This window comes from Lepidochelys olivacea (genome assembly GCF_965140295.1).
Source record: "Lepidochelys olivacea isolate rLepOli2 genome assembly, chromosome: 1".
Lineage (NCBI taxonomy): Eukaryota > Metazoa > Chordata > Testudines > Cheloniidae > Lepidochelys > Lepidochelys olivacea.
Window position 1 is genome coordinate 242,988,236 of NC_140411.1, and position 1,010,182 is coordinate 243,998,417.

Genomic DNA, 1,010,182 nt, shown 5'->3' on the forward strand with positions numbered 1-1,010,182 from the left:
CAGCACATAGACACACCCTGAAACTATGGATAATGGTTTCTCTGCTTCAGACAGATCACATTTCCTGCTTGGTCTCAGAGCTGAGATGTTCACTCGTTTGCATGCACCCAGGAAGAAGTCAGTCACACAGGAATACATGATGTCCATGTCTGTTCGCCCTCTCACAATGAGAAACACTGCTCTGGGCTGACTAGTAAATCTGCTCAACCGTGTGTGATTGTGGCACAGCCTCGTTGTTTATAATCCCCAAAACAAACTACAGTAGAGATTCTCCCAGGAAGAAGGGTCCACATGCTCCTAGAGTTTTTCAGAAGTGCACCATGAAAATTCTGCAAACAGCCAGGACATGTTCCAGGGTGGGAACAGAGAACAACTGCCACCCTCCTCCTTCCAGTGAGATGAGGGAAGGAGCAACGCTGAGGGATACATCATGCAGAAGCTTATCAATCATGATATTTATTCATTCCCACAGCTGCATACAATGCAGGCATGGGATTTTGACAGTGGCAGTTCTTATGAGAAGTCTGCAGAAGCAGAAAGCAGTGGTTGTGGCCTTCATAAAAGGTGCTGGTGGATTCAAGCAGCATCTACTGATAGAAGCTGTCTGGGGAGATCAGAGCTATGAAGACCTAACTTCCTTCCTATAGCAGTAGCAGCACTGTGGCCTTGATTAGTAGCAACAATATAGCTCTGAAGGCATTTAATTCTATGTCCCCCTGCCACAATCTTGAGTCCTGAGTTGAAAGGGGAGTGGTGGGAGGAAGCACACATTTTGGTTAAAATTCAGAAGTGCATTTGATGGGGGTTTGCAAAATGAGAAATGCCATGCTACAGGATAAAGTTATCCTACTACCTAGAACAGTGGCTGCAGCAAATATAAAAGCCCTGCTTTATACTGTACCACTTAAACATGATGCAGAATCTTAGCTCACATTGCTCTGCCTGTGGCAGAACTCCCACCTGAATTACTAAACCCTCAAGTACAACATGGCATGGATGGCTCCTTAGCTCTAATTAAGAAATGGTTTATGGGGGAAGAAACTGAGAATTAGGAAAGTTAGCCTTGGACTTACCTCACAGCATTAGGTGGTTGCAGTAACGTGTTTGGGATATTGTCCTGAAAATGAAAGCAGAAGCCTTTCAACTGAGTTGCAGCTGTTTGACTTAAAAGCACGTAGGCTTTGTGGAGCAGGAACCAAGCCTTCTTCTGTTTGGCAAAATTCTAGTGTACCATGGACCCTCTGGGAAATAATAATGGATCAGTGTAAAGCTGGTGGGAAACCTCAGGATTCCAAGAAGGGGACCACATATACAAGAGTGCTCCTCCCCCCCCCCCACCACCAGAAGATTAACGGGGAGGCAGTTGGCTCAGTCTTTGGTTCAACTGTATGCCCATTTAGCATATGATGGGGGCTATAAAAGCTCCTCTGACCATACCCAGGTAAGGTGCTTTGCTAATAGCAGTGCCTGTTGATATTTTCAACACTTGGGAAAGTTGGTGGTCTCATGTGAAACTTATTTACTAGAAAGAGGTACCAGACAGAAATGTTATTTAACTTTTGTATTTTGTTGCATGAAGTTATTTTGGCAGCACCACTAAATGACGAATTTGTAGTGAGTTGACCAATTTTTAGTGTTAGTCAGAACATCTCTCCACCGGAGTATGGCTCCAGGAATATCAAAACAGCTTCTAACATTCACTGTCCTTCACAAGAGCTTCCAGCATCCATGCTTCCCACCAGCTTGGTGCCCAGTTCCCAACCCTCCAGCAGGTAACCTCCTCACTGATTTAGCAGATGAATTCCACTTTTTTCCCCAAAGGAAGCCTTAGACCCTATTTCCTTTCATCATTTATTTGTATGATGGTAGCCCTAGAGGCCCCACTACAGTCAGTATGCCATTGTGCTAGGCACTATAAATAGCAAAATAATCCCAGTTTAGAAAGGAAATACGCTTTGTAGCATTTAACACATATTTGTTATTAGTTTTCACTCAGTGCTACTGCAGTGTTCTTTTCTGCTACTCTATGCACAATAAGGAGCTGTAAAGTTAAGGACTACTAGAGGGTTGGCTGGGCTCCATGGCAGCACAAAGGCTCATCTAATTCCCAGTCCAGCAGATGCCTGAGAAGACGGACAGGGTAAAGAAAGGCAATCTTGCCCAGGGAGACTGAAATATACTCATCCCTCTGCCCTTTGGAACATGACATAAGAATGACCACACTAGGTCAGACCGATTGTCCATCCAGCTCAGTATCCTGTCTTCCAACAGTGGCTGCTGCTAGATTCTTCAGAGAGAATGAACAGATCAGGGCAATTACTGAGTGATCCATCCTATTGCTCAGTCCCAATTTCTGGCAGTTGAGACACCCGGAGCTTGGGTTTCCATCCCTGGCCATCTTTTTTTTAAAACCCAGTTGTACTTTTGGCCATCACAGCATTCCTCAGCAACAAGTTTCACATGTTAACTGCATTGTGTGAAGCAGTAAGTGTTAACACTAGTGACAGTCCAAACCACATTCTGACCCACCTTCATACTCCATGCACCAAGTTCTTCCGAGAGTAAAAAGCACTGACCAAGTTTTATTTTCTAATCCAAAGCAGTCAAATCCAGGTGACTCTTGGGGCAGTACTTCAAAACAGGCTTCTCTAGAAATTTAGTGCAGATATTGTCTATCCTAGAAAGGGATGCTTGGCAATAGGAAAGTGGCTCGATGGCAATGATGCCAACAGGTCCCCTTAGCCCACAATTACTCAGCCAGTGTTTAAAACTGTTCTCCTGCTAGTGCAGACAGGATACACAATAAAGGAAGCATACAGAACACTGTGGGAGCAAGTGTCTACCGGACTTTTTGATAACGGAGCCATTTAACTTTGTAAGTAGCTGCCAAACCATTTTTAATCTCTGGAAACATTCATGCTCCTGGAATCACAAACAAGCTTATGGTTTGCTAATCCTGTTTGCTAGACTGATCCAGTTTATAAAATAGTTTTAAACAGGATTTGCCCAGCTGTTCACAAGACAAAAAACTTATTCTAGAACAATTTGAGACAAGTCAGGACCTACAATGCAAAGTGTCTAAGGAGGCCTAGAAGTAAAGCAATGTTTCCATCATACAACATACATGAACAAAACTTAAATTTGGTGTATTAGGCATAGAGGCATGAGTGACAAGCTTGATCCCTATGGTGTCAAACTCAAGGTCCATCAGTACAGCAGTGGGTGAAGGCCACAATTAAAGTATGAAGACTTAATCCAGGTGAGCACACAATATCTGCTGTGTATGGGCAACCTTGCTTAAGGCAGAGTTTAAAGAAATAAAATAGCACTGATCTCAGACTCATAAGCGAGTCAGACTAGACTTTTACTTCCCTCACTTGAGCCATAGATAAAGGGATGCTATCTAGCAACACTTGTGCAACTATTTGCTAGCATCTAGGTCCTGTCCTAGTGTTCACAGTACATCCCCAACCCTGCTCCAAGCAAGTAATGAGAACTCTCCAGGTCTCAGTTTGACATCTGGACTATCAGACCCCTTAATAAGAAGCTGATTGGTCAGCCAGAAGCTTTGGGGGAGGGAGAAAATAAATTGTTTTATTCTTGTAAACATCATACAAAGCAAAGAAGAGCCAAACTTGGTCAATATCCCATTTGGTTCTTTTATTAGCAGAAGTTAAGAACACAGCAAGTCATGAGATCCCATCTTATATGGAACCAATCACCAGAGACCCCAACCATCAAAAATCCCAAAATGTGCTTTGTTGCTTCCAACAGTAAGCAATTTAAAAAAGAAAGAAAATACTGAACAAGGCCACTATTTAATGAGGAAGGAAAGGAGCTGTAGGTCCTATCTATTCTATGGCAATAATCTGCACACAGAGCAAGCAAGCCTCTGACCGCTGAGAGTAAGGCATTCAGGTGCCAACCTGGGAAGAGTTCTCAGCAAGTGCTACTGGGGGGGGGGGGGAGGGGAGAGGGGAAGGAGAGTGCACAGGTAGGCAGTTTATTGGAGCACAAAAACTTCCTAAAACAGAGATTGACTGGGTTAAGAATAGCAGGTGAAGTGTGTTTTTGTAATAGTTCTGTGCTGTGTTGGGCCAAGTTACAATGTTCCTTCGGGGAGTGAGCGTAGGGTGATTCAGGATGGAGACTGCCACTTTTGCTGGTATTAATACAGAGGTATCCAAAGTGCTTTCCAGAACAAGTCTGGTTCTGATATGTACCATTGCTTTCTCAAGTAGCAAAGCACACCTCCTGCCTATGCTTATTAAACCCTCCCATTAAAAGTGCCTGGTTAATACTGCTCTGTGTTCCAGTTAGGCACTGCACAAACCCACAAGACAATACAAGCCTTTCCTTCAATCCTATTGACATCTACTATGGTGATCCAACCAAGAAGAAAAACATCCCTCTAAGCCTCCCACAAGCTCCAATAAAGCACCTCTTTCTACAGCTAAGCTTTATTTCAAAATTTCTGAAAATAACTAACCAAAAGGCAAGAGAGAAAATACTTGCTCTTTAGAGTCAGTGAGGAACCTTGAAGATAATCAAGGTCTTCCACTTCTATTCAATCCTATTAGACAAGATAACTGCTTGAAACATTCATTAATAGCCTGGATACCCAAGAATGTTTACTTGTAAGATCTCTGCAATCCCCATTTTTCACTTGCAAATTTGAATTTTCACCCTTTAAAAATTTAGAACAATTTTACCTTCCTATTGCTTTGTGAACCAAAGCATTTTAGGAGCTGTTTAACTAATCCTATGTGAGAGATAACAACTCTTAAGTTTCCAGCAACTAGGCTCTTACTCCATTACATAACACTTCTGTGTCAAACTATATATCTGACAATCAGTTTTGCCCCATGACTCAGAAGATTCTCCAACAATTTGCTTCTCTCTCTGGCTTCTGACTAGGCTCCAGAGATGAAGCCACACCAACCCAATGAGAGAAGACTATGTGCTTCCTGCTATACAGAGGCTCCACAATAGTCCAAATGGTCTCAATTTTACTTCCAGGTTAAAAAAAATAAATAAAAATAATAAATTAAAAAAAGCCAGCTATCCCATTGGTTAAGCAGGGCTGGGAAATTACATTGGCTGGACCTGAGAAGTGAGAACTGTGCAGGGTTTAGTGCAGATTTAAAAGTCACAAGATTCTGTAGGCCATGGGGCTTTGTACACACATGAAGGTGATGCATTAGGTCAAGAGAAACCATTAAATCTGAGTGCTTTCTGCTGGCTGCTTCACAGCACAGCACTGCCCATGATACCGGGGAAGTCAGCTGCTCCCCCAGCAGGAGCAGCGGCAACAGTAGGACAGGGAGTCTATTGCAGGACAGGGAATTTAGTAAATTTAACACTGGAAAACATTAGGACTTCTGTGGATAAGGAAGAAATCCAATAAAAAAAAATCGAGTGTGTGCAAGCAGCCAAACAGTATTCTTCCTCTGAGTGCACAGCTCCTTCCTTCCAGTGCCAGCCTATCTTCCCCACCCCCATTACTCCTCACATGCTTACCCACCTGAGTAACTGTTCTATTCTTTGACAAGTGCCATTAGCATCATATAATCATATCAAAACATGGCAGATCCATGAATGGCAACCAAAAAGCTAGTGGCTTTTGTTTGCAGAAAGGCCATTGCCAACATTTATGTGCCATGTTCTGAGCCCACTCCAAATACTGACCAGAATGCCATATTGCCCAGTACATGCCAGCTTCTGGGAAGAGAGTCTGCAGGACCATCATGCCTCACTCCCAAGGATTTTATCTGATCCTCCTGCAGTCACCTTTTTGTGCAAAATTGAAACAGTGTGTGGTACTTGCATGTTGCATCTATACAAAACCCCTTTCCCCTCCCCACCCCGTTTAAAACATTTATATAAATTTATTTTAAACAGAAAGTTAGAAATCTTATTTACAATTTTTTCCCCAAAAGAGCATCTAAAATCAGCTCCTTCCCCTGCCCCTAAAGAAGATATAAATCTTAGCCTAGATTTAAAAAAGAAAACTGCTAAGCCATCCCTCCCATTTTCTACAAATAAATATGGCATTGAACAGAAGCCGATTTGGACACGGTCCTCTATAGCTCAATCTGTAGATCAAGAATAAGTTAGGGTTTAAGAATTTCCTGGTCTTCAAATTGACTCATTCCATCATTTGAGGTATAAATTTCTTGTGTCAGAAATCCCAAGTAGCTTCCATATCCCATCACATGAGGCTTGGATTCTCAGGTGTTCACGTCACTAGCCCGTTAACATCAACGCCTCTTGCAATCCTCTGTTTTGGTTATGATCCTGGGCTGAAGGCAGGTTTTACTGCATGTCTCCCTCCTCCGTGCAGCCTCCCCCAACTGTGAAACGGAACTCCTGAAGGTTTGAAACACCATGGAAGTGCACAAAAGCTCCAGCCACTACGAAGATGTGAAACAGCTGATGAGAGTGGAACTGTGGAAATAAGACATTACTGTTCAGCCAGAGACCCATGGAATCCAAGTACCAACCTCTTTCCAAAGAGACGTGTTGGGCTGAAGCATATAGCAGTGCACAGCAGCAGCAGCTTAAGATTACTTGCTGGGCTATTCAAGATCCCATATTGTACCAGTCACTGTATTATCACTGGCTACAGCATCTCCCCCTCTTCCAAGCTATATTCACTGGAAGCAGGGGGAAAAAGAAATCTGCTTCAGATTTCACAGCCACCAGGATCACTTGCACACTTAAAACCTGAAATGAAGCTGTATGCCTTTCCTTCATATCTGTCTTTGGCAGATATCACACCAGCATGCTTCCAGTTCCCAGGTTTAGCAGTACAGGGTATTTTTTTCCTTAGACTCTTAATGCCTCGCAATAGGGATACACTGTAGCTGCTGGGATTACTGATATGGCCCATCTTACACACGTGAATAGGTACTGGAGCTCTGCTCTAGTCCTGGACGCAATGTCATCAAGTGGATTTTCAAAACACAGTTGTTCTGTCTGCTCCCCCACCATAAGGGGAGCCAGGCTGAACATGAGTCAACAAGTAGTTTGAGGTTTTAGTTAATACTAAAATCTGAAGTTCAGTCACTGGCTATCCAGGATAAAAACCCAGGAAGCGAGGGATTACAGTGCAGCAGAATGGACACCATGAGGACGTGATATTGAGCATACCTCCCAGGCTAAAGGAAGAGGTAGTAGCATGAGCAGTGGGTTTGCATAAATGCTGTATATCTATTTGAAGTATCCCTAGGAGACTAGAAGCAAAGTGTCATGCATATGACAGAGCCTCAGTGACAAAGTACAGTCCCACAGCTAGCCTTTGTAAAGGCATTTCAATGATTTCTAACAGCATTGTGTCAACTTTTCAATGATCAAATCCACTAATCTGTTCCCAAATTATGAAATCTCAAAAGCAGCTTTTAAAGCAGTTAGTTGGTTGCCACAATCAAAGAAACACAAAAGCATAGCAATACCAGACCTCAACATAACAAGCTTGTGTGTCAATCTTAGTACCCAGTTACTTTGCAGACTCACCCAGATATCACACTTGCCCGGGAAGAATCTCTCTGGTATACGGGCAGCATACAGTGCAGCACCAGTGATGTACAGACAGGCCATGAGTGCCAGCCAGCCTATCTGCCCCATTGTGGCTGCCTTGAGAAGGCCCTCAGAGATGACAAAGTGCAGGGTGGGGATGACACCACTGAGGCCGAGACCCAGAAATACTCCTAGGAGGTAAGGAAAATGGTGGAGTCAGGCTTGGACAAAGAAAGCAGCAATAGGCAGAGCCTAACATTCACAAAAGACTTAAGGTGGAAGCTGTTGAAGCTGGAGGTCCCAAGTATGGCAGCAAGTTTATGCCATAACAAAGTAAGTGCTCAAGAAAGTACAGAGTCCCTTGATACACTATGGATACTGGTCAGCAGTTCTTCTAGGCATACTAAATGTTATTTCGCTTAAAGTTAGTGCCTCTTTGTATAAGCCATCTATGCACCAACTTGAGTATTAACATTCTTGGGCTATAGAGGGCGCCTAGATCCCATAAAATATTCTGCTACTGAAAGAGTATGGTAGAGAATGACATGCAAGAAAAAGGAAATGACCAGTGATGTAGACTGGGGTGGGCAAACTACAGCCCGTGGTCCAGATCTGGCCTGCCAGCCATTTTAAGCCTGTCCTCGAGCTCCTGCTGGGGTGCGGGGTCTGGGGCTTGCCCGGCTACAGCACTCTGACACTTCAGCCAGGGAGTAGGGTCGGGGGCTGCTCCATGTGGCTGGCGGAAGCAGCTGCATGGCCCCTCTATAGTGTTCAAGCTGGGGAGCAGGGTCGGTGGCCTCTCAACGCGGCTCCTGGAAACCACAGCATGGCCCCACTCTGGCTCCTGCATGCTCCAATGGCCCCCTCCAGTGCTCCAATGGGCCATCTGGCCGCACCCCTGTGCGGGAGCGAGAGAAGGGACATGCTGCTGCTTCCGGGAGCCATTTGCGATAAGCACCACCCAGAGCCTGCACCCCTGAGCCTCTCTCCATGCCCCAACCCGATCCCCCTCTCGCCCTCCAAGCCCCTCAATCCCAGCCCAGAGCACCCTCCAAACCCCAAATCCCTCATCCGCAGCCCCACCCCAGAGCCCGTACCCTCAGCTGGAGCCTGCACCCCTTCCTGCACCCCAACCCCCTCCCCCAGCCCTGATCCCCCTCCCACCCTCTGAACCCCTCAGTCCCAGCCCAGAGCACCCTCCTATACCCCAAACTTCTCATCCCTAGCCCAATCCCAAAGTCTGCACCCCCAACCAGAGCCCTCATCCCCTCCCACACCCCAACCCCAATTTTGTGAGCATTCATGGCCCGCCATACAATTTCTATTCCCAGATGTGGCCCTCGGGCCACGAAGTTTGCCCACCCCTAATGTAGACTATTTACAGTATAGCATACAGGTCGCCCCAGGAACAACATAGAAAAAATTGCACCTGAGGCTTATCTGACCCTGTAACTTGCCTGATCACAGCTTGGCTGATTTCAAAATTGTCCTAGCATAGAGTATTAAACCCTAAAGATCTGAATAAGAAGTCTTTTTGGAAAGGAGTTCCGTCCCTCATACAGTTAATATTCAGGAGACTGAACTCCTTGCTGTATCCGGACAGTCAGAACTTTCCTGAATATAAGGAATAGTACCTTGGAGTGCACACAGGTTTGTATACACACAAAACCCAACATGAAGAAACATGAGAAACTTGGTATACCATTAAATTGTGTTACCCAAAGACTCCTTATTCTTGATTGGTGAAGGCAACAGTAACTATTCTTGTCTACCATAGTCAAAGGGAGAAAAGCTAGATATCCACAAGATTATGATTATATGTTAACTGCTCAGCTGCACTCAGCAGGGAGGCTAACTACCACGTTTAGTGAACCTAATGGATTACAGCCGTAAGACGAGTCTATGGGAGTCGGACACAGACTGCTAGTATCTCACCTTTAAAAGGGGAGAGAGCTGTTTAATAATGATGGAAATACTGTTAACTGCCTCTCCCATTCCATGTGCTGCCCCCTACTCCTGCACCCAGAGGGTCTAACTTAACACCAATGCCTCTCTTATAGCAGATGTGCCAAGTTTACTGTCCAAGAATGCATTAGTTGCGTTTCCCACACACTAGGACATCCTTTGGCAATGCAGGCTTTTCCTAGAAGTATGCTTTTGTAATGAGTCAGTAGGAAGAAGCAACTGTAGTAAAAAAGCAAAAAATAAATTTTGGTTTTTACCTGCTCTTACCCCTCGGTACTCAGGGGTTGCAAACATGTCCCACTGAGAGACTATTATGGCTGCAATGCCCAGGACACAAATCACAATCAAGTAGATGAAGCAGGGCTGAGGGTTGCAATAGAAGGAGTAGTACAGCCATGGAACAAAGCTGCCCATGATGAGAAGTGCGATGCCAGAGTAATCCAGCCTAGAACAGGATAAAACAGGTTGACAAAGAAAGCCAACCCCAGAAGTTCTTGTACCACCCCACGTACTGTTTATCCTAAGAGCCAATTGATCACTGTAAAATGAGATGACTTATCTTGTTCACTGAATGATTACTTCCACAGACCCTCACCCCGCAGAGGTGACTTGCCTAGCCAGGCAGTCATTAGACCATTTTTGAGCAGTGGTCAGTAGGTGTATGCTGCTCCCCATAGCCCAACATTCCACAGGCCCGGGGTATAAATAGCCCACCCCCCCCTAAGAGTACCTCAAGGTTTTTATTCTGGGGATAAGAAGGAATTGACTAAAAACAGTCAGGAGCATTTTCTTGATGCAAGAAATAGGCAGCAGATAGAATTCTGGACACTTTGTTCTGACTTGTTTGACAAGTCCACACCAGGATGGCAAATAGACTGCCCACCCAAGGTCCCAGTGACCACCTAGGAAACAACCACTCACATCATCAACTAGGATGTTTTTATATCTACTAGGTGCAGAGCAGACAGGGTCCCCACATTCCAGATGCACAATTCCCATGAACTATTTGCTTCCTGACAGAGGACTCGTGAACTATCATGGCCTCTTGCAGAAACAGGTTCTTTAGGAGGGAGGCTTTTGGTCCCTCTGAGCTCTTTTTGTGGTAGACTTGCAGACTTCACAGCCCTTGGCTGAGTGACCTTCCAGAGCAAAGGGCCCTCATTGTCCAGCCAAAGCAGGGTGCTTAACAAGGGCAAGAGAAATACTCCTAAATCCTTTTTTATGTGACAGATCCACTATGTCTAGCAAGGCCCAAGATGATCCAAAATAGGTTAAAAAAAAGAACAAAGGCAAAAAAGTTACACTCTTAGACTTTAGAATCTTAGCTGTAATAGTTAAATATTTAGATATAGTCATCTCAATGGTGAAAAGGAAAAGTTGGTTTTGAGACTGCTTCAGCAAAGGGATAGAGAGAGTGGTATTTATACCCTTGGTCTATGGAATGTTGGGCTCGAAGAAACTGCATGCAAGCCCTACCCACCAACTACTATTCAAAAAAGTGTTTCCATGGCCACATAGCTAGGCACACTGTTACAGTGGGGCTCCCAAACCCTAGCCAGGATTCCCCGCCCCATTCTGCCCAGCCATTTCCGAACTAGCATGCATTCCACTCTGGATACTTACTTGGAGAAGAGCCGGGAGACACCTTCTGAATGGCAGTAAACCGTGTGGAAGAGCCATGAGAAGGAGAGGCAAAGGATGGCTCCCAAGAAGAACAGTCCAACAACTACCTTCTCCTGCACAGGTGCTACAAAGGACATGTTTGGCCGGAACATGTAGAAGATTCCCAGACACAGGAAGAACACACAACCTAAGTAAAGATAAGGCAGAGGTATCAGACTCATGTAACCTGAAAGGTATTGTACTAGACCAAGTTTACGGGCGTGGGGAATACTGAACAACAATCATAATGACAATGTTACACTTCCATGCGGTCTGATCTGATCAGTCATATGTTTGACCCTCAGACTGAATTTGTACACACGTGAACAGAAACCATGATTTCACTTGTTTTGGGAGGCATCCACACTCTGGTTGAGCACACAACCACCACTCACCTGTAGGCCTGAGATCAGATCAACCCCCACCCCGCATATTAAACTAGCCTTGGGTGAAACTCGGAGTTCATCACCAAAACTGGAAAGAAAAAGATAATAAAAGGAATGTTCTGCTGCTGATAAAGCACCCCCACCTCAGGAATGTCCCTAACGAGAGTTATCACCACCAAGGTTGTAAAGACTCTTGGAAATTAAGGAGGATGCAGAAAGACTCAAATGGTAAGATAAGCTCTGACCAGCATTTTATGATGACCATCTGCTCAAATAGAGAAGGTCACAATTAAGTTACAATTTGGGCACGAAAGAGGACACAGGTGCCAGTGCGTAATTGTTTAAAATTTGCTATTTAAGAGTGTGGGATAATGTGATAGATTTAGTAGATTTGAAGGAGGGAGCTAGTTTTACCTATACAATGTAAATGAAAAACAATGCTCTTTGGGAACCATTTCCAGACTGCAGTTCAACATCAAGCTGCTAGAACTCAGACCCCTCTGCATGACCACGACGTGCAGAGGCATTGTCGGGAACCCCCAGATGAGTGGATCCTGACTGGACATAGACAAATTCACCCAATCCATTGGGAATGGTGCGCATAAGATATTTGCTTGGTATTTGTATTCTGTGTGTGTTGCTAATAAATAGATGTTTAGAGCTGTGTGTGTTGCTAATAGATGCGTAAGGCTCTTTCACTGGGAAAAGGTTCCGCAGACCCGTAGAGCCTTGAGTCCCGAGGGAAAGGGTGGGTACTTAAATTGACCAAGTTTCTTCCTGAGCCTTACGCCCCGAGCCCTCAGAAGGGAAAGGGTGGGGGTGCTCTAAATTGACTGGGTCATGCCTTGAGCCCTCGGTAGGGTATAGGCGGGGTGCCCTAGATTTTCTCAGGTAATACACCAGCAGTGTACCCAATCTGTATTTTGTTCCTGATTGCTAATTTAAGTGCTAAGGAAAACCCTAAAGTTAGATGTAATACCATTCATTGCTTCCTCCATTTCCAAGGTAAAGGTTGGGAAATCATGAATCCTAGTCCTCATAGGAATTATATTCCCACATTCCCCAAATTGTGGTATTCATTGAAGAGCCCACTATCACCCAGAACCACCATCTCCCTTTCTCACTGTGATTGACAGGCTTCTTCACAGCCTAGTCTCAGATAAAGACCAGGTACCACCCCAGCCCTCCTGAATCCCTGCAAAGTAGCATTTCTTATTTGCGTGGCTTCCACCATGCAAGGAGGAACAAGGATGCTTATGATCAAGGTGAAGACACCACTGACTCAAAATCACTGGCATATCTAAGACAGACCTTTTCTGAGCTCCTGGGAACAGTGGCTCAGCCCAGCTTCACAGATCAGCAACCCAACACAGAGCCCAGTTTGCTGCTGTGATGTGTTTATTTCAAAGCTGAAGTTGTTTACCAAAGAATACTGCTGTTCACTCAACAGCTGGAAGAGTGTAAGAGTGGGTTTTTATCCTCCCAAGCTGGGCAGGAGGGTTAAGTGGGATAGAGTCACTGCAATGTGAATTTAAAACTAATTTGTGGTCAGTTAAACTTCTGCTCACACTTTGATAATGCGCCCTGGGCAATGAGAAAGGGGTATACAGCAGAAAATGCTCAGCACTGCCAGGGAGGTTTGACCCTCCGGCCAGACTCTTTCCCCTAGTTTGGCAGGGAATGGAAAGTAGCACACATCTGCAGGAGAGGAAGGAAGGGAGTATGTACCTTTCAGGCAAAATGGAGAATGGCACAAACAGGTCTGAGAACAGCTACCTCCAGTTCTGCTCGACTGAAATGCAGTGATGCAGTGTCACTACTTTAACACAGAGCTCCCACAAAGTATTTCTGCTTACCTTGTGATAAGCCCTGGGTATTGGGGAAGATTGCATACTGCAGTGGAAGAGGAGCACAGGTGAGGGACAGGGTAAGCTAACAGAGCATGTTTCCCCTTTTAGCAAAAATGCGTCTCAACTACAATGAGGGAGAGCAACAGCACTTGGCATGCAAAAATATATTAAGCATTTATAGCATACGTACTTACTCTTTGTTCCTGAAAAAGGCACACGTCAATAGCACAGCACCGCTTTCAATTTGTGTAATTGGAGAAGGGGACAGGAAAAGGGTGAAGGTCTTTCTCTGGGATCCAGGAAATGTCCTTATAGTAGATTCACCCCACCCCTCCCCGCAGTCCCCTGACACATGTTGCAACTTTTGTGCACTCTGAAGGCAATAAGTGATCTTCGGATGTATGCTTATGGGCCCCAAGGATAAGATCTCACAGTGCTGAGTTAGCAGTATCAAGAGGAGCTGAACTCCAAAGACAAGGAAACCACCTTAACCCTCCCTAACATTTGGTGGGGGAATTTTAACAAGGAACACCTGGAACTCTACCCAGCATGTCATGCTGGAAGGATAATGGCACCTATGACTCTGCCCCGGCTAAAGGATCTTCCACACCACTCAAACTTCGGTAGCAGGTGGCTAGGTCTACAGGGGTCTCAGTTCTCACCTCCCCAAACTATTTGGAGCTACCACATACTCGGCCAGCAAGCAAAGCCTCACATGTGGCTGCACACTGGATTCCTGGGAGGTGGAGCTAGATTCCTCAGTCCCAACAGTGGATGCTGGCTCCTAAATGGCATTTCCTGGGAAGGTTCACTGGGATGGGGCGACAGTCCCACAGGAAGTGAGGATCCTAAGGCCCTGTGTTTGGCAGCACCAGGGCCAAGTAGGAGGTTAGGCAGGGCATCGTGGGGGAGGGGGACTCTATTTGGATAGAGATGCACTTATGTGACACTAAACAGGCTCCTCCACTATGAGAGCAGTGAGCCAACAGGTCAGAGTGAGGGGCCACAGAACAGGACCTGCCACCAAGGAGTGAGTGCAGGGCTGGCTCAGTCCCCCTAAAAATATTTCCCCAGCTGCCTATGCTCCTCTATCATTAACAGTGCACATTCACTTTAAAGCATAATGGAAATACCTAGAAGATGTGTCCAGATGTTGCCAGTCTCTGTGTGTATTCTGAAGATGCTCTTGAAGCAAGCGCGGAAGGAGGGCATAGGTGGTCTGTGTCCATGCAACAGATAGTCATTATCCTTTAGCCAGTCAGGGAGAACATCATGGGGTATGACCCGCCATCGGCCCTCCCACACCTGGAGGTTAAGAGTGCATGGTTAGAATCTCAGCCAATAAAGTCCCATAAATGGTGGGCATGGCAAAGAGAAAAACAGGAAATCCTGAGTTAGTGTCAGTGCTTTAAAGTAACCCAAAATTAATGTACTAAGTCTAGGGAGCAGAGTGTTTCCTTTGGGACAGGCGTATCTTGTGCTCAAGTCCTAAGTCATACTGGTCCCTATTCTACACAACACACTAATGGTCTGAACTTGAGCTAGTGCTTCCACCAGTGCAGGAAGTGAAATACTTCAACACTTCAATAAACAGGAACACAACCAAGCTCATTTTAACTGCTCAACGAAGGCCAAAGGTGGATTTAATTTGCATGGTTAGTTATGTGGTAATGATTCAGTATTGGGGAGGGGGTGTCTTCCCATCCACCTCATTGAGGAAAGCTAGATGTGGCTCTTCATCTCTAACAGAGAAAGTCCTGAGCACAGTCCCATCTCCCCATCACAAGATCGTTACTGACTGTATGCTCACTAGTGTTAGATGCAGTCTAAATGTTAAATCTAATAGGACGGCGAGTACTATTTCAGTTATCCAGAATGCATAGAGGGGCATTCAAGTAAAGTGAGGAGTATTCTTTTCCCTATGGCTAAGCCTGATGCCTTTTCAGCACTGCCAGCCCAAGAAGTAGAGGACCAGCAAGAACCTGAACTCTGATGCTCTAACAGTAGATCTACACCATTCCCAATTCTTGTATTCCCTCCTACATATTTATGTGCCCACTTCTGTAGAAGGTCCCCATTGCAAAAATCTCACACACACACACACACAGCTGCTCATACACAGCAGGTCTACATCACTGGTCAGTTCCTTTTTCAGTGGCACAGAGCTAACAAGATGCAGGTCATCTTCAGTATGGCTCCTCAGCTAGCATTGCAAAGCTACATACAGGCATGGCACAGATGCAATCGTCTTTGGGATTTGCTCACTTAGCAATAAGAGGAGCAGAGATGTGTGCATTAAAGGTTAGGGAATCCTGCAACTGTTAATTTCAACTGCTGGGTTCTCATTTCTGTTTTAACAGTGAGGGCCTAAAACAATGTCAGGAATGCTGCTGATTGGTTTTCCTTTGAAGGGACACTTCCTACTGTCAGTCCTCTCTAGACCCCACCACCACCAGTCAGCTCAAAAATTAGTCAAAGGAACTAGCTCAGGTAAGACACTTAAAGATTCTGTTTTACAGAAGAATTAGCTGTGTTTTGCTTCACATGCAGCAAGAATGTGGGCGGGGGGGTGTCCCATTTTTGAGAAAGCAGAGGAAGAAAACTGTTTAAAAACAAAACATGCTCAAAGCACTGTATGAAAATGGAACCTTGATTTCCCAGGATCCCCTCTACCAATGGCAAAAAGCCATTAGTAACATCCACTGTAATAAGTGTGCCACAGACAGCACTCCACCCAAACCCAGAATCAGGGCATCAGCCAGAGACCAATACAATATATTCCCCACAACTTTAGCAGAACTGAGATTCAAGGCCAGCAATCTCTACATAGTCCACAATGGATTTGCTTGGATAGACTTTTAGGAGAACCTGTTCTTCTATTTGGGTAGCAGACAGTCTGTTTTACAATGGAAGCAAATGATGTGGAAGCAAAAAAAAATTGCATGTCTGCAGAAGTCTGGAAAGAACTGTCCTGATAAATGAAAGCATCTTGAACCAGAAACACTGGAAGCAGAGTGCTTTTATTCCGCCTGCAAACACACAGATGTTTCCCAAAGGAGACTCATTAGCTGCAATATCAGCTTTAAAATAATTTCAGAATGTAATCCCTATTGTTCCATGCTTTCTAGTGTGTGCAGTTATAGCATACCTGGGACCCCACACAGCATCAGCATTAGCAGATATACAGAGAATCGGTCAACGACCAACTCCAACGTGCACCTGCTGTTCCCCAGCTTATTGCCAACACAATTTACTTCAGGAACATGGACTGTTAGCTTCATTTAGCTAGTAGGCTCAAGTGACCATCTGGATAGATTTGTTTTCTTTAATGTCTTACCTTACACACAAACTCTTCCATTTTCTCCATGGCATGGTGGGCTTGTAAAAGAGGGGACATACCCATAAACCCTTCATCTTCCTGAGCTGGTTCATCATTACAGTCGCATTCCTCAGAACTCTGGAAGTGAAAAACCAAAAACATTTCATATAAAAACCTGACATAAGATTATGCTTTTCACCGTTTTACACCAAAACCAAACACGGGCCAACCGTTGAGTTGAAATTTCAAATTCAAGACAAGGTGTAAAATTTTCAGAAAAGTGACTCAGATGCTTTTGAAAGTGTTATCCATGGTCATACCAAGCACAAACCAGTCTGGAAAATTCAGTGACATTCTGTGAAGTTGTGTATTTCATTAAAATCATCAGCTATAAAGTCCACAAAATGATGTGGCCTATTCCCCTACCAGTGCAGGATTACTTCCTACACAAAGTTTCAATCTCTTATCTGTTTTAGGACTAAACACTTTAATAATCACGGGAAGGTGGCACAAAAAAAATTAGTTGGTTAGTCTCTAAGGTGCCACAAGTACTCCTTTTCTTTTTGCAAATACAGACTAACACGGCTGTTACTCTGAAACAAAAAAAATTGTAATTCTGGTAGCCCAGGATAAGCCAGGGTGAGGCTGCAGTCAATTTCAATGCAAGATTTGCAAGCCAAGTAAAACATGACTTCAAATCAAATTCAGGTAAATTTTATCATTTCACTCAAATCTGCTTAGCTGAAAATTATGCCTATTGCACTGTGCTATGAAGTGTTGATTTGTTCATCTCTGCTGGTCCTGCTAGATGTTCCAGTAGTAAAACCAGGAAATCAAAAGTTGGACAGAGGCATATTATTTTTATGTAGGTATGTAGAAGATGGTGGTATAAAAATTTTATTAAGATGTTTAAAAAAGTGAACGGTACATAGTTTAAGCGTAAAAGTTTTTGGTTATCAGGGAATAATGTACAGATTATCAAGGGGTGCGAAGTTCGGTTTAAGATTGGATGGCGTAAGGAATACATAATCTGCAATATCCCTGATTGGGGGTAAAAGATTAACAGGTCAAAGTACAGACATTGAGATAGGAGGGTATGTTGTTCATATAATGGCTATGTTCAGGTGTGGAGTATAAAGCAACTAAACCAAAAACCACTTTTGAATGGAAAGGTTCAAATACTAGTTACAAGAAACCACTGTGCAGAAAGAGGCCAGGATTTTGATCTGGAAATGGAAAAAAAGTAACTCCAGAATCCTGTTTTATAAGGCAGGAATATAGATGGAGGAGTTTTATCAATCACAAGAGAGAAAGTCATTAGCTACAACAATTCCATGGCCCCCATTCTCCAGCACATTAAAATGCAGAGGACAAAGCAAGTGAAGACATGCTTTAGTCATTCCAATTTCAGGAAATAAAGAAACAGGTCACTAAAATTCTGCTTTGTTTATTAGAAGCGATCCATACCACCAGGGACTCAACACTTCCGCTGCCAAAGTAAATCTTGAGGACGCAGCAGGAGAAAATAGTTATAGCAATATTGAATAGGAGAAAAAGAAGAGAAGTGAAGCCTTTTGTGCCCTTCAAGTCTCTGCTCTAGAAAGCTGCCAAGAGTTCTAGTGGCCAAGTCAAAGATTTAGAGGCCAGATGGTTCCAATATGATTATCTAGTCCAGTGGTTCTCAAACATTTGTACTGGTGACCCCTTTCACATAGCAAGCCTCTGAGTGCAACCCCCCCTAATAAATTAAAAATACTTTTTAATATATTTAACCACCATTATAAATGCTGGAGGCAAAGCGCAGTTTGGGGTGGAGGCTAACAGCTCGTGAACCTCCATGTAATAACCTCAGAACCCCTTGCGGGGTCCTGACCCTCAGTTTGAGAACCCCTGATCTAGTCTGACCTCATGTATGATAGCCGCAGAACTTCACACCTTAGTAATTCCTGCATCAAGCCCAATAACTTGTAGTTAACTACTGCATCTCTTAAGGAAGCTTCCAATGTTGATTTAGTCCCTTCAAGATACAGAGAATCTGCCATATCCCCTTTATATAATGTACCAATGGTTCATTACCCTGAATGTTAATTTGTACTTTATTTCCAGTTTGAATATGTCTAGCTTCAACTTTGAACCACTGGATCTTATGTCTTTGAGGTTAAACAGCTAGGATTAAAGAGTCTTCTCCCAGTGTAAGTACTTCTAGACCATGATGTTGCCTCTTAACCTCTTCAACAAGCTAAAAGAATTAAGCTTCAGTCTTTTATTGTAATGAGCGTTTCTTAGACCTAGATTCATTTTGTAGCTCTTTTCTAAACTTTCCATTTTTTCCAACATCCTTCTTAATTTACTGACACCAAAACTGGACACAGTTCATTTGACAAGACCTGTTTTTCATAAAATTACATTGTCACATTTATATTTGTGTCCTTTTATTCTTCAGTGATAGTCTCGTAACAGCCACTGTATTATTTTGCTCAGGATCGAAGCCAGGCTTCCAGACCTACAGTTAGCTAGTAACCTGGTTTACTTTAACTACTGGCATAGCAGTGACTCCGGTCTCCCTCTGGAACTTGCCGAAGTTTATTAAAATCTAACATCAATGATGCAAAACTCCTCAGTCAATCCTTAGAACTCCAGTGTGAAAATTATCCAGACCAGACTTAAAAAAAATATATTTTAAAGAAAGGAGAATATTAAACAGCATCTTACTACTGTTGGAATAGAAATTGAAAGTAAATACAACATCCAGCTTCATTCCAAATACAAAAACATCTCTGCTTTTCAGCATCATTGACAATTTTACAATCTCCACCCAGTAACAGGACACCTCTTTATCATTAGGATTTTTTGTTCCAGATTTATTTTAAATAATTCCTTTAAGGTTTGGATCTGCTTTGCACTACAATACTCTGCATGCTATAAGGCCTCCTTCATAGGTCAGCCTTGTTACAATGTACACTTTCCAAGATCAGACCTTACAGAAAGGTAGGACTGGAATTTGAATTCCAGCACACCTGACATGGGCTAAACAGACAGAGAGGGATTCCCTAATGTAACTAAGGCCTGTCAGACTACAGCAGAATCAAATAAAGTGTTCAAACTAACCGTTATCGTTTTTAAAACAAGAGGGGCTGGAAGCAAGGGATCTTGACTGAATGATCTTAAATTAAGGAATCCATTATTCCCCTACTTCACTGTCTAGCAGAGCCTAAATTTGTTTAGCCTCGGGATACACTTTAAGACCCAAAACATCAGGCTTTTTTATTTCTAGTATGAGGAAAAAAGTTAATTTGTGTGGATTTTAGGAACACTTAATTATGAACTACATTCCAAATTCTGCTTGCATTTTGGAGATATGCTAATAAATGAATAAAATAACACCAAGCTCTTTACAGTAGTGATAGGAGGAACTGAGACAGCAAGCACCTTGAGACATGGCAACATTAGGTACCATGCACACAAACCAAACTGCTGCCAAGCAACAGTGTTTTTCCATTTCCTTCCTGCAATCAGGCTATAAAGTTAATGTTCAAGAAAACATTAAGGCATTAATATTTAATGTGAGCCAAAGTTTTGAGGTTTTTCCAATACTCTTATTTTTCCCCCCAAAATAAAGTATCTGGTTAAGACGACGATGAAATATTTTGGTTCTTACTAAGGTATATATTGAAATGTATTTCAAATGTAGAAACAGTAACTCCCTCTCCTGTGCTCTCCTATGTCCCATTAGGCTGAAGGAATGAGGAACTGCCAGTGTTAGAGAGAGGTAGAAGTATGTCACTGGAGCATGACACTAGCCTAGCTTCCAGGCGGTGCATTATTCAACAGCCATCATTCATGACAAGGGGAAAACAGAGTACCAGAGCTCTAGGAAGGATACCGACACCTGCCTCTCATAACAGCGAGGATCCTTTGCTTCACCTTAGAAGGTATAACTTACATAAAGAACATTCCCTCAAAAGTCAACACTTCCCAGTAGCCCAGCAGAACAAATGCATATGCAACTCTAAGGGTTGGTGTAGCGACCCTTTGTTTAGGATTTCTACTGGGGACAAGAAGAGTGTGTCCAACACTGAGGGTATGTCCACACTGCAATCACAATGTGAGACTGCAGCATACCCAGGGTCCCAGGCTAGTCTTGTCTGACTGGGACCCTAGATCAGAGGTGGGCCAACTATGGGCCACGGGACAGTCCTGCACTGTGGTCAGGGGATGGGGAACAAGGAGGGTTGGGAGTGGGAGTCCTGGGGGGCCTGTCAGGGAGCGGGAGTGTGAATAGGAGTCGGGGGCAGTCGGATAGGGGTCAGGGGACAGGGAGGGGGGGGTTGGATAGGGAACAGGGGTCCCGGGAGGGGATGGTCAGGGGACAAGGAGTAGGGGAAGTTGGATGGGTTGGGGGCACTGAGGGGGGCAGTCAGGGGGGAAGAAGTGGGAGGGGCAGGGGACCAGGCTGTTTGGGGAGGCACAGCCTTCCCTACCCAGCCCTCCATACCGTTACACAACCCTGATGCGGCCCTTGGGCCAGAAGGTTTGCCCACCCCTGCCCTAGATACATACTCAAGCAGCTACCATCCATGCGGTCCTGACTTCACTACTCAAGACAGCAGCTAGATCAATAGAGCCCTGAAAATCCGCAGCCATCCGGACTACGTTTGTGGATCCTGGATGGCTGCGGATCCAAATTTTATATCGAGAGCCCTGCAAATCTGCGGATATCCACAGACCATCTTTGCAGACTGCATGCGGACATCAAAGCTAGCTCAAGTATATCCACATGCTGCAACTGCAACTCTTGATTGCAAAGAAGATTTACCCAGAGACAGTCACACTTTGAAACCCAACCCTGCCAGAGACAAGAGGCATTTTTAGAAGCTTTCAATTCTCATCAAAATTTAAATAGTAAGAAAAGCTGGTTTGTGCTTTACAGGAATTCTCTATGAATGCTATTGTCTGACTGATTTCACAAGGGAAATTATCTATTTGATTTAGATATTTATCCTTGGTAAAGCTTTCCCACTGCTGTGTAGAGTTGGAAGCAGAGATGAGAGAGGAAGGAGTTTGATTTTTTTTTTTAAATGGTGTTGTGTATATAAAACTTAAGACATATCTTTGGAGATGAGGGGAGGAAGAACAAGCATGAGTTGGTGTGAAATTAAGTACAGGACATCACAACTTATGCCTGACTACAATTCCCATTATTCCTTGAAGATTACTAGCTAGGTAATGCAATACGTAATGTCACCCTGACACAGGGCCAGGAAATGCTGTCTCAGGTCTCCAGTTTTAACTGAAGAACATAGAGGGCAACTGGTATCAAACCCAAAAGGAGCTTTTAGAGAAAGTCAGTTAGTTTTGTATTTTAAATACACAAGCTTCAGAATTTTACCCTTTCCCCCTTCTCCACTGAGTTCTGTTAAAATGTTGAAGGAAAGGACTATAAATAGATGCTTCTCATGTCATACACCTGCTATACAGAATGCATCATGTGAGGCGGTGAGGAGGGGGATGAATGGATTTCTAGTGTTATGCATTGCCCATTCCAGATATGAAACTGCTGTACAACCACATGGCAACTAGAGACTCCACTGATACGGAGTGATGACCTGCCCCTGAAATTAGGAGTGGTGGTGCAGTCACTAAGGGAGGAAGCCAGCCACTGCAATGAGCAAACATTAAATCAGGGGTTGGCAACCTGTGGCACATGAGTGGATTTTTACTGGCACACTGCTGCCAGCCGGGGTTCTAGCCGTTGCCCCCGCTCAGCCCGCTGCCAGCCTGGGTGAATGGAACCCCAGGCCCGCAGCAGGCTGAGCGGGGCTGGCGGTTGGGACCAGGCTGGCAGAAGCCGGCGGACAGAACCCCAGACCAGCGGCGGGCTAAGCGGCTCAGCCCGCCGCCGGTCTGGGGTTTTGTCTGCCACTGTAGTGCATGAAATTTCTCCCCGTAGGAATGTGCTACTTGCAGAGCACCAGGACTGGCAGCTGTAAGTAGCATACCCCTATGTGGAGCAATTTAATACACTACACCCGGCCCCGCTCAGCCTGCTGACAGTCTGGAGTTCTCAAAATATGTTCTCTCACCCTGTATCAAAAATTACACTACAATTAGCTTGAAAACTTACACATTTTGTATATTACAGTAATTGTTAAATTTATAATTACGTTAATACATAGATTTGATGAAACAAATTAGTTGTACTTATGTGCCTGTGCTTAATTTGTGTTTTTGGTGATTTACCTTCTAAACAAATCTTGCATGTCTCACACCCCCAGAAAGGGCACCTCTCACCTCCAGGGGGTGCATGCACCCCAGGTTAAGAACCACTGCACTAAACTGATAAGATTTGCATTTTAATTTAATTTTAAATGAAGCTTCTTAAACATTTTTAAAACCTTGTTTACTTTACATACAACAATAATTTAGTTACACAATATAGACTTATGGAGAGGCCTTCTAAAAACGTTAAAATGTATTACTTGCATGTGAAACCTCAGAGTGAATAAATGAAGACTCAGCCCACCCCTTCTGAAAGGTTGCCTATTTAGATTTTAGATCATTTAAACCGGTGATACTCAGATCTCAGTGGTTCAGGAGCCAAATTAGCAATCAGCATAATCCAAAAGAACCACAGTGGTGTAAATTCATTGTTTCATTTACTATTTTCATATATATTTATATTTACTTGGTTATTCTGACCAAAAGTATTATTTCATCAACTACAGTTGGTTAATAATAAAGTAAAAACATTGTGATTGGTTAATAATTAAATTACACAGTGTCTCCCACAACAGGGTCTGGGGTAATGCCATGTTGAGTTTGACACTGGACCCATTTTCAATCTTAATCTTTCTGTAGGAAACACTGAAGAAGGCTAGTGGCATGGGTGGATGTGTGGCTCAAGTCATTAATATCTGCAAGTTTTTTTGTTTTTAGTTAATATAAGGGGGAGGTTTCACAGCTGCTATCCAGAACCTATGCAACACAAGTTCCTGGGAGAGCACCCTACTAGAAAAGACCCTCCCAACAGCTGGAGATGACTGGACTTCTCACTAGCATACTGCTTCTGACCCACTGGTACCTCCTGCCTAATTTTGCATCTATATCTGGCAAATGAGTTTTGTTCTCTAGCTAGTCTGCCTAGTAAATTTTTGAAGACTTTTATTCCAGCCCATTTGAAGTTTCACTTTTGCTTTGAATCTTTCAGAAACGGGGACACCATTCAAGGTGCAGTCTTACTAGTGCAGCATAAAGGAATAGCAATACCTGGTCTCACAAAAGATTGCTTGAAGAAGGCAGATTGGCACACAAACAGCAGCAGAAAATTGCAAACTCCTGCACAGTTTGAAATCCACCATAACCTCATGTCTCTCCACAGCCCTAAGAACTGCTTTAAATTAACAGCTATGCTGATATACTCTATACTAGTTCAGCTACACTCACTGCTGACATCCACTGCCTGCAATGGGCATATTTTTGTAGCATACATCTTGTTTACAGTGGGAACTGCTTGTCATCAAGCGACTTTCTGTAATAAATACTTCATACACCTTTTTTTTTTTAAACAAGCTACAAAATAGTTTCTAGAGATGTACTCAGCATTAGTTTCCGAGAATGTGAAAGCATTTAGAATGAGCCCGGCATACCAATATCTTTGAAACCTACCCTCTTCCATTTTTATCCTGTAATATTAAAGGCTTGATTTTTAGAATTTTATTTTAAAAGTCTTATGTTTAAGATTCCCCCCTCTCCCCAAAGAAAACCACTCTTAGTTTCCCAGAGTGGATCAGAAAATTGGTCTATGAGTGGTCTGCATCTGGCAATAAATACCTCTGGTTTCAGAAAAAAAGCAAACACCCTCTCCCTATACTGAACCCAGGTTATACATGGAAAATGGGGGAAAAGGAAGATATTCATTCCTTCCTGTACTATACAGGATGGCAGGTTTGGTATTAAGCACAAGATGATTATTTAACGTGCTTGGCTACCAGTACTGTGTCAAAGTTAGCAATCCTTCATTGTTTTCTTAAGAGTTCAGCAATGAGAGTGTCTCAATTTTCCACTGCAGTTAATTCACAACACATAGTTGGCTGAGAGTTATTAGTATTTCTTTATTTCCACTCAATTTTGATGAGCTCCAACTAAGAGACCACTTGAAATAAATGGCTGTTTAAACTATTCTGAAATTAAGACTTCAGCTCACATTTTATTTGTTAGCTAGCGATACCTTCCTCCCCATCATCACTTTTAGGAAAATCTCATCTGGCCATCCATTTGTTAGTCTGATGCCACCTGGACAAGTACACTACAATCCACTTAAAACAAGCTAAAGATCCATTGACTGCCACCACCCTTTCAGATCTGTAATGCTAGCCAGCTAGAAAGGAGAAGTGGTAAGGCATGGATTAGACTCCTGAAGAGAAGGCGGACACTGACTCTTCAGGTACGTGTGCGTGCGCTCAGACCCTACAGTGGCATGTCCTCTGAGGTTATCAGACATCTATTTCTGAGCTTCTGCCAGGCCAGACTCATGATATTTTGCTGCAGCCACAGGAGTACTGGAGACCAAAGTTTTTTTTATTTACCAACATGTGCACTTCTTAAAGCTGCCAAAAAGAACTAGAACCCTGCTATTATGAGACTCCTTTCTGAGCACAGCCATTACTTGATTACCTTGGGACTTCATGTGGCTAATTGGCAGTGTACATATCTATGTAGTTCAAGACTTTAGAGCTCTGGACTTCCTAGGTCTCAAAGCTGAACTGTTTGTTATGCCAAACCCCACATGGGCCCTGAAGCTTGCATCATATGGGTCCCAAGACTAGGTTCAGTCTAGAATCATGCTACGGAAAAAACGGTGCTGAATATATTCCAAACAGAGGCACCACTCTGTATAGTAGTGTTTTGAGGGCAAGGCAGTAAGTCATGATCATATTCATGTGTATGTGTCTTGATTAACCATTATTTTACAGTCAGATAACGTAGAACATGGCATTTTCATATTGACATTTGATCCTTTCTTTAGGATATATGCTGGAAGATGGACGTTGATTAGATTGTGAGCAAATGGGACCGTTGTGATCATATTAAACTCAATGCTGATATGACAAGTCATAAAACAAGGACATGAACTTGGAGGTCTCACTATAACAGGATTTAAAAGAGAACTGGATAAATTCATGGAGATTAAGTCTGTTAATGGCTATTAGCCAGGATGGGTAAGGAATGGTGTCCCTAGCCTCTGTTTGTCAGAGGCTGGAAATGGATGGCAGGAGAGAGATCACTTGATCATTACCTGTTAGGTTCACTCCCTCTGGGGCACCTGGCATTGCCCACTGTCGGCAGACAGGATACTGGGCTGGATGAACCTTTGGGCTGACCCAGTATAGCCATTCTTATGTTTATACATCAACTTACTGGAAAAGAAACAAGCCAGAGTGTATAACAGATGGATAAAGTGTAAAGTTTGACTTTCAAGTTATTCAATACTTTTTGGAGGTGGCATGCAAAAAGTTATAGATTCCAATAACTTGAAGGCATTGTCCATTATGTGCTGTAGAGGTAGGCCAAGGAGGGCATTAAAGCAACATTAAAAATACTACCATCTTTGTGGTCCCTTGACATCCAATACAGTTAGTTTCATTCTGAGTGAAGCCACCACGTCCCAATGCTGGTGATAACACTTACCAATTGGCCGCTTTTGGCAGAAGATTATGTTAATTGGTTTCCTTTTTAAAGACTATTGTACATTTAGAGTTTCTTCAGCTTATGCCCTTTGTGGTGTAAAAAGTGGCTTTGAAAGAAGTGCAATGTTCCTAAAAAAAAAAAATCTTGCCTTTCTAGTTATTCTAGAATTGCACTTGAAATTGTGCTGTAAATACAGATTACACTTGAAAGCTAATTCATATTAAAGTAGAGACAAGGCCTGTAGACAAGTGTCGACAAGACAACTCCCTGTAAGTCAGTCCAATCCAGGCTCCAATAGGGTGGTGCTCAGAGCAGCAGTCAGCAAGAATAGCTGTCACAAGGACCAGAAAGAGTGAATTCTTCAGTAGTACTGTGCAAAGCTCTTTGCAGCTTGGCTACTGGTCAATGTGTGCTGAATGCCTCCAAGTTATTGGAATTTAGCACTTTTCCTCTGCTTGTCACATTTTAAAAAAACCACACACAATTTAACAACACTTTGAAATGGTTTTGGAGAACTGGTCATGGATAACTTCCTGCAGGCACTGATTAAAGGAATAGGCACCAACATTCAAGCATTTGTTGAGGAAAAAGAAGTTGTAGGGTCACTCATTTTGGCCTCTGCAATCTTAATATATCTTTTTTAGTTAGAAGTAATTACTCCCTTTGTCACTGGATGAAAGAGGGTTTGTTTGCTCTACGTTCATGACCAGCTACTGATCTGTGTGCCAGTGTTCAGTACTGACGAACACGGAGATCCCTCCACATATGCATCTGCTCAGGGAAAGGACCGTTTCCCAAATGGAAGAATGTAAGAGCTGTGAAGAACTGCACCTGCCACAGAAGGTTCTCACATACCCTTCTCCATGGCTTTTGTAGATATGCTAAACCCCAAAGCAGCAGTATGACAAAGGCAAGTTGCCTAACACTGAACTTGCAGAGAAAACACTTAGGCTTGTCTACACTGCCACTTACAGTGCTGAAACACTCCTCGCTCAGCGGTGTGAAAACACAACCCTGAGCGATGCAAGTTTCAGCGCTGTAACGTGCCAATGGAGATAGTGCTGGAGCACTGGAAGCTATTCCCCTCATGGGGGTGGTGTTTTACAGCACTGGGAGAGCTCTCTCCCAGTGCTGGAGCCGCGACTACACAGCAACTTTAAAGCACTGCTGTGGCAGCGCTTTAATGTCGGCCGAGTAGACATACCCTTTCTAAATTGGGAAGTGGTTTTGTCCTGCGTATTTAGGACTCAGCAATAACCTAAGGCAGGAAGTTTTATGTAGCTTGTGAAAGGGAACATACAGGTAGCCTCTCTTTCAATAACCGGGGATGCTAGAAATGTTGCCTCAAGTCCCTTCCCCCACATTTGTCCAAGTGAGGCAGATGTGATCTCCACGAGAACAAAGGCATATGGCTATGTGGAATCTAACCTTTGTGCAGAAAAACATTTGTACCAGCGAGTGCTGAATAAAACCCCTCCTCCCTCTCTTAGCTACACAAGAGCACAGCATGTGATTGTTATAAAACCAGCTGACAGGCACAGAGAACACAGAATACAGCAGGGTGCCAACGCTCCCCTGCAAAGCAGCTTCCAGACAAATAACTAGACGCCTTTGAGTTTGACCCAGCTACAGTGCAAGCAGACCTCCCTCATTACAGCTTTTCCTGCTAAGTTTCAGGCTAGCTTTTTGGGTAATAGGTGGAAAGAAGCAGGGGCAAAGAACCCTGGCTTTGCCATATGTTACTGCCCTTCTGGGTGGGGTGCTGCCTCCTCAAGGCTAAATAAGATCACGGACGCTGCTCTCCCTTTAGCACATACCCACAGGCTTAAAACCTATAAGTAAGCTCTGGATGTGCGATTGTTTTCTTTTACTGTTCAGTAGAGGGTTGCACCAACTGCAGTCCTGGCCTGTAGAGCCCAGAAATGAGGTCCTCACCCCATACTCCAGGAGTCCATAGCATACAAGGGACACAGCCCACAGGAGTTTGGGGCAGATTGTGCTCAGCAAAGAATTTTGGGACAACCTATGATATTACTTCCTAACAACCAGCAGAGCTTGTTACTTGCTTCAGCCAGTAACAATCTCAGCACAAAGTGTACATTGTGTACGTCAGGAACAGCCAATGGAGACAGTAACTCCGATGTTGCTATATTATTTCAGATGTGCAGAAGAGAGTCCCAGTAAGCATCCTTTGATAGAACCACTGCTTTTTCCTGTTCCCTAAAACAATTACCTTTACTGACAAGCATTGGTGTGTAAAACATAAAAATAGAGGAATAGGAGAATGCAAGAAACTAAGAAAATATAGGGCAACAAGGTCTGGATGTATCAGAGGTCCTTAGCTACCCTGTTATAGTCAAACATATTCCAATTTACATATACTGCAGTACCATCTACAATCCCATTGGGCGAGGCATTGTACAAACAAGAGTCCCTGGCCAAAAAGCTTACAATCCACGATAAAAGACAACATGGTGAATACAGCAAACCAGTTTGTAACAATAAGCCAAATGCCAGTCACCAGAGAAAATAGGCAGGGGTATAAAAATAATTAACTTGTTTGAACAAAGCAAGATAGATGCATGTAAATGTTTAATACACAAAAGGCACAATTAAATTATGAATACTGCCACCTAACAGCTTGCCGTTAAAGTCCTTGGTGCCAAGTTTTGCACTGGGAGGCTTAAACTGGATCCCCTCCTCAAACTGTCTACAGCAAATACAATCCCAATCTTCTGCCGAGATTTATTATCCCAAACCTTTTGCTCATCTTCAGACTCAAGTTTTAATCTTTCTTTTTTAAAAAGCAATTCTTTACCTCATCCTTACCACCTAAACCACTTTGTGCTTTAAGTCCGAGCAGAGTCTTAACAATATGCTGACATCACAACCTTTTTCGAAAAGGTCAGACTAGTTGCATTGAGAAGTAACAGCCCCAGTCTTTGAGACATGCTCCATCTGGACATCCTCCAGGACTCCTTCTACCCACTTACAGAAGTAAGTGCTAGTGCATTATTTTCCCCATCACAGGCTATCAAATCTTTCAGAGCAATGGGTCCCCATTTCACTGAGCCACTTCTATGCCACACATTACAACTACACAGTACCGCTCAGCCACAAGAAAGAAAACATCACTCAGCAGTACAAAAGACTGTGGTGGTTGGAATAAATGCAAAGAAAATGGTTCTTTTGTTCACTTTCTGTCAATGGAGAATTAAAATACAAAAGCAGAAAGAGTCAAGCACAGGTTTTTAGGGCTGTATAAAAAGCCCATTCATCAGGTTATAAAGAAGTCACATGCATTTGATTGTATTGGTTCAACAAAGCCACAGTAAGAGGCACTTCTTTAGGAGATATCTCTGCCTGAAGTACAGCAGGGGAACAAAAACAATCCAGATTATACAGAAACTAAAAAGGAAGGGGGGGGGAGGAGAGAAGACTGTCACAGAAGCCAGGCGATCCAGCATGGGATGGAGGAAGGAAGCACCTGCTGAAGAATGCTTTACCAACACATACACACAGATCTAAACCACAGAGAGAAGGTAAATTGCAAGAAGGAAGAAGAGGGAGAGACTTGAAGAAAAGCCTTGATTTGCTCAGTCCCACTCCCACCACAACTGAACTATCTTCAGTGTCACTAACCATCCACAAGATTTAGATATCAGGTCACTACTTCACATAAGCAAACAGAAAAAGTACAAAAGGTGGAGAGTGCAACTGTATATTGCCACAATGCTACAGCAGGCTAGATGGGGTTAGGGGAGATGAATGTTCTTTGAAAGGGGAAGCATTTCATGAATGCACATGTGTCCTCAACTGCTATAATTAATGAAAAAGCTATGGGGTAGATGGAGGACTAATTGCAGCTTCAGGTATAAAAAAAATCCAAATAAGGTTATAATACTGTTTAACATGAACATGTATCAATTCTTGTATTTAGTACAAAAATTGGACACATCCCTAATACATGGTGTGTTGTGGAATAAGTATTACTGGTATTATTCATAAGCATGTTAGGTAAGTTGCCATTAATCTTTTAAACCATCATGCATTAACATTGTCAATTTTGCAGAAAATGTGAAGTTTAATATTCTTATTTGTACTTTTTATAGTCACTTACTTGTAAAGCCAGGTGTCTTAGTGTTAGCTGCAGAGGCCTTGAGGGTACAAAAAACAAGTTTAATACCAAAAGATTAGAATCCTTAGGAAAAATCTACTGGGTTTCTTTTTAAAGTCAGGATGTTGTACTTCTAAGAGGTTTAGTATACTGTACTTTCAGGGCAAGAAATGGATGCTATGTCGCAAGAACGAGTGTGTGATGATTTGGGAGAAATAATCCTAGCTTTCCAACAGTATGAAGTGTGCATTTCTAGCTAGTAGTTCCCTAGCTAGACTATTTAAAAATACATTTATATCAGGACCGAGTACTACCAGTCCTGGTGTTTAGACAGAATCATTTCCATCTAGGGGTGAGGTGGCAAGTGTGTATGCATGCTCATCAGGTGCAGGGAGAGTTTAGAGAAGCAGACCAGCAGTCTGAGCAATAAGTGAGGATAACAGAGTGTGGACGAGAAGGACAAAAGTGAACAATATAGGTTCACACACAACTGCAGCAATAAATGAAGGTTACTTACCTATAAGAGATTCACACACTTGGATACACTGACAGTGCAGCTTCCTACTAGCAGTGCCTATTTGAGTGTTCATGCATCCTCTCGCAGTCCCTCTCCTCAGCTTTCACATATGTTCTGAGGACAGGGATATAAGAGTGGATGTGGCAGCAGTCTGGACTGTAACCAGGGTAGAGCAAGCAGGGCAGCTGCCCAAGGTGCAAAGCCACAGGGGTGGAAAAAATGATGAAAAAACCATTAGGTAGCACATATATGTTTCCTCACCCCGGGCATTAAAATGCTTGATTACGGCACTGGCAGCAGTTGCTAAATCAGTTCCTTCCACTGCTAATGCAAGCCCAGGAATAACTAGGGCTCTGCAAAAGAGGGGAAGGAGGACGAGGAATGTGAATATGCAGAGTCCATCTTGAAGAACCTTGGTTACAAGTAAGCTTCATTTCTTTCCGTGTCCTCTGCACAGTCACACTCTTGGGACAGTTTAATCAACAGTAATATATAGGGGGAAAAAGATGGATGGCAAGGAGTTCTAATTAAATAAAGAACTGATGTACCAAACTGGGCATCCTCTCTAGTTGTGATATCTAAACATGTAATGTTTAGTAAATACAGGTACTGAACTACACGTGGCCACTTTACAAACTTCCATTAGTGGGTCATGCCACAAACATGTTGTAGAAGCAGCCAGCCACTGCTCCAGCAAAGTGTGCTCTCAGCAGAGCAGGGAGAAGATCATGAGGCATATGAAACAAACAGTTTACGTGAAGTTCTAAAATCCTTGCTATTTAAATAGAAAGCTAACACTCCTTTAGCATCCAAGCAATGTAACTTTACCTCACTTTTTATGTGAATGTGTGTGTGGGGGGGGGGGGTTGGATCCACTGTTAAAGTAATGGATTGACTGACATGGAAATCCAAAATTACTTTTGGTATAAATTTTGAGTGAGAACTAAGAACTACTTCATCTTTATGAAACATTGTAAATGGATGGTCAGCCATTAAGTTCACTAACTCTCCGGGCTGAAGTTGTTGCTATAATAAACGTAATTTTAGTTGCCATATTAAAAATAGAGAACAAGATAAAGGTTCAAAGGATGGAACCATAAGCTGTGTTAGCACTAAGTTTAATTTCCATGAGAGGATAAGCTCTCACCCAGGGATAAAGATTTAATAAATCTTTCAGAAACTTCTTAATATCATGACAAAAATATAGAATTAGTATCTATTGGTATATGAAAAGCCACTACTGAGGTTAAATATACCTTGACTGGTGCAATAGATAAATGATTATTCTTTAAAAACATCAAATACTTTAATATGGACTAAAAAGGAACTGACATAAGATCAATACCCTTCTCAGATACTTCTCAGGGGAAACCTTTCCCATTTTAAATGGTTATATTTCCCAGTTTCCCGGTTGATTGTCTTTTAGTGTGAAGTAAAACGTGTTGTAAGTCTACAGAGAAAGGTATCTCTAACTCTGAGTCCTATTGTCCACAGAGTCAGATGCAACAAAAAAGTTGATCTGGATGGTACACTTTCACTTGCTGCTGCGAGAGAACATGTGGTGACAGATAAGTGTCTGTAATTCCCTTTGGAAAGAAGGGGCAAGTCCGTGTATCACTGCTATCTCAGCCATGCGGAGGAGATAAGTCATCTTGCCAAGTCCTGTCTGATCTTCTTCACAGCCATCAACATTAGAGAATGGTGGGAAAGCATACATCAGCTCTGTATCCCAATTAACAAAGAATGCCTCTATTAAAGAGGCAGTGTTCGTTCCTGCTCCTGAACAGTATTGATATTGGTGTTGAATCTTATGGCAAATAGGTCTCTATTAGGAGTACCCCAAAGAGCAAAAATGTGCAGGAACACACACTCCTTCAAGGACCATTTGTGCAGCTGGAAAGAGTCTTTGCTTAACTGGTCCGCTAACCCAGTGAGACACCCTGCCACATGCAAAGCTACTGAATAAATATCAACATATAAACCAATCCCAAAGCTGCACTGCCCCCTTGCAAAGCTGTGAGGACTTGTTTGTTTACATAATACGTTGCTATCATATTGTCTGCCTGCTTAAAGCAGAGATCCTTGCACCTACAGAAGAATGATCTGAATGCCAAAGGAATTTCTCTAAACTCCAGAACATTGATATGAAGAGGACACTCTTGCTTATTCCACAGACCTCTTGGAAATAAAGTTTGTGAGGTATGCACCCCAGCCTGTTTTCGAGATGCCTGCTATAGTTATTGCAGAAGGAGAGGAATGGTTGAACATCACTCCCTCTCAGTACATGTTTCCGGTCCATAAAAGTTTTCTGGATTCTCTTTAGAATGATAAGTATTAGATCCATGTTGCATTCTACAGGTCTGAAGTTTCTTGCCAACCAGTGATGTGTCTCATTTCATCCAAGACAGAGGATGAGCCCCTCATGTTGTTGATGCAATAAGACCCAGTAAGGAGAGGAAGAACCTTGCTTTCTGAGAGGACTCTGAAGTAGAGCCTGAATGGTAGATTTCAGTTTCAGGAATTTGTCCTCTGGGAGGTAAGCCCTTGCCATTCTGGTGTCAAGTAGCGCTCTTATGAAAAGGATATTTTATGATGGAATCAACATGTATTTCTTTTTGTTTAATCAAAAATCCCAGCTTTTGCAACACCGCTTTCAAAAGATGCTTTTAGGAGCCAATAATCTAAAACACAGAAAAAACAAAAAATCCCTTGTCATCTAAGAAAAGCTGCCACTACAGATAGGGATTTTGTAAAGACTCGAGGTGCAGTAAGGAAGGCACTTGTCACTCAAGCCGATTTGCCCAGTCCAGTATCACAGTGAGATGGGTACATATATATTTACAGTAGTCTGTCTCAAATGAATGCTGAGGCTCTGGCTAAATGGTTGTATCTGTCTTCCTCTGAATACGAAGCTGAACCCAGATCTGACAAGGAAATTGGGGATACCACTGATGTAGGGATTCACAACAGCCACAGAAATGATAAAGTTCTCCTGGTTGACCCAGATGGGGTCCTGGGAGATGGAGGTAACAACTGATGACTCACATGGTAAGGAATCAGCTTTGTGTCTCTTATGAGAAAGAGTAATATCAGATTTTTATCTAAATGACTTTTTTTCCCCTGGTCTTTGCGAAGGACGGAGAGGATCCTAGGGATACAGTTCCACTTGTACCTACGTGGTAACCACAAGAGTATATCAGTGCTGCTGGAATACTCAGATTCTTGAGGAACCAACTGAAGATGATCCAATTATGCTCTTTTATATCTCAACCTCTAGTGTCACGTATCCACATACTCACAATTTGAATCCAGAAAAGTGCCAGACACCAAAAGATGTTTACTCTTCGACTTTTTTTTTTTTCCCCTTCAGAACCAAAGGTCCCCAATTCTACAGAGGCCTCAGGCATAGTGGTCTATTGTTCAAACCTATTTCAGTTACAGACAGTATCCTTTTTGGAACTGGGCCCAAGAGTTTTTGCTACCAAATGCTTCGTGTTTTTGGATCTGGAGCTCAGTGCCAAGGCTGATGGTTTGGAAATAGAAGGCTCCCTTCAAGCCAAAGATCCCAGAGCCAATTCAGGCCTCTTATCTCTCTTTTCAGGAGCCTTAGAAACCTCAGATCTGGTAGTTTTAATTGACAAGACTTTTTGTAGTAGAAGAGCCTGGAGTCTGTTCTGCCTCTCCTTTCTAGCTCATGACATGGAAGTCCCACAGATAGCGCAATGAGAAAGGGGAGTAACCTTCTCCTAGGCACTTTAGGTACCAAGAACAGAAATCTGAGGCCATGAAAACTGTAGAGCACCTGACATATCTTTGGATCCACCATCATGTGATATTAACTGTCAACAACTGCTAAAGATCTTGAATCCAAAGAAGGCTCACATCCATCTGTGATCAGCAGCTGGAAGGGGCTGAGGCAGCAACCACTGCCACTCCCCCTTTTATACGGAGGGGGTGAATGAGCGCTTTAACAGACACTGCCAGTAAAAGGTTGCATCATTCAACAGCACCAGTCAGCACATATCCCAGGAGAAGAAATATGCAGAGGACACTCAAGAAAGAAGTTTATTCTGTAGCTATGCCTAATGTCTGTGGAGCCCAACAGAAGAGTGTGTAAACAGCAAGAGTATTATTAGGGCATGTCTATATGGGGACATTCAGAAAAGTTAGACAAATTAAAGGTGTGAAGTTAAAGAGCACTAAACTCACATGGATCCTCTAAGTCAGTTACAAAACGGTCTTACTGCACTTTATCTTAATCCTCCAACACATAATCAAGGAGTATGTACTGAGGCACAAGGAGCAAGCAACTGCCTTAAGAGAGTATGATGGCAGACTACCAATCCTACTCTATTAACAGGCTTATAAAATGGCTTGGTAAAAGTACTGTACTTGGCTAGTGTGCATGGGTAACTTATCTCTACTGGATGGAGTAGTCTGGCAGTATCTAAGCACCACACTTTTGATAGTTAAAAGCTGTTCTCAAGCTCAAGTGAGAAGAATGTGCTTTTAGAATGGACAAGCCAGTTATCTCTAAAGTCAAAATGAAGTTTCATAGAGCTATTGTGTACAGTAAACTGACAATTAAATCCTAGATGACAAACTTTTACTGTATTCAATGACAAAAAAAACTGTATTAACGTAGAGTTACGGTTTCTTGGTGGTATGCTGTCCCCTTGCAGAATGGGGAGTTCAGCAAGAGCATCCAGGTAATTAATTCTGTCCTCCCGTCAAGTTAAATCTGGGGACACAGATCTCCCTTAAATAGGTGAAGAAGATCAAAGAAACACTGTTGCCTTCCTGGTGCTAGGGAAACCAAAACTATTCTGGCTCCTTTTGTTTTATTCTTTATCACTTCCTGGATGAGAGGGAAGGGTGGAAAAGGAAGAGAAGACTTTCTACAGTCTAGGATAGGGATGGGCAAATTAAGGCCTGCCGGCCGCACCACACAGCTCGGCCCTGCTCTGGGGTGCCAGGTCGGTGACTGCACCATGCAGCTCTCTGAAGCCGCGGCATGGCCCCGCTCCGAGGATTGGGGGCCGCTCCTCGTGTAGGAGGCAGAGCAGGGACATGCCACTGCTTCCGGGAGCCTCTTGAGGTAAGCACCACTTGGAGCCCACAACCCTGAGCCTCTCCCCATGCCCCAACCCCCTGCCCCGATCCCCCTCCTGCTCTCCAAACCCCTTGATCCCAACACGGAGCACCCTCCTGTACCCCAGAGCCTGCACCCCCAGCTGGAACCTCCACCCCTTCCTGCACCTCTGCCGCAGCCTTGATCCCTCTCTGAATCCCTTGGTTCCAGCCCAGAGCACCCTTCTACACCCTAAACTCCTCATCCCCAGCCCCACCCCAAAGCCCACACCCCCATCCAGAGCCCTCATCCCAATTTTGTGAGCATTCATGGCCTGCCATGCAATTTCTATTCCTCGACGTGGCCCTCGGTCAAAAAATTTGCCCACCCCAGTCTAGGAAAAGGCATGTTATATGGACAGACTGTTTTGTCCTGTTCTGAGCAGAACTTGTGCAACTACATCTAGTCAGAAATAAATCTCTGTTCTGGTACCGCTCCCAGGTTGAAGATCTCATCACCTATTTCTTTAATGACTATTTGTGAAGTTCCATTATCACTGTCCTCAGTTGATCTGCCAAGCTGTTGTCCTTACATGCTAGATGTAGGGCAAGAAGGATAGATGTTAACACCCAATCCCACAGCACAACTGCCTCTTTGCAAGTCGGAAGTGCAAATCCCTCCGTTTCCTGATGTAATCCATCACTGTCATATTGTCCAACAACTTATACTACACCTTGTTCTTGCCCTGTGATATTTATATATAGTTTTTTTTCCCCCCTGAGAATTACAGTGAATTAATCTGTTGAAATACACTCCCCATCCACATTGGAGGTGCCCAAAGTGATTGTTTCTGATGGAGAGTTGAAAGGTACCCCTCAGAATGTTAACCACGTCAAGCATAGAAATATCTTTCTTGAGATGATCAGCTATGCAAACGTGCTGTCTGTATTTGGTTTGTAATTAAATGCCAGACAATGCTGCAGACTCTTCAGCCTGAGCAGAGTATAATGTGAATGAAGCCATGAGGCACGTGAGACCTAGAAAGAATTTTTAAGTGGGATTTTGACAAAGCAGTGTTATGGCAGAGCCAAGCTGCAGAAGTCTTCCTGGAAGAAAGGCTCTGCCTTCTGGAGAATAAAGAACTGCTCCTATAAAGGGAATCCTTTGCATATGTAGCAATAGAGATCTCTTGATTATCTTAAATCAGAGGTGGGCAAGCTACGGCCCATGGGACCATCTTGCCCGTCCCTTGAGCTCCTGGCCTGGGAGGCCGTCACCCCTGCCGCCACACCACCGCGCGGCGCAATGCTCTGGGCAGCAGAGCCCAGCCTGATCTGGTGCAGCCGTGCTGCGCGGCTGCCTTTCCTGGTGCAGCCGTGCTGCCAGCCACCAGTGCTCCAGGCAGCAAGCTGGGGAGGGGGTAGGGGGGGAGTGGTTGGATGGGTCAGGGGTCCCCAGGGGGCAGTCAGCAAGGGGAGGGGGGTTGGATGGGGCTGGGCCATGCCTGGCTGTTTGGGGAGGCACAGCCTCCCCTAACCGGCCCTCCATACAATTTCTGAAACCCGATGAGGCCCTCAGGCCAAAAAAAAAAAAAAAAAAAAGTTTGCCCGCCCCTGTCTTAAAGTACTAATTTCTTCAAAAGGCACATGTGTCAACTATGTCCTTGGAAAGGGTTTCTGATGAGATTTAAATAAGGATTAATAAATATATCCTGGTGTCTTAATGAGTGGCAACTGCTGACTGGTACTTTGTAAATACTCAGAAGGCAGCAGATAAACCAAGAGATAAAAATTTGTACTGAAGTGAAGTGATCTTGCCCAACCAGAAAAAAAGATATTTGTGTGCCTGGTGAAAGATATGGAAGTACACTTCTTTCAGATACAGGTTCCAGAATAGGGATGGAAGGAGCGGTTGCGGAAGGGAATCAAACTGAGTGGCATAACCATCTTTTATGGTCTCCAGAATTCACATGTCTGTCATTATGAAATGTAAGTTGGCCCTGCTAACAAGAGGGAAACATCGAAACTAAGTAAATGGATCCCTGCACTTCAGCTCTAAATTCAGAGGCAGACACAAATAGTCTCGAACCAACTGTACCTCACTCTTGGACCCTGATCCAGGGGAAGAAACTGGAACTTTTTGTACAGTGCTCTTCATCTTCTATCCCTGAAGTACTAGGCACTAACTATGGACTTTTTCCTCACATACAGACCCCTTAGATGCATCAGATATGGGAAGTTTTGTGGCCAGAGCTCCACTGCAAGAATAAGACTTGCATCCTGTTCTGGCTCCTTGCAAGCCCTTGGGGTAAGAGCGCTGCAGATAGAGCACCTTGTAATGGGCCCCGAATGTTAGGAAGACTACTGGACAAGAGGCTCATTTAGTGAAGTCAGATATTTTAACTTTTGAATCTGCCATAAATCCAGTAGTTGGAACCAAAACCTGAACTAAATATACAAAGCTAAAAATAAGATTTAGAAAAAACTAAATCGGAACCAACCAACACTAAAACATTAAGAACAATACTTGGTAAGGCAAAGATTTCTATAGAGACACGGGTCTGATTGATATGAAGAGGTTCACCTCTGTCTGCTGCTGTAGCTGAATGGAATTAACATGGTAGATGGTGCCTTTTACACACTCTCCCTCAAAACTTTCCAAGAATGCAACAGGGAGGGGTAAGAAGGGCACCTGAGTCCTCTAATAGGCTATAATATGAGAAGAGTCCATCATCTGAACTGTACCAGACAGCACATCTCATGAGTGGGAATATACAGAGGACCCTCGAAGAAAGCACTTTTATATAGGGTCGTAGGTTTGTGCAGTACCTCATTAAAAAGAGAAAATTTTATATGTGCTGCTGAGCCAAGAAAGCTCAATATAAGCTTATATAAAGCTAAATAGATGTTTTCCCCACTGTAAAGAATGGTGGGTTTTATAGGATTTTATTCTAACTTCTACCAACAATTTAAGATATTTTGGCAAGTCACTTAACCTACAGTGATTCAGTTCCCCGCCTGTAAAATAGCCATTATTTTCTTGGAACATGGGGTAGCAGCATTGCTCAGGTTTGGCCCAACTGCCTTCTGAGGAGACTGCTGCCGCTGCCCATGCCTGAGGCAAGTGGGGGTCAGGCTAGCTCTCAAACCTCAGGCCCAACCCTACAGGACAGGAATTGCCATTGCTGGGTAAGCCCCCATACTCCATCCTTTTCTCCTGGATTGGGATTAGGATTGCAGTGCCTGGATGAAGGGTGCTGCTACAGATGGTTGGTGCCTCCTCGGTGGGGAAAAGAAGCCAATGCTGGCCTGCTATGATTTTCAAGAGGTAAAGCTGAATTTTATTTGTTGGGTTGTGGTTTTTTGTTTGGTTTGTTTTTTAAATCAACGATTATGGAGCAGTCACATTAAACCTATGACATTTCTAAAATTACTGTGACTGCACCATGATTTTTGATAAAAATGCTGTGACAAATCTGAAGCCCTAATAATTAAACACTAAAAATTAGTCTACATGCCACCAGTAACCACTGCAACATTTACACTAGACATTGGCTGACGCTGTGGAGGTAAGTCTACTTCCCTCCCCCCCCACACCTTTCATCTGCGTAAAGACAAACAGATGTCTATAGGACCACCTACACAATGGCAAGCTGGCAGAATATTATTATATTATAGAACCAGAGTCCTAAAAGTTCTCATGTGATACCCAAAATACTTTCTAGGAAAGTATATAATTGCTAAAAGAATTCTGTATAGTGAACAGACTTTGCTTATTTGCAATCCTTTAGAAGGGCAATGAGCACTGGCTGTTTTTCACCCTTGTTGCAGGGATATTTTAAGCTGAATTCGGTAAGCCTCTTCAGTTAAGTCTGTACTAACAGCCAATTTGTAGCCTAGCAGCAGACTGAATGATGCTTCTGTACACACCCATCTCAAACCAGAGCATTTCTGTTTACAGGCATCATCTGCAAGGCACAGTGCCACGGACAGGCTGATTTTTTTTATACAGTACTATCCAAGTGGTCCCCATCTTCCAAGGACAACAGAGTAGCAGGAGTCCTCGCAGTCAGAGCTGTTAAAGCACAGAAAGGAGCTGCAGTTATATTTCTTCCTGGCCATTACAGAATCTTTAGCTTATGATGAAGACACTCATCCAACATGAACCAATTCAGTTGACCAAGCATATAGCTTAGTCCCACGTATTTGATGGGTTAGGAAGTTTGCATATATGTTTGTTTTTAGAGCATACTGCCTTTGTTTCCCACTCACACCTCCTTTCCCATGTATACTATATATTTCAGATAGGAGTACAGACTTTTTAAAAACAAAGATTATAGGCTCTTAGGGCCAGATTTTTAAAAGGTATTTAGGCACCTAGTGGGATTTTCAAAAGCACCTTGGTACCTAAATCTCATTTCAATCCCATTTATAAAGGACCTAAATACCTTATAAAAATCTGGCCCTTAATTCACACATTCCAAAACAATTATGCAGCATCTAAGAGTCAAGCCTCATTTATCCAGAGTCATTCGCAGAGTTTCAAGGTACCCAACTTACCTTTTGCAGGTCCAAGGATAAAGCTGGCTCCTCTAAGAGGAGCCCCTCATCAGAGTGGTCATCATCATAGCTTAACTGTCCTGCACTGTCAGGCATGTGTCCTTTCCTGAGCCGTAGGACTGGCTCTGGAATAACAGTGTTATCGAGATCCGTTGGTTCATTCATGAGACACTGGGGCCCTTCTCAGAAGGGTTCTGCTCCCTCTTGTGGGATAGGTTTTGAAGACAATGTGTTGTCCCTAAAAAGCAAACAGAGTTTACTTAGCTGAAGTCTGAAAGATTCTAGAAAGTTGGTTAGGCATATGACACACTTATATGCAAGGAGATTTATCTAGTTGGTACCAATGCTCTTACAGGCACCTCTTATTAGAGAGGACTTCCATTTCTACTCATATGACCAGTAATTCTTAACCATTTTCCTTGCTCTGGTTTCCTTTAAAGGAGGCAGAAGGAATGTTCGTATCAAAAGCACTAGCTATTATGTTCCCCGATATGACAGTCAGTCAATTCACAACTAGATGTGTTTAATAAAGATTTCTGTTTTTGAAACAAATTTTCAACATGGATACGATGGAAATTCTTTCTAGCTAAATCTGTACTTTTAGACAGACACTAGATAACCACCAAAGACACACTATAATCTTTAGAGTATTCCTTGGCACATGGCAGGCTGCATTACAAGATGGAATGCCAGCTCCTGTTTACATTAGGCTTCTTGGGAAATCTCCCTTTCTTACAGTAGCACTCCCTTTCTGAAGCCAGTAGTAGTAACTGTCTTTCCATTAGGGTTTAAGGCAGCCAGTGGTGTTTTTACCACCACGTCCTATAGACCTGTTAGACAAAAACAATGGCATGAGTGCCTGCTGCCATATTTACAGTAGCACACCCACACTTACTACCATCAATGGAACTGTACCAGTACTAGAGCAAGAGTGGGCTACATCTTCACAAAAGAATCTAGTAAGTGGCATGTCTTCTGTCATGGCCAATCTAAGACTGAGTCGTTGCTCCTTTCTGGTCCCCAAGACTCATTTTCTATCCCCTCAAGATTGTTAAGAGCCATTCCTGAAGTGAATTTACACTCCTGTGCTTTGCAAATAAATTTTGGGAAACTCGCATTCATGGTGTTAAAGTAGTGGGAAATTTCTTGATTCAAATTAACTGACTCCTAGCCTTCCCTCATTCTGGGAGTATTATCTGGTAGTAGTTGCTCATCTTCTACAACACCAACTTTGTGCTAGACACTTCAAGATCCAGTGCAACAGGAAGGAGCATAATCAGTGATTGGTCAGTTAGGAATGCTAGAAGACATCATCATTTAAATAATTCTGAGATCCATGAGTTGAGAGAGAGAGAGAGAGAGATCTTCATTTTATGCAAGACAATCTATTGAAGGTATATATCTACTACTAATCACTACAGTAGCATCTAAGCACTAAACACACAGTTACAAATCACAAGCAGATATAGGGCTGGTCTACCCTACCATGGTAAATCAATCTAACTTACGCAACTTCAGTTACATGAATAACGTAACTGAAGTCAAACGTAGTTAGATCCACTTACCGCGGTGGCTACACTGAACTGTGTCGACGGGAGAGTGTCTCCCATTGACTTCCCTTATGTTTCCCAGGGAGGTGGAATGCACAAATACACAAATCTTCACCAGACCCACTAAATCAACACTCTCTGCATTGATTGCAGCAGTGCCGATCTACTGGTAAGCGTAGACATGCCCACAGTAAGAATCAATTGGTTAGACAGAAGTTGTCCAATAAAAGACAATACCTCACCCACCTTGTGTCTCTAATATCCTGGGACCAACACTGCTACAATACTGCATTCTACATTAGTTTGTAAGTTACAAGCAAAAACAACTACATAAACAATAACCTTAAGGTTGCAAAGACACAGGTGTGTTAGGAAATGACAGAATCAAAAGACTGCCTGAACAAGCTAGGAAAATGGGGTCTAGATTAAATTACCATAAAGTGAGTGCACAACTGGTTGAAAAACTATATTTTAAGAGGTTTCAGAGTATTTTAAGAGTATTTAACAATGGTGTTTTGCTGTCAAACTACAAGGACACATCAAGTGATGTCTTTCACAGGTCTGTCGTGGGTCCAGTACTACCCAAAGTTTGCATTAAGGCAGGGGTGGGCAAACTTTTTGGCCCGGGGGCCACATCTGGGAATAGAAATTGAATGGCAGGCCATGAATGCTCACACAATTGGGGTTGGGGGTGCAGACTCCGGGATGGGGTTGGGGGATGAGGAATTTGGAGTATAGGAGGGTGCTCTGAGCTGGGAACGAAGGGTTCAGAGGGCATGAGGGGGATCAGGGCTGGGGCAGGGGTTGGGGTACAGGCTCCAGCTGGGGTACAGGCTCTGGGGTGAGGCTGGAGATGAGAGATTTGGGGGTGCAGGAGGGTGCTCTGGACTGAGATAGAGGGATTTGGAGGGTGGGAGTGGGATCAGGGCTGGGGCATGGGAAGAGACTCAGGGGTGCAGACTCCGGGTGGTGACTACCTCAAGCGGCTCTGGGAAGCAGCAGCATCTCTCTTCTCCCACTCCTGTGCATTGAAGCATCAAAGGGGGGCGATTGGAGCATGCAGGAGCCGGATGGGGGCCATGCCGCGGCTTCCAGGACCCACATGGAGCGGCCCCTGACCCTGCTCCCCAGCTGAAATGCCGGAGTGCTGGAGCAGGGCAAGCCCCAGACCCCGCTCCTCAGCAGGAGCTCAAGGGCCAGCTTAAAATGGCTGGCAGGCCAGATCCGGCCTATGGGCCGCAGTTTGCGCACCCCTGCATTAAGGAATTGAATGATGTTATAGAGTACACTTATAAAATCTGCAGTTGATAAAGTGAAAAGGTTTGCAAGCACTTTGGAGGATTGGATTAGAATTCAAAATTATCTTGACAAATTGGAAAACTGGTCTGAAATCAGCAAGATGCAAGTCAGTTAAAAACAATGCAAAGTACTACACTTAGGAAGGGGAAAAACAAAATGCACAACTACAAAAAGGGGAATTACTGGCAAGCCAGTATACTGCTGAAATGGATCTGGGCTTATGGAAGATCACAAACTGAAGGAGTCAACAGAGTGATGCTGCCACAAAAAAGTCAAGTTTCATTCTGGGATGTATTAATATGGAGTGTCACATGTAAGAAATGGGAGGAAACTGTTCCGTTCTACTCAGCACTGGTGAGGCCTCAGCTGGAGTAGTGTGTCCAGTTTTGGGCACCAGACTTTAAGAAGAATTTGAACAAACTGGAGAGTCCAGAGGACAGAAACAAAAATGGAGAGGTTTAGAAAATATGATTATGAGGAAAGGTTGAAAGAACTGGAGATGTTTAGTGTAAAGAAGTGAAGACTGAAGGAACATAAGTCTTCAAGTACGTAAAAAGTTAGAAGATAATTAATCACTGTCCTCTTTATATGTTCACCAAGGGTAGGATAAGTAGTAATCAGCTTTAGTTTGCAGTAAGGGAAATTTAGGTTAGATATTTGGAAAAAAAGTTTCTAAATATAAAGGATAGCAGCACTGGAACAGGTTTCTTAGGGAGACTGTAGAATATTTGGAGATTTAAGAGCGAGTTAGACAAACACTTGTCAGGGATGGTCTCTGTATACTCAATCCTGCCTCAGCACAGGGGAATGGACTAGATGACCCTCTTGAAGTCCCTTTCAGTCCTACATTTCTATGATTTTATGTCCACAATAAAGTTTCAAAAGATTAGGTACAAGAGGTTCCCATACTCTCATCTTTGTAGAGCTGGTTATATGGTGCTTATTACCCTTTTGTAGGTAAGAAACAGAACAGATAAAGGAAGAGCAAAAACAGACTGATTAGATTAAAAACAGACTGACTAAAATCTATTGCAATAGAGACAGCTAAAAATTCACTTTCCTAATTGGACTTCTCCATGTGAGTAATTGCTAGTTGCCACATGAATATTTGATCACAAATGGGAAAAAGTGGGCTACAGTCATGAATAGGAAGGACAAATGAGTTTTATTAAGTTATGGTCCACACTATGAGTAGTTGAGAACCCCTAGAGCAGTGGTGGGGAACCTTTTTTCTATCAGGGGCATTGACCCACAGAGAAAAAAAAAACTGCGGGCCACACACAAATATAAAGCAAGGGTCTGATCCAAAGCCCATACCATTGACTACCCCGGTCTTTGGATCCAACGCTGTGATGCGGTTCTTGCTGTAAATCACCCCTACCATACCCTGGTGCTGTCATGTGGCTCTTCTGAGTTCCCCTGTTTGTCAGTACATTTCTGGGGGGTCCAGAGCCAACTGCAGGATCCCCGGGAGGGTGGGGCCTCCTCCCCAGAATGGACCAAGAGGGGCTGTCCTCTCCTGGCTCTGGGGTGGGCGGCCCAATGGCATAGCCAAGACAGGACACTTGGTTGGGACCCGACTTCGGGTGGGTGAGCAATGATGGTGGGGGGGGGTGACAGGAAGGATTGAGGCCACCTCCCCCTCAACCCCTCCAGCCAGCCTTGTGTGGGGGGCGGGAAGGGAAGAGGGGGGAGAAATGATGGACCCAGTAGTCTCAGCCAATTGGGGGGCCCCAGGTGCATACCCAGCTCCAAGAGGAGCCGCCGCTCTCCAGCAGCAACGGCTCCCGTCCCACTGCCCCACACCAGGCCTGGCTCCCCAAGGGAAAGGCCTACATTTTTTGAGCATTCCTCTGCTGCCACTGGGCCGCCTGCTTGCTTGCCCTACTCCCAGTGGCGGATTAGCCACTGGGCAAAGGGGGCGTGCCCAGGAGCCCCAGCCAATTGGGAGGCCTCCACCTGCTCTGACCCCCTGCACAGCGCTCCAGCCGGGGAATGGGGTCAGGGTACTGGTCTTGCCCCGACCCCTCTCCCCGGCTGGAGCGCTGGGCAGGCGGAGCAGGGCGAGCCCCGACCCTGCTCTGTGGGCTGGAGGAAATTAAGCAACGGGTCGGATCTGGCCTGCAGGACATATTTCTGTAGGGCAGGGGTGGGGAACCTATTTAAGTAACTGAAAAGTAAGCATGATCAGTAGCATCTGTTCAGTAGGTCCTAGTTAAAACATTGCCCCCTCTTTTTAGAGCATTAAAATGCACATGGTCACTGCCAAGCCTGACAGACACAGAAAGTAGGGAGATTATAAGTGTCTTATTAGAACACATAGAAACATCTTCCAAAAACCCAAGTGTCTTAACATTAGCAACAGGAGAGAACATGACTGTGAACAGACTGTAGAATTTAAGTTTAGAGCCTCCACAATGTTTTGCTGCATTCCTCATTGAAATTCCATTTAAAGAAAAAGGTTTGCAGTTGCCATGATACAACCACTGAGAGATAAACCCTTCTTAGTGACTTATTCAGAAACCATGGTGATAGCCACAATATAAGAACCTAGACAGAAACTAATGAGCTCCTGCTACAGTTAACCCAGCTTCAGAAAACTGTCTACAGTCAAAGAGCAACAAAAATGTGACCTCCAAAGATTAATTGGACCTTTTAAAACCCTGTCTATGCTAATATTTAGCCATGTTTATTACACAGTTAATGACATGCCAGGCTCTACTCATGGAATATAAAGACACAACATGGTTAATACTCCAGTAGTAACTATGGTAAGCTAACATGTCATCTTTGGCAGTAGTTTTACCCAATATATGGTTGCCTTCCTGTAACCAGGACACAATTATGCAGTATATTTCATACCCCTTAAGCAGTTTAACCAGACTTAAAATTTGTGGATGTAAGTATTCTGTCAAGTGTGGATGCAAGTATTCAGACAAAGGTGTTTATAATCAATATAGTTTATTCCCATACACTGGCACAAATAAGCTGTCACTACCTGGTCTCGGGCCCCCTCTTTGGGCAGATACCAGTCGACTGCAACTGGATCCAACTGCTGAATCCTACTTACTGCTAAGCCGCACTAAGTCTGGGTAGTGATCAATCACTGTTCCTAGCTCTGGGGAGGTCTTGGGCACACTCCCAGATGCAGACACTTGCATCCTTCTGTGGCTGTGTGGTCTCACAACCTGGCCACGTTAAGCCTGGACCCAGTGCCTCCTGAGCACCAGCTGCTTAGACACATTTCCTTTCAGAGTCCACCTGGCAGTGGGAGCTCTAGATTTCTAGTTAACCAATTGAGGAACAATGAAGGAGTGGTAGTAAAACAAGTAACACAGGCTTAAGCTTGCTCTATACTTAAAACTTAGGTTGATATAGCTATGGTGTGTAAGATCATACAAAAAGTCTGTGCTGTGTCCCCCCCCCCCCCCCGGGGAGGGGGAGAGGAAGAGGAGAGAGCACTGCCTGTGCTGTGTCTATCCCAGGGAGGAGGAGGGCGGGGGGGGGGGGGGGAGAGAGCACAGAGCTGTGGCTGCTGGAACGAAGTGATTGGTCACTCACCTGCACTGCCCCTTTGCCATCTGTGGCTACCGCGCTGCCCCATCCCGCCACGGAGCCATCGCTGGCCTTGCTACTCAGGAGCCTCCTGCTGTGCTGCACAGGCAAGAGCCCAGCCGGGGGCAGATCTGGGTGGGGGCTGATGTTGGGGTGTCCCCCTGCCCATCATGTGCCCAGGTAGGCAGAGTGTACCCCTAGCCCATGCCCTGTAGAGACACCCAAAAGCGGCCCTGTGTGTTGGGCGGAGGGGAGGAGAGAGAGCTCAAAACAAGCCTTTGGAGCTGCTCAGGCAGGAGAGGAGGCAGCTGCTGTTCTGGATACCTCCCTGCTGTCAGGATGTCACCCCACACCTTGGGTGAAATTTGCAGCAGGATGGAAGATGCTGCCCCTTCCCTGCACTGGTGGCTCGGACCCCTTTGTGAGTTCACCCGGTCCGGTCTGTGCTGCAAGTGGCTCATGCGGGGACCCAGACACTCATGTGCTATCTCGAGCGCCCTCTCCCCAACCCCATATGTGGGTGTCTTCCAGACCCCAGCAAACCCCTCACTAGTGCCACCCAGCCTGGGACAGAGGCTGGCTTCTTGCCCTCCATGTTTGTGCCCCTGCCCAGGGTACTGTCCCCTCCATGCACCTTGGTGGTGCATTCCCAGCCTATAGATAGATAATTTATTGGGCTACTAGCCCAAAACTTGCCCAGATTGGGCTACTTTAAGTGACTTTGGGCTATTAATACAGTAGAAATCTGGCAGCCACTTTTGCTTATTTCAGCCTTACAACCGCTTTGCTGGAATACCAGTATACTATATCAAGTAATTTACTGGCCCCATTCTTGCAAGGTCTCACCTGTTATGTTATCCATGGCCTGGTTATAATTTTTGGTACTGGTAGAACTATTTCAGTTTGGGTGAGGGAGAGTCATTTACCAAGCAGGCCAGGTCTACCCTAGGACTCTTTCTGGCATACCTGTATTGATCAGGGATGTGATTTGTGACCAACATTCCTGTACCAGCAAAAGGCTACTGTGCGGATGCAGCTTATACTGGCAGAATTTAGCATGAGCATACAAATCCACACTAGATCCAAGAGAGTGGAAGTTGAGCAATTAAGAAAGGAAGTGATTTTCAGTCTGCTTAAGTTTGTGGTGGTGTTGACGTTTAACTTCAATTACTAACTTTTGTAGCTGAAGTCTGAGCTCTTGTACCTTACATGAAGGGGCAAGATGGTTGAATCTTTACATCTAAGCCTCCCACCTAGATGTCCTACAGCAAAACCAGACTCTATTCTTAATACTTAAAAGTAAAAGCAAGCAAGAAAAAAAGCTTTTAAAAATCTTAAGTTTTCTTTTTACATTACAAAGGAAAAATGGTACAAGACCAATTGTTAAATTCTTTGGAGGTAACTTTTAACAATCTGGAACAAATGAAAACATGTCTATCTCCCACCCACCTCTCTGCCCCCAAATAAAGAGGCACATCTACAAAATAAAGAGCTCTGCCTCCAGTAAATGGTCAGTGTGTCCAAACAGCTGCTTATAACCTGCAAACTGTCAGCGGACACTGCTGGCTGAGCAATTCACAGCAGGCTGCCCAGGCAGACAATCAAGCACATTCAGAAGCATTCAGACCCAAAGAAAGGGAAAAACCACAGATCTGTCTACACTAAAAGTGCATCTAGCTGAGGGGACCCAGCTATATCATTACCCCAACCCCCCAGCAGATGGGCAAATTGTATGGCAAATTGGATCTTCAGAGTTTTGTTGGCATCTTATGTCAAAGATTAGTCAGTTTCAGAAAGCCTAAATTAATATCCTCTTTACAGTACAAATTGGAGGATTGTTGTAACAGTTTTACTGTGCTGTACACTGGACCCAACAGACTAAAGTTTTGTCACAGAACAAGTTAAAAATGGAAAACAGATGTTCCAGTTTCCCCCACACTGTCTCACCAATGTGCCTCAACCCGGGCCTATGGAAACTTACTCTAGAGCAGGGATCTCACACTCAAACCACCGTGAGGGCCACATGAGGACTAGTACATTGGCCCGAGGGCCGCATCACTGACACTTCATATGAAGATACAAAAGCCCACACCCCCCGTGCCCCTGGCCCTGCCCCCACTTCACCCCTTCCAAGAGGCCTTGCCCTCCCCTGCCCCCATTCCAACCCCTTCCCCAAAGTCCCCATCCCAACTCTGCCCCCTCCCTGCCCCTATTCCAATCCCTTCCCCAAATCCCCACCCCTGCCCCGCCTCTTCTCTGCCTTCTCCCCTGAGCACGCAGCTCCCCACTCCTCCCCCCTGGAAAGCGCTAAGCACTGCCAAACAACTGTTTGGCAGCAGGAAGTGCCTGGAGGTAGGCAGAGGAGCAGGGACGTGGCATGCTGGGGGAGAGGAGGGGCAGCAGGTGAGGGGAGCTTGGTGGCTGCAGGAAATAACTCTGCGGGCTGGCTGCATGTTTGAGACCCCTGCTCTAGAGCAAGAGGAAAGTTCAGTCTCCACCTTTGACTCCCTTTTGATAGTAGTTGAGGTAACTAGTTGTGATGCTCTCCTCTGGTAATCTAGAACTGTAAGCCAGTGTGTTACCCCTCTGCCTGAACAAGAGTGAGCTTTGCTAGAGATTAGACTGACGGTCAGCTCCCTGCCACACCAGTCTGTCGAGTTCACCAGAAAAAACTCGAAGATTCCACCAGTCTTAAACTGGTTGCCAGCAAGCTAAGTGAACCTGAGTTCCCCAGAGACATCTCACTGGATACTCTCAGAAATTATTAAATTTGATGCCTCCAAAGAGACAGAGCACAGACCAGCCTTTTAGATTAGCAGAAGACTCACCCTTTACTTCAACATAACAGCACTAACACAGTTTACAGTAAAATGGAGAATAAGTTTATTAACAAAGGACGGAATAGGTTACAAAAAAACAAATATTACATGCTTTCTTGTGCCTAAAAGTGAATTCTAACAAGCTAGATCTTTGACTGAAAACAGTTTTTCACTAATAGCAAGCGATCAACAGCTCCTGCCCTTCAGGCCAAAAGGATCCATGATTCAGAGGGTGCTGTTAACTATTTCCTCTAAGTGATGGATAACTAAGGGGTTCTCTTCCTCTTTTTGTAGTCCAGCACCAGTTGGGGCGGGGGGTGGGGAGAAGAAATCAGGTTTATATACATATACATACACACACACACACATACACACACACACAAACATGTGTGTGTGTGTGTGTGTGTGTGTGTGTGTGTGTGTGTGTGTGTGTGTGTGTGTGTGTGTGTGTGTGTGTGTGTGTGTGTGTGTGTGTATAAGAAAAGTTTTGTAAATGAGTTACAATGGTTCATGGATTAGGGACCCAATCTTATGGGGTTCCAGGAGATTCCGTATGGATTATTTAGGTTAATCTTTCTAGACTGAGCAATGAGTCCCATTGGGTAGATAGAACAGGGGTCTCAAACATGCAGCCCGTGAGGTTATTTCCTGCAGGCTGCCAAGCTCCCTTCCACCTCGCTCTCCCTCCCCACAGCATGCCGCATCCCTGTTCTTCTGCCTGCCTCCAGGCGCTTCCCACCACCAAACAGCTGTTTGGCAGCACTTCACACTTTCCAGGAGGGAGGGGGGAGGAGCACGGAGCCACATGCTCAGGGGAGGAGGCAGAGAAGAGTCAGGGCAGGGATTCGGGGAAGGGGTCAGAATAGGGGCAGGGAGGGGGCACAGCTGGGGTGTGAAGAGGCAGGGCAGTAGCGGGGCCTGATGGAAGGGGTGGAGTGGGTGCAGGGCCGGGGGCAGCAGGGGCGGGGGTGTCAGTGATGCGGCCCTCAGGCCAATGTACTAGTCCTTATGTGGCCCTCGTGGTGATTCGAGTTTGAAATCCCTGGTCTAGAAGATACCATCAGAGATGCTTAGGTTTGCAGTTCTCAAACTGGATTTGTCTCCCCAGAGGTAACATGCTTATTAACAGCAAAAATGTTCTTAAATAAATAGAGAGGTGAGAAATAAGACCTCTCAACCCTATTGTCCCTCTGCAAATTTGTGTATACTGAGTCAATCCCTTACCTCTCTAAAAGTGCAGTTTCAAAAAGTTCAACAATAGAAGATTGTTGGGGATGGAATCGATCTGGACAAGGAGAAGAAATCTGGAGATAAATGTGAGAAGGGAGGGACACATGCTTGTTTTGTTAAAATATTATATGTTTGCTGTTGAAGAAAAAAAATAGTATTTAATGCTGTTTTAGTTAAATAAAACAATTTAAATGTCTGTCTGGTGATATTTATGAAGTCATTGGGAGGTGAACTATCTGCTTCAATTACCTTTGGTAAATCAGATAACCAAACAATCATTCATTTTCTGATATAGCTGTAAAACTAATCTGAAAAGTTTTCAAAATAAATCACTGTTTAAAAATGTAGTGTGTACCTTCTAAAAATGAAACCTACATCTATCTCCGAGTTGTGAAGAATATGTATTAAGGTTATAACAACCAACAAGAATGCACTTTTATGTAGAAAACCATGATTAAAACAGTCTTCCTGACTAGTGATTTGAATCATGATTCAAATCTATTTGATTTAAATCAAATCCACCCTGAAATGAACCTCAGAAGAATTCTCAGAAGAGGGGCCTCCCTGAACTAAAGCAGCCTGTAAATGTACAGGAGCAGAAGAAATGGCCCAAGTTGTTATCCATTATAGAGGAGAAACTCTGCCAGCAGGGTTCTCTCATGAAAGGTGGATCCCAGCTTTCTGAACTGAACATGTGGGTGAGAAATGTTAGTTACTAGACAGGAAAGTAACTTGTTAATAAGTATAGTCTAAAGATTACATTTTATTTTTTCTTTTACCTGTAACCCTATGTTTCTAAACCCTTGTATTTGAATCTCTATTTCTACCTTTAGGTCTGCTAAATAAACTACAAACTGGTTTTACCACAGACCGGTCTAAATGCTTTATGCTAAGGAGAGTGTTGAACTGAGGTGAAACCAGTGAACGAGGGTGCATTGCTTCCATGCAGGCAGAGGTTTGGTGTACATTGCATGCGTCATAAGATAAATGACTGAGGGCTATACTATACTTTTGCTAAATTTTGCAAAACGTGGATTAGAACAAAGGCAAAGTTTTCAATGAACAAACTACCTAGACAGTCAGACAACCCCGTGACCCATGTACAGACAAGCAGTTGTAGCTAAGGGAACTGGATCTGGAGCAACACTGTGACTCAAGCACTGATAATAGTTGTTTATGTATTAAAACATACTTCACAATTATTTCATAATGAAGAAACAGTTGATTTGTACTTGCTCAGTTTTGTTTTTCAGATGGGGGTTGTTTCCTGGATGATTTATGTTGTAATAATGAGGAAGATTATATGTAACTGTGGAATTACTGGTTACCACTCTAGAGTTAAGGTTGAGTCAGAAGTTTTCAGTTCAACATGAGTTTTAAACTTTTATTTTAAAAGAGTCTCAATAAAATGGCAAAAAAAGACACACAATGTCAGTTTTCAGTATTTGAATTTTTCATGCCAATGCAAACTGATTTGATACAGAAAATATAAGTGTTCAGCAAAGCTACCAAAAAAAAAAAAAAAAGAGTTCCAAAATGGGTTGCCTCAACTGTTTTCAGACATTCTTTGCCAAGAAACTAAAGCACTCTGGGATATGTTCTGTGCCAATTAATAAAATAGTAGTTCTACATTAGGTCCTATTTCTTTGTGTCATGGTTTTTCACTTTTTTGCCATAAAAAAAATGTAACAAGTCAAACTATACTGAGTGAAACAGTAATGCTGGAACAGCTGCTCAAGAAAAAAAAACTCAATCTGGGAGGTATATGTAAGTGAGAGGACTTCCCCATCAAATATATCTGTAGCCTAAGGGAAGTTCCCTGAACTTGGAAAGAGACTGATTTCAACCCTTATCTTTACTAACTAGATTATAATCCAATGTACCTCACTACTATTATTGACAAAGGCCATGAACTCCAACTCAGAAGGTGGTCTAACTTTATAAGTGAACTGGCACCTCATAGATATATTATGCCAGGTCTCTGCAGAGAAAGTAAAGTTTAGAACTCAGGACTCTGATATGGCAGGGTCAAACCTTAGCTACTCAGTCACACTACTTTTCAGACAGTACTGTAGTTGGGATAACCAAAGCACATTCAATCTAAGACACTTCTACTCTTGGCTTTGTGGGAAGCCAGGATTCCTAATCTCCACTAGGATACTGCTGTCCAGTTGTGTAATCCCACCAGGAAAGCATGGGTCAAGACATCTTATAGAGACTGACTAAACAGAGGCTAGCAATTACTTCTACTGTTTTTAAGATCTGAACTGGGAGTCTGAAAATCCAGTTCCAACCCCTGTTGACTCACTGAGAGGGTAGTATGGTTGCATGCAACATACTGTGTGAATGAATAAATCTGTTTTTAATAAGACACCATGGGAAAAAACAAGGACACAATTATCTATAAATTATAGCATGACACTCAAATACAGGTATCTCATGTGTCAGTCACTGTCATCATCTCCTCCCCCAACGTGACTTTGTACCACAGTGGATAGGTCAACATCAAACCCAACTCAAAAAAAATAGGAAATAAACCTTAGTGACAGCTAAAATTGAATCAGGATGCACCCTACCAACTCAAAACATTACACAGAGCAATGTTTCGCAATCTTTGATACCAGAGACCTGCTTGCTGCATTCCTAAACTCTGTCAGGGAGATCTCAGAGACCAGCACCAATCCACAGACTGGTCATTTTAAAAAAAAAAAAAAAAAACCACCCACACACACTGGCCTAGAGCACTCCCACACTTCATAAGGCTTTCACTGCAACCTCCAATAGATACCAAAAAGCAATATGCACACCAACTCACACTAGCACAAGAGTTTACTGATAAGCTCAATACTGGTAAGGCAAAACAACTTCCTAAATATATGCAATGTATGACAGTCAGATTTGAGGAATATGAGGCATGCATTGCTTTTTGTGATCTGTTGGAGGTCAAAGTGAAGGGTTCTAGAGCAGAGGTTCTCAACCTTTTGTCTCTGAGGCCCTGCTCAACATGCTATAAAAACTCCAGGGCCCAGCGGGGAGGAGGGGGAGAGGGGCAGGGGCCTGGGAGAGTTGGAACAGATGTGACAAGAGATCACTAAAAACACAAATAATGTAGTAGTTTGATAAGTACCAGCCACATCTCTATCTGAAGTTCATACAATAGGTTTCTCACTCCAGCAGTCTGGCAACTGAAGATGGAAAGCCTCTGTACTCTCAGTATTCCAAAAATTCAGCTGGACTTGTTATCACTATACTGAAGGGAGAACGAAACCTTTAAGCCAAGTTGTCTGTCCTTCATGCTATTCACCAAAAGAGCCTGTGACTTTGCCTATGTTCTAAGCAAAAGACTCAGCTGACTGCCCAACTGATTTTATTCTTCTCTCAAGAAAAACTAGTAGAAGGCACTTCCTGTGACTATCCTATACCACTAAAATGTAGGAAATAATCACATATGGTACAGAGGAATGGACAGCTGTTCTGTATTATTTAATTAATTCTTATATCTACTGGACATGGATCAAGCAAATGAGTCAAATTTTACATTGCTGCAGGATGAACTACTAAACAAAGAACCATCCAGAAAACGACTATGTAACAGCTATGTTCTAGCTTCAAAATGGATATTTCTGTTGAGTCATGCAAAGTTTGTAGCCAAAGAACCACTCCACAAAGGGGTCCACCAAAAGTAACTTGCAGAAGTAGGCTCCTTATCAGAGCTAAGACAGCTGTTGTTGAAAATGGCCCAACAGGTCTTTCATAAAATGCTATAGCACAAGAGGTTCTGTACAAAGATACTGGAATATTCCAGGCAAACTTCTCTGAAACCATAAAGGACAGGCCTTATTTTCTCATTAAATGATAAGGGACAACTTGTATGCTGACTGGACATTTCAAATCTTCCAAAAACTTCCCTTTCTGACTGGCCATGTCAGCTTTGCTAACAGGAGGAACCAAGCAACGCTAACAAAAAAAAAAAAGTGTACAAAATGCCCTGTGTTGTTCAACACATTGCTCCCTGAAATCAGAACATCTGGATAAGAGACAGAGCGACTGCTGCTGCCTAGCCAGCAAGAACACCTTGTTCCTGACTAGCACCTTATTCATTGTCTTTTAAGAGACTAAAAACAGCGCTATCATAATTCCCTCAGTCACCTAAAATCCTAAATGAACTCTCCCAAGAAACCAGCCATTGAGACTGTGAAGCTCATGAACTCACCTTTGTGCCAGTTCCAACTGATGCTTATAAAAGTTATTTCGCTACTTATTTACCCAAGTGATGACTTATTTTGTTAGCAGAATTTAGCTTACTGTATGTACCTGAATTAAAAGCCTTTAAATGACTACAACATGTGACGTGTACCTACGTTTTACTAACAAGTAAAGTCTTAGTTGTCTAGGAGTTATATTAAATCAGTAAGTAATTGAGAGCACTGAATCTGCAGGAACTACTTACACTAAGCATAGTACTACTTGTCAGGAGAAAATGTGCTTCCCTACAGCAAAAGTTAGTTGCAAGAAACCCTGAGTGTTTCAAAGAGTTCAGTCTAAAAAATAAATAAAATCACACAGACTGTGGTCAAGAGAATTGATGGCTTTTTAGACAGATGGGAAGAAGTTTTAAATTGGCTCATAAGCTAAAGGATTTTACCACTGTTTCACTGAAGTGGCATAAGAGTTTACTGAACTGATGGAATTGCAGAGAAATTTAAATATCAAAATAATGATTGGCATATTAAACTTTGGAATTAATGTAGGACATTTGTGTGTGTACAAGAGGCAAAACTTAGCTATGAGAAACACCTGGGCAAGGCAATTTTGACATTGATATTTAAGTAACTTGACTATATTTCTAAATGCTACTTCAGAATTGTTTCAACTGACATGAGCAATCTAATAATTCCAGTGGAGACAAGCTTGACTGGAAGTAAATAAGGATGCATATTTAAGGATCCATAGTTCCATATTAATACCAAAATCACCTGGCTCAGACTAGTCAGCATAAAACTAGGATAGAAGTTTGTCTTTGTAACAAGACAAAACCTTGAATTAATTGAATTGCAATAACCAATGTTGAGTTCAATTTGACATTCTCACATCTTTATTTTGCTCTCTGAATTTCCCATTGTCTTCAAAACTATTTTAGCTAATAACCCTCAAAATTCATAATAATTCTCTAGTCTATACTTTAGCCAAGGAACAAAGATCCAAAGAACAGCAAGAAACCGAGTAGAGATAACTGGTTAAATTTAACCTCTCTCTCACAGCTCCAGTACACTGCAACGTGTTCTACGTACAGTAACTCCTTGCTTAACGTTGTAGTTATGTTCCTGAAAAATGCGACTTTAAGCAAAACAATGTTAAGCAAATCCAATTTCCCCATAAAGAATTAATGTAAACAGGGCGGGTTAGGTTCCAGAGAAATGTTTTTCACCAGATCAAAAAAAAAAAAAAAACCACGAGGGAGAGACACAGTATAAGTTTTAAACAAACAATTTAAGACTGTACATAGCAATGATGATTGTGAAGCTTGGTTGAGGTGGTGAAGTCAGAGGGTGGGATATTTCCCAGGGAATGCCTTACTGCTAAATGATGAACTAGCATTTGGCTGAGCCCTCAAGGGTTAACACATTGTGATAGACACACATCCTGTGTGAGAGAGATGTGCATTGTCCCTTTAAGTACGCTGACCCCACTAAGTACATTGCCTTTTTAAACAGATCAGAAAGTTGAGAGAGCAGCTGCGGTCCCTTCCCTCCATCCTGAGCCCTGTCGTGTCTCCCCCCCGCTCTATGGATGGGATAAGCAGGGGGGAAGAAGCAGGGGGACACCATGACATTAGCACCCCTCTTCCCTGCCCCCTCCCCCCCCCCACATAGCAAGCAGAAGTCTCCTGGGAGCAGCTCCAAGTCAGGAGCAGCACATGGCAGTGGTGGGGGAAGGACAGCTGAACTGTTGGCAAATTGATAGCCTGCTGGGTGGCTGCTGCATAGGGAACTTAAGGGAGCGAGGAGCTGATAGGGGGCTGCCGGTCCACCCTGGTTCCAAGCCCCCCCCCCACCACCTCCCCAGCTAGCTGCAACAGGCTGCTCTTCCTGCAAGCAGTGGACAAAGCAGGTGGCTACCAAACATTATAAGGGAACATTGCGCAACTTTAAATGAGCATGTTCCCTAATTGATCAGCAACATAACAATGAAACAACATTAACCAGGATGCTAAAGTGAGGAGTTACTGTAATCCAAGCCCAAGAACTCCACCAAACCAAGAGAACAAGATGGTATTTAAAGCATTAGAAGCTTGGTATGATCCAGTACATTCATGGATTACATATGATATGCAGTTTGCACCTGAAGCAACCCACCATGAAGTGCATTGCAGTAGTAGACCTACATGTCAAAAACATGCATCAGTTACCAGTTCAAACAAGCTAAACAATTGGTTCAGAGAGTGACAAAAAAGTTAAACTCAAATTTCTTAGCCACCAGCCTTCTTGCTCCAGCAACTAGATAACTTTCCTTTTCAGACTGTAACCTGCAAATATTCTTGAGATAAAAGCCAATCTTCGCCATGCCCACATTTTTCATGTACTGGTTTTCTGAAGTAACTCCACTTTCAGATTGGAAGGCTTAGATCTAGGAAGTTTTACTAATACTCTAATCCAACAGGCACTAACAAAAGGAATCTACTGATTAGATTCAAATGTGTTAATGCATATTAATTCTACAGAACCCAAGAGCTACCTAAGGAGTGCAAGGGCTTCTTTTCCTGCTCCCTAGATTTAAAGCTTCCACGTTCATTGACTGTTCCACAGAAGGCAGCATGAATTCTAACAAAAGGCTTTGACTTAGCTGTACAGATCTTCATTACTGGAAACTGTGCCCTAAGCCCCACTGCAACACTCCAAAGAATTCATGTAGATGAATCTAAACAGCACAAACACATACTCCTTCAGCAAAATCAGCAGGATTACAAGTGACATCAAAGTTTAGCAAGCCAGGGTGCGTCCCATAATGCCCTCATATATCACATCACTTATCTGCTAGCCAATTATATGAATGTGCACATTTGAACAAACAATTAAAACATCAGGTCTCAGTTTAGACCTTGCAGTTCACATATAACAGTATTTTATTTGTGCAAGAAGCAGATATCAATACATATAATAGTTGAACAAGAGAGTCAGTGTTACCCTATTGCTGCATTATACCAGGACAAAGAAAAACCATTCCACTCAGAGCAAGACAGACGCTATCATTCCCATCCTGTTTCAGGGGTCCTTTGCCTTATGTTTCACTACCTCTGGGTATCTGGCTCCACAAATGGCCTCATCTTTAAGCAAAGGGGAGCAGAACCCACAGTCCTCTGAAGGATAGGGAAAAATGACACCACAAGCAGAGAATCAGTGAAATGTTTCCCACCTGGGGAAAGCTTGATAGCTGAGCTTTGAAGACCAATGTCAAGTTTGATAGAGCTGATAAGCTAGAGAAGAGTACAAGTTAATTTGAAATGGATACCAGGGGAAAAATTTGGTGACAAAAGAAATTGCAAAAAATTGGTTTTACGAGTGGGGAAGACAGATTAATTTGGTATAGGTGAAAAAGAAATATACCCATGTCTGCATGAACAAGTATATATGGCTATATGTAAAAAGCAGCGCTGTTAATTTGCTGTTAACTCAAATGATCAACGCAAAATTAACTAGATTAAAAATAGTTGTGATTAATTGCTGTTTTAACTGCACTGTTAAATATATTTGAAAATGTAGAAAATTGATTTCAATTACAACACAGAATATAAAGTGTACAGTGCTCACTTTATATTTATTAAAAATATTTGCACTGTAAAAAGGAATAGTATTTGTCAATTCACCGTATCCAAATACTGTAATGGAATCTATCATGAAAACACAACTTACAAATGTAGGTTTTTTGTTACATAACTATACTCAAACACAAAACAATGTAAAACTTTAGAGCCTACAAGTCCATTCAGTCTTACTTCTTATTCAGCCAATTGCTAAAACAAACAAGTTTGTTTATATTTATGGGAGATAATGCTGCCCACTTCTTATTTACAATGTCACCAGAAAGTGAGAACAGGCGTTCACATGGGACTTTTGTAGCTGGCATTGCAAGGTATTTAGTGCATCTGGCATGTAAAGATTCATGTCCTTTCCTGCTTCAACCACCATTCCAGAGGACATGCTTCCATGCTGACGACGCTCATTAAAAAAATAATGTGTTAAATTTGTGACTGAACTCCTTGGGGAAGAATTGTATGTCTCCTGTTCTGTTTTACCCGCATTCTGCCATATATTTCATTTTATAGTAGTCTCGGATGATGACTCAGCACATGCTGTTCATTTTAAGAACATCTTCACTGCAGATTTGACAAAAGGCAAAGAAGGTACCAATGTCAGATTTCTAAAGATAGCTACAGCACTAGACCCAAGATTTAAGAATCTGAAGTGCCGTCCAAAATTTGAGAGGGACGAGATGTGGAGCATGCTTTCAGAAGTCTTAAAAAAGCAACACTGATGCGGAAACTACAGACCCCAAACCATCAAAAATGCTGGTGGCATCTGACTCAAAGGATGAAAATGAACATGCATCGGTCTAAACTGCTTTGGATTGTTATCGAGCAAAACCTGTCATCAGCATGGAAGCATGTCCTCTGGAATGGTGGTTGAAGCAGGAAAGGACATATGAATCTTTAGCGCATCTGACATGTAAATATCTTGTGACACCGGCTACAACAGTGCCATGTGCATGCCTGTTCTCACTGTCAGGTGACATTGTGAACAAGCAGGCAGCATTATATCCTGCAAATGTACACAAACTTGTTTTTTCAGCAAATGGCTGAAGAAATAGGACTGAGTGGACTTGTAGGCTCTAAAGTTTTACATTGTTTTGTGTTTGAGTGCAGTTATTTTTTGTACATAATTCTACATTTGTAAGTTCAAATTTTCACGATAAAGAGATTGCACTACAGTACTTGTATTAGGTGAATTGAAAAATACTATTTCTTTTGTTTTCTTTTACAGTTCAAATATTTGTAATCAGAAATATAAAGTGAGAATTGTACACTTTGTTTTCTGTGTTGTAATTGAAATTAATATATTTGAAAAGGTAGAAAACATCCACAAATATTTAAATAAATGGTATTTTTTTAATCACACGCTTCATTTTTTTAATCACGTGACAGCCCTAGTTTAAATGGGTTACCTTCATTCCCTCCACCCCAGATCTCAGCTCACATAGAAGAGCAGGAAGACACCCAAAAGGAGCGGAGTTTCCCCAGATACCTGAACACATGGTGGGCAGGGAGCCTGCAAAGAAGCAGGGCTCCTCCAGACGCCAGCACATATAGGGAAGGGGAAAATTCAGGTCTGACAGGCCCCACCACATCTAAATCCCCAACTCCCTCTGCTACTCACTGTTCTCCAACCCCCCCACCCACCCATCTTTTCCCCTCCCATTCCTCTTAATCCCTACCCCCTCCCCCGAGCCTTCTGACCCCTCTTCCCTCTCCTACCACTCATTCCCATAATGCACCCATTCCTTGCTGCAGACCCATACACCTCATCCCCTACTGCCATTCTTGTACAGCTCATCACGTCTCCTCTCCCAGTAAGCATTTCCATGTGTAATTTATTTTCTTTCTGAAGACAGTTTCAGCATCTGACTATTTTACTGTACTCATAACATTTCTCCAAAATTAAAAAACAAAACTACACAGTGACAGGCTGCTTTTTCCCAAAAATGTTTTCAGTTCATTCTCAGTATTCTGCCCAGGGTGAATCTCAAACTTCAAGTTGCAGGCTCGGAAAGGTGTCCCATTCATCTCAATGAGATGTTCTTAGCTGATAGAGAATACCCCCCATGGTGATTAAAATAGCTTGAAACAATAGCTACAAAACAAGTGACATGAGTGAATCACTTCAATAGGTGTTCCCTTTTCCCCATGCTGGAATTTTTGATGTGTCAAGCACATCTGTTCTCAGCTCCTGACCCCAGTCTCAGCTGTGTTCTTGGTGCTTGCCTTTTCTAAGCTCCCCAGAGAGGGGCAGGGTTTACCCAGATCCTGGCTCACATGGGATGGGAGTTGGGGAGAAGGGCTCAGACACCAACAGAAAGGCAAGCCCCTCCCAGACCCTGGCTCACATGAGGGGAGCAGGGAAGAGAATCACATCCCCAAAGATGGGCAAGATCCCAACACCCACACGGGGGAGGGACCAGGGCTCAGGAACCACTCGTGGGACAGATCCCAGCTCACATAGGGGGTAGGTAGAGGGATTCAGACCCTCCAGATAGGCAAGCCCCCGTAAGACCTGGCTCACTTGAAGAGGAAAAGGGGGGGTTACACCCCTACAGATGAGCTGGGGCCACTAGATTAAGGCACACAAACAGGAGAGGAATGTGAGACCTGACAAGCACTCCCGGCCCCCCATCACTCACTCCCATGTCCCTTCCCAGTGTCCCATCTCCTTACTCCCCAACCCCTCTCTCCCTATTCCCACCTATTCTTCCACCCTTAATCACCTTTTCCTCTCAGTATTTCCTTGTCTAGTTTATTTTATTTTAAAAAAATAGTTTGTGCCCTCTGAATGTTCAGTTGTGCTCAGATTACATCTGACCAAAATAAAAATCTCCTTTTGATAGAGGCAGCATGCCTGTTTGGGGCAACATGCCTGTTTTTTTTTATTTCAGATTTCTGCCCTGGGGATTTCTGCCTCAGTAGATGAGGCTTGGATTTAATGACCACAACATGTCTTTGAAGCCACTCAGGACCTGTGATGCAGAAGTAGTTATCCAGAGAGTTAGCCTCTTTGCACATGCTCAGTAGGCACAGAAATAACCATGAGGCTTATGATCAGCTTAATTGGAAAAGCATAATCTTTTTTAATTAAGATTTATATTTGATTTCCCTCAGAAGGTACACGTAATTTGGGGGTAACCATAAAGCATGGGACACCCTGGTGTGATTAGCTGAGCCCTGGTTTGATCTCAATCTGCGAGCAAAAAGAAGCTGCCAGAATCTCTGAACTTTAAGAAAAGCTGTCTTTCCCCCCAACCCACAGGCGTATCCCCTTAGTGAAATGGCCCCAAATTTAGATCACTAACAGACCCCACACCCTGCATGAGACACACTACATTTCAAAGCAATTCAAATAAACATGCAGATTTTATAGCACTTAGAGACAAGCTTTAAACAGAAAGCTTTCGCTCTGCTATAATTGTTTGTATTACAGTAACAGTCAGGTGCCAGGTACTTTTGGCCAGTACTCCAGCCGCTCCAAAGCCCTCTTTTTCCTTCTGTTAGCAGCGCCTGGTTTTATCTTCTGTTCTCAGAGGGCTTCATTAGCTCTGCTAATAGCGAGTTACAGCAAGTGTCACATTCCCAGAGGACTCCATTAAATTTCATGGCCAAAGCTGCGTACTGTAATGATACTGAAATCCATCCTAATGCAAGTTTTCCCTACATGGACATAACTTCACGCCAGGAACCCTGCACTGACCTATAGGTGTAAGGATGCGTTTCTGCAAGTACTCCTGCACTATAAGTCACATGACCCCCATAACCAGCCAGTCAGCATCTAAGTTTCCCCATCATTCAAGTGCTTTTATTTTGCTGAACGTTGTCTCAAACAGCTCTCAAAAAACTGGGAAGAGCCCGATGGACTGGAAAGAAAGAGGCTACTATTCCTCCATGAGGAACGTTTCATTACAGCAGCACACACAGACCCGTAATTGTGGAAAAGAGAAAAGGAACTCTTACAATGAATACACGCCACCATGCATACAACATCTTGTATCTAATCTGCTCATCTTTATTCCATGGCTGTCTCACCTCTATGCCAGATGTTGACTTGCTTAGTAGTGTTTGACTAGACACCAAGTCTAGAGTCCAACATTTAGACTGTGAAAAATTGTTTTTAGCCACTCCCTTCTTCCCCCATACAGTGATTTAGACGTTTCCATGCAGTGCTGGAAATTCAAACAAAACAGCACCATGTGTGCCAAGAAGGAGTAAAACTGACTAGTAAATTAAATCATTAAAACTGAAAACTAAAAATATGAGTTAAAAACAAACTTTTCCTTGCACACGTTAAGTATCAATGTTGAAAGTGCTCGTTGAAATTCCTGAGCTCCCTAACTCTGCCAGTACTCCCCTGTTTAAGTTCAGTGGTTCATCACCTCTCAAACCAAGGCCATATCTACACTACAGGGGCTGCAGCGGTACAGTGACAGGCTGCAGCTACACCCCTGTAGTGCCACAGAACAGATGCTTCCTACAACAGAAGGGTTTTTCCATCACTGTAGGTAATCCACCTCTAAGCGCCTGTAAGAATTATTCCACTGACCTAGCCACATACACACAGTGGATTACATCAGCACAGCTGTGGTGCTCAGGGATGTGACTTTTTCACACCCTGGAACGCTGTAGTTACATTGACCTAACTTTTAAGCATAGACCAGGCCAAAGTGAAAAGCAGCCTTAGCAAATGAAACTACTTTCCAGAAGGAAAAGGAGGACTGGTGGCGCCTTAGAGACTAACCAATTTATTTGAGCATAAGCTTTCGTGAGCTACAGCTCACTTCATCGGATGCATTCAATGAAGTGAGCCGTAGCTCAAGAAAGCTCATGCTCAAATAAATTGGTTAGTCTCTAAGGCGCCACCAGTCCTCCTTTTCTTTTTGCGACTACAGACTAACACGGCTGCTACTCTGAATACTTTCCAGAAGGCAGCCAGCAATACATCTCACACTGACCACAATCTTGCAATACAATAAATAGGTTTTTGCCATTTCACCTGTCCTCAAAGTAAACCTGGAGGTTTGTCCTGTTAGCCTGAACTGGGTTAAGTTAGGGCTTTTACTTCTACATCAGACAATTCAGATAGCTTGCCCAATAAGCATATATCTTGTAACATTTATGCTCCAGCTAGTTTTTGTGATTGATCTTCTGACATTAAAAATCACAAGTCTCAGATTCCAGATCGACCACACGGTTGCTGCCACGTGGAGGGTAGACACAACCCTTCCACACATCTTATTGCAAGGCTTTGAAGAGGTTCTCCTCTTGCTTCGAATAAACTATGCTCTGAAAATAGGATGCTGTGTACTGAACCCATGTGATCGGATAGCTAACAGAGGCTTCTATTATTCAAAAGTGAATGTGGTGGGGGGGGGGGGGATTGGGATTCTAGAAACTAGCCATTTCAACGAGTAAGAATGGGTGGCCAAAAGCAAAACTAATTTTGCCACCACACCCTTATTTTTTACAAACTGATTTTTTTTCATAAATCTTATTCATCAAGACCAATTAATTGCTTTAAAAAAAAAACAGAGCCACTAACCCACCATCCGGGCACAACCCCACCGAATCAGTGCGCCTGCTGAAAGCAAGGGGAAAATGTTTATAAAATTGAATTTGTTTTACTTCCAAAGCTCTATCAAAGAATGAAAAGATTTAAAGTGATACAGTCTTTCCCCCAAACACTTTCCCCAAAGGGTTTTTCATAACTGCTTCTCTCCTGTGTAGCAGGTTCTTTTCTCAGCTACCCACCGAAGGACTAAAGTCCAGACTCTCAAATCATAAATACATTAGCCTTTGAAAAATGACTTCTTTCCAATTGAAAATGTAAATTTTACTTAGACATTTGGTTCATTAAGTACATTACTTAATGCAAACCCTGAAGACTTGACCCACAAAATTTCTTTGTCTCCACACCAGAAAAATCTTGACAAACAGGGTCTCTGGAGAGGCAGAAGCAAGTCTATTCCTTTCATATATTTCACAGCAGGATTACACAACTACATAACCTTGAAATGGATTTTCAGAAATCTAGTAGTGTTCTAATACTTAGGGACACATGAATGTTGCAGTGTCTGAAACAGCAGCACAAGTGCTGGTCTGATGAGACCATCAGAGGGGCCTCATTTTTTATTTTGTAATCTGCTGGAATGAAGCAAGATCACTGAAAACTCACCACCTCAAATATTCAATTAAAGGTTCTCTATGGTCAGTTTTCACTAAGTCTTAGAGAAGACACTAGCATTATGAGCCCACTGCCAACTGTTGCTACTGATAACCACCCCTTCACTACCTGATCAATGGCAACTCAGGCACCTGTACAAAAGGCTTTTAAGGACTTCTTGTGATGTCTTGTCCTTTACACCCAGTGTACAGGGGTCATAGTGGGGGCAAGAATCTCACCCACAATTATTAAAATGCTAACGAGCATCAGTGTCTGCCCACACTAGAACCACCACCATTACTACTCATCATGGAACAGCACTGGTGAGAGAAGTTAGAAGAAAAATGGTCAAATTGTTTAGACAGGCCTTAAGACCTGATGAGGGTTAACTAAACTGTTTCAGCAGTGAGGATAGTTAATGTTCCAAGGGTGACCATGTAGTGATCCAGTGAGCCATAAACATTATTGGTGTACTAAAGAGGTAGGTTATTTTACAGTGAGAGGTTTTCAATTAGGAAAGCACCTTTATCATTGATGAGAACACACTTGATTAACAAATCAGATCATTAACAGAAAAACATTCACCATAAGAGTTGCTGCTATATCAGGTTTCAGAGTAACAGCTGTGTTAGTCTGTATTTGCAAAAAGAAAAGGAGTACTTGTGGCACCTTAGAGACTAACCAATTTATTTGAGCATAAGCTTTCGTGAGCTACAGCTCACTTCATCTGTAGCTCACGAAAGCTTATGCTCAAATAAATGGTTAGTCTCTAAAGTGCCACAAGTACTCCTTTTCTTTTTGCTGCTATATCAGTCTGCCATAAAACAATCCCTTCCCCTCCTCACCTCACATTTTAACTGCACTTAGGAAAGTTCAGTTTGATGGCCTGGACTGAGCTGGGATTGATAGTGGGACTGAGCCTTTCACCTCTACATGACTGGTTCAGATTCAGCCCAGCTCAATAGTTACCCTTCAGAGGCCAGATCAAATATTATGACATTTTACCATGCCTGAACTCTTGTCTACAATCTGATTTACTAACCTGGTTTAACAGGTTAGATTAGAATAAATAATATTCAACATATCAGCTATCACTGACATACTGCTAAACAGGACTGTCCTGTTCCACACTGACTACTAAGGTGATCTTTAGGCTGAATGCAGTTAACAGAACCATTGGCAAGTGTACAAATATGATAAAAAGTGTAAGGATGTAGACAAGGCCTAAATGAAATGACTTATCAATAAAATCCCTACAGAACATGTCCACACGACAAAACCATCATCACAACTGGCACTAACTGGAACCCCTGCTGGCCAAGTAACAAATAAGACAGGGTGACAAAGTTTCCTTCTCCCCAAAAAGTAGTCCTTCCAGACACAGTTGAAGCATGCAGAAAGGTGGTGTGGGGAAACTTATTCTGCTTTCTGCCTGTGCACCACCTGAAATCCCAGGAGGCAATTTCCAGTTGTCAATTCAGCACTTCTCAACACGAAAGTTAATAATTTTTCTGTTCTGAAGAATTGTATAGACTGTGTTTGGTAAGGGAGGAAAGTTGCACAGTACATAATTAAGAATTTCAAAGACTGATTTCTGTGGAGACCATAATTATTTTCCTCAGATGTTAAAGTGCTCTGACACTGAAGCCCCTCTACTTCCATACCCTATTGCAGTCAAACATGCCAAGTAAAGACTTCATTTCCGAGTCTTAAAAAGAGGATTATACCATAAGGACAACTTTAACAATTAGATCCTTGAAGAGAAAATTAGGTACTTACCTAAACACCTCCACAATTACACTAATAGGTGCAATTTTAAATAAGGAATAAATATGCAGAACAGTTTCTGAAATGACAAATGTGCATGGCAGTTTACAGATGCAAGGTGGCAAAAGTACATGTGTCAAAGAGATTATAATCTAACATTGAGTAATGGCTATATGTCAACAAATATTAAGCTAATATGGAGACACGTCCAAGAAGTCACTGAATCAATTCCACCTTTTTGTCATATAAAATTTAGGAATGTTCATGACAAAATGGGATTACTACTCAATGCTTTAAATATCCTGAAACACCTATAGTATCCTCTATGGCCTACACGGAACAGTGAGCCTCTCAACTTTTACATTTTTATTGTGTTGTTATACATAATGGGTGAGCACTTGGTTGATTACATATCTTGTAAGCGTGTAGTAATACCACTTTTATATCTCTGTACAGTATTATGGCCAAAAAAATACAATTTATTTTTTAAAAGTAACTAATTTAAGTCTCAGTCATGACTGTTTGGGTTTTGTTTATTTGGCAGTACTGAGCTTCTACCAGAATGACTGTTTTTCCTCCCACACAGAAAGTTTCCAGAGATTTGTTTCAGTGTCTTCCTCAACTGCTGAGCTACCTAACATTAATGCTGGAGTGTAGACAGGTTCCCAAGGGAAAGCAAACTAAAAAACCTCCTCTTATGTTACATACTCAAAAGAGTTTTATTCCACCTATAAGGATCAGGAAGGTAGAACCCCCCCACCCCACCAGACGGACAACAAAGTTCATAGCTTAGAGGAGGCTATGAGACGAGCTCTTGACCCACTTACAATACTTCATCCATATAAAGCACTCTTCAGCCAAGGATCTCAAAGTGCTTTATGGATGTAAGCAAACACTATTACTCCAACTTGATTTCTCGCCTGCCCTCGTGCTGGCATCCGTTCAGATATTTGCCGGGGAACTGGGAGTCTCCCCAACCCTCCTCCCAGGGTCCGCATCCCCTGCCCGGCCTCACCGGAGTGGGGCGAAGGATGCCCCGGAGCCTTCCCACCCGCCGGGGGCCGCGGCCAGGGACCCAGTACCAGAGCTCACGCCCAGCCAGCCCAGGTGGAAGGACACGAGGAAGAGCCCCCCAGAGCCCCCTGCCCTTGCGGGGAAAGAGCCGCGTCCCAGAGCCCCTCCGCCGCGCAGGCCCCGGCTCCCCTCCGGCTACCTACCCCCTTCCGGCTACCGCCTCCGTCCGCGCACTCAGGAGGCCCTACGGTGACAGCGCCTCCACCGCGACCGCCGCTGCAGCAACAGGCACCGCCTCCGCCCGCTCGCTCGACTGCCTTATTGCCTAGCTATTAGCACTTGCCCCAGAGCGTCACCATCACACGGGCGGCCACAGCCAATGCCTACTCACGGCACACGCGCAGGCCGCTACGGACGCCTGTTGGCTGAGCTGCCCAAGTGTATCTTGGGGGCTGTAGTCAGAAACTAGGCCGCGCCGGGCTGGGGGCGTAGGAATGCGCATGTGCACGCAGCGCGCTGTGAGCCGCGGCGCTCGTGCGCTTTCACCCTGACCTTTAGTTCAGTTGCGTAACTTGCGTAATGATTCCCAATCCCTTGCTCAGGCTCGTCATAGCCGCGCGACCGGCATCACTCTTTGATTGGCTGAATGAAGTTCGTGACGATCGAGCGGGCTCTTACTGTCTTGCGAGCGAAGCTCGCGCCGGGAGGCTTTGGAAACCTGAGTCGGCGGGGGGGCGGGCAGGGAGCTTCCAGAGGCTGCCTCGCAGACACACATGTTGCTTTCCTCTGCGGGGGCAGCCACCCCGTCCCTGTGAGGGGTGCTGCTCTGCCACGAAGGGGGAGGTATCCCAGTGGGCAAGTCTCTCAGACACCCTGTGAGGGGCAACGTCCTCCCTGTGGGGGATAAGTTTGTCACAATGCAGTTAGGGACGGGGCGGGGGTCTCTGCATAACACTGCTCCCCCCCCCGTGGAAGTGGGGCGGGGTCACTGTCCCTTTCTCCTCCAAAAAATCTCCACAATGGTAGCAAAATGCAAAAGTGTTTGCAGCATCTTGCCCAAAGCAACAAAGATTTTACAGAAAAATAGTGCACATTATTTAAAAATATATTTAAAAATTTAAGATTCCCAATATAACAGTCTCTGTTATAATATAAAACTTATCACAACAGGACACCCAATCTTATTTTTAAAATACAAAACTCTGAGGGAGGGGGAACATATACATTAAATTTTTATCACAATTATATTTGTACATATATGTACAACATTCACCACACATCAAAATATATTTATGAGACTTCCCTTGTGATGGTAAGTTCATATGTACGCAGTACAGTACATCAAAAAGGCAAATACAGACAGTGAGACAAATACTGTTTCACAATATAATTTAAAAATTAGATCATAGAATCATATAATATCAGGGTTGGAAGGGACCTCAGGAGGTCATCTATTCTAACCCCCTGCTCAAAGCAGGACCGATCCCCAATTAAATCATCCCAGCCAGGGCTTTGTCAAGCCTGACCTTAAAAACTTCTAAGGAAGGAGATTCCACCACCTCCCTAGGTAACACATTCCAGTGTTTCACCACTCTCCTAGTGAAAAAGTTTTTCCTAATATCCAAGCTAAATCTCCCCCACTGCAACTTGAGACCATTACTCCTTGTTCTATCATCTGCTACCACTGAGAACAGTCTAGATCCATCCTCTTTGGAACCCCCTTTCAGGTAGTTTGAAAGCAGCTATCAAATCCCCCCTCATTCTTCTCTTCCATAGACTAAACATCCCCAGTTCCCTCAGCCTCTCCTCATAAGTCATGTGTTCCAGTCCCCTAATCATTTTTGTTGCCCTCCGCTGGACTCTTTCCAATTTTTCCACATCCTGCTTGTAGTGTGGGGCCCAAAACCGGACACAGTACTCCAGATGAGGCCTCACCAGTGTCGAATAGAGGGGAACGATCACGTCCCTCCATCTGCTGGCAATGCCCCTATTTATACATCCCAAATGCCACTGGCCTTCTTGGCAACAAGGGCACACTGTTGACTCAAATAAAATTTAAGAAGCAACTACCGCATGAAAATAGTTCAAAATAGATGTACAAGAATTATTCAAGGTCTCAAATAACTGCCTTACCATGAAAAATTTAAAATCAATTTATATAGTAGAACTGGTCAGAAAAAATTCCAAAAAAATATTTTCATTGGAATTTGCCAATTCATCTAAATCAAAACTTCACAGAGATAGTTTTGAAGTTCCAACAGAACTTCCAGGCATATTTCGAAACCTGGCTGTTTTCCTGCCAGCTTTCCCACCTGTCTCCTTGACATCCCACCTCTCTTTTCTCTGAATGGCCTCACTACTTCCCATTCTCACAGCTACCCATCAGCCCAGGACTTCCAGAGTCCCTAGCTCTGGGGCAGCCACCATGCCCACTGTCTCACAGTTGGGGACCTCAGGGCTTCCAGGGTCTGTAGCTGCAGGGCAAACCACCATGCAGACTGCTCCAGGTATGGGGCTTCATACACTTTCATGGAGAATTTTTAAATTTTTGTTTTCATTCCAAGTCTAAATAAACCACATTTTGAAATATCTAAATCAGTGGTGGGCAACCTGCGGCCCACATGCAACCCGTCAGGGTAAACCGCCGGCAGGCTGCCAGACAGTTTGTTTACATTTGCACGGCCACCCACAGCTCTCATTTGCTGCGGTTCACTGTTCCCGGCCAATGGGAGCTGCGGGAAGCAGGCCTGTAGAGGTGAAAGGCTCAGTCCCACTATCAATCCCCGCAGGTTGCCCACCACTGATCTAAATCCTCTGTGAAACGGCATTAAGTTTCTCTGCCCAACTCTACTATTTAGTTATCAAAGAGAAGGTTAAGAAGTGACTTGATCGCAGGCTGTAAGTACCAAACGAGAAGTTTTCTGATGGTAGTGAGGCTCTAATCTAACAAAGGCATAAGAAGATCCAGTGGCTGAAAGTTGAAATTGCAAAATGGAAATCAGGGGCACATTTTTAACAGTGTGGGTAATTAACTGATGGAACAATTTACCAAGAGATGTGTAGTGGATTCCCCATGACTTGACATCTTTAAATTAAGATTGGATGTTTTTCTATAATATATGCACTAACCCAAAAAATTATGGGCTAGATGGAGGAATTATTGGATAAAATTCAGGGGAGGAAAAATAAGGAATAGAACTCAGGGACTGATTTTTGAGGAATGATTAAAAGAACTAATTATGTCTATCTTAATCAAATAACATTTTAAGAAAAGAAATAATAACTGTCTACAAGTTTTACTAGGGAGGGAGAGGAATTATTAACACCAATGGAATTAAAATAAGCAAAGAAAAATACATGTATTAGCCAGCTAGTCCACAAAAACCAGTGCTAAAAGTATGGGGTTCTAGTGCAGGGCATTTGTTCCTTCTTGGAACCTATTCAGAATTGTTTTCTTAGAAAGGTTCTTGGAGTTCCAGGTTACTTACCTTTATATACTGAGGTGGCAACTTGCTACAATTTGTACTGAAGCAAATTCTGTATCCTAGAAGCAAATAATTATGTTTTTCTTTTTAAATACGGTATTGGAGTTAATATAATGCTGGATACCAGACTTCCAAAGATGTTAATTTGCTGGAAGAGAAAATTAATAGTTCTTATTGGCTAAGAATGATGAGATTAAATTCAGCCTTCCACGTCTCACATTCTTGGTTCTATGGGCAAGACTGCCATTTGTCCTTATGTGGCAATGCCATGGCCTGTCCCAGTCATGGTTCTGTGCTTAGTTAGGGAGAGAAAGCAGGCTCTGCAAAGAAGCTGCTGCTTCCTTCCTGCAAGGAAGAGGGAAGAAAAAGGACAGAAGGGCTGGGGATTGGGAATGCCCTGTCAAAGACTTCAGTAATTTACTTCCCCCAGGATCAATTCCTTTCTGAGTCATAATTCCTCCCCAGAGCTGCTTCTAGGGTGGCATAGTTGTGCCGCCCTTAAACAAGATGAGAAATTAGGTCATAATCTAGCCCTCATTGAATTGATGAGACTATGAAAGAGCCAGTCAATTGTTTCGTCACTGGATTAAAAACTCTCCAGTGTTTCTTTCTGGACAGTGCTGTGAGCACAGAGCCAAGATTTACGATTGTGGATGGAGAAATGGAAGTCTGGCTCTACATTAAACAGAAACACTAACAGTTCATTTAACGTACAAGCCCAGTCTAAAAAAGAAAATAATAATTTTACCTTCATGCCCCACCCTGAGTGTATTGTATTGTAACATACTAATATGTATGTATACCACTGCTCCCTACTGGTGGGATTAAGAACTATTCATCTGTGTGTCATAGGCTATATAAAGTAAATAACTAATGGAGATTCCCTTGTAGTTTAGGTACTAGGGACCTGTGTGGTCTGTGTGAAGCATAGTGACAGTTGTGATTGTCCTAGGTGGCTATGAATTCATTACTATATTATTCTAATTGTGCCTCTCATCCTGATCAGAAGCAGGGGTGCTGGAACAATTTGTATAATGGGGGTGCTGAGAGCCATTGAATCAAACTTTAAATCCTGTATATAATGGAAACCACTTCAAGCCAGGGGGTGCAGTAGCAACCCCAGCACTCCTAGTTCCAGCACCTATGGTCATAAGCAAAGGTCCAGCCCTGTGACCTTAATATCATCGGAAGATAATGTTGCTGTGCTTATAGCATAGAGAATTTGGTTCTTGTTTCTGCTGCTTCACATCAAAGGAAGTCTGCAGGTGATCACTCACCATACCCCTCAACTTCAGCGCATCCAGATGAGGGAGTACTCAGAGAAACTAGTGCTTCAATTGAACATGAGGACTATCCATTTCTAAGTATTGTCACAGATGGGTTGTATGGCAGGCTGCTGTCTGCAGAAGGCCATGCCTGTTGAATGTAAAAACAACCAAGCAATATGGCCCCATCCCTGGGGCATTTCTTTCTCTGTACAATCAAGACTCTTCCCAGAGATCTGCTGGCAAAGTCCAAACAAACAAACAGACAGAAAGTCTTGTAATAAAATTTAAAACAAACAAAATGGTCCCATACTCAAATATCTTCCTCCCAGGGACTCCTGGTAAAATTCCAAACTCTCCCCAGAGATCTGGTGGCTAAAGTAAATAATAAACAGCTAGAATTTATTTGCAAAAAGAAGAGAAAGCCACTGCAGAATCTCCCTACCTGGACTCTCCTAGACTCCTGCTATCAAGCAAGAGGCTGTCCCCTTCTCAGCATGTCTTCCTGTGGAGCCCTACAAATCCCAGAAGCCCCAGGGGGATCTGTATTTCCCAGATTCCATTTCGTTGAGAGAAGATGGGAATGTTGACCTCCCAGACTTCAAGCGTTCTTGACAGACTCAACAGGCTGGGTTTTCTCCCACAAACTACTCCCTCCCAAAACCATTTTTTCTCTCTCAGTGCTTGTGTCTTTTGACCCACACATTTGTCTTTGAACAAGCCCCTTGGAATGAGGTAATATGGCCCTGCACACTTTCCCCCTAGATCTTAAGGAGCCAGTGTACCCCATGACAGTACACAATGTACAGCCCTACCTGTCCCTCTTATGGCTGTCCAGTTTTGGGGAAGAAGGGGAGAAGTAGCTGTCCTCTGCTTCCCACAGGGAAAGAGAAACTGTTCCTGCTGTTGGTCTTCCTTCCTCTGTTCTAGCGGCTGCCAGTGTGCCTTTCACACCCTCTCATGCTCTCCTGATGAGAGTGGTAGCTCTCCTGTGTCATCTGAAAAGGGAGAGGGAGAAGCGGGAGGGCAACAGCTACACCTTTGTCCCCTGCAGGAAGAAGTCTGCAAAATGGAGATTTGACAATAAAGCTTTAGGGTGATCTTCATATTTTTATGTTGTTTTTAATTATTTTTATCCTTGGGTTTAAAGTACATGCTTGTGATCTGTTTTTCCTGGTGGGTATTCTGGTGGCTGTAAGCATTTTGTTTTGTTCATCTCTGATAAAATGATGGGGAAGGTGGTTGCGGTCCAGTGGATATGGCACGTGACCGGGAATCTGGGATCCTATTTTCACCTCTGTCACTGACTCACTGTGACCTTGGGAAAGTCAGTATTCAAACCTCTGGTTTCAGGAAATTTAAGTTTACCAAAATCTGATGCTTACCCCACTGAGCCATCTTCTCCAGCCCTGCCTGAGGTAGAATACATCATATCAGCCCATGTATATAGTATTTCCCTTTACAACTTACAGTACAATGGAACTTTATTTCATATAGAGTCTTCAATATAATCTGTATCCTAAAATGCAGTTAAATAGAAGCTTAGGGAGAAAATGTGTGTGATTCTACACAGCTGTGTGTAGATACCATTGGGATAGCCACTTCAGAGATGCAGATAGGCACCTGCCTACTAGATGGAAGATACCAGACCTCCTCCAAATGGGAGCCCTGAGGTTTCTTTGGTATGCTGTATGTACACCGGCAGAAGATGGCAATTGGCATCTTTGTCCACAGGCTACAGATTAGTCTCATGGGGTGCACATTCTACACAATGATTTAGGGGTGGAAAGGGAAGACTATCGTATGCATTTGAACTGCAAGCAGAATTTAGGCAATCAGGTATTTGGCTCAGAAACCAGACTAACATCTTTAATCTTACAGGCTACCATGAGCTATTTAATTACCATGAATGATCAAGTCATTAGTTTCACATTTCATTCAGAAAACAGCATCTCCCACTAACACCATGCTGGTATAGGGCATTTGTTCAATACAGACTCAGAAAAAAGAGTGCTTCTTGCTGAATCCCCAACACCACCTTAGTGTTTCTTTGATGTCCCTCATCTAGGTACCAATCTAGCCTGCCTCTGTGCTGTTTTGTTAGAGCTCTGAGTGTTACAGCACAATGCCGTATGGCTACAATAATTAATAATAGTAAATATTAGTTATTAGCATTCTTAATTCATACATTTCAAAGTGCTTTATGGGTAAGGCAAGTATCATTACTCTCATTTTATATATGAGGAGACTGAGGTACAAAGATGTAAAGTGACTTGTCTAAGGTCAGTGGCAGTGCTGGAAATAGAACCTAGGTCTTGACTCCCCATCCTGTGCCTCTGGATCACACTGTCTATCTAGCAATGTGCAATTTAAAATCCACTACTTTCTCCCTCATTGGCAAGGAGTAGTTCCTCTTTGGTTTTCATCTGCTGTTTGCCCTTCCTTGGCTTTGCACGCATCAAGCCAATCTAAATCTGCTCTGATTTACATTCTTATTACTATCCCAAGGAGGTTCTTTTGTGTGAGGGTGCCACATAAATTGCCCTTTAGCTAGAGATGGGCTGAACCAAACTTCTGGATCCCAACCCCCCAAACTTTGGGAAAGCTCAAAGCCAGATCATTTGAAAAAAATCCAGGAAAAATGTTCAGAAAAACTGGAGGATGTCGGTTTTTATTAGACATCCTTGTGAACGTTAGGTTATTTTTAATATAATTCTCAATGATCAAGGCCTCCAAATAACTGGGGTACAGAGAAGCTTCCAAACGTTTGGATACTTCTCTGAGCCTATAGAACAGGGGTGGGCAAACTACGGCCCGCAGGCCGGATCCGGCCTCCCAGCCTTTTAAGCTGGCCCTCAAGCTCCAGCTGGGGAGCGGGGTCTGGGGCTTGCCCTGATCGGGCGCTACAGCCAGAGCACAAGGTCGGGGGCTGCGCCACACGGCTCCTGGAAGCCGTGGCATCGCCCCTCTCCAGCGCTCCAGCCGGAGAGCAGGGTCGGAGGCTGCTCCACATGGCTCCCGGAAGCAGAGGCATGGCCCCCCTCTGGCTCCTACACACTCCAAAGGCCCCGCACCAATGGCCCTCTCTGGCACCCCAATGGGAGCTGCAGGGGCGGTGCCTGTGGACGGAGCAGCGTGCACAGCCACCTGGCTGCGCCTCAGCGTAGGAGTCAGAGGAGGGACATGCTGCTGCTTCCGGGAGCCGCTTGAGGTAAGCGCCGCCCGGAACCTGCACTCCTGAGCCTCTCCTCACGCCCCTATCCCCTACCCCAGCCCTGATCCCCCTCCCGCCCTCTGAACCCCTCAATCCTAGCCTGCAGCACCCTCCTGCACCCCAAACCCCTCATCCCCAGCCCCACCCCAGAGCTCGCACCCCCAGCTGGATCCTGAACCCCTTCCCGCACCTCAACCCCCTACCCCAGCTCTGATCCCCCTCCCAACCTCCAAGCCCCTTGGTCCCAGCCCAGAGCAGCCACCTACTCACCAAACTCCTCAGCCCCACCCCAGAGCCTGTACCACCAGCCAAAGTCCTCTCCACTGCACCCCACACCCCAGCCTGGAGCCCTCTCCTGCACCCTGAACTCCTCATTCCTGGCCCCACTCCGAAGCCCACACCCCCAACCAGACTCTTCACCCCCTCCCCACACCCCAACCCCAATTTTGTGAGCATTCATGGCCCGCCATACAATTTCTATTCCCAGATGTGGCCCTTGGGCCAAAAAGTTTGCCCACCCCTGCTATAGAAGAAGCCCTTCAATAAGCCTCAAACAACTCCCTCCATCAACAGGCTCCCCCTACTTGCTGTTGTCTTCATGAGGGAGGAAACCCAGTCATCTGCTACTCTCCTGACACTTTAGGGCAGGGGTGGCCAAGCCTGAGCTGGAGAAGGAGCCAGAATTTACCAATGTACATTGCCAAAGAGCCACAGTACTATGTCAGCAGCCCCCCATCAGCTCCCCTGCCCCCCCACTCCCAGTGCCTCCCGCCCACCGGCAGCCCTGCCAATCAGCGCCTCCCCCTCCCTCCCCACACCTCCCGATCAGCTGTTCCATGGGGTGCTGGGAGTTCTGGGGGGAAGGGGCAGGAGCGAGGGCATGGCAGGCTCAGGGAAGGGGTGGAGTGGGGGCAGGGCCTGTGGCAGAGTCAGGGGTTGAGCAGTGAGCACCCCCCGGCACATTGGAAAGTTGGCGTCTGTAGCTCCAGCCCCGGAGTTGCTGCCTATACAAGGAGCCGCATGTTAACTTCTGAGGAGCCGCATGTGGCTCCAGAGCCACAGGTTGGCCACCCCTGCCTGAAGGGGAGGATGGCAAGTCTGTATATCCTTTCTGGCATAGTCATGGAAAATTTCCCACACTCTAGTTGGAGAAGGGGATTGTGGGGCACCTCATGCATATCTCTTCAACCGAAGCCTCCAACTTCTTCCCTGTTTGCTTCTTTCTCTTAAAAGTTGGAGAGGCTTGGCATTTCCCTCTTCCCTTGTCATCACTTCCACTTGCAATTATTTACACCCACAAAATTTACTGTGGTGCAATGCTAGAATATGTGTTAAGAGTCCCTTACATGTATGGTCTTTAATGTAAAAGCCAAGTGAAAAGACTTTGAATTACTGGATATATTAGCAATGCCTGTGGGGTGTCATATACAAGTAGGTAACACCTTTCAGCACTCATGCAGTGAGGATGGGACAGAACATGGGGCTGACCTTAGGGGGAGGAAAACATCTTTTTTAGATATATCCAATGTACAATGAGTTTTATTACTGAACAGGGAATGTATAGTATCCCCTGATTGTATAGCTTACACATTTGACCTGATCTTGGGCTCAGACTAGTTTCCATTGAGGTTTAATTGGAGTTGGGTCAGGCCACTGTATTCACATTTTTCCATGCATGGAAAATTATTTCTGTTACTTTGAATTACTATACCATTGGCTTTGGCTTTTATATAATAAAATAAATTTAGGCAACCTTTTGTATTCCAAGAAATTGCTCTCTGCAATGCCAACAAATATATTGACTGTTGAATAAGAAACAAATATTAGATTACAAAAATAAAAAGTGGACACATCCATAAAAATAAGCAAACTAATCACTCAGCATAATTTTTCTTTCTTGTGGATTTCTGGACTCTTCCAATACTTTAAATATGAAATATGCATTTGCAGGATTCTCTGATGGTTGAAATAGTGGGTTCTGTAAAAGTTGCCATATTTAATCAGAAATAAATGTCGTAAAGTTTCAAAAATCTAGTTTTCTGGACTATGGATCTTGTCCATGAATTGGCATTTTTTGTTCATTTGAACAATAATTTGTCAATAAAAAACTTAAAATGTCAGTAAAAAATGGGAAGTATATTAGTAAATGTTTACATTTTGAGGTTCGCTTCTCTGATTCCTCTATGCCTGCAAATGAACTCTGCAGATGCCATGAAGGGCAGGAAATGTCCTGTGCTAGGATCAGCATATGTTCCATCCATATTTTACTAATTGAATTCTGTTATAATTGCAATAAAGTTAAGAGAGATTAGTAGATTTTGCTAATGGGCCTCTGCTCAAGCACCATTTCATTATTCTCCGTTATCACCACAAGAGGGTGCAGAATGGACCTCACTCCTTGAACACCTAGCCCACATTCTGGTGAAACAGTCATCCTTGGTACAGCTCCAATGACTGCAGTGGGTTTACACCAGAGAAGAGTTTGGCCCCCTGGATTCTGAAATAAATAACAAAACAGAATAAAACAAAACACACACATACACAAGCAAGAGAGAGAGAAAGAAACCTCAGTGAGGGGTATTTAATGGTAAAGAGAAACTGTACATCTGGGACAGAGGTGAGGAGGATTGAAAAGAGCTGGGCAAGGTAACCATTTGTGTCCACTCCAAAGGGGAGAAATGGCAACAATGGTAAGGACTAAGGTGCAGTGTTCATCCAGTCCCCTGCATGCATGTATGGCTCTCTCACACACTCCACACATGGAGTATATTTCTTTTCCAAAGAGCCCAATAAGCCTAGGAGACAGATAGCAGCTCCTAATCCGCAAAGACAAAGTGAATTACAGCGGAGGGGAAAAGGATCTCCTTGACAGACCAGCCTAGATAGGGCTTTGGCAGATTTTTCTCATTGATCCTTGAGGTTCAGAAGAGCTAGGCGCTAGTTTCTTTTAAACTCTCAGGATACAGTAGTTCTTCCCAATTGAAGATCACACCTTCCTCCCTCACTTGGAACAGGTGGTCTCCCCACCACTGTGCAGGAGTCCCTGCTTTGTCCTCATTCCAAGCACTCTATATAGTACCTTGTATTTTAATCCATATTTTTCAGCATGAGACCTGGGTGACTTTCCCTCTTGTTTGACAAAGCACCAGCACTTCCTTCATAGGGAGCAGAAAATGGGCCCAAATCCTCTCGTTTTGCTTGTCCAAAGGGTTTGGGGAGCTGGAACATGAATAACTAAGACTCTCCCATGTTTGATTGTGACTCCAGATGTCCAATATCATATAAACTTTTGAGTTTAAACCACCAGATAGCAAAGGGAACCCACTTTTCTCCTTGACCATCTGACCATGAATCAATCCCCTGCTTCTGGAGCGAAGTGGCTATGAGGGGAGTTCCTTTTGAGCAACTCTTTGGCTCCCTTCACTCTGATTATAACATCCAGGGGGAGAAGGGTCTGAGGGCAAATTCCCCCTTTGCTCCACAGCTGAATAAAGAGAGTGGCAAACCATCCAGTCCAATGGGAAAATTTCAAAACCAAAATGTCTCTTAAATAAGCTTCTTTAATTATTATCATCTATTTATTTATACAAATATAAAATATATTTATATAGATTTATATAATATAGATTTGTTGCTTTGGTGGCTCTTTCATTTACAGACGTACTGGTCGACGATCTCTGTGCACTTTTTACACTTGACAAAGCAGCACCAGTGGAACTTGCAGTGACAGCGCTCTACCTGGATGCTCTTGAATTGGTCATAGCCCCGGCCACAACACATCAGCTCACAGCCATCCATGCCCTCTGAGGTCTTGTTACACAGCCGGCCCTGAGTGCCCAGTGAGCCAGTGGTCTCATTGCGCAGGCAATAGTCAGGGCTGGGGTCAATGTAGACCAGGTCCTCCTGCGTAGGTGAGTTGAAGCGGTTGTTTACCAGCTCCAGCTTGCCTTTGCGACTGATCCTCATGGCAGCTGCACTGTCATACTTCTCCTTCAGCAGGTCACCCACCTTGCGGAAGTCTGCCAGCTGCAACCAGCAGGTCTTGAGGCTGCAGGAACCTGAAACGCCATGGCACTTGCAAGCCACATCTGCCAGCTTGTACACAGCCTGCAGAAAGAGCAGATGGAATCAGACAAGAGCCGCATTAACCTCTATAGCACTGGGAACTGACATAATTGTGCTGAGTTCCTCTTCCTTGCGTACTTATCCTGACCATCCACCCAGTTCTCTCTCTCCCCAGAACAGACACAATCCTGCTATTGGAAATGCTCCCCAGTCTTCTGGACTAACGTACTACATCCACGTCCCCTCAAAGCCCATAGCAATCAATGCAACAAAACACCTGAGAACTTGTAAATTTCCTATAGGTAAAACAGGTCAATGATGCTATAGTTCTAGCATTATATCCATATCTTCTTGAAATAAATCCATGCACCCAGGCTCTTTCCCTCTATCCCCATTCAAGAGCTTTGTTCACTCTAAATACAATTTCTGGAGGAGTCACTCTCTGTCAAAGAGGAACACCTGGGATTGTAATAATGGTGTGAAAAATTAACTGATTCACACCAAGCATGTACAAGCAAGGCATTCGCTCGCCAAGGACAATTCATGTTGCTTCAATGTGTCACCATTCTGTGTACTGAGAATAATAACTGCATAGGATTTACAAATCTAAGTGCAACTTTTGCACCACTGAGTTATTCCTCTACACCAAAATAATCCCTCAGGGCTTGACTACACAACAGGGACTACGGTGGCATAGCCAAACTCAACCATAGTATAGACGCAGCATACAGCGACAGAAGGGGTTTTTCTGTCATTAGATAATCCACTTCCCTGAGTGGTAGTAGCTAGGTCAACAGAAACATTCTTCATTGGGAGTAAGGTTGGCATAGCTACAGCATGAATTTTTCATACCGCTAAGCAATGTAGATATATCAATCTACATTTTAAGTGTTGACCAGGCTTCAGTTTCCTCATCTAGTGTCACGGTATGGCTGACCTAAAATTTAAACATTTAAAAAACAACCACTAGTTTTCAGAGCTTCATTTTCGGAGTGCACAACTTGAGCAACTTTGAGCCTGATTTTCAGATATCAATGGGCACAGTACCTCTGAAAATCCAGCTCAAAGTATTTCAAGTTGGACACCCACAATTAATTATTGCTTTTGAAAAATTTAGCCCTGTGTGTGTTAATCTCTCAAAAGCATGTGTGGAGATGATGTGAGGGAGAAGAGTCATGTTTCTTCTTATCCTAATAAGGAGAGAGACAGACATTAAAAAACCACAAGAACAGAAAAACTCAAAATCAGTGGTGAAAAAACTAAACAGGTTGAGTTTGTTCGTTACACTGAACAGAACTGTATAAGTGAAACCAATCTCTCAACTACTTTAGAGATTCCACAGGACTGCTGCTAAAACTACTAGTGACTAGGTGTATAAAAGGCACCTAAGGCCTAATACGGCTGACAGCTAGTAGAGATTCTGCTTTAGCTCAAGTGGTAAATCCCTTGGGGTCCAGTCCAACTCTCAAAGAAGACAATGCTCTGAGCCCTCAGAGATGTGGGGCTTTAGTTCCATTCCTCTGTGTGTGATTTACTGGTAATTGCCCTTCATAGTGTAACGTAACAGCTACAGATCTGAAACCTCTGGACTTGCCTTGGATTGGACTATAACTGTGCAACACCAACCACATTGCTACCTAAAAATCCCTGTACTGTACAAGACTGAACTACACTTGAATTTTCAGAGCACCAGACATTTCCTATATCCTAACTGTCTTGCCTGCCTGCTTGTTATACATTTGTGTTAGCACTTCTTGGTTATTGTTGGGTCAAATCCCAAACTACTCATGCCTCTGTTGCCCTTGCATATGTTTTTATAAAGTAGTTTGTTTCTTCCTAATCCTTGGCTTTGTTCCTTTAGGAAAACATTGCAACTTGATCCCCCTCAGTTAATGTCATGGGACCTTCAGCGTTTACTCTGACTTGGGTTTAAATGGCCGATTCTCAAAACATCTGGGTAATGATTATGCTGTGGAATGTGTATGCTACCAGTACTCACAAGCCCCTAAGGAGAAGTAAGCCTGGTCCCACTTTGCTTAGATACACAGTCCCCCATTTATTAACTGTGGGAGTCACCACTGCATTTATCGCAAAATTACTCTCCCTTTCTCTGTCCCTTAGCTGCTGGGATGGAGAGAGGGTGGGAGGAATTGTAGGTTCTTTACTGGCTAAGCTAGGATCAAGGTGAAGAATAACAGACCCCACATGAAGCTGTAAAGACTGGGTCTGATCAATGGCCCTGCCACAGAATCAGTCTGAAAGTACATTTAATGGAAAGGTATAAAGCCCCCATTCCACAAGCCCAAGTTCCTTTCTGATTCCTCTCTCATAAGAAGGGGGATGGGAAGAGAATTAATGGAGAATTCCTATGTGGTTAATTAGATGGCCCCCTCCGAGCCTCACCTGGCACTGGATGGAGTGAATGATGATTGAGGCCTGCTGTATGTTGACTGGGTAAACAGTGTGGAAGGACAGACTGCCAAAGTCTGAGAGACAGGGAGATAGATAAGAAATGAGGGGAATAAGAGAGGGAAATGGAGATCAAGTGGAGAAAAAGACTGATGGAAGGAAAGGACATGTTGAGATAACAGTCAAAGACAAACAAACGAGGGCAATAAAGCCAGGAGCCAGTACCTCAGAAACTCCAGAGTGGAGTGGAGAGGTGATGGGGTCAAGACTATGTCTGAAACAGAAAAGAACATTGTTCTCTTCATATCCCCACCCCGACCCCCCAGCTCCTCCCCATTAACCTGGCTAGGGGAAAATTCCCCCTCCACCATCAGAGCTCCACACACAAACCAGCATTAGAGAGAACTCTCTCGCACAAGAACTCTATCTCTGAACCAAGATGGGATGATATGGCAAAACTCAGCCCAGAAACCAGAGGGAAAAAATTTCTCCCCTCAATTCAAACTCTGTCTAGAAACCAGAAGACAGAAATCACACTCTCACCTGAAAATCAGAATGGGGGTAGAACTTGAAGGCCACTTGCCAGTGACCACTGGTCCCTCAGAGAAGGGTACTGCATATGGCCAGGTGAGCCATGCTGTGTTTTTTCATATGATCCCTACCCTTCTGACCCTCTCATGTTAGCTTTCCCTTCCTTTCTGTCTCTATTTACAAATATATGGAATGCCATGATCCCATATTGCTTCATATTCCCAAGCACAAAACCCTTAACGTGAAAACTTAGCACAATATAGAGATTTACCGCTGTGTGAGTAAGTCACAGGTGTAGGGAGGCATGCTGGACTCTATGGACTGGACTTCATGGACCGCCACTCTGTGCATTGGCAGTACACCAGGCTCAAGCACAGGAAGCTATTCTTCTTGCTCTCTAATTGTTCATGTTCAGCTTCATCAGCTAGAAATGGAGTTCCCAGCCTTGAAAGGAGAAACCTCTGTGTGTGTGCATGTGAGAGAGAGAGAGAGAGAGAGAGAGAGAGAGAGAGAGACACTTTCTGCCTCATTGGGTCTGATTGTGTCATTCTCCTCTAGGCTGCTTACCTGCAGCTTTCAGTCACTCACTGTAGTGAGCAGTATATTAATGGATCATTGTCCTGGAGACAGACTCCACATTCAACAGCAGTCCCTAGAGGCTACACTTTTGTTTTAATTTTTCACCTAGTTATCTCACCTCTTCCCACACCACCTCCATTTGGAAGAAACATGTCAGATGCTTGTTCCAAGGAAGAAACTCATGGGAATTAGTGGCAACCCCTCATCACTAGAATTCAGCCCAGCCAAATATATCTCTTAGCTCAAACACAGTCGCTTTTAGGCTATGTCTACACTACAGACTTCACAGTGGCAAAGTTGTACCACTGCAGCTGCACTGCTGTAAGGTCTCCTGTGTAGCCACTCTATGCTGACAGGAGAGAGCTCTCCCACTGCATAATTAAACCACCCCACGCCCTGAGCAGCCGTAGCTATGTCGGCGGGAGAGTGTCTCCCAGCAATATAGCACTATCCATACCAGCACTTTTGTATGTGAAACTTATGTCGGTCAGGAGGGTGTTTTTTTCACACCCCTGACCGACAAACCCCTGACCGTCAAAGTTTTACCAATAAAAGTGCTAGTGTGTAGTCATAGCATTAGAGTGAGATGTAAGATCATGCTCTTTTCTATATTTAAGACCAGAAGGGATGATCTAGTCTGACCTCCTGCATAACACAGGCCATAGAATTTCACCCAGTGATTCCCATATCAGGTCCAATAATAGGTAGCTGATCTTCAGTATAGCTTTTAGGAAGACACCTAGTCTTGGTTTAAAGACTCCAACTTTTGAAGAATGCAATATATCCCTGGGTAAAGCCTTTGTTCAGGCTAGCCGCTAGCTGCAGACCATGAAATCTCCTAACCCTTAAAGTACTATCTACAAATTCAGCCATAACCATAAACATGTACAAAACAGCAACCCAAACACAGTTAAAATGTGATTGTGTCTAGTACTGAAGACAAGACCTGACTGTTTTAAGCCAAGTCCCTGAACCATGATACAACCCAGCTCTGTACAAAGCTATAGCACTGTTTGAGGTTGTGACACAGTTAGATTCCTGTTCACACGACAAGACAGAACTGGATTTTAACCATGTTGTAGACAAACGTCTACTCATTTGATCCCCTCACATAGCATTATTGTAGTCTAGATGAACCCCTAGTCTACTGGCTGCTATTTGCTATGTTTGATCCTAATACTAGTGAGAATAATTAAACATTTACATGGTTGTTTAATGAAAAAACTGCAGCAGCCTCTCCAAAGAAAGGGCAGTTATAATCCAAGCTCCTCAGCTCTTCAAAGAATAAAGAAATGTTAGGTGCCAGAGCTGTCAGTCTGCTGCCTTTCACCAACTGTAATTTTACCTCGGAATTGGTTTTCCAAAAGGAGTGATCAGGAATGCAAAAGCCCATAGCAGTACGCTAACATCTGTGCTTATGACACATCATGATTCCACAATCAAGAAAGAGAACAACTCTGGCTAAAAGACTGTCCAAGTTCAGTGGCAAAGTGAAAGCAGCAATTAGAAATAAAAAAGCAATATATAACAAATGGAAAAGGGGAGAAATAGATGGCAATCAACATAAATTAGAAGTTATGAAGTGCAGAATATTGATAAGGGAAGCTTAAGACATCAAGGAAAAATCCATGTCTGGCACAGCTAAGGACAATAATGAGTTTTTTTAATATATCAGGAACAAAAGAAATCCTCATAATGATATAGACCTGTTACTAACTAGAGAGAGTAAAATTATTAATAATGATGAAAAGGCAGAAGTGTTTAATAAATATTTCTGGTATGTATTTGGAAAGAAGCAGGATGATTTACACATATCACAGGATAGGTAAGTATCTTCTAATCCATTAGTAACTGAGGAGGATACTGAACAACATCTACTAAGCATTTTTAAATCAACAAGCCTGAATAACTTGCACCCAAAAATCCTAAAGCTGGCTGAGGAAATCTCTGTTCATAGACACTAAGGTCAGAAGGGACCATTATGATCATCTAGTCCGACCTCCTGGACAATGCAGGCCACAGAATCTCACCCACCCACGCCCATGAAAAACCTCACCTATGTCTGAGCTATTGAAGTCCTCAAATTGTGGCCCACTGATGTTCATTTTCAATAACTTTGGAATACTGGGGAAATTTCAGAAAACTGGAAGAGAGCTAATGTTATGCCAATATTCAAAAAGGGCAAGTGGGATGACCTGGGTAACTATAAGGTAAATTAGCTGGACATTAGTCCCAGGCAAAATAATGGAAAAATCGATACAGAATTCCATTGATAGAGAATTAAAGAATAGGAATACAATTAGTGCCAGTCAACTCAAATTAGAAATAAAGCACAAAATTTTAACAGTGAGGGTTATTAACCATTGGAACAAATTACCAAGGGAAGTGGTGGATTCTCAATCTTCTGATGTCTCCAGATCAAGATTGGATGCCTTTCTGGAAGACGTGCATTAGCCAAACACAAGTTATGTTTCAGTCAGCCAAAGGTTATTGGGCTTAGTACAGGGATAACTGGGTGAAATGTAATGCTCTGACAGACTGGATGATCTAAATGTCCCTTCTGGCCTGAAACTCTATGAATCTATGAATGACACAGGTGAAAGAAAATTCAGTGTGTCACAGGAATGCCCCTCCCCACCCCCGCCTGCCAACAAGGTCCCACTTTGGCAACCCCAGTAAGATTGTGTGTTGGGAAGAAAAACTGACTGAGGCTCAAATCCCCAAATGTGCCAGGGCAATACAAAATTGATTTAACAGGGCTGAGTCCATGGCATCCAGCACACAAAAGGCTTTGGACACACCTTTGGAGATCCTCACTGGCCCTAATTCACTTACTGGCCAGAGAAAACTCCAGTAGAACCTCAAAGATACGAACACCAGGGTTACGGACTTACCTCTCTACTGGACACCCTGTGAAACCAGAAGTCCTCAATCAGGCAGCAGAGCAGACAGAAAAAAAGCAAATACTGTACTGTCTCAGTGCTTCAGCCGTTGGGGGGTTGGCGCAGCAGCTGCAGTGTCGTGGGGGTCAGGGCTCCAGAGCGGGGGCTTGGGGCTTCTGGGGCTCAGGGCTTTAGGCCGGGGGGAGTGCTGGGGCTCAGGGCTTCAGCCCCATGGCTCCATTCCCAGCTTCAGCCCCACAGGGAATGTTGGGGATTGGGTCTTCAGTCCTAATTGGGCTCCGCTCCTAGTTTCAGTGGCGGGGCAGGGGGGAGGGCTTGGGGCTTTAGCTATGTGGGGAGTGCCGTTTCAGCCCCAGCGCTTTCCCCATAGCTAAAGCCCTGAGCCCTGGTGGCACACCTGCCTCCCCTGGCTGAAACTGGGAGCAAAGTTGTGGGGCTGATGCCCCAAACCCCGGCACACACACACCCCCACAAGGCTGAAGCCAGGCATGAAGCCGCAAGTGCCCCCCGGCAGTAATCAGGAGCAGACTTGTGGGCTGAAGCCCTGATCCCCAGTGCCCCCCACAGGGCTGAAGCTGGAACAGAGCCTCAGGGCTGAAGCCCCAGGCCCCAGCCCTTCCCCCAGGTCTAAAGCCCTGAGCCCTGGTACTCCCAGGGAGCAGAAGCCCTGAGCCCCCTGCTGGGAGCCCTGGCAGCCCCTAGGGTCAGAAGCCCCAACCTCCCACTCCCCCCAGCCCTGAACCCTGACACCCTCACCCCTCCATCCAACCCTCCGGCTGCAGCCCCATCTCCCCCATGGCTGAAGTCCGCAACGTCTTGTTCAGAGTTACGGACAACCTCCATTCCCGAGGCAAGGCATCTATAACTCTGAAGTTCTACTGTAAGTGCCAAACTGATCTTGACTGTAGGATTCACAAAGAAATGGTGAAACTAGGACCCTGCACCATACCAAGGGAGTTACTGGTTTATCCTCTGGCCCACAGTTGACTGACTAATACTGTTCCTCATCACCACCCATGAATGACTTGACACCCAAACACACAATGAGTTCTTGATTTGCCTCTGCTCCAACCAAAAGGAAAGGGCCAGCATCCAGCTTACCCTACGACCAGCCTCGTTGTTCTGCAAATTCATGAGTGTGCGAGCCTGCTCCTCCGACCCCTTCGCGTAGTTCTTCTCCCTCTCCCTGGCATCCACAAACTCCTTGGCGAAACGGTAGCCATACTCCACATTATCCCCACAGCCACCCCATAGCCAGTCTCGGGGCAAGTCCTTGGGACGGGCTGTCCGGCTGCAGCCACAGGTGGAAAGCTCTCCTTCGCGGCATGCACGGCTGATGGCGTTCACCACCCCTGCAGCACTAACGGCATAGGTGAAGGCGGTCTCTCGACTACCTGGGAGAGCAGGAGGAGGAGAAGATTAACAGAAGACAAACCTCCTTTGATAAATACAACAACCTCATGGGGAGTCCGAATAAACTGTACAGCAATGGAAAGTGGTGTGAGCCCAATAGCACACGACATTGAAAATTAGGTTGAGAAAAGGATGGGATAATGTATTGTAAGGAACAATTCTGCACTGGCAGATAGGAGATGGACAGGAAGGGTAATTCAAATAGGAGCTGTTCATAACATAGGTTTGCATTCCTCACTTTGCTTGTATTTAAGGAGTCCATCCACAAGACTCTGACTATAATAGTTTTAGTGTAGTCAGTACCAATAGCAAACTTGGCTCTCTGACATACCTGGGCTGGGACTGGGATCTCTTTTATGGCCTGAGGTTGTTTCCTGGTAATGATATACACAGTGAAAAATAAAACATTTAATACTCTCATTTTGAAAGGAGGTGTATTTCTGGAGAAGCTGTCAGTGAAAGGTTATTATTAATTTTATTATTTATTATTTGTATTCCAATAGTGCTTGCCCAGTTAAGCACCGTGGAAGTGAAAGTCCTCTATTTACAGAAGAGACAGCAACAGCCCAAGCTTCCCCCCACATGGATCCATCACACAAGGAACTATGCCAGTCTAACTATAACCATACCAGTATTATTGTTAAAACTTTCCCATATAGACAAGGCCTATATTAACTGGTCGATAACTTTCTTGTTTAGTGTCAATGGAACGGAGGAAGTGAGGAATACCTGTCCTCTAGGAACTTCCCTGCTTTGAGGTTTCCACCTTCCTCTGCTCAAATTATATATCTTAACTGTATTGTCTGTCCAGTTTAGATTGTAATGCCTTGGGGCATGGATCACAGCTCCATTTGTGTATTGTACTGCATGGACAAGAATGTCAGCACTCAATATAAAAATAAGGAACTGAACTGAGACACTCCTAGTCTTGCATGTATGTCACCAAACAGCCTTCAGGTGATACAGAGAATGATTACCTGAGCTTCATTTGAACCAGCAACCTAAGTATGAAGAGTTACAGATCCAAAGTACTAGTACCAAATCCCAATATCAAACTGCCCACTAATTTTCTCAGCTGAATTAGGTCTGGTCTACACCTAAAACTTAGTTCACCCTATCTACATTGCTCAGGGATGTGAAAAATTCACGCCGAGAGACATAGGCTATGTCTACACTGCTCTCTCCTGCCAGCAAAATAAAACCACCTCTAAGGAAAGGCAGTAGCTTTGTCAACGGGAGAGCATCTCCCACTGACAAAGTGCTGTCCACACCGGGACTTTTTCTTATCAAAACTTTTGTTGGTATGGGGTGTGTTTTTTTCACACCCCTGACTGACAAAAGTTTTAATGACAAAAGTGCAATGTAGACGCAGCCTTAGCTAAGTCCACCTAAGAACTAGTGTAGACACCACTAGGTGGATGGAAAAATTATTTCATTGACCTAACTACAGTCTCTTAAGGAGGTGGAGTTACTACAGCGATGGGAAAACCCCTTCCATCACTATAGCAAGTGTCTACACTATAGCACTACGATTGTAGTTCTTATAGTGAGATATACCCTGAGAGTATCACCAAAAATGGATATTTTAAGAATACATTGTAAATCATGCGTCAGGCCTCCTCCGCAGGACTGAGCTGGTGCTTTGGGTGTCCTCTTTTTCCAATTTGCACATCCTGAGAAACTGTCATTATTAGCAACTTATCACCAGTTTACAGAGTAGCAACTTATCACCAGTTTAGTGGTTAACGATCCAAGACAAAGGCAGCACTGTGAGGGGTACCACCCTCGCATAGAGTGGTTTGTTGGGGAAATTTTCTAGTGAAATGCAAACAAGGAGAGGACATACCATATAAAGAGAACTCCCATGAAACTCAGTGGTACAGTCATCTGTGACATTTTCTGGGGGACTATGGGAGAGTAGGAATGATTCACAAAATCACTTTTTCTTATGGCAAAGTGAGATGTGCTATTATGTCTGGCTTTTGTTTTTCTACTTAGTTCAACATAGCATGTCAACTGCTGTTATTGCATTGATTTCCTTGTTTCAGAAGGAGAGGAGGAATAGCTACTAAATAACCTGTGAAAGAGGTCCACCCTCCATCAGATAAGTATTTGTATGAATGTATAGCAGCCGTGCTGCAGCATATTTATGCCACAATGAACGTGTGCTGTGTGCAGCATCCACGCTGTAATGTATCTGAGTTAAGCCTTATCCATACTGGTATAGTTAAAGTGGTACAACCCCTGTTAGTGTGGACGCAGTTACACTAGTATAAAAATGCTTATACAAGTGGAGTGAGAGAAAGTGGGCGAGGTAATATCTTTTATTGGACCAACTTCTGTTGGTGAAAGAGACACGCTTTTGAGCTACACAGAGCTCTTCTTCAGGTCTCTCTAATAACCTGGGACCAGCATGGCTACAACAACACTGCAATATACAGTAGCCGTGTCGGTCTCAGAATATTAGAGAGACAAGGTGGGTGAGGTAATATCTTGTATACGACCAACTTCTGTTGGTGAAAGAGACAAGTTTTCAAGCTTACACAGAATTGAAGAAGAGCTCTGTGTAAGCGCCAACACTTGTTGGTCCACTAAAACATATTACCTCACACACCTCGTCTCTCTAATATACAGGTATAGTTCATTCCTATACAGAGAGGGGAATAAGCTACGCTGATATAAGGCACTTTTATATCAGTTATAATTATATCCACACTAGGGGTTTTACCAGGTACAGTGAAAGCTGTTTCTTCCAGCATTTCACCAACCAGAAAGCTCTATAAACTGGCATTTCTGATCTTCATTGAAATTCCAGTTTATAGTCCAGCTGGTGCGAGATCAGCAGTGGATTGGGGTGCAGGAGGGAGTGTGGAGCGCGGGCTCTGGAAAGGAGTTTGGGTGCGGGAGGGGGCTCGGGGCAGCGGGGTTGGGGCACACAGTGCCGGATCCAGGGGGCACTCACCTCGGGCGGCTCCCCACAAGCAGAGACCTGTCCTGGCTGCTCCTAGGAGGAGGCACAGCAGGCGGCCCTGCATGCTGTCCCTGTCCTGCCCTGAGAACTAGCTCCACAGCTCCCATTGGCTGGGAACTGCGGCCAACCCCTAGGAGCGGCTGGGACAGGTCAGCGCTTGCGGGGAGCTGCCCGAGGTGAGTGCCCCTTGGATCTGGGATCCCGCGCCCCAACCCGCAGCCCCGAGCCCCCTCCTAGAACCCACACACCACAGCCTCTCCCGCATCCCAGCCCCACACCCCCTCCCACATGCAAATTCACTCCCTCTTAGTTAACCAGCATTTTTCACTTACCCACACCCCCTATTCCCCCAACATGCTGGATAAAACAGCTTTTACTGTATAACTATATCCGTAAAAAAAAAAAAAAATCACACCTCTAACTAACATAATTATACTGGTACAAAATCTGTAGACCAGGCTTTACAGCATGTTCAGCTGAGGAGTCCGACAGCACCAGTGCCCTGGGCACACCTACCTGATGTATATTTAAGAACCATGTCCTGAAAGTATAAAGTAGACATAAACCTAAATTGCAAAATTCAAATCTGGATTTCAAACCAATTGAAGTTTGGGGGTGCTTGGACCTACAGTTTTGGTACACCCAAAATCAGTCATGAAGTTGCGATCAGGTTTAGACCAGAGTTATCTCTAGTACAAAGCAAATATGTAGATCTTTCTATCAAGGTTTTTGTAAGGTGCGGCACAGTGGTATCTGAACACATGTAGGTGCATTGATATCATCCCTTTCAAGTGCCCTTCATTACAATGGCTATCCCTCATTTCAGACCCAAATTTACTCCTGTTCCACACAGACATGGAGTCATGTCACATGTTTAATAAGTTATTTTCATTAAAAGTGAGCAAACATGAACAGAGGTTACAGAAAATGTTATTTGGACTAATGCAATAAATCCCACAGCATTTGAAGCCTCCTGTTTTTATATCTCCCATTCTCCATCTGCATGCCAAGGCCACCTAAGAACTGTGATTGTCTATGCAGTATTTGCTCTATGTTCTGTTCCCAGGTTCTCTCTGCTTCCCCAAGTGTTTAAGGTCTGTCTTCTGAGTAACATTAGCAAATGGAGTGCTCCAGAATCTTCTCTGTGGACTCTACTGCCCTCCAGTGTCCATGGCACAATCAAAGCGGTGGGAATAAACCAGGGGGATATTGGGATGTGATAAGACAGGCTGCAGGCATCAATTGTGAAAATGCTAACTTGAGCTTTAGACTCTCCTTTCTGGACTCAAAGGTGAGCCAATCCCAGCAACTCTTTTCAAGGGGATTGCCTGGAAAGGAAGGAGAGGCAGACCTGAACTTGATGGAAGAGTGAGGCAAAAAAGATAATGAGAGCTGGTTAAAAAGTGTATTTCTAAATTTTTATGATGAAAAAGTGTCGTTTTTTTATTGCAGAAAATGTTTGTTTTTCTTACATTTTCCAATTTTGACAATTACTATAACAAATATTAAATATTAAAATTATTTTGGTTTTTCCCTTTCTCTCCCTTTCACCCCTTTTTCCTTTTCTCTCCCTTTCCTTTTTCCATGTCACCACTGAAAAGAAAGGAGGGGAGAAAGGAAGGAAAACCAACTCAAAACTCAGACATTTTTCATGGAACATATCATTTTTCAACCAGCTCTAGAAATTACAGGGCTAAACTGGATAACTTGGGACGGCCCAGTCAGGAGAGAATGACTGGATTGGGGTGGGAACAGAATATGGTTTCCTCTCAGAAGATACTCCCAGTAGAAAATTCTTTACATTACATTATACGTTTCTTTATCCTCCCCTTTAAGAAATACAGCCTGAGGAATGTATGAAATCTCTATTACAGTGCATGGACCAATTTCTGAAGGGTAATTTCTGTACCTCAGTGATCAGACATTGCTCTTTGCCAGACCAGAGACTAGACTAGACCAAAACCTGTAACAATGCTCAAAGAAACACAGTCACTTAGAAAAACAAATATAACTCAACCAGTTAAAGTGCTACACATCCCTGAACAAAATCTGCATGCTAGCAGACTGCCTTACCACTGTAAAATATACAAAACTAAGGCAGACTTACTAAACATAGACCAAAGCTAAGTCTACACTACCACTTATGTTGGCAAAACTTATGTTGCTTAGAGGTGTGAGTGACATAAATTATGTCACCCTCCTGAGTGACATAAATTATGCTGGTGTGCACAGTGTATAAGTGTGCACAGTGCTATGTCGGAGGGAGGTTCTCCCACCAACATAGCTACCGCTGCTTGTTGGGGATGGATTAATTATGTCAAGGGCAGAGTGGCTATATAAGATATCTTACAGCACCACAGCTGCATCAGTACAGCTGCGCTGATATAAGCTCTCTAGTGTAGACATAGCTCAAGTAACCGTAAACTAGGGCCTACCATTCTAAGCTGTGGCCAAACTGTGCTTGGTGTTGTCTTATGGGGGTGAGGGGAAAAGCTGTTTTCACATAACGGATGCACTTCCTGGATTTTGGTGCTTATGGGCAGCCCCCAGCATAACCTAGAGCAGTGCGTGGGGCGTCTTTAATTTATGCCCTGATTGCTGGCTGACAGACCAGAACTGTTGGAGCACTCTGGCCAGACCCTCATTCTCCCACTACTTATCCCTTCTCCTCTCCCCAGACTTTGGGCTTGCTACAATTACATTTTATAGCGCCCTAACTTGCTGGCTCAGGGTGTGAGAAAGCACCCCCCTGAGCGCAGCAAGTCAGAGAGCTTTAAAGCGCTAGTGTAAACTGGCTCCGAGCACTGGGGGCCGTGCTCCCAGCGCTCGGAGCTAATCCCCTCGTGGAGGTGGGTTACCAGAAGCGCTGGGAGAGCTCTCTCCCAGCGCTCGCGCACGACCGCACTCGCACTTCAAAGCGCTGCCACGGGAGCACTCCCACGACAGCGCTTTGAAGTTTCCAGTGTAGCCAGGCCCTCTGACATGCTCTGTGCCACCACTGCGGATATTCCCCAGTGAGGAAATTCTTCTGGTTTCCAGCTTCTTTATGCCACGGGAACAGCATAAAGGAACCAGGCTGCAAAACAGAATTGAAGCCTACAGGTTACAAATGGGATAAAAGCACAGTACAAACTCGGAGAAGAATGACTTTACACCAACATGCTACAGAAGAGATTGAAATGGCTTGATTTCTACCCCAGTATCAAAAACATATTTCCTCAAATTATTGGAAATTACAGAAGACATTTAATAAAAAAATAAATTCAGAAGAACTGTGCCTGAGCCTAGGAGAAAAGAGGCAGCAGCAATAATGTCACCCGGTGTAGCAGCTTGTCACTGACAAAGGGCAAATCCACACTCCCTCTTAAGTCGATCTAACTTACCTAGCTCCGGGGTGTGAAAAAGACACACACACCCTGAGCAATGCAAGTTACAGCACCCTAAGCGCTGACCACACCAGTGCTATGTCAGGAGGAAATGCTCTCCCACCAACATAGTTTCCACCTCTGTGAGAGGTGGAGTAATTATGCCAACAGGAGCGCGCTCTCCCCTCGGCATAGAGCGTCTTCACCAGACATGCTCCAGCCACACAGCTGCATTAGTGCAACTATGCTAATGTAAGTGTACTGTAGCGTAGACCTGACCTCAGTAATAGACAATAATGATGAATTATCATAAAACTCATGACACTGTGAAGCCCAGTCCTGTGCAAGAGAGACCTCAGATTTATAGATCTGTAAATTTGTGCAACACCTACATCACTTTTCTTGCCATTCTAGAGTTTTCAGTTTGTATCTGAGTGTGCTCCCTCGTGAGAATATACTTCCCATTGAACCAGGAACGAGGTACAGAAGGGACGGGTTCAAATATCTGTATTAGAAGTTAAGTTTTTAAATGGTGGACACATCACAAACTATGTCCTCACCAGCCACCACCCCACACACACCGCTAGACACACATGCACACCACCACACATAAACACACCCTCTCTACCACAGACACCCACCACCACCCATACCATAACTACCAGAAACATCTACACCAATATTGGCAGCAGACACCCAGCACCACACACACCATAGACATCAGAGACACCTACCATCACACCCACACAGGCCACCACTGTTTTACCACCAAAACCAAAGAGTGGGCAAAGTTACCAAGATCATTGTAATTGAAAGGGTGGAGAGAGGGCCTTTCTCTGTTTCTACCCCTTCTCCATTATCCATTTTGGCTCCTTCTCCCCAGTAACCCCCACCCTCCCTGTGTCCTCTATTCATCCCTTGACCCCCTTTTCCTTCACCTGCGGCCCTTGCTTCCCTTTCATTCACTCTGATTCCCCACCCTGGTTTGGTCTTGTCTCTTAACTCATGGACAAGACTGTGATGGATGGAGAAGTACTGAAGGGGAAGGGAATCTGTCTCTACATGGGACACTTTCCGAGCCTTTGTTCCTGTGGAATTGCTGTAACTTCTTCTGGGAGCCAAAATTTACCCCAGGCTTTGGATCTAGCTGAGCAATGCCCACCAAGGGCCCATACAAACTAAGGGGTGCGGCAGGGGGGTAGTTCCTGTTATTGTCTTACAGAGCTCCATCCTCAAATGCGTCCCTTCATGGTGGATTCACTTTTCACTCTTTGGAGGGCAGATGTTAATGTTTTAGGTTCCTGTCCCTCCACCTGTCCTCTTTCCCACCCAGTGACTCAAGAACATAAGAACGGCCATACTGGGTCAGACCAATGGTCCATCTAGCCCAGTCTTCTGACAGTGGCCAGTGCCAGGTGCTTCAGAGGTAATGACCAAAACAGGAAAATTATTGAGTGATCCATGCCCATCCCTTGTCATCCAGTCCCTGCTTCTGGGAGTTGGAGATTTAGGGACACCTGGAGCATGCAGTTGTCACCCTGACCATCTTGGCTAATAGCTATTGATGGCCCTGTCCTCCATGAATTTGTCATCTCTCTCTCTGTCTCTAGCTACACCAGATATACTTTGGACCTTGGCAACATCCCCTCACTCGGTGTGGGAGGCTGAAAGTATGAGTCAGGGAGGGGGAATCAGAAGGGCTGTGTCCGGAAGAGGCAGGGGAATGCGACAGGGATGGACGGCGAGAGAGAATCCGCCCGGGCTTGACAGGGTTGGCAATCTGCAGGCTCAGCGACAGTGACCAACCCTCCAGCGCGGTGTCCGACCTGAGTCTGTAAACGCAAAGCTCCGCCAGCAGCCCCTGCGCTCCGCAGCCGCGGGTCGGAGCCTGCTGCTCCCAGGGCCCGCTTCAGAGCAGAGACACACGGGCTGCTCTCGGCGGCAGGGAGAAGCTAAAGCTGCATTTATTGCTCCCCCTGCCGCGTCCAAGGGAGCCTAGCTAGCAATCTCCTCTCCCGTGGGTGCTGAAGGCCGAGGATTCACGCCATGCCCCATTAACTGGTGTCCCTGAGCCCATAATTCGGGGGGGGGGTTAGTGCTGCCTGGGTCATTCAATAGTAAATAATTGGCGGTGGGGGTGGGGGTGGGAAGCGTCCTGACTAAAGGGGCGGGATGGTGGGGGGTGGCCTACGACCATTCACACCTTCTCTTTATTGTCCCGGCGGTCGGACACATCAAACTGAGCCCGGATTTCTCAGTGCCTTGCCATGGGAGGATTGCATTTCAAAAGGAGCGGGGACAATGTCGCCGGTCACACCTCGATTCAAGCGCGGCAATGGCCCGTCAATGCGCCTCTTACCGCCGGCGGGGTAGGAATTGTCCCAACCTCCCTCCCAGGTAAACAAGGGCCCCCACGCCAGGGAGTCCCCCTCTCCCCGCTTTGCAGGGCTGCGCCCCCTGTAACCGGGGGGCTCTGGAGAGGTTAACCTGGATCGGCGGGTACTGCTTTTGTCTTCGTCCCTCGCCACCCCCTCAATCAATAAACACAATCAAAAACCTCCCCCCAACTAAACCCCAGCTCCGCATTAAGGCGTGCAATGGGCTAGGGGAGGCCCTCGAGGCCGGTGCCCCCGGCCAAGCGCAGTCAGAGAGAGGTGGCCTTGCGGGACGTGACGGGTTATGCGCTCCCTGCTCAGCGCATCGCAGGAAACCAGGTCACTTCGTTCAATGGGGGTTTCGAGCCTGCGCTAACGGGCGGCCCTGCGTCCAAATGTGTATTTGAACAGATCAGCCTTGATCTGCATCGCCCCGAGTATCCGCAACAGCCTCCCAGGCCCCCACTCCCCATCCTCCCTCTGCTGCCACCTCTGACCGGCCCCTTACCTATTTTCATTACCCTGCCAAAGACAGAGACATTGTCCACGGTGCTGCAATTCCACCTCCTCTGCCGAAACTGGTACTGACACTCCTTGATGGCATTTTTGGCCCCTTCTCCGATGTACACCATGTGTTCCTGGTAGAGCTGGCAGAGTTTCCTCTGGCCTGGGGAGAGCCCGGGGAGCTGGCTGCACACAGGCTGGGCTCCTATAATGTACATCTCAGGTCTCTGAACTGGGTTCATAGCCAAAGACCTGGAACGAGAAAAACATCAAAAAAAAAAAAAAAAAAGAGGGTGGGGGAGAGACCAAACAAATAATCAGCGAGTTCCGATCTCGAAGTGTCTCCACGCCGAAGAGGGCGTCCGTGACAGCACCTTCCTGCCAGCCCAGGGCTGAGGCTGGGGGCAGATCTCTGATAGGGCTCTCCAGGACGCTAATCTTTTCCAAGGCTTTGGCAGGAACAAACACAGCGCGTTTGTAACCTGAGTTAAAACATAGAGAGGCACTCGGGATGGGGAAGGGGGTGGGCTGAGGCTTTGCAAAAAGGAGTGAACCCGTTTCCATGAACTGCCAATAAGCGCTGCCTCCAACTCGGGAAATTTTCCTCTGTCTAGGAGAGGGGTTTGTCGAGAGTTGGACAATTAATAGGAAACCCTTAACGATCCTTTTCGCATGGGCTTTACCGCAGAGGGGCAATCATCCGAGATCCCTGAAATTCTCTCAAGCAGAATGGGTGGGGAAGGGACGTGTGTTTCTTTCCAAGGTGTGTGTGGGGGGGCGGATCTGGAGATTTCTTGCAGGTACAGCAAGAAAACCACGAAACCCGTCGATTTCCACTCGAATATGGGCACAAAGCCCCTGGAGCGCGGGGGAAGAGCAGCCCGGACTCCCCTCGCCGGCTGCAAAGTCCCGCTTCCCTACAGAGCCCAGGGGGAGGTCGTGACACTGGAAAATCACCCGCACCCCAAAGGAGGGCAACGAATGGAAAGGCGTGACTGGAGACTCACCACCAGGAATTCGCGTCCGCCAGGAGCTGGGTGCAGCTGCAGAGGAGAGCGAGGGTGAGCAGCAGGCTCGTCCCAGTCATAGTGCGCTTTTCCCGGCTCCGGCGCCCTTGGAAGAGCCCTTGAAGCGACAGTCTCCAAGACAAGGCTCCCTGCAAAACGAAGAGAACCCCCAGAGAGGGGCCTGAGTCCAACGGGCGTGCGGGGATCACATCAGGGTCCTGCTCTGGGGAAGCCGGGCGCCCCCTCCCACTTCTCTCTGCTCCAAAGCTCTCCGAGCGGGACCCCTTGCGCACAGCCGGCCCTGCCTGCAGACCCCTCCCCCGCCCTGCTCCCTTCCCCAGTGACCGGCCGGCAGCACTCAGGGACCTGCAGGGCTTTTATGAGTGTCCATCTGCCTTTGATTGGTCCGCACGCCAGGGTCCCTGGGAATGCACAACACTTCCAGGCTTTGTCAGCTAGTGACACTCGGGGAGGGAAGAGCCCTGCAAAGGGACGGGCAAGGGAGTGTGAGGAGAGAGAACAGGAAGGGACAGCGTGAGCGGGGAGAGGGTGCACTGGAGAGAAGAAAGAGGAGAGGAGAGGAAAGGAAAGCAGCAGCCCCCCCCGCCCCATGTTTTTTACATAGCTACCGTTACACCCCCACCCCTTCTTTACGTGCTCAGTAGGGTGCAATCCAGCCCTCCCCACCTAGCCAGCCGCCGAGAGATCTTCCAGGAATGAGGACAACTAGGAGAGCCTGCAAAGCAAAGGGCAAAACAGAGCCGCTAATGGGGCTAACGCTGGTGGGAGAAGAGTGGATCATGCAGTCCCCTCTTCATCGGGTCTTTCTCCTCCCTGCCTCAAGCAAGACCCCTCCAGCGGTCGAACAGAAGGCCTGGGGGTTGTAATAACCCCAGAGGGAAAGACCTGGCCTGATGAAGCTCCTTCTGAGACACAGGAGTCACTGGGGCAAAGGGTCTGGTCCCAACCCAGGCTGACTGCAAAGGAGCCGGCTGCTGGCTAAACCTCTGTTCCAGAAGTGGATGGGGCAGAGCTCGATCTGACAGTGGAAACCTGCATCCCTTCACCCAGCCCAAACTCACTGACCTTCAGTGCGAAGCTCTGCAGAGAGGGGTCGGGATGGACAGGACAGCACCTAAAGGGCACCCATATCTAAGCTCCCCCCCCATCCCAAGGATGCCTCTCCCCTTGACGTTCATATCCTCCAGCGATAATACCCCCATAAATACAGAGTGACAACCCCATGGCACCAGCCATGCAGAAATGCACCCCGGAGGCAATACCCCTGGCCCCAGGCACGCAACTGTCTCTTCTTTCTATCGGCCCCCCTCATTGAATCCGAGAGTCTCTCCAAGTTACTTAGCCCCAGCCCGAGAGGTGGGGATCTAGAGACAGCCCCCTCCTCACGGTATTTCTTCCTCGGCTCTCTGTTGCTGGGGGAGGGCGCACAGGCAGGTGTGTGGGGTTGGCAGGGGGCAGATCAAAGGGAGAAACTCGCTCCTTCCCCTTTGTCATGCAGAGCCGCTTCGGAAATGATCTGGCCTCTACAGCAGCAAATGAACAGTCGTCGTCCCCCCCCCCACCTCCCGAAAATAGTCCTCCCCTTCAAAAGGACCCCATATAATACCCCCCAATCCCGTTCCCCCAGGGCAGGAGGTCTGTGAATGCACTGGCTGGAGCAGATAGAGATGGAGCAGAGATAGGGCTGGCACCAGAGCCTAATGACTTTATAGGGGGGAGGAGGGGAGCCGGTCCGGAGAAGAGGAGCGAGAGAACAGCTTCAAAGGCTCCTCTTGTCCAAACATCCTTCGCCATCCCCTGCTCAACCCCACCAGGCAGCTCTGCGGCAAGAATAACCAGACAGATCCTCACCCGCTCCCAGCTCAACTCACTCCCCAGGTAGCCAAGGCAAACACCCCCCCATACACACACACACTCCTGTCCGCTCATCGGCCCTGCTCGCCGCTCCCACTGCCCCCCATTCCCCCCCCAACACACTAACAGACCTGCTAACAAATCCCTCTCCCCCTCCGCCATCTCGCATCGGGGAGGAAACCAGCAATCTGGTCACGCCACCCCAGACACCCTCTGCCTCATTCCACACACTGTCTCAGCCAGCTAGCCCGCCCTCCATTCGCGCTTCTCTAGCCCTTCCCGGCTTCAGGGGAGGACACCCGCAGGCACCCTCCTCTCCCGGCCTGCCGTCGCTCCAGAGGAGCCCAGGTGGCGGTGGTTCTGCTGCAGTGAGTTTGAAAGGTCAGCCTGCCGCTCCCCTCCAGTGACTGTCAAGTTGTGCCAGAAACATGTACCGTTCCAAGCTCTGCCAGTTACCTGCCTTTCATACAGCCTCATAAACACCAGCAGGGCCATTAATCACCAGACTCAGCAGTTCATTCCACCCAAGGGGTTTTGGTGGGGGGTTGAACCCAGATTCCTATCGCCTGCTACGGTGAAGTTGTTGTGTTTGTTTGTAGCCCCTTGGCTTCCTCCACAGTCCAGATGTCTTCTACCTGTAGCTGGTGACCTGTCTCACCTGGCAGGCAGATGTGAGACTGCCAGCGCCAGAATTAGCCCCAGGACAAAAAGGCCTTGTGTGACCTAGATCGCTGAAGAGAGGCAAGCACAGTAGGATCCACGGCTGAAGAAAACAGAACTAGATTATTCACATCTTATACCTCTTCCCTCCTCCTATTTGTGTGTGTTGGAGGGGCTGTGGGTGTGGGGGTGTTTTTCAAGACTGTTTTTGTCAGTGATGGCAGAACAGACCGTTTCTCTTTGCCAGCCTGGGGAGGAAGGAAGTTGCGTGGGGGTGGATGGTTTTTCCATGACAAACGATGAATCTGCACAGAGGTGGTGTGATGTCACCCAAAGGTTTCCAGACAGCCTCAGGTATATGAGCCCGTCTTCCTTAGTGGAGGAGAGACTGCCGATTGTAAGTGAAGCTCCCCCCTTAACAACAGAGACAGGAGGGGAGAACTTTTAAAAAAAGACCGATAAGGGAAAAAACAAGGATTTGTACCATGCTGTAGTAAATAAATGACTCATGCTGGGAAAGGAGTAACTGTCAGTTTACTCACAGCCAGCACTCCCTATAGAGCCCTGTGCTAGAAGAATCTGGGAGTGGAGTAAGCTGTCAGCTTCTCACAAGCCATCCTCTTGATTCTTCCTGATAAGAATGTGGGAATGGAGTAGTATGAACCTCTGTGAATAAGTGTAGGTGTGCGGAGCCATAGAAATCCAAGGCACAACCGTGGAGCTGCTTACCACAGGCTTCATCTGTGACTTTGGGCCTGTGGCTTAATCTTTTGCACAGTAGAACTGTGAGGCTTAACTCATGAAAGTTTGTAAAGTCTTTGAATAGATGTACAAAGTATTCATTATTAATTAAGGTTTCAGAGTAGCAGCAGTATTAGTCTGTATTCACAAAAAGAAAAGGAGTACTTGTGGGAGCTTAGAGACTAACAAATTTATTTGAGCATAAGCTTTCGTGAGCTACAGCTCACTCTCAAGTGAGCTGTAGCTCACGAAAGCTTATGCTCAAATAAATTTGTTAGTCTCTAAGCTCCCACAAGTACTCCTTTTCTTATTATTAATTAAATAATTGTTAATTGAGAAAAGTTTTAACAGAGCTGATGGTGACATATCACAGTGAAATATCCTGCAATTTGCCAGCAGCATCTCAATGAGTAGTAGCTGACAGCAAAGCAAAGCAAAGCAAAGCAGTGATCCTCATTTTGAAGCATAGGAACATAGAAATTGCCATACTGGATCAGAGCACTGGTCCAGAGTCCAAAATCCTGTCACCGACAGTGGACAGCACCAAATGTTTCAGAGAAAGGTGCAAGAAACCCTGCAAAAGGATTCCAGGTGGATTCTGCTGCTAATGACTGTCATTGTAGTGTGGTAATCTCTGTGGAGTTAAAATGTGAATTGTGAAAGTGATTCCCTCTTCAGATCCCACAGATAACTTCTTTAGTGATTGTGTTTATGGCCTCAGCTAAAGTGCTAATAGCAGGTGAGGTTTTGTTGAATAGCTCAGCCTAGGCAAGCAGCTCCCAAACTGTGGCCTGCAGAGAAGTTGGGTGGTGGTCTGTAAAGAGCTGTTAGGTCACATTGTGCTATTTGACTTCCTTACTGCCATCTGCTTCTAAAGATGTCCCTAGGGCCTTTACCGCAAACTTCCTTTAAGAATCTTGTGCTACATTTTTTAAACCTGCATTTCTAAAGCTGGCCCCTATATTAATATTTAGGTACTCGCAAAAGTGCCCTGATTTTCAGAGGGACCAAATATGGTTTGACCTAAATTTAGGCATCCTAGTTTGAACATTGTAGCCTTATTTCATTCAATATGATCTATCAAAGATCCATCACCACTTTCCTATTATTGGTACATTTGCATGAGGGATGTTGCATGATTGCAACTAGAAGAAGGGTGTCCATAAGAAAATCTGCTAAGATTTGATATACTAAAAGTTGAATCCTGACCCAGGTGACATAGAAATCAGACCTGACAAATCCGAAAAGCTACCTCTACAATCTTCTGATCCTTGCTTTTCACTTGCAGGGGGCGGGTCCCAGTGTGATACTTTATCAAGTGTTGTAAACAAAGCACTGAAAAAAGTTTTAAGTCCCTTTCTGCTGCAACTTGTGTGATTATCATTCCTGCTTCTTGTTCAGTTTCCTCCAGACTGGGCGGGACTGGACACACATTCCTCCCTTTGCAGTCAGAGCTCCTTTCAAGCTCCTGTTTATTCTCACAACTTGACTCTGGAGCAATTCCTATTTCTAATTGCTCACAATGTCCAATGCATCCAGGAACATTTACTGCTGTCTAGATGGATCCTTCCTCCCAGTAGAGGCATGAGCCCACTTATTCATCAGGAGAAAAAAAAAAAGATTCATATAAGCAGAGCCTCAGGAAACCAAGAGGCAACAAGGGTTCCATCACTGGGAAAAGGAGCCTCACCTGCTAGCCCGAAAGGGGAGCTCTGGGGTCCATTGTCTGGCAGTAGTACTTCATGTATCCATAAGGAGTGCTCTGAGTTCTGTGCCTGTAGAGAGGATTCCTAGGTTCTGTTAAGAGAGGCACCACAGGTGGCCCTAGAGCCATAGGCTCCAGCAGCCAGACTTATTTTTACTGCCATTTTAGCTAAGGACTCAAGTCTTGTTCCTGCCATCAATTCAGCTGAACGGATGTTAGAACCAGTGGAGAGGTTTTTTTTAAGTTTCCCAAGGCCAAAGTGTCTCCACGAGCCAGAATTTTAAATCACCTTTTATTCCTCCACCTTATGTTGGGCTGTACTCTTCATCCAACGTTGCTGAAGTTGAAGTCTTCAGCTATTATTACTGAACCTCCAACTCCTTGGGCCTAAGTGGATTCTCCTTTATAAATCTTTCAAAAGCTAAGTTTGTTGTTTTGTGTTTTCTTTAATTATTATTAACTGAACAGCAACCAGAGCTGATTGCATTATTTCAGCTCCAGCTGGGGTTTTACCAAGGTATTATAAAAATCTGTTGAAAATATTCCCAGACACAGATCCTCCATGTCTGGCTGTCTTGTGGCGTTCTCTGCCTTGTTAAATTGCTTCTCCACACAACCTCTCCATTTCCAGAGAAAGGGGCTATTATTCTTGCCAGATTCCTCCAGCTCACACTGCTTCTTGTCTCCTTTGGTACTTGTGCACTGTAGTATTTTATCTTTTTAAGTGCTCATATGCTACCTTTTTCTGCATCTCAGAACTTGTCAGCCCCTCTGGCACATCCACATTTCCTTTCCTTGTTACCTTGCTGCTACTTTAACCTTCTGCTTTTCCATACTTCCTCTGGTCAGTGTTATTTAGTCTCACTGTCATTAAGGTCAGATACAGTCCAGAAAGTGCCAAGATATACCTGCCAGTCTCAGGAGACCCTGTGACAGCTGTCTCTGAGGTGCATAACCAGGGAAAGAGAATGGAGGGGAACAGTGAGAAAACATGTTTGTTAAAAGCAATCAAAAAAGGACCAGATAATAGGCTGGATCAGCCATGCTGAAGCCAGAGAAGTGGATGGTAATAAAGCAGTAATAAAAAAATCACTTAACACTTACACTGACTAACCTTCTTCCCAGACCTCAAAGCATTTAAAAAGGTGGATAAATCTTTTCCTACAAATGGGGAAACTGAGGCACAGAGTAGCTAACTGACTTGCCTAAGGTCACACAGCAAGTCAGGATTAAACTCAATAGCCTGTTCCTTCATTCCTTTGCCATTCACAGGAATAAGGATGGCAGGTGGCAGGCAAAGTAGCTTTAAAACACCTTTGCTCTTACCATGTTCCTGGTCCTGCTTGGGATCTGCCTATCCTCCTGCTTAAATTAAAGCAATTTCAGGGCTGCTGTAACTGTAACATTCTCCTAGAGCCGCCCACTACCTAAGAAAAGCGAAGCTCAGTAAATTCTGGCCATGCCCTCAATGTCAGGGGCTGGGAAGGGGAGACAGCACAGAATCATTTTGGCAGCTGTACACCATCCTGGGAACCCCTTATGTTCGAGGTATTCCCCAGAGAGTGAGGTTCCTGGTCACCTAATTCCCATCTCTGTGCTCAGTCTTCTAGACCACAGTTGTATGTTGGGTCCAGTAGAAGACCTGAATCAGAAATACTGGACGAGACACATGTGAGCTGGATGGGGCACATTTTGCCCACACTTCGGACTTTGTCTGGGAGAGCAGCATATCAACTTTAAACATGGACTCACAAGCTTCTTAGTTTCATCTACTTAAATGAGTAAATCATTTAAGATTGTAAATCAGTAACAAAATGTTTATGGACAGTCTAAAATGACTAAACATGATACATTTTAAAAGGCCAAATATTATCGTCTGTTGGCTGTTTGGTGATTTGAGATAAATTTGGTGTCCCAATCCAATTTCCACTCACAATAACCGCCACCTCAATTTGCACTAATTAACCCCTCTTCAGAGGGCTTCAGAACTCCCCTCTCACCCAACAGGAGATACCTCAAGTCAGGGTTGAAACATAAGACAGGATAGGGTTGGGGAAGCATTCACTGCTGCTGCTGCCGCTACCCAGGGCTACATGTGTTCTGTGCACAGAAGAGTCCAGTCCTCAAGGCAATATAGCTGGTTCTTTCACAATTGCTAAATGCATTTGGAGCATTAAACATTTTAAAGGGAAAACACATAACATTAGAAAGACAGCAACATGGAAAATATTTTCTTCCTTTACTTGCCTGCCAACACCTGAGTTCAGAGCTGCTGTTTCACCTGCAACAGTTGATGATATCATCAGTCCCTCAAGCTGTGTAAGGAATGCAGCTCCCTGCTCTGCTAGAGGGCTAGTGATGGCCACAATATTTGCAAGAGAACACGAAAATGTAAACTCAGATTTTGGCATGAAAGCAAGTATAATAGTCCCCATTTAAGATAAGGCTAGGGCAAAGTTCTTAACAGTAGGAGCAACTGGGCAGTGAAATAGCTTCCCCAAGGTGATGCATCTTCTCCGCAGAGATTCAAGAACAGGTCAGACAAGAGGAACGTGCTGGATGACCTTCAAGTGGTGTTTTCTGACCCTGATCCTGTAAGGTGTTCAGCACTTTTAACTCCCACTGAAGTCAGTAGGTGCTGACGACATTGAACACTTCCCAGAATCTCACAGAACTGCACCTCATGTTTCTGTTCACATATCTCAACTGAGTTTTGTTCCATAATTTGTATTAACTCCATGAAATACCATAGTGTGTACAGTATACAAAGTACGGAGTTATGCTGTTGTTATATGGCTTCAAGCTCCTCAGGAGCAAACAACCTACAGAAACATTTAGAAGCTCAAAACAAAGAGTTACTATCTGCAAGTGTCAGTCAGAGGGATCAGTTGTCTCCCATTTGTTTCTTTTACTAAACAACTACCAATAATTCCTGACTCATGACTACAGCTACCAATAACCGTGAAAAATATTAAGCCAAAATCAGTTCTATTTCAATGTAATTTTTCTCTCACTGTCCTTTAAAATCTTTAGAAATGGTTAATAGAATATCATAGAATATCAGAGTTGGAAGGGACCTCAGGAGGTCATCCAGTCCAACCCCCTGCTCAAAGCAGGACCAATCCCCAACTAAATCATCCCAGCCAGGGCTTTGTCAAGCCTGACCTTAAAAACTTCTAAGGAAGGAAGGAAGGAAGTTCCATAAACTCCCTGTAATAATAATAAATAATAATAATAATAGTTGCAAAACCTTACTAGCATTAAGAAGGTAATCCCCACAACACCTCTGTGAGGTATTATCACCCTCATCTTACAGATCAGAAAACTGAGGCACAGAAAGGTTGTGTGACCTGCCTAAGGTCACACAGAAAGCCTGTGGCAGACCTAGAAATAATTACCTTGATTCAGCAAAGCACTAAATCATGTACTTAAAGTTAAACATGTACTTAAACGTTTTGCTGAACTGTGGCTAAAATCAAGATCTCCTGTCTTCCATTTTCATCCTTTGGCCACACAATCATCCTTCCATTGCTTAGGCAATATTCCTGCTTTGACACAAAGCACTCAGCCCCATAAGTAATAAAGAAAATACACTGGAGTTAAAGTTATAGTTATCTCATCTTACCTAGTTACATACATTTCCTGTAACTATTAGGCAGGCCATTTCCCAAGCAAAGAAAACCCTATTTGCACCACATACTTAATAAGTATTTTAGCATAAACAGAATTTATAGAAAATACCAAAGCACTATAAATAAGGTCTTGTCTTCATGAATTTTTTTTACCAGTGTAACTAATTAGTTTAGAAATCTATGTGGTTAAAATCAGTGCAATTTGTGTGAACACTCTTATTCGGTTTAAGACTGTTTTGTATTGATTTAGCGAACATTGGTAAGGAGACAACTTAAGCTAAATCCGTAAGAGACACTCTTAGGACAGGTCTGTACACAAACTTGCACTGAAATAACCAAATCAATTTTAATTCATACCATTACTTATTTCTGTGCAAGTCAGTGTTTGGACACTCTTATTTCAGAGCAATACTACCCTATTTAGAGCTTGCCAAACTGAAACAGGGCACTTTTATTCCATAGAGTGTTCATAAATAGATTTGCACCAAAATCACTCATAGTGTGAATTAAAACTGATAAAGTTACTTTGGTGCAAATTTATGTATAGACAAACCCTTAAATTGAAATAAGAGTGTCCACACAATTGGGTTGCACTGATTTAATTCAATCGATTTCTCAATTGATTTATTTAAATCAGTACAATTTTGTCATGCGACAAGACCTAACATTAAGGCGTGTGGGCATGGGTACAGAAACCTGAATTCACTCTCACAAAAAGGCACCTCTGCACACAAGTACCTGCTATTTCACATCTAAGGTTTTTGCAGTGGCAACTGATACACCCTTCTCTGAAGCTCAGGCACTAAACTTCTATTCTTCAAGACACAAAGGAAAGGAAAATTCAAAGCTAAGTTAAAAAAATTGCTAAAAATGTCAGTGCACTTCCCCCCATATTTCTTCCTTCTCAGTGTCTGGCAGATCCAGTTTGCTCAGTTTTCTAGTCAAATGAGGGGTTTTTTTTTAACTGCCAGAGCTGTAAATACACTCAGAAGCTCAACATCTAACTATCCTCTTTCTATTTCTCCCATCAGCATGAGGTGTAAACTGCCAGCTTTGCTGGTGTTGCAGGAACCATAATAGAATGCAGCTCACTCTCCCCACAGCTGTGTTGGATCTTCAGGGCTAAGAGGAATGAAAATTTGTTTTACATCAGCGAACTCAGATGAAGTTTTGGCAGAACTGGTCATCTAACCGTAGGGACACTTTAAGGATGCAGTTCTGCCCTTAATTCCGCACTGGGGCCAGACTCACAAAAGATCTCAGGCTCCTGTTTAGGCACCAAGATAAGTGGACAGATTTTCCAAACAGCTCTGCACATAGGGGTACTGAGCAATTTTTAAAATCAGACGATAACTGCTATAACAGGAATTTCTAGGTACAGAACCCTCTGGAAAATTTAGCCTAAGCGGATATCTAAGTGAGAACTGAACTGTTTGGAAAATCTGGCCTAGCCTGTGGATGCTGAGCACTTGAAAATCTGATCCATAGTGCCTACATTTTGCAGTCCATGAGTACTGACTTAAAATACATGCAATTCCTTCACTAGGTGCAATGATGTTAGAAAAGGATGCCTTGTTTAGATTTCTTTTATTGTGTTGGTCCAAAATTAATCTTGGTTATTTTCACACCTCAGATGTCACCACACTGTCATACTCATGCTTGTGGACAAAAAGAAAGTGTTATTGAGTAATTCTTATTCACAATGAAATGGAAATGTGTGTGTTGGGTGTATAATGACGCTATCATTAGACTTCCTAGTTTGTGACACTCAAGTTACAGTTGTGCAGGCAGTCTCAGCTACTAGATACAAGGTGAGATCTTCAGCTCATGTAAATAATCATAGCTCCACTGAATATGCTGATTTACACCAGCTGAGGATCTGACCCTGTGTGTCTAGTGGTAAGAGCAGGGGCCTTTGAGCCAAGACCTGAGATTTTATTCCTAGCACGTCTGCTGATATGCTGTGGGATTTTGGGACACACTAGTTCATAGAGACTTTGATTCAGTTTCTCCATCTGCCAAATGGAGATATCTGTTTCAACAGTGGTGTTACAATAGTTTGTAAAATGTTTCAAGATCCTTCTATGAAAGACATTATACAAATACAATCTATTATTATTATTAATTCCCCATTCAGAATTATGTCTAGGCAGAAAATTATCAAACACAAGGGATTAACTTGTGAGAGATAATTTTTTCCACAAACTTAATAAAACTGTTTATTATGACCTTTAACTTAGAGGAAAAGCAAATACCCCCACAAAAATTTAGTGGGTAACAACTCAAATATGGATAAATAATTTAAAAAAAATCAAATCTTGGAAGGCAGTTATTTCATAATGTCATCCAAAAGGTCACTGACAATATTGAAGATTTCTTCCATGATTATCTTGTACATTTCTGTTCTTCTTGGTTAATGAAATATTAAATATGATAGATGGAAAGGGACAGGGGAAGTTCTGTGGGTGGAATGACTATTAATCTGGAATGCAAACTGGCTTTGTTGACCAAATAAAGATTAATGTTCTTCCATTGGAATAAATGGTTCTCCCATGAAAATAAAGTAGGTTTGAGGCAGGAGATAAGTGGGGGGAGAGGTCATTTGTTGGCAGGGGCAGGGAGAGATGCTTATTGTTGTGCAGGAGGGTTGCGTTTCATAATGTGTGCGTATGTTCATGTGGTTTGTGTGCCAGTGTACTTCAGAACAAGCCTGTGTCTGTGTCAGTGGATGAGTTTGTGCTTTGGATTGTATGCTGGAGAATTCAAGAATTCCTATCTAGGATATATGCTCTTACATTACTACAACTAGTGGAGATTTTTCTTTCTTTAAGTTGCAGCCTGTTTTTTAGAATGGAAAGTCTTTTAGTCTCTCTCTGATGCTACCTGTGTGTGGTTCAGCTGGCAAGCATGGTACTTTTGTTTGCACCCACAGATTCCTTACATGGGAAGCAAAGTACCTATTGGTTAGCGCGGAGACTGGCAGTCAAGAGTCCTAAGTTCTATTCCCAATGGCATTGTCTTGCTCTTTGACCTTGGACAAATCAGTTAGTTTCTCTGTGCTTCATTTCCCCCATAACACTAACTAGCTTTCTAAACACTTTTACGTCCTTGGGGACTAGCACTGTATAAGTACACAGCACTAACATGGTTATTTATTATTACATGGAAATATTTGAGAACTGTGGCTGTGTGTGTTCGAGACCATCTTCTAGGGGAAGCAAATGTGGGATGTGATTGAGAATATATTTGTGTGTTGCTCATAATAATCATGATATATTTTCACTTATGTGGTGCTCCTTGCAGGCAGCTCTCTGGATGTTTAGCAAAATGTAACTAAAACCACATAGTCTTAAACATAAAGAGAGAGAGAGAAAGAGAGTGTTTCATGCAAAGGTTAAACAAAAAAATCTGTTTAATATCGCTTTCGGGATTAGAGAAGTTAGGGTAAAACAAATATCCAGAACAAAGTCTGAGCGGTTGCTTCCAGGAAAGCATGTGTATGTGTGTGCCTGCACATCTGCATATTCAATATGTCTTGCTGGGAAACCCAGGGGAAAACAGGAAGCTGGGCATTTTCAGTGCGGGGATTAGATGGAAACATGTGACCCAATCTAAGTAAAATACAGTTTGGTTGCCAACTGACTTGCGAAGATGCCATTGCTCTCTAGTCTCCATTGAAACAGAGCGGGGGCTTGGCCTTGTGGTTAAAACACTGGATGGGGGACTAGGAGATCTGTGCTATAGGCCTTGCCCTGCCAGAGACTAAGCGTGTGACTTTTGGAAAGTCACTTACACCCAGGTCTTCCAAGATATTTAAGATCCTAACTCATATTCATTGCAGTAGTAGTTCGGTGCCTCAATACCTGTGAGGATCTGGGCATTAGGCTAAAATGTTCAAAAATATCCAGTGATTTCAAGTGCCCCTATTTTTGGGTGTCCAGCTGGAGACAACTCGGGCCTGATTTTCAGAGGTGCTGGATACCCAAAAACTCCATATGAAGTCAACCTGCATGTGCTCAACACTTGTTAAAATCAGGCCCCTAAATTCTCTGTGCCTCTCTTTCACCATAAGTAAATGAGGATAATACTAAGCTGATTTGCCAGGGGTACTGTGAGGCTTGAAGCACTAATGGTTGTAAAGAGCTTTGAAATGCTCAAATGAAAGGTGCTAGAAACATGTAAAGCATTATTATTAGTCTCACATTCCCATAGTCATTCCACAAATATATTCACAAGTTTCAGTGTGTCTAAAGAGTGTGATTGTGTTTTCTACATCAGGGTATTAAGGAATAATCTTAGTAGTAGTAGAGAAGATTCACTACTTCCAGGAAGACAGGATGAACATACACTGGGGTGTGCTGGCAATAGGGGTTGAACACCACTGCTAACAAGGCTACGAGGAAATGGAAGAGCTCACAGGTGAAAGAGTGGAAAGAAATCTGCTTTTTCACACAAATCAGTCATTTTGCAGACAAAGAAACTGAACTGAAACAAATATTTCTAATCTGCCCTTCCCTTGACACACACATTTTGGGAGTTGGGAGTGGCGGGGATTGAAGGAAGCTGTGCTCTCATTTTACATGAAAATGGCTTGTCCTATGGAAAAACATGATCTAACATAAAATGAATGTACTGTAAATAGAAGAGTATTTTGCATTTAGGAATCAAATGGGAAATGATTTGAAGTACTCTTAAAGAACAGGTTTCAGAGTAGCAGCCGTGTTAGTCTGTATTCGCAAAAAGAAAAGGAGTACTTGTGGCACCTTAGAGACTAACAAATCTATTTGAGCATAAGCTTTCGTGAGTTACAGCTCCTTCATCGGATGCATTCAGTGGAAAATACAGTGGGGCTCCCCACTGTATTTTCCACTGAATGCATCCAATGAAGTGAGCTGTAGCTCACGAAAGCCTATGCTCAAATAAATTTCTTAGTCTCTAAGGTGCCACAAGTACTCCTTTTCTTAAAGAACACAAATTTGGTGCTATATCCATTTACATAGCCACCTCCCCCCCATACACCTACATCTTCAAACAGCATGTCTAAGACTTCTGATGTACAAAGATAAGCAGCATGTTTCAGGATATTGTACGGCTCAAATCCAAGCACCAAGATGGCTCCAGATACCACAGAATGGAAGCATCGGGAATACAGTTTCTGAATGGCACTTATCTCTGTTGCAGGGCCTCTCAGGAAATGCAGTGATGAATTTCTGACAGCCTAGCAGATTTGACACCAGGAGCCTCTGGACTAACTATTGCTTTTACGAACAAGGTGTCAAACCACGCTTCCCCTAGCAAATGCTAATATAAACCCCATGGTCAGTTTAAGACAGCATTTTGTATATTTTACTTGGGAGTTTGTATTTGCTCTTCCTTCACACTGGGCTTGAATTGTGACTGATTTTCACAGTAAGTTCCTAGAGTTGTACAGCCCTATTTTTCAGCTGTCCTCTGAGACATGGTTTGAAGCCAATATTTATTGGACAGGAGACATAACTTCATGAAATTCCAGTGAACTGCCAATTTTAGAATGTGATTTACTATTGGGAAATGTACTGATGGCTCTATTCCAGAGAGGGAGTAGTTAATAGTTAAAATTAACAACTGCATGTAGTCCAGGGACAGGAAAATACCACACATTAAAATCCCTAGAGTTAAATGTAATCCTTCCATGGGCCAGCCTCACCCTTGCTAATGCAGGGATGTGTGAATTACTTCTTCCTGTACCAGTGTAGTCCCATGTGCACCAGGAAGGATTCACCTGAGGAAGGACGGACATTGGTATTAGTACATGCACTCCCTTGAATTCTGCCAGAGGGGAGCAACTTTAAATTCTACTGATAGCTGGACCACCCATGCCCCCAACCCAGCTGGTACTGTCCAATATTGGGGCTGCTCTGGCTGCAGGCAAGTCCTCTGGCAGAGGGGAAGTGGAGGACACTTTGCTTTGCCACAGTCCCCTCCTCCGAGGGCTTGCCACTACTGGTGACCAGGGGCTTGACTAGGCATTTGCACTTGCATGGACTGAATCTACTAGAGTTACATCAGAGATGGGTTTGGCCCTTTACTGTAACATTCTGAACTAGGTGGAGGTGGCAGCCCATCCAAGGAGGGACAGATTGTATAATCATGTAACGCTCTGTTCAATGTGTGTTATGTGTCCCCTCTAGTGACTGGTCCACAGAAGATATAAATCTGCTACTCTTTTAGCTCAAGTAGCAGAAGCTTATGCTTTAGCAATGGAGGTCTTGGATTCAATCCTCCTTGCTGAACCATAAAATTGATTACTACATGAGCATTCTGTTTACTCTTCAAGACATTGCCATTAATACTTATTATGTCAGCCATTCCCCCCATCTTTATCCCTTTTTGGTACCAAGAATGAAAGAAAGATACAGCCACAACCCTATTGTGGCTTCTACTACAATGAATTATCAGTGTTGCAGTTTGGGATTTCATACTCCACTTTAATACCCTCCCTCTAATATTAATATATTAAGCCTCATAAGACCCCTTTTACACATGGAGAAAATAACACACAGAAAGTGAAGTGCCTTGCGTATGACCATGGCCCAAGTCTCCTAGATCCCAGTCCCTTGCTCTAACCACTAGACCATCCTGTCACACAGTAGCAGACAAGCAGTGCATCCCCTGTGTACCATGGCATTTAATTGTAATTTCCTGGATCATATATTTTTGTTCATCACACAGTCCTGTCTGTTGATTTATATGTGGGGCTTGATCCCTGTGTATTACTGCAGCATTAGTCACATACCAACATGGTGGCAATGTAACTCCTGGATCTCAGTCCTGTGCCTCCTGGAAGTATTGTGATGTTTTTTTTCAAGGTCACTTATTAACAACAAACCTTGTCCCCCACTACCTTCAAAAAAGGCCCAAATTTAAACCTGCTGTTTGCACTGAGATAGCAGGTCTGAATTTTGCACCAAACCTTATTGTACATCCACAGTGCCCGTATGTTGAATGATGCTATCAATACTGAAACAGGTCAATAAATGGCAAACCAGGATTGCTTAATTCAGACAGATTTGAGAAAATGTAATATAGACTATTAATTTTTAGCCCCTTAACATATCATAACTGTATTATCTGTATTACACACACACACTCTGTATGTTTTCTTTCATGAAGTCTTCAATGTGATCTGATATTTACAATAGAAGTCTGCAAGAGAAGAGGAACATGATGTTTTAATCGCAAAAAACTTTGTCTGATTATATATTTTTATTATAATAGCTGGCCAGGAAAAGGATCAAGTGGAATGATGCACAATGCAGATTCCAAAAGTAATCCACCCATCTGACAGACCCTGCTCTGATATATATGCAGTACATATTCACCCTGGTTGCATTCATGGGCACAGATCTCTATTAATCCTGGAGACCTCTGCCATGGAATTATTTATTACAGTGCAGAGGTATTTTACAGAATCATTTGTGCTGAACATTTCAGAGATGAAAGAAAAGGAACCCCCACCTTACCCAGCTGCAGCTCCTCTGCCACCTTACTAACTGTAGGAAAATTCATCAGTGCACATGGGTGTTGGAACTAAGGGTACTGGGGGTGCTGCCAGAACCCCTGGCTTGAAGTGGTTTCCATCATATACAGGGTTTACAGTTTGTTTTAATGGCTCTCAGCACCCCTGTCAGTATGGATGGGGTCAACTTAGCCTATGAAACGGAAGAGTAGCAAATGGTCTCCAAGAGACACCTTCCAGAAAATATCAGCGCCATGAAACGTTGGCACCTTCTCTTTGCTAGTTCATGTCAGGACTTGGTGACTAGAACAACGTTGGCTGTAACTGTCACAGTGCTACAGGAGCATCGTGGCCTGGTCTACGTGGGAAAATTACCCCAAAAATTCATTTTAAAACCAGTTTAACTAAATGAACTTTAAAACCACTTGCAGCCATAGCATAGACTAGACTCCAGATGGAACCTGCTGAAGAAGGTTCTGAAACTGGTTTGCTAAAGACAGCTTAGGCCACCTGGAGTGCGGTCTATGCTACATTTCCAGCCAGCTTTAAATTTGGCTTATCTGGTTTTTCAAGCCAATTAAAATTGAGGGAAATTTCTTCAGTGTACACTAGGCCTTGCAGAAATGTCCCACACTTAGAAAACAAATATCCAAGGGGGAGAAATCTCAAGAGACAGAAAAGTGAAAGTCAACATCAACTAATCACAGAAACTCAGCTAAACTCCTACATGTGTGTGTGTGCGTATGCACATAGGCGGTGGGTGAACCCCTGCTTTGGGGAGGCAAATCCATCGGCTCCGCCCCACTGTCCAAGGCCCTGCCCCCACATACGCCAGAGCCCCCAAACCCCGCTGTAAAAGGAGAAGCCTTGATTCTGAGGGGCCCCTGCGACCAGAGGAGCCCTGGCCCACCCCAGCCATATCGGGCTGAGCTGCTGCCTCCCCTCCCCCGCAGTGCTGGACTGGAGTGGGCTGAGCCACCAGCCTCCCCCAGTACTAGGCTGGCCCCAGTGCTGGGCCGGGCCGAGCTGCCAGCCTCCCCCAGTGCCGGGCCGAGCTGCTGGCCCCCCCCATGCCTGCCAAGCCAAGCTGCCAGCCCCCCTGCCAGAGTCAGGTCAGGCCAAGCTGCCGTCCCCCTAACGCCAGCTCCTCCTGCCCCTAAAGGCTCTGCTCCCCCGCCGAGCTGCCGGCCCCAGCGCCCGGCTGAGCCTGCTCAGTCTACCGGCCGCTGGCTCTCCGTGTCCCTCCTCACTCCCCCGTCCTGAGGAGGAGGGACATGGCGAGCAGTGGGGACGGAAGGGGGTGTGGAGTGGAGAAGGCAGTGGGGGTCTCGGGGAAGGGCCGGGGCCACTGCAGCCTGGGTGTCTGGCGGCAGGTTGGTGCCAGGGACAGGAAAGGCAAGGCCTTCCCTGGCCTATTATACCCGCCGCAAGTGTGTGTGTGTGTGTGTGTGTGTGTGTGAGAGAGAGAGAGTGCCTCCTGCAGGTTTCTCTGCTCTTTTGGGGAAAGCTGCTAGCCCCTTTGAATCGGCATGCTGCCGAGCACAGTAGTTGGGGCTGGGTGACTGAAGGGAAGAAGGAAGGAGAAATAGAATGTTAGAAGAGAAGCAAGGAAGATGGAAACATCCTCATTACACGGAGATGGGTCAGAGGGAATGTAGCTTATCAGGAAGTTAGTTTAGGGGCTCGATTAGGGTCAGCTAGGCGGGGTGGGGAATACATTGCTTTAGGACAGGAGTAGGCAACCTATGGCATGTGTGCCGAAGGCGGCACGCGAGCTGATTTTCAGTGGCACTCTCACTGCCTGGGTCTTGGCCACCGGCCCGGGGGCCTCTGCATTTTAATTTAATTTTAAATGAAGCTTCTTAACATTTTAAAAACCTTATTTACTTTACGTACAACAATAGTTTAGTTATACATTATAGACTTATAGAAAGAGACCCTCTAAAAATGTTAAAATGTATTACTGTCACGTGAAACTTTAAATTAGAGTGAACAAATGAAGACTCAGCACACCGCTTGTGAAAGGTTGCCGATCCCTGCTTTAGGAGCTGGATTAGAGTTCAATCAGCGTGATAGAGAGCAAAAGGAAGAAAAGGGTCAGAAGAACATTATTTTTTTAATAGCTGCCAATAGTTTAATAGGTGCCTCATTCCCTTGGAATCACAGCAGCCACCACCCACTGGCAAGACAGCTAGTATCAACTGGTTTCAGAGTAGCAGCTGTGTTAGTCTGTATTCGCAAAAAGGAGGACTTGTGGCACCTTAGAGATTAACACATTTATTTGAGCATAAGCTTTCATGAGCTACAGCTCACTTCATCGGATGCATTCAGTGGAAAATATCAACTGGGAAATTTCTGTGGCTAAATTCAGGATGGATTTTTCCATATCCCTGGTTGGAGCTCTATCACTTGGAGTGAAGCAGGGAAAGAGCACAGGGATATGTACTGGGACACATTTCCACACATCAGTAAGGGGTCAAAGAGCTCCTCTGGGCACGATCAGCCCAACCTGGCGTACCTGTGAGGCCTGTCAAATCTGGAGAGGGAAGTCTCCTTAGAAAGGAGAATCCAAGCCCGGCACAGAATGGCACTCAGAGGGAAGCAGAACCAGAGCTTCCTAGCCCCACAGAATAGGGGCTGCTTACCCACTAAGCTGCTGAAAAGCGTCTGCCACCTGGGCCCTCTGAAGATGTAGAGGGACCTTCTTCCCTTTGTTTTCCCTTTTGTTTGTGGGGTGCCCAGCCTGGGTCCTATTGGACACAAGGGAGTGAGGGGCCCAGACCCCATTCACAGACACTACTGACCTCTTATCTTTTGGGGAACCGCTGGGGGAGCCGCATTATTTTGTTTTGTGGGCTGCCGCATTATTTGATTCGCTCTTACCTTTTTTTGGACTGTTTAATGCCTAGTAAAGGGTTGCTTTCCTCTCCCCCAAAACTTTGATCAGAGAATCACACTCTGCACCTTAAACTGGCTCTACAGAGACACCTGAAGCTAGAGAAGGATGTCTGTGATGAGAGGCACCCACTTTCGCCCCCACAGGGACGCACTAAAAGTACAACCTATGACAGGACCTTTATTCACTATCTTTACTATATGCTTCATTTGAACCATGCCTGAAGGAGAGAGAGAATATTGTACTATGAATTAAGAGGCAAGGGAAACAAATAGGGACAGGCTAAGACAAGAACTGCAGAAAAGTCCATGGATATCATGACCACACATGTGATATAAGTTACAGAATACATGACAGTGCAGTTTTATCAGCATGAATAACTCACAAGTGCTGAAGCCACAATCCAGTTATGCAAATCACCCTGAACAACCTACCAATAAAAACTGTCCAGCCTGCACCAAATACCAGTGTAATTTGAGGGGGCTGGAGGGGGGAATGAAACATTTATCTGTCAAGTCCTTTCAAAAAGAGATAGTAGCTGTTTGGAGTTGTTCAAGGGTTTGGAATGCTAAAAATAGTTCCAGGAGATAGATCAGCAGTCTGAGTGCCTATGAGGTTTTTGATAAATGCAGTTTATCAAGAGATGGTGCTAGCCATCTATGTGATAAAAACATTTGTACCACATGAGGTCAGGATAAACATGGCATGAATGTCTTTATTTCTGCAACTATGGATTAAACAGAGGAAACCATGTGATAAATTGCATTTATTGTGCATTTTGACCATTCCACTTGCATGCAGATATTTTAAAACTCTGAGTGGTTCGAAAGAGCCATCCTTTAGATAAAATAATAACCTACTATAAAAATGTTTTCTTTTCCCCTCTACCATGGTGGATCAGGGATTCAATTTTACAACCAGTCCAAGGACCAGAATTAGTCAATTTTAGACCGGTGAGAGATTTAAAAGCTTTGATACTCTGTGGACAACCAGGATTTAAAGATTCTTGTTGCATGCCATGGGAGAAAGAGATTTCAGGCTCTCCAAGAATATGCATCATCTGTTTGTAGCCTTTGCTAGTCACAGATGGCCTATATTAAAATCATGACACCCCAATACCAGATAGAAATACTGTTTTAAGTAATTTTTTAGGCCTTAAATGGTCATTTTTCTACCACTCTAATTTGTAAGGTAGAGGAATTGAAAAATAGTAATTAAAATACATGAAAACATTTATAGGACAGTTTTTTCTGAAACAAGTGTGGCATATATGGAATACACTATAGTATAAAGGTATAAAAGTTATATGGGCATTTGTTCAGGATGACACATAACTCACTTGTAGCTTTGCCAATTTTATGAGTAACACAACTATCCCAACATTCTGTAATGTTACCATCCCATGTTCCGTATCTCTCATCTTTTGCCCAATGTGCATAGAGCTCAATCCTGCAGACATCTCATACAAGTTGTTTCTCTGACTTTAATAAAACAATTCTTATAAATAAGGGTTGCATGATTGGGCCCATATAGTTTATATACCATGATATGCACTTGGAATGGTTAATGTGTCAGCACTTCTATTACAATCCATTTTCATTTGCTCTCATCTTTATGTAAAATCTCTCTTTTGGCTGAGGTTTTCTATGATTGGTCTAAACAGAAAAGTAGATTTTATTTATTTAGAGTAAAATCTATTCACATAGGATATTTTATAATTAGGGAGAGGGTAGAAAATAGTCTTTCCTGTGTAAAATAGATAAAATCTAAGGACCTGATCCTGCTGACGGATCCACACAGGAAATCGCCGTAAGGAGCCCAGTTGACTTCAGTGGGGCTGCACATTCACGTTAGGGTCCCCCCAGGATGAGCAGATTGCAGAATGAGAGCCTAAGATTTTTTCCCCCACCTAATAACCACAAAAATTGGTTGAATTTTACAAGTTTAGATCCCAAACATGCAGTAAGATCTGCTATAATAGACCCCACATGGCCATTCAGAAACTCACTCAAGTTAATATAGGAAATCATGTAAGTGGATAAGAATGCAGGATCAGGGCCCATATATTTCCTGGTGGCTATTCATCACAAATAACTAGTTTCCTGGCAAACATGCAGCAAGAATCCAAACAAACATTATATGCATGATTTTAAAAAATGGCTTAGCACATGTGCAGTACAAAATGTTCTCTGAATTTAGAGTTAACATGCTATCAATGAACTACAGAATAATGTATAATTTATACTATCAACAGGAGTATGGGTGTTTTGCAGCTATTTCATTGTGGAGATTCACAGTTATTTAAGATTCAAGCCTGGAACTGCACAAATCAAGAGAGATATTAGCCTTATAATCTCCCCTTTTACCTAAAAACAAAAAGACCCGAGGGAAACAGAAATAAAACTATAATGCTCAATTTATGGCTGTAAACACTTAAGTCAGGAAATGCATCAGTGATGGTTCTCATAGTAATCTTAACTCATGACTGCAACTTGTCTATGCTAGGTGAAATAACCATTGGTGAAATGGTTTTCACCAATTATCTCCCCAGAATCAGTACTGAGAACAGTTTAAATTCCTTTTCTACACCGGACACGGACAAAATAATTAAAACTAGTGCTATCAGTTCAGCCAGGCTCATGGGAGCTGTAGTATAATCTAGGCTCCAGTAACCAGATCAGTTTTGTTAGTGTTTTAGTTAAATGTGGTAAAAAGTAAGTTACCAAAACAGTGTTAAAAATGAGTCCTAAGGCTTCCCCAAGTTCACCTGACCCAGTGGGAATTTTGTTGTACTTTTCCAATAGAAAAAGGCAATACTGTTTTCTGAAACTGTTTTGAAAAGTTTTATCTGGCCTATACTAGCACTTAAGCTGCTTTTAACATGAGTGCAGCTGCACCCCCGTTAACATGTACAATGTTTACTAATGCACAAAAGGCTGTTGAGACCAGGCAAATACAAGTCTCAAGCACTCTGTACTTGAAATGCCTTTTAATGACCTGTGCCTGGTCTACATTAGCACTTACACCACTTTCAATATTTGTTCACATGCCCCATTGCTGAAAACAATTTTCTGTCCTGGTTTCACTTCCTAGTGTGGAGCCAATGGACTAGCCCAGCCTTGCTGTTTAATGTCACCTTGATACACAATTAACCAAATCTCTCAGCTCACAGACTCCTAGGGAGCTTCATGGGAAATTAGGCCTAGACAAGGGTGAAAAAGGGTGGTTGTTTTTTTTAAAGGCCAGGTTAGCTAGCACCTCCCCTAACAACTCTAGGGCAGACGGGGCAGGCTGTACTTCAGCACGTGCTTGCTGGTCGAGTTGAAACCCAGAGCCCCAGGCCTATGAAGACACAAGCTGCCCCGCCTACACCAGGGCTTTAGTTCCCCCAAATCGAGACAAAGCCAGGGCGGCCGGGGCCCTTACGGCTGAGCTGAAGTTCCCCAGACATATGTGTTTCCTGGCTTGGGGGGGAAGCTGTGACCTTAACCTGCCGGCAGCGATGAGTGGCAGCGGGGGGGCGTGTGATATGCCGCCCTGCAGCGCGAGGGACGGGGGGGGGGCTCTCCGGGGGCTCTGGAGACACTGGCGGAGGGCAGGGAGCGGTGCTGAGGCCGGGGCAGCGCACGGCTCGGTGGGTGACCGTGTCCAGGCCCCTCGTCCGGCCGCTGCTGGGCCGGGCGGGAGCGGGGACTCGGGCTGCGGCCCGCTGGCGGCGGGGGGATGGTTCCTTCGGGAGAGGAAGAGGCGCCAGGTCGAGGCTGGCTGTGGGGGAAGGGAATTCCCGGCCGGGAGCTCCCGGGGAGGGGGGCAGCGCGGCGGCGGCGGCGGCGCGGCAGGGGTTAATCCGCGAGCGCAGAGAATGGGCCGCGCTGTTTCCAGGGTGACGGCTCGGAGTGTTCCGGATCGTACCATTGCGCTGGGGGAGGAGAAGGCTTCAGCCGTCGCCAGACCCAGCCCAGCGCCGCCTCCTTCTCTTCCCCCTCCCCCCGGCCGGAGCGCGGCGCCTGGGCCCAGCGGCGAGCGCAGCGCGGAGGAGCGAAGCAGGCGGATCCCGTCGGCGGCAGCGCGGAGCCTGGGCCCAGAGCGGCGGGGTCGGGATCGGCGGCGCGGCCCCTTCTCCCCCCGCGCGGGGCAGCGGGCTGCGGGCGGCCCCGGGCTGCGGGGCTGGGAAGGCGGCTCGGAGACAAAGGAGGCGGCGGGGCTCGGAGCCGGCACCAGGGACCGAGAGGCGCCTCCGGGAGCCCCCGCCCGGGGCAGGCGGCACAATGCGGCACGGGGCGGCCCGCCCGCACCGGCTGCAGCAGCGCGGGGGCCGCAGCGCGGCCCGCCCGGGGCGGGGATAGAGGCGGCGGCCGGAGCCCCAGAGCCGGGCCGGGCCCCTTCCGCGAGCAGCGTCCCCCCGGCCTGTCACACGGGGCGGCGATGTGAGGGCCCCGGAGCCGGCAGCAGCCACAGCCGAGCAGCGGGGACCCAGCGGAAGCGGCAGCCGGCCGGGCCCGGAGGAGCCGAGCAGCGGGGATCCGGCGGGCGCGGCGGCCGGCCGGGCCCGGAGGAGCCGAGCAGCGGGGATCCGGCGGGCGCGGCGGCCGGGCCTGGCTGTGCGATGGAGACGCACATCTCCTGCCTGTTCCCGGAGCTGCTGGCCATGATCTTCGGGTACCTGGAGGTGCGGGACAAGGGCCGCGCGGCGCAGGTGTGCACGGCCTGGCGGGACGCCGCCTACCACCGCTCCGTGTGGCGGGGCGTGGAGGCCAAGCTGCACCTGCGCCGCGCCAACCCCTCGCTCTTCCCCAGCCTGGCGGCGCGGGGCATCCGGCGGGTGCAGATCCTGTCTCTGCGGCGCAGCCTGAGCTACGTGATCCAGGGCATGGCGGAGATCGAGAGCCTCAACCTGAGCGGCTGCTACAACCTCACCGACAACGGGCTGGGCCATGCCTTCGTGGCGGAGATCGGCTCGCTGCGGGCGCTCAACCTGAGCCTGTGCAAACAGATCACCGACAGCAGCCTGGGCCGCATCGCCCAGTACCTCAAGGGCCTCGAGGTGCTGGAGCTGGGCGGTTGCAGCAACATCACCAACACCGGCCTCCTACTCATCGCCTGGGGTTTGCAGCGCCTCAAGAGCCTCAACCTGCGCTCCTGCCGCCACCTCTCTGACGTGGGCATTGGGCACCTGGCGGGCATGACCCGCAGTGCAGCTGAGGGCTGTCTGGGCCTGGAGCAGCTCACGCTGCAGGACTGCCAGAAGCTCAGCGACCTCTCACTAAAGCACCTGGCCCGAGGCCTGGGACGCCTCCGCCAGCTCAACCTCAGCTTTTGTGGGGGCATTTCTGATGCGGGGCTGCTCCACCTGTCCCACATGAGCAGCCTGCGCAGCCTCAACCTGCGCTCGTGTGACAACATCAGCGACACAGGCATCATGCATCTGGCCATGGGCAGCCTGCGTCTTTCGGGCCTCGATGTTTCCTTCTGTGACAAGGTGGGGGACCAGAGCCTAGCCTATATCGCACAGGGCCTGGATGGGCTGCGTTCCCTCTCCCTCTGCTCCTGCCACATCAGCGATGAAGGCATCAACCGTATGGTGCGCCAGATGCACGGGCTCCGCACGCTCAACATTGGCCAGTGTGTCCGTATCACTGACAAGGGCCTGGAGCTCATTGCGGAGCACCTCAGCCAGCTCACAGGCATTGATCTCTATGGCTGCACCCGCATCACTAAGCGGGGCTTGGAGCGCATCACGCAGCTGCCCTGTCTCAAGGTGCTTAACCTGGGACTTTGGCAAATGACTGAGAGCGAGAAGGTGAGGTGAGAGGAGGGGGCACCTGGAGACCTCCATCCTCTCTGGAGGGACTCACTGACTGACTGCTGCAGTGGGGGGGGGGCCGCACACACAGACCCATGCTACCTGCCCACTCCAGCACTGGAAGGAGGCAGGGATAGAGAGAGCCCACCCCATCCCTTCCATGCCACCTACCCACCTCTGCACTGGCTGGGGCAGGAGAGGGAAGAGAGAGAACCCTCATTTCTTCCATGTCATCCTCAGCCTTCCATTGGGAATACAGTACCCCTTTCCTCATCCTTCTCTGCATTGGGGATAGAGGCTTGCAATTTTATGCACTGGGGCTGGAGATACCCCTCCCCACTCCAATTCTGATTCTAACCCCTCATGCACTAGGGATTGATGAAGAAAGCCCCCTATTCTTATTCACCTCCAGTCCTGCTCAGTTTTGGGAATAGGGACCTTCTCTAATGGGGGTGGGAATGGAAATGGGAACACCCCCCCCCCCAAAAAAAAAAAAAAAAAAAGCTTATTAGCTGCATGTTCCATATCCACTGACCCCAGTCCTTCTGCGCTGGGTACAAACAAAGACACCCCCTTGTCAAACCATTCCAATTCTTTTTTTCCCCATCCCAACTGGGGATTGTGACAGAAATAGCCTTTCCCAGATATACATATTCCATTTATTTCCAGTCCCACCCCCTCTTCACTTCTACCCCATTTTGCCCTGTGGTTGGATACAATCTCCCACCACACCAGTTCTCCAGTGCATTGGATATAGAGAGAGCTACACTGGTCCCCTCCCCTCCCGAGTTGAGTACAGGGACATGATTCCTTTGCACCCTGCACTGTGGTTGGAGAGAGTGCCTAGACCCTCCACTCTTTTCCCCATCTCTCTGCACTGGGGATGAAGATAGACTCCTAATACTTCTCCCTCCTCCTCATACTGGGGATGAAGACACCATTTTCCCCACACCCCATTCCCAACAGAGAAGGAGACAGATCCCAGTCTCTTCAAATGTCCCACCTGCATTGGAGGGATGGAGTCACCTTAGCCATTCATCGTCCCTTTCATTTTTCTCTCTCTTCCTCCCTGCCTTCTCTTTCTTAGAAGTGGGGATAAAGACATATCCAGCCACACATTCATTTCCCCTTTGGATTGGGGGCGAATGGGGCAGAGGGGATGACCAGCTCCTATCTGCCCAAGGGACTTAAGGAAGAATCTCCAGCTTCATTTTTGCTTTCATTTGAGATACTGTGACGTGGTTTTATTTTGAAATGCATACAAAAAATTATTACTACAAAACAGCCTCTTACCACCACCACCACCCTCCCCTTGCTTACATCCTTTTTCTCATCCTTTCTTTCTTCAGTATTCATTTTCTTCCATGGTTTTATTTTTAAAGACATTTGAAGTTGCTGTTCTTGTGGATTAAGTACGTTTTTTTTCTGCTGAATATATTCTATATATATAAATATATATATAATGTCTGGCTACCTCGTTTTAATTTGTTACTTTTTTCTCTAAAGCCCTGGAATTCTTACAAGAAAGAGATTTTGAGACTGAAACATTTTTGTGCCTAGACTGGAAAGATGCCCCTTGGGTTTGTAACTTTTTTTTTTTTTTTTTTTAAAAGCTTTCCCTAATGTGCCCCACCTTCACATTCTGACTGTGCCTCTCCCTCCCTCTCCATTGGGGCTTGGGGATCCAGCTGTGCTTCTGCATTTTTAGTCCTCTAGCACAAACATGTGTAACATGTGAGAATCCATACTGAGGATTGGGGTATTGAAATGTGTGAAATGCAAGTTCAGTTTCTTAAAATATATATATATATATATATATATATGCAAATATTCCCCTCTCCCTCCCAAATCACCTACAAAAAAAGGTCACTGTTGTGTGAGGCTTCCTGTTTGTAAGTGGGGAGAGGAGCAGAACAGGCCTGCAGGGCCTGAGGCTGCGATGTGAAGGGGAGGAGACTGAAATTCATCTGTCTTATCTCTGTTCTGTCAGTAAAATGGAGCTGGTTCTTTAGATTTTTTTAATTATTATTTTAAAGAGGAAGAATAATTGATGAATTTTTAAAGAAACAAATGTTGGCCTTTTTTCTTTACTTATTTTTTTTAATTCAAAATCTCAAATCCTCAACAATAACAGGCCAGACCATGGAGTTAAAGCAAACCCAGAGACCCCTATGGATTAATTGTACTGTTTGTGAATTTGTATAAAAAAAACAAAGATCCTCTTAAAACATTTTATATTCTTACAGTAAAAGGTTAAACTGATATTTATATAATAAAAGAGGAAATATGAAGTATGTTTTTGAAAAAAAGCTGTATCTGTGTTGTTTTTGTTTTTTTAAAGGTAGGTATCTTGTCTACTGGTCGCAAGAAATGTGGTGTGCTTATTGAGGGTTTCGCCTGTGCTCTTGACTTAGTGAGTGACTTGGTCTGAGTAAAAGGAAATGGGGAGTCTGGTCAATCCTGTGCAGGATGTTGAGTAATGTAATAATTAGAAATGTACAAGAGAGTGTTGCTTCCTTTTGGAAAGGCCAATATTGTATATGAGAACAGCTGACTTTCTCAGATAAATTGAGTGAAAGTAGAGATTAATGTTGGGGTACCAGTTCATTTTGGGGTTGGGCAAATTGCAACTGATAAAATTTGTTATGAAGGGACATAGGGGTAAAGTGATGTGTAGTAGATCAAACTTGACACTTTAGGGGGGAAAACGTTTTTAAAAAACTTAAGACACATGGCAATGTTCCTGTTTCATTTAAAAGTCCATGAAAACTGGTTTTCTGCTCTTTCCCACACCCCAAAAATTTTCCTGCAATATTAACAACACAAAATTGCTGTCTTTTGCTAGTGCATGAGAACTTGGAAGTGAATAACTAGAAAACTGACTATACTGTTTCACTTTTTCATTGTACACTCTGAGATAAAAGTAAAGAGGAAATGGGAAAAATTGGATTTTTAACATTGTTCTAATAATCTTAAGATGTCCTTTTATACCATCGAAAACTTTCTTTTTAACGTATGACTTCTAACCTGACAGGGTCCCTTTTAGACTTCTATGATGTGAGGTTTGTATTGTTGTTCAAGATAGGGGCTTAAGCTGTTTATTGGGCATGAAACAAAGCTTTTCTCCCCTCTAAGTACTGCAGCAGGGCTTTCTCTTTCTTTCTCCCCCCCCCCTCTTTTATTTTAAAGAAGGGTTGGGGTTAGAGAGAATGTGAAATGATGGAAGGAGCAAAGCCATTGTTCAGGAAAGTTAAAAGAGGAGCTGTCCTTGCTTGCTTGCTTGCTTGTTCAGTCATGCATACTGAATCTCGCCATGTGAGGGTCCCTATGGAAAGGAGGAGGGTGATTCTTCCCCTCTTTTTAACATTCCTCTCCAGGCCTGGCTGTATTTAAGCTGCTTTCCTCCATGCAGAGGAGGGGCAGTGGGGGATGGTGTGGAGTTCCTGTACATTTGCATTTTAAGTACTTCTAGTGCTGTAGCAGGCTACTTTGTTTCATCCAAACTATTCTATCCTAGCCAGCTTCTCTCAAGTTACACCCAGGTAGATGAGCTCTCCACAATATAGCCCTAGCAAAGAGGTTATGGCTGTTTCCAGTTGTAATCTTTCTGGCTTGTATATTTTGATGTATTTTTGACTGAAACTAGAGCATTCATAATTCCTTCTTTCATGCTGCAGAAACCCACCCACACACTTTTAAAAAAATCCCACTTCCTGCTAGGACGGCGGAGTTTCACTGGGTTCTCCTCTGCACCCCAGGGAGGAGGGCCAGCACCTAGATGGCTGCAGGATTATTTTTGTAAAACTACCAAGCTTTCTGTTGGGAGTGCATCACAAAAGCTGCATTGTTCCCTTTGGGGAAAGCCATCACAATTGGATCTAATTGAGCCTGACACTATATCCATCTTCCTTTACTTGGAGAGAGGTATTGGATCTTTTTCTTCCCTTTTAAAGAAAAATTACAATACTTTCTTGACTGAAAACAGGATGTGTGAACCCCAGTAAACAATAGGAATTCCAGACCAGGTTCAAGTTACCAGTAGATATTTAATATTTGATATAGCTAGCCATGGTCCTTGCAAGGGATAGTAAATTGTACCTCTCGCTAGGTCACAGGCTTACCAGATTCTAACAATAATATAGACAGCAAGCTGTAGTATATAGATGCTTTGTTCGCCCCATTCAATCACATGTTAACGTGGATAACTGAACTAAGGCAGACCTCAAAATTGCATATGCATCTTGTCTGTGGTCCTGAAGTCCTTCTAAAGTCAGGAACAGGACGGCTCTGAGGCTAAAATGTTGTTTATAACTTCATCTCAGAAACAAGCTAGGTGGACCAACATATTATTTAAATAGAACCCAAAATCTTTAGGAAATTGTGCTGAAACCAGAGCCTCCCTGAAGTCCTGTAGTATTAGGAACAGCAGACATTGTTCCCTCTTGAAATGGGCTAGTCTCAGAAATGACAATGCTCTCTTGGTCATAAACATAAGTCTTACTATTGGGAGTGGTCTGAGCTGGAGCAATATGTCTGTTTATTTGTAAGGAGATGGTTTCTAAAAAAAGAGATGATGCTAGTAAAGGGGCAGAGGAGACTAACCAATGACTAATTACTCTCCTCAATATATAATTCCCTAGTGTAACAGAGGAAATAATATTTTCGCCCTCCAGTCACTTCTGAACTGAGAGATGGGTCAGTGCAAAGTTCTTATCAAACATGACTCATTTGGAAGCGGAGGTAGAGAATAGTAAAAATGTTGTTTTGAAGTGAACTGGAAGGAGGAGAGGAAGGTGATCAGGAACAGTCAGCATGGATTCAACAAGGGCAAGTCATGCCTGACCAACCTGATTGCCTTCTATGATGAGATAACTGGCTCTGTGGATATGGGGAAAGCAGTGGATGTGATATATCTTGACTTTAGCAAAGCTTTTGATATCACAGTATTCTTGCCAACAAGTTAAAAAAGCATGGATTGGATGAATGGACTATAAGGTAGATAGAAAGCTGGCTAGATTATCAATGGGTAGTGATCAACGGCTCGATGTCTAGTTGGCAGCCGGTATCAAGCGGAGTGCCCCAGGGGTCGGTCCTAGGGCTGGTTTTGTTTAACATCTTTATTAATTATCTGGATGATGGGATGGATTGCACCCTCAGCAAGTTTGCAGATGACACTAAACTGGGGGGGAGAGGTAGATATGCTGGAGAGTAGGGATAGGGTTCAGAGTGACCTAGTCAAATTGGAGGATTGGACCAAAAGAAATCTGATGAGGTTCAACATGGACAAGTGCAGAGTCCTGCACTTAGGATGGAAGAATCCCATGCACCGCTACAGGCTGGGGACCGACTGGCTAAACGGCAGTTCTGCAGAAAAGGACCTAGGGATTACAGTGGATGAGAAGCTGGATATGAGTCAGCAGTGTGCCCTTGTTGCCAAGAAGGCTAATGGCATATTGGGGTGCATTAGTAGGAGTATTGCCAGCAGATCAAGGGAAGTGATTATTCTCCTCTATTCGGCACTGGTGAGTTCACATCTGGAGTATTGTGTCCAGTTTTGGGGCCCCCACTACAGAAGGGATGTGGACAAATTGGAGAGAGTCCTGCTGAGGGCAAAGAAAATGATCTGGGGCTGGGGCACATGACTTATGAGGAGAGGCTGAGGGAACTGGGCTTGTTTAGTCTGCAGAAGAGAAAAGTAATGGGGGGATTTGATAGCAACCTTCAACTACCTGAAGGGGGGTTCCAAAGAGAATGGAGCTCAGCTGTTCTCAGTGGTGGCAGATGACAGACAATGGTCTCAAATTGCTGTGGGGGAGGTCTAGGTTGGATATTAGGAAACACTGCTTCACTAGGAGGGTGGTGAAGCACTGGAATGGGTTACCTAGGGAGGTGGTGGAATCTTCATTCTTAGAGGTTTTTAAGGCACGGCTTGACAAAGCCCTGGCTGAGATGATTTAGTTGGTGTTGGTCCTGCTTTCAGCAGGGGGTTGAACTAGATGACCTGAGGTCTCTTCCAACCCTAATCTCATATGATTCTATGAAGTCAATTCATGTCATCCTAATCTTTACAATTGAAGTCAACAGAAAAACTCCAATTAACTTCAGTCATTATTTTTAATCATGTTTGTTATGTCACCGTCTAAGGACCAACTAAGAATGAGGCATCGTACAAACACAGCAGTACTGTCCCTGCTTTGAAGAGCTTTTAATCTAAGCATACAAGACAGACACAGGATGGGGGGAAGGGATGAACACACAAGCAGAGTCCACCATGTGATGGCAGCAAAAGGCATGTTAGTTCCAGGGTTTGTCTGGAGGGCTTTGGGTGTGTTTAGTTAAGAGGGGATGAGCTAAGTGGAAGAGTGATGGAGACAGAGGGTAAGATTGACTGATGCAGCTTGAAGATGAGCGAAAGACCTTGAGGGAGAGGCAGGATGGAGCAAACAGCCACTCAGCACAGAGCAGAAAAAGTCTAGTCAAAACTAGAAAATTCTCTGAATGTCTGAAGGTCCCTGCTTTGGCTGCTTCTACAAGTGCCCCTACTGGCTGATTCCTCCCTGCAGTTTTTCCCCAAGGAGGGTGGGGCGCACGACCTGCATGCTGGTGTCCCCAAGGTAGGTGATAATGGAGTTTCCCCTATACAATTTTGAGTCAGCGTGCACATGTGTACTCAAGAGGAGTCGCCTTGACTAGGGTTCCATTTTACGTTCTCCCAATACAACAATCCCTATTTTGGGTACTTGTCGTACTGGATTAGGCCCCTTGTCTCCCCATCTATAAATGAGGATAATTGCTTTACAGAGGTGTTGAGATTTAATATAAATGGCTCTACAATTTTAGGATGAAAAATGCTGTAAGTGCAAGGTACTCTGTATTGTACTACAACTTGTTCTTGAACATGGTGATGCATGGAAAGAGAAGGGTTAAGGGGAAAAGTGGGTGGCCAAGTCATCTAAAGAGTTTTTGGAATTGAAAACAGAAGTTAACACAAGCTGCTACTAACAACTCAAAGGTATGTGTTCTGTTAAATCTACAAGTCTCACTACAAACACAGCCTGGTTCAAGCAAAGTGGGCTCTTTTGTTTTCTCCCTCTCCTTCCATAAATCCCACTTATTTGGCCAGCAGCTCTTTAATATTGCCATCTGTGGAGAAAAGATAATCGATAAACTGAAATGAATGGCTGAGGCTGTATTTGAAGACCCCTAAGGATATCTACTAGGCACTATGCCAGTGCTGCTGGCATGATTGCATAATGCTCCCTGTCGTGTCCAGCCATAGAGTCCTTCCTGCTGAATTCCCCAGCACTAAGCTGCATGAAATAAAGAGTGAGAGAAAGTTTTTCAGGTTTCTCTGCCAGAACTTAGATTCCTTCCACATTTGGCAGTGACACTAGTGCTTTTTCCCCCTCTTTAATTAAATCTACCAAACACATTAACTAAATGCCAATTCAACCTTAAGTGGCATTGCAATGATTTCAAACCAATCCAGAGCTGACTTGTCTTTACAAGGGGAAATGAAGTTTACAGTGAGTTTGAAAGCAAGAGACTAATACTAGTGAGAGAACACTAAGCTTTCACGCCAGCCACACTTGTCCAGCTTCTGAGCATAGAGTTTCAAATGGGAGGTTTCTAAGGGCTAGTCTACACTGGTAACGCTGAAGCGCTGCTGTGGCAGTGCTTTAACAGGGCTTACGTGGTTGCAGCGCAGCGCTGGGAGAGCTAAGAAATCCACCTCCACGAGGGGCGTAGCTACCAGCACTGTCTACACTGGCACGTTACAGCGCTGAAACTTGCTGCGCTCGGGGGTGTTTTTTCACACCCCTGAGCGAGAAAGTTACAGTGCTGTAAATTGCCAGTGTAGACAATCCCTAAGTAAAAACCAAATTACTTTCACTATCTAAATGAAGATTTAAACTGAAGTAGCGGAGGTATATGGCTACTGTATTTCTCCTGTGAGTATTTACCAAAGATTTTTATATATATATATATATATATATATATATATATATATATTTAAATGTAGCTCCTACCTGCTGAAAAAGGTTACTGGCCCGAGGACAGAGCTGTTCTGCTAAAGGATCTATGGTAGGTCAATTCCCTTCCCTCTTCATGATTCTAATTTTTCTACACAGAGCTACCCCAGCTGTGATTTTGAAGATTAAATGATTTCTCCCTATCCTCTTTTTTTTAACCCTGTCCCTTCTGTTTGAGGTTGGTTCTCTTTGCCTTAGTGCAAGGTGTCTAAACGTTTACAATACCATGAGTACCTGAAGAAGCTTGCAAAGTCTCCACCTAACTTGTAAGAGTGTAGGGAAACATGCTTTATCAGAAGTATACAAACAAACCATATTTACTTATAGCTACCTTGAGGGATAAACTAAAATGACTTGCATTAAGCAGCAATAAAAGCCCACCCACTCTCTCCTTCCTTGACAGTTACACTCATCTTCTGCAGTTTCCACAGTATGCATCCGATGAAGTGAGCTGTAGCTCACAAAAGCTCATGCTCAAATAAATTGGTTAGTCTCTAAGGTGCCACAAGTACTCCTTTTCTTTTTGCGAATACAGACTAACACGGCTGTTACTCTGAAACTCATCTCTAAACACCCCTGGTTGAGACAGACTAAGTATGTGCATTTTTGCAAATTCCCCTGCCAAATGTGAAAGAGCGGTTCTATAAGACACTTTTTGCCCCATGACAAGGGAACCATCTTTCCTCTCCCAGAATGTGCTTTAATTTGGAAGATGTAGTTATTGCTTCATAGTCTTCCCAACAGAAAAACCTGGACAAGCTCTGCCCTTTCTGTTACCTTTTGCCATTTGGCTGAAGTGACAAATGTGCTACAAATCCCTCTGTGTGTTTGTTTTTACAGTGGGGGAAAGAATGGATCTTGTGAAATAGTGAGGAGAGAGAATTACTTCATCTGATTTCTCTAATAACTATCCTGAATACTGTAGCAAAACAGAATGGGGCAAAGTAAAGAAGATGCAGTCCAAGAACAACTTGGATCAAGAATGTTACACTGAAATATTTCATTTGGGGGGAGAGGAGCAGGGAGAAGTACTCTCCCTCAAGCACCAAGGCAGGGAGAGTGAGAGAGACATAGGATAGCTAACAGCTTTCCCAGCTGAAATCCTGGCTGGCACCCAGAGAGCAACTAAGCCAATTCTGCACGCCAATTTCTTTCCATTCCTCACAGTAGCACCCCCCTGCCAGTTACTGAAACAGCTGATATTAGGGTGGGGAAGGAGCAAATTAGCCCAAGGAGGTGCCCAATTTTACTCCTATATGCCTCCAAGCTTGGAAGTGCTGACTGCAGCAGCCCTTGCCCCATAGTGTTAAACTTGTGTGTTTAAAAGGGCACTGGAGTCAATCTCACACTCTTTGGACTACAATGGGCACAGGGCCCATAAAAGTATGGATCAAAAGTCTTGTGCTCTAGATCACAAATTGTTGGTGCAGAATCTCTCTGGTAGGTTGTCCAGTTCAGAAAAGGTGAGGGTTCTTCCCTGCTTGTATAGCCTCTTTGCTTATACTTAATAGGTCCCTACACTTTTTGGCTGGAAGAGAAGTGAATATACTTGGACTGCAGCTATTTCTAAGACAGCCCTTCCCCACAGCTCTGGCCCTAGTCCTGGGTTCAGGGGCAGTCCCTTATTAGCATGGTACAATTGAATGGCAATTACCAGCTCCTTCCCTCAGAACCACCCAGTCCTGTTCCTTCTGACAGCAGAGATGGGGGTTACAAGGCAAGACGGCAACAGAAGCAAGAGTAGGGAAAATTCAATAAGAGTTTACTAAGTAACTGGCTGAGGAAGGAGGACAGGAGGTAAAGGCCAGGATTAGGGGGCCAGGGGTTAGTAGCAGGAGGCAGACTCAGGGATGGTGGCAAAGGGCAGGCTCCAGCCAGTGGCAGGAGACAGTAAGAGCACTGGCACAGCTGAGAAATGGGGGCTTTATTCCACCCACCATTGAGCCCATCTCCTTATTCAGAAGACTGAGCTTAATTATTGCTGGAGCTTTTGTAATTGCACAAGGGAATTAAGCACCAAGGGGGCACATTTTTATACCTGGAAACAAAACATTGCAAGCAGCCTCAACCCATTCTCTGATATCCCCTCCCCACCATCCACCTGACTATTAGCTATGAACTGGCCCTGCTAAAAAATCGATTGCCAATGTATTTACTGGTTACATTATTACACCGCTCAGCTTCTTTAAGAAATAACAAAGTTGGTAGCACCCCATGTTCCCTCTAATTTTTGACAGGCCACATGCGCAAAAAAATTTTCTGTGCAAATTGTTGAGCTTCTGTGCATATTTTCGTGTGCGGGGTGTTTTGCCCTGTGGGCAGGGTTTAGGATCTGTGTGCAGGCGCACAGCTCAGAGTGGGAGCACCTACACGTCTCGCTCCATTAAAGACTGTGCACAGCTCCCTTCTAGCAGGAGGATGCCGGAGCAGCCTGTTCCCCCACAGCCACACTGCAGCCCCCAGTCTGTCAAATAGCAGGCGAGGTAAAGGCGCCGGTGGTGCTCACTGAAGTGCGGCTCCTCTGTGGCCTCAGGAAAAAGTTAGCCTGGCAGGGGCTACGTAACGTAGATCTGTCACGCAGGGGCTGGTGGCTCGGTCTCCCCCGACTCCCGAGGGCAGCACACCCCACTGGGTGCAAAGCCGGGCGGTGGCGACTCATGCATGCAGGGGGGCGCTGGCAGCACACGCCACGCTGCCGGGCTCCGGAGCTGACAAGCGAACGGCCGCAGCGCGCTGCGGCTCCCACCGGAGAGGCGAAGACCCCGCTGGGGGGCGGGCCGGGCGCGGGGGCGCTGCCCGCGGCCCTAGCCAGGAGCGCTCTGCGGGGGCCGGAGCAGCCCGCGGTGCTGCGAAGCTCCCGGGGCAAAGCGCCTGGTCCCCCAGTGTGCGTGGGGGGAGACCCGCTGCCGGCCCTCCCTGTGGCTGGCGGTGTTGCTGGGGGTCCACAGGGACAAAGCCAGGAGCCGCCTCGCCCCCGGGGCCCCTGCTCGCAGCACCACCGCCGCGGGGTCGGCCCTGGTTACTAAAGCGACTGTCGGGCGCTGAAGCCCGGTCCCGGTTTGCTCTGCCCGCACGGACCACTCCGCAGCACTAGGCGGCAGCATTGCCCACCAATTGGGGGCCGACTGCTACCGGCCCCAGATCCCCGCCAATCCACACCCTGCCTCCTGCCAAGAAAGTGCATCCCTCAGAGCCCCTCCTCCTCACACTCTCCCTAGGCCAGCTCCCCGCATTTGCGGTAATAGACCCACATATCCCCAAGGACTGGTCACCCAGGGACTGCCCTGGGCCCTCACACTCACCAGTCCAGCTCCCCATATTTGCAGGGCTGGGGACACAGGAACACACACACAGGCACACAAAAATCTCCATCCAGCTCCGGAGCTCTGCATTTGCAGGGTATGGGATGCAAACAGCCCTGGTGAAATCACACAGGGACCCTCTGACCCCGAACCTCTTCCAGGCTGATTAATAAATGGAAGGACAAGGATTTGAGCAATAAGGACTAGATAATAAAATATCACCTTGAACATTGTGTGCAATTCTGATCACCCCATCTCAAAAAAGGTATATTAAAATTGGGAAAACTGCAGAGAAGGACAACAAAAATGATTAGGGATATAGAACAGCTTCCATATGAGGAGAGATTAAAAAGACTGATATTGTTTAGTTTTTAAAAAAGGGACTACTCAGGGCATATGATAGAGGTCTATGAAATCATGAATGGTAGAAAAAGTGAGTAACAAAGTGTTCTTTGAGTGCTTGTTCACATCGATTCCAATCAGGTGTGTGCGTGCCACATGCACAGTCGCTGGAAACTTTTTCCCTTAGCTCCCGTTGGGTTGGTTAGGGAGCTCCCTGGAGTGCTCCCTTCATGGCACTCAACATAGGTGCCGACTCAGTGGGTGCTCTGGGGCTGGAGCACTCATGGGGAAAAATTAGTGGGTGCTCTGCACCCACCGGCATCCAAGCTCCCCTCACCCCCTGCCCACCTCCTCCTCCTCCCTTGAGCACACCACATCCCCACTCCTCTGCCTACCTCCCAGCGCTTCCCGCCCAGCTGCCGCCAAACAGCTGTTTGGCATAGGAATAGGGTTGGAATAGGGGCAGGGAGGGGGCAGAGTTGGGGCAAGTACTGTCAAGACTTTGGAGAAGGGGTTGGAATGGGAGCGTGGCAGGGCCTCATGGAAGGGGTGGAATGGGGACGTGGCCAGGGTCAGAGGGGGATTGAGTACCCAGGGGAAAGAGGGGAAGTCGGCTCCTATTGGACTCAATAAATTAACCTGCCGACCCGACCCCCTATCAGTTCCTTCTAACCGCACATGGCGGCCGTTGGAACTGCATCTTGCTTGCCTTGAAAGTGCTCCCTTAGCTTAGTTATCTAGTTCTCTCTTTGTTTCTTGTATAGTAGTTGTTGTTAGTGTAGTTTAGTATAGTTAGCATCGAGGTTGGTGAGCGAGATCATCCCTATCCCCTCACCCTTTCTTGGGCTCTGGGGCATGCTGCGAGCCCAAGGCTTTAAGTTGTGCAGTGTATGCCACAAGCCCCATGCCAAATAGCAACCCCCACAACTCTTGCCTGAGGTTTCTGGAGGAGGCGCATCAGTCCAAGCATTGCAAGATCTGCAGGGCTTTCAAGCCCAGGACTAAAAAGGAGCGGAATTTCCGATTAAAGCAGCTGCACATGGAAGCCACACTCCATCCAGCGGCCCCTGACCACCAAGGCCTGAGCACATTGGTGCAGAGCACTCCGGCATTGGTCCATGAATCGGTGCCAAGGAAGGACTCTAGCGCAAGAGACGCTCAGCACCAGTGATCCCCGGCACCGCAACAAGCAGCAGTGGCCTGGCCCCGCTCTACTTCTCCAGTGCCCCACAAGCACAAAAAGGCTGACAAATGGCGCTCTCCTCAGAGAGCTGCGGAACTGCCAGGGGATGCTTTGCTACACCAGAGGAAGGACCTGGCTCCCAGGCAGCAAGAGTCCATGCTGTCGACTCCGGCGCCCCAGAAAGCACCGTTGAGTTCGGCTCACAGCGACTCTCTGGCAGGGCAGTGCCAGGTGAAGGTGTTGGAGCCATCCTCCACCCAAGACACTTTTGAGGCCGCAAGAGATCTCATTGAGATGACTGCGGCTCAGCTCCTGGCCATTAGAGACAAGACTTCAGTACTGTCAAGACTGGTACCGTCCAGAGGCAAGCCCGCCATGATGCAGTGATCCCAGTCGCCGGACTGGCCCCACACCTGGAGTTTGACAAAAAGGCTTGAATGGAAAGGAAAGAGAGACAGGAAAGACCAAGCCCTCTGCTGTCCACCTAGGTAAGTGAGGTTCACAATACAAAATAGTGCTAGAGCTATTTGGAGATAAGTACAGGCATCACATCATAGATGAGGAAAAAACAATCTCCCTCTCCATAATTTGTCAGAGCTTTAATCTAGAATATTGCATATATAGTTCTGCTGACAAAAGTACTAGACATATATTGATAAACTGGAGGGAGTTCAGCAAAGAGCAACAAAAATGATCATGAGGCTGGAGGTACTGACATCTGAGGCAAGATGAACCATTAAATATAACAATCCTGATCTGCCCTGAAGTGGGCTAGATGCTCCATGTAGCGGGGCTGCCCTCTTTCAAAGAAATTTCCCACTCTCCAGTAGCCAGTACCCAGAGCCATTCCACCACTGAACTACAGGCTGATCTTTCCACCAACCAGGACTCCATCAAGGAGGCTAACTACTGTAAGACAGATCCCCACCTCAGTCCCAGCTGGACCTGAGCCAGATCATACTTTTTGATTGGATGAAGAAATTGTTTCACAAAAGGATTGGCACTAAAATTGGGAGTGGAGAGACAGTGAATGTTTTAATCTGTGGAGTATGGGTATAGGGAGGGAGGACATGGGGTGCTGAAATTATTCTGGAATGGTGGAAGATATTATCTGAGAAGGGGGCTTTCTTGCAGGGGCCAGAGACTAGCAGCCCTAGGTTATAGATACAAGAGGGATCTCATTTATATTTGTATCCTCACTTATCACTTAGGTCTCCATGAGAGGGAGGCTAGTAAATAAGCATTTTTGCCAGTGTTCAAGGATGGGTGCTGGAGCAGGGTTGAGTTTGAAAGGCGATCGAATCTTGTAACTGAGACAGGTATAGAGGTAGGATAGCTTTGTGAGTACGGATATTTCCCTATCATTTTGGAAGGTGAGAACTTAAAACTTAGGAGAGTTGGTGTGAGTGGTGTGTATCTTGTGAGCAAGAGAGGCCCACAGTGTCAGGAAGGGGTGAAGAGGTTTTGAAAACCTCTCTCTACCCAGTCTCAGTGGGAGTTGGCTTAGAGGAGTTTGAGTAAATTATCAGGTGGATGAGTTTTGATGTTCCCCCCTACATCTTAGCTGCAGTAGAATTGTGGCTAGAGGTAAATGGCGTGATAAGTATGTGGCAGAAGGGAAACAATTTATTTTGTTGGCGAGTGTGGATGACTGGAACTTTCAGATCTGTGTAGCCTTGAGATATAGAAGGGATTTGGTTTTTTTTTTGAAAAGAGGCTGCCGAGGATGGTTGGTCAGGTGGGATTTGTTCAATGAAGGATTTTGTAGCCCACCCTGGAGGTTCTTATTAGAGTACCCAGCCCTGGCAGCTGCATCCCTTTGATGATCTTTGGATGGCCAACAACACTGCTGTGCACTGGGGAAACAGACGCCCAGAAGAAGGGGGTGAGAGTATGGTTGTGGGAACTCAAGTTCCTCAATCCCTGTAGTAGTGGAAAAGATGAGACTAAACAAAAAGGCCTTTTTAGAAGATTAAACATTGTGAGCACAGCTTCTCCATTCTCAATCCCTTTGGTTTGGATCATAGTTGTTTCTCAAAAGGATGGGCATCAGCGGACAAGGATCCAGTTTATTACAACTAATACAAAGTGAATGGCAAGACTTTGGCCATCCATGGTTTAATACAAGATAAGGCTCTCCCTGACTTTATACACAGAGCTGAAACATGTTTGGAATACACTCCTGGACTGGTTTTGGTGCAGTTGTCTTTAGTCAGGTATTTGGGTTATCATGAACTAAATTGGGGATCAGCAAGGAGGTGGTGTAGTTGTGCCCTTTGTGTATAGATTAAAACATCACTTGCCTCCGCACCTTATATGTGTGTCCTGGCATGGGTTTAAGATAGGACTTGTTTTAGTGTTCACTGATCACCCTGCTGTACCGCAAAATCCCAGCATGAGCCAGTTACGTTCCTCACTTGCTTGCAAGCTGCATGGAGACTATTTAAAAACACAGTAACAGAGGCTCAAACTAAATGTATACTCCAAACAAATAAAAAAATGCCACCATGGCTTAACAGTGGAGTAGAAGAGGCAGTTAAAGGAAAAAGTCATTCTTTAAAAACTAGAAGTCAAACCCTAATGAGAAAAATAGAAAGGAGCATAAACTCAGGCAAGTCAAGTTTAAAAGACCAAGAAGGAATTTGATCAACTAGCAAAAGACACAAAAACTAATAGCCAATTTTTTTCAAGTACATCAGAAGCAAGAAGCCTGCCTAACAGTCATTGGGGCCAGAGGACGATCAAGGTGCAAAAGAAGCACTCAAGGAAGACAAGGCTATTGCAGAGAAGCCAAATGAATTCTTTGCACTGGTCTTCATTGCAGAGGATGTGAGGGAGATTCCCATACCTGAGCCATTCTTTTTTAGGTGACACATTTGAGGAAATGTCCCAGATTGAGGTGTCAGTAAAGGAGGTTTTGGAACAAATTGATTAATTAATCAATAAGAAGTCACCAGAACCAGATGGTATTCAACCAAGAGTTCTGAAGTAACTCCGATATGAAATTGCAGAACTACTAACTGTGGTATGAAACCTATTGCTTAAATCAGCCTCTGTGCCAGATGACTGTATGATAACTAATGTAAAGCAAATTTTTAAAAAAGGCTCCAGAGGTGATCCTGGCAATTACAGACTGGTAAGCCTAACTTTAGTATCAGGCAAATTGGTTGAAACTATAGTAAAGAACAGAATTCTCAGACACATAGATGAACACAATATATTGGGGAAGAGTCAACACGGTGTTAAGTAAAGGGAAATCATGCTTCAGCAATCTATTAGAATTCTTTGAAGATGTCAACAAGCATGTGGACAAAGGTGAGCAGGTTGATAGAGTGTACTTGGACTTTCAGAAAGCCTTTCACAAGGTCCCTCAACAAAGAGTCTTAAGCAAAGTAAGGAGTCATGGGATAAGAGAGAAGGTCCTCTTATGGATCAGTAACTGGTTAAAAGATAGGAAACCAAGGGTAGGAACAAAAGGTCAGTTTTCACAATGGAAGAGGTAAATCGTGGGATTCCCCCAAGGATCTATACTGGAACAGTGCTGTTCAGCATAAATGATCTGGAAAAGGGGGTAAACAATGAGGTGGCAAAGTCTGCAGACAATATAAAATTACTCAAGACAGTTAAGTCCAAAGCTGACTGCAAAGGGATCTCACTGAAGTGGGTGACTGGGTAACAAAATGGCAGATAAAATTCAATGTTGATAAGTGCAAAGTAATGTACTTCGGAAAACAAAATCTCAACTATACATACAAAACGGTGGAGTCTAAATTAGTTGTTATTATTCAAGAAAGATCTTGGAGTCGTGGATAGTTCTCTGAAAAATCTGCTCAGTGTGCAGCAGCAGTCAAAATAGCTTACAGAATGTTAGGAACCAGTAGGAAAGGAATAAATAGACAGAAAATATCATAAGGCCACTATATAAATCCATGGTGTGCCCACACCTAGAATAATGCCTGATGTTCTGATTGCCCCATCTCAAAAAAAAAAATTAGAATTGGAAAAGGTACAGAGAAGGGCAACAAAAATGATTAGGCATGTGGTACAACTTCCACAGAAGGAGAGATTAAAAAGACTGCTACAGTTCAACTTGGAAAAAAGACACCTAATGGGAGATATGATAGAGGTGTATAAAATCATGAATGGTGTGGAGAAAGTGAATAGGTAAGTGTTACCGCTTCACCTAACGGAAGAACCAGGGTCACCCAATGACATTAATAGGCTGCAGGTTTAAAAGAAACATAAGGAAGTAGTTCTTCACAAAATGCAGAGTCAACCCATGAAACTTGTTGCCAGAGGATATCGTGAAGGCCAAAAAGTATAATTGGGTTAAAAAAATAATTAGATAAGTTTATGGAGGATATGTCCATCAATGGCTATTTGCCAAGATGGTCAGAGATGCAAACCCATGCTCCAGGTGTCCTTAAACCTCCAACTGCCAGGAGCTAGGACTGGATGACAGGGCATGGATCACTTAAAAATTGCTCTATTCTGTTCATTCCTTTTGAAGCATCTGGCACTGGCTATTGTTGGGAGACTGGATACTGGGCTGGATGGACTGTTGGTCTGACCCAGTATGAACATTCTTATGTGGCATTAGGGTCACTGAATGCATCACTGAAGTGATTTCAATAACCATGTAGAGGATTTCATGGCCACCAGAGTGACGATGGGGACTATCCCAGGTAACAGACATCTCAACTACTACAGCTGGGCACACGGTTGATCTGGTATCTGGATTAGGATTGGAGGTTAATGAAGTGAAGGTGGCACATATATATCATAGACTGACCATTGCCTTTTACAATTTGAGGTAGGGGATTCTCTCTCTCCTGCTAGGGCAGGGACATGTTTTGATGGTCCACTCTTGGAGGTTAATGGAATCAGGACATATCCAGGGGAAGAATGTTGTTCCTCTGACAGACCCCTCCATCAAGAATTTCATAGGATTTTAAAATACACTTTCATCCACCACTGAGTGAACAGAAAGTAGTCATTCTTTTCTCCAGCTTCATCCTCACAGGCTTACTAACGACTTGCAACAAATGAAGTGAGAAGGAAGATGCTTAGGGCATCAGCAGCAGAAATTTCATGCCAAAGCTGATCAGCTATAATACAAAGATTTTGACGTTTGGATGTGCGGTGGACAAATAACTGGTTCTTGACCTTCCCCATATCACCCAGAAAAATCTCAGACTGCAGATTAGTTTGGGATTGTCAATAGCTTGGTGGCTGGCCTGAATTCCCCCAACTTTGAGGAAATGTTTTATTTTTTGGACAAAACAAAACTGATCAGATTCATAGCAAGCAACCTGCATCCATGGAGCAGAGCAATGTTTTTGGGGTGATAAATAATAAAATCATCTGTGCTTGAATTTCAGCTAGTGTTGCTCACTGAGATATTGGAAGTGGTGAGAGAATTTTGTGTCACAACCTGTGATTTGGGTCTAAGCCCATTCTGGCTGGAGAAGGCCAGTGGGAAAATATTAGGTCCATGACTATTTCCACCAGTAAGCACCTTTCTTTGCTTTGAAAAAGCACTAGTTTGACCTTTGTTCAAGAAACCATTGCTTGCTGTTGATGAGCTGGGCCAATTATCATCCAAGCTTTCATTCTTGAGTAAGATTATTGAGAAGACTGTGGCAAGAAAATTCACAGAACATTTAGAGACCTCAGATCTCCTTGACCTTTATCGGTCAGGGAAGAGAACTGATTTTGGCACGGAGTCTCTGCTGATTGCCTTAGTGAATGATCTTCTGGCATTGCATGAAGATCAGGTATCCATGCTGATATTGTTAGATCCATCAACTGCCTTTGATACTGTTGGTTAGGAGGTGCCATTGACTTGCTTGGGAATGCTCTCAGGAGTGGATGGAGCTGCCCTTCTGTGGCTTGTTCTTTTCTCTCAGGGATCATAACAGTTAGTTGCGGACAGTTGCTTCACTTTCCAAAGGCAGGAAGCCACAGGAGGCCATTCTGTTACCCCTTTTCTATAGTGTATATATGGGGCCATTAGGAGGGTTAGTAAGGAGGCATGGGCTGCGGTGCTTTCTGTATGTGAACAGCATCCAACTTTATGTCCATCTCATTTGACCCAAACAATGTGATCATCCCCTTAAGACTGGAGCATAGAGGAGGGCTGGCTAGCTAAAGCTCGATCCAGACAAGATTGAGGTGATGATGGTGGGTTGGGGGAAATAGTCAAAGGTAATGGCAAAAATTATACTGGTCCCTTTGATTGAGAGTGTTCAACTGCCATTGGTCACCCATGTTCACAATTTAGGGATGGTGTTAGCTTCCTAACTGCTTTTCAATGATCCCATTATAGCAAGTAACCAGGACAGCATTTTTTCACCTGTGCCTGACCTGGAGGTCGCTACCTTTTCTTTCAGATGTGGATGTGGTTACTGCTATCCACACCTTTGTCACTTCTAGATTAGATGACTGCAATACCCTCTGTTGCTGAGTCTTCACTAGGAAAAAAAAAAGAGGTGTGTTAACTCAACCTGATCGCTCATGTGAAAACTACAGACTGCCTTGTCTTCACTAGGTTTTTAAATCATGTTAGCTAACTCAAGATGAGAATGCACCTTTGTTTCCTGGTGAATACAAGACCCATATAGGGGGTAATACCTTGAATGCAGCTGGAAACTGAAGCTGGTATAGAAGGAAGCTGCCTGCTTATTAAGCTGTGTATCTTGTCTTGAGCACATATGATACCTATGTTCCATGGCCTACTTTAGTTGCCTGTGGGGTTTCAGGTGACATTGATTTTGACTAAAAAGCCCTAAACAGCTTGGGACTTGCCTGATTGAGACTGCCTCTTTCCCCATTCAAAAAGAAAAGGAGTACTTGTGGCACCTTAGAGACTAACCAATTTATTTGAGCATAAGCTTTCGTGATGCATCCGATGAAGTGAGCTGTAGCTCACGAAAGCTTATGCTCAAATAAATTGGTTAGTCTCTAAGGTGCCACAAGTACTCCTTTTCTTTTTGCAAATACAGACTAACATGGCTGTTACTCTGAAATCTTTACCCATGCCGCACCATCACAGACGTAGTCAGGTGAGAGCCCGAGATAGACCCCCTTTGGTATACAAAAGAGGGAGCTACTGATGGGGTGTTCTCTGTGTGCACGCAGAGATTCTGGATCCCGCATCCTTACCCCAATGCCACTCCCATATAACCTAAATATTTTGTCATTAAGAGCATGCTGCAAAGACCATTTATTTGCAATGGCTTTTGGAGAGGTATAGAAATTATAATGGAATAGGCTATATTCTTGTCATTTCAGTGATTGTTTATGTTCATTTAATTTTGTTTTGTGTGGATTTTGCTATGTTTCTGGGTGGCTGTTCTGTAAATATTAAGGTGCCTACAGATGTCGAGGGAAGTCCTCTTTTGCATTTGAATTGAAAGAAATAATAAAAGGTCATTCACGTCTTTTAACTTCTATGCAATAGTTATGCTGACACCATCCTTTTCAGTCAGGAGGAGGGGAGAGAGAACCACAGGATTTAATTAGCTCTTTATAGCTCATTTCATTCACAGATATCAAAGTCCTTTACAAAGGAAGGGACGTATCATTTTTCCAGTTTTACTGATGGTAAACAGAGGTGCATGGAGGTGAAGTGACAGGTCATACAGGAGATTAGTCGCAGAACCAGGAATAGAACCCACCTCTCCAGACTCCCAGCCCAGTGCAGTGACTACTACCTCATAAGTAGCAAAGGCTGCATTGCCTTTTCAGACTCTATAAAATAGCACCTGGAAAAGATGGACAGGACAGAGGAGCACTGACATGCAGGAAAGCTCCCAACAACTGCCATACCAACCCCTTCCAGCAAGAGTCACTGTGTGGACTAATATGTGAATGCTAGTTGTAGAGTTGCTCCAAGCTATTCCACTCCTAGTAGCATGATTTGCTGTAGCAAAAAAATTCAATTTTTGGAAGTTTTCAGTCATTGTGGATTGATAAGTTTCCCTCATAAAGTGAACTTAGTGCTGGTGAAAGTTTCTGACCAGACAGGCCTGGAAACTGACGTTTTCTAGTTACAGAACAGGTCTGGTAGAGCGTAGGAAGCAGTAGTGTCAGCTGCACTGGCAAACTGTCCTCACCAATGTCTACACTACACGGTAAGTTGATGTAAGTTACACAACTTATGTAACTTAAGCTGATGTAGTTTACATCCCCTTACGGTGGTATCTACACCACGCTATATCGGCGGGAGAGGCGCTCCCACTGACATAGCTTCCGCCTCTCATTGAGGTGGAGTACTGAAGTTGATGGGCGAGCGTCTTCACCAGGCCTGTTAAGTTGATGCTGCATCGATTGCAGCAGCGCTGATTTAGCCCCATAGCGAAGACAAGCCCTTAGCCTGAACTTGGAGGGACCACATCTAGAGGTGAGAGGCCAAGACACAGTTTGGCCCCTGAGATTGCTAACAATGTGTTTCATTAGTGCCAGTGGTGCTTTTTGAGAAGCAAAAGTCCTGAAACCCCCTTCATTTCATTTCACCAAACAGCAACCAGATCCCAGTAACTTTCATTCTAGTCACCTGGACAGCACTGCATTAGAATCTGTCTGAGCTTTCCAGTCCCCACCCCCATCTCAGTATATTTCTATGCCCAATATACTAGGATGACATCTCGGTCACACACCTGCCAGGAACTCAAACAGAGGGAGGCTGTATGTGAGTGGCTGGGTGTAACTTGCATCCCTGTCCTTAGTGCCAAAAACAAGCACGTTAATGCTAATCTACCCCTGTCTCACAGCTCAACTGCTTTTCTGTGACTAAGCCCTTTATAATGGTTTTACTAAAATCCCCTTTTGATGGAAAAAATCCCAGCTGGAAGTTTCGGGCACCAGCACAATGTGCAAGTCTGCGGGTCCCTTTCCCCAGCCTCACAAAAGCCTCTAATCGAGTGGAAAATTTGCTGGAGGCCAGAGGTTTGGGTCTGCAATTATTTTTAAGGGATTACCAGGAGAGAATGGGGGTGTTTATGACCCTCCCTCCCTCTCTTTGTTTTTTCCTCTGTGTCACTTTCAGACAGACCCAGCCAAAAGCCTTGACCACTGCAGCTGCAGAAACCACCAACCATCTCAATCACAGTTTCATCTCTGTGTACCCACAGGACCAATCCCGAACTCCAGTTCTAAAGAACCACCACAGTGTCATTGCCCCGGGAAGTCCTCACCAGTGAAGAGATGCAGTGTTCTGAACACCTGTTGTTCAAAGCGCTTCAGAAACTGAACCAATTCCAGCCCTGTGTGCCTTGCTGAACTAAAAGAAAGGGACTGGGAGGCAGAGTGGTCCAGTGGATAGGACATGGGACTGGAACTCAAGAGAGGTGGTTCTTTCTATTCCTGACTCTGCAAACATAACAACCGTGACACCTTGGACAAATCATTTAATTTCTCTGTGTCTCAGTTTCACCATCTGTAAAATGGGGATAACAACATCTGCTTGGTTTTTAAAGAGTTACGAGATCTACAGATGAAAAGGGCTAATGGCCAAGATTATCAAAAGCAACAAGAGATTTTGGCTGACCTACCTGAATTACCTTAAAGGGGCCTAAATTTCAGAGGGTGGGTGACTCAACTCCTCTGAAAATCAAGCCCTTTTAACGTGTCTCAAGTTGGGCATTCAAAAATTGAGGTACTCAGAATCAGCAGTCATACTGAAAATTTTGACCTACTTGTTTTATTCATTATTATTGGAAACATGGAGTTAGATAAAGAGTCACCTCTTATTCCACCTGCTCCCCTTAAAAAAAAAGTGACATCAGGTAAAACAACAATAGGGAAACCATTATTTTCTAGTCTCTAAGCTGTGAATCTTTTACATGGCCTACTATCCCAAAGCCTTATATGACTGCTCCACTCTTCAAGATCCTTCTCTCTGTATCCATTCTGCTCTCCGCAGATAGTGCTGTACACCTCACAGTCTCCATTATGAAGTAAAGGCTGCTCTCCATCTACATAGCCAGAGACTCTCTTCCCTATATCAGCAAACAGAACTCCAAATCTTAAACAAAGTATCTCAGGCCTGACTTGGAGCATCCCTGGCTACTCCAGTCCCGGACCTATCTTGAGAAGAGACTACTCTCTGCATTGTAAAAGTAGGGGTTTTTTAATGTGATATAGATAAATGTGCCCTAAATATTATTATGAGCCTTCCAAACTAAGGTGATGAGAAACAGTCAACACAAAACACATCATGTCAAAAACAAATCATGTCAAACCAACCTAATAGCTTTCTTTGACAGGGCAAAAAGTCTTGTGGATACAGGAAGGGGGAAGCAATAGAAGTGATTCATCTCGACTTTAGTGAGACTTTTGATACTGTCTCACATGCCTAGAAAAATATAGCCTAGACAAACCTACTATAAGGTAGGTACACAAGGTTGGGAAAGTGTACTCAGAGAGTAGGGAAGTGTTAGTATCATTATACAAGGCACTAGTGAGACCTCATCTGGAATACTGCATGCAATTCTGGTCTCCCATGTTTAACGAAAAAGAACTCAAGCTGAAACAGGAGCAGGGAAGGGTTATTAGTATGATCAGAGGAATGGAGAACCTACCTTATGAGAGGAGACTCAAAGAGCCTGACTTGTTTAGCCTAACAAAAAGAAGGCTGAGGAGAGATATGATTGCTCTCTATAAATACATCAGAGGGATAAATACTAGGGAGGGAGAGGAGTCATTTAAGTCATGCGCCAATGTGGACACAAGAACAAATGAATATAAACTGGCCATCAACAAATTTAGGCTTGAAATTACATGGAGTTTTCTAACCATCCAAGGAGTGAAGTTCTGGAACAGCCTTCCAAAGAGAGCAGTGCGGGCAAAAAACCTAACTGCTTCAAGACTGAGCTTGATACATTTATGGAGGGGATGGTATGATGAGACTGCCTACAATGGCATGTAGCAGATCTGCGTCCGCTAGTAGCAAATATCTTCAACAGCTGGTAATGGGACACTATGTGGGGAGGGCTTTGAGTTGCTATAGAGAATTCTTTCTCAGATGTCTGGCTGATGGGTCTTGCCCACATGCTCAGGGCCTAACTGATCGCTATATTTGGGGTTGGGAAGGAATTTTCCCCTGGGTCAGATTGGCTGAGACCCTGGACGTTTTCCACTTTCTGTGCAGCATGGGGCCCAAGTCATTTGCAGGTTTAAATTAGAGTAAGTGGTGGATTCTCTGTAACTTGAAGACTTTAAATTATGATTTGAGGACTTCAGTAAATCAGTCAGCGGTTATGGGTCTATTACAGGCAACGTTCTGTGGTCTGCAATGTGCAGGAGGTCAAACTAGATGATCATGATGGTCCCTTCTGGCCTTTTTGTCTATGTTTTTATCAATGGGTCACAATCAAGCTGGAAGGGTATATCAAGTAACGTCCCCAGAGATCTGTCTTGGGTCTGGTTCTATTCAGTATCTTCATAAATGATTTGGATAATGGCATAGGGAGTACACTTATACAGTTTGTGAATGATACCAAGGTGGGACTTGTTGCAAGTGCTTTTGAAGTATAGAATTTGAATTCAAAATGATCTGGAAAAACTGGAGAAATGCTCTGAAGTAAATAGAATGAAATCCAATAAGGACAAATGTCAAGTACTCCACGTTGGAAGGAACATTCACACATACAAAATGGGAGATGACTGCCCAGGAAGGAGTACTGCAGAAAGGGATCTGGATATTACAGTGGATTACAAGCTAAATATGAGTCAACAGTGTAAAGCTAACATCATTCTGGGATATATCACCAGGAGTGTTGTAACCAAGACACAAGAAATAATTCTTCCACTCTACTCCACACTGATAAGGTGTCAGTTGGAGTATTGTGTCCAGTTCTAGGTGCACATTTCAGCAAAGATGTGGACAAATTGGAGAAAATCCAGAGGAGAGCAACAAAAGTGATTAAAGGTCTAGAAAATATGACCAATGAAGAAAGATTGAAAAAATTGGGTTTGTTTAGTCTGGAGAAGAGACGACTGAGGGGGGACATGATAATAGTGTTCCAGTGCATAAAAGGTTGTTATAAGGAGGAGGGTGATAAATTGTTCTCCTTAACCACTGAGGACAGAACAAGAAGTAATGGGCTTAAATTGCAGCAAGGAAAGTTTAGGCTACACATTTGGAAAAACTTCCTAACTCTAAAGGTAGTTAAGCACTGGAACACTTTACCTAGGGAGGTTGTGAAATCCCTGTCATTAGAGGTATTTAAGAACAGGTTAGACAAACACCTGTCAGGGATGGTCTAGATCGGAGGTCCCCAAATTGTGGAATGCACCCCCTTAGGGGGGCAGGGAGGACTGTTCGGGAGTGTGCGGCTGAGGCCTGGGCCAGCCCCCCCGGGGGGGCGGAGAGGGAGTGCCACCCAACTCCACTTCTGGCCCCTGCCCCGGTTTCTGACCCAGCCTCAGCTGTCTTACCCTTGTCCACGTTGCCCACTCCCTGAGCCATGGTCCTGCTCCTGGCCCCAGGGAGGGCATGGACAGAGGTAAGGGGGAGCATGAGGTAAAAACTTTGGGGACCATCAGTAAGATAATATTTAATCCTTTCTCAGTGCAGGGGACTGGACTAGATGACCTAATGAAGTCCCTTCTAGTCCTAAAATTTTAAATAAATAAATAAATAGTGGCCCAACAGGATTGGAGCCCAGGATTCCAGTGATTTAAGAGTCACTCAGTCACAGGGGTATTGAGAAGACCAATAATTGACTATTTGTAAAATGCTTTGACACTTCAGGAGAATGATCGTTGAGAAATGGAGAGGCTTATTAACTAGTCTCTTCACCCCAGTCCCACACGTTCCTTTAAAATCCTAGAATCCGATTGCTTCATTTCTGTTTGGTCCGAACATCTCAATGATCTAGCTGATGTGTTCCAGCATGAACCAACTGGAGGTATGATTCTGTCCTTCCCACCTAGGGGCCCATCCTGTGAAATACTGAGCACCCTCAATTCCCATTGAAGTCACTGAGAATTGAGAGCACTTGGCATCTTGCAAGAGGCACTCAAGAGTTCACAGGATCAGGATTCCAGGATCTATTGTAGCTCTGGGATCTAGGTGGGATAGAAGAGAATCAGGGACTGACAGGCACAATGACTAAGGCCATCCCTGTTTCTGGTATCCATTTCACAAAACTCTCCTATCCCAGCACTAACATTATGGACCTCTGGACTTCATGGGGCACTTGCCAATTATTTCACATGTATACGATGTCCCAAGAAAATAATTAGAAAGAGGAAACCCCTTTCTAGTCCTTAATAGGGACCCCATATTGGTTGCAAGCTGGACAGTTGCAATTTTAAAACACACATACCAGCCTGCTGCTTACAGTATCACTATATTTTTTCCAAGATACTACTTCAATTCCAGTCTTATCACTAAAGCTACGATTTAATCATGAGTATTTTTAATAAAAGTCATGGACAGGTTGGGGCAAAAAACCAAAAATCATGGCCCCCATGACCTGTCCATGACTTTTACTAAAAATACTCATGAATGAATCTTGGGGGAGGGGGACACGCTGCGGGGGGAAAGCCAGGGGCCCACTGCAGGTGAGGAACCCCAGGGGGCCTGCTGCTGCTCCAGCCCCTGCCGAAGGGAGAGTCCTGGGGAGCCTGCTGCCACTCCAGCCACTGCCGGGGATTGGGGGGGGGGAATTAGCCCCAGGGCCAGCTGGATTGGCAGCTGCTCAAGCGGTCTCTGGGGCTAGCAGCCCAAGGCTGCCAGAGCAGCGGCCGGTGCGGCTGGCTGCAGGACCGCTCAAGGGGCTGGCTGCAGAGCCGTTCTAGCAGTGGCCGGTGTGGCTGTTCCCAGGGCTGCCTGAGCAGCTGGCTCCGTGACGGACACAGAGCCCCACTCATCACTAACAGAGCAGGCAGCTGGAGAGCGTGATTGAGCAGAGTGAAATAAAAGGAAGGGGAGAAGAACAGAAATAATGCTATCCCTAGGAAATTACAATAGAATGCCCTATATACATGCTGTATGCCTCTCCTCTGCTACTATGCAAAAGGGTGGTCTAGTGGTAAGAAGAGGGAACTGGGAGCTAGGAGACTTATAGCCTGACTTTCAGAATTGCTGAGTGCTCTTTTCAAGGCTCACTGCATGATCTTAGGTAAATCACATCATCCCTCTGTGCCTCAGATGTAAAATGAGAATGCCACAGCTAACCTACGGGGTGTTGTGAGGCTAAATTCATGAATGTCTGTAAAGTACCTTGAGATCTTTGGATGGAAGTCACCATGGAAGTGAGAAGTGTTAGTAATCATCATCACCACCACTTCCGGGGCATGGTATGGGAAATCTCTCAGAAGTCATTCCCTATGCCAGGGCAGGTTCTAGCAAGCATGAATTTTCCCCCCCCCCCCATCCCTTCTGTACTCTGCTTTCCTAGAGAATGGCCTTTGAATGGGAACATGTAAGATGATAAATCTTCTTTTCAGATACAATTCAAGTCAAATAAGTGTAAACAGACTAAGCCTATTTGACTGGTTCTGTGTTATAAGAGGTTTCTCATGTTCAGCTCTGACACAAACATACAAAGAGACTGACTGATTCCAAAAAGGGACGCAAGGTCTTGTTATCATAAAAGCTGGGAGATTCTCAGAACTGCTTCTGTGCCAGCAAAGGATCCGTAGCCATAATGGACAATCCTGATGGAAATAATGGTAGAGTCTATAGATACCTGAGAACCACCTATTCCTACATAAAACCTATACATGTCTCACAAACCAGATGTTGCTCCCTGAAGCGCACAGTCTGGGAGTGCAGTCACACTGGCAGTCCTACCAGCACACAAATTGTGTGTGACACAATCCACCGTCAAATTGTGATGTCATTCCCACTAGCACAATATCTATGCACTGCCTACAATCACATGCTCACCTCAGCACAGAATCCACAAATCATATACACAAGAATATATTATGTCAACAGAAAAATAGGTACACAACAGACCCGAGGTTGGGTAACAGCAGAAACATCTTTGAGGAATACTGTAGAGAAAGAACAGTGAGCTGCTTAGAAGGAGCTGCCTGTGCTGTCAAAGAGAAAGAGGGAGGCACACAGAGATCTCAAAGGAGTCAGGCAATTTCTAAGTCTAAAAAAGCTCTACACCTAAATATTAGATCAACCTAGCCACATCACTCGGGGCTGTGAAAAAATTCACGCTCTGTGCAACATAGGTCGACCTAACCTGCACTGTAGACACTGCTAGACTGATGGAAGAATTCTTCTGTTGATCTAGCTACCACTTCTCAAGGAAGTAGATTTACTATGGCAACAGAAAAACTGCTTCTGTTGCTTTAACAAATGTCTATACTACAGTGCTATCGCAGCGTAGCTACAGTGCTGACGTGTCGTTGTGCCGCTGTAGTCCTTGTAGCGTAGAAAAACCCTAAGAGATAGACTTTCACTACAAAATAGAACCCATGGGCTTCAGAGTGCTGCACACAAACTAGGGGTTGCACACAGATGTACTTTCTCTGCAAGGGTGTATGGATTTCACTGCATCCACAGGAGACTGTACACACTAGCGGTTACTTTGGTGTAACTTAAGTTACTCCAGGGTATGGAAAAGCCACCCCCTCCCCGGAGTGACAAATTACATCAACCTAAGCACCAGTATGGACAGCGCTATGTTGGTGGAGGAAGCTCTCCTGCTGACGTAGCTACTGCTGCTCGGGGAGGTGGAGTAAACGGGAGAGCTGTAGCGATTCTAGTGTAGATTGGAGGTGAATTGCAGCTCTGGTTGCATTGTACATGAATCCTATCATGCTTCCAGGCTAGGAGAGTGACTACCAGAATTAGTGCCTTAGTGCACAGATCCTGCTGTTCTCAGAAGCTAGGGCTGTGAATCCTGGCACTAGTGTCCTGGTGTTTGAATCCTCCTCTGTGGTGTTTTTAACAAGCACCAGTCAGGAGCTATTTGGACACAGAATGAAAAGTCTTATTTTTCCTCAGAAAGAGATGACATTGCTTATATTGGATTCAAGGTGGGGTGAAGGCGGGTTCAGCAGAGGGATGCAATTCTGGAGGCTTTTTATTTTAATAGATAACTGTAACTACAGGGGAAAACCTCTGTCAATACCAATCCTGTGGAAAATATTGCTCTTGTAGGCAGAAGAGAGACTGGTTATGTTTGTGTATTCAGGCACTGTATATATGAAAATATTTTAGAGGCCTCTATACTTAGCCATTGTGGTTTAGATCCTTCCCAGGCCAGGGGTAGCTGTGTAAGCATGTAGTCAGCACTGGCCAAACAAGTACTTTAAAAACTATACTATTATTAAGTCAGTTAAAGAAGGTTTCTTGTTTTTGAGATCTGTAACCCAAGATCCAATCGTTCAAAAAAACCTTCCAACATTTACTATGAAAACTGCTTTTCAGTATCTCTCTATATTTAACTGCAGCCAGACCACCTCAGAGGTCATGATCTCATCTGGTCTCACCAGCTAGGCAGTGGTAAGGCTGGCCATTACTCCAAGGAAAATCCAGGTTCTGCAGGAAGTGATGTGCGTAACTCAGTGGGCAGTACTCCTCCTCTGAGTCAGTACTGAATTAATGATCCATCATGATGCTAGACAGTGCTAACCTGCTGGAGATGCTATCTTTCAGATGAGATAAATGAAAGCCTGACCACACTTGTGGTCATTAAAGACAACATGTTGCTTTTCACAAGAATTGGAGTGTTAACTTGGTCAAATGCCAACATGAGTAATTACATTCGGCCTTGCTACATTTTTCCTGAAATTTCTGTTAGAGACAGTATTTTTTCCTACTTTCTGTCCTAAGTTGTTGCACTGTTCAATAGCTGTTGTGTTTCAGTCAGAGGTGGTGGCACTTCAGTGATGGGTGAAGTGTTTCTATTGCATATATATTTGTGAACCATTCTGGGATTTTTCAGGATAAAAGGCATTAGGGAAATGAGAGATATTTTTAATGGTAGTTGTAAAGTTTTCTGCATTTAATATTTTTATAGCCTTTGGTCTTTGTTTTCTATATAATCCAAAAAAAGAAAAGGAGGACTTGTAGGAGACTAACAAATTTACTTGAGCATAAGCTTTCATTAAAGTGGGCTGTAGCTCACAAAAGCTTATGCTCAAATAAATTTGTTAGTCTCTAAGGTGCCACAAGTCCTCCTTTTCTTTTTGCGGATACAGACTAACATGGCTGCTACTCTGAAATCTATATGATCCAAGGGTGCCTTATTTCACACCTCCTTTCAGACATGAGTTTTCCCCTCGATATACAGATGCTCATGAATCCTGCATATACAAAGTACTGGAAAGGTGTTGAACATTAATGGGATAATTGACACTGACAACTCAGCAGTCTGGAATTAGATCAACAAAAGTCCTCTTCTTCCCTAACACCATAGACCTGTGATCACATGCTAGGTTTGCTCTCTCGGGTAAATTTTGGAGCCATGTGACACTTTCAACAAGACCCCCAAAAACCATAAAAAACAACTGATTCTGGGATTTGGCACAAACTCAGCCCACGTTTGCTGAAAGGTTTGTGACCCTTCTCAGCACAGATGGGACTGAGCTACAGTTTTGCATTGTAACCTGTAGTCTGGACAGACACAAAGCAAGGTCAAACCCGGCAGCTTTGACTGAGGAGCACTTTGAGATTTTGTGTTCAATCTAGGCAGAGATGCGTAGCAAAATTCAGAAGCTACACACTCCCATGAGTGGAAAGCAAATAAAATTCCAGCAGAGACCCCTGCAATCCAAATTGCACATCTGCACACAGTTTGAATCAACTTGCTAAAATACACAGACCCAAATTGCATGTGTAACCGCTCAGTTCCACCTATTCATTCTCCATTTGCAAGTCAGGTGCATCTTTTGGAACATTTTATCCTTGTCTCTCTTATGTCAATTCAGTTGATGGGCACTGGGGCTTGATAGCAGACCTGACAAGCATTATCACCTGAGCAACCACTGAAAAGAAGGGGCTTGGCCAAAAGATTAGTATTCACAGTGACAGCTGGATCAGAACAGCTGCAATAAACATAATGTTTATATGTATGGGTACTCTCTACTGGATGGAATTGAGTTTGCTCTATTATGTGTCATAGGCCCTATACTGCTAACAGACATTCTCCTTTAGTTAATTTGGTAAGGGCCTGGGTTGTTGGAACAGGGAGACTTGAGTTCTATCCCAGCTGCCACTATGAAGTTCAAAGTATGCAAGGTATGCAACCTAAGAGAACTTGGGAAGTCCTTAGGTGACCACAGATTTGTTACAATATAACGCACTGTTTGGCCGAGCAAAGTAAGGCTTAACAATCAGCTTGATGGCACTTTTTGAAGATTGCATCCAATCAACTGCAAACTTCCAGGGAACATTCTAGTCATCAGTGGGAAGAACTTGATTGATTTTGGTGAAGATGAGAAAACCAGAAAATCAGAAAAGCCTGATCTCCGCATACTGCCCATTCAGTGCTACTGGCAAAGAAGCATTATGAGGTCAGAGGCAACTCCACCAGTTACCATGCCCTCCCTCCTGTTTTATTTGCATACTTCAATCCCATTGGTTGAAATGAGTCAGCATATGAAACTACAGGTCAGGGCTGAGGGGCTTTGACAGAGTTGGGGGATAAAGAGGATCAGGATTGGAACAGCAGGGGCTGCTTCAAATCAGGAGCTTTACTGGCCCAGTAGTAGTGAGGCTGGAGATTTTCACTATGGCTCCCTTCATTTACCTTTGCCTGGTCTGGCTGCAGTACCAAATGGGCACTGTCAAGGGGAGAGATGACCAAAGCAGGCAGCAGGATTAGCGTTAGTGGAGGGAGGGAGTGATGACTGGCTGAATTACCTCTGATGTCACGGTGCTATTGCTCAGGCTTTTCTGCCTGCAGCACCAAATGGGCACTGTGTCAAGGGGAAATTGTTGTTGATATTAAAGTGATAAAACGAGAGGAAGAGGAGCGGCTTAGACAATTTAACAACAAAAGGTAGGGTTAGTGGCAGTACCCTGTGCAACTGTTACAGGTTCAAGGATAGAGACTTATTGATGACCAAAGATGTCAGACTGGCATTCCTGGAGAATAAAGTACAGTATTTATGAAGAGAACAAGTGCAGAGCTAGCAACAACAGTACAAGCTCTCTCAATTCCAATCTGCAGATATCACTTGTAGGGCATGAATGTATGGTTCTGTCACACACCTCAATTAGTTCTTTGTCTCAGTGCTGAGATTGCCAGCAAGGGGGCAATTAATGCCGACAAAGGTGGTACATTAGTTTTGGCAATTTGGACAATTTTCTACTAGGAGCTAGACTGAGACCATGAAATTATTTCTCATAAACCACAAATCAGCCTTCAGGTGATATGCAACTTTCAGTTACTACTGATCTGGGCCAGATTTGTACTGATCACCTAGAGGTAGAAAATATCCTATTACCACATCCCCAATTAAGAACATAGAGACTTGCATACCAGATCAAACCAATTATCTCTCTAGCCTGGTATCCTGTCTCTGACAGTGGCCAGTACCAGACATTTCAGAGGAAGGTACTACATGCTTGTGGGGGTGAGGAAGAAATTTAACGAGCAAGAGCTGGAGACTAGGGAAAATGTCTTGAAGAAGAAGTGTTGATATTCCTTATAATAGATAGCCTAAAATTCATAACTGTGGATCATATTATTATCTATATAAATATCTAATCCTCTCTGAATCGTACTAAAGTTCTTGACCTCACTGACATCTAGTAGCAATGAGTTCCACATGTTAATTATGTGTTGTGTAAGAAAGTATTTAAATTTTACCTATGTCAAATTTATTGCATTTCAGTTTCACTGAATGTTCTCTTGTCTTCATATTATTTAAAAATATATACAGGAATGCCTGGTTTACTTCTCATTAATCGGTGTACTTCTGTCATGTCCGCACTTACTCGTCTTCTCTCTAATTTACATACTCTTAATCTTTTTAGTCTCTCGATACCTCTTAGCATTTTTGTCACTTGTACCTGAATCCTTCTATTTCTGCAACTTTTTAAATTTTTTTTATTTTTTGCTATGGCATGGCCAGAAGAAACGTGTCCTACTCTGGCACAGATCCCATTAGTCCTTAAACGGAACAGATCCAGTGCATCTCCATGCCCTATTGGCCTCTCTTCATCTGATGAGCAGATCTAAGGGTCAGGCAACAGAAAAAGGGAGAAATGGAGCAGCATGGTATTGCACCAGACCCTTTCACGTTGCAGTTCACACTAGTGCGAGAGAGACAATGCCCTGCTGTTCCATGTCAGCCAATGCCAGGAAAAGGAAATACAGCAGCAAGGCGCAAACCTTATTCTCTGCTGAGAAATAAGTGCAACAGTCCCAGCTGTGAAGTCCCACAACCACTCATTAGTGAACATCACAGATACTCATTTTTGGAGACTTGTGGGGTGGATAGGCATGTCCTATTACAGTTCTCTGTAGATTGTGTCTCCATATGCTCAGATAGTTGAGACACAGTTAGGGAGGCTCCCAGATGAAGACTGAGAACCCTCCTGGCCCTGTCTGGGCTGGGAGATGGCGTGTGAGCAATGGTCAGTTACAGGCTACCAGCTTTCGGCTCTCACATAGTGAACCCTGGGTATATAAAACCATTATAACACTGATCATTAAATAGCACCTTCCAGCTAAAGATCCCAAAGCACTCGATAATTCCATTACAAATTGTACAGGTCAGGATCATTTTACCCACTGGTGTAATGCAGCTATTCCTGAGGTGGAGCACAGCAGCTGCTTAATAGTACATGACACAATAAATTAGGAAGTGAAGAATACTTACTTGAAACTACAGGAGTTTAGGGGGACTGTGTAATTACCCATATTGGATTTTGGGCAAGATATTAGGGATTAACAACCCTATTTTTGTGAAAAGTGCCCCGGCATCTTTAATGACAACAATTGGTCAGGCCCCTATTTTTACATCCCATGTGAATGATGGCACCCTCCAACAGGACAGTACCTCCTAGCTCCCTGTTGGGACATTGGTTCAATGCTAACAGAGAAAAGGGCATTTCATGCATCACTTCCTCAGACTGTGGGTTTTCCTTTGATGTTTCCTACCTGGAGTACTAACCTAGTCCCATCTTGCTTAATTTAGGGAATTATAGCCTGAGATGACAGAGCAGGAGGAGTGGGGAGCAAAACATAGACGGGGAAGTTAGTACCGAGAGGAGAGAGCTTACAGCCAGGGCTTCGGAGCTGTGCTCTGGTTCCGCTCTTGCTCCAGGCAAAAACCTGCAGCTCCACTGCTCCGGAGCTGCTCCGCGGGCTCCGCTCCAAAGCTCTGCTTACAGCAGTGGGTCCCAACTTTTTGTGTTAACTCCTCCTGTGCTCTACCCTGCCCTGCCACACACAGTCTGGGTATTTATCCTACATTCACCACTGGTATAAGAGTGTAGTAATGATGGCCCCTGTATTCTCTTGCACCCTGCCCCCAGATCAGTTGCCACATCACTCCTTTTTCTCTCCATTTTCTCTTTTACTTTTAAATCCCAGTTACCTTCTTTCTTGTTTTATTCCTCCTCCCCACTCACCAGAAGGCTACATGTTGCCCTGGGTAGAGATCCTTTGGTGACAGCTGCTAATGCTCTCATGGCTGAGTGGAGTGCTGTCCTAATCTTAGGTTGCTCCTTATAACTGCTGCCCTGTATGCATGACCCATTCTCATGGCCACTGACAGGCCCCTGTAGGAATGAAAAGAAGAGCAATGGCTTTTAAAAAATCTACCCATTGTTTTTTGTGCATATTTGCATAGGGGGTCAGGATGAGGGGGTGGGTGTAGATCACACTGATTTTCCTGCCCACACTGCTCCTTTGTACTGTCTGGTACTCTGTATCCCCTCATGAGGAAGGGCCTGGCTGACCAGGATGGGAAACAATAGTTTTGGGTCTCAGAATCCAAAAGAGATTATCCTCGTGGTGCATCTCCGTGTGTCTCTCCCTGGATCCCAAGCCATGACCTCAGTGTCAATATGCTGGAACCCTGATCTAAAGACCAAAACTCCAAAACCCACCAATTACCTTCAGACAGGCAAGGGCTCAGATGCTAGTTTCCATGTCAATAGCTTTATTGGCAGGACAAAGCATCAGATTGTTGCCAAAGTTAATACTTAACTATAGCACTATTACTCGGTGCTGTGGGATTGTACATAAGATGTCCATTGTTCCAGAGGTGTTGACTGAGTCCGCTAATTTCAGTTTTCACTGCTGGAATCAGAGGAGCCAGGTACGCCTCTGCCAGTGACTCTGTGTATGTCTACACTATGGGAACTACAGTGTCTCAGCTATGCCACCGCAGCTCTGCCGCTGCAGCTGAGATGACCCGTACCTGCTGATAGTGTATGTGTGTGTGTGTGTGGGGGGCACAACCCCAGCACAGCTCAAGTCACAAAAAACCACTCCCAGAAAGTAGTGGCCCCTCCCTGTAGCTCCCAGCTGTTCCTTCTGCCTCTCCCTGCTGGGCACAGTTTGCAGGCTCAGATGTCCCACAGGGAGGGAACCTGGCCACACTATATGACCGAACAATGGGGGGAGGGGCACATGATCCCGCATGCCCCTCCATATGCCACCTCTGCACTGCAGCACTATAGCGTAGACACTTCCCACAGCAAAGGAAAGGGTTTGTCTTTCAATGTAGTAAATCCACTTTTCCAAGAAACACTAGAATTCTTCCATCTGCCTAGCCAAAGCTACACTATGGGTTAGGTTGATCTTACAATATTGCACTGGGCGCAAAATTTTTCAGAGCCCTGAGATGTAACTAGGATGATCTAATTTTTAAGTGTAGACCAGGCTTCAGCATATGACCTTGAGCAAGTCACTTAACTTTTCTATGATTTGGTTTCCCCATCTATAAAATATGAATGATAATACCTACTAAAAGGGGTTGTGAAGATTAATTAGTTTTCACTTCACTTTCCAGATGTAAAGTGCTAAGCATTATTATTTAGAACTAAAGAACAGAAAATGCAAGAGACAGAGCTGATCAGTTTGTAAAATAATGTCTGCTAAAGACTATTAATTTATTAGCTGCCCTCCCTAACAGCAGCAAAGAGGACAGGACAGGATGGCCAAAGAGACAGGATAGCCACAGTCTGTGATAAGGGCTGAAGAAAAATGTCACAGCCTCTCCTCTCAACAACACTATGTTATAGAGAGTATAAACAGCACCCAGCTAGATAATAATGATAATACTCTGCACTTTCTGCACCACCTCACAGACATTCATTTGCATTGCCGTTATGAGGCAGGCTTTACATATGGGAAAAATTAAGTATACAGATTTGTCCAAGGTCAGAGAACTTGGAATAGAACCCAGGAGTCCTGATTCCCAGTCCCCTGCTCTAACAACTGACACCTTCTAGAGAAATCTAGTTTTATAGGTTTGTATTGTTTTAGTGAGTTCTCCAGTTTATTATTGGTATTGCAGTAGTATCCAGAGGCCCCCAGTGTACTAGGCACTGTAGAAACACAAAGGAAAGTTTCAGTTTTGTGGGTTACACATCATCAGAACCTTGGGATAAAAATAAAGCCGTATATGGGATAGTTTGATTTTTAAACATATTGTGTGTGCCAACAAGACAGCCAAACACAGAGCTTGATGCTCTTCTCACAGCAATGTCAATCATGAGTCACTCAGCTAAAAAAGAGAAGAAATAGAGATCAGAATCAGGCCTAAAAAGTGTAAATTTGTAAACATCTTTTGCTGACAATCCACTTCACTTCATCGACTGTCTTTATGGATTTCTTAGACATATACATTTCTGTGTCCGAATACAACAGCAAATCCAAGGACTCCAGGAGAGTTTGTTGTCATGATTGCAGCTCTTTCTATCTAGAATTATACTTAGTATCGTACCAACTTCTGTACCCAGTGAGCCAATGTGTTTAAGCTATGAACTTTTGTTTTTCTAAGGTGACTTGTCCAAAGACAACTCTTCGTTCTTATTGGTTGTTAAGCAAGAAAAATATGGCTGTCTCAATTTTATTTTTGTAGCTAAAATTAGTTTGTTTTTTTATTTAAAAAGTAGGTTTTATGTCCCTCTTCAAAGACAAGCTGCTGATCTGAACTTAAAAATCCTGTGTGAGTCGACTGACCAGTGAATCCAACCCAAGGCTGAAAATTAAAGCTGGCTTCTCACCTTAGGTTCTACATTAACTCAACCAAACAACGCTGTGCCCCACACCGCATTTTAAGGAGAAGGTAGATATACTTAGCTTGATGAACGCCCTTCCCAAAATGCAGTGTGGGGTACAAATGGTTGAGCAGAACTAAGGTAGGAGTCTAGCAGAAAGGTCTGTTACTTCTGCTGTTCAGTATGGTGGGGTTTTCTTTGTTGGTTTGGTTAGTTGGTTTTGTTTTGTTTTAGAAAACAAGGAACTTGAACCATGAGGCAGTATTCATCTTCAGGTCAGCCAATGAACCCAGGACTTGTGAGGACACCCTGGAAAGCAGTAGTTTTAATTGATCTATATAGCAGATTTGTTCCTGTGAAGGGGCACACCCTCACTAAGACAGAGCGGGGACTAAGGAACTCCTCTGGGCCTGCTCAACACCAACCAGGCACACCTGCAAGGCTTGCTGTGCCTGGAGGGGGAGCTTAAAAGGGAAAACCTGCCACAGAAAGGGATGGTGAACAGGGAGGCGGTTGCCCTGCCTTGGACAGTTGGGACAGGCCTGCCAAGAGGGAGACACCAACAACACTGCTCCTGAAGCTGCACTACCCAGCCTCACATCAACATGCCCCATGAGGAGGGGCTGGCAGTGGACCCTGGGTAGACCAAGTTCAAAGGGCTGACCTAGGAATAGTGCCTGAATTCCAGGTGACCCTTGCTTTTTTTCAATTTCCCATGGACTCCCCTCTCCCATAAGGGAAGAAAGAGGGGAGAGGACTTGTCTTTTTTGTCTGTTTGTTCCAAGAATCCCTTGGTTGTCAGCTGGGACCTGGGGGGGAGAGAAAGTACAAGGACCTGATGTGGGGTCTTGAGGGGACCCCTGCCCCTCACAGTGCCCTATCTACAGCAGTCCTGTAAGATTTGAGGGGAGAGTGGGTGGAGAGAGGACTGCATCAGAAGTCCCCAATTAAGTTACTTAGATGTCCCTGTGTCCATAATATTTGAACACCTCACACTCTTTTAAATGTATTTATCCCATAACACACTGGTGAGGTGGGGAAGTGCTATTATCCCCATTGTACAGATGGGGAACTGAATGTCCTTAAGTGATTTGCTCATGTTTCCACAGGGAACCGAACCCAGGGTTCCCAAGTCCCAGGCTAATTCTCCGACTACTGGACCATTCTTCCTTTCTCCATATCAGCCCAAATGTGAAGATGGGGGGCGGGGCAGGAATAAAGAAGCTGCAATCCTATATTGTGACAGTTTATACTTTAAACCATGTTAAAGGCAGGGAGGAGAGGGCAATATAAGAGGGGCTTTCCAGTTTGGAGGAATCTCTGTTTTAGATTGTAGTTTTTCTCTGTATATAGGAAGGTGCAGCCCTGCCTTTATGGAAAGTGCTTCTACCTACAGTACAATGGGAATCAGAAAGCCTAAGATTTTTGGATTGACAGCCTTACCATTATTTTCAAATGACCAAGAATTTTTCTTGGTCATTTGAAAATAAAATAGACATTAGAAAAAAAAAGTCCCTTTTTGTTTAAAATTGTTCAATCTGGAAAATAACCCATTATCTATTGGAAGTGAATCTGGATGTCGGGGCACGTGGAACACTCAAGACCTGTCTCTGTTGCTGCGTGAACAAGGCCACTCTCTCTCCACTCAACAAAGGCACCAAACTAAGGGCCCCAGCCTGCCACTCTGACTCACATGAGTGACCTCACTGAAGTTTAAGGGAACCCTCCACCCCATTGAGGGGAACTCTTCAATTCAAGGCAGGACTAGGCAGGGCATGATTGAATGGAGAGGTTTTAGTGTAAATGCAGAGTAGTTTTTCTTGTCACTCCTTGTTCTCAAATAGAAGCTATGACAGGGCTTGGAAATGAGTATGGCCATTGTGCCAAAGGGCTTTAGCAACTCAATCAGACCTCAAGTGCAAGTGTAACGTCCACAGACCCCAGCTGTTGGTGAGTGGGATTGAACCGTTGAAGCTTAGTATATGAATCTCTACTGCATGAGCTAAAAGCCACCTGCCTCTTAACCAAGACTGTAGCAGACTCATCAATCTCTAGATGTCTAGGAACCACTAGAGGGGACAGAGTGCCACTGCAAGCAGGTATGGGTTATACAAGGACTGTTGAGAAAGACAGAACTTTACCAAGTCTTTCCTGTGACAATAAAAGTGGATTTTTGTGCGGGAGGGACTGTCTTCCATGGAGATAGCCTAGTCTCCCTCCTCTTCCCTTCTGACCTGGATTGCAGTGACCTTTTATACCATGAAGGCTGAACACAAACTTTTCCACCGCTTGTCAAATCTACTCCCGAGCCAGCCAGGGGTGAGAAGTGAGCATTGGTCTGGAATGATCCAATGTGCCCAGATGAACCAGGATTTGTTACTAATCACAGAACCCTGACCATGTGGGCTGCCGTCATGGCCCTAGAACAAAAGACCAGACTGTGGTGGGAAATGAATCAGGGTTTTCCATATGGGAAAATAGGGAACTTCTAGTGTACATGACAAATCTAAGAGTTAAGCAGGCCTTAGAAATTGCTAGGTAACAGTGCCCTGCCTTAAGATCACTGATCCGTAGAGCTGAGTGAATAATTTGCAATTTTTCAACAGCAATTTACAAATTTCTCAAATTTTACCATCCAAAATTACTTGACAGCGAATTCCTACAAATAATTCCTGGTATATAGATTGATTGTGAACATTTTGTTGCCAGTACATAAGTGAAATTCAGCTACTTGATTAGCTTTGATTGAACACACAGTTGACAGGTATGGTTTCTGTTCCTCAAATGGAGCAATGCAACTCTTGGAATCAGGTTTCTGATGCAAATATTTGCATTTATAACTTCAAAATACAAATTCCATCACCACTGTCTATTTGCTTATAACGTACTGTTTCTATGAATGTTCCTGCCAGTAAACTCATTTGCTAAAACATTAATGGAGATCACATACAAAATTGTACAAAAACAATCAACCTGAATTCAATTTTTTTAATTCTAGAAAGTATTAGTGGAAATGTTTGAGATATTCACCTAGCTTTACTGGTCTGTTCCAATCAATGTTTGTAATAGTCTTGCCAGAGAAATACACAGGGGACATTTCTGTGAGAACTGGTCTTTCCTCCTTCAAGAACATGCGTCCTTTTGGTGTAGATGAATAGATATCACACAATTGTTTGTGAATCTGGCCTCTGAATTTTCAGTTGTCTTTACTCCAAACACAATAGGTTGGTGATAAAAAGTTGGACCTATTGCATTTTAGAAGAGGAGCGAGAACAAAGCAATGCAAAACAAAGAAAGAAATGACTTGTTTCAGAGGTTGGTCTGGATTGTGCTTTGATGCAGCTTCAGAACAGAGTGTTAGCAATTCTGGGGAGAACCCGAAAGAGTTTTTAGAAACAAATGGTACAGGGCCTGGCAGAAAAAGTTCCTGGCAGTAGTGGGACCAAAGGTGTTTTGGGGTTTTTTTGTGTATGTGTCTTCTTAGCTAGAAGATGTATGGTAGTTTTCAAGTGTCTGTTTGGACAACAGCCAAGCAAAAGATTGTCTCAGATCATAGGTTTAAAACACCCAGCTTCCACATGAGATGTCTAACTACATTGGAAGAATAGCAGAGATCTAATTTGTATATGGAGTATGCAGCAGGAAGCTGCATAGTGAATTAACAACCACAGTTTAGAAGGAAAATTTATTTTAGGTAAGAATTCTGGATATTAATTTGAAAGCGCAACGCAGAGTAAGAAAAATTAACTTTTCTCAGCCTCTCCAAACCAACCATGTGGACACAACCAAGAATTCAATTTGCAATGAATTACAAGTCATCACACACAAAACCATTGGAATAGTCAACCAGAAGAACCAGTGGGAATACACTTTCGTAGAGCTGGTCAGAAAATGGAATCTCTTTAGGGTTCCCAACTGTCTAATCACACAAACCCAAACACCCTTTTGGGGTGGCCTTGCCCTCCCCCCTTCCCCAAGGCCCTGCCTCTTCTTCGAGGCCCCACCCTGCTCACTCCACCCACCCCTCCCTCCCTCTTCCCCACCCTCATTCACTTTCTCTGGCCTGGGGCCAAGAGATTTGGAGTGTGGGAAGGGACTCTGGGCTGGGACAGGGGGGTTGGGGTGCATGCTTTGGGAGGGAGTTTGGGTGTTTGGGGGGGACTCAGGCCTGGGGCAGGGGTGGGGGGAGGAGATGTTGCGTGCAGGCCCCGGGAGGGGGCTCAGGCCTGGGGCAGGGGATGGGGTGTGTGGGAGGAGGTATGGGCTCTGGGAGGGAGTTTGGGTACAGGAGGGAGCTTAGGGCTGGGGCAGAGGGTTGGGGTGTGGGAGGGGTGAGGAGTGTGGGCTCTGGCCGGATGGTGCTTACCTTGGGCAGCTCCCAGTTGGCGACGCAGTGGGGTTAAGGCAGGCTCCCTGCCTGCCCAGGTTCTGTGCTAGAAGCAGTCGGCACATCCCTGGGGGGCAGGGGTCTCCACGCGTTGCCAGCACCCTGAGCACTGACTCTGGAGCTCCCAGGTCCCGCAGGGAACTGCAGCCAATGTGAGCTGCCAGGGCAGCCTGCCTTAGCCCTGCTGCACTGCCAATTGGGAGCCGCTCGAGGTAAGCGGGCCAGGGGGCTCCATGCATCGCCCCCTCCGCGTGCTGCTCCTGGAAGTGGCCAGCATGTCCCTGTGGCCCCTGCGGGGGACAGGGGGCTCCACGTGCTGCCCACACCTGCAGGCACTGCTGCCGCAGCTCCCATTGGCCGTAGTTCCCAGCTAATGGGAGCTGCGGAGTCGGTGCTTGGGGCACGGGCAGCGCACGGATACTCCCTCTCCTCCCAGGGGTCAGGGGGATGTGCTGGCCACCTCCAGGAGTGCCGGGGGGTCAGGGCAGGCAGGGAGCCTGCCTTAGCCCCCCGCACCGTTGGACTTTTAGCGGCCTAAAATCTTCTGGTTTGGCATCGGTGGCCTCGGGGAGATAGAGCCTGGTTCCAGGAGACTCCTGGCAAAACTGGGAGGGCTGGAAACCCTAAATCTCTGTAAACCTCACCTAAACTCAACCACTTGTGCTAGGGTAGATGCAGGGTAACACCTTCAGATCAGTTTGATCAGGCTGAGTTAAGGCCTAGACTTGAGCTAAAGATGTTAGCCATTTCTCCTAGTGCAGATTCAGGGTAACATCTTTAGCTCAAGTCTAGGCCTTAACTCAACCTGCTAAAACTTATCTGAAGGTGTTACCCTGCATCTACACTAGGACAAGTGGTTGCGTTTAAGTGGGGTTTAGATAGTTCATGTTGTCTAAGCCTGACCTAAACTTCATCATCATTTTTCTGGTCAAGGCAAGGCCTTAGTCTAACACGTTCCCTTCGGGCCAAGTTAATGTACCAGAGCTTTTATTATGGACCAGAAAGTGCAAGTGGTTAGTAAGCTCTCTGAATGCTACTCTAGTTATGAAGAACCACAGAAATGTATTTACATAATTTGGAAGCAGTAGTGCAAAAATATTCTGAAGCTCAGTAAAGACAAGCAAGTGACTCTTTTTTTCAGGACAGTGCAGTTTTCTTAGGACACAGAGTTGATACTGAAGAAATCCATCCAGTTAAAGAAAAAATGGAACCTATACAGCTAGTACCGGCACTTAATAAAGTTATCCAGTTGCAAGCTTTCCTGGCATTAATACGTGATTGCTGAAGTCACCTTATACTCCTCTAAACTGTTAAAACATCGAACCGAATTGTTAAAAGGTAGAAATGGCAAAAAGAATGTGACACAGGTGCACAGGTATAAGAACCATCTGACTCCACTTTTTTCCTGTAATGCTGGTTTGTGAGACCTCCTCGTTGGAGTGGGAACTGTGATCTCACTCGGATTACACAATGACAGGGAGAAGTCTATTGTATACACATCCTACGCCCTGACAAGAACTAGTATTTATGCTCAACTAATAGTCCTTAAGGTGCAGTGTACAGAATAATGAAATTCCATGAACACCTGTATGGTAGAATGTACTAAACCTGATAGCTGACCATAAAACTTTACTTAAGTTGTTAGAACCCAAGGTTGTGTAGAGTCTGAAGTGATAGTATCTAGTTGGGACATTCCAAATCTTTCCAAAAAAGACACAAAAATGAAAATGTCAGCACAGTAATTGAATAAAACCATGACATTGTACCAAGCCCAGATCCTGCAAGATTAGAATGAATGGGTGGGTCAGCTAGATTGGCTAAATTTGTAAAAGAAAAATACTATGTAATTTAATGTTATTTGTTAATTGTATCCACTTTCTATGTTGAGTGTAAAACAAGATTTCAGAAAATTAGAAGTGTAGTATATAACACCCATGAAATAATTAAACTGCTTTTAAAAGCAAACTTCCAAGTAAGACAAATTTGGGTTTGTATCCTTTCACTATTCTATTATGTATGAAGAAGGTCTGAAAGCTTTTGTGACCAACTAAGAAAATCCTCTTGTTTTTTTCTTTAAAAGTCAGATCTTGTCTATCTTGAAGATGCTATGGTTATGAACTAGTGAAACTGTGACATAACACATAAGAAATTAATACTAAAAGTTGAACAATTGACAAAGAAAGAGAATTATAGTCAGACTGTTTAAAAACACTGGTTTCTGTTTGCTTTTGTTAATGCCTACATAACCCCAACAACTAAAGAACACTTGGGAAAACAATTACTTTATTAAATATTCAATCTCTCAGCCCTTCAGTTAAGATGTAACAACTTGCAATAAACATCTTAGACTAAAAAGCCTCCAACAAATCCAAGAAAGTCTTGACACTTCTAGATTTAAGGTAAAAAGCAAGCAGCTCTTTTTTATACATCAGAGAGAAACACATTTTATTTCTTTTTTAGGTCACCTTTAAACGTTGTATGCAACAGTGTCTGGACACAGATTACTGATCTGCCTACTGATCTGACAGTTTGTTCTAATTGAATATCCTTGCAGGAGGGTCATGTAGTCAAGAGTTCTGAGAGTTTTGATCTGAACTAGTCTCTCCTCATTAGAAATCACTTCAGCATTCTTGCTTGTGTGTAGTTGAATTAATCTCTCTCAATGACAAACAGTTTTTCTGATTCTCCTTTAGACCAGTAGTTTTCAATCTTTTTTCATTTGAAGACTCCTAAAAAATGTTGAATGGAGGTCCGTGGACCACAGGTTGAAAACCACTGTTCTATGGTCATGACAACCTTTCATGGACCCCTTAGACATAGTCTGCAGACCACAAGTTGAAAACCACTGCTTTAGACTCTTCAGCTAAAATTTTCAAAAGTGACTAATAATTTTGGGGAACCAATTTTGGATAACTTACAGGGACCTGATTTTCAGAAAGTGTTGACCCCTCACCTCTGAAAATCAGGCCCTTTTAAAGTGCCTTAAGTCAGACAACTCAAAATTAGAACCACCCAAAAATCAACAGTCCCTTTTGGAAACGTCAACCTTAATTACCTCTACTCCAAATACAACAGCACTAACCACAAGGCCATTGGGTTAGCTCAAGGAGTTCTAGTCTACCGTGCCAGGAATCAAACCGTTTCTTTCATGTGGTAGACTAAATCAATCAAGAGTCTCTTGCATGGGTGTGCAAGGCACTAATGATTTCATCTTTCAGTCTTTCTTTAGATATGTAAGGGCTGCAGGGTTGGACTGTCAGGGCTAGTCTCTGGAATAGGATTTTAAAACAAATTAATTCAACACAGCAGAGAATTATGTCCTTCCCTTCCCCACTTCACTCCTCTCTTCTCCGCTCTTCAAAGGCTGAGGTGTATATAAATGTTTTCCCAAGTAAATTAAAAACTACAGCAAACTGAAAGGAAGCAAACTCTAAACAAAATAGAAATAGAAAAGGCATAAAGTGGAAAATATCTGCCAACCCCATCTCTGAGATTCTGACAGAGGTTTAAAGAGAGACACTGTCCCTTTAAGGATTGCCTCAGCATGCCTGATCTCTGGGAACGATCAGAGTTGCAGCATAAACTGTGTGGATTGTAACTGGCAGACAAGAGGTTTCCTGAAGCCCACTATATTGTATATATTCAGAGAAGGAGTGAGCAATGGGAGGGGGGTGGGGTAGGAATAGGGACCCTCCACTCCTTAGAACTGTTAGGCTTCTCATTGAACCTCCAGGTTTAAAAATAAAACCTAGGAACAGGGAGAATTGGCTTCCCAAAATCCTAGAGAGAATGAGTGTCTAACTTATATCTGTTTGATAGAGGGACTGAGCTGCAAACCATGAGCCCAAAGCAGCCAGGAAATACTGCAGCAAGAGCCAGACCCACAGCTCAACCACAAGAGAACAGGTCAGTCTGGGATGCATGAGACTGGCTGAGGAGTTATATTTAGAGAGGTAAACATACACAGTAGAAGAGATGGGATTCACACAGACCTAGCCATCTGCTTTTGCTGGGTACCAAGAGGAGCACCCACAGCAAAACCACTGAAGGGTAAGAATCTGCAGCCTAGAGAATCACCGAATATGAAGTTATGGCACAGACTGACAATCTGAGCACTTCTTCCCCATTATTCTAGGCATTCCCAGCCCCTCCACGTGGTTTTCATATTAAATGGAAAGGCTTTTCAGGGGTGTGTCAGTGTGAAATTGCAGTCTGAACATAGCTGCAATGCTGAGAGCAAAGTGCCTATAGAAAACCATCCGAGGAGATGTAGGAGGTGATGCTGACAATTCAGTAGGCAGTGCTTTCCCCTCTACCGCTTAATTCAAACCTGATACCACAACCTGGAGTTAAGGCCCTGCATTGCTGTGGGTGCCATCTTTCAGATGAGATGTAAAACTAGAGGCTTGGCTATTTGTGATACTTTTTGTAAGGGTTTAAATTCTTCTTATTCCAGCCAAATTCCAACTAAATAACTAGATTCTCCTCATCTAAATTCCCCTATAGCTTCAACCAGATATGGTATTTTTCAATTCCTGTCCTTAAATAGTCAACGTTGTTTAAATGTGGTTTAGACTGTTAAAAAGCTACCATGTTTTACTGTAGAGGTGGCTGCACTTCCAAGGATAAATTAAGTGAGCCCTATGTATATATAGCTTGTAGCATGTATTAGTTTCATCTTGGAAAGCACTTTGGGATGAAAGGTATTTTATAAATATAAGATTTATATAGCTACTCTGTGAAATGTGAAACTGCTGTGCTAAATAATGACAATCTGCTTCCGGCTGCCCCATCACTCCACCTCATTATACACAGAAAAGTTCACATAAGTTTTCTAGATTGGGATGTCAGAAGGGGCCATCAGATCATCTAGTCTAATTTCCTGTAAAATACAGGCCATAGAATTTCATCCAGTTACTCCTGTAGAGACCAATAACTTGTGTTTGGCTAAAGCATATCTTCAGAAAGGCATCCAGTCTTGATCTGAAGATTTTAAGAAATGGAGAATCCACCATTTCCCCCTTGGTAGTTTGTTCCAATGGTTAATCATCCTCACCATTAAAAATTTGTGTCTTAAATCTAATCTGAATGTCTGTGTTTAATTTCCAGCCATAGTTTCTTGGGATGCCTTTCTCTGATAAATTAAATAGCAATATAGTACCTGCGATTTTCCCCCCACGAAGGTACATATACATCATAGTCAAGTCATTCCTTAATCTTCTGTTTGATAAGCTAAACAGACTGAACTCCTTAAGTCTCTCACTGTAAAGTACTTTCTCCAGCCCACAAACCATTTTTGTGTCTCTTCTCTGCACCTTCTCCAATTTTTCAGCAAAGTCTGAATCCCTTTTATCAACAAGTTTATGTGCCTTCTCAATAAAAATATGAGCTGCAGTTAGTACAAATTGTTCTGCCTTGAAAGTTTTGGCTATTTGAATCCTGATTTTAAAAGGATTACTGAAGTGCTTGTTGTGTGTTCCCAAGTTATTCTGAAATGGTTTAAGTGACACTGTTACTCAACTTACGCTTAAGTTTTGCTTTAAAAAAATAGAAAAAATCCTAATTAATAGAAATATGTTTATATTGATTTCAATAAACAGGCTATTTCTGATGATTTGCTCTCCTGCATTTCTGCAAATCCAACAGCATCACAGTAGTGCAGAAGAACTGTACAGAATGTGAAACTTACCAGCCTTCTTACACAGAGTGAAATGGAAAGAGCATTAAAGGTGAAGAGTAACAGAATTGCTAACTCTTGTGAATTTTTGGACGTCTCACAATATTTGGCATTTTACTAAGAGCCTCAGCTCCTGTAGACAAGTAATTACATGAGAATCTCAGCTTTCATGTAAAAGGTAAGTTTTTAGACCTTGCAGTTTCAGGAAAAAAACCTTGAAAATATTCTTTGCACACTCCAAAATCTCAAAAAACAAAAACAAAACAAAAACCCGGAAGGGAAATAAAAAGAACCCCAATTTAAAAGAAGCACATGATTTTTAAGGCAATCACACATTTTGGGGGCTTGATTTAAGATTTTTCAAATATTTGAAGTTGGCAGTAATGAAGTGAACTAGACTGTAAAATCCTTTCAACGTCAATACTGAGGCGGCGATTAATAACGTGAAGACACTGTAGTTTTAAGTACCGCATATGATATTTATCTTAGAAAGAAGGTGAATTCAGGGCATGTTTAAAGAGAAGAGGGTGCTAATATTACAGCTACAAAGTGAGCTAGGAGGAAACTACTTTCCAACAGGAAGGAATCCCTCGCTGACACTCCTGGGCATAAAAACACACATGTGAGATGGAGCCTGGGAGCACAGGAAATCCACAGATGGAGAGAGGCCAGCTTGCCTATCCAATTCTGCCTCACACTCTGAATTGGCAGTTGGACCTCACAATGGTTTTCCTTCTGTATTCTTGTCTAATTTCTTTAAAAGAAGAAAAATAAATTGTAACATACACTAGTTTCTGCCACACTTGGTAATTTATTCCATATATTGGCAACGCTTGGTATATAAAGAAATGCCACCTTACTTCATATAAGATGATGACTAGTACAGTAGTGTAAAAAAGAACCTCTCTCTTTTCCTCCCATCCCCTTCTACTTTATTAACCCTTCCAGAACTTTGTAAACTTAGTCAGGCCTGTGTCTTTATTTTCTTTTTTCTAAAGGACATGCACTTTGTTTCTCTCCCCCTTTAAAACAAAACTTATGTATGTGATAGAGGATGGACATGTGCCAGCAAGCAAAAAGTGCTATGACAATATGACAGCCATTTCAGATGACCAGTGCATGGCCAGTGTGCATAAATAAGTGCATGCATGAGGAAGAGAGTGTAAGAGCAAGAGTGTCTGTGCACATGGGTGAGAAAGTCTATAAATGTAAACTGCCTAGGGAGGTGGTGGAATCTCCTTCCTTAGAAGTTTTTAAGGTCAGGCTTGACAAAGCCCTGGCTGGGATGATTTAATTGGGGATGGGTCCTGCTTTTGAGCAGGGGGTTGGACTAGATGACCTCCTGAGGTCCCTTCCAACCCTGATATTCTATGATTCTATGAAGAACAGGGTACTGCCAGTGTCCATGCACCCATGCATACTGGGTAGAGTAAGGGGATGCCTATACAGACGTGCAAAGGGAAAGAGAGCTTGTGTGTCCCTGCACATGTGCATGCCTGAGATTATTTATTCACCAAGGCTCATATGAGACTGGAGGGGGGAGAGAGATCAATGTGTGTAAAAGAGTATGTCCCAGCACAAAAGAGAGTGTATATGTGTGCACAAGTGCATATGTTAGAAAACATATGTACCCATGTATACATTGGATGGGGGGAGATAGATTATACCGGTAAGCATAAGTGTGTTGGCACATGCAAGAAACATGTTGACGGGCATATATAAGAGTTCTTTGAGTGAGCAAGAGAGGAAGAATTGGAGCAGGTGGGAGCATGAACACTGGTATGTGCAGTGTTGTTCTGTGTGACACAGAAAGAATTGGTTCACATGAGAATGTGTGTGTTGGTGCAGGTGTGAGCATCCACACTTGCAAGCCTAGGAGAGAAGAGGAGTGTGTGGGCACATGCCTGTGTATGCCAGTGCTAGTGTGCATGTGAGACAGGAGTGAGGTGTACATGTGTAAAAGTATGTGCATGTGCACACCCACAAATTCTATGCAGAGGTGGGGGAACAAGTGTGTTGTGTACACATTCAATCAAGTTTGGAGTAAGAGATTTTGTGCAAATAAACATGTGACATTGCACAAGAGAATTAGTGTTCTTGTACAATGTCAGGATAAGACTAAACACGGGTGTTGGTACTCAGGCATATGAAAGCTATTACACATATTTATGCACAAGAGATTGAGAGTTCTAGTGGGCATAGTTTTGGGAGCATGTGTGTTGGCATACATGAAAGAGATGGGACTATGTTGGTGCACGCAAGCACATAAGCTGTCAGTACAATGGTGCTTGTAGAAAGCGTGTGTTGGTGCACTTGTGAAGCTGGTGCAGGAGAGAAAGGGAACACTGATGCATGATGATGTCATCATGTTGATGTGTGTGCAAGAACAGACATATGTATGTTTGTATTCTATTGTATACACAAAAAGGGTGTGTGCATGGATGTACATCATTCTGGGATGTATTAGCAGGAGTGTTATAAGGAAGACACGAGAAGTAACTAGGGGCCACCAAATGAAATGAATGGGTAGCAGGTTTAAAACAAATAAGAGGAAGTTCTTCTTCACTCAACCTGTGGAACTCCTTGCCTGAGGAGGTTGTGAAGGCTAGGACTATAACAGGGTTTAAAAGAGAACTGGATAAATTCATGGAGGTTAAGTCCATTAATGGCTATTAGTCAGGATGGGTAAGGAATGGTGGCCCTAGCCTCTGTTTGTCAAAGGGTGGAGATGGATGGCAGGAGCGAGATAACTTGATCATTACCTGTTAGGTTCACTCCCTCTGAGGCACCTGGCATTAGCCACTGTTGGTAGTCAGGATACTGGGCTGGATGGACCTTTGGTTTGACCCAGTATGGCCATTCTTATGTTCTTATGTAATTCTTCTGCTCTACTCTGTGCTGTTAGGCCTCAACTGGAGTATTGGGTCCAGTTCTGGGAGACACATTTCAGGAAAGATGTGGACAAATTGGAGAAAGTCCAGAGAAGAGCAACAAAAATGATTAAAGGTCTAGAAAAGATGACCTATGAGGAAAGACTGAAAAAATTGGGCTTGTTCAGTCTGGAAAAGAGAAGACTGAGAGGGGACATGATAACAGTTTTCAAGTACATAAAAGGTTTTTACAAGGAGGAAGGAGAAAAATTGTTCTTCTTAACCTCTGAGGATAGGACAAGAAGCAATGGGCTTAAATTGCAGCAAGGGAGGTTTAGGTTGGAGGTTAGAAAAAACTTCCTAATTATCAGGGTGGTTAAGCACTGGAATAAATTGCCTAGGGAGGTTGTGGAATCTCCATCATTGGAGATTTTTAAGACCAAGTTAGACAAACATCTGTCAGGGCTGGTCTAAATAATACTTAGTCCTGCCATGAGTGCAGGGGACCGAACTAGATGACCTCTTGAGGTCCCTTCCAGTCCTATGATTCTATGCGGAGAGTGAGGGGGGTGCACAGGTGTCAATTTCCTCTCATTCAGGAGTTTGTGTGTGTTCCCATGCAGACTCATAAACTTTAAGGTCAGAAGGGACCATTGTGACCATCTAGTCAGACATCCTGCACATTGAAGGCAACAGAACCTCACCCACCCACTCCTGCAATAGGCGCATAACCTCTGGTTGAGTTACTGAAGTTCTCAGATCCTGATTTAAAGACATTAAGTTACAGAGAATCCACCATTTACTCTAGTTCAAACCACCAAGTGATCTGTGTCCCAAGCTGCAGAGGAAGACAAAAAAAAAACAACAAAAAAAACCCAACAACAACCCAACCCCAAACAAAAAGCCCCCCAAAAGCACAACCTCAGGGTTTATATGCTTGCATCCATAAACCATGACATAGGCTTAGTCTGCCCAACAGACATTGACAGGAGGATGGGCTTGCTCAGCAGGATAAGCAATGGCATATACAGCCTTTCCACCTCTAGGTCACCAATTCAAATCCACCTCCTTTGTCATAACTGAAAGCTATAACCTAGTAAAATCAGTCAGCAGCCTTAGTCCAGGTGCCGGTAGACAAATATACTGAGCATAAAAACCACTATATCTGATGCGTCTGTCCCAGCAGAGAGCCAATGATTGAATTAGTCACAGAATCGGAATTCTCTCACCAGGACAGGGGCACACTGACAGACAAGGTGGGAGAAAGGCAGTAGTGCTAGAGCCCGGCTGTGGAGAAAGGACCTTAGTCTCCAGGACTCTCAGTTTGGTACCTTTCCCCCAAGATTTAAATGTACAGCAACACCACCCACTGGAGGTTCAGGCCTCCCAGAATGCCAGAGACCTTCCTGCTCCTGGTGTCCAGTTTTCGAAGATGCCTCGAGCAATCGCAAGTCGAGAGACCCAGTCGGGGAGGGCTCAGACCAGAGGAGGCCCTTTCCAGGGCCGCGGCCGGCTCCCGTTACCCCGCAGCTCCCAACACAGCGTTCAGACGCCAGTTCGGAGAGCACAAAGTGACAGAAAGTTTCGCGCCCACCCAGGGCGTCTGGGCCACGGCAAACTAGGCTGGGGACGCGGGGCCAGGTCTGAGCAGCGCGCTCCTCAGCGAGAGACCCCGACCCACAAATCCAACTCCCCAGCAGCACACCCGAGGGGCAGCTCCTCCCGCCAGCAGCGCGGGGCCCGGGAAGCCCTGCCCCTCACCTGCCTGCTGCAGGGGTTGGCGGCGAGCTGGAGAGGACACAACAAAGCTAAGGGAGCAGGCAGGGCCGGGGGGAGGTTTCCTGCCCCCACACCAGCAGCAGCTCCAGCTTTGTTCCAGGAGGGGAACGGCGCAAGGCTCCACCATTGCCGCCTCAGGGAGAGGGGCCGCTTCCCCCCCGCCAGCCCCATCCAACCTGCTTTTGGCCCAGAAACAGCTGCCTGCCCCTTTCCCTCTGCTGATCCCGCTCCTGCCCGGTGCCCCCAGCCCGACAGACGGCCGGGCGGAGTTCCCGCTCCCACCCCCTCAGCGGCACCCGGCCCTGGGACTGCTCCTCGGATTTACAGCCCGCCCCAGTGCCTGGGGCTCGGCACCAAGAGGCTGGGCCGGAGAAGGGGAAGGGGCCGGCCAGAGCCCCCGGACGCGGGCTGACGGCCAGCCAGCCAGCCTGCCCCTCCCCGGGGCGAAGGGGGATTAAGGCACCAGGAAAGCGTCAGGAGGTGGGGGTGGCTGAGCCCAGAGCCCCCGGGTCTGCCCATGTCTGTGACACCCTCCGGCCAGCATAACAGGAGCACTGGCAAGCCCCATCCCAACCCTCGCTCGCCCCTGCTCAGCCCAGCCGCCTCCTACCGGCATCTGGTGGCTCCCTGTCAGGCTGCAGCTCCCAACCCTGGCTCCGCAGGCAGCAGGTGAGTCCTGTTCCCGGGCACAGGGAGCCCGGCTGGGGGCGGCCGCTGCAATGTCAGGGGACCAGGAGGAGACGCACCTGCCCCCGGGGCCCACCGGCTCTCGCTGCCCTTTAGTCTTTAAATCCGAGGCTCAGCCGAGCCCCCCTGTCCCAGCAGACTTTGGCGCCCCCAGTGCCCGGCTCCTCGCTCAGCTGCGCCGCTGGAGGGGGGCTGCTCCCCGGGACCCGCTCTCTCGCTCTGCCCTGGCCGCGCTGGGGCTGCCCCAGGCTCTTCTCCCTGCAGCGGCTGGGACCGAACTTAACTTTCAGCCGGTTTGTGGCAGCTGCGATGCCGAGTGCAGGGGCCGGAGCTCAGCAAGCAGATCCCGGGGGCTCCGGCGGCCTCCGCCCCGCCTCCCCCACGCCCTGCGCCAGCCCCCGAGCCCGCCCCGCCTCGTGCGGTGCGCAGCTACACAGAGCCTGGGATCCCCGGGGACTCCCGCCTCCCAGAGCCTGGGATCTCCTCGCCCCAGGGGATACCTTCTCTACAGCCCAGGATTCCACTACATCGCCAGCCTGGGATTCCCCCGCCCCCAGGGGCTACATCCTCTACAGACCGAGATCTCCTGGACACATTCAGTCCCCAATCCTGGACCCCCCTGCCCCCGAGGGACACACCCAGAGCCCCCCACTTGCCTGGGCCTCCATTCCCTTACAGAGACACCTCCCCATTGGGGTTTAAACTTCCTGTAAGAAGCCAAGCATGTCTACATCCCTCCCAATGTACATCCCCTCTCCAGAGCCCAGGGCATGACATCTTTCTCCCTACACCCTCTAGTGAAACAGACACCTTCCCTCATTCCCTCTGGGGCACCTGGCATTGGCCACTTTTGGAAGACAGGTTTCAGAGTGGTTTCAGGTTTCATGTTAGTCTGTATCAGCAAAAACAACAGTCCTTGTGGCACCTTAGAGACTAACAAATTTATTTGGGCATAAGCTTTCGTGGGCTAAAACCCACTTCATCAATAAGATGCCACAAGGACTCCTCGTTGTTTTTGTTGGAAGACAGGCTACTGGGTTAGATGGACTTTTGGTCTGACCCAGTATGGCTATTCTTATGTTCCAAGATGCAAAGAAGTCTGGTTAGGGAATGCAGATCCATAGGCCAGTGACATTTTGGATTATGTACTATATATCCTGGACTAAATCTTGGGTAGTTTGGAGAGGAGGTTCTGGGGGGGCCATGGCTGTCCTGGGGCAGGGGTACCAGTGTGCAGCTGAGACCACCGCTGGTGCTCCAGGGGAGGGTGGTGGTGGCCTTAATAGGATACACATTCAGAGTGCATTAGGATTCACACTCAAAGGTATGAATATCAGACTTCACATTCACAGTGCAATAGGTTCTACATATTAGTTTCCATATTCGGGACCAGAGTCTGTTTTCATTTATACTAGTATAAATTTGGAGGAGCTTCAAATTTAGCAGATTTACACTGGTGTAACTGAGATCAACATCTGGCCCTCAGGGTTACATACCAGCACACTAGTAGCAAAATTTACATTCCCAGCCTCTGTGTTCAGTGACACTTACACACAAGTGCAATAATACCAGGATTTGCAGTCTGGCATATTGGGATCCTCTCATCAGAGCTCCAATATTAGGATTCCAACTTGCTAATACAGCAGGGGTAGCATACAAGTGCAAAGGTACAAGAATTGGGCTAGATTCTGATGTCAGGTACACCAGTTGAAATCCAGAATAACTCTGCAATGGAGTTACCCCAGGCATAAATCTGGCCCATTGGAATCACTCTATTTACACCATTTTTACCTAACTCAGAGTCTGGTTTAGCGAGTGTAATTTGAGGCACACACCCGCCCATTAGTCTCTGGTTTCAAACAGCTTTGAGCTTCTGTTCATGTTCAGAGAGGAAATATTTATCTGGGCACTTTTAGAGAAATAGGTAAACATCTGAATGCAGGATATATAGTAAAAAATAATTGAAGGTTTTGGCTGTCTTAATTTATGACCAAATAATCAAACGTTTCCCATCACCGCACTCAGTTATACCTTCTTTCAATGTGAATTAGAGAGAGCAGAGGTGTGGCTGGGAATAAATAGTAACTCACTATTTTTGGTAGGAAATAAGGAACCATTGTCCTCAGGACTTTATAACCAGAAACATAATAGCTGTTATGGCAAATGCCAACTAATTAGAGGGAAACACCGCCTCCAAATTGCACTGTCTGCTGTGAGTGGTGGGTGCCAGTTTTTCTCACCTGGAGCTAAATGTGTTTTATGAGATGGGATGTTGTTCCCTGTGTGTTTGTAGAACTTTAACTGTTGAGCATCCAGTCTCCAGAGAGCAAAGCACAGAGCATTTTGTTCACTAATACACACTGGGACTGGCTCCAAAGGATCCTCTTTCTGAGAAGGGTGCTTCGCAGCGCTGAGGTATCAATTTGTACTGGACCATTTTGTGTGCTACCTAACTACTGTGCTGCTTGTCTACCATGGTCTGGGGAGGTCCAGGTGCAGCTGGTTGCTAGGAGCTATTGGGCCAAAGCTCCACTACTGATGCTATAAGTGTGTAGTGTGGCTGATGTACTGCATAGGGACTCCTGGTGGGGGTGGTGCTTCTGTAAACCCCTGGAGGCTGCAGTACACCTGGCTACCACTAGGGGAGTACTTGAGGGCAAAGGGAGAAGGCACAGAGCTGGGAATACATATAGAGGCTGCAGTAAGGCTACCTACAGAGGCAAAATATAGGGCTGGGTACACGTGTTTCTTGTAGTTGCCAGCCATTGTAGTCCATACAGCACATGGGCTATCCAGCAGAAGAAGGAGAAGGGAATGCAGGTTTGTATGAAGTTAATTGAGAGCATATCACTCCCTACTGCCACAGCCCTTCCTCACTGCCTCTGCTCCTGCTTCTTCAGATCTAATAAGAAGTAGGGGAGGTTTCTAATCCTGGTGGTAGTGGTGGGTGTCAGGTACAAGAGGAAAGAGTTCTGAGCCTGGACAGTTTTGTGTGTTTGTTTGTGCACAGAGAGGGGTGTGATGTTCTGGGCCTGGGGGGTACTGGGTGGGAGAGAGATTGGCACTGAGGGAGTGGTTCTGAGCTGTGAAGAGGTTGATGCAATGAGGCAGGCTTCTCAGCCTGGAAGGAAGAGGGGTGTATGAGTGGGCAGGTTCTGAGTTGGTGGAGGTTGGAGAGAGCTGGGGAGGTTTGGGGAGGTTTTGAACTGGGAAGGGAGCAGTCAGGACTGGTAAGACTGAGTGCAGGGAAAGAGAGTGGTTATGAATGAAGATGTGGATGAATTGGTGAGGCATGTGTGTGGGTGGTGGACACAGTAGGGAAGATGATAGGGAGTGATAGAGGGATACATGTGGTTTTTTCCCACCCAACCCCTTAGTGTAAAGTGTCCCAGTTTTTCATTCTGAAAGGGGAAGGGGAAGAGGGTATCTCTTTGTCTTTCCACTGCCCACAAACCTCCCTTATCCCCCACTAAAATGCTTTGCTGTGATACTCTGACCATAACATCCTAGTTTTTGTACTTTAAAAATATGATCTACTTTTGGGGGGGGGTTTGGAGGGGGAAGTACACTTACTACCTGGAGCCTCACCAGCTACTTTGGGCCCTCGCCACAAGTGAGATTTCCACTTCTGTAAAATCCATGGAAGATGTCCAAACTCATCTAAAGAGTGGGATGACTGCTGCTTGGTTTAAAAAGCCTCACCAGTCAAAACTGAAACTGTGAGGAGAGTGAACTTTGTCCCATGACTAGAGACTGGGATGTGAGTAATAATGAGAGAGGACAGTGTCACGACAGATCTATGCTTTGTATCAGCAGGATTAGGAAGCCTGCTGCATCACACCATTTGTAGTGAATGATTTAACTCTTACAGTACCCCGGAAAAGTACAAGTCATGTTCAGTTTTTCTGTTCTCCCTCTCTCCCAAATGCCATAAAAGTCATGTTTTCCCCACACCACCCTTTCCCTTTCACCAAGAGAATGGACACTGCCCCCTTGCCCCGAACATGAATGAGAATGACCTAAGCTGCAGAAAGAGGGAGGGGAGGCTTCTGAGCAATCTGTGTTCAGAAAGAGATGAGACACTTAGACCCACTTGATAAAAGAAAGACATATAAAAAGTATATTGAATGTAAGTCCCTCTCTTTATGTAGCATGAATCTACAGACTCTGTTTTAATAATCTGTACATCCAAAGATGCTAAAAAATATGAGATTGAGACCTTATCATCAGAGAGCAAGCAACACATCCCCAAAGTACTTTTAGCTAAAGTTAGGCCCAGAGGGGTATTTCTGTGGTCCTCTTGAGCTTTGATCTCTTGGGCAGTTTCTCTGTCAATTTAGCGTCTGTTTGATAAGATGCCCCCTCTCCAGCCTCACCAAACCCCATTTCAGGCCCATGTCCACTCAGAGCTACATTTAACATTTTACTTGTACCTTTCTTTACACTTCCTTTTACTGGGACTGATGCTTTGTTTTTAATTCCCATCCACCCTTCTCTCTAGGTTGGAGACTGGTAGCAGGAGGCAGGTTAAGTGAAAAGGGCAGGTTGTGAGGATCTGTGAGAGTTTCCAATAGCAAAGGATGAGAGAGAAGATGGGACTTACAGAATCATTGAAATCAGAGCTGGAAAAGATATGTCCAGCTCCCTGCCAAAGCAGGACTCATTCCAGACAAGATACCTGACTTGCCTTGCCTCTCTGGTATTAAAACCTTCACTGCCCCACACCCGTCTTCTTTACTTGCCCCTGCAGCCCCCTAGCGTACTACATATTCTCAGCTGTTATCCACATGGGAACCAGATAGTTTCCCATAGGCTTAAAACTCATGACCTGGGAACTTGTGGTGCTCCACAAAAGGAAATTTCAGTTAAATACCTGGAAATATTTCCTAATGTTGACGTCTATTAAGCTGTGGAATAGGCTCCCCAAAGACATAGTGGAAGCTCCATCCCTTGAGTCATAAGAACAGGAGTAGAGCATGGGAGAATATATTACAGGGAACATTTCTGCACAAGTCCCTGAGGACATGTGGGAAGGAATGGACTAGAAGATTTAAATTGTTTGTAGTTCTAATTGGTATGAACTTACAATGGCTTTTCCAGCCCCCAAGCGTAACCTTACTCATTAAAACACAATCTCATCCACTGTCAACTGAAAAAGGATTCTTCTTGGCAATCGTCACCAAGGGCTGGTAAAGTCTGTTCTGAATTCTGGAAGGCAGATGTGAGGAGAAGCAGAGGCCAAATGGAGGCTCCATGGGTCAGGCAGGACTTGACTCAGATAAACTACAGTATATGCTTTGTCTGTTGCACTTAATTGGCTCAGAGTTCACCTATATGTATCAGTTGCATCCACACCTTTTCAGATAGCACCAGCCTCTAGAAATACAGACCATGAAGGGTCACGGCAACTTTCTTATCAAGAAATCTTTGCAGCTATATGTCATATAACTTTTCCAGAGATAGAGGCTTTTCTCTTTCCTCCTCTGGGTGATGTGCTACTCTGTTCCCTGGAAGGATTCCCTGGGACTGGGAGACATTTCCCTCAGCAGGCTGTTCCCAGGAAAGTCCAGGTTGGCAACTTGCCAGGATCCAGAGATTTACAACTATTTTGCATAAGGTTTTGCACTTGGAGCTAGATGGAAACACAACCAATAGTGTTTGTTCACACTCATATCTTCCTTGAGAGACAGCTTGTTGTTTACATTCACCAGCTGTAAAATCTATGGCCCATCTGCTTTGCCCTTACCAGACAGTTACAGGGGAAGGGCAGTTGTGGGAAGCACATTAGGACTCCACAGGCTGCTTGGGGCCTTGAGTTGCCCTTTGGCCACCCTGGTTCAGAAGCACCATAAAGACATATGGGGTACAGGAGCTTTGTCCTGCCCCACCCCCCTCTCTGCTTGATCACCAAACAAAGGGAAAAACACAATTGTTAAGTAATTACCAAACACCTAGAAAACAGAGTCATTAGCAACCTTTTAAATGAATTCAAGATTAAAAGACTCTGTCGTAGCCAGATGAGATCCAGGAGAGTAAGTTGTCTCGCTATTGACTTGCCCAGCATCATACACTAACCCTGTAGCAAAGCTGGAAATAACATGCAGAGCTCTCAATACCCAGGTCTGTGCTTTAGTCATTAGACAAGCTCCTCTCTGTGACCATTACAATGGAGTTTATGGGTTCAACAGTCTTCCGCTACCACAAATAGGAAACCCCAGGTCATGTGGCAACTGAAATGGAAAGGGTAAAACAAAGAAATTTCCAGAGAACACTGCAGGTTCAGTGCCAAGTGAAGGACAAGAATGGATCGATGGAGTTGTCCATACACAGGGAACTAGTATTTCCTCACTCATTTTTTATTGCAATTGATTCTTGGGCTCAATTCACTGGTGGAGACGCCCGTGGCAGACTGGGCCAGACACATCTCAGATGCCACAGAGGTCTCACAGACCCTAAGGCATATAAAAGATTATCATTCCGGCAGATTTCTACCTTAGTCCAAAAAACCTATCCTCTTTCTCTCTGATTTTAACAAGAGACATAGTGGGTATTTCTGTATCACAGCCTTAGAAAGTGGGAGTAGGCAAACATTGCCAGGTAAATAATAGGGGTCCAAAACTTCAGGACCAACACATAACAGGGGGTTACACTGAAATTGTGGAGGCAGAGATGCTTTCACTCCCCTCTGGAACAAAAGACCCCTCCCCACAGTCTGGAAAAGCTTCCCAGATCACTCCCTTTCCTGCATTCAGAGACAGATCTCAGGATAACAAGGACAACTGGGTGACAGGACATAAGAATTGCCATACTGGATTAGACCCAAGGTCCTGCCAATCCAGTTTCTTCTCTCTGACAATGGTCAGCAACAGATGCTTCAGAGGAAGGTGTAAGAACCTTGTAGCAGGCAGATGTGAAACAATCTGTTCTCCACATAGGTCTCATCCTTATCTCTAACAGCTAGAGATTGGCTTAAGTCCTAAAGCAGGAGGTTTAATATCCCTTCCAAAATTAGAACATAAGAACTGACATAATGAGTCAGACCAATATTCCATCTAGCCCAGGATAGATGTCTCTGATAGTAGCCAGTACCAGAGCTTCAGGGGGAGTGTACTTAACAGGGCAGTTGGAGAGATTTGCCCCATCTTCCTGTCCTGGCTTTTGGCAGTCAGGTTAGGGGTGCCTTGAACATTGGGCTGCATCCCTGATCATCTTGGCTAACAGCCATTGATGGACCTATCCTCTATGAATTTATCTAGTTCTCTTTTGAACCCCAGTTAAACTTTAGGCCTTCACAATAGCCCTTGCCAATGAGTTCCACAAGTTATTTGTGAATTATGCAAAAAAGGACTTTTGTTTGTTTGTATTAAATCTCCTGAATAGTAATGTCATTGGGGGACCCTTGGTTTTTGTATTGTGGGAAAGGGTTAATAGCTTTTCTATTTACTTTTCCCACACCATTCATGATTTTATACACCTCTGTAAAAAGATTCTCTCTGGGTGCCTTCCCCCGGCATGCCCAGTTATCACAGAATCATGGAACCATAGGATTAGAAGGGACCACAAGGGTCACCTAGTCTAACCCCCTGCCAAGATGCAGATTTGTTGTGTCTAAACCATCCAAGACAGATGGCTATCCAGCCTCATTTTGAAAACCTCCAGCGAAGGAGATTCAAGGAGTTCCCTAGGTAGTTTGTTTCATTGTCCTACTTTCTTACAGTTAGGAAGTTTCTCCTGAGATTTAATCTAAATCTGCTATGTGGTAATTTGAACCCATTGCCTCTTGTCCTTCCCTCTGTGACAAGAGAGAACATTTTTTCTCCATCTTTCTTATGGAAGCCTTTCAAGTATTTGAAGACCATGATCATATTCCCTCCTAATCTCCTCTTTTCCAAACTAAACATACCCAGTTCCTTCAGAATTTTCTCATGTGGCTTGCATTCCATCTCTTTGATCATTTTTGTCATTCATCTCTGGATCCTTTCCAGTTTCTCTACATTCTTTCTATACAGTGGTGACCAAAATTGGACACAGTACTCCAGCTGAGGCCTAACCATCATCAAGTAGAGCGGTACTATCACCTCCTGAGACTTGCATACTATACCTCTGTTTATGCAACCCAAAATTGCATTTGCTTTTTTTGTGACAGCATTGCATTGTTGACTCATCTTGAGGTTGTGATCCACCATAACTCCCAGATCCTTCTCAGCAGTGCTGCTGCCAAGCCAGTTATCCCCCATTCGGTACTTGTGCATTTGTTTTTTTTTCCGTAAGTGTAGCAGCTTCCATTTGTTTTTGTTGAATTTGATTTTGTTGTCTATAGCCCAGTTTTCCAATTTATCAAGATCCGTTTGAATTTTAGTTCTATCCTCTAAAGTGTTTACAACTCCCCAGTTTTGTGTCATCTGCAAATTTGATCAGTATGCTCTCTATTCCTACATCCAGGTAATTAATAAAGACATTAAATAACACCAGACCCAGAACAGATCGCTGTGGAACTCCACTTGAGACCTCCTTCCAATCTGATGTCATTCCATTAATAGCTACTTTTTGTTCGAAGTTGTTTAACCAGTTATGTTCCTTAATTGTAGTTCTACTGAGCTCGCCTTTCTCCAGTTTATGAGAATTACATGTGGGCCTGTCTCAAAAGCCTTGCTAAAGTCCAGGTTTATTACGTCTGCCACATTCCCTGTATCCAACAAACCAGTTACTTTGTCAAAGAAGGAAATCAAGTTGGTTTGGCATGATTTGTTCTTTGTAAACCTATGCTACCTGCTAGTGATCACCCCTTCATACTCCAGGTATTTGTAAATTGGATGTTTTATACCTTGCTCTAGTAGCTTTCCAGGTATCAACTGATCTATAGGTCCCTGGCTCCTCCTTTCCCCCCTTTTTAAAGATGGGCACTACTTTAGCTCTTCTCCAATCTTCCAGGACCTCTCCTGTCATCCATGAGTTTGCAAATATTATTGCCAGTGGTGCCAAGATTTCTTCAGTTAATTCATTCAGCTCCCTGGGGTGAATACCATCAGGCCCTCCTGACTTGAATTCATTCAAATTAGAGAGATCTCTGACATGTTCTTTACTTATCGTGATTTGCATCTTTTCTCTTTTATTGTTTTTGATAACTTCGCTAGTTGTTCAGTCACATATTCTTTTTTGTGGAAGACTGAAGCAAAGTAGGAATTGAATATCTCCGCCTTCTTATCATCTTCTGTTACCAGCTCACCTTCTCCATTAAGCCGCGGGCCCACACCATTCCTGATCATTCTTTTTTGTCACAGGGTTGGTCCAGTACAGGCCACAGCCTCTTAATCCTTGTAGTGGGCTCTGCCCTTGTGGGACTGCTTAGCTTACAGGTGGGGGACAAGCAAAAGTTCAGTTTCAGCACAAAACAAACCCCTACTAAAGTCAATAAAAAGCAAAAATGTCCAAGGCATCACCTTATTTTGTTGGAGTCCTTATGGCTGGGTAGCCAAGTCACGGTATGTCTACACTTAAAACGCTACAGCTGTGCCGCTGTAGCACTTCAGTGTAGACACTACCTATGCCAACGGTTGGGGTTTTCTCATTAGCGTATGTAATCCACCTCCCCAAGAGATGGTAGGTAGGTCAACAGAAGAATTCTTCCGTCGACCTAGCATTGTCTATGTGGGGATTTAGATCGGCTTAATAATGCCACTTCGGTTGTGGATTTTTCACACCCCTGACTGATGTAATTAAACCAATTTAATTTTCTAGTGTAGACCAGGCCTCAGTCTCTCCCTAACTGGCTCAACCCTGGGGTTCGCTGGACTCCTCACACAGCTGGCAGGGGTGTGTGTTTGGATTCTGGCAGTAGAGGTCCTTTTGCTGTCTCAGGAGCCACTCCAGTGGTCCAGCTGCTCACTTATCAGGGCTTCCCTGTTGCAGGCTGCAGCTTCCTTCTTGTAAAGCCCTCCTCCCTACCATACTTGACTGGCAGGGCTGCTTTATCACGTACAGCCTCACAAGCCCCTTTCCTGTCAGTGCAGGGTTTATACACCTCCTCCCAACCTCTATCATATTCCCCCTTAGTTGTTTCTTTTCTAAGCTAAACAGCCCTAATCTTTTTAGTCTGTTCATATCTAGAAGCTGTTCCATATGCTTCAGCATCTTTGTTGCCCTTCTTTGAACCTTTTCCAGTTCCACTATATCCTTTTTGAGATGGGGCAACCAAAACTGGACACAGTATTCAAGGTGTGGGCACACCATGAATTTATCTAGTGGTATTAGGAATAGTTTCTGTCTTATATTCTTTCCTTTTCCTTACAGTTCCTGAGATTGTTAACCTTTTTGACTGCTGTTGTGTATTGAGCTGAAGTTTTCAGAGAACAATCTATTGTGACTTCAAGATCTCTTTCTTGTGTAGTCACAGCTAATTTAGAATCCATCATTATCTATGTGTAGTGGTGATTATTTTTTCCAGTGTGCATTACCGTACTTTGAACTTATCAATGGTGAATTTTATCTACTATTGTTCTATTCTGTTGCATATTTTGAATCTTCATTAATTATTATAATTCCTATATATTAAATAGGTTACACCAATCAACTTGAAAGAATTCTACTGCACAATGGGTTTTGGTGGAGTAGGGGGATGCTGATGAAGAGATGGAAGTCCACTAAAGTCTTCAGTATGAACACATACAAGAATCTAAGAGTTATTTGTAAGAGCTGGAAAAGCCCCAACTCTCCTTCTGTGTTGAAATAGGTGGAACAGGCCAGCCCCAACTCTCCTTTCATGTTGAAATAGGTAGAACAGGCCAGTGCAATTTAGTACAAATCTGCACTGCTTTATAGGGAGAAGGCATATAGGTTTGTGTTCACATGGTGTTCTTTTGCAAATTATTTTAATAGCAGCAACAAGATTGTACATAGGGAAACCTAGGGAGAAGCTGATGAATTTACACCTCTCCTCTATTTTTTAACCTATTTAGTTCCTTTATTTTTTCTTTTTCTAATTTTTCTTTTTAATTTCTTTCTCTACCCACTTAAATGTTCTCTTATAATTTACTTGCTAAAGAAAGAGACGCTTCTTGCTGTATTCTGTCAGAAGCCAATTAAATATCATCCTTTCGCAATAACAATAAATTAAAAAACTGATAAGGTGTCATCAAGATAAATTAAATGAATAGATACAAAGCAGTCAAACAGAGAAGCACAGGTAATTAATCGGGTAATTAATCAGGGTCTCCAGGGGTTTCCATTGGCCAAATCCCTGGTAGACTGGGGATGTTCTGCAAGAAGCCTGTATAGGGGGAGGTCCTGAGTGAGATCTGTATTAGAATTAATACTGTTTAATATCTTCATATTAAGGGAGGACACATGGACTAGTCATTAAAGTACAGGGATGGGTGTCAGGAGAACTGGATTCTCCCCAGCTCTGCCATAGATTCACTGTGTGGCCTTGAGTACACAGGCTCTATATAGTCTTTAGATTCTCCTTTACTGGGGATTTCCCAAGCAGTTGGTTAAACTGACTTGAAGGCTGTTTTGAATAGCTGGAGCAGTGCAAAGCAGCCTCTGGTCCTTATAATTTAAAAAGCACCCAGCAATGTTGCTGCTGTGTGTGCACCAACCTGATCTATGTACCCACATAGACTCATACACTTTAAGGTCATAAGGGACCACCATGATCACCTAGTCTGACCTCTTGCACATTGCAGGCCACAGACCATTATCCACCCACTCTTGTTATAGACCCATAGCCCTCTGGCTGAATTACTGAAGTCCTCAAATCATGATTTAAAGACTTCAAGTTACAGAGAATCCTCCATTTACTATAGTTTAAACCTGCAAGTGACCTATGCTGCAGAGGAAGGCGAAACCCCCCCAGGGTCTCTGCCAATCTGACCCGGGGGGAAATTCCTTCCCAACCCCAAATGTGGCAGTCAGTTAGCCCCTGAGCATGTGGGCAAGACCCACCAGCCAGACACCTGGGAAAGAATTCTCTGTAATAGCTCAGAGCCCTCCCCATCTAGACTCCCACCACTGGCCACTAGCTGTCGCAGATCAGCTACATGCCACTGTAGGCAGTCTCATCATCCCATGCCATCCATAAATTTATCAAGCTCAGTCTTGAAGGCAGTTAGGTTTTTTGCTTCCACTGCTCCCCTTGGAAGCTATTCCAGAACTTCACTCCTTGGATGGTTAGAAACCTTCATCTAATTTCAAGCCTAAATTTATTGATGGCCAGCTTATATCGATTTGTTCTTGTGTCCACATTGGAGCTTAACTTAAAGATCTCCTCTCCCTCCCTGGTATTTATCCCTCTGATGTATTTATAGAAAGCAGTCATATCTCCCCTCAGCCTTCTTTTGGTTAGGCTAAACAAACCAAGGTCTTTGAGTCTCCTCTCATAAGGTAGGTTTTCCATTCCTCGGATCATCCAAGTAGCCCTTCTCTGCAACTACTCCAGTTTGAATTCATCTTTCTTAAACATAGGAGACCAGAACTGCACACAATATTCTAGATGAGGTCTCACCAATGCCTTGTATAATGGTACGAACACTTCCCTATCTCCACTGGAAATCCTCACCTGATGCATCCTAGGACTGCATTAGCCTTTTTCACAACCACATCACATTGGTGGCTCATAGTCATCCTGTGGTCAACCAGGCCTTTCTCCTCTGTCACTTCCAACTGGTAAGTCTCCAGCTTATGGCAAAAATTATTGATGAGAGTCCCTAAATGCATGACTTTGCACTATTACATTTCATCCCATTTCTATTACTCCAGTTTACAAGGTTATCCAGCTCATCTTGTATGATATTCTGGTCCTCCTCTGTATTGGCAATACCTCACAACTTTGTGTCATCCGCAGATTTGATTAGCACACTCCTACTTTTTGTGCCAAGGTCAATAATAAAAATGTTAAATAAGATTGATCCCAAGACTGATCCCTGAAGAACTCCACTGCTAACCTCCCTCCAGCCTGACATTTCACCCTTTCAGTATGACCTGTTGTAGTCTCCCCTTTAACCAGTTCCTTAGCCAACTTTCAATTCTCATATTAATCCCCATCTTCTCCAATTCACATGTTCCTATCACTGTTACACACAAGCAGAGGGAGGATGAGGGTAACATCTTGTCTTCACTTTGAGGCAGGGATTGTGTTTTATAATGTGTCTGTACAGTTCCCAGCACTGTGGAACTCTGAATTTCTTGGAATCTCTGGACATTATTGTAATGCAAATCTTTTTTTTCATTAAAGTGACCTGGAATACGAGGTGAATAGTAAACTAATTACATGTGGTGATGAGATAAAAGTAGGAGGGGTGGTTAATACCATGGAGTAAAATGGCAGAGGACCTGGAGAGTTTAGAAAATGGGCAAAGACTAATGGGTTGAGTTTCCGTTAATATAAATAATATACTAGAAGAGAAAAGTCACCAGGTCAAAATACACAGAGGAAGAAAATTAGCTAGAGCATAGTGATGCAGATAGAGTGTTGGGGAAAAGAGTACCGGGAAGCACATTACATGCAAACATGACATGATAGCGTTGTTGTAAAGAGGCAAATGGTGCTCTGGGATGGATCTACACCTCTCGTAGACAGCCCCAGATAGTTAACAATTTCTTGTTATTCCATGTTAGTAAAACCACAGATAATTTCCTGTGTTCATTTCTGGACCTCATAAAGGCCAGAGTTGAAGTAAAGAGCGTAAACAAAGGCAAAAAAAAAAAAAGGTGAAAAGAGAAGTTAGAGGAGGTGTCCTGTAAGGAGACATTTAAAGAAATGGGTATGTTTGGAAAAGACATGGCAGGGCTAGGAGTAGAACAATGGTCTATAACTATCGGAGAGCTAGTTTTTAAAAAAAAAAAAAAGAAGGGAAGGGAAGGGAAGTAAAATGGGATGAGACCAGGAGTAAAAACCTGAGTTTAGAAAAAAGAAAATCCAAGTTACATTGGCAAAACTTCCACAGTAAACTCAATCAGACAATGGAGTGATCTCCTATAAGAAGCTGCTGACATACCATCACCATGTGTTTAAGGGATACCTGCATAAGGTTCAGAAACTGGTGTACAAGTTTCCAAAAATAAGTTAGAGGAACTCCTGTCCTTATATAAGGGTGGGTGCCTCTAGACAACACTTCCAGACCTAACCTCTCTCTATATATTATCACAGGCATGAGGGAGAGATGTGTACAATTTAGTAATGATAATTTCTCTCTCCTCTGCAGGAGGACTCATTGCACCAAGGGTTTATAGGAAGAGTAATATGGAAAACAGTATCAATAATTTGTGGTTATACAACCCTCTACAATGTTTCTAAAAAAAGATTTTCTATAAAATATGTGGCACAAACAGCTTATTCACTGGTGTGGTACGATACAAAGATTTTATTGGTACTCATTTGGGATGGTCTGTATAGTAATTGGCTTTACCATTGATGAATAATTCCACACACCAAATGCATGCCATTATAACCTTTGTACCAAACCACCCTACCATACAGTCTTTGCTTTGGAGCTACCCTTCATAGTTAAAAGTCCTTGCTTGATAGCCATATCTTTACAATGCAAGCCAAAGGGAATGTAATTAAATTGTTTAAACACTGTGTCTCCTAAACATAATAGACAGACTAACACAAAGAAATTAATAGCACCAATGCACATATGGTATGCAGAGAAAAACAAATGCTAATAACTACACAGATTACCAATCACAGACACAAAATGAGGGAACTATCTGGCAGTAATGGTTTATTTTTCTTGTAAAATATTATGATGAGCGTGGTATAAATACCTGGGTACCAACTAAACAGTTTTATATGGGATAGTGACACTCCAAATGCATTGTAGGCCCCTTCATGCATGGAAAAAACTATTAATTCTAATGAAAGGACTAATTCTCAGATTTTGAATGGGTCAGTAATAGAGATGAGTATATGAAAGCACAGGGAAAAGTTCTAATTAAATAAATGAATCAGTTGCTGGGGGCTCTGATTGAGGGCGCAGAATCTCCAGCTGGTAGGAGCAGAAGCCACCAAAGCAGGGGCTGCTGCGCTAGGTGGGAAGGGGGTAAAACGGGGCTCGGACTAGACTACCCCTCTCAGATCCTCTGTGGACCCAGACCTGTGCAGGGGAGACTCTGGGGGCACTAGGGTCCAGTTGGTGCCTCCCCTCCCCCCTGTGGCGTTGGGGGCAGTCTGCAGAGCAGCCCACCACATACTCCAGCCAGCAGCCACAGGATGGCCCTTTTCCACCTTAGGACATTCCAGTGAACCTGCAGAAAGGGCTCTGCCTGTCCCTACGCTGTGCTGTTTGCACCAATGCTTCCCCTGACCCCCAGAGGTACATTTACACAGCCGAGGCAGCGAGCCTCTGAGCCTGAGGCGACCGGCTGGGGCTGCCGCGCTAAAATCAGCGGTGTAGAGAGAGGGTTTGGCCTTGAGCTCGGGCTCTGAAGCCCAGGAAAGGGGTGTCGGGAGCGTGAGCTGCAAGGTAAAAGCGCTGCCGACCCAGCTCTGCGTAGCGCGGTGGCGGCGCCCCCGGGCTGGGCAGCTACAGCCCCTCACCAGCCCCTCACCCCCACCTCTCGCCTCCGCGTTTAGCGGGTCCCCTCGTGGCCCTGACACGCGGCGCTCTTTGCGGACAGCCCCCAGGTCACGCGGCACGTGCGTTCTGCCCCGGCCCCTCGTGACCCGAGGCAGACCGTTGGCGTTGCTCCCGCTCGCCCCTTTTCCCACTTTAAAGACGAGCTTGAGTCTGTTTGGCACGGACGGTTGGCGCGCCCGCCCTCGTGCAGATTTGAGCCCTCTGATTGGCTGCCTGCCTCCCTCTTGCCCGCCTCCTCAGGCAGCGCAACCAATCACAGTGCGCGGTCTCTTTCTCTCTCCCTCCGCAGCCACCCGAAGGCAAAGGCACAGGAGGGAGAGGCGAGCTGGAGAGTCCCGCCGTCCCCGCAGCACTGGGGTCTGCAGAGGGTCAGGGGGAGAAGGGCCCCTGAAACAGTCCCCTCCCCAGCCTGGACGGGGGAGCAGAGATGAGGCTGGGGGGCTGAACCAGGGACCGAAGGGCGCCATTTACAGTGAGTGTGGGCCTAGAATGCTCCCCTCCCCCTCCCGAGCTTCCCCCTTCAGGTGCTGCCCCCCATCCACCGACCCCCCCCGCCCGCCCGCCCGCCAACTCCTCCCAGGAGCCCCTGCTTCCCCTTTCCTGCCCTTACCTTACCCCTCTCTGCTGGTGGGCCTCACCCTCGGGTGATGGGTCTGTCCCACGTGGCAGCTGCTCCCCAGCGCTGAGAGGAGCCGTTGTGGGTTCGGCCGTTGGCAGGCAAGGACCCAGCCTGTAACAGGTGACGCTCCCAGAGCAGGAACCAGCAGCCACGTAGGGTTGCCACCCATCCGGGTTTTACTTGGACAGTCTGGTTTTTGGCTTCTATGTCTGGGTGCCATTTAGGGCTGCCAGGTCCCCTTTTTGCAAACCAGGCACCTACATTGCACCCCTGAACCAAAAGCCCAGCTGTTACTGGAATGGGGGAGGCAACAGGTCATTAACCTGCACCAGCCCTTGCTTATCTGGGGCTGCCTCTTACCTGCAGGCAGGCTCCTTGAGAAGATCCGGGGACGGGGCCAGAGGAGTGAGTGACAGGGGTGGGGCCTCGGGGGGAAGAGGCAGGGTGAGAGCAAGGACTCAGAAGTCTGGTTACCATCAATTAGAAAGGTGGCAACTGTACAGCTGTGGACTCCTAGCCAATGGAGTGCTGTGGCCACAAGTTATGGGATTGCTGTGTGTGCGGGTACACATGTGCATAGCAAAACCCCAGCAAATGACAACTCTTGACTGGCAGCCACCAAGTGAGTAAAAATATCTCCCAGGCTAGTCAAAAACCAGCCAGAAAGCAACCCTTTTTTCCAGGTACCTACTTAAAAGTGGTTGGGACATGGCCCAGGTGATGTCCCTGGTTGTGTGGCCTATGAGAACTGGTGGACAGGATTGATTTGGGGGGAGGGGAGGCAGAATTAATTGCTGGGCACGGGGCAGGAGATATGGGAGCTAAGAGCTCCTGCACTAGAGTCCCCAAATCCCCTTACCTAATACATATGGGAGAGTAGGCAACATTGATTCTCCTCCCTCACAAAAATCAGGAAATTTTATTTTTAAGATTATATTGTGTTTTTGGTCTGTCTTTCGATTTTTGAGCTTCTCCCTCCATCCCTGCTCTGTGTGAGACAATTTCATGATTTTTGGGGGTCTGGCTCAGGTTTTTTGATCTGTTGAGTTTGGCAATACTGCAGTATTGTCTCACTTTCTTTTAATTCCCCTGTTGGACTGTCTTTGTCTGTCTATTTTCTCTTATAATATACTTAGATTGTATGCACTTTGGAACAGGGACTGTTTTTTTTTGTTTTGTGTTTGTTCAGCACCTAGCACACTGGGGTCCTGTGGCCCCAGGCACTTAGATCATACAAATAATAATGACTGGAATCAAATCAGTATTTTAAAAGTACAGAATTTAAATTTAATGTTGTATATGTTCAATATTCTATATGACCAAGATCTTTGTAAGTGACTAGTGACTTTGGGTTCCCAACTTCAGATAACTTGATTTTCAGAAAGTGCTAAGCACCCACCCTTTAGATCCCTTTAAGAGGTTTCAAAAGTTGAGCACTCAAAATCACCAGTCATGTAAAAAATCTTGGCATTATATATTATACACATGTACACCTATAGAGGGCAAAAATCATGAGTGACTTAAAACCAATAGATTTAAAAATGGGTGTTTTTTATTTGTTTCTGATTTCAGAGCCTTTTGAGTTCACTCTGGTCATATTTTCAAGCTTGTTTCACAAACAAAGAGGGCCAGACATTAAATGAAAACCGAGATTCTCACATAATCTCATGGGTCCAGGAGCTAGGGCTTGAAGAAGAATGACAAATATCATAAAAATTGGCAACACTCTATTCGGCACCTTTCAGGATTTGGCCTATATACAGCACTTTTTACAAAAAAGTCACCATGTTATATGCCTATAAACATAGGGAAAGTGTACGTGATTCTGTGGGATGCTATATATTTTATTGCATGAAGTTGGGATGAATATATTGCTCATGAATGACAGACTTCAGTGAATGAAGTAAATATTCCCAAACAAGTGGCAAATAAAACTGTAGGGCATGTTGAAACACCATTATATTTTTAGGAGGAGAACCTCAGCTGGTGTACAAGGATGTAGCTTCTCTGAAGACAGTGGAGCTGCAGCTGCACCCATTTACATTGGGTGAGGATCTCACTCTTGATTTCTTATTATGTTTACTTGGTATGTCCCTTTTCTTTCTTTAAGTCTCCCTTGGCCTTTTCCTATTAGAAACACAATAATTAACTATGGAAGCACTGTCATGGATGTGGGCAGTGGTTAAGTATCCAAAATTATAGCAGTAAAGTCAGGTTTGCAGTTTTGTTTATATTCATTAATATTTTGTTGAATTACATTTTTGAATTACTAATTGAAATACATACCCAAACAATCAGTTATAGGCTAACTGAACAACGCTATAATAATACATTCTGCCATGACAAAATTGAAGATCTATTAATGTCATGCTTGAACATGCCCAGATATCATGCTTAAAGCTGTAACATGAGTATATGAAATATTTTAGTACTGAATAAGGGATTGTAACAACAAAACAGAAAATGGGGAAAGTTAGCATCATTCTTCTCCCACCCCTGTCGCTACTTCGTTACATGCAAACACAGACAAAGAGAAGATGAGATCAGAGTTACCTCAGATGACCTGTTATTTGCTATATGGATTTAAGATTAATTTTCAAATGAGGTGGTAGTCCTTCATTTTGTCACTTAACACAGAGGAAACCTTTGCTTTGCCTATATCAAGTAGCATATTAACCTACTCCATTTCATGTACATAAATATTTGTATTGCCTGTGTTCTCAAGAATCATCTCTTTCTCCATTTGTGACTGTACTGAATTAGGTCCCCAAAAAGGTAAGGGTGAATATAGTCCATTAAATATCCTCCTTGAGACAACATCCCTAGCTGGGATTACCACCAGGTTGTGTGGACTAATGGTTGCATTATGTGCATTACACCTCTGACATCTATTATCTGGCAAAATGCTTATACCATGTAACCCGGTGGGGATCCAGCAGGCTCCGTAGTCCAGAAGCCCTTTTCACACCTGGACATTCCTTTATGTGTAATTATTAGAGTATGTAGGTGTGTGATTGTGCTCACAAGACAGATAGTCAGACATGTCCTTATTTACACCCACAAATAATTATGGGTGGAAAAAAATCGAGGCTGTTTTTTAAAAACATTTAAAAAATCATGTTTGTATAATGTAAGCAATAGGAGTTGCTGGGTGCTTAGTACTTCAGGGTACGTCTACAGTACAAAATTATTTCGAAATTATTCTATTTGAATTTTTGGAAGTGATTTTATACATTTGGTCTTGTGTGTACCCACTAAAGCATGTGAATTCAGCGGAGTGCATCCACAGTACTGAGGCTAGCATCAAATGTCAGAGTGGTGCACTGTGGGTAGCTATTCCACAGTTCCCACAGTCCCTGCCACCCATTGAAATTCTAGATTAAGCTCTCAGTGCATGATGGGGCAAAAACATTCTCGTGGGTGTTTCTGGGTGTGTGTCGTCAGTCGCTCCTCTCTCCGTGAAAGCTACGGCAGACAGTTGTTTCACGCCTTTTTGGCGTGCAGATGCCATACTGCTTTCAGCAGACGGTGCAGTATGGTGCACCACTTCTCTCCTGGTGCTATGAATCCACCTTGTATTTCCTCTCGTCTTTCTATGTAATCTCTATAAGTATCTACTCTTTCTCTTCCTCATCGACCGCTTCTGCCGCCAACTCTGCTTGGCCATCGTGAACCGAGCAGCACAGCTCCCGCCGCCAACTCTGCTCTCCTGCTCTTGCCGTGCTACTGAGCTTCTCCATGTTGTCTGTCCTGGGCTCCCGCCTCCGTGAAAGTTACAGAAGACAACCATTTCATGCCTTTTTTCGGCTATTGTGAACCGAACAGCACCTCTTCCGCTGCCTCTCTGCTCTCCTATGTTTCGCACCCTTTTTCCAGGATTACCCATGCAGGCGCCATAGCGCGGCAAGCATGGAGCTCGTTCAGATCTCTGCTGCAGTTTTGACTATTGTAAATACCTCGTGCATTGTGCAGCAGTATGTGCAATGCCTGCAAAACCGGGTGAAGAAGCGACAACAGTGCGATCGCTATACTGATGAGGACATGGACACAGATGTTCCTAGAAGCACGGCATGTGGCGATTGGGAGATCATGGTGGTGTTGGGCCAGGTTCATGCTGTGGAACGCCGATTCTGGGCCCGGGAAACAAGCACAGATTGGTGGGACTGCATGGTGTTGCAGGTATGGGATGATTCCCAGTGGCTGCGAAACTGTGGTATGTGTAGGGCCACTTCCATGGAACATTGTGACTTGCTGTCCCCTGCCCTGAAGTGCAAAGACACCAAAATGAGAGCAGCCCTCACAGTTGAGAAGCGAGTGGCCATAGCCTTGTGGAAGCTTGCAACGCCCGACAGCTACCGGTCAGTTGGGAATCAGTTTGGAGTGGGCAAATCTACTGTGGGGGCTGCTGTGCTGCAAGTAGCCAACGCAATCATTGACCAGCTGCTATCAAGGGTAGTGACTTTGGGAAATGTACAGACCATTGTGGATGGCTTTAATGCGTTGGGGTTACCTAACTGCGGCGTGGCGATAGAGGGAACTCATATCCTTATCTTGGCCCCGGAATACAAGGGTGGCCAGTACGTAAACCACAAGGGTACTTTTCCATGGTGCTGCAAGCACTAGTGGATCACAAGGGACGGTTCACTGACATCAGCGTGGGATGACCAGGAAAGGTGCATGACACTCGCATCTTCAGGAACTCTGGTCTATTTGAACAGCTGCAGGAAGGGACTTACTTCCAGATCAGAAAATTACTATTGGGGATGTTGAAATGCCTATAGTTATCCTCAGGGACCCAGCCTACCCCTTAATGCTATGGCTCATGAAGCCGTACACAGGCACCTTGGACAGTAGTAAGGAGCAGTTCAACTATAGGCTGAGCAAGTGCAGAATGGTGGTAGAATGTGCTTTTGGACATTTGAAAGCTCGCTGACGCAGTTTATTGACTTGGTTAGATCTCAGCGCAACCAGTATTCCAATTGTAATTGCTGCTTGATGTGTGCTCCACAATATCTGTGAGAGTAAGGGGGAGATGTTTATGGCAGGGTGGAAGGTTGAGGCAACTTGCCTGGCAGCCAATTTTCCACAGCCAAACAACAGGGTGATTAGAAGAGTGCAGCAGGGCGAGCTGCGCATCAGAGAAGCTTTGAAAGCCAGTTTCATGATTGGCCAGGGTATGGTGTGACAGTTGTGTTTGTTTCTCTTGAAGTTACCCGCCCCTTTATATATGAAAGGAAATAAAGTCACAATTGTTTAAAAACTGTTCTTTATTATTTGTTGCACAACACATTGAGAGAAATCAGAAGGTAGACCTGGGGAGGGTATTGGGCTAGAGGGGTGGAGGAGGAGGGAAGGACAAGTCCAGAAACCAAATCAAAATTTTGGATGTGCCAGCTTTCTGCTGCTTGTGCAATCCTCTGGGGTTGAGTGTGTGGGTCCCCGCAACTTCCCTCTGCCCCCGTGTTCTTGGGCATCTGGGGGAGGAGGGAGAGCGGTTATACAGGGGCTGCAGCAACAGTCTGTGGTCTTGTTGCCTTTCTCGCATTAGATCCACCATACAGTGGAGCATGTCAGTTTGCTCCCCCATGAGCGTGACCATAGCAGCCTACCTGCTCTCATCACGCGCGTCCCTTCTCTCTTCTTGTTCATTTAACGCTTTACGGGACTCTGCAATTGTTTGCCTCCACACATTCAGCTAGGCCCTATCAGTGCGGGAGGACTGCATGAGCTCGGCGAACATGTCGTCCCAAGTTCATTTTTTCCACCTTCTAATCTGGACCAGCCTCAGGGATGGGGTAGACAGGGGCCGCGTTGAAACATTGCACCTGCAGGAGGAGAAAAATGGAGGGTAGTATTTTAAAAGATACATTTTAAAGAACAAAGGGGACACTCTTTTTCAGTGAAACAGGCAATTCATAGTACACAGCACATGTTCTTTCTGTACAAGGTCGCATTTTGCCTCTTAAACTGAAGTGCCTGCCACTTTGGTGTGAGTAAGCCATGACACGTGTCCGGGCAACAGAATTCAAGTTGCAGGCAGCCATGGTAAGCCCTAGGGGCACACAGGGTTCTGCTTCTTCCGCATTCATTTCAATGCTTTCAAACTGCCGGGCCCCCTTTCCCATAGCAAGCAATTCCTGGTGGGTTTGCCATATAAAAGGAGAGCCTGCAGGCCCTCTGGGATGATCGCTTCATACAACACCCTCTTCCCCCCCCCCCCAGCCTGCACCCATCACATGGCTCCAAGGAGGCTCTGAGCAGGGATGAGTTTAGCTTTAAACTAAACACGAACAGCCCAGCGCAGCTGGGTTTCACCCCACCCCCCACTGCGTGGCTCCGATCAGGCTCTCACTCACCAGAAGTGCCTTCTCCAGGGTCATGGTCTGGGAGTCCGCCTTGGGAGTGGGGGGAGGCTGTTGGCTCCAACGATAAGACTAGTTCCTGGCTAGGGGGGAAAATGGATTCCCTACTTGCCGCCCGTGCACTGTCCTCCTCCTCCTCTTCGTCCTCCAATAACTCATCCTCCTCGCTCCGTGCAACTCTCCCCTTGCCAGGTGTCAACAGACAGTGGTGGGGTAGTGGTGGCATCACTCCCCATAATTGGATGCAGCTCACGGTAGAAGTGGCATGTATGGAACTGTGACCCAGAGCACCCGTTCGCCTCCCTGGCTTTTTGGTACGCTTGCCTGAGCTTGATTTTTGTACGACATTGCTTTGTGTCCCTGGAGTAGCCTCTTTCCGTCCTGGCCCTGAAGACTTTAGCGTACATATTTGCGTTTCTTTTTTTGGAATGTTGTGCTGCCATAACAGATTCATCTCCTCAACATGCAGTGAGATCCAGTATCTTCCGTTTGGATCATGCTGGAGCTCATCTGCAAATCCGGGACTGCGTGGTCTCTTGTGATGGTGGACTCTGCATGGTCGCCTGTGATGGTGGACGGTGCTGATGGTGACCAAACAGGAAATTAAATTCAAAAGTTCCTAGGGCTTTTACTGCCTACCTGGCTAGTGCATTGGAGTTGAGAGCGTTGTCCACAGCGGTCACAAGGGAGCATTCTGGGATAGCTCCCGGAGGCCAATAATGTCGAATTGCGTCCACATACCTGTAACCTGGAACTGCGATCTCAATTTTAGCGTTACTCCACTTGCCGAGGTGGAGTACAGAAATCGGATTAAAGAGCCCTTTAAATTGAAAAAAACGGTTTGGTCATGTGGACGGAATCAGTTTTATTTTGAATTAACTCGGCTAATTCCGAAATAACCGCGTACTGTAGACCAGGAGTCTAACATTAGACTCTTAGTTTTGAAAATCTTGGCCATAGTAATGAAGTAGTAGTAATTACAGCAGATGACTGTGAACAGAGAATTCTTTTTAAGGGGATAAATTCATCTCCACAGAGAAAGTTAGCGTAGTTTCCATTTACTGATAGCCTTTGAATCTTGTTGATCAGTGGAAAGAAGTTCTCCACAACAATATGTTATAGATCAGCAGGTATTATTTATCCCATTTGCCATACAATTCTCCATTGTGGGAATCAACTTTTGTGTATAGAATCCAGATAACAGCATGACTTCCAGTTTATCCTAAATTAAATCCCCAGAAGCCAGAGCATCTTTAAAAGATAGGGACTAGACACTCAGGTTAGACAAGGTAAGCAAAAACATCATGTGCACAAAGCCAAAGATTCTGCACAATCCTATTAACACTTTTGCTGTTCACTTAATTTTATATCATAATTGCTAAAAGTGCTACAGCTAAGAAATGAGAAGAGAGGCCATCATGTCCAAGTACCTTTTCTAAAACTGAAAGGGGCATGAACACATACTGTTGGTTAAGAACGATTCAAATAGATTGATGTTTAAGAGATTCACCCAAGAAATAAATTCCTCCTGAAAGCCCAAAGCTGGCAGATCATGGAACAGAAAAGGCCATCCAATATTGTTGAACCCTTTTTCCGCATCACATCGAGTGAAAAAGCAGAAACCGGGATATCAGATTTTTGTTCTTCAAAAGGATAACCAGTAATCCACCCACACCATCCACTGAGTATTAAGCTTTAATCAAACAAATCTGCTACAAATCAGTAGGATAAAGTGAAATCCAATCCTAGAGCCCAATATTTGGCCAGAATTTTACAATCAGTATTGATTAAAGACAACACTGGCCTTTATCCATGACAAGCAAACACAAAGCTTCATTTTTAAAGGATAACAGATAGAGCAAGATTTTTTTCCAGACCCAATAAAATTGTCTCTATTTGGTGTCACCTGAAGGTATCTAAAATGAGGTTTGATGCCCTATTAGGCAATAGCTTATAATACTTAGGTGGGAATCTGTTTGGGACAGGTAACTTGCCAGTTTTTTTATGTGCATGTTTGATCCCCATCCACTGCAAGAGATGCATAAAGGGCCTGACTCTCCTGAGCTGAGTACCGCACCTTTCTTTGGCTGTGGTACGCCATAGCCCTGTAGAGTTTCCAAGTTTCTCAAGCTCCCTCTGGCTGCAGCTGCACCCTGACTTCCTGAGTAAATAGTTATACATGGTTATCTCCACAGCTAGGATAGAGTAAATAAAACTAAAGCCAAAATACACTAATCTACAGCAATAAGGGTATCAGCATAAAGTATCCCTAATTTCAAAAGTGGCAATGGTTCAAGATATCCAAAATAATTTTGTAGTTTGTTTCCTTATATTTTAATGATTGAATAAAAATAACCAACACTATGAAAATACTAGACCATACAAAAACTATGTGAATCAAATTGCATGGTGACATTTCAGACGCATGATATGCCCAAGTTAAACCTGCATGAATAACTTCTACCACTGTTGCATACAGTCCTTAATCATATGTATCACAATTCCTCTACATCCTTACATATCCTTGTGTAGCACTTTGGATGCCAGCATACATATCCACAGTATGTATGCATGGGAGGATTAATATGCTCCCTGAAAAGGTTCTGGCTGAAAAAGAGAGCTAATTTTCTAGTCAATAAGGAGAAATGGAGGAGATGCACCAGTGTATTAGTACCAGATTGGCGCTTCCTGGTTTTGTTTTTTTTTTAAAGTGACTTCGTGACAGATCTCAGACAATCTATGTTGGACCCTGTGTTTGCTGCCCCATCAAGGTTAATGTTTAACCGCTTAAGGAGACAGGATTCTTAACAACTACCTGACGATTTCAATTATCAAAGCCACTAGGTGTAACTGGGTGTAATTAAAGTTCAAAGTACTCAGTGCACTGGGCAGTGTCAGTATGTATGGGGCTCAGCACTGGCCACTGTAATCTTGAGAGAGGCCTGTGTTCAGCACAGGAGTGGAGGTGGAAGGAGAGGTATACTCCAGGGCACTATTCAATCATAGATGTTTTATTGCTTTAGCCATCCTGCTCAAGTGTTTTGTATAGAAGGGCCAGATACCTCTGTCAAGGGCAGTAGCTAAGCATGTTAAACAAAAAACAAACCGCAGGCTTGGTTGGGCTCAGGATTAGGTATGTGAAAGGCATTAAATTACAGTGTCTGCAAAATGATTGCATTGGAGTCCTACAGCACAGCCCCTGGAACCAAAGGAGTTTTATAGACAGATTAAAGGAAGAATGACTGAAAGGATAGAAGGGTTTGAACCAAACTTCGTTCTGGATCTGAATGAACTTTTTATAAAGGGCTAGACCAAAACCCCAGCTCCAGGGCAGGCTTGCAGCTTGAAGTCTGAGCCTTCCTAGGTAGTCAGATCTGTCTCAATTTAGAAACAGCTGTGGGCTGGGTATTTCAGATATGAACCCAGGTCAGGGATTTCATTGAGGCTGAACTCTACTTGAAGGCAGTACATGGGTAGAGCCCTGCGATACAACTTTATATCCATGGATGCAGATATCTGTGGCTATAAATCGGTATCTGCGGAGGTGCAGGGCTCCACTGGGTACCTCAGTGGCGAAAGGAGCGTCCGGTGAGCCTGGTGCCTGCCCAGTGGGCAGGGTTGGGGGCCTTGTATCTGTGCAGGGCTCTATACGTGGGAGAACAGAGGAGCTGATCCTGCGAACACATACCTGTGCTTTTAGTCCCTCCTTCCAGAGCAGTCCCATGATTTCAATGTGATTAGTTATGTGAGGAAACATTTGCAGCACCAGCCACTTAGGGCCTCATCCAAAGCCCACTGAAGTCAGCTGAAATATTCCTATTGATTTCAGTGGGGTTTGAATCAGGCTGTGTGTGTAGATCTTGGATGTTAATGCTGGATTGAGACAATTGATTATAGGCCCTGGAATGGAATATTAGCAGTCTAGGGAAAAGTGTATCTCACCGTAGAGTCAGCATCTATGTATAATTCCTTATTTGAAGAAATTAATGTTTGTGGGTGCAGTGACTAACTTTTGGGAGAACAAAACATATACATCTTGTGCCCTGAAGAAAAAAAAGTTAGAATGTAATTAAAGACTGTATCATACATATGTGCACAGGAGGGTGGTAGGGGGCAAATTAAAGGTATACAAATAACCTAAATTCTGGCATTTCCTAACTTTTGAGTGTTTGATTCTGCAATCTTAACATTATTTTAATGTAGCTTTTAAAATGCCATTATGTATTATATAAAAATATCGCGATACATAAGTGTGTGTGTATACACAGGCGCCAACTCCTTGGGTGCTTCAGGGCTGGAGAACCCGCAGAAAAAAATTACACCGGCAGCCTGTTCCCACCCCTCAGTGCCTCCCGCCTGCTGGCGGCCCTGCTGATCAACTCCTCCCCCTTGCTCCCAGTGCCTCCCGCTTGTTGCGAACAGCTGTTCCATGGCTTGCAGGAGGCGAACAGCTGTTCCATGGCTTGCAGGAGGCACTGGGGGGAGGAAGAGCAGGAAGGGGGTGGAACTGGGCAGGAAGGGAAAAGGTGGGGTGGGAGTGGGGTAGGGGTGGAGGTGGGGGGCGGTGCCCTGGGCAGAGTAGGGGTTGAGCACAGTGCCTGTTTGGACGGATATAATATACTGAAAAAAAATATATATTTTCAATACATAGCACTACAAGAAAATAGCTTACTCAAAGTTAAAAACAGTCTCTGTGTTGTATAATAGCATTTAAATGGGTTCCTGTAAATCCCCAAACTTGTGCCTCCCCAGAATAACACACAGTTACAGAAAATGAAAGATTTGTTCAAATTGGAAGATCTTTTCTGGAGAGGTTTTTTGGGTCAGAGCAGCAACTTGCCCCTTTTCTAAAGAAATCAAATGTCTTACTTATACTTTCTCAGGGGCTGGTTCTGTAGACACTACACTTGCAGAATTCCTATTAAAATAAATGATAGTTTTATTCAAAGTGGTTGTAAGTTCTGATCCTTAAAAGTTGGTCTAGTTAATGACTAATTGAAAGCAGTTTTAATATTTCTGATGGTTAAACACTAGCTACTGATCATTTATTTACCACCATCCATATCTTAAGTAAACCCCAATATCAGCTGCTGCACCCTAGAGCTTCACACCCCATCAGTTACAATAGGTGTTTGGTATACTGGAAGAAGTCCTTTGGGCTTATCTAGTATAAAGGGAAATTGGTAATCTAAACTATTTTTATTAAATGTCTCTTTTCCCAGTAAGACGCTAACATGGGTTCAACACTGTTTCTGTGATTCCCAGATCTACCATTTTACAAACCATGTTCTATTCTAGAGTACATGATTTTAAACTGGAGAGACCTGGATTACATTGACTAGGAAAATGGTATTGGAAAAACTAGTAACACCTTGCAGGGAAGAACCATATTTAAACATGATTCTGGCTAACACTGAGCCTTTATACACACACTTTTATATAGGGCTCTAAAATACTAGTATATGTGGAAAGGGGCCTCTACTGTAACCTGCGTTTGAAATATATTGTAAGAAGGAGTAAGAAAAAGTTTAAGCTTCTTTGATCACTGGGTTGAGCATTCTAAAGTATCTCGCCTTTTCACTTAAGTCTTGCTTGTTTTTTTTAATCACAATAACAGCAGTAAACACAAAATCTTATTCAGGATGCCTTGTACTGTTTTACTGCACAACACATAAAATGTAACCCAATAACGAGCATGAACAATGTTGTTATTATGGGCCATCCAAAACATAAGGCAGACTGCAGGGATACAGGAGTTCAACATACCAACTAGAGAGTGTGTGCATTAGCTCAGTTGTACTCTGGCAATTAATGGCTCCTGTCTGCTTGAAGATGTACTCTCACAGTGACTTTCAATTGTCCTAGTGTTTGAAAAGACATATTCAGAAATAGCACTTGCATTATTTTCAAGCTTACAGATATCTCGTTTTACAGAGATTGGTTAAATTTAATGCATGTGATTTCATTCAGCTGATCCAGACTCCAACATGAGGCACAGCCTTGCCTGACTGAAGCTGTGAGTTTCTCTTTTCAACCCAAGACACTAAAGTGAGCATAAAACAGATTTAGGTCATGTGACCATGTTTACACTGACTGGGGATCAAAGCTGCTGTGATTGATTCAGCGGGGGTCAATTTAGCGGGTCTAGAAGTGAAGACCCACTAAATTGACCACAGAGCACACTCCGGTCGAGGTACTCCACCGGAATGAGAGAAATAAGGTAAGTTGACGGAAGAGTGTCTCCCGTTGACGCAGCACGGTGTAGACACTGCAGTAAGTTGACCTAAGTTACACTACTCCAGCTACGTGAATAATATAGCTGGAGTTGATGTAACTTAGGTCGACTTACCCTGGTAGTGTACACAGGGCCTTAGAATCAAAAGGCTGCTGGACTATTCATTACGGAGAGTACTTGAAACCCCTAATCTCTAGGTATTCTTTTTCCACACTGTCTGTGTTGTGTTTGACAACCAAGTGACTGAAATCCAATTGGTAAAGGAAGTGGAACTACCAGGCCCACAGAGAAAGTCACCATCATAGAAACAATAATTCAGGATCTTATGGGCCTCTTGAAGAGATGACCAATCAACAGAAAGAAGCAGGCACAGAACCAGAAAAAAACTCGTGGAAAAATCTGCAGTGTAGATGGATAAAAGCAGAAAGCAACATTCTTCCAAAGAAAAATTCATCAGAAGCAGTGTTCTGTCACTTTGGTGAGGAACATCCTCCTCAAAGTGAGAGCATAGGTAGGAATGATCTGGTGAGAGGCATTTAAAAGGGATATTTCATCCCCATGGGGACTTGGGACCCACAGTTGCAGCTATGGGTAATTCTCTTTAGAAAGGTTATAAACTCCAGAAAAATGAGGATTTCTGAAGGCAGTGATGAAACAGTCACAGGCAGAAATTGCTTGTGCCCATAACATGCTGCTGGAAATAGGACACTCGGTAGAACCCACTTTTTCCGTTCTGTGAGGCCTGGCATAGATCACTTTGTGGGACCTAGCACCATTTTCATGTTGTTGGGTATCTGATGCCTTGGGGATAGAGCTTTAATTTAGTTTGCACAGGGGATGTGCTTGTGGGCATTTTATTCTATAGGATGATGACTTTTTAGTTTTGAACAAGATGTGCTTCCAGACATGTGACCACACAGGAGATGGCTCTGAAATTGTCTCAATGTAAGGTGTTCGCTTGGGATTCAGGCCCTCTCTGGAGCAATACTTTAAGTCAACTTACTTTGGAAGGATGGAAGCAACAGAAAGAGAATAGCTCATTCTGGATACATTCTGCATCCCCAGTAGGAAACAAGACCCCTCCCTAATCCAAAATCTGGGGGAGAAAACATTACACAAGACACAATGGGACTGAAAGAAAAGGACAGCACAGAGTTTTTAAATAATTTTATAATTTCTCGATGAATTTAGTTTGTGAATAAAAAAAAGAAAAAATGAACAAAAAGTGTTTATATTATCAAGGCAAAGTTGAATATAACACAATTTTCTTTGCAATTTCATTATCCTGTCAGCAACATGACTCCAGCAATAAAACACATACAAGTTGAAGGCAGCGTGCACACTTGCATCACAGACATCAATGTCTCCTGCTGCTGCTTTTCCAAAAGGAACTCAAGTATGCCAGACTCTATATCCAAAGCCAACCTCCTCCTCCACTAAAGTGCAACATGTCTCTTCCAAAGCAAATAAGGGATCCCTGGCTATAGAGTGGGTGTCCCACAAATTTTATTCCTTATGACAAGCCACTGGGCTACTCCCAGGAACAATTTGGTAAAGCAGAATCTGGTGTGCTATCCATCATTTAATCAATCAGAGAGAAACACTAATACTGTTTTAGTGGCCTTGGAGCAGCATGTTAGATCAGCACAGAAATGGTTCCCCTGGCTGTGGTCCCATCTGAGTTATTCTCCTTCAGAAATCCATAAGCACTTTATCAGTATAGCAGCCCCAGGAATTACTGTAACAAATACATCAGTAAATATTGAGAGACAATTACTGAACTCAAAACTTAAGTTCTGCAAGTCTGGCACAGGTACAGGCCAAACGGAAATTAATGCTCTTCCCAAATACTGAAGTTACTAGATAAAAGCAAAAGTGTTATTACATACACTTCACTAAAACTGAGACCTGATCGGAACCATTGAGAGCTGGGTGAATGGACAAAAGTAGAGTAAAGGGTCAGTGTTTGGCTTGAAATTTAGATTTATAGAGCTAAGCTTTTACAAAGTCTAAGACTAGAGCCTATTAACAGAAATGGTTCCCTGATTTTTATTTTTAATGGAAACAGTTGGTTTTGAACAAATAAACCCAAACACTGCAGGACATGAAAGTGAAACTGATTGCCTTAGTTTTCAATGTCCAAACTAGAAAAAGTGCAAAAAGTAAACAAACAGCATAGTGAAAAATAGAATTGTAAAAAATACATTCATTTAAAATAACTTAAGGTGTCACTAACAACACGAATACAGAAATGTGTCTGTTTACCAATATGCAGTTTGAAGTTGACAGTCTTTTTATATAGTCCAATCTTTGAAACAACTGGAGCAGAAAAAGGCTGGAAGCCCTTTAACGCTGCACAAAAGATGCTGGATACAGTTTTAAAAACAGGCACCTGCAATATAAGCATTGCATTATGTGAACTGGTAACTGTAGAAGCCAATATGCATTTGCACATGCCCACATAATTTATAGGTACAGTTCAAGTGCCAATGTCTGAAAATTTGCCCCAAAGCATCCAATCCATTTGTATCAATGGGTGATAACCTAAAGGACATGCTGGGCTGATAACTTTACTAGTAAAGACTAGTTTCTAAAACACTATTTCCCCCTCCCATTTCTATACTCTGTGGTTAGTATGTACAGTGTAAAACTGGGGGAGAGGGAACATACAGTATGGGGTGATTTCCTAAGAGACCAAACTAGTTTTGATGTCACTAGCCTGTTAAAGGCAATTGATTATAATCATGAGCCCACACAAATCGTTTTCCTTACAAACCCAGGAGGAGGAGTCAGAGCTTTGCTGTGTCATAACTTGAATTCCTTTTATTTACATTTATTATTATATTTTTAAAAACACATCTTTTTCAGTTCTACTTCTATCGCTTTTTTTTTTTAATCTGACAACAGACACGCACTGTTGGTAACTGTCCGAACCATAGGACCACACAGACAATATTGACAAGCAGAAAACAAAACAGGAAAAAATACCCTGAAAAAGTCAGGGGAAATACCGATGATAAGGTTACAGCACTCGCCACACACACTGGAAAAAGTCAGCATTCTTGTGTTTATGCATTTGACACTAAAAAGTTTTGAAACAGTTTTCTTTTTTTAAAAAATTGCAGACACAGCCATTTAGTTCAGAAGGATCTGTTGTAGCATAGGGTTCCCTCTTCTTACATGGAAAAAAACCCCATTAAAAACATTATTTTGTTTAAAAAACCTGACACACATTCTCTGCCATGACCATGAGATTGGCAGAGAAGAGTTTATCTTGTCAGTTCAGCACAGTCCAAAAATGCTCTTTGCCTGACCCTCCCACTCCACTAGCTTCACTGGGGCAGTGTTATTTATCCAGAGCCTTCTGTTTCCGCTGTCTGGGTCAGTGCAGATGCTCAGTTGAGTGGGGGCTTCTTTTAATCCCAGACGATTGTACTACTTTCCTTTTTAGTTCATTGAAGTCCTTGTGGAGTATGTACACTGGTGATGTAGTAGAACTTTTGCTTTATATTGGAATCAATAGAGGTTTCTTTATCCCACCACCCTTTGTAAGGAAACCTTCATGGCAGTGAGTGACAATGGGATGCGTGGGGGCTGCTCCATTTTACCCTTTATCAGATGTGAGAATTTCCTAACACAAACATTAGCAGCAGCTATGGGTGGGAGCTATAAGGGTGAGGAAATACAGATACCACTGGGTTTAGAAAAGAGGGTGTGTGAGGCCAGGGATGGGTCTCTGACATTAGCACTCCTCTGAAAAGAGGTCTCCATTCTTCCCTGGTACAAAATAATAGGAGACACAAAGTATCACAAAATTGCTAGAGGAGGTATTAGTCCAGAAGTACACCTGGAAACGGCACATAAAGATTCTTGTATCTCACAACCTTCATCCCCACCCCCTGAGATTACCTGAAGTTTGGATTTTGCAAAGAGGGTTTGGCATTTCTTAGGGGGAGATCTGGCCAAAGGTAGTCCACATAAGAGACAATACCACAAGTCTAGAGTTTCACCTGGCATGCAGCTCATCAATTCTTCCTCCAATCACGAATAGTGTCACTATTTTTGCCGTTCTAGTGTTGCAGTGTCCGTTTCATTAGTGTTTTTAAACCACATTTGGTGCAAAGGAAATGATCTTGGATTCTTGGGGATCGTGACTAAGTGGGGCTTGAGGAGCTCCACTTGTATCTACACTCAAACCCTGATAACATATCCTGTTTAATCTATTATGGAGAGTTTCTCCAGTTCTTAAACCTCTCAGCTTCTCTGCAAATAAGCACTTTAATAGCTTGAAAGAAAAAAAATTATTAAACCAATAAAACCCCATCATAATTTTATAGCAAGCGGAACTCCATGAATGTGACAAGAATAAGCAAGATTCCACAGACTCTTTTTGTAAGGTTTTCCTTGGAAACTGGACTCTGGGGCAGGAAAACAGAAAGGGCAAATGGATTTGCCAGGAATACTATACTGCATTGTAGAGCTGTATTTCCTGGATACTGGCTAGGTCTCCCTGGCAATTGAGATGGGGAAATACAAGTTTAAAAGAGCTGTGATAGATTGGGCACCAGGGTGACTGCACACATGCATGCGGGGATACCCCCCCCCCCAGGACACCCCTTCCCTCCCGCCACCATGTGCATGAATGATATGCCATCTCATGATGGATCCTACGTCACCTAAATCCATGAGTTACCCTAAGGCTAATGACATGGCACTCCATAAAGAAAAAATGTTGAGATGGGTCATGTTCAGTATTAATTAATGGCCAGCCATCTCTCCCTGAATCAAACAGCTCCAAGGGCTATTCAGCATGATATGATCTCTATCTAAGCAGGATAAAGGAGATTATCTGTAACAGTTCACTAGAGATCAAGTCAGATCAAGTCTGTTCCCAGATAAGATCTGGCTCACTCACTTTACTGAGGGCTTAGATCAAGGTTCACAGTGGCAGGGCTAGGAGCCGAACAAGACTACAGTAGGTAATGGAAGGAAATGCAGCAAGGCACAATATTTCAGATGGAGAAAAACAGCAGATGTGTTACTTGAAGATAAAAACCCAATGGCCAGTGTGAGAATTATCCCTGCTTGACAAATCTGTCCAAAGAACATGCTGGAAGCAGTGTAGAGTGCAAACAGTAGGATTTACGTGGCTTTCACTGCACAAACCTTGCACCCACTGTCATGAGATTGACATGCTTTTGTTGAGGCAGTTCCAGTTGTACAGAAGTGCAGCCACATGGTGGCAGCTGAGTTAAAGACCCTAGAAGTCCCAGCATGGAAAATCGGGGGTTTCTTGCGATTTATGGGCAGTGCAATAAACAAAGGGAACTGAAGTAATAGCCACAAATGACCACTATTCACTCCCCTCCCCTCCACAGAAACACTATCAAGGAGCATCTCAGTAAAAGGTTTACGAGTAGGAGTCATCTGAACCATCGATAAGGAAAATTCCACAGCTTCTCACAGAAAGAGGATTATTTTACAGCAGGGAACAAGGACAGCTGGAGATTTGACCATATAAGCTAATGGGACAGTCAGGAAGCAGTGGTGGTGGGAAGATGCTACAACGATGGCTGTGATGGTTTTATAGGCAGCATTAAATTCCTAAAGTGAGTAATTATGGGTGATGAAGAGAAAGCAAGAGGAAAGATTTCAAAACAGTTTCTATCAAAACGTGCTGACTCAAATAATAAGGCCAAGGGAGCGGCTCTGGTATGAGGCATGGCTCAGTGGTATGTACAGTCACTGTCTATATGTCTTCCGGTACATGCTGTTTCACCCTTGCAACCAGTCAGGTTCCCACTCCTTTCCCACTCAATGACAAAAAAGCGTCAGACACTGCCTATTACGGCAGTGAGAACTAAAGCTGTATTTCTTGATTTGCAAAGCAACAAAGGCTCAAAACAAATAAATGTGAACATCATAGGAAACTCAGGAAGGGACACCATTACTGATCCAGTTCCCCCTAAGACGTTCCCTTTTATACCAATAAGAGGAGAAGGTTGAATTCCTTTAAGTGGTTTGCTGTTGGCAATGGATAACCCACTATGTCCTTTCATAATGAGAAAGGTAGAATGAGTTTAGACATGGTTTACTTTAAAACTATTCATTATATTTTATGGGAATGCCAGTGAAAAGCCTTTTCTTGCCTTGACTTTCAGTGCTATTTTCAGATAAGCGCAGGGTGAGTGTTGACTCTCAAGTCTTTGCAAATCATCTTCATATCCAGAGGGGTCAGTCAACCCAAAAATGGAAAAAGGGGTGAAGGAAACTGATCTGCACACTTGAAAGACAAGGAAATGGGGTTAGCTGACTGGGACTACAGCATTTTGGGTAGTGAAAGGGCTCTGTGATGTGGATTCAGAATTTAATGAGGGGGAGAGGAAATTACATTGCAGGCTCCAAATGGTGAAAGGGGTCTATTGGGAGACTGCCCTAAAGGCTTGGATTACGGACATTTAATATCAGATATTTCTAGACTTTGAAAGATCAGTCAGAGCTAGAGCCGACACACCAGGAGTAAAGACATTGACTACTGATGCAGACCTGCTGGGAAAGCAACTGAAGAGCCAGCAATCTCTCCACTATGATACTGGCTTCCAAATCTTCCCACCCTCTTTTTTAATGTAACAAAACTCTGTTTTCTTAACCTGGAATACGAGAGCACCAAAAATTCAAAAGGGGATAATTCTTTTAAGGGGCATGTAGGGTGATGCCAAAAAGTTCTGTCCTTTGAATATTCACAGAGGCTCACTGAAAACTTGCAACAAAACCATGTCTTCAACGTTAGTGCAAAGTGCATGAAAGAACATTCAGAATCCTAGCCATGATGCAGATTCTGATTTGCTAATAGAAGGACAAACAGATCAGCTATGTGAGATCACATCACTTATCAGCAGGGGATTTAGTAAGGGTAAGGGGTGGATGGGCCTATGACTAAGGCCTCATCTACATTCAAAAGTTGTACTGGTTTAACTGATGGTATGATTTTAAACCAAATTACTTAAACCACTGGAAAGCATAGTGTAGATCGGGGTTCTCAAACTGGGGGTTGGGACCCCTCAGGGGGTTGCGAGGTTATTACATGGGGGGGTCATGAGCTGTCAGCCTCCACTTGAAACCTCGCTTTGCCTCCAGCATTTATAACGGTGTTAAATATATTAAAAATTGTTTTTAATTTATAAGGGGGCGGGTCGCACTCAAAGGCTTGCTATGTGAAAGGGGTCACCAGTACAGAAGTTTGAGAACCACTGGTGCAGATACTCTTATTTTGATTTAAGAAGGGCTTATTTTAGTTTAGCTTCAATCGATTCTTAAGATAAACCAAAATAACCTGATTTAAATTGAAGTAAGTGTGATCAGATAGCCTCTTCTACCAGTTTACCTAAATTGTTTTTTAAAAAAATCACACTTTTAGTCAACTGTTGCAACTTTCTCACGTAGACAATGTGTAGGACTCCTCTCCTGGCAATTAGAATTCACAGAAGCCACTGCCTGAAAAATTATCAATAGTAAGCGAGAAAAATCAAGTCCAGGAGCTGCCCTGCTGCCCAGAGCCTATTTGAAGGAAGGAAGCTCTCTGTAAACAAGAATTTACAAGATACAGATGAGATACACTATGATGCAAAATAACTAGGACAGACCAAGAAAGCCAACTAAAGAAAACATTCTTCTGAAAAAAAGCCATTCTCAGTACTTCAGAGCCAATGAACAACAAAAGTGAGGCTAAATAAACAGAAATCACCAATCAGAAATCACCCATATGCCTATCTTGTCCCACAGTTACTGCATGGAAGTGACCAGTGGGACCACATAAGGAGACTTTCCCCTTTTCATAAGAAATCACTAATTTAGAGACAGACAGCAAATCCTGAGATAGCTGATGTGATCAGCTCTTGGCCTTTATCACTGTTCTCAGTTTTACTATTAAGAAATTCAGGCTTTCAGTTTGTATGGGGAAAAAAACAGCAACAAAAGACAAGTGCTCCCCCATTCACTACCTCAAGGAAAAATCATAGCCACTCATGTCCAAAAGCCCTCTTCTGTTCTCACTGGATTCAGCAAGTCTCTGCTCAGATGTATCCAAAAGCCTCAACAAGAGAAAGTTAGCTGGGGGCAGATACCAAAGTAGAAAGGCAGTGAGAGGATGAATGCAGACACGATTCAGTAACCATAGACTGGAAGAACCAAGATAGCATGTAATTTATAAAGTTTTCCTTTCTTTCTTTGTAAAAGGTGCACCAAAATTTCCTGTTCCCTTGTCCTTCTTTCACAATTCTCTCCATTTTCATGACTTCTTGGACTGACTGGGCTTGGTCACTAGGTGTTCTGTTCTATTCAGGCTAGCAGCTGAGATCATGATGACTCCTCAAGTGCGTTGACGACTTGCTCCAGAATGTCAGGACAGTGATCTGCTATCTGCTGTAGGATGGCATTGGCAAACTCCTGCAGCTCAGCGCTGTCCTTCTCACCCTTTTCTAACTCACCATGAAGCTGCAAGAAAAAAAAAAATCACATTTTAGACCATTATTATTATTTGTATTTTGGTAGCACCTAAGGACCCCTTCATAGTTGGCATTATAAGGAAATTGCATAAATGCAGTCCTTGCCTCAGAGACCTCACAATCTGGGTTTGAGCATCAGCTTTAGAGAGGAAGCCAGAAGCAGTGTAACATTCTGGGAACTACTAGCATTGATATTTTTCTCTGGTTGCTTCTCCACAGTCTTGTTAGAGCCCCGAGGAGCCTGAGCTTCCCACAACCTGCTTTACGCTTTTCACCCTAGACTAGCATTGTGATGCTCACATCTTGTCTACAGGGAAAAAGACCAGAATAGCTATTGCAGCATAAGCTATTAGGTAATATCTCCCTGTATCCCCTTGTGAGGATACACTATTTCAGGATAAAAGTCACTTTATTCCAGATTAAGCACTGTGATTTGTGAGCGCAGTAATTATTCTGGAATAAAGTGATTTTTGTTCTGGAATAGTGTCCACACAGGGAGCTATCATGGAACAGCTTATTCTACAACAGCTATTACAGTCAATTTTCCCATGTAGACAAGCCCTTAGGTCAATATGAGAGCCAGTTAACCCATCCTCTGTTAGCCAGAGGAGGCCCTGTTGAGGTAGGGAACCACATCTGTGGTGTTAGTTGTGAATGTTTAGAACTGTCACTGGGGGCACAGAGCAAAGAGGTAAGAGTCTGTGGGAATAGAAGAGAGTCATGCACTGACCCCAACCATAAAGTCTCTGTAATTTCTACAGTCTCCACCTTGGGAGCTGAAGCACACAGCCTTCCACTGTATTTTTGGCTCCTGCAGGCATGAGTTGTGACAGCAAGAATGGAATCAAGCAAAGAAAGTAAGTTACAAAGCAAGTTTTAATCCCTTTCCTTAAAAGATTTATAACGTGGCCATTGTAATTTACATTTTTCTTAAATTTGTCACAGTGCATGCTTCCAGCCCAGAAGTGTTTTTATTTGTTGAATATGTGTAGCAAAAATGTGTTTCTCTTTACTACATATTTCATTAAAAAACAAAACAAAACTGAGAATATCAAAGAGGCCTTGTTAAGTACCCAAATGTTAGAAAAAGCTAAAATTACAATTGCTTGCATAACCCTAACTCTGTCCCTTTGAGTGGGCTTTAAATTACATGATACCACACTATTACTTCTGCAGAACACCTTCCTTATTCAGTGTACAGTGCATAGAAAGGATGGGAAAAAAACTTCTTAAAACAGAAATGAACAGGAATGCTGCACACAGTACAGCCACTGTCAACCAAAATTTTATTTTCTCTATGGCAATTAAATACTTATTTTGTTCAGAGAGTACATCTCCTGTCTTATTCACTATGCCTTGTCCAGACTGTGCAATGAGGACCAAACTTTCTCAGTTACACCACTGTACGTTTCCAGTTCAATTACTCTGCATTCACACGATTATAATTGCAACCAGAATTTGGCTAGAAGGAATAATGGATTCTCAAACCCTTGCCTTATTCATTGCACAGTCTCCAAATTGTGCTTTTGAAGTAAGTGCTGTCATTTCATATGATGTGTTTAACAGGTTTCTATAGGTAGACTCACCAATTAGTTGTGTGTGTAATGACATTTGTGCAAGGAGTGGAATCTTAATGAAGAAAGGAAAATGACTACCTTCACAATGCGAAATATCTAACCAGGAATTGGTAGAGTATGTTCTTATCTGTGACCTGAGTATTGTCATAAAGAAGGCAACCACTATATGATTAAGTGTAAGACATTCACATTTTTCTTTTGTTGTTAGGACTAACATTTGTGATGGGTGGATAAGGTTCTCTCAGCATTTCTGATGTTTCTCAGTACCTTGCTCTGAAGGCAAAGTTAGTGTTCTTTGGGCTGGCTGTGACTATGTCTCTATACTTTCAAAACTTAGGATTTCTAACACTGAATTTCCTGTTTCTAATACTATTAAAGAAATATTACAACAACATTTTCGTAAGGTTTATGATTATGTAATATACTTTGGAGAGGGGCTTATGCCAAAAATCACAAATGCAAAAGCAACCTGATCATGACTCTCAAAATGACATGAGCTGGGTAAGTGGGGTGGAGGAGACAGAGGGGAATGCTTTGGACTCTGTAACTGCTCTCAAAGGAGAAAGGAACGAGAAAGGAAATTAAGAAGGAACTCAGCATGGCTTAGAAACATGTTGGATATGTGATTAACTTGGCCTCAGTAGCTGGATGATAGCCTGGCAGCTCTAATGGAATGGAAAAGGCTAGGAAACGTCCAGTACTCAAGCAGGGATGGAAGAACCAGCACAGTCACCTAGAAGCAGTGCTAAATTGCACGGCAAGAGACTTGGCTTCAGGAGCTGCTTTATGTCTCAAGTTGCTCAAGTTAGTGAAACTCTAGCAACTCAACTACACTCCAAAGACACTACAGTAAAGCACCTACTACTGGCAAATTCACAGAATAGCATTGATACTGACTTTGGTGGCATGGCTTCACTCCCCCGCCCACTCCCCCATATGCCAAAGTAAAGTCTTCATGGTGACAGTAATCAGAAGTGTTTATGTTGCATGGAGGTGGGGGAGAGGGAGGGCAAGAGAAATTTAAAGAGATCAAAAGGGAAAATGACATATATAATTCTGCTTCTTTGAAGAAACAACCTCCTTGAGGATTCCCATTCGTGGATTTTGGCTCTTTAGTGCAAGACCAGCAGAACTCCCCAAGCTAAGGTCTTTTTGAAAACAGTGTTATCAAGGGAATGCATGAGCCAGGACCCCTACTGGTTGTCTTGCACCACCACATGGAGTATAAATGCTGCCCTCTGGCCATTTCAGTCAGATGCTCCAGCTGAGCGTGGGGTGAAGCTTCCAGGAAGAATTAAACAGTTCAAGGTGATCAACAGAAAATAAAAAACACCTCAAAAGAGGTAACCGCCAATCTGTGAGGGGAGGTGGATGGACAAGTGAGAATTCTGCACGATGTTATCTTCAGAGAAGCAGAATTAAAAATAAAATCATTTCCTCTTTGCTAAACATGCTATTTGTGTCAGGAGTCTCATTCCTGGAGAGTAATCTCATCAAAGAAAGATAAAAGTAGAGCTCCAGTGAGCAACAACAATTAAGGTCAATGCCAACAGTGTGAACAGGAAGGGTTTATCTAAATGTATACACAAATTCATATGTGTTACTAAGATTCCTTGCAAACTCAACAAAAACAATGTACAACAATGTACAGCACACAGCCAAAAGAAAGAAAATCCAACTGAAAATACGGGACTTCGTGAAGTAAAGCAAATCATTCTGTGGGTTGGAGATGTTTGGCCTTCTCTACCTTGGAAACTAGTTTTGGAGCATGAAGAGTCTACAAGATTCCTCCCCCACAACGCTGAATACATGCAATAATGCTTTGTAAATAAGCATGGGCAGAGAAGTCTGTATAGCTATTTTGCAGATGTCTGTGATGGAAACATTTCTGAAAATGTTGTGGTGGCACAACCTTGCCTTGAATTGAGTGAGCATTGAAAAAGCTAGTTTCAGGGCAGTCAGATTTAACAATGTGAAATGTAATCAGACATCCACTTAGACACTGTCCTCTTAGTAATATGACTGTCCAATGAATTGGTGTCAAAAGAAGCAAAGTTGAGTGGACTGTCTATGGGTTTTAGTCTGTGCCAAACAGAACCCCAAAGACCTTCTATCATCAAGCATATAGTGAAAGATGCCAATCTTCGTGAGGCCCGAGCGTAGAAAAGTGTTGGTAAACCAATAGGCTCATTAAGGTGGAACTTCATCATCACCTTGGAGAAGAATATCAGATGAGTCCATAGCACCACTTCATCCTTTGAAAAATCTGATGTAAGGTGTGGCAAGGCACTTACTCTATCTTGCTGGACTTAGCGCTTCCCCCTCTGGCAGAGGCGGGGCCTGGGGTAAATCAACCACACTCTGAACAGTGTCTGTCTTCCCTTATCAGTATTTTCAAGGTAGGCCTCACAGCAGGCCCAAGGAGTGCTCCTCTAGCAAACAAAAAGAAACCATTTTACAAACACAAAACAAAGGAGGATACCTTTCCCTGCTCCCTTGCTGGGGTGGTGGTGTCCTATTGCTGGCCCCGGGGTATCAGTCCTTCCCTAAACAGGCACTCAGCTTTGGTTGTTCCCCCCTTTAGGGAGGAGAGCAGCCTCTCTCCCTGGAGCAGCTTGTCTCTTTCTCCACCTCTCTCACCAGAGGAGGGGTTTTTAAAGGCCTCAGGAAGCCCTTAATTGGATTCAGGTGTTCCTGATTGACCTAGGGTAACCCCTTATCAGTTTATAGGAAAAAGGGCCCTTATCATTCTAGAGCTAATATACCTGCCTTCCACCACTCTCTTGCTGTTGTCCCACCTGACTTTGTCACAAAGGCAAATCACTCAGCAGAGCCTGAAGTTTTCTTACTCTGTGAGCTGACGCCACTGTCAACAGGAAAATTACTTCTATGTAAGACACTCTAACCCAGAGGAAGAGAGTTCAAAAGGAGCTTTCATCCCCTATGTAAGGACCATACTGATATCCCACAACAGAAGAAGTTTTATAATGGAAGGTGGGCTTTAAAAGCCCCACATGAACCTGCTAATAATGGGATATAAAGACAGTGGTCTACCTTAGGCTATGATTAGATCAGAATAGCTATCAAATGTATCTGGATTGAGTTAGTCTTTAAGATGGATGCAGACAGATGAATAAGGTACTCCAGCAGTTTCTGAGTTGTTCAAGTAAAGGGGTCTGACTTGAGTCTGATTTTATCACACTGCAGGCAGGAACCAAGGTACCAGGGAGAGAGCTTCCAAGATGGAATGGAACAAGATTCTCTTGTTCTGAAGGTGATGATCTGGTGTTCCCTCCCCGGTGTTATATGGACTGGTGACCTGCTAGGTCACTCCAATCCTTGACTCTGGGAGCCAGCCTTACCCTGCTCTGCTGTGAGAACCCCCACTCCTGGGCTGTTCACACACAGCCTCTGGCATGTAAGCTGCTTGGATTGTGCAATTGAATGACACTAGCCAATATCTCCAGTTCCAGACACAACCCTAGGAACCTCCATCTTACAGCATCCAGTTATGCCTGCTGGATGCTGCAAGCTTACAGGAGTTCATCAATTTAACAAAGAAATTGATATGTACCAGGCTTGTTATCCCAAGGGGAGTCTCTGACGTGCTTCAAACCAAACGCATTGCTTCAGGTAGAATAAACAAACAAATTTATTAACTACAAAGATAGATTTTAAGTAATATTAAGTGATAGGCAAAAAATCAGAGTGGTTACTAAAATAAAATATAAGCACGCAGTTTAAACTCTCAACCCTATTAGACTGGGCAACATCTAGATTAAGTAGTTTTTCTCATCCCACTGGATATTGCAGTCCTTAATATACAGGTTTGTTCCTTAAACCTGGGCCAATCTCCTCTGTTGGAGTCTTATCTTCTTCTCAGTATCTTGCTTGCAGCAAAGGTGGGGACAGGAGAAGGGCCCAGTATGTGTCCAGTTTCTCTGTTTTATACCCTCAGTCCATGTTCTTGGGGAGCACAAGTCCATGCATGTCAGGAGGGGCACTGCTAAGTCTCTCCAAGCAAGGTTGAGCAATTCCCCTGGTGTGGCCTCATGCAGGTGAGTCACTGCATTGTAGCTCCCTTGCTGGACAATGGCTGTTGATGGGCTGTTTGACACCCCACCCGGGCGTTGGTTACTTTCCTTGCTGTTGCCTCCAGGGAGCTAATATCTGGCTGATTCCCCAATTTACAGCATGTTTTAGTGACCACCATACAACAAAATTCTCATAACTTTATATACATTAATTATACACATATATGGACAGAGAAATGACTTTCAGCAGATCATAACCTTTCCTGATACCTTACAAAGCATGCTTTATATGTAAGATCACGATTATATGAAAATGAGGAATATGGGGGTTACAGTATGCTCCCCCAAGGTATAGAATGTCACACTGAGCCCTGATTCTAATCTTGACAGGATTGGCTTTGGCCATTTACAACAGATCTGAAAACCATGCCTGGATGGGCCAGCATACGGTTGTTAGGATAACTGAACTGCTCTCTCCCGAGATTTGCCAGGACTTTGCTACCAATGGGACTAACACAAAGGTGTACAGAAGCCACCTTCCAGAGTCAGTGGACAAGGTCATCTCTTGCTAGTGAAATCTTTTCTTTGAATCACAGAAGTGTAGGACTGGAAGGGACCTCAATAGGTCATCTAGTCTAGTCCCCTGCACTCAAAGCAGGACTAAATAATAGCTAGGCCATTCCTGACAGGTGCTTATCTAACCTGTTCTTAAAAACTTCCAATGACAGAGATTCCACAGCCTCCCTAAGCAATTTGTTCCAGTGCTTACCTACCCTGAGAGTTAGGAAGTTTTTTTCTAATGTCAAACCTAAACCTCCTTTGCTGCAATTTTAGCCCATTGCTTCTTGTCCTATCATCAGAGGTGAAGGAGAACAATTTTTCACCCTCCTCCTTGTAACAACCTTTTATGTACTTGAAAACTATCATCATGTGCCCCCTCAACCTTCTCTTCTACAGACTAAACAAACCCAAATCTTTCATGCAGCCAGAAGTAAAAAATTGGCACCTTCTTCTTCAGATGAGTCATGAAGAGATCTACTGCTGGTGTTCCCTACTTGGGAAAGATCTAATCTGCCAGCATCCCTGATCCAGACACCACTCATGAGGATCTACCACAAACTGACAGTCTGTCTGCTGTTTTGTTTTCCTTCCAGGCCAGGCACATGGAGAGCAGGGAACAGACTGTGGGACACAGCTCACTCCAACTCCTGGAGGGCCTCCTATCATAGTAGGTGCAAACAGGTATCTCCATGTGTGCCTATATAGACTGTGATGGATCTGATTGTCCCTTTAAACTATGACCTTATGGGACTCTACCATTTCTCAAAGTCCAGGACTCCCATCATCTCCAAGATATTTATATTCACGTGCTGTTCCTGGGGAACCCAATTTTTCTGGTTCCTCCATATGGGCTCTCTATCCTAGGTAGGATGCATCTGTAGACACTACAATTTAAATGTTCAGAAGCCCATTCCTAATTGCAGATTTCACCTAAATTATCACAGTTTCAGAAAGATCCAAAGCCAGATGGGATGCATGAGTCCTTGTGGGCTTTTCCTGGGATCACGGGGTGAACTGAGGTCTCCTAATATGGAGGCATGCAATAGGAACTTACATAAAACCCAACATACATAGCATGGTCCAAGCTGTCATCAGCTGGTTCTTTCTTATGCTTTTTAACCAGACTGGGGATGTCTTAGGTCCTGTATTTGGGCAGGAAGGCTTGGAGTTGAGCCATATCTAGAAGGGTTCCTATGTACAAATAATTGTCGGTTAGAGACAAGCTGGGACTTTGAATAGCTTATGAACATCAGTGATCCAAGCATCCAGTAGTGACCTGGATTGATTTTATAATACCCTTTGAGTTATGTCCTTGAATAGCCAATCATCCATATAGGGGCACGTGTGCATTCCCAGCCTGTCCACATAGGCCACAACTGCTGCCAAGCATTTCCTAGCAGCACATTGTTCAAAAGGCAAGGCACAAATCTGATACTTTGCATGAGATATATCCTTATTTAAATGTGAGTGTGAAAGTAGTAGGGCTGTCGATTAATAGCAGTTAACTCACGCGATTAACTAAAAAAAAATTAATCGTGATTAATTGCACTGTTAAACACTAGAATACCAATTGAAATTTATTAAATACTTTGGATGTTTTTCTACATTTTCATATACATATTGTACTCTGTGTTGTAATTGAAATCTGGGTGTGTATTATTTTTGATTACAACTATTTACACTGTAAGAATGATAAACAAAAGAAATATTTTTCAATTCACCTCGTACAAGTACTGTAATGCAATCTTTGTCGTGAAAGTGCAACTTACAACTGTAGATTTTTTTTTGTTACATAACTGCACTCAAAAACAAAACAATGTAAAACTTTAGAGCCGACAAGTCGACTCAGTCCTACTTCTTGTTCAGCCAGTCGCTAAGACAAACAAGTTTGTTTACATTTAAAGGAGATAATGCTACCCTCTTCTTACTTACAATGTCACCAGAAAGTGAGAACAGGCATTTGCATGGCACTTTTGTAGCCGGCATTGCAAGGTATTTACGTGCCAGATATACTAAAGATTCGTATGCCCCTTCATGCTTCGGCCACCATTCCAGAGGACATGCTTCCATTCTGATGACACGTGTTAAAAAAATAATGCATTAATTAAATTTGAGACTGAACTTCTTGGGGAAGAATTGTATGTCCCCTGCTCTGTTTTACCCACATTCTGCCATATATTTCATGTTACAACAGTCTCAGATGATGACCCAGCACATGTTCATTTTAAGAACAATTTCACTGCAGATTTCACAAAACGCAAAGAAGGTACCAATGTGAGATTTCTAAGGATAGCTACAGCATTCGACCCAAGGTTTAAGCATCTGAAGTGCCTTCCACAATTTGAGAAGGATGAGGTGTGAAGCATGCTTTCGGAAGTCTTAAAAGTGTAACACTCCGATGCGGAAACTACAGAACACGAACCACCAAAAGAGAAAATCAACCTTCTCCTGGTGGCATCTGACTCAGATAATGAAAGTGAACATGTGTCGGTCTGCTCTGCTTTGGATTGTTATTGAGCAGAACCTGTCATCAGCATGGACGCATGTCCTCTGGAATGGTGGTTGAAGTAGAAAGGGACATATGAATACATAGTGCATCTGGCACATAAATATCTTGTGATGCTGGCTACAACAGTGCCATGAGAACGCCTGTTCTCACTTTCAGGTAACATTGTAAACAAGAAGTGGGCAGCATTATCTCCAGCAAATGTAAACAAACTTGTTTGTCTGAGAAATTGGCTGAACAAGAAGTAGGTCTGAGTGGACTTGCAGGCTCTAAAATTTTACATTGTTTTATTTTTGAATGCAGTTTTTTTGTACATAATTCTACATTTGTAAGATCAACTTTAACGATAAAGAGATTGCACTACAGTACTTGTATTAGGTGAATTGAAAAAATACCATTTGTTTTTTTTACAGTGCAAATACTTGTCATCAGAAATAAATTTAAAGTGAGCACTGTACACTTTATATCTTCTGTGTTGTAACTGAAATCAATATATTTGAAAATATAGAAAATATCCAAAAATATTTAAATAAATGGTATTCTATTATTATTTAACAGTGCAATTAATGAGACTGGGGCAGTTGTGTGAGGCATCTGCTCCACTTTCTTTCACAAAAGAGACTAAAGGCACGACAATTTTACTGGTGGAAGGAGGAAATTCCTCATCCACATACCTTTCGACTGAGGTCATGTAGACTCCTGGAGCAGTTTTCATTCAAAATCAGCTATCTCTGACAGTGTTTGTAAGAACTGGGGAAAGGTCAGATACTCTTCTGTGCAGTCACTGTCTTGATGCTCCTCCATAGGATGACAGTAAAGAATTTGGCATCAGAAGGATCCTCCTTGTTATCTGAGTCCAAATAGCAATCCTTACCATCCTTTATCCTCAACCTGCCCACACTCAAGCAGCTGGAATGGTCTAGCCAATGTGAGGCTCTGGGAGGCAACAATACCAGTTGTGCTGAAACCTTTACCACAAGAGGCACTGGCATTAGGGTAAGAGTTTCCTGCACTGGCCTCACATATCTTAGGGTGCAAGAGTCAGTCTTTGTGTAAAATGAGCTCCCACTGTGCCAAAAGTTCCTATAACCACTGATGCAGGGCCAGACAAATGACTCAAATCTGACGTTGTGTGCTACCTTGCAGAGAATCAGAAGGGATTGGGTCACATCAAATATATACTAGAATTGCCATCTCCCTCTCTGGTTTACGCACCTAAAAGCAGGAAGGAGAAAATCTAGAGGCCCAATACAGAGCCTTCTGGAGTTGGGGGCTTTGGCAGAGGTACACCAGAGAGCTGCTTGCCACTCCTTCTTGCCTCCTACCTTGATCATATGCATGGAGGCTTCAGTGAACCAGAGTCCACTACCACCAGCGTCAAGTGCAAAGGTCCCAGATATGTCGAGGAGCCATTGCTTAGTGAAGTCTTGAGTCTTGCTGGTGTCATACTTTGATAGTGAAACTATCCTGCTCAGCTTATCTGGGGCAAAAGGCAGGTGTGAGTTGATTTGGGTGCAGTGGCACAGAGTCCTGGCACTCAGTGGTCTTCACCAACCCAGGATTTAGCTTTGGAGGTTTAGCCTTTGACGCATTCTTTGCTGGTCTTGTGGCAGATATAATGAAGTCTTCCCGAGGTGCCTCAAGGAATGTTGGAGATGCTTCCCACCTAGCACTTGGGAGACATCTGCAAATGTATCTGATACCTTTATAGATCTTAACAGATTCCACAATAAACAATCAATATTCTTTCACCCTGCCTCACAAAACAAAGTTTGAAGCTGCTGAGTGGTCATCTTTTTTCCTTGAATTCTACACCTTGTTGCAAATGGTTGACACTACCGTGGTGGGTCCCGCACTTTTTCTTGGTGTGGTGGGTCAGGGTGCCACCCCTTGCCCCTATTCTTGGGTGTTGTGGGCTCCACTAGTGCCCCGGTGGGGGAAGAGAGGGTAGCGGGGAAGGGACCCAGGTCCGCTCACCTACTCTGGGTCCCTGCTCCTTCAGCTTTATGAGCTGCTTACCCTCTCTCCCCTTGGGTAGGGTTTCCCTCAGTCCTCTGTGCCGGGGGGAGTCCCTCTGCTCTGCTTGAGCAGGGTTTCCTTTCCCCTGGTCCTCTGGCTAACAGTAATACTCCTCCAAATGCTAATCAGCTCTCCTTCCCTCTCTCTGTCTGACTGAAGCAGGGTTTTTTTTTATTAAGTCTTGGGCAGGGCCTTAAGTGGCTCCAGGTTCTCCAATTACCCTGTAGAAAGAACGAGGAGTACTTGTGGCACCTTAGAGACTAACACATTTATTTGAGCATAAACTTTTGTGGGCTAAAGCCCACTTCATCAGATGCATGCAGTCTCTAAGGTGCCACAAGTACTCCTCATTCTTTCTGCTGATACAGATTAACACGGCTACCACTCTGAAACCAATTACCCTGTAGTAACCTTTCCCTAGTCCACAGGGAATAAGGCCTTGATCATCCTAGGGCTTATATACCTCCCATCTACCACTTTCCTGCTGCTCTCTGGCCCTGCTGTATCACAACCTGAATAAAAGAAAAAGGCCCAGGTGTATCAGCTCCAGACCAACAGACACAACAAGCACCAAAACTTAACTGTAAGGTAAGGTGCTGAGGCATGCAATGAACTTTGGTGCCAGAGTACCTAAACTGTGGTTTCAGTGTACTGAGAACAATGCTGTAGCAGGATGAACTTGCTTACCAAAAGAAAAAACATGAACACAAAAACGCTGAAAAAAGTACTGTGCACTTGAGTGCCTGAGTGCTGCAGTACGAGAGAAATAGGCACTGAAGCACTGACCAAAAAGATGCAGAACTATTACAGAATTCTGTTAAAGCACCCAAGATGGAAGCCTAAAAAATTCACCAGCTATACTGGACCTTACTGAAAGACAAGGTTACAACAAGAAAAAGGATCCCTGATGAGGCATCCTTGAGTGAAGAGCATTAGTGATAGCTAATGAGGCCCAGGTTCCTACAAGGAGCTCCTTTGTCAACTGCAAATAAGAAGGAACTGAAACTTTTGGAGGACAAGATTAATACTTGGCAAGGTGGGGCATGTGATGATTGAGAAGGAGCTCAGGTTGCACTCTACTTAGCTACAGCTGCCCACAAGTGTAAAAAAACAAAAACAAAAACCCTTACAAGGTAGGGAAATTCAATCAATCAATCTCATGCTATGAAGCTAAGACCACAGGAGTGAGAATCCTGTACCTAAGACACCTTCAGAAACTGGAGTTTTCACAGAATGATATTGGGATCCTACACCCTATCCAGACTAGCACGTAATTTATCTGGGGTGCAGATAAAACCTGCAATCACATCCTCAGGGCAATACCAGTAAATTGGCAACTTAGTTGACATATTCTGCAGAGGCCCCAAGGAGTGAATGCGAATAATATCACTAGTGTCCAACACTTGAGAACTGCTAAGCACCATAATACATACTATCTGAAGGCAAAGGACGTTTTATAAAGAGACAGTAACAGAAGGAATGAAAGCTGAATTCTCCTCTCATCCCTAGCAGTGTTTCCTCCAGGTCAGGGTTATGTAGCCCTCTGGAGGACTATGTAGGAAAGCCAACACCTGTCATTGCCTCTGGCACACCAGATCTGTGACAAAGAGCTGATTTCGGTCTACAGTGTTTTCAATCCAGCAGTTTACACCAGCTCTACATTCACTTAGGAAAAGAAGAAATCCAATTCCTGATGTTAATTTTCTCATGGTTTAAATTATTAATTTCTCTGCTATTTCAAAGAAAAATCATCATATTCTGAGTAGAATTATCAAGAATTCAAGAGAACCTATTAACCTAGGAGAAAAGAGGCATAAACCTTGTATGGTTCCATTCAAGCTGTCCACGAGCAAGGTCGCAAAGGGCGGGGACAGGACAGGACAGTGAAATATTTAAAAATACATGCCAGTGTAAGGCTGGTGACTGCTGAATGGACGACAGTTCAAACTTGAAGGTTAGAAAAGTACTGGATACGAGATTATCACCACAGATTTCTTCAGAAGCTGAAGACAAGAATGTTACGTGTTTTCTACATGATTTCAGCATCACAGGATTATTTTAATAAGTGATTGGTTACCTTTCCCATAGTCAGCACTTCTATATCATTCCTTTTAGTGACACCTCCTGGGAACAGCTGGGACCAGAGTAGCTGAGCTCTCATTCAGCCAGTCTCCTTAATAAGCAAGGAATGTCCAGTCCTCCATGCTATAACCAGATAAATCTAGAGGTTTAGCAATCTCAAACTTTGGGGAAACATTCTCTGAAATGTCTGTTATACCTTGATCAAATTTTACCCCTGGGCTCCCAGCTCCTGTGAATTGAATGCAGAAGGAAATAGTGCTATCCTTGCCCAGCCTTACCTTTTCCTGTGGTGATAAAGAAGCACAAGAACATGTAAATGTTCACTCTTTTTTGTTTTCTTCCTCAGCCTGGGACATGATGAGAATTACACACTTACCTTATGGAATTGACCAAGGACAGGCTAGTGTAAAAGGCCATGTGTGGGTGTAGGTGATGACAGGTAAAAAATAGATATCACAGGAAGAGAATGAATAACAAGGACCTCAGCGAGCAGCTTCACAATGATTTATACTTCATCTCCACATGAAGGAAGGGGAAGTCTCTGTCTGGGTTGGGGTAGAGAAGCAGTGTCCTCAGATAATACATAACAGATTCAAACTCTCTCCCCTTCTACTCCCCACCTGGTTTCAGAACTACTTCTAGGAATGCTTCCCATTTATTCCATTACTGAATAACAAACAAGTCACCAAGAGGTTAGTTTGCACTGTGCCTGTCTCCACCTCTCCTTGAAAGTTGGCAGGCACTTAAGCGAGAGGATACCTTTGCAACATCTTCCAAGGTATTTCTCAACTATATGGGTGTTGGGTGGGTGTGGCGCTGACATGTGGATAAGTTGGTGACCCTTTCCCAGCCCCTCCTGCAATAAGACACCTTTTGTTGTAGAATGTTAAAGTTTGTTTTTTATGGGGGAATTTTCCCTTTAGACTCTCAGTAAATAGGATGTTACTTCCCTCCCATTACTAATCCTATATAAACACTGAAGGCAGAAAAACAAACGAGAGCTGTATTCAAAACAGGAGAGCAGGAGCTGTGGACAAGTAAAATAGAGCGTAGGCAAGTAATTACAGCAAAAAGGAAAAAGAAAAAAAAACCAACCAAAGGATATTCTAAAGCAGTGGTTCTCAGCCTTTCTAGATTACTGTACCCCTTTCAGGAGTCTGATTTGTCTTGAATACCCCAAGTTTCACCTCTCTTAAAAACTACTTGCTTAAAAATAAAAAAGTGTCACAGCACACTATTACTGAAATATTGCTTATGTTCTCATTTTGTCTGTAAGAAATTTTAGTTTGTATTGACTTCACTAGTGTTTTTTATGTAACCTGCTGTAAAACTAGGCAAATATTTAGACGAGTTGATGTACCCCCTGGAAGACATCTGCGTACTCCAGGGGTACACGTACCCCTGGTTGAGAACCACTTTTCTAAAGGGATTGAGAGAGACAGACACCATACTGGCTTCTGGATCTGGACTGTCCTCCCGAGTTTGGGTGTATTTGGATCAGGCCATATAGTATTTGTTGTTGAAGATGTGTTTAGGATCACAGACATGAGAGATGAAAAGATCTATCTGATTGATCCATTTGGGCAATTTGCCCCCAACAGAGGACATATTAGATGTAAATCAAACCACACCACATCTTATACAAAAAGTCAAAAGGCACACTTCAACTTGTACATCTCTTCAAAACCAATTGGTATGTGTATATACACAATAGAATCTATGATATAATCACAGAAAATCCTTTATTTCACAAATGGTATATGTATACATTTGAAAAAATTATATAAATGGAATTTATACTGCACTTGTGTGTATCACTAAGCTCTGACCATACCAGCGACAGCATTGTTTTCTTAGCAATTAATGTATTTCAGAGGAGAATAAAGTGAAGAAAAAAAAAGGTTAGCAATAAATAATAAATTGAGTGTTCCTAAATCATATATATGTTAATTTCCCACTTGACTGGGAAACTTGCTTAACCTACTTATGGATTCGGTATACAAGTAACAAGACTACCCCCAAACTGCAGGAGCAAACATTTCAGAGCCAGAAAATCAAATCTTGTAGTGACCTAAATGGTGATGTAAGTTACACACAGAGTGTAAATGCTATTGTCATGTGTGTAGACTTGGCATTCACTGGATTTGCAAAATGAGCAATTATTATTTATTAGTTGAATTACAGAGGTACCTACCAGGACAGGGACCCATTGTGCTGAGTACTGTACAAGCATAAAAGACAATCCTACCCCAATGACCTTACATATCAAGAGAGTTGGAAGGATGGGAATAAAGCAGCTGCACCCTCTCCTAGTTTTATCTATGCTAGAATCAATTTATCACTAATATTTAAAACTATCTTCTACTAGTATTTAAGAAATAGGAAGTAGATCATCACAGGTTCTCTCCACCTGCCCAAGCCCAAAACCTTAATTAAATTTGCAGGTACGGCTAAATATAGCTAATTACATTAGATAACCTCTATATTAATTCTTCTTCCTTGAATTTTGAAAATACTGGTTATACTCTGCAAATAAGTATAATAATAATTAGAGCAATTATTATTACTAATAATTTTTTTTACAGAGTCCACAAGTTGGCCAGGACTTCAAATACAGTACTCTTCCCTAAAGAAGAATGCAAATGATTTAACAGGGGGTAGGCGGAAGGAAGATAACAAGGTAATAGGAAAGAGGGCAGAGAAGCATGACAGGGTAGACTGGATAAAGTAATGTGGTAGCTCAGTAAGGGCTACTGCAAAGTAGAGTAGAATAAAGATTTTTTTAAAGAAACAAAATAATTAAAAGTTTTTGTTCGTTAATTTATTGTAGAAGAAGTAGTCAGTCTTAAGGGAAGATCTGAATGAGGAAAGGGTAGTTTATAGAGGAACTATATATAAATTATGTTTATTCTTGCTTTCTCTATTTTTCACATGACGTATGTTAAGATATATTTGTTTTATATGTTCAAAATTTATTAAGGATATATATTGTCAAGGTTCCTTCCCCACTCTGAACTCTAGGGTACAGATGTGGGGACCTGCATGAAAACCTCCTAAGCTTACTTTTATCAGCTTAGGTTAAAACTTCCCCAAGGTACAAACTATTTTACCTTTTGCCCTTGTACTTTATCGCTGCCACCACCAAACGTCTAACAGATATATAACTGGGAAAGAGCCAGTTTGGAAACGTCTTTCCCCACAAAATCCTCCCAAACCCTACACCCCCTTTCCTGGGGAGGGTTTGATAAAAATCCTCACCAATTTGCATAGGTGAACACAGACCCAAACCCTTGGATCTTAAGAACAATGAAAAAACAATCAGATTCTTAAAAGAAGAATTTTAATAGAAGAAAAAGTAAAAGGATCACCTTTGTAAAATCAGGATGGTAAATACCTTACAGGGTAATTAGATTCAAAACATAGAGAATCCCTCTAGGCAAAACCTTAAGTTACAAAAACAGGAATCTACATTCCATTCAGCACAGCTTATTTTCTCAGCCATTTAAAGAAAACAGAATCTAACGCATATCTAGCTAGATTACTTACTAGATTACTAAATTCTAAGACTCCATTCCTTTCTGTTCCCAGCAAAAGCATCACACAGACAGAGAGAGAGAGGCTTTGTTTCTCCCTCCCCCGAGCTTTTGAAAGTATCTGGTCTCCTCATTGGTCATTTTGGTCAGGTGCCAGCGCGGTTATCCTAGCTTCTTAACCCTTTACAGATGAAAGGGTTTTTCCTCTGGCCAGGAGGGATTTTAAAGGTGTTTACCCTTCCCTTTGTATTTATGACATATGCAGTGTTGACATGTTAGCTTAAATTAATGTATAAAGTGCTTTGGTATCCTATGGCAAGAAAGGCATTATAAATAGTAAGTGCAGAATATATTTTGGTTAAAAAACTGGAATTCACTTACAGTAACTGAATTCTGTTATACTGAAACTTTGCTGCTAGAAAAATTATGTTAAAGACACAAATTGTGCTGCTAGGAATGCAACAATTCCTATCTATCTGATATTGCAGGTGGTAAGTGGTGCGACCAAGAAGAAATATCACCTCCTTTTCCTCCTCTTCTGTGGGTGAGCAAGAGAGGGATAAAGAGGACTCCTTGGCTGCTCCGGGTCTTACTGAAGCTATTCACAATGGAAAGAGAAGGGGACCAGGCCTTGCTACAATGATTCCCAAGGCAAACAAAGATGTGTTTTCCTAAGACTTCTCTTCCTTGTATACAGCCATCAGTGCCCTATGCAATCATAGGAGGCAAAGAGATTATATTCCACAACTCCCAAGTGCAGAAATAAAGGGATTATTTTTACCAGGTAGGTAAAAATAATCTTCTCCCACTTATACATCACCTTGCTCTTTATAAGCACCTTCATTTTAGAATCTCAGGTTTTGAGTAAAACAAAACCAAACATATCCTCTTCACTATACTGGGGTGCCACTGTTTATTAGTTGGATTTGAGGCTTTTAGATACAATTTATGACAGTAATTCAATTACCCCATGAATGCTCGGTTATGATAGAATAGTATATCTGATGCTAGAAAAATAATAATGCCAGAATATTACATCCAATGAAAAATGCTAGGTTAATATAATTATTCAAATTGGAATTTCTATTTCTACAGGTCAGGACCTAATGCCTCAAGCACTTTCCGCTTTGAAGCATGTGGTATATTGACAGACACTATTCCGCTATCTATTTATATAACAGATTCCACGGGTCACTGTGTATGTGCTGGCTGTATGGGAACTTTATAGCTACTTCTGTTCTAGTCTCTCCTCTCAGGAGAAGCCCCAGGAAGTTGTGTAGGAGTGTTAGCCTCAAAAGAAGCTCACAGCATTCTTGTCCCAGCCTCACCCAGTAAGGTACTAGGAGCACTAGCTATGATGAGGCACAGAGCTTCTACCCACAGCTACGACCAACCCAGGACTAGCCTCGACCAACAGAAGTTGCTGCACTGAAATCACAGCAAGAAAAATAATAATATATAAAAGAATTCTAAACAATTTATATTAAAAAAATCTGATTGGTAAGAGAGTGGCTTCATTTTCCCTTGTTCTTTAACATTATTGGTTTTCAGTTTAACGTGCTCACCTAATCACGTTAGTGTTATTAACATTCAAGAGGATTAATTTTTTTCACACTGGGACTGGGGGAGCATTATCTCCTAAAGAGAATATTAGAGGGGACAGGCCTGAATTTAATGTACCAGATTTGAAGTAATTTACAAAACTCATTAAAATTCCAAGATGTGAATGATTGCTCTCTTGGGGTCTTCTTTGAACCTGGAAAACTAACCCTCTTTCTCCAATGGGAATACTTTAAATACAAAGGGAAAATGCAGTTAGGCAGATAAAAGTACTAAGACTTAAATAAATAAAGTGCTTCATAATTTGAAAAATATTCTTTGTTTGTATTTTGACCCACAGATCCTGAAACAAAATCCAGTTGAGCAAGGGGAGGGTAGAATGGGCTGTGGCATTTTCCTCCAAGCTGGAAAGTTACCTGTGCATGGGTTAACAGCTTTTAAGGGAAAAAGGTGGAAGGATCAGATATTTATGTTTATGCAGCCATACAGGGCGAGAGTACAGTGTGATGTATTTCTCATACATATGTCTACAAAGGCAGAGGACCTACCCCCACATCTAGGTTCTGTTATAGACACATTTACCTTCAGAGGCCTGTTCTTTCTGAATTGCTAGGGTTTGTTGGTATTTTAAAGTTAATTTGGATTAAGGTTTACGTGAGTTTAAAGCACAATAGCTATTCCTGAATAACAAGAGTGCTTTGTTCCTGTTTAGCTTAATCCATTTTCAAAGCGGAACAGGAACAAGGCATACTTAGTTCAGAATAAGTGTGTCCACATAGAGAGTTATTCAGGAATAGCTATTCTGGAATAACTCCATGTGTAGACAAGGTCTTCCGTTAGTCTCCTATAATTTAGCTGCTGAGCTGCTGCTTCATTTTTTTGGACTATAATTCAGCCCTTGAGCCAAAATTTCAAGGAAACAAGTTCAAACATCACAAAAGAAGAAAACCAGAGCAAAAATGTTCCGGCTAGAAATCAGGATAGAGCTCACTGCCCCACAAAACGCCCTTTCAACAGAATACATCTTCCACTGGTGTGTGTATGTACTGGACACACATCTGTGAGTGTATATATATGGAACTCTTTAATGACCTGAAAATCAAAAACCAACCCTACAAAAAGTGGAAACCTGGACAACTTGCTAATGATGAATACCAAGGAATAGCACAAGTATGTAGGGACAAAATCAGAAAGGGTAAGGCACAAAGTGAGTTACACCTAGCAAGGGAAATAAAAGGCAATAAGAACAGGTTCTATAACTACATTAGCAGAAAGAGAAACATTTAGTATTTAGTATTATTTAGTAGGGAGGGAGCTAATAACGGATGACATTAAGAAGGCTGAGGTGTTTGAGGTCTATTTTACTAAAAAAGTTAAGTGTGACCATATATTCAACAAGGGGGAAGGAATGCAAGCCAAAATAGGGAAAGAACAGGTAAAAGATTATATAAATTAGATGTATTCAAGTCGGCAGGCCCTAATGAAATTCACCCTAGGGTACTTAAGGAAGTAGCTAAAGCAACATCGGAACCATTAGCAATTATCTTTGAGAACTCATGGAGGATGAGTGAGGTCCCAGAGAAGTGGAGAAGGGCAAACAGCTTATCTTTAAAAAGCATAATAAAGAGAACCTGGGGAATTACAGACCAGTCAGCCTGACTTTGATACCTGGAAATATACTGGAACAAATTATTAAACAATCCATTTGTAAGCACCTAGAGGATCATAGGTTGATAAGTAATAGCCAGCATGGATTTGTCAAGAACAAATTATGCCACAGCAAACTAATTTCCTTCGACAGAGTTACTAGCTTAGGGGATAGGAAAAAAACTGTAGATAAAATATATCTTGATTTTAGTAAGGTTTTTGACACTGTGCTACATGACATTCTCATAAGCAAACTAGGGAAATGAGATCTAGATGACACTACTATAAGCTAGGTGTGACCACAGGATCCCCGTGTAAGACCCAAAGCCTCAGAGCTGCCAGGCAGCTGACATCTCCAGGAGCTGCAACAAGCTTGTACTCCACAGCCCAACTGTGGACAAAGATCATGGGAAGTCCCACCTCAAGAGGTCTGAGAGACAGTAGCCCCATGGCTCCTGATTGGCTCTCCGCCCTATATAAACCTAAGGGAAGTTCCAGGAAGCGTCCAGGCAACAGTATGGATATCCTATAGCTGCCATGACCATTCCTGACTCTGACCTTCACTTGATCTGGACTTTGCCTTCTGACAGACCGTGAAACCTGACTCAGACTCTCAGTATCGACCCTGGCCTGGAACCTGACTACGCACTCCACTGCCTCAGGTTTGCTGCTGCTCTGACCCTTAGTCTTGACTGCCTGTGCTGGGATCCTGATAGATTGTCTAGACCACTCTAGGCCATGCTGAAGGCTTACCCGAGGGCAGCATGGAGGCAGTGGGCCATTCACTGGCCAGCATGCTCCAGAGGGTATTGGACGACTCCCAGGAGGAGCTCCCCATGTCTTGAACCAAGTATCGCACCTCGTAGAAGAGAACCAAGCTCTGCACAGGCAAGCCACCCAGTTCCATGAAGAAAACATGACAGTGTGGGCCCAACTGGCACAGCATGCCACAGATAACCAGAGCTATGAGAACAGGTGACCAGGCTGCAGAATGAGAACACTGCACTGTAACTGGAGCCAGGCCCCCTCCCAGAACATTTGAATGGGGACTGCCAAAAGTTCCAGGGGTTTAACCACCAATGCCACCTTCTGTTTCTGCTCTTCCCCCAGTTCTACCCCCCCTGCAAAAGTGGGACTCATTGTTAGCCTCCTGACAGGAGATGCATTGGACTGGGCCTTGCCCCTACTTGAACGAGCAAGCCAGACACGATTGAACTGGGATGCCTTTCTTCGGGTATTTTCTGCTATATTTGATGATCCCCACTGTGTCTGCTTAGCAAACTGCAAACTGCAGTAGGGGCAGGGACTGACCTCCTCCTACACCACCTACTTTTGGTGACTACTTTCCAACACTGAGTGGAATGTAGTGGCCCAGGTCTACCAGTTTTGGTGGGGACTACGCAAGGAGATTAAGGATGAGCTAGCTCATGTGGAGGCCCGCCCAACCTAGATATCTTTCATATGCATTGACAATAGACTTGGCAAATTATGAGAGGAAAGGAAGGCTTCTGGTGTTACCACTCGACTGGTGCCCCTTGGTACTTGTCTCCAACCTTAACCCCAAATCCATGCAGCTGGATAGCACCCGCTGCCATGTGACTCCTGAGGAAAAACGGTGCTGTTGCCACCTCAGGCTATGTTTCTATTGTGGGGGATCTGGCCATACTCTTGTCAGCTGCCCATCAGGAGCTCTAACATGACCCCGGTATAAGGGGTTGGCCTGGGCAAGTCCTGAGATAATGCTCCCCACTCCTCACTGAGGCATGTCCCAGGCATGGTTAGCACTACTTGCACCTTAAAGTCCAGTCTCCTCTCTGTGTTCCAGGAGAATTGTAATGAATTCCGCCACAAAACTCAACCTGTGGATGGGTCTACAACCTGGTTCGAATTCAAACTGGGGATGAATGGAAGACAGCTTTTCGAACACAGTAAGGCCACTATGAATACCTGGTAATGCCATTTGCAACATTCCAGCACTTTGTAAAAAAGTTATTCCATGATGTCCTAGACCAGTACATTGTAGTCTACCTGCATAATATCCTCATCTTTTCCGAGGATCCTGAACAACACATCCCCCCCAATATCAAAGAGCTGCAATGCTTCCTGGGGTTCACTATTTTTACAGGTGCTTCATCTCTGGGTTGTCAGGCCAAATCACCCCAATGACAGTGCATCTTCCCCAAAGAAATCTACCTTTACCTGGTCTCTGGAGGCCAAACAAGTATTTGACTGGGTCAAACTGACCTTTACCAGTGACCCGATTCAAGTTCCATCCCAACCTGGCACTACCTTTTGTCGTTGAGACAGATACATCCAATGTGGCAGGTGGGGCTATACTCTCTTCAAATACATGGTCCCCAACAGCACCTCCACCCTTGCACCTACTATGCGTGGAAGGTCGCTCCAGCTGCACAGAATTACAAAATTCTACATAAAGAGCTTCTAGCTATCAAAGCGGCCTTTAAAGAGCAGCACCATTATCTGGAGGGTCCTTGGGACCCAGTACAGATATACACAGATCTTAAAAGCTTAAAGTACCTCTGCCAAGCTAAAGCACTGAAACAGAGGCAGCTTTGCTGGGCTCTGTTCTTCACAGGCTTCAATTTCACAATCATGTACCATTGGGGGATATAGAACAAGACAGCCAGTGCCTTGTCTTGAAGAGGGGGAATATCCCATCAGCCACAAGATCCCACCCCCGGCACATGGAGTCCCCACACATTCTTAAGCCCCGGAACTTACTGGATGCCACAATTCCCCAAGACCTCATGTCAATGATCTGCTCATCTACAGAAGAGGAGCTCCCTCCCAAGAAACTTGAGACAGCTAGTTTGGGGTAAAACCAGGTCCAGGCTGGCTTGCTCTATGTCAAGGGCCATTTGTACATTCTGCCAGGACTTCCCCAGTTAGAAGTACGGCAGCTCTGTCATTACTCGCCATTAGCAGGCCATCTGGGGCACCTTGAGACCCTCTTTGTGGCCAACCGCTCCTTCTGGTGGATCCCAAATGCACACAACAATCCACTTATACATTGATTCCTGTGAGACATGTGCCCACACCAAGCCACTGCATTCAAAACTCCTTGGAACTCTAATGTCTTCTGAGACCCCATCTAGACAATGGGTGGCCATTACCCTGAACTTCACAGTCGAGCTCCCTGTGTCTAATGGGCACACTGTAGTCCGCACTGTGGTCAACCAGTTGACAAAAATGGTCCACTTTGTCCCCACAGCACACCTGCCCTCTGCAGAAGAAATGGCTCAGTTCCTGGTGACTCATGTCATCTATCTCCATGGACTTCTGGAGTGAGTCACAACTGATTGGGGTCCATAGTTTGTGTCACAGTTTTGGCATGAAACCCTGTAGTTGCTTAGGAGACAGCACTTACACATCCATCGCCTATCACCCAAAAACTGATGGTCAATCCGAATGAGTGTTAGAAGAATACCTGTGCTTCTTCATGAATTTCCACCAGGATAACTGATAGAGCCTGCGTTGTACGCAAAATGCACTTCCACTTCTGTCCTCATCTGACCATACCAGTCAATTCCACCAATCCCACAGCTGCCGACTGGGTGCGGCAGATCCACAAGGTCCAAGAAGAACTCAAGCTATCAAGGCCTCCTTGAACAAGGCCAAGGAAGACTATAAGCAGCATACTGACTGCCAGCGCCAAGAAGGTCCAGCATTCACCGTTGGCCAAAAAGTGCAACTGGCCATGTCATAAACTGGACCACTGATATCTCAGGCCATATCCCATCAGCCAGGTAATTAACTCAGTGACTGTGAAGCTTCAGTTACCCAGATCCCTCAAAATATAACCAGTGTTTCACGTATCCTTGTTAAAACCCTACATCGACAACCCATTTGCTCAGCAGGCTCTGCCACCACTCCCTCTGGTGCAGATCCAAGGACATGATGGGTATGAGGTCCATGAGATACTGGACTCAAAAACTGGACATGGCTCCCTCTGGTACCTTGCGGACTGGAAGGGCTATGGTCCATAAGAGCGATCCTGGGAGCACATGTCCCAATTCCATACCCCGGGCCTTGTGGCAGCCTTCCATGAAGCCCATCCAAACAATTCCATGCCCTTGACCTGGGTCGGCAGCAGACACTTTGTGTGTGTGGGGTAATGTAAGGCCCTGTGGGGCTAGAACCCAGGCCTGCAGAGCTGTTAGGCAGTTGGCATCTCCATGCTGCCACCTGTGGCAGCTGTAACTGGCATGCACTTCACTGCCCATGACCTGCTGCAGAGACAGACCATAGGAAGTCCCACCTCAAGGGGTCTGAGATAGCAGCCCCCTGACTCCTGATTGGTTCCCTGCCCTATATAAAACTAACGGACATTCCAGGGAGTGCCCAGGCAACTGTGTATATTTAATGTACCTGCCACGTCCATTCCTTGCTCCTGAACTCTTGGCTTTGATCTTAGCTTGATCTGGTCTTCACCTTCTGACTCGGACCCGGAGACCTGACTCAGACTCTAGCCCTGGGTATCAGCCTGACCTGGAACCTGACTACCCACTCCTTTGCTACTTCTTGACTCAGGTTTGTCCCTACTCTGACCCTTGGCATTGACAGCCTGTGTTGGGATCCTGACATCTTGGTGCCAACTGGCAGGGAGCAAGGAGATACACAGGATTTTACAGGGATCAACTGGGTTGGACACTTGCATAATAGTTCATTGAAGGGTAGCATGTAAGGTCTCTACAGAGAGTCAGTCGACCACAGGTCATAGAATCATAGAATATCAGGGTTGGAAGAGACCTCAGGAGGTCATCCAGTCCAACCCGCCCCCCCAAAGCAGGACCAATCTGCAACTAAATCATCCCAGCCAGGGCTTTGTCAAGCCTGACCTTAAAAACTTCTGAGGAAGGAGATTCCACCACCTCCCTAGGTAACGCATTCCAGTGTTTCACCACCCTCCTAGTGAAAAAGTTTTTCCTAATATCCAACCTAAACCTCCCCCACTGCAACTTGAGACCATTACTCCTTATTCTGTCATCTGCTACCACTGAGAACAGTCTAGATCCATCCTCTTTGGAACCCCCTTTCAGGTAGTTGAAAGCAGCTATCAAATTCCCCCTCATTCTTCTCTTCCGAAGACTAAACAATCCCAGTTCCCTTAGCCTCTCCTCATAAATCATGTGTTCCAGTCCCCTAATCATTTTTGTTGCCCTCCGCTGGACTCTTTCTAATTTTTCCACATCCTTCTTGTAGCGTGGGGCCCAAAACTGGACACAGTACGCCAGATGAGGCCTCACCAATGTCGAATAGAGGGGAACGATCACGTCCCTCTATCTGCTGGCAATGCCCCTACTTATACATCCCAAAATGCCATTGGCCTTGGCAACAAGGGCACACTGTTGACTCATATCCAGCTTCTAGTCCACTGTAACCCCTAGGTCCTTTTCTGCAGAACTGCTGCCGAGCCATTCGGTCCCTAGTCTGTAGCGGTGCATGGGATTCTTCCGTCCTAAGTGCAGGACTCTGGACTTGTCCTTGTTGAACCTCATCAGATTTCTTTTGGCCCAATCCTCTAATTTATCTAGGTCCCTCTGTATCCTATCCCTACCCTCCAGCGTATCTACCTCTCCTCCCAGTTTAGTGTCACCTGCAAACTTGCTGAGGGTGCAATCCACACCATCCTCCAGATCATTTATGAAGATATTGAACAAAACCGGCCCGAGGACTGACCCTTGGGGCACTCCACTTGATACCGGCTGCCAACTAGACATGGAGCCATTGCTCACTACCCATTGAGCCCGACAATCTAGCCAACTTTCTATCCACCTTATAATCCATTCATCCAGCCCATACTACTTTAACTTGTCAACACAATCATTGCAAAATGTATGTATTCATTACATTTAAGGAGTTATGTATCTATACTGAAAATTATGTTGGATTTATAGATTTTAAGGCCAGAAGAGACCATTATGATCATGTAGTCTGACCTCCTGTACGTTGCAGGCCACAGAACCTTATCCCCCAACTCCTATTCTCAGGGTCTTGGAGTTAAGGCAGATCACCAGAAGGTGACATACCTTAGAAATGTTCCTTTCAGGTAGGAGATAACAGACACTTATTTTCCTGTCTGGCTATGTGGGTACTGCATACCTCACACTGTATGCCTATTTGCATACCAAGTCAGCTGCTAAACGAGAGATTGCAAAATCTACAAGAAAGGAATTCTACAAAATGAAAAACAGCAGGGGGTTTCCTATTTCTGAATAAAACGAAAGGATGGGACTGGTATATCTTGGGGGGCAAAAAAAGACACTGGATCCTTTGCCTGGGAGGCATGCTGACTAAGCATTTGTCTCATGAAAGGATCACAGCCAGCTTGGCTGTAAAATGCTGTGGGGATTTTGGGTGAGCAATATTCCACAAGACATGACATCTTGTTAATTAAGTTTAGGCTTTATGATTTTGTTTTATATATACCTCTTTGTTTCCAGTACTTCTGCTTGCTACTACTTGAATCTCTATGCTTTGTTAAATAAACTGACACTGATTTCACTATAAATGCTGTGTGTTAAGTGCTGTGTGTTAAGCAGAGCAGCGATCTGGGGTGGAAGTGATAAGCGGGCACAAACTGTTTCTTTGGAAGCAGCAAATCTGTGATATGCTGAGGAGATGCTTGGAGGGCTCAAGGGTTGGGATGTGCCTATTGCTAACCTGTTGAGTAAATGCAGGACCTGTGAGGCCTAGAAGGAAATGCTTGTGTTGCCCTGGCCAGTGGAATTGGGGAACTGACCCACACCAGACACACGAAGGCTTCCTTACACTAAAGGCAGGCGGTAGCGAGGTGGCTCATAATCCTGGGTACCTCAGGAAACATCATAGTGGGTGCAAAATCGGTTGAAAGACTATTCAAGAAGTAGTTAATCAATGGTTTGCTGTCAAACTGGGGAAAGAGGGGGACATATCTAGTGCGGTCGTGTAGGGGTGCGTACTGAGTCCACTACTATTCAATATTTTCATTAATGACTTGGATAATAAGGTAGAGAGTATACTCATACAATTTGTGGATGACACCAAACTGGAAGGGTTGCAAGCATTTTGGAGAACACGATTAAAATTTAAAAAGACCTTGACAAATCAGAAAACTGGTATGAAATCAACAAGATGACGTTCAATAAAGCCAAGTGCAAAGTACTTCCCCTAAGAAGGAAAAAAAAAAGCATAACCAGTGTTCCCTCTAATTTTTCCCACCCATGTGTGGAATGAATTTTGTTATGTCCACCAATATGGACGTGATGTGTGACACATCACGTCCATATTGGTGCACATAACAAAATTCAAGTGGTGGGGGTGAGGCCAAGGGGTTCGGAGTGTCAGGGCTGGGGCAGGCAGTTGGGGTATGGCTGGGGGAGAGGTCTCCGGGATGGGGCCAGGGATGAGGAGCTCAGGGCTGAGGCAGGGGGTGCGGGCCCTGGGGTGGGGCCGGGGATGAGGAGTTTGGGGTTCAGGCTGCTCCGGGGCTACGGCAGGGAGAGAAGACTCCCCCCAGCTCTCTGCCCACAGCAGCACTGGGGTGGGGGGAGCGTCTCTCCCTGCTGTGGCAGCTCTGGGGCTGGGGCCGTGGGATAGGCGCTTCTTCCACAGCCATGACTGGGCTGGGGCGGTGCCATGGGAGAGGCACCTCTTCCCCGGCTGTGAAAGGTCTGGCCCAGGCTGGGTTTGGGCCGGGGGAGGGGAATCTTTCCCCGCCATAGCCTTGAGCGCCTGCATGGCACTTAATAGGCTGTTGTGAAGCCACGCAGCTTAGACGGAACTTAGTGCGCAACTACAAAACGGGGAATAACTGGCTAGGTGATAATACAGCTGAAAAGGAGCGGGGGGCTGCAATGGATCATAAATTGAATATCAGTTAACTGTGTGATGCAGTTGCAAAAAAGGCTAATATCATTCTGCAGTGTATTAATAGGAGTGTCATATGTAAGACACGGGAGGTAACTGTCCTGCTCTACTTGGCATTGATGAGGCCTCAGCTGGAGCACTGTGTCCAGTTGTGGGTGCTACACTTTAAGTCCAGAGGAGAGCAACCAAAATAATAAAAGGTTTAGAAAACCTGATCTTAGGAAAGCTTAAGAAAAAAACCTGGGTATAGTTAGTCTTGAGAAAAGAAGAGTCAGGGGAGAAGGCCCTGATAACAGTATTCAAAATATATTAAGGGCTGTTATAATGAGGATGGTGATCAATTGTTCTCCAAGTCCAATGTAGGAGAAGTAATTGGGTTAATCTGCAGCAAGGGAGATTTATGTTAGATATTAGGAAAAACTTTCTAACTAACTATAAAGATAGCTAGAATAGGATTCCAAGGGAGATTATGGAATCCCCATCACTGGAGGTTTTAAACAACAGATAGGAAAACAACCTGTCAGGGATGGCCCAGGTTTGGTTGATCCTCCCTCAGTGCAGAGGGCTGGACCTGTGACTTCCTAAGGTCCATAGGTCCATTCCAGCCCTAAATTTCTGATTATATATAAAGAAAGTGGATAACTTAGGGCTTGTCCATATGAATAGTTACACTCCAGTATGGCAAGCTGTGGTGTAAATCTACCATGCACTAACTGTCCGTGTGAACCCTGCTGCTACACACTAAGAAGTTCTGTAGTATGATTTGATCAATCCTGCTTTGAAACAGGATTATAGAATTTTTGGTGTGTGGCAGACTAGTGCAAGGTAGGGGTTTACACCCCAGCTTTCTGAGCATTAACTGTTCATAAAGACAAGCCCTTAATCAAAAAATGGCATTCATATTCCCATGTCAGGGAGTGATAAAACAAACTGGGCCAAATTTTTTCTGGAATTAACATACTATGCTTATACCAGAGATGAATTTTGTTTCATAGATTTATGTATTTTGTGCAACACAGCAGCAACATTAAAAATTAAACAGAAGAGTTACTAAGAAGAATATAAAAAATGAGAGCAAAGGGTTGTGAGGATGAGGAATTGCAGTATGATGCAGTAAGAGGAAGCGTGAGTCATGGTTTGAGTTGGGAGAGAGGAAGAGGAATTTTGCAATGGTATCAAGATATTAACTCTATGTTGTACTGTGTGTGGAAATATTAGCACTGTGACTGCACAAGTTTGGGTTTGCTCCAGGGCAAATCTGTTATGCTGCATTCCAGCTACCTGCCTTCCCCAGAAAAGGTGTTTGACACATCGTTGAAGGACTATCACTGAGAAGCCATCAAGACTGCAATCTGGGGCCATCAACTTTGATTGATTTATTGTTGATTTATTATTTGCATTTCAGTAGTGCCTACGACTACTAGATGTGGACCAAGACCCTACTGTGTTAGGTGCTATACCAACACCACACAAAACAGTGGTTCCTGCCCAGAGAGCTTATAGTCTAGATTGTCTCTCAACTAATGGCCCACCCTCATGGAACAATGTTTTTTCTACAGAAAGGCCTGCTGAAGGAGCAGGAGTGCAAGCAGGACTGGGATCAACAGCATCTCAGCTTGAGCACATGACACAGTGACAGAGACTCCATTTAAGAGTGGGGTTCTGCTCTGTGCAGGGGACTAGTCATCACCATATGTAAAAAGGACGGTCAGGAGACAGGGGGCAGGAGAAACTCTGCTCAGACTGAAATGTTGATGAACCACAAACTCACAAGAAGGGGTTAGCTCAGTCTAGGGGAGGGAGTGTCTCAGCACTTGTTTTATTTCTGAAGATCTGTAACTCTCAAATGATCTAAGAATAAAGTAACTGTGCTTAAGAAATTCCTTTGCTAAGCCTATGTTCCTTGTTTTCCTGCTCTGTTGTTTCTGGAGGGGTTAAACTAGAAGCCCTGAGTGCCCATACCCTAGGTGGGACTGAGGCAGCTTGTGTAAGTGAATGGGGTGCTCAGGAGGTCTCAGATACTTGTTCTGGAGTCTAAGGTAGCTGGACAGTGGTGTCCACATCCCAAACAAAGGCATCTGAAAAGAGTTTTAGGCCTGGGAGGATGCCCTAGTGTCCCAGAACTGGAAGCAATGACTAGACTCTACTTAGACCCAATTGACTCGGAAGCACTTGAGCTCTTGAGTCCACTCACAACAGACTGCCGTTCATACAGTGACTTGGCCAGATGGTGATATATATAATTTCCTTTAAAACATTTAAATGAAAAGTATAAAAAATGAGGAGGTAGCAAGTCTGAGGAGGAGAGAAGTGCAATGAGGACTAACTGCCCATCGGAAGAGATTCTTCAAGAGATAAAATAAGGCTTCAACCTCACATAACTGTAAATCTGAAAAGAATTACTTGTGGCAATGAGAACAACTTCATCACATCAAATATCTGCGCTTTTTAAAAACACTTGATGTCCAGAGCTTGCTGCATTTTTCTTAAAGCAATAGTCCAAATAATGTATGAATTAATAGATCATGGATGTGCATGATCAGTATATTATTTTAAATGTCTATGACTTATTTCAATGTCAAGATTTCCCCCCAAAACATTGCCAAAACAATAATCTTCACTGAAGGATATGTATGTGCTAAGTTTGAAATTTAAAAACAAACCTGTTTTTGAGTTCTCTAAAAAAAGCATCTGATACATGTCTTCACTGGCCAAAATAATTTTTGCTCATTTGACAAATGCCTCAATATACTTCCAATAAACTTTCTAAAAAATACTCACTTCTAAGTTGAGATTAAGCAGAGAAATTAAAGTCCAAAATATAATTAATGAGAAAATTAGACATATCTGAAAATAGGAATTTTAGAATGGAAGTGCCAGCTCAGCTTTAATTTCTACTGCAGAGAATAACAGGCAGATTTGTATCTCTATTCTGGGTAGGATTTTTTGAAGTGCTCAACAATGGCTTAATGCTCGTCCCATTGGAGTCAATGATGGAGTTAGACGAGTACTTTTAAAAATCCCACTCCAAGTGTGTGAACATGTACACTCATGAAGGATAAATCAGATAGATTTATATATGCTTAATAGTAAGTTTAAGTTTGCATATATTGGGCAAGATAGCAAGGTTTTAACCCTGTCAGCATTACATGCCTTATTCCATTCTATTATGATACAGGCTTTCACAAAACACCAAGCAAAATGGATCCTCTGTTCTGTTTCTTGCTTACGTAGGTCTCATGATGTCATTATAGCCCTTTAACGTGAGATCATGTTTATCTGCATAACACTCTCTGTGTATTTCATAGACATGACATTATAGAGTCGTGATATATCTGTAGCTAAATATACTGAAAATTAACTTCAATATAGTGGTAGCTAGAAAGTCTGTGATCACTATACAACATATGTCTGTTTGCACATATCTGTCCCATGGTGTGTGTTTGCTACAAGAATGTATAGTATAAATGTCAGAGTACATTCTTTCTCCTGGCTATATGCATAATCTACTCCAGCTGTCTGAGTAAGCAGAATTTGATGGTCTTGGATAAAGAGAGTTTTGTGTAAACATTAACTCTAAGAAGGGACCATGAGATGCCGGAAGCTCCAACATAATGGCTTAATTTCAACCCCAAGCCTTATCCCTTCATTCACTTTCATTCTCACAACTCACTGAGTAAAGAAAATTCAAAACACAAGTTCACATTCCCTGATGAAAGAAATATTGAATTGTCCAGTAAGAAATTGTCTGGAGCTGGGAGAAAGAAATATAAGTATGGAAGTTCATGGACCACTATGGAGTCTTAATAACACATAATCTCAGACATGAACATCAGGCATTAAGTCAATATTTTAAAAATAGATGTCTAAAGTTAGGCTCCCAAATATTTTGGCTCTTAAGCAGGAGACCTGATTTTCAAAACTGCTGAGCATGCAGCAGCCCATTTTAGATGCTTAATTATGAATTTAGGAACCTAACTGTAGGCATCAATTTTTAATAATCTTGGCCTTTGTGCCTAAAGGTCAACCCGTCAGAGCCCAGCATTAATATTGCCTGGCAGACCCACACAGTCACATGTTGCAATGAGATCATCAGTAAGGTTGTGAATCATTCACGGAGGTCATGGCTTCTGTGACTTTTTGTGACCTCCATGAATTTTGCAGCGCTGGTGTGGCTGACCTCAAGGCCACCCCAGAAGCTGGGGAAGCTGCGGGGCCAGCTGCTGCTATGGCAGCCCCAGGCAGCTGGTCCCCAGCACTGCCCTGGAGCAGTGGTCTGGGACCAGTGCTGGTGGTGTGGGTCTCAGGCCGCTCTTGCCCACAACCGTGGCAAGGGGTGGGGGAGCCTGGGCTGCTCACCGCTAAGAGCGACAGTGGGGCCATGGGCCGCCCCCCCAGCAGCGGCAGGGGGCCATGGGCTGGCCCCCACAGCAGAAGCATCGCCCCCACGCGCCCCCCCTTCCCTCCAGCAGCAGTCTTCAGGAGCGCCCCCCACTCCCAGCAGGTAAGACTTAGTCACAGGTATTTTTAGTAAAAGTCATGGACAGGTCACAGGTTGTGACTTTTTGTTTATTGCCCATGGCCTGTCCATGACTTTTACTAAAAATACCGTACCTAAAAGTTAGCCTTAGTCATCAGACATACCTTCATTAACCACTGTACATATATATGAGGTAATATGCTGGTTCCAAAGAACAAATTTGTTCTGTACTTTACAACGTAAGTATGCTACCAACTACAAAATATTTAAGATTCATGTGATTAGGTTATATTATTAAGAAGGTGGTAAAAATCTATTAATTGGTAAAAGTGAAGGGTAGTGACGTTTCACAGCGTTCCATCCTACAGAATTAAAGTTTAGGTAACATACAGGTGAACAGATTCAGAATGGTTCCTATTGAGCAATTATATTGCCTAACGGCGAGTGAATGCAACATGCCCTCAGTTGGCACAATTACTGTAAAACAGGTACAGTATCTAATAAAGGTTAAATGGCTATTGTTTTAAAAAGTCATCCTCCCACAATCAACTGAAGAATGAGCCTTTTCTAGCTGCATTCACCTCTCATGGATTCATTTCACAGCGTCTCTGTCACATCAACAAGATCTGTAAAAACACTTCAAAGGTTCTACCACTGATAGACCAGTAGACAGGCTCACCTGTTCCTGGGTCATCTTCTGCAGCTCTTTCTCCCAAGCTGCTCGGTCATCATCCAGGTGGTAGGAAGCAGGTGGGGTGAGTCCACGCAAAATCAGGGGGTCACGGTCATGGCAGAGGGCTGTCAGGTGTCCAATGTACAACTTCAATTTGCTGCGATTCTGGTCAAGTTCTAAAAGGGGCTGAATTATCTGAGATAAGAAAACAGGAATAGTCAGGGTCGGTCTGAGACCCAAGCCACTGAGAAGTCAAAAACCAATCCCTAAGTTATGAATCTTAACGTCCCATAATATGTAAAAGCTGAAAGAATACTGAATGAAATCCCCCAAACCCTTCTGTCCTATAAAATGTATTACACTGGACTAAAGCAGGAAGAAACACAGCAATTGGGAGGGCATGGTGATGCTGGCTGGCTTGTTAGTATGAAAGTAGAGAGAATGTAAGCTGAGAACTGAAACAGTATTAACTGTATAGATTTAGTGTGTTTATTGCACAACAACACTCCAATTATCATAACTCCCTGCTTTAATTTTTTAAAGTGAATTTTGTGTTGCTAAAAGGTGCCAGATTGATAGACCTGGAGAATAAAGTTTGGTATTAGCCAAAGAACAGGTTGTCTGTCCACAGCAAAGGCAACAGCAGAACAAATTCTCCTCCCATGTTGCTTTACACACATGCATCAATCCTTTTCTGAAGGGATCTCTTCTAATGATGCCAATTAGCATGAATTAAAAAGTTAAGTTTCTGAAATACAGACACCTGTACATTAGAAACTTGACTTACGCACCATGTCAAATACATAGCCCACCAAACAGTCTTGAGAAGACATTCAGTCATTACCTGAGCAAAACTTAATGTGATGGCCTAAAAATGAAGAGCTCTAACAAGTTCTATTTTATTTTATCTAATCTAAATCTAATCTATGCTCTTACTTCCAGTCCTTTGAATCATCCAGTCTCTTCTCTGAAGAGTCACTGTTTACCAAGAAGTGGAGACCAGATGAATAAATGCAGAGTCTTTCACTGTGCTCAGACTAGAATACTGGTTTCAACTGTTCTAGGTTTTTTCAAAGGTATGTTTAAAATTTAAACAAACAGAATTCTGGCTCTATGGAATGTGGCCAATCAAAAATTGAGGAAGTGGAAGGACCAGGCTGTGCACCTCCTCTCAAAGAAATGAGGTACTGAATCTGTATCTGCTGACATGCACCAGCTGTGAGAGTTGCAAAGCCTTGCCAGAATGCTGCCAACTGTCAAAATGTTCCCATTTAGACAAGGCAGAGGCTGCACCTGTTGCTTGTCAGCAGGCTCATGGTGTCTCTTCAATGGGACACCTCTGACCCTGCTAATGAATGAGAAGCCTGATAATCTCTGAGTCAACAGAAACAGGGTGCTGGTATTACTTTCAACAAAGACATTGAATCCTACCCCCTCTAACAAGGCTGTTCTGGCTCACTTCTTTTGTTTCCAACACTGAATGGATTAAGTTCTGTGGAGTGAGAGGAGCTAAGAGCAACAGCTAAGTAGTTAATGGGTGTCAAAATCCTTCTTCTGATGTGGACACAGCAGCACTCAGGAACCTACAGCAGAACGTTAGGATCAACAGCATCATAACACCTCATAGGAAATAATCTGGGAGAAACCCTGGCCTAGATGACAAGCAGAGAAGTAGAAAGATGCAGGTGAGGGAGGCTGGACAAGACGACTAGAGACTAGGAAATCTTTTTTAGGATGACTTGACCGGCCAGAAAGCAGGAAAGCTAAAATGATGAATATTTACCTCATATTTATGCATTTGCTTCTTGCACTCAGATTACACGACATTAACCAAACTATAGAATGGGGCACATAAGGTTCTGGTGAACCCCCATCTGCCAGTTTGGGGGTACCATTCACTAAAGGTGTACATATGTATGTATAATTGATAGGTGTGGTATGTCAACACGGCAAGTGACAACAGGACAGGATTGATCCACCCTTGTACAGAGAAGTGGGAAGGTATATTCCAGTAGCAACACAATTCTTCAGGTTTCACTTCCATGTCCAAATACAACTGAATTTCAGTTCATTATACATCCATCAAATTTGTCTATTTAGTGAACACCTGACATAGTAGCATTCCATTCCCCCCAAATTCTTCTAGTTTAGACCTTCCATACTATTACCTACTAAAAACCCACTTCTGAGATTAATTGAATTTCCTAAAATGGCAGACTTGAGGCCTCTGATTTTCTTGATGTCTTCCCTATCTTTGTTGCTCTTCTGTTCATCTACAGGTTGAGGTATAATGGAGACATCATCTTCTGTAAAATAATGACTTACAGAAATATGGACATTAACAAGCTAATGTCTAATGATTAAGTGACTAATCAATAAACTTCCTAACTACCTTGTATTTTCTTTCAGATAACAGATTCTATTAGGCATGCATGGGATGTGTGGATTTCAAGCTGACAAGTCAGTGTCACAGAACTAACTGATTGATCATTATAATGGGTTTTAGTATGGAAACTGAACTTGATTTTTCAGGGACAAGATCCCTTGTGAAGTAGAGTACATTTCTGACTGTCCCCCTCATCTGCTTACCTTCGGAAGAGGTGTCCCTCCATTTGTGGAGATTAGCCATATGAGGCATGTGAAAGTTATTAACTAACAGTGCTCCCAGCGCTGTTCACAGAGCCATCATTTCTCTCCCTTGGGTCTCATTAAATCCTGCCAGTCAAGTAGGAAATGCCTTTATCTTTGCGTTCCTCCCATATCTAATTTGAGCCGGCCACTTAGCAAAAGGCAATGTGCTTCCCACACAGCAGAGCTGCCACTACCTTATCTCAAGAGGGTGCAAGAGCACTTGCTAAGTGGAAAGGCAGAGCAGCACTGGATTCATAAACCAGGTCACATTTCTGCATTCAGCTGTAGAGCTTTCTAGGGAAACACTGGATGAACTGGCTTCCCTAGAGGCATGGACATATTTTCCAAAACAACCAATCTTCAATAACTGTAATGTCTATCCATGAGGAAGTTTGTGTGGAAGGTTGTTTTTTTATGAGAGTATCCAGTTTTGAGAGCTCATTCTTAATCTTTCCCTGCTTTCTGTATAGGATGTTGATTCTATACATTACAATCAACATATCACACAGACTATGCTCAGATTGTGTGCCACACACTCTCAAAGAAACTGTGAAACCACCTGATCAACATCCTATGCAGCAAACAGGGAAAGATTAAGAATGCGCTCTCAAAACTGGATACTCTCCTAAAAAAACAACCTTCCACACAAACTTCTTCATGGGTAGATTTTACAATAACTGTAATGATACACTTAGACCATTTCCATCAGAGCACAGAATAGAGTCTGTTTAACAATTCTTACACACACACACACTCATTCTTTATCCTCAAGCTCAAAACACTATTGCACAGTTAAGGTTGAAAATTTACTCCACATACCACAAAAATTCACGACAATGTTAAAGTGGAGACATTAAATGCCTGAAAATCTGAAATAAGAGCAAACCATTTTAAAGTTATCAACTGACAAAGAAATGTGGGAATGCCTTTCAAAGCAAATTCAACTCAAAAACGACTTGTCCAGAAAGTTTTAACTTTGGACAGAGTGAGCAAGACAAATTTAAATCTAAATGTAGTTTTGCAAAAGATATAAAGGAGTGAAAATAGGGCTTAGAATGAAATAGCTGCTGCTACCTTTACTGTGGAGTTGCTATTGCTATATCACAGTTAACCTATATGATAGTGACATTAGTTAATAGCTTTATTTTGGTAAAAGCATGTCTTAGACTTGATAGTCATGAAGCATGGATAAGACAAGACATGATATTTGTACTGAATGTGGTTGGACAGACCTATCCAAATGTCTGCTTATTTCTTTTACTGGGAGAAACCAATATACCTCAAATATGGAGACTGTGGTGTCCAAATGTTTATCTGAGAGACGTCAAACATAAATATGCAAAAATATGTAGGAGGATGTGTGAAAGGGCCAAGTGTGATGGTAACTGTCTATAAATGGGTAGAAAATGAGAAATATTTTAAGGTAGGTGTAACTGCACTCACACTTGTCAGAACCAGACATGCTGATCAGATGCTGTAATGATTTTTTGTGCAACTGTGTGTATATGACTGTGTGTGTATGGAAGGAGGAAACAGAAAAAATTAATGGAATCACACTGGCATTGCAAAGTCAGCACACTCTGCTATATTCATGTTTGGCATCGGCAGGACTGCTTTGGGTAACCCTTCAGCAGTATGGCAGTCCTGCTATCAAGAGTGTGTGCATACTTAATGTGGATAACGTTGTAATACCCGTAAAGGAACAAAGCAGATAATGAGCCTTCAGTTTCACAATCAAATAATTCACTGAACTGATAGCATACTGGGATGAAGGAGGGTCTATAGCTTCTTTTCTATGCACTTGGCTGAGTCCCCCTCCCCATGTCCTGTTTTACTCAAACACAAAATCATTATAATAAGGAACACAAAGTACGAAAAGGACAGAAATAAATGAAACCAAGGTAAGGTAGTGAAATTGGGAGATATTCTTGAGGTCAAAATAAAATTAAGTGAGATCAGAAATATAATTGATCTTTTAGCCTAGTGGAGCAGAAACAGGAAAACGAATGGAGGGAACAGGAGCTTTCCAAGGAGTGAAACCATTCATGACACACACTATATACAGTTTGCTATCCTGGACTACAGAGTTTTGGACTGATCCCCACCTGATGGTTTCTTTTAGTAGCCTGTAAGGATGTAATCCATAAAAGGAGTTCCAAAATAATGAAGAGATCTGACACAGTGCATGCCTGAAATGCAACCAAGCTGAGGCTGGCCTTCTGAGGACAGCCTTCCCCCACCTATCAGCTATTTTTGAGAGAGGTATGCAGGGATAGGAAATTATTTTCAGCCACCCTGATGTTCAAACCTTGCTTCAAATGGATGCAAATATGCTGCACAGCAAATGTACTCCTGAAACCTATCACTGAACACTAGCAGACAGGGATGAGGCTATGAGTGTCTATAAATCTGAGGCATCTGACAATCATAGCTGCTTGTTAACGAGCATGTAAGAAGGAAAAAGACCTAAAAAAAAAGAGTGCAGTGGGAGGTGGGGATGGGTGGAGAGTTTAGCTGGTGGCTGCAATCCCAGAGAAAACAAATGCATCTGTGATTTGATATTAATATTATCAGAAAGAGAGATTGTGGCTATTTGCTGAAATGCAAGCCAGAATGTTTTTCTTTCTCCAATCGAAAGAGTTGAGAAAAAGCAAGAAAACAAAATGATATTGTCTGGAAATATTTGCATGAGGGCCTAAATTAATCCTGCTCCTTGGTCAGAGGATTCCAGTTTGTTCAGCAATCACTGCAAGGGTTCAAATCCAGCCACAGTGACACCGCTAAATTCAGTGGAGTTATACAAGGCATGAATTTGGCACAGGAAGTGCAAAGTTTTCCCCAAATCGTAGCAATTTATCACTGATGTCTTCCTTTCATTATTTTAAATGGAAACAGAAGAAAGTTCTCAAAAACACACTGCCTGACCTAAGTTCAGCTGCTGCTGCATTGAGACACTTGGTTTCTTCAGAGAGGCTGCATCACTGAAGCTCAGGGGCAGGTTCACTTTCCTGTAAATTTGTTTTTTTACAAGAAAAATGGGTTCAAATCTACCCTCCATCACACACTCCTCACAAAACCAAAACAAATGAACAAAAAACCATGCGAGGAGTTGGAAGGGATCTTGGCTGCTTTGGCAGAGCTGCCTTTCTCAGTATCCTTTCTGCCAGAGTGAATCAGGAAATCATATGTATAAAACATTCTTTCTGAAATTTTTATACACCATGAACAAATCCCACAGATTAACATTTTCCAGAGCTCACTCCCTTCATCTTGGGAAAAATCCAGACTTTGGGGGGAAAAACAGGGAAAACACAAAAGAAGGAAAGTTGCGTTCTCCATCAACTCTCCCTGTTTAGAGAGTAAAATCCAGGAAGAAGATGAATCAAAAAGACTTGCAGTGAGTTGCTATGCTAAGGATTTTTAATGTGTTTTAGAAACCCCTAGCTTTTCACAGATGTTTGTCCACATAACAAATCTATTACTTGTTTAACCCCACTGGCAGTCTCCACGTACAAAAGGCTGTGGGGATCTGAACAACAGGGGAAAATTGAGAAGTACTGCCTGAGTTAAATGGGGAACCAAGTTTGGAACAGAAGGGATTGCTACAGGTCAGAACTGAGGCACATTGACAGAATTGTGTGTGTGTGTGTGTGTGTGTGTGTATTATTACTAGAAGAGCAGGGAGAACTATAATTCAGGACTGAGGTGCTTTGGTAGAGCTAGAGGGCTGTTTGCACACAGCCAGACCTGCCTGAATTTGACTCTACTGTCAACTTGTCACTTTCATGAGCATTCATAACATTTACAGTGAACCCCCTCCCGCAAATGCTAGTATCACAGTGCACACATTACAAGTGGTCCGGATCTCCCTTTTCTGTAATGCTCCATACTGTTAATTGTCTGTCTCGTTCTTAACTGAGGAAAAGCAGAGAAGTTAGTGACTTAAGGGCAAGATGAGATCAGATCATGGCAACTTCAAACATATTTCCTTTTGTCTATTGTTTTTTCTCTTCTCAAATCATCTTGGAATCTGGCAGCTCTGCAATATGGTTCTGGAACAAAACAGGATTGAGAGAGAGAGGAATGGGGGTGGCTAACCACATGATTTCAGTGATGCTGTAGCTCCACACTGCAATTCAATGTGTCAGGAACTACTTGGTCTGGGAAATGTCATTTTGTTAGTTCCTTTAAGTTGTAACAGTTTTCAAGTTAAAAAGGCTACTTTTCAACACTAAATACAACTAACAAAAAAACACATAACAAACCACGGGGTGGGGATAGCTATACTTGTGAGATATTTAGTGTGTGTCAGTACTGGCATAGAAGAGTGAAAGTGTTCCCCCTGGCTAATGAAAATGGTAGGACAGCCACCCTGAAAAAACTCTTTGCAGATTGTGCAGTGAAACCACAGATTTAAATACTTGCTTCCCCACATAAGTTTTCTGGGTGTAACCTGGGGGCAAATGAAAGTTCTGATCCTACACACTTCATTAGATTTTATGTTGATGGGATCCTTTTTGCATGATGGAGAGGGACTTTGAAAAGGGGGATAAGAAAGAAATAGGAGAGTCAGTTGGTGACTGTGCTTTCCATCACACACTTTCCTGCAGCTGATTCTCTAATATGTAACTGTGAGCAGCCAGAGACCACACCTCACAGTCCATGTTAAATATTAATTTTCTTTACTGTTCTGGTATTTCACCTATTCCTCCTTCCCATTACAAGGAATAAGAGGGAGCAGTAGCAGATACAGCCTTTACCTGCAAATATAACAATTGCATTGCATTTGCACTCTGGAGATCTGTAGATGTGTGTGCTCTTATCACAGTTTCTGTATTCTTTTGTCCCTTATAGTCTGTTATAGTATTGATCAGAAATAGAAACCCTTCCTTAAGTAACCGCCAGGGAACACAGTCTGTACTTTTCCTGTTCAGAGGAATTACAACTCTCCTGCCCATTGGTGAGATGAATCTGTCTCTCCTCCTTCTGATAGTCTGTGTGCACAGTGCTCTTCTAACACTTCACCTGCCTCATGAGCCTTTTCAAGCAATGTCACATGAAATCCACTGTATATCTGACTCCCTTGTCTCTTGGACTCATCTTTGGTTGCAAGCTATACATTCAAATGAATATCCCAAGTAACATGGCTCATCCCTGTGTTATATTAAGCAGAGGAATGTGGTCTGATTGCCTGGGCCAGGCTACTGTGAGCTGGAACTGAATCCTGGTGCATCTCTCAGAAATTACAGAGTTTACCAGCCAGGAAAGTACAGCTTCTAGACTGGCTGAATGCCCTTATCAGCTCTTATTTTAGTAACTCCCCTCACAAACCTATTTTCACAGTTAGTATTGGAAATGACTTCATTCTCTTATTAATGCTCCCCATATTGCTAGTCTCATGTTCTGTGTAATTTCCTCTTCTCCCAATTTCTATCCTAATAGTATTGGGAGCAATGCACCCTGCCTTTCTTCAGCTATTCCCATACATGTATCTATCTCATGGACGTAAGATGGGTACCTGAGCCTAAGTCCATTCTTTTTAACGGTCACAACTATTCGTTCATTGTTCACAGAAACTTCTAGGCTTGTATGTCTGTTCTCCAACAGGCAGACAAGAACTACAAGAGCTCTGGATGGTGAAAGAGTAGGAAAATGACCAGTGACTTCAACACAGTACCATAAGCCACAACAGTTATGGCAGAAGCCTGAAAGAAACCAAGATGTTTGGGTTCACAAACCACAGCTGGTAAAGAAACCAAACCACTAGCCGAAGAACTTGTCCAACTGTAAGACAGAGAAGAAACAAGACAGTCAAGGAACTTAAGGAACAATCTCCTTTGGTTTAAATTAATGAAGTCCTTCTTGCAAGTGGTTTGCTGAAAAGCCCAAATCTCTATCAACAGAAATGAGCCATCTGTTTTGAATGTTTTAGAAAATATGTCTCTATTTGTGCTTTTCTTTGATATGTGAGGGTAATAGGAAGATGATACAATCGGGCTACACTTCAATCGTGATCATTTAATTCATCCTAGACCTACAGATTACAAAATTCCAGCTGGAAATCTGAGTCTCATCATCCCAAAATCAGGAAGAAGAGGAATGATGCATCAAGAAAGATCAGTTATTCTGTGCTTGTTGATAAAACATAAAAGACAAGACATCTTGAGGATAGCAAATTAGCATGGAGTGAAAAACAAGTTAATGAAATAAATGTGTGAATTAGAGAGAAGGGTAATGGGCAGAAGACATTCCAAGGGATGGAATCTATGTTAGTCTGGAATAGGACAGCACAGAAGAATGAGAGATGTGACATGTCAAGCTGAAGGACTATATGATAAAGCTGGCAATGAACTCAGACAGAAGGTGGGAAGGAGACGACTTCTAAGCAGAATGGTAGATAATAAAACACAAGACAAAATTATCAGGTTCATAAATTGCTTACTAAAAACTGGGACAGTAGTAAATATTCGCTTCACTGCTATGGCACTGCTACCTACACGACGGTAGTCAAGTCACTAGGACACGCTTTCAACAGAGCCAATGGAGTTATAGCAGAGAAGGTGCAGTATTAATCCAGCAGGCAGGCAAGGCTTGGAAAGAACAGTTACTTACATTATAGTAACCATGGTTTGTCAGGATGTTGTCATCTGTATGGATCCCACTGTAGGTGTGCCATGTATCCCATGTGTGCAAGATCAGAATCTTTGGAATAGAAATGTCTCATGTCCCCCTGCCAAAGGTATAGAGGACAGACCAGATGCAGCCATCCCTTCAGTTCTCCCACTAATTTAGAATCCCAGATAAGGCGGACAACAAAAAGTGAGAATGGAAGGTGCATTTTGGAATACACCTGGATGACAGCATCTCAAAGAACCACAGTTGCTATAAGGTAAGTAACTGTTCTCCTTCGAGTATGTGTCCGTGCGGATCCCCACTCAAAGTGACTGATAAACAGTAACTCATGTGGAAAGTGGGACTGAGGAGCACTGACTATCACTAACTGAAAAATTTTATAACACTGACCTACCAAATTTGGCATCTGATCTTGCAACCAGGTCAAAAACATTGTATTTAATAAAAGTAAGATGTTTATTCCACATAGCTTCCTTGCAATTTTTGCATACAGGAATGTTCCTGAAGCAAGCAGAGGACACTGCTTATGTTCTAGTGGAGTGAGCTTGAATATTTGGAAGACCATATGATAGCACATTGATATACGCTACATAATCTATTTTGAACTTCTCTGAGAGAAGATGGCTTGACCCTTAGAAGCAAATGAGAGGGCAATAAAAAGATGAAGAGAAAGTCTAAAAGGCCTTTATTCCATCAAGTTAGGATAACAAGGCCCTTGAAATATCCAAGGTATGGAATTTCTTATCTCCTGGAGAGGAGTGGGGTCTTAAAAAAAAGATAAATTAACAGATTGATTCAAATGAAAGTCCAGTGCAACTTCGGGAATCAAGTAGGAATGAGGTCACAACACCACGTGATCTCTGAAATGTTATGTTGTAAAACAATAATACTAGGGCTGTCAAGCGATTAAAAGAATTAATTGTGATTAACTGTGTGATTAAAAAATTAATTGCGATTAATTGCACTGTTAAACAATAATAGAATACCATTTACTTAAAATATTTTTGGATGTTTTCTACATTTTCAAATATATTGATTTCAATTAGAACACAGAATGCAAAGTGTACAGTGCTTACTTTATATTTATTTTTGGTGACAAATATTTGCACTGTAAAAAACAAAAGAAATCGTATTTTTCAATTCACCTAATACAGGTACTGTAGTGCAATCTCTATCATGAAAGTTTAACTTACAAATGTAGAATAAGGTACTAAAAAATAACTGCATTCAAAAATAAAACAATGTAAAACTTTAGAGCCTACAAGTCCACTCAGCCAATCACTCTTATGTTAGCATACATAAAACCATACTATTATTGGTAACAATGAGCAGTAATAAACCAACTATGGCACTCGCTTTGCCAATGGCTAGCAGAATTTAACACTTAAGAAGGATGAAGAGGCAGAGTTGATGCTCATAAAAAATGAGCATACTCTAAGAAAGGAAGAAAAGAGTATCCAAAATAGACGAATAAGAGCACCTATGAGGAATGAAAGGATACGTGGAAAGAATCCAGAAGGTAAGGCAGTGAGGCTACAGAGAAGACTGTCAGTGTTCACAGGTAAAGCACATCTGTTAGATTTGCAATCTCTGAGCACAGAGTACAGCTGTAGATATACTACATACTGGTAGAGGCAGTGCTATGTTTCAAGAGAGCATGTATACAATACTGCTGTCATGCATTGAGTTAAGTATAATTAAACATCACCAGTAATTTGGGTTAGGTTCAGATGCTACAGTATAAACATTGAGTTACGTGTGGTAAATGTTTTGATGGCCTCTAGTATGTGTTTGTCTACTCAGTGCATTAGTCTGCACTACAGGGACATAAATTCTAGTGTGCACTAGTGCGTTATGCATGAACTAGCCCATGTGGACGTGGCTGGTGAACATTAAAAGTTCCCTACTGAGCATTAACGTAGTACTATTTGAAATGGGGCTACATCAACATGCACAGTAGAGTTCTTAGTGCATGCCAGCAGGGTTCACACAAACCATGTAGCGCACAACACACTAGTGTGCACTAGAATTTGCCCCTCTAGAGCAGACTAATGCACCATGTATACAAGTCCTTTTTCTTCAGTACTGAGCAGAAGTGTATAGATGTCCATGGCTAGAACAATTTCTTGGAAAAAACAAAGCTGGCTTCCTATGCTATCAATCTCTTACATTAATGAACTTGAATAAATTAACTAAATTTTACAATTGCAAAAATAAAAAATGGACTCTGTGGCCAACAAACCTTCTCTTTTTAGCATATAAGAAGTGGGAAGGGCTGTGGCACACTCTCCCCTTCTAGTATACATGGAACACTCCGCTAAAAATGTTATCACACTAGGGATTGCTGGCTTGGGTGGCACTTATTACTCTCACACTCTTTCCCCTGCTGGGGTATATATGAAGGGCTTATGGTTGACAGAGTCTTCTCTGTTGGGACACATGGAAGGAGAGGCCTCTAGCTACCACATTATCTTCATAATATTGTGTAGCTTTTCCTCTTTGCTTCTCTGCCGTGGCATGGAAGCTGAAGAACATGTGTGTGTTTAACAGACAGGCAACCCACAACTGCCTTAATTTGGCAAACTTCTAGTCTGTGAAAATGATAAAAACACACTCAGCACACTCATTTTCCTAAGCTTTATCCCCTTCTCAGTACACAGGGTGGTCAATGGATAGACCTTTTGATCAGTATCTGCTACACCATCTTTTTAATTTGGAATGAACATCAGTTTGAATGACTCCTACCTTCAAAGTGCTTTCTTCCTTTTTGCCATCAACTTACCTCATCTCTCAATCCTTAATGGCATTCTTCAGCAAGAGCTTTACACACATTCTAATTGCTTTACACACTTAACACCAGACACTAACACACAAGCATTGCAAGAATCATGACTCAAAAGGAGTGTGAGATCACCAAGGAGTGTGAATTAATCACATTATCCATTTTTTTCCATAAAAGGATTTCCTCAGTTCAAATCCCAAGGCATGAAATTGAAGTTTGACTGTCACAGGTGGAATAAATTTTCCAGCTGATTGACTTGATCTGTGTAATGACACATATGTAATGTGGCAATTAATCAGGGGAATGTAGAGAGAAATTGGAGAGTCTTATTTTTTCTATTAATTTTCTAAAAATCCCCTATTCTGTGTAGTCATTATTAACAGCCATCTCCTCTGAGTTAATACATATTTGGGGCAACTTGGTGCTTTGGGTCATCTACCTGGCATTGTTCTCAGCAGCAGAGCTCAGCATGCTCAAAATATGTAATCTCCAGGTAGAAATATTACCTCTGAGCTCATTCATTACTGACCAGGATTTGAAAAAGGTTTGGCTACAGTGAAAATTGATTTGTGAAAAAACAAAAAGGGTCTGACCGGAAACATTTTCCACCATGAGGTTAATGGTAAATTGTAGAGGACACATTTCCTACTCTCTTTCACATGAATCATGGTGGTGCTTTGCATATACACATATAAATTCAATTACATGCCCTGGAAAGTTCCCCCCATAGTGTCATGAAACAATAACTTGATTCTTAACACACAGAAGAAATAAAAAACACAACAAATAAGTAGGAAACATCCACATGCATAGACCTCGTGAGAAAGGGAAAGGAAACACACCCGGATTTCATGAATCACACAGAAGCAAGATGCAAGAGTGACCGTGGGAAACTTTTCTACTGGTAAGGAAAGCTGATTCTCACCGTTCTGAACAAAATGGCTGAACTAAGAGCATCTGATTGGCTATGCCCAAATACCCTCCTCCTCATCCTATTGGTTGAGAGATGACAAAGGGAAAAAGCCCCAGAGCAGCATGGGAATGAAATAAAGAGTTGGTTAGTATTTAAAGCACAGACATAATTATAAAGTACTAGTAGTAGAAAAAAGTGGCCTCCAACTCCCTGTGTCCTCTGCTCTGCTGCTTTCCAATAACTTGAACCATTGGAAACAGCTTTCTTAATTCTCTTTTAAACTTTGCTCAGTTACTCAGAATTTGTTTACATAAACTGAAAATGTAACCTGTCTCCCACTGCGAGATCATATTTAGAAGTCTTTTGGTTCTTAACCTGTTCACATTACCAGTGCCTTCATTTTCAGTCAGGTGCCATATACAAATTTGGAAAATGTCCTTATTTCACTACAACACTTCAGTGTGTAAAATAGCAGATACTCTTCTACTCCCAAGGAAATTGAGATTTGGAGACCACTGTTTTGATCTTCAATATTGATAATCCTTCTCTCAAAGAAAATAGGTCTGACACCTGCAAAGAAAGTCCTGGAGGCCTCAAGCCACTCATTCATGAGGTTCTTCATTTACAATCTTAGGAAGGTGGTTAAGTAGAAAGAAAATTTTATACTCATTCCTCTGTTTGCATCACTTTTATCCCCTCTAGAACAATGAACACCATGTCTTCAACATTTTTTCACAATATTATTTTCAGAGGGAGTCTGGTGTAGCTATGAAAGGAAGTTTTTAAATATGGGATTTTGGGGGTGTGTGCGTATGTGTTTAGGCTCCTCCATTTTCTACTTTCATTCCCCTTAGAACTGCCATGGTACAATGACCCATTCTTCAGCAGACCAGGATGAGATTCAGCTCCCTTTAGAACCCATCAATGCTACTTACAGGTCAGCCAGAGGATTGAGAAAGGTTAGCTATTCCCATGTCTCAGTCTAGGGAGCAATTACAGTTTTTGAATTTTTAATTAACCTGGAACATGTGAGGTTTCAATGTGAAATTTGTAATTAGGTTGGCAGTCTCTGTGTTACCCAAGGGATAGATATCAAATACATGGCTGATTTTAGTAAATGACACATGAGGCTCTGCTATGCCTTAGAAACGGTAAATTTATCTTTTTTCAGTTCATGAGCTTCAGAGGGCACAACTTGTGCTCGTCTGGCATACAGGTTAGGATTTCCTTCTGGGAAATGCAAGTAATTGCCCATACACAATCCAGAGACCTAGAAGCTGATCCTGACTAAGATTTCCTGCTATTCACAGAGAGAAACAATTCAAGACCCCTCTTATTAGAGGTGATTATTCTCACGAGTTACAGCAAGAATGATAAAACCACTCCAAGCACTCCAGAACAGGTGACTTGTATTACCGAAATCTGAACGTGGTAGGAGACAGCTCCTACCTTACATTTCATGACATAGTCAAGATATTAACATTCCTTTGTCCCCTCTTCACCCTACTAAAAACAACTTAGTACTTGGGAGCATCTGTGCATCTTGCAAGGGTCTTCAAGAAAGCCAGCAAAACAGCTGCAAACATTTCTGTCTTCTAAGTTCACTCTGGAATGTCGTTTTTGTTCCTAGAGACTTCATGCATGTTGGGAAAAGCTACATATGACTCAAAAATAATCAGGCCCAGTAGTTAAAAGTCATTTTAAAAGGGAAAAGGAGAGAAGTATTACCTGGTCTGGAGAGGGTTTGTGGTTGGTTTGGTTGGAATGGGATGAGGATTTGAGGTGGTCATCCTCATAGTTATCTGCCATCAACTTCATGCGATTCTGAGTCTATGATGGAAAAAAATTGAGAAATTCAATTTACTCAGTTGAAAGTAAATGTAAGTGCTACAAGGCAGAGGGAAATAGCCAAGGAAATATATCTTATAACACTGTGTGCTACACTGTGCATGCTAGACAAAGCCCATGAAAATCACTGATATTTAAAGTACACAATATTTGTACAAAATACACAACATACTATAGATTAAGTGTAGCCACAGAGCAAAAGTAAAAATTAGCTTGAATATACAGGCTACTTCACTTCACTGTGCAGCTAAATTAGCTTTGTAATTAACTCTCTCATCCTCTGAGTTGCACTAATAAGGATTGCACTGTGCATGTGTGTACAGGGGAATTAAGTACTTGATTAAACTGTTTAAGGAAAAAGGCATCAATGTGGACAGCTCAATGAAAACATCTGTTAAATGCGAAGTGTTGGTCAAAAAGAAAAACTATGAAGCCATATTAATAAAGGGATACAAATCAATACTGAAGATATTATAAATGGCATAATATAAACCAATGCACCAGAAAAAGTTCACTCTCTATTTGAACACTCAAATTCAGTTTTCAAAAAGGATATAGCAGAAATGGAAAAAATCCAAAGAAAGGTAAGAAAAATTAAGAGAGAGAGTTTGTCATGTGGGAGTTTATAAAGATGAGAAATAATTACTTTGGAGGGAAGATGAATTAGAGGTAACATAATAGAGATATATCAAATAACAATTGCATGAAGTCAGTTGGGAACTCCTAGTTACTAGTTCATAATACAAGAACAAGGTATGTCCAATGAAATTAAAAGGAAACAAACGAATCAAAAGAATTACTTTTTATATTTTTTACACAAAGCATAAATCACATATGGAACTCATGGCAACATGATATTGAGCTCCAGGGTTTAGTAAAATTTTTAAAAAAGTTATATTATGTATATCAATAATACCATCACCCACAGTCAGATTAGACAGGATAAAATGTCCTTGACCTGGTACTAGCCACTGCCAAAGACACGATACTGGAGCAGATGTATCCTCAGTCTGGTCCAGTAAGATAATTCCTATGTTCCTCTTTCCTGAATTGCACTTAAGGTAAGGCTGAGGCAATAGTGAAAAAGTAAAAGTGTTTCATATGGGATTTATTTAGTCAGTGGTTCTCAGACTGAGATCCATGGAACACTTGCTGGTAGTCTGAGGAGAGTTGGCTTATCACATGGTGCCTGCTCTCTTTGTTTCCAGCTGCTGACCTGCTTTAAGAGAGACAGTTAAAAATACATTAAATACTAACCTAATATTACAATCCCAACAAGCAAATGCAAGGGGAGGTGTTCCTAAGACAAGCGCTCTATTAAAATGTGGTCCCCAAAGTATGAAAAAGTTTGAGAATTCTACATTAGAGAAGATATACAACAGTTTTATGTATGTCTTTATACATTACATAACTAAAGATTGACTAAATAATAATATACATTAAATGAATGTTCAGAGCTGTTTGGAGAAATACCTGTTAGTGATTCACTATCTCCATAACTGAATAGTTTCTCAGTAGAAGCTGCCACTCTAATGATCCTTCTTAGGATAGAGAATTCAGATTTCATTTGATTGCATTCGAATAGCAAGGGCTTTCAAAGTTGTTGTAGGCAAGTTCTAAATCTTAGATTTTGGGTTAATTTAACAATGGTTACCACTAAATTGCACTTGAAAAAACAACAACAACTTAACTTACAGAATTGTACTGCCCCTTTTCTCCATTTAGGCAAACAAGATCTGAATTATCAGTCCTACTCTTCATCAGTCAATATTAATACTAGTTGCACTTACATAGCACTTTACAAATAACTAATTAGTTGTCAAGATGGCAGATTTCTCTCTGGTTGTTTTTATTATATTTAAGACTAAATCGTTTTAAAAATGATTTCCTTTTAAGTAGATTCACAGATCAGAATCTTATCTATTACACTCAAAATAACTGATCTTGATTGTTTATAACAAATCATAAAATAAATAAAACTGTCTCTCAGATAATTTATATGAACTAGGAAGCATGTGTGAAAGAATGCATTATGGGAACTGAGAGATACTTAACATGAATTTCAATACAGCAGCACTCATTGAAAGCAATGACTTTGAGAAGCATTACATGGTTGACAAATTTCAATGCACACTAACACTTGTAAAAACTGTCTTAGTGCCATTATAGGAAAAGAAGGGTATACAGAGGTAAACACTGGAAAAGAATGCCTCTCATTCACAGAACTGGGAAGTGGGACTGAAGACATTATACACATTACTGATTTGGTTTCAAGTGGCTTTCACAATGATCCAGTAGGAAATATATTACTAGTACTTAGCAATTATACAGCACTTACTGTGTTCAGAGAATTTTACAGACTGTAAAGCTAGGGTTTTTAAAGGAACCTAAAAGAGTTAGGCACTCAGATCCTCATTCCATTTCAATTTGATTTAGGAGCTTAACTCCCTTAGGCTTCTTTGAAAATCCCAACCCAAATTAACTTTTGCAACACCTCTGTGATGAAGGTAACATATAGAACAGTTCACCCGGTTAGTCATTTTCTGTATTTCTACTTTTGGTTTTTTTTAAGTTTTCAAAAAGGATTTTTGACAGTCTAACTTCGCTTTCTGATACTTCTGCTGTTAAGGTTTAACCTTGTTCTGATATCCAAGGTGTAGCATGAAGATGTTACAAATTCAGCATTATGATTTCACTGGAAGTTCTGGATGACAGCCATTAAAGAGATGGAATACACATATCTTCAAAATTTAGCAAAAAATATCAAGATAGAAATAACAAAAGTCTATTTATTGGTAGGATACCATTTGAAATGTTTTTTTTTTTTTCAAGTCTGAAAGTTTTTTGTTAAAGAAGTCAGTCAAAGAAAAGTCATTTGGCTAATAATGAATGATAAAATCCATTCCCAACTCCATGCATAATGCTGAAGAATAAGGAGTATTTTTATAAGCCTCTGCCTATTGGGCTTGGAAACAAAAAACTTTTATGGACTTCTGAAAACTAATTGGGGACTTCTAATTAGGAGTCTGCTGACCACCTGGAATAACTGTACTGCGTTCCTCTCCTACAGCTACAGAATATGCAGAAGGATGGAAATTTCTAGAACATAGCCTTACAGCTGCTGGAAGTGTTTATGAGGAAAAACAGCTTACTATACTATGGGGAAACATGTGAGTAACTCCCCCCCCCCATCTCCAACATCCTGCAGTCTTAACTGTTATGTCATTGGGCTACTACAGTCACTTCCTTTCTCACCTTATGGGGTTGTGGCATACCTCTGCTCAGACCCCATGGCAAGCATTCTTACACCACTGTAAAAAATCTGTGAACACAGTGGTCTAACCACTATATCCTGTGGGAAGGGAATGAGTGAAGCAGACACATCTGTGGCATGGGGAATGCCTCAGGCGGGAAACTGCAGGGCTAGCTTTCAGAACTTGCACACGCAAGAGCTGCACTGTAGACCGAAATTTTTGGTTTATGACCAACTTTTCTTTAGGCAGGTAACTGCTGTGTGCATGTGCCGCTCAAAGCTAAGACTAAAAATGGATATAAAACAGCACTTCTGAGTTAGAAACTGACTATGCTAGGTTTCTCAGTTGTCCCAGATGTTTTACCTGATATACCACAGGCTTCCTCAGGTAAGAGATTCCTTCCCCGTGCACCACCAATCACTTAAGAAAAAAAGAGAAAACCAACAGAGGATATTCCTATATAATAATCATCAAATAAGATCCTCTCCATCAAAAAAATGAAGTCTCAATTATGGTATCCTTTTTCACACGACAGGGGTGTCAAAGCCTTCAACAGGCCTCCACAGACTCTCAGCTGTGAGTCTCTGAAGTATGACCTCTGAAAGGGCATTGGGTTTGTCTCTTGGTTTAAAATTATATTTCATCCATTTCTATGATGAGCTATACCAGCAGCAAAAACTCATCTTGTCCTCTGTTCATAAAAGCCTCCATGAATCTGCTACTTTGTCACTACTTCCCTCCCTACTCCCTCCACTTATTCAACACTGGCCTCTGCTCTGTTCCTTCCCACAATCTCACCACTTTTGTTACAAGAACCAGGTCTTCTGCATCTCAACATCTGGAACAGCCATCCAGTATCCATCTTCCTCACCGATTCTTCCTCTCAGTTCAAATCTCATCTGAAAATCTCTCTTTTCTTCCTTGCCTGTATCTCTTAATTTCTGTGTCTCTGTTCCTTTGTTTTAGTTAACCCAGTGGTTCTAAAATCTTTTCATACTGTACTTTACTTTGTTAGACAGGATATTCTCTGTAGGAATGCCTCTTTTTTGAACTCCCTACTTAGATCCCACATCTCTCCCACTGAAATTACAACAGTTGGTTACATATAATGGGAAAGTATTAAGGAGAAAATATGATGGATGTAGCTGTTTGGTGACACCTCTTTTAAATATGCGTGACTTATTACCTCTCTCCTGATGTAGGATTTCACATTTATTAGTATGGGATTTCTCCCTGCTTTAAACTCTCCAGGTCATTGTGTAGTTTGCTTCTCCTCACCTTTTGTGTCACTAACACTCAAAATTCTGGTGTCTATTTACAGATTTTATCACAGTTAAATTAACCCTTAACAAAAACTGATATGGAGCAGATGCACAGAGTGTAGAGAGATGTATTATGGAACTTAGTGGTGAAACACTTTAGAAACTCTACAGGAGTCCTACACAGGGGAGCAAATAGCCAGAACTACCACTACCTGAAGACTGACAGGTGTTAGATCACTGAACTCCACAGGTCAATTCTAAAACCACTGATTTAGCTCTAGATACACATTGTATTTAACTCTATACTACATTTTAGGGTATGGTTTGTATAAATGTATAAATAAAAAAATTAAATACATTTATATTGTATCATGACCACACATAGCTTTCTTTAACATTTGTGAAGGATGCCCAGTGCCTGGAGAATACCTTTACCTGGCAAGGTTTTGAACTCAAATTTCAACTTCAGGGACAGACCACAATTTCTCTCCAGAGAGGACCTTAAGAGACTAGGGAGAGCAAGAGAAAAACTAAAGCTCTAAAAGCTACACATTGTCTGCATTCAGCCAGTCTGGCTCATATTCATATTGCACTAAGTTATTTCTATCAGATAGACAGAAAGGTTCCCAAAAGACTTGTATCAGGATGGGGGTACTCATAAAATCTATTCTCCCATTACAGAGCATACTAGCAAAAATAACATCAATGACTATTCTCTCAGTTTTGGGAAAACATCTGATTAGTGGAGTTCCTGGCTCTTCTAACTAGCCTAAACAAGCTTTGTTAATCCTTTAATGTAAAGTTTAAAAAAGACCCAGATTACATCACTCTTAATATAATGACTATACTTGTGACAAATGGATATGTGGTGGAGACAGTATGCCTGTCTCTCAGTGAGTTAAAGGAGTCAACTTCTACAGGCTGTTCTCCCACTTCGTTTCTTTTAGTCAGAGTTGCGGGTTTCACTGAATGCACAGACATGCAGAAAACGTGTGTAAATCCTCCTCCTCACCATTGCAAGGATAATACACAGACTTAATAAAAAAAAGGCCTGATTTTCAGAGGTGGTGAACTTCAACAGAAGGTGTGGTGTTCAGCATCTCTGAAAATAAGGACACTTTCATTGTTAATGCCCCAAGGGTGTCCCTGCAGGTATTCAACATGGAGACAGCAATGCCCTGTACAAATGCACCCAGGATCTCCCTACTTGTATCCACCAGCGCAGACACATGCAGAAGACGATCCCTGTGTGAGTCACCTTTCTACCCATGATTTCTTTGCAGGGATAATATAGTGTGATGCCTTGTGTAACTTCCCCTCATGATTTTACCGCAGAGATTCCAGGGGACTGAGTGAACTGATTTACATGCTTCACCCTCACATTTAAAATATTTAAGGTCCTGCAGAGCATTTTCCAAACCTGATGGAGAGGTTAAATTCTGAAATAAATGGTAACAATAAGCAGAATGAGTTGCGCATTTAATCCTTATGATAAGAGTGAGACAGTCGGTTACACTTACCCTTCTTAAAACTAGCATATAAAAGCCTTCATAATCTAGGCTTGAAATACATGAGTGACGGTCTCTCACTCTGTGCCCCTGCCTTGCAGGAACAGTTGGCCAGGACAAGTCTGATCTCAATCCCAGGCCATAGATAGGACTGAGGTTACTCTACTATGGAATTATCTACCAGAAAAGGCAATACCAGTGTCCCTTGGTATAGGGTGCCCTAAAAGCAGGCAAAACACATTTATTTAAATTGGCCCAGCCTTGATTAGTTTCAGCTAAATCTCATCACCACTTTTTTTCTCTCCCATCTGTTGTTCCCTCTCCACTATTTTTTGCACCAGTTGGGAATTGATTCCTTTTGCTGGTAGGATGGCTTACATTGAAGGTTTTTGGGGTTTGATTCTAAATCAGGTTCCTGTTTTTCCTGTGGTTGGATATTTGGTCTGTTTTGATCTTTTTGATTGATATTAATGTTTTGAATGTTGGGCTTTTATTGCATGAAGCTTAGAAGCATTTGGAAAGGCTTCCTATAATATTGCCTAAATACAGACCAATTTCACTGTAAACTCACATTCAGAAACTTTTATCACATTAGTTCATGGCTTGAGATCGATGCCAATTCATCTGCCTGCCTGAATCTTCCTTATGCTGCTGATTGGCAAGATTAGGATTTGATTTTAAATTCTGAGGATCTTCCACATAATATCTGGGTAACACTTTCCTGCTTTTGCGAGTTCAGTATTAGGAGTAATATTTAATAGAAGAAAGGTGTGTGGTATTTGATTGTCTTTAGTAAATTCACTTTCTCTTATGAATCTCTTCATTACACATTTTGTATTGAATCAAAATCTGGTTCAAACTGTTATACTTTAAATTGTTTCAAGTTGTGAGAGTTTGGAAACAGTCTCTAAATTCGTCCTTGTATTAGGTATAGCAACGCCATAGACGCTGCATTTTCTGAGATTCTGTTCCAAAGTTCCTCCAAGGAACCTGCCATTCAGTAATATACTGGGAGGCCAGACTGCCACATATCTTCAGCTGAACAGCCTCTCATATATGTCTTGTATGTCCACTGGATATTTAATATTGACAATTTACTCAACTTCTGTATTCTGTTTTGACACATGCCAATGTGGGATCTCATCTGAGAGCAAAAAAATACCACTATCTGTATCCAAAAGCATATTGGTTTCGGTGTCAAGGAGTTCCTGTTCTTTATCCCAGGGTGCAATTAATTTATTTCCAGGCTGTAACAAAACTTAGTACATTTTAGAACATACAGCTCCCCTTATGTCAGCTATGGCTCCTGCCAGCCATTTTGCGGCACTGGGAAGGGAGATGGTAGCTGCCATGCCAGAGAACTGAAACCCAAACTATAGCAGGCTTCTGGCTGTATTTCTCCCTTGGTCGGAATTCAAGTTTCTCTCTCTGAGATGCTAATCAGTAGCTGCTTCAAGCTAAAATTTTCAATTGTTGTTTCTAAACAAGAGGATAATTTATTGGTAGAGTAAAAGAAATGAAAGAAACACAAAATAAAAGATAGGACTGAAAATGAACATTTCTATAAAATTTTATTAGGTTGGTGCTATACTTATATTACAAAGCAGAGTTTAAGGTTTCTGGACAAATATCTTTGAGGTGAAGCCAAAGTCGTGAATACGTACCAGTAACAAGCATTAAATGTTTTAATTAGTTAAAAAGATGCCATTAAAAAGCAGCAGTTTCAGAGACAAGGTTACACTTCTGAAAACCTCAATCATCTGAAAGCAAAGGTAACTAACTACCTTAATTCTGTCCCCACAGGGGACACCTCGATTAAGGCACTCAGCTTTCATTAAAAAAAATTTTTTTAGCCGATGTGATTGCAAAGAAAAGTTTGTAATTATGCCTGGAGTGTACCAATGCAGGGACATCCTCCTGAGTCTAGACAGCCTAAACCACTGGTTCTCAGACTTCTGTACTGGTGACTCCTTTCACATAGCAAGCCTCTGAATGCAACCCCCTTTATAAATTAAAAACACATTTTTATTTATTTAACACCATTATAAATGTTGGAGGCAAAACGGGGTTTGGGATGGAAGCTGACAGCTCGCGACCCCCATGTAATAATCTCGCGACGCCCTGAGCGGTCCCGACCCCCAGTTTGAGAACCCGTGGCCTAAACAATAGCTCTGAGAGGAGTGAACTTCCCCATGCATCTCAATGGGGGCCTAGGCCAACATTTCCCATGAAAAGACTGTGTGGCAGAAGGCGGGCAGTGCCACAAGCCCAGCCCACTCAAGATGATGCACCCTGGCTGTGGAGAAGTACTGTGGGGGCCTCCCTCCTGAAACTGCTGCCTCTTCAGCGATGAAAAGGGACCCTTGCTCCCATTCCTGCTGCCTCAAGACAAGAAGGGCCTCTATTTCTATTGCTGTGGGAAAGAACAGGGAGCCTCCTTGTCACATTTATTCCAGGTGGTGATAGTGTGTGTGTGTGTGGGGAGTATCACCATCATGAAGGGGCAAGGCTGTGCGGATGGAGCTAGAGATGCACCACATAATGGTGCATCCAATGCATTGGACTGCCTTAATCCAGACCTGCCACAGAGTGATACAATCTTCCCATCTTCGTTTCTTTGAAGCTGGAGTATAAAAAAGTGCATGGTAGAACACTGGTTTCATACATACATGATTCCTTTACTAAGTGTGATGTTTTTGTTCTTTTCCTGTGTTTTTCAAGATCTAGGCCCAGGAGGTTTGAATATGGATACATGTTAGCACTTTGTCTAGTGACATCTAGGATAACTGGCAGGCCAATCAAATCATATAACCTAATCCTATGAAGTACTGATCACCTCCTGTGAAGTACAGCGAATTCTCAGCATGTTGTAAGATGGGAGGCCTTTATGAAGAGTATGGAATTATTGTCTCCTCTATGCTATTTGCCCAACCAAAGTAATTTTTCCCCCTGTGGATTGTGAAAAAGGCCAGAACTGGCACAACCACTCTCGAAATAAGGAGGAAACATTCTTGTTTTTGTGGTTGCCGACAAAATGACATTTTTTTTAAGGAACTGATAAAATAGTCTGCCTTTCTCATTTTCATGGGGAGAGATACAGAGTTAAGATAAACTGGGTATCTTCACTGAATTTCCACACTTACAAGAAACTCAAACATTTGAAAGTATAACCATAACTCTGAATTTCCTGTCTTAAGAGAGGAAAAAAAGATAACTATAATCTAGATGAGAGTACGCAACAACAAGCTGGACTCTGCTGCAAGGTCTCTAGATTTTGTGGCTCTCTGATGGAAAAATTCTACAACAGTTTCAGGTATGGTACAAATGGAGATTTTTTTCTGATTTAAATATGAACATGAATGTAATCAGTACAGCTCCCTGTTATTTTGATATTAAATTCCATTTATTTTACACTTCCACATTTTCAGTTTTTAAGATGCTGCAGAATGTCGTCTGGGGGCAGGTCTACACTATGGCAGGGATCAACACTCTGAGATCGATCCACCGGTGGTCGATTTAGCGGGTCTAGTAAAGACCCGCCAAATCAACTGTAGATCGCTCTCCAATCATTCTCTGTACTCTACCCCCGACGAGACGAGTAAGGTAAGTCGACAGGAGATTTTCTCCCATAAACCACCCACGGTGTAGACCCCGTGTAACTTGATCTAAGGTACGTCGACTCCGGCTACGTTATTCATGTAGCTGGAGATACATACCGTAGATCAACTTACCGCAGTAGTGTAGACATAGGTTGTTTTCTCTGAAATTTAGGCTGTTAAAATGAATGGGGCAGTTTTAATCTCTCAGCCATTGTTTCTGCCTGTCTGCGAAATTCTGGAGCGCATTTTTTTTTTTTGCAAGAATGAAACTCCATAGTTGCAGAATACATGAGAACTGACTACAAAGTTCTTGAAAGAATTCTCAACCCTAAATTACTGATATTTTCTTGCAACCTTAACTTCACTTTGAAGTTTATTTTGGTCAGGGATTTCCTTGGATTATTTAAATGGTCCACAAGAGATTAACCCCACTTCAGGTAAAATATCGAGAAGAGTTTATTTAGATAAGAGATATCAAGTGGTACTAAAACACTAGATTAATTGCCGTTACTTGTCACACAGACTCCAGGAGATGCATCTTCTATTCCTGTCTCAGGCTGATGATTGTAGTATTATGGTATCTCATCAGGTCAAGTTTCGTTACTTTTAGACTATCAGACTTTGATTCTCTAAGAATTTCACCTGCTATACCATAGATCTTTCAAAGATCTGCTACTGTCGGAATGACTATTCTTTTCTTTAGGAGAATGGAAGAGCAAAAGTGAGGGATTCAAAAAGCCAAATGGCAAGAAGATCTAAAGAGCATAGAAAAATTAATGATGTGTGAGGAGTTTTCTTCAAATTTGTTTTCCTAATCTGGGTTTTCTAGCATTAGTAAATTACAGAAACAAAAACAGTGAGGGAAAGCAGTTTGGATCCAAAAAATGGGGTGTTTTGTCAACTGAGGAGAAAGGTGAGAAGTACAGTTTAAAGTCTCAGACAGAAGTTGAAAGATACAGTTCAGCTGTCTGTGTACTCCTGCAGTAAGCAGTATTTACAAAATTGTAAAGTCATCACAGACCTTTGTTGTAACTATAGTTATGAGTCTGCATTAACTCTCAATATGAATAAAATAGTTAGCAATATATTAATGGTTAATAAAGGAAAACAATCTATGACCATGTTTATATTTGGAACTCTCACCCTAGGTTGGTACTGAAAAGAGCTGTTCTCTGTAGTTTTAAAGTCAGATTTAAGACATACTTGCTTTTTATGGATTATCTAATGACATCAGGAGTATTGTTAGAATGAGAAGCAGTGTGGGGAAAGGTGTTAGAGAAGAACAGTTTGCATTGCAAAAGCATGGAGACTACAACACAGATAATCAAGACTGTAATCATCACAGCACTCTAACATCAACATTTCATTTTTTGACAAACTGTTCTTCTTGTCTTTGATTTTTCAGACAAGTTTCAGTTCAGAATGGAATTTTATAAGCAAGTTGTGACCCCGATATATGTGAATTGCTCGCAGACCCTTACACAGAGCAATATTAGTTGATATTGCTAGAAAGTTTCAAAACATATGCTAGTTTGACAGTGCCTCTCTAATAAACAACAAGGATCTTTCCTCAGCCAGAGAGGAACCTTAGGTTTTGTGCGTTTAGACGGCATTAAACATTAGTGAGTTTCAGTAAGCTATTACATGGCCCCCCACCCCAGGTTTCACCAGAACATTTTTAGCCTCACATTTTTGTTGTTATATGACCCAGCACTTCAATAGCCTTTGCCTGCGGCTTCAAAGAGTCCGTAGAGAGTAGTATACCCTCCTCGATGAGCTGTTCTTGGCGAGGACAAGTTGCCAATAGACACAAATTCCTAGATTCTAAAGTGATGTGAGCTGCTCAATGTCATCTCAACATAGGCTGTCTGCAATAGCCCAGAGCCCAGCTGTGTGTGTATAAATGTGTGTCTGTGCTGTAAGATATAAACAGCATTGATAGCAACATTATTTAAAAACTTTGTGCTTGTGATTTAGTTCTGACAGATTAATTTTCAAAGTTGTCTGCAAAAAAAAAAGGTATAATTTCCGCCTTCTCGCTCTCTGTCTCACTTTCATACTTTAATCTAGCCAACAGCCTTTATGATCATTACTGGAGAGAGAAGTACAATAAATGGTCTGCTTAAGCAACAAGAGAAGTTTTGCTACACTAAACTAAGTTAATGTTAGGAATTTTCTTTGTACAGCAAATTGCAAGGTCTGGCATCTGCTAAAAACAGCACTGCCCCATATGTAACATACAAACACACAGACATAAAATTCCTGTCTGTCCACACCACCCCTGTGTGTGGTCCACAGACAGAAAATTCCTATCCATCCACACTATCTCTGTGTCTGGTCCACAGACAGAGAAAAAATTCCTGTCCATGCACTATCCCTCACATGTCGTATACAGACAGATTCCTGTCCATCTGCATGGTTCCCTCATGCAGTATATGAACACAGATTATTATTATTATATATCAACACTTTTTTTTCCTGCTAGGGTTATTTTTTCATATCTAACCTTCATAACATTTGGGTAATGATGCCAAGTAGCAAGATTTAAAAAAATGCAAGTTCTGTACTCTGCTTGTGTTGACTTATTTTTACCAAGAAGATCTCTCTCATTTTTCACATAAAAAGAGTGGGGACAGGTGTCAGTTTGGTCACATGAGCTTTCTCTAAAGCATCTGCGAATCAGCCAGTGTTCCATCTTGCTCATCTACTCCCAATCTGCTGCTCTTCCTACAAACTGCAGGATATTACCCTTTCTTGTCAATTAGAAGCCCACTCATAGGGTTGAAGGACATGATAACATAGTCCTGGAGCAAGCTCTGGGTTATACAGTCCACCTGTCCTGTAGAGCCACCCGCATAAAAAGGAGGTCCTTGGAACATGAGATAAAAAATCAAATCAATCATTCAGTCTTGCCTCTGCTGTTTTATCCTTAATGAGTTACTCAGCCTGAGGTCAGTAAGCCTATGTGAAGCAATGACACAAATCATGCAGCACTGACGGAAGCAGAGGAAAAAGTAGGGATGAAGGAACAAAAAGATAGGGGCAGAAAACCTACGCTGATTTACTTGCAGCCAGAGGACTTGAGAGGAATCAGGGAAGTCAAAAGATTTATAAAATCCCCATAGTATTATAAAAGGCAGCAGGTTGACAATAGGAAGGACAAGCAGGGTTTGATGGTTGGGAAGGGTGGAGAAGAAGAAAGGAAGAGTTATATCAAAATTTTGAAGAAGTATTTTTAAACATCTGGAAATGATGAGGAGAAAGACAGAACAGATGGACAAAGAGAAACTGGTCTGAGTCCAGATTTCCCCTCAGCTCTCAACCTCTGGACTCTTCTTATTCCAGTCAAGCAGAACTCACTGAAACCTAAGCTGCCTCTTAGTTGTGATACTAAGAAGAGGCTTAAAGGGACACACAAAATAGATTTAAAAATCTTCCCAAAACATTAAGGTACATTACTTATTACCTCCACAGAGCAAGTAAACCTCTTCCAAATTTTAAACAATGAATAGATGTGTGTTTTCTTATGGGATATCAATTTTTTTAAACCAGCATTTATGTAAGCAGTTGGCAGAAATTTGGTGTTCTGGTTTAGGTAATGGAAGTAAAGCCATGGTTTTATCTGTCAAAAATCTGGGAGGCACTCTGGCATAGTATCAGAGTCCACAGCTGAGTCACAGGCTGATTTGGGAAAAGGTTTGTTTTTAACTTGTTAAAAAGATTAATCAGGGCACAAATGGTGAAATTAAGTATATAAATTCCAAGTTCCCAGTGAACAGAAAAGAACAGCTTAGCAGTATCTGTGTTGTAAAATAAGACAGATACCTGGGCAACTCATGCCTTAGAATTTATGGAGAAGATAAGCAGGCCCAAATGGGCTAGCTCCCTTTGTTTCTTTCACCCAAACATTAGTAGATAAATATTTGCATAAAATGCAGCTTGGGTTGGCAGTTAAACATCTGTATGAATGTTTGTGAAGGTACTAGAAAAGAGACATCTGGAGGCTGGTAAAGGGCAAAGTCCTGTCATATATTAATTAAGGTCAAACAATAAGACATAGAAAACTAGCAAAATGGCTGTTCTTCATAGTGGATTCAAGGTAAGAGACCTCCTGCTTCCTTCAGACATCAATATTGTGATAATTTTATCATACATTTGGGGATTCAAAATTTATGAAAGTTAGGATGTAAACTTCCTTCTAGACTATTAGCAATTGAAGGGCATGCAGTATGTTACTCCAAAGGTCATTTTCTCTATATTTGAAATAATTTGTTAGAGCTGACCAAGCATCTTCTTGTGACCATATGATAATCATGCTTTGGATACCCCCACTAGCAGTAATGAGCAAGAGTAGGAAGACTTTTGATATTTAAGACTAAAGCTTGCTTTCCATTATAAATCTAATCTTGACCTACTTCCTAAAGCCATTTCTGGGTGCTGAAGAAACTCCAGGGAATGAACCCTAACTCAATAATGCAATGAGGAAGCAACTCTCCCACTACCTTGATATCCCTGGATTTGAAGAATCATGTCACCCTCTCCTCTCAGGAGTAATTTATTTCAACAGAGACCCACTTAGAGGCATCTAGATCTGACCTAAATGCAGAACTTCTGGTTCACAGGAAATTTCAGTGTTTCAAAATTTGGGTTCATTTCAATGCAGAACAAAAAAAAAATTAAAAAATTGCAAACTGGAAATTTTAAAAAAAGGGGATTTCAGAAACACCAACATATGGTGTTTCCAAAATGAAATGTGCTTCCTGGGACTCTGAAATTAACATGATTCTTGCCAGTTTCACTGCTGCCCACCCCTGAATAGCAGCAATGAAACTGCCAGATAGCAGGTGCCAGGGCTTTGAGGGGCCACAACTCTGGGAAGCCCCTCCATATGGATTATTCCTGGGCCAGCTGGCTCCCTGGGCTGCCTGACTCTTGGAGTAGCTGACTCACCATGCTCTTGGAGTCATGCAACCAGGAGTCTAGAAGCCCTCCACGTAGAAGGGCTACCGCTGAGCCAGGGACCCTAGAAGCCAAAGGATTCCCAACTCAGAGGCAATCTGTGTGACACAGCTGCCCCAGAACTATGGAACCTGAAAAGTCCAGGTCCCAGTCTGTCTGCACATTGGAGCTGCCGATCCTAGATGCCCTGAGCTTCCTGGCACCAGGACAGTCCATGAGGTGGGTCTACCTTGGAGTCACAGACCCTAGAACCCTGGGGTCTCCAGCAGCCCACCAGGTGAGCTGGTAGGAAAGCAGGCAGGTTTCTGCTGGAACACTGCCTGGTTCATTGAATGTTCATTTGTGCAGAACATTTCAGGTTCAACAAATTGGCATTTTTAGACAAAACTCTGTTTCAACAGAAAATTCCTAACAATGCTACAGGAGTAGAGTACAGTATTTCTGTTCTAATGGAAAAATTTTGAAAAGCTCCACCCTGCATGGGGCATGTGGTAGTATAAGCTTAAGTTCCCTACTTAGGGAAGGAAATGGCAGATGGCAACAGAATCCTTAGTCTCCCACGCAGGCAGAAGACAGTAGATCTCTCTCTCTCACCCCCCCCCGCAACATTTTCTCCCCTATAGAAACAACACATGGTAGCATCTTTCCTCTGGTAAAGAAATGTCTTTGATCTCAGTAGAACAGGGTGGAAAGGGAAAGTTATACACCTAAGGAAAGAGAATCCATGACTTCTGTTGAGCACCAGTACAAAATTACATTTGTTATTGGTGCATAATGAGTGTGATTGGGCTCCCCCTTGCCTGTTTATGTAGAACATGCAAGCAATGTTGTCGGTCATTACTCTTCTGTTCTGGTTCCTTGTGAACGGTAGGAAGTGGAGGCAGGCATTGTGGACAGCATGGAATTCTAGCAGGTTTATGAGTAGCCTTGTCTTGACTGCAGACCATAACCCCTGAATTGTGTGATGTTGCAGGTGTGCTCCCCACCCTATGAGGGAGACATCCATTGTTATCATCTGTGATGGAGAATCCTGTGTAAATGGGATCCCCGAGAACACGTTGTGTGGTTGAGTCCAGCAGGTTATTGATTCCTTGACTTTGGGAGGCATCATTAATCATCTGTTTAATACGTTTGTTTGGTCTGTAGACGGTTTCTAACCATCCTTGCAGACAGGGCATATGTAACCACACGTGTTTCACCACAAATGTGCATGCTGCCATGTGGCCCAGAAGTTGGAGGCATGTGTGGGCTGTAATCTGTGGGCTTGTCCTCACTGTGGATATGAATGTCTTTATCATGTTGAATCTGTCTCGTGGAAGTGATGCTTTCGCTGCCACTGAGTCAAGGAGAACAGATCCATCTGATGCAGAAAGTGGTGCAGCACCAAGAGCTTCAGTGCCAAAGAGTGAGGTGCCGACTGTATTGGAAGTGCAGCGTGCGGAGCTGGTGCAGTCTGTGTTGGCGCTGTTGCACTAGCAGCATTAGCTGTGGCATTGTAATCGAAGCCGTTGTCGGTGCAGACTCCTTTAGCATTGTCGACAGTGTAGTGGTGGAGACGGGCAGCTTAGAGCCCTTAGACTCCACACTGGAGCTCTAGGTTCCAGCAGCAGCCGCCACGTGAGCAGTGCCAGAAGTGCCCAGAGCGTCATAAGTGTTGAGTCGCGGTGCTGCTGGCACTGATGAGAGTGATTTGGTCGGGGACTGTTTTCTGTTCTCTATGAGGCGAAGAGGATGGTTTTTTGTGAATTTTTTGGTTTTTGGAGACCTTGGTAGAGACTATGACTTATGCCAGGAAGAGGTTTCCTGTCCTGGGTCGGAGGCTGGTCTTAATAACTTTTCCATCAAAACGAGTTTCAGCCTCAGGTCTCTATCTCTGTGTCCCCACCCCCAGTTTGTTACAAAGGGCACATTTCTGAGGAATGTGAGCTTCCCCGGGCAACAAACACATTGAGTGTGCCCAATAACACAGGCATTGCCTCTCTGCACATGCATCTTTTAAATCCTGGTGAACCAGGCATTTATCTAACTTAACACCATTCCTGCCCATCCTGACTAATAGCCATTGATGGACCTATCCTCCATGAATTTATCTAGTTCTTTTTTGAACCCTGTTATGGTCTTGGCCTTCACAATGTCCTCTGGCAAGGAGTTCCACAGGTTGACTGTGCACTGGGTGAAGAAATACTTCCTTTTATTTGTTTTAAACCTGCTGCCTAATAATTTCATTTGGTGACCCCTAGTTCTTGTGTTATGAGAAGTAGTAAACAACATTTCCTTATCTACTTTCTCTATACCAGTCATGATTTTATAGACCTCAATCATATCTCCCCTTAGCTGTCTCTTTTCCAAACTGAAAAGTCCCAGCCTGATCAATCTTTCCTCATACGGAAGCCGTTCTATACCCCTAATCATTTTTGTTGTCCTTTTCTGAACCTTTTCCAATTCCAATATAACTTTTTTGATATGGGGTGACCATATCTGCATGCAGTATTCAAGGTATGGGCATACCATGGATTTATATAGAGGCAACATGATATTTTCTGTTCTATTATCTATCGCTTTCTTAATTATTCCCAGCATTCTGTTCACTTTTTTGACTGCCGCTGCACATTGAATGGATGTTTTCAGAGAACTGTCCCCAATGACTCCAAGATTTCTTTCTTGAGTGGTAATAGCTAATTTAGACACCATCATTTTATATGTATAGTTGGGAATATGCTTTTCAATGTGCATTACTTTGCATTTATCAACATTAAATTTCATCTGCCATTTTGCAAATTGGATACTATTAATTTAGGCTTAAATAGAGACTGGGAGTGGCTAAGTCATTATGCAAGGTAGCCTATTTCCTCTTGTTTTTTCCTACCCCCCCCCCCCCCAGATGTTCTGGTTTAACTTGGATTTAAACTTGGAGAGTGGTCAGTTTGGATGAGCTATTACCAGCAGGAGAGTGAGTTTGTGTGTGTATGGGGGTGGGGGGGATGTGAGAAAACCTGGATTTGTGCTGGAAATGGCCCACCTTAATTATGCACATTGTAGGGAGAATGGTCACTTTGGATGAGCTATTACCAGCAGGATAGTGAGTTTGTGTGTGTGGTTTTTGGGAGGGGGGTGAGGGGGTGAGAGAACCTGGATTTGTGCAGGAAATGGCCCAACTTTATTATCATGCACATTGTGTAAAGAGTTGTCACTTTGGATGGGCTATCACCAGCAGGAGAGTGAATTTGTGGGGGGGGGGTGGAGGGTGAGAAAACCTGGATTTGTGCTGGAAATGGCCCACCTGATGATCACTTTAGATAAGCTATTACCGGCTGGACAGTGGGGTGGGAGGAGGTATTTTTTCATATTCTCTGTGTATATATAAAATCTGCTGCAGTTTCCACGGCATGCATCTGATGAAGTGAGCTGTAGCTCACGAAAGCTCATGCTCAAATAAATTGGTTAGTCTCTAAGGTGCCACAAGTACTCCCTTTCTTTTTACCTATGACTTTATTTTCCACTGTATGCATCCGATGAAGTGAGCTGTAGCTCATGAAAGCTTATGCTCTAATAAATTTGTTAGTCTCTAAGGTGCCACAAGTACTCCTTTTCTTTTTATGGATACAGACTAACACGGCTGCTATTCTGAAACTTACCTATAACTGAGGTTTCTTCATGATAAACTCTGTATATTCACACTAATGGAATGCTCTGACGATTACATTGAATAAAGTACTTACATGCAGTTCTACTTTCATATTGTTCTTTCTTTCATAAGCGATAAACAACTTTGGGGACTATCTAAAATTGCGTAACCAGTCCTGTCTAAATAAAAAGCTAAAGGCTTTTGACATCCAGAGTATGCATTTTAGCCTCCCCATCTTCAATATGAAGTTTGGGAAAGAACACCGGTAAAATTTTATAGACTGGCTTATATGAGATCCTTTTAGGTAAAAACACTGCGTGTTTACAAGAAATGTGTGAAAAACTAAATGGCTGATCAGCCATTAATGCATGTAATTCACTTTGGTTATGTCTACACTACAGCAGCGCAGCTGTACAGACGGAGCTGCGCCCCTTTAGTGCTTCTGGTGAAGATGCTCTATGTCAATGGGAGAGAGCTCTCGTCGGCTTACTAACTTCTGCGTCCGTGAGAGGCAGTAGTTATGTCGGCAGGAGAAGCTCTCCCACCGACACAGCACTGACCACACCAGTGCTTAAATTAGTATAATTTATGCCACTCAACCGTGTGGATTATTCACACCCCTGTGCAATATAAATTATACCGAAGTAATTTATAGTGTATGCATTGTTTTATATGCCTTGCAGAGGCAATGACTATCAAAGTCACTGTCTAAATAGACAAAAAACAAATTACAGCTTCCCGAAGGCTCAGAGTGAGGTCTTATCAATTGCGAGAGCACTATGTTTAAATCCCAAGATGGTATAGATGCCTTATTGGAGGGTATAAATTACTGAGACCTTTTAAAAATATTTTAACTATATTATTTCTAAAAATAGATTTTTCAGTTCACAGGTACACGGTATGCTGATATGGCTGCGAGATGAATCTTCACTGAAGATAATGAGAGAGCTCATTTCTTAAGGTATAACAAATATTGTAAAATGAAACTAATTGGTATTGCATATGGATCTACATCAAAAGCCACAATAAAAATATTTTCTATTTATGACTATAACATCTTTATGTTGACTCTTTCCTGGAATGCGACAATACATTTTGCAATCTAGCGAACAACTTTTTTCTAACAACCCTAGAGTCCTATTCCCCATGCTGTTAGATGAAGAGACTGAAGATCTGGATGATAAACCATCCAGTGTTTTTTCAACAAGTCCTGTACTAGCAGTAGAGGCTCTATTAGTCCTCTTGACAGGTGCATTAAGTCTGGATACCACTGCTGCCTGGCCCATGATGGCGCTACTAAAATTACACTGGCTTTGTCCTGTGTTATCTTGTTTGTCATTCTCTGGATGAGTGGAAATGGGGGAAATGTATACATTAATCCCTGATGCCAGTGTATTTAAAAAGCATCTAATATTGAGTCCCTATTGCTGTCTGGTCTCTAGAAAAATTTCTGACACTTCCTGTTGTTGCTGGATGCCCACAGATTTTTCATCAGATACCCCATAACCTGAAAAGGTGCGCTACTACTTTGTCTTTCAAAGATCCTCTGCTTTCTTAGCTATACTGCTACTACAGATAGGCATTTTGTGAACACTCTGGGACAAACAAAAAAGAGGACTGTGTACTGAAAATGTTCCTCTCCTACCCTGAAACACAGGTAGCTTCAATGACCAGGTCTTACGGAAATATGTCTTTTAAATCTAGATCTGCAAACCAATCCTTAAGGGAAAGAGAAGGGATGATAGAAGTTAGAGATAACATGTGGAAATGAAACTTTTTAATATAGTTATTCATTTTCTTAAATCCAAAATAGGGTGAAGACCCCCAGTCTTTTTTAAGATTAAAAAAATAACACAAATAAAAACCTCTCCCTCTCTAATCTGGTGGTACCACCTCCACTGTTCTTAACTTCGGTAAACACTGAACCTCTGCTCTTAGTAAACCAAGGTGAGCTCGATCCCTGGTCAGGGATGACATAGGGGGTTGTGGTGAGGGGAGTGTCTTGAGCTGAATTGTATAGCCGCATGCAATAACTTCCAGGATCCACCTGTCAGATACTATTAACTCCCATTTTTGATAAAATTGGGACAAACAGTCCCCAAATTGTCCAACCAGACCGGTTTATAACTCCATAGCCTTATGTAAAATCTGAGACCTTGTAGGAACCACAGTTGACGATATAGAAGAATTCTTCACCTTATTACTACAAGGCTTATAAAATTTCTTCTCCTTTTAATGTTCAGAGGCTTGATATTGAGGCTGATGACAGTAACTTTTTCTGTTAAGGAGCTGATGTAGAAGATGATGAACGCTGTCTTTGACACCTAAAAGTTACAGCTGTAGACTCTCTCTTATTCACAGGAATGAAACCTAGACATCTAGCTGCAGATCTCACATTTTAAATTATTTCTAGTATTTCATCCATCTGCATGCTAAACAGACCTTCCCCTTCAAAAGGCAGATCTTCAATCCTCATTTTCATTTCATGGGGTAAGCCTACTCATCTGAGTCATGAATGCCATCTTAAAGCAATGGCTGAAGCTACTGCCCTAGCTGAAACAGCTGAAGAATCAAATGCTGCTCTCAAATGATGCTTGGTAACATTCTGTCCTTCTGTGAGCAGGCATTCACCAATCTTCTTTGTTTCTGAGGTAAAGTATTAAGGAATGGTAACATCCTACCCCATAGATGGTATTGATACCTTGCCATGACAGCTTCATAATTCAAGATACACATGGCTAAAGTGGTAGAAGAGAACATCTTCCGCACAATGACACCTGGTCTTTTGCCCTCTTTATAAATAGGGCCCTACCAAATTCATGGCCATGAAAAATGGGGGTCCTTCCCCAAAGGAGAATAGCAGAGAATAGGTGTGGTTTGTGCAAGGATAGTAACAGAATGTATTTACAAACTACAGAGTTACAATTTGAAATGACTGATCTCACAGTATTATTATTATTTATTATTGTATTACCATAGTCATGGACCAGGACTCCATTGTGCTAGGCACTGAAGAATATGACCTTCAGATTTCCATGCCATCTGTATAAACTCTTAGAAGAACCAAGCTCATTTTCAAGGCTCTTGGCTCTACCACTTTCCCCAAATCTGTGTTTCTTTCCCATTATAGACTTTTTAGTGCACAACTTCTTGGGCTGTCAAGAACCAGTAAGATGGTTATAGCTGAGAGGCAGTGTGGTCTAACGGCAGCAGCACCAGACTGGGAGACAGGAACTCCTGAGTTCTAATCTGGACTCTTCCATTGATTCATTGTGTATCTTCAGTTTCCCCATCTGTAGACTAGGGATGATGTTACTTACACTTCACTTTAGAAAGGGCTTTGTGATGAAAAATGTTATAGAAGAGGCACTGGGTGTTATATAAGCTATATACAGATATCTAAGTGGCACTGGGTGTTGTAAGGAATTATTTTATTAATTAGCATTTGTATGGGGCTTTGAAGAAATAAAATGCTGTACTAAAATTATACTGCAGCCATGTAAAAATCTTAATGAATGAGAGCAATATCTGTAATAAACCAAAATAGTTTTTCTTTGGGCTGAGAGCAAACATGGGAAATTTCAGCCCCCAAAATATTTTTTTTAAAAAGTTACAAGTAACTGAAAACAAAGCTAATAATAATACTTTGCACTTCTATGACATCTTTCATCTGAAGATATAAAATTACTTTACAAACAATTTATTAAGCCTCAATACCTCAGCGAGGTAATGAACCTGCTTCCTCAACTAAAGCTATGGAATCACTACTGAAATATAACAAACAACAGACTTGACTGCTAGCTGAAGTACAGATGACATGCCTGGCTTGCCAGCATATTCCTCTGAGAGTAGGTGTAAAGGGACCTGAAGTCAGTGGCAGCAAGAAATTAACCTGTACACAGTTTTATTTTAATAATATAAAAAGAAGAAGGGTAATGCTGGAACGAGGAGGGCAAAGGAGAGAGAGTAAGTGTTAATTCCATAGCAATAGTTTTTTCTATGGCAGCGATTTACCTTGACACAGCACTGAATGTTGCTGTATGGCATTGTGGCATCTCTCGTGTTCTCTTGTGGCTGTGTAGTCTGAGGAGCAAGGTTGCAAACAGATGTCACACAGAAATGTGTAGGCTCCCAATGAAGACTGTCAATCGCGCTTGGCCCTTTTGTATATCAGTTTTTTGCATCTTTGTCAAAACGTTTACAAATTTTATTGACAGTTGCTCTATATTTAGGTTTGCCCTTGGCTGTGTCTTTGAAGTTATCAATATTTATGAGGTGAGAGTCTCCTTAAGGGTGTTTTTGAGGCATTTACATTGACTGCCCTTCCTGAATTTTCTGAGTTTCAGCTTGCCATAGGACTTTTTTCAGGAGTCTACAATCACCCTTTCTGACAACTTGACTTGTCCACCTAGGATGAGGTGTGATAATCATTGCCTCGATGCTGGTTGTTTCTGCTCTTTCAAGGATGTTGATGTTTGACAGTTTGTTTTGTCAGCGGACCTTCAGAATAGAGCAAAGACATTGCATGTGAAATTTTTCAAATTGCTTGGTGTGTATGCAGTGTGCCATGTTTTACACCCATATAAAAGGAATGTTATCATTGCTGCATTGTATATCATCAGGTTTGTTAACAGTATGAAGATATGCTGGTTGAGTATCCTATGGCAAAGACTTCCAAAACCCTGGCTTGCCTTCTGCATTCTGTTTGACATTTTCTTGACCAAGGGAACTGTCAGTTGAGATGGTATTGCCCAGGTATGTAAAGTGATTGATATTCTTTAGTTCTGTACCATCAAAGGTGATGTTTGGTTCAGTGATAGTGGCTGATGGGACTGGTCAGAACAGGACTTCAGGATTTTCCAGGCTGAAAGTGGGTCCAAACTGTTTAGTTGCCTCTGAGAGCCTATCAAGGATAAGCTGTAGATTACTTTCACTATGACTAAATAGAGCACAATCATCTGCAAAAAGGGCTTCACATACGAGTTTCTCAAGGACTTCTGAAGAGTTATCCATCAGTTCTGTACCTTATGTAAATATCCTTTTGAAGGTTGTCAGTGGTGTAATTCAGAACCACTGCAAAGAAGAGAACAAAGAGAACCAATGCCAGCACACAGTCTTGTTTTACCCTATTAGATATGGGGAATAGCTTAGAGAGGCCATCATTTGAGAGGACTTGACCAGTCATGTCTTCGTGGACTTCATGTATGATGTTAACAAATTTGATGGGGCATCCAAGCTTTTCTAGAATTTTTAGAGGCCATTTCCGCTCAGTGTCAAATGCTTTTCTTTTCCTTTTTTTTTTAAAGGTTAATAAAGACAGCATATAGTTCCATGTTTTGTTCAATTAATTTTTCCTGAATCTGTCTCTCAACAAAAATCATGTCTGTGATGCTCCAAACTGATCTAAATCCACACTGGGTCTCTGGCATAAACTTCTCTGATACTGTTTCAACAGGCTGATTGAGCAAAATACAAGCAAAGATTTTACCATCTATAGATAGGAGGGAGGTACCCTGGTAGTTGTTGCAGTCAGATTTGTTACAACTATAGTTACAAAAATAAAGGTATCTTTGAAATCCTGGGGACTTTTCTCAGTTTCCCATATAGTCTTAATAATTTCATATAGATGGTTGATAGTGTTGGGGCCTGCAAGTTTGAAGATTTCAGCTGGTATGTTGTCTTTGCCTGGTGATTTACCTGACTTCATTTGTTTTTGCACTTCTTCAAAAGGTAGGTGGCTAGGTGATTTCTTTATGCTGTGGGTCCTGGGTTCCTCTGCACCTGTGGGTTGACAATAGAAAGATGGCAGAGTAGCTCAGTAAAGTGCTGTGCCCATCTTTCACAGATGCCTCTCTTGTCCTTGATGAAGGTAAATACATCTAAACTCTTCAGTGGAGTTGGCACAAAATTTGATGGACCATAAATGGTCTTCAGTGAGTTATAAAATAACTGTGTGTTGTTAATATCGGCATAATGCTGTATTTCTTCTTCTGTCTTTTCCAATCAGTTACCCTGTAGAACACAAAGCTGTCTTTGAGCCTTGGCTTGCAGGTAATTGAATTTGTCTTTGTTTGATGTTGACTCACTGATGTTTTGCCAAGACATAAACACATTGTCTTTTCCTTGTGTACATTTTGGATTTCACCACCATTTTCATCAAACTAATCCTGGTGCTGTCTTTTATTTTTACCTAGATTTGAATACATTCCACTTTTCAAGCGCATCATTAGGGACGATGTAATGCTATCAAATTTTCTTCTAAGTTTCCCCACGGTTTTATTGATACAATGGAAGTCTCAAGTTTGCTATGTCCAATTTCAGTTTAATCTGTGCAACATTGATTCGTTGATCATCCTGTGGGGGGTCCAAAAGTTTGCTCTTCTTACTGCTCTGGTGATCTTCATGTTCCTGATGTCTCTTTGCTGCATAATGACATAGTCAATCAGGTGCCAGTACTTTGATTTCGGACTCATCCACAAAGTTTTATATTTATTGGCTTGCTTGAAGATTTTGTTGATAATAACAAGCTTGAGATCAGCACATATACTGAATAGGAGGAAACCATGCTGTTCATTTTTCCAATTCCATTGTTCTTTATTACACCACTTTAATGCCAGAGTTGGAAAAGACAGTGAGGCTTGAAGTCCCATAGAATTATGCGGTTTGTCATCACTGGGTATAGATTTGATTATGTCATCCCAATCAGAATAGAATTGTTTATTTCTTCTGTACTGTTCATGACTAGATCATAAGCATTGATAAACACTGGTAACTAATGATCTAAAAGTGATTGAAAAAAAAACAACCCTGGAAAACGTGAGTGAGGGTGGTTTGTTTTTCATTAGTAAATGTGTGTTTTGCTATTCTTCAGTAAGCTCTGTTCAAGGGTATGGTACAATCTGGCTCACCGTGCCAGCTGAGCCACTGTCAGATTCCCTGGTTCTGCTCCTAGCATGGCTCCCTGCTAGACAGAAACAATTACTGAGGAGCAAAGAGTGGCAAAACAGGCAGCTCCATGACTGATAATCTGTGTGGATTACAGGCCTACAACAAAAGCCACGATGCTCCAATTGGACAGCCAGTGCTGAATAAGAGCCATTTACACTCATTTCAGCCAGAACTTTCTTATGTTCCTACTTCAATAGCTTCTTGAATGGGATGTGTACGAATACAGTGCTTTCCCTCAATGTCTGTCTGCCCACTCCTATGCCAGCTCCACTGTCAGGACACTTAAAACGATGCTACGAAGACTATGTTTTCATATGTCAAAGGAGTGAGTTCAAATCTTGAAATAGCTGTACTGCCGTGCTCGGATACCTGGTGATGGTTGTGGTATAAGAACAGAACGCTTTACACTGAAGCTACTCCCTAGATGAAGATGAGGCTGTGACTGTACTACAGTTGGGCAACAATACTGTTGCCTCCAACAACATTTCTCACAATACTTCTCTTTTGCCTAAAATTTTTCTCATAAAGAGAACATAAGTCTGTGCATTCGCTGTGGCTCTGAACAGGCTGAACAGTCATCCAGAAACCATAGAGACCTTTCAGTTTTATCCAATAAATGGTGGGAAATCTGACATACAAGTTCTGTAAATATCTAAACAAACAGATCCAAATTTCCTGAGTCACTTATTTTTAAACATTTATTTTAACTTCTCTCTATTCCATGCAGGGAAAACAATGGCAACAACTTATTTAAAAAATTCTAGTGTACTTTCTAGATCACCTACCGCCATCCTTTGACAGGGCCACAATTATATGGCCTGAATCAAAGTCAGCAGTAGCTTGGTCTTTTTGAACTTTGAAGATGTTTTAGTCTCACCAACTTTTCTACACTCGGACCTACCTGCTGTTCTACTGACTGGGATACATGGTAACAGTGATAATGTTACCATTTTTAGAAGGAAAGGTTACTTACCTGTAACTATGGTTTGAGAGTTGCCTCCATGCATTCACAATTGTGGGGGCACCATCTCACAAGTAGGAATACACAGAGATCTCAAAGAGCACCAGTTATCACAGTAACAGCATTTTGTGCTTGCCATCAATTTTTTTTGTGGCAGCTGAAAAGGGAATTAATCTTCTGATGGGGTAATCTTTAACAGCAGACATGGTCTTAGACAGATAGGGCAAAACAGGGTCTATCTGCAACTCTAAAAGGGTCTGTACAGTTTCCTTAGGGAGAGTGTTAATAAAAACCTGCCAAAAGTATGGAAACTCTCATGTGGTTACATGGTAGTGGAAACTGCTTGTCTATCAGTCTCTTCTGACCCAGTTTTACATTCTTCTATTACAAAGAGAAATACCTCTACCAGTGGAACTTTATTTCGAAAAAGTTCATAGTAGGAGTTTGTGTCAGGTGTCAAACTGCTGGGTTTCCAGGGAAACAAGTAACTATGGAAAACTAATATTTTGGGGGGAGGCTATTCTAGAGTTGAAAAAATTTCCCCTCTCCCCCATTCCCCAAAGAAAGAAATTAACTTGAGAAACAATGAAATCTTTGCAATGCCATAGCCTCATGAGGGAAGTCAGACAAATCCTTGTAGGGAGGAAGAATAAAGTAGTGTAGAAAGGCTTGTTTCAGCACTTAGATGGCTATCCTGACATGTAAAATGCTCTGTAAGTGTTAGAATGTATTATTATTACAGTTGTGTTGCTTGTCCACAAATGGCTCACTTCTATGTGGTGGAGCCATGAGTGGTGAATAATGGCCCCTCATTTCATGCTGCTCTGTGTATGAAGGGGAGGAGGAAGATACAGGAGGCCAGGGGGATTTTAATTTTATGTACTCAAACCTTCTGCAAATGTCAAACAGACCTCCACAGAAGCTGAATTTCGGGCAGCCTGAGGCTAGTAATTGCTCTTCTCATTACCCGCAAGTCAGGAACCCTGGCGACCAAAGCCTCCTCTAAATCATAAAATCACTGTGATGTCTATAATTAGCTATGGGCTAGTGATTGCAAATGTATTACAGCAATAACTGAAAGGTTGGTTACTTGCAGTATCATCATTGTAGATCATTACAGGTACACAGAGGGTGTGGAGTACAGGGCAGAGCCCTCTTGTTACTGAAGGAACTAAGACCACGTCTGCTGTTAAAGATTACCCCATCAGAAAAGGCAGAAGAAGGGGACACTGAAGGTGTACAGCTGACAAAATGACTCAGAACCTCTCCATTTAAAAGTTAAATGCTTCTTTGGCTATTCCGGAGATTAACTGTTGGTGTTGTGTAGTGCCTGACTGCTGATCTCTCAGGGCTTGTGTACATAGTGGGTTAATGCGCTGTACAGGGGTGTGATTTCTAATGCACACTAACAAGTTGCATGTTAATTGTTCCATGTAAACCCTGCTGGTGTACTTTAACATAGTGCTTTTTGGAAAGTACACTAGGGAACATTTAGTGCGCACCAGCAGAGTCCACATGGACCGATAGGTTAGAGTGATTTAGAAATCATACCCACAGAGAGTACGTTTCTACATAGTGGGAAACCTCAGGAAGTGACTAATTCTTCCTGGACAACGGTAATGCTTTTGGTGAATATTATGCCACTTAACACAACAATTAGTGTCTTTTTATAATTAAAATGTACTGAATACTGGTGAAAGATGCCAGATTAATAATGCTCCATCTGTCCACAGGACAGGCACAGCACATGAAGCAGCAGTGTAAGCCTTCTTTTATCCTGTCTGACCCTTGCAAATATGCCTCAGATCTCCCATGGAGGAAGAAGTTCAGGGGTGAGAGGGAGTTCATTTACCATATGCATTTAATCCTTGGCACCTGTCCTGAGATCACCAATAAGAGTACAAAGGTGTCACCTAGAAAATTGTAGTGGTGGTTTTTGTGATACTGACATCTCTCTGTCCATTATGGAATAAAATGATTGCCAAGCACCGGTCAGATCTTTTATAAAACATGCTACAGCATTATCCAGTAATACTCAAAAACACCCCAGTGTCATTGTTTTAAGCTGATATGTTAATTTAGATCAGGGGTTCTCAAACTTTATTGCACCACGACCCCCTTCTGACAACAAAGTTACTAAATGCCCCCAGGAGGGGGCTGGAGCCTGAGCCCTGACACCTTGGGTGGGGGTTCAGCTCTGGGTCCCAGCAAGTCTAATGCTGGTCCTGGCGACCCCACTAAAATGGAGTCGCGACCCACTTTGGGTTCCCGAACCACACTTTGAGAACCGCTGATTTAGATAATTACTGCAGAATACTTATTTTTAAGCACCTAAGGGATGGTTACAACAGCTGTTCACTACCAACCTGAACTGCTTTCAAACCAGTCATCCACCAGAGATATGAAAGGTTTGAGATCCCTTTATCAATTTATTAAGCCAATCTATTGATACCACTGTTATCAAAAGGCAGTAAAAGTTATTATTAAATATTTATACAGTACCACCAATATATCTGATGCTTCTCAAACAATTCCACATGAATAACAATCTGACTCTGAGTTGAGAAACCCCATGGATCGGAACCCCCAAGCCACAGCATTGTTATTATTAAATATTTAACCTGTGATTGTGCCTAGAGATCTCAACCAGCCTTGGAGCTCTGTGGTGCTAGGCACTGTACATATATAGTAAATGACAGACCTTGCCCCAGAGATCTTATTCCAGGAAATCTCAAAGGTCTATGGTCTGAGCCAACAGAGAAGAAAAATTCAGCCTATACGCATATGCCTTCCATTTACGACTCACAGCTGTGGACCAGGACTTTAAGCTGCAATAATTATTGTATGCTGCTTGTTAAATCTTAGTTTGAGAAGCAAATGAATCACAGAAATACAGGCCATTCTCGGACAAATGGCTGGTGGATGAACTGCATTAAAGGAGGCCAAAGCTCTCTTGATTTACATTAATTCCAGTGCGGGTGCCCGCTTGACACGCACTGCAGGGGCTTCTCTCTGACTTATAATTGGAACACACTGGCTGGCACTCACCATAGCACATCTGGACTTTGTTAGACAACCCTCAGCTCTATTTTCTTGCATCAGCCCTGGCCCCCTCATCTGAAGCAGCCTCCCAACCACTGTTTCACCATGAACCAGTCAAGGAGACAAACTACTTTGGGAGCAAGTAAATTGGGACTACATTAGTTGGTGACCCTTGCCCTCCAATTTGCCTCCCTTGCTTCTGATGATAGAGGAAATCCCTTCATGGAAGTTGACAACCAATCCTAAGCAGGCAGCTCCATTTACTGGAAAGCTTGGTCAATGCTGACTGCTTCACTAGGAAATGTTTCTATACTGAGGCACATTCCTGCAATTCAGGGACTACAAGCTTTAAATTAAAAAAAACAAAACACTGATGCCGTATCTTCTTTCTAAAATGCCTCTCCCCCATCTAAGCTTTAGTGCACACAAATTAAAGAGCCAAAATGTCTTTGGCAGGACTCCTACCTTCTCTTTCACAGTAACACACTAGCAACTTGAGTGGGTGGGAACATGATATAGTGCGGGGGAGGCAGAGAGCAAAATTGAAAGAGAGAACTGCTACAAAATCTCTCTGAACCGATGTACCTTCCTCCTTCGATGAATCTATGTCTCTCCACTGAAGAGTTTTAAATAAAAGAAAGTCTTGCTTAGTCTGAATGGCTGAAGAGCTCAGGAATTGCATGTTGGGAAGTAAACTGGGGCTTATCCACTTATGGATTAATTTCTGATTTGAGGAGATATAAACAATCTGTATATGGTGTTCTCTTAAGCAAAGTCAATCTGTACACACATTATCAACAGCTATGAAATTATACAAACAACTAATGCTTTCTGTCAAAGTCAAAAGAAAGGCACTATTTGCATTCTACCATAGCCAGTTCAATGGATCTATTCAGGCCCACTATACTATCGGGGATACGACATTAGTTCCTCCCCCGAGAGTCCCTCTCTGTTTTGCAAAGGGATTCACAAATCTGACCAGTGTTGTCGTATAAAGACATGCATTCCCTTAATAGAAAGCTACCCCTCTCCATTATTGTTCAGTATGACACTCTGGAAGCTCACATGTTGAGAAGCACTTTCCACCACGATCAAACTGGGTATATGCATTTTACATTTGAGTCTCTTGCTAGGAGAATGCCATCTTGCTGGAAAGTGACAGTATTTATGACTATACCAGTAAAGTTGAATGCTATGAAATTGTAAAATCAGTTTCTAAGCTCATTTAATGTTGATTAAACAGTCAAAAAACGAACTTTACTATGTGAACATTAAATATTTTATTTCAATATTAAATGTTAAGTGTAAAACCACTGTCACTAAAGCGCTGATGCCTTCTAAGGAGGAAGTGGAGAAATCCCTGATCAGAAAGCATCCCTGGTTCCATCCCAGTACACAGCAAGGCAATATATTTTTAGTTGATAAAGTTATATAATCCACGATAATAATCCCGTACCACCAGCCCACATGCCTGATTCTGTCCCTTCCCACCTGCTGCTTGAGCTGTTGCACCAGGCGGTCCTTCTCTCGCTTCAGTGCAGCCACTTCATCTTGGGTCTTCTTCTTAGAAGATGAAAGTTCTAGCAGAGCAATATTGGCATCTTTTTCACTGATGGCAGCTAGAAGAGCTTCTTGTCTGGGGAAAAAAAAGAATATAATAATACACTGGTGTCCTCAAAAAGTAAGGGGTGTCTCTGGCAACCTGTACTCCATGTTCACTCTTTTATAAGATTAGGATATATTTTTTACAAAGTATGTCTTCTGAGGTCTGATTTGAAAAATCATAATCTGCTGAACATTACTGTACTGGTAAAATATGTGTGGCAATACTGTATGTAAAGTTACAAGACTCTACTGTATAACATTGTTATAACAGGCTCCAAGGTTAAGAAAAGCAGGCCCAAATCAGTTTTTCAGAGACAAAAGACACACATACACCCCAGCCAGGTGCTAAAGGGCTATCACCTACTTAAGCAGACATTCTCCAGCAGGGGGGAAGGAGTAATCAAGAAATTTACATTCCATCACAGGGACAGTTTAAACCTCACGTCCACAAGAGACTATTTTGTTACCATGACCCAGCAAGGATATTTCTAGCAAAAGAAACTGAATTATGAAGAGGAGAGGAAAATGCTGGATTTCACTATTCTTTTTCATGTCTGCTCATGACATCAATGACTCTCAAAGAACTGAACTTAGGGGTGGGAAGGGGGAATCATGGCTGGGCAGGCTTTTCAGCCAGTACAGACTGCTGTAAGCTTATGGTGAGAAAAATCTTTCGCTTTTAAATTCACTTAGCTTATTAAGTTAGTCATTTAGCTTGAGTATTATCTTTTTATTTTCTTTGTAACCAATTCTGACTTTTATGCCCCATTACTTGTAATACTTAAAATCTATCTTTCTGTAGTTAATAAACTTGTTTTATTGTTTTATCTAAACCAATGTGTGTTTGGATTAAAGTGTGTGGGAAACTACATTTGGGATAACAAGGCTGGTGCATATCATATTCCATTGATGGACTTTATATGAGGGGTTTATATGAGCCTGCATTGTTCAGTAGTGTGCTGGGAAATGTAAGATGCAAATTTCTGAGGGTACAGTCTGGGACTAGAGAATCTGTCGGTGTTCTTCTGCAGTGTAATTCATGGGTGGGTGGCTAGTAGCACTCAATGCTGTTAGCTGGGAACAAATTATATGCTGAAGATTGTGTTAACTGGCCAGGACTGGCTGTTCACCTGTAAAGCAGTGTAAAAGACATCTCAGGTTGGAGGAGAGACAGCTATTCAGCAGTCCAGATTGTACCCTGGGTAATATCACAGTGCAGAATTGGACACATCTGTACCGTGGATGCTGTGGTAGGGAGTGTGATTCTAGGGATATGATTAGCTTTGGCATTCACCGAGGTGGTATCAAACTCTGGGAGACTTACTCTACACAAGTCAATGGTGCAATGGCTTATAAAAGACCCTATTTTGCTGTGTATCAAGACTATTGATACAGTAGGTAAGATGGATAACCAGATAGGATGGGAGAAGAGTGATGTGCTATGTTCCTGTTCAGAACTTCCTAATTTCTTAGACTCATCTCAGCATTGTTTTAGGTATCATTTTTGGGTACTTCAGACAATTCTAAACAGATTTTCTCTATTTCTAATATATACTTGTGTGATATATACACATATAACAGAGTGGACCATTGTGTTCCATCTTCTTAAAATATATTGGCTATTAATGTAACTATCTGAGGAGGAAAATGGCCTGTGGCAAATTCGCTGAACTCATTTTAGCAGTGCACAGTATTCCCAGAAGCAAATGAAGATAACGGGAAGTACAGACCCTATTCTGTTATCAGAGAGATGATGGAGAGGCCTCTGGCAGAAAGCACAGGGGTTAACTGGGAGCTGGCAAAAGGGCACCCTCCCATATCAAGGATGCTTTTGCTGTCCTGTGACTTCCCCTGTCAGTATTCAGGATGATGAGGGGCTTTTGTCAACTCTCTACATTGAGTGACTGAGACAAATGTAGGCTTGTCCTCTGAGCAAACCTTTGACAGCTCAGAGGGAGCTGCATATGAGCTAAAAAACTAGTGCAGGATCCTGCCATCACAGTTGTGTGATAATTAGACATAGAATTTTACCCTTTCTCAACAGCATCTAACTCTCTCATATTCTCCTGCACTTTAGGAGCATCTTGTGGATGCTAGGAGTCAAAGACTATGATCCTGTTTCAAAAATCTACAGAACACGTATCAGTTGCGCATACTTGTATATGTTAAAAAGGTGAATTCTTGTTTATTTTATATTGTTTACTTGCAATCATATCTCCTTACTTTTCTAGTTCAGTCTGAACTCTAACCTAAATAGGGTTGAACCTGGTCAGTACTTGTAAGGAAATCCCTGTTGCTGAAGAAACTGTTGTCCTGTAGGTGGCCCTCTTCCCTGAGTCAGTACTGAAGCAATGTACAGCAAGAGGTTCATTTGCTAGATTAAAAATCACACGGCACATTGCATAAGAGTAGGAGTTGACAACTCTAGTGTCCTGGCCAAAATTCAATTTGGAATATTATATTCTCCTGAATTTAAGCTGCAGATGGAGTCAAAGTAGTAATTCTACCATTAAGGAGGTAACATAGTTTCCATTGTAATCTAGATTTTGACTTGCTTACAGACTTTCTGAAAAAAAACCAAAACTGCTGTATAAAGTTCCATGTGTCTTTCCAACTAAGAGGAGAACTGACCTGGAGTATGAGATTAATTGAACAAGACATATATTTTATTTTGATTCATTAAAATATGCTCATCAAACACTATGAAAAATTAATGAGGCCTTGAAAAATTAGTAGATTTTCAAATGTGTTCTAAAGTTTTTCTGTCCCCTCAAATTAAAAGTGGCGATGTCAAGATTTCAAACTTGGTTTATACACTATTTCAATGATAACTTATGCACAGGACTACCTTTACCATACTAGATTGCAGAAAATTATTAGATGTTGACTATGTTTGGTCTCTGCATGTGTTACAATTTCTGGTGAGTCCGGTCAATGTTTCAAGATCCAATTAACCTATTCAGAAATTTAATTTTTTAATTGAAAAGCATTTCTGGAGGTCATCATTGCGCAGACAGCACCCTTTGAATGCAAACTATCATTAGGTTTCTAAGTTAATTGCAGTGATATTCTCTGAAAATCATGGGTTATTTATACTGATTTTAAAAGAGAAATTATGTTCCCTTACTGCTGCTTGCCAACACATTCAATAGAAGATGGAGTCCCTGTGACTGAGGAGGGCAATGTCTACTGCAAGCTTTCCTTGATGCTGAAGAGAAGGGTACAGGGAAATGTGCTCTACAAGTGTCATCTGAAGAAGTGTATGTAAAAGTGTCTCCGCTGATTTCATGCTTCTGAGTTAGAGGCCACCTTTGAGGCAGCTCCTCCTGCCTGAAACAGACTTGTCTCAATACAGTCCAATCAGAGTCAGCAAATACTACCAGTAGGGGAGAATCTGTGCTGATGTCTTTGCAACATAACATGGAAGCCCTCTCTGTACCAGGTGCAGGCTTGAAGGCTGTATTTAGGTTTTACCATCATACAGCTAAAGACTATACTCTTGGGCTATGTCTGCACTAGAGAGTTTACAGTGGCACAGCTGTATCGATGCAGCTGCGCCACTGTAAGATCTCTCATGTAGCCACTCTATGCTGATGGGAGAGAGCTCTCCTGCTGACATAGCGCTGTGCACACTACCACTTATACCAGCGTAACTTATGCTGCCCAGGGGTGTTTTTTCACACCCCTGAGTGACATAAGTTTTGCTGACATAAGTGGTAGTGTAGACAAAGGCTCCTAAAGGACCACCCTCCAACTGGGAGAGTGCAGCTTGTTTTGGCGACACCCCTGGCACATGGGTGTTGCAAATTTAAAGAGAGGAGAAGGATAGTAAATCTAAGTAAAATTAGGACTAAGCAATATAACACATGAAGAATCTTTTCTTTCTGGCTTTTTGAGATAAAAGACTTACATACAAGGCAGTGAGCAATAGGGTTGCCAACTTTCTAACTGTACAAAATCGAACACCGTAGCCCCTTCCATTCCCTTCCCTTCGGCCCCACACACCACTCACTACATTCCTGCTCACTCTCTCCCACCCTCACTCACTTTCACTGGGCTGGAGCAGGGGGGCTGGGGTCTAACTGGGGGTGAGGGGTCTGGGGTGGGGCCAGAAATGAGGGGTTTAGGGTACGGGAGGGGGCTCTGGACTGAGGCAGGGGGTTGGGGTGTAGGAAGGAGTATGGGCTCTGGGCTGGGGGTAGTGATGAGGGGGTTCAGGATGTGGGAGGGGGCTCTGGGCTGGGGTAGGGGGCTGAGGTGAAGTGTGTGTGAGGGGTGAGGGCTCTGGCTGGGTGTGTAGGGTCTGGGGTGGAGCCGGGGATGAGAGGTTTGGAGGGGCTCAGAGCTGGGGCACGGGCTTACCTTAGGCAGCTCCTGGTCAGTGGCGCAGTGAGGCTAAGGCAGGCTCCTTGCGTGTCCTGGCTCCATGCTGCACCCCGGAAGTAGCCAGCAGCAAGTCAGGCACCCGGAGGCGGGGGGAAAGAGAGGGGCCAGGAGGCTCCGTGCGCTGCTCTTGCCCACAGGCACTGCCCCCACCGTGGTTCCCGGCCAATGGGAATGCGAAGCTGGTGCTCGGGGAAGGGGCAGTGCGCAGAGGCCAGTGGCCCCCGCGCCTAAGAGCCGGACCTGCCGGACACTTCTGGGGCGCAGCGCAGTGCCAGGACAGGTAGGGACTAGTCTGCCTTGGCCCTGCAGCACCTCCGACCGGACTTTTAACGGCCCAGTCAGCATTGCTGACCGGAGCTGCCAGGGTCCCTTTTCGACCAGGCATTCCAGTTGAAAACCGGACGCCTGGCAAGCCTAGTGAGCATGTGCTCTGGAGGTCAGAAAGATCACTGAATAGAGGCACCTCTCAAACATTTGATAATAAAGGGCTCTTCAATCTAGCAGACAAACGGATAAAAAGATCCAATGGCTGAAAGCTATACAAATTTAGACTAAAACGATGGTGCACACTTTTAACAGGGTAATTAACAGGAACAATTTACCAAGAGTTGTAGTGGCTTCTCTATCACTGGAAATTTTTAAATCATGACTGGATGTTTTTCTATTAATATGCTCTAGTTCAAACAGGAATTAATTCAGGGAAGTCCTATGACCTGTGTTATGCAAGAGATCAGATTAGATGGTCACAATGGTCCCTTCTAGCATTATAAATTATGAATCTCTGAAACACTGGTCTCCTGACAGATCCATTTGCTATCACAGACCTAGTCAGTACTTCACAATAGCATCAATGAGTAAAACGAACTCTAAACAATTAATAAAACCTTAAACCAGACTACACCAACATCAGAAACTATATATCATAGAACCTCAGAGTTACGAACACCAGAGTTACCAACTGACCAGTCAACCACACACCTCATTTGGAACCAGAAGTATGGAACCAGGCAGCAGCAGAGAAACAAACAAACCAACAAAAATAAAAGCAAATACAGTACAGTACAGTGTTAAATGTAAACTAATAAAAAATAAATGGAAAGTTTTAAAAAAAAAGATACGACCAGGTAAGGAAACTTGTTTCTGTGCTTGTTTCATTTAAATTAAGATGGTTAAAAGCAGAATTTTTCTTCTGCGTAGTAAAGTTTTAGGTCAGTTGTAAACTTTTAAAAGAACAACCATAACATTTTGTTCAGAATTACGAACAGCCTCCTTTCCCAAGATATTCGTAACTCTGAGGGTCTAGAGTATAGCTCACGAAAGCTTATGCTCAAATAAATTTGTTAGTCTCTAAGGTGCCACAAGTCCTCCTTTTCTTTTTGCGAATACAGACTAAAACAGCTGCTACCCTGAAACAAAAAACTGATGTCTATAAGCAGAATCAGGTGTACTGTTGCTTCCCAAACATTTGGAGCCTCAGGTAAAAGAAAAAAGGCAACCACACAGGCATGGTATTCTCTCACTATATGAAACGCAATCTCTACAGATGGTTTAAGTAATGTAAAGTAAAGTAAAGTAAGTTTATTGAAACAAAAATCTAGCAAACGATGAAGGAGGAATCAAAATAATCTTAGCGTTGCTTAGAAAAGTCAATTAGTCCTGAAGGCATCTGTACTTGTCTGCTGGCATTTAGAGTCTGGGTGTTTCATCAGAGACTAATCTTAAAATATATAACTGCTACTATTTTTCACTCCTCCATTCTGCCTCCCTCCCCCCCACCCACCCCAAATTTTGGACATGATTTTAGCTGCTAATATCTGAAGAACATTAGGTTTATGAGGTTTAGTAGTTCAAAATAGTAATAACTAAAAATCACATCAGAATCTAAATAATGGAAATACAAGATAGTAATCAGAATGACATCATTTTAAAATTTGATCTCATTGTCTAACAGGACCAGAAACAAATGCTATTCACAAATGAAAAGCTAAGACTTCAAGTTATACATAGTGCACAGAATTTCTAGCCCTGAGAGTTTGAGATATGTCAGACTTTAGCACTGTCACTTTCCTTTGGTATAGCAGTGTTTTTTGGCATATGTCCAGAAATTGCTATATTAAGTCCCAGACCTTGGGCCAGCATAATTTTCATTCCCTAACTTAAGGGTAATTGTCTAAAAATATCCATTTGCCACTTGAAAAAGAAGAAAAATGACCTCTAAAGTGAAGGAGTTTAAGATGTTTTCGTTAAGAACAGTTTCCTGTCTATCCTTGTTTCAGAATTTCTCTAACACACATTCAATCCTGCTTTGAAAGTATCTGCAGAAGTGGATTTACCATGAAATCGTACGGGACCCCCAACAAAGGGCAGCAGGAGAAATCTCATCTGACAACCTGACCCCGAGTCCTGGCCAGCAGTGCAGCAGGGCTCAGGCAGGCAAGCTGCCTGCATGCCATGGCTGGTGGCCCCATGCTGCTCGCGGAAGTGGACGGCTGCTGGCATGTCTCTGTGTGTCCCTGGCGGGGGAGAGGGAGGGGGAAAGACGTCTCCGCAGGAACTGCAGCCAATGGGAGCTGCGGCGCCTGCGGGCAGTGGTACGTGGAGATGCCCTGGCCTCCTCCACCTAGGAGCCTCTGCCAGAGCGGTGTGTGTGCCGGATGCTTTGGGAGCTGTGCCTCCACCCCCTCCCACCCCCCCACCCCCAAACTTCCTCCCAGAGTCCAACCCCTCCACCCCTTCTTCACCCAACCCCCCTGCCCCAGCCCAGAGCCTGCACCCAAACTCCCTCCCAGAGCCCAACCCCCTCCCCCAATCAAAGTACCTTACTTTATTTTCATTTACTTCCCATCACTTCTAATATAGGAGGAGGAAGAAAAAAAGAATGAAAAAAGCGGGAGGAGATAAGAGAGAATGTTCTTTTTCTTGGCTGGGTCCCCAGGGGGGTCCCCAAAAATGAAGCTGCGTACAGGGCCCCACTAACGCTAAATCCGCCACTGAGTATCTGAATTCTTAGTGTAAGGCTGCTCTTAAAGGGCCTGTCTACATGGGAAATTTACTGCCATAATTATACCTCTACATTTATATCGGTGTAACTCTCTGGATGGACACTCTTATTCAGAATAAGAGTGTCCACACAGGCAGTTATACCAGTATAACTATCGCAATATAATTAGACTGGTAAATTTTCCTGGGTAGCCCTCAGATGATGTTTTCTCCTAAAGAGAACTGCATTTCAGGATACTGCCAGCTAAGCTCAGAGCTGAATTTTTTTAATGGGAGAAGATGTAAGAGATTGAAAGCAGGATAAAAAAAGATGATTTAAAATTTTTACAGGCTCTGAAGTAGTGGGCTCATGTAATTCAATTTTGATTTTACTGAAGTTCAATGCTTTGTCTACAGGATATATCAGCAAGAGATACAGTGCCAGGAAACCTCGTTCGTGGTATTACCTAGTCTTGGGTAAGGTACGTAGGAAAGACTTCCTTGTGCTGTTGATGCAGGAATTGTGGATCATTTGCCTGAGAGCACAGATCCCATGACAGAGGTAGGTGAAATGGTGGCTCTCTGGATAATTAGCAGGTTGACATACCTCTGCTGTCTTGTGCATAAAAGTGTAATCAGAAGAACTCTTGCCTTGTTTCCCCGATATTTTTTTTTTTTTTTGAGGAATGATGTTATTTAAAGGAATGCCTAGAGAAGGCCTCTATTCCAGTTCCAGAGTACTGTGTATTTCTCCCTATCTGAAACAGCAGAGGGGACATTTGGGGCTATTCCTGGAGGCAAATGTGTCTTCAGTGTGCGTGCCTCACTTGTGGAAGAGTTGTATGATGATAGGTACATTCAGTACCACTGTGCTGATCTTGGCTCATCCTACTATGAGATTTCTCCCCTCTGCCAGGTGTAGAACCATTGGATGCATGTAATTTATGCATCTGCTAACGTTTCATGGCCTCCTTGCACAGAAGAGGAAAGTAAGCTTGGCCTTGTTTCTTCAGATAATACATAATGGTGTTGACTATAATAATGATGGTGGAAGGAGTTGGAATGTCAAAGAAAACTCTGCAAAGATGCAATCTCTGCTGTTCCATGAAGAGTTCTGCCTCTTCAGGGATGATCAGAGTTCTCTGAAGATGTCCATATTTGGTGGGTGGACTAGGCCATCCAATGTTGTAAGAGTCTCATGTGCAGCCATGTATATGGTGTCACATAAGAGGATAATGTCAGGGGTCCCATGTGCCCCAGAAAGAATTTTGTTCTTTGGTAGGGCTGAAACTTCAGTGTCTGCCGGACACTGGTGAACTCTTATGTCAAGTGGAGTTCAGCATTAGATCCATCAAAGTGATTCTCTGATTGGCAAACAGGGTAGCTGATAAAGTTTGCAGATGACACAAAAATTGGGAGTGCGCTAAATAATGAAGAGGATAGGTCATCGGTAAAGAGCAATCTGGATCGTTTGGTAAGCTGGGTGCAAGCAAACCATATATGTTTTAATATGGATAAATGTAAATGTATACATCTAGGAACAAAGACTATAAGCCATACTTAGAGGATGGGAAACTCTATCCTGGGAAGCAGTGATTCTAAAAAAGTTTTGGGGTCATGGTGGATAATCAGCTGAAGATGAGTCCCAGGGTGATGCTGTAGCCAAAAGGGCGAATGTGATCTTTGGACGCATAAACAGGGGAATCTTCAGTAGGAGTAGTGAAGTTATTTTATCTCTCTCTTTTAGCAATGGTGAGACCACTGCTGGAATACTGTGTCCAGTTCTGATATCAACATCTTTCTTGAATTGTGGACAAATTGGAAAGGGTTCAGAGAAGAACCATGAGAATGAGTAAAGGATTAGAAAACATGCCTTATAGTGACAGACTCAAGAAGCTCAATCTATTTAGTTTAAGAAAGAGAAGATTAAGGGATGACTTGATTACAGTCTATAAATACTTACATGGGAAATAAATATTTGATAACAAGCTCTTCAATCTAGCAGAGAAAGGTATAACATGATCCAATGGCTAGAAGTTGAAGCTAGACAAATTTAGATGGAAAGTAAGGCATACATTTTTAATAGTGAGGATAATTAACCGTTCCACCAATTTACCAAGGTTCATAGTGGATTCTCCATCACTGGCAATTTTAAAATTAAGATTGGATGTTTGGTCATGTGCAAATTGAGTATTCTACGGTTCACAATGGATGCCCATTTAAAATCAGCAAAATGCTAATCACCAGTTTGCAGGGGCTGGAGGAAAAAACAAAAATAGAAGGGTTACCCTGTTTAGGAGTAAAACAAACTTTTAAAACTGTATCAGGGGTGCAGATGAACCCCCCCAGATATTCTTCAGTCTGTGAGGACAAGCCACCAGCGGGCCTGATCTTATCAGAAAGGATCTCAGCCAACCTGGTTGAAAATACAGGGCAAAGCTATCTTATAAGAGATAGGGGAATGCTTTGTTAGTTAAGGTTAGGCTCCAGAAAGTGTTTTATGATTTTGTTTTATATGTAACCATTTGTTTCCAATGTCCTTATTTTCTATCTTTGGATCTATGTTCTTTGATGATAAACTTATTCCTGTTTTCACTCTCTCTCTCTCTAGTTAGCTAGCTAGCTATGTGTTAAGTAAAGTGGTGATCTGAAACTGAATTTGACAAGCTGGTGTATAGTATTCCTTTCTGAGTAGCAAATAGAGTTCTGTGAGTGTTCAATGAAACAGGGGCTGTGCATTTCAGAGGAACACATTGAAGATTCAGGCGTTGGAGTGTGCCTATCACTAACATATACAGAGATGGTGAAGTCTGCGGAGGCCTGGAAGGTAGTGCTTGTGTTGCCAGAGGCTGGTGGATTCAGGGAGCCGCAGCAGGCACAGACAAGACTTCCTCACGCTAAGTGCAGGGGGGTAGCAAGGTGCCTCAATACTGGGTACTCCTGGGAAGTGTCACAGGAATGAACACACAACAAAGAGAACTGTGCCAACGAGTATGCCTCCTCCAGGCACTGAATGTGGATGTCTGACTCTAAGTAGGTAAATGGACAAGTGGTACACTGATTAAATCCCTCATGTGGCTTGGTTCCCACCATAACCTCAGAACCGAACCAAAGCCTTAAGGGATTCCTCAGTCAAAGGGACAGGTTTTTTTGGTGCTGTTTAAAAAAAAATCAATTATGTACAATTTTAAGACTAAATCCTACTAATACTAACACTCAGAACTACAAAAAGAGGGCAATTAGTAAAGTTTGCAAAGCAGACTGGACACAGAAGGGTTCCCTAACACTTTCCATAACAGAGGGAAAGGAACTGAGATAGTTGGGCATCACTTCCTTATATAGGTTCAGTCTGATGTCATTAGGGGGGCTTGAGCAGCCGCAATGGGCATGGTTTTGATAGAGATTCTGTGAGTGTAAAGGTACCAACAGGCTGTGTGATGATGCCAATTACTGTGCTTACAAAAAGAGTTTCATTCCAGCAATAGGGACACTACTTACTCTCTTCAGGGGGTATCCGTGTTAGTCTGTATCAGCAAAAACAAAGAGGAGTCCTTGTGGCACCTTAGAGACTAACACATTTATTTGGGCATAAGCTTTCATGGGCTATAACCCACTTCATCAGATGCATGGAGTGCATACTGAGGAACTCAGCAGTCATATACAAAAAAAATATTGCAAATAGTCAACTTGGGTGAAATTTCTTTTTTGTATTTATGGACAAGAAAATGTGCTAAAAACTTAAAAATTCTTGTGCTACTGGGGTGTTTTATGCATCAATAATTTCAATCATCAGTCTAACAGGTAATGTGCAATAAATTAACATGCCTATCTTTTGGTAGAAAGTATAGGTCAAGGTATTACCCCATGCCCATAATTTGTTTTATTTGGCAATACCCAGCTTTCACTGTAGGTTGGACTATGTTACCATTTACCCTCAAGAGAAGTGTTTGGACATCAGCCTAACTACATGAAATGATAAATTTAATACATCTGATGCATTTTTCTATGTAAATACCTAAAATATTACTATTTTCCTTGACAACCAGCATATTTTCCTCAGCAGCAGCACTGAAAAGAGTACGACACAAACCTTTTTATTAGAATTCCCTTGTATATGGCATTTATTTCTCAAATATTTATAAGTGACATCTTATCTGGATTGGTATGAATTGACAAATATTGATATAAATCAAAATGTTATTTTCTTATTCAAATCCAGTGTTCACTTTGAATTATGTATATTGCTGTTGGCACTGTAGTGCTTAATTCTCTGAGGGGAGACTGCTGGGTGAAGAAAATGGACAGTGGAAGTATGTGACTAAGACAACCAGCAGAGGAAAAGACGGGCTAGTGGAGGAGAAATAGAGCTCAAGAACAGGTTTGAAGAGTTGAAAAATGAAGAAGGGGCTCAGCAGGTGGTCACTGAAGGCGGAAGGGCAAGGATGAAGAGAAGAGCGGCTAGTCCTATAGGAAAAGGGGAAGTCAGTGGAGACTACACCAAATATGAGCCCCAGGAGGATACAGGATGGGTTGAAGAGGATTACAAGGGAGAATAAGAACGGAAAGAACTTGCAGCCAGAGGGAACAGGGGATAGACCAGAGAATCGCACCATCACCAGGAAAAGGCAGGTCTATGTGATCGGGGACTCCTTACTGAGAAGGATGGACAGGCCTGTAACCAGAGCTGATCCAGAGAATAGAAGGGTGTGCTGTCTGCCAGGTGCTAAGATATGGGATGTGGACCTGAGGTTGAAGAGGATCCTAAAGGGAACGGAAAGAATCCACCGATCGTCCTTCATGTGGGAACAAATGATACCGGTAGATTCTCTCTGGAATGTATCAAGGGAGACTATGCCAGGCTGGGGAAGACGCTTAAGGAAATCGAGGCTCAGGTGATCTTCAGTGGGATTCTGCCTGTTCCTAGAGAAGGGCAACAGCGGTGTGACAAGATTATGATGATCACCAGGCTCAGGCAGTGGTGCTATAAGGAGGGCTTTGGGATGTATGGCCACTGGGAGGCATTCATGGACAGAGGACAGTTCTCTCGGGATGGACTTCATCTGAGTAGGGAAGGAAATAGACTTCTAGGATGGAGGCAGGCACAACTGATTAAGAGAGATTTAAACTAGGAATTTGGGGGAGATGGTTGGGAGATGTCCAGGTAATCTCCACGCCAGATTTTAACATTGAGAGGGAAGAAAACGAAGTAAGAAAGGATACAACCGTGGGTAGAAGAATGGACATAAGGAGGAAGGATAGTGTAGATACCAGTTTAATAGGTGATACTGGCCGTAGAAAGTCTGTGCCTAATTGGGTAAAGAATGTGAGCGAAGTCAAACAGCAAAAATTAAGATGTTTGTACACTAATGCGAGGAGCCTAGGTAACAAAATGGAGGAACTAGAGCTACTGGTGCAGGAAGTGAAACCAGATATTATAGGGATAACAGAAACATGGTGGAATAGTAGTCATGGCTGGAGAATAGGTATTGAAGGGTATGTTCTGTTTAGGAAAGGCAGAAATAAAGGCAAAGGGGTGGAGTAGCATTGTATATCAACGATGAGGTAGACTGTAAAGAAATAAGAAGTGATGGAATGGATAAGACAGAGTCTGTCGGGGCAAAAATCACACTGGGGAAGAAAACTACTAGAGCCTGCCCTGGGATAGTGCTTGGGGTGTGCTATAGATCGCCGGGATTTGATTTGGATATGGAGAGAGACCTCTTTAATGTTTTTAATGAAGTAAATACTAATGGGACTTGTGTGATCATGGGAGACATTAACTTCCCATATATAGACTGGAGGACAAGTGCTAGTAATAATAGTAGGGCTCAGATTTTCCTGGATGCTATAGCTGATGGATTCCTTCACCAAGTAGTTGCTGAACCGACAAGAGGGGATGCCATTTTAGATTGGGTTTTGGTGAGTAGTGAGGACCTCACAGAAGAAATGGTTGTAGGGAACAACCTTGGTTTGAGTGATCATGAGCTAATTCAGTTCTAACTAAATGGAAGGATAAACAAAAATAGATCTGTGACTAGGGTTTTTGATTTCAAAAGGGCTAACTTAAAAAAATTAAGGAAATTAGTTAGGGAAATGGATTGGACTGAAGAACTTGTGGATCTAAAGGTGGGGGAGGCCTGGAATTACTTCAAGTCAAAGTTGCAGAAACTATCAGAAGCTTGCATCCCAAGAAAGGGGAAAAAATTCATAGGCAAGAGTTGTCGACCAAGCTGAATGGGCAAGCATCTCAGAGAGGTGATTAAGAAAAAGCAGAAAGCATACAGGGAGTGGAAGATGGGAGGGAGCAGCAAGGAAAGCTACCTTATTGAGGTCAGAACATGTAGGGATAAAGTGAGAAAGGCTAAAAGTCAAGTAGAGTTGGACCTTGCAAAGGGAACTAAATAGTAGAAGGTTCTATAGCCATATAAATAAGAAGAAAACAAAGAAAGAAGAAGTGGGACCGCTAAACAATGAGGATGGAGTGGAGGTTAAGGAAAGGAAAGGAAAGCCATGCCCCAATATCTAAACAAATACTTTGCCTCAGTCTTTAATGAGGATCTTAGGGATAATGGTAGTGTGACAAATGGGAATGAGGATACGGAGGTAGATATTACCATATCTGAGGTAGAAGCGAAACTCGAACAGCTTAATGGGACTAAATCGGGGGGCCCAGATAATCTTCATCCAAGAATATTAAAGGAATTGGCACATGAAATTGCAAGCCCATTAGCAAGAATTTTTAATGAATCTGTAAACTCAGGAGTTGTACCATATGACTGGAGAATTGCTAACATAGTTCCTATTTTTAAGAAAGGAAAAAAAAAGTGATCTGGGTAACTACAGGCCTGTTAGTTTGACATCTGTAGTATGCAAGGTCTTGGAAAAAATTTTGAAGGAGAAAGTAGTTAAGGACATTGAGGTCAATGGTAACTGGGACAAAATACAACATGGTTTTACAAAAGGTAGATTGTGCCAAACCAACCTGATCTCCTTCTTTGAGAAGGAAACAGATTTTTTAGACAAAGGAAATGCAGTGGATCTAATTTACCTAGATTTCAGTAAGGCGTTTGATACTGTGCCACATGGGAAACTATTAGTTAAATTGGAAAAGATGGGGATCAATACGAAAATTGAAAGGTGAATAAGGAATTGGTTAAAGGGGAGACTACAGAGGGTCATACTGAAAGGTGAACTGTCAGGCTGGAGGGAGGTTACTAGTGAAGTTCCTCAGGGATCGGTTTTGGGACAAATCTTATTTAATCTTTTTATTACTGACCTTGGCACAAAAAGTGGGAGTGTGCTAATAAAGTCTGTGGATGATACAAAGCTGGGAGGTATTGCCAATTTAGAGAAGGACTGGGATATCATACAGGAGGATCTGGATGACCTTGTAAACTGGAGTAATAGTAATAGGATGAAATTTAATAGTGAAAAGTGCAAGGTCATGAATTTAGGGATTAATAACAAGAATTTTAGTTATAAGCTGGGCACACGTCAATTAGAAGTAATGGAGGAGGAGAAGGACCTCGGAGTATTGGTTGACCACAGGATGACTATGAGCTGCCAATGTGATATGGCCGTGAAAAAATCTAATGCGGTCTTGGGATGCATCAGGCGAGGTATTTCCAGTAGAGATAAGGAAGTGTTAGTACCATTATACAAGACACTAGTGAGACCTCATCTGGAATACTGTGTGCAGTTCTGGTCTCCCATATTTAAGTAGGCTGAATTCAAACTGAAACAGGTACAGAGAAGGGGTACTACGATGATCCGAGGAATGGAAAACCTGTCTTATGAAAGGAGACTCAAGAAGCTTGGCTTGTTTAACCTAACCAAAAGAAGGCTGAGGGGAGATATGATTGCTCTCTATAAATATATCAGAGGAATAAATACCAGAGAGGGAGAGGAATTATTTAAGTTCAGTATCAATGTGAACACAAGAACAAATGGATATAAACTGGCCATCAGGAAGTTTAGACTTGAAATTAGACGAAGGTTTCTAACCATCAGAGGAGTGAAGTTCTGGAACAGCCTTCTAAGGGAAGCAGTGGGGGCAAGAGACCTATCTGGCTTTAAGATTAAACTCAATACGTTTGGTATAAGTTTGATAAGAAGGTATGATGGGATAACATGATTTTGGCAATTAATTGATCTTTAACTATTCATGGTAAATAGGACCAATGGCCTGCGATGGAATGTTAGATGGGGTGGGATCTGAGTTACTACAGAGAATTCTTTCCTGGGTATCTGGCTGGTGAATCGTGCCCACATGCTCAGGGTTCAGCTGATCACCATATTTGGGGTTGGGAAGGAATTTTCCTTCACGGTAGATTGGAAAAGGCCCTGGGTTTTTTCACCTTCTTCTGCAGCATGGGGCACAGGTCACTTGCTGGAGGATTCTCTGCAGCTTGAAGTCTTTAAACCATGATTTGAGGACTTCAATAGCTCAGACGTAGGTGAGAGGTTTATTGCAGGAGTCGGTGGGTGAGATTCGGTGGCCTGCATCGTGCAGGAGATCAGACTAGATGATCATAATGGTCCCTTCTGACCTTAATATCTATGAATCTGAATAAAATAGATTCTTATTTCCCAGTCTGAAAATCATGGCATCCTATTAATCAGAGTCACTCTTGTTGGACTTGTCGTCATTGCGAATGACAGGTTCAGCAGCTTTTTTGTCAATGTTCTCGCACTTCTGACACTTACACAAGTCCGGGTAGGAGAATCCACCAGCAAGACAGGAAAATCTCCCTGTTTGACACTTTACATGCTTGCAGTCACAATACAATGCCTACAAAACATTAATCAATAATGTGGCTTTAATTCCCGACACCAGTCAAGAAATGCAAATTGACCAACAGTGTGACTTAAGACTAATGTTTATGTCTGCAACATGTATAACAGGGCTCCTAATTATCATAGCCTGGTAGTCCCTGGCAGCATGTTTCACATGAAGAAATATACCTGTCACATTCTTCATGGTCACATCTTAATTCATCAACAGTTGTGACTGTCTCTGAACCCTCCCGCACAGCCAGGCAATGTCATTCCTCTCCATCGGCTATGTGGAGAGTGATGTGCTTGCTTACACCTTACGTATCTGCATCCCTCCACATGATGTACCAGAATTTCTGAAGTGCTTCCTTATTGTTGCCATCAGAAAGAAACTTCTTCCACAGACTGGGAGTTTTCTGGTCCTTTCTGTAGGTGTGTCTAGTTTGGGAACCACTAGCTGCTTGGCATGATTGTTCCATATTTTTAATGCTAAGATCAGGATACGGATCTGGGACAAAGTCCAAACAAGTACACTTTTACTTTCTTGCAAGCTTAATCATGTACACTAAAATGGTGTCTGCAAGCTCACCAAATGCTGAAGGAACAACATGTAGTGCTTGGATGACATCTACTCCATCAAAGATTATTGCATTCTCTTGAACATTGTCAATAAGACAGGCTCCAACTTTGGATTGAAGAAGACTGAGTAGAGCTGATTTGCTGGTTTTTGCCAGAGTACCGTCAGCTAGCAAGAGAGTAGGAAACAGCTCCAGAAGAGTAAGACAAGATTTCTGAGATTTTCCTACTTTGACCTAATACAGTGGCCCACAATGTATTACCTGGGCTGCAGGGGTGGGTGGCAGGGCAGCAGCAGCCTGGATCCCAACCCGAACCCTGGAACTCCGCCATACGGGATCAGCCACCTGCCCCGGACTCCTGACACATGGCTGCCCCAGACTCTGCAGGGCCGGCAGGAAGCCCCAACCCCGGACCCCCACAACATGGGAGTGGCCAGCTGCCCGCCCCGGAGGTCGCGGGGCCAGCTGCCCCAATCCTGGACCCCCGCCGCATGAGGCCAGCCAGCTGTCCTGATCCCGGATCCCCTGCCGCACAGCTGCCCCAGACCCTGGAGCTTGTGGGGCCAGGCGGCTGCCCTGGACCTCCACCACGCAGGGTGGGCTGGCAGTCCTCCGTGTTGGGCAGCTGGGAACCTGGCAGACCCCGGTACGTGGGCCAGCCTTTAGCACACAGCTGAGCTGGGTGGCAGCTGTGTGGTAATTGGGCCGCATGCAGCCCACGAGTTGAGAACCGCTGACATAATACAAGAAACTTTACAAAGTGTTTCTTGTCATTATGACGAATCACGTTTGCCAGCTACTTTTGCTTTTGTTTTGACTTGATCACTGAATGTCTACAATTTCTGGCTTTTGATGGGAGAAAAAATGTCCGGAGTAGCAGAAAGCAGCCACTGGTTCAAGAAGTCTATCAATCAGTAAAATTTCACCTTTCTCTTGAGCAGTAAACAAGGTGTTTGTAATCTTACTGGTAGCAACAGCTGAACTTAAACACACTAGTCCATTTTGAAGAACATTAAAAGGACTGATCAGACATTCAATAGTACACAGAATGCTCATGATGGCTGTCTCATCATTCTGAATTCTTGTGCTATCAAGATTTTTCTGTTTGTGTACTTCTGGAGTCATGCCCGGGTAAATCTGGTTATTCACAACTCCTCCTGGTCTACAATGAACCTCTGGTAGATGATAGGGGCACAGAAAACCTTGTAGGCTTTGCTGTACATCATCTCAGCACAAGTAGGCTTATCCCTGCTGACTTTGTCAAAAATCTTGTGTAGTCTCTGTAACATGTTTTATGGTACCGCACATCAACTACCACACAATTTTGTCCTTGTACGTGAACACCACCACTCTGATCTTCTTTCAGCTCTACAGATCGTTTTAACTTTCCTTCATCTACAATTTTTGCCTGGACTAGTTGATCTTTCTTGCATTTATGGGCCACAGTGCTCTATCACTCTCTTTTCTTGAATATGATGCAGATGGCAGGAAGGATCAGTCAGATGCTAGAACAGGGAGGCCACAACTTGACCAAAGTGTCTTCCTGGGGCTGGGCAAAGGTGTGGAACGGGTGCTGGAAGAGGCAGATTGTCCATCATCCTGTTTCCCCTGTAATATTGACTGCTGAGCACTGCGTTTTCTTGCACTCTCTGAGCGCCTTTTGTCTATAAAACGCCTTTAGCTGATGGAGTGGAACCCTGAGGATGTCATCAAATTCTCTGAACAGGTGCTGTTGAAATGATTTAGCAATGTATCGCTTATCACCATGCAAGTCCAACCATGTTTGAGCACTTTCACAGTATTTATCTCATGTGACCTGTGCAAATGGTTGAGTAGACTCCTTCTTGATTGAGGCTAGATGCATATAACAATGCAAACCAGTTATAAAACTGGATTTCCTGTGAATCTCACGATTGACAAGGGATTTCTTGGTCTTTGCCACCATCCTTAGGATGGCCATATTGGTTCTGCATGAATACATCTGTTCACAGTCTCCAAGCTTTAGTACTGTCTCTTTTTATGTGGTGCAAGTGGCTCATTACTGGGTTAACTTACCAATACTTTCACATTGGATGCGGGGGGAAAGAAAAGGGGGTGATGGCAGTGACTTCACTGTTATCTCCTAGACACTTCCTGAAAATGTACATAGATGACCACGTTCATTGTTGTGCTTGTAATATCCCATAAATATCAATTGTTATTGCTAGGGAAAATGGTGGTGGTGCTAGGTACAAGCACCTTTTATTGTGTTCCTAATTATCTTCTTTTTGTTTGAAATTAAATGTATTACCAATTGAGACATCAAAATCTCCCTATAAGATGTAAAGACTTTATGTGCTATTTTTCTACCACGCTGAAACTAAGGAAAATATGCCGTTTGCTATGAAAACACCTGTGATTATGAATATTTAGGTAGAAATTGATGTAAAATATCATGCATTTATCATCATACTTTGCCTGGAGTTAAAATGGAACATATTATTAGCTATATTGAACTATGAGTATTGCCGATAAATAAATTAGGGTGTCGGGTAATGTTTTGCCCCAGTAATTTTACCAAAATAGAGATATGGCTGATTATTGCACATTTTCTGTTTGCATGATCACTGGGGAAAATTTGGGGTTTCATAAACAATTTAATGCATAATTCAAAGATAAAACGCAAGCTTCTTTTGAATGCAGTGTTTTTATAGCTGTGTCAATACCAGGACATCAGAGACACAAAGTGGGTGAGGTAATATCTTTTACTGGACCAACTTCTGTTGATGAGAGAGACAAGTTTTCAAGCTGGGCCCCGATCTGAAGAAAAGCTGTGTGTAAGCTCGAAAGCTTGTCTCTCTCACCAATAGAAGTTGGTCCAATAAAATATATTACCTCACCTAGCTTGTCTCTCTAAGGTATTTTTGAGCATTTTAAACATGTTTTCATCCATGTATAAGACGTATGATGCGTTCACTAATCATTTTCAATATAACTAATATATCTGAATTATTTTGAACCATTTTGGGCCCAGATTAGGCAAATATTGTGAAAATTACACCCCAAAATTAATTGTTATGATGTCCAAAATGGTTGAGAGCCAGGTAACTTTGGATGTGCCGTGACAGAAAATTGCAGGGCTTCTTGCATCGAACTTTTAACACAAGATCTCTCAGATTATTGGCTACATCAAATTTCATAGAATTGCCCCTCTTGCTGGAATAGAATGACAATAGTAGGCCTCACTATATGACCTACAAGTGGCATCCCAGAGCCTCAAAGAAGGAATACACAGTACAGATGAGGCTTTTATGCTCACGTTTGATGAGGCTGATTTAGTGGTTAGAGTGACCAAGTACACTGAGATTTATTAAAGTATTTCTAACCCCTCTACTGGAAGAAAAAGCAAGTAGCATATACTGCATCTCAAATAGATTCAACTACCATGTGTCATTAATACACAATACTAGTGGAAAATGCCAGAGTGTAAGATGTGAATGCAATGAGTGTACTGTAGTCAAAACCACAGCTCACCCCCTACTGTACTATAACCACCATTCTTGTTCTATTCCTATTCTTCCTCTCTGGTGAACCACAGAATACTTTTGAAAAAGGGGGTATAGGCCTTCCAAACTATTAAGAAATCCTCAGCACTGCATGTCTAACATGCTTTATTCTTGAATAATGAGTTGTTTGCAGCAGAAGTCTAGTGAGAAGTCATAAAAATAATCTATTCACTGCACCACCGATGCTTTAACTACCAGACCAGCCAAGTTCATCCTCTGACCTCTACACCCTAATAGAATCAAGATGTCTTTAAAATTGCCCTGCTGCAGCACTTTGGTTTCAGGAAACTATAAAGATTCTTCCCCCAGTTCCCGTCATGACAAATCTCAAAAAGAAGAGGAAGACTTTTGGTAAATATTAATGGAAAGAGGATTTCTAAAAGAGGTTTTGTATTCCACAAAACACTGCTCGTGACTGCGATGCTGGGGCACTTTATAAATGATAAAATTAGAATGATGACATCTGATGAAGTGAGCTGTAGCTCACGAAAGCTTATGCTCTAATAAATTGGTTAGTCTCTAAGGTGCCACAAGTACTCCTTTTCTTTTTATAGAATAGAATATAGAATATCAGGGTTGGAGGGACCTCAGGAGGTCATCTAGTCCAACCATCTGCTCAAAGCAGGACCAATCCCCAACTATGACAGGATATAATTGGTGCTGAACTGATGGTGTTTCAAAGGGTAAGCGCTGTGCATGTTCATACATACAGTGTATGTGTGTGAGAGAGAGATAGAGAACATGGATTCCATACAGGAATATTAGCAGTCCATCCTTTGAGTATTATTTTACTTTGAATGATCTTTGCTCATACTCATGTGCAGAGTAAGTCTGATAGCATGGATGGTATTATATGAAAAGCTACACTTCAGTTCAGCAGTTTGGGGAGCTTTTAACGTCACTGTGAAACTGGGATAACCACGTGTTCTAATCTCATCATAGAAATCAAATCAAAATCTTTCCTGGTGGAGGCATAGTATTAAACTCTGTGACCTCAAACAGTAAAATGACTCAGATGCCCCCAGCAACTCGTATAACACATCTGATGGTACTCTCACTGATGGTGGAGATAAACTGAACCCGTCTGAGAACATCTGCTCACTGATCACAATATCAACGACTCCAGAATGTCTTAAGGCGTGCTAACATTTGAATCTTGGCCAGATTTGCTTTTTAGATCTGAGACATCTAATTAGCCTCATTCTGAGATGTACAAATGGAGTCACATAAGTAGTAGCTGTCATGGAACCCAGAATGAAAATTACAGTACACTCTGAATCTGACACATTCAATCGTTTAAAACATACAGCACTATTTTAAAAAAATCTGCCCTGTGGTATTAAGGCCTTTTCTGCTACAGAGTCTAATATGGAGACTATCAATAAAAATTATCTGAGTTGGATAGAGATTTGACTTCTTGATATTCAGAAGAAGTTCCAGGTCTGAAAAAAAGGTGGTTGTAAAAGGGATGTGGTTTCATAGATTCTCGTTAACAGCAATTTTCAATAGCCAATTGTCCAAATATGAACAAAAATACCCTACTTTCTTAAATCAGTCGCTACCATTGTAAATACGCCTGGTGCTCTTTGGACAGGCCAAATGGAAGCACCTTGTACTGGAAATGATGTCTGGCCACCATTAAACAAATGTACTTTTGATGACTGTGTCATACAGAAATATAAAAATATGTGTCCTTTAAATAGAGAGTCATGAACCAATCCATAATTGAAAATGAAGAAATTATAGAAGTCAGAGTTAACATACAGAACCAAAACTTCTGAATGTATTTGTTCAGGTTTCTTAAATCTAAATCTGGATGGCTCTCCCCATCCTATCCCTTTTCTGCACCATAAAGTATCTTGAATAACTCCCCCAACCCCTAAGATGTTTGGATAGCTTCTCAACAGCCCCTATCAGAAGTAGTTTCTGCTCATCTAAAAGTAGAATGGCCTCGTGAGAAGGATCCCTGAAAAAAGGAAGGGTAGGGGGAATTGGATGGGGGTAGTTTCTTGAACTAAATGGCATAGCTCTTCTTTATAATATAATTTCTAGGATCCATTTGTCTGATGTAATAAGCCTTCACTTGCAGATAAAATGGGTTAGGCTGTCTTCACACAGGAAGGGAAGGATCCTTGCTGATTGGTTCTCTACTCTATCTTTACATCAAATCTAAGGGCCTGATATTCGATGAAAATGACAGGAAGGGAGCAGACTGTTTAGATTTTAGGTCTTGATTTGAAAGACCTCTTTTTGTGTTGCCTCTGGAAAGCCTACTGGTACTGTTATTGATGTCTGATTTGACAAGACAGACTGAGGATACCATCTCTGATAATGGAAAGGAGGAGTAGAAGAAAAAGAAATCTTTCCTAAAAGAAATCAAGCCCAAATAGTGGGCCATTGACCTTGTCTCCTTCAGTTTTCCCAGCAACGCATCCATCTTTTCATTGAAAAGACCATTCCCTTTGAAGGGGAGATCTTCTACCTTAATTCTGGTATCCAGAGCCAGAGAAGAGGAGTGAAGCCAGGCATGACTCCTCAGATTAACGACAGAAGCCAGTGCTCTGGCAGAAGAGTCTAAGAAATCAAATGAAGTTACATTTTTGACCCTCCATATTGCCACATTTTTGACCCTTCATTAGGATCTTATTTGCCAGTCTTCTCTTATCATCCATCAAATCCTGTACAATGACATTTTTTCCCCACAAGATGAACTGATACCAGGCCATAACTGCTTGACAATTTGCCACCTTAATACCAAGAAAGGAAGAATAGAACACCTTTTTACTTCGGGAATCAATCTTCTTCCCTTCTCTATCAGCAGCAGTGGAATGTACTTGTCTAGACTTCAACTTCCTACTGGCAGTAGCCATGACCAGTGAATTAGGAACAATGTATATGTGAAAATATAAAAACTCCTCCAAGGATATTTGATATAAGTTGTCTGCTTTCTTGGAAATAGGCTGACAGGAGGCAAAAGTGAACCAGACACACTTAGCAGGCTGCAGCACACAATCGAGAATTGGTAACAACTTCCTGCTCTCAGAGTTTGCCCCAAGAATGCCGAACACCAGATTGGAGGTTTCCTCCACAGTTACTTAACGTAAAATTCAATGTGGACACCAAGTCAAGAAACTGCAGAGCATCCTCAGAAGGGGAAGAGGCAGAAGCCACTCCGACATGCTCATCCAGTGACAAACCAGGATTGTGGTCTGTGTCAGCATACTCTTGTACAAAAAGAGGAGCTATCTCCTCATCATGTTCTTCACACAGAATATCAGGCAGCACTTGCTGAGATGCAGATGGATCCAGGGGAATTGGATCCGAGGATTTCTCTGTCGCCAGATCCTTTACAAATGAAATATCACCTCTCCATCCATAAAGAGATTGACTGAAATATTCCTATGGCAGCTCCCAATAAGGCCCTGGAGCCCAGGACAGCCAGTCTCCCTAGGAAAAGATGGCACAAACTGGGGAGAAACAGGTCTCTTTATTCCTACTGTATCCTCCTCTAGATATGGATCCACGACAGAATGCACCAAAGACAGCAACAAACCTGGAGGGTGGACAGAAATAAGAGAGAAAACTCTTTGTGGCGATCCTAAGGAGTCTTAGGAGAAGGAAGTATAGATGGATGAGCAGAAAGAATCTTCTCTGCTCTCTTTTTTTTTCAGATGAAGATGACACAAGCCTTGGAACCGGTGAAAACTGTCTCTTCCTTGAGACTCTCTGTTTCTCACTTAGATTCAGGGAATGCATGGAAGCCAAATGGTATACATCAGCCTCCAAAGTAAAAGTCCTCGTTGGATCTGAAGATGAACTTGGAACCAGAGCAGGAGTCGAAGCCAGAGCTGAAGACTTGGATGGCGTAAGATCTGATGAAATACTAAAATCCACCTCTTTGGTTCTGAAAGGTGAAACCGGAACCAGCATTGGTTTTGGAGTCATTGAGGCCCTGCTAGAATTAGATGGATGTGACAAATCTGATGTGCGATATCTGGCACTGCTAGCAGTGGCTTTCTTTTCCCTTGCCTTCCTCTTCAGGACTGACACAGCTGGAGCTGACAAAATGGCTCTCGGTTCGATAATGGATGGTCTACCCTTCTCCATCAATGCTACCTTCAAAGACCTGACTGCTTGAGCAGCAGGATCTGGAAACAGATCTGGTGAGAGTTCTGATTTGCTGCAATCTTTAAGCTGCTGCAGTTTTCTGGAGGAAGTCACAGGAGCCAAAACTGATCCCTTAGATCCTGGAACCAACAAGTATACGCACCTAGAGGGTTTAGTCTCCAGGGCCTCCTTAAGGAGAAGCACCTGCAACCTGTTCTGCCTCTCCTTGTGCATTCTGGTTGTGAAAGTACAGCAGATGGAACATTTAGGAGAGTAGCCCTCTCCCAAGTACTTAGGCACCTAGCATAGTTGTTCAATGCCACGAAGATGGCTGGGCACAAAGCATATCTTTTGAATCCCGACTTCTCCTTCCTCTTCGGTGATGCCATAACCTGGAGCTGAGCTACTAGTTTAACTATCTCCACTTAACACTAAACTAAAACTATACCAAACAATTAGCAAGACAGTAAGAATGGAGAAAATCCTTGGATCCAAACAGACTGGATAGGTTCACTTCCGTCTGACACAGTGATTGGAAGGAACTGAGGTGGTAGAGGGCACTGCGCCCCCTTATACAGATTCAACCTCAGAACGTTTGGAGACCCTGAGGGAAAGGGAACGAGGGGTGTGTGTGAGTGCTTTCATAGACACTACTAGGAGAAGGTTCTACTGCTGGGCACCACTAGGTGCTCCAATACCTGTAAGTGGGAATATGGAGAGTCACTCAAAAGAAGAAATACAAGTTTTCTCCTCTCAAAAAGAGAATGCTATGATCACATATTGGCAGTCCCTTCACTCTTAGTACACAGAAGCTGTGTAACTGATGAATGTTAAATTTAGAAGGAGGAAACAGAGCTACTTGAGCTATCCTTGCTCTAAAGAAGATATTAATATGTTTGGACTTTCCCCCATATACTATTTCCAACTCTCTAAATGGATACACAGCTGGTAGAGCCATCTGTCACTACTAAGACTAATAGGCAATAAATGCTTTTCAGTGTTTTTGCCCTCAAGGTATTCAGAATATTCATTATAGCTCTATAAAGTTTATATACTACACTTTTCAGTATTTCAAACTTGGGTTTCGTTAAGGCTTTCCATCTTGGTTTTAGAGCTATAGAACATGGTGTCTCAAGCAAGTTTTGGATTCTGATTCTGTTCATATTCCTCAGTACTGAGCATACTTCTTGCCAGCCTTCTTACCTCTAGGCTCTTCCTTCAGAAGCATAGTTGCTAAAATCCTTTCTAGGACACAATCAAATTGCCATATATTCTTTGGTTGTAGATCAGGGGTGGGCAAATTTTTTGGCTTGAGGGCCACACTGGGTTTCCGAAACTATATGGAGGGCTGGATAGGAAAGGCTGTGCCTGGCCCCCTCCCACTTCCGGCCCCCTCAGAACTCCCAACCCATCCAACCCCCCCAGCTCCTTGTCCCCTGACCGCCCCCTCCTGTGACCTCCCCACCCCAATTGCCCCCCCCCGGGACATTACCCCCTATCCAAGCCCCCCTGCTCCCTGTTCCCTGACTGCCCCCCGGAACTCCCTGCTGCACATCCAACCCCCCCGCTCCCCGCCCCCTTACCATGTTGCTTAGAGCATCAGGACTGGCAGCCGCACCACCCAGCAGGAGCCAGCCATGCCGCTGCGCAGTTTAGCGCACTAGGGCAGGCTGGCGGCTCTCTCACCCATGCTGTCCAGCAGGAGCTCACAGCCCCGCCACCCAGAGCACTAGCGGAACGGCGAGCTGAGGCTGTGGGGGAGGCAGGAACAGCGGGGGAGGAGCCGGGAGCTCAAGGGCCAGGCAGGACGGTCCTGCGGGCCGGATGTGGTCTGTGGGCCGTAGATTTCCCACCTCTGCTGTAGATGGAAGTTCAACGGTACACAGAAGCAGATTACTTTAGTCTAGGAACTGTTTTTGTAATGCATTGAAAGCATGCATGCCCATTTCAATAGGAAGAAAAGCTCAGCTCTCCCAGCTTTCACCGAAGTCATTGACAAAAATGATCTAAAATTAGAAATGAAGGACCATCCTTCCGAATCCAGTGCTAATCTGCCAGTTTTCAGCTCCATACTGGCTTCCTGCCTGCCTCAAAGGAAAGCCTATTTAAATTAAATGAATAGTAGGCAATAAAGTTAGTAAGAATAAGCCTGTTAATAAAGTCCATTTTGTAAACAGATCAGACCCTCAGTTAATCAGGAGAACCGTAGTCAAATGAATAGCTCAATTCATTTATGAGGAACTGGAAAAGGAACAACCCTTCCCAATAAAAGTACTTTTAATAGGGTAACAATAATTGGGCTCGTCAGATAGAGGAAATCATGCAGATAATACTGCTGGTGATACTTTAGAGGAAAATATTACCTTACATAGACTGTAACTAAACAGTTAAGAAATTTTCACCATTTTAAATTCCTTAACTGGGATTAAAATGGGAACTCCACCCTAAACAGAAACAGCTCACATGTGGGCACCTGGTGGTGAGGGGAGGAACAAAACATAGAAAAAAATTCCCATAATGCCTGATAAAGCAGAAACACCCTCACATACAGCAAAGCCAGTGCTGGACTGGAGGCTCTGGCAAAAGTATATCAAGATCTCTGAATGAAGATAGGCTGTTCAGGTATAAGGCTCTCCTTTCTTTGCGACTGTGTGGCTTAACCATAATCTTTTAAGACAAAAGCAAAACACTTGTCACGTCATGACTTCTCAGGCTCAGTAATAATACCAGCTAGTTCTTATACACCATTTTTTACCAGTAGATCTCAAAGTGCTTTACAAAGAAAGGAAATATCAGTACTCCCATTTTAAAGATGGGGAGTACATTAGAACAGTGGTTCTCAACCATGGGTACATGTACCCCTGGGATACTCAGAGGTTTTCCAGTGGGTACATCAACTCACCTAGATATTTGCCTAGTTTTACAACAGGCTACATAAAAATCACTACTGGACTCAGTACAAACTAAAATTTTATATAGACAATGATCTGTTTATACGGCTCTACATATTATACACTCAAATGTAAGTATATTCCAATTGATTTATTTTATAATTATATGGTAAAAATGAGAATGTAAGCAACTTTTCAGTAATAGTGTGCTCTGACATGTCTGTATTTTTATGTCTGATTTTGTAAACAAGTAGTTTTTAAATGAGGTGAAATTTGGGGGTACGCAAGACAAATCAGACTCCTGAAAGGAGTACAGTAGTCTGGAAAGGTTGAGAACCACTGCATTAGAATTTCTATGCATATAAATTACAAAAATAAAAAGTTTGCAATAGAAACTGACAACTATCACCCACGTAGGCAAACTGCTCAGTGCTCAAAAGGAACAGAATATATTTACAGAAAAATGCATACATACGTCCACTAGCATGGGATTTGGTCTTTAGGTTGTTTGCCCCTAAATGGAGAGACTGGAACCTGTCCTCTGGAAGGTAGGCCCTAGCTGAACAGGAGTCGATTATAGCTCCCATGAACTCTATTGTCTGTGATGGAATAAGGGAGGCTTTGTACACAAATCCTAGGTGAGAGACCATGGAAAGGACATAGGCTAAGGCTACTGCAGTCTTGGATCTGCCTTTGATCAGCTAGTCATCTAGGTACAGGAAGATGTGGATTCCCTGCCTCCACTGCCAGGCATTTGGTGAATACTCTTGATACAGTGGACAGTCCGAAGGGCAGAACCTTATATTGGTAACAGTTCGGCTCCATCTGAATTAGAGGTACTTCTTGTGGTCTGGATGAGTGGCTACCTGGAAGTATGCATTCTGCAAGTCAAGAGCCATGAACCAGTCTTGAGCGTGCAGAGATAGAATTATGCAAAAAAAAGCATTACCACCCTGAACATCAGATAGCAAGTCTATTTGTCTAGTCTCCTCAGATCTAGGATAGGACGAAGATGCCCTTTCTTCTTTAGAATGAGGAAATACTGGGAGTAGAAGCCTCTAACCTGAATTCTGGTGGAACCTCCTCTATGGCTCTCATGAGAAGGGTAGAGAATAAAGAGTGGAACTGGATGGGGTAGCTATGGTAATGATCTCTAACATCCATCTGTCCAATGTCATGGAAAGTCATGCTTGGTGGAATGGGATGAAATGGCTTCTGAAGGACATGCTTTCTAGATTGGTAGAAGCCACTTCAGAGCGAGTCTTGTCCTATTTGCTAATGTGTCATAGGAGTGGGGTGCATCATTGAGGAGAAAGAGGGCTATTGCTTGGTTGCTTTTTGGTTGCTTTTTTTGACTATTTGCTTATTGGTTGCTTTTTGACATGATACTTGGTAAAGTGGCATCTGATGTCTCAGATGGGCTGAGGATAGAATGGCTTGTGGTATGGAATTGGGGTGTAAATCCCCGGAGAGCAAAAAGGGTGGCCTTTGAATTTTTCAGCAAGTGCCGAGCAAGTGCCTGTCCTCTTGCTGAACAGCTCTGATCCCTAAAGGGCAAGTCCTTGATCGTGGTTTGCATCTCTTGTGGGATGCCGAAAGGTTGTATCCAAATTGGCCAGCACATGGGCACAACAGTAGCCATAGGCCTGGCCTTGGTGTCAGAGGCATCCAGGGCTGCCTCCAGGGCAGCGCTGGCCACTAGTTGATCATCCTTAATTGTTTTTAAGCTCCTCTATCCTTTCATGCAGGACTTTTGTGAAGAAGGGTGTCACACTGTTCCATGACAGGAAGTCATATTTGGCCAGTAAGGCCTGGCTATTAGCCATACACCACTGTAAGAAAACAGAGGAGTAAAACTTTATCCCAGAAAGGTCAAGTTGCCCATTAAGGTCTTTGTCCTTTGGGATACTTTCGCTAAACTTCCACTTTTCTTGTACGGCCAACAAGACTAATGCGCTTGGGTTGGGGTAGATGTACTCACACCCCACAGGAAGTACTTGGTACGTCTTCTCAACTTGTTTTCTGTGGATGTTTTTGTGATTGATGTTGGCCACAGGGACTTAGTGGGGTTGTGTAGTCCCTCATTTATGAGGAGGGCAATTCTGGCTGGACCAGAAGCTGAGATGATGTCAAATAGCTTATGGGATTTTCTTGATGTGACCTAATGTCTTTATCTCCAGACTCAGTAACCCTCCTAAACAGGACTTTGGAGCTGTGCTCTGGCTCCACTCCAGCTCCAGGCAAAAACCTGCAGCTCCACTGCTCCGGAGCTGTTCCACGCTCCGGCTCCAGGCTCCGCTCCCAAGCCCTGCTCCTAAAGAGCTCCCGGAATGCTTTGCCCTTTACTGAAGTCAGGCTTACAGGCCTGTAATTTCCAGGATCACCTCTGGAGCCCTTTTTAAAAATTGGTGTCACATTAGCTATCCTCCAGTCATCTGGTACAGAAGCTGATTTAAATGATAGGTTACAGACTACAGTTAGTAGTTCTGCAATTTCACATTTGCGTTCCTTTAGAACTCTTGGGTGAATACCATCTGTTCCTGGTCCCTGTATATCTACGGGAGCAGGGAGAAAAGAAGGGACACTACCAGTGCTGAGATGGGGTGGGTAGAGGCTGAAGGAGGCTGAACACCTTTCCACTAGGGTTCTTGGTCCAGGAACACAGGTTACAGGAGTCAGTGTATTTCCTGACATATGAATGTATACCTAGCCACCAGAAATTTTGTAAAACAAAGTCCCTGGTTTTCGGTCAGCCAAAATGGTCAGTGAGCCATGAATCATGCCATCATTCAAGAACCTTGAGTCTAGGTTGGCTGTCTGGAAAATAAATGCAGTTTCCAAGGTAGAGAATTCTATCGTCTAACAAACTCTGAACCAGACTTGGTGTCTGCATCACCCAAGGTCTGTCAGGCCTGGGTTGTGAAGGGGTCATGAGGCAGTAGAGATTGAGTGAGTGACATCAGGTCCCTGTGCACTGTTGCAAAGGTGAAATTGGATGGCTTAAGGATGGTGGAACATGGTGTCATGCATGACTTGTCAAGTTCATCTTTGTGGGAAAGGGCATCTGCCTTCCTGTTTCTCATGGTATTTCAAAACAAAATCAAATCAAGCAAAGAAAGTGGGCCAACAGATCTGGCACTGGTTTACATTTCTGGCTGTAAGAAGGTGATCCAGGTTTCTCTGGTTAATCCAGGTTTCTCTGGTCAATTAAATGCAAGCAACTCCTTGTCTTAGCTTGGTTGGGGTTAGTTTTCTCGAGTAGAAAGAACAAGCATGGAGTTGGTTTGGGGGTCTTGCTTGTTGGGCTAACACAGCTTCTGTAGTGAAGTTCAATGCATCAACCTCCACGATGAAAAGTTTGGTATGGTCAGGATGGACAAGGATGGGGGCAGTTGTAAAAGGCTTCTTCAGCTGTTCAAAGGCAGACTGGGCACCAGGAGACCAAAAGAATCAGCTCCCCTCCTGAAACAGTGCTGTAATGCAAGCTACCAGGCGGGAAAAACCCTTGATGAGATGACAATAGAAGTTGGGGAAACCAAGGGACCACTGTACCCCAGGAACATCACTTGGAGTAGACCACTTAGAGATGACACACTTTGAGTGGATACATAGTTAACCTGTCAGAGGATACTGTGTACCCAAGGAACTTGACTGTGCTATGATCAAATTCACTTTTCTCTCATTTACAATAGAGATGGTTTCGGTGGAACCTCTCCAGACTGCAGTGTACATATTGGTCATGAAGGACCTGGTTTTCAGGAAAGATAAGGATGTCATCTAGATAGATCACTACAAACTGGTCCATCCTATCCCTAAACATACCATGGATAAAGTGCTAAAAGATTCTGCATGCACTGCATAGCCTCAGGAGCATCACTAGGTATTCGAAGGGTCCACAGTGGGTGCAGAAAGCCATCTTCCATTCATCCCCTCCCCGAATACAGACCAGGTTGTAGGCCCTGCAGCTTGGTGAAAATCCTTGTGGAATGAAGTCTCTTGAGACATTCATTAATGAGTGGCAAAGGGCATCTGTTTCGAGTAGTATCCTAGTTCAGAGATCAATAGTCCATGCAAGGGAGCCATCCTTCTTAGTGACCAAGAAAACTGGGATGCCTGATGTGGACGTAGATTGGTGGATGAATCTCTTTTTCAGGTTCTCTTTACTGTACTCTTTGAGTGCCTCCAACTTGGGCTTCAAGATTGAGTAAATATGACCAAATGGAATCTTGACCCTTGGCTGGAGGTCTATGGGACAGTTATAGTGAAGGTGGGTTAGGAGTATGCCCACCCTTTCATTGTCAAAAATGTCTGCAAGGTTCTGGTATTTTGCCAGTATTGTTTGGGTTGCTGATGTCTGGATTTCACAGAGTATGTTCCCACTGTTCCAGGGCCCCCAGAGGGATTGTGCATCTTTAGGGCCAAGCTGCAAATAGCTTCTGATATGAACCTGGGTTCAGGGAGGCAAGACTGTACGCAGAATGTTGACCAGAATCAAACCTCACCAGCCTTCCAGAGGATATATGGCACATGAGTGGTAAGCCAGGTGATTCCGAGGATGACCAAAGAATGTGGGGAACACACCAGACCAAATTGCAGGGTTTCATGGTGTCCCTGAAGGGTTGTGACTTGTCTTATGCATGACAGAACCTGAGGAAAGGATGAACTGTCAATGGATTTGACCAGGTCAGGGACGGCCTTGCGCTGTCAGAATTCCATGTGCAAAATATGAGTCCATTAAACAACTGGAAGTACTGGAGTCTACTAGTGGTGTCACCTTGACCTTTCACATGACAGAATGTTGCAGACAAAGCGGAAGCAGAAGGTGTGTTGGATGCTGATGGGCTACTTTCAGGGTGCTGATGGACAGGCGTGGAGGCCACATGTGATCTTGAGAGGAAGACAGTCAGCCCAGCCTGGACCCCCTCTGCTGGGGCTAGGATCTGGTGTTTCCCAACCAAGATGCAGACCTGGCCTTTGCCAGGCAGGAGGAGATGAAGTGCCCCAACCCCCTACCCACCCCACCCCCCCGCCCCACAGTAAAGACAGAAGCCTGATGGTCAGCACTGGGCCTTCTCAGGGTCAGAGAGTCAATGATGGGCCATGTCGACCTTCATGGGTTCAGACTAGGTGTATGTGGAGGGACAATGAAGGCTGGCTGACCAGGGTCATATGGAGTGGCATGGATTGAATGGTTCTCTTTCTTTCCCAGCAGCATCCTGATAACCAGTCACTGATCTTAATACACAGGTTGATAAATGCGGCCAGGCAGGTTGGAGGAGGGGCGAGGGGAGTCTACCCACGCCAGTTCATCCTTGACATAATCACTCAGGCCAAGGCAGAAGTGGTAATACTGAGCAGCTTTGTTCAATTTGTTGTCTACCTCAAATCACTCGAAGTCAGCAGCATAGCTGGCTACCAGCAGGGCTCCCTGCTGTAAGGCCTGGAGAGTGGCCTCAGCTGTGCGCATAGAGTTCGGGTCATCAAAGATCACTGACAGTGTGGACAAACTCCTCAAACTGACCCAGGAGATGACTAGACTTCTCAAGCAAAGGGGATGTCCAGGCCAACACTTCCCCAGAGATCAGACTAAGGATGAGTCCCACCCTGGCACAGTCAGTGGGAATGTTTGAGGATGCAGCAGGAGCGTAACTTTCTGCAGTTACCATCAAACTTGTCAGGCAGCAGGAGCTTTGGTTCATAGGGGGATGAAGCATGGGGGTATGGTATTCACTTGTAAAGCTGCAGTCTATGCCTGCAGGGCTGTAATCCGAGCCTGTAGACTCTGCAGAATCTCCAGTAGCTCAGTCATGGAGATGTTGGCTTTCATAGAACCCATTGTGGCAGCATAGCCTGGTTGTGTCTTTTTTGGCTGCTCAAACCATCACGAACCATGACATGGGTAGTCATGCCTAGTGGTTGGAGCAGGAGCCATGCCCAATGGTTGCAGCAAGAGTCAAGAGCAAGAACTAGGGGTCAGAACCGGAGCCAGAAACTGAAGCCAGGGATCAGAGCTGGAGTCAGGAAGTCAGTAGGGAAGCAGGTCTGAAGCAGATTGGGGCAGCCCTGGAACAAGACTGGGAACAAAACAGGCACAGGAGCAATCACAGTTGCAGGCATTAGTGTTGAGCTGCCAGAGATCAGTTGTTACTGATCAGTAGTTGTTATTGTGGGCCCCAATGTGTGCTTAAGAGGAGGACTGCTGGCTTTCTTGACCAATCAGGCAGATTGGTCGACCAGGCAGCCCTGCTGTGACTCAGCTGTGATCATATGCTGCCTCCAGACAGGGAAGAGCAGCTGCAAGTCCTCGTTCCCAAAAGCCGTATCTGAACTGAAGTCACCACTTTATCAGATGATGAAGACAAAAGATCCACTGGTCGTGATTCAGGGCACTGGTGCTTCTCTGTCCCTGGATCTGGTACTCTCTGTCATGGCTGCAAAGTAAACTGCTCTTCAGATCTCTTTAGTCTCTCTCAAGTGCACCCCCTGGGTGATGAGCCTGGCTCCCTGAACCTCACTGTGGGCAGAACCATTCAGTCCAACCACCTTTAGTGTGGATCTCTGAGCTGGCTTCCATCCTGTGTTGCTGACACGGGCTCAACTTGATTTTGGCACCTGTAATAATTTCCCTTTGGGATCCTGTGACAGTATACTCTAAAAGTAATACAGAAACACCATCTTCAGAACAAAATATTATTCATTCATTCCTCAAAAGTACAAACCATGTATAGCAAAGGGTAAAAATAAGAAAATGCCTACATGCATGGGGTTCTATTTACACCCTTGACCTTCCTTGCTAGCTACTGTAAGCTCCCCTCAGCCCAGCTAACTCCAATTCTGGCAGGGAGAAGCAGCTTGTCCTGCTGTAGGAGATTCTATGTCTCTCCATCAGTCTGTCTCCTTTCACAGACCATAGGTAGCCTCTGGCCACTCACACTAACCTACCATTTTAAAAAAAAAATCTTTGTGGTTTAGGATCCTCCCTGATCCTAGCCTCAGGCTTGGGAACAGTACACCAAGATGGAGCCAATTGGGGGTATTCCCCAATTGCTATTCAGGGATATTTCCCAATTGATGGTTCCATTCTGTTTCCTCAAGGAGTCTTATCTGTGCAATTGTTTCATTTCTTGTGGGTGTCCCCATTTACAGCATCCTTTGATTTAACTCCTGGCATTTGGGTAGGTTAATATCAAAACAGATTATCTGAAGGGCATATGATATTTATAAATGATATTTCACACAACTCCCTCATTCTCCACACTGGTGGTCTAGCCAGGGTTGCTGTTTGGCAGACTGACCTCTTCCTTGAGTGCAGTGGAGACTGGCTTTTGATGCCTGAGATTGTGGGCCCCAATAGCATGCTGCAAGAATGTGGTTGGTTTGTTGGGTATTGGTCAGTCCAGTGCCACTCCTGATGGGCCAGTGACGCCTGAGCCATGTTGAGTAAGCTGGTAGTCTCTCCTTAGTGTCAATCACTAAACTCGGAGAATAAGGCTTTCAACTGGAAGACAAGCAGAATTTCTACTGGTGATGGTGAGGAGTAGACGACTTTGTCCAAGGGTTGCACCAAAGTACATGGAGCTCTTAATACCAGTGCCAGTAGGTGTTTTGGCTCCAGTGTCTGTCTTGGTTCTCTTCTGGGCTCATCATCTACAGTGTCATTGATATCAACGGATAGGTTTCAAGGTCTGTGCCACAGAAGTCTGCTGTGTTGTAGGCTGTTCCTTCTCCCCAACCCTTGATGCCATGTGGGGCATGGTGGATTTTTTTCTGGAGGCTTCATGTTATTGGTCCTTATGGGGGAACACTAAGCACTGTCTGGAGTCTCTAGCTCTGTGTTCAGAGCAGCCCCGCTCAATACCAGACTTCAGTGCCTAAGATGTTGGCACTGGCTTTGGTGATAATGATGTTTAGGATGGCTTTGTTGCTGGTGCTGCTGGTACTGGTGTCAGTGCAGGGTCATTTCTCAATGCCGCCTTGTCTGTTCAGTCTTTGGTGTCACTTGCCTGCTGAGTGGGGTGCTGGATGAAGCTGGCCTCTCTGCCAACAGAACTCTTGAGCTTGTCTACTCATGGACCATTCCAAAAGGTGGAGCTTTAGCCTCATGTCTTGTGACTTTTTTGTTCTTGTGGATAATGACAAGTAGTCTAAGCATCTGCTCAGTATAGGAGATTCCCCCAAACAGAAGTGATACCTGCTGTGTCCATCTTTCAGAGAAATTAGTCTACCAAGTGAAGGACAGGGCTTAAAGCCCACATATTTTGAGTTTCCATGCTAAGGAGCCCTGCACGATCATGGGCAGGGGTGTCTGACTGGTACAGTTCCATTCAGACAGATGTAAACAGTTCACAGCAGTCTGTAGAGAAGTACTTCTGAAGATTTCCTTAAGGATTTGTAGACGCTTAGTTGGACTTAAGAACTAGCAGGTCAGACACTAGCCAGGTCCTGTCTTTCTGCCATAGGTGGTAAGAGGGAACTGAGGGAGGGTCACAGCCGTCCGCCTTTTATGCCCTTGTATGGGAGCATGAGGCACATGAGTGGTCCCAATGGACACTGCTATTAAAAAAAAACCACCCCCTGGTCTCATGTGCACCTTCAGTAGGATCCACACAGATATATACTTGAAGAACAATTATTTGTCATTTAGTAACTTTCTTGAGAGCAAAGTTGGGTGTTAGTGAGCTCTTAAAGAGGCTGTCTCTGAGAATGACTAGCTCCATTGTGTATCCCTGGCAAATTAGTTCTAAGAAACACTAACCTCTGGCACAGACCAAGAGAGAATAAGATGAGTCCAACCCTACTGACAAAAGGCTAAGGGGTGGACAGATGATGAATCTTATACATAGAAAATAGGTATTAGCATTTTATATTAATTGTTCCAGAAAGACTAAGAACTGGATGGGACACAGAGAGGAAGAATTTACCTCCTTGCTGGAATAAAAAGGTAACAAAAATGACTCCATTGAGGTTCATGTAATATTCAAGGTACACTGAGAAAATATTTAGCCTAAAAAGTTTTGTAATATCTGTTAATTCAATGCTATGCACCCATGTAGTCTAATAATGGACACCTATCTCCAGGATTTAAAGTCTTTTCCCAACCTTTCATCCTCTGTCTCTGCCCATAGCTCCGACTCCTGAAATCCTTCATTTATCTAGCTGCCCATTTAAAGTATTATTGACTATTTAAGCACCTAATCCATGCACTTTGCCACTGTTCTGGTATTTACATAACCTTTCCTAGTCTGAAATGGATAATTCATGTTGTCCACACCACACTTCAGAAGGCTTACTGCTTTTTTCCATCCGTTTCCAATGCCTTCCAGGTCTATTTGCTGTGACATTAAATAGAACAATTCCAGGGCTATATATTCACAGATTTTACAGTCAAAAGAAACCATTATGATCCTCTTAGTCTGATCTTCAATATAACACAGGCCATGGAACCCAACAAAGTAATTATTGCCTCAAGCACGCAACTTCTGTTTGAACTATACTCTATCTTCCAGAAAGTTATCCAATACTGTGTCTTGATTTAACTACTTCAAGTGTCCAATCTCCCTAGGTAGGTTGTGCCAATGGATAATTACCCTCACAGTTAAAATTTTGTATCTTACTTCTAGTCTCACAGTTTTCTGAATTTATTTCTAGTTTGTATAATCTCTCTCACTTCTCCCTGCGCTCCTCCCATAGAAAAAGCAAAACAATTAAGAGCTAAGAATGCCTTTATTTAAGGGCCCTTGATTTCAAGTTCTTGATTTAAGTGTCCACATTAAAAAAATATCTAGCCTGCCGATTTTAACTGGAACTGCAGGTTCCTATACATCACAATTATACATAACCACCATGATGTTGATTAAGGATCAGCTGGATGCTGATGTATAGATTGGGTACTCCCAAACAGATAGATGCCTCTGTGCTGCTGGGGTCCGCATAAAGCACTTGAGTAGTCTCCCCCTCCAGGACTTCGACCAACCACTGCTTTGTAACACTACTGCTTCATAAGATTCTCATCTGTTTGAAACACACACAATATGTTCAAAAATAAAAATCTACAACAAAATGCCATGTTCTACCACAAGAACAGTTTGCTGGTCACTCATGGTTATCAAGTTACTGCCTCCACAGTTAAAAGACTATTTTCAGTTCCAAGTTCTGACTTTTTTTCCAGCTTCTGCTGGGCTGACGGGGGCTCATGTGTGGTCTCTGCCCAGATGAAATTTCAGTGTGCTGGAAAGTTTCAGGTTAATCTAACAAGCCACTTATGAAGCTTTATCAAAGGACATGAGTCAATCATATCACAAAATATGAGTGTCAAGTAATCTCCAACCTTTACATTTAACTGGTGGATAAAGATGTGTGATATACAACCAATTTGTTTGTTCTATAACAAGATACATGTTGTGAAAGGTTTGCTTAAATATCTAGGGCTGTGTCTACACTAATACTTTGCAGGAAATCTCCCACCAACACAATATCACTGGTGACAGTAGTATGGAAAGCACTGAAGTAGGCACGTCACAGACATTTTTTACCAGTATTTAATCCTACGGCCCTGGAGGACAATAGTAAAAATGCCTGTGCTCTATTAACACTACCACTTCCACCAGTGTCACCTCAGAAACTGATGCACTGGTGTGGGAGAGACCTCAAAAATACAAAAGCAGCTTTGCCTCTCCTGGAACTGATACCTCCTCATCTATTACTGGGAGTGGACTACATCTACCCTGATCGAATTGGCCCTGTCAGCACTGGTTCTCCACTTGTGAGGTGTCAAGGTTCCTTCCCCACTCTGAACTCTAGGGTACAGATGTGGGGACCTGCATGAAAACCCCCCAAGCTTACTTTCACCAGCTTAGGTTAAAACTTCCCCAAGGTACAAACTATTTTACCCTTTGTCCTTGGACTTCCAATACCATCACCAAACGTTTATCTGGGTTACTGGGAAAACGTTGTTTGGAAACATCTTTCCCCCCAAAATCCTCCCAACCCTTGCACCCCACTTCCTGGGGAAGGTTTGGTAAAAAAAACCCTCACCAATTTGCATAGGTGACCACAGACCCAAACCCTTGGATCTTAAGAACAATGAAAAAGCATTCAGTTTTCTTACAAGAAGACTTTTAATAGAAGTAAAAAAGAATCACCTCTGTAAAATCAGGATGGTAAATACCTTACATGGTAATTAGATTCAAAACATAGAGAATCCCTCTAGGCAAAACCTTAGGTTACAAAAAGAGACACAGACAGGAATATTCATTCTATTCAGCACAACTTGTTTTCTCAGCCATTTAAAGAAATCATAATCTAACGCATATCTAGCTAGATTACTTACTAAGTTCTAAGACTCCATTCCTGTTCTGTCCCCGGCAAAAGCATCACACAGACAGACACAGACCCTTTGATGTTCTCCCTCTTCCCAGCTTTTGAAAGTATCTTGTCTCCTCATTGGTCATTTTGGTCAGGTGCCAGTGAGGTTATCCTAGCTTCTTAACCCTTTACAGGTGAGAGGATTTTTCCTCTGGCCAGGCAGGATTTTAAAGGGGTTTACCCTTCCCTTTATATTTATGACACGAGGTAACTCCCTTCTCTCCATGTGTCAGTATAACAATGCCTGCACCTGTAATTTTCATTCCATGCATCTAAAGAAGTGGTTTTTTACCCACAAAAGCTTATGTCCAAATAAATCTGTTAGTCTTTAAGGTGCCACCGGACTCCTTGTTGTTTTTGTGGATACAGACTAACACGGCTATCCCGATACTAGAGAATACAAGGTTTAGCAATGCAGTTACAAAAGTTGCTTGCTAGAGCTTTCCTGAGATGAAGGCTGCTCTTGCACACCTCATGATTATTGGATACTTAGCAGATAATTGATATATAACTGCGATGGAATAGGAGTAGGCAGCCCAGTGTAAGCTCTCTTTTTTGGGCCGCTGTGCACCTATTCTCAGTCCTTTAATGCAGGTATAGACTTGTGTGAATTAACACTGCAGTACGTTTTGACTCACTCATGGACTTTGAGGATAAACAACTTTCAAGAAGTCTCATTTAAAGCAATGTGCATGCTGTATCAAGTAAAGGTCATAATATCATTATGTTTTCTGTTTTTATCACTATCAAGTTTCTGCTCACCACTCTTCATGGGAAGAGCCTGGAACTGAAAGCTGTACACACAGCTGGGGGAAGGGAAAACGTGTGTACACTGCTCCAGAGCAAGCACTGTGAGCCTGATCTAAACTATGGAGATATGACTCTTGACAGCCTTTCATTATCAGATCAGGGTTGGTCATAATAATTCCACATCTATATAGCTTTTCATCCACAAATCTCAAGTGTTTTACAAACAAATGAAGCTGCAACAATACTATGAAGTACACAATATTATACCCATTTTACAGGTGGGCAACAAACACAGGCTCAAGGTCACAGAACAAGTCACTGAGTTAGTGATGGATCCTGGAATAGAATTCAGAAGTAACAAACCCCAGTCCTCTTACTATAACCACCAGATCTTACCGATCCTGCAGGTTGCTACAAATTCTGATTAACATACTACCCAAGTCTGAAGTGGTATTGTTCCTGTAGCAGCAAACTATATGAAACTCCCATAGGAACAGCCTACATGAGAAAACACTCTTCTGTGTGCAAATTTATTAATGCTCTAGTACATTTCAACAAGTGAGAAAATCAAGCCCTCTGAGTTGGACAGGTGTGCTACCTTTAAAAAAACTAAACTAGCTCCCGGCTATAGAAGGAGGATGTAGAGACATAGTTGGTTAGGTGACTCTAACTTAGATCCAGTCTAAACTACACATATAACCACATACCCCTAAAACATTTCAAATGGAGGTGCAGACCCCTTTGGAAATCTTAGACAGTCTGCAGACCCCCAAGGGTCCAGGGACTGCAGTTCTATGATAAGGAGAACTTTTCGTGGACTCTTTAGACATAGTCTGCAGACCTCCACAGGTCCGCGGATAACAGGTTGAAAACCACTGGAGTAGAAGAAAGAGACACATTAAGGATAATACTATTTTCTTCATCATCATGACATTCCTTGTTAAGTGCAAGAATAATATGACTTTCTGTGAGACCCCATACTCTCTCTGAGCTATTAAAAATGGCTAGGTGGAAACACTCATTGCAAGGATAGGTACGTGGGTCCGCACTGCTTAGCTGCCAGAGAGATTCAAATGTGGGCAGAAACGAGAGTGAAAGAGAGAGAGAATGAATATATGTGTGATATTTCACATTAATCAGGCAGCAACTTTCAGTGCTGAGGTTGCCCTGGAGAGGTGGGTATATTGCACAGGCCAGTGATAACTCAATGCTGTGACTGCCATAATATCATATGTACAAGGAGGGGAAAGTGTTCTGGCTGCTAGTGAAGGAAAGTCAGTAAAAAATAAGAAGTGAAAAATTCCTAAAGAAGTGAAAGCATTTCCTGAGATTCTAAGAACTTCTGTAAGTATGGAGAAATATAAAGGTGTTCTATTCATATAAATCTTCATAGGTAAAGCCAAGAAGCCAAGACTATTAAAGCAAAAAGCCGTTAGACTTATAAAAATGAGAACTGCTAACTCCAGCCCATGTAAACAAACAAATTAGAGAGGAAACATAGTCTAGTGATTAAAACAGAGACATGAGACTCAAGAGAAGTGGGATCTATTCCTGACTGCCAAAAGATCCAGTGTGACCAAGGGCAAGTCATTTAACTTATTGTGCCTTTGTACATAGGGTTAATATTACTTACCTAGTTTATAGGGTGGTTGTAAGGATTCATTAATGTTTATAAAGCACTCTGAGATCCTGAGATGGAAGGACTATTAGAATGCAGTTGTTATTATTCGTAACGAAATAGCAAGAGGCAGTTACCGAAATCCCATATCTTTTACTAAGAGTAATATGATTGCAGAGACACTTCTCTTTTTCAAACAAGCAATTCAAGGAGCTACACAGGCCAGAAAATTAAGGAAATAGTGTAACACCTGGGAAATGTAGGGATTCTGCTATCCCAAAATGCCCAACAGATACACTGCAAACATCTCTTGGGCAAGACAAGTGAAACTGTTGGTCCTGAACAAACTTGCTTTATGGATTTATGGCAGATTCCTAGTTAAAGGCTCATCCAGGGTGGGAGACCATGTGCTGGTTACATTTTTGCCATTCCTCTCGTGGTAAGGCACGAATAAATCACAGGGCCGAGGTCAAAACAGCCAGCCCATAAAGTAATTCATGGATCCGTCTGTACTGTCCCCCAGGACTATGTAGTTTATTACTGTAAACCTCAGAACAAGATACAATTTCCTGTCTCAAGGAGCAGCCTTTAAATCAGGACACCTGGACAGCCCTGGAACTGCTTAAAGAAACAATAGGTCTCAGCCCCACCATTGCCTCTTGCTGCTGGCCTGCATTTGCCCCAGGACTGTTGCATTTAACACTAAATACCAGCTTCAAAAATGACCTGGTTCTGCAGCAAATTATTGTGGCGACAAGACGGTGGAGTAAACTTACTGTATAAATCCCATCCCCATCCCCAGTTCTCCACTCAAGAAATAAATATTCACCATGTGTTATTTTTCTTTCCCTTTTTAGTTCTGTGTCATAACAAATTTATTTGCAATAAAACATTCAGAAAACAGAGGAATCCAAGGCTTAGGGCATGTCTACATTACAAATTTAAGACAACCTATATTAGGTCAACTTGCAGCCATTGCAGTAATTACTGTGGTGTTTCACTTCCACACTACCCTCCTTTGGTTGGTGGTGCACATCCTCACCAGGAGCGCTTCCACTGACCTAAGGGGGTAAGTGTAGGGAGCTATGAGCCCAGGTTCTCAGCTCCGCTCACAGCTCCCTGCCAGGAGACTGATTGCCCCATGGGTTCCCTGCCAGCTGCCCTCCGTTCTCTGCTTCTCACTGAAAGCCTGGCTGCCCCATCTCTTGGTTCCCTGCTCCCTCCTGGGAGCACAGCAGCCCCCGTGGCTCTCGACTCCACACTTCCCACCGGGAGTGGGGCAGCTGCCCAGACTCTCACCTCCCTGCTCTCCCCGGGAGTGGGGCAGCTGCCTGGCTGAGAGTAGCCAACCGGGAACGCGGTGGGGGCAGTCTGGCTTGGAGCAGGGAGCCCGGGCAGCAGCCTGCTGGGAGTGGGGAGGACTTTGTCAATTTCAGGGCCGCAGCATGAAATTGACAAAAAAGATAGTCAACAGCCCATATAAGTAACCTAGTGTCTACATGGACACTGAGTTGCCCTAACTGCACCAACATAAGCCCTATGCCTCTTGTGGAGGTGGAGTTATGTTGGTGTAATAGGGCACTTACATAGGCGAGAGCAAGGCTGTACTGTGTACACTGACATAGTTAGGTCAACATAAGCTGCCTTATGTCGACCTAACTGTTCAGTGTAGACCAGGGCTCAGTCACTCACTTGTTTTTCTAATAACGAGCAGGTTAGCAGAATATTTGCTGGAGCATTTTGCACATCTAGAGAACTTGCTGTGCAGCCTGGATTATAATGTGGATGTTATGATTGTTATAAAGGTCACGTGGGTACAAGCCTTTGATTTGTAACAGCTATATACTTTTGTTTTTTGACACCTGGAAATAAAAACAAACAGTAACAGAGTTTATAGTGTTGCTAGATTCCTGAATGCTCTCATATTTAGCTCAGAGTAATATGGCTCTAAAGCCATGTTATAAATTTTCAGGCAAACAAATCAATTTGAGCCAAGAAACAAAGGAATAAACACCTCCTACTGTAAACACTAGATCCCTCTAAGACCAAAGCAGACTGTGAAGAACTTCAAAAAGATCTCACAAAACTAAGTGACTGGGCAACAAAATGGCAAATGAAATTTAATGTGGATAAATGTAAAGTAATGCACATTGGAAAAAATAACCCTAATTATACATACAATATGATTGGGGCTAATTTAGCTACCACTAATCAGGAAAAAGATCTTGGAGTCATCATGGATAGTTCTCTGAATTCGTCCACAGTGTGCTTCAGCAGCCAAAATAGCAAGCAGGATGTTAGGAATCATTAAAAAAGGGATAGAGAATAAGATGGAGAATTATTGCCCTTATATAAATCCATGGTATTCCCACATTTTGAATACTGCGTACAGATGTGGTCCCCTCATCTCAAAAAAGATATACTGGCATTAGAAAAGGTTCAGAAAAGGGAAACTAAAATGATTAGGGGTTTGGAATGGGTCCCATATGAGGAGAGATTAAAGAGACTAGGACTTTTCAGCTTGGAAAAGAGGAGACTAAGGGGGGATATGATAGAGGTATATAAAATCATGAGTGGTGTGGAGAAAGTGAATAAGGAAAAGTTATTTACTTGTTCCCATAATATAAGAACTAGGGGCCACCAAATGAAATTAATGGGCAGAAGGTTTAAAACAAATAAAAGGAAGTTCTTCTTCACACAGCGCAGAGTCAACGAGTGGAACTTCCTGCCTGAGGAGGTTGTGAAGGCTAGGCCTAGAACAGGGTTTAAAAGAGAATTGGATAAATTCATGGAAGTTAAGTCCCTTAATGGCTATTAGCCAGGATGGATAAGGAATGGTGTCCCTAGCCTCTGTTTGTCAGAGGGTAGAAATGGATGGCAGGAGAGAGATCACTTGATCATTACCTGTTAGGTTCACTCCCTCTGGGCCACTTGACATTAGCCACTGTTGGCAGACAGTACACTGGGCTGGATGGACCTTTGGTCTGACCCAGTATGGCCATTCTTATGTTCTTATGTTATGTTCTCTCCCTCTAACCACTCAAATTTCACAGTCCTTTTGGGCAGGAGTTACCAGTCTTCCTTTGTGGGTATGTGGCAATCTCCCAGTTAAGGGCTAGCCATGTGCTGGTTGCATTTGTGGCATTCCCTCAGGGCATCACAGCGATTTATTTCAAAGAGAGGCCTCTTGTACTCATGCTATACCTGGCCACTAGAGTTGGACAAAATGAAAATCTACTCTGCTTCCTTCAGACCTATGGCTGATGTAACGATACAGGTATGACATGCTCAACTATCAGGGAGCATGTCATTCAAATAAACCTTTTTTGTGTGCAACATTACAATCATTTAAATGTCGGATGTTTTACTTATTTCTGGTAAGACTTATTTGTTTGCAGAGCATTTTCTTACACACTACACACATACACAATGTATCCGTTTTGAACGTAAGCACCTCACGAGACTGCTTTCCGCACACTGTCAGTTTTGTTAATGCTGTGGAGAGTCGAGTTGGGAGGCTTAATCAAACCTTCATCCTGAAAAATGCATCCTTTTGTAATAAGAAAAAAGTCTGGAAACACAGTCATCAAATTCATCTACATATGAAAATACAGGTGTAAATACGTTGTCTGCAACAAAAAGTTCTAGTAATAATGGATAGAATTCTGCCATGTTGACCTCGTCTGAACCACCTACTAAAGAGAAAACGAACTGTGGATGAGGCAGTATAGTGATGCTTTTTGAGATATGGTTTAATCAATTATGCTAATGCAAACGAAGATCCAAAGCCACAGTGTGTTATTTGCAGTAAGGTGCTTGCAAATGAGAATTTAAAACCGTCAGAGTTAAAAAAAAATTTAGAAACAAAACATGGGGAACTCGTTGATAAGCCTCTTTAATGTTTTCGAAGGAAGCAATGAGAATTAAAGTTATCAGTGCAAGTTCTTAGTTGGCCAACTACTTTGAATGATAAGCCACAACTCTCATCATATTTGATTGCAGACTATGACAAGAGAAAATTGCCCATCCAGTTGCCAAAAAACTTATTCTTTCAGCATCTTTGGATATGGTGCATACAATTTTCAATTAGAGTCTGATGAAAAATTGAGAAGTATTCCTCTCGGTGATAACACAATGTCTTGGTGAACATGTGATATCGCTGAGCATTTGGAAGCCCACCTTATTACTCGGTTACAGTCAGCTGGGGATTTTGCTATCAAACTTGATGAGAGTATTGATATTTCAAATTGTGCAACACTCTTAGTTTATGTGAGGTATGTATGGCAAGATGACTTTATGGAAGATTTGCTGTGTTGTCTGACTTCACCGACAAATACAACAGGAGCACAGATATTCAAAGCACTGCATGACTGTGTAGCTGGAAAATACAAATTGGACTGGGCTAATTGCAAAGGAATTACAAGAGATGATGCAGCAAATATGACAGGTAGAAATAGCGGAGTTATGAAAAAAATATCAGAGGCAGCTGGTAATGATGATGTTTGGAACACTGTTTCATTCACCGTGAAGCTTTGGTGTCCAAGGGTATTTCCCCTAATCTTATGGCAGTACTGTAGGAAGCAGGGAAAACTGTTAATTTAATTAAAGGAAGCTCACTGCACAGCAGGCTTTTTGAAGTGTTATGCTCAGAAATGGGAGAGGAGCATACTCATTTACTGTTTCACACTGAAGTATGGTAGCTATCACGGAGTGCTTACAAGGGTATACAAACTCAGGAATGAGATTCACATTTTTCTGGTAGAGAAACAGTCTAACTTGGCAAATGTGTTTGACGATGACATTTGGTTAATAATGTTTTCATATCTAGCTGACATTTTCTCAATTTTTAACAAACTGATTTTGAAGTTACAAGGAAGAGGCAATGATTTATTTTGACACTGTGAACAGATACAAGCATTACAAAAGACATTAGCTCTGTTGCAAGCCTGACTGAAAAGTAACCATCTGAGCTAATATGTGTTCCCAACACTGTTACAACACACTGAGTGAACACAGTAGCAGTGAAGAAAAGGTGAATGAAATGAGAAGTGTCATACAGTTACATCTTGCTGCTCTGCTTGACAAATTTGAGTCGCTACTTCCCTACAGAGGAGTGTGAAAATCTGAAGGAAAAGTGTTGGATGAAAGATCTTTTTGCTTTTAAAAATCCTGATTCAATAATGTAGCTAAACTTGATGCCTAAGCAAGAAAAAGAGCTCCTACAACTCACTTGCGCTGGAACACTCAAAACATGCCACAAGTCATTACATTTGTCATTGTTTTAGATAAGGGTTTTCAAAGAATATCTACTGTTAAATCAGATTAGTGTTCTGTTGTTGCTACAGTTCACAACAACCTTCGTGCGTGAACTGGGATTTTTAACTTTGAGAAGTTAAAAACTAAAGAAAGAAACCGACTCAACAGCACACCTGATATGCAGGTAGTGCTTTCATCTTGTGATCCAGATTGGAATGAGATCATGAAAAATAGGCAGGCCCACCCGTCAAATTAAGTAAGTGAAACTCAACCTGATAGTCTTTTTTTTACTGTATTTATTTTGTATTTAAAAGTGTTTTACAAGTAACGCTGATGTCTAATTTTACTTTAAGTGAAGTGGTTAAAGCTAGCATGTATTGATTGCCCTTTATTGTGATTTTATGAAAACTCTAGTCAGAAGATGATATTATTTTGGGTTGTTTTTCTTCCACTAGGTCGCAAGAAAAAAAGTTTGAAAACCACTGCCTTAGAAGGCTCAATTAACCAAAGAAAGAAAGGACAAATTGATCTACTTTAGAGTTTTCTTTTTCTTTTCAAGAATTGTAATAAAAATGACGTGTCTATTCTAACAGAAAGTAGCAAAGCCACACATTTTAACAAATAGTTCTATGATAATTTCTGATTTTTGTTTATAGAAAAATAAAAACTAAATAGTCAGAAAACATGAAGGGTGAAATTCTGTCTGCATTGAAATCAATGGGAAAACTCCTACTGACTTCAGGGAGACCAAGATTCCATCTGAAGACTGTATAAGGAGAGCAACATTTTAAAAAAATGAAATTATTAAACTATTCACTAAGAATCACCTGTGAAAGGAATTGTCAACATTCCAACAATTTATAAAAAATTACACATAAAAAAAACAGAAAGAGCATTATTAGTGTTGCAGTCAAGCACTCAAAAATTAGGAAATGGAAGAATTAAGGTTGTTTGTGCAACCTTAATTCGGCTCTCTTGTGCATATCCATTATGGTACAGTCTTTAATTATGTGAACAAAACTGTTTTTTTCCATCTTTAAAAACCTCCTTTTCTAGATGTAGCAAACTAAGCCACTATGAGAATGGAGTACCTTTAACTGCTTAACAAGTGATCCATTAGTCAAACTAAGAATCAGCACCAACAGACTCTCAAAAATATCATACCTAATCCTTTGCTTGAGGGATATTAGCCATGACATACAGTAGTGCCTCGAGGGTGGAGTGGGAGGGAAAGGTTGGAGCCTTGTCTGGAATGCAGACTATCTACCTTTCTTTCTCTCTCACACACTTTTACAAGAAAATGTTTTAACGTTAATGTTAACATATGTTTAACAAAACCCTAACTCTTCAATATGACATTACAAAAAGAAGAGAAACAACAGGAAATACTATTTTCTCATTTCTGCAAATGAGAAGTATCTCCCCAGCCTCCTTCTGATGGATCTCGACCAGTGGGGGGCAACCTGCAGCCCGTCAGGGTAATCCGCTGGTGAGCAGCAAGACAGTTTGTTTACATTGACCATTCGCCAGCACAGCCACCTGCAGCTTCCAGCACATCCCTGCGGCCCATGCTGCTTCCCGCAGCTCCCATTGGCTGGGAACAGCAAATTGCAGCCACTGGGAGCTGCAGGTGGCCGTGCCTGTGGACAATCAACATAAACAAACTGTCTCGCGGCCTACCAGCGGATTACCCGGATGGGCTCACCACTGATCTAGAATAAAGTCTCCTATTAAAATTTAATAACTTCAGACCTGTGTAAATCATGGCGTCCACTCAATGTGCTTTGATCCTGGAACTCAGGTATGTAACAACAGAAAGGATATCAGACAGCGTTTCCACGAAAGGCTAAATAGCATTCTAAGTTTGCCAGTTCTTTCAAGGAGATACTTTTCAGGCTGCAGCCAAGAGCCAAGTGGACTGGAGTTTTTTAATCCCAAGGCTAGTTTGTCCTACTAAACATTTACCCTTGGTGTAATATGGTAACTGAAGTTTACCACAAACCATAGCAAGGGGATTAACACTGCTAACTTTCATGTGGTTCCAGAGCTACTGCTATGTTCCTCAGAGAGATCAACGCCTTCTCGTCTCACTGCAAAGAGAACAGTGTATTCAAAGATGTATGAAAGCCCCTCTTCCCCATTGAGATACTGACAGAGGCCAGTGCATGCTCAAAGGAGAGGTCATGCTGAGGGAAGAAAAGTAATAACAGCCTGACTGGAACAGACAGTTTCTTCACAGAAAAGTCAGCCATTCACACTTTCTGTCCTGCACACCTCACTGTGGAAAGACTTTGAGGTAGTTCATTTAAAAATAGAGTTAGGAATCTACTTTTAAAAAAGAAATAAAAAACATGGGCTAAAACTAAATATAATCTATTCTCACATATCTGAAAATTTCACGAAGAGTGATGCCCAAGACGACTCTCCATTGCCAGGTCTAAACTAGGAAAAGGGGTTTTTTTGTTTTGGTTTTAAACAAGATCGCTATCTCGTAAAATATTAGTGTAGACAAGGCAAGTAGTAGTTTTACCTTGATGTAGCTGGCCAGGATGAACCTAAAACTACCACTTCCCTTGCCTACACTAAGATTTTACAACAAGAAAGCTAACTCATATTAGCTATCTCACTCTAAAGAAGCCCAGGTTTTTCCTAGTGTAGGCCCAAGTAATAGTGGAAGAGTGCTGCCTAAAGGGGAAATTTCAGTTATCCCAGCCCAAGCTTCCCACAATGAGAAGTGATATAGCGAATGAAACTAAAGCAGTAAAGCCTGGAGGAAAATAGGAGAGACGTGTGTATGAAGAGGGTAATTGGTGAGAAGAAACAGATTCCCAGAGACAGGTTAGAAAGGGCAGCATATGATTGAGAGACCATAGAAGGTTAGTGGGAATCCAATTTCCTTTTTACCAAGAAGTATGCAGCAAATGTTTGATGGGCAATGAACCACCACACAAGAGATCTGGCAATCTGCCTCCAAGAAGGGCACAGACAGAAGTTATTACTGATCTCAGTTTATATCCTACATTTGGTTTTCTACATAAAGCACCAACAATCCTCATATTTGCACCTCAAGAGACCTTACAGTCCTGAAATAACTGATTTCACTCCAACAAGCTGTAAGTGCACAGATCCAAACAAGTCCTGCTGATCCAGGGTCTGAGTCTCTCCCCTAATCCTACACATCACTAATTTAGTAAAGACAGTGAGAATCCTTCCAGAATCAGTGTAAGTGGAAAAGGAACGTCCATGTCAGTCAGTCACTTTTTTGGGGAGTAGTTGGAGAAGAAGGGGGCTTTGAGTGCAGTTTGGTTACACAGCTTGTTTGCACAGGCCTGTGCTGACCTCATGGTAACTATTCATAAGAGATCCCCAGAAGAGTTGTAAAGTCTGCCTTAAGCCCAGGTGCTATAATTGCTGTCTGTCAAAACAGCACTGTTTTCTTAGCAAACATTTCAGAGCGCCCAGTGCTAGGTCGATTAGTTTGGTGGGGGGTGGGGGGGTGGGGTTGAAGAGAGGACTGTGTGGATGGTGAATGAGGGACAGAATAAGACTGATGACCTGTAGACGTAGAGATTTTATTTCATTACAACACTCGAGAGAGTCTTTAATTCTCCAATTTAGAGAGAATTCGTGCCCTTTGAAGGAGAATGAAGCAGGCAACAGGAAGTAATTGTTACCAATACCATATATGTTCCCAACACAGGAAACGTGAAGCAGTTCAGGAACCAAACAGATGAACTGAATTTATCAGTAAAATGATTGGTCCTGCTGCTCCCAGAGCATGGAGCTCACACAGTGAGGCAATTCCCCACATTGTAGAGAGGAAGACTCTCTTTCGCCATATTCTTCATTCAATGCTATAGAGGAGTTAATCTCTTCAGTAGAATTTCTGAGACTTTTCCTATCTTTCAGAGTAACAGCCATGTTAGTCTGTATTCGCAAAAAGAAAAGGAGTACTTGTGGCACCTTAGAGACTAACCAATTTATTTGAGCATAAGCTTTCGTGAGCTACAGCTCACTTCATCGGATGGGGGGGTGAGAAAACCCAATCCAGGTTTTCTCACCCCCCATCCGATGAAGTGAGCTGTAGCTCACGAAAGCTTATGCTCAAATAAATTGGTTAGTCTCTAAGGTGCCACAAGTACTCCTTTTCTTTTTCCTATCTTGTGGCAGAGCACAACTGCTCTACAGACCTCCATTTGATGCAGAATTTGTCTCCAATCTAATCTGTTATGTGTTTGTATTGTGGAAAGAGAGCTCTGGTTCCCTCAGGTGCTGGCAGCAATATTGGCCACACAGACTCTGTTCAAACCACAAAGTCAGATCAGCTAGAGGATTTTTTAAACACGCTGCGCCTGTGCAGATCCCAGACACCTGAGCATGTGAACTCTGGAAAAACTACTTCTTGCACAAATGCTGACGTAAAAACTTAAGGACTCAGGAGGAGACAATATAGGGAGCCAGCATTCGGGAAAAAGGAAGGAAATTAGAACAGAGCAAGACTTCAGCCATTTTGCAATTAAAGAAACTCTTTACAGAACCTTAAAGTGGCAGAAGGCAGGAGCTGTACGTTTAGTCTGTGACTTACAACTTCCTACTTTCACAGCATGGTTAGGAAAGGCAACGCAGATGGAATTCATCTACAGCCATATTAGTTCCTTACAAACCTCCTTAGCAAAGACCTGCTGAAGCAGGTTCACAATAGCTTTCCCTGTGCATTGTCTGCACTTCTGTGCTTTCCATCAGAAGGCGCAGCTCCTGAACATCCACAGTATTCAAGCGGCACTATTCATACTGCTCAGGTTACTGCTGTGTCAACACTTACTTGAAGTCCTATGGTTTTAAGGGTTTGGAATTTGGTTGTAAAAATTCACTCCAGGCTGAAATGTAGTGCATGAATGCTTAGCCCCCTCCTGACTCTCCCAGCCAGTTTTTCATATCACGGCTTTTAAAAAAAGTATAAAAAAGGTTGACCTTTTTGCTTTTCTATAACTCAAAATGGCTTCAATTATAATTACCACCTTTGGCAAATGATAATTGTGGAATATCAGAATACATACCAACATCTTTGCATTATAAAATATCTAAAATAGTTTCAGTTGAATCCAGTTTGGAGCAGGTTTTCACTGGAGTGTACACACCCTAATTACATTAATACTTGATAGATCTGAATGACTCCAGGGGGCTATGCCATCTCTTGGGTAAATGATACCTCTCCAATCCCATTTAATTATACTTAAGGAACTGCCCAACAATGTAGAAGAACTGGTCAATCCAGGCTTATCCCGCATGGTCAGCAGAGTAAATAATATGCATTTTATAAAACATTTATAACTAAGAAAAAAGAGAAAAAGATAAAACCCTATGTTTAAACAAAACATTAAAGTTGTAACTCAGACCAATAAAAATTAAAACAACAGAATAATGTGATGAAACAATTTCTCTGCCTTCAGTGGTATAAGAGAGAAATGGAGCCATCAGATGTTTCTTTCACTTCTCTGTTTTTTTCAAGGGTGTGGGATATTTTGTTACTAATTTCTTAAAAATGGATTGTGTGTGAAAAGAACTGAATTAACAGCATTGGGACTGAAATCCTCTGTTTATACTCTGTGGCAGTGCAAAATATTCCACACCTACCCACCAACAAACTTAAATTCTATTCTGGATGAACAATTTGTAGTCTGAGAGGAAAGTTCAAACTCTGCAGCTCAGTTCTGTCATTGTTCTCTGGATTCACACACTCACTCTGAAGGTATAATACCCCATTCATCCCTAAGCCAAGCCCTTGAGCCAGCTAAGAAGAATTACTCACCAGTAACTGGAGTTCAAGTAACCACAATCTTGGGATGCAAATGCATACTTCACACCAAGCCAGGAACCAGAAAGCTCCCACCATTTGGGGGCCACAAAGACACTGCTTTGAATAATACAACACTCTCTGGGAAGATACATTAGGAAACTTTGTCTCCTACAGACCCCTTAGTTCCTTCCATCCTCTCAGAAGCTAATGCAGATTCTGAAGAAGGAAAATGGAATGTGAGGTGTGTGTATACACACACACAGATAATCTCCTTGGAGAACTCAAATTATGCAAGTAACAAATCTCCAAGGAGGTGGGAACAATGAGGATATTTAAACAATGACTGCTTTTCCAAACTGAACATCAGATCTCAATGGAGAGAGTAGTGTTGAATAAAGATGTGTACTGACCTGCAAGCAGTATCTCTACTTGTTTCTACAAGTAGACATTTCAAAAACATATCCTAGAAGCTGCTTGGAACTGGTAGAATGTGACTGATACCATTAGGGACTGGGATTATCTGCTAACAAGTCTTAACCTAATTTGAAATGTGCTGGGAGGAGACAGTCTGTTCTCTATCGGTGTAAACACAAATAATCTGGGGTATTTACAAAATGGTTTTATGCCATTATGATTATTTCTAAGGGTCTTTTTTGTATTTTAAGTGGGTAACCTAGCCTCCCTTGGAAAAGAAAACTGGCAAACAGATTGATTCAGATAAAATTAGTGACCATTTTATGAATACATTTGGGGTGAGAATGCAATATCCCCTTGTGTTTATGGGAGATTAAGGAAGATCAGCTATTAAAGTGAGGGATGGAAGCGGCCCAGAGACAGAACCCCCTATTACACGGGTTCATCAAGTCTGTTCTGATGTTGGACTCTCAGGCCATCAAGCCCTTGCGGCCGTACAGGAACGGACCAAATGGCGAATGATCACTATGGCCGACTGCTTGGCTAAGCATTGAAGAAGAAGCCATTAAATCCTGGATTGCACTAACTCTCCTGGCTGACGCTATTGCCACAAAGAATGCATATTTCCGGGATAGCTAATGGAGGAATTGGTCTTTCAGAGGTACAAACAGCATGTCATTAGTTTTGCTAAAAGGCCTAATAAAAAGGCATCTGCCAGGGAACTGGAACTCTGTCCTTTTTCCAGGATTGGAGTTCTCCCATATTGCAAACAGATCTATTTTTGTTGTTCCCTATTTATGGAAGTATTCTGGAATACCAAATTTATCTGGACTATAACTTACCTAAAAACCTATTAAAACTATAAATAACTATTCCTAACAAAAATAGCTTACAAATTAAAAGAAGGACAACAGGGAGTTCTGGCTTGCTGCTTCAGTGTCTGGAGAACAATTAACAGTTCTGGGAGCCATGACTCCCTATAACACCTCACATACAGTGCTCAGTCTGTGGGAACCTCACAGGTCTAAGCTTTCTAGGGAGTTCCAGACATGGTGTGGAGTCTGTATGCAGATCCCTAAACCGGGGATCTTTACCAGCAATAATTAAAGAAATTCCCTTGTTTTCTGTTAGTCACTGTTACTATCAGATGTTATTTTAGCATTTATTTCTTTGATACTGCACATATAACCTTTATAATCTGGCTATTAAATGTGCTAGTATCAGATGCTGCCATCTCTTGCAAGAAGAGGCATAAAGATTGTTTTCTTTACCCAAACAGCAGAAAATAGTTTCACATTTAAGAACAGGTAAGAAACAGGCTGACTTTGCACACTTTCCATGCAAGTTTCCTCTGTACCTCACAGCAGAGTTTAAGCTTGAAAATTAGCTCTCTACAGTGCTTAAAAGAAATGTATCACCTCTAATGAAGTCCCATTGGAAATATTCTGTTCCCCAGAGTTCTCTTCTGGATTAGACTTTGTTTTACTGACTAATTCCTATGGATTAGGACCTCCAAGTTCCCCGCTGTATTTTAAACCATAGTGACCACAATTGTATAGCATATGCTGTCCCCACCCTGCTCCGAAAAGGTCACAAGCAGATTATGAAATACCACAAACGTAGGTTTGGAATGCTGCAATCTAGCAAACCAAACACCGATAAAAGCCAGAGCCAATGCCACTAAAGAAACAAAAGACTGAAGTGCAGTCAAATTATGAATCAGCCTGGCTAACCTTCCAAACACACAACCAGAGGGCATTTGGTTAGTAAGGAGAGGAGATACTGTACAGCAACTAGAAAAGGAGTACTAGTGGTACCTTAGAGACTACCCAATTTATTTGAGCATAAGCTTTCGTGAGCTACAGCTCACTTCATCAGATGCATCCGATGAAGTGAGCTGTAGCTCACGAAAGCTTATGCTCAAATAAATTGGGTAGTCTCTAAGGTGCCACTAGTACGCCTTTTCTTTTTGCGAATACAGACTAACACAGCTGCTACTCTGAAACTAGAGCAACTGCAACTAGAAAGGTGTGACTCAGTTACTCAATAAAAAAGGGAATCCAGCTATACAAAGAAGGAATAGGATTGAGACAAGGGAAAGAAGCACTAATGAAAAAGTATCAACTATGATTACTGTATACAGTTTCATAATCAATCACTATAATTGCTTGAGATAGGATCATACCCAACTTCAGAAATTGGTGGTACAACATCATGGCTAAGATTTAAAATTTGTTAGGGTTCTATTTAAATTATAGGTTGCTGAATATTTTCCAGCAGATGGCCAAACTGGCAACTCAAATGAAGCCCAATGATGACACTCAATTTGAACAAAACAGCTGTTTTAACACAGTAGTGTAGCCTGCAGAGATTATGGTTGTCAGCATCAATACAGCAACTTGATCCATGTGGAAGGCTTATCAGATCAAGACAGTGTCATGCTGGGACCTGTAATCTCTGTGAACTGCAACTTTGTATGGAACAGAGAAGTTACAGGCTACTTTTTATGGGGCACTCTTTGGACATCCTGGACCTAAACCCACGTGCCAGTTTATGAAGGCCTGCACAGGATAAATGAATCAAATACCAATGGTCTATGACAGTGGTCATCAACCAATTGATCGTGATCTCCAGCGGCTCCCTGCCTACCCCGACCCCACACTGCTCCCGGAAGTGGCCACTGCAGCCCAGCGGGCAGGCATCTCCCTCTGCATGCTGCTCCTGCCTACACGCACTGGCCCCGCAGCTCCCATTGGCCAGGAGAGCTGCAGGGGTCGTGCTTGCAGAGAGGGGCAAGCGTGCAGAGCCACATGCCCTCTGCCCCCCAACCCCAGGGCCGCAGGGGCGCGTTGGCCCCTTCCGGGAGCGGTGAGGGGCCGGGGTAGGCACGGAGCCTGCCTTAGATTTGCTGCGCCTGCTGTCGACCAGGAGCCACTGGAGGTAAGTGCTGCCCAGTGGGAGGCTGCATCCCAATCCCAATCCCCATCCCTGAGACCCTTCCTGCACCCCAACCCTCTGTGATAATCTAGTCTGACCTCCTGCATAACAAAGGCCATTTGAACTTCAAAAACAGACTCCAACAAGAGACTGCTGAATTGGAATTAATTTGCAAACTGGATACAATTAACTTAGGCTTGAATAAAGACTGGGAGTAGATGTGTCATTACACAAAGGAAAACTATTTCCCCTTGTTTATTCCCCCCCCTACTGTTCCTCACAGGTTCTTGTCAACTGCTGGAAATGGTCCATCTTGATTATCATGACAAAAGGTCATTCTCCTCCGTCCTCCCCCACTCCCGCTCTCCTGCTGGTAATAGCTCACCTTACCTGATCACTCTTGTTACAGTCTGGATGGTAACACCCATTGTTTCATGTTCTCTGTGTATATAAAATCTCCCCACTTTATTTTCCACTGCATGCATCCAATGAAGTGAGCTGTAGCTCACGAAAGCTTATGCTCTAATAAATTTGTTAGTCTCTAAGGTGCCACAAGTACTCCTTTTCTTATTACCATGCCAATTATTGTAACATAAAGTATGAGTGGAGAGTATCAGATCTGAGCAGTAAAAGGATGTAAAATTCAGGTTCACAAAAAGCTTATCAGTGGAGATGGAATATCTTCAAAACACTTCAGATTCTTAACTAGCACATCAATGAAAATTCCTTTGTATTCTTGACTTTTTTCCTGGTTGAACTTAGGGTATCCGAAGTGCAGTGAACAGAAATTTGAAATGTTGCCCATAGCTTCCATAGTTTAAAATGATGTTAAAAGAGAGCAAATCTATGACTGGGCCCAAGCGTGAGTTCATCAGCTGTTGTAGCGTCTCAGATTTTATTTACTCTCATATTCTGAAACTTCAGTAAGTGGAGGGACCTTTGCGATACTCTTTCCCACAACATATTCTAAAGAGATCTTCTTTTAAATAAAGCACTCATTACTTTTTGCATAAAAAAATAAACAGTAGCAAACAGGACATGATGGGGAAAGTTCACCATGCAAAAACTGAGATATCTCATTGCTTCAGCCCCAAGACAATAAAAGAGATTGGTTGAGACTTTTATGAGTTCTGATGGCCAATTCCACTGCTGCTGGCTGGCTGGCTCATAGGATTTAAATATCTCCTTCTCAAGTTTTATAACTTACTCCCCCCAGGAATTGTTAAGCTATTTTCCAGAGTCTCCTTAGAAGGGAAACCATTCACTCTGGAAATGCAGGGCTAATGTGCTGCTCCCTTACTCTGGAGGCTCTGGCTTTGGCTGAGCTTCCACTATTCCCTATCAGACAGAATAAGAGTGAAGTTGATTTCTGTGAGTCAACAACTCTAATCAATCACATTTTAAATATCAGGATGTCAGGTACCAGACTTTGCTCACAAACATTACTAAAGGCAGGCTCTTATTTCCTGAAATTAATGGAAAAACCTCAGATAAATCAAAATAATAATGCAACATGGAAGGGTGCAATGGGAAATTCTACCTACAGAGAGGCAGTGGGTCAGCATCGGACACGCAGTGTAGGGAAACCTAGAGCAGACACCACTTTTTCAGGGTGGACAAAAATCACTCTGGCTCAACACTGGTGAAGAACTATATGAAATCATTCTCCCCAAAAGCCCCCATACTGTCTCCCTTGTTTCTTTACTAACAACTGTTATAACTGGAACGGTCTTCCTGAGTTGTAATCAATCATTTTACTGAAATTTTTTGGGGGCTTGATGGTACACAACAATGTTGAGAAGCTTTGGAGGGAGATAAGATTAAACTTCAAAGTATTCAGAAAAAAATCATCCTCAAACTTATGAATGAAGCCCCATTTCCCCAATTCCAGAATTCCTCAATTCAGTATTGAGCCGAATACTGCTGTTTGCCTTTTCAGACACAAAAACAAATGTGACCTCATCACTTCCATCCTCAAACTATACCACTGACTCCCAATTAATTTTAGTTCAAAGTTGTCTTCTGCGTTTTCAATACCTCTATGGACTTACATCAACCTACTATACATGAACTGTGTCTCTACCTCCTTTTCTGCACCCTCTTATCATCTAGCACCAGTTTTCTCTGTCCCTCCACACACTACTGGTACAGGAAACTTCTGCTCTGCAGCTCCTGTTGTCTGCAACCACCTCTTGCATATATCCAACTCACTGAATCTGCATCCCCTTTTGCCTACACCTCCTAATTTTTCTTCCCATCTGTTAATTTCCTCTGTATGTCATTTAGGGACTATTCATATTGACAAGTTTATACTGTGTAACACAACAAGGTTGTATAGTATGAACTATGACCTTTCTGAATCCCTCCTCAATGTGCTCCAGCACATTTTTCCTAATCGTAGCCTTTCAGACCCCAATGCCTTTCTTTATCCTGGGTGCAATCTTTCCAACTCCAAAGCACTCTCCATACAATCCTGAGCAAAGATTATAGCAAAACTCATACACAACTGTTTCTATTGGCAATTGCTTTGTAACACAGGACTGAAACTGTAATCTTGGTTTTCATCTTTTGGCATGAGATTCACAGATTCCCAGGCCGGAAGGGACCATTCTGATAATACAGTCTGACCTCCTGCATAACAAACGCCATAGAAATTCTCCAAAATAAATCCTAGAGCAGATCTTTTAGAAAAACATCCAGTCTTGATTTAAAAATTTTCAGTGATGGAGAATCCACCATGACCCTTGGTAAATTGTTCCAGGTATTTGCTGAGTTCCTATTATTTCATTCCAAAGGCTTGATTTTGAACTTCTGGCATTTGAACTAGGTTTTTGTTCCCAATATATTCAATGTGTCAGGTCCAGAGCCTAGCACGGCTACCAATTTATAATAAAACATTAGGGCAACCCCCACATAGACCAATGAAAGTTACAGTCTCTTGCTCAGAGCAGGCCACTGAAATTCAATTTCAGACCAGCCACTGACTGAGACTTTGGTAAATGCACCTGTCTATACTGTGACCCTTGTTCACCCATCTTCCTTGCCTGTCTGTTTATACATTTGCTGCATTTTGTCTTAATCCAAGTTGTAAGCACTCTGGGGCAGAGACTGTGTTGTTTGCACAGTGCCTCGTATAATGGCCCTTAACCCCTGTTGAAGGTCCGCAGGCAGTACTGCAAAAATAACAACAGTATTAATAATTTTCACTGCCTGGCTAGATTAGTAGAAAAATAAACAACATGTAGAGAGGGTCTTTTTGAGCATAACTAATTTACTACAGAGACTGGTACATTTGAATGAACATTCCCTTTCTCCTGTGGGAAAAACAGCCCTTTGTACCGACAATCTCTTCATAAAAGACTAGAGAAAGAACAGTTTTATTTATTTATCACAGACCTGTGAGATATCTAAGCACTGTATAGTCATGACCAAATATAAGCCATTAACAATTTAAGAAAAAACAACCAGACAAATGCTATATATAACCGTAGAGCAACAAAGACCTCACTCTCCCAGAAGGATAAATTTCCAAGCAATTAGAGGAATAAAAAAACACAAAAGGGAACTGTCCTAATTCTGACTGAACATAGGAACAGGGATTAAACTCAACCTTGCATTGACCACAACTGCCAAGCAAAGACATAGTTTAAGTGATGGTTGAAGTCCCTGAATAATGAACATGCCCAAGCCACCAGCAATTTATTTAAAAGCTTTCCCCTATTCACAATATCATTTCAGTCTCGTGTGGTTGTGTTTCAACCAGCTCTGTGCCAGCCAAATAAAAACCATCCATCAGCTAGAGTCTGATAGCTGAGACATTAGGTCAACCCGAAGAGGAAGTAGTTAATTGTGTACCATCATGTTACTGATGATGCTGTGATCTGTACTCTCTGTATGATCCCATCCAGCAGTCCTATGCATGTTAGGCAGTGGAACATACAACATGAAACCCTGGAGATCATATAGGTGAAGATGAGCAAGTGTCCACAATCACCCTTTGAGCCCTCCATTTCCATAATGAACCCAGCATCTTGAGAGAAGCCACATAAGGGATGCAGCCTTGTCCACACCATCATATGATCAACGGGTCAAAGGCTGTAGAAAGGGTCTAACAATCTGCAAGAATATTTTTTGTTTTTGTTCTTTGGCAAGGGATAAACTATCACATTAACCAAGATTGTTTCCATGCTACAACATGAAAGTTGGACAAAGTTGGATAAAGTTGGACAAAGAAGCAGTTTGCATTCAGAACTGGTTTTCAAAGCAACAAAGGTCCAGAAGTGGAATTACCCTTACCTGGGGGAAGCTAGTGGACTGGCCTATCCTCCTATGTTAGAGTGGAGGGCGGGAAATAAGCAGTATTTATAATAGAATGTGAAAGATGTGAGAGTTGATTTTAAGTTTTACCACTATTCCTCTCTTTTTCACACAGTTTTTCCTACTTTCTCCCCCCCACCCCCAAAAGAGATGCGGTCAGTCTAGCTCACTACAGTTATAATGAACTGTGATGCCAGTAAACTTGATCATAACAGCAGAAACTTTTACAAATTAATGGAAAAAGTCCAGGAAGCTTTAATGTATCTATCTATCTTTATGTACACATACATAAAATGAAATATCCCCTGCACTGAAATCTGTCTTTTCACCTTCATTCACATGCAATTCCATGAGATATGCCCTCACATAAATGTGCAGTCTATGGAAGGCAGTCACCTTGGATTCTGATGCCAACCTTCTAAGGGGAGGGAAGCATTCATTAAGTAATAGAAAGGGACTAAGCCAGACTGAAATAGTTACTGGGCAAGATCAGCAACTCTGAAAAAAACTCTCTCTTGAGAATAGTTTAACAAAAAGATTTCTAGGCAGATAATCACTTGGCATTTTCCAACCTATAATCACGTTTAAAAACTGCATTCTGGCTTCCTTGAGATATGTCATGGGAAGCTTAATATGAAGGGGCTCTGAAAGCTTGGCAATACTATCAATATGAACTCCTGGATCACTGACAAACACTTAAATTGAGTCATCCGTTTTTCTTCTTAATTTTTTCTTAAATAAGTGGTTTCTCTGACTCTCACATTAGGACCCTACTTGTTTGTTGTACACCCAGCTAACCCTGAAAGAAAGAGAGGGAAATGTATTGGATTGAGGACAAAATGTTTAATGTCTCTAAGACCATGTCCTGCCTAATCAGGAAGGAATTTGGAAATGAATTCTGGGGCTTCTCTATGGGGCAGCTCCCACTTTCTGGGCTTGGTTCCCTATTGCCCTTTTGCAAGGAAAGAGGGATGAAAGAGACTAGAACCATGCAGGATGCTGTGACCAAAAGGATGCCAGAATCATTCTGAAGTCTACACATACATGCCCCAACAGCCATTTCCCCATCCTCAGGGCAAACACCCACACTTGTGATATACTGATATGATTTATGGTCCAGGCATTGCAATACCAGGAACAAATCATGAATGCATGAGGAGCCATCACTGTTGCTTTGTTTCAAAGTACAAATTAGGTCCTTGCTATTTAATTATGAAATGTTTGAAAAACTATGAATCCCATGCTGGGCAGCAGTGTTTGATCTTGGAGTCCAAAATGATTCTGGGGAAAATTCTGACAGTGCTGCATTGATTAAAGAGGACTTTTCTGTGGAAAAACTCAGGGGCAATAGCTGGCAATGTTTTAGATATTCTTTTTTTTGAGAACAGGCTTCTGGGGGCAAAGAAGAATAAAAAAGAATTTTGTGCTGAAAGATTATCAGCATCTATTTGCAACACTAGTGCTGTTATTTTTTTGGAGGGAGGCCACAGAGGCAAGTAAGGAATATGAGAAAAAGTAATCTGAGTGGACACACCAGAAACCACTGTATGGGACTCATTATCAGGTAATTTTAAACCACTTTTCCATTCAAACTAAATATAGAAAACAATGGGAAGTTTTAAGACAAGACAAGCAAACCAGAATAGGAAGAATGATAAAAACAGATGTACTCACTGTTATATTAATTTATTTGCCAACTACACACTCACCAAAATCACTTATATAAAAGGTATTATGTTTATGAGATCACAGATATGATTTCCATATATTTTCTACTTTACTAAATCTCCCACATCCATCAGTTTTGAAGACTACTTCTTCACTTCCTACATCAAAATATGTAGGCTACAAATGAAACATTAAAGAAAGTTGCAGGTATTTCCCTGGTAGCAATTAGCATCACGAGTCAACTATAGATATTGTAATCCAGGTGAGATAGTGGTGCAATTAACATAAGAGAATAAGAAAAGGGTAAAAGAAGTAGGGAGCCAGTCTAAAAAAAAAAGAGTCTATGAGAGTACGATTAGCTAAATACAAATTAAAACAGCAGTGAAGACATGGCAATTCAATTTTTAACTCAGGTTAGCAGCTTCAGTTCAACCCCAGCTCCCCTATAGGCTTTAAACTGAGCTGCTAACCCAAGTTATAAACCAAGTTGCTTTGTTTTTCCTGGTTTTTTAAACTCAAGTTTACAACACACCTACATTTTGCAGTGAAGACATACCCATAAGCTGCACCCATGCTCAGCAGTTTCATTCATACTGTGGATAGCACTAGTAGAGTTGCACTGTGTGAGGCCAATAACAGGAGAATTTCTGAAAATGCTGTGAAGACAAGGGCCTCACTGACTTGCCAAATGGACTTCATTAGTATGTTTGCAACATACAGCAGCTTTTCAGCCTGTCAAACAACCCAATCTCATTCACAAACAGACATGCTTGAAATTGTTCATTCACATTTTTTGATGACAATTGGCTTTTTATAACAAACTTTTACAAAAAGCTTTTGTTTCTGTTTTTAAAAATCCTTTCCCTTTATTCCTTTCTGCTTTCTGTTGCCACTTAAATTTTTTTAAACTTCCCCAACTTTGAAAAAGTTATAGAATGGAAAAATGAAACTAACTCTGTCATTCTAACTTTTCAAAAGTTGTAGACATTTTGAGAAGAAACAGAACAGCAAAAAAAACAAAAAAAACAAAACAAAACAACACCCCACACACAGCATGAACAATTATTTTATTATACTCAGTGGCAAAAAAGGGGAAAAAAAGTAGAAAGGGGAAAAACCCAAACATCTGAAATTACAAAAAATCTGAACTTTTAGAAAAATATTTAACTAACAATTGTTCTGTTTCAAAGCCTATAACAATTACAATTTTTGGTGACATTTGTGACGGATTGGACCCCTTTTGGGGTGCCACTGGATGTGCTGGTGTCCCACTGAGCCCGCCTGTCCTATCAGCCTGGGTTTCCCTTGCATTGTGTTGCTGTGACGGGCTCTCAAAGCCCCTTTCCAGCACACATGCAGGCAGGTCCATACCCAGCTGTAGAATCACACAGAGTCTGCGATCATCTCTCTGTGGGAGGACTCAGTTAGGGGATGCCCAGCACTCCTGTGCACATACAGTCTGGAGTATGAACCCAAAATTATATTGTCTTGCCCCGTATAGAGAGATCTGTACAGTGCAAGCTCATAAAAATTGCTCCTTCCCTTAATGTGGAGGGAGATATGCACAGTTTTTTACCACCCCAGATATGAATTGCACAAACTAGGTTTTGAAATAAACAAAAGATAAGTTTAACTACAACGGGTAAATTTTAAGTGATTATAAGGGATAGCAAACAAATCAAAGCAGATTACTGAGCAAATAAAACAAAACATGCAAACTCGGATTAATACATTAAAGAAATTGGTTACAAATAGTAATTTTGCACCCTAATATGTTGTTTTATGAAGGTTGCAAAGTTTCTTGAAGGTAAACTGCACTGCTTGCAACTTAAATCTCCAGGTATATCCTTCACAGGTTGACCTTTCGCAGCCTGGGTCCCAGTCCTTCTCCCCAGATCAGCCTTAGGTGTTTACAGCAGACATCCTGGGCAGGGATTCAGTGAAGCAAGTGTGATTAACTCACTCTCCAGCCCTAAATAGAATTTATAATACGCTGGGAATTTTTTTGTTTCCCAGTCTGCCCCTCCCACTCCCTCTTACTGGAAAAACACTGAAAGCCCAAGATGGGGGTCTAGTACCAAGTGACATGATCACCTGATCCTGTAGCATCAAAGCAACAACCCAGGAAGCATACTGTCTGGTGGGCATTCCTCAAGTACACACACAGTTGTGATTGTTACATAGTTAATATTCCTAACTGATGTGATACATGCAAATTGGATAATCACATTCCGCAAATCATACGTAACCTTTCCAATGATACCTCACATAACCCATCTTGAAGAAAACATATCTTAGTTATGCAATATTCATACTATAAAAATATTTTTATGAAGAATATGGGGTGCAGCATCACAACATTGTTTTCCATGTTTTGACCAGTTCTAACAACAAAGCCAATTGCTTGAAACTGATTCTTTTGCTTTGCTGTTTTAAATATGGAAATAACAGAAAGTCATCACCATCATGTGGTTGTTCAAGTGCACATGAAATACTAACTTAGTCCAGATCACAGTAGAAAACTGTCCATAACAACACCAAACTTACAAACACACATGACACTGATTGGAGAGTTAGAGAGGCAAAGGACTGAATGAGCAGTGAGATAGAATTCCCTTTTCACCTTTAGGAGTATTCCCTTCCCAATCATGATGGAGACAAGCAGGTGGGACAATTAGGAGAACTGTTCATTTATCATTGCCCGTTTTATACCTGTTCTGTGGATAATTACAACTTCAAAACCAAGGGCTATCAATCTGGCATCTTTCAATAACCTAAAATTAACTTATAAAAGCACTCAAAATTAAAAGAAAGTTTCCTTTTGGGCGGAGACATCATTCCTTTCCTGTTAGGGCTTGTCTATCCACAAAAAGTGTGCCAATACAGATAAAATGGTGCAACTCCTCCCAATGTGGACATAGTTATACCTGTATAAAGGTGCTTATACAGGTATAGCTTATTCCTATAAATTTACAGAAATAAGCTATACCAATATAAGGCACTTTTATATGGACATACCTGCACCCATATTTTACCAATTTAACTCTTTCAGTAAAAATCACACACCTAACAAAAATAGTTAAATTGGTATAAAAAAACCCCAAAATGGTTACTAACCTTTCTGTAACTGTTGTTCTGCGAGATGTGTAGCTCATGTCCATCCCACCTTAGGTGAACACGTGCTGTGTAAACCGTTGCCGGATATTTTTCCCTCAGTGGTGTCCGTCGGACCGGCTCTAGCGCCCTTTAGTGTCACATGCTCATGCACCAGTATAAGGGGCCTGGCTGGTCTTGTAACCCTCCCAGTTTCTTTATGCCAGCAAGCTCCGACAGAGGGGAAGGGGGATGGGTCATGACATGGACATGTGCAACACATCTCCAACAACAGTAGTTACAGAAAAGTTAGTACTCGTTTTTAATTCCTCAAGTGCTTGCTCATGTCCATTCAACTTTAGGTGACTCCCAAGCAATACCTGAGGAGGTGGGTTCAGAGTTCACGGACTTGAGGGTTGCAATACGGCTCTATCAAACTTGGCATCATCCATAGCTTGCTGGGTAATGGCATATTGGGAGGAGAAAGTATGACCAGGTCGCTGCGCTGCAGATGTTTTGAATGGGGACCTGGGCTAGAAACTCCGCTGATGAAGCCTGATCTCTCATTGAATGTGCTGTCAAGATGACAGGTGGTAGAATGCCCGCCTGGTCATAGCACATGTGAATGCAGGAAGTGATTCAGGAAGAAATTCTCTGGGTCAAAACTGGTAGACCCTTCATCCTGTCTGCTAGTACCATAACAAGCAGCAAGGATTTATGAAATGGCTTGGTTTTCTCAAAGCAGAAGGCTAGAGAGTTTCTAACATCCGGTATATGGAGATGCTACTCCGTCATATTCTTGTGCGGTTTTGGAAAGAAAATGGGCAGGAAAATATACTAATTACTATGAAACTGTGAAAACACCTTTGGGAGGAACACTGGGTGGGGACACTGTGGAACCGTGTCCTCATATATGGGGATTCTGACATAAGGGCCCTGATTTCTGAGACCCTCCTGGTTGAGGTAGCTGCCACCAGGAAGGTGACCTTCCGGGGAGATACAACAGAGGGCATGAAGTCAGAGTCTCAAAAGGACCAGGTTTAGGTCCCATGGAGGGCCAGGCTTACGAATTTGAGGCTAAAGCCTCTTTAGACCCTAAAGCAAGCGAATGGATATTTCATCAGAGAAGACTGACCTACCATCCACCAAAGGGTGGAAGGCTGAGAGTACTGCTAGATGCACCTTGATCGATGAAATGGATCGGCCTTGTTGCTTCAAATGGAGCAGATATTCCAGCACAGACTGGAGGGGTGACCAAGTTGGTGAGAGGCCTTCTTGGGAAGACCACATCAAGAATTTCTTTTACTTGATTAGATAAGTTGCTCTAGTAGACAGGTTTCTACTACCTAGCAAGACCTCGTGGACTTGTTCCGATCAGGCCAGCTCTGCCGGAGCTTCCACGCAATCAGGTGGAGGGTCTTGAGGTTTGTGCAGAGCAAACAGCCGTGATCTTGCAAGATCAGGTCCAGGAGGGGTAGGAGAGGCAGTGGGGTCGCTAGCGACAGATCCAGTAGTGTGCCAAACCAATGTTGGTGCGGCCATGTAGAGGCTATAAGAATAACCCTTGCTTTGGGCATGGCTACACTTGCAGTTGTAGAGCGCTGAGAGTTAAACCAGCCTTTGGAGACCGCAGCAGGGAAAATGCTGCCAAGCGTTTACACTCTCAGCTGGAAGCGCACTGGCGTGGCCACATTAGCAGCTCTTGCAACGCCACAAAGAGCAGTGCATTGTGATAGCTATCCCAGTATGCAAGTGGCTGCAACGTGCTTTTCAAATGTGGGGGGTGGGGTGGAGTGCAACAGGGAGTGTGTTGTGTGTATGTGGAGGGAGAGAGAGTGGGTTTTTGTGGGTCTGAGAGCATGTCAGCATGGTGTCTTGTAAGTTCAGAAAGCAGCAGACCTCCACCCCCACCTCTCTCTCTCACTCACTCACTCAAAGCAAGCAGCATTCCTCAGTAATGGTTCCTTTGTCCCAGAGCAGATAAGCAGCCAGCTGAGATAGCTTTGAAAGGGCATATCCACCTTCCTACAGTGAGTTCAAAACAATGACAAGAGTGGCCACTTTACTTAAGGGGATTATGGGATGTTTCTGGAGGTCAATCAGAGCGCAGTAATACAACACCTCATTCACACTGGTGCCGTGGCACTCCAATGGGGGAGCAGCAAACGTTATTCCACACGCTGAGGTGGAGTATCAGCAGCGCTGTAGCCGCGGAGTCAGAGCGCTCTATGTGCCTTGCCAGTGTGGACGGCTAGTGAACTAGTGTGCCCGGGGCTCCTTTATTGCGCTGTAACTTGCAAGTGTAGCCAAGCCCTTTGTCTCGCTTGACTTTCAGAAGGACCTTGTGTACCAGAGGAATAGGGGGAAATGTGTAGAACAGAAGCTTTGTCCATGGGAGTATGAACACATCTGAAAGAAAGCCCGTGCTGTCATCACATGGCAAGCAGAACAGCTGACATTTCCTGTTCTGCTTGGTTGAGAACAGGTCTACATGGGGAAACCTCCACCTCTGGAAGATGGATCTGGTTACTTCGGGATGAAGGGACTGCTCGCAGTAAGAAGAGGAAGACCTGCTGAGGTGATCTGCCAGAGTGTTCTGGCTCCTGGAAGGTGGAAAGCTTTGAGGTGAATGGAGTGTTTCATGCAGAAGTCCCGCAGACTCCTCCCTGTTTGTTGCTGTAAATCATGGCTACTGTGTTGTGTTGTCCGTGAGCACTCAGGCGACTTTGCCCATGATCTGGGGTAGGAACACCTGGCATGCTCAGTGGACTGCCCTGAGTGCTCTGATGTTTATGTTCAAGGAGAGATCTTCCTGTGACCACAGGCCCTGAGTTCTGAGGTGTGAAATTAGGGATACTGCTGGTTGGGGTGAAAAGGGAATGCTCACACACACTGATCGGGGATCCCTCCCATCAATTGAGGGAGGTGAGGACCAGGGCAGGAACTGTAAGCACTGAGTCCAGGTGGCAGTGGCTTGGTGAGTACACCGAGACCAGCCAAGCTTGAAGTGGTCTGAGGCAGAGTTTGCGTGCTGTACCACAAGTGCACATGGCCATGTGACCTAAATGTTTGAGGCAAAAAAGGGGTGTTGTGACAGGGTGGGCCTTGACCTTGGATACCAGAGCCGATATTGTCTGGAAGCAACCCTCTGGGACGAAGGGTCTGGCCTGGGTAGAATCTAGCACTGCACTGATAAACTATATCCTTTGGACAGGGATGAGAGTTGCCTTTTGCTTGTTTAACAATAGGTCTAGGGCATGGGAGGTAGCTTGGACCAGACTGATGCTGGGTCTCGGATCAGCCATTCGTTGAGGTAAAGGTAGACTTCAATGCCTTGCCTTCTGAGGAAGGTGACCAACACCACCATGCATTTTGTGAAAACCAGAGGGGCTGCCGACAGGTCAAAGGAGAGGATGGTGAACTGGTAGTGGGTTTGGTTTATGATGAACCTGAGACCTTCTGTGGCTCTGGAAGATGGAGATGTGGAAATAGGCATCTTTCAAGTCAAGGGTGGCATACCAATCCCCTGGATCTAGGGAGGGAATAATGGAGGACAGGGAGACCGTGCTGAACACCAGCTTCTTGAGATAGCTGTTGAGGCAATGCAGGTCTAGGATGGGTCAAAGACCCCCTTTGTCCTTCATGATTAGGAAATAGTGGGAGTAAAACCCTTTCCCTCTCAAGTTCTGAGGCACCTCCTCCACAGCCCCTACCCTACCTTGCACTTTCTGGACTAGAAGTTGCTCATGAGAAGGGTCCCTGAAGAGAGATGGGGATGGGAGCTGGCAGAAAACTGAAAGGTGTAACCTTCCTGTACCGTACTCAGCACCCAACAGTCCAAAGTGATGAGGGACCACGCCAAGCTGAACTAGGATAGTAGGTCTAAAAACAAAGGGATAGGGGGCAGGATTCGGTATGGGAACTGCTGTAATGCCCTCAGGTGCCCCATTCGAAAGTTCTGCTTGGGGCCTCCCGGATATCTGCGTGAGCCTAGTAACAAGGCTGAGGTGGAAGTGGACGGTTGCCTATGCTTATAACCTTTGCTCTTTTTTTAAAACAGGTCTTGGCGAGGTGGTGGAGCTGAGAAGTGGAGTGGTTGCTGAGATCTGAAATACGTCCTCAAAGGTGCTGGGGAGTAGAAGCCCCAGGATCTGAGGGTAGCTCTGGAATCTTTCAGGCCATGGAGTTTCAAATCCATCTGTTCAGAGAAGAGGGAGGTTCCCTCAAATGGAAAATCCTGAATGGATTGTTGAACTTCCCGTGTCAGCCCGAAGATTTGAAGCCAGGAGCACCTTCTCATGACCACAGCCGATGCCATTGTTCTGGCCACCGTGTAAGCTGTGTCTAGGGTCGCCTGGCTATGGTCTTTCTTCCTCCATCAGAGTGGAGAACTCTTGCCTGGACACCTGGGGAAGCGAGTCCTTAAACTTTGCCATTGAGTTCCACACCTCCCAAGCAAGGCCTGCTGGTTGGAGATGCAAAGCTGTAACCCACCAGTAGAATAAATCTTTCCACCAAATACGTCCAGTTTCTTTGAGTCCTTTGGCTCTGGGGGGTCGCACCTTGCAGCACTTGCTTGTCTCTTTCATTAGCCGCTGTGACCCCAAGGGACATGGGAAGGGGGTGAGAATATAGGTATTCATACCCCTTGGCGGAACAAAGTACTTCTTCTCTGCTCTTTTTAAAGTGGAGGTCAGAGACGAAGGGGTCATCACATGGCAAGCAGAACAGCTGACATTTCCCTAACCCTAACCTCATAGGGACCTGACTGGATCCATAATGGCTCATGGAGGGATAGGGCCATCTTCGATGCGGCCGCTGAGGTCAAGATGTTGATCAGGTTGCGTGAGGACTCTTAGAACCTTCACCTCTAGCCCCAGGTTAGAAACCACCCTTTTCAATAGCTCCTGGTGAGCTCTAAAGTCATCTTGTAGTGTGAGCTGTTTGGTCCTGACACAGCTTTGTCTAGGGAGAAGGAGGCGGCCTGCACCAGCAGGGGGCCTTTTGACTCTTCTTCTGCATGGACCACATCACACAGGCCTAAGTCCTGAGTGTCAGTACCGGGCTTGGTACTGGAGTCCAAGTTGGGTGCTGGACAGTGTGGCAGAAGGGACCTTTTCTTGGACAACACCGAGTAAAATGGCTAGAAGGCAGTCCCAGGCCCGGGGAAAAACCCCACGGATTCCAAAATGGCCTCTGCGTCAGGGGAGGCACCTGCACAAGGATCTGGTGGGATGTATATCGGGTACTGGTAATAGCCCCTTGATTGGGTGCAGGACTCCACCCCCAACACTGAGTCAGACTGTGGACACCCTGGGGGTGTGGTACCCCTCACTTCCGCTGGCCATTGCTGAGGGTTCAGGGATGACTGCCAGAACAGGGAAGTCTTTGTCGATATCAGCAGGGCCGATTTTCCAGTGGTCAATACCTGAGGACCTGGTGCCAGATAAGAGCTTGGGGCAAAATGCTCCCTTTTGCGTGACTATCTTGCCAGTGCCAGAAGTTACCCTGCTGGGGTCGGCAGTACCAGGAGAGTCATCAGTTCCCTGGCTGCTGCAAAGGCCTTGTGTGGACGGCACCACAATCCCATTGGTGCCACAATGTCCCCACAGTGTTGGTGGATGGTTCTGTGAACAGGGCAGAGTTGACAGTGCCACTTACAGAGCAGGGATGGAGGAATGGCATGATGCAGGTCACACTCTGCTGGACTCCCCTTGCTTGTCCTTCCTTGGTTCTGGGGAGCGTCCCCTCTCGGACTGTTATTTCTTGTGCTTCTTTCTTGGCACCGGTGAAGGCGAAAAATGCTGAGAAATCTGTGCTGCCGGAGGAGCACTCCACACCAATGTCAAGGTATTCAGTGCCAAGTCCAGCCATCGTGGCTCTGACACTAGTCTGAGCATGGCTTCCATCAGGATAGCCCTTAGCTTCCTTGTCCTTTTTCGTACGAGGCTTGAACTGACGGCAGATCTGGCAACACTCTCACATGTGGGTTTCCCTCAGACACTTCAGACAACTGGAGTGTGGGTTGCTCACCGACATGGGCTTGCTGCAGGAGACACAGGGGTTGAAGCCGAGAGACCGGGGCATGCCTGGCCCCAGGGGCGGATGATGCCCCTCTAAGCTAAATGAGGGAGTCTAACTATATACACTACTACTAAAGAATAAACCTGAAGATACCTAAACTCGAGAAAGGAGCAAATAACAGCACCATTGATTGAATGTCTTGCTGAGGCAAGAGAAGTTGTTCTAGCGACCGCCATGGGCAGTAAGAACGGAGAGGTGTGGGGCCGGCAGGGCCCCTTATACCGGCGCATAAGCGCACAGTACCAGAGGGTGCTAGAGCTGGCCTGATAGGTAACACGGAGGGAAAAATCTCTGGTGACTGTGCATGTGGTGCACAAGCACCTAATGTGGAATGGACATGAGCAAATACTCGAAGAAGAATGAGTATTTAGACCAGGCCTTAGAATGGAATGTTAATAAGCATTTATTTAATGAAACACTAGGTTTCAATCGGCTACAGAGGATTTTGTGTTCATGATCTCCCCCGCGCAACCTCCTAATCCCATAAATGAAACTCAGAGAGGTTTACTCTCTAAGGATAGTGCAAGATCCAGAAGCTCTTATAATTGTTTTTAACAAACGAACCAACCAACCAACACCACAGACTAAAGATTTCATGTTCATAATCTCAGTGGACTCTTACTGAAGGCCAGTAAAACCTCAAACTGTCATTAAATCTGACAGGAATATGTCAGACAAGAAAAAGGGTCTTGGTTCCACTGCATATTCATTTTAGAAGTCTGCTGGGTGTACACAAGGAATACTTGGGCTATCACACTAACCTACAGCACTTTTTCATAATGTTATGCTTGTACATATATACTACAAATGCCTATGTGTACGATCAGCTGGAAGGAGAAGGGGTTATCTTATATTAGAACTGAAAGGCTCTGCAGCTACAGGAACAAGTGATATGTCATTGTAGATGATGGAAGTGTAACATGAATAATAGTGAAACAATAACAATAGCAAAAAAACAGTAAGAAAAAAATGCCTTTAAAACTAGTTTTTTCATTCAAAAACTCTAACTGAGAAGCCTTTATGACTGAATGTTACGGTTAAGAACAGCCAGCAAATGTTGCCAGAAGTCAGGATTAACATCAGCTGCAAGAACTAAGTTCTGCAGAATTTAATTTGGTGTGTTAAAGAAGACTCCCAGTTTATATTTGTATTTGATAAACAGTTGTACGTTCTGGCCCTATTTCTGTCACTGCCTCTATCTGACTGCACTGCTTGGTGACTGTAGCCAGCGACTGAACCTTCTATAGGGCTGCAGTGCTGTGAGTAACACAGTATATACACTTCTCTAATATCCACTGGTGATAAGTTACATTTCTGACGTTCATCCAGGAAAGTATACCTGTTAACTTTGCTTTAGATGGATTCTATTACAAAGTGAAAATCTTGGCAAGAACTGGGGTGAACCTTGCCCACTGTCTGGGTCCCTTTCCCATCCGGCCAACCAGGCAGACTTTTTAGTTCATTATCACCTCATCAGTGTTCCTGTCAGCTGCCAACAGTGAAAAAGACAAGCCACTCTCTAATTCCTGGCCTTTCTGCCTCCTGTCAAGCAACACTAAATCCAGAACAGATGGATGCTCTTTAACCCCCTACATCCAATTGCCCTCTCTAATCAGTCCAATCAATCCAATCAACTCAGAACAAGGAATGACTGACGGATACTAGATATACCACCAAAAAGGCACCATACAAGCTGCTCAAGAGCTTCATTGTTACAAGTCAGACCATGAAGAGAACAGGAACACTGACCCACCTTTGATATACTAATGATGAGAAAAACAGTATGGCAAGTGCACTAAGTTTAGCAGGTAAAACAGCAGGAGGGATCTTCTGGTGAAAAGGGGGAAAGCAGTGGATGAAGGGATTATGTGGTGTGGGGAGATAATTAACCATTCAGGATCCCAATTAAAGCTTTGTTTTATTATGCAGGCTGGAAATGAAGAGCAGCAGCCCTTCAATCTCAGCAAACTTTTTTTCTTTTCTCTTTGTAAGTGGGTACAATTCCTTAATCTTCCCCAGGGTATAGCTTTGCCCTGTTCTGGTTCTTGCCTGCATTCCGAAGTGTGCTGCTTTATTCATACAGTCAGAACACAAAATAGCTTGTAATGTAAAGCTTGGACCAGTGGGAAATGTTCCTAGGCAGACAGCTCTTGAATTGGGGCAGCACATTCAAGAGGATTTCTTCTACCTCTTTGCTGGCACATTTAATCAGCAAGGTCTAAACAGTTGCATGTGAAATATTTCTACAGTCTGAATATTGCAAACTGTAAGGCACAGGAGATGGAGATTTGCTATGTACAGACCTTCCACAGCATTTTAATTATCCTGATGTATTTCACAAGACAATAATAATAAAAATACTACTACTTTGCACTTCTATAGTCTTGCATCCAGAGAACTCAAAAAAAGCTTAACACACATTAATGAATGAAAAAAAAAACATTCAGAGAACCTATATGGCAATGCAGTATTATCTTCATTTTACAGATGGGGAAACAGAAGTTCCAAGATGGTAAGTGACTTGGCCAAGGCCACATAGAGAATCTGTAGTAGTACTAGGAACAGGATTGAGAACTGCTGTCTTTCAGTCCTGGGTTTTAACCACTAGACCATGTTTCCACTTAATTAAAAAGAATACCAAAGGATTTTCATCATCATAGTCAAGAGGTCCACTGGGGACTCTGAATAGCTTTGAATCCTGCTGTTTTACTCTTACTCATACTGGACACCATATTTTTAAAAAGATAAAGAATGAGTTCAAAAGACAGTAACAAAAATGATAAAACATTTGGAATAGTAAGGAATATGGCTAGGGAAAGTTCAGAAGTGAGTATAACCGTGGATAAGGCCATACCTCCATATTCATATTTCTGGATTTCTATGTTGCCTTGGATACAGATGACCATGGAACCACCCCTACTGTTCTAGATCAGAGACATGGCAGGAATTAGCAACATCACATTACTGGCTTCAAACATACTTCTCAGATCAAGCTTAGAGCATTATGATGGGCACCTGTTATTAGCCTCTAGAGGTCTCACCTGTGAAATCTCACAGGTATCCATCCTCTCCTTGATCCTCTTCAACCCCTATATGAAATCATGGAGAGGTAGAAGGTAGTAAAGTGGTTGTGAAACAGCATGAACTAAAAAGCCGGAAACACACAAGTGACATCCTGCCCTACATTACCTTCACATCAGATATAAGCAGCACCAAACCCTTGCTACTCAAGGCCTAGACTGAGATCAGCAGTTGGATGAAAAGCAGCTGATAAAAGCTGAATCCTGGAAAAGCTGAGATGATGTTGGTGTGGAGAAGGAAACATTTTGAAATACTCACCACCTCTATAAACATTACTCTTCATTGAGAGCATCTGCGCTCATATTAAATCAGTCTGCAGTCTTGGTGTCCACCTGGACCCCTCAGTGCTTATAGTTTTCCCAGTAGCTATGGTTATGAAAAACATCTCGTCAATAGATGGCTAGTAAGAAAACTGTGTCCCTTCCTGTTGGATTTGGATTTAGCCATAGCAATCCATGCATTTATGACATCTAGGCTTCATTACTGTAATTCTCTGTACCTAGATATTAAACCACTAACCTTAAAACAGTTAAAATAGATTTAGCACACAACAGCTCATCTTCTCAGGAACTTTCACCACTAAAGCACATCACTACATTGCTCTGCTTTCTTATCTGACACCCCACTGAATACTAGTTAAAATTCAAAATTATCCTAATCTTCAAAGCTTTCAGTGAGACAGGCTCACGTACGATCATGACCTCAATGACAGCCATGTTCTTCTGAAATAACAGAATTGTCAATGTGATGCTGGTAGACCAGGTGAGAGCCCTTGCCAACAAGGCTTTAGGCCTCAGCCAGGCACTGACAGATTCATTGCTGGAAACCAGTCTGTTTCACCTGTGTGCTAAAATGGTTAAAATGGTTTAGCATTTAGGCTTTATGAAACACTTGTAAGTTGCTGCCTGCATTAATCTCACAATATCTTTATCACATGCTATAAGGTAACATTTAAGTTTTTGCTTTTTTAACTGTAAAAAATATTTGGTCTGAAATTGAGAACCAAGTCAGAAGTGTTAAGATGTTAAGTGTTAAGATCAGCTTAGAATGCATTTTGCTTTTATTTCATTTGACCAAATCTGACTTGTTATGGTTTGACTTATAATCACTTAAAATCTATTTTTGTAGTTAATACATTTGTTTGTTTATTCTACCTGAAGCAGTGTGTTTGGTTTGAAGCATGTCAGAGTCTCCCCTTGGGATAACAAGCCTGGTACATATCAATTTCTTTGTTAAATTGACAAACTCATATAAGCTTGCAGTGTCCAGCAGGCATAACTGGACACTGCAAGACGGAGGTTCCTAGGGTTATGTCTGGGACCAGAGATATCGGCTAGTGTCATTCGGTTGCACAATCCAAGCAGCTTACATGTCAGAGGCTAGGAATGGGGGTTCTCACAGCAGAGTAGGGTAAGGCTGGCTCCCAGAGTCGAGGACTGGAGTGACCTAGCAGATCACTGGTCCAGATAACACCAGGGAACGTCACAACGGTATGTTGGGGAAAAGCCAACATGACTTTTGTAAAGGGAAATCCTGCTCACCAATCTATTAGAATTCTTTGAGGGGGTCAACAAGCATGTGGACAAGTGTGATTCTGTTGATATAGTATACTTGGACTTTCAGAAAGCCTTTGGCAAGGTCCCACATAAAAGGCTCAGTAAGCTGTCATGGGATAAGAGCAACGGGCCTCTGATGGATCAGTAATTGGTTAAAAGATAGGAAACAAAGGGTAGGAATAAATAGTCAGTTTCACAGTGGAAAGAAGTAAATAGCAGAGTCTCCCAATCTTGGAGTCACTCTGGATAGTTCTCTGAAAACATTGGCTCACTGTACAGCAGCAGCCAAAAAAGCTAACAGAATGTTAAGGAAACATTAAGAAAGGGCATAAAGCAGAAAATACCATAATGCCACTATATAAGGGCAACAAAAATGATTAGGGATATGGAACAGCTTCCATTTGAGGAGAGAATAAAAGGACTGGGATTGTTAAGTTTAGAAAAGAGATAACTAAGGGGGGGAGGATATGATAGAGGTCTATACAATCATGTATGGTGTGGAGAAAGTGAATAGCAAAGTGTTAGTTAAGCCTTCCCATAACAGAAGAACCAGGGGTCACACAATGAAATTAATAGGCAGCAGGTTTAAAACAAACATAAGGAAGTACTTCTTTACAAAATGCACCCATGGAACTCATTTCCAGGGGATGTTGTGAAGGTCAGAAGTATAACTTGTTTCAAAAAAGAATTATATATGTCCACGGAGGATAGGTCCATGTTGGCAATTAACCAAGATGGTTAGGGATGTAACCCTATGCTCCGAGTGTCCCCAAACCTTTGAGTGCCAAAAGCTGGGACTAGACAATGGGGGATGAATCACTTGATAATTGCCCCGTTCTGTTCATTCCCTCTGAAGCATCTGGAGCTGATCATTGTCAGAAGACAGGATACTGAGCTAGACAGACCATTGGTCTGATCAAGAAAGCTATTCTTATGTTGCTATGTTTTTATGGACATATAGGTGGATCCAGCTAAAATGAAAATCTTATCAACTACAATAATGACCATAGTTTGGAATTCAGTGGTGAGTGATGAGGAGAAACATTCAGAAACTGCAGAGTTTAGACATATTAGAAAAACAGCTATTACCAATACTTCCTGCCTCATATCTACAACATCTACATACATGTACCTCCAAGTATTCAGGACTCCTCCAGACAACATTTTTTCCCACTCAGTTTTAGCTTTTTTTAAAACACAACACAGAATACTAAAAATGGTGGGATAGATCCTATTTACACCACCTTACATTAGCTACCTGGCTAAAAGTCAGCTGTGGGCATCAGACATAATGAACATGCACTCAAATGCTAGACCAATCCTACCATATCTCTGCTTTAAATTACATTTTGGCAAAAACCTGGAAGCAGCTTTGTTGCTTCTGAAGTCTCTGGCCATTGGAAAGACTCTGAATATTTTTTCGAGAACTTCAACAATTTACCTTAAGATTTAGATATGTGAAGTACTAACACTCACTTGGCTAACCTTGGCTTGGAACATCTCATTAACAGAAGGGAAATTTTAACTTAGTAGTCATCTTTAAGAATGTTTTTTTCAAGAGAAATTTAAAATAATGCTTTGATAGTCTTACGGTTGTGAATGAGGGCAATGTTGGAAAAGGGCATTTGCATTGAATATCCAGTGTTATAATGCTGCACAAGAGACTGATCATAACTCAGGTGCAGACAGTGGTAACCTTCTGTAAAGCTGTGAGTTATGGGAGGAGAAACAACACAGCACATGAGATTTCCCAGTAACACAATACCAATGATGGTGGAGAGGAGACACCAAATGGAAACCTGAAAGGCCCTGGGTAATCTATATTTATTGAGAAAGATGACGTTCTTGCTGTAATATAGTGTATATTAATAGTTAAAGACAGCAGCTGGAAATGTTGTCCTCCCACAGCTTACAGCACTGAAGAACTTTTCACTTGAGCAAAAATCACAAGAAGTTCTTAGACAGAGCCTGCCAGAGTCAGAACTCTCTCAGTTACCACTGATTTAAACAGATATTGAGGACACTCAACATTTTGCAGGACTGATCCCTATTGCTATGTCTACTGCTTATGGCAGTGTGTAGGGATCAGGCCAGGGCCGGCTCTAGGCACTATCAAAACAAGCAGGTGCTTGGGAAGGCACATTTCTAGGGGCGGCATCCCAGCGCTGGCCATGCCGCCCCTAGAAACGTGACCCCGCCGCCCCAGCTCGCCTCCGCCTGCCCCCTGAGCGCGCTGCTGCCGCTCCACTTCTCCCCCCTCCCTCCCAGGCTTGCTGCATGCCAAACAGCTGTTTCGCATGGCAAGCCTGGGAGGGAGGGAGGGAGAAGCGAGCGGCGGCGCGCTCAGGGGAGGCAGCAGTGGTGGAGCGGAGGTGAGCTAGGGCAGGAAGCGGTTCCTCTACCCCCCCCCCCGTTACTTCCTGAGCTCCCCCCCACCCTCGCTCACCTCTGCTCCGCCTGCTCCCCTGAATGCGCTGCCTCTCCCTCGCCTGAGAGGGACAGGGAGAAGCGGAGCGGCGGCAGTTTCAGGGGAGCAGGCAGAGCGGAGGTGAGCTAGGGTGGAGAGTTGCTGGGGGCGGGGGAGGTGCAGGAAGCAATGGGGGGGGGGAAATGCGGCACGCCCAGGGGAGGAGGCGGAGCCAGGGATTTGGGGAAGGGGCGGAACTGGGGGCGGGAATTTTTTTTGCTTGGGGCTGCAAAAAGCCTAGAGCCGGCCCTGGATTAGGCATTATAGGTGTGGCTATGTACAGCAGTGAAAGGCAGGCTGTTTCCACACTTGTCACTGACGTGTGTAGCTACATGTTAGTGAAAGGCTCTGGCAGCAGAGAAAGGTTTGGCAGCTCCCGGATGCCAGAGCCTTTCACTGCAGCAAGGAAAGGCTCCAGCAAGGGGGAAGCAGTGTGACATTACACGGCTATAAATATAAATAGCCGTGTAGATGTCAGAAGCACTGCTTGGGCATGTAGACAGCCACATAAGGTATGTATACTGGGGTTTCAGGAGTGTAGGGCATTTTACTCTTCTCACCTAAGCGAGCCTCACTGTCTACACTACTATTTATACCCATGCTAGCTGGATGTGCAGTGTCTGTACTTTACACGCCACTGTAAGTATAGATATACCCTAAGTTTGCTTGAGGACAAATAAGGGTAACACCAAGCTCTGACTCTATTGCTATCAGAATTCAGACATTTTTATTTAACAATTCAGAATCCCTGGGCTCTTCGTGCTTCTGTGGTATCATAGCATACATTTTTAAATAAAATACTTTACAAAGTCTTCTTACATGGTTTGCTTTCCCAGGAACGTTTTCAGCCGGATATGCAGGCAAATTGACAAACACATCTGGTACAGAGGGTGACCTTAAAAAAGTTCCACTGGTTTCAAAGGGTCTACTGTTTCCAGAGATGATCTTATTTTTAAAATGGGAACTACCATTAGAACCAGCAAAATCTTTAAAACGAACAGAACGTTTAAATATACTATACATACAGACACATATAGCAGGATCAGCAACGTCCATATATTGTAGACTCATAGACTTTAAAGCCAGAACGGACCAACCTGGATACTAACTTGATGACTGCATGTCCAACCTGGAGATTTCCCTTCAAACTACTACACATTTCCAGTCAGGTTTGTGGGAATTTTGATGCGCAATACTGAATAATCACTAGACTATGGAGCGTCTGGAATCCCCTCCTCCTTTTGCTTGTTATTTCTTTCCAGTTATTACAAACAGAAAGCTACATAACTCATACATTAACTAAAACAAACGTTTACAGGATACTTGCTCTTGATGTCAAACTAAACCCAGGGGCTACGCTCCCCAGTAATTCATTCAGCCTTAATCAGAACATTGTTTTCTTGAATAGGAAGAAAGCCTGTAATAAAACCCTTAAAACCTGTTTAAGTTTCCACTGAAATATGAACTAGACCTGGGGTAAGAACTCACCTCACTTCCCTGTAAATTTAAATCTTCAATTGGAGTTAAACAGCTACAGACAAAAAGTTTCTAAGTGACCCTCCTTTTAATACAATGATTACAGCAAGGATTGTAATCATTGGAAGTCCAATCATTTTGCTCTTTCTGAAATGAACAGTTGTAATATTACAACTGGAGTGCACACCTACTCACCAGTGCAAATGGCCTTTTGGTTAAGACACATGACTTGGAATTATAAGATCTCCAGTTAATTTCTGTCTCTACTTTGGGGAAGTCACTTAATTGTCCTGTGCTTCAGTTTTCACATCTATAAATTAGTACAATATCTATTTACCTTACAGTAGTGTTTTGAGGACTATTTAACTTGATGTTTGTGAAGTGCTTTGAGACTCTTCGGTGAAAAGTACTACATAAGTACAAAGCATTGTTGAAAAACAATGCTCTAAAACTGAAGAGCATATCTATAATAAAAATAGCAAACAAGACTTCCAGGCTGTAAAAGATCTGACGAAGGAAAGATGGACCAAAGCTAACACAATTCAAGACAAAGAAGGGAACAGTCTTGCAGAAGAAAGGGACATCATCAATAGGTGGAGAAACTACTACTCTGATCTATACAATCACCAGACAAATGGAGATCCTAGTGTCTTAGACAGCCCAGATTCAACAGAGGAGGATGACTTTCCAATACTATGTGAAGAAGTGGAGACAGCTGTGAAATCACTCAAGAATGGAAAGGCTACAGGTATTGACAACATCCCAGCCGAATTAATGAAATTCGGAGGAGAAATAGTAATAGATGTACTCACCAAGATCTGCAACAAGATCTGGCAGACCGGTGAGTGGCCCTCCACACAGTCACTAATCATCACTCTGCCAAAGAAAGGCAACCTGCAATTGTGTCAAAATTACCGGCCCATAAGCTTAATTAGCCATCCCAGCAAAGTAATGTTGAAAGTCATATTGAACAGATTGAAGCCACAAGCAGACATCATTGCTGAAGAACAGGCTGGCTTTCGTGGTGGAAGAACCACCACAGAACAGATTTTCAACCTGTGTGTTCTATGTGAGAAGTATTTACAACACCAGTAGGATATCTACCATGTCTTTGTTGACTTCAAGAAGGCATTTGACAGAGTATGGCATGAAGCTCTCTGGGCACCCATGAAGAAGTACAATGTTGGTCATAAGCTTCTTCTTACCATTAAACAACTGTATGCCAAGGCCAGCACTGCAGTTCTCGTCAACGGCACGACAGGAGAGTGGTTTCACACCACTGTTGGAGTCCGGCAAGGGTGCCTTCTTTCGGTCACTCTGTTCAACATCTACTTGGAGCGCATGACTGATGCCTTAGAAGATCACATATGCACAGTCAGCACTGGAGGGCGAACAATCTCAAATCTTCGGTTCGCTGATGACATCGATGGCCTGGCAGGCAGCAAAGATGAACTTGCCAACCTTGTGAAATGACTGGATGAAACCACTGCAAAATATGGCATGGAAATCAGTTCAGAGAAAACCAAGCTGATGACAAACAAACACGATAGGATCAGCTCACATACCACTGTCAGTGGACAAGAGCTGGATACAGTGAAAGAGTTCAAGTATTTGGGGGCAATCATCACTGATGAAGGATCCAAGGCAGAAATTCAGGCAAGAACTACGCAAACAGCAGCAGCAGCGGCAAAGCTAAAGCCAATTTGGAGGAATAAGAACATCTCCCTGGAATCCAAACTGAAACTGCTGCACGCATGGGCCATCTCAATTCTTCTGTATCCGTGCGAGACATGGACACTTATGGCAGAACTTGAATGGAAAATACAGGTGGTCGAGATGAGATGCTTCCGTAAAATCCTGGGCATTTCCTACTTCGACCACTTCACTTATGAAGAAGTCTGCAACATCATCACCCAATGTGCTGGGTCATATGAAGACCTCCTTATGACCGTGAAGAAGTGCAAGCTGAAGTGGTACAGCCATGTAACAAGATTATCTGGCCTATCCAAGATCATCCTCCAAGGGACAGTACAGGGGAAGAGAAGAAGAAGTTGACAGAAGAAGAGATGGATTGACAACATAAAAAAGAGGACAGATATGGACTTTGCGGAGACTCAAGCACTGACACACAATCATCAGGGGTGGAGACAATTGGTTGATTCCTCATCAATGATGGTGCCCCCAAGGACCAATGCGGTTATGGGAGTGATGATGATGACGATAAAGTACAAAGCATCATAACTAAATTTGAAGGCAAACCAAAACCCAAAAACATAAAAGGGCAGCACAGTTTAAAAACTCTCTCTCCCAAGAAGAAATACTTCAATACCATTGGGGAAGAAGCTATCGTATCACAGCTTGGGTTGGCAAGCTGATGCCTGTTGACTACAGGTGCTGGGTGCCCATTTATCAATCATAATGGGCTGTGACTGACTGCTGGAGAAGCCTGTTTGAGAAGCTAGTCACTGGAACTATTTCATAAGAATATTTTAACTCTTCCTCAAAGCAGAAATTATGATTAACATTCAAACTAGCAGTATCAGTATGACTTGTAAAGACATGGGTGAAAGAAGAAAGTTACTTTTTCTGTAACTGGTGTTCTTCAAGATGTGTTGCTCATATCCATTCCATATTAGGTGTGTGTGCTCATCACATGCACCAGTGCTGGAAGTTTTTCCCTTAAAAATATCTGTAGGGGACAGGGTCTGGTGCCCTCTGGAGTGGTGCCCGCATAGCCCAGTATAGGGGGTGCCACAGGCTCCCCAAACCCTCAGTTCCTTCTTGCTGGAAACTCCGACCATGGGTAAGAAGGATGGGTTGTGGAATGGACATGAGAAACACATCTCAAAGAACACCAGTTACAGAAAAGGTAACTGTCTTTTCTTCTTCGAGTGCTTCCTCATGTTCATTCCATATTAGGTGACTCCAAAGCAGTACCCCTGGAGGTGGGAAAGAGTTCACGGAAGTACAGATTGCAACACAGCTCTGCCGAACCCAGCGTCGTCCCTAGCTTGCTGAGTGATGTCATAATGAGCAGTGAACGTGTGAACAGAGGACCACGTTGTGGCTCTGCAGATGTCCTGGATAGGGATGTGCACCAAGAAAGTTGCCTAAGATGCCCAAGCTCTCGTTGAGTGGGCTCTGACAATTGGGGGCAGCGGAACCCCTGCCAGGTCATAACAGGTCCTTATGCATGAGGTGATCCAATTGGAAATCCTCTGTGAGGACATGGGAAGGCCCTTCATCCTGTCTGCTGTAGCGATGAAGAACTGAGCTGATTTATGGAAAGGCTTGGTAAGGTCTCTAAGTAAAAAGCCAAGGCCTTTCGGATGTTCAGTGCATGAAGATGCCTCTCTTCACTGGTCTTGTGCAGTTTGGGACAGAAAACCAGGACGAAGATGTCCTGTTTCATATGGAAGGTGGATACCACCTTTGGCAGGAAGACCAGTAGGGTTTCAGCTGAACTTTGTCTTTGTAGAAGGCCGCGTACAGCAGTTCTGAGGTCAAGGCTTTCATTTCAGAGACCCGTCTTACGGACGTCACCACCACCAGGAACACAACATTTCCATGACAGGTGGGAAAAGGAGCAGGAACCCAGCAGCTCAAAGGATGGGCTGGTGAGTCTAGAGAGGACCAAGTTAAGATCCCACTGTAGGACAGGAGCCCATACCTGCGGGAAGAGTCTCTCGAGCCCTCTCAAGAATCTGACCGTCATGTCATTGGAACACACGGTCTGTCCTTGGATCGGCGGGTGAAAAGCAGAGATGGCTGCAAGATGCACTCTAATGGAAGAGTGTGCCAGGCCCTGATTCCTCAAATTGAACAGGGTAGTCCAGGACAGCCTGTATGGAAGAATGCGACGGAGAGATGCCACACTTTGACACCCAGCAGGAAAACCTTGTCCATTTGCCCAGATAAGTCAGTCTAGTTGAGGCCCTATTACTTCCCAAGAGCAGCTGTTGGACTCCTTCCAAACTGGTCTGCTCCTCTGGGTTCAGCCACACAGCATCCATGCTGAGAGGTGGAGGGACTCGAGGTTGGGGTGCAGGACCCGACCATGGTCCTGTGACAGCAGGTCCGGACAGTTGGGCAGGGGCCAGGGAGGGCCCGCTGTCAGGCTCATGAACCAATGCTGAACCAACGCTGGCGAGGCCACGCCAGGGCGATCACGACAACCTGTGCTTTGTCTGTCTTGATCTTTGCCAGGACCCTGCTGATGAGTGAAATCGGAGGGAATGCGTACATCAGGCTCCCTGACCCTGACAGGAGAAAGGTATCGGAGAGGAAGCTTTTGCTCAGACCTTGCCGAGAACAGAACCGGTGGCATTTCCTGTTCTGTCTGGGGGCAAACAGGTCCACTTGGGGAGTTCCCCACCTTTGGAAGATCATGCAGACTACCTCTGGATGGAGCGACCACTCGTGGTGATAGGAGAAGTCCCTGCTGAGCTCGTCTGCCATTGTATTCCTGACACTGGGAAGGTGACATGCTTCTAGGTAGATTTCATGGCTGATGCAGAAGTCTCACAGATGGGAGTGCCTCTTAACAGAGAGCCAACCAGCACACTCCTCCTTGCCTGTTGATGTAGAACATTGAGCCGGTGTTGTCCGTCAGGACTTGTACCACCTTGCCCGACAGGTGCAGCAGGAAGACTCCGCACGCCAGCTGAACTGCTCATAGCTCTTTGACGTTTATGTGCAACTTAGCCTCCTCAGGGGACCACATCCTCTGTGTCTGGAGGTTGCTGGCGTCCGACACCAAGTCGACGGAATGAGGGGGGTCGTCGAACGGAACCCCTTCCAGGACTGTCCTGTGGTTAGTCCACCATCACTGGTAAGTATTGCTTGGGGAATGGTAACGATCTTTTCCAGGGGGTCTCGGGACTGGGAATAGACTGCCCTCAGCCACTGCTGCAAGGACCACATCTGGAGCCTGGCATGGAGGACCACGTAAATGCAGGGTGCCATGTGGCCCAGCAGACATAGACAGACCCTGGCTGTAGTCAGAGAGAGACTTTCACAATGAGGTTAGTCAGAGTGTGAAACCTGCACGTGGCAGGAACACCCTGGAGCAGGTGAAGTCAAGGACTCCTCCAATGAACTCTATCCTCTGCACTGGCACTAACATTGACTTTTTGTTGTTTACCAGAAGGTCCAGAGAGTGGCAAGTGGCTTGAAGCACCACAACATCCCTTTGGACTTGAGACCTGGAACTCCCCTTTACCAGCCAGTCGTTGAGGTATGGGTAGCTCTGGATACCCCAGCATCTGAGGTAAGCCACTACCACTGACATGCACCTGGTAAACACTCTCAGTGCTGTCACCAGGCCAAATGGGAGGACTACAAACTGGTAGTGGTGGGGCCTCACTGTAAACCAGAGGAAGCGTCTGTGTCCTTGAAAGATCGATATGTGGAAGTAGGCATCCTTCAAGTCGAGGGCAGCATACCAGTCTCCCAGATCCAGGGAGCGGATAACAGTAGCCAGGGAACCATGCAGAGCTTTAATTTCTTTAGGTACTTGTTGAGGTCCAGGATGGGCTGTAGATCGCCCTTGGCCTTTGGGATTAAAAAGTACTGGGAATAGAACCCCTTGTTCCTGTACTCGAGAGGAACTTCTTCCACCGCACGCAGCTGTAGTAACCTCTTTACCTCTTGTGAGAGGGGTCCCTGAAGAGGGACAGGGAAGCTAGGTGGGGGGAGGGAAGGGAGTACAGAAAGGAACTGGAGGATATAACCCTGTTCCACTGTGCTGAGGACCCATTGGTCCAAGGTTATAGTGGTCCAAGTAGGGAGGAAAAGGGAAAGGCAGTTGGAGAACACTGGGACAGATGGATCTGGGGAATAGTCTGGTACAGGCGTGGGCAAACTTTCTGGCCTGAGGGCCACATCAGGGTATGGAAATTGTATGGCGGGCCATGAATACTCACGAAATTGGGGGTAGGGGTGTGGGAGGGGGTGAGAGCTCCGGCTAGGGGTGTGGGCTTTGGGGTGGGGCCAGAAATCATAGAATATTACGGTTGGAAGGGACCTCAGGAGGTCATCTAGTCCAACCCCCTGCTCAAAGCAGGACGAATCCCCAACTAAATCATCCCAGCCGGGGCTTTGTCAAGCCTGACCTTAAAAAATTCTAAGGAAGAAGATTCCACCACCTCCCTAGGTAACGCATTCCAGTGTTTCACCACCCTCCTAGTGAAAAAGTTTTTCCTAATATTCAACCTAAACCTCCCCCACTGCAACTTGAGGAGTTCAGGGTGCGGAAGGGGGCTCCGGGTTGGGGTGCGGGGTTTGGGGTACAGGTGGGGGATCCAGGCTGGGACTGAGGGGTTTTTGAGGGCAGGAGGGGGATCAGGGCTGGGGCAGGGGTTGGGGTACTGGAGAAGGGTGTGAGGTCTCTGGGGTGGGGCTGGGGATAAGGGGTTTGGGGTGCAAGAGGGTGCTCTGGGGTGGGACCAATGGGTTCAGAGGGCAGGAGGGGAATCAGGAATGGGGCAGGCTGTTGGGGCATGTGGGAGGGCTCTGGCTGGGGGTGAGGGGCTTAGGGTACAAGAGGCGGCTCTGGGCTGGGATTGAGGGGTTCGGAGGGTAAGAGGGGGATCAGGGTTGTGGCCGGGGGGACTCAGGGGTGCAGACTCTAGGCGGTGCTTACCGCAAGCAGCTCCCAGAAGCATGTCCCCCCTCTGGCTCTGAGGCACAGCCAGGCAGCTCTATGCATTGCCCCAACCACAGGCACCCCTGCAGGGATGGGGCAGTGTGTAGAGCCACCTGGCCGCACCTCCGTATACTATGTAGGAGCCAGAGGGAGGTCATGCCGGCTGCTTCCTGGGAGAGGCGCAGAGCAGGGTAAGCCCCTGAGCCCGCTCCCCAACTGGAGCGCTGGAGTGGGGCAAACCCCAGCCCCGCTCCCTGGCGGGAGCTGAGGACCAGATTAAATGGTCTGACATGCCGTATGTGGCCCGCGGGCGCAACCTCAAAATGACCCTTTAGCCCCTTGCTTGGCACAGGTCGAGCCTGACTGGGCAGAGGGTGGAGGCAGGTGGCTTGGAAGTTGCTTGTAGCCCCTGGCTCGTTTGTGAGGCTGGTCCTTCTGGGCTGGCTCCCCTGGCCTTGAGGGTGCTGTGGTTTGAACCGCTTACATGCCAGGGCTGGGACATAAAGACCCAGGGTTTTCAGGGTGTTGCGGGAGTCCTTGAGGCCATGGAACTTGCTGTCTATTTGCATTACAAATAGGGCTCGGCCATCGAAGGGTAAATCCTGCATTGACCGCTGAGCCTCAGAGGACAAGCCAGAGAGGAGCAGCCAGGAGGCTCGCTGCATGGAGATAATGAAAGCCATGGTGCGGGCAGCAGCAGCATCCGATGCCGCCTGGAGGCCGCCCTGGCCACAGTCGTGCCCTCATCGAGGATCGCTCAGAACTCCTTTTTGGAAGCCTCAGGGAGCAGCGACCCTTCAAACTTGGCCATGGCTTGCCACATATTGAAGTCATACCGGCCAAGGAGGGCTTGGTGGTTGGCCACTCTCAGATGAAGGCTGAAAGACTAATAAATCTGACATCCAAAGAGATCCAGCCTCCTCGAGTTTTTATTTTTAGGCCAGGTTGCCCTTGCCTCTCTTTGTGGCTAACTGCCTCTACCACAAGGGAATTGGGGGGAAGGGTGGGAGTATAAGTACTCATGCCCCTTGGTTGGCACAAAGTACTTGCATTCGGCCCTCTTAGAGATAGGGGCCAAGGAAGAGGGGGTCTGCCACAGGGCATTAGTGCTTTTGGAAACCCCTTCATGAAGGGGTAGTACCACCCTGGCAGGAGCCGAGGACATCAAACAGAGAGTCCAAGGGCTCTTCTAGTTCCTCTGCCTGAAGCCCCAGGTTAGAAGCAACTCTCTTCAAAAGTTCCTGGTGCGCTTTGGTGTCATCCTGAGGAATTGGGTGACGGGGCCCCATGATAGCCTTGTTTGGTGATGACGAGGACGATCCATTGGTGGTGTAACAGCTTGCTCGCCTGGGTTCTCCTGGACCTATGGGGTCTTAGCCCCTGAAGCCTCGAGCGCTGGAGGGGGACAAAATACCTAGGCTGCTGGCCTCTCTGAGGCTCCTGGCACCGACTGAGCAGCCCGGGGTGGTTGGGTGAACCCGCAAGAGTTCCCTGGGTACCAGGGCCCCAGTCACTGCGCTTGAGACCATGGAACCTGTTTTGGTGCTGTCGACGCCATCATCACCATAGGTACTGGGGCTTGTCCAGCAGTCAGGGAACATCGCTCTGTGCTGGAGCTGTAAGCGGAGCAGTCAGTACCAGGCGACCAGGAACAGGTAGAGCGGTGGCTCTTGTCCAATGGGCGCCGGTCGCTGCGACCCAAAGCCCACCTGTCTGAGCGAGTCGGGCATCTTGGTCAGGGTTTCGGAGCTCGACGGCGTTCGGTGGATCTGTGTGGGACACCCATGATCCATGCCTCATGCTGCTCGACCAGTACCAGGAGCCACTACGGGCTGGATGTCGGGAGGAACCTTCTGAAAATAGCAATCTCCTCCTAGGAGACAGGCGATGACGACTGGACAATCGGCGGTCTCTGCTCCCTGATCGGTACCGTGATTGGTACCGGCCCCTTGGAGATGGTCAGGGCCAGTCCCGGAGATCTTGCCGGGTTGCACGTGCCCCAGAATTCTTTGATCGGTGCCCTTGGTGCGGGGACAAAAGAGGGCTCTGCTGCGCCTGCCTCTCTAGTCCCGAGGCATGACAGCTTTGCGCAGGTGAGCGATGGTGGGAAGTCCCCCTCTTATGGCACCAGTTCATGTGGCGAACACACACACCTAATATGGAATGGACATGAGCAAACACTCACAGAAGAATTGGATTTTTATTCCTTCAGTTAAAAAGTTCTGGAAAGCCATGAAACTTGCTTCTTGTTTTGAACTGGCCACACAAACTACGGCAGAAATAGAATGAATTCCATTTACAGTTAACTTTGATTGGAGGATAACAGCATCTCCTCTTAGCCACTGAGAACTCCCACGCAGAGGCCAAATTCAGAGTTGCAGATGGGAAAATGCTATCTAGGTGTATGCTAAACATATCTGTAATAACAAATGGTAAGATACAGTTAGTATGTGGAAGGTAGCATGGAAGGACAATTTTGTAGTTTGACCACCACGCTGCAACTGGACGATGCAATTCCTCTTTTTTCTTCCTATAAAAGTTGTCCTTGGGAAAACAGGCTACAGAGAGTTGCAGAGAGAGAGTAGTATTTCATCTCAGAGTCCTGTTATTGAGTGTAATTAGCTGGACAATTTTATACAATCAGAGTGAACTTTATGCAGACGCAGACAGTAGGTAAAGTGTTTCTGCTGGCATGAACTTTGCAGGAGAGAAGAAACAAAGTAGAGGGGCCACCAAGCTGTTAAGCTTCCAACATGCGTATTTTGGTAATTCACTTGACACCCATTTTCCAAATCTAGCTCTCATATGTTAACTGACAACTTACAGCTCCATCTTGCACACAATCAAGCTAATATTCTTTGGAGAAACAGAATGGATCACAAATCAACTTAGTTTTAACTGGCATTTAATAAAACAATGGATGAAAGAGCAAACACACAAATTCAGAAGGACAGGTTTCAGAGTAATTCAGAATGAGTTATCCCCAGCCTATCTCTTTGATGTGCATGCTCCACGAAGAATGCTTAGATTGTGTTTCTATTTTGCAAAGTGCTTCACTTTGTTCTGTCACTTCAACTATTTCTGTATTATATGCAAATTAAACACAAAACATATCAAACAAAGAAACGATTCCACATGGACCTGCTAGAATCAGCCTTCCCACTGGGAGGAGAGGAGTCAAAGAGCTTAGGGCCAGATTCAAAGCACACTGAAGTAACTGGAAAGACTTCCTGATATTGGAAAGTAGCATACGCAGATTTGTGGGGGAAGAAAGCACACACGGGGATATGGTTTGAGAAGAAAAAGTGAAAGTTTGGGAGAAGAAGAAAAACAGCAGTAAAAAGGAAAAGAAAAATGTCAAGGGAGAATGAAGAAATGATGAGAAAACGGGACACATGTTTTTTCACTAGTTAGGGTATGTTTAGAAATAGTGGCCAGAAATATTGATCTTGTCACATATAAGTAGGCTTTATTTTTAGAAATAACCATTGAATGAAGATGAATTTTGGTCCTTCACCATTCAGTTTCTAGGTCACTGACATACACAAGGTGCTTGGGAGCTTGACTGAAAAATCTACGATTACAAGTCAGTAGGAGTTAATGTTCATAGCAGTCTTTTCCAATTGGTCATCCCCTGACAAGAAAATTTGTATGAGGTATGAGGAACACCAGGAAGTGGAGCAATTTTGAAAGAACACTGGTCACTTTCATTCCATGGGGCTAATTATCGTCTGAAAAGTATTAAATACATTGTTATTCCTGTACTACATATGTGTAAATATCATCTTTAGTTAGAAATCCTTCCTCTTATGGAAACTTGCCAGAAACTACAGGGAGTTAATTGTACTGATTTATAAAATAAAGAGAACACATACAGTACACATGTTCACACAAACACAAATGTCCACATGTGCACTGTACATAGATGAGTATTCAAATACAGAAAAGGAGATCTACAAAAGGATAATGGCCTTTTCTCTATGGAAACAAAGTCTTCAGCGTTGTCTCTCTATCCATATCACAGGGCATGAGAAGGGGACCATAATCCCAGAGTGCATTTTGAACCTAAAACTACCTCTTTGTTAATTGTGGTTAAAGGCCCGCTGGCTCAGCTTCAGTACACAGAAGGATCTTCTCTCTCTCAGGTCTATCTGAGTTGCATAATGAATGAATACATCTGTTTGTGCAAAGGAATACTGGATAAAATCCAATCCTGGTATAAATGGAAATAGCTGCACTTAAGTCAATCGAGTTGCATCCGCATACACCAGAGATTCATTTGCTCCACCATATCTCCCAAGAGGGAGGAGAATATAAAAAAGTCTCCTGTCAGCCAGGCTGTTTCTCGGCACTGTTGACTGTACTTTACTTCTCAATTTCCCACACTAAGGAAGTGCTACTCCCACACTACATGTTGTAAAGGAGGTGAAAACTATGGTGGTTGAGACCACTGGGGCGAAGAGTTGGTGCGAGGCTGCTTGAAGTGGTTGTTCACAAGTACAGAGCTACTCAATTAACAGTATCTGCAATCCAAAGCCTCTTTCTGTTTGGGCCAAGTGAAAAGCTGACACATTCTAAAGCTCAGTGCCAAACACCCTTTTCGTTCTCCAATCGTTCACTAGCAGTTCTGCATAAAATGCTGGTTTCTTTTGGCTCCAAGGACAGCTTCACCTGCAGGGTTTCATTTTTCTCTTTGACACCTTGCTGTTGATTTTCCTTTAGAGCACAAAAAAAGCCCTCTCCAGCACCTCTCTCACAATTACACAATTGCCCCTTTGTGGTCTACGAAAGCCTTAATGATTGTATTTTATTTGATTGTAGATCTGATTAATTTTGAGTTTGTTTAATTTGCAATCTTTGCTGGGATCTTGAGGGCTGGGAATGAGAAAGCACACTGCACCACTGTACTTTGGACACTTCTAGTTTGCCAATTTGTTTCAAGCCTCATTTGATACAACAGCTATGAAACTGTAGTCCAAAAACAGCTCCACATTTATCAAGGCAATGCACAAAAATTGGTTTTGTTTTTGTTTTAAATTAACATGCCACTGGCTAAATTAATCTCTTTTTGCAATCTCTATGCCAAGGCCCTCAGTAATACTGTGAACCTCACAAACACCAAGGTAAGGCAAGTCTGAAAGACCAACTTAGCAAAGAAACAATGCATACTGCCGCTCTCTTTTTAGAGCAAAGAGCTGAGGATGTGAGCATTCTGAATTGTATATATGGACATTTACTAGAGATGGAAACTAAGATTTAGAAGAGCCTGTATGAGAATGTAATTTGTGGGAGGAGGGTGAGAGACGTATCTTATTTGTACAACAGTTTTTATTTTCTTAAATATCTGTTTGAAAGTATACACCCTACAAAGCTGGGGAAAATTCATATTCTGCACTGCCTCTTGGGTGAAAGAAGGATGTGGATTACAAATATGCATTATATAAATAAATGGAATTCCAACCTAAGATGAAAAATATTTGTGCGCTAAAGCAGAAAGGGATTTTGTTGTGGAGGGATGGCAAGAGAATAGAATATATCCCCTCTTCAAACGGAAATCAAATGAAAAGCTGAAGAGTCAAGACAAAAGCAGCAGCAATGCTATAAAGTTTGAGAAATATAGTAAGCCAGGGACAGGCACATGGCCACTGATTATAGGGTGGAGAAATAAAACTTGCCTTGAGTCAAACTGTGGATCAGGTAGAAAGTTCAAGGAAAAAATAAAAAAAAAAGCTAGAGTAGTGCCTTATGACAGATGTGATGAACAGGAATGGACCAATAAATAAATGATAATTGCAAATCACTTCTGTAAACAATCACACAACTTCTCTGTGTGCAGAGTATACATATTCAAACTGACTGCCATCCCCAGAGGCTAGAGGGTCACAGGGTCATCCCAGCACTTCTTCCTCCTATGTTGGCTGTTTTTCATAAGCAGCTCTGCTGGTTGAGACCAGAGGTCAAGCTAATCAGTCTGTGGGGCATAAGGGGCAGTTTGCAACACTAACTGCAGGATGGAAACCAGAATGAGATATATAGTCACACTCTTGAGCACAAATGCTTCGGCTTACAAGGCCCCTGCTTCTTTCTGTGGTCTAATGAAGACAGGGCTTCTGATGAAGCACTACAGAGCAGCAGTTACAACCAGCAGGAAGTGCATTCCTGTTAAAAAGAAAATAAATCCTGTGGCAAATGTAGTGAAAAGAGGCCATCTGCCCTTTCCCTTCAGACAAAAAACACCAAATTATATAGTTTAGAAAAATGAGTAAATATTTTTCAATAATATAATCATTCCTGTGATTGTTCACTAGAGGTAGCAAAACGTATAGCATTCAATTAGAACATAATTCATGACATGTCTAACCTGTAGCTGGGCTCACTTTGTTACAATTCAGAGGTTACTGCATGGGCTGCACCACAATGCCTATCTCCCACTATCTAACATACTTTCTTCTTTCGGACAAGATAGGGTTCTATTTTCAAAGAAAACAAAAAGTGGATTGCACAGAGAGAATAACTGAATAGGTGACTGAACAGAAACAAAATGATTTTCAAACTAGGAATGACCAGAAGATGTTGAAAAGCATTCTGTGGCATATTATATATGGCACCTAGACATATTGGGCCCATTAAAATGTAAACATGTTAGTTTAGATAACTGTTTAGCATAGACGTGTATCGGTTACTGTAAGACTGTAATGGGAATTCTGGATTCTTCAAAAAATCTTAAATAGTCACTTCTTTTGGACTCTGTTCTTAGCTTTTTAGATGTTAATTTTAAGGTCTGAAAACTGTAAAGACTGTTAGAACCAAACAACCCAGTCTTAATGCAGTAAAAACTGGGGGGTGGAAGGCAAGTCCTGGGAGCCAATGATCTAGAACAGTGGTTCTCAAAGCCGGTCCGCCGCTTGTTCAGGGAAAGCCCCTGGTGGGTCAGACTGGTTTGTTTACCTGCCGCGTCCGCACATTCGGCCGATCGTGGCTCCCACTGGCCGCAGTTCGCTGCTCCAGGCCAATAGGGGCTGCGGGAAGGGCAGCCAGCACATCCTTTGGCCTGCGCTGCTTCCCGCAGCCCCCATTGGCCTGGAGCGGCAAACCATGGCCAGTGGGAGCCATGATCGGCCGAACCTGCACACGCAGCAGGTAAACAAACCGGTCCGACCCGCCAGGGGCTTTCCCTGAACAAGCGGCGGACCGGCTTTGAGAACCACTGATCTAGAACATATAACCTCCAAGACACTTCTGGAGCACATTTACCAAGTCAGTTTGGAGAAATTACTCCAAGTGTTAGAAGCCGACAACAATGCAATAGTTTGATTGGGGAATGCAACTGAGGTCCTATTCCTGACTTGCCATGTGGCCTTGAGTGGATGAGTCACTTTACCTCTCTAGTCTCAGCTTACTCATCTGTAGAATGAGAATAATATTTACCCACCTTTATAAAATAAAGATATTAAGATATTCAGATGGAGGACTCTATAAGTGCAAAATATAATAATAATTATTATTATTAGAACTACATAATTTTCTGATGTTGCTTAGTAGAGTCCATAACTAGCCCAAGGTCATAGGAGGCCTCCTGCAAATAACAAAAGAGGGCCTCTTCATTTTTACAAGATCACAAAAACTAAATGTATGTTAAAACCTGTTAACAATTGAGGGATAGAAGCACATGGGGTGCCTCCATATATGCAAGTTCTGCAGATCTCTAGAACCAATGGATTGAATAATTCGGACCTTTCACAATGAAAAGGACTTCCCTTATTCTTATATAAACTACCTGCAAAGTGGATTGATACTCGAACCCAAAGTTTCAGGACCTCTACAAGCAAAAATCAGTGTCAACAGAAAAAGAACTGTGACCATAGGAATCAAGTGGCTCAAAAAGGTTTTTACTGATTTTGTTGGGACTAAATTAAAAAGACATCTTAATATGAATTTTAGACACAGATCCTCTATGATACATCTGTAAATTACATGCTAGGTAGAAAATCAGCTACTGGTTTATGCCAAAACTATAAGCTACGCAGAATGTTAGAAGAACGCATCTGGAAAACAGATTTAGGAACACAGGAATTGTCATGCTGTATCAGACCATTGGACAATCTACTATAGTATCCTGCTTCTATTGGTGGGACAATATGAAAGATAACACCTCCCCATCTTTATAATTCACATAATAGTGTACTGCTACAAATTGGATTGGGGGAGAAGAAGGCTTGTATTGAATCTTGCACGCAATCAGCTTGTATGTGAAAGGATGATTTTTTGTATTGTGTCTAATGTGTTCTCTTATGGTTCCTGTATAATCTGGTTTGATCAGCTCTCATGGACTGAACTCTGGCACATGCTCTCACATACAGATATTCCACCCCAAAAAGCCTCACTCTCCTGAAGTAACCTCTACCAGGAAAAAAAAGAAAATTTAAAAAGGAGATTTCTCAAATATTCCATGGACCTGTAGGTTGGTTTTTGTTTGTTTTAGTTTTAATAAATCTATCTAATAGTGATTTTCCCGTTGGCAAAACTCCCCCCAGAGATATACCCCAGATTCCCATGCAAAGTGAGGGCACAGGTCACGGGAAGTGAGAACAGTTTGGAAGATCTCCCCAATACTTTAGCCACTGCATCTGCTGTCGAGATGCTGCAACTCATCCTCCAAGATTCAAGGGAAAACCACCTGGCTCAGAGGTTATTTCTATTATTATTGCAAACTGACCCCACAGCTATGGAAAAAGGAATTTCAGACCAGCTCCAAAACTCAGATGGTGTTAGGCTCTTCTTTATACCCTTTCTCTTCCAAAATACCACATTGCTATTTTAAAAATAATGAAAGAAAGAATGACTTACATATGCACAGCAGCCATATGAGCACATACAACCTTTGGGATTTCTCTCCTTGTATTTTGAACCATGTTGATGATGTCCGCATGGGATTTACAATGACTCAAAGCTACTATTGTTCACACTACATTAAATCTACAATATATGCAATGAGATACCATAATATTTTCACTTGGAACTTTAAGTAACCCACAGTTTGGCTGTATTTAATGAAATATGCCGTGCTCTAAGAGTTGATTTATACGAACCAATATTTACAGTGCACGTTTATCAAGGAGGAAAAAAAACACAGAGAGGAACCTACGATTCTTTTGACTTCAACAGAAAATCAAAAGTGCTTGATTTGATTCAGCAAGACCCCTGGAAACACCAAAATATTACGGGATTATAGATGGCATTGGGGCCAATGATGTGACTGAAATGTCCAGTTTAGGGAACATACTATCAGTATCAGTACAGAGCCAAAAATGACTTCTGTTTTGAAAACAAAACAAAAAGCACAGGTGTGTGAAGAAAATAATTAAAAATGCCTCACTTCTAACAGAACTACTTAACGTGTCTGATTACAGAGACTGTGAGAGTATAATAATGTTCAGTGCTAAATGAAGAAGATTCAGAAAAAACAGGGAGAAAGGAGCAGATTGGCTTATTTTAGGACTGTGTCACATACAATCTATGTTATTCAATGTCAGTCAGAATAACACTGACTTTTCTTTCATTCCTTTGATAAACCAACATAAAACAATTTGACTAACCACCTCCAGAAAAACTGATTCCTCTCTTTCTATGACAAAAGTGAAGATTTGCCAAACCAACTCCGTTCTGAGCAGTAAGAGAGATTGGGCACTAATGACCTTCCAGATGTTATGCAGTACTGCACCTACCCTAAAGCTCACCTGCACACATGGATTCCCAGGATAGGGAAGGAGAAGAGGGACAATCGTTCATGCACAGTAGCACTATGTAAGTCTCCAGGAACAGTGCACAATAATATTCCAGCTTTTTGTACACATGCATAAATGTTTTTCAACAGATGAAAATTTTCAAGAGAATTTCTATGAGCATTCTGTAACAATATGAAAGGAAAAAAGACCACAAGGTAGGCTAGACCTAACTGAAACACAGACATCTATTCTAGCTAAGAAGCTTTCTGACCAGGTCATCTTCCCTCACTTAAAACAAATAAACAAATAAATAAATAAATATAAAAATCAGATTAAAATATTACAACAGGGTTTTTATTCTCAAGGCAGAGGTTGTGCACTCTCTTTTCATATTATGACTTAAAAGCAGTCAAGTTACATTAAATTGTCTTTCTAGAAACCTGGGTCCAGGAGCTACTGAAGGGATCAGTCACACTGAACTCAGCCCCTGGAAAACAGATCCAGAAAAAAAAATCTTCAATGGAATAGCATGGAAACAAGAGCACAGTGTAACTAAATTTTCAGGAAGTTAACGGCTGAAAGAACCTCCTTTCCCAACTCCTCCCTACAACATTAACAAACTGAGCAATTACTGAGTGGAACAAACCCCTTTAACACCACCTGGTGCACTTTTCAGCAGTCGGTCTTGCTCCCAGGCTTGTCATGGCTCATTTAGATAGTACAGTGTATTCTCTCTATAAGGCTTTTCTCAGCGACCATGGAGTTCAAGATATAATGAGATATGGTGGTGTTTATCATGAGACAGAATGGAACTGTGAGCCATAGTGCCAGGATTTTAGTATCTGAAGAAGACTTGGAACAAAAACCTTTTAAAGGAAGGTGAACTATAAAAACAAACAAACAAAAACAATCTGTAGAAGGTAAGAATAACTTTCTGGCAGTTAAAGATAAATGTGGTAAAGACAAATAGCCCTCTTTCTATCTAGGAACATGTGAGGTGGAACCGTACTTACACAATTCATTACAGATACCATTTAATTGCTTCACAGATCACCCTTACTGTGAACTTTAGAGACCAAAATTCACAATACAGTTGGCTTACGTCAAATCATTCGATTAAGAGAGTTTTGTGCTATTGCCACAACCAGGTTAATCATCATTTCACCTGTTCTAGGGTCCAGGAACCTCTTACTGTTGATATTAACACCACAATCATTCTCCACCATATGCCAATATTTATTTCACTGGAGACAAAGTGGTAAACTGTCCACAGTGATGACACTGTGTTGAGCATCTTTAGAGAGTGCTTGGAGGCTGAATCTAACAGACAGTGTAGAAAAGCAATGGAAGTAAACAATGTCAGAGCCCCCAAACAAAAAACACAAGGAAAAATATAGATAAGGTTTTCAAATGAGACCTTTTAATAACACATTTATAACAGTAATGAGAATTGAGGAGTTCAGACTAGGTTGCAGAACTGGGTTTTTTTGGGTTGCAAAAGTAACCTCCAGAAACCACTAATGCCAGAAAACATGCAAAATCCTTACACACCGGGTATATATACACAGACACACAGTAGGTGAACACTACACACATTCTTTGTTTGTCTATGATTCTGAGAAATTCATTCTGAGACACTCAGCATTTCCACAATTATGATATTGCCACTGATCTGACCTCAATGAACATGCTGTCTGCAATTAGGAAAGGGACAACTTTTCATATTTCAGGACTTTGCAATTAAAATGTTTACAGTTCAAGTGTCAAAATCTAATAGGATAATAACTTCCAAAGAAAAAAACAGTGTATACATTTTATACTAGAAAATTAAAGGAGACAAAATGCAGTAGCAATATCCTGTGTGTGTCATTTTCACCAAGTGGCCTCCCTTCCATAAGAGACATTTTCAGTCAGAAAACTAGGGCCTGGTCTACATTAAAAAGTTATGTCAACCCAGCTACATTGCTCGGAGTGTGAAAAATCCACATCCCTGTGTGATGTAGTTAAGATGACCTAAACCTCAGTGTAGACAGTGCCAGGTCTATGGAAGAATTCCTCTGTTGACCTAAGCTACCACCTCTTAAGGAGGTGGATTACCTACACTGATGGGAGAACCCCTCCTGTTGGTGTCGGTAGTGTCTACACAGACGTGCTACTGCAGCTGTGCTGCTGTAGCATTTCAAGTGTAGACAAGCCCTAAAACTATGAGGGAAACCAGAAATGGATGCAGGTAGATATGGTTATTCAAGTCTGTCCCAAACAGTAGTTTTCACAGACACACACGGCCCCTTGTAGGATTCTGGCTTATTTAAAATTAAACAAAATAATTACAGATGAAGTGATAGCTACCATTGTTTTGTAAAGACTTGTCAGGGCATTAAGTGCTAAGTGGCCCATCTAACGTATATCCCAGTATATTGGGATGGAGGATTTTTGCTTGGCACTAGAAGTTACACATTGTAGATGTCATGTTAAAACAATATTGCTATATGGAATAGGAAGAGAATGTGAAGTGACTGCATTCTACACCCACAATTGTTGACATATGTAGATCGCTTGCAAGCCTCTCCTGCAGTAAAGAATTCATTTTCTCTATTGCTCTGGAGAAATAAAGTGCATATAAGCGAAAAGTACAATGAATACTTTTCACAGTGACCGTTACCAATAAAACTGGCATCTTTAATTTCCAAGAATCTTAAAGCAGTGTGGCAGCTTTTGAGCAGCTAACAAGCCTTGGTCAAAGTGTCTAAACATCTTGTAATCAGATATACATCCCAGCTGGTTTTAAAGTTAATAAGGTATAATATGTGTGTATATTACATCATTTTATTATATATAATGTACATAAGTTCACAAATACATTTATTCATCAGCTTCCTAGCTTACACACGCGCACACACACATGCTCACTTAGATGGAAACCAACAAGAAAATGACTGAGATTAATTCTCATGGATCAGATGTAAAAATGACACAGATCAATCCTCATCAGATCAGCAAGGTAACTGCACTAATTAAAAAACCTTTAAATAACCCAAACAGAGATGATCCTTTAGATGCCATGGGAACTTAATAGAAATAACTCAAAACAAGAAAAACTCATGTTCAAATATTAAAGTGGAGTTTGCTTAAATGAACAAATGCTAAAGAATCCAAAATCAAGTCCAACACACTCCATTCATAATGCATGCATTAAACAAACAAACCCATACCCCACCAAAAAAAAATGAAAACAAAAAACTTTATTAAAAAAATCAGTTAATTTAGTTTTCAGTACTAACAGAAGGAATCAATTTGAAGACTGAAGTCCTCTATTTATTCTTAGACTAAATTGAGTCTAGATGGTAGCGGTTTGGTAAGTAAACGGAGGCCAACCAAGCCTGAAGGGGCCTGAGGCACAGCCTTGCATCCTGCACCACGTATGTGCATGAGGCCAGGTGACCTAAAAGTCTCAGACAGAAATATGCTGCTGTAATGGGGTGGTTCTTGACATGTGTTGTTAGTGACATGATAGTGTGAAAACAGCCTTCTGGGAGGAAGGCCTGGGCTTGGGTGGAGTTGAGCACTGCTCCGATAAACTCTATCCTCTGCACTGGAGTGAGGATAGACTTCTGCTTGTCAATTAGCAGTCCCAGGGCCTGGAAAGTTAACTGTATGAGGTGGATGCTGGACTCTACCTGAGCCTTGGACCAGTCAGTTGTCCAGGTACAGGTAGACTAGCACCCCAACCGTCTTCTCAGAAAGGTCTGCCGCTATCGCCATGACTGTGTAAACACCTGTGGGGCTGCCGACTGGCGGAATGGGAGAACTGCGAATTGGTAGTGGGCCTGGTTCATGACAAACCTCAGATACCTTTTGTGGCCTTAGAAGATGGAAATGTGAAGATTGGTGTCCTTTAAATTGACGGTGGCATACCAGTCCCCGGCATCCAGGGAGGGGATAATGGAAGCCAGTGGACCGTGCTTAACTTCAGTATCTTGAAGTAGCTGTTGAGTCAGCCCAGGTCTAGAATAGGCCTGAGATTGCCCTTGGCTTTCAGAATTAGGAAATAGCAGTAGTAAAACTCCCCCCCTCTTAAATCCTGTAGAACCTCTTCCACAGCTCCTACTTGGAGGAGGTCTTGTACCTCCTGGACTAGAAGATCCTCATGAGAAGGGTCCCTGAAGAGGGATGGGAAGGAAGGTGGGTAGAAATAAATTGGAGCATATAGCCCTCTTCTATGGTGTTCCATACCTAACAGTCTGTGGTAAAATGAGAACACGCTGTGCTGAAGTGGGACAGGTGGCCTGAAAATAAAGGGGACCTGGGATCTGGCACAGGAACTGGTATAATGCCCTCAGGCATGCCATCAAAAGGTCTGTTTCAAGCCCCGTGGGTGTTTAGGCAGAGCAGATTCTTGCACAGAGGCAGATGGGAGTGGATATCTGCACTTAAAAAAACTCTGCTCTATCTCCTCTGAAAGTCCTGACGGGATGATGGAACAGAGAACCGGGAGGGTTGCTGAGGCCTGTCATACTTTCTCAAAGTTGCTGGGCTATATAGTCCCCATGAGCCTCCTTTGGGGACTTAAAGGTAGCTCTGAAGACCTTCAGCACATGGAGTGTCACATCCATCTGCTCCAAAAAGAGCAAAGCCCCTTTGAAAGGGAGGTCCTGAAGGGATTGCTGGACCTCTGTCGGGAGACCAGAGGACTGTAGCCATGAGCTTCTATGAGTGGCGACTGTGGAGGTCATGGACCTGGGCGCCAAGTCCACCACATTCAGGGCTGCCTGCAAGGAGGCTCTGATTATTACCTTCCCCTTCTCCACCAGTGAGAGGAACTCCTGCCTGGACTCTTGGGGGAGTGAGTCTTTGAACTTCAACATGGAGTCCCACACACTGAAGTCATCTGCCCAGCAACACCTGCTGGTTGGCAATCCTGAGCTGTAGTCCACCAGTAGAATAAACCTTTCTACCAAAACGATCCAGTTTTTGGAGTCTTTTGCTTTAGGTGTCACTCCTTGTAGGCCCTGCCTCTCCCTTTCACTGGCCACAGAGACCACTAGGGACCCCGGGTGGGGATGAGAATATAGGATCTCATAACCCTGGGTGGGCACAAAGTACTACCTTTGGGCTCTTTTTGAGGTGGTGGAGAAGGGAGGCGGGGGTTTGCCACAGGACTTTCACAGGATCCATAATGGCCTCATTGAGAGGTAGGGCCACTTTTGATGGGCCCGCAATGGCCAGGATGTCGACCAGGCTATGGGAGGATGCTTTTACTACCTCACCTTGCAAGCTTAAGTTCGAAGAAAGAAACCAACATCTTTAGCAGCACCTGGTGGGCTTTGAAGTCATCTTGAGAGAGTGACATGCCTGCCACACCACCTTGTCTGGGAAGGAGGCGGCCTGCACTGGCAGGTGGCTCTCCTCCTTTATCTTCTGTGTGGACAGGATCCGGCAGATCCGGATCATGAAGGTTGGTACCAATGGGATGGAGGTGCCTTTTTCTCAGAGGCCACAGACTAATAGCGTGTTGAGTGGGGTCCTGGCCTGAGTGGAATCCCCACAGGTTCCAAAAGAGCCACGGGTTCCAAGAGGATTGGCATAGATTAGTGACCACTGAGCCAAGCACTTGATGGTACTCCTGTGTCCGGGTCCACGGAGGGGTAGGGCTGACTGGAGGGATAACAAAGGCAACTCCTTGGACAAGAGGAGTACAACCCAATCTCCGACTCAGATGATGAGCCTCCTTTGGGGACCATGGAGGTGCGGTTTCTATTCGTGCCAGGGCGGGGAATCTTGCACCAGGGCCAGCAAGGACCATTTCCCTCTGGACAGTACTGTGGGGTACAGAACTGGATGGCAGCTAGGGGTGATGTGCTCTGTCCTGCCCACTAGCACCGAGGCGGCCAACTCTTGTACTGCCAGTGACAGAGGTACTGAGAATGCAAGCAGGTCTCTGTCCACGGCAAACGCCTCTGGAATGGACGGCACTGTGAAAGTGCTGGTGCTGAGCTGTTACTCTGGTGCCGATGGCTCATCCGGGACCAGACTCAACCGGGCCCGAGAACAGACCAGGGTAAATGGGGCCACCTGTGATGACAAGGCAGAAGAGTTGCTTGACTTAGGTAGCACTCTGCTCTGCCAGCTGCTTCTTATGCTTCTTTCTTGGCACCGGGAATGGTGAATGGTGCCGGGACTCCTGTACGGCGAGAGAAGTGCTCCGCACGAATCCTGAGGTAATCAGTGCTGAGTCCGACCTGCTCGGTTCGGAGGAAGATCTGAGTGCCGCTTCCATCAATAGGAACTTTAACCTTGCCTCTTGGTCCTCTTAAACTTGTGGCAGATCTGACAGTGATCCCCTATGTGAGCCTCACCCAAACACTTTAGGCAATGAGAGTGCAGGTTGCTCAAAGACTGATCCTTGTTGCAGGAGGCACAGGGCTTGAAGCCCGGAGACCAAGGCATGCCTCGGCACTGGAAATGGACAAAACTCTGCTAACTGACAGAGAAGTGCCAAGTTAAGTTAAACTTATGTAACTAAAGAAATACCTATTTACACTGCAACTATACACAATATGAAGGAATGAAGAACAATGAAGACCACTGAGAACAGTTTGCCGCAGCAAGGACAGCAGTTCTTGTGACCATCATGGATGGTAAGAAGGAACTGAGCCCTTTATTCCAGTGCTATGAGCATACAGCACCCGAGGGTGCCAGAACGGACCTGATAGGTACCACTGAGGGAAAAATTTCCAGAGACTGTGCTCGGGGCACATACACACCTACAGTGGAATGGACATGTGCAAGCACTTGAAGAAGAACATTTAAGTTGCAGTCAACTACCTGAAAGTTAAGAAATGCTAGAATTTAGCCTTCCTATACGACCTTAATTCTGTTCCCTTAGGCATATGCATTATGATTAAGGTTAAGATTCTGTCACTGGTATTTTTAGTAAAAGTCAGGGACGGGTCATGGGAATAAACAAAAATTCAAAAAAAAAAAAAAGCCTATGACCTGTCCCTGACTTTTACAAAAAATACCCTGGGGCGGAGGGGGGAAGAGGAGCAAACAGTGTGGTGCCAAGGCTTGCAGCTGCTCCAGCCCTGCCACTGCTTCTGACCTCTGCTGCTCTAGGCCCAGACAGGCTGACCCAACCCCAGCTGCTGCACCAAGTGGCTGGGGACTGGTGCTCTGGCTGTTCCGCCTCCACTATAGCGGCCCCAGGGCTGGCAGCTGGCCAGCTGTTCCAGGGAACACTGTTCTGGCGGGCCTGGGGATGACCGCCGGCCAGCTGTTCTGGCGGCCACTATTCCACGGCCCTCAGCCTGGCCACCAGTCAGCTGTTCTGGGGGCTACTGCTCTGGCAGCCCCAGGGGTGACAGCTGCTTCAGCCCTGTCCTAGAAGTCACGGTGATCCTGGAAAATCACGGAATCTGTGACCTCTGTGACAGAATCATATCCTTAATTACAGAACTATATAATATTTTTCCATAGGACCCCTGCCACATTCAGTGGACAGGCTGCACAGTGCTTGGGTAATGAGGCTGCTGTTCAATATTTCTTTGAGGCTCATTATTCTGTGTGTAACCTACCTTTATTTACTCCATGCCACCCAAACGCTGCAGTGAATACAGAATTATTCATTTCTTTTCTAGAGCATTTGTCATCCATAGTGTGAGAGTGCCTCATAAATATTAATGAATTTATCTCCACAGTGAGATAAGAAATCATTATCATCATAATATTCAAATGGGGAAACTAAGACAAGAGACTTGCCTGATGCTATGCAATGAATCAGTAAGAGTGCCAGAATTAGAACTCAGGACCTTCTTGACTCCCAGCCCGCTCAAACCTCCAGACAACACTGCCTTACTGACAGAAATACTGAGCACACACAGTTCCCACTGACTTTTGTGTCAGTTGTGAGTGCTCAGCACTTCTGCAAATCAGGTCCCAGGTGTCTCAAACTGGGTACTTAGAAAATGAGCACATACAATTAGTGGCCATCTGCCAAAATTTTTGGTTTAAGTGACTTGCATAGCATCACACAGGAATTCTGCAGCAGGGCTAGAAGAGAGTCCTCTCATGTGCATTCACCTGCATTATGACAGGTTTCAGAGTAGCAGCCATGTTAGTCTGTATCTGCAAAAAGAAAAGGAGTACTTGTGGCACCTTAGAGGCTAACACATTTATTTGAGCATAAGCTTTCGTGAGCTACAGCTCACTTCATCGGATGCATAGAATAGAACATATAGTAAGATATATACACATATATATATACACACACACATACAGATAAGTTGGAAGTTACCATACAAATTGTGAGAGGCTAATTAGTTAAGATGAGCTATTATCAACAGGAGAAAAAAAACTTTTGTAGTGATAATCAAGATGGCCCATTTAGACAGTTGACAAGAAGATGTGAGGATACTTATCTAACTAGCCTCTCACAGTTTGTATGGTAACTTCCAACTTATCTGTGTGTGTGTGTGTGTGTGTGTGTTATTATATGTTCCATTCTATGCATCCGATGAAGTGGGCTATAGCCCACAAAAGCTTATGCTCTACTAAATTTGTTAGTCTCTAAGGTGACACAAGTACTCCTATTCTTTTTGTGGAAAAAAAGTATGTATTTGGTATAATTAAAGATAATATCATAATGCATACGCACAAGGGGGTTGAACTAAGGTTGCATGAGCAACCTAAATAATGGCATTTCCGAACTTTTGAGTGTTTGATTTTATGATCTAAAAGATGTTCTTTCAGAACAGATTTTGTATATAATGCCCTAGGTGGTTGTTAGCTATGTGGGTTTTTTTTATTTTTTTAAAGTAAAAACATGTTCTATTATGTGCAGCTGTAACAACTGCCCCATTAACCATTATAATCATCAGGGCCTGAAATAAGAAACTTTGGCATTGTATCACAGAGTTTTACATCACTTGAGTTACGGGACTATATACATTAACTGCCTACAGCAGAAAGCTGTTATCTTGTGGGATGGGGTGGGAGATGGGCTGCTGAGGCCATGTTCTGAATCTGGAAGGGCAGCAGGAGGGAAACTCTTGCCTTGGCTCTCTTTCCTCCAGTAGGGATGTATGTGTGTGGAGGGAAACTCTTGCCCCATATAATCCCCCAGAGAATGGGGCAAGAGAGGCTAATGGGACCTTTTGCTGAATCCAGGGGAGTCTAGTCTGATTTCTTTTCCCCCCGATGTCCCAATGCTGTTCCATCAGCAGTATGGCTGTCTGTTACCAGGGTTCTCACTGCTGCTGCTTTGGCATTGGCATGGGCCCAGCCTTAGATTAGACTGTTTGTGTTCAGTTATTTTTGCATGTTGCCAAAATATTGATGACAATGCACAGAACAGAAGGGAAATTGCGATCTTCAACAATTTATAACCCAAGACTGAACAGAATTTAATAGGACAAAAAATTGGCATTTCACTGGCCCAAAGGCTTTCTCCCTGCCAATTTTTAAAGACAAACACTGCTGCAAACACTGGAGGTGTCAGAGTTTCTCAAAACGGTCACTAGTACCTTTTATAATGGAAAAGGTTAGGCAACCTAAATATAGGAATCCATACCAGCTTCCTCTATGAGTAAAAACAAAATATAAATCCTAGAGTCAGATGAACAAGGGTATATGAGAGAATCATTTTCTCTAGAGACTAGAATTCCACCTTTGCAGCAGTTCATATTGTGGTAGAGGTGTATTCTAATGAGCATACTGTATTATTCCCTCAATAGTGTAGAATGACTCACTCAAAACTACTATAGTCCATTGAATAAAAAAAAATTCTACTTTCGGTAACAATTTTGTAAATGCGTATTATCTCAGTAACAGACTGTCTAACATACTTATCTTTTCCACTTTGAAGGTTGTCGCTATAGCCAAAAGTTAGCATTTAAGTCATCTGTATGAGGCACACATACTCAAATCCATACTTAGATCCCTTAATGAATTCTTGTACAATCAGCAAACAACTATAGCTTGTGCTTAAGAATACCAAAACCAGGTGGATTATAGTATAAAACTTCCTATTGACTCAATAAAAGTTGAGTTGAGGAAGTACAAATTCTATACTGAAGTATTACATTTAAAAATACTCTTGGCATAGCTTGAAAACAGCGGAAGATAGTCTTTTTCAAAAGCTATTTAAAAATAACTGATTCTGGTCTCACATTTCATGCATCAGTCTAGTCCTGCGCACATTTTTATAGATGAGTTATACCTCTGACTTGAGGGGATAGAACAAACACTCCAAAACTTCTGTAGCACATTCACTATAATATCAAACGAGAAAACCCTTCAGAAAATATGGCAATTAAAAATAAAGGTGGCCTTGCTTCAACCACTCAAGCCAAAAGAGATGAGTTACAAACTGCAGTACACCCTCTAGTTTATCTGAGAAGTATTTTTAAGTTTTCCATTCTCAGTTTTCAACAGTCACACTCTTTTTCTTCAAAAGCAGTGGATTGTGAAGGTTGAACAGGAAAGGGTAAACTGCAGTTCTTTCTTATAAATGTAAGGTACTATTTTATGGATTGGGAGACAACAGTAGAGACTTGTCCGTAACAAAGAGGCTTATCGTAAGGGTGCATTCTAACATACTGAGGTTTAGATGACTTTGTCAGCTTTACAGAACTTTAAGGAACACTAAAGAAGTCTACAGCATGTTCAACTACTTCAATGTACAATTTTAATGCTTTTTCCATCTCTCTGTCCATGTGTTGACAGCATTAATTTTCTCTCTACCCCACTCCTCCCTTCTTAGGTCACAATGGATCTACCAGTTTATTTGGTTCATAAGACTCACTTTCACTCTATGCAATAACTTTCCAACAATAACTAACTAGTTAAGATAGGTCATCATTTAAAAGAAGTGAGTGGTATGTTAAATGTACTACAGCTACCCAATTCCAAGAACATTTCAGGATATACTGAGTATTGTATATATTTTAACGAGAAGGTTTGGCGCAGCAATTTGGCAGGAGAGAGTGCTGCCAGAAGATTGGATATGGGATGTATCTCAAGTTGCTTTGGATTCCCACATCAACTTAAGAGCTATTCCTCCCATCCCCCAATGCATCAACTCTCAAAGCAGTGAAATTTATAAGTCAATAAATGTTTTATTAAAATAAAAAGTATGTTTTTAAAGCACTACAGTCTTGCAGTGTCTTAGTGCCAGATCTAGGTCAGATTGTATTAGGTAGCTGAATATGAAGACAGGGCGTGTGGGCTCTTAAGTTAGAGCTTCAAGACTCGAGCCACCTCTCTTTCCATTTTGTAAGAGCTGTTTTTCTATAATTTCTTTTCTTTTTTCAAAAAGGAAAGAGGTTAACACAGAAAAGTTAACTAAATAAATAATGGCTCAAAAAACCACAGTGGAGGAACCACTGCAAGTCCTGCCAATAAAAATATTCCTTCTCTTCAGGGCTGGTTAAACAATTGAAAGTGTTTTTAATGAACTGCTGGCAGTGCTATCCGTCATTGCGCTAAATGGATTCATGCCTCCCTAAATAACCATTTATCTGTAAGGGAGGTCAAAATTTAGGAAGTATTTAAGTCTTAGAAATCTAATCGCTCACCGTTCCCCAACACTTCAATGCTTGGCCATATTGAAGACTCCTTGTGTGAGGGGTGGCAGTGAAAAATATACACAAGTTCAAACTCAACTTCAGTTAGGTTTCAGCAGTGCCAATGAACCAGTCACATGATCTTGAAAAAATCTTCATCTGGCAATACAGCAGCTGTGCTTTGATTCAGGAGATTACTGTTACTTTGGTACTTACTTTTATCCTGGTCTTTCCTTCCTTTCTACTGATTGCTACACTTACTGGTGCCTTGCCTTAAGTTAGACTGTATGCTCTTCAAAGTAGGGCCCATGTCTTACTGAGAATTCATATAGCACATAAGACAATGCGGCCATGATTCTGATTTAGGGCCTTTGGGCACTAATGCAAATAATATCACCAAAGTATAGGAAGAAAATGGATGACAAGGGAGGAAAATATATATTTCATTCCAAGTGGAAAATACTCAATTTAGTCCTAAGTCATGTACACAGCTCCCGGTCAGATGGTTCCTTTGAAGCTTTGAGTGAGAACACAGATAATGGTAATTCTCTGTAGAGAAGTGCAATTTAGTAACTGTCTTTAGATCACCAAAAGCAGAGGTAAAAGGAGAAGTGAGGGGATGTCAATACAGTGCAGGCATAAGGAATGGAAATAAATACTCACTTCATCTCCAGAACCTCCTCCAAATGCTTCCTCCTCTCTGCTCGTAGGCTGGTTAAATGGGTCTCCTTCTCAGCTAAAGACTGCTGGGTAGAGGACAGCTTTGCTTTCATGGACTCCAGTTCTTGCTTCACTTTCTCCATGGCCATCATCAGCTCCTCTACCTAAGAGTTTTTTGTTTTGGTTTATTTTTTGAGGTGGGAGGTAAGGGGGAGGAGAAGAGGAAAAACAGAAAAACAATACAACATGATGAATAGAAATTTACTGGACATCACAACTGAGATTAGAGCCAAGAGTCTGCAGACAGGCATGTAAATAAAGGTGTACAGTATACTGCATATAAGGGAGAGAAAGGGAGGGAAAGAAGGTGCAAGTATGATCTGCATACATAAGCTGGGCCTACATTTGACTTTTTAATTATGCTTTAACACGTTAATTAGCAGATGTCGATTCACACAATTTGGTCACTGAAAATCTACAATTTAAAGACCAAACTGCAAATCTTCAACTCAAATATTATTTCTGCCTTAACATATATATGTGAAAGCTGGAAATCCCACCAAAGATATAGAAAGATGTCTAAATGCCTTCAGAAGCAAATATCTGAGGAAAATACCAGGTATTAAATGGAATTAATTTATAATAAATGCCAAGGTTTTTCAGGGAATTCAGTAAATTCTCACCTCCAAAGTTACCTGGAAAAGAAGACAGAAATATGTGGGATGTGCGTTAAGAATGAAGCTAGACAGTCTGGCAGGAGTGCCACTGTGCAGCTGGAGGAACACATAAATGGGGCCAAATGAAAGAACCCCTCCATCAAACAGTCATTAGAGAGGGCTAACTTATGGGACTTAACAACAAAGAGGATATGCGAAAATCAGCCCAGGATAGACAAGGATGGTGGAGGCTTGTTCTTGCCCTATGTGATGTCTGACAGTGTGGGAATGATTCAAATTCAGAACTAACATGATTGTAAATTTTTGTGTAAACATTACACAGATCTCCTTCCTAGTCATGTTTTACCCAAGGCTGCACTAGAAAAAATGTTTGGGTCCGACCTTAGCTAGAATTTACGATTGTGTTAATTAACAGGCGTTAAAACACAACTAAACATTCAAGTACTAATGTATTCTAACACAGAAACATTACCAGATATTATTTTAATAATTTTGCAATAATCTCAGGAGGCATGAAGATTTCTTGCACCCAGACTCTTCAATTTAGCATGCCCTAAACAACCCCCCAGTCATAACCAACTCCTCAGGGAGGGCTCAGCAAAGAGTGACATGAGTGTTTTAAAATGTGTCTCCAATGGGAAGAATACAGGTCTTAATATTGCCTATAGGTAAACAATATTTTCTGGGTTAAACCTGAAAAAACTGCATTACACTGAACTAGTGACCGCACCTCCTCTCCACACCTTAAATAAATTCCTAATGTTACATTAAACTCAGCTCCCACCAACATCTCTTTACAAGGGTGATTCAGACTTGATACTGACTAGGCAAGCACTGAAAGATGTACTGTATGAAGAACAGCAACCTGGTTTCTAGAAAATTCAGTATGCATACATGTAGGTAGACCCATTTGGCTAGGGTATAGCACATCTCTCTCTAGTCATATGTATTTGAGTGCAAAAAATATTTCCATTTTTTTACCATTTATTCTCAAGAAACATTTTAGTTCTAAAGACAAAGGTTTCATTTTTCACCGTAGAGCTTAACCATTATATTATAAACCTGATTTCCAAATAAAAACTGCAGTTCTTAGCTCAAGATGTGCAGAAATGAGTTCTCCCAGAGATCACAAAAATGAAAGAAACCTTAAGTGACACAAAGTTAAAATGAAACTCACTGTAAACTGGTTAACATACGTAAAATAGCCAGTTTTATTCATCCAAACCAGACTTTTCCTGTCTGAGGTAGAGTACTATTTTTGTGCAAAACAGATCAGATGCTCTGTCTTGAAACTGGACAGAGAAAAATTCCATAGAATGGAAAAAGTAGTGTGGTTAAAAAAAAATGCAAATAAAAAGTGTGTAAGTAGTGGTGAAAAGCAGAAAGAAACATCAGCAAGGAAACTGAAGATAACGTCTAGAAAAAGGGAAAAGCAGGGAAGCCAAGGTGTATAGTGTATCAGATATTTCCATTGGATGGTTCCACAACCGGAATGATCTGGGTAAACATTTTGTTTTTAATTGGGGGAGGGGGAAAGGGTGTGTGCCAACCACAAAACCATCTTTTTAGTAACAAAAAGTAACCTCAACTAAACAAGTGCATAGCCAACTTCAACAAGCACAAGGGCTTATGTCAGTCTTCTACTTGCCAAGATGTAATCTTTGTGGCAACAAACCTTTCCCTAATTAGGGGGAGAAGGTTTTCAGCATCCACCAATCCATTCCTAGTCATATTACAAGTCTGCAAAACTAACACCAAGGACTGGCTTGATGTAGGCCTGCAGCATCCATGACGAATCTGGGTTATTAACAGGGTACACTGATGCCAGCAGCTGATATCTGGGCCCAGGCTCCTCATGCAGAGTAGTAAGATCTAAACTCTTGTAACCAGAAAGGATTGAATTCTTTCCATTATCGCAGTTTGCTAATCTTTTTGAACTATTCCATTTGGCAATTCCCTTAATTGTATGTTTTTGCTAAATTACCGTATTCATGAAAAGCAAACAGAAAATTAGGTCTCCTAATGCCTCAGGCAGGTGGAAAACAGCTGGCCACTATAATGTACTAATGAACTAGTTCACTGAACTGTCACCATCTCTCATTGTGCAGAAAGAGAAGTGATAGTCACCCCGTGATTTTATGTTCAGCTTTTTCTTAGAAAAGATACAACTGTGACAAACAGTGATGAATACATTTATAATACTCCTCTCTCAGATACACACAATTATGCACATTCTGGTTATTTCATTGGGAATATTTCAACTAAACTTAAACAGGAAAGAACAATATTAGTGAGATGGTGACTCATGAATTTTGCTGCACCCAAGTCCTTGCATATCCCAGGAGCCAGTGCTGGAGCGAGTGGCACAGGAGCATTGATTGTAGGCAACTTGTGTGTCATTTTATTTATTTATTCATAATTAATGCTACTTTTGATTTTTTTCCATAAGATCTCATACAGTTACTTATGTAACAGGAAATGTTGAAGATAAATTTGATGTTCAGAATTATGCCAGTGATATATGTCCATCATCAAAAGATTTTTTTTTACATTAATGCTAGGAGAACTGTACTTGACTAATGTAATTTAGCCGCCTGACAATTCAGCATACTGCATATTTACAGCATGGACTTTGAGGAACTTGGTGTGAACTCAGGATATAGCAAGGTTTATACAGGTCTTCCTCGCTTCTAAACAGACATTTTTCTTCACTGAAGCTGGACTGGCTTTCTCAGTCATCCACACCTTCTGACTCATGGAGTCCAATTTGCCTTCCTCCAGGTTGTCTAAGATTCTCCTGAAGTCTTGTTATTTTTCTTTTGCTTCATTTACATCTACCCTCAAATTTACATTGGGGTAACTTTCTCCATTTAGCTGAAGACTAGATCTTGCTCCTTCTTTAGACTATTGACATACACCCAAAGGTCTCAGAGGTCATTTGAAAATGAGATATGCCATTCCCTTCTCAGATGAGTTGTCCACGCAGCTTTTAGATCCTGCCGTCTCATGAGCAGGGGACTGAGCTTGAGCCCTGAATTCAGATCCTGCTTTGTAGTATATTGCCAGGACAGCACAGATACAGTGCTTTTCACGTCATGAGAAGTTAAATTTTAATATGCAATATTGCATCCTTAAAAAGAGCCAGGTTTATCATCTTGCTGCTTTAAAAGGAAAGAATTCAGTTTTTGATTTAAAGGACAATGGGACAGACATCAATGTTCAATATTCATTTCAAATGCTATTGACAGGATAAGAAGAGTTGGAATTTGGGAGAATACAGATGGTAGGTACCCACTATTAGCAACAATCTTAGCATTAGCATTGTGCAAATCTAGCACAGTTTTTATTTTCCAAAATTCCAGGCTGACATGGTATATTTTCAGTGACTGAATTTGATCACATTGAGCAATACACTTTTTCCATATGATTAATGTGAAAAGCATCATGGGACACAAGACAAAAAAGATGTTATAAACCTTCACTTCTGACTTACAATAGAAAACTCACATCAAATCAAAAAGGACTTCAAATCAGAAGTCAGGAGTGAGATAAAAATTTGCCAGGGAAGAAAAAAGTAACCTCCTCACCATCTGTCATTCTCTCATATCTCTCAGAGAATGCTCTCCTAGTCCTTTCAGATCTGCTGCCCCACCCCCCTGGATTTTTTTTTTTAACAGAATTGAGATTAAATAGGCACTATACATTTCTGCCATTACTTTTCACTGAATTGAACTGATGAGAGGGCATGGGAGACAGTCAGAGGGAAAGGAAAGAATCCTGGATCACATAAACTTACTTGAGACCCAGAAAGCTTTCCAAGAGCAGATGTTAAGACATGGAAAAAGCACAGGCTGAGGCTGGGACTTAGAATCACAGAATATAAGGGTTGGAAGGGACCTCAGGAGGTCACCTAGTCCAACCCCCTGCTCAAAGCAGGACCAATCCCCAACTAAATCATCCCAGACAGGGCTTTGTCAAGCCTGACCTTAAAAATATCTAAGGAAGAAGATTCCACCACCTCCCTAGGTAACGCATTCCAGTGTTTCACCACCCTCCTAGTGAAAAAGTTTTTCATAATATCCAATCTAAACCTCCCCCACTGCAACTTGAGACCATTACTCCTTGTTCTGTCATCAGCTACTACTGAGAACAGTCTAGATCCATCCTCTTTGGAATCCCCTTTCAGGTAGTTGAAAGCAGCTATCAAATCCCGCCTCATTCTTCTCTTCTGCAGACTAAACAATCCCAGTTCTCTCAGCCTCTCCTCATAAGTTATGTGTTCCAGACCCCTAATCATTTTTGTTGCCCTTCGCTGGACTCTTTCCAATTTTTCCATGTCCTTCTTGTAGTGTGGGGCCCAAAACTGGACACAGTACTCCAGATGAGGCCTCACCAATGCCGAACAGAGGGGAACGATCACGTCCCTCGATCTGCTGGCAATGCCCCTATGTATACATCCCAAAAAGCCATTGGCCTTCTTGGCAACAAGGGCACACTGTTGACTCATATCCAGCTTCTAGTCCACTGTAACCCCTAGGTCCTTTTCTGCAGAACTGCTGCCGAGCCATTCGGTCCCTAGTCTGTAGTGGTGCATGGGGTTCTTCCGTCCTAAGTGCAGGACTCTGCACTTGTCCTTGTTGAACCTCATCAGATTTCTTTTGGCCCAATCTTCTAATTTGTCTAGGTCCCTCTGTATCCTATCCCTACCCTTCAGCGTATCTACCTCTCCCTCCCAGTTTAGTGTCACCTCAAAACTTGCTGAGGGTGCAATCCACACCATCCTCCAGATCATTTATGAAGATATTGAACAAAACCGGCCCGAGGACTGACCCTTGTGGCACTCTACTTGATACCGGCTGCCAACTAGACATGGAGCCATTGATCACTACCCGTTGAGCCCGACAATCTAGCCAACTTTCTATCCACCTTATAGTCCATTCATCCAGCCCATACTTCCTTAACTTGCTGGCAAGAATACTGTGGGAGACGGTGTCAAAAGCTTTGCTAAAGTCAAGGAACAACATGTCCACCGCTTTCCCCTCATCCACAGAGCCAGTTATCTCGTCATAGAAGGCAATTAGATTAGTCAGGCATGACTTGCCCTTGGTGAATCCATGCTGACTGTTCCTGATCACTTTCCTCTCCTCTAAGTGCTTCAGAATTGATTCCTTGAGGACCTGCTCCATAATTTTTCCAGGGACTGAGGTGAGGCTGACTGGCCTGTAGTTCCCAGGATCCTCCTTCTTCCCTTTCTTAAAGATGGGCACTACATTAGCCTTTTTCCAGTTGTCCGGGACTTCCCCGGATCACCATGAGTTTTCAAAGATAATGGCCAATGGCTCTGCAATCACATCCGCCAACTCCTTTAGCACTCTCGGATGCAGCGCATCTGGCCCCATGGACTTGCGCTTGTCCAGCTTTTCTAAATAGTCCCAAACCACTTCTTTCTCCACAGAGGACTGGTCACCTCCTCCCCATTCTGTGCTGCCCAGTGCAGTAGTCTGGGAGCTGACCTTGTTCATGAAGACAGAGGCAAAAAAAGCATTGAGTACATTAACTTTTTCCACATCCTCTGTCACTAGGTTGCCTCCCTCATTCAGTAAGGGGCCCACACTTTCCTAGACTTTCTTCTTGTTGCTAACATACCTGAAGAAACCCTTCTTGTTACTCTTAACATCTCTTGCTAGCTGCAACTCCAGGTGTGATTTGGCCTTCCTGATTTCACTCCTGCAACCCCGAGCAAAATTTTTATACTCCTCCCTGGTCATTTGTCCAATCTTCCACTTCTTGTAAGCTTCTTTTTTGTGTTCAAGATCAGCAAGGATTTCACTGTTAAGCCAAGCTGGTCGCCTGCCATATTTACTATTCTTTCTACACATCGGGATGGTTTGGCCCTGTAAGCTCAATAAAGATTCTTTAAAATACAGCCAGCTCTCCTGGACTCCTTTCCCCCTCATGTTATTCTCCCAGGAGATCTTGCCCATCAGTTCCCTGAGGGAGTCAAAGTCTGCTTTTCTGAAGTCCAGGGTCCATATTCTGCTGCTCTCCTTTCTTCCCTGTGTCAGGATCCTGAACTCAACCATCGCATGGTCGCTGCCTCCCAGGTTCCCATCCACTTTATTTTCCCCTACTAATTCTTCCCTGTTTGTGAGCAACAGGTCAAGAAGAGCTCTGCCCCTAGTTGGTTCCTCCAGCACTTGCACCAGGAAATTGTCCCCTACCCTTTCCAAAAACTTCCTGGATTGTCTGTGCACCACTGTATTGCTCTCCCAGCAGATATCAGGGTGATTGAAGTCTCCCATGAGAACCAGGGCCTGTGATCTAGTAACTTCCGTGAGTTGCCGGAAGAAAGCCTCGTCCACTTCATCCCCCTGGTCCGGTGGTCTATAGCAGACTCCCACCACGACATCACCCTTGTTGCTCACACTTCTAAACTTAATCCAGAGACACTCAGGTTTTTCTGCAGTTTCATACTTGAGCTCTGAGCAGTCATATTGCTCCCATACATACAGTGCAACTCCCCCACCTTTTCTGCCCTGCCTGTCCTTCCTGAACAGTTTATATCCATCCATGACAATACTCCAGTCATGTGAGTTATCCCACCAAGTCTCTGTTACTCCAATCACATCATAATTCCTTGACTGTGCCAGGACTTCCAGTTCTCCCTGCTTGTTTCCCAGGCTTCTTGCATTTGTGTATAGGCACTTGAGATAACTCACTGATCATCCCCCTTTCTCAGTATGAGGCAGGAGATCTGCCCTCTCGCACGCTCCTGCTTCCTCCCGGTATCCCACTTCCACACTTACCTGAGGGCTTTGGTCTCCTTCCCCCGGTGAACCTAGTTTAAAACCCTCCTCACTAGGTTAGCCAGTCTGCTTGCAAAGATGCTCTTCCCTCTCTTCTTAAGTATGTTTAACTAACTTCAGAAACATATTATAAGGAAAAAAAACCACTGGGCCTGACATAGTGTGCTGTGCCAGCGGGATCAGATGGTTTGCTTAAATCATAAGCTAATAAACCTTTTTGCAAAATAAAGAGGGAATGAATTATGGTTTCACAACAGACCCATTTTCTTTAAGAAAGCAGTGGGTTGCTTTAGGTGCTGTCAAAGACTACATCCAAGACATTTTTCAACTGTGTTGTCTATTGTGCTGAATAGAGAAAACAATTTTCTGAACTCTCACACAGATACTTGGAAAACTGTCCAGTCATCACTTCTTGGGAGAGGCGAATGCAAGAACTTCAGAAAAGGTTAAAAAAAAAAAAAAAGATTAACCAGTAGTATGCATAATTTTCATCAATCAATAAAAGTTAAAATCACTCATGCTATGAGAAGTCAAGGAAGGCCCTCAATTGAACAGAACTGCTGAAAGTCCTGCTGCATTGGCGGGCATGGCTATGAAACAAGCATGTAGTTGGGATTCTGCCTCCACCATGTGAGATGGAGCTTTTCTTCAGTGACAGCCCTGTCAAACCCGACACCCACATATGTGTTAGAAAACCTGCTGGTGAAGGGATTATGGCCACTGGGTTGTCAATTATGAAGATCTGATAACCACTAAAGGCATGTGGCCATTCTCCAAAAAAAAAAAAAAATCATATTTTTGGAGTTTAACATACCCACCCAAAATACACACACATCATATATCATTTTAAAGCTTATTTTACTTAAGTTTAGATGAAGTATGATGTGGAGCTGTCAAGTGCTGCCATACACCTCTCGGTGAGATGAAACAATGGTAGTCAAAATGAGCTAGTGTCATTTTCTGCAGTTTTAGAAATACTGCAGCATGACTATGACCCACCTTGAAGTGGGGTTTATTGGTCAAAGCTACCAAATGACAACATATTAGAAGATTTTTCTGAGTTTTGCATGGGTAAGTATTTTTTTCCAAAAATGATGAAGCTGTTTTCCTATGGTAAAAATGGTGAATACCAATATTTTGCAACATATAACATTTAATGTGTTCATATCGCATACTCTTAATTGTCAAAGTATCACAAATGTGATTGTAATAGTTTTCTATATTTTAAGTTGAAATTTGCTGACTAGATAAATCTTAAACTGAAGGTTGTGTACCAGTAGCAATAGATTGCTTGCCCACAGTTTGTACTGCATACTGGGTAGATATAAATGCACATGAATCCTAATATAATGCTTCTGCATTTGTAAACTTTTGATTGTACAATTTAGCACTTAATCTGCCTGGTAGAAGGTTTTAGACTCAATGACTCAGACTTTAAAGCCAGAGGGGACCATCATGATCATCTAGTCTGACCTCCTGCACGTTGCAGGCCCCAGACCATTGCCCACTCACTCCTGTTATAGACCCATAACCTCTGGCTTAGTTACTGAAGTCCTCAAATCATGATTTAAAGATTTCAAGTTACAGAGAATCCACCATTTACACTAGATTAAACCTGCAAGTGACCCATGCCCCATTCTGCAGAGGAAGGCGAGAAACCCCTAGGATCACTGTCAATGTGACCCAGAGGAAAATTCCTTCCTGTAGCAATATGGTGATCAGTTAGACCCTGAGCATGTGGGCAAGGCCCATCATTCAGACACCTGGGAAAGAATTTTCTGTAGTAACTCAGAGCCCTCTCCATCTAGTGTCCCATCACCAGCCAATGGAGATACTTGCTGCTAGCAGTTGCCGACTGGCTACATACCATTGTAGGCAGTCTCATCATAACATCCCCTCCGTAAATTTATCAAGCTCAGTCTTGAAGCTAGTTAGGTTTTTTTGCCCTCACTGCTCCCTTTGGAAGGCTGTTGCAGAACTTCACTCCTTTGATGGTTAGAAACCTTCATCTAATTTCAAGCCTAAATTTGTTGATGGCCTGTTTACATCCATTTGTTCTTGTGTCCACATTGGCGCTTAACTTAAATAACTCCTCTCCCTCCTATTTATCCCTCTGATGTATTTACAGAGAGCAATCATATCCCCCTCTCAGCCTACTTTTGGTTAGGCTAAACAGCCCAAGCTCTTTGAGTCTCCTCTCATAACGGTAGGTTTTCCATTCCTCTGATCATACTAATAACCCTTCCCTGCACCTGTTCCAGTTTGAGTTCATCTTTCTTAAACATGGGAGATCAGAACTCAAAGTATTCCAGATGAGGTCTCACCAATGCCTTGTATAATGGTACTAACACCTCCTTGTCTCTACTGGAAATAATTTGCCTGATGGTGAGGTATTTAATTTGCAATTGCCTTTGCATGCAGTACTAGTTTTGAAATATTCTAGAAACTAGCTTTTTAATTCAGTGACACTTACGCACAGGTCAGTGTTAGTGTGAGCGATGACAATAAACAGCTTCACACTGGGCTTCAACCAAAGTGCTCACCAAATAAAAATGGCAATTTTGATTCTAACATTTAGATCTAATTTATATCTAATTTATCACAAGTCTGTATACTTGTACAAAATGAAAAATGGTGGAAATGACAGTAATGGTAACAATATACTTTGGGAATTTTACTTCTACAGGGAAGATACAGTAGTATATTAAGACATGGAGAATACAAGCCCCCTAATTCTTACATCCAAGAGAGAAAGACTCTCCACAAACTTTGTCTTGACAAACAATCATGCTTTCTTAAATCAAAAGAATGAAAAACTGTCAAAAGCCACCAGTGCTGTACAGAATTCTGTGATGCTGGCAGCAGAAACCAGGAGAGATTAATTATATTGGCAACTACTGGATGAGATTTACATGACGTGCCACCAATCACAGGGTACTCTATAACAGGGGTTGCTTTCAGACATATATCAAGTTGATTTTGACACCTGTCAAAGTGGTACTGAACCCAGGAAAGAAAACAATCTGAATCTGATCAGAGAGCATCATGTTCACCTGTTTCTATAGCCACCAGAGCAAGCATGTCCTCCAGCAATTAGTCCTGTTGCATTGTTTGCTTGAGAAAAACACACAAGAAAGGCAGGAAACGTCATAAAATAGAAACCTTTGAGAAAGCAACCAAGGGAGGCAGCACTTCAAAGATATGACATGTTGCTCAGAGTACTTGTGGAAGACTTGATTGTCAAGGATGCAGTCTATCACTCAACATGCCTTTCTTCCTCTGTGAGCAAAACAAATCTTAAAGCAAAACCATCTAGTTATGATGCAACAATACAGTCAGCTTATGATATTGCATTTTATCAGGTGATTGAAGAGATGGACAATGATCTTATGTTCAACAAGAAGACTCTTCTCATGTCCAAGGTTCTATGAAGATATAAAGCTCTTTTACCGTCAGATATAGAAACTTCAATATATTCCAGTAGCAAATTACAGGCAAGATTAGAAAAACACTATGGTTCTGCAATTTCATTCCATTCAAGCATGGAGAAGGCAAGTCTATCATTGTTCTATGCAGTGTTTTACATTACCTGATGCTATCCAAGCTGCTAATAATCTAAAGCAGGAATTTAAGTCATTTGAATGTTTTGTTGATGTTATGGATAGCATTGTGGATGCCAAACTAGCTGAGATGGCCACAGTCTATATGACAATTCTGAAATGTAAGGTAGCGTCAGCAGCTTTAGGACAGCAGCATGGTGATCAGATCCTGGATCAGCAGCTGTATGCTGTTGCTCAGAAAATGAATGGGACCTCCCAAATAAACTTGGCACCAATGTGATCCACATGGGTGGTTTTCATACCCTGAGCTGTTTTACTGCATGTATTGGGAAATTTTGGGGAGACGCTGGATTGCTAGCTTTTTTTGTTGATTCCAGTATGTATGCAGCTTGTACTGCAGATCACATGCTTGCTGGTAAACAATTTAACCATGCTCTATATGGCTTCACTCTAGCACTTGATGCTCTGTGTGCTCTGAAACTTTATTCATTTGTTAAATTGTATGAGCAGGAAGGAGTATACTCATGTAGTTCCAGCATTTATCTTACAAATATTGGCTGACACTCAAAAGGTGTTTGAGTCTGAAGACACTGAATCCTTACAAAATGTCATTAAAGGGTTTGATGAGGCTTTAACAGCATATGCTTCCATTATTGGAGAACGGTATGGGGGGATGCCCAGTCTTCCACATTCAAGTTCTGGGATCATTTTCTCCAGGTTATGCAGATACTACTTCTAAATGTCCACGCAGAGCAAGAGGGTCATTAGAAATTTCACCTAGATACTGTGACAAAGCTCTGTCCTTGCCTCCGTGGGTCCCACGTTTCCTGGCAGATTTTACTAGCCTTAGAGACTCACTGTGACCCTCCACGTAACCCTTCTCTCTCTAGAGACAAGGGTCACAGTCTACTGAGCCATTTTCATCATATGCCAGCGAGGGAGGTGAGGAGAAGTTATCCTTCCTTGCACAGTCTCTGTTGTCTCCCAGTCTCAGTGATTAATCAGGGGGCAAAGGTGGCGGGGGGGAGCCCAGGCCCACCCTCTACTCCAGGCTCCAGCCCAGGGACCCTAATAGTAACAGCTATGGTAGCTGACCTTTTAGAAACATGACATGTACAATTCCCTGGGCTACATCCCCCCACAGCAGCCCTCATTTCCTCAAGCTCCACTTCACCCTTACCTCAGTGCCTCCTTCCTTGTGCCCAATATGGTGTGTATTACTCAGTCTCTCCGACATTGCAACTTCCTCCCACAACTCCTGACATGCACACCCACCTGACTAACTGGGAGGCTTTTAACTAGTTTCAGCCAGCCCCTGATTGGCTTCAGGTGACCCAACCAACCTAGCCTTCTCCCTGCATTCTGGAAAGTTCTTAATTAGCTCCAGGTGTCTTAACTGACCTGGAGCAGCTGCCATTTCACTTATCCTGGTACCAGGGATTTGTTTAGCCTGGAGGTAATATATCTATCTCCCACTACTTTTCTATAGCCATCTGGCCTTGCCCCGTCACAATACACAAAAGTGCCATGCTTACATACTTCTTTACTGCAAACAGGCCTCGCTATGCCAAGTGGATACCAATCTACGTCCTTGATATGTTAAATCTCCCTGAAGAAGTAAAGAGTGCCTTTGAATTTGGGGAATTTGCTATGCATCAGACTCCTGGTTCTTTCAATGGAATTTGGAGTCACATGGGCACAGAGTCAACAAAGATTCAAAGACAGTAGTAGGATTGTAGGACTCACAAGAAAGAAGCCGGCCCTTGTCAAATGGACCCTTACAAGACATGTCCTCAGTGAATATACAAAAGCCATGAGAGAAAGAAGGGGCCTAAGAAGAAGTAATGAAGATGAAGTCCACAAACAAGTCCTTGACTCTGCATTGCAGAGTGATGAAGAACATACTATACCTCTTATCAGTCATGTCACCAATAATATGACAAACCCTGGATCACATTCAGAGGTGCTTATCTACATTCCTACTGACCTGCATGTAACATCAGACAAATAAGATCGCTAATGAAAATAACATTTGGTGGTGAAAAACAAATGGAGAGATTTGTGAGAGGTGCACTTGATTCTGATGGGAGACATAGCTACTTCAGCTCAGTCAAGAAATCTGGCATTAAAACATTTGCTGACGAGGCCAAGACCACCAAATTTAAGTGGGGGCAAGGAAACACTCTATGTAGCTTCTTTGGCCATGAAGTGACTATTCCTGTCAGTCTTTGCCTACTTAAAAAAAAGCTAAAGTAATAAAGAACAGTACAGGGGCAGAAAGACAATGTGTATTTTAGGCAAAAAGCTATAATTATCTCAATGACACAAAGTCTCCAACAAACACCCTTGCTTTTGCCCTCTGTATCAGCTTTACACAAGCACCAAATCTAAAAGGGCTCTGACTCTGTTCTCTAGGAAAGCTTCTCTTCTCCCCATTCCTCCCCCCGCAGTGCAACAGTGGAAGGTAAAGACCTAGTTACTAAAACATCTCTTTTGGGATATGTTTTTATATCATTGATGATTTTCTTTTTGTTTTGTTCTTTGTTTGGGTAAGGAAAATCAAATACAATTGACTAGATGTAGGACAGAAGAGATTATAACTTCCACTTTTTGGCCTATTAGACCTATATTGTCCCATACTGAAGGAATTTAAGATGCTCCTATTCCAGTTGCCTATGACAGAGATCAGTTCCCACTTACAATGAAATAAGTGTACATCAGTATAAATCAAATGACAAGTGACTAGTCTAGGAATAAATTGATGGGGACATTTTATAATTGGTTTAAACATTTGCTTTAGGGAAAGAGTGAAAGCAATTCAACGAAGCTTCTAAAAAATTACTAGAAACCAAGTATTGATTGGCAAGAATATAGCATATGGTCATTTAACCTCACTAAAGGGCTTCTCCTAACCCAAAGAAAAGGACAGGAAAGGGGTATGTAATATCATAGGTCTTACTCATTTTCAGCTGCTATACCTGGATGTATTCTTCATTCATTTATATTTCAAAAGAAAATCAGAACTACATTTCTGGCATATAATCAACCAGTTAAATGAAAATGAATGAAATATATGAGTGCGTGTACATACATATACACACACTTGCACTCTAAAACCAAATTTGGTTTGGCGGCATTTTATGAGAAGGAGTTTCACTGAAAACATCCAGGAGAGGTTCAGCCAAAGAGAATGTAAACTGCTTATAAAAATCAGTGGGAAGCCATCTGGCTCCAGCAGTTCCACCTCCAGCCATAGCTTGGATTACTGCCTTGAACGCCAATAATTTGGTTTATCAAACTTCTCAGTAAGAGATAACTGAAGAAGGGCCAAGGACTCATTAAAAGCAAACTGTCCATCTGTTACATATCGGAGTCAAAATACTGACATATTCCTACAGGCAAAGTCTCTAATTTTATAGAGCACTGCTGTAGGTAGGTGGTCCACCTGCATTTCCATTATCAACATCTATACACAGTGACCTATATCTCTGGTAGAGGAACTCACTTAATTTACAAGAGCTCATGCTATTAAAGAATTTTTCCCAACATCCAACACATCTGAAAAGAAAAGTATTTTGTATTTTGACTGTCTTTCAGTTACAGGAGTACAGAGTAAAAAAGGGTGTTTGAATTTCTTTTGTACGCCTGGAACATCTATGATTAAAATAAATTTTAGACGATAATGCATAATAACCACATTTTAATTTTGTTTAATTTCTCTACCCTTACAATATGGAAAGGCAACCAGGGTAATAAGCATTAGGAAATGATTACAAAGGGCCAGTCTGGTGGTCTAATGGCAGCTACTATTTTGGGAGAAGGGGCAAAATGGAATTTGGGTCTGAAATTCCTCTTGCATTGCTCTTTAGTGACGCCTTCTGAGTAATACTGAGCGCTGGGTTCTTGAGGGAGCTGAATCTAAATGGCTGGGCATTCACAAAAGGAAATCTCTGAAAGTGGTGGACAGCATTACGGGAGGAAAATGAGTGAAGAGATCCCGGGCGAGTCTTTTTTTTTCGTTCACTAATAAGTTATCAGAATTTTTCCTGGTCAATTGATGCTATGAATTATGCCATGGACACATATGATACAGAATTTTAGGTGCCTTGATAACATCTCAACATTCCTTACTGATGTAACATGAGCCCTGAAAGAGTCCTGAATCTCATTAGAATAATTTAAACAGAGGGCAGAGGAGGAAAGAATTAACACAAGAAAATATATTTAAACAGCACACTATTGATGTAAACTCTTAACTGCCAGAAAATCCACAATTTAGCCTCCTATGTCCTTATCAAACCCTCTTCAGTAAACACAGGGCAGAGATACATGTAGTGGCCAGGTTTAATAGGGTTAAAGATAGAAGCAACGTGTGCAAATCTGTGTGCATGAATTTAAGCACCCCAATTAAAGTATCCTGATTTGCAGAGGTGCTGAGCATAAACATCTTTAAAAGAAGTCATTGTTAGATTTAAAATCAGGCCACTAATTTAGAAGTCTAACTTTAGGTCACTATATTTTAGAAGAAAATGGCCGCAGTTTCGGCTATATGTTTGAATGCTTCAGATTTTCAAAATCAGGTCCTAATACTATTTAAGATTATTTGGGCTGGTAGGAGGAGAGAGATTCCATTAACAGTTGGTTCCCGTGAGAGAACAAAACTGGGTTCCTGTCACTTACAACCACTGGATAAATTCTAAAGCCCGCTGCTCTTAATATTCAAAGGCAACGAATGTAAACAAAGTGATTTTTACCATAGTGGGGCACTATCAATTCAATGACTTTCAAAAAATTAAAACTGGCACAACTTTCTTTGAAGTGGCAGCAGTGCAGGCCTCTGATGTGCGTCATTGATTGCTTAATAGTTCTGACTTGGTTTATTTTTTCCTAGATAACCACACCATAAAGTCATAAATATTTGGATAATACAGCACCGTATTAGGGGACGGCAGCCCGATTTAAGATTTTAAAAATAGCCATCGTTAAAAAGAAGCTATCATCTCATTAGCTTTGAAATAGCAACCTACGGTGTGATTATCAAGGCCCAATCTGAAATGCAAACATTCTAATACTATACTTAGTAAGCCAACAAAAATGAAAAGCTTCAGAAGTAGATCAGAGTACTGGATGAACCAGGGGATTAGCAACTGATAGAAGCAAAAGATTTAGTGTTTCACCTTTAGGTTACTGGTTTGAATCCACTCCTGTTGATAATGAATGAAAACTATTTTATCTGATATCTGCTTGGTGGCTTATGTGAAATGAATTGGTAATTTCCTATTCCTAATAAAGAGATTTCCACTTGGGTTGTGCAAACTATGCAAAGTCCAGGATATGTGGGGCAAATCAACTGAATCCTGCAGAATCTGTTTACAGGGGGTAGCAATTGGTCAACCCCTATAAGTTCATTTGGACACTTGGCTCTATAGTAACTCACATCTTTAAGAAAATCCTGACACCAACTCCCTTGTGACATTTTACGTAATTTAGATGTTCACAAGAGTGGCTCATTAGTCCTCTTGGTTTGTCTTGAGCATCTACCGTCTCCACCTCAATGGTTTCCAGGGTGCAATGTGGCCATCCACCACTGTGGTTTCTTAGGGAGACTAGTTGGTATGGACGGCTGTTTTCTAGCTATTGTATTACAGATTGAAGACCTCTGTGCATGGGTGTTGACTTAGAGCTGCCACCTCCTTCTCTCCTTGCTATAAGAAATAGATACTCATCTTGCAAATTTGTGACAACTAGTTGTGATATAACTCTGAGAAGATATGTTCTCATGCAGCAAGGCCCAGAATAAATGAAAGACAAAATAATTTACCACGTAGGTATGTGCAAATGTGAGACCTATGAAATTGCACCCAGGTACTGCAAGTTTTGGGATGGGTGGCAACCTTAACATTGCTCCCTCATAGCCCAGGGCCTCTTATTTGATGCTTCAGCTAAATTATAATACTAATGTTTGTAATATTGCACCAATTTCCATGCCAATTTGCTGAGGCCACAAACAGGATTCCAAAGAGAAGGGGAAGCTTGTCTGTGACAAACAAAGCCCAGATTAAAATATTTGCAACAATACTAAAAAGGCACAGAAAGTGACAAGCTAAGGAAACTGCATTTTGTATTTACATGTACACACCTGTTTGAGAGTGCCTCTAACTAGGGTGAATAATTTTAAAAAATATATTTTTAAATGAAAAATCTGCTTTTATTTACATGTTGCTAGTTTACTTTCTTCCAATTTCATAATGTTAAATTGACAAAGTGGATGTTTTGTCCTTGTGTCTTTATTAGTTTCCTAATTATTAGAAAAAATTCAAATGTTGCATAGATTTTTCATAATTAAAATGCTCATCTGCAGTCCAGGGTCACAGTAACTTCCTTGCCATGAGAACACCACAAACTCAAAAAGAAGACTGACAAGAAAACAGCCCATGCACTATTTGCCAACACCACCTCTTTCCAATCGATATATTGAACTTCCACAAATCAATAAAGCTAAAATTCTTTGACAAGGTTAATCTCCAGCACCAGGATTTACAGTAGCTGGCAATCACCTCAAAGTGATTCATGGCAAGACTGAATGTTTTCAGAAAATGTCTGCTGAGTGACTTCATGGGTACAAGTGTAGATGATTGGTGTGATGTTCATAACAAACCTATTGTGTGTACAACAGTAACTGCTGAAGGAGGAGCTATTTAGCAGTATAAAGACACAATTCCTCTGGTCTTCCACATTAAACAGAATAGCTGACTACAATCCACTAGTGATACAATCAAAAGTTGTGACATATGTTCCATATGACTAGTTTTGTGGAGGATAAAACAACCAAGGTGACTAAGAAGAGGAGAGTTTTACCAGAAAAAGAAAAGTACTATACATTCTAAAAATATTGACAAAAGATATGGAAGAAAATAACAGATCATATTATCTGTGGCCCCAAACCTGCAAATGTGCAACCTGCTCACTAGCAGATCCTTGTGCTCACATTGCACAGAGACCTACTGACTTCAGTGGGCCTCCAAATAGATACAGGGGTCTCCCCGAGTGGATACAGTTGTAGGATCGCAGACCAAGTGATTAAATTCTTTCCCCCAGACTACTCTGCAGCTACCAAATACAAAAACAGCCAAGTGACTATTCTTGTGCCATGCCTCATAAGAAGTAAGGCAGAGTACTCTTGAAGATTGCCTAAAAGTCTATTTTTGTTTCTAAGTGGCCCAAGTTAATGAAAATCTGAAAAGTATAGAGCAAATATTAAATATAGTGTTTGCCAGAACATAATATTAATCTAAAGAATTGCTCCTAATATTGAAATTGGTTGTAATAGCACTTGATTCTATTGAACTGTAATTAGATGGCAAAATGGGAGCATTCTGAAAGTGTTGCATTATCAAGCTTTAGCATTATGTAACAGACGATCCATCATTTACCACAGAGGAATCAATACTTGATTTTAAATAAAAGGTTTATACTAGAAGTGGGTTTCTGCCAGCAGTAATTCAATGGCAAGCCAACTCTCCTGCATTGCACAAGTCATATTCCCTCCAATTAAATATGGAAAAACTATAAGTTAGTCAGTAGTGGAATGTTCAAGTAAGTTTTCTGAGAGAAAACAAGATGTCTCAACTGTTAACTTTTACAGTTTATGCTGGTGTTGAATGAGTATGTTCATGTATTGGTGTCCTGCATTCAAAGATTAGAAAGAGCAGCTGGAACAGACTAGGTTTCAAAAGTGTTTTTTCTTCTCAAGTATTTTAATTCTGAAAGCCTTTGAAAACCCTCAGCAAATTTGAATAATAAGTAATTTTCTTCCTCTGAGGAAGGAGAGCCTCATTTTTCTCAGACCTCTTTCTGGGTGATATGGACACTGGAGTCAACTAATGCGTCAATAGATGAGGTTAAGGCCAGTTCTACACTAGACCTATATTGATATAACTACATTGCTCAGGGGTGTGAAAAATCCACATCCCTGAGCGACGTAGTTATACTGACCCAACCCCTTGTGTAGACAGTGCCATGTCAACACGAAAGGTTCTCCTGTGGACATAACTACTGACTCTCAGGGAGGTGGATTAATTAAGCTGATGGGAGAGCTTCTCCTGTCGGTATTGTAGTGTCTTCACTAAAGTGCTACAGCTGCACCGCTGTATGTGAAGACTCTAACTAGCTCAGCTGTTGACAATTAAGGAGGTTAACTCCTCAATCAAATCAACAGGTGCTGATAACTGAGGTGTTAAATGGCCCATTGGCAGGCATGTTTAGAAAGGACCTCATTAAAAGGAAAAAATATAAAGGGATATTTCCCATTCTTTTCAGGGTTCCTTTTATCTCAATGATTTGCACTGTTTTAGCTAGGAGTCGGTGGGTTCCTGTGAGGTGGGCTCCATCTCCTGAACTTCTCGGTTCCAGACACTGATGGCTGCTAGCTGTTCAAGCAAAGCTAGTGATACCAGAGCTCCCCCAGAGTGTTGCGGATTTTTCAGGAAGCTTAAATTGACTTCACTGCTTTAGCTCACTTTAAAAAAAAAATCCTAAACCTACAAAAAGCATTTATTTCAGTTTGATGTTACTTGTGACTTAACAAGGTTTGTCAACTCGGGGCTCATCTACACAGTGAAGTAATGCTCTCTATGGATCTGTGATTCTTAAGGTGCGTTAACATGTTGCACATTAACTGCTCTGTGAAGACCCTGCTGGTATGCAAAAAAGATCTCTTAGTATGCTTTAACATAGTACTGTTTTAAACAGCACTACTTTAAAGCACACCAGAAGGGTCTACGTGGACCAACATGCCAGTGCATCTCAGAAATCACACCTCAGGTAGAGCACATTATGCACCGTGTAGACTACTTCTCATTCTTTTCTTTGTATTGTACTAGCTAGGAGACAACTGGCTGCAATTCTGATAGGGTGAAACTCCATGTCTGGAACTCACTTGGATCCTGATTTCTTTTGAAAGTAAAATTCTTTGGGTAATCCTTAAATGTGGCCATCAAGAGAGTCTTGGAATGCTCCCCTATTTGGAGAAAAAGAGGAATACTTCTATCCATGGGGCAAAAGCTACCGGTGAGACAATCCTTTGTAGTTTCCTCCTCTCTAGAGCAGGAAGAAAATGTTCTTGTCCTTTGACTCCTCTTAGGCTATGTTTAAAAGCTAGCAATGTGATTCCCCTGCTTGTGTAGTGTGACAGGGTCAGGCCAGATGGCTACAGGAGAGTGATAGAAGGCAAATATATTAGCTCCAGATTAAACAGGTCCCTTTTCTCTCAGTAAGGTAACAGGGGAGGTTCCAGAACAATCAGGAACTTGCTGAAACCAGTTAAGGCAGACAGGCTAATCAGGACACCTGGAGCCAATTAAGAAGCCGCTAGAATCAATTAAGACAGGTAGGCTAATCAGGGCACCTGGTTTAAAAAGGACCTCACTTCAGTCAGTGAGGGGCACGCAAGGAGCTGAGAGTGAGGATGAGTGATGCTGGAGGACTGAGGAGTACAAATGCTATCTGGCATCAGGAATAAGGTCCTGTGGTGAGGATAAATAAGGTCTTGGGAGGAGGCCATGGGGAAGTAGCCCAGGGAGTTCTAGCAGTCACACAGCTGTTACAAGAAACAACGTAGACAGCTGTGATCCACAGGGCCCTGGGTTGGAACCTGGAGTAGAAGGCGGGCTCGGGTTCCCTCCAATCCTCCCAACTCCCTATTGGATACAGGAGGAGCTGACCTGGACTGTGGGTTCCACCAGAGGGGAAGGTCAATGGCCTGTCCCCCGACCCACTAGGTGGATCAGCAGAGACTGCGGGGATTGTTCTCCTTTCTTTTCCCCATGCTGGCCAACGATGAGGATACCTGAGTGAATGGCAGATTTGAGCCACTAGCAAAAGTGGCCAAACTGAAGGCTCCCGTGAATCTCTGAGTTGAGCAAATCCGCCAATAAGCACAGGACCCACCAAGGCAGAGGAGGAACTTTGTCACAGTAGACATACTCATGCTAATTCAGTGCGAGTATAAATAGCAGTACAGAGGCGGTAGCAGGCATAGCAGCCATGGAGGCACAGCTGAGCCACACTGAGTATAAACTTGCCTAAAACTGGTGAATATGAACTTACTGTGGCCCTGCTGCTGATACCAGTACTACTGCAACTACACTGCCATTTATATCTGCACTGGGCTAGCGTGAATATGCATACATGAGCAGGGGAATCACACCCTTAGCTCATAGTGTAGACATAGCCTTAGATGACAGTGCTCCAGTGGGTTTGGTGCAGATTATGTATACAAACTCAAGACTAAATTCAATTATTTATGTTAAGGTTCATGATGGTATCTTTGCAGACATTGTGTGTGTGTTCTCTCCAGGCTTCATCCCTCACCCAATGTAAAGCTCATACAGTTTTCTCTATATAGAGTGGGAAACATCAGATTGCAGTCCTGAAACATAGAAAGCCTCTCCAAGTACTCTTCCAGTTCCAGGCAATGTCTGAGGGTTGGAGTCCTTTCAACCACTGCATCCAGGAACTCACCAGTGGAACCACAGATTTCGGTAAGTTACCTATGCCTCTGCAAAAGAAAGTAAAACTCTTCTACCCTCGAGGCCACCACTTAAAGTATTTTTGGGGGGGTGGGGGGGAGAATCATTTTTGTTATTCTGGTTAAAAAAGGTCTTCTTGCACATGCTTCCAGTAGCTCCTAAGAAACAAAAAGCTTTTCTGACCTCCATCAATAAGTGCTAAAGTCTGACCAGCCTAATTGGAAAGTATTTTTGAAATCTTCTCTCAACTCTAAGCTCTTATTTGCATTGGAATAAAAGGTCCTGTATATCGTGCATAAAAGATGTGTGACTGCATAGGAAATTGCAAATGTAGCAATGGAAAACTGAAAATCTGTAAGCGAAGTAATTCATTTTACATGAGCAACTTTGCTGCGTGTTTTTGAAAATTTTGCTACTGCATGTGTCTTTTGGGCACCCAATTTACCATCGACTCACTAATTATTCTGAAAAATGCCCCCAACTGTATTATCACAGTGATTCTAACACTCCACTTTTTGGGGTGCTTTTCGTTTAGAAAGATGCTACAATATCATGTTGAGTCAGTTATCTCCACACTTCAATATTTGAAGATGCACAGCATATGCTGCCTTTAATTATGGCCCTATACACACTATTGTTGAAGCCATGCTAGCAATAACCACATTTAAGCAAACTTCTTATTTGTGGGGTTCCAGCATTGTTTTCCTGATCAATGACAGGTGGGGAAGTCCCTCAAAAACCTTCTTGTTCTTATATTAACTGTAAATTAGATGGCTCCCCTTGGCCTGACAATAGTATGTTATACCTTTTCTCCCTCTCCAAAGAGGTAGCTGGATTCTCCCTCCAGTTATATTTTTGATACCCCCTTTTAAAGTCATTCAGCCACCAAAGCTTCAGTAAAAATTTCCCTGCCAACCAGTTTTATATTTATAACAATAAGGTTATGAACTACAGAGGCCAAATATATCAGTTCTTATAACATGAAGGTGGGAAGAGATCTACCAGGGCATTTTTTGCCTATGCAAATTCAATGATTTAAAAAAAAATAAATCTGATTTTTTTATTTAAATAGGTTTTTTCCTCAAAAAGCATTTTATCAAAAAAATCCGATCTAAAGATGGTTTTAATTAAGATACATTATAACTCAAAGATATCTCATCATGGAATAGGGATTATAAATTTTAATTCTACAGTATGAGACAATATATTCATGTAATGTTTAAGAAAAGTTTTGTAAATGAGTTCCAATAGTTCATGGATTAGGGACCCAATCTTATGGGGTTCCAGGGGCTTCTGTATAGATTATTTATGTTAATCTTTCTATCTACCCAATGGGACTCAGTGCTCAGCCTAAAAGATACCATCAGAGATGCTTAGTTTTGCAGTTCTCAAACTGTGGATTTGTGTCTCCAGAGATAACATGCTTGTTAACAGCAAAAATGTTTTTAAATAAATAATATAGAGAGATGAGAAATAACAGACCTCTCAACCCTATTGTCCCTCTGCAAATTTGTGTACGCTGAGTCAATCCCTTACCTCTCTCTAAAAGTGCAAAGTTTCAAAATGTTCAATGAATAGAAGATTGTTGGGGACGGAACAGATCTGGACAAGGAGAAGAAGTCTGGAGAGAAATGTGAGAAGGGAGGGACAGGCAGTAGAAACAAAAGTGAAAAACTGTTTGAGCAGCATATTCCAGAAGTCTTGAGGTCTTTCTGAGTGTAGCCTTCATTGATTTGAGATCTACCATACCATTCTCTCACTAGAAGGGAAAACCTATAATGGAAGCAGGCTGTAAAAAAAGACCTAGTTTGGGAGTATTTTAATGAAATTCCTCTACCTGTGGGTAAGACAGGCATGTGCGCAAAATGCAAACAGCACAACAAAGAAATGCAAGCCCTGGTTACCCGAATGAAACAACATCATGAGAAGTGCTCCTTCTCAGGAGGAAGCTGCGTTGAAGATGATGAAAGAAACACGTCTGAACATGCAGGATCTTCACGTTAGTAAACTTTTTTATTTCATACTTCTTTCTTAAGGACTGCCTGTCTTCCTTCTGGACTATTCTTGAATTCTCATGTTTGAGCAAAAAATATAGTTGTTACTCTATGGTACTATCGTTTCAGATGCAGTGTGATAAAAAAATCAATAGCTGAAATAGGCAGATCTTCATTTTACAATTTCACCTTTAAAGCAGTACTTAGTGTCAGTGAATGCAATGAGTAATACTAAATGAGCAGTATAGTCATAATAATTAAATAACTGCCTTGACTTATTTTGTTTAGGAGAACCCATCCTCAACATACAGGATTCTGAAGACTATCCACCTTCAAGATCACTATCATTTTCTATAGTTTCAGAGTTATCTGCCAATGAGAGTGTTTCACTCACATCATGTAGGTCACACAGCCACAGTATATCACCTGTAGCAAAAAGAAAAAAAAATCTCCATCATCCAGAAACAACCAAAGATAAGTTTGTGATAAGAACCAGCAGATTATAAAAAGAGGTAATTGATGAAAAAGTTACCCGGTTTGTTTATGCTACAAACTTTCCATATGATTGAGAACCCACACTTCATTAACATGGTTCTGTCATTAAGACCAGGATACAGTCCACCCAACAGAGCAGATGTGGCAGGCAAATTGCTGGATAAAGTGTATAAAAGAGAAATTGAGCAGTGCGCAAGAGGTCTAGAAGGTGAAATTGTTAACCTGAGTCTTGATGGGTGGAGCAATGTCCACAATGATCCTGTTGTATGTGCTTGTGTAACAACAAAAGAAAGAAATGTTTTCCTTACAGAAACTATTGATACATCAGGAAATGTACACACAGCAGAAAACTTACAAGTAGTAGCAGTAAAAGCTATAATAAACTGTGAAAAAAAATTCAAATGTCTAGTACGCAGCTTGGTCACAGAGAATGCTGCAAACGTATCCAAGATGAGAAGGAATTTAGAGGAGAGTGAAGAGAGTCCCAAGCTAATAACATAAGGTTGCAGTGCTCATTTGATGCACCTTGTAGACAAAGACTTCAGTGTTCCAGAAATAACAGCTAATGTTGTTGAAATTGCAAAATACTTCCATAACAACCACTTTGCAGCAGCTGCTCTGAAAAAAGTGGGAGGAACCAAGCTAACTTTCCCACAAGACGTGCAATGGAACTCAGTAGTGGACTGGTTTGAGCACTAGATCAAGCACTGGCCTAATCTTATGACAGTTTGTGAACAAAATCATGAAAAAACAGATGGCACTGTCACAGCCAAAGTTCTTAACACTGGGCTTAAGAGAAATGTTGAACACATGCTGAGTACCCTGAAGCCTATTTCTGTAGCCTTGAACAAACTGCAGGGAAATAGCTGTTTTATTGCTGATGCTGTAGAAATTTGGAAGGAACTGAGTGAGATCTTAAAAAGAGAAATATGCAATGACAGAGTTAAATTACAAGCATTAAAAAAATGAATGGGACAAGCACTATCTCCAACTCACTTTCTTGCAAATATTCTCAATACTCGGTACCAGGGTCAAACCTTAATTGCTGAAGAAGAGAAGCTGGCTAGGACATGGACATCCAGCAATCATCCCTCCATAATGCCAACTATAAACTTCAGAGCTAAGGGTGAACCATTCAAGAAATAGATGTTTGCTGATGTTTTAAAGAAAGTCACACCAGTGAACTGGTGGAAGTCAATTAAGCATTTGGATTCAGAGACTGTTGAAGTGATAATCTCACTTTTAACAGCAGTAGCTTCTTCTGCCAATGTAGAAAGAATATTTTATTCCTTTGGACTAATTCATTCCAAATTGAGAAATCATTTGGGACCTGAAAAAGCACGAAAGCTTGTTTTTCTTTTCCAGATTATGAACAAACAGGAAAATGAGGATGAAAATAACTGAGTTAGCTGCAGAAGCCAATATTTTAGATTTCTCATGTTGACCTGGCTGACATAGTCTATTTAATTTTTGTTTTTTATATTTCATTTAACTATTTTAGTTAAAAACAATTTTAACAAAAAAAAAACCCTGGTTTTAAAAAACGTGAATGTTTAACTAAATTCAAAAATTCGTATGCTTGTTTTGTTAAAATATTATATGTTTGCTGTTGAAGAAAAAAATCCAGAATACATAATGTTGTTATTTTAGTTAAATAAAACAATTTAAATGTCTGTCTGGTGATGTTCTCCTCATACAGCATGGCAAGAAAATCCTCCAAATATTAATGATTAACCTGTTGAATTGGAGATATTTATTAAGTCAGTGGGAGGTAAACTATCTGCTTCAATTACCTTTGGTAAATGAAATAACCAATCATTCATTTTCTGATATAGCTGTAAAACTAATTTGAAAAGTTTTCAAAATAAATCACTTTAAAAATGTATAGTGTGTACCTTCTAAAAACGAAACCTACATCTATCTCTGAGTTGTGAAGAATATGTATTACGAATGCACTTTTATGAAGAAATCCATGATAAAATCAAATCTTCCTGACTAATGATTTAAATCAAATCCACCCTGGCTCTATCCTGCAGGACTTTATGAATAGAGCCCTGCAAATCCATGGGTATCCACTTTATATCCGTGGACGATTTTTGCTGATAGCCACTTGGATGCAGATTCAAATTTTGTAACTGCGCAAGGCTCTGATGGTGAGATCCAGGCAGGAAGCTGTGAGGAACTGCAGCATGGACTCTCCAACTGTTCCAAACTAATACCTAATAATTGGACCATCTTTCCTCTCTGATTGGAGGGAAGGTATGTAATCTCTTTTCACCAAGGTTGTGAGGTTAGCAAGACTCCTGATTCTGGCATATGGAAAAAGATCAGATCTGTCTTGAAATCTTCCTGCATTACTCTGATCCATTATCAGGACCTCAAACTTCTGAATTATCCTATTACTCAGAATGGTGAAACCATCATTCAGTCTCTTTCTGTTTCCCACTCAGTCAGTCTGCTGTCAGATTGAGTTTTCTTATCTAAGCAGGAGTGGCAGTGATGGAATCAAAAGTCTGATTTACACCCAACTGTTCTGGTGTGTGTAAGGTTTGTATGGTTTGGGACCACTGTCTAGGCACCAAGTCTGAGAATTCTGTATTCCTGAGCAGGTTAATGGAGTGCATAATTCTTGCAAAGTAAGTATAACTTTTACTTACAGGGCATTTAGAAATATCTACAGTGAGCACTACTGTACAGCAGAGAGGCACAGCACACAAGATGGCAGAGAGTATGGCTAGACAGGACTGGGGGTTAACACAATAGTATTGAAGAGAAGGGGGAGGGATGTATGTAAATGAGGTTTCCTCATACCTTGAACCATTTAAAGCCAAAATGGTTGGCCTTATGCACTGTTTCATTTAATAGCTTCAGGCAGGCAGTGAGTTGCAGAATGGTAGAAAATAAGATGAGCAGAATAGAGGGAAGAAAAAGCATGCAATTAAAAGCAAATTAAAATCAGTATGGTCAACATTAACATTTTAAAAAACCAAAAACATACATCACACTTTTTCCAATCTAATGCTGACACTAATGTATTATCATAGTTGCAACACATAAAAGAACTGTCATTAATTTTCAAAACAAAAACAGAATCCAGACTTGTAAAACTCAACTTTCAGAGAGAGATTTTTTCATAATTTATATAAACCTCCACAGAATTGGAAACAGTGAGGACATTTTTAAAGTGAAGGAGGGAATGTGAGAAGGTTAAACAGCTGAAAGGAAATGCCCTTCCCACCTTAGAACAATGGCTACTTGCCATCCCTCCCCATTACCCAACTGCATTTAATAAATACTGAAGCAAAACACCGTCAGGTAAAATAGGACAGGGCCGTTGACTTGGTGCTATGCAAAGTCACTGAGTGACAAGGTTGGTTTTCTCTTAACACTGTCTGCGAGTAAGATAGCATTAGTTAAGGTCCCCACAGTTCGCAACCTTGCTGGAAATAAAACACTGCTGTGATATATGATTCTGCTGGGGATGTTGGTCTTCTCTCCCATTCCTGCCACTTCCCACTCCTCTCTCTTCCCCTTTTTCTTGTTTTAAACAGCAGTGCATTCAACTCTTCTCTTCTCTTTCAAGTTGCTGTCATCTACTGTCCATCCAACTCCTCCCAATCAACCCTCCTCTGCTTCCAGCTCCAGCCTCTCTCTCTTCCTCTTCTCTCAGTCTCCCACATGTCCTCAGTTACTAATTTCCTTGTTAGTGGAAATGACCCATCCAACCCCTTGGCTGCACATTTCTTCACCTTCATGTCTTCATTTGACCTGCTGCCCTAGTTCAACTCTCCCATTCACCAAAATAGGTGTTCATTTGAGTTTTTCACCAAGCACTGCACTCTCTGTTGCTGAGTTCCCCCTCTCCAGCCATCACCTGGTCTCTTTTAGCATTGCCCGCCAGCAACCCCCATCATGCCTTCAAGTTCATCAGCCTTGATGGCTTCTCATTTGCTCAGCTCCCTCTTCACTTGATATAGTTGTTGATTCTCTCCATGCTTCTCTTTCCTTCACCCTTCTGCCCCTCTCTCCTATTTGTAAGTTCTCTCCACCATCTCTCAGCCCTGACTCACTCCCAACTTTTGCTTCCTCCGCTCCTGCTCTTGTGCTGCAGAGCATCTCTGGTGGAATTCCTTTGACCAGACTGACGTCCTCTACTAAAAATCCATTTTCCCCTCTTTCAGTACTGACATCTTCCTAACTAAACAACTCTACTTCCCCAACTTAAATGAATCCACACTTGCAATCCCAACTGCCTTTTTGCCACCTTTGACTTAGTTCTCAAACCCTTAACTTCTCTCTTGGATTACTTTGAAGAGGAAAATTATAAAACTACGTGACCTTCTCCCCTCGGCTTGCCTTTCCCTCCTTTCCTACTTTTCTCTCCTTCTTCCCTTTCATAGTTGCAGAAGTTTCTCATCTGCTCTCCTCCTGTAACCCCTCCCCAATGACCCCATTCCACCTCCAGATCTCCCTAATGCCCACTGTCATCCCCTTGCCCTTAACCTCTCTTTCTCCTCTTATTCTTTCTCCTCACAATGAAATCACACTTCAGTCTCTCCAATCTTAAAAAATGCACCACTGACCCCACTTGTCTCTCCAACTGCTGCCCCATCTCTCTTTCATCTGTAAGGTCACTGAATGTTCTGTTTACAATTGCTATCTGGCATTTCTCTCTTCAATTCCATTCTAGACCCTCTCTGATCCTGCTTCCACCCTGACACTCCACTGAAACTGCTCTTGCCAAGGTCTCTAGTGACCTCTTCCTAGCCAAACTCAGAACCAGTATTCCATCCACATCCTCTTTGAATTGTCAGCTGCACTGACACTGACTATGCTCTTCTTGAAATCTCATCTTCCCTTGGATTCTGTGAGTTTGTCCTCTCCTAGGTCTCCTCCTAACTCTCTAATCTCTCCTTCAGCACGTCCTTCAGACAATCCTACTCATTCCCCCCCAAGTTTTCTGTGGGGGTTCCACAAAGATCTCCTTTTGTCCCTCTACAACTCACTTTTGGGTAGTCTCATTCACAAACACAAATACAACTACAGTCTCTACGTTGACAACTCACAGATCTAACTCTAATGTAGACCTCTCTCCTTCTGTCCAAATTAAAATCTTGGCTTCTCTCTGACATCTCCTGGATGTCTAGCCATCAGCTCCAACTCAACATGGCTAACACAGAGCTCTTAATTTCCCTGCCTCTCTACCTCCTCTCTCATTTACTATGTACACCACCACTATCTTGCCTTTTACTAATGCCAGCAATCTGAGTGTCTTCTTCAATGTGGACTCACTCCAGGTCCTCAGATTCCCCTATGTCTAAATCTCACAGATTCTTTCCGTATAACATAGCTAAGGAACAGCCTTCCTCTCCATCCACCGAGTTACAACTCTTATGCCAGCTCTCATCATCTAGTGTCTCAATTACTACATCATCATTCTCACTGACCTTGATAAATGGAATTGCATCCTTCCCCCCACAAATACCCATTATGAATGTTGCCACAAAATCATTTTCCTAGTCCACTGCTTTGATCACAGAATCATATAACTGGAATGGACCTTGAGACATCATTTAGTCGAGTCCCCTGCACTCAGGGCAGCAATAAGTATTATCTAGACCATCCCTGAAAGGTGTTTATCTAACCTGCTCTTAAAAGTCTACAATGATGGAGATTCCACAACCTCCCTAGGCAATTTATTCCAGTGCTCAACCACTCTGACAGTCAGGAAGTTTTTCCTAATGTCTAACCTAAACTTCCCTTGCTGCAATTTAAGCCTATTGCTTCTTGTCCTATCCTCAGAGGTTAAGGAGAACAATTTTTCTGCCTCCTCCTTTTAACAACCTTTTATGTACTTGAAAACTGTTATCATATCCCCCCCTCAATCTTCTCTTCTCCAGACTAAACAAATCCAGGTTTTTCAATCTTCCCTCATAGGTCATGTTTTCTAGACCTTTAATAATTTTTGTTGCTCTTCTCTGGACTTTCTCCAATTTGTCCACATCTTTCCTGAAATGTGACGCCAAGAACTGGACACACTACTCCAGTTGAGGCCTGATCAGCGTGGAGTAGAGCAGAAGAATTACTTCTCATGTTTTGCTTACAACAGTCCTGTTAATACATTCCAGAATGATGTTTGCTTTTCTTTTTGCAACAGTGTTACACTGTTGACTCATATTTAGCTTGTAATCCACTACAACCCCCAGATTCCTTTCTGCAGTATTTCTTCCTAGGCAATCATTTCCCATTTTGTATGTGTGCAACTGATTGTTCCTTCCTAAGTGGAGTACTTTGCATTTGTCCTTATTGAATTTCATCCTATTTACTTCAGACCATTTCTCCAGTTTGTCCGGATTATCCTGAATTTGAATCCTATCCTCCAAAGCATTTGCAACCCCTCTCAGCTTGGTATCGTCTGCAAACTTTATAAGTGTACTCTCTATGCCATTATCTAAATCATCAATGAAAATATTTAATAGAACCAGACCCAGAACTGATCCCTGCGGGACCCCATTAGATATGTCCTTCCAGCTTGACTGTGAGCCACTAATTACTACTCTCTGGGAACACTTTTCCAATCAGTTATGCACCCACCTTATAATAGCTCCATCTAGGTTATATTTCCCTCATTTGTTTATGAGAATGTCATGCAAGACAGTATCAAAAGCCTTACTAAACTCAAGATATACCACATCTACTGCTTACCACTCTCCTCAAGGCTTGTTACCCTGTCAAAGAAAACTATTAGGTTGGTTTGACACAATTTGTTCTTGACAAATCCATGCCGACTCTTACTTATCAGCTTATTATCTTCTACGTGTTAGCAAACTGATTGCTTAATTGTTTGCTCCGTTATCTTTCTGGCTACTGAAGTTAAGCTGACCGGTCTGTAATTTCCTGTGTTATACTGCCAATCTATAAAAAGGGAAATAAGGACATTTGCCCTTTCTAGTCCTCTGGAATCTCTCCCATCTACCATGACTTTTCGAAGATAATTGCTAATGACTCAGATATCTCCTCAGTCAGCTCCTTAAATATTCTACGATGTATCTCATCAAGCTGTGGTGACTTGAAGATATGTGTACACAACCATGTCACCCTTCACTTTGCATCCCTCCCATGGATTCCCCCCTTCTCAACTGCATGAAATATAAGAGACTTGTCTTCTCTTTCAAGACCCTTCATGGCCTATCCCCACCCTACCTATCATCTTTCATACCAAGATGTCGACTCCGGCCCACGACAGCAGTCTCTATCATCCATTTGTTATATTTTCAATCAAACACCTTCATGATTTCTCCCATGCTGCCCCTCGTGATTGGGAGGAGCTCCCCATAATCATCTACAAAACTAACACATACTCTTCCTTCAAAATCCTCCTTACAACTCCTTTTCCATTTTGCCTACAAAAAAACTTGACAATGGCTAAGATGCTGGTGTGCTGAGACCATTGCCCATCATGCTGACCACTAATGTATCATTGTTCCTTTGTACTCCTCATTCATTGTCCCTTGTCCTACACTTAGATTGTAAGCTCTTTATGACAGGAACGATCCTTTTCTTCTGTGTCTGTACAGCACCTAGCACAGTGGTGTCTTGTGTCTATGTCTAGTGTTCCTATGTAATAAGGTAATACAAGTTAATAATAATACAGCATATATAGTACAGTGTGTGTGAACATGTTAACACAGGAATATATATTCGATGTATACACGTCAGAGAGAAATGTCACACAAACCTCTCTTTTAAAGCACAGAACACCACACACTCATATTTAGTTTCAGGAAAGGACAGAAATGGACTCCATTAGTTAATGTCTGCACAGTGCTTTAGGATCTCCTGATGGCAAGGTACTATTCAAGGGCAAAGAATGATTACTACTACTTTATTGTCAGGCTGTACCTCTTACGTGCCCAACAGCAACACCAGTGACTGTATAAGATTGCAGACCTGTTTCTCAGCATTAGTCCTGGCTGATTCCTCTTGTGCTAGTACCATTTCCCGCTCTGCAGTTATCTGCACACTCTCTCTCAGCGCCTCTTCCAATTCTTCAATCCGATCATCCTTTTTACGCAGGTTATCCTGGAAAATGATGGGAGACCAGGTGAAGTAGACTAATTTGGAAATAAGAATCAGAGCCCATTAACAACCAAGTGCTATGCCAACTAAATAGCTGCTCTCCCTCCCAGGGTGCAATTCCACATCAAAATATCTTCGCAAAAAAGGAAGGAAAGATGAAGTGAAGGAAGGAGGAGGAGGAATTGATAATACAGTGAAGGAAAAATCTAGCAAAGCAAGACAGATGTGCTTGCCTCTGCAACTGTGGTACCACAATCCTTTCAGATCAGACAGCACAGGTATGAGAGGGTTGTTTGTAAAGAAAAGGTTAGTGTGCAGTTCCAAAGAAGCTTAATAGCCAGCAGTGGTGGGACAATAGCAGGCATTTGGATTCCCTCATGCACTCTCACAGGCAGTTGTGGTAGAAGGGAAACATAGCACTGCAGCTTTGCAATTCACCATGTCCAGATGGAAAAAAATACTTTATTTTCTGAAGCAAATGTTAACCTAACAAGAAAACAGGACAGACGTCTGTACAGTTTCAGCCAAGTCTAGCTTCAGTTTTTCATCAAATACTGTTGCATGAAAAACCCACTTGAAGTTCTGGTGGGAAGTCCAGTTTGGATTTCAGGCATCTGAAGTGTAATATCCCCATATACTTCATTCTTTGATTAAGAATATCTTCACAGCTGCAAGTTTAGGTGTCCTGCATATATTCAAAGGCCACTGAAGTGCACTACAGGGTCAGGAGGAAATCAAAAACTACCTGTTTACACACACAATGTAATTTGGAAATAGTAGTACCAAGGGAACTAAACTCCAGTTTTTACCAAGAGAATCTGCTCATAAGAGATATTTCTGACAGTAAACGCACATCCCTGACTTTGCAATGATGACTTGGCCACAAGATTGAAAAACAAGCCACTTTAGGCTGGTCAGGATACTTTGATTTCTTGAAGTGTAGCAGCCGCTGATTTAAAAATGACCAACTAAAACAAGCAAGCTGGGGACACATTCCATGCATCTCTGGTGTTGCAGGCTACGTTAGCTCACACAGTAATCACCAGCATTAGAGATCTGATTTTACAGTAACCACAAGAACGTCAGACTCGCTGCAGCAGTAGGCCTTGTAATGGAGGGATCATACTCTCTCATTCATATGAACATCTTGCTTCTCACATCCCACTTGCTATTTGATAAGTAGCTGAAATGAGGGAAGAAGCAGTGGCAAATCTATGCCTTTGTTTTCTGTCCTTTCAGATCTTGGTGTTGAAATCCTGCCACTGTTTCTCTGGAAGTATTTTACAACACACAAAGTGTGAAGAATAACAATTGATTCTGAAGAGGTTTGGTTCTGAATCTGCCATTCTGATAATGTTACTAGAGTTTAAAGAACGATCTTATTCCTAGATGCCCATCCCATCTCCAAGGAACTGGGCTGTGTCCCCCACAAGAGCTGAGCAGTGCAGATTGATGCTGGTTCTCTCTCAAGCTTGTCACTTCTAATCATCCTGTTCCAATACAGCTGTATATCAGCCTGCCAAGAGAGCTGTGCAGATCTCTAGCACCAGTGCCAAGTGGAGACAATCCAATGGGACTTGTCCAGCCAGTAGGGCAGGCTACAACACGTGGCTGGCTTTCAAAAGGGAATTCAAGATACTTTCCTATAGTGCTTGTTGTTCAAAGAAGAATGTAAATGAAATGGATTTACAGGGGGGCAATGGCCAGTTCAGTTACAATAGAGTTTCCCACAAAACTAATGGACAGGTTTTCACATTAAAAACTTATGCTGCATGAGTAAGATTTCACCCCTTGTTGAGTCCTTTTGATGCACTGAGAAAATCTTCCAATGTTCTCAAAACTACTTAGGGGTTGCAATTAGTCAACTCAAAGTCTTCCCCTCAAAAAAGAATGAAGTTGTGAGTCCCCAAAAAAATCTCATCATAGAGTGTTAATTCTGCCAGACTTGAAAGATGTTTATTAGCTTTTTTGCATTACGTCAATGTTGTTGACTACTCTCTTTCAAATCTTCTCCCTGGTTAGGCTGTAGAGTTTGGGACTGTCCATTCCATTTCACTGCACAGGATCTGGTAAGGCCCATCTAAACAGCTGTGTGCAACTGGAAAGTGGTTTATAAGAAGGAAGTTGGAATATAAAGTTAAATCTACACATACACGCTCTTCTGTGGCCAGACAAACATTTAAGAGCTCCAGGTACCCAGCCTAATAAATTGCTCCATTCAGAAAAGTAAACTTTGGAGGACAGAAATAAGAGCTATTGGTGATGCCAGAACATCTGGAACAGTGCTATGGTACTTGCATGTGAAAATATTTGCCGCTGTGTCTACTTGGAAACTGCTATTTGAAATAAATGTGAGAAAGATATTTTGCATATTAATGTTATCAGCAAAATCTCGACAGCATGTGTTTAATTACTTTCCCTAAAATGTCACTCAGACATACAAGCATCCTCTGAAAACATTTATGCAAATGTTGGAGTGCTAGGCAATACTGGAAAATGCAGTGTGCATTCATGCAAACAACTGTCAATAAATCACCCTCTTCACCTTCAACATATAAGCCACCTAGAGTCTAGTCAGTAAGTAGAGTTTAGTTATAACTTTGTTCTTCCAGTTTCTCAGACAAACGGGCTGAGAAAAGTCATGGGAATTTCCTCTAACTCATAGTCACTCCACATGAGCCTTCTCACCTGTCCCTATAAAACGATGTCAATGTCAGAAATGAGTAGCAGAGCCTGACAAACCCACACAGCACTGGTATTCCAAAGCATAGCACAGTGAGTTTTTGTTAGACCACAGCATCAATTATTCTGTTCCTTGCTCCTTGGTCTATCAAAAATTTTTTTTGGTCCGAGTTGTTTCTAGATGTAAAACATGGAACTGGAGAGAAGAAAAAAAAGCAGTTCTGTAGTAAGTAGCAAACCCAAGTGATAGATGGGGCCCTTTATGGGGGGGGGGGGGGGAAATCTCTCTTGCAGGTTTTCTGTTTTGCACCTAGATAGCACAAAGATTGGGCAATTTATAAAAACCAAAGAGAGAAATCTCCAACCTTCACCAGAGAGCTACATGCAAACAGAGGAGGAAAAAGTCATCTTGTGTGAGTTTCTGAGTTTCATAATAGTTGATATATGGGGGTCACAAATAGATTTAAACATTGCCCTTGAAGAAGGAAGAAATAAGAATGTTTTTCACTTTCAAAGTGGATCTGAGTTGAATGGTGAGTGACATTAGCTTTTTGGTGCTTTGATGACAAACTTGAGTAATATTCAGTAGTTCAGCAAAGTGACAAATGGATACAAATCAACATTTTTGTCCTCTGCAGAAACATCTACCACCTCAGTATTCTGCACCATGCTAACAATACTAACAGAACAGTTATAAAATGGTAGAGCAAACTGCAACATACAGAAATTATATGTAAAATGTTCCCCAAGGCCATCCTTACAGAAAGAAAAGGTGGGTTGAGAAAAAGACAGAGATGGGAGCAGGCCTTTCGGAAGGTCAGGTTCCCAATTCAAGGGTCACAGTCTTAGGCTGAACCCCATTGTGGGTTGTTTTTATTTTTGCTTTCTATTTACATAAAAAATTTACTTTCAGTAACCGTAGGGGGAAAAGATATTACTGACTGCAACTGTCTTTTTCCTACTGAATCACTCCACTGATTTATGGTGTCCTTGTGGAAAAAATATCAATTTTTAATTCTACGGATGTCCTGGGAAATTCAAGATATATTTCTACCAGCCATGCACCAAACAGCAGTCGTATATAGGAGCAGAATTGTCACAACATTACAACATGATCAGAAGCAAGACCAATACACCTCTTTGGATGAAGGAAATCAGATACAGGGCATGGCTCAATGTAGTAGAAGAAAAATAACAATCACATGATTTTTCAGATGCTCATACATCAGATGAGTTAACTGATTCACTGGAGTAGTGAACTGGAGTGGAAAAAAAGCTGTCTGGTAAATGCATTCACTACATTTTGATATTGATGGCAAAACTGCAGGTACATAAAATAAAAACAATAAATTGTCAGTGCCTCTCCCTGAATTATACAATGCATCATTTGGCATTTTGACCTGCAATAAGCTGAAGTTCTGAGAGTTTTTGCAGATTGACAATAGTTTCTGCCTAACTCTAAGAACACCATTCAGAAAATGCTGTTAAAATTATGATGAGAAATTCCTTCAAAGTGTCAGTGCACGTGCATGCACACATATATAAAATAAATAGGAAAATGTTTGAAATTAAAAGTATAAAAATAAAGGACCCATAATTTAAAATGCTTGACAGGAGAAGTTAATGAAACATGGAAAGAAGAGAACAGCCACTACTGCACTACTCAGAACAAAATCTCTACAACCACCTACCTCAGTGAGACAGAAAGCGGGGGGAGGGGGAGAGGACAAACATCCCCCCGCACCACTGTCAGATAGTATATGTCTGTAAAATGTCATGCCAAAGCATGTGATGGGAAACGTGTTTTTATCACCAAGAATGAATTACACAGAAGCTGACACACATGTTAAGCATTGCTAAAAAACCCACAGTGGGCAATGTGGATGGAATAAATACAGATGAAACTAATTCCATTGCTGGAAAACAACTGAACTAAGTTTGTGAACTTAAAGAACCAGCACAGAAAAGCAGCAAGAATTGCACACAAAACTGTAGACCTCTAATGGCTTGCACACTGATTAACAACAGGCAACCATATCTAGTTCCAGAAGAGTATAAAGCCCCACCAGTGGGTCTGAGATCAGAGAAACATCAATGAAGTCAAAGTCCCTTTTGGGGTAAAATTACATCAAACAGAAGTAATCCTAGTAGCAAAATACAACTACATCTAAATGCTTCTCCCTAAAATACATATAAATTGAAAAATACCAGGAATTTACAAACTGCAAAAGAATAGGCATACTAGAAAGACAAACTAATTGTATACATAATCCAGTCACAATACCGTTTGGCCATGGCACAACTAATGTGAGCCAATTAATTCTTTTAGAGTTCAAGGGGAAAAAAACACCACTGAGAATAAAATTAAAATTAACTCAAGCACAACTTTATTCTTCATATTCCCAGAATTTATTCACCCTGTTTTGATAACTCATTTGGAAAATTCTTAACAAAACCCATGGAAGGATGCACATTACTACTGCAGCCTCAAGGATCGTGGCAACTAAGTTTCAAAGTATTATGCAAGGAATCTCCAACAATTGTCTTGGAAATCTGCAGAGTCAACCTTTGACTCCGTCAGAGTTTGTGTCCTTAGGTATCTTCTATGATATGACTCAAAGTTGTGACAATTTTTAAAAAGACTATCTGTGAAAGCGAATCAGCCATACTCAACATCAAGAGCAGTCTAAAGTACAGAGAGGTTGTACGTAACCATGGAGAAGCATCCTGACCAATGCTAACTGAAATAACAGATCTATTATAAAATTCTGTACTCCTCACATGCCTTGCTTCCCTCTCTGGATTAGCCTGAAAGTGGATTTCATTGCACCTTAGAAACTGGAATAAAAAAGAAAGAAAAGAAAGAAAGAGAGGTAGCTGTAGATAAGTGTTAAACAGAAGGCCCAGAATCAAAGTAAAAGGAAGAACAGGTTAAGACTAGTAGAAATTGGCAGTTTCTCTCTCGTATAGCTACCATGCCCTAGACACTTCTCTCCTGTTAGTTTAAGTTTGGTGTCCCGAACTTGAATCAGAATGGTATATTGATATTATAAAGGTAATTCTCACGAGTAAAAGCCTAGACAGACTAAAATTTCATGCCAATATGAACATCCAGGTTTACCATTTAGTAGTTCGTACAGGGTGCCAACAGCTTTAACATTTCACTTCAGTTGCTGCAAATTACCACTTCTGTATTTGTTAAAGCCAACAGGGGCCCTGATTCTGTACCACCACACTGGGTCACTGCCTCACCTATTGACTGACAGCCATTGCTGAGATTGCAGCTGGTAACAAAGCTCTGAAATGAGCAAATAAGGCTTCTGTAATTGTGTTTTTGTGGGGGATAAGTGAGGGTAGACTACTGTAAACAGATTTCATCACCCATAAATCAGAAGTGTGACTCAGACTCCTAAATTCCTGTGGGTTTAAGGCAAAAGCAGCAACAGATGTAACAGCAGCAACAGATGTAACTAACAGCACTTCAAAATATTAACAAGAACCTTGAACACATAAGTGACTTCCCTGATGACCCCCCCACCCTTCTGAACTCTGCTTCCTGACGTCAGTCCTGTCATCATCATTGTACTAATATAGCACAGTAGTTGTAAGACACACCTTCTTCTGCCCCACTTCCAATCCAAACATTCAGTAAGAAAGAGCAGTCAAAGAAACATGCATAGAAAAATGTCTAAAAAAGTTCATTCCCATCCTCCCTTACTTAAATTAAAAATAAAAATACTTGTTGGTACAGTAATTCTACAGAAGTGTTTACACAGTAATTAAACGGCTGAATTTACCGAATCTCTTCGTTTCTCAGCTACAGAAGATTATTTCAAAGGGTTTCACATTAATCACCCCAGACAAGCAGTCTCCTCCCCCTTCAACACTCCATGTCTTTTTCTGAATCTTCACTATAGTAGAGTAGCAGATTTATTTGTTAAGACTGAAGAGCTGCTTCCTTTAGAGCAAGCACCACTTACCAGATAGGACTAATATGTTAGAAGAATATTAATGCTAACCTCTGTTCATTTTCCTTAATGTAAAGAGACAGTAATTCCTTATTACCTTTACCCTATGCATTCCTCCTCCTCCCTCTCCCACCCCAGTAAGAGTTCATTAAAATCATCTGACATGTCAGAATTCAGTTACCAACAACCCTCATGCGTGCTGGGGGGAAAAAAAACAACTGAAGACAGATGTATCAATGAAGCCAATTTCAAGAAAAGCAACTGTTTTGGGTGCAGACAGGATTCTGTTACACACCAGATTTTTTTTTTATTATTCTAAGGAAATGTTTTTTCTTAAACAGTAAAAGATGTCCTTTCTTCTCTCAACTCTTTTTTCAGTCAGTGCACAGATCAACTATTAAAAACTGAAGTCATGACAAGAGATGCATTTGATTCTAAAAATAAAAACCACATACATGTATACCGTCATACATCGTGTGTAAAATAATGAACATTAGATCAAACAGTATCAAGACTTTTTTTGGTTTGGTTTACTACATAATAACTAGGTGGTATGCCTCTGGTCAATAGTTTAGTAACCATGAGCATAATTATAAGATTAAATAGCTTTTTCTTCAAAAATGATAGGCAGACATTTACATTAATTAAACAAGATGGAATACAATAATATAGGATAATTAGATTGTGAGTTTCTTGCATTGCTTTGGTAGAGAAATCCTGCTTCTCCATAACTGAAAGGGTTCTGATAACATTTTAGTTAAGATTTGTTTTCTCAGGCGCTGATCCAAAGCCCATTCAAGTCAATGAGCATCTTTCCATTAACTTGAATGGGCTTTGGATCAGGTCTCTAGCTCTTCCCTGGCAGTTTATGTCTGACACCAAGGTCCATCTATTGTTCTTGATATAGAACTCAAAGATGTTCCTGATCTTCAATGCCACGGCTGCCTGCTTTGGAGGCAATATTAGAATCTCAAATAAATTAGAACCAATTGTTCAGGAAGAAAACGAATGATTTATAGGTGCTGCATTGCTCAGTTGATTTACTCATGCAGAATACCAACCTATATATGAACTGTGGACCTGAGCACAACACTGAGAAGGCAGAGTTAAAAATTGGATTTTTAGATATTAGAATAATGAAAAGTCCTGAAAATGACCCAGAAGATGGACAGGACCAACAGAAGACACTAAGAAGGTTTTCTTTTTGGTCATTCATGGTGAATTTCCCGGACTATTTGGAGAGAAAGTTTCTTTTAAAGACATTTTCAGCTGTATGACCACCAGATTATGTAAATGTATGTAGATGTCTTCACCTGGGCTATCAAGATTACATCAGTATGGACAAAAGAAAATCTTTTGTAATTCTGAAAACATTCCCTTTCTGCACTACACTTAGGTGGACTGGATTAAGAGGAGAAAGAAAAATGTTTATTTTCCGCCTCACGTGATCGTACACTCCCGTTGATCCAAATGGTCTGAGGGATATCTGAAAGTTTTGGATAACGGGGAGTTCAGATAAATTAAAGTGATTTTAACTAACATAGGACAACATGGAGACACATTGTGGATTCAGTTAAATAGAATTTTTGGATAAGAGGAATTTGGATAATTTGAATAAAAGAGTTACTAACCAGTTCAGAAACCGCTGCTCTTCAAGATGTGTTACACATGTCCATTCCAGTTTGGGATTTGTGTGCCTAGAGCAAGGACATCAGATACTTTTTCTCTCAGCGGTACTCAGTGGGACATTTGAGGGTCCCCTTGCTGCTATATGCCTCTGCGTGCAGATACAAAGGACAGAGATACCCCTAGACTCCTTCAGTTCCTTCTTGCCAGAGTTCCCATGTAGAGGGCAAAGGTAGGTAGGTTCTGGAATGGACATGTGCAACACATCTTGAGGAACAACAGTTACTGAATAGTTTAGTAATTGTTTTTTCTTCTTCGAGTGATTGCTCATGTGCATTCCATTCTTGGTGACTCACAAGCCATAAGAACAGGAGATGTGATCATAGCCTACTTCAATAAAGACTGGAGAACAACTTGTCCAACTCTAGCATTGTCACTGCAGTCTTGAGCCACAGCGTAGCGGGAGGAAAATGCGTGGACTGAGGACCACATTGCTGCTCTACAAATGTCCACAACTGGAATGTGTGCCAGAAAAGCTAATGAGGCCAATTGCAACCTTGTCAAATGAGCTGCAACTCTGCTAGGCGGAGTGACATTAGCCAGATCATAGCACATGTGTATACAGGAGGCATTCCAGGAAGAAATTCTCTGAGTAGAGACTAATTGTCCTTTTATTCTGTCTGCCACTGCTACAAACAGCTAGGAGGATTTACGGAAGTGCCTGGTTCTGTCCAGGTAGAATGCTAGAACTCTTCTGACATCCAAGGTTTGCAAATGCTCTTCTTCCCTGCTTGAATATGGCTTTGGTAGGATACGGGAAAATAAACTGGCTGATTGATGTGGAAAGATGGCACCATCTTTGGGATGAACTTTGGATAAGGACACAGGTAAACCTTGTCCTTAAAAAAGTTTGTATGTGGAGGCCCAAACATTGAGGAATGCAGCTCCCCTATTCTTGTGACTGAGATAATGGCCACCAAAAATGCCACCTTCATTGATATATGCAGCAGAGAGCAGGTAGCCAGTGGTTCAAACGGGGAACCCATAAGACTTGATGATACTAAGTTCAGATCCCACAGGGGAACAGAATATTGTACTTGAGGGTATAATTTGACTAAACCTTTCAAAAACCTTATGAACATGTCATTGGAGGAAAAAGTGATTGTCCACTTTAGGGAGGAATGTTGAAACAGCTGTCAGATGTACTCTGACTGAACGACCAACCAACTCTTGGTGTTTCAGCTACGATAAGTAGTCCAGGATATGTTGAACTGAAGAATGGACAGAGACACCCCATACTAGCGAGATCACATGGAAAAATGTCTCAATTTAGAGAGGTAATTAGCTCTTGTGGAAGGCCCTCTTCTATTTAGCAGGATCTCTTGAACCTCTTTTGAGCAAGACTGCTCTCTAATATCCAGCCATGGCGCATCCTTGCAGTTAAATGAAGGGACCACGATCTTGGGAAATTAGGTCCAAGTCTAGGGGATGTGAAACTGGAGGTTTCACTGACAGTGCCAGGAGAGTTGACAACCAGTGTTGATGGGCCTATGGTGGGGCTATAAGTATGACTCTGGCGTGGTACTGTCTTATCTTCAATAATGCTGTGTGAATGAGCAGGATTGGTGGAAAAGGACAGAGGAGTCAGCCTGATCATGACAGTAAAAACACATCTGTCATGTGACCCCATAGGGAACAGAACTGCCAACAATTTCTGTTGGACTTTGTTGCAAACAGGTCTCCTTGGGGAAACCCCACTGCTGGAAGATGTATCTGGCCACATCTGGACGAAGAGACCACTGGTGGGACTCAAACGATTTGCTCAGGTGATCTGCTAGATCATTTTGTACCCCCAGCAGGCAAAATGCTTCTAGATCTATTGAGTTGGCAGCGCTTCCAGACTAGAGTCTTCTCTTGACAGAGTGGAGAAGAACAGGCTCCCTGCTGCTTGTTGAGATATAACATTGCCACCACGTTGTCTTGTGAGGACTAACAGGCTGCTTCCCCTGACCTGCAATAGAACTACTCAGTACAGCAGTCTGACAGCGTTCAGTTCTCTGACATTGATATGTAAGTCTAAGTCTTCTGAAGCCATAGACCCTGAGTCTGTAGAGAACCCAGGTGGGCTCCCCATCCTAGAGCAGACGCATCTGTCATTAGTGTGAGCATCAGCTGCAAGTGGGCAAATGGAATATCTATACATACACTGGCTGGATTTGTCCACCAACCTGGGGAGGTGTGGACATGGGAGGGCACTCCCACCACCAAGTCTAGCTGATCGTGATTTGGCGAGTAGACTGATGCCAGCCAGCCAGCCAGAGTAGTCTTGTGTCTTGGATCACATAGGTGCAAGAGGTCACATGTCCCAAAAGCCTCTAACAGTTTTGTGCTGTTGTGACCAGGTGAGAGTTCAAACATATAACAATTGATCACATTGCCTAGAACCTGGAGTCCGGAAGAAAGATCCTGGTTTGAAATGAGTCCAGTATAGCACTTATAAACCCTATCTTCTGGACCAGGGAGAGGAGAGTATTTTTCTGTGTTATAGTTCCAAGAAATTCAACAATTGAATGGATCAGGACAACAGTGCTCTGTGCTTCCAGTTTGGACTGGAACAAGTCAGTTGTCCAGACAGGGGTAAACCTCAACTCCCAATCTTCGGAGGAATGCAGCTACTACTGCCATAACTTAAGTAAAGACTCCAGAATCTGATGACAGGCTGATTTTGATTTACCTGAAATTGGAGGTATTTCCTGTGAGCTTGACTGAATGCCACATGGAAGTAGGCATCCCTTCGAGGGCAGCATACCAGTCTCCAGAGACAGAACAACAAGCTAGGGTGACCATCCAGACCTTTACCTTTTTCAAGAACCTATTGAGTTGACACACATCTAAGATTGGTCTGAGACCCCTCTGCCCTGCTCCTTTGCTGTTGGGATTAGGAAACAGCAGGAATAAAACTCCTTCCCTCTTAGACTATGAGGAGACTATTCTATGGCTCCCAACCAAAGAAGAGATTGCTCCTCTTAGATGAGGAGCTCCTTGTGAGAGAGGTCCCGAAGGAGGATGGGAAGGGAGAGTGAGAAGGAGGGGCAGAAGCAAACTGGAGAGTATGTCCCACCTCCACAGTGCTCAAAACCCATTGGTTTGAAGTAATTTGGGACCAAGCACTGTGGAGGTGGGACAGATAGCTTGCGAAGGTGAGGACGTTTGGGTCTGGAGACATGGAGACTGGTATGGTAAGCTCAACCAGCACAACAAAATGACTAATATGTATTTCCCAGGTGTTGTCAAAGGCACAGAGCTGAAGTCAAAATAGCAGGAGGGGGAGGCCTACACATATAACCCTTGGATCTCTTTTTTGAAAGGTCCTGTCAAGGAGGTAGAGGAGAATATTGGTGCATCTTCTGGGACTGATAGTGCTTTCTGACTGGGGCAGGTTTGTACAAGCCTAAGAACTCCCAGGTGGCTCTAGAGTTCTTAGGAAGAGCTTGATTTCTGTCTGGCCCAAGAATAGAGAAGGAACCTCAATCAGCAAGTCCTGGATAGTATTCTGGACTTCTTAGGGAAGGCTACAACCAGGATGATCTGAACGTGGCAACCATGGAAGCCCTGGTTCTAGCTGCTGAATCTGCTGCATCAAGCCCCACTTGCAGTGATGTTCTCACGACTAGTCTGCCCTCATTGCCCAGGGAAGAGAACTCCCTGCCTCAAGTTCTCTGAAGCAGCTCTCTGAACTTCTCCATGGAACCCCAAACATTAATATCGTACCAACCCAGCAGAGCCTGTTGGTTAACGATACACAGTTGCAAACCTCCATCAAATAAATCTTCCTAACAAATAAATCCAGCTTCTCAGCATCTTTTGATTTGGAGGTGGCAGCCTGGTTCCCATGTTGCTCTCTCATTAGCTGCTGTCCTGGTGGTGGGTGAGTATAATAAAGATACTCAATACCTTGGAGAGTACATAGTATTTTCTTTCTGCCCTTTTTGAGTTGGGAGGCAATGAAGATAGGGTCTGCCATAGAGCCTTTATAGGCTCTACTACTGCCTCATTAACTGGCAGAGCCACCCTGGAGGAACCCTCAGATAAGCTGTCAACCAGGTGATGTGAGGACTTCCTGATGTCCTTGACTTGCATGCCCATGTCTGCAGACACTCTTGTTAACTATTCCTGATCAACTTTTCAATCATCAGAAAGGGGTGAAGTTGTCCCAGATGAAACAGCTTAATCTGCAGAGGATGAAGAGGAAGCCAAGACTGGAGGGGCTAAAAACTCTTTTACTGGCTGCTGTTCTAGCTTTAGGACCTGTTCTTGATGCTCAGTATTAGACCTGGTACCAGACTCTGCCCTTCTAGATGAGGACACTAGGTATGTCTACACAGACAAGAAAAATCCACAGCTGGCCCATAGCTCAGGCTGCAAGGCTGTTTCATTGCTGTGTAGAATTCCAGGCTCAGGCTGGAGCCCAGACTCTAGGACCCTGTGGTGCTGAGGGATCTGACTCCTATAGTGATGAAGATGCCAGCACTAAGAGTAGAGCAGATTTTTTGCCACTGCAAATGCCTCCAGGGTAGTCAATACTGAGATGGTATCCCGTTGCGGTACCAAAGATGATAACAGTGCCATTGCCAGCATTGGGTTCAATGGTGCTCTTGGTGGCACTGAAGCCAATGGTGGCACAGATTTGGAGAAGTACTACTTAGGTTTCATGTGCACTCTATTTAACTCCTTCTCACCTCTCTTACCAGACTGAGAGGATGGAGATCTTCCCCTGGCCAGGGCGACCAGCAGCAGCCATTTCAGCCTAGCCTCCCTATCCTTCTTGATTCTAGTCCTGACCCTGCAAATCTAGCACTGGTCTTTTACATGTGCTTCACTCAAGCACTTCAGACAGCTATTGTGCAGGTCGCTCACTGACACAGACCTTGAGTACATGGCTTGAACCCTGGTGACTGGGACATGCCTCAGTACCACAAACAGAAACCTCTAAAAATGGGCAAAACAAGAAGTCTGAAAAAAAGTTGTTTAAAGAAAAAATGGTTACTCACCTTCTCGTAACTATTGTTCTTCGAGATGTGTTGTTCATGTCCATTCCAATCAGGTGTGTGCGTGCACATGCATGGTAGCTGGAAGATTTTTCCGTAGCAGCATCGGTCAGGTTGGCCTGGGCGCCCCCTGGAGTTGTGCCTTCATGGTGCTCAGTATAGAGCCCTGCTGACCCACCACCGCCTCAGTTCCTTCTTGCCGGTTACTCAGACAGAGGGGTTGGAGAGTGGGTATTGGAATGGACATGAACAACACATTTCAAAGAACAACAGTTACGAGAAGGTGAGTAACTGTTTTTTCTTTTTTGAGTGCTTGTTCAATTCCAATCAGGTGACTCATAAGCCTAAATTCAGGAGGTGGGGTCGGAGTCTTCCACTGATTGGAGCACTGCTTGTCTGAAGGCCGCATCATCTCTGACCTGCTGGGAAATCGCATAGTGCGTGGTGAAAGTGTCAATGGAGGACCACGTCGCTGCTCTGCATATGTGCCAGGAATGCTGTTGATGAAGCCTGCGCCCTGGTAGAGTGCGCAGTGATTTGGGGTGCGGGAACCCCCGCCAGGTTTTAGCACTCACGAATGCAGGACATGATCCACGACGAAATGCGTTGTGATGACACTGGCTGACCTTTCAGTCTGTCCGCCACTGCCATGAATAACTGGAGCGATTTTCTGAATGGCTTTGCTCTCTCCATGTAAAAGGCTAGCACCCTGTGGACATCCAGAGAGTGAAGTCTCTGCTCCTTGCCGGTGGAGTGCAGCTTAGGGTAGAATACTGGGAGGAAGATGTCCTGGTTGATGTGTAAGGAGGCTCCGATGTTAAGGCCTTGAGCTCAGACACCCTCCTGCCCAAGGTTATCACTACCAGGAACGCCACCTTATAAGAGAGGTAGAGCAGGGAGCATGTTGCCAACAGTTCAAAGGGTGGTCCCATGAGTCTAGAGAGGACCAGGTTGAGGTCCCAGGTAGGGACCAGCTGACGGACGCTCGGGTACAGCCTGTCGAGCCTTTTTAAAAATCGGCTTACCACAGGGTTAGCAAACACCAAGCGGCCCCCTGCACCCAGATGGAAGGCCAATATTGTGGCTAAGTGCACTCTTATTGAGGACAACAAAAGCCCCTGCTGCTTCAGATGGAGGAGGTAGTCCAGAATGAGCGACACTGAGGCTAGTGTCGGGCATGAATGGTGCTGCGCCGACCAGATTGAAAATCTCTTCCACTTGGCAAGGTAGGTGGCTCTAGCAGAGGGTTTCCTGCTGCCAAGGAGGACTAGTCGAATCTGATCTGAACAGAAAAGCTCCATCGGGTTCAATCATGGAGCTTCCATGCCGCGAGGTGAAGTGACATGATGTTGAAGATGACCATGATCTTGCATCAGAAGGTCTGGGAGGAGTGAAAGGGTGACCGGGGCTTTCACGGACATGTCTAGGAGAGATGTATACCAGTACTGATGGGGCCAGGTTGGTACTATCAATATGACCTGAGCTTGTTCCCTCTGGATCTTGAGTACCACCTTGTGAATGAGCAGTATGGGCGTAAAGGAGATGGCCTCCCCATGGAAGGAGGAATGCATCTGCTCTGGAGCCTGGGCTGTGATTCTGCAAGGATCGGAACTGCTGGTACTTCCTGTTGTGTCACATGGCAAATAGGTCTATCTGGGGAAAGCCCCACCTCTGGAAGATTGAAAATGCGACGTCCGGGTGAAGGGACCACTCGTGGACTTGAAATGACCTGCTGAGGTGGTCCACTGCTGTGCCAGGTAAGGATACTGTCCTGAGTTGATGTGGACCATCCGCTCCTACTCCTTTGAGACCGATAGGAGCCTGACTCTGACTCCGAGGTGTCTGAAAATGATGACCATGGGGGAGCGGTATTTCTAGGCACCGTGCTTTTGTGTCGAGGGCTCAGGGATCGTCATGATTGGGTGTGCTCCGATGCTGGGGAGTGGCGCAGTGGGGTCTGAGATCGGTGGGCCATCATAGCGGGCTTTCCCCTTGAAGGAGCCTGGGGAGCGACCGGTGCCAGTGACTTATCCTGTCTGGGAGGAGAGAACAGTGTTGTGAGGTGACGCAGTTCTTGGGATGCCTCAAACGCCTCCGGTGTCGAAGGGAGGTGCAGCTCAAGGCTTGGTCTCGGCAAGCAAGCGGGGATCGGACTCAATCACCCCTCTACATGGGCAGGAGTTGGCGTGACCGTCACTGGTGGAGCAGCACTAGTGTGGCTGACTTGGGTCTAACAGTGGCAGGCTACTTAGGTCTATAAGGGAGAGAGCAACCCCTCTCCGACCTCTTCTTCTGGGACAGTGCCCAGTGAAGCTGGGACAGTGCCATGAGTCCTTATCATTACCCGGCACCAGTGCCCGTGCTGACGGTGTCAGAACGCTCCACACCGAGGAGGAGGTACTTGGCGCAGGGTCTGTCAACCCAGGGTTGGGCTGGGGGCGGAGTGCTGCCTCCATCAACAGGACTTTCAGGCGCTGCTCTCTATCTTTTGAAGTCCTGGGCCGAAAGGTCTTACAAATGGCACAATGATCCTTCTGATGGCCTTCTCCTAAGCCATCCTCCTGATGGCCTTCTCACGAGGTTGAGGATCGCTTCTGGGCATACACTTGCCACAGGTTTTGAAGCCTGGAGACCCCGCATGCCCCAGCGTCAGGAGCGTAGGAGGGGATTACCCCCAAAGGAAACTTATCTAACACTAATGAACTACTAGCTATTAAAGAACAATGGAGATCTAATGGAGAACAATATAAGAACACTGCTAAATGCGCTTGTCGAGACAAGAGCATAGGGAAGTTCCAGCTAACCATCACTGGCGGTAAGAAGGAACTGAGGGGGTGCAGGTCAGCAGGGCTCTTTATTCACTGCCATGTGACTCCAGGGGGCGCCCAGGCCAACCTGAGAGATGCTGCTAGGGAAAAATCTTCCGCCTACCATGCACGTACACACCTGATTGGAATTGACATGAACAAGCACTTGAAGAACTAAAACTTATTAACTGTACTAATCACCAGACTAACTATATTATATATGCTATTATACACAAAAGCTGAGAAAACTGTTCTGATATTAAACAGGGTTTGAATGACCATCGAGGGAGGTAAGAAGGAATTAAGGTGGGCAAGGGGCAGCTCGGCCTTTTATACCTTCATGCAGTGGTGCATGGTAGTGGGGGAATTCGGCTGCTCAATGGGTACTGCTGAGGAAAAAGTTTCTGATGGCCATACGGTGGGCCCACAGACATGAAGAGTAGCATATATATGCAAAATCACTTGACGAAGAATATATTATATTTTTACGTGGCAAATTTACATCGTCTGTTATTGGAGGAGGATCTTGGTTGATCTCGGTCCTGAAAAGTTGGGTAAAATACTTCCTGCCTCCAGAAGAACAAAAGAGCTAGCAGGGTTGTTTACAGGCTGAGATGCACACCCACAGCTAAGTATAAGGGTCATTCATCCATCCCCAACTAAAGTGCTGGATTGAGAAAAATAGGTTGTTCCATCTGGATGAATCCATGAGAACTTTCTCTAAGGGATTCTTCAAATAACACCATCTATTTTGAAAAGGACATGAGTGCCCCCATATGAGAGAGAGCGAGAAAGATACAGTGTGTGTGTGTGAGAGAGACCTTACATTTCCTTGTTTTTTTTTCTTTTAGTGCATATGCTTTGGACCATGGTAAAATTACACAGGACATTAACATATATAGCCAATTTGAGCATTAAATCAAAACTTTCTTTTAAAAGAAAACTTTTATTTATATATTAATATTTTTCCCTAAGACATTGAGAGCACCTGCTCCATGTGCTGGAATTACAATCTTTTGGAACTGAAAATGGCTGAAGCTAAGATGGAGAGATCACTTGAGAATACAGGAAAATTTATCTGGTATTTACCTAATACCAATATTCATTTTTAAAAAATGTTTCCTACCTTTTCTTTTGAAAGGTGATATTGAATAAATGCACAATGAAAACATTACTGTAAGATATACATTTAACAAATTTCTTCCTCTTGGTTAGAAGTTTTCTTAAAAATCTAGAATCCCATTTCTTTAAGGAATTATCTTAGATTCGGACCTTTTTGGTCAAGTGATTTTTTTCTTAGGACAAGATTTCTGACTCCACTTCTGGGAAGTATGGTAATCTGACAAACTTCTACAGAAAAGGCTTCATTGAAAGATGATAACCCTCCAGGTCCCCATCAGATTTCAACATTCCAATGAGATATCACCACCTCAGGACTCAGAAGGCCTTGTTTAGGGAATGATAGCTGTGTGAGGATTTATGAGGAATTTGATGAGGGGAGATGTAGGGCTTGAGATGGGATGGGCACAAATGGAAGACAGTGCTATCACACACCATGTCCTCTTACAGAACTGTGAGCATGCACAACCCTGCTCTCCTAAGCTCCCTACTCAGAGCCTGTTGTCTCCATGCACCAACAGTCTCAATTCTCAAAACATTCACCAACCCAGGGGAGAGCTACTCTGGGGATGGAAGAGACACTGGGACAATTCAGGCTGTGTACAGAAGGGTGTCATGATGGGGGAGTGGGGTAGGTGAGTAACTGATTCTACAGAAAAGTCATAATGGAAGGATGGCAGCATAGCTGGGTGTATTAGGGGGTTTGGAAGACAAACGGTCTTTGCAGTGGGACAGACTGGATAATAATCCATGTGAGCTATGAAAACAGATATTTAATCGCACAAAAGGCTTTGATAATTTTGAACACGGGGTGCTAGACTACATAGCCTACATAAAGTTTAATAAGCAAGGAAATAATCAGTTATGTTACTGAATACCCAATAGTGCCCCTTCTCAACCTTATAGTCCACCCACATATCTCCTTCTCTGGAACTACCAACTAGCAGCTTTATCTCCAAATAAATATCCATCACAGACACATGCAGATTTCAGTTCTATTTTTACACAATTAATTTCTTCATAAAAAACAATACCAGCTTTAGACCAATCACTAACACAGATCACTATTCAAGTAATTTTTCCTAAGCATTACAGAAAAACATATCAGATTCACCAATTGCAATCTGGCATACTTCAACACATCAGTAAAAAAAAATCTATGTACAATGTAATTTATGAAATCCACACTAACTGTATATTAATAAAAACAAACATGTGACAAAGGAAAAGCACTGGTAAGATGTAGAATAGGATTATTTCTGAAAAAAGGACAAAATGAAGTTGTGGGGAGCGGTGTGGAAAGCTTGATAAGCAAGGCACAGAAAGAATGTAAAAGCGCAACAAAGGGAATGTTTAGGTTTATTACCACGGGCAAACCAATAATGCTAAAAGCTTTAGAGTAAATACTGAATTCATGGCAGAAGAATGGATATTTTTATTCTCCAGAAGGGACTAGTCAGGGAGAGGTTTCAAAACAGCAAATGAAATAAGGTTTAAAAAAAGAGAAAAAACAGAAGATGGTAAAATGCAAATTTATTACCATCTTTTGAGCCCATGAAACAAAACACCAAAATGTAAAGAGCTGGTTTTCCCTTAAAGTATTTCTATTGTTTTGCTTAAACCTAGCCCTTAATGTTTTCTATTCTCAGGAGAATTCTCTCACAGCAGTCACAGTATGTTGTCAACAGTCACATTAATCTCTCTGACAGTTTTCAACAAAGGGTTTTGAACTAAGATACTAATCTTAAAAAAACCCACACACTTGCAAGGAATAACTAGTGGTTGAGATTGTTGGCAGAGTCAGCAGTATTATCTTCACAGTGTTTAATCTCTTGCCTGTTATAACGGGCACCAATGCATTTCCTTGCCAACTAGACAGCAGAGTGCATCTAGCTGGTCTCATCTTCCCCAAACAACTATCACTTTTACAGTCAAGTTTAAGAACAGAGGGAGTGTCTAGAGAATAATAGTTCTGACTGATCAGAGAGCAATACTAAGACACAGAGAGCCCTATTTCATCTGTCAAAAGGTGTCAAGGTTCTTAATGGCTTTCTCCTAATAAAAATCTCAGCGTACAGTTATCAAGTACTGGGATACTTGAGATGCTGCCTATTTCTGGAATAAGCAGGGTTTACCCCCCACAAAATTACTCCAGGAAGAGTTTTAAATACTGCAGAATGTTTTTACACAATTCCAAAAGGCAGAATTAAGTACCTAAGTATTACGCTTTTTAAGGATACTCCACAAGGTGAATTGGTCTCCCCAGCACATGCTAAATATTTATATTTATATTTTATAAATATAAATAGCATTTAAACCTGTTATTAAGCAAATTACAGAGTAAAAGCAAATGGAGCAGATGCATAAGCATCGGTCAGGGATCCACTTACCCTTTCTAAATGTCAAGTCTGTTCTCTCAAGCTTAGACTTTGTAAATGTTATAGCAACAGACCCTCTCTCTAGAGCACCATCTTCTAGGTCTAATAAAACAGGAGGCAATCCTGTAACAACCTAGTTAATACCATAAACACCAGTCACCTAGAAGTGACAGATCCTACTTTTATATAACTGCCTTATCAAATCAGACAACAGGTCTGTCTAGTCTGTTATTAGGTAATACCTTCTATACTTCAGAGGAAGGCAAAATCTACACCTGCGCTCTTTAATAATACACCCAAACCATTCATACATGTATTTATGAGAAATAACCATTATTTTATGATCCTGGGAAAGCATTCTTCATTAAAAAGTGTAAAATTTTTGCTTACCCTCATTATCTGTAATATTGCATGTCAAAACATTAACAACAATAAAAATACTCAGACTTTTTACACATTTATCAGACAAAAAGCCTGGAGATAATATTTCTGTCATATTTCACGAACTACTCAATATGTGCATTACAATAAAGTTAGTTTTTAAAAAAACCCTCAAATGTTAGAAAACCAGGAAATGGCAGAGTTAGGGTTGCACTTCTTAAGCAAGGCATCCAAAGTGCCTTAATTCAGCTCCTATTAAGATACACTGAAAAATGTAAATGAGACTTAAGGAAGCATTTTGAGTTGGGGAGGGTTGGAAGAGTTGCACTCAGAAGCCTCCTTAGGTAAATGGACAAGCACCAGTAGGTTCACAAGTAAGGTGGATTAGGTAAGAACAAAGGGCTTGGGAAGATTCCCTCCTTTCCTGTGGACCTCCAGATGTGTCCCCCACCCCATCCTTGATTTGCCTGAGGTGACATGTTGGCACCCCTTACGATCTTCCTTGAGACCAAGTTATATTTTGTGCTCTTTCTGCAGGAAAAATGGCAGAAACTTTTGTTTTTAAATCAAAGCTTATGAGTCCATCATTTCCAATGTCGAATGTTAAGTTTCTTGGAGCCAAAGTCTATAGCGTAGATCCAAAATGAAAACAATCTGATATTTCACTTTATACTAATTTTTGGTACTGTGCACTAGTTCTCAACTAGTCCAATGAATAATTTCACTCTGCAGCCATTTTTTTTGGTGCTACACATTTACAATACTCCCTTTGCACTACCTGAGCAGTGAAAAAGAAGCAGAACAGGGCAGAGACTGAGACTCTAAGTACTGATGGAACCTTTTGAAATAATATGTTCAGTTCTCAGGCTGAAAAGCTTAAACAACAATGCGCCAAGTGCTATGTGGAATAAGGCACCGAAACAATTTCCAATACATTTTGTATTCCCAACAGATGAACAATCCCTCACAGTGAGATAGGCAGCCAAAAGGACATAATCTACTGCTTTTCAATAGGCCACTGGCAAAGGAGTTAGTGATCTTCCTCTCCTGCAGGCAGAAAGCTTGAGCGTGGCAAAAGCAGGAGCTAATTTTTCGCAATGCACCTGTGAACATAAAACACTGATCTGTGTCTATTGTAATTGGGTATTCTGTACTAGAAATTACAATCTACTAGAGTAGATCGATACGTCTACAGAACATTAAATTCTTTGCAGTTCACTGCAGTTGTTGATGGAGACTAAACCTGCTGTAGAGATTACATTTGTACAACATCTGGTGCTGTATCATCCTTTCTCCACTGCAGACTTATATCCAATTCTCTGATGCATAACCAGTTAACTGATGATTTTGATGCACTACCGATTTGCTTTCAAAGCTGACTAAGCATAGTCAGTTTCCAGGAAATCTTAAATTTTATTTTTGAACAAAATTTCTTCAAACCAACCTCTGTACTATATACCATTAAACAGTAAGTACACTACAAGTTTTAATATTTGAAAGCTAGACATTTGCATTATGGTATCCTCAAAAAGCTGATTTTTTAAGAGTCAAAAAAGTTATATTTTCTAAGTTAAATCATTCCAAAAATGGCTAGAGTGGTTAGTTTCAAGTATTTTAATAGTTCTCCCTGGATTGAAACTAAACATGTTGGTTTTCATGTTGAAGGAGATTTTAAAAAAGTTAAAAGGGAGTCCAAAACAGAATGGAAGGGATTCCATAAAACATTGGTCTAAAAGCTTCATCAGTATTGCCACTATTCTGCACTTTTCCTTTTAGATGAAAAACATCCAGTCCTGGTGACTTACTGCACTTGCGTTTCCAAAATGGAGACTCCTCCTTTAGTGAATATGAAATCTAACAACTGTGCAGTATTCACTGTTACCCAGTGGAACTCCAACATGCACCACCAAAATTAACTCCACCTTGCTCTATGAGGCTCTAAAACAAACTGCTCAAAAAGCAGTTGTTTATGATATCAATAATTTTGCTTTAACAATCCATGTCTCAACATGCCATTCAGTTAATTACAGCAGTTACAAATCCTCCAATTTTACTATTCCAGGATATTTTAAAACTTTTCATCTCTTTTGACACATCATGCTCCTTATCATTCTAATCCAAGTAAAAAAATACTTTTAGTTTTTGTGTGTCTAGCACCTGTGATTTATGACTAAACAGATTTTACCCATGAAATGATGGTCTTCCTTGTTTATAAATGCAACTCTTTCCCCTCTCCCTAGTTAATTTATTTTTTAAAATTAGTTCACATCTTGATGACACCAATTATTCTGGTCTCCTTGACAAGTCAAACATTCCAGCATGGTATTCAAGCTTTCATTTAATGAATGAAATGCATAAATGTCTTTCTGATTACAGTACAGCTATTGTTAATAGGTTCATTCAACTGAAATCTGAACCACTTGATCCTCAACTGCCTTTGGACTGGAAACAAGTTAAATTCTTTTGTTCCTCATCACATCTACAGCCATATTAGTATTCCTGTCCAGCCTGAACTGCCCTCTGCATCTGATGGCTTTTTAAATTATTAGTTTTATTAATAATTTTAAATTATTAGTTTTAAATTATTCCCCAAACCTCTGTATTCACTGGTAGCAATCTGGCATGCTTAAAGTTTAGACTGAGCCCCTTCCAGCAGTGCAAGACTTCACTAACCCAAAAAGTTCCTAATGAACGTTCACTCTTCTTCTCTGAAGTCTTCTTGTCCATGCATGGGAACACACTAGTTCTCTATCTGACTGATCATAAGTGTGTATCTAGTAATACTTCTGTATTGAGTTTCAGCTTTCTATGGTACTTTGTACCCTAAATATTCCTTCCTTGACTCCTATCCTGCATTTCCTTGCACCTTGATAGCAACATCTAAGTAATTAGCTTCCTTCCCAGCACCTGTCTATAAAGTGACCTAACTTGCTGGAGAGAACCAGCATTCTTACAATAAATTTTTGCTTCCCTCACAAAACAGTACTCAACTATTCAGTCTCCTCTAGCATAACGCTCTGGTGCCCTGTAAACACCACAACTAGACCCATGTCGTCCAAAGGTAAATTAATTGATAAATGAGGAAGGATTATCTTTCTCTAACTATTCCTGAAAGAAGACATTGCATTCTTTAACTGGTGTGATTAGGGCTACCTATTCAAAGGAATAGGGGCAACAAGCTCTACCACTCTCCCTCACAAATTCCTTAAAAATCACTGAGAGTTGGGATTTAAATTTTCACTTTAGAAATTCAAGACTAGATGTATTCCACTTTGGCTCTCAGATCCTTGAGTTGATGGAATTCATTACACACATATATATTACTTGGCCTCATGATAATACTTAAAATTACTGAATCTGAAGTAACAAACTTGACAACTTTATCCTGATTGAACTGCCATCCACCAATTTCCCCTAGATCTGCTTCGGTCCCAGTCAAGTGGCTACTGACCTACTATTTGCTGTACAAGGGCTATTAAAACAAACAAAAACTGCACAACTGCTTAGACTGAAAATTCTTTTAGGAATATATTCTTTCCCTAATGCTCAAGTTATCATATAGGAGTTATACAAATATAAATGTATAGAGGGAGCAATATACTCATTAAGCTGGATGTATGGAGTGAAAAATTCAGTAAGCAGTATATATATTACAGCACTACAAAAAGTAATTTTCCCTCCGTTGTTACTCACACCTTCTTGTCAACTGTTGGGAATGGGCGACGTCCACCTTGATTGAATTGGCCTCTTTAGCATTACAAACTTCCCTCTGTTGATGTTCACTCCTTCTTGTCAACTGTTGAGAATAGGCCATTTCCACGCTGTTTGAATTGGCCTTGTTAGCACTGACCCCCTTCCCCCCCCACACTTGGTAAGGCTACTCCCATCTTTTCATGTGCGGTAACATTATATACACTATTTACTGTATTTTTCACTCCATGCATCTGATGAGGTGGGTTTTAGCTCACGAAAACTTATGTCCAAATAAGTATGTTAGTCTCTAAGGTGCCACAAGGACCCCTCGTTGTTTTTGCTGATATAGAATAACACGGCTACCACTGTGAAACCTATTATGCTAGATGTTACTTCAATACACAGGTGCTTAGCCACAGTCACTGGAGGCAACAAAGATGATGCTAGAACTGAAACAGTGACAGCATCCTCCTACTTCTGCCTGAAAACTCCAACAGACCCTGCTCTTGAATATCCACTCAATATTTCATGAAACTTCACCAAATGTCACCTTTCCAAGACAAGATGGCATCTCTCATGAGTCCAGATGTTTTCCAATGCGTCTGTGCTGATTTGTCAGTTCCTTGAAGCAAAAGTTTTTATGTTGCCCTTTTCTGCTTAGGACCAGAAGCCTATTTTATCATCCAGTTATAGACCAGGCACTCGTTAACCTCTCAGATCTCTGGAGAACTGTGGTTTTAAGGGAGCCCAGAAGGGAGGAACAAATTTAGAAACCTGTTTATCCAGTTCACCAGAATTGAGATGTTATGGTTTCCATTCTTCCGGTGACTCCCCTCCCCCCACACTCTCCCCACCCGCGCTCCCCAAAATGCCAAATTTCCATCATCAGAGCTCTCTCTATAAACGAATACTTTGTTACTGGACTCAGGAAGAAAGAAACCACAGGCCTGTTAGGGACAGAGACAGGAGGAGCAGAATATGTGCTTGAAAGCATGTTTATTCGGCTAGATTGCAGATGGCCAGTTTAGGAATACGATATCATATTTTTAAGCATTTCATAATGTCTTATTATTAATTCCAACCAAACCCACCAAGACCAAAATTATCTGAAATTGGTGCTTGCGTGTCCTGACCCCAAACCCAACAATGTTTGCATATAAAATATATATATTTCCCCCCAGATTTAATTTTTTTAATCAATTAGCAAACAGTGTTCCTGAGAGACTAAAGAAAAGACAGGCTTCCATGTCTAAGGAACTGAAATGTGGTATTTGGCAGATTCTACTTCCAGGAAACCAAAATGCTGAAGTCCTAGAGAGACAAGCTGCAAGCAAAGAGCAATCCTAAAGGAAAGGGTTTTATTGGACCTACCCCTTGTCATTAAACACTCTATATTTTACTTTAGTCTGATATTTTTATTTACATCTAAAACCCTTTTCCATCTCCGAATGAAAACGTTCACTTTGCCCTTTGTGAATGGGGAGAGGCTCTCTATAAATTAGCTCACCCAAATGATATGCTGACATCCAGGTGACAGGAAGCTGGCATACCGGTGTGGAAGCAGAAAAAGAGAAAAAGGAGGATCTGGGGGTAGAGTCTTAGTCAATTTAAGGATAGAGCGAAAGGAAACCCTAACCCTAATAACGCGAGAGTTGTAAGAGATGCTGTTTTCATCCTTGCTTTTAGTTTTAAAGATGGAATGCTGATGTAAGCAGAAACTTGAGATAAGGTAGCATCTGGAAGGAATTTGCATAAACAAAGGATAACTGTTAGCCGTTGATGTATGTAACGGAAAGTATAAATACTTGTCTAACACTGCTTGTAGGGGGAAGATCTGCCTAAGGTCAGGGGACCCCCAGTCCGACCACAGTCTTCCCTTGCAATTGCTTGTAATAAACTGTCTCTGACTTGTTTCTAACAAACGCAGAGTGAAGACTTGTTTTCTTCCACACTGGTAACACAGGGACTGGTTTTCATGAAACTTCTTACCTCTGCTTAATCCAATTGACCTTCATGAGTGCTACAATTTACACATTTAGAATAGCTAATTGCTGGGGACCATTACAAAGAAACCCTGAAAAAGCCACATCACCTCCCCCCTCCCCCCCCAAAACCCCAACAAACTCTCAAACCAACCAACCTATCATAGCAAAAAAACCAAAAAGAACCCCGCACAAGCTGGAAAAGACTCCTTTGTCCTTGTCAAATAAGCAATCAAATTTTATAACTTCACCGCAATGTGCATTTTTTAAGGCTTTGGGTGTGGAGAGGTTATAGTCATTAAAGTGAGAATGACACTGATCATAACCAAGCAAAGCTAATGCTTTTCAGACTTCTGTACATATCTTAAAGTCTGATTTGTGCATCAGCTCATGCCATGCCAATCCTGAGTTCTCACATGCTTCTGCCAACGCATATTTTTATCTGAAATTTATTTATGCCTGATTAAGCAGAATATAACATGCTACAAGAGTCATTGGCAAGATGTACAGTACAAGAAGTTCTCGCAGTCATCTGTCTCAAAATGAAAGGGCTGGATCATCACAAGGAGTAGACAATATGCCAGAAAATTATATACTGTGGCATTCCCCATCTCAGGTTTTGTTTCTTTCTTTATTCAGTTGTTTTGGTGCTATTATAGGAATTCAAATCAATATTGAAAAGCCAACCTTTCAAATAATAGCAATAGAGTAAAAAGGTCATCCAATTCATTTAATTTCCTTCCTTATTAGAGAAAACTGGTTACTTATTCCTAGATTCTAATTCATAGATTTCAGCTGGTTACTTATTTGCAATTCAAATTTTAAATCTGTAAGTTTTCATACTAAAAATATGCTAATTCATATTTGTACATATTTTTAGAAATAAAGTGTTCCATGACACCTCTACTGCATAAATGATCCATAAGTACAGTAAGGAATCATAACACCACCTAGCTCTTATATAGCACTTTTCATCAGAAGATCTCAAAGCACTTAAGAAAGTGGGGAAAGTGAGGCCACAGGAAGGTGATGTAACTTGACCATGGCTGCCCAGCAGGCCAGTGGCTGAGACAGAAACAAAACCCAGGTCTCCTGAGTCCCAGTCCACATCTACAAGGCCACATCTGACTATATAAAGTATGAGTGACAAACCAGTTCTCTGTAAAAGGATAGCTATACACTCTTTAGACAATTCTGGAAAGAAATTACACTTTTCCTTGACCTGATGCTTGATTTCTGAACAAAAGCTTGTCTCCGGACAGCTCTTCCCCCTAATACTGCACAAATCCATAATAATCTAAGTAACAGGTATGTGAATCGCTTTGTGTGGCAATTACCAAGCATATTACAATTTGTTGGTGAATTTTCAGAGGAAAATATTCTGCACAAAAATCAAGTGTCACATCAGTGAGCAGAATGCCATTTTCTGTCCAGAACTGTGTAGCTTTACAGACAACATTGTATAACGTATCACTTCTAGGAATAAGCCAACATCTTTAACATGTACATAAGGAGCTATGAGCTAGAATAAAAGGACAAATTTCAGTCTACCTTTCCCCATATGCTTCATTTGCATGGGAGGGAAATAGTGATGAAAAGGAAGAACAAAGTGAGAAAAAAGAGTGCACTTTTGAAATCTGGAACCATTGCACTACAGAAATGATAACCTACCTAGGATGGCACAACTTGATAAGTACCACCATCTACTAAATTATTAACTCAGATGTCAAATACACACATTTTCAGAATTAAAATATTTACATAAGCATAGTTCAAAAACCTAACTAAACAAAAAAAACACTTCAAGGAAAATGTTTAAGAGACTGCAAATACAAAGAGGATTGTGTATTCCAAACATACGCTGTCATATACCTAGGGCCTTGTGGATTTCTGTAGCACTGTACCCGCAGAATGCATTAGCAGCTGTATAATTCCCATATCCAAGGCTTTTAAAAAGTCTAGTCATGAGATCACTACATGCACTTGGAAGTTAACTCTTTGAGCGCACTTTCTGTACACGACTGGCATTGATGGAAAACCCACAAGATGGCACAGCTGAGAATGTTGTACACAGAGACAGACCCATGTCTCTGTAGTTCTCTCTGAAGTACTGAAAGGGTTGAAATCACCCCACCAGACTCCCAGAGAATAGAGCAAAAAACTTAATTTAAATTAACTGGGGAACTCATCTCCTAATGAACAATTAGGATTATGTCCTATGTCTTTATTAGTTGAATGATATCAAATACCTGAGAATAATGAGATACCCCTGGTCAAGATTAGACCAATTGTGCAAAGTCAAGCAAAATGTTTACAGAAAGGATTGCTCTACAGAGAGTTAGAAATCATAACTTTTAGAATACGACTTAAAAGGCAGACTACTTCCACGTTATACTTACAATGGGGAAAGGAAAAGAAAATTATTTTTTAAAAGCTGCATTTTGCTATACTAAAGCAATTTTACTTGAAAGTTTTTTGAACAACTCTCTTCATCCTCTACCCTTACTCCACTGTAGCAGTTATAAGAGTGACATTACAGCACTTGATTATTCACTGTTTGACAATACTTCTGATGTTGGTATCTAAGTTCGGTGAACGGAGAAACGTTGCTCTTGCTTTCAAATTGCCAACTTTATTTTGTCTGTACCATTTTGTGGGAGGCTGATGACTTTATAGGTGGTGATAAAGCAGTGCGTTGACAGTTTAATGGGTAGAGGAAAATATGTAGTAGACGAGTGGGTACATCTGGAATTGATGAGGAGTGGAGAAAGATTCGGTGCCAACTGGAAGCTCTTGGTAATCACAAAAAACATGTGATCCTTCACATGACCCACAATACATTTCCATTGCTACAAGTATACTTACTGATGCTGTCGTGTCTTTCATCCTTTATTTTATGAAGAAAATCCAGCAAAATAAGGTTCAATCCTTTTGGAAAATACCCCAAAGCAACTAAAGAAAAGTTCTTAGAAGTAGCTATGATGCAGAAATCAACATCCCAATCTTAATACCCATTTGATAAAACCATTCCAGCGACCCACTTTACATTTCAATTGAATCCCTGTTTACTTACCATAAAAATGAATTAAACTGCAGAAGCAGAAGCCAGAGGCAGCTATCCACAGTGCTGTGGAATAAAACGCCTCTTTTAAACACAAACCAATTCCTTTATTATGCAACATGTTGAAAAGCAAGGCAGCAGGTGCGGGGGGAAGATGAGAGAAAAAGTGCACACGAATACAAAGGAGAGAAGACTGGTTATCAGCCATATCCTCTCAATTCAGATTTTTATGCTACCTGAAGCTGTTGGGAACTGTCATTGAGATTGTCCTCCCTCCGTCTGGCCTCTTCTAGCATCTGTGCACTCTTTTTTTTTTCCACTTGCTCTTTGTGCTTCAGGTTTGCTACCTTCTTATTTTGGTCTTTGACTTGCCTGTGAAGTGAAAAACAAATACTCAGAGCACAATCCAGAATATGTTCTCAGTCAGTCCTGGCTGTTGTGTGACCTGGACCGAAGAATGGTGGAAAGCCCAGAAACATTCTCACTCATCTTGCAGGAGCCCACAAACACTCCAGCTTCCAACCCACACTCAATTGTAAACTCCATTTAAAGAACACTTTGTTTTACGCACCACTATTAAAAGAAGTGACTGGAAGTTCCTGGAGTAATCTCAGACTGCATCACCCCATTAATCTAAAACTTCAAACTGCTACATCTGTAAGAGTTGTTGATCAAAGACATACCTGCTCTCTGGCAACTCGTCACAGTGTATTATACACATATATAGAAACCCATATTACCTTGGGTACACAATTGTACTTTATTCAAGGGAATGGGGGAGGAAGAGTAATTAAAAAAATCCCCACAACTCAAACATAGAGGAACATCTGCAAGGTCCGGGCCATCTGCTTCAAGCAGTAAAACTATTTTCTCCAACCTCAAATTCTACTTGTTTACCAGATATTTTGTGGTATATTCCCCACCCCACTGTTACAGAGACAAGAAAGTGTGCATAATTTCCTTTTTCACTTGCATCTGTGAATTATTCTTGATGGTTCTGGCAATTACCATTGCCCGCAGCAGGGGTTTGGCCTTTCTGGGCATTAAGACACATGGAGTATGGAACCTAATTACAGACCCTTTAATCTCTGTCTCCTGACCACAGAAAACTTAAGTCTAAACTTTTGGTCCAATCAAAATAAAACAGAGCAGCTTTGCTTCCTCAGCCTTTTTCTCCATAATTACATCTGAAGTTTGGACTCTGGAATAAAAGGCAGATTCTTTGGTCCCAAGCTTTCCCCCCAAATATCATACAACTAGCATAGAGAACTCTTTAATTTAATGTTTAGAAAAAAATCATAAACTAGCTTCCTTTTTGGAACATGACACACACAGAAGGAGAAGAATGTTTCTTCTGAAGGCATCTCAGAAAGACATTTAGAATAGATTGCAAACAACTTTGGCTGCTTTGATATTTCCTTCAGAGCTCACAGCAAAGAGATTACCTCTTTGCAGAATATACAAATTAACTGATTTATAACTGGTCAGGGCTCTGCAGTGCCATACAAAGAATTTGGGTTCAATTCCTAGGCTATGGTTTTTGCTCCCTGAGACAGTTAGGGCTGGAGTAACTGCATAGAGAGCAAACTCCAGTGGTGTTGCTTTGCAGAGACTCTCATCACAGAGAAAAGAACAGTGCTGATGGCCTCCAGAGACAGTCTCTTCTAGCTCTTCTCAATCGAGGAAGATGACCAAGATGAGGTGTCTTGAGGAATTTGGAAGCGAAAGTCCTTTGCTTATTACGTTAAAGAATCATTGGTGTACCTGTAAGTGCCCTTTCCAAAAAACTACAGCTGATTCTACTTGGGATACTACATGTACACAAATAGTATAATTGATAAACTGCTCTAGGCTAGTGCTGCATCATGGTAATGGGCACTGAGTCCACTCTGAAAGCTGATTTGCTCAGAGATTACATTAGTTTTCTGAAATACTTTGTCAGCACTGAACTGAGCTTGTACAACACAGAGTTATTTATGTACTGTTAAATAAAGATAGAAAGTAGAGTTAATTTATAGAAAATATAGTTAAATAATCCCAACACACACAGTTTCACATGGGTATTCTAATTCAATTCCTATATTAAGGTATATGGATTTGATTTGATGAATCTGATGAAACTAAATTTATCCATTAGAAAAATATTCCTTGTTATCACTATTTTCTGGTGCACTCTGAACTACAGAAATAAAGGCACACCACTGATTAAAATAAAAAATAGATTATCTTTTGCAAAGTCCAAATCCTCTCCATTAAAAAGGTCTTTCCTGAAAAGCAAGCTGATTAAATGAACTTTTGACATGACGTTTGCTGCCCAGGATCTGAGCCAAAAAGCAAGACTTGCTAATGAATTGGCTCCCATAGTGTATGTAAAGGATCATCTGAATGTTGAAGAAGCAGTCAGCCAGAAAATCTAAGGCAAACATAAGTACTTCCTAAAGGCAGATTTAGAGAGAGCCCATGCAACTCCCATGCCTTAAACCACTTGATCGAAGCCAGAATTATGGAACCTGCAAAAAGTGCAGCCTAGGGCAATCCTACTGTATCTTTGATGGAAAAAAATCATGTGGCTCTAGTGAAGACCTTGAATGAGATAGGGATTTATAGTGAACTTGGCTGTAATGGTTCAACTATTGTAAAAACAAAACAAAACAGGTCACATGTGCCTTGGGCAAAGGAATCTATAACTTGAAAAAGTGAAGAAGTAATTGGGAAGGTGTGGGGGACGTGACGCAGCCTCTTTCACTGCTCACATGAAATGCACGTTGACTCCTACCCCGCCAACAGAAGCGCAGATGATCATAAGCAGAATAAGGACAATGGACATTAAAAAAGCAGTCTTCAGCAAACTCAGAGAACTTTCTCCCCACAGTAAGATCCTGTGGGAAGAAAATCTAAGCTATAAAATTATTAAACGCACAACTGCCAACTATTCCAATCTGAAGGAAAGATAGAAAAAACAGCAAAAGGAATGGCTCCATCAGGAACTCCTTAATGATCTGAAAATCAAAAAGGAATCCTACAAAAAGTGAAAACACAGACCACTTGCTAATGAGGAGGACAAACAAACAGCACAACCATATAGGGACGAAATCAGAAAGGCTAAGGCGCAAAATGAGTTATGTTTAAGAGGGACATAAAATCTAATAAGAAGTTCTTTAAATACATTCGGAGCAAGAGTAAGATGAAGGAAAGTGTAGGTCTTCTACTTAGTGTGGGGGGAGAGCTAATAACTGATGACATCAAACAGGCTGAGGTGGTTAATGCCTATTTTGTTTCAGTCTTCACTAAAAAGGTTAATTGTCACCAGATACTCAAGAAAATTAATATTAACAACAAGAGGAAGGAACGCAAGACAAAACAGGGAAAGAACAAGTTAAAGAATACTTAGATGAGTTAGATGTCTTCAAGTTGATAGGGCCTGATGAAATTTATCCTAGGATACTTAAGGAACTTGCTGAAGCAATAGTTATGAGAAGGTAGATAATCTTCGAGTGCTTCCTCATGTTGATTCCAAAGAGACGACTCCCAAGAATCTCCTAGGAGGAGAGGTCAGAGTTCAGTGGATCGCAGATTGCAGCACTGCTCTGCCAAATCTGTCATCATGGCTGGCCTGCTGTGTAACGCCACAGTGCAATGTAAAGATGTGGATCAAAGACCATGTCGCTGCCCTGCAGATGGTCTTGAATGGGAACTTGCACCAGGAATGCTGCCAAAGATGCCTGTGCCCTCATAGAGTGTGCCATCAGCATGAGGGCAGGTATCTTAGCCAGGTTGTAGCATACCCTGATACTGGCCATGATCCATGAAGAGATTCTTTGGGACGACACTGTAAGCCCATTCATTCGCTCTGCAATTGCAATGAAGAGTTGTGTTGATTTTGAAATGACTTTGTTCTTTCAATGTAGAAGGTTAATAGCTCACCTGACATCCAGGGAGTAGAGCACTCACTCTCTGTTACTAGTGTGTGGCTTAGGAACAAACACTGGAAGAAAAATGTCCTGGTTCGCATGGAATGATTAAACTACCTTTGGGAGAAAGGCCGGACGTGGCCGCAACTGCACCTTGTCCTTATAGAAGACGGTATATGGGGGCTCAGAAGTCAAGACCTTAAGCTCAGACACCCTCCTGGCTGAAGTTATAGCCACCAAGAAAAGACAGTTACCTTTTCTGTAACTGGTGTTCTTCAAGATGGGTTGCTCATGTCTATTCCACAATAGGTGTGAGTGCTCGCCACGTGTACCAGTGCCAGAAGTTTTTCCCCTAGCAGTACCCTTGGGGGGGAGGGCCCCCCGCAACCCCTGGAGTGGCGCTTGTCTGGTGTGGTATAAGAGGAGCTGCGCGCTCCCCCCATCCTCAGTTCCTTCTTGCCAGACAACTCTGACAGAGGGGAAGGAGAGTGGGATGTGGAATAGACATGAGCAACGCATCTCGAAGAACACCAGTTACGGAAAAGGTAACTGTCTTTTCTTCTTCAAGTGATTGCTCATGTGTATTCCACAATAGGTGATTCTAAGCTACATCTGTTGGAGGTGGGTAGGAGTTCACAAGTCCCCAGGACCGAGGACAGCCCTGCCAAACCCGGCGTTATCCCTGGTTTGGAAAATGATCACATAGTGCGAGGTGAATGTGTGAACCAAAGACCGTGTGGCGGCCCTACAAATGTCCTGGATGGGGACATGGGTCACGAAGGCAGCTGACGAGGCCTGCGCCCAAGTCAAGTGTGCCCTCACAATGGGTGGCGGGGGGACACCCGTCAGCTCATAACAGCAGCGGAGTGATCCAATTGGAAAGCTGTTGAGTGGAAATCGGCTGGCCCCTCGCGCACTCAGTCGAGGCGACGAACAGTTGCAAGGACTTTCTGAATGTCTTGGTCCGCTTGAGGTAGAAAGCCAGAGCCCACCAAACATCGAGGGAGGGAAAGGAATTATTTAAGCTCAGTACCAATATAGTACAGAAGAACAAATGGATATAAACTGGCCATCAGGATGTTTAGACTTGAAATTAGCCTGTGATGGGATGTTAGATGGGGTGGGATCTGAGTTACTACAAAGAATTATTTCCTGGGTATCTGGCTGGTGAGTCTTGCCCACATGCTTAGAGTTCAGCTGATGGCCATATTTAGGGTTGGGAAGGAATTTTCCTCCAGGGCAGATTGGCAGAGGCCCTGGGGGTTTTTCACCTTCCCCTGCCGAGTGGGGCACATGTCACTTGCTGGAGGATTCTCTGCACTCTGAAGTCTTTAAACCATGATTTGAGGACTTCAATAGCTCAAACATAGGTGAGAGGTTTATTGCAGGAGTGGGTGGGTGAGATTCTGTGGCCTGCATTGTGCAGGAAGTCAGACTAGACAATCATAATGGTCCCATCTGACCTTAAAAAGTCTATGAGCGTGTGGAGATGGTGCTCCTCATTGGACGCGTGAGGCTTGGGGCAGAGGACTGGTAGAAAAATGTCCTGACCCATGTGGTAGGCGGAGACTATCTTTGGGAGGAACGCGGGGTGTGGACGGAGCTGGACCTTGTCCTTAGGAAACACCGTGTATGGCAGCTCAGAGGTCAGGGCCTTGAGCTCCGAGACTTGCCTGGCCGACGTGACTGCAACCAGGAAGGCCACCTTCCATGAGAGATGAGACCAGGAGCACGTGGCCAGTGGTTCAAACGGGGATCCTGTGAGACGAGCCAACAGCAGGTTTAGGTCCTACTGCGGGACCGGGGGTCTAGAATACGTAAAAAGACAGTCCAAACCCCTAAGGAACCAGCCAGTCATAGCATGGGAAAATACCGTGTGCCCTTGCACCGGCAGATGGAAGGCCGATATGGCTGCCAGGTGCACCTTGACTGATGAGGGCACCAGGCCCTCAGGTGGACGAGGGAATCAAGGATAAGCTGGATCGGGATGGCCACCAGGGAGACACCTTGGTCTGCCACCCACCTAGAGAAACGCGACCACTTCGCCAAATAAGCGCGGTGAGTCTACTCACCAGTAGTCGTCTACTTTTGAGGATGACGCGCTGAACCTGTTCTGAGCACATGCTTTCCTCTCCACCTAACCACTGAGCAGCCACGCCGTGAGGTGAAGCACCGCTAGGTTGGGATGGAGGAGGTGGCCCTGGTTCTGAGAAAGCAGGTCTGGGTGGAGTGGCAACAGCCATGGCAGAGCTACTGCCAGGCCCGTGAGGGTCCCGTACCAATGCTGCCTGGGCCATGGCAAGGCAATCAGGAGGACCCGGGCCTTTTCCCTCTTTATCTTCTCCAGGACCCTGCTGATTAGAGGGAATCGGGGAAAGGTGTCGAGAAGTCGGCCTGATCAGGACAGGAGAAAGGCATTGGAGATAGCGCCCCTCCCCAGACCCCCCCCAGAGCAGAACCCGGTGCATCACCGGTTCTGCCGAGTCGTGAATAGGTCCACCTGGGGAGTTCCGCACCTTCAGAAGAGCCGGTGAGCCACTTCTGGGTGGAGGGACCACTCGTGTTGCTAGGAAAAGTCCCTGCTCAAGCGACCCACCCTCTTGTTCCAGGCACCCGCTAGGTGGAAGGCCTTCAGGTGGATGTCGTGGGCTATACAGAAGTCCCACAGCCTGAGGGCTTTGTGGTAGAGGGCAGAGGACCGGGCCCCACCTTGCCTGTTGATATAAAACATCAAGGCTGTGTTGTCCATGAGGACCCTGACTACCTTGCCCTCCAGGTGCAAGTGGAAGGCCATTCATGCCAGCTGCACTGCCCTGAGCTCCTTGACGTTTATATGTAGGGTCAGGTCTTGAGCCGACCACAGGCCTTGAGTCTAAGAGTTCCCCACATGGGGCCCCCAACCCAGGTCCAATGCATCGGACACCAGCTCCAACGACGGGGCCCTGTCCCTGAACAGGACCCCTTGGAGCATGTTGTTTGGGGCGGACAACCACCACCATAGGGAGGTGATCACACAGTCTGGCATTGTGAGGACCTTCTCCATCCTGTCTGTGGCCTGGGAGAACTTCGAGGCCAACCAGAGCTGGAAGGGCCTCATCCTGAGTCTGGCGTGATGGACCACATATGTGCACGCTGACATGTGACCCAAGAGTTGCAGGCAAACCCTGGCTGTTGTCACTGGGAACTTTGTGACCGAGTCGATGAGACCTTTCAGGGTCTCGAATCTGTCTGGTGGGAGAAAAGCCCTGGCCGATACTGCGTCCAGGAGTGCCCTGATAAACTCTATGCGTTGGACTGGGACTTATGTGGACTTGGTGTTGTTTACCAACAGGACCAAGGCGGTGCACGTGGACAGGAGGAGTGCCACGTGATCCCTCACCTGTGACCGGGAGGTGCCCTTGACAAGCCAATCATCCAGATAGGGAAATATCTGGACCCCCCGCTGTCTGAGGTAGACCGCTACCACTGACATGCATTTTGTGAACACACTGGGGACAGTGGACAGACCAAACGGGAGGACCGTGAATTGGTAATGATTCTGTCTCACCATAAAATGGAGGAAGCGCCTGTGCCCCTCAAATATGTGGATGTGGAAGTACGCGTCCAGTAGATCGAGGGCAGCGTACCAGTCTCCGGGATCTAGGGAGGGGATGATGGAGGCCAGGGAGACCATGAGGAACTTGAGTTTCACCATGTACTGATTCAGACCTTGCAGGTCCAGGATGGGCCTGAGCTCCTCTTTGGCCTTCGGGATAAGGAAATAATGGCAGTAATACCCCTTGCCCATGAACTCCTCAGGCACCACTCTATGGCTCCTAGTCCTAGGAGCCGCCCCACCTCCTGCTCGAGCAGAGCTTCGTGTGAGGGGTCCCCCAAGAGGGACAGGGGTAGTGAGTGGTTGGGAGGGGAGGAAGTAAACTGGAGCGTGTAACCCCGGGAGATGGTGTTGAGGACCCATCGGTCCGAGGTTATCCGCGACCATTCCAGGGGGAAAGCACACAACCGGTTGGAGAAGGGTAGCTTTATTGGATCCCTGGTGAGGGCTGGAGGGGTGACCCTGAGCGCACCGTCCAAAACGCCTTTTCCCTGCCTGCTTGCCGTTGGAGGACCCAGACTGGGGGGCAGGCTGAGACTGCCTCTGAGGGTGTCTCTCAGTGTCCCGCTACCTCTTATGGGCGGCCTCATACTTCGGGAGGACGGCCTGGGTGGGAGTCTGCTGCGGCTTGAACTTAGGTTTTGCTGCAGCCGGGACATAGAGGCCCAGAGTCTGGAGGGTCGTGCGGGAGTCTTTCATGCCACCCAGTCTTGTACCTGTTTCTTCTGCAAACAGAGCTTTCCCATCAAACGGGAGATCCTATATGGAAGACTGTACCTCGCTGGACAGCCCAGAGAGAAGAACCCATGACACCGGTCTCATAGACACTGCAGAGGCTCTAGCGGCTGCTGCCCCTTCCTCCAATAGCGCTTTGAACTCCTTCCTGTCGCACTCCTGGAAGTAGTCCTCAAACTTGGCCAAGGAGCAACACAGACTGAATTCGTACCCACCCAGGAGAGCGTGATAGTTTGCCACTCGTAACTGGAAGCTTGAAGATGAATAAACTTTCCTTCCGAAAGAGTCCAGTCTCCGAGAGTCTTTGATCTTTGGGGTCGGGGCTGGCTGACCCTGCCATTCCCTGTGGTTGACCAACTCGATCACCAGGGAGTTGGGAGCCGGGGGGGTATATAAGTACTCATGTCCTTCAGTGGGTCACAAGTACTTGCATTCCGCCTTTTTAGAGATCGGGGACAACGAGTCCGGTGTTTGCCACAGGGCATTTGAAATCTTAGCCACCCCTTCATGGACAGGCAAGGCCACCCTATCCAGTGCCAATGGGGATAACACGTTAAACAGGGAGTCTGAGGGCTCCTCCATCTCCTCCGCTTGGAGGTGGAGGCTTGCTGCCACACCCTTTAAGAGTTCTTGGTGGGTCCTAAAGTCCTCCTGCAGGGCAGAGGGGCCGCAATTGACTCCTCTGGGCGGGGCAAGGAGGCCGGTGCGATGCTCTGGGTGTTGGCCGGCACCAGCAGGTCCACCACCTGGTCGGACTCCGGGCCGAGGACATACGTCCGATCGACTCCTTTCTTGGGGGTCTGGAGAGGGAGGCCAACGGTGCCTCCAAAGCTCCGGCCACTGAGCAGGCTCCCACCAGGGGCTGCACCGGAGGCCACGGTGCCCACTGGTAAAATTGGGCCGGCCACGATGCTCGGTGCCACTGCACCTGCTGTGGCACCTGCGGGGCCGGCTGTTTGGGTTGGCTGGCCTGGCCCATTGAGAGGCGGCTACGACTGGAGACTGGGCTGACGTAAGATCTGCTGCTGTCACTGGACAGGAAGGAGTGGCGGTGCTGGGATCTACGATGGCCATGGGACCACAATCTTGACGTGGAGGACCAGTACCAATGGTAACATCTGCTCCGCGAATGGCCTCGACGGGCGGACCCACAATGGTGAGACACCAGTGATTGACGCCCGGGGCTGCGATGTCTTGGCAGAGACTTGGAGCAGGAGTCTGAGCACAAACGGTGTCGAAGACCCTGCCGTAACCAATTGCAGAGTCCTCGCTGAGGACCATTGGTGACGCCCGCTGTGGTTCCATCGATATTTGCTCCTTGAGGACGAGCGGTGCCGAGAGTCCCAGCTGGATGGAACCCAGCCAGTCTGGTCAGTGTCGAGGGCGATCCACATGGACTCTGCCCCGAGTGGTCACTGAGCGGTGAATGGCATCGGGAACGTTCCCTCAACCAAGACCATGCCAGAGGCGACTGCGGAGATCCCAGTGGCGGCTTGCCTCTGGAGTGTGGGGCCAACATTGGTGGCACTCCGGGCACTGACATGGACATAACGTCTCGGGCCACCTGAGGGCTTCAGGCGTGGATGGCATCCAGGCATCCGGAGAGGCCTGTTCTGAACGGGCCGGGCTACTCCGCTCAACGTGAGTCAGAGACCTGCGGCCCAGCGGGGTTCAAGGACTGCTTGACATGGGCCTCTGTCCCAGACTTCCCTCAGTGCCACTGCGAGGATGGAATCTTTCCGGCCCTCTTGGCGTGCCCCGCGGAGGGGGAACGGTGCCGACCGGTCGATGGCACTGGAGGGTCGCCATGTACCGATGCCACGATACTGGGTACCAGATCGGAGCGGCGTGCCGGAGTCAGCGCCGACTCCATTGGGATGGCCCAGAGCCTAATGTCCCTTTCTCTTTTGGTCTGAGGCTTAAACGACTTGCAAATCTTGCACCTTTCGCTGATATGGGTTTCTCCCAAACAGTCTGCGTGCGGGTCACTTCTTGGCATAGAACGCCTACAAGAGCCTTACGACTTAAACCCTGGGGCGCGGGACATGCCCGGCCCGGGCTCACTGACTAAACTAACTAAACAGCTAACTAACTACAGGTACTAACACTGAACAAATGAACAGTTCTGGGAACGAGCTACAGCAAAGCTGGAGTGGAGCAGAGCAGTTCCGACGCACCTTCACTGGCGGCAAGGAGGAACTGAGGGTCGGGGGAGCATGCAGCTCCCCTTATACCGCACCAGGCAGATGCCACTCCAGGGGGTGCAGGGGGCGCTCCCCTGCACGGGTACTGCTCTGGGAGGATATTCCAGCACCGGTGTATGTGGTGAGCACGCACACCTATTGTGGAATACACATGAGCCATCACTCAAAGAACAACACTACTTTCTAGGAAAGGTCAAGAAGAAAGCATGTTGCAAGTGACTCAAAGAGAGGCCCATCAGTCTAGAGTGCATCAGGTTGAGGTCCCATGGGGGAATTGGCTGTCTTACTTGAGGGTACAGTCTATTTAGTCCTTTGAGGAAGCGGCCCACCAAGGGGTTAGTGAAAACTGAGCGACCGGCTGAACTGGGATGGAAAGTTAAGATAGCAGCCAGGTACACCTTTATTGATGACAATGAAAGACCTTGCTGTTTCCAGTGCAGTAAATAGTCCAGGATAAAGGAAATCGATGACTGTAAAGGTGGGATGTCCTTTTGTAATGCCCAAATGGAGAATCTCTTCCACTTGGCCAAATAAGTGGCCCTAGTGGATGGTTTCCTGCTGCTAAGGAGTACTTTTCTAACAGGGTCTGAGCATATGAGTTCCAAGGGATTTAGCCACAGAGTTTTCATGCTGTGAGGTGGAAAGACTCTAGATTGGGATGCTGGAGAAGACCATGGTCCTGGAGATCAAGTCCCTTCTGATATTCAGCAGGACCTTGTATACAAGCGGGAAGGGTGGGAATGCGTAAAGCAGGTGGTCCTTCCAAGGGAAGAGAAAAACGTCTGTAAGGGAGCCCGGGCTGTTTTGATTCAGGAAAGAGCAAAACTGGTGACATTTCCTTTTGTGACTTGCCGTGAACAAATCTATCTGGGGAAACCAACACTGCTGGAAGATGTTGTTCAAAACATCTGGGCAGAGGGACCACTCGTGATTGTGGAAAGATCAGCTGAGATGATCGGCCAGTTCATTCTGGGCACCTGAAAGGTATGATGCCTCTAGATGTATAGAGTGGGCAATGCAGAAGTTCCATAATGTGAGGGCTTCCTGGCATAGGGGAGAGGAGCGAGCACCACCTTGTCTGTTTATGTAGAACATCGCTATTGTGTATTCTTGGTCAATACTGACACATCTGCCTTCCAGATGGGCCTGGAACATCTGGCAAGCAAGGCGGACCACTCTTAGCTCCCTGACATTGATGTGAAGCAAAAGTTCTGCCTGGGACCAGAGACCCTGAGTCTTCCTAAGTGTGCTCCCCCATCCCATTGCTGACACATTCATGACTAGAGACATTGAGGGTTAGGGCCTTGAGAAGGGCACTCCTGCGCACACCACTTGCAGGTTGAGCCACCATAGGAAGGACTCAATAACTGGAGTAAGAAGTGTAACTAACTTGTCTCAGAGGTCTCCGTTTGGCCTGTACACTGAGACCAGCCAGGCCTGAAGAGGTTGGAGACCAAGCCTCGCATGATGTACTACATATCCACAAGAGGCCATGTGACTGAGCAACTTCAGGAAATTTCATGCCGTAGTAGTGGGGTATCGTTGTAAATCCTCTATGATGGTGCCCCTGGTCAGAAACGTGATTCGGGAAGGAATGCTATGGCTTGACCTGAGTCTAGGAGAGCTCCAATAAACTCTATCCTCTGGGTGGAGGGTTAGAGTTGATTTTGACACATTCAGTATTAGTTCAAGCTTGTTGAAAGTCGACTGTAACAGGTTCCCGTGCTGCTTCCCCTGAGCTTTCGTACAGCGCTTGATTAGCCAGCCATCTAGGTACGGGAATACTTGTACCTGTCGCCTCCTCAGGAAGGCGGCTACAACCAACATGCACTTGGTGAACACCTGAGGGCCACCAATAGGCCAAAGGGGAGAATCGTGAACTGATAATGAGTGTTGCTGACCACAAAGCAGAGGAATTGCCTTTGAGATGGTACTATTAACAAGTGAAAGTAGGCAACTTTCCAGTTAAGGATGGTGTACCAGTCCCCAAATCCAGGGAAAGAATAATGAAGCCAAGTAGACCATGCAGAACTTCAGCTTTTTCAGGAAATGTCAGGAATAAACCCCTTTGCCCCTGAACTCCTGAAGGGCATCCTCTAGTGCTCTGGCTTCTAGGAGTGTTTGCTCCTCCTGTATGAGAAGCTGCTTGTGAGAAGGGTCCCTGAAGAGGGACGGAGAAGGGAGATGGGAGGAAAGAAGGGAACAGAATTGGAGAGAACATCCCAATTCTACTGTGCGTATGACCCATCGGTCCGAAGTGATTTGGACGCACGCATGTTTGAAATGGGACAGATTATTACCGAAATGGGGAAAAGGATCCAAGATTCTGCCTAGTGCATGGCCCCTGGGCGCACCTTCAGAAGTTTTTCTTGGGAACTGAAGACTGCCTTGTCGAGCCCTGGCCCTGGTTGGAAGAGGGCTGTAAAGGCTTTCATCTATTACTCCTTCCCCACTTTCTGTTTTAATCTTGTCTGGGAGGAGTGGGGTAGAAGCGTGGTGGAGGCCGAAGTTTATAATACTTTCTTAGTGGGGCTGGTGTATGGAACTTGCGAGTCCTTGAGATGGAGCTTAGAGTCTGTTTGTTTTGTGAACAAACCTGAGCCATCAAAGGGCAGGTCTTGAATTGTTTGTTGGACCTTGTACGGGAGGCCTGAAACTTGCAGCCACGAGATTCTTAGCATGGCTATAGCAGTCGACATTCTGTAGGTCGCTGAGCCCAGTGCAGCTCGCAAGGAGGTCCTTTCTTTAACCTTGCCCTCCTCGAGGATGGCTCCAAAATCTGACCAAGATTCAATTAGAAGCAACTTTTTGAACTTAATGTTCCAAGAGTTAGAATTATAGAGCTGACGACCGCTTGCTGATCTGAAGCTGGAGCCCTCCGTAAGAGTAGACTTTACAGCTGAAATGGTCTAGCTTCTTTGCCTCCTTAGATTTGGGCATTGGTCCCTGCTGCCATTGCCTCTCTCTCTCATTTGCAGCTGCCCCTAGTGTGCCTGGTTGAGAGTGGTGTGATACAGCATGGCCAGATGGCAGCAGGAGAATGTTAGAAGGGAGCCTTATTCCCTGTAGAGGGAAGAAAGTTTGCTATAAATTAATTAAAGCACCTGAAGCCAGTCACATGATAAAAAACCCCTGCTTCAATCAGACAAGAGGAGGAGTTGAAGCAGAGTGGATTGGTGTTGGAGCAGAGAGCAGTTTGGAGGGAAGCAGAGGAGAGTTTGGAGAAGTGCTGCGGTGGGCTAAGAAGACCAAGACCCTAGGTAAAGGGACACCTAGTTTGTGCAGAGGGAGGGCAGGAAGCCCCACAAGCTGAAGGAACCGCTAGTTCTAGTGGTTTACCGCTATCCCTAGGGCCCCTGGGCTGGGACCTGGAGTAGAGGGCGGGCCCGGGTCCCTCCCTCTCCACTCCTCTCCTCTAGGACACTAGTGAGGCAGTTAATACCCCAGTTCAGGGGCAAGAAACGGTGCCCTGAACCCCCACCCAAGAAGAGAAAACGCGAGACCCATCATAGTAGTTCTGGCAATTTACCACAGTGGGTAAATAGGTATTTGTACTCATGTGAGGGTACAAAATACTTTCTTTCCACCCATTTGGCCACAGGGCAAAAGAGTGTCAGGAGTCTGCCATAGGGTCTTGGTAGTGTTTTGGATGGTCTTAATCAGGGGTAAGGCCACCCTTGAAGGACTCTCAGGAGTCAGAATATCCATCATAGGATCAGTCGTCTCCTCTAACATCTTGTCAGCCTGGAGGCCCAAGTTTTGTGTCACCCTTCTGAGTAGCTCCTGGTGAGCTCTGTTGTCCATAGCCAGCAACATGGCAGAAGAGCCGGCTACTGCCTCATCTGGGGAGGATGAGGATGATGCCCTGGGTGGCACCGGGTCCTCTTGACCCTCCAATTCATGGGGATCCTCCTGTGCTGATGTTTCTTGTTCGGTGCCTGGCATGGTACCGGTCCCTGTCTCAGTGCTGGTGTCAGTGATGGCTGTGGTGCCAGCTTGGGCACTGGTCTCCAAGCCATGCAAAGGTTCTCATGCCATAGAGGATGTCGGGGGAGCCCGCCTTTCCAAGGTGATCAACAATGATCTGGAGCCCGGCCCCTGGGCTTGATGATACGACCATGGGGTCCAGATGTGCCACTGTGTTGGTACCTGCCATTGGGGTAGCCAGGGCATCATGGGAATTGGTTGCCCCTCTTCCCGCCTTGAATGGTGTCGAGAGCCGTGTTGGCTCCACTTCGAGACTTACGACTCCGTCTTTGAATCAGAAGATGAGTTCAACCTCGGTGACCGGGATAGTGACGGAGAGCGGTGCTGAGGGGAGGGCGGCCAGTGCCACATCATGGCTGGTTTGCCCTATGAAGGCACAGCGATTCTCTGCAGTGCCGGTGCTGGGGACTGTAGAGCTGTCATTGGTATAAGGTTCCTGACCTGCCTCAAACATGTCCAGGGTGGATGGAGGATCCAGCTCCTCTACCTGGCTTTCCCGCATGGGGGAGTCCACTAGATGGACTCAATGGACGTCTCTGAGAAGCTAGAGTCAACGGTGCCGGTTTAACGAAGCTGGAGCAGGGGCTGAGTGTCCCGGTACGGGATGCAATCCACTAGCATTTTTGCACTCCACTGCTCTAACTGTGAGCAAATGCCCCTTCTTGGCTCTCTTCTGTTTCTTCTGTGGCACTGGCGAATGCAAGTCATGCAGGGGAGCTGCGGAACAGGTCTTCAGTGCCAGAGAATGGCAATGCCGAGTGTCTCTAGACCCTGAGTTCTTTTTTGGCACCGCAGCCTCTCTTACTGAGGTTGGTGCGTTTTGCACCGAAGTGTTCAGTTCAGGTCCAATGAGGGCTGGGGATGGAGAGCTGACTCCACAAGGAGTCATTTCAACCTAAAGTCCCTCTACTTTTTGTTTCTTGGGCAGAAGCCTTTGCAGATCTTACACCTGTTGGTCTGCTGGGCCTCCCCCAAGCACTTTAAGCAGGAGTCGTGAGGGTCTCCCTTGGGCATATGCTTCTGAGAGGGAAAGAACGTGGTGGGGGAAACCCCAACAGAAACTTATCTAACTATAAAACTACTTGAAAACACCAACTGTAAGTTAACTATTTACAGCTACAAAGAAAAAGTCCACTGGGGGATTGCTTGCCATAGAAAGAGAGAAGAAAGCAGCTCCAACGACCGTCACCGACAGTAAGAAGAAACTGAAGAGGCGGCGGGTAGGCAGGGACCTATGTACACCATCATGAAGGCACAACACCAAGGGCTCTGCAGCTGACCCAACAGTCAGGGAGAAAACCTTCCGACGACTGTGCATGTGGCACGCACATACCTACTGGGAATTGACATGAGCAAGCACTCGAAGAAGAATCAATCTATCCACTACTGAAATTAAGTAGCTTCTATGGAAGAGGATGACAGTTAATAGACCTCTTGCACACGGAACACTGTGTAACAGTAGGGAAGAGAAACTTTTGATTATGGACAAGAAGGAACACCCTCTTACAAAAAAGGTGCAGCGGGATATTTTAATGTTAAGACAAAATGTATTCTATGTTGTGTAAGTATCCTGGAACAAGAATACCATCAAGAAATGTACAGCATTCTGGGGGGAAAGGGTGAAAAGGAAAAGGGATAAAGAATGGGTAGAAACCTTCCATGGCCTCAGCTGCTGAGAGCCTGTATCACTAAGACATAACTCAGATTTCAAAACCCTCTAAATCCTTAGCAGCGGAATCTATAGTTATTTGTACATGGGGATTCAGTCTCCCCTTCATTTTGTAGCAGGAATACTAAGTAGCGGCAATGTTGAGTAAAAATTCTCCAGCACACTTCAACTCCAAACTGAAAAAAACTACAAAAATATCCAGTGCATCAACCTTGCTGAGTAGAAGCCATACTCCTAATCTTTGTACATTGACTATCAGAGCAAATACAAGCCTGAAAACAACCTCAACCATACGCCAGTAATGATCAGACAGGGGGATGTGACAAGTACTTTTCCTCTTATTAACCATTTTTCAATCTCTCATTTATTTTTTATTTATTTATTTATTTTAAGTTAAAGGACCCTAGTATGTACAAAATGACTTAGGGCAGGGCTTGAGAGAGGAACAGGGACAAGGACGGGAGCCAAGAAGGATAGAAGCAGAAGGAATGGGGTGGAATAGGGGCAGGATCTGGTGGGGAGAGTATAGGAGCAGAGAGAGATAAGGACAAGCTGGGGGAGGGGGGGGCAGCAGAAGAGTTTATAACCAACAGAATACACTACCCTACAGAACCTGAATCAAACCATGGATTCCTGCGTCCCAACATTTCCCCTCCTGTCAGCAAATACTTGTGAAGCCCACCGGAAAAGTGATTTTCATCCCTTACTAGTGCTGGTCAACACATAAAATGACAGTCTTCTACTGTTGAGAATTACTCATTTAGTCCAAGTGGATGAGGACTGTGCTGTGGATCTACAGGTCCCAAGTTTAGGGGCATCAATGTGGTTTCATATAATAGTGGGTTTTTTCACTTGCTTAACAAAAACAAGCAAACAAACAAAAAAAATGGTAGGAAATCACATGAAAAACCCTACATTAGAAGAAGGTTGAAGTTGCAAAGTTAAGTACTTTCTTCATTCAGTGCAGAGGATGGACCTGATCAGGGAATGAATCAGGACTGTGTAATAAAGTAGGATGTTGCCTGTAGGATACCTGCATCATTTGTTGCAGAAGTTGGAAGGCGTGTAGTGAACGAAGCAGGGGATTCAGGGGATGCAGGAAGGCAAAGGATGGTCTTTCGGTGAATTGCAGCCCTGGCAAACTGGACTCTATCCTTGCCTCTGCCACAGAGTTCCTATGTGATCCTAAGCAAGTAACTTAAACCAGACTTTCCACAGTGGTCACTAATTTTGTGCGCGTCATTTTCTGGGTACTAAACTTGATACCCTGCGGTCTGATCTGCAGAAGTGCTGAGCACTCATACCTACAACTGATGTCAATGGGAACTGTGTTCTGAACATATAAACTGCTATATAATGCTAAATTCTCTGATGAATCACGTCTAGTCATCTCAAATTAGGCACACAAAATTATTGGAAACTTTTGAATTTATCTCTGTGCCTGAATTCCCCATCTGTAAATTGGGGGTATTACCATCACTTCATCTCATAGGGGTGCTGCATATTCATTAATATTTTGAAGCACTCAGGTACTATAATGATGAATACCACAGAAAAGACAATAAAGAAATCAACAACTGTCTTCAGAACAGGGTTTTACTAATGTACAATAAATAAGGCTGAAAGGCTAAAAAAATTATTGAATAGCTATCTGCTTTGAAGTACCATCCATCTTGCACCCTAAATGAGGCAGGGGTCCTGTGGAAAAAATAGCATGTGATCATGTAATTAAAACCTGTATCGTAATGCACAGGCACAAGGGGGGGGGGGGGAATTAAAGTTGCACAAGAACCTTAATTCCGTCATTTAATGTCCTTCTTGTGTAATTTTGTGTGTGTAATTATATAAACAAAACAATCATATTAAAGATTATCATCAGGTTAGCCATGTTTTTAAAAAAATCCCTACCTGTGTTACTAACATGTTTATTAGAAATGAAAGAATGTTCAAAGATTAAAGATAGCAAAGAGGAGAACTGTACTCTCATTGGCAACAATGTAGTAGCTTTATGACTATTTTCCATGTGGACATACTATATGACAGATACTAAATACCTTCCTCTAGTTATCCTGATAGGAATCCAACAGTACTGTGTGCTGCAACTGGGCACACCAATGATTAAATACCATCAAGAAAATCACCATAAATTAAAGAATGGATGGACTTGACTGAAAGATGTAGAGCATTACTTACAATAACTGGTAATTGCTACAGAAAAATCTTTGTTAAAGTGGAGTTTAGGGGAAAAAAGAATGGCAGAGATTTTAATAAACATTGGAAAGCCAGTACATTTTCATAAGGTAAAAATTTAAAGAAAGACAAGTATCTGAATGTATGGAAATGCTGAGTTAAAGTTAAACTAGATCTCAGAAAGAAGGTTATCTGAGTTACCCACAAATCAGACAATAAAATTATCCTTTGGTTAAAGGCAACACAAGCAAAAATATGCTTTTTTAAAGCATATTGTATTAGGGAGGGAAACAGGACTTTTACTAGAAATACAGTTTCAGTCTTAACTATGGATAGTGTGACAGGGTCAGGCCAGGTGGCTACAGGAGAGTGATAGAAGGCAGATATATTAACCCCAGGTTAAGTAGGTCCCTTTTTCCTGGGTAAGGTAACAGCAAAGGTTCCAGAACAATCAGGAACTTTCTGGAAACAGTTAAGGCAGACAGGCTGACTAAAACACCTGCAGCCAATCAAGAAACTGCCAGAATCAATTAAGACAGGCAGGCTAATCAGGGCACCTGGGTTTAAAAAACTTCAGTTTGTGGTGTGTGTGCGAGGAGCTGGAAGCAAGAGGTGCAAGAAGCTGAGAATGAGAAGGCGTACTACTGGAAGACTGAGAAGTACAAGCATGATCAGACATCAGGAGGAAGGTCCTGTGGTGAGAATAAAGAGGATGTTGGGAGGAGGCCATGGGGAAGTAGCCCAGGGAGTTGTAGCTGTCACGCAGCTGTTACAGGAGCCACTGTAGACAGCTGCAATCCACAGGGCCCTGGGCTGGAACCGGGAGTAGAGGGTGGGCCCAGGTTCCCCCCATGCCCCCAACTCCCTACTTGATACCGGAAGAGTTGACCTGGACTGTGGGTTCCACCAGAGGGGAAGGTTTCTGGCCTGTTCCCGATCCACTAGGTGGATCAGCAGAGACTGCGGGGATTGTTCTTCTTCCTTTTCCCCATGCTGGCCAGCGATGAAGCTAACTGAGCGAACGGCAGATTTGAGCCACGAAAGTGGCCAAACTGAGGGCTGCCGTGAACCTCTGAGGTGAGCAAATCCGCCAATAAGTGCAGGACCCATCAAGGCAGAGGAGGAACTTTGTCACAATAGGCTTCTGCTTCGAGACCAAGACTATGAAATATGATATGGTTCCCTAAAAACATTAAGACTTCTAAAAGTGACAGATCTTTTCCAAGGTCTCCAAACCTACCCTGGTTAGCAACTTCTCATACTAAATTCCAGGTAAAACGCAATCTATTAGAGAAAGATAAGGACAGTCAAAATCAAAGAAACAAAGCCCAAGATTTTAAAAAATGACTAATGATTTTAGCTGCCTCAATTTTTGGATGCCCAACTTTTAAGTCACTTAAACAGGGCCTAATTTACAGAAAGAGCTAAGCATGCTTTTAAAGGGTACGCAATAGAAAGAAGGGTGGAAAGACCAGAAGACCAGTGGGAAGTATGTAATATACAACTTTGGGCCTTCTTAAATAACTCTGATCCTGAAACTTACATCATGGAAAAACTTTCATCTAGTGTTCCAAAAATGGACACCACAGAGGAAGCTATCAACTTCTGAAAAGAGCCATAGTATTCCCATGCTTAAATCCAAGAAATAAAAATATTGTAATTAATACCACTCTTGTCTTTTTAATCAATCCATTCATCAGTCATACTTCTTGGCCCTCATTGCCACAGTATTTGAATTCTTCAAAATCTTCATTTATCCTCCCAGAAGTAAGCTATTATCACCATTAGAAAAAAAAAAGACGGGTAACTGAGGCACTGGGAGTCTAAGTGACTTGCCCAAAGGCACACAGGAAGTCTGTGATGGAGCAGGAAAGGTCTCCTGATTGCCAGGCTTGTTATCCTAACCACTAGGCTGTCCTTCTTCTCCATCTGCAGAAAAGACTTATTGAAAAAAAAATCTTCAAATTAATATGGATCCTTAAGCAATCTGAAAAAAAGAGGACTAATCTAATTGTGTCTTATCACCTGCAAACCCTTCGAAATATATTTTTTAAAAAAATGTAATTAAGATTTATTCCTTTTGTTACCAGTTCTCTTTCACACAGTAAACTGTGGATGGACTTTTAGTCTCTTCTATTTTTATTTTTAATGTTAATCTGAATTTTTCCAACTTCAGTAGTAATGCACACCAATAGAAATAACTGTATGAAACTTATTCTTTTTCTTATAAGAATTTTCATGCTACTTCTTAAAGTGACGTAAGGCTTTATCTTAGTTATTTTAGACGGGAATCATGTTTGTTAAATAGAAGTTGACAATCTTCTTAACACTGAAAAGAATGCAGAATGAAATTTCAATTTTGTTTATACTTTGCTGTAAAAATCTTTCCTACATATTTATGTGCTTAAAGCCCTACAAAAATATTTTAAAAACCATGTATTCAAAACTGTAAATTTACAGCACATTGCATAGTAACACACTTTCATTGCCTGAAATCTAAGAAAATAAGCAATCACACAGGTTATATTTCATGAAAGAACCATATGTTCCAGGATCCCAGGAAAAGACAGATTTTGTGCATAAGTAGAACAAAGGGTTGGTCCTGTTCATTAGATTTAGGTTTAGATTTTGGAAAAATGCTACTACACTGAGAAGTTTAAGAGGTAGACATGGTGCCAGAGATACAGCATGTAGCTAGTCATTTATTGGTGTAGCATTACCACCACCCACAGGACAATCCACTGTTCTTGAAACTACTACTCTTGACAGACAGCCTAGCTGCATGTGTTTCAGTTCAGAAAGGATCACTTTATTCCTGGACATTAATTAAACTGCAAACTGAATGTGCTCAGCAACTGAATCACTGGTGTAGAAACTACAAAAAAACACCAACCTCTACACAATTACCTATTACCTTGGTTTAAATGGTTTGCATAGAACCCATGTGTTATTAGATAATATTTTAAATTTATACAGCCTTTCATCCAGTAGGGTGCCCAAAACCCTCTGCAGACTGGAGATGCACAGAGGGATGATTTCCTCCATCAGTGGGACGGGACAGAGCAGCTGTCTGACAGAACGTAACACTACAAAATAGTTTAGGGACAGAAAATGAAAAACACCCTTAATCAACAAAACTAAGAAGAAACACAGGCAGAATGTAATTAATCAGGTTGGTCAGAATATCACTAGTAGCAGCCCTGTTAATAAAAAAAAAAAAAAAAAAAAGCATGAGATTTTGAATGACCACAAGTGGTCAGAACCTTGACATTAGATTTCATTATTTATGCAAAAAATCAGCATCTTCAGCAGTACAGTGGGGCCTTGGGGTTGATTTAGTTCAGTACTAATTCAGAGGAAAGAGTCCAATCTGTTGAATCACCAATACCACTTCCCAGCTAAGTATTATATATGTGGTCCTAATACATATATAATGTATAATATATAATATACTATATATGTATAATATATATGTGAGCTAACACGAGAGCATAGCACAAGATGGCAAGGCTGGAGTGGCACACAGTTGGATTTCCTTGTGTAATCATAGGACTAGAAGGGACCTCAAGAGGTCATCTAGTCCAGTCCCCTGCACTCAAGGCAGGACTAAGTATTATCTAGACCAGAGGTTTTCAAACTGTGGCCCAAGAGCTCCATTCAGGTGGTCTGCAGATAGTTCCCTCTAAGGTGTGTGTTAGGATATAGATATTCAGGCCTGTCTGCAAAGGCCTGTACTTTAAGAATTTAGGTGTATGCTTATCACTTGGCTAGTTATAGAGGTATAAAAGAAAGAATCAAAATCACTGTCTGCCAGTGTAAGGTCCCTCTCTTACTGTGACAGTCTGAGGCCCTGTTCTTAGGCTAAGGCCTTTGGCTAAGCAGCAGAGGCAGCCATAAGCTGGGAAGCAACTGGTCACATCCCTCACATTCCAAACTAGTCACATTGAAAGAAGGTGCTATTGGGCTGTTAGGAATACAATCCTGTCCTGATAGTGCCTATCACCTCCAGAGAAAGGAAAGTGCCTAGAAAATGTAAAAGGAAACTTAGTTTGATAGCATCCTGTCTGGCAAGAACTCACTTATCAATAGCTGGGATGTGAAATCCTCACTTCTGTATTGTTTTGTCATTATAGTTCCCACTTTGCTATTGTTTGTCTGTATAATCTCTGTCTCGTTCTGTGATCGTTCCTGTCTGCTGTATAATTAATTTTGCTGGGTGTAAACTAATTAAGGTGGTGGGATATAATTGGTTACATAATCATGTTACAATATGTTAGGATTGGTTAGTTAAATTTCAGGAAAATGATTGGTTAAGGTATAGCTAAACAGAACTCAAGTTTTACTATATAGTCTGGAGTCAATCAGGAAGTGAGGGGGTGGGGTGTGTGTGTGTGTGGGGGAAATGGGAACAGGGAATGGGGGTAAGAAAATTGGAATCATGTTTTGCTAAAGGGGGAAACGGGAACAGGGAATGGGGGTGGGGAAACTGGAATCATGTTTGGCGAAGGGCAGGAATGGGAACAGGGACACAGGTGTAAGGCTCTGTGGTGTCAGAGCTGGGAAGGAGGATACTAAGGAAGGAAACTGGAATCATGCTTGCTGGAAGTTCACCCCAATAAACATCGAATTGTTTGCACCTCTGGACTTTGGGTATTGTTACTCTCTGTTCATGCGAGAAGGACCAGGGAAGTGTGGGTGAAGGAATAAGCCCCTTAACAGTGTGCACCTGGGCGGCTGCACATAAGAGAATGAAGGCCACCAGCCTAATTAGTGGAGCCACTAATTAGGTGCCTGGACCCTGGAGAAAACGCACATGTAAGGTGAGGTGGTGGCATTGCGGGGAATAGGGTGTAGGTGGGAGGGGGCAGTGGGGTGAGAAGAGGAAGTGGGTGGGGGAAATTTGGGACATGCAGGGCTGCGGCGGCCAGAGAAAGAGGTGTCTTTCCCCAGCTCCAGGGCTGTGGCTGCTGAGGAGAGACTGCCCTCCTTCCCAGCCTCAGCTCTGTGACTGCTGTGGTGGAGGAGAGACCCCGCAAGTTCCTAGCCTCAGCCTGGGGGCTGCCATGGTGGGGGAGAGAGGGCACATCCATCGCATTAGAAAGGTAAGACATTACTGATATTAAAATATGAGTTGTGTGCTTTTATTTGTAGAACTAAAAACGTTTATTATTGGCTTTTTTTATATAGCACTTTTATCCAAAGTGCTTTACAATAGTTAGCTTATGGTACAAACAACATTTGGAAAAATCATTAAGTGGTTCACCAAGACCCACAGCAATTTTCAAGTGGTCTGCGAAAAAAAAGTTTGAGAACCACTGATCTAGATCATCCCTGACAGGTATTTGTCTAACCTGCTCTTAAAAATCTACAATGATAGAAATCTACAGCCTCCCTAGGCATTTTATTCCAGTGCTTAACCACTCTGACAGTTAGGAAGTTTTTCCTAATGTCCAACCTAAACTTCCCTTGCTACAATTTAAGCCCATTGCTTCTTGTCCTATCCTCAGTGCTTAAGGAAAACAATTTTTCTCCCTCCTCCTTGTAACAACCTTTTACATACTTGAAAACTGTTATGTCCCCTCTCAGTCTTCTCTTCCGCAGACTTAAACCCAATTTTTTCAATTTTCCCTCACAGGTCATGTTTTCTAGATCTTTAATGATTTTTGTTGCTCTTCTTTGGACTTGCTCCAACTTGTCCACATCTTTCCTGAAATGTGGCACCCAGAACTGGACACAATATTCCAGTTGAGATCTCATCAGCGCAGAGTAGAGTGGAAGAATTACATCTCGTGTCTTGCTTACAACACTCCTGTTAATACATCCCAGAACGATGTTTGCTTTTTGACCTGTAACCCTGATACACCAGGTAAAACGTGCATATTTCGGAACATGTTGCAATAAGAACCTAAGGAGAAGCTCTCTCTTGTGAAGAGGTTTTTACATTGAAAGGGAGGAAAAAAGTATTTCATGGTCCTATTGCTCCATCTTTCTGCTGTTCAAAATCTTATCTCCTTTTCCTGCTTTGTTTTACCAGTGTCTACTCTCTAAGGTAGGAGAATCAGGGCAGTTTTTGAAAAGTAAAACAGCTTACCCTCAAAGAATAAAAGAAACGTTAAGCTATTCAAACACTCAGTCCTGTTTCCAGAGAATAGGTGATCACATCACAGAAACTCATCACCACCGCTTACTAATAACACTTCATGGTGCAGTTTTTAATTGTAGTTCTTCCATCAATGATTCAGTGGCTGAGCACATTCTGTAGGTAGGCAGGCAGTCTACGCAAAGTGGCCAAATACTAAATTGGCCATGGAGATTAAGTCCCTGCTCTTATTCCTAGAAAAATAAGGTCAGGATGAAAACCCACTGGTGAGGCTGTGTGTTGAAGCTTGTGTAGCTGCTGCCCATGTTGTGCTAACTGTGTGAATAAAAAATATATAAGATTCAGCCTCCAGGGATGTCAATCAGTGCAAAAGAAGAAAGATGGATTTGGGGGGATGAAAGGTGAGACTGTGGAGCCTTCTTCTGGAGTCCTGTACATTAACGCATCCACTGATGACTCCTCAGAGCAATGGGCATTGTCTATTGTTCTCTGCTTGGTGTTCCTCTCTGGACTCTGTTTAGACTTTGTGACCTATACTTCTACCACTGTTCTCCCCCACATTTTTTGCCCCATTTAATCTACCGATTCCTGGGTTCTGTGCCCTCCTCCTTCACCTGAAAGGGTGGGTCTTTTGTTGCTTGGTTGGTCTCTGCCCATCAATCCGAGTTATTAAATAGGCTGAGACTTTTCATCAACACTAAATTCATGTAAAAAGAAATAAACAAAAAAACCCCACAAAAAAACAGAGGCAGATTTTGTAAAAACATTGTATAATTAAAATACAAACCACCTCGCACTGCTATTCAAACAACTGCTTTTCCAGTCTAGCATTTCTCATCTCTATTCAGTTTTGGTTTTGAGCCACATATCTAACAGCTAGCAAGCAGTCACAGTTGTCAAGGAGTCACCCTTGTTCAGATGGGCAACTAGCAAGCTCAAGCATTCAATCAGAACTTCTGTTTGTGAGTTTCTCCTCCCCACAACCTGTCATTTTTTTACATTACTCCTCGCTGTTCAATGACATTTTTGAGACAAGGAAAGAGATGCCAACGGTTTGTTGCTCTAACAGATCCTGAAAATTAAACTGGTCTGTTGTATATGTGCCAACAAAAAGCCCCAAGGGGGCCTTAAGAGATGGGAAAGGTAGGCTTGGTTTCCTGCAGCTAAGGAAACTCAGATTTTTAAAACACAATGCATGACAGATCAGCTCAGGTTGGGCAAAGGAAGCCAAATAGAAAGGCTGGAAGATAGTAACTTTGCCCGAAAATTTAGGAATTGGAGCTCGGTAGTGTTCAGACTAGCAGGTGCAGAAGTCAGACTCCAGAAGCAGATCATCTTGTGCAACTTTACACAGGTCCTATGCTTTCCCTATGTCATGGTAAGAATTACCTACAAGATGCCGTAGTCTTTCTGGTAGAGTCCACACAGCACCTCCCTAGTTAATCCTGTAGCCTTTACCACAACAGAACCAGCTGAAGGAATAGGAATAATGAAGCCAGAACACTAGATATAATGATCAGCCAGAATTTAAAAATTAAAAGCAAGAGAAATTTGTAAATAGTTAGCATATTTATGGTAAGATCAGGGAAGACAGTTGAGCATGAAAAGAGATCCTAGTGGTTAAAGCTACCTTGGGGAAAAAGTGTCTGGTATGGTGACAGGTTTCAGAGTGGTAGCCGTGTTAGTCTGCATCAGCAAAAAAAAACGAGGAGTACTTGTGGCACCTTAGAGACTAACAAATGTATTTGGGCATAAGCTTCCATGGGCTAAAACCCACTTCATCAGATGCATGCAGTGGAAAATACAATAGGAATACATGTTCTCTGTGTATATATATTTTCCTACAGTATTTTCCACTGCATGCATCCGATGAAGTGGGTTTTAGCCCACGGAAGCTTATGCTCAAATACATTTGTTAGTCTCTAAGGTGCCACAAGTACTCCTCGTTTTTTTTCTTGGGAAAAAAAAAAACATTCACAAACTATTTTATAGATGAAAACCCATCTTAGTTGAACTCTGGCCACACAGTATTTTGGCTGAGTGGGAACATGTTACCAATAATATTTGGCCTCCTCTATAAGGGGATACTGGCAAGCACCAACCAGTGAAGGGCCACGAAGGTGCACTACAGTTAGTTGTACAGAGGGCTAAAAGAGACTGCACTCCATTTTGCCTACAGCTGGAGCATAAAAAAGAGAGCTGGTCTCAGAACTGTTTGTGAAGTTGACACTCAGTCTATGCTTCTAGTCCTGCTCTCCTGCAGGAACACGGAATGAAGTGAATGCTACAGTATCTTCTCTTAAAGGATGATATTGTCCTTTTCCTCACCTCTCATGGTGGAAGAGGCTTCCAGGAAGAGTAAACAAACTATTCTAGGTTTAAGAGTAACAGCCATGTTAGTCTGTATTTGCAAAAAGAAAAGGAGTACTTGTGGCACCTTAGAGACTAACCAATTTATTTGACAGGTTTCAGAAGTAAAAGCTTATTTGAGCATAAGCTTTCGTGAGCTACAGCTCACTTCATTGGATGCAAACTACTCTAGTTACTTGGAACACTGTCTGCTTCCCAGAGCTTGCCATATATAACCTAACCAGAGCTCAGGAGCAATTTTTAGCATTTTTTTTTTCACATCCTTGTACTGGGCTCTTTGTACTGGGTTCTTTGAATTTATAGTTGTAAGATCAAGTAATGTAAATAAAACTAAAAACCTCAAAATCTTCATGTTACAGAGGCTGCTGTTATGAGGTGCTGTTTATAGCTATCATTGGACTGCTTACAAGCACAAAGAATATGCAAGGGAAAGATAAGTAGGGAGCATACCATTAATAAAATAGTTTTCGTCAGTGTGGATTGAGAAGATGTAATCTCATTAGATCAATGGATTTAGAAAAAGATACAAAGAATATACATCAAGGGAAAGCTGAACTTTTATTATGAATGAAACGGATAGATGGCATATGACCTAGAGCATGAAGTGTCAGCCCTCTATTTGTTTTATTCCAGATTAACAAAGATTATTCATCTTCTACCTCCCTGCTCAGATCAAGACTTGGTGAAGTGTCAGGCTACTCTCCCACGATGCAGTCTGGTAACCATCTTAGATAAAATCATTGGTGAAGACAAATATTGGACATCTTATTATCCCTCATAGGGTTAGTCTGCACTGCAGCTGAGAGCAAGCCTCCCAGCCAGGGTAGACAAACTCGTGGTAGCAGGGCTCGAGCTAGCATACTGAAAATGGCAGTGTGGACACTACAAATCAGGTAGTGGGTCAGGTTCTAAAGGCCACCTGACCCCCAAGGTCTGAGCTTGGACAGCTATTCCAAGTTGCCACCACAGCTGCAGTGTCCACACCATTTTTTTCGCACACTAGCATCAATTTGTCTACCCAGGCTCACTCTCAACTGCAATGTACACATACCCATATAGGTGGGGGGAGGGGAGTATTCAACCAACCAGTTAAAAGCTGAATTATCTGTTAGGGGACTAACATTTTAAATCTGAAGAATTAAAATAGTTTTTTTTTCATTATTTTAAAAACAACAAAACCACGTAAACAAAACACACCTTCACTTTTAGATTTTGGTAAGACAAGAAACTTGAAAAAAGATAGGCTCAGGTTCAATACACTAAAAGCAGGCACTGTGAAAGTTTCCCTCCAACAGCTCCAACAATGCACCTTTTGCCTGTGCTGCAGCAAATAGTCTTGCAACTGCAACCCTTCCCTGTCCCAACCAGCTCTGCCAATACATCTTAAACCTCATCTGCAGCAGTCTTAGCTACTCAAATCCTCAACATCTACTAAGCAGAAAGTGGGTTCCGTGATACAAATAAACAATCAACTGCCACATTTCATAACTGATGTTACATTTGAAATCAGGTTTTCAGAGATTAAACTACTGTATTAATTATTTAGCGCTGATTCTACTATAATGTTTAGAATCTAACAGAAAATAGATTGAAGAAAAAACCTATTCTTTAGTAACTTTTAACTTCTATTGAATTAGCAGAGTCCAATTTATGAAAGGCCTGTAAGCTTCTGCACACTTTGGCTGAAAAAAGTATTTTCTAAAAAGCAATTAAATCTTTATGAATGACATTTTATTGAGGTTTCAGTGGGTTTTTTGTGATCTGAGATCACACGCATCTGCTTTTAACACAGCTCCCATTAGCCGGGAAAGAAAAGTCAAAATATAGCATAGTTTCTTTTCCTTAATGAGAGTATTCAATTATTTGATTCTTTCCCCTCCTAAAATCACACTTGCTATAATCAATGAAATAATCTTTTTTTAAAAAATAAAATAAGAATTTAAAGATCTAATTTTTAAAACATGAAATGTAATTTGGGCAGAGTACATTTTTAAAACGAAGTCTGAAAGGTGCTATGCTAAAGTAGGATACACCCAGAATATGGCATATATTAACAAAATTATCACTATGGAAATGTCAAAAATAGATATTTAAAGTGTAGAGGAAAGTCTACCAGAGTAGTTGCAAAACGTGAAACACTAAAAAACAATAGCCACTATTTTTGTGGGTTTGCAATGTTTTTTGTCTGCCATTGCAGAACCAGCCAGCTCAGGGCATGTAAATTAACAAATCTTATCCACAGAAATGTTAGCACACATACAAGACTGGATTCTTTTGGCCAGCTGTGTCTGGCCGGGCCATACCTGTGCCCTAAATGTCCTCCTCCCAACCACCACCCAAAAGGCATGAAGGGCAGAGAAGTCCCAACCATCCCTCAGTTCTTTTTCCAATACAGAACTGCAGAGGAGTAGGACTCGAGAAGTGGAGGAGGAGGGCAGGTCATGTAGGCAACACATTCCAGAAAATAACAGTTACTATCAGTTAAGTAACTATTCTTTCTTCTGTAAGTGATTACCTGCAAGAATTCCACTCCTCGTAATTAAACAGTTGTCTGTCTTTTTGGAGGTAGGCAACAGGATTCCTACTTGAACAATGACTGCACCAGAGCCCTGCTGAAATGGGCATCCAATCTGGAAACCTCTATAAAAGAATACTGTCTCACAGATGTATGGACTGAGCTCTGTGAAGTTGCCCTACAAATTTCAGAAATATGCAGAGTTCTGAAAGGCAGCCTAATCGCTAGTGAAATGAGCTTTAATGTGTCTAGCTTACAACATGTTCTTATACAAGTGGATGCCCATTTTGATAATCTCTCTGATGACACTGCCTGTGACCCTTAACCCAATCAGCAAAGGCCACAAACAGTCTAGGTGTGTTTCTGAATAATTCTTTCCTATTAAGGTAATATGACAATACCCGTACTACATCAAGAGTATTGAGTTTAGTTTCATCTATGGTTGAGTGAGGCTTGGGGAAGAAAACTGGAAGATGAATATATTATTTTATATGAAATTCTGAAACAATTTTGGGTAAGTACTTGGTATGAGGCCTAACAGCAATCCTGTCCTTATGAAAAACAGTTTAAGGGGGACCACCATGAACGCCTGAATCTACCCTATACTTCAAGCTGATGTAATGGCCACTAACAAGACAATACTTATTGATAGGAGGTATCACAAACAGGTTGCTACATGTTGTAAGAGAGGAAACGATCAACCCTCTTAATACTCTGTTAAGGTCCTAAGTAGTATGGAGTTCTCAAACTGAGGAAAAAAACATTAATAAGTCTCTTAAAGAATCGTGCCACTATAGGGTAAGAAAATGCAATATTTCAGGTAGGATGGTGATGTGCAGATACTGCTGCTAGATGAACCCTTATGGAATAGAAATAAATTCAAATGCTCTACTGAGATGATCTACTAGAGAGTTCTCAGTGCCTGGGAGATAGAGGGCCAGTGATGAATACATCACGTAAAGAGCTGTCATAAATATAAAGAGAAGGGTAAACCCCTTTGAAATCCCTCCTGGCCGGGGAAAGCTCCTCTCACCTGTAAAGGGTTAAGAAGCTAAAGGTAACCTCGCTGGCACCTGACCAAAATGACCAACGAGGAGACAAGATACTTTCAAAAGCTGGGAGGAGGGAGAGAAACAAAGGGTCTCTGTCTGTCTATATGCTGTCTTTGCCGGGGATAGACCAGGAATGGAGTCTTAGAACTTTTAGTAAGTAATCTAGCTAGGTACGTGTTAGATTATGATTTCTTTAAATGGCTGAGAAAAGAATTGTGCTGAATAGAATAACTATTTCTGTCTGTGTATCTTTTTTGTAACTTAAGGTTTTGCCTAGAGGGATTCTCTATGTTTTGAATCTAATTACCCTGTAAGGTATCTACCATCCTGATTTTACAGAGGTGATTTCTTTACTTCTATTTACTTCTATTTCTATCAAAAGTCTTCTTGTAAGAAACCTGAATGCTTTTTTCATTGTTCTCAGATCCAAGGGTTTGGGTCTGTGGTCACCTATGGAAATTGGTGAGGCTTTTTATCCAACATTTTCCAGGAAAGGGGGGGTGCAAGTGTTGGGAGGATTGTTCATTGTTCTTAAGATCCAAGGGTCTGGGTCTGTAGTCACCTAGGCAAATTGGTGAGGCTTTTTACCAAACCTTGTCCAGGAAGTGGGGTGCAAGGTTTTGGGAAGTATTTGGGGGGGAAAGATGTTTCCAAACAGCTCTTCCCCAGTAACCAGTATTTGTTTGGTGGTGGTAGCAGCCAATCCAAGGACAAAGGGTGGAATATTTTGTACCTTGGGGAAGTTTTGACCTAAGCTGGTAAAGATAAGCTTAGGAGGTTTTTCATGCAGGTCCCCACATCTGTACCCTAGCGTTCAGAGTGGGGAAGGAACCTTGACAAGAGCTGAATGGCCTCCTGACATAGTGGAGGACCTGGCTCCCCAGCAGACAAAAAGAAAAACTGTGGTATTATCCATCAGCACTTGCTGAATGTGGATCCCTGGAGTAGAGGAAGGAATGCTTTGCATGCCAGGCAGATGGATCTGAGTTCCAGGACAGTTATATTCAGACAAGATTCTTGAGGGGGCCATAGGTGTTCGAAGGTGATCTAGATGAACTCAACAATCCTTAAATGTAGGCCTCTGTCACCAGAATCTTGGTAGGAAGGGGTAGCACGCAGGTACTCCCTTGCACACCTGAAGTGGGTCTTTCCACCAGTTTAACCAAGGGGGCTTCTTGCAGGATCAAGATTAGCGTGTCCACATAGTGTCTGCTGGGTAGATACACTGATTTCAACCAAGCTTCCATGGAGTGTAGATGAAATCCGACAAACAGCATCACATAGGTACACAAAGCCATATGTTCTGTAAGTCTGAGGTATGCTCTTATTGATTTTGGGGGAAATTTAAAGTTGGTTGATGAGGTCCACTGTAGCTAGGAATCTTTCTTGTGGAAGCGAAACTGTCACTGGCCTGTAATCTAACATGGCTCCTATGAACTTTATGCTATAAGTCAGAATAAGTGTAGATTTTTTTCTGACCTCCAGACCCAGTGTGGGCAAAGCCTTTAATGTTACTTGAATTGCTTTGGTCACTTGCTGAGAGAACTTCCCCAGAGCAATCAGATAAGGAAAGATCTGAAACCCATGTTGTCTTAAGTGAGCTGCTATGACTGCAAAGTAGTTGGTGAATGGTCTTGGTGCTGAGGAAAGGCGAAAGGGCAGGATCTGGGGAGATATTCCTATTAGGACCATGAGGAATTTTCTGTGAGCCAGATGTATGAATATATGAAAATAGGCCTCTTGATGATCAGGACCTGCAAACCAGGCTTGAGGATCTAATAATGGAATTATTGAGGCCAATACCACTCCCTTGAATTTGAAACCATGGATGAAAGTGCGGAGATATTGAAGAACCAGGATGCCAACCCTCTTTCTTCTTCGGAATGAACAAATAATGGGAATAAATCACCTTGTCCCTGAACTCTTCCACTGCTCCAAGATGTAGTCAAGTCTCCACTTCTTGATTCATCAGTGTCTCATGAGAGTGGTACTTGAGGAGGGATAGACAAGATGGAGAGAAAATAGGAAGGGACTGGAATTGTATGCAAATTCCATTATCTCTTGGACTCATTTGTCCACGGTGATACTAGTCCAGATTCCCCCTCACCCCCCTGCAAAAACAAACAAAACAAAACAGCTGTTACCAAAACGGAGGGAAATTGGTAGCGATCCGCCTTCCAGGCTCTCAGCTGTGCTGTGAAACAGTGTTGAGAGAAAGCAACTGAGTTTGCTGGAGCTGAGGAAGAGGCAGTGGTTGTTCTTTGTTGAACCTCTGCTTCTTTCTCAGTGAGTTATGTTCTCTGTGAGCTATAATGGCATGGAGGAGAGGGATACCATTTTAAGGCGGGTTGAGGTCTGGCTTGCTGTATGCTCCAGCCCCAAGGAGACAAGTCCAGAGAAAACAAAGTAGCTTTAGAGTCTTTTAACAGGTAGAGGGTCTCATTAATGTTTGAGTTGAAGAGGTTGAATCTTGAATGGAAGACCGTCTATTGTGGTTTGGACCTGCCTCGGTATTCCCAATAATTGAAGCCTGTGGCTGTGGTGCATACAGCTGTATTAGATGCATCCAAAACAGTCTGCAGAGAAGTTGCCCTTTTCATTATTTAATTCTTCCCTGTGCTCCTATGTGAGTCATTTCTATAAATAGAGACAATCTGTCCCAGTGCAAGCCATCACATTTTGCCAGAAACACCTGGTAGTAGGCAATACACATCTGGAGACTGACAAAGGACTAGACTATTCTGTGAAACAGATCTAGTCTCTTCGGGTTCTTTTTCTTTGTTTTAGAAGACCTTTGATACTTGGATCTTTCCTGGACAGCTGCTGTGATAATTGATCCTGGTACCAGATGTGAAAAAAGGTAGTCACAGTCCTTGGGTTAAATTTGGTCTTGGAACTGACATGTATTGATGCTGGAATGTGCCCCAAGTCCTTTGCAGGCTCTAACAATCTCTCACTAATAGGTGCGGAGAGTCTACCGGCTTGGAAAGGTAACAGCTTGAGTGACTCCTCTTGCACTACTGCCATGTTGGGTGTGGTTCTTTCATTAGTTCCTGGCACGTCTGTTTGGAAAAAGGCACAGAAATACTGAATAACTAATTGGAGGGAGAATGATTAAATTGGTGCCAGGATCAATTGTTTCTTCCCTTTGCTTGTTGATTCTCTTCACTTCTCTCCCTCCTGTCTTTCTAACTGACCTGGTTGGGAAGGAAGGGACTCTAACTGCAGAAAAGGTGGGGCAGAGTATGCTGGCTTGCTCACATGCGGCTGCATATCCTTTGGTGTCCCGTAGGTCTATGATTGATAAAAGCATATGGATACTGGACTTAGGGACACAGAGGATGGATATCAGGAGGCTAGTTTCTTGAGAGACCAATGCCTTTTCCTGCTCTTTAGTGTGTTTCCCATGGAGGCCAGAAGGCCCAGTGGGCAGGCCATGGCTTGATAGTTTTTCAACCCCTCAAAGTCCTGGGATGGGCTGATGGTCAGTGGGCCCTGCAGTCAAACTGTGGTCTGTTGTTCCCCAGATGGATGTGGGGGAAGGGGAGAGAGGTAAGGGAACCTGGATCCTACCTCTTCACTGGCTCCCAACCTAAGGGCTAAGGGAGAGAGGCATGGAGTGTCTCAGTCATCTCTTCCTAGTGCACCTCACCAGCCACCCCAGGCTTCTTTCTACCTCCAGGCTCTCTCTCAGGTTTGCGGTGTGGTTGCAGCCCCAATCACTCTCAGTGGGAGTTTCCAATCCATCTCAGAGGCTCAGTTGATGAAATAAGTAAATTGGATACAATTAACTTAGGCTTGAATAGAGACTGGGAGTGGTTAAGTCATTATGCAAGGTAACCTATTTCCCCTTGTTTTTTCCTACCCCCCCCCGACGTTCTTGTTAAATCCTGGATTTGTGCTGGAAATGGCCCGCCTTGATTATCATACACAATGTAAGGAGAGTGATCACTTTAGATAAGCTATTACCAGCAGGAGAGTGGGGTGGGGGGAGAGAAAACCTTTTGTAGTGATAATCCCCCTTTTTTTCATGGTTTGTGTGTATAAAAACGTCTTCTGTATTTTCCACAGCATGCATCCGATGAAGTGAGCTGTAGCTCACGAAAGCTTATGCTCAAATAAATTGGTTAGTCTCTAAGGTGCCATAAGTACTCCTTTTTTTTTTGCGAATACAGACTAACATGGCTGCTACTCTGAAAGGAAACATACTAAGTATTTGCTAAGTAGCAAAATCCTATTCACGGAGTCATTTGCTATTAGAGCTGAACACAACAACAGAGACAAAAAACAGCCTGCTTGACGTTGGTGTCACTACAGGTTTGATGTGGTAGACATTTTCATCACTACCTCATGAGGCAAATATCCAACACCATTGTGCAGCATGAAGTTGAGAAGAAGGCCAGTCACTTCCCTTTCAAATGACCCTAAAGTGCCCACCTTCTTATGAAGGACACAAGGATGCTTATGTTACAATAAAAACATCACAGTGAAGTGGAGGTCTGTCCAACAATGTAACTGTAACTACTTAGAGTTTTATATCCTAGTGGATATTCTTCTGAGCCCCCGATGTTTATTTCACTTTTTATGTAGTACTGACTGCTGTCACTGTCTATAGTGGTCCTTCTTGTCGAAAGATTCTAGATATAAATATTACTTAGTAGTTAGTCATATACCGTTTAGCATGTATTAGGACTGGGGATGAGCGGTAGAGTGAAGCTTCTATTCTGAGCTGGTACTATATTTTAAATTTTCTTTTACCAGGTTATGGCAGTCTGGAGTTGTTCAGATTGCCACTCAACTTATACAGACGTCTTTCAATGGGCTCTTATTTGGAGCTACATTGTATACCTGACTAATGGCCTATATCACCTATCCACCAACAGTTCCTTCCCACTTAGCTATAGAAGGTATAGAGTGCTCTTCAGTGTTTCCTAGTGGAATTAATATTCTATTTTAGAGGGCAAACAGTTCCTGAAAACCTTGTGCTTTTAAGATCCTAGTTTACTTGCCTGAAAAGGTGATATTGTACTTAAGTTTGAGTTTGTGCTGAGAACGGTATAGTTGGGATTATGTTTCCCAATGTGCATTACTTTGCATTTATCTACACTGAATTTCATTTGCAATTTTATTGCCCAGTCACCCAGTTTTGTGAGATCGCTTTGTAGCTCTTTGCAGTCTGCTTTGGACTTAACCATCTTGCGTAATTTTGTATCAGTTCTCAATGACGTCAGTTAAAGGAATCTTACACTGCCCAGCACTTCTGAAAAATCAAGTCACTTTTATGCTGGCTTAATGGTGTTTTACAAAGTTGACACTTGTCAACATGTATTTTAGGTTATTTATTTTAATACTGCTCAGCACCCAGAGGCAATATGAAGAGTGCTCGGATGAATTAAAAAACAATTATAAAAATGGCCTTGAAAAAAGCTATGCAAAAACAGGACTTCAGACTTGAGTACCAATAGGTCAATATTAGCCTTGTTGGTCTGGAAGGATAAATTAATTTTCCTCTGTCATATCTTAGTTTCTGCTTTTAAAATAGATGAAAAAAGAGCTTCTATTTATATTTTTAATTGTTTAAACAACTGTTTAAATTGTTTCATTAACATCTGAGATCCTTTTAAAACTGTATCCTGGCACAAATCTTCAGGGTGTACACAATTACTTCATATTGCTCAGTTTGGTGAAGTGCGATAAGCTTTCCCTCCCCCTCCCTCCCCATTAATAGGTTATCTAATTTTAAGGTAGAAACTACTAGTTTGTTTTTAAATCTCCCTTGTACTTATGCTTTATGGTTTCTTGCTTCAGCTATGCCAATATATTTCAATCCTAACTTGAAATATACCTGACCAGTACAGCACCAGATTTTGCTAGCCTGGCCTTCCATAGTTCACTATCTGTCGCTATATGGCAGTTGCTATTTTCTAGACTTTTATGATATAGAAAGGATACAGGATATGACTGATTTTAACCATGTGTTTCTTATTATTTCCCTCCTACTGTAGGTGTTAATGTAATTCTCACTCCCTCAGTTAAGCACTAGATAACTCCACTAGGACAGTTACCACCACCAGCGGGAAGTTTTAATAGCTCAGCATGAAATTCTGTGGTAAATTTGCTTAACCAGTAATATTTTCAGAGCTTCTGTTTATTTTATTATTTACTTTGAATTATTATTGTACCCGTCAAACTTTCTAGGTGATATAATTTTAAACACATTATAATCACATATAATAAAGACCTCTCCAGCCCTCATAACCATCCCATAATCCCAATTTGCCCTAACAGTTTGGGGCAAATTAACAAACCGAAAATACTTCACATGGAAAGAATCACTCTTAAAAGGCTTTCCCAACTCTGTAACAAACTTCATTTAGCTCCAATCAGCCCCCACTCCCCACAGGAAAACCTCATTTTAGCAAATGACTCTCTCTCTGTACTTATATGGCTTCCACCACCATAATATTTCAGTTCTTCACAAGCATCAATGAAGTTATCCTTGTAAGAGCAGGAAAAAATTAAGAAATGTCAGGTTTAAAGTTGCCTTTGCAACCTTAATTTGGCCCCCTTATACAGACACATTATGATACAGTTTTTAACTAAATGATCAACTATTATTTTTCGCATAGGACCCTTGATTCATTCAATGCTCACGGAATGAATCAGGGTTGTGTAGTGAATAAGGCTGCTATCTGTAGGATTTCTGCCTCATTCAGTCTCAACATTAGAAGATGTACAGCAAATGAGGGAAACAACAGAATAGCAAGGATGGCCTTCTGATTAAGACAGGTGAATACCACACAGGATAACTCAATTCTATCTGTCTCTACCACAGCCTTCTGACATGATGCTAGTCAAGTCATTTACACTGAAATTTTCACAGATGGCACGGTGTTCCTCATTTTCCGGTGTACAACTTGAAAAACAAGGAGTCTGATTTCAGAAGTGCTGAGTGCTCACAACAGCAACTGAAGTGAATGGAAGCAGTGAATTCTCATCAATTCTGGTAGCCAAGAGGTGGAATGTAGAAGAATGAACACAGAATTGAGTCATGAGTTTTAATATGGTTCAATAACAGATTCACTACATGGCCTCAGATATGTCCCAGTGTTTTATAAATGGATTTCCATTTGCTTCTAGATTGTACTGCATGCAAAAAGCACATTAAAAGTAGTATTTTAGTTATGTGGAGAACAATAATCACACATATCCTATTACATGAAAAACAACTAAAGCCATATTCATCTTTGGTGTAACTGACTTAAAGGGACTTCAATTAACCCCCAATTAATTTAACTGAACTCATATGATTGTCAGAATATATTTTAAACAGGAAATTGTAAATATGTGATTTTGTTGTGAAATTCCTTTTCATGTATTTCACTATCCCCTCATATTTAGCAATTACTCCCAAGATTTTTGTCAAAGAAAACCTTATAGCTTTGGGCAAACTTGCCACATATGTATATGTTTTTGTGTCACCAGCTAGTAACCAGACCATGGAGTAGTCATGCTTAATTAATAGTAAGATGATCTTTAAGATTAAATAGAAAAAATTCTAGAAAACTATTAGGCACAGAATTGTTACTATTTTTAATTGTACTGTGAGAATACTCACAGGCCCCAAGTAGGACTGGGGCCTTGCTGTATTTGATCCTGTACAGATGCAATGGAAGCCAAACCCCTGACCTAAAATTTCTTCCTAATCTCAAGATGATTTATGCCATGAAATATCAAAGTATCCTATCCCTCATTATCTTTGATGCTATCCAATATAACTATAGTTATTACTGTTCATATAAATGTTTCATTTAAAAAGTTATTTGGTTGTACTACCTCTTTCCAATGACTTACATAGGAGAATCTGTGATTGATATGGTTCTTCCTGTCAGGTAAAATATCACGCTCCCCTTGTCAGCCAGAGGGCAAGAAGTTAGTACCATGACGAAGGTTATAAACCATGGGCCATTTTGTTGAGGAGACAATAAAAGATCAACCAATACACCTGCTGAAAACTCAGGGTCTTTATATTTATTACAGTAAGCTAAGCCCCACTTGATGAGAATAAAGGCAAACTCACCTGCCAACTCCATCTCACCAGTTTATACCTCCAAGTATTGAGTTAGCCATTTTGGTCAGATCACTGAAATGGGAACTCACTTTCAGTTGTTTGCCTACTATGACCTCTAAATCCTTTTTACAGTCACTGTTTTCCAGTCCCTCATTCTGTAGGTATGCTCTGCGTTCTTTCTTCCCAGATGTTTATGATTTTGCATTTGACCGTATCAAAGCATATTTTGTTTGAATGGGCCCAGCTTACCAAATTTTCTCTGTAGGACACCCTGTCATCATCATTATTTACCACTACACCAATCTTTGTGTCATCTGCAAATTATATCAGTAATAGTTATATATTTACTTCCAGATCATTAATAAAATTGTTGAATACCATTCACCTAGAATTAGTCCCTGGAGTACCCCTCTAGAACCACCCACATCTGATAACAGGTTTCAGAGGGGTAGCTGTGTTAGTCTGTATCAGCAAATACAACGAGGAGTCCTTGTGGCACCTTAGAGACTGAAGTTTGTCTGGGCATAAGCTTTCGTGGGCTATAACCCACTTCATCAGATGCATGGAGTGAAAATTTCAGTAAGCAGGTATAAATATACAGCACATGAAGAGATGGGAGTTGCTTTATCAAATGGGGGGGGGGGTCAGTGCTAACGAGGCCAATTCAATCAGGATGGATGTGGCTCATTTCCAACAGTTGACAAGAAGGTGTGAGTATCAACAGAGGGAAAATTATTTTTTGTAGTGACCCAGCCACTCCAGTCTTTATTCAGGCCTAATCTGGTGAGGATTCCTCTTTGACAACTATTTTTGAGATTTGTCAGTTAGCCAATTCTTAATCCATTTCACATGTGCTTCACTGATACTGGATAGTGCCAATTTTAAAACCAGAATGTGGAGAGATAAGTCAGATGCCTTACAAAAAAGTATTTTACATCTATGCAGTGACCCTTATCAACAAACTTGTAATCTCCTCAAAAATGAAACCGGATTTGTTTGACAACACCTATCTTCCATAAAACCACGTTGACTGGCATTAATTATACTCTGACCATTTAAAATGGAATCCTGTATCAGTTTTTCTGTTATTTTGCCAAAGACTAATGTCAGGGTAACTGGCCTATAGCTATCTAGGTCATCTCACTTGTCCTTTTTGAATATTGGCACATTAACACTTTCCCAGTCTTCTGGAATTTCCCCAATATTCCAAGATTTATTAAAAATTAACATAAGCAGACCTTTTTTAGGAATCTTAGGTGCAAGTTATCTAGGCCTGCTGATTTAAAAATATTTATCCTTAGTAGATATTGTTTAACATCATGCTACTTCCTTCCAAATACAGACTGCAAATATTTAATGAACACGTCTGTCTTTTCTGCATCATAACTGTCAATTTTACCATCTCCATTTAGTAATGGGTTTAAACCATTGTTAGGATTATCTTTTGTTCCGGATATATTTAAAATACTCCTCCTTGCCCTCCTTAGCCCTGTCAGACACAGATTTTCCCTGATGTCTTTAGTGTCCCTTATCAATTTTCTGCCCTTCATATCTTCTAATTTATTTTGATTGCTATTCCCCCCCCCCCTTTTTTTTTTTACACACACACACACACACACACACACACACACACACACACACACACAGGCTTAGGGTTAGGAAAACATCTTTACTAATTCTCTTTGCGAGGTGGACTTTTAACCAAAGTTATCCTCTTTCATGACTGTGGAATTGTGGCTTTTTGACCATCTAGTAATCTCTTCTTAAACTCTTCCCGATTTTCATTCAGTTTTTTCTATGTTTTCCCTCCCAATCAATTTCATACATAATTTTCCTCAGCTTTGGAAAATTATCCCTTTGAAGCACTGTGTGTGTGTGTGTATATTTATATTTAAACACACACACACACCCACCCACCCCCTGTTTGGGACTGTCCTCTTTTTGCCTATATTGAGTGCATTCAGGTCATGATCACTGGTGCCTTAGCAATCATCAACTTCCAGTTCAATGGTCAATTAATATTATCATAATGAGGTCCAAAACAGAGTTAACTCCTCTTGGGTGAAATACCTTTTCGTTAGAAAATGACCATCTATACTTTTTACAGATTTTAATGTTTTACTATTAGCTGTGGAAGACCTCAAGCATGTCTTACACTGAAGTCCAAACACAGGTAACAGCACAACGTTCTTCCAACATATCCAGATCTTCTGAGAACAACACTTGCTGAAACTCACACAAAGGAAGACCTAGTATTTGGCTCCTCTAGATACTGTCCCACCTCTACAGATGTAGACATTTCGGTCTGAATCCGATTCCCTGCCCCACCTCCCCAAAATACCCGTAATTTCCTCATAGGAAGGATTCATATCGTCAGCCATACAGTCAGTTCAAGTTAACTAGACTATCGAGTCAGATAAATCTACTGAGACTTTGCAGATGCTATAATGGAGGAAAAGAACCACTTCCTTGACTCTCACATGGCCAGGGTACCAGGATTCAAAACAACTTTATGACTCAGTCAACCATGTTCTCCAAGAGACTTCTGCCATTAGTTCTCTACAATGTTCCCTCTCACCTCCTCATTCACAGGTCATATGCAAACCATGGAGACTTGTGAAGTTGAAGCCAGGGAAGGCTAAGCCTATGGATTACTATAGCAATAACTGTCATCTGTTAGCAATACAGTACTCTCCTTCACAGCCTTTTTGAATCACTGAAGTTTAATTCGGAGTCCCTGGGAGCAGATAATGAAAGCAGGTCCCTACTCCCAACAGTATGCTGTGTGCCCTAACCTCAGAACACAGGAGTCACTGTTCAATCCATGACATGGGCGTAATATTCAACTCTCCAATTGCTAATCCTTTCCCAAATACCAGATGATTTAGAATGTGGCCAGCTGTATGTACTGAGCCTGCAACCAGCTGGGAAATCCCCACTGTCATTATGGTAGCCATGAAATAATTGTGCACACTTAGAAGATAGATCTATGTGGGTGTTGAAGTTACTGAGCACTACCTACCTTCACATATCCAAACTCCTCTGTACTGAGGACCATTAGGGTGTAAAAGGGAAATCTGCACACCAATAATAGCCCCCATTTAACTTCAACCTAGAAACAGATACACCATTGGATCTAATTTCAGGCCAGGAGACTCAGACTTTAAGGTCAGAAGGGATCATCATAATTACTGTTGGAAGTAAACAGCACAGTCATACATATCGTTGATAACTCCTCTTGGATTCAGAGTGTACTAATTACTAAGATAGAATTAACTACTGCAGAACCAGTTTGGGTGCATCATCCAGGCTGGTCTCAGCTATACATGCAAAGTTGGGGGCCTCGAACCTTTACCAAAACATGGATAGTTGATGTTTTATATTAACCCATTAGTATTACCTTCAATATGAATCAGAAGCAATGATCACCAATTAAACATTTTTTTTCCTGAGGTTCCAGACAAAACAAACAGCACCAGAACTAAGGTGTTTACACTGTAGCCTATGTCAGCAAAAGTTATGTCGCTCAGGGAGCTGGACTATTCACATCCCTGAGCAACATAAGTTACACGGACATAAGAGTTCGTGTGAACAGTGCTACATCAGCAGGAGAGCTTCTCCCGCCAACATAGCTTATGCTGCTTGCGGAGGTGGGTTTTTTTTATGCCAACAGGAGAGCTCTCTTCCGTCAGCTTAGAGCATCTTCACCAGACATGCTGCAGCAGCACAGCTGTATCGGTACGGCTGTGCCACTGCAATACTGCACGTATAGATATACCTTAAGTGTCTCACTCCAGCCTTTTTTTGCCTTTTATAACAATTTTTCCTGTACACCACCACATGACCTCAAGACCTAAATACCAAGCAATCTTCTTCCCCCACGCTCCATATCCCCAAGCACACTTAAATCTTGTGATGCCCTTTGACGTATACTGGTTTGGAAACAAAAAGTTGTGTCATTTGTTCAAGTTTTGTGCTCTTCTAAAATTCATTCTTTCCCTTTCAAAGCCAGCACACCCACTTCCATAGATTGGGCCAGATTCCTGGTTCTCTGTTTTAATGCCTCAAGTGGTTGGTTCTGGCCTTTTGTTAGATCTCAATTTTAGATCAACCCACAGCAGTCTAATAAACATCTTTCTTAAAAGTGGATACTGACCTTGAGGTGAGGCTGAAGGGAACAGCAAATCCAGGAAGGAGATGCGAAAGAGAAAGTTAGAGAAAGGGTTAATGAGAATCCTGTTCAGAGGTAACACAGCACAAGAAAACAGGACAAAACAACCAGTGCAGCATTAGAGACAGAATAACACACACACAAGCAAAGTTCTTCCTAGAACAAAGTGCACCAAGGTTTGCCATCTTTCAGTTAACAAGACACACATTATAATTAGATTACACCACTCTACTTAGAGATGAGTTTCTCTAGGGCACATTATCTCTGGTATAAATTGTTTCTTGGGGCAGGGGAATGAACCAATTTCAGATACCTCTGGGATTGCACTGGAACACCACCAGTCAACTTCCTTCAGGAATGTTAACTGGACTTCTTTTTTTTTTCCTTTTTTTAAAGTGTGGATCTTAACTACAAGGTGGCGCTACAACCCTGATAAGTTTCTTTAGGCTACCTTTCTTTCAGGCTTTACTTTTCTTTCAATGAGTAAGAAAAATGCATTATCTGGAACCACATTCCCTGCCGGTGACCCAGGTTTGTTGAGAGGCATGGAATGACAAAATTAAGTGCATATGGCTGCAGGTCATAGTTTATCCTATCATAGCTAAAAGGAAATCCAGCCCATCTTTATTAGTTTTCACACTAGAACAACTTATCGAAAAAGAAAGAGAATCATCAGCCTCTTCTTTCCACATTGCTGCTGTCTTAACTCAGACAATCAAAGGCCACATAAGGTGCAATCTAAAAACAATAATGAACAAACAGGCATATCCTTTGACAGTTCTCTCCAATGATGTTCAACAACAAGACTGACTAAGACGCCATACTGGAGTTTCCTGTATAGCAAGAGGCCCCATGGGTTCATTATTGCCCTTCCGGTGTAAACTCCAATATCCCCCTTTCACAGACACCCATTTTCAATTTCACTGATAAGAGTGATATGCTCAGTAAAGATCCAGAAATCCAGAATAATAATTTTACCCCAGATTTGAAACTTTATGCTCTATTCTTTTATTTTATAAAAAACAGGATTGATAAAAAATAAATTTCCTGCTCTCAAAAACATCAATTTGACTTTTAAATACATATGGGATTCTATAACTTAAACTATAGTGGCCAGATTGCTCACTATCCCAAGACCCAAAAGAGGGATACAATGTGTGACAAAAATTTATGCAGAAAAGTTCAAAGGCTATGGGCTTCATTCTTTTAGTAAATAATTCTAACTTGAGTTTTATGATTTTTATTTCTGATATAAATATTTTCAACAATAATGATGATGGGATATCAAATTTGTGTGGGTGAAACCCTTCAAAACAAGGTATAGTTGAGAGGTATGGCAGTGGCTTGCAAGAGACAAACTAATAAACTTACTCTCGTATTTTAAAACAATAATCTTTAAAAGTTTCTTAAAGGAATACTACTTGATACTGAAGGCTGTGTGGAGTGGCATCCGTAGATATGATCTTGAAGCAAGTCATTAACACTCGCCTCCTCAATCAATCCAGCTGAAAAATCATTTATATAAAACAGGCCTCCTTGAGATTCAAAAGTTGCAAATCTATTGGGGCTGTCCTTTTTAAGAGTTTAACTGCACAATTATGAACAGTCAAGTAAATTAAAAACAGAAAAAAGGGAAGACAAATGTCAGGTTGACCACAGAGATTATGGGACTTGCAAGGGGAAATAAAGGGGAAAAGGACTACTGTAATCAAATGTTTAATCCAGATGGTGCAAGTTTAGGAATTTACACTTTGTGCACCAGTGTCAGTCTGTAGTTACTTGTACTATGGATATTGTTTCCTTCAAGATCTCAGTAGCACTCAGCACAGGACTATGGACTAGAAAAAATTACACCACTCAAAAGAGGGAGTTTTGAACACACCACCAAGTTCTTCCAATTGGCAGTGAAGGTATCCTCTTTTGCCAATGAAGGAGACAGGCACACCAGCATTGGAAAAGCTATGCTGGGCTACCTCTAGTTTCTCTACAGTGCAGAGAAATGCTATTTAACCAGTTGCACAGGACTTGTACAGAGAAAATGACACCACATCTTCAGTTCACGAAGGAACACGATCTTTCTTACCAAGAAAATAGAAATATATGTTATTGCTGACTCATGGTCTCTGTAAGGGTTTAACATATGAAATATGTGAAATAGGAGTTTAGGCCTCTTTAGTACAATATCTAGAATAAAAAGGGAGAGAATACAGTGTGAATAGTTTTCTAAAACCAGAGTAAAGCTAACTGAAAAGTTTGCAAATGTGCTGTTGCTTGCAGAGTGAAAATAAGCCACAATATAACATGTACTGCACTCAAAAGAAAGTAATGGGAAATTTAGCAACAGAATCTCAGGACACAAAATCTTTCTTCAAAAACCAACATCAGTGAAATTGACCAAGAAAGGCACAGAGAAGCAAGCATCTTCCTCAAGCAAGCAGGGTCAGATAAACGATAGATGTTTGGTTACAAAACAATATCATTTTTATTGCTTCACACAGCCAATTTTCCTTCAAGCAAGAACATACACGGCATTCCTTACAAGATCCAGCAGTAGCCTTTCTCCCCAGCCTCATTAAGTGTGCACTCTCTGACATATTTTACATAGGGAGACAACCGAATTGTAATGTCAGATGCTAGTCTCGAATGAACCACTTGCCTTTTAAGCGTTTATTTCAATTTATACCAAAATACAGCCATCTTAAACCAAATTTCTGGGTAATAGATAGGCAAAACTGATTTGATGCACATCATTTTAATATTTAATCATGGATAAATATATATTTTAAAATATGTTGATTAAACTGGAGGATTTATTCCTCATGCTTGAGTATGCATATTCCTCCATTTGGCTGTAGCAAGGAAAAGAGGAGTCGGTTCCTTTAATTCCATATACACTTGGGAGTAAGAGTATAATACATGCTGTTCTTTGCATTTTTCTGAACGCACAGAGGAGAGGGGCCATGGGTATTTTTTTCATTCCACTTGCTTTGGTGGTCATGGGTCCTGTATAATAATATTTGTGTGTGTTCTCTCATTCCAGCTGAACAGGGGAAGGTGAATACCTGTTCTTCACTCTGGCTGTCCTGGGGCAGTCTCTGACATTTGGCTGTACTGAAAGAGAGCTTTTATGACTGTACTTTTGTGGGAGAAAAGGGAAGATGACTAGTCTGTTCCTATCACTCTAGCAAAACTCAGGAAGGTTAGTATACATGTTCCTTCATTGCAGATGTCCTGGACAGAAGGGGTGTTAGTGTTTATTTCACTTGTTTTATAGCTATTAATGGACCTTTCATCCTTGCTGTAGTGTGCAGACAGATCTTGGGGTCTATTCCTTTTTATTCCTAATGTAACAAGGGAGAGATTTGCCTAAGTTTTTATAAGCATTGAGATGCAGGCGCATGTCCATAATTCAGAGCAAGGGCATCACCCTGGGGTCAGGAATGTGGCTTTGCCCTCCCCAAGAAAATTCATCCAAATTTGGCTGAGATTCTGAGAAACCAGTTTGCACATGCTCAGTAGAGACTTATTATAAATTTGTATGCAGTGTCATCGTACCCGTGACAGTCCCAGGATATTAGAGAGACAAGGTGGGTAAGGTTATATTTAGAAATATTTACAAGACAATGAACAACCCTCAGATATCCATCCCAAACACATTGCCAAATTCATCCATTTCATCCTCACCCATAACAATTTAACATTAGAAAACAAACGTTTTTTGTCCATACCACGGGAACAGCCCTGGGTACTAGGATGGCTCCCCAATATGCCAACCTCTTCATGGCCACTTTGAAGAAAAATTTCTGGACAAATGCATCAGGAAACCAATGATATACCTGAGATACATCGATGATATTTTCATCCTCTGGACAGATGGCCTAAACTTCCTCATAGATTTCCACCACTGTTTCAACCACCACCACACATTAAACTCTTTCTGGAACAGTGCCACACTAACATCAGTTTCCTGGACACCACTATCAGCTTCAACAATGGAACCCTATAGACAACCACATACAAGAAATCCCCTGATCACCACACCTACCTTCGTGGATCCAGTAACCACCCCTAAGACACCAAGAAATCAGTTACCTATAGCCAGGCACTCAGATACCACAGAATATGCTCCGAAGAGAAAGTCCAGGATATATACCATAACACACTTAAAACTACCTTCAAAACCACCAACAGAGAAGTAGATTCCACCATGGAATGGGCCACCCAAATACCCTGAATGAATCTGCTTCAATGCAGAAATAAAACCCTCTCTGACCGCACAACACTAGTTGTCACCTAGTACCCCACACTGGAACCCATACAGGGTATCATGAAACAACTATGACCCATACTCAATGGGAACCCCATCCTGAAAGAAATCTTTCTTGAACCCCAACTTCTGGCCTTCAAACAACCCTCCAACCTCATCATCAGAAGCAAGCTCCCCGCAGACCATGACACATCAACTCAAAGTAGCTTCAGACCCTGCCAGAACAACAGAAACTTGTACACATCTGTCCACTCCTATGATGATCAACACCCCCCACAACACATCTTTCAAGAGCCATGGATTTTACACATGCCTATCATAACAAATGGTATACCCCATCCAGAGCACTAAATGCCCCAACAACAACTATGTGGGTGAAACCAGACAATCATTACACTCTCAAATGAACTCACACAGGAAAATGATAAAAGACAAAAACATCCTATCACCTGTAGGTGAACACCTTTCACAAAGTGATCACTCTATGCCTAACCTATCAGTGACCATCCTCAAAGGAAACCTGAAAGACCCTTTCAAAACAAGAGCCTGGGATCTTAAATTCATTACTCTGCTAGACACTAAAAATCATGGACTGAACAGACACACTGGATTTATGGTTTATTACAACAATATGTAACCCACTAACCCCCTCTTTTTGGCTGCAGAGGTGTTAATGGGCCACATTACCTTGAATGGTCCCTTATAATATGTGCTAACTACGTATGCTAAGCAATCTGTCCCACCTTGCATTCTGCTGTGATGTTGGGAGTTTACATTTCCCAAATCTGAAAAAGAGCTGTGTGTGGCTTGAAAAAGAGCTTGTCTCTTACTAACAGAAGTTAGTTCAATAAAATAAATTTTCATGTCTTGTCCCTTTATTACGAGTTTGGCAGTTAGTTTTCCTAAGATTTCATTTTCACTGAGCATGCTTTATCCTTTCCCAACTCCTACATGATACCCAGACTGCAAATATGCCACTCCCCACAGAGTGACTGAGCATGTTCCAGCCCAGGGACTGGAACTGAGACAAGAAGACTTTTGTTCTTGTCCTCTCAATGTTGGTGCTCAAGACAGTATGGAGGAGAGGGTGAAGAACAGAGAGGGGTTACTGGGAAAGAGAAGCCAGGGGTGCAGCTGGGGAGCAGAGAGATTAGAACGAGGGAGATAAGAGCAGAGGGGATAGAGCAAGGCCAAAGGATAGAAGCAGAGCAGGAATTCAAGGAAGAGGCTTAAAAGGAGGGAAAGGGGGTTCAAGAGCAATAGTTCTAGGGATGAGGGGAACAAAGCAGGGGAGAAAGTGGCAGCAACTCAGGAGAGGATGGATAGGAGCAGAAAGTGGGGACAGTGACAGGCTAGGGGCACATGGGGATGGAGGGTCTATAACCCACTAGTGTATACTCCCTCCAGAACCTGGAATTTAACTCAGGAGAGTCCTGCGTCTTTATATTATGTTAACTTTAGGTGTGAAACCTCACTGTCTACTTACTTGTCTCATCCTCCTTTAGTGGTTGGTCCACATAGCAGACAACACAGCCTACTATTGTGAACAGTTACTTAGCTCTAGTGGTACAGGGTTTGTACTAAGAAAAGGAGTACTTGTGGCACCTTAGAGACTAACCAATTTATTTGAGCATAAACTACAGCTCATTTCATAGGATGGTTTGTACTGTTGGTCTAAAGGTCCCAGTCCTATGGTTGACCGGTGTAGGGGCCAGTATAATTCCACATGTTGGAATTTCTGTTTTTTCTATTTGATTTCTTAAAATCTAAATAACATTATGGAATGAAGTACTCAAAAGTTAGGAAAAGACAGAATTAAAGGTGGCCTGTGCAACCTTAATTGGAGCCCCTTGTGGTAAGCATTAAGATACTGTCCTTACCTGCACGATCATATATGATTTTTTCCAAAAGGAACCTTGTCTCATTCAGTGCACAAAACAGACTTGCAATGAAGGAATAGTTACTTACCTTCTACAGTAACCATATTTCTTTGGGATGTGCCCCCTGTGGGTGCTCCACATCAGGACGTGCATGTGCCTGTGAACTCTTCATCAGAGATTTTTGTCAGCAGCATCCGAAGGACCGCAGGTCTTACACCAGTGCAAGGGTGTATAGGGACAGGGTGGACCTGCCACCACTCCAGTTCTTCTCAACCACAAAAGTCCCTTCAAAGACGCCAAGGCAGAGGGGAAGGCGGGCGGGTAGTGGAGCACCCATAGGGACACAAGGTAAATAACCTCTTCTCCTTTGAGTAGAGTCCCTACTCAGCAGATTCCTGAGCAGTACCTCAATTATGGTGAAGATGCCGAGGAGGCAAATTCAGTACGAACTGAAGAACAGCATCATCGAAAACTGCATCAGCTCTAGAAGCAAGCACAAGAGTGTAGTGCTGGCAAAACATGTGCACCAAAGACCTGGCTGTTCTGTGTATGTCTGAGATAGTAATGGTTTTCAGTAGGACTACCGAGGTAGAGTGAGCTCTGGTGGAATGAACAATCACCCTCGGAGGCGGCTTCCTAACCGGTTAAGATGCACCCTGCAACCCATTTTGACAGTCTTTGGGTGAAAATTGGATGTCCTTTCATTCATTATGCAATGGAGATGAAACACCCAGGTAAAGCCCTAAAGGGCCTGGTCCTGCCTAGGTAAAAGGCAAGAGCTCTTCTTACATCCAGTGTAAAAAGGCTCATTTTTTCCTCTTGAAGAGTGAGGCTTGGGATAAACATAAGGAGGTAAATCTTATGATGAATGTGGAATTCTGAAGAAACTTCAGGAAGGTCGTGGATCTAGTGTCACTTTATCATGATAAAACACCATGTACCCTGGGTCAACCATCAATGCTCCAAGGTCCCCTACCCTCTTGGCTGAGGTGATGGCTAAGGGACAAAGGAAGGATGGAACCATTACCCATAGGTTCAAATGCGTCTTTCTTCAGCACACTGAGGATTAAATTTAGGTTCTGAGGTAGAGCTGGTTCCTTAACAGAAAGGAAGAGGTTGAACAGGCCTGTAAACATACCTCAGTATGGTTAGGTGGGTGAAGACTGAAAACACCTCAGTGGGGGAGTGAAAAGCTGTGAGGGCAGATAGAGGAACTTTAATGAAGCTCAGCAATAAACCTGTGGTTTTTAAATGCAGCAGGTAACGTATGTTAGACAAGCCTGAGAGGAAGTATAAATCAGTGGCTGCACCAAGTCTGGAAACATTTCCACTTCTGCAGGTAAGTTTTCCTTGTTGTGAGTTTTCTATTATGAAGCAGTACTGTTTGTACCACTGGGGAGCAGTCTTCTTCTACACTAGAGAGCCATCTAGTAACCATACCTTGAGATCAAGTGCTGAGAGGGTGGGGCGGAGGAGGAAATTTGCTGTCAGGGAAAGGAAGAGCAGCAGCCACAGAGATATGCAAAGTTGCTCTGGGAGACACACCTGTATCCAGCATAAAGGTGCTATGAGGATGGCTACTAATTTTTCCTGTTTTGATTTGTTTAGGACCTTGAGAAGTAAAAGAGTTGGGGGATAACCATATAGTAACATGCAAGGCCATGGAACGATTAGGGCATTTTCCATTGAGTTGCTCTGCGTCCTCCCCTTGAGCAGAATCATCTACTCTTCGCAATGGATGGTGCTGCAAAGAGATCTATCTCTAGATGACCCCAGGTAAGGCATATCTCTTGGAATATCTTGTCGTTTAGCTCCCATTTGCTGTCAACGCAAAAATGCCTGCTGAGGTAGTGCGCCATTGTGTTCTGTAGTCCAGGTAGATAAACCACTGAGATCTGTATGCAGTGTGATGTGCACCAGTTCCATAGTTTTAAGAATTTGACGCATAAAACCTGGGATCTTGCTCCTCCTTAATGATTAATATAACACATTGCTGCTCTGTTGTTGGGTGGCCCCTGATGTGAGGCAGGAAGTACTGGCAAGCGCAACAAACTGCTCTGAGCCCCAATATGTTGATATTTAGGATCACCTCCTGAGGGATTCATTTGCCCTGACCTCTGAGGTTTCTGGAATAGTGCATCCCAGCCTGTCAGAGAAGCATCTGTAGTGATAATCCTCATGGGAGTAAGCTGCAAGAACAGAACTCCCACATATACCTTCCACCAGTTTAGACAATCAAGGACTCTCTGAGGTACAGACACCTGCTTGGATAGACTGCGCTTCTTGTGGGTGCAGACAGTTCTTTGCCAGGCTTGAAGAACCTGAGAGCATAGCCGAGGGGGCTTTGGTAATCATACCTGGGACGGTGGAGAGGTCTAAGGGTAAGATGTGATATTGATAGTGATCCCTGCCCAATACAAAATGTAGGAAACATGTGTGTGAGGGGAGCATGGAGATATGAAAATAAGTACCTGATGGTCAAGGAAGACAAACTGATCTCCTGGACCAAGAGAGGGAATTGTCGCTGCTAGGATGACCATTCTGCACCATTAAGAGTGGACAAATGTGTCCAGAGTCCTGAGGTACAGATTTGGTCCCTGCCCCGTTTGTCTTTCGACTAGAACTTTTCTGAAGAAATCCAGTGGAACAGGTTTGATTGCCCCTAATGTTAGGACTTATTATATTGATTGTCTCAGGACACCCTCAGGAGAAGGGGCCCTGAAGAGGGAAGGGGAGGGGTTGTGGTGGAGTGGCAAAGAGCTGAACTGGATGAAGTAACCTGTAGATATCACCCCTAGGATTGACCTGTCCATGGTGATGAGTTCCCAGGAAGGTAGAAAATGGGAGAGATGATCCCATAATGGTGGAGGGTAGATAGGTGCAGCATAGAATCCGGACCAGGAGAGAGTTTGTGATCCTTGACCAATGGGTCAAAACTGTCACTTTGAAGATGTCACTGACCTGGAAGTCACCATAGAAGACAGTCCTTTCTTACTGAACGTGGACTTCTTCCTGGGCAATTTAGCTGTTCTCATGGTCTGGTTGAACAACACAGGACCCCAAACCACATAATGAAATCATTGTAATTGTATAGTTATTGCACTGGTTGAACAACACAGAACAGCTAGTCTTTTTAGCTCTTTGTCAGATGGTGTTGAACGGGCCTGATATTGCCTGTTTCATTTGTTAATGGCCTCAAGAACCAGGGAGTTGGGTGTAGGGTGGGAGAAAAGAATACTTTGAGCTGTACCACACTGATGCTGTGCTGAACCTGGGATTGCGAACAGTCCTTGATTAGCCAGTTATTGAGGTACAGATAAATCTGCATGGCTTGACTTCTCAGGTAAGCTGCCATGACTGCCATGCACTTTATGAAAATTTTCAGAGCTGATTATAGACTGAAGGGCAGTGTGGTGAATTGGCAACAGCATTGACGCACCACAAACCGGAGGAATCTCCTGTGCCCATGGAAAACAGAGATATGGAAATAGGTATCTTAAGTCGAGGGCGGCGCACTCGTCTCCTGGATCTGAGGCGGTAATGGAGGCCAGAGAGACCATAAGGAACTTCAACTTCTTGAGATATTTGTTGAGTTGACACAGGTCCAGAATGGGCCTCAGGCCCGCTTTGTCCTTCGGGATTAGGAAATATTGGGAATGAAAACTTTCCCCTCAGCTCTCAAGGAACTTCCTCTATGCCCCCCAAATGCAGAAGGGCTTCCACCTCCTGGGCAAGAAGTTAGTTGTGAGAAAGGTCCCTGAAGAGGGACGGGGGTTGGTTGGTGGGTGAGAGGGAGGCGTGGAGGAGAAATGCAGGGTGTATTCAACTGCTACTGTGTTGAGCTCCCAACGGTCTGAGGTAATGTGGGACAATGCAGTAAGGAAAGGAGACGAACGGTCCAGGAATAGATGGTGGGATGGATCCTGAGGCAAGTCCGGTACGCCATCCTCAGGCGCATCCTGAAAATGCCTACCGCGAGCCACCGGGGTGTCTTGCGGAGCCCAGCTAGGAAGCCGGGGAGGATGGAGTGGGTTCGTGACATTTATAACCTCTGTCCCTTTTCTTATAGGGATCTTAGCAAGATGGGCCCGAGAATCTAGGAGGTGGCTGTGGCTGGAAGTGCATCCTGAAGGCCGGCACCGTGAACAAGCTCAAGGAACGCAGAGTGGCCCTTGAATCTTTTAGACCATATAGGCTGGTGTCAGTTTGTTCTGAGAACAGTGCATTGCCCTTGAAAGGAAGGGCCTGGACCAGCTGCTGCAACTTATGGAAGAACCCCAAGGATTGTAGCCATGAACTGCCATCGACCTTGCCGCCAAATCGGTTGCGTCCAAGGCGGCATGGAAAGAGGCCCTGGCCACTGCCTGCGCTCTCCCATAACAGCCAAGAATTCATGTCTCGTCTCCTGAGGCAGGGAGTCCTTAAATTTGGCCACTGAGTCCCAGACATTGAAGTTGTATCTCCCCAGCAATGCTTGCTGGTTGGAGATACGCAGTTGCAGGCTGGCCGTCGGTTAAACATTTCTCCCAAATAAGTCCAGCTTTTCAGCATCTTTATTTTTAGGAGTTGCACTTGTTTGTCCGTGCCTGTCTCATTCATTGGTGGCAGAGACCACTAGTGACCCTGAGGGAGGGTGGGAGTACCTGTACCTGTCCTCAGCAGGGACACAGTACTTCCTCTCTGCCCATTTAGATGTTAGGGTCAGAGAAGATGGGATTTGCCACAGTGCCTTGACCATGTTGAGTACCCTGTCATGCACTGGGAGTGCCACAGCCAATGTATCAAAAAAGCTGTCCATAGGCCCCTTAAGCTGCTATGCCTCCATACCCAAGTTCGAGGTGATTCATTTGAGGAACTCCTTGTGGGCTTGAAAATCATCTGGTGGCAGCATGTTGGCAGGCCCCATGACTGCCTTATCTGGAGAGAACGAGGAAGAGGCTGTCACCGCGGGAGGGGCTGACTCTTCCTCCACAGTCAGGGTCAACAGCACCATGGCTGCTGGAGTTTCAGTATTGGGGTCTGGTTCCGAGTCGGTCTCCAGTGGTGGTGGCCAAGTTAGCATTGGGATCTACCTCTCACAGACTACTGAGAACACTGACTGGGAATACGGTCCCGGCATCAGTGGGAACCCCCACGGGGTCCAATAAGGCCATTGCACCGGCGGCCAAGCTGTCGACGGACCCACAGCAAAGTCCAGTGTGTACAGCTGGTGTCGGCGCTGTGACAGGAGGGGTAGCTTCCTCCCAAGACTTTGCATCACTACCATCTCCTGCCAGCTGTGATGCGGAGATGGAGAACAGTGCCACACTGAGGACAGGTGGTGAGGAGTCAGTAACCACTGCCATGGTGCCAGAGACATATGGTTTGGCAATGGGGAGCGGTGCCAGGGGGCCGGTGACCGGGAAGCCAGTGACTGGTCCCATGATGCTGGAGATCAATGCCACAGATCCGGCGACTGGTGATGGGATGGGGACAATCACCGGGTCGAAGCCCACTAGGGAGGCCCCACTGAGGACTTCCCTCTTGAGGTGACCACCTTCACCGATTCTGCAGACAGGCGAGTGTCTCTAAGTGTGGGTGGGTGCCACCGGGAGTGACATGAGGTCCTTTGCCACCTGAAAAGCCTCCGGTATCAAAGGAGCTCGAAGGTGTAAGGGCCCCAACAGTTCCCAAGAGTCGATGGTGGGTACTGAACAGGACTGGGTTTCCTAGGAGGCGTAGCTGCTGCCAACTGCAACTCTGGGGAAGGTGAGCAGCCTGGCACAGGTCGTGCTTCATTAGGAAATCCCCACATGTCTCTCAGTGGTGCTAGGGAGTGCCCCCTGTCGCTGCACTGTTTTTTGTGCCTCTTTTTCGGTACGGGGAAGAGGAACAGTGTTGGGAAGAGCCTGATGCCAGTGGAGCACTGCGCACTGAGGCTGACGAGTCAGAGCAGCACGGCTCCGAACCCGGACAAAGGGTAGCTTCCAATAACAGGGCCTTCAAATGAATATCCCTGTCCTTAAGAGTGCATGGCCTGAAGCCCTTGCAGATCCTGTACTTTTCCTTGATGTGAGCTTCCCTGAGGCACTTTAAGCAGCTTGTATGCGGGTTGCTCACTGGCCTGGGCATCCCAGATGGGACCTCTATCTAACTAACACAATTACTACTAACACTAAAAACTGTACACAGAAAAGTCCAGGAAAGTCCACAGATAAAGCCACAAGGGAGCTTGAAATTGCAAGAGACGTTCAAGCAACTGTCTTGGGCGGTAAAAAGGAACTGACAGGGTGCAGGGCTGGTGGCGCCCCATATACCAGTGCATGAGTGCGGGTCTCCAGGGCATGCCAGAGTTGGTCCTACCGATACCACTAAGGGAAAAATTTCCGGCAGCCGTGCATGTGGACACGCACACACCTAACATGGAATCAACGTGAGCAAGCACTCGAAGAAAAATATGTACTACCAAACTAAAACCATTTAAAAAATGAACTTTTAGGGCCTGATTTACCAGTAAGCTCTATCTGCTTTACACCACTCTGGAACAGTATTAAGGAGCTAGAACATACAATTCAGTTTTTTTTCTTTCCCTCCTGTCCTCCAAAAACACACCACAAATCCCCACCCCTTCTGCCCTTCCCACTCCTGTACACCCACAAACCAATCTTCCCTTCAATCCCATTTTCCATATTTTACCATCTCCCCTTGATCACCCTGTATTGCTACTCCTACCCATGTTAAATAAACTTTGTGTAATGGGTATATCTGAAAAGAAATATTTAGGGTTAAGGTTAGTTTTTTGCAGTTATTCTTCAAAATTAAGTTTCTCTTTCAGCAGGGAATGGCACCTTAAATAATCTTGAGAGAAATTCATCACAAACTGTTCTCTTTCAAAATGATATACAAGGTTGGTGAGGTAATCTCTTTTATTGGACCAACTTCAGTTGGTGAAAAAGAAAAGCTTTTGAGCTACACCGAGCTCTTCTTCAGGTCTGTGTACCTCGAAAGCTTGTCTCTTTCACCAACAGAAGTTGGTCCAATAAAAAATATATCTTCACCCACCTTGTCTTTCTAATATCCTGGACCAATATAGCCACAACTCTTTCAAAATGGCCATCATCTCCCATTTTCTCAATAGGACCCACCACACAGGCTGCCCTTAACAAAGAGGGACAATGACCTCCATTATTCCCAATGGAAGTGAATCCACACTACCTTTAGGAGAAATGGTGGCCTACTACATCCTCAGTAGGAGAGAGGACACATTGTTTTTCCTACATAGTGAAAGTGCAAAACTCAACTCAGCCTTAAATATGCAGTTGCAATCATTGCTTCCATATGCATTATATATATAGATATCATGTACATCTTATATATTCATATAATAGGTTACACTATATACCTTCAGCACACACTTTTTTTTTTTTTAACTGGAGAGGTGTGTATGTGTACTCCTACCTCTCTAAAAAGTAATATATATTGAGTGCACTTAGTGTTACCTATTATGTATATATGGAATTATTATATTATAGATGCACACCTCATCACCCACTCCCCGAAATGATGGTGAAAGTATTAATGAGAACAGGTGTGTGTATTTGCTGGGAAACTGGAACGATTCAAGATTTTTTACAGTAAGGCATAAATCTTGAGAGAACTCATTCACTATGGTAGACACTTTTTTTTTTTTTAGCAGAGTCTAGGTTTATTTATTCAATCGAGATTTAATTTCCCTTCACCCTTCTGCTCCCTCAGCACTGAATGCAGTTCCTGATGGTAGCTACAAAAGTAACCTCCCAACTCCATGCAGAATACATTTGAAGAATCCATCTGCAGAAATCTCATCAAACCTGGTACTGAAGTGAAATATCCAAATGGCTGAATGAAGCATCTCAGGAAATTCAAATTATTTTATGGAAGAATAAGACTACCAGAGATGGAGTACTTGTGGCACCTTAGAGACTGACCAATTTATTTGAGCATGAGCTTTTTCGTGAGCTACAGCTCACTTCTGAGCTGTAGCTCACGAAAAAGCTCATGCTCAAATAAATTGGTCAGTCTCTAAGGTGCCACAAGTACTCCTTTTCTTTTTGCGAATACAGACTAACACGGCTGTTACTCTGAAAACTACCAGAGATGTGGTCACTGAACAATTTCTCAGTTTTCACTGAAACACTGAACCAGACTGATATTAATTTGACTCTGTGTGTGTGTGGCAATACTGAAGGGGTGGCAACTATACCTCTTTCTTTTGGCTATCCAAGAGGACCTACCTACTATGCTTAGGCTGGCATGCATGACAGGAAGGGAATAGCTATTAATATTTCCTGTCTTTGACAGAGGATGGATACTGAGAAGTGAGCATAATGATGTAGTGTAAACATTTTAATCATTCCAATTACTTTGATGCTCAATATCGTCCTTAATTTTTTTTCGCTTCTACTTTAATTCTGCCTGTTTCTTGAAGGATGACAGTCACGAGAAGACTCAAGCTTGAGACAATACAGACCTCTATCAAGGCAGTTGCTGAGACAGCTTCCAGTACTGGAGTTTTAGTTAGTAGAGACAGTATGTATGACAGAGGTTTGGGCCAAAAGTGGAGGAAGGAAAGGAGCAGAAAATAAGGATAAAAAGCAATAGGTTTTGCTATGTTTAAGTCTTAAGGAACAGAAGCAAACCTTAGACTGTGTCTGTAGCCACTGCAACATGACTTGAATGCAAATGGTTAGAGTTGAACTTGACATAACTAGACTAGTTCCTCTTTAATCCAAAGAAAGCATAATCACAGCAAACCTCAACAGCAGCAGCCAGCTAGCCATAACACTCCACCCCAGCAGGTAAAAGTAGACTTATACGACAAGTTCCCAGGAAGTCCCACACAAACCCCCCTACGTGTTGCAGGGCTCCTGACAATCCTTTATTGCTATAAGTTCTCATCTGCACTAATAGTTTTGTTCTCTGAATGAAACTTGTTTCTTCTCCACCTCCATGGAGCAGCAGCTTCTAGCAAAGACAACTAGTTTGTCTTTTTTTTTTTTCAAACAGGCAATAAAGCTATTCTTTGCATTGAGGAGCTTGAACAACGGTAAAAGTAGCAGAAGAAGCCAACATCTGACCAGCCCATTCTCGGCGAACCACGGTTTGGGAATGGCTGCTTTAAAGCACCAAGCACTAATCTACAGAAACCGGACAGTGACATGGATATCAGTTAAGTGTGCAAGACCATTTCACAAACAAGCATGGAAGACAAAAACAAGAACAACCTATACATTTAGCAGATACTACTTCTGCTCTTATCTGAAAACTCAGGGCAGAGGAAGAAAAGTTTCAAAGAAGAATTTTGTGGTGAGAGGGAGAAGGTGAGAACAGTTGAGGTACAAGAGAAAAGGCTGCTCTTATCTGGGAGGCAACAAACCACTAATCAAATAGCATGCGACATACTGACATGAGGCTGTAGGAAGGGAAGTTACTTAACTTTGTAACTGGGTTCAAAGTTAAGTAACTAAGAGTATTACACTGTGGGCATGAATGTGTTCCACATGCCTGAGACCAGAGAATTCTTGCAAGTAGAATCTGTTGGGCTGCATGTGCACCCCTGCTCTCCTGGTGCTGTATAATGAGAGGGGTAGGGCGACGCAGACAGACTGCCTCTTTGGTTCCATCTCTACTGAGAATTTTGCCAATAACTGAAGCATAGGGGAAGGAGGGCGGGTACTGGAATACAGATAAGGACCTACACATCTTGAACTCCAGTTGCAAAAGTAAGTAATTTCCCTTTGTTGTTCGAGTGCTGGTCCCTGTGTATTCCACTGTGGGTGACTGACAAGCAGTACTCAGAGAGGAGGGTGAAAGGATGTAGGTGGTTTTGTTTATAAAACCTCTGTCCCAAAAAATGTGTCAGCAAAGAAGTCTTGGACCAAAGCATAATGTCTCAAGCATGTGTGGATGGAACGCGACATAGCTGTCCAGCAAACATCAAGAAGGGGCACCTCTTGGAGTAATGATAGTGAGGCCCCTTCTGACCTTGCAGAGTGAACCCTTACCCTGTGTGGGTGAGGAAGCTGTGAAAACTGATAACAGAGTAGGATACTATCACTACTAACACTATCAAAGAACGATGAGACTGCTCGTTCTGTTCAAGGCCAAAGGTGGTCGAGAAAAACTGAGGGAAGTTCACGCGCGCAGTGCTAGATAGCCTTGAGGCAGACCACGGGGGGGAGGGAGAAGAGGGAAGGAGGTGTATGCCCGGGCCAAACAGACACTGCTATCTAAAATCTCCAATTAAAGGTGCAGTGGGTGCAAATACACCTACAGCGGAGCACTGCTCTAAGAAGAATGCATGAATACCCGCAGCAGAATATACGTAAGAACTAGCACTCAAAGAAGAAAACCTCATTATAAGGTTCTAAAGTCTTACGACTCTTTTCATGCTGTAGAAAAATTAGTTAAATTATAGATCCATCGGAAAAATCTGCTCACAATAATTGATAATTTGATAACCGATCAGATCAATTACATTCAGCTTGTGTCTCTAGAGCCATAAGACTCTCTGGGCCCCATATACAGTTCTCAGAATACACGAGTCTGATTTGATTTCCTCTTGATTTACATGGTCCTAGACAGAATACTTCAAGTGTTGACCATAAGAGTGCTCTTTCCTTTATTGACATACTTGAGTCATTGTAGAGGACCACTGACACCAATCTTCCCATCCTTCAAGACCACCAGGAATAAGAAGGTGGATGATGACCTTATACCATTTCATCCAGCAACCAAAAAGGAGGGCAAGATAAATACAGAAGAAGCAACTTTTCCCTCTACAGGAGCAAAGAGGGAACAGAGAGGAGTGTAGATAGCGTTCATCAGTCACAGGATTCCAAATCATCATCATGGAGTCATCTCCAAACATTCTGATATTACATTTGCAGCAATATGGGAAGACTTTAACTTAAGAGTATAAGACAGCAGGAAACAAACACTGCAGCACAAAATCATGCCATAATTATTTTGCAGCTCTTTGGAATGACGTTTATAAAGTAGTTCTCCAGCTATTTAAGAGCTGGAGAATGATTGTTACAGCAATAGACTGTAACAGAAACAAGGGTTTGTCCCATTTCTCATATTTGTCTTAAACCGTAAGCTCCTTGGGCCAGAGGCCATGTCTGCGTATTTGTATGTTGCTTAGCACAATGAAGTCCTGATCCTGATTGTGGTTTCTAAGGATATGTCTACACTGCAATTAAAAAGCTGCGGCTGGCCCATGCCAGCTGACATGGGCTTGCAGGGATGTTTAATTGCAGTGAAGATGAATGGGCTCAGGCTGGAGCCCAGGCACTAGGATCCTGCAAGGTGAGTGGGTCCCAGAGCTCAGGCTGCAGCCTGAACATCTACACAGCAATTAAAGAGCCCCATAGGCCAAACCACATGAGCCCAAGTCAGCTGGCACAGGCCAGTCGAGGTGTCTAATTGCAGTGTAGACGTACCCTATGTGCTCCTGTAATACAACATATCATAAATCTTCAGAACTAGTGCTGAAAAACAGACATGATGCAGTTTTCTTTCTTATTTCTCTGTCTCTTTTGGGGATCAGGTTACAAGGAAAGGTGCATATTTCCAAAGTCTTTCCCAAACGAAGGCTAATGATTTTAACAGTAGATCACTCTTGTGCATGGAAAAAAGAGTCTAAGCAATAAACACACACACAATTGACCTAGTTTCTAGACCTACAGCCCAAATGTCCTGTTGAATACATTGTATGTCACAGAGCTCTAGGGTTGTATAATTTGGGAAGGAAGGAAAACAGACCAAAAGGGGCTGCATTTACTCAATTTAATCTGCTCAAACTGCCGTCCCAGATACAGAAAATTCTGGATTTGTAAAAGAGAAGATCCTATGGAAAAAATAAAAACAAAACTTCACTCCTAGAAAAATAAATTTCAGGCTGCTATTTAGGGGAAAAGGTGGAAGCCAAAGGTAACTGACAAGACTGTAGAACTGCTTCAATACTCATTTTCAGTAGAACAAGAATGAATGCCACCCAAAGATCTGGGCTGGCACAGTCATCCAGTTCCGTAGTTTCAGAATAATATAATCAATAGCTGAGGTTTTTGCCATTGAATTCAGAGGAATTTTTATGCAAGTCATTTCTCCATAACAGAAGGGGAGACTGTAAGACGAAAACATGAGTGCACAAAATAGAGGCAGACATAGAAGAGGATAAAATGTATGTGCACATTCAGGGTAATGAGCTCTAGTACACAAAGAAAGCAGAAGCTGGAGTGGTGAATGGACCTACCACCAGCACAGACCCATACAAAGTTGTGCAAGGCCCTTCAGAAGATCCTACAATTTGAGTTCATCCCTAAAACATCCAGCCCATATAACAGTAACACCAGCAAGAAGATATTTGTTCAATATCTTCTTAAATGATCTGGACGATGGTGTGGATTGCACCCTCACCAAGTTTGGAGATGGCACTAAACTGGGAGGAGAGGTAGATACGCTGGAGGGTAGGGATAGGATACAGAGGGTCCTAGGCAAATTAGAGGATTGGGCCAAAAGAAATCTGATGAGGTTCAACAAGGACAAGTGCAGAGTCCTGCACTTAGGACGGAAGAATCCCATGCACCGCTACAGACTAGGGACCGAATGGCTAGGCAGCAGTTCTGCAGAAAAGGACCTAGGGGTTACAGTGGAATAGAAGCTGGATATGAGTCAACAGTGTGCCCTTGTTGCCAAGAAGGCCAATGGCATTTTGGGATGTATAGGTAGGGGCATTGCCAGCAGATCGAGGGAAGTGATCGTTCCCCTCTATTCGACATTGGTGAGGCCACATCTGGAGTACTGTGTCCAGTTTTGGGCCCCACACTACAAGGAGGATGTGGAAAAATTGGAAAGAGTCCAGCGGAGGGCAACAAAAATGATTAGGGGACTGGAACACATGACTTATGAGGAGAGGCTGAGGGAACTGGGATTGGTTAGTCTGAGGAAGAGAAGAATGGGGGGGGATTTGATAGCCGCTTTCAATTACCTGAAAGGGGGTTCCAAAGAGGATGGATCTAGACTGTTCTCAGTGGTAGCAGATGACAGAACAAGGAGTCATGGTCTCAAGTCGCAGTGGGGGAGGTTTAGGTTGGATATTAGTAAAAACTTTTTCACTAGGAGGGTGGTGAAACACTGGAATGCGTTACCTAGGGAGGTGGTGGAATCTCCTTCCTTAGATATTTTTAAGGTCAGGCTTGACAAAGCCCTGGCTGGGATGATTTAGTTGGGGACTGGTCCTGCTTTGAGCAGGGGGTTGGACTAGATGACCTCCTGAGGTCCCTTCCAACCCTGATATTCTATGATTCTATGAAGAAGATCTAGAAAGGCCTGTCAGTTGCGGCATTAGCGATGGTACAAATGAAAGTTCTGCTCAGGTCTCTTCCTCAACTTGTATAGTTTACCTGACACTGAATGCAATGCAGTTAAATCCTGATGGGATAACGTAAAGAAGCCACTCTAGTATAAAAAAAAAAGTGTTTAACATGCCACATGGCATTTGTGAAAAATAAGAATTTCCATTTAGTTGCCCCGGGCTAATTGTTTTTAAAAGCGAATATCAAAGCAAACACAAAATATATGTTATTTTCAATACTAGAGCTTAAAAAGCCCCAAAAGGTGCTTGGCACATTACAAAATCGAAAGTCAGAAAGTAACACATTGCTGTGCCTACTTATCTTACATCTACTCCTGAGGGCATTCTGTGCCAAAATATTTAAAATTCTGCACCAAAAAAATTAAAATTCTGCAAATTTTATTTGTCAAATAAATGTGGAGGCTCCAGCATGGCACTGAGGAGCATAAGCCACTGACTGCACAGAGGTGGGAGATCACTGACCAGCTCCCCACTGGGACATGAACTCAGTGGTGAGGCTGCACCCAACCCTAACACAGTGCAAGCACTGGGCCTGCTCTAGAAATATCCCAGGGCCCTTTCCCTCCATGCCAGGTGCACCAGGTGTGGGCAGGCAGGCTCAGCAAGGCAGGATCCAAGTGTGGAGGGGCTTAATGTGGGGGAATCCAGGTGTGGTTTGAGAGGATTCTGTGTGTGGCAATCTGGCTGCGGGCAGCTCAGTGGAGGATCTGGACGCACAGCGGCTTGTTGTGGGTTCTGGGTGTAATCGTACTCTGCAGGGGGGTCCAGGTGAAGGTGGTTGAGGCTCGGGGGGGGGGGGGGGTCTGGGTGTGGAAGAATACAGCTCAGCCAGGGCGGTGGGGGAGGGCTGAGTGTGGGGGGGGGCTCAATGGGAGGTCCAGATGTTGGGAGAGTGGGGCTCAGTGGGGTGGGGATCCAGGTTCAACTGTTTAGGGCTCAGTGGGGTGGGGATCTGGATGCACGTGACTCACCACAGTGGTCCAAGTGCAGGGGGAGTGTGGCTCAGGGGGTAGGGGTGGGTTCTGAGTGTGGAGGGTGAGGCTTGGTGGGAGAATCTGAGTTTGAGGGAGTCAGGATGCATAGTGGTTGGGCAGATGGGGGAACAGCTTCCTGTAGAGGGATCCATCCCCCTGCACCTGAGGAGCAACCGGTGCAGGAAGCAGGGGATGGGGGAGTTTGCAGAGCTTCCTGCAGCCGGGGGAGAAATCTGGGGGTGGGTCTGACCTGGCCCCAGATGCTGTTCAGGAAAAGAAGAAGTCCCATCCTCCCCAGCCCAGCTCTGATCCCAGCGCAGCATAGGAGCCACCAGCTGGGTCTTGCCCAGTCCTGCCTCCTGCCCCACAATGATTTACCTCTCTGCCAGCTGCCCTGGGCACCTGAAACATGCTGCTGGGGAGGGTCACATGATTGCTCTTGTGGCTTCCCTTTCCTTCCCTGTCAGAAAGTCATTTTTCTGTGGGGAAGCAAAGAAATCTGTGGGGAACACAAATTCTGCACATGCACAGTGGCGCAGAATTCCCTCAAGAGTATCCATCCTGACATTTTGCTGAGGGAGAGAAGAGACTACATTAAGGAGACAGAAGCTGTTTCCATGCCTTCTATGAAATCTATTGCTAGTGATTCTGATCCTAAAGGCCAGTGGCATCACCGTACGACATAATTCCTCAACCAGAAAATGAACAGGATTTAGAAAAATAAAGCACCATGGCACCAATGTAGAGAGAGAGAAATCATTGAGAAAAAAAGTACTGGAGTTAAGTATGGTTTGGACAAAAGCAAATGTTCCCTCTGCTTCATGTAAACTGAAGTTCACCTCTGTTTCTATGAGTACATGGAATTCCACAGCATCTGTCAAATGGACTTGCAGCAACAATTAGCATTCCAGGCCCTACAAGTCTATTTGCCCAGTCTGGGCTGGAGGTCAGCCATATTTCAACAGTTTATTAACCAGAAGCATAAACTTCATTTATTTCTCTTCCACAACGATTTCAGCAACTTTTCCTCCCATCTCCTTTTCCCTTATAGTTCAGATGCATCAGCTCTACTTTCTGAACATCCAGTCAGAGAACTGCAGCCAGGCATCTTTAAACTTGTTTAAGAAACTGAGGTCAAGGACCAAAGAAGCAAAACCCAGAGCAGATTTTCCCAACACAGGCATTTAAGGATTACTGAGAAAAGAAGAAATTGAATAATCAATTTCCACTTCCTTCAGCCCCAATTCTCCCTTTCACCCATATATCCCTCTCACCTCTCAAGTTCTGCTATCTTTTTATCTTTATCATTCTTCTCATTTTCCATCTCCTTCAGGATTTCCAGAAGACGATCCACTTCAGCTTGAGCCTTACTGGTTTCTTCCTGGTACAGTGCCACCTCTCGCTCCAGCTGCTGGAATCGGTCATTCAGCTCTGGGCTGGCCTTGGCCTCCAGTGTAGCTTCATGAGCCTGCAAAGAAATCAGTTCAAGAACCATCTCTCACACATGTATAATATATCCACAATCATTGCAGGGCACAAAGTACCCAAATAGCTACTTCTAAATGATAAATGCATCCATTAAAATGGAAATCATCATGGGCACCAAGTTCCTGTAAGTTACACTGCATCAGTGGGATAGCTAATAGGAGATAAATAATGAAATAGATGTTTTGTACGGGTTTTTAAAGAGAGCTTTGACATTCAATTTGCACCATGCTGGAAGCTCAGAAATAAAATAAATAATTTCAAAAATTATTTTTTCCAAATATGCTTATTTAGTCTCATCTTTTCAGCACCCCAACACAAGTCTATCCTATCTATCTAGACAAACAGAAGTCTAATCTGCATCTGACCCATAACACTCCAGTGCACCCATCACCACCTGTTAGCAGCATTAACTATGCTCTTTAAAAATAAAAACTGAAGCTGATCTCCTCATGAGGAACAAAAACAGTGCAGGTTAATGGGATAATGATGTGGGGGGGAGGGAGAAATCAAGGGATAGAATTATACTTACTCATAAAAAAGGAATGTGCTTGAGAGTATATTTAGGATGTGGAGAGATGAAAGTACAAGGACTCCTAGAAATCACACTTTAGTGCACAGAGAAACACTGTAATGAGAAGGCTCAGGACAAAGTGACCCCAGCAAAGTTCCGCTGCTTTGTGTACAGGAACAGTGCGATGAATTTATTTGGAACTAAACCTTGTTCCACTGAAAAGTCACTAGAGTATTAACAGAGTGAATTTGAATCCAACAGTTCCCAAGCATGATAAAAATAAAGCGAAATGGATATACATACTGGAATTTAAACTAACAAACCAAGGATTAAATACCCAGTTAACACAGAACAGTTTTCATCATATCTGGAGGGAAGTAGGTGGAGAGGACATTTATGTGATCTTTCTACTTCTCCTTGATCCCGGAGGCTAAACTAGTTCTTGATGTAAGTAAAAGCAGTTTCAGGCCTGGTCAAACATGCTCCAGTGGATCAGAGTTTCCCAAAAGCTGCTCTGCCAGCCAAGACTACCAGAGCACACTAACACCTATGACATGGCTGATGTTTCAATTCTCTTTGCACTACTGTGGAAAGGAGATTTACAAGGTGCCATGATTTTGACCCAAAGTGTGGCAAACCTAAACCCACTATACTGGGAGTCCAAGAGCTACTTTCAAATGTAATCAAAGCTATAACTACAGCAGCATATAAATATCAGTATTAGAATCTGCTGCTTCCAAAGGAGCAAATACATTAATAGAACAAACATAAAAGGTACTATAAACAATGCGTCCTAGGAGAGATCACAAATAAGACAGTAGTGAGTTAAGCCTGATTTTTTGCCACAGACAGCCTGAATTCTTCCCTACTGAATATGGCTGTATCCCCAACCTCTCAAAATGTTTGTTTTAACAAATGCTCCTCCAGACCCTTTAAAGTAATCCAAAATACATAATCAGATAATCAGGAAATGTGAAAAAATGTAAACTGGGCTGCTAGCCAGATTATTGAGCTCTCTAATCCCAAATAAGCTATAACGGCTAATGGAGATCTATTGTCAGGAGGACTCTCCTATTTAATATTATTCTGTGTTAATAAAAACATCTTGACTATCACCCAAGAGACCCTACCGACAGAAGAAGGAAGTACATTTTCCATTTTAGAAAACGGAACAAGTCAGCGTGTCTGGTTCTGATAGAATTAGAGGGCTGTTTACACTATACACTATATTCATTACAGGTAAAGACACATAACAAATGATGTTGGTATGCAAGATACTCTCAACCACACAACGAAAATGGCATGTGATCTTGTGGAAAGTGGAAACCAGTTTGTGGTTCTGAATTACTGACTGACTTTGGTCCAATTTGTGGGTTACACAGACAATGAATTTTATATGACCATGTGTCATAAATATAAAGGGAAGGGTAACCACCTTTCTGTATACAGAACTATAAAATCCCTCCTGGCCAGAGGCAAAACCCTTTCACCTGTAAAGGGTTAAGAAGCTAGGATAACCTCGCTGGCGACTGACCAAAATGACCAATGAGGAGATAAGTTACTTTCAAAGCTGGGGGGGAAGGGGAAACAAAGGGTCTGTCTGTCTGTGTGATGCTTTTGCCGGGAACAGAAAAGGAATGGAGTCTTAGAACTTAGTAAGTAATCTAGCTAGATATGCATTAGATTTCTGTTTTGTTTAAATGGCTGGTAAAATAGCTGTGCTGAATGGAATGTATATTCCTGTTTTTGTGTCTTTTTGTAACTTAATGTTTTGCCTAGAGGGATTCTCTGTGTTTTGAATCTGATTACCTGTAAGGTATTTACCATCCTGATTTTACAGAGGTGATTCTTTTACTTTTTCTTTAATTAAAATTCTTCTTTTAAGAACCTGATTGCTTTTTCATTGTTCTTAAGATCCAAGGGTTTGGGTCTGTGCTCACCTATGCAAATTGGTGAGGATTTTTATCAAGCCTTCCCCAGGAAAGGGGGTGTAGGGTTTGGGGGGATATTTTGGGGGGAAGACATCTCCAAGTGGGCTCTTTCCCTGTTCTTTGTTTAACACGCTTGGTGGTGGCAGCATAAGGTCCAAGGACAAAAGGTAAAAGTTTTTACCTTGGGGAAGTTTTAACCTAAGCTGGTAAGAATAAGTTTAGGGGGTCTTTCATGCAGGTCCCCACATCTGTATCCTAGAGTTCAGAGTGGGGAAGGAACGTTGACACCATGTCTTAAATCCTATTGTATTCAGTTATCATACAAGAGAGAAAGCCAATGCATTTAGGTTTTTCACAAATGTGCATAAAGATGTAGAAGAGCAGAAATTGGATATAATCCCAATTTAACACTATGGGCACCCTTCAACAGCACATTTTTTACACTGAAAAAGGAAATTCAAATACAAACAATACATTCCCATAATATACAAAGAAGGAAAAAGTGTACAATTAAGGTATAATCCACTAATTTAATCTTCAGTGTACAATGGAACACAGTAATAAAGGCATTAAGGCAGCTCTTCCATTGTGCCTGGGTACCAGAAGCAGCATGGTTCGGTAGTCAGATTTAGAGACTGGAAATAACATAAGGATTCTATTATGGACATTGACTTGCTGTGAAAGATGAGAAAAGTAATTTAATCTTTCTTTGTCTGGATTTTCTCATCGGTAAAATCGGGATAACAGTCAGAGTTATAAAGCACTCAGATTCTTGAAAGAAAGGGATGATCAAGTATTAATGAGAACACAAGTCTTTCTCCTTTTTAAATGTGTAATTCATAGCCTATTTGTCACAATCTAACTCACATTATCACAACTGTACGATAGCAAACAATACAAACAATGCAAAAAGTTTCATTTATAGACTCATTTTCACACATAAAACTTTTTTGAACATTGCTTTTGGACTAAAATCAACCATGTTTCATCTCTGTTCAATGGCGAGTTTTGGAGGGGCAGTTTGAACAAAAGTTGAACAGAGGGGCAGTTTGAACATAGCTATCTGAGTTATGCAAGGATAACAATAAAAAACACCGTTTTCTCCTAATTCCTAAAATTACCACAAATTTTCTCCCATACACAGGAGTCAAAAATAGCTTTAAAATGGCATGTAGATAATCTTCACTGAGGAGCATATTCACAAGCAAATTTGAAGGAAAAAAACCCTGACCAGATTATAAAAAACTGAAAGTAACTAAAAATATTTCTTTTGTTCTGGGTGGATAGATCACTGTACATTCTCCCTCCCAGGCCTTATCAATGACTCAGCTGACACAGGATATGCTGCACTCAAGCTGCTCCTGTATGCTCATTTCCATTATGGCTACTGTAAAGAGCTCAGTGAAGAAAATAGCAAAGTACTGAAAAGAAGCCCCAGTGCTTTAACTTCAGGAACAATCAACAGGAGAAAATCCTACGTGTTAAAATATTGTTTATCCCAATAATTTATGCTTTTGCCATAATTTTTGCTCGATGTAATATTTGGCAAATTCTAAACTTTAAAATAACTGTCTTCTTCTATTACCAAGGAAGAGCCAACATAAATTATTGTGCTGGTGTCCTGTAAACCCAGCTTTGAAGAACAGAGTTTTCAGGCAAAGATGGTACCTGCGGCAAAATTTGAAATTTATGGCTTGAATACACAACTTTTTTGTACCGCTTTAACTATATCTGTTTGAAACCTGTATAGTTAACGTGGTACAACCCTTAAGAGTTATAAATTTAGTGGAATAAGCTACACCACTATAAGTACCTTTATACTGATATAACTGTGTCCACACTAGGGTTTGCACTAATTTAACTATTTTGATTAAAAAAAAAAAATCCAGACTCCTAACCAAAATAGTTGAATTAGTACAAAACTTTGTGCAGACCAGGTCTTACTCCTCCCCCATGCTGTTTACTTCAAGGATGAAGAAACTTCTCTCTTTCCACTCCATCTTCTCATCATCTGATTCTCCATCATCTCACGGAGGTGCAAGCTTCAAACATTAATTGAGACTCAAACATCAACATTAAGTACAAGAAATTTCATTTTTTAGCCCTCTTTGGACAGTTTTTACATTTAAATGTAATAAAAAAGGAATGATGCACAGTGACCATTAAAAAAGAATATCAAAAATATGTTCAAGGCAGTTACAAAGAGGGTGGTGATCAACTGTTCTCCATAGCCACTAAAACTAGGACAAGTAATCACCTTAGTCAGCCCACAGCAGGGGAGATTTAGGTTAGATAGCAGGAAAAAAAATTCTAACTCTAAGGATAGTTAAATATGAGGTTACACCAAGAGAGGTTGTAGAATCCCCATAACTGAAGGTTTTTAAGAATCGGTTAGAAAACCACTGGTCAGGAATGGTCTAGGTATACTTGATCCTGCCTCAGCATAGGAGTATGAACTAGATAATTTCTTGATGTCCCTTCCAACTCTACTATTCTATAATTCTGTGAAATGCAAGAAAGTTGAAATTTCTATTGCCAAGTTAACCTGGCCATGTTGCACATTCTATATATTTCTGGTATACCGTCTTTTCCTGCTGTTACATTGATTTTTTTAAAATAAAAATAGCTCTTCAATGTGGTATTTAAATACTGCACAAAATACTCCAAGTATAGTGCCTCCAATGTTCCCACTAATATTTTCCACCCATGTACGGAATGAATTTTGTGTTATGTACAGCACCAATATCGAGGTAATGTGCGGATGTGCACCACCAGTACAAACAAAAAACCTAAATATATATTTTTAAACAGTTCATAGGTATGGAAGAAGAAAGAAAGAATATTAAACCAAGGAATAATTAACAAGGAGCACTGCTTAAGATGTTTGTTTAATATGAAATCAAATAAAAAGAAAATTAACACTGCCCTTGGAGTACATGTATTTTATCATCCTTTCTAACAACTCAAGCTAGTAAACACACCAAAATGTGACATAGTGAAAACAGCTATTTAAACAAAACAAAGTGATGGCCATTAAGTGTAAGCATAAAAAATATGCACCAGAGGCCCAATTTAATAACCTACTCCTACCATAGATCACTAAGTCTTCATGGAAAGCTGCTCTCAAAAAATGAAGCATCTTCCAAAACACTAGCATGCTACCGACTTTTGCAGTTCCCAAAACTATCCCTCTTGCATGCATGTTATCTGCATACATAGCTCAGCTTTAAGATGCTATACAAATCTGAGTCAACTAGAAATAGTCATGCTCTCATTGCAAATATTAATACAATATTTTTTGATACTGGAAAGGAGAGTAAAGGGCATTCGCTCAGGCCTATACAATTCCTATGGGATGTCAACTCTTAATTTGATTAATACTTCACACACATAGAAAAGTAAAAATAAGTAATAAAGCAACACAGACAGCAAACAAAACCACAAACAAAAAGAACGAGGAGTACTTGTGGCAGCTTAGAGACTAACAAATTTATTTGAGCATAAGCTTTCGTGGGCTAAAGTCCACTTCATTAGATGCATGTAGTGGAAAATACAGTAGGAAGATATATATATAACACTTGAAATACGAAGAGAAGTAAAACATCAAGTGGTTGGTTGGGTATTTTGAATGAGTGTTTAGGACCCATGCTGTGCAAGTGCAATAGACCCTTTAGAAACAGACAAGGTTAAGGTTCTCCTGGTTTCTCATTGTGTGTATGTCACCAACTTAAAAACTCAGAGTAGGCTTATTAAGTTTTTACAAGACCCTTAAGTAAAGGGAGCACCTTAACACATGGCTTTGGAGTTTGCAGACAGATCCCTGCTTAACAGAGCTTGCAAATAAGGTCTTCATCATGCAAAACACCTAAGCACCAAACCTAGTGCTTGCTACTTATGAGTCAATGGGAGTACTAAGAGCCAGAACTATACCAGATAGCAAAGATCTGGCCTTAAGAATTTCCAATACCTCTCTCTGCATGGAGTGCAGGCCACTTGCTGGAATCTTCTGCATATATCTCTCAATCAATTCTTTGCCATTGCAAGAGCCTCAAGAAGTGGTGCACCTCAGGGCTTGTTTACACTTGAAACACTGCAGCTACATTGCTGTAGTGCTTCAGCGTAGACGCTACCTAGGCCAATGGAGGGGTTCTCCCATCAGCATAGGTAATCCACCTCCCTGAAAGTAATTCTTCCATTGATCTAGTGCTGTCTACATTAGGAGTTAGATTGGCTTAATTATAAAGCCGAAGGCTGTGTATTTTTCACTCCCCTCAGCGACATAGCTGGGTGAAACTAACCTTTTAGTGTAGACCAGACCTCAGTCCCTATCTGTGACATAACAGTTTAGTTTCCTGCAGGCTGTAATACTTTGGTCTAATTTCAGCTGGTGGGTTTAGTGTGTGCGTACTGGGTAGTGTTGATGGCCTGTGATATACTGGAGATCAGACTAGATGATCTGGTGATCTCTTCTGGCCTTAAACTCTATGACTATTAGCAAGATTGGAACCTTTAGATCCACTATGCAGATCTCTGCCACTTGAGCTAACTAATAGCTGTAGTAGGCGGTCATCCTTTATGTGGACCAAATCAAGAGGGAGATGAGAGACAGACTTTGCAAGTGAGTTTCACAGATACTTGCTGACATCAGAGGAATTATGAGACTCAGGAATCTTGAATTCTGTTACAGGCTCTGGAGAGAAATGGGCTCTATGTGGCACAGATTCCTTTGTCCATTCCCTGACGCAAGACCCCTTCTCTACCATCACCTTGAACCTGCTGTTTCTCCAGTCCTGTACCTCTTCCCCACTCCTGACTCCTCCTCCCAGTCCCATGCTCTTCATCAAGCCACTCCCAGTCTCCATTGCTCACGCTCCTCATCCAAATTCAAGTCTTCTTGCTCAGTCAGTCCTAATCTCACCCAACTACACTCCCCACAGTCCAAGCCTCCTCTCCCCCCGAGTCCCAATCCCCCAGCCCTTCCCAGTCCCCCAGCCCAGATCCTAGTCTCCAAATCTCCTTGTTCAGCCAGTCCCAGTCTCCCAGTCCTTGGCTCCTCATTCAATCTCTGTCTCCCTCCTAGTTCGCCCATCCCGTCTCTCTGTCCTCTTGTCTAGCCAGCCACAGTCCACCCCAACAGCTCCCATTCTCTTTGCCCTACCAATCCCCAGTTTCTGCCCCACCCCAACTCACAGTGAAAGTTTCCCTGTCCTTGCCACTGCCAGCCTCCCAACCCAGTTTCTGCCTACATCCTGGCACCTTATCCTAATCTACTCTCTCCAACACACAGACACACACAGTTCTGACACTTGTCCCCTCTGCATCCGGATAAGTCAGCTGCCTGGCCCCAGAAGGGTGGCCATTGGGATAGACATGGTCCCTGCTCTCAATTCAGAAGCGCAGACCTAAACCAGAATGCAGCAGCCCAAAGCTTCAATTGCAGAGAAGGTCTCTGTCAGCAGCAGGCTGGAACATGCTCATTGTGGACGGAATCTTAGGGGAATTTAGCTGCTAAGATCTAAGAAGTCTCTACTGAGCATGTGCAAACTGTGATTTTTCAAAAGCTTATAACAAGGCCAAATTTGAGTGGATAAATACAGGGCTGACAAGGCAGATTTTTGACACAAAGGCTGACCCTCTGCCAAATTTCAAGTCCCTGCTCCAAAAGCATAGGATCACCTGAGCTTTTAAAAGAAAAGGTTGCCAGAATTTTTTAACATGGGCAAAACAATGTATATTTTTTCCAATCTTCATTCTGGGAACTACCGAACCATTTTGGCTGAAATTTTCCAAAAACAAATTCAGTTGTATAACATACTACCTCTGAGAAAGAAATGTTACCTCTTATGAAATAACTTTATCCTTCACATTTTATATTCAGGTTTCAGAGTAACAGCCATGTTAGTCTGTATTCGCAAAAAGAAAAGGAGTACTTGTGGCAACTTAGAGACTAACCAATTTATTTGAGCATGAGCTTTCGTGAGCCACAGCTCACTTCATCGGATGCATACCGTGGAAACTGCAGCAGACATTATATACACACAGAGATCATGAAACAATACCTCCTCCCACCCCACTGTCCTGCTGGTAATAGCTTATCTAAAGTGATCATCAAGGTGGGCCATTTCCAGCACAAATCCAGGTTTTCTCACCCTCCAACCCCCCCCACACAAACTCACTCTCCTGCTGGTAATAGCCCATCCAAAGTGACCACTCTCTTCACAATGTGTATGATAATCAAGGTGGGCCATTTCCTGCACAAATCCAGGTTCTCTCACCCACCTGCAAAAACCACACACACAAACTCACTCTCCTGCTGGTAATAGCTCATCCAAAGTGACCACTCTCCCTACAATGAAGCACCCTTAGCATGGAAGGCAGAATAATTGATCTCAGCACCACACAGCAAATGGAAGCAGCAGCAAAAGACAAAGAGGAATGGAAAAGACTGGTTTCCACTCTGCATGCTGACAGTGGCGCAGGAACTGCATCTCTTTTAGGAAATATTTTATTATGAATTTCCTGATCTTTGTGCAAGGAAGATGTCAGAATATTTCATTAATGTCTATTATTTGCATGTAGTATACATTTTAATAAACGTAGTCATTGGGAGTTTTGTGCTCCAAGTAGCTTAACAATTGTTCTTCTCTCCAGAATTCCCCACACACCTCTTTCTCCAAGTCTGAACATGTGAGAATAACTTTTTTTCCAGATTTACTACTTGTTTCTACTATCCAGTCAATTCTTAATAGGGAGAATGACAGAAAAACTGTGCCTCATAAAACATCAGGAAAAAAATGGTTTGTTACTGTAACACTCTGTGCCCCAAAGAGACACTCTGCACCCCATATTCACCATTGGTGATAGAATTATGATGTATTTTGTATAAAGAATACCTTGTGAGGTATCATTTTAAAAGTCTTAATCCTTAATTAATATTTAAAGAACATTAATATTCTGTTAAGTTGTATGTGCTATCATTGTATATGAAGTTTCACTATGTATGTACCACTGAAACATGTTGTGAGGTTGGGAACACCCACAAGCAGTCTTTCAGATACAACAATAAAAAGGCCAAACAACGTTGATGGCTCATTGAGGAGAATACAAACACTCAGAAGGATTACTCCAGGAACTGTGAACAATGGAAACTTCTCAGAGATAGCACATACTCAAGGGAGACTATTTGAGTCTTGTCACAGCAAAAGATCTTTCCAGCAAGTTGGAAGATATAAAGGGGGAAGTAACATCATGACTTGGCCTGGTTAGAGCAGGAGTCAAAAGTCAGAAACCTGGAGGTCAGAATCAGACAGGCCAGAGGGCAAACCAGGCATCAGATGTCAGGAGGCAGGCAGGCAGGCTCAGGTTATCAAGAGACCAGCAGCATTGTGCAGATTGTGAAGGAGCAACAGTCCTGAAATAGGGAGAACCCAGCTGCATAGACAGCTTTCTGTTTCTGTGCTTGGGTTAGATAGAGGCTGGGGACCAATCAGGACCCCCAGGATTCCAGCAATCAGATCCCAGGACTGGAGTTCTCTTTTGGAGTTCAGCTGCTATTCTAGCAGCTGTTACCTGGTCAGTGAGTGGCAGGCTGAGACTGCCTAACTTTTAAGAGGCCTGTGGACCTAGGTTCAAGACATGTAGTCCCTGACAAAGGGTGACCATCCTGAACTGGGAAAAGAAGCCTTTCCCCCTGTGTTGGTAAGGAATCTCTTCTATCACTCCCAATTTCCAAAGAGACTATACTTCTTGAAGTAATAGAGTCTTATGAGATAGCGGCCTGAAAGGGGATGGGGAAAATGGGGTTGGGAAGAGGGAGGGAGGTGAATTGGATAATATATCCCTCTTTTAATGTGCTGAGCCACACTTGCCAGATGTGATGTTTGCCCAAGCAGGGTGGAAGAGGAACAGGCATGTTTCACAGGTAGGAGATATGGTTAGCAAATTAGTCAAAATGACTGCCTGGAGATTGCAGCTGTCTGGTGAGAAGGGCCTCCCATAGACGAAGGCAGCTGGAAAGATCAAGGAGGTCTTAACCTTCTCTTTGAAGAATATGGCCTAAACTGTTTCATCTGTTTTGTTGGAAAATCGTTTTCCTCATGGAAATTGCAGTGGCCATGGAACATAAGGCCCATCAGAGATGTCAATATCTGCTTGAACTGGCTTGTTTCTCCTTGTGTAACTATTTCTCACCAGACTTGTGCCTTGAATCAAGAGCAGTTGGAGACACAAAATTGGGAGGTATAGCCAATATGGAGGAGGATCAGAATACCATACAAGAAGATTTGGATGACCTTGTTAACTGGAGTAATGGAAATGGGATGAAATTTAACAGTGCAAAATGAAAGTTCATGCATTTAGGGACTAACAACAAGAATGCTTGCTTTAAACTGGGGACTCATCAGTTGGAAGTGCCAGAGGAGGAGAAAGACCTGAATATAGTAGTTGATCACAGTGTTAAAAAGGCTAATGGAATCCTAGAATGCATTAAGCAAGGTATTTCCAGTTAGAGACAGGAAGTGTTAGTACCATTATACAAGGCACTGGTGAGACCTCATTTTGATATTGGTCTCTCATATTTAAGAAAGATGAATTCAAACTGGAACAGGTGCAGAGAAGGGCTACTAGGATGATGCAAGGAATAGAAAACCTACTGTATGAGAGGAGACTCAGAGCTTGGCTTGTTTAGCCTAACCAAAGAAGGCTGAGGGGAGATATAATTACTTTCTATAAATACATCAGAGCAGGAGTGGACAAACTTTTTGGGCCGAGGGCCACATCTGGGTAGGGAAATTGTATGCAGTACCAGGGCAGGGGGTTGGGGTGCGGGAGGGAGTGTGGGGTGTGGGAGGGGATGCGGCGTGCAGGAACGGGCTCAGGGCAAGGGATTGGGGCAAAGGAGGGGTGTGGAGTGTATGAGGGGGCCCAGGGAAGGGGGTTGGGGTGCAGAAGGGGTGAGGAGTGCAGGAGGGGGCTCAGGGCAGGATTGCAGATTGCGGGGGGAGCTCAGGGCAGGGAGTTGGGGTGCGGGAGGGGTGCGGGGTGCAGCAGGGGGCTCATGACAGGGAGTTGGGCTGCAGGAGGGGTGCAGGCAGAGGGCTTAGGGCAGGGAGTTGGGGTGCAGGAAGGGTGCGAGGTGCAGGCAGGGGGCTTAGGGCAGTGAGTTGTGGAGTGGGGTGCAGGAGGAGTTCGGGCTCTGGAGTGGCAGTGGCGCACACCAGGGCCAGGGCAGGCTCCCTGCATGTCTTCCCTGACCCCATGCCGTGCTGTGCTGTGCCGTGCCGCTCCGGGAAGCGGCCAGCACCACGTCCCTGCGCATCCCCTGTGGGAGGGGGAGGCACAGGGCTCCGCATGCTGCCCTTGCCACACCTCCAGGTTCCTCCCCTGAAGCTCCCACTGGCCGTGGTTCCCCATTCCCGGCCAATGGGAGCTGCAGGGGGCGGTGCCTGGAGGCAAGGGCAACACACAGAGCCCTCGGTCCCAGGAACGCGGTGCCGGCCACTCCTGAGAGCGGTGCAGGGCCTGCAGCACCACACAGGGGCAATCCCATGGGCCGGATCCAAAACCCTGATGGGCCGGATCTGACCTGTGGGCCGTAGTTTGCTCACCCCTGCATCAGAGGGATAAATACCAGGGAGGGAGAGAAGTTATTTAAGTTAAGCGTCAATGTGGACACAAGAACAAAATGGCTATAACCTGGCCATCAACAAGTTTAGGCTCGAAATTAAACAAAGGTTTCTAACCAGCCTTCCAAGGGGAGCAGTGGGGGCGAAAACCTAACCGGCTTTAAGACTGAGCTTGAAAAGTTTATGGAGGGGATGGTATGATGGAACTGTCTATGATGGCATGTGGCCCATCAATGACTGCCAGTAGCAAAAATCCCCTAATGCTGGAGATGGGATACTGGATGAGGAGGGCTCTGAGTTACTACAGAGAATTCTTTCCCAGGTATCTGCCTCGTGGGTCTTGCCCACATGCTCAGGTCTAACTGATCTCCATATTTGGGGTCAGGAAGGAATTTTCCCCCAGCTCAGATTGACTGAGACCATGGGGGTTTTCCACCTTCCTCTGCAGCATGGGGCACAGGTTACTTGCCAGTTTAAACAAATGTCAGTAGTGAATTCTGTTACTTGAAGTCTTTAAACCATGATTTGAGGACTTCAGTAACTCAGCCAGAGGTGATGGGGCTATTTCAGGAGTGGGTGAGGTTCTGTAGCCTGCAATGTGCAGGAGGTGAGACTAGACGATCACAATGGTACCTTCTGACCTTAAACTCTACGAGTCAAAGTAAATACTACAGGTAGCTCCAACTCTACCCACAGGTGGTGAGAAAGAAATGAGCAGGAGGTGGTGGACATGTCCTTTTTATGCCCTTGTCTAAGAGCATGAGGAGAGAAGGGACACAAGAGCTGCCTGGTGGTACTGCTGGCAAAAGTTTGTCTTCAACAGAGGAGGTGACCTTGACCCTTGCTTTCATTGGATCCCAGTGTATCCCCCATACCCAAATCGCAAACACCTGCAGTGGAAGATATATGTGTACAATCACCAAGAATAACCTCCCGAAACCTCTCAAAATACTTCTCATGTGTATTTATACACAAATACAAACCGATTTTCACTAAACGCTGTCAAAACCAGTAGAGATCCCACTTCTCTAAGAGGTTTAAAAATATGATTAATATAAAAAAAAACAAGGAAAGTCTCTGATGCAAAGCATCTTGGATATTGTGATTTTCAATGTGAAGACCTTATTCCACAAAACTTCCCTGCAAAGAACTCTCACTAACTTCAAGTAGAGGGCTTCCATAATTGGGGCCAGAGCTAAACCAACATAGCATCAGCAGGAACAATGGTTATCCAAGTACTTTACGTTACAGTGAGGAGGTAGGTTGCTAATCATCATCTTTCAATGCACTGATGTGAGTGATTAACCAGAATGCTTTTTTTGTACAAGAGGCCTTACGTGTGTGGAAATTCTACTGCAATCTTGCAGTGACAATGCACAGACAGCAAAGTGACAGAAATGCTACAGGATGCCACAAGCAACTGACATGAGGGGAAACAAAAGGGTTGCACTACGTCAAACTGCCCAAATAGAAAGTGAAGCTAAGCAAAAGTTGCAAAACAAGTACAAGCATCTTTCAAGGTTATTTTGAGCACAGCTGCTCAGGCATTTGAAATCCCTTCTCCCACCCTTATTTTCTATACACACTCCCAAAATACCTCACCAAAAATTGTGTGTGTTGATCCAGGAATATGAAGGCACAAGTGAATATTCATGCAACACATACAAAAACAAATGGGGCTGGCAATGTCCCTCCTGTTTGCCAGGACACTTACTGGCTTGGCTGGATGAGTCAATAAAACTTCAGGATGCTAAAGGGAGAAAAAAGATAGAAAAAAGAGGGGGAAATTGGGAAAAAGGAAGAGTGAGAGAGAAAAAAAGGTGTAACAACAAAACGATTTAAAGACAGATGTAAACACATTCATTTATAATAGCACTTAAAATTGTGGTGTTTAGTAATAAATCCTAACAACTTTGAAATATTATAGAATTTGACCGCTTAACCCTTGGCATTGTCAGAACTCAGGGCTTTATCCTAAAATTCATGCCCCCTCTCTTACCAGCTGTTTCTACCCAACCCTCAAACACTTTGCTGTTTTATGCTGCATTCAGGCTTACAGATGACACATCGAATAGCTTAACAGATTGGGCAGCACTTTTATTTCTAATGCCTCATTTAGATCAATTATCAAATAAGTAAGTGGTTCAGGAAATTATCTTGAAGAACAACAAAACAATGATGAACATAGATGATGGAAAAGAAAAATTACAGAAAGCCCAATTTCCCTTGTAACCATTCTCTAGCTTTCTTTCCTGGGTTGCTGAACCAAGCACATTAGGCCTGTTTCTTTTTTAATAAATGAATCACTATTACCAAAATTGAATATTAATCAGCTGTGAATGAAATATAGCACTTTTCTTCTAATCTACAAGTGTATCTGTAAGATTTCTAAGTCATGACAGGAAACACTTTTTCACAAAGAGAAAAGCCCTAGAGACCAAGTCAGACTCATCTGAGTCAGATCCTACGAAACCCACAACTTGGATGAACACTTCATGAATTTATGGCTTCACATATTCTCTCTCCCTGGAAAGATATTACATCCTTTAACTGAAGCAAGGACATCATAGCAGAAGAGACTCTCAAGAGTATGCCCAAAGCATTGACTTGCTAACTCTGGAGGGGATTTTCCTGCCACAGAGCCAATGTTAGCATTCTCCTCTGGTTCAGAGCCTCTAAAACTGCTCTGGATGGGGAATTTTGCTACCAGCTGCTGCAGGATTCTTATCTTCACCAAGGTCAGTGGGCCCCTTCCAAATAGGCTTATCTCTGAGCAGAAAAAGCTCTTGGCTCAGTGGCTGTAGACAGAGAAGATATGCACTGACAACAACTATAGGAGAGGATGCGCTCCTCCTTGGAGACTATTTTATTGCTGTTAGGTCTCCCCAGGCAGACAAAAAGCACTTCACACTAGAGGAAAAAGGCAACAAGTAGGAGAAGCTGGAAAAGAGAACACTCAGAACTAAGGGGAAAAGATTATCACTTGAACAATCCCCCAGCAGGAAGGAGGCATATATATTTGAAAATGAAATTTTCCTAAAGGTGATATTGCACAGCTCTGCAGAGGCAAACAATTTTGAAGAGAAACTTTTGGACCAGGGCCCCATATGGCTTATCACCTACCCTGACACTTCAGCTTCTTTCATCACACCAAAAATGGAGACCTGGTCCATAAGCATAGCTCATTGGAATGCAAACTCAAGAGAGACCATGGTGTCCTTTCAGCATTCAGAAGCTCCTGTACTACTTTTTCCTCCCACTTTTTTTTGTCCGTACTGTTGGCAAACAGCTCAACAGTTCTCAGTACAGGAGTGAATGATGGCAAAGGGATTAGTGTTCAGAATACAGAGATCTGTATAGTCACAAGACCATTACTGAAAAACAAGGATACAGTGATTATGAAAATAGCTGCATTCAGATTGGCTAACTATTGTTGCTACCCAGAAAGAGTACAAGAATCCAGATGAAATAGAGTAACTGTTAAGGAAACAAATAGAAACCATGAAAATCAGACTCCTAAAAATCAGAGTTCAGGGGACTGCATAACTAGGAAAAAAATACAAGTGATATCAATAACTTTGCAGCACTGCTTGCACTCTAGTGACAGAGACTACTCCATTTTACTATAATGTTAAATACCTTCCACACCAGAAGTGGAAGCCTGTAGTGACTATGTTGATTTCTTAAAGGAGTATGTAAAATTTAGAGATTAACGAATGATTTCTCAAAAGGACTGACAAAGGATTAATCTCCTTCACCTGATGGCCCAACAGTTTCACCTTTGCTGCCACGGTCATGACTTTTAGGACACTATATTTCATCTTATTTGAAACTGTTTAAATTATGGATTGGAAACATAACTAAGGGAAACAATTTGACAAGAGAGAGATCACTATTCAAACTGCAATTGGGTTGTGTTGAAAGGAGATTCCCTTGATCTGTGCAGTTTAGGAACTCCACGAGGAGAGAGAGAGAGAGAGACTGACTTATATGGAGTTCTCATGCAGCACAAGACCAGTGTGGCTCTAATCTCAGCAAAAGGTGGAGGAGAAAAGGGAACCACTACTCCCGCAGATGTCATTAAAGATCTCAATATCTTCTATATGCAAATGTACCTGTATTTACTCAAAAAGAAAAGGAGGACTTGTGGCACCTTAGAGACTAACCAATTTATTAGAGCATGAGCTTTCGTGAGCTACAGCTCACTTCCTCAGATGCATATCGTGGAAACTGCAGCAGGCTTTATATATACACAGAGAATATGAAACAATACCTATTCCCACCCCACTGTCCTGCTGGTAATAGCTTATCTAAAGTGATTTCCAGCACTTATTCCTATGCTACTGAAACGGTAGCTCAGGACCTCACAGTTTTATTAGTGACTACAAAAAGATCTTTCTCCCCTTCTCCAATTCAATTCAGTATTGAAAATTTTCTATGTAGTCTTTACCTGCAATACTAACTAGCCATGATAATTAAAACAGTATCTTAGCTCCCAACACTAGCACAAGTTACTGAAGTGGATTTATTAAATTTGGTTTTTAAATGTTTGTCAGTCAGATATGGTTCATGTATTTTTAATTGTTTTACGAACATTTAAAAGAGGCTAATCCACTCTGAAAATGTCAAATTGTTTTAACAGCCACTTGAATTGCACTTCAGGAAAAAAAAATCTTAAAAACTTACTTTAAAAAGGTATTTTTTCACCTTTCTATAAGAGGCAAAAATGGATCAAATGGATTTTACTTAAATTATAAAGAATTTACCTCTGAATTAAGACCAAACATGGAAAATTTCAGCAAGTTTGAGGAACTGAGAGGGGATATTAATTAAATATTTGGACGTATCCATAACTAGAATACGTACGATAGCAGTGCCTGCCAGCTATATCTTTTGAGCAACAATAAGTATTTGTGACATGAATTTAGGGGCTGTGGAAGACTTTCATTTAAGGTTGCTCTTTCATACATTCACAGGGAAACTATCCCAATTACAGCTTCGGTAAGATTATACTTAAGCAGATCTGGGCACCTGATTGGAATCTCTTCTTTGACATAAACATTCAGAACCTGCTGAAAGAAAGGAAATAGGCCAGCTGCTAGGAACACCTCGAAGGAAAAGCAGAAATTCTTTTCACAGCATGAAAGGAATGCAATGGCACAAAGAGAAACGATCACAGAAAACCCACAACAGAATCAGGTATTGAAAATAGCACCCAGAGAAGAAATTCATTCCAGGCCTTGCTCAGTAGAGCTCAAGAGACAACTCTAGGAGGTCTTTGCATAGTCAATAATTGCACAAGAGCCTCAGCATGCAGCAGGTCATTAGAATACAGAGGGAGAGGTATATCTGAATGCATGGTGTACTCCTGGGGGAATCCTGAGCCAAAAAATTAAAAATTCTGTGCACATTTTAAAATTCTGCATATTTTATTTGTCAAAATAACACAATATAATCACAGCATTTTCAATTATTTTTTGCTGACAAGTATTTTGAAATAAATTACCAAAATAATTGAAAATGGTGTGATTATATTGTTATTGTGTTACTTTGTTATTTTGACTAACAAAATGTGCAGAACTTCACAGAATTTTAAAATTTTGGTGCAGAATTCCCTCAAGAGTACAAGGGTTCTGTGTGGCGCAATAATGGGTGCAGGCAGCTCGGTGCAGGGGGAATCTGAATGCACAGGGGCTTGGTAGGGGGTTCTGAGTATAGGGGGAATGGGACTCCGCAGAGGAGTCCAGGTGAAGGTAGTTAGTGCTGGGGGGGAGGGGGGAAGCTGGGGGCATGAGGCTTGGTGAGGTGGGGGGTTAAGGTGCAGCTGGTTGGGGCTCAGTGGGGTGAGGGGGCTGCCGATGCAGGGGGTGAGGCTTGGCGGGGCAGTGGTTTGAGGGGCTCAATGCGGAAGTTCTGGGTGTGGGGGGCCCCTGATGTAGGGGGGCTTGGGGAGGAGTTGCTGTAATGGGAGCTGCTCCCCCTGTCCACCCAACCCCGTGCATCTGGACGCTCCCCCACCTCCTCAGCCAGCCTCCCTGACTTGCACACACGTGCACACACATGGTGCAGAACTTCCTGCAGCCAGGGGAAGTTTCTGGGTGTTGTTCTGATCCAGACCTGGCAGCATTGTGCAGGGAAGAAAAGGGGGAACGCTGCCTCCATCCTCCTCCCCCCGCACCCAAATGGGACTTATGTTCCTGGGCAGCTGGGGCATCGTAGCCCATCCTCCCCACAGTGATTTGCCTCTTCCCCAGCTGCCCGAACAGACGTGCCTGAGCTGCCGTGGAGGGGTGAGTGAGCACTGGTGAAGCTTCTTTTTGCTTCCCCACAGAAACCATTTTCTGCAGAAAGTAAAGAGAATCTGTGGGGGATGGTGGCATTTTTCTGCTGCGCCGCAACGGCGTGAAATTCCCCCAGGAATAATGGTGGAAGGGTATCACACAGCACACATTAATTGTGCAATGACAGGTTTTAATATTTTACCTGCACATTCCAAAAGTTTACCCACACTTTAGTTCCCCCTCCCCACCGCCACATTTTCTTCTCTTATTCAGTTCCTTCCTCTGCTTAGTCCCTTTCCCTCAGGATACAATTAACAACAATTGCCCTATGTATACAGGAAAGAATTATTACCATTCTAACAGAATGGAAAGTCACAGATTTCCTTCAATTTGAAGACGAGTATATATTTGCCTCTATGTGCAATAAACTAAATTAACGCTCCTCAGAAACAAGTACCTATCATAGTTCAGGTCACCCATTGCAGATTTTGAATGCAATTTACACCTGAATTATTTTCCTATTCTTAACCCTTAGGAAAAGGATCACAGACAAACTGATGTTCTTGTTAATTTACTGAAAATGAGAATGGATTACTTCAAAAATATCTAGCTTCTGATCTGACTCGATGTCTCCTTGTATCATTCTTGGCTCCCTATTACATAGACTTTCTTATCCAGCATAGGGATCTCTAAAATGGAGTGAGTGAGCACAATCAGCTCCTGAGGGAATTAGAGAGAGGTATTGTCATGACACTGCAAAGTAACAATCTTCATCTTTTAGCTAACAATGTTTCACTGGAGCTAAGCAATTTCCCTTACTCTTTCCATCCAAGTGAAGTGCCCTCGTATATGCTGAGAGTGTAACTTCTGTAGGTACATTGCAGTACAAAGTAATACATTAACAACCACTTCATCTGCGTACCTTAATTCTCACAATCTTTCTTGCAGTAAGAATAGCTTTATTTCATGCATACTCATGCAGTCAGCAATACTACTGCATAAGTAGTGTGGTGTAACTCTAATTTCTCCATTACTGCTGTCTCTTTAGACAGTAAACAAAAACAATTACTAACCTTTCATAATTCTTGTTCTTCAGGATGTGTTGTTCATGTCCATTCCAATGTAGGTGTGCGCATGCCACATGCACAGCCACCAGAAAGATTTTTCCCTCAGTGGTATCCGTCAGGTCAGCTCTGGTGCCCCCTGGAGTCATGCCCTCATAGCACTGGTAGAGTCCTGCTGACCCACCGCCCTCTCAGTTCCTTCTTGCTGGTTTTGGAATGGATATGAGCAACACATCTCAAAGAACAGTTACAGAAGGTTAATGACCGTTCTTTCTTCTTTGAGTGCTTGCTTATGTCCATTCCAATGTAGATGACTCCCAAGAAGACGCAGTAGGAAGGTTCAGAGTTCAAGGACAGACTGTTGCACAGCTCTGCCAAATCCAGCATTGTCTCTGGCCTGCTGAGTGACGGCATAGTGAGTTGTAAAAGTGTGGACTGAAGACCAAGTTGCACTCTACAGATACCCTGGATTGGAACTTGTGCCATGAATGCCGCTGAAGACGCTTGCGCCCTCATGGTGTGTGCCATCAGCAATGGAGCAGGAACTTTTGCCACACTGTGTCTACATGTGCTACAAGAGGTGATCCATGATGAAATTCTCTTGGCTGAGACTGAGACACCTTTCATCCTGTCTGCGACCACCACCATGAAATGCTGAGTAGTCTTCCTAAATGATTTAGTCCTTTCTATGATGAAGGCAAGAGCCCACCTGACATCTAGCGAATGGAGCCTCTGTTCCTGTCTGTTGACATGCAGCTTTGGGTGGAAAATCAGAAGAAAAACATCCTGGTTATTGTGGAATTGCGACATTACCTTTGGGAGGAAGACTGGGTGAGGGTGCAGTTGGACCTTGTCCTTGAAGAAGACTGTGTATGGGGGGGTTCCGAAGTAAGGGCCCTAATTTCTGAGACCCTTCTGGCCAAGTTAATGGCCACCAAGACGACCACCTTCCAGGACAAGTAGAGTAGACAGCATGTTACCAATAGTTCGAATGGAAGACCTGTGAGCCTTGACAATACCATGTTGAGGTCCCAGCGTGGGATCGGCTGTCTCACTTGGGGATACAGTCTGTCCAGCCCCTTGAGAAAACGACTACAGAGCGAGTTTGCAAAGATGGATCTGCCATTCACCCATGGGTGAAAAGCCGAAATTGCGGCCAGGTGGACCCTAATTGAAGACACCAATAGCCCTTGCTGCTTCAGGTGCATCAAATAGTCCAGAATACACGGTACTGATGCTTGTGTGGACAACACCCCTTTCTGCATTGACCAGGCCAAGAACAGAACTGCAGACACTTTGTGGTGTCTGGTCATGAACAGATCTATCCAGGGAGTTCCCCACCTCTGGAAAATGTCCTTCACGAGATCTGGGCGGATAGACCATTTGTGATTGGAGAATGATCTGCTGAGGTGATCCACTAGCTCAGGTGTTCTCAAACTTCATTGTACCGCAACACCCTTCTGAAAACAAAAATTACTACATGACCCCAGGAGGGGTGACCAAAGCCTGAGCCTGCCCGAGACTCCACCTCTCCAGGCGGGGGAAGATGGGGGGGGCAAAGCCAAAGCCCAAGTCCCACCACCCTGGGCTGGGGGAGGCCAAAGCCTGGGGCTTCAGCCCCAAGCAGGGGACCTGTAACCTGAGCTCTGCCATCCAGGGCTGAAGCCCTCAGGCTTCAGCTTTAGCCAGGGGTGATGGGGCTTGGGCTTTGACCCCAGGCCCCAGCAAGTCTAATGCCAGCCCTGGTGACTCTATTAAAACGGGGTCACAACCCACTTTGGGGTCTCAACCATCAGTCTGAGAGCCGCTGCACTAGCTCATTCTGTGCCCCTGGGAGGTAGGATGCTTCGAGGTGGATTGAGTGGGATATGTAGAAGTCCCACAGATGGAGAGCCTCCTAGCATAGGTGAGAGGAGAGTACTCTACCCTGTCTGTTGACAGAGTGCTCTACCCAGAGTTGACAGAATGCTCTACCCTGTCTGTCTCTACCCTGTCTGCAGAACATTGCCGTCGTATTGTCTGTAAGCACCGCTACAGATTTGCCTTCCAGCTGGGACTGGCAGGGAAGGTGCACTGCCCTGACCTCCCACATGCTGATGTGTAGTGAAAGCTCCGCCTAGGACCAGAGGCCCTGGGTTCTGAGAACCCCCAGATGAGCCCCCCAACCCAATGTGGAAACTTTGGTGACTAGAGACATTGACAGCTGCAGTTTCGAGAATGGGACACCTACGCATACTGTCTCCGGATCGATCCACCATAGGAGGGTGGTGATCACTGAAGGGGGAAGTGTGACCACCATGTCCAAGAAGTCCCGGCCTGGTTGGTTTACTGATGTTAGCCAGGCCTGAGGAGGTCGGAGTTGCAACCTTGTGTGTTTCACCACGCTAAGTGCATGATGCCATATTCCCCCAGAGTTTCAGGCAGCTTTTTGCTGTTGTGATGGAATGGTTTCTGAAGCTCCCTAAGATCGAGTGCAGGGCCCAGAACTGGGCCTCCAGAAGGAAGGCTTTGGCTTGGATGAGTCCAGCACTGTCACTATGAGGTCTAACCTTTGAATGGGGAACAGCATTGATTTCTGCATGTTTACCAATAGGCCTAACCTCAGGAAAGTTGACAGTATTAGCAGTATGTCTACCTCCACCTGGGCGTTGGACTGACCCTCTGATCAGCCAGTTGTTGAAGTAAGGATATACCTGAACCCTTCTGTTTCCTTAGGAAAGCCGCGACAACTGCCAAGCACTTTGTGAAAACATGAAGGGCTGCTGACAGGCCGAATGGAAGTACAGTGAATTGGTAGTGTACTTGGTTCACAACAAATTGAAGGAATCTTCTGTGGCCTTGGAAGATTGAAATATGGAAATAGACGTCCTTCAAGTTGAGGGCAGTATACCCGTCCCCTGGATCCAGAGAGGGGATAATGGAGGCCAAGGAGACCATGCAGAACTTCAGCTTCTTCTGAATCTGTTGTGATTTCGCAGGTCCAGGATGGGTCTGAGACTGCCATAGGTCTTCGGGATTAGGAAATAAGGGTAGTAAACCTCCCTGCCCCTTAGTTCCGGAGAAAACCTCTTCTACCATTCCCACTTGCAAGAGCGTTTGCACTTCCTGGAGTAGAAGCTGCTCTTGAGAAGGGTCCCTGAAGAGGGATGGGGAGAGAGGGTGGGAAAGAAGGGAAGAACTGTACTGCAGGGTGTATCTCAGTCTCTTTGTGCATAGCATGCAACAGTCTGAGGTGATATGGACCCATCCCTGATAGAATGGGACAGCCAATTCACAATATTTGGGGAGGGTGGATCCAGACACTGTCTCAAGAGTGCCTGTTTGGCAATTCGAAGTTGGAGGCCCCTCCTCCCCTGTGGAGTAGATCTTTCTGCCAAAGAGATCAAACTCCTTGGTGTCCTTGGCCTTAGGGGGAGGCCCTTGCTGTTCCTGCCTCTCTCATTTGTTTGCTGCTGATACCACTAGCGATACTTGGAGGAGGATGGGTGTATAAATATTCAAATACCTTTAGGGGTACAAAATACTTCTTCTCCACCGTCTTTTCCGTGGGTTGCAAGGAGGCTGGAGTCTTTCACAGGGCCTTAACGGGTTCCAGAATGGCACCGTTCAGAGGCAAAGCCATTCATGATGCGCCCGAAGGGGCCAAGATATCCACCAGGGCATGGGAGGCTTCTGAGATTTCCTCCACCTGGATCCCCAGGTTCTGGGCTACTCTCCTGAGGAACTCCTGGTGTTCCCTGTGGTCGTCCTGAGTGGAAGCAACTGAAGTTCCCACTACCGTCTCATCAGGGGAAGAGGAGGTTATGATGGTTACAGGGCCTTGTTCCAGGTCCTTCGGCACCTGAAGGATCCCGTGGTACCGGGTCCTGAAGTTCATTGCCAGGCTCAGTACCAGGACCTGATCCCCGTACTGAGGGAGATGGTGGGGGAGCTCTATCCTCTGATGCGATGGAATACAATCTCTGCAACTGAGACCCTTGGACTGGATGGAAAGCCCAGGGATTCCAAAAAGGCTATTGCACTGTGCTGGCCAGGCCACTGGTGGGAACTCTTGGCTCACATCAGCCATCAGGTTTTGGCAGTCAGACCAGTGCCAGCTCCTGCAGGAGGTGTAGGATTCCACCTCAGAATCTGACTGCGAGGAGTCATTCCTCAGTGACCACAGAATGGTTGGTACTTGAGAGCAGTGCCGGAAGGGGGGTGACTGGTCCTGTCCCATCATCACCAGTTTTCCCCTTTGATGGCACCTGGGGCTTCAGTGCCATAGCTGCTCTCGTTTCCGAAGCTGATTCATGCCTAGTGTGGGATGGCGGTACCGGGAGGACAGTACCTTGCTGTCCTCAAACGCTGTCCTCCCTTGCTGCCTCAAACGCCCCTGGCGTGGATGGAATCATTAGAGCTGCACTCCGATGGCTCTACCTTGGAGGAGAGTCCAACAGTACCAGACTCAAGGGCCAGAGGCAACAGTACTAAGCTGGCAACGATTGAGTCTGAATGGCCCAACACGGGTCTCACTCTGCTGGTTTCATGAGTCTTAGAGTTGGGGGTGCCCCCAGTCCGTTTTTCTTTGCTTCTTCTGTGGCACTGGTGACTGAGATCGGTGCCAAGTGCTCCTGTGAGGCATAGACCTCCTCTGCACCAGAGAGCCCTGATAGTTTTGAGAGTCCTGGCACACAGACAAGGAGTCCTTCCTCAGTGCCGGAGAGGCCGAGCTACACTGCCTGTCTCTCAGAAAAGCCGGTACACTTCTCACCAAGGCAGAGGTGTTCAGTGCAGAGTCAGCATGATTTAGTTCCAAGTGGGGGGACAGAGAGCCATCTCCATAAGAAGGAACTTGAGTTCTGGTCCCCGTCCTTTTTGGTACAAGGTTTGAACCCTTTACAAATCCTGCAGCGCTCCCGCAGATGAGACTCCCCCAAGAACTTAAAGCAAGGAGAGTGGGGGTCACTAATTGTCATGGGCTTATGGCAAGCCTCACACAACTGAAACCCCGGAGACCAAGGCATGTCTTTGTGTCGGGGAAGGGGAAATCCCGGTAAGCAGGATCCTACTCTATTAACCACTAACTAACACTAAAACTGTACAACTAACCACTATCTATTAACTATATTCAGGGAAAAGAAACCGCAGTCCAGGGGGCACCAGAGCCTACCCAATGGATACCACTGAGGGGGAAACTTTCTGGCGGAGATGCACACAGTGCACACACCCCTACATTGGAATGGACATGAGCAAGCACTTGAAGAAGAATCTGTATAACCAATCACATAGGGCTCTTAGCTATATTAAATATTTCCCCAATAATCATTATTGGTACATAGATCTAGTATCTGAAGGTGGTAGGCTTGGTTTAGAGACAGAACTGAAGCAGAAAGCAAATAGATGAGGTCCTCCAGGATTTCTGGAATACAGCTGTCCCACTGTAGGGGGTATAATAAGAAGCCCAGGTTATGGATAAAAGAACTGAACAATCCCACCATGGTATCTCAATACTTTGTTGATGCTAACCAAAAGGATTGTGTTAGCTTCATTTTGTACAGTAGAAAAAGGAAGAATTGCAAAGCTGAGACTGTTTAACACTGCACTAGAGTTTCCTATATGGATGTAAATCAGGGAAGCAAGTATGAATTTTTACCTTCTTCAGCTGAGTTTCCATTTTCAGACACTCTTCCTTCTTCTGCTCCAATGCAATTTCTAGCGTCTTGAGCCTGGAGTCCTTCTTCAGTCCTGAAGAAGCCAGAGATGAAGCATGTTCCTTCAGATCCAACAGGGAAGCCTAAAACAAGCATGCAGAACACAGCTGCTATTGGGTAAATGATCATTAGGCACAATACCACGACTTTAGATTTCTTTTTTTTCCTTTGTTTTCCTGCCACTTCCACACTTCTGGTTCCCGCTTTGGAAAATAACCTAGGACAGCTTGGTTCAGTTCAGATTCTCAGGGTAAAGAACAAAACCTAGTCAAAACTCCCTTAAAATTCAGTTGAAATGATATGACTGAAGTTTTTTTTTTAAATGGCATTATTATTTTAGTAGTAGAGGTATTTAAATAAGTCACCAGCTGCCTTTAAGGGATTCAACCACTTTATCATAGACTAGATGATCCTGTTTTTACTGTGGTAGCGCTCAGGGTGTGGAACTCACTAACCCCATCTCACTTTCTCCATAATTCCCAACTTTTCATATATATAAATATAAAATTGCATGCTTTAATTGCATTGTTTAATTGTAGTAATTGGGGTTTTAGAATAAAATTGTAGGTACATTTGAGTGTATAACCCCTGGAGATGAATGGAGGAAATTTATACTTCTGCTAGTGCAATTATATTAATTAGTCTGGCTTTACAGACATGACACAGCAGTCCATTTTATCAACAGCAAGATGGCTCTTCACACCCACAAGGGCTAGAAATATAACTTGCATAAAGTTGCAGAAGATACAGCAAAATCTATAAGAAGAACCTTTATCTGAATTTTCCATACACACAGATTTTAGCTGCTTGTGCTCTTTACCCCATATACTTAATGAGAAGATGGCATATATGTTGCGGCGAGCTGAGAAGATGCTACTCGTCCTGTCTACTGATTGCAGTTTCACATGTCACTGATCTGCAGCACTTCTAAAGCACAAGGTCAATAAATCCTTCCTCTTTCTCCCATCCCCTTCAGTATATTTAATAGACACTAACTAGCTCTATTCCAGAATTACTGAGATCCACATTAGTGTTGCCAACAACTTTACCAACTTCACTGGGAATGCCAAGGGTCAAACCACATCATTTAATGGGACAACAAAAAGTTCTGACACATGTACACATTGAAATGTGCTACACAAGTGTATCTTCAGTGCATAAACGTGTTGCAGAATCAAGTTTATAGAACATACTCTTCCCCCCACACACACCCTTCACAGCAAACAACTAACAACAGAGAAGATTAATTTTGGCAATGTTAACCTCTTTCTCGGAGAGATCTCCTTGCAAGAGGCTGACTTTTTCCTTCAGGTCCTTAAGATCTTTTTTGTAGTTGTCAGTCTCCTCTTGTTTTTCTCGCTCATCCCTGTCCCGTTGCTCCTTCAGGCGCTCAATAGTCCGCTCCTTACAAAAGAACACAGTACCCTGTGATGAAAATCCCTTTGAATCATCTTAACAGGTAAAATTTTGCTTATTTTTGATAAGACATCATACCACATCTCTGCTTATTAGTTTAAGGGGAGAAAGTGTGCAGAATGTTGCTGATCCTCTCTACTCTCCTCCAACAGACCTCAGGAGGGAAGAAAATATCTTGAAACTTCGCTGGTTTTATGATTAAGATGACCCAGGCTACTTGTTAATGAAAACTCTCCAATCACTGAATGTTTAATAATATTATTACAGTATTATCTCATTTATCCAGCTGCTGACTAAACAAAGTTCAGTCAGGTCACCTGGCAGCAAGAAGCACCATGCATTGCACACTTACTTATACAATTCCTATTTTTCCAAAGTTTGCAGATGTGTCTGTAGCCCTTCAGACAGAAGGAGATGCAATATACACGATGTGAGACATGAAACCAATGTGGGGATGGGATTGGCAATAAAAACAATTCTGTACACCAAGCGTCAACAGATGCTCATCAAGGTTGAAAGGTGAAGTGATGTGAGTATTCTATTTATAAAATAAGCCCCAACTGCAAGCAAGCACACCAGCAAAGCTTTGTATTCAGAGTCTGACAGACTGAGGGAGCCATGGCCCTGTCCCTGAAGGAACCGAGACACAATATGCACTAATGCTAAAGAGATCCCCTGTAGGAACAGAACAGTCCCAGCTGTTTCTTCAGTCAACAATCCGCTGCTATGCAAGAATAAAAAATGCAATGAGAACAACAGGACAAGAAAGAAAGGAGACTGGGTTGTAGTTACGTCAGGATCACTGAGTTCTGCGTGATTTAGTTTTGAGAACCAAAAATATAAGTTTCAGATAGTGAACTTAAAAAACAAAACGAAAAACAACCTACGAAACATATGAGAGAAGAAAAAATAAAAATAAGACATTAGCCTGACATAAAAAGGCAAAGAATCCAGGGCCTCTAACCTAGAATGTGCCTTCCAGCAGCAGTGCTAAAGATGCACCGCAGACAAAGAGGACAGCTCAATCAATACTCCACAAAGGGCTATACAATATTAGCACAGTACAAGCAGCAGCAATTCTTTTCATATGATGGACCTAATTAGTGGGGTAGCAGCTTGAGACGTAACTCCCTACAACATTCCACTGTAAAGACTTTATGCTACAGAAAGCCCTCCCCCTAAGTCGTATCCCTAGCATATGTATTGAGAACTGTACTGCTGTCTTAATGCAGATTAGACCTGTCAACAGCACATGGCTGGCTAGTCAAAATATCCTAAGATGTCTTCTAGTGAGAAATCCATTACGCCTAATAGCAGCTGCTCTGACTGGATCAACAGCATCCAGATGGAGACCCATACTCCCCCAGCTCCTAGAGAACAGTAAATGTCCAGCTGTGCTGTAAAGGTATCTCTTCTGTTACCTAGAATTCAAGGCAGTACTGAAGAAGTTTGGATTTACAGAGATGATTAGAAGAACGAATTTTGGATTTAAAGGACTTGTGCCCTTTACACTCACTTTCTCTGCAAGTGCTTCTTCCAGTGTGGTCAAGGCAGTGTCAGTGTTGGTGGTGTCAGCCTGCAGGGATTTTACTCGATCCTTCAAACTGCTCATCTGTTTTTCCTTGTCTCTTAACTGTTCCTGGAGATTTTCAATCTTAATTAAGAAAAGACAATTAAGAAGAGTATGAATGAAAAAGTTTAATGGTATACAAAGCTTTATACTATGTTCCTACAAGAAATATACAGCTGTTAAAACATCAACATGAGTATTCAGTGTTTAGCAAAGGGAAATACCCCACAGTTTCAAAGTCATATGCAGGGATTTATCTGTCAGAATCCCACATCAAAACAAAAAATACAATCAATGGTAAAGAATATGATTCAAGAATTAGAGGACAAGAACAGAGCACATGAGAGACAGGGAGCAATATTTTTAATATCTACGAAAGAGAACTTTGAGCAACAGCACAGTGTAAAAATACTTTCAAAGTAACAATGTCAATGAAGGAAAGCAATTATTTGCAATCTTGGAAGATGGTAAGATTAGGTGTAATGTACTGAAAGAAAGGAAGGAAAAGTTCGCTTTTGATATTCAAGAAAATATTGTCAAAGTAACTGGGAAATGGAATAAACTCCAAAAGGAGATGTTCAAAGAACCATCACTACAGATATCAAATAACTGAACATCAGTGGGAATAATTTAGTGAGTAGCCCTGAGTAGTTCAAGAATTCTTTCTGAACATAAATGGGAGGCTCTTGGCTATGTACTCCAGCACCTGGAAGTTTAGAAGTTAGGGCAAAAAAGTTTACACAATCATTGTTCTCCCACCTCAAACACAAAACTAGCAGATCTCCTTGCCCATGAGACCATCTATACTAGGAAAACCATTTTTATGTTAAATTAGGGGAATTAAAGTATTAACAGTCAGTAAGCATCTAAGCTTATACTTAAATTTTAAATGTGGGCACAACACATGTCACCTGAGGACATATTTTAAAGAGAGACACACAGATATGAAAGGTTACATAATGTAACTTGCTGGAGACACAAGTATGAGAAAACTGAAGATTTCCCCTTCTTTAGACTCCATTGTACAGATTAAGTCCTTATTAGCATCTGCATGTAGCACTAGTGACACCTGGGGGTTAAAACTGAATAAGCCTCAAAATGAACTCTTAGAGGTTCTGAAAGAAAAGTTTCTCTTGATATGCTCTTACAGATGCTGTTGCAGCTCAGCTGAACCAGGTAACATCCTATACAGTATTCCATGTGGCTGCTTTCAACCTCATGAGCTTTCAGAGATCCATCAGCTGTCTCAAAATATCGACTGTTTAAATAGCCAGTGATGAAAATACACTACAAAGTAAAACTATTTCCCCTTGTTTATTCCCCCTCCCCCCTGCCACAGTTCCTCACACATTCTTGTCAACTGCTGGAAATGGATCACCTTAATTATCACTACAAAAGGTCCCCCGCCCCCACTGTTCTGCTGGTAATAGCTCACCTTACCTGATCACTCTTGTTACAGTGTGTATGGTAACACCCATTGTTTCATGTTCTCTGTGAATATAAAATCTCCCAACTGTATTTTCCACTGCATACATTCGATGAAGTGAGCTGTAGCTTATGAAAGCTTATGCTCAAATAAATTTGTTAGTCTCTAAGGTGCCACAAGTACTCCTTTTCTTTTTGCAGATACAGACTAACACGGCTGCTACTCTGAAACCTGTCTTAGATTCCTGTTTGCTTCTACTGGGGAAACACTTTGGGAAGCAAGATTCCAACAGGCTGGACAGACAGTGCACACAGATGCTTTCTGCTCTGAGCAAGATATTGCAGGAGAGGCACAGCTAAGCAACTAAACACAGACATGTGTTAACCAGCTGGCCAAGGAGGCACACAAACTGAAAGGCATGTGTTCATTCGCATGTGTAATACATGGCTTAGTCTGACCAGGGTCATGTGACATCTCAGCTACACTATAACATTTGACTACTGCACCCCCTCATTACTGCAGAACCATCTATCTGCATTTACAGAAAGTGACTGAGTACTATACTTAGTATGAACCTTGTATTTGTAGGCAAAAAAATAAAATAAAAATGGTTACTCACCTTCTCAAAACTGTTGTTGTTGAAGATATGTTGCATGTGTCCATTACACTGTAGCTGACTTCCAAGCTGTTCTCAAAGTGGTAGGGCTTCAAGTCTCATTGGAAGAGGGACTGTATGACTATTTCCCTACCTTTCCTTCTTCCCTTGTGCAGCAGTAAGTACTTAGTGTCTAGTAAGCATTGTGGATGGAAAAGCACATTGCTGCCCTACAAATATCCAGAATAAGGACATGTTCCACAAAAAGCTGCAGAAGCTGAATGACCCCCAGTAGAGCATGCTGTCAGTTTCTCAGGAGGCATTATGCCCTTGGCAGCAAAACACATAGTGATGCAGCTGATAATCCACTCTGATAGTAGTTGTGCTGTAACTGGTTGACATCTCATTCATTCTTCATTGGAAACAAACAGCTGGAAAAACCCAAATGGTCTTTGTTCTGTCCAGGAAAAAGCTAAAGCTCAAAGCACATTGACATTTAACTGGGAATTGGTCCTGCTTTGAGCAGGGGGTTGGACTAGATGACCTTCTGGGGTCCCTTCCAACCCTGATATTCTATGATTCTATGACTGTGCAGCCTTTGTTCATCTTTGTCAGCATGAGGCTGCATGAAGTAAACAGGTAAACATAGTGGCATATTCTGGTTTTAGACAGAAGCTTAGTGTTAGTCTACGCTGCTGCGCTACATAGGCACAGCTGCACAAATGCAGCTGCGCCACTGTAGCGTGTCTGGTGAAAACGTGCTATGCCAATGGAAGACTGTTTTCCTGTTGCCATAATTACTCCCCCTCAACAAGAGGTAGAAGCTATGTCAGCGGGAGAGCGTCTCCCACCGACATAGCACAGTATAGACACCGCTTTAAGTCAATGTAATTTATGTCGCTCAGAGGGGTGGCTTTTTCACGCCCCTGAGGGACTTAAGTTACATCGACTTAAGCAGCAGAGCAGACAAGCCCTTAGTGTGTAGAAAATGGTGTATGGTGAAGCTGGGACAAGTACACATAGCGCACCCACTCTCCTAGCCCACTGACACCTTTGCTGACAGATGGAGAAGTGAACAGGAAGCTACAGGCTCAAATGGAGAGATCCATACAAGCACAAAACACTAATTTTAAATCTCAAGTTGGCACTGGATCCTGAATAGGTAGAAACAATCTATCTACACCTTTCAGAAAACAGGTTTCAATAAGATTAATAAGAACAGTTCTACCAGGAGGAAATGCTGAGATAGCAGCCAGATGTACCCTAATGGAACTGGCAGAGGGCTAGACCTGGTTCCTTAAGATAGAAGAGATAAGCTTTGATTCAAATAATTCTGGACTGAGTAAGCGACATATCATGGGAGGTTGCCCAGATGGAAAAACATTCAATTTACGAAGGTTTTCTACTATCAAGGAGGACATTCTGGACTGCCATTGAGTTGCGTGCCACCTCTCCATTTAACCACTGATGAACCATGTTGTTAGGTGCAGCATGTCAGGATCCGGGTACAGCCCTCACCTGTGATTCTGAATTATCAGATTTGTGGTTACAAGGGCAAGAATTCCTGAATACACAATGTGACAGGTTGGACCCACTGGGATGTCACCTGGTGTGCTGGGACTCCACTGAGGCAGACTATTCTGTCAGCCTGGACCCCCTTTTACCTGGTCTTGCTGGGCTAGGCTCCCCAGCCTTTTCCAGCCAAGCACACAGGCAGGACCACACCCAGCTTTACAGAGAGACAGATCTGCTCTGAGAAGGCTCACCTTAACGGGCTTGCCACAGCACCCAGATGTCCACCCCCTTAGAGTACAAACCCCAGATTATATGAAATTCACCTATTCCCTCAGTGTGGAGGGGGGTATGGACAACTTCTCCCCCCCACCACCATTAGAAATCTGGGTTATATTGTAAACTAGAAATAAATGTATTAATTATAACAGGTGTATTTTAAGTAGTTAAGAAGGTAGCAGACAGAGCAAGGCAGATTACTAAAAAAATAAAACAGAGCACGCAAATTAAGCTTAATACACTAAAGAAACTGGTTACTTGTAAATTCTCACCCTAAATGTGGTTCTAATAATTTTCTTCACAAGCCAGACACCCTTCCAGTCTGGGTCCAGTTCTTTCCCCCAGTTCAGTCTTAGTTGTTTCCAGCAATCATCTTGGGTGGGGTAGCAGGGGAGAACTAACGACCTGGAATACCCCACTCCTCACCCTTAAATAGGATTTGCATAAAGCAGGAGTCTTTTGTTTCCTAGTTTGACACCCCCTCCCCAGCTGCCACAGTCAGGCTGCAGTTATAAGGATCATTCTGCCTCAATCTTTTTTCAGCTTGAAAATAAACCTGAGGTACATAGCCCATGGAAACATGAAAGTACCTGAAATTGACCTGTGGCCATGTCGTACCCTGGAACAGAAATGGGAACATTTCCTGTTTTGCCAAGTCACAAACAGATCCACCATTGTACAAACCCCTATAGAGAACACTACAGCAAGGATGGCTGTGTTGAGAGATCACTTGTGGCCTAAACTGAAGTATCTGCTCAAGAGATCCACCAGGCCATTTTGAACACCAGGCAGGTCAGGTGCCCTGAGAATGACTGCGCTCTGAATACATAAGTTCCACAGCTCGACTACCTCCTGTCTGATCTGGTGTCCCCTTGTTTGTTCGCATGAAACATAGTTGTGGTGCTGCTGGTGAGCACCTGGACAGTCTTGCCCTGAATGTGAGGCAGGAACTATTGACAAGCACAGAATATTGCACAAAACTCGAGAGCATTTATACACAATCTGGCCTTATGGGAGGCCCACAAATCTTTGAGCTTGAAGATCACCCAAATGTGCTCCCACCATTACCAAGATCATGCAAGGGAGAGAGAGAGACAGGAACTCCCTGACACACGTCATCTTGGCTCATCCTCCAGATCAGAGACAAAAAAACCCTGTCCTGGATACATACCAGCTTATCCAGATGGGAAACCGGAGGGTGACTGACTGACTTGAGCCAAACTTGCATTGCTCTGCCAATAGAGCCTCGCATGAGGGGTCACATATGTATGTCACCATGAAACCTAGGGACCTTGTCATAGGCTCTCCCAGTATCAGGCAAGTTTCACCTGACTAAAATATTATTATTATTATTATTAATAATAATAATAAATAATAATAATAATAAATGAACTATAGAGAAATGTGATGAAATAAAAATAAGGAAGAAAAACCATCCAGTGGATGAAAAACATTACCACTAGGTAAGAATAAAAGAAGAAATACAACTTTGTTCACAAGGAGTGAAGCTGTGATCACACAACACTGAGTAGCTACCACCGATGGTAAAAAGGAACTGAAGGAGGGGTCGGGCTGCTCTGTCCTTTATACCCTCTCTGTGAGGCTCACAAGGAGCCAGAAATGGGTGGGGGTGCCCCAACTTTCTGGCATCAAAGCACAACACACACATACTCCTAGAGCATAATGGACATACAAAAGGACTTGAAAAATAACTTTGTTCTTCCATTCTGCATTTTTTTCACATTTTTGGGAAATGAAGAAGCTGGTACTCATCCCTGGTAGGTATAACAGATATACCAGGTATATTTAAATCAGTGTCTATCAAGTAGACCAATGGTGTCTCATTGTTTCCTTGTACTGCCCCTTCGGTCTATCTGTATACATCTGCGACTTCTTATCTTATTCTTAGATTATAAGCTCTTTGGGGCAGGGACTGGCTTTAGTTCTGTGTTTGTACACAGTGCCTAGCACAATGGAGTCCTAGTCCATAAATAAAAAATAAATTAAATATTTAAACCATGTTAATAGCTATCCATCGTCAAAGAAAGTGTGCTGCAAACAGATCTGCTCTCTCCAGAGTCAAACAATGGCTGGTCTCTAATAAGGATGCGTCCTTAAAGATACTTTTAAAATGGCAAATAGCCATTTGATGGGCTTATGGAGGGAAACAGGTCTAATTCCACACATTCAATAACAAATTTCTTTTTTGACATAGTATTCAATGAAAGTCTGGTTATCTTTATTCTAATCTTCCCCAAAACCTGAACTGAAATGACATATACAGAAACAAAAGTTACAGGTTCTCCAAGACTGTACATTCTCAAGAAAAACTGGGCAAAAATATCCCTTGTTTCTGCCCACACACTGGTCAACAAAATAAAAATTTACGTCATTCTCTACCTACTGGTTCCACAAGCAACATAACATACTCCCATCAAAGGATTGCACAATGTACATTAAGGATATTTGCTTTAATCTTCCTCCTTCTCCATCCCACTAAAAATATTTGGTAAACAAATTCCTATATAACCAACAGAAACAAACCAAGTACTCAAAACATGCTCCACGCTTCATGTCCCCAACAAAGAATGAAATAGAATATGCAGGGGTCTATACACCTCCTTGGAAGATGCAAAGGGTTGGAGGCTTGCATCAGCAATTTGAAATGAGAAACAGTTTCACATGTAACAAGTTTACTCTAAAATGGCCTCTCAACATAGGAATGTAAATGTCTTTACCCTATATTTTCTAGGCTGAAAAGAGAACAGAGATATCATTATCATTAGATTATCAAGGGCCTTTATTCCTGTTGTAAATTCTAATTTTCCAAGGAAAAGACAGGAATTGATGAAAAATTGATGCTGACTGATAAGGTACATGCTGGAATTATCTGCCCTGCATACCAAGTCCCTCATTGGTAAAGACATATTGAAATCTTTCGTTTGGCTTTTTATCAACATTGCCAGTCGCCGGGCACTATGTTTCAACCTAGGGGATTTATTCCTAGTCAGGGGGATCGGATTCTTTGCCTTTAAGGTCCTAATTGCTGGCATTCCAAGGGCAAGGAGACTAGACCATTTCTTGCAAACACCTAAGGAAAATATCACCCCAGGAATTAGAAGGAGGCAGCATCTGAGTCAATATTCACAGAATCTATGAAGTCTCCAAACCTGCAGGGTCAAAAGATTGTTCATTGTAGTACTACAGGTTGGCTAGAGATCAACCTGGACATAATATTACCAGCTGCCAATAAGACCTCATTTGAAAGAATAAAATTAGAAGGAGGTGGAGTGGTTGCTCAAGCCCTTGGTTTGCTTGCAAGATGCTTTAATTGTCCCTTTTGTTGTATATTCTGACAGAAAAGGAACATCTGGTACATTATGAATGCTATTAATTAGGCTGTTTGCCCCGGAGACCCTGGCACGGATGCACCTACTGCAAACTGCCAGCTCACCAGATTCAATCCCATAAAAAGTAGTAGTCATACTCCATCAGGCTCATTTTAGTCAAGACAGGGTTAATTCAGAGTCTTGGGGGAAGACTGATTTATTTTTTATTACTAGAGGGTAGGGAAAAATGTAATTAAAGCTTGAGTTAAGATATATATCCATAACTTATAGCCAAAAAAATCATTTACAAGAATGTTCTAGATGTTTTTTTTAAAAAACCATTAGAAAGCCAGAAAATTCAGACTTATGGTTAACTATAGCAAGGCTCTGAAGGAAGCGTGGGGGGGGAGGAGGGAAGAGAAGGGGAGATGGTGGGATTCAGAAGAGATTTGGAGCAGCAAGGGGCAATAGAAAGGGTTTACTAGTCCAGTCCCTTATTCCTGGGAAGTGTGGAAGGAAAGTGGAGCTCACTGGCAGACCCCAACTTTTAGAGGCAGAACCCTATGAAGCCCCTCCACAATGTGTAACTTTTCACTATGCTGCATGGCAGCACAGGGAAATCTTTCCCACTGCGGGGGAGATTTCCCTGCGTTTCAGATTATAATAGGCAGGGCTGAAGCCCAGCTGGCTTTTAAAGGAAAAGAATGGTAGAAGCCCTCTTCTTCAAGGTACACACATACATACATGAGAATCTGGGGCTGTGCTATCCTTTGGCAGACTCCCAAAGATTTGGAATCACAGAAACCAACAATATGACCAGGGAAAATTATGTTTACACCTACTAACCTCCAGAAACCTATCAAGGATAAGGGGAAAATCTTAAGATGGATACTGGAGTCATGGAGGAGGAAAAGGATGCAGAGGACACGTTGTGGGGTGTGGGAGAAGAAAAATGGGGATAGGAAGGGAGCAAACATATTTCTGGAAATTATGCAAACACATGTGGATTGCCTAAACTCCACATATTCACTTGGCCTCACTGTTTTTGCCTCCTGAGAAGGTTAAGAGATCTGCACAGAGGAGGGTACCTTTCCTGCAGAATTCAGAAAGCTCTGATTGTGAGTGGAAGTGACAATCTTTATGCTGCCTCTTGCAGCAAACCTCACCCAGTTTCTGCTCTATCTTTGGCCACTAGAGCCACTGTAGGTCTCCTGCTCCCTTCCCTCATGACCTCTGACCAAACATAGGATCCCTTCCTACAGACCTCTTCAGGTCTCTTGGAGAAGAAACCTGCTCCTTTGGACCTTACTGTATGCAGAAATGTAATCTGTGAGTACACTGAGACTTTACAGCTGCCTGGAAAACTTTGTAAAAACTTTGACAACACCCCAGCAAAATTCCAAAAGAAAACTAGAAATGCTACCAAGTTTTACAAGTCCCCTAGATCCTTAAATGCTGGTCCAGAGCTTAAGTAACATCACCTCTCTGTGCCTCAGTGTCATCATCTGTAAAATGGGGATAATGGCATTTACTTCCTTTGAAAAGTACTTTGGGATCTACAGTTTTGAAAACTACTGTGTAAGAGTTAGATATTATTAAAGACAGAGTACTTTGGTAGCTTCCAGCTTCTCATATATAGTTTTGTGCACTAGACTTCAAAGTCTTCCTACACAACCTCATCTGAAGTCTTTTGGACAGACTGTTTGGTCGCTAAAACATGGCAGAAAAGTGTTGAAAAAGGTTTTAATCACAGTTTGAACAGTCTTCTATGGCCACTATCTTGAAAACTGTTTGTTCCAGTGACCACAAAAAATAGTATACGGTGATAAAAAAAATAGTATACTGCCCACAGGCCACACGTGTCATATTTGAAGCTGCACTAATTTTTATTGGGGCTTTTATACCGAAAGCGGTGGGCATGTAACAACAACAACAACAAAAGGTCTGTCTTATTTATGGTCTGGAATACCTATCGCCACTCCATAATTAAAAAGAATTAGGGTTTCACTGACAGATTGCATCTTTTAGTTGAAAACAAATACTTAAGATTAACTCATTCCTTCTCTCCTAGGCTGGCAGAGGCTAGTGCAATGGAGAAACAATATGTTAAATGTATGAAGGTAAAGTGGGCAGAGAGTATCTTATGTCACTTCGTAGCTATCACTCTGACTGCTTTATGAATATTAAGATCAAAACAGAAGCTACTTCCAAGACTCTCATGTAGAAGAACAGTTGCTGAAACACTGCACTGAAACATGAGGATGAAGAACTACTTCACAATCCATTAATTACTCAGCAGGATATTAATCATCATCATCTACTAGGGCTAAACATTTTTGAATCAGCAGGCCTGGACAACTTGCACCCAAGAGTCCTAAAAGAGTTGGTTGAGGAATCGCTGGCTCACTGATGTTAATTTTTAATAAATCATGGAATACCCAGGACATTCAAGAAGACTGGAGGAGTGCTAAAGTGCCAGTATTCAAAAAGGACAAGTGGGATCATCTGGCTAACTGACATCAAGTACAGGCATAAAAACGGAAAAGGTAATAAGGGATTCAATCAAAGAATTGAAGGATATAAATATAATTTATGACAGTCAACATGGTTTTATGGAAAATCAGTCTTGTTAAAAGAAACCAGATTTAATTTTAAAAAAAAACGAGATCACAAGTTTGGTTGATAAAGATATCTGCGTAGATGTAATATATTTAGACTTTGGTATGATGTTTGACTTAATACCACATGACTTTCTGATTTAAAAATCAGCACTATAAAATATCAATAAAGCACACAAGAAGTGTATTAATAACGTAGCGGGCAGATCTCAAGAAGTAGCTGTCAATGGGGGTGTTTCTAGCAAGGTTCCATAGGGATTGCTTTTAGGCCTGATGCTATTCAATATTTTCATCCATGATCTGGAAATAAATATAAAATCACTGGTGATAAAATTTATAGATTATACATATTGGTGGAGTGGAAAATAATGATGAGGAAAGTGGCAGTCAATCATACAGAGCGACTTGGAGCACATGGAAACCTGGGCCCATTCAAACAAGATGCATTTTAATACAGCCAAATGCAAAGTTATGCATCTTGGAGCAAGGAATGGAAGTTATATCTACAGAATAGAGGACTGTATACTGGAGAACAGTGACTATGAAAAGGATTTAGAGGTCATAATGGACAGGAAACTCAACAAGCGCTCTCAGTGGGATGCTGAAGCAAAAAGGGCTAATGAGATCCTTGGGTGTATAAACAGGGTGAGTAAAGTAAGTATGAGAAGGGAGCTGATTTTATCTCTGTACATTGCACTGAGGAATTTTAAGGACAAATGATAAAGCACAATTGGATGACCTTCCTTTTGCTGACAATGTTTGTCCTTAGTTCAACACATCCCTTAATGGAAGAAAAACTCCGTTTTTTTTTTTTGCAGAAGAGGAAAACAAGTTGGTTTGTTCATCAACAAGGGGAAGACAAAATATATGGCTAACTCTGCCCCAAGGTAACCTTTGAGCGTTATGTCATTTTTACCTATCTAGGGAGTGAGATGTGCAATGATGGTGCCACCATGCTAGACATCAGGCAACAGATATCAAAAGCAGCAATATCCATAAACTTGAAAGGATTTGGAAAAGAAGCATGATTAAAAATTCATATTTTTGTGTCAGAGCCAAACACCAGAATCATATCTGTCCTCCTTTATGGAGCAGAGTCATGGAAATCTACAACAGAAATTGCTAAGAAGATCAACTCATTCCAAAGTAAACATCTGTGGAAGATATCCAGAATCCACTGGAAAGAATTTCTTGCAACATCAGAAATTATAAGTAGAACAAACCAATTTAAAGCATCAAATATGGTAAGGAGACAACAACGGACCTATTTACAACATGCTTTAAAGAGGCCACCATCATGACTTCCACAGCAAGTGATAATATGAATACCACCTGAAAAGAGGGGCAAGGTAGAGAAATATTATGTAGAACAAAAAAGAAAGAAACCAGATCCATCAACATGACAATCTGATGCCTGAACAAACCAGCACAAGACCAAAATAAATGGCAGAAATGGAGGACACCCTATGCATCTCAGAGTACAGGAGGATTACAGTGGTATAAGTAACTTCATAGAGAGAAAGTGGTATAAGTACCTTCCATAAGGAGAAAAACACATACTGTCGGGCCCTGGAATTTACATCCTCTTGTTGAAGCAGCATGATTTTTAATACTTTTTCAAATTTGGGTGGTCTTATGCAATTTCCCCTCCCCCACCCCCAATTTGGTAAACAGTGTTTAGATTATATAGCAAGATTCAGTTGGATTTAATAAGCTCAATAAGCTTCTTTACTTTGTATACCAACTGCTGGTGCTGAGTGCCATTAAAGAGCTGCCAAATTATACCATAGGGATAACTGCACTTCCATGATAGACAAAAATAATCCCTGTATACACCAGTTAAATTTGCAAAGCAATCTGGGATTTGAGGCACTAGAATGGAAGATACCTGATCTTTCCTTTCCCTCATTCCAAATCCCTCAGGCCGGGTCATCCGCTCTAGATAGCAGTGGTCAATTCTTCAGTGTAGGTCACAAACAAAATGATAAACTTGTTCAATTCATCTCATTTATTCTATTTGGGCAGGGATACTGTATTTTAATTTTGCCTATTTTTTCCCCTCGGAAGCAAGCTCTTCTCCTTCTACCACCACACCCACTTTATTTTTAAAGGTGTTCATTACCAAAGATGCGTTTGAATTTTGTTTTAAAACAGAAAGTCCAAAAGAAAGTAAATAAACCTACAAGAAAACCCCAACCAGAGGAGCATCATATAAAGGCACTTAAGACAGCCAAAGTACTATATTTAAAAACAATTGACTACTATTCTAGTAAGCACCTGCGTCTTATTAAAATCATTACTCAAGACTGCCTCTCCAGGTTAGAAGAGAACACTGTCTCTCAAGACATTGCTAACATCCTGAAATTCCACCACCTTTGAGGTATTACGTAGGGAATACTGGATATCTCCAGAGCACTTTGGAACTACCTTGACATTGACAAACCCAACATAGCAGGATGCTAGTAATGCTTCTAACAAGTTTGGCATATACTTCTTTTTGAAAACAGAAAAGGTCCAGGGTGATGTTAGAGGGGGAAAGGGGTTTGATATGGGGAAGCTTCACAATGCAACAATACACCACATACCCAGCTGCTGCTGCTTGGCCCTTTGTTCTAAGATCAAAATTAGTTTCCAAAGAATATTGATAGCACCAGAAAGAGGATCTGTTCTTGCATTTTCAGGGGTATGAATGTGTCCTTTTCACTCTTACGATCCCACATATACAGAAACTGCCATGAAACTAGCATGAAGTTCTAAAATATTTCAGTTTACAAGTAAGGCATTTTAGCTACACAGCTTACAGGTCATTCACTGGCCAAGAATTTCTGACTGAACTCTCTACAGAAAAGCCTATACTCAGACATGCATGTAGCTGTTATTGTATTAAAAAAGTTCACAGAACAAAGAAAAGGAGCATAAACAAGAAGGCTAGCAATTACTGGCAGATGATATAGGTAAGTATACAATACATGTCTGGTTCTTGAAGCTAACCTCACCTTGGTATCTGTTCTATAAGACTGACCCTCACAACTTGAGAAGAGAGAAAGAAGGAGAAAGAAGAGAAGCTGCTACATCAAAGCTTGATTTAATGACCTCTTCAGATGGTTAATTACTTCGTGCCTTTGGTGCTGCAGCTAACAGACAGCTGGCATGGATCCAAAAAGTCATTCTCCACTCTACATCTTTTCACAGGTTAGGATACTTTTCAAGCGAATTCATGTCAAATTTAAGAACAGTTCATTTAAGTTTACAAATCCCTCTTTAAAGAACTTTTTTTCCTCTTTGTTTACTTCATACCCTACTTTCCTCTGCATACTTATCACTTCTAATAAATGTGTAATGAGGAGTCAAACAGACCCACTAAGACCCAACACAAGCACTGAAACAACTGGATTGCAATTATGGTATCTCCCACTTCAAAGTGAAATTAGAATTTAAAGCACTGCATTTCTGTCCCAAGAGGATCTCATTCTTGGATTTTAAAACCAAATTCTCAGTGTTTTATCAGCACAGCCACAATCCTTCTATCCCACCAAAAGAAATGACTAGTGTCTTCTTCAAGGTCCCATCAGTCAGAGCCGTCAGTTTTGGGATACTGAGAATCATTTCTTCCTCAGAAGGATCTAAATAGCCTTTTGAGTACTCCAAACCACCACTAACAAAAGAAGTGAGATTTCAAAACTGGGAATTGCATTCTGATCTGACAAGTTCAGGATTTTGGGGGGCACCAATCTAGATGTCCTTGAGTATTGCCACAGTACTTCATCAGTGACTTTCATAGCATTTGCTTAAAATACATGCAAACTGGGAATGAGTTAAATACCTAGAAAGAAAGAAATTAGATTAAAAAAAAATAGTCAGACAAGGTTCAATCATAAGACTTGAGAACTGCCATACCAGGTCAGATCAATGATCTATCTAAATCTAGTGCAGTGTCCATCTCTGACAGTGGTCAAGAAGCTTCCAGAAGCACACCAGAAGCTTTAGAGGAAGGTAAAACATGAGGGGAAGAGGTGGGGTGCTTCTTTCAAACCACAGGAAGTTAATGGATGGCTTATGTCCTGAAACATGATGATTTGAATTTGAATGTTTAAACTATGGTATCGAATGCTGAATCTCACTAAGTTCTCTGCCTCACCAATAATTTTTGGCAGTAAACTTCTCAGGTTGATTGTGCAATGCGTGAACAAAAATATTCTCTGTTTCAGATTTTTTAATCTTTAAACTTCTTTTTTTTGTACCATGAGAACATTTACTAGACTGGGGGCTGGAGGGCGGGGAGGGTGTTTTTCTAATTTGTCCAGAGGCAGCTAAGACTTCAAATTCGTTGTCTGACAAGAAAATATAGTTGTCCCAAATTTCTGAGCTAAGGCTATTCTCTCAAATAAATTAAAATAATATGTTGCAGCTTTAAATATCTAAACTCATCTCTCTGCATTCTTCTTGACTGGAAAATTGTACCCAGATTTCTCCTTTTTGTTTTCTTGTTTTTAGTATATTACTAACCTTATCAGTAGGGCTGTCAAGCGATTAAAAAAATTAACTGTGATTAATCGCACTGTTAAGGAATAATAGAATACCATTTATTTAAATATTTTTGGATATTTCCTACATTTTCAAATATACTGATTTCAATTACCACACAGAATACAAAATGTACAGCGCTCAGTTTATATTATTATTTTTATTACAAATATTTGCACACTAAAAAACAAACAGTATTTTTCAATTCACCTAATACAAATAATGCAGTGCAATCTCTTTATCATGGAAGTTGAACTTACAAATGTAGAATTATGTACAAAAAATAACTGCACTCAAAAATAAAACAATGTAAAATTTTACAGCCTGCATGTCCACTCAGTCCTACTTCTTGTTCAGCCAATCGCTAAGACAAACAAGTTTGTTTACATTTACAGGACATAATGCTGCCTGCTTCTTATTTACGTCACCTGAAAGGGAGAACAGGAATCTACATGGAACTTTTGTAGCTGTCATTGCAAGGAATTTATGTGCCAGTTGTGCTAAACATTCGTATGACCCTTCGTGCTTCATCCACCATTCCAGAGGACATGCGTCCATGCCGATGACGATCAAAAGCAGTGTGGAGTGACGCATATTCATTTTCATCATCTAAGTCAGATGCCACCAGCAGAAGGTTGATTTTCTTTTTTGGTGGTTTGGGTTCTGTAGTTTCCACATCCGAGTGTTCCTCTTTTAAGACTTTTGAAAGCATGCTCCACACCTCGTCCCTCTCAGATTTTGGAAGGCAGTTCAGATGCTTAAATCTTGGATCGAGTGCTAAAGCTATCTTGAGAAATCTCACACTGGTACGTTCTTTGCCTTTTCTTAAATCTGAAGTGAAACTGTTCTTAAAACAAACAACATGTGCTGGGTCATCATCCGAGACTGCTATAACATGAACTGTATGGGAGAATATGGGTAAAACAGAGTAGGAGACATACAATTCTCCCCCAAGGAGTGCCATCACAAATGTAATTAACGCATTTTTTTAAACAAGCATCATAGGCATGGAAGCATGTCCTCTGGAATGGTGGATGAAGCATGAAGGGTCATACGAATGTTTAGCACAACTGGCACGTAAATTCCTTGCAATGACAGCTACAAAAGTGCCATGTAGATGTCTGTTCTCCCTTTCAGGTGACGTAAATAAGAAGCAGGCAGCATTATGTCCTGTAAATGTAAACAAACTTGTTTGTCTTAGCGATTGGCTGAACAAGAAGGAGGACTGAGTGGGCTTGTAGGCTCTAAAGTTTTACATTGTTTTGCTTTTTTGAGTGCAATTATATAACAAAAAAATCTACATTTGTATATTGCACTTTCATGATAAAGATATTGCATTATAATACTTGCATGAAGTGAATTGAAAAACGCTTTATCATTTTACAGAGCAAATATTTTAATAAAAATCATAATATAAAGTGAGCAGTGTGCACTTTGTATTCTAATATTTGAAAATGTAGAAAAACATCCAAAATATTTAATAAATTTCAATTGGTATTCATTCTACTGTTTATCAGTGTGATAAATCGTGATTAATTTTTTTTAAGTTAATCGTGTGAGTTAACTGTGATTAATCAACAACGCTACTTATAAGTTCAGGTTTGTCCTACTTTGTAGAAATTAAATTGCCAGATACTGAGAATCAGCATTGAGACCATTGCAATAATTTATTTTATATGCTAGTACAAATTATAATACTTAAAATTATAATTTTCATTAATATCCATTTGGCTTGAAATCCAAATCTAGTCACACTGAACAGCACTAGATTAGTTCTCCATTAGTGCTGCCCACTGATGCTAGTGAGTGCTAATTGTGACTGTGTCTTTGAATGTTATGTTCCTGGCACCCATTAAAGCCAGTAGGAAATGGCATGATGGAGCTAGAAAGTAGTTTCACTTGGGACATGCACCCATATCTGAGTCAAACTCTGGAATCCTAATGTGTGTGTATGGACTTGTTTTGTCTTAGCTTAATGTAGAAAAACCACATTCCACCACTACGCACCACAAAATAACGAGGAACAATATTTCTACCAAGATCAATATATCCTGAAAGGAGGTGATCTGGTGAATAAACAAGCGTGTGTACTGTTAAAAATGCACGTGCACTGCCATTTCATGAGAGTTTGGTGTTAGTTAAATGTTATTTTAGAGAATCAACAACACAGGAGACACTCCTTTCCTGCTCAGTCAGTACCTGTGTAAAGTGTCTAGCAGATTTTCAATTTGTACAATGTAGTAATGAGGCTATTTTTTCCTCTGTGTTTTTATTTTAAATCTGGATGGGATAGGGGCATTTGCAAATATGACACGTATAGGAGACAGAATGGATAAAATTCCTTAAGACAATCTGATTTCACATTAGCTCAGTCTATCTGACCCTCAGGTCCTTGATAAATGTATGACTGTACCTCACTAGTGCCTCTGCAAACACTATACTGGTGAGGAGGCTTCATGTGTGATGCAAAGAAACACAGAAATCCCAGGATGCAGAGCTTTGCCACATTATTATTTGTCTTTGACATATTATTTGTCTTTTTCTTGGCCTTTCCCAGTTTGAGAAGCTAGGTAAAGTCAGAATCACCACATAGTGGATATTACCCCTATTTTGTGGAAGCCATATTAACAGGGAAGAGTGAACTCTGGAACTGGAAAAGGAAGCTCAGCCCTTTTGTTCATCATTCTGCATGAAGCAGGTGAGACTAGGGTGCTCAGATGATGATCAAGGACGAGCATTATAAAATTTATGCTATTTCATTTTTAAAAGTGTGAAGTGAAAAGAAACACTAACCTGTGAATTGAGCTTGTTCACTTGGAGAAACGCAAAGAATAGAAAATGAGTACTTGTGGCACCTTAGAGACTAACAAATTTGAGTATAAGCTTTTGTGAGCTACAGCTCACTTCATCACTTTCATAAGAGAAAGCTTTTGCTCAAATAAATTGGTTAGTCTCTAAGGTGCCACAAGTACTCCTTTTCTTTTTGCGAATACAGACTAACACGGCTGCTACTCTGAAACAAAGAATAGAGTTCCAATGTTTGTTATTGCCAGGGAAATATCCTAGATTCCACATCAACTTTGGTCCTGTGTACACAGGAATGGCAGTGCTCTTTTCCTACATTGCCTTTAATGTCACTCACCATTCAGAGGATGAATACTGCCCTACAAATAAGTAAATGCTAAAATAATTCAACTCAGATATGCACAGAGCATGGCACTTCACCCCACCACCCGAGTTTTCCAATACAAACTCATTATGGCACAGACAGCGCTAAGAAGAGGCCAAGGGCAGGAAAGTTTTAGCTCACCAAAGGAGTACTAAAGATAAAAGAGGAGTTAGGCAAGCAAAAAAAAGAGCCCAGGTACGGGATAGATGAAGGATATCAAGAAGGCAGAGAATGAAAGCACAGAGGATTTGGGCCTGAATACAAAGGGAACGCTAATAACAAATTAAACTTTCATCTACATTTTCATTTAGAATCAGTCAAGCAGGAACCAGTACAATTTTAACATAGATTCTAAATGAGGCTCAGATTCAAACACTCAATTACATTTTCTAAGTCAATGATTTATTACAAAGATAAGAAAAGTACTGCAACATAAAACTGTATTAAACCACAGGGGAGAGCCTGAGGGAGGAGGGGAACTTTACTAATCCCATTGTAAGGCATACACAGCCAGCTGCTATTGTCCTGTTTCATGCGCTAGACATAAAAAAATACAAGGGGGAAGGGAGGAGATACACAGATAGGTACACTGTAAATACTGAACTCTAGAATACACATTCTATGTTAACTATCAGCTATCACTAAAACTGTGGGGTCACTTCAGAGCACAGTGTCAGGAAACGGAAAGAAAACTCTACAACCAACTTCACTAGTAGCCTCTGCTTGGAACGAATTTGGGAACATATATACGTTACATTATTTCTGTAGTTTGAGAAATTTATTTTCCATTTTACACTAAGCACTGTAGCACCCAAATCATCACTGCAGTGTCTACTGAAAATTAGTTGCAAAGTAAATAGTTAGAAACTGAGTACCTAGAAAATAAGAGGGGAAAATAATTTTTTTCCAAAGCTAATGTTAAAAGAATTATATAATACATAGGTTGAGAAATGAATGTCTGTCCATCTAGGTACAGTGCTTAGATTATCCACAATTACAAAGTTTGTTTTTAAAGTAATAAAATACACAGAGCATAATCAGCAACAACACAAACGTAGGTGAACGAATTTAAGAATACAGATTAGATATTTAGCATCCATGCATTCGGATTACATTACTCATGAAAAAAGTTATAGAGAGTTGGTGGCGAAAAGCAAAATATCAATGAGTGAAGACTGTCCCTCAATAATTGAGAATTTAGGATAGGTTGTCCATTTAGAGAAAAAAAACAATCCATCAGGAAAGTATCTGAGCTACTTTCCTGACCGCGCTTCTCATCGGTACTCCAGCTCATTCCTCCTGATATTGCTGATGTCCGGTGACGTGTTCTATGTAGATGTCCCTCGATCACCTGATGGCATCCGACACCATGAGTTGCCACATCAGCTGAGTGTAGCGTTGACCGACTTCACGTTCTTTCAGCACTCGCTCATTACCGGGGTCCCATGCGCCCAGGGCTCCGACTATCAGTGTGAGTTTGGACCTTGTAGCCCCTAGCCCTCAGGATATCGGCCAGAGGGGTGTATTTCACCAGCTTTCAAGATCAGGCATCGTGGAAAGCGGGGGTCCTGTTTTCGAAGGGCACAGTGATGTTCACCATGATGATCATCTTCTGGTCCTCGTTGGTGATGACAACGTCTGGTCGCAGTTGGCTGCTGGTTCCAGAGATGGCAGCGTTCACGGCTATCTTCCCCACAGGTGGTGGGATGGCTCTGACCAGTCAGTCAATCTTGGATGGCATTGTGCCACAGCTGCCAGGCTCTGGAATGGGGGTTGCAGCTACACAAGATGTGGGGTAGTGTCTAGTTGACATAGCCACACTTCCTGCATCGCTTGTCCCGATTCCCATGGTGGACGGCTCTGTTCAGTGGGAAGCAGTTGAGCCGGGCCCAGTGCATGAACCTCCAGCCGGCAAATCAGGTGAAACTGCCCCCAAGGAGGAAGTGGTTGTTGGTGGCCCACTTGCATGTTACCTCAAAGGCCTTGCCCTGGTCTGACTTCTGTTTCAGGTTTTCCACGAATTGGCAGCAGATGGCATCTTCAGGGTCCTCTCCAGCTTGGTTCTGGCTCTCTGAGTGATGATGGTGCGCTCCATGTTCTTCACCTGTGGCACCAGGACTCCCATCTCCTGGTGTTCCTCGCACTACTACTACTAAAACAGCCATAAATCGTCGTTTCCCCTACAGAACAAAAATATGTGAATATATACAACTTATTACTTCTGTAGCACTTTTCACATGAGAACCGCAAGGCACTTTTCCAACTTTAGGCCTCAACACATCCTGGGAGATAGGTAAGTACACTAAATGTGTATTACAGGTTGTTAGAGTAACTTTTTCAAGTTAACATAAGGAGTAGTGGCAAAGCTGAGTGAGAGCAGAACTCAGATCCAAGTCACAGACACTCTGATAATTACTAAATGACAGTCCCTCCCCATGATAACAAACAGGATATAAGTGTTGTATTTGTACAGTTCCATAATTTCAGTGTCTCCGAGCATAACAAGTGGGACCTCACTCCACCTTGCCTGTTTGTGCAAAACATGCAGGTCACATTGGCCGTCATGACCCTGATGCGATCAGTGTGCGATCAGTGGGAGAAAAGTGTCGGCAGGCACTGCAGACCACGCATAGCTCTAGAAGGTTGATATGTAAGGTAGATTCAGTTAAGGACCATCTTCCTTGCACCATTTGAGTGTGAAGGTGCGCTCCACAACTGATGAAGCGGGCATCGGTGGTTAGAATCATGGTAGGTGACAGTTTCAGGAAAGGAATGCCGATACAGATGATGTTGGGCTGTCTCAATCAGAGTATTGAGTCTTTTACTCTCATTGGCTTGGATATGCATTTGTGCAGGCTATGCCTGCGAGGGACGTATACTGTATGCTGCTACACTTGAAGGCATCGTATGTGTAGTCGTGTGCTTTACCATGAACGTGGCTGCTGCCATGTGGCTGAGTAGCTGGGAGATATGTTCTGATGGAGATCTGGGGGCAGGCTTGTACCTTGGATACAAGGTCAACAATAGCCCAAAATCTGTGATAGAAGGAAGGCTTTGGCTTATATGGCATCTAACTGTGCCCTGATGAACTCCTGGTGTTGCACTGGCGTTAAAGTAGATTTCTCCAAGTTCACACAAAGGCCTAGCTCCATGAAGAGGTTCATTGTCACCTGGAAGGTGTGAAGAGCATCAGTTTCAGACAGGACTTTGAGGAGACAGTTGTCTAAGTAGAAAAAGTTTGCAGGGATAGGCAACGACTACCACAGGACCTTCAAGAACACACAAGGGGCCACTGACAGTCCAAAAGGCAGTGCGTTGTACTATAGCGATCAGTGCCCATGGTGAACCGGAGAAAACATCTGTGGTCAGGGGGTATAGTAATAAGGAAATCAACATCTTGGAGGTTGAGGGCCGAGAACCAATCCTCCTGTTCCAGTGCTGGGATAATGGTGGAGAGGGTAACCATTTTGAAGGGTTGCAGTTTGATGAACTTGTTGAGGTTTCAAAGGTCCAGGATCAGCCACCACCTGCCTGATTTCTTCTGGATCAGAAAATAAAGGGAGTAGAAACCCTGTCCTCTGTGTTGGGAAGGGACCAGTTCTGTGGCTCACAGTTGCAGAATGGGTTCGTGAGAAGGGTCCCTGAAGAGGGACAGGAAGGGAGGGTGGTGGGGTAGAATGGACAGGAAAGGGATGGAGTATCCTTCCCTGATGATCTTGAGGACCCACCTGTCTCAGGTATTAGCCTCCATGACGGAAGGAAGGGGGCTAAACGTTTGCCAAACTGGTGGGATGTCAAAGATGGTTGGTATGACTGGAGCATGGGGAGGCTTCTCCAGGCCTCGACCACACCTTCAAAATTGTTGCTTGGCTTGAGGTGCATTGAAGGGGCTGGAGGCCCCTTGAGGAGCACTGTCTGCATATGGCAGGCGGCTTTTGTCATCAGCTCTCAGTATCATAGGGCCACTGTGGGGTGTACTGCAGTGGTTGGGATCGCAGGGGAAGATACTTCCTGGTCGTCTTTTCGACACTGGTGTGTAAATGCCAAGAGAGCATAGAGTAGCTAGGGAGTTATCCGTGTGCTCCGCGAAAAATTTGGGACCTTCCAAGGGTAGATCCTCTACTGTAGTTTGTACCTTTTTAGGAAGGCCCGAGAGGTGGAGCCATGAAGCCCGCCTTATAACAACGGCAGTTGTGATGGAACGAGCAGCCATGTCCAAAGTCCCAAAAGGCTTCCAGAGATGTATAGGCTTTCGTCAGGTAGGTCGTGGCAGAGTTTTTGTATTTTTGAGTAGCTGACAATTATATTTAGCCATTAGCTGTAGTTGGAAATGCAGAACTGAAGAGTCGCGGACTAATAAACTTTGCATCTGAAAGCTCAAGTTGTTTCCAGTCTCTATCATGGTGGGTATTGATGAGATTGATATTGATGTCCTTTTTCCTGCACAGCATTGACAACTAAGGAATTTGGGGTAGGGTGAGTAAAAAGAAATTCCAAGTCCTTTGCAGGAACATAATATTTTTTTCCACCTGCTTGTAAGTTGGTGGAATGGACACGGGGGTCTGCCAGAGTATTTTTGCAGGATCAAGTAGGGCCTTGTTGATAGAGGGGGCTATTTTAGAAGAGGACAACGTATGCAGGATGTTGAGCTGCTTACGTTGTTAGTCCTTCACCCCCTCTAAAGGGACCTGAAAAGGGCCTGCAATCCTACAAAATAACTCCTGAAGGTGTTTAGTCATCAGCTGCAGTACGAGATGTAGGCATGATAGCCTCATCAGGAAGGAAGAGTAAAAGTGGAGTGGCGGTGGAATGGTCTCCTGCTCTTCTTCCTCCTCTGGTACGGGCAGAGGCTCAGCTTGCGGTGGACGAGACGTTGATGAAGAAGGCAAAAAAAATGGTTACCTACCTTTCAAAACTGTAGTTCTGTGAGATGTGTTGCTCGTGTCCATTCCATGCTAGGGTGTGTGCGTGCCCATGTGCACAGTTGCCAGAGATTTTTCCCCTTAAGTTCAGTATCTGTAGGACCAGCCCTAGCACCCCCTGGATGCCCCACATTTATAAGGGGCATCGCCAGCCCCACACCCTCTCAGTTCCTACTTGCCATCAACTCCAACAGAAGAGTAGGAGGATGGGTCATGGACTGGACATGAGCAACACATCTAGAATAGTTATGAGAGATAGGTAACCGTTTTTTCTTCTTTGAATGCTTGGTCATTTGGAATCTATGCTAAGTGACTCACAAGCAGTACCTTGGAGGAGTGCTCGAAGTTCATGGATAAGCTAACACTGCCCCCCCAAAACTAGCATTGCCTCAGACACAGTGGGACATGAACGTATGATAGATGACCATGTCGTGGCCCTACAGATGTGTGTCCCAGCTCAGGGCCCCTAGGATAGCGGTAAACCACTAGAACTAGCGGTTCCTTCCCCTGGGCTACTTCCCTCTCCTGCCCTTCAGCTTGTGGGGCTTCCTGCCCTCCTTCTGCATAAACCAGGTGTCCCTTTACCTAGAGTCTTGGTCTTCTTAGCCCACCGCAGCACTTCTCTAAACTCTCCTCTGCTTCCCTCCAAACTGCTCTCTGCTCCAACACCAATCCACTCTGCTTCAACTCCTCCTCTTGTCTGATTGAAGCGGGGGGGGGGTCGGTTTATCATGTGACTGGCTTCAGGTGCTTTAATTGGCTTCAGGTGCTTTAATTAATTTATAGCAAACTTTCTTCCCTCTACAGGGAATAAGGCTCCCTTCTAACACTCTCCTGCTGCCATCTGGCATCTATGCCATCTATGCACTCTCAGAGATCATAATAATGAACAAGATAATGATGTTGACTAGAAATGTCACCAGCTCAATGATACATGTACAAAAGCACAGGTTTGTCATGTTATTATACTTTACAGTCTCACAGTAATAGCCATGTGTCTGTAGCCTCAGAGGTGGTTCTTTCAAACTGCTTCAATTATTGGTATTGAAAATTTTCTGTTCCTTCCTGATCCTATCTACCTTCCAAGACTGAAGTAGCAAGGAGGATGATAATGAGTGAATGCTAGTGATACTCAGCTCGTCCTCTCCACATCATTCTCTCCTTCTGTGGACCCTAACCAACATAATGCATAAGCTTTTCTGCTAGATTTATTTTCATTGAAAAAGAAAACACAAGGCTCCTCCGAAGGTATTGACTGTTCTGTTAAACTAATTTTCTGCCAGTGAAACAGAGGGAGAGAGAGCTGTGCATCACTTTTCCAGGCTCCATATTCAGTACATTTTATAATATCTCCTTACATTGCATTAAATAAAGGTGCTGTCTCAAAAACATTGTAATTGTAAGAACTCCAAAGTGGAGTGATTCTAGTACCTGAAATGTGAGCTAGACGAGATTTGCCTAAAAAGATTCAAGACATTACGTTTTGTTGCATATCAACTTAAGTGGTGATGCCAATGGACTTTCATACTTATTTAAATTCTGCATTATTAATAGCCCTCTTAAAAGTGGTGAATTAAAATTAATCTTCTCTTTTTGATTTTATCATTAGCCAGCTAGTAAACATCACTATCCCTCTTTCTTCCATCTTTTGAATGACTGGAAGGCATAGTTCCTTGTTTACCTCTTTTATATACCAGCCTCAGCAGTGATCTTAGCAGTGCACAAAATGCACTACACATTTATCTATGCCAACCAGTCCAGGCAGGAATCCAACAACTTCAGAAGGAGTGCTTTAGATAGCTTTTGTTGCAAAGAGAGTAGGTAGAGCATAGTAAAGATTTTTGTGAATCCCCCAAAAAACTATTTCTTTAGTTATCTGAACAGATGATCAAATACCTAGAATAATTATTTAGAATCATAGGATTTTGTCCAACAGTTTTAAAACAGATCAAATTTTGGGCCACAGATACTTGACAGTATCATTCTCTAACAGCATAATTTACCCCAAAACATCTTGGCTATGACAACTTTACCGCTAGAGATGATATTTCTTAATTTTAACAGACAGCATATCACTTTGCCTAAAGGATTATTTAGATAAACAGTGCCTAGCCCAATAGGATCCTGGTCCATAACCAGGTTTCCTCTGTGCTACAGTATTGCTACTGCTACTACTTATAATAATAATCAGATTCTTTCAACTTTAAGACCCTTAGTTTCCAGGTATTATTTCCAAATTTAAATATTGCCTAGTCATCATTTTTTCTGTGCAAGCTAAGAAGTTCTCTATAATGAAAATGTCCGGTGGGAGGGAGAAGCATTTAATAAAAGTTGAACAAACAAATGCTTGTACAACACCTAGTTCAACCAAGTTCATCCAACATGTCACCAATTCCACTTCACTGCCACCAGAAGCGGACAGATGCTGCTGATGACACACCTAATATCCACAGAAGCAAATCTAGAAACACTGCACAATGGGAAAACTTGTTCTTCTGCCAGTTTCCTTTCAGAGGATCTTATTGTGTTCCATATCGAGATAACATGGGTAGATCTCAAACAAGATTCCAGCATCACACCAGCCAAGACAACATGAAATATTAACAGTTTTACTGGCAACAGCCATTGTATCAGGAGATGTTTAAAACTAGAGTAGAGCCATAAGGCCTTTGATTCATAGTGTATCCAACTAGAAGATACAGATTAAAGCCTACTCCGTCAGGATTGCCAGTCGTAAATGCTAGTGAGGGGGTGGGGGTAGCGGGGCTAGATCAAGCCAGCAAAGAAAAATGAATAGACCGCAGATAGAAACAAAACAGACTAAAGTCTGTACACATTTTCTGTAACTGACAATTCAAACTTTCATTAAAAGATATGACAGACAATCCTTGGGAACAGCAGAATTCTGACTTGTATAAATGAAGACAGAAAATGAATTTCACTTCAGAAGAAATGCTAAAAAATCTGCTACATGTAATAAATAGTACAGGAAATAAAGATATTCACGTTAGAGGGCCAAGTCCATTAGCTTAAAGATTGAAGCCATCCTCATAAACCTCTGTCAAGGCGGATTCCCCACTCTGGCACTTTGAGTCCCGAAGGTGGGGGTCCGCAGGGATTTTAAAAATTAATACTGGCCACTTCAGGCTTGATTTAAACTCCCAAGGTTACAGCTTGGATGGGTAGATGCTGCCACCACCCAAGTGCAAAAACTCCTTGAAAACCCAGGAAGGCGCACTTGGGAATTCCATGCTGTGGGATACCCTCAAGCTTTCACCCACGCTCTGGGGAAGAGCTGAGAAAGAAAATAATGGAAATCAGCTGTTGCCACCAGCTAATTAAACATATGCATAAACCTCTTAGGGACACAAAAATCCAACCCTGTTCTTAAAAAAGGTAAATTTTTTTAAAAACAAAAAGAAAGAAAATACCCCTGGAACTTAGGCTTTTTCCTAGGTTTTAAAAAAACAATTACAAGGATTAAGCATCATGATAGCTTCTTGAGGTCCAGCTTAAAGGTTACAAGCAAAACAAAAGCACCTGGGGTTAGCACAGTGGAGTCCACAAGCCATAAAGAAATAAAAGAGATAAACCTAATCACGTCTTCCTAGACATTTCATGACCTACTTACATATCTGGGCTTTTAAATTAGTAGTTTCTAGGTATGATCTGATGATTTTCATACCTGGCCCAAAGCTTTTTACAGCATAGTTCCAGCCCTGTCTCTGTTCTCCTGGAGAACACCAGACAGATAGACAAAGGCCAAGTTTTTTCCTAATTTTAAAAAGTTCTAGCCCCCCCATTGGCTCTTTTGGTCAGGTGCTTATCTCTTCCTTTTACCTGTGGACTTTTTAACCCTTTACAGGTAAAGCAAGTAGAGAACAGCAACTAAGAGGAATTTTATAGCTAACTGGCTGGCTGGCTGTCCATAAAAGGGAGCTGTCCCCCCTCCCCTTCATTTATCACAACCTCTATATATGGTCTAGCAACATTTTAAATAATTATTATATATCCAAGCTTCTTGGTCAAAAAGTATGACAGGGAGCTCAACCAGTATTGAGTATGATGCACTACGGCTCATTTAAACACATGGTTCAAAGCCACTCCTGGTATAACTTCACTGAAATCAGACTTGTTTACATCCCCAAAAAGTAATAAGTTTTCAGTAAAAAGCCAAGTCCATAGTAAAAGATATGTGGCCTAAATGTTAGAACAGGGGACTGGGAGTTAGGATTCCTGGATTCTATTAATAAATAGTACTGATTTAGTATGTGACCTTGGTCAAATTGCTTAATCTCCACATGAATTTCCCCTTTTGTACAAGGTTAGTTCTTACTGAACTCAATATTGTCTTGAGCCCTCAAAGTTCATAGCTTAAGCAAATAAAAATCTGTTGGCCAGGTGAGAGAAACTGGCTGAGCTGGCACATAATCATTTTCTTGAACTACTAAAGTCTCCCCCCCACCACCCCAATTAAGGCAATGGGTGGGGAAGGATGAGTTTTCAGGACGACATGTCCACCACACAAATACTTCAGTCATTACAAACAGTAAGGTAGAAGCACAAGCAACATATAGGATCACTGAAAGGTTAACACTGGTGTTTGCTCTGTTTTGCTTTTGGGCTGTTTTTTAATTTCCCTTCAAAACTTTGACTAAGCTCACAAGTTTATCATGAACAATCTTCCCATAACATCAACAAATTCACCCACTAACCTCAAAAACGTAAATAAAGGAACAAAGGGACTTTTGGCAGCCTTGGATATTTTATACCAGGAATGAGGCTATATCAGAGGACACAGAACCTTGTACATCTGCAAACTTACCTTCTTCTGAAGAACGTTGACCTTGCGTTCTTTCACATCCAGCATGTCCTTGAGGTCATGTATCTCTCCTGCTTGAGTCCCTTTCTCCTCTGCTATCTCCTGGATCTGCTTTGTCTTCTTATTCAGCATTGTCTCTTTTTCCTCCAGACGTAATCGTAGTGCATCCACCTGAGTTTACACATGTAGAAGCAAGACTGGGTTAGATAGGAAAGAAAAGAGTTATTAGACAAGGAATACACAACTTCCACAATAAAATGAGTGGTGGCAAACCCAGACAGATTCTGGAAACTTCATTAAGACTGTGAAATCCAACAGCCTCAGCAAAGATGGTTACTATTCAAGAACGATTTATCAAACTAAGAATACTTGGAGACCTGATGCCTACATAAACATCAATATTTAATAGGGCCGTCAAGCGATTAAAAATTAATGGCCATTAATCATAATTAACTGCATTGTTAAACAATAATAGGATACCATTTACTTGAATATTTTTGGATGTTTTCTACATTTTCAAATATATTGATTTCAATTACAATAGAATACAAAGTGTACAGTGCTCAATTTATATTTATTTCCGATTACAAAAACATTTGCACTGTAAAAAATTATTTTTCAATTCACCTATTACAAGTACTGTAGTACAATCTCTATCATGAAAGTTGAACTTACAAATGTAGAATTATGTACAAAAAATAACTGCATTCAAAAATAAAACATTGTAAAACTTTGGAGCCGACAAGTCCACTCAGTCCTACTTCAGCCAAACAAGTTTGGTTACTGTCATAACCATACAGCTAAGGGTAGCCTAGAATTCCTCCTTACCTGTAAGGGGTTAAGAACCTCAAATAACCTGGTTGGCACCTGACCAAAAGGACCAATGGGGAAAGAAGATACTTTCAAATCTTTTGTGGGGCAGGGGAGGGGGCGGGCTTTGTTGGTGTGTTCTCTGGGGAAAGCAGAGACGCATCAGGTGAAAAAACGTCTTCTCCTATAAACCATCCTGTACAAGTCTCTGATATTACAAAAAGAGTAAGTAAATAAGGCAAGGTGCGTTAGATTACCTTTTGTTTTCAACTTGTGAATTTTCCCTTTGTTAGAGGGAGGTTTATCCCTGTTTTGTTGTAACTTTGAAACTAAGGCTCGAGGAGGTTCCTCTGTGTTTTGTGCATCTTTTGTTACCCTGTAAAGTTATCTTCCAACCTGATTTTACAGAGGGGATTTTTACCTTTTCTTTTTTTAAAAATAAAATTCTTCTTTTAAGAACTGAATGATTTTTTTTCCCAGTGTCCAAAGATCCAGGGATTTGGGTCTGTGTTCACTTTGTAACCAACTGGTTAGGATATTATTCTCAAGCCTCCCCAGGAAAGGAGGTGTAAGAGCTTGGGGGGATAATTTGGAGGAACAGGAACTCCAAGTGGTCCTTTCCCTGATTCTTTGTCTAAATCACTTGGTGGTGACAGCATACTGTTGAAGGACAAGGTAGAATTTGTGCCTTGGGAAAGTTTTTAACCTAAGCTGGTAAAAATAAGCTTAGGGGGTCTTGCATGCAGGTCCCCACATCTGTACCCCCGGGTTCAGAGTGGGGAAGGAACCCTGACAATTACAATTTGCAGGAGATAATGCTGCCTGCTTCTTGTTTACAGCGTCACCTGAAAGTGAGAACAGGCATTTGCATGGCATTGCAAGATAGTTGCATCCCAGATGCACTAAAGATTCATATGTCCCTTCATGCTTCAACCACCCTTCCAGAGGACGTGCATCCATGCTGATGATGGGTTCTGCTCGATAACAATCCAAAACAGAGTGGACCCATGCAGGTTCATTTTGATCATCTGAGTCAGATGCCACCAGCAGAAAGTTGACTTTCTTTTTTTGGTGGTTCGGGTTCTGTAGTTTCCGCATCAGGGTGTTGCTCTTTTAAGACTTCTGAAAGCATGCTCCACACCTCATCCCTCTCAAATTTTGGATGGCACTTCAGATTCTTAAACCTTGGGTCAAATGCTGTAGCTATCTTTAGAAATCTCTCATTAGTATCTTTTGTGTTTTGTCAAATCTGCAGTGAAAATGTTCTTAAAACGAACATGTGCTGGGTCATCATCCGAGACTGCTATAACATGAAATATATGGCAGAATGCGGGTAAAACAGAACAGGAGACATACAGTTCTCCCCCAAGGAGAACAGCCACAAATTTAATTAACGCATTATTTTTTTAACGAGCATCATCAGCACGGAAGCATGTCCTCTGGAACGGTGGCAGAAGCATGAAGGGGCATATGAATGCTTAGCATATCTAGCATGTAAATACCTTGCAACGCCAGTTAAAAAAGTGCCATGCAAATGCCTGTTCTTACTTTCAGGTGATATTGTAAATAAGAAGCAAGGCAGCATTATCTCCCATAAATGTGAACAAACTTGTTTGTCTTAGTGATTGGCTGAACAAGAAGTAGGACTGAGTAGGCTTGTAGGCTTGAAAATGCAGAAAAACATCAAAAAAATTTAATAAATTTCAATTGGTATTCTATTGTTAAAAAGTGTGATGAATCGCGATTAAAAAAATTAATCACGATCAATTTTTTTGAGTTAATCGCATGAGTTAAATGTGATTAAATCGACAGCCTTAATATTTAAACATCAAAACATAACCCACAGATTTTAACCCCACATGGCATTGGTTATTGGCTTTTATATGTATATCCTGAAATATTCACTGAAAATACCTGATCTGTACCTCTGAAGGTCATAAAACCGTAGCTTAAGCAATATTTTGTTCAAGGTAAGGAAAAATAAATGACTGAAAATTAAAATTTTTGAAGTTCTAGAAAATTTGAATATACCAGAATATCTTCTGCTTGCCTAAAAATAAATTTAAAAACCCAGTTCTTACAAAACCAAAAAGTTTAAAAAAAATATGAACGGCAGAAGACAGGATTTTCCATTGTAGATCAGGACATTTGTTTTTCACTGGTCACTGATGGTGGCCATTACCCAATACTTCAGAACAGCAGCAACAATTTTAAGCCTCCAATGAGATACACCATTGTGCAATGCAATACTGTACAAGGGGATGATTCTGCCCTAAAATATGAGATTTGACACAATTTCCGGTACGTGACTCTCCTCAGTAAATCCACAGGTTGATTGTGTAATAAGTAATATATACATTTCTCTTCTACCACATCTTTTAGACATATCCCTTTTACATTTACCAGACATTCATCTGACATCATAATCTTACATTAATATTTCAGAATGTTGTACTGTGTAGATGCCATTATTGTTGTTTTCTTCTGGGTAGTGGAGGGTCTCACAATTTTAAGAAAAGTTTCCCCCATTTGAAATATTCTCAAAATACAGAGATACAAATGGTAAATAACAGTACTAAATGGGCTGCTGCATGTTCAATCATCTGTAGTTACACTACACTGTATTAGTTGAGCCTGGAGATAATATAAGCATGGATCTCTCACTACTGCACGTCAATATGTGAAAAGAGGGGAAACAATCTTATGGTTATCTGAAGATTTCCAAAAGTGTTTCTGGTTTAAACAGCAGCTGAAGTGTCAAAGATGGGCAGCATGTAGCACCTTAATACAAGAGGGTCTTTCTGCAGGACATATCTTTATGCTGAAGGTGAAGGGGAAAAAGGACCACATTCCAGAACTTTGTGGGCCATCATTTGGCCATATAAGCACACTTTCACCTCCCATGGTGTCACCCAAAGGAAAATAAGTTATGGAACTTCCATGGCATCCACAAAGAACTGTAAACTGACAAGACTCTGTTTTTTCCTCTATTTCTCTTCTCCACCTATTAAACTAGACAGAGCACACAAGGCAAACAAAAAAAGGGGGGGGCAGAAGAAGGAATTAGACTTTTGAATATAAATTCAATCTGTAGAAAAAGGCCACCATAGAGCAAAAGAACACTCTCAAAGACCATTGTGGAATATGAAATCCGACAACACAGGCTGCTCAAGATACCAAAAGAAACCCACTGACCCTTATCCGCTTGGCATTCAGGCAGAGTTCAAACCAGCCAGCTTGGCTGCTAATCCTATTTGACAGTATCAGATTTGGTTCCCATTAGCTGAATCCATTACAGGGCATCAGTCACGGTGAGTAAGTAGGGTGCTTATTGAATCCCTTGCCCCTTCTGCACAGCTCAGGCTGACAGAGATGTGAAGTAAAAAGAAAACGTGGACAAACTCCAAATGGGGAAAGAAATTAAATAAACAGAAAGTTAGATGCTTTAGGCTTTGTGTATCTCAGTCCAATTTCCTTAATTTCTTTCTCCTAACTGGAAACACTCGTCAAAGCCACAGCATCTATAGTATAACTCTCAAAGAAAACCCTTCACTGTTTTGTCTGATCTCTACTATATGGAACAGTGAGCCCTCCCCTGTTGGGAAAAAGCAACCCAGGTCTTTGAGTCAGCACTGCAGCCCTGGCTGTCTACTTCCTGAGTCGTCCTGCTCACTTCCACATCATTAAAACCACATTCCTAATTTCTTATCCATTAAGTAAGACTATTAGGGACACAAAATATATTGTGAATGAATACCAGTGTGATGCGTACCATACAAATACCATAGATAAAGTAGGTTTCAGAGTAGCAGCCATGTTAGTCTGTATCCGCAAAAAGAAAAAGAGTACTTGTGGCAACTGAGAGACTAACAAATTTATTTGAGCATAAGCTTTCGTGAGCTACAGCAGTGAGCCCTCCCAAACCCTCAGGAAGTCCCAGGGTCCCCACAAACCGAGTCCCCCAACCCACCCCAGTAAGCTGTAGCTCACAAAAGATTATGCTCAAATGAATTTGTTAGTCTCTAGGGTGCCACAAGTACTACTTTTCTTTTTATAAAGTAGTTATTTTTCCAAGTGGCTGAAGATTGTTTCTGAATCTCACAAGCCACAGTTTTTGCTACTTTTACTAGCTCCTAGTGTTCAGCCTGCATAAACAGATCAAATACGTTGTGTTTCAGAATCTTCTAATCCTCAGGTTAACAGCCTTCATTCACAAGCAATGCCACATGCCCCCTCAAATGGTTGGTATATATCAAATGAGACACCCCACTTAGTACTTCACTTCAGTGGATTTGTATAAGTGAAGGTTCCGCCTCAGAAGACCTTCCATCTTCTGACTGATTGACCCCTTTGAACTCTATATTGGCTTATGGTTTGGAGTAAATTGAACTCCTTGGTTTATTTTGTGTGAGGTCCCTGCTTAGAGAACCACAGAAAACACTTTCAGGAAAAATCCTCAAAGGCTCGCAGGACACACAGTCATCACCCTACCACTGTTCTTGGCAAAATGATCCACTTGTTTATTCACATCAGCTCAGTTTATGGATGGCATCCACCCAGACTGCCAAGAATTGAGGTCTGTGGCAGCCAGGTGATGCCAACTTCAACAAAGTCAGTGCAAGGCTTCTTCTGCACACACAGAAATGGCTGTGAAAGCTACCACCTGGGTTCTGCCACCCCTAGCCTGATTTCTGCACCTTATGCAGTATTACCTTAACGTAAGGTTAACCTGTTTATTTGCATATTAACAGACAGTCATGTCTTTAATTAAATACGAGTGCAGAGGTCCCCCAAGTGTGGGGCATACCCCTCTAGAGGGGTGTAGAGGGGCACAGGCCAACCCCCACTGGGGCAAGGAGGGCCACCCAGACCCTCCTTACCCCCAGTTCTACTCTGGTCCCACCCTCAGCCACATCCCTGGCCCAGTCCCCAACCTCAGCATGGCTCTGCTCCCAGCCCCACATCAGCCCTCAGCCTCGACCACTGGCCCTATTCCCAGCCCGGAGAAAAGGCTGGGGGCAAGGCTGGGAGCAGAGCCACAGTTAGCCGCAGGCCTGGCTGCCAGTCCCCACTGCAGCCTAGCTACAGCTCTGCTCCTGCCCCCAGCCTCGGCCCCTGGCTGCGGCACCATTCCTGGCCACAGAACCACCCCAAGCTTCAGCCCCAGCTTCAGCCCCCTTATTCCTGTCCACATCCCTCCCCTCCGGAGCTGCAGTACCACTCCTGGCCCCAGCTTTTTTTTTTTTTTTGGGGGGGGGGGGGGCAGCGCAGACGAGGTAAGTGGGGGCACAACCCTCAAAAGTTTGGGGACTGTTGCACTAATGGTATGGCATGCAAAGTACTAATGGAGAAATAGGGTGGTTGCTGGTTCTTATATAATTATGTGCTTTCCAACCTTTCTGCATTAATCATCTAGCTTCCAAGGGCACAGGAGTATCCCGGATAGGTCAGTTGCCAGTATTCACTTTCAAACTTCACATAGTCTCTTTCCCAGAAAGGCGCATAGCCAATACAACAGACTCCAAAATCCTCTCTTCAACAGGGTATCACCAACTTTTCCCAGACATTTGCACACACACAATTAGTCTGTTGAAGATTCATGCCTATCTTGTTATAAGTTTGTTTGTTCAATACAAACACCTGTGTTTTGGGGAAATTTTATACAGTGGCAGGATGCAGTGTTGTATATCTCACTACCTAGTATGGATAGTCATAGACAAAACAAGAACGAACTCTGATTCTGAAATTTCTTGTAGAAGAAGCTGGAACTAGAATACCCATAACTCCACCAATGCTTGTACGCCTGTGCATACGGTGTCTTCTGCTGGGAAAGAATATAAATGGAAAAAATGCAAGAGATGACATAACATTTATATGACTGTGAGGGGGAGTTTTGGTAAACTATATTTTCTGAGACTCTGTAGGTAGGTTAAAGGCTTGATCATGAGACTATTACCTGGTTATAAATTTTGGGGAAACTGATAAAAGTTTTCAAATGCATCAAAGTGACTTAAGAACATAAGTTACATTTTCAAAAGTGACATAGGCACTTCAGAGTCTAAGGCTATGTCTACACTGCGCACCTTACAACTGCGCGGCTGTGCCGCTGTAACTGCACCGTTGTAAGGTAAGCAGTGTAGCTGCACTTTGTCACCAGGAGAGAGATCTCCCAGCGACAAATTAAAATTACTTCCAACGAGGGGCAGTAGCTTCATTGGCAGGAGCGCAGCTCCCGCTGACAAAGCGCTATCTGCACCGGCGCTTTTCATCGTTAAAATTTGTGTCTCTCGGAGGAAGTGTACTTTTTTACATCCCTGAGCGACAAAAGTTTTAACAACGAAAGTGCCAGTGTAGACAAAGCCTAAGTGTCATTGAAGGTTAATGGGACTTAGCCCCCTAAATATTTAAGCACTATTGAAAATTTTATGCAATGTTAACTTTGTTGTATAGTAATGAGAAGTATCTCTTTGTGAAACTGGTACTTTGTAATCACATTTAAGAAACTATCTACAAGGTCTACACTAGAAATTAAGCCATATTTGATATGTGATATTAAATGACTCTCCCCTACCTGCCCTCACTTCCCCAAACCACGGTTGAATATAAGTTAGTGAGTCACTTGTGCAGATAACGCCAAACCCCTGATCAACACTCAATGCAGGAAGTGTGAACAGCTCCTAACAGTTTCTAACCAAACCCTATGACCTATCTATAATAGCAAAATTCTAAATTATCTTTCTTTACTGGTACAACTCCACTGGTGACAATGAAAAAGTTCTAGTGTACACAAGGCACCAACACTTACCATTGTAATGTCTAATGCTGCTTCAACAGAATTTGTTGCCACCAGTGGACCTATTAAAGTGCTGAATTACATGTCCAGCTTTTGTTCATGTAGATGCACCCTAACTGGTTCTAACAAGGGCTAACTATTCATTTTTCATTGCGTGTTGAACACAGTTTGGTCTTGTCTATGCCAGCAGTCAGAGTTCAAAGATGTTTGAGGGGTGTGTGAAGGGAAAAAGCAAGCTGTATTTGGCTTCTAGAGTCAAACACAATACTTCTATTCTGCTGTAGAAAAGGCCTGCTGAAGCATGAAACTGCTAAATGAAACTATATTTGAAAACTGTTATCAAAGCAATGTCTGGTTACTCTGTTTTAGCATCTTTCAAATAAATCATAATTAAACATACTTTTTGCTAGAGGTGCGATAAACTATTTCCCCGGCCAACATAGACCGAACTATGTTTGTCAACGAATTATGAACAGAACTGTAACGAGCAAGACTTGCTGCTTTATCGAAGATAAGCAATACTTATGAAACAATCATGCTGTACAGATAGGCTTGGCAGAATTCAACTTTTTTTTAATAATTTTATTGGATAATATCTATTTTATTTTAAACCTTTTTTTAGTTATTTAAATTTTCACAGTGGTAGGATATTATGGACGGGGTGTCAGGCAATAATTACTGAATGACAGTAGATATTGCGATTCAAAAAGCTAAAGCTTTACAACCATTAAAACATAATTTGTCAACATCACATGTCAAAATGTACAAACATCTTAAATCCAGCTCTTAAGCAGCATTCTTTTTACTTTGCCTATCTGTGAATTTCCTATTATTGACCAGGGTGGATAAAAATCAATGATTTAAAAAAAATGCATTTTATTGATTTAAATCAGATTTTTTTGATAAAATGCTTTTTGAGGAAAAAAACTTATCTAAAGATTTTAATTAAGAAACATTATAGCTCAAAGATATCTCATCATGGAATAGGGATTATAAATTCTAATGCTATAGTATGAGACAATATATTCATGGAATGTTTAAGAAACGATTTGTAAATGAGTTCCAATAGTTCATGGATTAGGGACCCTATCTTTTGGGGTTCCACAGGCTTCTGTATAGATTATTTAGGTTAATCTTTCTATCTACTCAATGGGACTCAGTGCTCAGCCTAGAAGATACCATCAAAGATGCTTAGCTTTGCAGTTCTCAAACTGTGGATTTGTGTCTCCAGAGTTAACATGATTGTTAACAGCAAAAATGTAGACGGAAGGAAGGAAGAGAAACGAAAGACAGAAAGACCTCAACCCTATTGTCCCTCTGCAAATTTGTGTACGCTGAGTCAATCCCTTACCTCTCTCTAAAAGAGCAAAGTTTCAAAAAGTTCAATGAATAGAAGTTTGTTGGGGACGGAACAGATCTGGACAAGGAGAAGAAGTCTGGAGAGAAATGTGAGAAGGGAGGGACAGGCAGTAGAAACAAAAGTGAAAACTGTTTGAGCAGCATATTCCAGAAGTCTTGGGGTCTTTCTGGGTGTAGCCTTCATTGATTTGAGATCTACCATACCATTCTCTCACTAGAAGGGAAAACCTATAATGGAAGCAGGCTGTAAAAGAGACCCAGTTTGGGAGTATTTTACTGAAGTTCCTCTACCTGTGGCTTAGACAGGCATGTGTGTAAAATGCAAACAGCGCAACAAAGAAATGCAAGGCCTGGTTGCCCAAATCAAACAACACCATGAGAAGTGCTCCTTCTCAGGAGAAAGCTGCGTTGAAGATGATGAAAGCAACATGTCTGAACATGCAAGATCTTCAGGTTGGTAAACTTTTTTATTTCAAAAAGAAAAGGAGTACTTGTGGCACCTTAGAGACTAACCAATTTATTAGAGCATAAGCTTTATGCTCTAATAAATTGGTTAGTCTCTAAGGTGCCACAAGTACTCCTTTTCTTTTTGCGAATACAGACTAACACGGCTGTTACTCTGAAACCTTTTTTATTTCAGACTTCTTTCTTAAGGACTACCTGTCTTCTTTCTGGACTACTCTTGAATTCTCATGTTTGAGCAAAAAATATAGTTGTTACTCTATGGTACTATCATTTTAGATGCAGTTGTGATAAAAAATAAACAGCTGAAATTATTTAAATCAAATCCACCCTGTTATTCACTGAAATATTTTTTCATCTGTGTGAACGTGTACAATGAAATTGATATTTACTGACAGTTACAGATAAACAAATTCTTCCAAACCTATATACAGATTACTACCTAGGGCTCGTAACCCGCCCCCACCATAGTTTGAAACAGATTCCAATATGCACAGAAACTGTGTTTTGGTGTAACAGTGTATTTACATAGTTTCAAAACACTGTTACAAGCCCCAACATGGACAAGACTTTAAAGACTCATATTTTCATTTAACACATTCAGTGTAAACAATACACTTCTTAGGGGCTGTATTAGTTTCTTTGCTGAATATGAATCTCCTCACTTGCCCTTTGGAATAGGTTCAGGTCACAGAATCATGCCAACTTGGATAGAATATACAAGTAATGCACAATATTTCAACATATTGAATTAACTTCCCTTTGAAGTTGAATACCTTGCAGCCCTGATCCAAACAAAAGGGCTCAGTAGGATAAAAGAACAACCTTATATTGATGGAACCTTTTAACTAAAGTAAATATTGATTTTTTCTTTATTTACAAAGATATTGTAAATTCATAGCACCATTTATAAAGGCTCATTTACAAATTGAGAAGTTAACCATAGTAGCCTCTCCACCCACTTGCCCTCAAGGTAAACTCCTCCAAAATAGGACACTGTAACTCTTAGTTCTAATAAGGCAGGTGCCAAGTTTAATCTCTCGGCCATCAAGCCTGAATCCTGCATCACCTCTGCACTCTGTTCTTATGGAAGAATAAAAGGCAGAGGCTCAGGGAGAAAGCCATTTCCACAAAAATGTTCATCTAAAAGTACCTTTAAACTACTTCTCCCTACGAAAGTTGGTTTTAATGGATCACCGGTTGCAGAGTGTGCCTTGCTAACATTTTATTTCTTCCACAATTCCTTCTAGTTTCCTACAGCTACCAAGTTATATTTCCTGATTGGTCACTGCAGTATTACCAGTTGGAGGCCAAAAGTATTTTACTCCCCAGCTACTAAAGGGTCACGAAATTCTCTCTCATTTCCTTTTGACCCATCATCTGCACTGGACATTCACTACCTCAAACTAAAAGCATAGCAGCCAAAGTTAACCAAAACTACTCCTAAAATGCTATCCAAATGATTGGCTTTTAAGATCAACAAAAGGTTCTGTTAAAGCCCACTCCACAGGATGTGACAGTAACTCTAACACAGGAAACCCCTCATAGGTCAATATTTTTAATCAACCTATGTTCGCTCTACTCTATAGTTTTATGCACAATAAAGCAAGCAAGCTTTCAGAAATGTAATAGAGTGTGTTCCAATAATGACCTAGATATTTTTTTAACACTGAAGAGTGTCAGACCTGGTAACTCTCCTCTAACCTTCCTCACATTACCAATTTCTCTTTTGGTGAATTCAGTGGTGGTGAAAGTTGCTGGGTTCATTGTCATGAGACTAAAGTCCTCTTTTTATCTAGAGAACAAGTATATCTCAGGTGATCACCTGTTCATGACTACTGAATCCTCGGTGACTCTGTGAAGAATGTCTACAAATGTGCAAATTAGCGACAAATGTGGTTGTTGGAAAGGGAACAACTGTCCCTAGAAGTATGGAAGAAGACGGTTTATAGAAACACTAATGGGTAATTCTTTGATTTTCACTTCAATGTCCTTCTTACATGGATACTGGGAAACAACCTGAGAATCATCATCATCTCTTTATGTAGGCCAAACAGCTATCAGATTGTAACAACTTCCACTCAAGAACACCTTGGAGTGGGTTTGAACTAGAGGCCTAGAGACAAAAGTTTTTATATAGCATCCTCAAATCCTAATGTTGCTAAAGTTTCTGGCACCGCAGAGCTGAATCTATAATCTCTCTGAATCTCCTGAGAAAAGGAAGGTGCTCACTGCTTAGAGAAACAGCCAAATCTGTTCTTGCATTGCACACTGATGTTATATGAGACAGTGCCTTGGAGAATACTAGTACAAGAAAGTTATTTCCAAGCATTAAATGATTAATATTACAGGTGAGATAATTTAATGTTATCATTCCCCAAATCAAAAGACAAAAGCTTTAATATTACTGCTGTTACAAGCCCCAACTAAATTAAGACACAAATATTCTCCCTAATCAGCGTGGATAAAAATAATTTAGAAAATTATTTAAAAAATATTATTTCTTAAATTTAAATTAAATACATTTTATTTTTAAAATACATCTGTTTAATATTAAATTTGAAATTATGACAACATATGTTAAGGCCTAGACTTACTGTAAATTTATTTAGATCAATTTAGAAAAAATATGCTGCATAAAGGAGCCCTCCTCAAATTTTAATGAGTTCAGGGTTCTGCTTTTTTATTTTTATACTGAATCAACGGAAAACATCTTTAATTTGAGGTCAACTCAAGCTTTATAAATGACACAAAGTCATGTACTGCATTAAGTAAGAATCTATATTATTTTCATTCTTTACTACACAACGCATGTTGATATTCACATTTTTCCAAATATAAGTACTTCAAGGTTTTTTTGCTTAAAAAAAAAAAGGCTTTTGCCTTTATTACTGTTGGTTTCAGTTTAGCTAGCAGAGATAATATTTTCTTTGTTTGGACTAGTTCATTCAAAACTGAGAAAGCAATTGGGAGTTGAAAAAGTAGAAGAGTTTATTTTCCTCTTCCAATCTGTGAATAAAAAACAGGTGGGAGAGGATGAGAACTATTAATTCTAAAAGCTTGAAGGACATGGGACCAATTTTTAAAAAGTTTAGCACTGTTTAGCACTTAACTCCTATTGATTTCAATGGGAGTAAGACAGCTAACCTAATTCACCACTTTTGAAAATCCCACTAAGCATCTATCTGCATTTTTAGACAACTAAATATCTTTGAAAATCTGGCCCAGGGTTACGAGACACAACGGTCAATTCCCTAACTATAGTTAATAGTTCCTTCTTTTAATATATTAGTTGCTTTTTGAATGCAAACTATGTTTTTATAGCATGTTTTGTTTTCCTTACGCATTCAGCACATTTAAAGTCATTTTATTTAAATTAAAACAAATTGAAAATGCTAGCTTTGTGCATTGTTAGCTGAGATCCAATTTCTATCCAAATGCAGCCTGACAGAAATCCCAAGTAAAAAATCATCATCTAGTAAATAAGAAATGAGTCATTCAACATTTTCTAACACAATACAAATGTAAAAATTAAGAATCTGAAAAAAAAATTACGTTGAGCTACATAATTGCTTAAATAAATATGTATACATATAGTGTATCACCGAGGATAGCAAAAAAAAGTACCAAATTTAGTGTAAAGACTATATTTAGTTGCATATTGGCAGCATTTAATGGTTATACCAACCAATGAGAATTAATTTTTTTTCTGGTAGGGGGTGGCGGAGATAACTAAAAAGTACACATGTTAAGCAAGATTAAAATCAATTATTTAAATCAAGGTTTCTTGCTTGCTAATTTAAATGGCAACTCCAATTAGTGATTTATATCAATTTGATTTGTATCAATCCACCATGTTCCTATCATATAGGAAAGTTGTGATTCTGCAGCTTCAATCTCTCACAAAAGCTATTACAGAGTACCCACAAATATCCACTGTAAAAATACTTTTCCTCTGTGTGTGTCAATCATAGCCATAATCATTTACCAGATACAGCTAATAAAAACATCCCTAATCAAGAAAAAAATAAAACGCACATATAACTCATTTCATAGTCTGTGATACAGAATGTTTGTATCATCATTATCCTACAACTCTTTCACACACACCTGCCCCCACTTTGAACACAAGCCACTCTTTGCCTATTACTGATTTTTTCTGTCATGCATGTCAGAAAAACCTTTTCTGATACAATGGCGCCCTCTTTTGGATCTTTCCCATCACTGTATTTATCCAAGTTACTCAACTGAAATGCTACAGTGTCACAGCAATTTATGCCTGTTCTTGAAGGATTTCCAGAAGTAGCAGTTTAATTCCAGTGTTCATTAAACTTTAGAAGTGCAGATGTACACTTTTCCCCTATATAAAACAAGAGTTTAAAGAAGATTTGTCATCAAACCCAGAAGCTCCTAAATTTAAGAAAAAACTATTTTCAGAATATGTGGTTTGTTCTCTGAAGCATGGCATGCATGTCTCAGATGTAAGCAAAAGCTTACGTGCAAGAGTTCCACTAAGTGCTGATGGTGGTAATGAAACCACAAAGGCAGCCACCAGAATGCTCTCAGTTCCTCCACCTTCTCTTTTTAGCTATATGATCAGCCATTGCAAACCCCCTCCCCTTTCCCTCAGCCCAGCCATAGCAGATTCCAAGATAGCTGTATCTAAGAACGGATTGCTAATTGCACATTAGTACAGCATGTATATACATGCATATGTACACACACTTGTCATTCTTCTAGAATTCCTTCCCTACAGAATCCCAAATTTCTAATAGGTGAAATGATTTGTTCAGTACAAGCAACACTGAACACAGCCACTAATATGGGACATTCTGGAATGCAGCAAAAATGTCCCAGAGGCGAGAAGGGTTGCAATGCCCTGCAGTTCCGAGGCAGGAAACAATCAAGAAAGAAAACACACAACCCTCTCTGGATTTCCTCCCCACCTCCAAAGTCCCAAATAGTCCACATATATAGAAGTGTCCATTTCACCTCTGTCTGCAGGATGGCAGCTCTCTGTTCTTTAGCTGTAAGGGATTCTTTCAGCACCTCGATATGCTGCTTGCTGTCAGAGAACTGGTTTGTGAGGGTCTCCAGTTTTGTCTGCAAGGCCAGCAGCTCAGTGTCTTTGCGTGACAGCTCCTGTTTCACCTGACCAATCTGAAGAAGGAAACGAACATGGGGAAGAGGAAAAAGAAGAGAGGATCGATAGTTACCAATCTATACCTTTAACACAGCAATAAAAAATGATCATTCATAAAACTACCAAAGAAGAAAATGATATTCTAAAGAACAAGTCTTTCGCTGTCTGTAAGCCTAGCAGAAAGGTCTCCACAGAACATCAGGGGAAAAAGGGGGAAGTAAATCCCATTCAGTTAGTAAAAGGTATGCATTTAAATAGAGTGAAACCCATATTCAGCTATCCTATAATGGACAATCCAAAATCAACTGTTTACCAGGGGTAGTCTTTTAATGAAGATGCAACACAACTGTACTGGATGTGTACATTGCTCAGGTAGTAACAGTGCATTGTAAACACCTAAAGAGATTAGATATGTTTGGGTATACCTCTGAGTGATCTCTTTGATGGGTGTTTGCCTTTTGTCACTTGAACTAGTTTCTTCTGCCACCCTTTCAGCGCACCAATCCAAACCCATCTCCAGAGAGAATGTCAGTGAAACATACCTTTCATTTTTACATTTGGTAAAACTAGCATTTCACCCTTCCTGACATGAGAAACATCCCTTTATTTGGGAATCTTTCTTAAAGTGAGTCTGAGTCTAGTGTAAACTATTAACACTAAAATTACAGCAAATCATACTAAAAAAGCTGCTTTTGGAATTGCTATGCAATGAAAATCTCTATGCAGATTTAGAGTTCACTGAAGACAGTGGCAAAATTCCCATGGTTTCAAGAGACAGAGAATCTCAATGAATAATGAGTGAAAAATTTCATCTGCACAGTAGTGGGATAAGATTAAAAACCTCAGACTAAAAACAACCATCACCCAGGACACCTTTGGAACCAAACCTGAAGTCAAGAATACATGCTTAAAGAGAGGGATTGGTTGAGGCTACAAACTGACATAAATCAGGCTTATAATTGGAAATTTCTGGTTTTGCCTCCTCCCCTAAAAAAGGGCAATTTAATTTAGGCCTAACATTTTGATCAAAGGAGGAGGAACAGGTCTTTATAAAGCCAAACATGAACAATTTACAAACAAACAACTTCCCCAGCAGTGCTGGAAACCCAAGCCCAACAGCATGCTAAATTCATGCAAACCAGAAAATGAAGCAGATTATAAACTAAAATGAAACTGACCAGTCCAATTTTGTTTTCCAAACTGAGTGAAATACACATGAAAAAAGCATAAATCTTATTTTTTTAAAAGAATGAACTATATTTTAAAAAATGTCAATTTTAATAATCTGAGGTGTTAATGGCAATACAGATGTCTTAAAAATAATATTTTGAGTCCTTAGATGAAAGTAAGGAAATGGACAAGTTTCCTTATATCTTGACAATACCCTGTTGATAAATGGATATTTTAAAAATTCTCTTTCTTGGATGCTACTGCAGTTTTTCTAACACATCACCTCAGACCTGTGTGTCCTGGAGTAAAATGGTGTGTAGGGGAGATGACTGTAGGTGTGTAGAAACTGGGGACAGGTTAAAATTTCTTTCTCCATTTTTTAAAGGAGAAACTGGAGAGAAGTTAAAGAGAATTTCATTTAGAGGACTATTAAATGGTAAGTCATTAACTTCTGACTTTAATGTTCATCTTACACTAGATGCTAGACACATTAGTTCTTTTTACTGATAGAAAATACTTCAATAAAAAGATTCCTCATTCCATTTAGCAGAGAGGCACCTAAGTGTGAATTGTAGCAGTTTCTGCAGTCAGCCTCTCAAACTTTTGTTCCTATATAACAACCAAAACCAAATGCATTAATTACCTTGGGTACAGCATAAGAAATGGAAAGGAATTACAGAATTTCAGGCTAGTTCAGTTTTCTTACTGTCTCTCAACCAAAAAAACCTTGTAAGCTTCAGATGGCACTACATTCTCCAATTCAGAGGCAACACAAATTAGAGTAAAATCACTGGTCAGTTTTGCTTTTGAAAAAAGACAATTTACTTTGGCTCCACCTGAAGAAGAGGGAATTTAGACCGTCTTAGCCCAGATATTTTAATTTGATGACGTTTTACCTGCATACAGATAATACGCAATATTAATAGTCTCAGGAAATGTCATAAATTCATTGTCCCCAGATCCAAAATTTCAGAGCCTTGAGCCCCCTGAGCTATCATGCTCAAGCTCTTTAGGAAGGAATGTACTGCATACCAATCAAAGCTGCACAGGAAATGAAGGCAGCCTGAAGTGTTCACATCTCTCTGCTCTTGAACACACACTGATCACCCAGAGCATTCACAGTACTTTACAGTAAGGAAAAACATATACTGCAGAAATGATATAGGGCCAGATTTCAAAAGAGAACAGATCTCATTTAGGCAACTACATCAAGGATATATTTTCAAAAGTGTTCAGCACCAACAGCTCCCACTGTTACATCTTTGGAGAGATATTCGAAGGAGCTCAGCACATGCTGTAGAAAAAACTATGCACTCATTTTGGTGCCTAAATAAAACTGCAGCTCTTCTGAAAAATCTAACTGCAATTTTGGGTGCTGAGCACTTTTGAAAATCTGCCCCAATATGACAGAACAAATAACCATCAAGTTGAATCATACTACTTAAGACAACAAATAAGGTATTCAGAGTGCGTTTTGAACAGTGATGCTACAGATGCCAAGCTGATGTGAACAAGAGGCAGATACAGAGCAGAGCAAACTGGTTAGTTCTACTGTCATGTAAATTAGCAGAGTGTAAAAGAAGAAAAGAGTAAGCTACCAGAAAGCCACAGACCTAGCAAAGACCCAGTGAATGGCCACTGCACACAAAGAGATGAATCTTACGGCAGAGACCTCAGCCTGGAGACCAGCCACTCTTTTTTTCAGCTCCTCCCCTTGAACCTCTTTGGCACTTAGTTCTTCCTTCAGTTGCTCTACCTGCCACGACATTGTTATTCTTTTCAATGTTTATCATTTGTTGTCTTCTAGTTGACCTATTTCAGCCATCATAGTGACGAAACGTGACAAAGAACTACACAGCAAGATCATGACTGATCACTCATTCCCTCATCCTTGCTGTCATGATCAGAGGAGTTTAAAGTTCCTCTATTTTCACAGGTCCCCAGGCAAGAGTTTCATCACCATACTTATAAAAATTAACACTACAAACATGGTTACAGTTGGTTTATACATTTCAGATCTAGGGCATATTACCCAACCATTTTGAAACTGGGAGCAAGTAGAAAATTAAAACAGAAATAGTGAGAGAAAAATCATTTACTTCAAAGGTGTAAACTGGACTAATATGCCAGGAAGCAGCTGTTGATGTTAACACAAACACATCATTAAAAGGACAACTATATACATTTATTAAGCAAGACAAGACAGAGGGATAGGAGAAGACAACAGGATTGTGGCTGGTCATAAGCCACAAGGGGGATAAGGCTGTTAAATCAACAAGGGGTAGGGAGGAAGTTGTCAGCAGGAGAGAAGAGCGTGTGATGTATGGAAGAGATCCAGAAATTTATCACAAGCAAATAGGTTCATCAAGTCTGTAAATGGGGAGGATGATGTGATGTGAGTTTCTAACACAGTGAAGGGGAAATAACTGGATATGGTAAGGTAGTACGAAAGCTTGGTAATTCAAATGGCCTTTGCATATGCCTAAAATGCCCCCCCCCCTCATTTGCTAGTGGTAACTCAACAGGATAAAAAGCGCTATTTAAAAAACAGAGGCGTTTTCCCTGGGGTGAGTCAATGTACTGGAGTGGTGGAGGCACTAACAAGTCTTATTACCACATATATTTCTGCTTTAGGGTATTTTAATCTTGTGTTTAACTTTCTCCAACAGGTTAGAACTATATTGTTTAAACAAATCATTTCACTGAAGGACAAATACAGTGGTGAGCACTCCACAATATCCAGTAGAAACAAAATAGGAAGTGACCTTAAACTCTACAGTTCAGCAAGCAGTGTTGATACCAAGCTCTGTGCCAAAGTACCTGTGTTTCTCAGTGCCATCTTGCCTTGCAGCACAAACATTCTCATAAGTTTGAAAAAATCTTGGCACCACTACTGAAGTAGAATCTGTTCATTTTATGATAACACTACTGGAAGGACAGTGCAATAGAAACCCCTTCACTACAGTTCATGCTCACCCCAGACTTGAAACAACACTAAATCTCTTGGTCATGTCACAGTGATCCAACAGGTCAAATGGGAAGAAATATTTTTCTCCCTCCATAAAGTATTTTTAAAAGGCTGCTAAACTAAGAGCATGTCTACACGAACACTTACTGCACGGCAAGCTGGGGTGTCAATCTACAGCTCTCCAACATACCACACACTAACTGTCCATATGACCTTGCTGATGCCCACTAGGGAACTTTTAGTGTGCATCAGCAGAGTTCACACACACAGTTAGTAAGCGGCATGTTAGAGAATTGTAGCTCTACAACCCAGCTTGCCATGCAGTAAGTGTTTAGGTTAATTAAGGGCATGTCTACACAAACTATAAGAAGAACTAGATAAGAACTAGAAAAGAACCAAAGATATTGACAAATCTCACTTAAGTCAATGGAAGCTGTGAGTGTATATCTAAAGACAGAATCTGGCCCACAGTTCTATAGTTTTCCTTAAACATTCCATTTTCCTTTGTTAAATATTCTAAGGCTAGTCCAGTCATTTCAGAGTAGAATGCAGATGCCTCCTCTCTCCTATCTCCCAATGCTCGCAGTACAGGGCAGGTCCCAAATCTATCCCTTGATTCGATGACATGAGTAGGAGTACTTCTCCCACCTGTTCCCCAAGACTCAGAATTCATTATGCTACTATCATTGCTCTCTAATTACCTTGTTTTTCATGAATTTGGAATGACTACGGTACACCTCCATTTGCTTCATTTCCTCCTCACGCTCTTCTGTGCTTAGAGCTCCATTTGACTTCAGCATCTGAATCTCCTCTTCCAAGTCACGGAGGCCACGTTCCATGGAGGAGATTTTTGAGTCCTGAAAAGAGTAAGAAGAGAGGGAAACCAACATGCAGTTAAACGTCTCATTAACACACTGTAAGAGGAACAATGTATATGAGTGCACCAGTGTTGTAACTGCCCCTTAATAAACATTCCCTGAGTAATTACTCTGCACCTGTTTAAACATCATCTCTGAGCAACTAAGATGGACTACCTGAGAGGGCACTTTTCTCCAGTTCTCTCCATTCTGCAAGCAAAGGAGTGTAAGCCTGTGAACTAGGCTGTTGCTATGGGTGGCATTTGAAGTGAACACTAAGTAAGAGACTGTGAAACAGTCACTTTGCAGTCCTGAGGTTATATATACACCAGAGAAATTATTATGGTGACAGTAATACAAATAATGATGGCACAGTATTAGTACAAACAGCAGTTTCACAGTGACCCTAAGCCATGGATGTGCCACAAGTATGGGAAAAGAGAGCTTGTGAAACAAGTTCGTCTCAGCTTCTACTGATGTGGTCTACGTGACAAATGAGAAACACAATAAACATCATAAAGCACGGAATGGATGCACTGATATCAATCTATTCCTGAGTGGATGAACATATAGTGATGCTAAATTAGTCCAAGCCTCACACATACTTTTTCAAATATTTCTACACAGTTAAAAAAATACATACATGTTACAAGTAAACAATCCAATCTGTTGTCTTTTTCATGCTGTAACAGAATAAATATAGGTCTTCCAATCTACTTGATTTATTGTTGATTGTTTATTGTCTCAGGTGTTAGACATAACAGGAAGAAATGGTTAACCTATTCTGTAACTGTTGTTCTTCAATATATGTTGCATATGTCCATTCCATTTCATGTGTGTGCATGCCCAGTGCACAACTGTCAGAGATTTTTCCCTCAGCGGTACCTGTCAGGGTGGGCGCATGTGCCCTCTGCTACTGCATGATGGTATAAAGGACAGAGCTGCGCCCAATCTCCCTCAGTTCCTTCTTACCAGACAGACTCCAGTAGAGAGAGGAAGGAGAGTGGATTGTGGAATGGATACATGCAACACGTCTCAGAGAACATGATAGTAACTGTTTCTTCTTTGAGTGATTGCACACGTATATTCCACTTCAGGTGATTCACACAAGCAATTCATACAAGCAGGTCAATCTGGAGGGGAGGATCAGAGTCTACCTGAATAAAGACTGAAGGTCGACACAACAAACTTGGCTTCATCTCTAGATTGCTGAGAAACATCATAAGAGGAGGCAAAGGTATGCAAGTTTGCCAAAGTCCAGAACAGGCACTTGGGGAAGAAGGGCATTTGCAACCTCTAGAGCCTTTGATGAATGTGCTAACACTCTCTTTGGAGGGTTTACATTGGCCAAGTCATAGCACAAATGTATACAAGAGGATATCCAGGATGAGTTTCTTTGAGAAAAGTCGGGACCTGCCCTTCATCCAGTTTGCAACTGCCACAAACAACTGTGAAGATGATTGGAATGATTAGGCCTGTCCAGGTAAAACACCAACACTATCCTAGTCTCCTCCTGACATCTAACATGTGAAGACTCTCCTCATCCTTATGAATATGAGGTTTAGAGGAAAAAGCTGGTAAACAGATAGCTTGATTAATATGGAACCGAGACACCACTTTGGTGAGGAACTTTAGATGAGGGCACAGGTACAGCTTGTCCTTTTAGAAAACAGCATAAGGAGATTCAGACACTAGAGTTTGTAATTCATCCACTCTCCTGGCTGATATAATTGACAAAAAAAAGGCTACCTTCATTAAGAGAGGGAGTAATGAACAGGCAGCCAGCAGGTCAAACAGAGAACTCATTAGCTTCATTAACAGCAGATTTAAGTGACATGGATCCTCTACTTGGGGATATAATCAGTTTACAGCCTTTAGAAATCTGATTGTCACAGGATCTGAGAAAAGTAAGCAGCTGCTTCTTCAGCATTCCTCTCAGGTCAGCTTGACCTCGGCCTAAAGCTTCAACTACTTTAATCACTTATGCTAAGTTAGTAACTTATGCTAAGTTATAAGAACAAACTTATTGAACATTTATATGAAATAGCATATAAGCACTTTTTTTTAATAACAAGTATGGCACAGGTTTTTGGGGGCGGGAGGGGGAGGGGCAGGATTGTTAGGTATTTGGGAAGCCTCACCCATGCAGACCTGGCTGATCCCAAACCTCTCCCATTCAGTCAGGCACATCTGCCCCTGTCCCCGCACCCCACAACCTGATGAGTCCCTGCAGCCTCCTCTTCCCTCCCCATGTGGCCATGCACCCCCACTCCCATTCAGACCCTGGCTCAACCCTGTCATCCCACTAGCTTCTGAGCCCACGCCCCAGTCCGTCCCCCTCACTAGCCATTCCAGACCTCAGTCTGTGACCACCCCCAGCAGCCCCATGTGCCATATTCTGTCCTAAACTGGCTCCATGGACTAGGTGCTGTGATGAACTTCTACTTCTGGGGGAAATATGTGCCACTGCATACACACAGAAAATCCTTCCCCCCCCACCGAAAATACAATCTGCCCCAGAAGTGCTGCAGTTCTACCTTTTACCCATCAGAGGCTACTGTGGCACCAGAACAGCCTGCTGCATTCCTGCTGTTGGCTATTCTGGCACCACAGTGGCCTCTGATGGGCAAAAGACAGAACTGCAGCACTTCTGGGGCAGATTGTATTTTCTGAATAAAAAAATAAAATTATTTGGGACACATGAATTCTGTGCATGCGCAGCGGTGCAGAAATCCCCAGGAGTAATACTGGATCAGCTCAACAGGCCATCTAGCCCACTATCTTCTCTTCTGACAGTGGCCAGTGCCAGATGCTTCAGAGGGAATGAACAGAACAGGGCAATTGTTGAGTGATTCATCCCATCATCCAGTCCCAGCTTCTGGGAGTCAGAGATTTAGGGACACCAAGAACATGGGGTTCCGTCACTGAGCATCTTCGCTAATAGCCATTGATGGACCTATCCTTTACTAACTTATCTAATTCTTTTTTGAGCCCAGATATATCACTCGTCTTCACAAATCTCCTGGCAACGAATTCCACAGGTTAACTGAGCATTGTGAGAAGAAGTTCTTCCTTATGTTTGTTTTAAACCTGCTGCCTATTAATTTCACTGGGTGGCGTCTTGTGTTCTTGCATTATATAAAGGCTTAAATAACAAACACTTTCCCACACCATTCATGATTTTATAAATCTCTATCATATCCCCCCTTAGTCATCTCTCTTCCAAGCTGGACAGTCCCAGTCTTTTTAATCTCTCCTCATATGGAAGGTGTTTCATACCCCTAATCATTTCTGTTGCCCTTCTCTGTACATTTTCCAGTTCTAAAAACCAGTTACTAACCTTTTGTAATTGTTGTTTTTTGAGACGTGTTGCTTGTGTCCATTCCATGCTAGTTGTGTGCATGCCACCTGCACAGTTGCTGGAAATTTTCCCCTAAGTAGTATCCATTAGCCCCTGTTAGCCGACGGCCAAGGATGTTTGGTGAGGTGCCAGCTATGCCCGTTTATACCATCCGTGACTTTAACCGCTAGGATGCACTGTCCCTTCGCGGCGGGCAGCCTGGGCTAGGCTGACGGATGCCCCAAGGTCCTAACCACCCGTGACTTTAACTGCTAGAGCTCAGAGCTCCTTCGCAGCGGGCAGTCAATACTGACTGACAGGTGCCCCAATGGCAGCACTAAGAGCCTCTCCACACCCGTGACTTTAACTGCTAGAGCTCAGAGCTCCTTCGCAGCGGGCAGCCAGGATTGACTGACAGGTGCCCCAAGAGTTTGCCCCGTGGAGGCGGCACAACTCAACGCTAGGCTCTTAGTACTCTCACCTAATGGCCAGGCTTTAGAGCCAAAACGGCTGAGGTTCTTTAATTGTGTTGGCTGCTTTACAGTAAACCAGAGAAAACAAGTCAGGCTTATGCATAAATGGTTACCAAAATTTATTAAGCTAGATTCTAATCATGTGGTTACAAAATTGCTAGTGCCTACTTATTTAAATGTAGAGATGTTATACACACAAACAAGTTACAAAACTGAAGCCACAATCCCAAAGAAAGAAAACAAAGTATAGAGCTCTATTTCAAAATATGTGTACACTAAAGATAGGAGATCAGGTGTGGGTGCTTCTTACCCTCCTTGCATCTCTCGATTCCAGCGGTGCCAAGCCAGGATCGGTCACTCAATTCCGCGGAAAGACGAATAAGGGACAAGGCGTAGGGACCCTCTTAGCTGCAGAAGCCTTGGGAGGCTGTCACTTATCTGACCAGCAGATAGATAGTGAAAAGCACTCAAAAATCATGGTGCTGTAGGTCCCCTACTTATACCTCTGTACTCCTTTATTCTCTTTCTCCTTTCTTATGCCAAATTGAGGCTGGTCTGTCGGGGTGACGCCAGCTTTCGCAAGAGTAGTTTACACTTGCAAAGGAGAGAAACAATAAGTGTCGACTACTGGACATTTCTTTTATCAGGGTAAATATTTTCCCAACTAGGATGTTGGTGTGTGTGCATCACGCTATTTAGTAGGGGCTAACAGCCATGTCTGTCACAGGGCCTCTGCCTGCTGTGAGCTTAATCGTTGTATCTGTTCCCAGAGGCACATTGTAGCAGCACACCTGTGCTTTCACAGCTTCAAAGGCTGTGCTGGAATATATGTTAAGTGCCCTGTTCCTGCTTCCTCCTGTGTTTCCAGCAATGCTGGTCTGAGAGGGGGGGCTGGCTGTCTGGCTACATTCCACCCCCTGATGCACCACACTACATCCCAGATTGCAAGGTGGCGGTGATGCCAGCACCTCTTGCCCTCCTTGGGGAAATCTAGAAATACCCAACAACCAAATTAGAGGATGAGGGTTCGCGGAATTGGTTAGGATCCCTTTTTAGCTCTAGGTATCTGATTTGCGTGGAGGAAAGAGCAGTTTGAATCAAACGCTTCATAATACATAAAGTTACACAAAAAACAATTACAATAATTAAAATGGTTAAAACAGTATTCACAACCGAATGTAAAACGGGGAGAGGGAGAATCCCAAGTGTTGAGCTAACCATTGCATCCATGAGGTTTGTCCATTCTCAGCCACTGCATGTAGTGGTACCAATTCAAGTCCCAGTCCATTGGTTGAATCCAGCAAGGTGCACATCCAGCAATTTGTAGCACCAGCAGCTGAGGCGATGGTTTGGATTGCTCCCCGAAGAGGATGTTCTGGTATTGCCAAGGTGACTGGAGCCAACAGAAGGATCATGAGGGCTTGCAGGAACATATCTCTGGTGGGTCGTGTTCTAGCTAAAAAACTTATTTTAAAACCAAAAGCAAAAATTACACCTGCTATTATAAGTAATGGCAAATATATCAACAGTCCATAGTAGTCTCTAGTGATCAAACAGGTCTGCTGCATGATCCATTTTGCTGACAGGTTAGCTGGCAGGTTGCTCGGAACGATGGGACCATTCCTGCAATAAATCACATGGTCAGCCGGTCTTGGATGCGATCCAAGCCTCTGTAATGGTTATTAGCCTTTTATCAGCATTTAAGGCACTCCATACACCTTTCTCTTTATAGGCGTGCAAAACGCAGGTAAAGGTTCCCAGGGCTGGGTGTTTAATCACAACAGTATCTCCGGGAGCATACTTGGAACTGTGCAGTGGTGTTCTGGCAGGGGAGATAGCTTTCCCTGTAGGGAAGAATCCCCTGCTGATTGGACTTCCTGTAGGAGTCTGTCTGTTGTTTAATCTCTGCACCACTTCGTCCAGTCTGTCTCCCCATGTGCCATCAGTAGGCTTCAAATGATTCTTTAGCAACCCATTCCAGCGCTCGACCATGCCATTAGATTGAGGTCGATATGGAAGGTGGAAGGTCCATTGGACTCCATGGTTAAGGGTCCATTCCCTTACAAGTTTATTCTTAAAATGCGAACCATTATCTGATTGGATTTCTTGAGGCATTGGGACAATTGCTGTTAAGCGGTTTAGTCCCATAACTGTGGACAACCCTGTTGCCAATCGGGTTGGATATGCAAAACCAATCCCTGAAACAATTTCTACTCCAGTCAAGATGTATTTCCACCTCTGCCTTGTAGTGGGCAGTGGTCCGACATAGTCGACCTGCCAGGTTGCCCATAGTGTTTTTCCATCTCTTAGCCTGGCAAACCTTTGTCCTTCTGCTATATGTTTTCTAGTCTCAGCACAAATAGTGCAGGCTTGTACCAGGTCTCTAGCCTGTCTGTGGGTGATAGGCCACCCCCTGATATGTGCTTGCCGCACTAACTCATCACTTCCTGTGTGTCCTAAATTATCATGTAACCATGAATATAAGCGTTCCCATTCTACTTGTGTGGTAAAGAGCTGGGCAGCTGCATCGGCTAAATTGTTTAACTGTGCAGCTGGGGTATTATTCCTCTGATGAGCTGAGACATGTCCTATAGACAGGGGTTGTTGCAGGGCATGCTGATATAACCACTTCCAGTATTCCAGTCCCCAGACTGGTTTACCTCCTATTTCCCAGTGGTTATTTTTCCAGTTAGTGATCCACTGAGTGGCACCTGCCCATACCGCATAGGAGTCCGTATATACTGCGGTGGCTCCTGCTTCACAGGCCAGTTTAATTGCAGCCAATTCTGCAAGTTGTGCTGACCCATCAATTTCAGCAGTTAGGGGTGCTGCAGAGGTGTCTGCAGGCACTGCTGCAGCTTTTCCCTTCCATTTTCCTTTTACCAGCCTGGCACTGCCATCAGTGAACCATACTCCCTCAGGCTTAGAAGGATCAAATGGGGCAGCATCCTTAATGGGAGACTGCTGTGGAGGTAGGCGGTATTCATCAGGCATTCCTACTTTCCATAGGGATTCCTGAATCATAGTGGGGTTTTGTGCAGTGTCTGCACTCCCTACCCTGTGGTGTATGTAAAGTGCCCATCTTTGGATAGTCATCTTTTGTGCTACACCAGGTGGTAACTCTTTCCCTTCCAATATAGGTTTAATGATTGGAAGAGGAGTGTGAATTGTGATGTCCTTATCCTGAGTTAATTCCTCAGTTTCTCTCAAGGCTGTGTAAGCTGCCAGAAGCACCTTCTCATAAGGCGTGTAGTTAGCCTGTGACCCTTGCCATGACTTGGAACCAAACTGAATTGGTCGTCTGGGAGCAGTGTCACTTTCTTGCCAGAGAGCATAAGACATTCCAGTGGCTCCCACAGTTAGGTACAAATGGAGTGGGGCTTCAGGATGTATGGGACCCAGAGCCTGATAGGTGTGTATCTCCCCTATCAGTTGCCTGAGGGCTTCCTCATGGGCAGGAGCCCATTCCCAGGCAGCACTTTTCTTTAACAAATTGTACAATGGTCTGGCTATAATGGCAAAGCCAGGTACATGTTTTCTCCAAAACCCCAGGGTTCCCAAAATCTGTCTCAATTGATCTTTACTTTCAGGGGAGGGTGCCTGATTTAGCTCTTGCACAGTGTCATTAGGCACAGACCTCCTACCTCCCATCCATACAGTACCTAAGAATTTTATCTCTTGGGAGGGACCTTGGCATTTCTCAGCTGGTAACTCTAAATTAAGGGCTTCTAGTGCTCCTTTGATTTGATTCATAGCCTCCTGTACCTCTTCTGGGGTTTTCCCACCTATTAAGATGTCATCAATGTATTGCACAGTTTGTACATTGTGTGGCAGTATAAGGTCATCTAGGACCTTTGCCAGTGCCCCATGGCAAATAGTGGGTGAGTGTTTAAACCCTTGTGGCATTCGGGTAAAAATGTATTGTACACCTTTCCAAGTAAAAGCAAATCTTTCCTGGTCAGCTGGTTGCAAAGGGACCATGAAGAACATGTCCTTTACATCTAATACTGCTAGCCAGGGTTTATCCCAGGTTTGTATGGTGTTTACAATATCTGTTATGCTAGGGACTGCTGCAGTTAATGGTCCAGTGTTACTGTTTAGCTTCCTATAGTCTATAGTGAGTCTCCATTTGCCATTTGGTTTCTTGATGGGCCACACAGGAGAATTAAAGCGAGAGTGGGTACGAATTAAAATTCCTCGCTGTTCCAAATCTTTGATCAGGTCAGTAACAGGGCTTATGGCCTCAGCTGGGACATTATACTGCTTTATGTTTGTTACTGTTGAGGGCGGGAGAGCAGGCGCGCTGCTAAGTAAGTTTACAGAATAGTGGGGAGGGCTTTCCTCTTCCAGGTGGGTGGCATGAGGAACAGAACTGACTCCAAAAGCCCATCTTTCCCCATTAATCCTTCCCTTCTTTCCTCTTAAAACATCCATGCCCAGTATGTTGGCATTGCCCAAAATCACCTCATATTTTCGGGGCTGATGGTGGGGTTGCAATGGGATATCCAGTTTTATCTTAACTAATGGGTAAGTTATGGTACTGCCATTTACTCCTGTAACAAGTACCTGCTTTCCGCCAGTAGGTGGCGAGCCCTGAAAACTTTCTCGCTTAATCATGGACCTTTGAGCCCCTGTGTCCATTAAGAAAGGAATAATGTGTTTGTCATTTACAGTTACATGTATCCGGGGGTCTTTTGCTGTTGTTTTCTCCTCTTTGGATTTAAGCTGGTTTATTAGGAGAGGAGATTGGCCCCCGCAAGCTAGTTTCCCTGCTCTGGTAATTCTTGCAGTTGCTGCAGCAATGGAGTATACCGGGTGTCTGCAGGTGGGGGAGGAGGAGAGAGCTGCAGAGGTGCACTGGGAGTAGCATTAGTTGTCTCCCAGTCAGCTCTTTTAAAGGTGGTGAATAATTTTAGCCGCTCTGTGGGCAGTCCATTTATCACATCTCTGGGATAACCTAAAGCCAGACATTGTCTCCACAACTTGGCTCTAAGCTCCTTTTCCTCCTGGGTTGGCTCTCGCTTGTTTTTATGTCCTTTAGATGGTGCCCCCTTGTTTCCCTGAAGGGAACGCATCTTAGCTTTGCCTGTCAGTGCTCTGATGTCTCCAAATTCTCTAAAGTATGACACCAGAAGGTTTAGCAGTGCCCGAAAGGTACTGTTATGTGCTGCAGCTTCTGATCTAAGGGACAGTGCCATAGCCCTGTGGTTACTCGGAACTCCCTTAAGCAGGGGTCTGAGATCATCTACATCTACCTGACCCTCCCATGGGCTTTCATAGGCTAACTCTTGAGGGTTTTGGCCAAGCATGCTAATAACAGCCACAGTTAATAGAGCTGTTTTTACCTCATCTATGTTGGTCCAGTGCATTACTGTGGGTTCATCTCGGTCTGCTGGGTAAATACCTCTTGCCCATCGACAAGCCAGAGACCAAAGTGTTTTAGGGGTGTTCCCCTCTGAATGTTCCAGGAATATTCCTGCACCTAAGTTAAGGCGCTCAGTTTCTTGGGCTGTCAGGCGTATATATCCACCCCCAGTGTCCCAGAGGCGGACCAGCCACTCTATTATACCTTCCTCAGGCTTTTTAGCAAAATCTCCCTGGATTGTTTTTAACTCCATGGGAGTATATTGGCGGGTGGTAATTTTGGTAAAGTGTGTTGGAGCTTTACTCCCTTTTCCCTTTTTACCTCCCTTCTTTGTTTTTGAAGAGGTGGATGGATAATTGTCATCCCCTTCTTCATCCAGCTCTGCCCCACTCAAATTTTCCTCATGTTCTTCTGATTTGTGATGTGTGATAGCTGGTCTTAATTTTACAGAGGGACCTTCCTCCTCAGAGGAGGGGGACTCATTTGCTGAATCCCAAATGTCTCCATCCCATTCCTCAGGGTCTAGCCAGAGAGCAGTCTCAACTTTAGCCCGGTTGATACTGCGTGTTTTAGTCTCCAGTTTTTCCCTTCGTTCTATCCCTTCTTTCTCAATTAAGGGAAGTAATCTTTTCTGAAGATGTTCCATATCCCTATTCAGTGTTCTTACTCTGGTATCTAAATTCTGGCATTCCTTGCGCAGTGTGTCCCTTTCCTGTTGTAGCCTATTAAATTCTATTGCCAGACCATTATAATCCTTACAGGCAGCTTGCCAAACGTTAGTAAGCAGCCATATACAAGCACCTTTTCCTTTCCCTTTCTTCATCTTGCAGGCAGTTCTCCAGTTACAGAAATGCTGCCAGATCTCTGCTGGTTTTCCCCAATATTTCTCCAGCAGTTCTTTGCTCCACAGAGGATTTCCCCATCCCTCTTGGGTCAAACTTTTCTCTAGCTCAGGGAATTCTGTGGTGTTTATCATGACTGGTTTCATTGTGTTACTGTAGTGCAGCCTATATCACAATCCTGTTCGTGACGCCAATTTCTGTTAGCCGACGGCCAAGGATGTTTGGTGAGGTGCCAGCTATGCCCGTTTATACCATCCGTGACTTTAACCGCTAGGATGCACTGTCCCTTCGCGGCGGGCAGCCTGGGCTAGGCTGACGGATGCCCCAAGGTCCTAACCACCCGTGACTTTAACTGCTAGAGCTCAGAGCTCCTTCGCAGCGGGCAGTCAATACTGACTGACAGGTGCCCCAATGGCAGCACTAAGAGCCTCTCCACACCCGTGACTTTAACTGCTAGAGCTCAGAGCTCCTTCGCAGCGGGCAGCCAGGATTGACTGACAGGTGCCCCAAGAGTTTGCCCCGTGGAGGCGGCACAACTCAACGCTAGGCTCTTAGTACTCTCACCTAATGGCCAGGCTTTAGAGCCAAAACGGCTGAGGTTCTTTAATTGTGTTGGCTGCTTTACAGTAAACCAGAGAAAACAAGTCAGGCTTATGCATAAATGGTTACCAAAATTTATTAAGCTAGATTCTAATCATGTGGTTACAAAATTGCTAGTGCCTACTTATTTAAATGTAGAGATGTTATACACACAAACAAGTTACAAAACTGAAGCCACAATCCCAAAGAAAGAAAACAAAGTATAGAGCTCTATTTCAAAATATGTGTACACTAAAGATAGGAGATCAGGTGTGGGTGCTTCTTACCCTCCTTGCATCTCTCGATTCCAGCGGTGCCAAGCCAGGATCGGTCACTCAATTCCGCGGAAAGACGAATAAGGGACAAGGCGTAGGGACCCTCTTAGCTGCAGAAGCCTTGGGAGGCTGTCACTTATCTGACCAGCAGATAGATAGTGAAAAGCACTCAAAAATCATGGTGCTGTAGGTCCCCTACTTATACCTCTGTACTCCTTTATTCTCTTTCTCCTTTCTTATGCCAAATTGAGGCTGGTCTGTCGGGGTGACGCCAGCTTTCGCAAGAGTAGTTTACACTTGCAAAGGAGAGAAACAATAAGTGTCGACTACTGGACATTTCTTTTATCAGGGTAAATATTTTCCCAACTAGGATGTTGGTGTGTGTGCATCACGCTATTTAGTAGGGGCTAACAGCCATGTCTGTCACAGGGCCTCTGCCTGCTGTGAGCTTAATCGTTGTATCTGTTCCCAGAGGCACATTGTAGCAGCACACCTGTGCTTTCACAGCTTCAAAGGCTGTGCTGGAATATATGTTAAGTGCCCTGTTCCTGCTTCCTCCTGTGTTTCCAGCAATGCTGGTCTGAGAGGGGGGGCTGGCTGTCTGGCTACAGCCCCCTCTGGAGTTGTGTCCATATGCATCAGTATAAAGGACGCCACTGACCCCACGCCCTCTCAGTTCCTTCTTGCAAGTAGCTCCAACAGAGGGGTAGAAGGGCTGATCATGGAATGGACATGAGTATCATATCTTAAAGAATAGCAGTTACAAAAGGTTAATAACCATTTTTTCTTCTTCAATTCTTGCTCATATCTATTCCATACTAGGTGACTCACAAGCAGGATTCCCGGAGGTGGGCTCAGAGTTCATGGACATGTTGACTGCAATACTGCTCTCCCAAAACAGGCATCACCATGGGCCTGTTGGATGATAGCATAGTGGGAAGCAAAGGTATGAACCAATCTCCAGGTTGGGGCTCTGAAGATGTCCTGGATTGGTACCTGCACGAGGAATGCTGTAAATGACGTCCGGGCTCCTGTGGAATGAGTGATCACAATGCCCAGAAGCAGAATCTTCGCTTGCTTGAAGAAAGCTCAGATACAGGTGATTTTTCAGGACGATATCCTTTAGGATGACACAGGTAGTCCTCTCATCCTTTCCGCTATTGCTACAAAGAGTTCCGTGGACTTGCAGAAGGGCTTAATCCTCTTGATATAAAAGGCGAGGGTCCGCTTAACATCCAATGTATGACGTTCCTCAGAGATTTTGTGAGGTTTTGGAAAGAAGACAGGTAGAAAAACATCCTGGGTGTTGTGGAATTGCAACACCATCTTTGGTAGGATGGTGGGATGGGGACGCAGTTGGACCTTGTCCTTGAAAAATACCACAGAAGGGAGTTCTGACATCAGGACTTTGATCTAAGAGGCTCTTCTGGCCAAGGTGATCACCACCAAGAAGGTGACCTTCCAAGAGAGAAGCAGTAGGGAGTATGATGATAAAAGATGAAAGGGAGGCCCCATGAGCATCAACAGACCAGATTTAAGTCTCATGGGGGGGGATCGGTTTGCAAACCTGAGGATAGAGTCTTTCAAGCCCCTTGAGAAACATGACTCTTCTTATGGGAGAACACTGATCTGCCATTCACTGGAGGGTGCAAGGCTGAGATGGCTGCCAAGTGAACCCTTGACAGAGCCAGACCCTGATGCTTTAGATGGAGTAGAGTGTCCAATATAGACTGCAGAGAAGAACGGGATGGAGAAGGTTCCATTCAGAGGCCCAACAAGTGAAATGTTTCCACTTGGCCAGGTAGGTAGCCCTGGTGGAAGGCTTTCTACTACCTAGCAAGATCTGTCAAACCTAATCCAAGCAGACTTGTTCTTCAGGGTCCAGCCATGCAGCTACCACATTGTCAGGTGCAGAGAAGCGAGGCCTGAGTGAAGCAACTGGTCGTGATCTTGTGAAATCAAGTCCAGGCAGAGTGGGAGCACGAGTGGAGCTGCCAGTGAAAGGTCCAGAAGCATAATGAACCAATGCTGGCATGGCCATGCTGGTGCTATCCGGACAACCCTAGCCTTGTCCCATTTGATTTTCAGGAGGACCTTGTGAACCAAGGGGATCACTGGAAAAGCGTACAGTAGCAGTCTGACCACGAGAGCAGGAAGGCATCGGATAGGGAACCATGCTGAGCCTGCACAGCGAACAGAACTGATGGCATTTCCTGTTCTGTCTGGTGGCAGACAGGTTCACCTGAGGAGGCTCCCACCGCTGGAAGATGACACTGACTACTTCCAGGTGAAGAGACCACTTGTAGTGAGAGGAAAAGAATCTGCTGAGGCAACCCGACGGCGCATTTTGGGCTCCCGGGAGATGTGACACCTCGAAGTGAATGGGGTGTTCCACGCAGAAGTCCCACAGCTGGAGGGCGTCCTGGCACAGGGCTGAAGATAGAGCTCCTCCCTGCTTGTTGATGTAAAACAGTGAAGCAGTGCTGTCCGTCAGGACCTGCAACACTTTGCCCGAGATCTGGAGAAGGAACACCTGGCAAGCCAAGCGTATCGCCCTGAGTTCCCCTATGTTTATACGCAGGGAGAGTTCTTCCTGGGACCAGACGCCCTGGGTCCTGAGACTGCTGAGATGGGCTCCCCACCCCAAGTCTGATGCACCCAAGACTAAGGTTACCGACGTTGAAGGGGCAGCAAGGGATACCCCCTTCTATTACAGATGCTAAGTCTCTCCACCAGGTCAGCGAAGTGCGGACTGGAGGCGGAATAGTGAGTATTAAGTCCAGGGGGGGTCTGCTTGGGGAGTAGACTGATGCCAGACAGATCTGGAAGGGTCTGAGGCACAGCCTTGCATACTGCACCATGTATGTACTTGCTTCCATGTGTCCCAATAGTTTAAGGCAGACCCTAGCAGTCATTATTGGGTGGACTGTGACCTTGGAAATCAGGTTTGACATAGCTCAAAATCGGGCTTCCAGTAGGTAAGCTTTGGCCTGGGTCAAGTCAAACACTGCCCGATGAACTCTATTCTCTGAACCAGGACTATGGTTGACTTCTGCTCATTTATCAACAGACCCAGCACTTGGAAGGTGGCCCATACAGTACTGATGCTGTGTTGGACATGTGCCTGACCTTTGATCTTCTTCTTCTCTGATATGGATAGACCTTCTTCTATAATATGGGTAGACCTGCATACCTTGACACCTGAAGAAGGCTGCTACCACTGCCATACACTTCGTGAAGACCTGCCGATAAGCCAAAAGGAAGAGTGGTGAATTGGAAGTTGCGTTGACCCACTACAAACCTGAGAAATATTCTGTGATCGCGGAAGAGAGAGTTGTGGAAATAAGCATCCTTTAGGTCGAGGGCAGCAGTCTCCTGGATCCAGGAAGGGAATGTCAGAGGCCAGGGAGACCATGCTGAACCTCAGTTTCTTGATATATATGTTGAGGTGACACAGGTCCAGGATGGGCCGTAGCCACCTCCCCCCTTTGGGATTAGGAAATATCGGGAATAAAACCTCTTTCCTCTCAAATCTCGAGGAACCTCCTCTATGGCCCCAAGATGTAGGAGGGCTTCCACCTCCTGGATGAGAATCTGCTCTTGAGAAAGGTCCCTGAAGAGGGACAGGGGTTGCACCCCACTTGTCTCTCCACTGCACTGGAGAACACCCTATCTTGGTGCGTTGTTTTTTATGCCTCTTCCTTGGCACTGGGGATGGAGAGCAGTGCCGGGAAGAGCATAATGCCAGAGGAGTGCTCTGCAAAGGTATCGAAGTGCTCAGTGTCGATTCAGAGCAGTTCAGCTCCGAGGCTGGTTTGAGGGCTGCCTTCATAAGAATGGCCTTCAGCTGAATATCTCTATCCTTTCTCGTGCGGGGTTTGAAATCCCGGCAGATCTGGCACTTCTCTTTAACATGAACTCCCCCAGACACTTTAGATGGCTAGTGTGAGGGTAACTAAATGGCATCCACTTGCTGCACGAGGCACATGGCTTGAACCCCAGGGACCAAGGCATGTCCAGCCCCTGGGGCGAAAAGTCCCTTGACAAAGGGGACAACTACTAACATTACTGTATACACTAACTACAATAACTATATAAATATGAAGAGAGAAAGTCATAGATATCTAGGCCAGAAGGGACCATTATGATCATCTAGTCTGACCTCCTGCACAACGCAGGCCACAGAATTTCACCCACCACTCCTAAAAAAAGACCTCACACCTATATCTGTGCTATTGAAGTCCTCAAATTGTAGTTTGAAGACCTCAAGGAGCAGAGAATCCTCCAGCAAGTGACCCGTGCCCCATGCTACAGAGCAAGGCGAAAAACCTCCAGGGCCTTCCAATCTGCCCTGGAGGAAAATTCCTTCCCGACCCCAAATATGGCGATCAGCTAAACCCTGAGCATATGGGCAAGATTCATCAGCCAGATACTACAGAAAATTCTTTCCCGGGTAACTTGGATCTTACCCCATCTAAAAACCCATCACAGGCCATTGGGCCTATTTACCATGAATATTTAATTACCAAAACCATGTTATCCCATCATACCATCTCCTCCATAAACTTATCGAGTTTAATCTTAAAGCAAGATAGATCTTTTGCCCCCACTACTTCCCTCGGAAGGCTATTCCAAAACTTCACTCCTCTGATGGTTAGAAACCTTCGTCTAATTTCTAATCTAAATTTCCTAGTGGCCAGTTTATATCCATTTGTTCTTGTGTCCACATTGGTACTGAGTTTAAATAATTCCTCTCCCTCTCTGGTATTTATCCCTCTGATATATTTATAGAGAGCAATCATATCTCCCCTCAACCTTCTTTTAGTTAGGCTAAACAAGCCAAGCTCCCTGAGTCTCCTTTCATAAGACAAGTTTTCCATTCCTCGGATCATCCTAGTAGCCCTTCTCTGTACCTGTTCCAGTTTGAATTCATCCTTCTTAAACATGGGAGACCAGAACTGCACACAGTATTCCAGGTGAGGTCTCACCAGTGCCTTATATAACGGTACTAAAACCTCCTTATCCCTACTGGAAATACCTCTCCTGATGCATCCCAAGACGACATTAGCTTTTTTCACAGCCATATCACATTGGCAGCTCATAGTCATCCTATGATCAACCAATACTCCAAGGTCCTTTTCCTCCTCCGTTACTTCTAGTTGATGCGTCCCTAGCTTATAACTAACATTCTTGTTATTAATCCCTAAATGCATGACCTTACACTTCTCACTATTAAATTTCATCCTATTCCTATTACTCCAGTTTACAAGGTCATCCAGATCCTCCTGTAGGGTATCCCTATCCTTCTCTAAATTAGCAATACCTCCCAGCTTTGTATCATCTGCAAACTTTATTAGCACACTCCCACTTTTTGTGCCCAGGTCAGTAATAAAAAGATTAAATAAGATTGGTCCCAAAACTGATCCTTGAGGAACTCCACTGGTAACCTCCCTCCAACTTGACAGTTCACCTTTCAGTAGGACCCGTTGTAGTCTCCCCTTTAACCAATTCCCTATCCACCTTTCAATTTTCCTATTGATGCCCATCTTATCCAATTTAACTAATAATTCCCCATGTGGCACAGTATCAAACGCCTTACTAAAATCTAAGTAAATTAGATCCACTGCGTTTCCTTTATCTAAAAAATCTGTTACTCTCTCAAAGAAGGAGATCAGGTTGGTTTGGCACAATCTACCTTTTGTAAAACCATGTTGTATTTTGTCCCATTTACCATTGACTTCAATGTCCTTAACTACCTTCTCCTTCAAAATTTTTTCCAAGACCTTGCATACTACAGATGTCAAACTAACAGGCCTATAATTACTTGGATCACTTTTTTTCCCTTTCTTAAAAATAGGAACTATGTTAGCAATTCTCCAATCATACGGTACAACCCCTGAGTTTACAGATTCATTAAAAATTCTTGCTAATGGGCTTGCAATTTCTTGTGCCAATTCTTTTAATATTCTTGGATGAAGATTATCTGGGCCCCCCGATTTAGTCCCATTAAGCTGTTTGAGTTTCGCTTCTACCTCAGATATGGTGATGTCTACCTCCATATCCTCATTCCCATTTATCATGCTACCATTATCCCTAAGATCCTCTTTAGTCTTATTAAAGACTGAGGCAAAGTATTTGTTTAGATATTGGGCCATGCCTAGATTATCCTTGACCTCCACTCCATCCTCAGTTTTTAGCGGTCCCACTTCTTCTTTCTTTGTTTTCTTCCTATTTATATGACTATAGAACCTTTTACTATTGGTTTTAATTCCCTTTGCAAGGTCCAACTCTACTTGACTTTTAGCCTGTCTCACTTTATCCCTACATATTCTGACCTCAATAAGGTAGCTTTCCTTACTGATCCCTCCCTTCTTCCACTCCCTATATGCTTTCTGCTTTTTCTTAATTACCTCTCTAAGATGCTTGCTCATCCAGCTTGGTCTACAACTCCTGCCTATGAATTTTTTCCCCTTTCTTGGGATGCAGGCTTCCGATAGCTTCTGCAGCTTTAATTTAAAATAATCCCAGGCCTCCTCTACCTTTAAACCCATAAATTCTTCAGTCCAATCCACTTCCCTAACTAATTTCCTTAATTTTTGAAAGTCAGCCCTTTTGAAATCAAAAACCCTAGTTGCAGATTTATTTTTGTTAATCCTTCCATTCAGTTTGAACTGAATTAGCTCATGATCACTTGAGCCAAGATTATCCCCTACAACCATTTCCTCTATGAGGTCCTCATTACTCACCAAGACCAAATCTAAAATGGCATCCCCTCTAGTCGGTTCAGCAACTACTTGCTGAAGGAATCCATCAGCTATCGCATCTAGGAAAATCTGAGCCCTATTATTATTACTAGCACTCGTCCTCCAGTCTATATCTGGGAAGTTAAAGTCTCCCATGATCACACAGTTTCCATTAGTATTTACTTTATTAAAAACATTAAAAAGGGCTCTATCCATATCCAAATTAGATTCCGGCGGTCTATAGCACACCCCAAGCACTATCCCAGGGGAGGCTCTAATAGTTTTCTTCCCCAATTTAATTGTTGCCCAGACAGACTCAGTCATATCCATTTCATCGCTTCTTATTTCTTTACATTCTATCTCATCATTGATATACAGTGCTACTCCACCACCTTTACCTTTATTTCGGTCTTTCCTAAACAGCACATACCCTTCAATACCTGTAGCCCAGTCATGACTACTATTCCACCAGGTCTCTGTTATACCTATAATATCTGGTTTCACTTCCTGCACCAGTAACTCTAGTTCCTCCATTTTGTTACCTAGGCTCCTTGCATTAGTGTACAAACATCTTAATTTTTGCTGTTTGGCCTCACTCACATTCTGTACCCTATTAGGCACGGTTATTTTACTACCAGTATAACCTATTAGACTTGTATCTACACTGCCCTTCCTCCTACCTACAGCTGTATCCACTCTTACTTCATTTTCTTTCCACTCTATGCTAAATTCTGGCGTGGAGATTACCTGGACATCTCCCAACCATCTCCCCCAAATTCCTAGTTTAAAGCTCTCTTAATCAGTTGTGCCAGCCTCCATCCTAGAAGTCTATTTCCTTCCCTACTCAGATGAAGTCCATCCCGAGAGAACTGTCCTCTATCCATGAATGCCTCCCAATGACCATACATCCCAAAGCCCTCCTTATAGCACCACTGCCTAAGCCATCTATTGATAGTCATAATCTTGTCACACCTTTGTTGCCCTTCTCTAGGAACAGGCAGAATCCCACTAAAGATCACCTGAGCCTCAATTTCCTTAAGCGTCCTCCCCAGCCTAGCATAGTCTCCCTTAATACTTTCCAGCGAGAATCTAGCCGTATCATTTGTTCCCACATGAAGGATAATTAGGGGATTCTTTCCCGCTCCCTTTAGAATCCTTTTCAACCTCAGGTCTACATCCCGTATCTTAGCACCTGGAAGACAGCACACCCTCCTATTTTCTGGATCAGCTCTGGTTACAGGCCTATCTATTCTTCTCAGTAAAGAGTCCCCAATCACATAGACCTGCCTTTTCCTAGTGACGGTGCTATTCTCCAGTCTATCCCCTGTTCCCTCTGGCTGCAAGTTCTTTCCATTCCCATTCTCCCTTGTAATCCTTTTTAACCCATCCTGTATCCTCCTGGGGCTCATATTTGGTGTAATCTCCATTAACTCTTCCCCTTTTCCTATAGGACTAACCGCTCTTCTCTTCTTCCTTGCCCTGTCACCTTCAGTGACTACCTGCTGAGCCCCTTCTTCATTTTCCAACTCTGCAAACCTATTCTGAAGCTCTATTTCTCCTTCACTAGCCCGTCTTTTCCTCTGCCTAGTTCTTTTAGTCACATGCTTCCACTGACCACTTTCCTCACCCAGTCTCCCCTCAGAATTCCCTAGTCCTGCTTCCATCTGCAAGTCTGAGCTTTTCCCTTCAGATACCTCATGTCTTTGCTCCATAATCTGCTCAAACCCCTTCCTAAACTCTACCAGACTTTCCACCTGCATCTCCAAACCTCTGATCTTTTCCTCCATCAGCTCTATCAGACGGCATTTCATGCAGACAAAACTCTTACCAGGTGCCCCCTCCAGGATCATGTACATACCACAGCTCCACATCCAGTCATCTTCATTGTGTCATCTGCTACATGGGTCACTCCCACTGCCACCTCTGAATCTGTCATAGCCTTCCCACCTAAATCCTGTTAATCTGGGAAACACAAACCACACCAAAACACCACCACCCACAGCAAAACCAAACCCCACACAAGCACCACAAGACAAACTCCCCTTTCAAACTCCCCTGTTTACAGCTCTGTTTGCTAGCTCCTGTGCCGCTGCAGCTGTCTGTGCCGCTGCCTGACTGGCTGCTACCTTTATAGGACCCCTAGTCAGTGAAGCCCCGCCCCCTAATCAGGGCTCAGCTTCTCTCCCAAAGTCCAAGCCACTGGGAAAGAAGCAATGCTATAGCAAGAGGGGTCATTCCAGCAACTGTCATGGGTGGTAAGAAGGAACTGAGAGGGCACGGTCCAATTTCTTCCTGGCCATGGGTCCCCGATTGGTGGCCATGACAGAGGCTTCAGAGGATACCAAGGGTGGTAGGCACTCAAAGGAGAATGGTGAGGTACATGATGTTACTGTGAAATGTATAAGCCAACTCTGAATCAAAAGATGAATCAGCCTCCTCCGACCAAGTGGAGGATTGTTCCTGGATGTTGGGATTGATGTCAGGAACTTGGAAAAGGTGGCCCTGGAGAGAACACAGCTGACTTCCCTCTGGATAGCACCACATGAAAAGGCACATGCGAGTCCACGGTAGCACATGCTAGGACAAAGCCACCAATAAGGCTACAGTAGCAACTGCCTGTGCTGGGCGAGAAGTCTCTAGCATGGCCAATGAAACTGGTACCAAGAGACTCAGAAGGATCCCTAGCCACTGTATAAGGCTCTGAAGTCAACTGTACTGGGAAAGTCTTAGTGCTGAGACATCAAGGGCAGCACTGTTGCACTAGAAGGAGCCACTTACTGGCCAGTCTCAATGGGCCAGGGCTAGTGCCAACAGTCCTGCCTGAGCAGTTGACTGCTTCAGAGAGTGCCTTGGTCTTGAACACACACTACTGTCTTTGTTCACATGCTTGCTGCTGGAATTTGAGCCAGGGGACCTTGATCTCCCGGATATTGAGTCCTTAGACACCATCTTCTGGTGCCTCTTGTTCAGTACCCAGGAGGGAGAATGGCCAGGAGGATCAGCAAGACCAGGAGGAGCACTTCTGATGGATTCCAATGTGTTTGGTACCTACTCTGAGCGGGAAGGCTCCAAGGGTGTGCACAGGACTGCCTCCATCACAGAAACTTAAACCTGGCCTCTTCTTGGTACTTGGTTTAAAACTCCTGCAAATTTGGCATCAATTGTGAATGTGAGTATCCCAAAATCACTTCAGGCAACTGGAGTGTGGGTCATTCACGGGCATAGTTTTTTTTTTGCAAGAATGGCAGGGCTTGAAGCCCGATGATCTAGATATGCGCCAGCACCAGTCACCCAGAAACAGAAACTGAAGTGTTTTAAAAAAAAAAAAAACCACTTTAAAATGAAACTTACTTTTGTAATTACAGTACCTAACATTATTGCTACTAATGTACTAAAACAAGTACCAAATATATACAAAACACAAAATGAGGAAAAGACTTGCAATAGCAAGATCACACACTTCAACAACCATTATGGGGTAGTCAGAAGAAATTATGGGGCATTGGGGGGTGCCCTTTATACCATTGTGCAGCAGCACGAGGCAGCAGAGAGCACATGCACTGTCTCAATGGGTTACAGCTGAGGGAAAAATCTCTGACAACAGTGCACATGATATGCACACACACACCTGAAATGGAATGGACACATGCAATCACTTGAAAAGGAATTGATGCACACAGAACACAGAGCCCTTATGCTCACTATTACACACATACCTATTCATTTATAAAATGCATCCTCTAAAAGCAGACGTGTCTGTCCTACTCAGTTTCTCCAAGGACTACTAGCAAACTCATTCCCCGGAAAAACTGTAGGGTTTGACACTACCCACCTTTCTACCCTATGCTCACCACATACTTCTTTTACTTGTTATTTTCCCCAGCTAGATGCACAGATTGATAAGGCTAGAAGGGACTATGATCATGCAGTCTGATCTCTTGCATAATATATGCAATAGAATTTGATTCATGCACATCTCAAAGTGTAAAAAAGAGGGTTATTGAGGCATGCACTGCAGCTAACAATCTGAGAGAGAAAGGGGAAAAGACCAGCTATATGTTTTCAAAAGGAAAACTGGCTAGCCTGTTAGGAAGCATGGGGAAGGTATTGGGAGACTCCAAAATGGAAAAGAGAGAAATGGCTACAGAGAAAGTTAATACTGGAGAACAAGAGTGGGAAGTGGTGAAAAGGAAGAGTGTGAATGCAAAGATGAGTAGGAAGAGAAAATATTTATTTATACTGCACGTTTCATGCACATTATGGAACATACAATCTGGCATACAACTACATGAAGTTGTGTAAATATATATGCAATCCATTTGTGGTCCTTGGGCTCTCTGATGGGGTGTACCTACCCCGCACCAGCCCTGAAAGGGTTAACTGTTGCAGGCTGAGGAAGCCCTGCCCCTCCGACTCTGGTGGGCATGCTTAGCCTGAAGGCAGAGTATAAAAGGAAGCAGCCCAGCTCAATCTGGGCAGGCTGCTGAAGGGGGAGGATACAGACTCTTACCAGGGAGCGGCTACAGGCCCCAACTATAGAGCCACAGCACACAGAGTTCCAGACAGACACCAGTCTGCCTGATGAGCCCAGAGAAGAGACCACGCTAACAGAAGGGTACACCCCTTGAGGACCCCAGAGACCCAGGGAAACCATTGAGCTTCGCCAAAGGAGAAAGGGTAAGAAGCAGCCCACGGGACTTCAACTTTCCTCCTATGAGTGAACTGGGTAACCAGTCACAGTGTTTTGGGAGTAACCCCACTGACTCAGTGGTAAGCTCCCCTCACCACTGCCAGGGCCCTACACTGGGACTCGGAGGAGCTGGGAGGACCTGTAGTAGCAGGATTGTCAAGTCCCCCTACCCTGGGCACCACACCCCCCTTGGTGGCACCCCGCTACCCCAATGAGCCAATAAGCCGCACTACCCTGAGTGGAAGGGCCACTTTATTGACTCCAGCCATTCGGTTACTCTTCCCTGAACGAAAGGGTCACTCTATTGACTCTAGCCATTGGGCCCCGCCGCCGTGTGGAAGTGCAACTTCATTGACTCCAGTTACTAGGCAATATGACCACATTTTTCAGTAAGGGTCATCAACATACGACCTAACCGGTTGTGGGACCGCCTCTGACCTTTCTTTTGAACACATGTGACCTGACACCCCATCACAGGTGTACCTACCCCTTGTCACGCTCCTACAAGTTGTCTATGTTGCTCTAAATCCTGCATCACTAGTTTAAAGACCAAACCACAAAACTGCATCTAGCTATAATTCAGGATAAAGGTGTTATTGATGAATCTTTCTGACTGAATCACCTGCTTCACATAAGGTGTTTTGGAATGCAAATATCTAATGTTGTTTTGCACTGTGTGTATCACCAATACCCCTTCAAAAGTTCAGAAAATACTGTGATGGGAAAGAATTCACACCACCATTAAAAGCATCCACTTATCTCCTCATACTGTCCTTATAATACAATGGATTATTGGCTGTAAACTATAAATCACATTCCAGGAAGATGAAAAGCAGACTTCTATCATGCCATGAACTAGTTCTCTAACCTGCCTGATCAATGAAAATCTCAAAGCTTTTTTTCATTAGTAATACTGGACCATGCATTGTATTTGCTGTTATCAGACTTCTCATGCTTTATGCTATCTGAAAGACACCATATTCCATTGAAAAAAATAGGATCCCCCATCTGCCAATGTGGACTCTCTTACCTTCATCTCAATAACAGTTTGTAGAGCTTTTGTCTTGGCTGAGTCAGGGGCATTTTCAAACCGACGATGCATCTCCTATAACAGAAGAACAAGGAGGAAAGAGTGAAAACAATGATATTTCACTCCACTCCACGGATGCCAGGGAAAGTTATCAGAACCTTCTCTCTTTCTAATGCAGCAGAATTCTACCCTTCTACAGCCTTCTGATGTTCCCAGCCCTTCAATCTTCTTTTCACATCATAGACGACAAGCTGCAGTCTAGTGAACAGAACTCTAGCCCAGTTACACAGACACAATAGAAACTTGGTCTTTGACTACCAAAATAAAAATATCCAAAATATACTGTAAAACAGACGTACTCAAAATCTCTACAACCTTGCTGGTGAGTGAATCCTCTGTTTTTTGAAAGGCAATTGTCTTTACATAGAAGATAGAACGATTAAAGAAGATTAATAAAAACAGCAATCTGGTTTATGTTTAACACGCTGTTGTGAGCATCTGTGTTGATAATGCTCCTTTCCATATTTTCCACCCCCAGAGTAGCAACCACCTAGTTACCTATGATGAAGATCTCCCTACACAGAGGCTGAAAGTAGCTGAAAAAACATGATTGGATGACATTGCTCACAGAGGCTCCTCCAGAGGCTCACAATGTGCAAAGGGGAGGATGACAAATACCTGTGATATTTCTCTAGATATGTAAAGGGCATGCACTCTGGTTGCTAGAGTGTTCCACAGAGCTGCCTAGAGAATACAAATGGCAGCAAGCTGAACTGCTCTACATCACTTTATAAGTTGCTATAGGATACAAATAGGTAGCTGGAGAAAAAACAGATCTGTTATAGTGTATCTATCTGTCCCTCTTCTCTGTATTCATCTTCAAAAATGAACAGCAGGTCCTTAAATGTTACATGTATGTATCACCCTCATGTCACACACTATGATATTAAATACGAGAGAAATGTAGGCAACCAAAACAATGCCATACCCAAAGTTCACTGTGCTGCAGTGTACACAAATCTAAATTGTTACTGTAATTTACCTAATAAATAAATACTTGTATAAGCCTTAAAGTCATGAACATTTCCCAGCCCAGACAAAAAGTAATATTCACTCAGCCTTTCCATAAAAATGGTAATGAAAAAGATTGTATTTTATTTGCTAGTCAAAAAGGTTCCTTGCCTTCATATAAACAAGCAAGCAGAATTTGCAAAGCTGATTTATATAGTGCTTTCAAAAGATATGCAAAGATTATTTAAAACTCTGTCAGGTAGGTAGGTCTTATATTGCTGATAGGGTAACTGAGGCAGAATGGTGAACTGATTTGACAAAGACCACAATGGGAGCCTGTGTCAGAGCAAGATTTAGCAATCTGGAATTTATGTCTCAATCTCTAGACCAGTGGTTCTCAACTCTGGTCCCCCACTTGTTCAGGGAAAGCCCCTGGCGGGCCAGGCCCGTTTGTTTATCTGCCGTGTCCGCAGGTTTGGCCAATCGCGGCTCCCTAACTGAATTTTCCCTAACTGCCTCTGGCACACAACTTACATGAGTCTGTTTCCTGTATTATTGTTATGAGGAAATGCAGTAACTTGTTACAAAAGAAAAAAAATCTTTCCAAGATGTTCAATGAAAGAGGGAGACCTGGAAGAGCCAAGGGCAAATACAGAGACTCTGCCAAATAATTGTATTGTACAGAATGTTATTTTTATTCCAGTAGTACCCACTATGTGCTAGGTACTTTCCAAATATGCAAAGATGGTCCCTGCCCCAAGAATATAAAAACTGGAATAAAGACAACAATGACTAAATGGCAGAAAACAAATAACGCACCATAAAAGCAGCTTCTTTGAGGGGATGCCGATAGCAATCTTTATCTTTAAATCTTGCAACCTTTATTTGAGAATTTCTAACACCTACATTATTTGCAATAGGACTTCATTCTTTAGCAGAGGAAAAATTCCCACCAGCATAGAGAAGCCTTTTGCTTAGCCTATAAAATTCCACTCTGATTTTGTTGAGCTATAAGGTGTTGAAAATCACCATTTCCCATCTCTGGAGTGTAGTATTAATGTTTAATTTTGCTCCCCTGCCCCAGCTACAGCATTGCCTGCACTGAGACCCCCCAGGAGCAGAGACTCAATCTAGATGCTGCTGTTGCAGCAGTGGACCAACAGAGACAGACAGGCTGGGCTCCAAGACACCACAGTGGCCAGGAGCACCATCTCTACCCTCCCCCCGCAGGGGTGTGGCAAGAAACCATAGATCAGAGAAAAGGCAAATAATAAATTAATAATAGGGAACCAGGAGAGCATAAGTTCTAAACTTCACTTCTGGTGACTTTTGTTAATTCTGTACCCTTTCACGTCCTTTATTAAGCAATCACTAAGAGGTTATATAGTTAAGGGAAGAGAACTCAGCTCTTTAATATATCAAACCCAAATACCATGGTCTTAGCCACATTGACTCACGGAAAGAGTCTGCCCTATCTTTGTCCTTGGATATGCTGTCTGTTAAAAGGGAACACTGATACACTGATCACATACTATTTCCTACGAATAGTTCACAGAGGATAATTATAGGTTTCAGAGCAGCAGCCGTGTTAGTCTGTATCCGCAAAAAGAAAAGGAGTACTTATGGCACCTTAGAGACTAACACATTTGTTTGAGCATAAGCTTTCATGAACTACAGCTCACTTCATCGGATGCATTCTGTGGAAAATACAGTGGGGAGATTTATATACACAGAGAACATGAAACAATGGGCATTACCATACACACTGTAACAAGAGTGATAAGGTAAGGTGAGCTATTACCAGCAAGGGGGGGGGGGGAGGGGACCTTTTGTAGTGATAATCAAGGTCGGCCATTTCCAGCAGTTGACAAGAACGTCTGAGGAACGGGGAGGGGGGGGTATAAACATGGGGAAATAGTTTTACTTTGTGTAATGACCCATCCACTCCCAGTCTTTATTCAAGCCTAAGTTAATTGTATCCAGTTTGCAAATTAATTCTATTTCAGCAGTCTCTCCTTGGAGTCTGTTTTTGAAGATTTTTTGTTGAAGAATTGCCACTTTTAGGTCTGTAATCGAGTGACCAAAGAGATTGAAGTGTTCTCCGACTGGTTTGTGAATGTTATAATTCTTGACGTCTGATTTGTGTCCATTTATTCTTTTACATAGACACTGTCCAGTTTGACCAATGTACATGGCAGAGGGGCACTGCTGGCACATGATGGCATATATCACACTGGTAGATGTGCAGGTGAATGAGCCTCTGATAGTGTGGCTGATATGATTAGGCCCTATGATGGTGTCCCCTGAATAGATACGTGGACACAGTTGGCAACGGGCTTTGTTGCAAGGATAGGTTCCTGGGTTACTGGTTCTGTTGTGTGACGTGTGGTTGTATTTGCTTCATATTGGGGGGCTGTCTGTAAGCAAGGACTGGCCTGTCTCCCAAGATCTGTAAGAGTGATGGGTCGTCCTTCAGGATAGGTTGTAGATCCTCGATGATGCATTGGAGAGGTTTTAGTTGGGGGCTGAAGGTGACAGCTAGTGGCGTTCTGTTATTTTCTTTGTTGGGCCTGTCCTGTAGTAGGTGACTTCTGGGTACTCTTCTGGCTCTGTCAATCTGTTTCTTCACTTCAGCAGGTGGGTATTGTAGTTGTAAGAATGCTTGATAGAGATCTTCTAGGAGTTTGTCTCTGTCTGAGGGGTTGGAGCAAATGAGGTTGTATCGTAGAGCTTGGCTGTAGACAATGGATTGTGTGGTGTGGTCTGGATGAAAGCTGGAGGCATGTAGGTAGGAATAGCGGTCAGTAGGTTTCCGGTATAGGGTGGTGTTTATGTGACCATCGCTTATTAGCACCGTAGTGTCCAGGAAGTGGATCTCTTGTGTGGACTGGTCCAGGCTGAGGTTGATGGTGGGATGGAAATTGTTGAAATCATGGTGGAATTCCTCAAGGGCTTCTTTTCCATGGATCCAGATGATGAAGATGTCATCAATGTAGCGCAAGTAGAGTAGGGGCATTAGGGGACGAGAGCTGAGGAAGCGTTGTTCTAAGTCAGCCATAAAAATGTTGGCATATTGTGGGGCCATGCGGTAATAGCTCACCTTACGTGATCACTCTCGTTACAGTGTGTATGGTAACACCCATTGTTTCATGTTCTCTGTGTATATAAATCTCCCCACTGTATTTTCCACGGAATGCATCCGATGAAGTGAGCTGTAGCTCACGAAAGCTTATGCTCAAATAAATTTGTTAGTCTCTAAGGTGCCACAAGTACTCCTTTTCTTTTTAGAGGATAATTATGTTAGCCAGCAGGAGAAGGCTAAGTCCTGTAGCTCAAATGGTAGAAGTATGTCCTGCAGTGTTGAAGATTCATGGTTTACACCCCACTGATAATACTAGGAAGTTGGAATTTACTATTAAGGGAGAGGAGTGCCACACAGGAGAAATCTGTTCTTACCCTGCTTCTACCACTGATTTTTTATAGGACACTGGGCAACTCACAAGCCAAAATTTTGGTTGGTGGCCACTAATTACATGTTCCTTATTTTCTGGTTGTCCAGTCTGAGACACCTGAGGCCTAACTTGCAAAGTGCTGAGCACTCACAACTCAAAATGAAGTCAATGGAAGCTCTTAATGCTCAGCACGTCTGCTAGTAAGGCAGTATAGTCTGGTGGAATGAGTCCACGACTGGAAGTCTTGAATTTTAATTCTGGCTCTGCCATTTGCACTGTGTGCCATCAGGCTACTCACTTTGTATTTGTCTTAGTCTCCTCATCTATAAAATGGGGATAATGTTCTCATCTTTCACAGGCATTATGAAGATAAATTCATTAAATATTTGTGATGCACTCAGACGCTACAGTGGACAAGCACCACAAAACATCAATGTAAATGTATAATTTCATATACGATCAGAGTTGGATGGTGACCAGTAAACAAGACATAGGACCACACACTGAGATGAAGACAGAAAGAAATATTGAACAGATGCCTCATACCCAAGTACCATCCATCTTGATAAACGAATGGGGCAGAGACATCCTGTGGGGAAAAAAACAGTATGTGATCATGTAATTAGACACTATATCATAATGGATATGCACAAGAGGGGGACAAATTAAGGTTGAAGAGCATAGGACTGGAAGGGACTTCCTCAAACAAAGTAATCACATCATATAATCCTGTACATAAAATTTATCAAGCTTCATCTTAAAATGATAGTTAGGTTGTTTGCCCCCACTACTCCTAGGGGAAAACTGTTCCAGACCCTCACTCCTCTGAGGGATAGAAACCTTCTTCTAATTTCCAGCCTAAATTTAGTCATGTCCAGTTTATATCTATTTGTGTCAACTTTGTCCTTTATCTTAAATAGCTCTTTTCCTTCCATGGTATTTACCCGTGATGTATTTAGAGAGAGCAATCACAGCCTCTCTTAGCCTTCATGCTGCTAAGGCTAAACACAAGCCAAGCTCTCTTAGTCTCCTCTCCTAAAACAGGCTCTCCACTCCCCTTATTCTGGTACCCCTTCTCTGTACCTGTTCCAGTTTGATTTCATCCTTACCCACCTAACAATTCCTGTATTAATCCCTATCTTGTCCACCTTCTCTAATAATTTCCCATGAGGTACCATGTCAGATGCTTTACTGAAGTCCGGACAGATTAGAGCTAGGTGAGATGTGTACATCTCAGAGCCTCACAAGGCTCAAAGGACTTGTTTATACAGGGACACTCAGGAAAGTTCCGGTAAATCAAGTAAAGCTATAAAGTCCCTGTGCATAAGTAAGCATGGTAAACCCCCTTGTGGATGCTCTCATTCCTGAGTAAAATGGCTGTAGTTCCTGATGCACTAAGTCTACAGCTCAGTGACACACTGTGTCATTGTACTATATGTACCTACTAAAATCAAACAGAATGTCTTTTTACTAATTCCTAATAATATTCTAACAAATGGTAACTCCACAAACTAAAAATAAATTTAAGAAAACTGTGTTCTGAATGGAACACACATTGTACTGAGGTTTTCCATACAATGATTTATGCAAAATCAGATAGATGGGACTATTGGGTTCATCTAGTCTGACCTCCTGCATAACAGAGTCCATAGAATTAATTACTGCTTCAAGTCCAGTAATTGTGGTTGAGCTAGAGCATATATCTTTTAGAAAAAAAATAGGGCTGTTGCTTAATCCCAGTTAACTCACGCGATTAACTCAAAAAAATTAATAGTGATTAATCACACCGTTAAACAGAATACCAATTGAAATTTATTAAATATTTGGATGTTTTTCCTCAGACAAAAAGACAGTTACCTCTTCCGTAACTGGTGTTCTTCGAGATGTGTTGTTCATGACCATTCCACAGTAGGTGTGCATGCTCATCATGTGCATCGGTGCCAGAAATTTTTCCCTTAGCAGTACCCATAGGGGAGCGCCCCTAGCGACCCCTGGAGTGGCGCCATCATGGCGCAGTAAAAGGGGCGCTGCATGCTCCCCCCCACCTGCGGTTCCTTCTTGCTGGAAAACTCTGACAGTGGGGAAGGAGGACAGGATGTGGAATGGACATGAGCAACACATCTCAAAGAAACACCAGTTACGGAAAAGGTAACTGTCTTTTCTTCTTCAAGTGATTGCTCATGTGCATTCCATAGTAGGTGATTCCCAAGCTATACCTGTTGGAGGTGGGTAGGAGTTCACAGAAAACTCAGGACGGAGCACTGCCTGCCAAACCTGGCATCCTCCCTGGTCTGGGAGACGATCTCATAATGTGAGGTGAACATGTGCACCGATGACCATGTTGCAGCTCTACAAATATCCTGTATAGAGACGTGAGCTAGAAAAGAAAGGTGAACAATAAAGCTTGCGCCCTTGTTGAGTGCGCTCTTACAACTGGTGGCGGGGGAACTCCTGCCAGGTCGTAACAAGTATGGATACATGAAGTAATCCACCTGAAGAGCCGCTGAGTGGAGACTGGCCGACCCTTCATCCGTGGCAATAAACAGCTATGTAGACTTTCTGAATGGTCTTGTCCGTTCCAGGTAAAAACCCAGGGCCCGTCTCACATCTAGCATGTGAAGATGGCACTCATCACTAGATGCGTGTGGCTCTGGACAGAGTAGGGGAAGGAAAATGTCCTGGCTCATGTGATAGGCTGAGAACACCTTGGGGAGGAACGACGGGTGTGGGCGGAGCTGGACCTTATCTCTGTGAAACACCGTATATGGGGGTCAGGGCCCGGAGCTCCGAGACCCTCCTAGAATACATGATTGCCACAAGAAATGCTACTTTCCATGAAAGGTGGGACCAGAAGAAGCATGTAGCAAGCAGCTCAAATGGAGGCCCTGTCAGCCTGGCCAGAACCAAGTTCAGGTCCCACTGTGGAACAAGGGGCCTAACATAAGGAAAAAAGCGCTTCAAGTCCTTAAGGAATCGACCGGTCATGGCATGAAAAAATACTGTGTGGCCTTGCACAGGCGGTGAAAGGCCGACATGGCTGCAAGATGCACTTTGTCAGACAAGGGTGCTAGACCCTGGGCTCTGAGATGAAGGGGTAATCCAGTATTAGCTGGAGTGGAGCAGCCACCGGTGAGATGCTGCGATCAGCAGCCCATCAAGAGAACCCTGACCATTTTGCCAGGTAGGCCTGATGCGTGGAGGGCCTCCTTCTTTCCAGAAGGACTCGCTAGACGCCCTCCAAGCAGGTCCTTTCCTCTTGGTCTAACCATTGAGTAACCATGCCATGACGTTGAGGGCTGCAAGGTTGGGGTGGAGGAGGTGACCTTGTTCCTGAGAGGAGGTCTGGGTGAGTTGGCAGTGGCCGTGGGCATGGGGGGGGGGGAGAAGGGGGCGTGCAACGGACAGGTCCGTCAGAGTCCCATGCCAGTGTTGTCTGGGTCATGCCAGGGCAATCATGAGGATGTGAGCCTTGTTTGCCTTTTTTCCCAGGATCTTGCTGATCAACAGAATTGGCGGAAAGGCATATAGCAGCTGGCCCAACCAAGACAGAAGGAAGACGTCGGAAATCGTGCCCTTGCCCAGGCCCCTCCTGGGACAAAACCTGGTCACAAAGAGGTCCACTTGGGGAGTGCCCCACGTTTGGAAGATCATGTGAGCCACCCCCGGGTGCAGCGACCACTCATGCTGGGAGGAGAAGTCCCACCTCAGGGGATTCGCTCGAGAATTCCGGATGTCCAGTAAGTGGTGGGCTTCCAAGTTGATATTGTGAGCAATGCAGAAGTCCCACAGCCGAAGGGCTTCCTGGCAGAGGGCTGTGGAGCGGGCTTCACCTTGCCTCTTGATGTAGAGAATCAAGGCTGTGTTGTCCGTGAGAACTTTGATTACCCTGCCTGCAACACACGAGCGAAAAGCCACACAGGCCAGATGGACTGCTCAGAGCTCTTTGACATTTATGTGCAGGCCTAGTTCCTGCACAGACCACAAGCCTTGAGTCTGGAGGCAGGGGTGAAAGTAACTTAAAGGACTTACCTGTACACCTGAGTCCTGAGCGGCGGCATGGCCTCAACCAGAAGAGGCGGGGACTTTAAAGATTTAAAGGCCCCGGGGCTCCTGGCTGCGGCTGGCAGCCCCAGGGCCTTTAAATCACCCCTGGAGTTCCAGCTGCAGAGGCAGCTGGGAGCCTCGGGGCTCAGGGGTGATTTAAAGGGCCCAGGGCTCCAGCCACTGCTACCACAGCAGAGCCCTGGGTCCTTTAAATCACTGTCCAAGCCCAGCTGCCAGAGCCCCGGGGTAGCGGCGGCAGGGCTCGGGCCGTGATTTAAAGGGCCTGGGGCTCCCGGCAGTGGCCGGAGCCCCAGGCCCTTTAAATCACCGCTGGAGCCCTGCCACCGCTACCCCAGGTCTCCAGCAGCGGTGCTTGGGAGGTGATTTAAAGGGCCCAGGGCTCCAGCCACTGCAGGGAGCCTTGGGCCCTTTAAATCGCCAGCCTGGGGAAGCCAGTCCAGTACGTCGTACCAGACTGGACCAGCTTACTTTTACCTCTGTCTGGAGGTCTCCCACATGGGCTCCCCACCCCAAGTCTGATGCATCGGACACCAATTCTATGGTTGGGGAGCACCTCCTGAATGGGACCCCTCGGAGCACGTTCTCCGGAGTGGTCCTCCAACAGAGGGAGGCTAGTACAGCGTTGGGCACAATGAGGACTTTGTCCAGCCTGTCTCTGGACTGGGAGAACGCTGAGGCCAGCCAGAGCTGAAGGGGTCGCATTCTGAGTCTGGCATAGCATACCACATATGTACATGCTGCCATGTGACCCAGGAGCTGGAGGCACGCCCTGGCAGTTGTCACAGGAAACCTCGTGATCTCCAGATGAGATCCCTCAAGGTTTCGAAACTGTCTAGCGGAGGGGAGCTCTGGCTGATGTTGCATCAAGAATTGTGCCAATGAGCTCTATTCATTGTACCAGTACTAATGTAGATTTTATGTTGTTTACCAACAGCCTCAGTCTGGTGCATGTGGACAGGAGAAGTGTTACATGGTCCTGTACCCTCGATCTGGAGCTGCCTTTGACCAACCAGTCTTTGAGATAGGGGAAGATCTGGACCCACCCCCGACTTCTGAGGTAGGCCGCCACCAAAGACATACACTTTGTGAAGACTCTGGGTGCCGCTAAGAGGCCAAACGGGAGGACGGTGAACTGGTAGTGTTCCTGTCCTACTGTGAAGCAGAGGAAATGCCTGTGGCCCCCAAATATGTGAATGTGGAAGTACGCGTCTTGGAGATTGAGGGCAGCATACCAGTCTCTGGGATCCAGGGAGGGAATAATGGAGGCCAGGGAGACCATGCAGAACTTGACTTTTACCATGTACCTGAGGCCCCCTTTGGCCTTCAGGATAAGGAAATAGCAGGAGTACCACCTTTTGTACCTGAACTCCGCAGGCATCACCTCCACCGCTCCCCGGTGAAGGAGCCACCTCACCTCTTCCTCGACTAGGCTCTCGTGAGAGGGGTTCCTGAAGAGGGATGGGTAGGTGGGGTAGGCAGAAATTGGAGTGTATAGCCCTGGGAGATGGTATTGAGGACCCAGCGGTCTGAGATCGGCAGAGACCACTGTGGGAGGAATGTGTAAAGACGGTTGGAGAAGGGTAGGGTGGGCGGATTCCTGGTGCAGACTGGTAAGTCATCCCTGGGCGTCCCATCAAAATGGGTGCTTACCCGCCTGCTTGCTCTTAGAGGGGCCAGGCTGGAGGGCGGACTGAGACTGCCACTGTGGACATTTCCTATAGGTTCTAGATTTCCTGTAAGAAGGTTCATGCCAGGAGTGGGTATCTTGGCTGGGGGCCTGCTGAGGCTTGAATTTGGTCCTGGCCGGGGCCAGGACATAGGGGCCAAGAGTCGTTAAGGTTGTGTGGGAGTCCTTCAGACCATGTATCTTCAGGTCCGTTTGTTCTGCAAACAGGGCCTTGCCATCAAACGGCAGGTACTGTAAGGAGTTCTGTGCCTCACTGGACAATCCGGACAGCAGGAGCCATGATGTTCTCCTCATGGACACTGCAGAGGCCATGGTTCTTGCTGCTGTGTCCACTGTGTCCGACGCTGCCTGAAGGGCTGCTCTGGCAGCCGCGGTGCCCTCCTCCACCAGGGCCTTATACTCCTTCCTATCACATTCCTGGAGGGAGTATGTAAACGTTGGCACTGAGCTCCATAAGTTAAAATCATATCTGTCCAGAAGGTCTTGGTGGTTTGCCACCCTCAGTTGAAAGCTTGAAGAATAAAGCTTCCTACCAAACAAGTCTAGCCTCCTCGAGTCCTTATTCTTAGGGGTGGGAGTGGGCTGGCCTTGGCACTCCACTGACCCCCTCCTGGGGGGCTGAGAGAGGGAGGCTGATGGTCTGAGGCCTTGGCTACCAAGCGAGCCACCTGCGGGGTCTGCGTCGGGGCCTGTGGGGTCCACTGGTACTAGGCCGCTGGCCAGGAAGCCTGGTGCCATTGCACGTGTTGCGGCACCGTTGGAGCAGGCTGCCCCGCCAGATTCATCTGTTCCGCTGGCTGCCGGCTCTGAGGGGCGGCTGGGTTGATGCACGAATGACCGCTATCCAAGGATGGGGATGAGTAGCGGTGCCAGGCCTGAGACCACGAGTCCCGTGTAAAGGAGCGGGAGTACCATCTGTAGTAGCTGCTCTGCGAATGGTGCCGTTGGGTGGATCTGCTGTAGCTGGTTGCCAGCAATCTATGCCTGGGGCTGCGGGAGCAGTGCCATGCCAAGGACCTCAACTGGGATGAAAACCGCAAGCGGCATTGACATTGGAACCGCAAGGGGCTACAGCAGCTTCTCGGAGTTGGCGACCTCCGGTGCCATCGGTCCCGGAGGTACGTGCTCTGACCTTGAGGCCTGCGCTCCCTAGATGCGGAGTGGTGCCTCAAGTCCCTGTTGCTCGACACCCAGTCAGCCAATTGGGTGGGGGTAGGCGGAGACCAGTGTGGGCTGCGAGCGGGGTGGTCACTCAGCGAAGAGCAGCATCTGGATCCTTTCTGCGACCATGAGCGGTACAGACCAGGTGACGACTGCAGTGGTCCGAGCGCCAGTTTGCCTCTGGACTGGGGAGCTGCTGGGGTCGGTGCAGCTGGTACCGAAACAGACATTACGTCTCGAGCTGCCTGCAGGGCCTCCGGTGTGGAGGGTACCTGTATGTGGCCACTGGCGTCCAGAGGCCAGTTCAGAGTGGGCTGCTCTACATGAGTCGGAGACCGCGAGTCCAATGGGGATCAAGAGCTGTCCCGCGCAGATCTAAGCTTGCCCCCAGCTTTATCCCGGTATCTTGATGGAGAAGGTCACTTCTTCATCTTCTTAGTGTCCTGTGGATGGGGAGCAGTGCTGGCTGGTGGAAGGCACCGCTGGGTTGCCACACACCAACGTTACGGTGCTCGGTGCTGACTCGGAGCGGCGCAGCAGTGTCAGGGTCAGGGCCTACTCCATCAATATGGCTCAGAGCCATATATCCCATTGCTTCTTAGTTCAGGACTTAAACGATCTGCAAATTTTGGGTTTCTGCAAAACAGCATAAGCAACTAGTGTGCGGGTCACTTATGGGCATAGACTGTTTACAAGTGACGCACAACTTAAAGCCCGGGGCACGGGGCAAGCCCCAAGCCAGGAGCAGTTATTAGAGGCTCTTCTACTTTAATATTATTATTTTACTTTTAAAACTACAGGTACTAACGATATACAGAACTAAACAGTCCAAACAGGAAAGGCTACAGAGAAGAGCTGGAGCACAGCAGTTCCGATGCACCGACACTAGCGGCAAGAAGGATCTGGGAGCCGGGGAGCGCTCAGCACCCCTTATACCACACCATGGTGGTGCCACTCCAGGGGTCACTGGGGCGCTCCACTACGGGTACTGCTAAGCGAAAAACTTCTGGCACTGGTGCACTTGGTGAGCACGCACACTTACTCTGGAAGGCACATGAGCAATCACTCGAAGAACAAGTTTGTTTACATTTATAGGAGATAATGCTGCCTGCTTCTTATTTACAATGTCACCTGAAAGTGAGAACAGGTGTTCACATGGCACTTTTGTAGCCAACATTGCAAAGTATTTACGTGCCAGATGTGCTAAACATTCGCATGCCCCTTCATGCTTCAGCCACCATTCCAGGGGACATGCTTCCATGCTGATGATGCTCGTTAAAAAAATAATGCATTAATTAAATTTGTGACTGAACTCCTTGGGGGGAGAATTGTATGTCTCCTGTTCTGTTTTATCTGAATTCTGCCATATATTTCATGTTATAGCAGTCTCGGATGATGACCCAGCACATGTTCGTTTTAAGAACATTTTCACTGCAGATTTGACAAAACAAAGAAGGTACCAATGTGTGATTTGTAAAGATAGCTACAGCACTTGACCCAAGGTTTAAGAATCTGAAGTGCGTTCTAAAATCTGAGAGGGATGAGGTATGGAGTTTTCAGAAGTCTTAAAAGAGCAACATTCAGATGCGGAAACTACAGAACCCAAAAGACCAAAAGAGAATCACCCTTCTGCTGGTGGCATCTGACTCAGATAATGAAAATGAACATGTGTGTCTGTCTGCTCTGCTTTGAATAGTTATCGAGCAGAACCTGTCATCAACATGGATGCATGTCCTCTGGAATGGTGGTTGAAGTATAAAGGGACATATGAATCTTTAGTGCATCTGGCATGTAAATATCTTGTGACACCGGCTACAATAGAGCTATGCAAAAGCCTGTTCTCACTTTTAGGTGACATTGTAAACAAGAAGCGGGCAGCATTATCTCCTGCAAATTGTAACCAAACTTGTTTGTCTGCGCAATTGGCTGAAGTAGGACTGAGTGGACTTGTATGCTCTGAAGTTTTACACTGTTTTATTTTTGAATGCAGTTTTTTTTTGTACCTAATTATACATTTGTAAGTTCAACTTTCATGATAAAGAGATTGCACTACACTACTTGTATTAGGTGAATTGAAAACACTTTTTTTTACACTGAAAATATTTGTAATCAAAAATAAATATAAAGTGAGCACTATACACTTTGTATTCTATATTGTAATTGAAATCAATATATTGAAAATATAGAAAACATCCAAAAATATTTAAATAAATGCTATTCTATTATTGTTTAACAGTGCGATTAATCGTGATTAATGTTTTTAATCGCTTGACAGCCCTAGAAAAAACAAACTTGATTTAAAATTTTCCAGTGATGGAAACCCTTGGTAAGTAGTTCCAACAGTTAATTACCCTCACTGCTAAAAATATGCATCTTATTTCTCGTCTGTATACGTCTAGCTTCAACTTCCAGCCATCGTGGATTTTGTTCTATGTTTTGCTACACTGAAGACCCCATTATCAAAATTTCTGTTCCGTGTTATTTCAAGACAACATATGGTTCCTGACATCTATCATGCATCAACTCAGAGGATTTTTAATAACCACTTGAAACTAGATCTCACTATGGCTTCTCTCTGAATAACCTAGGACTCAAAGGTCTGACAGTTTTTCATGTAAGGTAAATCATGAACAAAATGTACTTTCAAAAAACAAAATCCTATCTGATTAGTGGAATAGCCAAGAAAGGTTCACACCACATATTTAGTAGAATATTATGAGAAGAGTTACATTCCTCTTCTGATGTTTGGTCCATCTCTAGTAAACTTTCACATTCAGACAGAGTAGTCACTGGACAGCTGTGTATGGCATGTAAATTTGCCAAGTAGGTAGACAAGGAAGCATCACTTCCTTAGAAGGAAAACATCAATATAACTAATTCCTACGGCTGATTATCAAGATGAGCAATTAATATAGTTTAACAACAATACTGTGTCTAAAATATAATTGTGATGAAGTGTACCCTGTGTGCACTGGAAAATCCAAGGGCTGACAAATTCTGACCATATATTTTCTGACCAGAAAATGTCAAAAACAGTTGAAATTTAAATTATAACCGGCCATGTAAATAGTCCTCAATAAGGAGCAGTACCAGTGCTCAGTATGAAAAATATTAGTTCTAACTAAGGTTATTTGTATTGCAGTAGCATCTACCACGTGATAGGTACTTTCCAAACATAGACTGTTCCTGCTCTGCCGAGATCCTACAACCTCAGATGACAACCAACATATGAAAGATGAGGGAAAAGGATACCATCAAAATATGCACACTTTATATGTTACATAAAGGAAAAAAAAACACATACACCAACCTAATTAAAAACAGTAAGGTTGGAAAAAGTCAAGCACTGAAAAGTTAGGGAATGCCAGAATTTAGGTGGTCCAGGCAACCTTAATTCAGCCCTATTGTGCATGTGTGTTATGATGGAGTCTTTCATTATATTATCTCACTCGGATTTTTTCCACAGGAGTAACACCTCATTCAGTGAAGTGACAGTTATTCAATATTTCTTTTTATCCATTTCATTCACTCTGTGGCCTTTATTTAATGCACAACATCTAACCCCAGCACTGAATATAAAATTATTAATTTTTTCATTTAGCATTTTTATAGCACTTTGTATATTCAAAATACATCTTCAAAGGATGTCAGTTGCAGTTGTGAACACTCACTACTTTGCAAATCTGGCCTTGGATGACTCAAGGTTCCTAAAAAATGAACAACATACAATTAACGTCAATTTAGAACATTTTGGTTTAAGTGATTTGCTCAGCATCACCTAAGACTTGTGTGGCACAGGCAGGGATGGAATCCAGTTCTCAAGCGTGATAGTTAACTTCCTTAACCATGAGACAATCTATTCTCTTTCTGCAATTGCCTACCTCATTCGCCACACACATCTTCCAACTTCTGCAACAAACAAGACTGGGATCCTACAAACTATTGCCTCATTCATTACACATCCCTGATTTATTTCCTGAGCACTGTTTTAGAGGAGAGTTTTCTCTATTGGTTTCAGACAGCTTTTCCCCTGTGACACCAGCCCCATGTGCTCCCACTTCCTGCCCTCCTTACCACTACCCCATCTTCTGTCCCCTCATCCCACTTCAACTCCTATTCAAACCTCCTCCCCCCCCCCATCACCCATCTTAGTCCACCTCTGCTCCTACTCAACCCCCACATCCCCTAGTTCTCTGGCTCCTACCTCCCTTTCCACCATCGGTTCACGCAAAAAAAAAAAAAAAAAATCCACCCCAAAAACAAACAAAAAACCTCATCCCCACCACAAACTTCTCTCAGCTTTCTGATCAAATGCTTTCTCCTCCTCCTCCTGACTGACAAGATGCCAACAGAAGGAGAGCACATGGAAGAATCTCCCTGAGGCCTCCAGTAATCAGGAGGAGTAATTACAGGGAAATCCTGCTCAGCACCACCCCATGCCCAAGCTGTGGGATGGAACATGTACAGTCTGGTTGGCATACAGGAGCTGTGAGGGGATTAAGCATGCTCAGTGAGACCAAATTGGAGAATTTAGATGCCCCACTCTGACAATTCTCTTTTAACCCTGTGTGAACTGAGATGTTTTCAGAGGCTAATTATATGGCCAAATTTCAGTACATTTTCACCAGGACAGAAAAAGGCTCACTCTAAACACAAGAGCAACTCTCCTGCCAAATTTCAAATCCCTGCTTCAAATCGTGGAGGTGCAAGAACTTCTCAAAAAGAGACAGAAGGGGGATGTTTGTTTTTTGGTAACATAAGCAAAACATATTTTTCTCCAACCTCATTCTCAAAAATGACAGAACTGTTTTAGCTAAATCTTAAAAACAGCTTAAGACAGACCTCTGGAAAAGTTTGGCGAAGGCATAAGGAAATGAAAACAGGGTCCTGTAATGGAAACTGTCAGGCAACATTAACTATTGGTGGTTCTATCAACTCCACATATAATTATATATACATTTATTATGACTATTTAAAATTGCATTTAGTGCATATATGCAGAGTTTGTAGAATCTTCAATTTTAAGAACAGGTTAAGAGGTAGCAGTTGAGAGACTTCAGCCACTTACTCCTCCCCCATCCCAATAGTCTATATATGTCATTAGAACACATTCAATTCAAATACTACAGCTGTTGGACTTGGTGTTCCAAATTGTGCAGCGGCCTTGAAAGCCTGGGAAATTTGAAACAGGCCACTGTAAAGCAGATGTACACCCTGACCTCCTTCTCAGCCCAGTCATTCTGCTGCTGACTACAAGACATCAATTCAATTGTCTATTAACACTGAAGCAGAGCCATTAAGATTGCACTTAAGCCGCGCAGGTGTTAAAGTAATCATACTTTGGAGACACAGTTACATTTATTGTACATATCACACAAGTGACTGCTTGAAATGCACACTTATGTATGGTGGAGTTTTTCCCCTTTAAAATAGGAATTTTAAATCCAAACATCCATTGATACAACATAGTTAAAATGGGGGTAGGGAGGGTGTGGAGGGAAGATCCAGGACTTGCAAAAGTTAAGGTCCCCACTTCAACTTGACCACAAAGCACATACAATATATATTTCTCTGCCCCCACTCTTCCAGAGCCCAGCTGTGTGGCACTCCACCACAGTCACCTACACCCCCCATAGGCCAGCTGTGCCCCCCCCCCCCAGAGCCCAGCTGCAGGGGCCCCCCTAGCCCAAGCACCTGCATCCTCTCCCCGCACCCAGAACCCAGCTGCAGGGCCCCCCCCACAGTCCAGCCACAGACCCTCTCTGACCCAGCCCAGACATTGGTATCCAGAAGGAGAAACAGCCTTATGCTGGGCCCCAGGCTTGCATGGAGTTTCCTGTGCACTGCTATCGCCTTCCCTCAGGGCCTGCCAAGAACTGCAGCTGCTGGGAACCCGCCAGTTCCCTCCCCCTCCCCCCAGCAGTGTTTTCTATTTGTGAGCTGGGCTCTGTCTGGTGCAGCAGCCCCTAGTGGCAGCCAGCAACTCTGCATCCCATTTCGGGGGAGGGAGGAAATTCTGCATACACAACATTAATTTCTGCAAAAAGAAAAGGAGTACTTATGGCACCTTAGAGACTAACCAATTTATTTGAGCATAAGCTTTCGTGAGCTACAGCTCACTTCATCAATGAATAGGAACATTAACAACTATGTAGGCAGGCTGCTACATTTCTTTTCTGCCTGAGGGGACAGAGCCTGCCTCACACCTACCTCTGAACAACCAGAAGCCCTATCCCTCCACTCTGGGTGAGCTAGATGGACAGAGTCTCTCTTGTGCCCATGCATGCCCAACCAACCCCGCCCCCTGGTGGTGATTAATGTGTCTCCACGCACACACGCCCAGCCCTACCCCCTGTGGTGATTTACATCTCTGCTGGCTGCTCCCGGCACTCGAACAGACACGCCTAGGCTGCCAGGGAAGGGATGAGTCTCGCCCAAAGATTTCTTTGCTTCCCCATTTTTCCGCAGGGAGTAAAGAAATCTGTGGATGATATGAATTCTGCACCCACAGAGTGGTGCAGAATTCATCCAAGAGTAATAATAGTAAACGCTTAGGAGTACTCATCTCTCCAAGGTACCTTGGAGATTTGCATTTGTACTAAATGCAAATCTTTTTCCTAGATGTATGACATTGCATTGGGTTGTACTAAAATGCCTATTTGATTGGGCCCGGCGTACTACGTGATCCAGTTTGCTTTATATAACTGCCCTATGCTTACTATTTACCACTCCCCAATCTTTTTGCCATTTATAAATTTTATCAGCAATGATGTTATATTTTATTCTAGACCATTGATGAAAGTGTTAAATAATATCAGGCCTAAAACAGATCCTTGTGGAACTCCACTAGAAACATTCCCATTCAATGAAAATTCCCCATTAACAACTACTTTTTGAGATCTATCAGTTAGCCAATCCTTCGCCCATTTAATGTGTACTTCATTGGTACCATACAGTATTAACTTTTTACTCAGAATGTCATGTGGAAACTAGTCAAATGCCTTACAAAAGACGAGATATATTATATCTATACAGTCACCTTTACCAACCAAACTTGCAATCTCAAAAAAAAAATAAAATAAAAAAAATAAAAATGAAATAAGGTCTGTTTGACAAGACCTATTTTCCATTAAGCAATTGTAGCCTACTAGTTCATTTTATCATTCATTTCTTGTGTGATGTCAAGATTAACATGTGATATCACATATAATCTTTGTATGCTAAACAGATTTAAATTTTAGATTCTAGAAGTATAAGATTGATAAGTATTTAGAAGTGACAATTATATATTAGTAGGGCCCTACCAATTTCACAGCTGAGAAAAACGTGTCACGGACCGTGAAATAAGTCCTTCTCTGTGAAATCCAATCTCCCCTGTGCTGCTGTGAGCGCCCCAGCAGGAGGCTCGTAGCTGCTAGTCCCGGCTGGGCTGGGGAGGGACAGGATTTGTTCTTCCCCTACACGGCCATTCTCAGGGGGAGATCAGACCCACCGCCAAGTAATTCCCTCTACTCTAGGAAGCTCCAGGGCTGGGAAATAGCATTGGAGCTTCCTGCAGCCAGAGGAGGCTTCCGGAGGTGGAGGTGGGTCTGATCTTTGACTCCCTAAGGGAGCTGATGGGCAGGATCCTCTGGAAGGCTAATATGAAGGGGAAAGGAGTCCAGGAGAGCTGGATGTATTTTAAAGAAGCTTTACTGAGGGCGCAGGAACAAACCATCCCGATGTGCAGAAAGAACAACAAATATGGCAGGCAACCAGCTTGCCCTAACAGAGAAATCTTTGGTGAGCTTAAACACAAAAAGGAAGCTTACCAGAAGTGGAAACTTGGACAGATGACTATGGAGAAGTATAAAAATATTCTTTGAGCATGCAGGGGTGTAAACAGGAAGGCCAAAGCTGAACTGGAGTTGCAGCTAGCAAGGGATGTGAAGGGTAACAAGAAGGGTTTCTACAGGTATGTTAGCAAGCAGGAGGTGGTCAGGGAAAGTGTGAGACCTTACTGAAATGGGGAAGCAACCTAGCGACAGATGATGTGGAAAAAGTTGAAGTACTCAATGCTTTTTTTTTTTCCCCCTCAGTCTTCACTGGACACCACAGTATGGGGAGGAGTGGAGCAGCCCTCAGTGGTGAAAGAACAGGTTAAGGACAATTTAAAAAAGCTGGATATACAAAAGTCCATGGGGCTGGATGCAATGCATCCGAGGGTGCTGAGGGAGTTGGCTAATGTGATTGCAGAGCCATTGGCCATTATCTTTGAAAACTCATGGCAATTGGAAAAAGGCAAATATAGTGCCCATCTTTTTAAAAGGGAAGATGGAGAATAAGAGGAACTACAGACAGGTCAGCTTCACCTCAGTACCCAGAAAAATCATGGAGCAGGTTCTCTACGAATCCAGGTGGAAGCACTTGGAGTAGAGGAAGGTGATTAAAATAGTCAACACTGATTCACCAAGGGCAAGTCATGCCTGACCAACCTGATTGCCTTCTATGATGAGATAACTGGCTTTGTGGATATAGGGAAAACGGTGTACATGGTATACCTTGACTTTAACAAAGCTTTTGATATGACCTCCCACAGTATTCTTGCCAGCAAGTTAAAGAAGTATGGATTGGATGAATGGACTTAAGGTAGATCGAAAACTGGCTAGATCGTCGGGCTCTGTGGATAACGATCAACAGCTCGATGTCTAGTTGGCAGCCAGTATCAAGCAAAGTGCCGCAGGGGTCGGTCCTGGGGCCAGTTTTGTTCAACATCTTCATTAATGATCTGGATGATGGGATGCACTCTCAGCAAGTTCGCAGATGACACTAAGCTGTGGGGAGAGGTAGATATGCTGGACGGTAGGGATAGGGTCCACAGTGACCTAGACAAATTGGAGGACTGGGCCAAAAGAAATCTGATGAGGTTCAACAAGGACAAGTGCAGAATCCTGCACTTAGGACGAAGAATCCCATGCATTGCTACAGGCTGGGGACCAAATGGCTAAGCGGCAGAAAAGGACCTAGGGGTTACAGTGGACAAGGAGCAAGATATGAGTCAGCAGTGTGCCCTTGTTGCCAAGAAGGCTAACAGCATATTGGGCTGCATTAGTAGGCGCACTGCCAGCAGATCGAGGAAAGTGATTATTCCACTCTATTCAGCACTGGTAAGGCCACATCTGGAGTACTGTGTCCAGTTTTGGGCCGCCCACTATAGAAAGGATGTGGTCAAATTGTAGAGACTCCAGCAGAGGGCAACGAAAATGATTAGGAGGCTGGGGCACATGATTTATGAGAAGAGGTTGAGGGAACTGGGCTTATTTAGTCTGCAGAAGAGAAGAGTGAGGGGGAATTTGATAGCAATTACCAACTACCTGTAGGTGGGTTCCAAAGATGATGGAGCTAGGCTGTTCTCAGTGGTGGCAGATGACAGAACAAGGAGCAATGATCTCAAGTTACAGTGGGTGAGGTCTAGGTTGGGCACTCCCAGGAGCACAGGGGAGATCAGACCCACCTCCGGGAATCTCCTCCAGCTACAGGAAGCTCCAGGGGTGCTGCCCAGCTGCAGAGCTTCCTGCAGCCAGGGAAAGTACCCAGAGCTGGGTCTCATCTCCCGTCAAGAGTGGCCATGTAGGGGAAGAGCAAATCCTATCCCTCCCAGCCAGCCAGGACGAGCAGCTAGGAGCCCCTGGCTGGGGTGCTCCCAGCAGCAGGGCAAAATCAAACTCACCTTCACCTCCAGGAAGCTCTGCAGCTGCTGTCTTCAGACCTGGGCTCTGAAGGCAGCACAGAAGTGAGGTGGCAATCCTGTAACTTCCTTAGAACAGCTTTACAAATCCCCCCTCTTTCCCCCACGGTCACACCACTTTTTTAAAAAAATTAAAAATCGGATTTTTTTTTTTATAAAATAGGATTTTTCCTCAAAAAGCATCTAAAGATCATTTTAATTAAGATACATTATAGCTCAAATATATCTCATCATGGAATAAGGATTATAAATTCTAATTCTACAGTATGAGACAATATACTCATGTAATGTTTAAGAAAAATTTTGTAAATAAGTTCCAATAGTTCATGGATTAGGGACCCAATTTTCTGTATAGATTATTTAGGTTAATCTTTCTATCTACCCAATAGGACTCAGTGCTCAGTCTAGAATAATAATTAAAATTAAGAGATGCTTAATTTTGCAGTTCTCAAACTGTGGATTTCTGTCTCCAGAGATGACATGCTTGTTAACAGCAAAAATGTTTTTAAATAAATAATATAGAGAGATGAGAAATAACAGACCTCAACCCTATTGTCCATATGCAAATTTGTGTATACTGAGTCACTCCCTTACCTCTCTCTAAAAGTGCAAAGTTTCAAAAAGTTCAATGAATAGAAGATTGTTGAGAGCGGAATAGATCTGGACAAGGAGAAGAAGTCTGGAGAGAATTGTGAGAAGGGAGGGACAGGCAGTAGAAACAAAAGTGAAACTATTTGAGCAGCATATTCCAGAAGTCTTGAGGTCCTTCTGAGTGTAGCCTTCATTGATTTGAGATTATGAACCTAGTTATATGTATTGTGATGGGGCAAGGCCAGATGACTATAGAAAAGTAGTGGGAGATAGATATATTAGCTCCAGGCTAAACAAATCCCAATAAGACCAGGTTAAGTGAAATGGAAGCTGCTCCCGGTCAATTAAGACACCTGCGGCCAATTAAGAACTTTCCAGAAGGCAGGGAGAAGGGTAGGTTGATTGGGACACCTGAAGCCAATCAGGGGCTGGCTGAAACTAGTTAAAAGCCTCCCAGTCAGGCAGGTGGGTGTGTATGTCAGGAGCTGTGGAAGGAAGTTGTGCTATTGGAGAGGCTGAGTAGTATACACCATATCAAGCACAAGGAAGGAGGCCCTGAGGTAAGGGTGAAGTGGAGCTTGAGGAAGTGAGGGCTGCTGTGGGGGAAGTAGCCCAGGGAATTGTACATGTCATGTTTCTAAAAGGGCAACTACCTTAGCTGATACTGTTAGGATCCCTGGGCTGGAGCCTGGAGTAGAGGGTGGGCCTGGGCTCCACCCCCACCTTTGCCCCCTGATTAATCACTGAGACTGGGAGACAACAGAGACTGTGGAAGGAAGGATAACGTCTCCTTACCTCCCTCGCTGGCATATGATGAAAATGGCTCAGTAGACTGTGACCCTTGTCTCTAGAGAAAGAAGGGTTATGTGGAGGGTCACAGTGAGCCTCTGAGGCTAGCGAAATCCACCAGAAAACATGGGACCCACGGAGGCAAGGACAGAGCTTTGTCACTGTATGTTCAGTTACCAAATTTTTATGTGCCATCATGATAATTCTGCAACCCTAACTTTTTGGAAAACTTTGCCTTTGTTGAATCCATGTATCAACAGGAAAATGCCAGCATTTTCAGAGTTACCTGTTACATTATCTACAGGTAATAGGGGAAATACAGTGACAAGAAATTTAATGACGCTGGCTGCAGACTGAGGGATGCACATTGCTGATTTTCATGTATTTCTCTAAGATAGATAAGTACTGTTTAAAGGACTAGTATAGATTTCATTATAACTGGTTGTGGGTGATTTATACTTAAGAATGCTTGTCATCATATGTCCACAATATAGAATACATATCTAAGTACTGTTTTGTTATAAATTTTTGCAACTGTGTTCCTTTAAATAACCTTTTTTGGCTGTGCATCTGAGGTAGCTAATGTTTTTATCACAAAAACCTTTCACAGCAAGTCAACTGTTTCCATGGAAACTGTAGAGTGATCATCCATTAATGCTGCCAAGATTTCTCTCAGTGCTTTCCCAAATACAGGTAGATGTTTGCTCTCAATTTAAAAAAAAAAAAAAAAAAAGTTGAATGAACGTTACATTCCTGTGATAGTGAACTTCCACAGCTTCATGTGGGGAGTAAAGGTAAACAAGAGCTGGGAGGGGACGGGGCGGGGCGGGGGGACAGGACACAAAAACAAACAAGAGAAACCACTGAGAGGTTTTAATTTAGGGGACAAACCCCATCAGATTATTTTTTAATCTGCAGCCTATCCATGATGGGAAATGCTGATCCCACAGTGGTGAAAGGGTGAATATCAGAAAAGGAATGGAAGGTATACAAGCATGAATTAGCAGAGATTAACGCTGGAAAGCAGGGACAGGAAGATCGCTCATGGAATGAATTATTTTTGAGATAAGCTAATGTCTGAGTCACTCACCTCTCTCAGCATATTGTTTTCCTTCTCCTTCTGTTCCAGCAGGCTCTCCAGGTGGTGGACATGCATCTCTGCTTCAGCCAACCGTCTTGTCCGCTCATGATCCTCCTCTGTGGCTTTTGAAGACAGTCCTTTACTCTGCAACATCTCCAGCAGTTTTTTGATGGACTCATCACGGGCATTTAAGGTCTGCTTCTGAGTCTCAATGCGCAGTTCCATCTCTTCTAAGGTTTTGCGCAGCAGGAAAAGTTCCTTGGCTTGGCGCTCATGCTCTGCATGAAGCCGTTGGAAGTTCTCCTCTGTCAGCTCTGCCACAAATGGTTCACTGGCTCTACTGCTGCTGTCCTGCTGGAACAGCTGGTTCAGGTCCCGCTGGATCCGAAGCTCATCCTGGAGAGCCTGGATCGTCATCTGCATGTGCTGGAAGCAGAAAACTAAATCAGTGAATTCCCTTCCTTAGTGAAAAATTGTAAATACATGGGCTGCTTGAATCCTCTTGACCGATCAGTCAGAAGGAATACACAAAAGCTGCCAACACTCAACATTTTTGACAGCAGATAACTATAATTTCCCCAACTTTGGGGGTGTGGGGTTGGGGAATTATTGAGCTGCAAATTGTAAGGCCCTGAATGACGGAGAAAGATCCTCTTACATGTAATTCCCCTATCTCCACCCACCTGTGCAAGTCAATGTCCAGAATGGAAGAGTATTACCAGGAAAAATTAGTATACTGAAAAGTATAAGTGAACACTTTGCTAATCTGTTATTCTCAGTTCATCTCATTTCAGCATCAAAGGTCCAAGAAGTAGAGCAATTCCTTGTGGACATCAGCAAACAAACAAGGAGTAAAGAGACACTGGTTGTTAGTGCTGACATTCTAATAGAGTGACGGAGGAAACACTGTGGTAGATCTTGAACAAGCAATATCAAATTATTTTAAAAAGTTAGTTCTACATTTTGTTTCCCATCCCTCAATAATCATTATTATTAAAAAGATGTCAGCATAGGACTGCAGAACAATTAGCTCTATTACAATGCAGCTATACACACACACACACACGGTAGAGAATCTCAAAGCCTGGTCTGATTCAGGCTTGTAGGACTCCTGCTATGGGGCTAAAAATAGCAGTGTAGATGTTCTGGGCTCTGAAATCCAGTGAGGGAGCTATATCTCAGAGTCCAGGCTCCAGCCCAAGTGGGAAAGTCTACACTGTAATTTTTAGCCCCATAGTGTGAGTACCATGAATCCAAGTCGAGCTCTGAGACTTGCTTCCATGGGGTTCATAGTTGTTTTTTTGTTTTGCTGTGTAGATGTACCTGCTCTGTGAGCTGGTAAGCATTATTTCCATTTACAGAGAAAAAAACAAGGCACTGAATGAAATAATATCCAGGCAAGACAGGAAGTTTGTAGAAGATGTAAAAATAGAAAGGAGGTCTGACTGACAAATCTGAGACAACCACAAAACTATCCTCTTTTCTTGGGAAAGGCAAAGGGACTGACAACATTCAGTTTGCCATTGAACAGGCCAGCTGAATTGAATTCGACACTAGAAAAATAAGTGCCTATATTACAGCAACTTCCAAAAACAGCACAGATGCAACCAGTGGTAGCAATAGTGTAAGCACTAGAAATGACAGGTTTCATAAGAGTCATCTCTTGGCTGGCTGATGTACAGAAGGCAAAATAGCCCAGCAGTTTATAATCTAAATAAAATCCAAATAAACCACTCCGGGAAGGGACCTTCTATTTGAAAGTTAAATACAGAAAGTGAGTTTCACTGCAAGATGTATAATGCACAGGAGATGTAATCAAGGAGACTGTAGGATTCCTCCAGTAATTTGTTTGTTGCATATTCCTATGAAAAAGGGAACAGGGAGTAAGAGATATTTGCTACTTCATAAACACATGAATTTAGTCTATCTTTGTAGTTTTAACAGCTACTGGTATTGTAGGTACTGATGTATGAAGGCAGTTTGTGGGGCTGTAAACAACTATTTCGGTACTACTTTCCTCACTATGTGAGAGCTCAAAGACTCCAAACCCCGTTATTTGGGATCTCCCCCCCCCCCCCCCCAAAGGGAGTTATCTCAAGCTTTTGAGACTTATTTGACCTTTTCTTCTATTCGTAATTTTATGATACTTGACAGTTGCTGTTTCAGTTCAGCAGAAAATAGTACTTAAGTTATAATGATGGTTCTGGATCTCTCACAGAGGTGTATTCCTGAATATGGATCATTATTTGTTGTGTGCTGTAAGGTAAAGTGTATGTGATAATCTGAATTTCTACCCACTCATTTACTTGCAAAATGGAAGAAAACTTATGCGCTGAGCACACCACAACCTGGAATTGTAAAGCACTTTTAGCTTTCAATCTTCTTTGAAACAATTGCCAGTGTCACTTCTCCAAGCTGCATTCCAGACAAAAATGTCATTACACCTCCACACTTTAAAGCTCAGAAGAGCAACAGCAAGCATGTTATGTGAATGAGGAGGAAGGCGGGCAGCCAAACTACTACAGTTTATCCAACTCATCCATGCAGACTAAATTGTAAAAACAAATTTCATGCATTCACATTCTCCTAATTTACACCACTGCAATACCAATGGGGCTGCACTGCTAACAAGAGAATTTACACCAAACAATTGGAAAGTGCTCCACTAAGCTCAGTGCAAATACCTAAGGTAGCCAGTCTATACACCAAAATGGAACTTATCTTTATTTGGGAAACTATACTCATCCCATTTGAACCACAGAGCATGGTCTGCTTAACATCCATATTTCACATGTATCTACACTGACCTCGCCCCCACTCTGTCACTTTCCTCCCTCCAGGAAGGCAGGAGAAGCAGCTTCCTCTGAATTGCCGCCACATGCATTAGAACAGCAGAGTGGCTTCCTGTACTGCCACAGAATCAGTCTTAGGCTATTTATAACCCTAACTAAAAAGAAGTCACCACAACAAACTTCCTAGACTTGAATTTTTATAATCTAATTGATGTAGGATCATGTCTCAGGCAAAGCTGTACCCCAGGGAAACATCTCCCCAAATTCAGCATGAATGATTTTCCACAGATGCAAACAATCAACATCTGAGCTGAGAAACTGAAAGCTATTTTAAGTAGTTCAAATAGGGTAATAGTTAAAGAGAAAAATGTTGATGCTAATAGAAGCAGCACTTATGGGATTCCTGTCATTTCAGATTCATGGGTGAGGACAACAGAGTTATGCTGTACCCTGTGGAAGGGTCAGTAACTTGCAAATGTAGTCAAAGTATGTTTCCTAGGAAGAAAGAAGAGCTAAATAGTTTGCAAATAAGAGATCAGCAATAGGTTTATGAATTACTGCTTACAATTACGTACTCTGAACTACTTAAATGAAGAAAAAAAAAGATAGTATGCAGTGTAGCAGTAAATTAAGATGCAGGAAAATTGATACGGTCTTCTTCCCAGTATATTATTGCTCTCTAGAGTTCTTTTGTCTGCTGGCTAATAGGCTGCTTTTCTGTTTTTGATACCAATGGAACAGTGCCCTATTGGTATGAACTATAAGGTGGTTCTTTGGGTGGGCATACTGTTCTTCTAAATTTTAAATAGGACATACTCACTTCCCTCATAAACTGAGTTTTACCACTGTTTCTCATCCACTTCTCTGCCTGCATTCTTTAATCACTGCAATTCCTTGGGAAAGAAAGGGAACATATTATTTATAAATCCACCTAATATTGGCCACTGAAAAGCTAAGCCTAGTTTCAGATCCTGAATTCATTTGAAACCTCACACAAGCTTGAAAGAGCTCATTGCAAGTGTCTCACATGATCTCAAAATAAATGTAAGACTATTTTTGTAATGCCTTTAATATTTTTAACACTCAATACTTTCAGTTTCCATGAAGAAGATGCTGTAGTTTTTAACATATTGTTAACAAATCTCAATTTTAAGAGTAGGTAAAAATTGAAACCTACAGTACTTGACAGTGTCTTTAGATGTCACTGAACATGAAGAATTCCCTCTTTAGTGAGTTAGCCCTCTGCAGATGAAAAGGTAGAGAGAGAATCTTTGAGATGAAATGCAAGTGATTACCCTGCAAGTCTTAGCGGGATAGTCAACTCAAAGCTGATATAACTCATTCAGTTCTTGATGTGCTGGCATACAAAACTCTGAACCTCTGGGTCTGATCAAAATCCTGTAGAAAGAAAAGCACTATCACAAAAGCATACTATGTTGCTCAGTGTATTCAATGCAGTTCCAAAAGCACTGAGATAAATGAACTGGTGGTGTGGCAAGCCCTAATTTGACTTCCCTCCTGTTGCAGGAAAGTGTGACTAAAATAGAAAGAGAGCAACAGACATCTTCTTCCTTCTGTCTCATCAGCCAGGTCAGGTCAAGGTAGAAAGAGGCGACACACCCCTTCCCCTCCCAGCAGTCAAGAAGATGAGGAGGAAGACTTCCTTTTTAGCAGCCAGAAGGGAGGAAGGAGTTCCTTGCCTATCCCAGCAGCAAGGGGAAAACCATGCCAATGTTACATAATACTGTGTCATGATGACTGTCAATATATGACACAACTAATTATTTACTGTGACAGATTAATGACATGTAGATGCCAGTACATCACCAGGATGACACACAAGTTTTTTGTGGTTCTCTGCGGCTCTGTTCAATGACCAAGCTACTCTCTATGAACTCTCTAGATGCAAAATGCTAAGTACTGGGAAAGACTGAGTTACCTTTGTACTCTCTGTAGCTTGTACATGTACCTTTATGATCAATAGAGCACAGAAAGCTTAAAGGGAAAAAGGAAAATGGACAGAAAAATACTATATAAATGATAGCAAACTAGGTTTATCAAGGTGTGATGGGATGTCCACCCCACACAAGACACAGCAGGTTAAATTCGGTCAATTAACCTCTTATGCTGCACTTGGAGCACAGCCTGGAATCAAAAATGCCTAATGGAAGATGAAGTTCACCTGGAAGGGAGCAAGCTAGGCTTGTATAAAAGGATGAAGCTGAGAACAGAAAGGGGCTGCAGGGGAAGTAGTCTGTAGTTGCTCCCTGGGAGAAGGGAGGTTTGTTCAGGGCTACAGTGTCTGCCATGATGTCAAATAGGGGAAGTAGTCCCCTGGGAGGGTCAGCAAACCAAGGGTGGTGGAACAGAAGATAAAAAAGGGAGCAAGGAAGGAGTCCAGTGAAACAACAACAGAGTCTGGGAGCAAGCAGACTATAGTTGCTGGATATAGGGTCCCTAGGCTGGAGTACATAGTAGTGGGCGACTCCAGGTTTCCTCCCAGCTGCTGGGAAAGTGGCACAGGACCTAGCCTTGGAGTGAAAGACTGTCTGGAACAGCATACAAACAGGTGATCCAGTGGGACTTCATTGTATAGGCCTACCCTTCAGGGGCATCGATCTTCCAAAGAGCTGAATCACAAAGAAGGAGCACTGTGAGTCCTGGAGAGTGAGGGGGAATGCAGTGTGAGCAACCAACAGAAAGGGGGCATCAGACTAGAAAGGAGTTAATCCCCAGACATGGCCACAAGGAGGTGCCCCAACCCCGTTACACAAGGTTAAAGAAAGCCTCTGAGAACAGAAGTTGGAATGACTGTATGGTGTCTTACAGGGAGATAAGCATTACCAGTAGAGGGATTCCACCACAAGTTCTCCCTATCTCAGCTGCTTAGTAGTCACAGAAATTGGCAGAATCTACATGAGATCATGAATTTGCTTTTCCTGCCAGCATCTCAGCACATATGAAAACTAAAAGTCCTCTCTAAAAAGCTATCTTTATAAGTCTTCCCTGAAATGAGAGTATTCCAAATGTCAGGAAAAGGATGAGCTACACAAAGCTGGGCAGCAACCATGCTCCAAATATTAGGAGAAACCAGGGCCACTAAAGCAAAACTCAATTGCAAATCATGAGAGAAAATAAGGAAGTCTTTCTCTCTCTCGTTCTCAAAGTGTTCTCATTTTGGCAACATTTCTGAGATACAGATTCTGCTGAATGCATACTCAAGGCAAAAGCCTGTCTATCTGAAGGGAGTCCCTGCTGACATTCAGCTGCAGCCCATGCAGAGAAACTGACAAAAGGGCTAATGTCAGATGTCCAGCAGGGCCCTGATGAAACAGAACTTGCTGATTCCAAAAACACTACATGCTGACTGTAAGATGGCTCAGGGGCACCAGAATCCTTATTTGTATGGAAATGACAAAGTGATTTTTATAGTGTGTAGCTTAGCTCGGAAGCAAAGCTATGATTCTAACAGGATTTAATTTAAGTGGGAGCCAAACGAATTAACTTGTATATTTAAAAAACCTTACACTGATTTATCTGAGACAGCAGAAGAGCAAGGAGGTAAACAAATTCTATAGATAAAGAGCTTAAGATTGTTGGTAGTACGTCTGTCTGCTGAACCAGACTCTCATGAATGACTCATCTGGTTTAAGGGGGTGTCATGAAGCAACCACACATCCACAAGAAACTAGAAAAAAGCACCCACTGTAAATTTAAATCCTAAAAAAGAACAGACAGGAGTAAACAAATTGATAGTGCTGTAGTCCAAAAGAAACCAAGACTGAGATGTAGACATCTGACTCTTAGAATTTAAAGTCTGCAGAACAAATAAATTTTAATTGAGTGCTGTCAGATCCAGTAACTGCTTCCTGAAAATTCTGTTTGGCTACCACTTTTGTACCATAATACACTTTCAGCAGGTCACTGGGCTTCTAAGTTATATATTAATTTGTTCTTCCTGGCAGAAGTCACAAACACTCTAATATGCTAGAGTAGTCAAAGGAAAGTTATTTTTATAACTCTAAGCTAGCCAGTACCAGCTACCATTCCATGTCTGAATTTCTAAAGGTATCTACTCTCACTCTACTAAGAGAAACCTCAACACTAGGACTTTCTGAAAACATAAAATCTAAAATGTGATTCTATTCGATTAATTTCTTGGTAAGCTATTATAGACAGATTTCCCTGAACAGATTAATTTTTTAACTAAAAACATCAAGAGTTGTGATGAAGTATCTTCTGTGCCAGTGGTGGGTGCATGGAACAGCTTTAAATCTACTGATACAGGTGAAATTTCAAGTATATTTTATGAAATAAGATTGGACTTGTGACTTGAACCTAAACTTCCATTCTGCGCAGAACTGGATGCTTTCAGTTTCAGGGGGGACAAAACAGGGAAACTTTGGTTTCAGGAGGGACAAAACAATTCACTTACATGATGGATACAAAGGCTTACCAAGGCAACCTGTAAGGAGAAATAAAAAAAATATCATGCCTTCTATGGAGTGTGAGTGTCTCTCAACTACCAACAGGTATCTCTCCTATACCAAGCAGAGTGGACCTTGGAAAGATGTTTGCAAACTCGTGTTCTTGGTGGCATTACATAATTTAAAAGGTAGTATACACACTTTCACTGGCAACTGGAATAATCTGAGCCATATGATAAAACAGCTCTTCTATCTATGGCCTGAAGTGGGTCCATACCTTCTGTTGCATTACACAGCATAGGATGACAAGTACTCTGTGTTGTGCAAAAATATGAAAAAACCTTTAAAATCGGGCCAAGAAATAAGCCTTTCAAAAAAATCTAAATGCATACATGCTCAGTATAGACTGGTTAGAATTTGGCAGCTAAATTCTCCGAAGATTTTTATCTGTACTGAGCATGCTCCGACCCAGAGATGCAGGAACTAAGCAGGATTTTCCCCGCAATTGAGGCTCATGATGGGTGAGGGGTGGGTTACTGTGCTGCCAGGCACAGGAACTGAGGGACAGGGAAAATGTCTCGTGTGTTCTGAATGTTCCTGTTGCTGGTATCCCAATACCATAAAAGAGAAGGATGTGATTGACTGAATTGCACAGGGGTAAGGAGCTGAACCAAGCTAGAGGCATGAAGTAGGGGGTGAACAAGTAAATTATGATAAGGTGTCTGTGAGGGAAGACTAGGAGCTGTGACAAGGAACTGGGGGGGAAGAGAGGCAGGAACACGGACAGGGAGCCAGAAGAAGGGGAGGGGAGGCTAAAGATCAGACGAGGTCTGGGGGCAAAGGAAAGGGAGACAAGAACTGACACAGGGATAGGCTGGAGAAGATATAGGCAGACAGGGTCAGGCTCAGGGAGAAATAGGGAAGAAGCATGTATGCCCTTTAGAGCACACTTGCTCCAGAACCTGGAATTAAATCCAAGTTGCATTCCTCTGCAATCAGCAAATACCTGTGAAAATTATTGGTAAAGTGTTGTGTGTCAACCTCCTCTAGTGGAGGAACCACATAGAGGATGACAACTGACTACTGCTATCAGTCACTCAGTTAGCTCAGAGTGCTGTGATCTGGATCTAAAGGTTCTAACCCTGCTGATGACCCATGTAAGGTTCAGTATGCTTCCACATGATAGAATTCAGGTTATTTCAGTTTGCTTTTTTAAAAACCTCAGAAATCACTCACAAAAACTACATTATAAGAACATTAACAGTTCAAAATCAAGCACACAAAGTTAGTGAGTTACAGAATTAAAGTTGCCTGGGCAACCTTAATTGGGCCCCCTTGTCAATATGCATTATAATACAGTCCTTAATAAGATAATCACATATGATTTTCCATAGGTCCCTTGCCTCTTACAGAGCACACGATGAACTGTGCTCTGGGAATGAATCAGGGTTATGTAGTGAATGAGGCTCTTGACTGTAAGACCTCATTTATTGCGGAAGTTAGATGATGTATAGTGAATATATAAGGGATGGCACGAAAACAAAGAATGGTCTTATGGTAAAGGCAGCTGAATGTTACCCTGGAGAGTTGGATTCTTTCCCTACCTCTGCCAGAGAGTGATGCTTGACAAGTCAATTAAACCAAAACTTTCCACAGGTGGTCACTAATTGTGTGTTCTTCAATTTCTAAGAATGAACACTCGCACAGCTGCATCTGAAGTCACTGGGAGCTGGGCTTTGAACATATAATCTGATATAAAATGCTAAATACTCTGAAAAAAATCAAACCCTAGGCAACTGAAATTATGCACTCAAAATTAGCAAACACTTTTGACCTTAATCTCTGCACCTCTAATTCCCCACATTTAAACTGAAGATTAATACTACACACTCACCTCAGAGGTTTTGTGAAAACAAAATCATTGTTTGTAAAGCACTCATACTATAGTGATCATCATCACAGAAAACTCCATGAGCAAATGAATAATTCTGTCTGCAAATCAATGAGGATAAATCAACATATTGATACCTGCTTATTAACTGAGTGTTGTCCCTGTTCACTGAATAATGGGGGAGGGGAGAAGAACAGGGCTGTAGGAAAAAAAAAAGAGTATATGATCACAAAATTATATAACAACGCACGTGGACAAGGGAGCGAATTTAGTATATACAGACAACCTCAATTCTGGCATTTCCCAACTTCTGAGCGCTTTACTTTGCAACCAAATACTTTTAATGTAATTTTTTGTATGTGTGTACACACACACACACACACACACACACACACCCCAAGGCAGGGCTGGTAGCACTATTATTAAGGTTGCCTTAAAATTCTTGTTATAAGACCCTGTTTTTATTTGCTTGTAACTTTGCAAATGTGAAATTGGGCTGCAATTGCACATGCCAGGTGTCTGCCTCCAGCTGAAGTTTTTTGGAAAATTTTAGTCGAAACAGTTCAGTTGAGTGGGAAAAATACATTGTTCTGCCCATGTTAAAAAATTGAGACCTTTTCTTTGAACAGCTCTAGTGACCCCATGCTTTGGATCAGGAATCTGAAATTTGGCAGGGGGGGTGCCTTTGCGTCAAGGATGTGCATTTTTCCATCCCTATGAAAATTAAACTGTATGAATAGGTTTGGCCAATTTATGCACCTTTAAAAAAAACAGTTACTACATACTTAGTAGACACTTGGATTTTTAGCAACTACAGTCTCCAAAGATTCCATCATCACTGAGAGTGCTGCAGTCTCTCATAGCTCCTAGCACTGACCAAGCTGTGCATGTGCCATCCCCACAGGGCCGGCTCCAGGCACCAGCGAAGGAAGCAGGTGCCTGGGGCGGGCAATAGAAAGGGGCGGCACTCCCTGCGTTATTGGGGCAGCATGTCCGGGTCTTTGGAGGAAATTCGGTGGCGAGTCCTCCATTCCCTCTCTTCCTTTTTGGCGGAAGCTCAATCAGGTTTTTCTTTTTCTTTTTTTTTCTTTGCCGCTTGGGGTGGCAAAAAAGCTGGAGCCGGCCCTGCATCCCCATACAGGAATTGAGCATGCTCCCTCAGGCCCAGGTTCATAAGGCTGAAGCTGGAATTTCCCTGTAATGGCTGCTCTGGGCCAGACTGGGTCCAGGCACTGGAACTGAGAGCAGAAAGCCATTCTCTCCTGTGCTCTCAATGATCCTGTCTGCTGGCACCAAGACAACAAGGAAGAGAAAGCCACCTGATTCGAATGTAGAGGTGACAAAAGCTAGACCAGGAAGAAGAGAAAGGAGTAGATTGGAACAAGGAGTCTGGGACCAGAGGAGGGAGATAAAACTCTGACAGGGACTAACTGGGCAAGAAGACTGGGACTTGGAGCCAGGGTAGTGGGAGGTTTGGAGTGGTTGGATGGAGAAGCTGCAACTGGGAGATGGTGAGGGAAACTGGATGGTAAGAAGACTGTGAACCCAGTTGGCTGAGGGTGAGAACACTGAGACTGGACAAGAAGCTATAGGAAGGGGGGGGGGGGCAGACTGGGTCTGCATGGACAAGAAGACTGGGACTAGGAATTGATGGGGGGGGAGGGAATGGGGACAAGGGAGAAAGATCTGATGAGCTAGATGCTGAGAGAGAACTAGAAGTAGCTGGGCAAAGAGACTGGAACAATGAACCAGGCAGGTGGTGGAGGAGACTAAGATTGAATGAAGAACCCATGGGGAGAGAAAAGGACTGGGAGCCAGCTGGAGGGTGGAGAAGAGAGAGACAGATTGGATGTCAAGCTCAAGGGAGGACTGGATCTAATTGAGCAAAGAGAGTGGGACTGGGTGTGGGAGCAGGAAAGACAGAGTTTGGCCTTGGATAGTGAGCTCGAAGTGGGAGACTAGGACTGGCTGGACAAGGAGATTGGGATGAGAAGCCTGAGAACTGGAGACAGTGACTGAGTAGCCAGGAGAATGGGACTGTGAGAAAAAAAGATGGGGTGGGGAAGACACAGAATTGACACAGGGACAGGTTGGAGTGGCAGTGCAAATATGGTCAAGTTTGGAGTGAAAGGACAGAGAAATCTGTGCCCACTAGACCACATTCTTCTCCAAAGCATGAAATTGAACCCAAGATTTCTGAGTCTCATCACTCCTATGATGTCAGAAAATATTTATGAAACCCCATGCATCTATGGGATGCAGTTTTTAATTTCAAAATCACAGAAAAATGGTTTCCCAGAGGACCTGGTCTCATTTAGTGCATGTGATGGACCTGTTCTGGTGGTGGATCGAGATTGTGGAATGAAGAAGGCTGTTGTCTGTAGGATCCTACCTTATTTGTTATAGAAGTTGGAAGGTGTATTAAATGAGGCAGTGGACTACAAAACAAGAAAGGATGGTCTCACGGTTAAGGCAGCTGAAGGCTGTCTTGGAGAACTGGATTTTATCCATTCTTCTGCCACAGAGTTCCAATGGGATATTAGGCAAGTCACTAAAACAAAACTATTTGTAGGTTGTCATTAACTGTGTGTTCTTCATTTTCTGGGTGCCCAACCTGATAAGATGGGATCTAATTTGCAGAAGTGCTGAGCAACCATAGCTGCAACTGAAATCTACAGGAGCTGTGCTTTGAACATATAAAGTTCTATATACTCTGAAAAATCTGGTTCTAAGACTCTCAAGTTGGGCACCCAAAATGAAAGAAAACTTTTGACCTTAATCGCCGTGCTGCAGTTCCCCCAACTGTAAAATGGGGATACAACTCCTTCACCTCACACAGTGTTGTGATGATAAATTTATTAATATTTGTGAAGTACTCAGACTATAGTGAGGAGCATTGTAGAAAAGCCTGTGAGGAAATTAATAGTTCTATCAGAGCAGGATTTGAATAATGTTCAGAAAATACGGCATAGAGCCTGTCATAAATATAAAGGGAAGGGTAAACACCTTTAAAATCCCTCCTGGCCAGAGGAAAAACCCTTTCACCTGTAAAGGGTTAAGAAGCTAGGATAACCTTGCTGGCACCTGACCAAAATGACCAATGAGGAGACAAGATACTTTCAAAAGCTGGGGGGAGGGAGAAACAAAGCCTCTCTCTCTCTGTCTATGTGATGCTTTTGCCGGGGACAGAACAGGAACGGAGTCTTAGAACTTAGAAGTAATCTAGCTAGATATGCGTTAGATTCTGATTTCTTTAAATGACTGAGAAAATAAGCTGTGCTGAATGGGATGTAGATTCCTGTTTTTGTGTCTTTTTCTAACTTAAGGTTTTGCCTAGAGGGATTCTCTATGTTTTGAATCTGATTACCCTATAAGGTATTTACCACCCTGATTTTACAGAGGTGATTCTTTTTACTTTTTCTTCTATTAAAATTCTTCTTCTAAGAATCTGAATGCTTTTTCATTGTTCTTATGATCCAAGGGTTTGGGGCTGTGTTCACCTATGCAAATTGGTGAGAATTTTTATCAGACCTTCCCCAGGAAAGGGGGTGTAGGTGTGGGAGGATTTTGGGGGGAAAGACGTTTGCAGACAGGCTCTTTCCCAGTTATATACCTGTTAGACATTTGGTGGTGGCAGCGATAAAGTCCAAGGGCAAAAGGTAAAATAGTTTGTACCTTGGGGAAGTTTTAACCTAAGCTGGTAAAAGTAAGTTTAGGAAGTTTTCATGCAGGTCCCCACATCTGTACCCTAGAGTTCAGAGTGGGGAAGGAACCTTGACAGAGCCACATACTAAATAAGGAGAAATTAAAATACTGACTAGCTGCTAATTAACTGAGCACCATCTGTGTGTACTGAATGAGGAAGAGGCCCTTTAAAAAAAAGTATATGATTGCATAATTAAAGACTTTATTCTAATGCATGCTTACAAGTTGTGAGGCAACCTTAATTCTGTCATTCCTACCTTTTGAGTGCTCAAATTTGCAACCCTAATAAGATTCTTTCAATGTAATTTTTCTGTATAACAAATATGTACAAACACAGTGTTCCGTGTTGTAGTTCTATATAGGTCTAATTGAGCCTTAATCTTTATCAAAGTACCACCCATTTTTGCTAAAGGGGTTCCCCCCTCCCCCTTTGAGAACATTAAAGCCTTTGCTCTTGTAAGCGTCCCTGAATCTCAGTACATTCTCCACCTAAGGAGGGACAATCCTCCACAAAGCAAGTAAAATTTTGGATACCACACATTCTTTGAGATACCAAATAAAGCAAGCTAACTTCCTAAACCATTCAGTCCTATTCAAATACACTTTCAGAACTGCAACATCTCAACAATGTTTAGGAGTTTCTAGCCTAGAACAACAACAAAAACAACTTCCTGGCTCAGATGAAATTATGAATTTAACTTCAGAAAAATTCTTTAATTTTTCTTGAAATTATTTGTTCATGTGGACTTAAGGACAAACGTCTCTAGCTGAGAGAGCTTGTAGTTCACTAGTATGTCTGGGTGAACAGTGATAATCATGCAGAATTGATAGATAAGCGGCTCAAGGCAGAAGTTCGAATAAAGCCTGCATATGAAGTTAAGTTTCCACAAGGGAACAAAGGATCCTTTCTTGAATCTGACAATACTTGCCAATCCTGGGAACTTTATAACATCTGAACAGGGTTCTTCATTTAACCCTGAAGTTTATGTCTAAACCACTTCACAATTTCTGCTTAGTTTGCTTGGAGGATGCTCAGCTCGAGGTCTTTGATGATCCTGTCCAATAAAAAAGAATTTGGCTGACCATAACCTTTTCAGGATTAATCTTCCTTTTTATGAACCGATTTTGAAAGAAGGTCCAGATCCTATAAATGTGGGACATAGAAGTGTAAGTATGCCTAGTCTTCAAGAACAGATTGCGTAACCCTTCCTTAGATACCATTTTTCAACAGCCAAATAAACAGTCCAGAGAATCAAATACAGTAATGGTACTTGGGAAAGGATATTTTTCTGAAGTGCACACAGAATTTAATTTGAAGAAAGTTAACTGGGAGAATCAGATTCTTCTGTGCCACAAGAATTAGTATTTTATTCGGATTTTTGGAGTTATATTACTGAAGGACTCAGGGGACTAATGTCCATGGAAGAAGTAAATTAGGAGATGCACCATTTCTAGAGATTGCCTGTCCCTGCAACAGTTGCAGAACACTACACTCTTCATAATCTCGCTAGTGGAAAGATTCACTGCTGCACAGCTCTTTTTTTACAAAAGGCATAGGAAAAAAACATCTTTCCACTGCTCTTCTGCACAACATATTTGAATTTATTAAAGGCTTTTTGGTTTGGATAGTGGGCCTGTGCCCCTCAGATGTCTCTACTGAAGCATGCTCATCACCATAGTACCAGATGCAGTCTTGCAGGAATCTGAACCCCTACAGTAAAGTTTTTGAGAGCTCCCAGACTAGTGGCAGAAATCATCGAGCCCTGCTCAGCTACAAGGACTCAACCTTCAGAATCTTCAGGACTGCTCTCTCTCACATTCAAATCTGGTATGGGACTACCTGTGGTTTGACTTCCATTTATGTTTGGAGAATTTCTAGTCTTCACACAAGAAAGAGGCAACAGCTGCTGAAAAACAGTGTTAAACACTATAGTGTCTGCTTCTTTAAAAAAAAAAAAAAAAGGGAGGAAAGTTAATACTTAGTCACTCACTCTCTTTCTGCTCCCAGGGAATGACAGCGATCTTGGATCGTTTTCCATGCTGAGACAGCTATGAGATTCCCAGAATAAGATGATAAATGGCCAGTACTTCTATCTAGCTCCATCTGCTGGCCAGAAGGTTTAGCCTATAATCCCAGATGAGAGATGTGAACACAGGGAAAAAAGAACAGTTACTTACACTACAGTAAACTGTGGTTTCTTTTCAGATGTTGTAGTCAGTTTGGATCCCACTGTAGGTGAGTGTGCACCTCATGTGCACAAGCTTGGATCTTTTGAATAGCAATGTCTACTGGGGCCACCATGCATGTGTCCTGTGTCATCTCATACTCCCATACTAGAGCTTAAATGGTGGCATGTCCCCAACCCTCACTCAGATCCCTCACAATCAGAAGCCCTGTTACCTGAGGACTCCAAAAGCAGAGATGTAGGGTAGATCTTAAGATCCACACTGACTATATCTTGAAGATCCATAGTTATTGTAGGGTAAGTAACAGTTCTTTCTTCAAGTATGTGTCAGTGTGAATCCCATTGTAGGTGATTGGTAAGCATGAGATATATCAGCTGCATCAAACAGACGCGAGTACTTGAACCTTGCAACTGATCCAGCAGCCAAGTCCATTGCATAATGCTTGACAAACATGAGCTGGTTGCTCCACAAAGCAGCACTGCAGACTTCAGATATTGGGATGTTGCAGTAGAAGGCTGAAGATGTGCCTTGAGCCTTGGTGGAAGGAGCCTTGACAGTCAGCGGGAGTGGAGCATAGGACAGCGTGACACAATGTGTTATCCATTTTGAAAGTTTCTGGGGTGAAATGGCTTTACTTTTGGAACAGCCAGCGATAGCCACAAATAAACATGGGCACAACCTGAAAATAGTCCTGTTGATACACTATCAAAGAGCTCTGGATATGTCTACGATATTGAGCTTAAGGCAGGTTCCCAACACCATTCCAAACTGCAAGGAATTGTCTATGATTGCACACTACACTCTGAAAGACCTCCTGGATCCCAATGGAGATTGAGAGAGGAGAAATCAAGCTCTCAAAACTTCTACAATCCCAACCTGGAAATCCCCAAATTCTTGGGACCTACCCCCTAATTCTCCAAGTATGTAAAAGCCACATTGTTAATTTTTCTAATGTGGGTCTGAAAGGTAAGCTGCTTCCAAACCAACCAATTTAATTTAGCAAACTGGCTACACATATAGCACAAATGCCTCAAAGAGCTGCCATATCAGAACCAAGCTTTTCCTGGATTTCATGAGTGTTCCTTGAGTCACTCACTGGTGGAGTGTTTGATGTGAGGGTGATCAGAAAGTCTTGATTGATCAGGAGCAGACAAGCAACAATCCTATTCCATTACAAAAATAAGGATATTAATAGAATCTTTATTCATATTTTCATTCTGGGGGCCCAGCAGAGCCACTATTGCCCTGGGTTATGAAGTCATATTTAATGCAGCCATGTAGAAGACAGTTGGACTAACCTCCAACATCTGCAGTGGGTGAAGTGGAATGTGCCACTGGCCAGCTGAAAGGCCAGGGAGATGATTTATTCCCTAGCATTCTCATGGGTTGTTTGAGATTGATAATGGAACAAAGTTATTCCTGTCATTTTTGCATTGCTCAACAGAGTAGTCCCCTTCTGGACAAAGTCCAGTGACCAACATCTGCGCAGGTTAGCATTGCTTGTGAAAGCACCGAGAGGAACTCAAGGTGTGAATGACCAATCATAGGCATTTTGTTGTTTGATTGGGGTTGTCCTGATGTCACCTCAGAGTTTTCATGCCAAAAAAAAGGTGTTGAAGTGATTCCTGCATTATCTTAGTTGCCTATGAAAGGCATGTGCAAGGAGGAGACCATTCTTTCAAGTAAAAATATCTCCCTCAGTTAAAATCACCAAGTCCCTGACCATCAGGGGAGATGGCAACATTTTGCTTCAAGTAGTGATAACAGGTTCAATCTGGACTGGCGCACACTGAGAAACTTTCTGGCCTTCTGAAATGAGAGGCCAGTGGAGGAAGAAATAAAGAAAAATGGTGGGCCAACAGGCCTCTTATTGTCTGCTTGTTCTTTCATATCTGGGTTGCTGTCCATCTCATCGCTCTATGGCCAGATACTGGAGGAATAAGGTGGAAAGGATGATGAGGGGGATGGTAATGGGCAACAGAACCTGGTTATATAACCTGGATATTAGGGTGTGGTCACCCACAGTGGCAACTGGAAACATTAGCCCAACAGTTAGAGCATCACAACCCACAGCTTTTAGGAGAGACAAGAAACCCCCATCCCTCCATGACAACTTCTCAGAGAGTAGGAGAAGGGATATACAGCTATAGCTTGCTCAGGGCAGTTGTCAGACATTTTCAGTAGGGCGGTCAAGCAATTAAAAAAATTAATCGTGATTAACTGCACTCAAACAAGAATAGAATACCATTTATTTAAATAATTTTGGATATTTTTCTACATTTTCAAATATACTGATTTAAATTACAACACAGAATACAAAGTGTACAGTGCTCACTTTTTATTTTTGATTACAAATATTTGCACTGTAAAAAAAACAAAAAATAGTATTTTTCAATTCACCTAATACAAGTACTGTAGTGCAATCTCTTTATCATGAAAGTTGAACTTACAAATGTAGAATTATGTAAAAAAACTGTATTCAAAAATAAAGCAATGTAAAACTTTAGAACCTACAAGTCCACTCAGTTCTACTTCTTGTTTAGCCAACCGCTCAAACAAATATGTTTACATTTGCAGGAGATAATGCTGCCTTCTTCTTATTGAAGTATCACCTGAAAGTGAGAACAGGCATTTCCATGGCACTGTTGTAGCCGGAGTTGCAAGATATTTATGTGCCAGATGCACTAAAGATTCATATGTCCCTTCATGCTTTAACCACCATTCCAGAGGACATGCGTCCATGCTAATAACGATCCAAAGCAGTGCAGACCTATGCATATTCATTTTCATCATCTGAGTGAGATGTCACCAGCAGAAAGGTTGATTTTCTTTTTTGGTGGTTCAGGTTCTGTAGTTTCCACATCAGTGTGTTGCTCTTTTAAGACTTCTGAAAGCATGCTCTGTACCTCATCCCTCTCAGATTTTAGAAGGCACTTCAGATTCTTAAACCTTGGGTCGAGTGCTGTAGCTATCTTTAGAAATCTCACATTGGTATTGTGACATTGCACTCTATATGATTTTATGAAAATGTGCTAATGAGTGAATATAATGTAACTGGAATATGCTTCATGCAAAAGATCTCTTGTAAGGTATTATTACAAAGCTTATAATCTACTGAGTGTGGTCATCCTATCTGTATAAATGTATTACTCTTGTATCTGAAACTAGAAATATGAAATATAACTTTGAGGTCCTATTGTAGCTATGCAAAGTGTGGGCCATTAATGGTGGTTTGGAATCTTGATGGCTCCCATCAACCAGGACAACTGACTATGGATGGTTCTGTTTGCTTGCAGGCCTTCCTGTGAGTCAGGCTGGAAGGAAATGAGGGCTTGAACTCTTACAGTGACATGTGATCATGTCATCTGAACTGGAATCCATCTTTAACCTGGTACTTTTCCATTTAGAAGGAGGGGTGAGAATCAGAGAGGGACAAAGGATCCCCACCTTACGCAAAAGATATATAAGGGGTGGAACAGAACAAAGGGGGCTGCAATCATGAGAAATCCCCTAGCAACCACCTGACCTGGAACAAGGGCTGTACCAGGGGAAAGGATTGTGCCCAGACTAGGCAGGCGTCCAGTCTGTGATAGAAGCTTACTGAAACATCTGAGGGTGAAGTTTTATCTGTATTCAGTTTTCTTACTGTACTAGGCTTAGACTTGCGTGTTTTATTTTGCTTGGTAATTCACTTTGTTCTGTCTGTCATTACTTGGAACCACTTAAATCCTACTTTTTACATTTAATAAAATCACTTTTTACTTTTAATTAACCCAGAGTATGTATTAATACCTGGGGGCAGGGGGGCAAACAGCTGTGCATATCTCTCTATCAGTGTTATAGAGGGTGAAAAATGTATGAGTTTATCCTGTATAAGCTGTACAAGTATTTGGGGTTTGGACACCATTGGGAGTTGGGCATCTGAGTGTTGGAGACTGGAACACTTCTTAAGCGGTTTTCAGTTAAGCCTGCAGCTGTTGGGGCACATGGTACAGACGTGGGTCTGGGTTTGCAGTAGGCTACTGGGTCTGGCTCAAACCAGGCAGGGCACTGAAGTCCCAGGCTGCCAGGGGAAACAGGCTAAGGGGAGTCTCAGCACATCAGCTGGCAATTCCCAAGGGGTTTTCTGTGATCCAACCCGTCACGGGTACCTTCTGTGTGTTTTGTCAAATCTGCAGTGAAAGAGTTCTTAAAATGAACAACATGTGCTGGGTCATCATCTGAGACTGCTATAACATAAAATATATGACAGAATGCAGGTAAAACAGAACAGGAGACATACAATTCTCCCCTAAGTAGTTCAGTCACAAATTTAATTAACGCATTATTGTTTTAACAAGCATCATCAGGATGGAAGCACGTCCTCTGGAATGGTGGCCGAAGCATGAAGGGGCATGTGGATGTTTAGCACAACTGGCACATAAATACCTTGCAATACTGGCTATAAAAGTGCCATGTAAATGCCTGTTCTCGCTTTCAGGTGACACTTTAAATAAGAAGCGGGCAGCATTATGTCCTGTAAAAGTAAACAAACTTGTTTGTCTTAGCAAGTGGCTGAACAAGAAGTAGGACTGAGTGGACTTGTACACTCTGAAGTTTTACATTGTTTTGTTTTTGAGTGCAGTTATGTACCAAAAAACCCTACATTTGTAAGTTGCACTTACACAATAGAGAGATTGCACGACAGTACTTCATATTTTTTAATTCATCTCATACATTCACCTCGCCATTTTTACAGTACAGATATTTGTAATAAAAATAATATAAAGTGAGCACTGTCAATTTTGTATATTGTGTTATAATTGAAATCAATATTTTAAAATGTAGAAAAAATCCAAAAATATTTAATAAATTACAATTAGTATTCGTTTAACAGTGAGATTAAAACTACGATTAATCATAATTTTTTTATCGTGATTTTTTTTTTGAGTTAATCACGAGAGTTAACTGCGATTGACAGCCCTAATTGTAAGCATAGTTTCACAAAACTCAGTATGCACTAGCTGAAAGAATCTGTTTGGCGGGGCAGGAGGGGAAGGCACAGTGTTTTGTTTTTTAAAATATATTTTACTATTTGAGCCTCTGACTCTGATTTGGGCAGCTGGCCTTCTGCTTGCAAGGAGAAAAATTCCTCCTTTGTGTGTGTGCACATACATGTGCATGCCCAAAAGAATCAGCATGTCAGTGGCCTAGTCTTTGATGGATTAATCTGCAGTGCTGCACTTTGCAACGGTATGCAAGGGAAACTGGCTGATTTTATTCATTTCAATTCTAGGAGTTCATCCCTATAATCCTGTATCAGAGTGGGGAATGAAATTGGACTGAAAGTTTGTTCCAAAATACTGTCACTAGCCATCTCCCAGCTCTAAAAGAGTCTGTGCTTATTGTCTCCAAACTCCACACGGGTCCCTTAAGAAAGATACTGGCCCAGGGTACAAGAATGGGCTTCCCAGAAGTTCTACTCCCCTGTAGTGCACAAAATTCAAATGGACCCAGATGGACCTATTTTGCCCCTAAAAGCCCCAGCCTGAGATATCAGTAGAGAACCCTTAGATGGTCTCTTATCAGGGGGAGAGAGCTTGGCTAGAAAGTCCTTTACTACACTCTGGCATTGGCAGTGTCCAATTACCTCTATCTCTGGACCAAGGTTTGGGTGGCATCCTCATTAATCTTTACCTCCTGGAGTAGGTCAGAATGCATTTTAGTTAGACTTTAAGATCTCTGGGGCAGGGACCATCTTTGTTCTGTGTGTATACAGTACCTAGCACACTGGGATCTTGGTCTGCGATTGGACCTCTTCGGTGCTATTGCAATATAAATACTGAATAATATCTTCCCAAACTGGTCTTGAGGCCTTTGGCTCCATGAATCTTGGATGCAGTCATGAATTGGCTGAGGACTCACTGCGAAGGGAGGTATCTTCTTGCCTTACCACAATTACCCTACATGTCATGGTTGTTTCAGCACAAGAATACTAAATGGACACCGTCTCTCATAATGAGATTCATTTCCTCATAAAATAAACAATGCATGACTGCCCTCCTGGATATATTATTGTCCTTAGCTTTATACGAGGCCACCTTTGACCTTTGATTTTCTCAAAACACTAGTCTCTAGTCTTGTTAACGTCCAGCCTCGTGAGATGACTGGATATTCCATTTGATTTGATTCTTCCCAAGGTCCTATATACAGATGTCTTCGCCCAAAAGGCAATTTGAGTCTTAACATCTGCCACTGAGTAGGTGAAATCTATCTTGTAACTCAGGTCATCAGATAGTGTAGATCTAGAGCAGATAAGATCATTTATAGACCTGCTCCAAATAACTGAATTATACTGATAGTCCTACACCAGAGCTATTATGACCTCATCTACATTGATAAAAATTGCACCCATGTAACTATATTGATTTAGTTACACTAATGCAAACCCCTAAAAGAGACAGGCTGTAGTGGGGCATATATAGTGATGAAGCTTAATTTGGTAAATCAAGACTATGTAATATATAAATAGATACAGTACACCTCAATCAGGAACCGATTTGCTGATCAGTCACCAAACAAGTTAGTCAGTTAGGGAAACAGCTTCCAGCTGGACTCGTATGTAAGTGTTAGGAAATTTATGCAGGTAGATGGCTTCTAGCCAGGCTGATTCCTAAACAGCAGAGATTAGGTAAATGGCTAGAGAGGCCACTTTTGTAGTGTACTAAGGCAATATAAATAGCCCATGGAGGACTACATTGTTTTATTTACTGTAATACACTAATGACTGCCAGCCATATGGGCACTAACGTAACTTTGCTGGCACAATTCATCTTATTTGTGGTTAACCGTAAGGGGGACCCTAAGATATCTATATAGGACAACTTGTAGCATGGCTTAAAAACTATTGAGGGATCTTTGCATTAGGGCACAGGACATGTTCAAGTCATGTTAGAGAGATCAATGTTAAATATAACCAAAACTTCTGATCTACACAAGGGTGAAAGAGTAGTTCAGTCTACAGTAAAACCTGCCAAGAGCGACCACTCATGGGAGTTAGCAAAAGTGGTCACTTGTAAGAGGTCATCTCTCTTCAACTGTTTGCACATCAGAGTGGCGGTATTCCATAGCCTCTGCAAGTAGTCGCTCGTCACAGGTGGTCTCTCTTCAGAGCTAGTCACTAAAGCAGGTTTTACTGTATATTTATTCAGTTCTTGGATTCCGCTTAGCCTTCTAACAAGCGTATCAACTAAGGAGTGTTTCTGATCATAGGGACTCTTCCCTTGGGAACCAGACACAGAGCATCAAACTAGAGAGCAAACTTTTGGTCACTACTGACTGGCTTGGATTTGAATCAGTAATCTCAATATGAAAGGATCTGTATCATTACTAATTAGCAAGTCAACACTGTTTTCTCCCTGCAATTCTACTGGTATTTAAAAGTAAAACACCAGATTAACAATTTCTTTATTTGCACATGAGCATCAAATGTCAGAGTTGTCCTAGGATTCAAGTTTAACAACTGTTCCAGAAAAGCAGCAAACTATGGATTTATTTTAACTCCACCTAAAAATACTTAATTGAAAAAAAGTCTTGAAAAATTGAAACTCTATTCAATCAAATTCAGAGCTTCTGATAAAAAAGCACAAACCACTGAAAAAAGCACAGCAGATAAAACGTATCATCAGTTTCCTGCTTCTGAGTGCATTTTACTGCTAAATCCAGTCTCCAAGCCAATTCTTCCCCTAAGATGCCTAGCCAGGCTTAGAAGCCATGCCCTACTGTGCTGAAATCCTGTAATACAGACTAGCGTCCTCCCTCCAGAGCTGGAATAGGAATCTGCATGAGAAGAGATTGAAGGCATAATGTGTACTGCTCTGTGGACACTTTGGGCTTGTCTACACTACCAAGTTTTGTTCACAAAACTTATGTTGACACTCAAAAGTCGACAAAACAAAAATCGCCCAAGAGCGTTCACGCTTGCTCCCGCTGTCGACAGATAAAGTTCACATTGGGGACACTATCATCAACAGGGTATAAACAATGCACCGTGGGTATGTATCTCACAGAGCAGTGTTGTGGGAAAGAAGAGCTGATGGCTGCATATCTTGGGATTCTCTCCAAGTTCTTCCACAGCCCCTTCAGCTGCCGAGAGCAGCATCATGAGGAGCTCTGTGAGCTCTCCGTGCTGAGGAGTGGCAAAGCAGCACTGCAGTCTGTCCCCCTCCCACTGCAGCAGCAGTCTGCCTGCTGCTGTGTTTCTAGTGCAGGGCAGAACAGGAGCATTCCAATGATTTGCTCTTTGTTTCCCAAATGGAGCAGCACACACATACTTCCCGGAGCTTTGAAAGGGGAGGGGCGCATGCCTTCAGGGCAGTAAAGATCAAAACACTGAGCAGAGCAATCAGGGCTGGCATTGTGGAATACTGGCGGAAGCCAGTTCTGTGGACAAAACACTCAGCAGCATCTACACTGGCTCTTTGTCAACAATAAAGGGAGGGGAAAAGACAAAAGTCTCTTGTAGGGGTGGAAGTTTTTTGTTGCCAAAACTAGGCGTTTTTTGCGACAAAAGTCCCATTGTAGTGTGTATGCTCTTCCTGTTTTGTTGCCAAAAGGCAGTTTTTGGCGACCAAACTTGCCAGTGTAGACAAGCCCTTTGTAAGCAATGTTGTTCTTAGCTGATGGAACAGCATTTAGAGAGCGAAGGAAGGAGTAGATGGTAGAGACAGTGGGACAGGAACAGAGAGCCTAAATTCCTCCTTACCTGTAAGTGGTTAAGAAATTCAGGTAACCTGGTTGGCACCTGACCAAAGGAACCAATGGGGACAAAAGATACTTTAAAATCGGGGGGGGGGGGGGCGGGATTGTTTTTGGTTTTTGTTTTCTGTGGCCGTTCGCTCTTGGGACTAAGAGGGATTGGACATCAAAACATGTTCTCCAAATCTTTCTGAACAAGTCTCTCTTATTTCAAACTTGTAAGTAACAGCCAGGCAAGGAGTATTAGTTTATCTTTGTTTTCTCAACTTATGAATTTTCCCTTTGCTAAATGTTGATTACCTTGGGTAATCAGAGGAAAGCAGCTTGGACAAATTAGAGTATTTAGAATAGCAGTGTCCATCGGGGCCACATGCGTGCCCTGTGCCTCCTAATGCTCCAATGCAAGGGCATAAAAGGGCAGGGAAACCCAAACCTTCCCTCACCATTGAAGGCTAGTGGTTGCCAAGGACTGTGAAAAGCAAGGACAGAGAGTGGGCTATGGGATCCACACAAAACATCATCATCTTGAATAACCACAGTTACTATATGTAAGCAACCATTCTTTCTTTCTTTGAGTATGTGTCAGTATGGATCCCACAGTAGGTTCCTGACAATCAGTATCCTCATCAGATGGTGTGACTGAGGAGTTTCAAGATGAGTTAAACAGTGACTGAAACACTCTTCTCCCAAACTTGGCATTTCCCCTACCGCTAAGTCAAGAGCGCAACATTTGACAAACTGCATCACAACATGACATGCTGACATCACTGCAAGGTGGAGCTTCAGAGTGCTAAATACTAGGCCAGCATGCTTCAAGTGCAGCATGTAGTCAAGGATCTTCTGTAATGGAACCTCTACTGGGTCCAGATGGTCTTGGACTGATCATATGGAGAAACTTTTCCATTTTGAGGAGTTGGTCTTCCTTGTGTACGGTTTCTGTTCTGCATGAAAACTTCCTGTACCTGTAGGGAGCAGTCTCTCCATCATCCCATGCCATCTAATGCAATGATGCCAGGTCTGGGTGCAATATCTGACCATGATTCTGAGATATCATGTCTAGACAGGCTGGAAAATAGATGGGAGGCCAAATGGACACCTGCAATAGGTCTAACAGCCAAAATGCCTTGGGCCATAAGGAGCTATAAGGACCAATGTGGCTTTGTCCCATCTAACCTTGGATATCACTCTGGGAATCCAGGGAATCAGTGAACAATCATATAGGAGGCTGAGCGTACAAAGTAGTAGAAATGCATTTGACAATGAACCTGGGCTCATGACTCTTCTGGAGCAAAGCTTTGAGTATTTCGTGTTGTCCTTGGTGGCAAAAAAGATCTGTTGATTGAGTATCAGCTCTGCAAAATACCTCCACAACAACCATTTGTTATTGGTTACTGCATGTTTGCTCATGAAGTCTGCCAGGCAGTTGCTGACTCCTAGAAGGCACAGAGTCAGTGGGATTATCACATAGGGATGACATTATGTCCATCACTTGAGGGCTTCCTTACAGAGAGGTGATGAACAAACAATTCCTTGCTTATGTACTGAATTAATGATTTATTGTTCATTAATATCTGCATTGTGGATTACTGTAATAACAGGCAGGAATGCCATACAAGCCAGTCTTGTAACTGAAGACCATAAGATGTTTATGTGGCATTTATGTGGTGGCCTGCATCTACAGATGGTTTAGACAGGCTCTCTAACCTGTTCCTGATGTGTCCATAATGTGTGTCCCTGTTAGAGAAGGAACAAAGAATGGAACTCCCTTTCATTTATTGTTGGGGCCCAGACACTAACAGGACTTCAGGTGGGTCTGGGATTGTCTTGTAAACTTGGTGTCTGGACAGACAATACACTGACCTCAGTCAGAGTTTTAGTGGCTGCAGGAGAACTTGGACAAATGGTGTCAAATACCCACATTTTGCCTACTAGTTCCTGGCAAATAAACACTGTTGTAGTCATACTTGACTTTGGGTGGTTTATCATCAATTGAAGAGACAGGAACCCTGCTCTCCAAGAAGTAGGCTTCTGATGACGTCATTCATAGTCCCTATGAACTTTATCATCTGTGACAAGGAGAGAGACTTTCTCATAGTTCACAAAGAGGCCTAGCTGGGTGAGCAAAGAAAGGATGTACTCTAAGGCTGTTACAGTCTCCCTACTGGAACCTGCCTCTGGTCAGCTAATTACCTAGGTACTGGAAGATGTGGATTTCTTAAATGTGCTGACACCACCTTTAGGCATTTCATGAAAAATCTCACTGCCATGGAGAGTCCAAATAACAGTACCTTGATAATGGTTGGGCCATAGTGTGCATTTTAGGTACTTCCTGTGGACCAATGGATGGCTATACGGAAGTAAACATCCTGCAAGCTGAAAGCCACAAACCAGACTTCGAGCTTGAAGAGATGGAATGACTGAGGCAAGCATTACCATCTTGAATGAGAGATGTTATATGTATTTATTGAGTCTTTTCTAGTCTAGGATCGTACAAAGACTCCCTTTCTCCTTCAGAATAAGGAAATATAATAAGAAAATACCAGGAATTGAAGCCCTTCCTCCTATATTCTGGAAGTACTTCCTCTATGACATGCAGTAGCTGAGTGGTTAGGGGCTCAACTACAACACTTAAGATCATGGGTTTGAGTCTCACTCAATCTCATACTGAAAGGCCACCTCCAGTTTAGTTTATCCAACTGCAAAATGGGTGAAAAGGTACCCTGAAGAGGAAAGGGGAAGAGAGGTACTTAGGGTGTATGGAGTCAAACTGGATATGCTCTCTAACATCCATCTGTTCAATGATATGACAGGCTACGCCTGCTGAAAGGGGGTGAGGACTTTGGAAGCTTACATGCTCTGGAGAGGATATGCTGTGATGCTCAACAGTTTTGTCAAATTTGCTGGCATGTCACTGGTACACAGTGTCACCAAGAAGGAAGACTACCAGCATCTCCTGATGTATTTGGTTTTTTTTCTTAGGAGAATAATTGGGCTGTCTGGCATTATATGACTGGTTCTTCTGTTTCGTTCGGGGCTGTAAGCAATATTGTTTATGATAAGGGGCTGGGATAAAGATCCCTAAGAAGTGCAAGGTAGCCTTTGAGTCCTTCAAGAAATGAAGAGCTTTGTCTGCATTTTTGCTGAACTCATCCGTTCAAAGGGTAAATCCTCTGTAGTGGCTTGAGAATGTTCAACACCACTAGCGACAGGGCCCTTTACATTGCCACCACTGTAGCCATGGATCTGGCCACAGTGTCTGTAGCATCTATGGCTGCTTAAAGAGTCACTACTATCGAGTTGGAGCTTTGTCCAAAAGGATGTTATACTGTCCCAAGTCAGGAAATTATATTTGGCCAGAAGGACTTGACAATTTACTCCCTATAGTCAAAGGGAGCCAAAGAAATAGGCATTACTCTTGAACTAGTCAGATTTCTTTAGGTCTTTGTCTTCTTGAGTGCGTTTGTTGGATTTGGATTTTTCTTGCACCGTTGAGATGACTAAGGAGCCCAGGTTGGAATGGACATAAAAACATTCAAACACCTCCTGCAGGATCTGATACCACTTTTCCACCTTTTGTGCTGTGATGTGGATGGTAGTGGGTGTTTTGCCACAGGGCTTTAGCAAGGTAAAATATTCCTTAATTCATCACAAGAGCAATTCTGGTGGAGCCTGATGTCATCAAAATATTCTTCTCACAGTGTCCTCTTTTGGTGCCAGGCTGTCAGTCCTGGTGGTGTTGCCATCTGTTTCAGTGCTGATCAAGTCTGTTTTTAGTAAATTTCACTCTGTGTTTGCACTATGCAAATAATGGCTAATAATTTGGAGAACACGGAAAAAAACGAGGATGAAATTCCCCATATCAATGGCAACAGTCTGGAGGAGTAAAAAAACTATGAAGACATAGTGAGGAAGCGCTGGATAAAGGAATACACAACAACAAACAGGAAAGAGACACGCTCTAGAAGCAGAAAAGGAGAGAAGAAAAGCATATTTTTCAGCAAAATGGAAAATCAGACTCAAAATAGTTTGAAGAAAGCTCACTTTTAGTTTGTATCCAAGGTTTTATATAGACTGAAGTTTGTGACCCTACTGTAACAAGTTAATTGATTGTGGTTTACATTTTTTTTCCTCGAACCAATGTTTGTGAAGTATCTATATTCGTATTTACATACATGTTAGTTAACTAACTGCCATTTAATGTGAGTTAACTTGAGTTACAGTAGGGCCACGGACTAATCTAGACAATATCAGTGTCTTCCTGGTTGAGGCCTTGTTATTCCACACACCCAGGTATTTGCCTTGCAAAGTTTGACAGGAAGTTCTTTTATTGGAAAAAATGTTATTCTCATCAATTTCTGGGGAAAAAGCGTCCTTGATATATGAGGCGGCACCAGCCTGACCCACCCCCAGAGATTAGACTCCAATCGAAAAAGGACAGAGGGTGGATCTTGGAACACATGTCTGCATCACATCTCAAAGATTCACAGTTACAGTAAATAACCATTTTGTCTTCTTCAAGTAGATGCAGCTTTGTATTGCATTTAGGTGACTCACAAGCAGTACCTACCCCAGGAGGTGGACCTCGGAGCCTACCTAAACAAGGACTATAAGACTGCCCTACCAAAATTTGCATCCACCCTGGAAGATCCAGTAATGGCATAATAAATCATAAATATATGTACAGATAACCACGTAGCAGCCCTGCAAATGTCTAATAATGAGACGTCACTGGGGAATGCTAATGACGTTGCTTGCACACTCATAGAATGAGCTCACATCTGCTGAGGAGGCATAGCAGAAGCTATTTTATATGCAGTGTTGATACAGAATGTTATCCCTTTAGAGCTCGCCTGTGAAGAAACTGCTTGCCCGTTCATACAATCTTCATATGACACAAACAGGCAAGCCAAAGCACGAACTGATTTAGTGCTGTCCAGATAGAAGGCTAGACACTGCCTGATGTTTAATATATGGCGACGCTGCTCCTCCAGAGATGAATATGGCTTACTAAAGAACCCAGGTAAATATACAGCCTGGTTAAATGAAACTAAAAAACCACTTTAGACAAAAATTTGGGGTCTAGTCATAAAGTCACTTTGTCCTTGGAGCATTGTGCATAAGGAGCCTCTGCCATCAGAGCCTGCAACTCAGACATTCTTCTTGTGGATGTTATTGCTACCAGCAATGTAGTTTTCTGACAAAAACGTGGAAAGGGATAAGATGCCAGGGGCTCGAATGGAGGCCCTATTAAAACCGCTAGAACCGTGTTAGGGTCCCACAGAGGAACTAGCTCTCAGACCAGAGAATGGAGACAAAAAAGCCCTTTTAAGAATCTTGCTACCAATGTACTGGAGAAAACCGATCTTTTCTGAATGGGAGAATGAAATGCTGACATTAAGAGTGCATCTGGCAGCAATGAGCTGAGCGCAAGTCCCAGTGACGGAAGGTGCAGCAAGTACTCCAAGATGTCCTGGATAGAAGCCAGTGTCGGTTGAATTCTGCGCACCAGTGACCACATTGAAATCCGCTTTCATTTCTCTGAATAGACCATTCCAGTAGAGGACTACCAACTGTTAAGCAGGACCTATTGAACAGCTGCTGGACACCACACTTCCTCCTCAGTTAGCCAGGAACCAGCCATGCCACGAGATGCAGGGAGCTGAGTGTGGGCTGCAAGGTGCAACCATGATACTGTGTGAGTAGGTTGGGATGGAGAGGAAGAAGTATGGCATTATGAACTGACAGCACAAGAAAGTCAGAGAATCAGTACTGCCTCAGCCATGCTTGGGTAATGAGAATGAGCCTGGCTGATCCACCTCCAGCTTGAGAATGACCTGTGGGATGATTGGAGGAAAAGCATACAGGAGAGCCAATAGCCAGCTGAAATGGAAAACGTTGGACAAGGAGCCTGGACTGAGGTCCCCTCAAGAGCAGAACAGATGACATTTCCTGTTTTCCCTTGTGGCAAACAGGTCGATCATCAGAATGCCCCAAGCTGTGAAGATGACCCAGAGGACTAGTCTTCAGAAACAACTCGAGGTTCAGGAAAAAATTGCTGCTGAGATGGTCCGTGAGACGATTCTGGATCACAGGCTAGTGGTCAGCTATCAGAGTGATACTCTCCTTGATACAGAACTGCCACAAACTGATTGCCTCTTGGCAGAGCATCCTGAAGTGTGCTCCTCCTTGCCTGTTACATACTATACATCACAATGGTATTGTCAATAAGTATATAAACCACTGAGCCCCAATATGGTCCAGAAAGTGTGACATGCATTGTAGATGGCCCAAGCTCCAGAATTCTAATATGGAGAAAGGACTCCTGCTCCAACCACATACCTTGAACTTTCAGTGACCCCAGATGTGCATCAGGGAGGTATTAGTAACAACAGTCCTGGTTGGTAAGGACTGGACAAAGGGAATGACCTGACAAACATCCTCTGGAAATGTCCACAACTACAAGGAGTCTAGGACCAGTGGAGGGAGAGGGACCGATCCATTCAAGGAGTGAAGAGTTGGGCAGAAAACTGTCCTGAGCCACATTTGAAGGGGGCGAACCTTGCAATCTTGCAAACTGGACCACCTGCATGCAAGTGGATGCATTGCTCAAGAGCCTCAGGCAATCAGAGCTGTCGTGGAAGGCTGAGACTGCAGACTGAGGCAAAGGTGACAAGTTGTTGGCAAAAACACTCTCAAACCTGTGTTCAGAGTAACAGCCGTGTTAGTCTGTATTCGCAAAAAGAAAAGGAGTACTTGTGGCACCTTAGAGACTAACCAATTTATTTGAGCATGAGCTTCATCCGATGAAGTGAGCTGTAGCTCACGAAAGCTCATGCTCAAATAAATTGGTTAGTCTCTAAGGTGCCACAAGTACTCCTTTTCTTTTTTCTCAAACCTGTAGAGTCTATTAAGGCCCCAATTAACTCGATTTTATGAGTGGGAACCAAAGTTGACTTTCTAGTGTTTAGGATAAGATGCAGAAGGTCAAGCAAGCACAATGTAATGTCAATGTGGGAAAGGACTTCCCTCTAGAGCTGTCTCTCAGTAACTAGTCATTCAGGTATGGGAAAAAGTGAATTAATTTCTTCCTGAGGTATGCCATCACTACAACCATGCACTGTTTAAAACCTAGAGGCCAAAGGGAAGCACTGTATACAGAGAGTAGTGCTTTGCTACGATGAACCGAAGGAATTTTCTGTGGCTCGGCAAAATCACCACATGAAAATTAAGTGTCTGGAAGGTCCACAGCAGCAAATCAGTCGTTCTGTGATAATGCAAGAAGAGTAGTTGCTAGAGTGACCATTTGGAACCTCATGTTCTGACTGAATGCACCCCTGTATTCAGACACTATACACCATTGTAACAATATTTGTTCAAAATTTGCCTTGTGAGGTATCATCTGAAAACTAATACCTTGCTGGTCAACTATATCATGGTGAAATAAATGTAAAGTTATAAACCTAAGCTGAAATTATGACTGAAAATGTATTTACCAGACAAGTCAAGTCTGTTTATCAAAGACAAAGACCAAGATGACGCCTCTAGCCAAGTGTCAAAGTTGATTGACAATCAACAGTCAAGTGGCCATTCTTTGGCAATGAAGGGGGGCAGGAACAGATCAACCGCATTTTAGCAAGCAACAACATGGAACCTCTTTTACCTCAAGACTCTATGTTCTCCATCCTCACAGTGGGAAGGAACTATCCAGGATAACCCTCAGGAAAATGCATTTCAAAGGGTGACAACTATAAAAGCGATGGGCAAAAACACACCAGCATCTCTCTTTTTCTCTCCCTATCTCTTACGCTCTTTCACCAAGGATGACAAAGGAACGAGCCCTTTAACTGTGTGGGGGGGGGGGGGGAGGAGGATGATCCAGTCTTGATATTTTGGTCAGCAGTGTTGCTGGGAGCATGTGGTAAGGATTTTAACAAACTAGACTTGGTTCAAGGTAAGTTTTATCCACAAGAAAGCATTTTATCTTTATTTCTCTTGTAGCATTTCTGACTTTAATACCATTTAATTAACTTAAAATCTCTCTTTGTAACTAAATTAACATTTTAAAATCAAAACATATCCAGTGTTGTGTTTAAATTGAGCTGTTTGGGTAACTCCAGTTAATGTAGTGCTAGGCAAGAGTTAAAAATTCAGTTAGCAGCTGAAGCAGAAACCCACATAACTAACAAGCAGGCATACCAAAGGCCCAAGGACAATGGCAGCTGTAAACACTTGATAACTTAAATGGTCAGATGTCCCCCCTGGAAACTTGGCCTCTCAGTAAGAAAAAAAAGTACAAACTCTCCACAGCTCTCCGGATATCTGTGAACACTCAATCCTACTCCCACTCCACCCCTTTGCCTTAAGGGTAGCCATAGATAATTATCATCATGTTAAGTGTGTTCTCTCTCTCTCTCTCAGAAACAACGTTTGTCTCTGTAAGTACAAGATAAATGCAAATGAATTAATAAAAAAAGTATATAATTGGTAACTGTAACACCATATTTTTGAAGCTGTTTATCAGTCTTCCTGGTGCCGTGAATAAACCTCTTCAGTATTGTCTGTGCTGCCTGATTCTTGGGGAAAAGAATCTCCTTGCTTCACAGTAGCAAACTGTTGCATATTGGCACCTTACAGAGTCAATAGACCTAATATCTGAACTGCCCAGGAGAGGGCTGGACAGTACAGAACATATGTTTTTGGGGTCATCCTGCAGGTAGTAACCAAGGCTGCTGGAAGCCAGAATGTGGCTAATATGTTGCTGACAGGCTGCTGGGGTTAGAGCTGCTGAACCAGGACTGTTGCTATATACAGACATTCAAAGTGTGACCTTCATGCTGCTTGGCTGTTGGTAAGCTGCCCAAATTGGGAGCTACAACAGCAGAGCGTTGCAAGGCACCCATAATCCCTCACTGGTCTAGATTGCACCCCAGAACATGATATGTATCTGATATATTTGTTAAGGCCGCAAAGGTCAAGAATGAGTCTTTCCTCTCCCTTAGATTTGGGAATGTACCAGAAATAGAAGCCCTGACCCCAGAGTTCTGGCAGAACCTCCTCCACAAAGCCAGTAGAGAGCAGACCTCTTCAAGGAGCAGTATCTCAAGAGAGGGGTTCCTGAACAGGACCGGGAGAAGTGAGGGGAGACATGGTGAACAGACAATAACTGGATGGCACAGCCTGATCTGATGGTGCTTAGGACCTAGCTGTCAGTGGAGATCCAACTCCAAGCACTCTAAAAGCAAGCCAGCCTGTCCCCAAACAGAGAGGACAGAAAAGGGAGTAATGACTGGAAAAGTGCTCTGGACCAAGGAGTCAAAATGGGCCCTTGGGAAGCACCAAGGGAAGGCATGTCAGTTGGTGCAATTGCCTCCTCCTCTGGGACTTATACCCCTTTCTGGGGTAGTCCTGCTGTCAAGTGGGAGGGGAAAGCTGCAGATAATCCTGCTGCTGCTGCCGCCCACATCCACGGTAGCAGGACCTCTGCACTGCCAGCATACACATCCCCAATCACTGTACAGTAGCCCTACAGTCCTTAAAGGAGTGCAGAAGTTCATCTGTCTTGTCTGAAAAACAACTCTGCCATCAAAGGACAAATCCTCTATGCCTGTTGAACATTGGGAGCAATGCCCCAATTCTGCAGCTAGGGGGCCATTCTCATCATGCTCACTGCCAAGGCCATGACTCTGGCTGAAGTAAATGCACCATCCAGCGCAGACTGCAAAGAACTCTTAGCCAAGGAGCAACCTTCGGTACTAAATGCTTGAAACTCCTCCATTGAGGCTTCAGGCAGCTGATCTGCAAACTTAGACATAGCCGTCCAGTTCACGAAGTCATATTCGGAAGCAATGCCTGCTGATTAGCAATGTACATCTGTAAGGAAGAGGAGGTATAAAGCTTCCTGTCCATCTATTTAGAAGTCCTTATCCTTGCAAATGGATTTAAATCTGCCTGCTGGTCTCTATCATTCACTGCAGTTATGACCAGGGAGCTTGGGACCAGAGGTCAGTAAAAACCCTCAAATCCCTGCACCAGTATGAAGTAGCATTTCTCTATGCACCTCGCAGTAGGTAATACTGAAACTAGCATGCTCCAGAGAACCTTAACAGGCTCTAGGAGTGCATTATTAACACATCTCCTATCTCCAACTAGTAAAAGGAATTATCCTGGTTTGACACAAATTACTTACAACTTTTCTGTTAACTTATTAACATTGAATACTGGAATGTAACAAACATTAGCAGGCTAGGATTTATACTGTACCTTTTATCCTCAAGAATCCCCAAAGTGTTCTAGAAACTATATACAGTAAAATTTTTGCTAAGAGCCACAGTCAATAGCTACCACTTTTAAAATTTCAGTATATCTTTAATTTACTATTCCTCTCCAACACAATTGCTTTTTGCTGCTCTATTAGCCAGTCTCTTACGAAATTTTTCAATGTACAAGAGAATATCTTGTCTATTCAGTACAGTGGTCCATCCACCACTGAAAAGGATAACACTGCAGCCATCCTGCACCAGTAACACTGCACAACAGATTTTTAGATTTTTTTAAGAAATGGAAATTATATTCTCCAACTGAAATGGGAAATTTTAGGAAGGAGGAATGCAAATTACCTAAGACTATTAACTGTCAGCAAATCCTTAGAGAGGTTTCCCATTTATCTTTCCGGACGAGTGGCACAAGAATCTTGATCCTGACAGATCTCACACAATAAACAACTGATCTAGATACATATGATAAATAGGTAGCAGCTGAGAAATGAGCAGCACTTCAGTCTGATCTTTCCAGTGACATCCTCCCACCCCACTTTCTCTTACTTATATAGATTATACTCATCATTGCTAATGTTCTACTTGTGAAACTTGTTCAACTCATGTTTTAGTTTCAACCTCTAAGTTATAGCCACTAATATTATTTGTACTGCAGTACTGCCTGGAAGAGAGAATCATTTTTAGCTTATCTTGCTTATTTTCCCTGTTATGTAAATGAATCCACATTTAAGTTTGGGATTTTTTTCCGCTCACCTTTTGAAATATTATGCAGCAATGAGCTTCACAAGTTATATGCTTTCTAATAATTTTCTTTGAGTTTTAAAAGAATAGCCTTTTAAGTTCATCAAATTCTCTTTTTATTATAGGAATGATAAACAAAAGTTGCCAAATGCACCTTGTTTAGGCTATTAATTGCTTTATATCTTTTACTTTTCCCTAACATGTTACTCAGTCCTAGGTTCTAAAATATATATTTTTATAGAATCTGCCTCTCTACCCAAAGATCTCTAATGACTGTACCCTTATCTGAGACCCAGTTTTTGGTTTGTGGGGAAGAAGAGTTACTTCTTTCTAACGAATTGCCCAACTTATATTCCTGGGGGAATTCTGTGCCACTGCATGTACACAATTCATGTGCTGTGCATAATTTTTTTTCCCCCGCAGAAAATAAACTCTGTCAGAAAGTTGCTGCAGTTATGCCTTTTGCCCACCACGGGCCACTGTGGCCCTAGAACAGAGCAGCAGCTCCTGGGCCCTCCCCCAGCTGTGATAGGGAAGACGCTGCATTCCTGAAAGAAGCATCCTGCCAGTGGGGCCAGGTCAAGAGACAGGGGATATGAGGGGACAGACAGCATGGGGCACATGGGGATGCTGGGAGGCGGGGGTCACAGACAAATTCATAAGAGCTACTGGGGGAGGACAGACTGGGACAAGAGCTAAATGGGAGTGGAGGCACAGGGCCATATGGGGACGGGGGAAAGGGGTACAGGGCCACTGGGGAGAGGGATGGCTGAGTGGGGGCACAGAGACACATGGGAATAGGGGAGGGCTGCAGGGACACATGGGGATTGGGGAGTCTGGCTGAGGGGACACAGGGACACATGCAGCTGGGAGGGGGGTGCAGGGCCACATGGGGAAAGGGGGTGGCTGAGTGGGGGTACAGGAGGGAGAGGGTGCAGGGCCACCTGGGAGAAGAGGGTGGCTGAGTGGAGGCACAGGGACATATGGGGATGGGGGGAGTGGGTGCAGGGCCACATGGGAACAGGAAGGAGGAGGTGCAGGGACACATGGGGATGGGTGGAGTGGGTGCAAGGACACATGTGGGTACAGGGACACCTGGGGACAGGGGCAGATGTGCCTGACTGAATGGTAAAGGCTAGAGGTCAGCCAGGGTCCGCATGGGGGAGCCTCCCTAACAATCCCTCCCCACCCCCCAAAAAAACCTGTTCCATATTTCTCCCACCCGCACCCAACAACCCGCCAGGTTCACTCCCAGGCTCATTCCCTCTCTCAGGTCCTTGTTACCTTGTACTTCCCCAAGGCTTTGCACTGCTTCTGAGGGGGGTGGGAAATACAGTTTTGTATTGTAGTTTAAATGAATTACTCAAAGTTCTGTATTCATATGCTTAGTAACGAATCTATTTGTCAAAAAACATTTCCTGAATCTTTTTCATTGCCTGTGTTGTTCCAGACATACTTGCTGATAGGTATTTTGAAATAAATTAACACAATATAATCACACCAGTTTCAATTATTTTGGTATTTTGACAAATTCTGCACAATTTTAAAATATTTTGTGGAGAATTTTTAATTTTTCGGCACAGAATTCCCCCAAGAGTAGACTTAGTATTCAAAATGAGGATGTATTACCATTTCATTCTGTGGCTTTTAGACTAGTTTCTATATTATTTTTTCCTTTCGGATGAGGGAAGTAAGATTGATAAAGCTTAGCAGAAGAGTTTTCTGAAATCTAATTTTTAAAAATTCTACAGGGAATATTTTAAACTAACATTTCCCAATGTTTGCAACCCAAATATTAATTTTACTTTCAAGTGATGCTGCAATTAGAAATGACCTAGAAGCACAAAAGTGAAATTCACCACCAGTTTTCATTCTCCATGGTGAAAGAAATGCAGAAACTAAAAGTAATACAGTGAAAATTAATTTGGATTTTTAAAATCCTTTCAGTTTTAATCAAAAGTTATTTGTAACAAAGTAAAGAATTTTTTAAAAATACTTACTGATAGTATCTGTAATAAAATGTAATACTGCATTTTGATCACTACTGTTCACTGAGCAGTTGTTTTTATTCAGCTGTCCACACTTACATGTAGATCTTTTGAGAAGTTAAAACTAATTCAGAGCTTGTGAGCATACAGATTCAGTTACTCATAATGCTGTTGCACTGAAACCATGTTATTTTGTCACAAATAAAACTACAGAAGTGTTACTATGATTGTCACCCCCAAAGAAATGCAATGTTATGCAAAGGTTTGTACATAAACATGTTACAAACCAAGGAACAGCAGTTTAATAAACATATTTCAAGCAAGTATCCTCAAGTGAGAGCAAATATTTTCTTTTATTTTTCACAAATACTTATACTTTATGTTTAAGTAACAAAACCAGAGACCTAGATCTCTTAATCTTGCTCATACACTCATGTAGTATTTCCAGCTAGGATTCCAAATCCTCTTCACATCCCATATGCACAGTAATACTGCCCAGAGTTTACTTGTGCTCATAATAACCACCCCAGTTCAGTTTATAAACCAAAGCTTTATCCCACAGAGTGCTCTGTTAGAAAAACCTGCAGTCCCACATAAAGGATTACCCAGCTCTGCCTGAAAACAGCAAGAGCTTTGAATGCCCATGTTACAGAATGTATTGGGATGGCATAGCTTAAATATTAAATCTTCTGAGTCAGTTTCCTTCCTTCCTGTTAAGTTATTTTTAAATTTAAACATTTATTAAGCTCTAATTAGGAGAGGAGTTAAGAGCAAAAAGGATCTGCTATATAAAATCTTTGTAAAGTCCCAACAAATCAATAAATATCTGGGGAAGTGCAAAAAAAATTTCTTCTATTGTAAAAAATATCCAGTTTATAAAAGGTTTCTCTCTTTCAGATCACAGCAATGCTGCTGTTTTTGCCAGAGATCAATAATGCTACATCATTCAGTGCAGTGGCTCCTGCTTTTGTAATGGACTCTTCTCCCTTCCCCTCAGGCAGATTCATTTCTTTTTCTGTTTATCTTTACTGGAACGTTGGCTGACCTCAACACACTTAAGAGCTGACACCATCTTAGCAAAATGCAAGTTGGACTACACAACAGGGAAAAGGTAGGAGGAAAAATTATCAGTTTACTGGAACACCTATGAGAATGATAAAGCTGGCGTGTAAGTGCGAACATGCATGCACACCTGTATGAGGGAGCAAACGAGGAGAGCTGAGATGCATTGGCTAGTTTTCCTTTTTCTACAGCTAACATGTTATGCTTTTCGTAGCATGTCCCAACCCTTTTTCCCCTGACCTGCTTTTCAAAAGAGGTAAGAAATTTTTCAAGTAGCAGCCAGATCAGTATAATAGAGGAGTTGTGGGTAGTTTATTTTAAAACTCACTGGAAATGAGAGCTATTGTACTTTACAATCTCTTTACATTAGCTGTTAAGGAGGAAGGAAAAAGGAAGATTAAAAAAAAAATAGTATGTGAAAGACTAACAACCCTATAATGTACAGTGCACTCCTTCTGATAATAGCTCATCTTAACTGATTAGCCTCTCCAAGTTTGTATGGCAACTTCCAACATATCTCTGTGTGTGTATATATATTCTCTTCTTACTATATGTTCCATTTATGCATCCGATGAAGTGGGCTGTAGCCCACGAAAGCTTATTCTCTAATAAATTTGTTAGTCTCTAAGGTGCCACAAGTACTCCTGTTCTTTTTGCAAGAATAAATTGGCTGCAAGGTATCTACACAATCTTACAAACTGAGGATTAACCTTTTCGTGCGTTTAGATCCCACCCTGTACAACATGAATTACTAGACACTTGGCTGGCAGAAGCACGTGCAAAATATAGGCTCATCCTGAGCAGGGTCTGACCCCACCCACCATAAGGGAGAAGACACCCCTGAGGCTCAGCACATTCCCTCTTCTCTTCCTCCCCCACACTCATAGCTTGCTTTAAGTGGGGAAGGAGTTTTGTGCCGGGTTTTCCATGAGGGAGGCTATTACTGGTTCAGTGAGACCCCAACTTCCATACCAGTGTTAGCAATAAACACATACTGCATGAACTAGCCATCTCAAACAGACCACTTCACTCTCCCCATCAACTGCTACTCAGTTCTCTTAACCCTCCCAAAAACTTCCTATCTTGCCAACCACCACCACTCATAGGCACTGTACAAAGCAACTATTAAGGTCAACAATACTATTAGTGCACCCTTATTTTGGAAATAGTATTGCAAAACCAGTGAGCCTCTGATCCTCCTAGCAGAACAGATGTTGCATGAGAGGAATGTTTCTTGGAAGTAGGAATTACAAGCCTTCATTTCTCCTGAACCCCTCAACAACTCAAATTCTTGTTTATTTAGCTCACTTAAAGGGAACAGTTGCCAAAAGAAATATTCCAGTTTTCCACCAAAGCAAATGGCAAGATGTCTTCACCAGGAGAGATTAATGTGTTTGCAGGATGTTATTTAGGGTTACTGATTGTGGGATTTCTTAGTCAAGCTGATTTTGAGATTAATTACTTGACTGTGACTGCAGGATTTTTCTGCCCACAGCTGTTTCCCCAATAAGACACTCCATTGTCAAAATTACAGCAACTGTATATTCCCACACCCACATATGCAAAGTAACCAACCCTCCTGTTATTACAGGTTATCTTAGGTTCTGTTGTTAAATTTGATTCTGCTCCTGCTCCCATTGAAGTCAGTGGTAAAACTTACAAGGACTTTGATGGTGCAAGATTAGACCACAAACTTGATGCCCACGTGCAATTCAACAACAGGACAAAACCTGTTATTCATAAAATGCTAACGCTATATCAGCAGAATTTAAGAAGACAAATCTACTAAACTGAAAGAGACTTGAGAAGATTACCAACATCTTCGCATATAGGTTTTCTGTAGTATAATGTTACCAAGACCGTCTGGCACTGCAGGTGTCAGCTGAAGACATGGCAAGGAACCCGTCATACTGACATTTCAGTGGTAAGATAGCTAGGACACTGTCTTTACATTGAAAACACAGAATGAAGATACATTTGATTATCACATATTGGAGAGGCTAACAGTAATCACAAAAACAAGGCAGAGCTTATGTATGCTGCAAGACTCCTCCATGACCCATACTAGTCTAATTTATCCCCCCACATCTTATTTCTACTAAGGCACTTCTCATTCCTGAATCTAGCTAGGCTGGAGACACAGTAGGGGAAATATTTTGAACACTTGCCCATGGACAGCTAACACTTCAAATGTGGCTGTTTAGCAAAAAATCTTTCCTTTTAATCTACCTGAGAAAGTAAGACAGCACCCAGAAAATTTAGGACAGCCAAATTTTCTTGTTATTTGGATTGTCTGAACACATTTATCTGTATTCTTTCTGCTGTTTTGGAGTATTATATCAGAGTTTCTGATTTTATTGGTCTTGCTTTTAGTATGTCAGACTATCAAGGTCTAATGTTATCACTTGTATTAAAGCAAGGACAAATCTAAGTATCACTTTTGCCACCAGTCAGGCAGTCTGAATTAGATTTCAAGCTATATACATTTATTTCAAATTCAAATGGAAACTGGAATACCTACATAACCTTATGGTTAAATCCATCCGTTCTGAAATCCATCTGACCTGATCATACAGAGTCAGCACTCACCTAGTCATCCATTCATATTGCCAGTTGTTGCTACTGAGAGCTCAATATTATGTATACAGATAGGTTTTGTTCCTGATCCTCCTCCAAGTCTGTAGAGAAGGGGCTGATGGAATTGGAAAACACCTACTATTGGGTCATCCATACATCAAGTCTTGGAGTGTGCTTTACTATATGAATATGCATGGGGCTTGTTCTGATTAAGTTTGTTATGGAAAAATCTATATTCTACAACTGCAGTGCAACACAATGAGAACAGTACTTCTTCCAAGAACAATATATTCTGAAAGGCAAGTGGCCTATGGCTAAAAGTTTTGTTAAACATACATTTTCATGGTCACTTGATAGCGTTTAAGTATAATTTTAGAGGCAACCACTGATCTTCACTTAATGCCTACGTAAATTGATCTAACACAGGGGTGGGCACACTACGGGCCGGAACCGGCCCCTTGGGGCTTTGGAGCTGGCCCACAGGATTACCTCCCCGGCAATGTGGTGCTGTGGGCCCCACACCGCTGCCGGAAGCAGCCGGCACCACATCCCTGTTGGCCCTGGGCGGGGAGGGGGCCAGAGAGCTCCCTGCGCTGCCCTCATCTGTGAGTTCCACACCTGAAGCTCCCATTGGCCACGGTTTCCCGTTCCTGGCCAATGGGAGCTTCAGGTGTTCAACCCACAGGTGAGGGCAGCATGCGGAGTGCTCTGTTCCCCCCCACAAGGCCACAGGAACGCGGCTCTGGCCGCTTCCAGGAGCGGTGCGGGGCCAGGAAGGGAGCCTGCCTTCGCGGCGCGGCTCCGCTGCCACTTCAGAGCCACTCCAGGTAAGTGGCGCCGGGCAAGAGGCCGCACCCGGAACCCCTCCTGCACCCCAACCCCCTGCCCTGAGCCCCCTCGTACACCCTGCATCCCTCCTCCACCCCAACCCCTTGCCCCGAGCCCCTTCTTGCACACTGCACACCCCCACACCATGCCCCGGCCCTACATTCATGGCCCTGCATGCAATTTCCCCACCCAGATGTGACCCTCGGGCCAAAAAGTTTGCCCACCCCTGATTTAACAGATCACCAGTCTATTCTGTACACTACATAATATCCACATTTTTTTTTAACTGCTCTATAACTAGGGTTCTACATGGAGTCAAAGCACTGAAGCCACTTTAACAGTGGTTACTAGAACTTGGTGAATCTTAAATCCAAATACTCAATGGCAGCTTCAAGCATATTGATCTGATTTTTCTGAAGTTTTGACTAGAGGTATTTACACCTTCAAACTGGCTGTTCCTAAGCATAAGTTTTGAAAGCCAGGAATTTTTGTATTGCTCCTAGTCCCAACGTAGCAATTTTCTAGATTCTGCAAAGCCTGAAACAAAACCTTTCCTTGACAACTGATACTTCAGACACAATGGTGATTAAGTCACTAGTGGACTACAATGTGCCCATGTTTGCCTGGCTTGACCTCCTTAATTATGCTCCTAATTCTTGCTACATTTTCCTGTGAGAGTTAATTTGAGAGCTTAGTGATTGTCTGGTTTCACCCACAGAGTTTTTACAGGGGCATTTAGTGCACTGGATGAGATATACCACATGTTGTGATAGACATATGTAGGACCCCTGGATCTTGAAATGTGTGTTGCGGGAGGTGTTGATCATTGTAGCAGTGGAAATATGTCTGCAGGTTTTGCATGTTGTTCTGGCAGGGTCTGGTGCTGCTTTCAGTTGGTGTTTCCTGGTCTATGGGGAGCTTGCTTCCGATGATGAGCTTGGAGAGGTTGGGGGATTGTTTGAAGGCCAAAAGAGGGCGTTCACGAAAAAATTCTTTCAGCATGGGGGGGTCCCCATCGAGTATGGGTTGTGGTGGTTTGACGATACCCTGTATGGGTTCCAGTGTGGGTTGGCGGATGACAACTAGGGGTGCTTCATTGGAGTGGGTTTTATTTCTGTATTGAAGCAGATTCTCTCGGGGTATTTAGACAACTTAAGTCACAGTGTAGATGCAGCTAGGTTGATGGAAAATTCTTCTGTTGACCTAGCTACTGCTGCTCAGAGACAGATTATCTACAGCAATGGAAAAGCCCATTCTGTTGCTGTAGGAAGCATATGCACTATAGTGCTACAGAAGCTTAGCTACAGCCTTGGAGCTATACTACTGTAGCACTGTAATGTAGACACGGCCTCAGGTAGGAAGGTAGGGGGAAGGGTGGTGGTTCAATCATCAGCAGATTAGGTTTTAATTAAGTCTAAAATCTTTACACACACTAAACTACTGACACTGCTTTTCCTTCATACAGAACAAATAAAAAAGCAGCATATAAAGTCAAGCTGATAACATGTCCCAGTATTTTATTGCCAAGGGGAGGAGGGACCTGAGCTGCCTTTTTGGAGACTTTCACTTAAGTTTTCTCTAGTGTTTATATAGTTCAATACTCTACCTCTTCATGTTTGCTTGCTCAAATCATCACATTCCTTGATGCTACCAGAAGTAATAACATTGTCCACAGTGAAACCATTTATTTTCCATATAGCTTGACTCAGACAGACAAAAAGCCTCCAACACTGTATTTTAGAAGCAGATCCTGTAGGAGTTCAGTCACTAAGTAGGGATAGCTCAGTGGTTTGAGCATTGGCCGGCTAAACCCAGGGTTGTGAGTTCAATCCTTGAGGGGGCCATTTAGGGATCTGGGGCAAAAATTGGGGATTGGCCCTGCTTTGATCAGGGGGTTGGACTAGATGACCTCCTGATGTCCCTTCCAACCCTGATATTCTATGATTCTATTTCAGCAGAAAAATTTCCAGGATTTAGGCAACAAGCCAAAATTTACAGTTAAACACAGAAACAGAACTAAAAAAGGGAGAGAACAGCATTGATAGCTGCTAAATATGATTCACTAATCACTTGCTAGGGAACCATGGGTATGTATACCCTCCAATTAAACACTTGTGGCAGGCCTCTGTCCACTGACTCAGGCTTGAGGGGACAGGCTGTGAGGCTGTAAAATTTCAATGTAGACATTCAGGCTCAGACTGGAGCCTGAGCTCTCAGACCCCGGAAGGGGGGAGGGTGCAAGAGCTTGGGCTCCAGCCCAAGCCATAACGTCTACACCACAATTTTACAGCCCCACGAGCCTGAGTCAGCTGACATAGGCCAGCTGCAGGGATCTAATTGCAGTGTAGACATATCCTCTAAGACCCAACACAGCACTCTCCTTTCCACCCACCAAACCTGTACACTCTACTGAGTAGTCAGTACTACATGAAAGTGAGATTCCAGTGCCAACTACCAGAAAGATACATTACCTTAAAACTATGTTTTGTTACTTTTAAAATTTTTTTTTACTAGAAATGTAGAGATCAAAATAAGATTCTTCACTGGGAAAGCTGTAAACTAAATAAGCATGAATACCTGTACACATTTTTTTAAAAAATAAATCAATATTTGCCTTAAACCACCACCTCTTTGGGACAAAACAAGCACATTCCTATAAACCATAGCGGAGTTTATCAAGATGTCAGCATTTGCTGGCTGGGGCTGCAAACACCTGCTACTAGGAAAACAGAGAGAAGGAAACAAATATGAAGAGCAACTTCTGAGAGCAAATAAGCAAGATTTTGTTTAAAAAGAAATTTAGTGCAACTGAAAGGTTCCAACAGTCCTGTAGACTTAAATCTCCTATTTATCCACAGAAAAGGCAAAGAATAAGTCTCAGAAGGGCAAACTTCCCCATATTGGCCTTGGATAATATGACAAAACTCTGCTCTAGAAGAACCACATCTAAAAGTTAAAGGGTAAGTTTAATTATCAAAAGTTGCAAGTTTGCTATATAGGCACCTGTCCACTAGTAACTATACTGAGACTAGTTACTAAGCAAATTTAAGCTACTGAACAATCAGTCATCAGATAACTTTCTGCTACTACCCAACCAAGGTGGATTGAATCAGTAAAAAACGGCTACCTAGCTTTTCATAATCATTGTTCTTCTAAATGTGTTGCACATATTCATTCCATTCTAGGTGTGTGTGCGCACCCACGTGCACAGCCGGATATTTTTGCCAAAGCGGTATCCGTAGGGTTGGCTGTGGCGCCCCCTTGAGTGCCACGCTCAAGCGTCGTTATATCAGGTGCCGCTGGCCCTATGCCCTCCTGGTTCCTTCTTGCAGGCAACTCTGACAGAGGGGCAGGAAGGCAGGTAATGAAATAGATATGAGCAACACCTCTCGAAGAACAACAGTTACGAAAAAGTAGGTAACTTTTTTCTTCGAGTACTTGCTCATGTTGATTCCATTCTAGGTGACTCACAAGCAGTATCCATGGAGGTGGGCTCGGAGTTCACAGTCTTGCAGCACAGCACTGCCAAAGCCAGCATCGTCTTGAGCTTGCTGGATAAGCGCATAATGACACGTAAACGTGTGGACAGATGACCAGGTAGCGCCACTACAGATCTCTTAGACAGGTACCTGTGCCAGGAAGGCCGCTAACGACGCTTGTGCCCTACTCAAGTGCGCCGTCACTATCGCCAGTGGAGGCACCTTTGCCAGCTCATAACAGTAGCAGATGCAGGCCATGATCCAGGACGAAATCCGATGAGCAGACACTGAGTGACCTTTTATCCTGTCTGCCACCGCAACGAACAACCACACTGACTTACAGAATGGCTTTGTTCTATCTATGTAGAAGGCCAGCGCCCTCCTGATGTCCAGGGTGTGTAGCCTGCGCTCCTCATCTAACATCTGAGGCTTTGGAAAGAAGATGGGTAAGTATATGTCCTGGCCAATATGAAACTGGGAAACTACCTTGGGCAGAAACGCTGGGTGTGGTCACAGCTGGACCCTTATCCTGGTAGAAGACTGTATAGGGTGGTTCTGAAGTAAGCGCCCTGATCTCAGACACCCTGCAGGCCGACGTTATCACAACCAGGAAAGAAACCTTCCAGAAGAAGACAGCAGGAAATCAGAGTCTTGAAGGGAGGTCCCATGAGTCTCAACAGCATGAGATTCAGGTCCCAGGGAGGGATGGGATCCCAGATGTGTGGGTAGAGACCTTTAAAAAACCGGGCCATCATGTCATGAGCTAATTGACCTGCCTTAGAATGGAAGGTGGAAAGCCAAGATAGCAGCCAGGTGGACCTTGATCAATGAAAGGGACAAATCTTGAAGTCTGAGGTGAAGCAGATAATCCAGGATCTCCTGCAGTGAGGCCTGCTCGACCTGGATACGCTGTTCCAAGGCCCATCCTGTGAATCTTTTCCATATGACCAGATAAGTCACTCGAGTGGAGGGTTTCCTGCAACCCAGCATGACCTGCTGAACATGGGCCGAACCTTCCCGTTCGTCCGGGTTTAGCCATGCAGTAGCCATACCGTCAAGTGCAGCGCTGCCAGGTTCAGGTGCAGAAGGCTGCTGTGGTTCTGGGACAGCAGATCCAGCCAGAGGGGCAGCTGCAGCGAGGCAGCTACTGAAAGGTTCAGCAACGTGCCGAACCAGTGCTGGTGAGGCCACACAGGGGCTATTAGGATAATTTTCGCCCTGTCCTACTTGATCTTTACAACAACCCTGTGAATCAGTGACACTGGCAGGAAGACATACATCAGAGCCCCCAACCCCAGGATGACAAACACGACTGATAGGGAGCCCCGTCCATCCCCCAGATTGAACAGAACACATGGCATCTCCTTTTCTGCCTGGACGCGAACAGGTCCATCTGGGGACTCCCCCATCTCTAAGATTATACTGACCGCCTCCGGATGGAGTGACCACTAGTGCTGAGAAGGTCCTGCTGAGGTGATCTGCTAAGACATTCCTGGTTCTGGGCAGGTGTACGGCTACCAGATGAATGGCATGTTGCACACAAAAATCCCAAAGGCGGAGAGCTTCTTGGCAAAGGGCCCATCACCTGGCTCCGCCGAGCCTGTTGATGTATTACACTGCGGCGGTATTGTTCATCAGGATCTGCACCACCTTGCCCTTCAGGTGGGGCAAGAAAGCCTGGTAGGCCAGACAAACCACTCTGAGCTCCCTAACATTGATATGGAGGGCCAGATCTTCCCGCAACCAGCAGCCCTGGGTGCTCAGCTCCCCAGCCCAGGTCTGAAGCCTCGGAGACCAAGGTGAGCGTCAGGGCCGCAACCACAAAGGGAACTACCTCCAACACTGACCCGGGGTTTAACCACCAATCCAGGGATGACTGGATGTGATCCTGCACCAAGATTACCCAGTTTAGATCATGCGTGTTGGGGATGTAGACTGAGGCCAGCTACGCTTGCAGAGGTCGGAGCAGGGCATGACTGACCACGTATCTGCATGTGGCCCAACAACCGCAGGCAGGTGTGAGCCATTGTGAGCGGGTGGTTCTTCACATGGGAGAGGAGGTCCGACATGGCCTGACAACATACTTCGGGAAGGAAGGCTCTGTCTCGCATGGAGTTGAGAACTGCCCCAATGAACTCTATTTGCTGGACCAGTGTTAATGTGGATTTTTTCTCGTTTATTAACAGGCCCAGGTCGCGGCAGGTGGATCTGCTGTTGATGAGTCAGTCGTTGAGATACAGGAAGACCTGGACCCCTCATGTCTCAGGTAAGCAGCCACTGGCGCCATACATTTTGTGAACACCCTTGGGGCCAATGAGAGGTCAAAGGGCAGCGCCGTGAATTGAAAATGGCGTCCACCCACTATGAAATGGAGGAAATACCTGTGACCCTGGAATATGGAAATATGGAAATAAGCATCCTTCAATTCGAGGGCAGCATATTGGTCTTCCAGATCCAGGGAGGGGAATGATGGAGGCCAGGGAAACCACGCGAGACTTCAACTTTCTGAGAGACTTGCTGAGGTGATGCACGTCCAGAATGGGTCTGAGGCCCCCTTTTGCTTTCAGGATTAGGAAGTAGTGAGAATAGAACCTCTTTCCTTTCATGTCCCAAGGAACCTCCCCCATCGTGCCCAGGTGCAAGAGGTTCTCAATGTCTTGAACAAGGAGTTGCTCGTGAGAAGGGTCCCTGAAGATGGATGGCGAAGAGCAGTGGGAATGAGGGGTGGCCGAAAATTTCAGTGTATAGCCCCAAGATACTATGTCAGCACCCAGCAGTCTGAGGTAACCCGTGACCAGGCCAAATGGGAGGAACGAAGGCGGTCAAGGAAAGAACAAGGTGGATCCGGGGAGTTGACTGGAGCGTTGCTCTAGAGCAAACCTTCAAAATGAGCACTTCTGGCTCCCAGGATGCTTTCCCGGGCTGGGCTGCATGGGTAAGCGGGAGGAGGAAGGGCAGTGACAACTAATACTCTTGTCTGTATCCCTTCTCGTTGCAGACCCCTGATAAGGCTGACAAGGGTAGCCTGAGCGTCCTTTAATGCAAGCAGCCTTGAATCCATCTGTTCTGAAAAGAGGCCATTCCCATTGAATGGGAGGTCCTGGATAGAGGTCTGCATCTCTTGGGACAGGCCAGCGATCTGAAGCCAGGAGCTGTACCTCATGACCACTGCTGAAGCGACCACCCAAGCTGCTGAGTCAGCTGCATCCCACGCCATTTGGAGAAAGAACCTTGCTGCAGCGGTACCCTCCTCTACCAGGGTGCCGAATTCCTGGGCCAAACCTTGAGGGAGGGACTCCTTTAACTTACAGAGGGTGTCCCATAAGTTAAAACTGTACCTGCCCAAGAGGGCCTGGTGATTCGCCACCAGGAATTGCAGGGTGGCTGTCGAATAAATTTTTCGACCAAAAAGGTCCTGTTTTTTGGCCTCTATTTTTGGGAGTTGAACTCGTGTGCCCCTGCTTATCCTTCTCGTTGGCTGCAGAGATGACCAGGGAGCCTGGAGATGGGTGAGCATCAAGGTACTTGAACCCTTTGGCCGGGACAAAATCCTTCATTTCGGCCCTTTTAGAAGTAGGAGGAATGGACAATGGGGTTTGCCAGAGGGCCTTGGCAATTTTTAGGACCCCGTCATGCACTGGTAGTGCAACACGGGCAGGAGTAGAGGCTGAGAGCACACTGTACAAGATATGCGCCTGCTCGGCCATCTCCTCCACCTCTAGGCCCAAGCTCTCAGCCACCCATTGAAGCAGGGCCTGGTGTTCTTTAAAATTGTCCAGTGGGCTGGCCCTTGGGGGTCCCACACAAGTGCCTCGTCCGGGGATTAGGATGATGATTGTACCACCGGGGAAGGCCCCGGGGCATCATCCCCCGTGGGGCAAGGAGGTTTGCGGGGGGCACTGTCTCCTCTGCCCTAACCTCTGAGGGTCGCATGCACCGAGCCCAGTGCCACCAGTGCCATCAACTGTTGCCCCGACTGGGGCAAAGTGCCCACTGGGAGTCTAACTACACTTGAACAATTGCTTAACACTAACTACTATAAACAACTATTTACAAGGTCCTAAGACTCAAAGTTAGAAGAGACAAAACCACTAGCCCTTGCTATGCAAGGAAAGGCACTCCGACTAACCATCACTGGTGGTAAGAAGGAAGTGAGAGGGCGTAGGGCCTGCTGCACCTGATATACCAACACATGAGCGTGGCACTCAAGGGGCACCACAGCCGACCCTAACTTTACTGCTAAGGCAAAAACCTCCGATAACCGTGGAGGTGGGCGTGCGCACACCTAGAATGGAATCAACATGAGCAAACACTCGAAGAAGAATCTAAATATGCAATGTTCCTATTGCTAGTGTTTTGATACATTTAAGGTCTATAAAACAAAACAAAATAAAAACACAAAACAAAACAAAAACCCACTGTCGAAACAAAGCCAAATTGAGAAAGGACAGTAACTTTAAATGGCTCACTGTATAACACCTGTTATGAACATTATCTCTTGAAGAAACAAAAAAAGGATACCCTAAAATCTAACAGTATACTCCTCTGTTGTATTGATAGTGGTAAGTTTTTAAGGCTGTATCTGCACTATATAAATTTTCTACTCATTTTCCAGCACCAGTGCAGGTGCAGTGGTGCTAGCAATAATATAAGTGCTTGAGTAAACAGTGCTCAAATAGTTCCAGTACCTTGCCACGGACTGTAGCTACGTACGTTTTGGAAGACAGGTACAAAATTTACTAGTGTTGAAACAGAGTAGGGCTCACCACCAACTCTCAAAGATATATTACATGCTGATTAACGTTTTTAAATTTATTATTCCCATCTGTAAAAATTCCTCCCTCGTAGATGTATTTTGAGGGTAAATTACAGTAGTTAGTGTTTTTTCAGTGCTCTGAAATGTAAAGCCCTCTACATGTAGGTGCTAATAAAAATAAGAATTTAGGACACAGACACATTCACTAGAGAAAGTTAGTGACATTTTGGAACAAAACTGTAATGGGATCATCTGAAGGAAATGACAAAGGAAATCAGAGGCTAATGAATTTAGTGTGAAAATAAATGGCTCCTAGAAGGGATAAAATGCAGTGCATGCACCAAACTTCATTGCAAAAGAACCAGAAAACAGAAGATTTGATAGTCCAAAACCTCATGTGAAACTAAGGTATGGAAACTGAGGTTAAAATATCCAGTCACTAATATATAACAGCTACAATGAAAAAAAAAATCAGATTGTAAATTCCAGCAGCTGCAAAGGAATGAGATAGGTGCCAAAGCGAAGCTCATCAAGCCATACCTTTTGAAGTGCTGCTCTGTCAGTGAGCAGTGGTTGGTACAGTCTAGTAATACTGAAGGTGGAAGGAGAGAGGAAAAGAAGAGTATGCAGTTATCAGGACTTGGATATTTGCACAACAAGAGACGGCATAAAGTAACCCTGTTGGCCAAAGTTGGAGTTAAGAGTAACCAGGGCCTCTTAATATTTGTGTCCAGAGAAGAACAGTGAAAACTTGGTTTTTCCAGGTGATAAATATGTATGTTAGAGGCCAGACCTGACAGCACTACAGGATTTCCCACAGACTACAGATTTTCAGATCATGACATGGATGTGTTTGGAGAAGATGCACAGTCTATGGAAAATCTGATTGGCTGCACTTCCCAATGTACCTACCTTTTGGGGAAATGCACCAAACCAGAGCTGAGAGAGCATATTCCATCAGCACATGTAGCAACTAATAACACCTCCCCACTAAGCCGCTAGGGAACAGGAGCTTGCAGCCACCTCCACAGCACTTTGTTGTTGTGCCTCCCTCCACACCCCCGTAACTTAGGGGAGAAGTTAAACAGGCTGTTGCTGCTACCACCCACTACTCTGGATCTGTGGGGACAAAAGAATGCCCTACTTCTGCTCCCACATACCCCTCCACCAAATCCAGGACGAGAGCAATTGAAGCTGAAAGGCAAGAAGGTCCAGGAAAGAAGCAGTACCACCACACATCTTGCATAAAAGTATCTGGAGCAAGATCAGTGGGGGTCCTGTGTGGTGAGGGACAGGATTAAATGAGGGGCCTGTGTGTGTGCGCACATGGGGGAGAGATATACAATGAACAGAGGGATCTGCATGTGTATGTGTGTATGGTTTAGAATTACTGTTTGAAGCAATTACTGGTGGTGTTTTAAAGGGAGTCAGAACTGATTCATGGTTGGGTTTTTCGGATGGAAGGAGAGCGGTGGGGGAGAAGGAAGGAAGGAAAGGAGAAAGACAGGAGAAATAGAAAAAGAAAAGCTAAAATTCTCCCTAAAATTCACCAAGCTCTCTAGCCATTTTTCTTCCTTTTTTCTCCTCTCCTCTTTTTTCCTCTAATAGGGAAAACGGTAAAACTGCCAGGGAAGGAGGATGGAAGGAGAGAAAGCACCCTCTCTGATGGGAGCCATCAAGTGGGCCTGACAAAGCAGAGACTGACAATTTCTACTGACACCGGGGGTGGGGGGGTGGGAGCAGACTCCAATTTGGATAAATGTGCATTAAAATATATATATTATATACATAAAATTTAATGCACATTTCTCCAAATTGACCCTGAATGTGTACGGATAATAGGTGAACTTATATTCAGGAAAGGGGAATCATGCTTCTCCCCTCAGCTTGATTCACATAAACTGTCACTGTTGGTATCAGAAGGTGATGGCCCTATAAGAAATCTTACAGGAAAAGCAATAATGTAGCCAGATCACCTGTAGTTCTGACCTGGTTCCAAATAAACAATTATTGGACACTTCTATCTCTTCTGCATCATTACTGACAATTTTACCACCTCATCCTCCCATAGCTTTCAGCACAAATGTGAGACTTTCACCAGGGAGGACACTGCTACATCAACCTTGGACAAATTGAGACAGTATACTTTAGATATGGAAAGAGCACAACTTTCGGATTGGCATAGGAAGTCTTATTCTAAATGGGTTGCTCCCAGAAATACTGTCCAACATCAAATGGACTAATATAGGTTTCTTGAGCAAGGTACGTCTGGGTTATTTTATTATTGGAGATTTCCACACTTCTTTTGGCAGGGGTATGGTGTGTGGCTTCTTCCACTTCAGGAATCTGGCTAAAGTTAGAAATTAGCTTGCCAAACATCAGGTCAAAACAGTTTCAAACAACTTTTCCTGGGTTTCCTCTTCCATGGTTTCCAAAGCAATCTAATTCCTCTTATTCTGAGGAAGAGATATATGTTGTGATTTTTTAATATCCCATGCTTCTTCCTTTTGCAGAGAGAATGAGGACCCTCACATAACAGACACTTTCTGGTACTTATTTCTAATCATTAGGATTTTATTTTATTTTTGGGCCAGGGAACAGAATTCAGGGAGTCTGACCACAAGTTCCTCCCCTGGCTGCTTTCTGTTCTTCTTGCATATCGATTTATATAAGGGAACAAAGGTTTTAGATCTTTTTATCAATGGAAACCCAAGGTAATCAGCTGCTGGGCCAACCAACCAAAGTCAACTGCATCCCCCTTAGTCTGGAGTAACTGGAGAAAGTGCAGGCTGACCTGTTGGTCTGCTTCCTGAGAAGATTATGAGCTTTAGCTAAAGAGGCAGAGGGTCACTCATAAGCTGACACACCACAGTAAGCCCTGGTCTACACTACGAGTTTAGGTCAAATTTAGCAGCATTAGATCGATTTAACCCTGCACCCGTCCACACGACAAAGCCATTTTTTTGACTTAAAGGGGTCTTAAAATCGATTTCTGTACTCCTCCCCCGACGAGGGGATTAGCGCTGAAATCGACCTTGCCAGGTCGAATTTGGAGTAGTGTGGTTGTAATTCGACAGTATTGGCCTCCGGGAGCTATCCCAGAGTGCTCCATTGTGGCCACTCTGGACAGCGCTCTCAACTCAGATGCACTGGCCAGGTAGACAAGAAAAGGCCCGCAAACTTTTGAATCTCATTTCCTGTTTGGCCAGCATGGCAAGCTGCAGGTGAGTGCAGATCTCATCAGCAGAGGTGACCATGATGGAGTCCCAGAATCGCAAAAGAGCTCCAGCATGGACCGAACGGAAGGTACTGGATCTGATTGCTGTATGGAATCTTTGCTATCAGAACTCAGTTACAAAAGACGAAATGCCCAAACATTTGAAAAAAATCTCCAAGGGCATGAAGGACAGAGGCTGTAACAGGGACCTGCAGCAGTGCCGCGTGAAACTTAAAGGAGCTCAGGCAAGACTACCAGAAAAAAACAGAGGCAAACGGCCGCTCGGGCTCAGAGCCCCAGACATGCCACTTCTATGATGAGCTGTATGCCATTCTAGGGGGTGCAGCCACCACTACCCCACCCAGGTGCTTTGACTCCTTCAAGGGATGCGCATTTTGGGGACGAGGAAGATGAGGAGGAGGTTGAACATAGCTTACAGCAAGTAAGCGGAGAAAAGCCAGTTACCTTTTCCATAACTGGTGTTCTTCAAGATGTGTTGCTCATGTCTACGCCACAATAGGTGTGCATGCTCGCCACGTGGACCAGTGCCGGAATTTTTTCCCCTAGCCATACCCGTAGGGGGAGCATCTCAGTGACCCCTGGAGTGGCGCCTCCATGGCGCGGTATAAGGGGAGCTGCATGCTCCCCCCAGCCTCAGTTCCTTCTTGCCACCAGTGAAGGTGCGTCGGAACTACTCTGCTCCAGCTTTGCTGTAGCTTGTCCCCAGAACTTTTTGTTCGTTCAGTGTTCGTTAGTACCTGTAGTTAGTTAGCTGTTCGGTTAGTTAGAGTACCCAGGCAAGGGTATGACCCACGCCCTGGGTTTTAAGTCCTACGACACTTGTAGGCGATCTATGCCACGGAGTGACCTGCACAAAGACTGTTTACGCTGTTTGGGAGAAACCCATATCAGCAATTGTTGCAAGATTTGCAAGTCGTTTAAACCTCGGACTGAGAGATTAGGCTCCGGGCTATTCTGATGGAGTCCTTTGACCAGTCAGCACTGCTCCCCGTCCACGGGGCACAAGACAAAGAAAACGTCTTCTTCACAGCGGCACCGAAGGACTCCAGGGGCAGAGACCACAGTTAGGGAATCCCATTGCAGCAAAGCCAACCACTATGACCTGCACATTTCTCAGAGTCACTACCCTTAATAGCAGCAGCTCAGTGATTGAGTTGGCTATTTGCATCACAGCAGCACCCACAGTAGATTTGCCCAGTCCAAATTCATTCCCAACTGACTGGTAGCTGTCTGACATTGCAAGCTTCCACAGGGCTATCGCTTGTGAACTGTGAGGGCTGCTCTCATCTCGGTATTCTTGTGCTTCAGGACAGGGGAAAACAAGTCAAAGTTCCATGAAATTGCCCTTACGCATGCGAAAGTTTCGCAGCCACTGGGAATCATCCCAGACCTGCAACCCTATGCGGTCCCACTAGTCTGTGCTTTTTTCCCAGGCCCAGAATCAGCATTCCACTGCATGAACCTGCCCATTACCACCATGATGTCCGAAATTGCCAGGGCCCGCACTTTGAGAAAAGTCTTTGTTCATGTCCTCATCACTCTCAGCACCACGCTGCCATCGCCTCTTCACCTGCTTTTGCAGGTTCTGGTTCTGCATATACTGCTGGATAACGTGCATGGTGTTTACAACGCTCATAACTGCCGCAGTGATCTGAGCGAGCTTCATACTTGCCGTGCTATGGCATCTGGAGGAGAGCACAGTGGCAGCAGAAGTGGCAGGTGGATGACTATGCTGACAGCAATATGGCGCCCACACGGAAAAAGGCGCAAAACTATTGTCGGCCATTGCTTTCATGGAGGGAGGGAGCGGGGAGCAAAGGGTAGGCTGCCAGCAGACGGTGCAGTACGACTGCTAGCCATTGTCGTCTCCTGGGTGCTCGCCAGCAGACGGTGCAGTACAACTGCAGCCATCATCGTTTCCAGGCAGACAATCTCCATGAGACAAAACTTTAGAAGAGAATGACCTGGAGTCACTCCCATTTATGCCCAGGCGCCCCCGACAGACCTCACCGAGGTCAGCCAAGAGCACCCAGGAGACGACGATGGCAGCTACCAGTTGTACTGCACCATCTGCTGCCGCAAGGCAATGAGCTGCTGCTATGTAGCAATGCAGTACCGCATCTGCCAACACCCAGGACACATATGGTGACGGTGAGCTGAGCAGGCTCCATGCTTGCTGTGGTATGGCATCTGCACGGTTAACCCAGGAAATAAGGCCCAAAACAATTGTCTGCTGTTGCTTTCATGGAGAGAGGGGCCTGACAACATGTCAGAACCACCCGCAACAATGTTTTTGCCCCATCAGGCATTGGGATCTCAACCCAGAATTTTAATGGGCGGTGGAGACTGCGGGAACTGTGGGATAGCTACCCACAGTGCAACGCTCTGGAAGTCGACACTAGCCTCAGTGCTGTGGACGCACTCCACCTACTTAATGGTCTTAAGTGGGGACACACACAATTGACTGTATAAAATCGATTTCTAAAAAATCGACTTCTATAAATTCGACCTAATTTTGTAGTATAGACAAACCCCTAAGATGGGTAGACCTCACTGTAGGTAATGAGCAGTAATTCCAGCTCCTATCCTCTGAGGAAACATCAGTGATTACTGCTCTCTCAAAAGAAGTATCATTTCCAGAAACTAAAGGCTATTTTCAATCAATTTTTCAAAGACCCAACTACTGAAGGTTCATAGGAAACTGCAATATAAAAATAAAGGTGTTTCCTTCATATAAAAAGCATAAAAGTTCCATCATGGTCTGCTTCTCTGCCCAAATAATGCTGTGTTCTGAACAAATTCAGAGCAAAAATCAAATAATTTACTAGTGCCAGGACAAGGAACGGTTACAAAATTCTGAAGTTCAAGTCAAAACACATTAAAAACTACGCTAACAAAGACTGTGTAGTTTGATTAAAAAATGGTTACCTACCTTTTCATAACTGTTGTTCTTCGAGATGCGTTGCTCATGTCTATTCCATTTTAGATGTGTGCGCGCCTATGTGCATAGTTGCTGGAGATTTCTGCCTTAGCGGTATCTGTAGGGCCAGCTGCAGTGCCCCATGGAGTGGTGCTCCCATGCGGCGGTATATCAGGCACCGCCGGTCCTGCGCTCCCTCAGTTCCTTCTTGCCAGCAACTCCAACAGCGGGATAGGAGGGCGGGGAATGGAATGTACACGAGCAACACTTCTCTAAGAACAACAGTTATGAAAAGGTAGGTAACCATTTTTTCTTCGAGTGCTTGCTCATGTCAATTCCATTTTAGGTGACTCACAAGCAGTATCCACGGAGGTGGGCTCAGAGTTCACAGTTTAGTGGCTTACAGTACTGCCCTGCCAAAGCCATCATTGTCCCAAGCCTCCTAGGTCAGCGCACAGTGGGACGTAACGGTATGGACAGACAACCAGGTGGCTGCTCTGCAGATGTCCTGAATAGGCACATGGTCCAGAAAGGCTACCGAGGAGGCCTGTGCCCTGGTGGAGTGGGCGGTGACCATCACCGGAGGCACCACTTTCGCTTGGTCATAGCAGAAGCGAATGCAGCCCATGATCCAAGAAGCAATTATTTGAGTGGATATAGAGCAACCTTTCATCCTGTCGGCCATGGTGAACAATAATTGCTTTGACTTATGAAAAGACCTGGTTCTATCAACCTAGAAGTCCAGAACCCTCCAGATGTCCAAGGCATGAAGACTACGCTCCTCCTCCGATTTATTTGGCTTCAAGAAGAAGACCAGTATGTAAATGTCCTGACTTGAATGATAAGGAGAGACAACCTTGGGAAGAAATGCTGGGTGCTGTCTGAGCAGGACCTTGTCCTTGTAGAAGACCGTGTATGGCAGTTCTGAGGTGAGTGCCCAAATCTCGGATACTCAGCAGGCCGACATCACTGCAACCAGGAATGCAACCTTCCAAGAAAGGAGGAAGAGAGAGCAAGAAGCTATAGGCTCAAAGGCGGGGGGGAAGGAACCCGTGAGCTGCGATAGTACCAGATTCAAGTCCCACGGCGGGACTGGATCCCTGACCTGCGGGTGAGACGCTCTAGTCCCTTAAGGAATCTGGCCATGATATCTTGAGCGAACACCAACCTGCCCTCCCAACAGCAAGTGGAAGGCCGAGATGGCCACTATATGGACCTTGATTGATGAAAAGGACAAGCCCTGTAGCTTGAGATGCAAAAGGTAGTCAAGAATAAGCTTCAGAGAAGCTCATTCAGGACATACACCCTTGTCCGCAATCCAGCAGGTGAACCGCTTCCACTTTGCCAGGTAAGACTCCCTGGTGGAGGGCTTCCTACTTCCCAGCAGGACGCACTGGACCTCAGCCAAATACTGCTGTTCCTATGCGTTCCGCCACGCAGCTGGCAGGCTGTCAGATGTACTGCTGCTAGGTTGGGGTTCAGCAGACTGCCGTGGTTCTGGGACAACAGGTCCAATCTGAGACGTAGTCAGAATGGTGTTGCCACTGAGAGGTGCTGAACCAGTGCTAGCGGACCTGCCGGCGCTATGAGGATCATCCTTGCCCTGTTCTGTTTGATCTTTGTGAGGACCCTGGGTAACAACGGCGAGGAAGGAAGGCATACATCAGGGCCCCCGACCATGGGAGCAGAAAGGCATCCGACAGGGATCCTCTGTCCATGCCCCCAACTAATCAGAAGGCATGGCATTTCCTGTTCTGCCTGGACGCGAATAGGTCCACCTGGGCAGCTCCCCACCTGTGGAACAGGGAACTGACCACCTCCGAAAGGAGGGACCACTCGTGGCGAGACGAGAACGTGCTGCTGAGGTGATCCGCCAAAGCATTCTGGAAAGTGAGCAGCTACGAGATGGACGTGCTGCTGACAAAAGTCCCAAAGCAGGCATCCCATGCCTGGTTGGTGGGGATCTCACTGGGGACCTAGGTCTTCTGGCCAGTGAGCTGGGGCACAGTGCCAGGGACTGAGGGCCCGGCTAAGGAGACCTGCACCTGCGGTCCGGTGATCTGCACCTGCGGTCCGGTCTATACTGCTGCACTCCAGTGGATTTGCTCTTCGGTGCCAGGGGCGGAGCCCTCCCAGTCCCTTGGCATGGCACATGCAGAGCTCTACATGAGTCAAAGGCCTAGAGGCTGGAGGAGATCCAGGACTGCCTGACATGGGTCTAGTCTCTTCCCCTGGTTTCCCTCGGTGCCGCTGCGAAGAAGGCATTTCCTTTGCCTTCTTGTGCCTCATGTGCCGACTGGTCGAAGACGCCAGACATTCGCTGCGCACCAGAGGGCATCCAGACAGGCATGGTGCGAAGCGGCTGGGCTACTCTGCTCTACGTGAGTCAGAGGCCTAGAGAGGATCGAGGACTGCCCGACATGGGTCTAGGCTCTTTAGCCACCAGAACCGCCCCAGGTCCTGAGGGCCTCACTGTGGGCTGGGAGCCCCTGCCACTGCCCAAGGTGTGGGATGGGTCCCTGGCCGGGCTTGGGAGTCCAACCACCATGGCACCCCTTGAAGCCCTAAAGTGGGCACATGGCCTGACATAGGTCCTTTGCACGTAGGCCCTCGGTCCTTCGGTGCCAAAGGGCTCGTCTTCTTCCCTCACTTCCTAGGCTCTGGTGAACAAGAGTGGTGCCGGGTCAAGTCTGGCACCGGTGGCGCACTCCACACCGAAGGAGTCGGCCGTGGAGGACTCCAGCGCAGGATGAAGAGCAGATTCCATTAGGAGAGCCCGCAAGTGGATATCCCACTCCTTCTGGGTATGAGGGCAAAAGTTTTTACAGATCCGATACTTGTCCTTCCTGTGGCTTTCTTGCAAACACTGGAGACAATTGTCGTGCAGATCCCTGATGGGCATCAGCCTGCTGCATGTCAAACACGACTTGAAGCTAGGTATGCCCTGCCTGGGGCGAAGTCCCAGCCAGGATTCTAACTGCTAACTAATGACTATACTTAACAGCTACTTAACTAACCTGATCAACAAACTATTTACAAAAGGCCCTAAGTCCGCTGTGGACAAGAATAAAACTGCTCGCCTTGCTATTCAAGAAAAGGAGCTCCAACTAATCACCACAGGCAACAAGAAGGTACTGAGGGGGTGCAGGGTCAGCAGCCCCTGCTATACCACCGCATGGGAGCGCCACTCCAGGGGGCACCACAGCTGGCCCTACGGATATCGCTAAAGCAGAAATACCCAGCAATTGCGCACATGGGTGCACACACACACCTAAAATGGAATCAACATGAGCAAGCACTCAAAGAATAATTTAAATATCCCCAGAAACTGTAACTCTTGCTATCTCTTGCCTCCTAATCACCTCTCCATCCCCATTATTTTGCTTGTTTTCCCCCAGTAGTTTAATTTTCTCTCTCAACAAGTGAGACATTCAGTTCAAATTTCCCAGGTCATCTAGGACTTTGAACTTCAAACTGCATTAGAACATCCAGACCCTTGAAAATCTGAAATGCGTGACTGGTAAGGGTATCCCTTTCTTCCCCATTAGAACAAGGAAGTATCTCTAAAAGCTTTGAGGCCTCGCCTCCATTATGGTTGAGGAGCACATCCCCAATATATAATCTCAATGATTTCTTGGAAACACCAGTGCAGTTCAAGTTAACACCACACTACTGCTATCTAAGCATAAATGCCTTGAAATCATTGGTGGAACCAACGTAATGTTTATAATGCTTAGATCTGGTTGGCGAACATTTCCATTATAAAAACCTCATTTTCAGCTGCTCATAGAACATTTTGGAACTTTAACCTTTCAAGGGGAAATTTTAACATGTTGTCATAGCATCAGATTCCCAGGCCAGACAGCACTATTGTGACCTAGTCTGACCTCCTGTATAACACAGGCCATAGAACTTCCCCAAAATAATTCCTACAGCATATATTTTAGAAAAACATCCAATATTGATTTAGAAATTGCCACTGATACAGAATACACCATGATCCTTGGTATATTGTTCCAGTGGTTAATTACTCTCACTTAAAAATTTACACATTATTTCCAGTCTTAATTTGTCTAGCTTCAACTTCCAGCCATTGGCTTGTGTTATACCTTTCTCTGAGAGATTGAAGAGGCAGTTATTAAACATTTATTCCCCGTGTAGGTACTCATCAACTGTGATCAAGTCACCCCTTAACCTTTTCTTTGTTATACTAAATTGATTGAGCTCTTTGAGTCTATCATTACAAGACATGTTTTCTAACCTTTATGTCATTCTGGTGGCTCTTCTCTGAACCCCTCCAGTTTATCAATATCCATCTTGAACTGTAGACACCAGAACTGGACACAGTATTCCAGCCAAATACAGAGATAAAATAAAAAATCTCTCTACTCCTACTCAAGATTCTTCTGTTTATGCATCCAAGTATCACATAGTCCTTTTGACCACAGCATTGCACTGGGAGCTCATGTTCTGCTGATTATCCATCGGGATCCCCAAATCTTTTTCAAAGGCACTGCTTCCCATCCGGTAAGTCTGGCCGACATTATTTGTTCCTAGATGTACACTTTTACCTGTATTAAAATGCAAACTCTTTGCTTGTGCTCAGCTTACCAAGCAATCCAGATCATTCTCTATTAGTGACTTGTCCTCTTCATTAGTTTCCACTCCCCTAATTTGAGAGTCATCTGCAAACTTTATCAATGATGTTTTTAATATTTGCTTCCAGGTCATTGATAACAATGTTAAATAGCATAGGGCCAAGAACCTAACACTGTGGGACCCCACTAGCAACACAGCCACTTACTGATAATTTCCAATTCAAAATTAAATTTGGAGACCTACCAATTAGTCAGCTTTTAATCCATTTAATATATGCCAAATTAATTTTATACTGTTCTAGTTTTTTTAATCAAAATGTTGTGCAGCATCAAGACAAAACACCTTAAAGAAGTCTAACTATATTTCATGCACACTATTAACCTTCATCAACCAACTTGTAATTGCATCAAGAAACGATATCAAGTTAGTTTGACAGAATCTATTTTCCGTAAACCCATGTTGAATACCATTGAAAAAAGCAGGAGGACAGGATCTATTTTCCGTAAACCATGAGGAAACAGGCTGTATTCAGTTCAGGGTTTGGATGGTACATGATAAAATAAGGCACACAACTACACACTGAATGATAATAAAAAAATACTGAAAAGCTACCCATTCAGTGAGCACCATCTATCTTGCGCACTTAATGAGGCTCCAGTCCTGTGGGAAAACATAGGACATTACAATGTCCTGAAAGACTGCATCACAATACATTTGCACACAGAGGCTGAATTAAAATTGCATTGAAAACCTTAAATTTAGTGTTTGCTAACTTCTGAATACTTGACTTTGCAAGCTTTATCTTCATTCAATAGTTTTTTAATGTAAATGTATTGATAGGGCAGTTACAGCATACAGACTTCATATCAAGACACTTTCTTCAGGAAGTGCACATTTATCTATCTTCCCCTTAAGCCCTACCCCCTTCCACACATACAACTTTTCTTTAAAAAAACAGGAATATAAACACAGATGAACACCATTAATTCAATGATAAGACTGTACACACAGTTAAAATAAAAATGAAAAGCCTGGTATAAAAACCTAGAATTCCTGATTTCTATTTTATATGCAACTTTTAACATTGTATGAACAAAAGTACTGGCAAAACATTTTCCATTTATATAACATTTTCCTTACAGACAATCCTTTCCAATATGTTCCTCTTTAAAGCGGACATTTTCTGGGCTTGATCTCTGTCAGAAGGTGATTTATTTTTAAGGTAGAGCAAAATTCCTTTGACTATTTCTGAAGTACAGAAGAGTGAAAACATGAATTTTCCAATTATAAAAGATCCTAACCATAGTAATTGTTTGCACACAAAAAAAACAACAGCCAAAACTGTTTTAATTTTTTAACTTGGCATGAACAGAGTCCCACCTGAGGACTAGGGGCCTCCTTGGATGAGGGAAGGAAGATTAAAAATAAGTGAGTGAAAAATAATTTCTGAATATTGCCAGTGCATACCTGTTAAGATTTTAGCAGACCTTAGTAAATCCTGCCCCCTTTACAATGCCACTACAGACTTGCTCTGCCTGGCATGACTGGAAGTCTTGTCTCAGGGTAGGATACGATGCTTTTAGGCTACAACAATTTAAATGAGAAAGAGTAAGTGATTCACTGAAACAGTACAATTCTCCCCAAAAAGGAAAACCTTACCATCAAGACCGGAGAATCACAACACCTTAAATACAGTTATGTACTATGCTAATTTAGGGTCTCTCCACAATTTGTACTGTTTTCTACTCCTCACTTCCAACTGTCTAGCTATATCGTACCTATCCTTTAGGGAAAAAAAAAGTTAATTTCCTATGCTTCAAGGAAGTCAAAAGTCAAAATTGTAATCCAGGACAGACTTCCAGAGTCAGAGATACTGACCACTGGACTTGCACCATCGAGACTGGAAAGGGAGAACTGAGAAATAAATGCTGCAGCGTCTCTCTTCAGGAAAGAATAATGAAAATACATATATGCAGTGTAGTTGTAGCTGTGTCGGTCCCAGAATATTAGAAATATAAGATGGGTGACATAGTATGTTTTATTGGACCAACTGCTGTTTGTGAGAGACACAACTTTCGGGCCACACAGAGCTCTTCCTTTCTCAGGTCTGAAGAAGAGCTCTATGTGGCTCAGAAGCTTGTCTCTCTCACCAACAAAAGTTGATCCAATAAAACATTAACTCACACACCTTTATCTCTAATGACAATATATGAACGCTGTATGTCAAAAGAACCCCTCTTTAGGGAGTAAAGTCAGCTATATGCTTCATGAAAATATAAGTGCTTTATATGCCATTTATGAAATATTCACTGGCTCAGTGGAAATGAAATCCACAGACTGAAGGCAACAATATGAGAGAATCCAACAGGACCTCGTCCTTCCTGTGAAGAAGTTATATAGGAGCCCATACAGAATGTAATTGTTAATGACATGCCACTAGAAACAGATAGTGCCCCTCTATTCACCCATGGCTTTTGGACCTAAAAACTGAACTGACTGCACTGCCCAAGGACCAAGTAGTAAATATGGCAACCATGAAACCTGAAAACACTCTGGGAATACATTGAAGGAGAAGAAAGACAGTGCCCTTTACATACAAGCAGAGATTAAACCCTCTACAGAACTCTTAAGACCACACTCCAACCAACCAGGCCCACTAAGTCCTTCAATAGTACTTGTATAGAGCTCTGAGCAAAATATGTCCACCTGCCCTAATACTAGAAGGCTATATTTTGGCCCAATGTTTAGAGAAAGGGACAAAAAGATTCCTTTAGTTCTACTGATTGCCATAATTACTTTGAATTAACCACTTAATCTGGATAAATCACTTAATCTCTGATCCAGTTTACTCACCTGTAAATAATGATGTACAAAGACGTTATCTAAAGATAATAGCATGACATGTACCTCACAGGATGTTGATGTTTAATTCATCTATATCTGTAAAGCTCTTTTAGAGATTCAGATGTAAGATGTTTTACAAATGCAAAGTATAGCATTTGATTTCAGGTCAGCCCCCCCAAAAGACAAACTGACATAGTGAGGGGCTGGGCTTTGCTTCTAACAAATTAATAAATTTATTTTGGCAAATGAACTCACAAAAACACAACATTTCCTACTGCAAACCATGGCAAATTCCCCCTAATGGCAATGAACTCTAATCCTCAGTTGTCAATTTCTATATCTATACTGGATGATCCATTTATATGCAGGGTCTGCCACATCTGTCCACCTCACTACTTAAAAGAAAGGAAATGTTCCGGTAAGCACAGACATTTTATTTACTGTTTCCAGATGCAAAGAGGTCAATCACCAGCACACCAAGCTGATTTACAATGAATGCGGATATTTTTGGGTGCAGGATCCCTTTGCTTAGTCCATTTTCTGCCACGTAAGTCTTGGTGTTCATCTTCCCCCTCAGTAGACAATGCACTTTGCAACAGGAAACTTTGCTCTGCTAAGAATAGGATAAATTTTCTGGAATATAGCGGATAGTCTTCTTCCTAGCTGACTTATGAAAACCCCACACACTGACAGTTGTGACTAGAGTAAGTCTGTTATCCATGGAAAGACCAGTACTCCTAAACCTCAGTGAATCACTGGTGTGGTCTTTCTGTTATCCATGCCCAAAACCAAACTGGAAGGATCCCTTAAAAATAAAAAAGGCTGATTCTGTGCGTTTCCAGATTGAGAGAGTAAAGAATATATAATTGTACCTAAATCTCTGCCAACAGATTTAGGGTATGTCTACACTTACCTCCGGAGCCATCGATCCAGCAGGGGTCGATTTATTGCATCAAGTGAAGACATGATAAATCGACCACCAAGCATTCTCCCGTCGACTCCGGTACTCCACCGGAGCGAGAAGCATAGGCGGAGTCGACGGGGGAGTGGCAGCAGTCGACCTACCACAGTGAACACACCGCAGTAAGTAGCTCTAAGTACGGCAACTTCAGCTATGCTATTTTCGTAGTTGAAGTTGAATAACTTAGACTGATTTAGCTCGCGACCCCCCCGCCGTAGACCAGGCCTTAGACTGGGTGAAATGTAGAGAAGATAACCAGAATTACTGGATAAATCTCATGTGGCTGTATATGTGCCACAGGATCCCTGGGGTACAACCTGGAACTGGGGCACCTTTATGCCCTTTTAACTCTTCGGTCTGGGCTGTCTCTCACAATGCTTTGCTAGTGACAAGCAGCAAACCCCTCCAGGTGCTGTTATCACTCAGTACATTAGCATGTGGAGTCCCAGCTAGATTGATTTGTGCGTGGCCCAGGAAGCATTCATGCACACAGAGAAAAGCCCCAGCAAATCTCCCAAGCCCCCAGAATATACCATCTTCCTCTGGTCAGAAGCCTGACCAGTGTATGTTCATTGCCCAGTCCAGCCCTCCTTCAATCTGGAGAGGACATATACTAGCCTTTGTAAACTGAGCTAAGATTTCCTAAGTGCTTCAACCAAAACACACAGTTTTAAGTAAAACATATTTATGAACCACAAAGAGATAGATTTTAAGTGATTATAAGTGGTAGGCACAAAAGGTCAGAGACAGTTATCAAAGAAAATAAAAGGTAAGCGCATAGTCTAAATCTTAAACCTTATTAGACTAGACAGTATTTGGATCAAGCAGTTTTTTCCCCACCCACTAGATATTACAGTTCTTAAAATACAGACTTCCCCTTTAAGCCTGGGACCAGTCTCCTCAGTTCAAGTCTTTGTCTTCCCAGCATTCTTGTTGCTTCCAGCATAGGTGGGGGAGGAGAAAGACAAAAGCATGATGCCACAGTCCCCTATTTTATGTCCTCAGTCCATGTGCCTGGAAAGAAACTAGCCCAGACATGTCCTGGAGAGCTTTGCTGAGTCACAGGGTTGAGCAATCCCCCACTATGTGGTGCTTCTCTTACAGAATTGTAAATCCCTTGTTTACAACTCCCCTCCTAATTAATGGTAACTTAACACTCTCCTGAAAGTGGATCACCACTCTTGTTGTCACTGGGGAACTAGACACTCTCAAACTTACAACATATTTCAGTAACAACTATACAGCAAAATCTCATAACTTCATACACACTAATGATATACATATTTGGATAAAATAATGGGTTTCAGCAGATCATGACTTTTCATATGATATATTTCATAAAAATCATGCCATGTAAGATATCAATTATATGACGGGTGAATATAGGGGTTCCAGGGTGTGCTTTGAGGTACAGAGTTCCACAGTATTAGATCAGCATTCCCCAGTAGGCTACAAAAAGAACGGGATTTTTGTTTCCATGATGCCACTTGTTTTCCTTTATGTCCATCTTCGTCTTGTTATCGTTCTTCTGTGATGAGATTTTGTACCTAAATGGTACTCATTATCAGCCCAGGCCTACGTATATTTCTCCTCAATCCAAAAGATACACCAAGAACTATACCAATGTGTTTTCCAGCGCTCTCTTTCTGTACAGAATTCTGATCAGAAAATTTGTCCAGGTAGAGAAAAAAGTGAATTTCCTTCTTCCTTAAAAGCCAGTATTAATACTACCAAGTCCCTGGAAAAGCATGTCAGATAAAATGGTAATGACAGAAATTAGGAAAAGAAAAAAGCTGCCAATCATATATAAAATACAAGAATTGTCTGTGGGATGGGTAACATTTTAATGTTTTGTGGATAAACCTCTTTTAGGAACCTATTCAGATGTTTTAGAAGGCGGTTGCTCTGTTTGTCCTGAATTCTGAGACTAGAAATAGGACGGAGAGTGGGTTGTATTATTCTAATCTGAAGTTGATGGATGATTTCATTCATGTCCTGGCACTTCCATGGGTTGCTGAAATTGGAAATGGAATAAATCTCTTCCTGCACTTCTTGCACACCTCCTTCAGGAGACCTTCTCTGGACGAAGTTCAGTTACCTCATTTGATATTATAGGCAACTCTTTTGCTTCCAACTTGGTGCCAACTGGGGGTCTAATTCCAGACAGGGCTGGTTGAGAGTCCTGTAGACAACTCTGAAGCAATAGAGATCCACTACTGACCTCCCCATAGCAACCTGCACTTGTGCTAGCTACCACTTGCAAAGAGGTGTCTCTCTGGTTGTATTTCAAGGACTGTTTCAACTTGTCGTATTGTCAGGAGGAAATATTGATAACCCAGTAACATGCCTAGACCATCGACCGCAACTGGAATACCAGTTGTTATGCTTATTGCTGAAAGCAGCTAGAAAAGTCTTTCTGAAACCATAGCACAACTAACAGTTCACGAGGGGAGGGGGAAGTGAGTGATGATGAGGAGTGCACATGACCCTGTGCCCTCCTGACTTGAGCTTTTTCCTAAGCATGCGGTTTTGCAAGATAGAAAGTCTGGCAATAGTTAACTATTGCTATGTGAAATACTGCTGGTTAACTGACAAAAAGCTACACACTACAGGCTGGAAAACACCATACTTAATTTAGCTTCTGCTCAGCCATTTGTTTGTTTTTTATGAACAAGCTATGTAATACTAACAATAGGGTATAAAAAGAGGGTGAAATATGAGTTTGATGGACACTTGAACACCTCTCAAGTTCCCCTGCAGACAGAAGGCTGGCCACTGGAGGTCAACGTGAAACTTTTGTAGCTCACTGGGAGGCCTAGGAAGGACAATAAGGGAGAGGGCATGATCTAGATTTTTCTGCCACCTCCTGCTGAGATCTGCCACTAAGCAGCCAGTTGCGCAGGTAAAGGCAGACAAGGATGCCCCCTATTTTCAGGTGTGTCATCACCAAAGCGAGGCACTTTGTAAAGAACTTCAGTGCAGGTGACAGTCCAAATGGCAGTAACTTGCACTGACAATGACGGGGTCAGGACATGATCTGAGATACTTCCCTTGGTCCAGATGTACGACTACGAAAAGGAGAGCCATGAACAACTCTTAAGCCTAAAAGGAATAGAATGATGGAGGCAAGCACGAACCATCCTGAAGCTCAGGCAGCGTATGTGTTTGTTCAGTCTCTTCAGGTCTAGGATTAAATGAAGACCCCTTTTCTTCTTTGGGATAAAGATATAAAGTATATAAATACTCCGTGTTTTTTAATCTGATTGCCCTGATTTTATCTTCCATTCTAATTTTACAAAAAGAAAAGTAGTACTTGTGGCACCTTAGAGACTAACAATTTATTCGCGCATAAGCTTTTGTGAGCTACAGCTCACTTCATCGGATGTAGCTCACAAAAGCTTATGCTCAAATAAATTTGTTAGTCTCTAAGGTGCCACAAGTACTCCTTTTCTTTTTGCGACTACAGACTAACACGGCTGCTACTCTGAAACCTCTAATTTTACAAAGGTGCTTCTTTTACCTTTTTTCTTTATAATAAAGTTCTGTTTCTTTTAGAATCTGATTGGGGTTTTTTTTAAGTGTCCTAAAAAAACCCAAGGCTGGTCTGTGCTCATCTCATTTATTCTCAAGCCTCCCCAGGAAAGGGGGTGTGGAGGCTTGGGGGGATATTAGAGGGGAGTAGGAACTCCAAGTGGTCCTTTCTCTGAGTTTTTCTAAATCACTTGGTGGTGGCAGTGTTACCTAATCCAAGGTACAAGGAAAATTTGTGCCTTGGGGAGTTTTTAACATAAGCTGGTAGAAATAAGCTTAGGGGGCCTCTCATGCGGATCCCCACATCTGTACCCTAGAGTTCAGAGTGGGGAGGGAACCCTGACACCCATTGATAAAGGATATCAGCAAGCATTGAATCAAGGCACACACATGGAACCAATCACTGAAACAAATCACTCCAGAACAGAACACAAAAATCACCACTCTCCTCTCAGGCCAAACCCTGAGAGAAACCCTGGTGTTTGCTAGTGACTTGCTTTTAAACCTAGCCAAACTGCACTGATCTCCTTTGTAAAATGTTTGGAGATCCACAGACGATGCTATATAAGAGGTTGGTGGTGTTATATTTGCAATACTGTCCATCTCTGTGACCACTGGGTGTCAGATAATAGCTACCTTTTATTTATTTTTGTTATTCTGATGTTATCTGAGAATTTTCACGCCCAAAGCGGGAGGGGGGGGGGGCGCGCGGGGAGGCTGAGGTGATGCCTGCCTGGATTTGGCTGTCTATGGAAGGCCTGTATAGGGTGGAGACCATGCTTCCAGGTAAATATCTCCCATTAGAACTATTTGTCAGAAATTTGAAATAAAGTTTGGAATTTTTCTCAAAAAAGCTCTGCAGTGGGAAGGTCTCTGGCTGGGCTGCCTGTCATTGTGGAGGCAGGAAAACTAGAGGGAATTTCAAGGGGAGGACTGTTCCCCTGCTGCCGGGGACTGATCGGTCTGATTCTGCCCCCAGCCATAAGCAACATGAGGCACCCATTGTAACAGATTTGTGGACCCTAGGACAAGGAAGATCTCTTTATTTGAGTTTGTGTTGTTCTCGTAAAACAAATTTTAATGGGGACCTGAACTTGCCTTTTATAGCATAGATGAGTGTTTTAAGTGTAAACCTTCTTAATAGAAAACATTTCTATGTAAAATCTGAAATACCACTGAATTAGGAAACTAAAGTAGCAAGTAAAATATATCTACTTTAGCAATGTAAAACTATAAAATGGGAAGTAAATAATTAGTAACATGTAAATAAAAATATTTAAATAAAGAAATCAACTTAAATTTTTTTGATATTTTAAAACAATTTTTATTGACCTTGGTTCATGAGATACCCAGGAACAGTTTGAGATCATCAGTCTGTCTCAGATTTACTCTTCATTACATTTTTTTAAAAAAATGTGCAGTTTTAATTTTGGGCTCAGATGCTCTTTTGAAATTGGACAAGTAAGTCTCATGGTATTTTAATTCCATAACTGCATCAGCATAACTTGTCAGGTTTCTCATGCAATGCTTATTTTAGTACACTTAAGATGTGCTCTGTGCAAACATTTGAATGCCCAAAAGTCAAAAATTCCTTTTGATGATCACTTGTGCTATTGTTGATGCAGTTTTAAATGATCATTGGAAGGGAACCCCACACAAAAAGGCTTGAATATGAGTGAGGCGAATTAATTCCAAAATTCAAACAAAGAAGAAAAGCTTTCACAATATTTGCCTGGCTATGGGTAATAAAGCCAGATTTCTTCCCCAAAAGACATTTCTTTCATTTACATTAAAATACACTACCACTTCACAAAAGTCTAAACTGTAAAGACTCCTTTCAGTGTTGTGCTCTTCAATATATCAGTATGTGTCAGTTGCTCCCAGACAGCTCAAAAAAAGGTTTCATCAATGTGGGCTGGTCTACACTAGAAAATTAGTTCGACAGCACTATCAGTGGAAGAATTCTTCCATCCACCTAGCTACTACCTCTGCAGGAAGTGGATTACCTATGACAATGGGAGAACCCTTCCCATGGGCATAGGTAGTGTCTACACTCACGGGCTCCAGCGGCACAGCTGTAGTGCTATAGCTATGCCACTGTAGTAGTTTAAGAGTAGACAAGTCCTGTGTATTTCGCATGACTACCACAAGAGGCTAGAATACTCTGATTCTTTTCTGTCCCTTCTTCCTCCATCTATGCTATTTATCAGTATTTTGGGGAAGCAGTATTGATTTCACAGAACCCAGTGCAAAATGGCCCCAAACCACAACAGGACCTCTAAGCACTACTTCAACAAACAATTATGTTGTAGTAGATCAGGGACCTGCAACTCCTGGCTCTCAGATTCTGTTCTTAGCTCTGTCAAGGACTTACTTTGAAATCATAACCAGGTCACATTTATACATCTGACTTTATATATAATCTATCTGTACCACTGTTACCTGCCTCACAGGGGTGTCTGTGAGGCTGAGTTAATTGTAAAGCACAGTAGGATCCTCTAAGGCACTAATGCAAGTGTTAAGTATTAATATTTTTAAATGGCCTAGAAGGCAGTATGGTAGGTAGGTCCATTACTGTATTCCTCTCACTACAAAAGGTGACTCAAAGCACTCAATAGGAACAAGGGAGTCTCCAACCACCCTACAAAAATATAGCCAGGAAGAGGTCACAATCTAAGATAGCTTTGAACTTTTACAGAAAATCACAGCACAGATTGCAAAAAATATCTAGCAGGCACTCTGTCAGAAGAAAGTATTGGTGATGCTACTGTCATTTTTCAATTTTTCTGCTACTTACAGAAGACAAAGGCTGAGGACAACTAGAGAATTATCCTTGCAGCACAAAGGATGTGATGCCAAATTAACCTTTCACACCCAACTGCGGACAAACCACTGCATCCTGATTTCAACTCGAGTTTCCATCACTGTGGATCACTGCCTGCCACAAATATTTCCTTAAGCTAACTAAAACTGGTAAATATAGGAAATAAAAGAAAAGAATCCTTATGTTGGAAATTTTATGACAGGAGAAAACTAGAAACACTGTCAAGTTCTTCCATCCCTCCTGCTGGCTGAGTCAACAGTAGTACGTCACAAGATTTCTTTCTTCAAATATTTGTTTAGCTGCTGATACTGGCATCTTTGGTAATTTATTCCATATATTAAGTACTCTCACAGTAAAGAGCTATCAACTAAATTACTTTGCTACCTAACCCTTCCTTTACTTTAGAAATACATTTCTACAGTTAGCATTAATACGAGAATTTTTCTCTTTTTTCTAATCCCTCCAGAATTGCATAAACCTTAATCAGGCCTTTTCTGTCCTATTCCCCTGCAAATAAAGTTCCATCTCATTTCCTTACTCATTTTGATTAAGATTCTAGGGACTGCGTAGCATTTCAGCTGGCTTTTCAGCTGTACCTTCTTCATTTCAACGAAACTTTTAGTAATATCCAAATATGGCCTCATATTATTATTACTGCAAATGTGAGCTCATGTATCCCTAACATTGCCACAAAAGTCTTTCAATTTATAACAATGGGACCCAAATACTTACATGTATCAGTGATGTTTCTTCATACTTTTGCCACTGACACTCAGTTAGCCATTACCTGTCATCCCATCTGCAATCACCTCTCCCTTTTCTATTTTATTCATGATTGTGGAAATGACCTACTGCATAGTCCATCCCAATACAAATACACAATCCCCTGGACGTATTCACTATTAAACTAGTACGGCACTTCATCTTAGCCAAAAGTCTTATGCTGAGCCTCTGTGTACTGTGTTTAGTAAGCCACAATAGGAATTAGGTCTGCTCCAATCTCTAGGGTAGCACAATCTTGAAGACTCCAAGATTTAGAACACCCAAACTTCAGTGAGAGCTAAAACATCCATTAAAACGGAGGATAATAGAACAGCAAGGGTCAGTATGGAGGTTGGATTGAATACCCATTTGAATAGTTTGACCTCCACCACTCTCTGCCTAATGACTTTCACAAATTGAAGGGAAAACATGAGCTTGCTTACTAGTATAAACTGAGTAGCAGCCTACAAAACTGGGACAGTTGCCTAAAGTAGGGGACTATTGACAAACACCACCATGATTTCTTCTCATCTATTTAAGATTACTAGAAAAATATGGTGGTTTTGCCATCCTTCCCCATGCAACCTTTGCCCATTTAGGATGACTTGCAGTTACAGTATCTTCAGGAGGGGCCATGTATAGAATTTTCATGTTTACTCAGTCAGATGCAACACACAGAGGAAACAACATATGTATTTCCACCTACTCCATCCTGCTCTGTTTAATATTACACACTTTAAAAGAACATTCAGGTTGTAAAATCAAGCACTCAGAAGTTAGGAAATGCCAGAACTGAAGTGATCTGTGCAACCTTAATTTATCTCCTCTGAGCACATGCATTATGATACAGTCTTTAATATGACCACATACATACTATTTTTTCCACAGGACCTCGCCTCATTCCATGTACAGGATAGACAGTGCTCAATGAATAGGCAGATTTTCATTATTTCATTTTATGTCATTTTTTAATGTGTAGCCCCCAGGCCTTATTTACCATACACCATCCAAACCCTAAAGAAAAAAACAGCATACTTTGATGGTAAAGTAGAAAAAGGATATTTCCTGGAGTCTTTTAAAAGGGTGTTTTGTCTCATGCAGGCATTCAAAACCAGATTTAAATCCAAAACCAGACTTTTAAGAATCTTAGGTGAGTAGTTAGCACAGTCACCGTAAGGAACCTGACGTCCTGATGTGATGAAATCCTCCTACGTAATCTCGAGGATGCTGAAAGAAAATTGCTGCTGCTATCTACACCCTGAGTATACCAGTCAGCAGACCAAGAGATAAATCAAGGTTGAGGCATTCTGCAGGAAGCCTAGAAGTGTCTGGGTAATGGGGAAGTACTTCCTTCATTGCACCAATGCGAGAATCTTTCACAAACTTGGGTGGAAATTCTTCCTGCAAACCAGCATGGAACTGATCACCCTATTTTAAAAATGCGTCCCCTTCACACATTCCCTCTCCAAAGTGAGGCTGTCCGATCTAGACCTTTCTTGATTCTTTATTATCCTGGACATGAGGGGCACAGGAGGTAACATATACAGGATGGAGTTTGGCCAAATTAGGAAGGGAGCATTAGTAGCCACTGTCTTTGTTCTCTTTTCCTCGAGAAAAACTTGGGGACTTTGTTGTTTGGTATAATGTGAGTAAACGCAGCAATGGCATTCCCAAGGAAACTCCCAGCTGATGGAAGACCTCTGGTTGAAGGAGCCATTCTCTGTGGTCTAGCTTGCTTATGCTTAACAAGCTAGTTCTGATGTTTTCTCATTTATGCTGAATGTGCACTATGAATTCTTTATTCACCCCTTTTTTTTCTGTAGAGAGGCAGACCTGATCCCTATCTACTTGTTGACATAAGATATTGCATTTTCCATCATAATCAGCACTGTGCTACTGGGGAGAAAGTCCACCAGTAAGCACAGGACACATAGATGATCACTCAGTTCCACCTAATTAATACTGTGATATTTTCTGTCCCCAACCACATTCCCTGAATTGACCTGCTCTTTACATGGGCGCCCCAGCATTATATGGTGTCAATGATGGTGGGGACACACAGGATCCTTTATGGCTTGCCCTCCTACGAAATTTTCTTTACCAGTGAAAAAAGTGCATCAGCATTCAAACCAGGGTTGACTTATACAATAAATAGGACAGAGGTTTGTAGGGGTCTCAATGCTTGGACCACTGCAAAATACCTATGCAAGATACCACCGTCCCTAGGGCATTCATAAGGGCTAACAGCAACATCCTGTGGGAGCCAACAATTTATTGGACTACTTTCCTCAATTAGAGTTTAAGAACCACAGCCAATGGCATTCCTGACATCTTCTCTTATGGGGAGGCAGAGCACAATGAATCTTGGAAAAGTGATTAGCACTTTTTCTTGAATCCTGTTTTGCTCTAGTTTTCTTAAGATAGGAAACTTGGCAGACCATTGTTCCATTCTCTTCAACATACACCGGTTTGACCTTGGAAGAGGTGCAAAGCAAAGAAAGGGACCAAAGCTATAGTTTCCCCCACCATGCCTCCCTTTACATGGATGTAGAGTCAGGTCAAAATATGAGGGGCTGGATGACTGAAGAAGTGGTCCAGAGTAGTGGCAGCAGAAGCTGAATGAACATTCTTCTCTGTTGAAATAGAGAGCCACCTTCGCACTTCTGTCAGTGTAGCTTAGGGACAGAGGCTGCTGCCAGGGGATCTTCATGCCCAAGTCAAGATGCAAAGAAGTCAGTATGTCACGTAAAAACTGATTGGGACTTGACAGACCAAGCAAGCATACCATACATTCGTAGCTCAAAGTAACTCAGGGCACCAGCCAATTGGTGTAGGACCAACTGGGATAGAGTACAAAGAACACTTTGTTTTGGAAAATGATTTCTTTGATTTCACTGTTTTGTATCACTGGATACTGCTGGAACATGGTAGGGCCCCAATAACTGCAAGTTCCCTTCAGAAACTTAACCAAATTAAACTGATTTGTCCGCAAAAGGAAAAGAATTTTACACTTATAATTTCAGGCTCCAAATGCTGGAAAAGAGTTTAAAATGATCGGTTCTCAAACATCTGCCATGTTCCTGGGTCTAAAGGAAGAATTATGTGGAAGGGAATTCCAAGGGTAGCCCCTTACACTGTCACAAAGTGACTAATTATTTTAAAGACAGATGCCACAGAAAAGACATGGGGACATCAGGATGGAAAAAGCCAAGGTAGATATCAATGAACAGAAAGCTAACTAGAGGGAGGAGGAAGAACTATAATATCAATCCAACAGTATGTACCAATGGCAATCAGACTAAATATTAGCGAACTATAATAATAAATTAACCAAAAAGCCATTTGGTGCAGCCAGTTAGTCTGTTCATCAGAACAAGGATGCCACTAACAGCTCAGCTAAACACAGCAATAGGGACTAGTAACAAAAAACCTTTAGAGGCTATCAACGAAAGACTAGGTTTTAAAAGGCACTGAGGGATACTCATACTTCAAGATGATGAGAAATGGAGGTTATTTCAAATGGTAGGGGTGCAACTAAAGACTAGTCTTAAGAGAAACATCCAAAGAACATTGCAGAAAAATATTGCAATAATTCACGAATTAATCTATAAAAAAAAGATTGAAGTAAGATATGAAAACTCATAGCCAAGAATAGAGAAGCTGATGAAAATGTAAAGACTTTTTAGACTGCTCTTTACATTCTCGAAGTGTTTGCCTCAATAAGGTGAAAGCCCCTTCAGAAACATTCTCATGGTTAAGCTCTCACATAGACATCCAGGGCCTCTAACAACTGAATGACAATATATCAAAGTAAAAAGACTCTTTCCAGCAGCCAAACATTCCTTCAGGAGAAACATTCTGTAATTCTGAACATGTACAAGTCACTGTGGAAACAAAAATTTCAGTGCAGGATGTTTTTGAAACTGCAGAACCTGATACCTTATTATTCCACCCCAGGATAGAGATCAGAGATGCCCTTAATAACAGCAGGCTCAAAGTGGGAGCATAAATCTTACATAGCCCACTACTGCCCAGTTGCATTGAAAAGGTATTTTTGAGAAGTTGTTTTCAACTCTTGTAATCAGAATACTCTAGCTCCCTCAAACAGAGAAGAGTCATCCCATGCCAAAAACAAGTTTCTGCTATTAGCTCCAAAAATTCCTCCCTCAACATTCAAGGCTTTTTTAACCTTGGAGAAAACTGAGTACTCTCATTTTGGCTTCCAGCAAAGAGAAAAGTTGCTACCTAATTTTAAATGCTTTAGCAACTCTGACATACAACCTACCATAAGAATTCATGGAAGAGTAACTACAGGTGGTATGGTCATCTGGTCCAAATGTCTACCAACAAGCCTGTGAGAATCATCTTTGACTCTGACCCAATGAAAGCAAGATGTAAAAGACCCCCCCGGATGATCTAAAACATGATGGTTGGACAACATCAGACCCCTGGCTCAGGACAGAACATAATAGAGGTGCATAATATGTACAGAGGCCTCTTGATTGTCCAAGCAACAGCATGAGAACTAACCAAGATCTGCAGCATTCTTCCAAGGTAAATTCTATATTCAATACCATAAAAGCCAGCAATGATTGTGACCTGCAATGAATGTGTCATGTGTTTTCTTGCCAGAAGTCAGAAGAGACTTCTTCTGTATGAATTGCAAGCTGGTGGCTGCATTGAAAGAAAAGATTTGTGGCCAAGTATAGACATTACAGATCATTAGAGAGGCTGAATAGCTGGACTACCAGATTTGGGATGCATCATTACCCTAGATTCAAGAAAGAAAGGGACTGATGACTAAGGAATAAAAATGTGGAAAGGGAGCTTGGCAGTTTGTAATAAGTTCTTCTTTTGTAAGAACTTATAGGATGCACATTTTATACTGTAAGGTAATTAATCGCTGGAACATACCAAGGCTTGTGTTAGATTCTCAATCACTGGAAATCTTTAAGTCAAGATTGGATGTTTTTCTAAAAAATATGGTCTAGTTAAACTAGAGCTATTTGACTTGAAGCAAGAACTAATGATTCAAAGTCGTATAGCTTTCTTTACACAGGTGGTCGTACAAGATCAACAGTGGTCTTTTTTTAACCTTAAAATCTATGAACTTCAGTTATTGCCCACCTACTGATAGGCACACAACAGCACAAACAGAGTTTCTGCAGCTGTTACTCTCCTGCAGTGGGCTCAGGGTTCATACAATACGTGAATGAAACTATATTCTCCTATGAAAGAAAAAACATCCAGAAGACACCTTAAAGTAAATAGCAAACTGGCAGGCTATTTCTCTTTACGGAAGTAAAGATTTAGCTCTCATTTTTGTCTTCTGCCTACCTAGAGTTCACTATAGAAATCGTAGCTTTCTTCCAGATGAAAAATGGCTTTTCAATCCCACTAACTCACAAAAGCAGCAGGCATGTTACATCCATATATGGGAAAAGGTAGACACTGAACAACTGAATGAACATGCCTGATATGTAACAAAGCAGACAAATTCCCCTACAGAACCTCTTTTCCCTGCACATGGCTACCAAAATCTCTCTCTGGAAGAAATTATACCATAGAAGATAAGCAACAGTGAAGAAGGGATGGATCAGGCAGCCAATGTCTTTTACACACATCAGAATACCTCTTAACATGGGACTTGTGCCTGGCTGTTCTTTCAAGCTTTCAGTCAGGAGATAAAGGCTTTATTTTGATGAAATAGTGTATGTTCCACAAGCTTAAATAACAGTATTCTAGAAATATTTTCATGTTTAAAAATTTGTACTGGGACTATTTTTCTAACCCTTAACCTGTAATGTTAAATGCCCCAGTTACCATGAGTACAAATGAACAGATCTCAAAGGGAAAGAAAAAATTACTAAACTTCAAACCTCTGAAAATGTCCTAGTAACTCTTCTATGAATAAATATGCCATTATTTTAAGAATGGATTGCTTGGGTCCTTCAAGAACTAGAAGCAAACACAACCCATCAGAAATCTGGGAAGCTCCAATTTCCAAATAATATAAAGCTCCCATTTCTATCCTTGCAGTGTTCTAAGATATTAAACCTTAAATCTGTCATTGATCCAGGATTGAACAGGGACCATCCCTGGGTCTCAGGACATTGAGAGACTGCAGCATGGAGAAGATTCCACATCTGATGGGAAGGGAAGGAAGGAAATGTTTTGTCAGGTTGAGGGATTTTTTTGTATTATTATGGTGTGAAAGTTTGGAAGGTCCCAACAGAGAGGTACTGATGTATTAGTGGGCAGAGTGCTGGCTAAGTGGTCAAAAGGTAAATTATATTTACCATGTACTGTATCACATGCATATCAACACTATGTGCAAAAACACACACACACAACTTGAACAAACCATGCCTGCCAGCAATCAGGAGGCTGAAGAGACAAAAAGCTCAGATTTTAAACATTTGATCGTTCAAGAAAATATAGCAATTCTACTCTTTTGGTAACCAATACAAATATTTAATTGAAGTTAAGAAGCATTGCCTGACCCTTCAAAAACCATCTGTTGATCACATGTGCACTTCAATATCTTGGTTGCGCTGACAGACAGTGCATCCAGCCTGAAAGCTAAAGTTTGAAGCTGATTTGAAGCTTCAGAGAAGCATGTGGGTAGCACAGAAAGAGAAAAAAAAAAAAAAAAAAGCCACCTATCCATATTTACATGCCTTTTCCAAATTTGGTGCTTAAGGAAAAACAACATTTTAAATAAAACTTATTTTTTCACTGCAAGTATATTATCTGCTTAATGTCTCCATTTGATTGATCCCTAATGTTCCAGGAGAGGCAGCATGCTATCCAACCTACTCACTATTAAACTTTTCTATAAATGTTGTCTAGATTCAGCAATGGTCTAAGACCACCTAACCACATATACATTTCGTAAAGATCAACATGATCATGCTTCCTTACAGCATGATCAGATTCCTTACAGATTCAGCATTGCTATGAACCAAAACTATGTCAGAGAAAAAAGGACAAGAGTACTTGTGGCACCTTAGACACTAACAAATTTATTAGAGCATAAGCTTTCATGGGCTACAGCCCACTTCATCGGATGCATAGATGCATCGGAGAAAAAAGGAAATCTTAAATTAGAAGATCAATTCTGTTTGACAAAATTCTAAAGGCCATAGACTTATAGCTTTTTTTATTTTTTTAAACATCTTCTAAAACTAAGGTAATTTAACCATCCCTTATGTTCAAGAAAGATGAGGTGTCAATAAAGGATATCAACATTGTAATAAAATCTATCCAGGGACTATATGGTATGCATATGAAAATAAAAAGATATACTCATAGTGGGAAGGGCAAGGAGACCTCAAGATGACAGTAAAAAGATGGCGTAAGTCAGCCAGTCTTGGCTCCACAAGCAGAGCTGGATTTGTCCTTAACTAGATTCTGTACAAAATTTAAGCCCTACACCTACCTACACAGAATCTGAGAGCTTCATTAAAAAGGGTCTCTTGAAATACAAGTGTTGGCATCGAACAAACCAACTCCTGCAAGCTTACTGGAAGATAATGTAAACGGGAACAAATTAAACAAATGTTATTAATGCAATGGACAGATCCCAGCTGCACAGATCACAGAAAAATCCCTGGTCCAGAGCCTAAAGAGAGAAACCTGTTTAATTACAGATTAATCCTATTAAACTAATCTTCCTGATAAAGGGTGAAATGACCAACTCCAGAAGGCTATAGAGAGTATAATGAATGCAGAGTTTAATTAGGGCATACTGCTAGCTGACTATAATTATTAATTAACATTCCCAGTTTCTACATCTCATTGCATGTTTCACTTGGCTTTTAAATTGCACCCTTCCTTTTTTGGACCAAAGTTATACAATCCCAGCATTGTGACAATAATTACAGTGGGCGCCTAAAGAAGAGTCCTGGCAATATCCTTAAGTGTTTAATTAGGGTCCCGGTGAGGGGAAGGAGGGGAGAAATGATGTAGAAAAATTAGTGTTCTCTAATCTCTACACACGTTCTTTATAGCATAATCTGACTGTTCCATTCCAAAGAATCTGAGTTACTGAACAAGCCAGCCATAGGCTATATGTTGCCTTCAAGATTTTCATAATGACTGGAAGTTCAGAAACATCAAGTCTTGAAATAACTCACTTTAAATCATGCTGACCTAGAAATAGAAAGAATGCATCTTAGACACGTGCCAGTCACTTTATTTTTTGTGGCACTCTCCCCCATACCCAAAGCTAAAACAAGGATTGGCTAAAGGAGTGAGTATGCCAGTAGAGCTTCAAGAGACTCTAATCACATTTGAAGTAGAGCAAACATTTTCTTTAAAAGATGTGAGATGGATGAAAACTCAATAGGGAAATATCCTGATTGGTGTGAAAAAACAAACCAGATTAGGGGTAAACTCTGGGACTGCACACAGGACTGATTTACTATGTGAAAAAAAAAAGGTTTTTCTTAAAGGAGAAGACAGATGGTTCCCCAACTCAACTGGCTAAAGCAATAGCTAGAAGGTATAAAGAACAGCAATCAAAAGGGATGGAGGTTATTTTCTCAAAAAGGAGGAACAAAGACTTCAGAATTAACATGAGATTCCAAGGAGATACCGCTAGTCTCGCTGGTGTGGGTTTAGATGGGAAGCTATACTGAATTTTTTTAACTAGAGAGCTCACTATAAAGTCCTCAACCGTAATAACTTCTTGTGATAATTAGGCCTACCAATTAACCTTAATTGTAAGCTCAACAGTAAAAAGTGAGTGAAAGTTCATAGTGCCACAATAACCTATAATAAACCTGCTGATGGGAAAAGTTGCAAAAGGGAGACAGGAAGACTGAATTAGGACAAATCAACAGGCATACAGATATAATTCTGGGACTGTATTAAGATCATGCCTGGTAAACAAGAACAGTGTCAAACTGAAAACCAATTAACCAAAATTAGCATGTCAGAAATGAGGCCTAATTGGTGGACAAAATAATGAGGGGAACCTTTTTGGGGTTTTTTAAAAAAAAAAAAAAAAAAAAAAAAAAAAAAAGGACCGTGGGAGTAAAATCAGCTACTGAAGTGACCTTCACAGTCATGGCTGCCATCTTCACCCTGGTCTGGGAAACCATTCCTTCGTCATCCTGAGAAGTGTCCGCACCCAACTGGGCCAGAGAAAGGGAACCAAATGACATTATCACTTCCACAAACTCTGGCTGAATCCTGAACACCATCTGGGATGTGAGATTGTCTCCCCTCACCCTATATATCCTTTTCCTTCCCTACCTTATTTCTTTACTTTGCTATCTCTCTTCTTTTTCATTCCGTCTAACAAGAGTCCAGCTTAGTCAGCCAGGACTGTATATTTTACGACACTACTGTAAACCTATGACCAGAAAGAGGCAGCTAAAAGCCATTGCCTAAACAGCTTGTCTCCCTCACCAACAAAAGTTAGCCCAATAAAAGATATTACTTACCCACCTTGTCTATCTAAGGGTATGTCTATACTACCCGCCGGATCGGCGGGCAGCAATCGATCGGTGAGCAGCCAGGCTAGACGCGATAAATCGACCCCCGAGCGCTCTCCTGTCGACTTCTGTACACTCCTGTACTCCACCACCGGGAGAGGCACAGGCAGAGTCGACGGGGGAGCGGCAGCAGTCGACTCACAGCAGTGAAGACACTGCAGTGAGTAGGTTTAAGTATGTCAACTTCAGCTACGTTAGTCACGTAGCTGAAGTTGCGTAACTTAGATCAATTATTCCCTGCAGCGTAGACCAGGCCTTAGAGACTGTCAAGCAAATTTCCTTCTAAAAACTCTTTCCAGCTAAAGGAAAGGGGAACAGGGGATACTGTTAAAATGAAATCCTTATTTAACACTTTACATTTCAAACTGCTTTTCCTTTTCTGTGTCTTTAATAAAAGTTCAAAAGTATTTTGAATTATATGTGTACCATAGTACTAACCAGGCTGAGGCCTCTGTATACCAAACCCCAAACCATGTTTAAAACTGTTTAATGCTGGACAGTGAATTGCTTTTGTTAACACCTCTGGCCCAGTAGAACAAACCCCAATACCCCCTAAATGAAAAGATGATCTTTATGGGTGCCAGAAGATAAATCTAGATTCCTAAAATTCTCTACCGCTGATTCACTTTATAGCTGGACAAGTCATTACAAATGAGTAAAACTGCAGCACAGAAAGTTTAAGGTCCAGTCTGCCCTACTAAATCAGAGGTTAACTGTTGTTAAATGGCTGCAGCCCAAATGGTTTGATTTAGTTTGTGTAAATATGGACAGATTGCATTATCACGCTAAAACAAAACAAAAAAAAAATCACATATTTGTCATAAAACACCAATGGCAGAAGGCATCAAATAGGCACAAACTACCGATAAGAAGCCAGCTTAAAGCTAAAAGTTGAGTGCTAACTTATTTGAGGTAAATGATGTATCTAATCTTGTCAGGCACTCCAACCTTGTCTATACTAGAAGTTGTACTCCATTGCTGACAACAGGTGCAGCTGAACAAGTGCTGAATAAAGTATAACAGCAAGCACAGCCAAGGACAAACTGTTCAGAACCATTTCAGAAATCCCCAGACCTGCAATTTTTAGCCAGTTTCTAAAATGATACCAAATACACTTTGGCTTCACTTAGACAATATTCAGCAGAAGTTGAACAGTACCCTCTGTTAGGAACTGATACTTTTTTTAACACACAAACACATAAAATGCTTCAGATATTACAGCAATAAGCACTACAGAAATATCAATAAAGATCAATTAAGAATAACCTGATATTTAAAGGGAAATAAATTAACTGGTTAATATCAATCCACACCCAAATACTACATGACACCCAACAGCACAACAGGTGACCCATGCTCAGAGGGCTTGGTATTCTGCTAGCGTAGAATTTTGTTCAACAAGTAGCATTATGGTTTGAAAATACTTATTTTTTTTAAAACTTCTTCCATTACCTAGGGAAAGCCCCCAACCCATTCTACCTAACTAACTTAGAGGTGGAATCCAATGTAGAGTCCAAGAGTAAAACAGAAACAACCCACTGATTCAGTCCTACACACACACACACACACACAAAGTTCAACAATGACCTTGCATAACTTACCTGGTTTTCTTCCTGTACCACTCTATACTGCTCCTTCCAAATGGTGATTTTTGAAGCTTCATCTTTTCTTAAGGCTCTCTCCTTCTTTAGCTCAGGACTCCAGAAGGTCTTGATGCTGTTCATGGAGGAGCTCAGCTTGCTTTCTTTCACCTCCACATCCTTGCGTAACAAATCATTTTCTCGTAGCACCTCTTTGAGCTGTGTCTGCAGATCCATTATAGTGTTATCCCTGGCCTGGCGCAGTGAGTGAGGCACAGTGGATGCCATGCTCACTGGAGGGAGGTGGTGGTCTCCAAATGCAATAGTATCACTGGCAACCCCACTACTGGCAATATTGGGGCTGCTACCCATAGCAGTCATCCTAACACCATAAGGCAGCCGCCCCCCGGATCGGCCAAGAGTCATGGTGCTTTTAGGGGTGTCGGCACCCACGTTCTCATGGTCACTTAGATACATAGGGCCAGATGTGGCATAGGCAGCATTTAAGGATTGAATATTTTCCATGGAAAGTGTTTTCCCACTCCCACCCCCAGCATTGCTTCCAGAGCTCCCACCTGTGCTGTTGGTTCGACGATGACCTAAGCGCGGTGATCTTGGCAACCTTGGTGAACGCCCAGGACTCTGATTGCTTGGTTCAACTTTACCAACTGACCGAGCACTTCCATACATGATTGAACTGGTGGCGTGAGGTGACTATATAGGTGTCAAGCAGGAATGAGATAGAGATACTGTGAGGTTTTTCTATGGTTGCAAGTCAGCTTAAGGCCAATCACAATTTATAATAGATCCAGTTGTCCATTTCTGAAGTCACGTACTCATGGTGTTCGAGATTATATCTGTATCAATTAAAAAAAACAAAAAACAAAAAACACACATTCAATACCCAATATCTCAAATATATATATATCTCCACTTTGACCCACACAAGTGGAAAGTGTCCTCTATTAGTTACTTCCCAATTGCTCCATAATACTTCCAACTAGTTACAGCTGTCAAAAATGTAATTTTTCAAAACCTCAATAATCAAACTTAAAGTGAGTTTTATGGTTATAGGTTCTTTCTCTATGCTGTCATCACTGTAAAATGACAAACCCAAAAGAGATGCCTCCATCATTTTTCAGACCGTTTATTTTGCTATGGGCATGGTCTAAACTCCAAAAGAACAATCTAATCTTTTTCCCCTTTCAAATTGCTCCCCTCCCTCCCTAAACTGTAGCTTCTGTCAGGAAACTCAATTTCATAAACAAACTTGAACCCACTCGACAAATATGAATCTTTCTCAGGCAAGTGCCTCAGGTTCTGCAACTTGAGATTTCATTTAAAAATAAAGTCTCTAGACCCCATGGCTGTAAAAATGATCCTCCAAATATGAACCTAGTGTAAACTAATGCAGTGCTGTTTTTTTAAATTCACTTGCAGACAGTTCCAGGGCCTCGGTCACTCCTCAGAGAGAGTCTTATCCGTCTACACTGCCGCCATTCAGAACTCTGTGGTCAGCAGTGACACTGACAAGAGTCAAGTCATTGCTGCCAGTGAAGCTCTAAGCAGCAATAGATGCAGACACTAGAACTATTATGCTGTGAGGACTCCCTCCACAAACAACAAGGCATGATAAGGAAAGCAGATCCCCCACCATCATCCTTGGAGCAACTCAGGGAAAGGGGAGAATAAAGCCAACAGTGTTCCGTCTTTCTTTCAGCAGATATGAGGAGACTGCAGAAAATGTAGGGAAAGCAGATCAAGTTTATTACACATCAACTAGCCAGAGGCTGATAAAGATGGAGCACCTGAGAAGGGTGCAAGGACAGCACCTTCCTCCTTCCAAGCAGATCACATGCGGGCAAGCTAATTCGTGAGGTCCCTTCCAGTCCTACCATTCTATGACTCTCACCTGGACACTGCCCTGCCCCTTCCCTTCCCCTTCCACCCTATTTTTGGCCAGTATGTTTGGTCCTCTGGCTACAATGTGTCTGACTAAATTTCCAAGTCCCATCAGTGAAGATATGTTTTGTGATGAGGTGATATTTCTGGTTGAGCAGATGGAAGAGACTGATGGGATAAGTTAAGAGAGAGAATATGGTACTAAAGGAGATGCTTGGATAAATAGAAAGAGAAAAAATTATAGGTGAGTTACAAAACTTAATATGGGAAAAGATAACAAGGTAAAGGTAAAGAGAAGAAAAAGAGGGAACATACACTGAAAACAATGCAAAGAAAATAAACTACGAACTGTTAAGGGAAAGAAGAAAAAAGTGGACTAAAGGCAGAAAAAGGAACAACAAAAAACAAGAGGCAGTGAATCACATTTTAAAAATAGAAAGTTAAATTACAATTTACAAACAGTATACTGCTGTTTCCTTTGTATTTCAGAAGGGGCAATAGCACAGGAAATTTTTACCTTGCTCTATGGACTGTTTTTCAAGTCCTGTTCACTAACTACTGCTAGCAAAATTGTGAATAGGTGTGAAAGTATTTGTTCACTTGAACCCTTTCTTAAACAAGTGATCACAATGTATCTGAACAGTTGGCTGATGCACTAAGTTGGCATTGCTAAAGCTTACTTTAAAAGAACATAAGAACGGCCATACTGGGTCAGACTAAAGGTCCATCAAGCCCAGTATCCTGTCCTCTAACAGTGGCCAATGGCAGGTGCCCCAAAGGGAATGAACAGACAGGTTATCATAAAGTGATCCACGCCCTGTCACGCAATCCCAGCTTCTGGCAAACAGAGACTAGGGACACCATTCCTGCCCATCCTGGCTAAAAGCTCAGGCACAGAAAAAAAGTGAATGCAGTTTATAACACAGTAAGCTATTTGGGTGCCAAAACCAAAACATGGTAGCCCATGGATTTTTTTTTTTTTTGAAGTCAGGAATTAGAGATGGAAAAGCCTTCTTAGTTCACTTATTCCCATGTGAATCAGAGGAGGATTCTTCCCTTTCACAGTAAAGTCTACAGTGTCATAAAATTAGGCTGGTCAATTGTCAAGAGACTATGCTCTAGATCTTGAAATAAAACAGCAAAGCAGCCAATTTGTTTGCACAAGAACTTGACAAAAAATCAGTTTGATTAAGTCATCTTCAGTGTCTGGACTACTAGTTTATTCATTCCTGCTCTGCCACATTGGATAAGGGCATGCAAATCAGATTATACTATTTCCAAAACACTATAAGAAGCACATTCATTGAGGGCTTGTCCACATGAGGCCTCAGGAAAATTAATCCAAACTAACGAAAGGTGTGAATTTAAAGCAGATTAATCAAACCACACTAAATATGTGTGGACCCGCTCATTCAGAACTGAAATGGCCTTAATATGGTTCATCTGAGCTATACCTAATTAAGGCCACTTAAGAGTATGCCCACATAGCACACTAAACCCAGGCTCTGACTCAGATTTAAAATTTAAAAACCCTTCCATCGACACAGAAACCAGTCTAACTCAGGCCCGCAGACCCTGCTAGGGAGGTGGGTCAGAGCCCAAGTCCTGCTGTGACATGGGACAAAGCCCAGCAGTTTGCAGTGTGGATGCAGATCAAATTCAGGTCACCAGATTCAGGTTTGGAGATTCCACCAACACTATCCAACAGTTCTCTAGAGCTGTTTTCCTCAGCCCTTCCATCACAAACCTTCCCACTCACTTCAGAAGAAACCACCTGGTTCAAATGTAGCTGCTCAGCATTTAACCCTTCATTTACACACCCACACCCACCACTCATTTGGAAAAGGTTAACCCTTGTGTGTACTACCTATGGCCAACTCTAAGAAAAAGTCCTGCATCAAGCATATTGCTAGCTGGCCAGAACACAGATGGATTCTGGTTAACCTCTGGCACAAAGCAAGAAAGATATTCATTTTCATTAAGAGTACAAGAAATGATCAGATCTACAAAGCTATATTTGAGCAGCTGGTGGTTTTGGGAATTGATCAGACCGCAGAAAAATGCAGAAAGCAAATCAAGTGGCTGAAGCCAAATTACTGAAAAGTCAAAGATTCTAACAGCACCTCTGAAATACCCATCTTCCTGTCCCTTTCACAAAGAATTTGATGGGGTACTGGGAATCGTAACAAGCAGTGGGTGCACAGTGATGCCTGACAATCTGCTGAGCAAGAATGGCACCCTTATGATCCCCTAGGCACAGACAATGCCACAGGACAACCAGCCATCAGATGCAGGGCAAGAGGTGACACTGGTGTTGAGGCCAATAACTGAATAGCTATGCAGCTGGAGCAGCTACAGCAAATCCTGGGTCTGTAGTAGAAGGCGCTGTTTGAGGACAGCCCTGCGCAGGGGCCCACTACAGAACAGGCACCAGGAACAAACGCTAGAACAAGAGCCCGGTAAGTTTCTGCCACTCTGTTGTTTCTTATTGATATATGGATGGGATAGATTTCCAGCTTATGACCCTATTAAGTTATTAATGCAAATCAGGGTGCTGGTGTGCTTCTGTTCAGGGTGGAAGCCACACCATTCCTCTAGCATTCCCCCCACTTTTCCTCCCCACACCATGTGGGATTCAGGATGGACACAACAAAAGAGGAAAAAAGTTAAACAAGGAGTTACTAAATATTTTACTTGTTACTCTCTGATTGTTAGAAGTATGGGTTGGGCTCCACAACTAACAGCAGTCTAATAATACAGCACACCTCATAAATCAGCCACTCCCATATTCACCCAGAATGCCTATAAACTGAGTCCCAAAACAACTTGGCTGTTATGAGTTCAAACAAAACCCGTGTGAGAGTCCAAATTAGAGAAGAGGATGGCTGGCCGGCTGTATTAGGAGTCCCCATGGCTGGCAGTCAGTCAGGTTTGTGCACAGATGCAAGATGCTAGTGAGGAGGCTGTACTGCATCTCCATGCTAAATCAGCATCTTACTGATTTTACCATGAATTTTCAACCATTGCTGGCTGGTGACACAAGCATACTTCTAAAGTAATAGGAAGTCCAGATGCTCAGGTACTTTCCAGGGCAGGGAAAACTTTCAGGGCCACCTCTGCAACTCATGAGCCCCCTCCATTCCAAGATGTGTTGGCCACTCAATAGATGCCTAAATATCTCCTTAGCATAGATGGCTGTCCTCCTCTGGCCTGGAACAGAAGTTCACATTTCTAGTCTGGGATCACAAGAATATCAATGTTCTCCAGAACTTGTCCTGCCTGAAAGTACTGAAAAAACAGGGCTAGTGACTGGACCCCTCATAAGTCCCATCATCCCCCAGAAAAGAGAAAAGGAATGTTGTGACAGAGTGCTGACAGCCAGCAGCTGACCGAGCACTCTGGTCCTTTAGACACTAACTAGCTCCCCCAGAAAAGCCATGTTCGGGAACAGGCGACCTAATTACCTAATCAGAGCTAAGGGGCTAATTATCCCATCAACTGAGAAGATAGTTAAAAAGCATCTAAAGGAGGAGAGGGGGCTAGCAGAGCCCTGGGGAAGCCAGGTCTCTGGCTGATGAGATCACTTCCTCTCCCTGGAGAGGAGGGCTGAGGTCGAAGGACACTGTAAGCAGAAGTGCTGCACATGGATTGTGAGGATACCTTTGTAGTGGCAACATAAAAACTCACAGAGGTGTTGACAATCAAGAAGCATCCATGACTATCTGGTAAAGACCCCACGCCAGGAGAAGAACTTGCCCAGTTACAGATGTTGAAATCATAACACAGGGAACTTAGGGGAGCGAGGAGCTGATGGGGGCTGCAGGTCCACCCTGGTTCCAAGCCCCCACCAGCTAGCTGCAACGGGCTGCTCTTCCTGTAAGCAGTGGACCAAGCAGGCAGCTGCCAAACAACATTATAAGGGAGCATTGCGCAACTTTAAAGGCGATGTTCTCTAATTGATCAGCAACGTAACAACGTTAACCAGGATGACTTTAAGTGAGGAGTTACTGTATTTGCCCCCAGGATCACTGTAGACATTAATAATGGGGAGGTTGTTCCAATTATCTTAGAAGACGCAAATTAACCTCTGCTTCCCTGGTTAATGAAACCATTCTCAGGCCACTTAGACAGAAAGAATTTTTTTCTACCAACTCAGCAAACACACAGTAGTAGGGGAGTGTGCATTTGGTTGTTTGAAAGGAAAGTGGTGCTGTTAGTAGAATAGATTGGAAACAGGGAAAAAAAACAAAACACATTCCAACCAATATAGCAACGTTACCTTTTAATTGAACCAATAATAAAATAATTTTGAATATGAAAATATATTTTAAAACAAATATATTAATTAACAACTGTAAACAAACCTTTAAAACAGTGAAGCTAAAACTGAAAGTGCAACTGTGCAGTAAAGGGCAGAACAAAGCACAGAACTCAGTGCACAATCAACATGTGGAACTCCTTGCCTGAGGAGGTTGCGAAGGCTAGAACTATAACTATTTAACTAAAACAGAACTGGATAAATTCATGGAGGTTAAGTCCATTAACAGCTATTAGCCAGGATGGGTAAGGAATGGTGTCCCTAGCCTCCGTTTGTCAGAGGGTGGAGATGGATGGCAGGAGAGAGATCACTAAATCGTTACCTGTTAGGTTCACTCCCTCTGGGGCACCTGGTATTGGCCACTGTCGGTAGACAGGATATTGGGCTGGATGGACCTTTCGTCTGACCCAATATGGCCATTCTTATGTTCTAAAATTATAGGGGGAAGGAAAGTTGAAGTAACCTGGAAAACCAGTTAAAGTGACAGGCAAGTATATGCCTTGCCAACGCCTCTTCTTGTTCATGGTACTTCTGGGGGTTGTTAACTAGGTATAGCCAATTACCAGTTATGGTTTGATATTTTAAATATCTGAAAACCAACTGCCAAACTTAGTCAGCTTACTAGCCAAAAACAAGGAATTACAGCATGAAATGGAGACACACATACCACGCTTTCTGGGAAGCGATCTCGCAGCACTAACCTTACATGGAAGGTCTCCTTCAAAAATAGGCATCTAGGATTACCTATATGTACAGCACAGTTGCTTACAAGTTTGAGAGCACGGTATACATCACCCACCAGTCTGTACTTGTTTTTCCTGTACCTCCCTTACCTTTGTTTTGGATACCACATTCCAGGGGTTATTGGGGTGTGGAGGCACCTCCTACCTGTACCAAGACATACTATTCATACATTTTGTTTCTGACTAGTTCTGTATTTGCCTGTGCCAAGAGAAAAGTTCAGCTATTGCAGTGTTATGGGATATACCTTAGCATGAATGACCAGCATTCTGGGAAAAGAAATACAATTCACAGTTGTAGTTAATGTCAGTCCTGAATACATATTAATGTGGTGTGCCATACACCATAAATATATCCTGGCTAACAGGTTGGATGATTCAGCTCGAAGTTATCAGAGGTGCTAGAGAGCTCAAAAGAGCTGCACGTCCAGCTGCAATTGTTGTCTGTTCACTCTGCGAAGGGAATGGCCGCTGGGAGCATGGCTGCTATGGAATAGCAGGGAGGAGTTACTTGTATTCCTGGTCAACATGGGCAGCAGTGATCATGAGATGATTGAGTTCAGAATCCTCACAAAAGGAAGAAAGGAGAGTAGCAAAATATGGACCCTGGACTTCAGAAAACCAGATAGACTACCTTAGGGAACTGATGGGTAGGATCCCCCTGGAGGCTAATATGAGGGGGAAAGAAGACTTATTGAGGGCGCAGGGACAAGCCATCCCAATGTGCAGAAAGAATAGCAAATATGGCAGGCGACCAGCTTGGCTTAACAGTGAAATCTTCAGTGTGCTTAAACACAAAAAGGAAGCTTACAAGAAGTGGAAACTTGGACAGATGAGCAATATTCATATACTCCTCCCTGGTCAAGTATGCAGGAGTGTAATCAGGAAGGCCAAAACACAACTGGAGTTGCGGCTAACAAGGTATGTGAAGGGTAACAAGAATGGTTTCTACAGGTATGTTACCAAAAAGAAAAAGGGAAAGTGTGGGACCCTTAATGAAAGGGGGAGGCATCCTAGTGACAGGTGATGTGGAAAAAGCTGAAGTACTCAATGCTTTTTTTGCCTCAGCCTTCACAGACAAGGTCAACTCCCACACCTCTGTCCTGGGCAACACAGTATGGGGAGGAGGTGAGCAGCCCTCAGTGGTGAAAGAACAGGTTAAGGACCATTTAGAAAAGCTGGACATGCACAAGTCCATGGGTACAGATCTAATGCATCCGAGGGTGCTGAAGGAATTGGCTGATGTGACTACAGAGGCATTGGCCATTATCTTTGAAAACTCACGGCAACCAGGGGAGGTCCTGGACAATTGGAAAAAGGCAAATACAGTGCCCATCTTTTAAAAAGGGAAGGAGGAGAACCTGGGGAACTACAGACAGGTCAGCCTCACCTCAATCACTGGAAAAATTATGGAGCAGGTCCTCAAGGAAACCATTTGAAGCACTTAGAGGAGAGGAAGGTGATCAGGAACAGTCAACATGGATTCACCAAATCATGCCTGACCAACCCGATTGCCTTCTACGAGGAGATAACTGGCTCTGTGGATATGGGGAAAGCAGTGGACGTGATATATCTTGATGTTAGCAAAGGTTTTGATATGGTCTCCCACAGTATTCTTGCCAGCAAGTTAAAAAAGTATGGATTCGATGAATGGACTATAAAGTGGATAGAAAGCTGGCTAGATTGTCCGGCTCAATGGCTCGATGTCTAGTTGGCAGCCGGTATCAAGCCAGAGTGCCCCAGGGGTTGGTCCTGGGGCAGTTTTCTTCAACATCTTTATTAATGATCTGGATTATGGGATGAATTGCACCCTCAGCAAGTTTGCAGATGACACTAAGCTGGGAGGAGAGGTAGATACGCTGGAGGGTAGGGATAGGGTTCAGAGTGATCTAGACAAATTGGAGGATTGGGCCAAAAGAAATTTAATGAGGTTCAACAAGGACAAGTGCAGAGTCCTGCACTTAGGACGGAAGAATCCCATGCACCACTACAGGCTGGGGACCAACTGGCTAAGTGGTAGTTCTGCAGAAAAGGACCTGGGGATTACAGTGGATGAGAAGCTTGATACGAGTCAGCAGTGTGCCCTTGTTGCCAAGAAGGCTAATGACATATTAGGCTACATTAGTAGGAACACTGCCATCAGATCAAGGGAAGTGATTATTCCCCTCTATTTGACACTGGTGAGGCCACATCTGGAGTATTGTGGACAAATTGGAGAGTCCAGCAGAGGCCAACGAAAATGATCAGGGGGCTGGAACACATGACTTATGAGGAGAGGTTGAGGAAACTGGGCTTATTTAGTCTGCAGAAGAGTGAGGGGGGATTTGATAGCAGCCTTCAACTACCTGAAGGGGGGTTCCAAAGAGGATGGAGCTAGGCTGTTCTCAGTGGTGGCAGATGACAGAAAAAGGAGCAATGGTCTCAGATTGCAGTGGGGGAGGTCTAGGTCGGATATTAGGAAACACTATTTCACTAGGAGGGGTGGTAAAGCACTGAAATGAGTTACCTAGGGAGGTGGTGGAATCTCCATCCTTAGAGGTTTTTAAGGCCCGGCTTGACAAAGCCCTGGCTGGGAGGATTTAGTTGGTGTTGGTCCTGCTTTGATTAGGGGGTTGGACTAGATGACCACCTGAGGTCTCTTCCAAACCTAATCTTCTATAATTTTTAGTATTGTGTATTGTCCAGGGGCTGAAGAACATGGCTGAATCCTGGTTTACAGGACAGCTGTGTCTGCTACCCCAACAGCAATATGCTTTTAAGTACAGCATTTTGGCTTAGTATTGAACCTATGAGTTCAATACTGTATCTCCCTCTTTTTTCCACTCTCTTTGGCCATGGTAATACATTCCCTGGCAACTACCACACTATCCTTGGCCACTGTCACAATCTCTTGGGAGATCAACCTCTCTGGCCACCAATATTGCCCCCATGTCTCTGCTATTTTTTATTTTTATTTAAGATTCTGTAATGAGATCCACAATATTTTGTCCCAAGTTTTCGTCTCCTCGGGTTGGTCAGCCACTCAGCCATCAACAGAGGCCCTGGTCTTGACGGTCATGCAACTGCAAGTGTGCTGGCTGTGAAAGCAAGAAAAGAAAGGCTGTAATTGGTCATATTCCAAACAAGCTATAATAGCGTTTTTTAATATACATTTGTGACTTTACCTTCCTGAGATTCTGGATCCTCGGAGATGGTAAGGATAGTGCTCGGTGCACTGACGTGTTTGTGCAATATATGCTGTTTGGGTTTGCCATTATGGTTTGGAGGCTGGGGATGGGAATTATGTATCTTGTCTGGCTTTGCAGTTGTGTTGTGCCTTGGAGGTGCTTACATGGTATTGGATGGGTATGGGCTAGGGCAAGCAGGGGGCAGCATTTCTGGATGCGAACTGGGTAATTAACCCCTTTAGGCTGTCCTGACTCTCAAGGACATTACACTGAGACCAGTGACTAGGAGGCAAAGAATGGCCTTATTCAAAAAGGAAAAGGGTAGGTCAGCATGATATGCTGTGAAGTTTATTGCCCCCCACCCCCCGAAATGCTGCAGGAGTAAAAAGGAGTTGCGAGCTTTACCAGGGGGAAGTCACCATTTGGCTATCCCCCATAACATCCTGACAAATATTGAGCAATTTCTTAGTCTTAGATTCTGCTTTATCTCCCCTGCAGAAAGTACAGAGAAAAATAAATAGGATTCTGCATTGATAGTCAATTCTTCCCCCATAAGAATGCTTGTTACAGGGCATTTGTACCTCAGCGGGGAGCAGTAATTTTTGTATCTTTACAGGCATGTAATATCCATGCGTACCACACGTAAACTGAGAATACTAACCAAACTTTTCCTGTAACCCTCTCAGTGAATTTTGCCCACATTGAATCTGCTGCAGAAGGCGAGTGCGATGGAGGTTGCAGCTGCACCATGCCGCCAGACACCATTTTGAGATGACAAACAGGAATTGTTCGGGGACGCTTTGTGGGGAGGGTGGGAGCAAAGGGGAGGAAGAGCATTTGAGAAGGAAAATAAGTAGATGGGTATTTGCCCTCCACGGTATTCAAAATAGTCAGTAGTCAATACTTTAGCATATGACAAAGGGAAATTACCAGGTGGAGCAGCTGCCAACTTGGAAACACTTGTAGGAGAGCCAAGCAGACAGTGTGAGAAAAGAAGGGAGGCAGGACTGGAGACTCAAAGGATTTTAGCTCACATCCACCTAATATAGCTGAGGCCATGAGACACCCATAACAGAATCTAGCATGGCAGCACAATAATAATAAATTGTAAAGATTTACACACTTACACACCATAGTTCCTGCCAGATGATCTGCCTCTTGGGTCCTGGTCTCGATTTCTGGCTAGGATTCAGGCTCATTGCTGCAGGACAGGAATCGGGTTGGCTTTCTACCTGGGACCTCAGTCCCCAGGAGATTCTGACAGTTAGGGGACAGCTCCTCACTGGCCTCCTTGTGCTTATTCCCTCGTAGTCTTGCTAGTCATCCGTGGTGGGGGGCGAAGGAGGAGGTGAGGAAGGAGGGGAAGAGAAAAGGCAGCAGGTTCCAAAACTCTTCTGTGTTGGGTGGTTACGTAGTTATGTAAAATCGTGCCCAGTTCCTCCAGAACTGGACAAGCTATATATGCCCAGCTGGATATTTTTCTGTCATTGCTAATTTTAATATACGTCTTTCTGAGCTGCTTGCTCTTTATCCAGCACTGTTCGCCACCCCAGTCATCTGCTTTGCAATGTCCACAAACAAATCTTTATTTTTGTTCTGTTCACAAGAGCTTCCAGTACTGATGCTTCATCTCAGATAGCGATGAGAACCATTGTCTCAGCACACCTCCATTCAGCTGTGCAAAGCATGCTATGGGGCTTCTATAGTGGTATCACAGCAATGTTGACACAGTGGAATCCAGGAGTAAATGGGCAAAATCTGGCCCTATGACAGCTTTTAAATGGTGGAGGGCACTGTGACAAATGTGGCCATTTCCTGAAGTATCCTTGAAAAACCTTACTGAACTAAGTTTATTTACATATTTGAGTCCATTGTATTAAATGCCAAGGTTATATTTATTGTGGGTCAGGATAACCAAAGGACTATATTGAACAATGGTTCAAAGAATGATTTTTTGGGACAATGTATGCAAAGTGAAATTCCTGGGAAATATCTAGGGGGAGGTGACTCCAAATGCCTTCCACCAGATATTTAGCAGTCCAAACTTTTGAATCTATGCCCTGAAGAGAGCACCATTTTCTGCTGATCACCTGTTCCCAAAGGCTGGAGATCAAAGTCCCAAGCTGTATTAAAAAAAAAACAGGGTATGGGCTGAGCTGTGCAGTCTGGGCATTTGTTCTATGCTATGGCTGTTTTGAACTTGTAACCACAGTAAACCCCATTATAGGGTCCAAAGGACTGGCTCCTGCCCATGTCCCTGCTAGAGCTGAGGGGGTGAGCTCCGGCAAGCTTATTAGCATGTATGTAGGTTCTTTTATTGTTTTTAATATATTTTCTCTTTAATGTTTTCTCCTAAAGAATAAATGTGCTTGCTTATAAAGAGCTATGTGGGTAACTTAATTGTGGCCAGTTATGTTTATAGCCTCTGAAGAGAAAGCAAAGCACACACACACTGGCCTGTTTAAGTAGTCTGGCTAGCTGGGAATAAGTGTGCGCAGGGAACTGTGCAGCCTGGAAAAAAAACATTTAGAAGGGAGAGAGACATGGATCTCCACCCAAGAGAGGTAACAGTTGAGGAGCCAGAAGCCTAGAAGTACATGTCCTTGCTGGACCAGAGGGGAAACAGAGGTACTTTTGCCCTCAACTATGACAGGGACATCCTGGCAACTTAATACCAAAGCACAGGAGAGCACGCAGATAAAGAGAAAGGTCAGTAACTGTCATTCGCACCGTAGTGTGCGATAGTTGCTGGACACATGCCAAAATAGCGCACAACAGCATTGTGTCCACACAAACACACAGAACTAATACAATTTGCAGCAAACTTAGTTCACTTTGCAGAAGGACTCCAGAGTTTGCAATAAATGTGAAGTTAATATGTCTGCTGCAGTTTCCACGGTATGCATCCGATGAAGTGAGCTGTAGCTCACGAAAGCTCATGCTCAAATAAACTGGTTAGTCTCTAAGGTGCCACAAGTACTCCTTTTCTTTTTGTGACAGATTGTGTTGTGTGTACACAACTGTTTTCAAACCAGGTAAATTTAACTTAACCCAGTTTAAACCCCTTAAATTCAGAAGGACAGTGTCCACACAGGAATTTAATGTGGTTTAACTAATCCACTTTAAATTCACACCTTTAGTTCATTTAGATTCTCTTTCCCAAACTTTTGTATAGACAAGCGCTAAGTCTAAATAAAAGGGACTGAAAGTGTATTGTCCTATGCATTTCAGTTTATTAGAACACTTTCCTAAAAACATATGCCCTCTCTAAAAACTAAAAACTTTTGCTGTGTTGATTGTAACTTAATCACTCCAGAAGGCACACTTTGAGAAACTGCCTCCTCTTTGTCTTAGCCAGCATCTTGTCAAACTATTAATAGCTTCTTTAGAAAATGAAAATAACTCATGTCCCTGACAGAAAAATAATTTCCCAAGTAACAGAAGATAGCTGATGCCACACAATCTGCTCTACCATAGTGATGTGATATCTACCGTACAGATGTATACTTTCACCTCTCATTCTCACTGAAGGTGTAAGAGCTAATTCAGTGTTGCTTAGTGGGTAGGGAAATTCCCCTTTACCAATCATGGGAATTGAATTACCTGACCCATGGAAAGCAATACCATCTTAGTCAATTCAGAACTAGGTGCCTGGTAGAAATGTAACTGAAGTCACTGGAACGATTCTGAAAGTGGCCTACATACTGGAATTAAAAACAAAGGGGGGAGGGAGTGTCAGGAAATAAAACAGGGAAAGGATTTTCCCAAAAAATATTTAAAAAATTCCATTTAAGTGAAAACTTCCAGACATTTTATAGATAGCAATGTTCACTACATAGTGACTGAGTGCCATAGGAAAAGACAAAATTCACAATTTACAGATGTCCCAACCAAAATGAATAGGAGACTAATAAACTGCTATTATCTTGTGGCACCTTAGAGACTAACCAATTTATTTGAGCATAAGCTTTTGTGAGCTACAGCTCACTTCGTCGGATGCATACTGTGGAAAGTTAAGACAACCTTATTATGGGAAAGTTTAGAAAACCTTATTATATACACACAAAGCATGCTTTGTGTGTATATAATAAGGTCTTCTAAACTTTCCACAGTATGCATCCGATGAAGTGAGCTGTAGCTCACGAAAGCTTATGCTCAAATAAATTGGTTAGTCTCTAAGGTGCCACAAGTACTCCTTTTCTTTTTGCGAATACAGACTAACACGGCTGTTACTCTGAAACCTGCTATTATCTTGTGCACAGCACACAAGTACAGAATTAACAGTAACTGTCTTATTTCTATATTCTAGAATCTGGGGGGTTAATTCAATTGAGAAGGGAGGAAGGATCACTGCTCCTTGTTAAAATGAACTAATGAATAATAAATTTGGGAAAGGGACAAAAAGGGAGTTTGTCTTGAGAAATGTTTCCAAATCAACCTTTGCTGAAAATACTATATAAACAAGGGGTTGCATCAGTGGTATTTGTACTTATTTATCACATTCAAAACAAATATATTAGTTATCCCTGTGGCCCTGACAACAGGAGAGAATGAAAGGCATGAAGAAAATTAAGAAGGAAAGAAGACACAAAAATAGCAATCATCCACACTAAGATTGATCCATCTTTACCAGACATGCAATTCTTTGGCACCAATTCCCACATCTCTTTTATAAATTATGTTTTTATTTTAATTTGAATGTTATTTCTTTTTTTCAAATTCACTTATCTGAAACATCAGCCAACCAACAAAAACCACTGTGAGGAGGAGGGATCTGACTTGTGACTGTATTTCTTTCATTTCCCCCAGAGAAATCTCTCAAGAAATATGTGGTTAGAGGATCTCCAGATGACCATGATTTGCCATAACATTGCTTCATTAACATGAAGGGACAACAAATTCTGACCCTAACAGTCTGAGGAAGAGTACAATTGTGTATCACTTGTGATAGAAGTGTTTGTTTTGTAACCCCAAATGACAGTCACCCTAGGCAGTCTCCCAATTTGACAGATTAATTAAAGAAGAATAAAAGGTAAGATGTTCCACACACACACTGAAATAACTGGAGTATATGATAATCTGATTTATCTCCTCTTTCTGGATCCAGCTCTGCTTTCCATTTGCCAATTCGTCACTTGTCTTTGTTAGCAGATAGCAGAAACAAAGCAGCTACACCTTGTTGCTGTATACTTCCTCAAACTAGTTACTGTATCCGTGAATATTTATACTAAGAAAAAATGGGGAGAGAGGCCTATAGCCTTCATTTATCAGCACAGGGGAAAGCATAGCTTAAAGCAAGACAGCAATGAGAAGAAAATGGCATTGTTCTAAAATCAGAATATACTCCCACCACCCACAATCCTCTGAATATGTAAGTCAAAGCCCCGTTCTGCCTCAAAGCTCAGTTCAGGTCTCTACCCTTGTGTTAGATACATATTCTCTATCATGAAATCTATTAGAATTAACAATAAAATATGGTGTAATCAGGAATAACCTGATACATACTATTTTCACTTTAAAGATTGGTGTTTCTACTAATAACGGACATCTTTCTTTAGACCTTTTACTATTCTTAAACACTATATAATCAAATATACTATAAAAACAAAAGCTACACTCAGCTCAGGTTTTTTTTTAAAAAACCTTTTGAGTTTAAATCTTTTCTAGTCCAAAAGACATTCAGCTCAGAACAAAACAAGGTTCACTATAATTCTGTTTTTACACACATTGTGGCTGGAACTTTTTTTGGTAACTGGAGCTTGGACCACACCATACCTCCACCTTATTTAATGTATGTATAATCTTTTCCCTGTGCCCAACAAATAAGGCAAGTTTTCATCATTATGTAAATTCAGTTGTTAAAATACATTAATACCAGGCTAAGACAAGGAGACTGAGTACTGCTTTCCTACCTTGCTGAAACTGTTGTGTGCTCAGTGTCCTTTCCAGGCTTGGACAAAAGCACTAGCTTGGTGATTTTATTACTGTCAGCTTATTCTCAAATACAATCAGGTGAATGTATTCAAATTAGAGTTGTCATTTAAATTCTCCTTCCAGAGGCATCTGTCTTCTTACTCACTAGTTAAGAATCAGACTGTTGTGGGTGGAGAAGTCAAGCCCCTAACACAGTTTTAGCACCAACCAACATGAAATACGGGATATATAAAATTAACATGTACAAGACAAGACAGCAGATGCAATAACAAAAAAACCCAAATAAATAATGAAAGTCAAACAGGGATGAAAACAAACCGTGATATTAACTCCGATTAAAATAATTCTCACTCTTCTAATCACCAAAATGGATTGGTAAACTTTAGAGCAGGATTTTATCAGGACAACAATTAGAAGTTTGCAGCAACATGTAGCTCGTTCTCATAGTGCACACACAGTAACAGAAATATTTCCTCAGCAATTATGATACAGTTTCTCTCTCTCTCTGGGTGGAAGTAGACCCTTAACTCTTCACTACAACAGTAGAATCATAACTGTAACCATGTTGCCAATGACAGGTTTCAGAGTAACAGTCGTGTTAGTCTGTATTCGCAGAAAGAAAAAGGAGTACTTGTGGCACCTTAGAGACTAACCAATTTATTTGAGCATAAGCTTTCGTGAGCTACAGCTCACTGGGATGTGAGCTGTAGCTCACGAAAGCTTATGCTCAAATAAATTGGTTAGTCTCTAAGGTGCCACAAGTACTCCTTTTCATGTTGCCAATGGCGGTAAACAAGCCTAAGCTCTTACTATTGCTTCCTCCATTGCTAACCACCAGTAAATATACACAGGTAGGTATTTATAACTCTGATTTTTACTAGTGTAGACAAGGCATTTGTTCAGAGCAACATATGTGCCACCTCCTGAATTTGCACTGTGACAAGCCAACTATAGTACCAGGAAACAGTCTTAGCCATAGATACATGAGATACTTGCAAGAAGAGCAATAATATTGTTTTCTAGCATTGATAATATGTTAGCAATATTATTTGTTAAGCTCTTTATAGCCTCTCATCACTGGTCAGCAGTATGCTGCTTCCTGCTTCCAGCAAAATGATTAGAGGTTTCCCTGAAACACGTTCTGTTTACGTTTAGCAAAAACTAAATCTCCTTCACTCCAGAAGAGTCAGCAAGGTCTCAATCTCACCATCAGACAAGGTTTTGCTATCTCAGTGTCTTCACTGTAGAAATTATTGTGATCTGGATAGCTGCATGTGTCTATACTAAAGTGAACATATGCTGTCCAGCAAAACAAGTTAAATACTTTAAATCTACCCATAGCTTCCAGGTAACGGCTACGTAAGAGCTCTGGAATAGCTCACATACAGGGAAAGAATCTCTAGGGGTTAGATTGACAGAGTGATGCCCTCAATATGTGAAGAAAGTACAGGGTGGGATGCCTCACCCCACACAGTAAGTGGAGAAGGGATGATTTAATTTACTGGTTACAATGGTATGATTAAGGAAGCTCATCCACACAGGGAGATAATCCAGTACTGGATTGCTTACAGGAATGACTCCTACTTAAAGTCCAGAAGGGACCATCGTGATCATCTAGTCTGACCTCCTGCACATCACAACCCTCAGAACCTCACTCACCCACTCCTGTAATAGGCCCATAACTGCTAGCTGAGTTACTGAAATCCTCAAATCATGCTTTTAAGACTTCAAGTTAGAGTCTCCACCATTTACTCTAGTTCAAACCAGCAAGTGACCCATGCCCCATGCTGCAGAGGAAGGCAACAACAACAAAAAAAAATCCAACACCCCAGGATCTCTGCCAATCTGACCTGGGGAAAATTCCTTCCCAACCCCAAGTATGGTAATCAGTTAGACCCTAAACTAGTTGGTGAGACCCACCAGCCAGACACTTGGGAAAGAATTCACTGTAGTAACTCAGAGCCCTCCCCATCTTACGTCCCATCTCCAGCCGCTGAAGATATTTGCCACTAGCAGTTGCAGACAGGCCACAAGCCAGTGTAAACAATCTCAACATACCATCCCCTCCATACACTTATCAAGCTCAGTCTTGAAACCAGTTAGGTTTTTTGCCCCCACTTCTCCCCTTGGGTTGCTGTTCCAGAACTTCACTCCTCTGATGGTTAGAGACCTGCGTCTAATTTCAAGCCTAAACTTACTGATGGCCAGTTTATTATATCCATTTATTCTTCTGCCGACACTGTCCTTTAACTTAAATAACTTCTCCTCCTTTCTGGTGTTTATCCCTCTGACATATTTATAGAGAGCAGTCATATCTCCCCTTAGCCTTTGTTTGGTTAGGCTAAACAAGGCAAGCTCCTTAAGTCTCCTCTCCGAAGGTAGGTTTTCCATTCCTCTGATCATCCTAGTAGCCTTCCTCTGCACCTTTTCCAGTTTGAATTCATCCTTCTTAAACATGGGAGACCAGAAGTGCACAGTATTCAAGCTGAGGTCTCATCAGTGCCTTGTATAATGGTAATAACACTCCCTTTCTCTACTGGAAATATCTCACCTAATGCATCCTAGGATTACATTAGTCTTTCTCATGGCCACATCACATTCGCAGGACGACTATGAGCTCCAATCTATCAATACACCCAGGTCTTTCTCCTCATCCACCAATTCCAACTCATATGTCCCCATCTTATAGCAAAAATTCTTGTTGGTAGTCCCTAAATGCATGACCTTTGCACTATTAAATTTCATCCCATTTCTATTACTCCAGTTTTCAAAGTCATCCAGATTTTCTTGTATGATATTCCCGTCCTCCAGATTGGCAATACCTCCCAATTTTTTGTCATCTGCCAATTTTATTAGCACATTCCCACTTTGTGCACAAAGTTCATTAATGAAAATGTTAAAACAAGATTGGTTCCAAGACCGATCCCTGAGGAAATCCACTAGTAACTTCCATGCAGACTGACAGGTCACCTCTCAGTATAATATGCTGTAGTCTCCCCTTCAACCAGTTCTTTATCCACCTTTCAATTCTTGTATTAATCCCCATCTTCCCCAATTTAACTAATAACTTCCCATGTGGAACTGTATCAAATGCCTTATTGAAATCCAGGTAGATTAATCTATTGCCTTTCCTTTTTCTAGAAAATCAGTTATCTTCTCAAAGAAAGAGATAATGTTGGTTTGGCAAGATGTACCTTTTGTAAAACCATGTTGCATTTTATTCCAATTTCTGTTTACCTCTATGTCCTTAAGTATTTTCTCTTTCAAAATTTGTTCTAAGACCATGGTCCCCAAACTTTTGAGGGTCATCCCTCTCTTACAACTGTCTGTGCCCCCTCGGGGCCAGGGAGGGAGGTCACAGCTCAGGGGTGGGGGGGTCGCAGATGGGTAAGGGGGCCGAGGCTGGGGCCAGAGCTGGAGGTGGGTCTGGGGCCGGGAGTGGGCTGGGGCCGGAGCCGCGACTAAGGGCCAAAGCTGGGGGCAGGAGCAGAGCCGCAGCCAGGCTGCAATGGGGGTCAGCAACCAGACCCAGCTCCACTCCCAACCCACTCCCACCGTTGGCCCTGGGCCAGGAATGGAGCTGCAGCCAGGAGCTCAGGCTGGGGGTGGGACCGGAGCAGAGCAGGAGGCAGGGAGGGTCCAGGTGGCACTCCCTCCCTACCTCCCGTGGGGGCTGGCCTGGCCCCACTGCGCCCCCCCAAACATTCCTCCACAGCCCCCTAGGGGGACGCACTGCAGTTTGGGGACCTCTATTCCAAGATCTTACATACAACTGAGGTTAAACTAACGAGCCTGTAGTTTCCCAGATAATTCCCGCCCCCCCCTTAAAAATAGGTACTATCTTAGCAATTCTCCAGTAATAAGTTATGACCCCTGAGTTTACAGATTCATTAAAATCCTTGCTCTTGGGTTTACAATTTCATGCGCCTGGCCCTCTGATATTCTTGGATGGAAATTATCCGGGCCCCCTGATTTGGTCCCAAGCTGTTTGCATTTGCCTTCCACCTCAGACATGGTAATTTCTATCTCCATATCCTCATTCCAATTAGCCACACTGATACTACTTCTAAATTCCTCATTACCCTTATTAAAATCTGAGGCAAACTATTAGTTGTGGTGTTGGGCTAACAACTGCGTGCCAGATGAGGCCAGTTGAGGGGTAGCCCATGATTAAATTCACAAGTTAGTAAACATTTAGCCAGTCATGCCACTAACCAGTTATTGATGAAATAAGGGCCTAATAAACGTTTATAACATGGCCAGAGAAACAGTGCTAGTTCTCATCTAGAAAAGATTTTAAAGCATTCCTGGATAACACTTCTCCTGTAATATAAACAGGGCCTCTTATTAACGTCTATATTCTGCCTTGGTTCCAGTTAAATTTGTTTTAATAAACTTTGGCCAGCCAACATGGAAAAGATCCAACCATATTAAATAGCATTCAGGGTGGATTTGATTTAAATCACTAGTCAGGAAGACTCGATTTAATCATGGTTTTCTACATAAAAGTGCATTCTTGTTGGTTGTTATAACCTTAATACACATTCTTCACAACTCAGAGATAGATGTAGGTTTCATTTTTAGAAGGTACACACTATACATTTTTAAACACTGATTTATTTTGAAAACTTTTCAGATTAGATTTACATCTATATCAGAAAATGAACGATTGTTTGGTTATTTTATTTATCAAAGGTAACTGAAGCAGATATTTATGAAGTCATTGGGAAGTGAACCATCTCCAATTCAACAGGTTAATCATTAATATTTAGAGGACTTTCTTGCTAAGCTGTATTAGGAGGAAAACATCACCAGACAGACTTTTAAATTGTTTTATTTAACTAAAACAACAAGGTTAAGTATTCTGCATGTTTTCTTCAACAGAAAACATATAATATTTTAACAAAACAAGGATATGTCCCTCACTTCTCACATTTATCTCCAGACTTCTTCTCCTTGTCCAGATCTATTCTGCACCCAACAAACATTGAACTTTTTGAAACTTTGCACTTTTAGAGAGAGGTAAGAGATTGACTGTGTGTACACAAATTTGCAGAGGGACAACAGAGTTGAGGTCTGTTATTTCTCACCTCTACATATTTATTTAAAAACATTTTTGCTGTTAACAAGTATGTTACTTCTGGAGACACAAATCCACAGTTTGAGAACTGCAAAACTAAGCATCTTTGATGGTATTGTAAGGTTTCCATAAAGAGAGAAACAAATGATCATAGAATATCAGGGTTGAAAGGGACCTCAGGAGGTCATCTAGTCCAACTCCCTGCACAAAGCAAGACCAATCCCCAGTTTCTGCCCCAGAACCCTAAATGGCCCCCTCAAGGATTGAACTCTCAACCCTGAGTTTAGCAGGGCAATGCTCAAACCACTGAGCTCATCTTCTAGACTGAGCACTGAGTCCCATTGGGTAGAGAGAAAGATTAACCTAAATAATCTATACAGAAGCCCCTGGAACCCCATAAGATTGGGTCCCTAATCCATGAGCTTTTGGAACTCATTTACAAATCTTTTCTTAAACATTCCATGAATATATTGTCTCATACTATAGAATTAGAATTTATAATCCCTATTCCATGATGAGATATCTTTGAGCTATAATGTATCTATCTTTAAGATATGCTTTTTGAGGAAAAAACTTTTTATCAAAAAATCTGATTTAAATAAAATCTGATTTTTTTTTTAAATTCATTGATTTTTATCCACTCTGGTAGCATTCAAGAACTATGCTCTATCCCAAGATTTTGGGCTGTGCCATTACTATCAGTGTGCTGAGTTTCAAATAGCTCCCTCACTACAAGTGATCATAGATTAGCTATTAATGGCCATGTTCACTGCAATATATTTATATTTATTTATAATGTTCACTATTATACTACTGCCCTAGCCATATTAGTATAGTCAAGGTGCTAGTTTGTTTGGTTTTTTAAACCACAGTCTCATCTAACTCTAGTCAGTACTGAGCTAAATGACAAAGCGATAATACCATTATGGGGTGTCAAATTCATTCTTTGGAGCTGGCCAGGGCACAAGTGTACAACTATGCATTTCCATTATTCAACCACAGACGTCGAAGGGAGGTCTGCAAAATAATCAAGGACAGAATATGACAAACATATTCTTACCTTTACCAGCACTGGTACGTCTCCTTCTTCTCTTATTTCACCATCCTCCTTACTTTGTTTCTCTACCACTTTGTCTTTTGTGGGTCTCTCTGCTTTCTTTTTCTATCTCTACACACGCTATGTTAAAGCCACTCCCAAATTTTCCCTAACACCATCAGCTTTACTCCCACACCATTCCCCATTGGCTATGATTAAATGATCCATGATAAAATTTGCTGATGACAACATGTAGTTTCATAATTAGGCTTTAGATTTAATACCCTAGTTAGAGTGATATGGGGAGCAGGCAAATTCACATTTTCCCAGAGCTATTGTTTCAAGATGTCTGCAGACCCAGGAACATAGCACTCTATCAGTTTACGCTCACTTTTCATTTGGAAGGTTAATTTACAGCCACCACAGATTAAAAACTCATTAGTTTGTAATGACACTTTAGATTCTGCAGCATTTGGATAAAAATACCTCAAGCCAAACAACATATCTGACATTCATACCATATATAACATGACATTCAATAACACATTTAAAAGTAGCCATTCTTCAACAAAAAAACTTCAAACACAGACATCAAAGAGAAACTGCAGAGCTACAATTAATTTGCAAATTTAACACCATCAATTTGGGTTTGAATAGGGACTGGGATTGGCTGGCTCACTATAAAAGCAATTTTCCCTCTCTTGGTATTGACACCTCCACATCAATTATTAGGATTGGATCACATCTACCCTGACTGAATTGACCTTCAACACTGCTAATCCACTTGTAAGGTAACTCCATTCTCTTCATGTACCAATATATATTTATGTCTGTACCTGAAATTTTCACTCCATGCATCCAAAGTAGGTTTTTTACCCACAAAAGCTTACACCCAAATAAATCTGTTAGTCATTAGAGGTCCATGGGACTCCTTGTTGTTTTTGTGGATACAGACTAAAAGGGCTATCCCTCTGATATATAATAGATATTATTGCCCCATTTAAGAATAATTTTTTTACAGCAAATGCAGATCCAAATACTGGGGTTGGATAACTGGAATACAAAATTCGGAGGGGGGGGGGGCTACTGTGATGGTCACAAAAATCAAAGAGTCAAGATATATTTATTACACCCACAAGCCCTGAGCAATGTCACCAGAGAAGACACAGACCCCCCTTGTGTCTCCGTCGGGAGGAAATAGAGGCAGGTTGCTACGATGCGATCCCTGCCGTTTCCTTTCTCCGGGCTGTCCCGCAGGGGGAAGAGGTGCCCGAGGGCAGAAGACACACAACGCCCTAGCCAGACACGGGTGCGAGGAGCTACAGGGGGTGCGAGGCGCCGGCAGGACGGCCCCAGGCCCCGCGCCTCCCCCGGCACCAAGGAAGAGAAGGGGCCAGGCAGAGTCCGCTCCCTGCCAGCCACCCCCGGCCCCACCCCAGCGCCCCCGGCTCCCCTAGCCTGCAGACAGGCCGCCCGAGCGCGCGGGGCTGGAAAGGGAGGGGTCTCGGCCACTGCCGGGGCGAGACCCACCTGAGCTGGCGGCGGATCCTACAGTACCAGGCCGCCCCTCAGCTTCAGCCTCGCATCCCCGGCCGCATCCTACCCCTCAGCCGCAGCCGGCGGCTCCCGCTCCCCGCAGGCCCTGGCCCAGGCTCCCCTCGGGTCGCGGGGGCCCCTCTCTCACCTGCTGCCCGCCCGGGGGGGCTCCGGCTGCCGCCTGTCAGCCACGGAGGGGGAGCGAGGGGGCCGCGACACCAGCCAGACTGAAACTCGGCTCCTCCCCGCCCGCTTCTCCCTCACGCTCGGCTCCCTCCCGCGGCCCCGGCTCGAGACACTCGGCCCCGCCTCCGGCGCGAGCCTGCGAACCCCGCCCTCCTGCCGCCGCCGCGCGACACGCCAAGCTCCCGCCCCCTACGCTGTGCGCCGAAGCTCTGCCCCTGCGCGGGCCTCGCCCGCTGGAGCGCTGCCGGCGCCGCGCGAGCTGGGGAAGACGAGGAAGCTGCTGCGCCCTGGGGCCGCTGCTCCTGGACCCTTAGCGCGCGCGCGTGCCGAAGTGGCTGCCAAAACGCCGTCACGAGCTCAGCGTCGCCCCTGGCGCCTCTGGTGTGGGCGGGAAGTTTGTCTTTTTCTGCTTGCCGTCACTACGTTGTCCATAAGGTAGAGGCGCTGCTGCAGGAAGGAGCGGAGTCCCGCCCCCCCCCCCCGCACAGGTATTGGGGGGACCAGCCGCGCGGGAGGTCGTGTCGTGCCCGCCCTGCAGGTGGCCTCCCGGTGGGTGCACAAGCGCCGTTCCCGCCCCCCCCCCCCGGTGACTGGCTGGTAGACCCTCTGGGGCAGCGCCCTGCCGCATCGCGCCGGGGGGATGCGGACGCCGCCGCCGCCGCCCCCACTCCAAAGCCGGCTCTCGGCTGAGCACGCGGGGCCTCGTTGGTGAAAGGGCGCTAATGTCGCATCGGGCACGGCAACGACTTTCCGCGCGCTCCGGGGCGGGGGGCGGCCACGAGACACCTCCCCGCCCGCACGGGGTGGGAGAGGCGGGGGAGCAGAGGCTCGGGAGGAGTTGGAGGGGAAGGGCGGGGGCGTGGTGATGGGGGGGGGGCGGTGTCTCTGCCCACAGGGTTAAGCGCCGTCGTCGTCCCCCGACGAGCTGTCAACATGAGACGCCTTCGCCTGAGGTCGTTCAGATCAACGTGATCCTCGACTGGGAGAGCAGAAGGAGCGGGGGCGTCTCCCAAGGCCAGTCCCCTCGTGACCCCGACGTGGGGTGTTGCGGTAGCTGGTGTAGACATAGGATCCTCCTGCTCCTTTCTTACAAGGCGGATGAAATGACTGACACTGTGGGCATTTAAATTACTGTCCCTGAACATCTGAGCGGTATAGAGCAATTCACACCTTTCAGAGATACTGTTACAGGCTCTATGGGCTGATCTAGACCTCTGCATTGGTTAGTGTTTTTCTGATCATAGGTTTCAGAGTAACAGCTGTGTTAGTCTGTATTCACAAAAAGAAAAGGAGTACTTGTGGCACCTTAGAGACTAACCAATTTATTTGAGCGTAAGCTTTCGTGAGCTACAGCTCACTTCATCGGATGCATTCAGTGGAAAATACAGTGGGGAGATTTATATACATAGAGAACATGAAACAATGGGTGTTACCATACACACTGTAAGGAGAGTGATCACTTAAGATGAGCTATTACCAGCGGGAGGGGGGGAGGAAGGGGAGAACCTTTTGTAGTGATAATCAAGGTGGGCCATTTCCAGCAGTTGACAAGAACGTCTGAGGAACTATGGAGGGGGGGAATAACCATGGGGAAATAGTTTACTTTGTGTAATGACTCCTCCACTCCCAGTCTCTATTCAAGCCTAAGTTAATTATATCCAGTTTGCAAATTAATTCCAATTCAGCAGTGTCTCGTTGGAATCTGTTTTTGAAGTTTTTTTTGTTGAAGAATTGGCACTTTTAGGTCTGTAATCGAGTGACCAAAGAGACTGAAGTGTTCTCTGACTGGTTTGTGAATGTTATAATTCTTGACGTCTGATTTGTGTCCATTTATTCTTTTACATAGAGACTGTCCAGTTTGACCAATGTACATGGCAGAGGGGCATTGCTGGCACATGATGGCATATATCACATTGGCAGATGTGCAGGTGAACAAGCCTCTGATAGTGTGGCTGATGTGATTAGGCCCTATGATGGTGTGCCCTGAATAGATATGTGGATACAGTTGGCAACGGGCTTTATTGGAAGGATAGGTTCCTGGGTTAGTGGTTCTGTTATGTGGTGTGTGGTTGCTGGTGAGTATTTGCTTCAGGTTTGGGGGCTGTCTGTAAGCAAGGACTGGCCTGTGTCCCAAGATCTGTGAGAGTGATGGGTCGTCCTTCAGGATAGGTTGTAGATCCTCGATGATGCGTTGGAGAGGTTTTAGTTGGGGGCTGAAGGTGGCAGCTAGTGGCGTTCTGTTATTTTCTTTATTGGGCCTGTCCTATAGTAGGTGACTTCTGGGTACTCTTCTGGCTCTGTCAATCTGTTTCTTCACTTCAGCTGGTGGGTATTGTAGTTGTAAGAATGCTTGATAGAGATCTTGTAGGTGTTTGTCTCTGTCTGAGGGGTTGGAGCAAATGCTGTTGTATCGTGGAGCTTGGCTGTAGACGATGGATCATGTGGTGTGGTCTGGATGAAAGCTGGAGGCATGTAGGTAGGAATAGCGGTCAGTAGGTTTCCGGTATACGGTGGTGTTTGTGACCATCGCTTATTAGCACCATAGTGTCCAGGAAGTGGATCTCTTGTGTGGACTGAGGCTGAGGTTGATGGTGGGATGGAAATTGTTGAAATCCTGGTGGAATTCCTCAAGGGCTTCTTTTCCATGGATCCAGATGATGTAGATGTTATCACTGTAGCGCAAGTAGAGTAGGGGCATTAGGGGACAAGAGCTGAGGAAGCGATAAAATACCAACCTTCCACACAAACTTCCTCGTGGCTGGATTTTACAAAAACTAGACAAGCCATTTACAACACACACTTGGCTTCTCTACAAAAGAAAAAGGACACTAAACTCTCTATTACATGCCACAAGGGCCACAACAGTGGTTCCCTTAACCCACCCAGCAATATTGTTAATCTATCCAACTATACTCTTAGCCCAGCAGAAGAATCTGTCCTATCTCGGGGCCTCTCCTGCTGCCCCTCCACCTCCATGAACATGATACAGTTCTGTGGTGACCTAGAATCCTATTTTCAACGTGTCCGACTCAAAGAATATTTCCAACACACCCCTGAACAACGTACTAACCCACAGAGACCTTCCTACCAAGACTACAAAAAGAAGGATTCTGGGTGGACTCCTCCTGAAGGTCGAAACAACAGAGTTCTACATAGAGTGCTTCCACCAATGTGAACGGGCTGAAATTGTGGAAAAGCAGCATCACTTGCCCCATAACCTCAGCCGTGCAGAACATAATGCCATCCACAGCCTCAGAAACAACTCTGACATCATAATCAAAAAGGCTGACTAAGGAGGTGCTGTCGTCATCATGAATAGGTCAGAATATGAACAAGAGGCTGCTAGGCATCTCTCCAACACCACTTTCTACAAGTCATTACCCTCTGATCCCACTGAGGGTTACCAAAAGGAACTACACCATTTGCTCAAGAAACTCCCTGAAAAAGCACAAGAACAAATCCGCACAGACACACCCCTGGAACCCCGACCTGGGGTATTCTATCCGCTACCCACCTTAAGTGATCACCCTCTTGTTACAGTGTGTATGGTAACACCCATTGTTTCATGTTCTCTATGTATATAAATCTCCCCACTGTATTATCCACTGAATGCATCCGATGAAGTGAGCTGTAGCTCACAAAAGCTTATGCTCAAATAAATTGGTTAGTCTCTAAGGTACCACAAGTACTCCTTTTCTTTTTGCGACTACAGACTAACACGGCTGCTACTCTGCAACCTGTCAATTGGTATAACTGCATCGCTCAGGGGTATGAAAAAGCCATACTCCTGAGTGCTGTAGTTGTACTGACCTAACACGTATTCTCTCCCCCCGCCCCCGTGTAGACAGCGCTTTTCCTGCCAACATAACTACCGCCTCTTAAGGAGGTGGATTAATTAAGCTGATGGAAGAGCTTTCTTCCGGCGACTTACAGTGTCTCTGTTAAAGTGCTATAGCAGTGGCAGTTGCGCCAAAGCAGTGTTTTAAGTGTAGACTTACCCTGAGACAGCATGCCTCTTCTCCTCTTGTAGAAAATAGGAAAAGCAGTGCATGAATGGCAGCCTGCAACATGTGCTTCCATACATGTCAGCAGGAACCCAGGGAGAAAAGTAATCTGAAGGAAATGGGTACTCTGTCTTGTACAGGACTAAAGTATTTTAACAGCCTCAAGTTTAAAGACTACATTTGTTAACTTAAATAATTTTCAGAAAAGAAAGACAACAACAAGCTAGAGTGGAACAGAAGCGCATTTAAGTCTCAAAAGAGTGAGATGCGTAGTCACTACTGAACTATTACCCCAGTTTCATTTAGGGTTTACTGTCCTGCTGCTTGAAATGTTATCTTTGTACCTGATATAACAACTACATTTTTAAGTCCCTGTGGCTTGAATGACCTCATATTACTTTTAATATTATGAAAGCAGGGATGTCAGATACACTTCTGGATTAATTTCTATTCTGGTATTTAAATTCTACCAAACTAAATTGCCACGACACTTACACATGAATATTGTATTCTTCACTGCCAGTCCCAAACAATCATCCAGTGTTGCTATGTTCTGTTACACAGCTATGTTTTTCACTCTAGAGGTGACTGAATTGGTTTGTGTAAAACTGCTATCTCAGTCTGCGTTTATAAAGCACTTTGGTATTCTTCTGAAAGAAAGGAGGTATGTAAATTAAAGTTATTCTGAGATTTTTCATGAGATGTTTAAACACCGAGTGTGTGCGCAATAACGGTCTGCTCTCCAGGACAAGTCATTTTCTTCTACATCATTTTACAAATGTGAAACTTAAACTGTGATGATGTGACCAAATTGAAAGGTTACTTGTGTCAGGTAAACCATGTAATAAAAAAAAATCCCCTATAAAGTTTACATACACTATCTAAATTCCACTGCAATTTCAGTTCAATACTGTCATTCCCAGTTTGTCCTAAATGGTTATGCAGTATTTTTGTGCCCTGTTAAAAACACGTGCAATGTTCCACTTCAGAGATTGCTCTATCCACCACTGAAATGCAGCTATCTCTGTATAGTTTATATATTGGTTTATCTGTAAAATGCTGTGGGAAGGAAATACTGTAGAAGGAAATACCCTATATAATTGTAGATGATCTAAAAATAAGAAAAGTGGGTTAAATAGGAATTTTAGAACAGAATGCACTGAATTGTCTCCAGTACCAGCCAACTAAGTACCTCTTTGAGCTCACATATTTGACTAGCTTGCTCTGGGTGGGATCTATGGAATGATTGTTATTGAAAGAATGTAAGAGATTTTCACTCAGCAAACCATAGCCTCACTCTGAAGGAAACTTTTTATCGCATACTGAAGAAAGTATGGGTAGCATGCTGGGGAGGAAGAAAATAGAGTATTGTGAAATACAAATTGCATGAAAATTTGTTTTAGGCCGTGTGTATATATAGTGAATGTATGGCCCTTGGACTATCACTTCCCACAACAGCTGTGTTCAGTTGGAACAGTGAAATTGATAACCATTACAGGGAAACTTGTGAACCACAGAGAGAACTTTCTCAACAGCTGGATTAAAAACTGTGGAACTCATTACCACAAGAGATAATAACCACCATGTTCACCTCACCACTTTCAGAACTCTTTCCAAAATTAATTTCTTTGATTTGGCCTTCTCAAAACAATTACTTTATTTTTAAAAACAACAACTTACAAGCAGATTACTCTGACACATTGAATAAAGAAGGGGAATTTTATTTTTAAAAAGCTTATGGGGTGTTAAGGTACTACAGTAATAGGCACTATAGAAGAACCTAGATGGGCTACTTGGTTGTGGAATTTCATGCCAGCTCAGGTCAGGATAAAAAACTGCCTGGGACCATTACAGGGCAAATTTGAAGAGAATTACTTGTAAATAATAGAAATTATATTCTCAAAAGGAGACAACTCATAGATCCTAGATGTCCAGATATCAGGTGGAGGAATACAATAAACAGGCATAGGCATGTAGGTTAGATTCACATGGTTGATGTGACCGCTGGAAAAAGCAGCTTTCTGAACGCTACTCAAGTGAGTTAGGCAACGTACCTGCCCCCACACAGTGTCATACATTAGAGACCTTTGTGTACTGCAATGATTGCTGTCAGTGTCTAATTCTCAAAATGTTTCAGCTGACTAAGATACTTTGGAAAAAATCCTATTGAGGCCTGTAATTGCGTTGGGAGTGGAAGCCTTGTTTCACCCATCTAATAAATTTGATTTTCAGATGGGATATTAATAGATAGTGGTGCTGAAACAATTTGTATAGTGGGGGTGCTGAGAGCCATTGAACCAAACTCTAAACCCTGTATATGATGGAAACCACTTCAAGCCAGGGGGTACTGCAGCACCCCCAGGAGTCTCTAATAGATCCCATTTTCATAAAACTTCCCTCTCTTTGAAAAATGTTAGAGAGCAGGTATTTCAAAAGTATAGACTTGCTACTCTCAAATGCTTCTGAGCTAACTGTGCTAAAATGTGGAACTTCATCTGTATTGCAATCCATTGGGTTCAGAAAACACTGCTGCAGTAGTGAAACTGGTTTTCCAAACCAGATTACTGTGTCCACAGGAATTGGGATGTGGCTCACAGAGAGGAAGCGAGCTGTCTATGAGAACAGAGTTAGAGACTAAACCAGGGGTAGGCAATCTATTGCATGCGAGCTGATTTTCAGTGGCACTCACACTGCCTGGGTCCTGCCCACTGGTCTGGGGGCTCTGCATTTTAATTTAATTTTAAATGAAGCTTCTTAAACATTTTTAAAACCTTATTTACTTTACATACAACAATAGTTTAGTTATATATTATAGACTTATAGAAAGAGACCTTCTAAAAACATTAAAATGTATTAGTGGCATGCAAAACCTTAAATTAGAGTGAAAAAATGAAGACTCGGCACACCACTTCTGAAAAAGGATGCCAACCCGTGGACTAAACCAACACCATCTTTCACACTTATAAGATTTTGGCACCTGCTTCTAAGATAGTGTCAGAATTACATTTGGATACAAACCAGATTATATATATGCACTGGTAGCATAGTCAGGATTTTTGGCTGCTGGAATTTGGATCAGTTTGTTAACTGTCGGTGATTGAATAATTTAACCTTTTTGAATGGGACTTTGAGTTTCCTCTCATTCTAACGCAAGATCTGACTCCCATAACCTACTCAGAACTTGTTTTTATGGTGTATCTTTCCTTGCAATTCAGACTACCTACACTGGTATATGTCATATAGAAGGTCAAAGGACATAATACTGCTTTCAATTTAAAAAAATCATTTTGCTAAAAAGTGTCTTCACTTACTATTCGTGGAAACTCTGGGCAAACTAGCGAGAGGTTTAAGTTGTTTACACATGCTACATTCACCTCAACAGTAAAAACATGCCTATCTAGGGGCTTTGCAACTATAGTATATCCTTTTGTTTGCCTAGATCATGAACATGAAACACCTGTTACTGTTCAAACTTTTACTCCTGCTGCTGCTGATCAGCATGATTTGTTAAATGCTCTCCTGCTGTTGTAACAAGGTATTCTGCTTAAATAAAAGAAAAGCCTTTTAACGTCATAGGAGTTTGATATCATGATGATGACCTTTTAGGTATACAGTATATGTAATCTCCCCTTCCGACCAAATAGATCTCAAAATGACTTTTCGAAAACCATATATTATAAATAGAAAAATCTCTTCATCTATTACAGAAATGTGTTCTGCTCTGGATTGAAATATGGCAGTTGTTAAAATTGTATATCAAAACTATACATTGGTTTTGGACGGGAAGTGAAGAATAACTGTATCCAACCAAAACAGCAAGTGGAATTTAAGATAGACCCAGTATAATTACCCAATTTGGTATTTGCTGAAGAACCCACAGCTAATGCCCCTTCTCTGAATATAGTCTGTCTTAATTCTCACTCTTAGGTTTTAGCGCCTTGCTGTGAGTCCAACAGAACTCCCTCAGCATCTGAAGAATGTTGGACCCTCACATGGCAGAAGTAGAGCACAGAGTGAGCCAGGCTCCTAATGGCTGTTAAACACAATGAGCTTTTTTAAACATTTCAGATAGTTCCTTTTTAACCATGAATGACTGAGGAGCTCCCTGTAATGTCTATTATTTGTATGTTGTACTATTTAGGAGCCTCAGTGATAGATAAGGGCCCCACTGTGTTTGGTACTGTACAAACACAGAATAATGAAGAGATGGTCCCTGCCCCCAGGAGCTTACATATGTATCTCTCCAGTTCTTCCATGCTATCGTTTTGCAGGGTGGATAAAAGTCAATGATTTTTGAAAATCAGTTTTTTAATTTAAATCATTTTTTTTTTTATAAAATGCTTTTTGAGGAAGAACACCTATCTAAAGATCATTTTAATTAGAATACATTATAGCTCAAAGATATCCTGGAATAGGGATTATAAATTCTAATTCTATAGTATGAGACAATATATTCATGGAATGTTTAAGAAAAGTTTTGCAAATGAGTTCCAATAGTTCATGGTTTAGGGACCCAATCTTAAGGAGTTCCACGGGCTTCTGTATAGATTATTTAGGTTAATCTTTATCTACCCAGTGGGACTCAGTGCTCAGTCTAGAAGATATCATCAGAAATGCTTAGTTTTGCAGTTCTCAGACTGTGGGTTTGGGTCTCCAGAGATAACATGCTTGTTAACAGCAAAAATTGGTTTTAAATAAATAATATGTAGAGGTGAGAAATAACAGACCTCAACTTGTTGTCCCTCTGCAAATTTGTCTACACTGAGTCAATCCCTTACCTCTTTCTAAAAGTGCAAAGTTTCAAAAAGTTCAATGAATAGAAGATTGTTGGGGGCGGAATAGATTTGGACAAGGAGAAGAAGTCTGGAGAGAAATGTGAGAAGGGAGGGACAGGCAGTAGAAACAAAAGTGAAACTGTTTGAGCAGCATATTCCAGAAGTCTTGGGGTCTTTCTGAGTGTAGCCTTCATTGATTTGAGATCTACCATACCATTCTCTCACTAGAAGGGAAAACCTATAACAACCTCAGGCTGTAAAAGAGACCCAGTTTGGGAATATTGTAATGAAGTTCCTCTACCTGTGGGTAAGACAGGTATGCGTGCAAAATCAAATCCACCCTGTCCTTTTGTATCTGTTTTCTGTCTCAGCCAAAAGCCTGCACATCCAACAGCATAGAATACCATGCTGGCTATTTGTTCAGTGCTAACACAGTAGGAAGAGTGTAGTACTTAGGCGTTCGAAAGGTTTCACAGCCCTGAATCATTTATGAAATATGATTACATCACAGCCTGGAGCAGTATGGCAGCAGGCAAAATTGATAAAGCCAGGAATCCTTATGAAGACTGAAACTCAGGCCTCTGGGTCAGTTGCAGCTTAGGGTGATAAAAAGAAGAGACAAAATTCCAAAATATTATATGATTATTGGCAGTAATTAAGGGAGAAGGTTTAAAGGAGATTGGCAAAATGGGGAATAATCTTTTTAAATACCTTCACCTGAGTTAATAAACTGCATTCAGGTATATCAAAAAGGTTTTATTTCTTACCATTTTGTATTTCTCATTTTGGGCAGTGAAACAAGATTTTTGTCTCTCTTTGTTTTCTGGTCTCAGATTCATATGCAATAGCATGATGCTGTTGAGATTGGATTTCCAGTACTTCGGTCAGAATGGATTGATTTCAGTCAAAATGATTTAAATCGGTGATTTTAATTGTTATTTAAGTGAGCAAGAGGAAACCTTGATATAAACATTTTTAATCATGCTTGCATTTGAACTTTAGTTATTTTCCTAGAGAAATGTTGGTAGCCATTAAAATGTTAATTTAAACTAAATATAATCTTTACACTAAATTTTGCTTCCTTTTGCTAACCTGCAGGATACAGTATATTTCTACACTTATTTGAGCAGTTATACAGCTTTATATATATATTTATGAAGATTCTTAAATTTTACCTTTATTTTGGAAAATAGTGAATGATTTATTTATTTAGTAGATGATTAATTTTTTGTGTCCATTTATATTTGGGTGGAAATTCAATGAAATGCACAAAAATTGCATTTTATTTTATGTATTTATTTAATTAAATAAAACAGCCTGAAATGTGCTAGAAACATAAGGAAAAAATTTATCAAAACATCTTTTGCATTTAAAACTAACAGATTTATTGAGCAAAGGAAGTTTTATCTGTACTCAGTGAAATGTACTGATTATTTCTAGTCACTGTAGTTATATCTACACTTATAGTGGTGGATAGAGTACAGACACTTTATGATCAGCTACCACAGGAATAATAAGTAGTGTAGATGAGGAGGGATGGCTTGAGCAAGTAGATAAGCATGCGCTATGCTCCTGAACCCCCAAGGTATATACCCTATATAGGTTCTCTACAGACCTAAGTAGTGCTTCTGACCTCTACACTTATTTTTAGCAGTGTAGTATCCCGCCACAGTGAAAGGCTCCAGGAGCAGGGAATGGCTGAGACTGCAGTGAAAGGCTCTAGCGGTTCCCTCCTGCAAGAGCCTTTCCCCACTGCAGCATGTAGCTACACACAACTGACAAGTGTGGATGCAGCTTGCCTTTCACTGCAGCATGTAGCTACATGTGTAGTGCCTGTATCCTATGTGCTGCTGTAACTGTAGATATGGCCTATGGCTCTTCAAGATTTTTAGAACTAGTAGATCTCGTCCTCTCGCACTTAATTTATATTCATAAATTTGAAGAGGAAAACAGGCTTTCCTGCCTTTTCAAGTTTCAGTTGGTTTCTTAATTTAGAATTGAACTAGTAGAATAAATTGAAAAGAAGATACTCTGTCAACATCTGCACAAGAGGATACTGCTGTCAAAAGCTGGTTTAGCACCTCAACAAACTTATGTTCCAGGTGCTTAACCAGTGATTTCCACCAATTCAGTTGTCTAACTTTCTTTAAAAATTTTGCACCAAATATGTACTTTTTTTTGTATTTAATTTAAATTACTGTAATATAATAAGTTTAGGCCATACCATAGGTTGTCAAATTTAATTTTAACCAGGTTTACTTTTAAAACATAAAAATGACTTTTAAAAATGATTTATTTTTATCTATCCTGGCTGCAGGAGGCTGTTGAAGTAAAATAACTATTTCAGTGAATTTTTTAAAATCATTAGGTTTTGTAAAAGGATAAAATAAGCTTAATATTTTCAGTCTAATGTAAACAAAAGGGAGTTACTCTTAATAGCGGATTAAGTGCTGAATATTACTGATGTGATGGCTAGTCAAGATAGAAGCTGATAAAATATAGAATATTCAAATAGTCTTACAAAGAAAGGTGATTGTAAATGGGACTTCTTAGGGTAGCCACACCTGTTCCAACAAGTGAAGAGACCTCCTAAAGAAAGAACTGCTGCTACTAAGAATAGCTGATGATGTATTCAAGGTAGCCCATGTGTAATAATCCTGTTTATGAGTGAAGACCAAGGGAACTACATATATGAAGTGCAAACTGGTTTCTATTCTGCTGGAATAGAAAGAGTCACTTCACCCACCACAAAAAAATGTGGCTATCTCTTGGTTGAAATGTGTCAAGAGCTTGAAAAGCAGTTGAAGTCAATGAGTAAGGCAAAAGAATTGGAAACAAAGACTTTGGGCTTGTCTATGTGGTGCAGCAATGCACACTATGGGGATGTGATTTCTAAAGCGGACTAGTAGTGTGCACTAAGGGACTTTTAGTGTGCACCAGCAGAGCCCACCCAGACCAATTAGTGTGCAACACATTCTGCTTTAGAAATCACATTCCTGTAGTGCTGATTGCTGCTCTGTGTAGACATGCCCTCAGAGTGCTTTTTTTGTGGCTTAGCTTAATCCTCTCTAAAGTAGACTAAGGCCTGGTATATGCTAAAAAATTAGGTCGAAGGAAGCCGCCTTAAGTCGACCTGTTAATGTATGTGTCTACACTACCGGGTCCTTTATGCTGACCTAAATTGCCTCTATTGTCGACTTCTGTAGTCCACCTTTGCAAGAGGCGTAGCCCTTAATTCAATTTTCATGGGTCAGCTGTGAGATAGTTCAGATATAGTGTCGTGTAATTCAACTTAATTGGCCTCCAGGTGGTGTTCCACAAAGCTCATCTGTGACCACTCTGGAGATCATTTTCAATTCCGCTGCACTGCAGCCAGGTACACAGGAAACAGCCCTTCCCCTGCTAAAACCCTGGGAATTTTTGATATTCCATTTCCTGTTTGATCAGCATTGGGAGCATGCCAGCTTCAGTACAGCTGATCATAGAGACTACACGCCCCAAATGTGCTTCTGCTTGTTCTGCACAGGAGGTGGTGGATCTCATTGCTGTGTGGGGAGAAGAGTCTGTGCAAGCAGAGCTCCGATCCATCAGAAGAAAAGCTAACATCTGTGCAAAGATCGCTCGTGGAATGGGGGGGGACACGCAGCAGTTCTGTCTGAAAATAAAATAACTTCGCCAAGCGTACCAGAAGGCAAAGGAGGCGAACAGTTGTTCTGGTGCTGAGCTCCACACATGCCAGTTCTTCAATGAGCTGCATGTGATTCTCTCAGCACCCCCACAAGCAACGTGGACACCTGTCAAGGTTCCTCCCCCACTCTGAACGCTAGGGTACAGATGTGGGGACCTGCATGAAAACCTCCTAAGCTTATCTTCACCAGCTTAGGTCAAAACTTCCCCAAGGTACAAAATATTCCACCCTTTGTCCTTGGATTGGCCGCTACCACCACCAAACAAATACTGGTTACTGGGGAAGAGCTGTTTGGAAACGTTTTTCCCCCCAAATACTTCCCAAAACCTTGCACCCCACTTCCTGGACAAGGTTTGGTAAAAAGCCTCACCAATTTGCCTAGGTGACTACAGACCCAGACCCTTGGATCTTAAGAACAATGAACAATCCTCCCAACACTTGCACCCCCCCCCTTTCCTGGGAAATGTTGCATAAAGAGCCTCACCTATTTGCATAGGTGACCACAGACCCAAACCCTTGGATCTGAGAACAATGAAAAAGCATTCAGTTTTCTTACAAGAAGACTTTTAATAGAAATAGGAGTAAATAAAAGTAAAGAAATCCCCTCTGTAAAATCAGGATGGTAGATGCCTTACAAGGTAATTAGATTCAAAACATAGAGAATCCCTCTAGGCAAAACCTTAAGTTACAAAAAAGATACACAGACAGAAATAGTTATTCTATTCAGCACAATTCTTTTCTCAGCCATTTAAAGAAATCATAATCTAACACATACCTAGCTAGATTACTTACTAAAAGTTCTAAGACTCCATTCCTGGTCTATCCCCGGCAAAAACAGCATATAGACAGACCCTTTGTTTCTCTCCCTCCTCCCAGCTTTTGAAAGTATCTTGTCTCCTCATTGGTCATTTTGGTCAGGTGCCAGTGAGGTTACCTTTGGCTTCTTAACCCTTTACAGGTGAGAGGAGTTTTCCTCTGGCCAGGAGGGATTTTAAAGGGGTTTACCCTTCCCTTTATATTTATGACAACACCTCACAGGTGTAAGAGTCTAGGGACAACAAGGAGGATTATATGGTGGAGGAGGAGGAGGAAAATGGGAGACAGGCGAGCGATGGATCCATTCTCCCCAAGAGCCAGGAAATATTTTTAACCCTAAAGCCCTGTGGGTTGCAGAACATCACTGTGGCTGACCATGATGCCAGGGAAGGCACCTCTGGTGAGTATACAATCAAAGTCCAGTTAAACTTTAGCAGGCCCACACATTTGATGCTATTGCATGTTTACTGTGAAGAAAAAGCGAGGTGGTGATGTTCTCTGCTTACAAGAGGCCGCTCCAGCTATGCAAAGGGTGGCCCCCAGAAAAGACTGTTTATGTGGACTGGGATAGCCCAGGAATCCTCCTTGGATATCTTTAGGAAACTTTCATGGAGGTACTCTGCGATCCTTTGCAGAAGGTTTCTGGGCAGGGCAGTCTTATTTCTTCCACCATGGTAGGGCACTTTCCCACGCAACTTCTGAATTAATTCTGCTGGCATCGTTGCAGTACACAGCATAGCAGCATAAGGACCGGGTCTTGCAGCATCTCCTTCCTTTCCACCTCTTTTACCCTCAAGAGACTGATCTCACAGAAGGTGCCCATTCACAGACCTTTGATGATCTGGAATGTGGTGTTGTATTACACAGCTGAAAATGTTTCTACCATTCCAACTTTACAACCCCTTTTCCCCAAGGTTACCTTTTTTTTCTGTTCTCCCTCTTTACTTATGTTTGTTAAATAAAGTAAATGGATTCGAGAAATAAATGTTCTTTATTGAGTAGAAGCAGTGGGCTTGGGCAGGGGGTTGGCTTTACAGGGACAGTGATACAAGCCAGGTGAAGGTTTGGGAAAGCACAATGTAGACGAGCAGCTCACATTACTGTGACTCATTATTGAAACAGCTTTTCAAAGCCTCGCAGCACCCCTTGCTGGGCTCTTCTTATTGCCTTGGTGTCTGGTGGCTCAAAAATGGGTGCCATGCCATCTGTCTCAAGTGCCCATCCCTGCAGAAAATTTTCCCCCTCTTTTTCCCCATAGATATTATGGAGCACACAGCAGACAGCTATAACCATGGGGATGTTGTCTTCACTAAGGTCCAACTTTGTTAGTAAACTTCTCCAGCGCCCTTTTAAATGACCAAAGGCACATTCAACCACCATTCTGCATTTGCTGAGCCTATAGTTCAACCGTTCCTTACTACTGTCCAGATGGCCAGTGCATGGCTTCATAAGCCATGGGAGCAAGGGCTAGGCTGGGCTCCCCAGGATAACTGTAGGCTTCTCAACATCTTCAATGTACATTTTGTGGTCTGGAAAGAAAATCCCAGATTGCAGCTTTTTGAACAGACCCAAGTTCCTAAAGATGCACTCGTCATGAACCTTCCCCGACCATCCTACGCTGACATTGGTGAAACAGCACTTGTGATCCACCAGCGCTTGCAACACTTTGAAAAGTATCCCTTTTGGTTTATGTACTCCTTGGCAAGGTGTTCTAGTGCCAAGATGGTGATATGTGTGCCATCTATCACCCCATCGCAATTAAGGAACCCCATTGCAGCAAAACCATCCACTATGTCCTGCACATTTCCCAGACTCACTACCCTTCATAGCAGAAGTCGATTAATGGCCCTGTACGCTTGGAGCACAGTAGCTTCCATGGTTAATTTACCTACTCCAAACTGATTCCCCACTAACCGGTAACTGTCCGGCGTTGCATGCATCCAAATCGCAATCCCCACTAACTCTCCACTGTCAGAGCAGCTCTCATTTTTGTGTTGCTGAACTGCAGGTAAGGGGAAAGCTCTGCACAAAGTTCCTGGAAGGTGGCCTTCTGCATTCGAAAGTTCTGCAGCCTCTATTCGTCATCCCATACCTGCAAAACAATGCAGTCCCACCAGTCAGTGCCTGTTTCATGGGACCAGAAATGGCGCTCAATAGAGTGCAGCTGGTCTGTGACTGCCAGCAGCAACTGTGAATTGTTTCTTTCAATGGCTTGCAACAGGGCTGATAGCAGAACATAGCTATGTTCTGCACGGCGGACCCTACTTCAGCTCTGGAAATTCTGCAGGAGAAGGCGCAAGGTGTTTGAGTTGCTCACACCGAGCAGGCTCCATGGTTCTGGGGTTATGGCATATGCGTGGCAATTTTAAGGCACGAAAACCACTGGGTTGTTTGCCATTGATATGAGGGAGGGAGCCCAGTGCATCATGGGATGCTGACGCAATGTTCCCATTCTCTCCTGCGACAATGTTTTGGTCCCATGAGGCATTGCACAAACTTCCCAAAACACACTGCAGCAAGTTGCACTTTGGGATAGCTAACCACAATGCACTGCTTTGTGCACTGATGCAGGCACTGCTAGTGAGGATGCACTCCATTGAGACAATGAGCATGGTGTGGCCATGCACAATCAACTTATCTAATTTGGTTGAATTAGATAAAGTCAACTTAATTTTGTAGTGTAGACAGGCCCTAAGATAAACCAGACAAAGGGATTCTCAGTGCAATTGCAGTGTCCACATGGAGAGTTAGTGCAGAATAAATATTGTGTTTTAAATTCACACCATAACTTCCACTTGGAAAAAGCCCTGAGGGGAACAATGAATGGGGGAGATAAAACAGGTTGAGGGTATGGATGGGGGAAAAAGTAGCAAAGGCCCATCTCTACCAGAAGTTAACAAAGTTATAACACTGTAGATTATGTTTAAGAAAAGTGGTTATGTTGCTGGGATCTGTTAGATTTGCTTTTGGGAAGCAAAAAATGAATTAATCACAAAATGAATTTCTGTTGTAACTGCGGTTGCTCATTAGAATTCAAAGTAAAATATTGATATAATATCTCATGCATCCTGTATGAAGGGATTTTTTACTGCATGCTTATAGTGGGATGGACTACGTACTAAGTCTCTTCTAGACTACAATCCTAAAAGTCTTCAGTGAGACTATTGTATCTGTTGCTTTCTATTCAGGTGTTTTTTGGGTTTTGTTTTTGCCAATGACGATGATTCAGTGTTTTTGATTTGTTTTCTTTCCTTTGTCTTTAGGAATGTCTGAAAGTCAGGGGACAAACAATGGAAGCCACACCAGCAAGATTGGTTCCAACAGTGGCAGCTCTGCTGTGTGCTTTGGGCAGGTCAGTCTCTCTTCATCTAGAACAGAGCTGGAAGTCTTCCTCTTGCACTTCAGGAAATATCACAAATCACTTAATTGTTTTTAATGCATAACATACCTGTCATCCTCACCATGATAATCTTCATCCTCATTACATTTTCCCCTGCTGGTGGCAGAGCTGTCTCTCCAACACTACTAGCTTTTATCTGAATTACTTGGAGAAAGGGCCTTGAATTATTTTTTAAAGGACAGGACGAATGTTTTTCTTTCTCTGATGAACTGGACTGTGTCGTGGAGTAGGTATACCCCATTATGGGGCACTGGGTTGTGGGGAGATCAAAGCAGAGATTTTAGCAGCCCAAGTAGCTTGGCCTCCCATGTCACCACAGCTGCTCTGGCCCCTAGGATAATGTAGCCCAATGGCCAGAGTCCCCAAGGCTGTCCTTTTGTTCAGGGCTGCTCGACCTCATGGCCCGAGTCTTTCTAGCAGCCCTGTAGCTCAGAGCAACATGGCCCAATGGCTAAGGTCAGTGGGGCAGGCATTCTGCTGCACGGTTCGCCCCTCTGGGCATCAGCTGCCCCACTGGTAGGGCAGCCAGCGTAGGGGGACCCAGGCCCACCCTGCTCCACTGGGTCCCAACCCAGGACTAGGAAACAGTGCTTCCACAATCAGTCTTGGTCACCCAGTACCTTAGTCCTGATCCCTGGGTTGCTTCCTTCCAAGTCTGGTAGTCTTGTGGCCTCTGTTGTCTCTCCTCTGTCGGCAGCGGTGGTCAGCTGGGGGTCTGCTGGAGCCTTAACCCAACTGGCTTCCAGATCTTGGTTGTGTGGCTGTAATATTTGTTTCATTGGTCACTGAAAAGTGGCTGCGGCTCCATGCTGCCCAAACGGCATCATGATAAATTGGTATAAGCCAAACAGGGTAGGGAAGGCAGCCTTCTCACAGGAGGCCAGTGTCAGGGGTATTCGCCAGTACCCCTTAGTTAGATGTGATGTTGAGATGAACTAAGCACTACCCAGCCACACGAGGAGCTCATCTACCTGAAGCTTTGGGTAGGTGTCGGTCCAGGAAATAGCATTAACTTTCCTGAAATCGATACAAAATCTGATGGCACTAACAAGCTTTGGGACCAGTACTATCGGGTTCCGCCACTCTCTCTGAGATTCCTCTACTACCCTTAGGGACAGCTTAGTTTGCAGTTCTTTTTGGATGGCTCTCGCCATCCTCTTAAGGAGTGGTCGGTGGTTATTTCGTGCCTTCTGACCTAGGATGGTGATAATACGGCGACTCCTCAGACTAGTCTGTCCCGGGAAGGTCACTCAGTCACCTTGTGTCAGGGTTTGTCATAGTTGCTGGTGGCCTGGGTTGGCAGCAGAGGTTCTTACATTGGCCTTTTGTGGTCCCCACTTGGCTGGATGACCCCAGTTTCCTGGGCTCCCTGCTCTACAGGCTTGCTGCTCTGACCCTCAGCGGTCACGAAGTCTTCCAATAAGAAGACAAGTTCAGCAAGGGTTGCCGGACAGTGCCATTGCACCCATTCCTTCCCCCAGCGGGTAGGATCTGGGTAAACTGCTCCAGTGCCACCATCTCCACCACTTGGATTCTGGTCCATTTCTCTGATTCCAGTTACCACCAGCGGTAGTCCCAGAGTTGCTGGGCTGCGGCCTGGCCCTGGGCAGGGACTATTTGCAGTAGAGTCGTTGGCAGTACATCTCAGGACTGACACCAGCCTGGTCCAGGGTGGCTGCCTTCACTTTGTTGTATCGCAGTGCCTGATGGGGGTGTAAGTTCTGGTAGGCGATTTGGGGTGGGCCAGTTAAGTACAGTGCCAGGAGGGTAGCCCACTGTACTGGTGGCCACTGTGGCTGGCGACCTGTTTGAATGTCACAAAGGTCTCAGGGTCGTCACTGGGCCCCATCTTAGTCACACGCACTGTGTGCAGCATGGCCCAGTGGTCAGAGTCAATGCAGCCCGCCCTTCAGTGCGGCCCAGTGGCCAGAGTCCACAAGGCTGTCCTATTGTTCAGGGCAGTTTGGCCTATTAGCCTGGGTCTATCTAGCAGGCCTGTAGCTCAGGGCAGTATGGCCCAATGGCTACAGTCAGCAGTGCAGTTCGTCCCAGCGGGGCAGCTGGGGTAGGGGAACCCAGGCCCATCCATCGCAACTGGTCCCTTTTATACTACTCCCTTTTATACTCTGGTTCATCTGAAGCATGCCCAGTAGGGGCATGGAGGTGTGGCTTCCTCAGCCCACAGCGTGTGGTTAACCCTTTCTGAACCAATGCAGGGTAGGTACACCCCATCACAGACTGAATTTATCTTAATAGTGGATGACATGCCCCAGACTTGCTTATAAAAACATGCATTCTCCTCTATTGGTGGAGAGAAGGTGGCTGTTTTCATTCAGCCATTGGAAGAAACCAATAGACAGAGTTTGTCTTTGGCCTTGCATGGTGAATTCTCCTATGCATGTCATTATTTCTTCAGTTAGCTAATGAATATGATGTCTGTATATATATGTACACAATGCTCTCTTTCCCTTTTGCCTGACGTTGTATATTTCTGTGTAACTGCCAGAAAAAGAAATGGACAGTTATTCCTAAAAAAAGTTAAATGGAACAATACATTGAAATCTAAATGTTAAAACCTCATGATTGTATATTAGAATTTTTTTGTTTAAATTTCATGCTGTTTGCTTGAATTATATTGCCTGGCAGGATGGGGATTAGCACAGCTCTGAGGGTCCCTTAAAATTCCACTCTGAGTTCTGTTTTGCAGATGAATAGAGCAGCAAGATTGAGGATTAGTCGAGATTCCCTTTGGAGAAGACCAGCTCCCTTCCTTAGTTAGGTGGAAGTGTGGTGCTGTTGAGTAGAGAGAGACATCTACGCTACTCTTCAGACTGGAGCTGGAATTTTCCTCACACACACCTATATCCGTGCAGAACAGGAACACTCACTCCACATTCCTGAACACATACTTAATGCTATCTGTATCTTTTGCAGAGTGTGTATAGATGATAACTAACATTTCTTCCAGTGCAATAAGTAGTGACACCTAGTTGATCTTCTGACTAATATGAGTGGTGCTGATAGAGATTCCCGCTATGCTTCATGCCCCTGCAGCCTGGACTGGACTTTGCACATGTTACAACTGCTGTAGGATTTCATAGGGATGGGAGCAAGGGTACTCTTTCAAACTGGTGTGCTTGGCTGAGTTCTATCACTTTGTAATTGGGATGTTTGCTGCTTGGGAGAATTGGAAAACAGTTGTATAGAATTTAACACAGATCATTGATCCATCTATTCTAGTTCCTTGTAAGAGCAAGCAGTATCACCCCAGCATAATACACCTACCCCATGGAGCAAGGTAAATTCCTTCCTGAGCCCTTTGACTATCCTTTACATCCTGAAGCATGAGAGTTGAATACTCATCTTTTCCTGGAAGACTGCAATAAAGAAAAATAGGATGAGACAGGTGCAGGGGAGCTAATAGAGTGAAGAAACTAAAGCTGTCTGACTCTGCTATGTTTCTATTAAAGTACCGGTATACGGCAGCTGAATACCTGGCCATCCAGAATGCCCTGCGTCAGAGGCTGGGTCCGGAGTACATCAGCAGCCGGCAGGCTGGTGGAGGACAGAAGGTACAAACAAGTGTGTATGCAGAAACTTTGTGGGTAGGCAGTGGAAGACAGAGAATTCTTCACTATAAGAAACTGTCCCTAGCTCAGCCACTGATTTCTTGACACCTTTGGCAAGTCACTTAACTTCCTCCTTCAGTTTCTTCATCTTTTAAATGGAAATAATATTTACCTACTTCATAGGATGTTGGGCAGTAATAATTAATTGTTCAGTACTTTGAACATGTAAATCACTATATAAATGCTATGTATTGTGAGTAAATTATTTGGGGTTTTTTTCCCCTTTCTCTTGTGTTCGCTAAATCTACCTCTCTCAGTTGTGCCATCTTCTTCTGGAGATTGGGCTTGGCAGGAAAAAGTTCTTTTTTTCATTGTTTGCACACAGGCAGTCAAATGTTTCTTGAAATGAACAGTGTTTCTTAGTGCAGTACAGCTATGACTGTAAAGGACCTTTTAAAATTCACTCTTCCTCTTTTCAGGTTTGTTATATTGAGGGTCACAGGGTCATCAGTCTGGCCAATGAGATGTTTGGCTACAATGGCTGGGCTCATTCGGTCACTCAGCAGAATGTTGGTGAGTATCTTTTTCCAGGCTTTGAGAATTTATGTTCCTGTTGCTTCATACTGAGGGTCTGTAAAGTGGCAGAATGTGGTCCCTGTTTGAGAAACCATCTTTCCTGTAAACTGTTCAGCTGAAACAACAGGAAACATGCCTTTAAAATGACAGTCCCTGTAAAAGATGCAGATGAAATTTTGGAGCCTACAGGCTCCTTGACAGTTAGGAGAAAGCAAAATGGAATAATGGTGAAACACCTGTGTTTCAGTATCTGTCCTGCATGTAAAGAAAACTCTGTTTATGTTCAGTAGCTCAGCTTTATGTAATGGCACTTCTGAGTTACTGAAAATGAGTTTATTCAGCTAAGTGGGGATGACTGAGCCAAACCATTCCATCTGGACTCTTCCACCTGCTTAATGCTAGCAGCTCTAGTTTTTCCTATGTGTGTGCAGAATTAATTTTGTTATGTGCACCAGTATGGAGGTGATGTGTGACACACAACAAAATCCATGTGGCGGGGCCAAGGGGTTCGGAGTGGACGGGGGCAGCGGCTCAGGGCTGGGGCAGAAGGTTGGAGTGCGGGGGCGTGAGAACTGGGAGTGCAGGCTCTGGGGTGGGGCCAAGGATGAGGGGCTTGGGGCGGTGGGGGATGAGGGCTCCGGCTGTGGGTGTGGGTTCTGGGCTGCCCTGGGGCTACAGCACGGAGAGAGGACTCTCCCCAGCTCTCTCTCTCTCCCCGCAGCAGCACCTGGGATGGAAGGGAGAGGCACCTCTCCCCACTGCAGCAGCTCTGGGCTGGGGGAGAGGCATCTTTCCCTGCCGCAGCCCTGAGCACTTGCGCGGCGCTTAATAGGCGGCTGCTCAGCTTAGGGGGAACTTAGGCCCTGAGCCAACTGTCATGGCCACACGCAACTGCTACCTGCAACAAACATCTCAACTTATGCATCCCCCACTTCACCTATGGAACTTCCTGCAAAATACCTCCTTGTGACCAGCATCCAGGTCCTGAGACACTCTTTGGGTAGTTGCTCATGTGTGTCCCCATATTTGGGATACCTGTACCCAGGTGCACAAACTCAGAAAGTTTTGGCTAATAGTGCCTATTTGAGCCATGCACACACTCCTTGATGCTGTGCATTGAGCAGATGACAGAAAGAAGACCAATCCTAACTGCCCTGAGTTCTTTCTGAACACTGCAGGAGCAGCAAGTTGAAACACTGTGGTATCCCCAATGCTTTCTTCAGTCTATTCTCCTTTGAGCTTGTTAGGGTAGCCTTAGCTTTCAGTTAAGTTTGCACTCTTAATTGTTAGGAGGAACTATTGCAGGTTTGTTTGGGGTCAGACTCCATTGGCCCTGACCCCTTTCTTAAGGTCTGTTACATGGTTCAGGCCTAGTGGTCTCTCTTCATTTACCATTCATGTTGTGGCTGTTGCCAGTAAAAAGACTAGTTGTAGTCTCTCTGCATTGTGCGGTGTGACAATGGTGACCATGAGCATTGCTTTTAAATGCCTCAATAAAGGACAAAATCCATATTGATGCTTGGTCTGCATCATTTTCACCCCTCACACTAGAAAGAAGAAGGAGAGCCACCTCAAAGTTCATCTGTTGGAGAAGACACTTGAGGTTCATACAACAGAGTGCAGTACTGAAAAATCAGCACATTCACTTTGAAAGTCTAAGTCTGGTGCAGGGATTACAGTGAGAAGCTCCTAACCTGCACCAACATTTCAGCCTGGTGATTGGAAGGTTGGTGCTCGCTTCCTCAGTAATGAATTCTGATAAGAAAGAGAGTTTTGACTTGGTGTTGCAAAGATCTGAGAAGCACATTGTTAGAAAAGTGTTGGTCTAGAGGATCTTCAACATTTAAGGGGCTGGCATCCTGCTGGCGCTAGATGTTTCTCATGACATTGAAATAGAGTGGGATCCTTTCATGTCACTCCATACTTTGATACACAGTGTCACTTGTTGATACTGAACCATAACAGACCCCAAGGGAAAGAATAGTTACTCAACAGTCCCTACAGTAACTGTGGTTTTTCGAGACGTGCTGGCCACATAGATTCTACCCTTGGCACATGAGATTGGATTATTTTGTGCCAGTGGTGTCCATTGAGGCCATATTTACATTTTAGGGGCCCTCATTGCTCCCACCAAAGGGCAAAAAGGGTGGAGTGAGCCCAACTGCCCTTCAGTTTCTTCTTCAGTACAGAATCCTATAGGTGTGAGAATGAAGTAGCAGGGAGGCAGTGTGGGTTGTGTAATCTGCATGGACAACACATCTTGAAAAACCACTGTTACTGTAGCTCAAGGAACCATGTGTTGTTTGTCAATTGTCTGCATGGATTCCACTCAGAGTGACTAACAAGAATGTTTCTGTTTCCTTGGAGGCGGTATTAGGAGTCCTACATGAATAGTCACTCCAGGATAGTCCTACAAAGACTGGCATCTGACCTGCCAGTCTGTACTAGGGAATAGTGACTAATATGTGGATCGAGCTCCATCTAGCTGCATTACATGTTTCAGATATGGGAGCCTTCCTCAAACAGGCAACAAAGTCCAAGTGGAATGAGCTCTAATATGACTGAGTGGATCTTTCCTACCCTTACTCATAACAGGTTCTTAAGTACTCGGAAATCCATTCAGATAATGTCTGTATGAATAAAGATTGCCACTTAACCCTGTCAGAAAATGCCAAAAATACCCTGGGTGTGTTCCTGAATGATCTTGTTCTGCCTAGGTAGAATGACAGTGCTCTTTACACTGGGTGTGTGAATATTCTCCTCACTCAGGATAGAGTGACGTTTAGGAAGGAAAACCAAGAAATGAATGGACTGGTTTATGTGGAACTCCGAGGGGACTTCGGATGAGGTCTAAGAGTAACTGGTACACTATACGCAGGGGGCCCTGAATCTCTCCTATCTGATGTAATGGCCACAAGAAACGCACTACTCATTGACATGTGGTAAAGAGAGCAGGTTGCTGAGGACTCAAAAGGGGAATCGTGTATGTTGCTAGTACTATATTAAGGTCTCGGGAACAAGGGAGCTTCCCAACTGGGTGAAAAACATGCATGAGTCACTACAGGACTGGAAACTACAGTGTGGCCCTGGATAGAATGGTGATGTGGAGATAGTCATAAAAATGGTAGAAATGCAGGGTTGGAAGGGATGTCAAGAAGTCTTCTAGTCCATCTCCCCACTCTGAGGCAGGATCAAATATACCTAGACCATCCCTGACAGGCTTTTGCCTGTTCTTAAAATCTTCTAATCTCAGGGATTCCACAACCACCCTGGGTAAACTATCCTTATAGTTAGAAAGTTTTTTCCTAATATCTAACCTAAATCTCCTTTGCTGCTAGCTAAGCCAATTATTTCTTGTCCTACCCTTGGTGACTATGAACAACAATCACCATCCTCTTTGTAACACACTTATGTATTTAAAGACTGTTTCCACTCAGTCTTCTCTTCTCTTGGCTAAACAAGCCCGCTCCTTTCAACTTGTCTTTTCAACCTGGTCTCTAAACCAGTGGTTTTCAAACAGTGGGTTGTGGTGGCTGTAGTCAGCACTGCCGACCGGGCTGCTAGAATTGCCATCAAAAGTGCTGCCCAGCTAAGACAGGCTAGTCCCTACCTCAGTGGTGGGCCACCAGACTGTTTGTTTACATTTGTACGGCCGCCCACAGCTCCCAGTGGCCGCAGTTCGCCGTTCCTGGCCAGTGGAAGCTGTGGGAAGCAGCGCGGGTCTGGCCACTGCTTCCCGCCTGCCTCTGCACCCCGGCTGCGCCGCTGAGTGGGAGCTGCCAGATGTAAGCCCGTGCCTCAACTCCACACCCCAATCCCCTGCCCTAACGCTGAGCCCCCCCCAAACCTGCACCGCCAGCCCAGAGCCTGCACCCCCTGTCCCAGCCCTGGGCCCCCCCCGAACCTGGAGTCCTCTCCTGTACCCCAAACCCCTCATTCCCAGCCCAGAGCCCTGACACCCTCTCGCACCCCAACCACCTTACCAGAGCCCCCTCACACACCCTAAATCCTTCATTCCTGGCCCCACCCTATGCCCCAGCCCTGAGCCCCTCCCAAACCCCTCATCCCCCAGCTCCGTTGGGTTGTGGACATCAACAATTTTCTTCAACTGGGTCTCCAGAAAAAAAGTTTGAAAACCACTGCTCTAAACCTTTTATCAGGTTTGTTGCTCTCCTCTGGACTCTCTCCAATCTGTCCGCAACTTTTTTTGAAAGCGTGAAACCCAAAAGTGTGGCCACAGTTCTCCAGCTGTGGCCTCACCAATGTCAGGTAGAGCGGAACAATTACCTCTTGTATTTTACCTACAACATTTCTGTTAATACATCCTACAATAACATTTGCCTTTTTCCACAACAGCATCATGTTTGAGTCAGATTCAATTTGTGATCCATTATAGCCCCCAGATCCTTTTCTGCAATACTACTGCCTAACCACTTATTCCCCCGTTTGTAGTTGTGCATTTGCTTTTTTTCCTTTCTAAGTGCAGAGCTCTGCACTTATCTTTATTGAATTTCCTCTTGTTGATTTCAGACCAATTCTCCAATTTGTCAAGGTCTTTTTGAATTCTGATCCTGTCCTTCAATGTGCTCGCAACCCCTTTGTGACGGGGTGCGACTCACCACTGCGGCGCCTCCTGCTGGCTGTCCAGGGAATTAGCGCTGTGCCCTCTTCTGGTGATGTCTCGCCTGCTGTCACCTCTGTTCCTGGACCCACATTGCTCCCAGGACTGTGGTGTCCTCTTCAATGACATTGCCCTCTGGTTGTGCCACACTCTGTCTCCCCCCTCCCCCTTCCGGGGGGACCTGCAGTCTACTGTCCTGCTGGTGGCAAATTGGGGTCCATGGTCCAGCTGCTTCTTTCTGTGGCAAACTGCAGTTCATGGTCTAACTGCAGTCCACTGTCTAGCCCCTTCCTTCAGTGGCTCCAGCACTCTCCTTGCCCTTGTGTCAGGACCTCAGTCTGCAGATCCTGCAGCCTGCCAGGAGCTGTCTTTAGTTTCCTGGGTCTCTGCCTGCAGCACTGCTCTGCCCAGGGTGCTTGCTGCCCTCCGCCTGCAAGGCAGCCAGTCCTCCACCCTTCTCAAGCTCCAGGGAGTGACTGAAACTGCTCTGTTCTGCTGCCCTTCTTATATGGGCCAGCCTGGCCCTGATTAGCTGCTCCCATAAGCCCTTCTGTGATCAGCTGCCTCCCTAGGGCTGCTTTTAACCCCTTTTCTGCCAGTGTGGGGCAGATGCCCCATCAGACCCTCCCAGCTTGGTGTCATTTGCAAATTTTATAAATATATTCTCTACTCTATCATCCAAGTAATTAATTATAATATTGAATAGTACCTGACATAAGACCTTTTCAGGATCCCTCTTGATGAATCCTCCCGTTTTGACAGCAAACCCTTGATAACTATTCTTTTAATACGTTTTTTCACCTGGTTGTGCACTCACGTTCTCTAGACCATATTTCCCCAGTTTTGTTAGAAGAATGTCATGTGTGACTGTGTCAAAAGTCTTATTAAAGTCCAGATATATCCTATTTACTGCTTTCTACCTATCCACTATGGTGGTTACCCTTTCAAAGAAGGAAAATTACATTGATTTGGAATGATTTGTTCATGACAAGTCCATGTTGACTATTACTTAGTATTCTCTAGGTCAGTGGTATTCAATTACATTGTCGGGGGTGGGCAGCCAAAGCAATGTCCAAACCTTCCCAGGCCAAAGGGCTCCTCGGGTGTTTACTCTCCAGTGAAATCATGTTAATTCTTTTCATAGCTGGCAGGGATTGGCAATGTGTGGCAGCCATGCCAAAGACCGCATGTTGGCTGAATGGCACACAGACTGCTAGTGCAATCAGGGACATGTTCTGAGATGCACTGCTGTTTATTTTCCTTCTGTTTCGGTCATGCCTTGTATAGGTAAAGTCTATTTATTCGAATTTCAGTTAACTGAAAATCCTGATTATCTGAATGAACAATGTCTGCCATGCTCATTTGGGGAATCAGGATTTTCAGTCCCAAGGGTGGAGAAAGGGAGTGGGTGTAGCTGCAGGAGACAGGGGCCTTCTTAGTACTGCTTGAGTGGGGGGAATAGGGAGAAAGAGGAGGGCAGTGGAGGAGACCTGGGAGAGCAGGGAGTGACTCCCCCAGACCACAAGAGCCCAGCCCATCCTGTCCCTGCACTGCCTGGCCTGTGCTAAAGCCATCATGATCATGCACCCAGGGTGCTGCCTTCATTTCCTCAGGACACTTGGTGTCATGGAAACACATACATCAACCCCAGTGTCTAAGAGATGAGGAAGGAAGGTACATCAGAGAGCCTGGCCTCACATCCCTTCAAGCAGAATGTGCAATACTTGGTATGGTGGTTTGTTGCAAACAGATCTACTTTTGGGAATCCCAGTTTGCAAAAGATGCTCTGTAGGACTGAGTCTGAGAGAGGCCACTCATTATTGTTGAAAGAGTTCCTGCTTAGCTGGTCTGCCAGTGTGTTTTGAAAGCCAGAAAGGTGCAGAGCTACTGGTGTGACCTGTTTCAGAGTAACAGCCGTGTTAGTCTGTATTCGCAAAAAGAAAAGGAGTACTTGTGGCACCTTAGAGACTAACCAATTTATTAGAGCATAAGCTTTCGTGAGCTACAGCTCACTGTGACCTGGTGTATAATGCACCACTCTCATAAACTTATGGCTTCCTTGACAGAGTGGAGATGGTCTTGCTCTCCCTTGCCTGATACAGTGCATTGCTTTGCTATAATGTCAGCACTTTAATTATTGATTCCTGAAAAAGAGGCAGGAAATCCTTGCATGCCAGGCAGATTGCTGTGGGCTCTAGGATGTTATGTGGAAGCAGGCTTCCTGAGGGATCATAGTCCCTGAATTTGCATGTGATCCAGATGAGCCCCCATTCAAGAACAAAAGCATCTTTCACTGGAATCTTTGTAGATAGATGTATGGAGAAGGTTACTCCATTGCATACCTGAAGATGATCTTTCCTCCATTTTAACAAAGAGAGGACTTCGCGGGAGAGTAATCATCATGTCCATGCAATGTCTGTTGGGTAGATGTATTCATTTGAATCACTCTTACATGGAGTGAAGGTGGAGTTTGTCATGTCATGTGACATAAGTGAGCTCATGTGACCTAGAAGCCTGAGATGTGTCCTCATTGCTGGTGTTGGATGAATTTGACACTGATTGACAAAGATTTGTTAACTTTTGGAATCTGTCCTGAGGACGATAGACTCCAGATCACTGAGAGCCTAACTGCTCCTGTGAACTCTATGCTTTGTGTCCGAATAGATTTCTCTCTCTTGACTTTGAGACCTAGCAAAGCTAAGAACTTTTGGATTGCTTAAACGGAGCTGATTGCCTGTTGTCAGGTATTTCTTAATTTAGCCAATCAGTGAGATAAGGCTATACCAGGATTTCTTGTCTCCTTAGTTTAAGTGCACAACTAATAGACAATTTGGTGAAAACCTTCTGTGCCATAGAAAGACTCAAGCACGTGACTTTTTACTGGTCTTTTTAGCGGGGCCCTTACCCTTCTTTTTACCCTGGTCCTTCCCGCCAGCTGGTGGGGCTTCCCCAGAGTCGGAAGGAGCGACAGATGTGGCAGCAGCGAAGGTCACCCCAGTGTCCACTGCTGCCAGTGCCCCAGCGGGGGCGGTAGCAGGTGGTTCGGCTGCAGTGGCAGAGGTAGAGGCTCAGGGAGGCCGACAGGGTGGCAGGCGGGGGAGGGGCGGCGGGGTCTGCTGGAGGGGCCCTACCCGCCTTGTTCCCCGCCATAATGAGCAAGGGGGGAGGGGGAAAAACCAGAGAGAGGAGGGGAAAGGGGAAGCAGGTCGACCACTCCTCCCCGCTAGGCTGCAGGCAGGGGAGGAGGGTGTCAAAAGGAGCAGGCTGGATGGGGGAGCAATCAGGGGCTCCGGGTCAGTAGCGGGATGTTCCTAACAGGAATTTGAGGTATTTCCTGTGAGCTGAATGTATTGAGATATGGAAAATAGGTATCTTGCAAATCAAGAGCCGTGAACCAATTTATAGCAACTAATGAACATAACTAACACTAAACTAAATTTCAGAGTAGCAGCCGTGTTAGTCTGTATTCGCAAAAAGAAAAGGAGTACTTGTGGCACCTTAGAAACTAACAAATTTATTTGACCATAAGCTTTCGTGAGCTACAGCTCACTTCATTGGATGCATTCAGTGGAAAACTAAATTGTAATAATCTAAGGTGAATCAAACAGTATGCAGGTGAAGTGGACACTGCCAAATGTCCCATCTTGCAGCCACAGCCATTAAGATGGAATAGAGACTGTAGGGCCTGTTTTTCCCATTTATGCCCTTGGGTGAGCAGAGGGATCACAGGCATCAGGTATGCGTGCAGCCCCAATGACACTGCTGGCTGAAATAATTTAATCTCATGTGCGTGGGACACACATGCACCAAGAGTGGCATCAGTGTGAACAATCACTCAACCTCTCTGCTATTGGATATTTAAGGATTGCGCTCTGAGTATCTTGTTGCCCAGAGTAGTCTGGCCCATCCTTTTCTAGAGGTGATCAGGTTCCTTCTGGTAGGAAGGAACCAAGTGGTGATTAGAGACACAGTCCCTTTCATACACTTGGGCTCAAGCAGTCAGTGAGTGAGCATTTGCTCATCTCCAACAGAAACTGCTACCCAGAAACTTCCAAGCTCATGTATAGCTTAAGAATCTGGGTGTGTACCATCATTCTTCTCAAACTACAGTTACTGATCGTTAATGTCTCTAGTCCCATTTTACAGATGGAGAGGTTGAGGCACAAAAGCTTAAGTCACTTGCCTGCTGTCACACTGAAAACACACCAGAAAGGATAGAGAGTCAGAACTCCTGGTTTAACCTGTTGTGGGTTGTAATATAAATGGTGGGTCAGGCAAGGCGGCTGATCTGAAAGACTCAAAGACACTGGAAGTTTATCCTAATACAGGAGATGGATTAGTTCAGCTGGGACTGTTATCATTACTGCATGCTTAATTCATTCCTACAAGATAAGCCATTGCATATACAAGTCACCAGTTATACATTTAACAAATGATTTGTTTGTGTAACTCCTGTAATAGTGCACTCAGATTATCAAATCAGGACATGCTTTTATTAAGGTCAGTCTGTTAAAACTGTCCTTTTTTTCTGGGAGGGAAAAGTTTAATTTGTAAATCTATACTCCGTATGAAAGACCGGCACACCAAAATGAAGCTTCAAAAACATGGATCTGGAGCCCCTTTTCTTAAAGAGAGATGCTGTGGAGTGACCAGCCGATCAGAATAGAGAAACTTGGTATTTCTCCAGTGGTATTGATTTTTCTAGTTGCCTGAGAAGGGTTTTAAAACTTTTCCCCCCAACCTCACACCAGGTACTTTTGCAAAGAAGTTCTAGGTGGTTCACACGGAGGGCATATCCATACTATGGGCACCATAGCAGCACAGGTGTGGCACTGCAGCTATGCCTCTATAGGGCCGTCGCACAGATGCTTCCTACATCATTTGAAGGGGTTTTTGAAGAATTCTTCTGTCGACATAGCCATGTGTACCCAGGGGGTGTAACTGTGGTGCACAGGGCACGGTAGGTAGGTTGATCTAAATTTTATGTGTAGACCAGGGCTTAGTTTTTAAGCTTCCTAGGAAGATGAGCATGAGACAGAAATTTCACCCTGTGATATTCTGTTTGGGTCTCCATTATAACTCCATCTCCTTCCTGCTCTTCCCAGATTTTGTTGATCTCAACAATGGCAAATTCTATGTGGGAGTTTGTGCATTTGTGAAAGTCCAACTCAAGGTAAATGGATATATTTTTGTTTGCTCCATCTGTTGATGAACTGCTCGTTGCTTAAGAACCATGAATGACACTACTACTGTGTGTGTGGAGCGGACTGCAACACACCATGTTACTGTGTCCAACCAGACAGTTTTGTGGGCCCCTGGAAAGCTGATCTTACTACAGAATAAATACCAATCCACTCAATACACACAATCCACATAAGAGAGATGTAGTCTTATAATCAGGTGCATGAAGGCAAAAGTCCCTGCATTTTTTTTAACTCACTCCACAGGATGGATCGTACCATGAAGATGTGGGTTACGGAGTGAGTGAGGGCCTGAAGTCTAAGGCATTGTCCCTAGAAAAGGCAAGGAAAGAAGCAGTGACGGATGGACTGAAGAGGGCACTCAAGTAAGTGGAGAACCAGTATGTTGCCCTTCTACTTGCACATTTCCACAAGTGGTGTGAGAATAAAACGTTAAATTCTCAGTCATGGCAAGCTCTCTTGTCCCTCAGGTGCTTTGGAAATGCTCTTGGGAACTGCATTCTGGACAAAGACTACCTGCGATCAGTGAATAAACTTCCTCGTCAGGTGCGATATGGGGGGCTTTGGAGAAGGAGAAAGCAGAGTAATTTAGTTTGCCAGGAACACTTAGTATGTCATTGGTTCCATCCCCCTGTATCGAGAGGGATGGAAACCATAATATTTAAACCATACTTGCTAGCCGTGTGTGTGAATGTGTCTAGCCATGAATGTGTTCAGTGACAATGATTCCACAGCCTCCGCTGGCTGCTAGTCAGGTTGTCTGAACTGTTCTTTGTAAAAGATTTTCCCAGTAGTTCATCAAAATAACGCCATTCTGAAGCTTAAGCCCATTGCTGTTTCTCTCTCTCCAGTCTTGTTTACTCTGTTCTAGTCAGGTTGTCATACTATTCCCCTCACAATAGTACCTGAGCACCAGACCATTCTGTATCATTACCAGTAGTGGGTCCAGCAACGCCCTTGTTGATAATAGTTTAAATACTACTGTAGACAGGGATGAACTATTTCCAGTCCCATATCAAACCAAATTACTCAAACCACTGTACTGTGTGCTATATACAGCAGAGCTTCTTTTACACTAGAAATTTTTCGTATGGTATCCCACAGCTACTGCCCTCAGTCCACCTTCACATTTGTAGGCAACAGTGGGAACTCTAGTCTAAACAAAGCTTACATAGCTGTCGAAAGCTTCAGCTCTCCCCAACGGCTTGTAAAATACCAGTGCAGAAATCTTCAGCATACAGAGAACTGAAACTTTAGGGACTAAGAAAAATAAACAATGTTACACTGCACTGGTCTCCTGGACTGATTATATTATTCATTTTTATATTTACTATAATAAAACCACTCCAGTTTTTGATATACTTGAAGCTACCATAGAATTTCTAGTCTAATGAGAAGGGTTTGCCACGGACTTTAGTTCCAGTTTACTAGAGAGTCTTATATACAGAAGTAGAGCCCTGGGCATGCTTACCTTAGGGAAGGATCCAGGAGGAGTAGTCATTGGTACCTGCTGGAGGGTGCCATATTGGAATCAGGTGGGTGGGCTAGGAGGTGCTGTTTTATAATCTCACTCAGTACCACATGGTGGCTGAAACACAGTATTGCAGCTTTCTGAGGAGTTAATATGGAAACTGCAAACTCCCAAATTTGTGTGGGCAGGAGGGATCTCTGCTTTCTTTTGATTGTCTTAAGGTTGGCTGGTTTTGATAGGCCAGAGACAGCTACAGTAACATCTTTGTAATGTTTAAAACCAAAAATACATGATGGAAGAGTTGGAGGGGGAAGTGATTGGTTGAAACCAATGGGCCATGGCCCTACAAATTTGACCTCCAGTCCTTAAGCAAAGTATTTGAGGCTAGAGTTCTACTGAACTTTGTGCTTCACAACGAGAGGAGGCCCTTGCGCTCCTTACATGAACTCCCCTTTAACTATTGTCTTTCGTCTTTCTCCCAGATTCTGGTCATGCCCAGATCTCAATCAATCTTTTCTCAGATTGATATTTTCCAGACCTCTTATAGTTTGTTGCTGTCTTCAGGGTACTCTCTGGTTTGTCTCTTGGGTGGTACCCAAAGCTAGACTTAAGCTTTTTAACTTAACCAAGGCTAAACACTGAAGAATAATATCTTACTTTTTTACATGGAATATGGCATTTCCCTTTTTAGTGGCACATCCACTGTAACCCTTAATGCCTTCTCAGCATCCCCACCCATCTGTTATTTCTTCACTACTATTATTATGTAAGAATTTCTAGGGTATCCATCACCATAGGTGGATCAGTTAACTTTCTGTAATGAATATTAATTATTAGAATGAGATTCACATGTGAAATCTGTTTATTGCTGGAACAGTTTTCATTAGAATAAGTCATTTTGTGGCTTTTCTGTTAAAGAAGGCTATTTGCCATGGTTAATAGTGGTTCAGAGATAAGTATGGTAATTGCTCAAAGCTAGTGTCAGTAGCACATTGCCATCTTCTCTTAGATTTCTGCACTTAGAAGTTCAGGCTGTGTGGTACAGTGTCTCTTGCTGTTGCTCTGTCTAGCCTCCCTCCCCAAATGTCTGCTCAGTTAAAGGGTGGGGATGTATGGTTCTACTCCTGGGTTGGAGGGTGAAGACCATTCTCTGGCCAGATCTAATACATGCCTGTACACACATTTATGTAAAGTGAACATTATTGTAATAGTGTTTACTACCTTGCCTGCCTCCATACCGTGGGGGTTGTCCAGATTCAACTACTTTTATATTTTAAAATTCTGTTGTGTTTGTATGGAGGCAGTGCTAGCTAACAAACACTGCTGACACGGCTAGTGATGGTGCTCCGCAAACAGCCACATTAACTCCCTTCAGAATACAGAACCCAAACAGTGCTTGGAAAATGGGAAAGGACAAAACCTCCCCCGAACCTAGGTTAAGAGCAGCTAGGGAGGGAGAGACAAACCATGAAATAAGAAAAGGAGTATTTGTGGCACCTTAAAGACTAACAAATTTATTTGAGCATAAGCTTTCGTGAGCTACGGCTCACTTCATTGAATGCATCCGATGAAGGGAGCTGTAGCTCACGAAAGCTTATGCTCAAATAAATTTGTTAGTCTGTATCCGCAAAAAGAAAAGGAGTACTTGTGGCACCTTAGAGACTATCATGGCTGCTACTCTGAAACCATGAAATGTTATAAGATGCTTTGAGTCTCTGTAACTTTTGAGTTGATGGGGGACGGGGAATTGGTCAATGGATTATGATTCATTCTTATACTAGCTGCCTCCTGAGTTGGATTTGGCCAAAGCAAAAAGGCAAGACTTTGAGCCTGCAATAGAGAAGGCTAGATACAGTAGCTGTCTGCAGAAGCAGAGTGCATGGCAACCCCAGCACTGTGAGAGCATGTCCCCATGCAAACCTGGCCAGGAGGCGGCTTCCTTAAGCACAGCTGAGCAGGAGCAGCAAAACAGCTCCAGGTGAGTGGTAACTGGAGAATATTTTTTTAGTTTAATTATTTTTATTTATATTGTACTATAAATGAGCATCCAGCCCACGTTCTGGTCACTCCTGGGACTTAAAATGTACAAACTCCCCCAATCACTCCCAAAATTCCATATCCCTGTAGCTGCAGGAGCATGAATGAGTCATGTTCAGTGGAGCTCCCTGAGTCAGTGATCTTGCGGCCAGTTCTCTCCTTAATTTAGACAATACCAACTCTATATTTGATCCATAGCTATTATACCATACATTTCTCCAGTGACTGTCAGTAGGCTTTTAGGGGGCATTCAGTCCTGAGGGAGTGCTGCATTACAAAGTGCATAGTACGGTCTCTATGCCAGAGAGTACGAGTCCAGCAGCAGGCAGGAGGAGAACCCAGAGGTTCCAAGGGTGTTAGATTTCTACTTCTGGCTGCACATAACCAGACAAGGTGTCTAATAATCATCTACGTATGCAATATTTTCATTGGACTGAGCTCCTCAAATTGCAGTCTTCTACAAGGTGTGATAAATACTGTCTCATACTAACTTCAAATCAGTCTCTGGAGTATGGGATAGTTTTGTGTAAATGATTCAGGCAGGAGAGCTGGGTTCTAGCCAGAGACTTCCTGTATGAACTTGGACAGGGCCTAGCTGTGCCTTAAGTATTACCATTGCTTAGATGGATAAACTAAGCCTCACAAGCACCTCTGAAGTTGTAAATAGTTAATGCTTGTAAAGCGTGTTGGGATGGGGAGGGCTCTTCGTGGAAGGTGTGATAGAAGTGCTAACTACTATTGTATTTTCCCTGGCGTGCTATTGCTATAAGCATCCCTCTTCCTAATGTGTAACTGCAGCTGGAGCGCCATCCAACTGTGTGTTTATTTCTTGGGACAGACATAGCATCACCTTAGTCTGTGGGAGTGATGCCACTTACCAGCGGAAGTTACGGCAGAAGCAGCTTCAGCAGCAGTTCCGGGAGCAAATGGAGAAAAAACAGCTGACAGTAGCCAATCCAGTCAGCAAACAGAGTAAGAGACACCACTGTGAATCTGCAAGTCCAACAAACTAGGCTGTGTCTACATTACAGCAGCACAGGTGTACTACTGCAGCCCCACAGCTGTAAGGTCTCCTATGAACCTGCTCTATGCCAATAGGAGAGAGATATTCCCTGGGCATAATTAAACCACCCCCAACAAGCAAAAGTAGCTATGATGCTCTCCGCCTAACATAGCACTGTCCACCCAGGCACTTCTGTTGGTGTAGCTTATATCTGGCAGGGGTGTGGTTTTTTCAATCAGCTGCCCAATAAAGGTGCTAGTGTAGACATAACACCCCCCCACCAGTGAGTTAGGCTATGTGCAGGGTATGAGCATGATTGACAGGGTTAACCCCTCATTGGCTGCCTAATTTTACCAGCTCTTGTCTGAGTGAAGAAAGCTATAAAAAAAGGAAAGCTGAAGTTTTTAATACTTGTTCCCTATAGGGCAGGGATGTGGGCTCAAACTGGACGTGACCAAACTTGCCCCATAGCCTCTTAGAAAACATTAGGCAGTGCTGCTGTAGGAAAGACTGAGCTAACCAAACCTCTGCTCATGGTGCAAGAAATTTCAGGATGTTTCCCATGTCCCTAGTAAGCCTTACCAAACACCATCTCCTACCTTACCTCCATACCCACATTTCCAGCAAAGGGTAAGGAGTGGCTATAGGACAGCTAGTATCTGGTATCAGGTGTTGGTGGCCTTTCTGGTCTTACTTAAGAAAAGGAGGACTTGTGGCACCTTAAAGACTAACATTTATTTGAGCATAAGCTTTCGTGAGCTACAGTTCACTTCATCAGCTGCATTCCAATGAAGTGAGCTCAGGAAAGCTTATGCTCTAATAAATTTGTTAGTCTCTAAGGTGCCCCAAGTCCTCCTTTTCTTTTTGCGGATACAGACTAACACGGCTGCTACTCTGAAACCTGATCTTACCTGACTCTCTTCCCCCCTCCCCTCACCCCCAGGGAATTAGGTGGTGTCCTTTTGCATTTCTAGCACTAATACCTTCCCTTTGTTACCTGTGCCCAGCAGCATCTCATCCCTCACTGGTGAATCACAGCACTCCAGTACAACAGGAACCAACTGCAGAAGAGGAGTTCTTTGCAGGTCAGCAAAGAATGGCAGCTAAATGCTGGCAAATTGTTAGTTCACAGGGTGGAGGCAGGAGTTAATGAAGGGATTGGGAAAGGGTGTGGGCACCATCTTTACTTCAGCAATAGGAAGTGGCAACAAGAACCCTTAGAGGGGGAAGTAGTTGCAGTTTGGAGGAAAAGACCTGGGCAGAGGTGTGAACTGATTCATGGCCACACACTTTCATCACTAGGAGGGTTTAACAGCCCCTACAATTAGAGGATCACTAGAGGGAACCTGCCTCTAGGAACCTTTTCTTGTAGCCATTAGGGTTCACACACATTCCAGTCTTGGTGCATATACATGTGAGATCAGATGCTTTTCAGTAAGAAATGTCTGTTGGGGCTGCACCTGTATTCTTTAACCTTACACCTGAAAGTATAAAGTAGAGAGAAAGCCCAGCTACATCTCCTTCCATCTTACTGCCTGTAGCTGCAAGACAGAACCCTTGAAGTGGCTGCTTCTCTTGGGCAGTGTGATTTTTCATTTTGAGTTAGATCAACAGGCAAAAGGAAAACAGCAAGCTCCTTTCTAGTTTAACCCTTCTGGGGTCATCAAGTGAGGAAAAGGGGGGCTGGTACTAGAGCTGGGCTGACACACTGTTCTCTTCCCTCTTTGTTGTGTTTGTCTTTGCATTGTTCCAGATGACCCTGAGCTTTGGGACATCCCCCTGGAGACCACTGCTCTCACTGATACAGAGAGCCACCGAAAAGCAGTTGTAGCAGCCCAGGCTCCTGCAACACCTCTTGGACACTATCACATGACGACTCGCAGCAAGACCCCTCAAACAATGAACCATAAGAAACCACAAATGAGAGCTGCACCATGGCAGGTGTCCCCTAGGCACAGGCCTTACAGCCCCTCTTCCAACCAAGGTGTACCAGGTATGTACTGTAAAAGGAGTGTAAGTGGCGACAGTGAAGAGTAGGCAGGAGGAAGCTACAGAAGAAAGTAGAAGTGATCATGCATTGTGCTGAGTAGCAGCATGTGAAACTAGCAGAGCACCTAATGAAGTTTGAACATTTTGAGCACATTCCAGCAAAATGACTAAGTAACTGTCCTGGCATGGAACTCAGTTGTGTGGCTGTCCTTCCACACAGACTGCTTTACACTTTCAAATCCCAGCTAGCACTTCCTTTTTCACTCTTATAATTTTTAGGAGGGTGGGTAAGGGAGGGAGAGATTTGTTTGTTTTTACCAGAACCTGAACATAAGACTTAAGCTCCTTGAGAGCTAGAATGGAAGACAGAAAGGCACAGAGGATGGCCAAGTCCATTTTCTGGGGAGATCTAAGTGAGAGAGAAAATGCACTGACAAAAACATGGGTAAGTTTTGGAGGCAGAGAAAAGCACAATAATTTGCCTACGAAGGACCTGTTGTCTTATTCAGCAGAGTGCAGCCCATACAGGAGGAGCCAAGGCATGAAGAAAAGGAAACTGGAACCCTCCTGACAGACAGGACAGCACCTGAATTATGTTAGTTTCCTCATGATAATTTGACCATAACCATCTTTTCAGAAGCACATCTCAAGAACCTGTTTAAACACAAAGGAAAATCTAGTTCATTAGATCCATGGCTTTTGTGCAATGCTGATCATAGACCATCTTCTGTCATAACTCTTTACTTATTTTAGCCCCTTTTAATGTGCTTGATGTCCCCTCTTGTGGTTAGAAAGTTTGATGCATCATTTCTTCATGAGTCATGCACTTCGGGAGCTTGCCCAGTGCCAAGGCTTATTTTAACTCCTTTGGAATGACATGAGATGTAACTCTACTCTCTACTGATAACTGAAGGATGCCCTACTACTTTGCATTTCATCAGAGGGAGTAGTTTCCTTTAATGTGGATAGCATTGAGTAAGATCAGATCCTGGAAAGAATTATTTGAACAGAGACTTGTACACAGAGTATGTGGCTGGATGTGTTAAAGGACTAAGGTTGACTAGTTCTTTTTAGGTACTTGTTTTTATATTAAACTTTCTTACAGAAAATGTGAATAAACGTGCAAAATCAGAGCATTAGTTGAATAATCTCATTTGTAACTGCAAGGGGACAGTAGTATGTTTGTTTGGAAGATAAAACAGTCATTTGGGCAGGGGACATATTCCTGTTACAGTAACATCTCATGGTTTAATGCAACTCAGTTAAAACTTACTCTTGTCTTGGGGAAAAAGAAAGCAAGTCTGTACCATAACCTTACAAGTGAGAAACTGAAAACCCAGTCACTAACCACAAAGTGTCAAATCCCATTTTAAAATTTTAATATCTACACTGAGCAGAGAATCTAAAGTAGCTACTGTATTTAGACAGCAGTAATGTCAGTGGAATGAGTTTACACTTCTAAGAGGGGGGCAGCAGGGACAACAAACAGCTGTAAAGCAAGGTGGTTATTACCCTCTTGTACCTTCATTCTCACTGGAAGTGCAGCTGTGGTTAATTCTGGGCCTTAGCACTTGACCAATAAGAGGTAAATGAAAAAGAGCAACCTAAGGAGGAAGTACAGGTTAAAACCAAAAATCAGTCTAGCTTAGTTCAAAGGGAAGATTACTCTCCTAAAGTGACAGTGTGAAAATGATCAGATGCTTCAGTTCCAGTTGAAGGATGGGAAAGGAATATCACTAGCCTAAATGGGATGAAGTTAAAGTTCCAAGCAAGAAGCAGCTCTTCTGTCCATTTAATTCCATCAGTCTCATAGTAACATTGGTGTCACATGTGAAACAGTAACTTGTCCAGCAACAATACAAGTACAGGAACAATGCTATAATGAGCCAGTGGGAGTGGAGGTTAAGCACACCATAAATGACATGAGGTAGAAAAATGCATATGTGACTAATTTGGACTGATTTAGTGAGTGTTCTGTGCTCCTCTGCCCTGCAGCTGCTCCCATTACACATTTCTCCTTTCAACATCTACGCATACTCATGGTTTTCTCCCACACATACACTTCCTACCTCTCAAAAGCAGTAAGTTTCCAGCAGGAGTGAATACAGGTCCTCAGTAGCCTACACTTTACTGGCAGAAGCTCTCTCACATCCAACACATCTTCCTAGAAAATTCAGCTAATTCTGGAGCTTTTGTAGTTAGCAGTATGTCTACAGAGAATTCATAAAACCCTCCAAGTACAGCTGAAGTTGACCAGTCTTATTTAGCAGTTCACTACTGCAGCCTTTCTGGGATCACCACAGTTCTGGGAGGAGAATGCCTATCAATAACAAAAAAATCTCAGTATTTGACAATAGTGAGTTCACACACCCACACTGTTGAAATAAGACAGCACTTTTGTTAGAAAGGGAACTTGCAGAGGGTACATGTAGGCAGCGCAAGATTAGCCAAGGAATATTGTGGTCATAGCAGTTCAACAGAGTAAGGACCAGGCTCCTGCAACTGTGGTCTGACCCTGGGCACAATACAGGGGCAGTGTTGTGATGCAGATATGGAGGGAAGTGTCCCATCTCACTGAACTACCTGTACACCTTGCTCCTCACAGGACTTTCAGCACGTATTCACAAGACTTCCACTTACTTGATTTGAGTTCTTACACGACCACAGTTTGAGGTGGTATGAATCAAAACAGAAGCAGTTTTAAAAGGAAATACACTAATGGTTAAAAACGAATATTTAGAAAGCCAAAGAAGCTTTCCAGAACCAAAGTCGCTCCACAAGACAAATCTTGATTAACCACGCCTCTTCTGGATCAAGTCACTGAAATGCCCACCTAACTCAGGGCCTCAAGGACGACTGCAGTGAGACTGCGAATGAGTCAGCATATTGTCAGCTTAGCTCCCACAATGGCTCCTTGAACAAGAAAAAAAAGCATATGCCTTTTGGCAGTAGCCAGAAGTTTTTGGTATAGAATCATTCCGGGCTCTGTTCTAGTAAGTTTCCTCTCTCCCCATTGCTGAAAGCACATCCTGTTTCTAGGGAGAAGGATGGGGAGGGGCACAGCAGAGAAAGAAGAGCAAAAACAACTGCTGAAAGGAGATTTTTCAGGTTCATAGACTTTAAGGTCAAAAGGGACCATCATGATCATTTAGTCTGACCACTTGCACATTGCAAGCCACACAACCTCACCTACCCACTTCTATAACAGACCTCTAACCAAGTTACTGAAGTCCACAAATCCTGGTTTTAAAGACTTCCAAGTTACAGAGAATCCACCCTTTGCACTAGTTTAAATCTGCAAGTGACCCATGCCCCATGCTGCAGAGGAAGGCAAAAAGCCGCCCAGGGTCTCCGCCTGTCTGACCCGGGGAAAATTCCTTCCTGACTCTAAATTTGGTGGATCAGTTAGACCCTGAGCATGTGGGAAAAACCTCTTTTCAGCAGATATAGACTCCTCTTTGGTATAGAAATACCAAGAGGCAGCATAAAACCTTTAGATATTAGCTAGTATCCAATTTACAGAAAACTGGGAAAGTTGCCAGTTCTCAAAAGTTATGAATGAGTATAACCTAAGAAAACCACACCAGGAGAGAGATTCTCATTGCTGCAGGTCAAAAAAATGAATTAGCCTTTGCCCCCTCAAAGTTTACTCAGATTTTGTGGAAACTATTTTCTGTGTCTACTTATTGTTCCATACTACTTGGAGAATCTTTGGTCGGTTAAAGGGCAGATAGTATTACTGATCACTGCTTTTGAGAGGTTTAGTCTCAGAGTGGGTTTTAGTACTTTCCTGTGGCAAACTGCCCTAATGGCGAGGTAACAGGAGCCCATCTACAGCTAAATAAATACTCCAGGTGACAGGAGAAAGGAGAAGTGGGAACCAGCTGAAAATGAAAACCCACAGTTCAACAAAAGCAGGTTTGGTTTATTTGAATGATTTCATTAAATATTCTACAAAGGTAACAAACTGCAGCACAAAGCGCAATCGTACAAGAAGCGCAATGCCTGGATTTAGTGCAAAACATACAATTAACTACGGCCACAGAAGCCTAACGTTTGAATTCATTTTATTTGTGTGTATTTTTGTTTTTTACAGTGTACATTGTTAAATAATGTAAAGAAAACATTTGTAATTCAGAAACAGATTTGTGGAAAAAAGGTACTCAAAGTGTAATATTAACACAAAATAATTTAACAGTTCAGTAGCATTAGTTTATTCCTCTAGACTTCAGTTATTTCATCCACAGGAGGGAAATCAATGGTAAATAAAACCACTTCTTGCATAACATTAAGTGAAAAACCGACCTCAAACTATTAAATCAAAATAATTAAATAACCATGTGCTGCATTCAGCCGATCAGTTCTTCTGCCACGAAGTGTTGCCCGACTCCTGTTACTGCTTCAGCCGTACAATTACTCCATTACACAGAGCATTGTTTTCCCTACCCATACTTGGTGTATTCAGGAGCCTCCTCTCCAGTCATTTTAACCAGAAAGCAGAGGCTTTCTGATTCATTTTACCAGCAGACATTCTCTTCCAACCACACATACACAACGGTGAGATCTTTTCTCTCATTCTGTGGTTCTATAGCGCCTGTGTTATTTGCCAAGAATTTTTTTTTAAAAAAAAAATCTACTGAGAAACTGTTAGAACCCAGCCACCTTGCCACTAGTCTCCAACCTCAGACTCTTCATTTCCACCCTATATATGCCAGTGGTAACCTGGCTGACAAAGCTGCTGTAAACATCAAAACCAGGTGAAGGGAAAGAAACACATCTTGTGCATTTGCTTTTAGAGACAGGAGCAAAACATCCACAGAAAGTATAAATTCCCTAGTAAGACCCCCCAACAAGGGAGCAGTGCTCACAGAAAATTCATGCGAGTAAGATTTCCTTGGTGCAGACACTTCCAGGACACCACTGAGCTACTCCCAAGTACCAGGAAGCAGTACTTTGACCGCTCACAGCTTGTTGCAGCACTACAGAGTAATACTGGTTGATTGCAGTATTATTACATTGAACAGGGAACCAGTATTTTTCAGTATGAAAAAGGGAAAATGAGTTGAGAAGTAGAAGGTACAATACAGCTACTAAAAGATGGCACAGTTAGTTATGGTCCTGGTACCAGTTTAAATTCTTTAGAGTGAACAAAATCATAAGTCCTCTGCATGCTTAAAACAGGGAATTCCTTGATGCCGGCTGTTTCGAGTGCATCCATTGCCGGCAATGGACATCGCACCAGGAAAGTCTACTCCTAGCACGAATGGATAAAAAAAGGGTAAGAAAAGCAATCGCAGCAGATAACTCCATCCCCCTAAGGGTAATGGCTCCACCTCCATACACACCCTCACCTAGCCACTTTCCATGTCACAGCTTAATAGTCAAAACACCATTAAAGTTGAACTTTTCCAAAATATGCACTTTCTTCCCATCCTCTGTTCTGATCCAGCCTTCTTAAGGCTCTAGGAAGTATTTGTTAGTTTCACTTGAGCTTCCTCTTCCCCCTCCATCACTTCTGCCTATCACCCCTTGTTACACTAGCATTGTGCCATCAACTGCTTACTCTGTCAACATGGACAGGTTTCCCCACCACCCAAAGCTCTGTTCCAACCTCAGCCTCAATGGCTCTCCCTCCTTCCAACACCTATCCTATCCAAGTTACAGTGTGACTATATATATACACAATTTAACATAATATATATAGTCATACTGTAACTTTGATTTTATATATAGTTAACCCTTTGGTATCTCAGTCACTAGGTACAGAATAGTCCATTCTTCCCTTAACTTGCTCTGACCAGCTGGGACCTGCTGAGGAAGTGATGCTAACTGCAGAAGCAATAAAAGTCCAAGGCACTAAAATATCCAGCAAGCATACTGGGAGAACAGACAAGTATTCAAGTACATTTATACAATTTTACATTCACATTTATCTAATACAATGAAAATACAAAGGAAAAAGTTAAAGTGTCTCCAATAAGTATAGGATATAGCTAGCTTTTTTTCCATTTTTTCTTTTTAACTTTTTTTAACCCTCTATTTTCCACTCATTTTTAAACTACTGTTGTCCAACAACATTTATATATCACAGTGTTTCCACATCAAAACTGATGGTAAGTACATGTCCGCAGGGAACTTTTTAAAATTTATTTTTAAACAATTTAAATTGCTCTAATGCTGCAGTCAAAGCTGTTAATATCTTTTACTTAAAGCAGTAATGACCTATCTCTCAAGCATGGGCTGCACTGCAAGTCCATTTATGTGCCTTACCACTCAGGAGGTAAGGATGATTGTTTGGGGAGAAGAGGGAGATTTGGATAGCTTCTCTCCTGACCTTGATTCTTCAGAGAAGATGAGAAGTGTGTTAAAACCTCATGCTAAGACTAAACTCTCCCATCTCAGCACATGTGGATTCAGACTCAAACCGAAGTACTTTTACAGTTAGAGCACATTGATCCAGTGACTTCTATCTTCATTGCTCATCTTATACAAGAGCAGGAGTGTTCGTGCCCATCACCCTCCTCCCCCTTCAGAAATGGGGAAACTCTCCTTACCGAGAGCTGACAGCAATGGTTGGAAAAGGGAAGCTCATTCCCATTCTGGCAGAAATAGCCAGTTCAGTGCAGCACTAGTAGTTGATACAGGGCCCTAATTCCCTCCCCATCTCCTGTCCCAAGTTCTACACAGCAGAGTCTGGGTCTGGCTAAGTGGTCCGCAGGTTGGAGCCTGGGGGGTTGCTGATGGATTTCTGCAAGTTGCTGATGTTGAAGCTTTGCAAAGAGGCAGCTCCTACAGGCTGGAATTGACCAAGGGGTTGTTGTGCTGGACTACCTGTCCCACTCCAGGGAGCTGCAAAGGGCGCTGTTGGGTAACCGTACTGCTGTGGAGGGCACATAGCCTTTGTGAAGTGACCTAGAGAGGTAGCTGATGCTGCAGAGATAGGCGTAGCACCAAGGGAGGACGACATAGAAATACATAGCTGGCCTGGTGCTGAGAACTTCCTTGCCATTCCAGGGCCCTGAAAGAAAACCCAGCCCCAAAGAGAAGTTACTTAAGTGTGGCTGAAGCAGTTCCCCTCCATCCACAGCCCCTTCCATGTAACTGAGTTAAATGGGTGCTTCTCAAAAGATATCATGATCTTCCTCGCTCTAGAGCCTGACAGAACAGGTGGTAGGAGCCCTCCACATGTAAGCTATGGCTCATTCCCTCCTAGAGCCCTAGTTTGGCCTGGCTACATGGAAACTCTTCTTTATATGTGTTTTGACACTGAGACAACGAGTTATGTTAGCAGTGACAGCTCTCCATCCATGCATGTTCAAGAGGGAAATAAAGGAGAGAAATCTCTTACCTCATAGTTGCTATGCCCCTTGCCACCTCTCCTTCCTGAGAGGTTCATAGCATCACGGGCCCAGTTGTCTACCAACTTGTGCAGGTCATCTGTGAAAGTCCCCTTCCGGCTGGAAGTTATGGCAGGAGGCTGAGATTGGGGTGCCTGGCTGTTCACTGTACCCCCAACTGTGGTAGTGCTGCTGGTCCCTAAAAGTACAAAGACAACAGCAGAATCAAGAGCCAGGTTACAGCTAGTTTTCTACGAAGTTTAGGAACCATGACAATGGTGGAACAGTACGGAGCAAGAGTTAAAAAGCCATGCACATGAATACTACATTTCGATTCTTGGACATGTTGAAGGGGGAATTTACAAGGCCTCATTTAGCTAGTCTCTCAGATTAGAAAAGTATTTTGTAGATGTGTGTGTTTTCCAAGAAGTGCTGCAAGCAGCAGCTGTGTAGGAATTGAGCGGCTGCTGCCCACACCAGGCTCCTCTTTTGGCAATGAGGGAGGAGGGAAGACTGGGTTTCATATTAAGCGGCAGTACTCGTGATGAACAAATGCTTCCTTCCCCTGGCACCACATTTTTTAAAAAACGAGTAAGTAGCAGCTACTGTTTGCGCCCAGTTCATTTCCAACTCTGCCCGTATGATACAGAACGCCGAGTAAGCAGCAGTACAGGTTGGCTGCTCTGTAACCCAATGAGCTCCACTCCACAGGATGCCAAATGTACCAGGAACCCAGATTATGTGAAGAGAACATCTGGATGAAAGGCAGAGGTCTGGGTGTAAGCCCGTCCCATGCCAAGAAGCTTCCCCAGGGTGGGGATTCTAAACACTAGCTAAATATAACTCTCAAAAACACTAAAAAAAACCCTAAGAATAATGTAACTTTGAATATATTTACAGGATGAAGAGAAAGGAGAAACTCTGGACACTGTGGAGGATTCCAGCTCCAGCCCTGTAGCAGTAAAAATGAACCAGAGAGGCAGGCAGTCAGTCTGCCAGTCTCTTATACACAGGGTGCAGATCATGAAGAGAGCTGAGGCACAGGTGCAGCTCAATGGACACTACTCGCAAGAACTCTCCAGTCTCAGGCGCATGGTGCGCATGTCTACCCCAGTGGAATGCACATAGGGTCCAGCACTCAAAGAAGAACCGTTCTTCCTCAAAATACAGGGAAGATGCTCACCAGTGCTGTATCTGCATACCTTGGACACCTGCCTCTCAACCAGGGTTAAGAGGCTTGCACAACAATTATCGCTGGCTTGCTACTAAGGTTACAACAGGGACAGCATCTGGGATAACCCAGGTGTGCTGAACGGATATGTCTGACAAAAATCATCAAAAACCTCATGAGCGAAATCACCATCTCACTACTCAACAAAGCTAGAAGCCAAAACCACCACCTGAAACAAATGAAGTGGCTCTCTGTTACTCACTTCCCTAGACATCTCTCTTCAGGACCCTCATACCTGGAAAGAGCATCAACCTCTCCAAATCTCGGCTGGAATGGCTCTTGTTACGATATTGAAAAAGACAGACAACATACTTATTACCTGTAGCAACTGAGCAATGTGCTACTGGAGTGAGTAATGCTGTCCCCTCTCCCAGCACTGCCTAGAAAACATGAAACCCTCTCCCCACCTATAGTACCTAATAATAGGAGTGTAATCATTAGGAGCAAGGAGCCCCATGCAGCAATACAGATGAAGGGGAAGAGAACGGAGGGCCTCTCACAAACATATGTGGTGGGAGTTCAAAAGGAACAGAGTAAGAGGACCATACCGGGTAGTGTGCTAAGGAAAATGTGATCGAACAATGAGAATTTCAAGCATGTGTAATGTGAAAGAGACCTGGAACAATTATCTGACAAGGCAGCAAAGCAAGTGAAAGGGTGAAGTTGGAACCCATATAAACAGGCAAGAGTGACAAAGCAAAAGGTACTGAAGAGGAGGTACCAAAACAGACAGCAAGATCACCACATTCCATAGTCAAGAGTTCATGCAGGAACAGCACCTCTCAACCCCTTCCTGATGGCCAGTCATCTGCACCCTCCTGCTCAATACATTTATATATTGTATACCCAGTTACATTTTGGTCTGGAATTACAGCTCATACCCTGATGTATCCATGATAATCCACAGACACGGGTTTAGGAGAGAGGGGCACATTTAGTCAAGAGATACCGGAGTGCGTATTCCCCTGTAAATGTGCAATGGGATTTACAAACATTTTGAAATGCTTGCTTTGAGTAGTTTCTGTTGTCTACGAAGTGATTTTGTTAATTTAGGAGCACCTGTCTCAGCCTCACAGCAGGGACAGAGTAGGATTAACCTGTGCTGTAAAACATGAGCTAATAATAAATAATAATACAGGGCTCATTTCTTATCAACAGCATCTTATTAAACATTCTCAGGGATTTTAAATTTCAGAAGTTGGTTATTCTGCTCTAATCCAAATCTAGAGCCATCCAGAAGAGTCTGAAAGGGGAGTGCTTAGATTCATGGCATTCAATGGAAACAACCTTCTCCAGTCCTGCTCAGCCACAGCAAACGTCCCAGTTTCTTGTCTGGTGACATAATGAAGGATTTGAAATGAAAACAGACTTCTCCTCTCAGCCTATTACTCCATCATGCTTTCATTCTCTGCCCCCTTTTATTTCCTCCCTTGGAAACCAGCTTGAGCACCCACCCTCAAAGATAATCTTAGATAATACCAGCACACTTAGATTAGGCATATCTAAACTGTTCCTGTTTTGGGGGCACATGTTGAAGCCATTTAATGGCTTATCCTTACCCTTTAAGATCTTGAAGGAGTCTCTGCAATGGAATCAGGAGACAAGACTAGGCAAACCCCTTCAGCATAGTCATTACAAGCAAATCCTGCTGCACAAAGGGGTAATTTTAGCACCTCAGCAGCGCTGTGTGCAACTGATCCTACTTCACAGTTCACTATCATTACCAATCAGCAAGGAGTTCCACAGCTAAGCTGAGGGCCTGCAAGCCTCTACAGTACTGAGCAGCAGTTAATTTCCCACTAGTCTGCAAAAATTAATAGGCAGCCAGAATCTATTAACATGTTAGCAAAGGAACACATGTTAGAGGGGATAACCGAGACAGAGACAGATGCTGTGCTGGAGACAGATTCACAGAGGTTAGGCTTCACTGATCAGAGGGCAACCTCATCAACAGGGACCAGAAATAACAGAAATAAGATAATTACTACAGAGCTGGTTGCAAGGACAGACTTTTTTCACCATCTTCCCTGAAGCACAAAGAAAGAGTAATTTGTTAAAATAAGAGAAACAGTGAGAAGTGTTTAATATCAGCAAACAGCACACAAAGCCCAATGAGAAAGAGGAGACTGTACAGCTGGACACTGCCACTGGCTGCAGTTACATTGAGAGCCCAGTGGGATGTTCTATGGAAATACCCAGACCACAAAACAGTGTTTCACCATTTGTACTCACACAAAAAGAGACTAATATGTTTGTTCCCCAATAGTTCTCTGAAATCTAGTGGTATCTTAAGAATGTTAGGGATGTGCTGACGTTTAGAGCTGGTACATCTCAATCACTGGCTGTTTACCACAAGAGCAACAGCCAAAAAAAAAAAAAAAAATCTCCCACCTCTATCTGGAAAGGTGAAGTGTCCCTCATGGCTTTCATCGGTCTGAGAATTTGTGGGGTACTCGGAGGATCCAAGCGTGGATCATGTACTCTCACCATCTGTTACTACATCCCCCTTGCATCTTTTCTAAAATGTTAGTGCAACAGTTACAGATACCCCTACTGGGCCTGTACCAATCAGCTCCTCCAGCTGCATAGTTAAAAGCATGTTATTGATCAATGCACTGTTTCCTCTTCATTGCCGTTTCTAACTAGGTGTCTTTCCCCCACCCTCCAGAAGTGGCTGAGGCAGCATATCAGATTCCAGGACGCAAGCAACCTGTAAACAAACTGAGCATTCAAGCCAAGCTGCGCTATCAGAAGCATTACCCACTTTTACAGGACAGCTACAATAAACCTTTCAGAAAGTCCATCCACCAATGTCAAATTTCAGAAGAGAAAACAATCCATCCCACCACAGCATGGCACTTGCTTCTCAGGAGAGGCTTTATAGTTTGCCTCAAGAGGACTGACAGCTGGACTGAGGTTGTGACAAGCTAACGGCACACTAACACGTAAAAAAGCAGTAACGGTGAGTACATCCAGCTCACAATGCCAATCTCAGAGGCCGAGTGTGAAGAGTGACCCCCCTCCTGTTCTCTACATTACCCTCCCAAAAAAGGAACAGGGAAGACTAAAATATATGCTTTCCCAGATTTTCTAAGAATTTAACTTCTTCCAGGAAAAGAAACTATAAAACTTGCAAATCCAAATGGACATTCTTTACACATCCCTTCAATACCTTAATCTATCTGCTCAAAGCTTTTAAAGCTGTGTGGTTTGGAGGCCAAGCAGCAGGGAGAGGAGAAAAGTTACACAAGCAATTATGCACTAATGGTGCATTTAGTCCCAATATTGGGAATTTGTTTATGGCAGGGTTTAAAGTATTGCTGAAAAACTCAACAATTAAGAACTCTTCTCACCCTCCTCTCAATATAAAGAGGATAATTTAGTCAGTTCCATTGCAGCTGTCTCTGTAGAAGGCTTGCTCTGTAACTGTTGCTTTGTTCACTGGAGTTCATCCACAAAGATCCCTAGCCCAGCTGAGCTGCTGCTTGCTGTAGGAGGACAAATGCGAAAGTCTGTGGAAGTTGTGTGAAATGGGGCAAATGAAGACCATTTCATAGGGCTTCCAGCTCTCACGTACCAGTGATTGGGGGGGGGGGGGGAGGAGGAGAAGGAGTGTCACAGCATTCAAAGGTCCTGTCTACACTGGAAGCATAGTGGTATTTTGCATCACCCCCAGGAAAAAAGCATAGTTTTTGAAGCCTTAGCCCATGCATTTAAACACTTCAAATAACCACATCAGAAGTTTGAGGCTCATAGGTCAAAAACCCATCCTATTATCTCCCTGCCCCCTCCACTTTTAAACTTGAACTAGCTTGCTAGGACAACTGGAATGGCCTTAAATAAGAAGGATGTGGAGTATTTTTTGTGGGGTGGGAAGAAAGGGGTGTTTTGAGGAGTTTCATCTCACCACAACCCTCTACCTATGGCATGTTTAATCAGCTCCAGTCCTCAATATGAAGAGTCCTTTCTGAACATAGCTCCCTTGGCTACTAATATGGAATGTGATCATTTGGCCTTAGTGTTCCTTTCACACATGACTAATACCTTTAAACAGTGCCAGTTTTAGTCACTAGTTACTCAGTGATTATGAGAAAGGCAATTCTGATTACCTCAGCATTTACCCAGAGCACTTCTGGGAACAGCATGCAGAGATTTACCCACCCTACAGGGAGATGTGTTGTAGAAGGAAGCCATACAAATTTAACATTTTCATTAAGGCAGCTACTTTGTCCTATTAGGAAAGACAGCACACACCATATACCCCCATTGCTATAATTTGGAATGGGCAGCCATCTCTCACTGCCACCTTGTCAGTGCTACTGAAGAGAAGCAGACTTTCTCCCCAGAAGTCTCTCAGGTGTCAACAAGTACTGTCTGTAACAATCGTAAGTCAAACCATAAGGAAAAGCCCATATATTCATATACCTTGTGATTCCCTCCCTATATTCTCTGCTAATTCCTTGAAGATCACTATTTCCCACAGACAAGTTTTCCTAAAAGTTTATCTAAGTTATTTGGCCCTTGTTAAGGGCTATATTAAACAGGACACTTAACATGAGAACCCAAACTTCTAAGGTGTATTAAGAGCAGTTAAGCAGAGCCATGAAGTGGAGGGAATACAAAGAGGCAGAAGAGAATGGGCTGCATGAGACATCAGATCCAAGCAGCAGAAAAAAAAAAACAAAGACGAAGGAGTAAAGGTGTTACACACAAAGAGCCAAGCAGGGCGTACTCAGAAATCGGGTCCTCCTGCCACCAGGCTTGAACGTCACCTGCTCAGATGCACAGTTAAACTTCGCACAGCCTGTGATAAAACAAGAGGGAAGAACAGAGAAAGGAGAGGAGAAGAGACAGAACACAACTACAAGATGTTAGCAACTTGAGGTTGGATGGGTGAAATGCAGTAACACAGCACACAAGAACAAGCCTCAAGACGTGGAGTAGGGGATATGTACACAGTACAAGGAACAAGGACTCTTCCTCCACTCATAGGTCAAATTTGTTTGTTTTTTACTAAAACAGTGCTACCTTCCAATACCTAATCCATTAGGAATAAGGCTGCACTCCACAGGTGAGTCTAAATCCTGGCAAAGGCATTCTCTCAATTACATAAGACACTGCACAACTTCAGGACACAGGAAGTTACAGATTAGTAGCCCCAATATTTCCGAAACAGGTTAGTGGAGAAGGGGAAGAGAATCCTCAGAATGAAAAGTTTCTGAAGGAGCGGCTTTCCATCTTCCATTCTTTTGCTTGTTGATCTTTTTTTTCTATCAATGTCTACATTTTACTCCACACTGTAATTCAGACAAAACACACCAGCAGCTTCTTGACACTGCTGCATTCAACTAGTCTCATGGGAACATTTACAAATTTAAAATATTTGTAAAATAGCTTATAGGGAAAAATCGAACAATTGTGAATCACAGAAATGAATAAAGGAATACACAAATAGACCAACAATCCCTAATGAGTGGAAGAAAGGAGGCCCCCAAATACCAAGCAGAGCCTTCCAGAGACTAGTTAAAGCTTTAATAGCTTAGCAGAAGGATAAATGCCCAGTCTGAGGGCTACAAGGAAAAGAGTGCTATTAACTACCCCCTTCCACTGTGTGCTCATGTTTTACATCCCTATCCCCAGAATTTTTTGGCCAATATAACTGCAGAGTTAGCTGCATTTTCTGAAGGATTTTTTTCATCCTCTTCAGGTTTTTCTAACCTTTCAGTGCTGCCATTAGAGCAGAAGGGGCAGTATGTTACCCCTTTATTACCTCACCTCTAATTTTCCCAACCTGAAAACTTAGAAATCTAACTGCAAATAGTGTGCTAGGCCTCACAAAGAGACAGACTAACACCCTGATCAGTCTCTAAGCACAGGCCATACCCTGAAGTCAATCCACTGTATTTTGAGGCTGAGAACTCCCTGGTATAAGACTTAGCATTAATTCCATAGAAGTTCTTACCTTGGCCTGGTGCAGAAAGGCTTGGTACCGAAATAGCACCATCACTGGTAAAGGCAGAGTAGAGATTCTCACTAGAAGGAGATGGTTTAAGGGGCTGTAACAGATGGTTTTGTCCAGTCTCTGGGACGTTTCCAGGAGGATGAAGGGTCTGCTGGGGGGGCAAGACTGAAGGGGCACTCTGAGAAGACAGGTTACCTATAAAAAGAAATAAGAATCAGGACACGGGACAATATAGATATTCAGCTTCCCCACTTCACCTCAGAGGCTTTTCTACTGTTCCCATTGGACAGAAGGAAGTGTGTCTAGAGCTGATGAATGCTTGGGAGTTTTAGCAGGAAAAATCTGCAGTGAGTAAATTAGAACTAAAATCCATCACTGGGAGGAACTTGTAGGAGTGGTAAGGGAGAAATGCTGAGACTGTACGATCAGCAGGAAAACCCAAGGAAAGGGCCTTTATCCTTTTACAAGGATTCTTATATCTAGATTATCATGCCTTACCAAGGCTACAGAGGTGACTTTGCCATTGCTGAAAAAGGAGCCAGAAGTGGAATTTGGAATAACTGGTTTTTAGAAAGGCCTCTAATTACAGCCCTGTTCTGCCTCATTATGTGTCAAGAGAGCTCATCCATTGCACGTAAGAGCAGAATTAAGCAGTGCAAGTGACGGAGCATGAGGAGAAAAGGTATCATTACTTTGACAGATGCCAGTCTATTACTGAGAATCTTGTTTTGAAAGCAAAAAGACTGCTTTACAGTAGTTTTAGCTTGTCATAAATATAAAGGGAAGGGTAACAACCTTTATGTATGCAGTAACATCAAATCCCTCCTGGCCAGAGGTACAGAATCACTTATGTGTAAGGGGTTCATCAGTTCAATTAACCTAGTTGGCACCTGACCAGAAGGACCAATGGGGGAAAGAAGGTACTTTCAAATCTGCGGGGGAAGTTTTGTTTGTGCTTTTTGTTTTGTTCCGTCTCCGGACAAAGAGACCCAGCTCCTAAAAAGATCCTGAACTGATACATCTAAAATTACAGGAATTGTAAGTAATAGCAAGGAAATGTGTTAGATTATCTTTTGTTTTAGTGTGTGAATTTTCCCTATACTAAGAGGAAGTTTTATTCCTGTGTTTTGTAACTGGGAAGCAGTGTCCAGAGGGGAGTCCTCTGTGTTTTCAATCTTTTTATTTACCCTGTAAAGTTATCTTCCATCCTGATTTTGCAGGAGTGATTCTTTTCCTTTTTTTTTTTTTTATAAAATTCTTCTTTAAGAACCTGATTGATTTTAAGTGTCCTAAAAACCAGGGATTTGGTATGTGCTCACTTTGTTAATCTCTTGTCTGATATATTATTCTCAAGCCTCCCCAGGAAAGGGGATGAAGGGGTTTGGGGGGATATTTTGCAGGAGGTAGGGCTCCAAGTGGCCCCTCCCTGAATGTTTGTTTAAATCACTTGGTGGTGGCAGCAATACTGTCCAAGGACAAGGAAAGGAATTTGTGCCTTGGGGAAGTTTTTAACCTAAGCTGGTGGAACATAAGCTTAGGGGGTCTTTCATGCAGGTCCCTACATATGTACCCTAGAGTTCAGAGTGGGCAGGGAACTCTGACATAGCTCATTCATTGGTATGGAGATTCATCTTCTGTTCTGTGAGCCCTTTACATCAGAATACACCGCTCACATAACACTCCCCAGAGAAGATATGACAGCAGGGATTTTTGCATCTCATTCTTAGAATAGTGAAATATTTAAACAAGTCTTTGGGAGTGTCATCTATAAATCTGATCTTTTAAAAAAAATAGTTTGGTGTTATCATGTGAGAAGCTGACAGCACTGGAGATTGAAAAATCCTACTTATCCACAAAAGAGATATAGACAGTGCAAGCTTTCCCAAAATACCCTGCCAATGCACTACAACCTTGACCTGGAGGCACCTCTTCTGTCAGTAAAATGGACAATGGATACTGAACTTCCATTCAATCCTTGGTCTTCGCACTGCGATACTAACAGGCAGGCCAAGTAATGCTAAAATTGCTCGGTGCACCATGAACCCATTTCACAAAGATCACTGATGCAGTTTGTGGAAAGAAAATTCACTTGCTGAAGATACATGCCCTGCCGTGTCCTGTGGACTCTGCAGCCAGAACATAACAGCCACTTCAACAAATATTTCCATTCACAACGCTGGCCTTCCCATATTGATGTGCTCAATGGCATTCAAGGGGTTTTAAGAGGGATTTTCGCATGTGCTGGGGAAGGAACTGATTTTCATGGACCTATTTCTCTGACTACTGTTGTTAGTTAGGAAAACTGTTGTGTGTTTTAATAAGAATGGCTTCCCTCATAATCCATCTTTTTCCTCATTTAATCCTGTAATTATATGAAATGCTTAATTTGTGACACTGAAGTCACTTCCACAGCAGACTGACGTCAAAAATGAGATTATAATATCGAGACGAGATGCTGTGCTGTTAAGCACCTATTAAAAGAAAATAAAAGACATCTGCAACAGAAATACCACCAAGTACAGTTGTCTACTGCAACTTTAGCTCCACTGTGAAAGTCCATCTTTAAATGTGACGAGAACAAGCAGGAATTAAACAGGAGGGATCAAGAGGTCCTCCTAAAAATAAGTTTGCCTGGCTGTTTCCCTATGCTTTAGAATTCATCCTTTGACACTGGAATCCCCAGCTCTTGCCAGCAGAAGCACTATGACTGGTCTCTACAGAATGCATACCTATAAAAATCAATTAAGAGTGCAACTATGGTTTTGAAAATGCTCTTCCAAGAAAGACAATGTATTTGAATTCTAATCTTAAAATTAGGGCTGTCGATTAATCGCAGTTAACTCACATGATTAACGCTAAAAATTAATTGTGATTAATCACAGTTTTAATTGCACTGTTAAACAATAGAATACCAATTGAAATGTATTAAATATTTTTGGATTTTTTCTAAATTTTCAAATATATTGATTTCAATTACAACAGAATACAAAGCGTACAGTGCTCACTTTATATTATTTTTTATTACAAATATTTGCATTGTAAAAATGGCGAAGAAATAGTATTTTTCAATTCACCTCATGCAAGTACTGTAGTGCAATCTCTATCGTGTAAGTGCAACTTACAAATGTAGATTTTTTTACATAACTGCACTCAAACACAAAACTGTGTGTGAAACTTTAGAGCCTGAAAGTTCACTCAGTCCTACTTCTTGTTCAGACAATCACTAAGACAAACAAGTTTACATTTGCGGGAGATAATGCTGCCAGCTTCTTATTTACGTCACCTGAAAGTGAGAACAGGCGTTCGCATGACACTTTTGTAGCCAACATTGCAAGGTATTTACATGCAAGTTATGCTGAACATTCATATGCTCCTTCATGCTTTGGCCACCATTCCATCCTGATGATACTCGTTAAAAAAATAATGCATTAATTAAATTTGTGACTGAACTCCTTGGGGAGAGAATCGAATGTCTCCTACTCTGTTTTACACACATTCTGCCATGTATTTCATGGTATAGCAGTCTCGGGTGATGACCTTGGGTGCAGATTTGACAAAGCACAAAGAAGGTACCAATGTGAGATTTCTAAAGATAGCTACAGCACTGGACCCAAGGTTTTAGAATCTGAAGTGCCTTCCAAAACCTGAGAGGGAATAGGTGTAGAGCATGCTTTCAGAAGTCTTAAAAGAGCAACACTCTGATGCAGAAACTACAGAACCAGAACAACCAAAAAAGAAAATCAACCTTACTGCTGGTGGCATCTGACTCAGATGATGAAAACGAACATGCATCAGTCTTCACTGCTCTGGATGGTTATTAAGCAGAACCTGTTATCAGCATGGACGCATATCCTAGGGAACAGTGGTTGAAGCATGAAGGGACATGAATCGTTAGTGCATCTGGCACATAAATATCTTGCAATGCCAGCTACGTAAGTGCCATGCAAATGCCTATTCTCACTTTCAGGTGATATTGAAAACACGAAGCAGGCAGCATTATTTCCTGCAAATGTAAACAAACTTGTTTATCTGAGTGGTTGGCTAAACAAGAAGTAGGACTGAGTGGACTTGTAGGCTCTAACTTTTATATTGTTTTATTTTTGAATGTAGTTATTTTTTGGACAATTCTACTCTTGTAAGTGTAATTTTCATGATAAAGAGATTGCACTATAGTACTTGTATTGGGTGAACTGAAAATACTATTTCTTTTGGGTTTTTTACAGTGCAAATATTTGTAACCATAAATATAAAGTGAGCACTGTAAAAAGTGAGCACGTTTTATTCTGTGTTGTAATTGAAATCAACATTTGAAAATGTAGAAAATATCCAAAACTATTTAAATAAATGGTATTCTATTATTGTTTAACAGTGCGATTAATCAAGATTAATTTTTTTAATCACTTGACAGCCCTACTAAAAAAAACAAAGTGGCCAGCGAGACTACAAAACACCATTAGTAAGGGTTATAAGAACAAGGCCATTCTTCAAGACCAGACTGAGAGGAACTTAGAAGACTCATATGCTGTGCAAAAACAGTGAGATGTACAAACCCAGATGAGACTCTCAGTGAGTCAGATTCCTCAGAGACAGGCAAGAGATCACCTCAACCAACCACCCCATCAATCTGTGGGTTGAGGGTGTCCCATGATCTATTGTAAAAAGAGTTAAGGCAGAATCAAAAGGTGCTAATAAACCATCTGCCCTGCATGTCACATTGGTACCGAAACCTGAGGGTGCCTTACCTAGCAGCTGAGGGCTCTTATTACCCTGGGAGCTGCTGCGACTGGATTTGCTGCCTTTTCCTTTAGTAGGTCTCCTCCTCCTCCCTGAGAGAGGAGCAGCTGGGGGGATGATTACTGCAGGGGGAACCTTTCCCAGTTTGGTGTACAGCAATTCAATCTCTTGCTTCTGACGACTCTGCAGCTCCTGGATCTCTTTATAGTGCCTAAAGAGTTAAGAGCATGAATAAGAACTTAACAGTCCTGTCCCACCCCACTGAACTGCTCTCTTTCTGAGGGTGGAAAATCTTGGCCACAATTAACAAGCTGGATGCCCATGACACACATAAAAATCACTTGCTCCATTCCCCTTATAGAAATTGTAACATTAGCTAGAATTCTGATGTACAGTTTGCCTGTTATAGCATAGTAATGATAAAGCCAGGAAGGGGAGCGAGGGTAGATCATCAATAAGGTCTGGAGCTTCAGCATAAACACTGTAGGGCTGGCAAGATTCACACTCCCTTTCCCAGACATGAGGGCTTTGAAATTTCCACTAGGCTTGGTATCGTCTCAGAGTCTTCTGATGTTTTATATGTACAAGATCCAAAACTGCCAGCTATCCTTAAAAATACACACACATGCGCATGCACGCACAAGTCTAGCCTATCTTAGAAAATAACACAAGAACTCAGGCAGCTCAGTTTTCTCTGACATCTTTATCCCTATCCCTGTGGGCTCAGGATAACATTTTCAAGTGCCCTTAGGTAGTTTAGGAACCTAAGTTCCATTTTCAAAGGAGACTTTGGAACCAGACTGTGTCAACTTGTGATACACAAGAGGTATCAGTTAAAACTGAGCATAAAAAGTATGGGTGTGTATAGAAAAATACAGTTACTTTCTCGTAACAGTTCTTCGAAATATGTTGCTCATGTCCAGTCCAATTAGGTGCATGCATGCTGCGTGCAGTCATTGGAAAGTTTTTCCCCTAGCAGCACCCATCGGGTCGGCTGTGGAGCCCCCTGGAGTGACGCCTTTATGGTGCTTGATATACCACTCTGCCGACCAGGCACCTCTTCAGTTCCTTCTTGCCGGTTATTCCGACAGAGGGGAAGGCGGGTGGGTTTGGAATGGATATGAGCAACATCTCAAAGAACAGTTACAAGAAGATGAGTAACCATTTTTTCTTCAAGTGATTGTTCATACCGATTTCAATTAGGTGACTCCGAAGCCCTACCTAGGCAGTGGGGTCAGAGTTATGGAATTGCTGACTGGAGCACCACTCTGCTGAAAGCTGCATCATCTCTGGCATGCCGGATGATGGCGTAATGAGAGGTGATTGTATGTACTAAGGACCAACTTGCTGCCCTGCAGATTTCTTGTATCAGGACCTAGGCCAGGAACACCACTGATGAAGCCTGAGCCCTTGTGGAGTGTACTGTAAGAGCCAAGGCTGGTATTTTTGCCAGCTCATAGCACATATGGATGCATGACGTGATCCAGGAAGATATTCTTTGAGATGAGACCAGAGTCCTTTCATCCAGTCTGCCACCGCTATGAACAACTGGTTTGACTTCCTGTGCTCAATGTAGAAGGCTCGTGCTCACCGAACATCCAGGGAGTGCAGTCTCTGCTCATGGCTACTGGCATGAGGCTTAGGATAAAAAGCAGGCAGGAAAATGTCCTGACTGGTGTGGAAGTGTGACACAACCTTAGGAAGAAAGGACGGGTAAGGTCTGAGTTGCATCTTATACCTGTGGAAAACCACATAAGGTGGGTCTGCGGTAAAGGCCTTTAGCTCAGACACCCTCCTTGCTGATGTAATGGCGACCAGAAAGGCTACCTTCCACAACAGATAGAGAAGGAAACAAGTTGCCGGCGGTTCAAATGCGGGCCCCCGATTAGCCTGGAGAGGAAGGTCCCACACAGGGACAGGCTGTCTGATCTGGGGATGTTGCCATTCCAGACCCTTGAGGAATCGACCAACCATTTTCCACCTGGGTGGAAAGCCAAGATAGCAGCAAAGTGTACCTTTATGGAGGACACTGCCAAGCCTTGCTGTTTCAGGTGCAGAAGGTACTCTAAGCTAAGAGGCATAGGTGCCTGAAGAGGGGGTATACTATGCTAGTCACACCAACAAGTAATGACAGGTTTCAGAGTAACAGCCGTGTTAGTCTGTATTCGCAAAAAGAAAAGGAGTACTTGTGGCACCTTAGAGACTAACCAATTTATTTGAGCATGAGCTTTCGTGAGCTACAGCTCACTTCATTGGATGCATACCATGGAAACTGCAGCAGACATTATATACACACAGAGATCATGAAACAATACCTCCTCCTACTCCACTGTCCTGCTGGTAATAGCTTATCTAAAGTGATCATCAAGTTGGGCCATTTCCAGCACAAATCCAGGTTCTCTCACCCTCCGCCCCCCCCCACACAAACTCACTCTCCCGCTGGTAATAGCCCATCCAAAGTGACCACTCTCCCTACAATGTGCATGGTAATCAAGGTGGGCCATGTCCAGCACAAATCCAGGCTCTCTCCTGAGGAAACTTCAATCCATCAGTGATCTTCCTGATGACACCATCCTGGCCACTATGGATGTAGAAGCCCTCTACACCAACATTCCACACAAAGATGGACTACAAGCCGTCAAGAACACTATCCCCGATAATGTCACGGCTAATCTGGTGGCTGAACTTTGACTTTGTCCTTACCCGTAACTATTTGACATTTGGGGACAATGTATACCTTCAGATCAGCGGCACTGCTATGGGTACCCGCATGGCCCCACAGTATGCCAACATTTTTATGGCTGATTTAGAACAACGCTTCCTCAGCTCTCGTCCCCTAAAGCCCCTACTCTACTTGCGCTATATTGATGACATCATCATCTGGACCCATGGAAAAGAAGCCCTTGAGGAATTCCACCATGATTTCAACAACTTCCATCCCACCATCAACCTCAGCCTGGTCCAGTCCACACAAGAGATCCACTTCCTGGACACTACAGTGCTAATAAACAATGGTCACATAAGCACCACCCTATACCGGAAACCTACTGACCGCTATTCCTACCTACATGCCTCCAGCTTTCACCCTGACCACACCACATGATCCATCGTCTACAGCCAAGCTCTGCGATACAACAGCATTTGCTCCAACCCCTCAGACAGAGGCAAACACCTACAAGATCTCTGTCAAGCTTTCTTACAACTACAATACCTACCTGCGGAAGTGAAGAAACAGATTGACAGAGCCAGAAGAGTTCCCAGAAGTCACCTATACAGGACAGGCCTAACAAAGAAAACAACAGAACGCCACTAGCCATCACCTTCAGCCCCCAACTAAAACCCCTCAACGCATTATTAAGGATCTACAACCTATCCTGAAGGATGACCCAACACTCTCACAAATCTTGGGAGACAGGCCAGTCCTTGCCTACAGACAGCCCCACAACCTGAAGCAAATACTCACCAACAACCACATACCACACAACAGAACCACTAACCCAGGAACTTATCCTTGCAACAAAGCCCGTTGCCAACTGTGCCCACATGTCTATTCAGGGGACACCATCACAGGGCCTAATAACATCAGCCACACTATCAGAGGCTCGTTCACCTGCACATCCACCAATGTGATATATGCCATCATGTGCCAGCAATGCCCCTCTGCCATTTACATTGGTCAAACTGGACAGTCTCTACGTAAAAGAATAAATGGACACAAATCAGATGTCAAGAATTATAACATTCATAAACCAGTCGGAGAACACTTCAATCTCTCTGGTCACGCAATCACAGACATGAAGGTCGCTACCTTAAAACAAAAAAACTTCAAATCCAGACTCCAGCGAGAAACTGCTGAATTGGAATTCATTTGCAAATTGGATACTATTAATTTAGACTTAAATAGAGACTGGGAGTGGCTAAGTCATTATGCAAGGTAGCCTATTTCCCCTTGTTTTTTCCTACCCCCCCCCCAACGTTCTGGTTAAACTTGGAGAGTGGTCAGTTTGGATGAGCTATTGCCAGCAGGAGAGAGTGTGTGTGTGTGTGTGTCCGTCCCTGGGAAAAAAAAGAAAAAAAAAGGGGGGGGGGTGAGAAAGCCTGGATTTGTGCTGGAAATGGCCCACCTTGATTACCATGCACATTGTAGGGAGAGTGGTCACTTTGGATGAGCTATTACCAGCAGGATAGTGAGTTTGTGTGTGTGGTTTTTGGAGGGGGGTGAGAAAACCTGGATTTGTGCTGGAAATGGCCCAACTTGATGATCACTTTAGATAAGCTATTACCAGGAGGACAGTGGAGTGGGAGGAGGTATTGTTTCATGATCTCTGTGTGTATATAATGTCTGCTGCAGTTTCCACGGTATGCATCCGATGAAGTGAGCTGTAGCTCACGAAAGCTCATGCTCAAATAAATTGGTTAGTCTCTAAGGTGCCACAAGTACTCCTTTTCTTTTTACCAACAAGTAAATCTTTTCCACTTTGCTAGATATGTGGCTCTAGTAGAGGGCTTCCTGCTGCCGAGTAGGACCTCCCTTAGCTATTCTGAGCACAGAAGCACCATGGGGTTCGTCCATGAAGCTTCCAAGCCATGAGGTGGAGGGACTGCAGGTTGGGGTGATGAAGAGGACTGTGGACCTGAATGATGGGTCGGGTAGGAGAGGTAACGGATCAGGGCATCCCCTGAGTTCCAGGAGCGTGGTGTACTAATGTTGTCGAGGCCACGTTGGTGTCACCAGAATTATCTCTGCCCCATCCCTAGAGACCTTAAGTAGGACCTTGTACAGATGAGGGAATGGGGGAAAAGGCATAGAGCAGGCAGCCTCCCCAGGGTAGCAGGAACGTGTCAGTGATTGAGCCTGGGCTGTGTTCTGCTCCTTCCACAAACATCGGGCACTTTCTGTTGCTCCAGGTGGCAAACAGATCGACCTGATGATACCCCCACCTTTGGAAGATGGAGAGTATGACATCCGGGCGGATGGACCACTCGTGATTGCAGAGGGACCTGCTGAGGTGGTCCGCCAGTACGTTCTGAACTCCTAGTAGATAGGATGCTTCCAGGTGAATGGAGTGAGCTATGCAAAACTCCCACAGCCAGAGGGCTTCCCAACATAGGAAGTAACGTAATGTAATTGTTGATGTAAAACATAGCAGTGGTGTTGTCAGTCAGAACTGCTACGCACTGACCTTGTAGTCGGGCCTGAAAGGTCTGGCATGCTCGTCGCACTGTCCTCAGCTCCTTGATGTTGTTACGGATGTAGAGCTAGTCCTGCGACCGAAGGCCCTGCTTTTGGAGGTCTCCCAAATGCACACCCCATCCCAGAGCTTAAGCATCCATTACTAGGGACAAGGAGGGCTGTTGAAGGGGACTCCTTCGCACACCATCTGAGGGTCGAGCCACCACTGAAGGGACTCTGGCACCTGCCCCAGCACTGTAACCACTGAGTTCAGGCTGTTGCGTCCCAGGCAATAGGCTGAAGGCAGCCATGCCTGTAGAGGTCTGAGCCTCAGTCTGGCGTGCCGGGTCACATAAGTGCAGGCTGCCATGTGGCCGAGGAGACTCAAGCATCCCTTTGCTGTAGCGGTCGGGTATTGCCTGAGGCCTTGAATGAGGTTCCTCATGGCTTGGAATCAGGATTCTGGCAAAAGTGCTCTTGCCTGAACCAAGTCTAACACCACCCCAATGAATTCTATTCTTCGGGTCAGCGACAAGGTTGACTTGTTCAAGTTGAGGAGGAGACCCAGTCTCTCGAATGTGGATCTGACCAATCGGACGTGAGAGTCCACCTGCCCCCTGGTGCGGCCCCTAAGCAGCCAGTCATCAAGATAGGGGGATACCTGCACCTGCCTCCAATGAAGGAAAGCAGCCACGACTGACATGCACTTAGTGAACACTCTGGGGTCTACTGAGAGGCCAAATGGAAGGACCGTAAATTGACAATGTTTGTGTTCAACCACGAATCGTAGGAATCATCTGTGTGCAGGCCAAATAGCTATATGGAAGTACGCGTCTTTCATGTCAAGGGTGGCGTACCAGTCTCCCGGATCCAGAGAAGGGATAATTGTGCCCAGGAGGAACATGTGGAACTTCAACTTTACCACGAACTTGTTGAGTCCTCACTGACCTACAATGGGTCTAAGACCCCCCTTGGCTTCGGGGATTAGGACTAGGGACCGAATGGCTAGGCAGCAGTTCTGCGGAAAAGGACGTAGGGGTGACAGTGGACGAGAAGCTGGATATGAGTCAGCAGTGTGCCCTTGTTGCCAAGAAGGCCAATGGCATTTTGGGATGTATAAGTAGGGGCATAGCGAGCAGATCAAGGGACGTGATCGTTCCCCTCTATTCGACATTGGTGAGGCCTCATCTGGAGTACTGTGTCCAGTTTTGGGCCCCACACTTCAAGAAGGATGTGGATAAATTGGAGAGAGTCCAGCGAAGGGCAACAAAAATGATTAGGGGACTGGAACACATGAGTTATGAGGAGAGGCTGAGGGAGCTGGGATTGTTTAGCCTGCAGAAGAGAAGAATGAGGGGGGATTTGATAGCTGCTTTCAACTACCTGAAAGGGGGTTCCAAAGAGGATGGCTCTAGACTGTTCTCAATGGTAGCAGATGACAGAACGAGGAGTAATGGTCTCAAGTTGCAGTGGGGGAGGTTTAGATTGGATATTAGGAAAAACTTTTTCACTAAGAGGGTGGTGAAACACTGGAATGCGTTACCTAGGGAGGTGGTAGAATCTCCTTCCTTAGAGGTTTTTAAGGTCAGGCTTGACAAAGCCCTGGCTGGGATGATTTAACTAGGAATTGGTCCTGCTTTGAGCAGGGGGTTGGACTAGATGACCTTCTGGGGTCCCTTCCAACCCTGATATTCTATGATTCTATGATTAGGAAGTATCGGGAATAGAATCCTTTGCCCCATAGCTCCTGAGGAACCTCCTCCACCGCTCCCATTATGAGGAGTACCCACATCTCCTGGATAAGGAGTTGCTCAAGAGAATGGTCCCTGAAGGGAGGGTAGGAGCAGAATTGGAGGGAAGATCCCACTTCTACTGTACGGAGAACCCTGAAGTCATTTGGGCCCAAGCATGGTAGAAGTGGGACAGATGATTCAAGAAAGACTGGGAAGGATCCGGAATTGTGGCTGGTGCGCTGTCCTCAGGCACACCTTTAAAAGGCCTGCTTTGAACCAGATGATGGTTTAGTCATGCCCTGCCCCTGCCCGGATGCGGGGTGGGAAGGCTTGTGTCTGCCATTCCTGTCCCCTTTTCTATAAAAGTCCTGCCTCAGCCAAGGAGCATAGGAGAGCTGCTGCTAAGGCTTGAAATCTTTACATTGGGTTGCCGGGTGTACATACCCAAGGATTTCATGGTAGCCCTGGAGTACTTCAGGCTATGCAGCCTAGAGTCAGTCTGCTCTGAAAACAGACCTGCCCCATCAAAAGGCAGACCCTACATGGTCTGTTGAGCCTCAGGCAGAAGGCCCGAGGCCAGCAGCTATGAGCTACACCTCATGGCAATACCAGAGAACTAGGTGCGTGCCGTTGAGTGTGCAGCGTCCAGTGAGGCCTGTGAAGAGGTCCATGCCACCGCCTTGCCCTCCTCCACTATTGCTCCAAACTCCTCCCTGGACTCTGTTGGCACCAGCTCCTGGAACTCGTTGTTCAAGTTTAAGGAGTTGAAGCTGTATCTACTCAGAATTGCCTGCTGGTTGGCAATCCTGAGTTGCAACCCCCACACAGAATACACTTTGCGCCCAAATAAATCTAGGCGCTTGGCATCCTTGGTCTTAGGCCCTGGGTCTTGTTGTCCCTGCCTCTCCTTATAATTTACTGCAGCCACCACCAATGACTAAGGCTGTGGGTTTGTGAAGAGGTATTCTTACCCCTTAGATGGGACAAAATACTTCCTCTTCACACCCTTCGCAGTGGGAGGGATGGAGGCCGAGGCCGAGGCCTGCCAAATTGTCTTAGCATTGGTCTGTATAGTCTTAAGGAGAGGTCGAGCCACCCTTGACAGGCCTTCTGGGGCCAGGATGTTGACCATCGGGTCCTCAGTCTCCACCACCTCCTCGGCCTGCATATTTCACACCACCCTGTGAAGGAAGTACTGGTGAGTACGGCTGTCTATGGGGGGGCGGTCCAGAGATGGAGGTGCCTGCAACTGCCTCATCCAGGGAGGATGACGAGGAGGCTAATGGAGGAACAGGGTCCTCCTGACCCTCTTGGTCTCCAGGGGCCTCGTGTCCTGCCTCTGTCAGGGCCAACCACACCTGGATCAGGCTTAGGAACCAGGGTTGGTTCCAGGGGAGGTGGTGCCAAGGAGGTACCCGTCGCACTCCTAGGGGTGGGGTGACTGGCGGATGCCTCCAGCACCCACGGTTCAAAGGCCACCAAATGGGAACCCTTGGACTGGGCACTTTGGGCCTGGTGGTATACACACAGGGTCCAAAATTTCCACTGCACTGGGCTCTGCCACTGCACAGGCCATGGCCCTGCCCTCACCTCAGGCTTTCCACAGCCTGACTGGTGCAGCCCCGCTCTAAGTATCTAGACCCCGTCTCTGAGTCCAAAGATGGGGACCGGGACTGCGATGGCCAGGAGCAGTGCCTGGGATAACCAGTGCCAGGAGCAGGACCTTCTGTGCAGCGGGGATCAGCATCGCTATCAGGAGCACTGGCATGTCCTGGAGCCATGCCGAGGGATTCCACCAGCGGTGCTGAGGGACGAAGCATCGCCAGTTTGCCTCAAGACAGTGCCACACATTGTGGTACCAGAGGCTTGGCTCAAAGGACCGGGGACCACGGTGCCATCATGGCGATGAGGTCCCTCACGGCCTCAAAGGTGTCTGGGGAGGATGGCAATTCCGCCTCCTCAATTACCTAGCTCGGAGAGTCCAACAGCACCAGACTCGATGGTCCCCCTTGCGGAACCAAAATTGACGGTGCTGGCTCCAAAGTCTACGGCCCTGGGTGCTCCACTCTGGGACATATCCCATTGGCCGGCTCCGAAGGGGTGGGTCTCTGAGTCTGAGATCCTCTCCTCCCCTGCTTCTGGTGCCACTTCTGCATCAGGGAATGGGACCGGTGCCAGCTCAATCCCACAGGTTTCGGCACCGGTTAGTAGCCATGCCACAGATCTCTCCCAGAGTCTTTCCACAGTGCCGCTTCTACCACTGCCACTGGGGCGCTGTGCACCCTGAGTTTGGTGCCGGGTGTTGCCATGCCGATGTAGGTTGCAGTTTAAGTGCCGCCTCCATAAGGAGCTGCTTGAGGCAAAAATCTCACTCCTTTTTTTGTTCTGGAGTGAAACCCTGTACAAATCCTGCACTTGTCCGCTTTGTGCGGTTCCCCCATACACTTTAAGCAAGCGTCGTGGGGTTGCCCGTTAGCATGGTCTTGTTGCAGGACTTGCAGGGTTTGAACCCTTGGGACTTAGGCATACCCTGAGTCCCAACGGAGAACGTGGTGGGGGTGAGGGGGAAGACCCCCCCCACTACCAACCGCTATCTGCTATAACAACCAAAAACACTAAAACTGAACTGAACAAGGATAGGAATAACTGAACTAACTAAACTGAAAGCTAGGGAAAGAGGAGAGCTTGCTAAGCAAGTCACTGCAGTTCCAACGACCATCACTGGCGGTAAAAAGGAACTGAGGCGGCACTGGGTTGCGCAGGGTCCTATATTGAGCTCCATGAAGGTGCCACTCCAGGGGGCTCCACAGCCAACCCAACAGGTACTGCTAGGGTAAAAGCTTTCCAATGACTGTGCACATGGTGCACACACACTCTTAATTGGAACTGATATGAGCAATCACTTGAAGAACCATCACATTCATCTAATCAGTAAACTAATTTTACCCTATGTGAAAACTCTGGCAATTACTACAGAAAAATATATTTAACAGAGTCTCATTCTAAAAATCAGTCCTTTTTCCTCTTTCCTTTATGAGAGCTCTGACCTGCCATACAGAGGAGAGATTCACAATAAGCAACTGTTACAGTTCACACATCAAACAACATTCTCAAAGAAGAAATCTTACTTTTCCCGCAACCGGCGTAGCTCTGATTTCAAGTCTTCATCTTCAATATCTGACTCGTCGCTGCTCATGTAGGAAGAATTCAATGAGTTGCTAAAGCTTTGGATGGGGAGGCTGATTTTTGAACCCAGTGGTTGACTAGAGTCTGGGCTACCTGAGCCATCATCCAGTTCCTTTGCCACTCCACTCAGGAAGGCGGCCTCCAGATCAGATGATGGGCCATTCATAAGTGGAGACTCCCTGGACTCCACCAATTCTGGCACTTCTTTCTCTGGAGACATGGATGGAGGAAAAACTTGTTCTGAATCCACAGAAAGAGGAAGAGTCATTGGGGGTTCTTTCTCCACACAGGTGACCTCATCTTGTGTCCTGGACACAGAAAAGCGACCCACTTGGTCCGTTGTTGTTGTCACTTGAAAGCGCCCAACCTTAGTTGGCTGCCCAGCCTCTGATGGCAATTGTATGGCAGGAAATGTCTGTGAAACAACACCATCTGTCACATCTAAGGAGGTACCAGTGGTAGCTTCTGTTGTCCCACTGGAAGTCTGCTTCACAAGCGTACTCTCTGGACTGCTGCCAGACAAAGATAAATCAGAGGAGGTTGTCTCAAAATGCACAGGCTTAGTTTCTTCAGGTTTACCATCACCCTCTCTCAGTCCATTATCCACTGCCACAGACACCTAGAAGTGATTGAAACACTAAGTGAGCACAGCAATATAAAACAGGCTCTAGCTGACCTCTATGGTCAGAAACATGTCAAACAGGAAAATTAACCAGCTGCCTTGAGCACAGCAAAGCAAGCTGCCGTCTCCATTTCCTGGCCACATATCCACTCATCCCATAGTTCGAGGTAAAGGCAGGCTAAATACACTTCTACCCCGATGTAACGCTGTCCTTGGGAGCCAAAAAAATCTTACTGCCTTATAGGTGAAACCGCGTTATATTGAACTTGTTTTGCCCCACTGGAGCATGCTGCCCTGCCCCACCAGAGCACTGCTTTACCGCATTATATCCGAATTCGTGTTATATTGGATCGCGTTATATCAGGGTAGAAGTGTATCCTCTGTTCTTGAGCTAAGCCATCTCAACTTGTTTCATACACATCCACATCTGTTCTTCCAAGAACTACATCTTTCAGTAAGATTCCTTCACAACCAAATTTAGAGAATGATGCAACAGAGTGCACCAATGTCACATTAGCCATCATGTAGCTAACATTAAAGATCTGGACTACTAACAGCAAAGTCAACACATCGTTAAAACTTATTTCAAGGCTTCAGTTGTCACAGAATGCCATGGTCACAAACCAGAAATCGCTGCAATAAAGTGTGATGTTAACCCTGACTGGGAGTAGAGTTCATGAATAGAAAGCTGAACTCATATCAAACTCAATATTGGCACTTCCTCCCAGTAAAATGGTGTGCCAGGAGCTGGTACCAATCAAGGCGGCCCAGATTTTTCAAGGTATTTAGGCACTGCTTCACTCAGAATTGCAATGCCCAACTGATTCAGGAACCTAAATCTCATTTTCAAAAGTGGTTTAGGCACTTAGAAGCCTAAATCCAATTGATAGCCAATGGGTTTTAGGCACCTATGTGCCTAAACCATTTTTGAAAATGAGATTTAGGCTCCAAAATCAGCTGGGCATTACAATGCTGAGTGCAGCAATTCTAAATACCTTGATAAATCTGGGTCCTACTGCTTTGCCATAACAAAAAGTGAGATTCCTGGATCAATGCCCTGGTCACAGAGTAAATCTACAAAGTAACATTTTCCTACCTGAAATCGTCCCATCTTAAAAACTCCAGCTCCTGCAGTGGTAGTTGTTTCACTGCTCTCTGCATCCTGTGATGCTGAAATTGAGAAAAAGGAGGGTGGCAGGGAAGAGAACAGCTCTAGTCACACTTCTCCCTGGCAGGCTCCCACCCATATCCTCAGTCTCCCCTCCCAGAAAGCAGTGGCCCCCGCCCCCGCAGCTCCCAGTTGTTGCTCCTGCCTGTCCCTGTGGGATGCAGCTTGCAAGCTCCAGCAGCTGCCATGGAGGGAGGGGGCCCACCTGAATCATGTGACCAAGCAGAGCTGGCAAACCCAGGAACTGCAGCCTGCCTGCACAATATAAGCTGGGGAGCCAGTCTTGGCCAGGTCCGGCAGCTCCCTGCTCTAACGCACCAATACTGCGGGGCGGGGGGGGGAGGGGGGATGGGATGAAATTTTGTACAAATTCTGCATTGCACAGTGGCACAGAATTCATCCAGGAGTAACTTCACTCAACTCCCAAGCAGTATTCCCTGAAGGAGCTGGATGCTTTAGAACCTAGTCTAAGACTTTTTGCAGAACTGCAAACCCAAAGGCAGTGTCTCCCCTAGGAGGTGTGTACTAAGGCATAATGTCTTGAGATGGTACAGACCAAAGATCATGTGGCAGCTTTGCATATTTCCTCAATGAGAACCTTTCTCAGCAGAGCGATGGAAGCAAACTGAAACCTAGTGGAATGGGCTATAACCCTAGAAGAAGACCGAACATTATCTCCCCCCCCCCCCCCCCATGAGGCTGCTACAACCAGAAATCCACTTAGAGACTCTTTGGGTAGAAAGAGGTGCTTCATCTGACACTGCCCTACATACCTTTGGTATGGGGCATGAAGATAGTTGGGGTGCATGTGTGGACCTGACACTGCTACCAAAAGGCTCCTATCAAAGGCACATGCGCACCTGAAGTGCAGCACCCATAGGAACATTATGTAGTACACCGGGCCATGCTACAATTTCAAGACAAATTGGTTTTCACTATAGTTATCCCACTCATCTTATTATGGCACTTAATTATACTTCCAGGTTACATGTATTATATTTAACTGGCATGTCACTCAGGGAAATTATGTAGCTTACTAGTGAATGATATAGACTGCTGTTTAAATGGGACAATAGTGGCAAATTCAGTTAAGGCCAGCTCCTTTAGGCATTTTTTATCTACTGCCAAATGTTGATTACCCAAGCATTAAACCAGTATAAAATTTAGAATGAGTATATTAATACAGAAATGAACAAATAAGATTAAAAGAAAAAAATCAAATGCTGAGAATCATTTTTAGTCAGTATAAGATTCTCATTGTAGATTTTCAGGGCCAGATTCTTGGACTCCCTGCCCCCACACTCCAGCTGCACTGCACTGTTGGACTTGTGGAACTAGCTACCTAGAGGTCCCTCTAGTGAGGGAGAAATTGTTGGGTGGCCATAACGGCTCTACACAACTACTCTCAAAGCCTGTGATGCAGGGGGCTGTGGCTGAGGAAGGAGGACATGCACTGAGTACCTCTGCACTCCAGCAATACGTGCAGCTGGGATGCAACTGGGTCACCATGAGTGTGTGGTAAGTTCTAACAAAGGCTGGCCTGGTTCTGGTCTGGGGGCATACAACCACTGCCCATCACACTAGTTGTGCAACTGTGGATCTGGCATTCAAAATTTTAAAAATTCTTTTGTCATCCTTATTTGGCAGAAGGTCCAACATGGCATTCCAATTAAAACGATTCTACTAAACTTCAGCAGGGTGGGAAACTTATTCTCAGGTAGGGAAGCAATTTTCCAGGGGAATCTATTGCAGGAAGCCCAACATGTGATTTTGTTTTCCTACTGTAATAAATCTTGAAGGTCTGCCATAAAACACTGGCTGCAGAAGGGAAATCTCTCAGAATATGGTTAGCTCTCCTAACTGGTTTTGAAATACTCTGAACAGTACAGCAGCACTCTTCTCTCATAAAAAGGTAAGAAAAGTTTGCTTAACTAAACTGGGCAGGAGAACATGTTAGAAATATATGTTCCCAGGCCCCCACAAAACCTCTTGGTCTACAAGTGAATACATTATCAAGCTAGTATAAGCCAGCGTGTGAGCTGGCTAGCTACGGCATCTTTTTTCCTTTTTTTTTTTTTTTTAGCAGAAATGTGCGCGCTTTATACCTGAAACATTCTGGAACCTTTACAGAACTGTACAATCACTAATTGTTTAGCAGCTGGATATACATTTAGGATTGGAAAGTCCACGGTCTGCTTCTCAACTTCTCTAAATGAAACCAGAAAGCAAATCTTTTTCCCGCACACTGCTCATATGAAGATTTCCACTTCTTTGCACAGTGTAAAGAAGGGAAATACCTAAAGATCTGTTGATAAGGCACAGAAGGATCAAAACTAGCAATATCGTCTTCTCACTCTTGCTGACTATATACACCTCTACCCTGATATAAGGTGACCTGATATAACATGAATTTGGATATAACGTGGTAAAGCAGCACTCTGGGGGGCAGGACTGCACGCTCCGGCAGATCAGCGTGTCAGGCTCCGACACATTGCTCTGAGCGGCATGTTAAGGGTGCCGGGCCAGGGTGTTGGATAAGGGGCAGAGGGTCTCGGGGGACAGTCAGGGGACAGGGAGCGGCGGTGGGTTGGATGGTTCGGAGGTTCTCGGGGTGGGGCGGTCAGGGGATGGGGGCATTGGATAGGGCGTGGGAATCCCGGGAGGCCTATCAGGGGGCAGGGGTGTGGATAGGGGTTGGGGCAGTCAGGGGACAGAGAGTGGGGGGACTGGATGGGTCGGGGGTTCTGAGGTGGTCAGTCAGGGGCAGGAAGTGACTATTAATAATGGAAATGCTTGAGGCCAAAAGCAAGTTCGATATAACGCAGTTTCACCTACAACACGGTAAGATTTTTTGGCTCTCAAGGACCACATTATATCAGGGTAGAGGTGTAATATAGGGGAGAGGAGGCATTCACTCCACAAATCTGGATATTGTTCCTTAGCAGTAAGTTTAGCGGAGAGTCCTTGTAAATCTTGATTTAGCTTATTTTTGGAGAGTTTTAAAAATTAAATAAGTTAGCATATCCCTTGTACCTCTCGACCTGCAGTAAGATAGTTTTAGTCTAGTTCATCAGAAGCCAGTGACTTTCCAGTTCCTCTACTAAAGCCTGCAGTTTTAGGACAGCCATTTAACATCAAATCCTCTTGTTCAGCAAGTCGATTCACATTCCTCAGAAGACTGAGGTGGCAAGTGTCAATATAAATACCTTCTCTCAGGGGCTGTGCCGGTGCAGACACCACTCCAGTAACCATTGTAGAAGCCACTGCTGGCACAGGCTATAAAAACCAAAGAAAATCCTTTAGCTGTTATATTGATCCTCACCACAAAGCCTACCTAAAGCATCCTGCAATATTAAATATTTTTCCATCTTACTTAAGGATAAAGGAATGACCCTAGGCAAAAGTAACAAGTAATCTCAGTGAATCTTGCATTACCAACTATAAGGATATGTGTTTGTGTTTTCAAATTTTATCTTCAATGGTTCAGCAGAGCTCCTCCTCCTTTAGATAACTTGAGGGAGTTTTAGCACTGTCTACATGGGGAAGTCTGTATGAAATAGCTAAGGGTCCAAGTTTAAAGGGCAAAAGCTATTTAAATTAAGGCCACTTGCATTCTGAATGAGACAGTCCACACAGAGGTTTAATGCAATTTAACTAATTTGCTTTAAATTCATACCTTTAAATTCAGATTAATTTTCCTGGCTGTACCCATGTAGACAACCCCTTGGTGTGGAATAAGTATGTCCACACAGGGAGTTAGTGCAGAATACCTACTTCACACTAGGTATTCCAGTTCCCCCCTCCCCATGTAGACAAGTTTTTATTTACTGTAACAGGAGCCTACATTCATCAGAATATAGTACCTCTTTCCAAATGACTAGGGTGCATGCCAAGGTTCACCACTCCCATTTGCTAAACAGCACTGATTAAGATCCTTAACAAGTTTTAATTTCATATTAGATCTTAAAATTTGCAACCACCCCTTACTGCACAGCTCCTTAAGGACCATATCACTTGGTAGCCAGCCATGAGGGAATACAAAATCCAGCACAAGCTGCACCTTTTGCCCCAAGTACATCAGAGTACTTTCTTGTAGACTCAGAAGACAGTCACAGGTCAGTCTTTATTCTGATCTCCTATATTGTTCCAACCTCAGAAAATCTGTTTCTTAATGAGTGTTTGTTTTAGCAGGATACCTCTAGCAACAGGCCAGAAAATCTATTAAAAAGCCTACAAGAGAGTTACTAGTTTTTAAGTCATACAAGTATGTTTCCCTGCACAGCACTCACCAGCTTTTGAGGCATCAAAGCATTTTTATTTTCAAAGACCAGAGAGAGTTTGACACACTGCTTCTGAGGGCAACGATCCAAGAGCATAAACTTAAGGAAGCACTCTTAACCAGAGGCTTTAAACGCCAACACCACAAACTTACACAGGCAGGAGCAGATGTCACTGGGACAGTCTCTGGACTGAGGGTTCTTCTCAACTGAGCATCCAGATCTTCTAGAGGCTGCTGGGACTGAATCAACAAGAAAAAAATAAGCAGCTGTCCCTTGGCACCAGCTATGCACATGGCAAAATTTAACATCGAAAGCTACTTAATATTAAGGTTGCAAAATTGTATAGCAAAAAATAGAGTTTCAATATCTCCATTACTTCTGCTTCCTTCATCATATACAGGTAATAAATTAAGCTACACATTTAAACCAAAAAATAGAAAGGAAAAGTTAAGTGGTAGCTCTGTTTTTCTGAAGATAGTGTGTTTGGATTCTCATTCTTGAGAACGGACTGAATGTTTAAGAGCCCCCGAGCTCTCATGTTTTTTGTTTCCAAGGGCAGTGGTTCACGGCATGGGCCATCCCAAACGTTCCTCAATACACACGTCACCAAACCAGGTTAATTGGTCTTCTTCTGAAGATACCATGTGGGCAGGAGTAAAAGTAGCTCAAGGGTTATCCCTAAATAAAAGGGCAACAGTTACACTGCAAATGGAGACAAGAGCTATACCAAAGCCAACTATGTACATGGACAGGGTGCTGCTTCAAAAAAAAAAAAAAAATGGTGAGGTACCTCCAGAAGTAGCAGGTTTAACATTTCAACAGCCTGAGGTGGTGTCTTAAAAAGAGACTTCTAAAGAGGACATCCAAAATAAAAGAATTCAAAATTCACGAACAAGGTCAGCTCCCAGACTGCTGCGCTGGGCATCACAAAATGGGGAAGAGATGGCCAGCCCTCTGTGGAGATAGAGGTGGTTAGGGACTATTTAGAAAAGCTGGACGTGCACAAGTCCATGGGGCCGGACGAGTTGCATCCGAGAGTGCTGAAGGAATTGGCAGCTGTGATTGCAGAGCCATTGGCCATTATCTTTGAAAACTCGTGGCGAACGGGGGAAGTCCCGGACGACTGGAAAAAGGCTAATGTAGTGCCAATCTTTAAAAAAGGGAAGGAGGATGATCCTGGGAACTACAGGCCAGTCAGCCTCACCTCAGTCCCTGGAAAAATCATGGAGCAGGTCCTCAAAGAATCAATCCTGAAGCACTTGCATGAGAGGAAAGTGATCAGGAACAGCCACCATGGATTCACCAAGGGAAGGTCATGCCTGACTAATCTAATTGCCTTTTATGATGAGATTACTGGTTCTGTGGATGAAGGGAAAGCAGTGGATGTATTGTTTCTCGACTTTAGCAAAGCTTTTGACACGGTCTCCCACAGTATTCTTGTCAGCAAGTTAAGGAAGTATGGGCTGGATGAATGCACTATAAGGTGGGTAGAAAGCTGGCTAGATTGTCGGGCTCAACGGGTAGTGATCAATGGCTCCATGTCTAGTTGGCAGCCGGTATCAAGTGGAGTGCCCCAAGGGTCAGTCCTGGGGCCGGTTTTGTTCAATATCTTCATAAATGATCTGGAGGATGGTGTGGATTGCACTCTTAGCAAATTTGCGGATGATACTAAACTGGGAGGAGTGGTAGATACGCTGGAGGGGAGGGATAGGATACAGAAGGACCTAGACAAATTGGAGGATTGGGCCAAAAGAAATCTGATGAGGTTCAATAAGGATAAATGCAGGGTCCTGCACTTAGGACGGAAGAATCCAATGCACCGCTACAGACTAGGGACCGAATGGCTAGGCAGCAGTTCTGCGGAAAAGGACCTGGGGGTGACAGTGGACGAGAAGCTGGATATGAGTCAGCAGTGTGCCCTTGTTGCCAAGAAGGCCAATGGCATTTTGGGATGTATAAGTAGGGGCATAGCGAGCAGATCGAGGAACATGATCGTTCCCCTCTACTCGACATTGGTGAGGCCTCATCTGGAGTACTGTGTCCAGTTTTGGACCCCACACTACAAGAAGGATGTGGAAAAATTGGAAAGAGTCCAGCGAAGGGCAACAAAAATGATTAGGGGTCTAGAACACATGACTTATGAGGAGAGGCTGAGGGAGCTAGGATTGTTTAGCCTGCAGAAGAGAAGAATGAGGGGGGATTTGATAGCTGCTTTCAACTACCTGAAAGGGGGTTCCAAAGAGGATGGCTCTAGACTGTTCTCAATGGTAGCAGATGACAGAACGAGGAGTAATGGTCTCAAGTTGCAGTGGGGGAGGTTTAGATTGGATATTAGGAAAAACTTTTTCACTAAGAGGGTGGTGAAACACTGGAATGCATTACCTAGGGAGGTGGTAGAATCTCCTTCCTTAGAGGTTTTTAAGGTCAGGCTTGACAAAGCCCTGGCTGGGATGATTTAACTGGGAATTGGTCCTGCTTCGAGCAGGGGGTTGGACTAGATGACCTTCAGGGGTCCCTTCCAACCCTGATATTCTATGAAAAGGCAAGAAAGTTCGGACTCTAGTTCAGAAACAGGTTATGCAAGACAATCAAGAATCTCTCCCCACAGAGACTAGGATCCAAGCAATAGATTTTTGTAAACATATGAATGGAGGACCACATATCTGAGTGAGAAACATTCCTGAGGCAGACATCAGAGACTGCCCTGTCTTGGACTAAATAAACCAGCCAGATCATAAGCAATGAGAAATGCAATGCATCAGTAATAGACACTAATCTTTTGAGCAATGGCATTATCCACCCTCCCATTCCTGAGAAAGCTCATAAAGAAGCTAACAAAAAAAATTACAAGTTCATCTAACAAACTAATATTCTATGCCTGGCACTATCAGGATTCAGCCCATGAGGCAGAACTGAAACTAATTTAGTGGCACTGATGATCTTCTCCTGTCAGTGGAGGGAAGACCGATGTCCATTCTCTTTTGGACCGCATTGCAGGGTTCAATGCTGTTGACCATGAAATAATGCTGTCTCTGATCAGAGAGGTGGCAAAGGTACAGACTACAGTGTGAAAATAGTTTGAGACCTTCCTGGAAAGTAGGGATGTGTCTACCAGAACTAGACACTCCACTGCATGCATTTCTCCCTCTAGGGACAAGATGAGAGAAAAATCAAACATCGAACATGATAGATGTGTAGTCACATAGCTTAATGCACTACTGGAAAGTGCTCAGATACTAGGGTAATGAGCATGGTATAAAAGCCTACATAGAAAATTGGATGGAGAATGCATTGCTTGCTAAGTATCTTATGGGGCCATCAGAATACCAGCAACTTCTTGCTCAGTCCAGAAGAGACATCCACCTTCTTTTGTCTCACACTGGAAGAAGATTTGATCGGAAAGTCCCTGAATTACCAGTAGTTTGTGGATATCTGCCATATCACAAAGAGAGAGAAATGGTGCGTGCAGTAATATCTTTTACTGGACCAACCTCTGTTAGTGAAAGAGACAAGCTTTCTAACCACACAGAGCTCCTCTTCTTCTGAAGCACTGAAGAGCACTTGTTCATGAAAAAACAAAATTCCCTGGATATGGAGTCCTGCATGGATTCCTCAATCTACATCCATACTCACTACTACTTACACATGCTTTCCTAAATGAAGGTACCATCCCCCGCCTACCACCAACCCAGAGAAGTCATTCTTCTGCAAAATGCAGTACATGTCCCCTATATTGCTTGCTTCCATTAGTATTTTGGTATCCACTCAAGTTCTCTCTATCAGGCTATTATGAATGCACTGTTACCATGGTCCAAGTTGTCAGGTGCTGGTTATTGCTTATCCTTTCTGATGAACTGGTGGTGTCCTGGATTCTTCCTGACATGGGGCAAGAAGGCTTTGAGTTGAACTGTATTTAGCCGGACTCCTATATGCTCCATTTGTTTGTTAGGGACAAGCTGTGACTTTGGATAGTTTATCATGAGCCCTAGTGATCCCAGTGATGATACAGATGATGATGATTATACAGATTGATCTTTTGACAACTTCTAGATCATCCTTCTTTGATCATCCTGTTAGATGAAAGGAATATGTGCACTCCCAGCCTGGGCAATAAGTCATGACTACCTTTAACCATAGTCCTTTGGGGAAACAAAAGGAGCCAATACCAAAAAGTCTTCAAAAAAAATTGTATGCATGACATCGAAGTGCTGCAAGCCCATGTACACAACAAAATATGTAAATGCCTAAACAAAGACTAGAATAGGTCATGGATCTTCTGGTGTCTCTGGCGACCTATCAGTGCTCCCTGCTTAGAGGGGGCCAAAAGGCCTTGACTCCTGAAAATAAAATGTCAACATCACAATAAAAGGAAGGAATGTAGACTTTAATGGGAGTCAGGAAGGGACACTAAGAGAATTCCAAAACAATGCGTCATTGGATGAGCTGAAGAGCCAGAACAGTGTCTGAATAACCACAGCTCATGAAGGGAGCTCTTTTGCTTACCACAATTCGAGAAGGAACTGACTGGAAGGTTACAAAGACAATGGTTAAAGCCCTGGGCAATGTATGACCACTAGTAAGGGAGCAGCTCATACCCCACCATACTACTACTACTCTTTGAAAACAAACAATTTTAGAACTTGGGTAATTCTCCTTTTCATGCATTTGGAAGCATAAAACCTGCCCACATGGTATCTTGCAAGAACAAATATAACCTCCAGTATGTCAACCCAGCTTTCAGAAACAGTGCAACAGCTAAGATGACACCACAGTGTCAAGGGATTTAATATTAAGTTTGCACTATGTAGTATAAACTTTTTTCTTATTTACGATTATGACTTTATGCTTGATATGCACATTTAAATGGTTTCAGTTAGGAACTGGCATTTATATCACATTTATTTAACTAGCATGACACACAGAAAAGTAAATTCCCTTTGTTGGGTACATGCTCCTCTCTAATACATGGCTTGAAAGGGAACAAGATGAGTTAGAAGGGCCCATTTTGTGTTACTTTCCTCAGAAGAAGCCTGAGACCTACAGCCCTTAAGCATGTCAGGCGGAGAAGGGAGAACACACTGTAATGCCAATGGGCAAAGCTTCCATCAGGGTCCAATAAAAGTCTTAGCTGGTATCTCTGAGAATATGCAGAGGTAAATTTTCATTTAATTTTTATTCCCTGCTCATCCAGCCACTGGCAATAGCCCACAAGACATTTTGGCTATAACTTTTAAAGTACTTCTAATTTTTTTTTTAAACAATGTCTTTAAAAATGCAGTATTGTTTCATGGCATAACTCTAATTTGGCTGAAGGGATTTGGCTTAAATATTCCAAAAATAGGCCACCTTTGGCACAAACCACAAATTGAAAATTTAAGTTAAAAAAGTGAGTACTTAAGAAAGTTGTGTGTACAGAACATTAAGTTTATAACTGAAATTGTTTTGCAGCTTTAAAGCAGGTATTACCAGATGCCTGCTTTAACACATAATACCTTCTTCTTTATAAATCTAAATCTGAGAACTGGGGATTACATTTACAGGCAAGTACACTGGACAAAAAGTCCAGTTTGTGTTTATTCTGTAAGTAACCTTTTGACACTAAACATGCGGTTTCTAAAACACACTAAGAACAGGATACAGACTGTTTATAAGTCTCCATCTTCACTGCTTTTATTTTTAGCTTTTCTTTCATCATATATTGTATGTTTCTTCTTTAATGATGTGCTTAAATTTTCTCCATACTACCTCATTGCGCAGCAATTTAAGATATCTAGAAATCTTTCTATTTCATTGCAGGTCTTGACTGCTTTTTTCCCCTATATTCTCTTGAGTTCTGTAACCCCGTCTATGAATTTCCTTCTATTTTACAGAAGGAAGTGGCAGCTGTCAGTCAGAAAGGTGTGTCTTGGTCTTTAAGGCAATAAGTAACAACCTCAAAAGTTCACAGAAAAGGGAAAACATCCACCAGTCTCCCTGGAAGTTTTCAGCTATCTGTACACCAGAAGGTGGCCAAATGCATATCCCAACAGTTTGCTTGAACTATAATCTTTAATCAGCATTAGAAGATTTATAGAACCGCACCAACTCTGATAGACTAGAAAAAGGAGACTATTAAAAACCCATTGATTTCTCATAGCCAGCAGTCTTGGGTTTTCAACAGCTAGTTGGGTATTGCAATATTTGTTGCTCTCTGCAGAGCCAGAACTTTGCTACCAGATACTCTTTTTATTCTAATCATAGGACAGGTGGGTGTAATACTTCTGAAGTTAAGTTTCATGACTCTTCATTTACACACAACTAATTCATCAAACGCATTTTATTAGGAAAGAGGAATCACTGGGAAAATTAATTTACTAGTTTTGCTTTATCTCGCTGTCCTCCTCAGGGCTGGCCACTCCCACTGTGTTTTCTGCCAACACTGGGATTTGATGAAAGAAGTTTCTGTACTTAGTTTATGAAATGAACATTTGAAATAGCTACATCTTATGGAATACACCACCTTCAGTCTCACCCCTTGAGCTCTGCAGGTGGTGTAACTAGCACTCAAAGACCCAGTGATTATTGTTGCCTTGCAAATCCTCTGTTATGAAGACATATTTGGCACATAACCAACTTTGAAACACAGCTACTGTGCAACACTGAACATACTTGTCTGTAAAACAAGGGCTTTTATGAAGCTCTCCCTCAAGCTCAAAACAGAAGTAAAAGCATAAGCTTGAGTCATTGCACCCAGAGTTCAAACATTAAGGTCCAGTAATCCAAAGGGTAAGTTTGCTGCCTTTCCAGTGTACGAGTGACTCTGGTCACTGCTACACAGAAGGGGTTACTCAGTCAAAAGAGAAAGTGAAGAAGCCAAGACCATGCAATGGAGAGTTTAATTGTAACATGCTCTTTGAAAGAGAAAGGAGAAGTAGCAGACAGAATCTGCCAAGTCATGTAGCACCTGAGTTAGTGAAGGTCCTGGAAAGGGTGGCAGCTGTTCGCTGGATGGAGTGCCAGCTGGAAGTTCAAAACCTACCGGTAGCACCTATGGATAATGAACAGGAAATGCAAGTCCATCAAACAAAGAACAACAGTAGGAGCAGTCAGCAAGTTACAGTAAGTCATATCACTTAGTAGAAACCTTTAAGAATTTCCCTGTGGAGACTTCCTATGGAAGCAAGGAACACTGTCAAGAAGGAATTCATTGCAGCTAGGATATCCACTTGCATTTTTATTTTGAGTGTCCACAGGGAAACAATCTGTTTATGACTGAGGCAAGTGGTTTTGTTTTTATTTGTAAAAAAACCCAGGAATCTTGACATCTTTATAGCAAATCCATGAGAACTGCTGCTACAATCATAATTTTCCAGCTGAAAGCTTAGTGACAACTGAGCAGGGCAATCCAGAAGAGGATGTGGCCCCTACCCAATTTCCCTGACAGCTCTATATTGAGATTCCACTGCTGCTTAAGAGTGGCAATATTCATGTGATTGTAGTAAATTGCTCTAAGCAATTAATAAAGAACCTGAAATGCTTTTACTATCTGAGGAGGTCTCCATCTACTAAGAAATATATTATTTTTAACCTCCCGGTGTCAATTTTTGTACCCATCATGAACAGCTACCTGAAGCTGCTGACTGCCCAAGCAGATGACCAGAACATGCATCTTGGTAAGGGGGAAAAAAAAAATCCAGCCAGGTTATGTAGAAAGTGTTAGAGCAACTGGAAAGCGCAGAACGAGGCACACAAGTCTCACAGCAAAAGTCAGACAGCACATTCCAGTTAGTTATTTCAAATAGTTACAAATGTGGGAGGACCTAACAACTAAGAGGCTCTGTATGGACTTTTTTCAGCTTTCCTCCCCTCAATTATGTCCAGATCTCCCCCACCTCTTGCATCACTTTGCCTGCATTCTATTATTTCTAGTACACTAGATTGATCAGAGCTAGTGCGGATGTGTCTCCTTGATTTCAGAAAACGCACACAGTAAGTGGCATAATAACCTAATGATATTTGGCTGGTAGCCTTTTATGGCAGCAAACCATGATAGACAGTTCCTTGTTGAATAAACCCTTCTTCGGTCTTTAAACAAGTGGGAACTAACTGGGGCAGAATCTAGTTGATACAAATTCACAAGAAAATTCAAGGTGCATTTACTCTTGAAACTGATACACTTAAGCCACTGGAATATGCATGCATGTAGTGTTTTACAGCACCAACTGTTTAAGCTACATTAACCATTTGAAGGCAATGGGTGCTCTCCCCGAACTCCATTTTCATATTACTTAACTGTATGAATTACTCCCAGCCAAACTTCATAAAGCTAAAGTTAAGCTTTAAAGTACATATCACTAATTTAAGAATAAAGAACTTTACAGAGATGTAATTTTCCAAAACCAACATTAAAAAAATCCAAGGAACTCAGTTGTTTGGATTTAAATTTAACCATTTGAAATTGTATCCATCCTTCTTTTTTGTTGCCTTTTTGCCTCTCTTTTTTTTTTTTTTTGGTAAGATGCTTGGCTCCCTTTTTAGTTTAATCTGAAATTCCTATGCTTTAAGTGTTCTTCACACACCAAACAACTACCTCTACAACTTTCTTGTAAAGCTGTTTATCATTACATCAAGGCAGGCGATTCTCTTACTTTGTGTTTCAACAGAAAAGCACAAGGAGACCCTGGGCCCAATTGGTGCTTGAGTGATTCTGTAATACAATTGCTAGAAACCTTTTAAAAAAAAAGTACTTTCAGTCCAGCATACTGAAATTTTTGCTTTGGGGTGTTTTAAGACCTAAGTTTTAAATATATTTGTGCCCTACACAGGAGACAGGGAACAGGACACCAAGTGAAATTCCAAACCTCTGAAGATTATTGGAAGCCAGAAAGAAGCGGGAAGTTTATGGTGGTTAAGAGCTCTACATGATCAGTCTCCTGAGCCTTTGCACATCAGCCCCACTACAATCTTCTACCTCTATACCTTTACTTTTCGTCCCCAGAGCACACCTATACTTTGAGCTGGGGGTGAGAGTTCCAGCTCAAGGAGACATATTTGTGCTAGTTCTGATCAAGTTAGTGCAATAAAAACAGAGTGTAGGCACAGCAGCGCAAGAGGTAGTGATGGTGGGGTGAATGGGCACATACTTGGGGTGGCTAGCCCCAACTTCAACCTACTCTCCTGCCTCCCCTCCACGGCTACATTATTTCAGTGTGCCCGCTTGATCAGAGATAGCACATGTATGACTCCTTGAGTTGGAAATTATACCTCTGGCTGGAAGTGTAGACATACAGCTAGTCTCTGATTCACCTTCCTGAAGCCTTGTTGAAGACCAAGAGATCTACTATGGACCTTGGCAAGTCAGCAGAAACCATGGGCCCAGTATGGATTCCTGGCCTCAGCAGCACCTGTACATTTTATCAAATCTGAGACAGGGAGCAGGAATATGTAACCTGGGGGAGGAGGAAAGGAAGTTGAAGCAGATGACAGAAGCTAACAGGGCTGTGGGATCCACTGGGGTCATGGAAACCTGCAGACCTTAGGAGCGCTTGAGACATTCAGATGGAAATAAGGAGGGCTGGAAACCTTAAGCTAAGATTGTTATAGGAGCTAATCAAGTCAAGAGGAACTTGAGTCAGGCTGCCTGTACTTGGCTTGAGAGGAAAAAATCATGCCAATACTGTACCTGCACTAAAAACAGATAATATACTAATACACTGTACAAATCAGTTTGGATAAACATTCTGTTTCAGCCTTGCTTCAGAACAAGAGTCCTTTCCAAAAGGTTATTCTCTCGTATACTTAACACCATTCACAAGAGTGTTGGATTCCTTACCGGTACCCTGCTAAGAGGTGGCTTTGAGGGAGGAGTCCCTGGTTTCACTGCTGTTGTTGCAATGCTGACTGATGCTGGAACATAGGTGACAGGAATGCCCACTTGACCAGGTGTGGCAACTGGTGTCATCACTGGTAAGCCAGCTGGTCCAAGGGGCAAACTAACTGGTGGTATACAAGAGCTGGTCGTGGCTGTCATAGGTTTAGTTGGTGCAACAGCAGTGGTTGGTACGCCAGGCATGACTGTAGTCTCCATTACCAGTGATGTCTCCAGAGATACAGGTGGATGCGTTGCTCCAACATTGCCATGTTCACTGAATAGAGATCGTAGCTTTTCTTCCAAGGTCTTTATGTCATCGATGCCAGGAGCTTTGGGCTGAGTGTCAACATCAGCCTCCAGACAGTGAGTATGAGGTTGATTGGGTAGCGGAGCAGGTTGAGGTTGACTGTGTATCAAGGTCTGCTGTACTGCAGGCAAGTTAGCAACTGGCTGCGTCAGTGGTAGGGTGCCAGATAAAGGAACCTGGGGTACTATGGGGGTAGAGATTGCAGCTGCTGCCTGGGGTAGGACAGGTGTTGACGCAACTGCTGACGGAATGAGTAAAGGATGCACCACAGCAGGCTGAGGGACTGAACCAGATATACTTGATGCCACTGCAGAGGACAATGGTACAGAGATAGGAAGGGACAAGCCAGCTGCACTGCACAGCTGCGCTTTATCTACTGACTGCCCATCCTCAGGCTTCAAGTGTAGCACACTTACAACTGTTTCTGCCAGACTGGGGGTGGAGCTACTACTGCTAAGCTGAGGCATTTGTGAAGTCACATTATGAGCCATAGTTGGGGCTACAGATGTTTGCGGAGCTGCCACAGACTCCATACTACTTGAAATCTGTTGAGCAGAAGGAGAGGTCACAGGTGGGGGTACAGCACTTGGTGCACTAACACTGGGGCCAGCCACGACAGGAATCTGTTGTGTTGGTGGCAACGTTAAAGAAGCAGGTGTGCTGATATTAGGGACAGCTTCTTCAGTCAGTGGTTGAGCAGACTGTGATGTAACAGTTAATGAAAAAGAAGCAGGTGCACTCACACTGGAAGTCACTCCACCAATTAATTGGTGCCCAGACTGTGATGTTGTGGGAGAGCTGGAGCCTGAAACACCTGTGCTTGGTGTAACTCCAGCTGGCACCTTTTCTGTAGGCAGGGGAACAACAGATTGAGCTACTGGAAGAGAAATACCAGTGGTGGAGGGAGGAGATGCTGGGAGAGGAGCCACTGATGTAGATGGTAGACTTCCAACGATGTTAGAAAGTACAGGTGGAAATGGTGGCATAGTTTGGTTAAAAACTGGAGGAGCTGTACTGGGTCCTTCTGTCATTTGAGCATGCCTGATCTCGGAGAAAGCTTGCTGCAGGCTGAGTGATGATGCAGAATGAGAGAGGTTCATCCCAGGACCATGTGATGGAGAGGAAGTAACTGGGGGAAAAAATATATATATATCCAGTCAGGCCACCTAGAGAAGTTTACCATGGTTTACCTACCATTGCTAGATTAACACCATTCCAGTATAGTGCATTATAGCATGCTTTACGTCGGCTATTCAAAAGAGACCTAGGAGTACAGAGCCAGGGGATATACTGCAAATCACAATTTAAGATGTGCTGTGAACCCTATAGGAGCCTAGCACTGGAACAGCAATGGGTAGTATCAGTTAACAGACAGATCTAGAGGAAGAAAATCTTGCATAATGCTGCCCAAAAGCATTTTTGGCTCTAACCAGCCATCAGTTCCTTATTTTCAGTGGTTTTTTTTCTAATGTTAGGAACTGGTCAAGGTGGGTGAGGTAATATCTTTTATTGGACCAACTTCTGTTGTTGAGAGACACAAGCTTTCGAGTTTACACAGAGCTCTTCTTCAGGTCTGGGAAAAGTACTCAGGGTCACAGCTGAATACAAGGTGGAACAGATTGTTAGCTTAAGTAGTTAACATACATTTCAAGAATAGCTGCCAACTTTCACATGGTAAATAAGCACCCCGACTTTCACAATAAACCAAAAATCAAATTAATCCCATTCCAAAACAAGCCAATCCCTAAGAATCTTAACACTATGTGACTAGATCCCCGGCGTGCAGTCTGGGACTGTGGTGGGTCCCCTGAATCTCTCCCGCCGTTGCCCCTGCTTCCAGGAACTGATTAAAAAAGAAACAAGCAACTCACAAGCCAATTAAGCCAAAAACAAGCCCAATTTCTGTGTTTTTTCCATGGGTTTGGCATGTCTGATTTCAAGGGACCATTCACAGACTCAGACTAAGGTCAGAAGGGACCATCATGATCAACTAGTCTGACCTCCTGCACATTGCAGGCCACAGAACCTCACCCAACAACTCCTGTGATAGACCCCTAACCTCTGGCTGAGTTACTGAAATCCTTAAATCATGATTTAAGAACTTCAAGTTACAGAGAATCTACCATTTACACTAGTTTAAACTTGCAAGTGACCCATGCCACATGCTGCTGGGGAAGGTGAAAAACCCCCAGGGTCTCTGTCAATCTGACCTGGGGGAAAATTCCTTCCTGATCCTATATATAGCAATCAGATAGATCCTGAGCACGTAGGCAAGACCCACCAGCCAGATACTACAGAGAATTCTTTCCCAGGTAACTCAGAGCCCTCCTCATCTAGTGTCACATTTGCTATTAGCAGTCACAGATTGGCTACATGCCTTTGTAGGCAGTATCATCATACCATCCCCTCCATAAATTTTTCAGGCTCAGTCTTGAAGCCAGCTAGGTTTTTTGCCCGCACTGCTGCCCCTGGAAAGCTGTTCCAAAACTTCACTCCTCTGATGGTTAGAGACCTTCACCTAATTTCAAGCCCAAACTTGTTGATGGCAAGTTTAGATCAATTAGTTCTTGTGTCCACATTGGCGCATAACTTAAATAAATCCGCTCCCTCCCTGGTATTTATCCCTCTGATGTATTTATAGAGAACAATCATATCTCCCCTCAGCCTTCTTTTGGTTAAGCTAAACAAACCAAGCTCTTGGAGTCTCCTCTCATAAGATAGGTTTTCCATTGCTCAGATCATCCTAGTAACCCTTTTCTGCACAAGAAGAGGGTGGAGGAGAAGGGAGCTTCCTTTTCCCCCTATGATTGGAGGCATGCTAATGAGCCACTTCACCTTGAACGGTCCCTTGAAATGTGTGATAACTACTTATGCTAAACAATCTGTTCCACCTTGTATTTAACTGGAGGCACTGTGTGCATTTCCCAGACCTGAAGAAAAGCTCTGTGTAAGCTCAAAAGCTTCTCTCACATCAATGGAATTTGGTCCAATAAAAGATATTACCTCACTTATCTTGTCTCTCTAATATCCTGGGACTTACACAACTACAACAAGAACTGGTCACTCAGGTTAAACAACTTGTAGCTGGTATCAAATAAATATTAACAGTCAAAACTCCAGAGAGCTTTAGGTAACTTACCAATATCTAGAAGTTCCTTTCCTGCAGGAATAGAAGAGGTGAAAAACTGCTGTTCTCTTAACCGACTCTCTGGGACAGGACTGACAATAAATCTTCTTCCAGCAGAATGGACAACCTGGGTGAAAGAGCTGGGAGGAACACCTAAACAATAAAGAGAAGATAGGTATTTAGCCATGTGCTGCATCTCACTCATCACAGCATATCCTACCAGATCATGCACTCAAGCATACAAAGGTTGCGCTCCTCAGCTGGACCAAAGTCCGTAGTAGGAAACTGTTGGATAAGTACTATAAAGCTTACCCGTTCTCTGAGGTATGAAAGATACAGGATCTGGCTGTTTGAACTCTCCCTCCAATTTCTGCAAAAAGATAAAATAGTATAATTTACATTCAAGCACCTCAGTCTTCCAAAAAAGCTTAAACAAGTTCAGTGGCATAACTATGGTATTCAGTGTACTGCTACTGTAAGCAATACTGTGAATTTGAGTACTTTATCAATCTAATCTAGTTCTACCTCACTTCACCCCTCCCGCACCCCTCAAAACTCTGTTCCATGGGAACATGTCAGTATTACATCTAAATTACCAAGACAGGAAAGTTTGGAAACCTATCTGCTTTCCTGCCGGGCAGACTGCCCTGGAACCAGGACTCCCATAGGTTGTAGTTGTCTCAACTCCAAGGCAGTCCAGGAAGCCCTCGCAACCCCTTTCCCCTGCCTGGTGGGCTGCCAGGATGCTGGACAACTGGAGAAGCAGAGGAATCACTACAAAAATGTCAAAACAAGGGGTCTTATTTTTTTTCTAAACCATTTCATTTTTGTTCCATTTTGGAGCAATTTTTTGAAATTCTGAAATTTCCGGGAATTCCAGTTTCTGGCCAGCTCTACTTATGCCACCACTTCCACTGCACTCAAAACAGAGGTTATAAACAGTCTGGCTGAAGCAACCAGGTCCCCACTTACCTGGGACCCTGGAAAGAAGCAGTCATCTTTCGTCTGCATACTCTCCAAGCCCTGATCGCCTTCTGGCTCCACACTGACATCTTCACTGAGCATTTCATCTGCTTTCTCAATGATCTCTCGTACCTGCTCTACAAATGAATCTCTCTCAGTTGCTAGAATAAATTCATTCTGCACCTGTAAATGAAACAAAACAACAAGGATTACTGTCATCATTAAAGTCCCTTGTCTATTTATATTTTTAAACCCCTTCAAACCTATATTGTACATGGATTCTGTCTATGCAACTATGCCTTCCTTTCAGTGTTACCCTTATTTTTGTCACACCAACTTGTTGCATCTTGCTTTAATTTAGACTGTGACCTCTTTAGGGAAAGGGATAGTCTGTATTTTTATAGCCTCAAGTGTAACAGGACTCTTATTTGGTCCTCTATTTGTATTACAGTAGCACTAAAAGTCTCACTCATCTAGGTAAGCTACTGTCACTTCATCACAGGATTTCTCCTTGGCATAAATTGTTTAATTGAAGTTTACCACTTCTGTCGAACTATCTGTTCGAGCTTGTATTTAGCTGTTACACACAGTTTCCCAGACCTTTAGAATAGGTCTGTATAGACTTAAAGCTTGTCTCTCACTAACAGAAGGTGGTTCAATAAAAGATGATATTACCTCACCCACCTTGACTAATATCCTGGGACCAACACAGCTACAAAATCATTGCATAATTGAAGTCAGGCAGTCAAACTAATTCCTATTACGTCTACTGATTTAATATTGTGTAAGTGCTCAAAACAACTCAAATGTTTAGCTGCAGTAAAAGGAATGAGGGACTATGGTCATTGAAACTTGAAAGTACTGTGCACAATCTCCTCACAAAGTGCTGGAAATGAACTTCTAAATTCTCTTCTCTGCCTGTTCAGAGTCTTTCGTAACCAGAGCCAAACAATCGTGATGAACCAAGTTGCTCTGCACTAGCAAACTACGTTTAAGTTGAACCCGTATCTCCCAGAGAAGAGAGAAAATAACTTCACAAGCTTAATTCTGTGACTAGCCACATAAACCAGCTGTACATTTCAATTGTGCAAAACCAGTCACTACAAACTCTTCTGTTCAAAGACTGATAAGTGTCTTTTTAGCAGTCATCTGTTTTTCACTCTGACTGAGAATGGATATTACTACTGGGATGGCAATGCCATGCTGTTCTATTTCATGAGCCGTATGCACTAGTTTTTCAAGATATGCCAAGACAATTTCCCACAGAATGATTTGAGATAAAATCTTTAATAGTCTTCTATCCTTGATGCTGCGAAATGAAATGGGATCCAGCATATATAACCCTGACCAATCAGTTTACTTTCTACATGACAAAACCAACAAGAATTAATTCAGACTTCCTTGCAAACAATAACTGAGGTAACCGGTGTATGCTGAATGTATATAATGTGGATAGTGTAATTTAATAGCTTATAGGTGTACATTTCATGACACCTTTGAAAGAATCTTCCTTTTACAATATTGTGTCTCTCTCATTCAAAGATTTTTTATGTATATTGTTACCACCTCAAGAAAAACCTATGAATGAGTAACAAGGGTTATACAAAACATTTGCAACAATGAAAAGTTTCTGTAAATGTATTCAATTATCCATGTATATGTATTTCTTTAAGTGGCGGGAGGGTTAGTGTGTGTTTTGTGCAGGTTAGTAAAAAACAATATTTCCTTAAAATTACTACTACACACCTGTCCAACTGAGCATTGAGTAGCTGGGAGGCTATTTGCTCACAGACAGGCATGAAAGAGCAAGTCACCATGAGCTCAAAAGGAGGCCTAGTCAAGGCTCAGAGAACTAAATTAAGATCCCAGGTTGGAGTGGGTGTCTCATGTGTGGGAAGAGATTTCCAACACCCTTAAGTAATCTACATATCAGTGGGTAAGCAAACAGAGTATCGGTCTACTTGACAGTGAAAGGCCGTTATAGTCATAAGATGTACCTTAAAGGAACAGAGTTTTGATGAGAGGGTGGGAGGAAGATGTTTGGTCTATGTGCTTAGACCACCACAAATTTGGAATCACTTCCATTTTTGCTGGTAAGTATGCCGAGTGGTCAATTTTCAGCTGTGTAATAACACGTCTTTTACTTCATCAGAGCATTCTACCTCTAGATCCTGGAACCAAGAAGGAGCCACACCTGGAAGCGGAGGATCTACAAGTTGGAGTGAATGAGCTGTCTGTTGTTTAGAGAGAGCAAGTGAGGAATGGGTTGAAGAGGAACTGGAGAACATAGTGCCATCTATGCCACATAAGGGAACCAAACTTGCCTTGGCCAGGAGGGGGCAATCAGAATAAGTCTTGCTTTGTCTCATCGTACCTTGGACAGTAGAGGAAATGGGGGAAGGTCTATAAAAGGTTCCTGTCACATGGGAGGATGAGCGCAAATCTGAGAAACTGTTTCCCCAGGCCTGCTCTGGAGCAATAATGAGGACATATCTTGTTCCAATACGCAGTGAAGAGATCTATAGTCAGGGTTCCCCCAAGGGGTAAAAATGTCATGAATAGGGCTCTGTGGTTTTCACAGAGGTCGCGGAAGTCACGGATTCTGTAACTTTCCACTATCGCTGTAACTTCTGCGGAGGTTAGTGTGGCTGAGTCCAGAGCCACCCAAGTAGCTGGCTCTGAGACCAGCTGACCATGTGGCCCCAGGGACAGCCACCCCCAGCTGCTGCTGGAGCAGCCCCACAGACTGCTCAGGCAACCCCGTGCAGTCAGCTCCAGGGACTGCCCAAGCAATGGTCCCCCTGCTGGCAACCAGAGTAGCTGCTTCCCTGGGCAGCACCTGGGTGGCCAGCGGAGCCGCTGCCGGAGGTGCCAGTCTGGTCGGCAGCTGGCAGCTGCTTCCCCAGGCTGCCCCCCCCTTTCCTTTCCCCCGCAGCAGCCTCTCCAGATGCAACTGCCCCCCCGCTGCAGCCTCTCCAGATGCAACTGCCCCCCCACCTCCACCCAACAGCAGTGACCCCCTTAAGATTTAGTCATGGCTAGTTTTAGTAAAAGTCATGGACAGATCACAGGCCCATGATTGTGTGGGTCTTGCCCATGACCTGTCCATAAGACTTACTAAAAATACCCGTGACTGAATTGTAGCCTTAGACATGAAGCATCTCTGAGTTCAGTTTCCAATTGTGGTCGTGAGAGAAGTTCCGACTTAGATTGTTGGTTGTCACATTCTGCATCCCAGGTAGGTAGACGACTGAGATAAGCATGCTCTGTCGGATGCACCAATTCTGAAGTCTGAGTGCTTCTGTGAAGAGGGAGGTACCCTGGGCCTCTTGCACTGCAGCTCGTAATAGCACTGTGAGGGTGGATACTGAGAAGATCGTGACCTGTACTGTGATTGAGAGCCATAGCTCCTCTTTTGTCCCGCTGTATAGATTCCTAGGGAAACCTTCAAGGCATGGAGAGAGGTGCCAGTCATATCCATGAAGAGCTTGGGCCCTTTGAATGGGAGATCCTCAACCATAGTCTGTACCTCTTTGGGCAACCCAGAAAGGTATAACCATGACACCTGCCTCATCATCACTGCCATGGAGACCTACCAGGCTGCTGTATCTGCTGCATCCAACACCGTCTGTAGCGTAGTCCTGGCCACTAACTGACCCTCTATGACAATGACCTGAAGGTGCTCTTTTTGTGCCTCTGATAAATGTTCAATGAACACACTGACTTTTCCATAATTAAATCATATTTGGCCATCACCAATTTGTTACCCTGAGCTGCAATGTCTCAGACTAATATGTCTTCCTTCCAAAGAGATCTAGCCTTTTCCAATCTCCATCATATGGGGTCGACTTGGCATGTTGCTGCTTGCCAGGTGCATTAACCACATCTACTACAATTGAATTGGGTTGAGGATGTAGGATGTTGAGGATATTGGATTGAGGATGTTTGTAGATGACACTAAAACCTGGGAGGAGTGGTAGATCCGCTGGAGGGTAGAGACAGGACACAGAGGGACCTAGACAAATTAGAGGATTGGCCCAAAAGAAATCTGATGAAGTTCAACAAGAACAAGTGCAGGGTCCTGCACTTAGGATGGAAGAATCCCATGCATCGCTACAGACTATGGACCGAATGGCTAGGCAGTTCTGCAGAGAAGGATCTAGGGGTTACAGTGGACAAGAAGCTGGATATGAGTCAACAGTGTACCGTTGTTGCCAAGAAGGCCAATGGCATTTTGGGATATATAAGTAGGGGCATTGCCAGCAGATCGAGGGACGTGATCGTTCCCCTCTATTCGACATTGGTGAGGCCTCATCTGGAGTACTGTGTCCAGTTTTGGACCCCACACTAAAAGAAGAATGTGGAAAAATTGGAAAATGTCCAGCGAAGGGCAACAAAAATGATTAGGGGGCTGGAACACATGACTTATGAGGAGAGGCTGAGGGAACTAGGATTGTTTAATCTGCAGAAGAGAAGAATGAGGGGGGATTTGATAGCTGCTTTCAACTACCTGAAAGGGGGTTCCAAAGAGGATGGATCTAGACTGTTCTCAGTGGGAGCAGATGACAGAACAAGGAGTAATGGTCACAAATTGCAGTGCGGGAGGTTTAGGTTGTATGTTAGGAAAAACTTTTTCACTAGGAGGGGTGGTGAAACACTGGAATGGGTTACCTAGGGAGGTGGTGGAATCTCCTTCCTTAGAGGTTTTCAAGGTCAGGCTTGACAAAGCCCTGGCTGGGATGATTTAGTTGGGGAATGGTCCTGCTTTGAGCAGGGGGTTAGACTAGATGACCTCCTGAGGTCCCTTCCAACCCTGATATTCTATGAAGAAACAGAAAGTCTGCCTCTTTGTGAGAGATGTAATATTTCTTGTCGGCTCTCTTGCAGGTTGATGCAATGGAGACTGGTGTCTGCCAGATGACTTTGGCAGGATCCAGAAGCGCCTCACCTCAGGAGGGTGATTCTGGAGAAGGAGGAAGTATGCAGAATATCTACCAGCTCGCGATGTGTATCTGCTACCTCCTGAAGGGGAATTTGCAGCTCATCCACCACCCTCTTAGTAAGATCATCAGCTAGTGATGGGGGAAGGCATTAAAGCCTTATCTGGTGAAGATGAAGAGAAGTTGGCTGGAGAGGTAGCCTCCGTTTCAAGCCTTTCCTCCTGTCCTTCAAAAGTTTCTTCTTCCTCCAGTTCAGGGACCAGAGATAGTGAAGCTACAGAAGACAGTCTCACCAACTCTCTGAGAGACATGGACGTCAACAAACTGTGGGATCTGTACAACACCCCTGGATCCCAATATGGCAGGGTGAGGGGTAGTGAAAGTGCACAAGGAGGTCCACACCAAGACTGCAGGTCAGCATGAGGGTGGAGTTGAGGAGGTCCCCAGTACTGTGACAGCATGCCACAGTGAGAGGTCATGGAAATAACATGCTCCTGGTCACCGTCATACTCACAGGGTAAGGGTGGTGCTGACTGGAGCACTGGCAGTAAATGGCCCCAGTGATTCCATGCATGAGGCTCCAGTTCCAATTAATGGGGATTGTGCTTATTCCGTGACCTCCAGATCTCTAGGGTACAGGAATTCTTGCGGTTACACTGACTCACTTGGTACCATGGATGAGTGTCGGTGGTAACTTGCAGGTACCGATGGTTGCTTGTGTGTAGAATGCTCCAGGGACAGTAGCTTTGCCACAATCAGTACCGATGCTTTACTTGGTACCACTCACTTGGAAGCAGTATGTACTTTGTCCTTCTCCTTAGGAGACAGTACCACTACCTAGGAGTCTGAGCCTCTGGTGCAGGGGTGGGCAAACTAGGGCCCATGGGCCAGATCCAGCACGCCAGTCGTTTTAATCCAGCCCTCAAGCTCCTGCTGGGGAGCAAGGTCTGGGGTTTGCCAAGCTCCAGAGCTCCAGCCGGGGAGCAGAGTTGGGGGCTGCTCCACGTAGCTCGGGGAAGCAGTGGTATAGCCCTACTCTGCTGCTCCGGCTGGGGAGCAGAGTAGGGGGCCACTCCATGTGGCTCCCGGAAGCAGCAGCAAGTCACCCCTCCAGCTCCTATGTGTAGGGGCAGCCAGGGGACTCCACTCGCTGCCCCCCACCCCAAGCAAGGTCCCTGCAGCTCCCATTGGCCGGGAACTGCAGCCAATGGGAGCTGCAGGGGCAACACCTGGGGATGGGGTAGCGCAGCCTCCTACACCCCAAACCTCTCATCCCCAATCCCACCCCAGAACCTGCAACCCCAGCCAGAGCCCTCCCCCAACACTCCAACACCCTGCCCCAGCCCAGAGCCCTCTCCCACCCTCCAAACCCCTCAGTCCCAGCCCAGAGCATCCTCCAGCACCCCAACCCCCTACCCCAGCCCTGATCCCCCTCCTGCCCTCCGAATCCCTTGGTCCCAGCCTAGAGCACCCTCATGCACCCCAAACTCCTAATCCCCACCCCACAGCCTTCCCCCCACAACCCAACCCCCTGCCCCAGCTTAGAGCCCTCTCCCACACCCTGAACTCATTTCTGGCCCCACCTCAGAGCCTGCACCCTCAGCCAGAGCCCTGACCCCCTCCCACACCCCAACCCCCAATTTTGTGGGCACTCATGGCCCGCCATACAATTTCTATACCCAGATGTGGCCCTCAGGCCAAAAAGGTTGCCCACCCCAGCTCCGGTGTCTTTAGGCAGTGCAGCTAAGCTCATAGGGAAGACACCCTGATACTTCTGGGTACCGCACTTCGGAGCCACTGGTATAGAGGTGGCTGAGCGCACCGGGGAACCCCTCTGGCTGGCCAAAGACTCTGTCTGGGGGCTTGGAGCCCTTTTTCTCGAGCCCTTAAGGAGGGAATCTGCTGATTTTTTCCACAATTCTACCCCAATGGAAGTCGAAGGCTCCGGAGACAACATGTGTCCTGGATAACATCTAGCACTGGAGTCAGCTGGTGGCTGAAGTGCTCTCTCCATCAGGAGGAGTTTTAACTTCAGATCCTGGTTTGGCTTTTTTTGAGACCTCGCCTTGAGCTGCTGGCAGAGGGTGCACTTTTGTGGATATACGATTCTCCCAGACACTTTACACAGTGATATCACCCTTCAAAAGCAAAGAGAGCAGAAGAGTTTTTTTGTTTTTTTAATTAAAAGGAGAGGTTAGAAAGCCTAAACTACTAAATGCCCTCTGGGAGGGTGCGGGCAGAGGGTTCCCCAGAAAGGGCAGGAAACATGACACAGAAGGGGTTTTCCCCCTTTTTTTTTTAAATCCCGGAAAACTAACCATTAAGGGAAACAACAGGACTAAAACTACTACTTACGCTAATGATGCAGAGAATGATCAGACACCTGCTTGCTCCATTTGAGGCCAAAGGCAGTCAAGAAGGAACTGTGGGCAGTTTGCCCGCACAAGATAGCTTCTGGGCAGATCATGAGGGAAGAAAAGCACATATGCGGGCAGAATGGACACTACAACCTAAAATCTTCGAATAGAGGCACAGGGGCTCAGATACACCTACACTGGAGCTCCCATAGGGACATTACTTGAAGAAGAAAATTAAGTTCCCCAGTGACACGAACGGAACTGCACTTGGAAGAGTTTGTTTTATATTGTATTTCCAGAAATGGAGTTTAGTGTTTATTAGTTCAGCTCACAAGAAGCAGTAAGAGATTTTTAAAATCCTAGAGTAGAAAGTTAAAACTGTTTTACTTGAAGACACTGAAGTTTGAAGATAGAAGCTGACCCAAATCCTCAGATGAACTAGTTGTGCAAATACTGGACCAAACATGTTGGCTTTGGACACTGTTCTTTACCACTCAGTAATTACGGAAAGATTTTGCTTCTAATATTAGTAACGTGACTGGAAGAGGAGACAGACTGTAGTGCACAGGGAAGCCATAAGAATAGTAGTAATTCCAGAAGGCAGGTTAGATGAACTCTAATCTAAGGTGATTTGTACAACTAATACAGTTAACAAGATCACGGTCAATTCTCCATCTGCACTGAAGATGTAGCTCACCATAATTGATGCTATTTCCTCCGGGTTGTCACCGTCCAAGTCAAATTTGAAAGTAACCATTTTCCGATTGTGTGTCTCTAGTTGGCATTCAACCACACGATCACCCTTGTTCGAAACCTGAAAGAAAAGAAATATGCTTTCCAGCCTGAACTGCGGAACACAATGGAACATCACAAACAACTACTGAGCACAAGTGTGCAGACATCTCTTGTTCCTAAAGCCCGGGAAGGCCAGGTGCACAAAAGCAACAAGAGATCTCCAACAGGGCCAACTGTACTGTACTCCTCCATGAGCCATTCACTTTCCATTCTCAAACAGAGATCAGATGCACTGAAGGGCAAATGATCCTCTAAGGGATTCCCAACTGCATCACCCTTCAAGCCCTCTTGCTCAACATAGACCATCTTTCTCTAGAACTCTGACAGTGTAAACCTTTCCTGCTTATGTCAAGAAACAGTACAAAAAGTCTGCCCCAACATTTCAGGAAAGTCATTAATGGTAATAGTGAAGGTAGGGTGAGGTTTCTTAAATGAACTCCAGCCCAGTCAACACAGTCTGAGGGCAAGGCAAATGGCAAAGCAAATATTCTGTAGCAACTACTGGCATCAGTGCTCCCTGAATGACCATGTTCTGCTGTGCTTAATGCTCTGTAGAATATCTAATAGCTCATCTTTGGAACACTATTGACCTCCAAAGCAGGAAGAATATTTTGTACACCCCTATATAGTGTCCAGCACCAAGAAAAAAGATGGGGGTGAAGCCTAGCCACTTCACATGGGAGGCTGTTATCAGAATTTAGGATACAAAGGAAACAAAGGATACCCCTCTTACAGAACTTCCCTACCCACCATCCTGAAAAGCTCAAGAAAGACATTACCCACTACTACAGTCATTGAAGTAAGCCATAACTCACATTAAGAATTCTCAGTTTTGGTCTAGCAGTCTTCTCGTGCCGAGAGCGGCTGCGTACAGACTTCCGATAATGGCGTTTGGTGGTCCTCCCTTCATGTCTCCCACTAGATCCTGGCACATTCTCATTCCCATCACTCATCCCTGAAGCAACATCAGAATGTGCACTAAAAACCAAAATAATTAATTTTAAGTTTTAATAATTTTCACAAATATTTGAACTTCTTAAGTGTGTGATGACTGAATTCCCCTCTTAACCCAAGAGAGGGTGGCCTCTCAAGAGCAACATTGGTTATTCTTGTGAGGACAGGGTCTGAGGAGGATAATCCTTTAATCACAAATGGTTGCTTGAATAATAAATATGTAACCATAAAAGGAAGGGATCCATAAAATATTTTTGTGAAGTAATCCATTTAAATATATCTTCTGGATGAAGCATCAAGCTCTACAAGGCTCAACCCCTGAGTAAGTATGAGTATCACAGGAATGAGTAATCCCCTTGCTTGATGTGTAATTACAATAGATTGGCATATCTGGTGTGATGTTATCTGATTAAGATATGACCATGTATATCATTGTTGCTACCACTGTTATACAATTGCAACAAATCTTGTACAAAGTATGTTATGTGAGGTGTCAATGGAAAAGTTATGATTTGCTGAATATGATTATCCTATTAGTATGCACATATTTTCATTTCTGAAGTTATGAATATTGACTGTATACCATAAACCTGGGAATCCTGGACGCCCCATCATCTCAGGCATTGGCACCCTGACAACAGGATTGTCTGGCTATGTAGACTCACTCCTCAGGCCCTATGCTACCAGCACTCCCAGCTATCTTTGAGACACCACTGACTTCCTGAGGAAACTACAATCCATCGGTGATCTTCCTGAAAACACCATCCTGGCCACTATGGATGTAGAAGCCCTCTACACCAACATTCCACACAAAGATGGACTACAAGCCGTCAGGAACAGTATCCCCAATAATGTCACGGCAAACCTGGTGGCTGAATTTTGTGACTTTGTCCACACCCATAACAACTATTTCACATCTGGGGACAATGTATACCTTCAAATCAACCCGCATGGCCCCACAGTATGCCAACATTTTTCTGGCTGACCTAGAACAATGCTTCCTCAGCTCTCATCCCCTAATGCCCCTACTCTACTTGCGCTACATTGATGACATCTTCATCATCTGGATCCATGGAAAAGAAGCCCTTGAGGAATTCCACCAGGATTTCAACTATTTCCTTCCCACCATCAACCTCAGCCTGGACCAGTCCACACAAGAGATCCACTTCCTGGACACTACAGTGCTAGTAAGTGATGGTCACACAACCACCACCCTATACCAGAAACCCACTGACCACTATGCCTACCTACATGCCTCCAGCTTTCATCCAGACCACACCACATGATCCATTGTCTATAGCAAAGCTCTACGATACAACCACATTTGCTCCAACCCCTCAGACAGAGACAAACACCTACAAGATCTCTATCAAGCATTCTTACAACTACAATACCCACCTGCTGAAGTGAAGAAACAGATTGACAGAGCCAGAAGAGTACCCAGAAGTTACCTACTACAGGACAGGCCCAACAAAGAAAATAACAGAATGCTACTAGCCATCACCTTCAGCCCCCAACTAAAACCTCTCCAACGCATCATCAAGGATCTACAACCTACCCTGAAGGACGACCCATCACTCTCACAGATCTTGGGAGAAGGCCAGTCCTTGCTTACAGACAGCCCCCCAACCTGAAGCAAATATTCACCAGCAACCAGTAACCCAGGAACCTATCCTTGCAACAAAGCCCTTTGCCAGCTGTGTCCACATATCTATTCAGGGGACACCATCATAGGGCCTAATCACATCAGCCACACCATCAGAGGCTCGTTCACCTGCGCATCTACCAATGTGATATATGCCATCATGTGCCAGCAATGCCCCTCTGCCATGTCCATTGGCCAAACTGGACAGTCTCGACGTAAAAGAATAAATGGACACAAATCAGATGTCAAGAATTAGAACATTCAAAAACCAGTCAGAGAACACTTCAGTCTCTTTGGTCACTCGATTACAGACCTAAAAGTGCCAATTCTTCAACAAAAAAACTTCAAAAACAGACTTCAAAGAGAGACTGCTGAATTGGAATTAATTTGCAAACTGAATACAATTAACTTAGGCTTGAATAAAGACTGGGAGTGGATGGGTCATTACACAAGGTAAAACTATTTCCCCATGTTTATCCCCACCCCCACCCCACACACACTGTTCCTCACACGTTCTTGTCAACTGCTGGAAATGGCCCACCTTGATCATCCCTACAAAAGGTCCCCCTCCCCCACTCCCCTGCTGGTAATAGCTCACCTTACCTGATCACTCTCATTACAGTGTGTATGGTAACACCCATTGTTTCATGCTCTGTGTTTATAAATCTCCCCACTGTATTTTCCACTGAATGCATCCGATGAAGTGAGCTGTAGCTCACGAAAGCTTATGCTCAAATAAATTTTTTAGTCTCTAAGGTGCCACAAGTACTCCTTTTCTTCCCACAAGGTAGTTTACATCCAGTCTAGCCAGCAAACTGTGCATGGACTATTCAAGTTGATGGTCCATCAACGAACCCAATGGGCCATGGAAGAAGCTTATCCCCACCTGATAGACTTTCCTGTGAACTTTCCAAGCAAAATATGGGTAATGGCCCCTGCTATGACTCATCGAAACATGCAAGGGCATGTGACCAGCTCACGTGATACTGGACTCCATCTTGTGCCTGTACTTTTCCCACTGACTGTACTGACAGCAAACCCATCATATGGCAGAAAGTATAAAAGGCCCCAGAAACATCTCCATTTGGCCTCTTTCCCTCTCTGGACTATGGACTTATACTAATGGGAGCTTTCTAACCAAGAGATTGAGGACCTTCCAATCTTTTGGAAGGAACCAGAGACTTGACTTAAGCCAGCAGTTTTATGCCATCACTGCTTCAAGCCTGATCCAAGAACTTTGCAATTATTAGATACTAAAAGATTGGCAACAGTGTGATTATTTGGTAAGATCTGAGTTATATATTGACCTGGGTATGTGGCTGGTCCTTTGGAATAAGAAGAACCCTTTGGTTGACGAAATTGGTTTTAAATAACCACTCATCATTAAGTCTAGTGTCTGGGTGTTGGAACAAAGCCTGGGATGCCTAAGGAGACTGCATTTCTGACTTCTCATTAGCCAATGTAGTGAGACAAATTTATATTTGTTGATGGTTTGGTATATCTTATGGAAGAATAACCAGCAGTTTGGGGGGGGGGGGTGTTTGCCCTAATTCTCAGCAGTTTGTCATGAATCTGGTGTTCTCAGTTGTGACCCACTGAGGCATAGTAACAGCAGGTCATTGCACACAATCTGTGTGCCTTCTCCAGGCCCTGATTAAAAAGAAGAGGTTTGTAGGAGTTCAAGAGAAATCTTCTAGGAAAAAAAATGGAAGTTATTTCCTCAGTTTATGTAGAAAATATCCCTAGTAAAGAACAGATACCAGAGAGCCACCAATGGAAGAAACTCCTCTCAACCAACAAGTTCAACTTGGCAAAACCCACTGGTTACCTGTCTAGTGAGGAGACCAATGGGGTAGTCAGTGCAGGATGTTGCTGTGCTGGTGGTACAGTTTCTGAAGGAGCAGCCTGTGAGACCCCCTGAGTACCCTAGAAGAGAAAACAAACCTTCTTCAAGCATGCCAATGAGTTATTTCTTCATTTCTCACCACAATCAACCTTTTAATATTTTTTCCCCAATCAAACTTTGAAGCTAGAAAGCACCATTTCTCCAGAATAATTTATAACAACCAGGGTCTAGTCAGCTCAAATCTGACACCCAAGGGAGAGGGCTCTAGTGCAAGTTTCATACAGAGCGCCTGGTGAGGTCAGCCATCCCACCTGCTACATTGTGATACTACAGCTTGCCATGCAGCCAGCGTCTTACTAGCAGAATGTGCAACAGGGAAGCCAACGCAGCACACAGACAATTCAAATCTCTCCCCCCAACAACAGCAAGGCTGCAGGGAACATGTGTAAGAGAGATTCTCAAGGGCTACCAATGGCAGAGTGTCTCTCAGAAGACAAAAAAGGATCTAGAGTACTAGCAAGAAGAAGTGAAGTGTTAACAGGTTTTTGCCTCTGGGGGCACACTCACTTCCCAACAGAACAGCCAATGGCAACAAGGTCCCCACATTGGCATGACATTCTGCTGTAAGAAAAAGTCATTTGAGACATTAGTTCATTATGTCTAACTGAATACCATCACAGAAGGGGTTAATTTCCCCCACAAACAGTGCAATGTAATTCATGCCCTGAAATTTATAATTTACACAGAATTTCCAGAGATTACATTTACCTCTAAAGCTCCCTGCTGTGAAGATGCAGATGAGACCTGCTGTGCTAAACTCACTGCAGGCTGTGGCACTTGAACCTGTCCTCCTAGACCGCCCAGAGGAGCTAAAATGCTCTGTTCCACATAAGGCTGCACCATTGCAGCAAGATAGCCTGGCTGAGCCAATGCATCAGTGGGTAAGGGAGGGGACAGTACTGCAGAAGGTATGCAAACAGAGGCCACAGCAGAGGAGGGAGCAACATTTGAGTCTCCTGGGTATTGCGGCGGCAGCCGAGGTGGGAAGCCCTGTGACAGAAATGAGGAATCCGAGTTAGTGCATTTCAGGGGAAGTTAGGAAATCAGCAAGAAAGGCTGAAAAAAGAAAACATAGCAAGTCAAGCTGCAGGGGCATGTTCCAACCTGAAATCCTTCCAGAATGTTCAAGCACCTCTAAAAATAATTTTTCCAAGAGGAACAGAGCAGACTACCCAGGTAAACAAGTTCACCTCCAGAACAATCATATAGTATAAACAGCAAATTCTCTCTCAGGGCTCTCACAAAAGAGAAGAGTTTCAAAGTCCCTAGTGGGTAAATGAATCCTCACCTTCCAACTCCCCCATAGTTATCTGTGAAATCATGAAGTGGAAAATCTGAAGAGCTTGCAGGCTGAATGGCCACTACTCAGACAGGATACGCAACTGCTGCTTGTAATCTCTCTTAACTAATAGTGTTCTGACAATCTCTCTCCCCTTTCCAATCTCAGGAGGTGGGCTGGCCTGAGTGCCAAACATTTCTACACACCTCAAGTAAATAGTACTTGCTATTATCTGCTGTTGAACAGCACATTTCAATGTAATATATATTACATTACAATAGTGGTAAACATTATATGTTGGACCTATATTCCCATCACTACGCAGTTTGTCCCTTTTATACTCTGACTGCAGTAAATGTTTAACTTCTAAATAATCAGACACTGATTAGCTCCTGTCCATCATCTCAACATTCCATGTTTGCATCTGATACTTCACTCATGTCCAGGGCTCACAGTTTGGTTTATTGTTAAGATATCAATTTTCCCCCAATGAGTTGTGCCAAAAGACTGGCATTGCCAGACACCCCACACAGTGTCTTTCCAGGACACAGACCAGCATTTTGATGTCTTTGGCAGGGGTAATAAAATATTATCAATTTTCAAATTCATAGTTGTCACATATAGCAGAAAAAAATACTAGCTCTTTTAGAGAAATTCCATTGCCAATAAATCCATAGTTAGGTGTCCAAAAACAAAATAAAATTTCATGAAACTATGCCCTCTTGCATACAAGTGCAATGAGAGAACTCATCTGTTCATTTTTTTAAAAAAAAGGACAAAATGTGGCTTGTTCTCTCTCCTGCCAAATTTGGGTATTGGCAAGTATCTGCAGCACGCAGATCAGGTCTAGTGCCCCAGAGGAACAGAAGATGAGAAGACCTCTTGCTGGCTTGCAACAATACCTGATACAAAGCATCTCCAGCCGGAAGTGCAGTTTCAGCAGCTTGTCCAAGGCTGGCTGGTAATCCCATGGACTGAACAGCTGGCTGCAGGAGCTGTGGGAGAACCTGGCTGGGCAGCTGGGCCGCAGACTGTAGAACAGCTGGAAGCTGGCTAGGGACAATGGTTGATCCTACAGGGATAGCAGCTGCTGCAGCAGATGTGGCCAGAGTGAGTAATGGCTGGTTAATTCCAGCTGCCATAGAGACAGGCAGAGACTGGAAGCCTGGCTGAGCCACTGACGCATGAGGTGCCGCTATGGGGAGCTGAGAGACTGAGAATTGGGGGAGCAGGGAGGTTGACAAGGACTGTCCCATAGGGAGAAAATGAGAGCCAATGGGGATGGTTGGGGCAACTGATGGTTGAGGGAGAGAAGGTGCTGCAACAGGTAACTGAGGTTCGCCTTGGATGATCGGCACTGCTTGGGAAACAGGAAGCTGGGGATGCAAAGAAAATAGATATAGACTTTTTAGGAAGCAGGGTTGCAGAAAGCAGATTTTTAATGTATGAGTCAAAGAAAAAAGAATTATTTAAGTTATCACACCCTTTAAGAGTGGAGTGGGGAAAGTAGTTGGTAGAGAGGCTGGAGAGTGGATTGCTGTTCCAAAGGGTTCTCATTTTGCAATTCGTTCCTGAGGATCTCTAAACCACCTTTTGCAACACATACGTTGTGTTGGGGTGGAACAGCAAGGTCTGAACACTGCTGCAGCATCAACATGTATGTAAACGGACTCTGGTCCTCTCTCATTCTAATTCTACAATCAATCCTCTCTCCCTTGCCACTGTCAGCATACAGAGAATGGCAAAGGTCATGTCAACTGAAGCCAGCAATCAACTGGAAAAGAAGTTCAAACATACAAGCAACAAAAACCCTTTCAATTTATCAAAGCTCACATTCATGGTATCAAAAAACGTGAGTCAATCTGAAATAAAACCATTCAGTAACAGAAGCATTTTGGCCAAGGAGTGAAGGAAGAAGGCTGGTAGAAAAGAGGAGGACAGTTCAGAAGAGGCAGTGTACATGGCTCATTAACTGGAGAACAAATTTTTGATTATGAACACAAATGTAATTTGGACGGAGAAGGTTTCTCCTACATAAAGTGTCAACAATGCCACATGAAACTCCTCAAAGTGCAAGTGACATTATTTTAATCTTTGCAGAAGTTGTGTCTTGTCACATTTTAGACAATGTGACAAAGATCTCTATGTAAGAAAGGCCTCCTTAAGTGCTGTCACTTCTCAACTGAACCACTGAGCTTCTGCCACATATTCCAAAGAAAGTTTCCAGGCACAATTTTTTTAAAACATAGTATGATAATCGTGTCACCTCCAGCAGTATTTTCTGAACCATTAGGAAAGAAGGCAGACCAATAAAAGAGGCAGCCAACAAAGGAAGAGAAGAGAAATCTCCTAACTTTGCAAAAGACCAACTTTAACTGCTTGAGTCCCAGCTGGTACCTGAGGCATCGGCATGATCAATGGAGTCTGAGAAACTGGTTGTGATGGGGTAGATCCACTGGAAACTGATGACTGCTGCAGCTGGTACTGTCCTGTCTGCTGGGAAGGAGCCAGCTGCTGTGCACTCTGTTGCAAGGAGGAAAGACGGCAAGAGATTATTTCTCTTCAGATAAAAACATTCCTCAGATTTAGATGCATTTGTGTAGATTTTTCCTAGGTTTTCACTCTCTCATTAAATACAGGAGATAACCATATACGATAGCTGTTATTCAGCAGTATTAAAATAGCTCTGGCACCAACACTGAGCCCTAATATTTCACTAGTTACAATGGAAGCTAACACATCCTGTTAATAGAATCAGTGTAAATGTAAAAACAAACAGAATATTATTCAGCATAGAAAATATTTCATATCATGAAAGCCAGACGATCAGACAGGGCTACCTAGAATAGGCAGATGTCAAAGATGTCAAGAGAAGATGTACAGTTTTTCTGAGTGGAACCCCTGTTGTGTACCTATCAGAAACACAGATGTGGGAACAAGTACAGTAACTCCTCGCTTAACACTGTAGTTATGTTCCTGAAAAATGCGACTTTAAGAGAAACGATGTTAAGCAAATCCTATTTCCCCATAAGAATTAATGTAAATTGGGGGGGGAAGGAGTTAGGTTCCAGGGAAATTTTTTTCATGAGACAAAAAACTATATTATATATACATAAACACAAAGTTTTAAACAAGCAATTTAATACCGTACACAGCAATGGTGATTGTGAAGCTTGGTAGAGTTGGTGAAGTTAGAGGGTGGAAGAGGGTGGGATATTTCCCAGGGAATGCCTTACTGCTAAATGAGGAACTTGCATTCGGCTGAGCCCTCAAGGGTTAACACATTGTTGTTAATGTAGCCTCACACTCTACAAGGCAGCACAAATGAAGGGAGGGGAGACAGCATGGCAGACAGACAGAAACAGAAAGACACACCCTGTGTGTGTGTGTGGGGGGGAGAGAGAGATGCACATTGCCCCTTTAAGTACACTAACACCACTCTAAGTACATTGCCTTTTTAAGTACATCAGGAAGTTGAGACAGCAGCTGCAGCCAGCAAGCTCTCTCCATCCTGAGCCCTGTCGTGTCCCCACCCTGCTCTATATGGAGAAGGGGTAAGCAGGGGGACACCCTGACATTAGCCCCCCTTTTTCTTCCCCCCGCATAGCAAGCAGGAGGCTCCCGGGAGCAGCTGCAAGGCAGAGGGCAGGAGCACCACATGGCAGTGCGGGGAGGGACAGCTGAATTGCCAGCAATTGATAGTCTGCTGGGCAGCTGCCGCACAGGGAACTTAGGGGATCTGATGGGGGGCTGCCGGTCCACTCTGGTTCCAAGCTCCCACCAGCTAGCTGCTACGGACTGCTCTTCCTGCAAGCAGTGGACAAAACAGGCGGCTGCCAAACAAGGTCATAAGGGAGCACTACGCAACCTTCAATGAGCATGTTCCCTAATTGATCAGCAACATAACGAAACAACGTTAACCGAGACAACTTTAAGTGAGGAGTTACTGTATATTAAACAGCTAGTATGACTGTGATTTCACATTATCCTACAGTTACACTAAGCATAGCTGCTTCGCATTAAACCTGTCCAAAGAAGTCAAGTTTCAGAGTAGCAGCCGTGTTAGTCTGTATTTGCAAGCTGCAAGTTAAACTTACTACACATCAGTCCCGCCTTTAGGAACAGTTATTCTTACCTGCTGACTTGGCTGTGTAGGCTGGGATGGTACTCCCACCGATATACTACTTGAGGCCGACTGGCCTTGCACCTGTGTCTACAGGGGAAAAAATGGAAACAGGTAGAATCATACTGGGCATTTCTGCAACAAGCATCTATAATTTCTGACTAGGATGGTCTAATTGGAACAAATTTCTAGTGAATCCTAAACAATACTATGGCTTAAGTTTAATATGGAGATATTCAACAGAGCAGAGCATTATGGGGAAGTGATTAGCTCTATTTTGTTAAGCTTTCCAGAAAAACTAATACAAAAAAAAAAACAACCTGTGAAAACTAAAACAGCCCTCCACATTAGGCAAGTCAGTCTATCAGTTTCATCCTTCCACAGTGTTTCTTTAGGATCTGCGTCAAGCTGTCCTGGTACAATAGCCGGGAACAGAAGGCATTAAACTTTACATTTACATACTGTGAGCACACTTAGGTGGCCAGGGGTAAAAGAAAGACAATGAAAAAAGGATATGAAATCTGTATCCTTGAGCATCAGCTGAAGAAAGATACAGAGTTCTAGACCAGTATTAAATCAAGCCTGTGTGTGTGTGTCCTGGGCTCACTTTGAAAGACATGTCAAAAATCCAAACCAAATCATTTCCAGATTCTCAACACTAATAAATGTTCAGAGCCTATCAGTTGGATCAGCTGTCGGAGAGACAGAGGGTTCCAGTCCACAGAGTCCTAGCTAATACAAAAAGACATCTTTGAATAAATAAGCAAATAAAAGAATGGATGAATGACATTACAAGTGAATGTGGAAGAGACTGAAGAAAAGATATGGTAACTAGCCCCTCAGCAGTTTTGTTCCCACTTGACTAAATATCTTTCTGTATCAGAAACTGGGACATACAGTAACTATACACCTTAGTACAGCCCAGAAAGCAACAGTCACCCAGCTCTCTTTCTTAGTTTGTCACTCTTCAGTGGGAAGGCTAAAAAGTAGAAAGTGTCTAGTGCATTTAGAAAGTTGCATAAAGTACTGTATGAAATATTATTCCTTCAAATTATTAAAGCCACAAGATTTCCCTTAGACAGTGTACAAACCTGCAGTATATTGTTTCCATTAATACTTTTGGAAAGCATTCCTGTGATTTAAGAAAAAACCTTGGAAAGCATACCACCATCCAGGGAAGCTTTTTCTTTTACTCTTAATAGTTTCTTGAAGGCTTTGCCTATGTTACAATTTAAATGGTACATACCAAGATAATACCTCTTCAATATGAGGACACACTAAGTCCTAAATCATGCACTATTTTAACACATTAGTCAAGAGCTCTTAATAAAATATCTCATGTATGGATTATCTTCCTTATTTTGGGCTACCTTCCCAGCCATTTGTTTAGTCTTTAACATACAACAAACTTCAGTAAGTGGTTTCCTATGTAACAATATTTATAGGGTACTATAATCCCACATTGTTTCAAAGCACTTCACTAGACTTTCACTCCACTTCACTCTGCTTACAGTGAAGGTTCACTATGCTCCCTTTGAGTGCAACAACTGTCAACAGATTAGTGCTTAGAAGCTGCATTCTGAAACAGCTATCACCACAATCCTCTACTTGTGTTGAGTGGGTGGGAAGAAAAGCAGTCTCCACTACCCCATGAGGAAAGCATTCAGACTGAATCCCTGGTTCCTGACCTTTCTACATCTATATACTGCAGAATAACAAAGCTCCTTTTCTTCCTAAACAACATCTCCTCCACTCCAAAAAATGGGCTAGCTCCACATGCAACTGCAACAGTGAAGAAAGTCCGAACTTCACTGCTGAAATGAGGAGAGTGAGGGAGAAGAGAAGTCTTCTTCTAGCTAGGTCCTCTCCTCTCCTGGCTATTGCAAGTGAAAGTACTACATGTACCAATAAAATATGTAAATTTCAACAACATTTAAGTTTGTTTTATTTTTAATAGTCCCAAGTTCTGCCATTATGTGGAAGTGATACCATATGAATATCAAGCTCAGACAATTTGTGCAATTGGCTTTTGTTTACATTTTAATTTATCAAAATAGTTAACTTGGAAAATAAACTTTCCTAAGTAATCTTCAGAGTGCTCCTTCAATAAATACATTCCCAGATCTGTGTATATTTACAGACACACCTCATCCCCTGAAATCCCTTTGAAATCTAGTAAGAGTTTCACCTGCTTCTGGACAGTGGACAGATCAATTGGCATTTTAGTTTTTCTATCCTACATTGTATGAATAGTATATTGTTAAACAGTATTAAATTCTTCAATTGAAGACACTGACTGCATGACCCAAGAACGCACAATTCTTTGGTCACAATATTTCTTCCCACAGAATTAGTCATACCTTACTGTACCCAATTCATAACCTCTTCAGGATGAAAAGCCAACCCTGCATTTCAGCCCCCTGCATCTCTGAGCTGAACATCAGCTAGGAAATAATGATAAGGAGTACTGACTATTTGCCACAAACATCAGAAGGCCCCAACTACCAAGATTTTGCCTGGGCTGAAGGTATGATTAGCTGTTGATGTCTCACTTGTTTAGGTGAGACCTTTTAAGATACTGAGATCCTAGTATATTACTGATATAGCGGGAACATATCCTCTAAATTCCAAGATCTAGAACAACTTTGAGTGGGGAAGGGAGGAGAAAGAAAGAAGGGAAACCTGGCTCTTAATTGTGTAAAGGAGGACTTAAACAGCAGAGAAATTCTGGAATGGTTGCTCCTGTAACCTGAGGGTAGAGTGTAGGTGGTCCTAATGAAAGCGAGGTAGACAAGGCCTGCTGAGCTGAGGCTCCCTGTTGGAAACAGATGAAGAGCTGTGATTCTTGAAATACCTTCTGAGGCAACGGGACAATGGGTAACGAGACATCTGAACCAAAAGCTGTAGATGACCCTCCTGTCGGGGGAGGAGACTGGAAATCACCAGTGTCAGAGGAAGTCAGCTGTGATGAATCACTTGAGTATTCTGGACTTCCCTCTGGCCAGCTGTGTCTGATAGATCCTGTTCTGGGCACTGTTAGCTCAGGAACAAGGTAGTTATACTGTTCCTCTGTCACAGGCTGGAGGCGACCATGCAACCCTGTTGCCTGAGTGGACTCCTCCTGATTAAAATCCATCGACCCCCGGCAGGTTCTGTAAATACGTTGAGGTAAGATACCCCCTTCTCCTGAAGCCGAATTTGCTGTGTGTACATGGAACTCAAAAACACAGCTTGTTCTGCCATCACCACTGTGAGTAAGCACAGCAGGTGCAGAATGAGGAACAAATACCTGGTGAAACTTCATCTGTGTGGAATCTGCACTTAATGGAGATGAAACACTGGACAATGGTGAAAGTGGGCTGATTCCAGAATCCAGCCTCAAGCTCTGTACATGTCTTGGCAGGAAGGTCTGCCCAGATTGGTAGTCATAAACAGAGTTCTGAAGAGGGCCACCTACCACTTGCTTCTGTTCAGGCACCTGTTTCAAGTACTCTTCAGTCCCATAGGAATTATATGCTACTGTATCGTAATGCTCTGGCAACTGTGGCTGGTAGCGCATGCCCACTAAGTAAACTGCTTCTTGAGGCATTCTATAGTGAGCATCCTCAGGAGGTGCTGAACTGACTTGAACATGTAGGGGCTCTCCAGTGACCCTATGAGCTGTAGTGCCCAGCATAACGACTGCCTCTGGTGTCCAATTTGTGGGGCTACCACCAGGTGGAAATAAACTCTGGCCAGTTTTCAGCAAGGGCTGGAAGTGGCATGTTTGGGCTTCCAAGAAGGAGGTACTCTTGCGCCGCTGAGAAATGGTGACCTTCGGCGGGCAGATAGGTGGTGGCGAGAAAGACACTGACCGTTCATGAATGGTTGGGAAAAATATCTGTGAATCTGGGAACGTTGGTGTTCCCCCACACGGATGCACCAGAGACTGAGGCTGTATTGATATGAACAAGACAAGTAATTCATACATTTAGAAATGAAAGGACATGAACATGCACAGCTCACTAGGCAGCTGTGTAGTAACCTTATAGAGTGACTACTCCAAGTTCATGATCAACAACACATACAATGCTTTGGAAATTACAAAAAAGAAAATATCCATTAAATACATCCATGGTGAACATGAATCATAGAATATCAGGGTTGGAAGGGACCTCAGGAGGTCGTCATCTAGTCCAACCCCCTGCTCAAAGCAGGACCAATCCCCAACTAAATCATCCCATCCAGGGCTTATGACAGCATATAGAAGTATTTGCTTTTGTTAGAAGCTGCTTTTCCATAACAACCCCCTTCTTCTCATTCACGAAAGAGAGAATTTGCTGCTGACAATGAAACAGACTTACTTTCACGGTACCTGCAACTGCTTTAAGTTAAGCCTTTGAGTTACTGATCTGTGTGCAAGTTATACCTAAAGAACAAATTCTGAATTAGCTAGCAGTGAGGCAACAATCTCTTGATTTTGTGTTTACAAGGTCCACAAAAAAGGCAAGAAAGGGAGGAGAAGAGATCTTCAGTTTTTGGTTACTTAACTCAGATTATCTCCCATGAAGATATATTTTTGTTACCCTCTCAGAAACCATTCAGTACTTGCTACATGCTAAAAGGCAATGGAATGACCCTCCTAAGGTTGCAAGATTAAGCCATCTGTTAAGAGTCACTCATTATGTTACATCATCTTTGGACTCAGTTTTTTTCAACTGCCCTTCCTATTTGTGGTACTCAATAGGCAAGCCATTAACACTCATTAGAATTGACTAGACTACTCCTGTATCTCCAATCTGAATAGACCTGTACTAAACCAGCAGTGACGTTCTCAAAAGCAAGTTACACACTTTCTGATTTAAGTGTTAGGTTAGGCTCATCCTGGCTTTTTTCCCCAAGGGTCAAAATGAAGGGTGAGGAAAGGTTGTACTGTAATTTGTAACAGTGATGCAATTTCACTATATATGACACTACTTATTTTCATTAGCACCTCATACTTTCTACACCAACAGTACTTACATATTTAATTTAATTCCTCTTGGGAGAACAGCAGCAACCGTGCAATCACTGACAACTACTACAGGCTATTGAAGTCAAAGAAATTGCCAAGAACTGCTTCCAATTGGCTAGAAGTTCAAGTCAGTTAGGAAGATCTGGTTCAAGGATAATTCAACAGCAGGGTAACAATCAAGAGCATCTATTTCCAAATGTTCAGTGAGATGCTTTCATCTCACTTTGCCCCAGCGTATTGAGCCATGATGCAATATTGCCCCTCTTTTAGGAGGATTCTACAAGAGCTATCAGCAACTGATTTCTCCATGACATTGTGATTGATTATAGTGAGCTCAAAGAATCAAACAGATCACTTAATTTCCCCTCTGGAAAAGCAGCAGCAAACTCCCATAGTGCACAATACAGCGTATAAGGACATGTCCTTTATACTCTATTCCTGTGTTCTGGAAATTGATTCCGTATTCCCAAAGTTCCCCTTAAAAGGAAATATTTCCTCAAATTAAAGAATAAATTGAAGCCAAACACACTTCTAACTTCAAACAGAATCAATTACTCTAGAAAGAGCCTTCCATTCATGCTCTTAGTATCTAACATCTGCTCTAACAGAAGCAGTCTTTCCACCTCAAAACACAATATTTATATAGGAATCAATGGAAACTTAATTGTAACTTCCCTCCAGAATCAAACAGAAGGATGCTGAACTGTTTGCTACTCCTACTGATTTGTTTTAACATTATAAATCTAAAAGGTCACTGTCCCCACTAAAACAATCCTCTGGAGCAAACCAGCTGCTACTAATAAGTTTTAATACCTGGTCATATTTGACATTAACAATTTTATCCAGGACCTGAAAGAATGTCACTGACTGCCTAAAAGCAGAAGCAGGTGCACTAACCTTATGGGACAGACTAGATTGCAGCTTCTCTCTTTATCTTCTGTGATACATTTAGTCCTTTCCCTAAAGCTTTAATTGAACTTGGTGCCAACATTTCTTATTAGTTGTTACATAGATTCATAGATATTTAGGTCAGAAGGGACGATTATGATCATCTAGTCTGACCACCTGCACAAAGCAGGCCACAGAATTTCACCCACCCATGCGATAAGCATGGTGCTTCCCAAAGAGAAGGGATCAGCACTCTAGTTGCATAGGGCATAGGATTTAAAAAAAAAATCTGCTCCTCTTTACTTTTATTAAACCAAACCAGGATGTATTTAATGGTAACTTATCTTTGTGTGCCAGGAGGCGTACAGTAACACATACAGGAGTGACAAAGAGGGAAGGCAGGCTGGAGCGTCGGTGCTTGCGTGGAGAGGCAGAGTGCATGGGCAGGACATTCTCCAGTACTTTAGAAAGCTTTTCTGCAAAGGTTTCCTCAGGGGCAGTCCGAAGGTAGGAAGGAGAAAGAGGTGCACACAATGCTGGTGGTGGGGTAGAAGGAATACTGGGAGGGATGCAGGGCAGAGAGGGAACAGCAGAAAGATGGGGGACACAAACTGACATGCTACGACCACGTTGAGGCTAAGGAGGAAAACAAAATTAAGACATGAATGCTTTAAAAACGAAAAGTTGGACAACTGTAATGAGCTAACACAAAAAGTCACACATACATGTTAAGACTAATGCTGATTGCTATGTATGCAAAGAGATATGAGGGAGTTTAATGAAGGCCAGCACACAGGGAACAGGAAGTGTGCACCTCTGAGGACTTGCTTGCCTTGGATTATTCAACAGTGAAGAGTGTTCCATTAATGCTCCTACCAAAAGCAATTTGTATGTGCACACGAAGAGCAGGGCTGACAGATAGGAGATATTTTCTCACTGTACACTCATTTCAGGAAGCTTTGAAACAGTATTTCCAGTACCAAGCAACTCTATACATGAAAGACCCTCGGTGCTTAATTCACAGCCTTCAGATGTCCACACTAGGTTGGACTGGGGGAAGGCGTGTACGTCAGAGTCAGTGATACTTGTCTCTCCAGTCTTTCTGCTTGCACAAAACCTATTTCATTTTCTATGAAGGAGTTTAGCTTCCTATACATATAACTGGACTGATATGGTAATAACTTGACTGAATCAAGTCCTAAATCTATCCTAAGAAATTAAGCATCATCCACAACATGAATTGTGGAGCAAAAAGTTAGAGTTTAATATTTGGAAAAAAATTGCTTCTTTAATATTAGATTTATTGCATTTTCTAGAAGATGGCTTTGTTAAATAAAGAGCCAAGATTTTGTGATTTTGACACAACCCAGAAGCCATTAGGTCAAAATCTGACCCAATTAAATACTTGTAAAAAAGAAAGAAGTGGAAAGATGGAAGTGTTAGTATAGCAACCAGCCCATAATTTCAAGATTTGTTCCTCTAGTCATTGAAATGTCTCACAATGAACTGCCCCTTTGCCTTCAAAGACAATTGAACTCAGAATGTAAAAAAATCCAGAAAAATCCAGATTGGTGGTTTTCTGGTGGCCTACCACTGATTTTAGCAAGATTTTTCAGATTAGTATCTGGACTGCTCAGAAGAATTGTTAGTGGGTTCCCTACTGTTACTCTAGCCATTCAATCTGGAAGCCAGGCATGTCAAGACTGGAATGTTTTCTCATCATAGCCACATCCTTGGATTGAAATATGGAAAAGTAAGAGAGCAAGCAAAGGACTACTTTAGACAGCTTAGAAGCTTAATTTGATTAACAATCAACAGCGCCACAAACCTTCAGGTTAAGTGCCTTTGAAAAGGATGGAGAGGCCATTTATTCATCAATGCAATTGGTAAGTTTCTTCAAAGAGAAAGGCTGACACCACTAACAACTGCAATAAAATTCCCTGCTATAGATGCCAAAACGGAAACCTGAGGATTCCCAAGACTCAACAGAAAATGGTTTTGTATTCTCCAGATATGGTACCATTATTTGCCTCTGAGTTTGCAAATGAAGGAGCCAGCAATGACAGCTGAATGGAAATATAAATACTACAGCGGTGAGAGGCAGGATTTTTTTTTTAAGAGCTCCTACAAAGTCAGCATTGAAAATGTATCAAGGGGGGAAAAAAGGGGTGCCAAATAAAGGGTAACAGATGAATAGTGGAAAAGGTATTTGTGGCCTTTGCAGACTTTCCAGGGAAAGGAATATGCATGGCAACTGACAAGCAACTCAACACAAGCTATAAATAAAATGGGAACACACAAATGTGGATCTCTCCAATCTGGAGTGCTTACATGCAGCATTCTATAATGGTTCAAAATTCTTACCTGTGACACCTGTAATCAAAGCCTTACAGAATATACATGTAGCAAGTTCATATTTATAGAGCAGCTCTCATTAAGTTATTCCAATACCTCTGTCTGTCCTTTCAAGAACTCTTGGTGCTTGGAACTTCCACACTTACTGTTAAGTGTAGCAGAAGCACAGCTATCCTGAGTGAGACTAAGCATAGACTTAAATGTGAGATAATACCCTCAGCTTAGGTTTGCATCAGTCAAGACTGATACTGATCCACCCATTTCACTCTAAATGCATGCTGGGAGGGGGGTGGGGGGAGAGACACGACACACGGGACGGGACACCCCAGATTAATTCCTGTTCATCCTAAGTGAAGTGCTGCATTTGAGAAGGTCTGCATACAGCCTGAAGTGTTTCACCTCCCAGATAGATTCTGCATTTGCATACAATATGCACAGGTTTGGCAGAATTCAAGTTGTATTTTTTTTATATAAATTTTGACATAATAGCAATGTATATTTTAAGCATTTTTATTATAGATTTAAATTGTCAGTTGTGCAAAACTATAGGCTTAAGCACTTTTCAATATTAATTTTATCAATTTAAATTTCAGAGTTGTGGAAAATTATGGCAGACAGATGTGAGATTCAAAAAGTTAAGCTTTATAACTATTATAACAGAAACTGCCAATATCTCATGCCAAAACGTACAAAGTAAGTATCCCTAAATCAGGCTCAAGTTCTCAAGCAGCATTTTTCTTTGTTTGCCTATCTGTCAATTTTGATCATCTATGGAAATATTTTTTCATCATTTGCGTGTATGGTAAATCAACATTTACCAACAAAAATCTTATCCTTCCAAGCTTAAATATATACACTGCAGATTGAAAGGCAAGAGGAAAGTTTGCAACAAAAACAGACAAACAGAATGAAATAATCCATAGTGTTCTGTGTGCCTTTTGAGGTTTGTGCTTACCACTGTGGGTAGCTGATATCCTCCATGTTGTTGAGACTGCGCTTGGCCAACTGAAGCTGTGTACCCCTGGATTGTAGCTGTTGAAATAGTCTGTTCATGCTGGGAACCATAGGACACAGTTTGCTGGCTACTCACACATGATTCAGTATGAACAGATGATCCCTGCCCGCTGTCAACAGCCCCATCAGCTGCAGATAAAGACCACAAGACTTTAGTTTCAAAAACAGTACTGTGGACTCACAAGTTTTAGTCTTGCTTGAATATTAAAAGTCCAGACTTTCAAAAATGGGTGCCTAAAGTTAGGCTCTGAAATATATGTTGCTTGATTTTCCGAAGTGCTAAGCTCCCAGCAGTTCCTAAGTGAAGTCAGAGCTTACAAGTACTTTGCACTGTCAAAGTCAGGCCATTTATTCAGGTGTTTAAGTATGAATTTGGAAGTCTAACTTTAGGCACCCTTCTGAAAATCTTGGCCCTAAAAACTTTAGTAACTGCATGCAAATAATGTCAGTCACACAACCTGCCCTGATTACAGGATGTCTTCCCACCTCCTCCAGGCTCCGCAACATGTCCTATATTGAACTAAGGTCTTCAGGGCAGGGTTTACTTTCGTTGTGTCATCTACAGTACACTGGCAGTTTTAAAATATTTTATTAATTATTAAGAGGAAAACTGATCCAAAACAAAGATTCTCTTCCTCCACTATAGCAAGCCTATATATGGATATAACCCTGAGTATTCTGTCTCAGAGCTCCATCTCCAACTCTGAACTAAATTGATCCGTAGTATCAGGAGACGAGCGTGGAAAGCCACTGACAATCATTTCAACAGCTCCTTTACCTAGACAGAGTTATCAAAAAGTTATTCCCAACTAAATGTGGAAGTAAGAAATTTGCTTCAATTCTGCCTTGCTCTGGACCTCACCGGCTCTTTTGAAAATGTTATCAGGTCCTCTCTGGTAACTAGGGGTTCTTTAGTATTATTATTATTTTCAAAGAGGATGAACAGCTTCATTGCCTTGCACACATAGGTGTATCTTTCAAGTCTGAGTATATCCAAAATAAAATCTTAATATCCAGGTGCCTATATAGGGCAAATGGTAACTTATGTTTCTCTCATTTTAGTAGTGCATATATGGATGGGAGATCAACTAGCTTCTCACTATTTTCTCTTCCTCTTACAGTCATATACTACTAGAGAGAGTTCCAGATATGAGAGCAAGAAATGAAGCAACAACTCATTACTTTGGATACCCCACTGTGGGCAGAATTATCAGCATCATGTAACCTGATTTTTCACTTGAAAGGGAAATCAGTAAGACTCCCCAGAAGGAAGGAAAGTAAAATTAAAGGAAGTGGGAGTACATCCTGAATGGCCTGAGGCAATATACTTACACAGAACAGATATGCCGGGCTGTTGATATTGCAGCTGTTGGTGCTGATCAGCCTCTGGCTCTTCAGGCTCTACTTGTGTGGACACTGATGCTGAAGTAGTGGGGATGGCAGTGATGCCAGTGGCAGATGGAGGGTGCTTTGCCCCTGCCTGGGTAGCATTTGTTTGTAGCTGCTGCTCCAACTGCTGCTTCTGACTGATTTCTTCCTGCTTTCTTTTTTCCTGCTCTTCTCGCACCAACTGACGCTGCTCTCGCTTTCGCTTGATCAGAGACACTCTGTCCTTGATTGCTTTGGCCATTGTCTTGTGATCCCCTTCACAGACATACCCTGACTCCACCTAAAGCAAGACACATGGATGTTCACAGAAGTCATATTACCAAGCAATGGTAATATCACATCTTGCCACAGCAATACAAGTACAGCTCTGCTGTATAATCTTCAACTTCCCAGTCTCCTCTGAAGGTTAGCTCCAAACACAACCAATCCCTCACCCCCTTACATCAGCTAGGGCAATAAAAGGATGGCAGGTTACACCCTAACCTCAGAAGAAAGTGTGTCAGTTGATCTAAAAACACTTACAAATGCCCCAAAAGGGCACAAGAGCCCTTACCATTTCTTGTGCTACATCCTCTGGGACATCTCTCTCCAAGTCAAAGGAAAACTCTATTGCCTCATTGTCCTTGTATTTGCCCTTAAGCTTTTTGATATCCTCAATTCGTAACCAGAGCTTGATGGCAATCTTCTCTCCATCATCTTCCTCTGCTAGTTCTACCCGCACACCAGTCTCTTCTTGGAAGAAAGCATGGTTCAAAAGGTCCTTGATAGCATATCTACACATACCAGGGTAGAGAAGTGGAAAAGGAGAGAAGATACACAATAATTAGGTTTTGACAAAATCAGTAAGGAACATCATCTTCCTTGAATGGCGATCCCAAAAAGCTTACTCTCAGCTTTTCATACTACTCCCATTAACTCCTCTGTTTGTTTTGTGGGATGGGGGATTAAATCACTGTTTCAATTTTGCTTTTCCAGTGCCAATTTTTGAAACTTTTTAAGATGCAATCAAAGATTAACCCCAAGATGATGCAAAAGCATGCAACAGTCAGTGGCTTAAAATTCACTTGCATCTCAACTACAAATACCTAATCCTAGCAGCACAACATCATGTTACTTACTTAAAATAATGGACAGCATGTCATAAAAACTCTTGAAACTGTATGGCTTTTTGAAGGTTAAAGTACCATAATGCATCTGTTACTCCACATATTGGGCACAGTGGACACTACCATTTAAATAAACTAGTCCGTATTCTATTCAAGATGGTCTCCAAACCCTCGACCAGTCATCTCCGCACTGGTTACCCAACTGTCTCATTCCATTTGAGATCTGTATTTATTTCTGACAGCCCTGGCAACGAATCAGTGACCAACGATCTCCATCATCCCTCTCAGCACAAGTAGTAACATTACCAATGCTGGAGAGAGCTTCACCTATCTTCCTTCCCACAACTGGCAGATGTCAGTGACACCAGGCCTCAGCGACTAAGTGGAAGGGAGATGGGTATTTGATGAAAGGAATAATGCTCCACTTCACACTTACTTTTACCTAGGTTTAATTATGGTCTTATGCCCTAAATTCAGGCCTTCAACTTTAGTGCTATTTGGGAAGCACTGGTGCAGATTATATTCCAAACAATACATCCCTGCTGAGTACAAATGGTGATGTCAAACTGTACAGGCACAGTGAGATAGAGCATCAATGTTCTCTACTACAAAGAGTGACTGGGTTTGAACACAGTTGTGAATAATCAAATCAGCTAACTCAATGTGATCAGTATAAAATAGTCCAAATCACACTCAGCATCATGTCAGTCATGACCGCTCTCAAGACTTCAACATTTTATCAGAAGTATATGTACAACACTATCTGGAAAGTTTCCAATACATAGTATCTGAAGCCTTATAGGACTATTCCAGTGCCTTATTCTGTGCTGAAATACAACTGTCTGGGACCCATAGAAGGAGAGCTTACCTTTCATCTTTGTTTTGTCGGATGCATCCCTCAATGATCTCCTTCACTTCAGGAATTGCTACTTTATCAAAGCTAGCTGGCTTGACTCCCTGAAACATACAGAAGTACCAGTGGGGATACAGCAACAAGGAAGCCCACTAATTCATTTGTAATGAAGTTTAAGAATTGCAGAAACCACTTTCATATTAACACAGACCCATATTCTGTATATACAGGGCCAAGTTCATATCCCCGGTGTGAACTACAAAGATCAATCTGGCACAGGATATCTTGTTCCTCAATCATTTATTACTGATCTTTCAAAAACAGATTCGTCCTTTTTCTCTACCAGACATCCCCTATGTAGTTTGAGGGCTTTAGCAGTTATGTGCTACTCAGCCATTTTAAACTTTAGAAGAATTTGTTGGCTAGAGGGTCACATGTCATCTCAGCAGGGAGCGTCTTCTGTGCAGCTCCAGTGCACTAACCCACATGATTACCTGAATACACTCAGCAAAGAGTTGTTGCTTCCTCGAATTGTTCCAAATTATGGTCATGCAGAAAGATTTAGGCCTAGATTCATCATATAGGAAAGAATTCAGCTATATTGACAATCTGTCTGGATGGCTATGTAAATTGTTCAGTGTCCTAGACTGAGATTGATTGGGGGGGGACTTCCCTTTTCCTCAGCCTCTCAGTCAAAAATAAATCTGAAAAGGCAGCAGGACAGTCTGACAGAACAAACAGATGTTAAGATTACACAGGCAGCTCTAACGGGCAACACTTCACAGAGTTTTAGCAACACAAGGGCATACTCCTGAGAAAGAGTAAGCAAAATCACTTCTTACAGCACCTTTTCCATAAGGATCCCCTGGAAGCCAGTGCAGATATATATGGGGCTAAATTCCCTTATTTACATGTGACCAACACCCCCACTGATTTTGGTGGGAGCTGTGCACACATTAAGGAAAGCAGAATTGGGCCCACAGAACTTCACTTTATTCAGTCTTCATCTCAACTTAATATTAAAGATGGCAACACATTGAAAGAGGAAGCAGCTAATTCTGTTTATTCATAGTTTTGGTTATCTAAGGTCTCAGTTTGCAGCCAAGTAAACTATAAACTTAAATTCAGCTAACAGATCTGTTACTTATGGTGTCGATCACTGCACTATCTGTATACCCAAAGTATCAGCCTGCACCTCTGGCGGATCACAATGAAACCAAGCACAGAGCCAGCCCTGAAGTAGCAGTCAAGGAACAGGGCTATATGAGGTACTTCAAACCTTCATGGTTTGGTGTCCTGAGCACCTAGAGACATTCTCCCTGTATGATATATCAGCTAGGGCAAAGGTTCTCAACCTCATGGTTACAACATACCACTCTGCCCTGCGTAATGGGAGGGAGGTCATAGGGAAAAGGTTGAGAGCCACTGAACTAAAATTCAGGCTAACAGTCCCTCATTTAAATGGAAGGGGGCTAACATCATGATATTTTCAGTAGATTTCCTACACTAAATTCCTTCCTCTATTGGTTTGAGGACCTTCCAGGCACACTGCACTGCCTATTTTCTCTCCCAGGCGAGGGACAAGTGGGTTCCAACAGGGATAAATGAGTGAGAGGGAAGCACTGGAGTCCAGATTTCTAATGCCTTCTATTGTTATTAGTTGTAGTTTTAGTATGCATTGTTCATGCATCCAGCAAAATGGAGAGGTGTGTTTAATAACCAAAAATTAAGTATGCTGGATGTATTTCACACAAAAAATCCAAACATCTGGTTGATTCTATTCTGGAGGGCCTGTTTCCTTACTCTAAACTTTGCTCTAGCTTACAGATCCCTGCAACTAAGATTCATAGAGTTGAAGAGTATAGTGTGATAAAAGTAAGCCGTGGAGCAGGGCCTCTCAGTGAACATTAAGAATGCTTTTTTAAAAGTTTTTTTGAAAATGAGAACTTTATTAGAGGCCAATGGCCCAGCTGATAAGATAGAAGTAAACTTGATACAGCAACGCGGGCACGTATAATCTCCCAGTTTTCCAGCAAGACGTTAGCAAGATTGTACTGCATTGCAATAGATCTTAAAATTATCTTAATCTTTAACTTTCTCCCCAAATTCCTGGTTCTTTTTTCATCTCTAATCATCTTACTGCTTAAAGTACCAACAATTAGCAAAGCTAAATTATTTAAATATAGTCACTTTCCAAGCTTAAATTGAGGCCAGGTATTCAAACTTCTAAGGTGGTTACTTTGGCTACATGATCCATTGTGTAATTTATATCTCAGTTTCCCAGCCAGAGATCAGGTATTTCGATCACAGGGAGCTCCTAAGGTTATGCCTACACTGCAACTGGTAGTGCGCCTCCCAGCCCAGATAGATGGACACACAACAATGGCAGTCAGACATTGTGGCACAGATTAATCATTCGAGTACAGACTTGGGGGAGGGGGGTAGTGAGTGTCAGGCAGATTTATACTCTGCAGCTATCCTGTTCCACCACCCATGCCACAACAGTCACTGCTATTTTTAGCACACTAGCTCCAACAGAGCTAGTGTGCCTCTCTCTACCCGAGCTGAGAGGCTCACTCCCAGCTGCATCATAAATTACTAGAGTCCTGAAAGTAGCAACAGCCTGCATATACCCCAATTTACATCACCGACAACAGCAACAGAGGTAAGATGTCAGTTAAGGATCTTTAGGAAAATCTCATTTCAGAAAAGCAAAGAAATGAAATATAAAATAGCTGGCACAGCTGAACATAAGCTTAAGGAAATAAATGAGAGTTTCCTGTTTATGGTACTTTATTCTATGCTCCATCCTGTAACTGCATCAATCTTGTAAGTGATGAGGAAGTTAATAAGGGGGTCCCAGAACTACAAACGTTACCAGGTTAACAACTGAAAAATACTCCTGGATATTTAACATTAAGAGATTTCTTTACTATTACCCACTGCCTTAAGCTGTAATCAGTCAGGAAGCTCCTTCTCAATCAAAGGCCTGGCTGCACACAACATAATTTCTAAACATACTGTAACGAGGGAGAAATGAGGAAAGAGGTCCTGTGCTTCAAGTGACCTTGGTGTGTCCTGTGTGCAACTATACACTCTTTCAACAGGCCCTGGAAAGCTGAAGACACTCAAGGACATACTTTATCAGTTTCTTGGCTCAAGCAGTTCATATTAACTAGTTGAGGGTATGCATGGTATCATGTATTTAGAAGCACAGTTCCCACCTCTTTGCCTTCTCCAAGCCCATTAGGAAGAATCAGCAGTGAGGACAAGCCAATGCATTTTTTTTAGAAACTATGGGTTCCCACTCCTGAGTGGCAATGTTCAGTTACAACAGCACTGAATACCTGCCACGACTTTTGTGGTTTACCGGTGTTTGTTACAAAGAATAATGGGCTCTTACAAATGGCAGATTTAAGGAACTGACATATACTTGTTACAGATACCTGTTCTAGACCTGTTTAATACAAAAAATTAGTCTTTTGGGTGTACACTCAGAGCATTTAAATACTTCTGTGCATTGTTAACGTGCCTATAAACATGATACCCAGGCACTAATAGTCAGATCTTTAGCTATTAACACATAATAGACCAAGCTGTAATATAGAAGCTATCGAGATTAGCTCAGAAATCAACACAAGAGCCAGCTGATGTATAATTAGAAGGGCTTTGATGAGGCAGATAGAGTGGATATTTTAACTGGTCAAAAATGAAGTTCGCTACTCTTGTTTTACAATCTGCATCCACATTTACAACAAAAGCAAGATCACTAGTTGAATATTTTATACATCTTTCAGAGTAAATTTGTGAATTTATCAAATCAAATAGAAAGGGTGCTTTAAAATCCAGCAGCTTTCTCTAATGTCCTTGAACAAATCAAAACAAGCTAACATAGGTAACTGAACAAACTCCAGAACATTCTTTCAAAATAGTTTTGAAAACCAAGAAGAGAAACAACTTTGTTGTACTCTGCATGATTAGTATCACTTTGTTCAGATTCAGATTACATCTAGAAAATTGTAGCAATAAATACTTAATTATCTTTCCTTACCAATTCAGAAGTCACTTTTATGTGTTCTTATGGAGCAAATAGTCAATGCTAAATGATTCTAACACCAAATTAAGCTAAAAGTAGTGCAAACAGGATAGATAAAAATTACATATCATGAATTAGGATGGTTTTGTTTGGATTTTGAATAATATTTAACTTACTTAGCACTATTTTGTTACTTGCAACTGAAGCACCAAACAAAAAGTTACCTGTGCAAGACCATAAGCTATGTAAAGAAATGTTTTCAATAAAATATTCCTGAAGATCAATTTTAAAAGTTCATAGGAGCTGCAAACTTCACTCACCCTCAGTTTCTGTACAGCAACAATCTGTATGATAGTATAAGAGTTTTGTTATAATTATTCACAAATCACCTCTATGCCAGGCACAAACAAAGTAAGGTGAGAAATAGCCTGAGTTTTCATTATTCCATTGTATTTGCTGTTCCCAAAACTCTTACCCCCCACATAAGACATTTCAGTTTTTCCTAAATACAAAATCAGGTTTCCCACTAACTGGAACCAAAGCACAGGTTATGTTAAGTCAGACCAGTCCAGCAGACTTGTTCCTGAAGAGCTCCTGCTGCAATTGCCACATTCTTTACTTGAGCTACATGTGCCTGTCCAGTACAGTAGAAATTCCTACCCACCTCTTTAGCACTGTCCTTGTGAGAGCAGCAGCAACAGTGGGAATTAATGATGACAAACACTGGACAAATCTCTCTCTTTGTAAAATCCATCAGGAGAGAGAGAGACAGACAGACAGACACTAAAAATGGGATGAAGGTAAAAAAGTATTCCAATACGAGAGTCTGTTAGGTATAGACTTAGCGCACAGCAGAAGGAAAGCAGACATCAAAATTAAAGGGGAGCATGGTTTCTTGTTTCACGCCACTTGTGCTTCCCTTAGTCCTGTACATGAGTTTGCAGAAATCAGAGCTCTGTTCTGATGGCTGCTTGCTCCATTCCAGACCCCAGAACAGAAACGCTAAATGCTCAACAGCAGGTAAGCTTACTCAAGTGCTCCTCCTCCTCCACCCCTCCCCTAATAGCAAAGGCATTACAGGGGCAAGCAGAGTGGGGATCTTTGCTTGCTTTATGCCCCACCTCCAGCCTAGATGGTCTGCTCATTCTCTGCACATGTTTGCTGCAATAGTTAACATTGCACATAAACTAGAACCACGTTTGGCTTAACTCCCACCCTAGTAAATTAGATACTACTGAACTGAAAGGAATGGGTCAATGTCCAGTACAACAACCTGACCAAAGTTTGTTGGCACTATTTAATATATTAAGAAAGCAACAGACACTGATCTGTGATACAGGACATATTTCTGCCTACCAAGTCAATCCAATACCTACTTCAACAGGAGCGCCCTTTTTCTCAACAGTTAAAGAATATTTCCTTGATAATTAAAGCACCTTACACATTCTGCATCCTTCCTGGCCAGCACTAACAGTCTACCACAGGAACAGGTAACATATTACGGCTGCAATCATTCTTAAGGTGACTCCCATACTTAACACATTTTATTCCCTTGCCTATACATCTTAAATTCCATCCCCCAGCCTCACATATCCTGTACTAGATTACCTAACTAAGTACTTTATCATTCATCTATTCAACTCTAGTAATTTAAGAACTTGGGAGAGCTCATAAGCTATTACCAGCAGGAGAAGTAATAGGGGTGGGGGGAGAGAAAACCTTTTGAAGTGATAAACATCCTTTTTTCTTTATGGTCTGTGTGTACAAAAACATCCTCACTGCATTTTCCACTTTTATGCATCTGATGAAGTGAGCTGTAGCTCACGAAAGCTTATGCTCAAATAAATTGGTTAGTCTCTAAGGTGCCACAAGTACTCCTTTTCTTTTTGCAAATACAGACTAACACGGCTGCTACTCTGAAACCTGTCACATGACAGATGTTAGACAAAAAAAAGTACTGAGACCATACCAAGATGAACAAGGCTTGTACCAATTCCCTAGTAGTTACTACAACAAGCGCTGTGAATCTCTTTTGTTCACAGCTGCAGAGCCACTATTTTAAGGTGAAATTAAAAGCAACCTTCCATCTCCACCTACTCTTCCCTCCCCCACCAAATTAAGGCCTGATGTGAGCAAATCGATGAGGACATACTGCACATCATTTAAAAGGTTATCTTAAATCTCTGAAGACCACCTCACCCCAAAAATCTTCTTGGTACATCCTGGTTCACTGACTATATAAATGCATTCTATTCTGTATAGGATTTTATACTGTGCTTATCACCATAATATCGGAGCACATTCCGATAGCACATTAAGCACATCCAAATTCTATGTTACAATGAGACATTCGATAGCACATTCTAGGACACCTTCCTTGAAGATCTATTTACTGGCAATCACTGAAGAGAAAATTGTAAAAAGGTCATCTGAAATACACTGCTGTGCTGACTGCTCCTCATAGCCTTGTTAGTCAGACATTCTGCGCACAAATATCAGCTCCCATTTTTGCTTAATGCTTTTGCTGTTATGATACATACTACAGCGTGGAGTTTAGTAACCCATTGGCAAGTATGACATGCTAAGGTAGTTACTCCTGCAGTGCTGCTCAGTGAACACAAATGCCTGTTTTTGCAGTCAAAACAGTCTGAAATTGATTTCACAGGAATAGAATTTCTTTTATTACTTGTTCCATTTCATTCTGCTCCATGGAATTCTGTCTGCATTTTTCTGGCATGCTATGCAAGTTGCACTGTGCACTTTAGTATTCCAACTTCTCAACCCCCTACCGCAACATTCTGTGTTTGCTTTATTCCTTTGAAAAAAGTAGTTTAAGCACACAACCTAAAAAGGAATTTTACAGTAACTGCTTTAATCTCTTCTCCTCAAACATAATGTTCAGATTTATGCAGTCCAGAGGCTAATAGAATCAGTGACAAAGTCAAATTACACAAACAAAGTAATTAAAATCTCCATTATTTTTTTGCTAGGCTGTTAAACTGCTGGTTTGAGCCAGATATGGGCTGCTACAAACCATTAGTTTAAGGAATTCAAACACAGCCAATGATTCCAATGGAAAACAAGTCTCCAATTCATCCCCCAAAGCACCCTAGGCAAAACTATGCAAGGCAATTAAATTAGTTTACCCCATGATACTCTAAAATACCAACACCTGCTATTAGTTACTTCTCCAACCCAGGAAGCCTAATAAACTTAACCATTTCTTCCTTTCCCCACCCCCTCCAGTTTACCCTAAGCAAATAGAATTTATGAAACTCAGAAGGCTCTTTCCAGAAGCTGCCCTTCCAGCTCTGCTTTTTCCTTGTGCACAACTGAAGAGTACTGAAAACTACTATCTACATGTGGAAATTCACCTCCCAGATCAATTTTAATCTTGATCCTTGAGCTGGTCCAATCACATCCCACATTCCCCTTTACTGACTTGAAAAAGGGACATTTTAGCTATTTATTCAGTCAAAGACAAGTGACCTGAACAAGCTCTAGTTTAGATCTGTACTAAAATAATTACAGTATTTTTGATTTAGTGACTAAATTAAAGACAGTTTAAGAAAGTTAGCGTCATTGACTCCATTATTTCAACAAGAATTCAAAATGAGTATCTAAAACAGTAAAGCCACCACTATGAGATACTGCATAAAATGAGGGTTCTACTTTCTACTACAATATAAAATTTTCCAAAATTTACCTCAAACCCTGGATTAAAAAAAATTAGAATTCCTTCTTACCAAGACCAAGCCAAAGCACATCCTAATGCAGATTTTCAAATTAATTTGACTGTTCACAGAAGTGAAGAAGTGTACTTCCTCGGCCAACAATTTGATATTCTTTCATAAATTCACAATTTACCAAAAAAAAAAAGGATAAGTGTCCGTCTCCTCACTGTTTCTGAAAGCTTTCCCCACGTAGCCTTGTCAACGTACTTGAGCCCTGCATCACCCCAACTGCTCTTTAAGTATGAAACCCCCAGACATCTCTGCCAATGCAACTTAATCCTGACCTACAGCGCCCTTTGCTATTCCATGTCTACACTTCGCAGCATGGGTGGTCAGCCATGCCAAGTTGTATTTTTTGGCAATAGGCATAAATGGAGTAGGATGATAAAACTTGTTTGAAACCAAGGGTAGAACAATGCATTAACAATGCATCCTTGCAGGTCCACATTAAATAGCCAGCTTAACTTCATATCTTGAATAATTGTTAGTGATCCAGATTTACCGGATTTTATTTTTTTACAAATTTATAAATACAGCTATCTATTGTACACATAGTGTACTCTGGGCACTTATCCCAAAACTAAAAATCACAGCATTGAACTCAAACCTATAACACAAGGACATCTGGAGCCCAAACATATGCTTTCTTCAATCTACTTCACAGAAGTTTGAAGTTTCTTCACAAATTTTTTTTTGTCTACCCAATGTAGAACAAGTTGCAGTACTGCAGCATGGAGGTGATGAATGCATGTTATCATCAAGCCTCCCATAAGACAAACAGATGGAGTCTTCCCACTAGCAGGCAATGAAGATGGTGTGCTTTAGTGATTGCTGTTATTTGACTCTCCAGAGTCAGTAATGAGCCCTGTATGTCCTACGCTGAATACTCTTCTACATGTTACAGGGCAAGTGACCTTCATTGCGAAAAAGGTAGTAGAGTTTATAAGCACATCAAAACAGTTACTTATTAACATGACTTCAGTCTTTCTGGGATTTAATTCAGCACCGACACTTCAATTCCCCCACTACCCACACAGTGAAGCATGAGAGATAGGAGTCTATGCCAGATAAAAAAAAACATCAGCAGAACTGAATCTCAACAACATATCTGTACCCTTATATTATACCTCTGTAAAAGTGGGGCTATATAGTTGAGAATACACCTTGCGATAGGAATGAGCCCTGAAAGAGACTCCATATGCCAGTGCTTTGGGGGAGAAGAGCAACAGCAACAAATCGTACTTGAATTTTACAGTTATTACTTTAAAAAAAGTGACCACAGGATGTCAGACTTAGTTACTTACCTCTTAACACTTGCTATAGGCTTTCACAAAGATTACAATAAAAATACAACGAGGCGTACTTGTGGCACCTTAGAGACTAACAAATTTATTTGGGCATAAGCTTTCATGGGCTAAAACCCACTTCAGAGGTTTTAGCCCACAAAGCTTATACAGACTAACATGGCTACCACTCAAACCTGTCACAATACAAATACATTTCAAATGCTGCAGACTATGACAGAGATAGTTTCAGCAAGCAGAACAGCATACATATTGAAGACTAGCTTACCTCCTCCCCCAAAAAACATGTAAAATCAACCTTCCTCCATCAGACACCACAGCACGTCTTATCACTGACTCTTCAGAAGACCTCGTCCATGCCACTGGAAAGCCCCAAACCCTCCTTCCCTAAGGCAAAGGCCACAAGAATCAACCATCTGGATTAACTTTTCTTCTCTGGACGCTTCTACAAAGTGATATGTTAGTCCATGTACATCCTCTCCCCCCTTCCCTTTCCCCCTTTTATTTGCTGCTTTCTTGACCTTCAAAGGGTCAACCAATATTTAACAAACAGGATCAATACCATAATAAGTAATAAATAGCCATCACACAAGATTATGATGATGAGACTATGTACATTCATCTATAGCGATTTTCCTTTTACAAAAAAATATTGTGGGAGATAAAAACCTCAATAATTTGTGCAAAAACTGTTAAAGAAAATATAATTATAATGTTGGTTATTACAAACTTGCATTTGCCTTGATTGAATTTTAAGAAATCTCTAGGATTTCAGTTTTCCGTCAACATAACAGACTTCCACGGTATCAATAACACATCCCCACAATCCATAAAACCTGGTTACACAGATTCTGAAATACAGTTTTTATAACTTCTATTTTACTTTATTTTCTGTGTTATTTTATTTCATGGTACGTTTTGCGAGAAGATTTTAATTGCAAGATATGAATGTACTGCAAATAGCAGATCTTAAGTCCCAGGACCATTTTGGTCAGAAAGGTTAGCAGACAAGCGAGATTGTGGGTATGTCTACACTATAATCCCAGGTGCAGTTGCAGTTCAGACATACCTACCTGTGCTCACATGACTAAAAACAGTGATGTAAATGTTGTAGCATGGGCTTCAGCAACCCAAGCAGGTCCCCAGGGTCCGCAGCATGCTTGTAGAACCATCACATCTATACTGCTATTTTAGCCATACTAACACAGGTAAAGCTAGTGCAAGTATGTTTACCTAAGCTGCAATCACTCCTTGAATTGCAGTTAGCTATAACCTGTCTGATCAATGACCAAACCCCTCTGGTACAAGATAAAACTCATCTCTATACCAGATTTGTATCTCAAATAACATATCTTGTAGGAAAGTTTAGGGATGGACTGAGTTATCAACAGCCATCGGCCTTTTCACAAACCCCTTCCTTTTACAAAAGAATTCTGGAAGTTTTTATCCTTGAAACTAAGTAAAATAGTTGGTAGTTGGAAATGTTTTGTAGAAGACCTTAGTAACCTCTCAATTTATGTTTCCCCTTCAAGGTGAAAAGCTTGCAATTCCTTGAATACTTAAGAGGGCATCAAGATGTATATTTTCAAAATGTTATTTCTAAACACAAACATTTAATGTAGCAGCTTTCTGTGCAAATGGTAAGATTTTTATATGCCAACACAGAATCCGGTGACCTTGCTACAATTGTTTATTAATAACAGAAGCCATCTAAGTACAGAATATTTATATTAATTGGAAAATGAATTCATTATTTGGCAATGCTTAAGCAACTTCCTTACCAAATTTAGAAGACAAGAATCACCCCTCCCAAGCCTGTTCAGAGAATGCCTACTGACATGACTATTTAAAATTAATGATTAAACTTAATTCTTAAAGAGAAAGACTATTTTGGGAGCTAAAACCTTATATAGAATATAAGCGTGTTTGGATCCATTTGAAGCAGAATTTCAACTTCTTTTAAACCCTGATGAAACTCAAAGGCTCTCAGAAAATGGATTGAATAGAAGAAAAAGTTAAAACTAATTTTAAAGATGTTTTGAGAACTTCCTGCCACAAAGGTAAAATAACCATCAAGAAGAGCAGTTACAGCATGTGGCGTATGTATTAACAGATTGCATATTTTGTGCTAAAGATGCTGCCATGATCAACCCACAAAGTGTTGAGCCCAGAAGGTATGACAGCAGCTAATTTTTTAATCTTGTCAGACTCCAGAACGGGGGTTTTCCCTCCTTCAGTGAAACAAGGAAAGAATACAAAATATCTCTGAATTTACCAACCAGCAGCATACTCTGCTCCCACCCCTCAACTATATAGGCCTCCTCACAGCTAATTTTATTGATCTCTGAAAGAAAGCAAACTGCAACAAAAAGGAGTCCAGGACAGCATCAAGAAGCAACAACCTTCTAGTTCAGAGTGGTTTCTTCAGCATCATGGGGAAGATGAAATTTGTAAAAGCATTGCCAAGGGATTAGATTTAAAATGTTTATAATGATTTTAATGTTGAAATGCTATTGTAATAAGATAGTAACAGTTTCTCCTGTTAATCAAGATTATTTAAAATTAATGATTGGTTTATGTATCCCTAGTTAGGAAACAAGCTGGCCTTAGTAAACAGAGGTAAGTAGTGGGATTTAAATTTAGAACGTAAGATTCTTAATATTCATTTTTTTCCCTGTCTCAAGACAGCTCCCTGAATAGCTTCGTTCATGAAACTGAATTTAAATAATTTCTTTAGTTTCATAGGACCTAATTAGGACTACTTACCATTGCCTATTTATAAACGGTTCAGTCTATCCACGCTATACCAAACAGGATTTACCAACCCTCCTTCGCCCATCTATATGTGGTTTTAGTTATCTATGATACACTGAGGCCATGTCTACACTATGGGGACTACAGCAGCATACCTATGGCACCACAGCTATGCCTACATAACTCCACAGCGTAGACACAGGCTACTGTGATGGAAGGGATTTCTCACATCACTCTAGGGACACAACCTCCCTGAATAATGGGGGCTAGGTCAACAGAAGCATTCTTCCGTTGACCTAGCTGCATCTACACTAGGGGTTAGGTCAACATAACCACAGAATTCAGGGGTGTAGGTTTTTCACATCCCTGAGCGGCACAGCTATCTCAGCCTAAGTTTTACGTGTAGACCACTTAATCCTTAGACAGGATTAACTATCAATTTGGGGAAAAAATATACTTTGGTCTTAACTCACCAAAAGAAGACTGACCCAACTGAAATGGGCCCACTTTCAAAGGTATAGTCTCTATTAAGAGCTCACCAGACACACAGAAGGGATTGCAGCTGAAGTAATTATTATTGCTTGTCTGTTTCGTTTTTCTCTTTTCCTTTAATAAAACAAACAGATGATCGTCATTGTTTTGCTTGTTTTTAAACTGTAGGGTCTCCTAAGGAATGGCAAACAGTGGGAAACACTTCCCTGAATTGGTATTAAGAGGCAACTATTAACATCTGGCTTACCTTTTCTTGTTTCTCTCAATTATAAATTTTACTAATTTGGGGAATAAGATTACTTGGTGCTCAAAAACCAGAAAATACCCATTCTACTCCACAATATGAACAATCTCTTAAAAACTGAACTGTCTATACTTGATGTTTATTTATAGTAGAGCCATAGAAGATACATGAAACCAAAAGACTGGCAACATCAGATTTTTCAAGTCCAAAGATATTACTCTTAGGATAAAACAGACATTTGCTGTGTGAATTACACTGGTTTGATCTCAACTGCTTTAAGGAGTTAATTTAGAAAAATATTAATCTGATCTGGAAGTTACTGGATATATGATTTTGCAGCGCTCATCAATAAAGGCTGTTACCAAGGTTTATGAGAACGACATTCATTATTTGCATTGGCATTAGGACATTATGTAAATTACAAACTGAAGTTATGCCTTGCAACTTCCATATGGCTGAATATTTAGCATTATGAATTTATCAGAAAATTGTGTGGCTTGGTGGGAGAAACTAATTATGTTACAGAAGTACAACAAGAACTTACAGGAGGAGCTGTACTCATTCTGGTGATTCCAGTAACAAAAACAATTTAATTACTTATTTCTATTAGCACTGAGAGAGCCAAGCTGCCTTTTCTTCTGGCTCACCCCATTGGAAGCGTTATCTTCCAACTGCAGGGCCAAATACTGTCCTCACTTACACCTTTGCAGCCACAGTGAAGATATCCTGCTCACACTTGTGCAGTTCTGTTATGAAGACAGAAGCGCTGCACAGCTCATGAACAAAATTTTTGGAACATGCGTGCCTAAAATTAGCCTCCTACCTCAAAGCAGCCTGATTTTCAAAGGTGTTGGACACCTGAAACTCCCATTAAGTGCAAAGAAACCTGGATTACTCAGCACTCTGAAAATCAGGCCACTTCTTTAAAGTTGCTTTAATATAGGTTTAGGAATCTTGCTTTAGGCACTTAATTAGTAAATTTTAGCCCAAGTTTTTAATAATTCAGTAGTCTCCCTATGCCTATTTATGTAGCACAATCCAAAGCCCCTTCTTGTTTTGTTTTCCCTCATGTAGGTCATATAGGTCATATCCCATCTACAGATTTATGCTCTTTTGTACAGGGAAGCACCTTATCTGGTATATGAGGTTTTTAGCACAGCTTTGGCTGCTGTAAAGTAATTTTTCGTAGTACTGCACAGGTGTAATTTAGGGCAAAATTGGTCCACGCAATCTAGTAGTTGTGGTACATGAGCCAAAAAGAGCTCAAGGTGAATCTTTGACATCTGGCTGAGTTTACAGGCCAGGCACCAATAAGACATTTTGACTTGTAACATGGGCACACTTGGAGTCATTAAAAGCAGTCTTATAAAGATCTGTGTGTTACAGTTGCTTTTCAGAAAAGAATCAACTCAAAGAAGTGACTGGCCCTTTTCCTCCCCATCACATCTTCAGGGAGTAGCTTTCCCTCTGAGCTTTTGTAACGGCACATATCTTGACTGGGCCATGGGGCACCACCACAACAAAAACAATGAAGGGGTCTAGTAAAGAGTAGAAAACAAAGAGGAAGACATAACCATGTACCTCCTATGTGCTCTACAGAGTATTTTATAATCTAATGGTAGGCCTAAGGAGTCAATTTTACTCTCCATTCAGTGAGCTACTCAAAAACCACTACCACGCAGGACTGGATTTGAAAACCCTGAACAGTCAGCGGAATCAATCAACTTAAATAGCCTTAAAAACGGCTTAAACCATTTCTTTGCCTGGCCACTTACACCATCCACAGCTATTTTTAAGAAGCGTTTTACAACCAGGTTTAACACTTCTGACGGTCTAAAGTTAACGCAGCCAAACCTTGTTAGTCAAACTCATTTTAAACATGATTCACACTATTAGTTTCACTACCAAGGTGTAGCACAGGGACAAGTCTTCATTTTCACTACCCAGAATTTACTTAACTAGTATGATCCATGTTTAGGCAATGTTCATCTATCCAGAGAAAAATGGGCCACTGTTAGAGGAACTAGGACATTAAGTTGGAACTGACAATACCAAACGCAAACCAAGGAGCTATGCTGCTCCCCACCAGCCAGGGAAATGGCCCACTTTTCATTGCTGTCCCTACTTTCATGGTCCTTCTCCACCCAGCTGTTATAGCACCAAGGACCTACGACTCTACACCAGAACAAAGCCCCTGGTCTTCTATGCATACAGTACTCTTCTATTAGTGGATCCTAGAGCATGAACTCTCAGGTCTGTAAACCAGATTTTATTTTATTTCAAGTTGGTGACGAACATTTCAACAGGCTGTCTATAAAATGTAATCAAGTCTTACACAATCAGCCCTTGGTCTCCCACATGGAATACTGAAGCCTTCCAAACTCGTAAGGCCACTTCAGAGATGAAAACACTGACTAACTTAATGAAACCTGGAGTACACAAAATGGACATGTGATGACAAATACCTAAAACACTTAGCTGAGGGCATATGAATTTTCAAGGTGAACAACAACGCAGGAAGCTCAAGGACAGAGTGTCCTTCGACAAGTAACTGAATCCTCTAAGCAGCTGCAAGTTCTCTTTCACAAACACAGTCTGCTACCACTCTCAGTAATACTTGGAGTTCAGATTTTGCAAAGACTTCAACAGAAGATATAAAAAGCTGGCATGCCTGCAATTCTAGCTCCAGGAGTCCTGTTCCCTTCTGAAGTAGCATGTGGGTTACTCTACTTGTTGCACTGAACCAGGTTGCACAAATACAAATTTATTGGGAGGTGAGTGGGAAAGAAAGTTATTTTTCCTGATCTTTATACCTTTGCAAGGTCACTCCAGCTTCTGCACAGCTCTCATGTTTGTAGTTGAAGGAAAATCAGTGCACACTTCTTAAAAGGTGGCTAATTTTCCTATAACTTCTGTGCAACAGGATCACAAATTAGTGTCTTAGGTACTTCTGCTCCTGCTTCTTCCACCCTTAATTCTTACTGCCTATATAGCACAATGCAACAACAGAAGTTAATTTCATCCCAGTCTTTCTTTCCATCTCTAATTTAAAGTGATTAAATGAATTTTAGTTTGCATTAAGCTGACTTTTTCTTGGTCAAGAACAAAAGCGCCAAGTGCCATCCAAGTTGTTTCACTTGTGTCTCTCTCTCTACCAAAGCAGCTCAGTAATGACACACAGCATTCCTATTCCAGTTCCAGACCTTCCCAAACAGAAATTGGGAATGGTGTCATCTGTACAGAATTGTGTGAAAGCTGTATGTCATGGCAGAGTGTCCACTAGAGACGAGGATGGGACCAAACTAATTTCACTTTTCAAAAAGTGCCCAAATGTAACGCACGCTAACACGGATTTCTCCACCCCTCAACCAACCTCGCCCCGAGAGGGCATTCCTCCACAACATTGCAAAAAAACTCAACCTAAGTCTCCACAGCAACAGCAGCTGGTGCACAGCCCATGCCTTAGTGGGAACAGAATAATTTCTAGAATTTCTTCAGAAGGATATACACGCACTTACCTAGATCTTGGAGGATAGCTCGTCTTCCTCGATTATTCAGCACAGTTAACTATAGCACAATCTACTTTAAAGGAACTGTGACTCTGCACCCCATATTCTTCACAGTGATATTGTGATATAATTATGACATCATAATGTATTTTATGCAAGACAAGTCATGTGAGATGTCATTGGAAAGATTATGATTTGCTGAATATGATTATTCTGTTTGTATGCATGTATCATTTTTGTATCTGAAGTTATGAATATTGACTATATATCTATTTCAAATTTAGTTACACAGGTTACACGAGACAAGATGTTTTCAGTCTAGATAGTGAGTGGGGAAGGGCCTACTCAGGGCAATGTGTCATTAGGAAAAAAACAATAGGCCTTAAGAGAAGCTTATCTCCCACCTGGGGAACCTTCCTGAGAACACTACAGATGGCCTCCAAGTAATGGCTGCTATGACTCTTCAAAGACCTGTGATGTGACTGCATGTCTCTAGACTCCATCTTGGGATGTCCGTGTTTTTCCACAGACTGGTCTGGGAACTAAGCTTTGAAACAAAGGGTTCCTACCATATGCAAAAGCTATAATGCGGGGAGTGACATCTGGTGTTCTTCACTCCCCACCCAAGAGGGCTCCTGGAAACATCTGAGGAAAAAAGACTGAACTGGGGGAAGTGCTGGACCCAGGCTAAAGGGATTTTTAGCCTGTGAAAGAAACACCTGGGATTCCAAGCTGTAAAGTGCAGCTTGCCCCTAAAGAATCTACAGCCTGCTTGTATCATCTCTTCGGGTGAGAATCTGCTATTCATACCCTATTTAGGATATTAAGTTTAGTTTGCATTTTTTGTTTATTTGCTAAGTAATCTGCTTTGATCTGCTTGCTATCACTTATAGTCACTTAAAATCTATCTTTTGTAGTTAATAAACTTGTTTTTGCTTTATCTAAAATCAGTGTGGGAATCATAACTCAGGGGCAAAAGGCTGTTGATATTCCTCTCCACATTGAGGGAGGAGGCAAATTTTATGAGCTTATACTGTACAGTCCCCTGTGCAGCGCAAGACAGTATAATTTTGGGATTATACTCCAGAGTGGTTGCATGCCTCGGAGCTGGGTATAGCTTTCCCATGCAGGGGCTGGTCATAGAGCTTGCTTGTAACTGCAGTTGGGTGTCCCCCTACCTGTATGTATGCTGGTGAAAGTGCAGGCTGGATGGCTCCGTGGCTTGTCACGGCAGTACAGTGTGAGCGGGAGCCCAGGCTGGTGGGCCAGGGGCTCAGTGGTACCCCAGTTCCAGGCTGCACCTTGCAGGGGAACCCATCACAGGAACTTCTGTATGTTCTCAGCCAGGACTTTTTAGGGCTTGGAAGAAATAGTTTTGAGGGTGAAATGAATGTCACGTTAGCAACTAGCTTTAGGCCCACAAGAGGCAGACATGTGTCCAGTTTGTTTTCCTCAAATACTATATGAAAAAACTTTGAGGAAAAGAAAAAGCAAAGAAGGTTAGCAGTAGTTCAGTAGTTTAGTGATATTCTGGCACAACATCTTGACTATCAAACTTCCTTAGAGACCATCCCTGTCAGAAACTGGGTTCAGTTAAATCAATCTTGCATATAGTATAGGAGATAAATGAGAGGCAAGCAAAGGCCCAAAATAGTGATTGAGAGCGGATATGGAGATTTAGCTCCAGGGATGCCACATCTGGGAGGCAAAAAAACCCTAAACAAAAACAGGAGAACCACACTGCTGAAATAATTTCTTGTCTAAAGTTCATAAAGGGTCTACCCAGGTCTGATACATTTCAACGTGTGAAATTCTTTCATTACATGACAACTGCGGGTCTGGCAAAGCAGATGGTCTTTAAAAATTAAAGACAGCCACTAGTTCAGAAGTCTGGCATAGAAGAATTACTGACAGAGCTGCTACACAAGCAGAGCATGTGTTTTCTTCTTGGCATTCTTAGATACTCCTTTAGGAGTGAGATCTAATTAAACCAAGGAGAAGCAAAACCAGAAAGATATGCTGGAAGAGCAAACTAAGCATGCTTGCTGTCCACTCAGTAGCACACGGTAACTGAGAAACTAACAGTAGCCTGGGTACAACTTGGGCTGGTGTTCAAGTTTTCATCTAATACTCTCGCTTGTCCAAGCGGGTTACAGACAAAACCCCATATGAAGTGATTTTGTCCACTGGGTCAGAGGTATATTCTCACTTACCAGCTAATTTGCTTTCGGTGCTTGGTTTGGCTCTTCCTCCTCACTTGCTCTGACATGTTGAGCAATTAAGGATTTGCCCATCTTGAGGGCTCCCCCCCTCCACTTTTCCAGAGTGATGCTTGCCAATTGCCCGCTCTATCTCCTTAACAATGCTTGAACTTGGAAAGCCTGGTAGGATGAGAGTCCATGGCTCTGTTTCAACTGAGCCACAGAAAGCAGGTTACCCAGCAAACGAGAACATGCCTTGCTGTAGATCAGTCCGACAGCATACACATACTAGATTCTGGAAAGCACTATCTAACTGAAAACCCAGAGTAGGGAAGGAGAACAAAAGATTCCAGGCTCAACTTTAAGAGGGAGCTTGAGAGCAAAGGAGCAGGGGAAGGAGGAATAGAAACCTCCAAACCCTTCAGCTGCTCCCCATGAAGAAAGCTTCTCGGGGAAGCCCTGCTCTAAATATCCTGCAAGCAAGGGCTGGGTCCACAACCACCTGCATAATTTGTGCATGGAGAGAGTGAGAGCACAGGGAACACCAGGTTACAGCTCTACAAAGCTTGTTTATTGCCATCTCCCCTCTCCAGCCCAGATGATGGTGGGGGGAGGGATAGCTCAGTGGTTTGAGCATTGGCCTGCTAAACCCAGGGTTGTGAGTTCAATCCTTGAGGGGGCCATTTAGGGATCTGGGGCAAACATTGGGGACTGGTCCTGCTTTGAGCAGGGGGTTGGATTAGATGACCTCCTGAGGTCCCTTCCAACTCTGATATTCTATGATTCATGGCTCTGGCAGACTGAGCTTTAATTGATACTGGCCAGCGAAATTCTGAGGGTTTGTAGGCCTTCTACAGTCTGCATCTGATTAAACTAAATTATCCATGATTAAGTCTACATTTGTCAGACATCACAGAATCTGTGACTTCCAGAGACCTCCCGTGACGTTTTCTGCTTCAGCCCCTGGGACTGCAGGACAGGAGTTGGCAGCCAGCGGGGCCCTGACAGGGTTCCAGCAACAAGCAACAGCCTCCTCAGGTGGCCTTCCTCAGGGTTGCAGGGACTGGGGAGAGAGAACCACGCAGCTCCCAGCTACCATGGTGGCAGGGGAAACCATGGACCTGCAGCAGCAAGTCAGACAGATCATGGCTTCTGTGAATTTTTTGTTTATTGCCCGTGACCTGTCGGTGACTTTTACTAAAAATAACCATGACAAAAGCTTAGACTTATCCATAATGAATCTGGCTGCCTGAGGTCTTTCTTTGAACCCTGAAAAAGAGAAAGGAAATGACTGTCCATTCCCCTGAATATTTCTGATCTAAGTACAGAGGAGGTCTGCTCTTGAAATCCAGTGGGTAGCAGCAGGCTTTTCCCTTCATGTTCTAGATTGGGACCAAAACTCCCAAGGAAATATCGTGGTTAGCTGAAATGGGGACAGGCTTTCCTGTAAAAGCTAGGACAGATGCACAGAAGCACCCTGTCATTACAGAAGATTAAAGATGGAGGAAGACCGGAAAGAGCAGAGAGCTCTCCCATGCTCCTGGTTGAGTTGATTGCTATTCAAAAACTACCTTGTGGATAAAAGAACCACAAATCAGAGATGAGGTTCAAAGGGAGGTTCACAAAATTGAGGAAAACCTCTTCCAACTAATTAGAGGCAATATAGAGCTAGCTAGAGGGCAAAGTTATGCCACTCAAAGTATAACTAGCATAAGAGGTCCCCTACTGATAAGGCCTTAAAAAGTTTAGCACAAAGACTTAAATCCTAAAAGAGCTAAGAGCTGGCTATTGACCGAAAATTTCGGTAGGATACTCAAGATAGGCCAGAATCCCAACTTAGGCAGGAAATCCTCACACAAGTTTAAAAAAAAACCCTCCAATATAAAGCAACAGAGGCATTTTTCATGGGTACAGTATCGTTTGGGCCACCCAAATGCAAATCCCAAACTCCTGCAGCAGTGTTCTGTTATGAACCAGGTAGAGACCTAGGGCACCTGGTTTGGCTATGGAAAATCTTGATGTAAGGGGGGAGAAACTCTTAGGTATTGGGTGAGCATTAGCAGGTCTGCCTACCAACTCCACCTTCACCAGGTAATTAGGATTAAAGAAATTTCCATCTTAGGTAGACATACCCATGCCAGCTCGATTGGAGCTAGCAAAAACAGAAGCCTCAAACTGCAGTGCAGATATACCCTTAGAGCATTAATGTAAGTGACAGAGGAGGAATGTGAAGCCCAGTGGAAATTCCAAGGAATAGTAAATGCATCCCATGTCAGTGCTGCAGTGTCTGGGACTGCAGCGTTTGGGTATCCACTGATAAGAGAGTACTTGGTATTGAATTTCTTGGTGGTTCGGTCTACAACAGGAATTCCGCATTTTCGGGGATTTGCTGCAGTACTTGTTTTGGTAATCACTCTTGGAAATGTCTTAGATAAACATAAGCAGTCTGCTGTACAGTTAGTGTCAGAAAACATGTAGGGCCTTACTGACTATTGCCTCCACCCAAGAGAGCAAAAAGGTCAGGGCTCCCTTAGCAAGACAGTACAAAAAAGAAACCCAGGTGGTTCATAACCACAACTACAGCCACAGTTTTGCATTTAACACATACGTTCCCTATATTAGCCCGTACACTTTGAGGGTGTTTATGTGCAGCCATCTCCCTTAGGAAGCAGGTCATCCTGCACTGAGCAGGTCATCCAGGAGATCTTCTCACCCACAGGCTCACATCCAAGGCATTGTGTATTCTGGCTAGGACCTAAGGGAATGCAATAAAGGTACTTTTTCCCCCCTCCCCACTTTACTACAAGACCAAGCAAATCAAACAACTCTGGTATCTCCTGCATTGCTTAATTGGCACAGTCTTGTGAGTGTCTCCAAATAAACCAATCCTTCAAAAAAGGACACCAAACCCTCTTGGCGGGGGGAGGAGAAGGAGGGAGGGTTACTGCTATATGACATACATTAACACTTGCTGGCCACATGACAGGCCAGATGGAAAAAAGACAAATTGGAAGTGCCCTCATAAATCTTAGGTACTTCAGGTGAGAAGGAGCAATTGAAATGATATAGATCAAAAAGATACTGCACATTATTTCCTAGTCAATTTTGTCTTCTCACTATCCACCTGTTAAGATTGTGAGGCATTAGGAACATGGACTGTATTGGTGTTCCATCCAAAGCTAAGCACTTCATTCACAAATCGTCACCCCTAAAGCCATTCCACAAGGTTAACAAGAAAACATATGGAAACTTCTTGGGTTCCCACCAGTAGATAATGAAATCATCTGTTGGCAAACAAGGTTCTCTACTTCCAACTGGAAGTTAATTTTTTTTCAAAAATCAGTCAAGAAACAGACCGACAAGTTATAGATGCCAGAAATTCCAATTCTGAGGGTTACTATCACCACCTCATTCTTCTTTTTCTGAATATTTAGCTCTGAAGACTGATTACTTATCCAGCATGCTGCAAGACAGCAGTATCATCATCCTCATTAGGAGACCTTCAACTATTTCACAACATTATATTTAAAAAAAGCCACCACTGACAGATTTAATTGGAGGTCCTATCATTCCCAACTACTCAAAATTACACTCTTGATTTGGTGCCAAGGCAGGTGGCTCAGACTATTCAAATATCACCATCTGAATGTCTAGGGAAAACAAAAACCTCTCTAGCTTGGTCCAGTGACATTTTTACAAGCACTCCATTCGGCATCTTTTTTTCACTTCATTCTGTGAGCTACTTACCTGCTGATAATGTAAAAGATTTCCAGTGGGTAACTATGAAAAGTGGCCGAACAGCAAAGTAGCCAAAGGCAATTTAGGATGCAGTAAAGTATTAACTTACAATGACTCAAAAATAAACATATGAGGATCTGCATTGGCAGTCAGTTAATCCAGAGTTTCCTAGATTTGTGACCCAAGTTTGTTTATTCCATAGACTGAAGTTTCAAACTACTCTTCCAAGGCAAGCACAAAATTGTAATGGGTCAGAAAATATCCTGTGATATTGGAGTGAGTTTTACTTTGATATAGTGCCTTGTTATGTAGTTTTACCTGAATGTAGGATATCAACAGACTGTGTATTAAAGATCTGATTCTAATAACATATTAAGTCCTGTAAGTGATTTTCCTTTGAGCACTGTTCACACACTTCTAGCATTTCCGTAGGTTGGGCTAAGCAAAGTAACTTCTACATTTTCACCTAAAGATGTGTCAGCTTGCCTTTTTTACTTCTTGCACAGTATGAAGCTATCCAGCTTCCTTTGTTAGCAGTAGCACCAGCTCTCGAATCAGCAGGGAGGTATGGGAGACTTACGCTGGTCACTCGACGGTAGATCTGCGCAGCATTTTGGCACTCAGAATAAGGATATTCAGACGTGGCCATCTCAAGCATACACATCCCAAAAGCATATACATCAACGGATTCATCGTATTTCTCCTCATACATCTCGGGTGCCATGAACTCTGGGGTACCTTAAATTAAAAGAACGATTCAGACTCTAAATGTCTCAAAGCGAGCAGAGGCTGCTGGCGTTACTCACCGCAGGAGGAAGTGGATGGGCAGACCTGTAAGAGAAGAGAAAGTGGAGGCAAAAAGAAGAGGGAGGAAACCCTTAGTCACTCTGTTGCATCAATGTACCCCACGGGTGTCCCACTGCAAGGCCTTTGTAAGAAATGAGATGAAAGGGTCCATATTTTGACTGCTTTCCACATATGTTACTCAACATAAGGGCAGAAATGGGAAACTTTGGCTACAATAAAAATTGGATCAGGAGATGAAGATCAAATTGAAGACATATGGAGAAAAAAAGTAAAAGACTAGCAAGACTGCAAACCAAATACTAGGTAAAGTTAGACACTTACCTTTCCTCCCTGTAAGAAAGGAGGCAATGAGGCTTGTTTCCACATACCTATCCGCCCTCTGCTGCAAAAAAGTAGTACTGGTAAGAGCCCACAGCTAGTCTCTGACCTGTAACACTCCATTTACTTTTTGAAGTGGAACTGTTCAGAAAAGGCCTTGCAATGAAAAACCCAGTCACTACAGACATAGAGCTTCATAAGGAATGAATAAAAGTAATTTTCTGCAAAGGCCACTCACCAGAGCCCTTTTCTTCACATACTTACCTTCTCACCTGCAGTATATTTTATAGGCCTACTGCAGATACAGGCAATAGTGAGGAACATCCTACAGGCAAAAAAATACTTAGAAATACAGAGAGATTGAGTTACAGGCACAGAGCGTGAGATTCAACAAGTCCCAGTGTAAATAGTTTGCAGAAGATGCACTGCCCCCTAACCCTCAATCACAGCACACTCTCCACAAGTGAAGAGATAGCACTGTATGATCAGGGCTCCTCCAAGTCAGAGATGCAAGAATTTAAGCAGTGAATTATTTCCTGCAAACTAACCAGATTTAAGACTGTTTGAAGATCAGTCAACCTAGCTTCCCTAATCCTTCCCCAAAACCCATAATCCGGAAGTCAATTATATCCAATTAGCCATAGGCTAACAATTGTTAGCAAGAACACAAAGTGATATGATTGAAGCTCTAAGCAGAAAACTAACATGGTATGGGCATGTTTTGTAAGGAAATTTTATATATTGCCATTGTATATTTTTCCACTTCTATCAATGTTTAAATACTACCCTGGTCAGGAAGCAGGAAACATTTTAATAGTGACAGCATGCAAAACATCTGCAAACTTATGTCAACAGTGTATTCAGGAGAACAGGTATAGGACCATTCAGCAATATAAGTTTGCTGTATTTTAATAAACTATATTGACACTAAATCAGTGTTAGCAGCACATTGAAAAGGACCACCTTGCTCCCTTGTTAGTCTGAATATAATGCAGACTATAAGAACAAAAGTTGATAAAACCAATTTTCCTGGATAATCCAATGGTGTCAGTTTCAAACTAGCTCAAACTAAAATAGGGTACTCTACAATGTTAGATTGACAACCTAGCAGATTTGGGTATGTGGCTAGATGCTAAAATAGGTATCAAGATATATTATTGATAGAAAGGGAGAGGTATGTCACCAAAACTACTTTGTGTGCACCCATCAAACAAACTGGCAATAAATACAATTTCAGATTTAAATCAGTTTAATACCCCATAATCCAGCTACAGTGGTTTTATCAACAGTGTTCAACTAAGCCCTGGGGGGCAACATAATAAGCCTATATTCCCAAAATGCTTCCACAGATTGTAACCAAATACTAGGAGCACAGATACCAAAACCCTGCAACAAAAGATATTTAATCAGTACAGCAGAATGAGCCCCACAACTCAGAAGCAAAACCAGTATCACTTTTCTGAGCTCAGATCAGGTACTTTAAGAAGAGTACTTGAGTGAAATTTCTGCTGGGAGGGTCAAGTTTCCAAGTAAGTAGACTGGGTCTACCAGCCTCCAAAAACAATATAGGCTTACCTATCACACTCTTGGCAAAGGAAGCTCGTTTCAGGGTTGCCAGACCCAGGTCTCCTATCTTGACTGATCCAGTGGGGCCAGTGATGAAAATGTTGTCACATTTTAGGTCCCGGTGGATAATGGGAGGAGTGCGTGTGTGCAGAAACTGCAAGCCCTTCAATATCTGACGGCACCAACTTCTTAGTACTTTGATTTTCATCACTTTAAACCTTTTCAAATACCTGAGAAAAAGAACAGAGTAAAAAAGGGAACATATTTCAGGTTCATTTGCTATGTTTTCACCATTAATTCTATTAACATATAAAAACAACTAATGTACAGAACTGAATCTAGTAATCTAGAGAGTATACTACAATTTATACGTGGCCTACTTATTACATTGAATGGTCCACTTTCAGTGTACTGAATGCTCTGGAACAGTACCGTTCCATGACAGAGTGTCAGCGCTCCCTATTGGCTGCAGAGCTATAAGCTATGGAAGCAGCAAGCAGGTTTTTGGAGATAGGCAGGACAGGAATGGTGACTCTGGCTCTGCAGATCCACTGATCATTCCCCTCCTTGGCAAGGGTGGACAGCAACAGCTGTGACTCAAATAGATTTCATGCTGTCTTTTAGACAGCTACATTAGTTTGGTCCTGCTGACAGGCAGGACTGCAGTTCTTTAAAACTTTCAGAAGAGGAAAGACACTAGTTAGACTTCAAGAATTCATAAATAGCTAGTTCTGTCCTCTACCAAATCTCAGCTTTGCCTTCTACTTTAAGTCTGCCTACACGCCCCAATGTGACCAGAGTCTTTAAGCAAGTTGCCAAGCTAACCTCCATATAAAGTACATATTTTTAGTGAGCCTAAGAGCTGGCTTAGCCTATCTAGTTACTTTACATTTTGCTGTTTAATTTTGTTTACTACCCAGGAGGTAACTGCTGAATGTTCTGATGGATAAAATGGAACTCCAATTCTATAGTTGTAAAAATTGCTGATTTGACACAATATGACTTCAAATGCAGATAGCTGAAGGTTTCACTTTTTTTTATTCAGGTTCTAAAACCCTTTATTTCCAATTATTCCTTATTAAAATTGATATCTTCCATGCTGCACCACTGGCTCAGCAAAGCTATTCTCCCCCGCCCCCTGCCCACCATTCATTTTTCCTCTAATGTAGTGTTTAAGTAGCTAGTTCTGACCACTATCTTATATAAATATGCCTTTTCCTGGACACAGCAGAGGAAAAGAACACTGGAGAATGTCAAATTCTGAATGAATAGAAGTTTTGTTGGGCAGTGAGTGACAGCTATGAAGTCACCACAGCAACCACTCAGCTATTGAAATATTAATCCAAGCAACTCAGCCAGGGACCTAGGGTACAGTTCAAACTTGCCTCAACTTGACTAATCAAGTTAGCTGCTCTCAAAGGTCTCTCAAGAGATGTAGGAAAGGATTTGATCACTTAAAACCCAACTGAAAACACCATCTGGACTCATTACAGAACACTGGAAAGATGGAGGGACCTTTTAGTCCCAAGGATGCACTCTACTGAGTGGACAGTACAAATTCAACAAATCCAAACCACCTTTCAGAGAAGACATGGCACAGTCTCAAGTTTCTTGACACTCTATTGCTGGTCTCTGACATGGGTTTCAAAAAGGTCTAAATACAAGAGTCAGGCCAGAGATGGAACTTTTGTTTCCAGGCTTGTTAACAGGCTTCATCTGTGTCCACTTCTATACAGGTTTTTATACCAACCTCATCACCATTGTCTCTGAACACCAACAAGTAGTGCATTAAGTAATATGACTAACATCTGTCATGCATGGGTTGGTGTTCTCATCTTCTCCCTAGGAGGAGAATTGTGTATGCAGTGTAAGGTTTTCTTAGTTTTAAAAACGTACACGTGGCTGTGTGTTTAGAGAAAGAAAGGTTGAAGAAATGTGCTTTGCACATGCAGAGGAAGGTGGTGACATTTGTGATGGTTCCTAGTTTATTCCAGTCTTGGACCAATCCTTAAGAAAGCTGTCTCCTGCACCACTCCAAGACAGTTGTCCTAATTCCTAAGACCAGCACCGAGGTCAGTACTATGTGATGCTACAAGACTGGGATTATCATGTTTACCCCAGACCACCAATGTGAGTGCTGGTTTCTGTGTATACACTTCATTAGAAGAACTGGTCTTGATTAAATCATTTGGACCAGTGCTTGCATAAGCTCAGACATTAATTCCCATTACTACAATTCCTCTGGTTCAAAGAAAGTCCTTGAAATCAAGCTCCTAGTGATAATCCTGCTGTAAAACAGCTCTGTAAAAGCAATCAGGAGCCACATCCAGAGGGAAATCAGAGCACAATTTAATGAGAGAACAAGGGCAGAAAGAAAGCAAGTCCAGGAAGAAAGAATGAAAGAGGCTCTGGTTCATATCAGCTACCACTCATGATTTTGGCCAAAATACTTTTTGCTACTGACACAGTCATTCATCTCTTTAATGCCTGTTCCAAGGGTCAAATGGTAGTTGCACTCTAGTTCAGCTTTTGGGATCTCCAATTACATTCTTGATTCTCAAATATGCTGGTCTATTGCCAGCTCCTCACTCCTAAAGGAACTGGGCTCATATCATCCTGCATCCCTGCAAGATTGATGTAAGGTTTCCAAAAACACTGTCCTAAGTTACCAATCACGTCACTTTTAAACCTCACACAGATAACATTTTAAAAGGAAAAAGAAAACGTTACTCTAGTCCATTTCTAATGGAGACAATGCATCTTAAAACATTAGTTACCAGGCAAATACCTGCTATCCTAACAGTAATTACATTGTTTCGGACATCAGCAGCAAATCCGAACAAATGGAAAGTCAGATTTGCAAACTGTGCATTGTTAAGTATTCGTTTAAAAGACTACCTGCAAGGGGGGGGGGGGGGAATGGTCTTAATCCCTTTATGGTGTATGAAGGACCTGAAAAGGTTATTTTCTCCTCACTGCTTGATTTTTATACTAGAAAGTCAGATAGTCTAGCCTGGAAAAATGACGACTGTAGAAACTAGAGAACTATCACCACAAGAGATGAATGAAAGCTGAACAACTGAAAGGAGAAGGGATTTTAGTCAGACTGTTTAGAACTTGGTTTGTTTTTGTTGGCACTATCATTCCTGGAAAACGGTCATATTTGTAAAAACTGGGCATCCTCTCCTTCAACTAAAGTGTGAGTCTGCTACACTGAGACTCCCTCAACAAGGCCAAAATGGACATCCCCAATATTTTGAAAGTAAAACCCAAGCAGAAAAAGCCACACAACTGTATTAGACCTTTTCACAGAATACTGCACCCCATATTCTTCAGTGATATTATAATATAATTATGACAATCAATGTATTTTATGCAAGATAAATCATGTGAGGTATCATTGAAAAGGTTATGATTTACTGAATATGATTATCCTATTTGTATCATGGAACTTTTTGAATCTGAAGTTCGGAGTATTAGGCATATTTTGTTTAGTTGCTAGGTAAGCTCCTTTGATCTGTTTACTATCCCTTATAATCACCTAAAAATCTATTTTTTGTAGTTAATAAACTTGTTTTTGCTTTGTCTAAAACCAGTGTGTGGGAGTCGTAACTCGGGGCAGAAAGCTGTTGTGTATTCCTCTTCACATTGAGGAAGGGGGAAAATTTAATGAGCTTACACTGTATAGTTCCCTGTGCAGCGCAAGACCGTATAATTTTGGGTTTACACTCCAAAGGGGATGCGTTCCTGAGTAGCTGGGAAGTTCCTAGCTGGAGTCTTCCCATGCAGGGAAGATCACAGCGTCTGCATGTAACTGCAGCTGGGTGTGTCCCTACTTGTATGTGGTCTGGGCAGCTTGTCACAGCAGTACAATGTAAAGGGAGCCCAGGCTGGTGGGTCAGGGGGGCTCAGTGATACCCCAGTTCCAGGTGGCACCCTGGGGGGAACCCGTCACAGTCATTTTTTATTTTTAACAGTTAAATTTTGTTTAAAGAGAACCAGCAGGAAGTCTCGTCTTTGACATAAAAGTGCAATCCTTCCTCTGAGCTACGTGAGCCCCATTCAGTTAACGGAGAAAGAGAACACCATTTCTAAACATAGTTTTGAAAACTGAATATCTTTGTCTTATAAATGGCTCAGCCAACTCAACGCTGCATCTCTCTTTTAAAAAAACAGCAATGAACATTTCATTGGCTTTAAGAAGCAGTTCTTAGATGAACATTAGTTTTTAAAAAGCCACATTAAGTATCCTGACCTGTTAGATAATTTAAATTAAACCTAAAATAGTTTTAAACCTGAATTATATTTATGCTCTTTACACTTCTCTAATCTTTCACAATGAAAATAGACCAGATAATTTAGTTTTGTTTGCAGCCCATTTGAATGCATGTGAACACTGCAGGTCTTATTTAATAAACTACTTATTTAGAATTTATTTAGTAAAACTATTTCTTTAGAATGTTATAGGCTTGCTTTACAAAACAAAACTAACAGACAAATTTGACCGTCCCTTTCAAATTCTGCCAAAGATATGGAAACATGTTTTATTTTAGTTACAGACAACCCTGACGTTCATTAGGACTTGGACAGGCAGATTCCTTAGCAGGATTAGAGCCTAAAAAGTAACATGAAATTAAAGCCATAAGAGTCTACAAACACAGTTATTCTCTTGTTGTATTAGAAACTTTAAGGAAAAAAAAATCAAAATAGGTTGTGATGACCGCTTCCCAATCCCTCTCAAAAAAGCCAGAGTACAGCCCTACAATAAAGCGGACTTTCCCACATTCAGATAAAGGAAATGAGCAGAAGGCTATGAAGTCCACTAGGCAACTTGCTATAGCAATTTAATGTGGAAGACACTCAGACACTACCGTCATGGGTAGCAGCATAAAGTTGTGAGACTGGTAAGTCTCCCTCATGGCTAGGGACCTACCAATTTCATGACTGTGAAAAACATGTCAAGGACTGCAAATAAGCCCTTCCCATCAAATCTGATCTTCCCGAAATCAGCCGGCCTGGGGAGGCACAGGACTTGTCCTTCCCCTGCACAGCTGTTATCGGAGGAAGACCAGACCCACCTCCACAGGCAGTGCAGAAGTGAGGATGTACCACCCTCACTTCTGCATTGCAGCAGCCCCAGAGCTGGACTCCGGGCTTCCACCCTCTGTGGCTCTTGCTGTGGGTCAGGTCGCCGGGTGGGGGGCTTCTGCCCCCCGCAGCTCCTGCAAGTGCTCAGGGCACTGGGCTCAGGACACCCAGGCTGAGGCCTGCTGCAGCCCCAGGCTACTGCTTCTCCCACACACCCCTGCAGCTCCTGCCAGGGCTACAGACCTGCCAGGGCTCAGGGCTGCCACCCCCAGCAGCTCCAGCCCCCACAGCTCCTGCCCAGCTCAGGGCCGTCTCCACCACCAAGGCTTGGGATGCCCAAACTTCAGGGTTGCTGCCACCACCGCCCGCCCCGTCACAGCTCCTGCCCAGGCTCAGGGCGCTGGAGATCCGGGGCTTCCACTCCCTCCCCACATGCCTTGTGCCCAGGCTCCAGCCGGGACTCAGGGCTTCCACACCTGCAGCTCCTGCCCAAGCTCAGGGACCTGTGCTGTGAGCTGCCATGCCCCACAGCTCCACCCCATCCCCCCTCCACCGCTCCTGCCCAGATTTGGGGTTGCTGCCACCCCCATGGCGCCAGCTGGGACTTGAGGTGCTCAGGCTGAGGGCTGCTACCCCACCACGGTTTCTGCCCGGCTCCAGGCTTCTGCCCCTCCTGCTGGCTCCTGCCAGAGCTTGGGGTTTCAGCCCCCATGGCTCCACTCAGAGCACCTGAGCTTCGGGCTTCAGCCCCTGCAGCTCTTGCTGGGGTTTGGAGCTTCCACCCCCATGGCTCCTGCCAGGGCTGGGCACCCATTTTTCAAATTGTCTGGGGCCCCTGGGCACAGGCCCCATGTGTTAATCCACCACTAGCCCTGACTAGCAATTAGGATCCCTGGTTAGGGTGCTCCCAGCAGCAATGGGGAGATCAGGCCTACCTCCACCTCCGGGAGCCTCTTCCAGCTCCAGGAAACTTCGCAGCGGCTGCTTTCACAACTGGGCTCTGAAGCATGAATTTGGTAAGGCCCTACTCATGGAGTTTAGCTAAATGACAGTCCAAACCAAAAGGGTCATCAGGATTACCCCCCGGCCCTCCGGCCGCAGGAGCCCTGAGCCTCCCTCCCCAGCCCAGAGGAGCTCTGGGCTGGCTGAAGCCCCGAGCCCCTTCAACCCCAACACCTGACCAGAAGAGCCCCAGGCCAGCTGCAGCCCAGTGCCCCCCCCAAGCAGAGGAGCCCCGGCACAACTGGCCAAAGCAGAGGAGCCCCAGCATGACTGGCCAAAGCCCTGAGCCGAGTCTCCCCTGCCCGGAGGAGCCCTAGCTGAGCTGGCTGAAGCCCTGAGCTGAGCCAAGCCTCCCATGCCTGGAGGAGCCTGGGGCTGGCTGCAGCGGTGCCTCCCCTCCCCAGACCCAACCTGCCCACTAGCCAGGGGAAAAGCATCTGCATAAGATGTTTTTGATATGCCCCATGCAGGTTTCAAGGCTGCTGAGGAGGCGGTATGTGCCTCCTCAGCCGCTCCAGAACCTGCATAGGGCATAATAAAGCAAAAACTTCACCACCAAACCCCACAACCAGGGGTCCAGTGGCCACAGCAGCACCAGGAGAGGCAGTGCCTCCCCTGGCTTATTGTACCTGCCACCCATGAATTGAGGTAAGCCAGGACTGAGTTATCTTCCCATTAGGCAATGCGGAAGCTCAGTCCATTTAAGTTTCCAAATCTGATCCAGTAAAATGATGATTAAGATGTTTCACCTAAAAGTTTTCTATTCCTTCTGTCCAGAGAGTCAACTATGTGAATGAACTTTTAGAGGAAAGCAGTTACACAGCCTGGGGCACATGGTGCGGTGGCAGATAGGCTCCCACTTCAGGAACTAGTGTGCTTGTCCTGTTGTACTGTCCTGGGCTCAGACTCATCTGATCCCCAGTGGGAACAGAAGGTTAATGGGAAGACTCATGGGCTGGAGAGATTCTGGGGCAGAAAACTGTTGTCAAACCCGAACAAATGATGAAAGGATGTGTAACCACCCAGAAGGGAGATCTGGTTTCAAAAACGTGTAAGATACAAAATAGAGAGGCAGAAATATTGGCATCACTAGCAATCAGCATAGCCTACCAACTAGGATGTGTGTAACCTGGAACAAGACAAACAAGAACGGTTCAGACTTATACAGTGTAAAAAAATTTGTTACCTTTTCTTGAGTCTGCAGATTGGAAAGATGTTAATTGACCCATTCAGCATAATGGATTATGTCTGCAACCTAAATTATCTTTAAGTGTCATTGTTAACTATTTACTTGTTTTAGTATAAACATCCAGTCCTTTCCTGCCTCTCACAATTCCTCAAGTGCCAAAACCCTTCCATCCATCTGAAAAAACTTCCAACAACTCAACCTAACACTAAAACTTTATTCCCAAATGCCAATTGCAAAAACAAATAGAATGCACCAAATTCTCTCCTAACACACTTGAAACATGGGTGCATATCCAGAGCTTTATGTCAAGACTTCAACTGTATTTCTCACAAGAAAGGCTCTGCAGAGCCATTCATTTATTAGAGACACCACTTTAATATAATACTGAATTAAGTTTAAGTATTTTAGGAGTTTTTTTAATTAAAAATGCAAATATTTATGTACTAACAATGGATTGTATGTAATTCCATGAGGGAGACCACAACCTTCCAGGAACTAAGAACAGCAGGAGATAGTTAAGCAAATTCACTCAGGTTGTATCACCTCCTCCGAGCTACCACCTGGAAAGAGTCTCGCATATAGATTAATCGAACTAGATTATCCAGGGATCAACAGAAAGAAGGGACTTTCAGTTAAACAGCCTGAGTTAAAAAGGACTCTCAGCCTTCCCTCTGATCCAGCAGACAGATAGAACCTAGGGAGCCCCAATCCTTAGGGAAGGTTGGAAGGTCTTTGGCCCACTGCAACCCCATTAGCAGAGTCGTCCCTAGCCATTTTGGTGCCCTACGCAGCCCCACCGTAGGGGAGGGTGGGCAGCTGGCCCCAGGCCTTCCTGGGGGGCAGGAGCAGGTTGTGGGGCAGGGGAGGAAAAGTGCCTCCCCCAGCACGGGACAGCTGAGCAGTTTGGGGCCGGGTTGCTCCACTTCCTGCCACCCAGTGAGTGGAGGGCAGGCCCGACCCCACACTCACAGGGCGGCAGGAAGTGGACCGACCCGGCCCCAGCCCATTCCACTCTGCTTTGCTCCCTTGGCTCCTAGCCTTGGCGGGGGGGGAACCAGCCCTCAGCACTCACCCATGGCATGACTGGAAGCCGGCGGAGTGGAGCGAGCTGGGGCCAGATCGCTCCACTTCCTGCTGCCTGGTGAACACAGGGCAGGCCACACCCCTGCCGCAGTCCTCAGAGGAAGGGGTGGAGTGGGGGGAGGGGCCATGGGGAAGAGCTGGAGCAGCACGCAGATGCGTACTTGGCATATGGGTAAGGACGGCCCTGCCCATAAGACTTAGGTGTGTGTTTGAGCTGAAGATGTGATCAACTTGTGTCCAAATGAAAAACTGGGGGGGAGAGGCAGGATTTGAAGGACTAATCACCACCCTGGGCCCTTCTTGGAGTGAGGGGGTGATGTCTGGTAAGCTTATTAACATGTGTAGATTCTTTTACTGTTTTTGAAGTGTTTTCGCTGTAATGCTTTTACCTTGAGAAAAAATGTGATTGTTCATAAAAGCAGTTTGGTAATTTAAAACTCTGGGCATGTATACTATGTACCACCTTGGAGCAGAGAAGCAAAGCACTCTTATACTGGGGAATGAGACAGCGAAGGTAGGGAAGTGTTCAGCCTGGAAATAGCACAGTCCAGAGGGGGAGAAAGCCATGTCTCCACCCATGAAAAGGGACAGTTTAGGGGCCGGGAGCAGGTGCCCTTGCTGTACCACAGCAGGGAAATACAGGTGCAACTGCCCTGAACTGTGACAACCACCTCAAATCTTTCCAACAGGCCAACAACTAGTCTACATTAAGGATCTATAACAATAAACCTAGAGCATAGCCTTGTTTGAAGGCTGAACCACCAGAGGTGGGGGGGGGAGGAGAGAAGAGAGACGGGGGTAGATGAGAGAGACAACCCTTTCCTGAACAGTTCCTTGGCATGGCACAGGTAGAAAAGCATTCATGATTGTAACATTTCAGAGAAACAGATGCAGCACAAGGGATAAGCACTTCCCCTACGAACATAATCTAGAATTCTCATTGAAAAAAGGTATTTTTCCTGCTCTGTGTTGATTTGTGGCCATCAGTAAACCTCACAAAAACAAGCACGTCAGGGTATTTTGACTGAATGGATTATGAACTTGTTTACACAGACTGTTTCCAGCTCTATTTATTCACTAGAATTCAAGTCCTGTTAAAGACTTAAAAGGACAATTAAATGAATTACTTAATCTCTTCTTCATTACCCACTCACCCCCCCCCCAAAAAAAAGCCACACACACACACCACAATTTTAAAGATTTCCAGTTCCAAATGGGCAAAAACTGTGCACATGTTCAATGAACACCCAATTATGTCTAGCCTAAACCGAGGGAAGTTGCAAAGCTGCACTGAAGTATAATGTCCTCTGTAAGTTTGTAGTCACCACTAGAGGGCTTCCTTGCAACTCAATTTCCTAATGCTCACTTCAGCTCAGGCTTAAAACAGATTTACAGTTTCACAGAGAGCTCAATTACAGTCTGGAAGTTCAGACACTTACTTTCAGAAATGACTTTAGAAATTCCCCATAAATTTTCCATTAAATAAAAAGCTTTTCAAATAACTTTTCTTACTTCTAGGCATTATTTGTATTGCGGTAGCACCCAGAGACCCCAATCAAATATCAGGGCCTGACTATGCTAGGCACTGTACAAAAGAAGCAGTCCCTGCCCCAAATTACTGCTCAAGTTCAATGCTATTAGCCCCATAATTAGAGTAATGGGCCATCCTTTGAGGTAGTGAGATTGATAAATTGTCTCAAACTACTTTCTAGTATACACAGGCAGAAAAAATTGTTTTTATTGTCTTGTTTTTAATTTCAAGGATTGAGGATACAAGCAGTGATCATATTAGTCTCTCTGTATCTCCCCCACCCCCAGCTTACACAGAGCTCTTCTACAGGGCTAGGAAACTCAAAGAGTTCTGTTCAAGCTCAAAAGTTTGTCTTTCGCCAACAGAAGTTGGTCCAATAAAAGATATTACCTCACCCACCTTGTCTCTAATATCCTGGGACAAAGATGGCTGTAACACCACTACATTTTAAGTGTAAGACGGGGGCGGGGGAGATACAACGAGACTAATAGGTTTCAGAGTAGCAGCCATGTTAGTCTGTATCCGCAAAAAGAACAGGAGTACTTGTGGCACCTTAGAGACTAACAAATTTATTAGTGCATAAGCTTTTGTGGGCTGAAGTCCACTACATCGGATGCATAGAATGGAACATATACATATACACACACACACAGAAGTTGGAAGTTTCCATACAAACTGTAAGAAGCTAATTAGTTAAGATGAGCTATTATCAGCAGGAGAAAAGACACTAATAGGATCACTGCTTGTATCCTCAATCCTTGAAATTAAATATAACTTTCTGCCTGTGTATACTAGAAAGTGGTATGAGACAATTTATCAATCTCACTACCTCAAAGGATGGCCAATTACTCTAATTATGGGGCTAATAGCATCCAACTTGAGCAGTAATTTTAGGATTACAGAGAAAGCTTTAGTTTGCCTCCCTTCCAGCAATGGGTCTTTGGCCTTAGATATTATGAAAAGAAACACTGGTTTCCATTTTATTTCAACTTTCTGATCTCATGGCTAATCATTATCACACACCCCTCTTGTGCTTGAGCTCACTTACGTTTTCAACGTTCCAGATGTCATAAGTTCCGTCACGAGAACAATACATTTCTTTCCCTTCACTGTAGACTCCCAGGAATCATAGAACCGAACAATATTAGGATGCTGGAGCCCTTTCAGCATTTCAGCTTCCTCTTTAAATCTCTGTCGCTCTGACTTTGACAGCTTCCGATCCTAGCAAAAAAAATAAAAAGGTTATATATAAAAACCTATACGAAAATAGTCCACTTTAAACATGGGAAGGGCAGCAAGCTGAAAACGTGACAGGACTCTTGCACGTTAGTAAGATTCTGAAGTCCACTCAGATTTATTCTCTTACAAGCAATTCACTCCACCCAATTGTCATTCAACTGCATATTTCGTGTTGTTTTTTTTTTAAAAAAATGCACTATATAACTGCAGATGCATTCTATTACTTCAGCTTTTTAGCGGATTTAGTAGTTTATGCCATACAATTGCTCTCTAGAGAGTCATTATTCCTAGGGCTTGTCTACACTTACAGCACTATGGCAGCGCAGCTGCACCAATGACGCTGTGCTGCTGTAACACATAGCGAAGACACTACCTATGCCAAAAGGAGAGCTTTTCCTGTCAGCACAGGTACTCCACCTCCCTAAGAGTCAGTAGCTATGTCAATGGGAGAAGTCCTCCTGTCGACAGAGTTATCTACACCAGGGGTTAGGTCGGTATCTTCTACACCCGAGCAATGTAGTTATACCATCATAGGTTTGTAGTATAAACTAGGGCTCACTCATCCTCCGAGTCAGTTATTCTCCCCACCCCCTGGCCAAAAATCAGATTCACAGCTACTATTGCTTAGGGGAAGCGGATACAGTGGTCCAATACATTTAAGGATACCCAAACATTAAGAAATATGCTTCAGAATTGCCTCTTTTGTATGCAGACTAAACATGTTAGTATTTCCCTGCTGCAAGCAGATCAATATCAAGAGTATAGGACTGAACTCTACATTTAGAGATTTAGGATTGGTCCACACCTAAAACTTAGTTAACACCCCTGACTGACAGCTAGTTCGACCTCTCTCTTGGGTGAGAAAAAGTATGCCAACCTAAGCCCCATTACAGACACTGCTATGTTAATGGAAGAATTCTTGCATCAGCCTAACTACCAGCTCTTACGAGGATGGATTCACTACAGTACTTTGAAGTCGCAGCTCGGGCTCTGAAGCCTACAGGAGGAAGGTTGGTCTTCAGAGTGCGAGCCGCAACTTCAAAACATTGTTTCTACAGCTACTTTTAGAGGACTAGTCCAAGCCCCAATAGTCTGAATCCATCAACCTGGGCTAGAAGGCTCGCTCCAAAATGTTAAGTAGATATTCCCTAAATGTGACTTCCCAATAGTATTCAGGCTATATCTATACTACAGCAGCGCAGCTGCACCAATGTAGGGCTTCTGGTGAAGACCTGTAGATTGGTATAATTTACTTCACTCAGAAGTGTGAACAAAGTAACTTGTAGTGTAGACACAGCCACAGCCATGCTAATCTCTCCAAACTATCCTTTATTCAGTTAGAGATCTTTAACTATTTCAAAAAGTCTCTCCACTGAAGCCTTATGTTATGGAGGAACTGAGGCTATTTTCCAGATGGAACATTATAATTTAAAGACAAGTGCAAGAAGTGTAAAGATTTTCCAGATGAAAATGAGGAAAAAAAAAAAAAAATCAAACACGGTAGGTGAGCCAATTTTCAATGGCACGCTGCTGTCTGTCAGGGACCCCAGCAGACAGCAGCGTGCCACTAAAATCCTGCCCGGCCCAGCCCGCTCTTCTCCACCCCCCTGTTCTCTCCTTGCAGGGCAGGCAAACTTCTCCCTTGTCCCCCAGTGTGCTGGGTTCCTGCCCCTCCTTCTCTCCCTCCCTGCCACCGATCAGCTGACAACCCTTGCTACGGAGGGGGAGAGGGAAAAGCGGAGGGGGAGAGGGAAAAGCGGAGCCACAGCGCGCTCACGCTCTCTGCTCCGGGGACCTTGTGGAAGGGGGTGGAATCGACATATCCCCTCCAGCCCCCTGTCGTGAGCCACTCAGGACAGGGGGCTGGGAGCACCCCCACAACCCCCCACACACACACACCCCCAGCCCTCTGCCCTGACTCCTGCACCCCGCCACACACATACACCCAGCCCTCTGCCCTGACTCCTGCACCCCCCCACATACATACACCCAGCCCTCTGCCCTGACTCCTGCACCCCCACACACACACACCCAGCCCTCTGCCCTGACTCCTGCACCCCCCACACACACACACCCAGCCCCGACTCCTGCACCCCGACACTCCATGCCCTGACTTGTGCACCCCCCACATCCCCACCCACACCCTGAGCACCAAATGGGAGCTGCCGAGGTAAGCGCTCCACACCCAGACCTCCTGCCCCAACCCTGAGCCCCCTCCCTCATTCTAGCTCCTGGCCAGACCCTGCACCCCAACCCCCAGCCCTGTGCTCAGCACACTCCCATCCTCAACTCAGTGCAGAGAGAGGAAGAGAATGGCTAGAACCAGGGAGAAGGTAGGTACCTACTCTATGTGGACAGGGCTGGGACCCCAGACCGGCAGCGGGGCCGGCAGGAGCCAGCGGATGGACCCCCAGACCGGCCGCCAGCCCCGCTCAGCCCGCTGCTGGTCTGGAGTTCTGGCTGCCGGCCCCTTGCCAGCTGGAACCCCAGGCCGGCAGCAGGCTGAGCGGGCCAGCAGTGTAAGATCAGCATTTTAATTTAATTTTAAATGACGCTTCTTAAACATTTTGAAAACCTTGTTTACATACAATAGTTTAGTTATATAATATGTAGACTTATAGCAAGAGACCCTCTAAAAAACGTTAAAATGAATTATTGGCACACGAAACCTTAAATTAAAAGTGAATAAATGAAGACTTGGCACATCACTTCTAAAAGGTTGTCGACCCCGAGTTATATATACTGCTCACCATTACCTACTTTGTAAAAACTACTCAGCCACAATGGCCTACTTTAAAACATGTGCATCTCAAATACTGAATTATATTTTATAATCCTGTTTGAGCATTATCGTAAAACAAAAGAATGAAGTGATATGACTGAAGGGTCATATGACAAGTTATTTGGCTTATAGGTAACTTAACATTCAATATTTCTAATTCTTCCCATTTCAGGAATGAATGTATGCCAATTATGGTTACTTTCCAAGTAAAAACAGAGCATACATGCTTACTGCATGTGTGTCTTTGGCAAGTGTATGTTTATAGGTCTCATGTCACTGTATGTCTCAAGTGTAGATTTGATTTTGCAGTCTGACTGAAACTAATAAGACCTTTCTGTTGCCTAAAAATAAGACAGACAGTAAAGACTCCAGGTAAGGACCAGTTAAAGGTTAAATAGCATTTCTTTCTACAATATGAATGAATGACAGTAAAAGCAACGCATCACATTTTTAAACACACAATCAACATATCCGTGTATCAGCAGAACTGCATCATATACACATGCTTCCTGGCAGAAGCCCTCAATATTTGGGCCAGCACATAAAACCTCCAATATGAGACACTCTGCTCTCAATATCAGGTGTACCATGTTCCTTGCCACTGCTCCACAGCCTTGACTCCAAATATAGATACTTTTAAGAAAAATTATATAATATATACGTATTTGTGTTGAGACTACACAATAAATATTTGTTTTTGTTTTTGGACAATCTGCAAACTAAACTCGTTTCAGTACGTGAATATTTAGACTGTACTTTAGACCAGCTTTTATTACTGAAAAAGTCTATCAAGCTTTTAAGTTTATTATAAACAATTATAGCCACAAACTTAGCAAAACCATTCAAGATTAAGTCAGGAAATAACCTTATTTCTCTCTACTACTGTCTTGAGTTTCTCTATTAAAATTGGCTTAAAACATTCCCAATGCTATAATTTTCTAGGTGTATAGTATTCATCAGAATGCATTTGTAAAAATAAACTTTATGCTACCTAAAGTGCTTTATTACAAACTTTGCTAAAATCAGTTTTAGACCATTATATTAAGTTCTCATATTGTAAATACCTTACATCTCATCCCAAACTCAGATGATTCAACTTCCTCACATCATTGCAATACTACCACCAAAGCTCAAAAGAGAATTTAACTAATGTTGCTCCTGGTTACATACATACCCATAATGGGCATGCATAAGTTGAGCCATTTTGTCCTCACTGGTTACATCAATGCTGATGTCATGTCCCTATAGATATAACTGTTGTGCTGAAGACAGACACTCAACACTGAGCACTGGCAGGAAGTCACGGCAAAAGCAGTGAAGTGAGTAATTAAGCATCTGCTTAAGAAGTCATGCTGCGCTAATAGTTTGGGACACATTTGCACACTTAATGCATGCCAGCAAGTTTCAAGCTGGGGTAAGTAGTTGTATTTTCACAATGGAAGGAAAATAAGGAGGGGGAGGCCTTAAGTTTTGCTGCTCCAGTATTCTAATGCAATATTATCTTCAAAGACATATGGGGAAAGGGCAGAGGGAGGAGACACCACTTGTCCACTGAACCACCAGTAAGTACCAACTTTACCTTAATACTATTCTAGAGCAGGTCTACACTTAAAATGCTGAAGCGGTGCAGCTAGTAGCACTTCAGTAAAGACTACTACACCAACGGGAGCTAATTCACCTCCATGACACACAGTAGCTATATCAACAGGAAAAGCCCTCCTGCAGACCTAGTGCTGTCTACACTGAGGGCTAGGTCAGTATAACTGCATCACTCAAGCATGTGGATTTTTCACACCCAAGTGACATAGTTATACTGATAAAAAGAAAAGGAGGACTTGTGGCACCTTAGAGACTAACAAATTTATTTGAGCACAAGCTTTCGTGAGCTACAGCTCACTTCATCGGATGCATTCAGTCGAAAGCTTACGCTCAAATAAATTTGTTAGACTCTAAGGTACCACAAGTCCTCCTTTTCTTTTTGTGAATACAGACTAAGCCTATGTCTACACTACGAAATCAGGTCGAATTTATAGAAGTCGGTTTTTTAGAAATCGGTTTTATATATTCGAGTGTGTGTGTCCCCACAGAAAATGCTCTAAGTGCATTAAGTGCATTAACTCGGCGGAGTGCTTCCACAGTACCGAGGCTAGCGTCGACTTCCGGAGTGTTGCACTGTGGGTGGCTATCGCACAGTTCCCGCAGTCTCCGCTGCCCACTGGAATTCTGGGTTGAGATCCCAATGCCTGATGGGGCTAAAACATTGTTGCGGGTGGTTCTGGGTACATATCGTCAGGCCCCCGTTCCTTCCCTCCCTCCCTCCGTGAAAGCAAGGGCAGACAATTGTTTCGCGCCTTTTTTCCTGAGTTACCTGTGCAGACGCCATACCACGGCAAGCATGGAGCCCGCTCAGATAACCATCACAGTATGTCTCCTGGGTGCTGGCAGACACGGTACTGCATTGCTACACAGTAGCAGCAACCCATTGCCTTCTGGCAGCAGACGGTGCAAAATGACTGGTAGCCGTCATCGTCATGTCCGAGGTGCTCCTGGCCGCGTCGGCCGGGAGCGCCTGGACAGACATGGGCGCAGGGAGTAAGTTTGGAGTGACTTGACCAGGTCATTCTCTTTAGTCCTGCAGTCAGTCCTATTGAACCGTCTTATGGTGAGCAGGCAGGCGATATGGATTGCTAGCAGTCGTGCTGTACCATCTTCTGTCAGGCAGGCAAGAGATGAGGATAACTAGCAGTCGTATTGCACCATCTTCTGCCGAGGGCCATGAGATGTGGATGGCTTGCAGTCCTTCTGCACCGTCTGCTGCCCGCCAAAGATGTAAAAGATAGATGGAGTGGATCAAAACAAGAAATAGACCAGATTTGTTTTGTACCCATTTGCTTCCCCCCCTTCCCCTATCTAGGGGACTCATTCCTCTAGGTCACACTGCAGTCACTCACAGAGAAGGTGCAACAAGGTAAATCTAGCCACGTATCAATCAGAGGCCAGACTAACCTCATTGTTCCAATAAGAACAATAACTTAGGTGCACCATTTCTTATTGGAACCCTCCATGAAGTCCTGCCTGAAATACTCCTTGATGTAAAGCCACCCCCTTCGTTGATTTTAGCTCCCTGAAGCCAACCCTATAAGCCGTGTCCTCAGTCGCCCCTCCCTGCGTCAGAGCAACTGCAAACAATCGTGCATCTGAGTTGAGAGTGCTGTCCAGAGCAGTCACAATGGAGCACTCTGATGGGGCTAAAACATTGTCATGGGTGGTTCTGGGTACATATCGTCAGGCCCCCGTTCCCTCCCTCCCTCCGTGAAAGCAAGGGCAGACAATCGTTTCGTGCCTTTTTTCTGTGCGGACGCCATACCAAGGCAAGCATGGAGGCCGCTCAGCTCACTTTGGCAATTAGGAGCACATTAAACACCACACACATTATCCAGCAGTATATGTAGCACCAGAACCTGGCAGAGCGATACTGGGCGAGGAGGCGATGTCAGCACGGTCACGTGAGTGATCAGGACATGGACACATTTCTCTGAAAGCATGGGCCCTGCCAATGCATGCATCATGGTGCTAATGGGGCAGGTTCATGCTGTGGAACGCCGATTCTGGGCTCGGGAAACAAGCACAGACTGGTGGGACCGCATAGTGTTGCGGGTCTGGGACGATTCCCAGTGGCTGCAAAACTTTCGCATGCGTAAGGGCACTTTCATGGAACTTTGTGACTTGCTTTCCCCTGCCCTGAAGCGCATGAATACCAAGGTGAGAGCAGCCCTCACAGTTAAGCGAGTGGTGATAGCCCTGTGGAAGCTTGCAATGCCAGACAGCTACCGGTCAGTTGGGAATCAAATCTACTGTTGGGGCTGCTGCGATGCAAGTAGCCAAACGCAATCAAAGATCTGCTGATATCAAGGGTAGTGACCCTGGGAAATGTGCAGGTCATAGTGGATGGCTTTGCTGCAATGGGATTCCCTAACTGTGGTGGGGCCATAGACGGAACCCATATCCCTATCTTGGCTCTGGAGCACCAAGCCGGCGAGTACATAAACCACAAGGGGTACTTTTCAATAGTGCTGCAAGCTCTGGTGGATCACAAGGGATGTTTCACCAACATCAACGTGGGATGGCTGGGAAAGGTGCATGATGCTCGCATCTTCAGGAACTCTGGTCTGTTAAAGGGACTTTATTCCCAGACCAGAAAGTAACTGTTGGGGACGTTGAAATGCCTATATGTATCCTTGGGGACCCAGCCTACCCCTTAATGCCATGGCTCATGAAGCCGTACACAGGCAGCCTGGACAGTAGTCAGGAGCTGTTCAACTACAGGCTGAGCAAGTGCAGAATGGTGGTAGAATGTGCATTTGGACGTTTAAAGACACGCTGGCGCAGTTTACTGACTCGCTTAGACCTCAGCGAAACCAATATTCCCACTGTTATTACTGCTTGCTGTGTGCTCCACAATATCTGTGAGAGTAAGGGGGAGACGTTTATGGCGGGGTGGGAGGTTGAGGCAAATCGCCTGGCTTCTGGTTACATGCAGCCAGACACCAGGGCGGTTAGAAGAGCACAGGAGGGTGTGGTACGCATCAGAGAAGCTTTGAAAACCAGTTGCATGACTGGCCAGGCTACGGTGTGAAAGTTCTCTTTGTTTCTCCTTGATGAAACCCCCCGCCCCTTGGTTCACTCTACTTCCCTGCAAGCTAACCACCTTCCCCTCCTCCCTTTAATCATTGCTTGCAGAGGCAATAAAGTCATTGTTGCTTCACATTCATGCATTCTTTATTCATTCATCACACAAATAGGGGGACGACTACCAAGGTAGCCCAGGAGGGGTGGTGGAGGAGGGAAGGAAAATGCCACACAGCACTTTAAAAGTTTACAACTTTAAAATTTATTGAATGCCAGCCTTCTTTTTTTTTGGGCAATCCTCTGTGGCGGAGTGGCTGGTTGGCCGGTGGCCCCCCCCACCGCGTTCTTGGGCGTCTGGGTGTGGAGGCTATGGAACTTGGGGAGGAGGGCGGTTGGTTACACAGGGGCTGTAGTGGCAGTCTGTGCTCCAGCTGCCTTTGCTGCAGCTCAACCATACACTGGAGCATACTGGTTTGGTCCTCCAGCAGCCTCAGCATTGAATCCTGCCTCCTCTCATCATGTTGCCGCCACATTTGAGCTTCAGCCCTCTCTTCAGCCCGTCATCTCTCCTCCCGGTCATTTTGTGCTTTCCTGCACTCCACGCATTCGTCTGTGCTCTGTCAGTGTGGGAGGACAGCATGAGCTCAGAGAACATTTCATCACAAGGGTTTTTTTTTTCTTTCTAATCTTCACTAGCCTCTGGGAAGGAGAAGATCCTGTGATCATTGAAACACATGCAGCTGGTGGAGAAAAAAAAGGGACAGCGGTATTTAAAAAGACACATTTTATAAAACAGTGGCTACACTCTTTCAGGGTAAACCTTGCTGTTAACATTACATACATACAACATGACAAGGTCGCATTTTGCCTCCCCCTACCGCATGGCTACCCCCTCAACCCTCCCCCCTCCCCGTGGCTAACAGCGGGGAACATTTCTGTTCAGCCACAGGTAAACTGCGAGCAGGAACGGGCTCCTTTGAGTGTCCCCTGAAGAAAAGCACCCTATTTCAACCAGGTGACCATGAATGATATCTCACTCTCCTGCGGGTAACAGGGAGATAAAGAACGGATGTTGTTTGAATGCCAGCAAACATACACTGCAATGCTTTGTTGTACAATGATTCCCAAGTACGTGTTACTGGCCTGGAGTGGTAAAGTGTCCTACCATGGAGGACGCAATAAGGCTGCCCTCTCCAGAAACCTTTTGCAAAGGCTTTGGGAGTACATCCAGGAGAGCCACGAATGCCAGGGCAAAGTAATCCTTTCACATGCTTGCTTTTAAACCATGTATAGTATTTTAAAAGGTACACTCACCGGAGGACCCTTCTCTGCCTGCCAGGTCCAGGAGGCAGCATTGGGTGGGTTCGGGGGGGTACTGGCTCCAGGTCCAGGGTGAGAAACAGTTCCTGGCTGTTGGGAAAACCGGTTTCTCCAGTTGCTTGCTGTGAGCTATCTTCTTAGTCCCCAAAACCTGCTTCCGTGTTGCCTCCATCTCCATTGAAGGTATCAAACAACACGGCTGGGGTAGTGGTGGCTGAACCCCCTAAAATGGCATGCAGCTCATCATAGAAGCGGCATGTTTGGGGCTCTGACCCAGAGCGGCCGTTCGCCTCTCTGGTTTTCTGGTAGGCTTGCCTCAGCTCCTTCAGTTTAACGCGGCACTGCTTCGGGTCCCTGTTATGGCCTCTGTCCTTCATGCCCTGGGAGATTTTGACAAAGGTTTTGGCATTTCGAAAACTGGAACGGAGTTCTGATAGCACGGATTCCTCTCCCCATACAGCGATCAGATCCCGTACCTCCCGTTCGGTCCATGCTGGAGCTCTTTTGCGATTCTGGGACTCCATCATGGTCACCTCTGCTGATGAGCTCTGCATGGTCACCTACAGCTTGCCACGCTGGCCAAACAGGAAATGAGATTCCGAAGTTCGCAGTTCTTTTCCTGTCTACCTGGCCAGTGCATCTGAGTTGAGAGTGCTGTCCAGAGAGGTCACAATGGAGCACTCTGGGATAGCTCCCGGAGGCCAATACCGTTGAATTGTGTCCACAGTACCCCAAATTCGACCCAGCAAGGCCGATTTAAGCACTAATCCACTTGTCAGGGGTGAAGTAAGGAAATCGATTTTAAGAGCCCTTTAAGTCGAAATAAAGGGCTTCATCATGTGGACGGGTGCAGGTTTACATCAATTTAACGCTGCTAAATTCGACCTAAAGTCCTAGTGTAGACCAGGGCTATGACGGCTGCTACTCTGAAACCAGTTATACTGATATAACTCTGTAGTGTAGACCTGGCTTTAATCACATTAGTTTCCCACTCTCCATAATCACACCCACAACTGCTACAAGCCTTAAGATTCCCCTCACTGTTGAGACATATCCATGCAGGCTTATAGCAGAAACATGTTGATATTTAGAGGTTAATTTTTCAAGAGCACACGCACAATTGTGTGCTTAGTTTGTGCACATGCAGATATTACCAAACCATGTATTTGCACACTCCCCAAAGGGCTAGTTATATACCAAACTGGTCATTTGCACATGCAACAAACTGCCTTTAGTTGTGCATAACTTGTATTTTAAAAAATTAGTCCCCTAATACTGTAACAACTGGCACAAGTTTAATATTAGCCTTTTTACGTTTCTAGAGCCTAAAACCTATTAGTTCTATCGTAGACTTTTGTGTGTGAAGATGAGCTACAGCAACTCCCATCACATATTCACCTTTCGACACTCTTCTGTCGAAACTGAGCTGTCTGAGGGAGTGTCTACATTTACAGCGGCACAGCTGCACCAGTGCAGCTGTGCCAATGTAGTGCTTAGTGAAGACACTACCTACACCAATGGGAGAGCTTCTAACATCAGTATAGGTACTTCACCTCCCCAGCAGGTTGTAACTATGTCAACAGGAGAAGCCCTCCCGTCGACATATCACTGTCTACAGATCAGTGGTTAGGTTGATATAACTACGTTGTTCAGGCGTGTGGATTTTCCACACCCAAGTGAGGCAGTTAGACATTTGTTTGTAGTGTAGACAGGGGTGAGTCTGTGAAAACCTGACAGCCTCTATCTTAAGGTCCCTAATCTTCCTTGTACAAACATACCACTTCAGGAAAAGCAATAGTCTTAATAGCCACTGTTGCTGAACAATTGGACACCTTTATTGAATCCATGAAATAGTCCACCTATCCCCCACCCCCGATGTGGCCAATCCTGTTAGAGAGGTACCATTAGGCATGAAAGCTATGAAAAAAAGTGGCAAGATGAAAGAATTAAACAGAAATCACTAATATTGACATACAAGAAACTTCTCTAAGACAGTGGTTCTCAACTTTTTCTACATCAGGACTCCTCCCCCTGCCATCTAGCCAAGATGGAGCTAGAATGCCCTCACTTTCAAGAATACGGGAAGGGCAGGGTTATGATCTCTAGGTTGAGAACCTATACTGCAGGAGAATCATTACCCCAATTCTACCTATCTTAACTGAACATAAAAATTTCCATTTTTTGTAGATTCCACATATTTGATGACTGTCAAGGCATGTTACAAAGCTCATCTTTTATCTCCCAAAATTTGAAACGGGAAGTATTGTACTTAAGGGTGGGAAACTGAGGGAGAAGAGCAGATTGTTTGTGGCAGGTTGTTTAAGATAAATTCCTGCACTTGGGTTAAGGGATTTCAAGGGCACCTGAATTATATGGACAGAAGCCCTATTTAGCATTTTTGTAAATCTGAATAGGCATCTAAAGTGATCGTTTCAGCACATACCTACTGCTCTGAGTCACTAGCAATTCCAGGTATTCTGACTAGATGTTTAAAAGCCAGCAGGTTAACATTAACCAACTGCAAGTAGGGTAAGTAAAGGAATAAGTCAAGCACCCAGAACACACACACACACACACAAAGAGGAAAGCAACTGAAAGGTGTTTGCACTCAATTCAGCAGTATAGATCCAATTTTAGTGAAAGGAGAAACTATGAACAACAGAAAGGACTGGAAACTTGACATCCTTCACTTCAATGAGTTAATAGAAACCCATGCTACTGTAACTATAAGCACCCTTTAAGTGGGGGAAAATGGCTCGTTCACTGAAATGGAAAAAACTTACTTGAGCAAAAACAGCTAAGACGACTTAGGACAGAATAAAGCAAACATCAAAATCTAGAATTTAGAAGAAATAATGCAGTCATTTGGTATCTTTAAGCCATTGGGGTACACAGGCAAGACAAACAAGCAGTTAAATCCATTTTAGGAAGTGAAATTGAGAAGGGTTTGACAGCCTGTATATTTAGTGTTGCATAAAATGGACAGCATTGTTCTTCCTGAATTGATATCTACCCCCAAGGTCTCAGTGTCATATCCCAACCACAGGGTTGCCTTCAGAACAAACTGGAGCAGATGCATCAAGCCTACACTGTTCATTTCATTCATTCCTTTCCACCTACATTAAATTGTTTTGACAAGCCAGAACAAAAAAGCAAGGCTACCCAGCACATGACTTGAACTTCTGTAGAGCCAGGGTCCTGGAACAGAGACACGCAGCAAGAGAAACAATTGTTCAGCTCAGTACCATTCAATTTTTTTTTCTTGGCAGATGCTATTTATCCATGTATTTTCCATTGCAATTTCTTTCAGTTGGGAGACAGATGGCTGTATCAGAGCTGTTGTACATTGTGCAATGACTGGTAAAACATTTGAAAGACCCACTTTAGTCAGCCATGCCAAGCAAGATATAGCCTCACCAACTCCTTTCCCTCTTGCATTATGTTCGTACATTGAAAACACTAACTGAAACAACCATCACCCTCCCCTCTAAGGTACCTTATATGAGGCACTGACACAGATAATGCAGTAGCTTAAGTTCCCATAAAAATACTTGCCTCTTGGCAGCCCAAAGTATGCACACATCCAGTGAACATTTACGGCTGGGTCTTGATATGTTTTATTTGGCTTTCCTGTTTTTAGGGACAGTTAATACATTTGAGATCCCCAATAGGTAGCTTCATGTACAATGAAAGGAAAGGGGATTGCTAAACATATCATTTAACCAATATGTGTATGTTACCACTGCCTTTTAGATCATGAAATACTACAGTGGACTGGGCCACATTCTGAATCAACTCAACAGTTCATTCTGTCTGGAAAATCCACATGTCAGCATCTCTCTGTAGCGTTTCTTCTGAGTACATAATTTGGAGAGGTTCAGGGTTGGGTAGTGGCGGAGTTCAGTATTTCCCTTTTTGTAATAGTCAATACTAAAACAGAATAGTAAGCCTTCTAACACAAGTGATTGTTTACACTTACAGTAAAGCCTAGCTTGGTTTACATCTGACAGACAGCTATTCAAACAGAGCTACATATTGCAGCCACATTGCATTTTGCTCTACCAAAAACAAACACAGAAGCAGTGAACAGGATAATGCACAGCAAAATTCTTATACAATAGAAGGACTTGCAAATAATTTTTAATTGTTATCAGTTTTCTGCCTACTTGCTTGTAACAACCAAACAATCAGGTTTTTTTGACACCTGTACACAATGCTGTGGAACACAGGGGACTGGCAGGAAGAAAGCAATTGCCTAGAAGAAAGTTCTAGTATAGAGGGAACAAAGCAGGACAACAAAAGTGTTCACATTAGGTCTTTTTTTAACCTTAGTTCGTTCATCTCATTTCACAAAGTCAAGAGAGAGCTTAGACTTAGGGTCCAATTCTTTATATACACCTTTCACATATCACTAGGTTATTTCCCTCAATGAAAAACTGCACCCCAAATGGGCCTTCACGTAGACAGCTAGAGACCAAGCTCCTGTCAGTTGCTATATTCATGAAATACCAAATGAGCAAGTTCTGAGTTGTCAGGGGTCCCTCCCCACACTCAACTCTAGAGTACAGATGTGAGGACTCGCATGAAAGACCCCCTAATCTTATTTCTACCAGCTCAGGTTAAAAAAACTTCCCGAAGGCACAAATCCTTTCTTGTCCTTGGATGGGTACTGCTGCCACCACCAAGTGAGTTAGACAAAGATTCAGGAAGAGGATGCTTAGAGTTAGTTTCCTTAAAATATCCCCCCCAAGCTCCTTCACCCCCTTTCCTGGGGAGGCTTGAGAATAATATACCAACCAAATAGGTTAGCAAGGTGAGCACAGACCAGACCCTTGCGTTTTTAGGGCACTAAAAACCAATCAGGTTCTTAAAAAGAGACCTTTATTATAAAAACAAAATAAAAGCAGCACCTCTGTAAAATCAGGAAAATAATTTTACAGGGTTATCAAATTCAAAAAAAAAAAAACAGAGGATTCCCCTCTAGGTAAAAAACTTTAAAATTACAAAAAACAAAACAAAAACAAAAATCAAGAATAAACCTCCCTCTTAGCCTAGTGAAAATTCACAAGCTAAAACAAAAGATTTTCTAACACATTTCCTTGCTATTATTTACTATTTCTGTAATTTTAGAAGTATTCAGTCGGAGCTGGATTACTTGCTTGGTCGCTCTTTGTCTTGGAGAGAACACCGAGCACAAAACAAAAACCTTCCCCCACAGATTTGAAAGTATCTTCTCCCCTTATTGGTCCTTTTGGTCAGGTGCCAACCAGGTTTTCTGAACTTCTTAACCCTTTATAGGTAAAAGATTTCACGCTACCCTTGGCTGCATGTTTATAACATGAGTGAAGTAGAAATCTTATGCATAGTTCTTATCTTGGAATTTGTTACAGTCAATGTTTGTGTGATAGCCACTTGCGTTCTATTGCTCCTCTAAAAGACCCCCTGTTGGAAGCCTCCCTGACAACATGCCATTTAAGGGCACAGTCTTTGGTAAGACTGATTTAAAAGGAGACACCCTGCACTAGGCCAACTTATTCAGCCCTGCATCACATCCCTCCCCGCAACCTCCTCCCACTCATGAATAATACCGCTTCTAAATTTTTGGTCTTCACTTTTGATAACCTGCATAATTGATTCAGATAACTGTCCTAGCTGGTGAACAAAAATACCTACTCCCACAACAGTACTCCAATACTTTACCATGCCAGGTATTGACTTCCCAATTTTTCTCCTGATAAATAAAATGTTAATTGCAGCAGTATGCATTGACTTTCAGAGTTTAGTTTTTCCAGGACTTGGGATTTTTCAATTGTCCAGCAGTTCCCAGTTGATCCCTTTAAAGCACTGTTCCTCCTCCTGCACCCTAAAATCATTGCACAACACTGACACAGTAATAGCTCAAAAACAGAGCTAATCTAAAGCTTTCTGTGAAATCACCAGATCTTTGGTCTTTTACACATTGATATTTTGCCTCAGGAATTCCATACATACATACACACAAGATTTGAATCAATATTTTTCTAAAAGAAGTTACTACACAGAAGCAAAACCACCACCTAACACACTATGCAGAGGTAGATATAAGGAAGAGAATGTTACTCACCTTTGCAGTAACTGAGGTTCTTCAAAATGTGTCCCCCGATGGTGCTCCACTTCAAGTAACTGCACTCCGGCGCCTCTGGTCGGAGAATTTCTACAGCAGTGCCCAGTTGGGCCACACATGCATTCTCCCCATCTCATGCCGTCAGTGGTGATTAACTAGTACTGTGTGACCAAACCTCCCGCCCCCAACCCCCTGTTCCTTCTCTACCACAGAGGACCTTCTGATAGCTCCAAAGTAGAAGGGAGGAGAGTAGGTAATGGTGCACCTACAGGGAAATATCGAGGAACCTCAGTTATTATACAAGGTTTTTCTCCAAGTGATGTCCCTGTGGGTCCTCCACTTCAGGAAACTGTAGAGTAGTGCCCCGCAATGGAAGGGAGGGGCTTCAGAGATGGATCTGTGATCAATTATAGGACCATGAAGCCTAATAAAGGGTTGAATGTTGAGTCTTGCTCAATTGCATAGTGCTGAATGAACATGTGGGCTGATGCCAAAGTGGTTGCTTTACATAAGTCCATAATAGGTATTTTATTAAGGAAGACTATCAATGTGGAGACCAACCTGGTGGAATGTGTTCTAATCCCCACTGGGGGTTGTAGTTTGTGTTGATGGTAGCAGAGATGAATGCACCCTGAAATCCATTTGGAGAATCTCTGGTTGGATATGGCTTCTCCTTTCAATCTCTCCTTGTTAGAGAGGAACAGCTTTGGAGCCTTCCTAAATGGTTTAATCCATTCAAGATAAAAAACTAGTGCCCTTCTGACATCCAAGTATGGAGTACCGCTTCTTACCTGTATATGGAAGAAAGCAGAAAAATAGATGGGTTGGTTGAGGTGGAACTAAGTGTACTTTAGGTAGAAATTTAGGATGTGGTCAGAGTGACTGTTCTTGAAGGAGATCATGTACAGGGGGTATGCCATGAGAATCCCAAGTGCTCGCATGCATCTTGTGGATGTGATGGTGACAAGGAAGGCCACATTCACTGATATAATAGTGAACATGTAACAAAAGGTTCGAATGGAGGTCAGGTAAGAGAATGAAGCACTAAGTTAAAATCCCATGGAAGCACTGGGACTCTGAGTTCAGGATAGAGGTACCAGACACTTTGTAAGAATTGTTTTTGTAATTGGATGGGTGAAGACTGAAGAGCCATCTGCTTTATGGTGGAAGGTTGTGATAGCTGCAAGATGTACTCTAATTGAGCTCAATGAAAGACCTGATTTTTTTTAGTTCAAGTATATAGTCCAGAACTAGTGGTAGAGCGAAGATGGTAGCTCTGATTTGTTTGTTCTGGTACCATGTGTGGAATCTCTTCCATTTGTGGAGGTAAGTAGAGCATGTAGTCAACTGCCTACTGTTTAACAAGATATCCTTCACCTCTTCTGAGTAGGTCATCTCCTCGCCTTGGAATCATGGAGAAGCCATGCCCTCAGGTGGAGTATCTCCAGGTTCGGATGCAAGATCCAGCCTGCATCTTGTGACAGGATATGTGGAAGAAGGGGGAAAAACATACGGCATGGATGCAGACATCTGCTGCAGGTATGAGAACCAAATTTGTCTGGTCCATATGGGGGCTATTAAGATGACTGTGGATTGATTGGTCTTGATCTTCTGTATGATACTGGACAACAGGGTAGGAAGGAAAGATGTGTCCCATCTGAGGGGGAAGACCTCGCCCATGGATCCTGGCCTCAACCCCACTCTTGACGAAATTTTGGACATTTGCTGTTCTGAATTGTGGCATACAGATCTCTGGTTGGGAAGCTCCATTGTCAGAATAGGTCCTGTATCACCAAGGCATTTATTTCCCATTCAGGATCATGGGAGAACTTTCTGCTTAACATGTTTGCTCTGGTGGTCCAGGAAATAGGAAGCTGATATGGTGATGTGTGATCGATGTGCTAGTTCCACAGTCTTAATGCCTCAGTGCAGAGGGCATGTGACCTCACCGCTCCCTGTTTATGTAAAATATGCAAGCAACATTGCCCATGATCAGAAACAAAACCAAACCATACAGATCCTAACAGACAGGAAGTGTGAAAATGTGTTGCAAACTGCTTGCAGTTCCAACATGTTTATGTGCAGTACTGACTGCGAGGAAAACCACCACCTGCCCTGTTTTGATGTCGTTCAGATGGGCACCTGAGCGAACTAACGAGACGTCCTTTGTATCATTGGGGGGGGGGATATCATCTAAATATGGGTATATCACGACACCTTCATGGAGGTGGGTCACCGCCACTGCTAGAACTTTGGAAAATACTCAGGGGCTGTGGAGAGGCCAAATGGCAGTACCATGTACTGATAGTGATCTTGTCCCAAAACATATCAGAGGAATCGCCTGTGTGATGGATGTATGGTGATGTGAAAGTATGCATCTTGAAGGTCGAGGGCTGAAAACCAGTCCCCTGGTTGCTAAAGTAACCATACTGAACCATTGTGTTTTGATGCACTTGTTGAGGTTGCTTAAGTAGAGAATGCGCCTCCAACTTCCTCTCTTTTTCTGGGTTAAGAAATAGTGGGAACAAGAGTCCTTGCCTCTGTGCTGTAACAGTACCGATTCTATCACATCCAATTGCAGGAAATGGTATACAATAGAACTTCAGAGTTACGGATACCTCAGGAATGAAGGTTGTCCATAATTCTGAAATGTTCCATAACTCTGAAGAGGCGGTTACGGACATCAGTCACACTGGGAATCAGGGCTGCAACTAGGCGGGTGGGGGAGGAGGAGCCCCACAGGGCTTCTGACCCTCCATAGCATTGTGGTTCAGCACTTTAGACCTGGGAGGAGCACTGAAGCTTGGGGGTTCAGTCCCACAGCTCCATTCCTGGCTTCAGCCCTGCACAGGGCGCCAGGGCTCGGGACTCCCCACAGCTTCGTCCCTGGCTTCAGTGGGGGGAGCCAGGGCTCTGGGCTTTAGTTACAGAGGGACCGCTGGAGCTGAAACCTATGCTCCCTTTGTAGCGAAAGTCCCGGTGCCCCCCATAGAGCTGAAACCAATAGTGGAGCCGAAGCCCCAAACCCTAGTGCTCCCCCCAGGTCTAAAGCTATGAGGGCCAGTGCTCCCACGGGTCAGAAGCCCCAACCCCCACCCCCCCTGGCCTGGAGCACTGGCACCCCCCCATACAGTATTTGCTGCCTTTCCCCCCCCCTTTTTTTTGTCATCTGCACTACTGCCTGAGTAAGGATTTCCGGTTCCACATGTTGTTCAGTTGACCAATAAGTATATAACTCTGGTGTTCGTATCTTTGAGGTTCTACTGTACTTCCTGTCTTTAAAAAGTGCTCATGAGAGGGGTCCCTGAAGAGGGATGGTGGGGGAATGGAGGTTAACTGGATGGAGTAACCAGCGTTGAGAATTTCCAGCACCCATTTGTCCAAAGTAATAGTTCGCCATGCTGGGCAGAAAGGTGTTAAACAGTCTGTAAAGGGATGGATGGTAGAAAGTGGTTTCAGCACCTGGAATTGAAAGAAGTCTCTTGCCCCCCTCAACCAAACTCTCAAATTTGATGTTTCGAGAGAGGCTGTTGCAACGTACAAGGTTGAGATGGGAGTGGCCTACGTTTTGTGGGTCTTTGCCTCTGACCCTGGGTGTTGTACTGCCTCTGTGGCTGAGTGTAAGGCACTCATTTTAACCATTGTGCTGGTTAATATCTGACTTGTTTTCATTTTTGTGCAGATGCGTAGATTCCTAAAGATCAAGAAGTCCCTCTAGTGTCTTTCAGTGTGTGAAGGGACTCAGTCTTACCCGTGAATAATTCTGGGCTTTCAAAGAGAAGATCCTCTATGGTGGATTGTACCTCCTTTGGGAACCCAGACAAGTGAAACAATGCATCGCCAAGGCAGTTACAATAGATCTTGCCACCATGTCTGCTGCACCTAAGGATTCCTGCAGAGCTGTTCTTCAAGGAGATGGCCTTCAGAGATGACTGACTTAAATTACTCCAAAATGTCTGAAAGTATTAACTTTATCCCTGAAGACAAAAAACGAACAATTTATATGATTGTATTTGGCCATCAATTCATAACTGGCTATTCTGAACTGCAAAGTCACTCCCAATAGGCCGTGTGGCCAAAGAGGTCCAGTCTTTTCCATTCTTTATCATATGGAATGGTTCTTGAGTGGTGTTGCCTGCCCCATTCGTTGACCATCTCTACCACCAGTGAGACTGGTTGGAGTTATGAAAAATAGAAATTCTAGGCCCTTCGATGGGATGGAATACTTTTTATCCACCATTTTAGAAGTAGGAAGGATTGCTGCGGTAGTCTGTCAGATGGTCTTGGCAGGATCTAGGAGTGCTTTATTTATGAGAAAAGCAGTTTTGCATGAGGCCAACATGTTGGACATATTACACAACTTGTGCTGGGACTCAGCAACTTCTTCCAGAGGTATTTGGAGCATATCGGCAATTCCTTTAAACAGCTCCTGAAATCCTTTAAAATAGTCTCCTGTTGTAGGTGGTGGAGGCATGATGGCCTCGTCTGGGGAGGAAGAGGAGATGTTGGTTGTTGGTGGGGAGAAGGGGCGGGGGGGGTCTTCTTGCTTAACATGCAGAGGAAGAAGTGCTACACTGCGGAAACAAGTGTTGCTCTGAGTGGGTTTCTGCAGTAGATAAAGAAATGCTTTCCAAGGCTTTTAGGCAAGGTCAATAAGAGGTCACAGAGGGACAGGCTAGCAAGCCAGAGCTCAGAAATTCAAATGGAGTTTGTTAATGGCGTGGAGGCTTTGTGGGCCGCAAGTTACTTATCCTGAATAAAAATGTAGCACTACAGGAAAGAAAACAACACAGTCCACAAAACTAGATTAGCAAATGTCTGAACAAAGAGTCCACTGAACTCAATGTCAAAGACCGTTCAGCTCTCTTGTGAGGAACCAAGAAGTGGAAGCCCAAATACACAAAACAATTGCATTAGCTTTTTTTCAATGCCACATCAGAAATTAACTCTACTAAGTATCAGGTGGATCTGTCAAATACTCTTCAGAGAAAAAGAGCCTTCCGTAGCCAAAATTTCCATATAGCCACAGGCTCAAACATGGATCAAAGATCTCTCCATTAGCTCCTTCATGATGACAAGGCATGAAAGAGTAATTAAAAGCAGCTGAACAACAGCTGTGGATCCAAATGTATGTGACAAGTTTTTCATTATAGATGCTTAAGTGTTCATAGCATATAGTCAACCCCTTACTTACAAGTACCAGTGTTTTGTAATGTTGTACTTTTACAAACATTATATCCATTCAGTATTGCTAATCACAAAAAAGTCACACCTGCACAACTAGTAAAAAGCATTCACTTTTTATTGCTAAAGTTTGGCTCTGTGCAAGCTTCCAGATCAAATTCTCCTACCCTCCCGTTTCCTTGCCATTCCCAGGTGAAGAATCCATGTCACAATACTCCCAAGGTTCATTTCCAAGATATATGCATATGAACCTTCTTTGAAGATAAAAATCACAGAAATGTAGGGCTGGGACTTTGAGAGGTCATCAAGTTGAGCCCTAGAGCCCCCTGCACTGAGACAGGACCAAGTAAACCTAGACCATCCCTAAAAAGGTATGGGAATTCCACAGCCTCCCTTGGAAACCTATTCCAGACCTTAACTACACTTATATTTCTTCCTAATATCTAAGCTAAATCTTCCTTTCTGCATATTAAGCCTATTACTTCTTGTCCTACCTTCAGTGTACATATGATCATGTTCTCTTTGTATCAGCCTTTAATTTGAAGACTGTTTCAGATCCCCCCCACCTTCTTTTCTCAAGACTAAATATGCCAAGTGTTTTTAATCTTTCATCATAGGTAAAAAGAAAAGGAGTATTTGTGGCACCTTAGAGACTAACCAATTTATTTGAGCATAAGCTTTCATGAGCTACAGCTCACTTCATCAGATGAATACTGTGGAAAGTGTAGAAGATCTTTTTATATACACACAAAGCATGAAAACCTGAGAAAACCTGGATTTGTGCTGGAAATGGCCCAACTCTATTATCATACACATTGTAAGGAGAGTGATTACTTTAGATAAGCTATTAGCAGCAGGAGAGTGGGGTGGGAGGAGGTATTTTTTTATGCTTTGTGTGTATATAAAAAGATCTTCTACACTTTCCACAGTATGCATCCGATGAAGTGAGCTGTAGCTCACGAAAGCTTATGCTCAAATAAATTGGTTAGTCTCTAAGGTGCCACAAGTACTCCTTTTCTTTTTGTGAATACAGACTAACACGGCTGTTACTCTGAAACCTGTCATCATAGGTAAGGTTTTCTAAACCTTTTGTCCTTTGGACTCTCCAATCCCATCTTTCTCAACAACACTGGACAGAGTACTCAAGCAGAGGCCTCACCAGTGCCAAGCAGAGTGGAACAGTTATCTCCAGTGTCTTGCATATAAACACAGCTGTCAATACACTCCAGCATAGTAGTCTTCCTCAAAACTGTATCACACTGTTGACTTACATTCACTGTAACACCCAGATACCTTTCAGCAGTATTACCACCTAGCCAATTACTCCTCATTTTGTAGTTATGAGATAGATTTTTCCTTCCTAAGTGTAGTACTTTCCATTTGTCTTTATTGAATTTTACCGGGTTTATTTCAGACCAATTCTCTAAATTTGTCTTGGGCATTTTGAATTCTAATCCTGCTCTCCAAAGTGCTTGCAACAGCTCCCAGCTAAGTGTCATCCACAAATTTTATAAGCACTCTCTCCACTTGATTATCCAAGCCATTAATGAAAATATTGACTACTACTAGACCCAGGACTGACCTTTTCAAATACAACCTCCCAGTCTGACAACAAACCACTGAATGAAGTCTTTCAACTAGTTGTGTACACACCCTATAGTAATTTCATCTAGACTACATTTCACTTGTTTGCTTATGAGAATATCATGTGGAACCATGCCAAAAAAGTCTTACTAAAAATCAAGATATCATGTCTACTGCTTCCCCACTAGGCCAGTAACCCTGTCAAACAAGGAAAATTAGGTTGGTTTGGTATGACTTGCTCTTGACAAATCCATGCTGGCCATTCCTTATAAACCTAGCTACTTACAAATTGATGGTTTAACAATTTGTTCTAGTATCTTTTCAGGTACCAAAATTGCCATATCGAAACAACATATACGTGCTCATTACTATTACAGATGATGCCTGGTTAAGGAAAAGGAGGTTGCCAGGGTCCCTAAGGAGATAGGTTTCCAGGGGATCTCCCCTTAGAGAAGTCCCAAATTTTTTGAGGAAGCGTCTCTCCTCATGGAATATGCCACCTTGAAGTTGGGCAAGGGTTTCCTTAGAGCTGGACAACTGCCTGTCCCGGGCAGACTGCTGGCTTTCTCCTGCCTTGCACTGGAGGAAGGCACCACTAAGGGTGGGATTGTCCTAACTGAAATGAAGTGTGTCCAAGGGGTTTCCAGGCCTTGGGAGTCTCACCTTTGAAAGCCATTTGGTAATTGGCAGAAGGGTCACCAGAACCAGCTCACTGAGAGCAGAGGGGAAGCCCTTTATTTGGAGATTGAGTGTCAGCTGGAACATAACTCATCCAGGAGGATATTAAGATGGGGCCCTTCAGGGGAAAGGAATGATCTCACTGGAAAGAAGATAGGTTAGAGCCGTCTTCTCACAGCAGTGCTAGAGAGCAGGCTGGCCTTGACACTGGTGAAAGTCTCCTGTGGTGGCAGAATGATCCTGACTCGGGGGGGGTGCTTCTTTGGGACCAAGTCCGCAGGGTGAAGGTCCCAGTGATATGGGGGTTCACACAGGGTTGGGAGCACGATGTTATTGGGTGGTGGGAAGGGTTTTCTTAGAGTCAGACCTCAGTACAGTGAAAAAAGTGCGGGCCCTAGCTACATCTAGGTCCATCCAGAAACAGGGGTCTGCTCAGGATTGGGGGACCTACTGGGGTCTTCACCGGGGCAGGGTCCTTGGGGCAGGGAACGCCACTGACGGCCTGGTCTCCATAGGGGAGGAGATCTCTGGATCCAGCAGAGCTCCCAGGGCAAGCTCCTCAGGTGAAAGGGGTGCTCCCAGGGTCAGATATCCTCAGGGCCTAGCCTCCCCATGGGGAGGCAGCTTCTGAGGTTGGGTCCCTGTAGGGATGGGGTCTCCTCAGACCCTGGTCTCTCCGGGCTGGGTGGATGGGGAGCCTCCCAAGGTTGTGATCTCCTCGGACCCTGGTCTCCATGGAAATGGGGGGCGCCAATAGTTTTGTGGTTCCACTAGCATATTTGGAAAGTAAAATCGAAAACACACTGCTAAGATAGTTATCTAAGCTGTCAGTTCTTGAACTCAGTCATTAATTTTAATATTGACCATTACAAAGTTTGGGGACAGGGATGGAACACAAAATGTATTATTGAAGAAGCCACTATATCAGGCATGGCCAGCACGTAGGTCTCTGGCTTCAGAACACAGCCTGCACTGCTGAGCTACAAGGTGGCCCATGAAAACTGATGGCTGCAGAGCACACGGTTCCATCATCAGAAGAACTGAAAGGTGCTTGGCTCAAACAAGCTACAGAGGCAGCTGTTGCTCAAGCATAGCAATGTTCAATACATCTCTTTTGCTTGGCTCAAACGCGAGTACTGTATGAACAATATAACTAAAAGAAATAAACCTACTGGCTCAAGGCATTATATGAAACAAGGGGCGAAGAAACCAGCAACACCTTAAGGCAGAGAGAAACCCAACCACTGCCATAAAAACTGTGCTGCCCCAGAACCTCTTACATTATTTTTATTATTAGAAGAGACTTCAAATTTGAAGTGCCACCCCTCTACATTAGTTGGTATAGAAGGTGGTCCCAATCTTTCTCCCCTCTCTAGAACCTTTTTGCAAGTGCAACTAAAAGAAAAAAAGTGGTTTGCTTACTAGCAATTATTGTTCTCAAAAAGCTGCCTCTGTGTGCATTCACAATAATTGGATCTCGCACCTATAGAATCCAGGGGCAGAACTGTCTAACAAAGCCAAATGCACTGTGGAGTGCAGAAGCACTCATACTAGGAAGACATAAGCTCTGTCTATATAAAGCGAGTGCACTCTCACGCTGCCCTTCCCCAACCACCATGGTCCCCTCTCCCTAGACCACAGAGTCCAGAAATGCAAACAACTCCAAGGCAGAGGTGAAGGCAGGTAGATAGTGTAAATGCACAGACGACACTCAAAGAGCAACTACTACTAAATAACCCCTCTTTGAGGGGTTCTGTGTGTGATGGGTTGGATCACAGAAACCCCCTGCGGCTACCAAATGATGTGCAAGACTCCTCCTGCCCCTGCTTTGCCTGGCAGTTTGAGACTCCAGCACCCTGTCTTGTTGAACCAGACGTGCCAGTCTCCTCCAACACAGACCCAGGGTCTGAACCACGTGCCCCAAAGCTGCAGACTTAACTGAAAGCAGCTTAAGAAATGTTCCTGCCTTTAACACTCAGATGCCCAACTCCCAGTGGGGTCCAAACCCCAAACAAATCCATTTTACCCTGTATAAAGCTTATATAGGATAAACTCAAATTGTTCGCCCTCTATAACACTGATAGAGATATGCACAGCTGTTTGCCCCCCCAGGTACTAATATATACTCTGGGTTCATTAAGAAGTAAAAAGTGATTTTATTAAATACAGAAAGTAGGATTTAAGTGGTTCCAGTTAGTAATAGACAGAACAAAGTGAATTACCAAGCAAAATAAAATAAAACACGCAAGTCTAAGTCTTGTACAGTAATAAAACCGAATACAGATAAAATCTCACCCTCAGAGATGTTTCAATACGTTTCTTTCACAGACTGGACGCCTTCCTAGTCTGGGAACAATCCTTTTCCCTGGTACAGCCCTTGTTCCAGCTCAAGTGGTAGCTAGAGGAGCTCTCATGATGGCGCTTTCAGTTTGTTCTGTTCCACCCACTTATATACATCTCTTGCATAAGGCAGGAATCCTTTGTGCCTCTGGGTTCCCAGCCCTCCTTCTCAGTGGCAAAGCACCAGGTTAAAGATAGATTCCAGTTCAGGTGACATGATCACATGTGACTGTAAGACTTCATTACCCACTTGCCAGCACACACACAGAGGAAGACTTACAAGTCAAAGAGCCATCTACAGACAATTGTCCTGGTTAATGGGAGCCATCAAGATTCCTAACTGCCATTAACGGCCCACACATTGCATAATTACAGTAGGCCCTCAGAGTTATATTTTATATTTCTAGTTTCAGATACAAGAGTGATACATTTATACAAATAGGATGACCACACTCAGTAGATTATAAGCTTTGCAATGATACCTTATAAGAGACCTTTTGCATGAAGCATATTCCAGTTACATTATATTCACACTCATTAGCATATTTTTATAAAATCATACCGAGTGCGTCAGACTGTGCATTACCAGTTATGGAGATTAGCAAGCAGAACCCCCTTGAGAATAGCAGATAAGGAATTCTAGGCAAAAAATTAGACCATAATATCACTAACATATTGAGCATTGCAGTGGAATGTCAAATCTAAAACAATAATGCTTAGTGAAAGTATGAACAAAACTTCACATTGCTGCAGTACAATCTCTACAACATGGATGCCTTTCAGACAAGCAACGAAGGCAGCTGTTGCTCAAGTATGGCAATGTTGAAATCTTTCTTAAGCCAGTGGAAAAGTGTTTAATAGGTTCTTCCTTATACCTTGCCCTACAGGCAACAAATCTGTCAGATTTTTCCTAAGGAATTAGCCTTGTCCAGATAATAGCATAGCCATAGGGTCTTTACACATTTGAGGAAATTAAGCAGAAATCCCCAGGTGAACACTGGGTCTGGGGAATATATAGGGAGATATTGTGACAAATGGAAATCTGAGACCAACATAGGCAAAAAACTAGGGTGAGGTCTCAAGGTAACTGTCTCAATATAGGACTTTGTAGGTTGATTGTCCATCAAAGCACGGAACTCTCACTAACCCTCTTAACAAAAGATATTGGCTATTAAAAAGGAAGTTTCAGTAAACAGGTGTTCTAACAGAGCTTGAGACAAGAGATCACAGTGTGGGCCACATCAACATTATTAAAAACTTGGTTTAATACCCAGGCTGGAGAAGGTCCTCTAGTAGAAAGGCATTCATCATCCCTCTAAGTAATCTAAAGGCTGCAGGGTCAGAGAATAAAGGATTGTCTAACAAAAATTGTTATCAGCAGAAATAGCAACTAAATGAACTTTCAAGGAACAGCACTGCTTTAACCCTCTGAACATAAAACTGGTCCAGGGAACTTAGACCACATAACCAGATGAAGCACACCTCTGGATTCAGATGAAGAATCCTCCTTTGTTGTTGGGAAAGGAGGCCTGGGTGCAGAGCAAGATGAACAGCTGTTCTCTGGCCAGCTGAAGGTTTGTGTACCTATACTGCTGCAGCCACATGAGTTCTATCAGTAGGTTGTTGGCTAGGACTGGGAAAGCCCTCGAGATTAGCCCATACCTCTTTTGGTATTAATTCTCACCAAAATCTCATCAGTTTTCTCCCTAAAGCGATCTGAATTGTTAAAAGGGAGGTCTTCTACCAGTTTGTGTCAATTAGGAGCAAGGCCTAATTATCTAAGCGATGAATATCTCTTTAGAGCTAAGCCACTGGCCAGAGTTCTGGCAGCAGAGTTTAAAGTGTCACTAGCTCCCCTCAGAGCATGTCTGGCTGATGTTCTACCCTCAGTGATCAAACTTAGCTGCATAGTTGTACCTGGACATGACATCTTAGGAATTTGCCACTCACAGGCTCAAAGAAGTGAAAGAAGAAGAGAGACTTCCCTTCCGACAGCATCCAGTCTATTCTCCTCTGAGGGAGTAGTTAGGGGCGTCCTGTTACTTCTGGAATACTGAATCAGTGGCATGATGTTGTAACAAGAACTGGTGACCACAACTGATACTGGTAGGGAGCCCATCTGAACACCACAAATGTCCTCTGCGGGACTGAGTAGTCCTGGGAGAATATGGAATGAGACTGTCCTGTCTGCCTCTCCATTACATCAAAGAGCGCAATCAGATGTGTTGTGCCTGAGATGAGACAGTGCCAAGAAAACTGTAGGCATCGATGGAGCTGCCTTGGGCATCAATAGGGGATATTGGTGTCAATATTAGTCACTGATAGTGAACTCAGCACCATTCTAATTTTGAAAGTATTGGAGCAGAACATTCATTGACTCCTGAATTTAAGGCCACATGAACAACTGGAGTGGGCCCTGCATAAATTCCTTCCAGGAAGCTAGAACTTTAGGCAAGGGAGTCAGCGAGGCTCTCTGTAGCAAGTCACAAGAGATTGTGTACTTGGTTCTAAAGGGATATTATGTCTCAAGGACATACCAAATCGAGACCACTGAATACAACTGCACAGAGCCAGGAAACAGAGGTGTAGCCAAAACCTTTGATAGAAGACCCCTATTTGTGAGAGGAAAGAGACTGTGCTAGAGATATGTGCACAAGGGAGGTGTCAAATGACTGCACCGAGGCCTCAAAACAGAGGAAGGGTGTGTACCAAGGACAGTATTGAGACCAGTAAAATGTCTCCATAAGTGATATGCATCAGTAGATAAAAGAACAAATGACTCCTTTTTTCTCCTTGGACTCCTTTCACAGATCAGAATACTCTTCTCTTCCTTCCTTCTCATGACCCTGTTCCGGGTAAACAATCTGGAAGCATACACACTGGGATCATTGACTACAGCAATCTGTTTTGATGGTGCTGGACAGTGCCAGACAGAAGGTTCAGCTCCAGTAAGTGTTTGCCTTGGGGAAGTTAATCTTGTGCCTAACAGATGGTAGCAAAGACCTTGGCAAAGAGGAGTACCTTAAAGTCTGAAGGAATGCTAGGATGGTCTGGTTAAAGGTTTAGCGAAGGCAAGAGCACCTGCAGTCTTAACTATTTGTCGTTCCTCATCTGGGGTGTAAAGGGGAAGCTATTTGTTCCAAGCACATTAGACACCAAATATGTGGTCTGTCTCTTGAAAGAAGGTTGAGCAGGTTAATCACCTTTTGAACCCCTTATAGGATTCTGGATGCAAAGTCTTCGGTATAACCCCAGTGGCCCAAAATACTTCAACTATACTATGATTAACTAAACTAACAGTAAGAGGACAGATTAACTAGCTCAAGAACATAAAGGGTAGTTCTTCCATTTAGCTCTTTGCTATGGCAGCAAACCACTGAGGCAGTTGTGGGGAGGGGTGCCCCCCTATACAGGCTGAGCTGTCATTTTTGCACAAGCGCTACTGCACACATGCCCAGCAGACAGCTTTGATTTACATTTCCACAGCTTACCACTAGATCCCATAAACGAAGAGTGCCCCTTCCCTAGCTTCTCTCTCTGCGTGGCCTTCCTCTGAAAAACTACTGCCTGCCACTATTCGCAACTTACCAAAGCAGCATCCTAAAACAAGTGCTGCTATAACAAGATGGACAATTCACTGCTGCCTACAGGGTTATAAAAACACGCAATAGGGAAAACGTCAGTTTCAATGAACTACTAGGCAGAACTACAAGCAACAGCATCGCACTAAAGCGATCTGCAGTCTCAGGAAGAATCACTCTATTAGTTTACATTTGTAGGTTACCTGCACAATCACCAAGGCTGGAAGCTTAATTTTCTGAAATGAAAGCTTTAATTCTGCAGAAATTGATGGGTCTGGTTTTCTAACAAGTTACCTATGACTATCTAAAAGTAGCTACTGTGAAAAATATTTTTGCACATTTAGAAACTAGACAACAGCAGACACAGAACTGCTTTCATCTCTAGAACAGCAGTAATTTCAATGTAATACAAACCACCCAGTCTTTTAAAGAATGTTTAGAATTTCTCCCAATCAATTCATATATATAGTTTATTATTATCTTCAGCCCTCTACCCATGACTAGTAATGGAGATAAATATGCCCCTTATTATGTCATCATGACCTGTTATGGAATCACTCAAAATCCTCAGGAATCTGACCTGTCTGAGAATGACAAACTGCTTAGACTTCAGCAATTTTTATTCCCACTGCCCCTCCCCAAGCAGCATTTGTGCTTCCTTGCAATAAAAGTTTTAAAGAGCTACCGTGATCTGTTCATTTTAAAACTAACCCCAAAAGGCCATTAGCTTGTTACAGGACAATCTTTACATGGATTTTGATGTTCCCAATCACAGTGAAGTTACACAGCTGAGGGTGTGTTTACACAAACAAATATTCTTCAGTAGCTTCCCATATGGATGCTCTTATTTTGCACTTTGGATTCATCTCCACAGGGACCCTCAGGAAAGTAAAAATCAAGCAAATCAAATAAAGGTGTGAAATCAATGCACAAATTAAATCACATTAAACCCCATGTGGATGCTCTCATTCAGAAGTAAAGTGGCTTTAGATTACTGCCACTTGTCACAGGCCACCTTCAAGTGGATTAAGCTAAACCATACAAAGATATCCTTAGGCCTGGTCAACACTAGGTATTTACTTTGGTATAGCTATATCTCACAGGAGTATGAAAAACCTGCTGCAGTGTTTTAAGTGTAGACAAGCCCTCAATGTAGAATAAGAGTGCCCATATGGCGAGCTAGTGCCGAATAGCTATTGTGCTTTAAATTCGCACCCTATTTTATTTCACAATAGCTTCCCCGTGTAGAAAGCCCTGTGTGTTGGTTATTTTCTCCTTAAAAATGGCTATTTGATCCCCAGAAAATAGAGGTAAGATGATTTCCAAAATGCAGGAAGTATGTGCGCTACACTCCGATTTTGGAACTGAAATGCTACTTTAATTGGATTCCTGCTGGCCTTATTGCATGGTCCAGAGACCAGCCAGAATGTCTCATCACATCTGTGACTCAGATGACTTATCAGCAAAGTTTTCTGGAGTTTGTACTGTATATCATTTTGCAGTGATTCAATTAACCTACACCACGCCTTACCACTGCCTCATCCCTCCAGCCCCTGATGCTTCCCCTATTCCTGTTTTTGACTCCTCCTACTCCAGGTTCCCATCCCCCTTTACAAAGCTGGCCTGCAAGGATGTCTTATTTTTATTAAGCTGTTGCCTCTGATGTGTAAGCACCAGAGGACATCAGAGATTCCCCTGCCAGCAGCACCTGGTAGTCAGGGGCACTGATTTTCCTGTGCATCACTCTTTTCCAGTGTTTCGATCTGCACCAAAATCAATAAGCCTGTGCCCACTGATGCCTAGTACCTTCCCTGAAGTTTCGGAATAAATCAAACATGCAATTTCAAAGTATTCACATTACAGACAAACAAGGGTCAGTGATGTGTTAGACCTCTCCAAGTAGTCCAAAATTTTCCATAGACTGATTTTTATGGAAACGTATCATTATTTCCAGTATCTCCAACATTTCTAAGCATGATGTTCAGGCTAACTGTGCTTTTTTTAAATGAAAGATCATACAAAAAAGTCATTAACTGTTGATGACCTTACACAGAACAGAAAAATTAAGAGACGCTTCCATTAACATTTATGTACAGTGGGCTAGATAATTCATCTCTCAGCTGAAAGCATAGAAAAGAATGGAGTTTGTAGAGTCAAGGTCTTTCAACATTTAGTTAATTTAAAAGCTTACCCTACAATGTGTGCCCTTCTTTCCCATGTATTCAAGTGGGAGCCAGTTAACTGGCCAGTTCAATCTACATGTCAGGATGGGAGCTTCACAATAGATAAACATTTATTCTTTGCAATTAGGTGATCAGAACACTTGAATACAGTGTTTTCCTTCAAGATTATTTCTTTTAACACAAATCTTGCTGTTATTTCAGTTGAAAGGCTTCATAATCTGTTCATATTTATTGGGCTAGATTCTGCAAATGAGAACTGCAAGACAGCACTCAACAGGGAAAAAAGCCCCTTCTGTGAAAAAGTGGGAGACAATCAACCAATCATCTCTCCTTGTATTTTCATACTACATGAACTGGGGAGCAGGCTCCGTTTTCCACCTGGTGACCTTCTAGGTTTTTTGAGAGAATTGTGATAAGTTTGTAATGCTGACGTCAAAGAAATATATGCAGAAAACTGAAAGACTTAGTTTGCCTTCACAAACAGTAGTATTTAGGTGTGACTCAGTTGATGAGATGATCTAGAGATGCAGTGTAATGTGAAGAGAGCAAAGGGTGAAGGACAGAGCTCTGGGGAATCCTGACACAACATGGGAGCAGAGGAGGATGACAAACCATTAAAGACACTGAAAGAACAGTCAGAGCTAGAAGGAGACTCAGGAGAGGACAGTACTTTGAAAGCCCCATGGAGGAGGAGATGTTTGCCAGTATCAAAAACAGCAGAGAAGCAAAGGAGGATGTGAATGAAGTAGAAGCTCTGTGTTTCCTCCAGGAAGAGGTCATTAGACCATAGTGAGAGTGGGTCCTACAGAGTGGAAACTTCAAAAGCCAGACTGAAAGGAATCAAGACAGCTGGAGGAGAGGAAATCTGTGCATTGGTTGTAATGTTGCACATTAAATGATCTTAGATGGGGGGGCCACACTGTATTCGGAAAGGCCGGGGGAGGGAGGGAGAGAGAGAGTTTAATACCTGGAAGCATGTATAGCATGCTTCATAGAGTTTACATAACCCAACCCTGAAGATTTTAACATTATGCTCAGATTACACACAAAGACAACATATAGAGAGAGTTGCTAAAGTGCAGATAAAGGGAACATGGTTCTAATACATATAAACAAGCTTCAGATGCAATACAGAAAAAGGAGAGATTTTTGGATTACAAATAAACCAGGAAAGGGACAGCCCCTTCTACACCATAAGAGAAGGTACCTTGATAGAAGCTGGACAGAGTTCAGAGAAAAACTTAAAAGGCATTTGATCATTTATTTTACAGGAAGTGTTAGAGAGCTAAAATATGTACAGTGTGGCTGAACCACCAAGGAGGCAGCATAGGACAGTCCCCTGTAAATTTATCAAGGATGGACATCAAGGAGTGATGGTGTAGTTATGTTGGTCCCAGGATATGAAAGAGACAAGATAGGTGAGGTAATATCTTTTATTGGACCAATTTTTTATTTAATGGATCAATAAAAGGTATTACCTCATCTACCTTGCCTCTATTAAGGCGTAAGAAATTTGGAATGATCCAAAGCAAACAACTAGAAAAAAAATAGGAAATATTTCCTGAGTATCAGCTTTGTTTCATCATTACTAGGTATTACAGACTGTACAACCGTTGTTACTTGGGGCATAGAGTGTTTGACTGTATGCAATTTAAATACTTAAGTTAATTAATACATCTGTGGAAAGAATCTATATTTAAAATCAGGGAAATACTGGGGAACATTATCACGAACAACCCGGCAGGAGGACTGACACGTCTTAAAGGAAATCAGGAATCAGAGTTGAAAAATACCTATGAATCAGTTATTCAGAAAAGCCTGTTTGTCATTACATTGTCCTTTAGTCACACACTGTCCTTGGTCTGATGCCATTTCATATTTCAATATCTTGAATAGGAACAGTTTGGAGGACTTTTGTCAAGACTCAGTCTATAACCTTCGAGGCTGTCATGGTCCAGGAGGCTTACATTAAAATCGGTCACCACACCCTCTACACAGCTTCCTCCTTTTCAATTCACACACTATACTCTGCCAGATTGAATACATCTAATCAATGCTTCAAACATGATTGTGCTTTTTAAGCTAAGCTTACAATCAATGAATTTTAAAAGGATATAAAAATTTAAGTTCTTTATAACAGATTTCTACAGGGTGAAATATGTCTGACCAGTGTAGAGAGTTCAAGAGCTGTTTCTGGCTATATTGTTTTTCAGAAATCTGAAAAATAATGGGGTGCTCAGTGTGCTAAATTGCATGTTAATAAAAAGTGTTCTATCTGAATGACTGCTACCTAGTGCCTCAAGTGTGCACACATGTAATCCATATACAAATATGAATCTATGGTGTCTATTGTGAAACCCAGTAATCCAAAAGGAAGTGACATACTTCAGAAATGTTCTTTTCATTCAGGAGGCAGCAGACATCTCTCTCTCCATCTGGCCACTTGAGAATTGTGTGTTTCAAAATGTAGGCCTATTTGTATATTTACTCCTGGGAGAATTCTCTGCCACTGCGCACATGCAGAATTCATGTCCCCAAAAGAATTTTTTTTCTCCACAGAAAATACATTCTGCCAGAGAGGTGCTGCAGTTATACTTGTTGCCCACCAGAGGCTACTGTGGCAGCAGAACAGAAGGCAGATGCTCCCACATGGGAGCAGCCAATCGCTGAAAGGGAGGAGAAGGGGCTGCATTCCTCACAGCGCCCAGTCCATGGGGCCAGTGGAGGTGGCACGGCTTTCAGGGGATGGCAACATGGGGCAGCTTAGGGGCCACAGACTGCGACAGGGGCTGAATGGGAGTGAGTGCAGGGACACATGGGGACAGGGCAAATGTGCCTCACTGAGGGTCAGCCAGGGTCTGCATGGGGGAGGTTCCCCAAACTCCCTAACAATCCCTTTTCTCCCCCACGCCCACAAAAAAAAAAAAAAACCACCACACCCACACCCAACAACCCTACAGAGATTCACTCCCAGGCTTCTTCCCAGCAATTACTTCCCTCTCCCTCCGCTCCTCCATTTCCCCAGACTCCCTCAAGCCTTTGCACTGCTTCTGAGGGGTATAGGAAATAAGTTTCTGTATTGTAGTTTAAATGACTTATTACTCAAAGTTCTGTATTAGTATGCCTAGTAAGGAATTCACTTTTTTTGTCATCTGTATTGTTACAGACACTTGCTGACAGGTATTTTGATAAAAATTACCAAAATAATTGAACTGGTGTGATAATATTGTGTTATTTTGACAAAATAAAATATGCAGACTTTAATTTTTTGGTGCAGAATCACCCCAGGAGTATGTACTGCACCACAGTCAAAAGAAGAGACTGTGCGATCTACAAGAGAGAAAATTCACAGGATGAAACAAACAGCAGGGGATTACTGTTTATGACTTAAAAACAAGAGGATTGTTAAGGTATATCTGGGTGCGTACAAGAAAAACACACAGGATCCCTCACCTGGGAAGCAAGTTGACAGAGTACTTGTCTCATGAAAGGAGGATCACAGTGAAGCCTGGCTGAAAAGTGCTGCAAGGACTTTGGGTAACCCACATCCTACAAGATGAGTGTAGCTAGTTAATTAAGTCTAAGCCAGGGGTCCCCAATGCGGTGCCCACGGGTGCAATGGTGCCCACCAGGGCAGTTGTATACGCCCACAGGACAACTGCGCAGCTGAAATGCCACCGCGCGCAGCCACCAGAAAACTGCCTGCCGAAATGCCGCCAAGAAGTGTTGCCGTCTCTTGGGGGCATTTTGGCGGCGACGCTTCTTGCCACTGCTTGGTGGCATTTCAGCAGCGAGGTGTCTGGTGCCCGCCACAGTCTTCTGCGAATAGGAATATGCTATTCCCACAGAAAGGTTGGGGACCACTGGTCTAGGCTAGGGAATGCTTTTATGATTTTATTTCATATGTAACCATTTGTTTCTAACACTTTTACTTAAATTTTTATGCTTTGTTAAATAAACGGATACTTGATTTCATTACAAACATATCTAAGTGCTGCCTGTTAAGCAGAGCAGCGATCTGAAGTGAAACTGGTAAACTGAGGTGCTCAGTTCTTTGAAAGCAGCCAGTCTTTGAATACTGCAAGCATCAGTATTCAGGGGCCTGATAGTCCAGGGAAATGGTTGGAGGGCTCAAGGGTTGGCTTGTGCCTATCATTAACCTGTAGAGAGACAGAAGGGCCTGCAAGGCCTAAAAGGGAGTGCTTGTAGAATTGGGGGCTTCACTCCCTGCAAGCATAGGCAAGGATTTCCTCAATCTAAAGGCAGGTGGTAATAAGGTGCCTCAACCACGGGTGCCCCCATAAGTGTCACAACTGGGATCTCAGTCATACCTTCATTTCAAGTCTCAAGTCTGACTGCCATATGTACTTCTATGCACTTTCATAGCTTTGGGTAAGTGAAGCCTCATATCTCTACCCTAAAAAGGTAGCAAAGTATTATTCTCCTCCTGCAAATGAGAGGTTTCAGAAGTCCACTTCTGGCATAGCTCAGAACAGAATTCAGATTTGTGAGACAGCAGACAATGCCTTTCAGAACAAGGTTACAGTGTCATGCTTGTCTATGCTATTTAACCACTAGCTCTCATAACCACGCACAGACAGAAATAAGAATCCAGGGAACCCTCATACCCAACGTTCTACTGCTATGTCAAGTTATTATGTAACCCAATGACAAAGGGCATACTATAGCCTCTCTAGTGGCTTATCCACACAGGCTAACAGTTACTGCCTTGTAGCTCAAGTAGTAGAGGTGTATGCTGGGAATCTAAAAGTTTAAGGGTTCGAATCCTGCTGACAAACTATGCAAGAGACCCCCTAACAGATGCATATGACCAAATTTGTTTTTTCAGCTCGCTTTAGAAACCTGGTCACACCAGTTCTCTTTTGAAATCAAGTCAACAACAAGAGACAGCCTTTGAAATTGTTTTCCACTATAAACCCTATCATCACTTGTCAATTATGGAGTGATGCACAGCAACAGTCGTTTGTCATGTATAAAAACAGCTAGAGTGACACAAGTTAATTAAGGTTGCAAGGTGTGTGCTGAAGCTGTTTTTTGTCTTGCTACAAAAGAAGAGGAAAGTCAAGAAGCTGCAAGGGAATAGCAACCCAACAGCAAGTTTACATACTACCATTTCTGGCGTAAGACTTGAAAAAGAAATCACTCTACCTGGCAGAGGTGAACACTACGTTAATATACTACCCAGTACAATTTAGAAGGCAGCACATGTCCCCAAATCATCAATGGAACCATTTTTTGGAAGATTAGTATTTCCATTTAACATGAAACTAAAATGGAGAGTTAATTACATCAAGGCTCTGAAACAGCCAGGCACTCCATACTGGCATCTCTGGCAACTGTCTTGCTCTTCAAAAATGTCAGCTTTCACTTGAAAAAAATAAGTATTTAGCTGTTCTGGTTGCAAAGAACATCTCAGACAGCTTAAGCCAAGGCTCTGCCTAAACATGAGTTATACTGCTTTAACGATATTGGTACAACCCACTCACCACCCACCCACTCCAGTGAAGTTTTCAGTATAGGACTGAATCTTGGAGTTCTAGCAAGTCTCTACTGAGTACAAGTGAACTTCAATTTTTAAAATGCAAAATTTTTAACTTGGTAAATCTGGGCAGATTTTTTATAGGGCCAGCAAAAGGCACATCCTTAACACAAAGCCCACCACCCACTAGATTTTAAATCCCTGCTCCACAGCATGGGGCTGCTAGACTTTTTCTAAGGCAAAGGTCTCTGGAGTACAACAGTAAAAAAAAAAAAAATTGCCCTATCCTCTTTTTAAAATGACTGAACTCTGACCAAAAATCTTCAAAACAATTCAGCCTGATGTAGACACCCTGAACAGAAAGTTTCAGTTCAAAGGGTTAAAGTTTGGCAACCTTACAAGCAACTGAAAACAAGACTTTATCCTGGAAAGTGGCAGACAACCTTAACAGGCTTGGCTTAGAATAATGGCTCCAAGACTCCCAGCAACACAAGTTCAGCAATAGAGAGCTCCAAGAATAGAGACTATTACAGGACCAAGCCAGAGCAGCAGCAGCAACTTTTTTCCAAAGTCAGCTTCTAAGAGATTTATCAGGGCTTATCTAGATGACTAATTTGCGTGCAGCAAGCTGGGACTATAAATCTACAGTGCACTATCAAGCTGCACACCGTGTGGACCCTGTGACGGCACATTAGAAGGTCTCTCGTGCACACTGATGCACTCCACTTTGAAATGGGAGTTCATCAACGCACTAAAAACAGCAGGATCCCCACGGACAGTTACTGTGAGGTACACTAGAGCATTGCAGATTTACACTCCAGCTTGCTTCACATTAACTGTTCATCTTGAGAACCCCTCAACAACTTTGGACCATGCCTTCAGTAAAATTGTGCATTCATGCTGCCGATTTAACCTCCATTATCCCACCTCAGTTCAGAAGCGCAAGATAAAAGTGAGCAGGTATAACAAAACATGTCACTTGACTCAAAATGCTAAAAAAATGAAATTGCTCTTTAGTAGAAAACAGCAGCTTTTAAGATTTGACATTGAAGCACAGTTATGCAGAATTGTACTAAGCAAGAATTTAAGAGAGACTATAGGTATAACTGTATCCTCAACTCTAAGTTCTCAGAAAGCAAGGACTTGATTTTGGACTGTTGCTCTTCTCCAGTGCCTTGGTTAAAACTTGCATGGCTTCTGTAGTGCTGGACACCATCCATACTGTCCAAGTATAACTGAGGATAGACCGTATATGCACCATGCCATTGTAAGCAATGGGTTCTTTCTCTACTGTAGAAAAGGCTTTAGAATTCTCTATGAGAACCATGCCTACCATGATTTTGTAGCATGGTGACCAAATTACAGAAAGCAGAACTTATACTGATGGAACACTGCAGAAGATGAAGTTTCACATAATGAGCTGCAATTATATAGCTTGCTAATCATTTTGACAGTCTGATTTTAGACATTATTATGAGTCTCTGCCTACCTCACCCATTTTAACATTAATGCAAGGGCCTTATGACCTCATTTGTACTATGGTTCACCTGTAAGTGTTTGACACCAATTCTATTTCAATGACAGGTATCAATTATTCTTTAAGTATTTGTCCACATGTACCCCTTAGAACACTTAGTGTTCATGCACCTCATTAGCCAAGAATGGATTATTTTAACCAGCAGTGTCTGTTGAGGCATGCCTGCACCCTCCTAGTTGCCCTCATACCTGAGAGCATAAATGGTGGAGCAGGTCCTTCCACCCCTCTGTTCCTTCTTACTAGCTGTAGCAATGGAGACAACCTTTCCAGTGTCTGCCTGCTTCTCTGCAATTCTGTAGAGCGTAAAATGGTTGAGAGGCCCTTAAAGCGACTAGAATATTCAGAGCTAGTAGCACCACCTATTAAAGTTGCCGGACGCTAGATCTGTCTAGCAAAAGAGTCTACTCCTCTTCCAGCCTCCAGATGAGTATTTCTAACTACCAGGTGCTTCTTGCAAAATATGAATGCACTGGGACAAGAACTGAAATCCAGCGGGGCAATTTCCCTACAGGCTGCTTTAGAGGAGTCTGATACAGCTGCATGCACCACAGCCTCATTGGAGCCAGGATGATCTTCGCATCACCACCAGTCATCAGGAATATCCATAGTGGTCCAAACCTTGAGAGAGGATTTTCCATTCGATGGTTCCATCTCTTCAACTCAAAAATCAAAGAGACCCTCTGCTCATTAAAGTATTCTAGAGCCATTCTGCAGCCTCTGGACTTCTATACCTCAACCCCAAGGAGACAGCAAGCCAGATTCAAACCTACTTCAGATCCCTCTGCTCTACACTATGATAACCCACAGAGGGAGGACACAGAAGTTCCAAAGAAAACTAGCCACTGCCTCTTCAGCACCTCAAGGTCTTCCTCTCAACAGATTTCATACAACTCTTGACAGCCCCTCAAAAAAACGTTTGGAGGCTCTATACTCCTTCCTACACCCCCTTCTGACAAGAGCCTCTTCCCCCTGCCACAGGAAGCCTTGACTAAGACCACCACCAACTGTTGAGTCAGAGATTGTCAGCAACAAGTATTACCTACAATTCCAGTCCATACCTACCCAGAACCACCCATGTTCTGTCCCATTTCTGGAACCTCATCTCATGAGATACTATTGAAGCAAAAGGTGGACTCTTCTCCTGCATCTTGGAGAAGTAGAAAAAGAGCCCTTCAAGTTCAAGGGCAAGCCTTTTTTTTCCCCCCACATTCCAAAGAAAAGGGGTTGGTGTCCTATTCCAATCCTTCAACATCTCAAATTTATCAATCATTTCAAGTTTAGGATGATCACTCTAGCTTCCTAATTCCCTTGTTAGATCCTCAAACCAGTTCACAGCTCTCAACCTTCAAGATGCCTATTTTCATAATTTGTACATCTGGCCCTAGGAAATACCTCAGGTTCCTAGTAGGAACATCTAATAACTAGTACGGGGTCCCACCCTTTGGTCCTTTCACAACAGAGTGGTCACCAAATGGTTGGCAGTTAGATGATCATTTGAGACGTAGCATCCAGCTCTACCATATACCATTGACAGGTCAATCTGGGAAGTTCACCTCAGCAAGTGGTGAACTCTGTCCCAATAACCTTAAAGCTCTTCACCACACTGGGCTTTAAATTCAGAACAAACACTGACTCACAGCAGTGTTTATAGGAGCCATGTTAGATTCCAGGTCAGGTCAGTGAAAACTTATCTTCCACAAGAAAGATTCCAAATTATAGGATCTCAACCACTAACTTCCCCCAAAGACATTAGTAAGAGCATGCCTCAGACTTACGGAACATATGGCCTCGTGCATCTATGTGATAATGTCAGAATTCTCCTTCACCTACACTGACCTCAACCATGCTTGCACGGAGCATACCTATCCAACAAACAATATATAGTCATGGTCCTGCAAGAAATCTTCTCCTTGTTAAACTGGTAGAAAAATCCACTTGAGGTAGGTAAAAGGAGTTAATTTCTCTGAAACTCCACCTATCTATCAAGAGACTGGTGACAGAAGTCTCCACTCAGGGAAGGGAGATTCATCTAGGTCACCTTCAGACAGATGCTATGGTCCCTTCAAGAAGTACTTCTGCACATAAAATGTTCTTTTATTGGACCAACTTCAGTCGGTGAAGGAGACAAGCTTTCAGGCTCCCTCAGAGGAAACTGTGTAGCTAGAAAGCTTGTCTCACCATCAGAAGTTGGTCCAATAAAAGATAATACTTCATCCACCTTGTCTCTTTAATATCCTGGGACCAACACAGCTACAACATCCCAGCAAATAAATATTCTGGGACATTTTCCATCTTCCTGGCATGCAAAAATTCCTACTTCTACTCCAGGGATCCCTACTCTGCACATGCTGATTGATAACACTACAGCTATGTATTATGACTGAGAAAAAGGAGCCAGTCATCTTCAATATGTCAGGAGGTTACTTGGCTCTATACTTGATGTATTCATCACTGGATCATACTGATGGCCCTGAATCTCGCAGGTATTCATAACTCTCCAAGATCTCAGACAACCGTGTGGTCAAAGACGCAATGGTGCAGAACATCTTTCATAAACAGAGCTTCCCATCAAGAGATTTATTTGCCACAAGCCAGAACAAAAAAAGAGTCAAGCATTCTCTTCCAGAAGGATTTCCTGTCCAGGCTCACTGTCCATCCAATGCCTCTTTCATCCCCTAGTGCCAGGGATTAATGAACACCTTCCTGATAATCCCCATGACACTGGAGATCTTGAGGCAAAATGCAGGGTCCATTATCACAATATAAGAACGAACATGGCATACTGGGTCAGGGCAATGGTCCATCTGGGCCAATATCCTATCTTCCCACAATGGCCTGTGCCAGACACTTCAGAGGGAATAAACGATGAGAGATCACTCAATAATTGTCCTGTTCTAAATCTCAGCTTCTAGCACTCAGAGGTATAGGGACAGCCAGAGCATGGGGTTGCATCCTGTGACCATCATGGACCTATGTCCACTTATCTAATTCTTTTTTTAATCCAGTTATACTTTTGGGCTTCACAACATCCTCTGGCAATGAGTTCCACAGGCTGACTGTGCATTGTGTGAAGTAGTACTTCCTTATGTTTGTTTTAAGCCTATTAAATTTCATTGGGTGATCCCTGGTTCTTGTGGTATGTGAGGGGGTGAATCATACTTCCTTATTCACTTTCTCCACACCATTCATGATTTTATAGACCTCCATCGTATTCCCCCTTAGTCTCTTCTCTAAGCTGAACAGTCCCAGTCTTTTTAATCTCTCCTCATATGGAAACGGTTCCATAGCCTTAAATCCTTTTTGTTGCTCTATGTACCTTTTCCAATTCTAATACATATTTTTTGAGATTGCGAGACCAGAACTGCACACAGTAGCGGAGGTGTAGGCATACCATGGATTTATATAGGCATTATGATATTTACGCTCTTAATATCTACCCCTTCTCTAATAGTTCCTAACCTTCTGTTAGCTGTTTTGACTGCCACTGCACATTGAGCTCATGTTTTCAGAGAGCTATCAACCATGACTCCAAATCTTTCCTGAGGGGTAACAGCTTTTGTATACCCCATCATTTTGTACGTATAGTTTGGATTAAGTTTTCCAACTTGCATTGCTTTACACTTAACACTGAATTTCATCTGCCATTTTGTTGCCCAATCACCCAGTTTTGTGAAGCCAGTTATACCACTTCCCAGTCTACTTTGGACCTAATTATCTTGAGTAATTTTGTATCATCTGCAAACTTTGCCACCTCACTGTTTATCCCCATTTCCACATCATTTATCAATATGTTGAACAGCACTGGCCCCTGTACAGAACCTTGAGGGACCCTGCTATTTACCTCTCTCCATTGTGAAAACCAACCATTTATTCCTGCCCTTTGTTTCCATCTTTTAACCAGGTATTGATCCATGAGAGTACCCTCCTTCTTATCCCATGACAGCTTACTTTGCTTAAGAGCCTTTGGTGAGGGACCTTGTCAATGGCCTTCTGAAAGTCCAAGTATACTATATCCACTGAACCCCCCCCGGTCCACATACCTGTTGACATCTTCAAAGAATCGTAATAGCTTGGCGAGACATGATTTCACTTTACAGAAGCCATGCTGACTCTTCCAACATACCATGCTCATTGATGTGTCTGCTAAGTCTGATCTTTATTACAGTTTCAAACAATTTTCCTAATTCTGAAGTTAGGCTTACCAACCTGTAATCATCAGAATTACCTTTGGACCCTTTTTTTAAAATTCAGATATTAGCTATCCTCCAGTCATTTAGTAGTCTCTCTGATTTAAGGGATAGGTTACATATCACAGTTGTTACATCTTCAATTTCCTATTGGAGCTCCTTCAGAACTCTTGGGTGAATACCATGTGTCCTGGTGATAGTCCCAGCACAGTGAGTTTTGGTATTCAGATGTGGTGAACCTCTCAACACAGCCTGCCCTGATTATCTGCTCTGCCAAATTATACAGAACAGAAATCCTGCACCCAGACCCAGCTGCTTTACAGCTGATAGCCCGGTTGCTGACTGGCAGCCCACAAAAGAAGGTGTTCAGGTGAAGTTCTGAACATTGTGCTCCGAACCAGTAAAGCCTCAACTAAACTGATTCAGTTTTATAAAGAGAAGAGGTTTTCTATTTAGGCACCTTAGCACCAGTATCTTCCTTGACAATAGTCCAATATTGCTGAAATGGCTATTTGTTAAGCCTGCAACAATATGGATTTTCTATTAATTCCACAAGGGTCCATTAGCAGCGGTATCTGCACATCGCCCACCCATGATTTTCCCTGTTTGGGAGCTCCCTTCCCTCCTAGACGTCAAACTGCTAGAGTTGATGGGTCCCCACACTTTGAGTCCTTAACAACCTGTTCCCTATACCACCTATAGATAAAAGCTGCCTGTTAGTAGCCATGACCTCATCTTGAAAGATAGGGAAGATTTGGGCCCTCATGGCATGCCCCCTTTACAGTGTTTCAGAAGGACAGGGTTACTCTCAGGCTTCATCCCAAGTTCCTTCCCAAGGTTATTTCAGAGTTCTATATGAACCAATTAGTTACCTCCCAGTTTCTTTCAAGCCTCACACAATCTCACGGAAAACAAACTTCATACACTTGATGTAGTAAGGGCATTGTGAAATTACCTTAACAGGACAAAAGATATACAAGGGACATGCCTAGACTGAGCATGGGCTTTGCAGATATGGGTCTTCCAACTGTACAAGAACGTGTTATGAGTTAGCCAGGTTAGATCCACCCACCTATTAAAGCTCATTCCACCTGATCTCAGGTGGTCTCAACAGCCTGCTGGAAGAACAGGAGGAGGATAGATGGGGAGCTGTTCTGTAATAATTTATGAATGCTCTTTGTTAACCTAGTTATTGGAAGCTTTACTGTATGAATATATTGGTGTAGTTGAATAGGGATTAAGGAAAGCCTAAGCAGGAAGGAAAAGAATGTTGAAAAGTCACTTGTCTTGAGAAAGATTTGATTTTGTTAAGTGACAGCGTCAGGACAGGAAAAGATCTGTGCACAGCAGAGGTCAAAAGAACTGTGGCAGGTTTAAAGAGGACTACTATGAAGTGATGAGGCAACTGTTAAAGGAAATAAGCGGAGACACAAGCACCCACCAGCTGTGGTGTCTTAAGTTAGTCCCGCCTAGGTTAGCCTCAGGGATGGCAAGCCTTTAGGTAGGAGGCTGGGTTTGAAATCCTTTTTAAATCTTAAATTATTTTAACATAGTAACAAAAAACAATACTTTGATTTTAAGAAGGCTGTTTTGTCACTGAACACTACTGGTCACAGACTCTGAAGAACTGCAGATGTCAGAACTCAGTCAGATGGATAAGCACAACTAATACACAGGATATCATTGCCTAGGGACTGGACTACGTGTAAGTATGGAATTCCACCATAGGAAGGTAAAGGCATGAGGTCTGACACCTGAATGGGTGCACTCAGAGACCACAAAAGGGGACAGGTGCCACTACCCCTGTAACTATGAGTCCATTTCTGAAATCTGTAGGGCAACTACGTGGAGCACAGTCCACACTTTTGAGGAGACACTAATCTTCACAGGAATCTTCCAGATCAGATCTGTATCAGATCCCACAACCAGGTAGCTCTACTCCTCTAGGATTCTGTATTGGTGAAGGAAATTAGGAGTTGAGCCCTTCATGCCTTTATATAGGGAGGTCACTGGTTTGGGCCCCAAAGAACACTGCTGACCAACTGAATCCCATCTCACACACAGAGGATGCATGCACATCAAGAATGGAATCCATGTGGACAAAACATCTCCAAAAACTATATAGTTAATGTAAGATAGGTAACTTTTTCTTATCAAGCCAGTGAATACTGGCAAACTAAAGGGAACCAGTTATGGTTAATGCTTGCACATGATTTATTTATAGAAGGTAGTCTGCTACAGAACCATACATTCAAGAGCACCTTTAGAAGTATCCCTTTCAGCCAGATGAAACTTTACAAGGTTGGCTCTTTTGCTTACTTCAAAATTCTGACAGCTAGTAAGTTCAACTGGAACAGGATTAGTCCCATCTCCCCCCACCCCCCGCCCTAGCTTTTAGCATGAGCACATTACTATTCTAGGGAGGGAGGGCAAAAGAAGCAAGAACTAAATTAATTTTTCTGATCATTTCAGTCTTCACTAACCAAGAACCACAGCCTCACAAATTTGTCTTCACAAGAACTATTCTACCAAATTAATGACCATGGCCATTCTCCCATTAAAGGCTTTTTTCAACCATTTACTTGGTACTTAACTTTTTATGGCACTTAGTTTCACATTATGTTCAGCAGTGCATGTAACACATGGCCAATGGCGATTTGCAGTCTCCCAAACCCTGTTCCCAAAACTAATGAATAAATTAAGTCTCATTTACAGTCTGAGGGAAGCAGATACCTTCCTTAACCTGAAAAATAAAAGTTGACCCCTCCATTTATCAATGTCAGGTAGACTCATTAAAAAAAGATTTGTTGATAAGTGGCTCCTTGCTATTTACAACTAAATAAAGTCAGGCATCCCTGTCTTTCCTTAAATGTAACTCATTTAGGGCCATATCAGTAGTTTTCAGTTGAAGAGGGAGACTGAACAATGCCAGAAGAGTCCATCCCCAAAACTAAGAATAGTATAGTGACAGACTCTGAAAGCGGGGAGGCAGGGAAGGAGTTTAAGTTACTTAACAGCAACCTCTCTGGCTGCTTTAGAAACAGCATCAATGGCTTCTCATCCTCCAACAGCCCACAGGACGTGGTCACTATGAGGACTTATGGCTCGAAAAGAGAGGATTTTCTGAGGAATGATGGAAGGTGGAACTCACAGTTCTAAGAGGGCCCACTTCACCCTCTTCCCCCAACAAAAAACAATGTGTGTTTTTGAGTCTTGCCAGTAACAAAAGCTGCTCATTAGTTTTATTTCACCAAAACAGTTCTGGAACTGTCAAATATTTTCTCCAATTTTGTTAAAGCAATGCCTACAGTCCTAGAAAGTGATGCCTTAGCTACTAACCTTAGAGCTTGATTACTTACAGCTGTTGCACTGAATATTTACATTTGAAACAGTTGACATATTTCCATCCCATCCTAATGACGCGAGTATGACTATTCAAAATGGCAAACTACAGCTACTTCCACACCAAACTCAGGGAATTGGAAAAGGAAATTGCTGAGTTTGACTGCCATTGACCTCTCCCTCCTCCCCCCCAAAAAGAGAAAATTCAGCTATTGCTTATGTTTTGGTCATCTGAAAAGTAAGAGAAGGCAGATCTGAAATACGATATCCTTTCAGCTACAGTCCAGTCTAGTACTTGGATTTTTTTTTTCCCCTGTTCCTAGAAAAAAATGTGAGGAGGGGGGAGAAGCAAGGATAAGTAGTAGATTCTTGGGGAAAGAAGCAGCCTACTGAAATGCAACTGTGGATTAGATTACCAGCTGGTAGTTTTAAATTTGGAAGCACATAGATCTAAGTGTCAAGACATCTATACAGGTGTGAACTGTAGTCACAACTTCTGTGAATACCACAATTCCATGGCTGCAGAATCCACTTTCTTCCACAGAATGGTCACCACAGGAAAAAAATATTCCCTGATCTGCCAAGTGGCTTGTGGAGGGACTAAATGCAGATTCATGATGGGCAGTCTTGGGGACAAAGCACTATTTCAGGCACCATCCAGATACCTTTCCTTGCTCACACTTTTGATGGAGGCAAGCAGCATGTTGCTTGAAATAGGTGAGAAACCAGAAGAGAAATCTCTCCTGCATCTTTCTCCTGGGTAGAAGTAGATGCTATACCTACAGGCCAACATTACCCCCACCATCATCACAGAAAGTAAGGAGGGGATTCATGCAAAAGAGGGTGAAGGGGGGGAAATCTTTCTGCACATTAAAAAAAACACTGTCATCTAACTCCCTCCCCCCAAAACACAAGCTGAAATCCCTCATATTCAGATTCTATTCCCATCCCAAGCGACAAAAAGCCCTACACCACCATCAATCCAGCAGACAAAAGCCACTCACTTAGTTCCCTCCCCTATTTCTAAATCTTCCTTGTCCACTGTGATTGCCCTCCACAATGCAATTACGCATTGTTTGAGCTTCAACTGGAATTTGGCAGTAAGTTAGAAAAAGTTGAAGTGAATAGAATGTTACTTATTTTCAACAAGTTTTTAAAAGCATAACAAGATAACTATTGTAATTTGATATTTAATCTGAGAAAGTTTACTATTAAGTGGGATGTGAATATATGTGTGTGTGTGTATGTATGTATATTAATTGTGAGTTTTACTGTCCAAATAACTACAGAATAGTTATCCACTGTAGTTTTACAAGTTGAAATTAAAGTTCCCACAACTAAGTAATTCTACTGCTTTGCAGAATTTGTCACTGGCCATCGAAGAATATAGGTCCAAACAGGGCCCTGGCTAGATTAGAAAATTCTTCCCTTGACCTAGCTACTGCCTCTAGGGGAGATGGATTACATAAGCCAATCAGGGAACCTCTCCCATCGGCATAAGTACTGTCTTCACTGAAGCACTGCCCTAGTGTAGCTGCACTGCTGTAGCATTTTAAGGGTAGATAAGCCCTTCAAGTAGGGAAGCATGGAGTGTGGGAACCTACTAGCACCAACCAGAATTTCTTGCCAAGTCTTAAACCAAGCATATGTACGGGTTCATTAAAATTCAGCAACACTGTAATGGTTAATCAGTGCCTTAACCAGTAGTCACTAGATCGCAGTTGTTTTGTCCCAAGTTGTCAAGAGAAAAGGGATAGGTCAAGTACCATTATTTGGCTGGAGGAAACAATGTACAAATTGTTCTATGATTGGAAAAGTCTCCCCATTTTTCCACTTGACCCAAATGTGGGGGAGCAACATTAAGTAGTTTAATTGTAACTACAAGAGTTTCTATTTAACACTTGTGTCCTTCATCAGTACACCAAACATGTTCTCTTTAGAGGTTTCAGAGAGGTCAAAACCACCATGCAGTTTTCTACGAATTTTCTAGTCATTTAGCACTAACCAATACATGGATATTGCTGCAAGACTAAGTGTTTCATTTTCTCCCCAATTAAATAAACTGCTTCATAGACATCTAATTATAATTGCTTTAAATCTCACCTTGTGCAAAAGATGAGCCATACAGCTCGCTCTATAATATGTGATCAGAGGCAAAACACATTAACAGGATAATCCAGTAAGTCACCAGATATTCTAATTAACTTTGCCTGACCCTGGTACCACACATTTTGGAAATTGTGAGTGCATGTATAACTGCAGTGCTTCTCATGTTCAAAGTCTTTCACAAATATTAAATCCACAATAGCCTTGTGAGTCAAATAAGCCTGAGACTGATTTTATATGGGTAAATGCAGGCACGACAAGATTAAGTGACTTAATCAAAATCTGTGCGAGTCACTGAAGCTAGAAGCAGAATCTGAAATTGAAGTTTTAGTCTAGAAGTTTGAGCACAAGCAGCAGATACTTATTTTCATGTAGACTAGCAATTTTCACATTTGAACATTTACTGGCAGATTTATGCCATCCTGGTTCACACATTTTAAAGTGTTAGGGTTTTTTTTGTTTTTAAAGACAAGACCATATAAAATGTGGAACTGTTTGCAATTCTCCAACTTTCTCTTTCAAATGCTTCATCAGCTTTCAAAGTTTCTTATGAGGAATTGCACAGTCAGCAGCACTGGGTGATAACTAGTTTTATTTTCAGGTCTCTAATATCTGGACAGCAGACCTCACTTCTATTTTACACTTTGGATAAAAGGAGCTTCAACTGCTATGAGTCCCCAAGCTTAAGACAAATAAAGTCTCAGGCTGGAAAGAGGAGATTTGTTTGAATGATGTATTTTCCTAGTTTTAATGAAACATTAGCTATAAGATTGGACATTTGTCCTATTTCAAGCAAGTGCCATCACATGCATTAAAGCCTCTAAAAAATAAGTCATTTTGCCAGTCAAATTGAGAGTGCAGCAAGAGAACCAGTTTTCTTTTCTTCCCACTCAGTATTTTAAATATTGCCTATACCTGGTCCATGACAGCACTTTATATTCCTTCCTGTCTGTCTTTATATATGTTGGGAAAGTATTACAGCACACTTCTCTTAACTATAGAAGCTGCTTGACACTTTGAAGGTTACTAATCTGGCAGAGGTACCAAAAAAGCAGAGAGCTGTGGTTTTTTTGTTTTTTTAAACAAGAGTTGCTGTACTCAAATAAGGTTGAAAGCATCTTTACTTTGTAAGCAGTCTAAAAAGACTATTTTAGCTCTGGTATACTAGAAATTGAGAAGCTTTGTGAAAAATTCAAAATCACAGGCCATTACAATAGTGCCCACATGTAAGGCCTGGTCTACACACAGTAAGATCACCAGACAGTCCCTCAAGTAAAGATTTACAATTTAAGGCCCTTGGAAGAAGCTTCCAAAGATCAGCAGACTGAAAACTTACCAAATAGACAATAAAGGAAGTCATCTGTCATACCAAGTCATTAAGTTTTGCCCTGTCCAATGCCATATGAAAAGTGACTTAGGGCTTATCTACACCATGTTTTCACCCACACTAGAGGAGTGAAAGTTTTAGTGCTCACTGGAGTGTCCTGCGCTAACTGGCACATGTGGACCTTGCTGGAAAACATGAAGAGTTCCCTTGTACTCGTTAATGTAGTCTCAAAATGAGCACTCTTTCTAGAACATTAATTTCTACAGCTCTTAAAGCTTCAGGCAGCAACTGATGTTTTAAACACCATGTTGCATAGAGCAACCCAGAGCCAGTCCACACAACAAAGGGCAACACTAACCCAGAGCCCTTTCTACCCTGGGATCAACAATGGGGACCACTAATTTACAGCTGAGCCATGTAAAGCACAGAAATTTTAGTGCAGACAAGTCCTAGAATGCATTTGCACTCCAGAACCAGGCCTTTCACCACTCTCACTCTAGAAAAATTCCATAGTAATGTATTTTTTTTCTGATGAAGGGGAATATAGTGTTTTGTGTATGTCTCCAGGGCACAAGCCTGGGCAAATGATATGGAGGCCCTGAGTTGCCCATGCATCAGGACCCCCTTCTAGACATCACCAGTAAAACCCAGTGGAGAAGAAACACCAATACATCTAGTACCTGATCTGCTGCAGGAGTTGCCAGAAAGATACTGAATTCCATTCCCGATTTCTTATCGGAGTTTTCTCTCATAACCTTACATTTTCCAAGTTCACCCATAAGACAGTGGGGCTTTTCTGTCAGGAGTTGCTCCCTTAGCCTGTAATGTATCTGAACAGCAAAATCTCATCATAAAATTTGAATTGGCCTGTAGTTTCCATCAAGATGAAAAATGCAAGTGTCCACAGTAAAATTTTCAGATGCAAACACCTTAGAAAAGGCCAAGCCATTTTCAGATTAGCAGCTGAATCAATAAGCAAGTGAAGGATGTTTGTGGTTTTTTCACTAAAAAAGAAGGCGCGAAGAGGAAACTAGAGCTCACTCTGCCATCAGCTACTTTAATTTTTGCTGTTAAGTTTCCAGCACACTACTTGCTTCTGGTAAATCTGACAACTCACTAAACCAGTGAATTGTATGCTATTTTCTGCATTTGACCAGCATTAGGTTTCCTCCAACGACCACTCTATACACAATAGCTCCCTACTTGCCTAGATCCTGAGTGCAATACTGAAGTGAAAAATATTGCTGGAAGCTCAACATGGGAGATTTCTAATAAATTCAGTCAGTTTTCCCACCAGTATTTCTGATGTAGTTAACCTACAGTGAGACAGAATGAGGTCTGCATTCAGTAAGTCTCAACTGCTCCCTTCAACTCAAGTTAGACATCATTTCTCATGGTTCCTTCCCCTGCCTAAAAGTATCTGATGTTGAGTGGGTCCAAGCCAACTGAAAACAGCACAGATCATTTCAGCATAGAGTACCTACAGGATTTTAGAAGCTAATGCTTCCAATATATGCATAACTCTTGATGAAACAGGTTTATTCAGAAAAAAATTGCTGTTACCCCAAGGAATGTGGGCAGTGTCTTGAAGTTAAATTGTAAACAGTTGCACCAGGGGAGAGAAAACTAAAAATAGTTGTTTGGTGAAATATATCAAGGCTTTAAGAAATAAAGCCACTCTAAAAACTCATCTGGAAAATAAAGAAATGCTGACATTCTGTAACATTTAACCAAATCCTAGCAGTAACACAGAAGCTGTTATTAACAGATGTACGTTACATAAGCATATGCAGATGTTTAAATCCTTAAGATAATCGCCTGGATTTCATCTTTTAATAGTAATACTCATATGCTCTAGTTTGTGTCCACCATCTTAACAAGGAGAGAAATAGTCAATATTTTCATATCGTTCAAGATTCATATGCATTGGTCCAAGCAATTCACCAGAAAGAGTCAGTAAGGCAGAAATGATCCATCTCCTGTTAGGGCAGTTAACACCATAACAGAGATCAGCCGGCAAAAAAAAAAAAAAAGAGAGATGCAAGCATGGGTAACTGATACCAATTGAGTAGACATTTAAAGGCTAAGCAAGACTGTCTGGTCTGACCAGCTGTATTAACAATACCAGACTACAGTCATCTGTCACACATGGTATTGTCTGTCATCCAAATGCATCCCATCTCAACTATTCTATCTAACTTATGCCAAAACACTCAAAAACCAAGGGTCCTATCCCTCTACCACCAATGAACAGAGGTATACTACAGATTATGGGCACGTTTCACAGTCATTCACTGTGTGGGTTCAGGGGGAGAAACAAGGCAGACAACTAAAAATGAAAAAAGTATATCTGGCAGGGAAAGAAGCAGATTAGATTCACAACCTATATTCAGCTACTGGTATAGCGAAAGTAGGAACTGGTACAGCCATTTAGATAAAGAGGGAGTTGAAAAGTCATGAGACAGAATCTCTCCTTTCTGCATCAGTGGCTTAAGGAGCCATATTCTTCCATCACAGTCAATGGGAGTTACCCTGCACTGGGAGAATAGGCACTCAATTTGATAGTTATCAAAAGTTTCACAGTCTGTTGACTGCTCATTGACCTAGTTGAAATAAGTCTGTTGGTTCTTGAACTATTCCCATTAGAGTTTCCACATCATAAATCAGCACAGAAAAATTGTGTTGGCTGTCTCAGACATGCCAAGAATTGAAGAGGCTTGGTGGGCCTTCCACCTCTTTTTAGTCTTACTGGTAAAATAGAGGGAACAAGCTTGTACTGCTGCAGCCTATCCTGTGAATCACTAGATGGCTCTAGTATCCCAAGTTCAGGCATTTAAAACAGCACTAAACAAGCAGCAGAGGGCACCATATCTCCTTCTGCACGGAAAGTATTACTAGCTTTTTCCCCCACAACAATTCCTTCCTCCCAGCATAAGCCTGCTAACATGCCAGGTTCTCTTATGTGTCACTCAGCAGTACCTGGTCATTTTAACCAGGAGATGGGCTTCAAAATAAGGATATATGTTCTGCAGCCTGCTAAATTTCCACTTTTCAGGTAAGCTCAGACACATCAATGCAAGCTTAAGCTCAGACTTGAAATTTTAAGTTACAGTCCAAACTTACAAATGAAAGTCTAATAAGAGCTCTCCCACCTACACCCCAATATTCTCAAAGTTTTCTTCTACTGAAAAATCCTTGATCACTTAAAAAAAAATCCAAGTATTTTAAGAGCATTTTCTAAGAAACCTTGACAATAATGCAGTCTGGAGTGAGCCAGAGATCTTTAGCTAGCTGCAGAATGTTTCTTTAACAGCATGCCCACTCTGTTCTGAATGAAGAATGCCATGAATGTGTACCTTTTCTTGCACCCCTTAGAGCATGCGTCTCAACAATTCTGGGCAAGACACCTTGGAATGCCTTAAAACCACTTGGTGGGGCACTAGGCTAAGGGTTAGATCAGATGACAACGTAAAAGGTCCACAAGGATGGTGGATGACCCAATTTGGATTGTCCTGGTGATCCTCCTCTTCCCTCCCAGTCATCCCTAGCCAGTCAGTTAATGACTTATTCGAGGAAGGGTTAAATCTAGGCACTCTCTGTGGTGTATCTTCACATGATCATGCTGCATTCATAAGTGCTGCACACAGTTATATGCATTCAAGTTTATGAAAAGACAATACTTAAACTTTAGTGGGTATATTACCTCCATCGTAAGGTCCTTCAGCATTTTCCTATACTTGATTGAGCAATTGTCTCAAGTTATACACGATTGCCAAAAAAAAATCTAGTGCTTTAATGCTATTAGACAGTGAACCTCATTTCTTTTGTATCTATCCAGTTAAAACTACACAAGTAATACTAGATAGGCACAGTAACGGAGGACTTGCCATACTAGATCAAAGTCAATTTACGTCCAGTATCCTGTTTCTGATAATGACCCATTATCAGATGCTTCAGATGAAGGTGAAAGAAACCCACAGTATGCAGATGTGAGATCTGCCCCCTATATAAATCTCATCCCCATCTCTAGCAGTTAGAGACTGGTTTAAACCTAAAGCATGAGAATAAATATCATCAATAGCAAATTTTGGAAGCAATAACTTTGGATATTCTTGATCTCCAGAATAGTTCCTCAGTTTGGAGCAACATACTTGTCCTCTGTAGTGTCCCATCTCCCACATGGAGACGCCTCAAATTGTGTTTTTACATGGGAAAAGAACTGCCTTTTTCCAAATTAGGTTGAGAATTTGACAAAGATGCTTTGCTGCCCCAGAACATTTCAATGTCATCATAGACTATGCACTTGATTAGACACTTAGTAAATACACTTTTGACATATGCCTTGATAAGAACCTCACCAACACAACACTAGCTGTTGAATCAACAGACAAGCTAGTAGCAGCATTTAAAGTCCTGGGAAAGCGCAGTGGCAAAAGTCAGCCCAAAAATTAATTGGAGTAAAAGCAAAATTCTTCCAGTTGATTACTCTGAACACCGAGTGCTCAAGCACCTTAATGGGCAGCCACCCAAGACTGTCAGTGATTTCATCAACCTTGCCTTTGGCATCAGTAACATGGGCAGCATTGAGAAAGCATTGCAAAAGCACAGTCAGTAGTGGGGCACCTCATTAAGAGCATCTTCTGGAAACCGACCACCCTGCTAAGTAGGGAGATGAGGCTAAGCATATACAATGCTTTGGTGGTCCGTATTCTGAAACATGAGACTGAAACATGGCCTCTCACTGTCATGACTGAAAAGAAGTTGGACACCATTCAAGTAAAGCATGTTCAAATAATCAAAAGCCTCAAGGAGACAAATTCAAGTTGAATGAAGAGATCTGTTTTCTAACTAAACAGGTCCTGCTTTCTCAAATGGTCACCCAACACACTCATGTGGTATGTTCATCTGCTCTGAATGCCTACCAACTTCTCTCCAAGAATCATCTTCTACTATGATCCAATGAAAGCAGATGAAAGACACGCCCTGTAAGACCTAAAACCCATCTCTTACTGGCATCCTACCCCGTAATCCACCAGATTTGGCTCAGGACAGAACATCATGGACGCTCATAATACATTCAGTGACCCTAAACTGTCCAAGCAACAGCATGAGAATGAACCAGTCTGCACAGACTGGCAAATTAACTAACACCCACCGCACTTTCATGTTTATCAGTATTAGTGCTCTTTCACAAGTGATCAATTCCCATAGCAATCCAACATCACTCGGAAGATTCTCAGTTCAAACCAGTTATGCTGCAGGTCTGTGTTATTTGATGAACTTAAGTAGACTACACAATCCCACTCAAAACTGACTCAATGAGAGGAAAGAAGGGACTTACCTGGACGTTCACAGACCACACCTAAGACTTAGTTTACATGAATAATCAACTGCAACTGTGACTTCCTCTGACCTACAGTTACTCAATAACATAGAGTTAAGTTTAATGTAACAAGAATAAGGCATCATGTATTCCTCCTAGTAGCAATGCCACTTGAACCAAAAGAGGCTGTTCAAAAATGAAAAACAATTCTTAACTATCAGATTAACCAGCCATGTTACGAGTTACACACAGCTATTTTCCCCTCTTTCAATTACTGCCATTCCATTCACAAGGAGATATTTAACTGATTTTGTGCTTGCCATCTATATCATGAAGCCTATTAGAGTGCTGACCCTAACTGCATCTAGAAAGAGGTTGTGACACATCCAATTATGACAATGGAAGATGCACTTCAACCCATGTAACCAGTGGAAGAAGAATAACAGAAGTGAGAACCAAGCATTTGGAGCAAAGCCAAAATATGCTACAAGGCTGCATAGTGGTCTACCATTGAATCACTACAAGAGCCTCCAGATCACAGATTCCCACTTCCCTGTATAAGGAAAGAAAAAACAGAAATTTCACCCACGTTTCCTACCTGAAAAAAGGGAGAACTGCCATTAAGCTACACATCTGTAGCTTTTGGAGAACTAAAAATAAGTTTACTTTTCCATTTATGCTACAATTCTCAGCCTGACAAACACAAGGTACACCACCATGCAGTCATCCAGTCTTCTGAAAGACATGGTGAGATTTTCCAAAGTGACTTGGGAAAATAAGTAATTTTTCAAAATGGATTTAAGTATCTACATTCCTTTTGAAAAATGAGACACTCCCAAAAATTTTACCCTTGATCTCCCTACCTGGTTCCTAGTTTAGAGTCAAAGACAGATGTGTCATCCAGTTAGAAACCCCACAGTTAAACAGACATTCTACTGCCAAGTCCATTCTAGGCTTGCCTGCGTAATACACCAAATCCTTGAATGCTCTAGCAGGAGTGTCCTCAGTACTATACAATTTGAACACTTCATGATGAAAAATATTTAACAATTTTGATAAACAGTAAAAAGATTGGCAGTTTAGCCTTTCCTATCAGCAAAGATGTTTCAGATAACTTAGGCATTAAATGTATACTCAAAAGACTATAAGTTAAATACATATAGAAGTTTTGGTAGGCTTCCATACACTGCATTTGCAGTTTGTCCCCCATCGTGTGCCTTCCAAATAAGAATTGTGATGTTTTATTCCTCTATCATCTTTTCAAATTGTGCGATACCATGTGTATAGCAAGTTTTACTTACACCAGGTTAGGCTGCTATATCATGCAAACGAGCGTCAGCCAGAAAACGGTGTCTGTGGCTACACGCTATGCTTAAGTAAATTCTTACCAAGTTCAGATGTGACTTATTGTGGTAGCACTGGATACAAAAAAAAACCTCCTGAACTAAAGGAACACCTGCCATGCTCATCACCTCTCCTATGTCTAGAATGCTCTTTCAGCTCCCAAATTACATAGCAGTGCTAGTGTTGAGATCTAGAAATAAACTGAACATTTTGGACAGAGTTCTTTTCAAAAGAAAAAGTAAGATTTAATTCTTTGAATTTCTTCCCCAACTTTACTAGGTTCAACTATAGACAAGAGGTAGCTATTGTATTTTCAAATAATACTTTTCAAAGCACCAAAATGATGAAAAGTTTAAACATAAATTGGTCACAAAGTCAAGACAGACCTAAAAGAATCAGAGCTCATTTGTGCTCACAAAAGAAATTAATCCACCTGAGGTTGGCATAGAGTTCACTAATTCCTCCTCTCTGCAACACTCCTTGAATCAGTAGATCCTTATAAAGCGTCAGTTCATCCTTGCAAAGCCATACAGTTGAGTCTGAGTGAAGTGAGCAGACCAAGAAAACTTCAATGTAAGTGACAGAACAGCAATGACATCCTCCTATAATTATTACTGAAGTTAATATGTAGTATCACTACAGGGTCCCTCTCCAGTCAAAACTGAAGGCAGTGAGGAATCAGCAGATTCATGGCCTTAAAATATCCTATGTACCATGCATCACAGGCTCTCATTTCTGTAGTTGCTAGTTTATTTCTACTGCCTACAGGACAGTTCTCTGTTCACGCCCTGTACCTTTGTCACTCACCCTGTGGAGTTATCACACAATTGGTACTCAAACTGCAAACTGTGAAATATAAGTAATAATGTAATCTACAAACCACTCATGAACTCCAGTTCAGTTTTGCTGGAGGGCTATCACCCTTTTCTTACTCTGTAAAGATTTTCTTCCCCCTGTTTTACATTGTTATTCCAACAATTATGTTATTTCTGAAGTGTCTGATAAAAGAATGTTTAACTTCAAAATCTGTTAAGTCTGTTTTATAAACAGACTTATTTGTAAATAAAAAGTATGTGATGTTTCTATTAGCCAATTTGTTCCTGTAGTACCCCAAAACCATTAGTACATTCTGACTGTCATATCATCTGCTGAAGTCAGAAATTATCACTACCAAGCTGACAATCATTTCAGGACAATAAACAATACCTGAATATTAAGATGAATCTGAGAGTAACTCAAAGAGCCTTTTAAACAGCGAATAAGGTTAGGATTTCAAATCAAAATTACATCAGACTGCATACAGAAAACAGATAAATTTTCAATGCGCAGTCTGAGTGGTGCGTTAAGTAGCGCCTAGCATCTGACTGGGCATCAACTATTAAACACAGACAGGACTAACAACAAAAATACCCTGAGTACACTGCTAGGTCTTATGATTTGTTTAAGAGAAAAGAAAAAGAAAAAAAAACTTGCAAAGCTATTATCACAAACCTATTAGGTATGTGGTGATGCATAGCTACCCAGAACACTGGCAGAGATGTCATTTGCTTTCAGAATGCATGCTACAAATACAAGCTGAGAGTGGTCTCAGTCATTTTTCAGTTTTACTGTGACAGTAGGTAAGTTGCTCTGTGGAGGAGAAAGAATTTTGGCACATGAGATACTGCAGCCATTCAGGAAAGAGCACTGAGATCATGCACTTGATCCCTCAGAAGCAATGGGGAAGATTATTTTCCACTGCTGCCTTTCTTCTGCCCCCTCCAATTTTTCAAGAGCAGAGACTCTCCATTCCCCCTATTTCAGATATTTGTAACTGGTAGGCCAAGCTCTACCCTCCCCCTTAACCTTGTTGCACAGCAACCTCTCATTCAGTTATACATGCTCCAACTCGCCATGGAGCTGAAGTTGCTGCTGTTGCCATCATGAGACTGGGGTTCGGCACAACCTTAGCTCTGTCGAAGTGAAGAGCTGGCAGGTACGGCAACGTCTTTGTACCAGTTTAACCAGATAGTTACCTGGAAAGATTGAATTTTAGCCTTCACAATTTTACAAAAGGCAAGCATTTACTTCCCAGTGTATCAACAGGCAGCCATGGGACTTAGGCTGAACTACTGGGGATTGATTCATAGTACACTACCAGCTCAAATTTAATTTTACATTGGTTGGTTTACCTCTGTATTATGTGCACTTTGCTAGCATATTTCTTGAGTATCTCCTGTAAAATGACGTAAGCTACACATGCAAGTGTTTCCCCTACCATATACATTTCTCTTAAATTAATGTAAAATGCCAATCCTCTGAAAAAAAAATATTTTAGCTGGAGGTAGACTTGAACTAGACTTCAACAAGTGTGAATGCTAATTTTATAGCTTGAACCCCTTTATCTGGACTCCCTCAGGTAAAGGGTTTTGTGCAACACTCCAAATTACCTTTAGAAGACATGAAGGCTAAGTGCTCCAGCAAACTCAAAGAGGTTACTGATTCTGAAGACTCAGCACTTGGACAACCTCATAAGGGCGAAGAGGCCTTTAGGGAATCAAACAGGCAGCCTAGCTCATGGGAGGAGTTGCTCCCTCCATTCAAGGAATGGTTGGCTGGGTGGCACCTAGGGAAAACTGTGTCCCCCATCCCTAAGGACAGCTGACCTGTCATCTGAGGATCCTACCCTTCTCTTGAGGCTGGCAGCAGGGGAGTGACTGTGCTTGGGGAATTTGCACCTCTTTTACCTGTAGTTCACACCAGGCAACTTCCACCGTAGTCTCGGTGTCCAACCCCTTGTAGACTGTTTTGAAGGAGCCTCTTCCAATCTCAATATCGAATTTGAGGAAGCGGCCGTCAAGAGAGAAGCCCACCGCCTTGGTCTCCAGCTCCTCGATATCCTCTTGTTGTCGGTTCCGCCCCTCCTGGAGCTCCCGGCTGGCGGTGGCCGCGCTGCCTACCGTGCTAATAGGGAGTTGGGGGGTGGCTTCCCCTGCCTCTCCTTTGGGCAGTAGCGGGGCGGTGTCCTCTGCTGCAGCGGGCTCCTGAATGGGTTGTTCCTCGGGGGGAAGCGACAGAGACGGCTGCTGCAACAGTAGCAGGGGGACGTGGGTGACAGAGATGCAGGAGGTCTGGCTAGCAGGCTCAGGAGGGGAGCCCAGCAGCGGGGTGATACTCCCGGGAGTGGCGACGGCCGGGGGTGCTGCGGGCTGCAAGCTAGGCAGCTCCAGAGCTGTAGCATTGGAGTCGCAGATCACGCTACGGCGGAAGAAGCGGTGCTCGGTGGCTGCAGCCCCACGACTGTCCTTGTCCATGGTGTGGCGGCGGCGCCGGTATTCCTCGCTCCGGCCCCCGCCTCCCACCTCGCCGCCTGCTCCTCCGGCCCCCGAGCCATCATGGTCAGCGACGGCTCCTAGCTTCTCCCCCACGGAGCTGTCCGAGCTAGAGCCGTTCTTGGGCGGAGGCGGCGGGGGAGCCAGGAAGCGGGGGGCCAGGCTGCTGCTCCCTACGGAGCCCTCCGACATGGTGCTGCGGGGCTCGGGGTAGCGCTGCTGAGAGGATGCGGGGTGGGAGGTGTCACTGAGCAGGGAGCGCGTCCGGCTGCGGCTGCAACAGAGGAGGGTCCCAAGGGCTCCTCACAGCGGGGCTTGGCGGCGGCGGCTGAGCCAGCGGCGGGGTGGGTCCCTGCTTAGCGTCCACATCCATCCTGCCGCGGGGAGCCGTGCAGCGGGGCCGACATGGAGCGACAGCAGCGGGGCCAGGACACGGGACTAGGGGGGAGAAGTCGAGAGGAGCCCGAGGCAGGTGCTGGGCCGGGAGCAGCCGCTGGCCGCCCGGAGCGGGACAGCCCAGCTGCTCTCGGAGAGGAAAAGCGACCGGCCCCCCCGGGCTAGGAAGCGGGGCAGGCCCAGGCCGGGAAGCGACTGCGCCGGGGGCGCAGGCCCCGCACACCCCTGCCGCGAGAGGGGAGGGCAGGCCCGGCACGCCCCGCCTCGGGGGAGAAGCGCGGCCCGGTCACTCGGGGGAGCTCTCGCCTCACACGGCGCCCATGGCGACCTCGGCCTCCTCCCGGTAGGAAGTAACCGCTCGCCGCGGGGCCGGCCCCCTCGCTGCCTGCCGGCGCCTCACAGCGAGCCGGAAACCCCCCTCGCGGGTCTCTCACCGGGGCCGCCCGCGAAGCTGCCGCAGCCGCCGCCTCCTCCTGCACAAGGCCCCGGCCCGGGGAACCCGAGTGTCTCCCTCGCGAGGGTAGAGGGGAGGAGCCGCTGCGCCCGGCCCGGCTAATTCTCCGCGCTAAATGGCGACTAGCGCCCGAAACCGACAGACATAGACAGCCCCGTGGAGCACGCCCCCTCCTCCGACCCCGTTCTGCGCCTGCGCTATAGCGCCGCGCTTCCTGGGAATGGTAGTTTTTTCATCCCTCCTCTGAGGGAACAGAAACGCAGTTAACCTACAACTCCCATCGCGCACTGCGCTGATGCACGGCATCACGGGAATTGTAGTTTCCTTCTTGCGGGCTACTTACAGCTCGAGCCTGGCTGCTCCTCACACAATACTGTGGTAGAAGCTGTGCTGACTGGGGCAGGGCAGGAAGAGAGGGGAGGGAATCATTACATATGGATTAATTCTCGGAGAAGAAAGGAATCTCTCATCATACTCAGTCGACTCAGGGCTACAATGCAATATAAATTATATGCTTTAATAGATTGAATGCTACTGTTTTCAAACCTGCCCCCAACTCTCAGGGTTCTTTTTCAAAATCTAAAAGCAATGAAAATGTTTCCATGATTTGTTTTTATACATTAAAAGAAAAATAGTTTTTATCTAACCAAAAAGGATTCAGGACTAGCTCCTCAGCTGGTGTGAATTGGCATAGCAATGCAGAACAGGCCCTTCAACTAGTAACAGTGCCCACTCTGAAGCAGTTTCTCCAGCCCACACATCACAGCAAGCAACTAGTGCCTGAGACAGAAAATGAGTATAAACAAAAGTGAAACTGACCAGTGTATTTTCATTTGTATATGCTGAGCACAATGGAAAAAGATAAACAAACAGTATAAATAGCAAAGGGTATGATAGATTTTAAATTCAATTTTCATAACAAGGTGTTACATATAACCATACAAGTACAATATATTTTAAATATATGATTTTTAATCTGCCTGTGGGCTCAATCCTGCAAGATGAGCTCAGCATTTAGGTATATGCTTGATTTCAACTATGAGGGAAGTTAACCATTAAACACATCATTTGCTGGATCGGGGCCAAAGTGTTCAGCACCTTGCATGATCAAGCCCTAAGTCCCTTAAAAGTGGTGTTGCAAGTTCCCCTCCTACAATGAACAATTTTTGCTGTATGTATTATCAGGCATTTAGCTTCATATTTTTAACCAAGCCTCTAGCAGGTCTCCCATTTTGCTTCCACAAAACCATAGGCACATATAATTGTGGAAGCTGTGTTGCACCCACAATTATTTATTTATTTTGTAGTCACAGTTTAGGTCACTTGGACTTGTGACCACATATAAGCGACCTAAACTGCAGGAGCAAATAACTGTTGTGAAAAAGTGTGCCCCCAATTATTTTGCAGATCCTAAAAGGCTAGCATTCTTAAATCTGACCCTTAAAAGTCAGATTTTATTAGTTTATTAGTCTAACTGTCACAGTTTGAGACTCAACCCCAGTTATTATAGTTCAAATGGGGAAGATATAATACTCAGAATAGAAAGAGAAGCCAGCATGAACATTCACACAGATCAGGAACTTCCAGAGAGTAAGAGACACTTGTAGAAACTACTCATGTGCTTTATTTATAAAGTATTCATCCTTTGTATAATGCACCAAGACCAAACTTTTTTTCTTACACAGAACAGCAATATATTAAAGTGAATGGGACTACTCTCATGAGTAAAGTAAAAGGGTTTGGACAAGTCTTTTATGCAACTGCATTTTTTAAATTACTGTAATAGAAATATTTTTGGAGATTTTTCTGTATAAACTATAGATTTTATATTGGACAAATTAACATATATATTTCAAATACATCATTAAAAATAAGTTTAAAACCAGCTAATATTAGGAAATTGTGAATTACATCTCCCACAGAGAGGTCCTGATTGAATCTCTGTGCCTACACAGAACACTAGTGACTTTCAGGTGGTCCACAACACTGAACAATACATGACACTGAACTTGATGTGACAGTGATTCTCTCACATACATACAGTCTTTATAGATGTTGATTGTAATACTGCACTACAAATGGAGCACCCATTATTTTCTGTATATCCATATACATATCTTATTAATAATAAAAATAATAATACAAATACATAAATAATGAAATTCAACTAATGGCAAAGGGCCCATGTAAAGTCGTACTTGCACCACATAGATCCTTATGGGTGGTGGGGCAGGATTTGCTTATAAGTATAGAAAGTGCCCCTCCTTTTGCAGTGGAATAAGTGCAGCTCCACTGTGCAAAAGAGGGAATAGGATTGGGAAGGTCATACAGAGAGTTTGCAATCCCTGTCCCTGAACAGCATGGAGACCAATCTATGAGGGCTCCAGGTTCAGGTTTGTGTTTGGGAGCCTGGGACAGAGAGTGGACATGGATGGAAGATCCACAGCTATACAGATCTTCTGGTTCTTTTCCTCTTCAGGGAGGGGCGAGCAGGGAAGTACGGTTGCAAGCTATTCCAGCTACTAGGCTGGAGCAGTGCCTGAAGAATGGTTCTGCTGCAGGTCTATGGCCTGGGAGACAAGAATCCTCCTTTCTTGCCTTCCAAAAAGATTCATAGCCCAACCTGTTATCCAGGCTGGGTGCTGAGGAAAAAACATTGATCCTGATTTATCTTTACATTATTCCAGTTTTATGCCAGTGTAACTCTATGAACATAAAGCTGAAATAGCATTGGGATAAATCAAACCTCTTGGTCTTAACACAGGGTTTAAGTGGGGCTTACGTGTTGTGTAGGGCTTTGTCTGGGCCCTCTGCTCCGGGATATATGTCACCCACAGTGATTATATTTTCCCAATGTTAGTTAAGTGAAACCCTTTCACAGAGAACTTTAAGCTTTACAGAGTCTAAACACAAAAGGGCCTGAGGCTGACAAATCAGAAACTGGGAGCATTATGTAAATAAGCATGTCATCCCAAGGGTCTGATTCTGCAAACGCTTAAACTCATGAGTAATCCCACTAAAGTCAAATAGGGTTACTCACCTGAGTCCAATATTTTCAGGACTGACTCCCAAATTTCCTAACTCCTCTCACTAGCACCTCCATTGGTAAGAAGTGGGAGTAGCGCTCTGCCTTTGAAAGGCATAAAATGCCTCCTAGGCATTAAGTGGCATGCGGGGACATGCCCCTTGCTATATACATGATGTACAACAGATGTATTTGGTGCTTCACCTCTTGCAGCACAACCAGCCTGCAGCAGTACCTGCACTAACCTTGGCCCACAAACATCTTCTCTGTGGCTGCTAGCTCTGCCTACTGCCAGGAAACCAGAGGACAGGACGTGGTAGCAAAAGGATGAGGGCAGAACCACTGGCTATGTTCATACATGGATCCATGTAATCCTGAGGCTGCAGAAACAGCCATTTCATGGCTTGGAATGGGGAGAACTCTTTTCCCAATGGAACCCAACAAAATTCCCCAGCCTACAACTTACTCTGGTTTCTCTAGCTGACGGAACTGCAGGATATAGGACTGGCATTAAATGGTGTATAATACTGTACATCTGATAGGGCTTGGTACAGCCCCAAATGGGCTTCATTTTCATGTCCAGCCAAGTTCCACTTGGCCCGGAGGTGAGTGAGAGCAGAGGGGAGGATTAGCACTACCTTTGCTCCTTCCCTTTCCTGGATTCTTCTGGCATCTCATTAGGCCTCTAGAAGGTTATGCAGCTTCAGGGCTGACCTAAGTAGCACCTGGCTGCCTATGGGCCCAACGTTTGCTCTCCAGCAACTCCCTCTTTCCTAATCATGGACCCTACCAACTCTCTGCAACAGGGGAAGCAGCACAGAGACATTATGGCATCTTTATGCCATATGGAGATTCCTCCTATACTGGGAGAATTCCTTGATGGCCAGATTTACCAGTTTTACTGTCCGTTTGCCCAATGGGGCCAGCAAAATGGGCTCATAGCATGACAGTTAATCTGGCCCATGGCAGCCAATTATAAAACCCTCCCTGTCTTCAAGATGTAGGATCAGGTCCCTGTCAACAATCCATCAACTGTAAAGGGACACTATCAGCTTGAAATATAGCTAATTAAAACAATTCAGTTAAAAGTACTTTCAAGTTCTTCAGCTGTCATTAAGATCTTCTGCCAATTTTTGTGGTTTTACAATCAGTTTTCTCTATGTTTTAATAGTATTTTTCTCTCCTGTTGCTGTGGGAAAGACCCACACAAACAACAGAAGAGTCTAACTATAATGTAGAAACTATATACAAGGGAAAGATTGCCATTGATTTCAATGGGCTTTTGATTAGGCCCAAAGTGCTGTCACATACATAAAGTAAAAACATATATTTTTTCGCTAATCTGTTCCAATGATAGTCATCTTGTTGTTACTTGTAACAACAATAGATAAAAATAATTCCGATATGCATGTGATTTTAAAGTTGACAGGGACTCTTGAACCAGAAGCTGTTGTTCTGTTTTGTTTCATTTTGTATAATGCAGATTTCATTTGTTATTGGCATTCCTGACTTGTCCATGTGACACAATATTAATGTGAAACAGTTATTATATTTTCCCACTTATGCAATACCTTACACAGTACAATCGTCTTGTGATTTTACTGCATAATTTAGAAGTTTATTTAAAAATGTGCTTTCCACTATCTCAAAGTTTGATTGCACATTATGGAGCTATGATAGCATTCCATAATTAAGAATGTAACCAACACAATCTTTCCACCACAACTTCCTCAGAACAACTCCTTTCTTCTTGCCTTTTATCACGTCTACGCTTCGGTCAGAGTATTTATTTATTTGGTTTTTTTTAAAGCTACAGGTTACTTGGACTTATTTCAGAACTACAAGAACTTGAGTAAGAGTGTAAAGAGTTGTCACTTTGGATGGGCTATCACCAGCAGGAGAGTGAATTTGTGTGGGGGGGTGGAGGGTGAGAAAACCTGGATTTGTGCTGGAAATGGCCCACCTGATGATCACTTTAGATAAGCTATTACCAGCAGGACAGTGGGGTGGGAATAGATATTGTTTCATATTCTCTGTGTATATATAAAGCCTGCTGCAGTTTCCACGATATGCATCTGAGGAAGTGAGCTGTAGCTCACGAAAGCTTATGCTCTAATAAATTGGTTAGTCTCTAAGGTGCCACAAGTACTCCTTTTCTTTTTGCGAATACAGACTAACACGGCTGTTACTCTGAAAACTTTCTGGAGAGTTTAATTTGTTCAGTATATCACATTTCATTGACATCTTGATTGAAAATCTTCACATTTATTTTATTTCTTTGTCCTTAATGAGGATTAGGGCCTTACAGTCCTGTTGGAAGGTTGGCTGGTTCATTTTAGAAATATTGATTGGAAGCTCTGAGAGGCCTCCAGGGTCTCTGATGGACTTAATTAAGTCTCCAAGGTCCCTGGCAGTGTTAATGAAGTCTTCAGTGTCCTACATGGGACTTATGAAGGGTTTACAGACTGCAGAAGCAAAGATAACCTTCAGGACTGTGACACCTGGGAACATAATAATTCCCTGTGGCCTAAGTTCCCTCTAAGTTGCACGGCTGCGCAGAAGGCTATCAAGGGTCACGCAGGCCCACAGCCACAGGTACCTGGCCTGGAGAGGAGAGAGGTAGGGGGCGTGCAGGGCTGCGGCGGGGAGAGGCGCTCTCCCCTGGCCCCGGGCTGTTGAGACGAGAGAGGGCTGGGGGGAGTTCTCTCTCCCCGCCATAGCCTGCACCCCAAACCCTCATCCCGGGCCCCATCTCAGAGCCCACACTCCCCGCCAGAGCCCTCGCCCTTCTGCACCCCAACCCTCTGCCCTAGCCCTGAGCACGCTTGCACCGCGGGTGACCAGGTGTCTGGTTTTGGACTGGAACACCCGGTCAAAAAGGAACCCTGACGGCTCCAATCAGCACCACTGACCGGGCTGTTGAATGTCCAGTTCGCGGCGCCATAGCAGGGCTGGCAGACTCCCTGCTTGCGCCACTCTGTGGCCTGCGTGGCTCCCGGGTCTGGAAGCAGCCAGCATGTCTGGCTCCTAGCTTTAGGGGCTGTCAGGGGCGGTCTGCCTGCTGCCCCGTCCCCCCACCCACAGGCACAGCTCCCATTGGCTGGGTCAGGGCAGGGAAAGAACTAGCGCCACTCGCGAGCGCTTAGCAGGCAGCTGTTGAGGGGTTGCCGGGCACGCACTTCTCCTGCTGCTGCCCAGCCCTCTTCTCCTCGTGCTCCTCGTGTGGCTGGGCTCAAGCTGCGGCACCCAGGAGTTGGAGGAATGTGTACCCCCTTCTCTGAGTGCTGGGAATGGGGCTGCACCCCCATCCCCCTCACTGCATCCCTCCCCGTCCCACCTCCCCCACACACCCATAACTGCATCCCTCCCCATCCCAACGCCCCTGCACCCCATCCCCCTCACTGCATCTCTCCCCATCCCCCGTCTTCCCCCATCCCCCCATCATTGCATCCCTCCCCATCCCAGCCCATCCTGCCCCCCTCACCTACCCATCCCAGCTCTGTACCCCTTACAGCGCTCTCTCACCCATCCTCTTCATTCCCAGAGCTGCCACCCCCATGTCCCTCACAGCATCCTGCCCCGTCCAACCCTCCTGCACCCCCATCCCCCCATCACTGCATTCCTCCCCGTCCCAACCCCTCCCCGCATTCCCATCCGCCCATCACTGCATCCCTCCCCATCCCAACCCCCCTGCACCCACATCCACCTGACTGCATATGTGTGTATCTGCATGTAGGTGTGGGAGTCAGTTTCTACGGATTTATTTTTATAGGTATTTGGACAAGTGTGCATTTCTGTGGTTGTGCTCTATGGATTTGTATTTGGGCTTCAGGAAGGGGCCTTTAATGGACCCATTGCAGCTGTAATAATGTGTGGTCCTAATTCCACACATAAAATGACAATAACTTTCGTGAACAAAAAACAAAAAATATGGAGCTGGTTACGAAAAATGGGAAGGGGGGGGAAGGAATCATGAAAACCTTTGTGAAATTTCATTTTTTTCAAAATTACCCTTTTTTGACTATTTTGCTGCCAGCTCTACCATCCTGTAACAAATAAACCCTGAACTTGGCATAATACATCTGTCAAAAAAATAAATATGCCTGTTTGGGCCTTGCAGTGAAAATGAACACATGAGAGAGGATGGGAGAGAGCAAGCAATGGAGGGATGGGGGACGGAGAGATGGGGGATGATCAGGCCTCAGGCAGGGGCAGGGCCTCAGGGAAGGGGCGGGGCAGTGGGCGGGGCAAGTGTGTTTGGTTTTCTGGAATTAGAAAATTGGCAACCCTACCTGCACCCCAAACCCCTCATCCCCAGCCACACCCCAGCCAGAGCCCTCACCCCCTTGCACCCCAATCCTCTGCCTCAGTCCTGCGCCCCCTCCCACAGTCCGAACTCCTCGGCCCCACCCACACCACACATCACCTCCATATTGGTGCACATAACAAAATTCATTCCGCACATGGGTGTAAGAAATTAGAGGGAACATTGCCTGTGGCACAGAGGAACCTGGATAACCCAAGAGTTTATGGTCCTGCAGGGCTTAAAACTCTAAAGAAGTCCCCTATCTAGCACCTTTCTTGCCCTTCATAGTTTATAAATTCTGAAGGAACACAGAGTGCTCTATGGCTAGAACACCTGCAGAAACTATGAGCTCCACTGGACCAGAGAGAGACAGCAAAATTGGGCCTTACATGAAGTTTATAAGCTTCATAGGAGTAGGACTTCAGTAGAGAGTATGTGTTGACTAGAATAAAAAGATGTTGTGAAGAATATGTTAGCTACCACATTCTAATGCTGTAGTGCAGACAAGGGACATTGTACTTTAGCATGCGCTTTCTGGTTGAGTTGACGCCTAGGTAGGGTCAGCCCTACACCAAATGGCGCTCCAGGCAAGGAGCATCTTCGGCATCTTGTTAAGCTTTTGAACACCTTACAGCACCCAGAGCCTGACATACACACACCCCATCGTGCCACCTCAGGCACTTGCCTGATTCGCCTGCCTCTAAGCCCAGCCCTGAGCCTCGCCTTCCTTCACATTCCTTTGTCTTGTTTGCTGGAAGAAGAAGTTTAATTCTCTCTCTCTTGTCCCTCTCACTCGTTCCTGTTGAGCGAAGAGAGAACTGATCAAAGTTCTTTGTAAGCGTATATCCCAGCTACCTGAAAGCAACATTGCTCTCAAAGAGCTGGTGCAGCAATACACATGTGGCTCCTAACCAAAGTCTTTGATTGTCAAAATACAATTTTCAGCTACATTAACAACCATTTTTAGATGGGATCTCTTTGAAGGCTGCATTGCTGGCTACTGGTGGTTTATATTTAATCAAACATTTTCTTTATTATTAATCTATCAACATATCTACAAAAACATGGTCCCTCCAAGGAAACAGAGGTCAAACCACAAGGGAAAACAAGAATATTTTAAAAAAACCCACCTGATATAATACTTACCTGAAATAAAGTTAAATTATTTTTACTGTCCTACTTCAGAGCTACCAAACCATAATGGTAGCCACCTTGATCAAATTCAGTATCTCCTCCACTTTTTATGATAGTTGATTGCTCTGTGTATTATGTGTTTCATCTTCATGCCATGGTTCTCTTTGTAGCGTGTGTGGCTGGGGAGGGGCATGGGGGAAGGGAGAAGAATGGGGGGAATGCAGCAGCCTGTAACCTTTGATTTATGTATTCCCAATTAATAGTTTACAGATAAGGAATAAAGCCAAAGTGAATTCTTTAAGATTCCAGCCTCTAGGGCGGCTACAGATAATTTAGTTTAATTTAGTGGAGGACTGTGAATGAACGCGTGATAAAATGAAAGAATTTATCTAAAACAAAGTAGTTAAAACAAACAGCCATTGCAGCATAACCATACACTGCATTTATATTCACATTCTAAGATGAAATGATGCACCTAGGGATTACCAGACCCAGGATAGTAAGAATGGGTATTATCCTTTCTCTAACAGTACCTTTATGTACCTAATCTAAAGTTAGCATGCTACCCTTTTTATAATCAATTATAATAATGCCTCTTAATTAATTAACATTGAATCCACCTTTTACCATAGCTATATTTTCATAATTAAATTTTATACTGTCTCACTGGCTATTTAACATTAAGCATAGTCTTAATTAACATCTGCATAAATGTCACACCAATAATTATCAATATAGATAGCATTTTCCAAAATATTAATGTTTTATTTAAAACACTGTAAAAACCAGCTAGGATCAAAACATGTTTACAACATGACCTGATGTTATGCTCTCACTTAGCTCTAATTTTCCTCTGCATTGGCTCACTTTACTTGACTCATTTTTCCAAGCCTTGTTTGACTATTGTCAAGCCTATTTTGGGAAAATAGATTTTTGGGCCTACTTACATCAACACATTTCTATATAACACAAGGAAACACCATCTATACAGGCTACAAGTCTGGATAGTGAATGTTTGTTATGGGATCATGAGTGTTTGCCAAAATGAACCTTTTACTCTGCACTTCTATTTCCTTGTGGTGATTGCATGAGTTACTTCCTTTATCAGATTGTTTTATTTATTTAATTAGTTTGTTTATTGATTTATTGCCTCTTAGGCTTGAGAGAAGACTGTGTGTTCTGCATCATAATATAGCTAAGGGAAAGGGAAAGGCAGAGGCACTGTTTCAATGAAGAGGAGAAGTTCTGCAAGACAAAAGGGATAGAGCAGGGGTGGGCAAACTTTTTGGCCCCAGGGCCAAATCTGGGTATGGAAATTGTATGGCAGGCCATGAATGCTCATGAAATTGGGGGTTGGGGTATGAGAGGGGGTGAGGGCTCCAGCTGACGGTGCGGGCTCTGGGGTGGGGCTGGAGATGGGAGTTGGGGTGCAGGAGGATGCTCTGGGCTGGGACATAGGGGTTTGGAGGGCAGGAGAGGGATCAGGGCTGGGGCAGGAGGTTGGGGTGTGGGAGATGGTCAGGTGTGCAGGCTCCAGGCGGTGCTTACCTCAAGCAGCTCCCAGAAGCAGTGGCATTTTCCCCCCTACGTGGAGGCCCGGCCCGGCAGCTCTGCGCACTGCCCCATCTGCAGGCACCACCCCTGTAGCTCCCACTGGCCATAGTTCCTGGCCAATGGGAGCTGTGCGGTGGCGACTGGGCAGGGGCAGCATGCGGTGCCCCCTGGCTGCCCCTACACGTAGGAGCTGGAGCGGGGAGATGCCGCTGCTTCCAGGAGCCATGAAGAATGGGGCAAGCCTCAGATCCCACTCCCTGGTGGGAGCTTAAGGTCCAGATTAAAACATCTGGAGGGTGGATGCGGCCCCCGGGCCGTAGTTTGCCCACCCTGGGATAGAGGAAGGTGTGAAAAGTGATGGCTTTTCACATGGGGATGATACTGTGCTTTTATTGTATCTGTTAATGGTGCTATGGCACCTTCAACCTGGCTTTCTTGCCATCCTCCAACTACAGCTACTGAAAATCAATGGATTTCCCATGGGGAGCTCAGTCCTGTTCCCCTCTACATCAATGTAAAACAAAGGACTTGTACATTCTACCACTTATGTCGGTTTAACTTATGTCGCTCAGGGGTGTGAATAAGCCACCCCGAGTGATGTAAGTTACAGTGATCTAAGTGCCAGGGTAGACAGCACTATGTCGGCAGGAGAGCTTCTCCCACCAACATAGCTACTACCTCTCATGGAGGTGGAGTTAGTATGCTGTTGAGAGAGCTCTCTCCCATCAGCACAGAGCATCTTCAGCAGACGCGCTACAGCAGCACAGCAGCTGCACGACTGTAGGGCTTCTTGTGTAGAGTAGCTCAGAAATACCACTGATTTCAATCAGAGGAGGAACAGGCCCAGCGCACAGCACAAACCATTGCTCCACGTCCTTCAAATGCATGATGCACTGGCCCAAGGAAAATCATGACTCTGTTTCTACGCTTTCTATCCTGGCTGTGATACTAGAAGATGCTGAACATTCCTGAGGGGAACTGAGTGGTCTCAATTCCCATTGAAGCCAGTGGGAGTTACAAGCACTCAGCACCTTACAGCAGTGCTCAGTAATTGATAGGAACAAGCCTTTAATGAGGTAGGGATACTATGGAAAACACAGTATGTGATCATTTGATCAAAGACAGTTTTATCGATCTTTAGTGAGCTCCTTGGATCATTCCTTCTTTTCTCTTCAGAAAGCATTTAGAACACTGTTACTGGAAGAAATATTGTTCATTTTGTGCACTTTACAGAAGTTTGTGTCTGGTTAATTTAATTGTTTCTGCTGCAGAGTCAGTTAATCAGTTTTCCCTGCTGTCTGTGTGAATCTTTGAAAAAGCATAGCACGGTGGGTGTCAGGAGTGGGGAGAAAGGGAGGCTGGAACATCCTGCACTCTGGCAATCCCAGGCTGGTGGGTGGTCCCTTAGGGCTGGTCCGTTATGGTGACTTTTGCAATGGAGCAAACCCTTACAGTAGGTATACCTCACCAGTGTAAAAATTAACTTGCACTAGTGCAGCTTTGAAACCCACGTAAATTGCACCAGTATAAGTCACTTTTTACAGTAGTGCAGTGTGCTTGCACTGGTGTCATTACTTTGGTTTAACTATAGTGCTGCAAAACTCAGCAGTGTAAACCAGCCCCTAAGAATGACCGCTTGTTAGCATAGGTTAGAATAGATCGCTCTAACCAGCACCCAACGCTGGACAGGAAAATCAAAGAGCTGTAACTGGCTCACTGAGAACATCCTGCTTTCTGCTGCATGCAGAAATGTGTAAGCTGTGTAAGCTGAATGCAGCAGAGAATCTAGTTCATATCTTCCAGAGTTCTTATAACGCTTCTGAGTGCCGTAAGAATCAATGTGCGAAAGAAGGGATCTGGAGGAGATATCTGCAAGGGTGTGCATACATAAGTTAGATCCTTGGCACAGTTCCCAAACTTAACTGGCCCCTTAGTATAACTTAATTTAGTTAGTCCGGCGTCAGGGCTTCAAACCCTTAGGCAGCCCACTGACAGACTTTCAGGGCTGTAGCAAATTGCTGGTGAATAACTTCATCACAAAACATTCTGTCCTCTCCAAACCATGGTTGTGCACTAGATCTCATCAAGAACACTTGATTAAAACAAATGTGAAGTTTCTAGGCCAAACCATTTTTGAGAAACAATGTGACAAAAAATGTAGATGTGTTTTCAATAATGAAATAACACCTATTGTTTTCTACAGTCCTTATCTCAGAAACAACTTGTCCTATTTGTCTCAACATTTCCATAAAAACACTCCTCTGGCCAAAGACCACACATGGAAAATTTAATGACCACTATTACTATAGCAGCAGCAGAATCACACTCAATATATATATATACATAACCTGATTCTCCTCTTACTTACACCAATATAAATTAGGAGTAATTCAAATGAAATAAATTATTTACACCAGGGTAAAACCAGTGCAAGTTAAAGGAAATTGAGCTATAAAATTGATAACATATATGTTAATACTCTTTTCTACCATGCTTTTTTGACTCCTTTCACAAAAAATAAAATGATCCCTGAAGCAAATGAAGGAGAGAACTAATACAAGTAATATCATAAACCAGGCAATCCAGTGTATGAAGTATAAAAGTCTTTTACACAGTTGTGGCAGTTTATAAAAATACTTTTAATCATACTGTTCTAGAACAAATGTAATATTGAAATAGTGTAAATTCAATATAAGGTCTTCCTTGGATTATACAACTATTGACATAACTTAGTGTGAAGTATAGACTGTCAATACTATGTTCCTTGATGTAGTGATATCTTCTGCCTCATTCTTTGAAACAGCTGGACCCTGACAAGTTGGCATTCTTTTTAGCTGGCAGGTGGGAGGAATCTGAACTCTGCATGGTGGCCTTCCTCTTGAGACAATGGGAGAGTGGTGGCTGACAGTTGCTGGGCATTTTCCTCTTCAGCCAGGGGGGATCAGTGGTGAAACCAGGGTGTGCAGCCTTTTCTTCTGGTGGTGGACATGACACTGACTGGATAGTCTTGTCCTCTGACACCAACACATTTCTGATCATTGCAAGGGCTTCCACTATTTCAGTCTTGAGACCTCCTTGAATCATAGAATATAAGGGTTGGAAGAGACCTCAGGAGGTCACCTAGTCCAACCCCCTGCTCAAAGCAGGACCAATCCCCAACTAAATCATCCCAGCCAGGGCTTTGTCAAGCCTGACCTTGAAAACCTCTAAGGAAGGAGATTCCACCACCTCCCTAGGTAACCCATTCCAGTGTTTCACCACCCCTCCTAGTGAAAAAGTTTTTCCTAACATCCAACCTAAACCTCCCGCACTGCAACTTGTGACCATTACTCCTTCTTCTGTCATCTGCTACCACTGAGAACAGTCTAGATCCATCCTCTTTGGAACCCCCTTTCAGGTAGTTGAAAGCAGCTATCAAATCCCCCCTCATTCTTCTCGTCCGCAGATTAAACAATCCCAGTTCCCTCAGCCTCTCCTCATAAGTCATGTGTTCCAGCCCCCTAATCATTTTTGTTGCCCTCCGCTGGACGTTTTCCAATTTTTCCACATCCTTCTTGTAGTGTGGGGCCCAAAACTGGACACAGTACTCCAGATGGCCTCACCAATACTCCACACTGTACTCCATTGGCCTCACCAATGTCGAATAGAGGGGAACGATCACGTCCCTCGATCTGCTGGCAATGCCCCTACTTATACAGCCCAAAAAGCCATTGGCCTTCTTGGCAACAAGGGCACACTGTTGACTCATATCCAGCTTCTCATCCACTGTAACCCCTAGGTTCTTTTCTGCAGAACTGCTGCCTAGCCATTCGGTCCGTAGTCTGTAGCGGTGCATGGGATTCTTCCATCCTAAGTGCAGGACTCTGCACTTGTCCTTGTTGAACCTCATCAGATTTCTTTTGGCCCAATCCTCTAATTTGTCTAGGTCCCTCTGTATCCTATCCCTACCCTCCAGCGTATCTACCTCTCCTCCCAGTTTAGTGTCATCTGCAAAAATGCTGAGGGTGCAATCCACATCATCCTCCAGATCATTTATGAAGATATTGAACAAAACCGGCCCGAGGACCAACCCTTGGGGCACTCTACTTGATACCGGCTGCCAACTAGACATGGAGCCATTGATCACTACCCGTTGAGCCCGACAATCTAGCCAACTTTCTATCCACCTTATAGTCCATTCATCCAGCCCATACTTCTTTAACTTGCTGGCAAGAATACTGTGGGAGATCGTGTCAAAAGCTTTGCTAAAGTCAAGGAACAACACATCCACTGCTTTCCCCTCATCCACAGAGCCAGTTATCTCGTCATAGAAGGCAATTAGATTAGTCAGGCATGACTTGCTCTTGGTGAATCCATGCTGACTATCCCTGAAAACTTTCCTCTCCTCTAAGTGCTTCAGAATTGATTCCTTGAGGACCTGCTCCATGATTTTTCCAGGGATTAAGGTGAGGCTGACTGGCCTGTAGTTCCCAGGATCCTCCTTCTTCCCTTTCTTAAAGATGGGCACTACATTAGCCTTTTTCCAGGACTTCCCCCGATTGCCATGAGTTTTCAAAGATAATGACCAATAGCTCTGCAATCAAGTCCGCCAACTCCTTTAGCACTCTCGGATTCAGCGCATCCGGCCCCATGGACTTGTGCTTGTCCAGCTTTTCTAAACAGTCCCGAACCACTTCTTTCTCCACAGAGGGCTGGTCACCTCCTCCCCATGCTGTGCTGCCCAGTGCAGTAGTCTGGGAGCTGACCTTGTTCGTGAAGACAGAGGCAAAAAAAGCATTGAGTACATTAACTTTTTCCAATCCTCTGTCACTAGGTTGCCTCCCTCATTCAGTAAGGGGCCCACACTTTCCTAGACTTTCTTCTTGTTGCTAACATACCTGAAGAAACCCTTCTTGTTACTCTTATCATCTCTTGCTAGCTGCAACTCCAGGTGTGATTTGGCCTTCCTGATTTCACTCCTGCATGCCCGAGCAATATCTTTATACTCCTCCCTGGTCATTTGTCCAATCTTCCACTTCTTGTAAGCTTCTTTTTTGTGTTTAAGATCAGCAAGGATTTCACTGTGAAGCCAAGCTGGTTGCCTGCCATATTTACTATTCTTTCTACACATCGGGATGGTTTGTCCCTGTAACCTCAATAAGGATTCTTTAAAATACAGCCAGCTCTCCTGGAGGGGATCCTGCCCATCAGTTCCCTGAGGGAGTCAAAGTCTGCTTTTCTGAAGTCCAGGGTCCATATTCTGCTGCTCTCCTTTCTTCCCTGTGTCAGGATCCTGAACTCAACCATCTCATGGTCACTGCCTCCCAAGTTCCCATCCACTTTTGCTTCCCCTACTAATTCTTCCTGGTTTATGAGCAGCAGGTCAAGAAGAGCTCTGCCCCTAGTTGGTTCCTCTAGCACTTGTACCAGGAAATTATCCCCTACACTTTCCAAAAACTTCCTGGATTGTCTGTGCACAGTCTGTGCAAAACTGTGCTGTATTGCTCTCCCAGCAGATATCAGGGTGATTGAAGTCTCCCATGAGAACCAGGGCCTTGCACCATCTTAGAGCCATTTTTGGATCTTTCTGCTTCATTTCATATTCTTTCCCATCTTTTTCCCTGTTCACCTTCTCCAAGTGATAATTCAGCTGGTTTTTCTTTGAGTTAGTGACTCCAACTCCATATATTTGATAGTTTCCATCATTCTGTTAATTTGACCCATTGTCTGTTTCTTGTTTTTATGCCTGAGGTCTTGATTTAAAATTTTTTAATGTTATCATCAGCTCCAGTTCCAATGGCAGGCATTGAACTTAGTTTTTCAGACTCATATCCTCTTCCAAATCTTTCTGATCCTTCTTTTCCATCCTCTTCTCTTCTTTCTTTTGGAGTGATCCAATTTCCTCTCTGGCTATTAACAACTCTGTTGTCAGGAATTTTACTTTTTCTCTTAGCATTTCTTCTTCCCTCAGACTGTTCTCTCTCCTGTCTTTCATTGGAGAGGACATTTTGTAAAACATAAACTTTCCTAAAGCAGTTCTCTGAAAAAAATGGCCATGCTCCTCAATTGCTTCTCTCCACAAACTGTTAACTGCAGACCATGGCAACTGGGAAAACACTATGCATTGTGGGGACACAGGTGACATCAGTAAAAGTTCTTCATAATGACATGATTCCAAGTGCTGTGATTAAAACACACAGCAAAGTATGCCAATGCAGTTTTAAACTCTTGGAATATATTAAAAGTCCTGAAAACCCTGAAATCAAACATCAGTAGCTTAACAGATTTCAATACAAGATCATAATGTTGGCTATTTGGTGTGAATTTCAGGTGAAAAATTTAAATCTGCAGTAAACAGACACAAATATTAATACCTCTAATTTATTAGTGGTAAACTACATTTCCAAAACATCTTGTGTTCCTGGGAACATATTTGCAACATAGATCTCCTCTGCTGTACTGAACAGCCTCTTTGAAGAAACACTGTTTGTCATGGTCCAAGAAATGATCTTCAGTGCCAGATAGATTCAGCATAAACTGAGGCAGACATACCATGAAAGACTGAGATTGTGTAAATTCTGCACTCAGACGTTGCAGGAGTTCTTGTATGCAGTGAAAAATTCCAAGACAAAGCTCTGCTTCGCTCACAAAAATTCAAAATGGAGCCCACCCTTGACAAGCCTCATTATTCCTTGCATTTGAATTGTCAGTGTCCTATCACTGCACTTTTCAATATGCCACATGACAAATGATATGTCACTCATTAATGATCAGATTTACTGTCAGATCATCAAAGAAGGACCAAGTAAACAACCATGTGGCTATTTTATTTTTGTGTGGGGGATCACTACTTAACTCCTTTGAGCACTGTGAGATCTACTGATAAAAGTGCTATATAAAAAGCTAGGTATTATTTATTATTATTATTACCAAATATAAATACTTGTTAGTTTCCATTAGCCATCTTCTCTTTTCCTCACTTGTATGTGGCAACGAAGGATCTTTGTAAAGATCACCTGAATCAACCCATTTCATCTTTATTGCAGCCCCTCTAATCATTCTTGTTTGTATCAAATCATCACTTGTGTCACCTAATTCTACATGGACTAGAAAGAGTATACCTTCACTGACAACCACCTGGCAGTTGAATGGGGTGTGTATGGTGAGGGTGGGGAGTGGGTTGTAAACATCCAAGAGAGGAGTTAATTATAGGGTGATACAAGAAAGTAGCAACAGGAATACTGGGATGACTTTCAGAAAAGGAAAATGTATGCAGACAGAATACCAGGAAGAGCTTTCTGACTGATGTTTCTGGCTGTGGAATAGTCTCCCAAGAGATGGGAGTGGATGCACCTTTACTTGACATGCTTTGGGTGACAACCCCCAAACAGTGTCCACACTCTGCTGAGTTTAAAAAAAAGCTTAAATAAGAGACATACATAATTGAAGCCTATTAAAAATCTATACTTATTATTTGCACTAAATCCTATAAACAGAACCTAGTGGCCCTAACACTACCAATGGAATGAGCTCATAACTGCTAATGAATGGTATTGGGACAGGTACCTCATTCAGAAAAAGTATATCTTGGATTTCATTTTTCCCCCTCCATTCTCACATTGTAATTGTGGACAATTCCACAGCCATCCTACATATCCAGATTTAAGACCTGGTTGTCCTCTCTTTGTATTCCTTTAAAATTGATGTCCTGAATACTATGCCAGGGTATCAGACTGTATCATCATTTTATCTGTACAGACTGGTAGCACGTGTAAGGTACTCCTGAACAGAAGAGGGGAGTAATCACCATCATATGTAAGTGGCCTGCTGTTACCAGCTCAGTTTACTCAGCTGGCTTGGTACAGATTTTGTAGGAGTACAAACTTTCAACAAAATGCCCCAAACATTGGACTAAGTATTTTTAGGAAAGTATATTTATTTCGTACTGTAGTAGTTTGGTTCCTTTTTCCCCTCCCCCCTCTTACCCTCCCCCTCCCCCCCAAGTGCCCCAAGTAAGAATGAAACATTTTGCCTTAAAGCACTGATGGTATTTAGGAAAATACATTTTGTATTTTCCCAAGGACTGTATTTAATGTAGCCTGTACCACTTTATCTATGCAGAAGCACCTTCATTCTAAACTCACAAGACTGGGACAACTCAGAACCCTAGTGCAACCTTAATTATTTTCCTTCTAAATTTCCAGTAGCTCCCGCTGATGCAAATACGATGATGCCAATGCAAAAAAGGAGACAATGTCAATGGCTCCCTAAGATGTCTCCACATCCCACTAGTGACAATTTGAGGAGACAAAGCAGGACAAACACACAGTCTCTTAGCAACCTGAGAAAGGAGAAAAGATGCTGAGGGATAAAATATTCCTGGAGCTGAAGTGGGAGATAAGGAAGGAGTTAAAACTGCAGGAGAGGGAATGAGAGAAGGAGGGTGCTGAGACATCTGGCGGATTACAGAACGCAGAATGACAATTTAGAGACTGAGGCTGCAGATGAAAGAAGGGGACCTAAACCAACACAAATACTTTTATTTACATTATTATTTTTTTTCCTATTTATACAGTTTGCTTGTCATAGTATTGCAAATGAACACAACAACTTTAATAACATCTAAAATAGTGCATGGAACATGAGATCTATATCAGGCAGACGGTGATAAAAAGTTTGCCTTAATTTATTAGGCAGAAGATTGAGAGATTTCATGATGTCATGAGAAAGGAACACCAAGTTCTCAGCTGAGCATAACAACATAGCATCTCCTCCACCAGCTTCAGTTAAGTACTGTATCTTCCAGTCTAACAACTCCTCCTTTGTACTCTTCACACGCTCCAGACTTCCCTCTTCTGAACCACTGACTCCTGCACCCTCTCCCCATCTACTCAAGCAGTTCATCTTCCACATATTATTCTGATTGTTTGGACATGGTACTTCTGCTCTAAAGTAACCTACAGATTATATCCTTATCTGAGCCTTGGTTTGTCAGATTTGGTTATTGTGTATTCAGTGTTTTTTATAAAATCTGTGGTGTCATTTTGTTGTTCTACTCGAGGAAATGACACCTTATCTTAAATGCTTTGATGAGTGTCAACAAGAGAGGTATATTAAAATAATTGGTGATTATGCTGTCAGAAAAGTGTTCCATGTCTCCACCCCTTCCCACATGCATGATGAAATAACCAAACATCATATTGTAGATAACTGGAAAAATGATGACTAACATCACCTAATTCACTGCTCAATCTGTTGCCCACTGCAGTTACTGGACTGATTCATACCTGCTGGCACACAGGGGTGCAGTTTGTAGCCCTAGGGCCTTAGGGCAAATTAAGTCCCAGAGGTTCTCTTGGGAGACCATACTTTTAAACTGTAGCCAGGACTCCACAAGACCCTATCAGCAGAATGGAATGTTCTGACTCAGCATGTCCCCTGAATACCCTGGCCAGCACCCTCCCTGGCCAGCACTGTCCATTTTTGGTGCAGTGTGCTAGCCAACTTCAGGCTCCCTCCTGAAGCAGCAGCTGCAGATTTTCTGCTGCTGCATCTCTCTGGAACACAGGGACCCAAGAGGAAATCAAGCTCATTGGGTCTGGATGTCAGTTTATATTTTTCTCTCCATTTGCTGCTGCAGAAGCAAAACATTGGCAGAAGGCCTCCTGTCTCCCATTAGATCTCGTGAAACTTGCAGCAGTGTTGGACTCTAGCACCCTTGGCGTTTCCAGATGGTGAGATGTAGTAACCCTTCCGGAGTCCTCATTCCAGTCCTTACAGAAAACCTCCACTTTGTTTTCCCAAATGCTGGGTCAAATAAAACATAGCAAAATAATATCATGGACAGAGAAGGCACCTCCAGCCTCAGATTTTTCTTCCAGAGTCAGTTCACCTTTTGACTCTAGCAGAAACAGAAGGTGGAGTAATCGTGGTATAATCCAGGCAAGGTTATGTGAACACAGACCCCCTTGTTTCTCTGGTTTGTGGTGGGAAGAGTGTCCCTTTCTGTCCCTTCTCATACAAGGCAGAGTTCTTTGTGATGGATGGTGTTTGCTGGTGGCACCACCTAATTGTAAGGGGTTTAGGCCTCTGTTAGCCATGCCTCTACTCTATCCCCTGGGCCATCCTCAGGCCAGGTGGCAGCCTTTCTTTTGTTGGGGTTTGACTTAACCCATTCTTCCATTCTCATTCTATACCTTCTTTCTTGCAATTATAGTAATTGTGGACAGTTCAATGAAAGCCATTCAGTGCACTGTGGTATTAAAAATACAAACAAAATGTTAGGATGCAAAGGGAATCAGATGGAAAATAATACTGAAAATATTATAATGTCATTATATAAATTGATGGTGCGTCCTCACTCTGCTCAGTTCTGGTCACCGGCCCTAATCTCAAAAAAAGATATAGCAGAAAGATAATGGATTCAGAGATGAGCCACAGAAATTATTAGAGGCATAGGAAAAAAATCATCTGAATTAAAAATTATTGTTGCACCAAGGAGGGTTTCTCTGGGGTAAAGGAATGGCTGACACCAGAATGTTGGCTATATTTTCAGTTTTCAGGGAAGTGATGGTTGCCTCTGGCATGAGAATCTGTTTCAGGCAGCAGGGTGTTGTTTTCTGACCTTCCTCTTTAGCCAGGATAGCCTCCTCCTTTTAGGGCTGCAACTTTTCAGCTGAAGTGCAGGTAGAGTCTGACCCCAGGACAGCAGGCTCCTCTTCAGCACATGGGATAGTGGTGTCTGATTGGTAGGATATCCTCCACTTTCAATGAGTTTAAGAGCTTCAGCTGTTAAGGTCCTGGGACCTTCTTGCAGCCTCTCTGTTTTTTTTCTCTTCAGTTTCCTTTTCTGTTCTCCTCCTTTACCCATGTTGCTGGGCCCATCTGAGAATTCTTTTCTACACTTCTGAAATAAAAACCTATCAAACAACGCTAGATGATTGTGATCAAATACTCAGCAAGTATGTATATTCACTTCAGTGGAGCTATGCTAATTTAAAACAGCTGAGGAGCTGCCGCTTCCGATTTTACTCCATTCTACCCCTTTCCTCTCTTTCTTCACATATTGTAGTAGTGGTCGTAGTAGTAGCAGAGTTAAACTACACCTAAAAATAATCTTGTAGGCCTGGGAAGAAGTTTGCAGCAGTGATCAGCATAAAGATCCTCAGTGGTTCAACAGCCTCTCAGAGGGAACGCAGTTTGACAGAGCTCCAAGAAATGACCTCATGGCACCAGCTAAATTTCACCCTTGATAGCATAGTGCTTTCACCTTTTTACGTAGTCACTGAAATGGTGACCCTGTGGACCCTACTCATGGGTCTGTCAGATACACTGACAGATCTGTATCCACAACAGTTGAGGAAACTATGGACTGCAATTCCACTACAATAGGAGTTCACAAACCATGCTCTATGAATCAGTAGAAAGTTGAAGTTAATGTGACTGTTCATTGGTCACTCCTGTTCAAGTGATCACTGGTTCACCAAAAAACGAATATTTGTAAATATCAAAGATCATCAGAAGATTCATCACTTCCCTATCCAATCACCTGCCATCACAGAGAGCATTCCAATGCTCAGGGAACCCAAATCCCTTTCTGTCTTCAGAAATTGTCCTCATTATGAATCTTCCTCTTTTATTCTTACTCGGTATCAGAAGATTCTCTGTAAAGATCATTTGTGTCAATCGAAGTTTCATTTCTCTTGATGGTCCCTGATGTCATTTTTGATCTTATCAAATCTCCTTTCACTTATGTTATTTGCTCCCATGTGGACTCCAGTTTATGGAAATTCCTCAGTATTCTTTACAATCTCCTTTGCCTTTGTTATTGTGCTGTCCACCATATTCTCTTTATTTTTGTTATGGATGTCTCAGACCAGATTATTCACAGTGCAGTAAACAGAAGCACTTGCCTCTTGCTTCTTTCTGGTGGCTCCCTTTCAGCCATTCTTTCTTGTTCACTGAGTAGGTTATTGTCTGTCTTTGGCTAGTTCTTAGCTAATGTTTCCTTTTCAAGGGTAGAGTACCTATTTTGCATAGTGACTTCATGAAATTTCCCTTCTGCCACTCTAACTACTCCTGATATTTATCACATTATTCCATCTTTCTTGATCATCTCCCACCCCCTGACAATTCCATTCTTTGCTTCTACTTGAGAATAATTATGGTGCCATCCTTGCTTCATCTGATTTCAAGGAACTGGAAAATCCAACTGGAAATCCTCTTTTTTGCTTTTCACAGGGTTCATTGAGTTACAGTTCCTGTGCCTACCTCAAACTTACCAACTCATTATCAGCAATGACTCAAACATCTGTCTGCTCTCCCTTCTCCCTTATATAGCTTCTAAACAAAGGAAAAAAACAGCCCACCAACCAACTCTCATTTTTGCAAAAAGAAAAGGAGTACTTGTGGCACCTTAGAGACTAACCAATTTATTTGAGCATTATTATTATTATTATTATTGAGATTATTAAATGCTCAAACAAATTGGTTAGTCTCTAAGGTGCCACAAGTCCTCCTTTTCTTTTAGCCTCTTACAGTTTGTATGGCAACTTCCTCGTTCTCTGTATGTATATATCTATATCTTCTTACTATATGTTCCATTCTATGCATCTGATGAAGTGAGCTGTAGCTCACGAAAGCTTATGCTCAAATAAATTGGTTAGTCTCTAAGGTGCCACAAGTCCTCCTTTTCTTTTTGCGAATACAGACTAACACGGCTGCTACTCTGAAACCTCTCATTTTTGGTTACTCAACACTTTCCAAGTACAGTATCTGTAGCTCTGTCTATTATTTTAACAGGGGTCATGTCCTCTGGATTCCCCCTACCCCCCACTCCTTGCTATTCATCAGCTAATCCCTCCCAATTTTCTTTTAGCTTAAGATGTATGTTTTGCCCTTAGTTTCACTGATACAACCTCCATTGAGGCCAATGGTATTGTTGAGGTGTAGCTGAGAATAGAATTTTACCCTTTAAGTTTGTCTTGTATACTGTTGTCTATAAAGTTCATAATGCATTTCTGAAGATTTTTCACTATATTTTCTGGCAATACTGCAGGCAATGTTTGAAATACATAGCACCCCACAGCAGGCTGGGCCATCATTTTCATTGTAGCTCTTCTTCTGGTTCAAGTGCCAAATTCTCTCTCCTGAATAAACCAGTTAGGTTTGCATGTACATATCTGTGAGAAGAATTTGGCTCCATTATTAGTTTTCTGCATGTGTTACAATACTCTATCATTCTGTTATCAAAGGGTGAAAATTTTCTTTGCTGTATCTAAATTTTCCAGAATTCTATATATATACCCCTCCAGCTGCAAATTGCTTTTATCTCTTAAGAAAAATTAGCTCATTACAGTTTCTCATAAAATCTGAAACTCTCCCACAATCATGGTACTCTCAAGTATGACAGACTCTCATTGACTCCAATGGGCTTTCGATCAGACCCTACAAGCAGCTCTGTGTTCGAGGGGTCTCCCCAATGGGATTCCTCATGATCAGCTGCCAACTTTTGTGCTAAAGGTTCCATACAGAGTACAAAAATAAGTGAAGAGTTTTGCCTGTGGTTTCCTATTGTATAGTGAGATCAGTATTGTTATTGGTGTACTTAAGAATAACATAAAATAGTAGATGAGTGGAAAAAGGGGAGGGATGAAGGAGGAATAGGAAATGCCAGTGCTGCTGGAAAAGCAAAATATGTAGGATTCTTATTTACTTTTACACCAGTTGAACACCACTGAATTTTTTGGAGTGATTCCTGATTGACAATAGGAAAGGAGAATCATGCATGTATAAAGTAGAAGGCATTTAAAATATGAACAAAAATATTTAAATATAATAAATGGGCTTTTGAAGTGGGTTTTTGTTTGTTTGTTGGTGTTTAGGTTTTCATAGCTGTGGAACAGCAAGATCCATTCCTGGCAGGCTCTACCCAGGTCTGAACTAAACAGCGTCCCAGCAGTTTTTTGTGTGGGGATCTTTCAGACTTTCAAAACTAAAGCCCAGTCCACTCTACACTTTTCTTACAAGATGAGTTTCGCCCAAATGTGATTGAATAAAATTTCTCCTTCCCATTTATCGTGCAACATGCTGTGCACAAGCGGGCTGCTGCCCTCAATCCCAGAAGAGGCTGCACTTCAAGGGTTCAATGGCACTGATTCTGAAAATGCTTTTGTTATCTTACATTTTGAAAGGTGTTCTACAAATATACATTGTAATGTGATTATTTCTAAAAAACTGTGCTACATTTTAGTTCCTGCTTCTGTTTCTGCAGTTCAGTTTTCTAATTGTAAGGGGACTGTTGCCCCCTTACTAACATTCAGTGGGGGTGTTTTGGCTGGCTAGCTCCCAGTACTAAAAAGGCGGGAGGGTTGATGGGGAATCAGGACCCTGAGACTGACAGTCCCTAGGAGCAATGGGGAGAGGCCAATGCTCCAGGTCAGCCTGAATGACAGGGCGGGCAGACTACCAGGGAGACATGAGGCCAGGGAGGTCCTGTCCTCCATGTGAGCTGGAATTGTCTGGGTCAGAGTGGGGCCTAGCTAAGGAGAAAGCAGGGGCTCAAGCTAAGCTGGGGAGCAGAGCTGGGCCAGATCCAGGGACCAGAAAAGCAGCCCAGAGAGAGCAGACCCTGTCCTGGGAGCAGAGCAGCAGCCCCAAAGCCAGAGGCGCAGCCCAGAGAGAGCAGACTTGCCCTGGGAGGAGAGCTGCAGCAACCAGAGCCAGAGGGGCCAGAAAAGCAGCCCAGGAAGCAGGTCAGTGCTGGGAGCAGAGCGACAGAAGCAGCCTGCAGAACAGACCCGTCCTGGGAGCAGAGCTGTAGCAACCAGAGGCAGAGGGGCCAAAGATGAGCCCCGGGAGCTGGAGGCAGAGCAGCAGCAGCAGTGCTGAGACCGAGTGGTGGAGCTGGGGCTGGAGCAGTCCGGAGCTGGGTGCGGTGAGCAGCTGGCGAGAACGAGGGGGACCCTGGGCAGCAGGCCCAGCACAGGGAGACGCCTCAGCCAGGAGGCTCTGCAGGCCAGGCTTGGATCGTAACCCCGACAGGGCAGGGGCGACACTGGAAAGAAGGGTCCTACCACTGAGAGCCTGAGAGCGTGTGGCCACCACCAGAGCGAGTGTCCAACCCACAGCATCCCTGCAGCACAGCCAGGGCCTGAGAAGAAGGCCTGGGACTTACAAGGAACAGACTGTGAACTGCCCTGACATTCCAGAGACGCCGTTTGTGATGTTCCCTGCCACAGAGCGGGTTGATGTGTTTCCTTTCACCTTTCCCTTTATTCCTTATTCTTTTTAAAATTAATTGTTGATTAAATAACTTGCATTTGCTTTAACTTGTATGTAATGGTCAGTGGGTCAGAGAAGTGGCGAGTGCAGAGAGAGTACCCCGGAGTGGGGACACCCTAGCCCCTGTCCTGAGTGACCACAGCAGGGTTGGGGGTTGAGCCACCCAGGAATCCTGGGCCCAGCCTTGTTGGGGTTACGAGGACTCTGCCAGACAGGAGAGTGGAAGGGGAGTCCTCAAGGGCAGGGAGGCCACTGGGTAAAGGAAGTGGGAGCGAGGACTCAGATCCTTTCACTAGCCCACTTCACCGGGGTAGTGCAGAAGCCAGGAAAGTTCCCCACAATAGCTGGACTATGCCGCCGCTTACATAATGTTTTTCTGTTGTTTAACCTGACACTCTAACATATAGGCATCAGGGATAGTTTAAAGCCCAGAGTGATTCAGTTTTACATACACAAAAACGCACACACATGTGTAGGGCCCTACCAAATTCACAGCCATGAAAAACGTGTCACGGACCATGATATCTAGTATCCCCCTGTTAAATCTGGTCTTTTCTGTGCTTTTACCCTATCCTATACAGATTTCATGGAGGAGACCAGCGTTTCTCAAATTGGGGATCCTGACCCAAAAGGGCATTGTGGGGGGTCATAAGGTTATTTTAGGGGGGTCACGGTATTGCGACCCTTACTTCTGTGCTTCCTTCAGAGCTGGACGGCTGGAGAGTGGCGGCTGCTGACGGAGGGCCCAGCTCTGCGGGCAGCAGTGCGGAAGTAAAGGTGGCGATACCATACCAGGCCACCCTTACTTCTGCGCTGCTGCTGGTGGCGACTCTACTTTCAGAGCTGGGCTCCTGGTTAGCAGCTGTCGCTCCCCAGCTGCCCAGAGCACCGGCGCAGAAGTAAGGGTAGCAATACCGTAACTCCTCCTACAATAACCTTGTGACCTTCCCGCCCTCAGCTCCTTTTTTGGGTCAGAATCCCTACAATTACAACACCCTGAAATTTCAGTTTTAAATAGCTGAAATCATGAGCTTTACGATTTGTTTAATCCTATGACCGTGAAATCGACCAACACGGATCGTGAATTTGGTAGGGCCCTACACATGTGCCATAATCCAAGGGGTGATGGAAGTTTCCCTTTTCTCTCCTCTGCTTCCAAAAAAGTCCATTTGTATACTTCAGTTCTCTGCAAATTCCACTCCTAAGCAGACCTGGCTTGTTCTGTGCCACACAGCCAGCTGTCCATGGAAGGAGAGATCTGTTTCTGCCTCCCATTGCCTGCTGAGTGGGAGGAGGGTTCTCTCCTCTTCCCGTTTCTGGGTAGGAAGTCACTCTCCCTTCTTCCTCCCCACCTCTGCTTCATGTCTGCTGAAAGGTTAAATGCTTTTTTCTCTCTCCTAACTGGTGGGGGGGGAGATAAATTGTCCCATCTCAGCTGCTGGTTAAGAGAAGGAGCACTCCTCTGCCCACCACTGGATCCTCTTTTTCTTGGCTGCTGATAAAGAGAAGGCCATTCCAGTCTTTTTCTCACTCTTCTCCAGCCCACATCCCTCTGTGCCAGCCCAGTATTGCCCAGCACACTGCCAGAAACCTTTAGAGGAGAACAGCTTGATTTGACGCTCTCAAGGTAGGGAGGTGCTTAAGGCTCCAAGCCTGTATTTACAGGTGATCAAAATAAAATTTCAGATTCATGGGAAGACATATCAGTCTGAATCTTTGTGCTGTCTGACAGAGAATTTTTCAAGCACAGTGTTCAAGGAAACAAATGACTGTTCATGAAAAAATAGTTCATATATTGATGTAGAGAAAAAACAAAACTTATCCAGAATAAAGTACAGAGGGGTTTTAAATGTGTTTTTTTTTTATCCCGACTTCAGAGTTACAGAACCAAAATGAAAAGGAGTACTTGTGGCACCTTAGAGACTAACCAATTTATTTGAGCATAAGCTTTCGTGAGCTACAGCTCACTTCATCGGATGCACGAAAGCTTATGCTCAAATAAATTGGTTAGTCTCTAAGGTGCCACAAGTACTCCTTTTCTTTTTGCGAATACAGACTAACACGGCTGTTACTCTAGAACCAAAATGAGTGACGGTCCTGCCAGAATGGACATTCCCAGTCCCCCTTTCGTATGGTTGCTGGCCATTATGTCACACTATGATTATGTCATAGTGTTCTATGTAACACCTACACCTTGGAACAGTCTAGAGAGTGACTACCTCTGTGACAGGATCACAGATGTCTAACATAGTCAATGTTGTACTTAGCATTTCTATGAAACTGTGATATTTGTGTGGAATGGCTCTATTATCATATTTCTTGGCATCTTCAACTCAGGCTTTTCTGTCCTACGATAACAATGTTGTTTAATGGGCAAATGAAAAAATAGAATATTTTTCCTTTGGGAACAAATTTTTTCTAGCATAATGATAGGGTTAGCTAGAAAAATTCCTAGTTTATTCCAAAATAAACTGTTAATGTTCTAAACTGTCTTTTGTAGGTTTCTGTCTAATCTAATCTATCTAAAGTATTTCCAGAGCCCCAGTCATGATAATACATTACAGCACTAGTCTGTGAGAAACCAGTTGGGGGTCTCAGTCCAGTTACTAGTGACAGCTATATCACAAAAAGCAATTGACACCTTTGTTGTCAGTCTCAGCAGAGAGGTCAAAGACTTAATGGGCCTGGCTTCTGAACTCTGCTCAGGGTTAAGACATACTATCAGGGACCAGTATGAAGTTGGGTTCTAGGGTTGCTTGTGGTGTAACTGTTCTGTAGATGAAAAGAGGACTCCATTGTCCAGGGCTATCAATCTGGCACCTTCCAAAGTATGAAATTCACTAAGAATAGGTTAAGTGGTTAAAAACAAGAAGTATTTATTTTATTTACTGGCATGTCTAGGGTGCTTATCACCTAGTATATGACTGTTGGCACATGTAGGGTTGCCAACAGTCCCTTATTATAAAGGATGTCCCTTATTTTTTTATCTCTGTACAAGAAGGTTCGGAATTACTGAGTGCTGCAAAAAGCATCAAGAAATACCCTGGCAAATGTAGGTGAGTACTGCTTATTATTATTAAAATAAGGGACTGTTTTCTTAGCACACCTGCCCCATCCCTCCTCCCAATAATAATTAATATTGGTAGGAAGGGTTGGGTGGGGTGCTAAGAAAACAGTCCCTTATTTTTGAAATACAATGTTGGCAACCCTAGGCACATGTAACCAGCCTCTGGGAATGGAAGATTTTGGAGCACAGAAATTCGATCTTTTAATTACATAGGGTGGCGGCAGTGGTGTCCAACCCTATTACACAGGAGGGCAATATAAACCTAAGCACAACCTTGTGTGGGCCAAATAGATTCTACATATTGTAGTAAGATATAAAGTCACCTGTATTGAGTTATATTTTAAGTTCAGCTTGTTTCGTATGTATTTAGATAGGTTGTTTCTATGTACAGTATTATGTATTTACACACTTGTGTAAACTAAAATGATGTAAACATGACGACAAAACACTAATGAACCGGCCATTAGTATACTGTTTGAAGCAGGCCATGAGCCTTATGAAATGGTGGGCTGTGTATGGCCCATGGGCTGTAGGTTGGGCATGATTCAACCTAAGGCCTGATCCAACGCCCATTCAAGTCAATGGGAGTCTTTCCCCTGACTTCAGTGCCCTGTGGATCGGGCCTGTCACAGTGTTCCCTCTGCAGGGTGCCCCCAGGCTCTGGGCTGGGCCCTGCACTCACTCAGGCCTCTGCTCTGCTGTGTCTGGGTGTTCTACCACATCTGTCCAGTTGTAAGAGGCTCCATCCTCCAGCTGAGCCCTGGACAGTCCACCCCTTCCACAAAAAGAAATTAACATAAATGAATTGTTCCACAGGTCGACTAAGGGTCTCTTTCTTCAAAGGGCTTCTGTTAAGCTATGGCCCCAACGAACCTCCCCCAAATAATGGAGAAATAGTCTCATAAGAGGTGGCTCAGCATCAGGCCCCCCAGCCTTCTTCTTTCAGGTCTGCTCTCCTCTCTGGTCTGCCACCAACTGTGCTGCATTTTCTCTCTTTAAGCTCCTCCCTCCCAGTCTGACATCTCTCACAGGTGTGGTGCGGTGGGGCCCCCTAAGCCCACAGTAACTCATTAACTTAGTGTTGCCCGGTATGGGGTTAGCATACAGCATCACACGGCCCTTAGAACTTTTGAAGTATACATGTGTGCGGTCTTATGACATCTTTAACATCCATGTCACAAAACCATCACTGCACCAGAGTTCAAGAAACTTGAGCACTTGGCATTGAACTTCTCTCATTCCTAGAGGTGGTCCCTTCAAGTTAGGGATGAGGCAGATTGTTAGGGTAGCATGGAGGAAAATTTATGCTGCCACTGCTCATTCTGTAGCCATATTATAGATAAAGAGGGAACTTAGTTTTTTGGGGCTGTCTATTTAGCACTTTCCACAAGTACAGTACCACATTCTTTTTACTTTTATTTTTTCAAGAAAATAATAATTTTAAAAACATAGAAATAAAACAGAAAGAGGAGAAATATGAATAATCATTCTAAGGATTTCTTACTCTAGGCCTAGGACTGACTGTTCTTGGATTCTCAGCACTCCTAACATTTCTATTGCCCCTGTCATCCAAAGATTCTACAAGCGCTCTACCAGATAATCACTGGTGTGTATATAGTACCTTTCATCCAAAGAGCTCAACACACTTAATAAACTTTACCAACTGCATATTAACTCTATATACAAAGAGATTTTCACTCACCACTTAAATTCAGCCATCTTTGGGATGAAAGGTAGTATTTTAAATAGGGCATAGCTATACTACTTAATTGTTCTGGGCAGAAAGTGGAGAATACCATCTTCCAAGTGAAACTAAAAGGGAATTTTAGACAGGCAGAATTTCATTAACCATCTAGAATTTAGTTAGGATAATAGCATAAATGATACCCCTGCTCTTCAAAAAAAGTGTCCCTGGGATTCTTAATTGTCACAGATAGTGAGGACTCTAGTTTCAATGCTGACCTGAAAGACGAGACCTTCCAATAAACAGCCTGCTGGGAATTAACTCAATTTTGACTAACAAGAAAGAGTATTGGGTACATGCCAGTAAATAAAATAAATACTTCTAGTTTTTAACCACTTAACTCATACCCAAGAGTATCTATTGAAATACCAACATCATTTTCTGTGGCACTAGATTTTCCTTGGGGGATGTAACCCCATCTCCCAACTGGTAGCACCATTAAAGATGGATTTGCAGGTCCACTGAAAACAGATAGGACAGGAGATTTCTTTCATTTTGTACCAGTTCCCCTCAGTGATATCAGCATGATTTACACAATCCTGGGAATAGGTTTAATCAGTCATCTGCTGGCTGTAGACTAGCAAGGAGAGCTTATACATTGTATTTGGTGTGGCAGACCAAACTGATGGCAATTTTTTTTCAGTTTACCTCCAGACGCACACACACAGAGGAATGGATATGCTGATGTAATATGTTACAGGTCCTCCCTCAGGGCTGATCTGCAGAGATATGAATCTGTTATAGCCCCCAGTTCAGTAGCCTTGCTACTTTAGCTTGTGATGTAGCAGCTCATGTTTTTAATTCGAGAAGTCCCTGGTTCAATCCCTGGTATCTTGGCCAAGCTGGCTGTCATCACACTGACCCAGAAGTGGCTTTCTTCATGCATGCTCAGTGAAAGGTGTCTATGCAGACAGACTGCACCCAATTCTGCTCTCATTTAGTAATTGTGATGGGATTTCACAGGTGCAGTGGAGAGCAGGACTTGGCTTACTTAAAGATATTCATTGGACTAGATTCAGATTTCAGCTACACCCGTGTAAATTTGGAGAATCTCCAGTGAAACCAAGTGAGTTACTTCAAATTTACACCAGAGTAAATGAAAACAAAATCTGGCCCCACAATACTTTAGCTAGGCCTGCTCTATGCATGATTCCCCGTGCTACAAGAAATTATTCTAAAAATTTCTCATCCCAGAAGACTAATTAAAGAAACAATGCTTTAACAACTGCTTGTCCTTACAGTCAGAAACATAATTTCTGACTTGGGATACACAGATGAATACTGCTGTTGATGCTCTCTGGTTTTTAGTTTCCATGAATTCATGTCCCAGACCTGGTTGCAAAAGGTGCTGAACATGTGCACTGGTAATGCCTGCAGGGACTGTCCTCACACTTCCCATGGTGTGGTACTCCTAGCTGAAATTGGGGTGCCTCAGGTCTTTTAACCAGAGACATCTTCATGGCCATCCAGCTATGATGAGCTTATGTGTTATTTTGTGCTCAAATCTATGTAGGCACATGCACCTGGGCTTCCATATTCATTTTGGGCTCGATCATGCAACGTTCTGAGCAGTCTGGTCCTGATCCAGCAAAAGGATTATTTAGCCCTCATTGAAGTCAAAGGGACTACTCATGTACTTAAAGTTAAGCACATGCTTAAGTGCTTTGCTGGATCAGAGCCTGAGTGCTCAGCACTTTTCAGTATTGAATTCATTCTCCCTAACACCTCCAAGAAATCTTTGGATACACAGGGGATGATTCTGATCTCACACCAGATTTATATTTATGTATCTATTGATTTCAATAGGATTATGCCTGGTTTACCTTGGTATGAATGGAGTATCAATCCCTTCATACCCTTAAACCAGAAAGCAAGTGCATCATTGTTAATGCAACATAAAAGCAACTGAAGTCCAGAATTTACTGTACAAAATTTGAATTAATTTTTATATATGTAGAGAACTCTGGGCCAGTTTCTTATATTGTTAACTTTTCACTTGTCTTTGTATGTGTTCGTACAATGCTTAGCACAATGAGTCTCTGATCCTAATTGAGTGCTACTATAACAGAAATATGTATATATTAATTGTTATTACCTCAATTCCCCCAGTGTAAATCAGAAATAACTTTGCTGAAGTAAATGGAGTTGTTATACTAGTGCAAAACTGGTGAGAGTTAGATCAGAAGCGGGACCACCAGGGGAAAAAAGACCATGTTTCATTTAACTAATCCTTCCGGTCTGACACTTTGGAGTATCCACTCAACTCACAAGCACATTTGGTGTTTTAGGAGCATTGTATTCAACTGTAGTAAATGTACTCAAGAACCAAGACAACAAATGAGAAATGAACACACACTGGGCCTGATTCAGATTTCACACCGGTGTAAATGAAAAGTGATTCCAACAATAACTGTGTGTTTGAATTAAGCCCTCAGAAATAAGCAGAAGAAAACACACACTGTTGGGACTGAAATTCATACATCTTGAACTACAAAACTTTAATTGCAAAGCTCTTCAAAAAGTTTCTTCAACAAATGTCATAAATGCTGTGGAACTGACAATGCAAAAGCCAAAACATTTTACTAGGCTTCACATAAGCACTGCAAAATGCAAGGTACCTGTCAGGCAGATAAGAATAAGTTTTTGATTTGTAATTTACAGCAAAAAAATGAAGTTTGTCTGCAGGTTAAACACACATTTGACATTCAGTTACTTGATTGTCTGAAGCCTACTGAAGCCAAAAGAGAGTATTTCCACTGACAGGCCCTCAGTGCAATGTCTTCAATACCATCACTTTTTGAATGCTATATGTAGCTGCTCTTCTTATTTTTTGTCTTGGCTTTATGCCCTGTCCTTACCATAGCATTTGTAACACTAGGCAATTTAATAAATAGATTGTTTTTAAAAGGTGGGAATTTCTCAGTTGTATTGGAGAAACTTTTTGAAGATTCTAGAAATTAAATCCTTTTAGTTCCCTATTTTGGGACACACAGATCCTATCAAGAAGGGACAGCGTGTTTATAGCTCACCATGATGAAACCTTTTCTATCCCCGAGACTGAGAATTCTGTCTTCAGCCCAGAATCGGATGGCAAAAGATCAAACAAATACAGAAGTTAGAAATAATACCAATAACCACATTAAGTGTTCCCATCTTATCTCCCTTTGTAGGATTTTTCCCTGTTGTTGTTGCACACTTACTAGCCAGGATCTGTTGCAAAGCCTAATAAATCATACTGTTAGGTAGGTTTTCTGATATTCAGCCAGAGTATTCCTTTAATTTGATTCCTTTGCTCCTAGTTATACCCCCGTGTACCTCCCTAAATTCCCCTCCTACCTTGATGTTTACATGCTTCCAAAATGTGCAGAATATTTTTCTCTCCCAGCTCCCTTCACTCAGGGCTAAAGCCAGAGCCCACTGTTATCAGTGGGAGTCTTTCAGTTGACTTCAAGGGGCTTTGGATCAGGCCATTAATAATCATTTAGCCAAGCACTGCATACTTAACTTTTAAAATGTTTCTTCATAAACTAGTCTTTCCCAGTACATTTTTGTTACTCTTCGCTGAGTTGCCTGCAGTTTGTCAATATCTTTCTGGCAATGAGGTGTCTAGCACTAAATGCAGTGTTCCAGGTGCAGAGATGTATAGAAAGACTTGTGTCTCTGCCTTTTTACTCTCCTCTTACCACATAATACCCACTTGCCTCAAGATATCCTCTTAATGTCCACATTGCCAGGATCTAACATATTGTAAACAGAAGTATAACCTGCCTGGGGTCTCAGGTTATTTGACTTGGAGTGCAGTGGGCATCAGTTAAACAATAAGTAGAGTCCTTGGCCCTAAGACTAGAAGTTCAGTAAGAAACATTGGGGTTTTGAGACAAAAGCTTTATGTTACTGGCTCCTGGATCCTTAATTGGTTACAGATTTCACAGCTGATATATCAGATTTTTTATTTCTGTGTTTTATCTATGGATTTTGTCAGGCCGGGTAAGGGAGAGAATAGAGGAGACTGAAGTTTTTTACATATTTAACTGGGGCATTAACCTGGTGTACTGAGGCGGAGTGGCCTCATTCTGGTGCAGAGGGGGTTAAATCACCCTATTGGACTCAGCTAACCCTGCCCCGTCCCCCTCGCAGAAAGTGCAGGTTTGGGGCAGGAAGTATAAGAGCAGGGCCCTTCTGCTCAGTGAAAGCCAGGCCAGATGTCCTTTCCAGGGAGCCCATGACTGGCTGTGGTGGGTGATGACTCTTGAGAGCTGGCCTGGAGAGAAGGCAAACTGCTCCCCGTGGAGCAGCCCCCACAGATGCCGGTAGGAAGTAGCCCAGGGAAATCAGACATTGGTCCTGTTGTGTTGCCAGGAGGTAAGGCAGTGACCCCATGTTTCTGCACTTGAGGTTGGGTGAGCGCTAACTCTTAGGCTGGACAGCCTGAGCTATTGACTAGTTGATCAGCCCTCATTCAGGAGCAGTTGCCCGACTGCAAGCCAAGACCCCCGATAGACTAATCTGGTGTGAGTGTTGATTCCTCTGACGCTGCCGAAGGGGACATCCAGACCCTGACATTCAGTAAACATTACACAAGGGAATAAAGAAAGACGTGTCAGTTCAGCAAAGGGAATTCCATGAATTTTTTTTTAGGTTTACCACGCAACTTCATTGTTGGGTTAATTCCTTACCGTGCCTGTCATTTTCCTAACCCACATTCAGAAGAGCACACTGGAAGGAAGCATGAGAGTCTGAAAGAAGGAATCAATTATCTGTTCTTTCCAGGTTTCAGAGTAGCAGCTGTGTTAGCCTGTATCCACAAAAAGAAAAGGAGGACTTGTGGCACCTTAGAGACTAACGAATTTATTAGAGCACACTAAACTATCTAAACTACTACATACCACAAGGGGCCACAACAGTGGTTCCCTTAACCCACCCAGCAATATTGTTAACCTATCCAACTATACTCTTAGCCCAGCAGAAGAATCTGTCCTATCTCGGGATCTCTCCTTCTGCCCCTCCACCCCCACGAACATGATACAGTTCTGTGGTGACCTAGAATCCTATTTTCAATGTCTCCAACTCAAGGAATATTTCCAACACACCTCTGAATGACATACTAACCCACAGAGACCTTCCTACCAAGACTACAAAAAGAAGGATTCTTGGTAGACTCCTTCTGAAGGTCGAAACAACAGACTGGACTTCTACATAGAGTACTTCCACCGACGTGCACGGGCTGAAATTGTGGAAAAGCAACATCTATTGCCCCATAACCTCAGCCGTGCAGAACACAATGCCATCCACAGCCTCAGAAACAACTCTGACATCATAATCAAAAAGGCTGACAAAAGAGGTGCTGTCGTCATCATGAATAGGTCGGAATATGAACAAGAGGCTGCTAGGCAGCTCTCCAACAGTGACAGCAGGGTAGGAAACACTACGAGGGTCAGAGTCAGATCTGGGGTAAACTGGTCTAACTGCATTAAGGTCAATGGAGATACATGAAGGATGATTTTATCCCTTTGAAGATAGTGAGATTTTAGATTCAGAGATCCTACTGAAGGAGAAGTTCTTCTGAATGTTTGGAGAGTTAGAGAGGGAGGGTTTATGATGGCTATTGAAAGGCTGAGTTGCTGGTAACTATAAGGTAGCAGTAGGTGGGCTCTCTCCAGAGTTGGGGGTGGGAAACAGGTATGTAAAAGAAGACTCTGTGGTTGAATATAAACACAGAAAGAAACTAAATCACAGGTGTGGGAACTGTTAACTGAAACATTCCCTTTAGTCTTATAATTCATATCTACAGGTTCCTTCGCTCCCTAGCTTCTTCATCTTCTTCTCTTTTCTAACACAAGGGCACCTAATATCAACTTGCTCGGAGACTGAAGACTGCATCTTGCAGATTGCAATCACCCTTCCCTTGACACATATTAGTATTTTGCCTTTTAAAATTTTCCATCAGATTGATTAGAATCCTTTATTTGGTCTCTATTGATTTCTACTGGTCTCCATTTGCTTTGACTGGTCTCCCAGTTTGAACTGAAGAATCCGTAACCATATTAACTCATAGCCTCATTAACCTGTAGCCCAGAAGACTTGTTGCTATATTCCTAATCCTAATTGTCATTTGGAATCAGTAAGAGCCAGCTGAAACCATTCAGCTATAAATTCCAGAACATATGCAGCCTATGGAAGCCTATGCAGTGTGTGGAGTCTACAGGTCGTAGCATGCATTGCTCCATCTTGATCCAAGCAGAAGGCTTTGCTCACTTCTTCTCAGAATAACCAGGGTGACGACATTTTGTCTATTTCTTGAGTTGATAGCCTCTCCTGACACTGCTGTGGTTCTAATGCCAGCATGGGGCAGGGGCTGGATCAGCTTCCTTAATCCCCATTTCCCAGGGCAGGTGATGGTCTAGGAAAAATGATAAGCAGTCTGGAATCAAAGCCTTAAATTGAGGCTTCACTGAGATCTACTGCCCCAACTGATCACAGTTTCACCTCTTTGAATCCTTCAGCTGAAAACCAAAACAAAACAAGATTGCAAAGTTTTCCTGGGAATTTCAGGAGCCATTTAGTAACAAGAGGTTTATCTGATAATTGGGAGCTGATCTCTTGTAGCCTGACCCACCCTCACAGCATTCTCACTCTCTATTTATAGTTCACCACAAAATTAAAATAAATTTAATTATGCAGAAACAATCTCTTTCTTGTCTAGTATCTATCCTGGGTCTTCTGTCTGGAAGTAATGTTTTTCTCTAAAGGGCAGGCAATTCACTCTAAGTCAAACCTCACTGTAATTGTAGACTGTGCCTGAACTCCCACTATTAATCTACACATACAGGAGCTGCTTTCTCCACTGCCTAGAACCTTGCATTGCCATTTTCACCTTTGTAAAATGCCACCAAATCAGAATCATGCTGCTACCCTTTTACACTCATTCTTCCTGGGTGTGAATGCATTCAAGGTGCATTCAGAGGAAAATCAGACCCAGGGCCTCCCTGTTCCCACACAACCACTATCCATCTCTAGTCTGACTAGATCCTCAGCTAGTGTAAACTGGCATAGTTCCATTGGCTTCATTGGAGCTACAGTGATTTACTCCTGCTGAGGATCTGCCCCATAGTCTCACCCTCCCCTACTAGCCAGGTTGAGGACTGAGTCCAGAGCCTAAACATCAGGAGTTTTGAAAGGTGAACCCTGCAGAATTTCATTTCACAGGCTACCTGTGCTGTAATGTAATATTCTTGAACAGGTTAATTTGTAAAGCCTTCAGGTCTTGGAAATTGCTTAAGGAACACAAGCTAATGACATTTTACTTGTCTATTAAAAAAACATTCATCTGGAGCAAGTAGGTGAGTAGAATGCCAATGTTCTGCCTTAGGGTATGATCAGCCAATGAGAGTTTAGTCTTTTGATACAGTGCTTCTATCTTGTTTTCATTGGTTGAGCATGTTTTCACTTGGTAGCCTGCAGGGAAAGTTTATAGATTATAAAGCCAGAAGAGACCACTATGAGCATCTAGTCTGAGGCCATAGGACTTCCCTGAATTAATTTGTTTGAACTAGAGCATATCTTTTAGGTGGACTTCCTGCAGAATGGATCTGAACTCAAATATATCCTTGGTCCTTCTAGTTTCAGTTAAAAACATTAAATCAATCTCTTAATAAGAAAAGTTGTTTTTTTTTCTAACTCTCCATGAGTTTGTTTTCCGCCAGTCAATACAATACACTCTATATTCCCAAACGCCACCACAGGAGGAACTGATCCCGACAGATAATATTTAGACACTTAGGCTATGTCTACACTAGAAATGCTGAAGTGGCAGCACTGTAAGCTCTGTATTATAGCAATGGAAGGAGTTCTTCCATCACTATAGGAAATCTGCCTCCGCAAAAGGCAGTAGCTAGGTTGACGGAAGAATTCTTCCATCAACCTAGTGGTGTCTACACCAGGGGCTTAGGCTGGGTTAACTACATTGTTCAGGGGTGTGAGGTTTTGTAGTATAGACCAGCCCTTAGAAGCCTTCATCTCATTGAAAGTCAATGGAACATAGGCTCCTAAATGCCTACGTCAACTTTGAAACTGGGACTTAGGCTCCAAAATCACATAGGCGCTTTTGATAAGCCTCTCTAGTATGCCCTACAATATGGATTATCAGTCTGGGGGTTACAACGCCCCAGGGAGGGTCACAAATGGGTCATGATCATCCTCCTTTTCTTTGTGACAAGATTGAAGAGGTTCCCCAAAACTGTTGGAGGGAGAGTCTCAAAAATATTTTCTCTTGTAACATGGGGTCACGGTATGGAAAAGGTTGAGACCTACCACCCTACAAACACTTCTGTTCTCTTAACCAAGGCCCAAGATTGAAGGTCCCTCTGGAGCATCGTGATGCATCTTAGAGCTCCCAGGGAATGTTTCCGTACCTCCCTAACAACAGCATGGACTCCCCCCTGCCAACCAGCAATCTCTGCTGGCTGGTGCTGAGGGAACAGGGTCATGCCGCCACCTTCTTACCCAGCCCTGTTGCAGGGACTAGCACCACGAGTGGTACTAGCACCTTAAGTGCAAGAACTCCCTTTGTACCTGGACCCTGTGTGAGCAGTGGAGAATAAAGGGAAGAGGCTCCTGTACCCTCTCACCCCATAGCACAAGAGCTGGGTGCAATCTGGCCCCAAATGGCAAATAGCTCCATAGTCACCTCATACTGCTCTCTTCTCTTTAGAGACTCTTTTCCAATCAAACTCCCTTCTGCCTCCTTAAGTGCATATAAGAGTTACTCTCTTCTACTCTGTTCAATCACCATTAGCCCTGGTCTACACTAGGACTTTAGGTCAAATTTAGCAGCGTTAAATCGATTTAAACCTGCACCCGTCCACACAGTGAAGCCCTTTAATTCGACTTAAAGGGCTCTTAAAATCGATTTCCTTACTCCACCCCTGACAAGTGGATTAGCGCTTAAATCGACGTTCCCAGCTCGAATTTGGGGTACTGTGGACACAATTCGATGTTATTGGCCTCCGGGAGCTATCCCAGAGTGCTCCATTCTGACCGCTCTGGACAGCACTCTCAACTCAGATGCACTGGCCAGGTAGACAGGAAAAGAACCGCGAACTTTTGAATCTCATTTCCTGTTTGGCCAGCGTGGCAAGCTGCAGGTGACCATGCAGAGCTCATCAGCACAGGTGACCATGATGGAGTCCCAGAATCGCAAAAGAGCTCCAGCATGGACCGAACGGGAGGTACGGGATCTGATCGCTGTTTGGGGAGAGGAATCCGTGCTATCAGAACTCCGTTCCAGTTTTCGAAATGCCAAAACCTTTGTGAAAATCTCCCAGGGCATGAAGGACAGAGGCCATAACAGGGACCCGAAGCAGTGCCGCGTGAAACTGAAGGAGCTGAGGCAAGCCTACCAGAAAACCAGAGAGGCGAACAGCCGCTCTGGGTCAGAGCCCCAAACATGCCGCTTCTATGATGAGCTGCATGCCATTTTAGGGGGTTCAGCCACCACTACCCCAGCCGTGTTGTTTGACTCCTTCAATGGAGATGGAGGCAATACGGAAGCAGGTTTTGGGGACGAAGAAGATGATGATGAGGAGGAGGTTGTAGATGGCTCACAGCAAGCAAGCGGAGAAACCGGTTTTCCTGACAGCCAGGAACTGTTTCTCACCCTAGACCTGGAGCCAGTACCCCCCGAACCCACCCAAGGCTGCCTCCTGGACCCAGCAGGCGGAGAAGGGACCTCTGGTGAGTGTACCTTTTAAAATGCTATACATGGTTTAAAAGCAAGCATGTGAAAGGATTACTTTGCCCTGGCATTTGCGGTTCTCCTAGATGTAGTCCTAAAGCCTTTGCAAAAGGTTTCTGGGGAGGGCAGCCTTATTTCGTCCTTCATGGTAGGACACTTTTATCACTCCAGGCCAGTAACACATACTCAGGAATCACTGTAGAACAAAGCATTGCAGTGTATGTTTGCTGGCATTCAACCAAAATCCGTTCTTTCTCTCTGTGTGTTATCCTCAGGAGAGTGAGATATAATTCATGGTCACCTGGTTGAAATAGGGTGCTTTTCTTCAGGGACACATTCCTGCTGGGCTGTTTGCCTGTGGCTGAACAGAAATGTTCCCCGCTGTTAGCCACGGGGAGGGGGAAGGGTTGAGGGGGTAGTCACGCGGTGGGAGGAGGCAAAATGCGACCTTGTAACGAAAGCACATGTGCTATGTATGTAATGTTAACAGCAAGGTTTACCCTGAAAGAGTGTAGCCACTGTTTTATAAAATGTGTGTTTTTAAATACCGCTGTCCCTTTTTTTTTCTCCACCAGCTGGATGTGTTTCAATGATCACAGGATCTTCTCCTTCCCAGAGGCTAGTGAAGCTTAGAAAGAAAAAAAAACGCACTCAAGATGAAATGTTCTCCGAGCTAATGCTGTCCTCCCACACTGACAGAGCACAGACGAATGCGTGGAGGCAAATAATGTCAGAGTGCAGGAAAGCACAAAATGACCGGGAGGAGAGGTGGAGAGCTGAAGAGAGTAAGTGGCGGGCAGAAGACAGGGCTGAAGCTCAAATGTCGCGGCAGCGTGATGAGAGAAGGCAGGATTCAATGCTGAGGCTGCTGCAGGACCAAACCAGAATGCTCCAGTGTATGGTTGAGCTGCAGCAAAGGCAGCTGGAGCACAGACTGCCACTGCTGCCCCTCTGTAACCAACCGCCCTCCTCCCCAAGTTCCATAGCCTCCACACCCAGACGCCCAAGAACGCGGTGGGGGGGCCTCCGGCCAACCAGAGACTCCACAACAGAGGATTGCCCAAAAAAAAGAAGGCTGTCATTCAATAAATTTTAAAGTTGTAAACTTTTAAAGTGCTGTGCTTAATGTGCTGTGTGGCATTTTCCTTCCCTCCTCCACCACCCCTCCTGGGATACCTTGGTAGTCATCCCCCTATTTGTGTGATGAATGAATAACGAATGCATGACTGTGAAGCAGCAATGACTTTATTGCCTCTGCAAGCGGTGATTAAAGGGAGGAGGGGAGGGTGGTTAGCTTACAGGGAAGTAGAGTGAACCAAGGGGCGGGGGGTTTCATCAGGGAGAAACAAACAGAACTTTCACACTGTAGCCTGGCCAGTCATGAAACTGGTTTTCAAGGCTTCTCTGATGCGTGCCACGCCCTCCTGAGCTCTTCTAACCGCCCTGGTGTCTGGCTGCGCGTAACCAGCAGCCAGGCGATTTGCCTCAATCTCCCACCCCGCCATAAACGTCTCCCCCTTACTCTCACAGATATTGTGGAGCACACAGCAAGCAGTAATAACAGTGGGAATATTGGTTTCGCTGAGGTCTAAGCGAGTCAGTAAACTGCGCCAGCGTGCCTTTAAACGTCCAAATGCACATTCTACCACCATTCTGCACTTGCTCAGCCTGTAGTTGAACAGCTCCTGACCACTGTCCAGGCTGCCTGTGTACGGCTTCATGAGCCATGGCATTAAGGGGTAGGCTGGGTCCCCAAGGATAACAATGGGCATTTCAACATCCCCAACAGTTATTTTCTGGTCTGGGAATAAAGTCCCTTCCTGCAGCTTTTGAAACAGACCAGAGTTCCTGAAGATGCGAGCGTCATGCACCTTTCCCGGCCATCCCACGTTGATGTTGGTGAAACGTCCCTTGTGATCCACCAGAGCTTGCAGCACTATCGAAAAGTACCCCTTGCGGTTTATGTACTCGGCGGCTTGGTGCTCCGGTGCCAAGATAGGGATATGGGTTCCGTCTATAGCCCCACCACAGTTAGGGAATCCCATTGCAGCAAAGCCATCCACTATGACCTGCACATTTCCCAGGGTCACTACCCTTGATATCAGCAGATCTTTGATTGCGTGAGCTACTTGCATCACAGCAGCCCCCACAGTAGATTTGCCCACTCCAAATTGATTCCCAACTGACCGGTAGCTGTCTGGCGTTGCAAGCTTCCACAGGGCTATCGCCACTCGCTTCTCAACTGTGAGGGCTGCTCTCATCCTGGTATTCATGCGCTTCAGGGCAGGGGAAAGCAAGTCACAAAGTTCCATGAAAGTGCCCTTACGCATGCGAAAGTTTCGCAGCCACTGGGAATCGTCCCAGACCTGCAACACTATGCGGTCCCACCAGTCTGTGCTTGTTTCCCGAGCCCAGAGTCGGCGTTCCACAGCATGAACCTGCCCCATTAGCACCATGATGCATGCATTGGCAGGGCCCATGCTTTCAGAGAAATCTGTGTCCATGTCCTGATCACTCACGGGACCGCGCTGACGTCGCCTCCTCGCCCGGTATCGCGTTGCCATGTTCTGGTGCTGCATATATTGCTGGATAATGCGTGTGGTGTTTAATGTGCTCCTAATTGCCAAAATGAGCTCAGCGGCCTCCATGCTTGCCTTGGTATGGCGTCCGCACAGAAAGAAGGCGCGGAACGATTGTCTGCCGTTGCTCTGACGGAGGGAGGGGCGACTGACGACACGGCTTACAGGGTTGGCTTCAGGGAGCTAAAATCAACAAAGGGTGTGCCTGTACATCAAGGAGTATTTCAGGCAGGACTGCACGGAGGGTTCCAATAAGAAATGGTGCACCAAAGTTATCGTTCTTATTGGAACAAGGAGGTTAGCCTGGCCTCTGATTGATACATGGCTAGATTAACCTCGCTGCGCCTTCTCTGTGACTGACTGCAGTGTGATCTAGACAGGGGAGGAGGAAAATGAGTCCAAAACAAATCTGGTCTATGTCTTGTTCTGACCCACTCCATCGATCCTTTACATCTTTGGCTGGCAGCAGACAAAAAAGGCGCGAAATGATTGTCTGCCCTTGCTTTCACGGGGGGAGGGAGGGTGGGAACGGGGTCCTGACGACATGTACCCAGAACCACCTGCGACAATGTTTTTTGCCGCATCAGGCATTGGGATATCAACCCAGAATTCCAATGGGCAGCGGAGACTGCGGGAACTGTGGGATAGCTACCCACAGTGCAACGCTCCAGAAGTCGATGCTTGCCTCGGTACTGTGGAAGCGCTCCGCTGAGTTAATGCACTTAATGCACTTTAGAGCATTTTCTGTGGGGACACACACACTCGAATATATAAAACCGATTTCAAAAAAACCGACTTCTATAAATTCGACCTAATTTCGTAGTGTAGACATACCCTTAGTTACACCAGCAACCAATTCTGGAAATCTCTTGTCTTTCTGGTGCATTCAAACTCTGTGCAGTATTTTATGTGCCCTAATTTACACCTTCAGACCAAGACAATGGCAGATTCTTGTATGATAGTTAATAATTATTAAACGTTTGCAGTGTTGTAGCCGTGTTGGTTGTGAAGAAAAGCCATGGAGCTTAAGAGACTGTCTTTTTCACCAACAGAAGTTGGTCCAATAAAAAATATCACCTTACCTACCTTTCTCTCTAAGAATTATTAAAGGCATTTTAAAAAGCCATATTTACTCTTCTTTGCAATCAGAAGTAGTGATCAGAAAACCTTTTCTGTTACACTGGGATTTTCCTTTGATGAATTTCATCTTCCCCTGGCAGTTCTGAGAGTTAAATGGAAACAGACCCATTTTCCTACATGTTTAGACTCATAGCTTTACTATTAAAATGACATACAAAAATAATCTCCAAGAGACATTTTGCTGTTTGAAGTTGTATCATTTTAATGCATTTGGCTCCAGATGCTCTCAGAGAAGCTGCATAGAGTCATTATTACTAATATGCTCCTGCAGAAAGACTCTTTCATGATATTGTGGGAGAGGGAATCTGGTTTGATTTAGCTTTGCTTGTCTGGAAGGACACAGGAGTTACTGTAGGTCTTGCTTAATTTCTCTGGATATTTTGAAAACACAGTTTAAGAGTATTATTCTTTGGGACATCTCCCTGGAGAGCAAAGCAAAAGTTTCAGCATAACACTTAGATAAGTGCTGGAGAGAAACTGGTTTAAAAGGCACATTGTTATATATCTTGTGGTCCTGTCTGAAATTAGCTCGGTACTAGTCTTTGGTTGTCTTCTAAAAAAATAACTGGATACTTCATCCACTTCTTACCACAGAATGATATTTTGGGCCTACCATGATATAGGTAAGATACCTAAGGACAGCAAAACTTTGGCAAGAACTCCTGGGTCTTTCCTCATAGACCCTATTCACAAAGAACAAGCATAGCATGAACTCCTCTCAGGAGTAAGTTTGAAAGATGTGGTGGATGCCAGAATCATATAAATTATTCATTAACAGACTGCATCTATATATAATCTGAGCTGTGGCATCTTATTATAGACATCTTCAAGGAAAATAATTTAGAACAGGTAATTCTTTGTATTAGTGCCTCTGCAATAGTATGCTTATAGGGAAACAGGTAGGCAATATAGAAAGAGATTTCAATCCCTACCGCTAAATAACAAGAAGAGCAAACCTCTACATTTTGTTTTCAACACTTCTTACGTAGAATTAAAAATATCAAATGGGAAGCTGCTGTCATGACAGTCTGATGTAGATTAGGACTCAGAAGCCTGCATTCTGACCCCCAACCCGTGCCTCACAGGATAAATGTAATCGTCACTGATTTCCATGCTAATGAGGCTCATGAATTGTGCATGATTGCATGCGATGGACAGGTGACTTTCAAAATGGTTGTTAGATAAGTCTCTTATGTAAACTGATGTAAACAGTAGTCACCTTTTCAGAGAACCAAAAATGTTTTTTACTTTTACTTAAAAGTTAGATTGTGAGGCTAAATTCATCAATGCTTTGAAATGGTGCCCCAGAACGGCTAAGCGTTAATATCATTGTCAAATTAGGCCTTCTGTTGGGAAGTATCAGTACAGTGGCAGTTCCCACTGAGAGAGACTTCAGCATCTCCATGTCTAGTTGGCAGCCGGTGTCAAGTGGAGTGCCCCAGGGGTCGGTCCTGGGGCCGGTTTTGTTCAATATCTTCATAAATGATCTGGAGGATGGTGTGGATTGCACTCTCAGCAAATTTGCGGATGATACTAAACTGGGCGGAGTGGTAGATACGCTGGAGGGCAGGGATAGGATACAGAGGGATCTAGACAAATTGGAGGATTGGGCCAAAAGAAATCTGATGAGGTTCAATAAGGATAAGTGTAGGGTCCTGCACTTAGGACGGAAGAACCCAATGCACAGCTACAGACTAGGGACCGAATGGCTAGGCAGCAGTTCTGCGAAAAAGGACGTAGGGGTGACAGTGGATGAGAAGCTGGATATGAGTCAGCAGTGTGCCCTTGTTGCCAAGAAGGCCAATGGCATTTTGGGATGTATAAGTAGGGGCATAGCGAGCAGATCGAGGGACGTGATCGTCCCCCTCTATTCGACATTGGTGAGGCCTCATCTGGAGTACCGTGTCCAGTTTTGGGCCCCACACTACAAGAAGGATGTGGATAAATTGGAGAGAGTCCAGCGAAGGGCAACAAAAATGATTAGGGGTCTGGAACACATGACTTATGAGGAGAGGCTGAGGGAACTGGGATTGTTTAGTCTGTAGAAGAGAAGAATGAGGGGGGATTTGATAGCTGCTTTCAACTACCTGAGAGGTGGTTCCAGAGAGGATGGTTCTAGACTATTCTCAGTGGTAGAAGAGGACAGGACAAGGAGTAATGGTCTCAAGTTGCAGTGGGGGAGGTTTAGGTTGGATATTAGGAAAAACTTTTTCACTAGGAGGGTGGTGAAACACTGGAATGCGTTACCTAGGGAGGTGGTAGAATCTCCTTCCTTAGAAGTTTTTAAGGTCAGGCTTGACAAAACCCTGGCTGGGATGATTTAATTGGGGATTGGTCCTGCTTTGAGCAGGGGGTTGGACTAGATGACCTCCTGAGGTCCCTTCCAACCCTGATATTCTATGATTCTATGATCCTATGATCTTTCATAGACCGGGAGATACAGAAACTGTGATGAACACTGGTTAACTACATACATACTACATAGCATGCTTCTTAACAAGATAATCTTTATAAAAAATATAACTTTCTGTGCCATTGTAA

The 1,010,182-nt window shown here is 43.3% G+C and overlaps 7 protein-coding genes and 1 long non-coding RNA gene across 20 annotated transcripts; 2 read left to right on the top strand and 6 right to left on the bottom strand.

The window, feature by feature from the left end:
• Positions 1-3,639: 3,639 nt before the first annotated feature.
• ADIPOR2 (adiponectin receptor 2) lies at positions 3,640-68,253 on the bottom strand. The gene is made up of 8 exons (XM_084643027.1): positions 68,065-68,253; positions 40,652-40,889; positions 16,719-16,838; positions 14,515-14,686; positions 11,107-11,293; positions 9,741-9,928; positions 7,516-7,709; positions 3,640-6,447 (listed from the first exon to the last, which is right to left on the bottom strand). The coding sequence occupies exons 2-8, from the start codon at positions 40,814-40,816 to the stop codon at positions 6,316-6,318; spliced, it is 1,158 nt and encodes a 385-aa protein (XP_084499153.1). The 5' UTR covers positions 40,817-40,889; positions 68,065-68,253; the 3' UTR covers positions 3,640-6,315.
• Positions 68,254-79,402: 11,149 nt separating this feature from the next.
• On the bottom strand, positions 79,403-175,488 carry WNT5B (Wnt family member 5B). 3 transcript variants are annotated; one of them, XM_084640267.1, is made up of 5 exons: positions 175,104-175,488; positions 97,948-98,096; positions 96,945-97,192; positions 87,414-87,706; positions 79,403-79,932 (listed from the first exon to the last, which is right to left on the bottom strand). In XM_084640267.1, the coding sequence occupies exons 1-5, from the start codon at positions 175,107-175,109 to the stop codon at positions 79,474-79,476; spliced, it is 1,155 nt and encodes a 384-aa protein (XP_084496393.1). In that variant the 5' UTR covers positions 175,110-175,488; the 3' UTR covers positions 79,403-79,473. The 3 variants fall into 3 exon arrangements, with proteins under 3 accessions (XP_084496393.1, XP_084496394.1, XP_084496395.1); XM_084640268.1 differs by having other exon boundaries at positions 79,405-79,932; positions 175,240-175,488; XM_084640269.1 differs by lacking the exon at positions 175,104-175,488 and adding an exon at positions 99,954-99,995 and having other exon boundaries at positions 79,405-79,932.
• FBXL14 (F-box and leucine rich repeat protein 14) lies at positions 120,856-125,239 on the top strand. Its single transcript, XM_084625071.1, has one exon. It carries the CDS (start codon positions 121,561-121,563, stop codon positions 122,761-122,763), a length of 1,203 nt encoding a protein of 400 aa, XP_084481197.1. The 5' UTR covers positions 120,856-121,560; the 3' UTR covers positions 122,764-125,239.
• Positions 175,489-205,156: 29,668 nt separating the features above from the next.
• ERC1 (ELKS/RAB6-interacting/CAST family member 1) lies at positions 205,157-751,732 on the bottom strand. 6 transcript variants are annotated; one of them, XM_084634610.1, is made up of 19 exons: positions 751,595-751,731; positions 727,755-728,590; positions 645,538-645,954; positions 621,965-622,039; positions 598,472-598,627; positions 596,475-596,558; positions 593,482-593,649; positions 579,069-579,236; positions 551,816-551,953; positions 550,147-550,287; positions 548,826-548,966; positions 523,567-523,760; positions 459,442-459,577; positions 430,332-430,463; positions 398,324-398,484; positions 290,476-290,620; positions 259,707-259,808; positions 245,026-245,214; positions 205,157-212,467 (listed from the first exon to the last, which is right to left on the bottom strand). In XM_084634610.1, exons 2-19 carry the CDS (start codon positions 728,421-728,423, stop codon positions 212,330-212,332), a joined length of 3,354 nt encoding a protein of 1,117 aa, XP_084490736.1. In that variant the 5' UTR covers positions 728,424-728,590; positions 751,595-751,731; the 3' UTR covers positions 205,157-212,329. The 6 variants fall into 6 exon arrangements, with proteins under 6 accessions (XP_084490736.1, XP_084490738.1, XP_084490737.1 ...); XM_084634612.1 differs by lacking the exon at positions 430,332-430,463 and having other exon boundaries at positions 751,595-751,732; XM_084634611.1 differs by lacking the exon at positions 596,475-596,558 and having other exon boundaries at positions 751,595-751,730.
• LOC311521260 lies at positions 602,547-610,102 on the bottom strand. Its single transcript, XR_014711838.1, has 2 exons — positions 609,514-610,102; positions 602,547-604,063 (listed from the first exon to the last, which is right to left on the bottom strand). It is a non-coding gene; the product is annotated as an uncharacterized lncRNA (long non-coding RNA).
• A 100-nt stretch (positions 751,733-751,832) lies between the features above and the next one.
• On the top strand, positions 751,833-789,915 carry RAD52 (RAD52 homolog, DNA repair protein). 4 transcript variants are annotated; one of them, XM_084634665.1, is made up of 12 exons: positions 751,833-752,067; positions 768,179-768,267; positions 771,786-771,887; positions 772,364-772,457; positions 782,187-782,254; positions 782,529-782,647; positions 782,753-782,828; positions 785,535-785,731; positions 786,629-786,762; positions 787,801-787,878; positions 788,547-788,786; positions 789,292-789,915. In XM_084634665.1, exons 2-12 carry the CDS (start codon positions 768,181-768,183, stop codon positions 789,351-789,353), a joined length of 1,257 nt encoding a protein of 418 aa, XP_084490791.1. In that variant the 5' UTR covers positions 751,833-752,067; positions 768,179-768,180; the 3' UTR covers positions 789,354-789,915. The 4 variants fall into 4 exon arrangements, with proteins under 4 accessions (XP_084490791.1, XP_084490794.1, XP_084490793.1 ...); XM_084634668.1 differs by having other exon boundaries at positions 789,295-789,915; XM_084634667.1 differs by having other exon boundaries at positions 787,804-787,878.
• A 2,771-nt stretch (positions 789,916-792,686) lies between these two features.
• Positions 792,687-964,218, bottom strand: LOC311523963 (serine/threonine-protein kinase WNK1-like). Of its 3 annotated transcripts, XM_084634575.1 has the most exons (30): positions 962,664-964,218; positions 904,697-904,869; positions 893,765-893,985; positions 891,645-891,802; positions 869,068-869,156; positions 867,647-867,866; positions 867,037-867,373; positions 865,646-865,833; positions 856,467-856,544; positions 854,729-854,854; positions 853,234-853,707; positions 851,761-852,042; positions 850,975-851,072; positions 847,363-847,525; positions 846,450-846,566; positions 838,465-838,638; positions 837,805-837,862; positions 837,505-837,645; positions 834,020-835,494; positions 831,152-831,235; positions 824,361-824,447; positions 823,135-823,204; positions 819,857-819,930; positions 818,081-818,757; positions 808,055-808,257; positions 803,313-803,507; positions 799,336-799,377; positions 798,638-798,682; positions 796,131-796,318; positions 792,687-795,800 (listed from the first exon to the last, which is right to left on the bottom strand). In XM_084634575.1, the coding sequence occupies exons 1-30, from the start codon at positions 963,438-963,440 to the stop codon at positions 795,486-795,488; spliced, it is 7,329 nt and encodes a 2,442-aa protein (XP_084490701.1). In that variant the 5' UTR covers positions 963,441-964,218; the 3' UTR covers positions 792,687-795,485. The 3 variants fall into 3 exon arrangements, with proteins under 3 accessions (XP_084490701.1, XP_084490702.1, XP_084490703.1); XM_084634576.1 differs by lacking the exon at positions 799,336-799,377; XM_084634577.1 differs by lacking the exons at positions 798,638-798,682; positions 799,336-799,377 and having other exon boundaries at positions 962,664-964,217.
• LOC311514372 (uncharacterized protein) lies at positions 858,806-862,953 on the bottom strand (the record flags this gene model as incomplete). Its single annotated transcript, XM_084616928.1, has 2 exons — positions 858,806-860,388; positions 862,714-862,953. 2 exons carry the CDS (start codon positions 862,951-862,953, stop codon positions 859,144-859,146), a joined length of 1,485 nt encoding a protein of 494 aa, XP_084473054.1. The 3' UTR covers positions 858,806-859,143.
• Positions 964,219-1,010,182: the final 45,964 nt, after the last annotated feature.

Coding starts and splice junctions, on each gene's coding strand:
- ADIPOR2 (XM_084643027.1), bottom strand. CDS start 40,816: ATGAATGAACCAACGGATCTCGATAACACTGTTATTCCAGAGCCAGTC. Junction 9,929..11,106: donor GTCTCCCGGCTCTTCTCCAA/GTAAGTATCCAG, acceptor ATCCTGTTCTAG/GCTGGATTACTCTGGCATCG. Junction 6,448..7,515: donor CGGGCAAGTGTGATATCTGG/GTGAGTCTGCAA, acceptor TTATTTCCACAG/TTCCACTCTCATCAGCTGTT.
- FBXL14 (XM_084625071.1), top strand. CDS start 121,561: ATGGAGACGCACATCTCCTGCCTGTTCCCGGAGCTGCTGGCCATGATC.
- WNT5B (XM_084640267.1), bottom strand. Junction 87,707..96,944: donor TGGCAGGGTAATGAAAATAG/GTAAGGGGCCGG, acceptor CTGCTCTCCCAG/GTAGTCGAGAGACCGCCTTC. Junction 79,933..87,413: donor ACAACGAGGCTGGTCGTAGG/GTAAGCTGGATG, acceptor CTCTTTCTGCAG/GCTGTGTACAAGCTGGCAGA.
- ERC1 (XM_084634610.1), bottom strand. CDS start 728,423: ATGTATGGAAGTGCTCGGTCAGTTGGTAAAGTTGAACCAAGCAATCAG. Junction 548,967..550,146: donor GAGATCTCTCCGAGAAAGAG/GTTAACATTGCC, acceptor TGCTTGTTTTAG/GCTTCCCTGTTGGATCTGAA. Junction 290,621..398,323: donor GAGGAGGTTCTGGAGATGAA/GTGAGTATTTAT, acceptor TTTTTTCCCCAG/ACAAGAAGCTCTTCTAGCTG.
- RAD52 (XM_084634665.1), top strand. CDS start 768,181: ATGTCTGAAAGTCAGGGGACAAACAATGGAAGCCACACCAGCAAGATT. Junction 772,458..782,186: donor GGTCACTCAGCAGAATGTTG/GTGAGTATCTTT, acceptor TGCTCTTCCCAG/ATTTTGTTGATCTCAACAAT. Junction 788,787..789,291: donor TTCCAACCAAGGTGTACCAG/GTATGTACTGTA, acceptor TGTCTTATTCAG/CAGAGTGCAGCCCATACAGG.
- LOC311523963 (XM_084634575.1), bottom strand. CDS start 963,440: ATGTCGGAGGGCTCCGTAGGGAGCAGCAGCCTGGCCCCCCGCTTCCTG. Junction 837,863..838,464: donor GCTTCTTTCCAGGGTCCCAG/GTAAGTGGGGAC, acceptor ATCTTTTTGCAG/AAATTGGAGGGAGAGTTCAA. Junction 799,378..803,312: donor CCTTTCTGCACCAGGCCAAG/GTAAGAACTTCT, acceptor TTTGTGCTTCAG/GGAAGATGGTGAAAAAAGTC.